Source organism: Schistocerca serialis, chromosome 11, assembly GCF_023864345.2.
Source record: "Schistocerca serialis cubense isolate TAMUIC-IGC-003099 chromosome 11, iqSchSeri2.2, whole genome shotgun sequence".
Lineage (NCBI taxonomy): Eukaryota > Metazoa > Arthropoda > Insecta > Orthoptera > Acrididae > Schistocerca > Schistocerca serialis.
The window spans coordinates 177,664,791-178,818,223 of NC_064648.1; the positions used below are offsets into that span (position 1 = coordinate 177,664,791).

A 1,153,433-nucleotide genomic window follows, 5' to 3' on the forward strand; every position below is an offset into this window, starting at 1 on the left:
AATAATCCCATATGACATTATGGAATGAAAGTAAGCATAGTATGCCAGCTTTTTCATTTTTATATCCCCTATGTCTGACAAAATTCGCATTGCAAACAGAGATTTGTTAAGACGCTTCAGCAGTTCTGTGGTGTGCTCCTCCCAGTTGAATTTATTATCAAGCTGTAATCCCAAGAATTTAACACCATCCACTTCTTCTATCTTCTTGTCATCATATGTTAGACATATACTCTTGGGACACCCTTTACAAGTTCTGAACTGCATGTAGTGTGTTTTTTCAAAGTTTAGTGACAAAGAATTGGCTAGGAACCAGTGATTAATGTCTACAAATATTTTATTGGCTGATCTTTCTAAGACTACATTTGATTTGCTATTTATTGCAATGTTTGTATCATCAGCAAACAAAACAAACTTGGCATCTGGTAATGTTACTGATGAAAGGTCATTGATATACACAAGAAAAAGTAAGGGCCCCAAAATGGAACCTTGTGGGACCCCACATGTAATTAGTTCCCAGTTGGATGATGCCTGATAGCTTGATACATGTCTCTTTCCTAATAACACCCTTTGTTTCCTGCCAGAGATATAAGATTTGAACCATTTTGCAGCATTTCCTGTTACACTATAATATTCTAGTTTACTTAAAAGGATATTGTGATTTACACAGTCAAATGCCTTTGACAGATCACAAAATATACCAGTTGCCTGCAATTTTTTGTCTAATGAATTAAGTACATTTTCACTGTAAGTGTAGATAGCCTTCTCAATATCAGAACCTTTTAGAAATCCAAACTGTGACTTTGACAGTATGTTATTTGAGATAAGATGGTTATAAAGACGACTGTACATTACTTTTTCGAAAATTTTTGAGAATGCTGGCAACAGTGAAATTGGACGGAAATTTGATGCTATTTCTTTATCTCCCTTCTTAAACAGTGACTTAACTTCAGCATATTTCAGCCATTCGGGAAATATTCCACTGATAAACGACTGGTTACACAGATAGCTTAATATGTTACTTAGCTCAGAATCACATTCTTTAATTAACTTTGTTGATATTTCATCATACCCACTAGATGTTTTTGATTTTAAAGATTTTATGATGGACATTATTTCTGTTGGGGTAGTGAGGGTCAAATTCATATTATGGAAGTTACTTGAAATGTCTGGTCTAAGGTAATCCATAGCAGCATCTACCGAACCTGACAACCCCATCTTTTCAGTAACAGTTATAAAATGTTTGTTAAAAAGTTCTGCAACACTATACACATCTGTCACCAATGCATCATTTACTCTTAATGCTATTTGTTCCTCTTCATGTCTGGTTCTACCGGTCTCCTCCTTCACTATATCCCATATTGTCTTTATTTTGTTATCTGATATGACTATCTTTTCCTTGTAATATATTTGCTTTGACATCCGTATTACAGTCTTTAATATTTTGCAGTATTTCTTATAATGTGCTATAGCATCAACATTGGAAATGTTTCGGATTGACAGATACAGTTTTCTTTTTGTTTTACAAGATACCCCTATTCCTCGAGTAATCCATGGCTTCTTTGTAGACTTTGCTCTAACCTTGGTAAGTTTTGGGGGAAAGCAGTGTTCAAATAAGGTAAGCACTTTATTAGCAAAAATTTTATATTTTTCATTCATGCCATGAGCACTGTAAACATCAGTCCAGTGAATGTCTCTGAGGAGTGTCCTAAAATAATCAATTTTTGGCTTACTGATTACCCTCTTGAGCTCAGATTTAACAGATTTTATATCCTGTTCAGTATTAACATTTAACAGAAGGAACTGCATGTCATGGTCTGAGAGGCCATTGACTATTGGTTTTGTAATATAATTTTGTTCATTTGACTTTTCTATAAAGATATTATCAATGGCTGTTTGTGAGCAAGTGGTTATCCTAGTGGGGAACTTTACTGTGGGAATTAAGTTGAATGATAGTGTTACTAACTCAAATAGGTTCTTATTGGGAGAGTCTTTAAGGAAATCTACATTGAAATCACCAGCAACCACTATTTCTTTGTTTTTGGTTGTTAAATGGGCCAGTACAGCTTCAAGGTGGTTTACAAACAGATTAAAGTTACCTGCAGGTGCTCGATATACACTTAATATTATGAAAGATTTTTTGTGAAAATCTAATTCTGTTGCACATGCTTCCATATGCTGTTCTAGGCAAAATTTATGAATGTCTATGTTCTTAAATTTATGACAGTTCCTGATGAATGTGGCAACTCCTCCTTTCTCCATTTCTGATCTACAGTAGTGAGATGCTAACCTAAACCCTGTAACACTTAAAAGTTCTATACCAGTGGTCACATGATGTTCAGAGAGGCAGATTATGTCAGCTGGGTTTGAAGACTCTAATTCATCTATGCAGATAGTTAATTCATTAATTTTATTTCTCAGTCCTCGAATATTTTGATGCAATAAAGATAGCTGACATTTCACATTGACTGACTTAAAATTGGATGGAGTTAAAATATCTGCTGACAGTTGAAAATTCTTAACCAATGGCTGTTTATGTTGATGTAATAAGCTGGAATTATGTTTTTTGATTTCTTCCTCAAACTGAAGGTTTGTCTCAGTTCTAACCTCTCTTAAAATTTGTTTTCTTTCTGTCCTCCCTACCCTAAAAAAGGGTCTTTTCTGAATCCTATAACCACTGGTATTTTACCACTCATGACAGTGCCTCCCCCCTTTAACTTTCCTGCTATTTCCCCAGCCAATTTACCCTTCCCCTTCCTGTTGAGGTGAAGGCCATGCCTAGTATAATCCCACCTACTGACAGAATCAACATGAACCACACCAATGTGTGACCCCGCACCCGACATGAGCAGCCGTTCCAGCTCCAAATTAACTCTCTTGACAGAAGAGTTCAAATGAGGTCGGTCATGGCGCCCAAGAACAGATACAAACTCAACACTGGTATGCCTCGATGCTGATGCAATCTTCATCCCCAAATTGTTCTTCAACAGTGGGAAGGATGTAGGTGCCTAAAACATCAATGTAGGCCTGCGCTGTGATAGCAACACGGAAAACGAAGGGAGCAAGCCCCCTCTGTGAAAAACACGACCACACCACAACACCACCACCTCCGAGTTTTACTGTTGGCACCACACACGCTGTCAGATGAGGTTCACCGGGCATTCGCCATACCCACACCCTGCTATTGGATCGCTACATTGTGTACCGTCACTCCACACACGTTTTTCCACTGTTCACTCGTCCAATGTTTACGCTCCTTACACCAAGCGAGGCGTCGATTAGGATTTACCAGCGTGATGCGTGGCTTATGAGCAGCCGCTCGACCGTGAAATCCAAGTTTTCTCACCTCCCGCCTAACTGTCACAGTCCTTGCAGTGGATCCTCATGCAGTTTGGAATTTCTGTGCGATGGTCTGGATAGATGTCTGCCTATTACACATTACGGCCCTCTTCAACTGTCGGCGATCTCTGTCAGTCAACAGACGAGGTCGGCCTGTACGCTTTTGTGCTGTACGTGTCCCTTCACGTTTCCACCTGACTATCACATCGGAAACAGTGGACCTAGGGATGTTTAGGAGTGTGGAAATCTCGCGTACAGACGTATGACACAAGTGACACCCAACCGCCTGACCACGTTCGAAGTCCGTGAGTTCCGCGGAGCGCCCCATTCTGCTCTCTCACGATGTCTGATGACTACTCAGGTCGCTGATATGGAGTACCTGGCAGTAGGTGGCAGCACAGTCCACTTAGTATGAAAAACGTATGTGTCCGGATACTTTTGATCGTTGTTGTTGTTGTGGTCTTCAGTCCTGAGACTGGTTTGATGCAGCTCTCCATGCTACTCTATCCTGTGCAAGCTTCTTCATCTCCCAGTACCTACTGCAACCTACATCCTTCTGAATCTGCTTAGTGTATTCATCTCTTGGTCTCCCTCTACGATTTTTACCTTCCACGCTGCCCTCCGGTTCTAAATTGGTGATCCCTTGATGACTCAGAACATGTCCTACCAACCGATCCCTTCATCTAGTCAAGTTGTGCCACAAACTCCTCTTCTCCCCAATCCTATTCAATACCTCCTCATTAGTTATGTGATCTACCCATCTAACCTTCAGCATTCTTCTGAGCACCACATTTCGAAAGCTTCTATTCTCTTTTTGTCTAAACTATTTATCATCCATGTTTCACTTCCATACACGGCTAACACTTAAATCTATACTAGATGTTAACAAATTTCTCTTCTTCAGAAACTCTTTCCTTACCGTTCCCAGTCTACATTTTATACCCTCTCTACTTCGACCATCATCAGTTATTTTGCTCCCCAAATAGCAAAACTCATCTCCTAATCCAATTCCCTCAATATCACCCGACTTAATTCGATTACATTCCATTATCCTCGTTTTGCTTTTGTTGATGTTCATCTTATATCCTCCTCCCAAGACACTGTCCATTCCGTTCAACTGCTCTTCCAAGTCCTTTGCTGTCTCTGACAGAATTACGATGTCATCGGCGAACCTCAAAGTTTTTATTTCTTCTACATGGATTTTAATTCCTACTCCGAATTATTCTTTTGTTTCCTTCACTGCTTGCTCAATATACAGATTGAATAACATCGGGGAGAGGCTACAACCCTGTCTCACTCCTTTCCCAACCACTGCTTCCCTTTCATGTCCCTCGACTCTTACAACTGCCATCTGCTTTCTGTACAAATTGTAAATAGCCTTTCGCTCCCTGTATTTTACCCCTGCCACCTTTAGAATTTGAAAGAGAGTATTGCAGTCAACATTGTCAAAAGCTTTCACTAAGTCTACAAATGCTAGAAACGTAGGTTTGCCTTTCCTTAATCTTTCTTCTAAGATAAGTCGTAGGGTCAGTAATGCCTCACGTCTTCCAACATTTCTGCGGAATCCAAAGTGATCTTCCCCGAGGTCGGCTTCTATCAGTTTTTCCATTCGTCTATAAAGAATTAGTGTTAGTATTTTGCAACCGTGGCTTATTAAACTGATAGTTCTGTAATTGTCACATCTGTGAACACCTGCTTTTTTTGGGATTGGAATTATTATATTCTTCTTGAAGTCTGAGGGTATTTCGCCTGTTTCATACATCTTGCTCACCAGATGGTAGAGTTTTGTCAGGACTGGCTATCCCAAGGCCGTCAGTAGTTCTAATGGAATGTTGTCTACTCCTGGGGCCTTGTTCCGACTCAGGTCTTTCAGTGCTCTGTCAAACTCTTCACGCAGTATCGTATCTCCCATTTCATCTTCATCCACATCCTCTTCCATTTCTATAATATTGTCCTCAAGTACATCGCCCTTGTATAGACCTTCTATATACTCCTTCTACCTTTCTGCTTCCCCTTCTTTGCTTAGAACTGGAATTCTGCTCTCTTTTCTCGAAAGGTCTCTTTAATTTTCCTGTAGGCAGTATCTATCTTACCCCTAGTGAGATAACCCTCCACATCCTTACATTTGTCCTCTAGCCATCCCTGCTTAGCTATTTTGCACTTCCTGTCGATCTCATTTTTGACACTTTTGTACTCCTTTTTGCCTGCTTCATTTACTGTATTTTTATATTTTCTCCTTTCATCAACTAAATCTGTTACCCAAGGATTTCTAGTAGCCCTCGTCTTTTCACCTACTTGATGCTCTGCTGCCTTCACTATTTCATCTCTCAAAGCTACCCATTCTTCTTCTACTGTATTTCTTTCCCCCCATTCTTGTCAATCGTTCCCTAATGGTCTCCCTGAAGCTCTCTACAACGTCTGGTTCTGTCAGTTTATCCAGGTCCCATCTCCTCAAATTCCCACCTTTTTGCAGTTTCTATATTACAGCAAGTCTTCGTCCTCTCAGCGGGGGGTTTTCCACTTTGGAAATAAAAGAAGTTCGCAGAGGCCAGGTGTGCAAAGGTACGGAGGATGAGAAAGCACAGTGATTTTGTTTTTTTGTGCAGTAAAATGATCGTATGGCATTGTTGGCCGGTAGTCACGCACGAACAGGCATGTATGTTCGGCTACGTTATCGTGATGCGAGAGCCACGAATTGTCTCGCCATATTTCAGGCAGCTTCATTGTCACATTTTCTCGCAGGCGTCGCAACGCGTCCCGATAGTACCACCGATTAACTGTTTGTCCCTGTGGCACAAATTCATTATGAACTAATCCGTCAGAGTCAAAGAAAACTTGCGCATTTGACCTCACTGACGCGCTGTTTTTGGTCTCGGAGAGCATTTCCTGATGCACTGTGAAGACTTTGGTTTCAACATCATACACTACTGGCGATTAAAATTGCTACACCACGAAGATGACGTGCTACAGGCGCGAAATTTAACCCACAGGAAGAAGATGCTGTGATATGCAAATGATTAGCTTTTCAGAGCATTCACACAAGGTTGGCGCCGGTGGCGACACCTACAACGTGCTGACATGAGGAAAGTTTCCAACCGATTTCTCATACACAAACAGCAGTTGACCGGCGTTGCCTGGTGAAACGTTGTTGTGATGCCTCGTGTAAGGAGGAGAAATGCGTACCATCACGTTTCCGACTTTGATAAAGGTCGGATTCTAGCCTATCGCGATTGCGGTTTATCGTATCGCGACATAGCTGCTCGCGTCGGTCGAATCCGATGACTGTTAGCAGAATATGGAATCGGTGGGTTCAGTTGGGTAATACGGAACGCCGCGCTGGATCCCAACGGCCTCGTATCACTAGCAGTCGAGATGACAGGCATCTTATGCGCACGGCTGTAACGGATCGTGCAGCCACGTCTCTATCCGTGAGTCAAGAGAAGGGGGCGTTTGGAAGACGACAACCATCAGAACGAACAGTTCGACAACGTTTGCAGCAGCAAGGACTATCAGCTCGGAGGCCGTGGCTGCGGTTACCTTCGACGCTGCATTACAGACAGGAGCGCCTGAGATGGTGTACTCGACGACGAACCTGGGTGCACGAATGGCAAAACGTCATTTTTTCGGATGAATCCAGGTTCTGTTTACAGCATCACGATGGTCGCATCCGCGTTTGGCGACGTCGCGGTGAACGCACATTGGAAGCGTGTATTCGTCATCGCCCAGCACATTCTCCGGATCTCTCTCCAATTGAAAACGTCCGGTCAATGGCGGCCGAGCAACTGGCTCATCACAATACGCCAGTCACTACTCTTGATGAACTGTGGTATCGTGTTGAAGCTGCATGGGCAGCTGTACCTGTACACGCCATCCGAGCTCTGTTTGACTCAATCCCCAGGCGTATCGAGGCCGTTATTATGGCCAGAGGTGGTTGTTCTGGGTACTGATTTTTCAGGATCTATGCACCCAGATTGCGTGAAAATATGATCACATGTGTTCTAGTATGATATATTTGTCCAACGAATACCCATTTATCATCTGCATTTCTTCTTGGTGTAGCAATTTTAATGGCCAGTAGTGTATCTCACGAAATAAGCGTCAAACGAAAAAACTACGAAGAACGAAAGTCGTCTAGCTTGAATGGGGAAACCATTCAAGCTATGGTTGGCCCGCTAGTTGGCGCTGCAATAGGTCAGACGGATTTCAACTGCGTTCTTTTAAACCGGAACCCCCATTTTTTATTACATATTCGTATAGTACGTAAAGATGTTTGATGAGCCGGAAAGTTCACTTTCTGGACAGGCACCCTGATTGCTTCCCGGACAGTGTGGGAGATGTTAGTGAGCAGAAAGGAGAGCGTTTTCGCCAGGACACTAAAGTGATGGAAAGACGCTACCAAGGCCGCTGGAACACCAACATGATGGGGCACTACTGTTGGACACTTCACCGAGAAGTTCAGCAAGCGACTCATCGTAGAACAAGCTACACAAGAAAGCTTCAAAGAAAAAAGAGGAAGAAAATACAAACCAATTCCAGCTGACAAGTGAAACCTCTATTAACATTTGTCAATGTTTTAAGTAGCTTACTGTAAATACAAACCATGCTTATGTTGTAACAAAGCGTTTCATTAATTACCCCGTTTACCATACAACATAGGATTTTTATACTATATAATAAAAAGGATATTGCTCGAAAACTGTGGGTGATAGAAAAAAAAAACTAAGGCTAGAGTTAGATTGAGCTCATAAAAATTTATGAAGATGAGCTATCAAAGTAAAAAAAGATTTTAAAAAAATATTTTTCTTTGGCCTGTGTAATTCGCAAATATCGTCGGCAGGTATAGATTATTTTTTAATGCTGTTACTGCATGGCTGACGATACTCAGTATGTGGTAAAAGTAAACAATACGCATACGAGAAACTAAAGATAATGATTAATATGACGTGCGAGGATACAGGATTCTGAGGCTACGAATCACATGTATAAAATCCACAGCGCCACATCACGGTCATTGACTGTTGAAGTCCACGAACAGCGGCAGTTGCTGTGTAAGACCACAAGAACACATGGACCCCTTAACTTTCAACACATTGCGAATTTATTGGTCATTTTTTTTAAATGTAACATAGATGCTGCAATCTGAAAGATACGGCACTTAAATCTACGGCGCTACTCCCCCTCTAGACTCCGTGAAACTCGGCATCAGGGTTGCGAGCACACCTTCAGATGTGCACGTTTTAAGGAGCTTTTGCGCATGCCCAACTCTTATGACGTAAAATTCACTTGCGGGCCAAATGCATGCGGATTTGATAAACAATGTGCGCAGTTGACTAGCCCTTGCCCATCAATTACAAATTTACGGCAGTGCCTCCAGATGGCAGCACACACTGTGGCAGACTTATTCGTATATGCCAATGCACTTACTGTGTAGTAATGTTAGATAGGACGTCATTATATGGTATAATTAATGGTTAGGGTAGCTTGTTACCTTCTTGTTTTTCGAATTATGACCAGTAATATCAACACTGCATGAGTAGCAATTATCGGAATGATTTCTTGGCTCCCTCCATATCATAGGAACAGCAAATGTAAAGGCATTTATCTCCTTTTTGGACCATTTTCTCAGATCTTCAACACACACATAACATACCTTTTGCGGAGCCCAAGATTTTACTTGATCACCAAGTTTAGGTCCAAAGTATGATAGATAAACCTTTTTCACAAAGACTGTAATGTTTCTTTGGTATTTTTTAATCACAAATTCACCACAAATATGACAAAAACTATCAGCACAGTTTTTACAACCACGATTACACAGTGCACTGAGCACATGTACAGGAAACGGGAAAGTGAGGTTACGTTGACAGTAAACAAAACGCCATCTGTTAACACAAAAATAGAATCGACCTTTTTTCCACAAAATGTTTGTCAGTAGTGGTACCAACGTCATCTACATTCATTACACCTCTTTTTAAGTTATTTTAAGTATGTAAAAGCTGTTATATTCTTCAAAAAGTCGCTTAATTTAATACATTTAAGCGTAAAATGTGAAGAAATGGTGGGTGAACAGTTTTTTAAGTATCATATTTGAATTTTCCAACAAAAAAAACATAAAAATAAGGTATTTTCAGCGAAAAAGCTTTTCCATCGTTGCCCTGTGTTCACAAATATCGTCGGCAGGCATAGATTATTTTTTAATGCTGTTACTGCATGGCTGACGATACTCAGTATGTGGTAAAAGTAAACAATACGCATACGAGAAACTAAAGATAATGATTAATATGACGTGCGAGGATACAGGATTCTGAGGCTACGAATCACATGTATAAAATCCAGAGTGCCACACCATGGTCATTGACTGTTGAAGTCCACGAACAGCGGCAGTTGCTGTGTAAGACCACAAGAACACATGAACGCCCTAACTTTCAACACCTTGCGAATGCCGTTAAACGGTACACTGGTAGAAGCCGACCTCAGGGAAGATCAGTTTGGATTCCATAGAAATGTTGGAACACGTGAGCCAATACTGACGCTACGACTTATCTTAGACAGATTAAGGAAAGGCAAACCTACGTTTCTAGCATTTATAGACTTAGAGAAAGCTTTTGACAATGTTGACTGGAAGACTGTCTTTCAAATTCTGAAGGTGGCATGGGTAAAATACAGGGAGCGAAAGGCTATTTACAATTTGTACAGAAACCAGGTGGCAGTTATAAGAGTCGAGGGACATGAAAGGGAAGCAGTGGTTGGGAAGGGAGTAAGACAGGCTTCTAGCCTCTCCCCGATGTTGTTCAATCTGTATATTGAGCAAGCAGTAAAGGAAACAAAATAAAAATTCGGAGTAGGTATTAAAATTCATGGAGAAGAAATAAAAACTTTGAGGTTCGCCGATGACATTGTAATTCTGTCAGAGACAGCAAAGGACTTGGGAGAGCAGTTGAACGGAATGGATAGTGTCTTGAAAGGACGATATAAGATGAACATCAACAAAAGCAAAACAAGGATAATGGAATGGAGTCGAATTAAGTCGGGTGATGCTGAAGGAATTAGATTAGGAATTGAGACACTTTAAGTAGTAAAGGAGTTTTGCTATTTGGGGAGCAAAATAACTGATGATGGTCGAAGTAGAGAGGATACAAAATGTAGACTGCCAATGGCAAGGAAAGCATTTCTCAAGAAGAGAAATTTGTTAACATCGAGTATAGATTTAAGTGTCAGGAAGTCGATTTTGAAAGTATTTGTATGGAGTGTAGCCATGTATGGAAGTGAAACATGGACGATAAATAGTTTAGATAAAAAGAGAATAGAAGCTTTCGAAATGTTGTGCTGCAGAAGAATGCTGAAGATTAGATGGATAGATCATATAACTAATGAGGAGGTATTGAACTGGATTGGGGAGAAGAGGAGTTTGTGGCACAACTTCACTAGAAGAAGGGATCGGTCGGTAGGGCATATTCTGCGGCATCAAGGGATCACAAATTTAGTATTGGAGGGCTGCGTGGAGGGTAAAAATCGTAGAGGGAGACCAAGAGATGAATACACTAAGCAGATTCCGAAGGATGTAGGCTGCAGTAGGTACTGGGAGATGAAGAAGTTTGCACAGGATAGAGTAGCATGGAGAGCCGCATTAAACGAGTCTCAGGACTGAAGACCACAACAACAACAAATGTAACACAGATTTTGAAATCTGAAAGATACGGCACTTAAATCTACGGCGCTACTCCCCCTCTAGACTCCGTGAAACTCGGCATCAGGGTTGCGAGCACACCTTCAGATGTGCACGTTTAAAGGAGCTTTTGCGCATGCCCAACTCTTATGACGTAATTGCCTTGCGGGCCAAATGCATGCGGATTTGATAAACAATGTGTGCAGTTCACTAGCCCTTACCAATCAATTACAAATTTACGGCAGTGCCTCCAGATGGCAGCACACACTGTGGCAGACTTATTCGTATATGCCAATGCACTTACTGTGTAGTAATATTAGATAGGACGTCATTATATGCAATAGTTACTCTGACACAGAAACCTATTTTGTGGATTTCTGAATGAGTTGTAGTACACTACTGGCCATTAAAATTGCTACACCAAGAAGAAATGCAGAAGATAAATGGGTATTCATTGGACAAATATATTATACTAGAACTGACATGTGATTACATTTTCACACAATATGGGTGCATAGAGAAATCAGTACTCAGAACAACCATCTCTGGCCGTAATAACGGCCTCGATACGCCTGGGCATTGAGTCAAAGAGAGCTCGGATGGCGTGTACAGGTACAGCTGCCCATGCAGCTTCAATACGATACCACAGTTCATCAAGAGTAGTGACTGGCGTATTGTGACGAGCCAGTTGCTCGGCCACCATTGACCAGACGTTTTCAATTCGTGAGAGACCTGGAGAATGTGGTAGCCAGGGTAGCAGTCGAACATTTTCTGTATCCAGAAAGGCCCGTACAGGGCCTGCAACATGCGGTCGTGCATTATCCTGCTGAAATGTAGGGTTTCGCAGGGATCGAATGGAGGGTAGAGCCACGCGTCGTAACACATCTGAAATGTAACGTCCACTGTTCAAAGTGCCGTCAATACGAACAAGAGGTGACCGAGACGTGTAAGCAGTGGCGCCCCATACCATCACGCTGGGTGATACGCCAGTATGGCGATGACGAATAGACGCTTCCAATGTGCGTCCACCGCGATGTCGCCAAACACGGATGCGACCATCGTGATGCTGTAAACAGAACCTGGATTCATCCGAAAAAATGATGTTTTGCCATTCGTGCACCCAGGTTCGTCGTCGAGTACACCATCGCAGGCGCTCCTGTCTGTGATGCAGCATCAAAGGTAACCGCAGCCACGGTCTCCGAGCTGATAGTCCGTGCTGCTGCAAACGTCGTCGAACTGTTCGTGCAGATGTTTGTTGTCTTGCAAACGTCCCCATCTGTTGACACAGGAATCGAGACGTGGCTGCACGATCCGTTACAGCCATGTCGATAAGATGCCTGTCATCTCGACTGCTAGTGATACCAGACCGTTGGGATCCAGCACGGCGTTCCGTATTACCCTCCTGAACCCACTGATTCCATATTCTGCTAACAGTCATTGGATCTCGACCAACGCGAGCAGCAATGTCGCGATACGATAAACCGCAATCGCGGTAGGCTACAATCCGACCTTTATCAAAGTCGGAAACGCGATGGTATGCATTTCTCCTCCTTACACGAGGCATCACAACAACGTTTCACCAGGCAACGCCGGTCAACTGCTGTTTGTGTATGAGAAATCGGTTGGAAACTTTCCTCATGTCAGCACGTTGTAGGTGTCGCCACCGGCGCCAACCTTGTGTGAATGCTCTGAAAAGCTAATCATTTGCATATCACAGCATCTTCTTGCTGTCGGTTAAATGTCGCGTCTGTAGCACGTCATCTTCGTGGTGTAGCAATTTTAATTTCCAGTACTGTATATTAAGTTTTGAATTTTATATAACAGTAATACATTTGAGGCGCTGAGAATCATAAGAGCCTAAAGTACATCACTGTCCATTGTGAGATTGTAGCTTTTATTCTCGTTTCTGAAATCTGTTACTCTTATGCTGAGTCAGACTTATGTGTGTGTGCTGTAGGCCCACTCTGTGTATAAGAAAACTCACGAAAAGCTGTATCACTGGTTTCTCTGATATTCACTTAAATGTGGGATCGACGACGGTGTGCTTTAGGCATTTTTGGATCTCAACGCCTTATTTGTATTCTAGTCAAGCGAGCATGTCGGGTAGACAACAGTACTTCAATTTAATCATTTCCACAAATGGCAGTTTGTGTTTGGACTTGGTTGTTTACTGTGCGGGAATAGGCTTCGTGTGCAGTGTACAGTGATCTTTGTTGATTCTAGTTTAAATGTAAGGGAAAAATAAAGCTGTGAGGCCGGGCGTGAGTCGTGCTTGGGTAGCTCAGTCGGTAGAGCACTTGCCCGCGAAAGGCAAAGGTCCCGAGTTCGAGTCACAGTTTCGATCTTCCAGGAAGTTTCATATCAGCGCACACTCCGCTGCAGATTGAAAATCTCATTCTGGGAATGAAAGAGTAAATTAGCAACAAAATTATAAACAGCCGACCAGTTTCAATAGATAAAGAAATTCTTTACCTAGGTTTCGTCAAATATAAATTTGTCTTCTTCAGAAGGTAACCTAAGGGCAATGAACATCATAGCTTACATTAGAAAAGTATGAAACTTGTAAGCCAAGAATAAATTTTAAGGCAAATTAGAGAACTCTTGCATTACAGAAGTATGATAACGACGACTGGTACTTACAATTTTACATTAGGAAGGACTAATGCACCATCGCCGTTTTTACAATTGTCGGCATAGATCCATGTGTAAAAAATAAAATATAGCCCTAGAACTAGGGTCTGTCACGTTAATATCATGGTTCTTGCACAGCTCACAACCGACTGACAAGGAGACGGCACGACCGTGGGGTCGGGGATTTGTCCGCAATTTTGTGTGGTGAAAGAGGACCCCTCAACACCTCACGTCGTTGAAGTATTAGGACGCACTACCCGGAAAATCCCGGGAAAAATCGATCCCAAGTTTTTTAGGTGCCGGCACATTAGCTCAGCGTGTTCGGTCAGAGGGTTAGCTGCCCTCTGTAATAAAAAAAAAAAAAACTGAGTTAATCGATCAACAACGAACTTAAACCGATGTCTTACGACGTCCGCCCCGAGCAGATGCAACGAACAAAAGTGAACAAAATGAGATTGTACTTGCTTCGGCAGTACATATACTAAAATTGGAACGATACAGAGAAGATTAGCATGGCCCCTGAGCAAGGATGACACGCAAAATCGTGAAGCGTTCCACATTCGCCGACACGGTAGCTCAGCGTGTTCGGTCAGAGGGTTAGCTGGCCTCTGTAGTAAGAAAACTGAGTTAATGGATCAACGACGAACTGAAACGGGTGTCTTGCGTCGTCCGCCCCGAACAAAATGAGACTTTAAAAATTTGCCGGCACGGTAACTAAGTGTGTTCGGTCAGAGGGCTAGCTGCCCTCTGTAATAAAAAAAACAGTTAATGGATCAACAACGAACGGACGTGGGTGTCTTTCGACGTCCGCCCCGAGCAGATACAACGAACGAAAACGAACAAAATGAGATTAAAAAAAAAGGGTGTTTTGGGCTCGTATTCTTACGCCAGAGGTCTCGTGTTCGATTCCTCCTCCGGCACTTTTATTTTCTCTTCTGTTTCATTTTCTTTGGTTATTCCACCAATTATTCAGAAAGTTTCCCAAACCTACAGTATCTTTAACAAATTAGTTTCATTACTGAATAAAAATTATTTTCTTTTTGTCCTACAACACAATTCATGGCGATGGGTTTTCCATTTTTCATTGTAAAGTATACGAGCAGAAACATTGGGGTTTTAATCAGAATAACATAGTCTATTGGAAAACATTCAATTTTTATACATATAATAATTATAAACAAGAACCACAGTGGTAATTATCGTAAAAACAAGCAAAGCATTAATTTTTACATCTTACGCAACATATAAAAGCGGATTTTTTACAATCACAGGGCGTTTGCCATAAATCTGTACAAAAACATGCCCCATTAACATTTACGAAAATGTTTCGAGTTTCTGACAATTTTGTGGCAAACCAGGCATATTGAATCACGTCTCGGAATATTGGTGACGACAATTGATGGTGAATTATAGAGTGAATTTTTGTACAATTTTCCCGAGAATTAATTTCACGATTCCCACGTAACAATGCGCTGCAATTTTGCAGGCAACAGAAAAAAAAAGTGCCGAATGAGGAATCGAACCCGAGACCTGGCGTAAAGGTCCGAGCGCTAACCGTGTAGGCCAGACGGCGGCTCGGTAGTGGAGCAACATTTCATACTCATACGGCACCTAAGAAACTTTGGATCGATTTTTCTCGGGATTTTCCGAGTAGTGCGTCCTAATACTTTAACCACGTGAGGTGCTAGGGGTCGTCTTTCACCACACAAAATTGCGGACAAATCCCCGACTCCACGGTCGTGCCGTTTCCTTGTGAGTGTAATCGGCGAGCGTAGTTACTCTGAAACCAGGGCAGGTGGCGCTCGTGGCGAGAAACATGCGGCAATTGGCGTACAAAGGCAACGTGTAAATTATCAGTATTGATAACGTCCTTAGGTAGAGTAACAGTAAAAAAAGAAAGGAAATTCGCACTCCCGTTATAACAATATGGGAGCATTGGTACAAATAATTTAGTTGGCGCTTACGCCGAGAAACTTACGCCCAGTGGCATATACAGCCAAAATATAAAAAATTACATTACTATATTAGTGAAGCCCACAAACGGTATACGTGTCAGAACTTAAAATTGACAATAATGGCTCTTGTCAAGAAAGAATTACGAACACTGGTACACGGTCCTGTTAATACACATTCACAGGAAAAACAATACTTTAGAGCCAGGCAAAATCACATAAGGGCCGATGTAGTAACAAACATACACCGTGACAAAAGCACCATTACATAAGGGGTAGTGAGCTTTAAGCACTGAAGGTGCATCACAGCTTCCTGAGGAAATTAGTATTTGTCGAAACCTAGGTAAAGAATTTCTTTATCCATTGCAACTGGTCGGCTGTTTATAATTTTATTACGTGAAACCGTTGCTGTTGTGCAGCTATGTTTAAAATAGTAAATTAGCAGTTAACTGCAAACTAACTAGGGCCTCCAAGACCAAATCAGTTGATTGAGACAGTGACGAAATCAAATAAGTGTGGCTACAAGCGAACATTTAAATGGGAAGTGTGTAATTAGCATAATCAGTGTGTGGGTGCAACGTGAGAATATCTGGAAGTAAATTCGTAGACTGATGCATCTGTTGGGGGATCTTCCCATTCGTCCGAAAAAATGGAAAAGCATGAAAACTCCCACTTACATAAAAATGCGAAAGGGAGAGTTGTGAAAGCTGAAACATTATTGCGTTGTTGCCTTAAACTGTACTTAATTACGTACAAAACAATATTCCACAAAAACAGTTCTTTCTTTTGCCAGACAAGTTATGCATCTTATTATTATTGTTACTGTTACTATTATTATTGGCAGTGGGTGTAGTTGTATAAAGGTGTTGATAAACATAACAGTTATACAGCAGATGCCATCAATTTCACACTATCAAATTTATCTGACTATAAAATTTTGTGAACACACACAGTGTATACTGTCCATGAATGGTCCGCGCATGTGAATGTGCATTCCAAAGATTTTACTACGTTGTACCACGGAAATTGCAGAGCGTGTGCCTCTTCGTTTGTTATTTCTCCGCAAACGTTGTATGAATTGTGCTTTAGGCGATAATTTTGACTTTTAGTTATTTACGATTAAAAGTTGTGTTAAAACGAGAACTATATAAACGTCGTGCTGCGTATGTATTTGCCAACGACGGACGTCATGATCCGAGAGTTTCCGGTATAACGTACGGAATGATGCGTCACGTAATACCAACGGAATAGCAGCCATCTTAAAATTACTAAATTGCACCAGGAAAGAAATCCGTAAGTTGCGATAATGGTTTCAAATGTGACTGTTGTACACTTGATTTCACTGAATTCGGTTCCGGAATCCTTTTCCCCACTAATGTCAGTTTTTATTTTAAGTTTCAGTTTGTTCAAAACCAAAGGGAAACTGTTTTGTGTCAGAATTTATGCGGTGCTATCAGCAATGGACTAAAGCAACTGATTTCCCTCTCCAGTAATAATGTAGAACAACCATTGAGAGCGACTGAAATCATTCAACAATTGACACGTGACTTAAAGTTGATAATCATGTACAAAAAAAAAAAGGAGGCTGAACCGTTACAGGTGAGTTCGAAGTAAAAGTAAACGGCCGAGTAGTGTTTCATAGCTTTGGAATTTGGGAGAAAATCGAACTTGCTTATATAGACCATGTTGGATATAGACTGTGCACGACATCACAATATTGAAACCAACATCTCGATCAGCTGACGGGTGGATTTAGAAGCAAACATTAATTTTCTTTGTTGGAGTATTTGCAGTAAAGGTTTTCTTATTACAATGATGAAGCCTTGCGCAGCATTTGGTTGCACCTAGAAGTATGTGAAAGGAATTAGTATTTCGTAGAATAGATTAGGTTGTTTCAAAAATAGAAAAATTTTTCGAACACATATTTCGAGTTGTTTCAAAAATAGAAAAATTTTTCGAACACATATTTCGAGTTTAAGTCAATGAATTATTTAGGCTGAAGCTAAGAAGTGGTTACCGAGCAGATGCGAATGATCTGCTTATCGATATGTATAGGTCATTCCATGCCATGTGATGGATTTTAGTTTTCAGTTTTCTTCGTTTTTAACTGCTAAACGTAAATACGCTAGATATTTTCACCTGAAAAAAATTACATGTTTGTGGCTGACTTGGCTCCTAGTGACTTTTGGCTTTTTCCAACAATGAAAGACACTCTCCGTGGCCGCACATTCACCAGCCGTGCTGCTATTGCCTCAGCGATTTTCCAGTGGTCAAAACAGACTCCTAAAGAAGCCTTCGCCGCTGCCATGGAATCGTGGCGTCAGCATTGTGAAAAATGTGTACGTCTGCAGAGCGATTACGTCGATAAGTAACGCCAGTTTCATCGATTTTGGGTGAGTAGTTAATTAGAAAAAAAATCGGAGGCCTTAGAACTTGAATGCACCTCGTATTGTGGCGACAGATAGCAAAGCTGTAGTTAATTATTCCTGCAGGAATTTTTGCGGGCAAAGAAATTGTGCATGCCGCTCCAACCCATGGCGAGTAGTGTGCAATAACAATTATTTCGACTAGGGAAACATCAACGTTCTATGGAACGCTGAAACTTCCCCTTTGAACAATTATACATGACTGTGCTTAAACTGACACACAATATTTTGTTAGCGCAACGCAATCTGACTTTCAAAATTCCCTACAAAAGAATGGCCCTGACTAACATTAAACTATACGTTTCACAAATCACTTACCTCACAAAAATCTTCGCTGCTCAAGCTACTGCAATACAGCGAGCGCCACTACTGCCAGCTAAATAAAAGATTCAAACTATGGAAGGCACTAACTACTGATAGGGATAGTTAGCAAATGAAAGATATTAATAGAGAACAAACAATGTATTTACCTTGATATCATCATGTATAAATATAGCAGTTCATGACAAATTACAAATCTCCGCCATCTCTCTCCCCACATCCACCACTGCTGGCGGCTCACCTCCAACTGTGCAACGCTACGTGCTGTTCACAGCCAGCTGCCGCTGCCCAACACTACAATGGCAGACAACAATGCAAACTAGCCACAGACTGCACACAGCACAGCCAGTGATTTTCATACAGAGGTGGCGTTACCAATAAAAAACCTAAACAGCCTACTTACATAGCGAAAACATAAACAGCCTACTTACATAGAGAAAACATAAATAGCCTACTTAAAACCTAAACAGCCTACTTACATAGAGAAAACATAAACAGCCTACTTACATAGAGAAAACATAAACAGCCTACTTACATAGAGAAAACATAAACAGCCTACTTACATAGAAACATAAACAGCCTACTTACATAGAGAAAACATAAACAGCCTACTTACATAGAGAAAACATAAATAGCCTACTTACATAGCCCCCATGCTCCCCACAAAAAATTTTGCAAATTTTTTTGGGCACTGGCCAATACATATTTGTTAAAATTTTTTCACAATTACAATAACAAAGAAGTCAAAGGCACACACTTATTGATACAATGTTGGTCAAAAGCTAAAATTTTCTCACAGTCCATAAAGACCGTCCTGATTGTTCATTACGGTAAAAATAGTAGTGTTTTTCTCAAAGTCTGAGCAGTAGAAGAAAATGCACACGGAAGTAGTGGATTTCCATGCAGTCTTGAAGAAGTAGTGTTGTCCTTCCAACGGAAAGACAGTGCTGACTCTCGACATTCAGACAAGTATTGGGTCACAACAGAGCAAACCCACAGCAGAGTCATTCGAAGTTTGGAAGAATATTGGTAGGTAGGTCATCACAGAGCAGACCCACTGTAGTCCTGGTAGAGAGTATGGTATTGGTGGGCCACCAGAGGTGCAGACCCACTGCAGTCCTTGTAGAAATAATGGTATTGGTGAGTCATCAAAGGTGTAGACTCACTGTAGTCCTTGTAGAGACGGCCAGCAGCCATCCGTTGCGACTGTGCAGGTGCACAATCACCATCGAAGATTCTTGCGGAGAATATAGCAAGTCCATAAACCACCACTTGTCCACTCACAAAAAATTTGTTTGACATGTCCTTAGAACCAGCAATGCTGTTATCCAGTCCCTTGCTGAATTACCAACACACGTGCAAACACTATCAGTCCCTACTTCTCACATATTGTCCATATACTATGACCAACAGAAACGTGTGCAGTGAAATGGAACTTACAAGTTACTTAATTTGATGAACTGGTGTCAAGTACAATTTTATAACATGAGAATACAATAACAAAGGTACAAAATACATCATTAAAAACATAATAATACAGATAACATTTGTAGTAATATCGGCTTTACAAAAGAATCGAAATAACATATACATCAGTGTTACAGGAATTATGACATTAGTAAATACATAAAATATCAGAATAACTTTTGAAACATCAATTTCACACATGAGCATTAAACAGAACAGAATTAATAATGTCTAACATCTTTACAAAGTAAATAACATATTATTAATGCCAATTATATTTGAGGATAACAGTATTCCTCATCATAGTGAATGTAGCTTAATATTAAAAGAGGAAAAAATTCTATGAAACTACACAGAGACAGGAAGAAAACAACTACACAAGGGTACACAAACACATAGTGGGATAACACCAATAGGAAAGGACAGGGTTCGTTTTCAGTGTAACATTTGGTACTGCAGTCCAACCCAAAACTTCATATATCTTTCCTCTTATTTCATCCTTTGTTTCCACCAAAAAAATTCTATCTAAGCATGCTTTCTGTATTTATATGTTCACACATTTCTTACCTCAACATTTATTTCCAAGAAAATTCTACCTAAACCTGTTTTCTCAATGCATTTCTTCCAATTCATCGCAACTCATTCTCTTAGAGGCTACCCCCTCTTAAGATAACTTAAATCTACTGAGCTCAGATGCTAAACTAAGGGACGAGGCAATGCAGCAGCACAAAATAAGGAACACAAACAGCAATGACCAAAAAAATGGAAAATTGCAAAGCAAGCTACAGTAAATCTAAATTACCAAGCAATGCAACATTACAACTAATATGAGCCAATGTGCAGCAACAAAAAAATAAATCTGGCTTAGCAGAGTAACACAAATTAAAGTTCAGTAGCACTATGCCTGGCAAACAGCAGCTTATATCTAAACATGACATAGCTCAAGCAGAAAAAATATTACAGTAAAAACAACAATGCAGATAAGGGAAATGTATATTCACATCTTAATGTCTATGTAATTAAAGTGGTGCACCACAAATTATTCTACAAAAGAAATTACCAAGTACTTGAAAAGAAAATTATAGATGCAGTTACTGGTATTAGTCCCTTCTTATTGTTCTCTCCATTCCAAGAGCTCCTTTTTCAAAGAATGTGGATCAGAAAATAATTATTTAATAAATCTGTTGACAGAAAGTGTTCACATTAGCAAATGCATTTAATTTTATTTTATGAAACCAATGCTGCAACACAGCTGGAAAACAGATGTCAAATGAAATAAGCAATTACGCAAACCAAAGCATAAAAATATCATTCAATAGTCATGTGACATTTCATAAGTTAGTAGAAATTCTCTCAACTCTCGTAGAAAGACGCTTGTCATAATCAGGTGTGCAGATGTAAAAATATTTCTCGTCATTTCATTAGGCATTTCAGTAAATATCGTAAATTAAGAGCTAGTGTAATCATATGTCTTCAAGTTCGACCGTGTCGTTTTTGCGATGCTTTCTACAAAGGAATGACAATGGCCAGGATAATGGCCTCCTTTTTTTTTTTCCTTCCTGTGCTCTGAAAGGCACGCGCCAATGGCCCTCTCTCCAGGCGTCCGACACAGCTGGGTGCCCATGACGCATTACGTGCAGGTGGTCACTTAACTTTCTTACGGAAATATTTATGACAGCAGTTTCCGCTACAGTGACAGTCTCACATAAAAATATTTCACAGGTCAAGAATTAGCGTTGCAAATCGGTAGAAACAAAATGCTGTTGATATAACAGTGTCCAAAAAATTTTCGCCAGCATTGTGATACATTCACACATATACACACATTTCATAACTCTTAAAGTACGATTCTTGGTTTCCAACAACCTTTTCCACAAATCAGAGTCCCTAATCACTACTCATTATTCCTTACCTTATTACAAATATACATATTCGTATTCATCAACACATAATAACTACATAGCATAATCAGATTCCTCATATAACATCAGCTTATTGACCATAAACATACCTCAACAGCATAATGCACATCGTCGTTGTAAAAATAACATCATTACACCTCAGTCAAATCTCAAAAACGTCGTAGCTTTCTGCAATAATTTCAAACCCTAAAAAATATTCTCTGCTCATTTCAATAATGTCATCTACCTCAAACGTACTTTAAAAATCATGATCCCATACCAAATACATCATTCAAAGCTCTCATAGTATCACAATGGTTCCGAAAAAATATGAGCATTTCACAAAGTACAGACTAAATACAATTTCATAAGTGTGAAGTTATCCAACTGTGTATTGCGTAAACATGTGTCACTGATGTAGTAAAAAATGTTTATCTCTCAGTTAAATGATCAGATAGCTGTGTAATTTGTGTGTTAGAGAAATATGGTACCGATGTGTAAAGTTGTATAAGCAAATACCATATTAGCTAGGGTTCCTTGTGGTTGCCACACACATGGTACACAAAGTAAGCGTGTACCCCCCTGAGGATAAATGTAATTATACCCTCAGGTGTTACAAATTACAGCAATGGAATGAAATGTATCACGGAAAACTTTCTTTGTAATTAAAAAATCTTTGAAAATAAGTGTTTTAAGTACAAAATTAATCACTCAAATACGTGTCCTGTAGCGCTAAATATGCGCCTTGTTGCAACATAATCTGTGTGGAAGTGTCGTAGTTATCGTCCTCCAAAAGCTAAGTTCTGCTAAAGTCAATGTACTTACCTCATGATACACAAAAGTGAAATGCTTTGCGTATAGATATCTTAGTTATTACGCTTATTGCCGTGATGAGGAAAGTACTGTACAGTAACGTATTGTTATGCCACGAAAAAGGCTGTCTCATTGTTGCTATACCACAAAAGTTACTACTAAAACATGTTTTTCTTCCTAGAAGAATTCAGAAAACTGTGCAGATATAAAACAGATACACTGCAAAAGCAACATTGTAAATTGTCACTCATTAGTAGCGTCGTGATAACATCGTGTAGCTGTCACATAAACTAACCACTGTGTCCTCTGGTATCTCACAGAAAGTACTTTAAACCCAGAATGTATTTTCAAGTAAACCAAAATGTTGCATTAAAATCTCATTAGCAGTACCAGTATGTGTCCTAAGTATGTAAGCCTGATAGTTGTTACGTAATCGTGCAACTAACAAGCAAGAATGTACAAATACAACACTGTGTCGTCTGTTCATTATCACAATCCATTCGTAATTTCTGTTTAAAAATGTTCTCTAGGTTCTAGACTGGATATTTAACTTCAAACATTGTTGTATGTTAACAGTTTCTTAAGTCTAACACAGCATACTAATAATGTAAAGGGAAAAGTTATATGGCAAAGACAAAGTTAAAAAGCAGATTATCTTTCAATAAACGGTTTTACATGTGAAATGTGGTGTAAACCTTTACTCTTCCTAGTACGCAGAGTTTCAACTTCAACGCAATTATCATGTGGTATACGTCGGATTCTGTAAGGTCCATTGTAAACTAGAAAGAATTTGTGACTCAAGTGTTTCTTCTTATGTGACAATGAATGAGCTTTAATGAGAACTTTCTGACCAATATACAATTCCTTTGCATTTGCTTTACCGTGTAGTTTTCTCCTTTTGTCTGCTGCAGATTTTATATTTTTAAGAGCCAAATCAATTATGTCTTTGTGTCGAAGTTTATGTGTATTCGGGAAAGGTACAAGCTCTCTGATTCTGTTCGGTGGTTCTTCATTCTTTAGTACAAGAGTGGGTGGTAAAGCAGTGGAATCATGAGGCATTTCATTCAGCACATTTTGAAATAAGTGTAAATATCTGTCCCAATGCTGATGCTTTCTGTGACAATAAAGTCTGCAAAGCTTATTGATTTCTTTCATAATCCGTTCAGACGGGTTACAATGTGGTGAGTACAATGAAATAAAAACAGGTTTGATTTTATGGTTGCGAAGCATGCGTGACCAAACAGCAGATCTGAATTACGGTCCGTTATCTGAAATGACTTTAGCAACGTGGCCAACTTCACGTAAGAAATTTTTAACAAAGGCGTTGGATACAGATCGTCCAGTGGCTTTACGTAACGGAGTGAAAGAAACAAATTTTGAAGTAAGTTCAACAGCGACTAGAACGTACGAAAATCCATTGGATGTTCTGACAAGGGGTCCCAAGAATCAACAGCAACAAATTCTTTTAATTTAGAAGGAATGATAGGAAACAGCGGAGCACGATGTGAGATAGTAGATGGTTTCGCCTTTTGACAAAGTTTACAAATAGACAAGACTCTTCGAATTCGCTTTTCCATATTGTTAAAATAGCAAGTCGTTCGAAGAATATGATAACATTTTCGTGGGCCAAAATGTGCGTAACTGAAATGAATGTACCAAATGAGCTTATTAACAAAATCGTCAGGAATGCAAAGTACCCATAGCTTGTCATCAACAGTGCAGCGTTTGAACAGTATGTTGTTTCTAACCAGATAATAATGCCGAATCTGAGTGTGTGTCTTTTCATGCCATTTATTTTTGATGTCTTTCCAAATCGGATCTTTATCTTGTTCATGAGCAATGTCTTTTAAAGATGTGGTGATGAAGTTTTCAAAGGCGACTTTCTGAATGTAAAGAATACTGAAATTTTTCTCGAGGTTGCCTTCTTTGTTACTTTTCTCAAGCCCAGCCGGTGCGCGTGACAGTGCGTCCGCAACAATGTTCTCCTTGCCGGGAATGTAGACTATTGTGAAGCGGAATTCTTGCAGAAACAATGCCCAACGTTTTAACCTGTCATGATTTAATTTTGAAGACATAAGAAATTGTAATGCACGATGATCACTGTATACCTTTACGTGCTTACCAGAAAGAAAGAAACGGAATTTGTTAAATGCCCAAACGAAAGCTAACGCTTCTAATTCAGTAACGGAATAATTTTTTTCAGATTTTGTTAGCACTCGGCTAGCAAAAGCAATGGTTTTCTGAACGGTAGTGTCATTTTCTATGGCTTCTTGAAATAAATGGGCACCAAGACCGACTTTAGAAGAATCCGTGCTAAGGCAGAAATCTTGTGACAGATCTGGATGAGCTAAGATTGGCGCGTTAAGTAGCGATTCTTTCAAAGAATTGAATTCCAACTGTGCTTGTTCGTCCCAGTTCCAAATAGTATTTTTTCCAGTGAGAGAACAAAGTTTTGGTGTAACAAGAATTTGCATATTCAGAAAACGACGGTAAAAATTTACGAGACCTAGAAAACTGCGGACTTGTCTTTTTGTAGATGGAACTGGAATGGCTCTGATTGCTTCTAACTTTTCAGGATCCGGCTGAATGCCTTCAGAAGAAATAATATGTCCCAAAAACCTCACCTTTGACCTACCGAATTCAGACTTTTCCAAGTTAACTGTAATTCCAGATTCTGCAAAAATATGTAACACGCTGTTGAGGATGCGATTGTGTTGTTCCCATGAGGCTTCTGCTATCAGAATATCGTCTACATATAAGGTGATGTGACGTTTTAAGAATTCAGGTAATATGGAATTTAGCCCGCGAATGAATGCTGCTGAAGAAATGTTCAAACCAAAAGGAAGTTTCCGAAACTGATAACAAACGCCGAAACAAAGGAAAGCTGTGTATTTTCTACATTCTGGATGAAGTTCGATCTGATAAAAGCTGGATCTGAGATCAATGGAAGACAACACTTTTACACCATTAAAATTTTGAAGAAGTTCTTCCAACGTTTGCGGCCTGTCTGTTTCAGGAATAATGATCGTATTGATTTGTCTCGAATCTAAGACAAGCCTGATCCATCCATTTTTCTTCTCAACAACATGTAACGGATTGTTGTATGAGCTTACTGCAGGCTCAATAATGCCCTCGTCAAGCATAGATTGTATCTCTGTTCTAACACGGTCCCTATAATGCGCCGGAATTACGTATGGTCTAACACAAAATTTAGTATGCTCACGAACACGAAATTGGTATTGAAATCCCTTGATTGTTCCTGTTTTATGAGTAAAAACTGTGGAATATGCTTGTAAAATCTCAAAAAGGTCCTGCCTATCAGTGTCATTACAATTCTCAATTGTTTGAATTTTATTCTGAATTAACTTATTAGTGTCAAATGCGCCGTCGATATCATCCCTGTCAGTACTTGCAGAGTGATTGTTAGTGTCTAGTTCCGTAGAAAAGTCCGAACTGTTGTCTAACAGAAGGTAAAGCCGATTAATTTCCTCGTCATGGTTTGAGAGCCAATCTTCAAATTTCAAAGCTATTGACTTACCTTCTTTCTCTAAACTTATTTCAGCATCGTGAAAGTTTAAGATTGCTTTGAATTCATTCAAAAAGTCTACTCCCAATATAATTTCCGTCGACAATAATGGAACAATAAGAAAGTTCGTAGAGAAGCTGTGGCTTTGACAAAAGAATTCTAAGTAGGTTTGTTGGCGTACATCTACACTTTTTCCAAAGATTGCACCTTGTAATTTAATCTTACGTAACGGAAGTGTGGGGCAATCGTTCGATTTGTTGCATTTGCTAAAGGCTGTTTCACTAATTACTGAGATGGGACTGCCAGAGTCAAGTACTGCCGTAAATTTTACGTCATTTACAGTAATGTGAATCACAGGATATGCAATGTTGTTATGTTTTACGTCGTGTTCCTGGAGTAAGATGTCCCTAATGTCTTCCATTTTTACGTAATTACTAGCTACGGCAGATGCGTCGTTAGTGTCATAAGAACGTTTTGTGGCTGCCAGCGGTGTGAGTCATTGCCTATTGTCTCTTTGTTGGCGCGCGTCGTTATTGGGATTTGGAGACCTAACTTCTACAAATTCACCGTGACGAGAGGGCCCTGCTCTGTTTGAATCCCGCCAGTTCTGATGAAATTCAGGTCTGTCGTTACGATCACATCGTCTGTCGTCATGTCGGTAGTTCCTGTAGTTTCTTTCTTGTCGGTTAAGTGGTGGAGAATTTCTCCCTGAATCGTAACTGCGCGCTGAACTGTTGCGTCTGAAGTTATTCTGTCTCCCTTGATAATAATTATTTTGGTTCCCATATTGTCTGTTTCTCTGATTGTCTCTGTGATAGTCACTACCGCGGAGAGGTGATCTTTCCCTGTAATTATTACTACTCTGCCAACGGTTGTCGTACGGGTGGTGTCTATTTTCGTCACGATTTGCGTTGTAAGAATAGACCAGTCGTGTCCGGTTATTGTTTCTGTCGTCACGGAATTGTGACGGATGTGACCTGTAATTGTTGTGTCCTTGTTTTCGCGTTCCGCGATTGTCAGTGTCAATTTCTAATTCTTGTAAGAGTCCCTGAAATGCTTCAATGTCGTCTTTGCAACGTCCTGCCAAAATAATATGTCGTAAATGTTCAGGCAGTTTGATTAAGCAAATGCGGATGAGTTCTGACGGGCTGTATGGGTTTGAAAGATACTGATTCTTATGCAACATGTCTTCAAAATATTTCATAAGACTGGAAAATTCAGATCGTTCGAAACGTTTCATCATTATGCTGCTATGTTTTACTCGGTCTTGTGTGGCTTGAGACCAATATGCTGAGAGGAAGGCATGGTAAAACTCTCCTTCACTGTGGCAATCGTGAATTACCGATCGCATTCTTACAGCTGGTTCATTCTCCAAGTAGCCACACATAAATTCTAATCCGTGTTCTAACGACCAGTTGGGAGGAAAACAATGAGAGAATTGATGGAGCCATGCTTGTGGATGAATGTCGTTGCCTGAATTCTTAAATGTTTTGAATTTACGTGTAGTAATGAACAGCTTATAGTCAAAATCATCATGTCGGCGAGTCGCATATCGGTCATTGTTAGGTCGTGTCGGCCGTTCCATATCAAAATTCGGTGCACATTGCCAATTTCTTTCATAACTTCCGAAATGCCCTGTGTTATTATTTTGTGGCTGTTCCGTATTTCTGTGTCCCTCTTCCCGTATTGGGGCGCGAGTATCCTCTGAAATACGTAATTCTTGAATTACCTGTGTCAGCTGATCTTGTACTTCCCAGATTTCTCTTTTGTACTGTGTATTGATTTGATTTTGATTCTGTTTGAATTTTCTAATTTGTTCATACTCTTCTGTGTCAGCGAAGGCTACAGGTCTTGTGTCATTCAGATCATCATCCACCTTTGTAGATAAGTTAGTGACCTGATCCGAAAGTTCGGCTACTTTCTCCGACAGTGAACACATTTCCTCAGTGTGTTTTTCTGAACCAAGTTTCAGAGTGTCCATTTGTGTTGAAATCGAATCTACTGTGTCCTTTAAGTTTTCCTGAGTTATTGCAAGTTGTGTAAGCGAATCGGTAGATGCAACTGAGTCAATTTTAGCCCACAAGGTCTCATGATTTTCATGAACAATGGCTTGCTGTTCTTTTATGGCTGCTTCGTGATTCTGTAATGCATTTTCATGCCGCGAAAAAATAGGTTGAAAATGCTCACAAATTTGAGTTTTTACGTCATTACAGACTTTTTGACATTTCGATGCGATTTTATGTAACTCAGTAGTTAAATCTTCACGTGTTTGTTCAAGTGTGGTGTCTAACTTTTGAAGATTTTGTTCCATTTGTTTCTGATTTTGTTCAAGTGTTGTGTCTAACTTTTGTAGCTTTTGTCCCATTTGTTGCATTAACTGTAATAACAATGCACTGGTGTCTGAAACATGTTCCTCAGTGCTTTTCGGCAGTGAATTTGCACCGGCAACATTCACATTTTGACAAGCGGAAAACGTGTCTTGACTCATTTGGGAAAATGGTGAGGACGCAAAACCTGAATCTACAGTATTTGCAAAATTGTGTCCTGTCATTTCGGATTCCTGAGGCGAGCTGTTGCCGACCGATCGATCGATAATGCTTCCCTGTTCACTACCTGTTTCACTGTCTACACCATTGTTTGCCGCCCGCTCCATTTCCCTATTCACAATTACCAAATTACTACTTTGAACATCAGTTAATTCATTACTCGGTGGCGCTAACACACTGCTTTCATTTTCACTGTCATTTCTCAGTTTACTTTGGAGCCTAGTATTACGTTTTTCACACGCCATTATTGTCACAGTATTTCACACGACAACACAGAAAAACACAATTTGAAGATCAAAAATAAGAGAACACATTAACATAGCACTGAAAATAATATCTAGTTAATTGCAGCTGCGAAATACTTGGTGCAAATCTACATGCATGCCACAACTGTTTTACTGTACAACAATGAAAGACTGCAGCTACAAAGGAGATTCTCTCTACAATTACGCGCTAGCAATAAACAAAATCTACACTAATTACACAAACTACAAGAAAAATCAGAAGATTCCAGTGAGGTATCCTGGCAGGGTCGCCATATGAAACTTCCCCTTTGAACAATTATACATGACTGTGCTTAAACTGACACATAATATTTTGTTAGCGCAACGCAATCTGACTTTCAAAATTCCCTACGAAAGAATGGGCCCTGACTAACAGTAAACTATACGTTTCACAAATCACTTACCTCACAAAAATCTTCGCTGCTCAAGCTACTGCAATACAGCGAGCGCCACTACTGCCAGCTAAATAAAAGATTCAAACTATGGAAGGCACTAACTACTGATAGGGATAGTTAGCAAATGAAAGATATTAATAGAGAACAAACAATGTATTTACCTTGATATCATCATGTATAAATATACCAGTTCATGACAAATTACAAATCTCCGCCATCTCTCTCTCCACATCCACCACTGCTGGCGGCTCACCTCCAACTGTGCAACGCTACGTGCTGTTCACAGCCAGCTGCCGCTGCCCAACACTACAATGGCAGACAACAATGCAAACTAGCCACAGACTGCACACAGCGCAGCCAGTGATTTTCATACAGAGGTGGCATTACCAATAAAAAACCTAAACAGCCTACTTACATAGCGAAAACATAAACAGCCAACTTACATAGAGAAAACATAAATAGCCTACTTAAAACCTAAACAGCCTACTTACATAGAGAAAACATAAACAGCCTACTTACATAGAGAAAACATAAACAGCCTACTTACATAGAGAAAACATAAACAGCCTACTTACATAGAAACATAAACAGCCTACTTACATAGAGAAAACATAAACAGCCTACTTACATAGAGAAAACATAAATAGCCTACTTAAAACGCAGGAGGGTTGCCACTGAGTGAATTCAGTCGAGGCCAGAGTAGGGAATTAATGTTTTAGATCCACCATGGAGACAACACCATTGCCGATGCTGCTTGGTAAAGTACCATCACGCATTAGGCCACCGTAAATGTTGAGTCTAGATTTTGCTCACTCCAAGTTGCACACAGTTTGACCATTGAATATCAAAAACTAGGATACTAACCTACCCTCACATTGAGTACATGAGAGTTTTTTTCATTGGTCCAGAAAGTAAACTTATTCTCCACCAGTGCAGTGCATTGACCAGCTACAACAACATATATTTAAATGAGCTGACGAGTTTCTTTTAATAATCATTCTTTTCTGTGATAAAAATTTTCATGTATATGTATTTCATTTCAATAAGTTCAGGCTTAGATATTTTGTTATTGAGTGTTCAAATGGTTCAAATGGCTCTGAGCACTATGGCACTTAACATCTATCATCAGTCCCCTAGAACTTAGAACTACTTAAACCTAACTAACCTAGGTACATCACACACATCCATTCCCAAGGCAGGATTCGAACCTGCGACCGTAGCGGTCGTGCAGTTCCAGACTGAAGCACTTAGAACCGCTCGGCCACTTATTGAGTGTCAAAAGTAATTGAACATGATTGTTGTTTATTACTTGACCCCTGAAAGTAACCACTGATAAATTATATGTAGAATAAAAAAGGGAATAGCTGTGTTGTCTTTCTCAAATAGACCCCAAACTTTCACTTTTATTAATTCATGCATTCTGGGTACGTGACAGCAGCATTTCTAATGATTTTTGTTACAATCCGTACCTGATATTAGCTACCTTACAGGGTCAGGGTGATATTTATTTAGAATGTCTATTTGACATCCTGGGCTTGAGAAGACAGTTCAGATGCTTTTTCCATTTGCGCACTAAGTGGTAAGCTAAATTTGCACACATTAATACACTGACTGTGCAGATAGCAAGGTCGGAAGTACGACATAGTACGAGTGTCACACAATTGAATAATATTCTAGAAAGGCTTGCACAAGGGATTTGTAAGCAATCTCCTTTCTAGACTGATTGCACTTCCCCATTATTCTACCAATAAACCGAAGTCTACCACCTGGTTCACCCATGACTGAGCATATGTAACCTTTTCATTTCATATCCCTAAAAAGTGTTACACCCAGATATTTGTATGAGTTGGCCGATTCCGTCAGTGACTCACTATATTATAGTCACAGGACACTCCGTTTTTTTTTTCTTTTTGTAAAGTGCGCAATTTTACGTGTATGAACTTTTAAAGCAAATTTCCAATCTTTGCACCACTTTGAAATCTTATCAAGGCCTGACAGAATATTTATGCAGCTTCTTTCAGCCATTAGTGCATTATAGATAACTGCATCGTCTGCAAAAGGCCTGATTTTACTATTAATATTGTCCGAAGATCATTAACATGTAAATAACAGATTTGAGCTATCAGTCGTCCTTTTTAAATTTTATTGGCAGATCTAGATTTCAGCTAGAAACTAGCCGTTCTCAATGAACTGTGGATGAAGCCAGACCAACAGGCATTACATGTATTGAGAATAAATAATAGTGCATTGAGAATGGCTAGCTTCTAGTTGAAATCTAGATCTGCCAATAACATTTAAAAGGGACGACTGATAGCTGAAATCTATTATTTACAAGTCAATATACCAGTCGCTGAGTGCAACGGCCTTCTGATGGAAGAGAACCTGATGAAGACCATTAACGTACAACATGAACAGCAAGGGTCCCAACACACTTCCCTTGGGTACACCCCAAGTTACTTCTACATCTGACGCTGACTCATCATCCAAGATAGCATATTGTGTCCTCCCTACCAAAAAGTCCTCATCCAATCACAAATTTCACTTGATACTCCATACGATTGTTCTTTTGACAATAAGCGTAGGTATGATACCGAGTCAAATGCTTTTCGGAAATCAAGAAATATTGCATCTACATAGTTGCCTTGATCCAAAACTGTTGGTATGTCATATGAGGGAAGTGTGAGTTGGGTTCCACACTGTCGATGTTCGTGGAATCTAATTCTTTTCAAGATACCTCATTATGTTTGAGCGCAGAATATGTTCGAGGATTCTACAACAAATCGATGTCAAGGAATTTGGACGTTAGTTTTGTGGATCACTTCTGCTACCCTGCAGCAACTAATCTGCTTATCGAAAATGTTGAGCAGAAGTAGTGAGTTTCGACGTGGGGGTCTTCTTAGATCGTGAGCAACAGTAAGGCAAACTTGCTGATTTAATCACATCTGTCACGATATGGAAAAAAACTGGCCTTTTCAAAAAGCAATGCCAGTGGCCCCACCATAGCAGTTACTTAGCGACAAATTGTACCGACAAGAACTAAGGTAACGAAAAGAAATAAGAACAGCAAAAGAGGAGTACACATATCTGAAAAAAAATAACTATCGTAATTTAAGCACAGAGAACCTTTCAATCAAGTACATTATAGAGCATGGTTAAGTCATAATATAGCGAGTCAAAGTTAACTTTTAATACTAATGGTTAAATCTACACAAGTAATAAAATTTGACAAAAAGTAGGGTGTAATAAAGACTGAAATCGGTAATTGGAACTAACCTACATAGGTAATTCTTCTTATTGATTCCAACCATTCCACAGTTCGTTATTTAGATCGTTTTGAAAACAAGTGTGTACGCTAAAATGTTACGGGATTTCTCCATATGATATTATGATCATCATTACTATGAAAAAGAGAAAAATTTGAAAGCTGTACCTACAATATTAATTTTCGTAGTAGTTCTGATATAAACAAGAAATCCAACAAAAACGTAGTCCACAGATTTACTGCACAAATGTCCAAAACTATGAACCACTGAAAAGCTGGAATCGGTAGCGAGGACTGACCTCCTATATAGGCCAATTCTAATTATCGAATCCAGCCAGTTGATGATTCATTAATTAGATCGTTTTTGCAACACGTGTGTGTATTAAAATGTGGGCTGATATGATTTCTGCATTTGTAATTGCCCTCTGAACTTCTGCAGAAAACTTACTAATATTGGATTCGGTAACTAGAATTGACCTATATGGAAGGTCAGTTGTAGTTACCTAGTGCAGTTTTTGTTATACAGCGCAGTAGTTTTAGAGAGAAATTACAAATGTAGAAATGGTATTACGTTTCAGTGCATATAACTTCAAAAATAATTTATATATGAATCATGGAGCGGTTGGAATCTGTAACTGGAATTTACCTACAGAGGTTAATTCTAGTTACCGATTCCAGTATTCTCTATTTTTTGTAGATGTTCATTTGTCATGTACTGTCTTTTCTTTTAGAATTTAGTGTGTCGGTTTCTCCAATTTTTATGCTACTCTTTCGTATTTGTTGCACTTCATTTACTTTTCCCGTTTCTCTGATACATTCTAGTTTCCCCCTACTCGAAACTCAAAACTCCAACTTTCCTGCGCTTCTGCCGTTAGATCAATAATTGATATAAGATTAACGCTGTTTTATGACAGTATGGCTTCACCATGCAATTTAAAGGTTCTCTGTGCTTTCCTAGTCGCATAAATTACGAGAATACTTCTTACCAGTAATGAAAATTTTTTAAATATACTTTACGTAATTGTTTTCGTTATTTTCAGTTCGTTTCGATGTAATTCATGAGCAAGTAAATAACTGCGTTAATGTGATTGTAATTTTATCGTATGCTACATTTGTTTGTTTACGAATATAGCCCGTTGCTTTCATAGATTGATTGTACGTAGCGTCTTTGCCTTAGGTATGACGTCATAGCTCAAAGCCGACGAGTGGAATCGGACACTAGAACTTATCTGTAATTTTTCCTTTAGGAATGGTCGGTTTCCTGAACGATTAAAGTACTCAGTAGTAAATCCGCTTTATAAAAAGGGAGAAAGGGATAATGTAGACAATTTTAGACCTATTTCTATGCCATCAGTGTTTGCTAAAGTTATTGAAAAGGTTATGTATGTAAGGATAATTGATCATTTTATATCACATAATTTGCTATCAAATGTACACTTCAGCTTTAGAAGTCGTTTAACAACTAAAAATGCTATATTTTCTTTTCTCTGTGATGTACTGGATGGGCTAAACAAAAGGTTTCGAACGATAGGCATATTTTTTGATTTAACTAAGGCGTTTGACTGTGTTGATCACAAAATATTGCTCCAGAAGTTGGACGACTACGGAATTCGGGGAGTAATTCACAATTGGTTCAGCTCTTACTTTAGCAACAGAGAGCTAATTGTCATTATTCACAATGTTGATAACGGCTGTGATGTGGGATCTGAGTTGAGTACGGTGAAGTGGGGGGTGCCCCAGGGATCAGTGTTGGGGCCACTCCTGGTCCTTATTTACATAAATGACATGCCCTCTAGTATTACAGGTAACTCTAAAATATTTCTGTTTGCTAATGACATTGGCTTGGTAGTAAAGGATGTTGTGTGCAACATTGGATCGGTTTCAAACAGTGCAGTTCATGAAAGACGTTCTTGGCTTGTGGAAAAATAAACTAACGCTAAGTCACAGTAAGATTCAGTTTTTACAGTTTCTAACACACAATTCAACAAAACTCGACGCTTTAATTTCACAGAATGGGCATATGATTAGTGAAACTCAACAGTTCAAATTTCTAGGTGTTCAGCAATATAGTAAACTGTCGTGGAAAGCCCACGTTCAGGATCTTGTTCAAAGACTTAATGCTGCCAGTTTTATTCGAACGGTATCTGCAGTGAGTGATCGTTCGACACGAAAAGTCTCCTTTGCTTATTTTCAGTCACGTATGTCGTATGGTATAATGGGGTAACTCTTCCCACTTTGAAAGGATATTTTTGGCTCAGAAATGGGCGGTTCGGGCAATAAGTGGTGTAAGTTCACGAACCTCTTGTCAACCCCTGTTCACGAATCTGGGTATTCTGACATTGGCCTGTCAATATATATATATTCCTTACTGTCATTTATTGTTAAAAATATTAGTTTATTCGCTAGAATAAGGAGCTTTCACTCAGTTAATACTCGGCATAAATCAAACCTGCATTTGGATCGGACTTCCTTAACTCTTGTAGAGAAAGGAGTGCAGTGTACTGCTGCATCAATTTTCAATAAGCTGCCACTAGAATTCAAAAATCTTAGCAGTAATCCACGCGCTTTCGAATCGAAACTGAAGAGTTTCCTCATGGGTCACTCCTTTTTTTTTGTCGAGTTCCTTGAAAAATTAAGCTGATTCTTGTTGTATTGTTGATTGCGTTTACTTAAACATATGGGCTGACATTTTTCGTGTTCACAAACATTTTATTTTTATCCGTTATTGCTCTTATGTTGTAATTTCATGTACTGACACTTTCCATGACTGTGGAGATTTGCTCCTCAATTTGGTCCTACGAAACTTGACGTGCAAATAAAAAAAAAAGCCCTAAAATGCATACTGTAGATCTGTGAGTACTTCCTCATCTCTGATACTCTGAAACAAATCATTTCTACTGCAAGCTCTTTGCTGTCCATATTTTGAGAAAAAATATGAAACTTCCCGGCAGATTAAAACTGTGTACTGGACCGAGATGCGAACTCGGGGCCTTTGCCTTTCGCGGGCAAGTGCTCTAGCGACGGAGCTACCCAAGTACGACTCACGACCCGTCCTCACAGCTTCAATTATGCCAGCACCTCGTCTCGTTTCTTTAAAGAAAAAAATGTTCAGTAGACATTGCCCTGAAGTGTATACCTTAAGAAGTCTTCACTACGGTGAAACACATCTCTTGCACGGAACACGTCCTTGAAGCAGTAAGGTATACATTTTAGAGCCGATGTCTACCGGACTCTCTCGCTTCGTTTGTGTCACATCCCCAGATATTGACCATTGACCTCCCTCGCCTTTTCGTTATGCTGACCCGCACAGCTTTAAAGTCTGCTACACAGCATAACAGGCAAGGCGACCAAGTGCTACGAACATACTATGCACGGGCGTAAAACTGAAAAACCATCCTAAATTTGTGAGACTGTTTTCAGTCATATGTAAGACTATATTAATGCTGATTAGTGTGTTGACCACAACACCTAAATATAAGATATAAATGAAAGAAGAAACGCTAATTAGTATGAACTGTACTAATACAAATGAATTTCAGCTTATCGAGCTAACATAACTGTTTTAGTAAGACAAAGTACCCCAGATCGTTACGAATTAGCAAAATGTTATGCGCATTCGGCCGTGAAACGGTCTGTGTCAACGTTCAGACCAGTCATACTGAATTACTGTAGCTGACCTACCACAAAAGTGTGCAAATTTAGCAATGCGTGAAGATTCGTTACGAAATTCAGTTAAAAATCATACACTGCCACAAGTAAGTCAATTCAATTATTGACAGAAGCGGAAAAAGTAGGCAGTAACAAGTATGAAATTCTACAGAATAAAGGTAGCAATAAAACGTATTGGGGATGCGAAAATTTCTTAAAATTCCTTTACTGATTGTCTATCTGCCTCCATCGAGATTAGAACCGAAAACAAACCAGACCTCCCTTGCAGTAGCAAACACCTTTCACCACACTAGCAGACAACCCAGGCAAACAGCCCTCTATTATTACCCCAGACATGAATAAGCCGGCAATTTCGTAATGAAAATGGCAAAATGATCTGCAGTTTCTGTTGCATAGAGCTTTCTGGACTCAAAAACATGAATTGTCTACCTTTATGTCACCGCTCATGTGACAATCATTCAGGATGTTTATCGAAATAACAAAATACTGTTATTAGCGAGTAAATTTAGTAGGATAAATCTGCACCACCCCAGGAAATAAACGGCGATGTAGCTGCCAAACGTATTCTACAATGTTTCGAATTCTCCATTAGACTCGCCACAGACAGAAAACGTTCATTAGCCGAAGTGTTTCTTAAGCTACCTAGGAATGGGAATGCTCGTTCATCTAAAACGCGGTGGCATTAATACTGGGATCTGAGTTACCACGTGTATAGGCAAATGGATTTTATTTGCATTCCTGTAAACGCGATTTGGATCGAAAGCGTAGCTACGATCAATATGCTGCTGTATCGACTGCAACTGGAACATTTCGAGTAAAGAGTAGGCGAAATTATTATGCGGCCCCCATCTTCAGTAACTGTGGTAGCTATTTTCGTTGTTAGGATTTCGTCACGTAAATCGGTAAAAATCGAACCCTACTAGTCTCTCTTTCGTGACCGCCTATCTGTCTACCCAACCCTTGAAACCCGTCTACCTCGAGTATGGATAGACATAATAAACCTAAATGTATCGCACTTCCTGCGGTATACGGTCCCTTGCTGGTGTAAAAAAGTGAGCTTTTAGTTATTCACTTCTGGTGAATGATTTTCTGCTCCATTTAAGAAAGAATAACTAAAATATATTTGATGTTACGGATGAGGAAGGACGTCTAATAAAGAGGTGCATTCAACTTCTAAGGCCTCCGATTTTTTTTCTCCGGACTGGAAAGAGATAGAAACATGCGCATTGTTTTAAAATGAGGCCGCGTTCATTGTAAATACGTTCCAGAGATGGCAGCACCGTACGGCAGATGGAATATTACCGCCAGCGGCGAGAATGAGAATTATTTTAAATACTTAAAATGGCGACGTTTTCCTTACCTGAACAGCGTGCAATCATTCGTTTTCTGGACTTGCGTTGTGTGAAACCAATTGAAATTCATCGACAGTTGAAGGAGACGTGTGGTAACGGAGTTACAGATGTGTCGAAAGTGCGTTCGTGGGTGCGACAGTTTAATGAAGGCAGAACGTCGTGTGACAACAAACCAAAACAACCTCAGGCCTTCACGAGCCGGTCTGACGACACGATCGAGAAAGTGGAGATAATTGTTTTGGGGGATCGCCGAATGACTGTTGAACAGATCGCCTCCAGAGTTGGCATTTCTGTGGGTTCTGTGCACACAATCCTGCACGACGACCTGAAAATGCGAAAACTGTCATCCAGGTGGGTGCCACGAATGCTGACGGACGACCACACGGCTGCCCGTGTGGCACGTTGCCGAGCAATGTTGACGCGCAACGACAGCACGAATGGGACTTTCTTTTCGTCGGTTCTGACAATGGATGAGACGTGGATGCCATTTTTCAATCCAGAAACAAAGCGCCAGTCAGCTCAATGGAAGCACACAGATTCACCGCCACCGATAAAATTTCGGGTAACAGCCAGTGCTGAAAAAATGATGGTGTCCATGTTCTGGGACAGCGAGGGCGTAATCCTTACCCATTGCGTTCCAAAGGGCACTACGGTAACAGGGGCATCCTACGTAAATGTTTTGAAGAACAAATTCCTTCCTGCACTGCAACAAAAACGTCCGGGAAGGGCTGCGCGTGTGCTGTTTCACCGAGACAACGCACCCGCACATCGAGCTAACGTTACGCAACAGTTTCTTCGTGATAACAACTTTGAAGTGATTCCTCGTGCTCCCTACTCACCTGACCTGGCTCCTAGTGACTTTTGGCTTTTTCCAACAATGAAAGACACTCTCCGTGGCCGCACATTCACCAGCCGTGCTGCTATTGCCTCAGCGATTTTGCAGTGGTCAAAACAGACTCCTAAAGAAGCCTTCGCCGCTGCCATGGAATCGTGGCGTCAGCGTTGTGAAAAATGTGTACGTCTGCAGGGCGATTACGTCGCGAAGTAACGCCAGTTTCATCGATTTCGGGTGAGTAGTTAAATAGAAAAAAAATCGGAGGCCTTAGAACTTGAATGCACCTCATATTTCCCCTTGTCTTTATTCATGATGTTAGATTCGCAATCTGATCATACGTGCTATCCGTAACCACACTTTAGATCCAAGTCACAGTCACAGATATGCGAAAACAACACATTGGCTTATACTTGAGGTGTTTCGTTTCCCACAAAATGGTGGCAGACGATGCTGTGGCGTCTTCGAAGCGCGAGTTTCTCCAGTGCTAGGTGTCTCAGCACATCAGCTGAGCGAACTTGCATACTATGTTGGTAGCCTTGCCTGTTATGCTGTGTAGCAGACTCTAAAGCTGTGCGGATCAGCATAACGAAACGGCGAGGGGTCTCGCTTGTTTTGTCCACGACTGTACATCGTAGAAAAATCTCACCACGTGTCGAATCGGAGCCCTTAGGCCCATTTGACGTGTAATGGCGTGACAGTAAAGAAAACAGGTATGCATAAGCGTCAACCAGTTAAACGTACAGTGTCATTCCGTCTGAAATAACATTTAGCTGAAGTCTGCGTTAGATTCCTTAAAATCTATTGGGAATGCTGCGGGTAGTTGTGTAATAAAACTCAGATTCCTGTTATTTCATACAAAATTGTATTGAATTACTAAACAGAGATAATGGGTCGACACAATCAACTACTACCTGACAGATTATGAAGATCATACACACAGCCCAAAACATCGACCAAGAGATATCAAGACAGAAGCGAATTAAAGATATTAGCTGGCAGTGGGAATTGATTTATATTAATGAGGCAAGCTGAAAATTTGCACCGGAGCGGGATTTGAACCTGGGCCTCACGTTTACTAGCAAGATGCTGCTACGCAATCCGGACACAGTAGACGGCACAATTGCACGGACTACCCCAGAAAGCCTTCCGTCAGACCCAAATTCCCAACCTATCCACACAATACTGGTGTAGTGCCCCTGTCCATTAGCCTCAATACTAGCAACATCTCTCCGATTCACATAAGAGTTCGATCTTAGTTACATTAGCCCTAGGTATGGTAGACGTTAAAAATTTTATTTTCGATTCATATTTTAAATTTCTTTCATAACCTCCATTTGAATCTAGAACTTGAAATTTGTATAAAATTTGATATCATAAAGGTCTATTAACCGTGAAATTTCCACATTTTTATCTGGTTCCGAAACAGGGATATCGCAGACCAAAAAATGAAAGACGAGTTTTTTTAGAATAGTGTATTTTTTAAGTGTTAGCTTCTCAACATTAATACTTTAAAAGAAGCAACTGTACTACGTGCTGTAATAGCACAAGAATATTAAGGCTGAGAAATTAATCCTTTTGTGGAAAACTACAGATCAAAAACCGAATTTTTTAAATATTAAGGAATACATTCGGCTAGATGTCAATGTTTCTAATTTGTATGCCAGAATCTGCTGAATGAAATGGTTCAAATGGCTCTAAGCACTATGGGACTTAACATCTGAGGTCATCAGTCCCCTAGACTTAGAACTACTTAAACCTAACTAACCTAAGGACATCACACACATCCATGCCCGAGGCAGGATTCGAACCTGCGGTCGTAGCAGCAGCGCGGTTCCGCACTGGAACGCCTAGAACCGCTCGGCCACAGCGGCTGGCTGAACGAAATGCTTTTTATTTGAAAGGCCTAGGGCAACCCATTACCGAATAATTTAAAAAACCACAGATGGTTGCAAATGCACAAAAAAGGCTTGCTGCCTGAAACAGAAATTGGCCGCCATTTGTAAATTATAAATAATTTAAAAAATTTTAAAAGTATTTTTGAGGCCACTAAACAATACGGAATCGATCCAGCAAATAACACATGTTTCGGCTGGACGATTTGGTAAGAATTGATAATGTTGCATAAGAGTCCTAAACCTACACCATGTAGTAATACAAAACAGCGTCAGCGACCCTGATGATATGTGGACTTAAGTACCAAATTTGTATATCCCAACGTTGTAATACAATTAAAAAAATATTAATTAATTTTTACAGATGGTCTAAAGATGGCACTCTAGCCGAAATGGATCCGTCCCAATAAATACATTACTATAGTACTACAGCGGCAATCTGCGTTTTATTACTGTTGATCTTTGAGAGATATCTTTAACACTGCGGGCACATTCGATCATAAACTATGAGTAGTGTTGCTGAATAGCAGTTGCTGCTACAAGAGCCGGCCGGAGTGGCCGAGCGGTTCTAGGCGCTACAGTCTGGAACCGCGCGACCGCTATGGTCGCAGATTCGAATCCTGCCTCGGGCATGGATGTGTGTGATGTCCTTAGGTTAGTTAGGTTTAAGTAGTTCTAAGTTCTAGGGGACTGATGACCTCAGAAGTTAAGTCCCATTGTGCTCAGAGCCATTTGAACCATTTTGCTACTACAAGGGCGTTAAAAGTCCGGGCATTCACAGCATCAGTGCAGTTAAATAACTATTAAGTTACTTTGATGGAAATAGTTTCTTTTATGATGCGCAACATTGCTTTCGGAAGGGCAGGTCAACAACAACAGCTGTACTTGACTTAGTTAGAAACATAAGTCAGGCTTTTGAAGACAAAGAGTCTATAGCAGTAGTACTCTGTGACCTTAGTAAGGCATTTGACTGCATCCCACGTAAGGCCCTGCTATGAAAACTAAAAACATATGGTATAGGGCGAGCTGTCCTGCATACTCTTGAATCCTACCTGATAAACAGATGACAGATTGTCTCCATGCAAGGAGCTGACTCAGGTGAGAAGAAGCTGCAGAATGGTGTTCCACAGGGGTCGGTAATAGGGCCCCTGCTGTTCCTTATCTTCGTAAATGACATGGGCTCCAACGGGCACACCTTGCGGTTTACAGACCATACAACCTTGTTCTCAAAAGGAGAGAATGTTGAACAGCCAGTCCAACAAGCAGAAGTCTTGTTCAATGAAGCTAAGGCCTGGTTTATCATGAACAAAATGAAAATTAATGAAGAAAAAACCCAGAGGATGATATGCAGGCTCAGCAATACTGAAGCACTCGGTAACGCAGCAGATATTAAACTTCTGAGCTTTCTCATTGATACCAAATCAACCTGGCAACAGCACACCAAACGTGCATGCTCCAAACTTTCACAGGTCCTGTACCTCTTGAGGAAACTGAAAAGTATAGTACCAAAACAGTACCTGCTAACTGTGCAGTATGCAGTGTTCCACAGCCACATCAGTTATGGGCTGATGTTTTGGTGCCATCCTGCAGGCTGCAAGAATGTACTTTTACTGCAAAAGAGAGCAATCAGGATCATTACTTCAAGCAAAAAAAAAAAAAAAAAAAAAAAAAAAAAAGAGACTACTGTAAACCAATTTTCACCAGGTTAGGAGTTCTGACTGTTTACGGCCACTGTATATTGAACTGCCTCTTCCACATAAAGAGAAACCATGATATTTACAGAAAGAGAAATGAAGTCCACAAATACAGCACTCGCAACAAAGACAGTATCGACATGCCAAGGTGTCGATCAGGAAAGACACGAAACAGCTTCCCAGTGGCGGCCCTAAAATTGTTGAATGCTCTACCCGATCACATTCAGTCTTTACCATGGAAGCAGTTTAAAATTACTGTTTTGTGTAAGCTTGCAGAGCAACCCTTCTACAATATCGAAGAATTCTTCTCTAGAAATAGCAAAGTATTTACTTGAGCTGCAGCTCAGTTCCATGACTCCAACAGTAACCGTTATATTTAATTTCATTATATACTTGTATTTATTTTATAGTTGTGATATTATTGTAATCTAATTTATAACTTAAATATGTCTTGCGGTATTAAATTACTATCATACATAGTTGTATTCATGTATTTTGATAATGTTGTATCTTGACGCTGTCTGTCCAGCTGCGGCTGGTGAATGACATAGAACTGGTAATAAAGGCAATAATAATAATAATAATAATAATAATAATAATAAATAGGATAGATGGCTGAAGACGTTAGTAGTAAGGTGTTCTGTTCATCAATCCAAAAAAATTGATCACAAAACAGTGCATAATTGTTTAGCCGTGAGGTATTGCTGTTATGGTGGATGACGTCATCCATTAACGATATTACTCCCCTACTCGTTTAAAAAGTAAACATTTTCTTAGGTTGTACTAGTAACAAGGGGAAACAGTGAGTACAACTTCTGTGAACTTGGATTTGTTTTTCGAATGTAAAATTCTTTGCCTGACGTGCTTCATCTATACTCTCTCAAATGGTTTTGAGTACTATGGGACTTAACTTTCATCTATACTCTGCAAAACCACTTTGATGTGCATGACAGGGGGTAAGTCCCATTGTACCAGTTATTAGGGTTTCTTCCCCACCCATTCACGAAAAGATCGCGGGAAGAATGATTGATTGCCCCTGTGCGTGCCTTAATTAATCTAATCTTAACCTTGCGATCCCTATGTGAACGATACGTAGGGAGTTGTACTATATTCCTAGAGTCACCATTTAAAGCTGGTTCTTGAAACTTCGTTAGGAGACTTTCTCGGAACGGTTTACTTTTATCTCCAAGAGTCTGTAACAACAACAACGCTATACTATTGTACATATAATAATTTTTTCCTCTGATTTTCGATAGATTAGTATAATCGATGTTCTGATTTCATTTCTTTTTTGTTTCATGCCATTATGTTAAAGGAACTGTAAACAATTTTCGATGTGAATATTAATGTTTATGTCAAATTGCAAGCAATATTATAACAAAATTGAAATGTAAGAAATGTTGAAACTGTTGTAAGATGTTAAAGTTGTAATTGTGCGCCTGGTCCATACGTAGGCAATGTATTAGAATATGTAGAATGCAAAACCTCGAGTGAATACCCTGTCTGTAGGGGAGCGGTAAAAGGTGGATGGCAGGCGAGCGCGGGAAAATGCACGCGGGCGCGGCACGGCATAACGGGCTCAGAAGTAGTAGTCGGAGTTGGGCTTTGATCTGAGAAACACGTTCTGGATCGAGGAGGCTCTCCTGGAAGACGTGATTTCGTTGAGCCTCGGATGTGCCGTTTCCGACGCCTATACAGCATGGCAATATTCCATAGGCACTAAACGAAAAAGTATTGCGACGCTATGAAGAAGTAAAGTGCCGATACATCAAGAGCCATTGCCGAGATTGTATGTGTGCTCCGCGCCTCGCCATCTCGCCGCCTGCCGACCGCCGCATCGACACGAACAGGTTGAAACTTTTAGTACTGTATTCGTATGGACCAGTGTTACTTTTGTTCCTTACTGTTCAATAACAGCTTAACTTTTACCATAACTGTCCTATCATTTAATTATCCTCATCACTAACCTAGACAGGGTCCTTTCCACATGTTGTGCAACCCGAGTGTCCCGAAATGAAGATTTAAAGTTTATGTTAATAATACTTACCTGCAGACCTATCTATGTTAGAAAGATTTTTAAAGAACTTTGTTGTTAATGAATATATAGGTCTGACAAAGTTGGAGGATAATGTTGAAATGGGTTTAGTAATGAAGTTTAATTAATTTGAGTCAAAAATAATGGTAGTTAAATGAGCAGGAAATATGATAAAAAGAGTAGTAATTCATATATTGGAAATCCTGAGTGCTTAATGCTTTCAATAGTTAATAGTTTCAATACAGTGATCATAACAGTTTCAGGGGCCCCCCCTTTTTTTTATTCATTTGAATTCTGAAGAGTTCTAAACTGATTAGAACAGTAAAGTTAAAGCCAATATAAAACCCAAAATTTATCAGTGTTTTACCTTTTTCAAAATTGACATTGTATGTGTGTTTCGAAAGTGCTATTTCTAGGGTAACCTATGCCCGATTTTAATCAGATCAATAGACAGTACGAAGTTTGTAGTAAACATTATAGTGTTTTGTTGTGTATTTATGACTTGTCCATGTTAGTACAGAAAGTGAAATTATTAGTTCAGTAGATTTTCTGGTTCTAAAATTTACCATATTATGCAGTGTTATTACGTGTTGTTTTGCATGCACGTACACCAACTTGTACAGGAAAGAAACTCAGTTAATGCCTAATTAGGCTGGCGACCGTATTATTAACAAATTGGTAGCATCTGCTGTGTTGTTTCTTGTCCGTCCTAACGTATAGTTGCACTTCGAAATTGTTTGACGTATCATTGTTACTACTGAGTGGGTGTAAGTGTGATTTGCCTCCATTCAGGTACACGCGGTCAAAATCTATACAAAAATCCTTTCTCTTAAGGTGAAGCCCGTCAACTTACCATAGTACAGGCTTTAATGAGTATCGTGCACTAGCGTAGCGTTACAAGTCTTCTAGCTCGGTTCCTTCAGTATCTCTGTGGCACTCTCCAACGGGACAAACAAACCTGTGGCCATTCGTGCTGCCCTTCTCTGTATACGTTCAATAACCCCTGTTGATCCTATTTGGTACGTGTCCCACACACGTGAGCAATATCCTTAGAATGCGTCGCGCAAGTGATTTGTAAGTAGTCTCCTTTGTAGAGTGATTGCATATCCCCAGTATTCTACCAAGATCTACCACTTGCTGTGTCCACGTCTATGTGATCACTTTTATTTCATATCGCTACACCCATGTATTTGTATGAGATGGCCAATTCCAACTGTGACTCACCGATGTTATAGTCATAGGATACTACGGTTTTCGTTTTGTAAAGTGCACAATTTTACATTTCTGCACATTGAAAGGACGTTGCCAATCTTTGCACCACTTTGAAATCTGATCAAGATCTCACTGAATACTTATGCAGTTTCTCTTAGACAGTAATTCATTATAGACGACTGCACAATCTGCAAAAAGCCTGAATTCACTATTAATATTGTCTGCGGGGTCATTAATGTACAAAATGAACAGCAGGGGTCCCAACACACTTCCCAGGGGAACACCCGAAGTTACTTCTACATCTGACGATCACTCTCCATCCTATATAACACGCTGCGTCCTCCCTATCAAAAAGCCCTCAATACAGTCACAAATTTCACTTGATAGCACATATGATCGTACTTTTGACAATAAGCATAGGTGTGGTACTAACAAGGGAACCTCCCCATCGCACCCCCCTCAGATTTAGTTATAAGTTGGCACAGTGGATAGGCCTTGAAAAACTGAACACAGATCAATCGAGAAAACAGGAAGAAGTTGTGCGGACCTATGAAAAAATAAGCAAAATGTGTCTTGCGGTATTAAATTACTATCATACATAGTTGTATTCATGTATTTTGATAATATTGTATCTTGACGCTGTCTGTCCAGCTGCGGCTGGTGAATGATATAGAATTGGTAATAAAGGCAATAATAATAATAATAAAATAAATAGAGTAGTCCATGTGCAAGATAGGCAACATCAAGGACATTGTCACCTCACCAGTGCCGTGGTCCCGTGGTTAGCGTGAGCAGCTGCGGAGCGAGAGGTCCTTGATTCAAGACTTCCCTCCAGTGAAACGTTTTATTTTTTATTTTCAATTTATGTCACAAGCTCTTATGTTTTCATCACTGTTTTGGGAGTGATTATCACATCCACAAGAAAACCTAAATCGGGCAAGGTAGAAGAATCTTTTTACCCATTCGCCAAGTGTACAAGTTAGGTGGGTCGACAACATATTCCTGTCATGTGACGCACATGCCGTCACCAGTGTCGTATAGAATATATCAGACGTGTTTTTCTGTGGAGGAATCGGTTGACCTATGACCTTGCGATCAAATGTTTTCGGTTCCCATTGGAGAGACACGTCCTTTCGTCTACTAATCGCACGGTTTTGCGGTGCGGTCGCAAAACACAGACACTAAACTTATTACAGTGAACAGAGACGTCAATGAAAGAACGGACAGATCATAACTTTGCGAAAATAAAGAAAGTAAACTTTTCACTCGAGGGAAGACTTGACCCAAGGACCTCTCGTTCCGCAGCTGCTCTCGCTAACCACGGGACCACGGCATTGCTGTGCTCACTGTATCCTAAATGTTGCCTATGTTGCACATGGACTACTCAGTTTGTATATTTTGCTTATTTTTCCATAGTTCCACACAACTTCTTCCTGTTTTCTCGATTGATCTGTGTTCAGTTTTTCAAGGCCTATCCACTGTGCCAACTTACAACTAAATCTGAGGGGGGTGCGATGGGGAGGTTCTCTTGTGAGTTATATGCTTTTCGGAAATCAAGAAATACTGCATTCAGCTGACTGCTTTGATCCAAACCAAGCGAGACCCAAAGTGAGAAAAGTACGAGCTGGGTTTCACATGATCGATGTTTTCGGAATCCGTGCTGGTTGGCATTGAGGAGGTAATTCTGTTTAAGATACCTCATTATGTTTGAGCTCAGAAAATGTCTTAAGACTGTACAACAAATCGATGTCAAGGCTATTGGACGATAAGTTGCAGGGTCACTTAACCTACCCTTCTATTAAAAGGGTGTGACCGGTACTTTCTTCCAACTTGCTTTGAGAGATCGACAGTCAGTTTGTGTGTACTGTTAATGGTGTCAGCCTATTATTAATCTTGTTTTATTTCAGTACCACGTTCCGTTAATTGCCGCAATTTTTGTCTACAGGTCAACACCGTGTATCGTAGGTTCTTTTAAGTTTTGGCTGTGAGTACTGGTATCGCCTCTTGGCTTTCCACGTTGGTATCCGTTCCCAGCCTTCTGGATCGCTATAAACTCTTTACCTCGAGTGATTATTTCTGTATCGAATTTCGTTAATTTTGGTTATCTGTATTGGTTTTCAGCATTTTTTATCGGCTTTTGGCTTTTTGTACTGATGTCGAGTCCTTTAAATTGAGGTATGCAGCTCAAGGGAAGTTTTTGATACCACATTTCGTTAGTTCTCGCCATTTTTGTCTATGTGCATTTACATGCAATTAGGCTTTCTGTCCCACTATCGATTTTTATGTTGGTATCACCGTTTTAAGTTGAGTATGTAAGTGATGTTTTCCGTACCTATTAAAGTATTTTTGTGATTTTTGTGTCTTTTAAAGCTATTGTACCATTTTCTCTGGGTGTTTGATTTTGTATATTTTGCTGCTATTGTGATTTTGCGGTTGTTATTTTAGTTTATCGCCGCCAAAAACCCTGTTGGCTTCAATATTTATTATTAAGAATTTATACCATAGTGTATTTGATGTTTTTATTCCGGCGCCATGCTAACAGGTATGTAATTGTTCGACATTGTGTTTGTCTTGCAATTTGGGGCTTGTTATGACGTATTGGCCAAAATCAACGAATGGTATCAAAGCCTCTGGTTTATCCCGTTTTTACTGTGTAAGTTACGATTTTTATTGTTGGTAGGTTTAATTTGTGTTACAGTAGGTTATTTCTTTAATGATGTATCTTATGGTTTTTAGTACGTTTAGCTGCTATCTAAGTGATATGAAGAGAAATAAATATTAATTTCCGAGATTTTGGTTCTTTGTATTGGTATCGACGTTCTTTGCTTTCTCCACTGCATCGTTCTTTGGCCTTCTGAGCTGCAATAGGTTATTGTCTTTCTTTATTGGTGTCGGCCTTTTAAGGTGAGCTATTCAGTCAAGTACTGTTTCCGATACCACGCTTCGATAACGGCGTAGTGCGCCATATTCGTTGAACTGGACAGCTTTTATTGGTCGTTTTTGTGGTATCTTTATCAGTCTTAAGATGGCATCAAGATTGCTAAATAATTTTACAGTTATTGTCTAGTGGTAGTCCTACATAATTATCTACTTTTTATGCAGTTAAACATATTTTTATTGTTTTTGTAAGTCATTATACAAGCCTGCCCGGTTGGCCGTGCGTTCTAACGCAGTGCTTTCCGGGCGGGAAGGAGCGCCTGGTCCCCGGCACGAATCCGCCCGGCGGACTTGTGTCGAGGTGCGGTGAGCCGGCCAGCCTGTGGATGGTTTTTAGGCGGTATTCCATCTGCCTCGGCGAATGCGGGCCGGTTCCCCTTATTCCGCCTCAGTTACACTATATCGGCGATCGTGTGCGAAAAAAAGTTCTCCACGTACGCGCACACCACCATTGCTCTACCACTCAAACATAGGGGCTACACTCGTCTGGTGTGAGACGTTCCCTGGGGGGGGGAGACCACCGGGGGCCGAACCGCGCAATAACCCTGGGTTCGGTATGGCGTGGCGGGGGGCGGGAGGGGGGGGGGTGTAGTGGACTGCGGTAGTCGTCGTGGGGCTGTGGACCACTGCGGCTGCGGTGGGGACGGAATCTATGCGTCGTTTCTACGTCCCCGGTTAACATACAACTCATTATACAACAGTGCACTCAAGTTGACGTCGGCATTGCAGGTCTTACTTGGCTCCGAAAGTCACTGGTACTTCTCTCATCAAAGACACAACAGATGACGTGGTTGGCTGCACATTATTGATGTTTGAAACATTTTAGTGACTATAATTGCGTGTTTCCAGTGAGAGATCTCTTTGTGTCCATTTCGTTTGTGTCAATTTCAGAAGTTAACTGAATGTAATTTCAGAATGTAATGACATTGCCATCACTAAATAGTTTAATAATTCAATATTTTCAACATTTCGCGGCCCTGTCAGCATCTGTGTAAATACTAATTTTAATTTTAATAATTGATAATTTGTGCATTCATGTTGCTTCACCTTGTGCGACTATCCAACCGATACGCCAAGTTGCTGGAGCAAAAAGGAGAAGAAAATAAATGTATTCCTCAGCCGTTCTGTGTTCGGTACAACAACAGTCATATGGGATCTGCGGACATTACGGATCGATGACTGGCATCATGCGCTGACAGACGTCGAGACAGCAGGTGGTACTCGTGTATTTTCTGTCATTTGATTGACGTGACTGTGGTAAACTGTTGGCTGACGCACAGGCAGAATGGGAAAGAAGTTCGATTTCTTGTCTTGAAAGAATCGGTAGCCACAAGTCTCAATTATATTTATTTATTGCCAAATTATAGACCTGTTACCTGATTTTCAATACGTACGATTTTCGTTTTTCATCTTTTTCCAGTTTTCTCTTCTTGTTTTAACTACAACGTTTACAAAGAATAGTACTTTACAAAATAACAATGATTTAATGTTGAAATGTAAATAAAACTTTGTATTTTATATACAAATACATTTATATTTCAATTTTAAATTATATATGCACACATCAAAATAAGTTTTGCATCACTCCGGTTCGCAGAACTCCTGAAAGATGTGACTGTGCATATTGTATCACAGAAACAGTCCATTCGACTGTTCAGAGATGTCACTAAACCCGCCCAAAGATGTAAACACCCATGCATGAGCAGCGCCTATCAGACGGAGGGGGTCCGACAGCCGATCAGTTCCAGTCGTTCCACCAGGAAGGAGGTACACGGCTCGTGTTGTCTGGAGTTCAACCGTGCCTAGACGGTCAATACCGCGGTTCGATCGCGTCCACATTGTTACTTTCTGCCAAGAAGGGCTCTCAACAAGGGAAGTGTCCAGGCGTCTCGGAGTTAACCAGAGCGATGTTGTTCGGACATGGAGGAGATACAGAGAGGCAGGAACTGTCGATGACATGCCTCGCTCAGGCCGCCCGAGGGCTACTACTGCAGTGGATGACCGCTACCTACGGATTGTGGCTCGGAGGAACCCTGACAGCAACGCCACCATGTCGAATAATGTTTTTCGTGCAGCCACAGGAAGTCGCGTTTCGACTCAAACTGTGCGCAATAGGCTGCACGATGCGCAACTTCATTCCCAACGTCCGTGGCGAGGTCCATCTTTGCAACCACGACACCGTGCAGCGCGGTACAGATGGACCCAACAACATGCCGAATGGACCGCTCAGGATTGGCATCACGTTCTCTTCACCGATGAGTGTCGCATATGCCTTCAACCAGACAATCGTCGTGGTTTGGAGGGAAGTCGGTCAGGCTGAACGCCTTAGACACACTGTCCAGCGAGTGCAGCAAGGTGGAGATTCCCTGCTGTTTTGGGGTGGCATTATGTGGGGCCGACGTACGCCGCTGGTGGTCATGGAAGGCGCAGTAACGGCTGTACGATACGTGAAGGCCATCCTCCGACCGCCAGTGCAACCGTATCGGCAGCGTATTGGCGACGCATTCGCCTTCATGGACGACAATTCGCGCCCCCATCGTGCACATCTCCTTCAGGATAACGACATCGCTCGACTAGAGTGGCCAGCATGTTCTCCAGACATGAATCCCTATCGGACAAGCCTGGGACAGACTGAAAAGGGGTTTTTATGGACAACGTGACCCACCAACCACTCTGAGGGATCTACGACGAATCGCCCTTGAGGAGTGGGACAAACTGCACCAACAGTGCCTTCATGAACTTGTGGATAGTATGCCACGACGAATACTGGCATGCATCGATGCAAGAGGACTTGCTACTGGGTATTAGAGGTACCGGTGTGTACAGCAATCTGTACCACTGCCTATGAAGGTCTCGCTGTATGGTGGTACAACATGCAATGTCTGGTTTTCGTGAGCAATAAAAATGGCGGAAATGATGTTTATGGTGACCTCTGTTCCAATTTTCTGTACAGCTTCCGGAACTCTCGGAACCGGGGTGATGCAAAATTTTTTTTTGATGTGTGCATATTAGAGCTTGGAAAGGCACCAGCAAAGAATAGGATACCATCAGCTGCAGCATCCAACAAAGACCAGGAGGCCCGTTTCCAGAGCAGCCAAGGGAGTCCGAGTGCCTGAGCAAAACCGTTGGCCAAAATTACTGGACATGAAGAATGCGAATGGGAGCCTACATCCAAAAGAGAGAGCAAATGCGTTTGTTCTAAATGTAGGGAGTCGTCGAATCCTAACTGTTTGTAATCCGCCAGAAAGTTTCGTATCAGCGCACACTCTGTTGCAGAGTGAAAATATCATTCTGCTTTGTGAATTTCCACTCAAGTAGAGCAGGCAACTGGATTCGTACTGACGAGGGAACTTCCCATCGCACCGCACTCAGATTTACCGGTAGGACAACCCAGCGGCCAGCCCGTGAAAAACTGGACACAGATCAAACATGAAAACAGGAAGAATGTGTACCGAACTGTGAAAATTAAAAGAAAGCAAAATAGAAACAGTGAACAGTTCCAGGAGAAGAAGTGGAATATAGAGCAGCCTGAATGAGCAACGGTGCCGTGTGTTATAGACTCCCTCTCCCTAAAAAAAATAAAAAAAAAAGTGGTCACGGTGTTGGAATGCCAAGCGGGCGAACCATGTTCGAACCTCCCTCGTTCAGATTTTTCTTTTTTTCGCTGTTAATTGTATTCAAATTTATGTCTGTCGTGGTGTAACGTCGGTTTGCAACAGCGAGTTAAGGAAGGGGCCTATAACGACAATTGATTCTGCACAACTACTCTATTAGCAGCCCAAAGGAAGTGGCTTTCGAATGGGAACCGAAAACGTTTGATGACAAGGAGACGAGTCAACCCAGTCCTCCACTGCAAAACACATCTGGTGTGTCACACAAAACGAACTCGGCATTAGTGACAGTACGTGTGTCATATGGTATGAATCTCTTACTGACGCGCCTAATTTCTAGCCTGCTAAGTGAGTGACTGCCTCCTTGTTCGGTTTAGGCGTTCGTATGAGTGTGAATGTGATCCCTCCCGAGGAAATGATGAAAACATAATAGTTTGTCACAGAAACTGCAAGAAGTGAACGCAACAGTTTCACAATCACACAGTTTCACTGTGCGCTGTCAAAGCATATTTTTAAAGTTTTTGACGCTGCGTTCCGTTTTAGGAGTTTTGACTCTTGAATTCGTTTCTTGTAACATATATCGCATCCGTTTTGTTTGTTATTTTCGTTTGTGTGAGACGTCTATGCGGTATCTCTCCTACTCCCGCTATTCATGACATTTACTTGCGACGCTAAAGTGTTCTTACCAAATGACTCATAGTCTATAACCAATGTATAGTACAACAACTGAAAGAGATCAAACATTTTAAAGGCCGGACGGACAGTTCATAATCTCGTGAAATAAATAAATAAATGGCTCGAGGTAAACACGAACACGGTGCGTCCCCTTTACAGTCCATTGTCGCGACAATTTCTTTTTTTATTTTTTATTTTTTCATTTTTTATTAGGGCCTCCCTTCTCCCCTTCCAGACGCTTACCTTGCTTTGCCTTCTTCGGCTAGCTTCTATGCTTTCGTCTTTTTTCTTCTTCTTTCTTTCTTCGTATGGGTCATCTAAGGACCAAGCACCAATTTCAATGCTTTCTTCTTTGTTCTTCTTTCTTTTTCCTCCAATACTCTTTCATCTTTTCACTATGAATCCTTTTTCTCTCCTCGGACCAATTTGACCCTGTCTTCGTCTCCCTCTTGCCTTGCAGTCCTTCCATTTTTAACACTTTCCTCTTGAAACTCTCTCTTTCTGTTTGCATGTTTTTGTCTCTTTCCAGTCTTTCCTAACTTCTTGTATCCAAGCTATTGTTGACTTCTTGTCCCAAAGATATTTAAAAATCTGTTTGGTTAACCTGTTCCTGTTCATTCTGTATAAGTGTCCAAAAAATAGCAGTTGCCTCTTTTGTAGTGTTTCGTTTACGTTTTCTGTGTTGCGATAAACTTCTTCATTGCTTCTTAATTTCCATACCTCGGTATTTTTTGGTGCTCCAAGTATTTTTCGAATGGTTTTTCTTACTAGGACTTCAAGTTTGTGTAATTTGTAGTCGTTAGTAAACATTCACTTGCATAAAGACATTCTGGTTTTACTACCGTGCTGTAGTGCTGTATCTTCAAATTTTTAGACAGACACCTTTCGTTGTAGACATTCCTAGCTATTCCATAAGCTCTCTCCATTTTATGTACTCTTTCTTCAATAGGGAAGTTTCTAAGCCATTTTCTTGGATAATTTCTCCCCAAATTTCTGTTCTGTTGAGGGTCGCTAACTTCTGCTTAACCACATGCCAAATTTCTCTGAAACACTATTTCTACTTTGTATTTTTGTATTTTGTGTTTATTTTATTGTTTTTTTCTTGAAGTCGATCCTCATTTATCTTACTTTTTTTTGCCAGTTCTCTGCCACTTTTTTTCTGTTCAACTTCCTATTTTTTTCAGCCAGACGCCTTAACCACTTTTGCTAACATAGAGGAGGTAAATATTTCTGTTTAATATTAACTAAAGGAAATTAATGTTCCTCTTGAGAACGGAAAGACAAGTATAGTAAATTAAAATGAACGTGAAGTCTCTCATCTGCATAGGAAAATATAAAATCTTATATCCTCTTGAAGTTAAAACTTTTATAGAACATAAAACTTCCCTTCTTATAAAATAAGGTGATCAAAAACTAAAAGAAAAGAATTTTTTGTCTAATTTGTTCATGAGGATTTAGTCCTGTGCTTCTTGCCACGGACTTTATTTCTTTTCTGAAATGTCTCGTGAAAGGAACTAATACATTCTCGTGCCAGTGATCTGCATCATCTCAGAAGTTCGTACCAATCGATATCTATTATTTTCTGCGTAGCATTTTATTCCATGATTCTATTTTAAGAAGCATGCTAATTTTTTGTGTAGTCTTTTGTCCGCATGAGATGATGAAGCTGAGTCGATAAGTACACCCAGTAATCTTCTTCGCTCTCATCTTCTGCCTTCAAGATATAATGCAGCGTGGGCCCTTTTAGCCACTTAACAGCGTTTCTTTTCGTATTATGATATGGCACTGCAGCTGGAGTCAGGCTGCGAAGGTGGCTGGAGATGTTCTGTTGAGGGTCGCTAACTTCTGCTTAACCACATGCCAAATTTCTCTGAAACACAAATCGGTGTTCTTCAGTATCAAGAAGGTTGCATGACGCTCACATGGTCGAATTTGTGAGATGTACAGCACGCAATTTGGAATTAGTTGATATTTTGCTGTTGTCTGCATTACACCAAGTTGCTTTCGCCTCGGAGGGTAAGCTGCGATCGTGGATCTTTTTTCAAATTGCAGAACAGTCGTTGTTAGGGTATTTTCTTTCAACGATATTTCTTTTCTTAGCTTCCATCAAATATGTATACACGTCTTTTACTTTCGTCAGTTGCTGTTCTGACAGCATCGATGAGATATAACTGTACTCAAGGAGAAAAGTTTGTGGGTGACAAAGAGCGGCATATATGCTTCACATCTATTGGCGGCTGCAAGCTTGCTGGAGCAATGTCATTCAGCAAGGGGGCCGTTAAGCTGCGCGGCAGCTGTTTCCACTGCTTGCGCATGCGACACACGTAGAGCGCTCCTGACATCAACGAGATTTAAGCCTCCTTTCCTTGTGTGGAGTCTTACTGTATCGACCTTCACTTTGAAAATCGTGCCTTGGCTTACAAAGCTTCCTATCGCGAACATAATTCTTCTGGCTGTTTCTAACGGCATCGGCAAAGCTTGTGCAATATAGTTAAGTTTCGATGTTGTATACACATTTACTAGAGTGGTTTTCCGTATCTCGTCCAGTTGCCTCATACTGTTTCCTTGTACAGATGCTCGTATGATTGCAAGTACTTTTTGTACACTACTGGCCATTAAAATTGGTACACCAAGAAGAAATGCAAATGATAAACGGGTATTCATTGGACACATATATTATACTAGAACTGACGTGTGATTACATTTTCACGCAATTTGGGTGCATAGATCCTGAGAAATCAGTACCCAAAACAACCACCTCTGGCCGTAATAACGGCCTCGATACGCCTCGGCATTAAGTCAGACAGAGCTTGGATGACGTGTACAGGTACAGCTGCCCGTGCAGCTTCAACACGATACCACAGTTCATCAAGAGTAGTGACTGGCGTATTGTGACGAGCCAGTTGCTCGGCCACCATTGACCAGACGTTTTCAATTGGTGAGAAATCTGGAGAATGTGCTGGCCAGGGCAGCAGTCGAACATTTTCTGTATCCAGAAAGGCCCGTACAGGACCTGCAAGATGCGGTCGTGCATTATCCTGCTGAAATGTACGGTTTCGCAGGGATCTAATGAAGGGTAGAGCCACGGGTCGTAACACATCTGAAATGTAACGTCCACTGTTCAAAGTGCCGTCATTGCAAACAAGAGGTGACCGAGACGTGTAACCAATGGCATCCAATACCATCACGCCGGGTGATACGCCAGTACGACGATGACGAATACACGCTTCCAATGTGCGTTCACCGCGATGTCGCCAAACACGGATGCGACCATCATGATGCTGTAAACAGAACCTGGATTCATCCGAAAAAATGACGTTTTGCAATTCGTGCACCCAGGTTCGTCGTCGTGTACACCATAGCAGGCGCTCCTGTCTGTGATGCAGCGTCAAGGGTAACCGCAGCCACGGTCTCCGAGCTGATAGTCCGTGCTGCTGCAAACGTCGTCGAACTGTTCCTGCAGATGGTTGTTGTCTTGCAAACGTCCCCGTCTGTTGACTCAGGGATCGAGACGTGGCTGCACGATCCGTTACAGCCGTGCGGATAAGATGCCTGTCATCTCGACTGCTAGTGATACGAGGCCATTGGGATCCAGCACGGCGTTCCGTATTACCCTCCTGAACCCACCGATTCCCCCCCTGAACCCACCGATTCCAAATTCTGCTAACAGTCATTGGATCTCGACCGACGCGAGCAGCAATGTCGCGATACGATAAACCGCAATCGCGATGGGCTACAATCCGACCTTTATCTAAGCCGGAAACGTGATGGTACGCATTTCTCCTCCTTACACGAGGCGTCACAACGACGTTTTACCAGGCAACGCCGGTCAACTGCTGTTTGTGTTTGAGAAATCGGTTGGAAACTTTCCTCATGTCAGCACGTTGTAGGTGTCGCCACCGGCGCCAACCTTGTGTGAATGCGTGAGTGTCGCGAGGAGAGGTTCTGTTGCTATTGCGAAAAGGGCCATTGACATTGGGCAACCTTGTCGTACGGATCCAGTCATCGCGTTTATCGGTATTCGTGCGTGCTATACTGTTTTTTAATATTTGTTGAATAATCCTAAGGAATCGTGGTGGGAATCCCATTACTTCCATGATTCCAAGGAAATGCTTATGATCTACTCTGTCAAACGCCTTTTCGAAGTCTAATGACACTATTGCACTTTTATTCAGCAGACATTTGCGGTTGATATTATATTCCTATATTCGCATATATTCTGACAGATGTTTCTGCCTTTGCCTACATATGTTTGGTATGGGGTAGTTATAGAGTTAATAACCATTTTCATTATTCTTGCTAATACACGGGCCATAATTTTGTAATCACTGTTGAGTAATGTTACTGGGCGCAGGTTTTCTATTCCTTTGCTAAGCGAGTTTTTAGGAATTAGAACTATGATTCCTTCAGGAAATTCTTTGAGGACGTCGTCAACATTTCCGTTCATGAGTTCGTTGAACATGCGTAGCAAACTTCCTTTTTATATGTGCCCAGAACACTTGGTACGACTCCACGTGGATACCATCAGGTCCTGGCGATTTATTTTTAGGACTCTGTGCTGTTACATCTTTCAGTTCGTCCTCCTCTGCTTCAGCTACTTGCTCTGTGCTAATTCTGCCTGGTCTCGGCTCACCTTGTCGTCGGTAGGTTTGTTGGACATCATGTCTGAGATATATTTGTGAACCGCGTCTTGAATTTCACTCTTTTGTGAGACCGGTCCCATCAGGTAACTCAACTTCTGTCAACATTTTTCTGTTTCCTCTCTTATTCTCACGCATTACGTGGTACACAGCTGTTTCTTCCCCTTCTACAATGTTTTGTATCCATGCTCTGATTGATAAAACCTTGTGACTGTCGCCGCTTCAGTGTTAAGAGTTTTGCTTTAATTTTCTGAATCTGTATACAGGGTGTTACAAAAAGGTACGGCCAAACTTGCAGGAAACATTCCTCACACACAAATAAAGAAAAGATGTTATGTGGACATGTGTCCGGAAACGCTTAATTTCCATGTTAGAGCTCGTTTTAGATTCGTCAGTATGTACTGTACTTCCTCGATTCACCGCCAATTCGCCCAATTGAAGGAAGGTAATGTTGACTTCGGTGCTTGTGTTGACATGCGACTCATTGCTCTACAGTACTAGCATCGAGCACATCAGTACGTAGCATCAACAGGTTAGTGTTCATCACGAACGTGGTTTTGCAGTCAGTGCAATGTTTACAAATGCGGAGTTGGCAGATGCCCATTTGATGTACGGATTAGCACGGGGCAATAGCCGTGGCGCGGTACGTTTGTATCGACACAGATTTCCAGAACGAAGGTGTCCCGACAGGAAGACGTTCGAAGCAATTGATCGGCGTCTTAGGGAGCACGGAACATTCCAGCCTATGACTCGCGACTGGGGAAGACCTAGAACGACGAGGACACCTGCAATGGACGAGGCAATTCTTCGTGCAGTTGACGATAACCCTAATGTCAGCGTCAGAGAAGTTGCTGCTGTACAAGGTAACGTTGACCACGTCACTGTATGGAGAGTGCTACGGGAGAACCAGTTGTTTCCGTACCGTGTACAGCGTGTGCAGGCACTATCAGCAGCTGATTGGCCTCCACGGGTACACTTCTGCGAATGGTTCATCCGACAATGTGTCAATCCTCATTTCAGTGCAAATATTCTCTTTACGGATGAGGCTTCATTCCGACGTCATCAAATTGTAAATTTTCACAATCGACATGTGTGGGCTGACGAGAATCCGCACGCTATTGTGCAATCACGTCATTGACACAGATTTTCTGTGAACGTTTGGGCAGGCATTGTTGGTGATGTCTCGATTGGGCCCCATGTTCTTCCACCTACGCTCAATGCAGCACGTTATCATAATTTCATACGGGATACTCTACCTGTGCTGCTAGAACATGTGCCTTTACAAGTACGACACAACATGTGGTTCCTGCACGATGGAGCTCCTGCACATTTCAGTCGAAGTGTTCGTACGCTTCTCAACAACAGATTCGGTGACCGACGGATTGGTGGAGGCGGACCAATTCCGTGGCCTCCACGCTCTCCTGACCTCAACCCTCTTGACTTTCATTTATGGGGGCATTTGAAAGCTCTTGTCTACGCAAACCCGGTACCAAATGTAGAGACTCTTCGTGCTCGTATTGTGGACGGCTGTGATACAATACGCCATTCTCCAGGGCTGCATCAGCGCATCAGGGATTCCGTGCGACGGAGGGTGGATGCACGTATCCTCGCTAACGGAGGACATTTTGAACATTTGCTGTAACAAAGTGTTTGAAGTCACGCTGGTGCGTTCTGTTGCTGTGTGTTTCCATTCCATGATTAATGTGATTTGAAGAGAAGTAATAAAATGAGCTCTAACGTGGAAAGTTTCCGGACACATGTCCACATAAACATATTTTCTTTCTTTGTGTGTGAGGACACTATCGAAGACACTTCTGCCAAAGCTGAGTTACTAAACACAGCCTTCCGAAATGCCTTCACAAAAGAAGACGAAGTAAATATTCCAGAATTCGAATCGAGAACAGCTGCCAACATGAGTAATGTAGAAGTAAATATACTCGGAGTAGTGAAGCAACTTAAATCAATAAAAGCAAGTCTTCTGGTCCAGACTGTATACCAATTATGTTCCTTTCGGAGTATGCTGATGCATTAGCTCCATACTTAATAATCATATACAGCCATTCGCTCGACGAAAGATCCGTACCCAAAGACTGGAAAGTTGCACAGGTCACACCAATATTCAAGAAAGGTCGTATGAGTAACCCACTAAATTACAGGCCCATATCGTTAACGTCGATATGTAGCTGGATTTTAGAACATACGAGGTGCATTCAAGTTCTAAGGCCTCCGATTTTTTTTCTAATTAACTACTCACACGAAATCGATGAAACTGGGGTTACTTCTCGACGTAATCGCCCTGCAGACGTACACATTTTTCACAACGCTGACGCCACGATTCCATGGCAGCGGCGAAGGCTTCTTTAGGAGTCTGTTTTGACCACTGCAAAATCGCTGAGGCAATAGCAGCACGGCTGGTGAATGTGCGGCCACGGAGAGTGTCTTTCATTGTTGGAAAAAGCCAAAAGTCACTAGGAGCCAGGTCAGGTGAGTAGGGAGCATGAGGAATCACTTCAAAGTTGTTATCACGAAGAAACTGTTGCGTAACGTTAGCTCGATGTGCGGGTGCGTTGTCTCGGTGAAACAGCACACGCGCAGCCCTTCCCGGACGTTTTTGTTGCAGTGCAGGAAGGAATTTGTTCTTCAAAACATGTTCGTAGGATGCACCTGTTACCGTAGTGCCCTTTGGAACGCAATGGGTAAGGATTACGCCCTCGCTGTCCCAGAACATGGACACCATTATTTTTTCAGCACTGGCTGTTACCCGAAATTTTTTTGGTGGCTGGGAATCTGTGTGCTTCCATTCAGCTGACTGGCGCTTTGTTTCTGGACTGAAAAATGGCATCCACGTCTCATCCATTGTCACAACCGACGAAAAGAAAGTCCCATTCGTGCTGTCGTTGCTCGTCAACATTGCTCGGCAATGTGCCACACGGGCAGCCGTGTGGTCGTCCGTCAGCATTCGTGGCACCCACCCGGATGACACTTTTCGCATTTTCAGGTCGTCGTGCAGGATTGTGTGCACAGAACCCACAGAAATGCCAACTCTGGAGGCGATCTGTTCGACAGTCATTCGGCGATCCCCCAAAACAGTTCTCTCCACTTTCTCAATCGTGTCGTCAGACCGGCTTGTGCGAGCCCGAGGTTGTTTCGGTTTGTTGTCACACGATGTTCTGCCTTCATTAAACTGTCGCACCCACGAACGCACTTTCGACACATCCGTAACTCCGTCACCACATGTCTCCTTCAACTGTCGATGAATTTCAATTGGTTTCACACCACGCAAATTCAGAAAACGAATGATTGCACGCTGTTCAAGTAAGGAAAACGTCGCCATTTTAAGTATTTAAAACATTTCTGATTCTCGCCTCTGGCGGTAAAATTCCATCTGACGTACGGTGCTGCCATCTCTGGGACGTATTGACATTGAACGCGGCCTCATTTTAAAACAATGCGCATGTTTCTATCTCTTTCCAAGGCGGAGAAAAAAAATCGGAGGCCTTAGAACTTGAATGCACCTCGTATATTGTGCTGAACATAATGAATTACCTCGAAGGAAATGGTCTATTGACACACAGTCAACATGGGTTTAGAAAACATCGTTCCTGTGAAACACAACTAGTTCTTTATTCGCATGAAGTGTTGAGTGCTATTGACAAGGGATTTCAGATCGATTCCGTATTTGTGGATTTCCAGAAGGCTCGTAGTGAAATTGCGTGCTTATGGAATATCGTCTCAGTTATGTGACTGGATCTGTGATTTTCTGTCAGAGAGGCCACAGTTCATAGTAACTGACGGAAAGTCATCGAGTAATACAGAAGTGATTTCTGGCATTCCCCAAGGTAGTGTTACAGGCCCTTTGCTGTTCCTTATCTATATAAACCATTTGGGAGACAATCTGAGCAGCGGTCTTCGGTTGTTTGCAGATGACGCTGTCGTTTATCGACTAATAAAGTCATCAGAAGATCAAAACAAACTGCAAAACGAGTTAGAAAAAATATCTGAATGGTGGGAAAAGTGGCAGTTGGCCCTGACCACCACAGAAACACAGACGACCACAATACAGCGATAGACGCATAAAGGCAATTTTGCAGCAGGTCAGTGTTCTACCCCATGTCGCAAAACCCGTCAAAATATACGTGGAAACGTTGAAATGAGAAGTCCTATCCCTCCATATGTTGCTCTCTCTGACTACCACATTTTTCGATAAGTGGCATACAGTCTGGCTGACCAGCACTTCTGATCATGCAAACAAGTGCAAAATTGAATCGATTCGTGGATCCCCACAAAAGTTCTTCCGCCACGGGGTTCGTATGCTATCCGAAAGACGGGATAATGTAGTGGCCAGCGATGGAAAAAACTATGAATCATAATTTTTTTGTAAGTTTTTCACAATAAAGCCCCGAAATTCGACAAAAAAAGGCGGAAGCAAAGTTGTAGACCTACTGTATTCCTCTAAGTTTTTATACACAGATCCGGAAACAGGCAACGCACCAGTTACCTTGGTTTAATACATCTGCAAACAGAAGCCTACTAACAATCTGCTACTTCTTCCCACACAACACAATGATAACAAGGTGGATGAGTCGGCAGAGAAAAAAAAAAAGACAAAAACATCAGTCTCTACTACAATGAAACCAAAGGGGGCATAGACAGCATTGAACGAATGACGCGACATCATTTAGTAAAATGACGGAAGAGAAGGTGGCCATTATCTCTCTTTTTTACCTTGATAAGATATTGCCTGTCTCAATGCTGGAACAATTTTCAGGATAAACAACCCAAACTGGAATAAGAAGCATAATGTAAGAAAGCTGTATCTGCTAGAATTAGGTCAACAGCTAGTTAGGACAGCTGTGGAAGACAGCAAAGAATACCATGGGTTTACACAAGCCTATCATCTCTTCAATGGAAAGTGTTCAAGGGAAAACAATGCCCAGCATTACTGCAACTGTTCAATCTGTTGATTTTTATTCAAGAGGAAGATGTCACATCTGTTTGAAGAGTAAAAACTCTAAAAAGGAAAAAAGACAAGATGACAAAAGTGTCTATAGTTCGTTGCAGGTGTTCCAAGTATGTGTGTTCCACTCATTCTGCAAAAATAATCATAAGCAAGGTTTGTTAAATTGAAAGTGAAACTGAGTAGGAAGGAAAAACTCAATTGTAATTTCTGACTTGGATTTTCTGTTTTCTTATTTGTAGTTTGCTATTCTACATACTTTTATGGTATCTTAATATAAGTCTGATGTATATGAAAGTGTTAGTTTCATGATAAAAACATAATAATATTTCTCATATTCATTATTTTATTTATTGGATTTGTATATGTTAAAATGTTACTGATAACTATGGAAAGTGTGTTGCAACCCAGTAAAGAAATTCCTAGTTCATTAAATAAACAAAACAAACAAACAAATGTTAAAAAGTGAAAAGAATGTGAGGGCAATTTTTGCCCCCCCCTTCGACATCCGTGTTGGAAAAACAGGAAGATAACAGTTTAACGTCGTCCAGTTGACAGCATGGTCAGTAGAGACAGAGGACAAGCTCGGGCTAAAAAAGGCTCGGGAAGGAAATCAATCGTGCCTTTCTCAAAGGAACCACCCTGTCATTTATCTGGAACGATTTATGGAAATCACGGAAAACCTAAATCTGGATGACTGATCTGGGATTGGAACCGCTGTCCTCCAGAACCACATCCAGTGTGCTAACCGTATCACCTCACTTGATCGTGTTTTTTGGCTTTCCTTACTAGTATTGGTCTTTTGAGTTCGATCATACCCAACTGATAGGGTACAAAGTGTAGAGATAATAACATACTTCAAATATATCGAAACATACAGTAAAACACTTATCATAACCAAAATATATTAATATAGGGGTTCCACAAGGTAGCATACTAGGACCAATGCTATTCCTGATATACATCAATGACTTTCCCAGTAATGTTTCTCATGGTGAAAAAAATTCTCTTTGCTGATGACAGCAATATTATATTCACTGCGAAAACAAGAGAACTCCTTGCAGAGAAAACGAATGAAAGTCTCAAGGAAGCTTATGATTGGTCAATAAGCAATAAAGTGACACTGAAAATTATTGTTGTTGTGGTCTTCAGTCCTGAGACTGGTTTGATGCAGCTCTCCATGCTACTCTACCCTGTGCAAGCTTCTTCATCTCCCAGTACCTACTGCAACCTACATCCTTCTGAATCTGCTTAGTGTATTCATCTCTTGGTCTCCCTCTACGATTCTTACCCTCCACGCTTCCCTCCAATACTAAACTGGCGATCCCTTGATGGCTCACAACATGTCCTACCAACCGATCCCTTCTTCTAAAGAAAACTAATGCCATGAATTTCAGTTTGAAGAGGGAAAATGACAATATTAAATTAAATGTAGGTGACACCTCTATATACTGTGTAAAAAATGCAAAATTTCTGGGAATGAATATTGATTCTCAGTTGAAGTGGTGTGAACACACAAAAGTACTTGCAAACAGAATGTTATCATCATGTTATGCCCTTCGAATCCTATCATCAGTGTGTAACATACGGTGTCTTTTAGTTACATATTATTCATATGTACACTCAGTTCTTAGCTATGGCATTCCTTTTTGGGGAACAAACACACAAAATATGAACACAATTTTCAAACTCCAGAAAAGAGCCATAAGAATAATAACCACAAATATTAGTCAAGCTCATTGTATAGATCTGTTCAAAACACTGGGGATTTTAACTGCTCCATGTGAATACATTTACCAGTCAGTTGTACACATCAAAAATATCATTGGTAATTACTGCACAAACAGCTCTGTCCATGACCATGCAACAAGAGATAGACTCAAATGTAAAATAAACATAAAACTCAAAACAGCATTTTCCTCCAAAGAATAAAACTGTACAATAAATTACCAAAAGAGATTCAAGAAATTGCAAAAACACACTTATTTAAAAAGGCAGCTAAAAAGTACCTCTCATGCAATACGTTTTACACACTGAAGGATTACTTAGCTAAAACAGAGTAGGGGTTTGATAAAAAATGTTATACAAGTAAATAATAATAATAAGAATAATAATAATAATAATGATTATAAAATATCCAACATTGCACATATCACCTTCACTTTGTTTTTTTTTTCCTTCTTTTTTCTAGTAATACTTACCCCCAAGCTATGCACAACACAATACTAACACCTCTTCCCCTTTCTGGGCTCAACAAGTCACTCATTATGGAGTTGTGGTACAGAAAATGGCCCTGAGATCACCAGTGTGTGTGTGTGTGTGTGTGTGTGTGTGTGGGTGTGTAGTGAGCGAAGTGTTATGAAACAATGTGTGTATAGTGTGTGCAGTGACTGGTAGTAAGGTATGAGTGAAAGTGAACAGTGTGGCATTACATTATTTAATTAGTTATTTGTAAGAATAGTATTGTATACCAGGAGTAAATCTAATGATTGTCTCTAACTAGAAGTCTGTAAATATATGTGTATACGAATTAGCTTATTTTAAATTGATCTAAACTTGTAAATACTTTGACATGTCCTATATCCTTGTAAAAAGAGATCTACAGATGAATAAAGCTACTATAGCTACTACTACTAGTAGTAGTACTACTACTACTAGCTAAGTAGCTGAAGTGATGTTTTCTATACCAGTTATATAGTTGGATCATGTTAATGTCCTTTTTTTTGCGTCTTTGATGATATCTGTAATATCATGTTTATCTTCTTGTACGTTTTGTATGTTTTACTATTTCCGTGATTTTATAGTTGTTACTTTAGATTTTAGTTTGTCCCCACCCAACACAACCAATTTCCCACCGTTGTACAGTTAACTCACTACTTATTACTAAGAATTTGTACGATTCTGTGGCTGGACTGAGGACTTTTCTGGTAGGGAGGACGCAGTATTTCATCTCGGATGGAGAGTCGTCGTCAGATACAGAAGTAACATCGGGTGTGCCATAGTGAAGTGTTTTGGGATCCTTTCTGTTCATGTTATATATTAATGACCTTGCGGATAATATTAATAGTAACCTTAGACTTTCTGCAGGTGATGGAGTTATCTACACTCCTGGAAATTGAAATAAGAACACCGTGAATTCATTGTCCCAGGAAGGGGAAACTTTATTGACACATTCCTGGGGTCAGATACATCACATGATCACACTGACAGAACCACAGGCACATAGACACAGGCAACAGAGCATGCACAATGTCGGCACTAGTACAGTGTATATCCACCTTTCGCAGCAATGCAGGCTGCTATTCTCCCATGGAGACGATCGTAGAGATGCTGGATGTAGTCCTGTGGAACGGCTTGCCATGCCATTTCCACCTGGCGCCTCAGTTGGACCAGCGTTCGTGCTGGACGTGCAGACCGCGTGAGACGACGCTTCATCCAGTCCCAAACATGCTCAATGGGGGACAGATCCGGAGATCTTGCTGGCCAGGGTAGTTGACTTACACCTTCTAGAGCACGTTGGGTGGCACGGGATACATGCGGACGTGCATTGTCCTGTTGGAACAGCAAGTTCCCTTGCCGGTCTAGGAATGGTAGAACGATGGGTTCGATGACGGTTTGGATGTACCGTGCACTATTCAGTGTCCCCTCGACGATCACCAGTGGTGTACGGCCAGTGTAGGAGATCGCTCCCCACACCATGATGCCGGGTGTTGGCCCTGTGTGCCTCGGTCGTATGCAGTCCTGATTGTGGCGCTCACCTGCACGGCGCCAAACACGCATACGACCATCATTGGCACCAAGGCGGAAGCGACTCTCATCGCTGAAGACGACACGTCTCCATTCGTCCCTCCATTCACGCCTGTCGCGACACCACTGGAGGCGGGCTGCACGATGTTGGGGCGTGAGCGGAAAACGGCCTAACGGTGTGCGGGACCGTAGCCCAGCTTCATGGAGACGGTTGCGAATGGTCCTCGCCGATACCCCAGGAGCAACAGTGTCCCTAATTTGCTGGGAAGTGGCGGTGCGGTCCCCTACGGCACTGCGTAGGATCCTACGGTCTTGGCGTGCATCCGTGCGTCGCTGCGGTCCGGTCCCAGGTCGACGGGCACGTGCACCTTCCGCCGACCACTGGCGACAACATCGATGTACTGTGGAGACCTCACGCCCCACGTGTTGAGCAATTCGGCGGTACGTCCACCCGGCCTCCCGCATGCCCACTATACGCCCTCGCTCAAAGTCCGTCAACTGCACATACGGTTCACGTCCACGCTGTCGCGGCATGCTACCAGTGTTAAAGACTGCGATGGAGCTCCGTATGCCACGGCAAACTGGCTGACACTGACGGCGGCGGTGCACAAATGCTGCACAGCTAGCGCCATTCGACGGCCAACACCGCGGTTCCTGGTGTGTCCGCTGTGCCGTGCGTGTGATCATTGCTTGTACAGCCCTCTCGCAGTGTCCGGAGCAAGTATGGTGGGTCTGACACACCGGTGTCAATGTGTTCCTTTTTCCATTTTCAGGAGTGTATATAAATGACCTAGTAGATAGTGTCGGAAGTTCCATGCGGCTTTTCGCGGATGATGCTGTAGTATAAAGAGAAGTTGCAGCATTAGAAAATTGTAGCGAAATGCAGGGAGATCTGCAGCGGATAGGTACTTGGTGCAGGGAGTGGCAACTGACCCTTAACATAGACAAATGTAATGTATTGCGAATACATAGAAAGAAGGATCCTTTATTGTATGATTATATGATAGCGGAACAAACACTGGTAGCAGTTACTTCTGTAAAATATCTGGGAGTATGCGTGCGGAACGATTTGAAGTGGAATGTTCATATAAAATTAATTGTTGCTAAGGCGGGTACCAGGTTGAGATTCATTGGGAGAGTCCTTAGAAAATGTAGTCCATCAACAAAGGAGGTGGCTTACAAATCACTCGTTCGACCTATACTTGAGTATTGCTCATCAGTGTGGGATGCGTACCAGATCGGGTTGACAGAGGAGATAGAGAAGATCCAAAGAAGAGCGGCGCGTTTCGTCACAGGGTTATTTGGTAACCGTCATAGCGTTACGGAGATGTTTAGCAAACTCGAGTGGCAGACTCTGCAAGAGAGGCGCTCTGCATCGCGGTGTAGCTTGCTGTCCAGGTTTCGAGAGGGTGCGTTTCTGGATGAGGTATCGAATATATTGCTTCCGTCCACTTACACCTCCCGAGGAGATCACGAATGTAAAATTAGAGAGATTAGAGCGCGCACGGAGGCTTTCCGACAGTCGTTCTTCCCGCGAACCATACGCGACTGGAACAGGAAAGGGAGGTAATGACAGTGGCACGTAAAGTGCCCTCCGCCACACACCGTTGGGTGGCTTGCGGAGTATAAATGTAGATGTAGATGTAGATGTAGATGTAGGTGGACATACTGGCTATTAGGCAGGTGGTCGTAATATTCTGGCTAACCGGTGTACATTTTGTGAGGTTATGACATTGACTGAAAACTGTCTAACCGAGCACTAGTCATTTATGTTGTACAACAAACATGTTTGACATTGCAAATTATAGTTCATGCACTGGACAATATTAAATGTGGTACATGATCAAAATACACAATATTACAGTTATATTCTTATAATGTTGAAGTTTGTGAGAGACGCAAAGCGTGGAATACGAAATTCTATTGTGTTTTAATTTTCTGTGGCAGTAGTGTCATTGTGATGCTCTGTGGGTGTGTGACTAGTTGATTGCATCGTGTGAAGCTTAAAAGTGGGGATGTGCTCAGCTGTAATTCATCATTTGGAATCAGTTTCGAACTTTGAGCAAAATGTTTCCTTATCTCAACCACTTGTAACGGGCTTACTTTACTTCCTTGTTGGCTATACGTAGCACTTCTGTGTCGACTTGATATCTGTGTTCTTCCTTCAGCACACATTCCACAAAGATGGTGTCTGCTTTACGTAATCTCTAGCTGTGTTCTCGTTCAATCAGACTAGTTGCGGCTGTCCTGCGTGTTTGACCAATATGCACTATGTCATCAAAAGTATCCGGACACCCCCGAAACATAAATCTCTCATATTAGGTGCATTGTGCTGCCACCTACAGCCAGCTACTCCGTATCAGCGACCTCAGTAGTCATCAGACATCGTGAGAGAGCAGAATGGGGCGCTCTGCACAACTCACGGACTTCGAACGTGGTCAGGTGATTGGGTGTCACTTGTAGTCATACGTCTGTACGCGATATTTCACCAATCCTAAACATCCCTAGGTGCACTGTTTCCGATGTGATAGTGAAGTGGAAACGTGAAGGGACACGTACAGCACAAAAGTGTACAGGCCGACCTCGTCTGTTGACTGACAGAGACCGCCGACTGTTGAAGAGGGTCGTAATGTGTAATAGGCAGACATCTATCCAGACCATCACACAGGAATTCCAAACTGCATCAGGATACGCTGCAAGTACTGTGACAGTTACGCAGGAGGTGGGAAAACTTGGATAGCGTGGTCGAGCGGCTGCTCATAAGCCACACATCACCCTGGTAAATCCTAAACTACGCCTCGCTCGGTGTAAGAAGCGTAAACATTGGACGATTGAACAGTGGAAAAACGTTGTGTGGAGTGATGAATCACGGTACACAATGTGGCGACCCGGTGGCAGGGTGTGGGTGTGGCGAATGCCCGGTGAACGTCATCTGCCAGCGTGTGTAGTGCCGACAGTAAAATTCGGAGGCGGTGGTGTTATGGGGTGGTCGTGTTTTTCATGGAGGGGGCTTGCACCCCTTGTTGTTTTGCGTGGCACTATCACAGCACAGGCCAACATTGATGTTTTGAGCACTTTCTCGCTTCCCACTGTTGAAGAACAATTCCGGGATGGCGATTGCATTCTTCAACCGGATCGAGCACCTGTTCATAATGCTCGGCCTGTGGCGGACTGGTTACACAACAATAACATCCCTGTAATGGACTGGCCTGCACAGAGTCCTGACCTGAATCTTACAGAACACCTCTGGGATGTTTTGGAACGCCGTGCCAGGCCTCATCGACCGACATCAACATCTCTCCTGAGTGCAACATTGCCTGAAGAATGGGCTGCCATTCCCCAAGAAACCTTGCAGCACCTGACTGAACGTATGCCTGCCAGAGTGGAAGCTGTCATCAAGGCTAAGGGTGGGCCAACACCACACTGAATTCCAGCATTAGCGATGGAGGGCACCACGAGCTTATCATTTTCAACCAGGTGTCCGGATACTTTTGATCACATGGTGTACAGTTTGCTGAAATCATTGCGAGTGAGTTTATAAATATCACTGTTAGGTAATAAATATGTTTTGTCCTTGCTGCTGCATAAGATATGAGCTCTAGTGTCTCATACGTAAAATGAAATTTTATAATTAGAGGATTTGAAAGTTTTGGATAATTTGTCAGATAGCTCTGCTAAATGTGGGTTGGTACACCAGTTGGGTTCAGATGTTGCTATTGCTGAAGAGGGGTCATTCACGTAGGACAACATTTTCCTTCTTCGTGTTTTGTGTAGAATGTTTTCAGTTAAGTAAGGGTTATAGCCATTGTTGGATGCAATACAATTAATGACATGTTTAGCTCTGAAAATTCTGTTTCGACATTGGTATAGATGTAAGACAATTCACGATGGAGCTGAAGGCACCATGTTTGTGTGTGATTTGGCTTTATCCCTGACTTACTTTCATATTTGTTGGGAGTCAAGGTGTGCGGGACAAACTTTCCACACGCTTTTCTCTTCTTCAAAACATCATAGAGAGTGCCTTGATCACTTCATTTAGAGATATTACTCCATTGCCATTTGTGATACAGCAATGTTGACAAACTATGGCCGCACGTCCACTAAATACTTCGTGCTCACAGTTGACTGGTGGAATGCACATCTGTCGATTACAGGTGTTAATTCACGTTGCTATTCATTGCTACTATGCTGACATCACACACGAGGAATAAAACCAATAGTACAACTTATTGGACGGATGGTGTACATATGACATATGTTTTAATGATGTTATAAGGAATGGTATTAGATTTTATGTCACACCCGGTTTTTACACCAGCTTTCACGTTTTATGTTGTTTTAGTGCAGTGCATGTACAGAGACACTATACTTGTAGATTTGGAGGCACGAGTTTCAGCAGATTTCTTAGGTTAACAGCAATGAACACTTTAGAAAAATGAACAAAAACCTTTATCTGATAAACCAGAACTTTCAATAGCATCTGTCGACTTCAGCGAACGATGTCAAAACAAGCACGAAGATGCAATGCAAACACGACGAATTAGATCACCCGTTCATATGGCAGGGAAAGATAACAACCATCAAGTACGGAATCTGTGTGTATATCTGCATCTTTACTTTGCAAAGCACTGTGAAGTGCATGGCAGAGGTACATGCCATTGTATCTGTTGTTAGGGTTTCTTCCCATTCCATACACACATGGAGTGAGAGGAGAATGATTGTTATCAGTGGCGTCGAATTGGGGGGGGGGGGAGGTACTTTGTGCCCTCCCCCATAGTTAAAAGTAAGGGTCTCGTCGCCCCCCCCCCCTCTCCCCAATATTGAAACATGCATTTCTCACCGCTCTCTCCCTTTCCTCGTCCTTCACTGGGAAATTTGTTAAAACTTGCACATACATTTTTGCATAATACGAGGGCGGTTCAGAAAGTAACCTCCGATTGGTCACAGTGCGGGTTGTGGGGGGAGTAGCGACGCCATCTGTGCGTTCACGCACTCAACAGGTCAGTCGGCATCAAGCCGTGGTCGAGTGAACGTCGTACCTGCGCTAGTTTAGTTTTTGTGGCAGTTTGAAATGTGTGCTGCAATAGAAAACCCCGCCAAATGTGAAGTGCGTGCTGTCATAAGGTTTTTTACAGCCAAAGGATATTCTGCAGCAGCTATTCATCGTGAGCTTTGTGCCGTGTACGGATCAAGAGTTATGAGTGAAGGAGTTGTCCGTGAATGGGTACGTTTATTTAAAAGTGGACGAGAAAACGTTCATGATGAAGAGAGGAGTGGTAGACCATCATTGGTGACTGACGAACTCGTTCAGACAGTTGATGCAAAAGTTCGTGAAAATCGACGTTTCTCAATGTCGGAGTTGTCTACTGGTTTTCCACAGATTTCTAAGACTCTCTTGTACGAGATAGTGACAGCAAGATTGGGTTACCGTAAGTTCTGTGCACGATGGGTGCCCAAAATTCTTACCGACCACCACAAAACTCAAAGAATGGCCTCTGCATTAGACTTTCTGTCACGTTATGAGGACGAAGGAGAACCATTGTTAAACAGAATCGTGACCGGTGACGAAACCTGGATTAAGTACGTGAACCCTGAGACAAAAGAACAATCAAAGATGTGGGCACATTCAAATTCGCCTACCAAACCAAGAAAAGCCTCGCAAGATTTTTCTGCCAGAAAACTGATGGCAACGGTGTTTTGGGATGCCAAAGGGGTGTTGTTGGTTGAATTCATGGAACGTGGTACGACCATTAATCAAGACGTGTACTGTGAAACAATAAAAAAGTTACGACGGGCTATACAGAACAAACGCCGTGGTATGCTGACTTCCGGTATCGTTTTTTGCACGATAACGCCCGTCCTCACTCTGCTCGCAGAACAACGGCCCTTCTTGAGTCCTTCAAGTGGGACGTTATCAACCATCCACCTTACAGCCCAGACCTGGCGCCAAGTGATTATCACCTCTTCATGCATTTGAAGAAATGGCTCGGGTCACAGCGGTTTGATGACGACGAAGAGCTCAAAGATGCGGTCACAGGCTGGCTCCAGGCACAAGCGGGTGATTTTTATGCAGAAGGAATTTCAAAGCTTGTGAAGAGATACGATAAGTGCCTCAATCGCTATGGAGACTATGTAGAAAAATAGTGCAAAGATGTAGTTGTAAGATGTATATATTAAAATATTTTTATTTAACTTGGTGTATTTTTTTAAATCAACCGGAGGTTACTTTCTGAACGGCCCTCGTAGTATGTAATGATTACGTAGGAAAAAATACCGATTACGAGCTATTGCGTATTCCTTTGTGCTACTCCTCCAACCTCTGCACATGACGAACTATCGTAACAGGGTTTGTCCCCTGCATCTGTACTATTCGCACAGTTTTACTGTACGGACGTATACGGGGAACGAAAGCTGACCGTGAGCTCGCAGCACTTTGGCTGCTAGGACGAGCTTCAGTTCCTCCCACAGCAATCTGCTGGCAGCTTGTAAAAGAAACTAATGAGCAATACTGACACCGAATTTGTTGGCGATCGCTAGAAGGACTAGGTAACGTTAAAGACGCTTCATTCATTTTTTGTAAATTCTATTGACAATCACTAGGTACAACACCACACAAACCAGCACCGGCTCCATGGATTTTGTCGCCCCGCTCGAACATGTCAAGCCCCCCCCCCTCCCCCCCGCCCCTCGTTTTTCGACGTACTGAACTTTTCCTACAATATATTTCATACATACAGGGAGCGAAAGGCTATTTACAATTTTTACAGAAACCAGATGGCAGTTATAAGAGTCGAGGGACACGAAAGGGAAGCAGTAATTGGGAAGGGAGTGAGACAGGGTTGTAGCCTTTACCTGATGTATGTTATGAAATCTGTATATTGAGCAAGCAGTGAAGGAAACAAAAGAAAAATTCGGAGTAGGTATTAAAATCCACGGAGAAGAAATAAAAACTTTGAGGTTCGCCGATGACATTGTAATTCTGTCAGAGACAGCAAAGGACTTGAAAGAGCAGTTGAACGGAATGCATAGTGTCTTGAAAGGAGGATATAAGATGAAAATCAACAAAAGCAAAACGAGGATAATGGAATGTAGTCGAATTAAGTCGGGTGATGCTGAGGGAATTAGATTAGGAAATGAGACACTTAAAGTAGTAAATGAGTTTTGCTGTTTGGGGAGCAAAATAACTCATGATGGTCGAAGTAGAGAGGATATAAAATGTAGACTGGCAATGGCAAGGAAAGCGTTTCTGAAGAAGGGAAATTTGTTAACATCGAGTACAGATTTAAGTGTCAGGAAGTCGTTTCTGAAAGTATTTGTATGGAGTGTAGCCACGCATGGAAGTGAAACATGGACGATAAATAGTTCCAACAAGAATAGAATAGAAGCTTTCGAAATGTGGTGCTAGAGAAGAATGCTGAAGATTAGATGGGTAGATCACATAACTAATGAGGAGGTATTGAACAGGATTGGGGAGAAGAGAAGTTTGTGGCCCAACTTGACTAGAGGAAGGGATCGGTTGGTAGGACATCTGAGGCGTCAAGGGATCACCAATTTAGTATTGGAGGGCAGTGTGGAGGGTAAAAATCGTATAGGGAGACCGAGAGATGAATACACTAAGCAGATTCAGAAGGATGTAGGTTGCAGTAGGTACTGGGAGATGAAGAAGCTTGCACAGGATAGAGTAGCATGGAGAGCTGCATCAAACCTGTCTCAGGAGTGAAGACCACAACAACAACAACAACAACAACATTGACGTCTTATTTTCACATATCACACTCCTTCGTCTCTTTGTTGTGAATATGTCTTTAAGATCAAAGCAGCAGCCAGTCATACGTTTACAGTGTAATAATTTTAAGCCATTTTTGTTGGAGGAAACGTTTCCTTCCAAAATCGGAGCACACTGTTTCTGTACCATAGATAATTTTGATTAAGACCCTTGATTTTATGAATAATTTGTATTTCCAATTTATTCTCACATTCCTTCATTTACGCAAGATAGATTTGCCGCCCCCAAAAGTCTGCCGCCCTGGGCGGAGGCACCCCCCTAAAATAGAGCCGGCCCTGACAATAACCAACACCATTGTTATATGGCTACTTTTTGTTAGGCGCACAGTACTGTTACGCAGGCGGCAGCTGATGTTGGCAGCGATCGTAAATATTCCGGAGCTGGGCATCGCCATTGGTCAGTTAGTCTTACTGTGACTCGGTTCAGTAGTTAATCTTTTGTCCCTTACTGTCCAGTATAAAATGGACAAGTTTATAATTAGGAAGAAATGTGACAATGTGGCAAGTGTTAGCGATGGTGAAGCTAGCCCTGCGTTAGTGGTGCTGTGTGTGGCGACAAAGACGCAGATAGTGACGGAACTGTGGCGGTGACAAAAAACAACGTTGTTATCAGCCCTCTTGGAAAGAGCAATTTGCATGGATCGATTACAATAAGGTAAAAGATGTTATTTTTTGCCAAGTTTGGAGACAAATGTTTGAAGAAAATCGTTTTCAGTTTTCTCACAAAATGGAGAAAACTTTCATGGAAACTGGTTTTTCGAACTGGAAGAAAGGGGTAGAAAAGCTGAAAGCGCATGTAGCATCGGACTGCCACTGAGAAGCTGTACCGAGCGGTTCTAGGCGCTACAGTCTGGACCCACGACCGGTACGGTCGCAGGTTCGAATCCTGCCTCGGGCATGGGTGTTTGTGGTGTGCTTAGATTAGTTACGTTTAAGTAGTTCTAAGTTCTAGGGGACTGATGACCACAGCAGTTAAGTCCCATAGTGCTCAGGGCCATTTGAACCATTTGAACTAAAAATCATATCTTCCCTCCGTTATTTAGCAGTGCAGGGGCTTGCAATACGTGGGCATACTGATGAAACAAGTAACTTTGACAATTTATTACGCCTTCGATGTGAAGATAACCAGCTACTTTTAATATGGCTACAGCGCGAAACGTACAAATGGACAATCCGTGATGTGCAAAACGAAATTTTGGTCATTTTAAGTCATACATTTCTTAGAAAATAGCCACCAAAGAGCAATTTAGTAGCTGTATAACATTTGTTGATGCCTCGCTAGAGATAGAAGAATATTTTTCGGGGCTATACTCAATACAAAGTACCACAGCTAAAGCTCTGTTTCATATTATTATCGACATTTTAAGACGATTTGATTTGCCTACATCTAATTGTAGGAGCCAATCCTTTGACAGTTCAGCTAACATGGCTGGATTATATAATGGTGTGCAGGCAAAGTTTATGTAAATGGAGAAGAGAGATATGTTTGTGCATTGCCTTGCACACTGTTTAAATGTAACACTACAAGACACTGTGAAAGCAGTTCCAGAATGTCGAAATGCATTGAATGTTATGAAGGACTTTATACATTTTGTGAGAGATTCACGGAAAAGATTAGATCTTTTTGCTCAACTGAAGGCAGATGCCTCCACAAATTTGAAACCACTCTGTCCTACAAGGTGGGCCGTAAGATATTTGGCAATGTCTTCAGTTCTGTCCAACTATACAGAAATTCAGGAATTTTTTTCTAAATGTTTCAAAAAATGACCATTCAGACACTGGGGCCAAAGCAAACGGCTTTTTGTTTAATATGCAGACATATGATTTCTTTTTCATGATATCACTTTCGGTAAAACTGTTTGGTCACATTGATACCGTAAAAATAGCACTACAGAGGAAATACCTACACTTAGAGGAGGCCAGTAAGATGATTTCCACTGTTGTAACTTCTATTAAATTTATGAGAAACAATTTTGAATCATTCTGGGGTGAAGTAACTTCAAAATGTCAAGATATGGATTCTTATTCCCCAAAATTACTGCGTAGAAGAAAAGTCCCTAAGATATACGGTGACTCCATCAATTCATCTGTAGAAACATTCACTGAAGTATGTGACAAATATAGAAGTTTGTATTATGAAACAATGGATCAGCTTCTTGGAATCACGGTTCAAAACTCAATCATTCACGTTTGTAAATCAAATTGAACAATTTCTTCTTGGTGATAGCAAACATTAATTCGATATTTTATCTTTCTACGAATCAGATATAGACAAAGAACGCTTGCTTCTCCACTGAAGCATGTTTCATGAGATTATCGAAAGTAGTGATTCTGCGAATATTAGTTCGTTGGATGACATAGTGAAATACCTAAAACAGGTTAACCACCTGTTTGACCTACTGCCTGAAATAGTGAAATTCATGCGTGTAGTGGCTGACGATTCTGGTAAAGTCCTGCACCGCTGAGCGATCGTTTTCTTGTCTGCGGAGGGTGAAAACGTATCTTCGTTCTATAATGAGGCAGGATCGTCTTAACCCTTCTCAACGCCCATAGAGATGAATCGATGCAACTCGACCTTGAAGCGATATATGGCGAGTTCATATGCAGGAATGATCTGCGGAGGAGTACATTTGCCATCAAACATTAAGGTATGTGTCTTCAACTTTATTTATTTATTTGTTTTGTACCACTACTGACCCATACTCCGACTGAAATGACATTGTGATTGACGTTTCAGCGAGTCGAGGGGTAGGGGATAGTCGCCAGCCAGTTTGTATGATTTTCAGCTGTTTGCATTTTTCATTATTCTCACAATCTTTTTTTGTTTCTTGAAAGTTGTTATGCTGTGAGGTGAGTTTCCCAAGAATATGATGTCATAACTCAAAAGGGAAAGTATGCGTGCATAATACACCTCTCGCCTTCAGCACTTGGTTTTCCGAAGAAATATTTGGTTTTAATGGTTTTTAATTTTTCTGTGTGTGGTATTGTATAGTGGCGGTTTTTTTTCTTTTTTTTTAAGGGTTAATCAGTAGCTTATTCCTGACAAACCACTCTGAAATCTTTTCATTTGTGACTTCAGCATACAGCCTAAGAGCCTTTCTATTTCCACCTTCAATCAATACACTGGTGTCATCTGCAAATAGGACTGGTTTCGAGTATCGAACATGTAGATGGAAACGCAACGCCATCTGTCAAATGTAGAACCTAATAAAATGATTCTTGTCCCCCCCCCCCCCCGCCCAAAAAAAAAAATATTTTCAAATCGGCCCCTCTCATTGTTATACTTATCATCACGATCCCTATGTGAATCATACATAGGGGCTGCTTGCTGTATATTACTAGAGTTGTCATTTAAAGCCAGTTCGTGAAACTTTGTTAGTAGACATTCTTGATTTAGTTTCAGTCCTTCTTCAAGACTCTTCCAGTTCAGTTCCTTCAGTATCTCTCTGACGACCTCCCACGGATTAAACAAACCTGTGACCGTTCGTGCTGTCCTTCTTTGTATACATTCATTCAATATCTCCTGTCATTGGTAAAAGTGGACAATCGTACAAAAACCAATCATTCATACCATACCCACAATACCAGGAGGAAGATGGACCTCCATTATGAATCAAAAAACCTTACTATTGTACAAAAAGGAGCGCATTACATGAGCTGGAAGGTGTTCAGTACTCTCCTACCATCACTGAAATTACTTATCCAAGAGCTTCCCAAATTTAAACAACAGCTCAAACAGTATTTATTAGATAATTCCTTCTATTTGGTAGAAGAATATTTCAGTAGAGTTAACTGTAATTGATTTTTTCATTTACTAATTTGATGTGCTATTGTGCATTACGATACTCACAATCACTGTTAACATTACTGTGTCTTTCATTTAGCTATTAAGATCTACCATTTTTTAAAGTAATTTTTTCTGTACCTATTAAGATGTATTTTGTCTTATACCAGATATCCTCTTGCGAGAGGTACTTTTATTTATTCCTTTTGTATTATTAATAATAATTCTGACACGTCCTACATCAATGCGAATGCCTCGCAGTATTGGATTTACGCGATCTAAATAAATAAATAGTCCTACCTAGTACGGATCTCACACACTTGAGCATTAGTCTAGAACAGGTCGCACAAGTGATTTGCAAGCGGTCTCTTTTGTAGACTGTTTGCCCTTCCCCAGTATTATACGAATAAATGAAAGTCTACCAACTGCTTTGCCCACAACTGAGCCTGTGTGATCATTCCATTTCAAATCCCTACAAAGCGCTACACCCAGGTATTTGTATGAGTTGGCCGATTCCAGCTGTGACTCACCGGTGTTATAGTCATAGGATAATACGTTTTGTAAAGTATACAGCTCTAAATTTCTGAACATTTAAAGCAAGTTGCCAGTCTTTGCATCACTTTGAAATCTTATCAGGATCTGACTGAATATTTATGCAGCTGCTTTCAGACGTCACTTCATTATACACTCCTGGAAATGGAAAAAAGAACACATTGACACCGGTGTGTCAGACCCACCATACTTGCTCCGGACACTGCGAGAGGGCTGTACAAGCAATGATCACACGCACGACACAGCGGACACACCAGGAACCGCGGTGTTGGCCGTCGAATGGCGCTAGCTGCGCAGCATTTGTGCACCGCCGCCGTCAGTGTCAGCCAGTTTGCCGTGGCATACGGAGCTCCATCGCAGTCTTTAACACTGGTAGCATGCCGCGACAGCGTGGACGTGAACCGTATGTGCAGTTGACGGACTTTGAGCGAGGGCGTATAGTGGGCATGCGGGAGGCCGGCTGGACGTATCGCCGAATTGCTCAACACGTGGGGCGTGAGGTCTCCACAGTACATCGATGTTGTCGCCAGTGGTCGGCGGAAGGTGCACGTGCCCGTCGACCTGGGACCGGACCGCAGCGACGCACGGATGCACGCCAAGACCGTAGGATCCTACGCAGTGCGGTAGGGGACCGCACCGCCACTTCCCAGCAAATTAGGGACACTGTTGCTCCTGGGGTATCGGCGAGGACCATCCGCAACCGTCTCCATGAAGCTGCGCTACGGTCCCGCACACTGTTAGGCCGTCTTCCGCTCACGCCCCAACATCGCGCAGCCCGCCTCCAGTGGTGTCGCGACAGGCGTGAATGGAGGGACGAATGGAGACGTGTCGTCTTCAGCGATGAGAGTCGCTTCTGCCTTGGTGCCAATGATGGTCGTATGCGTGTTTGGCGCCGTGCAGGTGAGCGCCACAATCAGGACTGCATACGACCGAGGCACACAGGGCCAACACCCGGCATCATGGTGTGGGGAGCGATCTCCTACACTGGCCGTACACCACTGGTGATCGTCGAGGGGACACTGAATAGTGCACGGTACATCCAAACCGTCATCGAACCCATCGTTCTACCATTCCTAGACCGGCAAGGGAACTTGCTGTTCCAACAGGACAATGCACGTCCGCATGTATCCCGTGCCACCCAACGTGCTCTAGAAGGTGTAAGTCAACTACCCTGGCCAGCAAGATCTCCGGATCTGTCCCCCATTGAGCATGTTTGAGACTGGATGAAGCGTCGTCTCACGCGGTCTGCACGTCCAGCACGAACGCTGGTCCAACTGAGGCGCCAGGTGGAAATGGCATGGCAAGCCGTTCCACAGGACTACATCCAGCATCTCTACGATCGTCTCCATGGGAGAATAGCAGCCTGCATTGCTGCGAAAGGTGGATATACACTGTACTAGTGCCGACATTGTGCATGCTCTGTTGCCTGTGTCTATGTGCCTGTGGTTCTGTCAGTGTGATCATGTGATGTATCTGACCCCAGGAATGTGTCAATAAAGTTTCCCCTTCCTGGGACAATGAATTCACGGTGTTCTTATTTCAATTTCCAGGAGTGTATATTGTGAAAAGCAATGGTCCCATAACACTCCCCTGTGGCACGCCAGAGGTTACTTTAACGTCTGTAGCCGTCTCTCCATTGATAACAACATGCTGTGTTCTGTTTGCTAAAAACTCTTCAATCCAGCCACACAGCTGGTCTGATATTCCGTAGGCTCTTACTTTGTTTATCAGGCGACAGTGCGGAACTGTATCGAACGCCTTCCGGAAGTGAAGGAAAATAGCATCTACCTGGCAGCCTGTATCTAATATTTTCTGGGTCTCGTGAACAAATAAAGCGAGTTGGGTGTCACACGATCGCTGTTTCCGGAATCCATGTTGATTCCTACAGAGTAGATTCTGGGTTTCCAAAAACGACATGATACGCGAGCAAGAAACATGTTCTAAAATTCTACAACAGATCGACGACAGAGATATAGGTCTATAGTTTTGCGCATCTGCTCGACGACCCTTCTTGAAGACTGGGACTACCTGTGCTCTTTTCCAATCATTTGGAACCTTCCGTTCCTCTAGAGACTTGCGGTACACGGCTGTCAGAAGGGGGGCAAGTTCTTTCGCGTACTCTGTGTAGAATCGAATTGGTATCCCGTCAGGTCCAGTGGACTTTCCTCTGTTGAGTGATTCCAGTTGTTTTTCTGTTCCTTGGACACTTATTTCGATGTCAGCCATTTTTTCGTTTGTGCGAGGAGAGAAGGAACTGCAGTGCGGTCTTCCTCTGTGAAACAGCTTTGGAAAAAGGTGTTTAGTATTTCAGCTTTACGCGTGTCATCCTCTGTTTCAATGCCATCATCATCCCGGAGTGTCTGGATATGCTGTTTCGAGCCACTTACAGATTTAACGTAAGACCAGAACTTCCTAGGATTTTCTGTCAAGTCGGTACATAGAATTTTACTTTCGAATTCACTGAACGCTTCACGCATAGCCCTCCTTACGCTAACTTTGACATCGTTTAGGTTCTGTTTGTCTGAGAGGTTTTGGCTGCGTTTAAACTTGGAGTGATGCTCTCTTTGCTTTCGCAGTAGTTTCCTAACTTTGTTGTTGAACCACGGTGGGTTTTTCCCGTCCCTCACAGTTTTACTCGGCACGTACCTGTCTAAAACGCATTTTACGATTGCCTTGAACTTTTTCCATAAACACTCAACATTGTCAGTGTCGGAACAGAAATTTTCGTTTTGATCTTTTAGATAGTCTGAAATCTGCCTTCTATTACTCTTGCTAAACAGATAAACCTTCCTCCCTTTTTTTATATTCCTACTACCTTCCATATTCAGGGATGCTGCAACGGCCTTATGATCACTGATTCCCTGTTCTGTACATACAGAGTCGAAAAGTTCGGGTCTGTTTGTTATCAGTAGGTCCAAGATGTTATCTCCACGAGTCGGTTCTCTGTTTAATTGCTCGAGGTAATTTTCGGATAGTGCACTCAGTATAATGTCACTCGATGCTCTGTCCCTACCACCCGTCCTAAACATCTGAGTGTCCCAGTCTATATCTGGTAAATTGAAATCTCCACCTAAGACTATAACATGCTGAGAAAATTTATGTGAAATGTATTCCAAATTTTCTCTCAGTTGTTCTGCCACTAATGCTGCTGAGTCGGGAGGTCGGTAAAAGGAGCCAATTATTAACCTAGCTCGGTTGTTGAGTGTAGCCTCCACCCATAATAATTCACAGGAACTATCCACTTCTACTTCACTACAGGATAAACTACTGCTAACAGCGACGGATAACACCAGTGACACGCCACGGCACGGAATCGGCGAGGTCTCGGTAGGTCACTGGAGGCAGTTGGCGTCACATCTGCATCTACAAGTCGCCTAATTACCGTAAATTCCGGGGAAGGAGGGCCGTGAGCTCTGGTGCAATGTTCAATCACACGTCTGATGTGTTCGATTGGAACCAGACCTGGCGAGTTGGGGGGTCGCCACATCAATTGGAACTCACCACTGCATTCCTCGAACCACTGCATCACACACCTGACCTTTTAACTCGGTGCATTATCTTCATCAAAAATGAAGGGATGAACACAGCCTGCAACCAGTGCACGATACCCCTCGGCCGTCACGACGCATTGCACAAGCTCCACTGGACCCACAGATGCCGACGTGAATTTCCTCAAAGTGAAACTGGAGTGGCAGCCAGCTCGTCTCCGTTCCGCAGTACAGGTGTCGAGGAGCTGTTCTCCTGGAAGGCGACGGATTCGCACTCTCACATCGGCACGATGAAGAAGGTATATCAGGATTCGTCATACTGTGCAATGCTCTGGCACTGCGCCAGTGTCCAGTGCTGATGGTCACGTGCCAATTTCAGTCGCTGCTGCCGATGCCGTGGTGTTAACACTGACACCTGCAGGAATCTTCGGCTGCGGAGGCTGTTTATCGGGAATGCTTGTTGTACTGTGTGTTTGGACGTACTTGTACTCTCGCCCAGCATTAAAGTTGATGCCAGTCCCAACACAGTTCACCACCTGTCCTGTTTTACCCACCTGCCCGGGCTACAATGTTCGACAGCAGTGAGGGGTGGCCACCCAACCCCACGATGTCCGGACTCGATTTCACCTCACTTTCACTGCAAGTTGAAGACACCCACCATAGCATTCCTGGAACACCCGACAAATCCTGCAGTTTCCGAAATGCTTGTGCCGAGCCTCCGGCTCCTCACAATCTGTCCTCGGCCAAACTCCAGTAGACTGCGCATGTTCCCCATTCTGTACATGGACAGCACACTCACTGATATTACATGCACCGTCCATATGTCCAACTAAAGTGCGCGTCATTTACGACGGCGGCCGAGTTTAGGTTCGTTCTGCGCATCTGACGTCACAAAGCACAGTCAGCCAATGAACAGAGAACGACGTTGCCAGAGCTCGACTGCAGTGCAGAGCACGGACAAGTGTCTTCAGTTTTAGAAACGTTCAGTCATAAGTAAAGTACGGTAATAGAACAAAAGCAATGTCTCGATAGCAGACTTTCTATGAAAGAAACTTTGGAAAAAGCATTCTTTATACCAACTGCTTCATATTCTATTAATTAATTAAACGAAACAAGCAATAAGCCTCCTAATTCAGGCGATACCAAGGAAATTCATACTCACTAACCGATTTTTTGCAATAAAGAACAGTGGTAATTGTTTATTTCCTATTGGACTTCGACAAAACTTGAGTAATTCATAGTCATACCAACAGTGTTTGTAGGTATTTTGCGTAGTAATGGTTATGGCGTTTGACTTCTACAGAAAAGGTTCCGAGTTCAAATCGTGTTCGGTGCTAAATATTTTCTTTATTTAGAAACAATATCGAAGTGTCTTACTTCATGAATTTTATTCATTTGAATGTAATTTTTTGAAATTTCTAGTGGCAACTAAAATCGATCATACGGAATGTATACGCTGTGGACTTTTACCTGTGCAAAGTCTTCAAAATTTCGTGCAATGGTTTACTACATTTAATGCTGCACAATAACTGCGTTGAACATCGAAACAAAATTAAGTCATTCATGGGGGGAAGGTATCAGTCAAGAACAAGTGTAAAAATCAAATTTTGGGGCCAAATAGTTTTTGTGGAATCGAATGATAAAGAGTGTCAAAGCAGTTGGAACACCGTGTGTCAGCACAGGCGAGCAGTGCAGTGATGACAAAATCGCGCACAGCACGGAATGCGGGGAGCACGTCTCTGTAGCAGCGAAAGGGTTAATGCGGCCGTGGTGGCTTTACTTCATAAACTGCGCGCTCCCCCCTAAACGTAAGTTTGCGAACTATACTATACTATGGCGCTGCTTGTCTTGGCGCGTACAACTGGCAACGCAGCAATCTCCTGCGCCTGGGCGGGCATGCGCGAGCTGCCAAGATAAAAGAATTTAACTAAAGTAACCATTTCTCGCTAGGAGACGCTGATGTCGTGTGGACAAGTTTCTGTCGATAATAGGTCGGTGGTCATAATGGTCTGTCTAATCAGTGTAGTATCATAACCATACAACCTGCAATATTGTGTATTTTAATTATGTATTGCATTTACAAAGTTAAAAAAACGGTCTGGTGCACAACATAAATGAAGAGTGCTCAGTCTGACAGTTTCTCAAACAACGTCACGACTTCGCAAGCTTTCACTTTACAACCATATGATCTGCATTTACTTTTTATTTACACGTCAAGTTCCGTAGGACCAAATTGAGGAGCAAATCTCCAAGGTCATGGAACATGTCAGTACATGAAATTACAACATAAAAATAATAACAGATAAAAATAAAATGTTTACGAAACCAAAAAAAGTCAAGCCATAAGTTTAAGTAAACGCAAACAACAATACAACAAGAATCAGCTTAATTCTTCTAGGAAATCCTCGGCAGAGTAGGAGTGATCCACGAGGAAACTCTTCAGTTTCGATTTGAAAGCGCGTGGATTACTGCTAAGATTTTTTAATTCTAGTGGTAGCTTATTGCAAATGGATGCTTCAGTATACTGCACATCTTTTTGCACCAAAGTCAAGGAAGTCCAATCCAAATGCAGGTTTGATTTCTGCCGAGTATTAACCGAGTGAAAGCTGCTTATTCTTGGCAATAAGCTAATATTCTTAACAAGAAATAAGAGTAAGGAATATATATTTTGAGAGGCCAATGTCAAAATACCCAGACTACTGAAGAGGGGTCGACAAGAGGTCGTGAACTTAAACCACTTATTGCCTGAACTGCCGATTTCTGACGCAAAAATATCCTCTCAGAATGGGAAGAGTTACCCCAAAATATAATACCATACGACATAAGCGTATGAAAAGAAGCAAAGTAAATTAATTTTCGTGCCGAACGGTCACTCACTTCAGATACCGTTTAGATAGTACAAATGTCAGCATTAAGTCTTTGAACAAGATCCTGAACGTGGGATTTCCACCACAGTTTACTATCTACCTGAACGCCTAGAAATTTGAACTGTTCAGTTTCACTAATCATATGCCCATTCTGTGAAGTTAAACCTTCAGGTTTTGTTGAATTTTGTGTTAGAAACTGTAAAAGCTGAGTCTCACTGTGATTTAGCGTTAGTATATTTCCTACAGGCCATGAACTTAGGTCATGAACTACACTATTTGAAACCGAGCCAATGTTGCACACAACATCCTTTACGTCCAAGCTAGCGTCATCAGCAAACAGAAATATTTTAGAGTTACCCATAATACTAGAGGGCATATCATTTATATAAATAAGGAACAAGAGCGGCCCCAACACTGATCCCTGGCCCCTTCCCCCCCCCCCCCCCCCACTTGACAGTATCCCACTCAGACCCCACATCACAGCCGTTATCAACATTGTGAATAATGACGATTAGCTCTCTGTTGCTAAAGTAAGAGCTGAACCAATTGTGAGGTACTCCCCTTATTCCGTAATGGTCCAACTTCTGGAGCAATATTTTGTGATCAACAAAATCAACGCCTTAGTTAAATAAAAAAAAGTTTGTCTAACATTCGAAACCTGTTGTTTAACCCATCCAGTACCTCAGAGAGAAAATGTAATATAGCGTTTTCAGTTGTTAAACGACTACTAAAGCCAAACTTTACATTTGACATCAAATTATGTAATACACTGCTGGCCATGAAATTTGCTACATCAAGAAAAAATGCAAATGATAAACGAGTATTCATTGGACAAATATATTATACTACAACTGACATGTGATTACATTTTCACGCCATTTGGGTGCATAGATCTTGAGAAATCAGTACCCAGAACAACCACGTCTGGCCGTAATAACGGCCTCGATACGCCTGGGCATTGAGTCAGACAGAGCTTGGATGGCGTGTACAGGTACAGCTGCCCATGCAGCTTCAATACGATACCACAGTTCATCGAGAGTAGTGACTGGCGTATTGTGACGAGCCAGTTGCTCGGCCACCATTGGCCAGGCGTTTTCAATTGGTGAGAGATCTGGCGAATGTGCTGACCAGGGCAGCAGTCGAATATTTTCTGTATCCATACTGGCCCGTACAGGGCCTGCAACATGCGGTCGTGCATTATCCTGCTGAAATGTAGGGTTTCACAGGGATCGAACAAAGGTTAGAAACACGGGTCGTAACACATCTGAAATGTAACGTCCACTGTTCAAAGTGCCGTCAGCGCGAACAAGAGGTGACCCAGACGTGTAACCAATGGCAACCCATACCATCCCGCCGGGTGATACGGCAGTATGGCGACGACGAATACACGCTTACAATGAGCATTTACCGCGATGTCGCCAAACACGGATGCGACCATCGTGATGCTGTAAACAGAACCTGGATAAATCAGAAAAAATGACGCTTTGCCATTCGTGCACTCAGGTTCGTCGTCGAGTGCACCATCGCAGGCGCTCCTGTCTGTGATGCAGCGTCAAGGGTAACGGCAGCCATGGTCTCCGAGCTGATAGTCCCTGCTGCTGCAAACGTCGTCGAACTGTTCGTGCAGATGGTTGTTGTCTTGCAGACGTCCCCATCCGTTGACTCGGGGATCGAGACGTGGCTGCACGATCCGTTACAGCCGTGCGGATAAGACGCCTGTCATTTCGACTGCAAGTGATACGAGGCCGTTGGGATCCAGCACGGCGTTCCGTATTACCCTCCTGAACCCACCGATTCCGTATTCTGCTAACAATCATTGGATATCGACCAAGGCGAGTAGCAATGTCGCGATACGATACACCGCGCTAGGCTACAATTCGACCTTTATCAAAGTCGGAAACGTGATGGTAGGCATCACAACAACGTTTGACCAGGCAATGCCGGTCAACTGCTGTTTGTGTATGAGAAATTGGTTGGAAACTTCCCTTGTGTCAGCACATTGTAGGTGTCGCCACCGGCGCCAACCTTGTGTGAATGCTCTGAAAAGCTAATCATTTGCATATTACAGCATCTTCTTCCCGTCGGTTAAATTTCGCGTCTGTAGCACGTCATCTACGTGGTGTAACAATTTTAATGGCCAGCCAGCATTGTACAAAATGATCAATTATCCGATCATACACAGTCTTCTCGATAACTTTAGCAAACACTGATTGCATAGAAATAGGTCTAAAATTGTGTACGTTATCCCTTTCTCCCTTTTTATAAAGCAGCTTTACTACTGAGTACTTTAATTGGTCAGGAAACTGACCATTGCTAGAGGAAAAATTACAAATTCGGCTAAATACAGGGCTAACATGTTCAGCACGGTACTTTAATATTTGCTAGCCACTCCACCATATCCATGAGAGTCATTAGTCTTCAGTGATTTAATTATTGACTCCTCTCCCTTGTCTGTATCGTAGAGGACCAGTTCAGACATCAATCTCAGAAAAGCATTTGACAAGAAAGTTATATGATTCCCTGTAGAAACTAAATTTTTTTTTAATTCCCCAGCAATGCTCATAAAATGATTTTTAACTACTGTAAATAATCTGATTTATTAGTAACAGAAATATTTTTGCTACGAACTGACTTTATATTGTCGACCTTGTGTTGCTGACCAGAAAGCTCCTTCAAACTGACCATTTGGTTTTAATTTTATCCTGTGAATTAGCTATTCTATTTGCATACCACATACTCTTTGCCTTCCTAATAACATTTTAAGCACCTAACAGTACTGTTTGTAATGGCCTACTGTAGACTGATTGTGATTACTTCTAACATTTTGATATAATTCCCACTTTGTTCTACATGATATCCTTATCCCACTAGTCAGCAACCCAGGCTGCCCATTACTGCTAGTACCCCGTTTAGAACATTCTAACGGAAAGCAACTACCAAAGAGCATGAGAAACATGTTAAAGAAAGCATTATAATTATCATCTGTGTTATTGGTACTATAAACATCCTGCCACTCTTATTCCTTGACGACATTTAAAAAACTCTATATTGCTGTTGGATTAACTTTCCTACATAGTTTGTAATTACATGTGGCATGTGTTTGAGTACAAAAGCCATTTTGTGTTAAAATTTGTGCATCATGGTCTGAAAGGCGATTCATCCTTTTACTAATAGAATGCCCATCTAGTAAGGAAGAATGAATAAAAATATTGCCTATGACTGTGCTACTGTTCCCCTGCACCCTAGTTGGAAAAAACACAGTTTGCATCAGATCATATGAATTTAGGAGATCTACCAACATCCTTCTTCTTGCACAATCATGTACAAAATTAATACTGGAGTCACAACATATAACAAATTTTTGGTATTTCCTATAAAGTGAATCAAGAACCCACTCTAGCTTGAGCAGAAATGCTGTGAAGTCAGAGTTAGGAGACAAACAATTAGAAGTTTAGTTTCACTAAATTCAACTGCCCTGCACAACATTCAAATATCTGTTCAGTGCAGTGTCGTTATATGTCTATGGACTCACATGGAATACTGTTTTTTTACATACATAGCCACTCCCCTACCCCGCAAGGAATTCCTTGAAAAACAGCCAGCTAATCTGTATCCTGGTAAAGGAAGCCTCTGAACTGTCACATTATTTAAGTGGTGCTCCGATATACCAATAATTTCAGAGTTAACATCTATAAGCAGTTCCCCATCTTTCTATCTACATCCATACTCTGCAAGCCACCTGGCGGTGTGTGGCGGAGGGTACCTTGAGTACCTCTATCGGTTCTCCCTTCTATTCCAGTCTCGTATTGTTCGCGGAAAGAAACATTGTCAGCATGCCTCTGTGTGGGCTCTAATCTCTCCGATTTTATCCTCACGGTCTCTTCGCGAGATATACGTAGAAGGGGGCAATGTACTGCTCGACTTCTCGGTGAAGGTATGTTCTCGAAACTTCAACAAAAGCCCGTACCGAGCTACTGAGCGTCTCTCCTACAGAGTCTTCCACTGGAGTTTATCTATCATCTCCGTAACGCTTTCGCGATTACTAAATGATCCTGTAACGAAGTGCGCTGCTCTCCGTTGGATCTTCTCTATCTCTTCTATCGACCCTGGTACGGATCCCACACTGCTGAGCAGTATTCGAGCAGTGGGCGAACATGCGTACTGTAACCTACTTTCTTTGTTTTCGGACTGCATTTCCTTAGGAATCTTCCAATGAATCTCAGTCTGGCATCTGCTTTACCGACGATCAACTTTATATGATCGTTCCATTTTAAATCACTCCTAATGCCTACTCCCAAATAATTTATGTAATTAACTGCTTCCAGTTGCTGACCTGCTATATTGTAGCTAAATGATAAAGGATCTATCTTTCTACGTATTCGCAGCAAATTGCACTTGTCTAGATTGAGATTAAATTGCCATTCCCTGCACCGTGCGTCAATTCGTTGCAGATCCTCCTGCATTTCAGTACAATTTTATATTGTTACAACCTCTCGATATACCACAGCATCATCCGCAAAAAGCCTCAATGAACTTCCGATGTTATCTCTAATACTTCTTATATTCTGATGAAATATGCAAATTCCTTCTCTACTTGGAAACATGACGTCCTCTGATGGTGAGCCCTTAGTTAGAGGGACTTAACTTTAAGCAGGTATACCTATCACCTGACTTCAATCTAAAAAATGTGCAGTTCTAACACCAACTACTATAGGAAATTTCCATGAGTGATCCCAGCACCCCCCACTATACTGTAACCTACAAGCTTTGCCAGCATCCCTATCCCATACCTATTGAGGTGCAGGCCATGCCTGGTGAAACCCAATCTACTGATAGACTGAACTGCCAGCACTGAAATGTAACCCACGCCCTCTGCCACGAGCACCCCTCCAGCCCCATGTTAACGCACCTAACAGCCACATTAAGACGAGGCCGATATGACGCTGAAACAATTGCACAAATTGAAAATTAGTGCCATCAGTTTGAGTAGCTATCCTTACCTGGTCACCACCTACATCATATTCCCCGCCCCTACCGTGACTATTCCCTGGTTCCACCCACTATCACTACCTGATCCTCCTTCGTAAAATTCTTACATAAATCCCCAATACTTTCAGTCGTCTGAGCCAACCCTGCAATAGGTTTCACAATGCTGATGACCCGATACTCAATACCCAAAACTTCCTGCAACTGTTGGCTCACACCTCTACCTTGCAGCAGAACCTCCTTCTTTCTGTTAGACTTTGGAACTTACCTAGGCCTCCTAACTACTGAAGACTGCTGCATGTTCCCTACACATACAGCTACATGAGGCTCCTCTCCACTCAACTCTATTGCATATACACAAAGTATAACTGTCTGAATACCTCCTCGTAGCTGCCTTATTTCCAGCTGCCAGTTCCCATTCCCCACCACCCTTCACTCTCCTCAACCTATCTAGTTCCTCCTTTGCACATTGTAACTGCACCTGAAGGGCACAGATCTTACACTCCTGCTCTTCTATCAACTTATTTCTACTACAGATTCTGCGTTCCCAGGAAAGGATCTCACTAGAGTGCCCACTTGCTTCCCCACTGCATTCCCCCCAATGAAAATACTTCCCACACTGTAACCCACTACCCACAAACCTATGACAGATCCCACACTTCTCACTCGTAGTAAAATTTTACAGTTACTGAGAAAAACTATATGTCTACGTTACCTAAGTTCAGTTACACCAGTAGAACAATTTATAGAACTAACAATAGCGGCCTCGAAATTCTCTGTCTACTAAAAAAGCAACTACTTCTATTATACTACTAAACCACAACTAATAGCAATACCAACAAAACGCCACAAAATTATTAGCTAAAACCAAAAATTCTTGTAGCCACTGGAACACTCAGCGAAGTTAAAACACTAAATGAAAATTTTACTGAAATATTTCACTAGAAACAATAAGAAAAGTCAGCTGAAAAGTAAAGCACAAGATTTACTAACAACTTCAACGCACAGAAAACTCTAAAAAAACACAGTGAGCGAACGTTTCCAAATGTTTATTAAATCATTATTTCGCCACAAACAGCATGAAACACTGCTGAAAACTATTAAGTTTAGTAACTGTAAAACTGTGCACAAACAACTTTGTCAGTACTTAGCTTTATAACTGCTACAGCTGCAACTGCAAGATATAAACACACTACTCTCGCTGTCATATTGTTTAGTTTAGTTATTTACTGTGTTTAATATTGTCCATTGTGTTAAAAAACGAGTTTGGTGCACAACATTCTGTGAAGGGGATTGCATCTTTGCTTATAATGTTTGGTTGCCTAAGAACTAGTGTCCCTTGCAAATGTTAATCAGTTGTTTCCTGCAGATGGCCCAATAAGCCAATTACCAATTAGAAATAACAAATAATCAGTAGAAACTTAAATAAAGAAATACTATTAGATAGTACATAAATTGGCATCTACTTGTTAAGATTCTCTGGGCCACTGACGGGGGTGCTGGAAGATGTTCGGTACCACTTTTGTACAATATTCCTATTGCACACTTCTGTGGAATAACCACTTTTTTCACTTCAGCTGCAGCGCCTGAGAAGATTATGTCACAGGGCAGAACTAAGTGAAAGTCTGCAAAGTATGCTATTAATCCTACCTGCAGGACAACACAGTTAAAAAGAGATTTATAAAAGCAAAGCAGGAAGAACTGAGCTTTTTGTTTAACTTATTCATATCACGCTGGTACCGCCACAGTTTATTATCCGTGTGGATTCCTAGGAACTTCACACGTGGAATCTTAACCGATGTACAACACTGATCTCCGTTTCTTGTACCTGTGGGTCTAAGTCATTTTCATTTATTTGCACGATTTAAAGTTAATCTGTTAGCTGTGAACCAGTTGTTAGCCAATTTCATTATTCTTCTGGCTGTGTTTGGTATGGATGTGTTTTGGCCCTTTATCAGTATACTTATGTCATTGACATACATTACAATTTTTGAAGTCATCCAACGCACCGAGTCAATTATTTATGTAGACCACCTATAGGACTGGGCCAAGCACTGAGCCTTGTGGTACACCATATTCAATGATTTCCCACTCTCAATTTAATCTTATTCCTGTTGTACCATTTGCTAATGTAACCCCATATTTTCTGTTCTTAAAATATGACTCCATGCATGCAACCATTTTACTTTCTCTAACAGAATTTTCAATTCCTCAATAAATTCAGTGTATCTTGTGCTGTGAAAGGAGAAAGTATAAACATGCAGCAAATGCCAGATGTATAAAAAATGAGAATGGCAGAAAGTGCAAAATGCTAACGCAGGAATGGCTAGAGGACAAATGCGAGGCTGTCGAAGCATTTATAATTAGGGGAAGAATGATACCATCTATAGCAATGTTAAAGAGACCATTGGAGATAAAACAAGCAACTGTGTAAGTGTCAAGAGCTCAGATGGAAAGCCAGTACAAAATAAATAAGTGAATGTGAGAAGTGGGAAGGGCTCTACAACGGAAACTAACTTCGAGGCTCACAGAAAGGGAAGAGGAAATAAATGAAGACGAGATGGGAGATACGATGCTGCAAGAGGAATTTGACAAAGTACTGAAAGACCCAAATGAAAACAAGGCCTTGGGGAATACTGCAGAAAAGAACAAACACGCTAGGCACCTAACCTTAGAACATATATTAAAGGAAGGTAATAAATAAAACCAAAGAAAATTTGGAGAAGGAAATAAAGTTTATGGAGTATAAATAAAAACTTTGCAATTTGGGCCAAAGTAGAGGGGGCATAAAATACAGACTGACTACAGCAAGAAAATCATATCTGAAAATAGAGAATTTGTTAACTTGGTATGTAAATGTGTTTAGAAGTATTTTTGGGATTTAGCAGATTCAGATCAGATGACAGTGAAGGAATTAGATTAGGAAATGAGACACTAAAAGTAATAAAGTTTTACTATATGGGCAGCAAATAACTGATGATGGCCAAAGTAGAGGGGGCATAAAATACAGACTGACTACAGCAAGAAAATCATATCTGAAAATAGAGAATTTGTTAACTTGGTATGTAAATGTGTTTAGAAGTATTTTTGGGATTTAGCAGATTCAGATCAGATGACAGTGAAGGAATTAGATTAGCAAATGAGACACTAAAAGTAATAGAAGTTTTACTATATGGGCAGCAAATAACTGATGATGGCCAAAGTAGAGGGGGCATAAAATACAGACTGACTACAGCAAGAAAATCATATCTGAAAATAGAGAATTTGTTAACTTGGTATGTAAATGTGTTTAGAAGTATTTTCTGAAGGTCTTAGTCTGAAGTGTAGTCATGTATGGAATTGAAATTTGAATAATATACAGTTCAGACATGAAGAGAATAGCTGCTTTCGAATTGTGGTGCTATTGAAGAATGCTGAAGATTAGAGGGATAGATCAAATAACTAACAAGGAAGTACTGAATCAAACTAGAAAAAAAGAAATTTATAGCATAACTGGTTGATGCAGGACATTCTGAAGCATCAAGGAATTGTCAATATATGGACATGTGCTCGCACTACTTAGCAGCGTTACGAATGTATATAACAGCAAATGACGACGACATATAAATGTGTCAGCGTGTATAAAGTTGACACGGCTTAAAGCCAAAACATCTGCACTTGATAATGGCCTAAGACCGAAATTGTAATAGTGGAAATAAAAAGTTTAACAGTCACTGATGTAAACATGATGTCTTCCAAACTGAGCTGTTGTCAAGAGAGTATTTTAATAAAGATAGTTCTGCATATTGTTGTAAGCTACTTACTTAGAAAATTTTGAGAATGTGCGACGAAGGGAGATCTGTCTATAATTGGAAGTCAGTTGCTTATGTCCTGTTTTATATATAGGTGTTAGTACTACACACTTCAGTCCTTCGTAAAATACTCCTCGATTGGTTACGAAGGTAAATTGCATGTTTCCAGTTACTGCTAATTAGAATTCAGTCACAACAAACTGCTGGGAACGTATTACTGGACGACTGGTTGAAATCTCGAGATGCCGAGCGTCCTTTACCACTGACATCGTACCTCAGATGACACAGTCGTGCACGGTATAGTGGCGGAGTCAACTGCAACACTGAGTGGCATTCTGCAGTATTCAGTGACGAGTCTCACTTCTGTTTGTTGCGGTCACATCGACTCTTAAGACATCTGTAGACGACAGGGTGACAGGTTACAGGAAGCAGCAATTCTCCAGACCTTTACCCCTTCAACTTAGGGAAGCCTAGTGTGGGGAACTAGTGTGTACGATAACATGTTCTATTCAGTAACTGTTGATAGGAGGCTGAATGCTCACCAGTATATGGCAAGAATTGTAAACCCTGTTGTCATACCCTTCACGACCAGAGACCAAATGGCAGATTACTGCAGGATACTGCAAAACCCACACCCTGTTCACACTACAAATGCCTTTAGGAATGTACATATCCTTAATTGGCATGCCCAATCCCCTGATTTGTAATCCATTGAGCATGACTGGGATGTGGTGGGAAGACATACACTTCTATATTGCCCTACAATCAGAATTCTTCAATAACTGGCACAACATGTATTTCAGGTATGGCAAGACAGTCTTCAAGATGACATGCAGGTGTTGTTTGCATCCATTCCACAACAAATACAAGGGTCTATAGAGGAATTACATGAAGTAAGGATTTTTTTTTTTTTTTCGAGCAATAAAAATGAAACTTCGAGAATATGGCAGTAATCAAGCACAATTATACAAGAATATCATGTCACACACAAAACACAAAGTAGCTGCCTGACTGACTTGTCTTGCTGCATATGCCAGCAATTTTAGTTTTAAATTTAGAATTATTTTTGCAATCGACAGTATTTTCTATGGGGTACACCGAGAGTGTGTTGACTAGTGACGTAGAGCTAGATGTTGCCGTGAAATCTTCATTTGTCACAAACCATTACAAAAGTCAGCTGGTCATTTTACTTTACCTCTAAATATATTTAAAGACAAGAATGGCAGTGATTTCTTGACGCCAGTTTTAATGCAGCAAACTGTTAATTGAAGCCTGTGTTCTTATTTCTTGACAGACGTCATTTCTTTTTCACTTGAGCATCTTTCCTAATATCTCACACGGCAATGCATCTAAGGGTCCAAAGCAGCAGTGAATTTCTTGTCAGAAATTATAACTATATACATAAGAATGTGATCTTATTTCAAACTACCCCATCAATTTCATTTCTCTCGCTCTTGGTGTCTCAGTTTTTTTTGGTGAATTCAGTTTGGTAGCAGGCAAAAAATATTTGTCAGATGTGTTCACAGGACAGGTAAGAAAGGTAAAAATAGCAAATGACATTTTTTTCTTACAAACAGACATAATTTATTATTATTATTACTTTTATGGCAGTAAAATTATAATGCTTTACTTCACCTTTTCTTCCTCATCCTTCACAAATAAACGCTAAGTATTATCTTAAACTGACAGTCATCATCGAGGCAATGACAGTGTCTTACTACAGTAGTTAATATACAAAAATCTGCACTGGTTTGGGATGCACACTATGGCACAAAAAGTTTAGTAGCACCAAAGGACATAGCAGCAAACATTTAAAAAAATACATAAAAAACAAAACAGAGCAAATCATCTCATATCTCCTCACAGTTCCGTATAAACACTCAGTTACAAAATAATAATAATAAGTCACAGAAAAAAACATCTTTCAGTTTCAGTTATCACTAGAATACAATGGCAGTTTCATTTAACGGCTCCTCCCCCTCAAGAGGAAAGTGCCGCATTTTATACACAGTAATATAAAGTTGTATTCTAGTGGTGCGGGCAGGACAAAGAGGAGTAATACGCACAGAGTTAAAAACGAACACTACAAACTCGAGATAAAAGAGTATCGAGACAGTGGCAATAAATTAAAAATAATAATAATAATAATAAAAATAAAATAGTAGTACAATAGTAGTAGTAGTAATAATAATAACGTGAAGAAACTACTGCTTTCAGTAATGTTAAAACTGAGAAGTAATGCAAAATACTTTTTTAAAACGACTGGGAAAGTGTTTGCACATTCCTGATATTCTACTGGCATAAAAAAAATGCTGCAAGTAACAAATGTGTCATAGCTATAATTTTTGCAATTTTTTTGTAATTGCAAGTTAATCCTGTACGAATTTTCTAGCAGTACTTTTGAGCTAGTAAATGGGTACGTATCAAGAGGAATGCAAAACCGGAAATGTGCAGTATTTTCCCAGCTACGTTTTACGTTACACTTCCTCGTCCGCTAGAAACATATCCTATCTCTCGCACACGCACAAATGCACACAAGAGGAAGGGGACAGAAAATTATGTCGGAAAAAAGAAGAAGGAAAATTACATTCCTCTCCCTACTTCCTTTTACATTCCGCCACTTAAGAAGAAAATGAAATCAGAGTAACACAGCCCTACTTTTTACAATAACAGTTATTATCTTAAATGCAGGCATGCACGGTGCATTTGACACCGCCATTCTCAATTGTTATAAACTAGTGGCAGTTTCAACATCGGGGACAGCACGGTAAAAAAAGAAATTGAGATGCACCGTGGATTAACCCCACTGATTAGTGAGAACAATTAAAATAATACACGAACACACAGAGATGCTGCAACTCGCCACTACAACTGTCGTACATTAGAAGCACTCTGGCAGAAATATGACAATTTCCTGGTAGTCAAAGGCACCACACTGCATCCACACACTCGTACACATTAGTGAACACAAAAAAGAATCATTGCATTAATCTCCTTCTCAATTTGCCGCAGTTTCTTCACGCTTTCCTCCCCGACTGCCGCCTGCCCTTGCCTCGGCGGTGGCCGGCTGTGAGTCGTCTCTGTCGCCGTCCGAACAGATCGTTGTCAATTTCAGACCCACTGTCGGCAAAAGTTAAAGTGGAGAGAGGTCAGGGAATGAGGAGTGGGGTGGGGTGAGAAAACACGTGAGAAAATTGTAATGAAATATTACTAAATATTAAAATACTGTACAATTAGCTACACCACCTAATTTGTTTGAAAGGTAAATGTTGAGTATATAAATACAGAACACAAGTTGCTATATTCAGACAGATAACAAACTGATATACTGTGAGGCCATGGTAATGAAACTGGCTATAATTCCACTCTTTAGATAATGTATTCCATACATGAAACATGCAGCTCGAATATATGTAATCTTCAAATTCTTACATAAGTTGTATTTCATTGAACTTGGTTAAATTTCAGTGAGATTGTCTGGCAGCCCTAATTTTTCTGATGCCAAAAAGGGACGATTTTACTGAACTAACATGTTGGTTCATGAAATATTCAAATTTGAAAACTTCAACTTTCCAGAAAATTTGTGATGAGCTTTTAATATTTAGGTATGCGCCAAAACTTCCGGTTCGTAAACAGGACCATTATTTAAACAAATTTATCAGGATAAAATTTGTGCATAGAGAAATTTACTTTACTGCCTAATGTGTGTAAATATTATTACTTTCTCTGTGCTGTGTGTATCTTTAAACAGGCACTGCACATTGTGCTAGTCAATTGTCACCCATCATTCAATACACAAACATCTATGTCAATTAGGTAGCAGCTAACAGAAGAAGAACACAGTTACTATGTTGAGCAAAGTCACCACATTGAATAAAAAGTTCTCAGGTTTCTAACCACGCCAAGTAATTAAAATCACAAGCTTTCAACCACGTACTCCTTGGCCATTGTCAAGTGAGATGACTGCCAGCAGGCTGCTGGTACGCCCCTTCCATACACTAGCTTCCAGCTGTGACGTCACTGGTGCCTGCGGCATCACATGCAGTGACTCAGTGTTCGACACGCCCACTTCGACCACGCCATCGTTGGTTCCCGTACCGTGCTTAGCTGCAGGCCATCGTCTATTTATGGTTTTTATTTCAATGGCTTCTTTAATTACACAATTCCAGAAGCCATTTGGGCAAGCCATGGTGGATGTTTTGTCAAATTTGATCAGTGTCCTTTTTCTAAAGCATGTTCACCTAAAGCGGATACCTTACAAGTTTGTGATTTTCACTCGATCACTAAAGAATATATATCAATGGAGCACTCGTTTTTAACTATGAACAACCACTTTGCTAGATTTCGATAGGCTATTCAGTGTACGTGGGTTACCAACCTACGTTATGAGCTTTATACACTTCAATGTAGTGAACCGAGCTGATCGGAATACAGGTGTTTAACTACAAGAAAATGGGATGAAGTGAAAATTAAACTCAACTGTGACATGTATGATCTTTTATAATTTTTTAAATAATGCAATAAACATAAGTAGTATGACCGTGAAGAAAATCTAGAAGATTTATGAGGCACCAAATGTGCTGAACTATCAGTGTAAAAATAATTGATCTTCTACCGTGGATGTATAATAAACGGCGTTGCCATGACATCACAAAAAATGAAGCCAATGCTCGCCATGTTAGTGTGGTCATACATTAGCTTCTGGTGGAAGCATTTTCATCAAAATGCTTGCTTGCATTATTTACCAGTGAGCCAGTCATTCTGTTTGTAGTGCAAAGTGTACAGAAATCATACGAGGGTTATTCCAAAAGTAAGGTCCGATCGGTCGCGAAATGGAAACGACTATGAAAATCCGATAAAGCTTTGCACAGATGTGTTGGGTAGTGTCTCTAGTATAACCCCAGTTAGCATCACGTCGCTCTTCTCATTTCTGAGCTCGCAGTGAGTGCGTAAAGATGTCTAGAAAATAGTGTCTGCCGCCAAGTACGAGGGCCTGGTGAGAAATTTCGCCTGAAGCTATGCAGCCAACATTACATAACTGTCGTGCTGTTTCGTCTTCACGACAATTCTCAGCCGCATTCTGCAGGGGCAATGAAGATGCTCCTGCATCTCTGGTCACATGAACCGCTGTCTTTGAAGACAACATTTTGACACAGACAACGAGGTGTAGGCCAGCGTGGAGAATTGGCGGAAAGCGCTGGCGGCTGCCTTCTATGATGAGGCTATTGAAAAGTTGGTACAACGCTATGACAAAAGTCTAAGTCAGAACGGCGACTACGTAGAGAAGTAGCTGAAAGGTGTAGCTAATTGTTACAAGTAAAACATTTCTGATGTTCACTGTGGTTTCAATTTGGCAATCAATCGGACCTTACTTTTGGAATAACCCTCGTATTTTATCTGTAAGTGGACTGATTCCACTGATTTTCTTTATATACATGAACTGTAGTTGTGCTGGTGACTTCTACTGCAGTGTATTTATTTCTGTCATTGAACTTTAGATTTCCTGTAAGTCCAACTTGAAAATCTACATTGTGCATGCTGTGTGAAGGGAAGATTGGAAACCACCCAAACATGGCGAAATATGTTCACAGCACGTTTGGTAAGATGACATTTACCGAATATGTTTTCTCACTCTGTATTAAGAAAAATGCTGGATTATGAAAGCACCCTTTTCATATCACATGCTTCTCTTCTCAGTAATTGGGAATGTATAATAAAAAGAAAGTTACACTAACAAGGCGAAATGCTCCATATTACTGGATCAAATAGGCACGTAAGACCAGAAAATGTCTTCCTAATGCTGTATTACTCACAGTAGCACTGTAACATTTACTATTTAGAACACGACAAAAATTAAGAACGTGCAGCAATTGTCTGCTAATGTTTTGTCTAGCTTCAAAGCAATGTGTAGTTTAAGGCTGCAGCACAGTCTTCCCTTATTATACATCCACATCTTTTACTATATTCCTCTAAACTCAATATCTACTCTGATCAAATGCTCATATACAGGGAAGTACAATGGAAGTTAAATGTATCATCTGTGTGGAAAGAAGTAAGGTACTACTACGTAGAGAAATGTTGTCTTCTGCAGATAAACTTCAGTAACTGACACTATTTTTTCCTCTTTTGTTGAGATAAAAAGTAATTAATTTAAAAAAATCTTTTGCAGATGACTTCAGTAACTGACACAAATTTTTTGTTATTGAGATAATAATTCATTTATTATATAAATTTAAAATCTTGACAATGCCAATTAAACTGGCTCTTGCCAGGACTTTAACCTGGCCTCTTGCCAGAACTTTTCTGTGAAGACTTTTTTTTTAGTAAATCCAAGTTGAGTTTAGCCCGCATAAAGCCAGACAACTGTAATTCTCTAGTTTCTTGAAGATAGTGTTTTCAGGGTACAAAAGAAAGTACAAGACAGAATAAATGTGAAATGTGAAGCCAACAACAAATACAACTACAGGAAATAAAAGACATAATTACTAGTACTGAATGTCACAGTGGTAATTCTTAATATTAAATTTTCAACATGCCATAATCTTCACAAAATTGAAATTGTACTTTAATGTCTTATGTGTACATGTGTACAGATTTTGGTTAATAAGTTAGTTGTTACCTCACAAGTTTTTTTATTCCACAGTGAGAGCACAGGAAGGGAGAGATAAATGTTTAATATTTTGCAAAATGTATCAAAAGCTATCAAAACAAATCTAAAAAGTATGTTACAAATGCAAGAACACAGTACATGCATTCTGTTATAAAGAGTTTAAACCAGATCACATTCTCCTGCTGACCGAGGGGTAAAAGTTTTGGACTATTCTGTGCAATGGACGATATAGTGCATCACGTAACTGGTCCAAAAATGTTTGTGCACGTAGCAGATCTGCGAGATTCCTTAGAACTTTACAAATTTTTGTTATGTTTCCAAACATTTGCGGAACAAGTGACACTATTACGAATGTTACGTATTTGACACAAATGTGCTGAATACTCGCAGTGTGCTATAAGAAATGATTTTTTTTTTAAATTTTTTTCTCTCATAGTACGAAGGATTGTTACATCATATGTAACACACAACAGTTCTTGTATACGATGCGCACAACCACTGTTTTATTGATCATTCTGCTAGATACGTGGCAGTATAACAAAATTGGTGTAAAACAGTCAGGTGTATATTTAATATTTACGTAAATATTTACAACAGTATGTAATACCAATATTATTGTCATAGATTACTTGATATGTCCCAAACAGTACTACATAACTCGGTCCTTCGGCCAATGTTTTGGTCCTTGCTCGGAAAGTATTGCATTTCCACACAGCTCGACAAAGAATTCTTGTCGCCACAACACCACAGGAGGAAACAATTTCACACGCTCATATTAGTTATGAGAGTGCAAATGAGCTAATGAAGCTGAGGTGCCAGATTACACAGTGGGCAAAACACAGATGGTGTTCAAATAAGACTACATGCTTCACTTATTTCTGCTTTGTCTTCTGCAGTATTTTAGAAGGAGAAATTAATGCTGATAAAGATTTTTCTGGAAATAGCATTTCCTCAAAATGGTGGGGGGGGGGGGGGGGGGGGGGGGGGGGGGGGAAATCTGGCAGAAGAAAGATAACTCACACAGACATTGCGAGAAATCATTTGAAAAAATTTCAAAAATTTACTTAGGACAGCAAGACGAACTGATTCTGTTATCTCAGGTAGAATGGATAAGTGTGCATAAGAAGAAACAGCACAATTGTTTTCCATTTCTGAAGGCAGAACATGATGCAGTATCAGAAAGGTGTTCACACTCCTGCCAATGGTGCAGCCACATGTACTGTCAACTTCAGCTTCGTTTTGTATGGGTTAATTAGTTCTGCTGAGCAGAATGAAACAGCAATGAAAGAAAATATATTCACGTATTAGCAAAAGTAGCTGCAATACCTGACTTTTATAAATATGATCAATGATCATCAATGCAATTTTTTTTCCTCTTAGCAATTATTTGACCATCCTGTGTATGCTGTGGCTGATGAGAAGCGTTGTCTCACTCTTTCTGAATGGAGGACAAAATGTGTAACAAACACCGTACGTTTCTGGTGGCAACAGACGAATACGCACCATTTCGCATGCCACCTTTGTGCAAAAGTCACCAGAGTGCTACTTGCACTACCCGCGCATAGGGAAAAATACCGAGAGACGATAGCGTAGTGTAATACGACCGACAGCTGCAGAGACCTCGCATGCCGCTAGTGCATCCGCAGTGCGGCTACCACTGCAGTGGCGAATGCCGCCACCAGCACGGCCGGCCCAGAGGAAGTCGTGACCCGCGCGGACGACGGGGGGCGAGACCTGGCGGGGGTAGTGGTGCACGGACGACGAGGGCGCCAGAGTGCGCAGGTCTGACGCCGTCGGCTCGGGGTAAGCGTGTGGCTGCCACAGCACCACTGGGTCCTCCGTCTCGAGTTCCTCGAATCTGTGGCGGTGGGTGACTTCGTGCCGATCGACGATCTCCGTCTCGTCGCCGGTTTCGTAATGGGCGGGGACGCTCCCGCCACTGTATGGACCGTTTACACTCGTGTCGTCATTTTCCACAGAAATGAGGTCGACCTGTCCATTGTCGCTGTTGTCGCCGTAGAAATTATCATTCCCTTCGGCAACCCCAGCATTAGATTCCTCGGTGAGAACGAGTGAGGACGGAACCCAGCGACTGCCGGTTCGGTTCAGAGTAATACGTTTGTACGTTACAGTGGGAAAAAAAAATAAGCCGTTTGAAATATTATGACAGTAAATATGTTATAAAAAAATGTAGCCAGTTACAGGTACAGGAAATAAATATAATTTAAAGGTCGATCCATCACGAATAGTACAATTCAAAACAGCAGTTGCACATAAGATAGACCGTCAATTGAATTAACAGGGGCCATTGTAAAAGACATTCAAAAAATATTTCAGAGGTTTTAACAAGTCACAGTTCCATGCACAACGTGCACATTACATAAGTATGGACATAGGAAAGAAATGTTTGTATTAAAATAAAGCAGCATTTTATTGTGGACATTTAGAGAGGCATTCCAAATGTGCAGCAAATATAGAATATAAATAGTTTGTGATAAGAGATATTGTGGAAGCAGTTATTAAGAGTGTTTTTGTAATTATTGGAGAACAGTTATGTTTGAAAAGCGTACAATGTTTGCAAATCAGTTTAAAACAGTAATTGACCAAGTCAGAAGCCCACATACAGTGTATGTAGTTAGTGAGACACACAACGGATGCAAAGAAATGTACAGTATATAATCAGCATTTTAAACACATGCACACAATTGGAACAAAGATATTATTAAATCAGTAGTTATAAAAGTACAGTCAACAGACAAAGAAAACAATACAATATACCACACACGCATGCAGAATACGTTACGATTCAGAGATGTGTGCCCGTTTCGCAGCACGGAAAAAGAGAAAAAGAAAATACGTGTTAGTGACTGAAATGATTTCTGGGATACAGCCACAGCTAACAGGTTCGGTGTTGCTGGGCAGTACCCTGTGTTGTGGATGGAAGAGGGGGACCCAAAGTAAACCAGAAATGTGGATAAATATAATACCCGTAACAAAAGACGATGAATACAGCCGTACTGGATAGCAAGACTGGTGCTGAACATCTCGAACAAGTCACATCGTGTAAGTTCCTGGGGGTAATAGTTAGAAATGAACAACATGGGACAATCACATGAAGTCGGTATTAACAAAGGTAAATGGAGACTTGGATTTTTTGGGAGGGTTTTGTAAAGTGCAGTGCATCTTGAAAGATAATCGCATACAAGACAGTAATGTGACCAATTCAAGAGTATTACCACAACTGGACTTGGCACCTAATAAATGTCAAGCACAGTACAGGTACATTGTAACACCTTCACCATGTGAAGCCGTGGGGAGAAAGAGCTCAGTGACATTTACAGACATCTGAACAGTCTCTGTGCCAAGGTGAAGTTTACTATGGAGATAGAAAAGTATCAACAGCACCCCTTCTAGGTGTGATGAGTAAAAGGAACGGTGAGAATTTGGGCCATAGCACGTATAAAAAACCGACACACACCAGATGATACCCACACGAAAATTTCAAGTCATCACCCGAGCCAGAAAAGAAGTATAATTAACGTGATCATAACGTGTGAATGACAAATGTAGGCTACAGCAAGTCAATGCGGGATTCGACACCTGGAATGTGTCCCGAGGAGTAACGGTTACTTTGCCAGTTGTACAAGTTAAATTTTGGGTACAGCCTTTCAGCCATACAAGTCCACAGTACGGACAGAGTCAATATTGTGCAAATGCAGTGTAAAGATTATACACAAAATGACCAAACAGATCAAAGTGTGTCCAAGATCTAAGAAGAACAAATGGGACCCACTGATACCAGGAAGATACTCGTACTGTATACTTGTGGAAAAGTCTATGTCGGTATAACCGGACAATCCATCAATATCAGGTTCACTGAACATAGTGTTATTGTTGGAGGAACTGGTCACGGCAGAGTACACACTACTCAAAACCGACCACGGAATTAAAATCAATAATAAGCAGGTCCTCACTGTAGAGAAAACAGCTACCATGTCGATTTGTCCAGGGAAACCATTGAAATTCACAAGTGTGGCAATAGCTTTAGCAAGAAAGAAGAAAGCTTCGATGCAAACAGATCTCGGATTCTCGTGCTGCAGCAAATGGCCACTTCAGGTAACAAGGGAGAACCACAGTCTTCACGATCAGGTAAAGGCCCTAATATGTAGGTGCGACAGGGACATACATCTGGCTGTGGTTCGTACTAGTAAAAATAAGAAAAATACGAAATAAATGTCGGCCAACAGTCCCGAGATGAAAGCCAATAGGCATAACACATCAACAACTGACAACAAAAAAGAATTCAGATATGCACTGCTAGGACTATAACAGGTTTGTATAGTTTACATGAAAGTGTAACGGACATTAGGGGAACTTAAATGGGAATCTTCAGGAAAAAGGTGATCTTGATCTCCTGAAACCTGTCGGGGAAATTTAGTAAACTGATAATTGAGAAACATTATGTGACAGTTACACTGCCACCGACCTATATCTTGTAGGGGGACTACGAGAAGGAGATGAGATACATTAAGGCACTTTTTTCCTTACTTATTATGTGTATGGGATTGGACAGAAACCTACCTACATTGGTAAGAAGTGCCCTCTACCATCTGCTGAACTGTGGCTTGTAGAGTATGTGGACACGTAGGTGTACATATAAGGACGCTTCATCGACGGGTAGCAACATCGTAGTGGGCGCATAGTCAGTTGACGCCTTTTATGTTCTGCTTTTGTGTGTCAATGTTTACTCATCACATGAAACTGTGTTATCATGTTGACTACTGTTTGGGAAGCATATAACAAAACACTGATACTTATGGTGCTGCAAAAATGGAAGCAATGTGACTTTGTAGAAGTTTGTTACCAGTCAGGTAAAATGTAAAGAGACAGTAGTAATGCTTAAAGCAACATACGAAGAAGAATATGTTGGGACAAATGAACATTTGACGCCTGGTTTCATTTTGGTCCCATCTCGTACAAATGAAAGTGTTGTGCTCGAATACAGATACCTTGCTTTTTACTACCAGTGACCTTAACTACGATGGCCATTCGTATGACGGTGTCTGGTGAGCAGACGAGTAGTGACTGCAGAGTGATTTCAGCATGTCCGTGTTGCCCGGCTCAGTGCAAGTCTGGCAGTGTGGCAGAAATGACATACCATAAATCGAATTATCTACCTTACTAAATGGCACCAGTTAATCAACATTTCCTGATTGAAAGAACTACTATGATGCACATGTTTTTGTAGATGTTTAATGCATTAGGGAAAAAATGGAGGCAATAAAAGATGTGACTTGGCAAGACCTTCCGGACCAGAAAAATCACAGTATGCATGTTTAGACAAGTACTCTGAAAGGCTTCATCTTGTATAAAATAATAAACAAATATTTACTTCATAACAAATTCTGGTTTCATTTTGGTCCCATCTCGTACAAATGAAAGTGTCTTGCAAAAAATATGATACAATTTAATTGAAAATATTCAGTCTCATTTTAACAATATTCATACAGAATGAGATTTTCACTCTGCAGCGGAGTGTGCGCTGATATGAAACTTCCTGGCAGGTTAAAACTGTGTGCCCGACCGAGACTCGAACTCGGGACCTTTGCCTTTCGCGGGCAAGTGCTCTACCAACTGAACTACCGAAGCACGACTCACGCACGGTATCACAGCTTTACTTCTGCCAGTACCTCGTCTCCTACCTTCCAAACTTTACAGAAGCTCTCCTGTGAACCTTGCAGAACTAGCACTCCTGAAAGAAAGGATATTGCGGAGACACGGCTTAGCCACAGCCTGGGGAATGTTTCCAGAATGAGATTTTCACTCTGCAGCGGAGTGTGCGCTGATATGAAACTTCCTGGCAGATTAAAACTGTGTGCCCGACCGAGTTTCATATCAGCGCACACTCCGGTGCAGACTGAAAATCTCATTGTGGAAACATCCCGCAGGCTGTGGCTAAGCCATGTCTCCGCAATATCCTTTCTTTCAGGAGTGCTAGTTCTGCAAGGTTCGCAGGAGAGCTTCTGTAAAGTTTGGAAGGTAGGAGACGGGGTACTGGCAGAAGTAAAGCTGTGAGTACCGGTCGTGAGTCGTGCTTCGGTAGCTCAGTTGGTAGAGCACTTGCCCGCGAAAGGCAAAGGTCCCGAGTTCGAGTCTCGGTCGGGCACACAGTTTTAATCTGCCAGGAAGTTTCAATATTCATACACTCTCAAAATATGTGTGCCTTGATGATCAGACTGCATTTCAGCAACCATAACTAAAATCAGATCCAAATCACGGTAAGAAGGCAACAGGAATACTGTTGCTGACTCTTTAAAATTATCTCCTAGCATCCAGAAAGACCACAGCCTTTTCAGAGCCATGTGCCTGCTCATAGAACTGTATCATCAACCTGATTCTAGTATAATAGGGAAGTGCTGATTGGTTCTGGATTTTGAGAAAATGGGATAAAATCACAGAAACTACAGGAAGCATCATATCGAGATTTACTTTTTAAACAAATATTACGATTTCCTCTGTGCAACATTCTACTGGTAAATGTGTTTTACCAAAAGAAATCAGCATTTCAAATGCTTTATCATTTATAAAGCTACCACCACCCCCCGACAATTAGTTACCATTCTTTTCAATCTTTTTAGGCTTCTTTGCCTATGCACACCTAAGCACTGTGACTGAATGCAGTTTCAGAAAGTTATTCCAATTAATATTTAATAATTTAAAAAATGTTACACAACTGGACACGAGTTCTTATTGAAGGAGTTGTCTGAAAATGGTCAATCTGCTATGCGATGGCAGTCTTTCTGATCGGGTGCCAGTATCAACTCTTATAGAGCAAAAAGGATTTGGACTGTGATTGTAACTGGTGCATTGTTTTTGACTAGGAAAGTGTACGATGGCTTTCAAGTTGACTTCAATTTTAATGTTGTTCTTATAATCAAACATTCATCACTACTGAATGTCATACAAATTAATATCAAACACAAAGGCATTGTACAAGACTCGATACAAGAATAATTGAGTTGCCAAACAGTCTAGCAGTTCCAGTTTTGTGTGTATGTTTATAACCTCTAAGTGTTATATCAATTTAGTTCCCTTATTTTCTAAACTTTTAAGCTCGTGCATTTGATGGCAGCATAATCCCAGAACATGCTACAGGAAAATCCAGCCCCTCCACTACCCCAGAGTCAAGTGACAGTAGTACAAAACCAGTGGCCACTTTTCCAGATACTCACGAGTCACAGGATCGAACGTTCCTGCCGCCAATGGCCAGCTCCCGCAGGTAGAGCGGCGCCGTGTCCTCGTCAATATAGATGGCGTGCACGCAGCCCGTCAGTCCGGACAGGTAGCGACCGTCCGTCATCAGCGACGGGTTGGGGAGGCCGCCTGCAAAATGAGGAACCTTTAGCACTTGCCTACTGCCTATGGAAGTAGCTGGCAAGCTAAAAACACTCAGCAGTCAGAAATTGCACTGTTAAGTGTGGTGCAGCTGGCACAAAAGAATTCATGACTGGAGAATATTTTACTGGCAGAAATTACAATTATGGAAATAAATGAGGATGTAATTGTCAAAATAAGGTAATCTCTCCTTGTAAAATATCTCTATATTGTTGACTTATTGGCTAAAATGCTGGTAAAGTACAAAATAATGTTCAAAACTTGAGATTCCATGACTGTTGTGCTAGAAGCACTGCACTGATGAAGACACCTAGTGCAAACAAAGAACGCAACAACTGTGATGATTGTAAGCTTATGGTCATCTTAAGATACGTAATTACACACTGAAATAACAATAATAATAATAATAATACCATTGGAATATGTCTCATGTCAAACATACCTGTCATTTCTTTTGGAAAAAGAACAGTTTTTTAATGCTTACACTTTATAAAGGAATGAATTTACTTCACAAAATCTGATGTGAGGTGGTGTGACTACTACTGTGTGCCAATCCTTGAATTCCTAAATATAGGAGGCAATCAAATGAAAATGAGACAGATAGAAAAAAGTAAGCAAATTGTTTCTATTTCAACAATAACTGACGCAACTGTTAATACGGCAACCCTACTGTGAGACAACACGGTCAATTTCTTCAGGGAAATGTGTTTGCCACTGCCTACTGTAACAACCACAGGCTATTTCATTACTGTAAACTAAATCATTCGATATGGGATTCCTTGTACACGAATTGTCAGATACCACTTTTGGTCGGATTCTTGCAATCTTCAATGATTTGCTCAGAAACCACACTTTCACTACTTTTGTCCTGGTTTGCTATTTTAGTACTCATTTCATAAATTATAAAAACACTTTAGTCTGATGTACATAAAAAATAAGTTGACTCCAAAAAGCTGGTCATCCTGATATTTATTATGATAAATTTAAAGCAAAATAAACAGAATGACACTGTATAAAATAAAAATATGCTATAATGTAACAAACTATTACATGAAATCTGAATTTCTTTGATGTTGTCAAAAACACGGGGAATATTTATTCAACTGAAAATACTCAGGTACGTATCTTTGACTTGCGGAACCTTTGGAGCTGTTATTTGTACCTTTAATGCACATGGTTAGTTAGAACTTGGTTTGGTAAAGAAACTATTAACTGCTCCAAAGTTATTGGTTACTATCTCAAACTGCGAGGTTAATAGCCAATTTATATGGAATTGTATTTGAAAGTGATGTCAATTATTACTGGTGTTGAAACAAAGAACTGGTGATAAATCGGTGATATTAAAATGGTAGTAGTGTTCTCAGTCATTATGAGATGAAGACTCGGACCATCTAATTACAGATCTTGAAGAAACGTGTCAGCCTGGGACAACTGTAGCCATTCTGAAATATAAGTACAGTGGAACTCCGATTTTACTTTTTTGTGAAGGGAATATTTTAGGGCATTGCAGAGAGGGGAGACGAGTGGGGAAAATGCGGCAAAACGTACGATCGGCGTTGCCGACACAACTTGCAAAAGTTTAGCTGCACCGCACAATTATGATACGTCTTTTTGCACGTATTTCTGATGAACTGTACTCGGCAACAATATTGATCGTAAACCTTTTAAATTCAAACATTGTGTCTCAAAGAATATGCTCAGTCAGAATCGAGGAACTGTCTGCCATTTCCAGCTAGTGTGTTCTAATTGACTTACGACTAGTAACGTCGCCCAACAGCCAGTGCGGCCACCACACCACACTAATCCACTTTGTTTCGCACACTACGTAACAAGTTTATATACCTTAGCCTACAAAACATTTGAAACTCCTAAACTACTGGATTATAAAGTACAAACAGGCACAAAAGCTATAAATCAAAGTCGGTGTGGGAACTTCATTCTCCTCCTCCTAGGTACAAATTTTACCAACACTCATAATGTCAAATGACATAACCAAATCACAAAATCGTAAATCTGTGGCAAACAAAAGAAATTTCAAAATTTTATATCATATAATAGATCTACTATTTTTGCTAATGCTGTAGGAGGTAACTGAGTCATTTCCCAACACACTACTGCCACAAATTATACCTTAAAACACCGTTTTGAGGGTTCTTTCATTTTACATTCACCTCAAAAATAGCACAAATTTATAGACTACAAAACGCAATAAACTGAAAACTGTGAAATACAATGAAAACTGCTGGATTACAACATCTCAGATGTTTGTTTTCCACCTGCAGCTAATACCTGTATAGCATGGTGACGTCACGCTAATGCAGTGGTTTCTAGCATACAGAGTGATAAACTGCCAGCTTACTTGGTGGCTTTTTTCCAAAGTACGGCTGATGTGATTGGTGTATATAGCAAATGGAGTGACTGCAGCTTCCACTTAGGTTTAATTTTATAATTATACCTCTTACGACCTCACTACTGCACATCAATTTCACATACAGTGGTTTTGCTCAAAGCCTGTTGACAGAAGGCAGAACGTATTGTGCCTCTATTGACTGCAGCCAACACAGGCTACTCCATTTGCTAAGTTGGGCAGCACAATTAACAGGGTGTGTTCGCTAAACAATTGTGTGATGGCTTGTCAGTGTTTTTTCAGTCCTCAATGGTTGTTCTGATGGCAAACACAGTGTTATAAAAGTAACAGATTGCTGGGATAGAGACACTGAAATCACAGTAGGCTTAACTTTATTTCATTTTCGTTGGTATAAATAAGTACTACACGAAAACTTGTGTGTGTGTGTTTGTACGTACTTTCATGAAACCTGCTGTAATTACACTACAGCAAATTGGCAATACTGCAAAATGCTCCACTTTGACCACTCGGCACAATAAATAAGGAAAAGATTACAAGCAACACATCTGACGTCATTGCGCTCGCATCACCTGAGTATGCTGCACTGCCACTGGCTACAGAAAGGAAACACACACCACCACATGTTAGATTCTGACACCTCTCACAGTCATTGACTGTTTGTTGCTTAATTTAGCATTTTTGCTTTTTTCTGAGTGAGCACAATCCAAAGATCTCTCAAGAAACATGTGTTCTGTCATATAATCTGTGGTAGTAGCATGTCACAAAATAGCTCGTTTTCCATGTACCCGAGTACCAATTTCAATTTTTCGACGAGTTTTTATTTAATGCTACACATATGTGATTTTTTTTAATAACTGATGAATTTCATTACCATAATATACAGGCTGGAGAAAAATTGTGTCACGAAATTTTAACCCTGGATAGCTGATGCAGTAGGAACCAAAATTACTAATGTTGTGCAAGTTGACAGCGCACGATTTTTAAACCATGGAAACTTGTCGCCATGCGCTCCGATTGGCCGTGGGATTGCCCTGTTGCCAGATGCTCTGGACAATGCATGACCACGAACGCTTTGCCTGCCAGATACCTTGTTGCTCTTCAAACGGATACTGTGCCACCAGGCTTACTGTATGACCAAATCGCAGGTGATGTATGTACGTGCATACGTACGTATGTACGTGTGTGTGTGTGTGTGTGTGTGTGTGTGTGTGTGGGCGCGCGCGCGCATGGGCCGAAGCAAAGCTTACATATGAATGCCTCTGACGTGAGGTGGAGACAAACCTATTCAACACATGTGCGTGTCACATTCAGGCAGTGACGAGGTGAGGGAAGTTCGTATGTGTGAACCGACAACCGTAGTGCTGCTGTCAACCGACAAACGGCAACAGGGCAATCCCACGGCCCCTCAGAGTGTGTGGCGCCAAGTTTCCATAGTTTAAAAATAGCGCTTTGTCGACCTACACAATATTAATAATTTTGATTCCTACTGGCATCAGGGTTAAAATTTCGTGACAAACATTCTACATACAGTCCCGAACTCTCCCCATGCAATTTCCATATTTCTAGAGCCCTGGCGGAAAAAGTGTGAAGTTTGGGGAGAGTACATGTTGCTGTTTCCTCCCATTCCAGTCATATACAGACATGCCTTTGAATGCAATGTAATTAGTCTGATTAATCTTCACAGTCATTATGGGAATCAATACATAGTGTTCTGAAGTATATCTCTATATTCCTCACATAATACTCATTCTTTGAACTTACTATATGGGCTTTCTTGGTATAGTTTGTGTCTACTTATAGTGTCTGCTAGTTCAGTGTTTTTCACACTCTCCTGTTCTTCAAACAAGCCAGTGACCATTCGTGCTGCCTTTCTTTGTATACATGGTAGCCCAATTTGATACTGATTACACACACTTGAGCAATATTCTAGGATGGGATGCACGAGTGTTCTGCACACAGTCTCCTTTGTAGATTGATTGCATTTCCCTTGTATTCTACCAACGGACCACAGTCTGCCACTTGCCTTGTCATGACTCAGCCCATGTGATCATTCCATTCATATTCCCACAGACTGTTACATCCAGTTATGAGACGAGTTATTCCATAGTTTTGCACTGCTATGTCACGATGGATTCGAGTCTGCATCTAAGAGGACGTTGCACCATGTACTGTCATTGCTTAGGGGCACTGTGAAAACTCCCTGTGTGAAATAGACGATTTTATTATGCGCAAATGTTTGTATTTTTGATTTCGTGATGTGTACACGCTGAAAATGAACATATAAGCATGCCACAGAGCTGTGCCATGAATTTCAAAATAAAGAGGATTCAAAATTTTTGTTGTTGTGTGTACATAATATAGATAACAGCAGTGTATGCAAAAAATCTGAGGTTAGTGTTAATATTGTCTGCCATTTATCAATATCACATATGAACAGCAAGTGCCCTACACACTTCCCTGTGGCACGTCTGAAGTTACTTCTACATCTGCCAATGAGTCTCCATCCAAGAGAACATACTGCATCCTACCTAACAAAAACTCTCCATTTCAGTCACAAATTTAACTCGATACACCATATGATCGTACTTTTCTATGCTGGCACAGAGTCCAATGTTTTTCTACAGTAAAGAAATACTACTTTTACTTGACCGCTATCATCCACAGCTTTCTGGATGTCAAGTGTGAAAAAGTGCAAGTTAGGTTTCACACAACTGATGTGTACAGAATCCATGCTGCTTGTCATGGAGTGGTAGCAAAAGATTACTATGGTTTATTCTTTGAACTGTTATTGTGGTACTATTCTTGAGATGCCCAAGCACCAAGATGCTCACTCCTTGTATGGTTGACCAGTGAAATAAATACACACATAAAAAAAAGTTTTGCATCACCTAGGTTCCGAGAGTTCCAGAACCTTTACAGAAAATTGGAATAGAGATCAACAGAAACATCAATTCCGCCCTTTTTATTACTCATGAAAACGACACATTGCATGTTGTACCAGCATACAGTGAGACTTCCAGAGGTGGTGGGCCAGATTGCTGGCAGTAACACGTCCTCTTGCATTGGTGCATGCCTCTATTCGTCATGACATACTGTCAAAAAGTTCGTCAAGGCACTGTTCTTTCAAATTGGTCCTTAAGAGTGTTTGATGGGTCACTTCATCCATAAACAGCCCTTTTCAATCTAGCCCCGGCATGATCGATAGGGTTCATGTCTGGAGAACATGCCGGCCACTCTAGTCGAGCAATGTCATTATCCTGAAGGAAGTCATTCACAAGATGTGCACGATGGGGGCACAAGTTGTCATCCACGAAGATGAATGCCTCACCAATATGCTGCCGATATGGCTGTGCAATCGGTCGGAGGATGGCATTTACGTATCTTACAGCCGTTAAGGCACCTTACATGACCACGAGTGGTGTATGTCGGTCCAACATAATGCCACCCCACAACAGCAGGGGACCTCCACCTTGCTGCACTCGCTGGACAGCGTGTCTAAAGTGTTCAGCCTGACCGGGTTGCCTCCAAACACGTCTCCGACAGTTGTCTGGTTGAAGGCATACGGGACACTTCTCGGTGAAAAGACCGTAATGCTTGTCCCGAGCGGCCCATTCGGCATGTTGTTGGACCCATCTGTACCGCGCTGCACGGTGTCGTGGTTGCAAAGATGGACCTCGCCACAGACGTCGGGAGTGAAGTTGCACATCATGCAGCCTACTGCGCACAGTTTTAGTTGTAACATGACGTCCTGTGGCTGCACGAAAAGCATTACTCAACATGGTAGTGTTGCTGTCAGGGTGGCTCTGAGCCATAATCTGTAGGTAGCAGTCATCCATTGCAGTAGTAGCCCCTGGGTGGCCTGAGAGAGGCATGCCATCGACAGTTCCTGTCCCTCTGTATCTCCTCCGTGTCCAAACAACATCGCTTTGGTTCACTCGGAGACTCCTGGGCACTTCCCTCGTTGAGAGTCCTTCCTGGCACAAAGTAACAATTTGGATGTGATCGAACTGGGTATTGACTGTCTAGGCACAGACAGACAACACGACCTGTATACCTCCTTCATGGTAGAATGACTGAAACTGATCGGCTGTCAGACCTCTTCTGTCTAATAGGCGCTGCTCACACACGGTTGTTTACATCTTTGGGTGGGTTTAATGACATCTCTGAACAGTCAAAGGGACTGTGTCTGTGATACAATATCCACAGTCAACGTCTATCTTCAGGAGTTCTGGGAACCCGGGTGATGCAAAACTTTATTTGATGTGTGTACAATCACCTCCTTGTGCTGACTCTGGCCAGCTCTACAGGATAGAGCAGCTGAGTTTGAATGATTTCTCTGAGGCATTTAGATTTTTTAACTTTGTCAAGTTTTCCAAAATCTGTGTTCAATGATTTGGAGGCACCTACGATAAACGTCATTCATTCTATTTAGGATGTCGAAACTGGCAGGCCTGATTTCTCTGATATTCTGTGAAGGAGGTTTATCTGGCTGACGATGATTCTGTACCTTTGGCCTGCAAGGTTATCCGCAAAGGTCTCCTACAATTCTGTATCTCAATCGGTAAAAACAGAACACTTTTAGTATCTCTTCGTTGTCCATCTGTCTGTCCATCTTTGAAGACCCCTTCATCTCAACAACAGAAAGAGGTATCAAATTGAATTTTATGTCATTTACGTCACACATTTTGATACTTGCAAACTCACTCATCAAAACCTATAGGTTAACTATTTATATACGTATTTAGTTTAACAATGAAAATAATGAATTTTTAACAATATAATAGGATAGTACATATTTAGTTTGTATGGAACCCTCAGAGCACAAGTCGTACTTGCACTTGTTTAATTTTTGTTTCATGTCCAGTTTTTGTTTGTTGATTTATACCAGCTTGTTGTACTGCACTAAGAGATAGCTGATGAAATAAATAATTAATAATAGGAATAACGGATAGGCACACATAACAATGGTGTTTTTGTATTCTCATTCGGAAAAAGACAAACTGCGTAGTTATTTCCTTCACAAATTCTGATGTGTAGTATTGTGATTGCTCATATTCTGACACCAGAAGTTCTAAGCATAATAATGTGGTAGCAAAAGATTATGGCAGTCTGCTTTTTGACTCGTGGCCACTGTACTAATTTCCGAGGCACGTGCACCCGGGTGCAGAACAACTCACCGACATAGATGCTGCCGTCGGTATTGAGCATGGCACGCAGGCCTCCACTCTCGCCGTACTCCGGCGTCCCGTTGTCGACGGACAGCGACCCCTGCGTGGCCTGCCGCTCCGCCACGGCCGTGTGCGTCCGGCCGTCGTCCACTCGCAGCGGGTAGCGAATGCGCGCCGGGCCCGAACCTAGCTCGTAGCTGAGCTCCAGGCTGCCATTCACAACTGTCAAAACACAGCACCGGGTTAACGTGATAATGACAAAGTGTGTGTTATTTGTTTACATTTCTAGGAAAGACAATCTGTGTCGGCAAAAAAGTGAAATGACATAAATGCGTAAAATTACTGCACAATCAATCTGATATCATTCTGTTACTGGACACTCGAGAGAGATCTTTAGAGAATCAGAAGAAAGACTGGCAGTATATTAGGGAAGCACGAGTTTGGTTTTGGAATAAACAGACAATTGAGAAGCAGTTTTAGCACTGCATCCCCTAAATATACTGCAGATTTTGGAAAAAAGGACACATACGTCGCATTCAAAGATTCGGAGAAGGAAAACTTTTCTGACGATATCTGTCTTACGTGGAAGTCATAGAAGCACGATAAACATTTCAGAAGAGAGGAGAGTGGAAACTTTTGCAATGCAGTGCTACAGAAGAATGCTGAAGATTACACAGATACACTGGGTAGGTAACGATGAGGCAGTAAACTGAAATGGAAAAAGACACCGATGGCACAAATTGACTGAAAGGAGTGATCATTTGACAGGATATGTCCTGAGCGTTAATAAAATGTCGGCTAGGTAATGGGGAGGAGGTTCAGAGGTAAGAAATGTGGAGCGGGACTGAGGGAAGACTACAGTAAGCAAGTTCAAGTGGATGTAGAATGCAGTATTTGTGCAGACACGAGGAGAGTTGCGGCGAACCAGTCTTTGGACCAGCGGCGAACCAGTCTTTGGACCAAAGACCGAAAAAACGACAATAAAGCTGTTACACGGAACTGTAGTGCGACAATTTTAGCTGAACAAATGAACAACCTGCTAGAGCGAGATAGTCCTGTCCACGTCCAGAGGCCTCCGGTTCCTGGCCGTGCCAGAAGAGGATGCCGTCAGGTTGCGTCGTCGAGAACTCTACGGTCAGCTGCTCCTGCTGGTGCGGATCACCGTGCGCCATCAGCCGGCCCGGCAGCTCCACCCAGCCGTCTCCCTGGAAGCCCACCTCCGTCTCGAAATCGGCAGCTGCGTGAGATGGAGAAAGCTGTGCTGTCGTCATACGTTCTCTTACGAGAGGACTATCGACTAGCCCTCTTCGATTTTTGTCGTGCTTAGAGGACGTAAAGATAAGTGCCCTGACATCAGTCTCCTAAAGCACTGTGATGCAATCTCAACAAAAATGAAATGAAATCTACTTTGAAGATTATGTTGTTTATTATTTTATTTGTAGCTGTAACTTTTCAGCAACTGTAGTACATATTTATGAATAAAATTCAGTTGTCAGTTGAAAATATATTTTTATTCCATTTTACCTGTTTTGATGAATTAATTTGTCATTTTCAGAAGCCTACAAAATTAGGGAAATTATGAATCTTCCACACCTCCCTACTAGTAACGTCATTTTTTTTTAGCTTTTGTTTAAATTTAATATTTATTGACAAATGGCAATTTTAATTAGCAACTACTGTCTCATATATTTTAGTAATAAATACTGCTATTTTATTTTTTTATTATTGGTATGGAAAAATAATAAAATGGCTTTCTCTCGCTGTCTCTTTTCGGGCAGTGAGGGTGGGGAATCAATAATACTGTTCTGTTTCTAGAAATTGGCAAATATTTTATTTTCTATTCGATGTTTCACATTTTTGTACCAAATATTTATTTATTGTGAATACTATGATCTTCGTGCAAATAATAATTAAGTTATATTTCCATTTAATAATAAGGAGAAAGAGGGCAGTGCTGCTACTACTGAGATTTGAACCAGCAACATTACACTGCTCAAAAGATTGACACTACACTTGCAGTTTTCTAGCGACAACAAAAATTTGATTTTCAATATTTCATAAAATTACTGACCGAATTTAAAGATTAAAATTACTGTCCTAATCTGCTCATTAAGAGGTATAGCCTCATGATAAATGATAAATAAGAAAACAAATGGCTTATTTTTTCACAATAACTTAACAGTCATGGACATAGTCAGTTTACAAACACAAGAACATTTAAAAAATTTAGAAGTAAACATAAATTATACACAACAATATGTTAATATGTTCATCTTCAGAATCAAATCAAAGTCACAAGGACCTAAGTCCGGGAAGTATGGCGGGCGGTACAGTACTTCCCAGTCCCATCGACTGAACAGAGCAGCCACAGCTTGCGCTGTATGCGCCCACACATTGGTGTGCAAAATGACGGGTGGGTTGTGCAGAAAGTGTCGTTGCTTCTTTCACAAAGCTGGTCGCATGTGATGCTCCAAAAACAAACAGTAATGCTGTGCATTGACGGTCTGCCGTGGAGGAAAGTAATGCGTTAGGATAACACCGTCACAGTCGTAAACAAGATCACCATAACTTTAGACCGCTCCATTCACACCATCAACAGAACAGGCTCTGCTAACAGTATACTACGTCTTCCACATCACTGGCAACGGGTTCTACACAACACTGGTGACTACTCCGAACGACAGGAACAGGTGAAAACATGTAACTTTTTTGTATCGGTTGTGAATAAATAGTTGCCACTATTTAAGTTCCAACCCTTGTATTAGTCAAGGAGTCTATGTTCACATTCCCTACTATTATAGTCTGTTTTTTATGAGGGGGAGCCTTTTGGCAAATATTAAGGTTAGAAACTGTGTATACTTATGAGGCAGAGTAGCTCATGCGTGCTAATTACCCAAGAGCACTCAGCAACTTCCGACAAACTTTACACGTAATTTCAAATCCTTTCCAAACTTTTTCTCACCTCCTTGCTTAATGTCAAATATTTAGAAATTAACACATCTGTTAAGTAATAAGAAGTCTGAAGCTGTTTTATACAGTGAGTTCAATTCTTTGAAGAATGGGGGATTTACTTGTATGTTAACATTCTCTGAATGTTTAACACTTAGCAGCACTCTAAAATATTCTATGCTCCAAAGGCAATTTATAAGAAAGAAAGAATTGTGTCAAACTGCTTTAGAAATCGGTGTCCGTGCCCTATTCTTCAAATTCTGAAAGTACTGAGAAAGTCGAAATTAGCACTAAGTCAAAACCAGTAACGATACCACTTGTGTAACATGACGCTGAAATACGTAACTAAAAAAAAGAATGTAACAGGACTCGTAATGAGGACAGAGTTCTATTAATGTACCTTGCTGGCAGTTGGTTCCGGTCCAGCCAATGGGGCAGTGGCAGTGGTAGGTGGAGCCGCGCGTCTCGCAGGAGCCGCCGTTCTGGCACGGCCGCAGTGAGCGGCACAGCGCGTCCTCTTGGTCCTGCAGTGCCGTCTCGCAGTTCGTTCCCCTGCAAAGACAGCCCACTGAGAAAATCCGCTGCTGACAGTCAAATACGTGTGACGAGCGCTAAAGGCTACTCCACTAAGTTTCTAAAGTACAACGAATTATCGATTCGGACTCCAAATCGAAGTGTTGTCATCAATCACTCGATGTTCACTGCTGCGTAGAGAACACCTCCTGCCTTCTGCGTGTCAGAGGTACATTGAGATGATTCTGCAGCCTTTGCAGGCTTACCAAAGATGACCACATGTTCCACCCACCCCAACCTCATTTCCCCACTCCAGTCTCTTCCCTGATCAGTGTCCCAGTAATTCACAATGTGCATCCTGTATATTAGTTTCATACATTACAATGTGTATTTCCCACTGCTATAAAATACGAGGGCCATCTGAAAAGTTATCAGCCTCGCCCAGAGATCGCAACACTACTTGCGTGATTATTCCCCTTTATGTTACACACGTGTTAGTAGATGTGAAATTGCAAATCGTTCCACGCAGCAGTTGACAACGGGCAGTCATTTGAAACAGTTGTGAGCATAGTGTTAAAAACAGAATAAATAAATAAATAAAAAATAAAAAGAAATCCAGTATCGTGCAGTGATTAAATTCTGTGTAAAAGAAGATTTAAGACCGACCGAAACTCATTTGCGGCCTGTAAAGGTGTACGGTAGCTCTTCACCTTCAATTTCTCCTGTGAAGAAATGGGAGTTCGAGTTTAAATGTGGGCGTGAAAGCGTCCGAGATGATCCACGCAGAGGACATCTGAAAAGTACGAGCACACCGAAAATCGTTGGCAAAATGCGTGATACGATTTTGGGAGATCGGCATATAAAGTTGTGTGGAAATTGCTAAAACTCTAAGGATGTCGAAGGAATGTGTTGGTCACATCTTGCACCTGAAACTGAATGAGAGAAAACTTTGAACAAGACAGGTGCCAAGTGTGCTCACTGGGGATCACGAACGCATTTACACAACGCTTTCTGAAACGTGCTTGCTGCATTTTATTAAGAAAAAAAAGAAGCGACTTTTTGATTCTATATGTTGTTGAGGATGAAAACATGAATTCGCCATTACACACCCAAATCCAAACAGAAGTCTATGCAGTGGATAGAATCCGCTTCTCCAGCTCCAAGAAAGGCAAGAATAGTGCTATTGATGGTAAAGATCATCGCCTCGGTGTTCTGGGATACGACAGGAATTTTCTTGATTGACTGTCTTGGAAAAGGTAAATTTAGATGGAGAATATTGCTCTCAACTTCTAATGAAACAGGACACAAGCATTTATGACAACAGACCCAGCTTAAAGAAGGAAAAAATCATCTTCCATCAGGACAATGTACAAAAGTATCTTGATAATGGGGAAATCGAGGGATTTGCTCAGTGAAGTGTTAAAACGTTCTCCCTCCAAATCTGACTCCCTAGGACTTCCATCTATTCTCAAAACTGAGGAAATTCCCCACTGTTCTGCACTTTTCATCTAATTGAGAAGCCACTGCCACGTTAGATGGGTATATTACAGGAGATTGTGTTGAAAAATAAAACTTCTTCGAAAACATAAATTAATGTTTTCACTATCAGGCCAAGAACTTTTCAGATCGCTCTTGTATTTACTTAATCTGAAGTAATACAGTTTTGTAAAAGGCACGTCCCCATTAGCAGATTCTCACATTCAAAGCTCCCAAGGTTATGTTTATTTTGTGGTTGTTGGTTTTTCCAAGTTTGAAGGTCCATGGACTAATTTTATGTTTGAAGTAACTAAGAAATAAAAACTTGTCTCAGCTGTGGAGGTATGCATGTATGTGTGTCTGTGTGTGCGTACTTTCACTAGGAAAAGAGTGAGAGATTGAAAGCTAGTGGGAATACAGCTTCTGTTACATATGTGTACTGTATTTACTCGAATCTAAGCCGCACTTTTTTTTCCGGTTTTTGCGGTCCAAAAAACTGCCTGCGGCTTAGAATCGAGTGCAAAGTAAGCGGAAGTTCTGAAAAATGTTGGTAGGTGCCGCCACATCTAACTTCTGCCATCGAATGTATGTAGTGCTACACAGGCACGCTTCGCAGGCACAAAGATAAATAATGGCGCCAAACCCTCTGCGTCGGTAAAAAAAAAAAAAAGAGAAAGAGGTGGAAGACGAGCTTTTTTCTGCACCTCGAATTTCGACCATTGCATTTTCATACATTATCCAACGAAGTAAATACAAATTCCTTATTGTCCATCTTCGAATGTAGCAGCATTTCAATGTACTATGAAAATCCGACTGGCAAGACTGTTTGGGATGTTTGTCAATATGGCCAACTCTACATCCTGAATTTTTTCGTACCTGTGAGAAACGATGGTTCCTTATAGGAACTTTTATGAATTGTGAATCGCATGCAGTATTCTCTTCACCATAAGAATAATACGAATATAAATATTTGCCATGTATTCTTTCGTGTTTGCTGCTAACTCATTTAAATCCTGTCTGCCTAATATACTAGGAAACTAGAGTGAGACAACAGCAAATGCAGAAGAATATACATATGTTTATATTCATATTATTCTTATGCTGAATAGTGATACAGTCAGAAATGAAGCATAGAAATTGACTAGATTTTTAAATCCAAGATTTCAGTGCAGAATGTAATGAACTAAAGAGGCATCCGCAAAGATTTTCAAACGGAGAAAAATTTTCACTAAACTCTCGTTCAGAACATCTTCTATCATACGCTGTCTATTATTTGGTTCTTGTTGATCGTTATCAAAGAAAGCAGCAGTGTAAGTAACAACAAATAGCAGTCTCTTGCCATTGTTTCGCTAATGAGACGATTCCTCTCTCTCTTTTTTTTAAATTGTAAGCGGCGGTAGCGCGCACAAAAGCAAGCCATGCCGCGAGCGGTGACAGGTCGTAAACACTCATTATCAGAATGCGACAAACAATGCAAGACACAGTACAGTAATGCATTTTCAGCTTCGAGTGACGTAAACACCTATGACAAAGAGAACGGCACTTATCAGATCAAAGAAAAATAAGCAATCAATTCAAACCAGACGAAGTACACGAAAAAGGAAGAGTACCCGTATAAATACAGGCGGAGCACCTGACGCATAGCAATGGCTACCTGGTAAAGCTTAACTTCTAAGCTTACGACTCGAACCAAACTACTGTAGTTGTATCGTCATTCATTCGACCTAAATTGTGTCTCATATTACAATGGACCAACTTTGTTTCGATTTGGAGGAGCCGCCTAAAACTTTTCTCCCCCCTCGAATTTCGAGTCTCAAATTTCAGGTGCGGCTTAGATTCGGGAAATTTTTTTTCCCCTTCTTTTCGAGTCTCATTTTTTCAGGTGCAGCTTAGATTTGAGTAAATACAGTATCCACCACACATTAGTCCACTATAGGTGAGCGGTTGCCTTTCCATTTTACACATTGCTCCATCCAGAAATTTCCATTACTGTTACACAAAAACTTCAAGCCATGTTTCTTTATTATCACTCAGCACATTTCAATATGGTGTTACCACACTGTTGCCACATACTGTTTATTAGAATTAAATCACCTGAAACTGGTGCTCCCAACACCCTGCAGTAACTCGTCTAACTCGCTGAAAACTTCTCAGAACTACACTCAACAGTCCACCTTCAGCTGATCTTGTCACGTGGGTTGTGACATTATTCTTATGTCATCAAACAAGTCTCACATATGATCATATGATAAGCTGTACAATTTCCAGAGACACTGAATGACAGTTTTCAGTTTGACTCACGGGGCTCTCACGGATTACTGGTTTGTCGTGGAGTGATATGCTTTCATTGTGCTGGTAAATGGAAATATAAAACTGCAATGTAAAAGCATAACACCAACAGGTTTCATTAGAACTACAGTTGAGGATCGATTATCAGAATACTGATAATCTGAAACGTCAGTCAACTGTGTGGGGTTCGAGTCAAAAATTTGCGTATCACGCACTTCCGTTAGTGGCCGCTACTTCTCTGGCTCTGCAGAGCTCTTTTCCTCTCCCAGACAACAAAGAGCAACGGTGCTCGATCTCGAGTCTGTAGTCGTGATTTGTCAGTGGCATCTGAGACTTCATTTGTGACACTGTCCTGTAGTTGTACCACCTGCAACGGTGAATAAATGTGAATGTGTCGTTCTCTGTATTTCCTATAACCTTCAAATAATAGACCGACTGAAGAATGGCATTAGCAGATCAAATGTATCTAGGGGACACTGAGTCGGGCAGGCCACAATACCGGATATTAAAAAGAACAGTGACACCATAACAAACTTAACAGTGGAGACACAATCTTATACAGAAAAACATTGAGAATGGCAGAAAACCAGGTCTTAAGAGACTTCAGTTTACACACGGTTGATGCAGATGCCAATAAGTGGCTCCTCGACATGTGAAAAATGAATCGTAACAAATAAGAAACTTGGGGGGAAACGCTGATCTCGAAATGACTGTGGCTGGCTTATGCATTTCAAATCAACGCAAGGGATTATAGAACTGGACACTCGAGATGACGAACTGTCAGCTGATACTGAAGCAGTTGAACATTTTAAAGAGTCTTTTAATAAATTGATCGATAAGGACTGCTATAACACAACTGATGTTTACAGTGCACACACAAATGGTTTGTATTGGAAGAAAATGCCACAAAATCCTTTGTTTCCAAGAAAGAAACCTGGGTGTAAGGCACACAAATCTCATATCACTGTTACAGTATGCAAAAATGTTTCTGGAATGCACAGGCTACCCTTGCCGATTGTAGGGAAGTGGTGCTCGTGGAGACTACAGAAATTGCTGGTCACCTACAAGAATCAAAAGACTGGACAGTATTTTTACAGACTGGTATGACACTATTTATCCCCGAAGTCAAAAAGCGTCTGCATACAACTGGTATTCTGGAAATGTTTTGTTGTTGACTGATAACACCCTAAGTCATGCCTCAAACCTTTCAATGGAAAGAGAAAATGAAAAGTTTCAAGGTGACAATATTACGAAAAGGATAGATTGCTACTCACCACATTGCGGATACGATGAGTCGCAGACAGGAGTGACAAAAGGCTACTAAACACGTAAGCTTTTGGACAGAAGGCTTCCTTCCATAATAGACAACATACGTTCAACATTCACACACAACACCTCACATATATGACCACTGTCTCTGACTGGCCTTGACCACTGTCTCGGGTTGGCGGGGTCAGATCAGTCCGTACACGTCACTGTCTCTGGCTGATGGGACCTGACCAATCACACGTGACCACTGTCTCTGGCTGGTGGGGCCCGACCAGTCACATGACCACTGTCTCTGGCTGGCGGGATCTGACCAGTCACACGTCACCACTGCCTCTGGCTGATGGGGCCAGACATGTTATACATGACCACTGTTTCTGATTGGCCACAACCACCGTCTCGGGCTGGCGGGGCCAGACCAGTCCGTAAGTGTTCCCTGTCTGTGGATGACAGGTCCCGACCAGTCCACACGTTACCACTGTCTCTGGCTGACGGAGCCCAACCAGTCCACACGTGACTGTTGCGTCTGGCTGACAGGGCCAGACCAGACTGGTCTGTCCCCAGCAGCCACAGACACTGGTCATGTGTGGTGAGCTGCATATATGTAAACAAGATAATGATAGCTGTAGAAAACCCAGAAAGATAAGTGTCAGATTGAAAGAAATGGCTCCCACAGATGATAGTATTAAAATCCTTATGGTAAACTGCTGAAGCATTCATAACCAAGTGCCAGTGTTTGAAGCACTCATGAAAATTAGTGAAGCTCACATTAATACTAGGTAGAGAAAGCTGGTTGAAACCTCAAACTGATAGCAGCGAGATTTTTGGGGAAAATTTAAGTGTATATCGACAGGATAGGCTAATGGGAAATGGAGGTGGTATACTTGTCGCAGCAGACAAGAAACTCAATTCCACTGAGATAGAAATTGAAACTGCACGGGAGATTGTTCGGGCAAGACTCAGTATCAGGGGTGGGCATAAAATGATAATTGGATTCTCCTATCGCCCACCAGAAAACTTTAAGGAAAACCTCAGTTCACGTATACGTAAATTCCCCAATCGTACAGTAATCATTGCTGGAGACTTTAACCATCCAACAATTTGTTGGGAAAATTACAGTTTTGTTAATGGTGGGTGTGGTAAGATATCCTGTGAAACTATACTAAATGCCTTCTCTGAAAACTACCTAGAACAGATAGTTAGGAAACCCACTCATGATAGAAACATATTGGATCTAATGGCAACAAATAGACCTGACCTTTTTGAGAATGTTCACTTCAAAACTGGCATCACATGATGTGGTTGTAGCAACAATGATTACCGAAGGGGAACTTGGAATTTTCACCACAGTGCAGGAGCGAGCACAGGAACTACTGCTCCACTTTAAAAGACTAATTGACCATGCACTGGACAGATATGTACACAACAGAACAGTTCATAATGGGTGGGAACCTCCATGGTATACAGTCACTGTAAAGAAACTTCTAAAGAAATAGAGATTACTGCATAATATGTGTAAAACAAAGCATAGGGCTATAGGCAGACAGATCCTGAATGAAACACATTTGGCTGTCAACAGAGGAATGCGTGATGCCTTCGATGACCACTGCAGCAGAATATTGTCAAACGATCTTCCATAGAACCCAAAGAAATTCTGGTCATATGTAAAGGCTATTAGTGGCACCAAAGATAGTGTGCTGTCCCCAGCAAATGAGACAGGAACTGAAATTGAGGGTAGCAAAGCAAAAGCAGAAATCTTAACTCTGTTTTCAAATGTTCATTTATAAAGGAAAATGCAGGAGAATAGCTCCAGTTTAATCTTCATAACATTGGAAAGAGGAATGACGTCAGTATTAGTGTCAGTGGCATTGAGAAACAGCAGAAATCCTTGTAACTGAACAAAGCTCCAGAGCCAATGGAATCCATGTTAGATTCTATACTAAATTTGCAGCTGAGGTATCCCGTCTTCTAACTATAATCTATCGTAGATCCCTTGAAGGAAAAACAATGTCCAGTTCTTGGGGAAGAGCACAGGTCACAACTGTCTACAAGACAGGTAGTAGAAATGATCCACAGTGCAATATTTCTTGATTTCTGAAAAGCCTTTGACTCGGTACCACATCTACACTTATTCTCAAAAGTTCTATCACATGGGGTATCAAGCGAAATTTGTGGCTGGATGGAGGACTTTTTGGTAGTGAGTACACAGCACTTCATGCTGGGCTGAAGCTAGCCAATGCCCTACCAAAAAGTCTAACAACCCTTCCTCCTAACAAATTAAAAGATCAGCTAAGAAGAATTCTAATTGAAAACCCTTTTTATTCCCTAGACGAGTATTATATCTGTATGAAAAGTGCTTCATAAGTATGTCAAGCTCATAGTTTTAAGTAACCTGCAACTAATATAATGTTGATAAAAACAATATTTGTAATATCGTGATTGTATACTACCAAATGTAAAATTTATTAATACAAACATATCTTTAGCTTGTAATTTATAAACTGACGTATTCAGAAGAATAATCTGTATGATGTCCTGAAACTGTGTTATTTCTAGGAATTGTATCTGATTATTCGATGTTGAATAAATATTATTATTATTATTATGGAGAATCATTATCAGGCATAGAAGTATCTTTGGGTGTACCTTAGGGAAGTGTGTGGTACACTTGCTGTTCATGTTGTATGTTAATGATTTTTCAGATAATATTAATAGTAATAGGGTTTTTGCAGATGATGTAGTTATCTATAATAAATTACTACAAAAAGTTGCTGTATAAATATTCAGTCAGATCTTGATTAGATTTCAAAGTGGTGCAAAGATTGGCAACTTGCTTTAAACATTCAGAAATGTAAAATTGTGCAATTCACGAAACGAAGAACCGTAGTATACTATAATATCAATGAGACACTGTTGGAATCGGTCATCTCATACAAATACCTACAGTCCCTGGCCAAATTATTAGACCACTGCACATTTTTAATGTTATTTGTAATAATTACATGTTGAGTACTATATTTAATGCGATTAATTGGAAAATTTATGACTGTTATTCAGGGCACTTATTACATCTCACCATTTAAAATAGCTGAGGTCAAAGCCCTCATTAATACGAACATGTATTCCAATTGCGAAATTTCGCGAAGGTTGCAAATGTCAGAAGCTAGCATGAGGCGTATAAAGAAGAAAACTGATTCAGGCGAAGAATTGAGCCCCAGAAGGAAGAATAAATGTGGAAAAAAACTAATTTTCACCCCAAGGTCATAAACATTTCTCAAAAGAATTTGCCTAGAAAACAGATTTGCAACAACGAAACAGATAAAATCTCAACTGGAAGAGGCTAATGTGAATGCACTGTTCGCAGAATGTTGAAGGATATTGATTTCAAAGGCTGTTGACCTGCCAGAAAAACAAAGTTAACAGCCATAATGAAAGCAAAGCGTCTGAAGTAGGCTAAACACTGGTGTGATAAGGATGTGGACTTCTGGAGATCGGTAATTTAACTTTAAAATTATTATTTACGATTTGGTATAACCTATGTACACTTATTCATAGTACATTAATTATGTTCCTCGATTTTTACAGGTATGCTTCAGCGATGAAAGCACATTTGATATTTTATTTAACAAATCTCAGTATGTGCGCCGTCAAACAGAAGAAAAATTTCATCCTGGCTGCATTATTCAGACCGTAAAACACGCAACTAAGGTGATGATTTGGTCTGTCATCTGTGGCAAGAGTGCAGGACGTCTTTACACGGTTAAAGGCATAATGAGGCAAGGAAGTCCTGTAAAAACGGTTAATACCACAGCTCAGAGGATGAGAATTAGAGAATTTTTATGCAGGATGGAGGTCCCTGTCACACAGCCAGGTAAGTTAAATCCTTTCTGAAGGAACAAAATATCCTCTGTTAGACTGGCCGGGTAATAGTCGCGACATGAACCCCCTAGAAAATGTATGGGAACTGATCAAGTAGTAGGTGCTAAAAGATGACATCACAACAAAAACATAGCTCTTAGAGAAGATCATCCATGTGTGGTACCATCATCCACTAATGCAGGACACAGTACAGTCCTGTATGCTACGTCGTATTAAGGCTCTCACAGCTGCACAAGATAGTTCGACAAGATATTACAACTAATGTTTTCACTTTCACAATGTTTTAATTTTTTTGTAATTATTTAAATAAAATAATTTCAACAAATACTACTTTTATTTATTTGTTCGTTATATCACCTTAGTTACAAATTAGATTACACATAATCATGTTATCACAATTTATGTATTACAAAAACAAGTTTTGTTAGACACAAATCAAAATTTGCTTAAAAACTGTACGGTGTCTAATAAATTGGCCAGGGACTGTAAGTGTAACAATCTGTAGCGATATGAAACGGAATAATCGCATAGGCTCAATCGTGGGTAAAGCAGATGCTAGACTTCAGTTTATTGGTAGAATACTGGGGAGGTGCAATCTGTCTATACAGGAGATTGCTTACAAATCACTCATGCGACCCATCCTAGAATACTGTTCAGGTGTGCTGGACCCATAGGAAATAGGATTAACAGCACATATACAGAGAAGGGCAGCATAACAATTGAGAGAATGTCACAAAGATACTGAAGGAAGTGAACTGGAAGACACTTGAAGATAGACGTAAACAAACCTGAGAAAGTCTATTAACAAAGTTTCAAGAGCTGAATTTAAGGAATATACTACAATCTTCTACATACTGCACATATAGGGATTGTGAGAATAAGATTAGAATAATTACTGCACACTGCAGTCCATATGTGAAGGGAACAGGAAGAAACCCTAATAACTAGTACACTGGGGTATACCCTCTGCCATGCACTTTCTAGTATAGATACACGTGCAGATGTAGAATGAGTATATGTATGTTGTCTATTTCAGAAGAAGACCTTCTGGCCAAAATCTTGTGTAAGTGTAAGTTGTCTTTTTGTTGTTCCTGTCTGCGACTCAACATCTCCACTATATGGTGAGCAGTAATTATCATTTTCATAATATATATTGTCATTATTTCATCCTGAATTTTCTAAATTTAAAGTTTCCTCCCCCCAATGTTACTTCAGTCCTCCAACAAATGCATCAGCAGAAAACTGAAAGCTTTATTATAAAAAGGCATTGCTGTGCACGATTCTGATTGGGGAAGATGTGACAAAGATTTCAAGAAATGTACACTCGAAATAACTCCAAGGGTGCTGTGTACAAAGAAGCATTGCCCAAGGAAAAGGTTAGAATAAGCTCCTTCCATCAGATGAGCTTATCACTGGAACTGAAGGCCCACCAAACAGCCAATTTGTATCACAACTGACTGGCTTGATTAGAGAATCTTCATGACTGAAAAACTTGTGAGCAGGAAATAAATCAAGACTGGCAGGAATATGATGTTGATGACCCCAGGTATCCATTAATGATGGATGACGAAGTCTTTGGATGAATGAGACCCTTCCGATAATGAGGTAAAGCAAGGCGACAACTGTACTGTAAAAAGACCATCCAGTGAGAAAGTTTTTCACTGCCTCGATATGGCTATTAAATGGTCTGAAAAACTAGGAAAGTATGATGTTGTTCTGTTACTGTGTTTTACAGGTGTGCATGATTTATTGACAAAAAAGTATGTCTCAGCACTGAAGCAAAAGTCAATTTTGGACTTTTTTTCATGAACTGTAAGGCTACTTTAATAGCAAATGAATGCTTTACATTGGGTATGTACAGTATTTGTAAAACATATGAAATATATGCAATTTTGTGTTTGATACACATATGTTTCTTTGCTTCATACTGCCCTCCTCACAATAGTGGTTCATTTCTTTCGTAAATGGTTGGTTATCGGAGAAATCAGTAATGTCACAAATTGTTTCAGATGACTGATGTAATATATGCACTGCAGTTAACAAGAACTGTACATAAAGTTTACAGCAACAACACTAACAAATGTTAACTGTGTGCAGTATCCAGGGACACTTAATAGAGAAATGTGTTATTTGTTTACTGCCCGCTGTAGGCCATTTATAACAGTCGAGAGCTTGCAGCAGAAGAGATTTGTTTCACAGTATCAAAGGTAAACAAGTGCTCATACCTCTTAAGGTATGTATTTTAGAGCCCATATTTACTGGCCATTTCTCCTTGCTTTGGTCCACACTGCCACCTCTCAAAACAATGAATACAAATTATCTCTCAATTAAAACACCACCTATTGAAACTGGTGAAAAGTAGGTTGAACAGTGCTATCATATTAGGCACTGCAGGATTGGTTCATCAAAGCTATTCAACATAAAATATACCACTACAACTACAAGGTGGGTCCGACTTCCAATAAATGCTCAGATTAATTTATAAAAGCCAAGATTAATTTGTAAACGAGAAAGCAAATACGAAAGCTTGTATCACACGAAAAAGGTAATCAGCTTGAAGAAAGGCAATTTCTCAGCCAAGGTCGCATTTGTAAAACCTTTATTTATGACGACCAGTTTCGGTAAACAGAGTTAGCCCCATCTGATCTCAGTACAGGTCAATATATGTGCCCAATCTGAGTTCTAAATGTACTCCATATTATCCGGACAGTTGACGTTAAGATGCATTGGCATGTCGAAGTTAAACCCAGTACATGCAATATCTTCAGAGTCAAAACCAGTATTTACAAAATGTTTCGCCAAGTGCATCTGTCCCACATTACAGATCACAGAGCACATCAGAGATGCAAGAGTGCCCCCGAACGGAGCTAGCTCGTCCGGCACAGCAATAAGAAAGTAGAAAGATGGCTTACGTGTATCCCGGTGGGCATTCGCAGTAGTAGCGACCAGAGCCAGGAACCTCGATGCAACGTGCAGAGTTTTGGCAGGGGTTCATGTCACCGCGGCAGCCACCTACAGCCGTCGGGCCGAAGCCTTCGTCGCTGGCCGTCGGAGGTGGCGTTCGGTCCACGCACTCCTCCACGTTTGCTGCTTCCACCAATGCATTCACCAGATCCACCGTCCGGCCGGACACCTTCAGCTGTCAAGGGAACAATTTGGCAGTTGGTTACTCGTTTTGTTGGTACTAGAAGCTACTATTATTCTTGAGGAACTTCACTGATGGAGATCCACAATCACAGATCACTTCCCATTGAAATATAGCAATTTGGAGCATCTACAGTCGTTTTGATATCATTCGTAGAGTAAATAATTTCATGTAAATGATAAGAATGCCCATTAAAATTGTGTACGAGACATGTAAACATTACAAATTAGAACAGACTGCTGCTCACAAAGAGAGGTACTGAGCAAGAGACAGACACTCTAAAACAGTCTACTTTTATATAGGCCTGTCCACTGTTCAACACCTCCTCTACATGATGCTAGCAATTTATTCTAACTCATAATGTTTTTACATCCCATATTTTCCATTCTTGACTTTTTGACAACGCGCTCATTTTTTTAATGTCTCTGTAGTCCACTATAACCCTAGCTGTGCTAGAAACCAGTGATGAATGGAACTAGTAACTTATCAAGGAACTCTTAATGGCAATTTACAGTGTTACACACTGTAATCTGCGACTTTTTATGCCAAAAAATATTTTATTCACCTGTCCTCATTTTCACCTTATTGTGCAGTTATACAATGGAAAAGTGAGAGAAACAGTGAAGTAGTTTTGAACGTACTTCAGAGATGCAGCCGACAAAGCCGCGCGTTACGGCGGCGTTCTGTGACACGGTGATGGCAGCCCAGTTGACACCTCCCAGGAAGAGCGGCGTGCGCAGGTTGAGCCCGCGGTTGGCAGCCCCGCGCCCACCGGCACTCTCGAGCCGCGTCTGCCGGTCCTCGGCGACAGTCAGTGACGCCTCCTTGTAGTCGCGGCGCGCCGTCAGCGACGTCCACTCACCGGCCACAAGCCTGTGCCAGCTGCGCAGTACCTTCAGTCCTGCAGACAAGCGACAAATGTTACGACTTCCTGGGGGATCACCTCTACACATCTCGCATCCTAGAGAATCTGGTTGGTCATTACCAAATTGAGGATCATTGGAAGACAGGTGATATAGTTTTCCTGAAATCCTGTTGGGTAAATTTAGATAACTAAGGGACGGGGAAGGGGGGAAGACGAAAATGTAAATAGTTTTGACGTCACACTCGTCGGTATTACGTAGTCTTTGTCCTAATGCCTTTGACACATTTTGCAGTTGGCAATGATTGTGTGTGCAGTGTGGTTTGTTGTTGTAAATGGCACATTTCCTTTGCAACTTAAGTTTTATTATTTATTTATTTTTCTCTTGTTTCTGTTTTATTGTTGCAATAGTGGGACACAGTAGTATTCTTCATTAGAGCATTAGTTCTTACCAGTCAAAACAATAAAAATTTAATTGAAAACTAAAACAACGAAAAATTTTCAGAATTCTAAAAAATTCCTGGGTTTTTCCTGGGCTGTATATACCATGTGCAGTAATATTCGAGCATTAAGAATTGTGTTAATATGCAGCTAAAGATGTATACTGTTGATATTCTATGGTAAAATAATGAAATAATTTATAGCATTCAGGCCGGAATGAAGGTTTAGCAACCACAATTATCAAAATCTTTTAATAGATGATATAACACCAACCTGAAGAGTCTAGAAAGGAACAACTGATAACCTCCTGCATTAGGAATATATTTTCCCAGAAATAAATAAAGAAAATTAAAATTATTTTCTTTCCTACTGCTAGAATTTATGCTATCATATGGTGTCCACTGTTTTCACAATTTGGTAAATTTATTTTTAGTGTTTCACTTTTGTGGGTGGATGCCCTTACTGTCATCACAGACATCAATAAGGGAGGGGATTCACATCCACCACCTGTCTGTGAATCCCGTAAAGTTAGTTCTGTGTATTATCGATATTTTAATTGTTTGCATATCATATTTTCCGAAATGGAGATAGAGGACCAGCCAAGTACGTGCCTCCACAAGTGCGGAAAACTGCCTGAAAACCACATTCAGACAGCAACAATGGTGTAGCAGGTCACCGACGTTAATCTGCCACGTGGACTCTATCGGATCTGGGTCACGTCCCTGTCTGGCATGCTATTGCACTGCTTGTTAATTTATACTAGCAGGTCGAGAATATTCATCCCTTCCTGAATTACAGATTTTGGAATTATGGCAAGCCACACTACTGACACAGCAAGAAAACTACTTCAGTGACACTCTGCATATTCATCCTTTGTCTGGAACTAATTTTCTTAATAAAACAATGTGATACATATAATAGTACTGCCACATTCACTATACAAACATACATTCAAAACTATGTGAAAATATTGGAAACACCTCACACGACATACCTGCACCAGTGTCATAGCGGAATTCGACGGTCCTGTTGTGGATGACGATGGCGAAGAAGTCTCCCCTTCCGTCTGTCGACTGGCCACTGTACGCTATGATGCCGTCATTGAGGTCGTCTGGTCGGAACTTGATGGACACTATCAGTCTGCATTGGAAAATCACAAATTAGTGGGATGATGGAAAATCACTTTTACACTTTGAATAACTGGTCTCAACCAAAGAATATAAGACAGCGAGTATACCCAGGAGTTGTACACGATGTAACGGCACCTTCAGAATGGGACACAATCACTGAAGGTGCGCTACACTTGATTGATATCGCATCTACTCTAGCTCTTGTTACTGGGTTGGTCCATAAGTTCGTAGCATTTTCCCATAAGTTTAATAAACACAGCAGATACACATAACAGAGACTTTAGTCATCAATAATATGTTGTCCTTCACTATTGACAACAGTCTATCAACGCAGGAGTAACTTTGCCATTCTGCAACTGTAGAAATTACGTGCTTTTGAGGCGAAGAACTCGTCAAGCCACGTCTGGAGTGCTTTTTTATCTGGAAAGGAAGTTCCTTAAACACTGTTCGAAAAGATGAAAATATGAGGGTGCAAGACCACGTGAATAAGGTGTGTTTGGAGTGACTTCCCAACCCAACTCCTGTATACTGTTTTCCCTGTCAGTCTAGCAGGATGCAGGTGGGGTTTATCGTGAAGTAGGATCACTTCACACAACCTTCCTAATCGTTGTTCTCGGACTGTGTCTACAAGATGTCTCAGCCGTTGACAATAAATGTCAGCGGTAATGGTTACAACTTGGGGAAGCAATTCATAGGATACCACACTGTTGCTTTTCCGCCAGATGCATAACATCTATTTGTGGACGTGCGCAGGTGTTTGTATTGGGAGTTGCTGCTTTGTTTGGCCTCATCCATGTCTTTCTTTTCCATATGTTCGCATAAAGACACCATTTTTTGTCACCAGTAATGATACCGAATAGGAATGGTTGATGCTGTTCATGAGCCAATTGATGATGAGAGCCAATTGATGATTTTTGTAATTTTGGCTTATATGCGGTACCCATACACTCGATTTTTGAACCTTCCGCATCGGGTGCAAATGGCGTAAGATGGTCGAATGATCAGAGTTTGTCAAAACTGCCGTTCTCAAGTACACTTATACGGATAATTGGGGATTAATGCCTTTAAACGATCTTCATCAAATCCCGAAAATCTTGCTGACAGTGGAGAGTCACTAAAGTCAAAACGAGCCTCCTCAAATCGAGAAAACCCTGTTCTTGTCATGCTCTGTCCAATGGCACTAACTCCATACACGGTGCAAATGTTTCTGGCTGCCTACACTGTTGTCACCCCTCTATTGAAATCAAACAGAAGACTACACCAGAAATGTTCCATTTCTCCACTTAGAACTCCATTTTCTACTGCCTACACATCCACTCACTATCTCCAAATGAGAGAATGTAAACTCAAATAGCAAAAGTGAACTACAAGTAAAAAATGACAATCAATAAATAAACCCCTTGCAACAGCAAAACCAGCATGCAAGACAAAAACACTATGAAGTCAGGCAGCAGAAATATTGTTGTTCTCTTTGCTAATGATGTATCTTGTAAGGGAACATTTTTTTGCATATTTTTTTTCATACAATTTCTGTTCAAAAGTAGTGTGATTTGCATCTCCAGAGAAAATGTGGATAGTTTCTAGCAGTAACCAGATGAAATATGTTTTTAAAAGTGTGTAGAAAAGCAGGAAGTAAGAGTAAATGTTTATAACATACACTGCAGAGAGAGAGAGAGAGAGAGAGAGAGAGAGAGAGAGAGAGAGAGAGAGACACTTTGTGACAAACGAGGATGTTGCTCTCTGTTGGCAGTAAAGAGATGTCTTAAGTGAGTAGAGAGACGTCTTAAGCTGTCTTTCTACACAATTGCCATTCAAACTGAAGCTCTTGTTGTCCTGTAGCACAAGTTTTTCAATACCGTCTCTGCAGAAATCTGCCATCTGCGTTGAAAGCACTGGCACGCAGTTCAGCATCAGTATCTAAATGTTATGTAGCAAACCATGTCTTCATTGCTTGGATGAGATGATAGTCACTTAGTCCCAAATCTGGCCTGTGTGGTTGATCAAGTAATTCCCATTCAAAACCCAATATCAGCTCTCAGATACGATTGGCTGTATGTACGTGGACATGCGTTGTTTGGGGGGCCAGGAGGTGGGGGAACCTAACTTTTGCACTGATTTTTTCCCGACGCTCGTTTTGTATTGCCCACCTTAACTCTTTCAGTTTTTGAAAATACCCTTCTGAGTTAATTGTTGTGCACATTCAAGGAAATCAACGAGAATCACTCCCTTACAGTCCCAAAACACAGTACCTGTGATCTTTCTTGCTGGCAGTGTTTGCAAAAACATCCTTGGTTTCTTAAGAGAATATGTATGTGTCCATTCCAATGATGCCTTTTTGTTTCACAACTGACACACTTCACGTAAGTCTCATCCCCAAGTTGTGATACGATCGATAACTTTGTTACAATTTTTCTCATAATCTTTGAGGCAGGCCAGTGTTGCAGTCTGTTTGTTCCTTGTGGTCTTCCATTAGGGTCCTGGAAGCTCACCTAGCACAAAATTTGTGGTAACCGAGCTCCTCCGCCACAATTTTGTGCACCAAACTTGGTGAAATTTGGGGAAAATTTTGCGAAAGTTCTGTAATCGCAGAATGACAATTTTCACAAATTTTGTCGTCGATTTTCATCACCAGCTTTTCAGTCACAAAGCTGGGCCTGCCACTGTGGTCCTCATCGTGAACACAGGTACGGCCATTTTTAAAATTAATGCACACTTGCCTCACTCGATTTTCACTGATTATTCGTTTTCTGTACACATTGCAAATGTCACTATAAATTTCAATCGGTTTGCAGTTTCTTGCCAACAAAAATCTAACAACAGATTGCACCTCACAAGTGGTGGAATTTTCTACTGCAGTGCATATTTTAACATGTCACAGAAAGCAAAGTGGCAGAGACAGACAATATGCTACCACTGCTGGATGCCTACTGAGTGTAGGATAGTTATGGCAACAAGACGGTCGCTGTAGTCTCACCCACTGCCACGAAAGACGAAAGCGTGTTACTTTCTGGAAAGCCGTCACATTTTTAAACTAGTGGGAATGGTTATCAATGCAAAAAAAGCATTTCTAACAAAGACTTTAGCACTGCGTGTAAAGAAGAAAAAGAAAATATGATGCTGGCCGAGGGAACAATTGAAATTGACAGATAAATACACCCATGAGAATCTGTTAAAGGAAAAATTACGTTTAGAACCTGCTGATTACCAACTTTTATTTATTTCATTTACTGCGCTCCCGCTTTATGTCACGTGTATAATATCTATTTTCTTCTTAACCCCTTCCTGTGTAAGACGGTTGGGAAAGACTCGACGCCTTTACTGTTTTGGTAATTGCCAGTGTTCTCTTCTTTTTATCCGTACACCCTTTTATCGTAGTTTTTGCAATTGCAGAAACTCGTGATATAGCGAAATAAATTGTAATAAAAATGCTTTCTCACTAAACATATGTGGGAAAACAACACAAACAATATCCGACATCTTAGTCAAATCAGCCGCCATTCAAATTTACTTTCAGTGACGGCCTATGTTTGACAAGTATGCCAAATAAGACCACACACTGCCAAATAATATGATAAACTAGTTATGTTTGATGAACTGTTTGAGGTGTCTACAGAGCCTTAATGATGGAAGCAAAATGATTTACACTATTCTAAGAGTGATGTATTCAGCCACAAAAACTCTTCAACAACTACCCAGTGATTCATTAGACAATAAAACTAACTGTGCACATGTTTAGTAGACAGACTGAATATATTATAAAATACAGTTTACAAATTGATCTGCTCGACACAATATTTTTCACTGAGAAAGTGTACTATAATAACTAAACTGAGCAGTCTCCCATCACTGAGAGAGTTTGCAATTGATTCACTTCGAAAGCTGTCAGACACGATTACAGCTGCACGACAGGAATTTGAACGCGGAATGGTAGTTGCAGGCAAATACATTTTGGAAATCGGTAGTGAATTCAATATTCCGAGATACACAGTGACAAGAGTGTGCTGAGAATACCAAATTTCAGGCATTATTTCACACCACAGTCAACACAGTGGCCAACGGCCTTCATTTAATGACTGACGGCAGCAGCATTTGTGTAGAATTGTCAGTGCTAACATACAAGCACACTGAGTGAAATAACACAGACATCAATGTGGGACACACGGTGGCCATTAGGGCAGTGCAGTGAAATGGACTATGGCAGCAGATGAGCAATGCGACTGCCTGTGCTAACAGCATGCAGTACCTCTACTTGGCTTGTGACCATATCAGTTGGATTCTAGACAAATGGGAAACCACAGCCAGGTCAGATAAGTCCCAATTTCAGTTGGTAAGAGCTGACGGTAGAGTCCAAGTGTGGTGCAGACCTCCGGAAGTCGTGAACCCGAGTTGTCTACGAGGCACTGTGCAAGCTGGTGGTGTTTCTACATGTCCCTTGGTCCAAATGGAAATGGTTATGTTCAGCTACTCGGAGACCATCTGCAGCTATTCACGGATGTCACGTTCCAAACAATGTCATCCCACTGGATCACAATTATTCACATAAGTTTGAAAAACATTCTGCACAATTCGAGTGAACGACTCGGCCACTGAGATCGCCCGACGTGTCATCCCACTGGGTCACAATTAGTCTGAAGAACAATCTGGGCAATTCGAGCAAACGATTTAGCGACCGAGATCGTCCCGACACGAATCCCGTCGAACATTTACGGGACGTAATCGAGAAGTGAGTTCACGCACAATGTCTCGCACGGGCAACAGTTCGATTATGGACGGACATAGAGGCAGAATGGCTCAAAATTTTTGCAGGGCACTTCCAAAAACTTGTAGAGTCCACGCCAGGTCAACTTGCTGCACTATCTGTGCAAAAGGAGGTTTGACAATTGCCTCCACAGCATATTAGGAGGATCCCCTGACTTTTGTCATCTCAATGTAAATTATGACCTGCTAAAGGAAGGAACGATGAGAACAATGGCAGCTACTTGAGGTGAAACTGGCAGCTATTTGAGGCGAAATTAACAAATCTTGAGAAAAAAGACAAGAAATAATATCGCAAATAAATTTGAGTAGGTTGAAATTTTTCTATTATTTTGAATTCTTTGGAAACAAACGAGAATTCCTACTAAGATAACAACATTTGAAACTGCAGTTAGTTGCATTAATACAGACGGTCTTCTGAAACTTGGACCACGAAATGGTGAGTGAAAAGGAAAGGTGTCAGACGACTCGGTGGATTTTTGCATATGTCCAATAGTAAAGAAAAAATTGAAGCAACTATGACTGTTTCAGAATGGACAACATACTTTTTTAACAATTATCTGAAAGCTCTTGGAAAGTTCAGTGCACCGATTCAATGTCTGTTAGTGTTAGCACAGAAACTTTCTGCTAGCGTATCCAAGAAATGCGCTGAGTCCGCTGTGATTCTTATGAAATGAACATTTCATTGTCTCTGTAGCTGACACTACTAACATACACTTGTGCAGAGGTGCCGGAATTGGAGGTTCGTCGATCCAAATCCTGGTGGTGGACAGTTTTCACTGCCAGTGTTTGTCCAGCAAAGGGAGGGCAAGTGGTGGCGTAAAGTTGCCGACCGTCGGCCTCTGCACCAAAGCCCTCCATTAACACACTGACTGCCAACTGCAAGTTATCTCGTACCTGAACGACCTGGCCACTGGAAACGAGTTTTTGCATACAGTCAGGTACGAAAACATCTGTCACAAGTATGTCCAATTTGCAGTCAGTGACATGTACAGTAAATTGTGTGGGAGTGGTGGTACAGACTTTTTATTTTTGCACTTGGAATAAACTAACAAAAAAGTGCATACAGCAGTTCAAACAAATATTTTTGCTGTAGACATAAAATGTATACTTCATGTCACTAATGGTAACGAAAATAAAGTTTTATTTTTATCGACGATATATCTCGAAGAATTCTTCCGTGCAAAGAACTGGCCTTTCTTCACAAATGGGACTAAGGTAGTATCTTTTGTTGCATGCACAGTCTTCACAGATCTGTTGGCCACAGTTTTATCTTGGTGGTGGGTACTGCCTCTAAATAATGAAAGGTGCCATCTGTTCTGATTTTCTTTCGGGTCTGTGGCATCTTATCTCCAATCAATGCCCGAACAAATTTTTCTCCAAAAGCTAGCGATTTGATTTATTTCCGTTATGTGTAGAGCAAGCTTTTTTGGCCATCTAATAGTTTTTCGCGAAGCCGAATAATATGACAGCATTCGATTTGGCCGATCGACATCTGCCGTGCCATTTTGCTGTCTCCGACTACGTTCGGTTTTGAGGCAACTTTCTCATTTTGATTGCGAGCTTCCACCATTTCGGCACGGTGATTATTAGAAATGGTCAGGACTCCCCTTTTGTCCTTCCATTTGCAAACAACATTGTCATTTCTTTTCCACGCCGTCTGACTATTCTTCTGTTTGATAGTAACTAACAATATTGGGATTTCCTTTCTGTAGTTATGTAATGTTCTACATAGATAGGTTTTGTAATCTAACAACAGTTTGGTGTGTGATACAGAATTATAAAAACTGTCCATGTGAAGCATATACCCTTTGTTCAAAAAAGCTTCCATCACCTGTGAAACAACTTCAGATGCATGACCCACCTCGGCCGTCTCCTGTGACTTGCCACAGTAGATTTCTGTTTCGAGAACCACGATATTAGATTCACAGAATTCATAAAACTTTATAAACGTACTCACGTTTCTCGTTCTTGATATACAGGGTGTCCCACTCAAAAATATCTGATTTCCAGAACCCAGGAGAGAAAAACCACAAGAGATACGACAACGAAAAACGCACCACATTGTAGAACGTTTCAAAGAATTTATATTCCCGCGTCAGAAGTGCCGAGTATCATCGCCAGAGCGCAGCACGGTCGCATGAAGTGAAAATGGTGATTCCATAGCAGCGCGAGCAAGTAGTAGTGTGGTTTACAAAAACAAAATCGCAGATTACTGTCAAAGAAATTATCGTCTCGTGTATGAATGTGATCCACCTGATGTGAAAACAATTAAGGAATGGTATAGGAAGTTTCTGGCAAAAGGAAGTGTTCTGAAACATTCTGGCGGTGCATGTTATGGAGTTTCAGAAGAGACAGTGGAGGACATCAGACAAACTTTTCTCAGAAGCCCACATAAGTCAATTCGTCAAGCATCTAGGCAACTCTATGTATCTCGATCGACAGTGCATCGTGTAGTTCATCAGCATATTTGTACATGTGCTTACAAAGTGCAAATTCTGCAACATCCGACACTGAACGACAAATCACGCCGACAACAATATGCTGCAGTATATTGATATGGATGCCTGCTTCCTGGAAAGATGTTTATTCTCAGATGAGGCAATCAGATGAGGCAACCTTTCATCTGTCAGGAAGGATTAATAGGCATAATGTTCGGATTTGGGGTTCGGAAAAATCCCCACTTTGTCAATGAACATATTCGTGATAGCCCAAAACTAAACATCTGGTGTGGGCTAATGCACGACAGTATTGTTGGAGTGTTCTTCTTTGAAGAACAAACAGCGAATGGATCAATGCATCTAGACATGTTAGAGCAGTTTGTGTACCCTCAGACTTGCAACCCAACACCATTTTTCAACAAGATGGAGCTCCGCCACATTGGTCAACGACTGTTTGCAAGTTCCTGGATAGGAAATTTCCCAATCGTCATTGGATCGAATGTGGAGGACCCGTTGACTGGCCACCACGTTCACCCGACATTACGCCGCTTGATTTATTCATGTGGGGATTCGTGAAGGACCGCGTGTACGCGACCAAAGTGGACGATATTCCTACATTGCGACATCTTATCACTAATGCGATTGCAATGACAACAGAGGAAATGTTACAAAGATGACAAGAAATTGAATACAGACTCGATATTCTTCGTGCTACAGATGGTTCACATGTAGAGGTGTATTGATGATAAATAAATTAAACTTCCTGGCAGATTAAAACTGTGTGCCCGACCGAGACTCGAACTCGGGGCCTTTGCCTTTCGCGGGCAAGTGCTCTACCATCTGAGCTACTGAAGCACGACTCACGCCTGGTACTCACAGCTTTACTTCTGCCAGTACCTTATCTCCTACCTTCCAAACTTTACAGAAGCTCTCCTGCGAACCTTGCAGAACTCTCCTGCAAGAAAGGATACTGCGGAGACATAGCTTAGCCACAGCCTGGGGGATGTTTCCAGAATGATAAATAAATTCTTTGAGATGCTCTACAATGTGGTGCATTTTTCATTGTCGTATATACTTTAGTTTTTTTCCCTGGGTCTTTGAAATCGGGGAGGTTTGAGTGGGACACCTTGTATTGTCCAAAAAACAGACGGCTGTGCCACAAAACCACTGATTCATCTATGCAGAGATTCTTGTCTGGAATATAATTATTGCTCATGATGCTATGGAAATGGTCCATTGCATTGCATTGCATTGCAATGAGTTGTCTGAGAAGTGTAGAAATCTCAATAGCCACTGAAGTATGTTACTACTCATAGCAGATCTCCAGAACATAACCCTGTAAAAAGGACTTTTACTCCACTAATGTTCCATAGATGGAAAACAGTAAAGACCCATGAGCAACAGCAACCCCAGCAATACTTTCTATGACATCTGTAACCCTGCAGCTCGAAGCCTGGTCGATTTTCTCCTCCCGTGTTTTTCAGCTTCCTGGCTCGCTTATAGATTTGCTTGTTCACATAATGACATTAGGAACTCTTTGTGGAGCAGGTGGGCGAGCGGGTGTACACGAATAATGGTGGATCTTGAGGAATGTCACTCCACTCTTGATTGTTATTTGTAGTGCCTGACATTGGACCAATCTGCTTATCTTCTTCATTGTATTCACTGCATCTGAATCCTCACTTGAATGCTCACATGAAGAGGGTTCATACAGACTTCCACCGTCCAAGAATTCATTCATAAACACATCCCATTCCCATTCGTTCACGTTCAAGTTTTACATGACTCAGTTTTCTCCTATTACTAGCCATTTTATGAGAAAAACTGAACAAAGATAACGATAAATGTCAGTGAAACACCTACAATGAAGACTGAACACTACCGACGTAGTTGCAACAAAAGACTCAGTTTGTGTTGTCGAACAAGCTTCAAAATATGTGAGCCGGTGACCGATTGTTGACAACGAGTTATCTCGCAGTTGGCGTCTGAGCTGAACTTCCAAGCTCTGTATGCCAACTGTGAGATAACTCACAGGCTCCATTTTTCCACAAAAAAAAAAAAAAAAAAAAAAAAAAAAAAAAAAAAAAAAAAAAAAAAAAAAAAAAAAAAAAAAAAAGCTTTGATGATACAGACGAATGAGATGACAAATCGAACTGCATAAACCACTTAACGTGACTTCTGGGCCAGTTAACTCATTTTGGCTGTGGCAGTCAATGTGTTAAATTCATAAGCTCTCTGCAGTGTCTCATGAAGTGAGAGCATGTGAAACTACTAATGGTGACCTACCAGCCAGGTGGGGGCATAAAGCTTGGTGGCTCCCTTAGAAGCATTCGAAAAGTGTAGGCTGTGTGCCAACATCAGGCTTCACCCCCCCCCCCCCCCTACCTTCCCTTCATCCTTAACAACACTGACCCAACACTAGCAATCATCTCAGTCATCTGTATGACACACCTGACAACTCAATAGGTTGGAGGAAGGGAAATCACTTCCATTAAGATTTTGCCTTGAATGACAACGCAAGTTTCCCACATCATTTCAGCCTTATAACAAAAGTATGTAACCCCCACCACCCCTCCCAACTTACTATCATTTGCTGAGAACTTCATTTCAATATCTTGAACTGTTAACAAAATATTAGGTATAATAATTATTTTATTTTAATTATAATTAATTTAATATTCTTTTACTGTGTTTAACATTAATTTATATGTTATAATGCAATTTAATTATACTTGGAACGCTTCTCAGAGCCAATAAACATAATAAACATTTAATTATTTCCTGCAGAAACAAAAACAATCAATCTGGTGATGAAAAATGCTGCTGATATAGGGGCGTCTAATTTTGCACATAAATTCTGCCACCACACTTTAGTGCATATCTTCTCAGTTACCTGTCTTTAAACTATGCTCAACAAGTACAAAACTCAGTAGTCTAATGGACTGCAGATGCTATATGAAATTTCCAGACCAGCACTTACTTGGAAGTCGCCCTTGCAGGGGTGGTGTACGCGAGGTAGGCCTCCCCGTTGAACATGGGTGTGCGCACGCTCACCTCCCGCTCGCACCTCGGTCCTGTGCGTCCGAACGGGCAGAAACATATAAGGCCCCTCTCGTCATCCACGTGGCACCGTCCCGGTCCGCAAGCGTCTGTCGAAAACAGAGCTCGTTCAATTCAGTGCTTACAGTTCCTTGTCTTCGTGTTATAATTTCTGTGTCAGCTAAAAGCTGGATTCAAATTTACCTTGGGTGTTTATTCTCCTTCTTCCCAAAAGCTTTATGAGTTACCTGAAATTACCTACACCTGAAAACTGTTTTTGTGACTGCTTTTTACAGTTTCATGCAAACATCTGTTGCAGTCTCCAGTCTGAAGATTGGTTTAATGCAGCTCTGTACACTAGTCTATACTGTGCAAGTCTCTTCTTCTCTATGCGTAACTACTGCAATCCACTTGAACTTGAACAAGCCTCGGTCTCCCTCTACAATTCTTAGCTCCCCGCACTTCCCTCCATTACCAAATTACTAATTCCTCAAAGCCTCAGGATGTGTCCTATGAATTGACCCCCTTTGTTAATCAAGTTGTGCTGTAAAATTTTTTCCTCCCCAATTCAATCCAGCACGTTTTCATTAGTTATCTTATTTACCCACCTGATCTTCCTTCAAAAGCTTCTATTCTCTTCTAAATTGTCCACATTTCACTGCCACACAATGCTACACTTTGGATAAATATCACCAGTAAAAACTGTTCCCAAAATTGAAATTTATTTTTGCAGTTAAAAAATTTTTCTTTATCAAAAACACCATTTTTGCTATTGCCACCTTATATTTCATATTCTCTCTACCTCAGCCATCCTCTGTTATTTTACTGTCTAAATAGCAAAATTCATCCACTATTACTAGTGCCTCATTTACAAATCTAGTTCTGTCTGCAACATGCGATTCAATTTGACAGCATTCCATTAACCCTGTTTTACTTCTGTTGATGTTCATCTTATAGCTTCTCTTCAAGAGAATATCTATTCTGTCCAACTGTTTTTCCAGTTCTCTTGTTGCCTCACAGAATTACAAGGTCATCAGTAAACATTTTCATATCCTCGTTGTCCTGGAACCTCTTCCTACATAATGCCTCCTTCAGTGCACCAAGCAAATGGAAATCACTAGGTGCTAAATCAGGACTGTACGGGGGATGAGTCAGTACCTCCCAGTCCATTTCGTCGGTAGTTTCATGGGTTGGTTGAGCAATACGAGGATGTGCATTGTCTTGCTCAAGAATCACACCTCTCTTCTGATATCCAAGACGTCTCTCTCTCATGGCTGGCTTCACCTTGTTTAAAAGCAAATCCGAGTAGTATTGGCTGTTCATTGTATGCTGCTCTTTGAGACAATCACAAAAAATTGGACATTCAGCATCCCAAAACACTGTCAACATGACTTTTCCTGCTGATGCTTGGGTTTTGAATTTTTTCTTGACAGGTGAGTTGGTGTGCTTCCACTCCATGCTTTGTCTTTTTGATTCTGGCTTATAATAGTGAATCCAAGTTTCATCACATGTTACAATTTTGTTGAGGAAGTGCTCATCTTCTCTTTCATAAGGTTCCTTCAGCTCTGTGCACACTCTCAGCCTCGCTTCCTTGTGTACCGAGTCAACTCCTTTGGGACCCATCTAGTACATGTTTTGGGTACTCCAGATTATTGCAGATAATGCTATGAACTTAACCAGTACTTTCAGTAGTAACTTGAACCTTATCAACTATCGTTTCCACAGTCACACGGCGGTCGGCACGAATAATGTCAACAATTCGACCTTCAAGTGAGGGAGTTGAAACTGCAACTGGTCAGCCAGAACGGTGTTCGTCAGTCACTGAGTTGTGATCATTTTCGAACTGCTCTACTCACTTGTAAAAATTTGACAATTCATACAACCTTCACCATCTTGAAATGTATTTTTGGGGTTATAAACAAAACAATGTTGATACATCAGCTGATCAGGGCTCATCCCAGTGATGCCAACTTAAAGCCACAAAAGTACCACGCTTACCCTACTAACAATTTTTCCCCAGGCCAATTTGTCACTTTAATTATTGAATGACCCTCGTACATAGACACCCCCCCCCCCCCCCCTGCTTGAGTGCAATGCACAGAACATGCATACAAGAATAGGAACCCCCCCCCCCCCCCCCCCCCCCCCCTGCTTGAGTGCAATGCACAGAACATGCATACAAGAATAGGAAACAATCAGAAAAGCCCTTCGTTGGGATTATGTTCAATTCATGTGTCACAATGGCTCGAATGTCAGTTATGTCGAAAGTGTTGACCGTTGACCATGTGCATTTCTGCACTTTTGTCACTTTATCACAGGTTCATACTTATAAGAACACCGAGTCACGGTATCCGTGATGATTTTTTTCAGGAAAGAATTGTCGGTATTTTGCATCTTATTCATGTTGCAGCAGATATCCACGTGACATTGTTTTTGTTTGGGAGTCGAGATGTGCAGGAAAAAAAAAAAAAAAAAAAAAAAAAAAATGCAAACACTTTTCTCTTCTTCAAAACATTCTGCAGAATGTCTCAAATAATCAGTTTAGAGATATTGCTCTATTGCAATTTGTGATATAATGTTGAGACACTACAGCTGCACGTCACTACTTAACACTGTCTGTTCACAACGGACTTGGCTGAATACGCAGCTGTTGTCTCCAGGTCTCAGTTCAAGTTATCATCACAGTTACTGCGCTGATGACACTTACACACCATGAATAAAATCAGTTACGGAACAATTTGGACAGACGCTGCACATACAAAATAAAAATCTGTTTCAATGATATTGTGTACAGTTCCTTAAACATTAATCAGAGCTCCATGAAATCAATAACTGGACTTAAGAAGAAAACTTATGAGGCACCCAGTCAAACAGGTCACTAGCCTCACACCATGACAGTGTAACACCACATAATTACAAGATCGTCCCAAACAAACTGAGCCTTACCAGGGTAGCAGGCCTCGCCGTAGCGGTCACAGAGGGTCCCAGAGAATCCGGGTGTGCAGAGGCAGGTGAAGCCGCGTGGCGAGTCGGCCGCCTCCTGGCAGACGCCGCCATTGCTGCAGGGCGAGTGGCTGCAGGCGTCGCACGCCGTCACGCCCTCGCTCTCGATCGCCTCCCGCATCAGGTCGATGGGCTGGCTGGCGGCACTCAGCACCAGCCGGCTGACACAGCCTGTTAACACCATTCCTCTCTCAAGCTGCTGCTGCTAATAATGACTGATAGGGAACAGCAAAACTGTGACTTGTCTCACAGTATTCACAATTATTTCTGTGTATGTTGAGAGGAGTACAAGTTGTTATGACACTTTCAAAAACTGGCAATTCTGCAACACAGATATTCTCAAACTTGGCTCATTCTATTTACCCTTCCGATACAGGAGGCTGTAGACAGACATACCGTATTTACTCGAATCTAAGCCGCACTCGAATCTAAGCCGCACCCGAAAAAAGAGACTCAAAATCGAGGAAAAAAATTTTTCCGAATCTAAGCCGCACTCTTCCTTTTTCACGTGCTTCGTCTAGTTTGAATTCACTGCTTATTTTTCTTTGATCTGATAAGTGCCGTTCTCTTTGTTATAGGTGTTTATGTCACTTTAAATTGAAAATGCATTACTGTACTGTGTCTTGCATTGTTTGTCGCATTCTGATAATGAGTGTTTATGGCCTGTCGCCGCTCGTGGCATGGCTTGCTTTTGTGCACGCTACCGCCACTTACAATTTTAAAATAAAGAGAGGAATCGTCTCATTAGCGAAACAATGGCAAAAGACTGCTATTTGTTGTTACTTACACGGATACTTTCTTTGATAATGATCAACAAGAACCAAATAATAGACTGTGTATGATAGAAGATGTTCTGAATGACAGTTTAGCAGCAATTTTTCTCCGTTTGAAAATCTTTACAGACGCCTCTTTAGTACATTACATTCTGCACAGAAATTTGAGTCATCTTAGATTTAAAAATCTAGTCAATTGCCATGCTTCATTTCTGACTATTTCACTATTAGGCATACGAATATAAACATGACATGATATGTATATTCTTCCGCGTTTGCTGTTGTCTCACTCTAGATTTGTAATTTATTAGGCAGACAGGATTAAATGAGATAGCAGCAAACACGAAACAAATACATGGCAAAATGTTTATATTCGAATTATTCTTATGGTGAAGAGAATACTGCATGTGATTCACAAATCATAAAAGTTCCTATTAGCAACCATCTCTTCTCACAGATAGGAAAAAATTCAGAACGTAGAGTTGTCCATATTGACAAACATCCCAAACAGTCTTTCCAGTCGAATTTTCGTAGTACATTGAAATGCGGCTACATTCGAAGATAAACAATACGGAATTTGTATTTACTTTGTTGGATAATGTATGAAAATGCAGCAGTCGAAACTCGGGGCGGCGAAAAAAGCTCGTCTTCCACCTTTCTCTTTTTTTTAAATTTATTTACTGACACAGAAGTTTTGGCGACAGTATTTATCTTTGTGCCTGCAAAGCATGCCTGTGTAGCGCTACATATATTCGACGGCAGAAGTTAGTTGTGGCGGCACCTACCAAATTTTTCAAAACTTCCGCTTACTTTGCACTCGATTCTAAGCTGCAGGCGGTTTAAAAAAAAAAAAAAAAAAACACACACAACGGTAATCAGGACGGTGTTCACCAACTTCTGGAAATCTCTTTTCTAGCACCAATTCTGTTGTACAGGATCCGCATATTTCATAATCTGCTATTTCCAGCCCCCCCCCCCCCCCCCCTTGTGCATTTAATGCGATATAATTTTCAATCACACTGCTATCTTTACTTTCTGGACAACATAAGGTAAGTATTTGTTCATAAAACAAGTCTTGTTTTCCCAACTAATTTGGAAATAATTACAAAATGTTATTTTGTTTCTGTTTCATGTTGGACAAGAGCAACACAGCTTTGTATACCTCTTAAGGAGTGGACCGTGCTGCACCTGTCAGAGTATCACATTTATGTGACGACCAGCAACTGCAAGAACGTGATGCCATTTTGTTCTTATTGCCTGTGATCATTACTTAAAACACTGGAACTGAAAAACAAAGACAAAGAGTAATGAAAATTACTCGATTACCGATGTTGTATTAACGAGCTGCAATGTGTCTCTTGTCATGAAAGGTTGCTTGTTACAGAGTTTACTGTGGCTCACAAGAGCAATTTACTATTGCAACTTTAATTCTTCAAAAGTGAAAGAAACATATTCATTTGTGAAACGTGAAAAGCGATTTTGTAGGAAAAGTGTATTTTGTTGGATTAACCACTTTTTTTGAGCAGTGAAAATGGAAATTATGAAATTTTAAAAAGCCACAAACCCAAAGATGAGACGCTGAAGTTATTCAAAGACTAATTGCGGAAATACCCTGGAATATAGAATATTGACAAAGATCCAAATATTATAAGACTTATTAAAAAGAAAGCAGAAATGATGTACTTACGTTGGGTCTAGTAAGAATGTTTTATAAAAAAGTCAAGTTCAAGAATACCTCAGGCATTGATAATCACTACTGAATGCAATAACAACAGAGTAAGCAACAAGTTAATCAACCCTTTTGTGTTTGCTCCCTCCCCCGTGACCTGGGCCACAATATGTTTCCGAGTGGTGAAGTAAGATTTACTGGCTCACTTTCAGTTTCAGTGGAAGAAGGCACCTCGAACTTGTCAGTTAGGGGGTCGGGTGTAACACAACCTGGGTTCTCCCTGGTCTGTGTCTCCTGTAAATGGCACGTAGCCCTACCACTGACACGTCACTCACAGTCAAGTGGAGGAGTAGTGATAGATGCTGTACTTCTCGTCGAGGAGACACTGTCCAGTATTTGCAAAAGATACTCAGCCTGTCTGTATGTCGGACGGTAGTAAACGATGTGGAACACTTCTACACTCACCCTTGAAGCCCTTGGTGAAGCCACTCTGGCTGCTGATCTGGCGGTAGTCGGGCACGCCGCCGATGAACAGGGGCTCCTTCAGGTCCAGTCCTTGGAACAGACCCGTCGTCTCGCCTGTAACTGCTTCCTGGTTGTCGACGTACAGCGAACCTGAAACACGACGGCTCCGGTGTGACACAATTTCCTATAATTCACTGCTCGTAACATTCAGAGAACCGTACAGAGTTCTCGATCGATACCTGACTGATTATTTCTGACTGAAATCTTTTTGTTTCCCGGACATAAATTTTCAGGTATTAAATTTTGTTCTGATGTAATGTAACATACTATCTTCATTTATGCACAGCCTCAATACCTTCTTTATCTTCCATTTGCTTCAATTAGCCCTCCTCAGCCCAATGTACCCCCTTCGTGGGTACTGACCTCCACCTCCTCAATAGCTCCATCGGAGCCTCTGCCGTATCGAGTCCATTAACTTTTGCTCAGACAGCTGCCATCCCAAGTTGACTGGCTTGCCAATACTGGATGTAAGCTTTGAACCACAACGTAATGATGTTTTGGCACGTGACACCAGATACTCACAAAAATTTGGAAAATAGAACACTGACAATGTATGTTATATGACTGTACCAATATTTTAATATAGCTTATGATGACAGACAAATATGCAGAGTATACCCGAGGTCTAAGTGAGATTGGAAGACGACAGTTTGGTTGTCAACTGGCAACTCTGATGAATATGATGTCGTGACAATAACTGTAATTTCTGTTACGGTGCATATATATTGCACATACTGGATTTAAATGAGTCATTATGTCTGCCATTTTGACTATTGTCAGTCAAATATGATGGGCAGTTTAAATCAAACTCCTATCAACTCCACAAGAAAAAGTGCCATCTTGTATTGCCTGGCCAATCATGGATAGTGTATCAGCAGTGACAAGCAGTTGTTTCTTCTAAATGCTGAAAGCGTTATTAAGGCCTTCACAAAAGATATTATCCTGCAGACTTACTCTGCAAACAGATTTTCCACATGAAATCCTATTATGCCCCTGGTCCTACAACTACTGCCAGGGAACAAATGCAAAAAGAACACCCCCTCCTAACTCAATACCATCTCAGACTGGAATAACTTGACTGTATCATTTTCCAGGGCTTCGAGTGCTTACCATTGCATCCAGAAATGAGTAACAGCCTACCCACAATCATATTCTGTCCCACACTCAATATACACAATATTTGAATCCACCTTTATGCCACAACTACTCACATCTACTTGCCACACACGTGTGTTTCCTTGCAAGATACACAGGTTCGAGACCTGTCTGATACATACAACTGGCACATCCTGAAATACACTAAGCAGTACACTAAACTGACACAAGATCTAAATCTGAGTGGCCAGACACATATTTGAATCCAGGCACCCCCAAATATGAGTCTAGTGTCTTAACTGCAGCACCCTCTTTGCTCAGCCAGGAGCTGTTGTAATATCATTCTTACCCTCAACTCTTTCATACACGTCTCTACTAGCTGAGATAAACAGAAGAGGCGTTCAGAGAACTGTACTCACCGCGCTTCTTGTCCCGGACGATGCGCACGGTGTGCCACTCTCCCAGCCGGATGCGGTCACGGGACGTTATCACTGCAGGGCCAGATCCGACGTTGAAGCGGAACTCGACTCGACCGTCTACCAGACCCAGCGAGATGAAGTCGCCCTCGTCCCCTGACTTCTCTCCGTTGTACAGAATCATACCTGCAGAACAGATGGTCATTTTCAAAGTCAGAAAAAATTTCTAGTACAAGGAATGGTTGTGTCATGTCAGTATTACTGTTATATTAACAAAACAAAACTGCACAACTAATACACTATTTCAAAGTAAGAACTTATTACTCTATAATCAGTCTCCATGGTACACAGCACAATATCCAGAACAACACCCACAATCATTTATCATTAAATCCCAATTGTGTCTACATAAAACTAGTAATTATTTTAAAGTGCCTGGATGCATCAATTTTTCTTTTATTGAGTGTGCCTGGCACAACAAAAATGTTTGTTTCAACAGATATTTTACATTAGTAAACTGTCTAACGTTCAATTACTATCATAGGAAATGTACACCTGTAATTGTTCTAAAATGAACTATGTGTAAGACATATTTCATTTCAATATATTTAACTCCTGATTGATGGAAGTAGTTCTTAATGTGACATTAAACACTGCCATGATTTTTATCTCCCCTCTGGTAATCACCTTTGTAAGAAATACATCTGCAAAATTTAACTGTCAATATGAACTGAAAGTTATTCAAAATATTAATGGTGGGTGACAATTTTAGTACAGTAAAAGATGGTTAAATTTGCATCTGCGTGCTATGAATTTTTTCGCTACGGCTTCTTTTCAAGGCTGCTACTGCTTATTAGCTACTTTGTGCACTAGACACAAAGGGCTGAACAAACTGCTGTTATACGTGGTTCTTCATTTGGCAATTTGTAAGTTAACACAGTCAGTACACTCTTCCATTCAAGACTGAAACTGGGTACTACAGCCACATGTTAACACACAAGCAGGCAAACTAGTAGAGACCCCCCCACCCTCTCGACTAACTGCATTAACAGTTGCTGTATCTGAAACTGACTAGGACCACATATATGTCATTCTAGCAGGTGCAACAGCTGATGACTCACCGTCTGGGGAATCTGGCCTGAAGGAGACGGACACGTCAAAGCCGACGTAAGCCTGCGACAGCGTCGGCAGTTTCGTGTACGCGTTGGGCTCCTGTGAGAAGTACGGCACCACGCCCGTCACTACCAGTACCTTCGGGATGTCCATCCGCAAGTTGCCGTTGTCTGCCGTGCAAGTGTACGTGCCTGCATCGCGGCCCGTCACCTCTCGGATCTGAAGCCACTCCTGCAAAAATATGAAACGGTAACTAAATGACAAATCTCAAAATTAAATTTCTGTATCACGAATTTGTACAAATCAGTTGACGAAAGGTGAACATACGGTCACGTATGCTGATCTCAGAAATGAACACGACAATTACTATGCAGTAGGAATTGAACATAATATTTCACATTTGTGTACGAATCACGTGTGTGATTTATGCAATCAAAGTTGTTATGCCCTTGTGTACAAGCCACTCTTACATACTCTACTGCTCTGGGGTCACTTATCACTATAAGCCCACTCGTGCACCTCACCTGTCTCTCCTCTGCCTTGTCCGGCAGGTCACCACCCTGGCGTGACCACCGGTAGTTCACAGGAGGTTCCAGGTCAGTCTTGCACTCCATGCTCACCGTCGACCCGTATTCTGCTGTCAGTGTTTCGATGGCTGCAGCGTCGTCATTCATTGGGTCAGGTATGTCTGTGGAAAAGAACAAACGCCTTACTCAATTTTAACAATACGAGAGAAGGAAAGTTGCTACTCACCATATAGTGGAGATGCTGAGCCACGATAGGCACAATAAAAAGATTGACACAATCATAACTTTCAGTCATTAAGGCCTTTGTCAGCAGGACACACACACACACACACACACACACACACACACACACACACGCAAGCGCAACTTGCACACACATCTGCAGTCTCAGAGAGCTGAAACTACTCTATTTTAAGCAGTTTTTAACAAGCAACAAAAATCGTACCAGTGATTTTACTGATCTAGAATAACAAGTTTCCTATTTATGGCTCTGTCATATACGTACGACTGTTGGAGTTTACTGTTTCATCAAATTATTTTATTTAAATAACTGACTATTTACTGGCACAAATTATCAGAGAAAATAAAAATTCTAAAGCAAATCTGAAAGACAGGGATTTTAATTGGCTACAAATTGATTTTTACTTCAGTTTATAATGTCACTCCATCTAAACTTATGATTGGGCCTACTAGTCTGCTGTAAGGTGCATGCACATAAACTGAGAGAGCTCGGATCACTGAAATCTTCCTCTGTCAAGTCTTCACTCTCAACTATGTGAGGAGTCACCAGGAATGACATGTGGTTTAGATTCCATATTAAACTAAAGGTCCCCTTTCCCCACTTGGGGCACACAAGTTGTTGATGTGGCATCCACTCACCACTTGATCCAAATGCAGTTATTAGTATCCACTCGATACATTTTGCAGTGACTGTGCTATTCTGACCATAAACACTTAATCTGCCTGAAAGTGACTTCTTATTGGCAGTATTTACCTTCAGGATGTTCCAGGACTGCTGAAGGTGAAAATACTACTCCTAGCTTTCCGATCCAGAAGGAGAAGAGGAAGGCTATTTAAAGAATCAGATTTCACTTCACACCTACTTAAAGAGACAGCCTCCACTCATTCCAAACTAGCTCTGTAAGCTTAGACCAGATTTATCTTTGATTCAAAGAAATAGTATCAAGGGAAACTAAGAAATTTATACCAAACAAATAAATAAAACAAGGAACTGAGTCTTCATCGTACACAAAACATGTCAGAATACTGTTCCAAAAACAACAAAAAAGCATGCTACACACAAAACATGTCAGAATACTGTTCCAAAAACAACAAAAAAGCATGCTACATTAAAAAAAATATCTCCAAGATTGGCAAGCTCAAATTTTAACATGATTTCAATGTGATATGCTTTTAAGTTTCCACAACAAAACTCAGTCCGGAAATCTGGTAGAAAATCTGAAGATATTCTGGTCATTTGTAAAGTAGACCAGCTGCAAGACATGATTAACACCTCTGATCTGAGACTGCAACGATATAGTTACTGGTGACAGTGCCACTAAAGTGGAGGTACTGAATGCGGTTTTCTGAATGGTGAAGTACATATTCCAGAATTCAAATCAAGAATAACTACCAACATGAGTAACCTAGAAGTAGATATCCGTGATGCAGTGAAGTAAAGGCAAGCTTCTCAGGTGAGGTTGTATACTACATAGGTTCCACTCAGAATAAGCTGATGGAATAGTTCCATTTTCAACAATCATATAGAACTGTTTGCACAGTGAAACCTCCATACCTAAAGACTGGAAAGTTGCAAAGATCACACCAATATTTGAGAAAGAAAATAGGATTAATCCACTGAATTACAGACCCATATCACCGACATCAATTTGCAGTATACTCTCAGAACATACATTACATTTGAACATTATGAATTACCTCAAAGAAAACAATCCATTGACATACAGTCAGCGTGGATTCAGAAAATTTAGTTCTTATGAAACACAACTAGATCTTTATCTACACAATGTAATGAGATTTATACATTCATTCACCTTAAAAAACATCAAACTCAGAAATTAGCTCGAAACTATTTTCTGAAGCAGAAAAGGCGTTACGCTTGTCAATTCTTGCTGAAAGACGACACAACAAATTCTATATGATAGTCACCCTTTAAGGAACTCAGCAGAGCCATACAGAATGAATGCCACGAAATGCTGACAAAGGCAGTCTACCGCCGTAGTCAAAATCTTGCATCTAAATTCTATCACTTATTTCCTAAATTGAAGGAATGTGAGTATGGAAAACACTTTTCCAATGACGAGGTGGTGAAAATCGAACTGGAGAAGTGGCTCAAAGAGTCGGTGGGAGAAATCCGGAACACAGGTATTACAAAACCCGTGCCACAGTTGACAAAATGCACTGTATTAAATGGCAATTATGTGGAAAAATGTCGTAATACCTCTGCTAGTGTTTCGTTGTGTTTGCGTACAAGATCTTTTAATCTAATTTTCTGTATATCCCTCATATCACCACCAGTTTAATATGGTGCTGTCCACCTTTTGAACGCAATACAGCACTGATTCTGTGTAGCACAGATTCAACAGATGTCGTAGGTTACTGGAGATATGCGGCACCAGATGTCTATCCTCAGGTCACGCAATACCTGCGGATTACAGGTCAGTTGTTCGCAGGTGCAGAGCTGTCATCTGACAGTGTCCCGGATGTGTTCGGATCGGGCAAATCTGGTGAACGTGACATCAAAGTGAGTTCACTATCATGCCCCTCAAAATACTGTCCCTCGATTCTAGTCTCGTGACGGACAGCTACCCTGCCGGAAGGTGCCGTCAGTGTCGGGGAAGACATCCAGCAGGAAGGCATGCAGGTGGTGTGCAAAAATTTCTATGTAGAACACAGCTGTCGCGCCATCTTCAATTACTTGCGCAAGGCCTGTAAAAGCCTGTGGTGTGGTGCAGCTTCTCCCCTGGATGACAGTGTATCCAAATGTGACCATCATGCCGGTATAATAACAAAAGTTATTCATCCGACCAGATGACACATTTCTAGCGACCTGCGTTTCGATCTTAACGATCGCGTGCCCACTGCAATCTTAACGGATGATGGTGTCGGGTCAACACAGAACGTGTGGGGTCACCTGCTACGGATCCCTATGCTTAACAATGAGTGCTGAATGGTGTGTTCTGAAAAACTTGTGCTTGCACCGACACTGTACTGTGTCATCAGATCTGGCACAGATCACTGCCTAGTTCTACACTACTGGCCATTAAAATTGCTACACCACGAAGATGACGTGCTACAGACGCGAAATTTAATCGACAGGAAGAAGATGCTGTGATATGCAAATGATTAGCTTTTCAGAGCATTCACACAAGTTTGGCAGCTGTGGCAACACCTACAACGTGCTGACATGAGGAAAGTTTTCAACAGATTTCTCATACACAAACAGCAGTTGACCATCCTTGCCTGGTGAAACGTTGTTGTGATGCCTCGTGTAAGGAGAAATGCGTAGCATCACGTTTCCGACTTTGATAAAGGTCGGATTGTAGCCTATCGGGATTGCAGTTTATCGTATCGAGACTTTGCTGCTGGCGTTGGTCGAGATCCAATGACAGTTAGCAGAATATGAAATCGGTGGGTTCAGGAGGGTAATACGGAACGCCGTGCTGGGCAGTTCGATGACGTTTGCAGCAGCACAGACTATCAGCTCTGAGACCAAGGCTGCAGTTACCCTTGATGCTGCATCACAGACAGGAGCGCCTGCGATGGTGTACTCAACGACGAACCTGGGTGCACGAATGGCAAAACGTCATTTTTTCGGATTAATCGAGCATAACGACGGTCGCATCCATGTTTGGCGACACTGCGGTGAACGCACATTGGAAGCGTGTATTCGTCATTGCCATACTGGCGCATCACCCTGTGTGATGGTATGGGGTGCCATCGGTTACACGTCTCGGTCACCTCTTGTTCGCATTGACGGCACTTTGAACAGTGGACGTTACATTTCAGATGTGTTACGACCCGTGGCTCTATCCTTCATTCGATCCATGCAAAACCCTACATTTCAGCAGGATAATGCGCAACCGCATGTTGCAGGTCCTGTACAGGCCTTTATGGATACAGAAAATGTTCAACTCCTGCCCTGGCCAGCACATTCTCCTGATCTCTCACCAACTGAAAACGTTTGGTCAATGGTGGCCGAGCAACTGGCTCGTCACAATACGCCAGTCACTACTCTCGATGAACTGTGGTATTGTGTTGAAGCTGCATGGGCAGCTGTACCTGTACACGCCATCCGAGCTCTGTTTGGCTCAATGGCCAGGCGTGTCAAGGCTGTTATTACAGCCAGAGGTGGTTGTTCTGGGTATGATTTCTCTGGATCTATGCACCCAAATTGCGTGAAAATGTAATCACATGTGAGTTGTAGTATAATATATTTGCCCAATGAATACCCGTTTATCATCTGCATTTCTTCCTGGTGTAGCAATTTTAATGGCCAGTAGTGTATTTGCAGCAGACGAGCCTCGAGGAAGCACATTCTGCCACGAGGTACGGACGTTCGACACATTGTCCCCTACTCTGGGTTTCACTGACTTTCGACCATTTTCCAAAGATGTTCGTGACAGTAACACGCTATCATCCAACCGGCTTTACTTTTTAAAATATACTTGCTCCCAGACGTCGGGCAATAACAATCTGCTCTTTGTGGAAGTCCCAAATGTACAGCCCGTATCATTGATTGAATGATTCCCCAGTCACCTCTGGCCCACTTATCTACTTTCCTATGTCCATACTGCCACCAGGCGACATTCGACCTTGTGATGGCCAGTGATCCTAATGTTTCACAGTTCATCAGTGTATGTGGGACCGTAAAGAGAATCCTGCAGAAACCGACAATCTACAAAATAGGATTTCAGTAAAATATGATCTACCGATGAGACCACAAATGCACCGAAAAAGCCTGAACAAGAGTAATATTCATTTTTAGCATAACAGTGGAATTGAATGCCTACAATGGCAGATTTGCGAAGAAACAGACTACAATACTTAACAGCGAGCAGGTATTTTTTCTTAGCTATACTTGGCACTACAAATCTGTGTATTGAAAGATGACTTACATTTGAATTGTCCGGGAAGGCGAGCAGTTAGTACAGAACAAATACACACAGAGAATTAGATGCCACACTATTAATTTGTCAAATTTCCAATTTGATGTTTGAATACAATGGAAATGGTTTGGGCTGGCAACTATGACTCTTACCCTGAATGGTGAGCACATAGTCTTCACTGAAGGTACCAGCGCCGGTGTAAGCCGTGCACCTGTACACGCCTCCATTTTCAGGCCTCACGTTTGTTATCCTGAGGGAAAAGTACGCACACATATATATGCTGTCGTGAACATAGCAAAGAACAGTGCTCTTACAAAATGTGGGCAACACAAATAACATAATCACTTTAATTAATGCAATTGTAGATTCTTTGTGAGACAATGTATAACTTACTTTGGTACCGGTCTAAGCAGTGTTATAATTATTTAGTGGAAGTAGATGTACTACATATAGAATAGATGGAAAAGGGAAAAGCTACTTCTATTAGAAATATTAGGAATTACAAAGATAAATGTGTGTACCCCCATCCACACTTACTAGATTCAATTTAATGATTTATCTCTTTTACATGATATTGTGACTTCTTCATAAGAGTGAAGCTGTTTTGGAATCTTGTGGACATCATTCATAAATAGGTAATTACGCAGATATACACTTACATAACCAATGTCACGATTCCTGTGTACATCGCTGTCTACTCTTCAGTGATGTTTAAACAACAGAAAATCTGGGAAGCAATAATATTATGAATTGTGATAGCTAACTACCTACCATACAGAGGAGACATTAAGTGACAGGCAGACACATTTAAAACTAGATGCCTCGAAAACAGCAGCTTTCCAATCAAGTCCATCCTTCATCTCTCTCTTTCTTACACACACACACACACACACACACACACACACACACACACACACACACAGACATGGTCACTATCATTTCTGGGTGCTGTCACACCACAGCACCTGGAGAAAAAATAAGTAAAGTTAGTTCCCCACCAGTGCATCATTTTACACACATTGTTGCAGCATTTAAGTTGAAAGTAGCAGTTGCTATGCAATGTCCCCATTGGCAGGTGGTCTGAGAGTGTGGAGGTGTTATGGGTACCATACTATTAGTGTAAATGGTATTTAACAGTTTTTCTCAGGCTCATGTTGGAGGTCAAAGTGTGTAGAAGTTTAACAATGAGGGTAGAATTATTTACTGCAATTCAAAACAAAGTTTCAGTGTGAAAGTTCAGACAGTTATTGCGGTTTATAGTAGGTCGTTGTGATTGGTGAGTTTAATTTAATCTATATGGAACAATAAATAATCACTAGTTTCATCTCAATCATAAAACTAAACTTGCCACGAGTCATTTTCCCAGTTTACCACCCCAACAGAGAGAAAGAAATCCAAGTTACGAAAAGACGAGAATAAGTGATGGTCAGTAGTTCAAGTCAAAGAGATAAACAAAGTAACTTACAAAGCTGAACAGTAATTAAATGAAAGATTTTATGGAGATGTGTGGGAGTACCATGAAACAGGATAGTACTGCAGTATATGGGAGAAGAGTTGAGAGCTTTACAGTAAACACCGAAATCCCCGTGCCACACGACCATAGCACGTTGCTGGAGGAGCTAAGAGGAGTATTGTGCGGTAATTAATGTTGCAGCAGTGATACATCTGATCCAGATGACGTCTTTAGCTGTCCTGAGCTGTCTGACAGAGTTACAATATTTCCACTGCTGTCATAAAATAAGTTCTTAACTCCACTTTTTTAATTGGGTGCCCTATTTTTCTTCGGCTCATCTACCACTGTGTTACAGTACTGTGGGTGCAGTGTTAATTGCGTATTACGACTGCAGAGAAACAAAAATTTAACTACATAACTTTATTTTTAACGGTTTATATCAAAAATTTTATGACTACACTTCATACTTACACTGCTTCTGCACAACATTCGAAAACAGCAGGAATTTACTAGGGAAATGGCCTTTTTTATTTATCCAGATAAAGGGTTAAGAACTTCTATTCTCACCGAGAGGGTGGCCTCGCCTCACCTCAGCAGTTCGTTGGCAGTCTGCACGTTGCTGTCGAGCTGCCGGTCGCGGTCCTCCTTGGTCCAGCGGAAGTTGACAGGCACCGAGCCGTCGGCCCCGGAGACACGGCAGCGCAGGTCCACGTTGTCGCCCGCCCGCACCTGCTGGCTACTCGCGTCGATGTGCAGTGACAGGCTCGACACTCCTGCGGTGCGACCACGGTGTGGCGAGCGGACCGTAAGGTCGAGCGAGACGAAATGGCGTAGGTTCCAGTGTTACGGCAACGGGACGTCATCACGGCAAATCGCCGACATTCGAAGTCGATCCGGTGTCGGATAGTGATTTTGTTGCCACAATTTGAGTGGTGGCAGGATGGGGAGCGAGGTGAGGAGAATGGGAGAAATATACGTCAAAATTAGAAAAGAAATAATGCAGCGTGTCTTAAACATTATAATGGATCACAGTAAATCAAATATTGCTTCCACTAATTTACAAGGCTAAATACAACACCTATTACAAAAATAAAAATTAACTTCTTTATGTTGTAGAACCCGAGAGGAAAACTGAAGTCAATCAGTGGTGCATTTAAAGCAACTAATGCCCTTACATTACTGACAGACATACGGTCAGGGTCTTCTACTCACTATAATTTATACGCTAGGAAGATTTTTGTTAATATTACACCACCTTTAGTCACAATAATTTATTCTGTCGCTTTAGTAAAATACATTCCGGAGGAGCTTCAACTCCATAATTAGGGACAACACTGACATTTCAGTTGAAGCTTCCCGGCAGATTAAAATTGTATGCCACACCAGAGCTCGAACCTGGAACCTTCGCCTTTGGGGGCAAGTGCTCACTGACGGAGCTATCTGAGCACAACTCACAATCTGCCCTCACAGCTTTAATCCTGCCCGTACTTCATCTATTACCTTCCAAACTTCAAAGAAGTCCTCCTGCACTGCATTGCACCTCAGCAATAGCCTTTCTCCTGGGAGTGTTAGTCCCACAAAATGTGCAAGAGAACCTTAGCGAAGTCTGAAAGGTAAGAGAAAAGAAACTGGCGGAAGTAAAGCTGTGAGGGCGGGTCTCGAGTCGTTCTCGGATACCTCCGTCGGTAGAGCACTTGCCCGTAAAAGACAAATGCCCAGGTTCAAATTCCACTCGGGCATATATTATGTTGGTGCATAAGTTCGTAGTGTTTTTTTTTTTTTTTTGTTTTTTTTTTTTCTTTTTCTTTTTTTTTTTTTCCCATGTTGGTATTCCAGCTCCTATTGGTTTATTTATCGGTTGTCATTTTTTATTAGTCGGTCACTGTCAAAGTGAGAGGTGTGGACTCTAGAAAATGGAATGCCAAAGGGAGAAATCAGAACATTTCTAGCATATTCTCTTGTTTGAGATCAACAGAGGGGTGACAGTAATGGAGGCAGCTAGAAATGTTTGGGCCTTGTACGGAGATAATGCCACTGGACACAGCACAGTAATAAAATGGTTTCTTCCTCTTAAGGAGGATCGTTTTGACATTGGGCTAGTGGCTCTCGGAAGATCTTCGGGGTTTGACAGAGATTGTTTAAACACAGTAATCTACAATGATTCGTGTCAGTGTACTCGAAATGGCAAATGTGGTGAATTGTGAGCATTCCACCTAATCGAATGTACAGGTGCCACATACTGCAAGCCAAAATCACAAAAATCAGCAGGTGGCCACGTGTCATCTGAGGTTACTTGTCATCGATTGGCTCACGGACAACACCGACCATTCCTATACTGTACCATTACTGGTGACGAGAAATAGTGTCTTTGTATTAAGATCAGGAAAACAGAAAACGGTTGCACTCAAACATAGCAGCAACCACTAGTACAAAGACCTGCGCGCATCAACAACAGATAATGTCATACAAATGATGGCGGAACAGCGACAGTGTGGTGCACCACGAATTCCTTCCCTGAGGTGTAACCGTCACAGCTAATATTTACTGTCACCAAGTGAAATGCAATCCGAGAATGACGATCAGGAAGACTGTGCGAAGTGATGCTACTCGACGATAATACGCGCACGCATTCTACTGAACTGACCAAAAGTCGCCACACGTGAACTGGTTTGGTAAGACATTCTGGATCCATCCTACTCACACGGTTCTGTGCACTCAGATTTTCACCTTTTCTGCTCGCTGTCGAACAACTTTCTATCTGTATGAGAATGCACTCCAAATATGGCTCAATGAGTCCTTCTCCTCGAAGCCATGTGATCTCTACAGTAGCAGAATCAAAAAGTTATGCCAGCATTGACAGACTGTTGTAATTCGTGACATTCTAGTCAGAGCTGCCAGAGATGGCAGTCATGAGCATGTGTGGTTTGCTTGCTGTGTAAATAAATAAATGTGTGTGTGTGTTTGTTTGTTTTTCCTTTTCTGAAGAAAGGCTTTGGCCAAAAGCTAATGTATATGTGTGTTTTCATTGTTTCTGTTTGCAACTCAATGTATTTATCTTCATGGACAGTAGCAATCTATCTTTTCACAGCTGAATATGATTGGTGACTAAAGTTTCTGTTACATGTATGTCACATTTATTAAAATTATGGAAAAATTCTACAAACTTATGCACCAACCCAATAGTTTTAATCCACGACAGGAGTTTCTAACCAGCACAAATTCTTCTGCACATTATACACGATTTCTGGGAGGAATACAGTTGCTAGCTTTACACGAAAAAAGGTCTTGGGTGAAATAAACAAAATAAATAAAGTATTATTAATGTTGATGGCCAAATGAAGGTGACTTTGCTCCTGTCAGCGAATGGAAGTCCACCTCAATCTGTTTCAAAGGAAACATTGCAAAGGAACTGGATGTGATGAACATTGGGAGTCGGGCACCTCTCAAAAGGCCATTACTCAAAGCAGCACATAAAACTGCATGTCTTCCATGGGCCAAACAGCACAGAAATTGGAGAGGAGCTGACTGGAGGCATGTACAGTGGTCCAACTACTCACAATTTTGAATCTCTTCAAATGACGTGAGGTGTCGCATGCATCGATTCTTGGTGAGGCACTTAACCTGCAGTGCATGGAGGCCGTAGTTCAGGCCAGAGGTTGTTTTGGGGTTGCTTTTAATACCGTGACTTTATGCACACTCGTTCAGGTTTATGTGAGCATGAATCGGGAAGTTTACTTCACAGAGGTGTACTTTCATTTAAGTCTAATTCCTTTGCTGTATGGTGCTGTTTCATGACGCAAAGTATCTGGAGTATAGTACTTTCCTCCTGTTTGGAGAGATGGTATGCTTGCATTACAACACCTTCTGATAAACTATGGAAAAACAATTATTCTTATTTTTTTTTTTATATCAATTTGCACTGCCGGTGTTAAAGCTAAGCTACAGTAATGCGCAATATATGTTGCTAATCCAAAACTACTTTCAGATTAATATACTACATAATCACCACAACAGAAGTCTCACTGATATTGTCTTATGATACAAATACTCTACATAAAGTCTGAGTATTACTGTGACAAGAGAATACATTTATAATACAAACTGAAAGAACTGTGAAGGGAAAAGATAATAAAATAAAATTTTAATACTAGGGTTACAATATTAATGAGAGTATAGCTCAAGAAAAAAACCTTTCAAAGGAAAGACATAAATAAAATAAAATGGACACAACAGCTATATTATTAGAATTTTAGTACTATTAATGAAATTATGATTTAAATTGCAACACCTCAATACATTTTAAATTTTCTTCTTTTATAATTTGTTAAAAGAGTTAGTTGCTACAGACCAACTTTCAACAGCAACCAAACCTGGATTAGAACGAGGCCAATTAGTGTTATGTTCCAGAAATAATTGTGGAAACAGTGTTACGTCCTTACGGAGTTCAACTAGAATTAATTCTACAAATGCAGAAGAAACATGGCGTGCAAATCATAAAATCAAAGGGATAACAAAAGTAAAAATCAAAACAAAATTGATTTAGCCAGTCAAGGCAGGATGGAATGCAGGATTGTAGCACATCATAAAACCATACCGCATCCTGTAGTCGACTCCAGCAATCTCCCTCAAATCCCGAAGAATCAAATATTCGAGATGTGTGTGCACAAACAGTGGAAGAAACCACAGCAAGCTACTGTTGCATGTTGCGGGATGTGACCAAAGCTGTAAGCTCCTTAAAAGTTTGCATATTACATAACAGCATCATTCTTCAAGAACACTTATTATGCCCCAGCTGTGGCCAGCTTCGCAGGAAAAGCTAGGGAAGAAAGCACAATATCTAAATGCCAAAATGAGCAATGCAATGTTTTGTAGTGTCAGCACGAAGAAAATGCTTGTATGGGTGCACTAGCCAACAGAGAATACACCATACATTAACTGAAGGCTTTAAACATAACATTTTTGTTGGAGGATTTTCACAAAAAAGGTGGGCATTCTACTTTACACTTATCTGTAAATAATACAGAACAACTTAAAATGAATACAGTGATTACAAACATCTATAAATATTTAATTCAGAGTAATACATTGATAAGAATTACAGAGAATGTAAAAGAAAGTATAGAATTTAGACTGTCATGGAAGCCCAGTGATTCAAAAGCCCATGCATGGCAATGTGCAAGTGATAAGTTGTGTGGCATTAAGTGAAAATGTCAATCTTGTGTAGAAGGCATTCTGTATATTGGACTCGAACAACTGTCATTCCGTCATCGCAGTGTGGAGAAGATTTCATCAGCAGTACAACTGAGCCGCTCCAAATGCCGACAACATTTATAGATGGCATCAGCGTGGGATTTTTAAATCAGTATCTTTCAAACAGATAGATCAATCATATTGGACGTGATGATGCTATGTTCTGCCAGGATTTTTCGACCTGATACTCATGATTTTCTTTTTATGGGGCTATGTGAAACACCTTGTATGTGCCTCTTTGATGGAAGCAATTTTAGGATTCAGAAATGCTCATCTCTTGATGATTCAGAATGTATGATGAGAAATTGATTCTCATTCAAATGTTGTTTGTTCTAACAGGACACATATAGCATTTTTTTGTATTTTCTTCCCATTCTCTGTAATTCTTACTGATGTATGCTATGCATGAAATAGTTTTAGCTGTTTGTAACCACGCCATTGATTCTGAACTGTCCAGTACAAACAGAATGATTTACATATGTTCCTGCCACCATAGTAAGAAGGCTATAATCGAGAGACATAGTCAAATCCAATCACCTGACTTCTGGCTTGTGGTGGCAGGTATAGTCTTGTAGACTGGAAACTCACAAAGGCATCTGGATGGAATGTGAGAGACTAACTACGAATACAAAGTGCTTGACACAAGGAAAAAAGACAACTTTTTTTTTATCTTTGTACTGTAAATTTGAAAGTGCAAGTCTTGCAGACATCACATGACAGATGTTAGGTTTGTCAGTCCAGTCAGTATCAGAACATTAGAAACACGGGAATCCATGGAGAGAAGAAAACAATCTTTTCACTACAAGATATTCAGGAAGTTCAGGGAATCAGCATTTGCAACAGATTGCAGAGTCATTTTAGGGCTTCAAGCATAAAACACTCGAGTGACTATTTGGGATGTTAAACAATGACAAAAGTGACCACCTATCTGAAGTCAATAATGGGGTGGTAAAGAGAAAACACACAAAAAATCACTGAAGATAACTTTCCATTTGTTTCTTGCAGTGTTCTGCATAAGACTGTGTCCAAACAACTAGGGTGTTGCAAGGCATACGCTTGTCGGGTTCCGAAATTCCTTCCCAGAACCAGAAAACTCAATAAATGGCTGCTTCTCTATTCTTTATTTCCTGCTATGATAGAGAAAGAGAACGTGTGCTGTACACTATAATTGTAACTAGTGAAGGGACGCAGATCGCCTATGCCTGCACAAAGGTGACAGAGCAGACAAAAAACAAGCTAAACTTTGGCAGACAGTAAGGTTATGACTTCCTTTTTTTTGGGACGCTAAAGGTATTCCGTTTGTGAAATTTTAAAGAGACTGTGAAAATGTCCAAGGTGCAAAAGTGTGTGAAACTGCCAAGAATGTACAGATACCAAAAGAATGTTTTGGCTACATTGTGCAAGAGCATTGCATACAAGAAAGCTATCTTTGTGCAGAATGGGTTCTGCACACATCCGCAACAGATTATAAACAAATGGAAAAAGTGAAAATCACTCAGGGATCAGTTTTCAACATATTACTACAAAAATCTAACAACTTTCATGGAAACACGAAGCGTCATAGGAAGCTGTCCGAAGGGGCGTTCCTGTTTCACAATGGCCCAATTCATTCCATACAGGACAGCCACGCTTGCTGCTTGTGTAATCACTGTAACATCCTGAAATGGCACCAATGACTACTTTCTCTTTTCTCAGATGAAGAAACCATTGCACGGTAGGCATTTTCATATCGATAATGTGTTGATTTTTTGACGTGGAACATTTCCATAAGAGCTAATATGCAGACTTCTACAAGTGAGGCCTCTGTAAAGTCACCCATCATTGGGAAAAATGTGTCATCATTGAAGGACCTGTCACATATCAAGTGACTAAATATAATCAAATTTAACAGAGTTGGATTGCTTCTTTTGGAAGTGACGGTTAAAAATTAGAGACTACAAAAGGTATTCGAAAAGATACATTCGCGCTAACAGGCTGACAACGTTCAACACTCGAGACTACATTAAGACTTCTGACCAAAGGACCAGCTCCTCAAGATTTTTGAGGCATCACAACCCTAAAATCGACCGATAAGACAATCTATTTGCTCAAATCGAGCGACGAGAAAACAGAGACGAGGAGCAGGCCGAAGCCAAAGTAGGTGGGAAAACCAACCCCGTCCGCCCCTGCGGTAGCCGGCAGGTCCGCCACCACAGTAGAGCTCGTCGCTGCCGTCGCGACAGTCGATGCGGCCGTCGCACTGAGCCGTGAGCGGGACGCACTCCCCAGTGCGGCACTGGAAGCCGCCCACAGCCGCCACGCCGGAGACGCCCGGAGGGGCGAAGTAGCACCCACCCGCCGCGTACACTGTGGCGGCACCAGGCGTTAGTGACCGATAAACACTCGTCGGCCGTCTGACATCGGCCAGACCTCAGGTGGGGTGAAAAGGAAAGCAGAATGCCACTGAGTAGGAACGTGGGAAGAGGGAGAGGAGGGCACGGAACCAGTCTGGTAAGTGGAATGGCTGCTGCAGCTTTCCGTCGGTCATTTTCCTACTGTCGTCTCAGAAGATCGAAGCCAAATTCCCCGGCATCTGACAACATTGTCCGTTCATTTCTCACACAACACTTTGATAAGTGCCACACACGTTGTAAACATTAAATGCTGTGCTCTACAATGTTTTTGTCCACTAGACTCCAATGAGACACACTGAGCACAGGAAGATGGCAGTCCAAGTTTCCATCTGGTCATCAAGATTTAGGTTAAAAACATTTCAAAAGCTCGGGCTATAAGAAATATTTTATTTTTGCCAGTGACACAGTACTTGTTACTTCTGTACAGGATCTGTTACTTCTGTACAGGATCCTATTGATTTTTTTCAAGTTGGTGGTACGGGTTCTGTGGTCTCATTCTTCAGTCGTCAAGATGTCGGTAATTTCTCTTGCTGGAACGTCGATCATTTACAAATTCGTTCACGATTATCATCAAAATTTGTTCTGAGACACTTCCAATGTCTCTCTGTATGCACCTATAATGACTGGTTGGAGTTTAGACATCACTTTGATCAAAGATGGTCAATTGTAGCATCTAAACTACTGACTCAGGCAGTGTACAAAATTCTGTGCTGAAACTTTAACTGATACAACTATCTGAACACACAGATATTCACCTCTCATCAATTATTTCGAGAGCGGGTGGGACTCCAAAAAAAAGAATTCTCTTGGCTGTCCATAAGAGTTCTCTCACTACAGATTCCTAACTCAATACGGTCTGCGAATTAAAAATTATCCCATTGCCAGTGCCTTAGTGAAGTCCGAAGCCAAGTTATACAATAATAAAAACAAGTGTGGAATTTGGGGACAACGTTGGCCTTCCTTTTTATTATTTCCCAACAATCAACATTTTCAACTTCTTTTGCAGTAGTGAACAGTTTGTTTTTGTACTGTCTTAGCCCAAAACAAAATGACAAGGAGTATGTGGCTTTATGAAGTGAGGTCAGGATGTGTCCCATTCTTTAACCTCAACAAGTACAGGGTTATTACAAATGATTGAAGCGATTTCATAAATTCACTGTAGCTCCATTCATTGACATATGGTCACGACACACTACAGATACGTAGAAAAACTCATAAAGTTTTGTTTGGCTGAAGCCCCACTTCAGGTTTCTGCCGCCAGAGCGCTCGAGAGCGCAGTGAGACAAAATGGCGACAGGAGCCGAGAAAGCGTATGTCGTGCTTGAAATGCACTCACATCAGTCAGTCATAACAGTGCAACGACACTTCAGGACCAAGTTCAACAAAGATCCACCAACTGCCAACTCCATTCGGCGATGGTATGCGCAGTTTAAACCTTCTGGGTGCCTCTGTAAGGGGAAATCAATGGGTCGGCCTGGAGTGAGCGAAGAAACGGTTGAACGCGTGCGGGCAAGTTTCACGCGTAGCCCGCGGAAGTCGACGAATAAAGCAAGCAGGGAGCTAAACGTACCACAGCCGACGGTTTGGAAAATCTTACGGAAAAGGCTAAAGCACAAGCCTTACCGCTTACAATTGCTACAAGCCCTGACACCCGATGACAAAGTCAAACGCTTTGAATTTTCGGCGCGGTTGCAACAGCTCATGGAAGAGGATGCGTTCAGTGCGAAACTTGTTTTCGGTGATGAAGCTACATTTTTTCTTAATGGTGAAGTGTTTAAACCTCCTCTACAAGAAACGTGCCAGAACTGCGAGCTCGCATCAACAATGCTTTCGAACTCATTGATGGGGACATGCTGCGCCGAGTGTGGGAGGAACTTGATTATCGGCTTGATGTCTGCCGAATCACTAAAGGGACACATATCGAACATTTGTGAATGCCTAAAAAAACTTTTTGAGTTTTTGCATGTGTGTGCAAAGCATTGTGAAAATATCTCAAATAATAAAGTTATTGCAGAGCTGTGAAATCGCTTCAATCATTTGTAATAACCCTGTATTTTTCTCCAGTAATTCAGTCATTTTCAGACAATTTCTCTGGAGATGACCACACCTACTTCATGCCACTGACATAATAACTATCAGCTTGTAACTCCAGCCCAGCAGGTCCTGATATATATACACACACAAACTTCTCCTACTTTTCGTGACTCATTACATAAACAATGGTACATACCTTAACAGTGTTCCAGACAATTTCTTAGTTCTGAACATGAAAAGGCATATTTCCCAGTTACAGTTCCCTCAGACCATTCATAGTACCAACAATTTCAGCATTTTGATCTTCATTTTTGTAAAAAAAATAAAAACTTCATTTTGCCCCATTTTTTGACAACATGAAACAAATAGTTTTATTTAATTTACTTGGGAAAGAAATTCAGTTCATCACATAAATGTTTCAGTCAACTCTTTCATGTGTAAACATATTGTGGTTTACGTAGGGTGATGTTCTGAATTAATATTACCCTCTGGGCAATACGATTTGGAAGTTATTTGTATTGTACAGTTAATTTTATAGTTAATGCACATTTCCAGAGAAGCAGCATTTCCAAAATACTTTAAGTTCTCTCAAAAATAAATTTTTGGTTCCTAATCCACTACATGAGACATTCTAATCACTATTAAACTAAGAACTAGACAAAAATGTATCAGGAAAAACCATTTTAACTCAATCCATGTCATTCATTCACATTACCCTATTGAAGTCACCAGTTCAGTCACTGAGCATTGTTTCATTGAGAAGCCCCCACCCCCTCCTCCTTCACAATGTTTGGGCAGAAAAAGCTCAGATATTGCAAAAGCAAAGCAAGAAGCTGATCTGTGCGAAGGGACAGGTCTCCGCAATTAATAGCCGCCAAAGCATTGACCCTCTACTGTGTTCCATTTTATTATACTCATTCAGCAAACCTCTGCTGAGGTATAATTTTGGCCAGTAATATTTGTCTTTTGGTGGTTCACACTGAGAAATGCTTGGTATGAAAATGCAGAAATCTCTGGAACCAATTCGTTTGTTAAGAACAAACGTTACTATTAAGCTGCTTCTGACAGATTCTGTAATGTGTAATGTTCCTTAAATTCCTCAGTGGAAAATCTCTCATAGGTAAACTGGAAATAAATATGTACAATTTCAGCACTGAAGAATTAACTCATCACCTACATAATACACATTTTGCACTGATAATGCCAGGGAGACTCTAGCTATACCAAAGGTGGCAAAGCACACTGAGCACAAGCATTTGATAATACAGGCATTAAATGTGTATTGGTAACCTTGAAATGTGTTATTAACACTGAGTCAACTTTATACACCATATTTTGTAGCTTTTTTGTGGTGACCACTGCCATCAGCATTTATCCACACAATTAGAAATTCCTGCATACAATGTTACCATACTTGTCAAAGCCTTTACACATTCCTGTGTTTTGTGTCAGATGCATATCACAGCACAAATCTGTACTTTTTTCCTTCAATTATAGGTGACACTAAGATATAGACTTTTATTTATTTGCTGCATAGCCGAAACTGGCATGCTTTTACAACACATTTGGTTATCAGCAGTAATGTAACACACTCACCACTTTCAAAATTACAAGCCAAGAATTTTTCAAGCTCTTAAAAATGTACTGTACATGCTGAAGCTTCTGATGTAACAAAATAATTGGCAAACAAGAACAGCAGACAGACATTTTACGTGTAGTGTTTATTCGAAACACAATGAAGAACTGTGGATGACACCATTTCTCACTCTGTTCCATTGGGCTAACTCCTGACTCACTTTTTGCCATATCCTCCCCTCAACACCCGTCTTTTGTATAAAATGTCAGAGAAACTGTATTTCTACTTTAAAACAAATAACTGTGAAACCATAAACAATGTCTTCATATCCTAAATATCTTCTTCAATTTCAATATAGGCCAGTTAAGAAGCCTATTCAGTAATTCACCGTCTGTTAACACACGAAGAGATCAGTTTCTCAATCAAGCCATTATCACTGTCACTGTCAAGGGAAATATCCTAAATACTTTCTACTGTTAAAAATACACAACGTACGGTCACCTAAAAAGAACAACTCACGTTGCCCGTACACTGTCAACTCCAGATGAACAATTCACTTTTACTTCCTTTGGACACTTCTACCTGTTACACGAATTCTGAAATCTGGGTTCAAAACAGCAAACAGCTTCTTGAGTTGGATATTTGGGTTTGGGTCATGTAATGGGATAACTCAAAATGGGGTGGTAAACAAAATAAACCAATGATCAATGCTGCCTTGAAAGGAAAAAAAAGAAGCAAATAAAAATTTTAAAAATCATTAAAGGTTAACGTAGGGCAAAACATGCAAAAAATTAAATAAAATTTGTTAGAACTACAATTGTACTTAGTGACTGAAAAGTTGTATTGAAGTGTGAATGGTGGCACCTTCTAGAACTGTAAAATGTGTTACTCTGTCCAACATTAATACCACACCAGTTATTTGACCGCCAAACCACTTCTCACAATGAATGAAAACTTAGAGCTTCCTAAACATTTGGCTCGTGGCAGCTTTCTCAGTTCCAACAAGGAAACGGTTTTGGTCAGCCACGTGAACCCACGTCAGAGAATACAGACAATAAGTTAGTGACCTAATTACACACTCAATATTCAATTTGACACAATCACAGAAAATGTTTTATATCGTCCATTGGTATCAACTACCAGTGGGAAACATCAGAACTAGAAATGAGAAAGAAAAGAGTGTGTATTTTACTTTTGCCTCGTACATACAGAGTTGACAAACTAAAACAAATATTCTTTTCTTTTTTCTTCCTAGTTCTGATTATGGTCAGTGGTGGCCAATACTGGTGAACAATGTAAAACCTGTCCTGTTACTGCATGAACCAAATCACTGAGTGTATAATACTTGTTACTTTTGTTTTAAGATAAAATGGAGCACTGTGAGAGCTACTTTATGTAAGGAAACGTTTACAGGCAACTAAGACATCATGTAATAGCACTGTTTTTAGAAACTAGTATGTGTATGTAAGAAGTTACGTGTTATGATTAGTGAAAAGAGGAAAAAAGTAAGACACCTAAGAAAGGAAATGTAAACAAAATGTCAGAAAGTGATAAAGTGAAAGGTCAAATTAGGTAAGAAAAGAAAGTTTGCCTTAAGTTAGCATTACCCAGTGCTCCAATACTTACATGAGAAGTGGCTTAGGGATAGATTAAAAATCTCACACACTTTGTATTAAATATTTTAATGCCTACACCATGGCATCAGCATTTAAGTATTTTTACATTCTGTTTAAGAAACTGTTTTACCTATTAGTTCTCATTCAAAAATGCAAAAACAACCCTCAGCAGAGATGCACTAGTATTAGCTAACTTCACTTCTTATGCACTTCTAAAGCAACACAGAGTGGGCAAGCTCTCAGCTGTTGCACAGATCACATTGGTATCAATCTCAGTAACAGCTCAACTTCACCAGAAGAAGAGTGAATTTTTATCAGCTACAGATGGTCACCAATCTGAGACTGTTAACGGATGACACTGTCGTGCACGGGAAACCGTCGTCTCGGACTGACCTCAGGTCAATTCGGGGCAACTGGCACAATTTATATATGGTGCAAGAAGTGGCAACTCACTTTACGTACGGATAAGAGTGTGAGTCATTGCAAATGACAATATTAACAATTTGTTGCTCGAGTCACAAAGAGAGTTTCTCAGGGGCAGAGAGGTTTTTTTTTTTTTTTTTTTTTTTTTTTTTTTTTTTTTTTTTTTTTGAAACCATCTATACAGTGATCTAGGTTAAAGTCCCAAGTATCACACACTGCAACCATTCACCGTTTGGGCCCTCGTTAGCAAGTAACTGACAACAAAAAATTGTATGATGCTCTGTAGCAATAACAACAAGCGTGTAGTTCAAAGCAGTGGTGTATAGTAATGATTAAGATATATTCTAGATACACTGAAGTTTGTGTGTTCTTATCCTATCAGACACTTTTAATTTATATTTGTAAATATTTATGGAATTGACTTAATTTATTTTTATTCAATTAATTGGGTTAAATACATTTTTTTATTTCTAATCCTTTGCAGTGTCAATCTATTAATTTTTTATTTGCTCGCATTTTTTCTCCGTATGATTCAATTTTCCATTTGGAAACTGTCCATGTAGTTTTCATTATTTCTTTGTATTAATTTAGATTTAATTTCTTCCACAGTTATCATTTTATATTTTGATCCATGTTTTATTTGTAATCCATTCTTTCGTTTAAAACTTTATCTGCGTTATTGAAACCCAAATAAATATTTTAAATTTATCACTTGTAGTAAGATAATTTTGGTCAAAGTAGATTTTGGGATATATATATATATAATGGAAGGAAACTCTTTGTCTTTAAATATGTCTGCTTGTGTCTGTATGTGTGGATGGATATGTGTGTGTGTGCGAGTGTATACCTGTCCTTCTTTCCCCCTAAGGTAAGTCTTTCCGCTCCCGGGATTGGAATGACTCCTTACCCTCTCCTTTAAAACCCACTTCCTTTCGTCTTCCCCTCTCCTTCCCTCTTTCCTGATGAGGCAACAGTTTGTTGCGAAAGCTTGAATTTTGTGTGTATGTTTGTGTTTGTTTGTGTGTCTATCGACCTGCCAGCGCTTTTGTTCGGTAAGTCACCTCATCTTTGTTTTTATATATATATATATATATATATATATATATATAAAAAAATTAGAGGGAAACATTCCACGTTGGAAAAATATATCTAAAAAGAAAGATGATGAAACTTACCAAACAAAAGCGCTGGCAGGTCGATAGACACACAAACAAACACAAACATACACACAAAATTCTAGCTTTCGCAACCAATGGTTGCCTCGTCAGGAAAGAGGGAAGGAGAAGGAAAGACAAAAGGATATGGGTTTTAAGGGAGAGGGTAAGGAGTCATTCCAATCCCGGGAGCGGAAAGACTTACCTTAGGGGGAAAAAAGGACAGGTATACACTCGCACACACACACATATCCATCCACACATACACAGACACAAGCAGACATTTGTAAAGGCAAAGAGTTTGGGCATTTTTTGGGCAGAGATGTCAGTCGGGGCGGATGTACAGAGGCAAAGATGAAGTTGAAAGACAGGTGAGGTATGAGCGGCGGCAAATTGAAATTAGAAATTAGCGGAGATTGAGGCCTGGCGGATAGCGAGAAGAAAGGATATGCTGAAGGGCAAGTTCCCATCTCCGGAGTTCTGACAGGTTGGTGTTAGTGGGAAGTATCCAGATAACCCGGACGGTGTAACACTGTGCCAAGATGTGCTGGCCGTGCACCAAGGCATGTTTAGCCAGCACATCTTGGCACAGTGTTACACCGTCCGGGTTATCTGGATACTTCCCACTAACACCAACCTGTCAGAACTCCGGAGATGGGAACTTGCCCTTCAGCATATCCTTTCTTCTCGCTATCCGCCAGGCCTCAATCTCCGCTAATTTCTAATTTCAATTTGCCGCCGCTCATACCTCACCTGTCTTTCAACTTCATCTTTGCCTCTGTACATCCGCCCCGACTGACATCTCTGCCCAAAAAATGCCCAAACTCTTTGCCTTTACAAATGTCTGCTTGTGTCTGTGTATGTGTGGATGGATATGTGTGTGTGTGCGAGTGTATACCTGTCCTTTTTTCCCCCTAAGGTAAGTCTTTCCGCTCCCGGGATTGGAATGACTCCTTACCCTCTCCCTTAAAACCCATATCCTTTTGTCTTTCCTTCTCCTTCCCTCTTTCCTGACGAGGCAACCATTGGTTGCGAAAGCTAGAATTTTGTGTGTATGTTTGTGTGTCTATCGACCTGCCAGCGCTTTAGTTTGGTAAGTTTCATCATCTTTCTTTTTATATATATATATATATATATATATATATATATATATATATATATATATATATATATATATATATATATATATATATATATATATATATATATTTTTCATGAGGGAAAAATATATCTAAAAACAAAGATGATGTGACTTACCGAACGAAAGCACTGGCAGGTCGATAGACACACAAACAAACACAAACATACACACAAAATTCTAGCTTTCGCAACCAACGGTTGCTTCATCAGAAAGATGTAAGGAGAGGGAAAGACGAAAGGATGTGGGTTTTAAGGGAGATGGTAAGGAGGCATTCCAATCCCGGGAGCGGAAACACTTACCTTAGGGGGAAAAAAGGACAGGTATACACTCGCATACACACATATCCATCCGCACATACACAGACACAAGCAGACATTTGTAAAGGCAAAGAGTCTGGGCAGAGATGTCAGTCGAGGCGGGAGTACAGAGGCAAAGATGTTGTTGAATGACAAGTGAGGTATGAGCGGCGGCAACTTGAGGTTGAGGCCTGGCTGGTAACGAGAAGAGAGGCTATACTGAAGGGCAAGTTCCCATCTCCGGGGTTCTGACGGGTTGGTGTTAGTGGGAAGTATCCAGATAACCCGGACGGTGTAACACTGTGCAAAGATGTGCTGGCCGTGCACCGAGGCACGTTTAGTCACAGGGTGATCCTCATTACCGACAAACACTGTCTGCCTGTGTCCATTCGTGCGAATGGACAGTTTGTTGCTGGTCATTCCCACATAGAAAGCTTCACAGTGTAGGCAGGTCAGTTGGTAAATCACGTGGGTGCTTTCACACGTGGATCTGCCTTTGATCGTGTACACCTTCCGGGTTACAGGACTGGAGTAGGTGGTGGTGGGAGGGTGCATGGGACAGGTTTTCCACCAGGGGTAGTTACAAGGGTAGGAGCCAGAGGGTAGGGGAGGTGGTTTGGGGATTTCATAGGGATGAACCAAGAGGTTACGAAGGTTAGGTGGACGGCGGAAAGACACTCTTGGTGGAGTGGGGAGGATTTCGTGAAGGATGGATCTCATTTCAGGGCAGGACTTGAGGAAGTCGTATCCCTGCTGGAGAGCCACATTCAGAGTCTGATACAGTCCCAGAAAGTATCCTGTCACAAGTGGGGCACTTTTGGGGTTCTTCTGTGGGAAGTTCTGAGTTTGAGGGGATGAGGTAGTGGCTCTGGTTATTTGCTTCTGTACAAGGTCGAGAGGGTAGTTGCGGGATGCGAAAGCTGTTTTCAGGTTGTCGGTGTAATGGTTCAGGGATTCCGGACTGGAGCAGATTCGTTTGCCACGAAGACCTAGGCTGTAGGGAATGGACCGTTTGATGTGGAATGGGTGGCAGCTGTCATAATGGAGGTACTGTTGCTTGTTGGTGGGTTTGATGTGGACGGACGTGTGAAGCTGGCCATTGGACAGATGGAGGTCAACGTCAAGGAAAGTGGCATGGGATTTGGAGTAGGACCAGGTGAAACTGATGGAACCAAAGGAGTTGAGGTTGGAGAGGAAATTCTGGAGTTCTTCTTCACTGTGAGTCCAGATCATGAAGATGTCATCAATAAATCTGCACCAAACTTTGGGTTGGCAGGCCTGGGTAACCAAGAAGGCTTCCTCTAAGCGACCCATAAATAGGTTGGCGTACGAGGGGGCCATCCTGGTACCCGTGGCTGTTCCCTTTAATTGTTGGTATGTCTGGCCTTCGAAAGTGAAGAAGTTGTGGGTCAGGATGAAGCTGGCTAAGGTAATGAGGAAAGAGGTTTTAGGTAGGGTGGCAGGTAATCAGCGTGAAAGTAAGTGCTCCATCGCAGCGAGGCCCTGGACGTACGGAATATTTGTCTATAAGGAAGTGGCATCAATGGTTACAAGGATGGTTTCCGAGGGTAACAGATTGTGTAAGGATTCCAGGCGTTCGAGAAAGTGGATGGTGCCTTTGATGAAGGATGGGCGACTGCATGTAATGGGTCGAAGGTGTTGATCTACATAGGCAGAGATACATTCTGTGGGGGCTTGGTAACCAGCTACAATGGGGCGGCCGGGATGATTGAGTTTGTGAATTTTAGGAAGAAGGTAGAAGGTAGGGGTGCAGGGTGTCGGTGGGGTCAGGAGGTTGATGGAGTCAGGTGAAAGGTTTTGTAGGAGGCCTAAGGTTCTGAGGATTCCTTGAAGCTTCGCCTGGACATCAGGAATGGGATTACCTTGGCAAACTTTGTATGTAGTGTTGGCTGAAAGCTGACGCAGTCCCTCAGCCACATACTCCCGACGATCAAGTACCACGGTCGTGGAACCCTTGTCCGCTGGAAGAATGACGATGGATCGGTCAGCCTTCAGATCACGGATAGCCTGGGTTCAGCAATGGTGATGTTGGGAGTAGGATTAAGGTTTTTTAAGAAGAATTGATAGGCAAGGCTGGAAGTGAGAAATTCCTGGAAGGTTTGAAGAGGGTGATTTTGAGGAAGAGGAGGTGTTTCCCGCTGTGACGGAGTACGGAACTGTTCCAGGCAGGATTCAATTTGGATAGTGTTTTGGGGAGTTGGATCATTAGGAGTAGGATTAGGATCATTTTTCTTCGTGGCAAAGTGATATTTCCAGCAGAGAAAAATATTATATATATATATATATATATAAAATAAAAAAATTAATTTGATGATTAAACTGACAGGGCAAAGGATTAGAAATTTAAAAAATTACATTTAAACCAATTACTTACATGAAAAATAATGATTAAAGTAATTTGAATAAATGTTTAAAAACAAAAATTTACAAGCGCCTGACAAGATTCCAAGCTACAATCTTCAGCACATTGGGAATGTATCTTAACCACTAAGCTACACCAACGATCTCAATAACATTGCTATTTTTAAGGCTCCAGTGCATCAAACAAAATTCTTTTCTGAGATTACTTTCAAAAGGGCATCCATTAGGTGAATGGCTGTACTCAGTACCTGCACTGCCATACAGATGGTTTCATAAAGCTGATCCCACACCTGAGGACCCTCCCCTTGTCACTCATACTGGTTAAATAACTAAGTATAATGTTGCAAAATGTCACATAATGGGATGAGCATGTAGGGAAGGTGAATGGCTGCCTACAGGTTACTGGAAGAATTTTGGGGTGTATCACCTACCAAGGGGACCCATTCTCAAGTACTGCCACTACGAAAGAGGCATCGGGGTTGCAAAGAGATTTACTGTAAAACTATGAGAGTGTACATTCTGGGAAGTGCCACGCAACGTATCACTTCCTTTCACATACGTGCAAAGAAATCAATACAGTGAAAACATTAGAGAAGTAGAGCTCACACAGGGTTTACTGACTGTCCACAACAGCACTTGCAGATGGAACATTATGAGACGGCTTGTGGCTCAGAGTTGCAAACGTAGATGTGCAACATCTCATTCACAGTGACTGTGCAGTTACTATACACTAACTTGCAGCAGGCTGCTGACAATGTAATACTTAAGCAGCGAACCTGTGAACACCACTAGGCAACTCCCACATCTCGGACATTGGCCAGTTCGACACTGTGATGCAGTGTTAATAGCTAAGTGGACAAAGTGCATACGTAAGTGACCGAGGGAGTAGACAGGAGCCATCACTGGACTTACAGGTGCCGAAACGAGAGCTCGCCCACTCACAAACGAACAGCTATTAGGGTGAGGGAGGACTCTACTAGGCGGCGAGGCACGTCACTCACGCTCGACACGCAGGTCGATGTACTCGGAGAACTGGCGGTTGCCGGGGTAGGCCTCGGTCACGGTGCACACATAGCGACCCGAGTCCTCGGGCCGGACGTCGTTGAGCACCAGGGTGTCCCCTCTGCGCGTCGACGTGGGCGGCAGTGGGCGACGGTCGTAGCGCGTCCAGCTGTACGAGGCTCCCCTGTCCGCAATCTGCGACACCCGGCACTGCAGCTCTACGCGGCTGCCCACGTTTGCCGTCTGGTCGCGCTGGACCGGGGAAGTTACTGGTGGGCGCGACTCGTAGTCTGGAAGATCCAAAGAGATGTAAGTACTTTAAAATGTTAAAAACCTAATTCTTTAAAGAATCGAACCCCCACGTATAAAACAGCTTCGAACATCTGTTTACATTGCAAATGAGTTAACGTGTTAAATTTGATGTTAAGCGTACAAGCAAGAAAAATTTTGGAGATGGTTTGAAATTATGTTTAAAGTTTGTCATAAATCACAAAGTGCTCTCATTATCAAACACTGGATGAACACAGTCTGGATAATTTGTGTTCTGTTTTAAGTGAAAGCTAGTTTTTGATGCATCTTAATGCTTATGATGTCCTATCTCCTGAACTGGGTGTTGTATGTAATTTTGCAGTGGTGTATGAGGATACTCTCAGCAAAATGGGTTTTGAATAGAATCAGGAGTAAACAAGTAACAAATTAAAATGTCACACCTGATTATGCAGTTTTACTGCGTGAAGAGACAAAAATGTAGTGAGCATAATTTTTTTTTCTTTTCATTGTTTTGTGGGGCATTTCAGCAAGAAAAGTTTTGTAACGGTTTGAAATTACGTGGAAAGTTTGTCACAAGTTGCTGAATGTTGTCATTCACAAATACTGGGTGAATATAGTGTGGGTTGCACACCATGTGTTAAGCCATCCTCACAAGGGAAGAGCTAGCTAATGCTGACATCGAGCTGTATGATTTTTGTGATGTCATTTCCTGTTATTTCATGTTGAGGAGCCATTACCTCACATAAAACACAAAATAACTTCTGTGATATTTCTGCAAGGTGCTATGAAAGGTAGAGCCAACAAGAGGCAAAGATGCTCTCTGCATCACAAGCAGAAATTGTGAGATACCATATTGTATTTGTGTTTTCAGTTTGTAACTTATACCCAACAAATATATGCTGTTTCTAAGCAAATTGAGGAACTCTCGAAAATGTGTCATTGTCGGTACAATCTGATGTAACAAAATGACAAGGAATGTCATACTGGCAATCAAGGAATTTTTATATTTAGTTATATATAAAAACAAAGATGAGGTGACTTACCGAACAAAAGCGCTGGCAGGTCGATAGACACACAAACAAACACAAACACACACACAAAATTCAAGCTTTCGCAACAAACTGTTGCCTCATCAGGAAAGAGGGAAGGAGAGGGGAAGACGAAAGGAAGTGGGTTTTAAGGGAGAGGGTAAGGAGTCATTCCAATCCCGGGAGCGGAAAGACTTACCTTAGGGGGAAAAAAGGACAGGTATACACTCGCACACACGCACATATCCATCCACACATACAGACACAAGCAGACATATTTAAAGACAAAGAGTTTGGGCAGAGATGTCAGTCGAGGCAGAAGTGTAGAGGCAAAGAAGTTGTTGAAAGACAGGAGAGGTATGAGTGGCGGCAACTTGAAATTAGCGGAGATTGAGGCCTGGCGGATGACGAGAAGAGAGGATATACTGAAGGGCAAGTTCCCATCTCCGGAGTTCGGATGGGTTGGTGTTGGTGGGAAGTATCCAGATAACCCGGACGGTGTAACACTGTGCCAAGATGTGCTGGCTGTGCACCAAGGCATGTTTAGCCACAGGGTGATCCTCATTACCAACAAGCACTGTCTGCCTGTGTCCATTCATGCGAATGGACAGTTTGTTGCTGGTCATTCCCACATAGAATGCATCACAGTGTAGGCAGGTCAGTTGGTAAATCACGTGGGTGCTTTCACACGTGGCTCTGCCTCTGATCGTGTACACCTTCCGGGTTACAGGACTGGAGTAGGTGGTGGTGGGAGGGTGCACGGGACAGGTTTTGCATCGGGGGCGGTTACAAGGATAGGAGCCAGAGGGTAGGGAAGGTGGTTTGGGGATTTCATAGGGATGAACTAACAGGTTACGAAGGTTAGGTGGACGGCGGAAAGACACTCTTGGCGGAGTGGGGAGGATTTCATGAAGGATGGATCTCATTTCAGGGCAGGATTTGAGGAAGTCGTATCCCTGCTGGAGAGCCACATTCAGAGTCTGGTCCAGTCCCGGAAAGTATCCTGTCACAAGTGGGGCACTTTTGTGGTTCTTCTGTGGGGGATTCTGGGTTTGAGGGGACGAGGAAGTGGCTCTGGTTATTTGCTTCTGTACCAGGTCGGGAGGGTAGTTGCGGGATGCGAAAGCTGTTTTCAGGTTGTTGGTGTAATGATTCAGGGATTCCGGACTGGAGCAGATTCGTTTGCCACGAAGACCTAGGCTGTAGGGAAGGGACCGTTTGATGTGGAATGGGTGGCAGCTGTCATAATGGAGGTACTGTTGCTTGTTGGTGGGTTTGATGTGGACGGACGTGTGAAGTTGGCCATTGGACAGGTGGAGGTCAACGTCAAGGAAAGTGGCATGGGATTTGGAGTAGGACCAGGTGAAACTGATGGAACCAAAGGAGTTGAGGTTGGAGAGGAAGTTCTGGAGTTCTTCTTCACTGTGAGTCCAGATCATGAAGATGTCATCAATAAATCTGTACCAAACTTTGGGTTGGCAGACTTGGGTAACCAAGAAGGCTTCCTCTAAGCGACCCATGAATAGGTTGGCGTACGAGGGGGCCATCCTGGTGCCCATGGCTGTTCCCTTTAATTGTTGGTATGTCTGGCCCTCAAAAGTGAAGAAGTTGTGGGTCAGGATGAAGCTGGCTAAGGTGATGAGGAAAGAGGTTTTAGGTAGGGTGGCAGGTGATCGGCGTGAAAGGAAATGCTCCATCGCAGCGAGGCCCTGGACGTGCGGAATATTTGTGTATAAGGACGTGGCATCAATGGTTACAAGGATGGTTTCCGGGGGGTAACAGATTGGGTAAGGATTCCAGGCGTTCAAGGAAGTGGTTGGTGTCCTTGATGAAGGATGGGAGACTGCATGTAATGGGTTGAAGGTGTTGATCTACGTAGGGAGAGATACGTTCTGTAACGTACCTTCCCTACCCTCTGGCTCCTATCCTTGTAACCGCCCCCGATGCAAAACCTGTCCCATGCACCCTCCCACCACCACCTACTCCAGTCCTGTAACCCGGAAGGTGTACACGATCAGAGGCAGAGCCACGTGTGAAAGCACCCACGTGATTTACCAACTGACCTGCCTACACTGTGATGCATTCTATGTGGGAATGACCAGCAACAAACTGTCCATTCGCATGAATGGACACAGGCAGACAGTGTTTGTTGGTAATGAGGATCACCCTGTGGCTAAACATGCCTTGGTGCACAGCCAGCACATCTCGGCACAGTGTTACACCGTCCGGGTTATCTGGATACTTCCCACCAACACCAACCTATTACAACTCCGGAGATGGGAACTTGCCCTTCAGTATATCCTCTCTTCTCGTCATCCGCCAGGCCTCAATCTCCGCTAATTTCAAGTTGCCGCCACTCATACCTCACCTGTCTTTCAACAACTTCTTTGCCTCTACACTTCTGCCTCGACTGACATCTCTGCCCAAACTCTTTGTCTTTAAATATGTCTGCTTGTGTCTGTATGTGTGGATGGATATGTGCGTGTGTGCGAGTGTATACCTGTCCTTTTTTCCCCCTAAGGTAAGTCTTTCCGCTCCCGGGATTGGAATGACTCCTTACCCTCTCCCTTAAAACCCACTTCCTTTCGTCTTCCCCTCTCCTTCCCTCTTTCCTGATGAGGCAACAGTTTGTTGCGAAAGCTTGAATTTTGTGTGTGTGTTTGTGTTTGTTTGTGTGTCTATCGACCTGCCAGCGCTTTTGTTCGGTAAGTCACCTCATCTTTGTTTTTATATATAATTTTTCCCACGTGGAATGTTTCCTTCCATTATATTTATATTTAGTTATTTTCATATAATAACACACGTGGTATGAAAGCAGCCATTTTAAGGCAATGGCGCATTGAGAATTCACCAAAAACGCTTTGGTCTTGGCAGGATTTCGTTATAATTGAATGTCAATTAATAACAAAATCAGCCATTAAAGCCTCCAGTATATTGTAAAATAAAATAAAAGGTCATTTGTAATAGATGTTCGAAGTGGCATAGTTGGTAGAGGCACCGAGTTATGAAATAATGTGTGGTGGGCTTGTCTCTTGCTGTACGCAAATTTTGTTTTTCATCTCCATGTTTTCTAAAAGGTCGTGAGTTATTAAATTAATAGAAATATTTTCTGCAATATTCGATGTTGTGTAAATATAAGTGCATTCTCTCAAAGGAGTGAGTGTGTCCAATTTTGTGAAGTATTATAAGCTGATGTCCTTACTGACTGGACACAGAATTTTTTATCTTTGTCCTATGACATGTTCATGGATACTGAAGTTTTTATTTACGTATACTACAGATAGAGCAACATGACTAGCATATGGACAAGAGAAGAAATGTGTGTTTTAATAAAGCTAATGCATGAATTTCACACACATCCATTTTCATAAACACTCTGTGTTTTCGGAGCCAGATACAGCTGACAGTTGACGCTGGAGAGTGCTGCAGTCACAAATCACATTAACTAGCTCATCCCACGTGACACGGCCGCTGTCACTCGTGAGGCTGGTTTGCCCGTGTGTGTCCACATCGACATTACCTGCCCTGTATTGTGTGAGGACGAATTTAAGCTGCTTCAAGACATTTACAAAGTTTCTAACTGTATTATTTAAGTTACTGTTAAACTTTTAAAATAAGATTATGACAGCATTTTTGAGTTCTATCAATAATTGTAAGAAATACTGAAAATAAATTTTTTGCCTCTGGAAGCCAACCTGCAACTGAGATTGTGCCTCCAGCTAACCATTTAGTAACGTAGATTTGTGCTGGAAAAGTTTAAAAAAGAAAACACCAGGGTTAAATTCAATATTACTGATTCTGACTGGTAATCGTCTTGTCAGCATCTCCATAGGACAGAGTGCAGAACATGTTGCAAAAACTTACCTTCGACAATCACTTCTGCGGCACCTTCTGCCTGTCCATATCTGTTGGTTGCTAAACAGATGTAGCGTCCCGTATCAGCGACAGTGATGCCCTGGAACTGTAAAGGAATGGGCATTTGTTTACCCATTGCATTTGTTCTTGTGACAGCAGTAGCAGATACAGCAAGAATACTACAATAGTTCACTGTCAGGAGGTTCGGTAGGTACAGAGTAGGAATGAAACACTGAATATATGACGAAGTTGACATACTGTAAATAGTGTCACTGCAGAAGAGGAAGAAACAAATGGAGAGAAAATGGGGGCCAATGAACATACACAGTGCAAGGAAAAGGTAGATTGCTACTTATTGTAAAGATGACACATTAATTTGTAGACAGGCACAACTAAAAATACTTACACATTAATGCCAGTCCGATCTGCCGGAGAAGATGATCGTGTGTGCGTGAGGTGTGCTTGCTTGGTGAATGACTGTCTGTGGTTCCTTTTTGATGAAGGTTGTGGCCAAAAGCTATTGTATAAGTGTCTTTTAGTCACGCTTTCTGTAACTTAATGTGTCATGTTTACATTAAATAGCAACCTATCTTTTTCTTACACTGCCAATGTTCCAATCTGTGTGGGTATATATAGCCCTTGACGCCCACTATAATCAAATTTATAACTGTGACGTATGAGACCACATATTCACAGGAACATTGGTGCACCGGGCACATACTGTTTATCTTGGAGACAGCCTTACAAAAGAACTAGAACATCTACAGTTGGTGTTCAAAGATAACAATTACTCTCCACATATGATTAATACAGCACAAAGGAGGAAGAAACTTGACCACCCACAACATCATGAAGATAAGGAGCCATTCAAGTCCAGGGTGATCCTTCCATACATCAGCAACCTTTTGACTGCCAAAGGTTTTTTGTTCTTCTCGGTTTGGTAAAGGATGATCTGGGATTGTGTACGGCCAAAATTTACGAAATTCATTCCCCGTGTGGCAAAGCTTACATAGGTCAGACGATACACACAATACGTGAAAGGTGCGATGAATATGCGAGCCACCCTTGCCTTTTGCAGCCCAGTGAGTTGGCCACAGCTGAACATCGTTTTACCACAGGATACTCAATGGATTATTCTGCCACAAAAATCTTGCACCTTGTGAGATCCTTTTGGGATTCAGTAATTAAAGAATCTGTGGAAATAATACATCTAGCACAAGATCTTATAAATTGTGACAGCAGCTTTCAACTTACTTCTGAGAGAAAGCATTTTATTCATGATGACATCTTAGATTTGTTTTTAGTGGCACGAGTGCACATTCCGACAGAGGGCGGACACGTAGTTTCATCTTTACGCGTGCAACTGCACGCCACAGATGGAACAGTATTTGCAGAGGGTGCGGACTTTGACAGAAAATGCTCCTGTGATGGCTGCCAACGCGCTGCGCCAAATTTTAGCAGTGTCCATTGGTGGACACCTGAAGATGGCTGAATGGTTGCAGCCGAAACATTGCAGTAAGAAGCTAACGTGATCTGGCTACACTCTCGAAACCTCATAGAATATAAGTCACAAGGACTTGTCAAGCATTTGACACACATGTTGTTATATGACTTTACAATGCACCTTGACACATTTTACCTGATGCTGCAGCCTGATGATAGCTTTGTACGTGAATGGATTTAGAGGTCAGTCTTTAATATTATGTGTGACGTACGGAAGTAACTAATTCTTATTAGGGTAAACTGATTAGAAATGAACGGATGGGAAAAGTCTCCACTTCGGCCACACTTCTCCCAACCAGTAGAGTGGTCGCTTTTCCCGATCGGACGCCATTCGGCGTTAATGGTTCACAAACGACGAAGAATTACATCTTTAAGCTGAAAGACATTATTTAAAGAGGGACATTGGGAAAAATGTGCACTTCAAAATTCAGCCATGTGAATTGTTTGTTGATATACCTTAGTTGATGGGCCTTATTGTGGCCTTTTTTTAACAATAAAAATAACCCTCTTTTTTGAAAATTATGTAATTCAGAAATTGTTTTTAGTCTAAATTACAGTTTTCGATTCAGTTCGATCCTCAAAGTAATAATCTTTTCAAAATTTCAGTGCTGTTGCCTCACAGGCCTAATTATTTTGATTCCAAAAAGTGTAACTCTTCTGGAATAGCATTTTAGCTCGTAAATATTTCAATTAGGAAATTACAGCTTCCAGAAAATTCTCTGCATGTGTTTTGGAAATCCCAGTGTATGCTAAAACTTTGCATCACAATGCAGATCCATCAATTGGGCTAGTTACTAATCAAAATAAATTATTTACCTAATGTGAATAGTATACTATCTCCTGCATGAGTATTTAATATGTAGAAGTTATGTATTTTAACATTTTGTATTTTCCATCCTATGTCTATCTTTAAATAGGGATTGTGGGAAGCTCCACAACCAGTCTGCATCCTGTAGTCATTATGTATACTTGTATGTCTCCAAGTTAGCAGCTAGCATTCAAAGAGTGCAGTTTCTGCGTTACACGTTAGACAATTTGTTCATTTAGTCAGTCAGTGTTCAGTAATCGATGGTAACCGAGCCGCCCCAATTCTTTAAAGAATCAAACTCCCATTTATAAAAAACTTTTCAAACAACTGATTACTTTACAAATGAGTTAATGTGTTAAATATTTAGCGAGCCATAAACTGCTTTCCCCTCATGACACTATTGGACAGGCATCCACAGCCAAACTTTTGCATGTTCAATAAAACCTGCTGCAGCTGTTGCAAACAGGGACTGATTTTGTAATTTATATTACACCATCACATGCAAACATGAATAAAAAGAAGAAAGAGACTGTAAACAATATTGTTCAAAGATCACAGTGATAAAAAAAAGTTCTACACCTTTATACTGATGTGTAGGAGTTATTCAAGTTGACACTTGCTATCTTTACTAATACGTTGAGTTTTGTACACCTGGTTCTCAACTGTTTCTTTTAAAGTTTATTGGATGTTATTTACAATTCTGCTTATGTGACCCTTTCCTCAGGGCCTACATTTTGATATCTTGTCAGTTCGTGTATGGCAGTCGGTGTTCCGTCCTGGGGTTGTGTCAGCTAAGGCACTATTTGCTCTATACATTATACTTCATCTCCTTCCTCCCCCCGGTGCTTTTTATAACCATTTCTCTAGTTTCATTTGTTCACAGGTTCCAGTTTTGTTGCCCTGTTTTAATCCACGACTATCACTTTTCGTGAAATTTCCTAAATTTTAAAGAAAGGACTTGGCCACTATAACGTAAGTATTCAGTCTTGCTGACACTTTTTACCACTGTCATACGGTCTTTGCACAATGTTGTTTTTGGTCTCTTTCTTCAGATATGCATCTGACGAAGTAATTTAGATTACAAAACTTGTCGTGCATTTAATCAAGGCGTCGATTATTGCATTTTCTTTGTGAATGTGCTGCCCTGTAAAATGAAGTCTACGAATATTAGAATATTAATGTACAGCCGACGATCTTCACAGTTAATGATATTAATAAACCCACATAAATACGAAAATGTACCCAGACGGTGTCGTTCGAAACTAATTTCAAAATAACTTTAAATCGTATTCCGTCTGTGAACAAAAATTAACGGGAAGGGGACTACATAGGAGCGTAAAAGCGGGCGAGTAAATTTTCGAAGTGTCGGGACGCACCTGAAGAACGCCGCCGGACGTCGTGACGGAGGGGGGCAGTCCACGACCCACGGCCTGCCACCTGATGTCGATGGGCGGCGTGCCGACCACAGAGCACTCGATGCGTGCGGAGTCACCCGGCCTCACCACCTGGTGCTCCGGCTCTAACCGGATCCGTGGCAGCTCTGCAGTGTATTGGAACATAGGAGTTAGTTCCGCACAACACATATCTGACACAGGAGATTAATAATACGAAAGGAACAGATTGCTACATGACAAAGAAAGGCACTGTGGGGCAGACACATAGAAAGAAGAGTGATAGACACTGTCAGCTATCACACTATGTCCTTCATCAGATGTAGATCTCTCTCTCTCCCAAACACACACACAACTCACTCATGCACGCCCACTGTCTCCTCCGAGTGTTGTGGTGTCAATGCTCTGTCGGTCAATACTTCATCTCTCTTACCTACTATACGGGAACACTGTCTTCGTAATGAGTCGGCTTTTGCATCTTCCAGTGCTCGTTCGGCTGAATGCTAAAGTAGTCAATTGAAGTTTTGCACTGTTGTTTATATTTCCTTAGCCATATTTCCTAATTTGCAAAATATTCAATTAGAGAGTAACACTTTACAACTAATTGGACAGACCTCTCCCACTCTACTGTCAAGCAACAGGATTTCTCAAACTGTGTTCAATGAAACACTAGTGTTCTGCGGGAAGAGAATAAGTGCTCCATGAAAAACTGTTAGTAACACGGCACTTTTTTCCATTTTGACAGTTTTATTATTATTTAATTTCAGTATGACTTCTGTGTTATTTCTTACAATTTACAATTAAAGCTTTCACTGAAAAACCAGTTTTTCTCATTTTTAAAATTTTTTATTAACCTTCAAAATAAGCAAATTGTTCTATCAAAGTACCAGGACTCTCAAAGTATTGTGTCAGCACAAAGTATTGGAACCCCTGGTCTTGACCACTTCCTGGACATAATAATTTTGTATTAAGACAATTATGTTAAATTATTTAAATTAGATGAAATAAAAAGGTTAGGGAAGACAGGAAAAGGACAGGCAGATCACATGAACACCAGGTGGAGACAGACTCATCTCTACAGGACAGACAGGAATATACAACTTCTGAAAGCTGGTACTACAATTTTCTCCTGTTAAGCAGTACTTGCAATTTATGTCTTGTACTTTTAAAGAAGTTTCATAAATTAATTTTCCTCTCAAAAACCATGAGATTAAATACACTTTTATCACATACTAATAACAAAACAGCACTCTGAACTTTGAATGTTAAAAATATTAATTTATAAAATCTACTATTTCAATTTAGTCTCCAATCATTTTAAAACTATCAGATATGCACATATGTAATAATCAGACAAACAGTCAGAGCATTTAGGATTTCTGGTATCTTTTGCTTAAGTAACATCAAACTACTGCACAGTGGATCATTAATTCTCATATTTTTCGTTGCTACCTCTTTTCAATAGTGAATGAAATACTACACGCAAAGGGCTAATGTATACTTCTGGATGGTGGATGTGATACAAAATATAAACCGTTCTATTTGTAGCAGTGAGTGCTGCATATCACCATCTTTTGGTATTACACACAATCACAAGAGGTTTTTCCGTATCCTATTTGTGACAATCATAGCAATTAAAAAATAAACAAATTATAACTTTTCCATGTTTGCAATATTGTGTCTTATTTAACAATGCTTTCTAACACACAAGGGGGTAACAATGTAATTTTCACTAAGACCCACATGAAATCCGTATCCCTTATGTGTCATTAATACTGTAAATTATGACAGCAAACATAAAATAACATCCTTAAAACTACCATCTACATCCTTTTACAATTACTGTTTGTGATATGCATTCAACACATATTACTGATTACTGATAATTAATATTATCTTGCAGTGTGAGCTATATTTTTAATCTCCTCAACTGCAAAACATATATTCAGTGTTTTGCAATGCACTACATAACCCACTAGATACACAAACACTAGTAATAAATGTTACCTCTTTCCTTCAAAGGGCATTTCTTGCCTTTCCAGTAAGCAAGCAGGAAACAGAGAGAAGAAATTTAATTGTAGCTGACACTCATGTACAAATAGTACGTAATGCTGCTTCACATAACAGACTGGTAATTATCTACGTCTACATTTACAGTTTACAAACCATCTTATATTTCCTGTTCGATTCACAAATGGCGTGCGAGGAAGGGTGTCCATAAAATAAGGTTCCCAATATTTTTTTTCACAGTGTAAAACATGTTTATTTCATGAATGCGTGCATTTTTGGAAATTTCAGACTATAACCTATTTTTCTACATAGTCGCCACTGAGGTCAGCACATTTTTGCATGCAGTGTACGAGCTTTTGAATGCCCGAGTCAAAAAAATCTGCCGCCAAGCTGCGCAGATACCTGAGAACTGCTTCTTCCAGCTCTTCTGTCGCCAAAATGCGTTCCGCCAAAGCTTTTCTTCATGTCAGGGAAGAGATGGTAGTCACTTGGGGGCTAAGTCCACACTGTAGGGTGGGTGTTTGACAATACCCCATCCAGGTTTTGTGATGAGCTCATTGGTGGCTTTAGCAGTGTGCGGTTGAGCGTTATACTGATGCAAACACACCGCCTTGGACAGCATACCACTCCTCTCGTTTTGAATTGCACGAACTCTCACAACAATACCCTCTTCCTGTCCCAAAACACTGTTGCCATCACTTTGCCGACACTTTGCGTTTGAATTTTTGCGATCTCGGCGACTCTGGGTGCTTCCATTGTTTGTACTGTTCTTTGGTTTCGGGTTTTCAGTAGTGCACCCAAGTCTCGTCTCCAGTGACAATGGAGTCGAGGTATTCCTCGGGACGAGTTCTGTGATTCTTTGGCCGCTTCAACACGTTGACGTTTGTGGTCTTCGGTCAACATTCTCGGCACCCACCTCGCAGAAACCTTAGCATACCCTAGATGCTTCATCAAAATCTTGTTAACAGAGGTTTTGGGTTTTGCTGACATCAGGAATCATTTCGGAGAGCTCACGAACCGTCACTCTTCGATCTGAGTGGACCGCTGCCTCCACTTTTACGATTGTTTCGTCAGAAACAGATGGCCGTCCAGAACACTCCTCATTGTGGACGTCAGTACACCCTTTCTTGAACTCTCTGCACCATTTGCGCACGTGTTGTACGCTCATACACTTGTCTCCATAGATTTCGCATAGCTGGGAATGGATTTCTGCCGGCGCAATGTTTTTTGCTGACAGGAAATGGATCACCGAGCACAGCTCCCACCTGGCGGGCTAAGCGAGGGGGAGATCCGTCTGCAGGCAGCTCGCTAGGGAAGGGATTCGGAGTGAGGGAACCGAGGTACACTACAGGATCACAGGATCCACCGTAACAGCTCTTTTCAGGACTGTAGTGCCACGGGAACCTTATTTTACGGACAACCCTCATAGTTGGTAAAGCTACACGTGACATCTAATTTCTATAATGTTCTCATCCTGATCATTTTGCAAGACGTATGTGGGAGGAAGCAATATGCTCGCCCCCAACTCTTGTTGGAATGTACACGGTGCTGAAGTTTCAACAGTAAATCTCTCTGTGGTGCACAGTGCCTTTTTTTGTGTCTGCTACTGGGGTTTGTTGAGGATCTTTATAACGCTCTCTCGCCCAGTGTTTCACAGATGGTCATGTAAATGGAGATGTAATTAAAAATTCAGCTTTCCATTCATAGAGATAAGTTGGAAAGCTCGAGCACGCCAGCTGCTAAATCTACCTTATTTTCATTCAGCAGTGAGTCACAACTTGATCAAAATAATTGCTTGTTGTCAACGGGCATTCTACAGCTCATGAAACGTTTTCCTGAAAGAACTTTTCAGTCCACAAATAACCCTTGCCTAAATGAGAGAAACTATTGTCAATGGCCACCTTAGAAGCTGAACTAATGATGAAAATAGACATTCATTTATGTTCTTGCAAGTTTTGTTTTGCCAATGAGGAATAAAGGAAGGTTCTACTATGGAGGTGCATAATTCCTCAACCCGTCAGCAGTGTTGTTTGATACCCGATTATACCCTTATGATATTAATAAACATTACTTTTCTACTAACCGTGCACTGGATAGATATGTACATAGTAGAACTGTTTGTGATTAGTAGAACTGTTTGTGATGGGAGTCACGAAACACTGTGTCTACTTTACTGCATGATCTATGGCTTTCAGGACATCATATGGGAAAAAAAGTGCATTGTGTTTCACACAAGTGATGTTTTTGGGAAGAATGAGCTCATTATGTTCAAGCTCAGGATTCTACAACAAACGGACATTGGATGGTTGTTTTGTGGATCACTCCTGATATTCATTTTGTAAATGGGTTTGGCTTGTTCTTTCTTCCAACCACAAGGGACAGTTTTTAGTTTGAGGTATCTACAGTTTATTATGGTGAAAAAGCAGCTGATAGCGTACCGTCAGGCCCTGGAGCTTTGTTCAATTTTTATGGTTTTAGCTGTTGGTCAATGCCACATACACCAGTATCCTGTACCACTCATCTTTGCGCTAGTGCAGGAATTTAAATGGGGCAATACCTATCTATTTTCCTTTATAAACGACCATTTGAAAATGGAGGTAAGCATTTCTGCTTTTGCTTTGCTTTTCTCAATTTCAGCCTCAGTTTTGTCCACGAGTGTTTGACACTAACTTTGCTCTCTATAGCAACCTTTACATACGATCAGAATTTTTTTGGGTTTTGGGAAAGAATTTTTGACAATATTCTGCTATGGTAGTTGCTGAAAGCTTCCATATTGTCCTCTTAACAGCCTAACAGGTTTCATTCAACATTCTTTATCTACAGCCTATGCTTTGCTTTACACTTATTATCCAATAGTCCCTATTTCTTTGTAAGTTTCTATACAGTGACTGTACACGACAGAGGGGCATGAACTATGTACATTATCCATCTAGTGCATGGTAAATTGTTTTTTTCTTTGGCCACTTTTCCACTACTTGCTGCTGCTCAGACATAAATGTTTTGAGTTCCTCTTTGACACGGGACGCAACTGCTTCTTTATCTAACTTAGTGAACATGTTGAGCTTCCTACCTATTTTACCAGTCTTTTGTACTTTATTAACCAATATTGCTACAGTTGCTGCAATGTCATTGATAGCACACCGGTAAATGCAAAATGATGCCTCGCTCGGTGTAAGGAGCGTAAACATTGGACGATTGAACAGTGCAAAAACGTTGTGTGGAGTGACAAATCATAGTACACAATGTGGCGATCCGATGACAGGGTGTAGGTATGGCGAATGCCCGGTGAACGATATCTGCCAGCGCTTGTAGTGCCGACAGAAAAATTCGGAGCTGGTGGTCTTATGGTGTGGTCGTGTTTTTCATGGAGGGCGCTTGCATTCCTTGTTTTGCATGGCACTGTCACAGTACAGTGCCTACATTGATGTTTTAAGCTCCTTCTTGCTTCCCACTGTTAAAGAGCTATTCTGGGATTGCGATTGCATTTTTCAACACGATCAAGCACCTGTTCATAATGCACGGCCTGTGGTGGAGTGGTTACACGACAATAGCATCCCTGTAATGGACTGGCCTGCACATAGTCCTGACTTGAATCCTATAGAGCACCTTTGGGATGTTTTGGGATGCTGACCTCATGCCAGGCCTGACCGACCGACATCAATACCTCTCCTCAGTGCAGCACTCCGTGAAGAATGGGCTGCCATTCCCCAAGAAACCTTCCAGCACCTGATTGAATGTATGCTTGTGAAAGTGGAAGCTGTCATCAAGGCTAAGGGTGGGCCAACACCATACCGAATTCCATTATTACCGATTGGGGGCGCCACGAACTTGTAAGCCATTTTTGGCCAGGTGTCCAGATACTTTTGGTGATAATGGTGTAAGCTGCAAGCACCACGTTCAGCAATTTGCACTGAATGGTGTGCTCTGAAACACTTGTACCTGCATCAGCAAGAAACTATGTCACCAGATCAGCTACAGATTGCCTCTTATCTTGCTTCACAGTGCACGCAAGACTCTGAACTCCCCCGTTCTGGGATGACAGGTGAGTGTCTGCCATTTTGCTTCCCCTTTGCGGTTTTACTGTGCTTCAACCACTTCCCACAGATACTTACGACAGTAGTACGTCATGATTACAACAGTAGTATGTGAACAGACAACCAGTTTCATTACTAGAGAGGTACTCATCCCAGATGCAAAGTCATAACATGCTGCCCTTTTAAAATAATAACAAGCAGTCCAGATTGCCATGGTACCAATAGTTGCCACATGCATTTCCAAGAAACGGCTACTAAGGTGATCTGGAACCTCCGGTCTGAAGATTGTCGTACAGACCAAAACCAGTTACTGTAATTTAAAATAAGTATTTTATCGCAACATGGACTACTTTTTATTATTAAAGTATTAAGCACGATCAATGAAGTTCCTCAATGATGTCAAAACTTACATTCTGCCTTTCACTGAGGTCACTGCCACTAATTTCCCCATTTACGCTCCATACTGTCGCAACAATGATTTCCACTTTTATCTCTGACCTGCTTGTGTACTTCCCTTACTATATCACGTGCCCACAATGCCACCCAGCACCACACAGTCTAGCAGTGGGCACTGCTAGTAATGCTTTGGCTTACCAGTGTACTTACTTCTTCGATGCACGGGGAGTCAGCTCTTACGTTACACCCCGTACGTCAGACGTATTCGGACTGAACTCACCGATCAGCTCGACATAGGTACTGGCGCTGAAGACGGTCTGACCCGTGGGGCTGACACCCTGGCAGATGTACTCGCCCTCGTCCCCGTATTGCACATTGCGCAGGCTCAGGATGCCGTCGCGCTCGTAGCTGTTGCGTGGTAACTGGCGGTTGTCCGGCCGTATCCAGCGCAGGAAGATGCGGTCGATCTGGGGGTCACGGCCTGCAAATGGGGAGCGGGTAAGTGTAACGGTATTGAATGAAACGAGTTTGACTCGCAGTGAAATGTACAAAAACGTAAGACAATACTGCCCCCACCACTTAACTCAGAAGATAAGACTGAAGAAAGGCAAACTTACATTTGCAGGATTAGATAGGGCTTTTGACACAGTAGACTTGAACACACTCTTTGAATAGTAGCAGGTATAAAATACACGGAGCAAAAGGTTACCCGCGATTTGCATAGAATTATGGCTGCAATTACTTGAGTTGTAGGTCATGAAAGGGAAGCAGGATTGAGAAGGTAACAAGACAATCTATTTGATTATCCCTCAGGTTATTCCATTTGTAACAAGTAAGGCAAATTGAGAAGAAATTTGAGAAGGGAATTAAAGTTCTGGCAGAAAAATAAAAACTTTCATGTTTGTTGATGTCACTGTAATACTGTCAGAGAGAGGACTAGGGAGAGCACTCGAACGGAACGGATAGTATCTTGCGAAGAGTTTACGAGAAGAGTATTAGCAGAGGTAAAACAATAGTAATGAAATGCTGCTGAATTAAATTACGTGGTGCTGAGGAGATTAGAGTACGAAATAAGAAACTAAATATATAGAAGAGTTTTGCTATTGGGTAAAAAAGTAACTGTTGGTGGGCAGAGTAAAGATAATATAAAATGTAGACTAACAACAGCAAGAAAAACTTGTCTGAAAAAGATGAATTTGTGAACATTAATATAAATTTAAGTTTCAGGATGTTTGCATGGAGCAAAGCCTTGTTTAGAAGTGACACCTGGATTGTAAACAATTCAGACAAGAAAAGAACAGAAGCTTTTGAAGTGTGGTGTTATAGAATAATGCTGAAGTTTTGCTACGTAGATCACATAACTGTGAAGAGGTATTGAATAAAATTGGGAAGAGAAGATATTTGTAACACAACTTGGCTAAAATGAGGGATCAGCTATTAGGACACATTCTGGGGCATCAAAGAATTATCAATTTGGTAATGGAAAGAAGTGTGGGGGATTAAAATTGTAGAGGCAGTAAGCAGACTGAAGTGGATGCAGATTGCAGAAGTTATGCAGAGAGGAAGAAGCTTGCAACAAACTAGTGTGGAGAGCTGCATTAAAACAGTCCTCAAACTGAAGATATTAATGTAATTGCAATTCTCTGTTATCTGCTATCATTTATGAGACAAGCAGAAGTTGAAGATAAGAACCAGTTGAACATACCGATACCAAATATCAAGTTCATCCCACAATGTTACGATGATGTGCCACGTGCACAAACAGAAACCTAACAAGACAGTGACAATATTCATTTGCATCTTTACGTGTTTTTAGAATTTAGTCTGTCACGACAGACTTAACTGTATCGTAGCCAAAACGTCTAAGTTAGTTCAAAAGGCGACAATTTGGTTGAGAGTTGGCAAAGCCGACATCAGCAGAGCCCGAGGTCTAGGTTATGTAGAAATGTGACATTTTAGGTCCACAGTAAATTAGTGACAACGTAAAGCTCACATTTGATTGCTTGCAAACTTATACTATTTACTGCACAGATAATACTCTGACGTACCTGAGAGGGAGCAGCGGAGATCGCCACTACCGCCGACCGGCAGCTCGAAACGCTGGCTGGATACGGTGAGGCCGGGGTATTGCGGGTATCCGGGCCTGGGAGTCGGTTCCTTGACTCCCCCTTCACCTTCGGCGCCGGTCTCCTGGCCGAAAGGTGGCTCGGTGCCGTAGGGACGAGTCGGCCGCGGATACGGAGGATAGTAAGTGTCATTTCCAGGTGGATACACTCCGGCACCTGTTCACATAAAATAGTCCCGAGCTAGGAAAAGGACTGCAAAATTACATATAACTGAGTAAGAGGTGATGACCAAACAATAAAAATGGAAGTGTAACGAAGTGGATGGATATGTGTGTGTGTGCGAGTGTATACCCGCCCTTTTTTCCCCCTAAGGTAAGTCTTTCCGCTCCCGGGATTGGAATGACTCCTTACCCTCTCGCTTAAAACCCACATCCTTTCGTCTTTCCCTCTCCTTCCCTCTTCCCTGATGAGGCAACAGATTGTTGTGAAAGCTTGAATTTTGTGTGTATGTTTGTGTTTGTTTGTGTGTCTTTCGACCTGCCAGTGCTTTCGTTTGGTAAGTCACATCATCTTTGTTTTTTGATAAATTTTTCCCACGTGGAATGTTTCCCTCTATTATATTAATATCATTAATTTGAACCCAACAATTACGTTTGTTATTGTCACTGTTGCATTTCGAAATCTTTCCTGTCGTCTTATTTTCTCTTTGTGTTTTTGCCAGTAGTTTCACTTTGTATTCACCTTCTCCTTTTTACCGTAATCTGCTATACAATTTTATCCCGCCTATATATACTCAATAATACGTAACCCACTTCCAAACCATAACCAAAAAAATTGTTTTTTGCCGCTTTCAACACTACCGCTGCTATAAAATCCACCGTTTCTAGTTCACAAACAGTTCCTTTCACCTTTTAAACAACCATTTCGGCTATTTCTAATAACTTTCGCTTTATTTCCATTTCCGTTTTTCCCACATCACTGATAATTTTCAGCCGCTTCCCACAGGTTTTAACGTCATTATTTCTCCGTCAGACAATTGTTAGCCTCATTTTCATAATCTGCCACCACAAAACCACTCCTTTTAATACATTACACTCAGTTTTTTCGAAATTTTCCCGAATTTCTCCGTCCTCTAGCGTGTTTTGGCGGCAACACAACCACCTAACCTTTGTGCACATCGTTGTCTACCAACCCAAGTCCAACATAGCCCAGCTGTAACCAACACCTTTTCGCCTTTTTCACACCAGATCTCCAGTTACTTTCCAGTTCACCTTTATCTCTCCCCATATATTTTTATTTTCGTTTTCATTTCAGCCTCATGTTACACTTTCCACCTTCCAATTCCATGTCACCCTCACAACACCCCCACAACGACCCCATTAAGTTTTATTTACATTCCCTCCGCAAACATGCCTTCGCCCTAGCCAGATTACGCTCCCATATTCTATTTTCTCAGGCTTGTCTGACATTTGGCATTACCCCCAAAGGCCTCACACTTAAAGTTCCCATCTCTGGCTGCAACCCTTCTTTCCAACAGTCCCTATACCAGTTCCAAACTGAACAATCCATTGCCCTCACCCACCTAATCCTTCACCTACACATCAACTTAGCCAATGAACACACCCGTCAACTCCTATCCTTAATAAAAGTCCTTAATCTTTCCTCTCCCACATCCACACCGGCTGTTCAGAGCATCCTAGGTGGATGGATATGTGTGTGTGTGTGTGCGAGTGTATACCCGTCCTTTTTCCTCCTTTTTTCCCCCTAAGGTAAGTCTTTCCGCTCCCGGGATTGGAATGACTCCTTACCCTCTCCCTTAAAACCCACATCCTTTCGTCTTTCCCTCTCCTTCCCTCTTTCCTGACGAGGCAACAGTTTGTTGCGAAAGCTTGAATTTTGTGGGTACGTTTGTGTGTCTTTCGACCTGCCAGCGCTTTTGTTTGGTAAGTCACATCATCTTTGTTTTTTGATAAATTTTTCCCACGTGGAATGTTTCCCTCTATTATATGAAGTTATTAGTGTTTTTTACGAATGTGTGGTGTGTGTGGTGTCTTTTCTTTCAGATGTGCCTGGGGGGGAAAAAAGTGTGCAGAATCCACAGCTATGAAACATATTAGGCAACTGGAGGAGGAGGGGGAGAAAGGAAAGAGATTACTGGTATCAGCTGCATCAGGACTTTGTGTGGCATAGGCAGCAACGAGTGAAAATGTATGCCAGACCATGCCGGACCAGGATCTCCTGCTTACTAAGCAGTTGCTTTAAGCACTGTCCCACTCGGACATAACGTTCAACTGTGAAAACTATCACGGCTTTCCTCTCAGCTGACTTACATTCCCACCTAGTGCTACCTATCCGGTGTCCCCGGTCGTGTCGCCCGTGCGCGGATGCCGACTGCAGATAGGTGGCTCTAGGTGGGAATGTGGGACGGCCGAGATAGTCCGCACGGTTGCGATGGACACTATTTCTGGATGGTGCAGTGGTTAATGCAACTGCCTAGTATGCAGGAAATCCCAGGTTCGAATCCTGGTCCGGCATACATTTTCACTTGTTGCCATTGATGTCACACGAAGTCCTGATGCAGCAGATAGGAATAAATCCTTCCCTTTCTCCCCCCTCCTCTTTTAATTTGTATAATTATTTGTGTGTTCCATAAATCAGCAGCATAACATTCTTTTAGAAACCAGGTTTTAAATTGTAAGACATTTCCAGGGGCAGATTTGGATGCTGAGCACAATCTATTGATTATGAACTGTAAATTAACACTGAAGAAACTGAAAAAAAGGAGGGAATTTAAGGAGATGGGATCTGGATAAACTGAAAGAACCAGAGGCTTTAGAGAGTTTCAGAGAGAGCATTAGGGGATGATTGACAAGAATGGGGGAAAAAATACAGTAGAAGAAGCACGCGTAGCTTTGAGAGATGAAATAGTTACGGCAGCAGATGGTCAAGTAGGTAGAAAGACGAGGGCTAGAAGAAATCCTTGGGTAACAGAAGAGATATTCAATTTAATTGATGGAAGGAGAAAATATAAAAATGTAGTAAATGAAGCAGGAAAAAGGAATACAAACATTTCAAAAATGAGATTGACAGGAAGTGCAAAATGGCTAAACAGGGATGTATTCAGCTAATTTACTGAGTTAAGTTTTAATTGTAATTTCTGCAAATTAAACTTAGAACAATGTGTAGTTTCAGCACCTATTATTGTGATGATATATAAGGGCCCGATTTTTGATCACAAGACAGTCGGTCCACGGCCAAGTTTCAGAAAAGAAACCTGTGTTGGTGAGAACAACAACAATGTGGCAACTTAACTTTGGAATAAGTGTTAAACAATTAGGCCATCTGTAAAAACAATGACAGTGTCTGTTCCATGCGTACCTTTCTATTCTTTAAGAACTGTGAACTTTCTGGTTAAGTTTTTACTGCTCGCAGATGATTCAAATGGTACTGAGCACTACGGGACTTACGATCTGAGGTCATCGGTCCCCTAGAACTTAAACCTAACTAACCTAAGGACATCACACACACCAACGCCCACAGCAGGATTTGAGCCTGCGACCATAGCAGTCGCGCAGTTCCAAACTGAAGCGCCTAGAACTGCTCGGCCAGACCGGCCGGCCACTCGCAGATATTCAGTAGTAAACTATTGTAGCAGTATGTGGAGGTTTGACTGCAACCTATTAATGAGGCTCATCAAAAGTTAAACAATAGTGCACTGGCCATATAAATGTGTATTATTAGGGGGTTGTGAAAAATGAAGTTTAAGTACTGTGAAACGCAACTGTGCACCTGTCAGCTACATTATTTACAGTAGTCAGTGTCGGGATCCACAACCCATTTTTCAGCCAGTGTAGCAATGCAGTACGTCGACACTGAGGACACAAAATGGGGCAGGCGGAACCGCTACAGTGTCGAGTTGTCCTGAAATATTATTGTAGAAGACACAACAAAAATATAAATAATCTAAATATACTAATTTACTGATTTTTTTGGTTTCCTTAGGCTTGCAACCGCAGGAAGAGAGAGTATGCTGAACTTATTTCCTTAACGAGCTGGCAAATGTGTTTCTTCATGGTCAAGTGCTACATTTCCGTTAATTTCTATAAAACAGACGTACATCTGCTTCCGTAGGAAGCCAAGTTGTAACCAGAAGGGAAACTCACCGGCATCGACAACAGTGAGATAGAGGCGTTCCTCGGCGGATCCGGCCGCATTCTGCGCCAGACAGCTGTAGGAGCCCTCGTCCGCGCGGCTCGCGCCGTTGATTTCCAGGATGGCCACTGACGGTCGTGCCACCGACTCCACGGCAAATGGACTGTTTTTGAAAAACATATGCACTCTATTATATCAGCAAAAATATGCCTAAAAGGTGTAAAGAAGATGATAAATATTAATTAGGTTCTAGTGTATCTCTGCATACAAATCATTTGTTTTATACAAAATCAAATTTCTCCTGCCTTTTTAGTGTACTGTCAGTGAAACAAAAGTTAATTCTAGGTGCACAGCTAGCTTCAGTCTGTGGATGTGAAGATAAGTGGCAGTCAGGAATCAAATGAATTACTGTGTGAGAAGCCATGGGTCTCTTACACCAAAATATTCCTCAGTAACCTCCAAAATTTTGTCAATGGATTTTAGGTTCACGCAGTGCGTAGCGAAGAGCATGCCCCGTAACCAGTAGTATAGTTGTTCTGGGAAGGGCTGCTTCAGTGTTGGTCAAAACAACAGTTTTAATAGTTGTTTTTAGCTTCAAATGATGTGACCTAGGGTTTTTATTCATCTACGTAACGGTTCTGATACCGACAGTATGCACTGTGTGTCTTTTTTGGAAAGAAACTTGTTCCATTTACTCATGGTACGCGGTGCAAGCAACAGTAATATCCACTTTACTCTTCACCACCATACTGCATTCACTACTGCTCAATGCTATCTCGGGTTTGCTTTTGTGGCAGCTTTAGTTGTGTGTTAACAGCAGCACAGATAAGTGGTGACGAGTTGTCCGATATGCACCTCGTGTATGGATTCACCGAATGCAGTGAAAATGGAAATGATCGTGCATCATTGTCGGCCGGGAAATCCCATCTGGGCTTGTTAAGGCAGCCAGGTGCAAGTCTTTCAATTTCAGGCCACTCTGGCACTTCACGTGTCCGATGAAGATGAGATCAAGTGAGTAGCACAAAACAAACACCCAGTACCTGACACAGTCGGGAATAGAAGCGCGGGCCCCCTGACCTAGAGGCAGCAACGCTAACCGTCAAACGACGAGCTGCCGACAGTGAATGCAGTGAAAGACCAGCACGAAGACTCTGTTCCTGTTCCCGCAGTGAAGGCAAATATATCACACTTTTTTTTACGTCTGTCTGAAGGTTGTTTCACTAATCTCTGTTTTACTCTGAACATTTTGGTGATTGCATATTGCAGGGTTTTTCATGGCCCTGATGGTATTTTCAGTTTAATAACTCATTACTATTACTTTGTGGTAAGCCGCTGGAAACCCTGGGTCCCTTACACCAAACTACTCGGAACATATCCCCAAACAATCTCAGGAATTATGTCGACAGAGTTTAGGTTCACCCTGTGTACGATCCTATTTTGGTAATATGGTAAGGCCGGTATTACACTATCAAATTTCTTTGTCAAAGATTTGATCAAAGATGTGATCCAATATTCCGTCCAATATATTTGACAAAGATCTTTGACGTAGCGCTACAAGGGGTATTACACTGTCATCAAATTTTTCTTCAAAGTTCAAGATGGCTGACAACAACTTGTTATTAACCGCAGCAGTTCTACGTACTCCAATTGCATTGTGTGCACATGCGGAAAAGAAGTGGGGGGAAAAAATGGAACCATACATACGAGGTTGACAGTCTTAAAAGTCCTGGGATTACAACTTGATAATAAATTCAGTTGGGAGGAGCACACCACAGAACTGCAGAAACGCCTTAACAAATCTGTATTTGCAATTCGAGTGTTAGCAGACATAGGCAACATAAAAATGAAAAAGCTTGCATACTTTCATTCCATAATGTCATATGGGATAATATTTTGGGGTAAATCTTGAAGTCAAACAAAAGTTTTCAAGGTCCAAAAGCGTGTAATACGTATTATTTGTGGAGTAAATTCACGGACCTCCTGCAGAAACCTCTTCAAAGAACTGGGTACTTCAGATTCTTGCATTGGTACTGGGGGAAAATAAGAAAGAAAATGAAACTGTTGGCGGGCCAGAAGTACAGTGAGACTGTCGTTTGGACGTACGAGATTTGCAGGTTAGCTTTTTTTGTTTTGTATTTCATGCCTAGATACTTCCGTAGAGATATTGTTGCATGTGGATCATTATATGTAATGATTATTACAATACATGCAACGATATGTTTGTACAGCTATCTAGGCATGAGAAACAAACAAAAAAAAACTATAACTCTCGTAGGCCCAAATGACAAGAGTCTCACTATCTTCCGGCTCGCAGGTTAACTACTGCCTCTCAGTATATTTACTTCTTAATAAAATTTGTCGTAAATAATATATCTCTTTTTCCAACAAACAACTCAGTTCATACATACAATACCAGGAACAAAAATGATCTGCACACGGACTTAAAAACACTTACTTTAGTTCAAAAAGGGGTCCACTACTCAGGAACACTCATCTTCAATAATTTGCCAGGAAACATAAAAAATTTAGTTAGAAATAAAGACCAGTTTAAAAGGAGCCTGAAAGACTTACTACTGGCCAACTCCTTCCACTCTGGCGAAATTTTTAATAGAAACAAATGATGTATTGTATTTATTCATACTATTAGTATTTTTATTTCAGCTTAAAAAAAATCGACATGTTCCACATCCATGAGGATCTCCTCAGCACGGATCTATGGAACGAAAAACTAATCTAATCTGGGTGAAGCCGTGGGTTTTACGACGACACGATAAAAGCATTCAACAAAACTTGTTACGTGAGCTTACAGTGGAAGACGTCAAGTCGTACATCAATTACTTAAGAATGGATGAGCATACATTCCTGTATGTGCTCAATGAAGTGTATCCTCATATCACAAAGCACAATTTCCACTTAAGAACTGCTATATCTTCAGAAGACAGGCTCACTATAACACTCCGATTCCTTGCTACAGGAGAGGGTTATGTTATGTTAGGTTAGGTTAGGTTAGGTTAGGTCAGGTTAGGTCTCCAATCTTCTTAATGTATTTTTGTATTCAGGGTGCCTCACGTTGTAAAGCGCCTCATAAGCTTCAGACATCTCTATTAATTCTGTAGTTGTCGGCACACATCAATTGTATTTACCGGCAATGGTTATAAAAACACTACAGACGACAGAACGCTGCAGCGATGCTAGCGCTCCGCGTGGTAACATATCGCATTGCAGTGAACAGAAGACAAGCGATTTCTTTGATCAAATATACGGCCTCGGCCTAGATTTGATCAAATATTGGACGACATTTGTCAAAGATCCCTATTACACTATCAAATATCTTTGACAAAGATATTGGACAAAGAAATTTGATAGTGTAATACCGGCCTAAACTCCTGATTATCCGTGGGCGGCCTATTTCTCCCACTTCTTTTGCTGCTGAAAATTTTTCATTAACCTGAAAGGGGTCGTGGGCGGGTGATAATCTCCCATTACACCACGAGTGTAGTAAACAGTATGTAGTTCGAACACTGCAAGAGATGGACTGTACTTTGTTTCAAAGTACTGTATGGTATTGTGAAAATGGATTGTACTGTATGTGTTGTAAGTATCGAATTTTCACATATACAGGTGCTGCAATGATTAAAGTAGAATTTATCATAAACGTCAGATAGTGATTTTACCTGATATCGTAATTAATTTTTGTTTCCAACCAGCCCTAATACATTACTGTGTGCTTTAATTCCAGGTTATCCACAGATTTCGATTATCCGCAATTTTTAAGTTCCCAATTACTGTGGATAATCATGAGTATAGTTGTAACTATAGTGGAGCTTCATAAGAAAGTTCGAAATGAAGGTGCCTGAGGAGGGATGGCTGTGCAGGCAGCTATTTGTCTGACCTACTCCGGCAGCTGACTGGAATTGACAGCAAACTGGCAGCCTGTATCCAGGAGTAGAGACACCTCCCCCCCTCTCCCTCCCGTAGAGAGTACAAGCTGCGAACTTGCTGTTGTCTACCCATCATCTGCCAGAGTAGATCAGGCAAACAATTATCTCTACAGGCATCTCGAGTTAGAATTTTCCAACGACACTCCACCACAGTTATGTTAACACAGTATGACAGGGAGGGCCATCCACAGTACTGAGTACTTTAGTTGACCTGAAGACAAAATGCTGGCTAGATGGTATGAATTACAGTTTGAATATTTAGTTTTAGTTTCAAAAACACATGCTCTAATGCCGAAAAGGATTTTATCAAACATACAGTCCTTGTGTCACCAGCACATATCTCACATACAGAACATGAGAGTAAAATAACTGAGATTAAGTATCTGTATGTCAATCTTTTTAGAGATGGTTGTGGGACTCGGCTGTTCAATACAGGATGAATTAAACACCTTTCAACCATCTAGTTTCCAAACTTGTTTTATTTGGCTACGAGTTTCAGCATTTTACAACGCCATCTTCAGGCCCCTGAGCGACGTGTAGGAAGATTGTACCTCGGTTCTTATCAAAACAGGGGCCAGCAATACTGGTATCAGTAGATTTTTGCTATAGTGATCACTTCAACCATCATCTGCCGACCATCTGTTGAATGTTTTCAAGTGTGTGAAAAGTTCTGTGAAGGTTTTTCTGTGAAACTTTGCTTTCATCTACTCTTAAATCTACAAATGCTGCGACGGACACTTCTATCGGCAGCTGTGAACAATCAAGTGGGTGAGCCGAAAACCTCATACTGTGTTTCTGGATATATCCATAAACAAAGTTATCAACACACTGCCTTATCTCTTCAGCCCACATCCACAATGGTTGCTTTCCAATATACAGGGTGTCCACATGAAACCTTCCCTGATTTCCTGACACAATTTTGTTAAAAAATTTAAATAATTATTTCTATGGGACATAGATACTTGCAGTTTGTCGCATCACGTAAAGCAACTCAACAAGTTTTTTGTTGATTTTTCCCTAAATGAGTCCTTTTAATAGAAATGACTACACTCCAAGAGAGATCCCAATGTGTGGTGTGTTATGTGGAAACAAAGTCAATGTGTGGTGTGTTATGTGGAAACAAAGTCAATCATTGCTATCAGAAGAAATTTCCAATGTGAATTCCAAATGGAACCACAAGACATTAAGAAGTTTAAGGCACAAATCAGACATGCCTTCCAAAGAAGCCCATTGAAGTCAGTTTGCTAAGTATGGACAGAGCTAAACATCCCTCACTCAAAAGTGCACGAGTTGTCGCACAAACAATATTGCTTAAATGCTTACGAAGTTCAAATTGTGAGAGCAATGAAACGAAATGACTTGCAGCTTTGCCACGGATTTGCTACTGTTCAGGCAAAACCCAACTATCTAGGAAATATTGTTTTCTCTGATGAAGCAACCTTTCACAATGTGGGAAGGTTCATCAGTATAACATTTGCATCTGCGGTTGGGAATATCTCCACAGTTCTCAGGAACATGTCACTGACATAAAAAGATGAAAGTGTAGTGTGCGCTGATCAAATACAATATAACTGGCCCAGTTTTCCTCACTGAGAAAACAGTGACAGAAATCATTTATATGAACGTGCTTGAGCAATCTGCTGTCTTTCAGCTTCTTCCTTTCAGCCAAATGTGATATTCCAACAGTATGGTGCCCCATCGTACCAGAGTTTACACGTTCACTACTTCCTGGACCAAATATTCCCACAGCAATAGACACAATGTGTCAGATCAACTGAGTGGCTACTGCAATCTCTGGACGTAACGCCTCTGGATTTCTTCCCATCTGTGACCTCAGTGATGCCAAAGAAGAATTACAGAATTAATCACTGCAGACATGCCTGTGTGGACATGGGTTGAAATAAGAGTACTGTCTAGATACGAGGATAGGAACTTAAATAGTGGCAACTATTTATTCACAACTGATACAAAAGAGTTATATATTTGCACCTGTTACTGTCCTTCAAAGAAGTCACCAGTGTTGTGTAGAACCCTTGCCAGCGATGTGGAAGGCACAGTATACTGTTAGCAGAGCCTGTTCTGTTGATGGTGCAAATGGAGCGGTCTACTGCCTGTTGAATCTCTGGAACAGTTCTCAAGCGAATGCCACGAAGCAGTTCCTTCATCTTCGGAATCAAATGCACAGTATTACTGTTCGTTTCTGGAGCATCACCTGTAACCAGCTTTGCAAAAGAAGTGGCGACACTTTCTACGCAACCCACCCATGATTTTGCACGACAATGCGTGGGCGCATACAGTGTAAGCTGTGGCTGCTCTGTTCAGTTGCCGGCCCCTGTAGCCGAGCGGTTCTAGGCACTTCAGTCCAGAACCGTGCAGCTGCTACAGTCGCAGGTTCGAATCCTGGATGTGTGTGCTGTCCTTAGGGAAAGTTAGGTTTACGTAGTTCTAAGTCTAGGGGACTGATTACCTCAGATGTTAAGTCCCGTAGTGCTTAGAGCCATTTGAACCATTTTTCTGTTCGGTCGATGGGACTGGGAAGTACTGTACCATCCACCATACTCCCCGGACTTAAGTCCTTGTTACTTTGATTTGATTCCGAAGATGAAGGAACTACTTCGTGGCATTTGCTTCAGAGCTGTTCCAGAGATTCAACAGGCAGTAGCCCACTCCATTCGCACCATCAACAGAACAGGCTCTGCTAACAGTATACTATGCCACCCACATAGCTGGCAACGGGTTCTACACAACACTGGCAACTACTTTGAAGGACAGTAACAGGTGTAAACATGTAACTCTTCTGTATTGGTTGTGAATAAAAGGTTGCCACTATTTAAGTTGCAACCCTCACATTTTACAGGTTAAGAAAGGAGCCCATGTACAAGTGTATTAATTTTATGCAAAAATTTTTTGTTATTTTACATGATGCCACAAACTGCAAGTATCTACATCTCAAAGTTCTTTTTACTTGTATTTGCAAATCGGGGAGGTTTCATGTGGACACCTTGTTTTACTGCTGTGTGACTGTTGCTACTATGTCATTATGTGTGTACTGAAACAATTTCTGACACTGAGAGCACAAGAAGTCGTTACTCGATCGTGTATGTCGAGCTTCGCCGAACGAGTTCATCTGAATCTGTATCACGACAGTTCTGTCAATCACAGCACTGATGTGAAAGGCAAGGATGTGGACTCCAGTCCTCGTCCGTGGCAGTTTTAATTTAACACGAGGTTCAAAATAAAGGGATATTTCAATCCATCCAAAAGCAGCCAAAGTGGGAAAAGTTACAATGTCTCGGTCAGGACCTTAACTGATGCTGGAATGGGATTTAATTGCAAATTTCACAGAACACACCAAAAGGTGAGACAGGCACAGGCTGCCAGTGAGAACGAACGGCCGTACTCACCGCTGTATCGTCTGCCAGAAGACGTTGGGAAGAGGGTCGCCAGTGGCACGACACTCGAGTCGGATGTTCTGGCCAGCGTTCACCGACACCTGCTGTGATGGAAGCAGCGTGATCTGCGGCGGAGTCTGCACCGAGATGGAGCCAGTCACGCGCGCTTCACCCGCCTCGTTACGGGCGACGCACAGATACGTGCCCTCGTCGTCTTTCGTCATTCCCGTGAACCTGAAAACCCACCACAACACAGAAAGTGAGAGGTTGTATCTCCGAACAAAAAGCAAGGAAGGCACAAAAAGCAGTCTAGCACGAGCAAAGAAGGAATTTCTGGCCAAAAGAAATTTACTACTATCCAACATCAGCCTTAATTTGAGAAAGAAATTTCTGGGAGTGTACATTTTGAGCACAGCACTGTATGTTAGTCAATAATAGGCTGTGCGAAGACTGGAAAACAAGAGAAACAAAGTGTTTGAAATGTGGTCCAGTAGAAGGGTGCTGGCAAGACAAAAAATGAAAAGGTTCTTTGCAGAATTAATTAAGAAAGGAACACTTGGAGATCACTGATGAGAAGGGACAAGATGATAGGACACGTGTTTACGGCACCAATGAATAACTTTCATGGTATTAGAGGGGGGGGGGAGGGGGGACTTCTAAACCTACAAAGCAAATGAACTTGAAGACAATTTTATGGAAACGGGAGATGAAGATGAAATGGGAGATATAATACTGCAAGGAGAATGAGAGAGAGAGGACTGAACGGCCTAAAATGAAACAAGGTCCCCAGAGCATATTACAGTCTTTCAAAATTATTAAAATGTTTGACAGAACCGACTGATGAAACTATTCCACCTTGTGTGCACGATAAATGAGATTAATGATATACTCTCAGGCTTCAAGAAGAAAGTAATAATTCCAGTTCCAAAGAAGGTAGCTGCTGACAGACGTGTATATTTCAGAAACACCAGTTTAATATTCAGGGTTGCAAAATACTGACACAATTATTTACAGAACAGCAGAAAGACTGGTAGAAGGCGACCTTAGAGAAGATCAGTTTGGGTTTTGGAGAAATGTAGGAACACAGTGCAAAATACTGACCGTAAGACTTATCGTACAAGATGGACTGAAGAACGGCAAACATATTTGTATAACACTTGTAGATTTAGAGAAAGCTTTTGAGAATGCTAACTAGAATACATTATTTGCTATTCTGAAGGTAGCAGAGATAAAAATAGGGAGCAAAAGGTTATCTACAACTTGTACAGAAATCAGTCAAGTTGCCAATCTACTTCCTTCAGCATCACCCGATTTAAATCTAATACACCCCATTACCCTTGTTTTAAATTTGCTGATCTTCATTTTATAACTTCTTTTAAAGAAATTATTCATTCCTTGAATAAATGTGGCCTTTATTTCCTGCTTAGGGTGGTATTAATTTTGTCCTCCTCCTTCCCAGAACTGGTTTCTGCTTATGAAACCACTGCCTAGTGATAATTAGTGTCAAGACCAGTATGTATTTTACTGATACAAAATGAGAAAGCAATGTTGTGAAGGTAAATTGCAGAAAAATAGTTAAAATCAAACAATGGAGATGTTAGGATATTTCCTTCCCATTCTCATCTCCCACACTGTTTATTTGGAACCCTCTGCCAACGCATCTGCCGGTCTTTCTCCACTTCTCTACTTTCTTGCTTCTTGTTTCCCCACTTCTCTGCCCCACAACCTCCTGCCACTGCACCTGATGGCATTCTAGTCTCTGCACACTCTTCCATGCAGAGTTCGTCTCTCTCCCCACCCGTACACTACTTTCCCTTCCCCTCCTTCCCCAGATTGCTGCTCACATCTGACACGATACTTGCTTTCTCGCCCAAGATGAAGGAGTTGGCAGTCGCGTGTGTTTGAGGTGCGTTTACGTGTTAGTGTGAACGGTGTGTGTCTCGCTTTACTGATAAAGGTTGTCACCAAAAGCTCTATAACTGTCTTTTAATTGTGCCAGTCTGCAACTTAACGTATCTTCTTTACAGTAAATAGCAATTTGTCTTTTCCTACATTGCAGAAAAATAGTTATAGTACTTTGCCAAATGTCTAAATTGGCAGCATCTCCTCAATCTATAGCAACTCTTTTCGATGTTTTGAAAGTTTTGTCATTTTGTTTGTGCACGTAAGGTGGGAAATGTGCAAAGATATCATATCAGCCAAAGAATAAAAGTGTGGGTGTCTAACAATCTAAGTGCGTATGTAAAGAAGGGGAGTAGTAAAATAATATAAAATAAAATTATTAAAAGGTGTTACAACACGGTAAATTTAAAGGTAACTATTTTTCCATAATTTACTTTCACAACACTGTGTTCTCATTTCATATCAGTAACACAATGTGCTTTCTCGTACAGATTATTGATAGACAATGGCTTCATAAGACGAAGCCGGTTGTGGGAAGGAAAGAATACATAAATAACAACCTAGGCACGGTGAAAAATGCTACAGTCATTCAAGTACTCTCTGTGAAGAAGATGACATATTCCATTCAACTGCTCTTCAGTCCTTTGTTGCCTCTGGTAGGATTACAATACCTTCTGCAAACATTAACATTTTAATTTCTTCTCCCTGAACTCTGTTTCCCTCCCTAGACTGAATATCATTAGAGATAGGCTACAACCCTTTCTCACTCCCTTCTCAACTACTGCCTGGCTTTTATGTCCTTTTGACTCCTATAACTGGTCTCATTTCTGTGCAAGCTGTAAGTAACATTTCACTACTGTATTTTATCCCTGCTGCCTTCAGAATTTCAAAGTGTTTATTCCAGTCAACATTGCCAAAAGATGAAGAGGATGGTATCCAAATATTCCTATTATTCAAATGTTGTGTCCACATAATTAACAGTGCACTGAAATCCTTTCCTTCGTTTTGAATCAGTGTAGGGAATGGCTGCTGCTGTGGTTTAGTCAGCTATTAGTGAGCATATTTCCACTTTCATGTTTCTACACGCCTGTAGTGTTGCGGAGACAGACCTTGAAGAACTGTGTTCCCGTATAAAGTTTTGTTTTAATCTTGGAAAAACTGCTGCAGAAAAGCACCAATTTTTGAAGCAAGCTTTCAACAACACACTATGTGAGACGCACGAGTATCCTTTAATTTTTTTTTTTTTTTAGAGAAAGGATAGGGGGATTTAGTGGCAAGATTCTAAAATCGCCATTTTTCATATGAGTTGGTGGGTTTTGAGATGTGTCATGCCAAAAGAACTAAATTTTATAGGTGGCAAAGAAAAACTTATTATTTCCAAGAGAATTTATGATTATCCACTCAATACATGAATACAAACTCTGTAGTCTAAGTTTCCAGGAGGTAAACATACCCTCTCGTGGACAGCTATAGTCAAGACACAGGCTTACAACTCATATAAGCATTTCAAAAACCAGTGAATATTGACTAATGGCGTCACCTAGGATGTTTGGAAAATAAAGAATCTGATTCTGCAAGAACATAGGCAGATCATTCATGAAATCTATAAAACCTTGGAATAAGTTATGGTACATGTGAATGTATTGTGCAGGAAGAATTGAAGATGAGAAGCACTTGGGAAAAGTTTGTGCTGTATTGGTTCAAGATGACCAGAAGTAACATCACATGAGTCTGCCAGGCACTGCTCCCCCTGCTTGTGTGGCAGTTATAGTCATATGTTATTCGACACTTTCTTTGAGCTGTCAAGGCTGTACACGTGGTCGGTTAGGAAGGAGTTAAGTTTGTGATGTCTGAAGATGGGTGTAATCCCGAAGTGCGTAACATGTTCTAAAGAGTCAATTGAACATTGCGATTGTACAGCATTAGTTGCCAATTATTTTGACTATGAACCTAAGCATCGATCATCACGATGGAGGAGTACTTCACCTCCACCCAAAAAAGCTCGGGCAGCGACAGAGTTATTGATTTTTTTACTATTTTAACTGAATTGCTCATAAAGAGTTAAGTTCCTACTGCTCAGATGATTAATAAAGAGTTATACTGCAATGTTCTGAGACGTTTGAGGGAGGGTATGACGAGAATATGTCCATATAAGTGGCATAAAAATGACTGGGTTCCCCACTGTGACAATGCACGATCACATACAGCCTACATTAATCAGGGCACTGGTGCTGCTGCTCGCAGTGTGGTTTCAGTTGCCTGAGATGCAAGTTGTGTGTGTGTGTGTCTATTCCCAGAATGAGGTTTCAGTTTCATGTGTGTCTATTGTTGACAAAGGTCTTAATGGCCCAAAGCTGTAATTGTGAGAGTCTCTTTGTTGCGCCTATCTGCGACTCAGCATCTCCGCTATATGGTGAGTAGCAACTTTCCTTCTCATAATATTGCTGCATTAATCTGGAATTTTTGACTAAAAACAAGATTACAGTTGTTCCCCACCCACCACACTCACCAGACTTGGCTCCATACGACTTCTTCCTGTTCCCTAAGATCAAAATCAAGTTCAGGACAAAATATTTGGTACAGTAACAGAATAATGTGTTCCCATTTGTTTATTGCATTTCATACGGTGTTCATAACAGCAAACATTGCAGTAGAAGGGATGTATATTACATTAGTGAAGATGAATAACTGCTCATAGCCATAATGTATGAATTTTAGAACCCACTTGTACTGGACATTTTTTATCTTACCACTACATACAAATGCTATAAATGCAGTTTTGCTTTTCTTCATCCTATCTCCACAATTAATATTATGGTCAGTACTGCTAGTTTCTTTTGATCCTAAATTGTTTTTCCCTTAAGTTGGCTTTTACTTTTCTCCACTACTATGTAAATAGTCTGTGTCATTATTTTGTTAAGTGTTTGAGTTTCACAAAGCAGACCTACTCACCTGAGGACTCCTCCGGGCAGCTCCTCGACAGTGGACGGCAGCGGCCTGCCGTCGACGCGTGACCAGGTGACGGTGGGCGCCGGAATGCCGGCCTCGACACGACACTGCAGCAGAGTGCTTCCTCCTGTGATGACCGTCTGCTGCTCTGTCGGGAACAGACTGACCCGCGGCGATTCGCGACCTGCGTAGAGGTGAGCGGTGAGGGCAATCTGTTAAACCTATATTGTAGTCCTGGGCAGAGCCCTAGTGACCCTATTATTACTGTACAAGAAACTGTGCTACATTATTGATGTTAGCCCCAGACTGCTCCACAAAATTGCAATAATTTTGACCAATATTTAGTCTGGTATGAAATGTTGGATGATCAAGGTAATGCTGATGGTGCTGCAGTAATTGCTTTGTTTTCTTGCAAGGTAAATAAATAAAGAAAGAAAGAAAGAAAGCAGACTGCTGAAAAAATTGAGCACAAAAAATTCCTAAATTTTGTTTCTAAAGACATGATCCCTGAGAATTCCACCTTTATGAATGCTTTATATATATATATATCTAAAAATAAAGAAGATGTGACTTACCAAATGGAAGTGCTGGCAGGTCGACAGACACACAATACTGGATACTTCCCACCTATCCGAACTCCGGAGATGGGAACTTGCTCTTCAATATATCCTCTCTTCCCGTTATCCACCAGGCCTCAATCTCCGCTAATTTCAAGTTGCCGCCACTCATACCTCACCTGTCATTCAACAACATCTTTGCCTCTGCACTTCTGCCTCGACTGACATCTCTGCCCAAACTCTTTGTCTTTAAATATGTCTGCTTGTGTCTGTATATGTGTGGATGGATATGTGTGTGTGTGCGAGTGTATACCCGTCCTTTTTTCCCCCTAAGGTAAGTCTTTCCGCTCCCGGGATTGGAATGACTCCTTACCCTCTCCCTTTAAACCCACTTCCTTTCGTCTTTCCCTCTCCTTCCCTCTTTCCTGATGAGGCAACAGTTTGTTGTGAAAGCTTGAATTTTGTGTGTATGTTTGTGTTTGTTTGTGTGTCTGTCGACCTGCCAGCACTTTCATTTGGTAAGTCACATCATCTTTGTTTTTAGATATATATTTCCTACGTGGAATGTTTCCCTCTATTACAACCATATATATATATATATAATGGAAGGAAACATTCCACGTGGGAAAAATTATATATAAAAACAAAGATGAGGTGACTTACCGAACAAAAGCGCTGGCAGGTCGATAGACAGCGCTTTTGTTCGGTAAGTCACCTCATCTTTGTTTTTATATATATATATATATATATATATATATATATATATATATATATATCAAAGACTTTTCTTTCATGAGCATATCTTAGACAAGAATTGCAGATAGATCCCCCCCTCTCTCTTTCTGTGTGTGTGTGTGTGTGTGTATATATAACATCTCAATAACAACTTTTCTTTCCTCATGGCTGGCACACACTAGACAATAAGCAGTTCACCACGGTTTGCAGTTTTTAAACATGGACAATTTTCATGGAATAATATCCATACAATTAACACACTTTGAATTAAGTATTTTAAAATCCGTGACTTGTAGAACTCAGTAAAATTAAATTACAGAGAAAGGTTAAAAACACAAGAGTTCCCAGAGATTTTATGAAATTCTCTAAAAATTCCCTGATTTTTCCAGGTACCCGCGTAATAACCTGAGAATTTCAGGTTTTCCAGAAAAATCTACGCCCTGAATTTCTAATCTACTAATCAAATGCAATGTTTTGATATACACAATTGCAGGAACATTGAACCAGCAATGTGTGACGGTCATGAAATTCTATTTTGAAGCGTATCCCAATGATATCATGCTATGCAATCCTTTCCAGTTTTATCAACAATGAAAAGCGTGATTCTCTTTGGCGATTTAGCAACTTCACATCATTACTGATTGACAGTTGTAATGTAATTAACGGTCGGAGATAAAGTTTATCTCGTGCGAAAATTACGATGCCCACAGTAAAGAGTTAAGGTAATTTCATTATGTTGTCAGAAAATGTGTTTAATTTATTTAATTATGAATATTTTCTTTTATGATAAATAATGGACTTGTTTAAGATGTTAAATGCATATATATATTTATATGTATCTTTGGAGTTTATTAAGGTCAGTAGACCAAAGAATCTAGAATGTAGGAATGTCTGCAACTTCCGGGCACACATTGGCTTGCCCGCCTCTTCTTTGTCAGTATTGGAGGGAGATGGACGTGTTTATGTGACAAGTGCAGTGTAATGGATTTAGAGTATCAGTGTTCATAGTGAAAATGGTGTAGTTACTAACAAAAAGTATGAATAAATATAATTTTATCTGAAAGTATTTCAGATCCGGTGGTGTTTATTTCAAACAGAAAGAAAACCCAGGCCATGCTTGTTGGAATGATTATTTTGCAGACAAAATTTCGAGAACCCCCTACACAAACGAGATCTGCAGTGTGTAATCTTTCAGCAGCTACTAAAAAATAAGTCTTGCTGAAATTGTGCTGGAACTAGTCGTATTATTCTCATTCAAAAACACGCGGTGAGAGTGTGGTCCTATCACAATATACCGTGTAAGATTCCACAATTTTTCAGTTATCTAAGAAACGAGTACACAGTACAGATACTCACGTTCAACTTCAAGCACAGCAGAGGCCTGCGACGTTCCAGACGGACTCTCGGCTGTGCAGATGTAGATGCCTCGGTCCTGGACCTGGATGTTGGGAATTCTCAGCACTGGGCCTACAGCCTGTAATACAAATGACAAACAGCTGTCAGCTTCAGGGCACCAGACATTCGTAGCAGCTAACTGGTCTATGGAACACAGGTTTGAGTACTGATGTAGTTTCAATTTGTCACAAATGTAAAACAAAGTATTTAACTTCCACCCACAGACCTCAAAACAACTCTTGAAAAGCTGTTTATATTGCTCATTTATTCTAAAAATTTTTTTACAACACAGTTACGTGACCATTCACAGTGACGTAATCAGTTTCCACCACCTGGTGGTCTTCTTTCTTGCTATGTTGTCAAAACTACTGAATTGTGAAACACTGTAGTTATGCGACTGTTCTTGTGAAAAATATCAAAGAACATAGTTAGCCAACCACTTAATACCATCAACCAGTACACCATTTTTTTCCCAAAGTATCATCAAACATCACATTACTACACAGAAATTATGATGAAACCGTGGGCACACACAATAGGTTGATGCCCTACCTGTGCTTCAGTTTTTCAAAACTTGTGCAAAGAGGGAATGATATACAAGAATAGACCCAAGTATAAACAATTTTTTTTCTGTATTTGTTTCTGTTGTGTAATTTAAAACGAATGTCAAACTGGGTCCCAATTTAGTTAAAGAATTAAGTTTTCAGCTTTTCACTTGCTTGTTCATTTTAGCATGCAGCACACTCACTTGTGAGCTAGGGAGGTCTGCAACACAAATCAAATCCCTGTGGCAAACTATCAAAGATCTAGTACACCAGTCAGCCTGAGTGTGTTTTTAGGTGGTTTTCCCACACTTGTCAAGGTAAAAGCTGGGCTGATCCCAAATATGAACTTCAAAAAATACAATACGCAAACAGTTAAACATATGAAAACACACAGAACAAAATTTGCATGATCCACAGGCAAATGGCACACAGGACTTCTACCCACGCCCTTGATGCAATTCAGTGACAACTACAAGTTTAGCATCTACACCTACATGACTACTCTACAATTCACAAATAAGTGCCTGGCAGAGGGTTCAAAGAATCACCTCGAAACTATTTCTCTTCCATTTCACTCTCAAACAGTGCACAGGAAAAATGAACATGTGACCTCTCTTATTTTAATACAATGATCATTTTTCCCACATCTAGGTGGGCATCAACAAAATATGTTCATATTTGTAGGAAAAAGTTGGTGATTGGTATTTCATGAAAAGATCCTGCAGCAACAAAAAATGCTCTTGTTTTCATTATTGCAGCCCCAATTTGTGTATCGTATTTGTAGCACTCTCTCCCCTATGGCATGATAATACAAAATGAGCTGCCCTGCTTTGAACTTTTTCAATGTCCTCTGTCTATACTATCTGGTGAGGATCCCACACCACACAGAAATACTCCAGGAGAGGATGGGTAAGTGTAGTGTAGGTAGTATATTTAGCAGATCTGTTGCATCATTTAAGTGTTCTGCCAATAAATTGCAGTCTTACTCCCAACATTACCCGATTCCAATTTAATCGCAATTCTAATCTTTAAGTTCTTAGTTGAATTGACAGCCTTTAGATTTGTGTCATTTATTGTGTAGTCGAAATTTAGTGTATTCCCTTTATTATTTATGTAAATGATTTCACACTTTTCATTATGTAGAGTCAATCGTCAGTTTTTGCGCCATGCACAAATCTTGTCTAAATCACTTTGCAATTGGTTTCGATCATCTGATGATTTTACAAAACGGAGAATGACAGTATAACCTGGAAACAATCTGAGAGTACTGCTCGGATTTTCTTCTATATCATTTATACATATCAGGAGTAGCAGAGAGCCTATAGCACTTCCTTGAGAAACGCCAAATATTGCTCCTGTTTTACTCGACGGTTTTCCATGAGTTACTACTAACTGTCCCCCCATGAACCATGGACCTTGCCGTTGGTGGGGAGGCTTGCGTGCCTCAGCGATACAGATAGCCGTACCGTAGGTACAACCACAACGGAGGGGTATCTGTTGAGAGGCCAGACAAACGTGTGGTTCCTGAAGAGGGGCAGCAGCCTTTTCAGTAGTTGCAAGGGCAACAGTCTGGATGATTGACTGATCTGGCCTTGTAACAATAACCAAAACGGCCTTGCTGTGCTGGTACTGCGAACGGCTGAAAGCAAGGGGAAACTACGGCCGTAATTTTTCCTGAGGGCACGCAGCTTTACTGTATGATTAAATGATGATGGCGTCCTCTTGGGTAAAATATTCCGGAGGTAAAATAGTCCCCCATTCGGATCTCCGGGCGGGGACTACTCAAGAGGATGTCGTTATCAGGAGAAAGAAAACTGGCGTTCTACGGATCGGAGCGTGGAATGTGAGATCCCTTAATCGGGCAGGTAGGTTAGAAAATTTAAAAAGGGAAATCGATAGGTTAAAGTTAGATATCGTGGGAATTAGTGAAGTTCGGTGGCAGGAGGAACAAGACTTTTGGTCAGGTGACTACAGGGTTATAAACACAAAGTCAAATAGAGGTAATGCAGGAGTAGGTTTAATAATGAATAGGAAAATAGGAATGCGGGTAAGCTACTACAAACAGCATAGTGAACGCATTATTGTGGCCAAGATAGATACGAAGCCCACACCTACTACAGTAGTACAAGTTTATATGCCAACTAGCTCTGCAGATGACGAAGAAATTGAAGAAATGTATGATGAAATAAAAGAAATTATTCAGATAGTGAAGTGAGATGAAAATTTAATAGTCATGGGTGACTGGAATTCGAGTGTAGGAAAAGGGAGAGAAGGAAACGTAGTAGGTGAATATGGATTGGGGCTAAGAAATGAAAGAGGAAGCCGCCTGATAGAATTTTGCACAGAGCACAACTTAATCATAGCTAACACTTGGTTTAAGAATCATGATAGAAGGTTGTATAAATGGAAGAACCCTGGAGATACTAAAAGGTATCAGATAGATTATATAATGGTAAGACAGAGATTTAGGAACCAGGTTTTAAATTGTAAGACATTTCCAGGGGCAGATGTGGACTCTGACCACGATCTATTGGTTATGACCTGTAGATTAAAACTGAAGAAACTGCAAAAAGGTGGGAATTTAAGGAGATGGGACCTGGATAAACTGAAAGAACCAGAGGTTGTACAGAGTTTCAGGGAGACCATAAGGGAACAATTGAAAGGAATGGGGGAAAGAAATACAGTAGAAGAAGAATGGGTAGCTCTGAGGGATGAAGTAGTGAAGGCAGCAGACGATCAAGTAGGTAAAAAGAAGAGGGTTGGTAGAAATCCTTGGGTAACAGAAGAAATATTGACTTTAATTGATGAAAGGAGAAAATATAAAAATGCAGTAAATGAAGCAGGCAAAAAGGAATACAAACGTCTCAAAAATGAAATCGACAGGAAGTGCAAAATGGCTAAGCAGGGATGGCTAGAGGACAAATGTAAGGATGTAGAGGCTTATCTCACTAGGGGTAAGATAGATACTGCCTACAGGAAAATTAAAGAGACCTTTGGAGATAAGAGAACCACATGTATGAACATCAAGAGCTCAGATGGAAACCCAGTTCTAAGCAAAGAAGAGAAAGCAGAAAGGTGGAAGGAGTATATAGAGAGTCTATACAAGGGCGATGCACTTGAGGACAATATTATGGAAATGGAAGAGGATGTAGATGAAGATGAAATGGGAGATACGATACTGCGTGAAGAGTTTGACAGAGCACTGAAGGACCTGAGTCGAAACAAGGCCCCCGGAGTAGACAACATTCCATTGGAACTACTGACGGCCTTGGGAGAGCCAGTCCTGACAAAACTCTACCATCTGGTAAGCAAGATGTATGAAACAGGCGAAATACCCTCAGACTTCAAGAAGAATATAATAATTGCAATCCCAAAGAAAGCAGGTGTTGACAGATGTGAAAATTACCGAACAATCAGTTTAATAAGCCACAGCTGCAAAGTACTAACACGAATTCTTTACAGACGAATGGAAAAACTAGTAGAAGTCAACCTCGGGGAAGATCAGTTTGGATTCCGTAGAAATACTGGAACACATGAGGCAATACTGACCTTACGACTTATCTTAGAAGAAAGATTAAGGAAAGGCAAACCTACGTTTCTAGCATTTGTAGACCTAGAGAAAGCTTTTGACAATGTTGACTGGAATACTCTCTTTCAAATTCTAAAGGTGGCAGGGGTAAAATACAGGGAGCGAAAGGCTATTTACAACTTGTACAGAAACCAGATGGCAGTTATAAGAGTTGAGGGACATGAAAGGGAAGCAGTGGTTGGGAAGGGAGTAAGACAGGGTTGTAGCCTCTCCCCGATGTTATTCAATCTCTATATTGAGCAAGCAGTAAAGGAAACAAAAGAAAAATTTGGAGCAGGTATTAAAATCCATGGAGAAGAAATAAAAACTTTGAGGTTCACCGATGACATTGTAATTCTGTCAGAGACAGCAAAGGACTTGGAAGAGCAGTTGAACGGAATGGATGGTGTCTTGAAGGGAGGATATAAGATGAACATCAACAAAAGCAAAACGAGGATAATGGAATGTAGTCGAGTTAAGTCGGGTGATGCTGAGGGTATTAGATTAGGAAATGAGACACTTAAAGTAGTAAAGGAGTTTTGCTATTTGGGGAGCAAAATAACTGATGATGGACGAAGTAGAGAGGATATAAAATGTAGACTGGCAATGGCAAGGAAAGCGTTTCTGAAGAAGAGAAATTTGTTAACATCGAGTATAGATTTAAGTGTCAGGAAGTTATTTCTGAAAGTATTTGTATGGAGTGTAGCCATGTATGGAAGTGAAACATGGACGGTAAATAGTTTGGACAAGAAGAGAATAGAAGCTTTTGAAATGTGGTGCTACAGAAGAATGCTGAAAATTAGATGGGTAGATCACATAACTAATGAGGAAGTATTGAATAGGATTGGGGAGAAGAGAAGTTTGTGGCACAACTTGACCAGAAGAAGGGATCGGTTGGTAGGACATGTTCTGAGGCATCAAGGGATCACCAATTTAGTATTGGAGGGCAGCGTGGAGGGTAAAAATCATAGGGGGAGACCAAGAGATGAATACACTAAGCAGATTCAGAAGGATGTAGGTTGCAGTAGGTACTGGGAGATGAAGAAGCTTGCACAGGATAGAGTAGCATGGAGAGCTGCATCAAATCAGTCTCAGGACTGAAGACCACAACAACAACAAACAACAACAACTACTAACTGTAACCTTTCTGACAGGAAATCACGAATTCAGTCACACAACTGAGATGATACTACGTATGCACACAATTTGACTAGAAGTCGCTTGTGCAAAACAGTGTCAAAAGCCTTCTGGAAATCTAAAAAACTGATATCAATTTGAGATCACATGTCGGTATCACTTATTACTTCATGCATATAAAGAGCTAGATGCATTACACGAGAATGATATTTTCTGAATCCGTGTTTGCTATTTGTCAATAATTCATTTTCTTCAAGGCAATTCATAATGTTCAAACAAAACATATGCTTCAAAATCCTACTGCAAATAGAAGTTAGTGATATGGGTCTGTAATTGAGCAGATTACTCCGGTTTGCTTCCTTGAGTACTGGTGTGACACAACTTTCCAGTGTTTATACACCGATATTTTGCAAAGCAAGCACTTGTATATGATTGCTACATATGGAACTATTGCATCAGCACACACTGATGGAACCGGACTGTTATACAATTTGGACCACAAGTCTTACCTTTTTTAAGTCATTTAAGCTGCTTCACTACATCGAGAATGTCTTCCTTTTGGCTACTCAGTGTTGGCAAACTGTTGTCGATTTGAATTCTGGGATATTTACTTCATATTTTCTGGTGAAGGAATTTCAGAAAACTGTGTTCAGTAAACTCTGCTTTAGTGGTGCCGTCATCAATAATATTACCATTACTATTGTGCAGTGAAAGTATTGATCGGTCTTGTGGCACCGAGTGAAATTACAGTTCTACGGAATCATTGGCTTGGAGTCATCCAATCATGTAGGTAGGATTTTTTCTTTACCTACAGGATCCCTATTTCTGTAGTGTATATGAAAGTTGTGTCGTAAGAGTGCGCATGTGCTCCCTGTTGTGGCACACAGCCGGAGTCTCAAAGAGCACCGGGAGTCACCACCAAGCATCCCTCAGCCTCATTTGATCACACACTATGGAGAGGCTTGAAATTTAATCCCAGATACTAGCAACTAGCACAAAGTTTGGTGGTCAGGAATGTTACACCAGAACCACAACACCTTCTGCCAGACAAAGTGAAAATTTGTCCCCTCACCCCCAAGTCGAGCATCACTGCACTAATGTACGTGTGACCTCAGATACGGACTGGATGTCGTGTTACCTGCGAGCTGCTTGACAGTTCCTCATTGGCCTTGCTCCAAGTGATGGCCGGTGTGGGGTCGCCAGAAGCCACGCAACGGAGCTCTGCCAACGATCCCTGCGCCACCGTCTGACGTTCCGGTTCGATGCTCACGACCGGTGGTTGCCTGTGGAGACGAGAATTCGATGTGAAAAGGAAGTGAGGAAAGGACATTAGGGTTTATAGTATCCTGTTGATCAGAAGAGATGGAGCATGTGCTCAGGTTATGGTAGTATGACACTTCAACCATATCCAATATTTAGGAAAACCACAGAAAACATAAATCTAGATGGCCGTATGGGGATTTTAACCACCATTCATCTGCATGTGAATCAAGTGTCTTGCCACTGCACCACATGAAGGCAACACGGATGTTTCTCCTGACTGGGAGTGGCAGCATTAGGTAAATATTTCTAAACTTATATTTCGATGTATTCACATCAGCTTTTTTTCAATATATTCCTTTCTGTTACACGTAGAGAGTATTTTTTATTTACTTCTCATAGTAGGACCATGGTGGTCTAGTGGGTAGTGCATTACAGTCTAACCCTGGAGGTACAGGGATCCATCCCTGACAGGGGTACGGACTTCTCCTCATTCCAGTCCCTCCAGGACGTCCCCACGTCCACTGAGCCGCCTGTCAAAATAATTACCGGAGATCTTTCCTGTGAAGACACTTCAAAGTCGTTGAAGCAAATGATACTGAGGTGGCACCTTTTTATCTTAGGGAACGTTTCCAACACAACTGCTCATATTTTGCAGATATATGACGTGAAATGCGTTTTTCAACAATCATCTTAAGATTAGGGTCCCTTTAGGTTCCTTAAAGGATAGTTTCAGTTTGTGTAAAACAGGTGTCTACCATATTCTTTGCAGTTGTGGCATGCCATACATTGGTCAGACTATCAGGACTATTGAGGGCCAATGTACTGAGCTAAGCAGGACACATACTTACACCAAAAGATCTATTGCAGATCTTTGTCTTGACACCAGTCGTCTATGTGGAGACTTTCACGTGCGTGAGACAGTGTTATTAGGGAATCTGTTGAAATTAAATTAGCAAATAACCTAATAAACAGACATGGGGTCTGGTTTAAATTCTGCGTAGTATTCGGCTCACTCCTTAACAGAGGGACAGAGTTAATATTATCTCATTCAGTTTAGCAATTTTCAATATTGATAATGTCTGGTATCTTTCATCTTTGGTTGTGTGGTGGTGTTAGTGTTAACAGTGAAAAATACCCTCATACGAGGGTACTTGCAGCAGTTTTGCCTCAAAAGTGACAGGGTGGACACATGTTGAAATATCATCAAAATATCATATCTAACAATCCGTATGCGATTTTACAATATGGTGCGGTATAATTTTATAGAAAAATAACTTTTTGCCTTACCCCTGTAACACACAATGGTGGACAGGTAAGTTTGCCACAACTGCACTACCACCTTTTGGTGTGACTCAAATGACAATTCCCTATCCGCACATAGTAACATTCCTACCCCTGCTTCTCCTTATCAAATCAATGACGGTTCCATAATGAACTGGATAATAAAGGGTCCAATATGAGAATAGTGATATTTGGGACAACAAACAGTATTTTAATTGTATGTCTGTCATTCAGTGCCTACAAATGTGCACAGTCAGGACAGTCAGACTCCATATAAAAGAATAAGTAATACAAAAATAAATAATGTGAAATAAAAGTGTTACTTTGGTGAACAACTTTGGTGAACATCAAAGTGAACCCTTTTGAAACACAACTATTTTCTTGCTGGGCTTTGACCAGTGGGACCTTAAAGAAGGGAGAAGAAGAAGAAAGATTTATGCAGAAGAACACTTTAAATAAGAAATGGCAGATGATAAATAGTACACAATATTATTAAAAAAAAGTGTCATAGTGATACACAACGCACTAACAACACAGTAGTAACAGAGCTGCAGATAGTAATAATTTGAGGCAAAATGTGCACCTCACCTGTAGGCAGTGACGACTACCCTGACGGTGCTAGTAGTGTAGGACGGCGGGGTCGTCCTCACAGCCGTGCAAACGTACACGCCGGAGTCAGCCGCAGTTGCGGACGGGATTTCCAGAGTGGCCGACCCGCGTCCGTCGTCGTCCTGGCGGGCGTTCGGCGGCAGCTCGGCGCCCTGGCGGCTCCAGGTAATGCGCGGGGGTGGCGCACCCGCCACGCCTCCGGCGAGGCAGCGCAGGACCACTGTCGCGCCCTCGGGGCCGTCGTACGTAGAAGGCTGCATCGTGAGCTGAACCGAAGGTTCTGGCGAATCTGCACAGAGAGCGACCTTTCTCGAGCACTGTCACGAGGCTATTGACACGAGTACTTGAACGCTCTGGTGTCGCCGACTGATCTAGTATTTACCTACACTGAAGTATACAATCCCTACAGTAGCATCATTCGAACACAGCTTTTATTGACATATGTTGTGAAACAAAGAACTAATATTATTAACTGAAAATACAAACTGCAGTAACCTGCCACATTTACTATATTACACTCTTCACTACACGTTTTAGAGGATTATACCTCCATCATGATGCGTGATACGTTAATTAATGAAGCATAGACGTATTTCGTGTAAAGCTTTTTAAACGCATAACACTGTCTCATAGAGGAAGAAGCTATTTCAGTACAAAGACAACAGGTGTGTGTGTGTGTGTGTGTGTGTGTGTGTGTGTATTTGCGCTGGCGCCATAGACTGAAAAAGGATTTCAGTGTTGTTTGTATGTCTGGTGATGACCTAACACCACTTTCTATTCGGTGAGTTGTTACTGTAACTCCTAGAACATTCCCATAACTTAGCTTTCTGCCAATTTTTTTTTTGTCTTCTGCCGCCAAAAAGTCAAACAAACAATGTATCAAGGAGTTCTTAACCGTCATAAAATATACCTGATCTTATAAGTTATAATCCTCCAAAATCCCTGGTGGAAAGTATAGTACAATAAAAGCTTTTGGTTACAGCAATTTGTAGTTTTGTAACTGTCGCAGTGAAGCCTAACCTAAAATGTTCAATTTTAAGGAATATTATTACATCCAAGAATATTAATTATCAACCCATTAATAAATATAGATGAAAATGATGGTTTATTAGTTCAGTTTATGACAAAAAAAAAAAAAAAAAAAAAAAAAAAAAAAAAAAAAAAAAAAAAAATAAATAAATAAAAAATAAATAAATGTTCTGTAGCCAATAATGGTACGCTCATAATGTGCAGATCATTAAGTGATACGAATTCTACATCTTGTACCCAAAAACTGATAATATATAATGAAACAAATTTAGACACACGCTAAACATTGTAAAGAAATGCTGTATGTATGTAGGGAAATGCTGGGTCCCAATACTAGTTGAAATTTAGTTTAGAGCTCTATATAATTATATGACTGTTTTGTTTTTGATGATGGGCTGCACTGGACTGAATGTTAACTGACTGTGATATCATCCTTAAGCTATGAAGTGACTGCTTCCAATGCAAAATTGTAGTCTTCATTCTGGCCACAGCAGCTGGAGAAAGTAATTGTGTGTGTGAGTTGAACTTGTGTGAACACGTGTGTGTTCTCATTTTGGAAGAAGGCCTTTCAGCTGAAAGTTTAAATGTATAGCAGACTTTTCGTTGTGCTTGTCTGTGGCTCAATGTCTCTTCTATACGGTTAATAGCAATTTATCATTTTCATAATATAGTTCATTTTCAGTATTTCAAAAAACTATTGACCAAATTTGAAATTCTGTCATAATTTATTCATTACGAATGTTATGATAATTAAAGCTGGAAACTGTGTATGTCTTGAGGCAGTGTAACTTAAGGTGTGCAAGTTTTCCAGGTTATATTCATCCAGTGTTGGAGAATGAGAGTAGTTAGCAACTTCCAACATACTTTACACACAATACCTAAGTTTTTCTAACTTTTCCTCACAGACAATTGCCACGAAGTAGTTGGAGGAAAGAATCACTTACTACATTTTCCCTATTTGGGCATTAACACTTCAGCATTGGCACAACATTTTTTTAATTTCTTACTTGTTTACTACTCACTCTGTACCACATTTTGCACACTGTAACCAGATTTACCACTGACTGTATCTGCAAAATTGTATCATTGTTCGACACACTGTTCAGAAGATATGCTGTCAAAGACTTAGTTGTGTAAAAAGGATGTTTTACTAATGGGAATTCATTTCTTTAAAGAATCGGGGCTGGGCTACGGTTGCACTGTAAACGAGTCTGATGGTGGCAGCCGCTTGAAGTGTCAACTCTTGTAGGAACTCACCGGAGACATAGAGGTAGACGGTGCGCCTGTCCTCTCCTGCAGGATTGCTGGCCGAGCACGTGTATCGACCCTCGTCTGACTTGCGTACTGACGGTATGCGCAATACGCCTCCACTGTAGTACACCTGGAAACAGACAGGCAGCCTGCATAGTAAACATCTAGTTACATTCTCTACAAACCAATGTTACATGCACGGCAGAGGGTACTTCCCACTGTAACACTTATTAGAGGTTCTCCCTGTTTCACCCTCGTACGAGGCACGGGAAGAACGATTGCTTGAAATGCCTCGGTACACGTGGTAATTAGTGTAATCTTGTTTCTGTGGTCTCTACACGAGTGATGCAGAGAAAGAGAATGGGAGAAAATTTCTAAATTCCTCAATTATTGCCAGTTTTTTAAGCCCTGTGGGTTTTCACATGGTAGTTTGAGTCTTTTAACATCCAACAAATCAGGTTTCTCAGCACCTCTGTGACACTTTCAAGCATCAAACAAACTGTGCTGCCCTTCTCTGCATACTTCCAATATTCCATTAGCCCTATTTGCTACAGATCCTACACACCATGGCAACATTCTATGATGTGTCGCACGAGAGTTTCGTAAGCAATGTCCTTTACAGACTGACTGTATTTCCCTAGTTTTCTACTTTAGTTTTCTGCTTTACCCAAGTTTGATTCTACGTGATCGCTCCATTTCGTATTCCCAAAAAGTCTTACGAAAATATTTCTGTTGCACAAGTGGCTACAGAAAGAAGTATAGCTACGTAAGTCTCCCAACTTGTGGTACTATATCATCATCTATATTACCAAAACACTATCCTGAGACATGGAAGCCAGTACCAGTTGCTGCATAGGGGCAACAACATTTTGATTTTTAATTTTTTGTGTAATTACTGACCAAATCTAAAAATGTAATATGGAGGTATATTCTTATGCTAGAAGTTCAGCACAATAAGACGACTATTAAAATTAGAAACTGCACGTTAGTCTTGAAGCAACGTAACTGACGATTCACAAATACTCGGACTTTGTTCATTGAATGTTTGAGAATGAGAGCACTTTGCGACACAGTAATACTTTAAGGTGAATGTGTTAAAACACGTATTTCTCATTTCTTACTTTGTAAAAGATTTTGTAATGTTTACAAGCTGTTGTAGATGTGTAAACCTGACAACGTATTGAGTAATACAAAAAATAAATACCAATGTACATTAAACATGAGAAACCTTTCAAAATAGAGCATATGTCCGTTAGAAGGGTTTTTGTTCCCAATAATAGATCCTTCTTATCCCTTAATATTGACCATTCCTCCTGGAACACCACGTGTATGCTGCAATAAGTGTGAATCACACCAGCAACCTCATGATTACAAAAGCAAAATGCTAAATACTTATCCAGTTACTTCAATTGAAGTAGTCTGAATTTTATATTTAACAGAGCTAGAAACTTCCAGACCTCAAAAGACTTTTTTTTTAAGTGTATGAGAAATGGATCGTACTGTTTTAGGAAATTAATCTTCAACCATCAACCATCGTATTGCCCCTCAAGCGTGAAGGAAACTGAAGAGCACTACCCATACGGTCTCTTTGTGAAAACCACAGACACTGAAATTTGTTGTCTTTGAACATCAGTCTCGAGAAATTAGATGACTCCTCTTGAAACAGCCCACACATTAGAAACAAAGCTCAATTCCTTGCAGGCATATTTGAGTGATGTACCTGTGGGCTGAGCTGGCGGCCTTCATCTGGCGTCCACCTGATGTCGGGCTGGGGTATTCCCGAAGCCGAGCACTCGAACTCTGCGCTGTCGCCTTCGTTGACGGTCAGGTACTGAGGCCGCACTTCGACTCTCGGTGGTTCTGAACCGGACCCTGTGGGAGCAAAATTGTACACTGTACAGATGAAACACTAAAATACCGAGGCTATCAAAAAAGTGGCCTCAATTTTCCTGTAGCATGTGAAGATGTGGGAGGTGAAACAATCACTTAACTGACTTATGCCAAACGACAGTATGTGCAGAGCTGCAATAGGAAGAATGCCACATTCCATCTCATTCACTTAACAACTGCTGTTTTAAATTAACGTAGCATCACCACTGAAAATCTTGTCAAATGTTAAACCCTTTCTGTAACACACTTTTCAGAACAGTGAAGAAGTGACAGAAAAATCACAAAGCTCAGTCTCCTTATTGCATAAGATTTGTTTGTAAACTTGAGCTACTGACAACTTCCTCAGCCATCACCATCAGAATTTAACTGTCATACTAAGAGGCTGTGTAGTGCTTTTGTATGCAGCTGCACAAACTATGACAATGAGATGCACCAAGAAAACAGAAGTACTCATACGAGAACGTCGCCGTCAAAAACTAAATTCACAAATCATCTTTATTTTCAGCTTTTGGCAGTTCTGAAATAGGACTGCTTTCAAATGCTTACAAGCACATTGTACACGGCAATCAGTCGTACGGATTTATATCACCTCACATGGGGGACAGGATTTGAACTGGTAGTAATTAAGAGAGTAATAGTGCATAAACAATGGCTGAGCCCATAACTGATAGATCATGTCAGTAGAAGTTTGTTTTGCCTATGATGTCATATCGGTGTAGTCGCATGCCCATGTTGTTTTGTGTAAAAGTTACAAAGCAGTGTAGCATGGGCACTGATTTAGCTAGGACACTGATTTGGGTGTCACTGGGAAGACCTTATAAAGCACTCCTAGGAGGCAAAGTGATGCAATAAGCATATTCATCAGAATATAAATGAAAATCGGAATTAAATTGAGAATTACCAAATAATGAAAGATGTCATCTTATATGACTCATAAATATGCTTGGAATTACAGAAAATGCAAGTCAGAGCAATACTTGCACCAAAAGGAATCCAAAAAGGCTAATAAGTTCAGTGCCATGAAATGAGACAAGTACGACCAATTCAAAATGGAAATGAAAAAATGGCCCAAAGCAATTACACAGGTGGCTTAATACAAAACACTTGTTATGATTTTATTGTCACGTTTTCATGAAAAATTTATGCTGCAGACCCAAACTGTGCGCACACAGAAATTTTTGGGATGCTAAATGAAACTTGTTCGTGGATTTTGTGGAATGTGGATGGACAATCAATTCTCAAGCCCATTGTGAGACATTAAGAAAACAGACGAGCCATCCAAAACAAGCGATGCAGTTTCTTGACTATTGGTCAGGTGTTTTGTACAATTTTCAACCACTCCTCGCATCACAAACACAAGAACAGTCAGTTCACGTGGGACATTTATGAATACCTGCCTCATAGTCGAGACTTGGCCCCGAGTGACTTTACACATATGAAAGAATACAGTGGCTACCAACATTTTGACTCAGACAAAGAACAAGATGCCGTCTCATACAGCTGCAATCTCAGAAGGCAGAATTTTATGCCATAGAAGAGTATCTGAACGGTGATTAGGTCAAGTTACACAAAGTCACAGCTTTAACATTTTTCTAATAAATATGCTTTACATATTTGAGTATTTTTCTTGTAGCAGAATGGAAATTATTTTCCATAGAGCCCTCATACTTAAAGAAAGAAAAGAGAAATAAGCTTCCTCCCTTTACACTGTTCTTTGTTTATTTTTGCAGTCCATTAGTAAAACACAAATGTCTGCAATACGTGCATTTACATTAATTGAACACTACATGTTAATCACCAACTATACAAAAAAGCTTTCTAGCATATAAGGATTTACCTTTTAACTCCACAAGCCATTTTGGAAAACCTGTTCTTCCATTCCATATTTTAGCAGCATGGAAAGGCAAATTTGACTCTGGTGAATATTGTGCATAAAGATATAACTACATTTCTTCACATAGGTTTTGAATTTGTGCTAGTTCAAAAAACATTGAGAGAAATTTATAAATTAAGCTGAATAAAAAAATGCAGGTAATCTAGGCAGAAGAATTATGATTGAATGGTCAGCGGCAATTAATACCTCTAATTTGAGATGGTTATTTCTCTGAGTCATTAACTTAAAAGTGATGGACAGGTGTCATATCATTGTGTACCAATTTAAAAATAAGTAAAATAAAATAAACTGTTGATTTTTTCAGAATTAACTTTTCACTCTGCAATGCAGTATGTGATGGTTTTGAAATTTCTTAGCTCATTAATTGTTAATTGTTTTAGTAGTCAGGACAAAGCACTGACTAACTCCTCTGAATATAAAGTATCAGAATGTTAGTTAATAAAGTTTGTGAGTATGTGTGTATTTGGAGGGAGGGATGGGGACAGAATGATCAGTGAACATCTCCCCCCCCCCCCCCAATTTAAAATGAAGGTGTATTCCCTATACTACATGAAAAGAAGAAGAAATACATGTAATTCTAGAAACATTTCATGAGACAGTAATGCTGCACTGTACTTAACTTCTACATCTACATACACACTCGACAACCCAGCCTCAGGTGAAGGGCAGACAGTACCTCGTACCAATACTAGTAGTTCCCTTTCCTGTTCCACTCACAAATGCAGTGAGAGAAAATTGACTCAACTGTCTGTATGCCACTGTACGAGCCCTAATTTCTCTCGTTTTCGTGGTCCTTACTGAAACGCACACTGGCAGCAGCAGAACTGTTCCGCAGCCAGTCAAAAGTGCAGGTTCTCTAAATTTTCTGAATAGTCTTCCCTCCACCGATTCCCATTTGAGTTCACGAAGTATCTCTGTAATACCTACTGGAAACAAATCTAGCAGCGAGCCTCTGAACTGCTCGTACGTAATCATTTAATCTGACTCTGTGGGGATCCCACACACTTAAAGCAGTACTCACGAATGGGTCACACTAGTGCTATACGTGTGGTCTCCTTTATAGATGAGCTATACTTTCCTACAATTCTCCTACTGAACTAAAGTTGACCATTCATTGATCTTATGTGCTCATTTCATTTCATGTCACTTTGCAATGTTATGTCTAGGTATTTGATAGCCAGGACTGTGTCAAGGAGTACACTGCTAATGCTGTATTTGAACATTATAGGACTGTGATTCTTGAGTTTCTCCCGGCGTATTTGATAATCAAAATATCCACGGGTGTACTGCCGGTCTACAGTGTCCATAGGGCACAATATTTCGGCGATCATACATGTCGCCACCATCAGGTGAACTGACGGACTGAGCTCCTGTGAACGTGCCGGCACGGACATCCGTACACTACGTGACTTCCACATATTTTCTTTTTAATGGAGAATACTACGAACAAACGGAGGGAGTCGCCATGGGTAGTCCACTCTCACCGGTGGTAGCGAATTTGTACATGGAGAACTTCGAGGAGGAAGCCCTGTCGTCATCCAAATGGGAACCTACTTGCTTTTTCCGTTACGTGGCTGACACGTTCGTCATCTGGCCACATGGTATGGATAAACTCCTTGACTTCCTAACACATCTAAACTCCATACACCCCAACATCATATTCACTATAGAGACTGAAACGGAGGGTAAACTACCTTTCCTTGACGTCTTGATCAAGAAAAGGCCTGACGGCACCCTAGCCCATGGGGTGTATCGGAAGACAACGCACACTGATCTGTATTTGCACGCAGACAGCTGCCACCACCCTTCACAGAGGAATGGGGTACTTAAAACTCTAGTACATAGGGCGCGCACTATCTCTGACGCAGAGAGTCTACCCCAGGAATTGGAACATCTGAGAACTGTATTTCGAAAAAATGGGTGCTCAGAGTGGCAGATTCGACGTGCTCTCCGCCCACCCGCTACAGCACAACCTGTGGAGATGGATGAAATCACGAGGGAGGAGGTAGGCACTGAGTTTATCCCATATACAGGCGCACTCTCGGGGAAAATCGCCTGCATTTTGAAGAAACACCGGGTCAGAACTGTGTTTTGTCCTCCGAATAAAACTCGTGCACTGGTGGGGAGCGCCAAAGATGACCTCAGTTTGAGGAAGGCCGGCGTGTACCAGATTCCGTGTCAATGTGGCAAGTCGTATATTGGTCAGACGATGCGTACCCTCGAGGATCGATGCCGCGAACTCCAGAGGCACACTCGACTGATGTATCCGAGCAAGTCGGCGGTCGCTGAACATTGTTTGTCGGAAAATCACACCATGGAGTATGAACGCACGAGGATTCTGGTACAGACGTCGAGATACTGGGACAGCGTTGTTAGAGAGGCCGTCGAAATTCGCACCAATGACGACCTCATAAACTGTGACTGTGCCTATAATCTTAGCAAGGCTTGGGAACCAGCGATCAGGTTAATCAAGAGTAAATCGAGCAAATGTATAGTTGTGACGACCACGGCGGACAGAGCCATCACACCGACGTCATCTCAGACGCCATCGCAATCTGTTCCACTGCACGACCGAGGCGCGGGGCGCGGACGGTGGAGTGAGCGCGCCGCGGGCGGAGGGTATTTAAATCGGCCGCCACCACGACCGAACCCAGTTCCCCCTGAGCAGCCATAGTGTACGAATCTCCGTGCCAGCACGTTCACAAGATCTCAGTCCGTCAGTTCACCTGATGATGGCGACATGTATGATCGCCGAAATATTGTGCCCGTTGGACACAGTAGACCGGCAGTACACCTGAGGATATTTTGATTATAGGACTGTTTTTCCTAGTCATACACTATGTGATCAGAAGTATCCGGACCCTCAAAAACATTCGTTTTTCATATTGGGAGCATTGTGCTACCACCTACTGCCAGTTACTCCACATCAGCGACCTCAGTAGTCATTAGACATCGTGAGAGAACAGAATGGGGCACTCCGCGGAGCCTACGGACTTCAAACGTGGTCAGGTGATGGAGTGTCACTTGTGTCGTATGTCTGTACGCAATATTTCCACACTTCTAAACATCCCTAGGTCCACTGCTTCCAATGTGATAGAGAAGTGGAAATGTGAAGGGACATGTACAGCACGAAAGTGTACAGGCCGACCTCGTCTGTTGGCTGACAGAGACCGCCGACAATTGAAGAGGGTCGTAATGTGTAATAGGCTGACATCTATCCAGACCGTCACACAGGAATTCCAAACTGCATCAGGATCCACTGCAAGTTCTATGATAGTTAGGTGCGAGGTGAGAAAACTTTAATTTCATGGTCGAGCACTCATAAGCCATACATAACACTGGTAAATGCCCGATGAACGTCATCTGCCAATGTGTGTAGTGCCAACAGTAGCATTCGGAGGCGATGGTGTTACGGTGTGGTCATGTTTTTCATGGAGGGGGCTTGCATCCCTTGTCGTTTTGTGTGGCAATATCACAGCACAGACCTACATTGATGTTTTAAGCTCCTTTTTTTTTTTTTTTTTTTTTTTTTTTTTTTTTTTTTTTCCCCCAATTGATCCGTAGTGAGGAGGTCCTCCTGGATGTGGAACATGTCAGAAAAACAACAATACATGACAAATATTTACAACTAAAACAAATAAACTAATGTACCATTCCACAGGTCCCAAGTGGAATGATCGTCATTTTTAATGAACACTAAGAGTCATTTTACAAATACTAATGCACTGAATTTAAAATAAAAAACGTTTTTTATTTATTTATAAGGTAATAAACATGTAATACAACTACTGTAATACTTATTTACAATGAACACATTACTGCACTGAAATGGTGCAGAAGTTAGATTATACTTACACACACACACACACACACACACACACACACACACACACAAATTTTCAGTGAACACATTACTGCACTGAAATTGTGCAGAAGTTATGTTGTACTTATATACAAATCAGTTGGTTTTACTAAGAAATTCATCAATGGAGTAGAAGGAGTTGGCCACCAATAAATCCTTTAGGCTTCTCTTAAACTGAATTTCATTGGTTGTTAAGCTTTTTATGGCTGCTGGCAAGTTATTGAAAATGTGTGTTCCTGAATAATGCACACCTTTTTGTACAAGACTAAGTGACTTTAAATTCTTGTGAAGATTATTCTTATTTCTAGTATTGATTCCATGATTGGTTTGAAAAAGTGATATATTTTTAATGACAAATTTCATTAAGGAATAAATATACTGGGAAGCTGTAGTTAGTATCCCTAGTTCCCTAAACAGGCTTCTGCAGGATGTTCTTGAGTTCACACCACATATAATTCTTACTGCACGTTTTTGTGCCCGGAAAACTTTAGCTTGGCTTGATGAATTACCCCAAAAAATAATCCCATATGACATTATGGAATGAAAGTAAGCATAGTATGCCAGCTTTTTCATTTTTATATCCCCTACGTCTGACAAAATTCGCATTGCAAACAGAGATTTGTTAAGACGCTTCAGCAGTTCTGTGGTGTGCTCCTCCCAATTGAATTTATTATCAAGCTGTAATCCCAAGAATTTAACACTGTCCACTTCTTCTATCTTCTTGTCATCATATGTTAGACATATACTCTTGGGACACCCCTTACAAGTTCTGAACTGCATGTAGTGTGTTTTTTCAAAGTTTAGTGACAAAGAATTGGCTAGGAACCAGTGATTAATGTCCACAAATATTTTATTGGCTGATCTTTCTAAGACTACACTTGATTTGCTATTTATTGCAATGTTTGTATCATCGGCAAACAAAACAAACTTGGCATCTGGTAATGTTACTGATGAAAGGTCATTGATATACACAAGAAAAAGTAAGGGCCCCAAAATGGAACCTTGTGGGACCCCACATGTAACTAGTTCCCAGTTGGATGATGCCTGATAGACATGTATCAAGCTCTTTCCTAATAACACCCTTTGTTTCCTGCCAGAGATATAAGATTTGAACCATTTTGCAGCATTTCCTGTTACACTATAATATTCTAGTTTACTTAAAAGGATATTGTGATTTACACAGTCAAATGCCTTTGATAGATCACAAAATATACCAGTTGCCTGCAATTTTTTGTCTAATGAATTAAGCACATTTTCACTGTAAGTGAAGATAGCCTTCTCAATATCAGAACCTTTTAGAAATCCAAACTGTGACTTTGACAGTATGTTATTTGAGATAAGATGGTTATAAAGACGACAGTACATTACTTTTTCGAAAATTTTTGAGAATGCTGGTAACAGTGAAATTGGACGGAAATTTGATGCTATTTCTTTATCTCCCTTCTTAAACAGTGGCTTAACTTCAGCATATTTCAGCCATTCAGGAAATATTCCACTGATAAACGACTGGTTACACAGATAGCTTAATATGTTACTTAGCTCAGAATCACATTCTTTAATTAACTTTGTTGATATTTCATCATACCCACTAGATGTTTTTGATTTTAAAGATTTTATGATGGACATTATTTCTGTTGGGGTAGTGAGGGTCAAATTCATATTATGGAAATTACTTGAAATGTCTGGTCTAAGGTAATCCATAGCAGCATCTACCGAACCTGACAACCCTATCTTTTCAGTAACAGTTATAAAATGTTTGTTAAAAAGTTCTGCAACACTATACACATCTGTCACCAATGTATCATTTACTCTTAATGCTATTTGTTCCTCTTCATGTCTGGTCCTACCGGTCTCCTCCTTCACTATATCCCATATTGTCTTTATTTTGTTATCTGATATGACTATCTTTTCCTTGTAATATATTTGCTTTGACATCCATATTACAGTCTTTAATATTTTGCAGTATTTCTTATAATGTGCTATAGCATCAACATTGGAAATGTTTCGGATTGACAGATACAGTTTTCTTTTTGTTTTACAAGATACCCTTATTCCTCGAGTAATCCATGGCTTCTTTGTAGATTTTCCTCTAACCTTGGTAAGTTTTGGGGGAAAGCAGTGTTCAAATAAGGTAAGCACTTTATTAGCAAAAATGTTATATTTTTCATTCATGCCATGAGCACTGTAAACATCAGTCCAGTGAATGTCTCTGAGGAGTGTCCTAAAATAATCAATTTTTGGCTTACTGATTACCCTCTTGAGCTCAGATTTAACAGATTTTATATCCTGTTCAGTATTAACATTTAACAGAAGGAACTGCATGTCATGGTCTGAGAGGCCATTGGCTATTGGTTTTGTAATATAATTTTGTTCATTGGACTTTTCTATAAAGATATTATCAATGGCTGTTTGTGAGCAAGTGGCTATCCTAGTGGGGAACTTTACTGTGGGAATTAAGTTGAATGATAATGTTACTAACTCAAATAAGTTCTTATTCGGAGAGTCTTTAAGGAAATCTACATTGAAATCACCAGCAACCACTATTTCTTTGTTTTTGGTTATTAAATGGGCCAGTACAGCTTCAAGGTGGTTTACAAACAGATTAAAGTTACCTGCAGGTGCTCGATATACACTTAATATTATGAAAGATTTTTTGTGAAAATCTAATTCTGTTGCACATGCTTCCATATGCTGTTCTAGGCAAAATTTATGAATGTCTATGTTCTTAAATTTATGACAGTTCCTGATGAATGTGGCAACTCCTCCTTTCTCCATTTCTGATCTACAAAAGTGAGATGCTAACCTAAACCCTGTAACACTTAAAAGTTCTATACCAGTGGTCACATGATGTTCAGAGAGGCAGATTATGTCAGCTGGGTTTGAAGACTCTAATTCATCTATGCATATAGTTAATTCATTAATTTTATTTCTCAGTCCTCGAATATTTTGATGCAATAAAGATAGCTGACATTTCACATTGTCTGAGTTAAAATTGGGTGGAGTTAAAATATCTGCTGACAGTTGAAAATTCTTAACCAATGGCTGTTTATGCTGATGTAATAAGCTGGAATTATGTTTTTTGATTTCTTTTTCAAACTGAAGGTTTGTCTCAGTTCTAACCTCTCTTAAAATTTGCTCTCTTTCTGTCCTCCCTACCCTAAAAAAGGGTCTTTTCTGAATCCTATAACCACTGGTATTTTACCACTCATGACAGTGCCTCCCCCCTTTAACTTTCCTGCTATTTCCCCAGCCAATTTACCCTTCCCCTTCCTGTTGAGGTGAAGGCCATGCCTAGTATAATCCCACCTACTGAGAGAATCAACATGAACCACACCAATGTGTGACCCCGCACCCGACATGAGCAGCCGTTCCAGCTCCAAATTAACTCTCTTGACAGAAGAGTTCAAATGAGGTCGGTCATGGCGCCCAAGAACAGATACAAACTCAACACTAGTATGCTTCGATGCTGATGCAATCTTCGCCAGGTCACACTCTATACTGTACCCAGGATTTCTGTCAATACTGTTACCTGCCCCACCCATTATAACCACGGTGTATTCCTTAGTGAAATCTTTGCAAAGTGATCCTAAATCCTCTGTCACCTGCTCCAGACCAGCACTAGGTTTAAAAAAATTTGTGACCTGGTATTCTGATCCTAGTTCATCCTTCTTTCTTCCCATTGTTGAAGAGCAATTTGGGGATGGCAATTGCACCTACCAACATCGATCGAGCACCTGTTCATAATGCACAGCCTGTTGCAGAGTGGTTACATGGCAATAACATCTCTGTAATGGACTGCCCTGCACAGAGCCCTGACCTGAATCTTACAGAACACCTTTGGGATGTTTCGGAACGCCGACTTCGTGTCGGGCCTCACCGACCGACATAGATTCCTCTCCTCGGTGCAGCACTCCGTGAAGAATGGGCTGCCATTCCCTGAGAAACCCTCCAGCACCTGATTGAATGTAAGCCTGCAAGAGTGGAAGCTGTCATCAAGGCTAAGGATGGGCCAACACCGTACTGATTTCCAGCATTATCAATGATCAATGGAGGGCACCACGAACTTGCAAGTCATTTTCAGCCAGGTGTCTGAATACTCTGGATCACACGGTGTATCATGCCCCTTATATACCCTACCAGGGCTGATAACAACACTAAACATTAATAATACTAATGTACTCTGGTGGTCTTACTATCTGTCACAGAGAATGGCAACTCCAGTCATACATATACTCACTGACGAGGTGCATATATACGAAATTACACTGACACCTGATCGTGTCTTCTAGGCACTTCACATTTTTGTCTGCCTCTGGAACTGAATGGTCAGCACAGATGGCTGCTACACAGAGGACTCAGGTTCGATTCCCAGTGCTGTCGAGGATTTTTTCCTCGGTGGGAGGACTGGTGCAGGGTATTTTTAGCCTTGTGATGCCAAATGAGCAGCTACTGGACCGAATGTAGGTGTGTGTTCCTTTTTGTCCTCCATACGCAGTGAAGAACTTAACTTTTGTACACATAGACGTTCCTACAGATCAGTTACAATAACGCCTCATTTAGTGACCGAGATAAAGAAAGCCTATACGAGCGAGCACTCATTTAAAAAGACAGTCAGGTTGAGAGTGTAGCAGTGGGACAGGATACAGACCTCCTACAGTGAGCACGGCGCGGCTCGTCTGGATGCTGTACTGGTCGGATGCCGTGCAGATGTAGGTGCCGGAGTCAGACGGCACGACACTGGTGATGGTGAGCGTGCCGCGGCGGTCGTCGTAAGCCCTATCCGGCAACTCTCCGCCTTCCTTGGTCCAGACCAGGCTCACTGGAACCTGGAAAAAGGATTGGCAAGTCAGTAACACTGTAGACAATTTACTGCTGCTGTAGCTTCTTGGGTCACATTACATAATTTTCACCTAAATCTATAAACGTACTCTACAAACAACTGTGATGTGATTTACAGACAGTATTTACCACTTAACCCCATGTTACGGTTTCTTCCCATTCCAGTCAAATATTGTGTACAAAAACAAATCTCCTGTGCCTTATCTTTCCAGTCTCCCACCACCTCCCAAAGTCACACCGTCCGGCCACAGAGGAGCATTCTCCTCGTAACTCAGTACAGTCCAGGACTGGAGCAACTGAATTACATTCTCTGCCAGGGTTTCGATTACCTCTCGTCGTGCCCTGAAATGAGGAATGTCTTGCCCACTACTCTTCCCACCCCTCCCACAGTGGTATTCGCCGTCCACTGAACCTACACAATACGCTCTCGTCCAGCCTTACACAACCCCTGCACCCAGTCCCTTACCTCACGGATCATATCCCTGTAACAGATCTACACGCAAGACCTGTCCCATACACCCTCCCACCACAATCTACTCCAGTCCAGTCACTAACATCATCTATCCCAGCAAAGGCAGGGCTGTGAAACCAGTCATAAGCTGCAAACACTGTGCTGCATTCTATGTAGGCATGACAACCAAACACGATATCCTTCATTTCAATGACTGCTTCACAGCGTGTGCTGTATAGATCCTTCCCACCAACACCAGCTTTTCTGAATAGCGCAGGTGGGAACTTTCCCTGCTATACATTCTACATTCCCATAACCCTCCTGGCCTCAACCTTTGTTAGTAACTGTCCTCATCCATCTAGCAACTTCCCTGTTCTCATTCCAGCACTACACAGCCATTATTCACCACCACACCAGCCTTTTTATTTCTCTCCTTTTCTGCTACTTCCCAACGCCCCCTCCCGTCCCCCCAGTCTAACCTGCAGCACTTCGCTGTCCGCCACCCCCACCATACTATCCCTTCCCCTCCCAGCTCCAACCCCCTCCTTACCCCCACCCAGTTACCACTCCCATCATGCACTGGTGCTGCTGCTTGCAGTGTGGTTTCAGTTGCCCGAAACTGCAGTCGTGTGTGTGTGTGTGTGGGCGCGCGCATGTATGTCTGTCTATTGCTGACGAAGGCCTTAACAGCCGAAAGCTATAATTGTGAAAACCTTTTTGTTGTGCCAATCCACGACTCAGCATCTCTGCTATATGGAGTAGCAACTTTCCTTCTCACAATATTGTTACATTCCATTGTTTGTAACTTTCCTTTATTTTTAGATGCTCCCCATGAACAACACATGCATCTTTATTTACAGAGCTTATGACCACTTGTTACAAATATTGGGCGCTGTATACCACCAGCACCACAGATAAAATACTTGGTTCATGATTTTATTTTGGTAATGATTTTCCTGAATTTCCATGGCTAAATGAAAAAATATTCCCTTATTCTCGACTCTTACTACACAAATTACCAGTACTTTCTACATATATCACATTTTTAAAATTTCACATCTATTTACCAGCCTTCACCATCCCCAGAGCAATTCAATGATCTATTTTCTCATTATTTTCTGTACATAACATAGCCACCAGTGCTGCAGCTTATTTAAGTTTATCATAAAAATAGAGAATGAGGTGCTGATAAAATACGAGGACTGAATGAAAAGGCCTCCACCTTCATTAATTGGGTCTGGATGGGAATATTTTAATAAATCAAATGCAGAAATAATCCTTAGAATGTGATCTTTAATTACCAATATTCACTTTTCCACTTAATCACCAGCCACTTCGATACATTTCTGCCAAGGATGGACAAGTTTTCTGAAGCCGTCACGGAAAAGTCAACACTCTGTTTCCACAACTATAGTCTCACAGTTCTCTCAACGTCTTTATCAGAAGCATAATGATGTACCCGCAGATCGTCTTTCATTATCGTGCTAAATCTGGACTGTATGGAGGGTGCTGTACGAGGTGCATTCAAGTTGTAAGGCCTTCGATTTTTTTTCTAATTAACTACTCACTCGAAATCGATGAAACTGGCGTTACGTCTCAACGTAATCGCCCTGCAGACGTACACATTTTTCACAATGCTGACGCCACGATTCCATGGCAGCGGCGAAGGCTTCTTTAGGAGTCTGTTTTGACCACTGGAAAATCGCTGAGGCAATAGCAGCACGGCTGGTGAATGTGCGGCCACGGAGAGTGTCTTTCATTGTTGGAAAAAGCCAAAAGTCACTAGGAGCCAGGTCAGGTGAGTAGGGAGCATGAGGAATCACTTCAAAGTTGTTATCACGAAGAAACTGTTGCGTAACGTTAGCTCGATGTGCGGGTGCGTTGTCTCGGTGAAACAGAACACGCGCGGCCCTTCGCGGACGTTTTTGTTGCAGTGCAGGAAGGAATTTGTTCTTCAAAACATTTTCGTAGGATGCACCTGTTACCGTAGTGCCCTTTGGAACGCAATGGGTAAGGATTATGCCTTCGCTGTCCCAGAACGTGGACACCATCATTTTTTCAGCACTGCCGGTTACCCGAAATTTTTTTGGTGGTGATGAATCTGTGTGCTTCCATTGAGCTGACTGGCGCTTTGTTTCTGGATTGCAAAATGGCATCCACGTCTCATCCACTGTCACAACCGATGAAAAGAAAGTCCCATTCGTGCTGTCGTTGCGCGTCAACATTGCTCGGCAACATGCCACACGGGCAGCCGTGTGGTCGTCCGTCAGCATTCGTGGCACCCACCTGGATGACACTTTTCGCATTTTCAGGTTGCCGTGCAGGATTCTGTGCACAGAACCCACAGAAATGCCAACTCTGCAGACGATCTGTTCAACAGTCATTCGGCGATCCCCCAAAACAATTCTCTCCACTTTCTCGATCGTGTTGTCAGACCGGCTTGTGCGAGCCCGAGGTTGTTTCGGTTTGTTTTCACACGATGTTCTGCCTTCATTAAACTGTCGCACCCACGAACGCACTTTCGACACATCCGTAACTCCGTCAGCACGTGTCTCCTTCAACTGTCGATGAATTTCAATTGGTTTCACACCACGCAAATTCAGAAAACGAATGATTGCACACTGTTCAAGTAAAGAAAACGTCCATTTTAAGTATTTAAAACAGTTCTCATTCTCGCCACTGGCGGTAAAATTCCATCTGCCGTACGGTGCTGCCATCTCTGGGACGTATTGACAATGAACGCGGCCTCATTTTAAAACAATGCGCATGTTTCTATCTCTTTCTAGTCCGGAGAAAAAAAATTGGAGGCCTTAGAACTTGAATGCACCTCGTACAGTGGTGAGATTCAGTCTTCTGAAGTTCTGCTGTGGTGGCACACGAAATGTGTGGTTTGGCATTGTCATGCTGCAAGAAAACATTTCCCTCTTCCTTTCGGACCCTTGTTAGCTGTCGTTTCAGAGTTTGTAGCGCTGTGATGTAACACTCCGAATTTATTGTTGTTCCACGATCAAGGAAATCGACACGGATATGTTGTTCCGCGGTCAACGATCGAGGAACTCGACACGGATAACACCATCGGCGTCCCAGAACACTTCGACCATAATTTTTCCAGCTGAGGGTAGCATCTTGAATTTCTTTTTCTGTGGCGAGTCTTTGTGTCAACAGTCCACAGACTGAAGTTTCATTTCTCGGTCATAATGGTGTACCCACGTTTCGTCTCCTCTCACAATTGAATGGAGACAGGCATCACCTTCATTCTCGTAATGCGAGAGGAGTTCCTGGCAAAGTTCGAGTCTTTGCACTTTCATTTCGGGAGTCAGCATCCGGGGTACCCGTCGTGCACAGATCTTCCGACAGCCAAGCAAAGCATTAATGTGACCCACACGTTCTTGTGAAATGCCGACTGTGCTTGCAATTTCGCTCCGAGTGATACGACGATCGTCTCGAATCAGTCTGTCAACATTTTGCTTGTGAAACTCAGTGGTTGCTGTCACAGGCCATCCATCTCTTTGTTTGTCATGCAGGTCAGAAGTTCCCGCCTCAACATCTTTAAACTCACTTGCCTGACGACACATAGTACTCGCATCGACATACTCACCATAAACTGCTTTCATTCTCTGGTGAATCTCCTTTAGGGTGACAACTTCTGCTGTCAAGAATTCGATGACTGCACATTTCTTCAGTCACATTGACGGGCTGTCTGCGCACGTTTTTAACAACACAACTGTTCAATGCTAAGGCTTCCTGCCAACTGGAACTGTAGAGAAGGGGCTACGGAACAAGCTAAGTACCTGCCGCATACCAATGCTGCCAACTGTTGAAGAGTTACGAAGGTGGAGGCAGTACTTTTCAGTCAGCCCTCGTATTTGCACTCTGCTGCACTCCATTTTGAAGAAGAGGCAACTGTACTGTCTCAAAAAGTCAATTTGAATGTTTCTTCAACATTTCAGCACGAGTTACGAAAACTTACTATTAACAACTTTCAAAGCCCATATTGGTTTGCCTTTTGAAACATCGTCCCTTATACAAAACGATTCAGCTGACTATCCAATGTGTTTTGAAATCAACACACAATGTGTCTCAGGTTTGCTTGGAATTGACTGGATGGCTGAATTTCTAATTTCTAGAAACAATAACCCCCGCCTCCCCCAGGTAAGCCTCAACATTTGCAGGTCCTGTTCTTAATAACCCAACAAACTGATTAGAGTGTAACCATTGTTCAGTGAAAAAAGTTTTCTTTGATAACATTTTCATAACATACTTACAGGAAAAAAATCTTAGAAAATGAACATTTATCAGTCCAGAAAAAATGTGCCTGTTTATGAAAATGGGGACTAAAACAATACTGACAAATCTATCAACTATTCTTACTGTACCTCAGTTTAAAGCATGTAAGCAAACGGGTTTAAAGCATTCCCTGTCTTTTCTAATGAAATTACTTCCTTTCCTTTATTCCTGACCTGTAAAATTCCCCGACTTCTCCAAAAAAATAAAAATTTCACTTACTTTGTGAACACACCTTGTACATATCAGCACTTAAGCCACAGGTTAGGTTTCCTTCTCAGATGTTTAGGAAAGGAGAATGAGTGCCGTAAACTGCTTACCTCATAGATAGACACTCCAGTGCACCTGTAGCGGACAGTGCTGCCGGCTTCGACAATCTGGATGGATGGCTCAGAAATTCTGACCGTTATGGTCGGCTGCGGAGAGTCAGTAGATCCCGGCAACAGTGGTGGTGTCACAATTGGTGGTCGTTCTGCATGTTAAACAACAGTAACATTAACTGCTGCGTCGCATACGATGTCACATATCATACTAGTGCCAACAACTGAAAGTTTTCCAATGATTATTGGGATGTCATAGCCACTAAATGTATATCACACACACACACGCAGCTGTATGATTACGTTGTGCAGGTTGACTACACTGCACGTAATCCCCTACACATTATTCCCATGATAATTTTCTCGTGTGCAGTTATTGTAAACGCATGAACAAATATCTCCTTGCCATACAATTTCCTTTTGGAATCTCATTTCCCAAATCTCAAAAATTTTATTTCTAGTTCCCTTACTCACGTAATGTACCCATTTCCCATGTCTAAAATGAAGAGCACTGCAGACAAAGACACCCAGGTCAATATTGTGTCTTCTGCCTTCCAGAAGGCATTCGATTTAGTTACAAAAGTCAACAGAATATGAGTTTACTGAGGATCAGACCAGATTTATGATTGGATTCAGGACATTATAAATTTACAACCAAGTATGTTGTTTCTATTGAGATGGAATCGACAGATGTAAAGGTAATCTCTGCAACTCCCCAAGAGAGCACTATAAGCACATTTAGTCACAGCATCATTTAGTTTCCTGCAAGAATATGAAAATTAAAGCGCAAATAACGATATTTTCAATTCTTCTGAAGGTCTCGAAATGGAACCCAATTTACTTACAAAGCTCTGAGGTTTGTTGTACGCAGATTTTGGAGCCTATTAATTAAAGAAGATGTTTACAGTTTGCATTTACCATCGATGTGCACGCTGCAACATCTCACATACGCAATATGTGCTACTGCCAATTCTAGAAATATATGTGGGCAGCTATGGATGGACAAATTAGTCCCTGAAAATAGTGAGACAATTCCAGAAAACTAATTTATTATAATATACGTCTCAGGACGCTGACTGGCAAGTAAGAACATGTTCCAACATGTCGCTGCCTGTCTCAACAGCTCAGCCAATCAGACAAGTTACACCAAATGGTTTCAGTGTCTGCAGTTGCTGCTAGAGTTCACCCTCACAATATTTTTTGACTACGCCTCATACTTTCTACATTTAATGTATTGGGTGTGCACAACTTCTTTTGTAACTACTAGATCAGCACTTCACTTACGGTTCTAGAATGACCATACACGTCACTTTTATACTGATGTCCCTCCTAAGAGTCACCAACTTTATGTGCCAATTTGGTAGAGTGGCCTAAAATTATTAGTCTAGTGCGATATATTTTGTATTGATATGTATTAACAGGAACATTAAAATACAATGAATTACCAGTGCTCCGGCCAACTTGTGTGCCACTCTGAACCATGTCGAGTGGTACCATCATGAAGCAGCAATGGAGCTCTGGTCATTCATTATTTTTATAATGTTTCTGTTAATACATACAGATAAAACATATATCATACTGGACTCTATCAAGTGAGCACGTAAAATATGACTTTAAAAATAACTTTGCTCATAACAAGATACAAATCGACACCTTCCATTACCACTGGGTTTCGCATGAAAGATGTGACAAACCAGTCTGACAACTCTTAGGAGGGGCATCCCTTGCTAAATTAGACAAAAGTCCAACACAGAAATCTTAAATTAGGTCTCTGTATTCAGTGAACACTATATCAGTGAATGCTGATAGAGAATTAACTTTTGTCATACACTCTCTAACCCTCACAACTTAGCAAAAAGATATCATATTCTACATATCACTAAAAATAGACAAGGTGACACAAAATGAGAATGAAAGGAGACAACAGTTCAGAAGCAAGCACAGGCTGCAGACCCAACCACCTCAGACCTGAAGCAGAAGCTGCAATTACAGAACATATTCCAAACTAAACACACGGTGCAATAAGATAAATTCATCTCAGAATCATCACTGAAAAAACAGTACGAGACGAACACTGGTTAGTCGTGATCATTTTTATGTGAGTTTCTCTGTAAATAGTCTCTGTCAAAAACAACAGCAGTAAGTGGGAACAAAAACAATAAGATCAAAAAACACTGTTGCAAAAATTTATTTTTTGTACGATTCTGGCTGAAATTGTATGCTTTGTTGCAATATGACAGTACACATCAAAAACCAGAAAAACACACCTGGTTTTAAAGATAAACAACATAAATTTATCTATTCTGGAAATGTCCACTTTATTATTAATACTTTACAAGTGTAACAGTGGTTTGTGAAAACAACTTGCATTTACTTGAGTGCCAATTTGCAACCATCTTAATAATTTATTTTACTTTTCAATTAAATTCAGCCAGAATAAATTTTCATTTTGCACCAGAAAAAACAAATAACACTCAGTTTCACTCAAACTACAAAATTAATCCATCACCATAAAAAGGAGCTGAAAAAATATAAACACCACAAAAGCTGTAAAAAATAAAAACAAATTAATGTTGAAACTACTACAAAATGGAAAGAAACGCCACCTGAAACAAATTTTCTGGGCAGAGCTTGACAAACAGGAGATAAACGAGAATATACACACGGACGATGCACAACACGAAATGGACGGGACAGTAACAGTAATGACACAGACGAGAACAACACGTGACGAACACAGCTGCCGTACGATGACAACAATTCTCCATACTGATGCTCACACAGAGTCTCATCCAGCTTCTGGTTAATGTAGATTTTCCTCAAGTACCCGAATATTGCAGAAACTGTTGTGCTGCGACCGTGCCAGTTTGGATTTACAATGGCGGCACCATATACATTTTGCTGTGTTTTGTGAAATGCTGAATTTGACATTTCTACAGATTTAAAGCAAAGTGCCAATCTTTGCATCATTTTGAAAGCTTATTGAGATTTGCCTGAATATTTAAGCAGTTTTTTTCAGATGGTAGTTTATCAAATATCATTACATTATCTAAAAAAACATCAGATGTTGTAATTATTATTATCATTATTACTAACTTTAGTGGCCACAGTGGACCATTTGAGACACACCAAGTTCAACTTTTCTTTGAAAGTTGTACTACTCAATTCATGCCATCTGCCCAATACCATTCGGTCTTTCCAATAGTACTCTGCACAATTTGTCTGAAATCTCTATAACCCATTCACCTGTAATTTCCACTGAACATTTGTGTTTCTTTAGAAGAATATTTATTTAATTTTGTTCTTTGCATCTGTTACCTTGAGTCCAACTGCTTTAAGATCTTACTGAATTTCTCGGATCCATTGGCCATTTGTCTTCTTTCTAAATTGCTGTAAAATCCTGTTTCCTTAAGAAAGAAATAAGAGATTCTTTTCTTCTTCACTGGGCTGGTGTGTCAATCTCGATAGACAGTTTCTTCGGGTAGGATTCTCCAGGTTCCTTCGACCTGGTATTTTTTATTTATTGAAGTTCTTATGACTCTTCTTTCATTTTTGACAAGCTGATCAGTTCTTCCTTAATTTTTAATATGAAACAGAGTTTCATAAGCACGAGTGGCTTCTGGGAGAGTTATAGCTTTATACAGTAGTGTTGAATCTTAAGTGTCTATTGAGGAGCATTCCTTATTACTTGTTGACCAAGTTAGAAATTGAGATTCTTAATTTGTTGGTTCTATTTATCCATGTGTCTTTCTCACTTTAGTTGTGCTTGATGATTTCACCAAAATCTCAGTTTTCTCAAAGAACACTCATAATCCTATTTTCAAGGATTTTCTTCTTCTTCTTCTTTTTTTTTCCTTGGCAAGAACTTTCTCCATGTCAAGAGTTGAGAGAGCTAAATCACTTGCAAATCCCAGCCAATTAGTTCTTACTTGAGATTTTGAAACCAATTTTATTTAATGTGGATTTTCTTTTTCAAATCTTCATGATTAATATTGTCTAATAATAATAATAACAATAATATTTACTTTGTTCATATCACTCTCGTAACAAGAAATGAAAATGTTACGAACACCGAAGCACTCAATTTCGTCAACCGTCTGATTCGTTACTCCCCAACTGCTGTAAGACACACAATGGAAACACGGAGACTGAGCATAATTTAGTGCAGGATCAAACTCTGTGTCAGCAAATAACACGGAAACTTACAACTTCAGCAAAATACAACTGCTGAGCTGAGAAAGAAGAAACAAACAAAACTACAGCATCAGACGGACAAAGGCGAGTGCAGAAGACACAACTGAAGAGATCTCCTCAAACGACCAATTCTGGGAATGCCACAGAGGGCGCGTTGTGCCGTGTGCGATCTCTGCCTTACTTCCGACGTTAATCAGTTTCCTCTAAATATCGCGAAGTGCGTTCCCCGAAGTGGGAATGGTGCTTGTCACATTTTGTTTATGTGGACTGTAGTGTGTACACGAGGCAATGATTATGCAACCACACAATCCAAATACGTGACAAGTTTGCTATTCGGGAACCAGAATTTCATTACCTTAAATTAAAAAAAAGATCCTCTCTTAGGTGGCACGTACAAGAAATTTCTATCATTCAAACAGAACTTTTTGTGTTTAAAGCAGATAGCTGTATATAGATGTAGCAAGCATGAAATAATGGTTCAAATGCAAACTTCTTATTTCCCCTATTTAGACCATTCTGTCTCCCATTGATTGTTCCTTTCATTGTTTTCTGTTTTATGCACTACAAAATGGTTGTCAACAGCCCCCAACTGTATAAACATCCTTTTGTTTATTATACATCATTTGCTGATGCCACTAACATTTTTCTTCAGTTCCACAGATAGTGTTTCAAACAGTAATTCCTGTTATCAAGTGCACTCAGCAAAAAGAAAAAATTTCAAAAATAACATATAATTCAAACAACCAAGAGCAGTTATGAGACTATGAATCTGTTAGTTGGAATCCGGTAATGTTCTCTTGCTCAGAACCCCCCCCCCCCCCCCAAGTAGCATTAATAGCAGCAGCTTAGATATCCAACCCACCCACAACTTTTTATTAGGGGTGGTGGACTCGGTAAGAATTAATCTGTACGGTCATCACATCAATTTTCGACGAAGCGGCACTCGATAATTTTCCAGAATTCCCCAGGCTCACGGAATGGAAGGCAGAGACCGACGTGACAGGCAACCGCGACCCCCCACGAGCACCCCGACGAGAGAGACCTGGCTCGATGACCGACATGAGCATGCCCACGGCCTGCCCCTCGGCATTGACGATGATGCACTCGACAGCAGACGTATCGGCGGTGACAGTGACCGGCAGCAGGCGGCGGCCGCCCCACGGGTAACGCTGCAGCGCGTGCGGGTGTTGAGCCATGCCCGCCTCCGCACCGTCGTCGTCGTCGCTCTCGGGCGAGTGCCGGAACTCTATCTCCATCTGCTCCGCACTGTGGTAGCTGCACGAGAAGGTCACCACCGAGCCGACGGGGCGGCGCACGCGCTGCGGCACCAGCTCCATCAGGAGCCCGCCTGTACGACGCCACACCGCCCCGCGGCTTCACTCAGTTCTGCCACCTACGAGGCTACTGCGGACGCAGGTCCGGAGACAGTGTGGCAGTTTGCGAGAAAGTGTAAAGGAGTGGGCGGGAACGAGAAGGAAGTTACGGAGGAGCTGCAGTGAGTGGTGTAAATGAAACTGATAGTCTTCAGTCTGTGTAGCCAGACGTGAGGTCAGAAAAAATTTCTCGATAGTACCACAGCCTCTAGAGGTGAGGACAACAGAGGAAATTATTGAAGATATTTCAAATCTCTTTAAAAACTGGTGAAAATGTGCATTTATGTTATCACACACATTTCATTTTATTGATTTAAAACATCATTAATCGTAGCATTTTTCTCTGGTTTAAGTATACACCTGGAAGTGTCACCCGCATGCGTATTACCGTCGTATTTCTACATTTGGCACTGAAGATTTGAGCCCAATTTCACCTTGGCTCGCAGCACTGCACATATGTTGCTATAAAACAAGACAAAATATTGCACAACCAATGCGTATTCACATTTGTAAATTAGCAATACTTATGTTCATAATTAAACATTAGCTGTGTTTTACATAAAAAGTGTAGTACTCCAAATGCAAACATTTTTACATTGCGCTTTGCCACGGCTGTTATGAAATAGAATGCGTAATTACAAGTTACTGTAGTCAATCGGTATTTATTACACTGTACTTTCCATTATGCTCTACATTCACAGTTTCGCTTGAAAATTGACATCAAAGAAATGCAATCTGGGTACATTGTAACTGTGTGCACTTAGTGTTATGGGTGAAGTTTTGCTATAGAATACTCAAGCTCGGTTCTGGATCTAGGTGTAATTTCTGTAAGCTTTTCAATATGGATATATTAAAAAAGAAATACCACATTAAGTAAAAGGGGCTACTTGTAATATTTTAAACATCAGTGACAACATGTCAATGGTCTGGAAAGCACGGAAGGGTGTACTTCTTCGAAGAGAATGGAATAAATGCTTAAAAGTTAAATACGCCTTCAAAATTGCAATGATAAAAACAATTTTACTCTTATTTGCGTGTTAGTATTAAATTAGTGCACGTGTTTTGTGTAAGATCTTCTACAATTGCTGTATAACAATTAAAAATCCAGATAGCATATCGTGCAATCCAAAATTAGAAAATAAAAAATAATTACAACTAAACATAGAATCAAACTTCAGCATTCTGATACAAAACTCTATCCACTGTAGTAAGTGCGCAACATATCTACGAAGTATTGAACAGAGGTACTTTTTGTGATTTACTTGTGATTGCAGTATTGTCTAATTGCCTTTCTTTGACTGAAAATATGCGCAGGACAAAATTTTGTAACTGAATTTTTAAATTACTAGTATGCAAGGAATCGTGCTGTAGTGTCCAAGTGCTCAAATTTTGGTTCACACTGTATATAATTAATGTTAAACATGAAAATGAGCCTGTGATCAGTTAAAAACATTGCCACAGGTTACCCAAAAGTTGTACATAAAATATGTACATGCTTTATTATTAACTGACTTAAATCCATTTAATGCTGGAGGTTCGATACTCTGAAACGAATATTGGAAATAAAAATAAATTCTGCCTAGTCTCAACTGACAAAGCTTACTGCTTTAATTCAAAGTCAAATCAGGCCAAATACATCAATGTCAAACACAATAATGCCTAGAAACCACGGATGCAGACAGTTCTTTCAGATGAAAGCAGAAATCAGACAAAAATGCTACCACTGATACTGCTTTATCAGTAAAATGAAATCCATATGGTAAGTTAAATATACAGCTTTTAGTGATTGCAAAGAGAGATTTGAAATAATTTTAACAATTGTAAAGGATTTATGGACATTAGGGGCACATGAGTGAAGAAAATACCAAAGAGAGCAAAAGAAAAGGAAGGAAAATTAGGATTTAATGTTGTACCAAAAATAGTCATGTTAGTGCAAATTATTCTCAGTATACTTCATGTATCAAATTAGAACAGATAACTTACAACAGGCCAGCAACTATAAGTGTTGCATCACAGATGACTTACAACATTTAGAGATCACAAAGAAATTTTCGAGTTATCTTCACTCGAACAGTTCCTTCTAATGTCAGTAATTAACAAAATCTCTGACGCTATAATGACAGCCAGTCTCCTGAAAAAGGTGACTGAGGTTATCTTTAAAATTTGAAATATTTATTTTAATTTCATATGAAAAGAATATTGAGAATTATTTAATGCGAGAAATGTTTTTCCTGTAAGGTAAATACTGATTAAGGGCAAGCTCATATTTGACAATGAGGGAACATTAGGGTTCAACAATTAGGCAGCTAAGGATGAAGCACGAGATCGGATTCGATGCATGTACCTCACTCAGCGAGGTGTGAAAGGGTAGTCGAGGCATTTGTTGTTACTGAACTCAGAAGTACACTTACAAAAGAAGTGGATTTATCAGCTGGTCCGGCAAGACAACTGCAGTAGATTCTGCACGCTATTTGAAAGGACACATTATGACAGAATTAATAGTTTAAAATTTTCCCCTGGGCATTACATGTGTAAAGACTTATGCACTTGAATTTTGTACAGCTTGTGTCATAACAGCAAAAACTGACACAGGTGAAAATACACAACAATAGAGGCAAAAATGTTATAGTAAACATGGACCTGCAGATGAGTCATTCCTGAGATAAATACAAATGTCTGGTTACAAGCCGCAATGACTTCTGTATGGAGTTAGTACAAATGTTGAGATGTTAACTTTCTGATCATGTCTCCATCTAACTGACACACATTTTTCATACATTGCCAATGGTTGGGAAATGTGGCAGATGCAAAATGGGTATCGGCGCATTTTGTTGCTGACGTAGGATGCCCCGTAATGCGTCAGTACAGTCCATTATGGATAGGTCAAGCAATGCCCTGGACTTTTACACCTGTGGTAATATAAAAAATGAAGTGTACACCACTTCTGCCGATAAGGTTTAAGATCTGGAACAGTGAATTGTATAGTCTTGTCAAGATTTACACGATTGTCAGAGGGCTTTCGAAATAATATTTTCAACATAAATTTCAAGAACCCACTCACAGACAGCAAGAAAGTCCAATAACAGTGTAGTCAGAAGAAACTGTGAAGAAAAAAAATAATAAATCTTATCATAAAATTATTTACAGCATATTTATGAACAGTACATACTGAAGGCAATGGAAGAGCCTTTAGCATCACAAATGTAAGCCAATTTAAATTAGTTGTCAACCTGATACTCAATATCCAAAAGGTGCAAAGTTGTTGTGACGAGTAGCCTACCGTCTGTATGCAATCGCTGCAGAGCTCTGCCCTCCACAGTCACTCACTTTAAAATCTCTGTCTCCCACGAAATCTGAAATTCGCATATGGTATTGATCTCTTTAGTGTCTCTCAGCATTTTAAAAATGTGTTCTTCATTCTCGTCAGACCCAATGTTACATTTTTTCTTGAAACAGGCAAAATATTTGTGTCAGGTTAAGTTACCAAATCGAAACTCGAAGGTGCAATGTTTTGTACGGTGGAAATTTCAAGTCAGCTGGCAGTACCGATACAATACCAATTCGCGTATTGCTGGTCAGAGCAATTCAGTAGGCTAAATGTCAAATGCCAACTAATTTAAATTGGACTGTAATTCCAAGGGGTAGTTTTACAATACATTCACAGAATAGCAAGAAAGTCAAACAAGGATGACGGACAGTCAGAAGAAGTCCTGAAAAAGAGACCATAAGAAGACGTTTACGGGTAGAAAACTCAGTGACATTCTCACAGGCACTGGGGAGAATGTCGACACTGACGTGGGGGACGACCCGTACCTGTGGAGTCGCAGTAGCGGCCAGTGTAGCCGGGCTGGCAGACGCAGGTGACGCGGCCGTCGCGGTCAGCGTAGCAGCTCTCCTCGTTGCCGTTGCACGGGCAGCGGACGCAGGTGGCACTCTCCGGCCCGCGGCTCGTGTCGCGGTAGTGGCCGGGTGAGCAAGACTGCGAAAACCCGTCGGCAATGTGACACGTGTGGTTCGGAAAGGGCAACCTCGTTAATGTCTCCGTAGTATAGCAGTGAGAAGATGTGTCATAAAAAAAGCATCACATTAACACTCAAGTTATAGAACTACTGAATGAGCTTTTGTACGTAGGAAGGCTGGAAACATGCACGGTGTAATGTTGTTATACGTACAAGTTTATTCAGTACATAGCTCTGTTACACTAAGTACCATTCCACACATTTATTTTCACACTATGGTATAAGTCTATTCAATTTGTGATAATAGGGATTCAGTCTGTTCAGTCATATTTTCTAGAGGCAAGATATTACACGGTTCAAAAATGTTTATGGTTCTGCTATATCAATGTCACTTTCTTTCTGTATTTTGTTCAAAAAATGAAAGACGACACATTAATTTATTTTGCAACTTGTAAATATTTGAAATAGCTGCACTGCAGCTTACAATGTATATTTTTGAAATCAGTTTTGATATATAAGCCAGGAATAATATATACGATACTTGTTCTATTTTGAGTAGTCACAAACTTCTTTGTACAGTAATACTTATGATGTAGGGTCGATAGTGAAGAGCCATATGTTCGATTTCTTAGGAAAGAGTTGGAAGAAATGTATGGAGATGGCTGCAATAAAAAAATATCTGTGATGAAAAGATTACCACTCGTCAATTTATTCTTTAAATATCAATATAGTTTGTAGTATCTGAGTCCAAGGATCCAAAGTCACTGCACGACAATTGCTAATGAGAATGAATATCAGAATACAAGAAAGTCAATATTGCTTGTAATACTTGTTCTGTAACACACTGCAAATAACGTACAGTATTGTTTGCATAGAATGCATAAATGATTTTAGTTTCCTTTAAGTAACAAAATAAGTTACAATGGGCAACAGCTTCATTTGCCACTGTGAGCAATGGCCTCTTACGAGGTACCAAACTCCACATGTGCCCTTCATGCAGCTTGCTTTGCACAATGTTTCCTCTGAAACTGACTGAGATGCACCTTTATTCAGTGACAGCAGTGATTCTTGCCAAGTTGGAAGCTGACTGGTATCAGCAAGGCGTGACACTCGTCCCTGGTTGCTCCCACTCCAGACATTTTTATGACCACTGTTCTTTTGCTGTGTTACTGGACTGTGAGGCATACACTGTTAACACTTGTGCAAAATAACGTGGCCTCGTACAATTCCATTGCGTCATTACAAATGGGTAGCTGCCTCAGTCCACCGTCACCTGCCAACCTGTGCACCGTGGGAGTCTCATTGTATCTCTTTGTGAAGTTCTTCATAATCAGGCACGTGTGATTATATGCAATGCCATTAAAGTTTTGTCAGAATATTCCAATTGAGAATAATGAACAAACTGCTATGTACTTCGACTGCACAATAAAGAGAATAAAGGAGGAGGTGGGAAAACATTGCTACAAGTACTTCCCGAGATTTCTCTACTTCACAAAAGTTATGGAGCAAAGAGAAGAAAAATGTATATTTGGGTAAAACTGTCGTACAAGTTGTCCGAGGTCTGACACGTAACATCCCCGTGACACACGTTCTTTATCTTAGACTGTAAGTATTGTAGGAAGCAAAGCTGTTTGCTACACTACATTTTTTACTGCTTCTATTTTATTTTATGAGATTTCACTCTGGCAACCTGTGGTTGGACCTGTTTTGCTTTCTTTATGCAACTGTATCTTTTATCAATACCCTCCTGTGAAACTGTTGACTTTTCATGTCTATATTTGTCAAATTATTCGTCGTACTAACATAATGTGTTTATATGACCATTTGCAGACTCACTAGCTGAAGCTTACAATTTATACGACACACAGACATCAAACTGTACCTCCCCTACTGCACGGTTGTTCACAATGGAGCCCTCAACACCCATTTGCACCATCCCCTAATGTTACGTCAGTACACTCTACTTCTGTAGATACACTGGACAGTCCACACTGATACACCAATATATTGGGCAATTTCATTCACGGTGTGGCCATTGCCATGCCAATACACAATAGCTCCTTTCTGCCACGTTTCAATGCTGTGCCAATTCCATACAACTGACTGGCGCATACATTCCATATACAGCACTCCAAAGTGACCAGTGTACTCTTCTAAGGACGTGCCTAATATTTTGTCTGCTATACTAAGCTGAACAGAGGCTATATTCAGATATAAAGCTGATTTTTTTCAAAAAAAAAAAAGAAGATGATACTGTTTTCTGTTTAAATAGCTGTTGACTTTCCAATCTGCTCCTGTGTTGAAAACTCGGGTTAACTGAAACTACAGATACCCAAAGTAGGCCTCGTCCCATAGTATAATGATGACGTGGCATAGAAAAAGAACAGAATATGTGGTGAATTTTCTTTTGAGTAAGGATTAATTTTTGGAATGTTAGCTGTAATGACAGAATGAACTGCAGAGTAGCCAGGTTTAGTTGGAAGTGATAACTTCATAGGGATTTGGTGATGCTTCAACGCCAAATACAAAATCTTGCACGTAGTGATAGATACACCGATCTGTAAAGCAGCGTGAGGTCTAGGTTAGGTTGAAAGGTGACAGTGTCGATTGCAAGTTGGTGAAGCAGTACCGAATACTAAAGTTAATCCAAAAAATTACCTCGCAGGACGATCCTCGGTAACCGGGCGGGCAGCGGCACACTTCGACGTCGCGAACAGCTGCCTGACCCGTAGGCTGCGGCACTGCCGTGTCGAGGGAGATGTCGGAGATTCGAGTGGCGGTGGTGAGTGTCGCGTGGAAGGCGCGCACCAGGATAGCCTCGACGGCAGACAGCACGCGCAGCATGTCCTGCCGAGACGCGGGTCCCGGACCTGTCGTGAGCAGCCTCTGCCACACACCTTCCTTCAGCTGCACGCTGTATGTCTGAGGACAAATGAACGATCTGTTACTGTAGGTGTCTTAAATAACAACATTATCCTACAAAGTATTTTGTCAAGTTATTTCGAATATACAGGATATTTACATAATATTTGACAGTTTCACAAAGCTACGTTTATATAAAGATTGAACATATACACAAGACCTCACAATCCAAAGACAGGAGGTTCATGTAAACTTTAAGTGTGCCTGACATTACACAGACAGGAATGGAAAGTGTTACACCATGAACTCCTCAACCAAATGCTACCCATCTCATACTCCAATATTTCCGTGCCTGTAGTACATGTCGGTTAAAATTTTATCCATACGGGAGCTTCCTGAGAACTAGAACTTTTCACGTGGAGATCGCAACATGGCTTACCCAGAAGAGTGCATGTGAAGCTTACCACCACAACTCACGCTTTGGGAGATGGTGAATCACTGGCATGAGGGACATGTAGCATCAAACCAACAGACTGGAGACTGGAGTAGTGCAATTACCGTAGAATGAGTGGTAATGAGATGGCTTCAGGACAACTATGTGGAAAGAAGGCTGGGTGGGTATGGGTCCTTCCACAAGGACTACGCTACAGGAAGACTGTAGGGTTGTTCAACTTGCCCTGATAGATAGATAGATGAAAACAGCTGAAATCTGGGCATGGGATGTAGGCAGAGTGTCACCACAAACTGTCAGGAACACTGTATCAGAGACGACAGAGACTTGCACAGTGTAGATAGGACATTTAGTGGCATTCTGTGATATTTAGGGACGAGTCCTGTTTATGTTTTTGGTGGTCAGACTGATGCCAATGTGTCTGCAGATGACCTGGTGAAAGGTCACAGGAAGCAGTGATTCTTGAGACTCGTACCTCTTGTCACGGAATCACGGTGCGGGGAGCTTTAGGGTATCAGAACAGGACTGTTACACTAATTCTAAGGGAAAGCCCACACGTGGCAAGAATGATGAACTTTGTTGTCATACCTCTCATTACCGGGATATCAAAAGGCATTCCAGCAGAATAACACAAGACCCCCCACAGGGCAGTTCACACCACAAATGCTTTTAGGAATGTATGAAGCCTTGGCTGGCTTGACCAATCCCGTGGCTTGTCACCCACAGAGCACGTCTGGAATACGATGGAAAGACTTAAAACTTTCATATCGGTCTCGGGGCTGAAACTTTTGTGGACTGACATTGTGTTAAATGCAGGGCAAGATATTTCTCAAGATGACATTTTTAGGACGTATTTGTGCCCATGTGGGTCACACATCATACAGACTTCACTTCAGAATAAAATGAATGTTTAAACATTTAATGATCATTTAGTGATAAAACATCTCAATAACATTAGATAAATATTGGACTGGTGCTTAACGGTGCTGCGCTTTCTATTAATGGTTTACAGGAGTTGTTTGGTTGGTTGAGAACCATATATAAGGAAACACTATTTCTAGTGTAAATACTTACAAATGGTACGTCAGGCCTGGTGTCTGGGACGCCTGACCAGTAGATGCTGATTCCATTGCCCACAATAACAATGTCCGTGTCATAATAGCGGCGAGAGTTCGGCTGCGCCGAGTACGACTGTGTGATGTTCAGATAGCCGCCATATGACTCGAGCTGAGAAAGACAAAATTAAACAATTAACATGACGTCTAACCATAATTCAGGCTGTACAGGGTACACGATGTGATGACAACGGACTCGACAGAAAACAGTCGGGTATTTTTGTCAGCTGTGCCATTAACTTTACTGGAACTATGAGTGCAATATGTAACCCAATTTAAACAAAACACCTGAAATTGTTGAATACTTTCTGCTTCATATAAATATGTTTTGTATTAACTTTACCAGAAATCAACCAAATATTTGTGTCAGCTGTATCTTTGAATTTCCATAAGAACAAATGACTGTAATTTGTAATTAACCATAACACTGGAAACTGCAGATTATTGTCTGCTTCATACAAATAGGTTTTGCATGAAGTTTTTCTATCAATCAATGGATATTACTGTCTCAGCTGCTACTATTTAGAGTCCAACACTGCCCTAGTTCTAGGAACACAATATCTTAAGTATTTGCAACAAATACTGTATCTGCATCACTGTCAGTGTTTTTACAAACAAAGTGTACATTTACACTGCAGCCTCACTGTCGGTAGATCGCTGTTCACTGCTGGCAAACTGCTTCTAGGTGCCCGCTGGGAGCCTTGTTACATTTACGCTGCAGCCTCACTGGTGAAACGTCACTACTTGCTGGTTGCACAGTGTCTCTCCTGACACAAACCTTTTTCTTGCAGCTGTTCACATCACTAGTTGAGTAGATTATTTATAGTTTAAGAAGCAGAAACTATGTTCTATGCATTGTTTGCACAAACTCTCTCTCTATAAACTACTTACAAAGTTTCATGTACCAACATTAAGTGGAGGAATATAGAAATATGTTACGGGCCACTACAGCTCTTGCAATGGTCACGAAGATTAATCTAACTAAAACTTGCATAGTGGCATTTCAAATAATTTTCTGTATGCTCCATACTTTAATATATGGTACAATAGGCTGTACCCTCAGTTGTGCACTTTACAGTAGTCAGCAGAGAATGCATGTAGATGGAGATGTAGAAGTACACGGACGCTGCGCAAGAAACTGCGAAACAAGGAGCAGTCAAATGTGGGATTGCTAGAGTGACAGCCAATCACGGTTCAAGTTTCAGGACATGCAGCAACGGTCACAGCATAAAACACAAACCAGCTCGATATCATCAACACCCGGAAAGATCTGCAGCGGGGCAAGTAGCAATGGTGCACATTAAATGCACCGGTAAGACCCGTGTGAGTTTTTTTACTCATCGCCAGATATCATTGGCGAGCAGCAGTGTGGCAGCCTAAACACAGCCTACGATATTAGATCACAGCTCAGTTGCCACTCTTTTAGATTAACATTCCACCTATCTCTTTTACGGATAAGGAGTAGTAATTGGACTGTGGCACAGCAGCGGGGCACCTACCTTGTTACCAGTGAACGAAGGGGGAAGAGACCAAAACAGTCGCTGCTCGGCTCCACTCACACGGTGTTCTATCTCGTTGCGGGCCATATTCACTGTGAATCCGTCTCTGATTATCGTCTGTCTGTTGCTGCGAAAAGAGAAACAGAATTTCTTATATACCCAGCTCATTTCTTGTACAGCACAACAGAGACTGTAACAAATTACTAAAATTACAGATTCCAAAAAATCTTGTTTGGTAGCAAAAATTTACAGCTGTGAAGAAATGAATGTGACACGGCCATAAACATTGAAATAGCAATTTAACAAGTAGCAGCTATGGGTTTGCTGGGCAGCACACTTCAGGTCTCGATATACAAAGTGTTTGATTATTACAGGTACAAATGAAAATAGGAGGGGGTGGGGGATAGAGAACAGTGAAACATGAGAATAATCCTAATTAACATAGATGCAGAAACGAATGGTTTCCCCAATATGACATATTGTGAATGAGTACATGAAAATCTTATAACGGACAGATGCACATTTGAGGACAAACAGATTACAACTGTTCTATATGGTCACCGTTCATGCAAAAACAGTCTACACGTCTCCTCATCAACGCCCATACATGTTCAAAAATCTCTGGGTTGTTCAAAATGTGATCTCTTACACACACACACACACACACACACACACACACACACACACACACAGACACACACACACACACAAACTACTACTTGTAGAGGTGGAGGCCATGGCATTAGCATTTCCTTGTAAAAAAATTTGGTCATTTTTTATGTCAGTGGCGAGTTTGGTTTTCTCTGTACTGATTGATAAACATGCACTAGAGGCTATCTGTCGCACAAGGATGACCTGTACTTTTGTAACTGCCACAGTTTCAAAGAGCAGAGCAAAATCATCTGAAATCGCCAAGCAGTTTACTTCAGTACACTGTTCTTTCCTTCCCAGTTTCACTGGGTATACTTGATATCATAGTATATTTAAAAACAAAGATGATGTGACCTACCATACGAAAGTGCTGGCAGGTCGATAGAAACACAAACACACACATACATACACACAAAATTCAAGCTTTCGCAACAAACTATATTTTTCCCACGTGGAATGTTTCCCTCTATTATATTGATATCATTAATTTGAACCCAATAATTACGTTTGTTATTGTCACAGTTGCATTTCGAAATCTTTTCTGTCGTGTTATTTTCTCTTTCTGTTTTTGCCAGTAGTTTCACTTTGTATTCACCTTCTCCTTTTTACCGTAATCTGCTATACAATTTTATCCTGCCTATGCACTTCCACCTCGACTGACATCTCTGCCCAAACTCTTTGTCTTTAAATATGTCTGCTTGTGTCTGTATATGTGTGGATGGATATGTGTGTGTGTGCGAGTGTATACCCGTCCTTTTTTCCCCCTAAGGTAAGTCTTTCCACTCCCGGGATTGGAATGACTCCTTACCCTCTCCCTTAAAACCCACATCCTTTCGTCTTTCCCTCTCCTTCCCTCTTTCCTGATGAGGAAACAGTTTGTTGCGAAAGCTTGAATTTTGTGTGTACATATGTGTCTGTTCGTGTTTCTATCGACCTGCCAGCGCTTTCATATGGTAAGTCACATCATCTTTGTTTTTAAATATGTTTTTCCCGCGTGGAATGTTTCCCTCTATTATATTGATATCATAGTATTATTGATAAGTACCTCTGCAGTTTCAGGAGACAATTGTGCACAGACTATAAACACAACAAAAATGGTGAGGTGTAATTTAACATGTTGCCCATATTATCTAAACTAACGGGACTCTTAGCTTTATCAATGGAGATACCCACAGTGCAAAGAGTAGTGAAGCTCCGTGGATTTGATTTGGCAATTTACATCATTCTTTCAACATTATTTTTTGCTGATTTAGAAGGGATGGAATGCTACAGACTATAGTTTGATGTGGGCAAACAGTTCTCCTCATAGGGAGACTACACGGCCAGCACTCTTCAATTTTATTCTTACTTACAGACTCTGAAAGTCAGTGCACGGTCATCAACCCTTAATTCTCAAAAATAAACTATATTTCTACTTGTAGAAATTCAACAACTCCAGCTGCTGCAACTATACAAATTAATGGGGCTCCTCTCATGCATGTGGATGCAGTTTGTAAAACAAGGGATGGCAAGCGGTCGGAACCTTGTGTTTATCACATCAGATCTAGCTTAAAAAAAAAAAAAAAAGAGAGGATATGAAATGTGTGAACTTTATCTGCTGCATTGGAGATGGTGACTCGGTGACCGAAATCTAGATCTGCAACAATAAACAGAAGCTGCAACTTGCTGCTGCACCTCCTCTCAGAAAATGAAATTACTACAGTCGCTTAGCAGTTCCATGTTCCAGATGGAGTCAAATTTAAAACAAAGTGGATAAATTCCAGTACCTTGGTGTTCGACTGGAGACTGATAGCTATGCGAATGAGGATGTACGAGCAAAAATTGAAGCAACATGGATGTGATTCGGAGATGTCGCTGGTGTTCTTTGTGATAAGAAGGTGCCTACTGGCATTAAATCGAAGATGTACTGCACAATGGTGAGGCCAGTTGCTTTACTGAGGACTGGCCCACACCTAGAAGTGCTGAACACTCACTGCACGTTGTGGGAATGCGGACACTGAGAAAATCGTTAGGCATTTCTCTGTTTGACCATGTCAACAATGCAATTTGACAATTAGTTGGAGTGGCTCCAATTAATGCGAAGACGCAAAAAGTGTTTTGGACATACTGTGCAGGTATTGCTCGGTCCATTAACCAGCTCAGCCTTTCATCTCACTGCCAGAGGACCAGGGACAGTGTGGAAGGCCTAAATTATGGTGGCTTGACATTATAAACATAGATCTAAGATCAGAAAACCTGAATTCACACAAAGCATTAGACTGTACAAAATGGCATGCATCAAACAAAACAGTGGATTCTGTTCCAATGGGAATCCACTAGGAAGAAGACAAAAAAGAAGAAGTAGAACAATACTATTGATATACAAAAGTTTTTCATTTAACAATGAAGCATTTCACATTTTTGTATCAAATTTTAATTTATTTTTATGCAATTAGTAATCAAAAATAGAAATATTTTCGTCTAATAAATGGTGGTGTTTCACATTTGTTAATTAACATTTCCACTTGAAGAAAAAAAAAGAGGTGTTACTTTGAGACTCAAACCACCAGCTTTAAAATTGCAAGATTCACGCACTATACACTCAGCTAACAGTGCCTCTAGTAAAGTGTTTGAAACGATTTTTACTTAACAGCACTCCAAAATATGGAAACATTTCAAAGGCAATTTTTCAAGTCGGTTTTTTGTGTCATACTGCTTTAGGATAGATGCCCGGGAACTGACCTCGAAATCTTATAGGTACAAAGAAAATCAAAGAGGCTACTCTGTAAGGTCCCCTCATAACTGAAAGGAGCAGAAGCCCCGTAGAAGGAACATCCAGAGAGGGCCTTACTTGTCAGCGAGCGTGAAGCCGTGGTTCTCGTTGAACACCTGCATCGGGATCTGCTGGCGGTACAGGTTGGACGCCTGGCAGGTCTCGGACACACCGTTGCAGAAGCATTCCAGGCACCCCTCGACGTGCTCCTCGGACAGGGAGAACGTGCCCCGCCGGCAGAGGTTGCACTGTTCGCCCTCCACGTTTGTCTGCACAGGTGCAAAAAAATGAAGATTAATGTCTGATAAAACTCCTCTGTGCGACACCTCCCACTTCATCATTGTCTACTTTTGTGCTCACTACCTTCTCCAATCTTCCACTCTCTCATCTCTGAAGAAGGAACAACAGTTCCCAAAAACAGACAGTGTTGCCACTTTTATTTTTACACATAACTCGCCTTGGGAACCAAAATTACTACAATCAGTAATTATTACAAGAAATTATAATTGAAATGTACACGCTAACCACAGTTTTCTAAAGCTTTGGGGAAAGTAATGTATAGGAGAGTAGTAGCACATCTCAGTACACATAATTTGTTATCAGACTTGCAGTTTGGTTTCAGGAAAGTAATACCCACAAGAATTCAATTCATTCCTTTTTGTGAGAGGTGCTGGAAGGACTACATGATAAGCTGAGGAAGGTAGGTATTTTCTTTGATTTAACAAAGGCACAAAGGCATCTGATTGTATGGACCATGCAATACTTTTGCATAGGCTGGAAAAAATTTGCAATTAGGAAAAAAGCTCAACAATACTTCAGCTCACATCTGAAAAGTAGGAAGCAGAAGTATTTTCTCCAATGTCAACAAACAGGGAAGAAGTTTGAAGGTGACTGTGGCCATACGAAGTAGGGGTGCCACCACGGGGTTCTGTTGCGGGTCCGTTTGCTTTTTGTGATATACGAGGTGGTTATAATTAAACTTTTGCGACTTAAGAGGATCTCCCACAAAAAACGAGTGATCGTGGAGTAACAGAACTACTAGGGTTGTCCAGAAAGTAATGCACCACATTTTTTTTTCTCAGCTGAAAACAGTGCTACAAATGTGCAACATTACGTATATATTGCTTGAAGTGTCCTGAGTGAGCGTGACCAGTTTCCGTCACTTCCGACAGAGCGTAGCGGCAGGACAGTTTCAAAATGGCGTCCGTAGATGATATATGTTACAAGCAACATGCCATCATTGAATTTCTTACTGCAGACAATATTCACAAATGCTTATACAAAGCCTACAGAGCATCTGCTGTTGACAGAAGTACAGTTAGTCGCTGGACACGGAGAGTGAGGTCATCAGAAGGCAGTTCGGCGGAGCACCACGATTTGCAGTGGTCGGGGAAACCGTCCACAGCTGCCACACCTAACATGTTGCAGTGAGCTGATGTCATTCGTGAGGAAAGTTGCATTACGACTCAGCAGTTGGCACTGCGTCTTGTCAATGATGAGGTGATTGACATAGTGAAACATTGGCACCACCACCACACAAGGAATGGTACCGACAGGGCTCACTATGTTCAATAAAGAACTGATGTAGAAAAAAGGTGATGCCTTGCTTTCTGTGCAACCCTCATAAGCGGAAACATTTGTAACAACACCTGGAAAAGAAATAACGAATAAACCAGTGACACAAATGCAGCTGAATTTCTGTACAGGAGAGTAACATATGTGTTTACATTTCAGGTTCAAATGTTACTCAATGTGACAATAAGCAGCATGTAACGGCACTAGAGATATCATTTGACTACTGTTTGAAGAAGATTTCGAACAGTGGATTATGGAACGTTCAGCTGTGACGACACAGCTCGTACACTGCTTGATGATAGGACACTGCGTCAGCATTATCAGCTGTGCAACAGTAACTTCTTCAACAATTTATGGTGCAATTGGCTGTCAGTTTCTCCTACGAACAATTCCCAAATTGCCAGTTAATTTGAACTTCCAAATCACGTTCTTCAACCCCGGAGCAGAAAGAAAACATCTCCGTATTCCTTTAATGCGCTGATAATCGAGAAGAGCAGCAACACTATTGCTGTTGTTTTGATAAAACAGCTTTACAAGTAAAGCCCTTCTCACTTTGCCCAGACCCCAGTTGAATGTCTGCAACTGTAACACACACTGATGCTCGCGTTTCAATCCTACATTGCTGAATCAGTACCGGGACCTACCAGAAAGTCACAATGCTAGCCCTATTAACAACACAAATCCTGCAGCACAAAGTCTGAACGTCATGGATATAAAGTTGGATACCCCATACAGCAAATAATTTTCTGTCTACATTGGCTCAAATAGTGAAAGTTTGATTATAACCACCCTGTATACCAATGAACTGCTGCTAAACATAACAAACAACTCAAAGATTATTCTTCCTGTCGCTAACATATATGTTACTTGAAAGACATGGAATGTAATATAAATTATGTAGCTAATGTGGTAGTCAATAATATCAGTATGTGACATTTAAAGAACAATTATCATTTAACTGTAACAAAACCAAATGCATAGTTTCTGGGTTGTGTTGTTTTGAGAGAGGGAACTACACAGCGAAGTCATCGGTCTCATCAGATTAGGGAAGGACGGGGAAGGAAGTCGGGCGTGCCCTTTTAAAGGAACCATCCTTGCATTTGCCTGGAGCGATTTAGGGAAATCACGGAAAACCTAAATTAGGATGGTCGGACGTGGGATTGAACGGTCGTCCTCCCGAATGCGAGTCCACTGTGCTAACCACTGCACCACTCGCTCGGTCCATTATTTCTGAAACAGAACTGTTGTAAAAGGTAAATTTTACTGTCTCAACTTGGTCAGGCAGTCAGTGAACACAGTTTTACATTCTTAGGCATGAGGGTAGACAGAAGGCTTTCTTTGACGCACTGCATTCAAGATCTGTTGCAAAAAACTGTATGCTGCTATATTCACTATTGGAATGACATCTGCTTCAGAATGAAACTTCCGTTAAGTGTGGAAGGTAGGAGATGAGGTACTGGTGAAAGCAAAGCTGTGATGATGGGTTGTGAGTCATGCCTGGAAACTTAGCTGACAGAGAACTTGTCTGCCAAAGGCAAGGCGAGTTCGAGTCTCGGTCCGGTATACAGTTTCAATCTGCCAGGAAGTTTCATGGTCTCCACTGCTCCTCGACTGTCAAGGTTTGCATACTTTCATTCAATTATTCTGTGTGGTGTTATATTTGGGGCAACTTTGTCCATTCACCAAGAACATTCTCAGAACACATAAGGGCAGGCAGACCGACCTGAAGATTCAGTTCGCAAAGTTCATGTAGGCCATTGTTCAGGTGTCTCAAGAGTTCTAATCGCTATCCCTGTACATATGTACTCCATCATAGCATTTGTAGATGGCAATATCAACTCACTCAAAAAAACTGCACCATTCATCCAGTGAAAACTAGACAGAAAACATTTCCTTAAGGACTGTACAGAAAAGTTTGCAGTATTCAGCAGATTTTACTTTTCACAGTGTTCCATCAGAACCGGAAAAACTAAGTGATAAACCCAAAGTATTGAAATCATAGATGGAAGGTTTCATTGGCACACCTTCTGTTCGATCCAAGAGTTCCTCACAGTAATTGAGAACTTTTCTCTTTAACTTATTATTATTTATATAATTTCTCCCTTTACCCTCATGGTTTAACAATTTTTTATATAAATTTTCTAATCAGCATTCTATAAATTATGTACTGACTCATTCCAATAGCTTTGCCCATGGAACATGAACAACATAGATAATAATGTCACGTGGCGTCAGATAGTATGAAGGCAAGGTACTTCATTTTCCTCAGTTCTCCAGGCATAATACTGTTGGATTAGACTCGATGTGAACCTCCAAAGCATGTCAAGTACTGTAGGAAATCAGTTCCACTAACGCAGCTGTGCTAGCCCAGTTTCAAGTGAGACCAATGTGACATTTCTCGTGTTGAGTTCGACTAAAATTTGAAGTTAAAGTCCCATTCAATGATGTCACAAATTTTGGCTGCAATCAATTGCAGCACAGAGTTGTGCTAAAAGGTTTTTCTATATGCCATGTACATATTGATAAGCAAAGACATGTCTTCAAAGCACAATATTCATTATGTAAACAACTTACAAAATAATTTCACAGTAGTAACTGACATTGGACAGGTTTTTGTATTTTTGCCAATCTACTTTGGATGGCATTCACAGAAATCAATTCACTCTTAACTGCTGTTTGGCATCTCTCTCCCCATCAGTTTAAGGGATGTGAGGTCACAAAAATGAAGTATAAACATGAATATAATACGAGAATTTAGTGGTCTGAAGACTACCACTATTTTAATTTATTTTAGTATTAAGTTAAAAGAGTTTTTTCCTTGCCTATTAAATTTGTTTGAATGTATATTAATGTGGCAACAACTATACTTGAGTCCACTATTATTTCTACAACAATGTGTGCCATCTTGACAAGCTGTGCGGTTTCAGGGTCCTTGTCACTGACTGTGCGATTACACCCGTCGGAGGTTCGAGTCTTCCCTCGGGCACAGGTGTGTGTGTCGACCATAGCGTAAGTTAGTTTAAGTTAGATTTAATAGTGTGTAGGCTTAGGGACCGATGACCTCATCAGTTTGGTCCCATAAGACCTTATCATAAATTTCCAAATTTCCACCTTGGCAAAATAAAATAAACATAATTGCTACAAAATTTAAAATGATTGAGAATTGATTTGTTGAGTGTTTCATCTTAAAGGAATTTTCATGCTGATTCAAAAACTAGTATTAGATTTTGCAAATCTGTAATATTTCTGAAAACATGGAGAATTTGATACAGTATTATGATTTATATTTTAGTAAGAAGTAACCAGGTGACACATTTGAATTACAGTTGTATGAGTGGAACATAGTATTTTTGCATTACCTTTGGTATCTGCTGAATAAATGTTTCTTTTCAAAACAGTCATTTAATTGAATTTTACTATTGCACAATTGATATAATTTTGGAATTGGCCAAAGGAGTCACTCCACACAGAACCTTTTAACCAATTATGGTCTTTACTCTTTATAGATCCTCAATTCATGGCAGAATAATAATGGCATGTGACGAGGGCCTCCCATCGGGTAGACCGCTCGCCTGGTGCAAGTCTTTCGAATTGACGCCACTTAGGCGGCTTGCATGCCGATGGGGGTGAAATGATGATGATTAGGGCAACACAACACCCAGTCCCTGAGCGGAGAAAATCTCCGACCTAGCCGAGAATCGAACCCAGGCCCTTTGGATTGACAGTCTGTCGTGCTGACCACTCAGCTACCGGCGGCGGACATAATATGGGGTGATGAAATTAACAGTTTCCAGCATTTGAAATATGGATTTCATGCAGAAATCCTACAACACGACTTCAGGATTATATGGTACCTAGGAAATCAGCAAGCAATCAGAAATCTTGTTCTGCTGTTGTGCCTTATGTATAAGAAAAAATGGAGTTCACTTGAGATCAACACTGGTAAGTGTCAAAGAGATGTTTCTATGTGTCACAATTGGCTTTGCTTAGATAATTCATAATGAAATTATATCACAGCATCAAATGGTATCAGTGTGCAATGGACTGACTCAAAGACTAACCTTGCAGACGCACGGGCAGTCAGGTCCGCGGCTGCCCCGCGGGTCACAATAGCACGTGTCACTGGTCGGAGGCCTGGCTCCGGTAGTAGGACGGCAGTCAGCAGCTGTTCCACGTGTCGCGTCACCCTCGTAGCCTGGCTCGCACTGCTCACAGTTTGGACCGGTGGTGTGGTCTCGGCAGTTCTGTGGAGACACATGAGGTTTTCAATAGATGAGTGTGAAATTTCTGTTACTGCATGTTTGACCTTTGTACTGGGTGTGTGAGAGAGTTGATACCTGTTATGCTTACAGAATCACAAGAGGGAGGTTGTGCAGTTATAGTAACTTATGTGTGACAAATAATACACAAAAGAAGAGAATTTATTTTACTAACCTACCTGGCTTTCATAGATTTTGGAAAAGAATTTGGAATGGTAGATACAGAGAACGGCTGTAGGAAATTACGGCAAAACGTGGATACCAAATCAGATAACAATATAATAGAGGGAAACATTCCACGTGGGAAAAATATATCTAAAAACAAAGATGGTGTGACTTACCAAACGAAAGTGCTGGCAGGTCGACAGACACACAAACAAACACAAACATACACACAAAATTCAAGCTTTCGCAACAAACGGTTGCTTCATCAGGAAAGAGGGAAGGAGAGGGAAAGACGAAAGGAAGTGGGTTTAAAGGGAGAGGGTAAGGAGTCATTCCAATCCCGGGAGCAGAAAAACTTACCTTAGGGGGAAAAAGGGACAGGTATAACCTTGCACACACACACATATCCATCCGCACATACACAGACACAAGCAGAAATGTCTGCTTGTGTCTGTGTATGTGCGGATGGATATGTGTGTGTGTGTGTGTGTGTGTGTGTGTGTGTGTGCGCGCGAGTGTATACCTGTCCTTTTTTCCCCCTAAGGTAAGTCTTTCCGCTTCCGGGATTGGAATGACTCCTTACCCTCTCCCTTTCGTCTTTCCCTCTCCTTCCCTCTTTCCTGATGAAGCTACCGTTTGTTGCGAAAGCTTGAATTTTGTGTGTATGTTTGTGTGTCTATCGACCTGCCAGCACTTTCGTTTGGCAAGTCACATCATCTTTGATTTTAGATAAATCAGTTAATAAATTACATAAAAAATCTGTACAGTGGAACTTACATTATACTTGTACTCCGAAATTACACAGCGGACAAGATTTTAATAAAACAGTGTAAGAGACAAAGACTATTAATATATACAATGCCATTAAGAATGGAAGGAAACAGATATATCTAGGTATACATGACACTATAAGCAAAACATTAAAAAAATACATAGAGACACATAAAAATGGAATTCTACAAGGTGATGGCTGTACTCATTCTAATGTATAACTTAAACTATTTTATGAAGAGAAACTATTGTAATCATGTTCAGGTATATGAAATAAAATTTTTACGTACTGTTGAAGGTTGCATTAAATTGGACAGGATTCCTAATTAAAACATCAGACAAAAACTGAATGCCTTTGCAATAAGTGAAAAATTAGAAGACAAAACAAAACTAGAAGGAACATCTGGAACGAACAAGGATTTTAAAGACGGCCTTACAGTCAAACCTAAAGGAAAGAGGGACGTAGGACAGCTAGTTAAAAGATGGAACTGAGGACAAAACAGGTTGATCGGCCTAATCTGTGAAAGGCAGAAGAAGGAGCATCACTGATTTTTGTTGATGTTTGAATCACTATATGTATTTCAATGTTCCGGTTGACCCTTATTGCCACAATTATGCCTGATGATAGTTTTACTGTCCTCTTCTCTATGGACTCCTGCATTGTATCTATCTTTTTCTGGGCATTCACTGTGTTCTAGTTTCAATTAACCTTTCAGAAAATATATATATTTTTTAATTCTCTACTCTCCAAGTCTCATCATATATCTGTTAAGCTCTGTTGTTCCTATCTTGTTCTTAAGTTTTGAGATTGCCATCCTTTTTCTGATCTGCTTGTACCCCATTCTATCCACTCATCTTGTGCCTGATATCTCCTAAAAAGTTTCAACTCTGCTGCTTACATTCTATTCTCTTCCCTTTTTGTTGCAGCCCATGTACCTGCTACATATGCTAGAATGCTAAATATGCTAGAATGGGTTTGTAATAAGATGGACAGATAACTTTGTTACATTCATTTTGGTTGTGTCTGTTCCACAGAATACAGCTTCCACTCAACTAGATGCCATTTGTTCTTGTACTCCTTCCCTAATTTCCTCTACTATCTTGCCATCATTTGTGATCACACTTCCTAAGTATCAGAAAATTTTATCACTTAGAAAATAGGGAGTGGGAGGGGATGGGGTGCAGGGTAGGTAGGGGTTAAGTGATGAGACACTTCTCTCCAGAAATCATAAGTATAGAGTATGAAGCCCAGGGTTGTGGGTGAAAACCCAACAACACCTGCAATGGAAAAGGTAGGATTATTACACAAACATTACTTCAAACGTGCTACTAATCTTTAGAAAAAAATTTCAACTTAGAAGTTATGTGGAATTATATCTAAGGTAGATTTTCCCTCTCCTGACCAGTTCTATAAAGAGGAGTTGGTCATCTTTGTAACTAGCCTATTCAAATGATGAAATTTAAAGTACTAAAGGATTAACGGAAAATCTCATATAAAGATGTGAAACAAATACTAACAAAGAGATAGAGGGTCTGGCCAGTACTTACCTCAGCTCAGTACAGCCGATAGATACACAAAACAGAACAGTAGATACACAAAACAGAATAGAAAATTTACATTCCTAGCTTTCGGAACATTGTTCCTTCATCAGGGAGGAGAGAGGGGAAAAAAGGGAAGAAGGGAAAGTGGATTCAGTTACTCACAACCCAGGTTATGAAGCAACAGGGAAAGGTAAACAGGGAGGGTAGTAAGGATGGAGGCTTCCCTCTGACGACCATGCCTCCATCCTTACTACCCTCCCTGTTTACCTTCCCTGTTGCTTCATAACCTGGGTTGTGAGTAACTGAATCCACTTTCCCTTCTTCCCTTTTTTCCCCTCTCTCCTCCCTGATGAAGGAACAATGTTCCGAAAGCTAGGAATGTAAATTTTCTGTTCTGTTGTGTGTATCTGTCGGGTGTGCTGAGCTGAGGTAAGTACTAGCCAGCCCCTCTATCTCTTTGTTAGTATTTGAAATTTAAAGTACTTTACACTAAACAGGAACCCTGCCTAACAACTTCCTTGTTGGTGGTAGATAATAGGAAGCTTTTATTTGTAATTGGACATCTCTGAGTGCACTCACATAGCAAGTTCCTTCCTCCGGGTGGCACTCGTCGGAGTGTCCGTTGCAGTTGCAGGGCTCGCACAGTCCGAGGTAGAGACCTTCGAAGGAGCGCGTGTAGCCCGCATCACAGTCTTCACAGGACAGGCCGCGGTATCCCACGGGGCACGCGCACTGTTCCACCGGGAAAGCGCGCTGCTGGCCGGTGTTGCGCTCCTCGGCTATATCCATTGTTACCCGGATCAGTCTGCCGGGCGGGAAAAAGAAAACAGTGTATAACCGGCTGAATTCTTCTCAACAGAAATACTAAAAGGAACTTCCAAAATTGTTTACAGAACATCTGCAGAAAACTTATCAACTTCCCTTCCGTAATGTACAACAGACACTAACGTGGTCACCACCTCTATAACGAAAATATATTTAAATTGGGCAAGGAACAGGGGAATTTGCCTATTATCTACTGCATATAAAATATTCTCCGACATCCTCTCGAGCAGACATGCAGCCTATACTGAAAATGCTGTCGGTGCCTATCGATGTCAATTTCGTCAAAGAAGGTCTGCTGTTGATCGGATCTTCACAGTATGGAAAAATACTTGAAAAATGTAAAGAGTTTGGGATTGACGTATATCACCTCTTTACAGACTGCAGATCAGCCTGAGACAGTACTGACAGAAAGTTGGAGATTCCTGAGAAATTGATCGCGTTAGTAAAAGTGAAGTTAAGATAGAGAATGTGTTATTATGTGCTGTGCACAAAAATGTAAGTATGAGTAAGAGAATGGCAGAGAGATTCACTGTCCTGCCTTCTGCTTAATATAACCTTCGGAAAGGTTATAAGAGGTTTAGGCATCGATACAAGAAGGATAACCAATCAGTTCTGTTGCTAACATATGCATACGATACTGGTATAATTGCAAAACATGAAGAACAATGAAAGAAGCCTATAAATCTTGAAAGAGCTGCTACTAAGATAAATCAACACATAAATGACTGTAACTAAGGAAGCCATGTAACTAAGAAAGAGTATCCTAATGCTGAAATAGAAATTGGTTCACGTAAGTCTGACGTATTTAGTTTCACTTATCTAAACTGTAAGAACAATGTCAGCTCTGAAATCCAGAAACAAATATTGAATGCCAACAAGTTGTACTGTGGCCTCAGAAAATATCCGAAATCTAAGCCACTGTTCAGGAAAACTGAAGTTATGATGCATAAGATATTACTGAGGCTGGTGCTAACATACAGCACTGAAATGTGGACATTAATGAAATTGGATGAAAAGCAACTTGGCATACTTTAAAGAAAGATCTTGAGGCGAATTCTTGGACTAGTGAAAGAATATGGTGTCAGGAGGAGGAAATTCAACTACGAATTATTCTGAGTATAGACAATAATTGTTTACGGTGTACCACAGAGGTAGGTGGATTTCAGACAAACTAATTCATACGGGACACGTAATGGTCAATCAAGTCTGAAAAAGGTTCAAATTGGTCTACAAAAGACACCTAAGCTTCACTGTATGTGCACCACACCACGGTACTTCATTTCTTTTCTTACTAAAATCGACCTTCCCTCTGTTCTTCCACTTGCCTAAATTTTACCTCCAAATGTTGTGAATTCTAACAGCACAAAATTAACAATTAAATCATTTTGTTTGTCTGGCCTCCTTACTACAAAACTATTGTGCTTGTAAGGATTAATGTTTAGAACAAATAGTAAATATAATCAATTTTTGTATAACGTTTACAGAAGTCTTTTTTCTTTCATTACCCTTACAGTAAAGTTTAAATCAACAGTGTTAACAAAACAGCCATCTAAGACCGTGGTGTAAGAGAGAAAGAGGATATAAAAAATGTAACAAGGCATGTATACACTGTAGCTTATGTGAATTTTGTAGGCCAATTTGGGGTTGTTTCCTCACTTGTTGAGTCCCGATTGTCCTATATCACATAGCTCGTCTCTACTATCCCACACCATTGTGGTACATTGTAAACAGTGATCATTTACACCTTGTACAATCTATATAATAAACAAGACAATGTCTGTTCATTAGAAGACGGGAATTGGCAGGATATATATTAAGACTGGAAGGGGCAGGACACATATTGAGATTATAAACAGTTATCATTTAACTTTGTATAGTGTATATAATGAAGAAGACAATGTCTGTGATAGCAGAATTAAAAGGCTGGACTGGGCAACACACATACTATAGCTTACGACAGAATCGTCAAGAAAATATTCAATGTAGAGTTGGAAGACCACAGCTAAGATGGAAGGGAGGTATCAGGGAAGAAATAAGAAAAGCTGGAATTCATGATTGAAGGAGTTTGGCACTAGATAGGAACGAATATTAGAGTAATTTAAAGAAGGTCGAGGCTAACAAAGAACTCTTTGAGCCGATGATGATGACACTGAATATGGTCAACATGGTAGGAACCGAAACATTGTAATGACTGATGGTCACTTTGTGCCATGCATGAACTATAGCCCTGAGACATTCACTTCTTGCTTCTCCACAGTTTCTAGTGTTGTCTAAAAACATTGATAATGAACAAATTTTAATTTAGACTCACTCTCAATCTCAAAATGCACTTGAGTTTTCGACATACAAAAGTTGCTGCAGAGGGCCATATGATATAATAGAAAAAACACAGCACTCACGCAGCCTCGCGGGTGTTGGTGGTGTAGGTGGCCTTGACGAGGATGGCCTGGACGTCGGCGAGCGCCATCATGATGTGGTCGCGGTGCGTCTGCTGCCCGTCGTTGCGCTGCCAGTACTGCTCCAGCAGTGGCACCGAAACGGTCTGCGGCCGGTCCGCCTCGATCTGGTCGCGCCCGAAGTACATCAGCTTGATGTCGTTCGACTGCAAAGAGAGAAGCTCTGTGTAGCGTGCCACTTAACGGTGTTTCCGGATGTACGAGAACTGTGCCTGTTGCCGAACATTCTCTGTAGAGGGCCCGAGTGTCTGCAACTGCTACACTGCAGTGGCCACTCAGATCTTCCCACACGACACTGATTTCCGTAAACTCCAGATACGGCCACTTTCTTCCTAACGTACCGTCGCATACTGCTGACCTGACGTTAATACCTGCTAACAAAGAACTTTGCATGGTTTCTCTTCTGTTTCCCCCTCTGTTCTTTTTCTATCTGTTTACAGAGTGTGCACTGTTTCAAAATCTCCTGGGAAAATAAAACTGTGTGCCAGACGAGGGCTCCAACCTGGGTACCTTGCCTTTTGCGAGAGAGTGGTCCAATGAGTGAGCTATCCAACCACAACTCGTGACCTGCCCTCACAGCTCCACTTCTGCCAGTAAAGGTTCTGGATTCACATTTGAGCCCAGTACACAGTTCTAACCCATCAGGCAGTTTCGAAACAGCTTATACTCCACTCCCTTGGGCTTTAGCTAACCATTTCTGCACATTATGCTTTCCTTGTATGAGTGCTAGTTACACGTGGATGTTTGATGCACCTGCCAGCCTGGAGTGTGTTTTTGTGACATTTTCTGCACTCATTCAGGGCGAATCCCAGTTATCCTGAGGTTTAAGAGGCCTACCCTTCCTTCCCAACCTATCCTTCCAAACCTTCCTCCCTGAAAAAGGAAATATCAGTTACAAAAACTAGGTAAGAGCCTTATTCTACTTTTACAGTCCAATTTGAGGTATTAATCCAATTTTACCTCTGCCTTTTTCTCAATCTGACAACTTCACATTTCTACCTTCCACACTTGTTTTACAAGTACTCCCCTTTATTAGACATCACACAATTTGAAAGAATTCGTCTTAAGACGATGAACCTCCTAGATCGCACACAGTGTGACGAGAACATTTTGAAGTCGTTAGGAGAGAGAGGCACTCACGCTGATGAGCTCGACATCTGGGGCATTGTTCCTGGAGCTCTGGCCGCCGGGGGCTGGGACGTAGCGCACCGTGTAGTTCAGGTATCCACCGTACGAGGTCACCTTGTCTCCCAGGAACTGCGGGGGCAGCATCCAGTAGTACACCTGAAAAACATCAAAATCTCCATTAGAATGGGAATCACAAGTTACAAAACGTGTGACACTAAAGATACACGATTTCTTGCCATTGTAGTTTTTGCAGTGTTCAGTCTGAAGACAAGAAAGTGAATTCTCCATAGCACTAATATTTGTTTTAGATTCTGATTTTTTTTCAGTACAGAGACAGCTAATAGTAGTTTGTCTACAGCTCCAATGCTTTTATTGAAATGTTACATAATAACATCAGCTAAGCATGAGAGGAGGAGGAGCAGTGGGTATTTTAAAGTAGCTGTTTTTCTCCTAACAAACACATATAAAGTAACGAAGCAGCAATTACCATAATGGTCAATTGCATCTTAGAGAGAGTCATTTGAGAATGGGAAAAGAATTAGCCATGAAAGGGCTACTTGACAAAGTTCACAACTGAGGATCAAAGACCAGTGTTACGAGGAAGTTCACAATGGAAGAGCAAAGATTTTGCTGATGACCTGGTGATCCTGTCCAGAAACAGAGACACTAGTGGAACAGATAAATATGCTAAAGGAATAGGCAGACAAAGCTGACCTACAAATTTATTTTGAGAAAACAAGGTTCATAAGCAACACCTGAATTTTCATCAGTTGGACTTGGTGCTCTTGTATATGAGGTTTTTGCAGTTAAAATTATTGGATACAAGGTCCGCCTGCTATGCAAAACACTGTTTTTTCATGTAACTCAAACATGTTTCACCACCTCTGTGCCATCATAAGTGGGTTTTATTTATTAAAATCTGTGAAATGTGAACACATTTTGAGTGACTACTAATCTACGAAAATTAGTCCTAAAGAACAGTCCTTGTTTGTTTTTTCATTATCTCAATTTTGCATTATACATTTCTGCCGGACTATTTGTGCATTATTGTGCACTGGTAGCATCAAACGATGCAACTAAATGATGTTGATGTGAATTAATTGGCGAGTTAACACACTGATTTATATTTAAAAATAATTTTGCTGTACCAACGCATGTATTTGCTATTACTTACATTCTGTTTTGGCAGATCCGTTTTCTTTTGAGTTCCCGTGAATTATTGAGAAGTATACACAAATACTACACAAATTTTCAGAACTTTATTTTTGTAACGAACACTTTTCACTTCTCCAAAACACAGTGTAAATGTTGCTATTGTGCATCCTACCCCAATCAGTATTCACTTGCACAACTGAAAAGTGTATGTTACAAACAAAATTCCGAAAAGACGGGTAGTATTTGTGTGCACTTCTCTATAACTCATGGGAACGTAAATGAAAACAATCTGCTATTACTTACATTTTATCTTGCAAACTGATGCATGAAATATCTTGGCACACCAACAAGGTGATGTGTTAATTTGCAAACTAAACTCACATCAACCAATGGAAAATCCAGGATGGAATGATGGCAAACCAATGGAAAATTCAGGACGGAATAATGATAACATACGAAGAGGATAGTTGCTACTCACCATATAGCGGAGATGCTGAAAAGCAGATAGGCACAACAAAAAGACTGTCAGCAAGAAAGCTTTGGCCAAAAAGGTCTTCAACAAAAGCCATTCTTTAGGCCTGATTTTTGTAGTCACTTATCACTAAAAATATGTTCACATTTCACAGACTTTAATAAATAAAATCCACTGATTATGGAACAGAGAAACTGAAACATGTTTGGATCAAATGAAAAAAACAGTGTTTTGCATAATAGGCAGAGCTTATATCCAGTATTTTTAATACCTGAATAGCACCTCATCACCTGACAACAGAGTACGATAAAACAGAAAAAGTGGATAGCTTCATATACCTCGGTGAGACAGTGAAAATGAAAACTGATGAAAAACAAGACAATGACAGCAGGCGAAAGAACATGGCCACTGCTTTTTGTAGGATGCATGTCTGACAAAATAAGGCTATCTCTAGAAATTTTTTTTTCAGTCTCGATATTTTGTTGATATAGGATCAATAACCTTTTTTAATATTTCATGGAGCATTTATTAACCAAAACATCACAGCTGAAGTATATATACTTGGTGACTAGTTTCGAACTAACTGACTCATTCTCTCATCTCTGACCCACAGAGGATGCACTAAAAGAATGACAGGACAGGCTGAACTGAGAGAAGTCAAGAAGTTTGAGTACAAGATTCTTTGCAAAATAATGGTGCCAAGGACAACAGACAGTATAGACTTTGAGGAAGAGAAGAGTTATACAAGGATAATGAACGGTTGATTGAGTCAATAAAGAAATGACAACTGTGGACACCTGTTCAGGATGGAAGCATCCTGAATGTTTTGATAAATGGTTGAAGGAAGTAAGGAAGGACCTCAAGAACATTGCAGGACATCTCAAACCGGTCAGAGTAGAGATTACTGATCCACAATTCCAAGAGTTTCCAAGGAGAGGAAATGTAGAACAGCAGCTGGACGAAAGAGAGAAGACAGACAACTGGAGAAACAATGCAATGCTTTTTGGCTGCAGAAAAGGCTTCCAGAATTAAGATCTAGCCACAACTTCTTGTTCCTATGCTTTACAATGGTAACCTGCAGCAGTCTCTTCTACCTGTTTTTGTGTAAATTTCCTTGTTATACATCCCTAAAGGTTCTCCTCCATCATGCAATATGTGGAAGGAGACATGAATGAGTGAAATAAATGAATGAGTACTTACTAGAGGGCTGCGCCTGGAGAAATCTTGGAAGACCAGCTCCCTGGCCACAGGGTCAACACGCAGACCTTCTGTTATGGGTCGGTCCAGGTTGAGGGGGTCATCAACAAGCTTGAAATCCTGTGCGTCGCGTGTGAATGCTGATGTTATCTGGAACACAAATAAAATTTAAAAATATATTTCTTACCTATAAAATGTGAATAACTTAAAAGCTGCAATATGCAAGACTTTTACAGCATTCTAAAAGTAAACTAGCATATACACAGGAGAGAAGAATTTAGTAATGTTTATCTATAAGTGTGAACTCTTTACACTCCTTTACTTTCTTTCTTTATTCTCTGTAACCAAATACAAGATTTGTTTTGGATCATGGATATGTAGAACATTTTGTCTTATTGCATGGAAATAATCACAAGAATCCATTGTACCAGGGGTAGTTATAAGGTTTTAATTATCAACCTAAAAAAATAAGGTTTCATAATTAATTTTTTGTTTTTGAAAAGTTCACAGGTATTCAATCAAATGGCATCATCAAAATGGTGCGATATTTTGACAAGTTGACTTTTTATCATCTTCAGATAGTTCTGACACATCAGTTCTGCCTGAACATAGCAACAAGTCAGCTTGCTGAAAGAGCGCATCATTTCAATGATGCTACCCAGCTAAATACCTGAGAACATTTCAAAATCATCATACATCCAGAAAAGATAAAATATACAATTTTTTTGTTCATTTGCAGGTAGAAATGCCTGCAGTTGTAGTACACATTGAAATCCCTCTCATCACAGTACCAGGGAATGCCAAAACAAAATGGCGGTGCCTAGCGGTAAAGTACATCATGCGACAATTCTTTTTCAGCAGTAGTGGAAAATGATACATTTGCTTCAGGCTAATCGATACGGTTGCCGAAGTGATCTGGATTGGCTTGACACTTCTGCAACATGTCCACTGATATGGAAAACGAATTACTGCATGAAATGCCATTTTATTAGTGGTCTGCACCCATTTTGTTTTGTTGCCTCTAGCGGCGTGCTATAATACTGTATTGGAGGGACTTTAATGTGTACCGTGGCTGCAGACATGTAACTGTAAACAAACAAACAAATGAATTACATTACTTAATATTCTGAAGCTGTTAATTAAAATTTTATACTGACCATTCGTATCTCAATAATGTGGTGTGAATAGTAGTGCTACGATTGATGGTAACACCATGTTTTCCGGGTGATATCAGGTAAATTTTGTAATTTAGCATTTCAACATATTTACACCAGCTGTACCTCAATATATTCATGGAATTTTGCTTCACCATCATGTGGTATTTTGCTTCTAAGCTAGCAGAATTGCTTCACATTGTCTACTTCGTGGTCTCTAATTTTGATAAAATTACTCGCTTATCTCAATTCTGCTACTCCTCATTCTGCTCATCCTTATGTGGTTCACTCTCAATCTGTTTTCTGTGCTCATTGCATTCAAGATGTCCTGTGAATCTTGGTAACTTTCATAAAAATAGCAAAGTCATCAGTGAACTGTACCATTCATATTCTTTCATTCTTAATTTCAACTCCATTTCTGAAGTAGAATACTTTGAAGTACTTAGATGACACCTTCAAGTTTCCAAGATAAATGTTATGCTAAGTTGTAGCTTTACAATGAAGAAGAGACAAACAAACAGTTTAGATGAAAACTGTAAGAATCTGATCGATGCCATTTACTGACATGTCTGGCTTTCTCCTATTTATGTGAGGTGTCACTCGGTCACGGCTCTGAGAATTATTCACCACTTCCTAAAGTTGTGGAAGTTGAGATGACACTGCTATCCGCCAATCTCCCCGTTACTGTGTTAGACATTGTCGGCACAAATTCAACAAGATTGTAACTGAAACTACAGCTCAACACACTCAATTTCATGTCTCTGTGCACTTCAGTAGCTTATGTGTGTCACTAAGAAAAAAAGATACTGAAACAGAACTAGCAGCTTACTGAATATGACTGTAAGGGTAATATCTACACCTACACTCCACTAGCCACCTAACAGTGTGTCCTTCTCATACCACTAACTAATCCACCCTCCCTGCTCCATTTGTGTTTGGGACGTGGGAAGAATCATTGTCCGTACAGCTTCATTAATAGTTCTAACTCCTCCAATTTTCTCATCGTGGCTATTTCACAAGATGTATGAGGGAGGAAGTAATACGCTGCCTGACTCTTCCTGGAACGTACTTTCTCAGAATTTCAACAGTAACCCTCTATGTGATGTACACCTCTCTTGCAATATCTGCGACTGGAGTTTGTGAGCATCTCCATAAAGCTGTAACATCGACTAAGTGATCCCACAATGAAATGCACCCCTCTTCATCAGATCTTCCCTATCACTTGTATGAAACCTGTGGTGTCACCGCCAGACACCACACTTGCTAGGTGGTAGCCTTTAAATCGGCCGCGGTCCATTAGTATACGCCGGACCCACGTGTCACCACTGTCAGTGATAGCAGACCGAGCGCCACCACACGGCAGGTCTAGAGAGACGTACTAGCACTCGCCCCAGTTGTACAGCCGACGTTGCTAGCCACGGTTCACTGACAATTACGCTCTCATTTGCCGAGACTATAGTTAGCATAGCCTTCAGCTACGTCAATTGCTACGACCTAGCAAGGCGCCATTTATCTTTTGCTGGTTATCTTATAAAGCCTGTATCATCAAGAGCCATGTTATACAATTATGGATTAAAGTTAAGTATTCCAGAAGCTACGTACTTTTCTTTATAGCATTCAATACGTATCCTGTTTCAGACCTCACGCCAGCCTGCGTGAGTTTAAGCGCGTGCCTTTCGGCTTCCTCTCATTGTGTCTAGGCTGTCTTGTCTAGACACAACAAAACCAACCCTGTAGTGGGCCCTGAAGAAGTGTTTTGTAAGCTGCTTCTTTAATGGATCAATTACATTTCTTCCTATGAGGCTTATTATGGAATCTGTTTTTTCCTAATATTTGTTGTATGTGCTCATTTCACTTAAGGTCTTCAAGTCCCAACCCACAGCCACTGTTATTCAAACACACGTATATGTGTACTGATCTACATCTCCATATCGATCAGTCAGGTGTGTAGCAGCACCAAATTCCTCACTACTGTAACTTTAAAAGCCATCTTGAGCAGAGATTTCTACAATTTTCTCCTTTCTTCCTACAGCGAGGTATAGCTTTGTGTCCGGAGCCTAAAAAATACCATACATTACACTGGAAATGTTCAGGGATTTCCAGAAACTGAATATGTTGGAACCTTCTCACATTGGCTATTTCACAAGATATGACCATTTCTGATAGTGTGATTCTGGTGGTAAAACGTGCATATGCATAATAAAGTATTCTAAACTAAAATTGTCATTCTAATTGTACGAGAGTACAGGGTTAATCTAAATGATGAACCCGTTTTCAAGACTTCGTATTAATTCAAGTACAATTCAAAAATGAACAAGCTATGAAAGCTATGAAAAGAGCAAGTTTCAAAGTTTTTCACAATGTTTGATAATAATTTAATAAATTTAATAATTTGTAATTTATTAGTTTTAATAATTATTTAATAATTAGAAGTGTGATAAATGTTATAGGCGTTCAATGTGGCCACCATTGGCTGCATGGCAAACATCTACGCAGTAGCCAAACTCGTCCCACACACGCAAAAGCGTATCTGCTGTTACCGAGAGCAGGGCAGCAGTGATCCGGTTCCGCAGATCGTTCCGAGTGGTTGGTAGAGGCAGGACGTAAGCAGCTTCGTTCACATAAGCTCGTAAGAATAACACCGTAAGAAATAGTCACAGGGTGTGAGATCGAGAAATCTCGGTCGGAAGTGCATAGCCAGTGCTGAGGAAGGGAGTCATTCAAAATGCCTTGTACATCACAGTACCAATGGGGTGGAGCTCCATCCTGTTGGAAAATGAAGCCCTGGGAATCTTCCATAACATGTCCAGTTATGTGATTCCCGTTACAGTTCTTTCCGCAAAGAAAAACTGTCCGTAAATCTTTGTACGGGATACGGCGCAGAACACGTTGATCTTCGGTGTGTCTCTTTCGTAATGGTGAATGAGGATTTTCCAAACCCCGTATACGAACACTGTATCTATCGACTTTTCCACTAAGGTGAATGTCGCTTCATCGCTAAAGATTACACACTGCAGATTGAGCGAGGTTGCACAGCGGTCAGCACACCTGACTCGCATTCGGGAGGATGAAGGTTCAATTGTGCATAGAGCCATGCTGATTCAGGTTTTCCACAATTTCCCTATAGTTTCAGGCAAATGCCGGGATAGTTCCCTCAGAATGGTACAGCCGACTTCCTACCCCGTACTTCCATAATTCGATGACACTGATGACCTTCCTGTTTGGTCTTTTCCAACAAATCAAGCAACTGACCTACATGCTGTAGAAATGTGTCATCCTCCATCTCTGCTAGCACATAAGCTCAAAATGCGAGACACTTCTCTTTGTCATTGGGGTTGAGAGCCTGCACAAGTTGTAATCGGTAGGGCTTGTACAGCAAACATCGTCTCAGAACAGAACTTTCCGTGCAGTTGGTTTGGGTACTCCAAGTTCTCAACTGGCTCTATTGGTAGACTTACTGGGACTGTGCACAAAACTTGCTTGAATCCATCGGACATCGTCCTCTGACACACGCGGTCGGCATGTGCTTTTTCTTATGCACACACTCCCAGTCTGTTTAAATTGCTTAAACCAACGGTTAATGCTTTTGTGAGTTGGTGGTTGAATACCAATTGGTACGAAATGCCCGCTGCACTGGAATTTGCGAATCACTTTTTCCGAACTCAAGAATGCAGAAAACCTTGTGCTCCAGTTGCCATCTCACTCACAACTGACAGTAAAACGGAATGATGGCCCTACTGCCGTGCGAAGTCTACCGGCCGCTTCTAAAACCATCACCGCTTGCCCACCCCCACCGACCTAAAACTTTGAAACTTCCTCTTTTCATTGGTATAAAGCTAATTCATTTTGGATTTGTACTTGAATATATACCAATTTTTGAAAATGGGCCCATCATTTAGAATAACTCTGTACTTACGGCTTCAGCTTTACTTGTTAAGAAATTGTTTCATTATGTACAGATAATCGGTAAAACAGATAACTCACAACCTGTTAATAACTTACAAAAACATACAAAAGAATGTATTACTGGATGTCTAGCTGCTTGTTATGCTACGCAAACAAGGGTTTACACTGCAGCTCTCATTAATTATCTACATTTGACAGAAGTTGTTTTTACAGGTATGCAGCTGGGGTGATGAGTCAATACCCAGTTACAGCTTTTAAGAGGCACGCTGGAAAAGTATCAGAAATCGAAACCTACTTCTGGATCAGGTGCTATCTTTAATCTACACCACAAACTGTTACAAAATCAAATGGAAAATCTTCCAAATGACAACTATGAAATAGGTAAATTCAAATGCAAATAACTACGCCCAGACATACCAAGCCTCGGCTTCAGGTTTGATAAAAAGGAAGTTGAGTTTGCTATTTTTGGGAGTTACAGCCATATACTATTGTCTAAATGTTAACACTTTCGACATTTAACTGTTCTTTTATTTCGTTTAGAGCACTGTTGTAATTTGAGCTCTATACCACAGGGATTCATTACCATCCTGTGGCAATTAGCAGTAGCACATGTCAAGTAATTCATATCAATATTTGATTATACAACAACAATAAGTCGAGGTCAAAATTCAGCAGCAGCATACAATCTGTTGATGGCGAAGCACGAAATTGAATTTGGAGGTTTGGTTTAAGACATAAATGGTGTTGACACGATGATCACTGTATCTCATGATAAAGCACATTCACATCTGCTACCACAAGCAATGTGAGCAATTACCAATACAATAATAACAAATGCATATAGAGACAAAAAACTGCAACAGTGTTCAAAACAAAATAAAAGAATATTCAAATGGTGAAAGTGTTATCATTTACACACAAAGAAAGTCAATGCTTGAAAAAGTATCATAATGTGAAGTAGTTTGCTGGGGAAAGAGGTAAAAATTACCTTCATCCTCGGTGAGATCATGGCAATTATCTGTAAAAATATTTTGACAGTGCTATTGAAAAGCATCATCACAAGTATGATTATTTAATTTATTACAAAATTAGTATTGTTAGTACAAGGCTAACATGAATGGAAGACCAGTATTATCACTTAAGCCAGCTACGAGTCAAAATAAAAGCAACCGTTGGAGAATGACTGTACCTTACCCAACTATAAACAAAGGTAAACTATTGGCAGAGTAATATTTATCTCAAGGATCTGGGTAAAAATATGTGTTGAAAAACTATAGTTGATCCTGTTACACAGCACAAGTCAATCAATGTGATTAAAATGTTTTGTATTAATGCATTATTTGCTAATAAGTCATCTACATTTGACACTTAACAGTTTTTTGCTCTTGGTTGTTGAGACTGATGTGTCTGTTCTACAAGAGAAAATAATCAACCCTCTTCTTAATTTTGAATTGTATATTTATGAAAAAACCAAATGAGAAAAGTACTTCAAAGCTATAAGGGGGCTAATATTTTTATGGAAAAAGAGAGAGAGAGAGAGAGAGAGAGAGAGAGAGAGCGAGAGAGAGTAATATTACTGTGAAATAGTTCCAGAGAGGTGGTCTTTCATTGAGTTTCCTAGGAGTTCAAAGCCAATAGATTAATGAATGGCGCAATAGGCACCCATACTACTTTGAAGAGAAACCTTGCAATTTATGGGACACAATGTGAATGGCTGGACAGATGAATAAACTACCATAGTAGCAAGCATCTGTATGGAGTTGGTAGAGAGACAGAGGATCTGAATATAAAAAAGGTACTGAGAATATTGTGAATTAAAGTTAAAGAAAAGTAACAAGTGTTGAAACCTTGTAATAATTCATAATAACCCTTTTAAATAGCAGTAGCACCTGAGAAAGATCTGTGGCACTGAAATTGCTGCATAACAATAAACTATGACAATTACTATTGGGCTGCACTGAGAAAACATACGAATTAAAAATAGTTCTAATGCTTCTGTTCTAAAGTTTTGTAAGAAGCGCAGAAAGACATTCAGTGTTACTGGAACACAATTTATATGTAAAGGTTAGGTTTCACTGTTAGATAAGAATAAGAAAGTTTTAGACAGGCTCAGCAGGGATTCAAAGTCCCGTTAACGGCCAGGTAGGAGAGCGAGCAGTACATTACCTGATTGCGGTACCAGGAGGAGCTGGTGCAAGAGTCGGTGATGCCCATGCAGAAGCAGCTGATGCAGCCCTCCGGGTTCTGCGACGCCAGGTGGAAAGAGTTGGGCTTGCATTGGTTGCACAGGGTCCCCGTTGTCAGTTCCTGGCATCAGGAGAGCAACATGGGTGCTGTGTACGTGCTAGCTTCTAATTTACTTATAACTATGTACACTACATCTAATTAGGATGTGGAAAATTACTACTCATCTATAAAAACTGCACTGTGGCTATCATTTTAATACACTCCTGGAAATTGAAATAAGAACACCGTGAATTCATTGTCCCAGGAAGGGGAAACTTTATTGACACATTCCTGCGGTCAGATACATCACATGATCACACTGACAGAACCACAGGCACGTAGACACAGGCAACAGAGCATGCACAATGTCGGCACTAGTACAGTGTATATCCACCTTTCGCAGCAATGCAGGCTGCTATTCTCCCATGGAGACGATCGTAGAGATGCTGGATGTAGTCCTGTGGAACGGCTTGCCATGCCATTTCCACCTGGTGCCTCAGTTGGACCAGCGTTCGTGCTGGACGTGCAGACCGCGTGAGACGACGCTTCATCCAGTCCCAAACATGCTCAATGGGGGACAAATCCGGAGATCTTGCTGGCCAGGGTAGTTGACTTACACCTTCTAGAGCACGTTGGGTGGCACGGGATACATGCGGACGTGCATTGTCCTGTTGGAACAGCAAGTTCCCTTGCCGGTCTAGGAATGGTAGAACGATGGGTTCGATGACGGTTTGGATGTACCGTGCACTATTCAGTGTCCCCTCGACGATCACCAGTGGTGTACGGCCAGTGTAGGAGATCGCTCCCCACACCATGATGCCGGGTGTTGGCCCTGTGTGCCTCGGTCGTATACAGTCCTGATTGTGGCGCTCACCTGCACGGCGCCAAACACGCATACGACCATCATTGGCACCAAGGCAGAAGCGACTCTCATCGCTGAAGACGACACGTCTCCATTCGTCCCTCCATTCACGCCTGTCGCGACACCACTGGAGGCGGGCTGCACGATGTTGGGGCGTGAGCGGAAGACGGCCTAACGGTGTGCGGGACCGTAGCCCAGCGTCATGGAGACGGTTGCGAATGGTTCTCGCCGATACCCCAGGAGCAACAGTGTCCCTAATTTGCTGGGAAGTGGCGGTGCGGTCCCCTACGGCACTGCGTAGGATCCTACGGTCTTGGCGTGCATCCGTGCGTCGCTGCGGTTTCGTCCCAGGTCGACGGGCACGTGCACCTTCCACCGACCACTGGCGACAACATCGATGTACTGTGGAGACCTCACGCCCCACGTGTTGAGCAATTCGGCGGTACGTCCACCCGGCCTCCCGCATGCCCACTATACGCCCTCGCTCAAAGTCCGTCAACTGCACATACGGTTCACGTCCACGCTGTCGCGGCATGCTACCAGTGTTAAAGACTGCGATGGAGCTCCGTATGCCACGGCAAACTGGCTGACACTGACGGCGGCGGTGCACAAATGCTGCCCAGCTAGCGCCATTCGACGGCCAACACCGCGGTTCCTGGTGTGTCCGCTGTGCCGTGCGTGTGATCATTGCTTGTACAGCCCTCTCGCAGTGTCCGGAGCAAGTATGGTGGGTCTGACACACCGGTGTCAATGTGTTCTTTTTTCCATTTCCAGGAGTGTACATAACGAGTAACCTCCATCCCGACTCTTTAAAGAATTGAACTTACCTTCCCACACCTAATTACATTACAAATGAATTAACGCATTAAGCTAGTTTTTCACACATTTCAATGTTCGTAACAGCATGTCTCTTTGACTATATGTCATACAATATAATTTTGCAGGTATATTCAGTGGTACATATGGAAGACACTGCAAACTGCGTTGTGTAGGGAATTAATAGTAAAGAAGTAATAAATCAAAACACCATGCCAGATGCTGCAGTTTTAGTGCATTGTAATAGGGCATTAACTTTTTTCCTTTCTCTTATTATTTTGTGTGGTCGCGGTGGTGTGTGTGTGTGTGTGTGTGTGTGTGTGTGTGTGTGTGTGTGTGTGGCGGGTGGGGGCTGTTATCAGTGAGAAAAAGTTTCTTAAAGGTTTGACATTATATGCGAAGTTTGCTAGAAGTTGCCAAGTGCTCTCATTCTTAAATACTGGCTGAAAGTTGTCTGGGTTATTGACGCACTAAGTGTTATGCTATCTCAACACATTTACACTGTTTGTAACATTATAACTTGACTTACTGTGTTAATTCTTTAATGTAATATTATATCTCTAAATGAATACATGATGACAGAATTTTAAATTTTTAAATTCAGTCAGTAATAATGAGGTCTGTTCAAAAAATTCCGAAATATTCGTAATTTTGTGAAAATGGTATGTGGAACGACATGCATCCCTGCACACACCTGTGTTTAATATGTAACTGTCAGAAGTTCCATTGTTGTACGCCTATCAGTTACTGTTCAGTGCCGTATAGAGCAGAATGTTCTGTCGCACAGTTTGCAAATTTTGAGATGGTAGAGATAGAGGAGCAACGTGTCTGCACTAAATTTTGAATGAAACTCAAGAAAACCTTTATCGAGACACACCAAATGATGTAGGAAGGCTACAGTGATGAGTACTTAAGCCATAATCAGTTTTATGAATGGTTCACACCGTTTAAAAATGGCTGAACCAAAGTTAAAGGCGACCCTCGTTCTAGACACCCTACGACGTCTAACAACGATTCTCATGTCAGGAACATCAGTGAAATTGTGCTTGGCAATTGAAGACTGCTTGTCCGAGAGATTGCAGAAGAATGTAACATGTCAGTTGGATCATGTCACGAAATCCTGACACAGTATCTCCGAATGCATTGTGTTGCCACCAAGTTTATCTCACAGGTCACGAGCCAAGAACAGAAAGAGCTTCGCCTCGCAATCTGTGAAGAGTTTTTGGGTAGTGCAAATGAGAACGAGACGTTTCTTAAGAGAATAATAACTGGTGATGAAATGTGGGACTACAATTACCATGTTGAGACCGAGTTTAAATCTTTGCAATGGGTCGGAAAAAGTTCTCCCAAGACCAAAGAAAAGCTTCTAAGGTCATGTCAAATGTCAAAGCCATGCTGATAGTTTTCTGACTTTGAAGTATAAATTCATCACGAATTCATGCCACAGGGACAAACTGTTAATCAATGGTACTATCAGGATGTGCTGTAACACTTACACGAATATGTGAGAAGGAAACAGGCGAGACAATTTGTGGCTCTTGCACCACGATAATGCACCCGCACAGTGTGACTACTGCACAAAAAAATAAAACACTGAGCTGCCTCATCCTCTTTAAGCTCCACACCTGTCTCCTGTGGACTTAGTTTTTATTTAAAAAAGTTGAAATCTCCATTGAAAAGATGATTTTCAACAATAGACGAGATCAAAGAAGACAGTGCTTCATGTGATCCAGCAAGAGGTCTACCGAGACAACTTCCGGAAGTGGAAAAGATGTTGGGAGCAGTGTGGAGATATTTCAAAGGAGACCATGCACAATAGGTAAAAGGTAAGCGAAGAAAAAAATTGTGGACAAAGTTCTTGAATTTTCTGAACAGACCTCCGATTGTGAAATAACAGAGCTCCTCTTATAAAATATTGAAAATCAAATTTTATTTGTCCCTGGAAGATGTTAGATGGCCAAGCTGCAACTTCTTTTATTTTTCAAACCGACTCAAGCGCAATTCTGTGTAGTCCTTTCTTCACGTACATGCTGCAAGAGTTCTGTATTTACGTATCCTGTAGAAGCCAGAGTATCTTATTACAGGTACCTACATCTGCATGCAGATGTAGATTTCACTGTATTCACTTCATGTTTTCACTGCTGTTTGTGGGCAGTTTGCAGTGACACTAACATTCATACTTTTACCACTGATGCCAACAATGTAATGTCAAATTTAACTATGGTTTGTAATTCAGTTATTATAAAGTTGATACACTTAATAGTGCTTGGGGCTCTCTACCACATGGAGCAAGTGCCAAACCACCTAAAGTTTGTGCACTCGGAATCATAAACTGGCCATTATTACGTAATCTGTGCAGATCAAAGCTATTAAGACAAACTCCACAATGCTACGTAGATTCTGTTCTCTTTAAGTAAGGATTTTTAATTTATTTTGTTTCATTGAAAGAAGTTTAGAAAAAATGTACGCATGTTAATTAACTACGTTAAGCAGAATGTTAAATTTGTATTGACAAAACTAATCATCTGCCTAAATCTACAAGCCCATCCTTTCCCAGCGAAATGTGAGAAAATAGCCAACAGAAGCAATAAAGAAGGTGTAATAACAGATAAACCCCTCTTTAATGGCACCAACAGGGTCACAGGGCTCAGCAACAGGTTAATCATCATCAACACTGCCACTCCCATGAGAGACTGCAGCGAGATATGCGATATCATCAGGGACACAGGTCCAACATCCACATCGGGTATAGGGGCAGTTTTAGGGTGAGTAAAAATGGTAGATAGTTATGGCAACAGAATGCTAAATCAAATGGTAGATATCAGCCAATCAGACTCTTTATGACACTCTGCACATAATTAGTGCTGTTCAGTAGTTTGTCTCATACAGTTGTATGTGTGCTTTCTCTGTCACAAATGTATTATCTTTCACACCCAGATCTCCACTGGAAGTACTAACGTGAGTGACGTTATTGTTGTTCGGATGTAAACACATGCTGCTACGTACAATGTGTGAATACTGCTTGTACAACTCGCTTACCAGGCAGATAAAATTTTATCTGTATTTCTTTGTGTTTTAGGATATTTGTGCAACAGATGCCAGATAATGCTCTCTGAAACCAGCTGCATGATAAATGAACTTTCTGCCTTTCCATTTTCAAAGTCAGTAAAAGTGCAGAACTGAAGTGTTTTCTAAGAAGGTAGCATATTATTTTCAAATCATTAAGTTTCCTATGGCTACAATGAAATGAATTAATTAATTCATGCAATAAAATCAGTCCCATGAGTTTTCCAATGCAAAGAGACTTCAATAAAACCATATACTTAGTAGGAGCAGGAAAAAAATCACTTTATTTGGTGTTGTTTTTTGCTAAATTCAGCTTCATTTATTAGGTACGTTCAGTGTTAGTTTATTTTTTCAATCCAGGGTTATTTGTTTTACAATTTTGGCGGTTACTTCCCAATTTAAGTGCTATTTTTCACCAATTTTGGTCTTTGCTAATTTACACATTACTTCTGATATCACATCATAGTTATGCTGCAAATGAACTGCAATTTTAAGATTATATGAGGTCTGCTCAAAATATTTCAGAACAAATGCAATTTCGCGCTACGGGTGTGTTGCAGAGAAATGTGGTTGGCATTACTGTAGATGCCTGGTTTAATGTGTAACTGCCAGAAGTTTCATTGGTGATGTCTCTTACTTACTGTTCAGTGCTATATAGAGTAGAACGCTGTGTTGCAGAGTTTGCGAATTTTGAGATGGCAGAGTTAGATGAGCAATCTATCTGCATTAAATTTTGTTGGAACTCAAAACAATCTTTACACAGACACACCAAATGATGAGTGCTTAAGCCTTTTTTGTTATTACGAAAGGTTCACACTGTTTAAAAATGGCCAGATGGAAGCTAAAACGTGACCCTCGTTCAGGATGTCCTTCGACCTCTACCGACGATGCTCGTGTCAGGAACATCAACTAAATTGTGCTTGTCAGTTGAAGACTCACTGTCCAAAAGATTGCAGAAGAATGTAACATTTCAGCTGGATCATATTATGAAATCTTGACACAGAATCTTAGAATGCACTGTGTTGGCGCCAAGTTCGTCTCACAGCTCACGAGTCAAGACCAAAAAGACCTTCACCTCGCAATCTGTAGAGAGCTTCCTGATGGTGCAAATGAGAACGAGATGTTCCTTAAGAAAATCATAACTGGTGATGAGATGTGGGTCTACGGTTATGATGTTGAGACCACGGTTCAATCTTCACAATGGGTCGGGAAGGGTTCTCCGAGACCAAGAAAGCTCATCAGGTCAAATGTCAAAGCCGTGCTAATACTTTGCTTTGACTCTGAAAGTTCATCGTGAATTTGTGCCACAAGGATACACTGTTAATCGATGATACTATCGGGATGTATTGTGACACCTGTGAGAAAATGTGAGGAGGACATGTGGCGAGACAATTCACAGCTCTTGCATCATGATAACACATCCTCACATTCATCTCTGTTGGCGCGTGGCTCTTGCACAAAAACCGAGATCACTGTGCTGCTTCGTTGTCCTTGCTCTCCAGACCTGGACCCTGCAGACTTCTTTTTATTCCCTAAGTTGAAAACCCAACTGAAAGGACACAGATTTGCTACAATAGATGAAGTAAAAGAAAATCTGCAAACAGCTCTTCACGTGATCCAGCAAGAGGTGTACCAAGACTGCTTCCAGAAGTGGAAACGGCATTGGGAGCAGTGTATCAATTGTAGCGGAGCGTATTTCGAAAGAGATCGTGCACAATAAATATAAGGTAAGCGTAGAAAAATTTTGTGGACCAAGTTCCAGAATTTTTTGAGCAGACCTTGTACATGAGCCTCAGGCCTGAAGAAATAAGAAGTCAAAATACAATTTCAACATTCAATAACTATTAGTTACTGGTGTACTGATATTCTCAGATTCATAACATTTCCGGTAAAGGAAAATGACAAATACCAAAATATATTATAAAAGTTGACCATTTCTCAGTATTTTGTAAAAATTACCAAATTTGTGTTAGTCCATTAACAACTATCAATTTCACATTATCATTTTCGTGAAACTTTCCTGTCCCTACATATAAGCTCTTGATGTTACCTGCACTGATAGCAAAGCACAGATAAATTTAGGTTTTACACTTATGTCAGTTCAGTAATTGATATTTCTTTTTATTTTATTTTTAGTTTGTATTTGCTACGGGGTGACTAAACAGGTAATTCTCATGATTCCAATGAATTCATATATGTTGTACTGCAAATTATTGAAGTACAGGATAATATGAACATAGTTTATGGAATGGAAATCCAATTCTACATGCTGAGAAAAATCTACATCCACATACTTGAGTACTTTTTCTGCACTTACCACATTATTGCAGCAAGGAGAGCATGGGAGAAAAGTAAACAATACATTAAATTTCCACTTTACATTCGTATTACAGAAAAGCAAAGAGGTACTACAGTTTGGAATCTGTGTTTTTATATGAAGTTAATTTTTTGCAGTGCTGATACCAGCCAAAAACAGGTATTAATCCAGGCTATGTGCAATTTTTAGTAATTAATTAGTAATAAAATCCTCATAGTATTAAGTTATACTTGTTTTGTGGCTTTTAACTCCAGCATAAAAAACTAAATTTTCACTGCAGAGCATGGTCGCTGGCTCTCTATAGCCAAGTGTGGCAGGAGTTTCTCTTTATTCTGTCATTTTCCGGATCTCAACTCACCTTGCAACGACACTGCCCAGTCACAGGATCCACTTCAGTCGAGAGGCTACCAGCAGGATCGCACGGACCACCTAGAAATCGAAGGCTGTGATTAGCAACAACACAACACACACATTTTAAATAAGTACCTATCACACAAGTCTGCCCAACTGGAGGAGGGGGTGAATAAGTTTATGTGATGGATAACCTACCATTAGTTTCACACATTCTCCCTCAGTCAGGAGACAATATATCACAAGTTTTGTTTCCTTCCCTAAATGTATGCAAGGGCAATATACAGGAAATTAAGACAATCTCACGGAAGGTAAGAAGAGGTAGATAAAGATGAGATGGGAGATTCGATACTGTGAGAATAATTTGACAGAACACTGAAAGATCTATCCCAACAGTCCAAAAAATTTCAAGCCCGTATTAATGAAAATGCAGAGAAAAATTAAGATGGTGATTTTTATGTTTCAGGTGTCCTAAATAGACTCCTGCCACTCAAGTACAGCGTACAGAGAATGTTCGTACAATCGTATGGAACTTCCAGGAAAGTCCTTCTTTGGGATGTTGTTCAACTCAAGCATCACACTGGCTCGAATGCTGCTTCTGTCATAAAAGTGTTGACCCTTCATGTGAATTTCCGCATGCTGCCATTTCGTGGCAGGCTAAAGTGCGCGTCATATATCTTGGCGGCCGAGTTTAGGTTCATTCTGCGCATCTGACGTCAGAAAACACAGTCAGCCAATGAACAGAGAACGACGTTGCCAGATCTCGACTGCAGTGCAGAGCACGGACAAGTCTCTTCAGTTTTAGAAACGTTCAGTCATAAATACAGTAATAGAACAAAAGCAATGTCTTGATAGCAGACTTTCTTTTATAGAAAGTTTGGAAAAAGCATTCTTTATACCAATTGCTTCATATTCTATTAATTAATTAAACCAAACAAGCAATAAGACTCCTAATTCAGGCGATAGCAAGGAAAGGTGTTTGTCTGAATCTCACGAACTGCTTTTTCGCAATAAAGAACAGTGGTAATTGTTTATTTCCTATTGTACTTCGACGAAGCGTGAGTAATTCATAGTCATACCAACAGTGTTTATAAGTAGTTGCGTGAGGTCTTAGAATCCTTATGGAGTTACACTGTTCGATGAGCCGATGTAGCGGAACGGTTAAGCAGTTGGGCTGCCAAGTGAAAGGTAACGAGTTCAAAACTTGTGCGATGCTTAATATTTTCTTTATTTAAAAAGAATATTGGAGTGCCTTACTTCATGATTTTTATTCGTTTGAATGAAATTTCTAGTGCTTTGCCTCTTCATTAACTTTTTCGCTGCTGCAGACACGTGTTCCCTGCATTCCGCGCTGTGCGCGATTTTGTCATCACTGCACTTCTCGCCTGTGCAGACACATGGTGTTCCCACTACTTTGACACACTTATCATTCGATTTCACAAAAACTATTTGGCCAAAAAATTTGATTTTTACACGTCTTCTTGACTGATACCTTCCCCCCATAAATGACTTAATTTTGTTTTGATGAGTAGCATTAAATGTAGTAAACCATTGCACGAAATTTTGAAGAGTTTGCAGAGGTAAAAGTCAATAGCGTATACTTTCCGTATGGTCGATTTTAGTTGCCACAATGTTGAGAATGAAATGTGGACAAGATACCTAAATTTCATATAATATTTACTGTATAACAATATCTCATTTAATTTAAGTACCACATAGGTGTCGTATGTAATATTGAGAAATACTCCGTCTTTCGCGACTGTAATAAAAGTTTTATTTACACAGGGCGCGTCTGGCTTTATTTTAAAGTGAAAGGTGAAAAGGTATGGCACATACACAATGGTATTCATGTTCTATTTCTTGTTTTTGTTCCACAGTCACAGTTTTACCAATGGTATTGAAATATATCCGTCTTCTGCAACTGTAATAAGAGACTTATTTAGAACAGATGCGTTTCTCTCTTTTGAAGCATCATAAGAGGACTGTATTTTGTGTCCTCCATTGCCAAGTCACCTTTCGTAGTTTTGTGCTGCGGTAGCACAATATTCAACGTTTGTTTTAGCAAATAAATGCTGTTTGTGTGTGCCACACACAAAATTATATTTGACATAGCTCTGAGCACTTCACTGACAGACTGTATATTCAAGTCCTAATGTTTTTGTAAGTCCACAGTTTTGTTTAATGTATTTTGTCTACTTCCTTTTGATTGATTGAAGTGCTTTAAAATAAAGCCAAACATGCCCAGTGTAAGTAAAACTTTTGTTACAGTCGCGAAAGGTGGAATATTTCTGAATATTACATACGACACTTATGTGGTACTTAAATTAAATGAAATATATAGGTATCTTGTCCACATTTCATTCTCAACATTGTGGCAACTAAAATCGACCATCCGGAAAGTATACTCTATGGACTTTACCACTGCAAACTCTTCAAAATTTCGTGCAATGGTTTACTATATTTAATGCTGCATAATAACTGCGTTGAACATCGAAACAAAATTAAGTCATTTATGGGGGGAAGGTATCAGTCAAGAAGATAGGTAAAAATCTAATTTTTGAGCCAAATAGTTTTTGTGGAATCGAATGATAAAGAGTGTCAAAGCAGTCGGAACACAATGTGTCTGCACAGGCGAGCAGTGCAGTGACAAAATCGCCCACAGCGCGGAATGCAGGGAGCACGTCTTTGTAGCAGCGAAAGGGTTCATGCGGCCGTGGTGGCTTTACTTCATGAACTGCGCGCTCCCCCCTAAACGTAAGCTTGCGAACTATGCTATACTATGGCGCTGCTTCTCTTGGCGCGTGCGTCGTGTGCAACTGGCAACGCAGCAATCTCCCGCGTCTAGGCGGGCATGCGCGACCCGCCAAGATAAAAGAATTGAACTATAGTATCGATAACACGAAGGCTCCTTACCTGTGATAGTCTTTCTCCAGAAAAGAAATGTCTGTGATTTGCGTTTTATCCAGTCCCAGCAAACGTGCATACATTGCTGTTTTTGTTCGGAAGTCAGGGCTTGCACGCACTTTTCTCTTCTTCAAAACATTCTGGAGAATGTCTTGAACATTTGATTCAGATATGCTGCAATTTTTGACACAACAGCGTTGACACGCTACAGAATGAATTTTTCACTCTGCACTTCCTGGCATATTAAAGCTGTGTGCTAGGCAAAGAATCGAGCTCGCAACCTTTGCCTTTAGTGCACATTCCGCTGCACAGTGAAAAATTCATTCTGGAAACATATCCCAAGCTTTGGCCAAGGCATATCTCCACAATATCCTTACTTCCAAGAGTGTTAGTCCTGCGAATTCACAGCAGAATTTCCCCAAGTTTGGAAGGTAGGAGATGAGATACTGGCGGAAGTAAAGTTGTGACGACAGATTGTGAGTCATCCTCGAGTAGCTCAATAGGTAGAGCACTTGTCCATGAAAGGCAAAAGTCCAGAGTTCGAATCTCAATCTGGAACACAGTTGTAATCAGCCACAAAGTTTCACTGACACACTATGCTCGCATATTCAGTACGTAACACTGCCTCCTCGCAACTGACTGGTCAAATGCACTTCTGCCATTTATAGTTGTTAGTCCAACATGCCACCATAGTTACTGCACTGACATTGCTTCTACCCCAGGAATAAAATTTGTCTCGGAAGTGTTTGGACAGAAGGTCTATGCCAAAGCAAGGCACTTGGAGTGGATGACACTCTCTCAGACCTGGTGTGGAACATGAAATACTGTCAGACTTGAAGAAGAATGCAATAATTCCAACTGGAAAGAAAAAGGATGCTGACAGGTGTGAATACTACCAAAACATCAGTTTAATAAGTTCCAGATGCATAATATCAACACACAATATTTACATAAGAATGGAAAAACTGGTAGCAACCGGTCTCAGAAAAGACCAATTTGGGTGTGTTACCTACCTGGAGAGCAAGAGTCCCCTGGGATAAGAGGATTCCCAGTGTATCCCACATCACAGCGTTCACAACGGCGTCCGACATATCCTGGCGGGCAGTCACAGGTAACCTGTCCATCGGTGTCCAAGAAACACGTGCGTCCAAACCTGCTCAGCAAAAGAAAACAAAATCGGATAATTAGACAACTCCTACTAAGAGGCTACAATTGCTAATAAGAGCAGAGAAGCTGAAGTATTCAATTTACGAGCACACCAGACACGACCAACAGCTGTTATCAGTGAATGCAGGTGCGTCTCAACCAGTTTTGGAGTTAACATGTTACACTAAAATATAGGTTACTTTCCAAACAGTCCTTAACATGTTTATACAGTTCTTAAATTAAGCGCAATGAACAAAATATAAGTAACTCCCTAAAAAGAGTACACCTGTCACCAGGCAGTCATATGACCCTCCACCAATGGTGCATGTCATAGCAGCAGAGCGGTGTGGTGTGTATGTGACAAATGAATGTACGGAGTAAGCACAGAGAGATGAGTTGACGTGACAGAATGACAGAAAGGTGCTATCGTGTTTGGACGAGACCTTCAGCTCCCTGTGAATGAAGTTGCCCCACTTGTTCATGTATCAATGTGGACTTCACAATACATTTATAAAGAATAGTATACCACATGACCATGTAACACAGTGTAAGAACAGTGGTGATAAAAAATATTAAAATTAAAAAATCCACATTTTCTTGAGTGCAAATGATGAAACTATAGAAACATGACAAACTCTCACGTGCATTTTACACTCTGTGACATTACAATCATAAAACGAGACACAGACGTGTAAGTTAATGCAGATGAGTAAGAAAAACAAACCTTTAATGTTCAGATAGAGCATTAGTAGTGTTGTGCTTGATGCAATCATGTCACCTAAATGTCTGGATTGTAATATTGCAAAGCGTTATACCAGGTTGGATAAAAAGAAGACACCGAATCAACTCAGAGGTAGGCTGAAAGATTTGTTACTGGTAGATTCGAAAATGCAAGTGTTACAGAGATGCTCCGGCAACTCAAATGGGAATCTCTGGAGGGAAGGTGATGTTCTTTTTGAGGAACATTGCTGAGATAATTTAAATTAAGGCACATACGGAGGCAGACAGACAGTTATTTTTCCTACACTATTTGCGAGAGGAACAGGAAAGGAAATGACCAGTAGTGGTACAGAGTACCCTCTGTCGTGCACCATACAGTGGCTTGTGGAATATATATGTAGATGTAGACCTGCAGCTTGAGAACTCGTACACAATAATGAAAATTCCGGACATCTGAGATACGCCAGAGGTATGGTGGTGACACTTAAATGTGCCAGTTCACCCGTAAGTGTAAACAAACAAGAAGTTAGACCATGTGAGGGATAGTAGTGTTGTGTGAGAAGAACTCCTGCCTCCCTTACACTGAGCTGGTGGTCTACACCCGTGTTTTGTGCTTCTGCCAAAGCAGAACTGACACAAAGCGATAGAAACCGATGACACTTTTGGGGTTGTAGGAGTCATACTCAATCCATGTGTTGGTCCAAGATTAGTCTCTTCACTCATTTCAAAATGAGAAAAGAAAAAACGTGAGCAATGTACAACAGCAAAAAAAATTTGGTAACAGCTGCTACGCAATGGCTGGCAGTGCTGTAAATGAGACAGTACCATTACAAACGGTATTGTAAGGTGCTCAAAAATGTTATTATGAAGGCAAATAGTATGTGGTATGCAAATAAAATAGCTAATTCAAAGGATAAAATTAAAACCATATGGTCAGTTGTGAAGAACGTGTCTGGTCAGCAGCACGAGGTCAACGATATAAGGTCAGTTCGCAGTAAAAATATGTCTGTTACTGATAAATCAGATATATGTACATTATTTAACAATCATTTTCTGAGCATTGCTGGTGGATTAAATAAAAATTTAGTTACTACAGGGAATCATATAACTTTCTGTGATACAGACAAGGGGGAGATTGAGTCAATAATCAAATCATTTAAGACTAAGGACTCTCATCGTTATGATGGAGTGTCTAGCAGAATATTAAACTGTACTGCACATGTTAACCTGTATTTAGCCATATTTGTAATTTTTCCTTTAGGAATGGTCGGTTTCCTGAACGATTAAAATACTCAATAGTAAAACCGCTTTATAAAAAGGGAGAACGGGGCAATGTAGATAATTTTTGACCTATTTCTATGCCATCAGTGTTTGCAAAAGTTATTGAAAAGACTGTGTATGTAAGGATAATTGATCATTTTATATTACACAATTTGCTATCAAATGTTAAATTCAAATTCTGAAGTCATTTAACAAGTGAAAATGCTATATTCTCTTTTCTCTGTGAGGTACTGGATGGGTTAAACAAAAGGTTTCTAACGCTAGGCATATTTTTTGATTTAACTAAGGCATTTGATTGTGTTGATCACAAAATATTGCTGGACAGAAGTTGGACCATTGCGGAATACAGGGAGTAGCTCACAATTGGTTCACTTCTTACTTTAGCAACAGACAGCAAAAGGTCATTATTCACAATGTAGAGAATGGCTGTGATGTGCCGTCTGAGTGGGGTACTGTCAAGTGGGGGGTGCCCCAGGGATCAGTGTTGGGACCACTCCTGTTCCTTATTTATATAAATGATATGCCCTCTAGTATTTAGGGGAAACTCTAAAATATTTCTGTTTGCTGATGACACTAGCTTGGTAGTAAGGGATGTTGTGTGCAACATTGGCTCAGTTTCAAACAGTGCAGTTCATGACCTAAGTTGATGGCTTGTAGAAAATAAACCAATGCTAAATCACAGTAAGACTCAGTGTTTACAGTTTATAACACACAATTCATCAAAACCTGACATTTTAATTTCACAGAACGGGCATACGATTAGTGAAATTGAACAGTTCAAATTTCTAAGTGTTCAGATAGATAGTAAACTGTTGATGAAAGTCCACATGCAGGATCTTGTTCAAAGACTTAATACTGCTATTTTTATTATTCGAATGGCATCTGAAGCGAGTGATTGTTCAACACAAAAATTAGTCTATTTTGCTTATTTTCATTTGCTTATGTCATATGGTATGTCAATTCCTGTTTATGAGTCTGGGTATTTAGACATTGGCCTCTCAATATATATATTCCTTACTGTCACTTCTTGTTAACAATATTAGCTTATTTCCAAGAATAAGCACCTTTCACTCGGTTAATACTTGGCAGAAATCAAACCTGCATTTGGATCGGACTTCCTTAGCTCTTGTGCACAAAGGTGTGCAGTATGCTGCTGCATCAATTTTCAATAATCTATCACTCGAATTCCAAAATTTTAGCAGTAATCCACGCGCTTTCAAATCGAAACTGAAGAGTTTCTTCACGGGTCACTCCTTCTATTCTGTTGAGGAGTTCCTTGAAAAATTAATCTGATTCTTGTTGTATTGTTGATAGCGTTTACTTAAACTTATGGACTGACTTTTTACAGGTTCATAAATATTTATTTTTATCTGTTATTACTTTTATGTTGTAATTTCATGTACTGACACGTTCCATGACCTCGGAGATTTTCTCCTCAATTTGGTCCTACGGAACTCGACACGTGAATAAAATAAATAACCTTCCGCAAACTCTAAAACTGCCACGTCAGAACAATTCAATGGCCTTCTTCACCTTTCCTGATACTACTCGACAACCAATTGTTTCCACAGGACACAAGAGTAATTTGAAACAAAATTATTATAAATGGATAGCATAAGACTGTGGATGTTCTACATCTATCCCTTCACCCAGTATTGTAGTACATCCACAATCTGGTCCTGTTAATTTATAACTACAAAGTTTTTTTTCTGAGACTCAGTTAACATGTAACGAAACGGTTCTGCACACTTCTTTCGATCAACAAAACAGTTCAACTTCATATAAAAGTTCTGAGAACTCTCTGACATTTCCCTCACATTTTCAGTAAGTACAATTTCCCCAAGAACTACAAATTTTGCGGTTTTCAAAGCAAGTCGCCACCTCGGTTTCAACCGGCAAAAAAATGAATTGTGGTTAACTTAGGTCTCTCATTGCAAACAACATATTAGCTACATTTTAGGGACAGCAACAGACAGACGACATCGGTTTACTACACAACAGTGGCCGGTAACAGATTTGCGGGATACTTACTGGTTGCCAGGGCTGGTGAGCGGGCAGGGGCACGGCTGGCAGGGGACGTTGCGCTGCGGGTCTCCGTACTCGCCCGGCCGGCACGACTGCGGTGTAGGCGGTGCACTGGGCACGCACACGCCCAGCCACGGGCCCTGCGGGCGGTGCTCGTAGCCTTCGGCGCACCTCTGGAACGGCAGAAAGCGAGTGGCGGTGCCATTAGACGGTCGTGTCCCTCGGCTGACACTTGAACATCTACTGTAAAGGACTACATTAGCTGTACAGTTCATTAGTCTTAATGTCTGTGTTGTAGGCTGCAGTCCATGACTGATTTGATGCAGGTCCCACACTAGTCTACCTTGTGCCTGCTTGCTCATCTCTGCATAACTGCATCCATCCATTCATCATGTTCTATAAATCCCACGAAGGAGGTGGACTGTCAGCAATGTGGGATAAGTCATTAACATACGACAAAACAGTCGTAGTTTACTTACACAGATTAGAATTCTATCACCAAGTGCTATACCAGAATATCAATTTGAGTTAGAACAGAAGCTGCTACTTTGAAACAAGCTGCTGCTTCTTTAGTCACAGTAAATGTCTCCTGCTTATCTCCTATTGCTAGCTTAATATTACTTGATTAGAATGCTAGGTGAATTGATGACTGAGTCCTCTATTCCATTGATGAATTTCTACTTACCGTATTTACTCGAATCTAAGCTGCACTTTTTTTCCGGTTTTTGTAATCCAAAAAACCACCTGCAGCTTAGAATCGAGTACAAAGTAAGCGGACGTTCTGAAAAATGTTGGTACGTGCCGCCACAACTAACTTCTGCCGTCGAATATATGTAGCACTACATAGGCATGCTTTGCAGCCACAAAGATACATACTGGCGCCAAACCCTCTGCATCAGAAAATAAATTAAAAAAAAAAGGTGGAAGACGAGTTTTTTTTTTTCCGCCTCGAGTTTCGACCACTGCATTTTCATACATTATCCAACAAAGTAAATACAAATTCCGTATTGTCCATCATCGAATGTATCAGAATTTCAATGTACTACGAAAATCCAACTGGCAAGACTGTTTGGGATGTTTGTCAATATGGCCAACTCTACGTTCTGAATTTTTTCCTACCTGTGAGAAGAGATGGTTCCTTATAGGAACTTTTATGAATTGTGAATCACATGCAGTATTCTCTTCACCATAAGAATACTACGAATATAAACATCTTGCCATGTATTCTTTCGTGTTCGCTGCTAACTCATTTAAATCCTGTCTGCCCAATAAACTACGAAACTAGAGTGAGACAACAGCAAACGTGGAAGAATATACGTATCATGTCATATTTATAGTCGTATTATTATGCCTAATAGTGATACAGTCAGAAATGAAGCACGGCAATTGAATAGATTTTTAAATCTAAGATGACTCTAATTTCAGTGCAGAATGTAATGTACTAAAGAGGCGTCTGCAAAGATTTTCAAACGGAGAAAAATTTTCGCTAAACTCTCGTTCAGAATGTCTTCTATCATATGCTGTCTATTATTTGGTTCTTGTTGATCATTATCAAAGAAAGCAGGAGTATAAGTAACAACAAATAGGTCTCTTGCCATTGTTTCGCTAATGAAACGATTCCCCTCTCTCTCCCTCTTCTTTTTTTTTTTTTTAAATTATAAGCGGCGGTAGCGTGCACAAAAGCAGGCCATGCCGCGAGCGGCGACAGGTTGTAAATATTGTGGCGTAGCAAGACAGCCACGCCACGGAAGTAGCCGAAAGGCACGTGCTAAGCTCATGCAGATGGGCGTGAGGTCTGAAACAGGATACATAATGAATGCTATAAAGAAAAGTACGTAGCTTCTGGAATACTTAACTTTAATCCATACTTGTGGTACATCGCTCTTGACGATACAAGTGAGACTCTGTAGATACATGCAATGTTACTAATGGCGCCTTGCTAGGTCGTAGCCATTGACTTAGCTGAAGGCTATTCTAACTATCTGCTCTGCAAATGGGCGAGGCTTCGACAGTGTGCATCGCTAGCTACGTCGTCCATACAACTGGGGCGAGTGCTAGTCCGTATCCCGAGACCTGCCTTGTGGTGGCGCTCGGTCTGCGATCACACAGTGGCGACACGCGGGTCCGACATGTACTAATGGACCGCGGCCGATTTAAAGCTACCACCTAGCAAGTGTGGTGTCTGGCAGTGACACCACAGTAAACACTCATTATCAGAATGTGACAAACAATGCATGACACAGTACAGTAATGCATTTTCAGCTTAGAGTGACGTAAACAAAGAGAACGGCACTTATCACATCAAAGAAAAATAAGCAATCAATTCAAACCAGACAAAGTATGTGAAAAAGGAAGCACCTGACGCATAGCAGTGGCTACCTGGTAAAGCTTAACTGCTAAGCTTACGACTTGAACCAAACTACTGTAGCTGTATAGTCATTCATTCGACCTAAATTGTGTCTCATATTACAATGGACCAACTTTGTTTCGATTTGGAGGTGCGGCCTAAAACTTTTCTCTCCCCTTGAATTTCGACTATCAAATTTCAGGTGCGGCTTAGATTCAGGAAATTTTTTTTCCCTTCATTTCGAGTCTCATTTTTCAGGTGCAGCTTAGATTCGAGTAAATACGGTAAATACTGGTAGCCAGTAAAACAAATCCTCATTTTTAAATGTAGCTGCATGACTACGAATAAAATGATGTGTTCATTAATGTTGACAGTAAACAGTAATCACGTATACATCCTATAAACTGGCTTGTTCAAAATCATTTCAATAACAATAAAAAAAATCATTCAAATGATCTACAGAACATGAAACTAACTAGCTGGGAGTGAAAAACAAGAAAAGACAGAACTGCGAAATTAATGTTAAATATAAAGTTATAGATTATTAAAACTGTGACAAACAGAAAATATAAACATATAACCATTACCTTATTATGTACCTAACAAATGATGGTGTGATCAAGCACTCGTGATAGTCACTTCAAATCAACAGCCTTGCTTGTTCGTGTGTTGTAATTTCAGAATTGTAAAGTTATATTCATAAAGCACATGACCAGGCTTGGTTTACAAGTGATAGGATTATCATGATATTACAATTTTTGGAAAAAGAATTGCTCATAATTTAGTACACGGAAAGTAATTTAGATAAATGGGGTCTACACATCTGATAAAATCAAACAAAAATTATTTCACCATTGTAGTTATGGAGCGTACAATATTATAAAAGAGCAAAGGAATCAATTTACAATCTTACATGCTCCCTAATTACAAGAGTAAAATATGTTCATTTGATTTTGATGAATAAATAGACCTCTTTTATCTAAGTTGCTTTTCATACTATGAAGTGCGGTTGATTACATTTTTAAGAATGTTGAAAAATGATTACTTCACATCTTTTTATACATCAATACTTCCGTTTTTAAGTTGTCCTTTTTTTACATGTAAGTCAAGATTGCTCCAAAAAAAACACATAACTGTTCTATTTTTAAAGTGAGACACGCGAGGAGGCACGGTATTTGATTTTAATTGACCATAATGAGTGCTAAATGTTGGCTTGATACATTACTTTTGTAATAAGATATTGGGCATATCATTGTCATTTCTTTTGCACTTTTTAGTATCTTTAGGACTGTTTATATTTAAAAGTAATTCTGCAGTATTGTATGTTCTGGTTTTTGGTTCTCAGGATGACTAATTTGAATCAGAACTGTTTAACCGTCATTAGCTATTATCAAATAGATTACACGCTTCAGTTTGACACTTTCATTAAAAAGAGGCTGGATTTTGTACCAAATCACGGCCAACACATTAGAGCTTCTAAATTTCCACCCCTTCAAACAGAAATCCGGAAGACTCACCTCACAAGAGAGGCCAGCATAACCGGGTGGGCAGCGGCACTCCTCCACGAAAGCTGCCTGTCCTTGGCCGGTGTTGCGGATTGCAGCAGAGTCCATGTGGATGTTGGATAATGTCGTGCTAAGGAGCCCTCCGTCTGTGTGCTGGGTCCTGCAAAACAATAGTTTACACAGCTATTACTATCTTCACATTGTCAGTGGAGAAACGTGCACAGAGACCGAAGGCAAATATCGCACCTCCACCTACTTGTCATTGTACAGTATGTGTCAATGTTTTGCTACTTTCTGTAAAATCGCATTGTGATACTCGATGTAATACTTCCACATCTGGATGTGGCTAATACTATATGAAACCAATAAGGTGTGTAACGATAATGGAAATTCCTGGATTAAGCGACACATAAAATAAAGGTAAAACAACCGATTACCTATAGTGGATTGATGCACGGAGCACAGAAACACATAACAGAAAACAGTGTTCATACTAGCTTTCGAGCAACAGCTATTTTCTATCCAAAGTACACATATCCATTCACACACGCACGCACGCACACACACACACACACACACACACACACACACACACACACACACACACAGACAGACACCCAACCGCAGAATTGTGCATTTGGGTGTCTGTGAATGTGTGTACTTTGGCTATAAAAAGAGCTATTCCTCAAAAGCTAGTGTGAATGCTGTTTCCTGTTATACGTTTCTGTGCTCCACGCAACAAATAATAATGTGTATGTTTAGCTTGTGCAGCAGTGATAGAATAAAAATACAGGCTTTATAATTCAATTTAATTATATTTTTATTTTGGTTTTATTTCAATATATTTAAACAAATTTGTTTTCTGTTTCTGTTTCATGTGAAGTTTACAAGATCATGATAACACAATATTGCATTTTATATCAAGGCAGAGTTTGGCAGAGCCAGTGTACGCAAGGTTTCAGCTGCAAGCCACTAACAATGGAATCTGCACTATCATGAGCCTCACCGCACTTACTTATAATAATTAAAATAAAATTGTTCAATTTGTATTGGTGATGTTTGAATATGGACATAAGAGAATAATACTGTATAAAACAGACTTCGTCAGACCAGGGTGTACACTTTGACAAGGAAAAAAATTCCCAGATTTTTCCCAGATGTCCCAACTGAAAATACACTTTTTCCTGGGTGAAATTATACTTTTTCCATGCTAAGTGACATAATACTTTTTCTCAGAATCATACAACTTATTATCCTTTTGAATGGTTAAGGTTTAATACATCAGTGTAGAACTTCTTGGCACTTTTAAAAACAAATGGAAACCCCCCCCCCCCCCCCCAAAAAAAAGAAACGTGTTTTTTTAAAGAACTTTGATGTGCAGCAGCATGTACTCTGCATATTTTCGTATTACGAAAGTATATATTTGAATTCCACCAAACACAGCACATTACTTTCTCAAGCATTGAAATCGAAATTGCGATGCGCTTCGGTAAGCCAATCGTAGCTGATGTCATGTGATCTCGTCAGCTGATGATAGCAGATATGCAGGGCGTAGGACACGTGACAGTCAGCCAATAGCAACCATCATCACTGTTCATAGTGTGAACACATAAATAGGAAAAGTTAATGGTTTAAATTAATATACGTAGTGTAGCTACAAGGTAAGCTACGTTTTCACATAGAATGTTGGTCTTTTTTGCATGTGTTACATTTCAATAAACATCACACAAATGTGCCAGTAAAATTTTAAATAATACATAAATGTCCGGGCTCGAAATAATTTTAAGTGGTTGGCTTTAAATGAGAATCAAACGCTCCGTGATTTAAGAAATTCAAAGCACATTTGTACCCGTAACGTAATTCATCTTGCGTAAAATTAAATTTACTTTGAAAGTAACACCTTTCGACCACCATTCGCAATATTTTCCTCCGACCTGTTAGAATTTGATCCGGCACTTGTCAGAGAGCACCAGAAAATGGTGTCACTGCACGTGCGCAACTACGATGACGTAGGAAGCCGACATGTTCGTACCTATATAGCATTAAGAGATCTTACATACGTCATAAACAAAACAGAACATCAGAGGGTACTCAAAGAGCATCGGAATTTCATAAACCAGACTAAAATGCATAATTCGGCTGAAAGTACTCATTTGTATGTCCAGATTCACAAAGAAGTAAGCCGCAACCTGACATTAAGCTTTACATTGCGGTTTTCAGGCTGCAAATTTTCTTTGAGTGCCAATACTATATTAGGTTTGGTTCCTTATGGCATAACGCCATATGTGTCAGGAGATAAAAACGGGCACTTGTAATTCAGCGAACATCTGACACTAGCCAATACTGTGGAACAAAACACTTCATTTAAAAATAAATTGGCTGCCTCTGCGGAAAAGATTAATAAAAGCTTAATTTATTTAGCAAATCGACAAAAATAACTTCGGTGTTTTGCAAAGCAATTAATGCTTCACTGCCAAAAACCTGGAAATAAAATAAAATCAGAAAACTAAAACTAATAACATATTTTAGCCTCCATAAGTATGTGACTGTATTTTAATTCACTTGCTAGCTCTAAGCCATAGAAATCCATTTTGTTTTCATTTGGCACGAGAGTTGTAAATGAAGAAGAAACAGCAAATGCGCTACACCTAAACACGGGTCACGTGGAGACTATCAACCCTCTCCACCGCAACTTCGACTGCTCTTCGCATGAACAAAACTGGCAGCTTGGACTCGGAAGAAAATTTTTTTCGGCTAGTGTCTGGCTGCATGTTGCTACTGTTGATACAGCTAACAGCAGTGACAGCAGGTACTGCCCATATGCGACTCAACTGTGCATGCGCACAAGAACCTAATGTAAACCATTGGGACGTCCCGGTCATTGGAATCAATTTGTTGTTATAAACTATTGCATAGTCTTCATCCTAAAGCATTTGACACATTTTGGTGTCAGCAGACGCTTGTATGTTCACTGTGTTTTGATGTCAGAAATGGCATATTTCCTTTGCATCTTAAGTTTTATTTTGGTTTTCTTTCTCCCATTTATGTTTTATTGTTGCATTATTATTTTGCAGTAGTAGGCTAAAGTAAAATTCTTTGTTACAGTAGCAGTTCTTACCAGTCAAAATTACAACAATTTAACTGAAAACTAACACAGTGAAAAATTGCCAGAATTCTAAAAATTCCCAGGTTTTTCCCAGTTTTCTCCCAGACGAAAAAATTCCCAGGTTTCCCAAGGTGTATACACCCTGCTGACTCAATCTCTTTGACTTTCTCCACACCTATAGGATTTGGAGACCAGTCCCAGACATCAATTTCCTGAAGCAGTGCAGCACACAAATAAATAAAAATAAAAAGGAATGAAAAGAAGCTTTTGAAGATTTCCAAGCAGCATTAAATTCAGAGATATAAAAAATTTTGGACATTTTTAACAGAGCCACCTACAGCTCAGCAAATAGTGTTTCACTCTTATAATCAGAAAGTCATTGATTTTATTCTTTCTGACAGCAACTTTTCCTTCCCTTTTCTTTTATTTGACTTCTATTTTTATTACCATATTGAAATGTTAATTAACATACTTTTTTGACACAAATATAATTTTTTATCTTTTGTTACCAACTGCAAAACAATGCGAGTATCAGAATACACTAAAATTTGGTACAAAATTGTGAACTGTTTATTATTGAATGAAAAATTTTATACCAACCATTAACACTGTTCAACCCGTAGAAATAAAATAAGTATTTTATTTTCTATGTGGTGTTTTGGATTTTTGTAGCAAATTTTAATTTATTGAATACTCACATTCTTGTGTGATTAGTAATTAAAAAATCAAACTGTTATTTGTATAAAAATTATCATTCAATGTTTGTTAATTATTATTTAAATTTTTCTGGAACTGGAAGCTCATACCCCTCTCCTGTTCCATTTGCAAATGGTGCACAGGGTGAACGATTGTTGGTAAACCTCCACATAAGTTTGAATTTCTCTGATTTTTGTTGCTATGGTCATTTCACGAGGCATGTGTCAGAGAAGTTAAAAGAGTTGCTAAACTCTTCTTGGAATGCATGACCTCAGAATTTCAACAGGAAACCTCTCTGTGACCCACAACACCCCTCTTGTAGTGTTTGCCACTGGAGTATGGTGAACATCTCCACAATGCTCTCACGCACACTAAACAATCCCACCACACGAGATGTCACTCTTTGCTGCATCTTCTCTTTCTGTTCCACCCGCCTGTTTAGCTGAGTGGTAACACGTCTGCCTACCATGCAGCGGGCCAGAGTTCAATTCCCGTCTGGGTTGGAGATTTTCTCCACTCTCGGATTGAGCATTGTGCTACCATCATCATCACCACCGATGTGCAAGTTGCCCAATGTGATGTCACCTGAATTAAGACTTGCAATCGCCAAACTTCCCCAAACGGGGCCTCCTGGCCAACAATGCCACACGATGATTTCGTTTCATTTCTGTCTGTACTACTTCTTTACATGGGCACCAGGCTGATACTCAAGAATTGGTTGGAAAAGTACTTTGTAAAGTGATTCTTTTGCAGATGAATTGCTTTTCTTTAACCCTCGAGCAGGTGCACCTACGTAAAAAGTGTGTCAACCACAAATGACATTTTCTTGTATTGTTCCAGAGTTGTTTTACAATTGTGAGGCCATACCTATTCCTTAGTTATCGGTTCAGCTAACTCAGTGATACATCGTGCTGTCATATGTCCAAGGGAACAGCAGTAATATAAAATAGAGAGAGAGATTGGTGAGCAAAAATTTATGATCCCTGCAAGAAAATGACCCAGATTCTGAGCTAGCAGCGCAATCCGACACTGAGGCAGTTGTCTGTGAGATAACTAGCAATTGAATAAGTGGTTAGCGGCAATCTGATGCAACTGCGCATTTTAAGGCTTCAAGTAGTTCATTACTCTGGGGTAACACTTGTGAGCAGCAACAGAGTGACATAATCAATGTTTATTTCATTATTGTTTAATGAAACAGTGATTTAGCTCATATAATTCAAATTTACTGTATCATTGTTTTTGCCCATGCATGTTTACCTTGGTAACATAAAGACAGCTATCCTTAACATGTGTACAAAGTATGCCACATACCTGCTTGAGAATTGAGATTCTTCCAATGAGTCTCATTCTGGCAATAGACAATACTATCGTCTGTGAACAGCCTCACAAAGCTTCTGACATTGTCCATCATTAACATACATTTTAAACAGAAGCAGCTTTACAACACTCCCTTGTGGTACTACTGAAATTACCTTTACATCTGTCAGTTTCATCCTGTTGAGAGCAATATGTTGAGTTTTATCGGCAAGGAAGAGCTAAATCGAGTCACGAATCTGGTCTGATACTCAGTAAGCTTTAATAATCATGAACCAACAGTGACTAATTGTATGTAATGTCTTCTGATGAACAGAGTAAGCTGTGTTTCACAATATCTCAGTTTACGGAATCCATGCTGGTTTTTACACAGGAAATTCTCATTCTCCAGAAATGTCATAAAGTGTGACCACACTTTCCGTTTTGACCACAACTACAGCACTCACAACAGAGATAACTTCAAACTTCCGACACATTGTTTAAAACTTTATGCCCAAACGCCAGAGTATATGGGGATAAAAATTTTCAATAAAATAAAAGGCAGTAATATATTTAAAATGGAGATTGGTTCACTGAAAAGATTGCTCATTATTCTTCTGATGGAAAAGTGTTGTTATTCTGTCAATGAATTCATTGAGGACAGCTTCACAGTCTGAACACAGGGATTGTATTGCATTTATTATTTTATGTACATGTGTAGCTGTAACTTAGAAATGCAAAATATAATGTAAACTTTTGTATTTCTCTTTAAAAAGTGAAAAAGTTTCTTTTGTAAACCTTGACATGTCTCCTGTACATCAAATCAAATGATTTGAAAATTGTACGTGATGAGATGAATAAATCGCACAGAGCATGTTCTATAATTCTATAACAGATTGACATCAGCAGTATCGGTCTATAATTATGTGCATCTGTCCGACAACCGTTCTGGAAAATGGGAATGACCAGTACTTTTTCTAATCATAAATTACACGTTGTACTTCCAGTATGAATAGGACCAGTGATTACGCAGTTCTAAGACTAGAACACTATGTGTTCAACAAATGGCTGTGTAAAATTACTCAAAATATTTATAACATCACCCAAGAAAACTTAAAAGATTATTTTTTGCTCTTAGAATGTTTCAGGAAGTAGATTCTGCTGCTTCAAGAAATAGATGCCCGGGCAATGACCTTCAAATTCTATAAGTATGAAGCAAATTGAAGATTAGCAGACCATGTGGTTCTATTGTTAAGTTCACTACACTTGGTCACTCACTTGATGAGGATGTTGTCCACATTGCTGAGAGCCATCATGATCTCCTCACGAGAGGCGAGGACATCCGTAGGCCCCCCAGGAATATCACCACCAGGCCTGGCACCGGTCCGTTTGTACCATTCACCGTAGAAGAAGCGGACTGACATGTCGTTGTCGCGGCCCGCCTCGGGCTGCTGCCGCGGGACGTGCACCAGTGTGTAGTTGTTACCCTGTGAAGAGACGAAAATGCATTTATAAGTGACCCCGTGTGAACACTGCCACTTGAAAAGTGAAATTGGTTGCTCATGTTTTAACTGTCTTATTACATTGGTGAAAACTTCCAAACTCCAAGGATGCTCTCCTGCTACTGATGGGACAACTGACTGTTTTTAACAGCTGATTGGGCAGTAAATTATTATTATTTTCTTTTTGTTCAAAAAAATGAAACAACCAAACGAAACTAGTCTCTAAAATCATGTCAGTTATATGAATGTTTTCTCCAGGTACAAGTATTTTTGTTTACATACTTGTTCAGCATTTTCGATTATACACGAGCTGTGACAACAGTTGTCTAGCCATGACAACAGTTGTCTACTTTCTTAGAGACAAATAACAAATTTAATTTCAAGGACGTGTGAATAAAGTCTGTGGAGGTGAAAGTTTCATTTTGTTGGCACAATAAAAATGTTATTTTTTTAAATGAAGAATTTTACTTTTGGCATTAAATATCGAAGTTTAGCTGTTTTTAAAAGCTCAACAACTTGCACTACATTGTAAATTCACGTTTAAATGAATGAAGAACACTTTTTCATTTGAATTTACTGAAGCTCCGTCTCTTACTTCCCCTGGTTTGCACTCATCTCTGATAATTCTATTTTGGTAAATGCTGAGATGACCCGAGCAGAGAGCACACGAGATACAATTTTTAAGTTGGTGGCTTAATCACATGCTTTCTTCACGTATAACACTCTCACCTGTCAGAATTTAAAAAGATAAGAAAGTCATCATTCATTCATTAATTTTTCTTTTACTTTTTAATTAATATGGTTTCGTAATATGAATCATCCTTGCAGATATTGTATATCACACTGAATTTTATCTTGAGGATCACTTTCTAAGTAGTCATGATTTCTTCCACTGCAATGCAATTGAGCATTTTGGTATTCTGGTCCAGACACAAAGTTCATTATTAAGGAAACATATATTGATAAACAAGGATGAAAAACAGAACTAAAAGCTACTTACTGGTACTCAGTACAAAGCAACTACAGCAATGGCAATAACAATGACTACAGATAATAACAGAGAGCAGTCAACAATAATGATTTAACAACAATGGCAAAATGATATAATGATTCCGCTCAGAGAGAAAACGCCAGACTGCACCAACTGTTTTCATTTGGTTGCTCCCTCAGACTGCTTTCATCCAAAATTAATGAATAATAATTCTCCAGATATGTGAAACTACAACCAACTGAATCAATTGTTTTCATTCATTGCCCCTACAACTTGATTTCACTCAAAAGAATGAATGAATAACTAAAAACTACAACTGTATAAGTTGGCTATTTTCCACCAACTGAATGAACTGACTGTCTTCATTCCACTGTTACTATCACTATCTTCTTCACGTCTGGTGGGGCGACCATGTGTGGAAGGAAAGATGTTGCAGAGAAGTCGCTGTGGAACTGTTTCCAGAACTAATCTTTCAGTTTGCAGTGGAATGTGCACTTATTTTAAATTGCACAACATATTAAAACTAAATGCCACTCCTGGATTCAAACTCGGAACCTTTGCCTTTTGTGGACCAAGTGTTCTCCAGACTGAGATATACGAGTACAACTCACGACCCATCCTGACAGCTTTGCTTGCACCAGTACCTCTTCTTGTTCCTTCCCACATATCTTGCAGGAAGCACTCGTGGAAGAAAAGATATTGCTGAGAAAAGGAGGAGAGAGAAACAGCGATGCATGTAAAGCTATGAGAGTGGTTCATAAGTTGTGCCCGAATAGTTCTGTCAATAAGAACATTACTCACAAAAGGCAACGTCCCAGGTACGAGTCTCGGTTCACAAAACAAATTCAACCTGCCAGGGATTTTCGTAACCGTGTGCACCCGACTGAAGAGTGGAACATTCATTTTGAATGGTGAGAATGGCTGGCAAGCTACAGGAATGCAGAACTGCATGTTGGGTTGCAAAAGTAGTGTGATGTGATTGCCGTCATTGTGGGAAAAGCTCCGTGTAGTGCTGCCGTGCCTCTCTTCCACTGCATTATGTGAACCCATGCAGGAGGTGCATATTGGCCAACTTTCCACTAGGAAATCTATCCGTACTGCTCTAAATGACCATTAAGGTACAACTGACACTGCCGAGAAACAATCCCCAGACAGAACCGAACAATACTGAGTGCAAGCTTGACTATGAAGAATAGGGTAGGCATTACTATTGTTGACAGCAAGTACTCTGAGGGAATGGAACAAATTTGTTTCCAAACAAGAAACACAGCATATGCTGTCAACATTTGCAAGGCTGAGCAGTGCAAAACAGATGCAAAGGTAAGGGGCAGGGGTTAAGAGATCAAACCAACTGCCATTACCCTGTACTGACTCATGGGTGACAATGGGTTCCTTCTACCAAACACGCAATAACATCCCTGAAAAACCTCTTAAATTTTGTCACTGGAGTTTGGATTCACCCTACACCCCATCAATCCAAAAAGTTTTGAGACTGGGTAAGTAAAAATGATAGAGAAAAGTTAAGATGGTTGTTTTAGTGCTTCATGCCTCCTCCCACGTGACAACTCTCAGAATGTTCGTGCAATCAAGTGAAACTGTGAGGACAGTCCTCCTTTGGGATGTTGCTCAGCTCACAGAGCACATTCCCACCTTCTTCAGTCTTGGTAAACCATAAAATGGAAATGAGTGTACGGCATTGTGGACCGGGAGTCCCCCAGCGGAGAAGTTTGGCCGCCGAGGGCAATTACTTACTGTATTCAAAGCCACATTGGGTGACTTGCGCATTGGAGATGGGGATGAAATGATGATGAGTACAAGACAACTCCCAGTCCCCGAGCAGAGAAAATCTCCTGCCCCAGCCGGGACCATAAGAGGCCCATTATGCACTTTGTCATTTTGAGATAGGTTCATATTGATAACACCACGCCTCTTCATCCGTTACCATTTTGTCCAGAAAAGAATTTAATTTCAATCAAGTCACGGCAGGAGTCCGTGTTTGGCAGTCAAGGTGTGTGGGATTAATTCAGCACACACTTTTCAGTCCCCGGCGAGATAAGCCTAATGCTATTTTGTAAAAAAACTGAGATGGTGACGCCATGTCAGTGCGAAAATACAAGTTAATACTTACAACAAAGTAAACAAATCTACCTGCCATTGTAAAATGAATCTCACAAAGACTAAATTACAAATAAAGAAGGAGAAAACAGATTGCCACTTACCACACAGAAGACACGTCAAATTGCAGACAGACACAATTAAAAGACACTCACATACAGCTTTCACTACAGCCTTTCAGCAAAAGACGCACACAGACACACACACACACACACACACACACACACACACTTCACGCACACATGACCGCCAACTCCAACATACCAGTCCGGATGTCTGCAACTTGACATGTCTTATTTACAGTCAATTTATCTTTTCCTACATTGTTGACATTCCTACCTGGAATCCATTGTTTGAAAGACTATGACATAAACAGCTGTCTGGCAATGAATCTATCAGTCCCTAACTGGTAAAGGCACTATTTGTTCATCATAAATAGAATAACGGTGGCTGGTTACTGTTTTTTATTTTATTGTACGAGCTAACTTTTATTTTCACACAGCAGCTGTCTCACCACGTCAGTTTTTCACAAAATAGAACTAGGGAAATTGTCATAATATTCTGAAGAGAAAATTATTACTCAGCTGAAAATCCAAAAAGTAGGGGGTAAAAAGAAAGAAAAGTCGATAACAACACGGTATTTTCATCCCTAACATGGAAAACAATTGAATGCCCTTGAACATGGGACGACTTGTCATGCACAGTTTATTTTATCTGAACTGGCAAGTAATATGCACTCAAAATAAAAGAAACTAGAGCCAGGCAAAAGAAGAACAATCACTATGTGCAACGGTTTAACTAGCATGACCAGAAGACACACTGAGTCAACACGTGCAAAAAGAAATTACGTGGGTTGAAACTTGAATAAATTTTATGCCCCATCCTCAAAAGGTTGCTATATCTTGCTACAACATCCCTCTAACAAAAAAACTTAGGCCCCACGTCAAATTTAAAATGTTTAAGAACACATGAGTACTACTTATGTAGAAGAATCAGAAAACTGGGTGCACCAATAAAAAGTATTGCATCTGAGGTAACTTTTTCAGAGTTTTGTCTCTTGTTTATCTCACATTAACCTTAATTCTTCATACTTTATTCCTACAGCCAGCTACCACTGCCACCACGACAATACATCTCAAAACTGACAGTAATGGGTAATGTTACAATACACCTAGCTGCAACCAGATAAGTGAGACGCAATGACACTAATTATTCCAAGGTTATCACTGGGTGTTACTAGGACCCAAAGCAGTTTATAAAAACAGGAATGATGTTCAGAGATGGGTGTCATATTTCCGGAGAATTTTATCTCAGTTTGGTTTGTGATGCAGTACCTTGTGGTCTGGTATGTTCCGTACTTACCGAAAGTATGACCTCAGGAGCGTTGTTGGGTCTTCCTTGGCCGACAAAGTTGACAGTGTACTTCAGGTAGCCTCCATAGGACTTGAGCTGGTTACCCAGGTAGTTCTCCGGCATAGCAAAGTACGGGTATATGCCATCAGATGTACGCTCCACTGAGTACACCTGTGAAGAAGTGATTCTGTTACCTTAGGTTGCTGCATGCAATGAAAACTGGATTACACTACTGAATCAATGCATTAAAGTAATAGTATTAAGGGGAGTTTTCAGCGTCTATGTGGGCAATTTTATATTAGCCTAGTTTATGTACCCTTATCTCTGGATCCAATAAAGACAACGCTCTAAAATGTTTACACATATCTTATCCATATTATTTATGTCTACTGAACCAGAATTAAAAGATGATATAAGAAAGAAGGGGAGATAAATATGTATTTTCAGTTGTGCTATTTTTTATTACAAATAATTGTACGTATAATGCCCTACATGTCTTTCCATTCAAATTATTGATATTGTTGTGCTTCAGTAGGTGCAATTTGTCATAACAAAATAGGTGCCAAAGTTTCATATTGCTATCACAAGCAGTTTTTGATATAAAGGAACATAAAGCATAAAAAATGTCATTTTGAGAAAATCACATTTAAAGTTTAAAATGATAAAAAATGACTTGTAATTTTAAATAATGGCTCAAAAACACCCGGCAGCATAGTCAGCGTCATCATTTTTGCCAGCTTCCTTCTTCTGACTGACCTTGCCTATTTGGTGATAAACTCAGCTGCACGCTGTGCCTTGGTGAGTCTCAACTTGTCCATAAAAACTTCAAGCCATTTACAGTATGGTAGCCTGGAGTGATGTTAAGATGTTTGAGAACCTTATTCTTCCCATGTTTCCATCATTATATGTCAATACAGCATCACTAACTCCCCATTTTAGTGTACTGAGCCCTACAAAAACATTTTTGGGAACACATGTCTGGATAATGTTATTGAATGACTCATTAGGATTCTGTGTTCACCCATGTAGACACTTTCAAAGGAGGTCTGGGTAAGCTAGGTCCCAATAAATTGGTTTGATTGCTTCCATAACAGCTTCAGGAATAGAGTTATTTTCAAATGATGCTCTTGAAACTTCAGCCTTCTGGAATTTACACAATGATTCAGGTCCAGATGGACTTTGTTGGTTGAAAGTTTGTTGAAGTACGAGACCCAGACTGCTTTCATCATACTTTCTAAATCATTTCCATTATTTCTCATGGCCATTTCATAATACTGCTGAAGCTGATTTATTGTTTTATGAGTCAGCCGACCTCTAAGTGGCTTGCCATCAGACAGTGCGGTGGTGGGAAGAGTTTGTTTCAATTTTCTGAGACATGTCCCCATCATCTTTTGCACATGCCCAATGCACTCCAATTTCTTTATCACATTATTTTCATATGGATTTGCTTCAGCAACACATTTATACACTTTAGAATGTCCATCCGCAAGGTACTGTGTGTATCGGACACCCCTTTCCTGCAGTGATCGGCTGAACATTTTCATTGTGGTATCAGCTTCTATTCCTCTGCTGGTTTCTTCATAATTTTTCTGACAGTTTTCATGTTCATTTTTTCCATTTTTTTCACAGGAGCTATAGCAGTGTTTCCTAAGTGCCTCAAAATCAATTACATTGGCTGTGTCTACATTTGTGATTGTGGCAACTGAGTTTATCAATGTGTGGCCACACTTTTAGCATGTTCCATCAAACACGACTGGTACATAAATGCTGCCTTCATTCATTTCAATAGCTTCATTTGTTGCAGCCTTCATTGACAGGGAAGCCACAGATTTAACTGCTTCTCCTATAACTTCAGTTTATCTCTGAATTTTTGGAGGAGGAGGTGGTGGTGGTGGTGTTAGATTCATAAACGATCAGAAACACTGAACTGCACTAAGACCTTTTTCGATAGCTCTCTTCGGATTCACCTCATACAGATTATTCTTGCATCCATCTGACATTACAAATGACTTTCTGTTGTCACAGCTGATTACAGAGATATGCATGTAAGACACGAGAATTAAAAATAAAATACTTCTAAATGCTGCTCACAGATAATTTATGTACCATTTTGTGCAGGAAAGAATAAATAATATTCTAGGGCATTTTGTAAAATGTCAAAATTTTCGAATTTTTGCCTGCAAACTGCCCCTAAACAGGAAACCCTTTTAAGATGCTCAGCAAAACATTATTCATTTGATCACAAACTGGCTTTTGGCTTCTCAGGATATAGTTAGGTGACTACTGAATGTAGCAATCACAGATAAAATGGCATGTATTTGTACACAAATATTATTTATACAAATACATAAAGTAATGACTAACACTGCCTGTCGGCTTGTCTCTGGTTCAGCCAACGTTTGTTTGACTGTTTATCTGACGTTTTGCCAGCACGAGTGGTTGGCACTGTCAAAGCTTCACTTTCCATTGCTGCTGGTGGAGGGTGAAGCTTCAAAGCTTCACCCTCCACCAGCAGCAATGGAAAGTGCATCCAAAATGGAAATGCCAGCCACTCACGCTGGCGAAATGTCAGAAAAATCATCAAATAAATGTCAGTCGAAGCACCTCAAAGAGAACCCAACAGGTAGTTTATCAACAAATGGCCACGAAAGCCTGAACAATTTTGAAAAAATAATGAGTTACAAAATGCTCATATAGAAAAGTATTACTTTTTGATGTTGCATAAAAATTGTTACATTTAAGAAAGATGAAAAATGGAAAATTTTTTGAATTTTCAACTGTAATCTAACATTTACATAATGGAAATTTAATTTAACAGAGGATCAAAAAATGACAATGCCTTTGGTCTTTTAAAACTGTGCCCCTGTAAAATGTACGTCCGTGGTTATGAGGATTTACATTTTCTGTAAGGCTATTTCAAGTGCTGTAGTTGCTGTTGTCTTCAGCCTGAACGCAGCTCTCCACACTAGCCCATCCTGTGCAAGCCTCTTCATCTCTGTGTAACTTTCTTCAATCTATATCCATTTGATCCTGCTTGCTGAAGTCAAGGGTTGGTCTCACACTACAATTTTTACTTTCTCCCATTGCCATATTGAAGTTTCCTTGATGTCTGAGAATGTGTTCCATCAACTGAACCCTTCTCTTAGTCAAGTTGTACTTTTAATATCTTTTCTCTCAAATTCTATTTACTACCGCCTCATTTGTTATTCTTTTCTCCTCAATTCTATTCTGTATCTCATTTGTTATTCAATCTACCCATCTACTCTTCAGCATTCTTCTGTAGTTCCACATTTCAAAAGCTTCTATTCTACTCTTGTCTGTACCACCATGTTTCACTTCCATACACTCTGGACAAGTACCTTCACAAAAGACTTCGTAATACCTGAATTAACATTACTTGTGACCAAATTCCTCTCTTTGAGGAATGCTTGTCTGGCTATTGCCGGTCTGTATTTCATATTAGACCTTCCTCAGCCATTATCAGTTGCTTTGCAGCCGCAATAGCAAAACTCATCTTCTACTCCTAGTATCTCACTTCCTAATTACATTCCTTCAACATCGCCTGATTTAATCCAACTACACTTCATAATCCTTGTTTTGCTTTTGTTGAGTTCATTTTACAACCTATTTTCAAGACACTGCCTACTCCATTCAACTGATCTTCCAAATCCTTTCCTGTCTCCAACAGTATTACAATCTCATATGCTAACCCCAAAGTTTTTATTTCTTCTCCCTGAACTTTAAAATAACTGCCATCTGGTTTCTCTACAAGTTGTAGATAAGCTTTCACTTTCTGTATTTTACCTCTGCTACCTTCAATGTTTCAAAGACTGTAGTCTAGTCAACACTGTGAAAAGCTTTCTGAAAATCTACAAACATATGTTTGCCTATTTCAACCTCTCTTCTTAGTGCACCACTTTTTGTAGCTACTGACTCACTCCTGTTAACTAGCTCACAACTAGGACAATACTTCATGCGGAAGTCAGTAGTGGTTCATAGGCAGACAATTACCTCACACATTGTTTGCATATCCATGTCCACTCGAATGTTTTTGCATCTATTACCACATGCTTTCACCTGTGCAAACTGGCATTAATTATCATAACAATTCCTTGTGGTTCAATGAACTGGTGCAATTCTTTCAACTGAATACCCCTTTGGCAACTTGTGAGTCCCTTGCCTATTCCAGTTATTCAAGTAGGAAACGGGGTGCTTCAGTCTAATGTGGAATCCAAAACACATTTCATTTCTGATAAATCTTCGCACTATTGAGAGGTAACGCTAGGTTAAAGGCAGTCCGAAAAATTTGTGGTCCAACCAGAATTTGTTGGCACGACATTTCAGTTTCCAGGTACACATTTTACCAATAGAGGAATAGGCCCGATGTTAATTGCAGTAGACCCTGTCAATCAAATAACGTGAAGGATAGATTGAACCCAGTCTCATTGGTGTTCAGAACTATGCCCGTCACAACCTTCAGCTCTTAAAACTGCAGTCTGAGTTGTGAACAATTTGCATAAAATTTTTTGTTCTCTGTATTTTACACATGAATTTATTATAATACAGCAACAAAAAACAGTGCACTCAGATACATAATAACCTTTTGATACATGTCTCCCTTTGACAACTAGAAACCAGAAATAAATTCTCACCTGGAAGCTGCCCCTTGTCCTGTCGAGTGGCCGGATGCCGGGACGTGACCGCGGTAGCTGCGAACTGATGCTAACAGCTCCCGTCTGCGGGTCGATGCGGACTCCAACCAGTGTTGTCGCGTCCAGTGGTGGAGGCAACTGTCGATACATGTTACACACATCACATCCTGTTCATGACACATGAAAAATTTTATTTGAATTCATATCTCGTATTAAAATAAACCCCCTCTCCCCATTTCTTTAGAGAATCGATTCCTGTGTACAACAAGCATCAAACGTCTGATTCCTTTGAACACGAGTCATGTGTTACAGCATGTAACTGTGTTAAGCATGCAAAGCCTTTGTGGTTGAAGATGCTTTTAATTGTGCTGGGTTTTGTTAGTTTCAGATTGGTCTCCCATAGACTGACAAAGCTTTAAAACATTAAAACAAAAATTTAGTAAACAATAAACTGTTTGTAGGGCTTTAAGCAAGAAAAAGTTCGAAATTATGTTTAAAATTTCTTTGAAGTCACCAAGTGCTCTTATTATCAAATGCCAGACGAGTAAAATCTAGGTAATTTGCACTCCAGTTTCGGCAAAAGCTAGTTTTTCATGCATCTCAATGATTATGATGTCATGTCTCCTGGAATATGTGTAATACGACATAATTTTGCAGGTATAGTAAGTGATATATGTAAATATTGTATGCCAAGTATGTTACAAATGGAGTTAGTAGTAAAGAAGTAATAAATTAAAATGTCGTGCCTAATGCGGAAGTCTTATTGTGCACTGTTTTATGCATAGCCTAGTTTATCTATATGTTTACGACGCCACATCTCCTGAACTATCTGTCATATGATGATATAATTTTTCAGGTACATTCAATGGTATACGTCGATACTGTCTGTAAAATGTGTTGCAAATAGTTACTACCAAAGAAGTAACAAATTAAAATGTCACGTCTCGTTCTCAATTTTTACTGCATGGACACCAAAAAGCTAGTAAGCAATAAACTTTATTTCATTTATTTTTTTCTGTGTTTGGTTTAAATGTGGATTGAGCAATAACAGATTGGTGACCCATGGAGACATGGCTTATCAGTTTTTTTCAATTTGTACTAAACTTGTAACCAGAATTTGGCAATTATTGTCAATTTTCCTTTTCAGTGCCTAAAAAATAAGTTAATCAGCAAACTGTGATAATGAACACGATAATGTAACTTAGAAAATTAGCCCCTTTTAAAAGACAAGAAATCTCTTCCTTATTCCCTCCCCCTCCCACCAATAAGATCTATGGACGAAGCACGAGCTGTGACAGTTGGAATGATTAGTGTTTGTTTGGCTAATGAAATGAGATATCTCTCAATTTTGCAAGATACTGGTGATAAAAAATGTTAACAGTTCCCCCTGAGAACTCTGCCTGTAGCTATTAATTTATGTATCTTTCGATTTTGTACGAGTGTAACAAAAAATTAAGTTATACCTTATGACTGTTATATTTTTTTTTCTTAATGTGTACGTGTCAGTTAGCCGGAAGTTTAACTGAGACTTAAAAATTATAACCAACAATAGAATAATGTTTCTGTCGTGTAAATGATGTGTGTTTGATACACACAAGTGTGAGTGTAAGGATTCAAACTAGCAGATCGTTACTACTAGTAAGCCGATTCCACTACTCGATTTTGGTACACGTGACTCTCCTGCAATGCTGATGAAAACAACCTGGTGAAACTGGCCAACAGCTGAAATAGAACATTTGTGGGAGCACCTGCACCTACCTGATACGTGAACAGGTCCGCACTGGAGCAGTCCGAAGTGACGCCGAAGCAGAAGCACGGGATGCAGTCTGACGGGCGGTAGGCCAGGTCGTTGAAGTAGCCTCGCTGGCACACTGAAGGTGGCCGGTTCACCACCAGGATGGCATCCGGCACTGCAAACACTGGGCCACGCGTGTTGATGGCTTCGCAACTGTACGCTCCCTGGTCCGTCTCCTGTAGAGCACAGAGTGTCAGAGTGATGAGAGAGTGAAGAAATGACCGGACACTGTAGTGTGTGAGAGAGGGATACACTGCACGGAATGGCTCCCACACCGCACTGGGTTGATCTGTTCACAAACTGTACTCCACAAACTACATCCTGATGAAGAGCCTTCACCAAGCTTTTTGCACATTCCACAGATCACATTTGAGACAGTCGATTCCTGAATAAGACACATTTTCTCTGTGGAAAAAATCTAGATGCTGGTCATCTACATAAACTAGATTTTTTAAAAATGTTTATCTACAGTAAAATGTAATAAATTTAACCCAATGGTAGTGTCACGAAAGTGGTCTCTAGCACTTTTATTTGTACTGCTTCCGTATCTTGGTACAAAGGGCAAAGAATGTGTATTTCATATATGACTCCGTTTAAAAAAGAACTGATTTCTTGCTTTGGTTCATTTACGTTTCACCAAATAAGACTGTGTAAAGTGACATCAAGATTGTGCAAATCACCTAAGGGCAGCAGTGTACGACTACGAATACTAGCAGACAATTTCAGCTGACTGGTATGCCACTGTAATCCCTCAGTGAGAATCAAACAGACGTTGCACGTTGTTGAATTTAAATGGGTCTTGCAAGGACAGCACCCTGAGAAGGAACACATAATATCAGACAACCACTTACAATATGAAACTTCCTGGCAGATTAAAACTGTGTGCTGGACCGAGACTCAAATTCAGGACCTTTGCCTTTTGCGGGCAAGTGCTCTACCGACTGAGCACCCAAGCACGAATCATGCCCCATCCTCACAGCTTTACTTCTGCCAGTACCTCGTCTCCTACCTTCCAAACTTTACAGAAGCTCTCCTGCAAACCTTGCAGAACTAGCACTCCTGAAAGAAAGGATATAGCGGAGACATGGCTTAGCCACAGCCTGGGGGATGTTTCTAGAATGAAATTTTCACTTTACAGCGGAGTGTGCGCTGATATGAAACTTCCTGGCAGATTAAAACTGTGTGCCAGACCGAGACTCGAACTCTTTGCCTTTCGCGGGCAAGTGCTCTACCGACTGAGCTACCCAAGCACGAATCACGCCCCGTCCTCACAGCTTTACTTCTGCCAGTACCTAGTCTCCTACCTCCCAAAATTCATTCCAGAAACATCCCCCAGGCTGTGGTTAAGCCATGTCTCCGCTATATCCTTTCTTTCAGGAGTGCTAGTTCTGCTAGGTTTGCAGGAGAGCTTCTGTAAAGTTTGGAAGGTAGGAGATGAGGTACTGGCAGAAGTAAAGCTGTGAGGACGGGGCGTGATTCGTGCTTGGGTAGCTCAGTCGGTAGAGCACTTGTCCGCGAAAGGCAAAGGTCCCGAGTTCGAGTCTCGGTCCGGCACACAGTTTTAATCTCTCAGGAAGTTTCATATCAGTGCACACTCCGCTGTACAGTGGAAATTTCATTCACTTACACTATATTTACACAGAGTTTCGTCTAGGGAGTAGAAGGAGCTGTCAAGTGGAAATGAATTCAATTTTTGAAAAATTATGATTTGGCACAACAGCTGTCCGTCACTTTATTAAAACTAACTGTTTCAATAAAAGAACAGATCATCATGAAATATTTTTAAAAAATTACATTAATTACAATATGTATCCAATTATGATCATATTAATCTACATCACTGTCATATCTTCATGGCACAACAGAGAGAATCAAGTAAAGTATCTAACTCATACAAAGGCAATATGTTTATAAGGTGAAGCACATGACCACAGTTTTTTTTAGTTTTGAGGTACCTTTTTTCCTCCCTTTAAGTCAATTATTAATCGTTAAGCTCTTTCTAGTATGTTCTAGTTTGACTCATTGTGCAAACTTTCCATTTCATCTGTAGACTTAGAGAAAGCTTTTGATAATGTTGACTGTACTGCACCCTTTGAAGCTCTGGAGGTAGCTGGGGTAAAATACAGGAAGCAAAAAGTAATTTACAACTTGTATAGAAAATGGACTGCAGTTATCAGAGTCAGAGAGCACTAAGGGGAAGCAGTGGTTGGGAAGAGAGTGAGACATGGTTGTAGCTTATCCCCAATGTTATTCAATATGTACAGTGATCGAGCTGTGAAGGAAATGCTGTGATGAAAACCAAGGAGTCACTTGGAAAGGGAATCAAATCTCAAGGAAAAGAAGTCAAAATTCTGTCAAGAGACAGCAAAGGACCCAGATCAGTTGAACAGAATGGATAGTGTCTTGAAACAAGGCTGTAAGATGAACACCGTCTAAAGTAAAACAAAAAGGTAATGGCATTTAGTCACATTAAATATGCCTTTGTCGAGGTAGTTATATTTAAAAAATAAATAAATAAAATAAAAAAAGAATTTCCAAAAGAAGAGACATTTGTAAACATCAAACATAAATTTAATGGTAGGAAGTCTTTACTCATGGTATTTGTCTTGAGTACAGCCTTGTGCAGTGTGGATAACAAGCAGTTCAGGCAAAAGACAATGGAAGCTATTCGAATGGGGTGCTATAGGAAACTGTGGAAGATTAAATGGGCAGTTTGAAGAAATAATGACAAGGTACCGATTTGTACTGGGGGAAAAAGAAATTTATGGTACAACCAGGCTCAAAGAAGGATCAGTTGATAGGACACTACCTGAAGCATCAAGGAACTGTCAATTTGGCAATGGAGGGAGGTAAAAATTGTAGAGGGAGAGCATAACTCAGAGTAGGCAGGTAAAGCTGGGTGCAGGCTCCAGTAGTTATACAGAAATGAAGAGCCTTGTCCAAGATAGACTAGCATGAAGAGCTATGTCAGACCAGTCTTTGGACTGAAGACAACGATGATCACAACAAGAAGCTGTGAAGGAAACCGAGAAGAAATTTGGAAGGGGATTTAAGTTCAGGGAAAAGAAGAAGAAGCTTCGAGGTTTGTTGATGACATTGCAATTCTGTCAGAGATGATACAGGAGTTGGAAAAGCAGTTAAACAGAATGAATACTGTCTTGAAAGGAAGGTATTAAGATGACAGTCAAGTAATGTAAAACCAGGGTAATGGGAGGTAGCTGAATTATTTCAGATTACTCTGAGGGAATTAGACTGGGAAACAAAACACTAGAAGTAATAGATCAGTTTTGCTATTTGGGCAACAAAATATCTGATGAGAGGGTCAAAGCACAGAGGATATAAAATGCAGATAGGCAATCATCAGAAGAGCATTTCGGAAAAAGAAGAATTTGTTAATATCTAGAACAAATTTAAAGTGTTAGGAAGTCTTTTCTGTAGTTATTTATCTGGAAAATGCCTTAAATGGAAGTGATGATAAACAGTTCTGAAAAGAAAAAAATATAAACTTTTGAAATGTCGCATTATAGAGGAACGCTGATGGTTAGATGGGTAGATTGTGTAACTAATGAAAAAGAACTTATTCAAATTTGGGAGAAAGGAAATTTATGTCAAAAAGTGTTAAAAGAAGAAGAAATTTGTTGATAGAACACATCTTAAGGCATCAAGGAATCAACAATTTAGTAATGGAGGGGAAGTGTGTGTGTGTGTGTGTCTGTGTGTGTGTGTGTGTGTGTGTGTGTGTGTGGAGGGACACCACAGGCTGAATACAGTAAACAGATTCAAATGTAGGCTGCAGAGGTTATTCACAGAGGGAGAGGCTCATACACACAGAAACGACTAGCATTGAGAGCTGCGTCAAACCAGCCTCTAGACTGATGACCGTAACGACGACACACCTTATTCCCCCCCCCCCCACCCAAGGTTACCCAGCAACAAAACTTGGTTCGAATCCTGCTAGATGCTTATAAGCTATGTGTAAATTTAAGAACTAGGCTATAGTTTCAGCAGTGTGGATTACACTTGGAGAAGCTGCCTGCTACTGACCTGGATGTCGGGGCAGATTAAAGTGCCAACGCCATTCACACTCCTGGTCGTGCATTTGGCGGGAATGTGGCCCCAGTTGAGACGCCAGACCACCTCCGGGGTAGGGACGCCGATTGCAGTGCAGCTGATGTTCATCGTGTCGCCGATGTTGAGATTTACCATAGGTGGTGGAGGGGTCTGAATGTAGACGGGAGCTGCAGAGGAAAGAACAAATTCTGTAATACTGATCTTTCATAAAGAATGTACTTAATCCCTTGCAACAAATTTCTCCAATACGTATGATATTGCACGTTTCATTTCATCTTAACAATATTCGTGAGGATCAACATTTGAAATAATTCAGGAATAATGGATAAACTTCGACCAATCCGAACTCGGACAAATTTTTGCAGTTTGTTCATGATTTTGCTTACTATTCTGGTACAAGAGACCCATGATACCCAGTGGCTCTCTAATGTACATTCACACATGTTGTGTTTCTTGACTTCCAGAAGGCATTAAATACAGTTCTGCACTGCTGACTAACATACAAAACACAAGCATACAGACTGAGCTCAGCTGTGATCCTTGATTGAAGAGTTTCTAGCAAACAGAACATAGCATGTCATTCTCAGTGGAGTGAAATCTGCTGTAACACTCTAAAAGAGTGTTACAGCACCATTTTTTTTTACAGTATACAGGGCGATTCTTTAACTGAAATGCCACATCGGGCATACAGCAAGGATCAGTAATCGCATCGGAACTGAGGTTGCAATTGCCACGGGTAGGTGCTACGGTCACGAGAAAGCGATGCTATACAAACGCTGGCGGAGCGCACGGAGACTGCCTACAATGTATTTGAATTACAGCACGGGCAACTGCAACAAATGAGAAGCCGTGCAACTGCATTGCGAGAAATGTCCCAATAGAAAGGTGCCGTGCCATACATTACTCGCCAACCTGTGTCGCAGACTGTGCGAAACCGGATCATTCCGTGTGCACGAGCCAGATGCCCGTAGCCAATCGACAACACGGACAGTTGTACTGGAAGTAAGCATTCTAGGAATTGTATAGCATAAGTTCTCAACAAGCACACGAGGTATATCAGCACCACCGATATACCCCGACCCTCCGTTTGGAGCATTATACAGTGACAAAGGACTGCATCCATTTCATTTACAACGCTTCCAGACATTTCAACTGGGAGACTATAACAAGTGCATGGGATTTGCACAGTGGTTACTGAAGGAATCTGTCACAGGCTGCAGCTTCACAGCAAGTGTCCTCTTCACCAATGAGGCTGTGTTCTCACTTGAGTGTGTGATGAATGTTCACAATATGCATACTTGGGCAGATGTGAATCCTCGGGCTACATGTACACTTGCCTCATAACACAAATTTACTCTTAACACGGCTGGCATCACTGGAGATTGTTTGATCGGGCCACACATTTCCCTGAAGTGACTTTTCCCGTGCCTATTCATTTCCGCATTCAATTTCGGCACGATGGAGCCCATGCACATTTTAGCAGACAGGAAGAAACGTTTTCCAGTCCCTGGATCGGTTGCGGTGGGCCAGTCGCGTGGCCGTCACGATCACCTGATCTGTCCACAATCGAGTTTTTCCTGTGGGGATATCTGAAGGGCCCGTGTACGACAGCTCCTATGCGATTACTGATCCTTGTCGTATGCCCGATGTGTTGTGTCAATTTGTAAACTTTTTTTAATCACTCTGTAAATAAATGACCGAGTGAATAACATCGAAAGCACCACGAATTTCTTCACAAGTGATATTGTTGTAAACTGAGAAGCCGCAATGCTAGAAAAAAAGTAGTGAAATGGAGAAAGATCTCCATCCTGCGGAGGGTCGATGCTTGCTGCATGGAATGGCAACTGGTCCTCAATGTAAACAAATGTGAAATACAGCTTGCACATAGACAGAGAGATCCATTTTTATGTTATTACCCTATTGCAGAACAATCTCCGGAAGCAGTCACATCCATTAAGTATCAGGGAGTATACGTACAGGACGATTTACGTGTAAAGTGTAACTGGCACATAAAACTAATTGTATCTAAGCCAGACGTCAGACTGAGTTCCATTTGATAAACAATCGTGATGTGTAGTCCACTCACAAAGGAGGTAGCTGTTTCAACTGATAAGCGAATATTGCTCATCAGTCTGAGATGTGTACCAGATAGGCTTGATCGACAAAATACAGAAGATCCGAAGCACAGCATTGCCTTTAGTCAAAGGTTCATATAATAAGTGCAAAAGCATCACATAGGTGCTCAGCCAACTCCAGCAGCAGACACTGGAGGAAAGATGTTGCATATCACTAAGTGACGATTTAGAGGTTGAAATTCTGAGAATTTATGTTCCTAGAAGAGTCAACCAATATAGGGCTTCCTCCCACGTATGGCTCGTGAAAAGACTGCGAAGGTAAAATCAGAAAGAATCCTGACCACAGGGAGGCTTACAACAATTGTTCTTCCTGCAAACAATTTGCAACTGGAACAGGAGGAAAAGGAAGTGAAAGTGGTGTACACAGCGCCCTCCGCAACACATGACAAGATGCAGATGTATTTGTTATAAATAAAAGGCTTGAATTGTAATAGTCAATTCTGAGTAAGTTTAATCCAAAATTTATTTGAGTGCTGAAAATTACTGAATCAAGATACCAGATTATTTTAAAGCCGTTTATTGAAAGATAATTAAATCCTCAGAAATGAGTTATTGATAAATTAAAAGTACCTGCTTTTATTGGCTAGAAACCTTATCTAATGAGGTAGACAGAGTGGCTCTTGTACTACTGGGCGAACATGTCACTCTGGAGCATCTGTATTGAACACGCACAGGCACAGTTACTTACAGCAGCCAATTTCGTCACTCCTGTCCTGGCAGTCCACTTCCAAGTCACACTGGAACGACTTAGGGATGCACTGGTCACCCGAGCGGCACTGGAATTCGTTGTATCGGCACGGAGAACCTGCAATGTAGAAAGAATGTTTTATTTGACTGCCTCCAGCAACATAAAAAGCTTACTTAATGAAAGTATATGAACAAAATGTTATGAAAGGCTCTTCAGTTTGGTGGAAGATCAATGACAAGGCATCAGAATACATCTGACAGAAAGACACTGAAACAAAACTATTTTACCGCAGTAATGTCTTTTTTCCAATTACCATCACCAACTTGATCCTCGAAAAATCAAAATAATTTCTTGACTTCCACATACACAGGCAGCTGTGATAAAATACAAGAAACCGGAGCACATACACAAAAATGTAAGTGTTCATTTTTTCTATGTGCTACTTGAGAGTGGGACGGTAAAAAATAGTCTTTCAGTTGTTCTGTGAATCCTCTCCAAAAAAAGGGGGTGAGTTGAACAGCAATCTTGTATATGTAAATGGGACATAGATGGTTTTACAATCACAGAGTACAAGGTAAACAATCCCTGGCAAATAAAATGCTGTGACCAGTCACTGCTAAACAATGACACCCACCATATATATGTCTGTAGCACCAGAAGAAATTTCTACAGAAGTTGCCACACTTTGGCTGGGGGCAGCAGTGAGAAGGGGTGACGTAAAAGCACAGCTCAAAAATGTGTGGAGCAATTTCACCAAATTTAGTATATTGTTGTTGTTCTGGTCTTCAGTCCTGAGACTGGTTTGATGCAGCTCTCCATGCTACTCTATCCTGTGAAAGCTTTTTCATCTCCCAGTACCTACTGCAACCTACATCTTTCTGAATCTGCTTAGTGTATTCATCTGTTGGTCTCCCTCTACGATTTTTACCCTCCACGCTGCCCTCCAATACTAAATTGGTGATACCTTGATGCCTCAGAACATGTCCTACCAACTGATCCCTTCTTCTGGTCAAGTTGTGCCACAAATTTCTCTTCTCCCCAATCCTATTCAATACTTCCTCATTAGTTATGTGATCTACACATCTAATCTTCAGCATTCTTCTGTAGCACCACATTTCGAAAGCTTCTATTCTCTTCTTGTCCAAACTATTTATCGTCCATGTTTCACATCCATACATGGCTACACTCCATACGAATACTTTCAGAAATGACTTCCTGACACTTAAATCAATACTGGATGTTAACAAATTTCTCTTCTTGAGAAACGCTTTCCTTGCCATTGCCAGCCTACATTTTATATCCTCTCTACTTCGACCATCATCAGTTATTTTGCTCCCCAAATAGCAAAACTCGTTTACTACTTTAAGTGCCTCATTTCCTAATCTAATTCCCTCAGCATCACCTGACTTAATTCGACTACATTCCATTATCCTTGTTTTGCTTGTGCTGATGTTCATCTTATATCCTCCTTTCAAGACACTGTCCATTCCATTCAACTGCTCTTCCAAGTCCTTTGCTGTCTCTGACAGAACCTCAAAGTTTTTATTTCTTCTCCATGAATTTTAATACCTACTCCGAATTTTTCTTTTGTTTCCTTTACTGCTTGCTCAATATACACATTGAACAACATCGGGGAGAGGCTACAACCTTGTTTTACTCCCTTCCCAACCACTGCTTCCCTTTCATGTCCCTCGACTCTTATAACTGCCATCTGGTTTCTGTACAAATTGTAAATAGCCTTTCGCTCCCTGTATTTTACCCCTGCCACCTTTAGAATTTGAAAGAGAGTATTCCAGTCAACATTGTCAAAAGCTTTCCCTAAGTCTACAAATGCTAGAAACGTAGGTTTGCCTTTCCTTAATCTTTCTTCTAAGATAAGTCGTAAGGTCAGTATTGCCTCACGTGTTCCAGTGTTTCTACGGAATCCAAACTGATCTTCCCCGAGGTTGGCTTCTACTAGTTTTTCCATTCGTCTGTAAAGAATTCGTGTTAGTATTTTGCAGCTGTGACTTATTAAACTGATAGTTCGGTAATTTTCACATCTGTCAACACCTGCTTTCTTTGGGATTGGAATTATTATATTCTTCTTGAAGTCTGAGGGTATTTCGCCTGTTTCATACATCTTGCTCACCAGATGGTAGAGTTTTGTCAGGACTGGCTCTCCCAAGGCCGTCAGTAGTTCCAATGGAATGTTGTCTACTCCGGGGGCCTTGTTTCGACTCAGGTCTTTCAGTGCTCTGTCAAACTCTTCACGCAGTATCATATCTCCCATTTCATTTTCATCTACATCCTCTTCCATTTCCATAATATTGTCCTCAAGTACATCGCCCTTGTATAGACCCTCTATATACTCCTTCCACCTTTCTGCTTTCCCTTCTTTGCTTAGAACTGGGTTTCCATCTGAGCTCTTGATATTCATACAAGTTGTTCTCTTATCTCCAAAGGTCTCTTTAATTTTCCTGTAGGCAGTATCTATCTTACCCCTAGTGAGATAGGCCTCTACATCCTTACATTTGTCCTCTAGCCATCCCTGCTTAGCCATTTTGCACTTCCTGTCGATCTCATTTTTGAGACGTTTGTATTCCTTTTTGCCTGCTTCATTTACTGCATCTTTATATTTTCTCCATTCATCAATTAAATTCAATATTTCTTCTGTTACCCAAGGATTTCTACTAGCCCTCGTCTTTTTACCTACTTGATCCTCTGCTGCCTTCGCTACTTCATCCCTCAAAGCTACCCATTCTTCTTCTACTGTATTTCTTTCCCCCATTCCTGTCAATTGTTCCCTTATGCTCTCCCTGAAACTCTGTACAACCTCTGGTTCTTTCAGTTTATCCAGGTCCCATCTCCTTAAATTCCCACCTTTTTGCAGTTTCTTCAGTTTTAATCTACAGGTCATAACCAATAGATTGTGGTCAGAGTCCACATCTGCCCCTGGAAATATATTAGTATAAGACCCATTATTTGTATGAAAATACTGCGGGAGTAAGATACCCCTACTAACCCTACTAATAGTTTAGTCTCTATGACTTTTCATTTTGTAAATTGTACTGTAATAATGCTGAAATGTGTATGTTAAGTGCAAAATCACTTGTCAATAGCTACAATGCAACAGTGATTTCAAAAGGAAAAGGAAAATACAAACAGCGAAAGCATTATCGAGAGACCTTGACAAACTGCTGACCTCAAGTACATGCCCTTATGTAATCCAAACAGATGGTAAAGATATACAGCAAGGCCATAACTACAAGCATCCAGCTATCTTCCAGATTCAAAAGCGAACACTTATTTGTCTCAGCTTTTTCCTGTGCACGTACGAACCTTTGCAGGGACTGCACTTTTAACACTGACATTAAACAGAATATCAAAATCAACGCCAATGATTACAGCCTTGTAGAGACTGTTTTATCTCCAAATATCTATCAAACAGAAATATTAAACTTACAATATGGTAGCAGGACTCACCTGGCGGATTAGTTGCACAGTTCTGCTCGTCAGAGCCGTCGCCACAGTCGTCGTCTGAGTCACAGCGCCACGTCTTGAGCACACACCTTTTGTTGTCACATTGGAATTCGTTGGGCTCACATCCGTGGGCACCTACACACAATTTCATGTTCATCAGTACACTGTTTCCAACCACTGTACAGGCGCCACGAGATCTGATCACGTGCCGCTGTATCGTGACAATAAAGGATGGGTCGACAGTGTCATTATTTTGTGTTACACCAATGTGTTCTAGTTTGCGAGATGACAGGAATGCTATCTCTTTAACACAGTAGACGAGATCAAATGCTCAATAAATTTCATTGTAATCAGTTTTGGGTCAGATTTACTAAAATGATGGAAACGAATTTAGCACTATATCACTAAAGCATAACAGGACTGAGCTAAGACACAGAGTTGCACAAAGGAGAATAATGACTTCCATAGCCCTAAAATTGGGAACAACACAGCAGTGGAATAAGTGAATCCATTTTCCCATCTAGTAATATAATAGAAGGAAACATTCCACGTGGGAAAAATTATATATAAAAACAAAGATGAGGTGACTTAAACATACACACACGAAAGGAAGTGGGTTTTCGTTTTCCTTTCGTCTTCCCCTCTCCTTCCCTCTTTCCTGATGAGGCAACAGTTTGTTGCGAAAGCTTGAATTTTGTGTGTATGTTTGTGTGTCTATCGACCTGCCAGCGCTTTCGTTCGGCAAGTCACCTCATCTTTGTTCCTATCTAGTAAGTAAGATAACACAGTAAGGTCGAAGGAAGGAAAATATCAGAAGCAGAGTGGCAAAGGCATAGAACACTCTCTTCAATAAAAGATGCGTGATTATCTGATCTTTAAATGGGTCTGGGTACTACGCATCATCCATCTGCAGGCATATCCTGAAGATTTGTAAATAATTTACATTTCATAAACAGTAATTGTAATCCACAATTTCTGTGGTGCAAGGCTGATATTCTTTGTTTCCTATGAAGACTTGCCGTCTAGGGTAACATACCAAGCAAACGTGCTTTTTGCATGACTGCTGAGCTTTGTCAACTTCCTCATCCTGTGGAGAAAGAGAATGAGCTCAGTTTAACATAACTGTTTTCTCCAGAAACGAGCTGGATTTTGAATAGTTTAGCATCCACAGGACTTTACATATTTGAGCACAATTAATCTTTTTAAAAACAAAAGTAAAGAGGATTAGCAGAAATGAAAATAGTTATAATCTGAATGCTGCTACCGGGGATCACGAAGTAGATGAAGCGAAGGAATTCTGCTAACTTGGAAGCGAACTTACACATGACAATGAACACAGCAAGGAGGATGGTAAAAGGAGACCAGCACAATCAAAGATGACATTCCTTGCCAAAAAGAGTATCAAACACTGGACTCCACTTGAGAAAGAAATTTCTGAAAATGTAGATTTGCAGCTCAGAATTCTAGGGAATGAACCATAGATTACCAGAAAACATGAAAATCAAAGTGTTCGAGATATGATGGTATAAGAGGATTCCAAAAATAAGTGGACTGATAAGATAAGAAATAAGGCGGTTCTCTGCACAATCAGTGAGGATCGTGGTGGGCTGCATCAAAGCAGTCAGTAGATTGATGACCCAAAAAACATCCTCTGAAATTCTACAGTAGCAGCTCAGCAGTTCTGCAGGTTTTCCGATACTGTCAAAAACTGCTCCGCATGAAAATTCTTTCGATCTTGTGAATAAAGTCAGATGGAAGTGAAGGCACATTGGATACAGACCCAATATAAGAGCAAATCCATTAGCTCTGGACAGCTTTTTGATTTAAGGACTTAAGGTAGCTTGAAGTCTTACAGCAAAAATTCAAAATGAAGAAAACCATACTTACTGCACCGCATCTCGTCCGAGCCATCCACACAGTCAAAGTTTCCGTCGCAGACCTTCTCCTTGGGAATGCAGTCGAGGTTGGCACAGGTGGCTTCGTACGGTTGGCAGGTGTACGCTGGGCGTGTTACGGGCAGGTCCACTGCAAACGAGAACACAGTCAGAGGTTTTGCACTGAAATGAGTCAGCTCGGTCAAACATTTTGGCAATCAGTAGAACACTATTTGATAAAGGAAATACTGTTGAACACCATCTGCCACACTTGAAAAGTTTTTACTTGCCAGACTGGTATTTGGGCATGCAGCTGACCTTCAAAGGCATACAGTGTGCTCAACAATAGGAAAATATAGATTGCTACTTACCATAAAGATAACACACTAAATTGCAGACAAGCGCGATTAAAAGACACTGCATGCAAGCTTTCAGTCTCAGCCTACGTCAGAAAAGAAAAACACACCATTCATTCACACGAGCAAGCATACTTCGTGCACACATGACCGCCAACTCCAACAGCTCAGGCCAGAATCTAATACTGGCTCGAGCTGTTGGAGTTGGTGGTCATGTGTGCGTAAGGTGTGCTTGCTCGTATGAATGAATGGTGTGTGTTACTCTTATCTGACGTAGGCTGATGCCGAAAGCTTATGTGTAGGTGTCTTTTAATTGTGCCTGTTTCTAACATAGTGTGTCATCTTTACAGTAAGTAAAGATATTTCTACCCGGAGTTTCCATTGTTTGATATAGTGTGCTCATCCACAACAAATGATACACCTATGATGTGTAAAATCTTTATAGCAGTTATAAATAAAGTTGATCTATGCAGTGCACAGCTTGTTGTGTGTACATATTATAAAACTGTAAAATGCTAAATCTTTAAAATGCATGTAAACACAATCACCAGACCATTTCTGCTATCATTAGTGCACGAAGTGCCAGGTCACTTGTGTCAGCCACATTTTCACACTTAAAGCACTATTGTTACGATTTCAGAACTGTAACACTTTCCAGGGGCTCCGACCAACATCCTGGAGCGCTAAAAGCATTTAGAGATAATTAAATAATGGTTTGATATGATGAAGTAACTTACAGGTAATGTCCTCGACAACTGCCAATATTCTGACAGATGAACATCCAACCGTTTTCAAAGCAGGGAGGAAGGGTGATTAGAATTTAACACAGTGCAGTCATTAGAGACAGTGCATGGGCTCGGATTACAAAAGGACGTGGAACGAAATCGGCTGCATGTTTTCAAAGGAAACATCCTGGCATTTGGCTGGATAGATTTAGGGAAGTCGCAGAAGACCTAAATCTGGACTACCCATCTTTGTGATTTGCAGTTCCTTGTATTGGCCGTGTTTGCAGTTAAAATTTTTTGGATTTGAGGTCCGCCAGTTATGCAAAACACCATTTTTTTTGCAAGAAAAAATTCTTTTTGTATTTACTTATGTTTTCGTGTGGCAAGCACTTCCACTCTCCACATCATGCTGAGATGTTGTGATGCATATGCAGCTATAACATGTATTTTCCACAAATAACGTACTAAAACGCTTTTCACTACACCAGAAACGGTGTTTTGCACAACTGGCGGGCCTCAAATCCACAAAATTCTAAATCTGGACGTCTGGTCAGAGATTTTAATCATCATCCTCTCGAATACGAGTCCAGTGAGCTAACCACAGTGCCACTTCATTCAGTTTTGTACCCTGTAAATGACAGCCTGCTCACCTGTCAAAGTATTGGCAGTTGACAAGGACAGTACCCAGCTGGATTTCCAAAAGTTATTTGGCCATACTTTTATGCCACGAGAAGATTAAGTTTCGCAAGATCTGAGATGTGTAATACTTTCTAGTGGCTGCAAAAAATGGCCTAGAGGATTACAGACAGAATGACTAAGCATCTTCCAATATAATTGTAACTGTTCTAGTACCAATTAACTAGACCATATTTGGGCTTCTTCTCCTCGAGTACAGTGATTTTCAATATACAATACCAATGTCATCAGTAAATACGAGGAGTGAGACAAACAGAAAATTAATCCCATGAACTGATGCCACTGTCGGTGAAATTAATTCAATTACATTATAACCTTCGTAGGTGTGGGAGTACAAATTTGTGCATATAAATTACGTTTCAAATGCCCTATATATGATGTCAGAGAAATGTATAACCAAGTGTCGCTTGAAACAATTACAGAATTATTTTGAATGAATAACAGTAGGATGATTTTACATTAAGACACCGGCTTCTGGTAGTTTGCTTCGACAATTCCTCCCTCCAACACAGCTACAGACGTGACACTGCCAAAGATACGATTGGTGCAATTGAACCCAGCGACCACAGCTTAACACAGCAGCAGCCTATTCGGACAAAACCACACTGCCAGACATTCAGACAAGTCCACTTACCGCAAAAACTTCCGCATGCTTGACACTGATTCGCTGGTGTTTTATGGCTCCCACAGATGATCAAAGTTCACATGTTTGTAAAATTATTTGGCAGTGAGTTGTTTGTTTGATGTGTTTGTCAAATAACACTGTGGTTGAGGTGTTTGACAGCAATTTGATGAACAAAAAGCCAATTTTACAAACAAGTTTTACTGTTTATACACACATCTGTCAAACAATAGCCAGTTGCTTGCTGGATTATTATCTGTGGCTTTGAGGTGTCTGATACCTAGGGCAGATTTCAAAAATTTAAAATTTCTATCCTGAACTGGTTCTCATATATTGCCCACTAGTGTCCCAACATTTGGCAACATGATACACACTGTGCAACAGCTGCTCCAAAGCTAAGGTTAAATTTGACAAATTTGGATGGTTCATCTGTACTCTTGTTTGACAAAACTGTGGATAACTAACAACAAATTTGACAAACAGGTTTGATTGCTTATAAGGGGCTTTTATGGATGCAGCTCCACAACAAAGCATTTAAAACATATGGTTACGTGAAAAATTTTGTCTGATGCAACATACCACACCTTGCTCCGGTCTTACTTTCCTCTAGCTTATATGAAGCATCACCAGTGAACACTTCAGGTAGCCTCTGATGTTATCCATCAGAACACTTACATGTGTTTTTCAACATGACGAAAATTTACGGAGGTATTTTACATCCCTCAGTCCAACTATAATAAAGTGCGTATTTTTCTCATCATAGCCTTTTTTTTACTGGTGTAAAACATTGTCAGTGGTCTGTAATGAAACATATTTACAATTTAGCTTGTAAGCCACACTGTAAACATGTTTTATTACAGTCTAATGGCAATGTTTTATATCAATAAAATGAAACACATCTGGTGACAAAAATATGTCGTTTCTGGCAGGTACACAAAATGATTTTAAAATATCTTCAGTAATTATGAAGCAACTATGGCCACACATAAATACTACTTATGGCTGTCAATACTTTTATCAGTTGGAACTGTTTCTCATTTTCATACATACATATTGAATGCTATGTACACATTAGACATCTGGTGAACAGTAACGACTTCCTTGGAGAATTCCCACAAATAGTTTAATATCTAATATCTTTTCCATTATGAATGATCTATCTAGTTGGATGTTCTTAATGCACCAGTCTCCAAGTTTGTATGACATTCCATAACTCAAATTGTGTTCCCCAGCATAACTTTCAAATACATACTCCCTTTTCTATGACATTGATGACAATACTGCAAATGCATTTCTGTAGTCCCATTGTATAATTAACTTTAACTCTTTGCCATGCACTTAAAGTGGCTTAACATAGAATACATTTAGCTACCGAAACTTCCTGGCAGATTAAAACTCTGTGCTGGGCCTTTCACAGGCAAGTTCTCTACCGACTGAGCTACCCAAGCACGACTCGCGACCCGTCCTCACAGCTTCAATTCTGCCAGTACCTCGTCTCCTACCTTCCGAACTTCACAGAAGCTCTTTTGCAAAACTCGCAGAACTAGCACTCCTGGAAGAAAAGATACTGAGGAGACATGGCTTAGCCACAGCCAGCGGGATGTTTCCATAATGAGATTTTCACTTTGCAGTGGAGTGTGTGCTGATGTGAAACTTCCTGGCAGATTAAAACTGTGTGACAGACTGAGACTCGAACTCGGGACATTTGCATTTCGCGGGCAAGTGGGGCTAGTGGTAGAGCACTTGCCTGCGAAATGCAAATGTCCCAAGGAAACATCCCCCAGGCTGTGGCTAAGCTGTGTCTCCGCAATATCCTTTCTTCCAGGATTGATAGTTCTGTGAGGTTCACAGAAGAGCTTCTGTGAAGTTTAGAAGGTAGGAGACGAGGTACTGGCAGAATTGAATCTGTGAAGACGGGTCGCGAGTAGTGCTTGGGTAGCTCTGTCAGTAGAGCACTTTCCCACGAAAGGCAAAGGACCCGAGTTCGAGTCTCGGACTGGCACACAGTTTTAATCTGGTAGGGAGTTTCATATCAGCGCACACTCCACTGCAGCGAGAAAATCTCATACTACATTTAGCCACTGTTTGTTATAGGATCTCTACAAAAATCAGACAATGTACTATGCAAGCCATTACCTCTCAATCTCTCATTCCAATTAAGACAAATAAATCACATATAAACAAATTCACCACCATATGCTTTCTCCCTCCCCTTCACCAAACAATGAGTCCTGTTCCATAAAGTACTTTATAAACAACGAATTTGTTTAAAACCAACAGGAAAAAACCGTGTTAATAATGAATAACACTACAATGAAACTGCTTTAAACTTAAAGCAGCAACTACACTGCACTTACCAGGATCCATTTAGGAAGGGCCCATACGTTCGAAAAGAGAAAGACAAACAAGATTCTAATTAATCACTCTACACAAATGAGGGCAAGAAGCACAACAGAATCTACTGTACGAGGTCTACTCTCGCACCAAAGAATGTGATATACAATGTGAAGAAGAACTGAAATATTTCTTTAGCAAGCAGCAGAATCCCTCATGGACTAATTTAGCTTAATGATAACTTAAAACTTCTAAACAGAGGTAGCTATGAGTAAAAGGCTAAAAAGTTAATGAAATGGAGATAAGTGAACAAAATATAATCAAATAGCTGATGGGTAAGGAACAATCATAAAGATGAGATTGCTTATTTTATCTATGTCATTAAGATCACTAGAACTACCTTAGCTTTTTAGTTATTTCCAAAGGCTCATAAAACCACCATTACTGGTATTCAATTACCTACAGTGTAAGATGTATTACTCCACTCTCATTCTCATAACTTTCTATCTCCCCCTTCCCCCCTCCAGGAGTGTTCGTGTATTATTTACACACTACCAACAGAGCATTAAACTGCCAACTGCAAAAGGGAAACTACAAAAATATGTTTTGGGAAAGCAAAGAAATTTAAGCATGTCAGACAGTGATGTGCAAGTCACATTCTTGACATGCTTAATGAACAAAATATTAGCCACCTCATACAAAGAGCACACCACTCACTTTGGAACTCTGTAGGTAGTGTACAAATGGTAATAAAAAATCATGTGACAACACATCACGAAGTAATGGTGAGTGTGTGTGTGTGTGTGTGTGTGTGTGTGTGTGTGTGTGTGTGTGGGTGTGCGCGCCAGTCAGTTGTGCGGAATCAGCGCAGAAGATACGCACGTGTGGAGATGGTACACAATGGCAGAAACGAACTGTCATGTTTGGAGATACCATGCCCATGTCACGAATGAAGTTGCCCAATTCAGTGACGTACTGACACGGACTGTGCAACCTGACTACGGGGAATAGTGTACCATATAACAACATAAGAACAGCGGTTGTAAAGATCCCAACCGACAGGGATCGGACGAATGTCATGCCTTACAAATGACAACTGGTTTCAAACCAAACATGAATTGTTGCCACAGTGAATGCAGGTCCATATCCACCAGCTCTTGAGTGACAATTGCAAAGGCAACTGCATGTAGTGGACATTTGGAGTCAGATATCTCTAGAAAAGGAACTGCTCATTGTAGCAGTACGTCTTCAATGGGCCAAACAACACACAAACTGGACAGCACCTGACTCTAGGCTAGTAGTGAATTTGGTTGAGTCATGATTTTTGCCTCTTTATCAAATGATGCAAGATGTTAAGTGCCCTGACAGACCAATGAGACGTTTAATCCACAATGGATGGAAGCAAGGTGGCTTCTCAAACATGGAAAAAAAATACCTGAGAATTCCAAGTGTGAGGAGGAAATGAAATGAAATGATCGTATGGCATTTATTGGCCAGGATATCCCCTTCGGGGTTCGGCTGCAGTATTGCAAGTCTTTTTAGAGGATGCCACTTCGGCGACTTGCGTGTCAGTGTTGATGAAAAGACACACAACACACAGTCCCCTGCCGGGAATCAAACCCAGGCCCCCTTGCGTGGTAGGTGGTAACGCTACCACTGCACTATGGAGGCGGACTGTGAGGAGGAAGATGAGAAAGACGGTGTCAAGAAGCTCCTGATAAGTTAATGGTGAGCAGGAGTAGGAGTGGGGGGCAGCACACCACAATAATGACTTTTCATTCCTCTCTGTTGAGCTATATACCAGCCACAAGCAGTAATTTAACTGTAGTTTTTAATCATCAATAATTTATCTGGAATAACATTCATATAATTAACACACTTTGAGATATTTAGTATTTCAAAATTTGTGATTTATAAAACTAAATAAAATTCAGTTTCAATGGTAGGTTAAAATCACAGAATTCCCTGGTAAAATTTAATTCGATGAGAACTCCAGATTTTTGAGAAGAATTATCATCCTGGTAAAGTGTAGTTCAGGCCACAATTGGTTCTGTGATGTTTTTCATACCATGACCTTGTCCCTGCATTCAGGTTACTATAAGCTTGAACCAGAATGTTTATTTCAACATTTTCAGCAACCAATTGACTACATCTTCATGACAAGCATATTTTGGACATTTCCATAGTCCAAGCTGACAACAGCTGTGTTCACAGGGCAGCACGCGTGCGTTCACGGTTCGACTGGCACTCGGGCACCTCTACTTGCCCACTAAATCACCTGATCCAGCCCCACAGAAAATCTGGGCAATTTGGAATGTGGGTGAAAACTAGCAGTCTACATTACTGCAATCTGGTACTCTACGGAATTCAATGAACAACATTTGGGCTTCAACTGTATGTGGCTACCTGAAGAAATCTGCGGATTCCCTACATAGTCAAACGGAGGCTATTATTGAGGCTAGAGGTGGTGTTATACGGTGCTAGTGTGCTGCTCCTGGGGGTGGCTAATTTTTTGTCTAGTTGCTTACTAGGAAATACATTTCAGCTTGCAGTTGCTACAGGAAGTACATGCATACACTAACATCCTATAAATTTGAGAGCGACGTATGAGCTCTCACTCTCCAGCTACACGTATCACAATACATCCTGATCGACTACACACCAAATCTTAATGTCGTTTGATAACCTCTGGAGGGGGAAAAAACAAAAAAAAAATGCAAATTACTCCTGCACACAGATATAGGAGCGAAGCAAAGCATACCTGCTCCATAGATGTCAACTTGCCAAGGAGGCAAGACGCCATACTTGAGGAGGGTAGAGGGAGATGAGGTTTCAAAGGAAAAAGGGTCACGGATGCGAGAGCTCGGGATTCGAGAAATGGTAATCCTGCCGGCTGCGTGAAAGGAACAGAAAATGTTGTTCATAATTTATTTTACAATTGTTCATATTGGTATTAGAAACCAATTGAGATACGGATATCGACACTTACCTGCAGAGATTGTAAGTCTTCAGTCACAGATCTTAAGTGTGATATTTAAAAATTTATCAGAAATTGCTACGAGTGTATTCAAAAGGCTCATTATATACAAATTTTCCAAAAAATGAAACAACTTGAGTGTCCATTAAAGTCTACTTAGCAAACACTTCCATTATTTTTACTTTATTTGTGTATCTTTCACTCAATGCTACGAATTTTGGAGCTGTAACCCATTTTCAAGTGACTCTTTCTGCCACCAGCCAAGGTACCTGCACACTTACTGCTCAGGAGGATCCAGACACCCCTACATAATGCAGAACTGACCACTACATGTCACAAAAGGTGGATCCACCAGTATAAAAGGAGGCAATGAGTACTGTGTTGTCAGTACAAAAGGAATAACATCATAATGGATCTGTCGCGAGAGCTCACCGATTCTGAATGTGGATTCTTCATCGGATTTCAACTGAGCAACATATCCGTCACGTACATTTCGGTCCTTGATGGATCTGTTGGGAGAACTCACTGATTCTGAATGTGAACTCTTCATCGGATATCAACTGAGCAACATATCCGTCACGTACATTTTGGTTCCTCCAAAGCTGTTAAAGTTGATGGTCAGTGATGTGACTCTGAAGTGGAAATACAAAGGAACGACTACAGCTAAGATTAGACAGGCCTGATGTACTGACAAGCAGTGGCCTTTGACCACTGTGGAGAACAGCTGCAAAAACTCACACAAAATCATTGGTAGGTATCACTTGTGAGTTCAAAAGTATTAACAGTAGTCTAGTCAGTACAACGGCCGTGTGTCGACTGCACACTTCCGTACACTATGCTAGGTGACACTCGAGGTGGGAGCAAAGAGCGACACCGCTGGACAGCACACGATTGAAAATGAGTAATTTGGAGTGATGAATCATGTTATACTCTGTAGCGATCTGATGGAAGGATTTTGGTTTGGCAAATGCCTGGAGAACATTACCTGCACCATACATAAAACCAACAGTGAAATATGTAGGAGATGGTTTACTGTGGTTAATGTGTGGTGTCTTTACCGCATTTAAAAAAACCACTAAATGCAGAAGGATAAAAATACATTTTACAGCATTGTCTACTCTTTACAGTACAGGAACAGTTTGTAGATGAGAAGTGATTGTATCAGAAAATGTTCCTGAAGAAGAGAAATTTGTTAACATTGAATATAGATTTAAGTGTCAGGAAGTCGTTTCTGAAAGTATTTGTATGGAGTGTAGCCATGTATGGAAGTGAAACATGGACGATAAATAGTTTAGACAGGAAGAGAAGAAGCTTTCAAAATGTGGTGCAACAGAAAAATGCTGAAGATTAGATGGGTAGATCACGTAACTAATGAGGAGGTACTGAATAGAACCAGGGGAAGAGGAATTTGTGGCACAACTTGACTGGAAGAAAGGATCAGTTGGTAGGACACGTTTAATCCAGTCTCAGGACTGAAGACCACAACAACAACAACATCAGAATGATGCTGCACCCTGTCATAAAGGAGAATCTGTGAGGCAACAGTATGTGGACGACAACATTCCTGAAATGGACGAGGCTGCCAAGTGTCCGGAGTTGAACCCAGTGAAACACTTCCAGGTCAATTTAGAAATTTGACTCCACTCCAAATCTGATGTCCAACATCAGTACCCTCTCCCATTTTGGCTCTTGGGGAAGAATAGGCTGCCATTCCTCCACAGACATTCAGACACCTCACTGAAAGTATCCCCACCAATGTTGAAGCCATCACAAATGTGAAGGGTGGACACATTCCATATTAATATTAACACATAGGTGTCCAAATACCTCTGATCAGATGGTGTATATACTGTCTAGTAAGGCTATTTCACATTCCTGCGCAATTTTAGTTGGGAGGTGACTGCTGTTAACGCTTAATGTCAGCCCGACAGCTTCGCTGATGGAAGGAATGACTGTTTGAAAATGGGTACACGACCCCACACCTAGGTGCAAAGAACAAAAGATAAATAAATAAAATGGAAACATTGCAGTTGTGGAATATCTATTTTCAAAAAGAATTCTTTATGAGCTACGGGCTCACTGATAAAGTTCCCCTTCAAAAGTAATGGAGAAGATAATGGTAACGAGTTATATTGCAATATTCGAGCAAGTAAGAAAGTTGAATATTACAAAATTTGTTTTGATTTCTGTATACAAACTTTTAATGTATATCAATACAAAGATAATTCTTCGCAACAGGTTTGGTAACTAAACTGGTGCAGTACTATAGGCCAGAATCCAAATAATGAGCATATTTGCACCGACAAAGGCTTGAAAACAGTACTTGGCATAGAATACTTTCTTTAAATCTTAATATGCACTAAAATGGCATGCAAATACTATGCTTTCGATTTAACGAAATTGCTTTCTCATTTAAAAAAACGAGTATTGACCACTACAAAAATGTCTGTCAGTCATCAGTCATCCCGTACAACTTTATATGAGGTCTGACAATATAACTGAACTGGAGGCATCCATGATAAGTGTACACCATCCACACACACTCACATATAGACTGATATTAACTGCATCCAATCATCACCTTCAGAAAAATGGTGGCGGCTTGAATGTAGTAAAAACCAGTCAAGATGATAAATACGAAAGTGATTATGGGGACTGAAAAATGGAATTATAACAAAGCAATTCATGTAAATACTCACATTGTTCAACCGTCAGTGTGACATAAGCCCTCGCTCCGGGAGTTGAAGGATAGTACCCAATTGCTTCACATATGTATGTTCCAGAATGTTCAAGCTAGAAGGGAAGAAACAGAATAAGTAAATGACAGTGCTACTCGTGTGAGAATTTTCTATCAGTGAAGTTAACCACTGCTCACATTAGTTAATTGGGCGTAACACGTAAGTCGCGTGTGATGCTATTTGGTAACAAACAAAATTTTAAATTCGTTATGTACACCTGTGTTAATGGTGTTAGAAGCACAAGTTTTTTTTATGACAGCTATTGCATTCAAATACAACAAGAGCAAGAGACTGATATGACATAACGCGCTATTGCTGATTTTTACGAAATGTACATTGTGATAATCATTTAAAGTCAAAATTGTGCAACAGGACAACAAGCAAACTGACAGGTGCAGTTCAAAATGAGCTCACCTGTATCTCCGGCATCTCCAGACGACCGTTGACATCCCGTGAGCCTGGCGGCAGTGGCTGGTTGTTGGCCCTCAGCCAGTGGACGCGCGCCCTCAGCGGCCCCTCGTCTCTGCACTGGAATACCACCTCGCGGCCTGGACGGTCACGTCGAAGGGAGAGGAGGGACGAGGGAGAACACAATTTGTATTAGATTTCATATAACACAGCTTGTAAGAGCAACCGGAACATATTTCACTATGCCTTATCAGACTGCTGAGAGCTTCTATTTTTCGAGGTGTGGCGTTCAAACGGTTGCTTTTTAGCATCTGATCTAAATTAGTTGTCACGTAACGTCAAGTGCTGCAAAAAGTACTGTGTGTAAGCAGCAGCTACACTGCCCTGTGCCAATATAAAATCAATTTGAAATCTTTTGCCAAAATCATGTGAAAATTCTGAAATTCATAAATGGCATGATTTTTTATGAAATGGGTGACATTTTCGGATTGGAGAAACACCTTTGTGCTTACCCCGTCATATTTCAAAAACTATTGAGCTTGTTAAAATACACCTACCCCCCTTATTAACAAAATATCTTGACAGGCAACAGATCTTTCACAAAATTCATATCACATTGCATCTGCTACGTATTAGCTCCGGCATTTATCTCATAACAAGCATGTGAAAATTCTGAATTTCACATATGGTATAGATTTCTATAGTGCTCCTAGACATGTCAAAAATCTGTTCTTTAATTTAATTAGTGCCAGCTTTAAGTTAACTTTTGAATGGATTAAATTTTCCCATCTGGGATACAGTTGCAAACTTATGATGTCATATCTCAAAAATTAGTGAGCCCTTTTAAATAAGTTTCTTTTTTGGTGATAACCAAAATACCTCATTTCGAAATGGGTCTATTTAAAGTTGTTTACCACATTACATTTGCTATGTGTTTAAGCTTAAAAAATCAAATAAAAATTCTGAAATAAGGTTATGGTATAGATCTCTAAGCATCTCAAAAATATTTTCTTAATGATTTCATCCGCGATGGATGCCAAGCCACGGCTGTTAGCGAAAGCCCGTAATGGCAGTAGCATACAGCTGTCATTGCTGTATTTTTGGCAGGAGCAGTCACACTTGCTGTCAAATGACAACTACTTTAAATCAGATTATAGTGAATTTAGGCTTTTTGTGCTTTCCCATAATGACTACTGTGCTTATACGATTGTGGTTCTGGCACAAGAGGTAGAATACCATTGGTATTACTGCTCCCAATTTAAATTAAATTTCATGCACAGTGCTCTCATTTGGCAGAACTTCTTGATGCAATACTGAATGTTTACATGCTTGAGAGCAGCATTTATGTTTCAAATGTAACACAAGTTCAATAAGAGTTAACTAAATAGTCCAATATTCCCCATTACTTCAAAAGACTGTTTACTATATCCTTTACTTTGAAAAATGTTCACCTTTTCCATTGCTTTGAAAAATTGTTCAAATTTCCCTTTCCTTTGAAAAGATCTTTGCATTTCCCACATTAAAATATGCCTTCCTAGTGTTGCACTAAGCATGTAATCCAAGTCAAGTATATAAAGTGAATAAGACTGTACACAACCTTCATAACATTTCTCTTGCAACAAGAATATCAAAGAGCAAAATGTTCAACATTTTAAGCACACACTGATAAACTTGCACTGCTCACACTTCCTATCTGTTCTTTCAAATTAGGAATCACCTGCACTTTTGTTAAAAGAAAGCAAGCTTATTTAGTTAGCTCCCAAACTGTCTGTTTAATCTGCACTGCACCTGTGAATGTTCAGATATATAAGATTTTCGCTAGTAGATATACTTTTTTTCCCGTCAAAAGAAACTTGTTTCGGATCATGATATAGTTGCCACCACCACAGCATTCATTTTTTTTATGTCTGGAGCAAATTTTTCACTTTGGAACCACTTTTCACAGCAAACTTAATGTTTTTTATTCTGCAATTGGAGAATGTGCTACTGCATAACTTCTAACATTAAATATGTGGGCTGGAATTGACTGCAAACTCAGAGCTCTCCTAACGCTTTCCCCAACTGAGTTACCCACACAAGACTTGTGACCCATCCTCACAGGTTCAATGTACGCAGACCGGCTTTGAAAGTGGAACATAGGTACTAACAGAACTGTAGCTGTGACGGCAGGTCATGAATTTTGACTGACAGCTCAGCTGGTAAGAGTATTACCTTTTTTTTTTTTCCAGCTACCACAACTTTTCCTTATTGTTCCATTCCGCTGTACTCCTGAGGGCAAAAGCACTATCTTCAAAATATTTCATTAATTCCTCTCAAGTAGCAGGCATTTCTACTAGACTAAAGGCATTTCTACTAGACCAAGCACACCTTCAGGTATCTTCCTTTGTTCACCAGTAACAAGTTCATTCTTTCCTTACACTACCTTTAGGTAGTGAGAGCAACAGCAACATAACTTCTCAGACTTAAACACTGACGTGGAAAAAACAGAAGGAAGCACATGAGCGGTACTTCAAAAATGAAACTTCTGCATCCTCCACCCATTTTTCTGCCCATATCCCATTAAAACAACCAACAAATCTATAAATATTCAATATACACTAAAAATACAATCACATATCAAAATAACTATTACTCAATACAGTTGATATAAAGAGTAAAATTAAACCTTTCTAACAGAAAGCTCATTCTAGCAGCAGTTAATAGTAGTGCACAGAAGCGAAATGAGTATTTCTTTAAATTGAAAATTAGTGTCCATTTGCAACCCATTACATCTCATTAAAATTGCACCATAAGTTTATACATGTGCCCCAAGGTTTCAGAAGAAAATTTGGGACAAACCTGAAAAATTAAGGCAACTTTTTTTGTTACCCTCGCATGCAAAAGAGATAAACGTTTGTATTAGCAAATTAATTCTTAAGGCGTTTTGAACAATTGCTGTGAGCTTTAACATGTTTCTGTAAGGTTTAATAGAAAGCTAAATATTCATTTCTCAACACTAAGTACTCAGCACGTGATCTTGCATCACCTCTACAATTTTAAAAGCAAACGTATAAAGGCAACCTGCGTACTGATCTTATTGTGCACACTTTTATGCGGGAAACTTTTCTCTTGGCCATTATAACACTCAATATGTTTGTTTGCGTGGCTATCTTCAGTAGTAGCTGTTATTTTCCCAGTGTTAAGCTTTCTGTTATTTAAGAGTGTGTTACATGTCACTTGTTTTGTTTTTATTTACAAAGCATCACTAATGGTCATTCTTTGAATGTAGTATGCAAAAAACATTTCTTCAGTTTGTGGAGGCACTAAGCCACCAATAGTTACATAAACAAGATTAAACACTTCGTTGGCTTTTCAATGAATCCTTTGTTGAACGAGAATACACACACACATAAAACTCTCTCTCTCTCTCTCTCAAGTACAGCCAGATGAATACACAACACCTATCTGACAGGACTTCCCATACCAAGTTCCTAAATTGTTTTATTTATAGATTAAAACAGTTTTTCTGCACCCCACTTTTGTAAAACTTCACAAAAGTGGTCTTCATGAATGAAAACCTGGCAAAATGACAGTGAAACTTCTATGAAAACATCTCTTGTGAAGTTCTGCAGAAGTGAAGTGAAACGTTAAAACAAAAATGTAGGAAAAGAAAAGGCAGGTCCCTAAAATCCAGTGACTAGAAAACGGTGAAAGTGCAATCAAGTATTTTTCAACTTGAATCTCTCCTAACAACAAAGAAAAAACATGTTGACTTCATAACACTTACAAAAAGTGCAATAAACACTGTCACTGTTAAGGAAGCTGTAAAACAAATTCATCAGGAAAAATTATTTTTAATCTGTAAATAAAAATTGTAGGTATGTATTATGTTTACTGAATGACTATTGATGATGTTTTGTAAATACGAGTAAAACACATTCAATATGAAACACTCTTATATTGCAATACCCTTAACAGAGAAAAAGTAAATGATAATCATTCGCAAAACCCCAAACTTCATATCAAGCTTATCTGGGAGCAAAATCTGCCAAAGTATCTCATGAAAGATGAATGAGCACAATGATTTGTGACCCATGGTTGGGAGGAGAGGGAGGGAGGGGGAGAGAGGTGGGGGTAAGGGAGAGGGGGGGGGGGGAGAGAGAGAGAGAGAGAGAGAGAGAGAGAGAGAGAGAGTGACAAAAGCAATCTAAGTATTATACCTCACAGCAGCAAAACACCAAATTTCAGAAAAAAGGGCTGGTGTGCATGAGAACTGGAAGTAAATGAATAAACATTACAGTAAGAAAGCTACCTTGGCCTGGCAGAAAAATACAACAGCAACCAGATACTTACTATGCAGACTATTACATGTTTAGGACAAACCAAATGGCTTACATGCAAAGCCCATGCAGATGTTGAACCGGCATCACACCTGTGTTAAGGAGCCGGCTGTCAGCTCCTACACTCAAGTGACTGCAGACGAAGTATTAATAGGAGTTACTTCTGAAGCTTTACTGTGGCGGATGCAGGCATAATAGTACAATATGTGGGAAAAAGAAAGTTGTCAACTTACCCTCTGTAAAAATGTGGTGTGGTTCCACAACAGAATAGGGAAGAAAAAATAACAACAAACTAGGTTAGTCCACACAACATTCAATCATTTATCTCTCTTTTATCACAAATTTAATAATTTATTTATTTTTTAAAGGTTGTTCTTATCTCTATTTTTTAATTTGGGATTTCGATATTCTTAAGGTATAGCACCAGAGGAGTTTTACATCTAAGAGGTATGAGAAATACAAAAGAAAATGTGTTTACTACACTGACAATTGGGTTAAGTTTCATTTAATTTTTTTATGTGAACCTAAAAGAAATTAGCTGTATGATGTGTACATACTTCTTAGAAATTACTGTTGTAAACAGAAATTATTTTCATTAAAACAGGTATTTGTTCATCTGAATTTTGATTGGATGATCATGATTTTATGGGCACTTTCTGCAACACTTCCACAAGTTTTAGTTAACACTACAGTGATTGGTCACTTAGAAGAATATTGGGCCTGGGAAATCGAGCATTTATGCCACTTTTTTAAAGTGTTAATGCCACATATGTAACTGACGTATCTTCTAGAGTAATGCATTCTAAAAAGAGCCAAGCTTCTTCATATTTACTTTAGTTCTTCAATAGATTATAAATTTGAAAATAAAAGTGAAGGAAAGTAAATGTATCCTCCCACGAAAAAGTGCAAGGTGAATTGCTCAGCAATTTCTTCCTCTTGAGCTTCCAAAATTTCTCGCTCGCTCAACAAATGTGATGTATTTGTATAAGAATTACAGCACACTGTGAAGCCTAATGAGTACATGCAAGAAATTACATCAATGCAATCACATTGGCTCAGACATTCACGGCAGCAGCTGTTACGTTTAATAATGCTTTCTTTTCAAATAATTCTAGAATTGACAACAGAAGGCAGAATCAGTCAAGGAGCAGGTCCCGAGACACCCATACAGTGTTCTCATACAAAATTAGTCCAGTTGTCGGGCGATAGGTGGCTCGTACGTCGAGAAAATCACAGCCCGACCTATACTCAAGTGTGATCCTTTAACACAAAAGTGTTAACAGACTTCCTTCTAACATTTGTCAAAACTTAAGATAGCTGTTGGAAATTTTTTAATAACTGTGACTGCAAATAAAGTTAGTTTGCAATCACTGATGCTCTGCCTTCACAAGGCTACCATTAACACAAGTGTCAGTGTGATATCTCTCTAGCCATAGGCGAGAAAATGATGACCACTCAGTCATTAGAGCCACCACTGATGATGTCACTTTTGAGTATCAACGATCTATCAGTAATCAGTAACACTTAAAAAATGGCTAAGCTAGACCTCCAGAAAAAACTACAAATTTGAATCTTGTCACTGGACTTAAGGCTTTTAGACAAAATTGTGTGTGTGTGTTTTGCGTGTGCATGAGGCAGTGTGATACTGTGTCATGCAGTAGGGTCTGCGTTTTTTAATTTATGTTTTAGATTGTTGCTCTGATGCTAGATGGAATTTACTATAATGAGGGACATTTACATAGTAAGTGACATTATGTTTTATTTCACAGAACTATACTTAAAAAGGATTGTTCACTAGAACACTTCTGTAAAAATATTAAGAACAATTCTTAACTTAGATTGTAAGAGAAATTAAGACCATTTGAAATAAATGTACAAGAGAAACTGAAGATTTCTTATAACAAAACTGTACTTTTGTCTTTTTAATGCATTGGTGTTAAATAATACTGAAAGGTCAGAACAAATGTTTAACAAAGCATGTAACTAATCATTTATACATTTCAAATAACAAAAACTTTATCAGTGAATGGGTATCGTGTGTTTAAGGCAATTAATTATCACTGCCGCCTTTGTACAATGTAGATTAAAGTTTCCTTTTATGTTGATGTTCTGCTGGTAGAGAACATTTGATTTCAGCATTTCTTGAAAGCTCTGTGGTTTATTAGCTTTATATTCTTCTTTTAGTGAAAGTTCTGTTTATAATCAGACTTCCCAAGAACTGCATTAGTAACTACATGAATTCTCACTACTGTTACAAAAACTACTTTTTATTAGTGCACTCATAAATATCGCAGGTGCTCTGTTAGGGTGAAGAAGTTCTTTGTGGCAATTACAACAAATTTCAGTACAAGTCAAAAGGAGAGTTATAACAAAACGCAAACCACAACAAATAAACATGAAAGTGTCAGTACATAATATGAAGGGATTTTCCACCATAATACCATTTACGATGGTGTGCTCTCCACCTTTTTCTTCAGGATACACACACAAATTTAGTTACACAAAAGGTCACAGTATGCAGTGCTACCCAAGTAAGACATGAAATTATCTTAAGGCAGAAGGGTGTTCACTTCAGTTCTTCATTACAATTGCTACTGATCTGCATTCTCAAGCTCGATTTACAACAAAGCGAGCAGAAGCGAACCGATATCCGTACACGATTCACCAGAGTTCACTACCATTCACTTGTATCTCTGAACAAGTGTTTGCAGAAGCAAGGAAATGTGAGATAACGCACACAACCTATCAACGTGGCTTTATCGTTTTTTAGTGCTAATAAGTAGCACACACGATTCAACACCATATAGTTAGAGACACGATCCAAAACTGTGATAATTGGAGATGATTATTTTGGATTGAGAGCACTCCATTTTTCACTAGGTAACCAGAATGGCACAGGAAAAGAAAATTTTTTGAGACCTGAATTTGTATGTAAGCAAGAAATGTGTCGAATTGCAGCTCCAGCCTTCCTTAGCATTACTCCAAAACTCTGAACATATGTCTGTTGACGCTTTCTGCCGGTTTCTCATTACAACTGAGGTGCATATTTTAAAGTAGAACACTAATTACTGATGAGCGACATAACCTGAAAAAATACTAACATTCACACTCCGGTTATTTGCAAACGTTGACATTTAACATTAGCGACTGTTTCAGATTTCAATAGCTTCACGATCTCAGATCGTTTTTGATGTCTGCAGTGACATTTGGTAGCACTTCAAAGTAGTTTGTTAAAGTGTATACAAGGAAGATAATATCAATAAAATGTGATAAATGAAATTTGAGCAACTCTGAAAAAGATATGTGTCTGCTTGTGTGAATGTGTGTGTATGTTTCCCCTTCTTTTCTGAAAAAGACTTTGGGCAAAAGTTAAGTAAGTAACAACCTTCTCGTTGTGCCCATCTGCAACTCGATGTATCACATTTTAAGTGAATAGCAATCTATCCTTTTCACAGCTGTTGGTGTTCCATTTAGGGCAAACACTACCAAATGCGGACCGAATCTAGCTCACTTGTGCTCACCTACCATTTACACCACACAGAATTCTTGTTTGCTTGTGTTTGCCATGTAAACCAGTTTCAGAAGCGGGCAGATCCAACTGATAGGGTAAGTTACATTTATAGTTTCACCCATGTGAAAGAACAAGTACCATCATTTATGAAATAGGGAAATATGACTGCAACCACTGGGCCTTTCCAAACCACAAGGTTTCTAGTGTCTTGCCCTTCCCTTCTTCATCACATCACAACATCATAGTTTCTTATTGAGTATTGCCTTGTGATTCATTACAAAAGGCACCTTGTGTTTTGAAACACCAAATATGTATTGCTTGTCCAGTGCAAGCTTTCACAGCTGAACTTTACACCTTTTGTATTATGAGCACTAGGCTCTGGTCCAAGACAAGGTTCTGTACTTGACATTCCATCTCCTGATGCTCAAGACATCATCAGAGGCTATAAAGGCTCAGGTAGTTAATTTTCAAATTAAAAAATGCTCCTCAACAAGATGACAATACAAACACGAGGGCTGGGGTACTGTTTACTTCATAAACACACAACAGTCTATTTTCTGTCTTTCCTTTCTGTTAAAACTGCTTTTGCATTTCTGAATTTCAATGGCCTTTCCGTAATGACTGTATCTCAACACAAATATAGTCTCAAAGAATCAAATGCAGTGGTTCTTTGGCTGCAGTGCACGATCTGCACATGTGATCAACTCTACAAGGTGACTGCTACTAAAAGAAGCATCTGCATTTGGCTTAAATGTCATAAGAGTGATTGTCACCATGGCAACATGGATAAACAGGCAGTAGCAGATCATGCTCTGGGACCAGAAACCAAAAAATTAAATTCTCTGACACTAAGGTTTTTGTCAAGGTCCAATCAATACTACGCTACGATGAAAAAAAGGAGACAGCACCCACTTTACTGTTCATAAAAGTTCAACAACGCATTTTGACCATAAGTCAGCAGTCGCTGCATTGTTAAATACAAGCAGTTCGACTTGCTGAGCTTAGTTAAGTTCAAAAATCAACTAAAGATGGGTTCACAGTCATGACGCTTCCTCCATTAAGATACTAACTGTCAAGTACAGAAATATGCCTTAGACAATGGCCCACTAACTATAAAATAAATCCCCAGGAACTTATTGGTCATTTTGATGGTTTTCCTGGCTTCGTGCCCATTTTAAAAATCAATGTAGTTTAACTACGTTCTCAAACCTAATGGCCTACCATACAGATTGTAACAAAAATTTACAAACTTCAAGGGTCTGTAGAGCGTCTCTTGAGATACAAATTAAGGACAAGATCTAATAAATGAAAATACCACGCAATCGTACTACAGAGTGTCTGTGCTACAGGGGAGAATGCGTACCACTGAGCCACCATTTGGCAGAAAACTTTTGAGTTTGCACACTGACGGACCACAAGCAGAATTCCTCACAGCGCATCTAGCAACATTCAGGACATCAGATGGCCTCTCAGTTTTCCATGCATGCCACGATAACACCGCAGAAGGAACTAAGCACAGTAGACGAAAAGGCATTGGTGTAGAAAAACACTTGCTGCTCATGTGGTGGCCTAGTGCTAAACAGTATTCGCGACACTTTGAAGTGCCACTGTAGAACGTTTCTGGACACGGATTTCAATCCTCAATTCGCTCGTCAACATGCTTTCTAAAAACATAAAAAAAGGTATATTTTGTCATGCCCTCTGTACCAAACATTCTACAGAAATCATTTGACCATAAAATGGGAAGACGGGATGGATCTGACACGTACGAGCCCAATAAAAAAAAAGGGGTCTTTCAAAAAACAGCTAATCCTATACTTGGTTAGCACCACATACAATGTTAATGTGAGGTTTAATACAAGGGATAACCTCATGCCGCCACACAATTGAAGAGTATGAAATGGAAATTTATTTATTACACACTAAAGTGGGAACATAGAAAGCAAATGAATTTGTACATACTTTCTTTGATGATCTGGTCGTCAGGATAAGTCTTCAGGTTGAGGCCTCCGACAGTTGGTACAGCAGCTGCAAGAAATCAACACACCGTTGATGCATATCCAGCAATGCTGGAACTCACTTACTTCATAACATGAAAACTATGGAAGTTTTGATGTTCATGGAAACAATATGGACTCTAGTGAGGTTCAAAACATTATTTTACTACACAATAAAAACACAGAAAGTCAGTAAAGAAATGACTGAAATAATGAATACAAAGCAGAAGGGAACAAGCAAACATAGTTCGGTATTATTCTGTAGGTCACAGGCCTTCCTTCATTATGAGTAACAAATGAGTCCCTGTGGAATTCATCTTTTGCATAATGTTAAAACAACATTTAGGACCGACTGTATAAACATCGCTGACTGGAGGTCAAATTTGACATAAGATCAGAAACTGAAATATGTTCAGGACTCAGCTCTATTGCATAACACTAAATTTGGATCCACTGAAGCAGGTTCCGATTTGATCTTAGGTAGCATGTAACATGCTTGGCAACACCGATAAAATCAGCTATCGACACAAGTATTGTGCTTCGACCACAGATATTTATCATACATGATAGATACACACAGTATTTATTATAAGGTGTCAAGCTATAGCTGTGAGAGAGCAAGTAAACAGAAAAAGGAGTAACCATTAAACTTCTCCCAGTATGAGAAAGATTTACTGCTGGAAATTTTATTGGACCAGTATAAAGATATAACTGAGTGGATTGGGGGGGCGGGGCGAGTGGGGGGGGGATCACTGTGGTCAACAAGGTAAAGGCATGGAGAAAAGTTGCGGATGACTTTAATTCTCTTGTAAGGTCGATACCTTATGGACAGCTTTGAAAGCTGTTGCTATGTGTCCTTCAGCAAGACCACCAACCACTATCTGAAAGATTCCTGTGGCATAAAATCTAAAAGTTAACAGCTCACTGCAGTCAGCAGTTACTTTCTTTTTATTGCTTTCATCAGATAGTCTCTGAGCATTAGTTCCAATCGCTCTACAGTACTTTTCTGCAAACGAAACCTCAGCTTAAATGACTTATTCAATTCCAAGAATGGGTTCACCCATTCACAGAACGTGTGGGGAACTTGTTGGGTCTCGTCATCGTCGTTCTCAGAAGATATATCTGAATGCTCAGGTATTTGTAAACTAAACGAAAGGAAACAATGTAATTCGCATTGTGTAGGGTTATTGCGAACCAAATTTTGCCCAATAGTGGTCCAGAACACTCGAAAAATGTAGAGTATCGTATGTTGTCAATGGTATGGAGTGGCATGGTAATGTTGCTGTAATTGTCTTTATGACCAATAAAGTAGAGAAAGTACCAACAGATGGAAAAACAATTTCATGATTTGATGTCAGTTCTAACATGTGATATTCTGCACTGCTATCCACAAAGCAACCACTGAGCCACCGAAATGAACAAGACAGTATTGTGTGGCTAGTGAATATCAAAATACTTGCTAATGTTCTATTTATCAATGCATGTGGAATTGTGAAGTTTGTGACAAGAAAGACTCAAAACAGCTGCAAACAAAAGCAAAAATTATTGTACAACATAACACGAAGATAAGTATATGTCACATCTCCAAATTCTAGTACTTACAATTACTTGATAAAATTGTTCCAGTAATTACAAAATAAATATTACAGTAGTATGTTATAGCTTAAATACAAAGCATTATATACAGCAAGGCATTCTGTCTCAACTTGTATTTAATTACACTTTTTATGTGATTACAGTTTCAAATGACTGTAACAAATCATTCAAATTTTAAAAAAACATTCCTTTACTTAGATGTATACTTTTCTACAGTTAATCAATAAGGGTAACAAAATGTCAGTATACGATTTCAAATTAAGCTGTCATTTGGACCATTAAACTGTACAACAGTTTACTCAAAAGTGTCACTTTGAAATACTTACAATGAAACTTGTTAACTTGTATATACAGTATATGCTGATTAATCACGTGTATTAATTTAACATTTTGTTACAAGGCAAAAGCTAGTAAAATAAATGAATTTTACAAGTAAGTTGTATATTTTAATACAAAATTGCTAGTTATCTTCCACTGTGCATTTGAACTACAATTTTACAAGTTGCACATATTCTTACAGGATTTTAATAAAAGCTATATTAACCCTACACCTCTACTCATATCCCAAAAAAGTGTTGTTTACTGCAGGAGGGAGGATATTTTATACTTGCAGTGTTACCTAGATACAGGATATGTAATACACATCTTACAGGAACAATGATACAAATTAATTAAATTATTTAAATACAACCACCAACACCTTACAGAGCTACTCACCTCACCACAAACTACTTGATATATAATAAGATTTACCTCTCCATTTCATTGTACATTCCAAGAACAGTGTATGTGCAGTCTTTAGCTTCATTACAAAATGGAAAAAGTTTGTAGCAATTAAACTGAAAAAGATGTACAGTGAAATCAACCAAGCTATAAAATTTCAATTCCATTAAGTTCATTGGGGAAAAAAAACTGTAGTGAAGTGAAAACATGTTATTAAGAGTAGAATTTTGTAATCCACTCACGTCATGAAAGCCAGATGACACCTGCCAATCACCAACAGTTGAGAAAACACTCCACAGAAGGATAAAATTGTGATAATTAAGGTCACTTTTGTATAGAGCTAATGAGGAAATGATTGGTTGCAAAACAAAAGAGAGTAAGATGGGAATTCCGAAAAATGTGTTAACAAGGATAAGCAATACAAGCCTGATTTTGGATTTCTGGACATAAAATTGTAAAGGCATTGATACAATCAAATTACTATCACACTTTTTTACCCAAGATGACATGCTGGTAGTCCACAAAAGTCTGATGCTGAAACAACAAACAGCTGTACAAAACAAAAGCTGTAATATACGAGTACGTGTTCCTTCCATTAAATAAACATTGGAAGAAATCATTAACAGCACAACAGGGCAGTGCGCTTCTATCATCTTCTTGCTGCATATAATGACAGAAATCCACACTGGGCAGTGTTTACACAACAATAACCAATTCAGCCTTTCACATTTATAGGGTGGAAAATGTCTGCTTCAGTATCTCGGCTAATACAAAATTTATGAGATTTAACCATATAACACAATCATATGTCCAACAGTGCAATACAGGGTGTCCATAAAGTCCCTTTACAACTTCAAAATTTTATTACAACGGCAGTTGTTGAAATATTTTAACAAAATTTCTTTTATTGTAATCACTGTTTACGTAAGTTTTTAATTATACCAAAATTTTGTTTTTCAGATACTCTGTTTATGGAAGGAACTGAACCTCTATAAAATGGCAACTCCTCAAGAGAAGGCACAATGTGTCCTGGTTTATTGAGACAAAATCGGATATTCAGACTCAATGAAACTTCAGAACGAAGTATGGATGATATCCACCTTCGCACCCTTCAATCCGCGCATGGCACAAAAAATTTATGGAGACAGAGACAGTGTTGGATAAAGGGAGGAGCGGGTGACCAAGAACATCCGAGGAAAACATCGATTGTGTTTTAAATGTCTTCACTCATTCACCTATGAAGTCCATCCCCACAGCTGCCAGACAGTTGCAACTACCACGTTCAACTGTGCATAACATCCTCCACAAGAGCTTACGGTTGTATCCTTACTAAGTGCAACTGTTACAGGTATTTGAACCAAATGACAAGCCAAAACAGACAGAGCTTGCACTCAACATGCTGGAATGCCTTTCGGAGGATGAAGCATTCCTCAATTGAGTTTGTTTCAGTGACGAGGCAACTTTTCACGTTTCTGGGACATTAAACAGACACAATGTGAGAATCAGGGGATCTGAACACCCCCATGTGACTAGGGAGCTTCACTGGGATAATCCAAAAGTGAATGTGTGGTGTGGGATCATGTGCAATTGAATAATTGGTCCATTTTTCTTCAACAAGTCAACAATTACTGCAGATGTTTACCTTGACCTTCTGACCGAATATGTAGCACCACAATTGATTGACTTACAACCAACTATCATTTTCCAGCAAGATGGTGCACCGCCATATTGCAGACTGCACGTTCGTCGGTTCCTCAATGAAACATTTCCAGGCAGATGGATTGGCAGGGATGGGCAAATTCCTTAGCCACCGCCTTCACCAGATATCATTCCCGTGGACTTTTTTTAATGGGGTACGTAAAAGATATTATGTATCAAACACAGATACGGGACATTGCTGACTTGAAGCAAAGGATTCGTAACGCCATTGCCACCATCGTTTTTGCTATGCTACAACGAACATGGCAAGAAATCGAGTACCGTCTTGATGTGCTTTGTGCAACTACAGGTGCCCTTATAGAGGTCTATTAAACACTGTCAAAAAAACTTCTACAAACACTGATTACAATAAAAGAAATGTTGTTAAAATATTTCAACAACTGCTGTTGTAATAAAAGTTTGGAGCTCTAAAGGGACTTTACGGACACCCTGTATAATTTGGCAAAAACATTGCTTCAGTATCGTGAACAATTATGAAACAATAGGGGTGTTAAAAATTATGTGATTCATCCTGTGGGGAAGTGAAATGAAAATTCATGGTTTAGGAATGCACAAGACCACAAGAGATCAGAAATGACACAATTTGAGCAGAATTCCTGAACTTCATTGTGACCGATCAAAAAGAAGAGTCTAGGAAATGACGACATTACCATGTTTTATGGACAGAAGACAATCATTTGGCAATGCTAGTATATAAACCGGGGGCAAAAAAATACAGCAATGCCACCTTGACAATGATACAACAAGGAAAGAGAATGGCCAAGAGACCGAACCTTTTTAGAAGAAGATGATGATGATTTGGGAGAAATTAATGTCATTCTTAACCAAAATGTATCACAAGCTATGTACAATATTACAATTAAGAACCAAATAATGTGAGTGTCAAAGATGCAGATACAAAAATGATGTGATGGAACTGTAGTGGTGCTTTGTTAATATTTTTTCATATTTTACAGTGAGGAATAGTTATTGTTTATAGTCCGTGTTAGCCGGCTCCGGGTTACCTCCAATCTCAGCAACCAGCACTACAATCCTTACTCCCTGTATCCTCTCCGACCTGCTGGTAGGTAGCCGACTACTCACAGTAATGAGAAGGCAGCGAATGCCTACACTGTCACCAAGTAATTGAAACCTTAACTGAAATGGTGGAACACAACAAAGAAGGGAACTCATTTTTTTATTATGTAAAGCTATTATATCTTCTTAGCTCAACTCTTTAAAGTCATATGACTCATTCGCATGAGAATATAATGCAGTGATCCCCAAATTAGTTGCATTGTAAACTGAACAATGTAACAAAGAATGCAGCTGAAAGGAAAAACTGTTTTTAGCACTAAATCCACCAGCTCCTGACAAACATCTGCTGCTACTTCATCTGTCAGTAAGCCTCCTAACTTTCTTTACATTTTGTATTTAATCTATCTATATCCATAAACACAGTGGACAAATAATCAGTCAACCCCTCGAAATATTATATTAAATTCTGTGACCCCACCTCGAACTAAGATAACGACCTCAATTTAGAAAGTTTCTTCAGATATGCCTTATCCGGTTGAACTCGCTCGTCGGTGCTCGGACCCTGTGCAACTACCAAATTTCGGGAATGTCGACTGCTACGTTTCACCTACTGTTCCAAAAGGACCATGAAATTTTCAAAGGAATTTAGCAAGCCTGCTCAAAGTGTGATAGGGTGCCCGAGTGTTCTTCAAACCGGGAACACGTGCGTGCTGTCCTGTTAACGTGGCTGTTATTATCTTAGAAGACAAAAGTTTCCACATCGTACTCATCATGAAGATGTGAAAGAAAGGAGAACGCTTGTCCAACAATAATGCTGAAATAAACCTTCCAGTTAATGTCCAGAGTAACCTGAACAACTGGGCCCAGGTCACAGTATGAGAAAAAGACCTCAAAACATCAAAGAATCACCTGTGACACAAACTATTCCCTCCACTTGGCACAAGTGAAACACGTCAGTGCACTCATGCCTCACAAAGTGCCTGCAGTCAGCCATTATCTGTGTCATTCGGCCCACTGAAGAAGTACAGATTTACGTGCCACTATAAGCAAAAGCCTTTTACGAGCTAACGACTCTAAATCGCTACTGCACACTGTTTTCTTTACAAAGTTCATTCAAAACCGGCTGGAATTGATTCCTATTCACAGACAGCAGCAGCTACTTATGGGTGACACTGCTTATCACTGACAAGATGTGACCCTTGCCTCTGATCCCTGTCAGTTAGGATCTTTTATGTAATATGGCTGCAAACGGTACAGCATTCCTTGTAGACACGTTTCCGCTGTCCGATACACCGACAAGTCAGACAACTTCATCCTCAGTGCGGATGAGGGCACTTCCAAACACAGTAGCTCCTTCCTTTCTGCAATTCTGTCACATCTCCATATTGACCCATCTTACTGCACTCCTTCTGTACAACAGACTGGTACATCTAAAGCACTTCACTGAAATGACATAGGTCAGTTCGGAGGGCAACACGACTGCCTGGGATGAGTTCTGCACCGTCTACAGTGCTCCAAAATGATAATTGTGCAGAAAAGGAGTTAAGACAACATAATAGAATCTTTATTACCTTCTTAAACTGGTGACCACTAATGTCCATTGAAATACTGGAAAAATTTGTAAGTAAACAAATTTCAATTTTACACTGTGGACAATTTCCATTCCTTTCCCTATCTGTGCTCTGACTGGGATAAATAGGTAGATAAGCAACAAGAGATAAACAGCAAGTGCAGTACTGTCAGTCGGCTCTGCTGGATTCACATAGTTTCAATAACTTGGTGACAAGGCCAGGCTCAGCCACTCTCCTCACTGACATCTTCCCTTTGCGGGTATTAGTCGCGGCTTTATGTACAGGGAACGTCGAGGCACGACTTACGGCAGTCGAGTTCGTCACTCGAGTCCAGGGGGCAGTCGACCATGCGGTTGCACCTGAGGTGCATCGGGATGCACGGTCCATTCTCGCAACGGAAATCCACCTTGGAGCAGGCACGCGGTGACTGCGTCGTCGTCGTCGTCGTCTCGTTACCTGATCGGGTAACTCACGAGGTCACATGTGGTCTTCATTCCTCAGGTTCTTGTACAGTAAATCTCTTCTAACAACTCCTTTTCCTTTTGTTACATTACCGCTTTTTTACAGGATACAAACAGGCAGTTAATGTCCACTAAATTAAAACTGTGTTTACTGTCCGATTCCTATGATAGTGATCGAGTTACCGCTCCTCGAAGTGCTAAAGGTCTTTTCTGCAACTGTTGATTGCATCTGCATCTGCATTACTCCAGTCATCAATTATGTTCCAGTTTTATTCACTCAACAAGTTTACAACAAATAACAAGAAATTTTCAAGTGCATTAGCTATTTACACTAAGTAATGCACAGTCATACAATAAAATGTAAAAGTTTCAACAACACATGTTGTAACAGACACAACAGGAAATTAATGAACTGTCCGATATTTTGTTTATTTCTCAGAATAAATGAACGTTCCAGAAAAAGTGTCATATGTTGAAACTACATGGATATATGACTTCACATACCGACAGTGAATGTTTAGTCTGTATTACAATTTAACTGCTCTTTCTCTGTCACTGATATGTTGTGCTACAATATTGGTATTGCCCCGCAACAACACGTACCAGTTTATCATCATATGTATGTTTTCTATTAATGCTATGTCTTGCTGATTTAGACGGGCTGTCTAAACTTCCTAACCACAGCCAATTTATTCAGCATATGACAAAGATGTATGTCAACTCACACATTTCATTACGTTACTGTACTGTTCTTGGCATAATAACTTAATAGACTTGAAAAATACTCATAATTGAGGAATAATTTGTTGTGTAAATGAGACTATAACATAATTGGTCACGGTTTCTCATTGCAATAAATTGTGTTTATTTTACGTCTGTTCCAACTGGAATCCACCCATACTGAATTATGCTTTTGTTTGCAAACATAGATGTTACTGTGTTCTTGGAGTTGATGATAAGCTATCTCATAAGACCAAAATGGGATATGTTTTTTGCTTGCATGTTATAACCATTTTGGAAATCAATAATCTCTCCAGCAATCAGCATGGATTCTATGAGCAGTGATTGAAACATAGCTTTGATCACAGTATCCAACGTACCCCCCACCACATGTTAAAATGGCTTGTGAAATAAAATGTAGATTTATATGTTGTTTCAGTAATGGTGATGGTAGAGGCAGCAGCAGTGGTCTTCACTCTGAAGACCGATTTGAGGGAGCTCGGCAACCTGGTCAGATTTAGATGTAATACAATAATTTGAGGCTAATGAGTTTCCAAAACTGTGTGCCAAGTTGAGAAGCTATGAATTCAAGTATATTCTTTGACTTCATAACTTAGTTGGTTGGTTGATTGGGGGGGGGGGGGGGGGGGGGCAGGGGGTAAACAGCGAGGTACCTTTGTAACTTGGTTCAATGTTTCTTGTACTGCATAGCTACGAAGTTGCTATCAGCTCTAAGATCATAAGAATGGTCATGACTGCAAACAAAAACAACATACACCACTCAGAATCTGTCTGATACAAACACAGTTTCAACATAGTAGCTGAGTAATTTATTTGGATCCTGTTTACAAGAGATACGCACAGTTTATCTTAATTTACTGTCAAGAGACTTATAGCTTAGATGTTCATGAACACTAACAACATTTTGTAGCTTAAGTTACACACAGGCAATTAAGGAATTCCAGCTAATTCAGTGTGTCAGACAATAACCTCTACGGGCAAGTACCCCTGATTCTGCTTCACTTACACTATGTTGGTAATTGTGGCCCAAACACTTTCTCCATGTACGTGCACACCATAATTACTCTACCACGCAAACATTTGGGGTTACACTTGTGTGGTATGAGACATTCCCAGAGGGTTCCACTGGGGGCAGAACCGCACAATAACCCTGGGTTCGGTGTGGGGCAGCGGTGGGGTGAGTGGACTGCTGTAGCCTCTTGTGGGGTTGTGAATCACTGAGGGCTACGGCGGGGATGAAGCCTCTCCATCATTTCTAGGTCCCCAGTTCCGTACAATACAATACAGGTGTATACTTTTGGGGTTCACACCATTAATTCATATGTCAGTTTGGACTTACAACAGCTGTAATATGAGTGTAAGCACAATTGAGGACTTAACACATTCTTGCAATCATGTAAAAGGATTTTCAACACTCATCAGTAATGTGAGAACATCATTTTGAAGCAGACATTTAATGGACTGAAAGAAGTCAACACTCTTAATGACTTCTAATGAGATTATGAAGCAACCTTGAGAGGGATGAAATGTATTTGATATAAAGAGGATACGTGAATCAACAATTGTTGTTGCCCTGAACGTATTTAATAGCAACAGTTGTAAAAAAAAACTCCGTCCAAACAGGCCTCGGAAGGCCCAACAGTACTGACCGGCCGCTGTGTCATCCCAAGCCCACAGGTGACACTGGATATGAATATGAAGGGGCATATGGTCAGCACACTGCTCTCCCATCCGTATGTCAGTTTAAGAGACCGGAGCCGCTACTTCTCAATCGAGTAGCTCCTCAGTTTGCCTCACAAGGACTGAGGGCACCCCGCTTGCCAACAGCACTCGGCAGACCGGATAGTCGCTCACCCAAGTATTATACCAGCCCAACAGCACTTAACTTTGGTGATCTGATGGAAACCGGTGTTACCACTGCAGCAACAGTTGTAAACACAAGATAAACTCACTTTTTCGCCCTCAAATATCTGATGATAAATTAAGATATAAGTAAGTTACTTTCCCCCAGGGCAGGCAGTGATCAGGAGCTAAAGAAACAAAGACAACCATGTTTTTGCAGTTTTTCATTAATTTTTAAACTCAAATATTTTAGTTTAGGCTTAACTGTGACTGTTACTAGGCTGGCCACACAAACCATCGTTGGTCTTTCTTACTAGGTTGGCCACATTAACCGTAGTTGATTTTTTGCCTTGCCTACCAGTCTCCATGTATTCTTATCTAGCTAGTCCAATCACACCAATATCCCCTATGATCCTGTCCAGTCTATCTCAGCCATGTTGTTCCTCTCGGTCCCTTACTTCCTATGTCTTCTTCTACCACTTCACTTGCCGGACGATCTGGCCTTCTCTACGCATTATGTGCCGGTCTTGCTTCACTCTCTCTTTAGTCACCTTTTCTGCCAGTCATCTCTATTCTTCACTGGTCCACAAATCTATCTCAGGCCAGCATTCTCAAAATCGTGAGTTTTCTTTCCCTCTTTTGTCAAGAATACAGGTCTCTCCTTTACATAACCGCAGAACCGTAGAAGCTAATCTTCACGGATCTCCATAAAAGCCGGGACTCGAGCAGCTTTCCGAGTGTAAACCTTCACTTGTTTGCAGTTTGAATCCTTGCCCTTACTTCCTGGTCTATCTCAAGTCTTTCACTGCGTGCTCCCCCAAATAGTTGAAGTCTTTCACCCTTCCAAAGATTTTACCACCTACATCTAATGGTGTGTCATCATTCCTCTCTGCTTATTACAAAGTAACTGGTCTTATCCGTGTTCATCTATATGCCCTTTCTTATTGCATTTTGGAGAATTAGAGCTCAAGATCAAGTAGATTTGTAAAATTCAAAAACGCATAGACACAACAGTTGTACATATGAAGTATACTGCACCTTTAAAATTTAAAATTATAATAAATCAACTTGACAACTTTAAAAAAAAAAAAAAAAAATACATTTATTCAATATTTTGAGAGGTTGCAGTTTGGACCAAAACAAGAAAAAAAGTCCAGTAAACATGGGCTCTAAAAGGCGTATCTTCAGAGCTACGAGCACCCTCTGATCTACGCAACTGTGAGACACATCTCTTTCACTGCAAGCTCTTTGCTATTATGAACGACCTACAGACCACAGTAAACAAATGAGAACACACTATTCTGTTACTGTAACACAGCTGAGCTTCTAATGTAATCTGCTCGCTATTACATATGAGTTGCAATTATGAGCCATCACGAAAGGAAATATTCAATATGTCTGTCATTTCTAATGTGGAGTAATGCGATTATTTTATGCTGGTAAGTGCAAAGATAAAATTACACTGTAAATGATTTCACTAACTTATCAAAATACAAACTGGTTCCATTAGAAATAATGCCTGCACTGCACAACCCTTACTCAGAAATATAAATATGATTTAGAGTAACAACAGTTGTTAACTGTATGCGGTATCCGTGGGCAATAACAGAGGAATGTGTCCTCATTTGTTTATTGCATTTTGTAGATCACTCGTAATAGCAAAGAGCTTGCAGAAGACATATGTTTTACAGATGAACAAGTGCTCATATCTCCTAAGGGATGCATTTTTCAGCTCATACTTATTTATTTTATTTTATGGCCAACATTGGACCACTTTAGTCAACATTATGAATTAAGCTCTGCTGTTTTTTGTTGGCCCAAAATTTCTCCAGTCATTCAGATCATGCCCTTCTCTCCCCATCTAAAATCACCCTTCCCATTCTCTGTTTGTTAATTTTTATTGCTAGTGTGATACGTTTGTCCTGAAGTATCTTGAGCACGTCTGTCTTGTCTTTCCAATCACCAATCGTAATGTGAAATTTTATCATGTCCGCCTTGATCTCCGTGATCCATTTAATGCCGATCTAACTATTCTGTAACTTCTCAATTATTCTCCTGCTAATTCTATTTTCTGTTGTTCTCATCAAATGCCCGAAGAAAGATATCCATTTCTTTTTCATTATACTTGTCATTGGTTCTATTTCTTTATGAACTGTTTCATTTGAAGCTATTCTCCAAACTCCATCTTTTTGGTATTTTTTTTATTTATACATGTTCTGATTATCCTTGTTTCTATTTTGAGCTGTCTATTGCTACAGTGTTGGTGGTTTTAAATATAGATTCATTAGCATATGTCATTTGTGGCTGTGTGACTGTTTTGTAGTGTTTCAGTTTTTGTGGCTACTGAGAGGAATTTATTGTTATATGTGTTCTTGGCAACGCAATGTGATTTAATCAATTTGTTTGTTCTATTCTGCCATGATGGTTTCTCCTTCAGGTTGTGTGTTATTATTTCTCTCAAATATTTAAACTTTTCAACAATTTTTATGTCGTATTCTCCAATTCTAATTTTGTTTACCTCCAATGACTGTGTATGTTATTTGGTTACTTGAATGTTGTTGGCAAGAAAAGTGAGGTCATCAGCAAATCATAAAGAATTCAACTTTACGTCATCTTTTTGAGCTCATACTTACTAAAACAAAAAATCTCAATGCTTTTTATCCCATAATTTCTTGTCATGTTCACAAACTTATAATGTTTGATTTGCTACCACTAATTCTGCCATTCTGGCCCAAAAAAAATGTAGTTCCATTCCAAAACAATAATAACAAAAAATAATAATACAAGTGGAGGGAAGAAGCAGAAGTTGATGCTCGGGTGTCTGTTATTAATAACATTGCGAAAATGCATTGTTCTTTGTTTCACAAGCCCCTGATCGCTATTCATCTAAGTTAAATGTGATTCAAAATTTTTAAATGTGACATGTTCAGATGATGCTTAGCCTTCTACTTCAATATTAGTCATTTACAGAGTTACACACCACTAAATGAAACTATGTGATGCACTGCAGAACTGAGACACAGCTGTTCTAACTGGAATTCCTTACAGAGTTAGAAGTGAGACCACAGAGCAACCTCCAGGACACTAACAAGGAACAGCAGACAATATCATAAAATAACAACAGAGCAATAACAAAACAACAAATAAAATTTGATACTACTTTAGCATCTGTGGAAGAGTTCCACCTGTCTGAAACCAAATACTAGACAACAAAATAAAAACAAAAACGTAAGTGAATCCATTTTAAACACATCTGCACGGCACAATTTCCAGACAGAATTGTAAATCTATTTTTACTGCAGGCGAAATCACACTATAACAAACAAACAGTACACCATAACCTGTCACACACTGACAGAGTAATTGTGGATTGAATGTTTCTAGCTTTAAACCTATCATCATTTAAAATCAAATTTGCCCACATTGTACAAAATTGGTTGAGGTCTGTGAAGGTAATAAACAATTTTTAAAATAACGCTTTTCGAGGTTTAGTCGTGTTTTCACTCCAACATTTACTAGTACGATGCTTTCTGGCAACATGCTGCCATCAAGTGGTTACCTGTTATTTACTTATCAATTGTTATACCACACGTTCCTCAGAAGTGTGAAAGAATTTTTTACTTCCACAGTTAACAGGAATGTGTTAACATAACAATTTAAGTAGATAAGGATCCAACAGTTAAGGTGCTGAATTACCTATAACCAAAAAAATGAGTCTGTAAGTATATCTTTTATATACCACCGAGGACTTTCCATTGCCACAATAACATCATAGTTGATGTATAGATAAGGCACCTGACAATGACAGCAAGCTGCTGAAATATGTCGTTCCAATAAATATGTGAATAGACGTGACTGATACTGAATAGTGTTGTTTTATACACAAATTACCATCGTTAAGCTTCTGCATCTTATTTGGAAGGAGTGGAGAACGAATAGCAACTTACATAACTCAATTTCGATTTTCTGCTGTTTCCCAAAACCACTCAAAGCAAATGTCTGGTACTGGGAGATATCTAACTTCTTCTCTAAACTTATTTGCCAGAGGCTTTAATTACTGAAATTTCAACAATCCATTAAGCTTACCATTATCTGAAACATACAAAAAAAAAAAAAAAAAGTACGATCAGGGACAATGGCAAATTATGTGTAGCACTTTCATGACTGAGTTTGCAGATATACTTCTACCATTATACAGAGAATGGATGCTGACAGCCTTGCTCATTAGTGCCCAAAATTAAACACGTCCCACAATTCTAATCTCTAATCACTAACGCCAGGTGACAATCCATGTATATTCTGATTTACTGCTTACCTGACACGAATTTCAATAGTTCTTACTTTGTGTCAAAGATAAGTAAGCAATCAACTGAAACACTTTATAAACTTCACTTCCACTTCAGATACACAGTTAATAATATTTCCATACTGTTATATGGTTACAGTGTTGACTAATAATCATCCATTTCAGTTACACGATCCCTAAATTCTTTTCCCCGTGCCTCCATCTCGCACTGCCACAGGGTCAGCATGGCTATTAATGGGGTTGGCACAGGTGGTAAAAGGGTGGCTGGATGCCCGTCCTGTCACCACCCCATTAACCTCCTGGAACACAATATGTGTACCTCAACTGTCTATATGTAGTGTTCTTAACGTGGAAGAGGAGTACCCAACTTGGTTACCAGCACAGTATTCATCTAGTGGGATGTGCGAAACCTCCTAAAAGCCACCTCCAGGCTGGCAAACACACCAACCCTCACTGTTAATTCAGCGGGCGAAATCGATACTTAACAGTATGCATTGCACTGCACACAGAAGCACGGATTACGACAGCTTACGAAGATTAATAAACTGCATCAACGCATTTTATTATTAACAGCAGCTAAGCTGGATGGATTTTACTTTATTCAATGTCACAATAAGAATGTTGCCATACAGCCAGCTACAAATAAATATACAGAACCTGAAGATGACGAGTTGTTCAAAATGGGTGGTTAAAAATTATTAATTTATCAACAGCTGTAGGCTATTCTGAAAAAGTGAAATGTATAGTAAAGCATTAATCCATCAATGAATGACGTTATGGTGTACAGTTTATTTTTTTTATTAACACTACTGTCTCACACAATGTTGGTACACTAGTGCTAAAACTGAATGGCTCCAAAACAAATAATTAGTCACAGGCAGAACGGCAGTGAGCAAATGGCGCAGAGCAGAGGAGTGCATATACTCACGGCAGTCCCTCTCGTCCGAGCGGTCCCTGCAGTCGGGTCGGCCATTGCACACTGACGACTGCGGCACACACTGCCCTCCGCTGGCACACGCGAACTGCCCGGGCAAGCAGTTTCCTGAGGGAGGCGTGGGTGGCGGCGGGCGCGGAGCTGCAGGCAAAAAAAGGAATTACGTACGGAGCGGTAGGTACCGGTACCCTCACCGTTACTATTCTAATTTACAGGCAATCCGAAGGGGCGACATCATTTCGACAAAAAATTTCCGTGAGATATCTGGGATGAAATTCCAGATTTCCTTGGATCAAATTTTGCTGCAAGTGACAATAAGTTTTACTTTACTATCTTTCACAGCTGCAATTGTGAGGATGGAAACCAAACCTAAGACTAAAATACTGAATCACTGACCATTTGAATTGCAACAACTGACTTTATTGATTTGGACATAAAAACGGAGAATAAATACTTACTCAAATTTCTCATTAGGAAAGAAGGGTCAGAAGCATCATAAAATTAATACGTGAATACCAAAAACTGAAATACTGATTTTTAATATTAATTATAAAAGGAGGCCAATGCAACATACACAATTAAAAATTGTACTTTGCCACGAAAAAACGTGTGTGTACTTAGCCGTTAAGAGAGGCAAAAGCAAGAAGTAATACACCGGTGAGAAAAGTTTTCCTCTGTCTCTTACACTGCTACCGACTTCTACTCCATAAATCGATCGGCACACACGCATACCACACAGCTGCAATACCACAATTGCTAGGATGTTGAAGTTGGTAGTAGTGAAAAACTAAGTATTGTAATAATGAAGCCTTTGGGGACAACAAACAAAGACTACACATAATGTTGTTTAATGGATTGTTTTTTCCACTTAATTTTTGTCAAAGAGTAGTAAACAGTATTAACTGAGTTAATTTGCCACACTTAAAACAAATCTGAAGTAAGCTTCTAATTTTCAGTTTGTTCATTTAGAATAGCTATGACTTCCCTTATTGTATAGAAACTACATTTGTTTTACACTATGCCTCAAAGCAGAACATTAATGAATCATACTGAAAGACAAAGAGCTAGAGACACACAATTATTGTGTAGATTAAGTAACAGGAATTGTGTGGACATTGATAATGGTAAGTGTATTGTTGTTTTGAAAGATACATTTAAATGCTTAGTGAATGTAATTCCAAATAATTCTGAGAGTAATAATTGTGGTTTGATGAATTTACAGTGCAGATTTTGTAATGCATTACATTATAGAAAGGCATTCACATTGTGCTGTCATAAGAGAAAGTTAATTTGACACCGTTAACACAAACATTATTTTTCAGTGCACTCCATCAAGGGCGCACTTCAAATGATCCAACAATTTCGCTTTCATTACTTTATAAACACACTATACAGTAATAATAAAAATAATTAAGAAAACACTGTAATTTAATATATATTAATACTGATATATTCTTATTCAAGATAAATATACCTATAACTAGAGGAAGTTTTAAAGTGCAACTGTAAAGTACCATTTCAGAATAATGCAAAAGAAAATGTTTACAACTTATAATTTTCAATTTCTTTACAAAATTGGGTCATTAAATCTACCTTTGTTTTTGCTTCTTTGAAAAAATGTTGTCGCACCACTGCTTTTTCAGTTTTCAATTGCTTCCTGTATCTACTCTAAGCCTTCAATTTTCTTCACTTCTTGTTCCGTAACTTTGGTAAACTCTAGCACTCTCCAACACTGCTTGGGTCACACTGATTCCAACAAAGTCGTTTTTTATTTATTGCTTCTTTGAAACATTTGTTTCCATCATCCAGTAATCTATCAACACTCAATCTTTTCTACTTTTCTCCCTCCTTCACTTTCATCGGTGAACGTTCATATTGTTCAATGTCTACTTTCTATTTTCCAAACTTACTCTTCATACTTGCTTCCAACCATTTTTCTTTTTCCTGTTCTTGTTTCCTCAGTTTCTTCTCAGCCACTCTCTTCTCACATCCACAGTACTGCACTTGAATCTGACACGAACTGAGTGTGTGAATTGAAAAGTTCTGAATGATTGTTACAAAGTGAGCCTCCCCTCAAGTAAATTCACCACAGAACCTTTTACAGCATCCAATGTTCTTTCATGGGTATCAGCATTCAAGCTGCTTTCCGACAATGAGGATTCCATTTCTACATTCGCACTGCCATGTGAAAGTGCAGTTGGATCCTACGCAATTTTTGCAGAAGCAAAGGTATTCCTTTGGTCTAGAAGTATATGTCTTATAAAAAATTTACTCCAGTAAACATCCAACGGGTTCTAGTAACTACCCAATTTTTCTTCTTTTAACATCAATAGTTTCCATTCATCAACTAGTACATCTTCACTGCATTCAACTGGAAGAACTGCATCTAATTTTATTATTTTTTATGTGATCCTTCTTTCACACTCTTTGCGGGATACAATCATCAAAGATATCGCAACGCTGGTTTATCCAGAGAAGACTTTTCCAAAATGTGTGTACAAGCAGACACACAGTGCTTTCCAGGTTGCATGGAAATGTAGTATCTTTCTTGTGCATTCAGCTACTTGAGATATTTACTTTCTCTAGTGCTGAACACTTCTATTCAGGGGCACATAATACTTATCACACACTTACAGACTCAGCGGAGCAGCACAAAACATAAAATCAATTCATGAATGCTCTGATGAAGTTTATGAACTTATTATATATTAGATGCATTACACGATCTCATCTGAAAGCAACCAGTGATCCTGAACATGTATGAGCATTTGGACAAGCAAACATAATGCCTACTTTGGTGGCTTTGTCTTTTAACAGTTTAGCAATATTTTTCTATTGCAAAGAACTCATCAATTTGCTTTTGTGCTGGGGTATGGAGTGAAGAAAGTATTTTTCAACAGCCGACCATTTTCCAAAAATCTCTTTCCAGCCGGTTCTAATGTCAGCAACGTAGAGGAAGCACGTTTCATAAACCAACGACCTGAAAGTTTCATATCTGACTGTATTTTTTCAAAATCTGTCCAACAAAAATTACTGACAAACAAGATCACGTCCAACGTATTTTCACCAAAGTCCTCGTAATTCTTTTTGGAAGACAATACGGATGATGTCTATGTTACATGTGCCGACATCACTCAACTATTTTTTTCTAACAGAATCAGAGAATCATAAAACAATCCACCGTTTTGTTATTAACATTGGGACCATCACAACCTATCATCAATAGCTTTCAATGAGAAAGCTTGACACTATCCGAGGCTTCATTTAACTCAGAGTAAATACGACTAGCAGTGGCTTTACCGATGAAGAAATTATGTAGATGTAGTGTCATTATCATTTGTTCGGAATCAAACCAGTATTTAAGTACAGTTTGAAGCTCTTTCTTTGAAGTTGTATCCAAGAGACAAATTATTTAATGTTTTTGTGCAAATTTGTTAACATTAGATTATTTTACAATTTTGACCTCTCTGATAGAAATATGTGATCTATTTCATATGATTTCTGTGTCATTTTTCTTCTGAAAAATTTCTGACTCATCTTGAAATTTGTCAGATATCTCCATGTTTTCATTGACTTCATATCACTTGCATAACATTCCCAATATAGAGATCAAGAATCACTTTGGCATACAAGGCTGTTAACAAAACTTACAGCCTTCTCAATGGAATTTTCAAATTTTTCAATCCATATGCCACACCAACCATTACTTTACTGGCCATAAACTTTCCTTCATGTCACATAAATTTGAAGGATACAGACTAAAACTGACCAGTTAGAAAAATACTGATTTTATTGACCATTTTTCCTCCTTCCAATTGGCACTGTTCGAGTTGCTGTGTCACTTATTAGCAACAACCACTAAACTTCCCAAACATAATTCTTTAAAGAATTGAGCTCCCACATATAAAACTGTGTTAACCACTTTAGTAAGAAAAGTTCAGGAAAGGTTTGAAATTACGATTAAAGTTTGTTGGGAGTTGCTACGTGCTCTCACTATCAAACAATGGATGAGTACAGCCTGGATAAATTGCACTCCATGAGTTACACTGCCTCAAACACGTACACAGATTCTGACTGCAATACTTGACTTACTGTATTAAGCTTTACACGTGGGTATACAGCTCTGAATAAGTAGTTGATGACAGCATTTAAATTTTTTTAATTCAGTAAATAATTATTTGAAGTACTGAAAATCAAATTTTTGTTCACCCTGGAAGTTGTTAGATATGCAACATGCAATTGGAACGAAGTGCCAGGATAGTCATTTAGTGATGAAGATTCATAATTTTGTTATGATTTATAGTTTTATCACCAGTTATGTATGTTAAAGGTTCTTTCGCCCTTCAAAATTTCTTCATTGCCAACACAAGTTACTGTGCCACATCTTTGTAAGATAATCTCAACTAAGTGAGAAATCCTCACAGAAACATGTTTCAAATTGTTCTCACTGGCATGTAACATCAGTTGACTTTGACAACAACAATACACAAAGTTCTGAGCCAGACACTCTTCACACAATGGCCACTGTTGGTTTGAAGTGTGTCACTGACATTAAGTAGCCAAAGTACTACTTTGGACCTTAAAGTAGTACAGAAAAGACCCAGAGCCTCAATATTCAATGCTGGTAAAAACAATTTTCCTGGATTCTTACAAAGTCCAGTACAGTTAATGATTCTATATTAATCAGCATGAGTAAAAATATGAGAAACACTGCAACTGCAATGAAAAACCTTTATAATTGCTATTATAACAAATCAACATCAAGAACAGAAAGTTTTCCAATCACTGCATTTGTGTGGGTACATACACAATGTTTGCCCACACAACTCTAATCACAGTTTTGACTTCTAATAATGACATGTTCCAATACTTATTCAAGACTTGACCAGATGGACACTCTTTACTGTTCTACTAATGACTGCATTGGATCACCTGCAGAATGTTTCAAATGGCTCTGAGCACTATGGGACTTAACACCTGAGGTCATCAGTCCCCTAGAACTTAGAACTACTTAAACCTAACTAACCCAAGGACATCACACACATCCATGCACGATGCAGGACTCGAACCTGCAACCGTAGCGGTTGGGTGATTCCAGACTGAAGCGCCTAGAACCACTCGGCCACTCAAGCTGGCTGCAGAATATTTACATTATATAAGTAGGATTTTGGGGTATGTGAATATAAAGTACATATCTGTACACATACTTTGACTGAAAAACTTCCTGCAGTCTGTGTCGATTTGTGATAGTTGAAACATGGAGAAGTTCATTGCTAGAATATGTTTTCTGACAAGCGGTGATCATCAAATTTATGGTAGCAGCAGCTGTACAAAAATCAGGGTCATCAGTGAATACTCACGACATCCATATTCGTCACTGCTGTCACGGCACTGCGTCACTCCGTCACACCGTTGGTAGTCAGGCACGCACTGTCCGTCGCGGCAGCGGAACTCTCCCGGCCTACAAGCTGTTGGAAAGACAGTGAATAAATGATGGGGAATTATGAGCACACTACCGTTGAGCACAAAAATCAAGGCACAGTGAGTATAAAAACATGGAAACTAACAGCTGTAGGAATAATGTAATGCATCTAAAAATTCACAACTGGTGACATTCATTCCTGCAGAGAGAAAAATGTTTCCTGCAAGGGGACTTAGTGGATTGACCCTTTCCCATTTTCTTCAATCCTGCGGGATTTCCCAAAACAGTATGACACAGTTCTCGAAAACATACAAAATAAATTGACTTTCAAGATTTCAGAGCAATGTTTAAGCACATAACATTCCAAGCAATCTAATAAAGCCGCCTGTAGTGAAATGAACTGCAATCACGAAGTGCCTGGTTCAATCCTCGCTAACAATAACTTTAACTTTCTTTACTTTCATTTGAATTCTATATCCATTATCAAAGTGAAATGTTAAGTAACAAATATAGAAACATAATTTTTTAAAAAAATAAAATGACATGCTTTAAAAATAAAACACTAATTGCATGAAAATGAAAATATGCACAGTAAATTAGAATTTGATGCAAGTATGTGAAATATTACATAAAAAACAAAGTGTTATCAAACAATATTCTTCTTCTCCTTTTTACATACGACCTACTACAGACTATAGTTATTTCAACATTTTCTACTTTCTTTTTTTTCCACATTTCTCCATTCATTTATCAATGTTTCTCTCATCTTTTTTCTGCCCGTGTGGCTCTGTGCCTCTTCTGGGGGCTTTCGTGGAAACCACTGAATCTCAATTTCTTTCCGAGTGGCAGTTGTTTCTCAATATCTTGTGAGTAATTCAAAGTCTGTCCATGTCCCTTCGAACTTCTTTCCACCGTGTGCTGCCCATTTTTAATTTACCAAAATACATTTAAAAAATTGGTACCAGCGAGAATTTATGATTACAACATTTTAATGCTACACACTCAGCTGCATATAGCTGTATTAAATTGCTCAATATGTTTTCTAGTTTTATACTTAACAGTGACCGCAAACTATCAAAGCAGATTTCTTCAAATGTTTTTAAGAATTGTGTCATATTGCTTTAGGAAGCTGAGGCCTGGACACTGACTTTCAAATCCTACAATTATGAAGAAAATTGAAGGGGGCCTGTTTGTAAAGTACCCTTGTCAGTCTTAGCGACCCTAGTTCACGAAACATATTGCTTTCCAGCATTTTGCCCTCAAATGTAGTTCAGCTTCCTTGATAATACCATCAGAGGTCTGTTCAAAGACTGCAGATGACAATAATGCTTATCACGGATGTGTGTGTGTGTGTGTGTGTGTGTGTGTGTGTGTGTTGGGGCGGGGGAGGGGGGGGGGGGGGATGTTAGGAAGCACTAAACGAAAATTTGCTTAAGAAAACTTTAAAATTATAATGTGACATAAAAACTGGAAAGTACTTAATTTCAGGAGGTAAAATTCCAAGCACTGTTAATAGACACATATAAAAGTAGGAAAACCTATCCCATATTTCAGTATGTTTTGTCACTTCCTCAAGAAAAACAGAACGAGAAATTGGGAAAGGTGAGAAACAACAGGTTGAGACGGAAAGATTAGGGTTTAAGGTCCAATTAACGAGTTCATTGAAGATGTAGCCTGTGGTCAGAGTAAGGGGAAGGAAATAATAGTTGGCATCGTCTGAAAGGAACCAAGCCAGCAAACACTTTAATCGATATAGGAAAACTGCAGAAAGCCTAAATGTGAACGGCTGTATGAGGATTTGAACCACCGTCCTCCCAAATGCAAGTACAGTGTCTTCATGCTGCTTTACAAAGCCGTTCACCCAAGAGGGCTTCCACTTGTGAGTACTCCACTAGTAGCATACAGTAGTGGTTCATTTCTGGTGTGTTGGAGGTTGTGGGTTCCAATACCACCACATGCTTTATAATTTTTCTTATTTTTATGTACTAACATTAATATAATTTTTTGTTTTATCATTTTATACTTTCCTCCATGTTACTGACTTCATTATTTATGTTACTCATTTTGCTCTAACATAATTTTAGTTAAAATTCCATCTTCCACTTAAATCTTCATCAGTACACTTTTTGTCTACAGAGCAATACAGATTTATGTTTTAAATCCCTGTATGCTGATTACCTTCCAAAAAGGGACATCTTGTAATACTAAACACGTCTGACACCATTCCACAGTGCCTATAAATAGGTAATTTTGTATTTTGTTTTTTTATCCACCAGACTGACATTTTCAAACATTGAAATTTTGTGACAGACAGATAAAAGTAATTGAAAGATCCCAAAATGAAAAAAAGGATGATAAGAAGAAAACAAGAGAGCAAATAAAAAGTTAATATGATGATTAAAATGATGCAGAAAAGGACCAGAAATAAAAAAATTACATTTAAACCAAGTAACTCAATAAAAATAATGATCAAAGTCATTTTAATAAAGATTTAAAAATGAAAACTGGGAAGTGCCTGATGTGATTCAAACGCACATCTTTCAGCATTTCAGAAAAGTGCCTTTAACCCCTACGCTAAACTGCCACTCTCGATAACAGCATTATTTTTAGGCTCTAGAGCAGGGGTAACCAGTCTTATTTACCTACCAACTACTTTTGTACCTCTGTTAGTACTAAAATTTTCTACCCAGCCACCAGTTCCACATTAATAGTGGTTCATAAATTGGGGAAGTAACCTTACTTTACTTAAAAAAATTTATACAGCAGTTACAGGAAATTAAAGAAAATAATAATAATGACCTACCAAATAGTTTATGTCAAAATTTTAAGGAAATCTAACAAAAACATTTTTAAAATGCCTACCATCTGCTGCCCACGACGAAGGTTCAAAAGCCTATTAGTGGGCAGCAGGGGCCAGGTTGACTACCACTGCCCCCAGAGCATCACAAATAATTCTTTTTCATTGATTACATGTAAACAAGGGTCACTTGGGTGAATGGCTGCAGAAGCCTAGCCTACACTATCATACAGGAGTTTTCAAAAAGTTGATCTTCCCCTCGGGGGACCACACCTTGTTAGTTATCTGTCACAGATCCCACCACATGTCATTTTGTTTTTTCATTCTTCCTCCGTGAGGCAGGAGCTAATAATTACAAAAGCCTGTACTCTTTTCTTCCTACATTTGCATGTTTCTACTGGCAGGGAATTCTAGAATTTTGCCTCCTTACGGTTATGTGCTGGCCATACCTATATCACTATAAATTTACGGACCACAACTACTAAGAGAAATCCATATTTAATTTTACGTACCAACTGCAATGAATATCAGTGTACACTTTTAGTACAGGTACTTAAATACAGACTTTTTAAAAAATGGACCCAATTTTAATAATTTATATTTAATGAAATATACCAGTAGATATGATAATGTTTACAGATGAATACAGTAGATTTTAAAGATTACAAATTTAGATTAAAATGATCACTGTGAGGCTACCCTCCTGCAGAGCAAAGATCGAAGTAATAGCTGCACTCGACCTGCACACAAAGAACCATCTCTCACGTTACTGAGTTACCACGATGTGATATAATTTGTGGGTTGGCCAAACGTGTCAGTACAGGTGGAATGTAAAGTGTCTCTTTTACATTCCCTCCCACTAGAAAAAACTTGCTTGGTGTGAGATCGGGAGAACTCGGACAGAAAATAAGAGCCAGGAGGTCTTCTCCCATGCTATTTGAAAAGTACAAGTGTCACAAATCTGATTTAAGGTCTGCAGACTTTAGCTATATGAGCATCTTTTTTTATGACTTGCATCAACACTGCATGGTAGTAATTGTATTAACAACCAGTGTGAACTGGCTGTCAGTTGGTGTGACCATTCTGGCAGTGGTAACTGACACTGTTTATTCTCGTTTTTCCAACAGTTTACAGATTATTTACATCCAATTTGTATTTCATGAAATAAAAATTCAGTAAACTGGGTCCATCTTTTTTAATAAACCTTTATTAAGTTATTTCACTCGTCAGAAATTGTTCATGCTTGGCATTCATTGGTTCATACACATACAATGAAAATGTTACAGAAGAAAAGATGATGTTTCACGAAGTATCTCACAGACTTCTTTCACAGTAATTGTAAAAAATGATGGCTGGATTAAAACATGAAAAAAATTTAGATGTCTACAATGTGATGCACTTCATGCATCTAAAGCATGCTTCTAATTATAGATTGTTGTCACAGAGAATCAGTTTCCTATGGAGATGCACTGATGTAAGGAATGAAGAGCACAGGGTAAAATGCTATGAAAGATGCAAGCACTGCTAAATTTTCTCCTTCTGTCTACTGCTAGACTTTCTTGTTCGATCTATTTTGGGGCTGCAGTAAATATGAAGAACGGACAAAACAAACTGGGACTTAACTTACGAGAAACACGTAAACTTGCTATCAAGACATGACAGTAACTACAAAAATCATTGTACAATGAAAAAATTGATGCATATAGAAGTAAATAATGCACTAGATCTCACACAATTCATAAATGACACGAGACTGATCTAGTATATTAAGTCAAAATATCACTATTTGCCGCTGACTGACACGTTTCATGCATAAAAGAATTATTGATGTGGCAGTTTACAAAATTATACAACTTACCCAAATCACACCCTAAATGTTTTCCTGGATTTGAACATAAACAAACAAGATAATACCAACTGTCACACACACAACTTCACAACTCCTGAATATGTTCCAGGCATATCACTCTGTCTAGATTCATTCGCATTGTAGCTCTTTCTAAAGATCTAAAATAATGTTTTCTGAAGTTTGGGGAAAGTGTACATGGCAACTTGGATATCAGCAGAAGAAAGTTTAAAAGTACCAAACAAGACTACACAAGGAAAACAGGGACTAGTGACAACTAAAATGCAACAAAATGCTCCACAATGCACGTTCTCTTCCAGGGAAGGAGTGGTAAGACTATGTAGCATAACCAAGCACAGTATGGGATACAGATAGCCCTCAATTTCCAATGCACAAAGTCTGGTCCCTATGAATAATGCTGCTGGATGGAATTTTTGGGAAGTATCTCCAAAAAGAAGTTCTACTAATTGAATCACTCAGTGAAGTACCACATGAAAATAGCCTTATTAGAAATTATATTTCAAATGAAGCTACATCAAGAAATGGAACATCACGTTACCAAATTAATACTCCAGGTATTTCTGCACCTGTGAGATATTCCAATTAAAAGTTCATCCTTATGTGAGCTTATTTCGGGTACAGAAAAAGGCCATTCCTACAGATAAAGAGTGGTGGAAGTACGCGTCGGCTATCGGGTGTGCCCAACATTACTGAAACTCGAGAGGTGAAGATCACAACACAGTAAGCTCAGAGGACAAGCAAAGGCATTTTATCGCCATCTTTCAGACTCTGAGAAAGGTCAAATCATTGGCACGATGGCCACAGGAGCATCGTACCGATGGATAGCGCACACAGTTGGCTGTAGTGCAATGCCTGCAGAAAAAGTTGTGATGAGATGGATTCAGGACAACAGCATGGCAAGAAGAATCGACACAGATCCTTCCCAAAAAGAACCGACACAGGTCCTTCCCAAAGGACTACACTGCTAGAAGATCGCTCCATTGTTCGACTGGGTGATAAACAGACAGGTGACAACACCAGAAATCTAGGAGAGATTTACAGGCAGAGTGTCACCACGAACCATTCGGAACAAACTAATGGAAGGTGCGATGAGACTACTTACACCGAACCACAGGTGACAGGTATTTGGACGGTGTAGGACAAGAGTCGACTGGGATATTAATTTGCACTCTGTGGTGTTCAGAGATGACTCACTTCTGCCATTGATGACCTGATAAAAGGACAGAGAAAGCAGCAATTCTCGAGACCCGAGCCCCTCCAACTGCTGGAATCATGGTGTGGGGAGCTGTAGGATATTATATCAGGTCTGATTTGGTAAAGGCTGAAGGGGGGCTGAATGTCTCCATCATGTGGGAAGGCTTCGTGTGAAGCCAAATGTCATATTCCAAAAAGACAATATAAGACTCCACACTGCACCCCTGACTGGTCTGCCTTGTACCTTAATTTGTCATCCGTAGGGCACATCACAAATGTAATGGGGAGATGTATATTTTTATACCGAACTCCCTACTGTAATCTTCATGAACTGACATGAAATATGTTTTAGGCATGGCAAGAAATTCCTTAAGATGATATTCAGCAGCCATTTGCTTCCAGTCCACAACAAATAAGAGTGTATTATGGTTTTGGTGGTCACACTGATGTTAATGACGACCATAAGTTGCAAATGGAATGAAATCATCATTTAACACTTTAATATTATGTGAAGAGCATATGTGCAAAGTTTGATTGGTGACACGAAGGGCATCCGGCCACCCTCTGACACTAACATCGCTAAATCAATAGCAACAAGGCACCCTGTGCAGAAGTGGGACAAAAGCCCAAAGAAAATGATATGTGCAAAGTTTGATAAATATCAGACTGGTGCTTCACAGTGTAACACACACAGTTTTCGTCAGTAAAATGTTTTGTGGTTACCACCCCAGTGCAACCCTTCCCATCCGATGCCACTTCGGTTGCTCGCATGTCAAAACAATACCGCAAACATTAGACTTCAGCTGAGCAGTACGGTTAAATGATAGTGGTCTGTTAGTTTTTGCTGTTGGCGACTGATGATAAATGTTTTAAGATATTAGATGGATGTGTATATGTGATGTGCTACAAATTATGCTGCAAATCATATATTCAATGCAGAAGAACCTTCACCAAGCTTGATGTTTTGTTAATCTTTTACTTGAAGATGGTTGCTTGACTGAAACTAATTGGCTGCGAATGTACACAAATACTCATTAACACAGCTTTTGGTTATTCTACGATTCTGTTCTTTAAAATAAGAATGTGTTCTTTACGAAGGAGACATCCTGGCACCTGCCTCATTGGGGGTGCGAGGGGCAACAAAATTCAAAATTAGAATTAGTAGTAGAGTGCTAATGGCAAACAAAGCCACTTCTCCAAGTTCACAGGACAGTGCAAGATTTTCCAGACTTTGCACATTTAGAATGAGAGGGACGCAGTGGGGGATGAAACACGTGACCACTAAGAGACAGGTACAACAAGAGGATGCAAGAGGGGGCTAAGAGTCCGCAGCGTGTGCCTCATTCACCGAAGACGGGGGCGCAGTCTTGTTCGTCCGAGAAGTCGCGGCAGTCGTAGACTCGGTCGCAACGGTGCGCCCCGTCGATGCAGGTGGAGCCGTCGGCACACGCAAACTCGTTGGGCAGGCAATTTGTGGTGGGGGCCTCCTCGTCGCTGCCTTCGTCACCTTCCTCCTCGCTCTCGTCCTCGTCCCCTTCCTCACGTGCTCCTAGCTCCGTGTGCACGTGTACGGGAGAGTGCAGGGATGCGAGAGGTGGGAGGTGCAGGAGGGCAGGTGTGTACACAGTAAGTGAAACATTGCATCCCTCTACATATCTTAAATGATATGGAATACAGACAGTTTACAAAAGAACATGGAACATGTCTCAACAGAGGTGTATTTGCACTAGAAATGTAGGGAGAGTACACGTTTATATTTACAACAAATATGCACCGAATTTTTTTTCTTTTTTACTCGACAGCAGCCATTTGTGACCACACGAGATGAAAAATTATTCATTACTGAGAGATACCTTTACAGCCTTTGTCTTCTTTCTCCTCTTCAGTTGTTGTTCATCAAGGAAGCCATTAAAGCGGTCTATTACTGGCCTACACTTTGTCTGGTCTAAGACATCTACTTGATTTAATACACCCCACTTCAGATCCTATCTTATCTCCCTGAGCCATTTGTTGGAAACTTTAGAGCTGCTGTCAACTATCTCACAGATCTATTTTGTCAGCCTTTACTCAGCCACCCTGAACAGATTATCATACAATTTTAGCCTTGTTTTCCTAATTAACTCAATTAATCTCATTTTACTGTTAAAGTTCTCCTCATAATCTATCCTGTCTATTCACAATCTTTGGATCCATTATATAGCTTTCAAACTGCTCAAGCATGTCTAGTCCCGATATTCCTGTTATTTGGACTAGCATCGATGCCCACTTATTTTAATGACCATGTTGTTGTGTCTTTGCTTAGTTCACCTGTGAAAAGGATTGGCCATCTCTTCTAGTCTTGTGTTGTTGGATGTATCATAATTACCAAAGAAAACAAATACGGGTGAAAATGTGTGACAACACAATCAGAAATGCTCCAGCAGACACGATTCAGCAAACTAGCCATTTGGGAGACAATTTCTAATGTGTGATTACAAGCCACCACTGACTTCAGTATTTAGTACAAATGTGTTTGAAGTGTGAACTTTTCCATCAGGTCCCCACCTAATTGTGCTCAAATTACGCACACATAGTCTGCCTTAGCAAGGAATACAATAGTCCTTTAACACATTACAATTTATTTATCACTCACATCCGTTAAAGCAGGAGTTCCACATATTATCTTGGCATTTGCACTCATCTCTGCAGTCAGTTATAAATTATTTCAAACACCCCTGTATAACCTCGAAAAACTTATAAGACTGCACAATTCACTGCTTCAGTTCTTCAACAGCATCAATGGAATGATGTACATTTCACTAGTGAGACAGCTGCAGACAGAAAAATACAGAGAATTGAGGTCAGGTGAAGCCTTGCTGTATCCATCCATCTTGGACATACTCGTGTATTAGAAAACATCCTTACAACAGCAGTAAACTGTTCCGGTCACCCATCACGCATCTACCACAATCACCAAACCGTGGGTCTTTATGGTAATTAGTATCGATCAATAGTCAATAAATTAATGAAAAACTGCTCCAGTTCCTAATAAGGATTTTACTAAGTCTACAACTGCTTTTGGCCTTTCCACTGGGCCATTTTCAGGTGGATATTATGCCGTACAGAAGCAACATCACTGTCATTTGACATTAAATGGTGCTCGCACTGCATTTCTACAGCAAAATATCCACTCGAAAATGGCCTAATGAAAAGGTCGAAACTGGTCGTGGACTTAATAAACAGAACTAACAGTTGCAAAATTGTACCCTGCGAACATGGAAAAGCTAAGTATATATGATCATCTTCAGATTATGTAGCTGCGTAAGCAATTCATATTCGTATACATGTGACGTGTTCTTCCATATGGATACCACATGTTGCTTACAAGACTACATAAATTGATGAAATCTTAATTGAAACTAGTCATCATAAAAATAAATAAATCTGTGACCGAGACAATGAAATAGAGCATAAATTTCAAACACATCTGTACTAACTACAACAATACGTCATACCAAAGACATCAACAACTTGTAACCACACATTCACAATGATCTCACTAACAGCTCATTTGTGGACCTATGTTTGCTGGAATATTTCTACTTCCATTATCGTACAACTTTCACACGTGTCCATTTCTACTATTGACTGTGATACACTCTGTATAGAGGATGTTGCACAATTACTGTTACGACTTCTAGGGGTTGTAGATGGAATTTTTTGATAAAATTCTGACATGGAACTCTGACAAGAAATGTGGCATTTGGACATGAAATAGGTTTGAAGATCAGGATCACTTTCAAAACCTCCTGCTTCACGGTGCAAAACAGTCACAGTGAGCTCTAACCTGGTGCTCTACAGGAGCCCACAGCACAAGTAATGTTTCAAGTGGTCATTTTCGAGCCCTCTTTCATGTGACAAAGGATGTCCTCTTCAAAGTTGAGACTGTAGTGCATCTGTTGAGCACCGCAGTCAAACCTCCTATTTGCAAATGTATCAAATTCTCATAGCCATTGCTGTAGCCGGATAAAAATGGTAGGTGATATCACAATTACAACAAGGACTGATCTCAACGCCCTCTTCTCAGTTAGTGTGCATAGTGCAAAGCAGGAGGTTGAAAGTGATCCAAACTTCACACTTATTTCATTTCCAAATGGTACATTTCCAGATATCAGTTCCTTATCAAAGCTCTGTCTACTATAAGCTTGTAACAGGGATTGTAAAACACACTCTATCATATGTTCCTAAATTCCTACCCAAGCTCTTCGCCATGCAAAACATTATCAAATATTAAAACAAATTCACACTTTGCAAACACTGAACGTTTCATAGCCAGCTCTTAATGTACCACCTGGAGGTAACTGTTTCAAGCTTCTCCAGCCATCAGTTGTTTGATTGATAATCTGACGTTTTATCAGTATGAGTGACTGGCACCCTCAATGGGTTCTGCAGAAAATGACAAGTTTATCCATGTCTGTCACGGCACATAGTCCTTCACATAGAACACAAATGTAAGATAGGTACAAAACTTTAAAATTTGGAAATCTCCTCCTCCTTTTTGTATGACTTCATAATGAATTTCTATTACTTTCTTTCCAACCTGTTCACTGTACACAGTTAGAATTAATTTGCAAGCCACCTTCCAAACTCCAGACATGGGATTAATTTTTTGAAACTGCCTATTTGGTAAGTTAGGGTCCCAGGTACCACATCCTGATGGGTCCTTGTTTGCCAGTAATCAGGGAAAAAAATTTCAGAATTTATTGCGATTCACTAGTACCTTCAAAAGAGCACCTCATAATGAAATCACAGCGAACCAGTTAAATTCTTGTTTGGTACACTGAAAGTTGTAGATTCAAATCCCGTCTCTTTACAGTTTTATAGAAATAAATGAATTCATTATTTCTGTTCAATTAATTGGTTTAAAGATATTTTTTTTGTTTACTCTGAATTAACTTCCTTGTTGTCAATTTATATTTTTGTCCACATTATTGCAATCTCTAATTTTATTAATCATTTTTCTTGAATTTTGTTTTATTTGTAAAACATTCTTTTGTTTGAATCTTCATCAGCATTATTTTGTCCATGGGGCTGAAGAATTTATGTTTTGTATGACGATTACCAGCCAAACAATGTACATCTTGTAACGAACAACAAATTTTTAACATGACTTCACAGCCAGTGTAAATAGATTATATGTCTTCTCTTATTTAACAGATGAGTTTTAAAATATTTAAATACCATGATGGATAAATGAATTTATTTAAAATCATTTGGAATACGATTACAAACAAAGAACATAAGAAAGTAAAAATTAGGGCACATAAAAGCATTGATACAACGGTTAAAACAATGCAACAAAGGATTAGAAATAAACATAATTGGATTTAAACCAATTAATAGCGAAAAATAATGACAGTCATTTTGATAAAAACGAAACAAATTGCACTTGATTGATCCAGAATACCAACTAAATAACCACTATACTATCAGAGTTATTTTCAAGGGTCTAGTGCATTACGATAAATTCTTAAATTGTTTTCTGTCGATTACTCACAAACGAGGACCCACCAAGGTGAAATGTGGGAACCCTAACCTAAATCACTGCATAGGCGGTTTCGAAAGGTCCATTCCATCCCTGGGGACCTCTTCTTGCGAGGCAAATATAATGATGTCGTCAGTAAATACAGATGATTAGGCACGATTCATTACAACATATTTCAATTCATTTCCCTCAGTTTAAGGGTATTAAAACGTGCTCTGTGACTGCTGGCAATAGTTATGTCAATTGGGAACCACATGCACAGCTTGTCTTTTAAAATTGGATTTCTCAGCATCTCGATGAAATAAATCGACAGATGTTGTTGAAACAGAGTGGAAAGCTCTCTCAAAAGTCTATGACTCCCAGATGAAGGGTAACCACATTTAATGTCCCTGTTCACAGAATTTATATAAAAGTCGTGTATGCCCAAACATTCCTAAAGTACAATTCTTGATCCCCTTTCTTGTGTTTGGTGAAGGATACATTTCATTTTCACATTAAAAGTATGTGAAAGATGGATATTTTTTTATTCATAGCAACAGCAGTTATTAAGGTTTTTTTTTTTGGTGAGGGCGTTTCTTTCAACAGAGCTGATGTGCTGATTTACACTCAAAGTCACAAATCTACAAATATTCTTCTTCTTATCAATTACTGAAAGGAGAAAATCATTCAAAAAGTCACCTCCAGCAAGGTTATTTTATAAGTTTCTCTCTCTCACTTACCACAGTCCCTCTCGTCCGAGTAGTCACGGCAATCAGGACGGCCGTCACAGACGCGTCGACGGTCGATACAGCTACCATCCCCACAAGTGAATTCGAGAGCACTGCATGTTGGAGCTGCAGCAAACAAAGATCCTTGTCATGGCTATTTGGCACCACTGTCACCAATTTGAAAGAAAATAAGCCATTGCCTGGGTGAGGATAGGGTAGGGTTCAGTTGTTTGGGGAAGGAGACCAAACAGCAAGGTCATCAGTCTTATCGGGTTAGGGAAGGACGGGGAAGGAAGTCGGCCGTGCCCTTTCAAACGAACCCAATTTAGGGAAATCACGGAAAACCTAAATCAGGATGGCCAGACGCGGGATTGAACAATAGGGTAGGGAAAGACACACAAAGTGAGGAGGGGATAGTGGTATAGTGTGATGAAGTTGTTTAGACAGGTGATCCAGCAGCTGCACAACAAGATGTTCAGAAGGCAGGGTGTATAAGGTGGTGGAAAAGGGGGGTGGGGGAGGGGGTGGGGGGTGAGATGGGCAGCAGGAATAGAGAGGGGGAGGAGGGTCTCCCTCTCTCTCTCTCTCATTTGATATTAATTGACTTTCATTCTCACTCAAATGACACCCAACAGGAAACTGACAGGCAAAATCATCTGTTCTCATGACGTCACTGCGACTGCCATGAAAGTTCTTTCATGGCACATACCATATCTCCGAGGCTGGACCCGACAATGCAGAATAAACCGTCTAAACAGCAGGTACCAAAAAACATAGCAAGAGTGTCACTGTCATCCAGGCTTACAGATACACTCTGCCTATCCACTCCAGAATACAGGCGCATAAAGAAAACAAACTTCCAAACAGCATACTTCACTAACTCATCACTTAGCCTACATAAAGCTTTTCTGGTGGAAATCATCATTCATCATGTCAGTAGATGCTGTGCAAGAAATCACTTTATCAAAGCGACATGTTACACTACAATTTCTGGACTGAAATTTGCCCAATGCTTACCAATGTACTTTCTTTATCCTCCTACTCTTCCGGTCCCCCTTCCCTCGTTTTCTACATTTGTGTCCCCTTCCACTCACAACATATAGGTCCCTAACAACCTGCAGTCTGGGAGCCTGCCCTTTCTTTCTCCTCATCCTAATCACCCATCTCTCCTTCCGGACTGAAATTGGCCCAATGCTTACCAATGTACTTTCTTTATCCTCCTACTCTTCCGGTCCCCCTTCCCTCGTTTTCTACATTTGTGTCCCCTTCCACTCACAACACATAGGTCCCTAACAACCTGCAGTCTGGGAGCCTGCCCTTTCTTTCTCCTCATCCTAATCACCCATCTCTCCTTCTTCTGAAGGAAGAAACTATTATTTCAGAAATCTACTATAGTGTACGTACTTTTATACCCATCTTATTGGTAGTACTGACATTTCTCCTGTACGTAAGAAATCATTGACCAGCAATTCTGGGTCCTGATTTTACAGTTACCTGAACAGATAAGAAAAACAGAAAACACCAGCTCAGATTCCAGAGAAGTGTAGGAAAATGTGAGGCAATGCTGACCCTACAACATTGTAAAAGATAGTTTGAAGAAAGGCAGGACTTAACGAGACAAGAGAACTCGATACTGCCATAGCACTCACCAGGTGATGGACAGTCATATTCGTCAGAGAAGTCAGAACAGTCCGTCCGCCCGTCGCACCGGCGGCCCAGCGGGATGCACGTCCCGTCGCGACACCTGAACTCGGATACGGCACACTCACCTGTTGGCATGACAAAGGAGTGAGCCGACTGTGAATGAACACTGTATTTTTTATGTGAAATTTCTTCACTGCTGCAATATGAGATGCAATCAAGATGCAAGGGATTAATGAAGTATTTAATACCAATCTACTTGCGAATTACACAATACGCTCACATTCATCATTTGAACAGTTCCGCTCCATTCTTGTTTTCATTAAACAAGGAATAAATTCCACTTAGAATGTGTTCCATGATCTAAGAATAATGACTGGTTAATTTAGTATGCGTGTCAAATCTAAAACCACAGTTTAGAGAACAAATAATGTCTGTATCAACTTTGATCATAATTTCAAATGTTCAGTAAACAGGAATCAAAAGCTAGTATAAAATATAAATTCAACCAAACTGAATGCAGTTCAAAATGCTGTACTTGCAAAGTATGAACCACTGTTAAGAAGTATAGTTTTACAGTCAATTGGCCAGAAAAAGGTAAATTTATACAGATAAATTTGTTTACTAAGACAATTCATTAAATAAATCTGGGCAAATGTAGGGCTCGATGAATCAAAAATAAACACAGAATGAAATGAGGAATACTATGATCTTGCAAATAAATCAAAGTGTGAACTATTTTCAGTAAAAAAAATTATGCGAGTGATAACGTTTGTGAGGAGGTGAAAATTTGAGTAATATAAATGTATATGAATAATTAAATACATTTAACTATATAAAAGATCAATGGAAATAAGATTGTAACAATACAACTGAAAATACATCCTGTTAATATAGTATAAAGAGTCTGGAAAGAGAATTTATATGTTTGACGTGATTGTAATACATGACTGTGGAATAAATCTTGTTATTAATTTATTAAGTGTCTTTTTTTATGTGTGTGCAAATGGAAAGATTTTCCATTCTAATAATGTAACATATATCTTCCAGTGTATGCGGCACAAGCTAGTGCAAGTAAAGCAATTAAAATGCATCTCACAAGAAAACTAGAATCTGGTTTCTACGAACACTGAAGTACAGTAATTAGAAAATACAGGGAGGGTGGTACATTACAAATGAAAAACAAGATAGTGAAGCCACAAATGAAGGAAGGGAACTCGACATCCAATATGCTTCCTCATAGTGTACATTACAGATGAAGAAGAGTCTAACTTTGTGATATTACCTATGTGAGAAAATGGTATTTATACCAGTGATTATTAGCTACTCGTGAATTGATGGAATTGGTTTCGAGATACATCTGATGGTGGAACGCATAACCCAAAATCGAACATGTCTGTCGGATCACTAACCAACATAAATAAAGTGCAGGTTGATAAAAGTCTGTGATCTTTCACATAAATAACTGTAAAGTCATTAGAATGGGCCTCAAATCTGGATTGGACAAAGATTGGATTACAGGGGGCCACGTCCTTTCAAAGGAACTGCCCCAGCATTTAACTTTGATTGATTCCTGGAACATCGCGAGAAACATAAACGTGGATGGCACAGCCCTACTCCTGAATGTGAGGTTGATGCTAACCTTTGTGCCAAGCTGCTTCTTATAACAAGTCGCCATTTTCTGCATGTTACTACAACAGAAACTAATAACTGGGATGTTTCAGAATGACATACAGATATAACAAGAGGTATCAATGGGCTGTGAACATATAAATAGAACTGTTGAGATACAAGAGTTGATTAAAACTGATTCTTGTTCTGAAAACATTGTGGAAGTTTCACATAAAAGTAAAGAAAAATTATCGACTGATCACAAATGCATTTCTTTTTGTAAAAACTAAAGCTGCAAAACATATTATCCAAAAATTTCTTCTGTAACTTTTAACACACACACACACACACACACACACACTCACACACACACAGAGAGAGAGAGAGAGAGAGAGAGAGAGAGAGAGAGAGAGAGAGAGAACCTGGTACAGCACACAAGTCTTAAATACTCACGCCGTGGGCATCCAGTCTCGTCAGAACCATCGATGCAGTCGGCGTAGCCATCACAGCGGAACGCATCAGAAATACATACGCCATTTGAACAGCGGAACTGCTCAGCCGTGCACTCTGTTGTGTGAGTGAAGTGGAACAAACAAAAAAAAAACAACACAATGCAGTAATGCACAAAAAAAGTCACATTCAACATGCTGAGGTCTCTGTTGGGATTGAAGTGTGGATTGTGGTTCAGAGGTAGCTGATGCCTCCTCAAGTGGAGCCTGAATCAATTATCGATTCCATTTAATGATACCTAGCAAATGCCTTCAGAGCCAAGAAATTCATGGACGAGTCATTGCACCCACTTTAAAGAAAAAAATGAATTTGGGTCAGTTATTTTACGTAGAATCCTAAAATGAAGCTATCACATCAATTATTAACATTTCTGAGCTATTACAAGGTAACAGAAAATGTTTTCTTGATAAAGCCAATGTTTTGCCACTATCTTCGGGGACAGTCTTTAGAGGATGCGTTCCCTGGCTTTGATTCCCTGCACGCAGTGGCGATCTGCTGACTGAAGTCAAATTGTCTGTCGGAGCCAAGAAAATCAAATACACAGCTCATTTTTCATTGCATCTATTTTAAACATAGGGATGTACTGGGATCAGTTACTGTATTTGGAATCGTGAAATGTAAGTCAATTCGTATATAGAGTCCAATTCCACACATTCTCTTCTTCTCTGTGCAATGTTTCAAACTCCTCCCCCACTTAATCGCATGCCTTTCCATTTGGATGATTTACATTTCTTTTACAGATCGAATACAGAGTCTGTTTAAGGCTACTATCTTTGATGTGACACCCCATTGTGCTTTTACAGAACTGTGAGAATGTAACAACTGGCAGAACTCTCCACATACTTTTTGTCTGGCTCTCATTAGCAAAATCACATATCTGGCAATCACTCCTCATGAACATCTTAAAGAAGATCAATTCACATTGGATGTCAAAGGACATGAATGTCTCTGTCAAATGATGTAGTGTTTACAACAGATGAAATGTCAACACAACATCACTTTGCTCAGCCTGCTTGGGAATGATGAAAATGTTACGAGTTACCATTCGTGGCATAAGTACTCAATATATAACATCAGAATTAAGGAACTAGGATTGACACCTTTATTAATGGCCAAAACAAAATTTATAATGGAAGTTCTTGATGGAAGTCAAATGGAAAAGTTTATAAATGACTCGGAACTGAAAGGTCAGAAAATGTGTTGTCCAAAAAATTCAAAATATCAACACTTATTTTAAGTGCCTTTTGATTTTATCCCCTGGCCATCTTTTTTTCTGATTGCCAAATAACATCAAAAACATTCTGGAAACATCGAAAAACTTTATTTTTCTCCTTCAATGGAGCTGACTTTCCCACTATTACAAAATATATTTTTAATGAAAATTGTTTAACTCATTTATGTTCATTTTTGGTGAAGAGTGTAGGCCTTTTCTGCATCTACCTATTATATAAACTGAATTTTGTTTGACTTCATGTATTTGGCATTTGTGTAAGAACGCTGGCAGGCAGAATATTCAAGTCCTAATGCAACTTTCATAATATGTCACTAAAACAAAGCAAGTAATAAAGATTAAGCAGACACAAAACCCACTTCTACAATACATGAGAAGTGTGATGATTTTAGGTTAACTTCTGTTGTTAGCAGACGATATCATTCTTCCCTTTCTCTCCTCTAACAATGTCAACATCAAAATTTTCTTCAATAAATCCTTACTGGTGATATCCTGTTCTGACCCTTCCTATCGCATTCTGCAGAAAACCACGTGAATACTGTCATTTTATATGTACCGTGGGAATGTGCTGACATTCTGTTCTGTCGCACCCAGAGTGAATTGACCTTAATAAGAGGGAGGAGCTTTCTTTTACAAAACACTGTGCCAGATATTTATTCCAGCCATTAAATATTGAATTATTATCATTGTAGCAGGTCTGTTTGTACATCAACAACAGCTACACTATTAAAAAAGGAAAAGGGGTTTGGAACGCATATGAGTAAGGAAGGAAGAAATTAAGGTTAAGGTTTAATGTCCCATCGACAATGGGGTAATTGAAAATGGGGCACAAAATGCTGGAAATGTGTCAAGGATGGGGGAAGGAAATTGGCCATTTCTTTTCAAAGGAAGCATCTCGCATTTGTTTTGACTGATTTAAGAAAATAATAGAAAACCTAAATTTGGATGACCAGACGCAGGAGTGAACCGTCGTGCTAACTACTGTGTCACCTCACTCAGTGCAAGTATATAGGGTGGAGAGCATTTATTTTATCCAGTGGTATAGTAGATTGCATTATATGTGGCTCACAAAACACCTTTCTCAGTTAACGCACAAGTATCAGTCGTGATGAGAAGGGTGGGTGTAACAAATTGTAAGTGATTTCACAACACCACAAATCAGAAACCGTTATTGCCATTTTCTACATTATGATACATAGAAAAGCACACAATGATTAGTGCTTACCCTTCTTCCACACAAGGTTCCATTTGGCCTGTTATGTGAGCCAACATATCACCACTACAATATACACTGTGAGTCACTCACCTCCAAAAGACAGGGAAAACACACACCAAACAACAGAAATTTAACAAATATCTCACACCAAAAATATTAACTGTGACTAAAACTTGCCAGTTAGTATAAATTACACACCAACCCCACAATCCATAACACTCATAGGACACGTTAATTAAACAAATCAGCCACGTGTACGTCATTACTACACAGGCCGAGTAAAACTCACTACAAATGGGGAAATCCAGAAATGAGTGTGAGATAAATGGATTAGGCTCAGTTTACTTACAGGTCACCAACCCTGAACTGAAAACTTATACAGGTAAATACAATTTGTACATACAAATTTTACTCAACAACTATTCACATATGTATACACATAACTAAAATATACATGACAATGAAATTAAATGTACACTATTAACCAGAAGCTGTTAATATAGAACATGGAATCACCAATATAAGCAATAAATTGGATTATTATTATTATTATTATTATTACTATAATACAACATATGAAGGAGAATTAAGGAATACAACAGAGTGGAAATATATGACAAACTATGGCCAGACTTTAATCAGAAGAAAGAGATTCACATGTGACAATCAAAGTTTAAGGTCGATTAGTAAAGCAAAGAAATACAGTGCCTTTTTCCAAATACCAATGAACTCAGTTGAGACTCCTTTCTACAGACTTTTTACATACAGTCATACCCTGGAAGAACTATAGTGCAATGTGATAGCAAGCAAATGGAAAAGTCTGTACCTAAGCACCGGGCAGCAAGGTGGTCACCAAATTATCATAACAAGAAATCTTAGATGAAGACGTGTATACTATCATAGAATGTGGTAATTTTTCTACAAAGAAATGGGCATAAAATTAGTCATACAGAAGTCTCAAACCTTTATTGTCAAAATGAATACAGATGATAGAGGGTTCTACACTGATTAGTTTGAAATAACGAACCAATGGTCAGGTAGTATAATGTTTGTACGATCTATGCGAGCAGGGTGTGCGGTTGTAAACTTATTATGTTCTCTTACAGTGACATTAGTGGCACTACCTTTACAAAAAGCCAACATTGCTACCGATTTGCACTTAAATAACACTTCCTTAACCCCTTACTTCCTGAAATGCAGGTATGACACCTGTATAAGTTCTTTAAATGCTATTTTTTTCCACTTTCAGTTGTACCTGCTTTATTGTGGTACTGCAATTTAGGCTTACGTGCTTCTGCCATTCACATACTTGCAAGAGGCAAGGTTTTATGATGGAACAGAAACAGGTTAAAAATGACAACATCCTTGTAGGAATGTGTCACACTTGAAAGTAAGAGAATCAACAGTTCGTTATCAACAATATGAGTAACATATCTAAATTTGTGTTATTTATCTGCTGGTTGAAATCGCCCACTGTGGGGGCAGAGAGAACAAAATAAAATTTATGTACATCGCAATGGGGTTGACAAAGCTAAAAATATGTACTTCTAGCACATTAGAGCAAACACCTAAAATTATCTAAAAATGTCTTTTCTCCAGTACCTTCTAATATTCTTCACTGTTGCTTGTGTTATGATTGTAATTATGCAGACGTGCACTACATTCTCAAACACCACATTCTCAGTTATACATGAGTCATCTTTGAATCTGGTGGAGAAAACAGTTTTGTTTTGTAGGCATATGCCAGCAAATTTTCCCTGCCTTGTTGTCCACATAAAAACCAATTTTCTTTTTTTTTCAGAAAAGTTAGGGGCTATTCTACCTGGTTGATTATCATAATAATGGTGACAGAACCCTACCACGATGTTATTATTTTTAACCTGTTGCTTGTAAAACAACATTGATCTTATAAGTATGTGAATGTTAACAGACTATAAACTTGTTATAATAATGTTATTTTCCTATTATGTTTTCTTAAATAAGTTGTTTCATATCATTGTAAATGCTCGACAGTGCCACCTATGACAAAATCGAGAAAAGACATTATACAGAAATCTGTGTGCACTCTTCAGCAGGTTTCTTTTTCAATAGGCTTCCAGCAAAGTTTAAAAAGTCGGGTGATAAACATGAAGTATTCAGGCACACTAGGTAGGAACTTTGCTCTGTAACATGTTATTTATTCAAACACTCCCTCCTTTTTTTATTAATTCTTTAACTGTCTTGTTTATAAATTTCCCAATCTGCATTATCTACATTATATGTCAACTTGATCCGGGCAAAATATTTTTGGCTTCACATACTCCTATGGAAGATGAGAAATATAATAGGCATATTGTAAAGTGCCAATGGTGCAAATGCCACCCCTCTACCCCCCATCACCAAAAAATATGGGATGGCAAAGTGAGCCTGTATCGTGCCACACCACAAAGATGTACACTTTAGTATCACTCTGAAATATCCTCACTAGTTGCAAGTGTCCCAAAAACTGCCTTGTGAGATCTCACAACTACACTAATGTTCAGGAAAAACAGAACACCTTGAATGACTAGAGACACAACGTCCATATTCACAGGACATGGTACAGTATTACGTTCTGCAGAACTGATTAGCATTTCAGTCACCTCAGTTCAGCATGTGTCCTGTTGCCTAGTAGCCACAGGGTCTGCCACGGATCTTTATAATTCGTTCCACGCGTGATGGCATCGGCACGTAAGGTGCAAATGGCGTTCTGTAGTATAGACATACGCGACACATTCACCACATTCCAAAGTTCATCTGTGGTGGATGGCATTGGGAAACAGCAACGTACATGTTGTTTTACCGTATCCACACATTTTCGGTCGGATCGTGGCAAAAGGCTGACATCCTGAAACACCAAGACAGCACGGATTTGTTCAACAACATGTGATCGTGCATTGTCTTGCTAAAAAATGGTGCCTGGGGTGTTGTACCCAATAGCATCCCACACCAGAAGGCTTCGAGTTGGCGCTTTATGTGTTGTGCGAATGCAGTCACTGAGATGGTGCTCTCCCTGTCTGCGGCGAACGAAAATGAGGTCATAATTTTCCCCGTCTAGCATGTTTCTGCACATTTGTCAAAGGTAGGCGGAGAAGTGGACAACACAAATGCAACCCATGGTGTAATAAACGGCAACAGACTATCACCCCCGATAGTGTACAGCATGTTACACTGTTGCACCAGAGCCAAGGAGAACACAGATCTGTCCCAAAATGCTATCCAGATGAGGTGTCAATCTTCTCAGGAGTGGTCTTGTTGGTGCGGCCTGATCCACCTCATCTTTTTCTACGGCCTTCTGTGAACCATTCTGCACACACCCATTACACTGCCAAAACACTTTGTCCCCCAAGAGCAGCAATTTCCCAGATGGCTGCATCATATTCTCTTATGCCAATAATGCATCCTCTTTCAAACTCACTGATGGAAATGAGCTTATGGCATCTCTGGCCAGGAGACCCCATCCGTGGAAGTTCGGCCGCCAAGTTCGAGTCTTATTTCAGTTGACACCACATTGGGAGGCTTGTGTGATCTGTGATGCGATGAAATGATGGTGAGGACGACACAACACCCACTCCCCAAGCAGAGAAAATCTCCAACCCGACGGGGAATCGAACCTGGGCCCGTTTGCACGGGAGGCGAGCATGTTACCAGCCAGCTAAGCAGGCAGACAACTCACTGATATGACACAGCAGTTCACATGTATGTCTGCGAGGCATCCTGCACGTCTCCTCGAGTCACACTGATCTGTTACCTTGAGTTTATAGCAACAACAAGAGCCACAGGCATTTTACCAGTAGGTGGTGTTGCGCCGCAATGTGCATGTTCACCTTGAACCCACAGGCCAACATGGTTCAAATGTTAATCATTACTGCAGGACATACTAATGCACATGTCCTGTGAATATGAATGTCCTATCTCTACTCGTTCAAGGTGTTCTGTTCTGTTCAGTTCTCTATTCACTTTGCAACTGAAATTCTACATAGCTCTAGGTCCTAAAATCTTCCAGGAGCATTTGCACCTTCAGTTTCCGATTTTGTAATTTTCCCCCATGCACCTCTAGCAACTAAAACTGTGAGTATAGAAACTATTTGAGTACTAGTATACCTGAATATTATTCTCTCTTACTTAAGCACATTGTTGTAAGTTGTAGGTACCTCTTATAAAGTGGTAACAGTAATATGTTTGATTATACAACAGAGAACTGGAAATTTTCTGATACTGTGGGAACATTTTTATGTGCCAGAGTAACCAATGCACTGACACTATTCATCATCACTTTGAACTCTTGCCACGAGCTTAAACTGTAGCTGTTAGTTGCGAACTGAATACAAAAGTAAAAAACTTAACTTTCATTTCTGAGCACTAGTCTCTAACCTAAAGGCACTCTTTCTTGGAACCTTTACCATCTGTATAACTTTTACCCTAAAAGTTTAGGACATGCTGTATGACCCTTTAAAACAAATCTACCGGATGGGCAAAGACCAGCAAAAAATACAGATACAACTGGACAGGTTCTGCCTTACTGGCAGTTCGAGAAATGCATGTGAACACTGAAAATGGGAAGGCATAGAGGGTATATCACAACTGATGGCGAAGACTGAGATGGGTGAAAGTACACAATAACAGAAGCTAACATGCCCCAGTAAACAGTGGTCCGCAAATGATCCTTTTGCGAAATAACTGAGTGCATGTGGTTTCGAGCCGCCGCTGACTTCATACAGATATTGTCCTAGTTAGCACAGTTGAAACGTGAATTTTATGATCCAAGTCTCCATCAAATTGGTCTCAAATTTTATCTATGGCCTCCCTTAACAAGAAATACAATAATTCTTCAGTGTGTGTTCCATGTTACAATTTACTGTACAAGTATACCTGTTCAAGGAGGTGTCCCAGGTGTCATTTTCGTATTTGGACACAATACTGCAAAGAGTTGTGAACTGTATTCAACGCCCCCATAACGCCTCGGAAATCTTGATAAGTCTGAGTAATTCACTGCTGCAGTCTTTCAACAGTATCAATGGGAATGTTGTACAGTTGACTTCTGAGATGACCCGAGACATGAAAATCCAGAGTATTGAGGTCAGGTTATCCTGGAGGCCAGGGCACAGGCCCTGCTCTGTGTGTTCATCCTGGATTGCAGTGTTATATTAGGTATCATCTTACATCAGCAGCAAAATGTGAAGGTATTCCATCGTGCATCACCACATTCCCCAATACTGCACTTTCATGCAGTCCTGGAAGATCGAGCAACATGAATCGAAGGTATCCTCACCCATCATATTTTCTTTTCCGATTCGTGGCCCAATTACGTAATCACCTAGTAACCGTAACCACACGTTGGTCGAGAAATGTTCATGTTACGACTCATAAATGGCATCTGTGTTTACGTAAAATTAGACCCCAATTAGACAGAGAGTTGAACGAAAGTTTACATTTCAAATACATTATTTCATACTGAAGTGACTGCCTGAAATGGGTTGTTTGTAGAGCCCAATTTACTGAGAAGTTAAATGTTTTTGGTTCTATTATCACATATTTTCATCCTTGTCAGTTTCAGGTACCAATTACGATGCAGCCACCACTGTTCCCATCTCCAGGGTTCTCCACAGGTAAAGTGGAACCAACAATAGACCTGAAGGACTGAGGCTTCAAATGCTGTGCCATTCAACTCACTTAACAACCAATAACATGGGGTTGGGAGGGCAGGGGTGGGGGCAGCCAGTGTGTCAACGCAGTGTAAAGACATCAGAGTAGAGTTTAGTTTACACGAAGACACTGAGTTGAAAAACTCATTTCTTGAAACCGGCATCACGAAATTAGTTTCATAAATGTCTGTTTACACAGCAACAAAGGTGTACAGCTCAATATTGAAATTTTGTGACAACTGACGCAACATTTTCATCTGTGAAGTGACTGTCATGGAAGTCATGTTGATAGTAATGGATTTAAGGCTGTCTGCTTGAAATCAGTATAAAATAAAAAGAACAAATGTGTCTGATTTCGTAACTGAATAAAGACAAGATGAGATGTCATTTCAGGTGGCCAGCCACCAATTTTTTTTTTTTTCCTACGTTATTCCAGATGCCACTTCAACTACATATGAATGATGCCGGAACAATTCACGGTCATAACAGAGTTCACGATACTGTAGGGAAAGAAGATCAGATGGTAAAGATTTTTATTTATCAGCCCTGTGGTATCCATATAGTACACCAAAGTACACAACTGGCAAACGCTGTATCAGTCAAAAGCATCAAAGGCTGCACCATTCACTCAATGGAAAACTCGAAAAATTAGGGAAATGGCTATATTTTGGAACACAGCAGCAGTTGTAAGCACCTTCTTCATCTACCGGCGGAGCGCCAGTCGGATACTCGGTGGAATCCGGGGAGCGGCTGAAATCGGGCTCCCTGCCAGTGGTGTAGCTTCCTCCAGGCACCTCGGGGTCAAAGTCAGTGTCGGGGCAGTTGAACTCGTCGCTGCCATCGCGGCACTCCGGGAAGCCGTTGCACTGCCTCGCCAGGTCGATGCAAGTGCCGTCGTTGCACTCGAACTGGTTGTCCGCGCAGCCTTCTACAGGTTTCCCAAAAGGGGGGGTCACGTCACAGATGGTGTGGTAGTTACTTTTGGCAAGGAGTTGGGTTATATCTGCACTGTCCAGTGAACTTAAGGAAAAATGTTCTGCCAAATCAGCACGGTTCTATTGCCCCTTGCCAAGGTTGTAGCAGATCTGATACAGTACATCCCAAAGATACTGCATTCCTGATCACATTTCACAATATTATATTTATAAAAATGTGTGTGTGTGCGTTTGGTGCCTGGACCAATTACAATTGGAAGAACATTTTTCCTTTTTGTTCAGTAGGTTTCACATCTCTGAACTTGCACCTCACCTCATATACAGTACACAAACTAACCTACAAATTCTGCAAACCACTGTAACATGCATGGCAGGGGGTGCTTAATACTGTACCACACATTAGGGTTTCTGTTCCACTCCCATTACTGGGAGAAGAATGACTGCTTAAACACCTCTGTGCTTGCTGTAATTAGTCTCATCCTGTCTTTGCAGTCCCTGTGGGAGCGATAGGGGGCTGAAGGATATCTCTGGATTCTTCACTTAAAACTTGTTCATGGATTTTTGTAAGCAGGTTTTCAAGGGATAATTTGCGTCTGTATTTGATAGTATGCCAGGACACATTTCAACATTTATGTGACACTCTCCTGTTAGTCAATCACAAAAATATTTTAGAATGGGACACACAAGATTTGTTAGCAGTCTCCTTTGTACATTGGCTGCATTTTCCCAGCATTATATATAAAATGACTTTGACCTCGACATAACAACTGTTTCATCATCCCAGTGTTCTGGTTCTCATTCACCTAAGTTATAATTCTTCATATAAACTTCTCCCTCTCTTAAGGATGTCCCTGTTAATATATAAAGAAAATATTGCAGTAGACTAATTAGGGGTGGCTCAGTGACTGTCCATGGAAAATTCCACTTTAAAAATCATTCTGACTGTAACAGGAAATGAACTAACACTTTCCAACAAAAGTGGTTGCATGAAAGACATGATGAGCAGTACTTGCTTGAGCTTAGTCCAGCCACAAGCTGCAAAAATGAAATTGAAAATATCTGCCAAAACACCAGAGAAAATGTGCCTCACCTCTCTTATATATATGGCGCCCCCCCCCCCCTTTTTTTTTTAAATCCACATTCTGAGAGGTGGTAGTACGAATGAAAACAAAGAAAAAAGTCTAGTAAACATACACTCTAAAATGCAACTACGAGCTATGACCACTTGTTCAGCAGAAGAGATGTGTTTCACAGTAGCAAAGACGAACAAGTGCTCATAGCTCATAAAGTATGTGTTTTGTAGCTGGTATTTAATGGACATTTTGTTTTTGTCTTTGTCCATACTACCACCTCTCAAAATATGGGATACTTCTTTTCAAACCCCTTCTACACAATTTTCGGTAATAAAGAGAAGAAGATGCTTACACACAGAATTATAACTTAGGTGAATGGGAGCCATAGTGCTGGGATGGTGAAACAATTATTACGCTTAGGTCAAAGCTTATTTTTAAGGACAATGTTTCTTTCCTGTACAGTTTTCAACGGTGCGTGAATCTGTAACAGCGTAACACGACCTGTATGTAGCAATCCATTTTAGAACTTGATAACGCCTTTATTTCTCCATGGAAACGTGTGCAATCTGAACAACGTTTATGCAATGATGCACTTTATAATTTAATTAAACCAGTTTCACATTTCTCCCCATTTTAGTTCCAAAGCCTAAACATTGAAGGTTTTGATACATATATGAAAAACACAACTGCGATTCACTGTGCTCTTGTCTCACATAAAATTTCTGCTACAGTTTTCCACGTAACGGCATTTTAGAAAAACACAGTGTTAAACACTACTGTCTGTCATTTTAACAAAGCATTTGAATTTGTATAAACATTTTCACCATTATTCCATGTGTGAACATGCCTTCTATTGGAAGATTAACTATGACATACACACTTCACTAAGAGATTTAATTTACTTTTAATGTTAAGCCAGAGTGACAGTTCCATCCTTTTGTACTACATTATGACAAATGACCAAGCCATCTTTGTGAGGTAAAAGACTCTTATATGTACTTTCTCTTGCAGTTCAGGCAGCACTCATGTCTAAGGTTACTGCTTACAGCACCTGATAAAAGTGTCTAGGGCACCCATTTGAATACAGTTTCAGGAGAATTGAACAGCCAGTTTAGCATGACATACAGGGTTATCTTCTCTCATTTATAGAAGGAAATTCTCATGTTTCCTTTAATTTAGAATACTTTGTTCACCAAGCCCTTATTTAAAGAAGTTACTTAATTGTGAAGACATGGGCAGGCACTCTGAAACATTTACTGTTAAACATTGTTTACAGTCCCAAGAACTCAAATTACAAGGCTGCATCTTTTTGACAAACTTATGCTCACACTACCTAAGGGAAGAAAATATTCGAACATTTGTCATCACATAAAAAACAACTGAAGCGTGGTATTCTAAGAGAACTGTGCAAAACTAGAGCCATCACATTACCTCACAAGCAGATAGAGGGTGCACAATGGATGACCCAGCTAACTCTTTGCTATTATTGCATAGCTATAATAAATACACGAACAACAATGTTTTGATTAATATACATCCCCTTTTACCTTGATTTGTGCAAAATTGCAGAGTAATGTTTGTTCTAAATAAGGTAACGCAAGAACAGAGATGTGAAAACCAGCTTGTATGGACAGGAATGTTAAGTAAAGCAAATATTACAATGTTATATATAAAAACAAAGATGAGGTGACTTACCGAACAAAAGCGCTGGCAGGTCGATAGACACACAAACAAACACAAACATACACACAAAATTCAAGCTTTCGCAACAAACTGTTGCCTCATCAGGAAAGACATTTAAATATGTCTGCTTGTGTCTGTATGTGTGGATGGATATGTGCGAGTGTATACCTGTCCTTTTTTCCCCCTAAGGTAAGTCTTTCCGCTCCCGGGATTGGAATGACTCCTTACCCTCTCCCTTAAAACCCACTTCCTTTCGTCTTCCCCTCTCCTTCCCTCTCTCCTGATGAGGCAACAGTTTGTTGCGAAAGCTTGAATTTTGTGTGTATGTTTGTGTTTGTTTGTGTGTCTATCGACCTGCCAGCGCTTTTGTTCGGTAAGTCACCTCATCTTTGTTTTTATATATAATTTTTCCCACGTGGAATGTTTCCTTCCATTATATAAATATTACAATGTAGTAAGCAGTAAAGCATGGCTCCTCTACCACAAATATAATTACATAAAACAGTATGTCCACCTGAAACTGATAAACAGATTATATGGCTAACAAACCCAACATTATGTTAATACAACAGTGCCAACACATAAAAATTATCTGATCAAAAACTAAATCAACAAAACGGCGTTTGCCAATTCATAGTCTAACAAGGTTCTTGCAAGTTACATTTTTGTTAAATCAGTAACCAAAAGCAATACTAACGACACAGTTTCAAGCTTACCACTTGGTGAAACCACTCACAGAACAAAATCAGTATTGTAACCTAATTCTCCAAACTGAACAAATACACAGTGTGGCTAAACTACTTTATGACTGATTTAATAGCAATGGGGCCAGCTAAGGGCGACACTGTAGCTATACATTACGGAGCCTTCTAATCATAGTTACCATGCTCATTTTATCCAAATTAAAGATTTTACTTACCATCTCTTTAGAAATTTGTGCACTAAGATCTATCATATACAGTTGTAACATAAGTGCCTTTCACACAGCGGTAGGCTAATTAGTTTTATTTTCAAAGTGGCAAAATTACCAACGCAACTATTAAAACATTTTACTGGGCATTAGGTGAATGTTTGCCTCAATTATATGTCTTTTTGCGGTTTGGAAAATTTTGAGATGGCACAGGTTATACTGTCTATGATAAAAGAATGGGCATCCTCGTGTGTTACGAAGCAATTAACTTCAAAGCTGCCTGTGCCATATTGAAAAACAATCACCAACAAATGATTATACCAGTTGCCTACCACTTGTACTACATGGTTATGGTTTTCAGCATGAAGGCTGGTTTGCTGCAGCTGTCCACACCTGTCTACCATGTGCAAGCCACCACCTCATCTCTACCTAACTACTGTAGCATACATCTGTCTGAACTTGTTTACTGTATTCGCATCTAGGTTTCCCTCTACACATTTGAAGTTCACCCCCCCCCCCCCCCCCCCCAAGGTCAAGTTGCATGATAAACTTATTTAATCTCCAGTTAGATTCATCCTCATTTATCTTTAGACCTACCCATCTAACCTTCAGCATTCTTCTGTAGAACCACTTTCCACAAGATTCTATTCTCATCACGCACATTTCAATTCCGTATAAGGGTGCAATCCTGACAAATACCAACAGAAATGGCTTTCTATAACACTTACATTTATATTTGATGTTAAAAAATTCTTCTTTCTTGCTACTGCCAGTCTGTATTTTATATCCTCTCTACTTTGGTCACCATCAGTTATTTTGCTGCTCACAAATGAGAATTCGGCTACTACTCTCAGCATCACATTCCGTAATTTAATTCCCTCTGAATCACCTGATTTAGTTCAACTTCAGTCTATTACCACTGTTTTTGTCTATGTTTACTTTATAGCCTATTTAGAAGACACTACCTACTCTGTTCAACTGGTCCTCCAATTTAAATTGCAAATCACAGATAAGGGTCATGTGCATGTTTAAATCTTCAGTATTTTCTTGCAAAATACATAGCCTTATAAAAACAAAGCACTTTTCTCTCCTAATTTTATTCAGTACCTGTGCATTAGTGATGGGACGAAGATATGAGATGTGCAAGAATCATATTTATATACTGAATAGTGTCTTTAAAAATTGCAATAGTGTCTTTAAAATTGCTTGAGAAAGACTGAAGATCATCTGGATTTCAGGCCTTGCTGTTCACGCAGTCATCGAGTGTGCCACGTCCCACACTCCATCTTACACCTCACGAAAACTCAGATGTGCGAGCTGGCTGTCATCTCTGCAAGTGCGCCACCAGGCAAACTTATGGCGAATAGTACTCCATATGAGATGGGCTTTAGTTGTAGCATCATGAAATATGGTACAATGTCTGCTGACACAAACAGTGGGCAGCTTTCATTTACTTTCTTTATACTAGCTTCTTTCAATATGACCTCCTACAGTTGCCTGGTTTTCTGTTTTGGATATTATGTAACATTTGAATACGAGCTTCTAGGTCAAACAGATTGTGATAGAACAAAAGATTCGCAACTGAGGCAAAATATTCTATACTCTATGAAATCCATATGTCTAGCTTGCAAAGAGACCAGTTTAGATCAATCAGGCAATTAGTTTTAGATAACTAAAACCTCTTTTCAGCGAGTAATTCATCACATTACAGTAAGTCCTACCGTGCCATTAAGAATGCTGTACATTCTTTGATGATACTTTTCAAGATATAAGCAGCATCCATCAAATGGAGGATCCAAAGGTGCACACAGTTATATGATTAGTTTATCATATTGATCAAAATTGCACTCACTGGAGGATGGGCATTTGCCCGTGTATTAAAAAATAGCATCACACAATGCACAACAGTTTTAATAACAGTTTTAATAACACACTACATTCTAACGATACACGTGACGAGTTACTAACATGAGGTTTTTAATGATCTGAAGAGGACTGCCTGATCAATCGAAACCAGCTATTCTTGTATAAATTTGCAACTGAGGCAAAATTTACATCAAAAATTAAGACTGCATGCTCCCAAAACTAGACTATGTCAAGTCTCATAAAAGTTTACATACTGCTTCTGTAAATCTGCATTTGCAGCTATCTCAAACTAAAAATAAAAGGTATTTAAAACAAAGATGATGTGACTTACCATACGTAAGCGCTGGCAGGTCGATTGATACACAAACAAACACATACATACACACAAAATTCCCTTCAGTATATGCTCTCTTCTCGTTATCCGCCAGGCCTCAACCTCCGCTAATTTCAAGTTGCCGCTGCTCATACCTCACCTGTCTTTCAAAAACATCTTTCCCTCTGTACTTCCGCCTCGACTGACATCTCTGCCCAAACTCTTTGCCTTTACAAATGTCTGCTTGTGTCTGTGTATGTGCAGATGGATATGTGTGTGTGCGCGCGAGTGTATACCTGTCCTTTCTTCCCCCTAAGGTAAGTCTTTCCGCTCCCGGGATTGGAATGACTCCTTACCCTCTCCCTTAAAACCCACATCCTTTCATCTTTCCCTCTGCTTCCCTCTTTCCCGACGAAGCAACCATTGGTTGCGAAAGCTAGAATTTTGTGTGTATGTATGTGTTTGTTTGTGTATTTATCGACCTGCCAGCGCTTACGTATGGTAAGTCACATCATCTTTGTTTTTAAATATATTTTTCCCGCGTGGAATGTTTCCCTCTATTATATTAAAAATAAAAGGTAATATATAAAAATCATTATCTGTTTGTTTGTCTCTTGTGCATTCCTATACCACTCATCCGACTGTAACGAGGCGTTGGTGAGCTGTGCGCACACAAAGGTTTCTGAGGAGGTGCAAATCACCAACCTCCCCTAGTGGTGGACATGGGGGTGAAAAGAGAGTGACAAAGCAGTATAACTTAGGAATGTCAGGAGCGATTCCAACCAAATTTCGTATATAAGGATCTCATTATTTGTATAATTATTTGCATACACTACTGTCGAGGTAGTATACCCCTACCATCCCTAGGTGTTGGTGTGGAAGTGAGAAGCCGTGACATATAGAAATATTCAATAACAACCGATATTAGCATCGAATCCACAGTTGTCGGGGTCGCTAGGTTCATCGTAACAGTACCGATGAATCTGTACCTCTAGGAGTGGCGGTGTATGGGGCGGGGGCACGGGCAGTAACAAATCAGATTGTCTTTGTAATGAACAAAGCAATTTCTACCAAACTTGGTCCAAGTAAGACAGAAAAAACTTACTGTGACATTAATGCACCCTTTAGCGTCCTGTGGCTGACGGTGGGGATAGAAAGAGATGAAGTAAAAGCAATTTCAACCAAATTGGTATACACTTGACTCATTATTTGTACAAAAATACTGTGGGAATAAGATATCCCTAGGGGCAGCATGAAGCTATACACATGTATGCAGATGCAGCCACGGCAAGAAACTTTTTCGTATTTGATTTAATCCATAAAAAGACATTGTCTTTCATTTGTTCTGTACATGTACATCTATCTGCTTTGTATGTGTGTACCTAATTAGAAAGAAAGAGAGGCACTGTGACACATGTTGCACACAGCTTCTCTACACTTTTCATTTTGTTTAAAGGTTCTGCCATACAGTAATTATGCCACACTGAGTATCATTTTATGGTTGTTAACTATAAATGCTGAAACAAAATATTGGTAAATTAAAAATTATTTACAAAAATCAAAGACAATAAGTGATAAACAGACCCTACTCAACACATGAATTGACCAGACAGTCATTCATAACATGCAGAAAGACTTCACATCATCACCTGTGGTTCAAAACAGATTGAAGTTCCATTCTCACGAGACTAAGGCTGGGGAGGTAATGTGTGAATGGGATACAGCAAAAGTAAGTGGACTGAAAACCATAACAGCATTTGTCTGACAAATTAAATCTCTGGCCATTCTCCGCAACTTCTCAAGTTTCATTTTGTGTTCAGAAGAAGGGAATAATTTGATGAGTATGGAATATTTACCATCCTTGCCACTGATTTGAAAAGACACAATGCAAACTGGCATTAAAACCCATGTGCTCAAGCAATTTCTTAAAACAGGCCGCCCACATCACCCCATACAAGTATTCCCTGCTACAAATATTCTGTGCTTCAGACACAAATGTACATATATATACACAAACCACCACCATACTTAAAACCCATTAACAAGCATCTACTTACATTAAGTATACACCAAATGTTACATTAGTGTCAGGGAAGTAATGTTTTGAGTGCTGATTTTGGCACGGTAGTGTACTCACCACGCCAATGTGAATTTTTCGAGAAATCACAAGTGTTTACAGAAACAATGTAGCTCCGTCAGAGGTACACAGACAGATGTGGTCGGCAACTCAACCACATATACCAACACACATCACAACTGCATCAAATGTGTCCTATATAATCCACATTCTCTTTATTTCATCGGCACTTTTATTTCTATCTGATTACCTAGTTATTCTAATCAGAATGGAAACACCAAGCTTTCAAAACTGCCATTTAGGATGGAAACTTTTTACATCCATAGGTATATTAACACACACACCTTACAGTAAGCGACAGAGAGTACTTTTGCTACCGCTACAGTTTCTCCAACTCCCTGTTCCAGTCACAAATCGTTTGCAGCAAGAACGATTCTTGGTAAACCTCTCTTATTTTACCTTCAGGGTGTTTTCACAAAATAAATGTAGGAGAAAGCGATATGTTGACTGACTCTACTAGGAATGTCCACTTTTGGCAACTACTGAGCGAAGTGGTGCAGTGGTTAGCACAGTGGACACACATTCGGGAGGGAGACAGTTCAATCCCGCATCTGGCCATCTTGATTTAGGTTTTCCAAGATTTCCCTTGATCACTTCAGGCAAATGCCGGGATGGTTCCTTTGAAACGGCATGGCCAATCTTCTTCCCTAATCTGAGCTTATGCTCCAATGACCTCATTGTTGACGGGACGTTAAACACTAATTTCCTCCTCCACTCTTGGCATTTCAACAGTAAATTACACCATGACGCACACTTCTTCTCTTGTAGCTTTGGCCATTGGAGCAGGATAAGCATCTCTGTGATGCATTCACCCTTACAGAATGAATTACTGACAAAATATGCTGCTCTGGTTTGGAACTTCTCTATTCCATATACTTTAAGGCTCTCAGATGAAGAAGCATAGTCAACTACAAGAGTTTTGTATGGTACCTTCTTCATGTGTGGACTACATTGCCCAAGAATTCTCCCAACGAACCTCAACCTGGCATTTGCTATTCCTACAACCGCTTTCCTGTCTTCATTCCACTTTAGGTCACTCCATACGCATATTTTCAGATTATTTAATAGGTGTGATTGTGGCTGCTTCCAGTGGTTGTTTGGCAATTGCATATTCATATAATACAGGTCTTTCTGTGTATATATGCAGAATATTGTTTTGTCAAACTCTACAACTCTCCTAAATAAGCACACGTTCTCCTACCACGACCTCTCTCTATTTTTCACCAAGCAAAAAAAAAAAAGTAATGCTATATTTTGAAAGCTTGGAGTTTTCATTGTTTTTGCCACAATAACAAAAAATATAATTTTGTATTTAACAAGGTTGGAGTTTTCATTTGGTTTCACTCAGACCATTAAATTCCCATCATGTCAGTCAGCTACCAAAGCAGGTGATTTGTATCTCTTTCTCAAAGAGATATCTGGAAATACGATTTGTACCAGCCCTCCAACTATCCTTCATTGATTTTATTTTATCCATTTATATTTCCAATTTTATGAAAAAAATTATCATTCTGGAACAAACGACATTTCAGTCCTACTGGAGATTCCACTGACTGTTCAAAAGCTCATTTTGAAAATGATTTATTTTCTGGCACAAAGACACACAATTTCAGTATGACTTTATCAGTTTTGACCATCACTCGCCATCTAGAGGTCATCAGCCAACAATGTGGTTTCCTCAGTGGTTAGAGTGAATTATGGCATCTGTCACAACCTGCAGATGGCAGGTGACAGTCGAGAAAGGTACTGAAATTGTGGGTGACAGTGCCGGAAAATAAATTATTTTCAAACCATGACATTTATCAGCTGGAATTACTATTCTCCCTGGAAAATAAGTCCTCCACAGAGTTTTGGCTCAAAGTTTGACTCCCTCTCCTATGTTGCTGTGCTGACCTCCCCCCCCTTCCCCTCACACACACACACACACACACACACACACACACACACACACACAGAGTTTCTGGACGACATTTAGAGAACGGACGCTGTCGCTATGGACGAGTGAATGCGAGCAGACACCTACCACAGTCTTCCTCGTCGGACCCGTCCCTGCAGTTGCGTTGGCCGTCGCACCGCTGGTACTCTGGCACACACTGACTTCCGTCGGCACAGGGGAACTCACCCGGGACGCACACTCCCTCTTTCGGTGGGAAGTTCCCGTTGAGTGCAGAGAAATTTTTGGTGGTTGGAGGAAATGTGCGTAGAGCGCAAAGGTCAACAGGAATGTGGGTGCAGGGACGGAAAAAGAAAGGGGTGGAGGGAAAAAAAAAACAACAAAAAGCATACGTGAGAAATGAAAAATTAAAACCAATACAGTGCCAAATAAAAGGGTGCTGCTATGCTGAGGGTTCTCCCAGGCACTTCACCACATACACTAAATACATGTGCAAATCTGACAAACTGCTTTTAAAATGCAGTTGCAAAGATAAAGTCAAAGAATTTTTAAAAAATGGCTAACAATACATGCATGCCTGGTTCTACAGTACAGGGTGTGGTGCAACTTACAAGGCCAGTGATGTGGTGCTGATATGGTGGCCAAATTACAAAATTAACAGCAGAGGGGAGCAAATCGTGCAATTAACTCTCGTGCCATGAATTCTGAACTGAACAGCTTTAATTCCACAAATAAAATGGTTAAATTTTGGAGGTTTTCGTAGAACTGAACAGGCAGTCTGTAAACTCTACATGTCTACTCTATTAGCTTACTGCTACAAAAACTTTTCCAACAAACAGTTAAAACAATTTTGAAACAGTATTTCTACCAGCATATAAGTGTTTCAGGTGCAGAACTTGCTGATCTTCCCCACTTGTCATTTTAATGTATACAATGGTTGGATGCAAGTTTTGAATTCAGATAATGTACAGAACATCAACAACCCCAGAGAAAAGATCCACTACTCTAAGATTGATGGGAAAAAAAGCACCACAGATCAATGATATGTAACCTGCCTCACTACTGCCAACTAGCAACACATTTATAGCAAAATCTATGCTAGTATTATCATAGGAAATCTCTAAGAGTATTTTATGAAATGGTCTTCACATAACAATAACTTCAAAATTAAGGAAATGATGCCAAGTAAGAAAGGTCACCAACAAGGACCAAGCATCATCTGACCCAAACGGCATCCATATATGCTATCAAGCAGTAGAAAAAAAGTTATATGTATAACATGCAAAAATATACATCCATATGTTCAAGATACGTAAACCGATTATCAGATAAAAATTTATGGCCTTAGCGTGCAAATCTACTGCTGAATACTGAACATATCAGGGCCTACATTTGAACTGTTTTTCATCAATATTCTTATCATATATGTGTGTCTGAGCCACTTCAGTTTGAAGTTTCTCCTTTATATCTGTCATTCTACCGATAAAGATATCAATTTTTATCCCAACAACATTTAAATACTGACTTAACAACAACAAATATATTTAGAAACCTCTGTGAATATACACTGATATATTAAAATTTGTTCAATTAATGTTTAAAATCTGAAGTATTGGCAATACATTATTAAGTTGTAATGACTAAGTTACATCAATTCTTTATTTACAATGATAATCTTTTATTGTCAAGTGGGAATTATTGTCATTTTTAATCGACTTCAGTTTCATCACGAAAATTAAAAATACAAGAGCAAATTAATGCCGCCTTTCACAAATCTAGTGGGAAAAGTTTGCATAAACAAGTCGACAATATGACCTAAGAAATGTCGACTACAGGTAATTCTTATTAATGACTTTAACTAAAGATTTGGGCACATTCACATTTAGCATGCCTGTGATACTTATTGTGCAAATCATTTGACCAATTTCTAGGTGTAAGATCCGAGCACAAAATGATGTGCAAAACATATTCACTCATATAGCATGCACCACAAAATATGTATGCCTAGCATCTAAGCCACGAATAAGCCATCTAAGTTCATTCGGTACACAAACACAAACACAGCTTTAATTTGCACAGTCGACTGAAATAACCTTGGATGTGCTGAGGACACAAATGAACGTTACTGACAATTTTTTTTATATGCCTACCCAGCCCGTATAACTTAAGACACCACTTTTTAATCACATAACAGGGGAAAAAAGGAGGGATTTTTAGAACAGCTAATAACACCACACTCAGCATAAAACTACTGTGAATTACGAACACCATTTACTTTGTTGTAGCTAAATGTTCACAGCAGGCTACTGCAATCTACAATAAGTTCAAGCGTTACAACTGAACCCCCCACAGTTGCAACTGCTTTCAGGACTGCTACAAGCATTTGACATACAAAAAGTATATCCACTGCTGTTCCCCAAATGCACACTCTCTGTGGACTGGTAATGTGGAATCTTCAGCTCAAGTATTATTCTCACAACACAATCTTTTATGTTGCCTCTGCATCTGAAATAGGGCAGAAGTAAAAAAACAGCAAACCAGGAATGCATTCAGTTCGCTGAAAGCCTTCATCACTGCCACTGTTGCTTTTAGTGTTATATGTTTCTTCCGAAGATTCAGTCACGTTAGTATTGCGAGGGAATGCAGGAAACCACTGCCACTTTTTCACACGAATTATTTTGCAGTAGCAAACTATTCTCCGAAAATTATTATGCATTAGACTCCTCCTTCACAAAGATGACTTCTTCTGTCGAACAATTGTTCTTCTCAGGGGAAAACAGATTTGTAATCAAAGCACAGACATATCCACCACAGGCTTAAAACACACATCTAGGAGCAACAATGGCTCAAAAGTGCATCATAGAAAACTTATGGGACCTTTTTAACTTATCCTAATTTTCTGTTATCGCACATCTGTGTGCTGCTATGTATGTTATGGGCCATCTTCAGAATTCTGGAGAGTCTAAACACAAAGTAATACAGTGTTCTGTCCTGAGTGCTTTTATTTAAATATATTGAGCTGCTATCAGTCCAGCGATAACCGTGGGCAATGAAGATGGCTAGCTAAACTCACTTTTGAGTCCTACCACATTCTACCAGATGTTCCACTACCATTGCCCTTAAATGAGAGCTATTGTAGCGCTGCTTCTTCACGGGGCAAATAGCGCACTTGTGGGCAGGTTTCTACTCGCCCTTTCTTTGTTGCAACGGGAGACGCAGAATACAGAGCGTCATTCAACTGTTTAATTGTTCGGCCTTTTGAATACAGCCCTAGCACTGACGAAATCATCTTTGTTGACTTTGTGCATCGATAGGAATATATTGCCGAGATGTGCTGGAATTGAAAAACAATAGTGGGAATCAACTGCCGCGGCAGTCCACTGAAATATAAGTACATCAGGCCGAATTAAAACCAAACGACGCTTCTGTATGTCACTTCCCCTAGTGGTTTCCGTGAGAAGTAAAGCAAGAACATTTTTAATTTGCGAATGGGGGCACTATGTGCTACACACTAAAATATTTGGGGGTCGTATAGTGAGTAGTATTATCACACTTACCTTTATTAAGCCGCGAATAAAGCTTACGCCCATCATTATTAAACTTCTTTTTCAATATTAACTTTGGCTTGTTTTTCCGCAGTGGCGCTTCATTGGTTTCGTTGTCTGACGACGAATCCATTATGCAGAAATACTGCAACTGTTACAGCACGGCAACAACCACCAATTGTTCAGAACGAATTCTGGCTCTCAGCGAGTTCGAACTTCGAGGTAATGGCCGTGCAGGTTTGCCAACTTAGCTCTCTTCTGATTAAAAGCTGAACATTTTGATTTCAGTTACGTTTACAAGACTGTCTGTTAGTTTTAATCACTCACAGGAAGAAGAGAGTATATAATGCGAAATATATTCTGTTTTAGCGTGATCGGAATTTTTATGTATCCCTACAGTTTACCCATCATCTAGTTTTTTATAGGAAAATCGAGGTAATCCCGCCTAATCCGTTTACCTGGCAACCTTGTTCAAATGTGGTACAATTTTTTTAAAATGGCAGATGAGCCAACATCAGAGAACAGAAACTCCCTCACATTACAGCGGTGCTTTGGATAAATTTCAATTATTTTCGAGCTTTATTTACTGCGTATATTGTCATCCTTAAAATGCGACACACGCTTCCGAAGACGAAAATCGAATTTCGGAAATCGTTGCCGGCTGTGGTGATTACATGTGTATCCTGAATCGATTTTGCTAGCCTGGCCAAATGTCGGTTTTACAATCCTTAATCGTTTAACACAAACCGCCTCTGGTTACCAGCTGTTACAGTTTCCGATTCAGTCAGCACAACCAGCTGTTTCTCTTATATTAAATGTAGGCGGTGATTAGATTCTTGCTTCCTTGTTGCTCTTTGGTGCACAAATCGCCACGCGCCATCTAGATCAGGCGATATTTTTTATGAATAATCCAACAGCCTAATCACGTTTCTCAAAGATTGACCGCCTACATGGGAGAGAAAATCGATTGTGTAAGAGAAAATCGACATAGTCGATGTTGGAGTTACTACGTACACATTGGGCTTCCAAATTCGATTTTCATAAATTTCCCAATAACTCTTCCGCTAACTCGTAGAAACGCTCCGCTATCAATTACTGAAGTGTGGTTCTAACTCGCGGATGTCGCCTTTCATAATCGATATTGGCTCCTTTGTAAATGCTCAACAATTTTATGCTTGGGTAGTCAAGTTTAAGTTAGCTAATGTGGACGAAACGATTTTATGTGGATTGAAGTAAAGAACAAGACATTTATTTCCTTTTTTCTTCTGATGAAATGCCCATGTTATCCTTATTTGAAGGAAGGATATGCATAAATTAACATAGTACTGTTATTGCATAACCCATTCAGGTGTTTTATTGATGATATTTAATTCACATGATTGATTTCGAAATTGTGCAAATGAACTTATATTCACTGTTGATTTATGTTTTACTCATAGCACATCTGAAGGTTTAACCGATTAATTTCAAAATCGATCATGTAAATTAATACCGGTAACGCCAATAAAACAGCAAAATATACTATCCAATGATTGTATAACAATGGAATACAGGTTAACGACACCAAATTTCCATATATGAAAGTGGACCACGATACACACATAACGATATTTCCTGCATAGCAAAAGTAGAACTGGTTGGCAAGAATCCTATATTCTGCATCGCTGGATAATTTATAAGTTCTATACCCACCCTACGGCATTTTTAAGAGGCAAATGCACGCTTGTAGAAATGATACCATATTTCATCGGGCTAGCATATCAACTCAGGTCTAACATGTAACAGGGCATGCCACATTCGGTTTCCTAACTTTTGGTTTTTGTCTCCCGGGCGTTGTGTACCATACAAACATAGGGCATGGCTATTAGAAGCACTACTGAGAAACGTGTTTACTTAACTCAGTTTTGGGGACCCCACGTACTGCAGCCAAGAAGAAAGTAATACCTAATTTTTTTCTCCTTGATTAAGACGATAATGTAGTAGTAATGAATTTGGTGCACTTCTGCAAACCACCTTCTACAGACCACTCCACTAACAGTGACCTATATCATCAGATGACGACGACACTGGGTAAGTTTAGAAAATGGCCGACATTGACGCACATAAAAAAAGACAGTGTTCTGTGACTGAATTCCTTGCTGCAGGAGGTGACACGTCAAATCACAGAAATGCTGAAGAATGTGTGTGGAGAAACTATGGTGGGCATCAGCACCGTTAAACGACGAATTCATCGCAGTAAGAGAAGCTGATGTACGAACATAGTTCACTGGTACAATCGGGACGCAGCGGCCAGCCAGCAACTCGAGGCCTATGTTTTTCGTGGGTGAATGTTGCAGCTGTTATCGATCTTTCTTTCTTTGAGTTCAGACGTCTATGGGATGCGTAAAGTAACTTTGTCACGACTTTCTCTTCTTTTCTAATTTCCGGTGTTAACAGTTCTTTCATTCGGTCCTTTTCTTCTTTCACCTGTTCGTACGGTGATGCGCTTTGCCCTGAACCAACTACTTTGAGTTTCAAAAGTCTCAGATATCTTTTTAGTGAATCTTTCTGGGATCATTCTAACCAAGAGCCAATAAAACGAAATTCTCTGTTTCCTGCCAGCATCAAATAGTTTTATTGTTTGGGTGCTGATTTCATCATTCCTTCTTTTCATCCATGTACTTTCAACTTTTCTTAGACCTAGTATTTTCCATAGTACCTTCCATTCCTTTTTCTCCTACTCTTCAATTTCTCCCTTTTTGTTGAGGGCTAAACAATCTGCTGTATGAAGGCACCCTGGTTATACTGTAGTAATGGATTTTTGCATTTACTGAGCGCAATTGTTTTATTGTATGTGTCCTTAGTTAATTGTAAAGTATTTTTTCATTTCCATTTTATGGGCTCTATTTTTGTTTGTTTCTTTACCTAAGTATTTAAATTTATTCACTCTGTTGTCTGTAATGTATCTGGCACTTAGGAAATTTGGGGCATTTTTAAAGTTCATTACGAATTTTGGCTTCAGAAAAGAAATTTGTAAGCCAGCCTTTTACAGTAACTCTTTCAGCAGGGTCAATTGCTGCACTGATGTTTTCAGAAAATATCGCTAAATAATCTGCAAAAGCTGTTCAGTTTGACATGTGAGCTTTTATATCCCACTCTGATTTCTTGGGTTCCTTTTTCTTGAAGTCTAAATTTCCATTCCCTTACTGCCTTTCCCAAAAAACAGTTGAAGAGCAGATGGCAGCACATGTTAGCAAGCTGCCTCCCGGATTCAGGGAGGAGCCCCAGCCACAAACTCAATTCACCTAGTGTGTTAACAATGAGCACTAGTTGCTAGGTGCCTGGATGTGGATTTTAGGCAGTTTTCACATCCGACTGCATGAGTAATGTGCTGGTACTCATGTCCCACCTAAGTTGCACAATTCACAAACATTTCGAAAATGTCTCACATTTTCACACAGGTAACACTACACACAGGCAGATGGGGTGCATAAATTCCATCCTCTGGGAGGCTGTATCACTAACACTTCCGAATCTAAATTACTATGTTGACCACTTGAAGAGATGAGATAAGACCAGCAAAAAGAAAAAAAAAAAAAAAAAAAAAAAACATTGAAGAGCATTGGGTGGGGCCATCATCTTGCCTTACACCAGATTTGATTTCAGATGGTTCCGAAATTTCTCCACGGAATTTAATTTTGGACTTCGCTTCTGCAATGTTTCCTCAAGCCGTATTCCCCTAATGTATTAGACAATGTCATCTTATGTATCAGCATTTATTTTTCTTGCAAAATAAATTTTTTTTTAAAAAATGAGGTCTTACTTCCTGACCGACTCTCACAGATCTAGTAAAGTATACCCGCAGAGACTTTGTCGATCTTACGGCTCCCGTCAGTCGAGTGCCGCCACACCGAATCTCACAACTCACCACATCTCTCCTCATCCGAGTAGTCGGGGCAGTCGAATGTCCTGTCACAGTGGCGGCTGGCCTCGATGCACGTCCCGTCCCGGCACGTGAACTGAGAAGGTGCACAGGTGGTTGCCGAACCACTGTCCGGTGGCGAAGGTTCCGCTTTTGGGTGCAACGGCAGACAGCACAGGCAGAGGCGCAGGTGCAGGTGGGGGAACAAGCAGAAACACCACGACCATTAAGCGGTGCACCAGGCTCAGCACAGATAACGTGTCAGTCTATCCATTTCTCTCAGTGGCATTCTCAGGGATATGCTGTAAGGGCACTATTATGGTTACACTTATTAATAATCGATAACAGCCACCTACTGCCAGTGACTGCCATATCGTTGACTTCCTATGAGGTTCCAGACGTGGCAGTTCAGTGCCAATAGTCGGGGAGCCCCCAATTAGACTGCACACACTTGGCAGACATTTGAGAGACATCAGTGGGTTAGAAGTGGCCAAAGGTGACGGTCAGGTTACGTCCCACGTGCGAAATAAATTATTACAATTGAGGAAATATTAGTTCTATTGAAAGTGAGAAGTGACGAGAATAGAAGATGTGTTTTTTGTGTATGTATTATCAGTTCTGTGAATTTATATGTGAAGCATTGAAAGTTGTAAGTAGTAGAAGAGGATTGTGGAGTAATATGTTAGTGGCAGCCATTGATCGCACTTGGAAAACTCAATATTAGAAATGTGAATGTCGACAGAACTGGATACCAGAAGTCGTGACTTAACTTATTGAGGGAGCTACATAGAGAGTTAAATCTTTGCGAACATAATTTATATGGGGGAAACTTTTCCTTTTGGCTAAGACAGAATGAGTGATTACAAACTATAAACAACTTGTACAGAAATCAGACTGAAAAATCAAAGGACATGTAAGGGAAGTGGTAATTGGGAAAGGAGTGAGGCAGGGATGTAGCCTATTCCTCAAGTTATTTAATTTGTACATACAGCAAGCAGTAAAGGAAACCAAGGTGAAATCTGGAGAGGGGAAGGTTCAGGGAGCAGAAATAAAAAGATTTGCCAATGACATTGTAGTTCTGTCAGAGATGGCAAAGAACTCAAAAGATGAGTTGAGTAAAATGGATAATGTCTTGAAAAGAGGTTATAAGGTGAACATCAACAAAAGTAAAACAAATGTCATCGAATGCAGTCAAACTGAATCGAGTGATACTGAGGGAATTAAATTTTGAAATGAGACAATATGAGTGGTAGATGATTTTTGTTATTCAGGCAAAAGAATAAATGATGATGACTGAAGTACAGCGGAGGTACTGAACTGAATTTGGAAAGAAAGAAATTTATGGCACGACTTGACTAAAAACGGGTGCTTACACAGGACAGACTAGGGTGGAGTGATGCATCAGAACAGTCTCCGCACTGCACATCGCAGCAACAAGGAAAGGTGGCAATGCTCTTTGACTTACAAGAAATGTATTTTTATTTATGCACGATCTCTGGATTGTTTCTGTTTTGTGTTTGTGTGCTTGTCAGTGATACAAATACGTGTGTGTAACGACTTGCAGTGTTCTATTGGCTGCAAAATTTTGAGAGTAGCTTTGTAATTGGTTCTAATGTATAACTTCACTGTTGTAATACAATAAGTGACACATAATGACTAATTTATAGTAAGTGAAGCACAAAGCAGACTACTGGCTACAATCAGGAAAATAAATTTTCATGTAATCCACCTGAAGAGGCTGTGAACCCTCCAAACACATCAAGAATGAAGATACAGGTGTCAGATACAGATAACTATTTTAATTTCTTTTAAAGAAACTGGTTTAATGAAAAGTTTCTAACCCTAGCAACATATACACGGAAGTAGTCCTCAAATGCTAATCAAACGTCTCAGGCCATACAGTGCGGAATCTCGGGATTTACAGATTAATACTACACGCCACTCCCCGATTGCAGTGATCTAGTCAGCAACAATTTAACACAGCATATCCCTCCACAGAATGGCCAAAAGAAATGGAAAGATATCATGGCAGCGACTACTACTAATACTACTACTAACGAAGCATTTGGCACACACGATCACAACAACGGCAGCCTCGCTCGTGCAGTTTTGGCAGCACTGCCTGTCCGTGATGAGGCAACTTCCACACGGCACACGGAAGCTAGGGCAGTCTTTCCGAAACCACAAGCCGACATCTTCGAGGGGCAGTAGCAGACACTGGAAAGCAACTGTGCAAAGCAGCAGACATGGCACAAAGGGCAAGATCATCCACTCCCTGCAGGGGGTAACTGGAAAGCTGATTCGACAACACAGACATTCAAAATGGCTGACAATCACACTGACAGACGTATTGTATGAAAAGTGTGGCTAAGGTTACATGCTAGCGAAAAACTTCTGCCCTAATTCATGCTTCTGACAATGTGATACTTCACAGAATGGTGCAGTGTGCAGGTGGCATAAGTTTACATGCAACTGTGACTCCAGAAGCACTCTCTGTGCTACAGAGGCTTGAACACAGGCATTGCTTCGATCCACTTGTCGTACACTTATATATGTCGGTTTGGAACTGCATCATGCAATAGACACCTGTACTAATTTTTATTTTGACCGTCAGTTTTGGCCACAACCTGATGATCCTCGCGCCATCTGCACCGAAGAACAGCTTACATCACTTGTATACAATAGTGCTAACTTACACAAAGGCTTATAACCCATTTTTCGTCAAGTATACTTGCATTATACACAGAGCATCACCAAATTATACCAAGAATGTACTTATAACATACACATTTAACTGTGTGTTACACGGCTGCAACAATTAATAAAAATCTTGAAATGTTCCAGTTTGGTATAACTTGTGACTTAACCAATCATGTACTTCCATTTTCCAGTGTAAACTACGAATATGTTTGAGATAATCCTAGTGCCTTTTTTTTACTGCTGTAACTGCCTGAAGACCTTACGTAGCACACTCTAGATACTCCAAACATTTTTCTACTGTTGATATATTTCAACTAGTGGCATACTCCACTAAAATTCAGAAAAACCATTGTAGGAGTTAGATCTTAACTATCCAAATGAAACTGTTAGAATATCATCATATAAAAACATTTAAAATAGATATATATGAATGCATTCAATAATAATTCATTATTGTTATTCATGCGTATTGATAGTTTAACTGGAGGGCAGAAGTACACAATTAGTTATATCACAAGTTATACCAAAATGGAGCATTTCAAGATGTTTATTAATTATTTCAGTTGTGGAATTCACAGTTGAATACATTTTTTATGTATATGCTTTGTGCAATTAAGTGATACTCTATATATAATGCAGGTATACTCAAAGAGAAACAATTTAGAGGTACCCATGTGTGTGTGTGTGTGTGTGTGTTCTCCTTTGGTACATTGTCTAAGAATACTCAGTTTGTGACCGAGTATGATGCAATTCCTAACCTATATTAAAGTTGTTGAACAGCACCTACACAAAATAATACTCATATGTATATGAAGGCTAAAATTGTACTGATATGGTAATCAACAGACTACTTAGAAGTAATCTAGTTAAAGTAAACAGCGAAAGGCCACATTTTGCTCCAAAAGCACATCACAAAAATCATGCCAGTTACATAATCTCCTTCAATTACAGCACAGCACTGAAGAAAAAAAAAAAAGATTGCTGAAGTATAAAGAAATTCATTTTCACTCACTACATCAACAATAATAAAAACAAAAATTAAAATTTATAACAACTTATTCAGTGTGGGAAGCAATGCCAATACAATATGTCTGTTACTGCTCAGTGCTGAAAAAAATTATTGCTGAAGTGTAGGTAGTCAAATTTTACCCGCTACAATGCACAACACATTAAACAAAAACAAAAATTACAAGAATTTGTGTCAGTACAGGAAACAATGCAAGCACAGTATCCGTAAAACTTGAGAGACATGTAGAAAGCATCTAAAATACACAGCACAGACAAATACACTATCGTAATAACCTTTTCTTTTTGTAATGAAAGGTAAACAACACCAACACTGCGCTGTAAAAGAATGTACAATTCTACTGGTGCGCAAAATAAATATTAAATATATTTCAGCTGGAAACAAAAATGCAAGGCTGAAACTTTAAAAAAAATGTATAACAACAATGTTGTGGTGCAATAAGCAATAAAGGAAAAAAAAATGGTAACAACACAGTGAAAATAAATAGTGTTTTTTTTATCTGTGGGCTACGAAAACCAGATAAATATGGTGAGGTGCATGACCAGCAAGATAGGAAGTGCTCTGGTGAAATCTGAAAAAAATAAGAAAGGGTACTAAGGACAACGCATTCACACTACAAACAAAAATCTGACACAGTAATATACAAAAATCATTTCAGTAGGTTAAACAGGGACAAACAAAAATTTGGGAAAGTAATTTGTGAGAGTGTTCTTGTGTTATCTGCATGTGTACTTTCATGAAAGTTATGTTCAGTTACTCAAAATGACAAAACCTGGAGATTAGTGCACAGGGTCAAAGCTGAAACGTTGACAGTAACGTGGCTGCAGGTGACAAAATGCAACACAGTTTTTGCAAAAGTCTGCCGGACGGGGAACCCGACCCTCTTCATTCACAGGCAATGCTATGATGCAGACTGGAAAAGTTCATCCTGGAAACAATACCCTAAGCTGTCGATAAGCCACGTCTCTGAAATATCCTCCGTTCCAAGAGTACTTGTCCCGCACGGTATGTAAGAGTACTAGTTAGATTACAAGTATGAAATGAAGGAGAAGAGGTGCTGTCTGAAGTGAGGATTTGAGAGTTTTGCTCGGATAGCTCGCCGGGTAGAGCACTTGCCTGCAAGAGGCAAAGGTCCCAGGTCTGACTCGTGGTCCGGCATACAGTTTTAAATTGGCAGATAGATACATACCCACAAGCAAAGTAAAAATTAAAATATTCAAAATTTGTATGTATTGCTGAGGTCTGCTGAAGCACGTTTTGTTCTGAAGAGATTGAACACTTGGGCCACCGAGAATTATGAGTGTATTCAAATAAAGATTTAATTATCACCTCCAAACAATAAAATCATGTAATTATTTTTTTTCTTAACTTGCAAGTATATGTCTGTAGTCTTGCTACACACTAAAACTGCCATGCCACAGAACACTAGAACGTCACTGGAGAGACCAAAACAAAATCGTGCAGTCCGCCAATAAAGTGAAGTATTGCTCAGCACATATGAGGGGCAGTGAAATGAAAACCAAACAAGCCCACGGAAAGATTCATTTTAAAAGTAATCACCACATGTGTCAAGACATTTATCCCAATGGGAGATGAGATGATCAATTCCCGATTCGTAGAACTCCATCGACCAATAACCGATCCACAACCGCACCCACTCTCACACTTTCTCGTCCGAGCACATATTTCTTCAGTCGCTAAAGATGTGAAAATCACATGGTGAAGGATTGGGGCCATACGGAGGACGTTACAGTGTTTTCCGAGCAAATCGCTGAAGCGTAGCCTTCGTCCGATTGGCAATTTGGGGGCGGGTGTTATCGTACAACAGGTCACTCCATCTGATAGCATTTGTGGGCCTTTTGACTTTATTGTGCAACACAGTTTCCACAAAGTGTATTCATAGAGCTGTGCACTGACTGTGATTTCACACTCGAGGAATATGACAAGCAGAGGGACCCTGCAGTCGAAGGAGGTCACAGCGACTTTACCGGAAATTGTCTCGAGACCTGAAGATTTCTTTGAAAGCGGAGACGTGAGATGTTTCCACTGCCGGCTCTGTGCACGCCTCCGGGCTGTCGGACGGTACCATCCTCTTGCACGGTGATGCGTGCTCCAATATTGCCAATCGGGCGAAGGCTGTCCTTCGTCAGTTTGGTTGGAAAACACTGCAGCATGCTCCTTACAGCCCAGATCATTCACCGTGTGGTTTTCACGTATTTGGTGACCAGAAGAATGACACGCGTTAGACTTCTGTTATGGTCGGATGAGGAAGTGCAAAATGGGTGCGGTTATAGATTCATCAGTGGCTAATCTAATTCTATGAAATAGGAGTTGATTATCTCATCTTGCAGTGGATAAATGTCTCGTCTCAAAATGTGTGGTGATTACTTTTGAATGGAACCAATCCATGGACCCCTTGTGGTTTTTATCTGATGGCTGCTTCCAGTGTTCCTCACAAAGCAGTAACAATACGCACAGAGTTGTCGCAAATGTTTGGCAACATTATATGCCACAATGATTAGGTCTCCGCAGACACTAACAGTGTAGTCACAACAAGTCTGAATGACAAGGAACCGAGTGGCATACCGCCTCTCTGTGAAGAACTGGAAACTACAGCACGAGACTCCACGACCAGCCTATCACAGTCGAGATGAGAGTATGAAAAGCAAAAGTCAGTCACGCGTCAGTTTTCAAAATCTTGCGCAGCATATCGAATGTGACAAAGGTCGCCACCCGCTGTGTAGCGCGACTGCTCACACCCATTCAGAAAGCACGCAGAACCGAGGCAGCGATGGAAATCCTGCAGCTGTGTTGGGCCAATCGAGTGGCTTCTGCAGCCGCCTAAGCACTGCGGACGTAGACAAGTGCTGGCTGAATTGTTGTGACCCCGAGACGAAGGAAGCAAAGCAAGGAACGGAAACTTACAGATACACCGTATCTAATAAAAGGCGAAAAGCCAACTGCCGTCAGGCAAGGTGATGGTGAGTGTTTTCTGGGCTACCATATTGTGGTGCTAACAGATTATGTTTGTAACAGGCAAACTGAAACAGAATCATACTCCTGAACTTTCGTGACGGGATAATGGGAAACTGTCGAGGTGAAGCACTGGAGGACGGTATCCGAGGGGATGTTTTCGCTCCACCACAGTGCCTCAGCTTATTCACCACAGCAAAGTCACTACATGCTGCTTCTTTGGACTATCAAACTTTGTCTCGCCTCTCGAATTCCCCCACATGTCGTGTATTTTCAGAACCACGCCGAGGTCACTTTCAGAGAGGAATATTTTCTGAATAGCCGAAATGCAAACTTGTACAACCGAGATCTCTGCCAAATCGTTCATCGTTCAGAAAAAATGTATCACACGGAAGTGCAAATACATAAAGATGAACTGACACCAACACCAAATTTCTTGGTTGCTGCTCGACACTTTTAAAGGAAGTGAGACTAGGCTTTAATGCCCCGTCAACATCGAGGTCATTGGAGACCGAGCACGTGCTCAGATTTCAGAAGGAGGGGGAAGAATATCGGCTGGCCCTTTCACAGGAACCATTCCAGCATTTGGCTGTGGTGATTTAGGGAAATCACAGAAAACCTGAACCTGGATGGCCGGATGCGGATTTCAGCCGTCTCTCTCCGGAATGAGAGTCCAGTGTACTACACACTGCACCACCTCATTCGGTATTTTCGAGGTGATAATTAAAACTGTATGACAGCCCCTCACACTGAGTATGCGGTGCCAAACTGCAAGATGTAAATGGAAGTACTTGTGTTTCCAGAATAATTTTACATTTCCCCACTACTAATAAAAACATGCATCCTTAACAATAATCTATTTTTATCATAATATTGTTACATATATTTTATGTAAAATCATTTTGTTAATGGTAGAACCAAGAATTCACATAAAAGGACACATGCAGATGTTGTATAAAATTGATGTACAGTGTGCAAAATGTCATTGTGCACAATTCAACATGGGAGAAGTTAGTGTCACTCCCAGCTTTTGCAGAACTTGACGCTACCACAAAACTCGATAGCAGTCAACAACTGAAGAAATCTGGACACATCGTATTGGATTTCGTTGTATTTCACTGTTTTCATATTATAAGTTGCGTGTTATGACAGTATGACTTTCCAAGGCAACAAAACATTGAAGATTTATCACAAACACCTCACTCACCACATGAGCTGTTATAATTAAATGACAGTTAATGAGACACTGGTAATAAAAGCTTTCAGGAGATCCTAAAACAAACAATACCGTTGTTCGAAGGTGTATGAGCTCGTCATTGTATACTGCTTTAGAACATGAAGTTACGGAACTGAAGGAAGTAGGTCCATGTCTGTATATATTCTATCTTTTTTTTCCATCTTTGTGTTTTTAACATATTCTAAAACTTTCTTATTAATGTAACAAAAACATGATCTGTAATATAAGAACACTCTCTCTCAAGGGTGAGTTCGTTCCATTTCATGACTTCAGTCTGATTAAAAAGAGAGATTAAATTACTGCAAGTGAAACAAGCAGCAATGACATTTAGAGCCTCGCTTGTCACAAATATTTAGCTGTTTTTTTGTTTTCTTTTTCTGAATATGTTGCAACATCTGTGGATCCACTCACACGCAGGAGAAATTGCGTCACTTGCAGCTTACTGGGTTGACTGCTATCTAGTTTAGTGGTCCCATTGAGTGACACGCCATTTTGACGCCACTTCCGAATAAGCCAGGAGTGAAACTACTGTGACCCATTTAAATTAGTTACTGTTGTGACTGATGTTCAATGTGCCTCTCCAAAAAGCTGTTACATGTTTTTCCTATGCTGTTTTGGCAGATATTTGCAATTTTGTTTTTGCAGATTGTCAAGTAGATGGAGTGAGTCCAAACAAATAATGTTCGAATGTGACTCATGTGAAAATGTCATCTTCCTCGTTAGACAAATTTTTAAAAAAGTTTTATTTGTGCTTCTATTAAACTGGAAATCACAATAGACTAATCTGACAATATTCCCCCATGGGCAAATAAAACTTCACTGCAAGAGCTTCCTGGTCATTACAAGACAAAAATCAATCTCTTCTGTTCAACACGGTGTGTCGCACAATACAAGCAGCGAGCGGTACTATTTGTTTTGTCGACTCCATCTACAAACTGCAAAATTAAACTGAAAAATATGCAAATATCTGCCAAAACAGCAGTGAAAATGTGACCTTATGTCTCTCCAGAGTGACATAGGGTATAGTAATCAGTCATTACCACAGCGATTATAGTGAAAAATAGTCGACACACATCCACACGTCGTATCACTATGTGTGCACCTTCTGAACATTCTTTTAATTACACCCTAGTGGAGATTTTTTTTTAAAAAAAAAAAAGAGAGAGAGTAGGTGTCACAGTTTTATAATACTCCTTTAAGCAATAAGATAACCTGCTAAAGTTCACAGTTTGGTCTCTGCAGTTACCACAAACTAGACAACAGTAAGTAGCAGTCTGTGTAATTTAGTTTCTGTTATGTGGAAGAATTTTCCTCAGCATACAGTAAATTATACATATTGCGTGGCTTACATATTTTACAAGTACACCAGCCTCCCAGTTATCCAGGTGCGAATGACACGGCTCGAGGATTCTTCGCAGATAACATTACTAAATGCCTAACCCGGTGCACAGTCCCATTTGCCGGTTGGCTTCTAACAACTTCCACGACTAATGCTGAGGTTTTGTCGATATCAAACCTACCAAGTGCCAGCAATACATCCTCTTCGACAGCTGCCACCCATTCCGTACCGAAAAGTCCCATCCTTGTGGCCCGGCCACCCTAGGTTGTCACATCTGTAGTAACAAAAAGTCCCCCACGAAATACACCAAGGGTCTCACTGAGGCCTTCACAGACAGTAATTATCCTCTCGATCTTCTACAGAAACAGATCCTGTGTCTTATCTCTCCAGTCACCCACCTCCTCCAAAGTCCCATTGTCTGGCCACAGAGGAGCAGTCCCTTCACGACTCAGTACCACACAGGACAGACGAAATTGAATTGTATTCTCTGCCGGAGTTTCGACTACCTCCTGCCGTGCCCCTCCCACAGTGGTATTTCACCGCCCACCGAACCTACACAATATCCTCGTCCACCCCGACTCGACCCCTGCTCCCCTCGCTCTTGACCCCCGCCTCGCCACTCATATTCCTGTAATAGACCTACACGGAAGACCTGTCCCATACATCCTCCCACCACCACCTACTCCAGGCCGGTCCCTACTCCAGTCTGGTCGTGTCACCTATCCAATCAAAGGCAGGGCTATTTGTGAAACCAGTCATGTGGCCTACAAGCTAAGCTGCAAGCGCTGGGCTGGCTTTCTACGTGGACCTGACAACTGTCAAGCTGCCTGTCCGTACGAACAGCCACAGACAACTTCAGTTGAGAAACAGCTGGACCACCCAGTTGCTGAGCACGCTGCATGACGCAACTTTCTTCATTTCAGTGACTGCTTCACAGCCTGTGCCATCTGGATCATTTCTCCAACATCAGCTTTTCTGAACTGTGCAGGTGGGAATTCTCCCTGCAATATATCCTACCCCAGTAACCCTCCCGGCCCCAAGTTTCGTTAGTCACTGTCCTTTCCCATCTACCCCCTTCCCTGTTCCCATTCCAGCAGTACACAGCCTTCTATTCCACCGGTCTTTTTATTTCTCTCCTTTCACACCGCCCCTCCCCCTGCATCTGACCTCCTGACTGCATCTTTCTCCACTTCCTCCCTGAATGCTCCAACAAGCAGCACTTTACTGCCCCCCACACCTATCCTGCTGTTCCTCCCCCTCCCCACACCAGCCTCCTCCTTACCCCCTACAACCCCCAGATTGCTTCTACCACTGTGCGCTGTTGTTGCTCGCAGTCGGGTCCCGGCAGCCAGAGACAGTGGTCGTGTGTGTGTGAGTTGTGTTTGTGTAAATATACAGGGTGATCAAAAATTCAGTATAAATTTGAAAACTTAATAAACCACAGAATAATGTAGATAGAGAGGTAAAAATTGCCACACATGCTTGGAATGACATAGGGTTTTACTAGGGAAAAAAAAAAAAAAAAGTTCACAAAATGTCCGACAGATGGCGCGTGAAAGATCTCTTGCGCGCGTTGTTTGGTGATGATCGTATGCTCAGCCGCCACTTTCGTCATGCTTGGCCTCCCCAGGTCCCCAGACCTCAGTCCGTGAAATTATTGGCTTTGGGGTTACCTGAAGTCGCGAGTGTATCGTGATCGACCGGCATCTCTAGGGAAGCTGAAAGACAACATCCGACGCCAATGCCTCACCACAACTCCGGACATGCTTTACAGTGCTGTTCACAACATTATTCCTCGATTACAGCTATTGTTGAGGAATGATGGTGGACATATTGAGCATTTTCTGTAAAGACCATCATCTTTACTCTGTCTTACTTTGTTATGCTAATTATTGCTATTCTGATCAGATGAATCGCCATCTGTCGAACATTTTTTGAACTTTTGTATTTTCTTTGGTTCTAATAAAACCCCATGTCATTCCAAGCATGTGTGTCAATGTGTACCTCTCTATGTACATTATTCCGTGATTTATTCATTTTTCAAATTTATACTGACTTTTTGATGACCCGGTATATGTTGTCTGTTTCAGAAGATGGTCTCCTGGCTGGAAGCTTAGTGTCTAGCAGTCTTTTTGTTGTGTATGTCTGTGACTCATCATCTACACTATACGGGGTGAACATTAATAAAACTAACAAACTCCAGGGACGGATTCTTCACTGGAAATGGAGGAAATAATGTCCTACGAACATGTGTCGGGAAATACACTGTTGCCACAGTAGATGGAACTGACGAATGAAAATTCCTCTGACCACGTGCCGTACATATCTCGTGTGTTGCAGGCTGCATGATTGATGCTGCATACTGTAAGCAGCAGAATCGTCCAGTATTCATGTAGGGAACAAGTTGAGACGGTGTTTGTGTACGGCTAAGCATCTACATCTACATCCATACTCCGCAAGCCACCTGATGGTGTGTGGCGGAGGGTACCTTGAGTACCTCTATTGGTTCTCCCTTCTATTCCAGTCTCGTATTGTTCGAGGAAAGAAAGATTGTCGGTATGCCTCTGTGTGGGCTCTAATCGCTCCGATTTTATCCTCACGGTCTCTTCGTGAGATATACGTAGGAGGGAGCAATATACTGCTTGACTGCTCAATGAAGATCTCGAAACTTACAGAGCTATTGAGCGTCTCTCTTGCAGAGTCTTCCACTGGAATTTATCTATCATCTCCATAACGCTTTCGCAATTACTAAATGATCCTGTAACGAAGCACGCTGCTCTCCGTTGGATCTTCTCTATCTCTTCTATCAACCCGATCTGGTATGGATCCCACACTGCTGAGCAGTATTCGAGCAGTGGGCGAACAAGTATACCGTAATCTACTTCATTTGTTTTCGGATTGCATTTCCTTAGGATTCTTCCTATGAATCACAGTCTGGCATCTACTTTACCGACAATCAACTTTATATGATCATTCCATTTTAAATCACTCCTAATGCCTACTCCCAGATAATTTATGGAATTAACTGCTTCCAGTTGCTGACCTGCTATTTTGTAGCTAAATGATAAGGGATCTATCTTTCTATGTATTCGCAGCACATTACACTTCTCTACATTGAGATTCAATTGCCATTCCCTGCACCATGCATCAATTTGCTGCAGATCCTCCTGCATTTCAGTACAATTTTCCATTGTTCCAACCTCTCGATACATCACAGCATCATCTGCAAAAAGCCTCAGTGAACTTCCGATGTCATCCACAAGGTCATTTATGTATATTGTGAATAGAAACGGTCCTACGACACTCCCCTGCGGCACACCTGAAATCACTCTTACTTCGGAAGACTTCTCTCCATTGAGAATGACATGCTGCGTTCTGTTATCTAGGAACTCTTCAATCCAATCACACAATCGGTCTGACAGTCCATATGCTCTTACTTTGTTTATTAAATGACTGTGGGGAACTGTATCGAACGCCTTGCGGAAGTCAAGAAACACGGCATCTACCTGGGAACCCGTGTCTATGGCCCTCTGAGTCTCGTGGACGAATAGTGCTAGCTGGGTTTTGCACAATCGTCTTTTTCAAAACCCATGCTGATTCCTACAGAGTAGGTTTCTAGTTTCCAGAAAAGTCATTATACTCGAACATAATGCGTGTTCCAAAATTCTACAACTGATTGACGTTAGAGATATAGGTCTATAGTTCTGCATATCTCTTTGGCGTCCCTTCTTGAAAACGGGGATGACCTGTGCCCTTTTCCAATCCTTTGGAACGCTACGCTCTTCTAGAGACCTACGGTACACCGCTGCAAGAAGGGGGGCAAGTTCCTTCGCGTACTCTGTGTAAAATCGAACTGGTATCCTATCAGGTTCAGCGGCCTTTCCTCTTTTGAGCGATTTTAATTGTTTTTCTATCCCTCTGTCATCTATGCAGATGGAAATGGTCAAGAGGCAGCACTGCTATACCAAAACGAGTAACCATCACTGACACTAACCACATCTCACAACATTTAAAGCCCTTTTTGGACATTTGTGTGATCACAGGTCATTTCAGACAGATAAACATGCACGGAGGCAGCATACTGTGTGTCCATCATATCTGGAGCTCGTATTAGGGTCCCTCTCAATATCCTGCCGAAGCCGGTCCTCCAGATCTGGAGTACGCATAGTCCACCACCTCCCTGCATGTTCGTCACTCTGAAAGGACCCACAAGATACGCACAGCAAAAAAAGATCTGAATTGTTGTGCGATGTGGTCAGTGTCTGTGAGGGTACTCTGTTTTGTATGGGTGCGCTGCCACGCTCGGTCGTATACAAGCATCACCTCCGCTGGTTCCTGACACAAATACTGGACCGTTCTGCTGGTTACAGCATCAATCGCACACTAGGAACACACGGCACGTGGTCAGAGGAAATGTCATTCGTAGGACCTTTTCTCCTCCATTTCCAGTAAGGAATCTGCCCCTGCACTTTGTCAGTTTTATTAATGTTGTTGGTGAGTAGCAACCTATCTTTTTCATTCCATTCACTATTCCATCCTGGATTTTCCATTGTATAATGCTTAAGTTTTACTGGACGAAAATGTAGTTTGTGATAAACTTTTTGCTATCATCATTTTGTGGGAGATGTCAGAGAGAAAAAGTATGTAGATTATGTGGAAATGAAATGATAATTAAATCAAGACCCTAAGCTGTCAACAGGTGTCGATATACATCAATGGGGACAGTTGAAAATGCGTGCCCCGACTGGGACACGAACGCGGGATCTCCTGCTTACATGACAGACGCTCAATCGATCAGAGCCACCGAGAGCACAGAGGATAGTTCGACTGCAGGGATTTGTCCCTTGCACAGTCCCCGTGAGACCCACATTCCCTACTTAATGTCCACACACTACATTCGTAGTGCCCCTGCCCATTACACTCATTACTCGCAGCAGACAATCTTATAGAGTCCCGTAAGAGTTCGGGAAATGTGTGTGCATCCAGCACAGAAGAAGGAGGTCAATGGCCGGTTAGCCTTAACTATATGAAGACGGTATCTGTTCTTTCGGACATGTCCAAAAGAACAGATACCATCTTCACGCTATGTGTAAAGTTGAAGTAAGTCGCTAAAGCTGTCACATTCAAATACATGATGAATGTAGTCCGGGTAATTTGTTCATTGTGAGGAATGCTGCCTCAAGATGTACACACAAGTTCTAACTGTAATATCTTTCTTACTGTGTTAAGCCTTGTGTCTCTTATTAAGCAGATTATGACAGCATCTTAAGTTTTTAAATTCAGTAAGTAATCATACAGAATCTGCAAAACCAAATTTTTGTCATCCCTGGCAGCTGTCAGACGGGCAGCCTGAAAGTGGGATTGGGCCATTTTAGTTGTTTAGTAAATAGGCTTGTCGTTGTGAAGACACGGATGACGAAAACTGTGAGTGGTTAGAAGGCGTTGCCTAGGAACTGGGGTCAGAGACGCGAAGTGAGGCATATACAGTCAACAGAGTATGTTCGGCAGAGGACGAACATAAAGACGAGGCAGTCTACTTAGTATCAAACATCGGCCTTAATCTGAGGAAGAAATATGTGAGAACGTACCTCTGCAGAACAGCATCGTAAGGTACTAAATCTGCGACTGTGTGAAAACTGGGGAAAGAAGAGGGTCCGAGTGTGTAACATGTGCTGCTATAGAAGAATGTTGGAAATTCAGTAGGCTGATAAAGTAAAGAACAATGAGGTTCTCTGCAGAATCAATGAAGAAAGGAATGTATGAAAAATATTGACAAGAAGAAAGGATAGGGTTACACGGGTTGTGTTAATGCATAGGGAATAATCTGCAAGGTACTGAAGGACACTGTAGAGGTTAGAAATGGCAGCAGAAGACAGAGCTTGGAATATATCCAACAAACAGTTGAGTAGATTGGGTGCAAACGCCGCTCTGAGATGAAGAAGCTGCCACAGGGGAGGAATTTTTGGTGGGCCGTATTGAACCAGCCAGGAAACTAATGACAAATTTTGTTCGACTCTATTGAGATTACCGTTCTCCGGATAATGAAAACCACCATCGGGAAAAGAAAACGAATGGAAAAAAAGTGCCATTACTTGTACTTCTTGAAAGTCAACTGAAATTAAGTGATATGAAATACAGTGCGTTTTAAGTGTGATATTGTAAATAAATTGTCAGTTTATGGCAAGTAATGCTTTTAGATGTGCCACGTAGCATGTTTTGTAAAGAAATCAAACAGCAGTTTCTAGTAAAAATATGTGTACTTTGCATTATCCATGTTTTCCAGTTATCAGTAGTCTCCATGTCCGCATCAACCTGGATAACTCAGAAGCTTGCTGCAATTGTACTTTCAGCAAAGGAAATCCTGCCACACATTACATACCACAAAACACACTCAAAGTCCAGTGTTAAAAAAAATTGCAATTCGCCAGGGGAAACCAAAATAGAAAAAAACAATAACAGTGCATTCATACTAACTACTGTAAGTGCTACGCAACCACACTACACGAGACACGCACAAAATGCCAAGATTCCAGTCAGATCGTGTGCCGAGTGTTCCGTCTGTGCTACTGCAGTGGTGCCTGGGACTCAGAAACTACGGGAGGGTGCACCGGCATCTGCTAGTGAGGAGCTGAAGTCACCTTCTGTGCAAGCTAAAGGGGAACAGGAGTCTCTTTTACCAAAATGAGAACTGGTAGACAGGAAAGGACAACAAATCTACCCCACTCACCTTTATTCTTACCCTATAATGTCTAACTGATAGTGCTCGTTTGCTACAGAAGCCAAAAGATGGTTGGTAGGGAACCAAAAGACTTGCAAGTACTCTATATCCAGCCACGGGAGATGACAAGTCCCTTACACCAAAATACTCAGAATAAACCCCTGAACAATCAGTATACGCTCTAAGACCAGGGGCGAAAAAAAAAGCACCTGACTGTGACGGAAATTGGTAGATGTGATGTACACGTACGGACAAACAAATCATTACAGTTTCAGAAAAACTGGATGATTTATTTAAGAAAAAGATCTTCACAAGCTGAGCCAGTCAATGACGAATTGGTCCGCCTCTGGCCCTTATGCTAGCAGTTATTCGGCTTGGCACTCATCGACAGAAGTGGTGGGTGTCCTTCTGAGGGATACTGTGCCAAATTCTGTCCATGTGGCACATCAGATCATCAAAATCCTGACCTGGTTGGAGGGTCCTGCCCATAATGTTCCACACTTTCTCAATTGGGGAGGGATCCGGCAACCTCACTGACCGAGATAGGCTTTAGCAGGCACAGAGATGCGTAGTAGAAACTTTTGCCGTGTGTGGGCACGCATTATCTTGTTGGAATGTAAGCCCAGGACAGATTGCCACAAGCAACAAAATGGGCCGTAGAATATCGTCAATGAGATCCGCTTCGAACTGACCGATGAAGATGTGTCAGGTGATACCACGGACAGGGGTGGAAATACCGACTCGATTGTCGCCTGCCGTACAGCAGCCCAACAACCGTAATTGTTCGACTGGGGTGCAGATTTCTTTTCGTAGATGGACCCCTTTACCCTTAGAGCACAGCAGTATGTTGACTATATTCTACACCCCATTATGCCGCCTTACCCAGGAAGCCGTCCCGGGCTTACATTTCAGCGAGATAATGTCCACACGTACATGACGAGAGTTTCTAATGCTTATCTTTATGCTTCCTAAACTCTACCTTGGTCAGAAAAGTCATCAGATGTCTCCTCAACAGAGAACATTCGAAGCATTACATACATGGCCCTCAAACAATCTTGGGATTCTGTCTATCTAATGCACCAATTGGACAGAATGTGGTACAATATCCCTCAGGAGGGCATCCAACAACTGTATCAATCTACATGAAACCACATAGGTGGTTGTATAAGGATCGAAGGCATTATTATGTAAAGGAAAGTTGCCACTCACCATATAGCAGAGTGGAGTCACAGATAGGCACAATAGAAAAACTGTCACAAGTGAGCTTTCGGCCAGCAAACCCTTCGTCAAAAACAGACGATGGAGACACACACACACACACACACACACACACACACACACACACACACGGAAATGCAACTCACACACACAACTGTGGCTTCCGTTGCCAGATATTAAGTCACGTATGTGTCAGTTGCGTTTATGTATACGTGTGTGCGTGTGTCTGTCATCTATTTTTGATGAAGGCCTTGCTGGCTGCAAGCTTATTTATGACAGTCATTTTATTTTCATAATATTGTTACATTACATCCTGTACTTTCCATTGTTTGATTCTTGGCCAAAGGCATTATTGACTCGCTTAATCTGTTAAGCTCTTTCTCTTAAGTAGCTTATCCAATTTTTCTGTAATTGTAACCATTTGTTTGTCTGTACATGTACATCACATCACATCTACTGATTTCTGTCCCATTCGGATAATTCCTTCACGGTGCACATTTTTTTTTGCATTAAAGTGTACTTCCGGTATTCAGCTGAATTTATATTTTCATTTTACACACAATACTCAATGACCGAACCAGTTGTCTGCTTCAGATGCTGCGAGTTTCGTTGTTAGGAGTACTTGTTGCCTCTGGACTCAGCCTGACTGAACTATTTGCTACTCTCTTGGTGTTGTTTATAGGTAATTGTAATTTCCATTCCTGATGCCCACTAAAGCTTTTAACGCTCTTTTTTTTTTTTTCAAAAACCACACTGATATTCCGTGAAACAGACAATGCTCTCCGCACTACGTAGATGGTAGATTTGACAGCCGGCAAGATCTTAAGAAACTGAGTGTCAGCCCCAAGCCTTGTTTAAATAGAAACCTCCGTATCTCTTTATTAAGTTTTCGAACATAGTTCGATAGAGAGCTTAATTATGCGACAAAAGGTGTCATATATTCATATAGGACCAAGTACTGGCTAAAATTAGAAAATGTTGCTATAATTATATCTGGAAACCAATACTTGTTCAGATATGGGCCATTTCACTTGTGGCAGGTAATGTGTAGTATTCAATGGTGCAGGCAGGATACACAAAAGATGGCATAATAAAGTACCACAACATTTACTTGAGATCAGATGCAAACGTTTGAGTAATCACTGAGGAGAGGCATGAGGATTGCTTCAGTATCAATGTACGGATAGGAATTTTCGGTGACAGACTCACGAGGCCCGTACTTTACCGAACAGATTAATAAGTGCAGTATATCACTGATTTCTACACAAAGAGTTTCCGGGGCTATTGGAGAAAGTTACCCTTCCAGAAAGATGATGACTGCAGTTTGTGTGTGATGGGGGACTGCTTCATTTTCTATAGGTCGTGCGACAGTACGTCATCGTGTCATTTTGGTCAGGTCACGTGGCCTCCCTGTTCACCGAACATTAATCTGTTGCGTATCTGGCTCCAGGGACATTGCAAGTCACTGCCGTACACCTGACACATCAACAATGTGAAGTTACACGAGCCCATGAGCAATGTGTGTGATGCAATTTGAATGGAGACAGACGTGTTTGAAAGAGAGTGTGACTCACTGTCAAGAAGGGCTAAAGATAGTTTCAGGATGTGTGGTAACCACGTGCAGCTCTGCTATAGTGATGCTTCTACATAACAGACAGGTGGGAATCGGGACAAACTGGCCCGTGTGAATTTTAAAATCTGCGACGGCTCACCTGAAGATGACTGGCAGGTGCCCAGTTGAAATATCGTGCGAAGTATTGAACGACGACTGGCTGCAAGCCCGAAATTTGTTTGAACAAACTGGCCCATGTCTGAACAGGTCTCCAGATGTATTATTACAGAAAGTTTCCTTCTAGTTTTGAACAATAATACCTCCTGCACGAATACGTTGTCACCTTTTTCGACAACATGTCCTCGGCAACAGCTGATTTGGTCAGTTGTTGTAGTCAGGTGTGTCGCTGATGTTCCTCGTGTCTCTCCTCGACTGTTTTGATAGTCTGCTCCATGTAAGATAAACCACATTTGTGTGAAATCAAGTACACACACAGCTTTCAGATATCTAGATTGTCTTTTTAACATTACGAAGAAGACTTTTTACCTCTGCCAACAAGAAACAAAGCAGGGCCAGCAGAAGACAGACGAGTGATTATCTTTCCCTTTCTTAGTCTCGAGCTCTTTCTCAGGTGCTCTCGATTTCCACTGGAATGCTCCCTCAGTTTATCCATCCGAGAAACCATTCACCTAGAACACTATTTGTAAGTGTCGTATTCTTCAGCGAGGCTCTGTTTGTCTGAAAGTGTTCGAACTGTGCAGACCAAATAGCATTCACCACTGAATTTCTTTGTGACAAACGGTGATGGTTCTGCTGTAAATATAACTGTGAAGTGAAATATGATGAGCCCACTACTGGGGTGCAAATGCCAAGTTTTTGTGACAGTGTAATTAACATCTCTCCCGAGATAAAAGGCGGCGGAAAACCTAATAAACAGAGATGGAGGTTCAATTTGAGGAAGGCTCATGGTCCGGAACTCAAATTATTATTGAGATCTTGCAAGCTGTCACATCCGTCAGAGCTGGGAAATGCTGAGATAATGTGTCTGTAAATGTAAACACTGCTCAGGAATTAGGCTTCAGGCCCATTCCAACTGGCCGATTGCTGCCTACAGTGCAGTGTGAAGAGCAACCTACAATCGTCGGACACGCGGCCAGCACGTCGCCGGTCCCTCCAGCTGCGACTGCCGGCAGACGCATCCCGGTGATGCCATTTCTTCTTTATCCGAGCAGCAACACAGTTGGCCTTGCGAGGCCGAGTTGACTCCGTTCAGACCTCTCTACCTCAGAAAAAAATCTGACGAGGTAACAAAAACTGAACCTGGGTCCTTCCTCACCAAAGGCAGCAACAATAACTGTTTGGCTACGAGGGCAGTTTCCATTTCACAAAACACCAGTAAGAGCTCAGCAAAGCAAAAGAGCCCGCAGAGGGTGTACGGGCATCGGCAGTCAAAGTCACACTCCGCCGTAAATAGTGGCGCGATACCGACAACAGTTGACAGTCCGGACGGAGTCCGGCCACTAGTACACGTGACAGTAGAACTCGCAGCACCTGTAGGAGACGGTCAGGTCAATCGTCAAAATATCGAGTAAAATGGAGATACAAACTCGGCAGAACACGCAGATGTATGCTGCCGATCAGTGGTGCCGAGAAAACCTGAGATATAAACTGGAAGTGTTTACACCTAGTTAGAGGGGCCGTAAGAGGCGACGAACCGGATTCGGAGCAGACGCAGCGCACGGTGCCTGGCGGACAGCCCTTCTCCTTGTTGCAGCACTTCTGGATGTCGATGCAGGTCCCGTTGCGGCACTGGAACTCCCAGGGCTTGCAGTTGCCGCGTCTGGTACCGGGCGGTGCTGTCACAGTCAGACATTTAGAACACTCGGCAGAGAACTACGGGACGATCACTGTACGACTGGCACTGACGACAGCAGATCGCACCCGACGGTCGACATAATCGTCGGTCCAGGTAAGGGGCAGAGCGAAGAAGGCGGGGCAGTTCTCACGGAAATTACACTGCTGGTCATTAAAATTCGTGACACCGTGGAGGTGGCATCTGACAATGTCGTATCAGCATTAAGCGTGGAATGGTCCAGTTACGTACATTTTTCTCAGTTTCCAGCTAAAATATTAACTTCAAATGTGAGGAAGCGGTAATGAAATTCAGACTGTTGTTGAGTGATGGGAGAAGGGTCCAAAGAGAGGGAAAAGTTCTATTATTAATAAATTTGGAAAAAGTCTGTTTCATGCACACTACTGAGAAGTTCAGAACTGCCGCGCACCAGGAAATGCAGTACCCGCGACACTCGTATAAATGTGGTGGAGGTACAGGACGACAACAGTCTAAGCAGTACAGAATCGACAACCTGCCTCCCTCCTGGTGGAATTGCCAGAAAAAACAAATGCAACATCCTCAAAGACATCACAGTCTTGGCTCAAAGACATGCCCAAACAGTCACATCAATACACAGTATACACCCCCCCGCCCCCTCCACCCTGTGCCCCCTTCCTGTGGCAACACAAGCGTTTATCTTTGTATGTGAACAATGGTAAAGATGCCACACGACATCCTGTAATCAACTGTTCTAAGCATCTTGCACCTTTTGTTGTAGTTCGGTAATGGTTCTTGCAGGCCGTGGAGAACGAGTAACTTTCCACTTCATCGTGTCCCACAAGTGTTCAGTTCATGGAGATATGATGATCTTGCCAGCCAGTAAAGTTGGTGTACATCACAAAGAGTGTGTTGCACTGCAGCAAATGTACACAGATGTGCACTGTTCTGCTGTGAAAGGACATCACCTTCCTGTCACAGGAATGGCAGTAGCAAGGGGATACCAGCTTGTGCAGTGGTTACTTTACCCTTCAGAAACCGGAAACGTGACCGCGAATCGTAACCGAATAGGCAGCTCGACAGGTCTACGCTGCAGGAATGGAAGCTCATCACTCGCATACAGACGGAACCTAGTCTCATCACTGAAGACAACAGATCGCCATTCCACTCTCCTGTCAACTCTCCCACGACACCAGCTCGCTCAGTGGTGTCACGGTCTCAGTGATAGCCTGGCCAGAGGCACGCATCATCTTACAAGGGGAGGCCGCCAATTGTGAAATTCAGATTCGACTCATACTGCGCATAATAGAAGCTCATGGCCAGAGGTGTAATGTGGCAAAGCACCAAGATGCACTTCTCAGCCGTTGTCGAGAAAATCGACAGTTAGAAGAAACCGTTGCAGTGAAATACTCTCTACGATTAGTAGTTTTCTACAGCGTCGTGGTGCAGCGGTAAGCACTCGGGTTCGAAATCTAAAGGACGCCGGATCGAATCTCGCGCCATGCAACTTTTTTTTATTATTTGTTTTTCTGTAATTCCCGTTCGAACGCCTGGAATCCTTACCCAATCCGTTACCCCCAGAAACCATCCTTGTAACCATTGATGCCACTTCCTTATACACAAATATCCCGCACGTCCAGGGTCTCGCTGCGATGGAGCACTTCCTTTCACGCCGATCACCTGCCACCCTACCTAAAACCTCTTTCCTCATTACCTTAGCCAGCTTCATCCTGACCCACAACTTCTTCACTTTTGAAGGCCAGACATACCAACAATTAAAGGGAACAGCCATGGGTACCAGGATGGCTCCTTCGTACGCCAACCTATTTATGGGTCGCTTAGAGGAAGCCTTCTTGGTTACCCAGGCCTGCCAACCCAAAGTTTGGTACAGATTTATTGATGACATCTTCACGATCTGGACTCACAGTGAAGAAGAACTCCAGAATTTCCTCTCCAACCTCAACTCCTTTGGTTCCATCAGATTCACCTGGTCCTACTCCAAATCCCATGCCACTTTCCTTGATGTTGACCTCCACCTGTCCAATGGCCAGCTTCACACGTCCGTCCACATCAAACCCACCAACAAGCAACAGTACCTCCATTACGACAGCTGTCACCCATTCCACATCAAACGGTCCCTTCCCTACAGCCTAAGTCTTCGTGGCAAACGAACCTGCTCCAGTCCGGAATCCCTGAAGCATTACACCGACAACCTGACAACAGCTTTCGCATCCCGCAACTACCCTCCCGACCTGGTACAGAAGCAAATAACCAGAGCCACTTCCTCATCCTCTCAAACCCAGAACCTCCCACAGAAGAACCACAAAAGTGCCCCACTTGTGACAGGATACTTTCCGGGACTGGATCAGATTCTGAATGTGGCTCTCCAGCAGGGATACGACTTCCTAAAATCCTGCCCAGAAATGAGATCCATCCTTCACGAAATCCTCCCCACTCCACCAAGAGTGTCTTTCCGCCGTCCACCTAACCTTCGTAACCTCTTAGTTCATCCCTATGAAATCCCCAAACCACCTTCCCTACCCTCTGGCTCCTACCCTTGTAACCGCCCCCGGTGTAAAACCTGTCCCGTGCACCCTCCCACCACCACCTACTCCAGTCCTGTAACCCGGAAGGTGTACACGATCAAAGGCAGAGCCACGTGTGAAAGCACCCACGTGATCTACCAACTGACCTGCCTACACTGTGACGCATTCTATGTGGGAATGACCAGCAACAAACTGTCCATTCGCATGAATGGACACAGGCAGACAGTGTTTGTTGGTAATGAGGATCACCCTGTGGCTAAACATGCCTTGGTGCACGGCCAGCACATCTCGGCACAGTGTTACACCGTCCGGGTTATCTGGATACTTCCCACTAACACCAACCTATCCGAACTCCGGAGATGGGAACTTGCTCTTCAATATATCCTCTCTTCCCGTTATCCACCAGGCCTCAATCTCCGCTAATTTCAAGTTGCCGCCACTCATACCTCACCTGTCATTCAACAACATCTTTGCCTCTGCACTTCTGCCTCGACTGACATCTCTGCCCAAACTCTTTGTCTTTAAATATGTCTGCTTGTGTCTGTATATGTGTGGATGGATATGTGTGTGTGTGCGAGTGTATACCCGTCCTTTTTTCCCCCTAAGGTAAGTCTTTCCGCTCCCGGGATTGGAATGACTCCTTACCCTCTCCCTTAAAACCCACATCCTTTCGTCTTTCCCTCTCCTTCCCTCTTTCCTGATGAGGCAACAGTTTGTTGCGAAAGCTTGAATTTTGTGTGTATGTTTGCGTTTGTTTGTGTGTCTGTCGACCTGCCAGCACTTTCATATATATATATATATATATATATATATGTGTGTGTGTATACATTTGAATTACAAAAAACAAAATAAAAAAATTTGCATGGCGCGAGATTCGATCCAGTGACCTTCGGATTACAAACCCGAGCACTTACCACTGCGCCACGACGCTGTAGGATTATTTCACCGTAACGGTTTCTTTTAATGGCTGAGAAGTGCATCTTGGTACTTTGCCACATTACACCTCTGGCCATGAGCTTTTATAATGCACAGTATGAATTTCACAACTGGCGGCCTCCCCTTGTTAGTCCTGGTGCAAGCAGACGATTCCCAACGGTTCTCGGTGACACGGCACGTGCAACATGTCACGGGATTTCTTTTTCGGACGATGTTCGGCCAGCCACTGCTGCTCGCACAATACGTCCGTCTCGACACGTGTCTGTACTGAGCGGATGTCCAGAACTCAGTCTACAGGTGTCACAACATTCTACAGACCACTTCTGATAGAAGTGACACACCATCAATATACATTAAGCCCAACTCAGTGCAGTAATCCACTGATAAGTCCATCTAACTTCCTGCAGGCCCATAAAGGGACGCCATTCTATTGGTTGAAGTTGTTCGAGAAGAGTATACAGGGTGGTCCACTGATAGTGACCGGGCCAAATATTTAACAAAATAAGCATCAAACGAAAAAACTACAAAGAACAAAACTCGTCTAGCTCGAAGGGGGAAACCAGATGGCACTATGCTTGGCCCGCTAGATGGCGCTGCCATAGATCAAACGGATATCAACTGCGTTTTTTTTTTAATAGGAACCCCCATTTCTTATTACTTATTCGTGTAGTACGTAAAGAAATATGAATGTTTTAGTTGGACCACTTTTTTTGCTTTGTGATAGATGGCGCTGTAATAGTCACAAACGTATAAGTACGTGGTATCACGTAACATTCCGCCAGTGCGGACAGTACTTGCTTCGTGATACATTACCCGTGTTAAAATGGCCCCTTTACCAGTTGTGTAAAAGGTCGATATCGTGTCGATGTATGGCTATCGTGATCAAAATGGCCAACGCGCGTGTGCTATGTATGCTGCTCGGTATCCTGGACATCATCATCCAAGTGTCCGGACCGTTCGCCCGATAGTTACGTTATTTAAGGAAACAGGAAGTGTACAGCCACATGGGAAATGTCAACCACAACCTGCAACAAATGATGATGCCCAAGTAGGAGTTTTAGCTGCTGTCGCGGCTAATCCGCACATCAGTAGCGGACAAATTGCGTGAGAATCGAGAATCTCAAAAACGTCGGTGTTGAGAATGCTACATCTACATCTATTGCAGCTGTACCATATTTCTATGCACCAGGAATTGCATTGCGATGACATTGAACATCGTGTACTGTTCTGCCACTGGGCACAAGAGAAATTACGGGACGATGACAGATTTTTTGCACACGTTCTATTTAGCGACGAAGCGTCATTCACCAACAGCGGTAACGTAAACCGGCATAATATGCACTATTGGGCAACGAGAAATTGACAAAGGCTGCGACAAGTGGAACATCAGCGACCTAGGCAGGTTAAAGAATGGTGCAGCATTATGTGAGGAAGGATAATTGGCCCCCATTTTATCGATGGCAATCTAAATGGTGCAATGTATGCTGATTTCCTACGAAATGTTCTACCGATGTTCCTACAAGATGTTTCACTGCATGACAGAATGGCGATGTATTCCAACATGATGGATGTCCGGCACATAGCTTGCGTGCAGTTGTAGCGGTATTGAATAGCATATTTCATGACAGGTGGATTGGTTGACGAAGCACCATACCGTGACCCGCACGTTCACCGGATCTGACGTCCTCGGATTTCTTTCTGTGGGGAAAGTTGAAGGATATTTGCTATCGTGATCCACCGACAACACCTGACAACATGCGTCAGCGCATTGTCAATGCATGTGAACATTACGGAAGGCGAACTACTCGCTGTAGAGAGGAATGTTGTTACACTTATTGCCAAATGCATTGAGGTTGACGGACATCATTTTGAGCATTTATTGCATTAATGTGGTATTTACAGGTAATCACGCTGTAACAGCAGTAGTTCTCAGAAATTATAAGTTCACAAAGTTATGTGTATCACATTGGAACAACTGAAATAAAGTGTTCAAATGTACCTACGTTCTGTATTTTAATTTAAAAAACCTACCTGTTACCAACTGTTCGTCTAAAATTGTGAGCCATATGTCTGTGACTATTACAGCGCCATTTATCACAATGTGAAAAAAGTGGTCCAAGTAAAACATTCATATTTCTTTACGTACTACACGAATATGTAACAAAAAATGGGGGTTCCTATTTAAAAGAAGGCAGTTGGTATCCGTTTGACCTATGGCAGCACCATCTAGCGGACCAACCATAGTGCCAGCTGGTTTCCCCCTTCGAGCTAGACAAGTTTTGTACTTTGTAGTTTTTCCGTTTGATGCTTATTTCGCGAGATATTTGGCCAGGTCACGATCAATGGACCACACTGTATACTGAATGTCACATCAAACACCTTTCAGCCATCTAAATTACCAGATTGTTATTTTGATGGGCTACCAGTTCCAGTAACATATTACGCCACCTTCAGGCCCCCAGACTGACGTGTAGGAAAATTCCAACCTCAGTTTTGGTCAAAATAAGGGCCAGCAGTCAGAAACTGGTATCTGCAGATTTTTGAAACAGTGATCACTTCAAGCATACCTGTCAGAATCGAGGTTGTAATCTTCCTAGATGTCAGTCAGGGAGCCTGAAGATGGTATAATATATTGCCTAAACTGGTAGTTCAATAAAATAACAATCTCGAAATTTAGACAGCTGAAAGGTGTATGATGTGACATTCTGTACTGAACAGCCGAGGTCCCGCAACCTTCTCTGGAAAGCTGGACATACGGAGTGTGTACTCATTGGTGGGGCACGGTTGTACCCTAGAATGAATGGTGCCGACACTGTTTATCTCTAAACTCAGCACAGCCACTGCGTGCAGAGTCAGAACAGAGGTCGCACACACAGGTCTCGTGAGTGCTGTCTGGCTGCTGATGACCCTGACAAATGAATGACTAACACTACAACCCCTCACTATGCACATATTACCCTGGTGTCACAGAGCACACTTTTTTAGGCTGTTGCATTTTTTTCCCAGCAGTGCAATATTACTGGAAGAATATATTAAATTTTCAGTTCAGCGAGCAGTGGTTTATCTTACAGAATTAACTGATATGAAAGTGTATGATGCTGAGACAAACTTTCATTCCTTGTTTCAACATTTTGTATTCACAGATTGTTTGTGTCGCCTGGAGTGACGGAAAATTTTTCTTACGGCTATCATCTGCTAAATCTAGGGTGTTAGTTATTATTTTTAGGCCAGTAACTTAAATTTACCACCAAATTTTTTATTCTTGCCCCCTTATTAATATGGTTTACCCAAGACAGTCCATAAAAACTAAATTATTACTGGACTTTGAATCTCAGGACTGGAAACAATCTTAATACTCAAGGTTATTCTAAATGATGGACCCATTTTCAAAAATTCGTATGTATTCAAGTACAAATCCAAAATGAACAAGCTCTATACGAATGAAAAGAAGAAATTTCAAAGTTTTTGGCGGGTGGCGGCAGGCAGGCGGTGTCAGAAGCGGCCGGTAGAGTCTGCACGGCAATAGGGTCATCATTCCATTTCACTGTCAATTGTGAGCGAGATGGTGACTTGGAGCACAAGGTTTTCTGCGATCTCGAGTTTGCAAAAAGTGAGTCACAAATAGCAGTGCAGCGGGCATTTCGTACCAAATTCGGTATTCAACCGCCAACTTGCAAAAAGCATTAGCAATTGGTTTAAGCAATTGAAATAGACTGGGATTGTGTCCAAAGGAAAAAGCACAGGTCGACCACTTGTATGAGAGGTTGATGTCTGACGCTTTCGAGAAATTTTTGTCCACAGTCCCAGTAAGTCTACCGATAGAGCCAGTCAAGAACTTGGAATACCCCAACCAACTGTATGGAAGTTTTTGAGATGGCGATTACTGTACAAGCCCTACCGATTACAACTTGTGCAGGCTTTCAACCTCAATGACAAAGAGAAGTATCTCACATTTTGTGGTTATGTACTAGCAAAGATGGAGGATGATGCATTTCTACAGCGTGTAATTTTTAGCGACGAAGCAACATTCCACTTCAGTGGAAAAGTCAACAGACACAATGTTCGCACATGGGGTTTGGAAAACCCACATTCACCACTGCAACATGAAAGAGACTCGCCAAAGATCAATGCGTCCTGTGCCGTATCCTGTATGAAGCTTTATGGGCCATTTTTTTTTTTTTTTTTTTTGCAGAAAGAACTGTAATGGGAATTACGTACCTGGACATGTTGCAAAAATGGCTGTTGCCTCAAGTTATGGAAGATTCCCACGACTTCATTTTCCAACAGGATGGAGCTCCGTTCCATTGGCACTGTGATGTACCAGGGTTTTTGAATGACTCCCTTCCCACAGAGGACTCGGAGACCTGGCTCTGCCGGCCGCTGTGGGCGAGCGGTTCTAGGCACTTCAGTCTGGTACCGCACTGCTGCTACGGTTGCAGGTTCGAATCCTGCCTCGGTCACGGATGTGTGTGAAGTCCTTAGGTTAGTTAGGTTTAAGTAGTTCTAAGTCTAGGGGACAGATGATCTCAGATGTTAAATCCCATAGTACTTAGAGCCATTTGAACCATTTTTGACCTGGCTCTGCACTTCTGACCACTGAGATTTCCTGATCTCACAGCCTGCGACTATTTCTTACGGGATTATGTGAAGGATACTGTTAACGTCCCGCTTCTACTGACCACTCTGAATGATCTGTGGAACCGGATCACTGCTGCCACGGATTCAGTAACAGCAGATACGCTTTCGTGTTTGTGGGACGAGTTTGGCTACCGTGTCAATGTTTGCTGTGCAGCTGACGGTGGCCACATTGAACATTTCGAACATTTACCACATTTCTCATCATTAAATAATCATTAAAAGAAATTAATTACGAATTATTACATTTATTAAGTTGATATCAAATATTATGAAAAAACTTCAAAACTTCCTCTTCTCATTGGTATAAAGCTTGTCGATTTCGGATTCGTACTTGAATAAATACAAAGTTTCGAAAATGTGTCCATCATTTAGAATAACCCTGAAGTTTAAATAAATTCGAGGTTCATTTTTAAGAAAGCTTCACTGCCGCACGTTGTTCGTAAGAACTAGCCATTTCCTCGTGTCACGTCTGCACTGTACGCACACTCAAAGAACTGTCAAAGAAACCACACTTCTCACTGTCGGGTGTCGTAGCATGGCAGAATGACTCAGCAGAGCTCCTACTACAGCCCTCTGGCGGCGCAACCTGCTACTACAAGTACACAATGTGCGGCATTACGATTCCGGTTACTTTTGGGTCCCCCTTTCTATATAGTAGCCATTACATTTCTGACATGTTAAGGCTGGTAGCTGTGCCCTGTCATCAAAGTCCCTGTAGCATCTTTCAACACGATAACACGACACTGCGCATCTCCTGTGGTGTCCTTACCTACCTCAACAAAGTGGGTGGTTGGTCTTTGCTGTGGCCGGCCCACTCTCCAGATCTCTTACTCACTGAAAACACCCGGTCACGGGTTGACGAGAGACCGGAACATCGCCACTCGCCAATCACTACAATAGGTGGCACAGAGACGAAGCAGCCTAGAATGACGCACCCGTATTTGTCATCCTAGCTCAGTTCTACTCGGTGCCAGCCAGGTCACAGCCTTTGTCACTCCCAGAGGAAGCGACAGCTCTGTCCGCTAAATTTCACACCCTCTACACCCCGAATCACCTATACATTTCGGTGTGCATTCTTCCTCAGATACTGTACATCCACAATAAACAAAATTTTGTTATTTGATGTCACGTCCTGGTGCTGCAGTTTTAATGACCAGCAGTTTATAAACAGAAGTTCAATTGAATAGTTGCTGTTTTTGAGACAGAAGGTGCACATACAGATTACAGTTTCGAGCTACTCACTTGCTCAGTACTCACTGTTCCAAAATAACTAGCAACAAATTCAGACACTGTTCTCTGAAAAGATATTGAAATGAGTACACACACACACACACACACACACACACACACACACTACACCAGAAGTTGTGTAGACTAAGTTTCACGCAAACAAGTGAAAAATACGTGAGAACAAAAAGGGGTATTAACACAAGACAGGTCCCACATTATATAAGTATTATGAATGACAACACAATTATATACATTGCCGTCACCTACATCATAAGACAAATTTTCAAAATCTTTGCCGCACTTTTACCTACATCATCTGAAGTCGGTATGTCATCAGCAAGGCGTGTGGGGAGGGCGGGATGAGGGTGAGCTTGTCTACAAATAGTGTACACTGAGTTCAATGTGCTGCAGAATGACTGGAAACCTATACACAAAATGGCAACTAATGCACAACATAGTTAGTTTAACATGGATGCGTCCATAACTTCCATTAAAATGGTTGTTTCCACTAATGGCCACCAAAATTATTTTACTTTTTATTTATTGTGATGGCAACTGCTGGCAAGATCCATCTTCTGCACGTCCATTTTGTGAACCTACTGTCAAAGCAGCTCTTACCCTGAAATGTACTCAAAAATTAAATTTAAAGAATTCCTATTTAGTTACACTGAACAGGTCCTTTTAACAATAATGTCGATGAGAAACTGCAGAATAGCCAGGATTAGAGATGACTCCCTGTGTCTATATTTCTGGCATACTGTCAGATTGCACCTGAAATATTACATAACACAATTAATTGTAAGATATTAATTTCTCCCACCACCACTCAACATTCTTACACTGAAAATCCTTAAGCAATCTGAAATAAATCACCATTATTATAGAAAGTACAGATTATAGTAGATGCAACCGACATTGTATCTGACAGCAAATAGCTGAAGCAGATATGCATGTACCTCATCTTCAAGGAACACCTTAAACATGTAACAGAATGCTCTGCTCGAAATAAATTTTGAAAAGTTTGATCTCAAAAAAGGTCAAAAAATGGTATATTTTATGAACATAAAAATAAACACACACACACACACACTCACACACTCTCAGAGTGAACTTTTTCCTCTTACAAGTTTTTGCTACCTGTCATGAAACTGGGACATTATGTACATGTTAAATTAGGAATTAATATTATTTTTTAAAAATTATGTACAAATTATCAGCCACACACCATCTGTATGTTATTTGTCAGCCACAGAAAAGTCTAGCCCATTTAAGCAAATACAACAATTTCTTTTTTTTTAATGTAGCATTTCATTCAGTAATGATATCACCCATTCGACAATAATTACCCTGATCAAATATTTTTGCTGAAATTTTCAGGTGTCACATCCGATATTGTTAGTAAAATCTGACAATAATTTGACCAAGCATCTGTTCATCCTCAATGATAATGACAGTGCTTGTAATTTGATATGCACTTGTGAAACCATGTAAGCAGCCAGACAAAATGGATGTGCTGTTGGAACTCTTTTGTCCAAGACTGGAAAATTTCTACACAAAATCGAGTTTGCACGGAGGACGACGAGCACCTCAACTGTTATCAACAGGGGTGTCCACATCTACACATCTGGCGACTAGCATACACACTGAATATCACCTAAAATGAAAAAAAAAAAATCACATGGAGCAGGTAGGGGAATGCAAGAAGATGACTAAACAATCCATTATTTTGAGCCTTCTGGTGTTTTGGCCTAGTTTATGCTGTCAGCTAGGGGGTTCCCAAACTAAAATCATTTCTCGAAACATCACGCTCCGTACATTTCCACAGCAAACAGCCCTCTCTTGGAGACTTGCATAGTCAACATCATTGCACTATGAAGACAGTCTCTTTGATTTGTCACAAATCCCTAAAATTCGGTTATATCATCCTACACAATGCCTGAAAATCACAGATATTTACTGCACCAGAAAAGCCTAAAACACAACAATAATAAAATTTTGAACGACACTTTGAAAACAGATTAAGGCCACTGGTGTCTATTAGCAATTGAGAGAATACTGGGCCATAGTATGTGCTGGAATGGTCTCATACATTATATACCAGTGCCACCAAAATCAGAAACCTGGTACAATTACAGGTCTGCATCATATTTTGGATTATCGAGACAGTCAAAGTCTATATAAAAAAAAAGGACCCGACGGCACAGATGTATTTGCTTATGGAAAAGATTTTTCCTCACCATGTCAATTAATCATATAATGGTAAGTAATTTGACAGTAACCAAAATTACCAGTATCCGTGTCACATACTAATGAAGCAGTACATTATTAACAATAGTTTATTTCATGGTTTAAAGCATTATAGCAGATATTAATATGGTTTGTTTGCAATAGAAATCACACAACACGCAATGCTAATAAAAAGAAATGGCTCACAGCACAACAGAGACACCCAGCAAAAATGTAAATAAAAGTGCAACGCCTGCAGCACACTGAATGCATCAAGCTTTGCTCTTGAGCGGCTAGCAACATTGTGGACGGGACAGGAAAACAAAGTGGTCAACGGGTTGCTAGAGAAACCAGTAGCTATTTGTAAGTGGACGGAGTATTCACTCCGTGTGCCTCACATAAATGTATTTTGAGTCTGGTGTCAAGTTAATCCGTGAGAATGGAACTGTCCTCAGTAAAAATACACAATTATCAGTCCGAATACCTTACCTGATAATGTACAGCCGCGATTCCGTGTTAGCGTCACACTATTATGACTTCTTACTCTTTCACACAAGTTCCAATGAAGAAGGAACAGTGGTGGTGGGAGTTTAGTTAACATATCTTACACTAAGCACCTCAGAATTACTCAATAATTGATTAGACAGTACAACAAGGAGAATTCATAATGATCTGCAATACTGTAGATGCCTTTCACACTATCCAATCAAAAGTATTCAGACATCACTACATAATGCAGAACCTACATTTATATGGATACTCTGAAAATCACACTCAAGTGCCTGGCAGAGGGTTCATCGAACTACCTTTACAATAATTCTCTATTATCCAATCTCGAACAGTGTGCAGAAAAAAACCGACATCTATATCTTTACGTGTCACCTCTGATTATCCTTATTTTATTATGATCACCATTTCTCCATACGTAGGTCAGCATCGACAAAACATTTTCGAATTCAGAGGAGAGACCTGATGATTTAAATTTCGTGAGAAAATTCCGCCACAGGGAAAAATGCCTCTGTTTTAATGATACCGACCCCAAATCCTATATCGTGTCAGTGACACTCTCTGATCTGTTTTGCGAAAATACAAAATGTGCTGTTCTTCTTTGAACTTCCGCAATGTACTCTGTTAATCCTATCTGGTAAGGATCCGAGACCTGTGCAGCAAGGCAGACAAGCACAGTGTAGGCAGTCTCTTTAGTAGATCTGTTACATTTTCTAATTGTTCTGCCAATAGAAAGCAGTCCTTGGTTTGCCTTCAGCACAACATGTTCTATGTGTTCTTTCCAATTTAAGTTATTCATAATTGTAATTCCTAGGCATTTAGTCGAATTTACAGCCTTCAGATTTGGCCGATTTATCGTGGAACCAATGTTTAACGGACTCCTTTTAGCACTCGTGTGGACAACTTCGCACTTTTCATTATTTGGGGTCACCTGCCAATTTTTCCACCATACAGATATCATTTCTAACTCATTTTACAATTTTTTAAATGTTCTGATGAGTTTACTAGATGATAAATGACAGCATCACTTGCAAACAACCTAAGACGGCTGCTCAGATTGTCTCCTACATCTCTTAATAGATAAGGAACAGCAAAGGGCCTATAACATCACTTTGGGTAACGCCAGAAATCACTTCCGTTTTACTCAATGAGTTTCCGTCAACTACAATGAACTGTGACATCTCTGATAGGAAATCACAAATGAAGTTACATAACTGAGAAGATATTCCGCAAGCACGCAATTTGATTACGAGCCACTTGTGTGGTACAGCGCCAAAAGCCTTCTGAAAATCTAGAAATAAGGAACCAATTTGAAATCCCTGATCAATAGCACTCAACATTTCGTGTGAGTAAAGAGCTAGTTGTGTTTCACACGAACGATGTTTTCTACATCCGTGTCGGCTGTGTGTCAACAGACCGTTCTCCTCTAGGTAAATCATAATATTCGAACACAATATACGTTCCAAATCCTGCCACATATTGACGTTAATGATACAGGCCCATAATTTAGTGTATCACTCCTACTACCTTTCTCGAATATCGGTGTGACCTGTCCAACTTTCCAGTCCTCGCGTACGGATCATTCGTCACACGAGTACGTGTTGCGACAGGTGGACCGACTGGTATTAAAGGAGTTGGGGAGTACTGTGTTGGTAGCAGAAAAACAAGATCAGCAGACTGGGTCGGTTCGGATAACTCAGTCACTTTGAATACGGGCTATCATCGGATGTCATCTGAGTAACAAATCCATCGGGGACATTTGAGCCCTTCTAAAGCTGCCCAAATCATCTGTCAGTGATAAGACTGGAGAAACACTAAGGTATAGCCACAGGTAAGCCGAGTCCGAGCAGACCTCACGTAGTGACGGACAGGACCTGTCCAGCACTCTAGAGGGTGTTCGTATAAAATTGAAATCAACGAAAGGAATCACTAGGGAGCTCCAAAGAGCTACAGCAGTTCAGCTGATGCAATCACTGGTGCGTAGGGTGTTAAAAAGAACAGGTTACGACCATCGAGCAGCTCCTTATAACTCGCACACTTCTGTACTCGATGCTAAGTGACACTCGATGCGGCGTAAAGAGCGACATCACTCGAGAGTGGCCGACTCGAAACGAACAACCGGGGGAGGTGTATCGTGTTATAGCCTGTGGCAAACTGATGGAATGGTTTTGGTTTGACAAATGGCTGGAGAGTGTTGCTCACCTCGATCTGTAGCGTCAGCAGTGAAGCACAAAGGAGGTGACGTTGCAGTACGAGATCGGTGGAGGTAGTTGTCAAAATCTTGAGCAATTTGACTCGAGAGACTTGATAATAAACTCTTATCTACCATATTTTCAATAGCATTTCTGCTTCACTACGGTACGTTTCTAAACACATCTTCATCACCAGGGCTTAAGCTGGAGATTGAAGGACCATCACTGTGATGTCAGTACAGCAAAAATGTGTACCTATGAATTTTGCTGATTTTTGGTGTATATCTGACATCACAGTGAGATAAATTCCAAGCATTATTCACAATATTATACGTGACTGCAGGAGAGTAGCGCGGTCGGATAAGTCACGAGTTTACTTTCCAGACGATGTGATGCGTCCAGTGCACGGATTGCCCAGTGAGGCGTTTAACCTGCAGTCAGTGGGTGGTGCAGTTCAGGCTGGAGGACGTTCTGTAATGTTTTGGAGACGTTTTCTGTATCACGACTTGGGCCCGCTCATTCAGTTTACGGTAAGTGTAAACCGGGATGTTTACTTCGACAGTTTTGGCAACCGAATCTTGCCATTCTTTCTACGTCTTCACGATCTACCGTATTCCGAGACAGCAACTGCTCTGATCAGAATGCTGCAAGTATACATTCCTGATTTGACTAACACTGAGGAACCTTATCTCACCTCCGCTGGTTACTAATTCACCTAGGTGTACTGTCATAATACGTGTCTGGGACTAAGTCTAACAGCAGGTGAGACGTAGCAGTCATTACACCCCATATTCCGTAGCTGTACACGACCCGATCTTCAATCGGTAGCTCCAGCTAGACACAGCATACTGGAAGAAACTTTTCGATTCTCGTCCTAGTCGAAATGAGGCCATTATCAAAAATAGAGGTGGTGGTACGCGGTATTAGTGTGACGGCTCTTGAAGAGTGGACATCTTTTTTGTCAGTGTGCTTACGTAAGAGGCAAACATGTTAACTGGTTTCTCCAGCTCCACGTGACCACAGAGGATGTGCCGAAATATCAGAGACCGGGAATCGGGGACAGGGGCCATCTCGCTGACCTACCTGCAGTGAAGCCGGTAACAGTTCGATCTTCCACGGTAGGGCGCGGTGACGTCACGTCGTTATCGCAGTCCAACTCGTCCAGACCGCGCGGGCAGTCCGCGCGACCGTCGCAGACCAGCTCTATCGGAATACAGCTGCCGTCCGAGCAGGTGAAGTCGGTTCCCGGGCACGGAGCGACTTCTTCAGGTGGAAGCGTGGCTGGGTGTGCGAGGTAGGGTGCGGGGCCATGTTAGCTTTAGTCAGACACCAGATACAGCCAAAGGCAAGCTTGCAGTGAGGGCATTATGTCTGCTGAATGGATAGGGTGACAGATGTGACAACTTTTGGTGTGGAATTGGTAGAAACCGTCCATCAGTATGGGGGTCAACAGCCTTTTCAATACAGCACAACATTAAGTTACTCCTGCAGAAAAAGAAAGATGAGTGCACATGGTGGCTGTTGGGAGTGTCTAACATTACTGTAACTTTACAGGTGGAGATGGCAACACAGCATCACAGAGGATGTGCATGTGCAGCTTATCACCATCTTCCAGACTCTCGAGAAATGTCAAATCATTGGTGACATTGTTAAGGAACAACAGCAATCATACTTAAATCTGTGTGTGTATGTGTGTGTGTGTGTGTGTGTGTGTGTGTGTGTGTGAGGGGGATTTCCTCCCAAGCCCCTGGACCGATTTCAACCAAATTTAGCACAGAAACAGCAAGCCTTACGAGTATCATCACTATGGGATTATAAATGGGCAAAAGCATGTTTTTTCCAGCCCCACAGGCTATGTTGGGCAACAGCTGTGTTGTGTGGATCTGCTTTGTCAACTTGCTTTGCTATGCAGCCCCATGGCAGGGGCAACAAACAGTTTTACACGTACAATGAAGGCTTTCATGACTGGATGGTACTGTTGTTGAGGATTCTTCCGGGTAATATGGCCGTGGTCAATGGAATTCTTCTATTCCTAACGTTTTGTCCAATACTACATTGGACATCCTCAGAGGTATAGCTGGTCCTGTCGAGTCCTGCCGACTGATGAGTCGGGAGTCGGAGAGCGGCCTAAATACCGAGGAAAGTGGGCGTGGTCTAGCTTGCACGTAGTATCAGAGAGAAAACTAGTCAAAGTTAAAATGTAACTATCGATAATAGTCCGTCATAGATAAACATCACTTATCGATTCTGTGACGCCACTGTCCTCATCTCGCTTAATTTCAAGGCCTCTTCTTTTCTATTAAAATTATCTTCATGTTTATAAATTTCAATAGCCTCCCTATACAGTTGTGGATAATAGTTCATGGTAGCACTTAAAACTGTAGTTTCAGACCATGTAGTTAAGTTTTCACGTAAGGCTGGGAGCAAAGAGAGAGAGGATGATGCACAGAGAGAGGAGGGATGAAGAGATGCATAGGGAGAGAGGTGGAAGGATAATATGGACAGAGCAGGTGATGAACAGAGAGATGGATATAGAGGCAGAGGGTCGAGAAGTAGATGGGCAGAGAGAGACGGAGAAGATGGGTAGAGAGTGGGGAGGTGACAGGAAGAGGAGGAGATTGGCAGGGACAGGGAAGAAGATGGACAGTGAGGGGGAGGAAGGGGAGATGCAGGAAGCACATGGAGGGGGCATAGGAGTAGTTAGCAGGTGTAAAAAGGAGAGAGGGAGAAGGAGAGACACAGAAAGAGTGACGAGGCTGTGGTAAGGGAGATGGGGCAGGAAGATAAGAGAGGGGCACAGAAGTTGATCAGAGAGAGAGAATGAAGGAGGAGATGAAGAGATAGAATAGATGGGCAGACAGAGAACACAGGGTGAGGTGAACTGAGAGACTGAGGGAGAAGTAGGTGGATGCAAGAGAGAGGGGAAGGGGAGATGTGTTTAGCATATATGTCAAACACAAACACAGGCAAAGCCGTGGGGGAAAGGTTAGTATTTTAGTAAAAAGCAATCCAGATAGCAATACATATTTATTTTTTAATTCTGGTTACCAGTTTTGGCCTAAAGACCATCCTCAGGCCAAGGATCCAGACGATATGACGAGCTGGTATATAGAGCGACGTGTGCTACCGAGTGGTGTCTTGACGTAAATGAACAGTTCGTCACAGGTACCAGTTGTTATTATACAGCTGCCCCACGCACCGGCTCTTCGCATCGTACGGAGTCTCGGTAATAATATATACAGGCCATAACTGGTAACCAGAGTGAAAAATAGAAATTTATTGCTATGTGTACCACTTTTTATTAAACTTGAATCGCTGGCACGAGGGACGTGTGAGCATCGTACCAACTGACAGCAAAGACAGTAGTTACGTGACTGCTGATGATGTGGTCACAGGACAAGGGTGTGGTAACAAGAGTAGGCACAGGTCCTTGCAGGAGGACTCCATCACCAGAAGATCACAGGATTGTTCAACTGGCTCATGAGTAGCATCACTGTGAGGCTATAAAATCCTAGCTCTGATAGGAGCAAAGATGAGGTCAAAAGCTTGTTTTTTCCAGCCCCAGCTGAATAGGCAGATGACAACAGCTGAAATCTGGGTAGGGGTTACAGGCAGACTGTCACCGTGAACCACCGGGAAGAGATTACTGGAAACTGGGATAAGCTCACCAGTTGCCAAGTGTCATTTACTGCCAATACTATACCACAGGCAGCAAACGGGTTACTGCACGGCATTCTGTGGTGTTCAGCAAGTCTCGATTCTGCCCTCGGCTGTCGGATCGATCCTGACGCATCTGTAGACGATCTGGTGAAAGGTCACAGAGAGTAGTTACTCTTGATACCCGTACCTCTCCAAATCCTGGAATCACGGCGTGGGCAGGTAACGGATATGACAACAGGACTGATTTGATAATCACTGAAGGGAGGCCAAATGCACGCCAGTATTCGAGAATATTAAACTCTGTTGTCGTACCCTTGACGTCCGGGACACAAATGGCATATTCCTGCGGAACCCCACCTTGCAGCCGACACCACAAATTCCTCGAGAAATATACAGACCCCCGATGGGCCTACGCTTATTCAGAGACTTTAGTTTGATTCGAGATCCCATATCCCATTCTGATGATGTTGTTTTGCTTCATATTGTATTTTAGGGACACATGTCCGCCTCTGTAGCGCAGCGGTAGGGCTACCACCTAACATGCAAGAGGGCCCGGGTTCAATTCCCGGCAGGGGACTGGGTGCCCTTTGTCCATTTTCATCATCGATGACACACAAGTCGCCGAAGTGGCGTCAACTAAAAAGCCTTGCAATACGGCGGCTGAACCCCGAAGGGGATAACCCGGCCAATACGTGCCGTACGATCATTTCATTTTAATTTTTAGGGACACATTTTGTACCATACTTAATTATATAGTAAAAGAGTTATAGATGTTTGCTAAAGAGTATATTAATTGTGAAACACAATATTGTTGCTCGTAGGACAGTTGTATTTTGTATGAAATGTAGTAGTAATTTCAGGAAATAACGGTGTGACTGTACGATAAAACTAACAAAAATTCAAAATTTGTCTCGTGTCCCCCGGATGTTGATGGCAAAGTGGCTGCCTAGCAATTTTTTATTAAATAAATAAAAAAGTAGCTTCCTTCTGCAGACACAGTGCCCCCACTGACAATTAGGTGTAGCATTTCAAAAGAGAGCAGCGCAGAAACAGCAGCAGTGCAGTAACGACAACACCGCAGACGACACAGACAGAGGCTCAGCGTGGCAGTCGAAGCAGCGTGACCGACAACCGCAGAGACACCTAGAGGCAGCCCCGAGCCCGGTCTCGTGTGGGCGGGACTCGGCAGACACCACAGAGAGAAAGCGAGCTGCGAGCCTCGCCATCCAGAAGTCGAACGAAATGCTGCCCGAGGGACTATTTCTTCTCACCCTGCCTCGGCACTGTCATCATCGAATGCTACATCACCATTTTCTTGCATCATATTTTCAGATTTCCGCTTCAGACGTGTTGAAGGTTATGCCCCGTCATGCAGAAGCCACAAAACTTGCTGTGTAGTACAATCTACTCGCCAGACAAAATATTAGTCGTATCTCTGAAAGAGCAAACTTTGGAGCACTGTAGATTGTATTGAACTGGTACCAGGCGGTGTTGTGAGCCTCCACTACTGACATAAGTCAGGGCAGAGAAGTGATGCATACGCGCGACTGTCAGTTGTACGGTACCGGCACGGTAAGGTGGGTCAACGTAAGGACACGGCAGAAAGGAGCTATCGTGTTCAGATGTGTTGAAAATAATACTGCGTATAAAGTCACCAGGTTTTTTGGTGTATCGGTGCGAACTCTCCGACGTGTCTACAAGGAATGGTGCACAGTTCGCAGTTGTAACTTGGGGAATAAACGTGGTCGTAAAAATATCCCAACTGACAGGGATCAGAGACGAGAGCCCACATCTTGACAGTGACAGTTTGTTTCAAACCTGGCAGGATATCCCACTGTTAGTGAATGCAGGTCCATCTTGACAAGTTTTTGAGTGAGCAAGTTTCTGGGTGAGCATTGTGAACAGAACTCTGTGAAAAGGATTTCTGTAGTCGGATGTCTCACAAAAGGCCGTTGCTCACACTGTTACGTCTCTTACGGGCCAAACAGCGCAGAAACTGGATAGTGTGAGGCGTGTCTGAAAAATAAGTACCATTTTGGAAACAAACTCATAAAAACTTTTTTTTTCAAACCAAATTTTTTTTTTTATTTAAACAATTTTTCTACATTGTTACCACAACTGTTCAGACATCTGTTGCAGCAGGAAACCAATTTTTCTATGCCCTCTTCACAGAAAAATGCCGCCAGTGAAGATAGTCATTGCCAAACACAGGTTTTTGCTTCATCATCGCTGTCAAAGCGCCTTCCTCCAAAATCCCACTTCAAGTTTGAGAACGAATGATAGTCAGAATGTGCGAGATTGGGACTGTACGGTAGCTGATCAAAATGCTCCCAATAGAATTTTTGAATAAGTTTTGAGTGACGCCAGCAGAATGGAGACACGCGTTGTTGTGAAGCGACACAGTGTCTCCACTGAGCATTCCATGCCTCCTGTTTTGAATTGCGCACCAAAGTTTTTACATTGTTTCACAGTATTGTATCGCACTGACAGTTTCAGCTCTGGAACGGAACTCGACAAGAAGAAAATGATGAACAAAATGGTGTTTAGGAGTGGCTGTCTTCACTGGTGGGATTTTTCTATGAAGAGGGCATAGCACAACAACGACAAATGTCTCAACAATGATAGCAACTATGTAGAAAATAGTTCAAGAAATGCTCTTTCTTGTAAAAATAAATTTTGATTTGAGAAAACTCTTTTTATGTTACTTACTTTCCAGACATGCCTCGCAACTGATTGGAGGCATTTAGTGTGGTCGGACGAGTTGCGATGTTTCACTTTTCTAAGGGTGTGACGTGTCGAGTGGACCGACAGCCCAATGACGCATTTAACTCTCAGTATGTAGACGGAACAGTTGTGGTCACACGTGTTTTTGTGTTGTTTTGTGTGTGTTTTCCATACTGTGACCTGGGCCCACTCATTCACTTTCCAGTGCTTATGAATCAGAATGTTTATAAAAGCATTTGCAAGAGGAAATGATGCCCTTTCTTCAACATCTTACTGATGGGTACACCGGGGACACCTTGTCTTCCAAGGAGACAATTACCACGTCCCCAGAGACGCAACCGTACGTTCCCAGTCTGACCGACTATTGCACCTCAACTCGTCCGATCTTAACCCTCGTGGGAAATGTGCGGAGCTATTTGTGACAGGAGATGCAATATACCAATAGAAATCCCCGCAATCTGGTAATTCTACAGGGTCTATCCATCAATAAGTAGCTTCAGTGATGTACAGCACATCCTTCATCAAATTGAGGCCGTTGTCAAGTCAATACGGTAAGCTACACGGTATTAGTGTCACGTCTCACTGCGGTTACTAATTTTTTGTCCGGTGTGCTTATAAAGTAACCTCAATAACGGGAAGCACTTTAAGCATTAACGGCAGCATACGACTCAAAATTCTGGACGGCAAGTGCATTCCAGCAGTTTAAACAGCCACAACACGGCCACCAGAAACAACAAAAGAAATAGCACAGCTCTTGACAATAACAAAAGAAATTCAAAGCTTGACACTGAAAACAGCTAGCAATAAACACAGTAACATTATTATAAACAAACATATATTCTATCTTAAGATAGTAGGGCTGAAACATACGACTTACCTCAGCAGTAGAAAGGACAGGCTGGACACGTACACGAGTAGACGGGAGTAAAGCGTGTGGAAAGGCTTACGACAAAAGTGCGACCACAACCGAAGCATGCGGGTGAGCACTCAGAAAAGACAAAACAGTGTGACGTACCAATTTCCGCACACTGGCGACCACCGGAGAGTGGCAAGCACAGAGGCAACAGTGGCAAGTGACCGGGGACGTTACGTTCAGCTACGAGACACAGCACATCGACACACAGATATTTACAATTTCAACAATGGTGGGCAGTAGAAACTGGTTTAAGAGTGCATCCCACATTTCTAATAAGTGAATGCTCTTTAGATGTCCTTCGCTTCCTTAACAATGAGGAGATTCTACTGCATACGTCACTCGTAAATACATTGCTGTGCAAAACTTAAGGACAAAAGTAACTTTCCCGTAATGTGTCAGTGCCGAGTAACACTGCTCGATGAAACTTGAACTGTACACAGAAAGAACTACTACAGTATAATATTAAATTTAATGACAAACAATTTTTTGTTATCTTTGATTATTCTGACTGGAATCAAGCCAGAATCAGTGAAAGTGTCAGGTTCTGGATAAAACTGCAATTCCATTACCGAACATTGGTTTTTCAATTGTGCAACATTCCTTATAATTTGGAGACAAATAAAAGGAAAAAAGTTACTGAATTTGTGCTTTCTGCAGAGCTATTACACCCTGTAAATAACCAGGCAGCATGGCAGATACAGATCAGTTGAGAATTTACTCTTCTTTAAAACAAATTAATCCCCACAGTTACACATACCAGGAAGGCGTACACTTGTTTGACACCCAAAGAAAACAAACTGAATACTCATTAGTGCCAGAAAAAGAAAACTAATAGTCACCAACTGAGTACTATGTGAAATGCTTTAAGTGATAAGAAGGATGTTTTCCACTGTGGAGACGGGAAAAGAAAAAGGGGAAAACTACTCCAAGAATAGTTGTGGACACATAACACAGAGATTGAAGATACCCACTGATTTTTTGGAACAATTTAAAAAAAAATCAATTTTAGAAGATATTATGGCAACACAATATGAACAGCAAGAAAGAAAGAAATCCACATGAAAGTCTGGAGGGCCACAGAGGTATAAACCACAAACAGAAAAAGCCAGCGTCCGTTCTTGAGGACATTAATGTTCCATTTGCTAGATTTCCCACATAAGTTTGTTGTGCAGGGACATCTTATAGGAAAGAAATTAAAAAAATAAGAGAGAGGGAAAGAGTTACAAGAGAGGGTTTACAAACAAACAAAACCTACAAAGACGCATTTATCTTATACTGAGTGAGACACTGTTTTATCTACAATACAACCCCAGAAATTGAAAATGGCATAGCAGGAAAGTTGATCAAAAGATTCTGACATAAAAAACCGTACTCAATAAGATGCGGATGACATTTCCAGAAGCTTAAAAAGATGTCATTACAACAAAGTTTACGTAATTCTATTTTAATCTCTTTAAAAAAAATGTTAACAGTGCAGCCTTTTGAGGCAGGTATTTACACCATTGGCAATTATTCTATTATGATCTAAGGTACACTTCTGAACCTAACATTTCATCTCCTGATATTGGAGAGATCTTCGGAGGCTATAAGTTTGTTTTAAAAACATGAACAAGATCATCAAGCCAAACTGTTTATCGGAAACTGCACAATAGTCAGGTTGTGATGTCGGATTGTGGAGTCACATTCAACATGTATTATGGAGCTTATACAGCAGAAGTGTTGACTTACTTGCTTTACATGACACTAAGGCTGACATCTGATAGCAATCTTCCTCCTTTGTTTTTGGAGTTGTTCTCATGTTTGTGAGTATCTACTGGTTCTCCGCACATGCTAGCAAAATAATGATTGGGCCAAGACCAGGGAACTACCAAATTTGATTCTCCGATACTAAACTCCGACAATACAATTTCACTTCCTCCAAATCGACAATCTGCTATACTCGGATTCTGAGAAAACAATCTGGCAATGTTTGATTCTGACATTACAACTTAGCGGCTTCCAAGTGTGGCATTACCACTTTGCAGTCTCCAACTCCAAAATTACAGTTTTGTTTCCTCCAGTACTGACATTAAAATTTCACTGCCTACAGCACCAATACTACAATTTCACTGCCTCTGACATTACGGTTTCACAGCCTCTTATTCCAACATTTTAATTTTGCAGTCTCCAACTCTGAAACTGCGATTTTGCTTCCTCCGACTTTGACAACGTAATTTTCTTTCCTCCAGCTCCGACATTACAATTTTGCTTTCTCTGATCTGATATCGCAATTCTGTTTCCTCTGACTCCCACACTTCATTTTCACTTCATCTGTCTCTGACACTGCAATTTCACTTCCTCCAACTTTAACGTTACAATTTTGCTTCCTCTGACACTGCAATTTTGTTTCCTCTGACTCTGACAAGACAATTTTGCTCCCTCTGACTCCGAGACTTCCTCTGACTCGAAAATTGCAATTTTGCTCCTTCAATTCTGCCATTACAATGGCTCTGACATCACAATTTCACTTCCTCAGACTGACACAACAATTTTGCTTCCTCTAACATTGAAACTGCAACTCTGCCTCCTTCGACTACAACAATGCAGTCTCCCTTCCTCCAACTCCGACATCACAATTTCGTAATCTCTGACTTTGAATCTAGAATTTTGTATCCTCTGAACCCTACAGTACTGTTACATAATATCCGAATCAGACACTAGTTTCATAAGCTCTGATTCTGACACTACAATTCTGTAACCTTCAAATGTGACCATACAATTCCATAATCTCCGGCTCCGATATTTCAATTTCACAGCCTCCAACTCCGACACTACAATTCGTCAACTTCGACTCGGTTACTACAATATCATAACCTCTGACTCGGGTACTACAATTTTGCTGCCTCCAACTAGCAAACTACAAGTTCACAACTTCCGATTCAGTTCCTGCAGTTTTGTATCTCATAACTCTGAAGTATCATTTTATAATCTCTGACTCTAACATTATAATTTTGCGATCTCTGAAAATGACATTACAATTTCATAACTTCCAGCTCTGAAACAAACTATTTTGTGCCCTCTATGTCAAAATAGCTCACAGCCTCCAACTCCGATTAAACACCTGAACAGACTCCCACTCGACAACATAAACGGGCAGTCACTGACACTGTCCGATCCCTAGTCTTCGGGCAGAGCCCGAGCTGGAGGCTAGGTGGCATACGAGGGGGAGTTCCCCGTCTGTGTGCTGTGTCCGGCCTCTGGCAAGGGGGCGGGGGCTACGTACCTGTGTACCTGTTTGGTTTGCAGCAGGTGGGGGGCGGCAGCAGGCAGGTGCGGTGGCACACGTGGACGACGCAGCCCAGAGTCGTGATGCACTGCCAGTTGACGGGCGGCACGGGATGGCAGGGCGGCGGGGGCGGTGCGGCCGGCACCCGCGACCCTCCCAGCAGCAGCTCTGTCCCACAGGCAGTCAGGGCGGCTAGCGGCGTGGCGAGCGGTGGGCGGCAGAACCGAACCGGCACGGCGGGGAGGGAGGGGGAAGTCTGAGCTCACTGACGCCACGTACTCAGCTGTGTGGCCAGTTTGTAATGAAGTTCCAATGGCACAGTGTTTCTGTCCCTCTGCAGATTTAAACTGAGCTACACTACCAGACACTTAAATTTCGACACCGGCAAGTTCAGAAAATGACAAAATTATACTTATTGTGTGTACAAAGTATAGCAGGAAGAACAGCAAAATATCTGAGGGCACAGAAGGTACGGTATGTACACGGTCGGGCCACATTACTGTGACCATCTCCTACGCTCGACATCAACACGTAATAACCACTCGTAGACGGCAGTGGAGGGTACGTACAGTGTGACGAGGGGACGCAGTGCAGTCGGCATCGTAATGAGGGAACGGAGTGACTTATGTGTCACGAAAATAGCACGATCGTAGGCTTTCGAGCCGACGGTGGAAACAGTTCCGAAACTGCTAAGTTTGTAAACTGGTTGTGTGCTGCTGTAGTTAAAGCATACCACACGTGGCAAAATTGCGCGTCCAAAACTAGTGCCGAGGCAACTGCGATACGTCACGGGCCACACACGGTGGGCAAACGACAGCTGCGGAGGTGTGTACGGGCAGAGAGGCGTGCAACTGATGAGCAACTGACTGTCCAGATGAACAGAGGGGATACTAAGTGTGTCCGCAATGACTGTTCAGTGGCTGTTGCTACTTACGGGCCTAAGCACCAAGTGCACGGTTCGTGTTTATCAGCAATAAAGGCTGCAATTTGCATAGCAGTACCACAACTGGATACCTACCGATCTATCAGATGAATCATATTTCACCCTCTATCTGACAGATGACTATAGATGCAATAATTGTCAGAACGGTCCGGGCTGGGGAATATTTTCACGGCATTCCCTGGGTGACCTCATCTTTCTACAAGAGATAATGAATCGACACGAGTACGCATCTATCCTCGAGGACCGTGCCCACCCCCACACGCGGTTTGTTTTTCCTCAGCAAGAAGGCACCTACCAGCAGGTCAATGCGACGTGTCACAGCTCCCAGCGTACGTGCCTCGTTCGAAGAGCACCAGGGTCAGTTTACCGTACTCTTCTGACTTCCAGTCTCCCCAGCTTTAAACCTAATCGAGAATCTGTGAGAGCACCTCAATTGGGCTGCTCACGCCACGGCTCCTCAGCCGAGAAACCTAGCACAGATGGCCACAGTACTGGAGTTTTGGTACCTTCCAGAACCTCAATGACACTCTTCCTGCACTCCAGTACTGCAAAAGGTGGTTATTCAGGATTTTGACAGGTGCTAACATTAATGTGTGTGGACAGTGTAGTAGACAGAACAGCCTCCTAAGACAGACACAGCTACATCATTCTGTGCTGCTTCAGCTCTTACGCCAGACTTCATCGACCGCACAGTGGCTTGCGAGTGGCGGCGTGCCTCTGGTGAACGTGGTGGCCACCCTAGGCTGATGTAGTTCAGGACAGCAGGGGCAACGTGCGATCTCGTGTTATCTTGTCGAATGATAGTGCCGTGAAGTTACGGCACAGCCACCAGCCCTAACACATCAGAAATGTGACAGCTGCTGTCCAAATTAACAGCTGTGTGAAGCACATGTGATTGTGTTGTGTACCAAATGGCACCCCACACTATCAAGCCACATTCCAGGCCTGTACAATGATTTGTGACTGAGGCAGTCTGGCAGTATCTGTTCTCCTCAGAGTCTCCGTACACAGATAAATAAGGGGTGCACATAAAGTCCAGGAACACTTTCAATTATTTATTCCACAAGAACCAAACATTGTACAGATATCATACATATATCATTTTGAAGAGAAACCCTGTAAGTTTTTTTTTTCCATGCACATCACCATTTGCCAATAGTCAGTGCTAGTTGCAAACGTGGTGAGTTCAGATGCAGACTGAGTTTTCTGCATGTTCGAGTTCGGCAAAAACAAGTGTGCTACAGCTGTTGAACGAATGTTTAGAACCGAGTATGTTAAGAAGCTACCAACAAGGAAGGCCATTTACCACTGACACAGCAAATTCGTTACGACAGATTGCTTGTGCCTGGCAAAGAGACGCGGATGTCCCAATGTGAGTGAAGTGAATGAGGAGAACGTACGAGACACATTTGTAAGGAGTCCAAAGAAATCGGTGTGCTGTGCATCCCGTGAACTCGAAATGGCTCCAACGACAGTGTGGAAAGTCCTGCGACAGAAGCTGTCTATGAAACCACTCGAGTTGGAGCTAGTGCAGGAGCTCAATGATGGCGGCAAAGACAAGCATTTTGAGTTTTGTTCGCAGTTGCAACAACTGAATACGTACGGGGACGGCATTGTCGATCGCTTAATTTTTAGCTACGATGCCACTTTTCACACTAATGGGAAAGTGAACAGGCATAATTGTCGAATCTGGAGCGCAGAGCATCCACACGAATGCATTGAAATTGATCGTGATTCCCCAAAGGTAAATGTTTTTCGTGCCTCGTCACGTTGAAAACTGTACGGGCCATTCTTCTTTGCCAAGAGCACTGTCACTGGATATTCCTACTCAGACGTGTTCATCTTTCAGCAGGATGGGGCTCTACCCCATTTTCATCGTGAAGTTTGTGGATACCTGAACACGGGGCTGCCTCATCGACGGATCAGCCGTGCTACAGAAGGGGACAACTGTTTCATGAAATGGCCTCCCCAATAACTCTGTGTGACTTTTTTCTGTGGGGACACATTAAACATCTGGTGTATTTACCGCCTCTACCACTTGATGTAGCAGAGTTCTGGGAAAGAATACAGGAAGCGACTGCCACAGTCGACAATGCCATGCTGGGACTGGTACGGCAAGAATTCGATTACCATATTGACGTCTGCCACGTTACTCGTGGTTCGCATACCGAATGTTTGTAAGAAAAACTTTCAGAGTTTTTCTTCAAAATGCAATGTGTACGACATCTGTACAATGTTTAGTTCTTGTGCGATAAATAATTGAAAGTGTTTCCAGAGTTTTTCGTACACCCTGTAAGTCGTACACTCTCGGCAGTACCGAGATTCGTCTGAACTCAGGATGTGGTGCCACTCCTGTGCTGAGTGTTGCCACTGAGCACACCTCTGTCAGAATGTCTCGCTCTGCTGCCACATCGAGGAAAGGTGCCAGAACGGTCACCGTGCTGACAGTTCGTGGCACTCCGAATTACATCGCACTGTCCGTGTGGACACCTGTCCGGTTACAAACGAGCACACTTCCTGAAAGAACCCATGTGATGTAGCTGTACAATCCCGCACTGTCGAGTGAATGACGTGTCTACCCTCTCTGGCGCTAGTCGCATGGCATCATTGAGATTGTGAGTGCTGTTCAGTTTGGCCCTCCTGAACATGTGAATTCCACATTCATTAAACAGTTGTGGGAACAAATTGCAGCCTCAACAGCCCATAATCTTGCCACTACTGAATTCTGGCATGTTCTCGTAGATGTATCTTTACAATATGATCTCCTCACGAACAAATGACATTTCACGTATGATTTATATACGAGGAAGCCACTGTACAATCTTTCCTTATACAGGGTGTCTCGCCTACGGGTTGTCAGGCACATTTTGTCTCATGTTTTGACAAATACTTACAATTTAGGTTTGCAATGTGAAGTTGCAGTCGGCCCTAACAAATACTTCCCATCAAGTCTATCATGCAACACCCAGTACTGACAGAAAGTGTCACTTATTTTCCCGTTATGAGCAAAACGAATTTTACATGCCCGTTCGACTGTGTGATCCCAATTTAGTTGGTTGGTTCGGTTGTTTGGGGGAGGAGACCAGAAAGCGAGTTCATCTGTCTCATCAGATTAGGGAAGGACGGGGAAGGAAGTCGGCCGTGACCTTCAAAGAAACTATCCCAGCATTTGCCTGGAGGGATTTAGGGAAATCACTGAAAACCTAAATCAGGATGGCTGGACGCGGGATTGAACTGTCGTCATCCTCCCAATTCAGTCTAGTGCAGTAATTTGTTTTATTGATATGCCTTAAAAGGAACAGTAAAACACAAAAAACAGCTAGTACACCAGCAGCGACAGCTCTGTCCTGGCTCGTTCTGACTGCTATCACCAAGTGTGGAGCGCTGCGCAGTAATTGCTGCTGGAATATTTCCCCTTGTGTTTTGCTGTCCCTGCTAACGCCTATCAATAAAACAAATATCACACGACACTAATCTGGGACCACTCAATCCGATGGGGCCGTAAAATTCCACTTTACACGTAATTTTGCTCCTAGTGGGAAACAAACCGACACTTTCTGTCAACACTCGGTGTCATATGAAAGACTAGATGAGCAGTAGTTATTTGGGCTGGCCCTAGCTACACATTACAAAAACAGAATTGCAAATACCCGCCAAAAAAACAGAGAAAATGCACCTGGCGACTCTTAGGAGAGACACCACGTTTTACAGAATGTAAATGGCATTACTCTTACCTACACTGTGGGGTCGCACGGAAATATGAGTGCTTGCACGTCCAAGCAATTTTATAGCAGACAGTGTACTTTCTTTTATCCGGTCATCACTTACTAAACCGGCTTGATGACAAATTTTCCCTTCGACTGCTCTTTTTCCCTTCAACTTAATTATTCCTGGATACCACTGCAAGAGGACCATTAAGCTGTACCTCCTTCTGATACAGTTTGTCTGTAGACTGTTTGTCACCTATTGCCTCTAGTCTTTCTACATTTCATTCTGTGCCCACTCAATAAGTTTGGAACATTTTTGATAAACAATGCTCCACAGCAGTGATCTGCTGCACGGTTGCACTGTGACTAACACAATTTTATTTACTGCTAGTTTCACTCCATATGACCGTCTTCAGGTACAAAAGTGAAATCTCCGACCTGTATGTCAGCAGTATATTACCGTCATTGGCTGATTATAATCTATTAATAAGTTTCCACGTGTTCCACTCCAATACACTGACTGCATGTGCCTACACTATTCTGATGGTAGGTGGTTGTTTTAAATTCAGTTCATTGTAATTTTTCGATTAAGTGAACTGCTAGCTCAACAAACAGATTCATTTAGCAGCTGTTTTCAAAGTTGATTACGCTCAACAGTTGGCTCGCCAAAAGAATGTCACCTCTGTAAAGAGCTGATGCTTAATGCAATAACACTGTAGAGAAGGTACAAACTGTTACATCCGATGTTTTTTTAATAATTTAGAAGAGATATTCTCTCCTGGCAAATTTCTTAAATGTTCTTCAACTGAGCCATGAGAACTGGAAAAGGGAGATGTCCAAAACACTGCATCTCTGTGATGTTCTTACTGGTTCCCACAGTGCAATTTGTCATTGAGCTCAAACGAGGAAAATATGGACACTGATGCCATGGAGGAATAGTGCTATCTGCTCACTTCTTACATGGAGGAGATATGTGTCTTGTCCATCAAATGCACAAGAGCCAGCCAAAATAAATGGGAGTCAACAAGTGTGTGTGTGTGTGTGTGTGTGTGTGTGTGTGTGTGTGTGTGCAGGGGGGGGGGGGGGCAAAGGGGAAGATGCTACTTTATTGAAAATCAATGTGTCCACAGCTGTGTAATAATGAAAAGATTTATTCTTACAAATGGCAAAAAAACAGCAACCATCCTTAATAGTAATGCCATTATTAAAATAAATAGCTTTTTCTGTTTTTTGTTATGGTGAAAGTTTCTTGACGTAGCGGCCAAACAGAAAAATCCTAGATCACTTTTATGGGACTGTTCACTGCTTTTTGAAGAGCTTCATCTTCTTCCAATAAGCAAGACTGAAACTTTTCTGAACTTACTGACAGTGTGTGTGAGAAATAGCTAAATTTTACTTTTTGTGATAATTTACTTTTAACAGGAAAGCTTAATTCTCATCCTCTAACATGGAGAAACAAGCTGAAGAGAACTGACCAGATGCCAAAGTTAGCCATTAACCAGACACACATTCAGGTGGTCTGGGAGTTCATGCATTTAAAAGAGTGGTAAAACAGCAACATATGATTAGTGTGAAACAGAAGTCAGACAGGGTAAACTGATGAGAATGAAAGGGCAGATAAACAGCTGATAGAAAATAAAAGAAATGTGATGTGAGGTGTAGATTATTTTTCTTTCTTTCTATCTGCATCTCCCCACTTCTCAAGCTGGCTTAGCTCCAGGCAAATGAAGTTTTGTTCTCAATCCTATGCAAAGACTGCATAGTTATTTAATGAGTTTTCATTGAATGTCAGATGATTTAAATTGTCAGCAAAGAATTTACAATCTCTCTGCAACTTCTTTTAAGTTTCAATTATTTGAATTTCAATTTTTACCAATGTTTTTTTATGAATGGCCAGAGATATTAAATGGGAATTAGATCTGGTATACAGAAATCTTGTCTCTCAGCAGATCGCACACAACCACTTCTTCCCAAAGGCAGCAGTGTCCACTAGCAGTCTTAGGCACTGCACACATAACTGGATTTTGGAAAGAGGAAGTAAGGAATTGAAACCATTGTTTTACCTCGAAACACAACAGCTTCGTGCTAATTGTGACGGTGTCCACAGCTTAGTTGAAAGACCTCCACAGTCAATTTTTACTGTCCCAAAATTCTGCATTTCAGACTAATTATTTTTTAAATCTAACCATACTGCAGGTATTTTCCGAGGTTTGCAACTACGTCACAAAATTTCTACAGTAACAATTCCTCAGCTTCAGTCACGCTTGGATGATAAATACTGGAAAATGTATGTGACTGAAACAGTTATTTGTTATAGCTATTTACTAAATGAGTCACAAACAGATGGTGTACAAAAATGAACAGTGGCAGTGGCAACATACGGTATGAGGACCGCTAACTACAGAGCTACAGGACCAACTCGTGAGGTGGCATTGAACCAGGAGGACACCAAATCATTCTTTACGCGACCAATTTTTTCAGGATCAAACTCTCGTGAAGTCTGCTTCGTGGATATTGACCCTGTTCACCTTGTCACTAATGTGAAATTTCAGTTCCCCCATAGATACAAGTGTGCTGACATGTGAAAATCCTGCCATTTTTGCTGGTCTTTTGTCGGAATCATCCCAGCCGACAGCAGGTTGTGTAAAAGACTTCTGTGTTATTATTTTTAGCGATCCCTATTTCCTGTTTATTCTACTCCCACACAAGTATTTTGCTGCAATGTCACAACAAGTCACCTCACAGTGTGTGGTGGAGAGTACTTTGCGTACCAGTATTACTCCCCTCCCTCCACCTTTTCCCGTTTCAGTTGTGAATGTTCCGTGGGAAGAACGGTTGCTGGTAAGCCTCCGTGTGAGCTTATACATCTCTAAATTTGCTTTCATTGTCTTTTTGTGAGATATACAGGGTGAGCACAAAGTCTTGCTCTGGTTATAAAAATTTATAACAGAATAACTGTTTGACACAATAAGTTACATTTGATGCCATTACATAGTTTTGTGTTACTAATTTTTTTTAGACCACTTAGTAATCTTCAATGTGTGCTCCCGTGGTAGCTTGGAGGATGTCAATTTCCCGCCAGGTGTTTGGTAACATGTGTTCTGTCACAGTACCCACAGCAGCTTGTATCCTAGCCTTCAGTTGTTGACGTCAGCAACTGTTGTGACGAAGACTCCGTCCTTTATATAGCCCCAGAAAAAAAAAAAAAGTCAAGGGGCGTAACGTCTAGAGAGCGGATTTGTGGATTGGAAGGAATGGTCCAATACCCTGGCCACCCCACTCTCCAGACATCACGCAACTTGACCCTTTTTCTGGGGCTGTATAGAGTCTTCATCACCCCAGTTGCTGACGTCGACGACCTGAAGGCTAGGATACAAGCTGCTGTGGGTACTGTGACAGGACATGTTACCAAACCCCTGGCGGGAACTGGAATACCGCCTCGACATTCTCCGAGCTACCGAGGGAGCACATGTTGAGGTTTACTAATATAAGTGATCTTAAAAAATAAAAAAGTAGTATGTAACGGCTCAAATGTAAATTATTATGTCAAACAATTATCCTGTAATAAATTGTTATAATCATGGCAAGACTTTGTGCTCACCCTGTACGTAGGTGAAAGCAATAGATTGGTTGATTCTTCTAGGAATTTATGCCCTCAGAACTTTAACAGTAAAACACACCGAGACGCACAATGCCTCTCTTGTAGCATCCGCCGCTGAAGTCGGCTCAGCATCTTCGTGATGCTCGCATTTTACTAAATGGACCCGTAACAAAATGTGCTGCTCTTCGTTGGATCTTCTCTATTTCCTTTATCAATCGTATCTGGTGTGGACCCCAGACTAACAAGCCAAATTCAAGTATCGGTTTTACGTGTGGTTTGTACGCCACTTACTTTGTGAATGGAATACCCTCCCTGAAGACCCTTCTGACGAATCTGTCTGGTATCTGCCTTATGCGCAATTAGTTTTAAGTGGCCGTTCCACTCTGAATCATTCCCTGTGAGTACTCTCAGGTATTTAATGGATGTGGCTGCTTTTACCGATTGTTCAGCATTTCTGTAATGATACAATGACTGGTCTTACTGTCTATTTATGAGTAGTATGTTATATTTACTTATGTTGAAGGTCACCAGCAAATCCCTGCACTAATCATCAATCCTCTGCAGATCTTCCCATATTTTGCTACCATTTTCTAGTGTTGTGACTTCTCTGTATATGACAACATATTCAGCAAAAAGGCATACAATGCTTCTGGTGTTATCCGCTAGTTCATTTATATACAGGGCTATTTAAAAAGAGTTCGCAGCTCACGGTCTCCCGGTAGCGTTCTCGCTTCCCGAACACGGGGTCCCGGGTTCGATTCCCGGTGGGGTCAGGGATTTTCACCTGCCTCGAAATGAATGGGTGTTGTTGTGTCATCCTCATCATCATCAATCGTTACAGTCAGAGGAAGGCAATGGCAAACCACCTCCGTTAGGACGTTACCTAGTACAGCAGTGCCAGTCTCTCGCATCTTCCCCTACGCTCTGTCAAGGAGTATGGGACATCATCTTCATCATTTAAAAAGAAGGAACAGATTTGGAACATTTATTGTTTCCAAATTTTAAAAAAAGTAGAAACACAATTCCAGCATTCCTGGAAAGAGAAAAGTTCAAATTTTTAGGCATTCAATGTGAGCCCCACGTGTTACACGACAAATATCAACACGGTGGCTCATTTCCTGCCATACACAAAGCAGCTGGTCTCTCATTATCGAACTCACAGATTCGACAACGTGACGTAGCAGACTTTCGAGAGCGTCAGGCACAGGTGGCATAAAAATGCAGTCTTTTATGTAACCCCACAGATAAAAGTCCCAAGGTGTGAGGTCTGGGATGTTGGACTGGAAGAGGAGCAGCAGCAGATGAACTTCATCATTGGTGGCCTCCAAGGTCTCCGGACCTCACAACTTGTGACTTTTATCTGTGGGGTTACGTAAAAGACCACATTTTTATCCCCCCTTCGCCTGACACTCTTGAAAGTCTGTGACATCGCATTGTCGAAGCTGTGAACTCGATAACGAGAGACCAGCTGCTGCACGTGTGGCAGGAAATGAGCCACCATTCTGAGATCTGTAGTGTAACATGTGGGGCTCACATTGAATGCATAAAAACTTGAACTTTGCTCTTTCCAGGAACATCGGAATTGTGTTTCTATCTTCTGTAGTTTGGAGGCAATAAATGTTTGAAATCTGTTTCTTCTTTTTGAACAGCCCTGTATATATACTGCGAAAGGTAACTGCCCTGTAATGCTCCATTGGGGTGTGCCCACAAGTTACTTTTATGCCTGAAGCTTTCCCTACATTAATAATGATGTGCGGTATTCCAGGAGCTGTACAGTTCAGTTACAAAGCTGGTCTGACACTCCGTATGCTAATACTCGTATTCTGTTTATCAGGCAACAGTGCAGAATTGTACCGAGAGTGCCTTACACGGCACGGTCGAACTGACGTACCGCTAACGGTGCACTCTAATCTGCTGAAGTGGTCCGCAGGAAAAAACAATGATGCACTGTGGGAGAGGAACAGAACGGTTATCGAGGAGTTGGGAAATTGTAGGTATCGGTTCTGCCGGTAATTGCAGGAATACATGCAGTGCAAATATTAGCTAGCAGCTAAGGCATGCCCATCCAGTCAAAACTCCAAGCAGCAGGCTATGAAACTGGCAAAACTCAAGTGCTTCACAGCATGTCAACAGATAAAAAAAAAGTTATAGGTTCATTACACTTCCACCTACTGGTATGAGCAAACAAAGTTAATTGCAGATGAAGGACTGGGAGGTCTCTTGTATTAGTCTGAATTATGAACTATCAGTATTAACTCATTAGTCACCTATCAACCTTATTCACTGTTAAATGTTATCATTTTGCAAACCATGCTGCCACTAAGTGTGTTACTTTTTTTAAAAAAATGTAATTTTTTTAGTACCGATGAGGCATCGTCCCAAAAAAAACAAACGGTGGAGAGCTCATCAGCTGACTATAAGCCAAAAAGCAAAATAAAACATAAAAAAGACATTACCTTTTTCAAGTGTTGGTAACAGCTGGCAAATGGGATCCAAAAGTGTGTGTACAACAAAAACAAAACAATGCTCAAACTCTTTTACAGCAGCAACAAGACACCTTGCAAGTGATGACATATGTGCCTTATATTTTTACATAACAAGCTTATCTAATTAATGATGGCTGAATAACAAACTTCAGTGAGCTGTTAATAAAAATTATTCACTATTAATCTTTAAAAATGCAAATTGTAAAATAGAGTTTCTTACTTCATTTGAAAAAAAAAGCTATTAAAAATTATTATGCCATAGCTGTGTTAGATTAATTGTCCCTCTGCCTAAAGCAAAATTACTTGTTACATCAGACCGTAATATTACTTTAACAGTTTTGGCAGTTATTGGATTACATTATTTAGTTGATCCCAGATTTTTTAATTAGGGGGATGATAAAAGTCCCACAAATAGATTATTTAATCAATTCACATTTACTGGGGAATTATTTCTTATTTTAAAGCTATTTAAGTTTATAAGCTTTCATGGCTTCAAAAAAAACTTGACTTGTAATTTATATTTCTTTTAAATTAAATAGTACCAATAGAAACATGGTTCACTTTGACAATCGTGGAACATAACACATCTCTCATTCCAATTCGCTTATTACTTATCTCAAAAACAAGAAAAAAAAGTACATGAGAAAAATAGAACACACCGTTGAAGACTCTAAGACAGATAAGTAATTAAGCCTAAATATTTCTACAACGCTGGAATACTGGCGACAATCTTCACACTGTAAAGAAACGAGCTATCTGCTGCTGGGAAAAAAAGTTAGATTACTAATGACAACACTCAAGGTCACACAAATACATTACATCAACAAGAAAGTACAAATTGCAGACGAAACAATCAAGTGAAGTGTTTAAACTGTGGAAGAATTCTTCCTCACAATGAGTATGCCAAGGTGGAAAGTTAGTCAAACTTCAAAATACAAGACTTTTACCGCAGTAAATATGTCTAAACACTACGCTATTCCAGCAGCGCAATACTCACTGATTTCCAGAACAATGAAAATAGCAATGTAAAACAGCAATGCCCAGTGTATATCAGCTTACAACCATATGTTTCTGAGTCAATGCAGTGGAAGGAATGCAAAAAGAATTACGGATCAAATGTCACGTCAATAATAAAATAATTACATGCACAGTAAAAGTTTGCATTGTGTTACTATGCATGAACGTATCTTATTGGCCTGACTTTTGACTTCCTTGCTATTTGTCCACTGAGCCACATAGTCAATGCGGTTGCCAGTGAGAAGGATATACAGCTCAAGTTTCATATCTTCCCCTTAGTGGATAATGCAGTTTGTTGCTGCACAATGACTCTCAAAATGTGTACAAATTGTGAACTGCATTCTCAGCAGACCAGATATTAAAAAAAGGACATGGGTTCACTGCTTTTGATACATTTTCCCTAGTGTTCATCATCTTATACACAGTCTGCTGGTTTCATTATTTGGCAACTTTATTTACTTTATGATTTTTTGTGGAGGTTATGATTTACAACTTTTCAATTTTTTTTTTTTTAATTGTGATTCTGAGATAACAGATATAGACCTATGACACTGTATCAAATTGGAGACCGTTGTCAAGTAAAAAAAAAAAATAATAATAACATTACAATAAGTGTCCAGGCGTGATAATTTGTATCTTGAACATCATAATCATTAATTATATCAGAATTGCAGAATGCAGAAACACACCCAATTTATACAAGGTGGCCAAAAGAAAATTGGCCCAGTAAAATATTTCATGCACCTAAAAACAGGAACTCAGCTTATATCGTTCACACTGGACGCAGATGGTGGAAACTGGTTTGCCTATACTTAGGTGTATGAAATCTTTTACTGGGTCAATTCTATTTTTCCCACGCTGTATATAAATTGCTTTGTCTTATTGTGTTTATGTTCCTGACTTCGAATTTAATCAAACATTTAACATGCAATATTTCAAATATTTTCTGTGAGCTACCTATTTGTTCTGCCAACCCCTTCGATTTTAGCCCGTCAGCAAGTTTCGAACATGTTTGTGTCACACTACTACCGTAGATAAATTAGTATTGTGCATTGTGCGCTGTGCACAAGTCCAACTACAATGACCCAGTAACATGGGGTTGTGAAGTATTGGTGAAGCTCTGACTGAGATGGGAGTGAAATATGTGATACGCTAATCGACAAATAGTTGGTTCAATGCAGTTGTAAAATATAAAAACAGTGCAGCTATTTTCTATTGATCCATAAGATACTGTCCTCTCCCATAGCACACACTTTCTCTCTCTCTTTTCCCCAACCTCCTCCTTGCCCTTATTGTACCCTTGGAGGATCAGCACTTTTCTTACTGGCAACAGGAGCCTTACGACTGACCATCTTCGATTTTCTGGGATGTGAAACTCAGTGCCTGGACATGAATTTCCTAAAGCAGTATGACACAAGTCTTAAAAATAAACTCCATATATAATAACAAATATAAATATGAAGTAACAAACACTGAATCATAATTTTTAATAAAATTAACATGTTTTTATTCTATTTACTAATTCTATGAAAATACTAGTGTTCCTAATTAATTACAATTTGCTGCAACAATGCAAAACATCAAACAGAAAACTTTTTTTTTTTAATTTGCAGTGACTCAACAGTATTAGTCATGAATATGACTTTTTGCATTCAACAATACGGAATTTTGCATGTTTGGATCATTTTCACATTATCAGTAATTAAAAATAATAAGAATATTTTTAAAAACTCTGATTCAGTATCTGTTAGCATTTCTATTTGTTATTAAATTTAAAATTTCAATAAAAGTACAAAAAAATCTTTTACTTTGGGCTTTCAACCAGTGACTTCCATTGGGCTTTCAACCAGTGACTTACAATCAAAAAATTGCTCCACTATGCACTATTTAACTAAATCTTTCAGTTACAGTTTTCTTAAATGTTTACACAGTAAATTAAAATTAAAGAGCAAATTAGGCAATTTACAAAAATCAGAAAATTTAGAGACAGAAACTGGAGGAGCTGTGGTATAAAGCTTTCTGTCTTAAATTTTTTTCAATATACGATTCTTGAGAAATATGAAAATTAGAGTTTGGTCTTAATGAAAAGTTTTAATATTACTCCATAAAAACTAGGTTATCTTTCTTTCACCCTTTATTATCCAACTCCATCTTTCCCAACTGTTACCAAAAGTAGTTTTCAGATTAGCATATTGTTTCATTTCCAAAAAGTCTGTCTCCACATATATTTGGAAATTGGGCTACATTGTCACTGTCACATCTGTTGATTTAGTCTTTCTTTCTTTTCCTAGCACTTACTGCATCTAGTACGGGATCCACATTTTTATGATTGGGCATATTTTATTTTATCATTTAACTCTATTGCCGGAAACGTTCCCCGACACCACAGTCATCAGGGTAAACTCATGCATCTCATCTGTCTGTAAACTGTGTAAATTTTGTTTGGGTTATCAATTCATATATTAACTGTTTGCACATTGCTTCCTCTGAGGCAGAACTTGGAATCTACCCCAGCGTTTGCCTAAATGAGCACGGGTAACCTCTTACAGCCCATACTAAGGTTGGCCACACCACAGTCGTCAATCTGCCACGTGGTTTCATTCTGGGTTTGGCGCACTGGCCCAGATTGAGAAGATTTTTCCACTGTAGTTACTTATCATTTGGCACCCCGCACCCTTGTACCCTTTTTCCTCGTGTGCCTTCACCCGCGTCGGTTTCGCTACTAACTCTCATATGTCCTGTACAGAAAGCACAGTTGTGCCAACTCTGGTGCACCTTTCAGTTTGTGCCACTCGGCCCTGGCCCTGTTGGCACGCAAGATAGCAACTTGCACATTACAATATGTGAGCCCGTGCATCTATTTATTACATAGTTCACCTACAATAATAAAGGCGTCTTATTTGAGTTTTTTTTGTAATTGTGTCACACTGCTTCACATAAATTCATCTCCCTGCAATTACCTCCAAATCCTATATGTTGTTGTTGTTGTTGTGGTCTTCAGTCCTGAGACTGGTTTCATGCAGCTCTCCATGCTACTCTATCCTGTGCAAGCTTCTTCGTCTCCCAGTACTTACTGCAGCCTACATCCTTCTGAATCTGCTTAGTGTATTCATCTCTTGGTCTCCCTCTACGATGTTTACCCTCCTCGCTGCCCTCCAATACTAAGTTGGTGATCCCTTGATGTCTCAGAATATGTCCTACCAACCGATCCCTTCTTCTAGTCAAGTTGTGCCACAAATTTCTCTTTTCTCCAGTTCTATTCAATACCTCCTCATTAGTTATGTGATCTACCCATCTAATCATCAGCATTCTTCTGTAGCACCACATTTCGAAAGCTTCTATTCTCTTCCTGTCCAAACTATTTATCGTCCATGTTTCACTTCCATACACAGCTACACTCCATACAAATACTTTCAGAAACGACTTCCTGACACTTAAATCTATACTCGATGTTAACAAATTCCTCTTCTTCAGAAATGCTTTCCTTGCCATTGCCAGTCTACATTTTATATCCTCTCTGCTTCGACCATCATCAGTTATTTTGCTCCCGAAATAGCAAAACTCCTTTACTACTTTAAGCGTCTCATTTCCTAATTTAATTCCCTCAGCATCACCCGACTACATTCCATGATCCTCGTTTTGCTTTTGTTGAAGTTCATCTTATATCCTCCTTTCAAGACACTGTCCATTCCATTCAACTGCTCTTCCAAGTCCTTTGCTGTCTCTGACAGAATTACAATATCATCGGCGAACCTCAAAGTTTTTATTTCTTCTCCATGGATTTTAATACCTACTATGAATTTTTCCTTTGTTTCCTTTACTGCTTGATCAATATACCGACTGAATAACATCGAGGAGAGGCTACAACCCTGTTTCACTCCTTTCCCAACCACTGCTTCCCTTTCACGCCCCTCAACTCTTATAACTGCCATCTGGTTTCTGTACAATCTGTAAATAGCCTTTGGCTCCCTGTATTTTACTCCTGCCACCTTTAGAATTTGAAAGAGAGTATTCCAGTCAACATTGTCAAAAGCTTTCTCTAAGTCTACAAATGTTAGAAACATAGGTTTGCCTTTCCTTAATCTTTCTTCTAAGATACGGCGTAAGGTCAGTATTGCCTCACGTGTTCCAACATTTCTACGGAATCCAAACTGATATTCCCCGAGGTCGACTTCTACCAGTTTTTCCATTCGTCTATAAAGAATTCGCGTTAGTATTTTGCAGACGAATAAACTCGGAGAGTACCAGGCCGTACAGTCTCCTCGTTAATCTCCTACCGTCAGAAGCAGTAGTCAATAAACAGAGCTGGTGGCATGCAACCACATTCAGTTACCTAGGTCTAAACGTGCTACTGAATCTCCCGTCTCAGTCAGGCTCCGATACCCCAAATAGCTACACATCTACTGTGATTGGCAGACAGCATCATACGGCTCTGGTACATACTGCACAGTTCTCCCTCGTCGCTCCCGTCCGGGCAGTCGTACCGCCCGTCGCACCGCAGCGACTGGTCGATGCACCGCGACTGGTCCTGGCACTTGAACTCGGACGGCAAACACGTCACTGCGGGAGGAAATAAGACACACCTATCAGTCAAACTCGAGGTAAAGGTTGGCAACTCAGTAGCACAGATACGCTTCTCCAGTCATGATGGTCACAAGCACGATTCCCGACCCACAGAGGTTCCCAACTGAGGAGAATAGGTATGTTTCCCAGTCACGAAGGTAGTTGACTCAAGATCGTGTCGCCTGGCAACTTGAGAGCATAGCAACATTTCCTCTACAGCTACATCTACATCCACACTCCGCAAGCCACCTGACGGTGTGTGGCGGAGGGTACCTCGAGTACCTCTATCGGTTCTCCCTTCTCGCATCGTCCGTGGAAAGAAGGATTGTCGGTATACTTCTGTGTGGGCTCTAATCTCTCTGATTTTATCCTCACGGTCTCTTCGCGAGATATACATAGGAGGGACCAATATACTGCTCGACTCTTCTGTGAAGGTATGTTCTCGGAACTTCGACAAAAGCCCGTACCGAGCTACTGAGCATCTCTCCTGCAGAGTCTTCCACTGGAGTTTATCTATCGTCTCAGTAACGCTTTCGCGATTACTAAATGATCCTGTAACGAAGTGTGCTTCTCTCCGTCGGATCTTCTCTATCTCTTCTATCGACCCTATCTGGTACGGATTCCACACTGCTGAGCAGTATTCGAGCAGTGGGCGAACAAGCGTACTGTAACCTTCTTCCTTTGTTTTCGGATTGCATTTCCTTAGGATTCTTCCAATGAATCTCAGTCTGGCATCTGCTTTACTGACGATTAATTTTATATGGTCATTCCATTTTAAATCACTCCTAATGCCTACTCCCAGATAATTCATGGAATTAACTGCTTCCAGTTGCTGACCTGCTATATTGTAGCTAAATGATAAAGGCTCTTTGTTTCTATGTATTCGCAGAACATTACACTTGTCTACATTGAGATTCAATTGCCATTCCTGCACCGTGCGTCAATTCGTCGCAGATTCTGCTGCATTTCAGTACAATTTTCCATTGTTACAACCTCTCGATGTACTACAGCATCATCCGCAAAAAGCCTCAGTGAACTTCCGATGTCATCCACAAGGCCATTTATGTATGCTGTGAATGGCAACGGTCCTACGACACTCCCCTGCGGCACACCCGAAATCACTCTTACTTCAGAAGACTTCCCTCCACTGGGAATGACATGCTGCGTTCTGTTACCTAGGAACTCTTAAATCTAATCACACAATTGGTCTGATAGACCATATGCTCTTACTTTGTTCATGAAACGACTGTGGGGAACTGTATCAAACGCCTTGCAGAAGTCAAGAAACTTGGCACCTACCTGGGAACCCGTGTCTATGGCCCTCTGAATCTCGTGAACAAATAGCGCGAGCTGGGTTTCACACGACTGTCTTTTTCGAAACCCATGCTGATTCCTACAGAGTAGATTTCTAGTCTCCAGAGAAGTCATTATACTTGAACATAATACGTATTCCAAAATTCTGCAACTGATCGACGTGTCCTCAATCGTTAGTCAGCCAACTAAAGAGTGCAGGCACATTTTCCCAGTCACATGCTGCTTTTCAGCCGACAATAAGATGGTCACACCCACATTGCAGCAGTTTTTGGTAATCTGCAGGTAACAGATAATAAACACAAGATTAAGATTGATGTTCATTATAAGCTCAGGGGACACAATTATAGTCAATCTCTTAAAAGAGCACACTGGTCACCTTGGAGAACTGTAGGCAGGATAGAACCGACACCGGGCAGTCACGCCATTCTCCACCACTGAAGTCAGCCGTGACAGTGAAGTGGTGTGTGTGTGTGAGACAGTCGGTTGTACAGAATCACCACAGGAAGACGGGTCTATCTGAAGATGAGACAGAATGGCAGAAAGGAGCCCAATGTTTGGATGTGCCCACAACCCCAACATCAGTGTAAATGTTCAATCTGTTTGTTTATCAAAGCAGAATGTCGACAGTTTCTACAAGGAATGATGTTCCACTTGCCGTCATGTAACACTGGTGATATTACCTTGTATTACAATTATTAATAAAGTGCTATCCTTGTCTCCTGTAACCGGGGGCGTCAGGCGAGAACCGCTAGTCGTACATCTTGGAACCGGGGCTCAAGGATGCAACAATTTGAAAAAATTAACAAAGCATAGTGCCGCACTGCCCGCTTGGCGCCTAGCCGGCTGGTTACGCAACCCGCCTGGCTCGGCGCTAGGCCGGCGCACCGGGAGACGCGCGCTCCTAGTACGACTAGAGTGCACGTACAGGATAACTCGCCTTCTGCAGTGTGTGAAAATTCTAAGTCCGTTATCAGCGCGTTACATAACGAAGGTCACACGTTCCCTATATAAGCGGGCAGTCTACGCCAGCGGAACCATTCCGCTGTGAGCTCTATCTGCAACAGCACTGAAGCACTATGCCTCATCGACGTGTGTATCGTCATCGTCGCCACCGCGTGCCAGTTTATAAACACATAATTAGTTTGGAAAATAAACTTGGAGGAAATGGCACTGCACAATCTTTTATTCTTAATGGACCTATTTTTTTCCGTGGATGTCGACTTAATTTTTCACTTGATGTCGCAACTGAAGCAGCTGGCAGTGAGTGGTTTACACTCGCAATTGTCTGCTGTGAGAACGCATCGCTACCTGGTCATAAAAATGTTTTAAAAGAAAAACCGTGCAAAATTTAAGTGAACCCAAAAATCTCTGAGACTGGCTATCTTTTACAGAAGCTGGAAATTTAGGGTGGACTTCAAGGCGAGGTGCTTATAATAGTTTCCACAATGAAACTATGTCTCAAAACCTGGTAGGAAATCCAAAGAGATTCTGGTCGTATGTAAACTATGCAATGCAAGACACAATCAATGCCTTCTGTGCACAACAGCAATGGAAATACTATCAATGACAGTGCTGCTAAAACAGAGTTACTAAACATACCCTTTCAAAATTCCTTCACCATGGAACATGAAGTAAATATTCCAGAATTAGAATCCTCAGAGTAGTGAAGCAACTTAAATCACTTAATAAAAGCAAGTCTTCCGGTCCGAACTGTATAGTAATTACGTTGCTTTCAGAGTATGCTGATGCAATAGCTCCATAGTTAACAGTCATATACAATCGCTCACTCAATGAAAGATCTGGACCGAAAGACTGGAAAGTTGCACAGGTCACACCAATATTCAAGAAAGGTAGTAGGAGGAATCCACTACGTTACATGTCCTTATCATTAACGCCGATATGTAGAAGGATTTTGGAAGATATATTGTGTTCGAACATTATGATTCACTTCGGTTGACACACAGTCAACATGGATTTAGAAAACTTTGTCCTTGTGAAACACAACTACCTCTTTAATCATACGAAGAGTTGAGTGCTACTGATAAGGCATTTCAAATTGATTGCATATTTATAGATTTCCAGAAGGCTTTTGATGCTGTACACACAAGTGGCTTGTAATCAGAATTGGGTGCTTATGGAATATTGTTTCAGTTATGTGACTGGATTCACGATTTCCTGTCAGAGAGGCCACAGTTCATAGTAACTGACAGAAAGTCATAGAGTAAAACAGAAGTGATTTTTGACATTCCCCAAGGTAGCGTTATAGGCCCTCTGCTGTTCCTTATCTGTGTAAATAATTTAGGAGACAATCTGAGCAGCCGTCTTTGGTTCTTTGCAGATGATGCTTCGTTTATCATCTAGTAAACTCATCAGAATGTCAAAACAAACTGCAAAATGACTTAAAAAAGATATTGTAGGGTGCAAAAATTGCCAACTGACCCTAAATAAGGAAAAGTGAGTGGTCATCCACACGGGTGCTGAAAGGAATCCATTAAACTTTGGTTAGACAATAAATCAGTCAAATCTAAAGGGCGTCAATTCAATTAAATATCTAGGAATTACAATTACAAACAACTTAAATTGGAGAGAACAATACAAAATGTTGTGGGGAAGGCAAACCAAATACTGTGTTTTATTGGCAGAACACTTAGATGATGCAACAGATCTACTGAAGAGACTGCCTACACTATGCTCATCCATCCTCTTTTGGAGTGCTGCTGCACGGTCTGGGATCCTTACCAAATAGGATTGAAGGAGTACATTGAGAAAGTTCAAAGAAGGGCAGCACGTATTGTATTATTGCAAAATAGGGGACAGATTGTCACTGACACAATACAGGATTTGGGGCGGACTTCATTAAAACCGAGGCATTTCTCATTGCGGCAGCATCTTCTCACTAAATTTCAAACACCAACTTTCTCCTCTGAATGCAAAAATATTTTTTTTTGACACTGACCTTCATAAGGAAAAACAATGATCGTAATAAAATAAGGGAAATCGCAGCTCGGATGGAAGGATAATTTTTTTGCGCACTGTTTGGAATAATAGAGAATTATTGGGGAAGGTGGTTAGATGAGCTCTCTGCCAGGCACTCGAGTGCGATTTGCAGGGTATCCGTGTAGATGTAGATGCAGACAGGGACTGGAGGCGAGTATCACATCTTGTCGACGATAATCGGCTTCAAATCTGACAAGGATTGTTGCTGTCAGTAAATATAGTTCTGTCTGAACCAGTTTCTGATGGAACACTGTGAAGGAATGCCTGCAACGGACACCTGGAATCGGTACTGCGCAAAAGGCCTCTGCTCACAGTGAAAAATAAAGCTGCTAGTCTTCTGTGGGCCAGATGACACAGCAGCTGGGCAGTAGCTGACAGGGTGGAGTAGTGTCATCCGACGAGTTGTGTTTTTGCATCTTTTCAAATGGTAAGAGGTATTTAGTGCACCGATGGTCCCGTGAGAAGTTTACCCCCAGTGTACGGAAGATTTAGTTCAGACCGGAGGTGGGGCTGTCACATTTTTGGGGCCCTCGATCCTCTCGTTCTGTGAGATGTCTGGCTCCAAATGTCACTACGTACAGATCCCTCCATAAAGTTCACTCCGAAACTCGTTACAATCGACACGCATTCACCGACAGCAGCAACTTCGGATTCAGTTTAAATGATCGTCATTGATCGTCCATCTCTGATCCCTGTCAGGATCTTTTTACGTCCACTGTTGTTACGATGAGTTACACGCTTTGACAGTCTGACAGACAATACAGCACCAAATCTGGCAACTTCAGTCAGGGGCAGAGGCAGGTCCAGAAACAGTGGCTCCTTTCTGCCCTTCTGTCTCCTCTCTGTGTCGCCCGACTCCACTGCACCGATTCTGCATAGCCGACCGGCACACACAATCCACTTCAGTGTCATTACTTAAGTGAACGGTGCAGGACCACGTGACTGCCCGCAACCAGTTCCATGCCATCTACAGTGCTCCAAAACAACCGGCGAGTTGTTTTAAGAGGTGTGACCCCCTTTTTTCCATCGAGCATAATTTCTATCGGAATGGTCTGGATGAAATTTTGTTACATACTTTTATTGTGTCATTAGTTGGCTAGGGGCACCCTGCGGAGTCGAGAATATGAAAAATTATGTTCGTCCTGTGTGTAAGTCGAGTATCCCTGTTCACCGGCACATCATCAACTGCACATCATAAACTATTTGGTTTACACAAACATTTACACTCACCAAAAACTTGTAAATGAGATTTCATTAGTCTCATTACTATTGTAAATATGATTAAATAATCATTACAGAGATATGACACAAAAAAGATTTAGGCTACAGCATGAATAAAGACACTGATAATTTCACAAAAAAAAATTAAGTAAAAACATGTACTTTGTCAAAACCAAGACACAAATAATAAACAAATAAATAAACTGTAAAAACAGCACATAAAGGAATGCCTTCTGGTACTGAAACTGCAAAATAAAGAAACATCTATGCTGCTTCATGATTTAAGCAAAGAGCTGCCAAAGTAATGTAAGAACTTGCAGCTGGCTGAAGAATCACAGATTGAAGCACGAATCCCAATAAATATTAAGTAGAAAATATTTGCTGTAGAAATAAGAATGACTACGTTTAGATAAGAAAAGTCTCAATTAAAAGACAAAACAAAGATAAAGCGAAAGATATAAATGTAGGACTCAAACACAGCACAAACGTAATAACATGTACACATATCACCAGAGCAGAAAAACAACTACACTGTGTTTTGATTTACTTAAACATTCTGGATGCACCTTACATAAATTTCATAAACAGCATCCCTCTTCTCAGGTAAGTTCAAATAATTCTATTGTCTGCCTAGTATTCAGGTTTAGGCAATCATCATAGAATCTGACAGAGAAAAACATTACTGTCGACATTAATGTAAATGTATCAATGACGGTCATTCAATAGGCACCTAATGAAATAGCCCGACACAAATAATGTGTATTGTGAACTCATTTTCTTAGGATTTATTTTTACAATGTTTTAGATTTGACAAAAGTTTGCTAACTGAGTAACTGTTCCTCTACGTCCTTATCATCTGTTAGATTTCCTGAATGGCCACATTTGAACACCAGCAGCATAAAAAATTATGTTAACATAACTGAGAAGTTATTTCTTTATTTAGGTTTCCAGAAGTGGAGAAAGTTGCAGTTGAAACACAAGAAACAACTTTACTCAGCTACTGCCAGGAGATGACGCCCACAAAAGCTCACTACACAAGGAGACTAAGCCGACAGCAGTTTTATGTTAGTTACCCGAGGTAAGCGTGGTCGAGACTAAAGAAAGCAAGTACTTCACAAATAACTCCTGAGAAATACGATAGGCCATATACAGACCAGGACAAAAGCAGAGAGGTACGAAATACGACGGGCAGACGCCTCAGAGAAATTGAGTCACGTAAGTAATTTTTTTGTTTATTTCCATGTACATGTATGCAGCTGTGGTACCACTGAAATCCCTGTGCCAAAGTACTGGGGCAAGCCACTACAGGAGCCAAAAGAAACTCGCATAGCCCATTAACGTACACAATCTGACAGAGTATCCCGATGCGTATTAGTGGACATTAATACAGGGAAGTGTCCACCCTCCACCTCGATGACAGCTTCAGATTTGCTTTCAGCGAGGCATCTGAACACCTGTGGAGGAACGGCAAAACACATTATTCCTTAAGTGTTTGAACTCCAGAATGCTGGGGTCTGGAGTCGAGTCAGCATTCTAATTCATCCCAAAGTGTCCTATTGCATTCACGCCAGGACTCTGGGCAGACCGTTCCATTTCAGGAATGTTACTGTCCACAAACCACTGAATCAAAGATGCTGCTTTATAATAGGGAGGATTGTCATGCCAATACAATAAACATCTCTGAAATGTTCCTCTACTGCACGTGTCACAAAATACTGTTACATGTGTTCATATCCTTCTACGAGGCTGGTTTGAAAAGTTTTCGGAATGGAATAGAAAAAAAGTACTTACAACACTGAAACTTTTTTTATTTTTCAATGTAGTCTCATTGTAGATTAATGCACTTGGTTAATGTTTTATTACCAAACTGTGCAGTCAATCTTTGGCAAATTTCCGCTGCTGTAACACTTTCACGAGCAAGAAATTTGATAATTATGCTTTGCACAGTGGAGGGATTCATCTGTTGCTCAGATGTCTGCTTGTGTCTGTATATGTGCGGATGGATATGTGTGTGTGTGTGTGTGTGTGTGTGTGTGTGTGCGCGAGTGTATACCTGTCCCTTTTTCCCCCTAAGGTAAGTCTTTCCGCTCCCAGGATTGGAATGACTCCTTACCCTCTCCTTTAAAATCCACATCCTTTCGTCTTTCCCTCTCCTTCCTTCTTTCCTGATGAAGCAACCGTGGATTGTGAAAGCTTGAATTTGGTGTGTGTGTTTGTGTTTGTTAGTGTCTCTATCAACATACCAATGCTTTCGTTTGGTAAGTTACATCATCTTTGTTTTTAGATATATTTTCCCCACATGGAATGTTTCCATATATATATATATATATATATATATATATATATATATATTTCCTGTTTTTTCTTTTTGCTCCTCTAGTGGTCTGCTACAGGGCTGTGGTGGGCACGTAAATCTGTACCGAGGCTGCAGACATGTGCCCGCAAACAAATGAAAAATTAATTGTACAACTTTATTTTTTCAAACAGATAATTAAAACTTTAGGAGTACACCTTACATTGACTTCCAGATCTAGAGAAATAACAGCTGCAAATTACCCGCAAGATCTCTACAAAGAGTACAGTGGAGACACCAATAGGGTCCAGAGAGTGACCAGTCTGTCATCAGGTGAAGAGAAAAAGTCAAAAGTTTCCACTAAACAGTTAAAGCCTTAGAGATAGCTGCAACACTACTGAGAAAGAGGCAGTGGTAAAATCTTGAGCTACAGGAAGAGCGAGATATAGCAAAATGGCTGCAAAAAGCACTGGGCTGTGAAATCTCTTTTTAATTAAGGTAAGAAAGGAAAAAAATACTCAGCACTTTGACATGTTGTGGGTTGTATGTTCAGAACTAACTAATTGCAAATATTGTACAATATGCATTGGGAGACTACCTCCACAGCTGAATGGTTAGTATCACTGCTTTCAGTGTGGAAGGACCTAGGTTTGACTCCCACAACTTCCTCAGAGTTAGTTTCTTCTCCTGGCCACCACATGTCCCAGCCACCTCAGTTTCATTCCCATTACAGTCATCATATCATGTCTGCTATTGTGGTTTGTTACCTGATTCATTTGTTTGTTTTCCTCTATTTCTTCTTCTTTTGCTACTGCCTTGTCCCACATCGTGCACAGGGTCGGCAGGATTAAGTACGGATGTGACACGGTTAATTTTAAGGGGTGGTCGGATGCCCTTCCCGCCACCACCCCATACCCCCTGGGACGGAAACAGTGTACCCCAGCTGTCTAGTGTAAATCATGAAAGAGGGAGAATGTGTTGCAAATGTCTGCGAGACGTGTAACTGAGGCGGAACGTGGGGACCAGCCCAGTATTCACATAGCAGAATGTGGAAAACCACCTAAAAACCACATCCAGGCTGGCTGGCACACCAGCCCTCATCGTTAATCCGCCGAGCGGATTCGATCCGGGGCTGGCACACCTACCTGAGTCCAGGAAGCAGTGCGTTAACACTCTCGGCTACTCTGGCGGGTTTTGTTTTCCTCTATTTCTCATTCCCAGAAATTTCTAACCTCCGAGTCTGCATTGCCTCGTGAGGAACCCATTGTCTTTGAATGGTTTTCCCACTGAAATTCCACATCTCACCATCACAAGTAAAAAGCTGGTACCACAGCTTGACGTAAACTTTCTGTTTGAGACATATTAGCAGCTTCATTTCTGGCCCATTTTTCTCTTTTGTAATACTTTTTCCTGCCCATCTAGTCATCTTTCCTGTATTAGGTGTCATAGGCCACTGCTTTCAGTGGCAAATAAAGCCAGTGGGCTAGAAAGCACGGAACCTGCAAAGGTACCGCCTGTGATCAGACGCAACACCACTTCGCCACTGTTTAAATGATGTGGGATGTCAAGAAGATGACAGCCTAATGAGGCTTTTAACTCACAGTGCAAATGTGGTCCTGTGATGTTTTGGGTGTGTTTTCTTTACTCTGATTGGGCCCACTCAGTCAGGCTACAGTAAACACAAAGAAGGGTGCTTATTTTGATGTTCGCGGTGGTGAAGTGTCGTCTTTTCTACTAAATCTTTACGGTGAGTATGCTGTGGACGCCTCCGAGATCACAACAGACATCTTCACAGGGCTGCACAGCTACATTGCTCGATTATAAAAAGTAATCCCGTGGAAAACAGATGAAATACAGTGGTCAGAAACCGTGACATTTGGTAGCTCTGCGGGATCCGACCATCGACGAGTGGCTTTAGCTCGAGAAACTTGTGAATTCTCTTCCTCATCGTATTTCAGCCATTATCAGGTATTAAATGGTAACGGTATGATGTCTCCTGGTTGTCGATTAATTTTTTGTCTGACGTGCTTATTACATTCCTCAACAATTCTGTAGAGAATCACCTCATTTCTCATATTTCCAGTCCTCTTCATTTACAATCTCCATCACATCCCAGATCTCAAACACTGTAATTCCCATCCGTTCCTGTTTCTCAGTGCACAGTGATAAGCAGGCGAAATTGAGGGAGGTAAAGAGAGAGACAGAAAGATGGAGGAATAAATACTGCCCGTCAATCTGGATGACAGAATTGGAAGACAGGCCCAGTGCGGGTTAGTAGAGCACGGAAGCAGAGCAGGAGATCGAGAGCCTCCACCACCACCGACCCGGGCACGGCCGACCCACAGTAGAACGGGGAATTACCGCAGCCTCGCTCGTCCTCTCCCTGCGAACACTCCCGGACGCCATTGCAGCGCTGCGAGATGCCGAGGCAGCGACCGTCGTTGCACCGGAACTCGTCCCTCCGGCAGCCGGAAGACGAGGGTGGCGTCGGCCGCGTATCGGTCGTAGGGGCTGTCGTGGACCAGTCGGGCACTTAGCACGGGGACTCGCAGGGGTGAATGCAGTCAAAATGACCACCCGACTAATACACAGCTCTGATACAAAACTACAGGTAAAACCCTCTAGATCAGACTATTCCGATTGTGAGCTCCCGGGCCCCCGTCGGCTCGCCCTGGGTGACAGGGTCCTATACACTATCGCCTTACTGCCTGGCTGCCCACACAGTAGCTGTTTGTCTACCCCTGCTCACCTTTGCCAGTGGGCACCGAGGTGCCTGCCTTTGTGCACTTCAGCTGGAAATGTGCACTTCTGCTGGAACACCTGTTCTAGGTTGTTAGGCCACGTCATGTTCCTCTTACACAATGGACATTCCACTCTCCTTGCTGGGGGCTCCTTCAGGATCTTTCAGTACCCTCGTTTAGCCGAACGTTCAGCTTCACAGTTGACACGTAAACCGGATCTTCTGGTGTCATTGGTTGGTTAGCTAGGTGTTCAGCTGACCAATGACACAAGAAAACCCTCAAGATGATGATTCTAGCAAACAGGTCAAAATGTCAATTGCGTAGATGAACATAAGGTGGCCTGACAATATAGAAGATTTTACCTCCAATGACAATGGTCACAAAACCCTGTGGACTTAAAATTGTAGCTCTGGAGCAGATCTCTGACATGTGCATTGGACTAGCTGACAAGTCACACTCTAATTCATGGAAAATGCAATAATAGAAACGGGAAACTGTAATACAATGAACACAATGAGTGAGCACCAGCTAACTGATACTCAAGTATTTCCATGCCTGTGGGATATGTTGATTAAAATTTCGTTCTTATCGGAGCTGTGTAGTATCATATGAAATCAAATCACAGAAAGAAACATGAAAAAATATAAGGACAGTTTAGCAGGGTGGTTCTGAGGAAAATAGTTGAAAGTTAAATAGACCGACAGAACGACCAATAAGAAGAGGACTAGAATGCCAGATAAGATTAAAAAATGGCCAGATGCGCGTAAGAGTCACACTCTGAGGGTTCTGTATAAACTTAATTATGGATTCTGACAGTTCATCCATCCTAGGAATTGTAAATCTCAAGGATTTTTGCGTGTTATTGATGTTGACACTGGCAAGATATTGGTCCCCGAAATTCCAAGATTTTGAGAATGTTTCAATTTCAAGCCTGAAGTCGGGTAACAAATGGGAAAAGAAATGTTTTTTCATGCGATCTAATTGCAAATTAACAATTTTCTGTTTTTTCCCTTTACTTGTACTGTGAAACCTTGCTGCTTGCCAAATTTCATGAGTCTAGATCAACAGAAGTACCGTATAGGTTTGATGAGTGAATTTGAGTGCATCAAGATATGTGACATAAAAGACCGTATCTTTTGCTTGCACTGACTTTTTTACACCAGGGGCAGTAGACTTTAGTATTTGACATCAATTTCAACTTGACACGTCTTCCTGCTCCAGAGAAAAAGGGGCCTTAATGGACAGACAGGCTGATAAGAAATGGCAAAAATAATTTTTTGTATTATACAATTACAGATTAACAACGTTTTGATTTAATTCCTTTACCTGGACTGTGAAACATTGCTTCTTGCCAAATTTCAGGATTCTATTTCAATGGGAAATACACTATTGGTTCTGATGAGTGAGTCTTTTAAAGTATCAAAATATGTGACATAAATGGACATATCGTTTGACTGCATTGACTTAGAAGCTTCAATTTTTTACACCAGCAAGAGACCATTGACTTTAATATGTGACATCAATTTCACCTTGATGCATGTACCTGTTGCTGATAAAAAGGGTTTTTAACAGACAGACGGACAACAAAGTGATACTATAAAGGTTTTTATTGATTAAGGTATGGAATCCTAAAAAGGCTAAAGTTATCAGTAGGTTACAGAAGAGGCACAAAAAAGTGGAAAGCCGAGATTGCCCAGATATGTGGTGACATATATCTTTGGACATCTACAATCCACAAGCCACCTTATGGTGTGTGGCGGAGGGTACTTCTGATATCGCTATCTGATCCTTCCCTGTCGCATTCATGAAAGGCGCACGAGAAGAATGATTGTTAATAAATCTCAACATGGTCTCGAATTTCTCACTGTGATCATTTCCTGAGATATCTGTGGGTGGAAATAATATACAGAAGAAGTAAATGACTGCAAGCTTATTTTCAGTACACATTCAATAGCCATCATGTACTCACACAATTCTTCACCTGTAGGAATTGCTTTTTCTGTGTAGTGAAAGTAAGTTCATGTAAGACTGAAAGTTTAATTAACATATCCGACAGACGTGGCATTACTGAAGTATCAATTAACCCAAAGTGTTCAGAGTGCAACACTTCTCGTTTCAGACAAGTGTACAATGAGAGACATAGTTACGATCTTCCCAGTCAATTCCTCTACAGATTCTACCGACATCTCGTACACCAATTACTCCACACAACTCAATAGGAAAAATCCTATGTGAATGACATCATGCAATTGCACTGGCCCCTGAAATGCAATCTTTAATACAGTAAGGCATCTGAGGTGAAAAAAAATGAGGTTATTAATCCCCACACAGCATAAATATTAATCTGGGACACATTAACCAGACCTTCAACAACTAAATTTCCAAGATGGTTCAGGGATATTTTCTGAGTATTTTGGTGGAATGGACCTGTTCTCCCTGATGGCTTGTTGCTGAATAATTTCATTTTGTCTGATTTCTTATGCTCATTTACCTCTGTATTGCACAGAAAATACCTGCATGGCAGAGCAAATGTTGACACTATGCACTGTGTGTCACGCTTGGAAACAAACTTGTTCAACTCAGTCACATTTGTTGCTGTCAACAACAGTAATGCCTGCTTTACTCTTCACAACTGAAGCTCACATTCAGTACTGCTCACTTCTGTTTTTTCCGGGACAGTCGGTTGTGCATTAACAGTGGCACACAGCAGTACAGACAGGTTTACTGGTGGAGAGGTAACCGATATGTCCTCGTGCGTGGGTTTGCCGAATGCCGTACACAGTGAGGCTTTCCTAATTCTTCCCACAGTGAAGGCAACCACGTCACTCTGGTTTTGCATCTGTGTGTCGAGTTGTATATTACAGGCTTCTTCGCTGTCATGAAGGTATCTTCACAGAAACAAAGATAATTTGGGTAATAAATGGAACAAACCATAATTACACAAAAACTACGTAATGAGCCATCACAGACCTCTGGTCCCTTACATCAAAAACTTACAAAATATCTCTGGAAATGTTGTCGGTGTAGTTGCAGTACTCCCGGTACACTTTCATACATTACATCCATCATATTTCTATCGAACAAAGCCATTCACAAGTGTCACACGATGGAAAGTTAATGGCCTCGATCAGTGGAACTGACAAAAAAGGACAGGTTGGGCAAACTACAACTGGCCTGGAAAATATTTCATGCACCGTAATATAACCAACCCAACTTACATGATCTGCCCCAAATGTAAATAATGTAAGTTGGGTTACCGAACCCACAGTTATAACAAACCAAGACTGTCTTATTCCTACAAACTAAATCATTCAATACTGGATTCTTACTATATCAATCAATCCCACTTTAGGTCAAATTCTTGCAATCTCCAACTTTTGTTCAAAAACTCAAGTTTTTCACTAATTTCATCCTGCTTTGCCATTTCAGTACCCGTTATATAAATTATGAAAACATTTCAGTACTCTTGATATAGTCTGACCCCAAAATAGTACTGGAGGATGACGGTTCAATCCCGCGTCCGGCTATCCTGATTTAGGTTTTCCGTGATTTCCCTAAATCACTCCAGGCAAATGCCGGGATGGTTCCTCTGAAAGGGCACGGCCGACTTCCTTCCCCATCCTTCCCTAATCCGATGAGACCGATGACCTTGCTGTCTGGTCTCCTTCCCCAAACAGCCCCCCCCCCCCCCCAAAATAGTAATCATCCTGATATTTGTCACAATCAGTTTAGATAAAAACGAGCAGAATGATGTATAAAGTAAAAATATGTATTAATGTAACAAATGTTCGCCCTGGTAGCTTGGCCCGGGTTCGATTCCTGGATGGGTCGGAGATTTTCTCCGCTCAGGGACTGGGTGTTGTGTTGTCCTTATCATCATCATTTCATCCCCATCGACACGCAAGTCGCCGAAGTGGCGTCAAATCGAAAGACTTGCACCAGGCGAACGGTCTACCTGACAGCAGGCCCTCGCAACAAGGCATTTCCATTTCCAATGTAACAAACTATTACACAAAATCAGCATTGTGTCGATGTTGTCAAAACAACAGAGAATATTTATTTTACTGAAAATACTCCAGTACGTATCTCTGACTTGTGAGGTCTTTGGAGTAGTTATTTACACCTTTACTGCATGTAGTTAGTTGGAAGCTGGTTTTGAAAAGAAAGGGCAGTCAGATACAGTGCTCCAAAACTGTTAATTATTGACACAAGACTGTGGGATCGAGCACCAATTTACATGAAACTGCATTTGAAAGTGATGTCAAATATTACAGATGTTGAAACAAAGAACTGGCAATAAGCTGAGGACATTAAAATGGCATTAGTGTTCTCAGTAATTTTAAGGTGAACACCCAGACCATCTAATTTCACACCCTGAAGAAACTGAGTCTACTCCAGGACAACTGCAGCCATTCTAAAGAATACGTACTAATGAACATATTACAGCTAAACAAACTGATTGTGATTATTATTATTATTATTATTATTATTATTATTATTATTACTATTTATGTTGCAAAACAGTGATGATTCAATAAAATACATTCACTGATTTTCTTCAATTGTGGGTTGGACATCTATTTTTTGTATACGTTACACAGTACATGAAATATTTTTCAGGCCTGTTTCATTTTCTCTGCACCTTCCAGCAGGCCACGGTAGCATGACCATACTAGAATATGTGAATGAAACATCAGAGTTACATCAAGACGCTAAGTATGCAATTGTGGCCACAGTTCCAAATCCAAACAAAAAATGCAGGTGACCTGACATTTGTTATCGGAAGCCGAGCAGCAGCAAGTACGGAATGAGATTAAGCTTTGCAAGAAGCGTCTACCCGAACACCGATTCGTCGTAGTGGAACAAGCAGTATCCCAGATGTGGACACAAATTCCAAATGTTCAACATACAATGCGGAAGAAATGCCTCTGCTCAGTCACGAACCAGTGACTTCACTGCATCCAACTGCCAATGGCTACCACGAAAGGTAACAATAGTCTTCTCAGACATGCAGACAGTACAGAGACATGGACAAATTGCAAAGGTTTTCTGTTCAATTATCATTCAGCAATGCACACATTTATTTAAAAAAATAGGAAGACACACATAATACAATATGACATATTTGTCAAATTGAAATTATTATCTCCAGAATTAATCTTTCGCTCTGCAGCAGACTGGGAACTGATTTGACAGATGAAATGTGTGTGTCTTAATACGTATGGATATAATGTATACCCAGAATGGGCAAAATAAAATGGGCTCAGGAAATATGTCGTCCACATTAAGATGCGCAAATCGACTAACATCATCCACTCCGAGCATGAATGACGTATGAAGTGCATCCAGAAAGTTAGTTCCATGGACCAATGAAGAAAACAAGAACATCACTAAGTACGAAATATTTACTGAAAATTGTATGCAGATCCACTGGCTACTTCTCAACACTGTGTACATAATGTCTGGGAACACTTTCAATTATTTATTGCACAAGAACTATACATTGTACAGATGTCATACATATTACATTTGAAGAGAAACTCTGAAAGTGTTTTTTACAAACATTCGATACGTGAACCACGAGTGATCCGGCAGACGTCAATACAGTAATCAAATTCTTGCCATACCCATCCCAGCACGGCATCGTCGACTGTGGCAGTCGCTTCTCGTATTCTCTCCCGGAGCTCTGCTACATCACGTGGTAGAGGCGGTACACACACCAAATCTTTAATGTGTCCCCACAGAAAAAAGTCACACGGAGTGAAATCTGGTGATCGGGGAGGACATTTCATGAAACAGCAGAAAGCTCACTCCACACCTGAACTCGCCATGTTTGCGACTAGTGCTGACTATCAGCAAATTACCAAACTACGCTGTGGTGGTATACAAGGAAAAAAAAAAAACTTTCAGGGTTTCACTTCAAAATGACATATGTATGATATCTGTACAATGTTCGGTTCTTGTGCAATAAATAATTGAAAGTGTTCCCGGACTTTATGTACACCCTGTATAGTTACCATCATTGTTGAGGCATTTGTCATAACCGTGCACCATCAATATTACGCTTATGTCATAGGAATCTGCTGCCTACATACGCAGCCACAAAGTCACTTCAGTCTGCATCTCAGTGTCATCATGCAAACACTTTCCTGCCAGAAAACGCTTCATGAGATGAATCTCACTTTGGGCAAAGCCGGGTCTGTAAAGAGGACGGTCAAAGATCTCCCAACCTAGCAGATTCGACACATTTTGTGTGTCACCGGATGTAGGGGGTCTAGCACTGCAATGCCTTTTTCAACATCCCATGTCTCCTGTTCTGGATTACCACCATTTAGGTCTCTCCCTGTGGTAAAAACTTGCACAAGATGACACCACAGCAACCCAAGGACACAGAACATGTGATTATTTTGACTGAGACTGTCTGCTCGAATTTGGTCTTCATAGGTGAACCACTATGCTGCCAATGCACAAACTGTCATTTTGTTTCTAGTGTGGCACGTGAACCCACAATTCACGGTCGAGAAACTCGTCAGCTTTCACTGCGTATCACAGCAGGAATGTCAACACTGCGACCAGACTTTCGCTTTTGTGTTTGTCTGTCAGTTGCCTCGGCACCTGTCTCGCACACACTCTATGAAAACAGAGCAACACTGAGCGAGACATCTGGGGGAACTGACGAGAGAGCTCCTAAATTAAGTGTCGCTTCACCAAAACTACTTACAAAACATTTTCCATCAGTTTCTGGTGACACCAGGGACAGTTGGTAACTACGGTTTTTGTCACAGAAATCAGTTCGTCCTCCAGCGAATTGCCTCCATCACTGTCTGACTGTATTGCCACTCATAATGTCGTGCCCACACATGTGGCACAATTTGTGATGGATGTCTGCTGGAGATTGCTTCTGAACGCACAAAAATTGAATAACTGTGCAAACTTCACTGTTGGTGGGAGACAAAACCATAGCAGCCATTTTACGCTAGCACTGTGCAGTAACCACTGCCGTCACCAGACTGAAACTGCACTCCCGTATTCCCACATACCTCCTCCCTACTCCTGCACACATTATTCCTATCTACTCATGCCATCTCTGGACATGACTGGAACTTAACTTTCTGGATGCACCTTGTTATTAGGTTGTGTATCTTACATATTTCCTTAGTCAGTTTTATATTGCTATTCCTGTAGGAAGAAATATATATACAAGGTGTACAACTTTGCTTCTGCCATTTTTTGTCCAACATTTGAGGCTTTAATGAAACAAATTGGTTACACACGTATCATCCAAAGTATTTCCCACTGCTGGCCACTACTATCTCCCATCTTTCGGGGAGTGTACCAATCCCGTGTCGAAAAAATTGTTCATCTTTTGGAGCGATCCACGAATCGACCCAGTGTCGGTCAGCCAGGCCATGCGCCATAGACCTAAACAGGTGAGAGTCAGAGGGAGCAATGTCTGGAGAATATGGCAGTTGGGGTAGGATTTCCCATTTTAATGTTTCCAAGTACGTTTTGACCTCTTTTGCAACGTGGGGTCGAGCGTTGTCGTGCTGCAAAATCACTTTATCGTGCCTCTCGCTGTATTGCAGCCATTTGTCTTTTAATGCTCTGCTCAAATGCATTAATTGCATTCGTTAACAAGCACTTGCGATTGTTTCACTCGGTTGTAACACCTCATAGTACACGACGCTGAGCTGGTCCCACGAAATGTAGGGCACAATCTTGAAGCCGTGAATATTCTATGTGGAAGCATGGCCGGGATATCCCCATGATTTTATTGTAATGAACCCATTTTTCGTCCCCGGTCACAATGTGATGCAGAAATCCCTTCCGTTTTTGCCTCTGAAGCAACTGTTCACAAATACACAAACGTCATTCAACGTCACTCGGTTTCAACTCACACGGGACCAAGTTCCTTCTTTTGGAATCGTGCCCATAGTTTTGAGACTTTTTGAAATGGCTTTCTGTGTCACTCCCACTAATCATACCAATTCTTCTCGAGTTTGATGCAAGTCTTCACTCAGCGATGTCTCCAATTCTGCATCTTCGAAAACATTCTCTCTCCCACCACTAGCCCAGCCTACAACATTAAAATCACCGTTCTGGAAGTGTTGAAACCATTCACGATATGTTCTTTCACTAATAGCGTCCTTACCATACATACTTGAGAGCATTCGATAAGACTCGGCCACTGTCTTCTTCATATTGAAACAAAACAGTAACACCTCCTGTCAATTATAAGAATTAGGCTCGTAAACTGACATTTTCAATGAAGAACAACTTTACGATGCAGACACAAATCGACTTACATTTGAATGAGGTTATGTTGATCGGGCTGCAAGCTAACTGCCTGACGTCTGCGACCTGTTTCTTTCGACCGCTACTTACCGTTGTTGCCACCTATCGGCAAATGGCGGAAGCAAAGTTGTACACCTTGTATATAAAATATACAATTTTGGTGAGACAATGGCTATAATAACCAATCACACACAACATTTACACATATTATACAAAAGAGGGTATTGAAATTGATGACCATTTCTTTGCACAGTTTTGCTTTGGATAACAGACTGGATATTAATGTCCATTACTGAAACATAAGTAAACTATGCAAATTTCCGTGTCTCTGTAACTGGACTAAAAAGGCTATAAAAAAAGAATGGAAGACATATTCCAGGTACCAGCAAAGCCATAGAGTTTGTAGTCCCACAACCAGAAGTATGAAAATCATACTACTCTTGTAACTCCTCCCTTCACTTAGCATTTCCTTTTTATCTCAAACATGCACAAGTATACTGCATAATTATTCTAGTAGTATTTTTGATGAAGTAACAAAAACTGATATTTAAATTTCATGGAAAAATGGGTGACTTATTCCTTATTGCAAACTTCTACTGACTACAAAGAAGGATTACTTCTAGGAAGGCAACTAAGAGTGTTTCAAAAGTACACCTTAGGCCAGCCCGATTATGTAGACTGATTTAAATAATCCAGTTGTACATGCTTAAGTAGAAACAATACTCTATCGCATAAAGAGTGGAAAAACTGAGACAGGGAAGAAGACCTGAAACACTTTCACCATAAAAACTACGTATTTACTCTACTCCGTGCCGAGAACTTCCTTCGATGATCTACGGATGAAGTTCACCACCAGCTGCCAACGCAGAAGTAGTTGTTATTCAGTTGAAAAAAAGAAATTGATGATACCCTGTGTAATTTTTATCACGAGTTATAACCAGGGGGCGGATGATGCATAGACGTGCAAAGCTGGTTGAAGCCAATTTTTAAAAATTCTTTTTGACTGAGCTTTATAATCAAGGCTACATTTAGGCACATATTTTCAAAATTTATGCTGAATGAAATTTCATTTATCCTTATTTCCTAAGCATATATTCAGAAACGTGCAGCATACACAAAATGTATTCCTGTTTGTGTCTACTAATGGATCAGCTACTGATTTATTGTTATTTATTTATTTAATTATTTATCAGGTTCCATACGACTACACAAGTTGGACCTACTCGGTCACGGAATGAATCAGTAGATAGTTTACAGAAAATTCACAAACAAAAGAATTACGGAATTAATAAAACTTGAAAAAATTGTGGGAGCATGCAGGAATAAACAACACATTACAGAGAAAAGTTCTCAACTACTGTGAGGAATTCCTGTACGGAATAGGAGTGCGCCTTTCAACTTGGGTTGGGGTTCATCACTCATTTTCTTCAGCTCTGTCGGGAACCTACTGAAAACAAAGCTGCTGAATAGTGCACAGCTTCCTACACAATGCCTACGGCAGTGTTATCCAAGTGTGCATCATTCTTCCATCTACCATTCACTGAATGAATGTTGCAGTTTCTCCTGAAGGAGTCAGTATTGTCAGCAACAAACCCCACAGTGGAATTTATGTACAGTGGAATTTATGTACAGAGACAGCAGAGTTAATATTCAGAGATGCCTGAACAGTGGCCTACACGAACATTGTGAACTAATCCTTCAGATTAGTCTGATCTCCATTTTTTGGACTGTGAATTCTCTTGGTGGATCCACAGTGTTGTCCAAAGATATGCAACTTAGCTTTCAACCTGCGGGTTGATTCATATGTACACAGCTTTAATACACATACTGGAAGTGAAATGCCTTCACCTTACCTGTACCTGCAAAGAAATGTGTTCAAGTTGTGGATTGCGACTATATTTTGAGAAGAAATTCAAACAACTGAATGGTTTTGTGGTTCAATTAGCACGTAAAAAACACAAATATCGAGGTTCTAATTTGTAATAGTAATCTGCTTTAGGCAAAGTGATTCATGCTTGTCACTGTACTTTGTAGAAGATTTGGAATAAATTGTGTCATCCCCCCTCTCCTCTCACCACCACCACCCACCCACCCACACACAGATACTATAGTACCACAGCTGGGTTTTGCCTAATATGTGTGTGTGTGTGTGTGTGTGCGCTGCAGTTCCACACGATATATATACACTGGGGGATGGGAGGGAATGGAGCACCACAAAGGAATTATCTGCATGAATGGGATGGAAATCAGTAGCTGTAATGTATACATGCAAATCAACAAATGATTACAATTTCAGCAAAAATTGGATGATTTATTGAAGAGAAAGAGCTTTACAAACTGAGCAACTCAATAGTGCATCGGTACACCTTCCATCCTTATCCAAGCAATTATTCGGCTTGGAATTGATGGACAGGTTCTTGGATGTCCTCCTAAGGGATGTGATGACAAATTCTGTCCAACTGGTGTGTTAGATAGTCAAAATCCTGAGTTGATTGGGGTACCCTACCCAATGTTCCAAATGTCCCCTTCTGGAAAGAGATCCAGCAACCTCGCTGCTCAGGATACGATTTGGCAAGCACAAAGACGAGGAGTAGAAATTCTCGCCATGTGTGGACGGGCATTATCTTACTGAAATGAACAGCAAGAGAGGCTTGCCATGAGTGGCAACAAAAGAAGATGCTGAATATTGTTGACATACCTCTGTGCTATACGGGTCCTGCTATGAAATTAAATGGAGCCACAGACAGACACTCTTGGTTATTAGGCCATATGGCCATATTGCAAAAACATTCTGTTGGCATCTACCCACACAGGGAGAAATGATCGTCAAGATAAAACAAGAGAAATCAGGGCTCGCACGGCAAAATTTGAGTGCTCGTTTTTCCTGTGCACCGTTCGAGAGTGAAACGGTAGAGAGACAGCTCGAAGGTGGTTTATAGAACCCTCTGCCAGGCACTTTATTGTGAATTGCAGAGTAATCACGTAGATGTTGATGTAGGCAGCAGATGGCAGGACGGTATCCCACTGCCGTCCAGGGCATCTCCAGACAAGTCTTCTGGTCACTGGGACTCCAGTAGAAGTGAGACTCATCACTGAAGACAATTTTACACCAGTCAATGAGATTCCAGGTCCAAAACGTGTCTCCACATGCACCGGACAGTGGTGGGAAAACAACCTAACTGCCACTCACACAGATATCAGGCAAAACCAAGCTGTGGAACTGTAGTATTTGTGTGTGTGTGTGTGTGTTTGATGGCGTGGGGTACCATTTCTTTTCAGAGTGGGACCCCTTTGGTTATCATCCACAGGTCCCCTACAGCACCGGAGTAATCAATGATATTCAACACTCTGTTTTGTTGCAATTCGTGGAAAATCATCCCGGGTTACATTTCAGCGAGTTAATGCCCGCCCTCATGTAGCGACGGTTTCTATTGCTTTTCTTCGTGCTTGACAATCTGTACTTTGGCCAGCAACGTTGCCATATCTTTTCCCAACTGAAAATGTTTGGAGCATTACAAGCAGAGCCCTCCAACCAGCTTGGGAAACTGATGATCTAACTTGCCAGTTGGACAGAATTTGGCACAATATCCCTAAGGACGACATTCCCCGACTCGATCAATCGATGCCGAGCCGACTAACTGCTTACGTAAGGGCCAGAGATGGACTGATGTGTTATTGTTCTCGAATAAATCATCCAATGTTTGCTGAAATTGTAATCAAGACACAATTAGTCAAAACCGAGCTGTGAGGCAGTAGTTTTTTTTATGAGTGTATATATACTTATACTGGACAAAATGCCAATGAGGCATTTAACCCATAGTGTGTGGAGGGTGTAGCCCAGGTTGGAAGTGATTGTCTTTTTGGGGCATTTTTCATACCGTGATTTGGCCCCACTCACTCAGGCCACTGTGAACAGGAAAGACGATTGAACAGTCCGTGGTCGTACTGCCGGTCCACAGTGTCCAACGGGCACAATATTTCGACAATCAGACACGTCGCCATCGTCAGGTGCACTGATGGACTCGTCAACCGAGAGTGCGGCTACAACCTCAGCAGGGCACGGGAACCAGCATTGAGTCTAATTAAAATGACACTCGGCAAAGGAAACGAACGGGTGACTAGGGCAGACGAGGCAATTATACCGACGCCACCACAGACACCGACACCAGAATCTCGGCGACCGCTAACGTGCGGGCGCGGACCGCGGGGAGAACGCCTCGCGAGAGGAGGGGATTTAATACGGCCCCCCCGCCCTCAGGAGCTCAGTTCGTCATCGCACCTGACGATGGCGACACGTCTGATCGCCGAAATATTGTGCCCGTCGGACACTGTGGACCAGCAGTACACCTGTGGACTGTTCGAGCAAGAAATACGCTGGGAGAAACTGAAGAATCACAGGAAAGATGATGTCTCTTTTAAGATTCTTAGTGAGCAAAGTATTGCTCTCCCTTGTGTATTGTCACGATTGGTATGGTGTAGACACTTCCATCTTCCAGGATGACGACAGCTACATTCACAGGGCTGTAAGCATACACTTCCGATTTGATGAACATTAAGGCACCTTATCGCATCTTGACTCGCCCACTAAATGACTCCACCATAGTCTCACGGAAAACGTCTGGAACTATTTGGAACAATAGGTGAGGCGTGCCAATCAACATCCCCACAATTTGGTAGCTCTAGGGGATCTAATCACCAATTGGTGTCATCATCTGGATACTTGAAAGAACTTGTCGACTTAAATGGTACTAGCGTGCTGTCTCTTCTGGGTGACTAGAAAGGGGAGGCTGCCAATTGTGAAATTCAGATTCGATTCATACTGCGCGTAATAAAAGTTCACAGCCAGAGGTGTAATGTGGCAAAGCACCAAGAAGCACTTCTCAGCCGTTGTCGAGAAAATCGACAGTTAAAAGAAACCGTTGCAGTGAAATACTCTCTACGATTATTAATTTTGCACAGCGTCGTGGCGCAGCGGTAAGCGCTCGGGTTCGTAATCCGAAGGTCGCCGGATCGAATCTCGCGCCATGCAACCTTTTTTTTTTAGTATTTGTTCTTTCTAATTCAAATGTATATATTTACATACAAACACACACATATATATATATATAATTCCCGCAATCAGTTGCAACAATTATGCATATAATAAGTTGTTGAAAGTCGTTTGTCGTGGAAAAATAATACTTGAAATAAAACACAATATCACAAATAATATTCAAGTGGATATATATATATAAAAAATAGAGGGAAACATTCCACGTGGGAAAAATATATCTAAAAACAAAGATGATGTGACTTACCAAACAAAAGCGCTGGCAGGTCGATAGACACACAAACAAACACAAACATACACACAAAATTCAAGCTTTCACAACAAACGCTTGCTTCGTCAGGAAAGAGGGAAGGAGAGGGAAAGACGAAAGGATGTGGGTTTTAAGGGAGAGGGTAAGGAGTCATTCCAATTAATTCCAATTAATTTGAACCGAACAATTATGTTTGTTATTGTCACTGTTGCATTTCGAAATCTTTTCTGTCATCTTACTTTCTCTCTGGGATTGGAATGACTCCTTACCCTCTCCTTTAAAACCCACATCCTTTCGTCTTTCCCTCTCCTTCCCTCTTTGCTGATGAAGCAACCGTTTGTTGTGAAAGCTTGAATTTTATGTGTATGTTTGTGTATGTTTGTTTGTCTATCGACCTGCCAGCACTTTTGTTTGGTAAGTCTCATCATCTTTGTTTATATATATATATATATATATATATATATATATAATGGAAGGAAACATTCCACGTGGGAAAAATTATATATAAAAAACAAAGATGAGGTGACTTACCGAACAAAAGCGCTGGCAGGTCGATAGACACACAAACAAACACAAACACACACACAAAATTCAAGCTTTCGCAACAAACTGTTGCCTCATCAGGAAAGAGGGAAGGAGAGGGGAAGACGAAAGGAAGTGGGTTTTAAGGGAGAGGGTAAGGAGTCATTCCAATCCCGGGAGCGGAAAGACTTACCTTAGGGGGAAAAAAGGACAGGTATACACTCGCACACACGCACATATCCATCCACACATACAGACACAAGCAGACATATTTAAAGACAAAGAGTTTGGGCAGAGATGTCAGTCGAGGCAGAAGTGTAGAGGCAAAGAAGTTGTTGAAAGACAGGTGAGGTATGAGTGGCGGCAACTTGAAATTAGCGGAGATTGAGGCCTGGCGGATGACGAGAATAGAGGATATACTGAAGGGCAAGTTCCCATCTCCGGAGTTCGGATAGGTTGGTGTTGGTGGGAAGTATCCAGATAACCCGGACGGTGTAACACTGTGCCAAGATGTGCTGGCTGTGCACCAAGGCATGTTTAGCCACAGGGTGATCCTCATTACCAACAAACACTGTCTGCCTGTGTCCATTCATGCGAATGGACAGTTTGTTGCTGGTCATTCCCACATAGAATGCATCACAGTGTAGGTGTAATACACCAACAACCTGAAAACAGCTTTCGCATCCCGCAACTACCCTCCCGACCTGGTACAGAAGCAAATAACCAGAGCCACTTCCTCGTCCCCTCAAACCCAGAATCCCCCACAGAAGAACCACAAAAGTGCCCCACTTGTGACAGGATACTTTCCGGGACTGGACCAGACTCTGAATGTGGCTCTCCAGCAGGGATACGACTTCCTCAAATCCTGCCCTGAAATGAGGTCCATCCTTCATGAAATCCTCCCCACTCCGCCAAGAGTGTCTTTCCGCCGTCCACCTAACCTTCGTAACCTGTTAGTTCATCCCTATGAAATCCCCAAACCACCTTCCCTACCCTCTGGCTCCTATCCTTGTAACCGCCCCCGATGCAAAACCTGTCCCATGCACCCTCCCACCACCACCTACTCCAGTCCTGTAACCCGGAAGGTGTACACGATCAGAGGCAGAGCCACGTGTGAAAGCACCCACGTGATTTACCAACTGACCTGCCTACACTGTGATGCATTCTATGTGGGAATGACCAGCAACAAACTGTCCATTCGCATGAATGGACACAGGCAGACAGTGTTTGTTGGTAATGAGGATCACCCTGTGGCTAAACATGCCTTGGTGCACAGCCAGCACATCTTGGCACAGTGTTACACCGTCCGGGTTATCTGGATACTTCCCACCAACACCAACCTATCCGAACTCCGGAGATGGGAACTTGCCCTTCAGTATATCCTCTATTCTCGTCATCCGCCAGGCCTCAATCTCCGCTAATTTCAAGTTGCCGCCACTCATACCTCACCTGTCTTTCAACAACTTCTTTGCCTCTACACTTCTGCCTCGACTGACATCTCTGCCCAAACTCTTTGTCTTTAAATATGTCTGCTTGTGTCTGTATGTGTGGATGGATATGTGCGTGTGTGCGAGTGTATACCTGTCCTTTTTTCCCCCTAAGGTAAGTCTTTCCGCTCCCGGGATTGGAATGACTCCTTACCCTCTCCCTTAAAACCCACTTCCTTTCGTCTTCCCCTCTCCTTCCCTCTTTCCTGATGAGGCAACAGTTTGTTGCGAAAGCTTGAATTTTGTGTGTGTGTTTGTGTTTGTTTGTGTGTCTATCGACCTGCCAGCGCTTTTGTTCGGTAAGTCACCTCATCTTTGTTTTTTTTATATATATATATATATATATATATATATATATATATATATATATATATATATATATATATATATATATATAGGAAAAAAGGACAGGTATATACTCGCACACACACATATATCCATCCGCACATACACAGACACAAGCAATGTCTGCTTGTGTCTGTGTATGTGTGGATGGATATGTGTGTGTGTGCGTGTGAGTATATACCTGTCCTTTTTTCCCCCTTAGATAAATCTTTCCGCTCTCGGGATTGGAATGACTCCTTACCCTCTCCCTTAAAACCCACATCCTTTCGTCTTTCCCTCTCTTTCCCTCTTTCCTGATGAAGCAACCGTTGGTTGTGAAAGCTTGAATTTTGTGTGTATGTGTGTGTTTGTTTGTGTCTATCGACCTGCCAGCGCTTTCGTTGGGTAAGTCACATCATCTTTGTTTTTAGATATATTTTTCCCACGTGGAATGTTTCCCTCTAATTTTTATATATATATATATATATATATATATATATATATATATATATATATATATCTGTGTGTGTGTGTGTGTGTGTGTAGAAAATTATTAATCGTAGAGAGTATTTCACCGCAACGCTTTCATTTAACTGTTGATTTTCTCGACAACAGCTGAGAAGTGCATCTTGGTGCTTTGCCACATTACACCTCTGGCCATGAGCTTTTATTACGCGCAGTATGAAACGAATCTGAATTTCACAATTGGCAGCCTCCCCTTGTAAGTTTTTGTACGCTATGGTTGTTTTGCGTGACTATATTCACTGAATGGAACAGAAATTACTCACAGCAGAGAACCATATCTTTCACGACCACAATGCTTACATTTACATGGGCAGAAATACCCAAAACTGATTTCATGAGAATGGCAATGAAATAACACAACTTCCCTGGCCTCCACAACTGTTTGGATTACGGTTTACTCCTTGGAGAATCACAATTTTCCCTACTGTACTATTTGCGCATGCAATCATAGCATTGTTTATCATAAAAAAGGAGTCTACAGTTTTCATAAGTTTAATGCTGATGCCAGTTCAATGTTTTTAGATACTATTTATAGCATGTTTATCAAAAGCCAGTGGTACTTATTTCTTTAAAAAGTACAATATAGCTTATCATGCCAATTTAATTTTTCCTACTACGGATGCAATTAAATGTTTGCAAGCTTTAGAATGGAAAGAAATATGAAGTTCTGTAGCTGACAACATTATGTTTTTAACTTGTTATAGTTACAATAGCTCTAGTTTACGAAACAAGAAAAATTATTAAGAATATATGAAATTATTGGAAAAAAAATTGCCTGATGCAGGACAGTTTATTTTAACATTGCCCATATACATTTCAGCACTTTCTCTGCTGTCTTTAGTAGTTTTTTGTTTATTACACTGCCTCATCACTTATTTTGTGCTGCTGTAGTTTATATTTATCATACATTGCACAGCTCGAGTTGTTTTCTGGTGTTTTGCGATAAAATAAATAAAATACAGTGTAACGGGTAAAAATGGCGATAGTGAAGAAATAACGTGTCTTAACACATCTAAAGCAACAAGTAACAGGACTACAGCATCAGAAAACATGGGAGTTGTGTAATGTAGGACTTATAGACTAACATGGAAAAATACCATGAGACAGAATAATAAACAAAAGCCTACTGCAGATAGCACAGTGCGTGCTAAAACATACATGAGTAAAATAAATATAAATAAACCTGTCTCTTGCATAAGGCAGAACTTCTCTCTAATTTTTATTTGCAAGCATGGAGAATTACAATATCCAAAAGATGGTTTAATGAAATTATTTTGTATCAGCTGAATTCGTACCGCTGATATATGAACAGATCACCAGGGACAAAATGAACGAAAATATAAATGTCTTGAAACGAAGTCAGTTAGAGCTGACAGAAATTATAAATCTGAAATGTAATGAACATGCCACAACAAATGAAAATTTGTGCCAAACTGCATTTTTAGGTTTGTCGAAATATGATTGATATGTTAGGGATTAATTAAGTGTTCGATTGCAATATACGACTGAAATATGTAATACTCACATTAATGTAGTACTGCATACTACTTTCCACCTCTTTTTTTGCTAAGCATATAACTGATTTTGTATCTGTATGCAGTAACAATGAATGACCCTTTAATAATATGAATGTTATTACTTGAAAAGAACATAAAACTATTAAATTAAAATGTTAAGAATGCTTCGTTAATAATATGTGAACCATTATTTGGTGGCATTCATTTTTCATATTTTAATGGAAAAGTACAAATTAATTATTGAAGCAAGTTTACTGATATATAAATGTTGCACAAATGTATGCAAGTGTTGGAGCCTATTGTCAGAGAAAGCTGTATATAAGAAATTCAGAACATAAATAACATGAAAACTTCGATTTATGATGAAATATATGATCTTTATAAAAAATTGTAATATTAATAAATGTAAATGGAATAACAGAGTAAAAAACTATTACCAGCAAGTACTACTGAGTACTGAGTGACACTAACACCCCCCCCCTCCCCCCTCACACACAAAATGCAAAGACGTACATTTTGCCAGAAGAATGTGAATAAACATAGGCAGTGCAAATTCTTGTCACGTTTTTTTATGTCAAAATGTATTGTGTTGCAAGCCAGAGTGAAATTAGGTCGGACAAAAGGCGCCAAATACAGTAGCAGCAATATTTATAACTGGAATATGTGCATGCTGAAGACACTTCCAGGTGTAGGTGTAAACCAAACAAAAATGCTGCAAAGGAGAAAAAGGTCACTCTTCAGTATCTTTGGAAATGAACTATCTAGAAGCAACTCATTATTATAAATATGTTTCTTTCCATATTATAACTCATCTTTTAAACAATTGAAACAAAATGAGTATGGTAAAATAAACAAACTTTTTTTTTGTTACAAAGGCAAACTGGATGTACCTTCTTTAACATTATTGTTATTATTTTAGGCTGTATTACGGAGGAGGTGAATGCACAGCAGTTTGGCACAAATTTTCCTTGATCACATGGTATTTCTAGAATGTTTTGTGTATGCTGCACTGTTATTCAGGAGGCGGACGAATTTACGGGGCCAGGAAGCTAGCCCTGAAAATATTTCATGCACTTTACAGTGGGCAACCCACCTACCCAGGATGGATGGTGTAAGTGGGATTGCGTACCTTAAGGTGCACATAATATTTTCCAGGCACATTTACATTTGCCCATTCAGCAGAAAGGAATGTAGCGCGTACTGTGCAGATCATGCAAGCCTCCAAAGCTCGTCTGTAATGCCAGCGTCAGCACCGAATGCCGCACCGTCCGGAAATTCCGTCAGAGGAAAACGTAAGGCTTTGCGACGTGCAGTGAAGCGAGACAGAGCGAGAGAGTCAGCTCTCGGAAGACGATCGACGCTCCTGCACCAAGCGGTCCCGAGTACTCCCGCACCGGAGTACCGGTGCGAGGGAGTGAACTACGAACCGTTGGGCGGGCAGCCCTCCTCGTCCGACCCGTCGTAGCAGTCGACCCTGCGGTCGCACCGCAGGGAGCCCCTGATGCACGTCCCGTCCCGACAGCGAAACTCGTTGGCCGAACACTGGTCGTCGGTCTCTGCTCGCCGGCGAAAACACACAAATGAGATCAAAACGGGGCGGTGGCGTGCCAGCTGCCGTGACAGTGTGCTCGGCATTGCGAGGGAGGCGATGCTGTAGCCTAGACGTGGGGATGAGGAATGAGGGGAAAAGGAACAGGAGGGGGATGATGATGGTGAGGGAGGAAGGGGTGGAAAAAGGGGAGGGGAAAATGCGAAGGGGGTGGGGTAAGAGGGAGGATAAGGGGGACTGGTGGTAGAGGGGTAAAGGATAGGGGAAGAGAAGGGGGAGATGAAAGATCGAGAGAGAAGGGGAAAGACGGCAGGGCAACGTCTGGTGTGGGGTGACTGAGAAGGAGGAAAATGGGAAAGTGGGGGAGGACAGGTCAAGGGGAAGCGGAGTGCTGTGGTTCCCAACCATTCGGACATCTACAGTGTGGAACATTCAAGTTGTAACATCGTGTAGGATAGATATAATGAAAATTTTATTTGTTGTACATCTACAGCATAGCAGGAAGAATACATGATCATAAATGTATGTGTTTGGGGGTACACATTGTGTGAAATTTAGTACAAAAACTTGCCACAGCTCTAACCCGGCTGGCCTCCAGTAGAACTCAATTCAGATGACAGACGTGGGTGTGTTAGCTCGTGATTCTTCAACTCCTTGCTAGAGTCCATCTGGGAGCGCTGTGTTCCACTCTCTAGGCAAGCTGTGTCCAGCTGTTTCCAGTGCTGAGAGACTGGACAACAAGCTGGCAGGGCAACAGTCCCACATCCTCTGTATCCAGGGAAATCAAGGCGGCGCAGTCTTGTGTTATGTTGTTGAAAGATAATAACAGAGACCTCGAAGAAAGGAGACAACTACTGTCTACATTATTGGCTATGCTAACCAGAGGTGCCTGTGTCCTGTACCCAATGCCACCCCATACCACCACAGCAAGTGGTGAACCTGCTTGACGATGACAAACGGAACCCGGTAATATTCGTTCTCCTCAGAACCTCTCCGGTATCCCAGCCCGGCGCGTCCGAAGACATGCCAGACAATACAGATATTAGTAATGGCTGCTAGGCAGCACTGCTGCAGTTGCGAGTGCTGTGGTCGCCGATGTAAGCACCGCTGTAAGCCTCGTCTGTACGGTGAGCCTATCAGGGCCGATGGCTGCCATTTAAAGTCGGCAGCAGAGCCACTCTGTCAGTTGTGATTTCTCTTTGTTACGGTATACATCTCATTACACATCACGGTATTGGTCCTGAATTTGCTACTTCTCAGTATTCGACCACGCTCTGCCCTTTGGACTTAGTATTCTGCAATGCCACCTCCACTGTCTGCTATTCTCTCGTGTTGTCCCCTGTCGTTCTCTGGCAACTCGCTGTCGATGCTCTCTTACAGTCGGCCGGCCACTGCTGGTTCTGAAGCCATTCCCGGACTTGTACGATTCCAGTCACTACACTTGAGTACACCAGCTACACCTGCATCTATTCTCTGCAGACCACTGTTAGCTGCATGGGCGAGCATCCGTCCCATTGTACCAATCATTAGGGCTTCTTCCCACTCCATTAACGTATGGAGGACAGGAAGAATGCCTCTGTGCGTACAGTAACTGTTCTAATCTTATCCTCATAATACCTACGTGAAAAATATGTAGTGGATTGTAGTATGTTCCTAGAGTCATTATTTAAGGCTGGTTCCTGAAATTTTGTTGACAGACTAGCTCAGGATACTTTATCTTCAAGAGTCTTCCAGTTCAATCCCTTCAGCACCTTTATGACCCTGTCCGACAGATTAAACAATCCTGTGACCATTCGTGCTGTCCTTCTCTGTATATGTTCAATATCCCCCATTAGTCCTATATCTCCATTTCATATCCCTACAAAGCTTTACACCCAGGTACAAGGGCTATCCACAAAGTACATTACGTTTTGGAATTAAAAATAAATAAAGTATTGGAAATTTTTTTAATTATATACAGATGAAAGCCACACTTAAATACTACTTTTCTACATAGTTGCCATTTAAATTAAGGCACTTATCGTAGCGATGGACGAGCTTGGAAATTCCTTCGTTGTAAAATTCGGCCGCCTGCACCTTCAACCACGTGGTTAATCAGTAACCAGGTAGAAATACGATTTTTGTGGATTTCCTGGAAAGAGGCACTACAATAAACTCTCAAAGGTATTGCCAAACTCTGCACAACCTCAGAAGAGCAATAAAAAACAAGCGCAGGGGAAAGTTGGGCTCAAAGATCTTGCCGATTCACGACAACGTCCGGGCCCACACGGCAAATGCCGCTCGTGAAGTTCTCGAATCTTTTAAGTGGGAGTTGTTTCCTCATCTGCTGTACAGTCCCGACCTAGCACCGAGCGACTTCCACTTATTCCCAGCAATGAAGAAGTGGTTGGCTATGCAGCGTTTTGATGACGACGCACAGCTTCCAGAAGAGGTGACCACGTGGTTGAAGGCGACAAAGGAATTTCCGAGCTCGTCCATTGCTACGATAAGTGCCTTAATTTAAATATCAACTATGTAGGAAAGTAGTATTGAAGTGTGGCTTTCATCTGCATATAATAAAAAAAATTCCAATACTTTATTTATTTTTAATTCCAAAACGTAATGTACTTTGTGGATAGCCCTCGTATTTGTGCGAGTTGGCTAATTCCAAAAGTGACTCATCAAATATTATTGTCATAGGCTTTCACATTTTGTGAAGTGCACAATTTTACATTTCAGAACATTTAGAGCAAGTTGCCAATCTTCACACCATTTTGAAATCTTATCTGATTGAATATTTATTTATATCTAAAAACAAAGATGATGTGACTTACCGAACGAAAGCGCTGGCAGGTCGATAGACACACAAACAAACACAAACACACACACAAAATTCAAGCTTTCGCAACAAACTGTTGCCTCATCAGGAAGGAGGGAAGGAGAGGGAAAGACGAAAGGATGTGGGTTTTAAGGGAGAGGGTAAGGAGTCATTTCAATCCCAGGAGCGGAAAGACTTACCTTAGGGGGAAAAAAGGACCGGTATACACTCGCACACACACACATAAAAGTGGGATATGTGTGTGTGTGCGAGTGTATACCTGTCCTTTTTTCCCCCTAAGGTATGTCTTTCCGCTCCCGGCATTGGAATGACTCCTTACCCTCTCCCTCAAAACCCACATCCTTTCGTCTTTCCCTCTCCTTCCCTCTTTCCTGATGAGGCAACAGTTTGTTGCGAAAGCTTGAATTTTGTGTGTGTGTTTGTGTTTGTTTGTGTGTCTATCGACCTGCCAGCGCTTTTGTTTGGTAAGTTTCATCATCTTTGTTTTTAGATATATTTTTCCCACGTGGAATGTTTCCCTCTATTATATTGAATATTTATTTAGATTCTTTCCGGTAGTATTTCATTATAGATAACGGCATCATCTGCAAAAACTCCTATATTACTATTAATATCATCTGCAAGTCATTAATATACAGCATCAACAGCAAGGGTCCTAACACACTTCCCCGGGTTAAATGAAGTTACTTCTACAGCTGATGATGGCTCTCCATACGAGATAATGTGCTGTGTCCTCCCGACAAAAAAGTCATTTATCCAGTTGCAAATTTCACTTGATATCCAATACAATCATACTTTTGAAAGTGTAGGTGTGGTACTGAATCAGTCACAGTTGGTGTATCTCTCTCTCCGCTGGCACGTCAAAATAGGCTGCAGCAATGGTCACCACGCTGACAGTCTGTGGAGCTCCAGACGTAACACTGTCTACGAGGCTACTTATCTTGCTGAGAACAGGTCCATTTCCCGATTCAATCTACACGACACGGCTGTACGATCCCGCACAGGTAAGCAGACAATATGTCTGCTCTCTCAGGCACTAATTGCACGGGGGCTGTTAAGATCCCGCATGGCGCCGAGTATGAGCCTTCTGCTACACATCGATTGCATAATCGCATCACATTCATGTGATCCCTATAAACTAAAGCAGCAACATAGCGGAATGACAAACTGGAGTCACGTAGGCCACACTCCTGCCATTTTCAAATTCTTACACATGCTGGCTGACGTTTCTCCTTCTCACACGAGGCTAAGACAGTCATTGCACAAACAAAAAACATTCAAATGCAGCTTCTGAATGAGAAACCCGCTGTGTAATCTTTCGTTGTATACAGAACGTAGACAGTGTCATTCCTAAACACTTTACGTGGCAGTGCTGAAATATTAATCATTTGCATATCCTCCCAATTTGAGGTTGTTTGCAAGTTATTTTCAAGGTGTCGCCATTTTAACAGATAGCTGTGTAATTTGCAGTGATCTAATTCCATCCAAGATCATATCCTAACATTATTAGATATCAGGCAATACCCATAACAAACTTTGGGACCTCGTAGAACTTCAAAACAAACTTCATTTCCGATCGACCCTCTCATTTTTAAAGTAACGAAATATAGTAGTTCATGTTCAAAGAAATAAAAGTCACATGTTCTTGCAAGCGTTTTACTAAACCAAGAAGAAATGAGACCCTTTCCATTGCTTATTTTTAATCCACTATTTTTGTACTCAGTTTTGTTGCAATCACCGCACTTTTCTGGGGTGGTGCTTCAAGTTTTCTTCTTGCATTCAGAACTATCATAGTGGAAAGTAAGCTTTCCCATCTATATGCACACTGAATGTCACCTTTGTTTTTCCTGTTTCTAACTGAAGAAAAAGACTTCAAGCAGACTATTGGCAATGTACGTAACAAAATCTAGAATCTAACAAAACAGTAATAATACAAATTAACTTTTAAAAACAATTTAGTTTTATGACAAAGAAAATCAAAAACTTTTACACAAAGGTTGGGAACCACAGGAATATCAGAAACCATCACCACAGACAGGAAGCACCTGAAGGAAACTCTGACACTGGAATAAAGTAATAGTACTGCCGATACTTGCATGTTTGCTTCATCCTTGACAGGCTAGGAGCCCAACACTTAACGACTACAACACAGCAGCCAAAATACCAATAAGAAGCAAACCCGCCCTTCACTGACATCACTTGTTATTTTAGATTGTGCGACACAGTAATGAAAAAACACTATGTTGTATAAAGGAGTGCATCTAATACCGCTGAAAAATTTTCAATTACACTGTTCTCACTTTCATTCTTATTTCTCTATTTATCTGATGCCTACACAACACACACACACACACACACACACACACACACACACACACACACACAAATGCAAAAAAATGCAGTAAGAAAAATAAAGCAAACATAAATAAATGTCTGTGTATGTTCATCAGACTTAAGGAACACTAGCGGGTCATAAAAATTGGACAATTCGTCCAGTGATCTGTAACACATCCTAGCTTTTCCCTCTTTTATGGAGCGGAGTCTTGAACACAGTTAGAATATTAACAAACTTATGACATCTATTTCGTAGAAATATGAGTTACGTGAATGTCAACAAAATCTGGGATTGGCAGCTATGATACTTCCCCAAGTAACATCCAACCACAGAAAAATACGCCATAGAAAATGTGTGAGAGTGCACAAATGAACTACCACACGGGAATGGAACAAGATAAAATCTACTTAACATGCACAGGGTAGTGAAATACTTAATTATCACCTCTAAAAATAATGTTACGTAATTAAACTTTTGTCTGTCTGTGGGCGAATAGCTGCAATCCCAGAAAAAATTGAAATCTCTGCCCCACAGAACCGTAGCACACCAGCAGAGGAGTGAAAAACAGAATGTCACAGCCCACTCATGATCTCTAGAGAGCAAGATAAGGACACTATACTAAAAGATTTGAAAGTACGGTGGAGAGATAACGAACAAGTAATGGTATCCTAATAAAATTACTTAATAATGATAACGTGATTTTCGAGGTGGAAAGATTCTTCAACACCCACAATGCAGATTTCTACAACCGAGGTCTCCATCACTGGAGAAAAATGTGTCACCCCAGAGGGCAAATATGTACAGACGGACCAACAACTTCATCAAGTTTCAAAGTCTGAGCTTGATTTTCTTTTTCAAGATGATAAATAAAACTCTATGGCCACCCCCACTATACTTAAATACAAGAGTACTAATTATATACAATCAACTCCTCTTCAAAATGTACTCATTTATTATGCTACTCAGGGGGAATCACAATGGTAACCTCCATCTAGTCATGACATGCACTAGCCTCTGCATAAAAACTGCACAACCTCTTATCTGAATAAATATACAACCACAAACAACTTGAAGGTTTTTATGTTGCAAGCCAACAAACAACCAAACACAGCAGGACTGAAACCGATTTTTAAAAAATGAAAAAGAGGGAGTAGCAACAGCTAAAGTCAGGAAATTACAACACAATGCACTGACTGCAAGCTCGACAGTTATCAGTCGGATAAGCCTCGCGCCGAAAGCTCAACCACTATCATCCTCAGTGAAAGTTGTACACAATCTGTCACACAGCAATTGTAAAAGCTAGGCGGTGCCAATGTAGCACATGCAAACATAATGCAACAAACCAAACAAAATGGCACTGGCTACACATAAAATTGGCTGTAGTTTGCTTTCCATTTTTCTTCACATTTTGCTACAAGATAAACACTTGTAAGGACAACAATAAATATTTACTTCATTAATATTTCAGCCACTGGTAGACGCAAATTCAAATGAACCCTTCTTAATATTCTTCTTCTCCTTCTTTTGAATAATGTAAACAACTATAGAACTTATATAAAAACAAAAATGATGTGACTTACCAAACGAAAGCGCTGGTGGGTCGATAGATACACAGACAAACACACAAAATTCAAGCTTTCGCAACCAACGGTTGCTTCATCAGGAAAGAGGGAAGGAGAGGGAAAGATGAAAGGATGTGGGTTTTAAGGGAGAGGGTAAGGAGTCATTCCAATCCCGGGAGCGGAAAGACTTACCTTAGGGGGAAAAAAGGACAGGTATACACTCGCACACACAACCATATCCAACCGCACATACACAGACACAAGCAAGGAAAAAAGGACAGGTATACACTCGCACACACAACCATATCCAACCGCACATACACAGACACAAGCTGACATTGCTTGTGTCTGTGTATGTGCGGTTGGATATGGGTGTGTGTGCAAGTGTATACCTGTCCTTTTTTCCCCCTAAGGTAAGTCTTTCCGCTCCCGGGATTGGAATGACTCCTTACCCTCTCCCTTAAAACCCACATCCTTTCGTCTTTCCCTCTCCTTTCCTCTTTCCTGATGAAGCACCCGTTGGTTGCGAAAGCTTGAATTTTGTGTGTATGTTTGTGTTTGTTTGTGTGTCTATCAACCTGCCAGCGCTTTCGTTTGGTAAGTCACATCATCTTTGTTTTTAGATATATTTTTGCCACGTGGAATGTTTCCCTCTATTATATCCAAATATAGAACTTGAAAGAATTAACTGAAACTCTGAATACAAGCCAGAATGGTTTGTTCACTGATCACTTTGTCTGAACATTAAACACTTATTTGCCCTTTCTTTGTTTCTTCCTGATGACTTTGTGCTCTATCTCCATTTACATACAGGGCAATACAAGTGAATATAGTGATTACAAATGGCTATAGCTATTTACCTGCTAAGAATGACTGAGAATTTAAAAGAAAGTTCAAAATTTCAATTGTTAAACAGGCACTGTCAACTGGAAACCGGCACATGTGCAGTGATCCATAAGAGAAAACTTCTGTGTTGTAGCAAAAATGACGCATCCGGTACAGAAGGCATTTTGCCTGATGCAATTCGACATCTATCACTCTGTCTCCATGGAGGAGTGTCAGTGATACAATCAAGCTCTTCTAAATGTGAACAGCATTTCCAGACAGCACTGGGAGTTTCAAGAAGCATTATGTTCGTGCAAATCAGAAAGTATTGGCCAGCCACATGTATCAGCATGAATATTGGAAGAATTCGCTTTTCATTTGAACACAGTCCACAGAAATCGACTTATAAACCCAGCAGGGTGCCTACAAATGCCACAGACAACAATTTTACATGTATTGATTGGGATCTGACAGGAACTGAAACAGTAAAAGTGTGTAAAATGTACAAATTATGCTAGGGGCAACGCTGGACCTCACATCCATATACTTTTTATGGGGTTATATGAAAAGCCTTGCCTATGTCTCACCTTTATTCAAACCAGTTCCAGAACTCAAAATACATATTTCTAATGTGGTCATGTTGGTGACCCCACATATTTTTCAGAGTGTATTATAATGGGTTACCACTCTGATGTTGTCTGTGAGATGAAGGTGGTTCGTTACAACACTTACAAATTATGTAAAAAATAAAAAATAAGCTATTTGAACTTTCTTTTATATTTTCTGTAATTCAAATCAATGTATTCCTATGCACTAAACAGTTACAGCCATTTGCAATCACTGTAATCAGGAATTTTTAATTACAGATTCCCATGTTCGACATGGGATATTGCATCAATATGCATTGACTGAAACTTAATAACAGAGAAAAAAATTAACTGGAAAGTGGTACACATCATAATAATGCAACAGATTTAGAAAATAATTATCAAAAGTAGACATACAGAAAAGTTATATTGTACATACTAACTTAAATGTTTATACACTAAGCCATTACAACAAAAGACACCACACATAAAAAAAATTAAAATATAAAAAAAATCTTCAAAACCCACCTCCACCACCATACTACGAAACAGATACTGTGCACAACACGTGAAACATTCTATGTTACACCAACACTCATTACGGCAGTAAATGTGTTAGGAGTTTAACAGTCATTTTTAATGTTTCACTAAGAGTAATTCTATTTTCTTTTAATGTGCAACAGCATAGGCTGGCACATACTTTAATTTGGTTACGAATATTTTCAGAAGAAAAGCCTGAAATACAAATGCGAATAAGCAGTCAGACACAGAAGCAAACTGCAGTGGATTTGGATCAGACACGGACAGACACTCCACAATGCTGACAACTCTCCCAAAAACATAGATGTCTCACAAAATTTTAACATGGAGCAGAAAATGACTTATCTCTTACTCTCTTTTAAACCCAGTTTTTATTTTAAGATGTATTTTTACACTATTTTTGGTGGGACTATGTTTTGTAAATCTGCCAGCAATATACTCTAATCTCAACACAAGATTGTGCCCCTGTATGATATGAACTTGCAGCCTCTATTTTTTCTCCTGTAAATACTGAATAAACAAATCAACTTCCATAGTCATTTTAATTCTGGACTTTCACCATACAGGCTGCATAAAAAAAGACTGTGTGTATTGGATAACTTGTTATTAATTTATGCTTCACTCATACCAGTCGCTATACAGGCAAGATTACCCTACGTAATATTTTACTACATCGAAATGCATATGGAGTTGCTTTGCTTATCTTGTGAATTAAAGTAATTGGTTATGAATAATTGGGGGCAGCAGTAAGAAGTTGCAATGAAAAATTAAGATAGCTGGTATCAGCAACGAAAGTGGGTAGAATGAAATAGTGAACAGGGGTAAACTGACTTGCATTTGGAGTAGATTTTGCTGCACTATCCAAAAATCTAGCAGGTGCAGAAACACAAATCGATCTACTGGAGCAGTTAGCCGGTAGAGACAGTTTGAGAATCTCGGGATATAAAATCAAATTTACCACCAAAATAAAAATTCCAACAAAACGTTTTTAGACAGACATTGGTCAAACAGAAGAGCTCAAAAAGTTCAAGTACCAAGAAGAGATAATTCAATAAATGAGTTACAAATAACTGTTGCTAATGGAGGGATACACAAAATGAAAAATGCATATCAAATAATAAAAAATATTTACAATGGAAGTGCATATCAAGGTATGCAAAAAGAAGAGATTGTTTGAGGAGGTGGGGGAGAGGGGGAGGAGTAAAACTGAAGAGGATGATGGAGGCACGAATACAGTGAGCAGACCCAAGTGGGTGTAAGCTGCAGTAGTTATGCGAAGATGGAGATGTTTGCACAGGATAGACTGGTGTAGAGAGCTGCAGGAAACCGAAGACCACAACAACAACAGGACCTACTTGTATTCTTTATTCACATAATGCCTGAAGGTGAATGAAACAAGCTCAAAATGCTTTGCAATGTAATAAAATAAAACATAAAATCAACAGTAGGGAAAAATGAGGAAAACCAGCCACCAGCTTGTACCAAGCTAACTTAGAGGTGGCATGTAGTAACTCTTAACGCCATAACGCCATGGAAACGTTACTGGCCTTCCAAAGTAAGCATCCCCCCCCCCCCCCCCCACACACACACACACGCTGATACAGGGTGTTACAAAAAGGTACGGCCAAACTTTCAGGAAACATTCCTCACACACAAATAAAGAAAAGATGTTATGTGGACATGTGTCCGGAAATGCTTAATTTCCATGTTAGAGCTCATTTTAGATTCGTCAGTATGTACTGTACTTCCTCGATTCACCGCCAGTTGGCCCAATTGAAGAAAGGTAATTTTGACTTCGGTGCTTGTGTTGACATGCGACTCATTGCTCTACAGTACTAGCATCGAGCACATCAGTACGTAGCATCAACAGGTTAGTGTTCATCACGAACGTGGTTTTGCAGTCAGTGCAATGTTTACAAATGCGGAGTTGGCAGATGCCCATTTGATGTACGGATTAGCACGGGGCAATAGCCGTGGCGCGGTACGTTTGTATCGAGACAGATTTCCAGCACGAAGGTGTCCCGACAGGAAGACGTTCGAAGCAATCGATCGGCGTCTTAGGGAGCACGGAACATTCCAGCCTGTGACTCGCGACTGGGGAAGACCTAGAACGACGAGGACACCTGCAATGGATGAGGCAATTCTTCGTGCAGTTGACGATAACCATAATGTCAGCGTCAGAGAAGTTGCTGCTGTACAAGGTAACGTTGACCACGTCACTGTATGGAGAGTGCTACGGGAGAACCAGTTGTCCCCGTACCGTGTACAGCGTGTGCAGGCACTATCAGCAGCTGATTGGCCTCCACGGGTACACTTCTGCGAATGGTTCATCCAACAATGTGTCAATCCTCATTTCACTGCAAATGTTCTCTTTACGGATGAGGCTTCATTCCGACGTGATCAAATTGTAAATTTTCACAATCGACATGTGTGGGCTGACGAGAATCCGCACGCAATTGTGCAATCACGTCATAGACACAGATTTTCTGTGAACGTTTTGGCAGGCATTGTTGGTGATGTCTCGATTGGGCCCCACGTTCTTCCACTTACGCTCAATGGAGCACGTTATCACGATTTCATACGAGATACTCTACCTGTGCTGCTAGAACATGTGCCTTTACAAGTACGACACAACATGTGGTTCGTGCACGATGGAGCTCCTGCACATTTCAGTCTAAGTGTTTGTAAGCTTCTCAACAACAGATTCGGTGACCGATGGATTGGTAGAGGCGGACCAATTCCGTGGCCCCCACGCTCTCCTGACCTCAACACTCTCGACTTTCATTTATGGGGGCATTTGAAAGCTCTCGTCTACGCAACCCCGGTACCAAATGTAGAGACTCTTCGTGCTCGTATTGTGGATGGCTGTGATACAATACGCCATTCTCCAGGGCTGCATCAGCACATCAGGGATTCCGTGCGACGGAGGGTGGATGCACGTATCCTCGCTAACGGAGGACATTTTGAGCATTTCCTGTAACTAAGTGTTTGATGCCACGCTGGTACGTTCTGTTGCTGTGCGTTTCCATTCCGTGATTAAAGTGGTTTGAAGAGAAGTAATAAAACGAGTTCTAACATGGAAAGTAAGCGTTTCTGGACACATGTCCACATAAGATATTTTCTTTCTTTGTGTGTGAGGAATGTTTGGCCGTACCTTTTTGTAACACCCTGTATACAACCACACCAACATCCAGTACCACCCAGCTGTGACTGGTGCTCTCACGAAATCTTGTACATTACTTCCATCCTATAATTTATGCTGCAGCTGTATAATCAATTGGCATATATGTAGAGCTGGTAGCAGCGAAGCACAAACAAATAACATTAGTTTTCTTCTAAAATGATGTGCCATAACAGTGGATGTTTCCTGAATTACTAAACTAATACATCTTCGGTATTTCTCCTGCACAAAAATTTGTCATCACGTCCAGAAGAAAGTACAAACAGGAGGGGCAACAGTGTTATGAAAACTGACAATACAACACTAGGGCAGAAAATGGAATAACTAGCTATGTTAAAAAATACGGCAAGCTATAGTTTCATTACTAGAGTAACACCATATATGAAAAAGCTGAGACAACAATTTATTTACAGTCACATCAAAGCCAAAAATTACTTACGGGAGGTACCAAACCCGATTAGTATACTACTGAGCAATCAATACGTCTACGACAACCACAAATTTTACAAAAACTCAACACACCAGAAATGCAATGTAATGTAGACTACACGACGACACAACTCCATCAGGATCACACAAGCTGGCACAGAAACACATCAGCCAGTTGGTCCGCAAACCAGGATGCAAAACCAGTCGGTTAACCAAACACCGTATCACAGATGCAGGGCGCACTCGTGTGTAACGTGACCAAACTGTGTGGAAGTATTGTTTACAGTGACCAAAAAATGTATTCTGCATGGATTTCTACTTGGTTATCGTGAGGAAGCTGTTGCTAATCATTACTTATGACAATTAATAATTGATTAAACAATTGTAATCATGCAGATTCCATTTTCCAGCAGGTAAAATTTAAAATTCCACTACATCCCGTCTAACAGAATTGTAATATATATAATTTTTAAATAAAAATATAATATTTCCTGTTGGTGACTGAGGAAACCATACTAAACAACATTAAACCAGAATTTACATCATTTGCAGACTGATAATTATAACTATTACAAGCAATATGTTTCTGGATTGGTTAGTACCTCCAAGTATGTGTGGCAAGAGCAAGACTTTAATGTTTATTTTTTCGCCTGGGCAATCTGTCAGGGGTTGATGTATAGATGCATGGACACAATACAGTTAGTCTATTCAGACAGGCGTAGTCCGCTTGGTGGTGCAGTTATGGCTGTGCAGAAAAAATCAGGTTGTAAAATTTGTGATGTTTTTGTGAGAAAACTGTTCGACACAGAGAAAAAACAACCAGCAAACTGTTGTGTACACATTCAGATGCAACATATAAAAATATTTGCACTCACACCCTTTTTACACACATCAAAAAAATTTTGCAGCACCCCGGTTCCCAGGATTCCTGAAGATAGACACTGACTGAGGATATTGCATCACAGACACAGTCCCTTTGACCTTTCATATATGTCACTCAACCCGCCCAAAGATTTAAACAACTACACAAGAGCAGTGCCTATTAGACGAAGGGGATCCGACAGTTATAGTCATTCCACCAGGAAGGAGATACACGACTCGTGTTGTCTGTAGTTCAACCGTGCCTAGACAGTCAATACCGCAGTTCGATTGTGTCTGCATTTTTACTTTGTGCCAGTAAGGGCTCTCAACAAGAAAAGTGTCCAGGCATCTCGGAGTGAACCAAAGTGATGTTGTTCGGACATCAGATACAGAGGGACAGGAACTGCCGATGACATGCCTCCCGAGGGTTACTACTGCAGTGGATGACCGCTACCTACGGATTATGGCTCAGAGGAACTCTGACAGCAACGCAACCATGTGGAATAATGCTTTTCGTGCAGCCACAGGACGTCGTGCTACGACTCAAACTTTGCGCACTAGGCAGCATGATGCGCAACTTCATTCCCAACGTCCATGGCAAGGCACATCTTTGCAAAGACGACATGGTGCAGTGCGGTACAGATGGGCCCAACAACATGCCGAATGGACCGCTCAGGATTGGCATCACATTCTTTTCACCAACGAGTGTCACATATCCTTTCAACCAGACAATTGTTGGAGATACGTTTGGAGGCAACCCGGTCAGGCTGAACACCTTAGACACATTGTCCAGCGAGTGCAGCAAGGTGGAGGTTCCCTGCTGTTTCACGGCGTCATTATTTGGGCTGCTGGTCACAGAAGATGCCGTAACAGCTGTATGATACGTGAATGCCATCCTCCGATCGAAAGTGCAGCTATATTGGCAGCATATTGGCGAGGCATTCAACTTCATGGACAACAATTTGCACCTCCATAGTGCACATCTTGTGAATTACTTCCTGCAGGATAACGCCAACCCTCGATCAGAGTGGTCAGCATGTTCTCCAGACATGAACCCTATTGAACATGCCTGGGATAGATTGAAAAGGGTTGTTTATGGACGATGTGACCCACTAACCACTCTGAGGGATCTACGCCGAATCGCCATTGAGGAGCGGGACAATCGGGATCGACAGTGCCTCGATGAACTTGTGAATGGCATGCCACAATGGATACAGGCATGCATCAATGCGAGAGGACGTGTTACTGGGTATTAGAGGTGCCGGTGTGTACTGCAATCTGGACCACCACCTCTGAAGGTCTCGCTGCATGGTTGTACAACACGCAATGTGTGGTTTTCATGAGCAATAAAAAGGATGGAAATGATGTTTATGTTGGTCTCTATTTCAATTTTCTGTACAGGTTCTGGAACTCTCAGAACTGAGGTGATGCAAACCTTTTTTTTATGTGTGTATATATGGTTGTAATAGCACCATTAAGTGGACTATGCCTGTCAGTGTAGGCAAACCATTTTGTGTCCACACTTCAACACCTGATCTACTACTCCTAATAGCCACTCTGTGAATGGAGTAAATACTGATGTGATGTTTTCAGTACATTGTTCTCTGTCACCAGAACAAATGTCTGCACTTATACCCATTACACCCAGTGTGTGTGTGTGTGTGTGTGTGTGTGTGTGTGTGTGTGTGTGTGTGTGTCCAAGTCACTGTTTGTATGTCCAAGTCACTGTTTGGTACAGCATGTGAAATACAGAAGTCAACAACTCCGCAATTTGGAAGCTCTACGTGATCTGATCCTGAGTGGCTTCTATTTGGTATGGCACACTTGAAAAAACTTGTGGACTCTTTTTCTTGCTGAATTAAAGTCATTATTGAGGCAGTGTTACACGGTATTACGAGATGTCTCCTGGTGGCAATCAACTTTTTTGGCCAGTGTGCTTAGATCTGTGTAGTCCCTACCTATTGGAGTTTTACTACACACAACTCTGCACATTTAAATCAGAACACCTCCCCTGGTCAGTAGTTACACACGAGTCACGCCTGACAGTCGACATGCACGGAGACGAGGGCACAGCACCAGAGAGGAGAAGCAACGAAAGACAGAGTAGGCGAGATTAGTGGAGAGTTGGTAATGCATACGGCATCGCGCCTCGTCGCTGCCGTCCTGGCACTGCCTCACGCCGTCGCAGCGCTGGCTGCCGTCGATGCAGAAGCCGTTGTCGCACCTGAAATCGCCCTCGCGGCATGCTGCGAGGGGGCACACACACGTACATACATACATACACGTACTGAAGTTCTCGTCACTCGTTCCCCGGTACCGGGCACACCCACATGCGCACAAACGCATTCGGTCGGACTTGCAAAGTTACACGTGCTCTGTATGTCTCGAAGTCAGTGGTTGTGGGTCAGTGGGTAGGTGTCAATTGTTCTGACAATTCTGACACAAAGTTTTGCTGATGATATTGCAATTCTGTTGGAGACTTGGGGCTTCATTTGAACCTCTTCAAAACAGGTTCTAAAATAACTATGAACATAAGTAAAACAATGGTTTCAGAGAATTAAGGTAATACTGAGAAATTAAGGTCTGGAGGATGAAACACAGGAAGTAGTAGATGAATTCTACTATTAACAGGTGAAAATAATTCACAACAAGAGAAGCAGAGAGAATACAAAATGCAAGTTGGTAACAACAGGAAACGCATTTATGAAAATGAGAAACTTAGTAACTGCGGATTCAAATAAACACGGCAAACTGATGTGACTTACACTGAGGTGGCAAAAGTCATGAGATAGCAATATGCTAATATAAAGATGGTGGTAGTATTGCGTACACAAGGTGCTTTAGTGTAGCTGTCACTTGTCCTGAGGTGATAAATGTGGAATGGTTTCAGACACGATTACAGCCACACAACATGTAGTCAAAACTAGGTGCATGGGACATTCCATTTCAAATATCATTAGAGAATTCAGTATTCTGACAGCCACAGTGTGTCAGGCATACCAAATTATAGGCATTACCTCCCACAACAGACAATGCAGTAGCCGGCAGCCTTCACTTAATGACTGAGAGCAGCTGCGTTTGTGTAGAGTTGACAGTGCTTCCGTAAATAACCGCCCAAATCAATGTGGGACTTTAACGATGAAAATATCCATCGGGACAGTGCATCAAATTTTTGCATTTAATTGCCTATTGCAGGAGATGACTGACCCGAGTGCCTTTGCTAACAGCACAATATTGCCTGCAGTGGCTTGTGACCGTATCAGTTGGACTCTAGATGACTGGAAAACTGTGGCCTGCTCAGATGAATCCCATTTTCAGTTGGTAAGAGCTGATGGTAGGGTTTTGTATGTAGCACAGATCCCATGAAACCATGGATCCAGGTTGTCAACAAGACACTGTGCAAGATGGTGGTAGGTCCATAATGGTGTGGGCTGTGTTTACATGGAACTAAACTGACCATTTCATTCTTCTTTTCAACAAATTAGAAAAAAAGTTGATTTGTCACATACGTGTTCCACAGACTGGCATGGAGCGCTCATTGAGGATCCAGATTTTTCTAGCCACACATTATGAAAAATTTTCTCTAACACAGAACTTTGAATTCTGACAGAAGCAGTGTTCAAAATGAAACGTTTTTCAGTGACAGTTGGTGGCTTGTCAGACTCTTATTCATTATGCACATTCTGATGCCTTTCATTATTAAACACTACACACTACTTTCTAACAGTGGTACATCACCGACACAGACTTTTATCTGATACCTTGATGTCAGGAAACTTTTTCCTTACTAGGCAAGTATGTTACACTTATTACTTTCAGCAGCTCTTTTCACACACAGAAGAACGTTTCACTCATTTACGTAGCAAGTATTACATATCTGACTATGAAGTAATGGCAACAGTCTGAGGTGTGTATGCAATGGATTACGGAAAGTGGTTACATCCAGCTACCTGGAGACCATTTTGAGCCATTTGTGGACTTCATATTCCCACACAACAACAGAATTTTCATGGACGACAGTGCACCATTTCACTGGGCCACAATTGTTTGAAGAACTTTCTGGACAGTTCGAGCAAATGGTCTGGCCACCCACGTCTATTTTCATGAATCTGTTTGCACATTTATGGAACAATTGGCAGGTCAATTCTTGCACAAAACACTGCACTGACAACACTTCCGCAACTACGGACATCTATAGAGGCAGCATGCCTCATTATTTCCACAAGGGACTTCCGAAGGCTTATTGAGTCAACACAACATCATGCTGCTGCACTATGCCAGACAAAAGGTGATCCATCATGATATTAGGAGGTATCCTATGATTTTTGTCACTTCAGTGTATATTGAAAATTCTGACACAGTCGTTTGATGATGACACGGTAATTTTGCCGATGGTGCCAAAGCACTTTTAAGATTAATTGCGGAAACATCTGTCATTGTGAAAAAAAGCTTTTATAATGAACATAACAAAATTTAAATAAAGATAGTAGAGTGTAGTCAACTTAAATTAGGTGATGCTGAGGGGGAAAATTACATTAGCAAATGAGATGTTGAAAGTAGTCAATGAGTTTTGCTTTTTGGGCAGCAAAGTGTGGACAGCAGAAGTAGAAACGATAGAAACTGCACACAGGCAAATCAAAAACAGAATTTCTGAAAAACAGAGAAATCTGCTAACACTGGGTTTAAATTTAAATGTCACATGGTCTTTTCTTAATCTATTTCGAACGCCTTGTGTGGCTGTCAAATGCGGATGACATACTAGAGTTCAGTCAAGAAGCAAATAGTAGCTTTTGAAATCTGGTGCTGCAGAAGATTGCTGTTGGGTGGATGGATGGATGTCTTTTGTCTTTGTCACTGATAAACCCATTACCACATGGATCCAATGCAATGTTACTCACATTTTAATCAAGATGCAATAATAACTTAGTACACATATAACAGTCTCAAAAATAAATACACTTAAATGAATGTACTGTTAATGTTGAAACATATAGCATGCCAGTGTTTGACATGCAACCAAATTAGTTGATTATCTGATTTGTAAATTACATTTTGAAAAACATGAACAGAAAACTGCAATAAAAATTATATGCTGACTTACTGATCACAAATTATGATTTCTCATAAGGTGCTGAAACTATGCATAATTACTGAGAAAGTAAAACTGCATAAAAATTAATACATAGAGAAATTAAATCAGTATGGAATTAAAAAGAAGAGAAATTGTTAGTAAAATAATACGACATCTGTGAAAGTAGAAGCAGCTGAACTCATTCTGTAGAAACGCTAAAACAAAAGAAGAAAAATATTTTCTTTGATCTAGCTGAAAAAAATGAGAACGGACATCCGGACAGCGTAAAAAAGTCTCCAGACTGTCAGATTACTACCTGAAAATTTGCTAAAAATATGTTAGTACATAGACTGGAAAATTAGTGACTAGTATGAAATGAAGAAAAGACGACCGACGAAAGTACGAATGTGCGACATACCGTCATTAACAATCAACAAATTCTTCAGTACCGGCAGTTTCATTTCCATTGTGAATATACAAATACGTCCTTATCGTTTCATCTGCTTCTCTCCCGCCTCGACTGCATTCGGATTAACGCATGAGGTACATTTTTGTACTGTCGGTCAGCGGCTACTTGATGCAGAACACTACAAAGAAATTTTAAACTCTGAAGTAATTTTATTTATGAATTTACTTGTCAATAAAAGTAAACGACAATGGTTTAGTTACCAATTCATTTCCCTATGCAAGGTAAAGTTGCTTCGATCGATAATACGAAATATGCAGATGGAGTGTAACGAAATCACCTCCATCACAGTGACAACATATTATTTATTGGTAAATTCGTAACTCCGACTTAGAATTTTGAACAAAGGCGGCGTTCCACAACACAAGAAAAAAATCGGGATTTTTAGATGTCGAAATGCTACGTCTAAAATAGATGCCTCTACGTGAAAACTCTATGTGAAAATATCGAACAATTGCTGATCAAAGATGTCTTCCGCAATTTAAAATACTGTGCAACAATAATCAGCGAAACAATAACTATGACTAATGATCAAGGTCATGAGCATGATTCTCCGATATTGGAAGTTAACTTGGATTTTCTCACAAATTCATAATCGCTGACGAGCGAATATGGCGTCCCTGCTTCGCTTTTTACAGTGCTGGAATTGCCAAAAAATGGTCAAGTGGATATATGGTACCAATCACACCGATAAGAATAATACTGCATAATAACCGTCATTTGTAATTAATTACATTTTTTACACAGGCAAACTTGTCTACAGTTCAATATTAATCGGGGTGTAAGAAAATTTGGCAACGATTAACAATTACTATACTGGAGCCTCTTACAGATAATCTACGAACTAGTCGTACATGTGGCGCCTCTTGCGGAAAATCTATTAACTAAATGAGATTTGTTCGAAATTTCGGATAATACTTGGTAAGGAAATTCACTTTCTTCGACTTAGTCAGGTATTATGAAGTGTAACGTATATGGTTTTTTCCTAGAATTTCTGTTTTCAAGCTGTTGGTTAGATTGAGGCCTGATAGCATAGCTTATATATTTATTTGTACATTCCACTCTGTATTAAGTCATACGTATTTATTTCGTTGTTCTTACAGGTGACTTCACAATGACACTTTATCGAAACACAGATTTCGTCATTGGTTCCGCCATCTTATGTCATTAACATCCCTCGTTGCCAATCATCACGCATTTTGTCCATTTTACACAAAATGTAATTTTCGGCGTTCGATAAGGTAAGGTAGTACATGCATTTATTGTCTACGTTTTAGTACCATATATGTGTGCTTATTGTATAAATTTCAAAATCTGCTTATCGGTTTCGAACGTCTGCTAAAATTTTACCAGAAGACTCTTTTAGTTAATTGATTAAAAGTTTATTCTAAATTAAATCAAACGAACGCACATAAAAAGTCTTGAACGAATTTTGAAAATGCAGTTGATGAATAAGCACGCAGACAAACCCTGACGTTTGTCACTTTTATGTTATCCGTCGTTCCTTAGTTACTTCTGTGTAACTGTTATTATTATCTTCTTGGAGATGTTGTCCGTCTACGCAGCTAAAAATAATGCCGTTTGTTTTTGTTTCATATTTTCTTCCTGTTAGGTACGGCACAACTTTTTGGAGCACAAGTTTAAATTTATGTTTCGTTCATGTTACAATTGTATAAGATCTCGATGTTACACGTGTGGGCCAAGAATTGTACCTCGTTTTCGTGAGTACACAAGAACGTACGATATTTTTAAGTTTGCTTATACATTTCACCCAAACACTGCACTTTCGCTCTGTGTGTGTGTGGGTGTGTGTGTGTGTGTGTCGGTAGCGCATATATGCTGTTTACAGTGTTGTCAAATGTTGCTGTGTGTTTTTCGGTCAGCCTGCTGCATGCGTTGTGATGTCGGTATGGAGTTTGATATTCCTTCGTTTTTATGTAGGTGCGTATGGTGGCGATGCTCTGGGAAAAGAGTGAATTTAAGTGATGATGATCGCAACAAAAATAAAAAAAAGGCACGCACATTGAGACTCCCTCCATTCAAAGAGCATGCCCCACAATACACGCAACTACATAAGAAACAAAACAAGAGTGCATACAGATATCACAAGCCATACATAAGGCTGATAGAAAAAAACAGAGCAACATTCGCAACACTATGTACAGCACATTGGAAAATCATACACTGAGTGAAGTGCATAAATGAAATGTATTCACAAACAATGGCGTATACAGGACAACAAAGTATAAATCCAGAGCGACACATGTAATAATTAGATCTCAAAAAGTCGTAAGCAGAACACAACAGTAATGCAATCTTACAAAACTTGCGTTCCAAAAATAATTTTGTTACGAAAATATAAGGCAATAACAAAGAAAGTGTAATATACGAACGTAATTATATGGACCAGACCAGATGGCCGCGTATGTCAGCGCGCTGCTTCTGGGCCCCTGGCCAGCCTGAACGTGGTTTTTAGGCGGTTTTCCACATCCCACTAGCAGAATACTAGGCTGGTGCCCAAGTCCCACTTCAGTTACACCCTTTGCAAACATTTAGAAAACTTTTGTACGCTTGAACATGGATTGACACTAGACACAAACAGGTGGAATACGCAATTTCTGTCCCAGGGGGTGCGGTTGGGGAGGGGGTTCTCAGGAAGCGCATCCAGCCACCCTCTACGATTAACATTGCCATATCCACTGACCTCATGAAGATGTGGGATAAAGTCCAGGAAAAGGTATATACCTACAACAATTTGCATCTGTATCCATACTCTGCAAACCACCATGAAATGCACAGCAGAGGGCAAATCCCATTGTACCTGTTATTAGGTTTTATTCCTGTTCAATTCACGTATGGGGCATACTAAGAAGATTGTTTGAATGCTTGCCTCTGTGCCTGCTGTAATTATTTGTTCTGTTCAAGACACCTCATTGTGTTTGAACTCAGAATATATTCTCCAATTCTACAACAAATTGATGTCAAGGACATTGAACTGTAGTTTTGCAGATCATTTCTACTACCCTTCTTGTAGACAGGTGTGACCTGTGCCGTTTTCCAAGAACTGGGCACAGTTTTTTGTTCGAAGGACAGATTATAGTTAGAAGAAGGCTAATTCAGTATCGAATTTGACAGGGATTCCATCGGGCCCTGGGGCTTTGTTCAGTGTTAACGATTTCAGCTGTTTCTCAACACCATTGACACTAACTCATCAGTGGTACGAGGGATTAAATTGGGGCCATTCTACTGACTTTTCCTTCGTAAAGGAATATTTGATAACGAAGTTAAGCATTTCAGCTTTCTTTTGCTACCCTTAGTTTCAGTTCCTGTTTCATTCGCTAGGGACTGGACACTAAGTTAGGTGCTACTAGTAGCCTTTACATACGACCTGAATTTCTCTGGTTTTGTGAAAGGTCGTTTGACAGTATTCTGCTACAGTAGTCATTGAAAGCTTCATGCATTGCTCTCTTGACAGCCAAAAGCGTTGCATTCAGCACTCCTCTATCTACAGCACTATGCTTTGTTTTACATCTATAATACAGTAATCTCTGTTTCTTTATAAGTTGGTTTACAGTGACTGTATACCATGGAGGGTCTGTCCCATCATGATCTGTTCTACTTGATGAATATATATCCAATGCATGGTGAATTATTCTTTTAAACTTGAGCCAAGGTTCCTCTACATGCTCCTTCCCTCTACTGAAGGTTTTAAGTTCGTCATTGAGATGTGGCACTGCTACTTTTGTACCTAGTTTACTGAACATATATATCTTTGTGTTTGTTTTAGTTGTTCTTTGTACTTTCGTAATCATTGTTGCCACAACAGCATCATGATCACTGATGCGAGTTTCGATGCGGACATCCTCAAAGAGGTGTGGTCTGTTTGTTGCCATTCAATCCAATATACTGGGTGATCAAAAAGTCAGTATAAATTTGAAAACTGAATAAATCACGGAATAATGTAGATAGAGAGGTACAAATTGACACACATGCTTGGAATGACATAGGATTTTATTAGAACCAAAAAAATACAAACGTTCAAAAAATGTCCGACAGATGGCGCTTCACCTGATCAGAATAGCAATAATTAGCATAACAAAATAAGACAAAGCAAAGATGATGTTCTTTACAGGAAATGCTCAATATGTCCACCATCATTCCTCAACAATAGCTGTAGCCGAGGAATAACGTTGTGAACAGCACTGTAAAGCATGTCCGGAGTTATGATGAGGCATTAGCGTCGGATGTTGTCTTCCAGCATGCCTAGAGATGTCGGTCGACCACGATACACTTGCGACTTCAGGTAACCCCAAAGCCAATAATCGCACGGACTGAGGTGTAGGGACCTGGGAGGCCAAGCATGACGAAAGTGGCGGCTGAGGACATGATCATCACCAAACAGCGCGCGAAAGACATCTTTCACGCGTCTAGCAATAGGGGGTGGAGTGCCATCCTGCATAAACATCGTACGTTCCAGCAGGTGTTTATCAGCCAGGCTGGGGATGATGCGATTCTGTAACATATCGGCGTACCTCTCACCCGTCACGGTAGCAGTTTTGCTGTCCAGCGCTATCTGTCGGACATTTTGTGAACTTTTTTTTTTTTTTTTTTTTGTTCTAATAAAACCCCATGTCATTCCAGGCATGTGTGTCAATTTTCACCTCTCTATCTACATTATTCCGTGGTTAATTAAGTTTTCAAATTTATACTGACTTTTGGATCAGCCTGTATTTCCATCACGAGTGGGTTTCTGAACTATCCGATGTCGGTAGTTTTCAGAGAAGGCATTTAATAATCTGATATAACAGTGACGATCTTAGAAGGAGTAAATAAGCTGAAGATGTGAATTGAAGTTTGCCATATGGAGGGCATTGGACTATCGTAATCCATGCAGGGCTGTTAGCTATAAGGCCGCAGTGGAGCAATAGCTAGCATAGCTCCCTAGTAAGCAAGGACACGCTGGTTCAAACTCCAGCAGCACCACAAATTCTAATTGAATTCTTCAGCTTCCCTCATTACCGCATTTAGTAATATTTCACATGATGTCAATGATGTATTACAAGCCACTGAGGATGCCCTGTAAATAAAAGCAAGTGAAACGCTTATGATATAAGAACAGTCTTTTATTTAGCTCCGTAGGCGGACCACAGCTGCAAAATGATGATAATAACAAAAACACCACACGAGGACTATAGCCTATCTGCTTGAAGGCGAATGAGAGATCACTGATGTTAGTAAAGAGAAGATACAGGAAGAGAAGAAGCTTGGCGTTAGTATTTCCAGCGGTGTTAAAGAGAGGCAGCGGCCAGAATGAGACGTCGACAAGGTGTCGACGGCGAGAGCCAGGCTGCAGTCGACTTACGGCAGTTCTGTTCGTCCGAGAAATCATCGTTGCCGCAGTCGTACCGCCGGTCGCACCTCTGCGCCTGCGAGATGCAGCGGCCGCTGATCCTGCAGCGGAATTCGCCCTCCGTGCATTGCCTGGGTGCTGTAGGGCCAACACAAACACTCAGCTCACCCCGTCCCTTTCACACGTGCCGCAAACATTTTGGCTACCTGGCGCGGAAAAATACTTCCAAGTTCCATGCTAGGCGGTGTTGGCAAACAGTGAGTGGCGGTAGCGACACCTGACTATGAAGTTCCGTCAATCCACCACTCTATATTAAACTTCCTGGCAGATTAAAACTGTGTGCCGGACCGAGACTCGAACTCGGGACCTTTACCTTTCGCGGGCAAGTGCTCTACCAACTGAGCTACCCAAGCCACGACTCACGCCCCGTCCTCACAGCTTTATTTCCGCTGAAGAGTGAAAATCTCATTCTGGAAACATTCCCCAGGCTGTGGCTAAGCCATGTCTCCGCAATATCCTTTCTCCCAGGAGTGCTAGTTCTGCGACGTTCGCAGGAGAGCTTCTGTGAAGTTTGGAAGGTAGGAGACGACGTACTGGGGGAATTAAAGCTGTGAGGACGGAGCGTGAGTCGTGCTTGGGTAGCTCAGATGGTAGAGCACTTGCCCGCGAAAGGCAAAGGTCCCGAGTTCGAGTCTCGGTCCGGCACACAGTTTTAATCTGCCAGGAAGTTTCATATCAGCGCACACTCCGCGCTGTAGAGTGAAAATCTCATTCCCACCACTCAATATTGTTTGCCAGACTCAGTGCCACCACATTACCAGTCTCAAACATTTCCTAAAATTCGCTCCTCCCTGGATGCCACAATTCAGGACCGCTCTAATGTGGCAATCTTAACCTCTACTTCCGTGTTTTTACTAAAAATTGGATGTTTTAAGCTTAACACTTCTGACAAAAAATTTCATTTCATGTATTAGTGTTATGTACGAAGTCTGTTCAAAAAATTCCTGAACTTTATCTACACAATTTTTCTGCTCTTACCTTTTACTTATTGTGTGTCACCTCCTTCGAAATACATCAACATCTACACGGATACACTGCAGATCACATTTAAGTGCCTGGTAGAGGGTTCGTCGAACCACCTTCACAATTCTCTATTATTCCAATCTCCTGTAGCGCGGAAAGAATGAACACGTGTATCTTTCCGTACGAGCTTTGATTTCCCTTACTTTATCGTGCTGGTCGTTTCTCCGTATATAGGTCGGTGTTAACAAAATATTTTCGCATTCGGAGGAGAAAGTTGGTGACTGGAATTTCGTGAGAAGATTGCGTCGCAACGAAAATCGCCTTTCTTCTAATGATTTCCAGCCCAAATCCTGTATCATTTCTGTGACACTCTCTCCCATATTTCGCGATAATACAAAACGTGCTGCCTTTCTTTGAACTTTTTCGATGTACTCCGTCAGTCCTATCTGGTAAGGATCCCACACCGCGCAGCAGTATTCTAAAAGAGGACGGACAAGCGTAGTGTAGGCAGTCTCCTTAGTAGGTCTGTTACATTTTCTAAGTGTCCTGCCATAAAACGCAGTCTTTGGTTAGCCTTCCCCTACAACATTTTCTATGTGTTCCTTCCAGTTTAAGTTATTCGTAATTGTAACACCTAGGTATTTAGTTGAATTTACGGCTTTTAGGTTAGACTGACTTATCGTGTAACCGAAGATTAACGAATTCCTTTTAGCACTCATGTGGGTGAACTCACACTTTTCGTTATTTAGGGTCAACTGCCACTTGAGCCATTTGAACCATTCCTCCCCCTTCTCCTCTACCTTAGGCTTCCAGCAACAAAATGGTTCAATGGTTCAAATGGCTCTGAGCACTATGGGACTTAACTTCTGAGGTCATCCGTCCCCTAGAAATACTTAAACCTAACTAACATAAGGACATCACACACATCCATGCCCGAAGCAGGATTCGAAGCTGCGGCCATAGCGGTCGCGCGGTTCCAGACTGTAGCACCTAGAATCGCTCGGCCACCCCGGCCGACTTCCACCAACATTTGGTGTGTCTGTGTAAAGGTTTTCTTGAGTTTCACGCAAAATTTAATGCAGAAACATTGTTCATCTAACTCTGACACCTCGAAACTCTCAACTGTGCGACACAACATTCTACTCCATACAGCACTGAACAATAACTAACAGACATACAATAGCGTTTACACATTAAACACAGGCGTGTGCAGGGATGCCAACCGCATATCACCCCAACAACCGTTGGCGCGAAATTACGAACGTCCCGGAATTTTTGAACAGACCTCGTAGTTAGAACAGCTATTCAGTATTATTCGCGTGAAAGCCCATATTTTCCTCAAATTTTAGAGCAAAATTTCCCACTGAACTATATATTTTGCGAATAAAAACCCGTCGACTATCTGTCTTTCGTTTCCTTAACACAGTCAACAGATTTATTCATAAAACATAGCTTTCACTGTATATGTGTGCCATGCGCTGTTGTGTGGTCCTCAAAATCTGTCACTGAACGGAATCTCGCGCAGTGTGGAGCATTAAGTACTACGTAAACTGCCCTATACAGATTCTACTGCATAACTTCCTAAATCCGTTCATCCTTAGAAGCCACTAAACCATATATTGAAGTGCGTGGCAGTCGAACTGTATTTCCACTTGCTGCAGTGGACCGTCAATCGGAAAAAAAGAAAAAAAATCCTTCTAGTACTAAACATGAGTGTCAGCTGCTTCTCAGTGATGAGTGTAAGCTTCTGGGTTCTTCATTCTTCTTTTAAGCAAATTAGAAAAAAAGTTGATTTGTCACACAGGTGTTCCGCAGGCTGGCATGGAGTGCTCATTGAGGATCCAGATTTTTCTAGCCACACATTATGAAAAATTTTCTCTAACACAGACCTTTGAATTCTGACAGAAGCAGTGTTCAAAATGAAACGTTTTTCAGTGACAGTTGGTGGCTTGTCAGACTCTTCTTCATTATGCACATTCTGATGCCCTTCGTTAAACACTACACACTACTTTCTAACAGTGGTACATCACCGCTGCAGACTTTTATCTGATATCTTGATGTCAGGAAACTTTTTCCTTACTAGGAAAGTATGTTACACTTCTTACTTTCAGCAGATCTTTTCACACACAGAAGCACTTTTCACACATTTAAGCAGTCAAGTATCACATATCTGACTGTAAACTAATTGCAACAGTCTGAGATATGTATGCAATGGATTTTTGCAATCTATAGGACTGAACTGAATCTTCATTACAAAATTACCACAGCAAAACAAAAGATTGCCTTGCTTTTATGTTGGTTTCGATATGAGAATGTTTTTACACCAGTCCTTGACCCATATGACGTGCAAGATGCCTTAAAGTTCCCAAAAGACGGGCCCAATAAACTTGCAATATAGCTTACAGTTCCTTGTTGGCTGGTACATTTGACTTGCAGCATAGCCCACAGGGTCCCGTTGGCTGTCCTACTTAATTTGCAACGTATCTTACAGTTCCCTGTTGACTGCTCCATTTCACTTGCAACGTGCCTCAGAGTGCTCTATTGTCTACTCGACTTGCAACAGTCTTTACAGTGTCCCATTAGACGTGAACCGTTCTTCACAGTGCCCTGTTGACAACACTTTTACACTTAACACTTCCTAAAGTGCCAACTTGACTGCCCTATTTGACATACAGTACTATTTATGTTTGCCTGTTCACTAAATCTTGCAACATGCGTTATAGGGTCTTGTTGACTGCCCCATTTGACTGGCAGCACACCTTGCTATATCTTGTTTACTGCCCCATTTGACTTGCAATGCACCTTGCAATGTCTTCTTGACTGCTCCTTTTGATACGTATCAAGTGATATAGCTTCTGCAGTTCTTAGAACTGCTTCAATTTCAGCAAGAAGCCTCTGAAGTTCATTCTGTTGGCTGCTGTAGTTCTCTTGATCTCCTTGATCTTACGCCAACTTTCCAAGAATACTCATGACATGATGAATACAAAGTGTTACGCTGCCGTGCTTCATGTTAGTGCACACAACAGTATGGCAGAACATTTTCGTAAACACATCACGCGTGAGGCATCAGTATACCGAGTCTGAAAATTAATCAGCAACATACGTGCAAACATGCATCCATGCTATCATATTTACATGGTAGTTGACATACATGGCAGAAAAAAAAATGCTGAACTGCAGAGTAAATAATTCAAGTGCAAGTATGAAATGAGAGAACTGTTAGTGATACAAACACATAACATTCTGCGATTTTGAAGTTACTGTAGAGCTCTGTACACTGCTTTTTGCTGAAACCATTTCCTGATAAGAGAGTTTTCTTCATAAATCGTTAAGCGAGGCCATTTTGTAAGAATATAATATACACCAAAGCAGACCTATACATACTGAAACAATTTAAGGAGGCATATGACATATAAATAAAGTGTCAGTCCTCGATATTTCAAAAAAGTTGCGTTGCATTGAGGTGATACATAGCACTGGGTAGGTACACACCTCTTCATGTGTTCTTGGAGTTTTGTACATGTTGTGTCCTGTTTCTCTGTGTGATAAATGTTTATCATAGCCTAAATACAGACGGCTGTTAATGAAATATTGCCAACTGGTGCACTATTTCAACACGAGTCATAATACAGTGGAAGAGTTTGACACAGTTGGCAATACACTGCAGTGTAGTACTTAAATCTAGAACACTGCTAACATTAAGATACAGTAGATTCAGCATCTGTGGTGAGCTGAAACTGATGGTTGCCTCAGGAGTCAAACCTAGGTACACGCACTGTGCTGTTTCCAACGTAGCTCTCTGGGCAGACCTCACAGGCAAACAGAACACAATCCTTGCCAGGAATAAGTGTGGAGTTACAAATGAGTTGTAGATAATTATTCACAATCTTGGTTATCTGAGTTGGCCCTTGAGGGCGGCCATGGAGACCTTAAAAGAAAAAATCGCAGACACTAAATGAGCATGCCTGGGTTCAAGTCATGTTCCAAAATTGTCGTTGATGTTTAGTTCAACAACTACTAGAATACAGAGCAATTCATTTCATCTTGCGTTATAAACATAGCCAATATCTATAGTAAAAGAATGATGTGCAGGATTGGTATGAGAAGATCAGAGAGTCGATATTACAAAATTGTGATTGCAGTAAAACTGTATGGTACAGAAACACACTTGGCGCATGAAACAGCAGGATTATACTTCAAGTCTCTTTCTTGTGATGTGTACATGCTGTGAACATAATTAGAATCTGCTCATTGAGTGTTTAATTTAAACTGTTTGCATGTATCGTGCAATATGCTTACTGCGATTTTTCTTAAAACAATATTTTAGCTGCAAATCAATCCACAGCTTAAATACTTTTTTTTAATGCCAATAATCTCCCGCACTGTATCTCAAACCTATGAACTGTTATTTTGTACTTTTCGCTATTGCACAGTGTGGGCTGTGAAAACCTTTTCAAATGTCTGCAATACATACTAGATGTAAAATGGATCATATTTGGGTTACAGTGAAAGAAAAGGTTGGTCATATACTATGTGATCAAAAGTATCCAGGCACCCAGGTACACTATGTGATCAAAAGTATCCGGACACCTGGCAATGAAAATGACAAACAAGTTCGTGGCACCCTCCATCGGTAATGTTGGAATTCAATATGGTGTTGGCCCACCCTTAGCCTTGATGACAGCTTCCACTCTCGCAGGCATATGTTCAGTCAGGTGCTGGAAGGTTTCTTAGGGAATGGCAGCCCATTGTTCACGGAGTGCTGCACTGAGGAGAGGTGTCGATGTCGGTCGGTGAGGCCTGGCAAGAAGTCGCCGTTCCAAAACATCCCAAAGGTGTTCTACAGGATTCAGGTCAGGACCCTGTGCAGGCTAGTCCGTTACAGAGATGTAATCGTCGTGTAACCACTCCGCTGCAGGCCGTGCATTATGAATAGCTGCTCGGTCAGGTTGAAAGATTCAGTAGCCATCTCTAATTTGCTCTTCAACAGTGGGAAGCAAGAAGGCGCTTAAAACATGAATGTAGGCCTGTGCTGTGATAGTGCCACGCGAAACAACAAGGGGTGCAAGCCCCCTCCATGAAAAACACGACCACATCATAACATCCCGCCTCCGAATTTTACTGTTGGCACAAACATGCTGCCATCGGATCGCCACATTGTGTACCGTGATTCGTCACTTCACACAACGTTTTTCCACTGTTCAATCGTCCAATGTTTACACTCCTTACACCAAACGAGGCGTCGATTGGCATTTACCGGCGAGATGTGTGGCTTATGAGCAGCCGCTCGACCGTGAAATCCAAGTGTTCCCACCTCCCGCCTAACTGTCATAGTACTTGCAGTGGATCCTGATGCAGTTTGGAATTCCTGTGTGATGGTCTGGATAGATGGCTCCCTATTACACATTACGACCCTCTTCAACTGTCAGCGGTCTCTGTCAGTCAACAGACGAGGTCGGCCTGTACGCTTTTGTGCTGTACGTGTCCCTTCACTTTCCAGTTCACTATCAAATCAGAAACAGTGGACCTAGGGATGTTTAGGAGTGTGGAAATCTCGCGTACAGACGTATGACACAAGTGACACCCAATCACCTGACCACGTTCGAAGTCCGTGAGTTCTGCGGAGCGCCCTATTCTGCTCTCTCACGATGTCTAATGACTACTGATGTCGCTCATATGGAGTATCTGCCAGTAGGTGGCAGTGCAATGCACCTAATATGAAAAACGTATGTTTTGGGGGGGGGGGGGGTCCGGTTACTTTTGATCACATAGTGTATGTGGCTTAAGATGATCTGCTCGATCATTGTTCCCCATTGGATTGCTGGTACCACTTTGGAACTTATGAGTGATTTTTTCCGATAATTTCATGCCATTTTTTAGAACTGCCTTCCGCAGTGTTCGACAGTCTATGTCTGTCAGCACATGAGGGGTGGTTTGGGTTTAACCGTGGTTGTTCCTTTGCGCTTGCACTACACAATCACATAGCCAGCTGCCGACTTGGGCTGGCTCTTCAGTGTATATTACTATTTTAACGATGTTAGATCTTGTATCATCTCACACATCTGACTGTGGCTAAGTAGCCAGTATTACACAGTAATGAAAGACCAGAAACCTGAAAGGGTATTGTAATCCAAGTAATAGCAGCCAGCAGAGGATTGTAGTTGAAAATATTTCTTAGGAGGAGGACAAGGGGCAGTAGAACAGTGAGAGGGCCGAGGCTGCGGAACTTACGGCAGTTCTCCTCGTCCGAGCCGTCCCTGGGGCAGTCCCGCTTGCCGTCGCACACCAGCCTCTGGTCGATGCACTCTCCCATGTTGCACTGCCACTGCGTGCGCGGGTCGCAGGCTGAAAAAACGACAGACATGAGGATGCCGCCACAACAGCGCGCAGAAACGTTTCCAATCTCAGCAGCAGCGTTGCCAGCTTTACCACACTAAACAGTACACATGCGATATGCTAACGACTCTTTAACGATCGTACCTGACCTAATGCACCCCCCTCCCCCTCTATAAAATGATAAACTGAGGTCTGTTACCCAGGGATGGGCAACGGCCTTGCCGCAGTGGATACACCGGGTCCCGTCACATCACCGAAGTTAAGCGCTGTCGGGCGTGGCCGGCACTTGGATGGGTGACCGTCCAGGCCGCCATGCGCTGTTGCCATTTTTCGGGCTGCACTCAGCCTCGTGACGCCAGTTGAGGAGCTACTCAACCGAATAGTAGCGGCTTCGGTCAAAGAAAACCATCATAACGACCGGGAGAGCGGTGTGCTGACCACACGCCCCTCCTATCCGCATCTTCAATGCGGATGACACGGCGGTCGGATGGTCCCGGTGGGCCACTTGTGGCCTGAAGACGGAGTGCTGTGCTTTTGTTACCCAGGGATCGGTCTGCAGTATAGACCACGTTATTAATCCACAGAGGTACAATTTTTTTTGAGGGGGAGGAGATCATGGAACTCACAGTTTCTCTTCTAAAATCCTGATAATTTCAATAAAATGTGAAAACGTATGGGGCTCCTGACGATGCATTAACTATTTCATTCTGGAAACATCCCTTAGGCTGAATGACATTTTCACTCTGCAGCAGTGTGTGCTCTGATATGAAACTTCCTGGCAGATTAAAACTGTGTGCCGGACCGAGACTCGAACTCGGGACCTTTGCCTTTCGCGGGCAAGTGCTCTACCAACTGAACTACCCAAGCACGACTCACGCCCCTGCCAGAGTGAAAATCTCATTCTGGAAACATCCCCCAGGCTGTGGCTAAGAGATGTCTGTGCAATATCCTTTCTTTCAGGAGTGCTAGTTCTGCAAGGTTCGCAGGAGAGCTTCTGCAAAGTTTGGAAGGTAGGAGACGAGGTACTGGCAGAAGTAAAGCTGTGAGTACCGGGCGTGAGTCGTGCTTCGGTAGCTCAGATGGTAGAGCACTTGCCCGCGAAAGGCAATGGTCCCGATTTCGATTCTCGGTCCGGCACACAGTTTTAATCTGCCAGGAAGTTTCATATCAGCACACACTCCGCTGCAGAGTGAAAATCTCATTATTTGGAAAAGATTTCCCAGTAGTATTTTTTAGTTTAATGGGTGCCAGATGATAAGTGAAAGTACTTAAAGCGTGCCTGTGAGAATTAAAATAATGGCTTCATTCCAAGCTACGTTACATCTTACAGTCTGCTTTTAATATAAAGTTGCATGTGAGTGGGACAGTCGCTGAGTGGGTGTTAGGCCATAAATCAAAAGATCTTGGATTCCAGATCTGGGGTTCAGAGGCCAGATTCCAAGGTCTGGGGATCACAGTCGAGGTATCGTGGTCCGAGATACCCAGTCGAGGTTCCGACATCTGAGGTACACAGTCGAATTGTTAAGGTCTTGACCCAATGACCATGTTATAAAGTCTGTGGATCAAGGCTCTCGGAGCCAGGTTCATAGATCGAGGTCTTTGGGTCAGGATCCATTGATCAAGATTTGGTCTTCACAGTCGAGGGCTCCAGGTTTAGGTACAAACTAGGTGTTATGTGTAACAGGATCTTTGTTGCAATGTTCTGGATAAACTTGTATGGGTCAAGATCTGTGGATCAAGTCTGGGCTTCACAATTGACAGTTCAAAATCTAGTTCCAAGTTTCATATAATATAGTATGTGCTACAAAGTCCTGGTTTTCAGTGTCAGCGATCTCAAGGTACAAGTTTTCAAGGTCCTGGTTATCAAGGTCCCAGTTATCAAAGTCTCTGTTTTCAAGGTCCATGTTTGCAAGGTCTGAGGCTACAGTCTGGGTTTTCATGGTCCAGGATGTCTTGGGTTTAGGTTCTTGGGTTTTGGTCTACCGTTCAAGATCTAAAATGTAATCCAGCATGAGTTCCAAGATTTTTACTGGCGCTGAGGCTGTAAATGGGTTTGCACCCCATTACAGTTTTATTTATTTTTCCTTTTTTACTTAAGAATTGTCCTCTCTCTCTCTCTCTCTCTCTCTCTCTCCATCTTATAGAAGGATACAAACTGAAATGGAACTTTTGAGTATCTTTAGTAGATCTCCAAAAAATTTAACCATGACATTTTGCTTCCAGTGGCATAACTTGAATATTTAAATGGTAGGAATGTGGCTGTAGTACTATCACACGTCTGCTGAGAACTTCACTATATAATTCATGTTGTTTCTTGACTCCCCATGGTTCTGACGTTTTGTTAATGTGCTGCTGTTCTACTGCTTCAGATACTCATAAAAAATTTTGTTAGTGGTTGCTACAATAATTATGAACACACAATATTACAATGTTACACAAATAGTGCACCAAAATACCCAGGAACTATACCATAACAGCTTCCAGTTGTGTGTTCGAAATCCACATGTAATTTGCTAATTATGAAACCCTTCAAAAAATATGGCCAACCAACTTTCCCTTGACAGATATAAAAGATTACAAAAGCAGGTGTAAATGAGGCATACAGTGCTCACATTTATGTGGTGAAGATAGGATACAGGCTGGGCCAAAAGGTGCATTTCAGATTTATTGACAGATTTTGGGGAAAGTGTGCAGAGAGTCTGCAAGGGGGATGCAGTCACGTGCAAAACTCCCATGCCACTGGTTCTTTAATACTGTTCCAGTGTTTCGGATCTTTAGTAGGCAGGCCTAAAGGAAGCAGTCCAAGAATTCAGACACTTTTTCATAGATTTGTAACTGGCTGGTTCGGTGACTATGAGGTATTTACGTTAATGATCAGAAATTTTAGAATTAAAGTCCAACCGAAATCCCATCCAGTTATTTCTCAAATAAGTACAACGCACTTTCACCAAAAGTAACGTGAGCATTTCTACCTCATATCATAGGGTATGGCATTTTGGCGTTTCACATGGCACACCATGTGAATTCACCCAACAAAAATGCTAGTTTGTAAAACAATACCATTTACATCACAATCGACTATATCTCACTATACACAGTGACCCAGGCACTACCACTCATGCACTATAGAAGCATTATGTAGCCTTAGAAGTAGAATGCATGCATTTGAACTATTTGCATGACAACCTTTCTAGTATGGCTATTTATTACCTGTCCCATGTTCTATGTTCGTTTATTAAAACTAACATTAAAATATGAAATGTGGAGACATAAAGACACATCACAAAGACAATTATCTGTGGAATCGATCATTCAATTCGTTATGTGGACATAAAATATGAATATTCCATACAGTGTATTTGCTTCGAAGAACCAATAAACATAAAAATTTAAGAAAAGCAAATAATTTTTCGATTTGAAGCTCTCAACTAAACGTATGCTGGAACCAAAATAAGCCTATTTACCAGAAATGCTATTCATTGTTAAAATTTCATATTGGTTCTTTAATATAAATAATATACTTTACCACATTAACCTTGACAGAACATGTCATTAAAAGTTAATATAATTAATATAAAACGATTCTATTAATAACATGTTTATAGAAATATCACTGGGATCAATCCACAATTAAAATATAATCATCAAAACACATAGAATTTGTTTAGAAAAACGAAATTCTTGCACTTTTCTTTAGGCTGTGCTATCTCTACACATTACGTCTAAGAAGCTTCTCAGTTGGTGCTCCTCTGAATGCAGGACTAAAAGTGAGTGTGAAAGCAGAAACTGCACAAATAAAGTAGAATAATACAGCTTTTATCAGAGCATATATAAATAACAACAAGAGAAGAAAAGAAGCAAAAGTAGTTTGCGGGCTAACATACAGGGTGAGAAAAGTGTCAAAGGAATAGTTCTTTTACAAGGAATATTGACTTGATAATATGATTAAAACAGAAAAACTTCTGAGATTGAAAGAGGTTGGTAATCAAATCAGTAACAGGATAACTTACTGACGAAAATGTGTAGGAGGCAAATAACAACACGTGAAGTATCAGATACTGCGCCCACAAATGGAAGGATGTGAGTGATGAAGCAGTTTGGTGCGATTTATACAAGCGATAGCTTTTGTGGACGTGTTGATAAGAGTGGTGGCTTAGTGAGGGTGGCGGAAATAGTTGATACCAGCGATAGTACAGTATGGTAATACAGAAGCAGTCTCGAGTCGCACACTCAGGTTGCAGCCAAGGTAGGTGCCACATTTATGAGACCAACGGCTAAGGGCTACCGTACTGTTTTGGTAGTGACAGGAAAGGTGAGGGAATGAGCTGGTCAGTCAAGCACCTTGTCAAAATGCCCTGACTTGACAACGAAACTTTCACACTACTTCTGGCTATGTCAATATGCTCGTGTGCCTATTTGGAAAATTGTTCTGCTGTGGGTGTAAAACGTATCGTGGTACTGTATTAGCAATAAAAATCTGTCCATTTGGCCAAGCTCAGGGCATCAGAACACATGAAAATGTCCTTACAAGTGGGGTCATTAACTGAACAATCTCCAAGACAGCCAACAACAAAGCATGCTGCTGTCCTGGGGAGCTCCATTTAGCATGAGGACCTAGTGAAGCAAGTCTATAGTGGCTCAGTGAGAGGACTATGAGTTAGTTAATCATAGGAATATTATCAGCACTTCTAAGAGCGACTCAGTGGTGGAATTTGGGGTGCTAGAGTAGTCCCTGCAGGGTGATATCGTTATCTTCATCACTGCAGTAAGGCCTCACCTACAGTCTTGAGAGCATCAGTGTGAAGATTATCGAGCAGTACGGTGGACAGGTGTGCTGCTGACTATTCTCAGTGAAGCTCTGTCTAATAGATTTAGTCAGTAGGATACAGCGTGCAGATTTGTCTGGACTTTTGGAAAGGTGTGTCATTGCTGACACCATTATAGCAGAAAGGAAGTGATGTCATGTAACGAGAATGAGAAGGCACTACAGCAATGCTGCGAATAAATGTGATGCGGTTTTTTCTCCCACGCTTGAGCAGCATTTGTCATAGATACTGGATAGTGGTAGAAGTGTCATCATGGGGCCTAAAACTTCATTGGTGATTTGAGAAATGTGAAACTTGTGTGGATTAAGATATTGCATGATCAGATACTGTAGTTTGTACTGGAGACCTAGTTGTGACAGGTTGGGATGGTTGTTGAGGTTTTGCCCCATCATGTCGCTACTGTCTTCGGAACTACAGTGTGAGAGGGACAGACTGTTGGGAATGTTGGGATGCATACCAAGCTGAGGGGTCTGCTGCTACTGCAACTTCTACTGGAGACGCAGTGGGTTGTGATGGGTGGGTCACTAATATATTTGCCCCACCACATCACTGCTGTCATTGTAGCGATATGTGGGAAGGAAGGCCTGGTGGGAAGTTTGGGATGGATGTCCAGATGTTGGGTCTGCTGCCAATATAGCTTCCACTGGAGACCTGACAGTTCAGGTTGGCTGGGTCGTGGGGTTTGCCCATTGGATCAGTACTGTCACTGGAGCCATAATGTTGGAGGTATGATGTGCTCGAAGCACTAGGACAATGTGTGCTGGGCTGGCAGATCTGCTGCTACTGTCGCGTATGCTGTCTGCTTACAGCAATCTGACTCATCGCTGTCATCGTGTGGGCAATCATGTTGCTACTGTCTTTGGAACTACAGTGTGAGAGGGACAGACTGTTGGGAATGTTGGGATGCATGCCAAGCTGAGGGGTCTGCTGCTACTGCAACTTCTACTGGAGACCCGGTGGGTTGTGCTGGGTGGGTCACTAATATATTTGCCCCACCACATCACTGCTGTCACTGTAGCGATATGTGAGAAGGAAGGTCTGGCGGGAAGTATGGGATGGATGTCCAGACGATGGGTCTGCAGCCAACATAGCTTCCACTGGGGACCTGACGGATCAGGTTGGCTGGGTCGTGGGGTTTGCCCATCGGGTCACTACTGTCACTGGGGTCATAATTTTGGAGGGATGACCTTCTGGGAGTGCTGGGATGAAATGTGCTGGGGAGTCTGCTACTACAGTGACATGTGCTGTCTGCTTACGGCAATCCGACTCGTCGCTGTCGTCGTGTGGGCAATCGGTGACCCCGTTGCAGAGGAAGCGGATGTCGATGCAGGTCCGGTCCGTGCACATGAACTGCGTCTTGTCAGGGCACAGGTGCTTCTTAGGCGCCGCGTGCAGGTCTGCAAGTTAGTAGGTTAGTAGGGAGACACAGTTAGTAAGGGGAGAGACAGTTAGTAGGGACAAGCCAACACATCGGGGCTTCCCTGCATGCAAACGCACCAGGCAATTCGCGTAGTCTTTAGCACTGCTGGTAACTTACACAACTTGAATTTACCACTATGATTTATCATTATTATGACTGTTCCTTTCTAAAAAAAAGATTTGATTCATTGTGGCAATATATTTTAAAAAATGGCGAAACCTGAAGGCATTGCTGGCAGCCTTGTGTCCACTGCCTTAAGCATTCTGTAGTCAGTCAACATTACTGAACAGCAACACTGAACAACATTATAATGTATCCCCTAGACTGCTCAATAAAAATCTGCAAAACTATTTTGCAATACTGAGCCCAGTTGGAAATGCTGGACGGTCGAAACATTACTGCTATGGTACTTACTTCACTTTTATTGCAAGCAGAACAAAAGAAGAAGATCAATGAGAAATTGAATAAAGGGCAACAAAAATGGATTTCGTTCATAAAGAATTAATTTCCTTGTAAACAGATATTCACCCATAGCCGTAGGATTTCGTGCTCTGCATTTAAAGAGCAACAGTTCACAAGATTTGTTCTTAATAAGTTTGTGTTCATCTTATGTTCACCTAATGTCACTTCCTGCAATGGTGGCAAGTATTTGTACATTTTAATGCACGCTAACACCATCTTCCTTCTTGTTCTGAACTAATTTTAGCAGGTAAACAAAATAGTGAACACAAAGAACCCCAGAGGCACGAGCGACTGGCCAGGATACTGTGCATATTGCACACAGAGGGCACAACACTTTTTTACGAAACAGAACACATTTCAAAAGTTTTTCCTACAGCTCAGTAATATAGCACAAACTCCCAGTGCAACGTACACACATTGCCATATTACTGCACATTAGGAACTATTCAGATAGAATATTGACCGCCAAGCTCAAAGGGCCAACTGCCACTCTCGTATGGTAGACAGATGGCTCGGACAACATTAAACGTCGATTTCTCGCAAAACTGCCCCAAAAATTATTTCGTACACCTTAAGATAGACGACCTAATTTACATCATATGCAACCAGGCCAGATGGTGTGAGTCGAATTGCCTACCTCGGGGTGCATGAAATATTTTTCGTACCAGTTATGTTTCACCCATTCTGTGGAAAATAATTCGTCAGACCTAAGTACATACTAAGGTCGTGCGAAAGATGAACGAAATCGGTGATCCACTGGGTGAATGCGACCCTCGCGAAGTTGATTGATTCTGATGAAACTCGTCTCAAGACAGGAACATGAATAATCCGGGTGAAAGGAATGGAAATGCGATGGGGAAAGAGACATGACGGAAATAATGACATCCAGCCTGTAGCGGGACTTTGAATTTCGCCGCGCTACACTCGTTCCCTCAGATATAAATTATACCGTCACAGCTGTATGACCGCTCGACGGCAGAGAAAATATTTATAAGAAAATGAAGGTACTAAAATTGTAACTCCTTATGTTTTCTACCCGCTGTTGTCTCTTGAGAGCGGAAGCTTAACATACTTATTAGGTAGTCTTGGTCGGATTAAGACGAAAAAACTTATTAATGAGCAGACGTATTGTGGAAGTTTATATGAAATTTGGAGGATGGACGCAGCAACGTAAAATACATTGAATACAATATCAAGATGGTTTTAATTTGTATACATCAGTAACTCCTGGACGGTGAAATTTAGTGCAAAATTTCGGAGCAGCTACGACTTTTCACGCAGAAATGAAGCAGGCGATTTTTGGAGAACAAGACCTGGACGCCGCACGAGAGAAGACGTGCTAACATGGTAAAAGATGAACTCTTATATACGCCATTTCCCCCTGTTAATCATATTTTGTTATTCTCTGTTCTCTTTCAAATAATTTTTGTAGTGGAAATCAGTTTGACTGTTGCTCAGAAACGCCACAAGGACCACCCCAACAATAGCTTTTCCGAATCACGAAGTCCGATAATTTTTCTGTAATACTAAGTCCGATTTGCATTTTATTCTTTCCCTTTTTCACGGTCATTAACGGTTTTTAAACCCCCTTTTCATTCACCATTTCTTCCCAAACTTTCAACCTTTTCTTTTCTTCTTTTTTATTAACCACTATAACTGGCGACCATGACAGGACACGAACCTGCAATCTTTGCCGCACAGTACATAGCGACATTGCAACGGCGAGAATTGAAAATTTGTGCTGGAACGGGACTGGAACCAGGATGACCCACTTCTCTAGAGCGGTTGCTTTAACCGCGTCGGCCATCTGGAAACGTTTTCTGTCAGACTCAAACTCCCAACATCCCTTTCGCCGCACCGCAACGACCCCGCCCCTTAAGACTACTCACAGATTTCTGATTCCCATAGGTGTTCTGACGTTGGTTCTGCATCTGCAGCGAAGCGTTTTCATCAGACAGTCGCCACACCCGTAACTTTATGAATATGAGTAATGCCTGTTCACCGCTCATATGTACACTGAAGCGACAACTGGTACAGGTGTGCGTATTCAAACACAGAGATGTGTAAACAGGCAGAATACGGCGCCTTGGTCGGCAATGCCTATGTAAGACGACAAGTGTCTGGCGCAGTTGTTAGATCGGTTACGATGGCAGATTATCAAGATTTAAATGAGTTTGACCGTGGTGGTTTAGTCGCCGGACGAGCGATGGGACACAACGTCTCCGAAATAGCGATGAAGGTGGGGATTTTCCCGTGCGACCATTTCGCGAGTGTACCGTGAGTATCAGGAATCCGGTAAAACATCAAATCTCCGACATCGCTGCGGCCGGAAAAACATCCTTCAAGAACGGGACCGACGACGACTGAAGAGAATCGTTCAACGTGACAGAAGTGCAGCCCTTCCGCAAATTGCTGCAGATTTCAGTGCACGCCATCAACAAATGTCAACGTACGAATCATTCAACGAAACACCATCGATATGGGCTGTCGGAACTGAAGGCCCACTCGTGTACCGTCGATGACTGCACGACAGAAAGCTTTACGCCTAGCCTGGGCCCGTCAACACCGACATTGGACTGTTGATGACTGGAAACATGTTGGCTGGTCGGACGAGTCTCGTTTCAAATCGTCTCGAGTGGATGGACGGGTACGGGTATGGAGACAACGTCACGAATACATGTCAGGCAGGGGACTGTTCAAAGTGATGGCGGCTCTGTAATGGTGCGGGGCGTGTGCAGTTGCAGTGATATGGGAGGATACGACTCTGACAGGTGACACGTACGTAAGCATTCTGTCTGATCACCTACATCCATTCGTGTCCAATGTGCGTTCCGACGGACTTGGGCAATTCCAGCAGGACAATGCGACACCCCACACGTCCAGAATTGCTACAGAGTGGATCTAGGAACACTCTTCTGAGTTTAAATACTCCCGATCGCCACCAAACTCCCCAGACGTGAAACTTATTGAGCGTATCTGGGATGCATTGCGAGGTGCTGTTCAGAAAAGAGCTCCACCCCATCGTTCTCCTACGGATTTATGGACAGCCCTGCAGGATTCATGGTGTCAGTTCCCTCCAGCACTACTTCAGACATTAGTCCAGTCCATGCCACGTCGTGTTGCGGCACTTCTGCCTGCTCGCGGGGGCCCTACACGAGAATAGGCTCTTCAGGGTATAGCACTGCAGGGACACAGTTCGAGGTTCAAAAATTCTCGCCCACTATAAACCCACGAAAAACAGTACAATCCCCCAGTCACTGCACGAGGGCAGTTAATCAATTAATGGAGAAGTTGCCACAGCGAAACTATCCTAGCAGCTGACGAGATTCATGGTGACGTCTGTATAATTATGCACAGTAGGCAACACACAAATAGACACACAGATATAGTAACAGAGAGAATTACGAAACACCACAAGAAACAAACAGCATCTCACACAGAAGCGTGCAAGCAGTCCATTCTTCCCACACTCCATTTACGAATGGAACAGAAAGAAACACATACATATATTACAGTAAAAAGAACCGAATACCATGCACTTATAGTGCAGCAGACAGAATACTTACCGTGAAAACATGCAGGTTTGGATGACGTCCGCTTTGTCATATACTGTGTTCATGCATACTGTAGTTCTCAAACTTGCACAGGCTAGTGGCATGCACCATCGAGCGCATGCATTCCCCCACAATTTCTGCTCAAACAACCCCAGTGCCAGCCAGTGGAAAAAAAAAAGTGATTGTCTTTCTTCTCACACTGCAGACGACAAACACCGGTGCCTTCATCGAAAGCCAGATTTGTAATGCAGACGTTTTCCAGCCAAAGTCATTGCTGCCTTAATATTGTGACAGTTTCCTCTGAAAGCCATCCATACAAAATATTAGTCAGCCAAGCAGGGTACATCGCCCCCTTTAGCCTTGATTATGGCCCAATTCAGGGAGGTAGAGAGTCCACAAATTTCTTCAGTCTGCAGACTTCAGCCATCCGAAGCTACTAGTTGATGATTAGATCTCCTGTAGCGACCACACTATCCGGAAGCTGACAAAACGCGTGCTGTCTTCTGTCTCGGGTTCTTCGACCGACGTTTGTTTAATGATTTTTCTGGCGTTTCGACGACGCGAGTGGCTGGCGTTGTCAAAGCTTCACCCTCCATTGCTGGACTCGAGCTCGCTACTGCACACTATATGTATCCGGGATACCAACCTCCAAGGGCTCTTCCGTAGTCATAACCGGTGCGGTTCTCCCCTTGCTACTTCCAACAGTCGTTTGCTGGAGCACGTGAATCCTGAATCCGTTGACCTTGAGGATTTCTTCGTTCTTGTCGAAGCTATTGTCATGTTTGTGTATTTCTATAGCTTCTCTGGAAAAAGCGGGTTTGATAGCTCTTCTCCACAGCAAGAACTTCCGTGTCAGCGAATTTTACGATGTGCTCGGCCTCACAATGCGCTTGCGATTTCACCAGCTGCCCCGACGTCAAAGGCCGGTTATGTTCAGTGATTCTGGTGTTGGAATGAGCGGACGATCAATCAACACCAGGATCACCGAACATGAGGGGCATTGCGGGTTGGGGCAGGTAGAGACATCGGCCGTCGCGGAGAACGCACTGTTGAGACCGCCACCTGGTGAAATTTGCGGACACGGGAGTTCTTGTTGTAGCGGAAAGGTATCCCATGTGCTTGTCCACAGAAATACACAAAAATGAGAATAGCTTCAACAGGAAACAAGAAAGCTCCAAGGGTGAACGGATCTCGGATTCCCGTGCTGTGGCGAAAGTTCGTTGCAGGCAGCAAGGAGAGAACAGTAGCGTAGATAACCGCGAAAAAGCCCTTGGACGCCGGCGCGTCAGTAAATCTGCGGCAGCGAGATCGATTTCAGTCCAGCACCAGAAATGAAGGCCGAAGCTGTGGCAATACCATCCTCTCGTGCTGGCGAAAGGTCAGAAAAAAGCATAGGCTGAAGAACCTCAGGCAGAATCCGACAGGCAGTTTGTCAGCTAGTGGGCACGAAAGCCTTACCAATTTTATCGGGAAGTTGATTGCTATTCCCGAGTCGTTCCAAACATTTTCTACGGAATTACGATCAGGCGACTTCCTGAGTCACTGGAGGTACAACAGGTTAAGAGTTTATGAACCAGAATGTGTGTGTATACAAGCCCAGTTAACATGACTGTTGTCATATTGGATGCTGCAGTGTCCACAGAACACTCATGAAGATAAATGATGACTAACTGAAATGAAACCCTCAGCTGCCGACAGGTGCTGTTGATATACCTCGATGTGGACAGCTGAAAATGTGTGCCCCGAACGGGACTCGAACCCGGGAATCGCCAAAGCGTGCGCGAGTAATGAGTGAATGGGCAAATGTCTATAAGGTACATTACATATGTAGAATTGTGGACAGTTGGGAATGTGAGTCTCGCGGGAAGCGTGCATGGGATAAGTCCCTGCAGTCGCGCTATTCATCTGTGTCCTCGGTGGCTCAGATGGATAGAGCGTCTGCCATATAAGCAGCAGATCCCGGGTTCGAGTCCCGGTCGGGGCACACATTTTCAGCTGTCCACATCGAGGTATATCAACAGCACCTGTCGGCAGCTGAGGGTTTCAGTTAGTGATCATTTATTGCAGGGAAAAGCTGCACGGTCATCAACAGTATTCCGTTCATTCGAGAACAGTTACTGTCTTCATATATATACTCATGAAGATGTAGAAGAAAAGGCACGTCTGGGTACCGACAATGTTGTCTTGGATCACGGTGACCGCCTCCATGGCTGAGTGGTCAGCGCTGCCGACTGACGTGCAGGGGACCTGGGTTCGATTTCTCCTCGGTGGGACGACTGTAGGGGTGCACCCGGCCTGGTGACAGCTAGCAGCGGCTCCGAGGTCGAGAAATCCAACAACGACTGCCCACATGGCCCTCCATACTGCATCCAGTGGTTCCATCAGCAGACAAGGGTCAATCGGGCCAGGTTGGTCTGTCTGGGATCAGACTGTGGAACTCTATGTTCACGTTCACGGTATCCTGGAGTGGGCCCAAGCTGTTATACGAAAAACACCAGCAAAACATCCCAGAAACACCTCCTGTCTCAACTACATCTCCCGCACTTTCCAGAAATGGCGACCCGTGGGTCCAAATTACATGCACCCCAGTCAGCTACTGTTCAGTTCCTGTGCTGTTTGGCCCACTGGAGATGTGCGGCTTTATATGGCGCTGTGAGAGATGGCCTTTCACGAGCTACTGGCCTCCAAAAGTTCATTTCGTGGTCCCACGGTTAGAGGCCCCATGTCACGGATTGTGCGGCCCCTCCCGCCAGAGGTTCGAATCCTCTCTCGGGCATAGATGTGTGTGTTGTCCTTAGCGTAATTTAGCTTAAATAGTGTGTACATCTAGGGACCGATCACTTCAGCAGTTTGGTCCCTTAGAAATTCACACACACACACATATTTCATTTCATGCTTTTCTCTTGGATATTGGTTGAGATGATCCTGCATTCACTGACAGCAGCAATTCCTGCAACCACTCGGTGTGACTCTCGTCTCCGGTCCTTGCCGCTTAGACTCTTTTTACGACCACTGTTCTCAGGACGTGTTACATGACTGCGAGTAGTGTGGACCATTCCTTGTAGACACGTTGTCAGTCTGCACTGATACGTCAACAAATTGCAGAACTACGTTCACAGTGTGGTCACAGCATGCACAAGTGCGATGGCTCTTTTCCACAATTCCAACGGCCTTGCCACAGTGGTAAAAGCGGTTCCCGTCAGATATCCGTAGTTAACCGCTCTCGGGCTGGGCTAGCACTTGGATGGGTGACCATTGGGTCTGCCGGGCGCTGTCGGAAAGCGGGGTGCACTCAGCCCTTGTGAGGCAAACTGAGGAGCTACTTGACTGAGGAGTAGCGGCTCCGGTCTCGTAAACTGGAGAGCGGTGTGCTGACCACATGACCCTCCATATTCGCATCCAGTGACGCCTTTGGGCTGAGTATGACAAGGCGGGGGTTGGTACTGTTGGGCCTTCCAAAGCCTGTTTGGACAGAGTTTAGTTTAGTTTAGTTCATTTCCACCATTCTGCCATGTGTACCCCTTTTACTTCTGTCGATTCAGTACAACTGACTGGCATGTCCGCACCACTTCAGTGCCGTGACATAAATCAGTGATGGGTGATAATACGGTTTCTGCAACGCCTATAGTTATTCATAGAGTCCAGAATGTTATTTTAAGGTGGTGACTAATATTTTGGCTGGTATGCTTACCTTAATTACATTACAGCATCTGGCATCCTCTTTTACCCCATTTTCTTTTGATTGCTAATGACTCACTTAGGCACATCAGTCTGATTCATCTGGATTATTGGAACTACCAACTCCCACTATCGATAGCTACCAATTGCAACTGAAGCAAATATGCTATCTGAGCTGGAAAGTATAGTAAACCTCTCACCACACCAATGGTTGGCTCAAAGTGGGGGTAATGAAGGACACCACAAGAGACCCCTCCCCCAAGATTGGCTCACCACAGTGCGAGGCCCGTATCTGTGGCACGGGGCGGTACGGTTGCGCTTTTCCTCACCTGTCGGTTCTCCGCAGCCCCTCTCGTCCTCTCCATTACTACAGTGGTCTACATAGTCACAGCGCTTGAAGTACTCGATCACGGTGCCGTCGTCACAGCGGAAGCCGTCCTCAGGGGGCGCTGCACGGGCCACAAATGGGCGTTACACAAACACCAACACAAACACAACACAACCACAAACACAGCTCTACTCCACACAACACTAGGCCACTCTGCAACTGCCAACATTAACGACACAGCGCTGGATGTCTAAAGCCGTCCATTCACAGACCGGCCGGTGGGCCGACTAACTCACTGACCTGCTCCCTGACCCATCTGTGTGTGGGCTATGGTGACTGCTTGACAGACCCTAACTGGCTGCACTGACAGGGTGTGGACCGGCAGACAGAGGTTCACCAGTCCAACTGATGCACTCAGACAGTGAACTCGACCGTGAGTCCACCAGCCGCACACAGGCGAATGGGTCAGAGAAGACCCACTCGCCAGAGGTGTCAGCCTACTTGTCTGCCTATGTATGGGGGGCCTTTACTCTACGACCTGCCCCGTGGAGTTCTCCTATTGCAGGCTTTTCCAGCATTGTGACATGGGGCAAGTTCACCCCCCAGGCATCCCCCCACCCCCACCATCTGTTCATCTGCAGGCTGGCTACCTGTGTGGCAGCCCCCATCACACGCGTTAGTGCCCCCCAACCCCCCCCCCCCCCACCTGCGTGTGCTTAGCTAGCACAGTATAAGGTAGAGTCTGACTGCATCATCTGTTTGCCCACCTGTGTTCCTGGGCACCCATCTCGACTGGTAGCCCTGAAGCGCTTCCACTGGAGGCAAATCGGTTATACGAATTTGGACAACCAGGGGCTTAGACCCCACTACTGGATATCACTTGGGGAAGTGCATGTCAGAAATGGAAAGCCTTACACAATTAACACTTGGAAAAAATGCTAACAAACTGATTCTGCAGTGGGATATGTTGATCAAAATTTGATATCTATATGAGCATATTCTCAGCAGAGAAAAGAGGAATTCCTGCAGATGAAGATTGTTGTGAGTACACGGTGGCTGTTGTTGTATGTAACATTATTGCAACTTTTCATATGGAGATCACAACACAGCATATCCAGACGTCGGGTATGTGTAGGCAGACTTTGAGAAAGAGCGGATCATTGAAATGAGGAACATGAGACGGTCATACCACCAGACTGGCTCTAGAGAAATGACTACTGAATAAGTAATGCTGGAGTGCCGATGCGATGCACTCGGTGCAACAGTGTGACGGGTAGAATAAGCACAGGTCGTTCCAGAAGGATTACATCACGAAAAGATCATAGGATTGCTCAGCTGCTTCTGAAGAATATATGGGTGACAACAGCTGTAATCGGGCAGAAGTTACAGAAATGGTGCCATCACAAACTGTCGGGACCAGATTGCTGGAAGCTGGGTTGAGATCTGGAGTGCTAAATGTCATATAACGCGGACATCTTACCACAGACAACACAGTCCATAGGGAGAGTCAGTTGGGGCACTGAATGGGTTCCAGTGGTGGTGAGTCCGTTTCTCTCTGTGGCAGCCAAACTGATGCCCACATACCGGTAGGTGACCTGGCGAAAGGACATCCGAAGCAGCGAGTCTCGAGATCCATACTTCTCTGACTCTTGAAATCATGGTGTGGGAGACTGCTGGATATGAAAACAAGACTCATTTGGTAACTGCTGAAAGGAGACTGAATGCTCAGTAGTATGTGACAAGAATGGCGAACCTAATGCCATATTCTATTTTGTATGCTAAAGTTAGCACAGTAGGTCAGTAGTTGAGTCTTCACACCAGTTTGCTGCTCTCTGATAAATCATTTACCTCTGTGTCTACTTCTCCTTAAGACACTCAACTATATTATATTATTAAGTTCTGTCTCTACGACCCAGATCTCTCCGAATCCTTCACGACTACTCATTAGGTGATCTGTGCAGATGATGAATCCTCTTTTCCCTTAGTCTAAACTTACAGCTTTTTCCCCTGCTGCTATATAAATTACACAAGTCAACAATTTTAGAAATATGATAGTCCACCCACTTGTCCGCTTATTTCCTCATTGACAATGTCTGGAACGTGCTTCTACGACATCTCAGGTTGAATACCATTTTGGGCTGCACTGTTTTTTTGAAATTTGTGTTTTAATGTTGGCAGTTGTGAAGCATCTACATTTAATAGCGTATACACAAACCAAGTTCCACAGAAGAAACACATACACAGCTCCTGGTGCAGGTCTAACTGTATATATGTACTACCACTTTACCTGAACTAATGGTGAGCATCGACATCAGTTTACTGCTACGGACCGTGAGTGGTTCTTATTTGACTACTACAGAACAATTTCGTGATAAGGTCATAAAGGTTAGTGGACGGCGCAGAAAAAGGGGGGGGGGGGGGGGGGGGGGAATCAACGAACACAAGAATCCCGTCTGAGCTTTAAAAATTCAGCGCTATCTGAAGAGTTCGAATATGGTGGGATATGAAGATCTACAGCTTATATTTGCAGGAAATAGACACATGTTGTACCGACTTTGATTTTAGGCATTGCAAAGAAACTTATTGACGTACATAACTACACTTTATGGGAGATTCAAACTACGTGTGATTACTGGACTCGGGGGACCCAGGAGGAGTTCTACCTATCTGAGCCATTCATGTATGGCTCATTGCCCAACTAAAATCTTTCATCTGTCAGCATTTCTTCCCTCCCATTGACCGTGAAATGTAAAGTCCTGTATTCGAGTCTCACTCTGGCACGCGGATTAAAGCTGTCAGCAATCTAATGAAAGCAGTGCCTCCATGCACAGTCTGGCTGTTCTCTATATGGACAGCAGTGGGCAAGGCGATTCTAGGTTGTCGTGCTGGGTGGTGAATTTAAGGGAAAAAGGGGGTAAGGAGGCACTGATCTTGCTTAGCGTACGAAAATGTGTCTTTTGTGAGTGGTTATAGGGAAGTCACATCTGTGTACACATCCCATGCAATACTACTGGACATATTTTGAGGCGGTGTGTTTGCATTATCAGTATAGTAGGCCCACTCAGATCTCACAGTATTAGCAGAGTGTACTATGCATCAGAATTCGTATAAGACAAGGATGTCGTCTTTCGCTCCTGTTACACATCGAAGAAGCAATGGCAAAAATACAAAATAAGTTTCAGGACGGTGATTAAAATGCAGGGTGAAAGGATGTCAGTAATAACATTCGCTGGTGACATTGCTATCGTCAGTGAAGGTAAGGACCTCTTGAAAGGAATGAACAGTCCAATGAGTGCACATTATGGATTGAGAGTAACCGAAAGAAGATGGAAGAAATGAGGAGTAGTAGAAATGAAATTAGTGACAAACTTAATATGAAAACTGACGATCATGAAGTAGACAAAGATAAGGAATTCACTATGTTTGAAACTAAATAACACGTGATGGACGAAGGAAGGACGACATGAAAAGCAGACTGGACAAGAGAAATCTTCTTGTTGCAAACATTGGCCTTTATCTGACGAAGAAATTTCTGTGAATGTTTGTCTGTAGCACAGCATCATATGGCAGTGAAACCAGAAAAGAACAGAATTGCAGAGACTGAGATGTGGTACTATAGAAGTATGCTGAAAATTAGTTGGACTGAAAGTAAGAGATGAGGAGGTCCCCCACAGAATGGGCGAAGAAATGAGTATATGGAAAACACTGAGTAGAAGAAGGGGCAGGATTATAGGAATCTGTTAAGAGCTTAGAGGGTAAAAAATGAGTGGGAAGACAGAGATTGAAATAAATCCAACAAATAATCGAGGACGTAGGTTGCAAGTGGTACTCTGAGATGAAGAGGTTGGCGCGAGAGAGGAATTCGTGGTGGGCCACATCGAACCAGCCAGAATGAAGAAAGATAAAACCTGTTGTCTCTAAGGAGCACTCAGCAACTTTCTACTAGTGTGACATTTATGAATAACACCAACCCTGACGGTAGATGTGCGTTTTTATATCAGAATTAGCTTGTATCCGTGACTGCAGTGCCGTTTTGTAGAAGAACTGTTATTGGCAACTACGACAGGACAGTATACACGCGACTATGGAGTGAATGTGTGCAGCATTGGTGAAATATCGATGTACTACCATCTAAACCCCTCACTGTGACTATTTAAAACCAACATAATGTGAATTAAATGAGCGAATTTTATGTTGGAGAAGGTAGATACCAGATCACAGTTCTTTCTGGACATGGAGAAGCCTCACTACACAATTCGATTTTCGGCGAGTAATACTTAGATCTCTGGTACGCAAATTATATGGGGTTGGTAGAAGAGAAATGAATAGTTTAAGGAGGAAGTGTCAGTTTTATGACTCCCTAGTATGGCCGAAATGACATTATAGAGTCGATCGGCGAACTCCAGTGACAAGAGTACAAAAAAATACTTTCTACTTCATGTGAAAGAACTGATTTGAAACAGAGATTCTAGTCGAGTATTACTTCTCCACAGCAAAGATATTAGATCACACAGAGAAGCATATATTTACACGGCAAGGGGATACCATTAACAATGTGTCAACAGCGATAATTGTAAAGTTTGACTATGTTACAGACAGCGGTCTTTTTTCGGAATGTCATAACCATTAGAAAGTATATATGAGGGATCCCAACCTGTTTGCTGTACATATTAGACTTGGCATAATTTGGTACAAGAATTAGGTGTGTCGCAGGTATGTCGGTTACAAAATTAGGATTTCCCCTATTAACATCGGCTGTTACTACGCTAGGCTACATCAGTTTAGATACCTTGCCTGAAGGAGTAGTAATATAATAGTTAGACCAACACCAGGAAACATGAACTACACGTTTACTACGGTTGAAATCTATATACATGCACAACATGGTCTACGAGAAATTGGTACATAAAGAAAGCCGCAACAGCAACATCACAAGTAGAATATATACAGGAAATGTGCAAAAATAGAAAATAGACACAAAATGCGCAAATGCGAACTGCTAAATAGAAATATTTACAAAAACAAAAAACACACAGGCGAAAATAATGCTGCAGTTATATACAAAAGAAAAATATTCGCACAGCATCACTGAGACACAAGCTGGAAAAGAAATTACAATAAACGTAAAAAAAAAGAGATAAACAAATAAGAATGTGCAGCTAAAGCAGTGCTACCAACACAGACGGGGTGCAAAATGCGGGCAGCGCGAGATGCAAATTACAGAAACATAAGGAGGAATAGTAAGTGGGAATTCTCTCTCTCTCTCTCTCTCTCTCTCTCTCTCTCTCTCTCTCTCTCTCTCTCTTTTGCGCTCTGGTGAGAACAGGAACACCAACATGGAGCAGAAAACGTAAAAAAAATATTGCACAGACAAATGCAACAAACACCGACTAGAAAGCCTTGGAGAAGAACTTGTCAAGCCAGAGGAAAGAAGGTCTCTACACGACAAAACAATACCTTGGGTTACGAAGAACTCGCCAGTGCCCGATGTAGAAGGCGATGTAGGAGGAGGCGCTAAAACTGCTGGACAAATAAATGCTATAGTATCATAAACTGCTCGTACCGAAGACACGAGCTCTTGCTTTACACCTAAGTCGTAGGCTGGGAAGACAGACGCAAGTAGTCACAGAATTTCTGTGTGTCAGGCTCAAAATGAAAAATAAATATTTTGTGCAGGCTTAATTTCATATACCATTACACTCGCGTTCAGTACAATTTTGCTTCCTAATGGACGTAACTGCATTAAATGTTGTGCAAAACTCAAGAAAACCTTTACAGAGAGACACCAAATGATGCAGGAAGCCTGCAGTGGTGAGTGCTTAAGCCGTGCTCGATGTTACGAATGGTTTACACGGTTTAAATATGGCCGGACGAAAGTTAAAGTGACACTCGTTCAGGGCGCCCTTCGATATCTACCGTCGACGCTCGTCTCAGAAGTGTCAACGAAACTGTGCGTGACAAACGAAGACTGGCTGTCCGAGGGGTGAAGCAAGACTCTTCCGACCAAATGACTTTCTTCCATTGCTCCGTAGGCCAAGTTTTGTGGATCGCCTGTTACAGGCATTTGCGTCACAGGTGAGTGGTTTTGGAACTCCAGCACGGAACGCCCTGCAATTCCCTCCTTCTGAAGCTGCCTTTGTGTTGTCATACTTATCGTCCGTCACTATCAGTCAACAGACACGTTCGCCCGCGTTATGACTTAGCGGATGATGTTCTTCCACTTTCCTTGTATGCGGTATAAAGTTCGATACGCTGCCCCTCCAATTACCAAACACTTTGGTTCTCACCATACGATCACGTACACTATGTGGTCAAAAATATCCGGACACCTGGCTGAAAATGGCCTACAAGTCCGTGGCGCCATCCATCGCTAATGCTGGAATTCAATATGATGGCCTACGCTCATCCTCGATGACAGCTTCCACTCTCGCAGGCATACGTTCAATCAGGTGCCGGAAGGTTTCTCGGGGAATGGCAGCCCATTCTTCACGGAGTGCTGCACTGAGGAGAGGTATCGATGTCGGTCGGTGGGGCCTGGCACGAAGTCGGCGTTCCAAAACATCCCAAAGCTATTCTATAGGATTCAGATCAGGACTCTGTGCAGGCTAGTCCGTTACAGGGATTTTATTGTCGTGTAACCATTCCACCACAGGCCGTGCTCGAACATGTTGAAGGGTGCAATCGCCATCCCTGAATTGCTCTTCAGCAGGTGGAACCAAGAACCCAGCCGGTTGGCCGTGCGGTTCTAGGCGCTTCAGTCTGGAACCGCGTGACCGCTACGGTCGCAGGTTCGAATCCTGCCTCGGGCATGGATGTGTGTGATGTCCTTAGGTTATTTAGGTTTAAACAGTTCTAAGTTCTAGGGGACTGATGACCACAGTTGTTAAGTCCCATAGTGCTCAGAGCCTCTTGAACCATTTTGAAGCAAGGTGCTTAAAACATCAATGTACGCCTGTGCTGTGATAGTGCCACGCAAAACAACAAGGGGTGCAAGCCCCCTCCATGAAAAACACGACCACACCATAACACCACCGCCTCCGAATTTTGCTGTCGGCGCTACACACACTGGCAGATGACGTTCACCGGGCATTCGCCATACCCACACCCTGCCATCGGATCGCCACATTGCGTACCGTGATTTGTCATTCCACACAACGTTTTTCCACTGTTCAATCGTCCAATGTTTACGATCCTTACACCAAGCGAGGCGTCGTTCGGCATTTACCGGCGTGATGTGTGGCTTATGAGCGGCCGCACCAACGTGAAATGCAAGTTTTCTCATCTCAAGACTGTCATAGTACTTGCAGTGGATCCTGATGCAGTTTGGAACTCCTGTGTGATGGTGTGGATAGATGTCTGCCTGTTACACATTACGACCCTCTTCAACTGTCGGCGGTCTCTGTCAGTCAACAGACGAGGTCGGCCTGTACGCTTTTGTGCTGTACGTGTCCCTTCACGTTTCCACTTCACTATCGCTTGGGAAACAGTGGACCTAGGGATGTTTAGGAGTGTGGAAATCTCGCGTTGAGACGTATGACACAACTGACACCCAATCACCTGACCTCGTTCGAAGTCCGTGAGATCCTCGGAGCGCCCCATTCTGCTCTCTCACGATGTCTAATGACTACTGAGGTCGCTGAGATGGAGTACCTGGCAGTAGGTGGCAGAACAATGCACCTAACATTAAAAAACGTAGGTGTCCGGATACTTTCGATCGTTGTTGTTGCTGTGGTCTTCAGTCGTGAGACTGGTTTGATGCAGCTCGCCACGCTACTCTATCCTGTGCAAGCTGCTTCATCTCCCAGTAATTACTGCAGCCCACATCCTTCTGAATCTGTTTAGTGTATTCATCTCTCGGTCTCCCTCTACGATTTTTACCCTTCACGCTGTCCTCCAATACTAAATTGGTGATCCCTTGATGCCTCACAACATGTCCTACCAACCGATCCCTTCTTCTAGTCAAGTTGTGCCACAAACTCCTCTTCTCTCCAATTCTATTCAATACCTTCTCATTAGTTACGTGATCTACCCATCTCATCTTCAGCAATCTTCAGTAGCGCCACATTTCGGAAGCTTCTATTCTCTTGTTGTCCAAACTATTTACCGTCCACGTTTCACTTCCATACATTGTTACACTCCATACAAATACTTTCAGGAACGAGTTCCTGACACTTAAATGTATACTCGATGTTAACAAATTTCCCTTCTTCAGAAACGCTTTCCTTGCCATTGCCAGTCTACATTTTATATCCTCTCTACTTCGACCATCATCAGTCATTTTGCTCCCCAAATAGCAAAACTCCTTTACTACTTTAAGTGTCTCATTTCCTAATCTAATTCCCTCAGCATCACACGACTTAATTCGACTACATTCCATTATCCTCGCTTTGCTTTTGTTGATGTTCATCTTATATCGTCCTTTCAAGACGCTATCCATTCCATTCAACTGCTCTTCCAACTCCTTTGCTGTCTCTGACAGAATTACAACGTCGTCGGCGAACCTCAAAGTTTTTATTTCTTCTCCATGGGTTTTAATACCTAGTCCGAACTTTTCTTTTGTTTCCTTTACTGGTTGCTAAATATACAGATTGAATAACATCGCGGAGAGGCTACAACCCTGTCTCACTCCCTTCCCAACCACTGCTTCCCTTTCGTGCCCCTCGACTCTTATAACTGCCATCTGGTTTCTGTACAAATTGTAAATAGCCTTTCGCTCCCTGTATTTTACCCCTGACAGCTTCAGAATGTGAAAGAGAGTATTCCAGTCAACATTGTCAAAAGCTTTGTCCAAGTTTACAAATGCTAGAAACGTAGGTTTGCCTTTCCTTAATCGATTTTCTAAGATAAACCATAAGGTCAGTATTGCCTCACGTGTTCCAATATTTCTACGGAATCCTAACTGATCTTCCCCGAGGTCGGCTTCTACCAGTTTTTCCATTCGTCTGTAGAGAATTCACGTTAGTATTTTGCAGCTGTGACTTATTAAACTGATAGTTCGGTAATTTTCACATCTGTCAACACCTGCTTTCTTTGGGATTGGAATTTTGATCACATAGTGTATTTCGCTCAGAGCGCGACTGGGGTTTACCGACCCCGCCCAGAGGATTGCGAGTTGATATCGTGACGGACAAACGAGATGAGAAACTGCAGCAGCCTGCTCCGGAGTCGCTGACCCCTGCTGCTGCGGTCCCGAGCGCCCGGGTCACGCCTCCTGCTTCGCACGCAGAGCCTGCGATGTCGGCCATCATCCTCTCTGCCAGTTACGCCTGCGGGAGCGGCGCTTGCCAGGCTGGTGATCATCCCGTCACGACCGGGACGCCGCGCCGCTCCCAGTTTGGGCACCGAAGACCGGTCGGCCAGCCCTGGCGCCACCAATCTGGCCGTCGACGGCGCCGCCGCGGGCGCTGCGCAATTTGGAGCGCGCAGATAAGCGAATGGCCCGTAATTGGCGGCTGCCACATGTGTGAGCGCCTGCCAAGGGGGCCGCCACACACATTACACACACTTCGCGCGCCGAGACCTCATCTCGAGCAGGACGCCGGGACACCACTGTGTAGGAGTCCACTCACATTGCCCGTTTCCGTTTTGGCCGACGTCCGCACCAGTGCCTTCTGCGGACTTTGCCTCGCCACAGTTGGCAGCCCTGTTCGCTGTCTAGCTCGTGGGGGACTTCCCCATTTACCAATTGAGGGCATGGCGTTTGTAAACGAGTTCGCGATCGTGTCTGCCACTGTATTCATATACGCTGAAGCGCCATGAAACTGGTATAGGTGTGCTTATTCAAATACGAAGATATGTAAACAGGCAGAAGACGGCGCTGCGGTTGGCAACGCCTCTATAAGACAACAAGTGTGTGACGCAGTTGTTAGGCCAGGCGAAGGACCGAGACGATTCCGTTGAGCGACAGTATAATCCCGATTGTCCCGTGCCCAATGCAATCGTAACTGACTTCATTCTGATTTGCAGCTCCTTCTATTGGCCCTGTTTGCAGTTAAAATTGTTGGATGTGAGGTCCGCCAGTTATGGAAAACATCGTTTTCTCTCAGTACCCAAACGTGTTTCGGCACCACTGTGCCATCATCAGTAGGTTTTCGTTTTTATTTATTCTTTACATTTGGTGTGCATGAATTTTCTGGATCACTTGTGTGTCAATTACTACAGGTAGCTTGTCATGTTTTCGTGTAGCAGGCACTTTCATTGTCCGCATCACGGTTCGGTGTTATGATGCACATGTTAACTATAACAAGTATTTTCCACAAATAACGTAGTAAAACACTTTTCGCAGGCCAGAGTGGCCGAGCGGTTCTAGGCGCTTCAGTCTGGAACTGCGCGACCGCTACGGTCGCAGGTTCGAATCCTGCCTGGGGCATGGATGTGCGTGATGTCCTTAGGGTAGTTAGGTTTAAGTAGTTCTAAGTTCTAGGGGACTGATAATCTCAGCAGTTAAGTCCCATACTGCTCAGGCCATGTGAGCCGTTTTGATTTTAACCTTGTTACACATAATGTTACGAACTGTACCGGTACCAATTTCAACCTTATCAACAATCATTTCCACAGTCACACGGCGGTCGGCACAAATAATATCATCAATTCGACTTTCAAGTGAGGGAGTTGAAACTGCAACTCGTCGGCCAGAAGGTGTTCGTCAGTCACTGAGTCGCGACCATTTTTGAACTGCTCTACCCACTTCTAAAAATTTGCACGATTCGTACGACCTTCACCATAAACTTTAGACATTCTATTCACTGGTGTCTCGCTTTCAGCAAGTAAAAAACGAATAACAGAACGTGGTTCAACTAATGTGGACGTTTCAAGCAGACTCGCGATCTTGAAATGTATTTTTCAGGTTATAAACAAAACAATGTTGACACAAGAGCTGATCAGGGCTCATCTTAGTCATACCAACTCAAAGCCATAAAAAAACCAAACTTGCCCCACTAACCATTTTTTCCCCACCCCAATTTGTCTCTTTAATTACTGAATGACTCTCGTAATTTGTTGTTTTTCTTTTTTCTTTCTCTCTCTCTCTCTCTCTCTCTCTCTCTCTCTCTCTCTCTCGATATTTCTGTCGACCACCTATATCTATCCCCTGTCATGTAGACTTGTAAAGCCTTTCATTTGTCCAACAGCCACTCCTACTTAGCCATTTTTCACTTTTCCGTCAATTCAGTGTTGAGACGTGTGTATTACGCTCTCGCCTGCTTCATTTGTTGCATTTATGTATTTTCTCTTTTCGTAAGATAAAGGGGGCGGTAGCACGAATGTTTGCGAATAGCTTCTGCGTAACAACAGCGACTCAGACGGAACGGCAAGACTGCGTGTGTGTGTGGACGGGTTGGAGGAAGGGACGGAGTGAAGGTTGACACGCGCAAAGTGCTGGCACTCCCCGTTCCTGAAGATGGGCAGTTGCATCAGAAACGAAAATAGCCCGCGGCCGAAACACGTGGGGCGGGGCCCGGCTGCCAGGCAATTCAAGGCGTTGTCACTCACCGTGTCTATGTGTGTGTCTGTGTGTGTGTGAAAGGCAAACAGAGGGCGACGTGAGCAGACGCAGCCGCCCCACCGACAAAACAGAACGGAGCCGGTCCCCGGCGGTGACATTTCGCGACGAACCAGCTGCGTTACCAAGCTTCTGGTAGAACTGATACAACCTGCTCCGTTACAGTGGACGGCTAGTGCCGGACACAGTCCAAGCTAAAAGGGTGTGTCTCCTCAGGGAAGCGTTATCTACACCGGGATCAAAATAAAAGTGGGACTGACAGCTGATGGTTTTCAAGACGGCTGTCATAGCAACAACCGCGAGTTTGGTCTCGGCCTCTGTCCTGTGCAGTAGTACTGCCTATAAAGTATCGATATAACGCTATTTTCCCAGAAATATATCGACGTATATCGGCGACCCTTCTGCGCAGATAAATCGATGTCAAAATGGCAATATCGAGTGCCGGTATTTTTCTTTTATATTATTTTGAAATTGTAGAACATAATTTTACTTTGAAACTTCCTGGCAGATTATAAGTGTGTGCCCGACCGAGACTCGAACTCGGGACCTTTGCCTTTCGCGGGCAAGTGCTCTACCAACCGAGCTACCCAAGCACGACTCACGCCCGGTACTCACAGCTTTACTTCTGCCAGTACCTCTTCTCCTACCTTCCAAACTTTACAGCAGCTAAGCCATGTCTCCGGAATATCCTTTCTTCCAGGAGTGCTAGTTCTGCAAAGTTCGCAGGAGAGCTTCTGTAAAGTTTGGAAGGTAGGAGACGAGATACTGGCAGAAGTAAAGCTGTGAGTACCGGGCGTGAGTCGTGCTTCGGTAGCTCAGTTGGTAGAGCACTTGCCCGCGAAAGGCAAAGGTCCCGAGTTCGAGTCTCGGTCGGACACACAGTTTTAATCTGCCAGGAAGTTTCATATCAGCGCACACTCCGCTGCAGAGTGAAAATCTCATTCTGGATAATTTTACTTTGTTGATAATTATTCCGGGTTATATGGCCGTGGTCCATGGAACTCTTCGTCCGATACTACGTTGGACATCCTCAGAGGTATTGCTGGTCCTGCTGAGTCCTGATTTATTGAATCACTATTTAGTATATCCGCCAAGCGGGATTTATGCCAAGCGAACATACAAGTTCGCCACAGAGTGCTATCACCTGGTGGCACTGACGTAAACTAGCAGTGTGAGTGTTAAGGGTTAGCAGTGTACGCCGTGATCCGTTCACGTCGTTTACCAAATCCGTACGTATTTCGCCCGCAATTACGTCACGCCAGTCGCGCGTGCGCAAAAGCTGCTTAAAACATGCACAACAGAAAGTGTCCTCGCGCCCCTGATGTCGAGTTTGAACGAGTGTAGAGGGGCGATGCAGCATGATGCCGTAGGTGTTGGTGCCACGTATTTCAGACTGCCGCACCCACATTCTCTTTAACGCCATTCACAGGAAAGTAACCAATGAGTTAGCAAAGTGACAAAAGTTAGGATATCCACGTGCTCTTGTGTTCTCACACAACAGCCGGCACTGCCGACGCGATGTTAAAACCCTTTAAAAACGTTCCCCCGGCCGCCTTTCTGCCTTGCCTAACCGTTGCTACTGCAGGCGTGTTGATGCTTCGGCTGCTGCCCACGGCAGAGAGAGAGAGAATGAGAGAGAAGCGAAGTCTTCCGCGGTCCGTGTGACGAGAACTTGGTCGTCTTTCATACCTAGACGGCCACGGCCCGGTCAAGTATTCTGGCAAAAACAAAAAAGAGAAAAAAGTTACGAAATGTGTGTGTGTGTGTGTGTGTGTGTATATGTCATCAACGTGCTGTCTGAGAAGCGCGCCCTGTAGGTTTTTCTTCGGTCGGCGCTCTTTGGCAGTCGCCGAGGCGCCACGCAGTGGAGATATCTTTACGACTGATCAGACGGAATCGTCAGTAGCCCAGCGTGCGAGACAATGAGGACCGGAGTTCAGGGCATTTATACTGGGCAGTTGCGTCACTTTAACCGCCAAAACCATTTTTTATCCGTGAAGCAAAATGAAGTAGCTTGTTCTGAGCACCACGCACTGCTTTATCTGCTGGGCACGCTCCACACAGAGGTGGTACGTACACCCGTGACTTCTCCCCACCTCTCAACTGAGCGACGCTGTGGTCTCAGTGAGACCGACATCGGGAAAATTCGCCGACGACCGACGCCGACCGAAGAGGTCCGAACTTTTCAGTTTGTTTCGTACGGTCGAATCGGGCGACGTTTCCGAACGCAAATCACAGATTCCACAATTTCTTCAACTTTAGTACAAAGAGGACGAGTTTGTGGCACCCTCAGGGTGGGTACTAATAATGTGCTGCTTGATACAGTCAAGTCGTTTAAATAACTCAGCGTAACGTTGCAAGTCGATGGTATGACTCTGTAAGGACAGTGGTAGGAAAGGCGAATGGTCGACTTTGGTTTAGGTTCAAAATGGATCTGAGCACTATGGGACTTAACTGCTGAGGTCATGAGTCCCGTAGAATTTAGAACTACTTGAACCTAACTAACCCAAGGACATCACACACATTCATGCCCGAGGCAGGATTCGAACCTGCGACCGTAGCAGTCGTGTGGTTCCAGACTGTAGCGCCTAGAACCGCTCGGCCACCCCCGCCGGCACTTTGGTTTAGGGGGAGAGTTTTAGGAAAGAGTGGTTCACCTGTAAAGGACACCGCATATAAGACACTGGTGTAGCCTATTCTTCAATACCGCTCGAGCGTTTGGGATCAGCACCAGGTCGGATTGAAGTAAGACATCGAAGCAATTCACAGTTGTGTTGCTACATTTGTTGACAGTAGGTTCGATGAAAGGAGGATATAAGATGAACATCAACAAGAGCAAAACGAGGATAATGGAGTGTAGTCGAATTAAAGCAGGTGATGCTGAGGGAATTAGATTAGGAAATGAGACGCTTAAAGTAGTAAAGGAGTTTTACTATTTGGGGAGCAAAATAACTGATTGTGGTCGAAGTAGAGAGGATGTAAAATGTAGACTGGCAATGGTAAGGAAAGCGTTTCTCAATAAGAGAAATTTGTTACTTCGAGTATAGATTTGAGTATCAGGAAGTCGTTTCTGAAAGTATTTGTATGGACTGTAGCCATGCATGGATGTGAAACATCGACGATAGATAGTTTGGACGAGAAGAGAATAGAAGCTTTCGAAATGTGGTCCTACAGAAGAATGCTGAAAATTAGATGGGTAGATCACATAACTAATGGGGAGGTACTGAGTAGAATTGGGGAGAATTTGTGGCAGAACTTGACTAGAAGAAGGGATCGGTTGATAGGCCATATTCTGAGAGATTAAGGGATCACAACTTTAGTACTGGAAGGAAGCGCGAATGGTAAAAACTCACAAGTCGCACTCACAGCTTTACTTTCGCCAGTACCTCTTTTCCTACTGACCTTTGATGCAGCTGTCTCTTAACAGGTACTGTATGAAAAGAGCTGCACAGATTTTGAGTAAGACTGGCAAGTTGGTTCAAATCTACAGAAACGTAAAGTTATGCTCGTCACAAAATGGAAAAATGTACTATGACTCCAATATCAGTAATTCGCTGTTGCAATCATAACTGATCCGTGGAAATAACTGGGTGTGTCTAACAATTTAAGGGATATGAAACGGATAACATAGGCTAAATCGTGGATAAAACAGTTGGCAGACTTCGGTTTATTGACAGAAGCTGTGGGGAAAAGCAATCAGTCTCATAAAAAGACTGCCAACAAGTAAATTGTGCGACCCATCCTAGAGTACCGCTCAGACGTGTGCGGCCATTGCCAAGTAGGGCTAACAGGGTGTATTGAACGTATACTGAAAAGGGCAGCACGAATGGTCACAGGTTTGTTTAATCCGTGGGAGGGTGTCACGGAGATCGTACAGAAATAGAAGTGGCAAAGTGGCAGACTCCTGAAGACAGGGTCAAGTGAGGAATTTAGAAATATTCCCTCTACGTGTAACTGCCGTACGGACCGTGAACACAAAATGGAACTAATTGCAGCGCTGACACAGGCGTTTAAGCAGTCATTCCATACGTGAATGGAGTCGGAAGACGCCCTAATCCAATGACCGGCACATTGAGAAGTACCCTCTGCCACGTACTCCACAGCCGGTTTGTTAATTGCGAATGTAGACGTAGACGTTTCCGCGTCGTCATCTAAAACCCGCCGCTTTTCAGAACCGATGTGATACGCCCACGGTTACCCGCCCACTTTACCTCCCGCGATGTTTGCGTGGCTCAGTTACGCCACGTTAACGCGCCGCACCGGCGAGAGATGCGCCGCCGCGGCCCTATTGTGTTACTCGGCCATTAAGGCGGGCCCGGCGGTTTAATTATCGCTTTGCTCCTGCCTACGCCGCAACCTCCAGAACACCCGAGAACTTCTGCCCCATCCCCCTTCGCAACCGCCGCCACTGCTGCAAGCAAAAGCAAACCCCTCCTTACAACACAACCATCTAGCGGGCGCTCCTCAGCTGTTTTGCCCCGTTTGACCCGGCGCGGCGGCGCGCGCATGCGCAGCAAGCTACCGTCAACCGGGGCCGCCGCCGCCGCTGCTGCTGCCCTCTGGGGAGAAATTTGGCGGCCCTGGAAGAGGCTGCACGCGAGAGATAAACTTGCGACGCGACCCGGCTTCGCGGCGAGATTTAAATTAGCCCCCTGGGCGAAATTCAGGTACACTGGCCGGGTTTTAAAGCCCCCCTGCCGAGACTGCGGCCGCTAATTGGGTATCGCCTGCACGAGCAGCCTTGCGATTGGCTGGAGGAGCGCGCCCGGCAGTTCTGCCAACTTTTTGCTGCACTGCGAAACTCCTTAAACGCGATTACTTCAGCGAAGGTTAATATCGTACAAAATAAAAACACCACACAGAACAAGAAAGCAAAACAGTGTTTCCTCAATCTTTCTACTCTTGTTCAATCCAGTTTCATATCACTAACGCGAATTGTTTACAGACGAATGGAAAAACTAGTAGAAGCCGACCCCGGGGAAGATCAGTTTGGATTCCGTAGAAATATCGGAACACGCGAGGCAATACTGACCCTACCTTAGAAGATAGAGTAAGGAAAGGCAAACCTACGTTTCTATCATTTGTAGACTTAGAGAAAGCTTTTGACAATGTTCACTGGAATACTCTCCTTCAAATTCTGAAGGTGGCAGGGGTAAAATACAGGGAGCGAAAGGCTATTTACAATATGTACAGAAACCAGATGGCAGTTATAAGAGTCGAGGGACATGAAAGGGAAGCAGTGGTTGGGAAGGGATTGAGACAGGGTTGTAGCCTATCCCCGATGTTGTTCAATCTGTATATTGAGCAAGCAGTCAGGAAACAAAAGAAAAATTCGGAGTAGGTATTAAAATTCATGGAGAAGAAGTAAAAACTTTGAGGTTCGCCGATGACATTGTAATTCTGTCAGAGACAACAAAGGAGTTGGAAGAGCAGTTGAATGGAATGGATAGCGTCTTGAAAGGACGATATAAGATGTACATCAACAAAATAAAACGAGGATGATGGAATGTAGTCGAATTAAGTTGGGTGATGCTCAGGGAATTAGATTAGGAAATGAGACACTTAAAGTAGTACAGGAGTTTTGCTATTTGGGGAGCAAAATAACTGATGATGGTCGAAGTAGAGAGGATATAAAATGTAGACTGGCAATGGCAAGGAAAGCGTTTCTGAAGAAGAGAAATTAGTTTACATCGAGTATAGATTTAAGTGTCAGGAAGTCGTTTCTGAAAGTATTTGTATGGAGTGTAACAATGTATGGAAGTGAAACGTGGACGATAAATAGTTTGGACAAGAAGAGAATAGAAGCTTTCGAAATGTGGTGCTACAGAAGAATGTTGAAGATTAGGTGGGTAGATCAGATAACTAATGAGGAGGTATTGAATAGGATTGGGGAGAGGAGGAGTTTGTGGCACAACTTGACAAGAAGAAGGGATCGGTTGGTAGGACACGTTCTGAGGCATCAAGGGATCACCAATTTAGCATTGGAGGGCAGCGTGGAGGGTAAAAATCGTAGAGGGAGACCAAGAGATGAATACACTATGCAGATTCAGAAGGATGTAGGCTGCAGTAGGTACTGGGACATGAAGAAGCCTGCACAGGATAGAGTAGAATGGAGAGCTGCATCAAACCAGTCTCAGGACTGAAGACCACAACAACAACATCAGCTACCGCCTCCCTCTTCTAACAGAATTCTTTAAAGAATCGAACAAATGCGCGTAAAATAGCTTCAAACTTCTAACTACTTTCCCAAATGAGTTTGTTTGAAGTTCCTAAGTATTCTCTTTATGAAACACTCAATATGTATATTCTGGGTAATTTTCGTTCCGTTGTAAGAAAAACTACTTTGTCACACACACCTCAGTGTTTATTAAGCTGCAGACTGACGTGTCAAAAGACACGGGATACCGATATGCACATTTACAGACTGCGGTAGTGTCGCATACACGATCGCAGAGCGTTGGCGGAACTGTCATTTGTAATCAGCGATTCATGCGAAAAAGTTTCCCCACGAAATTATGACTCCACGACGGGAATTAACTAACTCTGAACGCGGAATGGTTGTTGGAGCTAGACACATGGGACATTCCACTTCGGGAATCATTAGGGAATTCAATATTCCGAGATCCACATTGAGAAGAGTGCGCCGAGAATGCCACATTTCGGACATTAGGCCTATCTCTCACCGTGGGCAAAGAAGGGGCCGACGACCTTCACTTAACGACCGAGAGCAGCAGCGTTTGTGTAGGTCTGTCAGTACTTACAGACAAGCAACACTGTGTGAAGTAACTTCCGAATCGCGTCACCACCAGTAAATGACGCACGTTTTCTTAACTAAATAATGCCCGTAAATAAAGAAAGGACAAAAGGGAAAGCAAAGGAAAGCAACAGAAAATAAGAACAGCTTTTCCTTGGTTACAACGACGACAGCGATTTTGTAACTTCTACGATTACAAAAGATAGCATTTAGGAAAGGTGTTCGAAATCTACACCGTTTGTCCGAATGCAAGTACTGCATTTCTCAGTCGTCCGTTCACGCGCAAGCCCAACTCTTGCATTGGTGGCGCAGTATGTCATCTACTGACGTCACATTTTCAACGTTTTTCATCCACTCTTGCTCTTTTTTCCCGCAATTTGCGACCCCATGTGTGTTATATTAGATCACCTATCTCAGCTTCGCCAACGCCCGTGGCGCAATAGTAGCACCGGTTCCCCGTCAGATCACCGAAGTTAAGCGCTGTCGGGTTTGGTTAGCGCTCGGATGGGTTGCCATCCGCTGTTGGCATGCGGAGTGCACTAAGCCCTTGTGTGGCAAAATCTAGGAGTTACTTGATTGAGAAGTAGTGACACCGGGCGCGAAAACTGACAACGGCCGGGAGAGGGTTGTGCTTCCTACCCCTTGCGGTGACGTCTTAGTTTGAGGATGACATGGCGGCCGGTCGGTACCTTTGGGTTTTTACGGCCTGTTCGGAAGGTGCTTGGTTTTTGTTTTTGTCTCACCGTTCTCTGCACCACTTCGTCGATATATATATAGTATAATAGATCGCATTTAGGAAAGGTGTTCGAAATCTACACCGTTTGTCCGAATGCATTTCTCAGTCGTCCGTTCACGCCCAAGGCCAATTGTTGCACTTGAGGCGAAGTACGTCAAATATATGGGGGGATGGGAAGGGTACAGAGATAGAGAGACAGAGACAGAGAGAGAGAGAGAGAGAGAGAGAGAGAGAAGGGGAAGGGGGAGCGAGGGAGAAGTAATACTCCCATTTGTTCCGTGGGACACAGAAATACAATCTACCAATACGAACAACAGCAACTAGGTGTTAATTAGAAACAAAACACAGACCCTTCAGCGTGCGCTAATTCCGAGCCGTGTGCCGTGGTAGCACACACAGTACGCGGCTGCGGCACGTTTTGAACAATGGTCGGAGATGACGAAAAACGGAAGCGCGCGCGCGCGCCAGAGATCAAACGCCAGGGGCAGCGCTCCCGACATTCCGCCCGTATCGTGTTCGCGCGCGAGATCCGATCAAAGAGCGCGCGCCGCACGCCGCTGTGAAACGCGACCGCCCTCTGTTCGCGGCGCACTCAGTGGCCGGCCGGCAGATGGCTCCGGTGTCGCTATGTCGAGTGCGCGCGGCGTCGGATTAACAAAACAGCTGAGCGGCGCGCCGCGGCCTGAATTACAAATCACTATGGCCGCGCTGGATGCAGTGCTGGCCGAGCGCGCCACATACTTCCCTCTTTTTATCTCTCTTTTGTCCCGTGTTCTCACCTATTGTATAAAGACCGCTTTATTCCCACTGCTGCCTGCGGGACGACCAGGCGGCGGAAATAAATTTTCATTTCCAGGTGTCGAAATTAAATTGCCCGTGTGTGGGCGTTCTGTGGTGGATTTATGTCGGCACCGCAGTACCGCCATAAAAAAAAGATGGAAAGAAGGTAATGCACCTCTCTACCGTGTACCAGTTAATCTGCGGCGTGCGTGAATAATATGTGTGCGTACGGGCACGTACAATGTGTGCGCCTGCTCTCCTTCATTGCGGGGAAATGAGCGTGCGGAAAACGTACATTCAGTAATGCAATTTTGGTTATATCGCGTAAAGACCTACCTTACTTTACGGCTAAAAACATCACAAGGTTCAGTTGCAGGTTGGGTACATGACGCCATCCAAGGGCGACAATTATTTAACTTTGAGTATTTTATTTTAATTACTGACCAGATTTAAAAACTCAAAACGCTTTCAAGATCGACTTTCTAATTCCGATAATATTACATTAAAGGTTTAACTTACTAGGACAAGTACTAAAGTTAGAAACTGCGTATATAGTTTTGAGGTAGTGTAACTCATGGCGTGGAAATTACCCAGACTATATTCACTCAGTATTGGCCAGAATGACAGCACCAGCGACTTCCGACACAATTTACACATACCGTATTTTCAAACCTTTCCGAAACTGTTCCTCGGGGACACCCCCCACAAAATGAAGAGGAGATAAAAGTTTATTACAAACTAAATTATCGCTGTCCATGTACTCACGTTTGAGAATCAGGCTTGACGTTTGAATTTATTACAAATGGTTCAAATGGCTCTAAGCACCTGAGACTTAACATCTGAGGTCATCGGTCCCCTAGAATTAAACCTAACTAACCTAAGGACATCATACACATCCACGCCCGAGGCATGATTCGAACCTGCGACCGTAGCGGTCGCGCGGTTCCAGACTGTAACGCCTAGAACCGCTCGGCCACAGGGGCCGGCATTGTGGTGTTACTTTTAACTATAGTTTATGTATGTTCTACTGGACGACAGCACACAGCATGAACTGAATCGGTGTTGTCGTTGATACTCCATCGATATAGAACGTTTGTCCGCCCCGATAGCTGAATGGCCAATGTGACGGACTGCCGTCCTAAGGGGCCCGGGTTCGATTCCCGGCTGGATCGGGGATTTTTCTCAGCTCAGGGACTGGGTGTTGTGTTGTCTTCATCATCATTTCATCCCCATCCGGCGTCGAATGCAATAAGAGCTGCACCAAGGCGGCCGGACCTGCCCCGTAAAAGCCGTCGGCACACGGACCGTGCATCCGAACGTTGAGCGTGGAACGTGCCGAGTTTATGACGTCACAGCGTGGAACAGCACGTTCGGGAGTCTTTCCGAACGTGCAGAGCAGTATCTGGCATGTCAGGTATTCTCAGCGTGCGTCTGAGCGTTGACCAATGAGATGGCGCAACGGCACCTACGTCACACGCACGCCGTCTCCCTTCAGCACAGAGTTGTGAGGCGCCATATTGGCATTCATTTCAAGCCTATAAGTACATATGCCGTTACTGAACACCAGCAAATTAAGAATCACTGAAAAACCCATTGTTACCTGTGTGATTTGTTGCAATAAAATAATGAGAGACATCATATTCGTGGCAAAAGAATTATTGGAACTTGCGTATTATGAGAGAGTGTCATTGAAGGTAGCGACATCCTGAGGATCCACCAAAAATACGTTGTTCTTGGTGCAATTTGTTATAAGTAAATTTCAGTTAGTAACATAACTATGATTACAGCATTTAGCAAGTGGTAACATCCTAGAAGGGCCCATTCAGGAAGTGTTGTTACTATAGCAGCGTGAGTAGCGATGTTTGTTCATAATCAATTGCGTGATGTGATGAAGGTTCGCGTCTTGCAAGGTCGAAATATTTTTTTCCCTAACACTCGCGTATATCACAGGTTCTGATGGTTTATTATTTGTTTAATGTAAGCATATACCCCATTATTTGATGTTATATAAATATAAGCTTTTTTTTTTTTTTTTTTTTATAGAAAGAGTGAGTTTGTTCGATTGGTTTAATCTACAGGACAGGTTGCGCTACTTGTATAGAGATATTTTGTTCCTTTTTCTTTTCAGTTTCGTAATTTACATGTTGTAAATTCTGCTACTGGGTAGGAAGAGTAATCAAGAAGAAGGATCTTAGAGTTTTACTAAAATGTGGGAAACATAAAATAGTGTTTATCTTATGTGGAGAACTATTGCCAATTTGTGACGCACTGTTTGTAATGGAACTTTTATAAGCCTGTGTCGTTATTGATTGGACACGGTTCTTTCCTTTCTGTCTTAAAACATGTACATCGATATTGAAGTCTTTATTTGCGTATAATACTACATATAGAACAACGTGACTATGATACGAACAACGGAGGAAACGTGCGTTTTAATAGAGCTGACGTGGGAATTTTACGCGCGCCCGTTGAGTAAACAGTGTGATTTACGAACTAGAAACACCCCTCAACTGCCGCTGGAGTGCGTTGCGATCGCGTATACCACGTTGGGGCCCACGTACCGTGTGCACAAGTCGCATCGTTCCTGAGAGTTCAGCAGCACGTTGAACTTGGCACGCTCAGCGTTTACGTTCGACAGCACGGTCCGTGTGCCGATGGCTTAAGGGGCCTCCCGGCCACTGACGCCAAACGCTCATTCCATTTCCATAGACCGTTTGGTACCCATATGGATGTCTGTCATCTGGACATTTGGGTGTGAGCGGTGGTGGCAGTAAATGAACTTCAGACACACATCCTTATCCTTAAGTGATTTTCTGGGACGTGGTGATGATCTTCTGCATAAAAATTCGCTGCACGGTAAATAAAGCCTCTCTTTTGTAACACGACTTTTATAAACCTTTATATAATGCCCAATAAAACAGCTCTCTACAATGGCTGCATCGTGAAACAAAAAAGGATCCCGGGAGAATAAATATGCAAAACGGCGCTTAACAACGGGAAATTGCGCGCTGCGGGAGGGCAGATATTTGGTAAATTTATTGGCGAGCTTCAAGTTGGCGGCCCTGAGGTGATGCATTGGTGCAAGTTTTGAACAGGCTGCTCGTTTACCCCGGCGTCTTATTTTACACTCAGATCTCCCTCCCTCGCTCCCTCCCGCCGCCGACCAGGGCGCCGGGCTTGGCCAGCAACAATAGCTGCGGCACAACTTGCGCCCCGTCGTTAATTAAAATTCTTGAGCGCCGGCGCGCTGAGCACTTTGGGGTCATCTCTCTGAGGTGTGGTGCGGCCTGGCGCACCCTTAATGGACTTTTCTGAGGGAGAGAGGGGGGCGGTGGTGGGGGGTGTTGTGGAGAGATATACGTACATGTTTTCCTGCCTGCTCCAGTTTCGCGTATAATTAGACGACAGGGAAAACACACCGGCGAGGGATGACCCACTAATCTCGTGAAGGAACCCCAGAGCTTTCCTCTGTACATCGCTACGGATTTGTTCCGGTACTGTGGGACTGCTCATCAAGTTGTGAATGTGTCGTCACGGTTGAATATATATCCCAGAGAGGAAATACAACATTTTTTCGCGAGCAGTTGGTATTTTTGACCCAAGTCGTTGGAAGCCACTGCAGAAATATTGAGCCATGCTGACTCTATTTGTTGTTGTTGTTGTGGTCTTCAGTCCTGAAACTGGTTTGATGCAGCTCTCCATGCTATCCTATTCTTCATCTCCCAGTACCTACTGCAACCTACATCCTTCAGAATCTGGTTAGTGTATTCATCTCTTGGTCTCCCTCTACGATTTTTACCCTCCACGCTGCCCTCCAGTACTGAATTGGTGATCCCTTGATGCCTCAGAACATGTCCTACCAACCGATCCCTTCTTCAAGTCAAGTTGTGCCACAAACTCCTCTTCTCCCCAATCCTATTCAATACCTCCTCATTAGTTACGTGGTCTAACCATCTAATCTTCAGCATTCTTCTGTAGCAACACATTTCTAAAGCTTCTATTCTCTTCTTGTCCAAACTATTTATCGTCCATGTTTCACTTCCATACATGGCTACGCACCATACAAATACTTTCTGAAACGACTTCCTGACACTTAAATCTGTACTCGATGTTAACAAATTTCTCTTCTTCAGAAACGCTTTCCTTGCCATTGCCAGTCTACATTTTATATCCTCTCTACTTCGACCATCATCAGTTATTTTGCTCCCCAAATAGCAAAACCCTTTTACTTCTTTAAGTGTCTCATTTCCTAATCTAATTCCCTGAGCATCACCCAACTTAATTCGACTACATTCCATTATCCTTGTTTTGCTTTTGTTGATGTTCATCTTATACCCTCCTTTCAAGACACTGTCCATTCCGTTTAACTGCTCTTCCAAGTCCTTTACTGTCTCTGACAGAATTACAATGTGATCGGCGAACCTCAAAGTTTTTACTTTTTCTCCATGAATTTTAATACCTACTCCGAATTTTTCTTTTGTTTCCTTTACTGCTTGCTCAATACACAGATTGAATAACATCGGGGAGAGGCTACAACCCTGTCTCACTCCTTTCCCAACCACTGCTTCCATTTCATGTCCCTCGACTCTTACAACTGCCATCTGCTTTCTGTACAAATTGTAAACAGCCTTTCGCTCCATGTATTTTACCCCTGCCACCTTCAGAATTTGAAAGAGAGTATTCCAGTGAACGTTGTCAAAAGCTTTCTCTCAAGTCTACAAATGTTAGAAACGTAGGTTTGCCTTTCCTTAATCTTTCTTCTAGGGTGAATCGTAAGGTCAGTATTGCCTCACGTGTTCCAATATTTCTGCGGAATGCAAACTGATCTGCCCCGAGGTCCGGTTCTACTAGTTTTTCCATTCCATTCTGACTCTATAGCCCTCCATAATTGCGAAAGTGTTGCCGGTGCAGAATTTTATGCTCGAACTCGCCTCTCAGTTGTATCTCACAATTTTTTGATGTGATTCATGTAGGGTGGTCTTGATGGCGAAATCATTCGCTCGAATTATCCAGAATGTTCGTCAAACCGATAGCGAACAACTGGTGAATTGGCAACGTTCTTTCGGTACATGAGGTCCATGAATGGCTGCAAATGATACCCAGGTAGCCGAACATAGCCATTTTCAACCAATGACCTGTTCAGTTGGACCACAAGACGCACTTCATCCCGTGTAAACACAGCCCAAACCATTATGGAGCGACCAGCTTGCACAGTGCCTTGTTTGCAACATGGATGCCACACTCGAACCCTATCAGCTCTTACCAACTCATCTCCCCAGGCCACGCTTTTCGAGACGTCGATTCCTACAGAGTAGATTCTGGGTTTCCAGAAATGACATGATACGCGAGCAAAAAACATGTTCGAGGGGAGATGAGTAATATTTTGTCCGACGAGCACACTCTTTATTATTTTTTCTTGCGAGCTCCTCGCAGGAAGCGTGAAGTCACCGTGTTGACGGCAGCATTAGTGTCATAGCGATGACGTCAGCCGGGTGAGCAGTACTACCGCTTAGGTCAGCTATCCCCTGGCGAGGTCGCCAATCCTTATATTGTATATCGGGAGAGAGCTCGCACATGGCACCTGCGGGGCGCACCTGTAGAGCTCTTGCAACCCACACACACACACACACACACACACACACACACAGGCTGACACACAAGTAGCCTTTCCGTGTCCCGTCGGCACGTGTGGTCCCCCCCCCTTCAGGGGGATCAGACAGCTACCTCTGACGTCACCTCTGGCGCCGGGCCGTGACGTCACCCACCTCTATCTCCGGAGCTGCGCTATCTGGCGTGTTTTGACGGGAAGCGAAACCGGCTACCTGTGCTGGTGGCAACTGTTTGGCCTCCTCAGCTTGCGTGTAGGCCTGTGCAAGCTACATCGTCCTGTTAAATGTAAGCTTTCAGGACAGCAGTTGTTAGATTTATTAAAATATCCCGCGCTATCGTCCCGAACTGGCAAGAATTTCTTGAAGAAACCTAACGTTTCATCAATATATTCCACTGGTAATAGACGGCAAATCATCGAGTAAAACTGAAGTGATTTCAGGTGTTCCCCAGGGAAGCGTCCTGGGACCTCTGCTGTTCCTGATCTATATAAATGACCTGGGTGACAATCTGAGCAGTTCTCTTGGGTTGTTCGCAGATGATGCTGTAATTTACCGTCTAGTATCAGTTGCAAAGCGATTTAGAAAAGAATTGCTGTATGGCGTGGCAGGTGGCAGTTGACGCTGAATAACGAAAAGTGTGAGGTGATCCACACGAGTTCCAAAAGAAATCCGTTGGAATTCGATTACTCGATAAATAGTACAATTCTCGAGGCTGTCAATTCAACTAAGTAGCTGGGTGTTAAAATTACGAACAACTTCAGTTGGAAAGACCACATAGATAATATTGTGGGGAAGGCGAGCCGAAGGTTGCGTTTCATTGGCAGGACACTTGGAAGATGCAACAAGTCCACTAAAGAGACAGCTTACACTACACTCGTTCGTCCTCTGTTAGAATATTGCTGCGCGGTGTGGGGTCCTTACCAGGTGGGATTGACGGAGGACATCGAAAGCGTGCAAAAAAGGGCAGCTCGTTTTGTATTATAACGTAATAGGGGAGAAAGTGTGGCAGATATGATACGCGAGTTGGGATGGAAGTCATTAAAGCAAAGACGTTTTTTCGTCGCGGCGAGATCTATTTACGAAATTTCAGTCACCAACTTTCTCTTCCGAATGCGAAAATATTTTGTTGAGACCAACCTACATAGGTAGGCATGATCATCAAAATAAAATAAGAGAAATCAGAGCTCGAACAGAAAGGTTTAGGTGTTCGTTTTTCCCGCGCGCTGTTCGGGAGTGGAATGGTAGAGAGATAGTATTATTGTCGTTCGATGCTGCCAAGCACTTAAATGTGAATTGCAGAGTAGTCATGTAGATGTAAAATTATTGTCATGTTTATACACGATACATGGTGGTGTTACAAAGTTTCTAGGATGATGCAGGATAAATGTATCGATTTGAGATCGGGGCCCCTGTACCGGAAACGAGGGAGTCGCAAGTTATAAAACAGTAAAACTTTGATCATAGCTGCTAAAGTTCAGTGAGCGTATCAGAATTACATTAGTACAAATATGCCCTCGGTCACAAATATTAAGTCAAATCTGACCAGGTTTCGACGTTACTATGAGCCTCGTCTTCAGAATTAGACTAACTGTTCTGAAACATATTAGGTACATAATACATTAATAAAGTTAAAGTTTGTGCTGACTGGAAAAGATGCAGTACTCACAAGTCACATATCACAAAAAGATCTAAGCCGGAAAGGCGACGTCATGAATAGTTGTAAGTAAGATGGCGAACCGCTAAGGGCTGCTCGTACCTGAGTGAACGCGGGTTGCAACAAGACTGAGGTGCCCACGTTAGAAAGTGTGGGCAAGTAAACATGGTGTTGCTACGACCGCCATCTAGTAGCCGCAGAAACAACTAGGCTACTGTACATTCAAAATTACACACATGAAATTGTGGTGCAGCTGATTCAGGCATAGCGTACGCACTAATAATAATAGGATGAAGTTATATATTTATCTGCTTTAAGCAGAGATACATTTTGTAATGTAAAAAGAAAACGTCAGTTAAGACATACAAGAAAACAGGAAAGGCGTAACAGGAAAATAACACTTCAGCAAACTGCATGAGGAAATCTGAATCAAAGATCAAGCAACGGCTTTATGCAGTCGAAAAAGTTTTTATTTCGCAGCTGCAGCTGTTCGTTGAGAAGGAGGCCATCATGACGAGATAGATGTTTGAAAATCTCCAATTCCTCTAAGACATCTAACCTACGCCCCTTGTTTTCGGTATGCAGAATATTGTTATCGCCTGTGGCTTTAGGCACGTGTCCAGTAATTAAGAGATGATCGGCAAAGGATGAATTTAGGGGACTGGTGCCGTTTTTCCTCAAAAGATGTTCTTTATATCTGATGGTGAAAGCACGTCCAGCTTGCCCTATATAATAGGAGGAGCAGGTATCGCAGATTATGTTATAAACGCCAGAACTTTCTGTAGGGGAGCGAATGGATTTCAAATTATGAATGAAGTTTCTCTTCAGATTGTTATTAGTAGAGAAGGCAACACTGCAGTTTTATTTGTTGCGAAGCATGCGCTGCATCTGATAGGAATGAGTCATACGAAAGGAATAGAAAAACGTTTTTTTGGGTTAACTTGAGCGCGTGAGGTGTTGAGCGTAGTCTTTTTTAGGATATCGTCCACCATGTTAGGCGTATATTCATTATTGACTCCTATGGTTTTAAGTAAATTAATCTCCTCATTAAACTTTTCTGTTGAAAGTGGTATGGAGGTGGCTCGGTGGACGGCAGAGTGAAAAAGGCCATTTTTTGAGACTGTGGATGAAAAGAGGAAGCAGGCACGATTTGGTCAGTATAGGTTTCTATTGGAAAAATATTGAAAGTGATGTTATTGTCTTCTATTGTAAGCGTCAACCGACGGCTTATTTGTTCTAATATTATAAAACAGTTTTGATACTTCTGACTGGAGTATTTGTACCCATATTGTTGTTGCTGACATAGTAGCGTAGGCAACTCTGAGAGGCGGTAGTATGCACCAAAACAAGGGAAAATGTCCAGCAAACATGGGCTCTAAAATGCATACCTTAACAGCTGTGAGCATTTGCTCAGTAGAAGAGATGTGTTTCACGGTAGGGAAGAACAGCCACTGCATTTCAGAGCTGTCTTTTGTCTGGAGTGTCTCAACACAAGGATGTGAAGCGTGGACTCTGGGAAGCCATGGAAATGTGGCAAAGAACGACGAAAACAAGCTGGGTAGATAGAAAAAGTAATGAACAGGTCTTAACAGAAGTGGATGAGAACAGAACGCTGCTAAATTATATAGAAGAAGAAAATCAAAAATGATAGGGCACATAATGAGACACAACTAGAAAGTATTTGAAGGAAAAGTTTTAGGGGAAAAAACCAAGAGGCAGGCCAAGAGCAACGTATTTAAATAACATCAAAGAAGATATGGGGATAAAATCGTATGAAGAATTGAAGAGGATGACAGTGGAGAGAGGGACGTGCCTAAATCGACGAGACATAGCCTTTAGTTGATGATGATTTCAGAGCTCATATTTACTGGACTTTTTTCACATTTTGGCCCATATTACCTCCCCCAGAAATATGGGATCCAATGACTTTCCAGTAGCAGTGACATATTTCACAGTATCGAAGATGCTCTTGAGGTGTGCAATTTAGACCCCATGTTTACTGGACATTTTTTGTTCTTCTTCGGACCATGCTACCACCTCCGAGAGTTGTCCACTCTACAATGTTAGCAATAACATTACCGGTTCATGTATTCCACTGTCAAAAAGTATCAGACATGTTTTCGCTTATAACTTTCTGCTTGTTCGTTTCCGATACAGGGACCCCTACCTCAAATTGGTGCCTTTACCCTTCTCCAAAATCCATCGAAGTTTGTAAAACCATTATGGAATCACCTTGTAGAATTCAGTAGCTTCTCTATACAGCGGCCGCTAATACTTTGTCATTGTAGATGAAATTTTGGTTTCGAGACAGTTCACTTCACGATTCCCTCACTGAACACCATGCGCTGCTATAGCAGATTCTTTTCCCCTTTTATGTTTCTTGATGGGGATAATTTTAACGGGAAAGACGAAGCCCTGAAACGTAGTGATATATGGATATTAGCCCCACAGAATCGATAGGTCAGTTTTATCGTTGACAAACGACAGTTTTATCTCTGACAAAGATAATCTCTGCTGATCACATGTAAACTTCTACGACGCCCCTTTTTCACCGTTTTTATGCCGTTCTTCCACTTCCCACCCGCCAGTCGGCAAGACGCCTGAAGGGGGAGCACTTTTGAAGATGTATAGCGCCGCTATGGCCGAAATGTCAGGAGCCGGCCGCGGTGGTCTAGCGGTTCAGGCGCTCAGTCCGGAACCGCGCGACTACTACGGTCGCAGGTTCGAATCCTGCCTCGGGCATGGATGTGTGTGATGTCCTTAGGTTAGTTAGGTTTAAGTAGTTCTAAGTTCTAAGGGACTGATGACCACAGATGTTAAGCCCCATAGTGCTCAGAGCCATTTGAACCATTTTTGAAATGTCAGGAAGGAAGAACTTTCACGGACTACGACCCTAAAACACGTAAGATTCAAATGGCTCTGAGAACTACTTAAACCTAACTAACCTAAGTGCATCAAACACATCCATGCCCGAGGCAGGATTCGAACCTGTGACCGTAGCGACCGCGCGGTTCCAGACTGAAGCGCCTAGAACCGCTCAGCCACAACGGCCGGCACAGAAGATTCATCAGCGACTAAGACATCCGGCCTGAAAAGCCATCATTCTAAGATCAGTTATATTTCGGACTTTTTAATTAATTATGGGTGAAAAATCTGGAAGTAATAAAACCACCATAAACAGGGTTTTGGTTCTTCATCGATAAGGATTTACATGCTTAACCCCAGACATTTAACACTTTAACTCACATGTAATCAGACGCTCGAAACTGTTTGATACATGGCAGTTAGATTCTTTTGAAGAATGGGGGTGAGGGCGGTTATGGAGTTATGTCAGTCTGCAGTCATTGCGTTTACTTGCGACGCGTCTTCTGATAGATGAAAACTGGAATTTGGAAACAATTTTTCGCTGTCGTATTTACATGTTAAGGTCTGAAGCGGATTTGCTAGCCCATTTAAATAAGGCGTCTGGAATTTAGTCTGTGATAAATGGTCGACTTCGGTTTATTGGGAGACTTTTGGGAACGTGTGCTTAATCTGTGAAGGAGATCGCATACCGAACAATAGAGCGACCCACTGTTGACAAGTGCTCGACTGTTTGGGATCCGCACCAGAACAGATTAAAGGAAGACATCGAGGCAATTCAAACGCGGGATGCTAGATTTGTTACCGGTAGATTCGAACAATCCGCAAGTGTTACGGAGATGATTCGTGAACTCAAATGGGAATCTCTGGAGGCAAGGCGACGTTCTTATCGAGAAACACAACGGGGAAAATTTAGAGAACCGGCATTTGACGCTAACTGCCGAACGATTCGTCAACATACATTGCGAGTAAAGACCGAGAAGATAAGATACGAGAAATTAGGGGCCGCACGGAGGCATACAGGCAGTCGTTTTTCCCTCACTCTATTTGCGAGAGCAATAGGAAAGGAAATGGCTAGTAGTGGTACAGGGTACCGTCCGCCAAGCGCCATACGGTGACTATTTTTCTTCATTTAAATATCAGTGGTAGACAACTTCATGCTCAGTATAATATTTCGACTCCTCCTTCGCTAAACAATAAATTAGCCAAATATTTTGAAAATAAGGCGTAACCTGACAACCTAAGCACGTTTCAAATACGGCTGTGCGCAAGCAAGAGACGGCACCTAGAAGCGGATTTTCAGAATAGAGTTTGGCGTTTTTACATGACCAAACAGAAACGGTATTGTTGAAATCAGCTTACGAAATCCGATTTTAGGAGCACTATGTAAACAATGTGAGTCACCGATTAACAAAAATCGCAAAACTGGATCGGAGAATCCACTACGGAAGATGAACGCAGCTTTCTGGAACGGCAGCTGAAGCCCAACCAGGCTGCACTTCCCTTGCGGCGAGACGGAAATTTAATATTCTCACTCGCGCAGCGAAATTTTCCTAAGAAAAACTGCATGTTCCGCTTCACGGCAGCGCGGAAATCTCATCTAGGCGGCGGTGGTGGAGAATAGTGCCGGAAAAAAAAGTGAAGATGGAACCTAGCAATCGCGCGCCGTTTTATTCGCGAAAATGAGTATGGCGGTCCTTTATTATGCGGGAACAATTATAACACGCGTTGGACTCCGGGAACAACGCAAATCTCCCCCTCCCTTCAACCGCTCCCCGTTCCGGAAAAGGAATATGTATGGATGACCATATATAACGCGGCTCTGCCTTCATTTTTTATCCCGCGCCCCGCTTGTGTTTTGTCAGCGTAGTTAACAAGGAACGCAGTGGCGGCGCCACCACAGCAGAGCCCAACTTGACGCTCGCCTGCAGTGTTTTGTTTCTTCTCTCTGGCCGTTGGTTTCCTTTTTTGTTTTTATCTTTGCACACAGCGACTGTGGTCATTAAAGATGGTCCATTCCTCCCCCGTGGAGGCGTTCCGCGATGAGGCGCTGTGAATATTCACGCGCAATCTTTGCTTTGCGGCCGACCGGCGGGATTTACAAATTATAATTTCGCCCCGCTGTGTTGTGGGCGCGTTCTCATTTTTTGCGCACGTTCGTAGCCTCAGCAGCGATTGCGGTTCTTAAAATAAAAAAAAGCATAAAGAGTGCTTCCTAGAAATATTTCGTTGATTGTGTCGTTTGATATTGCACGTCTATGAAGGTAAGTAAGTGCCTGCTTTGTAATCGTTCGTCGTAGAAATAATACTGATGTGTGGTGTCACCGCCAGACACCACACTTGCTAGGTGGTAGCCTTTAAATCGGCCGCGGTCCGTTAGTATACGTCGGACCCGCGTGTCGCCACTGTCAGTGATTGCAGACCGAGCGTCGCCACACGGCAGGTCTAGAGAGACTTCCTAGCACTGGCCCCAGTTGTACAGCCGACTTTGCTTACGATGGTTCACTGACAAAATATGCTCTCATTTGCCGAAACGATAGTTAGCATAGCCTTCAGCTACGACATTTCTACGGCCTAGCAAGGCGCCATTACCCGTTACTATTGATGCTGTAAAACATGTACCGTCAAGAGCGATGTTCACGATTAATGGATTAAAGTTAAGTATTCCAGCAGCTACGTACGTTTTTTTCTGAAGTCTAAATTCCTTGTCCTGTTCCAGACCTCACGCCAGCCTGCGTGAGCTTAAACGCGTGCCTTTCGGCTTCCTCTATTTATACGGGTTGGCTCTGCTGCCAGCCCACAACAGATGTGTTAAGCTGTGCGATCACATCGGGAAAAATGGGGCAGCTGAATTTTGTGTGTTACCAACGCTATCGCCAGGTCGAACATGATCGAAACGGAATACCGAGGAATTTCAGCGGCTGTAAGAATTCGGATTGAATAAAATTGCTTTCCTGGACGAGAAATTTAAATTGCATAAATATTAGTTATATGAACAATTTCTATAGAACTTAGCGAATTCACGAGCCACCTACAATGCTACGCGTTGTGTGGCGTTGGCAAGCGAGAAACTCGTTTATGGATCTGGTAATGGAATTAGACTGGAACATAAGAGGTGACTGAAGACTCCAGAAGCACATTTTATCAGAGAGGAGACACAGTTTGGTGTCATCAGAAAAGTTGAAAATATTGTCTGGTACATCTGTCAAATAACTACAGTCAGGACAAAAACATTGCAACACTATAGGAATATATGGCAACACTGGAAATTCACCGCATTTAATGCCACGTGCCACTAATGGTGCTGTGAAACTACGGCTGCCAACATGGAGTAATGGAGTAAGATATTTCTCGTCCGTACTGCAATTTTTTATTTGCCTGCTGCCTTTCGTGATTCATCTTTGAAACTGAAGACGTTATCTCGCTTTTCAAAAGATTGGTCTGCATTTTTTAAATTTGAAAATATCGACGCCATCTTCTCCACGCTTTGGTAGAGTCTTAATTTTTGTTGCTGGAAAATACTTACGCTATGTTCTTTTTATATACTTCACTATCTCAACTTGAGTTTTTAAACAGAAAATAGTGGCGCCATCTTGCTTTCTCATAATTTACTACATTCACCAGTCGACCATTTTCTGGCTTTTCTAATTCTTACTGCTGTCTCTTGTTTTGCTAAAGAAAAACACCTTCGTCATCTCTCTTTCTTTCTCTGATAACAGGACCTCTATCCTCTATCTGTGAAAGACTTGGAAATATTTGACACCATCTTGCTTTTCTGCAGATTATTAACTCCATCTGGGGGTTCTTTACTGGAAACCAATGACGTCACATTGATTTATGATCCTGTCATAATCAACTCATTAAGAGGATTAATTTTACGTTAAGGGTTTAACACCGTAAGAGAGACTGTATACATGTCTCGCGAGGCAGCGTAACTCGTGCAAGGAAATTAGACAGACTTTATTCATCCAGTATTTGAGAATGGGAGCAAACTTCCAGCAAACCTTACACCTAATTTTAAACCTTTTCGAAACCTTTTTTCGCTGACAACCGACACAAAATAATTACAGAAAAAAGTTTCATTGCTTACAAAATAGTAGTTTTTCATGCCACAAAACTTTAGCATTAGGCATGACTTCTCAATTTATACTTCTTTGAGACTATCTTTAGCCATGAGATATTTTGCAGGCAGTGTCAATATGTACCACAGAATGTCCTTGCAAAATATCATCGTACGACTCATAGCTTAGGAGATATTTAAGTCACAAAAATTTACGTGCATTAAAATCAGCAGTTTTGTAAATAGGAGTTCGATTCTTTAAAGAACCTCAGTTTTTTTTTTTTTGGGGGGGGGGGGGGGGGCACGTTGCTGGTATATGCTGAATTACGGAAGACGATAGCCGGCCGAGGTGGCCGAGCGGTTCTAGGCGCTACAATCTGGAGCCGCGCGACTGCTACGATCGCAGGTTCGAATCCTGCCTCGGACATGGATGTGTGTGATGTCCTTAGGTTAGTTAGGTTTAAGTAGTTCTAAGTTCTAGGGGACTGATGACCTCAGACGTTAAGTCCAATAGTGCTCGGAGCCATTTTTTTTTTTTTAGAACGGAAGACGATAAGCATATTTGTTGATTTCTTTTGTCGATGATATCATAATGAAGTAACTCCCACAAGTTCAACATACATAGTTTTAGAAAGATGCACTACGAGTTTCAAAGAGCAGCACCGTCTACATACACGTTTCAGTGGTACATAGGTAATAAATAAATTTCAAGCTATGCAAGACAACTCAATCTTTGAGGGAGAAAAGCGCTGATGGTGTTTCGGCTCGCCCTTCGTCTTAACCCCCGCATCCACTCAGATCCTCTTCACAAGGTAATGTAGCGCGAAATAGTCACGGTAGGCGGTCGTAAAGCCATAAATATCTTCTTCCCCGCTCCTAGCATTTCCCTCTTTTCCCGCAGGCGGACTTTTTATGTCGCATTAAGCGCAACTGGTAATGGGAAAGAAAGGATTCGCAGCAGCTCGAAACCGAAAGAGGGTGCGCCGGCTTTCGGCGCGAAATGAGCCTTGCAGCGCCTTCGGAATGTTGGCCGCTACTGTATTACCGTCGCTTCCTCCCTCCCCCCCCCCCCCCCCCCCCCCCCCACATACACACACAGGCAGCTATGAGCATTCGAACGCGCGTCTCTGTGGCGAAGTGTTGTAAAGAGACGCCATATCTCTGAAAGAGGCGACGTGCGCCCGCCGTCATTCATATGTTAATGTCGCGCCGTCAAAGATATTAGTGTGCGCGCACGCAGAGGCAAGGCCACTACAGGAAGTTCCACAAGCGAAGCGCTTCCCGCGGTGCTTTACGAAAAACTAGTGACTACCGAACGCCTCACAGCATGTTTAGCTAAATATACTTCGTAAAGAAACGCGTTCAGGTTTCACTCTGGGCAGGCCAGTCCGTATCAGGAATGCTACTGTCGACAAACCATTGTGTCTCAGCTTCTCTTAATGACGGTGCAATAACACGCCGATAAAAACAATCAATGTCTCCGAACTGTCCCGATACTGTACTCAGAACAGAACGCTGTAAAATGTTTTTATATCCCTTGTAATGGTACTTGAAATACGTAACCATTAAGGCACCTCACCTCAACCTCTCGTCCGCGCCCGGGTTCCCGGGTTCGATTCCCGGCGGGGTCAGGGAATTTCTCTGTCTCGTGATGATTGGTTGTTGTGTGATGTCCTCAGGTTAGTTAGGTTTAAGTAGTTCTAAGTTCTAGGGGACTGATGACCATTGATGTTAAGTCCCATAGTGCTCAGAGCCATTTGAACCATTTTTTTCAACCTCTCGATACCAGCAATATTCTCCTGTGTTTCTGTAAAATAGTTAACATATTTCTGTGACAACATTCAGAATTGATAGGTACGCCTGTACGGAAAGACAACGTGAAGTTGTACAACATGAGAGGGACACTCCAAAATTTAAGTGTTTTGTGCAGTTTCGCTTAAAAAGCTTCAAGGTCCACTCTTCTTTGCCGAGAACACTGTTACAGAAAGCACATACCTCGATATGCTTGAGAACTTTCTGTTCACACAGTTGGAGCCTGATTCGAACGACTTCATTTACCAAGAGGATAGGGCACCGCCACACTGGTATCTGGAAGTGTGGGAATTTTTAAATCGAAGGATTGGTCGCACTGGACCAAATGATTCAGCCTTATATTACTGGTCTCCAATGTTACCGGACCTGACTGTAGATGGTTATTTCTTGTGGGGGTTTATAAAAGACTCTGTTTATGTGCCTCCGTTAGCAACAATGAATGAACTGAGACATCGCGTAGCAGCAGCTGTGGAAGCTGTAACTCGAGGCGTGCTCGCTGTAGTGTGGGAACAGTTTGAGAACCGCATTGACATATGCCGTGCATCACAAGGGGCGCATATCGAAGACCTATGAAAAAGTATGAGTTTTTTTTTTTAGTTTCCCGTTCATCAAATAACAAAATTAATTGTATACGTTTATTAGTTTCAGAAATGTAGGTGTCCCAAATCGGGCGATTCCTTTTGATGCACGGCGTGGGACGCCGCCAAAGCCGGTGACGGCGTGCTCGCAGGCGCTGCCCAGTACAGGAAGTTGCGAAAGCCGCGCTTTGTCTCCTCCGCGACTACGGGCTGTTCCCGCACCAGCGCAGACTTTACTGCCCTCTTCTCGCTGACTTATCTGCGCGACGGTTCAAAAGTTTTCGCTCGACTCGCCTCTTGTGCGCGTAACGGTCTTACAAGTGCGCCTTCTCAGAAGCGAGACAAAACAATGGAGGCTATTCCACGAAGAGTGGCGAAAAAATAAACACAGGTGGAAGTCATGCAACGGCAGCAAACGGTTCAACAAAAACCACTTAGAAATTTACCGACTCCCCCCCCCCCTCCCCCTCGCCACCTGTCCCACCGATTGTTAAAAGAATCGAATTCCCACGAACAGAAAAGTGTCTCATTGCTACACCAAGAACAAATACAGATGACAAACGATTTTTCATTGGACAAATATATTATACTAGAACTGACATGTGATTACATTTTCACGCAATTTGGGTGCACATCTCCTGAGGAATTAGTACCCAGAAGAATCACCTCTGGCCGTAATAACGGCCTCGATACGCCTGGGCATTCAGTCAAACAGAGCTCGGATCGCGTGTACAGGTACAGCTGCCCGTGCAGCTTCAACACGATACCACAGTTCATCAAGAGTAGTGACTGGCGTATTGTGACGAGCCAGTTGCTCGGTCACCATTGACCAGACGTTTTCAATCGGTGAGAGATCTGGAGAATGTGCTGGCCAGGGCAGCAGTCGAACATTTTCTGTATACAGAAAGGCCCGTACAGGACCTGCAACATGCGGTCGTGCATTATCCTGCTGAAATGTACGGCTTTGCAGGGATCGAATGAAGGGTAGAGCCACGGGTCGTAACATATCTGCAATGTAACGTCCACTGTTCAAAGTGCCGTCAATGCGAACAAGAGGTGACCGAGACGTGTAACCAATGGCACCCCATACCATCACGCAGGGCGATACGCGAGTATGGCGATGACAAATACACGCTTCCATTGTGCGTTCACCGCGATGTCGCCAAACACGGATGCGACCATCACGATGCTGTAAACAGAACCTGGATTCGTCCGAAAAAATGACGTTTCGCCATTCGTGCACCCAGGTTCGTCGTCGAGTACACCATCGCAGGAGCTCCTGTCTCTGATGCGGCGTCAAGGGTAACCGCAGCCACGGTCTCCAAGCTGATAGTCCGTGCTGCTGCAAACGTCGTCGAACTGTTCGTGCAGATGGTTGTTGTCTTGCAAACGTCCCCATCTGTTGACTCAGGGATCGAGACGTGGCTGCACGATCCGTTACAGCCGTGCGGATAAGATGCCTGTCATCTCAACAGCTAGTGATGCGAGGCCGTTGGGATCCAGCACGCCGTTCCGTATTACCCTCCTGAACCCACCGATTCCATATTCTGCTAACAGTCATTGGATCTCGACCAACGCGAGCAGCAATGTCGCGATACGATAAACCGCAATCGCGATGGGCTACAATCCGACCTTTATCAATGTCGGAAACGTGATGGTACGCATTTCTCCTCCTTATACGAGGCATCACAGCAAAGTTTCACCAGGCAACGCCGGTCAACTGCTGTTTGTGTATGAGAAATCAGTTGGAAACTTTCCTCGTGTCAGCACGTTGTAGGTGTCGCCACCGGCGCCAACCTTGTGTGAATGCTCTGAAAAGCTAATCATTTGCATATCACAGCATCTTCTTCCTGTCGGTTAAATTTCGCGTCTGTAGCACGTTATCTTCGTGGTGTAGCAATTTTAATGGCCAGTAGTGTATATTGCATATTTACAAACATATATAGGTTTAGACCTTGATCTATGAGTAATATCAGTATTATTACAGATGTATGGCCGGCCGACGTGGCGGAGCGGTTCTAGGCGCTTCAGTCCGGAACCGCGCTCCTGCTACGGTCGCAGGTTCGAATCCTGCCTGGGGCGTGGATGTGTGTGATGTCCTTAGGTTAGTTAGGTTTAAGCAGTTCTAAGTTATAGGGGACTGATGACCTCAGATGTTAAAGTCCTGTACTGCTCAGAGCCATTTGCATCATTTTTTTGAACAAATCAATGAGGATTTGCAGAAACTAAATGCGTGGTTTAACGACTGGCAGTTATCTGTCAATATTAGTAAGTGTAACCTACTGCGTATAACAAGGCGAAAATCCCCATTAATGTATGAGTACAAAATAAATGATCAGTCTTTGGAAGCGGTAACATCCGTCATGTATCTGGGTGTGAATATTCGAAATGATCTCAAATGGAATTATCAGATTACACAAGTAACAGGTAAGGCGAACTCTAGATTGCGGTTCATTGGTAGAATCCTGAAGCGATGTAGTCCTTCAACAAAGGAAATAGCTTACAATACGTCAGTTCGTCCAGTCTTCGCCTGTATGGGACCCCTACCAGTTGGGACTCATTCAGGAGATAGAAAAGGTCCAAAGAAGAGCGGCAAGATTCGTGACTGGTACATTTAGCCATCGCGAGAGCGTTACAAATCTCATAGAAAGTTTAAAGTGGGACACATTTGCAGATAGACGGAGCGGAAAACAGAAGGGGCTGCTCACTAAATTCCGAAATCCGATCTTCGCCGAGGATGTAGAGCACATATTATTACCACCAAACTTTCAAATGGCGCAATGATCACCATTCGAAGATAAGGGAAATTAGAGCTCGTACTGAGGCGTTCAGGCACTCATTTTTCCCTCACGCGATCCGCGAGTGGAACAGAGGGGGGGGAAAGATGACTTTGGCACCAATTGTGCCCTCCGCCACACACCACTTGGTGGCTAGCGGAGTATACACATAGATGCAGAAACCTAGGTAGTAGGAAAACAAATGTTATTGAAACAAGTGTTTCGTTTGTTTTCTACATAATAGGCTAAAAGCCGAAAAGAAAGGAAAAATGGTTTTAAGTTTCAAAGTAGGTCGGATAGGGCGCAGAAATACAAGTACGGAGCAGCAAATCTGTTCTGGCAATGTCGAGGAAACAGCCTAGCATTCAGACAAGCCGCTGGAAACGTACACCGCGACACTTGGCAGCTGTTTGAGTCCGGCGCCCCTTCTCACGTGGGACGGCCGCTAGATTTTAACGAATGCCACATCTTCACTCGATCACTGACTCCGAATATTGCGCCACTTAATTTTGGAGCAGCCGATTTCCAAGCGACACTGAAAAGGGCAGCTGACAGAAAGTAGTTCGAGCGGAAAGCGAGAATCACAGGCTTATTAACTGTTAATAATTGGAGGCGCGTCACCATTTCCATAGACGGAGCCATTCGTAATTAAATAAAATATGAAGCAATGGATGAACACGCAATATTTGGTGGCGCCCGTAGCGTTGCTAATTGAGACGACATTAGCGCCTGGACCTCTTCTTTCCCTCGAACGGTTCGCTTTCGCGATATGAGAGTGTTTTTAATAGCAGACACAAGCAAGTAGAGGGAAAAAAGAATTGATGCGATATGGAAGGAAAAAACGACTCTAGTGGAGCGTGACTAATTGCAGACTGCAGCGATAAGAGCTATTAATGAGCCAATCGCTGCCAACGCGATGGCCTAATTGCTTGCCTGACGTATTAATTGCGTTTCACAGCCGACGGACTTCGAACAGCGTCCACGGCAAGATTCACGCTTGACATGCAATGGACTTACTTCCATATTTTGGGCAAGTTGTTCTCCACAGCACGTCTCTCCTTCCGTATTTCCACCAGCGCCTGCGGCAAACCGACCTGCTACCGTTTTCGGAGAACACAGGCGAGCATCGCCTGATGAAACTCTATAACGCAGATCGCTGATGGGTCGTCGAACGATTTAAATGGGCAGTGCCGGCACGGAATGCATTAGCAGCGCGGCGCGCAATACACGCACATATGTACCACTTCGTACATACGTATTGCGGCAGGCACCTAGATTTTATTCGTGTACATTTAGCGACGGGTCCGCTTGTCATTGTACTGTGTGGAAAGCCGGTCACAAAATTAATAGTCTGAGCGGCCGGTAGCAAACGGGGCATCGGTATTTCATTCCCTCCTAACGTCTACTTCATCCGCTCAATTACTCTGCAGTTTGTACTGTTTTCACACAGGGTGTCATGCAAACCGTGTACGCCAGCGGACATGCGGGTTCAGTCTTCCTATATACGGGCAAAATCTCTTGCAGAAGGTATAGTGTCGCGCGAGAGTAAAAGAGCGCAGGTCAAATGTGTTAAATAAAAAGGGTAACAAAAATGGATTACACAGCAATATGGAGGAAGTTCGTCTGTTGCAGGATGGCGGTGCATATTCTTAGCTCAAATACTGCGGCCTTTGTGCACGAAAACAACCCGCTATCAAAGAACTAGTGCAGTTTCGGAACAAAAAACGACTTCTGTCAAACTCTGCTTGCTTTGTTCACACGTGTCATGTTGTGAACACACACTGATGACGCAATACATTACGGCCACTATTAATTTTAATTTTAATAATCAACAGCCTCAGTTGCATCGTTTACCTAGAATTCACCTAGGTTTCAGTCGGGATAACCCAACCTTCTGAAGGTGGCAGGGGTAAAATACAGGGAGCGAAAGGCTATTTACAATTTGTACAGAAAGCAGATGGCAGTTATAAGAGTCGCGGGGCATGAAACGGAAGCAGTGGTTGGGAAGAGACTGAGACAGAGTTGTAGCCTCCGCCGATGCTATTCAATCTGTATATTGAACAAGCAGTAATGGAAACAAAAGAAAAGTTCGGAGTATGAATTAAAATTCATGAAGAAGAAATAAAAACTTCGAGGTTCGCCGATGGCATTTTAATTCTGTCAGAGACAGCGAAGGACTTGGAAGAGCAGCTGAAGGGAATGGACAGTGTCTTGAAAGGAGGGTATAAGATGAACATCAACGAAAGCAAAACGAGGATAATGGAATGTAGTCGAATTAAGAGGGGTGATGCTGCGGGAATTAGATTAGGAAATGAGACACTTAAAGTAGTAAAGGAGTTTTGCTATTTGGGGAGCAAAATAACTGATGATGGTCGAAGTAGAGAGGATACAAAATGTAGACTGGCAATGGCAAGGAAAGCGTTTCTGAAGAAGAGAAATTTGTTAACATCGAGTACAGATTTAAGTGTCAGGAAGTCGTTTCAGAAAGTATTTGTATGGTGCGTAGCCATGTATGGAAGTGAAACATGGACGATAAATAGTTTGGACAAGAAGAGAATAGAAGCTTTAGAAATGTGTTGCTACAGAAGAATGCTGAAGATTAGATGGTTAGACCACGTAACTAATGAGGAGGTATTGAATAGGATTGGGGAGAAGAGGAGTTTGTGGCACAACTTGACTTGAAGAAGGGATCGGTTGGTAGGACATGTTCTGAGGCATCAAGGGATCACCAATTCAGTACTGGAGGGCAGCGTGGAGGGTAAAAATCGTAGAGGGAGACCAAGAGATGAATACACTAACCAGATTCTGAAGGATGTAGGCTGCAGTAGGTACTGGGAGATGAAGAAGCTTGCACAGGATAGAGTAGCATGGAGAGCTGCATCAAACCAGTCTCAGGACTGAAGACCACAACAACAACAACAACAACAACCCAACCTTCTTCAGAATAACAGTAACTATCGTTTGTCCATAGTGGACATCGTCAAGGTAAAACTACTAATCCATAAATTATCGCCGACTATAAAACGTATCTGGAACTGCCTAGGCCCCACTTCGTGACCGCGGTGCGGCAGCCGCGATTGCTGTACTGGATCCCGACTAGGAAAATTCTAGGTAAACGGTGCTGATTACTAAAATTAGAATTAATGTATATACAGTTTGTGACAGGGCCGCGAAATGTTGAAGATATTATGACGACGCGACGCAGTAAGGAAAGAATATAGGCGGGATAGAGACAAATGGGCAGTCGTTATAGCGAAGCTACGGGCCGCAAATGCGGAAATGCACTGATATGAGCGGTTTTGACAAAGGGCACATTGTTGTGCCACTGCGGCTGGAAAGGAGAATGTCTGAAACGAAGAAGCTGGTCGCCTGTTGGCGTACTGCTGTAGTGGGCACACGTGGAACGTGGTTGAAGGATGGTGGAGTAACGGGTAGGCCATACGGCCATATACTGTGTGTTTCCCACGACTGTTGTGTTGAGTTGTAGAAACAGAGCTCTAGCGAGGAAATAAACCGTTTTTGGGCCCATGTCCATATAACATACGAGGGTAAGTCAATTATTATCCGCAGTTTAGTTATATTTTGTTTATTTTGGTAGCACTGTCGTTTTACGTTGATGACGCATGCTCTGTTTATTTGTTGTTGTATCATTGCGATTTTCAAGCTGCTAGGTTAGTTTCGTTATCGCTGCCGTGCTGTCAATCATGGCTGCTCCGCTGTCTATTTGCACCAAAGAAGAGCAACGTCCAGTGGTCCGTTTTTTGTGGTCGGAAGGCGTATCGGGGGCCGAAATTCATCGAAGACTTTCAGTACAGTACAGTACAGTACAGTACAGTACAGTACGGGAACAGTGTTTTGCCACAACGGAGCGTCCACGAATGGACTGAAAAATTCCGAAATGGTCGCACAAGTGTTACGCACGATGACGGATTTGGACGACTGTTTACCGCCACAAATGAAGAAACCATTGAGCGTCCACGTGAAGTGAATCTCTTACGCAGACGATTAACTATTGACGAAGTGGCACACCGTCTGCAAATTAGTCACGGTTCTGCCTACGAAATCATCCACAACAGACTTGGGTTTCATAAAGTTTGTACAAGATGGGTCCCGAAACTCACACAGCTGCATAAACAAACGCGCTTTGACATCTGCAAAAAAACATTTGGATCGCTATGGTAACGAAGGGGACAACTTCTTAGACAGGATCATTACTGGTGACGAAACATGGATCCATCATTACGAGCCAGAGTGGAACCATCCAAATTCGCCGTGTAAGAAAAAGTTCAAGACGCAACTGTCCACAGGAAAACTGAAGCTTACGGGTTTTTGGAACGCACAGGGTCCAGTACTGGAACATTACGGGGAAAGGGGCACAACAGTAAACAGCGTACGTAACAGTGAGATGCTTACTGCCAGGCTGAAGCCTGCAGTTCGAAGCAAACACCCAGGATTGCTGTCAGAAGGTGTTGTGCTGTTGCACGAGAATGCCCGTCCGCATACTGCTGCCCACACTACTGAAACGCTCCAGCAACTCAAATTTGAAGTACTGGATCAGCCTCCATATAGTCCCGATCTAGCTCCTTTTGACTTTCACTTGTTTGGTCCACTCAGACAGGCATTAAGGGGCCGCCGATTTGCCTCGGACGAAGCAGCGAAAGAAGCGGTGCATTTCTGGCTCGCAGCTCAACCGAGAACCTTCTTTTATGAGGGCAACAGGAAGCTTCTACAACGATGGACCGAGTGCATTGAAACGCAGGGAGACTATGTCGAAAAATGATGTTCTTGTAACTTTCCTATTTGATTACAATAAAATTCTGTAAGTACTTTGGGGATAATATTTGATTTACCCTCGTATTTTCTTCGTGCACCTGTGAGGAATGTTTTCTGAAAGTCTGGTCGTTAGCCGGTCGGTGTGGCCGTGCGGTTCTAGGCGCTACAGTCTGGAACCGCGCGACCGCTACGGTCGCAGGTTCGATACTGCCTCGGACATGGATGTGTGTGATGTCCTTAGGTTAGTTAGGTTTAAGTAGTTCTAAGTTCTAGGGGAGTGATGACCTCAGAAGTTAAGTCCCATAGTGTTCCGAGCCATTTGAAACATTTGAACCTACGCCAGCAAATAGATGGCCCTGAGCTGAAGAACATATCAGACACAGATACGCTTTTCCTGTAAACCACAGTACCCTGGTGTTACTTTTAATTACATTTACACGTGTCCTGTTGGACGAAACCACAGAGCACGAACTACGACTTAATTTTGGTTGATACCCTATCGACGCACAACGTTTGCTGCCGATCTGAGTGTCTGACGTCTAGAGGTTTGGGTGTCAGTGGGTAGCCGCGAAAGCCAAAGGTCCTGAGTTCGAGTCTCGGTCTGGCGCGCAGTTTCAGTGTACCAGGGAGCTTCATATCAGCGCACAGTCCTCTGTAGAGGGAGAATTTAGTTCTGGAAAGCAAGCTGTGTTTCACAAGATGGCTTTTCCTGAAACTGTGACGCCGTCGTCGTGCTAGCAGAGTGGCGCCTCCCTGGAACCTGCAGGTCAGCGGCGGCGCGCAGATCGCCTCTTCTTCCGCTGTCCCCGGGGCGCCACTGGCCACTTGCGCTGGTCCCTATATGGAAGCTTGCGGGGCACCAGCCGCGCCGGCTCCCGTTAGGCGGCTGCGGGCACCGTAGGGAGGTCGTATCTGTCGCCTCCCAAACAATCTGCGTGCGTACAAGGCCACCACACAACATAACTGGCGGCCGTCAGGACACACCGTGCTAATACCTCTAGCCTCGATAACAGTCTCAGGTGAGGAAGACAGCCACAGGTTTCTCGAGGTGTCCCATATCCGGCTGAAGCGACTGATGTATTCCTTGCAGCTAATTTAATCTTAACTGCCTCCCTAATAACACTGTCCCAATAGCTGGACGTGCATGCCAATATCTCGGTGTTGTTATAGAGCATGGGGTGACCAGTATCCAAGCTCAGCTGTCCCATCTTGAAGTTACATTTCGCGAAAATTGTTATAGTGATAGACAAATTGAACGTGCGTTGCGGTATCGGCCAACTGTACATCGGGTGATTGATGACAATTGTGAGTCAACACGTAAGCCTACTGCCTTTTTGCCTTACGTAGGAAACACGTCCAACAAGATCGGTCGTATTTTACGGAAATACGATGTGAAATGTGTTTTCCGATCTCCATCTAAAATTAGAGCACTTTTTAGTTCCGTTAAGGATGATCTTGGACTGCGTAAGGCGGGTGTATATCATATTCCTTGTAGCTGCGGCACGGCTTACATTGGTCCGACTATCAGGACCGTGGAGGACAGATGTACTGAGCATAAATGGCACACACGATTACAGCAGCCAAGTAGATCTGCTATTGCCGAACATTGCTCGGATACTTGTCACCCCATGCTATGCAGGGTGTTACAAAAAGGTACGGCCAAACTTTCAGGAAAGATTCCTCACACGCAAATAAAGAAAATATGTTATGTGGACTTGTGTCCGGAAACGCTTACTTTCCATGTTAGAGCTCATTTTATTACTTCTCTTCAAATCACATTAATCGTGGAATGGAAACACACAGCAACAGAACGTACCAGCGTGACTTCAAACACTTTGTTACAGGAAATGTTCAAAATGTCCTCCGCTAACGAGGATACGTGCATCCACCCTCCGTCGCACGGAATCCCTGATGCGCTGATGCAACCCTGGAGAATGGCGTATTGTATCACAGCCGTCCACAATACGAGCACGAAGAGTCTCTACATTTGGTACCGGGGTTGCGTAGACGAGAGCTTTCAAATTGCCCCCATAAATGAAAGTCAAGAGGGTTGAGGTCAGGAGAGCGTGGAGGCCACGGAATTGGTCCGCCTCTACCAATCCGTCGGTCACCGAATCTGTTGTTGAGAAGCGTACGAACACTTGGACTGAAATGTGCAGGAGCTCCATCGTGCATGAACCACATCTTGTGTCGTACTTGTAAAGGCACATGTTCTAGCAGCACAGGTGGAGTATCCCGTATGAAACCGTGATAACGTGCTCCATTGAGCGTAGGTGGAAGAACGTGGGGCCCATCGAGACATCACCAACAATACCTGCCCAAACGTCACAGAAAATCTGTGTTGATGACGTGATTGCACAATTGCGTGCGCATTCTCGTCAGCCCACAAATGTTGATTGTGAAAATTTACAATTTGATCACATTGGAATGAGGAAGTACAGTACAGTACATACTGACGAAACTAAAATGAGCTCTAACATGGGACGTAAGCGTTTCCGGACACATATCCACATAACATGTTTTCTTTCTTTGTGTGTGAGGAATGTTTTCTGAAAGTTTGGGCCATACCTTTTTGTAACACCCTGTATAACAACACCGAGATATTGGCATGCACGTCCAGCTATTGGGACAGTGTTATTAGGGAGGCAGTTGAGATTAAATTAGCGAGCAACCTCGTTGACAGGGATGGAGGTTTCTGTTTCAACTCTGTTTGGAATCCTGCTGTCTCCGTTGTCAAAAAACAGAGGGACAGAGTTGATGCTACCTCACGTGGGAGTTTGTACTCTCACTATCGATAGCTCTGACTTTGGTCATCTTTGGTGGCACTAGTGTTCAGTCTGAGTGTTATCTTTCCTGATTCAGTCTGAGAACCGAGGTTTTAAATTTTCACGTACGTCGCGTGTCCGTTGCAGTTTGCCTTGAAAATGGCGGGGTGTTCTCCTGCCGAAATATCGGCGGTCGCTCGAAGTGTCACCTGGATGAATTCCCGGAAGTTGTTTCAAAGTTGTATGGGCCAGGAGAAACTCGGGTTTGACAGGAGATGCCGTACAACTAGTAGCTCGCACTCATCTAATTTTTCAAGAAAATTGTAGTCTTTCCTGTTCGATGGCGCGCTCTGCACGTAGATCTGTCCGTATTATCTGCATAGCGCGTTGTGCCGAATGCTTCTGCTCGCCCCAGCAGCAGACACTTAGCTGCCCGAGCCGTGATTTACGGGGCAGACAGCTCGCAGCGGCCGTCACGAGTTACTCCCAACACTCCCGCGGACATCACGCCAGCACTTTCTGCGGTATCGACTCAGCCGCCTGCGGCGTAAACACGCCCGGGGATACAAACTTGCGCGACATTAGGGCGGGATTTAAAACCTCCCTCCGCTGCCCCCACATTAATAAAACAGCCCTGATGGCGTACTCGACCTCGGCGGGTCCTCTGCCCGTACGCCTCGACCCTATCGATATATCGAGAGGCCGACTCGATAGAGGGCTGGCTTATTCCTCGGCGAGGGTGTACCTCAGGGGCCGATTTACGGTCCTAAATCACGATGCCTATACGGTAGAACGTTGTGTATTGAGCTGCGCTCTTCGTTCAGAATAAATTTTGACTCCGTAACTGAGTCTGTGCTGATTCGACCCTTCATGGGAAATTAAAAGTGTGAGCTGTACTGGAATTCGGAACCTTCGCTAGTTTTACGTGGTGTGCGAGAGAACTTCTGTGGGGTTTGGATCGTAGAAGATGAGCTACTGGTGGAAGAGAAGCTGAGAGGGCGGACCGGGAGTCGTATCGTCTGGCGTGTTGGTTGAGAGCTTTCGGACGAGACCACGGTGGGTCAAGAATTGTTGTAAATTGGTGTTTAGGTTTACTGAGCGCAAGGGTAGCTTCTGACGAAGGTCGAGAACAGTGATGGCCCTAGGTTACATCCCTGAGGTACAACAGTCATCTTTTATTTCTTTTAATGGAAGTACACTATGTGATCAAAAGTATCCGGACACCTGGCTGAAAATAACTTAAAAGTTCGTGGCGCCCTCCATCGGCAATGCTGGAATTCAATATCGTGTTGGCCCACCCTCAGCCTTGATGACAGCTTCCACTCTCGGAGGCATACGTTCAGTCAGCTGCTGGAAGGTTTCTTGGGGAATGGCTGCCCATTCTTCACGGAGTGCTGCACTGAGGAGAGGTATCGATGTCGGTCGGTGAGGCCTGGCACGAAGTCGGCATTCCAAAACGGCCCAAAGGTATTCTGTAGGATTCAGGTCAGGACTCTGTGGAGGTCAGTCCATTACAGGGATGTTACTGTCGTGTAACCACTCCGCCACAGGCCATCCATTATGAACAGGTGCTCGATCGTGTTGAAAGCTGCAATCGCCGTCCCCGAATTGCCCTTCAACAGTCGGAAGCAAGAAAGTGCTTGAAACGTCAATGTAGGCCTATGCTGTGATAGTGCCGTCTGATAGTCACATTGCGTACCGTTTTTCTGCTGTTCAATCGTCCAATATTTACGTTCCTTACACCGAGCGACGCGTCATTCGGCATTTGCCGGAGTGATGTGTGGCTTATGAGCATCAATCAAAACGATAAAGTCTCCCGTGGAAGTATCCAGGGTCAGCACCACCAAAAAAAAAAAAAGCAAAGGCCATCCACACGAGTGCAGGAGAGATTATGCTGCCGTTCTTCTTTGACCAAGATGGGCCTCTCCTGATTCACTTCCTGCAGCACGGGACAACAGTGAATGCCCAGCGTTACTCGCAAACCCTAACTACCCTTTGCCAAGCGATCAAATCAGAACGAGCAGGCAACGTCACCCGTGGGGTCATTCTGCTCCACGACAGTGCGAAGCCTCGTACGGCCAACATATTCGCGGCACTCCTGCAGAAACTCAAATAGGTTGTCGGCCACCCTCTATACAGTCCACACCTCTCTCCCTGTGCTTACGCCATTTTTGGTCCCATTAAAAAGGCTCTGAGGGCAAACGATTCACCTCGAACGGCGATGTCCAGCTGTACGTGCGGAACCAGCTAATAACGCACTCCCGGGAATTTTATGAGACAGCCATTCATTGCCTTGTGTCACAGTGGGACAAGTGTCTCAACAGCCCGGTAGTCCCAGTTTTCAAGAAGGGTCGTCGAGCAGATGCGCAAAACTATAGACCTATATCTCTGACGTCGATTTGTTGTAGAATTTTAGAACATGTTTTTTGCTCGCGTATCATGTCATTTCTGGAAACCCAGAATCTACTCTGTAGGAATCAACATGGATTCCGGAAACAACGATCGTGTGAGACTCAACTCGCTTTATTTGTTCATGAGACCCAGAAAATATTAGATACAGGCTCCCAGGTAGATGCCATTTTCCTCGACTTCCGAAAGGCGTTCGATACAATTCCGCACTGTCGCCTGATAAACAAAGTAAGAGCCTACGGAATATCAGACCAGCTGTGTGGCTGGATTGAAGAGTTTTTAGCAAACAGAACACAGCATGTTGTTATCAATGGAGAGACGTCTACAGACGTCTAAGTAACCTCTGGCGTGCCACAGGGGAATGTTATGGGACCATTGCTTTTCACAATGTATATAAATGACCTAGTAGATAGCGTCGGAAGTTCCATGCGGCTTTTCGCGGATGATGCTGTAGTATACAGAGAAGTTGCAGCATTAGAAAATTGTAGCGAAATGCAGGAAGATCTGCAGCGGATAGGCACTTGGTGCAGGGAGTGGCAACTGACCCTTAACATAGACAAATGTAATGTATTGCGAATACATAGAAAGAAGGATCCTTTATTGTATGATCATATGATAGCGGAACAAGCACTGGTAGCAGTTACTTCTGTAAAATATCTGGGAGTATGCGTGGGGAACGATATGAAGTGGAATGATCATATAAAATTAATTGTTGGTATGGCGGGTGCCAGGTTGAGATTCATTGGGAGAGTCCTTAGAAAATGTAGTCCTTCAACAAAGGACGTGGCTTACAAAACACTCGTTCGACCTATGCTTGAGTATTGCTCATCAGTGTGGGATACGTACCAGGTCGGGTTGACGGAGGAGACAGAGAAGATCCAAAGAAGGGCGGCGCGTTTTGTCACAGGGTTATTTGGTAAGCGTGATAGCGTTACGGAGATGTTTAGCAAACTCGAGTGGCAGACTCTGCAAGAGAGGCGCTCTGCATCGCGGTGTAGCTCGCTGTCCAGGTTTCGAGAGGGTGCGTTTCTGGATGAGGTATCGAATATATTGCTTCCCCCTACTCATACCTCCCGAGGAGATCACGAATGTAAAATTAGAGAGATTAGAGCGCGCACGGAGGCTTTCCGGCAGTCGTTCTTCCCGCGAACCGTACGCGGCTGGAACAGGAAAGGAAGGTAATGACAGTGGCACGTAAAGTGCCCTCCGCCACACACCGTTGGGTGGCTTCCGGAGTATAAATGTAGATGTAGATGTAGAACTGGTTAATATCGCAGCCCCGGGAATTTTATGAGACAGCCATTCACCGCCTTGTGTCACAATGGAGCAAGTGTCTCAACAGCCAGGGTCAATACTTCTAACATGCAGCTACTGGCTTCTGTAATTATGCCTCCGGCTCGTTTCTTTTCGAACATCCCTTGTAGATATAGATGCCATAGCTAAGGCATCTTCCGCAACAGTGTCTCAGTGTGTGGGTTGAGGTGAAGGCTATTTAGGTACGGAGGTGGATTAGTAAATTGGCTCTTAAGTTTACCCAATGTGACTGCGAATAGTAATGGCGTTAGGACACATCGTGGAGCTACGACACATCCCTGTGGTACACAAGCAACTTTTTTTCGATTCTGATGGAAACTTACTGACTCGTGTAGGAAAATTTACGGCTTAGTTTCTTCATTAAGGTAACGATACTGGGATTTATTTCTTGCTGCAGAGTAATCTATGCAGGGGGGGGGGGGGGGATGATCATACGTCACCAACATTGAGGCACCTTCTGCCACGCTGTACGGGAGAAGGGAGTGGGAGCAATCGGGGGAGGGATGGGGGGGGGGGGGTGCAGTAAATTGGCTTTTAAGTTGAGGCAGCGAGCGGCCGGCCTCTTGACGATACCTGTTGTCGGAAGAGAACTTGCTGAACAGGATCCGGGCCAAGCAATTACCGAAGTTGGCGCTCCTGTAAAGCTTCCTCTTCTGCCCTGCCGCTCTGTTCTGTTCTGTTCTCTTCGCGGGCCTTAAATAAACTCGCCGGGCGCAAACTCTGCCCCCGCAATTAGCGAAACGGCCGCCAGGGGCTGAGCCGGCCGCGGCACCACGGGGCTCTGTCCAGGGACCAAAGTTGCCAGCTGCGCAGAGATTACGGATCAACGCAGTGCGAAGCAAGTGGCGCGCCGTAGCGTATTACGATCCCGTAACTCCTTCACGCTGTTACTCTACTAAAGCCACCAACCACCCCCCACACACTAGAACTGTTGATATATTTAGAAAAATATCAGGAATCAGATTTAACGATAATTAAAAAAAAATATCATTATCGGCTCTCGGTATATCTAGACAAGTTGCTTCTTTTAGTATGTCTGTGACACACTGCCACGCCTCAAACAGTCCGCAGCTCGTGGTCTAGTGGCTAGTGTAGTTACCTCTGGCTCACATCTACATCTACATGATTACTCTGCAATTCACATTTAAGTGCTTGGCAGAGGGTTCATCGAACCACAATCATGCTATCTCTCTACCATTCCACTCCCGAACAGCGCGCGGGAAAAACGAACAACTAAACCTTTTTGTTCGAACTCTGATTTCTCTTATTTTATTTTGATGATCATGCCTACCTACGTAGGTTGGTCTCAACAAAATATTTTCGCATTCAGAAGAGAAAGTTGGTGACTGAAATTTCGTAAATAGATCTCGCCGCGACGAAAAATGTCCTTGCTTTAATGACTTCCATCCCAACTCGCGTATCATATCTGCCACACTCTCTCCCCTATTACGTTATAATACAAAACGAGCTGCCCTTTTTTGCACCCTTTCGATGTCCTCCGTCAATCCCACCTGGTAAGGATCCCACACTGCGCAGCAATATTCTAACAGAGGACGAACGAGTGTAGTGTAAGCTGTCTCTTTAGTGGACTTGTTGCATCTTCCAAGTGTCCTGCCAATGAAACGCAACCTTTGGCTCGCCTTCCCCACAATATTATCTACGTGGTCTTTCCAACTGAAGTTGTTCGTAATTTTAACACCCAGGTACTTGAATTGACAGCCTCGAGAATTGTACTATTTATCGAGTAATCGAATTCCAACGGATTTCTTTTGGGACTCGTGTGGATCACCTCACACTTTTCGTTATTTAGCGTCAACTGCCACCTGCCACACCATACGGCAATCTTTTCTAAATCGCTTTGCAACTGATACTGGTCTTCGGATGACCTTACTAGACGGTAAATTACAGCATCATCTGCCAACAACCTAAGAGTACTGCTCAGATTGTCACCCAGGTCATTTATATAGATCAGGAACAGCAGAGGTCCCAGGACGCTTCCCTGGGGAACACCCGATATCACTTCAGTTTTATTCGATGATTTGCCGTCTATTATGACGAACTGCGACCTTCCTGACAGGAAATCACGAATCCAGTCGCACAACTGAGACGATACCCCATAGGCCCGCAGCTTGATTAGAAGCCGCTTGTGACGAACGGTGTCAAAAGCTTTCCGGAAATCTAGAAATACGGAATCACAGGGTCCCGGGCTCGATTCCCGGCCTGGTTGGGGATTTTTTTCCCCCCGGGAATTGGGTGTTTGTTTTGTCCTCATCATTTCATCATCATCACTCGTGAGAGTGGCGAGATTGGACTGTGTAAAACAATGGGACTGTGAATAACATTGGAACTTTGTATGGACGCTCATGACCGCGAAGTTGAGCGCCCCACAAACCAAACATCAAACAAATTTTGACCATTCGTGATGCCCTTCTCTATATACCTTCAATAACCCTGCCAGTCCTATTCGGTAACGGTCCCACACACTTGAGCAGTATTCCAGAATGATTTGCGAGCAGTCTCCTTCGTAGACTTGATTTCCCCGGTCTCCTACCAATACAGCGAAATGAACCACCACCTTCACTCATAACTGAGCCTATGTGATCGTTCCATTTCATACCGCTGTTAGAACCAGATATTTCCACGAATTGATTGATTCGAACGCTGACTCAGTGGTGTAGTAGTCACAGGACACTATCTTTTACAGTACTGGCCATTAAAATTGCTATACCACGAAGATGACGTGCTTTAGATGCGAAATTTAACCGACAGGAAGAAGATGCTGTGATATGCAAATGGTTAGCTTTTCAGAGCATTCACACAAGGTTGGCGCCGGTGGCGACACCTACAACGTGCTGACACGAGGAAAGTTTCCAGCCGATTTCTCACACACAAACAGCAGTTGACCGGCGTTGCCTGGTGAAACGTTGTTGTGATGCCTCGTGTAAGGAGGAGAAATGCGTACCATCACGTTTCCGAATTTGATAAAGGTCGGATTGTAGCCTATCGCGATTGCGGTTTATCGTATCGCGACATTGCTGCTCGCGTTGGTCGAGATCCAATGACTGTTTATGGAATCGGTGGGTTCAGGAGGGTAATACGGAACGCCGTGCTGGATCCCAACGGCCTCGTATCACTAGCTGTTGAGGTGCCAGGCATCTTATCCGCACGGCTGCAACGGATCGTGCAACCACGTCTCGATCCCTGAGTCAACAGATGGGGACGTTTGCAAGATAACAACCATCTGCACGAACAGTTCGACGACGTTTGCAGCAGCATGGACTATCAGCTCGGAGACCGTGGCTGCGGTTACCCTTGACGCCGCATCATAGACAGGAGCGCCTGCGATGGTGTACTCGACGACGAACCTGGGTGCACGAATGGCAAAACGTCATTTTTTCGGATGAATCCAGGTTCTGTTTACAGCATCAAGATGGTCGCATCCGTGTTTGGCGACATAGCGGTGAACGCACATTGGAAGCGTGTATCTGGCATCGCCATACTGGCGTATCACCCGGCGTGATGGTATGGGGTGCCATCGGTTACACGTCTCGGTCACCTCTTGTTCGTATTGACGGCACTTTGAACAGTGGACGTTACATTTCAGATGTGTTACGACCCGTGGCTCTCCCCTTTATTCGATCCCTGCGAAACCCTACATTTCAGCAGGATAATGCACGACGGCATGTTTCAGGTTCTGTACGGGTCTTTGTGGATACAGAAAATGTTGGACTGCTGCCCTGTCCAGCACATTCTCCAGATGTCTCACCAATTGAGAACGTCTGGTCATTGGCGGGCGATCAACCGACTCGTGACAATACGCCAGTCACTACTCTTGATGAACTATGGTATCATGTTGAAGCTGCATGGGCAGCTGTACCTGTACACGCCATCCGAGCTCTGTCTGACCGAATGCCCAGGCGTATCGAGGCCGTTATTAGGGCCAGAGGTGGTTGTTCTGGGTGCTGATTTCTGCACCAAAATTGCGTGAATATGTAATCACATGTCAGTTCTAGTGTAATATATTTGTCCAATGAGTACAGGTTTATCATGTGCATTTCTTCTTGGTGTAGCTATTTTAATGGCCAGTAGTGTATTTTCGTAATGTCCTGTTCCTCCCATACGCAACAACAGGTGAAGCACCCCGGGAGTCTGCGCTGAATGCCGTGACGTCACCACTGAGAGGCGGGCCAGGGCGCAGCTGGCGCGCTCCCACGGCGATCGCAGCCGCTGGTGATGAAAGCCCAGATGGCGGACGCCTCGCGATGCATCATCGCCGCCTGCATCAGCAGGACAGCGCGCGGCTGCGGTGACCGCATCGCACCGACCACTCTCTCCCCAGCGTACGTCAGGTTCCGAAATGATTCACTGGTGACCCTCCCTTCTCCGTCCTCCCCCAACGCCGCCTTTCATCTTACACTTCGACCTTTACTGGAGAACTTATTTATAAACTGGCGTATCTCCCTGCGCGCTAGACCAATAATCAGTTCTGAAAAGTCTTCACGTGTTTTTTCCATGTCGAGACAGGCAGCATCTGATCAGAAGTGAACATTAATATGACGTGTGTCCACTCTTCGCCTTTATGATCCCTTGTACTGTGCTGGGAGCACTTTTAATGAGGTGTCTGAGTATCTGTTGAGGAATGACAGCCCACTGTGGCTCAAGACCTGAAACTAGACAAGTTAGCGATGTCGGGCTCTGGTGCCTGGAACGAAGTCGACGATCGAACTCATCTCAAAGGTGTTCCACTCGGTTCAGATTGGAACTCAGGGCACGCCAGTCCGTATCAGGAACGCTGTCATCCACAAACCACTACCTCACAGATGCTGCTATCCGACAGGGTGCGTTGTGGTGCTGAAACAAACCGGCTCTGCCACCGAACTGTTCCTCTACTCTACTCAGAACAGTATGCTGTAAAATGTCTTCGTGTCCCTCTGAATTTAGCTTTTTCTTAAGCGTAATAAGGGGACCACATCTTAACAACGAAAATCCCCTGCACACCGTAACAGCAGCTCATCTGCACTTCATTGTTGGCCGGTAACGTCCTCCAAGTGTACGCCAAACTCAAGCCCCTCCATCGGACAGTCATTCCAAATCACTCGCCGGCCGGAGTGGCCGAGCGGTTCTAGGCGCTACAGTCTGGAACCGCGCGACCGCTACGGCTTCGCACAGTCATCGTCCTACCTGGACTGCCATCAGCACTTACGAACTCCCCAGTGAATCCTTCCGCCGATTTCATGCGATTTTTTTTACATCCGCTATACTCGTCAGGGCCCGCATCTCGTGGTCGTGCGGTAGCGTTCTCGCTTCCCACGCCCGGGTTTCCGGGTTCGATTCCCGGCGGGTCAGAGATTTTCTCTGCCTCATGATGGCTGGGTGTTGTGTGATGTCCTTAGGTTAGTTAGGTTTAAGTAGTTCTAAGTTCTAGGGGACTGATGACCACAGATGTTGAGTCCCATAGTGCTCAGAGCCATTTGAACCATACTCGTCTGGACCTGTCCGTCAGTGCATGTGGTCTGTTTGGTCTCGGTACAAATGTGGCTGCTCCTTCACGTTTCCCCTCGCCAATCACATCATCGATAGTCGACTTGGGCACTTTTAGGAATGTCGAAACGTCCCTGCTGTATTAACTCGAGTGACATACAACGACTAGTCCGCAGTGCCACTCACCTCTCCCGATCGACCATTCTGCTTCTGCTGCCCCTCTACCGAGAACTCACTTCTCCCCGCCAACTTTTATACTGGCGGGTCAACCACTCGTGACATCTACTGGTCAATTCCGCATTCCATAGGAGTGTCCGGATATGTCAGACATTACAGAAGTGTCCGATTCCACCCGTCTGGTTTGACCCATGACGTCATCAGTATGGCGGAAACGGCTACTTCCAGCGTTTATAAAATGACGACAATGACGTCACCACGTACACACGCGAACAAAAATAAAAATAACTCAATAACGTTTCAATCCAAAAACAACATCAAACAAACAGGACAGACTCGGAAAATTGTGGGTGTAGGGTGGGGACAAGCTACATTTACAACAATAAAAAACACCGCAACATCCCAAAACAAATATTTAAAAAAATTAAATTACAACATTCCACTACATCAACAAAACCACAGCAATGGGACACTTTCCTTGAGCAATTGCAAGAAAAACAGCTTTCGGTCACTATTTTTAACGAAGTAACCTGGTTTCAACACTGCTAGGAGTGTCCTCCAGAATTTAAAACAAAGAATGGTCTATATTCTATAACATGGTCACAGAATAATGACTAAAAACGTATGATAGGGTATAAGTACGGAATCGTCGTAAAAGACTGACAGTACTTACATGTCATTTATTATACAATAAATATGCCAAAAGGGCATTAGTCACAAAGATATTTAAGATAAAGAAAACTGTGATGGCGAGCCACTAAGGGCTGCTCGTTACTTGACCTATCATTAAGTTTTTAGTCATTATTCTGTGACCATGTTATAGAATATTGACCATTCTTTGTTTTAAATTCTGAAGAAGACACTCCTAGCAGTGTTGAAAACAGTTTAATTTGTTAAAAATAGTGACCGAGGGCAGTTTTTCTTTCAATTGTGACTATTCACAGTCTCTGAACGTGCATCCATGTACAAAATTTTGTACTTCCCTTGAGCTAAGCTCAATCGCAGCTAAAAAAGTGGAATCGGACATTTCCCTTCACCCTCAGATGAAATAGTACACACACAGTTTCTAATTCTAATACTTCACTAAGCGTATTAAACCATTAATGCAAGACTACCTCTCATAATGAACAAATTACGAGAACGTTTTGAATTTTTAAATTCAGCCAGTAATTATATGAAATACTCAAAATCAAATTTTTGTAGTCCCTGGAGGCTGTTAGATAGGTAATCTCCAACTGGAACTGTCGACTGTGAAGCATGAACCAAGATCCGCGTTATTCGGTCACCAATGTAGATAAGAGGAGGTACAAGAGGTGTCAGATCCGTCGAGAGGTTTTCGCCGCACTAAGCAGTTCCACAAAAACCGTCGTGTGGTACGGCAACGTGTGTGCAACACATCATCTCAGTGCTTACGATCGCGGACGAGCAGTTGGACTGCCTGAAGTCGGTCAAAGTGTCACTACAATAGACACAGTAATGGGTGTGTCCAAAAGCGTCATCCCGGGATTAAAAAAGACAGCCGAAGGTCAAAATACTGTGCAAAAGGTTCGGCTCTAGTAAACAGATGACACACAAACACACACACACACACACACACACACATACAGAGAGAGAGAAAGAGAGAGAGAGAGAGAGAATCCATATAGCCATAACAATAATTATTTAAACAAAGTATTCTGGCGTTCGATGTTTCATTTAGATCGCGAGATCGGCAATTTACTGTTTGGTAAGTACTTGACTTCAAGGCCGATGATTCAGCGTCCCAAGCTGTCTGTATACACGACACCGCGAGAGTGCTTAACGCAGGCGCTAGGACGGCAAATGTTGAAATTAAAAAAAAAAAAAAAACAAAAAAAAAACAGCGTATCACAGACTTCATCCCGCACCGCGCCGCGCCGCGCTCACTGAAATGTTTACCGCTCCGCGACATGCGACACGGCTGACATCTGCCGGCCGGCCACGCAACCGTCGCCTGAGACCCCTCCCTATTTTTAAACTAACGGCTGACCGTTTTTCTTGGTTTCGCCGAATCTATGAGTGGGCCGCGTCGTCAGCGATAAATCGAGAGGAACAACATCAGCCGCAAAGAGAGAGAGAGAGAGACAGAGAGACGCGAGAACGAGAACGTGCGAGATGTTTTTCTCACACCGACAGCGCAGCGCGTTTCCTCTGGAATTGCGATCGTCAGCTGTCACTTGACAGCTTGTTTGGAGTATCTCTGGCGAGTCTAAACATGGCGGATTTCCGCGGTTACTCATCCCATCGGAACGGAAAGAGGAATGACCGCATTAACAAACACGCTTCTTCTCTTTTTTTTCCTTGTCCTGTGTAACTGAACATCGGAATAATATAAACAAAGCCGATGCCGATGATGACAAACTGACGCGTACTTTAATGTCAAAGGGGAACGAGATCACGCTACGCTCACTTCACCATCTGTGGCCTTTGCCGATATCCCGAGACATTTTTACTGACTAACTCGTTCCCTTTTTTTAAATAAGAAAAATAGTCCTAATGTTATGTTGCTGACGATGTTAAACTAGTCATCTATTATGCTATTTTGCTGTCACGTCCCAGTGGCTAACAAACCGATATGGCTGATGCACATCCGTTAAACAGACCCATAACGTATTTTAAGCTCGAATCAGTGGAAGAATCAGTGGCTCTGTGGACGCGTCAATACGAAATGACGAAAAACGACTCATGTGAAATCCAAATCAGCGCCACCTGAGCTAAATAGTATGAATGCGGATAGGACATGGATGTTGTATGTAATGCGTTCCACTCACTCTCACTCTCTCTCTCTCTCTCTCTCTCTCTCTCTCTCTCTACACTACCTGTTGGCCAGCGTAACTTGCCCAGTAAACCAGGATTCGCCGAAGAACATCATGCCCCCTACACCAACTATCTCTTTCTTGACGATGGCATGGTTGATGTGAGATGCATTTAACAGGTTCAAATGGGTCTGAGCACTATGGGACTTAACTGCTGAGGTCATCAGTCCCCTAGAACTTAGAACTACTTAAACCTAACTAACCTAAGGACATCACACACATCCATGCCCGAGGCAGGATTCGAACCTGCGACCGTAGCGGTCGCGCGGTTCCGGACTGAGCGCCTAGAACCGCTAGACCACCGCGGCCGGCCTTTTAACAGGTTTCTGAGCATCCAAACCACTTTAACAGGTTTCTGAGCATCCAAACCAGCCTGATTTAACCGCCGCGAAATGGTTCTGCCAGAGACACGTGTACCGGTTGCGGTTACGAGGTCTGCAGCGATCTGAGATGTCTGTTCCTTTTCGCCACTAGGGCTACGTATCGACCCTCTTGGGGTGTGGAAGTCCATCTACGACCGCCGGCATGCTTTGGCGCGGTATTTTGAGCTTCGGCTGTCTTTTTTAATCCCGGGATGACGCTTTTGGACACACCCATTACTGTGGCTACTTTGACCGGCCTCAACCAGTCCAAACGCTCGTCCGCGATCGTAAGCACACAGATGATGTGTTGCACACGCGTTGCCGGACCACACGGAATGTCGCCCTAAGCGGTTCCACAACGACCGTCGTGAAACACCGGACTGCAGTTACCTGTACTTCCTTTTACCGTCATTGCTCGGCTGTTCGCTTAGCAGTTGTTCCGTAATGAGTGTCAGTTGCACCCTATCAGTTGTCAAGTAGTGTAGTGTCCTATACTACAAAATTAACAAGTCACAAATGCAATCGGTCAACGCATTCAGATAGCTTGGTGTAACGCTCCATAGGGAGATGAAGGGGAACGATTATACAGGCTTAGTTACGGGTAAAGCAAGTCCCAGACTTCGGTTCAGTGGCAGGATACTGGGAATATAATGGAAACTGCTTAGAAGACACTCATGGCTCCCACCTTAGAATATTATTCAACTTTGTGGGATGTGTACCATATAGCACTAACATCAGATATTGAACTTATACAGATAAGGGCAGCACGAATGGTCACTGATCATTGATCAGCAGTCAGCATTTGAGGCTGACTGCAGTACAATTTTACTGCCGCCAACTTACGTTTCGCGGAAAGACCACAAAGATAAGATAAGAGAGATTAGGGATTGTACAGAGGCATATAGACAGTCATTTTTCCCTCGTTCTGTTTGGGAGTGGAACAGGGAGAGAAGATGCTAGTTGTGGTACGAGGTACCCTCCGCCACGCACCTTATGGTGGATTGCGGAGTATGTATGTAGATGTAGGTGTAGATGATTTGTTTGACTTATTGGAGAACGTCACTGTGATGCTGAAGACACTGAACCGGCGGACTTGAAGGTAGACAGTAACTATTCTCTGAAAGCCTACGTACAAATTTTCGAGAACCAGCTTGAGATGAAAAATCTAGGGACACAGGGTGTAATGGGCGTAAGTGTAGACATTTCTATTCTTGGATGAAGACGATGTACTGAAGAACGTTACATCAGTATGTACTTCATGTGCACACTAATAATTATAGCTATTAAGAGTAGTAAGATTTTAGTTTGATAAGTACCTCCAAGTACATGTGGAAAGAGCAGGCCGCTAAATGTTAGTTTTCCCCTGGCCAGCAGATTCGGTGATGAAATGTGGATGCATGGAAGCAGGCTGGTTAGCCTATACTGACAGGCGTAATCTACTTGCAGCGCAGTTTTTTAAAAATCTTATGGGACTTAACTGCTAAGGTTACACACTACTTAACCTAAATCATCCTAAGGACAAACACGCACACCCATTCCCGAGGGAGGACTCGAACCTCCGCCGGGACCAGCCGCACAGACCATGACTGCAGCGCCTGAGACCGCTCGGCTAATCCCGCGCGGCGCGGCGCAGTTAAGATTGTGCAGAGAACATGAGGTACTAAGTTATGGGCCGGCCGCTGTGACCGAGCAGTTCTCGGCGCTTCAGTCTGGAACCGCGCTGCTGCTAGGTCGCAGGTTCGAATCGTGCCTCGGGCGTGGATGTGTGTGATGTCCTTAGGTTTGGTTAGGTTTAAGTAGTTCTAAGTTCTAGGGGACTCATGACCTCACATGTTAAGTGGCATAGTGCTCAGAGCCATTTGAAGATTTTTTTTTTTTTTTTTTTTTTTTTTTACTAAATTATGTGATGTCTTTGATAGAGTACTGATCGACACAGAGGAAAAACTACCTACACAACGATTTGTGTACATACTGTATTAAGGCACGACATACAAATATATCACCCTGTGCAATACAGCCGGACGAAGTGGCCGAGCGGTTCTAGGCGCTGCAGTCGGGAACCGCGAGACCGCTACGGTCGCAGGTTCGAATCCTGCCTTGGGCATGGATGTGTGTGATGTCCTTAGGTTAGTTAGGTTTAAGTAGTTCTAAGTTCTAGGGGACTGATGACCCCCGAAGTTGAGTCCCATAGTGCTCAGAGCCATTTGAACCACTTTTTGTGCAATGCAGCCTCCTTATGTATTGCCGCTATTGGGACCGCCAATACAAGACGAGACTGATCGCTGTGGACGCAGAGGCGTTACAGCAGTATTTCTTCCTGTGCTCCACAAGTGAATGGGACAGAAAGAAATCCTAATATACGGTAAATGGGAAGTAATCCGCGCCATTCACTGCACGTTCGTTTTGCAGTTATTTAGATGCAGATGGAATTGACGAGGCGGGAACATCAAATCGTGCATGTGGAGTGTGTCTTAGTGATATTTTATGTGTATGATTTGTATTCACATACTGATTTGTGGTGGCGAAAACAATGGCTCTGAGCACTATGGGACTTAACATCTGAGGTCATCACTCCCGTAGAACTTAGAACTACCTAAACCTAACTAATCTAAGGACACCACACACATCTATGCCCGAGGCAGGATTCGAACCTGCGACCGTAGCAGTCGCGCGATTCCGGACTGAAGCGCCTAGAACCGCTTGGCCACTGCGGCCAGCGGCGGCGAAAAATATTGAGATATTGCGATGACTGTGTCAGAGGTGGAGAAACAAGCAGGTAAGTTCTAGGAGAGTGTGAGGAAGGCTTTTCTCGCCCGAGCAGCAAAGTAGTACTTTTCACGGCTTACTAGGTATTTTGCGGTTAGCGCGCAGTGACCGAACCTCGTGGTCGGAGAGTTAATTGGGCGAAGCAAACAGGCCTAATCCCTTGCTGTCTGCCCGTTCCGCCTATAGCAACGTAATCTGCTCCCCTCGACAATGCACCATCCCCCTCCCCACCAGCCAGACCTCACCCAAATCCCTCCCACGCCGTCCATTCCGCCCTGCACAGACAACAGGACACAGAAAAAACGCCTCTCCCCAGCTACATGGGCGGTGGCAAGGAAGTGCTTCGCAGCGGTAGTGCGTCCCACACGACGCATCTAGCACGGCTTTTTCTCTTTTTCCTCCCCCCGTGTGCCACCCCTGTTTGCTGTTCTCTTTTGAGCGTACCCCTGATTCGCCGTTGCGCCGCTGAAATAATAACGGAATATTAATTGGACGGGCAGCAAAAGCGGCTTACAGCTGATTGTGTTTCGATCACCGCCGAGTGGCGGAAGTAATTACTTATTAATCGCCCTGTAGCTGCATCTGTAATTACGACTGTAAATACCGCCCCGCTTCTTTCGCCGAATTTGGGCCCTGAAGCGACACGAGTGCGGAGAGGATCAGAGGACGAAATAAGATGGATTCATCACACGTAAAGCGGTCAGCCGCTTCACCGAACGAGATCGACAGGGGGAATGCCAGAACGCTGTCGCGTTAGCCCAACAGGTAGCGCAAAGCGAGCGCCCCTCCACCGCGGTACTCGGCGGTACAGGACCAGTGCAGGCAGCGTGGAGTAGAGAGCCTGTATAGGGAGAGAGTGGCCAACCGGACGATACGGCGGCCATTTTTCTGCCAAACTGCGGGCGGGACTTTTGAATGGCCGGTAGTGGAGTACACACACTCACCGAATCAAAAGCACGAGGCAATACGGCGAAATCATTCGTCAAATGCCCTTTTTTTCACACCTATAATATACTCATAGTAGCCTACTACGTCCAGCGCAGGAAAATTTGATACAGTGGCTGTAAAAATTATTCGTTACTTGCATTTATCTCCTTTAAAGTTCGTTTACTAGACATATTGCAATGAAAGTATCGTAAATAAAAAAAAAAGTGTGTAGCATTTGTTTTGTATCGCAAGTGCAGAACGCTAACGATTTAACGTACCTGTATTACGTCAGATGAATGAAAGTCGTGAGCAGTTGTTTACTTGTGACATGCAAAAAGTGTGAGACATATTATTAAATCTTGTCACGTCTTCAAACTTTTTGCATGTCACAAGTTGAAACGTCCCCTTAGAAAAATTATTGAATTACTGTGCTGATAAACCTCTTACATTATTTGCTTTTCAAACAGCTGAGCAAAACTGAACGTACTCGGACATTTCTCTCTTTACTTATTCTGATCAACACTAAACTGACACACAATATTTTTAGCGCAACGCAATCTGACTTTCAATAATCCCTACAAAAGAATGGCCCTGACTAACATTAACCTATACCTTTCACGAATCACTTACCTCACAAAAATCTTCGTTACTCTAACTACTGCAATACAGCGAGCGCCACTACTGCCAACTAAATAAAAGATTCAAACTACTGAAGGCGCTAACTACTGATAGGCGTAGTTAACAAATGAAAGATTTTGATAGAGAAGAAACAATCTATTTACCTTAATAGTGTTCAAAAGTCCTTATATATATATATATATATATATATATATACACTCCTGGAAATTGAAATAAGAACACCGTGAATTCATTGTCCGAGGAAGGGGAAACTTTATTGACACATTCCTGGGGTCAGATACATCACATGATCACACTGACAGAACCACAGGCACATAGACACAGGCAACAGAGCATGCACAATGTCGGCACTAGTACAGTGTATATCCACCTTTCGCAGCAATGCAGGCTGCTATTCTCCCATGGAGACGATCGTAGAGATGCTGGATGTAGTCCTGTGGAACGGCTTGCCATGCCATTTCCACCTGGCGCCTCAGTTGGACCAGCGTTCGTGCTGGACGTGCAGACCGCGTGAGACGACGCTTCATCCAGTCCCAAACATGCTCAATGGGGGACAGATCCGGAGATCTTGCTGGCCAGGGTAGTTGACTTACACCTTCTAGAGCACGTTGGGTGGCACGGGATACATGCGGACGTGCATTGTCCTGTTGGAACAGCAAGTTCCCTTGCCCGTCTAGGAATGGTAGAACGATGGGTTCGATGACGGTTTGGATGTACCGTGCACTATTCAGTGTCCCCTCGACGATCACCAGTGGTGTACGGCCAGTGTAGGAGATCGCTCCCCATACCATGATGCCGAGTGTTGGCCCTGTGTGCCTCGGTCGTATGCAGTCCTGATTGTGGCGCTCACCTGCACGGCGCCAAACACGCATACGACCATCATTGGCACCAAGGCAGAAGCGACTCTCATCGCTGAAGACGACACGTCTCCATTCGTCCCTCCATTCACGCCTGTCGCGACACCACTGGAGGCGGGCTGCACGATGTTGGGGCGTGAGCGGAAGACGGCCTAACGGTGTGCGGGACCGTAGCCCAGCTTCATGGAGACGGTTGCGAATGGTCCTCGCCGATACCCCAGGAGCAACAGTGTCCCTAATTTGCTGGGAAGTGGTGGTGCGGTCCCCTACGGCACTGCGTAGGATCCTTCGGTCTTGGCGTGCATCCGTGCGTCGCTGCGGTCCGGTCCCAGGTCGACGGGCACGTGCACCTTCCGCCGACCACTGGCGACAACATCGATGTACTGTGGAGACCTCACGCCCCACGTGTTGAGCAATTCGGCGGTACGTCCACCCGGCCTCCCGCATGCCCACTATACGCCCTCGCTCAAAGTCCGTCAACTGCACATACGGTTCACGTCCACGCTGTCGCGGCATGCTACCAGTGTTAAAGACTGCGATGGAGCTCCGTATGCCACGGCAAACTGGCTGACACTGACGGCGGCGGTGCACAAATGCTGCGCAGCTAGCGCCATTCGACGGCCAACACCGCGGTTCCTGGTGTGTCCGCTGTGCCGTGCGTGTGATCAATGCTTGTACAGCCCTCTCGCAGTGTCCGGAGCAAGTATGGTGGGTCTGACACACCGGTGTCAATGTGTTCTTTTTTCCATTTCCAGGAGTATATATATATATATATATATATATATATATATATATATATATATATATATCAGTTCATGACATCCAGTCTTACAAATTTACTCTCTTGACACATGTCCAGATCGTCCGCTCTCAAAACTCCGCCATCTCTCTCCCCACATCCACCACTGCTGGCGGCTCACCTCCAACTGCGCAACGCTACGCGTTGTTAACAGCCAACTGCCCAACACTACAACAGCCAACAACAATGCAAACCAGCCACAGACTGCACACAGCACAGCCAGTTCAAAAAATGGTTCAAATGGCTCTGAGCACTATGGGACTCAACTTCTGCGGTCATTAGTCCCCTAGAACTTAGAACTACTTAAACCTAACTAACCTAAGGACATCACACGCATCCATGCCATAGGCAGGATTCGAACCAGCGACCGTAGTAGCAGCGCGGTTCCGGGCTGAAGCGTCTAGAACCGCTCGGCCACTTTGTCTTCTTAACTAACTACAGACTGCTGCTGCTGGTGATGCCTTCATTAAATTATCTTGCAGTTTGTAGTTAGACACTAATGCTCCGTTTGTTTCGAGTGATTGCAAATGAGCTTTTCCACCTATTTGCTTGAAGTAATCGTTGTATCCTGAATTATCAAGTGAGGATGAAATAAGGCTTCGAAATTCCGGCAAGAAATGAAACAGTGCAAGAGAAATATGGTTTCAATGTGGCTGTGTAACCTGCTTGGTAGCAAACAAAATGCCGCTGTTGTTACAGTGTAACATTACGATATGATGATGCACGATAGATTACCACATTGCTTGGCAATATTTCTTGTTGTTTGATAGCATGGAACATGGAGGCAGTGATAGATGATAGATTACTGTAACGCTTGGCAATATTTGTTGTTGTCTCATAGTATGGAAAATGGAACTGGTCAAGCTTCAAAGCAAAAATCGCTAGAGCTGTGCTGATTTAGAAGTAGTGAACTTTTTGTGCGGGGAGCTATCGTCGGCTGTAGTAGAGGGCCTTCAGTTACAGTGAGAGTTGGCAATACTCTCTTAGGATGTAAAGGTTGGCTACAGCGCGCATACACAAGCTCTGGAATCTAAGATGTTGTTGTCGCGCCTCGCAGCGCACGGTTTAACTAGTGGCCGTTTGGAAGCCAGTGTAGGAGCCGGCCTGCCCGCCTGCTGTGGTGCGCACGTGTGTTGGGCGAGGGGTTCGTCGCCGAGCTGCCGTACTGCCGTGTCCTCCAGCAGCGACACAGGATCCGGTAGTGAGTTGACATTTTTTATAATTTGCAGCGCGCTTATTAATTTAAAGAAAAGGGTTTGTGTATGTGCGTAGCAGCAGGCGGTAATTTTGATAATGATAGGAGTTGAATTCTTAAGGGAAACCATTGTTAGATTAAGTATTGATTTTTGTCATTGTTTTTTTGTAATTGTCAGGGAATTGTTTCACTATGTATTCAATTGAGAAGTATTTCAGTGTGTCTCAAGAGTTTGATTAATTTGTAATTTTGCTATAATGCCACTGGAGGCAGATTTACAAACGAAGCGATTGTTGTAAGAACTTCAGGCGTTTTGTTAATTGAATGAGAAAGAATTGCTTTCAGAATATAGTTTATTACTTGTTTGGATTATCATTTATCGAGTCTAGATTTGACCAAACCCTTTCTCTTGAATTATATGTAGTTGTAGTAAGCAGCAGCAGCAGCTGCAGCAACGGCAGGAGCCGCCATACAGAACATGCATTGCACTCAGCACGAATAACAGGTTTTTTTATGTTTTTCTTAAATCAGATCAAGCAGTGGCAGGAGAAATACCAAGTAAGTTATTTGTTGCGCACAGGACCAATTAAAAAAAATAAAGTTTAGGCAATCTCTGGAATAGTAAAGTTAACAAGATCACAAGCACGAGATTTTCAGTAGAAAACACGAGACAAGAAGATAGAGCTGGCGACTTTCGACAGGACATGGAAGAGACTGTCAAATGGCGCAGTAGACTGCGGAGTAGAACCTGTTAAATGGGGCACTTGGGTGTAAGGTGATGTCCGTGAAGTGGGACAACAGGATGCACATTGTGGTGGCCAGCACATGGGGCAGTAGGGGAATAGGTGGTGGCAGTGAAATGTGGCAGTAGGGTGCAATTGTGGTGGTCATCAAATGGGGCAGTAGGGTGCAGAGTAATGGCTGTCAAATGGAGCAGTGACTGTCAACTGAGGCAATAGGTTGCGGAGTAGAGCCTGTCAAATGGGGCAGTAGAGTGTGGTGGGATCATCATCTGCGGCAGCAGGGTACAAGGGGCAGGGGTTGGGCTTGTGAAATGATGCAGCAGGGTGCAGAGTGGCGACTGTCTAATGGGGCAGCAGATCAGTGGCTGTAAAATGGGTGAGTGGGCTGCAGCGGGTCGGTTGACGAAGGAGGCAGTAGGCTGCAGTCTGGTGGAGGGTGACAGCCGTCAAATGGGCCAGACCGGCGCGAGGCCGCGAGTGGGAAACAGCTCTGCCCATCCTCCCAGCCAGTCACCACGGAGTCGGCAGACGCCCTCTGCCCGTCCCGGCACCTCACCTCACCGCACCTCACAACACCTCCGCCCCCACCCACGGACTGGGAGTTGTTTACCGGCTGGCCCCTGCTCTTGGCTCCCGTTATCGCCTCCGCCCGCGCCTCTCTGTCTCCCCAAAGAGAGTGAAGTAACTCCGCCTGCGTCTACTTGCGCTGCCGGCGTGGCGTCACACGGCAGCGACAGTGTAATGCGACCGGCGTTGCAGCTACGACAGAACGGCGTCTGATGCTGCTCCGATACGCAGGCAGGATGTGTGCGGGTGCGTGTGTGTGTGTGTGTGTGTGTGTGTGTGTGTGTCTGAGATAGGGAAGGAGGAAAGAAAGAAAGAGAGAGAGAGTGGAACTGATAGGCACGACGGCAACTTCGCCAATCGGAAACTCGTAAAAACAAAGGAGAAAAAAACAGCTCAGCAGCGAGGAGACGCTTTTATTACACACGTAGGCAAAAAGAAAACACACACACACACACACACACACACACACGCACACACACGTCCACCAGACTGTAAATCTACTCCAGCTATTCCCATAACTTACAGTTACCTACGGAGCGAGACTGAAGCAGTGTATACGGTACGCGGTACGGAACCGTGTAACATGGGCCCGGAACTCAGCACGTGGTTACGTAACTCGGCTGTTTTCAGAGAGAAAGGGAGGGAGGGAGAGACACACGCGGAGAGAGAGAGAAAGAGAGAGAGAGACTCTCGCTGGTGCAACACCATCTGTGACCAATCAGTAGTTAATCTCTGAACTGGCGACCGTGTTCTTCTCAACACGATTAACGATCTTCTTCTTTTCTCTCTAATTGGATCAACTAGAAAATTGATTACTGTCGTGGAACAATTGTCCAGAGTGAGATCGATGGCGCGAGGTGACGCCCGGCAATAGTGAAAAAAAAAAAAAAATCCTGTTCGTACGGTGCAGGCATGGCATTTCTACACCCGTATCTACATACACTGTGTGATCAAAAGTATCCGGACACCTGGCTGAAAATGACTTACAAGTTCGTGGCGCCCACCATCGGTAATGCTGGAATGGTGTTGGCCCACCCTTGGCCTTGATGACAGCTTCCACTCTTGGAGGCATACGTCCAGTCAGGTGCTGGAAGGTTTCTTGGGGAATGGCAGCCCATTCTTCACGGAGTGCTGCACTGAGGAGAGGTATCGATGTCGGTCGGCGAGGCCTGGCACGAATTCGGCGTTCCAAAACATCCCAAAGATGTTCTGTAGGATTCAGCTCAGGACTCTGTGCAGGCCAGTCCATTACAGGGATGTTACTGTCGTGTAACCACTCCGCCACAGGCCGTGCGTTATGAACAGGTGCTCGATCGTCTTGAAAGATGCAGTCGCCATCCCCGAATTGCTCTTCAAACAGTGGGAAGCAAGAAGCTGCTTAAAACATCAATGTGGGCCTGTCCTGTGATAATGCAACGCAAAACAAGAAGGGGTGCAAGCCCCCTCCATGAAAAACACGACCACACCATAACGCCACCGCCTCAGAATTCCGAATTTTGTTAGCACTACACACGCTGGCAGATGACGTTCACCGGGTATTCGCCATACCGACACCCTGCCATCAGATCGCCACATTGTGTACCGTGATTCGTCACTCCACACAACGTTTTTCCACTGTGCAATCGTCCATTGTTTACGCTCCTTACACCGAGCGAGGCGTCGTTTGGCATTTACCGGCGTGATGTGTGGCTTATGGACAGCCGTTCGACCATGAAATCCAACTTTTCTCACCTCCCGCCTAACTCTCATAATACTTGCAGTGAATCCTGATGCACTCTGGAATTCCTGTGTGGTGGTCTGAATAGATGTCTGCCTATTACACATTACGATCCTCTTCAACTGTCGGCGGTCTCTGTCAGTCCACAGACGAGGTCGGCCTGTACGCTTTTGTGCTCTACCTGTCCCTTCACGTTTCCACTCCATTATCAAATTGTAACGCACTCGAAAATGTGCTTGTACTCGGCACGGCCGTGTACTATTTGACGTCCGCACCTCGTGATCGTGCGGTAGCCTTCTCGCTTCCCACGCCCGGGTTCGATTCCCGGCGGCGTCAGTGATTTTCTCTGCCTCGTGATGGCTGGGTGTTGTGTGATGTCCTTAGGTTAGTTAGGTTTAAGTAGTTCTAAGTTCTAGGGCACTGATGACCATAGATGTTAAGTCCCATAGTGCTCAGAGCCATTTGAACCAGTTTTTACTATTTGACGCGAATCGATGTACTGATTCTCTAAGTTTTTGACCTGACGATGGCATTTGCAGAAATGAAGTGCGATCTAGAAAGACAGTTTTTACGTTAATTCCATCATCGTCGCAGAGCTCTTCAAAGACTTCCCCCGCCTCTCATTATCAAGTATATCACTGCTCCAGACCTATCGGTGAGCCATTCATCGACAGGCTGGTGAATCGTAGAGGACTCGCGCTGACAGGAATTCCGATGGACTTTGGTGTTTGCAGTGGGCATTTCGACGACGTCCGTACGAGAGGCGAAACTTAATTACGTGGAGAGCGTGCTGCGTAGGTGGACGAATGTATACGCCGGCGCGCTGCCAATATCGTAAACTCCCCGATGGCCTTTGAAGCAAGCGTGTAGGGTCTACACACACGAGTGTGGCAGGCAGCGTACACCGTATTCGGCAGGGGTTTGTGTGTCTGCCTGCCTGTCTGTCTGTCTGTCTCTCTATCTCTCTCTCTCTCCGCAGTTTCTCAACCAGCTGGCGCCGTGTGAGGTGCCAAAGAGAGAAAAACAAGGTGTTAGGCACGAGTAGCACCAGACAAGAGAGAGAGAGAGAGAGAGAGAGAGAGAGAGAGAGAGAGTGAGCGAGATGTGGGGGGAAGGGGGAAGACAGAGAGCGAGAGAGAGAGAGAGAGAGAGAGAGAGAGAGAGAAAGGGCGAGAGAATTGAGTCAGTGTGAAAATGACAAAAAGGAAAAAATACTAATAACAATCATAGAATTAAGCAAGGAAGATGCAATTTTCCACCAGCGGAACGGCACCACAGAGATAAGTGAAGCTGTCCAGTCTGTTCTGTCATTTCAAGGGCCAGCTTTACGACTTGATAAATTAAAATAACTCGGCGGGCCAGAGATTAAAAAGCAGGGGCGTGGGGGGGGGGGGGGGGGGCGAGTGGCGAGTGCAGAGCTTTCTTCGCCATGCGGAACAAAGTTGGAAGTTTTTGCAACAGCAGTAGGTGCCAGTGTATGAAGCGGGGAGTATGACAGCCGGCCGCTGAGGCCGAGCTGTTCTAGGCGCTTCAGTCCGGAACAGCACTGCTGCTACGGTCGCAGGTTCGAATTTTGCCTCGGTCATGGATGTGTGTGATGTCCTTAGGTTAGTTAGGTTTAAGTAGTTCTAAGTTCTAGGGGACTGATGACCTCAGATGTTAAGTCCCATAGTGCTCAGAGCCATGTGAACCATTTTTTTTGGGGAGTATGACTGTTTAAACACCTCTGTGGGCGTCGTAATTAGTCTCGCCTTCTCTCGCTGTGATATCTGCAAATTGTTGAGTGTTTCTGTAACTTATTGCCTGTTTTACTTGCCTTGGAAATGCAAATTTGGGTTAATTTATGACAGCCTCCATTCCACAGTGCGTTGGACCTGGTTTTTGGCAATACGCCTAGGGGCCTTTTCAATTTGATTTCACTTACTAATTGTTAGCACGTAAAGAGATTGACAGCGTAGCAGATAGCCACAATAGCCGTATTCGTCTCATGAGAATCACTAACTGTAACTTGCTGGCAGATTAAAACTGTGTGCCGGACCGAGACTCGAACTCGGGACCTTTGTCTTTCGCGGGCGAGTGCTCTACCAATGTCATGCTTGGGTAGCTCAGTGGTAGAGCAGTTGCCCGCGGAAGGCAAAGGTCCCGAGTTCGAGTCTCGGTCGGGCACACAGTTTTAATCTGCCAGCAAGTTTCATATCAGCGCACACTCCGCTGCAGAGTGAAAATCTCATTCTGGAATCACTAACTGTATTCATATTTAACATAATTCTCATTTATTGCTCAGTCTCAGATGCACATTTTTAATTGATTACATGTTTCGACCACTTGGGCTCGTCTTCAGATCCAAGCAGTTGCATCAACAACCCGTCCTGTCTTTTCGGACATGTAAGAGTACAGTACTCTGATATGTGATTCTGCATAGACAAGAGCGGTTGCTGATGCAGCTGGTTCGATCTGAAGATGAGCCTGAGTGATCGAAACACGTAATCTACTTACAAATGTGCAACTGAGACTGAACAATAAATCAGAATTATCTTAAGTAACAGACAGCGATGACAAAACAGTGTTGTCAAGAGAGGACATTGTAAGTAAGGTCCCAGTATCACTGCTTAAAACCTTTACTGATTATTACGACAGATGCTTCGGAAGATTTCCATTTTCAAGTACGTCTGCATTGTCCTGACGTATATATAACATGTGGTGCGACTGTATCTGGTGACCGTTCTGGTTATAAGCGATGTGAAATTCTAAAATATCGATTTTAGGTCGATTTTGTGCTGTTTTACACTGTGGTATAATATTTTGATGTAATATCGTAAATATTTCCCGAAATTTTTTGACAGTTCACACCATAGATGTTTTATATTTACATGTGCGGTGTTGGCTGTCAAAAAATTACTGGAAATATTTCCAGTATTATATCAAAATATAAAATCACTCTATATAAAACAGCACCAAATAGACTTGAAACGATATTTTAGAATTTGACGTGAAATATACCGAGAACAGTCACCAGCTGCAGTCACATCAAATGTTACAGATACGTCAGCACAACGCAGACGTACTTGAAAATGGGAAGTTTCGAAATAGCTGTCGTAATAAAAGTTTCAAGCAGTGAAACTGGAATTTTCCTTACAGTGTCCTTTCAAGACATATACTTCACTGAAGGCCTAATATCAATAAAAGTGTTGTCAAGATTTTCTCGACTGCAATATTTTTAAATTTCAATACAATATTTGTTGCTAGGTCCATGAAGAGTTTGTAAATTGGGACATTTTTTCCGATGCTTGGAAAAACCTTATGTTACGGCGTAAAGTGAAGCGCAGGCACGGCAGTCGGGAACGAGAGTCCGAGACGGCTGTGAAGAAGACGTCAGCCAATAGCACGCGCACCGAGTCCTCTCCAGGACGACAACACGACGAAAGCGGCCTCTGTGCGAAGAGGGAAAGGGGGCGTCTCGCCCGACTAGTCGCGGCCCAGTTGAGGAATAGTTTCAAGACTAGTCATTTCGCTTGTACTATGTAGTAGCATTGTCCGTACTGAAGAAACTTGTTGGTTGTTTAAGTCGACTTTGCTTGAGCCACATCAGTGTGCTTCTCGGAGTTGAGTCTTTTCATTTACTTTTCGTAACAAAACTCATTAATACGATTTGTTTGAACGCTGTCCAGCAATCCGAGACACCAAGATTCCTAGACACCACATATTCAGAGACTAGGCAGGATTCAACACTTTACGTTTTCGTATTACACTACAGGCCGCTAAAATTGCTACACCAAGAAGAAAAGCAGATGATAAACGGGTATTGATTGGACAAATATATTATACTAGAACTGACATATGATTACATTTTCACGCAATTTGGGTGCATAGATCCTGAGAAATCAGTGCCCACAACAACCACCTCTGACCGTAATAACGGATCGATACCCCTGGGTATTGCGTCAAACAGAGCTCGGATGGCGTATACAGGTACAGCTGCCCATGCAGCTTCAACACGATACCACAGTTCATCAAGAGTAGAGACTGGCGTATTGTGACGAGCCAGTTGCTCGGCCACCATTGACCAGACGTTTTCAGTAGGTGAGAGATCTGGAGAATGTGCTGGCCAGGGCAGCAGTCCAACATTTTCTGTATCCAGAAAGGCCCGTACAGGACCTGCAACATGCGGTCGTGCATTATCCCGCTGAAATGTAGGGTTTCGCAGGGATCGAATGAAGGGTACAGCCACGGGTCGTAACACATCTGAAATGTAACGTCCACTGTTCAAAACGCCGTCAATGCGAACAAGAGGTGACCGAGACGTGTAACCGATGGCACCCCATACCATCACGCCGGGTGATACGCCAGTTTGGCGATGAAAAATACACGCTTCAGATGTGCGTTCACCGCGATGTAGCCAAACACGGATGCGACCATCGTGATGCTTTAAACAGAACCTGGATTCATCCGAAAAAATGACGTTTTGCCATTCGGCCACCCAGGTTCGTTGTCGAGTACACCATCGCAAGCGCTCCTGTGTGTCATGCAGCCACGGTCTCCGAGCTGATAGTCCGTGCTGCTGCAAACGTCGTCGAACTGTTCGTGCAGATGGTTGTTGTCTTGCAAACGTCCCCATCTGTTGACACAGGGATCGAGACGTGGCTGCACGATCCGTTACAGCCGTGTGGATAAGATGCCTGTCATCTCGACTGCTAGTGATACGAGGCCGTTGGGATCCAGCACGGCGTTCCGTATTACCCTCCTGAACCCACCGATTCCATATTCTGCTAACAGTCATTGGATCTCGACCGACGCGAGCAGCAATGTCGCGATACGATAAACCGCAATCGCGATAGGCTACAATCCGGCCTTTATCAAAGTCGGAAACGTGATGGTACGCATTTCTCCTTCTTACACGAGGCATCACAACAACGTTTCACCAGGCAACGTCTGTCAACTGCTGTTTGTGTATGAGAAATCGGTTGGAAACTTTCCTCGTGTCAGCACGTTGTAGGTGTCGCCACCGGCGCCAACTTTGTGTGAATGCTCCGAAAAACTAATCATTTGCATATCACAGCACCTTCTTCCTGTCGGTTAAATTTCGCGTCTGTAGCACGTCATCTTCGTGGTGTAGCAATTTTAATGGCCAGTAGTGTAATTCCTAAAAAGACTCTCCCACACTTCGTTGCAGATAACTGAATCACCTGCGAAAAGTCTGAACGTGGCGTCAGAATTGACTGCAAGGTCATTAATACGCGAGAGTAGAGCACTTCCTTCAGCATACCCGAAGTTTTTTCTATATCTGTCGCTGGCTCTCCATGCGTGATTTTGCGTCATCCCGACCGAGAAATTCTCATCCAGTTAACAAATGCCGTTTCTTACCCCATATGACCCCATGTAATCGTTGTCTCCCGTTCGCTCCCCTTGCAACACAAATTTTGCTTCCGCGCGGGCTTTCGGATTCAAAAAATGTGTGTAAAATCTGATGGGACTTAACTGCTAAGGTCATCAGTCCCTAAGCTTACACACTACTTAACCTAAATTATCCTAAGGACAAACACACACACCCATGCCCGAGGGAGGACTCGAACGTCCTCCGGGATCAGCCGCACAGGCTTTCGGATTATCGCCAGTCACCAGCCTTCTTAGAAATCCATTCAGCAGGGCGGGAATCCGAATGAAATTTTTTTACATTGTATTATCTACTGCCCCACCGCCGTCAGCGAAGTAACAGCTTACAGTTCTCAGAACATGCTCCCCTCGCCTACCTCGCTCCCTTAATTCACCCACTGCTGAAATTTTCCCTTTCCAGCTATGTGCCTTCCGCGGAAATCGAGGGCACTGGGGAAAGCTGTCTCGCAAATTGAATTTCCATTCATTCATCTCCGGCCCTGCGTGGGAGGGGAAGGGAAAAATAGGCGCGCAGGAAGAAGAAAGGGAATTAGTCGGGCGCGAAAACGTGGCGGGTCTGTCCAGCGTTTTTTTTTTTTTTTTTTTGTTGGGGGGGGGGGGGGGAGGAGGAGGAGAGACGGATGCCTTGTGTGTGTGGAGGCGCAGCCCTGACGAGGAATCTTGCCGAACGAAACCTGGGCTGGCGGCGATCGCTTCCGCCCGGTTTTCGATCGATTCCCGCCGACTGCGAATAAAGTCGCCACGTCACACATCCAAAGGGAGAATGCTGCAGACGCGACGTCTTAAGAACAGGAGTAGGGCAAAACACATTCTTGTACTTAAACATACATGGTTTCAAAAATACTACAGCTAAAATACTACGGTCACTCCAAAAGAAATGCACGCTATTTTTGTACAAATACATTTTTCATTCTGCATGTGTGAAAGTTTTACAGTGTGTAGATACATCCTTTCCGCTTGTTTTCAAACTTAGTTCAACCTGTTCCCGTGAGTGGAGGCGTCACAGAATGTCTTCAAGATGGCTGCTACACTTGACGTTCATCAGAAGCAACGTGCTGTCATAGAATTCCTGTGCTGTGAAAACGAGGCAGTGGGAAACATCCACAAGAGGTTGAAAGAGGTGTACGGAGATGCTGCTGTCGATCGCAGTACAGTTGGTCGGTGGGCGAGCAGGTTACGTGACGAAAGCGGGCACGGCAATATTGAGGATTGTCCTCGCAGCGGCAGGCCTCGTACTGCACACACTCCAGACAATGTGCAGAGAGTTAACGAATTGCTGACTGCTGACAGACGCATCACAGTGAACGAATTGTCACGCCACGTTGGGATAGGGGAAGGAAGTGTCTGCAGAATACTGAACGTTTTGGCGTTGAAAAAGGTTTGTGCCAGGTGGATTGCCAGGGTGTTGACAGTGGCTCACAAAGAAACGAGAAAAACGGTATACAGCGAACTTTTGAAACACTACGAGAATAGTGGAGATGAATTTCTTGGAAGAATTGTGACAGGTGATGAAACATGGCTCCATAATTTTTAACCAGAGACGAAGAGGCAATCAATGGAGTGGCACCGTGCAAATCCACCCAAGAAAAAAAATTCAAAACCACACCTTCTGCTGGAAAAGTTGTGGCCACGATGTTTTTCGATTCCGAAGGACTCTTGCTTGTGGACATCACGCCAAGTGGAACCACAATAAATTCTGATGCATATGTGAAGAGACTGAAGAAACTTCGAGCTCGACTGAGTCGTGTTCGACCACATCGGCAAAAGCAGGGTGTTTTGCTGTTGCACGACAATGCACGGCCACATGTCAGTCAAAAAACCGCGGAAGCTCGGATGGACAACACTGAAACACCAGCCTTACAGTCCTGACCTGGCTCCGTGTAACTGTCACCTCTTTGGGAAACCGAAAGACTCTCTTCGTGGAACAAGGTTTGAAGATGATGACTGCCTTGTGCACGCTGCCAAACAGTGGCTCCAACAGGTCGGTCCAGAATTTTACCGTGCGGGTATACAGGCGCTGCTTCCAAGATGGCGTAAGGCAGTTGACAGGGATGGAAATTGTGTGGAGAAATGAAAATATTGTTGCTAAAGGATGTATCTACACACTGTAAAACTTTCAAACATATAGTATAAAAGATGGCTTTTTAAAAAAATAGTGTACATTTCTTTTGGAGTGACCCTCGTACTAAAACTTGAGGCTCTTATGTACAACACAATGCTTGATATTCTGCGCAATTTTTGTTTGAAAATACGCGTCGACCTACATTTTATAAGGATTTGAATTTCTAATTACCACTCTTTCTATAATGTACCTTTCCTCGTAAACTAATCAAGCAATAAAACTGGAATTTCACATTTTACATCTGCACAAGACAGTAATGAAACGGGTGGAACAGATTTTTGTTTAAGATTACTCTTGCTTCGAAATTATTCTTTCAGTTTTTGTTTTACCCGGGATTGCTCCACTTTTCTCAAATTTTAAACGATAAATTTTCTCAGAGAAAACATAACGGAAAAGTGCTCCACAGGATTGTTCAGTAAGTAATTCTTAAGAATTGTGCCAAACTGCAGGATGTTAGTTTTTATAGTTCCTGAGAAAAGGTACATTATAGCTCGAAAAGTCAGTTTACGGTAATTCGCATTTAAAGCTTTATTTCAATTTTTGACAATATTGCTATACCTCTAGTGAGTAATGCTGCCCGTACCCACAATAGTTGTTCTCTTTCTCGTCTTTCTGGAGTAATTTCTTACCCTACCTCTTTTGCCTAGCTAACTTTTGCTTTTCTAGTCTGCTGCTTGAGCTGTGTCTAGTTGCGCTTCATCGATGCTTCCGACTATCTACAGTGTGAATGCCCTGGGTGGACGCCTGATCTCTGCAGGCACTTAACACTACCTACAATTCCACTGTTGAACACTAGGCAGGAACCATATGTAGCTACCTCCACAACTGAGGACACACAAACCGTTTTTGGACAACGCAACCATATAAGGTGATTGCAGCTCTCATTTGTATCCTGTGTTTTCCCGAGTACACATTATTGCAGCAGTTGAGGATTGGCTAGGTACCTGAAAGTTGGTTTTAAAACATTTAAAACAGCAACTGGCAAACCAAGTTTGTGGGTGTACGGCTTCCCACAGGCTTCTGCCTGAAGATGTTTGCACCACGGTATATCAGAAAGGGAATGTTGAGCATTTGATAAATACGGCTTGGTGCATTGTTTGCACACTATGTAAGTTATTCGTGATAACATTTCCATAGTATATTTGTAAAGTGTGAATTTCCTACGCTCTGAGTCTGTTAACATTTCCTTTCCTCAAAAAGTCGTTATAAACAAACGAACAAGCAAAGATAATTCTTTCTCACAGCCTTCTAGAGTCATCTGAAGTTCGTTTCGATTGTATGAACGAAAAATTAACGCATGGATAATTTTTAGAGTAAAGAAGGTGTGGGTCACAGCATAGAAAGAGGGGGCGTGACAGGCAAAGTCGCCCAAACAAACTTTTTTAAAACATATTTCTAGCCAGAATTCGATTATGAAACTCGCCGACGTTATTCTTAAAGAACCAATCTAATTAAATAAGGCAACAATTTTGCCCCGCATCTGCCTGTGTGGCAGGTTTACAGCGGTGCGAATGGAAGCGAACACGAGCGAACGAACTTTCGCAGACAGTTTGCCAGTCTTGACTGACGTCCGCGTGCATCTGTGGACGAGGCGTTGACCCTAGGGGAGAGCGGAAGCGAACGAGATATCGAGTTCATCGCTCACTACATTTTCGGTACTCCTGCAATGACATCACAACGCATGTCGTTTTAATTCGTTACTTCCTTACTACTAATTCCGTTCAGGCAACACATTTAGCAGACATTATACAGGTATACCACAGAGTGTACCTGTACATTTATACTATTGTTTGGCACACAGTCCTGCAGATACGACGCCGTAAACATATGAACAAAATTTCTTTCGTTTAAAACAGCGCCTGTTGCGTGTACTATACTCATCCAGTGTTTTATAAAGACAACACATTTGGGGTTTCAACAAACGTTTAAACACAATTTCAAACCTTTTCTAAAATTTCTCCCCTCCGCACAGCCCGTCCAAAAAATAATGGAAGGGAAACAGTTTATCGCTAAGTGGTCGTTTGTCGCGCGGTATAAGAAATGCGTGCAATCTAATGTTTTACCTCACTTTTGCTTTACTAGAAAATCTGTTCGCTACAAAGTCCACCGACAGTATCGCCATATACCACTGAATGTATCTGCAAAATTTAACAATTGTGGTTTTGAGTTTTGCATTAATCTTTCTTTCTTTCTTTCTTTGTCTGAGCCTTGTGCCGCAGTTACACAGGGTCAGTCGGCCACGGTTAACCGGATGTGGCATGTTAAGGTTGAGGGGTGGCCGGTTGGCCTTCCTGCCGGCACCCCGCACCCCCGGGAAGGAATCAGTGCACCCCAGCTGTCTGTGTCTAGTGAAAGCCGTGGAAGAGTGCCAATGTGTTTCCAAATGTCCGCGAGTCGTGTAACTACACCTACATCTACATCCATACTCCGCAAGCCACCTGACGGTGTGTGGCGGAGGGTACCTTGAGTACCTCTATCGGTTCTCCCTTCTATTCCAGTCTCGTATTGTTCGTGGAAAGAAGGATTGTCGGTATGCCTCTGTGTGGGCTCTAATCTCTCTGATTTTATCCTCGCGGTCTCTGCGCGAGATATACGTAGGAGGGAGCAATATACTGTTTGACTCCTCGGTGAATGAATGTTCTCGAAACTCCAACAAAAGCCTGTGCCTAGCTACTGAGCGTCTCTCCTGCAGAGTCTTCCACTGGAGTTTATCTGTCATCTCCGTAACGCTTTCGCGATTACTAGATGATCCTGTAACGAAGCGCGCTGCTCTCCGTTGGATCTTCTCTCTCTCTTCTATTAACCCTATCTGGTATGGTTCCCACACTGCTGAGCAGTATTCAAGCACTGGGCAAACAAGCGTACTGTAACCTACTTCCTTTGTTTACGGATTGCATTTCCTTAGGATTCTTCCAATGAATCTCAGTCTGGCATCTGCTTTACCGACGATCAACATTATATGATCATTCCATTTTAAATCACTCCTAATGCGTACTCCCAGATAATTTATGGTATTAACTGCTTCCAGTTGCTGACCTGCTATTTTGTAGCTAAATGATAAAGGATCTATCTTTCTGTGTATTCGCAGCACATTACACCTGTCTACATTGAGATTCAATTGCCATTCCCTGCACCATGCGTCAATTCGCTGCAGATCCTCCTGCATTTCAGTACAATTTTCCATTGTTACATCCTCTCGATATACCACAGCAACTGAGGGGGAACCTGGGGACGAGGCCAGTATTCACCTAGAGGGATGTGGAAAACCGCCTAAAAACCACATCGAGGCTGACCGGCACACCGGCGCTGGTCGTTAATCCTCCGGGCGGATTCAATGCGGAGCTGGCGCACACCCGTGTCCAGGAAGCGGCACGTTAGCGCGCTCGGCTACCCTGACAGGTCAGTTTTGCATTATTCTATGAGTGAATAATTCGACACCAATGAAACCAGCATCATTAGGATTTTTCGTCTTCTGTCATAAATGTTGTACGTGCTTAAGGTCAGATACACTACTGGCCATTAAAATTGCTACACCAACAAGTAATGCAGATGATAAAGGGGTATTCATTGGACAAATATATTATACCAGAACTGACATGTGATTACATTTTCACGCAATTTGGGTGCATAGGAACTGAGAAATCAGTACCCAGAACAACCACCTCTGGCCGTAACAACTGCCTCGATACGCCTGGGCATTGAGTCAAACAGAGCTTGGATGGCGTGTACAGGTACAGCTGCACGTGCAGCTTCATACCACAGTTCATAGAGAGTAGTGACTGGCGTATTGTGACGAGCCAGTTGCTCGGCCACCATTGACCAGACGTTTTCAGATCTGAGAGATCTCGAGAATGTGCTGGCCAGGGCAGCAGTCGGACATTTTCTGTATCCAGAAAGGCCCGTACAGGACGTGCAACATGCGGTAGTGCATTATCCTGCTGAAGATTAGGATTTCGCAGGGATCGAATGAAGGGTAGACACAAGGGTCGTAACACATCTGAAATGTAACGTCCAATGTTGGAGGTGACCGAGACGTGTAACCAATGGCACCCCATACCATCACGCCGGGTGATATGCCAGTATGGCGATCACGAATACACGCTTCCAATGTGCGTACACCGCGATGTCGCCAAACACGGATGCGACCATCATGATGCTGTAAACACAACCTGGGTTCATCCGAAAAAATGACGTTTTGCCATTCATGCACCCAGGTTCGTCGTCGAGTACACCATCGCAGGCGCTCCTGTTTGTGAGGCAGCGTCAAGGGTAACCGAGCTGATAGCCCGTGCTGCTGCAAACGTCGTCGAACCGTTCGTGCAGATGGTTGTTGCCTTGCAAACGTCCCCATCCGTTGACTCTGGGATCGAGACGTGGCTGCATGATCCGTTACAGCCGTGCGGATAAGATGCCTGTCATCTCGACTGCTAGTGATACGAGGCCGTTGGGATCCAGCGCGGCGTTCCGTATTACCCTCCTGAACCCACCGATTCCATATTCTGCTAACAGTCATTGGATTTCGACCAACACGAGCAGCAGTGTCGCGATACGATAAACCGCAATCGCGATAGGCTGCAATCCGACCTTTATCAAAGTCGTAAACGTGATGGTACGCATTTCTCCTCCTTACACGAGACATCACAACAACGTTTCACCAGGCAACGCCGGTCAACTGCTGTTTGTGTATGAGAAATCGATTGGAAACTTTCCTCGTGTCAACACGTTGTAGGTGTCGCCACCGGCGCCAACCTTGTGTGAATGCTCTGAAAAGCTAATCATTTGCATATCACAGCATCTTCTTCCTGTCGGTTAAATTTCGCGTCTGTAGCACGTCATCATCGCGGTGTAGCAATTTTGATGGCCAGTAGTGCACTTAACACTTAACACGTTAACTCATTTGTGAGTTTAAGCTGTTTTATACAAAGGAGTTCGGTTGTTTAAAGAATCACGGGTGTGTGTAGTTATATGTGCATAGCTCTTTCCGTTACTAAGGCTTGCAAAGATAATTTGCCCCGCACCTCCAATCAGCCCCCAAGTCGTCTGGAGTCGTTCTCGCAGCACGACGAAGAAGTTACCGCGGAGACGACAGTATTGAACAGAAACGCAAACCCAAACTCCCGCGCCGGTAACAAGGGGGAATCACCCCGCCCACGGCTGCCAACCTGACCGCAATTGAGTTGGGCCGCCACTGTCGCTTGATTAGAGGCGACGGAAATATGGAGCACCTCCAAAAATAGGGCGGACATAGTCCCGGAGGCGGGAGCGAGGAAAAATAAAACAGGAAGGAAGACGGGGGGAGGGGGGAGAAGTTGCTGGAGTAATTTACCTGGAGCTGGAGCGACGGTGGCGCCTCAGCCAATTAGCGATGCGCGCCGGCGCTAATTACACAAAGATGGCCGAGGCCGCGGGCGATCTTTTATGTAAACGCCCCGGGGGCTATGTGGAGCGCTCCAGACAGACGTGTCGCCGCCAATCTGCGCCGAAAATTTCCAGACTCTGCCCCGTCCCCCTCTGATCTGCCTCTAATGGATCTACTGCGTTATTCTCCGGCTGATGTAATAATCAGATTATGAAAGCCCACCATCCCTCCCGCATTTCTTTGCACCTATACGTGGCGGAGATTGGCTTTCAAATGCACCTCAATTTACGTTAAACTTTTACACGAGGTGAAGTTGGGAAAGAAGATTAGCGCCGACAAGGTTGCGAAATTAAGCAGCAGTTAAAGAAAATTAAGGTGACGAGCAGTAGATGGCAGTTAATACTGAATATAAGCCAAGGCAAAATATACACGTCAATTTCATTAGTTCTACATCATATTTAATCATATTTAAGTGCCTTGCAGAGGATTCATCGAACCATCTTCACAATCACATACCATTTCACTCTCGAACAGCGCGCCAAAAAGCGAACACCTATATCTCCCCAGTCTACTGACTGGTTTGATGCGGCCCGCCACGAATTCCTTTCCTGTGCTAACCTCTTCATCTCAGAGTAGCACTTGCAACCTACGTCCTCAATTATTTGCTTGACGTATTCCAATCTCTGTCTTCCTCTACAGTTTTTGCCCTCTACAGCTCCCTCTACTCAAATGCTTCGATTCTCTTCTGTTCCGGTTTTCCCACAGTCCATGTTTCACTACCATGCAATGCTGTACTCCAGACGTACATCCTCAGAAATTTCTTCCTCAAATTAAGGCCGGTATTTGATATTAGTAGACTTCTCTTGGCCAGAAATGCCTTGTTTCATTATGATGATCATTTCTCCCTCCGTAGATCGGCGTCAACAAAATATTTTCGCATTGGTTCAAAAATGGCTCTGAGCACTATTGGACTTAACATCTGAGGTCATCAACCCCTAGAACTTAGAACTACTTAAACCTAACTAACTTAAGGACATCACACACATCCATGCCCGAGGCAGCATTCGAACCTGCGACCGTTGCGGTCGCGCGGTTCCAGACTATAGCGCCTAGAACCGCTCGGCCACTCGAGCCGGCCATTTTCGTATTCGGAGGAGAAAGTTGGTAATTGAAATTTCTTGAGAAGGTCCTGCCGCAGCGATAAACGCCTTTGTTTTAATGACGTCCACCCGAAATCTGTGTCATGTCGGTGACACTCTTTCCCATATTTCACGATAATACAAAACGTGCTGCCCTTCGATCTCTTCAGTATATGTGTTACATCTTCTAACTGTATTGCCAATAAATCGAAGTCTTTGGTTAGCCATTCCCACAACATTTTCTATTGTTCTTTCCAATTCATGTATGTAAGTATTAAACTGGGGAACTAGAAACGATGGAGACCCCACCGCCGCCCCACACTTAACCCAAGGTTATTCTGCGGTTCGCCCCCCCCCCCCCCCCCCCAGAGGACCCCCCAGGAACGTCTCATATCTGATGAGTGTAACCCCAAATGTTTGTGTGGTAGAATAATTATGATGTACGCGTACGTGCAAACAGTGTTTGCACAGCAATCGCCGACACACAGTAAGTGAGGCGGAATAAGAGAAACCAGCCTGCATTCGCCGAGGTAGATGGAAAACTGCGTTAAAAACCATCCACAGGCTGGCCGGCACACCGGACCTCGACACTAATCCACTGGGTGGATTCGTGCCGGGAACCGGCGCGCCTTCCCACTCGGGAAGCAGCGCGTTAGACCGAAAGGCTAGCCGGGCGGGCTTTCCAATTCAAGTTGTTTGTAAATGTAATTCCTAGGTTGGTAGCCCTGCTGCTGTTGTCGGGGAACGCTGAAATAGGGGATCCCCCCAGTGCAAGAACTGGCCAGCGACTCGCAGCGATGCTCTTTTGGCCGCGGGCGGTCGGCCTGGAGAGGACAGGGCAGGAGAGCAGAGGAACAATCGATATACAGCGCGGGGGCGGGGACCCTGGGGGCAGAGCGGGGGTGTGGGGGCGGGAGAGCGACGCTCGGCGCCGCCGAGACGTCTCTGGGTGGCGCCAGGCGCCAGGCGTCGGCGTCGCGACGGCGTCCGGCCGTGGCGCGTAAAAAGCCGCCGCAGGTACACCGCGCGACAACGCCGGGGCAGCGCCGCCATTCCTCTGCGGTCTACTACACCGCAGAGGGGATTCCCCCGACATGGTCGCCAACTGCTGGGAATATCTCACCTGCCGTAATTATTTCAGTTCAGAAAACAAATTGTACCATTAGTCAACCTGGGCCTGCATACATACGCAACAGGCCACCGCATGGAGTGTGGTGAAGGGTACTTCTCACTGCTACCAGTTATTTCCAGGACAGCTTGGGCAGTACTACCTACATTATTCTATACTAAAGAAGGATTCTTCTGGCACGGTGGCAGAAATGTTTCACACGCCGAAATTATTTTAGTTCAGTATTCGTATATCTTGAGTTGCATGTATATTATTCAAGTCACTGCACAGAGCATGACAGAGAGAACTTTGCTGCGGTATAAGCCTTTTACGGAGGAGTTGGCATATTCACCCAAACTACATAGGGAATTCCCCAGGTATGGGCGCCTACTGCCAGAAACATTTCACTTGCTGACATTATCACACTCCAGAAGCCGAACTGCAGTATTTGTACATACAGTCTGCAAGGCATTGCACAGATAATGACGATGGGTGCTTCGCACCGTTATTATGCACATGGCAGCTTGCTCATTCCTCAGCATTATACAAGGGGATTCCTCTGGCATGATTGCTAATGCCCTTATTACAATCCACATATGAAATTGCAGTACCTTTCTACACAATATACTCTGGTAGCCACCCTGCACAGAATGGTGGAGGGTATTTGTAGTCTTTTCCTGGGAACTCGACCAATCCTCTACATCACATATGGGGGGATACTCCTAGGACAATCGTCGAATGCTGGAAATATTTGAACTGCTCAAACTATTTCGGTGCAGACCCACAACTGCGGTATGTGTGTTAAGTGTTTCCATATATAGACTTCGTAAGCTACTGTGTAGAGAATTGCAGAAGGTACTTTGTAGCGACATTAGCCATTTCTAGAAGAGGGTGGCCATTCATCTACGCCACTATTTCCTACACTGTGTTCCTGGGAACCCTGGGAATAAGCGGAGATCACTGAAGGTTTTGACGAAACTTACGTGTCTTTTTTTAATAACATTTAAGTTAGTTACTTAAAAAAGCAATACGAGTCAACGACTCCACAAAATCAAAAAACTAAAAAAAAAAAAGCGACTCCGAATTTGACGTTGAATTGCACTTGCTAATATGGATAGTCGGTACAAATGCGAGGCAACCAGCGAATAACGCTGTATTATCACACGTAGACGTCAAGGCCAACTCAGATGATGAAATGAGTGTTTCAATGGGAATTGTTTAGAAAAAATGGTTCAAATGGCTCTGAGTACCATGGGACAACTTCTGAGGTCATCAGTCCCCTAGAACTTAGAACTACTTGAACCTAACCAACCTAAGGACATCACACACATACATGCCCGGGGCAGGATTCGAACCTGCGACCGTAGCGGTCACGCGGATCCAGACTGTAGCGCCTAGAACCGCTCGGCCAGCGAACAGTTTAGGACAGACCTAACAATGACCTATCAATTTCAACACAAATACATAAATATTTGTGACTATAGATTGGCTTTCAAATGCACCTCAATTTACGTTAAACTTTTACACGAGGTGAAGTTGAGAAAGAAGATTAGCGCCGACAAGGTTGCGAAATTAAGCAGCAGTTAAAGAAAATTAAGGTGACGAGCAGTAGATGGCAGTTAATACTGAATATAAGCCAAGGCAAAATATACACGTCAATTTCATTAGTTCTACATCATATTTAATCATATTCAAGTGTCTTGCAGAGGATTCATCGAACCATCTACACAATCCTATACCATTTCACTCTCGAACAGCGCGCCGAAAAAGCGAACACCTATATCTTCCCGTGTGTGCTCTGATTTCCCTTGTTTCATTATGATGATCATTTCTCCCTACGTAGATCGCCGTCAACAAAATATTTTCGCATTGGTTCAAAAATGGCTCTGAGCACTATTGGACTTAACGTCTGAGGTCATCAGTCCCCTAGAACTACATAAACCTAACTAACTTAAGGACATCACACACATCCATGCCCGAGGCAGGATTCGAAGCTGCGACCGTAGCGGTCGCGCGGTTCCAGATCATAGCGCCTAGAACCGCTCGGCCGCTCCACTCTATTTTCGCATTCGGAGGAGAAAGTTGGTAACTGAAATTTCTTGAGAAGGTCCTGCCAAAATAATTGATTATTTTTCTTATTGTAATTTTACTTGAAAAACATGATTGTATCCTGTCACTTTTAATGATCTTTCCACCTTCATTTCAGAGCACTGTACTTTGGTTAGATTCAAAAGACGGTTTAGACGTTCGATTTTGCAGGTAATCTGTTGCCACTATCTTTGAGTCATCACAATCTACTTTTTCAAACGGTGTTTACGTTAGACACACACTTTTTATTACTCGAAAAACGCATGTTTCCCAGAAAAATTCTAGGTACAAACTGACTTTGCCGTGTAGGAATTAGACTATAGCTCTTCAGTGCATCCTCTTCCCCTATAAAATGGACCACAGAATTCTGCCACGTGAAAGTTCATAAAAATTCATAAAAGTTTACCGGTTACGGTTATTTGCGTATTTGAACTGAAATGTCTCTGAATAAGAATCCTAAGGCTTCGCTACAACTACTATTTCAATCTAATCATAATCTACTCATCATGTTAATGGTTTAACGTAGTAATACAAACATTAAAGTTAGAAACTGTTTTTCTTTTCAGTAAAAAATTCAGTCATCAGTTACAAATAAAGTTTATTATGCTTTAACGGTTTCGACAAATAAATTTCTCATGTTCAGAAGCTTAGTATTGGTTTAGCTGATGTCAATATCTTCTTCACAGAAGCATAAAGCTATTATATGACCAGGTCTGATTCAGTTACTGCAAGTTGTCAATCAGTTTTTCAAAGAACCACATGCAATATGTACATCTCTCAATGTGGTTCAGTTACTGTAAGCTGTCAGTCAGTGTTTAAATATTCACATACAACATGTACTTCTCTGGACATACCATGAGATTATGCTTCAATGAAGAAGATATTGACATCTGCTAAACCAATACTAAGGTTCTGAGGACCACAAATTAATTTGTCAAACTGGTACTGCATGATAAAATTTATTTGCAACTGATGACTGACTTTTATCTATAAAAAATAATACTACAGTTACTGAAAGTTACAGGCATGAATAAAATAACAAAATTGTGTATACGTTTTGCGGCAGAGCAACTCAAGGCGCGTAACCTTAGACTTTATTCATCCAGTATTTGCGAATGAGAGCTCTAAAGAACTTCCAAACACTTTACACGTAATCTCAAACCTATTCTAAGCTCTATTTCGCTGACACCCCCCCCCCCCCCCCCCCCCACAAAATGATAAAAGAGAACATCACTTACTACATTTTCGTTGTTTGTGCAATAGAACTTCCGCATCGGAAATGTATTGATTTATTACTTCTTCACCACTATCTCTATTCATGGCTCATGTTGCAGACAGGATCCACTATACTGCTGATTACACCTGCAAAATTATATCATTGTACGACACAAAGTTGATGGCAGCGGTGGCCGTGCGGTTCTAGGCGCTTCAGTCCGGAACCGCGTAACCGCTACGGTCGCAGGTTCGAATCCTGCCTCGGGCATAGATGTGTGTGATGTGCTTAGGTTAGTTAGGTTTAAGTAGTTCTACGTTCTACGGGACTGATGACCTCAGACGTTAAGTCCCATAGTGCTCAGAGCCATTTTTTGGCGCAAAGTTCAGGACATACAATGTTATAAACTTTGAAATGTGTAGAAAACTAGCTATTGCTTAGAACGGAGTGGAAATTATCCAGACTACCCTCATCCACTGTTTGATACTTCCAAGGAAGTTTTAAACATAATTTCAAATATTTTATACGAGTTTTTTCTCGCTTACATGCTTAACGTCAGATGTTTAATACACTACCTCATTTGTAAAGCAATCAGACGGTTTGATGCTGCTTTAAGCGTGGCATTTCGACTGTTAAAGAAATAGTGGGGGGCAAATTTACTGGTAAGAAAGAAGAGATTATTTATAGTTATGAATGGATGAATGAATGCTGATTATGAGAACTGCCTTGACCTTTTACTGATAGCAGGCACTCTGCCCCTGGAAGTAAGCTGATACTTTTCAACAGACGCGCAGGAGGGGGAAAAAAATGACGAGCTATGTCGCTATCGACTGTGCGTCGCAGTCGATCGAGCACCCGCGATCGGGTGTCTCGTTATCCCGCGCCAGCGTTCCTCTGTCCGCTTCTTTCTTCACCGCATCGCTTCCCATCTCTCCCTGTTTCTTTTTTTTCCCCTTCGCTCCTTTTGTAACGGTCTGCAATCTCGCCGGCGCGACGATGACGCAACTCGCCGCGAATCTGCCGATGGACGGATTCCTGCGCTAACGCGCCCGGTTCAAGGTCTCTGACCAGAGACGCTCCATATATTGCGCGCGACCCCAGCGCCGGCTGTCGGCAACGAGCGCCACTTAACGCGGCTCCGTCACCCGCCACACATTCCACGCCGTGCGACCGCCCCGCCTTGACGAGACTTTTATTTATAGTCCCCCACCCCTGGGCGACAAGTAAAAAATACGGACTGGCACATCCTTTGCGCGCGCGAAAGTGTCATCCAGTGCCATTCTTCCTTTTTTTTTTCTCCTCCCCTCCGCCGCAACACGCACTTCGCTGTTGGCGGCCACTGCGACTCTTTTGTTTGTCGTCGCGTCATTAGAGCAGCGATGTTATTATTGCTCGCGATCACAGATAACGCGAATCCCGCCAAGATTAAAGGCTGCGCGACTTGTGTTGTGCTCTTCCCTTTTCTGATTCTTCCCCGTGTAATTGGACGAGCGTCTCGGGCGGTAGTCTTATTTGGGACACATAATCAGCGAATTCGTCCTGATTAAAAAAAAAAAAAGATTCAGCTGCAGATTTCTTTTTCAAATCGAGACAAGGCCTTTCTGTAGTGGGTGCGGCCGCGATACAAAGGAAGTCTATGTTACTTTCGATATAAACCCCTAGAAATTATTTCGCTCTGTGAGTGAAAAGATTTTATGCTCACGCATTATGAGGTTCTCCGGCAACAAAAATTTCCTCTATAAATTCAACAACGATTCCTCAAGCTGATATTTTGCGTAACTGTCCGTCCGTGAGATCCAGAACGCAGAAGACACAGGCACTCAAGTGACAGCCGTGTTCCTTGACTTCCGGGAGGCGTTCAGTACGGTTCGCACCTTATTTAGTAAATATAATACGATCTTACCATTTGACCAGATTTGCCACTCGATTCAAGACTTCCTTGCAGGTAGAACTCAACACGTCGCAAACTCAACAAGGAGCAAATTCGACGAATACAAAGGTAATTTTAGGAGGACCTCAAAGGTCTGTTATGAGGCCATTAGTATTTACAATATACAGTTGTAGCGGCAAGTTTCTTACTCTAAAGCAAGAAGAAATATAGCAAACATGGGCTCTAAAGTGCATACGTTAAGAAGTATGACCACCTGCTCATATTAGATAGATCATCATGATGATGTTTGGTTTGTGGGGCGCCCAACTGCGCCCGTACAAATTCCCAACCGTTGCTCAGTCCAAACTCGCCATTTTCATGAATGATGATGAAATGATGCGGACAACAGAAACACCCAGTCATCTCGAGGCAGGCGAAAATCCCTGACCCCGCCGGGAATGGAACCCCGGACCTCATGCTCGGGAAGCGAGAACGCGACCGCGAGACCACTTCATTTTCGATGCTATGAAATACACCTCTTCTACGTCAAGCACTTTGGTTTCCAATTTTTTGGGAGGAGGTACTGTGGACCAAAACAAGAAGAAATGTCTAGTAAACATGGGCCCTAAAATGCGTACCTTAAGATTTATGAGCACTTGTTCAGTAGAAGAGATGGGTTTCACGCTAGCGAAGATAGCTTCTAAGTATGGATTTTAGACCCCATGTTTTGGTTTGTTTCATACTACCTCCTCCCAAAATACGGAAAGCAAAGTCCATGCAGTAGAAGAGATCTGTTTCGTAGTATCGAAGATGAAGAAAAAAAGAGATTCATTGATGTTCGATTACATTATCAGCACCAGTTCCTTGGAAAGAGTAACTGCCATAAGATATCTAGGAATATGCATCCGGAGTGATCTAAAGTGAAATGACCGCATAAAACCTATAGTAGAAAAATCAGATGCCAGACTGAGATTCATGAGAAGGATCATAAGGAAATTTAACTCATCCACGAACAAAGTGGCTTATAAGAACTTGTTCCACCAATTCTTGAGAAGTACCACGAGAAGAGCTTAAAGGAAATATAACTCATCCACGATGGAAGTAGCTCACAAGTTACTACTCAAATTTCGAGACAGTGATTTCCGAAATGAGTCGGACAACGTATCAGTTCTTTGCATATATGTCTCGCGAAATGATCAGGACGAGGAGATAAAGAAAGAGAAATCAGAACTCATACAGAAGTTTATCGACAGTTACTCGTTGTACGTGGCATTTGTGAATGGAATATGTAGAAATCCTAAAATGTGGTGCCACGCGAAGTACCCTCCGCCAGTCAGGAATGTTTCATGAATGAGGCAGGAGTGGCACTAAAAGAATGTTTTCATTAATGGTTACACTAATCACGTGTAGCCTGTATATCCTGCCGGCCGGGGTGGCCGAGCGGCTCTAGGCGCTTCAGTCTGGAACCGCGCGACCGCTACGGTCGCAGGTTCGAATCCTGCCTCGGGCATGGATATGTGTGATGTCCTTAGGTTAGTTAGGTTTAAGTAGTTCTAAGTTCTCGCTGATTGATGACCTCAGATGTTTAGTCCCATAGTGCTCAGAGCCATTTGAACCTATATATCCTGAATAGTGACGTGTTAAACATTAAAAGAATCGTTCCAATGATCTATGGAACATGTAACTAAGTTACTAATTACTTAACGTGTATTACGAGAAGGGTCACAATTGCAATTTGACAGTGAATAGTCTGATTTGACATAAACATTAATCTTTCTTTAACGGTAGGTCATGAGAAGGCATAGCAATAGATCTTGAAGATGTGACTTCAGTTACTATTAAATATCAGCGCACACTCCGCTGCAGAGTGCATATCTCATTCTGGAAACATCCCCCAGGCTGTGGCTAAGCCATGTCTCCGCAATATCCTTTCTTTCAGGAGTGCTAGTTCTGCAAGGTTCGCAGGAGAGCTTCTGTAAAGTTTGGAAGGTAGGAGACGAGGTACTGGCAGAAGTACAGCTGTGAGTACCGGGCGTGAGTCGTGCTTCGGTAGCTCAGTTGGTAGAGCACTTGCCCGCGAAAGGCAAAGGTCCCGAGTTCGAGTCTCGGTCGGGCACACAGTTTTAATCTGCCAGGAAGTTTCATATCAGCGCACACTCCGCTGCAGAGTGAAAATCTCATTCTGGAAACATCCCCCAGGCTGTGGCTAAGCCATGTCTCCGCAATATCCTTTCTTTCAGGAGTGCTAGTTCTGCAAGGTTCGCAGGAGAGCTTCTGTAAAGTTTGGAAGGTAGGAAACGAGGTACTGGCAGAAGTAAAGCTGTGGGTACCGGGCGTGAGTCGTGCTTCGGTAGCTCAGTTGGTAGAGCACTTGCCCGCGAAAGGCAAAGGTCCCGAGTTCGAGTCTCGGTCTGGCACACAGTTTTAATCTGCCAAGAAGTTTCATATCAGTTAAGTAGCTGGTAGCTGTTCTTTAGAGTCGTAGTCGAAGTCTAGTGAGAACATGTCTCCGCAACAGGCTTCCTACATCCACTTATAACGGAACCTGTTAAAGTTGACGTCAGAGGCGCCGTTATTACTGTACGCTAGACAGTGCGGCCGTGAACACAGGACATACACTGAAGAGCCAAAGAAACTGGTACACATGGCTAATATCGTGTAGGCCCACCGCAGAAGTGCAGCAGCATGAAGCGGCATGGACTCGACTAATGTCTGAAGTAGTGCTGGAGGGAACTGACTCCATGAATCCTGCAGGGTTGCACGTAAATGCGCAAGAGTACGAGGGGGTGTAGATTTCTGAACAGCACGTTGCAAGGCATCCCAGATATGCTCAATCATGTTCATGTCTGAGGAGTTTGGTGGCCAGCGGAAGTGTTTGAACTCAGAAGAGTGTGTCTGGAGCCACTCTGTAGCAATTCTGGACGTGTGGGATGTCGCATTGTCCTGCTGGAATTGCTCAAGTTCGTCGGAATGCACAATAGACACGAATGGATGCAGGTGATGAGACAGGATGCTGACGTACGTGTCACCTGTCAGAGTCGTATCTAGACGTGTCAAGGACACCATATCACTCCAACTGCACACGCCCCACACCATTACAGAGCCTCCACCAGCTTGAACACTCCCCTGCTACCATGCAAGTTCCACAGATTCGTGAGGTTGTTTCCATACCCGTAGTTCGATACAATTTGAAACTAGACTCTTCCGACCAGCCAACATGTTTCCAGTCATCAACAGTCGAATGTCTGTGTTTACGGACCCAGGCGAGGCGTGAAACTTCGTGTCGTGCAGTCATCAAGGGTACACGAGTGGGCCTGCGGCTCCGAAAGCCCATATCGATGATGTTTCGTTGAATGGTCCGCACGCTGACACTTGTTGGCGATCTAGAACTGAAATCTGCAGCAATTTGCAGAAGGGTTGCACTTCTGTCACGTTGGACGATTCTCTTCTGCTGAACATTCTGGACGCCCTGTGGAGGTTAAAATACATGTTATGGTGATGGATGACAGAAGAGTTAAGGTGTGTGAGATTACTAGTGCTGTGGGCATCTCGAATGAACGGGTACATAATATTTTGCATAAACATTTGGACATGAGAAAGCTATCCGCAAGATGGGTATTCCGCGATTGCTCACGCTTGACCAAAAACGGAATCGTGTGAAGTGTTGCAAGGATGGTTTGCAGCTGTTCAGGAAGGATCCGTAGGACTTAAAGCGTCGTTTCGTCACTGTGGATGAAACATGGATTCATTACTACACTCCTCAGGCCAAACAACAATCTAAACAACGGGTTACCAAGGGAGAATCTGCACGAAACAAGGCGAAGAGCATTCCTTCGGCGGGAAAGGTTATGGCGAATGTATTTGGGATTCGCGAGGGATAATCGTCATCGACTATCTGGAGAAGGGTAAAACTGTTACCGGTGAATATAATACATCGTTGCTGAATCGTTTGAAAACCGAGCTGCAAGACAAACGCCGGCGATTGCACAGCAAAAAAGTCCTTTTCCATCACGACAATGCACCACCACACACCTCAGCAGTTGTAGTCGCAAAATCAATGGAAATAGGATTCCAACTCGTTTCACAGAAGGGTTGTACTTCTGTCACGTTGAACGATTCTCTTCAGTCGTCGTCGGTCCCGTTCTTGCAGGACCTTTTTCCGGCCACAGCAACGTCGGAGATTTGATGTTTTACCAGATTCCTGATATTCACGTTACACTCGTGAAATGGTCGTACGGGAAAATCCACACTTCATCGCTACCTCCGAGATGCTGTGTCGTATCGCTCGTGCGTCGACTATAACACCACGTTCAGACTTACTTAAATCTTGATAACCTGCCATTGTAGCAGCTGTAACCGATCTAACAACTGCGCCAGACACTTGTTGTCTTACATAGGCGTTGCCGGCCGCAGCGCCGTGTCCTGCTTGTTTACGTATCTCTGTATCTCAATATGCATGCCCGTACCAGTTTCTCTGTCGCTTCAGTGTATTTTTTTTTCTAGCGCGGGAGTGTCCGGACTTGCGACTCCCCCGGTACCGCTCGGTCACACTTGGGGAACGCCCTGTGCCGGCGGACCAGCTGTTCCGATAAGCGGCGTTCGCCCCCGTAACCCTTGCGACCCCGGCTTTCTTGTTTGCTCCGTGCACGCACTGTTAACGGCGTGACCCCGACATTCGTTCCCCTGGACCCCTGTACGAGCCAGCGCCGTCCATCTCCGGAACATGAGCGCAGCCCAAAGGCGTCGAAAATACCGCCGGCCCGTCTAAAAATACCTCGCCCTGCAGTGGCAACAGCTGCAGTTGACGTGTTCTATTCGCGAGCGAACTGTCGACTTCCTGTGAAAGCTCTCATTTCTTTGGTATTTTTTCGTTGTGTTCGCTTCGCGAGACGTGCGTGGGAGGAAGTAATAAGTTGTCCGGCCCTTCCTGGAACGTAACCTCTGGAGATTCTCCGCTATGCACAACGCCTGTCTTCCAGCATCTGCCACTGGACTTTGTTGCACATCTCTGTAACCCTCCCTCGCCGACTAAACCATTCCACTCTTCTCTCTCTCTTCTGTGAATGCAACACGTAGAGGGGCCCAGTCTGGCGAACAATACTCATATAACTGCTTCTCGTGGATGAATAACATTTGATTAAAGTTCTTCCTGTTACTTCCAATTTGTTTCATGTCCTCATTCGGCATTACGCAGCGGAGAATACAGGAGGGGGCGCCAAAGATATCTTGAGCTACCTTCACTTTTACCGTAATAAAAAACAGTGAAGTTATATGAAAAGTTTAAGAAAGTTTTAGTTAAACCGATTATACACATATACACTACTGGCAATTATAATAGCTACACCACGACCATGACGTGCTACAGACGCGAAATTTAACCAACAGGACGAATATGCTCTGGTATGCAAATGATCAGCTTTTCAGAGCATTCACACAAGCTTGGCGCCGGTGGAACCACCTACAACTTGCTGACACGAGGGAAGTTTCCAACCGATTTCTCATACACAAACAGCTGTTGACCGGCGTTGCCTGGTGAAACGTTGTTGTGATACCTCGTGTAAGGAGGAGAAATGCGTACCATCACGTTTCCGACTTTGATAAAGGTCGCATTGTAGCCTATCGCGATGGCGGTTTATCGTATCGCGACATTGCTGCTCGCGTTGGTCGAGAGCCAATGACTGTTGGCAGGATATGGAATCGGTGGGTTCAGGAGGGTAATACGGAACGCCGTGCTGGATCCCAACGGCCTCGTATCACTAGCAGTCGAGATGACAGGCATCTTATCCGCATGGCTGTAACGGATCGTGCAGCCACGTCTCGATCCCGGAGTCAACAGATGGGGACGTTTGCAAGACGACAACGATCTGCACGAACAGTTCGACGACGTTTGCAGCAGCACGGACTATCAGCTCGGAGACCGTGGCTGCGGTTACCTTTGACGCTGCATCACAGACAGGAGCGCCTGCGATGGTGTACTCGACGACAAACCTGGGTGCACGAATGGCAAAACGTCATTTTTTCGGATGAATCCGGGTTCTGTTTACAGCACCGTGATGGTCGCATCGGTGTTTGGCGACATCGCGGTGAGCGCACATTGGAAGCGTGTATTCGTCATCGCCGTACTGGCGTATCACCCGGCGTGATGGTATGGGGTGCCATTGGTTACACGTCTCGGTCACCTCCTGTTCGCATTGACGGCACTTTGAACAGTGGACGTTACATTTCAGATGTGTTACAGCCCGTGGCTCTACCATTCATTCGATCCCTGCGAAACCCTACATTTCAGCAGGATAATGCACGACCGCATGTTGCAGGTCCTGTACGGGCCTTTCTGGATACAGAAAATGTTCGACTTCTGCCCTGGCCAGCACATTCTCCAGATCTCTCACCAATTGAAAACGTCTGGTCAATGGTGGCCGAGCAACTGGCTCGTCACAATACGCCAGTCACTACTCTCGATGAACTGTGGTATCGTGTTGAAGCTGCATGGGTAGCTGCACCTGTACACGCCATCCGAGCTCTATCTGACTCAATGTCCAGGCGTATCGAGGCCGTTATTACGGCCAGAGGTGGTTGTTCTGGGTACTGATTTCTCACGATCTATGTACCCAAATTGCGTGAAAATGTAATCACATGTCAGTTCTAGTATAATATATATGTCCAATGAATAGCCGTTTATCATCTGCATTTCTTCTTAGTGTAGCAATTTTAATAGCCAGTAGTGTAGTTTGCGTGTAGCATGCGAGAGAATATGAAAATCTCATGCATGGCATCTGAATGTGTTGCGGGTTGCAAAACAACCAGCGGTAGGGGCAGCTGAATCACCGCACAGCACTTAAATGCGTAGAACGTGAAATATTTACAAATACCGCGCAAAACGCGACCACATGCGTCATAACACCAAAAACAGCAGAGCATGTTAGAAACTGCTTATGGGCGTCCCTACTACGTCTTCTTCCACGTGGTTCTAAAACACGTCACTACACTGAACTACAGATCACAAAACGACGTGTGTTACTAGGTACACTATACTCCCAGTGGGGATTGCTCCAGACCTTCCCCCTACTGCCTGCACTGATTTGTCGCCAGTAGCGTGATAGCATGTTCGGCTGTCTACGCGCAATAAGCTACATTTCGGGGGCAACTGCCGCTCTCTGTAACACTGTTTTGATTGCTCTGCAGGCGTTGAGACCTACCGACACACAAAGGCGTTGTCTGTCAACATCCTCACGGAGCTTCAGGCGTTATCTACCAGAACACACACAAACACGCACACCTTGACCCTCAATCCACGTTCTGTTTCTCCTTAGAGTACTCACTCGCTTGAACACGAGCCCTAACTGTTCATCAGTTTGGCTGAGGATAGTAATGTCATCCACCACGCTAATTTAAGTGAGCAGCAATAATGGTCCGAGAACTGTCAAGGCCGGCCGGGGTGGCCGAGCGGTTCTAGGCGCTACAGTCTGGAACCGCACTACCGCTACGGTCACAGGTTCGAATCCTGCCTCGGGCATGGATGTGTGTGATGTCCTTAGGTTGGTTAGGTTTAAGTAGTTCTAAGTTCTAGGGGACTGATGACCTCAGAAGCTAAGCCCCATAGTGCTCAGAGCCATTTGAACCATTTTTTGGAACTGCCGAGTCTGAAGCGATCCCCACGTACACACTGTGTCTACAAATGGTATCCTGGCAAGAGTATGTTCTTTTGGACTTCTCGATAGAGCTGTTGCACTGCATGCGGCGTGACTACGTTAGTATCAGTGGGGACCACCTGCATCTCTTCGTGAGTCTTTGTCTTTCCTCAAATGGTTCAAAATAGCTCTGAGCACTATGGGACTTAACACCTGAGGTCATCAGTCCCCTAGAACTTAGAACTACTTAAACCTAAGGACATCACACACATCCATGCCCGAGGCAGGATTCGAACCTGCGACCGTAGCGGTCACGGTGTACCAGACTGTAGCGCCTAGAACCGCTCGGCCACTCCGACCGGCCTGCTTCACGGAAAAAGTAAGTCGCTTGCTAGCTATCGTCCTATCCGGTCATACGAGAGCAGCTCTTTCCATAGTTGAGCGAACGGAGCACGACGGGATTGTTTTACTTTCAATAGTCGTTGTTGCGTAACGTAGAGGCACGGATTTTGTGAACTGATATTCAGACTAGAGACTTGAACCGAGATAGTATGCTGACTGTGTATGCCGAGTTGTTGGCCTTTATTAACGGAAGTAGGCAATATTGGACTCAGCATTCATATAAGTGAACTCATAGAAAGGAATGGACAGAGTTTCAAAAGACTATAGCACACGTTTAGTCTCGAGTAGGAGACACTGACACGAATACATGAAGAAGGTACAATTACGCCGAGGGTTGAAGCTGTCGTAGTTGTCACGATACTTGAAACTAACAGAACTGCCAGTGGTAATTAACCGTGTCTGCGTGTGGCGTGATGTTTATAGAGTATTTAGCGAAAAGGAACAATAAAATTGCACCTCGAAAGTGGAAATTCAACGTGTCGTGTCCACCATTTTACGAATATTTGTTAATTGCTCATCAAAAGTTAATGAACAATGACTATTTAACTTGGAAGTAAATTCGTGGACTGTTAGTTGTGACAAGGAAGGTTTAGACATACATAACATTAAGACGCAAGATAATTAACGCGATGTTAAAGAGTATCTGTGGATCTCGCGTCATATAAAGCGAACAATTTTATTTAGCAAAGAACAAACAACGACCAATACGATCTGCAATTGAACTTTTTCCTCGCTTTTGGTGATGTGGACGGTGCGCATGAGAGAAGATTCATCAGTTACTGCACTAGAGTGTTGATCGGGCACATAATAATTCAACTTCAGACCATAAGAGGCAATCAGAGTGCGCAGTTCGCATTAATAAGGAAACTGTGCGGACTCGCAATCAAACTTTAATCATTACGCGAGCAACGATCTCTTCAGAGGTTTTTCAGATCTTGTCTCTCGTTAACCGACGGAGGCATCCATCATCGCGCATCGCTTCTCGACTGCACCGACCGACTTGTACAAGCGACCATTGTGAGTTAATATTTAAAGCTTTTTTTCAGTCTTCTCCTGTCTTTCCTTTACCCGAGAAACAAATGGACGAAACTGCGCTTGTGTGAGGAATTTCGTTTTTTGGTGGTTACTTCGTGTGCCCCAGCGGTCTGTGTTGTGAGGCGCAACCGTGGAGGTAAAAATAAGACGAGTTGTCATGACGTCACAAACTTGAAGCCGACCCGAGTGAAGATCCGCCATGTTAGCTACCCCAAAACATTCGCTTCTGGTGCTTCGATTCCGTGTAGTCGTGAAGTGTTTTGATAAAAAAAAAAAATGCCGGCTAGCGTCGCTTACGGGTGTATTAATCATTGTGATTGTAGTCTGAAGTTTAAACAAATCACATTTCATTCGTAAGTGGGCTTATTTAAGCGCTGTTTTCTTATATATACTTGAAATGCTGATGCCCTGTAAAGTTTTACAGTATGGTTTTATTTCTGTGATTTGACTTTAGATTTCCTATCAGTCCAACGCGAAGATCTCTCTGGAGGTGAGCAATACACTTGGTTTTCATTGTTTGGTTGTTCCCAAGTAACTGAAAAGTCCTGGCAAGAAATATCCTGGAAATAGGGACTAATGTTTTAAAATGCAATAATTTAATATAAAAGTAATGTAACTACATTTAGTTAATTAAACCTTCAGTAAAATGTGTGGAACACCTGTTACAGTGGTTAAATTATAAGTACTTAAAGGGTTACATATTTGTTAAAGCAAAGTTCCCTACCTAAGTCCAGCCTATTTAGGTCATTACATTAATCAGTGTGTTGTCGTGTTACCCTGTGAGTTGCGTTATTTGCCGCAAGGAATGTCACTTGGTAGCTACAACTTAAAAACAAAGCAGATGTGTAAACTACAATGGGCCTGACAATCTTAAATTCCGTTCTTTCCCTTCGTAATTTAACGAATCTCTCACTCTGTTGACGTGACAGCTGGCTTGTTTATGTCATCCCTGCATACATCTATGGGACACCAAAGGAAACGAGGTAAGTTTGTTGCAAACTGGAACACTTAAAATTTGCATTTGATTTGAAAATAGAACGAATACAAATCGGTGCCTCTAAACTATCAATCATTGCTTTCGGAGTTCTGGCGTTATCAATTATCGACACAAACACAATGAAAGTGTATAGAAATGGATTACGAAAGCACGCTTTTCATAGCACATGCTTCTCTTCTCGGTTATTCGACGTGTATAAACAAAAAAGAATTGCAGTACTGAGGCAAGAAGCGTCATATTTTCGTGTCGTATTACTGTATCGAATACGCATTTAAGACCAGAAAATCGTTTGAAGTTGCGTTCCTTATGCTTTGTTGTTCACTAAAACAGTGTGACATTTACTATATAAAACGAATATCGCGTGCACACGACAGAAATAGCGAACAAGAAGCAATTGTAAACACTGGTCTGCTAATGTTTTGGGGGATCCGAGATGGCGGCAGGCCCCGCCCACTGGCTTCAAAACAACGTACAGCGCAAGTCTGTAGCGCCATCTCCGCTTATTCGACCTCCACGAACGTCACAGCAGGTGTAGCAGTTTCTTTGGTTTTGGAGGGCGCTCCGATACCTGCTGAGTTTCACAAGGGAGTCGCACGCGCGGGCTGTACCTGTAAACGACATCCAGGAGAGTGTACCGCCTTCAGTTCCCGTGTGTGCCTGCTGGCGGGAAGCGTGTGTCCTCGGCAGGGGAGTGGAGGGAGGCAGGCCTTGGAGGTGCGAGTTATCAGCGGCCGGCCCCGTGGCAGCTGCCACCTCCCGGTTCGCATCCTCCCTGCCGGGACCGGCACGTGCGCTGATAAGAACGCGCTTCCACGCGCTCCCAGCTGCGGCCGACTCGGCTGCGCCCACAACCGGCGTCCGGGACGCGGAGGTCTCAGCGCGGGTCGGCCGAGACGAAGTGTATAACTCTAACGGAGACTACGTCGAAAAATAAAAAAAGCTTTCCTAGAATAAGGCGCCTCAGCGAGTGTCGGGCCAGCTTCGCGGCTGACACGCAAACCTCCGGATGTCAAACACCCAGATCGCTACCAAACGTTCTGTGTCGTTACAGTATGATATATTGCCGCCCCCCCTCTTTCTGAAATCTTCATTCTGGTGACTGACCGATCTCTGTCGTAGCGCGACATCTGGATCAGGCTGAAACTTGTTCATCTGGTTGACAGTCGGTGAATCCAACGAATGTGAATCCGAAACAGACGTCATGGTAACAGACCGAATTCTAACGTAGCCCGGCCTTTACGTGACCATCATTCATATATTTAAACGTACTTTGCCGTATTTAACGCACCTTTGATTATAAAAACTAAAACTGCAAGGTAAATTAAAATGACGTATTTACAGCGTCAATATCACAGCTCAAGAGTCGGCCGCTCGTGGCCGTGCGGTTCTGGGCGCTGTAGTGGTTAGTAATAAAAGAAAAGAGAGAAGAAAAGAAAAAGAAAAAAGGTTGAAAATGTGGGAAGAAATCGTAAGTGAAAATGTTTCTTTTTTTAAATCGTTAATGACCGTGAAAAAAGGGAAAGAAACAAAGAAATGCTGATCGGACTTCGTATTACAGAAAAGCAATAGTCGGGGTGGTCCTTGTAGCGTTTTTGAGCAAAAGTTAAACCAATTTCCACTACAAAAATTATTGAAAAGAAACGGAGAATAACAAAATGTAACTGACAGGGGGAAGTGGCGTAGATAAGAGTTCATCCTTTACCAGGTTGTGGTGTCACCGCCAGACACCACACTTGCTAGGTGGTAGCCCTTAAATCGGCCGCGGTCCGCTAGTATACGTCGGACCCGCGTGTCGCCACTGTCAGTGATTGCAGACCGAGCTCATACACACGGCAGGTCTAGAGAGACTTCCTAGCACTCGCCCCAGTTGTACAGCCGACTTTGCTAGCGATGGTTCACTGACAAATTACGCTCTCATTTGCCGAAACGATAGTTAGCATAGCCTTCAGCTACGTCGTTTGCTACGACCTAGCAAGGCGCCATTATCATTTGCTATTTATCTTGTGATGCATGTGCCGTCAGACCGATGTTCACCAGTTATGGATTAAAGTTAAGTATTCCAACAGCTACGTACTATTTTTGCTAGTCTCATATCCCTGACCTGTTCCACTCCTCACGCCAGCCTGCGTGAGCTTAAACGCGTGCCTTTCGGCTTCCTCATAGTAGCTTGGCTGTCTTACCAAGTCACAACACAGGTTAACTTGTCTTCTTTCGTGCGGCGTCCAGGGCTTCAAAAATCTCCTTCATTTCGGCGTGAAAAGTCTGCTCCGAAATCTTGCAATCGTCCAGCAATCACTAATTTATACCAATTAAAATCATCTTGATACTGTATGCAATTTAATTTACTTTGCTACTTCCATCCTCTGAATTTCTTAACAACTTCCACAATATGTCTACACATTAAAATCAGATCAACACTAGCTAATAAGTTTTTTTAACGTCCTCATCAGATCGCGTCTGCCTTAAGCTTCGGCTATCAACAGACAATCAAGAAACGGATAGAAAACAAAAAAAGAGTTACAATTTTGGTATATTCTCTGCCGTCTAGCGCTCATACCGCTGCGACGGGATATTTTTTATCTGAGGGAACGAGTGTAGCGCGGCGAAATTCAAAGTCCCGCTACAGCGCTACAGTCCAGAACCGCGCGACCGCTACGGCCGCAGGTTCGAATCCTGCCTCGGGCATCGATGTGTGTGATGTCCTTAGGTTAGTCAGGTTTAAGTAGTTCTACGTTCTACTGGACTGATGACCTTAGATCTTAAGTCACATAGTGCTCAGAGCCATTTGAACCATTTTTTCTTATCCAGCTTCGCGGTCGTTTTCGGTTATAACTTTCGTTTCATGACCTTACTCCAAACTGGCAGATTCGCCCTTCTGCATCATCCCCTAAAATTTTTAACAACATGACGGAATTAACCTCTATATCGCACAAAAACTACCAAAAATCCAGTGCGACTCCAAGACGTCAAATGTACCACTGCTCGATTAAAATACTACTGACAAATCGCTGGAAAGCATTAACGGTAAAATGCTTAGCAATAATGGTCCGTAGCGACCTTAAATGGAATGACGACATAAAACAAACAGTGGGAAAAGCAGATGCCCTAAGATTAATACGAAGACTCTGGAGGAAATGAAATTCATTCACGGAAGGAGTGGCTTGCAAGGCGCTTGTTCGACCGATTCTTAAATACTGTTGTCAGTGTGGGGCCCTGACCAGGTAGGACTGAACGAAGAGACAGAGAAGATCCAAAGAAGAGCAGCGCGTTTCGTCACGGGATTGTTTAGCCTGCGCGACAGCGCCACAAAGATACGCAACAAACCCTAGTGGCAGACGCTACACGAGAGCCATTGTGGACCACGGAGACGCTTACTATTGAAATTTCGAGAGGACTGGGCCAAAGATATTATGTCTTGCCACACAAGTCTTGTGAAATGATCAGGACGAGAAAAATCAGGGAAATCAAAGCTCATACGGCGCTTTATCGGGAATCTCTCTTCCCACGCACCATTACCGAGTAGGACAGGGAAGGCAGCATCAGACAGTGGTGCAAGAAGTAGATTTGTTGCAGGTTTTTCTCTTTTCCAGAAGAGACGCGACTAAGACGTCAGTGAAAGACCGTAACAACTACACAGACAGTTACGCAATGCGTGTCTGTCCATTCTCACGAGGACATTGTGCTAATTATCACGTGACATTATGAATGAAGACGAACGGCGATTACGCGGGGCCAAAAGAAACTGGCAGTACATCACGTCTCACACCAGCGTGGGAGTGATGGGGGGAGGGGGGCTCACCAAAACACAAACTGCACATGCGTTGATGGAAAGCAGACTTGGCAAGTTTTTTGTTGTGCCACGTTCCGCTTCGGGTGAAAAACTCTGAACCGACATCTGTTCTTCTGGCGTGTATCTGTCTCCATCAGGGCTTCCCAAACTTTCGCACCGACGGAACCCTTTGAGAATATTGATAATTTAAGGAAACACCTTATTTATTTGGAAGGTTAATAAAATTAAAAAAAAATTTTAAAAATGTGTTATATTAGTTTTATTCACTGATTACTTAAATTGTTAAACCTTAACTAACAACACAGAAATCATAATAAAAGTTTAAAAAATAAGAAACATGTCGAAAATGCGCCTTGTATTTGGTAGTTTCTCGCAACGCCAGTGTTCCGCGGATAAAGTTTGGGAAACCCAGCCTACTTTTACGATTACACAGTGAGCCATCAGCAACATTCACCTTTACTTCGCGAACGGTGCAATATATGTTAACAAGGTTTTCCGAATTTGGTAGTAGGCACAGGGGGGCGCAATTTTGTTGTGCAGCCATTACTCTTTATCTCTTAAACGTATAGAGATATTGAAGTATGTATAGATTTTTTTAATGGCTACTAAGTACTTTTTTTCTAATGGCGTTCACAAGCTCTCGAAAAGGTAGTTGTGGCGATGTAACGCTTGTTGACCTTGGCTTCTAAACGTTTCGGGAAAAAATCTCAGAAATCTCCTCAAGCTGAAAGATAACGCGGTAGGTGTCGACTACTGCTTTGCAAATATAACCATGTGTTTATTTCACGCCAGATTGCAGTCGGTATAGTCAGCCAGAAGACACAAGGAAGGTACTTTATTCGACACCGATACAGGGTCAACTACGATAGCTGTTAATGGAGCTATATGGTGACTCGTTGCGTAACAGAAGGGTCTTTGAGAAACCACTTCAAATGTGTACATACTCGCATTATTGTGAGCAGCTTTTGTAGAAAGGCGTAAACACAAGAAAGACTTGATTCAAAGACGGCGCCTGGGATGAGAGCGTGAGTCAGTGATGTTCACAGCGCAGGAGTCGATTTCGGCAGTCTCGCTCACATTTCCTTTTGCGAAAACTTTCTACGGCATCATTAAGCAGCGTTACATCGGTGCACACCTCTTTCCGACAACCTATACAGTAAACTAAGTCGTTGACAACGCGATATGTATGGGCATAAAACACAACCCTGAGGAACACTCGCTATTGCTTATACTATAAGGAAAGGAGGAGCATATTTGAATATCTCGTAGGCGTGCCAACCGCAGAAATGGAACAACTTTTCATAGTTTAACAGGAGAGATAAAAACACTACTTTATACAGAAATGTTACATCAAAATTATTACCGTATATATTTTTTCGCAAAAAGGGGTGTAAAGCGCTTTAGATTATGTTACTTTTGTCGAACTTCATGATGATGGTAGCCGATTTTTTTTCTTGTCACTGGACGTGTTCCCTTTCTGCAGTAACTAATGTGGAATATAAATTAAAATTTTGATATTTTCAGGATACAAAATTATTGACATGGTTTCCTCAAACTAAATACATTTTAAACGTTGTTGCATCAAAATAAGTCCATGGACTAAAAGATTGCCGGCCTGAGTGGCCGTGCGGTTCTAGGCGCTTCAGTCTGGAACCGCATGGCCGCTGCGGTTGCAGGTTCGAATCCTGCCTCGGGCATGGATGTGTGTGATGTCCTTAGGTTAGTTAGGTTTAAGTAGTTCTAAGTTCTAGGCGACTGATGACCCCAGCAGTTAAGTCCCATAGTGCTCAGAGCCATTTTGAACTAAAAGATTTTCTTGAATTCCATCAATCTATGTTGTCGCATAAGTCAAAATTTTACTCGAAAATCGCATCTTCGCTTCCGGAATGTTACTTCAACTTTTTTAATTTTTTTACGATATTTACGAGTAGTTTGCCCCCGTAGGTAGCTTCCCTGGGAAGTTCTAGATTAATCTGAGTATTTCGTAAATACAAGCTCTCATTAGCTCATATAGACCTACATTGAGCTACCTTTGGTGTGTCTTTGCTGAAACTAAATGCATGATTCCGTGAAAGGACGAAAGAAATCTTTTTCTATAAAAATTATTACTAAGGAAAGTTCTTTAGTCCAGAATTTTGACCGCTAAGTATTCTAATGTATACGGTGTTCTGTTTCTTTGAGAAAAACATTAAATTTGTGTGTCGTCTGCGAAGAATACAATGTCAGTTCATCCCACTAATGGTGTAATACATGTTTCTTCCTGGTGATGGCAAAATCTGCACCAAGAGGTGAATTACACGTGTTGCTAGAAGCACTTTACTGACGGTGTGCAAGTACCGTACAGGTCTGTGCAGTAGCCGATGCTCCTACTCAGTTGCACTCTTCTGATGCAACAAAACGAAGTTTGAAAAACTGCACACGTTTCGTTTCTGCAGTTACTGATTCGTATGTACGACAGACGGCACACGCAAGTCACTAAAGTGATTGAGGAAGGAATTGCCCGTCAAGTTGACAGAGGAAACGTCCCACCACTGGCATTCAGGAAATTTATTTTTATGAAGCCAGTGACAAAATTAGGTTGGCCGGACTGCTGTTTGAACTTTATTCGTTCCGGATGCGGTTCGAGTGTATTAACCGCGTCGCCTTGCTCACAGCTATTACTGGGCAATCCGCTGAATGGTTGGAGGGGAGCGGAAGAGGGAAGGTTGAATGGGGCACCGGAACAACGGCGGCGGCGAAGGCGAAGGCGGCGGGACTGGGACAGGCCGCTGTCGACAGATCGTTCATCGCGATTGATCGATAGTGACTGAAACTACGGCGCGGCCGCGTGGCAGGCAGTACAGGCGGGGAAAGGCCGGCGTTCGTAATCTACGGAGTCGCAGGCGTCTGCGTTTAGATGGGGAAAGGGGTAGGGAGGGAAAGAAATTCCATCACGTCCTTTGCCGTTTCCTTGCAGACACTGCGGCCGTAACGAGGCATCTTTAATGCACGCCAGATATCTGCTAGCCGTCAGTCGGAGAATGGAAAATATCGACAGGCGCGGGAGAACGCGCAGTAAATGCTCGCCGCGTCGATGCCGAACAACAAAGCTAGGCCATAACAGGGAAAGCCTTTACGCGGATACACACGCACGCCCCAGGTATGGGGCAGCAAGGCCGCGCTAATACACCTCGACTCTCATACAGCGCAAACACATTTCGTAGAAACGATGTTGTATGGAAGTGGTGTTCAGTAACAATCGCACCGGTTGCGAATTCTGTGCCATAGTGCAATACTGGACCCTTTTGATCTTCTGACTGCGATGGAAGGCGGATCGGTAGTTTAGTACGAAGTCTTGGTTAGGTAGAAAGGTGACGATTTGCTTGGGAGTTGGAGAAGGCAACAAATCTGATTGCCAAATAAAGGTTTTGAGAACAAACAGATATGTGTCGTGGCCCCATGTTTACTTTCGCGTCATATATAAATGCACTCGTCATAAAAAAATGAACTGCTAGTTAAATTCAGTAAACGTGTATTATATGGTGAACAAGTCTCCGACGAGTAATTTGACGTATATTAAGTACCACATATCGTACAGAAATTACAAAAAATGCTAAGGTCTCCCGTATCTAACTTTTAACCAATTCTGTGCGAGCCTAACGCCTAGGCGCCTCAGTAATTACCAGTAACACCCCATTCCGGATTGCTTAAAAGAAACTGACGTGTATAAAACTGCTTCATTGTTTTCTGAAGATGTAACCGAAAAAAGTTTGAATTAACGTTTAAAATTTATTTAGTGGACTCATCATTAAACACTGGATGAAGGTAGTCTGGGTTTCCACAATGAGATTCTCGCTCTGCAGCGGAGTGTGCGCTGATATGAAACTTCCTGGCAGATTAAAACTGTGTGCCGGTCCGAGACTCGAACTCGGGACCTTTGCCTTACGCGGAAAAGTGCTCTACCACCTGAACTACTCAAGCACGACTCACGCCCCGTCCTCACAGCTTTACTTCCGCCAGTACCTCGTCTCCTACCTTCCAAACTTCACAGAACCTCTCCTGCGAACCTTGCAGAACTAGCACTCCTGAAAGAAAGGATATTGCGGAGACACGGCTTAGCCACAAATGGTTCAAATGGCTCTGAGCACTACGGGACTTAACTTCTGAGGTCATCAGTCCCCTAGAACTTAGAACTACCTAAACCTAACTAACCTAAGGACATCACGCACATCCATGCCCGAGGCAGGATTCGAATCTGCGACCGTAGTGTTCACGCGGTTACAGACTGTAGCGCCTAGAACCGCTCGGCCACCCAGGCCGGCGCTTAGCCACAGCCGAGGGAATGTTTCCAGAATGTGAATTTCCACTCTGCAGCGGAAACGTTCCCTAGGCTGTGGCTAAGCCAGGTCTCCTCAATATCCTTTCTTCCAGGAGAGCTAGTTCTGCAAGGTTCGCAGGAGAGCTTCTGTGAAGTTTGGAAGGTAGGAGACGAGGTACTGGCAGAAGTGAAGCTGTAAGGACGGGGCGTGAGTCGTGCTTGGGTAGCTCAGTTGGTAGAGCACTTGCCCGCGAAAGGCAAAGGTCCCGAGTTCAAGTCTCGGTCCGGCACACAGTTTTAATCTGCCAGGAAGTTTCGTAGTCTGCGCTATTAGCGCGCCATGAGTTACGCTGCCCGAAAACACAAACAGTTTCTAAGTTTCAAATCTGACTTAATTTGCTCAGCTTTTAACTTAACATTATCTCTCTTACTGATCAGATTATGACTGCATTCAAAATTTGCCAATTCGCTTAATAATTATGTGAAATACTGGAAACCAAATTTTCGTTGCGCCTGCAATTCGTTAACACAGCCAACCTGCAACAAAGACTTAGCGCGTTAGTAATATAGATTGGACTCGGGAAACCAAAAACTCCCTATTTAGCCGGTTAGCAATATAGCTTGGACTCAGGAAACAAAACGCCCCTTTGTATTGTATTGCTATGGAGGTCAGAAACAGACTGCAAAGCTCATAAGGGTGTTGCAGGGTATATTGTGCTGAGAAACAATTGTTAAGAAAAAAAAAAGCATAACTTTAGCGCCGTTCCCGAATTAATTATCACTCAAGTTCGCCAATCATGTCACTGCGCGCGTAAATTCAAGCGGCCCGAAAGATAGAATTAGGTCAATTGTTGTCGTAGCGTAGATGATAGCGTTCGGCCTTTGGCTCCGGTTCGATCCCCACTACCGCCCCACGCCCAGTTTCTGTGGCGTCCTGTTGTTTGGTTTTACGAAACCAAATGAAGAACAAGTTTCGGCGCTAGAATTTTCGCGCGCAACAGCCTGATTGGCTAACGTCAGTGCTAATTAACTCACAAGCGACGAAACGCATCGAATTGCTTTCTTAACAGATATTTCTCAGCACAAGCTACCTCGCAACGGCCTCACAAGGTTTTCAAATTTTTTCTGATCTCCTTGTATACATTAATTTCGCGTAAGATCTCGATAACGTTTTACTATGTTCTCTCAAATTAACCCTTTATTTACAAAAACTGTGTGACTGCCATCGAATTACGGATACTGCGGAAAATATCAGGATCCAAAAACGTTATCTGGATGCGCAGAAGTTCCGAAGAACTGTACTGTTTGACGGAATCTAGTTTCATTCCACGTAAATGGCGGGTAAAATTTTATGGACATACAGCACCAATAGATATCTCACGATTAACTAGGAAATGTCCAACGTCATAAACGAGATCTGAAATTAAAAAAAAAAAGTATCATGTCTTGCCGCCTTCCATATGCTGAGCAACTGGTCGACTGCAGACACACATACAAAAGATCGAGTCTTTTTACAAGTTCATCCCAAAACAACTGACTGAAATTTAAAAACGCGTAGACACTATAATGACGACAAATTCATAGTGACACATGAAGAAGACCACAGCTATCCAGTCGTTTTGCGTGCTCGTTAATTGTCTAAACGAAATAATGATAATTCAACGACATTGTTGACGCTATTGTTTGCGATTTGTTTCAGCAGTGGAAAATCTCTCTGAGACAAACGCGTGCCCTCACACACACACACACACACACACACACACACACACACACACACACACAGAGAGAGGTTTCACATCCTCTCCTCATCGTATCAAATTCTTTCTCCTAATTTTTGTTGGTCGAAGCTGCAGCATACAGAAAGCAATTTATTACGGTTTCTATTAATCTCTCATTTGAGAGAGGTAAGTTCATGAAGACTTTGTTTGAGCATTTTCTACATACCTCCTTTTTTATTATAATAATTGCCACCTCGTCATCCTGTACTTAACCCTAACTCAACCTACGTGAAATTTCATATGATACAGGTTTCTGAACCATGGTACCTTATGAATTACGGCATTATTAGGCCCCTCTTCCCATCTGTTGTAATTTGGCCGCCACCTCGGCAATTAGCGCTTCGATAAAGACGAGGTGAAATGATTTGGACAACACTAACACTAACAAGCCCCCTAGCGAATCGAACTTTGGACCCCCCATTCTGGACATGGACACACAATACCACATCCTACGGACAATGGTACCTAATGCGCTGCACTTAAGCTACTACATTACTGGACATCGGACTGATACACAACATAAAACTTCATAAATGACGATAAAGATATACTCAGAATTTCTAATATTATCGTAACGGGTGGCGAGAGTAACGATAAATTATAGTTCTATGCAATGGGGCTAGATTAAAATGACAAATGGTGCCCGTATTCCGTTTTGGAGCAAAATGGAGCGCAAGCGAATGTCGAATTCTTTACTGACATGGCGAAACCCATCCATAACATCATACCGTTTCACCCATTCTAGTCCGAAAAAACTTGAACGGCCGCCCGGCGCGAAATTCAGTTAACGGGAAAACGAAATTTTATTACGTGTAGAATACTCTGCGAGTTGCGTTCCCGGAACGCTGAAATATCAATTTAAAACTCGTCCGAAGGGAGGGCAGAGGGCAATTCGTTGTGCGCATGTGCAGGACCGGTGACACCAGAGCCATCTGTCTTCGCTGTCGCAGGACTAAACACAGCGTCGACCCAGTTCCGCTAATATGGCGCCTAATTGTTGCGGTCGAAGGCAAAAGCCAGACATAATTTTCCACCGCCTGCGAAACTGGTCGAGCGGCGACATAATACGCGCGGCGTGAAAGATTAACGATGTACGTCGCTTTAATAACGGAGAAGCAACTGTTAAAATAAAAAATAGAAACTTTCAGCTGTTTGTATGGTGCCGCAAGATTACTAGCGTGGCAAAGAGTTCCGTTACAGGCGCTGAGAATGAAATCGGAACTTTAATTCAAGTTTCGGGAGAAATAAACGTACTCTTTTTCCCCTATTCTTCGAGCAACTTCTTGCACGAATGAAAGCAGTCCAAAGCGTATTACGCCGCATCTCCTCCAAAGAAAAAAATCGAATATCCGCTCAGTGGACATCTTTGTTTCGTTATTTGATGCTTTATACGGAATTTCCAGGAATATTTTTGTAAAGCATTATTTGTAAAGGAAAAATGAGCGAAATATTTCTTCCACGTAATTTCTGTCTTATAAATTCATTATCTGCAACGCATTTATGCCGTTTTGCTTGTTGGTTTGAATCTCGTGCCAGAGGTACAATGTCCGCCTACCGATGCTAGAATTATTTTTAACTTGGTCGTGGATTTAAAACAACGTATTCTAAACGAACTACAAAAGTTCGTCGGCATTTTACCCTGAAAAATGTTTTTAATTAGATTAATTCAACAAAGCGAAAACTGGTCATTATCGTCCGTTTATTGCACGACCAGGAAATCCAATCTAAAAACTGACACGAATTTGCAGTGCTATTTGCTGACATCGAAAGAGAATCATTATAAAGCCCATGCGACAGTCATAAGTTGGTTCTTAGTTTATTGATATTCTGATGACGATAATTCTATAAGTTCGTAAATCAAAACAAATGATGTAGTTTTTGCTGTGTAGTCAGCAATAGAGGTGTTCTTCCGTTCTTATCATTGGCCGAATCGCTTTTTGTTACTTTGGAGGGTTTATACAAGGGCGATGTACTTGAGGACAATATTATGGAAATGGAAGAGGATGTAGATGAAGACGAAATGGGAGATAAGATAGTGCGTGAAGAGTTTGACAGAGCACTGAAAGACCTGAGTCGAAACAAGGCCGCGGGAGTAGACAACATTCCATTAGAACTACTGATGGCCTTGGGAGAGCCAGTCATGACAAAACTCTACCATCTGGTGAGCAAGATGTATGAGACAGGCGAAATACCCTCAGACTTCAAGAAGAATGTAATAATTCCAATCCCAAAGAAAGCAGGTGTTGACAGATGTGAAAATTAACGAACTATCAGTTTAATAAGCCACAGCTGCAAAATACTAACGCGAGTTATCTACAGACGAATGGAAAAACTAGTAGAAGCCGACCTCGGCGAAGATCAGTTTGGATTCTGTAGAAATGTTGGAACACGTGAGGCAATACTGACACTACGACTTATCTGAGAAAATAGATTAAGGAAAGGCAAACCTACATTTCTGGCATTTGTAGACTTAGAGAAAGCTTTTGACAATGTTGACTGGAATACTCTCTTTCGAATTCTAAAGGTGGCAGGGGTAAAATACAGAGAGCGAAAAGCTATTTACAATGTGTACAGAAATCAAATGGCAGTTATAAGAGTCGAGGGGCAGGAAAGGGAAGCAGTGGTTGGGAAGGGAGTGAGACAGGGGTGTAGCCTGTCCCCGATGTTATTCAATCTGTATATTGAGCAAGCAGTAAAGGAAACAAAAGAAAAATTCGGAGTAGGTATTAAAATCCATGGAGAAGAAATAAAAACTTTGAGGTTCGCCGATGACAGTGTAATTCTGTCAGAGACAGCAAAGACTTGGAAGAGCAGTTGAATGGAATGGACAGTGTCTTGACAGGAGGATATAAGATGAACATCAACAAAAGCAAAACGAGGATAATGGAATGTAGTCGATTTAAGTCGGGTGATGCTGAGGGAATTAGATTAGGAAATGAGGCACTTAAAGTAGTAAACGAGTTTTGCTATTTGAGGAGCAAAATAACTGATGATGGTCGAAGTAGAGAGGATATAAAATGTAGACTGGCAATGGCAAGGAAAGCTACTCTGAAGAAGAGAAATTTGTTAACATCGAGTATAGATTTAAGTGTCAGGAAGTCGTTTCTGAAAGTATTTGTATGGAGTGTAGCCATGTATGGAAGTGAAACATGGACGATAACTAGTTCGGACAAGAAGAGAATAGAAGCTTTCGAAATGTGGTGCTACAGAAGAATGCTGAAGTTAAGGTGGGTAGATCACATAACTAATGAGGAGGTATTGAATAGGATTGGGGAGAAGAGAAGTTTGTGGCACAACTTGACTAGAAGAAGGGATCGGTTGGTAGGACATGTTTTGAGGCAACAAGGGATCACAAATTTAGCATTGGAGGGCAGCATGGAGGGTAAAAATCGTAGAGGGAGACCAAGAGATGAATACACTAAGCAGATTCAGAAGGATGTAGGTTGCAGTAGGTACTGGGAGATGAAGAAGCTTGCACAGGATAGAGTAGCATGGAGAGCTCAGGACTGAAGACCACAACAACAACAGCGATCAAAATGCAATATTCCCCAAATAAAAGGAAGAATTAACGAAGTAGTGTATTGGAGAACATTACAAAGTTTTCATATCAAAGAGCATTAAACATTTGTGCCATTATGTGTTTCGACAACGAATCAACAAAGTAATTGGTTCAAATGGCTCTGAGCACTATTGGATTAACATATGAGGTCATCAGCCCCCTAGAACATAGAACTACTTAAACCTAACTAACCTAAGGACATCACACACATCCATGCCCGAGGCAGGATTCGAAGCTGCGACCGCAGCAGTCCCACGGTTCCGGACTGCAGCGCCTAGAACCGCACGGCCACCGCGGCCGGCTCAACAAACTAATTACGTCAGTATTGTCTGCTAAGTCGCTTAGTTGTACTGGCAAATCCCTTCGTAGGTTTTCACGTTACGTCGTTCAAAAGGAATGATTGTGGTGTTGTAATCTTCTGGCCAAAGACTGTTTCGAAGCAGCTCTCCACTTAAGTGTATCTTGCGCAAACCTTTCCACCTCTGCATAACTGTTGTAGCCTACATCCTTACCGTTTTCATGGCTTGGTCTGCCTCAGCAGTTCCACACTTTCGTCCATGACCAAAGTGACGACTCCATGATCCCTCAGGATGTGTCCTGGCTTTTGCCATAAATTTCTTTTCTCCCGAATTTGATACGTTATCTTTTCATTAGTCAACCAATCTACGCATCTAATCTTGACGCCTCGGTTGGTTGTCGAGAATTTTTATCGTAATATTTTACGAAAACACATTGAACCGCTTGATATTACATGCAAAACCGCCTTGAAATCATTCATAGTGCGACGCGCTTTCCTCTGTCACCACTATACGAGTTTACTGTAATGTTACCCTGCGTCTGTGTTAACGGCCACGGGAGACAATGTGCAAAATACTAGCTTGGTCATGTAGTACGTCAGTTTGTTTCAGCTATGGTTATTACTTGGAAGGCGAAAAAATGAATAAATAAAACACTTACGCTCTGACAAAAACGCTCTGTAATGGGCAACATTCTACGTCCAAACGAATGTTCCTTGCCTTATATTCTCGAACTACTATACTTAAAAGATTTCTATATTAGCCTCGTTAAATCTTAAATCAGTTCGCACTCGTGACAACATAGCATCGTACTGCGAGAAAAGGAATCCGTATCTCCGAGAAAAGTGTAAATAAAATGAAGCAAACTCACCTCATTTGTCAAAACTGAAAACGCCTTCCTTAATTGGCGACCGTCCAGTATTCTGTATCTACATGTTCGGGTTTTCTTCCTTTCTATTCGTCTACGAAGTGCGGGAATAATCACTGCTTAAATGCTTGCGTAAGCAACAGCGAATTAGCCTCATCTTGCTGCGCAATACGGGGTGTAGTATATTCTTAGACTCATCCCTTATGGTTATTTTTTGGTAGGTTTTTACGAGATAGTTTGCTTATTCCAAAGTGGTGGATATGTTGCGGCCAATGCACGAACAAAGAAACGCCAGTTCGTGTTACGAAGCGAACAGATAACCCGGCGGGGAGGAAAAATTTGTGAGGTTAAATGCTGCGCGCGTGCGGCCAGCGGCAACAAACGAAGCCCGAAGACGTGAAAACAAATGAGCGCGGGACGCCAAAGAGGTTTATTTTCTCAGCCGCAACGGATTTCTCTCTCTCTCTCTCGCGCGCGCACGGAGCGAAGAAACAATTGACAGTGCCGAGCGTTCTCCCTCTCCGACGCGCGCTTTTACCCGCAAAACCATTGTGTCTGCCTGTGGCGGGACGCACTTGAAATATTACGTGGCTCCTTGGTTCCTTCCTTCCTTCCCTCCCCCACCCCGCCCTTACTTCCCGCCTTACCAGCAACTTCCCCCTCCTGGCCGCTGCCAAACAGTTGAATGATGCCCCGTCGTTCGCTACCGCTAAACGCGGCTACTCAGTCAAAAGGGGCAACCACGGCTGCCAATAGAGCGCTTCACAGGCCGATAAGTCACATGATCCCTTCTACTTCCTTTTCTTTTCTTATTTTTCCTTTTATCCTTTCCTCCTCCCCCTTTTCCTTGTATCGTTGCCCACCTCTCAGCTTTCGCACGCCTTCTAGCTTCGCCCGCGCAATCCTTTCTTCGCGCAAAAGGAAAAATTACAGTATATAATATATATTTTTTCTTTCCATTTCTCCCCTCAACTACCTCCTCCGTGTATACACGGCTTCTACCGCCAGCCCTGGAACGGCCAGTTCGCCTGATCTCTTTCTTGGCCGGAGCACTGCATCATTTCTGGCAGCCACTGCGACAGTCCCTTTATAACGTGTTACACACAGCTCGCGAAACATTTCAGCACCGGGAACTTAGGTCGAGTTTTCCCAGAAGCGAAGTTCTAACGCTCGTAGGGTTTCAAGGTCCAAAAACAGAAAAGCCGAACTCAGCTTTGTATCTAACTGGACACTTGGCCTTAAGAGGCGAACAGTTTTTTCTCAAGATAGAGTCCGTTGGCTATTTTCAGTCGTTAATTATTAATCACAGTCTGTGTTTTGCGAGATCAAACCTAAACGTACGCGAACTTAAGAAGCGATCACTATACAATGTTATAATTTGACAATATAATAGCAACTAAACACGAACACATATTGGATCAGTTAGCCTTATAAATTTAATTATACGTGTAAAGAAATAGTAGTAATCTGTAGTTAAGTATTAACTGAACTTGGAAACGTTTTAGTGAAATTCTTGAGAGGTTGGTTAGTGTATCTAAACATCATTATCGTATGTCTTATTATGCTTAGTCATCTCGCCTACTTCATTTGTCTGCAACGCGTCTTTGTTCTACGCTTCATCGCTAAGAAGTCTAGCAAAAGTCGAACACGCAGGACCTTACGTCCAGAGATTACAAAAGCTGTCTCTGAAAATTTCTGTTGCAAAATTCTGCAACGCCCTCACTAACGACACACAATGTTCAAACACGTAAATAACTGTAAACATGTAATGATAGGACGCTAGGCATCTCGAAATGTCAACATGGAAAATAAACGCATATTGGTTGCAGTTAACTCATTTTAAATTGACTTAAATTTCAACAGTTGTAGTGTTCTAATACATTCACAACGCACAAGAGGTATTTACTATTGTTAATACAAGAATGAATATAAAAGCAAAAGACGGCAATGAGACAGGCAATCCAGTCCACAAGCAGTTAGGAGTGTCTTTGTGGTTTTTGGCAACATAGAGATAATTCCAGTGTGTCAGTATCCACACGCACTATCAGCAAGCATTTTTGAAATATTTTCCCAAAAATGCTTTTTATGATTGATCGCGTAGGCATGGGTTGTTTCTGTAACACGCAATATATTAAGCCACCATTTTTGTTCGTATTAAAAAAGTTGAGTAGTCTAAATCACTTGAAAGTAGAATATATCGACTGTATCATACGGAAGGCAACCAGGAAAAATACGAACAACAGCATGGCGAATTGACAAACCGGTAATGCGTACGCTCACTATCTCAATACGTATTGGTAATACTGAGGCTATTCTGATCGGCATCAATACTGATCGTAAATATTTTTAGCATTGGGAGCACGAGAATACTCGCCCTCAGACAGTCATTATATTGACAATAATATTGAACGTGTGGGGTGCCTTACGTCGGTAGGTGGGTATATCTCTCTCTCTCTCTCTTTCTCTCTTCCACGAATTTAAAGTCTGGGTGGTGGGTGGCTACTGGTTTTATTTAACCGTCACACATTCGAGGAGACGTCTTTGCAGCTGTAGTCCTATACCTTTATCCGTGTCAGTTTCCGCTGTTAATAAATTATAGCACATACCGTACACAGGAATCAAGCAAGTTTCCGCCAACACCAAATCGCGCGAAAGCCATCTCGCTCGCTCTGTTCAGCAGATTGCGATAAGATTGCCGACGACCCTGCGGCGATAACAGGTGTATCGACTGTTCGCTGGTCGATATCGCTAATGAACATTTTGGCGCCTTCTGGTATCAAGGTCACGCCAGATGTTGCTGACTACTACAAGGGGAGGTACTGGGTTCGATTCCCAGCGAACGATACAACGCCCTTTCACTTTAGGAATAGACAGGTGTGGAACGCCAGCGCCTCAGTTACTGGAGATCCAAAGAGAATGTGACTAAGTGAGCGGAAAAATGACACGCATTGCGTCCAGGCGGCGTCAGATAAAAAGGTTTATTCACTCATCTCTTCACCGTCGTCCACGCGATTAATGCACAAAGGAGACCGAGGCATGTGTAGGCAGTACCCTTCGCGACGCAACGCGAGGCGGCTTCGCTCGGTATATTCCTGCCGGGTAGGTCACTTCACCTGTTAAATCTTAAAGAGCGTGTCGTTCTTTGAAGTTGGGGATTTTCATAATTCCGAGGGTAAACAAAGAGGCACAAAAGCCACTTTCAGTTTACCAAAGTAGAAAACTTTCGTTTTCATATTTAATTTTACACAGTATCCCTTTTTTTCCACTTTTTATAGGTTCAAAGAGCTACAGCTCTTTTTATTTTCGCAACGTATTCCTTCTCCATCAAAACACTATGCAAGTCTGTGTCCGAAGCAGTCTCTGTCTCTCTCTCTCTCTTTTGTCTCCCTCCCGTTCATTCAAACTTTTTCTATTTTTCTCTCCCACTCCCACTCTGACTCAGTTTATACTCACACTCTCCCTCTCTATTTCTCATTATTTTTTCTCTCAGTCTCCCACTGTTTACCTCTCTCAGCCTTTTTCTTTGTCTGTATTCTGTTTTTTTTCTCTTTACCATTCATTTTTTTCTATCTTCTCTCTCTGTCTCTCCTCTTCGTTTCTCTTTCTCATTCTCTCATTTTCTCTCCCTCCCATTCATTCTCACTCACTCTCTTTTTATCTTTATCTTTCTCTCACTTTTTTTCTACCTAACTCCATTACTCGTTCTCTCTTACAACTTTTTTCGCTTCCCTTTCACTTGTATTCTCTCTCTCAACACACGCACACACACATACACATCATTTTTTCTCCTATTTCGGTGAGTCTGCCGTGACCTATTGACGCAGCTTTGCACCTGGCACACACGCATCTTAGCGTGATGGGAAGTCCTGGTCGCGTACGGAGACGCACGCTAGCCAGCCATAGGGGAATCCCCTCATTGTACGGCGCTGGCGCTCATCCCCCAGGGGAATCCCCTCGTAGTAGGTCGTTCGCGCTCACCCCCTACGGACACGAGATGGGCAGGTGTGCGGTTTGCTCCGCGTAGACGCATTATAACCCGCTCTCTGCCCCCCCCCCTCCCTTCTCCCCAGCACACACACACACACACACACACACACACGTGTGCTAGAGCACGACGCCAGGGCAGTGTGCCGCGGGCATGCGACTCTGGAGGGCGTTCCAGCGCAGAAAAGGTTCGAGTTGGTGGTGGGGGCGGACGGCGGTGTGGGGGCGGGGAGTAAATGCAATAAGGGCGCGCCTAGCCGCGCCTCGCCACGACGCGCCGGACGCAAATTGCGTTTGGCCGTCAATTTCCCGCCCGGGGAAGACGAGACATCCGGCCAAGAGCCCCCGCCCTCTCCGCAGGGTTATGCAATCGCTGCGGCCCTTCCCGTATCATCCTCGGGCTCTGCTGTCACCTTAATGGCGGTTTCGTGTGTGTGTGTGTGTGTGTGTGTGTGTGTGTGTGTGTGTGTGTGTGTGTGCGGGCGAAAACGTCCCGGGACCGCGCTAAAGCTGCTACAAGCAACGTGACACGTCCCGCACATTACGCTGTAGAGCGGCTGTTGCAGAACGAGGTATTGTTTGCAAGTGAGTTGTGCACTATCTGAGAGAACGGGAAGAAGATGAGAACCGAGAAATGTGGGGTGTGTTGTTGTTGTGGCCTTGAGTCCAAAGACTGGTTGATGCAGCTGTCCACGCTACTACATCCTGTGCAAGATGTAACATCCTAGATTAAGGGTCGACGTGCGACAGCAATCGCACAACTTGCGTACGGGCCGCGAGGTGCCGCACCACGAGCGCGACCGCATGTAAGTGCCGACGGAGTTGGGCAAGCTCTCATTTTGTTGGCATCTCATTTTTGCCTATTCTCTTATTTGCTTAGTCGCTTAGCTCTTATTCGTTTATGGCTCATGTTATTGTGCTCTCTTTCAGCCATTCTGATTGTTCTAACTTAGTCCCAATTGAGAAGTGCTCATTTTGCCATTTCACTTTTGCATATTTCTCGTTTTGCCAATAATGTGCTCCTCAACTTTTACAGTTGAATTGATTCACATAGTCTCATGTACTGTTTGTTGATGTCAGCCTGTTCATATTTTGATGTTCTTTAAATACTGTAATAATTATCGGAAGCATTTCTTGCCTTAAACTTGTGTAAAGTATTCTCGATGTAGAATTCTGTGACACAGGCGTTAGGTTTCGAATATAAATTATATACGAAACTGTGATTCAAAATGAATTTATTTTTTCAGTTTGTACTACATCACACGACAATTTTGTGATATGAGGGAGGAATTTGAGGGGCGAACCCATAGAAATAGTCTTAAGTGATCCCCTTTAAAAATAAAAATTTGTGTGACACTGAAAGACGTGACACTGTAGGCACATAAAATTTTTATACGTCACAAAGACAAACAACAACTAGTGCAACCGCGACCGCTACTGTCGCAGGTTCGAATCCTGCCTCGGGCATGGATGTGTGTCATGTCCTTAGGTTAGTTAGGTTTAAGTAGTTCTAAGTTCTAGGGGACTGATGACCTCAGAAGTTGAGTCCCATTGTGCTCAGAGCCATTTGAACCATTTTTCAACTACTGCAACCAACAATCACTTAAACATCCTTACTGCATTCATCTTTTGGTATCCATCTACTATTCGTCCCCCCCCCCCCCCCCCATGCTTCGATCCATCACCAAATGAATATTCCTTGATGGGTAAGGATGTGTCCTGTCAACCGATTCCTTCTTTTAGTAGAGTTGTGCCCTGTCCACCAATCTTATTTCACATATTCTTCTGTAACACCACATTTAAAAAGCGTCTTGTCTCCTCGTTTCTGGACAGTTTGTGGTCCACCTTTCACGGTCTGTACACTTGCAAATACTTTCACAAAAGGCTTGCTAACACTTTAATAGCCCGCCCGGTTAGACGAGCGGTCTCACGCTCGGAGCGGGAAGGAGCGCCTGGTCCCCGGCACGAATCCGTCCGGCAGACTTGCATCGAGGTCCGGTGAGCCGGCCAGTCTGTGGGTGGGTTTTAGGCGGTTTTCCATCTGCATCGGTGAATGCGGGCCGGGTCCCCTTCTTCCGACTCAGTTACACTATGTCGGCGATTGCTGCGCAAACAAGTTCTCCACTCAAACATACGGGTTACACTAGTCTGGTGTGAGGCGTTCCCTGGGGGTGTCAACCGTGGAGCGAGCTGCACAACAACCCTGGGTTCGGTGTGGGGCGGCGGAGGGGTGAATTGGAGTGCGGTAGCCGTCGTGGGGTTGTGGACCACTGCGGCTGCGTCGTTTCTAGGTCCCGGTTTCGCAGTAGGCTTAAGTATATACAGTACGACGTCTTGTTTATAATACTGTACGATGTAGGCAAAGCCTTCTCGGGAATCAGTGTATCTATTTGTAAGAACCTTAGCCTTATCAAAATCCCTACAGCAGTTCCTGAGAATAGCCTGAACACACAGAAACTGCGGCGGGGGACATCCATTTATAATGTGCATAGAAGACATAACATGTAAAAAAAAATGTCTTTTACAGAAATTCTTTTCTTCTAAACAGGAAAATTGCCAGCATCTGTCGCAAGAGGTTTGAAGTAATTTATTACAGCAAATCGATGTGAGTCGCTGCGTGACCATTTTCAGTGCAAATAGTAAAGTTTTGATGCCTCATGTAATAGTACAGCTTCAAAAAATGATTCAAATGGCTCTGAGCACTGTGGGACTTAACTGCTGAGGTCATCAGTCCCCTAGAACTTAGAACTACTTAAACCTAACTAACCTAAGGACATCACACACACATCCATGCCCCAGGCAGGATTCGAACCTGTGAGTACAGCTTCAACTTGGCGTCAATACAGAGGAACATAGCAGCGAACAAACAATTTGTAATGTATGCTTTTATTACACGAGTCTTCCAGATACATAAGTCTTCAAAACATTAATATTTGCACTGAAGATAAATCATTCACTGATTGAAATAGATTTGCTGTAATAAATGGTTACAAACCTCTTACGGTGGATAATGTCAATTTGTTTACAGTATTAATATTGTGGTCGATGAATGCAAGGTCTCCAATGGAAGGCAACCTCAAGAAGAATTCTTTTTCTTTTTCTTTTACATCGTCTTTGCTCGCCCTCATCTGAATGACAGCACACACACACACACACACACACACACACACACACACACACGCACACACACACAAACAACAACAACAACAACAACAAAGAAATATATACCTGTAGGCATATACCTCGGAGTAGTGAAGCAACTCAAATCACTTAATAAAAGCAAGTCTTCTGGTCCACACTGTATACCAATTAGGTTCCTTTCAGAGTATGCTGATGCATTAGCTCCATACTTAACAATCACATACAACCGTTCGCTCGACGAAAGATCCGAACCCAAAGACTGGAAAGTTGCACAGGTCACACCAGTATTCAAGAAAGGTGGTAGGAGTAATCCACTAAATTACAGACCCATACCGTTAATGTCGATATGCAGCAGAATTTTAGAACATATATTGGGCTCGAACATTATGAATTACCTCGAACGAAACGGTCTATTGACACACAGCCAACACTGATTTAGAAAACCTCGTTCCTGTGAAACACAACTAGCTCTTTGTTCACATGAAAGCGGCTCGTAGTGAAATTGCGTGCTTATGCAATACCGTCTCAGTTATGTGACTGGATTTGCGATTTCCTGTCAGAGAGGTCACAGTTCGTAGTAACTGACCGAAAGTCATCGAGTAAAAGAGAAGTGATTTGTGGCGTTCCCCAAGGCAGTGTTATAGGCCCTTTGCCGATCCTTATCTACATAAACGATTTGGGAGACAATCTGAGCAGCCGTCTTCGGTTGTTTGCACATGACGCTGCCGTTTATAGACTAATAAAGTCATCAGAAGATCAAAACAAACTGCAAAAAGATTTAGAAAAAATATCTCAATGGTGCGGAAAGTGGCAGTTGACCCTAAATAACGAAAAATGTGAAGTCATCCACATGAGTGCTAAAAGTAACTCGTTAAACTTGGGTTACACGATAAATCAGTCAAATATAAATGCCGTAAATTGAACTAAATACCTAAGAATTACAATTACGAACAACTTAAATTCGAAGGAACATATAGAAAATGTTATGGGGAAGGCTAACCAAAGACTGCGTTTTATTGGCAGGACACTTAGGAAATGTAACAGACCTACTAAGGAGACTGCCTACACTACACTTGTCCGTCCTCTTTTAGAATACTGCTGCGCGGTGTGGGATCCTTACCAGGTAGGACTGACGGAGTACATCGAAAAAGTTCAAAGAAAGGCAGCACGTTTTGTATTATCGCGAAATATGGGAGAAAGTGTCACAGAAATGATACAGGATTTGGGTTGTACATCATTAAAAGAAAGGCGTTTTTCGTTGCGACGGAATCTTCTCACGAAATTCCGATCACCAACTTTCTCCCCCGAATGCGAAAATATCCTGTTTACACCGACCTACATAGGGAGGAACGAACACTACGATAAAATAAGGGAAATCTGAGCTCGCACGGAAAGATATAGGTGTTCGTTCTTTCCGCGCGCTATACGAGATTGGAATAATAGAGAATTGAGAAGGTGGTTCGATGAACCCTCTGCCAGGCACTTAAATGTGATTTGCAGAGTATCCATGTAGGTGTAGATGTAGGGTCGACCAGAGTTGCTGAAGCGATTCTCGAACGCGCGCTTAACGCTTCTGCTGTGCAAAGATTTAGCGCGCTCCGTCTAAACAGGAGAAAATGGCGAGAGGGCGCTAAACAGAGCGCCTGCGAGAGGGAAAAGACGGCAAGCAGAAGACACCACGCTCTCGGCACCTGAGCCCTCGTAGCGCCCCATCCGGCCGCTACACACCAACCTCTACATGTGTGCGTCTCTCAACGCGTGAGCTATTCCAGTTCTGAGTCATCAGTCTTCCGACTCGTTTGATCCGGCCCGCCACGAATTCCTCTTCATCTCAGAGCAGCACTTGCAACCTACGTCCTCAATTATCTGCTTGGCGTATTCCAATCTCTGTCTTCCTCTACAGTTTTTGCCCTCTACAGCTCCCTCTAGTACCATGGAAGTCATTCCCTCATGTCTTAGCAGATGTCCTATCATCCTGTCCCTTCTCCTTATCAGTGTTTTCCACATATTCCTTTCCTCTCCGATTCTGCGTAGAACCTCCTCATTCCTTACCTTATCAGTCCACCTACAGCCTTCTGTAGCACCACATCTCAAGTTCTTCGATTCTCTTCTTTTCTGGTTTTCCCCTCAGTCCATGTCTCACTGCCAAGAATACTGTGCTCCAAACGTATATTGTCACATATTTCTTCAGGAAATTAAGGCCTATGTTTGATACTAGTAGACTTCTCTCGACCAGGAATGCCCCTTTCGCCGTTGCTAATCTGCTCTTTTATGTCATTCTTGCTCCGTCGGTCACAGGTTATTTTACTGCCTAGGTAGCGTAATTCCTTAACTTCATCTTCTTCGTGCCCACCAATACTGATGTCAAGTTCCTCGCTGTTCTCATTTCTCCTACTTCTCATTACGTTCCTCTTTCTGTGATTTACTCTCAATCCACATTCTGCACTCATTAGACTGTTCATTACCTTCAGCAGATCATGTAATTCTTCTTCACTTTCACTCAGGATAGCAATGTCATCAGCGAATCGTATCATTGATATTCTTTCACCTTGAATATTAATTCCACTCCTGAACCTTTCTTTTGTTGCCATGACTGCTGATTTGATGTAGAGGTTGAACAGCATGGGGGAAAGACTACATCCCTGTCTGACACCCTTTTTAATCCGAGCTCTTCTTTCTTGGTCGTCCACTCTTATTATTCCCTCTTGGCTCTTGTACATATTGTGTACTACCCCTCCCTCCCCATAGCGAACCACTACTTTTCTTAAAATTTCGAACATCTTGCTCCATTTTACATTGTCGAACGAGTTTGCCGGCCGCGGTGGCCGAGCGGTTCTAGGCACTTCAGTCTGGAACCGCGCGACTGCTACGGTCGCAGGTTCGAATCGTGCCTCGGGCATGGATGTGTGTGATGTCCTTAAGTCAGTTAGGTTTACGTAGTTCTCAGTTCTAGGGGTCTGATGACCTCAGATGTTAGGTCCCATAGTGCTCAGAGCCATTTGAACCATTTTTCATTCTCCTCCTGAGAAAAATAAATTATTACATACGACTGCGCAAAACTTTTGAACGCCCTTTGTATATGCGGTCTTCTTTACAGGTGAACCACTCTTTCCTGTTCCTGTAACTGAAAAAAATGGTTCAAATGGCTCTGTGCACTATGGGACTAAACATCTGAGGTCATCAGTCACCTAGAACTTAGAACTACTTAAACCTAACTAACCTAAGGACATCACACACATCCATGCCGGAGGCAGGATTCGACCGTAGCGGTGACGCGTTTCCAGACTGCAGCGCCTAGAAACACTCGGCCACTCCGTCCGGCCCTTTAACTGAACCGGTACTTTAATTCATATAGTAACTTCCACAATTATTTTATCAATTAATACTTTCCGAAAGAAAACACGCAGATGTTATGACGCCTCCGAAGAAGGGAACGAAGCCAACATCAAGATACATCTACATCTACATCTACATTTATACTCCGCAAGCCACGCAACGGTGTGTGGCGGAGGGCACTTTACGTGCCACTGTCGTTACCTCCCTTTCCTGTTCCAGTCGCGTACGGTTCGCGGGAAGAACGACTGCCGGAAAGCCTCCGTGCGCGCTCGAATCTCTCTAATTTTACATTCGTGATCTCCTCGGGAGGTATAAGTAGGGGGAAGCAATATTCGATACCTCATCCAGAAACGCACCCTCTCGAAACCTGGACAGCGAGCTACACCGCGATGCAGAGCGCCTCTCTTGCAGAGTCTGCCACTCGAGTTTGCTAAATATCTCCGTAACGCTATCACGCTTACCAACTAACCCTGTGACGAAACGCGCCGCTCTTCTTTGGATCTTCTCTATCTCCTCTACCAACCCGATCTGGTACGGATCCCACACTGATGAGCAATACTCAAGTATAGGTCGAACGAGTGTTTTGTAAGCCACCTCCTTTGTTGATGGACTACATTTTCTAAGGACTCTCCCAATGAATCTCAACGTGGTACCCGCCTTACCAACAATTAATTTTATATCATCATTCCACTTCAAATCGTTCCGCACGCATACTCCCAGATATTTTACAGAAGTAACTGCTACCAGTGTTTGTTCCGCTATCATATAATCGTACAATAAAGGATCCTTCTTTCTATGTATTCGCAATACATTACATTTGTCTATGTTAAGGGTCACTCCCTGCACCGAGTGCCTATCCGCTGCAGATTTTCCTGCATTTCGCTACAATTTTCTAATGCTGCAACTTCTCTGGATACTACAGCATCATCCGCGAAAAGCCGCACGGGACTTCCGACACTATCTACTAGGTCATTTATATATATTGTGAAAAGCAATGGTCCCATAACATTCCCCTGTGGCACGCCAGAGGTTACTTTAACGTCTGTAGACGTCTCTCCATTAAGAACAACATGCTGTGTTCTGTTTGCGAAAAACTGCTCAATCCAGCCACACAGCTGGTCTGATATTGCGTAGGCTCTTACTCTGTTTATCAGGCGACAGTGGGGAACTGTATCGAACGCCTTCCGGAAGTCGAGGAAAATGGCATCTACCTGGGAGCCTGTATCTGATATTTTCTGGGTCTAAGTCAAGCTCGACATTTCCGTGTCCTTCGATGCAACTCACTTGAAGACAATGGCTAACGTCCGGTCTGAAGACAGCCCACTGACTGTGGAGCACTGAAGAGGCACTCCACGGAGAGGGGCTCTTGCCGTCCAGGGTCCGCCGTTAAACGCAAGGAGATGGCCCGCGGCTATTTTTATTCCGTTTCAGCTATTGAAGCCGCGGCACTTGGGTCGAAACAGTCGGGTAGTGAATGCCGCCAGGATGAAGCAATGGTTCCGATTCGGTCCGCTAGGACGCGCTGGTAAGCGGCGCGGAAAAGTGTATTCCGGGCGGACGCGCTTGGTTTCGCAAGCAGAGCGAAACGGAGAGGGAGAGAGAGAGGCAGACAGGAAAAGAGAGAGGGTGTGGCGAGGTAGTGCACCGCACGTGTTTGTGTCGTGCTGTTTAGCGACGGATGAGTGCGGTCGGCTGGCAGAGGGAGGCATTACGAGATGTCGCGAGAGAGCTTTAAAAGCCGCTAAGCGGAGAGAGTCGCTGTAACTGCAGCAGGCTTAAGGGAGCCACTGTAGAGCAGGACAGGGGGCAGAGCACCAGCTGATAAACAGAGCAATGGCATCAGGTATCAAATATACACTGCGGACAATCCAAACTGTAGATTCCTTCCCAGATTATCTTACCCAAAGGCTAGGGAATTTTGTTGTTGTGGTCTTCAGTCCTGAGACTGGTTTTATGCAGCTCTCCATGCTACTCTATCCTGTGCAAGCTTCTTCATCTCCCAGTACCTACTGCAGCCTACATCCTTCTGAATCTCCTTAGTGCATTCATTACTTGGTCTCCTTCTACGATTTTTACCCTCCACGCTGCCCTCCAATACTAAATTGGTTCAAAATGGTTCAAATGGCTCTGAGCACCATGGGACTTAACTCCCGAGGTCATCAGTCCCCTAGAACTTAGAACTACTTAAACCTAACTAACCTAAGGACATCACACACATCCATGCCCGAGGCAGGATTCGAACCTGCGACCGTAGCGGTCGGGCGGTTCCAGACTGAAGCGCCTAGAACCGCTCGGCCACCCCGGCCGGCTACTAAATTGGTGATCCCTCGATGCCTCAGAACATGCCCTACCAACCGATCACTTCTTCTACTCAAGTTGCAACAGAAATTTCTCTCCAATTCTATTCAATACCTCCTCATTACATCTACATCTACATCCATACTCCGCAAGCCACCTGACGGTGTGTGGCGGAGGGTACCTTGAGTACCTCTATCAGTTTCCCCTTCTATTCCAGTCTCGTATTGTTCGTGGAAAGAAGGATTGTCGGTATGCCTCTGTGTGGGCTCTAATCTCTCTGATTTTATCCTCACGGTCTCTTCGCGAGATATACGTAGGAGGGAGCAATATACTGCTCGACTCTTCGGTGAAGGTATGTTCTCGAAACTTTAACAAAAGCCCGTACCGAGCTACTGAGCGTCTCTCCTGCAGAGTCTTCCACTGGAGTTTATCTATCACCTCCGTAACGCTTTCGCGATTACTAAATGATCCTGTAACGAAGCGCGCTGCTCTCCGTTGGATCTTCTCTATATCTTCTATCAACCCTATCTGGTACGGATCCCACACTGCTGGAGCAGCATTCAAGCAGTGGGCGAACAAGCGTACTGTAACCTACTTCCTTTGTTTACGGATTGCATTTCCTTAGGACTCTTCCAATGAATCTCAGTGTGGCATCTGCTTTACCGACGATCAACATTATATGATCATTCCATTTTAAATCACTCCTAATGCGTACTCCCAGATAATTTATGGTATTAACTGCTTCCAGTAGCTGACCTGCTATTTTGTAGCTAAATGATAAAGCATCTATCTTTCTGTGTATTCGCAGCACATTACACTTGTCTACATTGAGATTCAATTGCCATTCCCTGCACCGTGCGTCAATTCGCTGCAGATCCTCCTGCATTTCAGTACAATTTTCCATTGTTACAACCTCTCGATATACCACAGCATCATCCGCAAAAAGCCTCAGTGAACTTCCGATGTTATCCACAAGGTCATTTATGTATATTGTGAACAGCAACGGTCCTACGACACTCCCCTGCGGCACATCTGAAATCACTCTTACTTCGGAAGACTTCTCTCCATTGAGAATGACATGCTGCGTTCTGTTATCTAGGAAGTGCTCAATCCAATCACACAATTGGTATGATAGTCCGTATGCTCTTATTTTGTTCATTAAACGACTACGGGGAACTGTATCGAAAGCCTTGCGGAAGTCGAGAAACACGGCATCTACCTGGGAACCCGTGTCTATGGCCCTCTGAGTCTCGCGAACGAATAGCACGAGCTGGGTTTCACACGACCGTCTTTTTTGAAACCCGTGCTGATTCCTACAGAGTAGGTTTCTGGTCTCCAGAAAAGTCATTATTGTCGAACATAACACGTGTTCTAAAATTCTACAACTTATCGACGTTAGAGATATAGGTCTATAGTTCTGCACATCTGTTCGACGTCCCTTCTTGAAAACGGGGATGACTTGTGCCCTTTTCCAATCCTTTGGAACGCTACGCCCTTCTAGAGACCTACGGTACACCGCTGCAAGAAGGGGGGGCAAGTCCCTTCGCGTACTCTGTGTAAAATCGAACTGGTATCCCATCAGGTCCAGAGGCCTTTCCTCTTTTGAGCGATTTTAATTGTTAATTAGTTACGAGATCTACCCATCTAATCTTCAGCATTCTTCTATAGCAAAACATTTCAAAAGCTTCTGTTCTCTTCTTGTCTAAACTGTTTGTCGTCCACCTTTCACTTGCATACATGGCTACACTCCATACAAATAGTTTTAGAAAAGACTTCCTGTCACTGAAACCTATATTCGACGTCAACAGATTTCTCTTCTTCAGAAACGTTTTTCTTGCCACAGCCAATCCACATCAGTTATTTTGCTCCCAAAACAGCAAAACTGATCTGCTACTTTAAGTGTTTCATTTCCTACTTTTTTTGACACGATCGGTTTGGGACTGTTATAAGCCTATCCTCAGCTGTCGTAGCTCGGGGACCACAGCACAGCTACGACACCTGAGGATGGGCTTATAACAGTCCCAAACCGGTCGTGTCAAAATAACGTAATTTAGAACTGAAGCGGTATTTTCAACCTCTGCCACAGACATAACATTATTGAGCATATCTGGCACGCCTTGCAACGTGCTGTTCAGAAGAGATCTCCACCCCTACGTACTCTTACGGATTTATGGACGGCCCTGGAGGATTCGTGGAGTCAGTTCGCTACAGCACTGCTTCAGACATTGTTCGAGTTCGTGCCACGTCGTGTTGGGGACACTTGTGCGCAGTCGGAGGGGGGGGGGGCAGGGGAGGGGAGGGGGCACGATGTTAGGCAGGTGTAGCAGTTGCTTTGGCTCTTCAGTACTTAATTTAAAAAAAGCTACCCGTTACCAATTGTTCGTCTAAAATTGTGAGCCATGTGTTTGTGACTATTACAGCGCCATCTATCACAAAGCGAAAAAAGTGGTCCAACTAAAACATTCATGTTATGTACTACACGGATATGTAATAAAAATGGGGGTTCCTATTTTAAAAAACGCAGTTGATATCTGTTTGACCTATGGCAGCGCCATCTAGCGGGCCAACCATAGCGCCATCTGGTTTCCCCCTTCAAGCTAGACGAGTTTCGTTCTTTGTAGTTTTTTCGTTTGACGCTTACTCCGTGAGATATTTGGCCCGGTCACGATCAATGGACCACCGTGTATACGCCCCGTGTTGACACTCGGCAGTCAAGCGCGTGTTGCGGGAGGCAGCTGAGCCAGAGCTGGCGGTGCGCCGCGAGGTGGAGCGTGTGAGGAATGTGGACGGTGTGGTGGGGTCGTTAGCCCGGCAGGTGGAAGTGGTGAGCGGCGGAGTGGTCGGCGGCGGCGGGACGCAAGAAGCGCGGAGCCGCCGCCGCGTGCAGCCCAGCCCCTTCTCCCTGTCCGCACAGCCGTTCTGGTCTGGTCTCTCTGCTCTGCTCTGTATGCGCCGGGGCGCGCCCCCCCCCCGGATGCGCCGGCCATTGTGTCGCGTGCGGCGCCGAGCCGCGGCGGCAAAACACGCGCGCCTCCGTCTGCGGACCACTGCTACTCACACACGCCTGCATCCGCACCCTCGTGTGACTGTGGCGCCGAAACGGGCACACCGGATCACGAGGTCTATGAGTGTCCCGTTTTCGACGACGCTGCCGCAGGGTTAAGAAAATCATTGCCAAATGCAGACACCTTTCACCTCATTAGGGATCCAATCACCTTCACTTTTTTTTTTTGGTCATCAGTCTACTGACTGGTTTTATGCGGCCCGCCACGAATTCCTTTCATCTCAGAGTAGCACTTGCAACCTACGTCCTCAATTATTTGCTTGACGTATTCCAATCGCTGTCTTCCTCTACAGTTTTTACCCTCTACAGCTCCCTCTAGTACCATGGAAGTCATTCCCTCACGTCTTAGCAGATGTCCTATCATCCTGTCCCTTCTCCTTATCAGTGTTTTCCACATATTCCTTTCCTCTCCGATTCTGCGTAGAACCTCCTCATTCCTTACCTTATCAGTCCACCTAATTTTCAACATTCGTCTACAGCACCACATCCCAGATGCTTCGATTCTCTTCTGTTCCGGTTTTCCCACAGTCCATGTTTCACTACCATACAATGCTGTACTCCAGACGTACATCCTCAGAAATTTCTTCCTCAAATTAAGGCCGATATTTGATATTAGTAGACTTCTCTTGGCCAGAAATGCCTTTTTTGCCATAGCGAGTCTGCTTTTGATGTCCTCCTTGCTCCGTCCGTCATTGGCTATTTTACTGCCTAGGTAGCAGAATTCCTTAACTTCATTGACTTCGTGACCATCAATCCTGATGTTAAGTTCCTCGCTGTTCTCATTTCTACCACTTCTCATTACCTTCGTCTTTCTCCGATTTACTCTCAAACCATACTGTGTACTCATTAGACTGTTCATTCCGTTCAGCAGATCATTTAATTCTTCTTCACTTTCACTCAGGATAGCAATGTCATCAGCGAATCGTATCATTGATATACTTTCACCTTGTATTTTAATTCCACTCCTGAACCTTTCTCTTATTTCCAGCATTGCTTCCTCGATGTACAGATTGAAGAGTAGGGGCGAAAGGCTACAGCCTTGTCTTACACCCTTCTTAATACGAGCACTTCGCTCTTGATCGTCCACTCTTATTATTCCCTCTTGGTTGTTGTACATGTTGTATATGACCCGTCTCTCCCTATAGCTTACCCCTACTTTTTTCGGAATCTCGAACAGCTTGCACCATTTTATATTGTCGAACGCTTTTTCCAGGTCGACAAATCCTATGAAAGTGTCTTGATTTTTCTTTAGCCTTGCTTCCATTGTTAGCCGTAACGTCAGAATTGCCTCTCTCGTCCCTTTGCTTTTCCTAAAGCGAAACTGATCGTCACCTAGCGCATTCTCAATTTTCTTTTCCATTCTTCTGTATATTATTCCTGTAAGCAGCTTCGATGCATGAGCTGTTAAGCTGATTGTGCGATAATTCTCGCACTTGTCAGCTCTTGCCGTCTTCGGAATTGTGTGGATGATGCTTTTCCGAAAGTCAGATGGTATATCGCCAGACTCATATATTCTACACACCAACGTGAATGGTCGTTTTGTTGCCACTTCGCCCAATGGTTTCACTTCACTATCACTGATAAATTGGCTAGCGAGGTATCCGCTAAGGTTCTGACAGAACATGGTAGGGGGATTGAGTAGTGACACGAGCAATACGTGACGTCACGCACCATCCCATTCCACCAGGGTGCGCACTCGCCGACCGCCGGGAGGAGCGGCATGCGACGCATCCAGGACTAGGGGGAGGGTGCGAACACACCGATGATAGACCCAGTAGGTAGAATTACCTGTAGGAAATGGTCAGTAGGATACTTTTTAACGACCTGCAGCGATTTGCGTTAGGGCCAGCCCGCTGGGATTAGCTCGGTGGGCATGGCCATGGAACAGTAGGTTTATATCTTCTTACTGGCACACCTGTAACGCTGCAGGATGTAATTGTTAGTAGAGTAGGATTGAGTAGATAGCATGTTAGACTAACAGTAGATCAAATAGATACCCGTAGAACTAACTTCGTTTCCTGTAGTTGATACTAATAATACAAAAATAGAGTTTTGGTAAATGCTGCTGAAATGTAACCTTGTATGTAATTTCGACCCACTAATGTTTTTAGGTGGTGGGTTATGTTGTATGATATTGGTTTTGATGAATAAAGAATTTTTAGTTTAAAAAAAATTAAAAAAAACAGCCTCTTGTGCTGGGTGGCGGAGGGTGTTCTGAAGAGCCAAAGAAACTGGTACACCTGCCTAAATTCGTGTAGGGCACCCGACAGCACACAGAAGTGCCGCAACACGACGTGGCATGGACTCAACTAATGTCTGAAGTAGTGCTGGAGGCAACTGACACCATGAATCCTGCAGGGCTGTCCATAAATCCGTAAGAGTACGAGGGAGTGGAGATCTCTTCTGAACAGCACGTCGCAAGGCATCCCAGATATGCTCAGTAGTGTTCATGCTGGGGAGTTTGGTGGACACCGGAAGGATTTAAACTGAGAAGAGTGCTCCTGGAGCCACTCTGTAAGCAATTCTGGACGTGTGCGGCGTCGCATTGTCCTGCTGAAAGTGCCCAAGTCCTTCGGAATGCGCAATGGACACGAATGGATGCAAGTGTTCAGACAGGATGCTTACGTACGTGTCACCTGTCAGACTCGTATCTAGACGTATGAGGGGTCCCACATCACTCCAACTGCACACGCCCCACACCATTACAGAGCCTCCACCAGCTTGAACAGTCCCCTGCTGACATGCAGAGTCCACGGATTCGTGAGGTTGTCTCCATACCCGTACACGTCCATCAGCTCGATACAATTTGAAACGAGCCTCGTCCGACCAGGCAACATGTTTCCAGTCATCAACAGTCCAATGTCGGTGTTGGCGGGCCCAGGAGAGGCGTAAAGCTTCGTGTCGCGCAGTCGTCAAGGGTACACGAGTGGGCCTTCGGCTACGAAAGCCCATATCGATGATGTTTCTTCGAATGCTTCGCACACTGCCACTTGTTGATGGCCCAGCACTGAAATCTGCAGCAGTTTGTCACGTTCAACTATTCTTTTCAGCCGTCGTTGGTCCCGTTCTTGCACTATTTTTCCGGCCATAGCGATGTCGGAGATTAGATGTCTCACCGGATTCCTGATATTCACGGCACACTCGCGAAATTGCCGTACGGGAAAATGCCCACTTGCTCGCCACATCGGAGATGCTGTGTCCCATCTCTCGTGCGCCGCCTGTGACATCACGTTGATACTCACTCACATCTTGATAACCTGCCATTGTAGCAGCAGTAACCGATATAACAACTGCGCCAGACACTTGTTGTCTTATCTAGGCGTTGCCGACCGCAACAATCTGAGCTCCCGTCTTAGGTTCTTAGCCGACGACGCTGTCGTTTATCGTCTAATAAACTCATGAGAAGATGAAAACAAACTGCAAAAATGGTTCAAATGGCTCTGAGCACTATGGGACTCAACTGCTGTGATCATAAGTCCCCTAGAACTTAGAACTACTTAAACCTAACTAACCTAAGGACATCACACACATCCATGGCCGAGGCAGGATTCGAACCTGCGACCGTAGCGGTCGTGCGGTACCAGACTGTAGCGCCTTTAACCGCTCGGCCACTCCGGCCGGCAACAAACTGCAAAAAGATTTACAAAAGATATCTGAATGGTACGAAAATAGACCAAAGTGCGAGGTCAAAATGTTCAAATGTGTGTGTGAAATCTTATGGGACTTAACTGCTAAGGTCATCAGTCCCTAAGCTTACACACTACTTAACCTAAATTATCGTAAGGACAAAAACTCACACCCATGCCCCAGGGAGGACTCGAACCTCCGCCGGGACCAGCCGCACAGCCGATGACTGCAGCGCCTCAGACCGCTCGGCTAATCCCGCGCTGCAAGTGCTAGGTCATCCACATGAGTGCTAAAAGGAATCCTTTTGAACTTGGGTTACACGATAAATCAGTCACATATAAAGGCCTCAAATTCAAACAAATGCCTAGGAATTACAACTTAAATTGGAAAGAACACATAGAAATGTTCTGGGGAAGGCTAACCAAAGACTGCATTTCATTGGTAGGACACTTAGAAAATGTAACAGACCTATTAAGGAGACTGCCTACACTCTTTTAGAATACTGCTGCGCGGTGTGGGATCCTTACCAGGTAGGACTGACGTATTACATCGAAAATCTTCAAAGAAGGGCAGCACGTTTTGTATTATCGCGAAATATGTGAGAGAGTGTCACTGAAATGATGCAGAATTTGGGGTGGACATCATTAAAAGAAAGGCGTGTTTCGTTGTGATGGAATCTTCTCACGGAATTCCAGTGACCAACTTTCTCTTCCGAACGCGAAAATATTTTGTTGACACCGACCTACATAGGGAGGAACGATCACCACGATGAAATAAGGGAAATCAGAGCTCGTACGGAAAGATATAGATGTTCGTTCTTTCCGCGCGGTATACGAGATTGGAACAATAGAGAATTGTGAAGATGGTTCGATGAACCCTCTGCCAGGCACTGAAATCTGATTTGCAGTGTATCCATGCAGATGTAGATGTAGATGAGCTGTTCGTTCGAACCAGACACCTGCGCTTGTGGACTGAGGGTGACACGGCGGCCGGTCGATACCCTTGGGCCTTCATGGCCTGTTCGGGAGGAGTTTAGTTTCAGTTTAGAGTATCCATGTAGATGAAGATGTAGATGAATTGTTGACTCGAACCAGACGGCTGGTCTGATACTCCGTAAGTTCCTACTGTGTTAATTAGACAGCAGTGTGGAGCTATTCCCTGTACCTCGAGTACAATTCTGGCCCTGAAGGTTGGCGATATACGTCCGAAAGGATGTGGGGCCATACGAAGGCCATGAAACCCAGACTTCAGCTGCAGTCTCCAGCTGCACACTGGAAACCTGGAGAGCCACTCCTGCGAGCGCACGCAACAGCACGCAGTTTCGCTGCCAGCTGCCATTTTACACATAAACACACATATATATTTTTAACGCGCCGTGTCGCGCTGCGAGTGGCCGTGCGGTGGTTCCAGGCAGCGAGACCGAGTGGAGGCCCGGCTTGGCTGAGGTCCAGCCGCGTAATGCGCGCTCTGCCCAACTCCGACGTGATGGAGCATCTCTGCCGCGGGCCCGCGTTATGCAAAAAAAAAGTAAGGGGGAGCACGAAAAACCACAGCGGGGCAGCCCAGACACGCCGTTGCGCTTTATACGTCACGGCGTGCAGGGCCGGGTGGTTGGAACACGACCACCTTTGCTGCTGCCACACGATTTGGCGCCAATTACAGTGAGAGAGCAGAGATTCGAGTTCGGACATTCCACCTATTCAGCCGTGCTTTATTTATTTATTGTTCCGTGGGACCAAATTAAGGAGATGTCTCCATGGTCAAGGAACGAGTCAATACATGAAATTATAACACGATAATAGAAACAGATAAAATGAAATATAAAAAAACATATTCAGGCGACAAGTCGTAAGTTTAAATAAAGAAAATCAACAATGTAGCACTGGAATTTGCTTAATTTTTCAGCTCTTCCAGGAGCTCCTCGACAGAATAGAAGGAGTCAGCCATGAGGAAACTCTTCAGTTTAGACTCAAAAGCGTTTGGGCTACTGCTAAGATTTTTGAGTTCTTGTGGCAGCTTATTGAAAATGGACGCAGCAGAATACTGCACTCCTTTCTGCAAAAGAGTCAAGGAAGTGCATTCCACATGCAGATTTGATTTCTGCCTAGCATTAACTGAGTGAAAGCTGCTAACTCTTGGGAATAAGCTAATATTGCTAACAACAAACGACATTAAAGAAAATATATACTGTGAGGGCAATGTCAGAATTCCCAGACTATTGAATAGGGGTCGACAAGAGGTTCTCGAACATACACCACACATAGCTCGAAAAGCCCGTTTTTGAGCCAAAAATACCCTTTTTGAATCAGAAGAATTACCCCAAAAAATTCTACCATACAACATAAGCGTATGAAAATACGCGAAGTAGACTACTTTTCGTGTTGAACTGTCACTTATTTCAGATACTGTTCTAATGGTAAATAAAACAGCATTTAGTTTCTGAACAAGATCCTGAACATGGGCTTTCCACAACAGCTTACTATCTATCCGAACGCCTAGGAACTGTAATTGTTCCGTCTCGCTTATAATATGCACATTCTGTCTGATCAAAATATCGGTTCTTGTTGAATTGTGAGTTAGAAACTGTAAAAACTGAGTCTTACTGTGATTTAGAATCAAATTATTTTCCACAAGCCACGAGTTTATTTCATGAACTACATTATTTGATACCGTTTCAATATTACACACAAGATCCTTCACTACCAAGCTGGTGTCATCAGCAAACAGAAATATTTTTGAATCACCTGTAATACTAGAAGGCATATCATTTATATAAATAAGAAAGAGCAGTGGCCCCAGCACCGACCCTTGGGGAACGCCCCACTTAACGGTGTCCCATTGGGACCGAACATCACTACCACTCTCAACATTGCGGAGAATTACATTCTGCTTTCTGATCTTAAAGTAAGAGGCGAACCAATTGTAAGCTACTCCCCTTACTCCATAATGGTCCAATTTCCGCAGTAATATTTTGTGGTCAACACAGTCAAAAGCCTTCGTTAAATCAAAGAAAACCTAGCGTTCGCAACCTTTTATTTAAAGAGAAAAGAGAATATAGCATTCTCAGTTGTTAAACCATTTCTAAAACCAAACTGTACATTTGACAGCAAATTATGTGAATTTAAATGCTCCAGTAACCTTGTATATATAACCTTCTCGATAACTTTAGCGAACACCGATGGCATAGAAATAGGTCTACAATTGTCAACATTATCCCTGTCTCCCTTTTTATAGGCTAGTAATGTCATCAACAAAAGGTTGCTACACACATCAAAAACAATTTTGCATCGCCCCGGTTCCCAGAACTCCTGAAGATAGACGTTGACTGTGGGTATTGAATCACAGACACAGTCCCTTTGACTGTTCAGAGATGTCACTAAAAATATCCAAAGATGTAAACAACCATGGGTGTGCAGCGCCTATCAGGCGGAGGGGGTCCGACAGCCGATCAGTTCCAGTCATTCCACCAGGAAGGAGGTACACGGCTCGTGTTGTCTGTAGTTCAACCACGCCTAGACGGTCAATACCGCGGTTCGATCGCGTCCGCATTGTTGCTTTGTTCCAGGAAGGGCTCTCAATAAGGGAAGTGTCCAGCCGTCTCGGAGTGAACCGAAGCGATGTTGTTTGGACACGGAGGAGACACAGAGAGACAGGAACTGTCGATGACATGCCTCGCTCAGGCCGCCCGAGGGCTACTACTGCAGTGGATGACCGCTGCCTACGGATTGTGGCTCGGAGGAACCCTGACAGCAACGCATGTTGAATAATACTTCTCGTGCAGCCACAGGACGTCGGTCGTGTTACGACTCAAATCGTGCGCAATAGGCTGCACGATGCGCAACTTCACTCCCGACGTCCACGGCGAGGTCCATCTTCGCAACCACGACACCCTGCAGCGCGGTACAGATGGGCCAACAACATGCCGAATGGACCGCCCAGGATTGGCATCACGTTCTCTTCACCGATTAGTGTCGCATATGCCTTCAACCAGACAATCGTCGGAGACGTGTTTGGAGGCAACCCCGTCAGGCTGAACGCCTTAGACACACTGTCCAGCGAGTGCAGCAAGGTGGAGGTTCCCTGCTGTTTTGGGGTAGCATTATGTGGGGCCGACGTACGCCGCTGGTGGTCACGGAATGAGCCGTAACGTTTGTACGATACCTGAATGCCATCCTCCGACCAATAGTGCAACCATATCGGCAACATATAGGCGAGGCACTCGTCTTCATGGACGACAATTCGCGCCCCCATCGCCCACATCTTGTGAATGACTTCCTTCAGGATAACGACATCGCTCTACTAGAGTGGCCAGCATATTCTCCAGACATGAACCCTATCGGACATGCCTGGGATGGATTGAAAAGGGCTGTTTATGGACGACGTGACGCACCAACCACTCTGAGAGAGATACGCCGAATCGCCGTTGAGGAGTGGGACAATCTGGACCGACAGTACCTTGATGAACTTGTGGATAATATGTCGCGACGAATACAGGCGTGCATCAATGCAAGAGGACTTGCTACTGGGTATTAGAGATACCGGTGTGTACAGCAATCTGGACCACCACCTCTGAAGGTCTGCCTGTATGGTGGTACAACATGCAACGTGTGGTTTTCATGAGCAATAAAAAGGGCGGAAATGATGTTTATGTTCATCTCTACAGGCTCCGGAATTCTCGGAACCGAGGCGAAGCAAAACTTTTTTTCACGTGCGTATTATTCTTCACGTTTGGGCCCTACGGGACCAGCCGACATACATCAAGGGGCGTTACAGTTAAGGACTAAAAAGTTGAAATTGTCCAATAAAAAAGTAAACTTAAAATTGTATGGCCCATAACGGACAGTGTTCTCCCTTGAAAAATTTCTTCTGTTTGTCTCCTTCAGGCGAAGAAGGCTGTTGGTCAGTCGAAATCACTTATCTATTTACTATTGGGTTTGACTGCCACCAAGACCACTGAAATTTGTAATAAATCTACTTTTAGTGAGTGCACATTACATGCAACACAATGCGAGAACAACACCAGACAGCGAGGAGGTTATACACGATGTCCTTGTCACCTTAATATGTACCGGTTTTCAGTGCGTTAGCTCTCTCTGTGTGTCTAACAGTCCTCCCACAAACAGGTCACATAATTCGCCACCTCATGTTTTCCGCACGGTCATCACTACGCCAGCAAGTGGACTACGCCTGTCAGTATAGACTAACCGCTTTGCGTCCATGCTTCAACACCTGACCTGCTGCCCAGGGGAAAATAAACAAAAATGGTTTGCTGTTGCCACTTGGAGGCACTAATCAACCTAAAAACATACTGCTCATAGCAGCTAAAATGTGCAAATGAAGTAAATACTGATGTAATGTTTTTAAGTACACTGTTCTCAATCACCAATAACAATATCTGCACTATTATCCGTAACACCATGATATCGAGAGTTTGGTGGCGTTGCTGAAGTGCCTCATTCCTTCGATCACTGTAGTAAGGTTCACCTGGGCCGTAAATCTACGAACGCACACCGTACAATGACCAATATTTTTTTCCTGATTGTGGGATTACGTCCACCCGCCCTCCCTTCCAACCCGCATCACAACGCGAGCATTTGTTTCACAACGTGCGCCAGCGGTTTATCATCGCGATGATCTGGATTACGACCGATGACGCGCGGGACTCGGCAGTTGGCGGATCATCAATCACGGCGTTTGATTGTACGCGAGTTGTCCGGCCCGCTACGGCGGTTACGCCGCTAATGAATGGCGTTTTGTGCGCTTCGCGTTCGACAGGGCGGGTATTGTAAATGGCGCAAATGGCAGAACTGTGTGAATAATACCTCTCTGCTGTTTACTGGCAATTCGAAACCGGGCCTACCTAATTTAGCTGTTCCGAGTTTTATGACCCAAAGTGTCAAGACCAATCTGGTATAGTGCCGAAGGAGAATGAGTCTTACAAAACAATCCTGCGACTTCTACAATGTTTCTCATATGTGTGGGATCCGTACCGAGCACAACAGAGTATACTGAACGTGTACAGAGAAGGGCAGCACGTATGGTCACAGGTTTGTTTGACCGACGGGTGGGCGTCATCGAGACTGTCAAGAAACTGAAGTGGCGGGCATTAGAAGACAGACGCTAACAAGCTGGACAAATCCTACTTGAACAACTTGTGTTAAGGGAGGAATCCAGGCGTTACTACAGATGCCTGTGTACCGCTCATGAAGGGAGCACACACTGGAAACAAAGAAGCGCAAATAGGTGATACAGTGCAAAGCACCCACGGCCATGCACTTCACAGTGCTTTGCAATGGATGTAAATGCATGATCAGCAGCGCGACGTACACAAAATGCCGGCCCCCGTAAAAGTTTCTCTACGCAGAATTTTAGCGTCCCTTAGGGTAACTGACCAATCGGCGAGAGGAAAGGGAAATGGCTATAAAATGAAAATTTAAAAACAATCGCAAAATGATGAAACATTTTGCCCTCCCTGCGACGGAATAAACAATAGAAAGAAGGGGGAGATCAAAGTTCTGATGAAGTGTGAAGAACGTATGGGGGGAAGGGGAGGGGACATCTCTTCTACTGAACAAGTGCTCATAATGTAAACATTCGTTCGTATAAAATCCTAAATCTCGTTTGTACAAAATCCTAAAGCTTCGAAAATTCTCCATCGATTAGTTGGACATTTTGACACAACGTTGCATTTGAATACGCGCGTGTCTTTACAAACCTACTGGAGCTATATATACAGTGTGTTTCAAAAAGGACTTTACAACTTTAAAAATTCTTCCAAATTTATTGAAAGAAGATATAGAGTTTAGTGTTATTTTGTAGGGAAACACATAAAATATTTTACCTTAAACTAAAGATGTTGCTGTAGCTTCCGTTGGTCATCCTGTACACATTCCGTCGGAGGGCAATTTCTTCCCAAGCTCGCTTTAGCATTGCAGGTGTAATTTGCTCAATGGTGGCGTAAATTCTTGGTCTAAGTTCAGGTAGAGAAGCCGGCACAGGTGGTAGAAACACGATACCCTTGATGAATCCCCTTAAAAAAAAATCGAGTGGTGTCAGGTCTGGCGAACGTGGGCGCCATGCAACTGGCGCATCACGACCAATCCACTGACTTGGAAAGCGGTCACTCTGAAAATCCAGGATGTCAGCCAAGTAGTGGGGTGGTGCACCATCTTGCATGAAGTAAACATTTCGTTCTCGGTCATCCACGTCGATCTGTGGTATCAAAAACTGTAACATATCCAGGTACACTGTCTGGTTGATGGTACTCTCTCAGAAAAAAAAGGGCCCGTACACTTTGTTCTTGCTCAACGCACAAAAAACGTTCAGTTTGGGGCCATCACGAACATGTTGCAACGTTTGATGTGGACTTTCGGTGCCCCAAATCCTACAGTTATTCGTGTTAACCTTGCCACTCAAGTAAAAAGTCGACTCGTCAGAAAAGATGATTTTCTCCAAGAAATATTCATCCTCACGCAATCGATTTAACACACCCGCACAGAAGTTCTTGCGAGCAATTTTATCAGTGTCTTTTATTGCTTGTACGATCGTCAATCTGTACGGTTCCAAATGCAAACGATTTCTCAATACATACCAAACAGTCATATGTGGGATTTGCAGTTCGCGAGATGTACCTGCACGCCGGGTCGATTTCGTAGCGCTGTTGACAAGACGTTGTCTCACTCGCACAACGACGTCGCCACATGTGCTTGGACGACCTGATGGTTTTCCATGTCTTACCGTGCTTCTACAAAACAGTTACGCCACTCAGAAATTGTAGGCCTACTAGGATCTTTATCGTACTTGGTAAGGAAATTACGCTGAACTGTTGGCGCCAACTGTTGTCGGCGATTCTTCAAACACACAACTAGCACGCTTGGGCCCAGTGAAGTGGTTCAAATGGCTCTGAGCACTATTCGACTTAACTTCTGAGGTCATCAGTCCCCTAGAACGTAGAACTACTTAAACCTAACCAACCTAAGGACATCACACACACCCATGCCCGAGCCAGGATTCGAACCTACGACCGTAGTGGTCGCGCGGTTCCAGACTGTAGCGCCTAGAACCGCTCGGCCACTCCGGCCGGCCCAGTGAAGTCAGCCATCTGTAACTCAACTGTCGCTAGCGCTCCTTGCGGTACGATTCGGCACTAGCGAACTACTCGAGACAAAGCTTGATGTATTGCCGTACAAATTGACACTACAATCACTTCTGTAAGTACTATGAATTAATTCGTATGAATTTTCAAAGTAGTAAAGTTCTTTTTGAAACATCATATATATATATATATATATATATATATATGTGTGTGTGTGTGTGTGTGTGTGTCTGTGTGTCCATTTCTTCTCACCCCTGTTTCTATTTCGTCATCTCCTCCCCTCCCTCCCCTCTGACCATGAGCCGCATTTATTGTTACTGTGAATTCATATATATATATGACCATGAGCCGTGTCAGAGGGGGGGGGGGTGACGAAATGGAAAGAGAGGTGGGAAGAAAATGGACATAGAGAGTCGAATGGAGGGGATAGATAGAGACAGGATGTAGAAGTAGACAGACGGAGTGTGGGACGAGAAGGCAAGGCAGAAGAAGAGGAGGAGATGGTGGACAGAGAGAGGGGACAGGAGGAGATGGAGAGAGGAGGTGGAAGAAGATGGAGAGACAGGAGCAAGAGGACATGCATGGACAGAGAAAGGGGCCAGCAGGTCATAGAGAGGGGGGTGGAGGACAAGATGGACAGAGTGAGGGGGGGGGGAAGGAGGAGATGAACAAAGAGGATGGAGGAGGAGAAGGGGCAGAACGAGATTAGGAGGGATTCCAATTGCCATACATATCCATGTAACCATTGTGGCTGGTTACAGCTAGTGGTATTTCAGAGTATTATCGAGAAACATCTAGCGGCGATAAACCACATCATGAGGGAGAGCTTTTGGTAGAGACGAAACGTTCACTGGGGTTTCCAGGCGACTCTGGGCGTCCTTTTGTAGTGGTTATGTCCTTTAGAGGTTGCAGGGTAGGCAACCTGCAACATACGTATGCAATATGTGATGCCTACAGTCCAGTCATCTGCTCTGCGTGCAGTGGGGTATTACGAGACAGTTAAACCCCCAGCCTCCCTTCTAAACTACCTTTCCACACTTAGAAACACACATTCTTAAGGTTTTCTAGTTGGAAATCACTCTGTCAGTTTACGAGAGTACGTAGTATGCTGGAGACCTGGTTAGCAGACCCTGGTACTTCCTTGAAATCTCGTCGGCCCACTGGCCTAGCCTCGCCGAAAAGCAACACCTTATACTTTGTCTGGAACAACAGGTGTTAGCCCTACACGATTGACGCAAAGACAGTGGACCAGCCTGTCTCGGCGGCGTGCGATATTTTTTCGTTCCGCTCAGTGGCGGCTGCCTCGGTCAGGGATCGTGAGCTGGCGGCTACGCAGAGTGCGTAGCCGCGTGGGACCGCGGCCGGCTCCGCTCATCTCGTATTCGCCGGCCGCGCCGGGTCTGGCGAGAGCTGCGTGTGCCGGCCACACACGCGGCGGCCGACTCGAGCGGCAGCCAAAAACGGCGACAGGAGAAGTGTTCACACGCCAAAGTAGCGTCAGGCCAGTGTTTACACGGAGATGACAAAAGGCACGGTGTAGCGACAGATGGCGGTAGTGTAAAAGGGCGGAGGTGATTCACGCGAAAAGGTTTCCCATGTCATTATAGCCGCACGAGGGGAACCAACTGGGTTTGAACGCGGATGGTAGTTGGAGCTGGACGTGAGCCACATCCCATTTTGGAAAATCGTCAGCCAATTCAATATTCCGATTCCACCCTTTTATCATGCAGCAAAATCTGAGCATCAGGCATAACATTTTAATTTATTAGCCGCGCGGGATTAGCCGAGCGGTCTGGGGCGCTGCAGTCATGGCCTGTGCGGCTGGTCCCGGCGGAGGTTCGAGTGCTCCCTCGGGCATTGGTGTGTGTGTGTTTGTCCTTAGGATAATTTAGGTTAAGTAGTGTGTAAGATTAGGGACTGATGACCTCAGCAGTTAAGTCCCATAAGATTTCACTCACATTGGAACTTCTTTACTACTGACTCTATTCACAACACATCTTGCTGACGGTATCCACATATACCACTGAACGGACTTGAAAAATTGTGACATTGCAGATGTTATAGTTCAGGAGATGCGCCGCTTTACAAATGAGAGTTTGAAACTTCCTGGCAGATGAAAACTGTGTGCCGGACCGCAACTCGAACTCGGGACCTTTGCCTTTCGCGGGCAAGTGCTCTACCAACTCAGCTACCCAAGCACGACTCACGCCGCGTCCTCGCAGCTTTACTTCTGCCAGTACCTCGTCTCCTACCTTCCAAACTTTACAGAAGCTCTCCTGCGAACCTTGCAGAACTAGCACTCCTGAAAGAAAGGATATAGCGGAGACATGGCTTAGCCACAGCCTGGGGGATGTTTCCAGAATGAGATTGTCACTCTGCAGCGGTGTGTGCGCTGATATGAAACTTCCTGGCAGATTAAAACTGTATGCCGGATCGAGACTCGAACTCGGGACCTTTGCCTTTCGCGGGCAAGTGCTCTACCAGAGTGAAAATCTCGTTCTGGAAACATCCCCCAGGCTGTGGCTAAGCCATGTCTCCGCAATATCCTTTCTTTCAGGAATGCTAGTTCTGCAAGGTTCGCAGGAGAGCTTGTGTAAAGTTTGGAAGGTAGGAGACGAGGTACTGGCAGAAGTAAAGCTGTGAGGACGGGGCGTGAGTCGTGCTTCGGTAGCTCAGTTGGTAGAGCACTTGCCCGCGAAAGGCAGAGGTGCCGAGTTCGAGTCTCGATCCGGCATACAGTTTTAATCAGCCAGGAAGCTTCATATCAGCGCACACTCCGCTGCAGAGTGGAAATCTCATTCTGGAAATGAGAGTTTGATTGTTTAAACGCTCGGGGGTGGTGGGGGCTACGGGTGGGATTGGAACCAACAACCTTCAGCATACAAGCCAACTACACTATGGCGCCGCTTGTTTTGTAGTTAATGCTATTTTTAAAGCTCTTATGGATCGTAAGAGATGCTGCAATTTTTTTGTAGATTACTTGACCGTTGTGGAAGTCCTGGCACACCTGGGACGCTAAGGTATAGCACCGCACGTAGGTTTGCCACCCCTGAGGCACCTCAGCTTGTGAGGACGTGGGTGGCGCCCCGACACCTGCAAACCCACGTAACGCACCTGCTGACTACCTGGCGGGTGACGTCACGCACTGGACATTCCCCAGAGACTGCCTCACCCGCAGCCTTGATGGCGGAGAGAGACTCCGGCACGCGGCGTAGCGAGAGGTGAGACCATCTGCCAGCGGCGTGGAATGCTGCCCCGCTATGTAAACACTGCGCTGCCGTCCACCACGCTCGCCTCACTGCGACACCTGTGCTGACCTGCCAGGCGTCAAGTCCGAGCCGCGTACTGACAAAGACGGCACGAAGTCACAAGAGCTGAGCGTGCTGACTTTTCCGATGTCACAGTGTGGATCAGCACGTTGGGGAGTCCTTCCGAACGTGTAGAGCAATATCTAGTATGTCAGATATTCTGACTAATGAGATTGCAGAACGCCACCTACGTCACAAGGACGCAATCTCCCTTCGGTGCAGAGCAGTGGGGCGCCATGTTGGTTGGTTGATTTGGGGGAAAAGGACCAGACAGCGAGGTCATCGGTCCCATCAGACAAGGGAAGGAAGTCGGCCGTGCCCTTTCAGAGGAAGCATCCTGGCATTTGTCTGAAGCGATTTAGAGAAATCACGGAAAACCTAAATCAGGTTGGCGAGACGCGGGTTTGAACCGCCGTCCTCCCGAATGCGAGTCCATTGCACCGTGTCGCTATGTGCGCCCTGCTGACTTCCAGTTGAAGACCGTACCCTCCGTTCATTGTGTGATTCGTTGTAATAAAACGTTACATTTGTGGTTAAGGAATTAACGTAACTTGCGTGTTATGAGAGTGTGCCATTTGAAATCGACGGCATGTTGAGGATCCATTAAAAACGCATCGTTCTCGTTACAATTTGTTTAATTAAAGTTCAGTTAGTAATATAGCTACTATGAAAGCATTCAGGAAGTATTTAAGACGCAGTGTATGGTCTAGCAACATCCGTCGTCGCGATAGCGGAATGAGTAACGCTAGTGATTGTCACCTAAATTTTCAAAATGGTTCAAATGGCTCTGAGCACTATGGGACTTAACATCTGAGGTCATCAGTCCCCTAGAACTTGGAACTACTTAAACCTAACTAACCTAAGGACATCACACACATCCGTGCCCGAGGCAGGATCCGAACCTGCGACCATAGCAGCAGCGCGGTTCCGGACTGAAGCGCCTAGAACCGCTCGACCACAACGGCCGGCACCTAAATTTTCAAGTGTTGATAGCTCACAGAAGTTAGGAATAGTTATGTTATTCATACGCCATTTTGACTCACAATAAAACTTCGTGGCAGATTAAAACTGTGTGCCGGACCGAGACTCGAACTCGGGACCTTTGCCTTTCGCGTGCAATTGCTCTACCAACTGAGCTACCCAAGCACGACTCACGCCCCCTCCTCAGAGCTTTACTTCTGCCAGTACCTCGTCTCTGTAAAGTTTGGAAGGTAGGAGGCGAGGTACTGCCGGAAGTAAAGCTCTGAGGAGGGGGCGTGAGTCGTGCTTGGGTAGCTCAGTTGGTAGAGCAATTGCACGCGAAAGGGAAAGGTCCCGAGTTCGAGTCTCGGTCCGGCTCACAGTTTTAATCTGCCAGGAAGTTTCACTGCAAATATTGTTTCAATGTTCTGAAAAAGCATCGGAATCTTGCGTTAGTTGAGCAGATAAAGTTTCTGCAGCACTCCGCTTTTTAAAAAAGGATACAGGTCACAAAGGTCGACTGCTGTTTCCGATACTAATTTTCTTTTCCCAGTGGAATGCAAATGCTGCAGAACCGCACTCACTCCCTCTATAACAGGTCGCTTTCATCTATCTTGCGGTCATAGTGTGGATCGTGTAAAGGCGCGCTTCGTTACAGGACCATTTAGCGATCGCGAAAGCGTTACGGAGACGAGAGATAAACTCCAGTGGAAGACTCTGCAGGAGAGACGCTCAGTAGCTCGGTACGGGCTTCTGTTGAAGTTTCGAGAACATACCTTCACCGAAGAGTCAAGCAGTATATTGCTCCCTCCTAGGTATATCTCGCGAAGAAACCGTGAGGATAAAATCAGAGAGAGTAGAGCCCACACAGAGGCATACCGACAATCCTTCTTTCCACGAACAATACGAGACTGGAATAGAAGGGAGAACCGATAGAGGTACTCAGGGTACCCTCCGCCACACACCGTCAGGTGCCTTGCGGAGTATGGATGTAGATGTAGATGTGCCCCGGAAACGCATTGTTGCAAGCATTACCTGCCAACAGTCCCCCGTGATGTTGCGGAGGATGTGGCCGCAGTTTGTCTGGCCGACAACGCTTGCAGACTCATTCGGCGGGCTGCATTGTGAGCACTGTGCAGTTTCATTAACGACATAAACACACCTTGAAATTGTTCGGCATAATTTCTCCTGACGTCTTACATCCCGTACTTGTGTCCGCAGTACGAGCGCAGACAATCTCAGCTAACACTTGTTCACTAGCAGAGGTTGCCCGCTTACAGACGGGGCCGTTCATACGTCTGACCTCCCTCTCGTGACCTCCCCCCCCCCCCCCCTCCCTCATACCTTAGGGACGACTTGTCGGCTTCTCTTCCCAGGATTCCTCGCGGCTGGCTCAGCCGGAATCCCTTCAAGAGCGGAGGCGGCCGGTCGCCGACGACGCGGCGCTAGACGCCCCCACGCGGGGTTATCGCGACACAGGGTCAGACAGCTCGTGTACTTTGCAGAGCCGATCACAAAGTTTCAGTTATCACCTCGAGAGAAAAACAAAGTTACGTAACTTAATGTTCGTTTGTTTCCACATACATGTCACTGAAATCCCAGGTCACAGTATCCTAAAACATCGCTGGAGAAGGCAAAGCGAGATCGTGATTGTAATGGGACACCCTCCTCTAGGATAGCCTTTTTTAAATAGAAATAACTGATACCACGAACACTATCGATTCTGGTATAGGTGAACATTCTCGGCTATTTCACTGAAAGAATTTCATTTGATATTGTATACGATGCATTATATTTCAGCCTAATATGTATAAAAAGAAATCAAGTTGTTACAAACGGTACAGTTACAATTATGGTTCTTTCAGAAATATTTGAAATTCTGAAATTTCTGGCATACGTAAAATTCGTATTATTAATTGCACAATGTAACGGGAATTGTTAAATTTATTTCTGGACACATTTATAAAATAATAACTTGAAGATTCTTCTTATCTCAAGAAAGTTTGCAGACTCTTTTGTTTCGTAAATTCTTTCGAATATTGTGAGTGCCGCAGAATGTTAGCAGTAGAGGGCATGCCTCTGATGGAATCACACGTGTTTTTGATTGCCTCTCAGCACTATGGGACTTTACTTCTTAGGACATCAGTCCCCTAGAACTTAGAACTATTTAAACCTAACTAACCTAAGGACATCACACACATCCATGCCCGAGGCAGGATTCGAACCTGTGACCGTAGTGGTCGCTCGGTTCCAGACTGTAGCGCCTAGAACCGCTCGGCCACTCCGCCCTGCGTGTTTTTTATTGAATCACTAAAATGTAGAGTGGCAATGGCAAGGAAAGCGTTTCTGAAGAAGAGAAATTTGTTAACATCGAGTATAGATTTGAGTGTCAGGAAGTCGTTTCTGCCTGTATATTTGTTCAATTTTCAAATGGTTCAAATGGCTCTGAGCACTATGCGACTTAACTTCTGAGGTCATCAGTCTCCTAGAACTTAGAACTACTTAAACCTAACTAACCTAAGGACATCACACACATCCATGCCCGAGGCAGGATTCGAATCTGTTCAGTTTTATTCTCTGTCACGTTTTTCAGTATCACACCATATTTACAATTTCCACTTCCGTCACACCACAAATTACATTATTAGTGTTGTTGTTGTGGTCTTCAGTCCAGACACTAGTTTGATGCAGCTCTCCATGCTACTCCATCCAGTGCAAGCTTCTTCATCTCCCAGTACCTACTGCAACCCACATCCTTCTGAATCTGCTTAGTGTATTCATCTCTTGGTCTCCCTCTACGATTTTTACCCTCCACGGTGCCCTCCAATACTAAATTTGTGATCCCTCGATGCCTCAGAACATGGCCTACCAACCGATCCCTTCTTCTAATCAAGTTGTGCCACGAACTCCTCTCCAGTTATATTCAATACCTCCTCATTAGTTATGTGATCTACCCATCTAATCTTCAACATTCTTCTGTAGCAAAACATTTCGAAAGCTTCTATTCTATTCTTGTCCGAACTATTTATCGTCCACGTTTCCCTTCCATACATGGCTACACTCCATACAAATACTTTCAGAAACGACTTCCTGATACTCAAATCTATATCAGATGTTAAGAAATTTCTCTTCTTCAGAAACGCTTTCCTTGCCATTGCCAGTCTACATTTTATATCCCCTCTACTTCGACCATCATCAGTTATTTTGCTCCCCAAATAGCAGAAGTCCTTTACTACCTTAAGCGTCTCATTTCCTAATGTAATTCCGTCAGCATAACCCGATTTAATTCGACTAGATTCCATTATCCTCGTTTTGCTTTTGTTGATGTTCATCTTATACCCTCCTTTCAAGACACTGTCCATTCCGTTCAACTGCTCTTCCAAGCCCTTTGCTGTCTCTGACAGAATTACAATGTCATCGGCGAACCTCAAAGTTTTTATTTCTTCTCCATGGATTTTAATACCTACTCCGAATTTTTCTTTTGTTTCTTTTACTGCTTGCTCACTATACAGATTGAATAACTTCGGGGAGAGGCTACAGCCCTGTCTCACTACTCCCTTCCCAAGCATTGCTTCCCTTTGATGTGCCTCAACTCTTATAGCTGCCATCTGGTTTCTGTGCTATAGAAGCGGCAGCGGGCGTATTCTACGGCGGACCACAACATATACCGCATTTTTTGAACCCAAATTGGCCGGCGAAGAGAACGTGTTGCGTTACCTACTGGGCGCCCCCGACAGATGTTTCGGCCGGTGCGTCCCGTTGACTCCTCGGCAGGGCGGCTGCGCAGTGTGTCCCCCGCACTGCCAGTTAGCAGGCTGGCTGGCTGCGGCCTCGTAACGTTTCGCCGAAACGCCGAGCCTACGACCCGGGCGAGAGGCGATTTCGCGCGGAGTTACGGCGGCCGCTTTAATTGGCATTCCCAGGGGCGCTCGGGAACGGGCAGGCGGGCAGCGCGTGCGTGTCGCAACGCACGCCATCTCACACGCACACGCACTGCACACGCTCCCCAAGCAGCGGCGTCTTGTGCGTCCTGCGACCCAGGATGCCTGAGGCGCACTCTCTCTTCCTCCACCACCTCCATCTCTGTCTCTCTCTCTCTCTCTCTCTGCTTGGTACACTACTGGCCATTAAAATCGCTACAACAAGAAGAAATACAGAAGATAAACGGGTATTCATTGGACAAATATATTATACTAGAACTGGCATGTGATTACATTTTCACGCAGTTGGGGTGCATAGATCCTGAGAAATCAGGACTCACAACAACCACCTCTGGCCGTAATAACGGCCTCGATACGCCTGGGCATTGAGTCAAACAGAGCTTGGGTGGCGTGTACAGGCACAGCTGCCCGTGCAGCTTCAACACGACACCACAGTTCATCAACAGTTGTGACTGGCGTATTGTGACGAGCCAGTTGCTCGCCAACCATTGACCAGACGTTTTCAGTTGGTGAGAGATCTGGAGAATGTGCTGGCCAGGGCAGCAGTCGAACATTTTCTGTATACAGAAAGGCCCGCACAGGACCTGCTACATGCGGTCGTGCATTATCCTGCTGAAATATAGGGTTTCGCAGGGATCGAATGAAGGGTAGAGCCACTGAAATGTAACGTCCACTGTTCAAAGTGCCGTCAATGCGAAGAAGTGGTGACCGAGACGTGTAACCAATGGCACCCCATACCATCACGCCGGGTGATACGCCAGTATGGCGATGACGAATACACACTTCCAATGTGCGTTCACCGCGATGTTGCCAAACACGGATGCGACCATCCTGATGCTGCAAACAGAACCTGCATTCATCCGAAAAAATGACGTTTTGCCATTCGTGCACCCAGGTTCGTCGTCGGGTACACCATCGCAGGCGCTCCCGTCTGTGATGCAGCGTCAAGGCTAACCGCAGCCACGGTCTCCGAGCTGATAGTCCGTGCTGCTGCAAACGTCGTCGAAATGTTCGTGCAGATAGTTGTTGTCTTGCAAACGTCCCCATCTGCTGATTCGGGGATCGACATGTGGCTGCACGATCCGTTACAGCCATGCGGATAAGATGCCTGTCATCTCGACTGCTACTGATACGAGGCCGTTGGTATCCAGCACGGCGTTCCGTATTACCCTCCTGAACCCACCGATTCCATATTCTGCTAGCAGTCATTGGATCTCGACCGACGCGAGCGGCAATGTCGCGATACGATAAACCGCAATCGCGATAGGCTACAATCCGACCTTTATCAAAGTCGGAAACGTGATGGTACGCATTTCTCCTCCTTACACGAGGCATCACAACAACGTTTCACCCGGCAACGCCGGTCAACTACTGTTTGTGTATGAGAAATCGGTTGGAAACTTTCCTCATGTCAGCACGTTGTAGGTGTCGCCACCGGCGCCGACCTTGTGTGCATGGTCTGAAAAGCTAATTATTTCCACATCACGGCATCTCCTTCCTGTCGGTTAGATTTTGCGTCTGTAGCACGTCATCTTCGTGGTGTAGCAATTTTAATGGCCTGTAGTGTACTAGAAAGACGCTTCATACATTGCACGTGAAATTCGTTCAAATTTGACGTTTTCTGTTTTCTACTCCGTAATTAATTTTGAACTTTCCTGAAGATTTTGGTATATAATACATAAAAATTAGACAATTGTGAGACTTTCAAATGATATTTTGAATGTTGACGTGTGACTGTCAAATTTCGTGGCTACGCATATACTGCCACAGTTGGGCAGCCATATCTTCGGAGCTATACAGTCTAGAATGCTGTGAATTGCTTTGTTTTGTGCCTAGTGCTACGTCTTAGAAGTTGGCATTACGAATAAACAAATCAGTTCTCTTTCCTGATACTAGTTGTCGTTGAAAGTAGCGAGATTATCGGACAAAGTAATCGATGAATTACACGAATATTATGGGGAGGCCGTTAGAGATAACTGTGAGAATTTAGAGAAGATGAAAAGAGCTGTTAGAGCACTTTCTTTCATCGAATATCAACCTATGAAAAGCCACGTCATGCTGTGACAGCAGTTAAAATTTTTAAATTCGTTCGACAATTTTGTGAAACACTGAAATTGAAACTTTTGTTGCCCCTGGCAGCAGTTAGACGGGCAACTTGCAATTGGGACGGGTGGGAGTTTCCGCCGTTTAGTGTCGCAGATCGGTCCCCGTTTACGCACTTTTCAGGTTAGAAGTTCAGCGAGGTGGGGTATGCTGGACTAGCTACACCTGCTCTGGATGTAGCGTTGGTTCCTGATAGGCATTGCCGCGATGAACCTGGACAGACTTTATGCCTGCGCTCCCCACAGATATCTCAGGTTCGCGGCTGAGTGCTTGAAAGAGCAGGGACCAGTACGCGGCGTGTGACCCCCTGCTTTTAACATCGCGCCTCGCCTTAATCGCCTGTTGTTTCGGTTGTTGCTGGTGCTGCCGTTGTTCCCATGCCTGTCTCCGACGTGCAGGGCACGCACCGCCCGTTAACCTTCGGCCGCACGCAGCCGCCACATATCACGCTCGCGTCCTACGCACTCGTTACGCACGCTAATGAAGACGTGCTTGCGGCATCACAAAGTTTACTCTTACCAGAGTTCACAACATCGACAATGGCTGCAATTATGATCTCCCACAAAGAGAGGTAGGGTCGACTGTAAAAGACCACCTGTGCTGAGGTGTAGGTCAGAGCCCTAGCTACCACACCCTGCCCTCGCTTACGGGTGATCGAGAAACACAGAATTTCAGAGTGTCTTGGGATCCACAGCAGGATTGAAACAGCGTTAATTACGAAACTGTGCGGTAGCCTAATGGCTGAGTTATTTGGCACCACATCTTAAAGGTTGTGGGTTCAAATTATGCATCCTACTTTGTTTTTTGTATTCTGAGGTTTGTTTCCACCAGGAACAACGTGCGTACTATTGAGATCCAAGATCGGAGGAAGGGCAGCATCGATCGTAAATTTATTGCAGATTGATTGTAGCTACTGTATAGCTATCTTCAGTTCAGTTATACCCAAGTCATAATGACACATCACACAGGGCAACATTATTGAACTGGTAGAAGCCGACCTCGGGGAAGATCAGTTTGGATTCCGTAGAAATGTTGCAACACGTGAGGCAATACTGACCCTACGACTTGTCTTAGAAGAAAGATTAAGGAAAGGCAAACGTACGTTTGTAGCATTTGTAGACCTAGAGAAAGCTTTTGACAATGTTGACTGGAATATTCTCTTTCAAATTCTGAAGGTGGCAGGGGTAAAATATAGGGAGCGAAAGGCTATTTACAATTTGTACAGAAACCAGATGGCAGTTATAAGAGTCGAGGGGTAGAAAGGGAAGCAGTGGTTGGGAAGGGAGTGAGACAGGGTTGTAGCTTATCCCCAATGATATTCAATCTGTATATTGAGCAAGCAGTAAAGGAAACAAAAGAAAAATTCGGAGTAGGTATTAAAATCCATGGAGAAGGTATAAAAACTTTGAGGTTCACCGATGACATTGTAATTCTGTCAGAGACAACAAAGGACTTGGAAGAGCAGTTGAACGGAACGGACAGTGTCATGAAAGGAGGGTATAACATGGACATCAACAAAAGCAAAACGAGGATAATGGAATGTAGTCGAATTAAGTCGGGTGATGCTGAGGGAATTAGATTAGGAAATGAGACACTTAAAGTAGTAAAGGAGTTTTGCTATTCGGGGAGCAAAATAACTGATGATGGTCGAAGTAGAGAGGATATAAAATGTAGACTGGCAATGGCAAGGAAAGCGTTTCTGAAGAAAAGAAATTTGTTAACATCGAGTTTAGATTTAAGTGTCAGGAAGTCGTTTCTGAAAGTATTTGTATGGAGTGTAGCCATGAATGGAAGTGAAACATGGACGATAAATAGTTTGGAGAAGAAGAGAATAGAAGCTTTCGAAATATGGTGCTGCAGAAGACGGCTGGTCCCCGCTGAGGTTCGAGTCCTCTCTGGGGCATGGGTGTGTGTGTTTGTACTTAGGATAATTTAGGTTAAATACTGTGTAAGCTTAGGGACTGATGACCTTAGTAGTTAAGTTCCATAAGATTTCACACACATTTGAACATTTTTGAATCATCAATGCGGCTGGAATAAACCTTTCAGATATCCCCATGCAAGAAAATGCAAAGAGTTCAAGACGGGGGACGTGAGAAGCCACGGTATTGGAGAACCACGACTTACACGCATGTTGTCGAAGATTCGTGCTACGTATTCCAGAGCAGCCACGTGAAAGCGGGTCATCATGCATCTAACACACACGCGTCCTTTCACCATAAGGAGTGCCATCGAAAACGTAGGCTTAGTCATTAAGAGTGTTGTAACATTGGCATGACTGCACACACTTCGTATCGGGGAAACCATTTGTTTCCTAAGCTATGTTTGTTAGGATTATTTGCTTGTTTCATTGCCCTCTACTTGCCTGTTCCGTTTCTCATTATAACATTAAAAAAACCGTGTATAATAGAACAGTGTAGATGATTCTGAGATCGACATATAAAAATGTCGTTCTGAAGCTACAGCCTCCGATTTCCTTATGCGGTCTTACGTAGGTGTCTATATCCGGATAGCTTTCAATACGACACTCCGATCTTTGACCGCAGAGAGCAAACACCCGCCCCACAGATATGACGTGTGTGTTCATTAGCCATCGGCCATCTCCGTTAACGACCGCCGCATTTTAATTACGGAATATCTCTGACATTTCGGTTCCGCGCATCGTAAATCAGTTGAACTGTCCAGCGAGACGATGAATAATTTCCCGTGTTCGCATCCGCTCTCCAACGTCCTCATTTTAATTCCTTTTATTATTTTCTTGCTTTTTTTATTATTATTATTTATCACTGGCGCCGCCATTTTGCGCGGGCAGCGTTGCTTGACGATCGCCGGGAATAAATGACTATCACGAAAAAATAACAGAAACGGATAATGGAGGGGTGATATATGTCGCTGATGCGCAAAACCGTAATACCATTCTCCCTCCCTGATAATATTTATCCGTGGAGAGATTTTACGAGTAATGAGGAAATGCGTGAGTAGCATATTACACTTGCTTTTATACGACCGACTGAATAGTTACTGTTCAATTGTATTTTCCAGTCTGACATTTTACCTACGAGAAAGTTGGTTTGTAGCTCTAGATAATATTTATTAAACAACTGTTCATTTTTTTTTATAAAAATGGCTTAGAAAATTGAGTCACAAACACTCTCAAAATCCGCCGGCCGCGGTGGTCTAGTGGTTCTAGGCGCTCAGTCCGGAACCGCGCGACTGCTACGGTCGCAGGTTCGAATCCTGCCTCGGGCATGGATGTGTGTGATGTCGTTAGGTTAGTTAGGTTTAATTAGTTCTAAGTTCTAGGGGACTGATGACCACAGATGTTTAGTCCCATAGTGCTCAGAGCCATTTTGAACTCTCAAAATCCCAAACAAAACAGTAACTGATTCTAATTGTACTGTTCTAGGATTTGATGTCTGTGCTATATCTGGTAAAATCTCTTTAGGTTCCGCCTACAACGAGGTTGTAAACCAAATAAGTGATTTTGAAACAAAAAGCTATTAGGAATGAGTAAATACAACCTATACTTGCGTAGGCCACGTAATAATAATAATAATAATAATAATAATAATTCGTTTGTGAATTCGTTTGTTTTCCCTCCTTTTCCGAAGACGAGGACAATTAACAAAGACAGTTGTAGCGCGCTATTCAGACAGACAGCCTCCACGCGTTTGTCTACTTGTTCATCAGTAGTTAACTTTGGCAACTGTAATCCATCATTACCTCCAAGCTTACGAGGTTTATAAGAAATCACTAACATACAGTCGGACGCTACATGCGACAAAAGATAAATAACGAAGAGGGGCTAATCGTTAAAATCTATTCAGTGCCTCCTGTACATTGTTAATCTATATCGAGATTTTGATCGCAGGCTCCTATCTTGCACCATGTACGATAAATTCGTTCATAATATCTCTCATCCCAAATTAGAACAAGCCAGTTTACGTAGCCATAAAAAAACAAATGTTTCAAAGGGACAGAAATAAAAAAAAAAATTTAAAGGGAATATACTCGCATATTAGCAAACAGCTTACGTCAGTCAATCCTCGTTGCAAGCTGTCTATTTAATAGGTTGTACGGGCAACAAAAATTTGATTTTCAGCGTTTCGTATAATTATTGACCGAATTAAAAAATTTAAAATGCTATCATAACCTACTTATTAAGAAGTATACTCTTATCTTGAACGTTTAACCCAGAAGACAAGTTTTACAGTCACAAATCGTGTCTATATCTTGAGGCAGTGTAGCGCAAAGCGTTAGCAACTTACAGCAGACTTTACACATAATTTTGGAATATTTTTTTCTCGCTGACATTCCCCACAAAATGATGAAAGGAAAAATTAGTTTACCGCTTCAACATTTTCGCTGTTTGTGCGGTTAAACTTATTACTACTACCTCTATCCGCAACACGGTTCAAATGGCTCTGAGCACTATGGGACTTAACAGCTGAGGTCATCAGTTCCCTAGAACTTAGAACTACTTAAACCTAACTAACCTAAGGACATCACACACATCCACGTCCGAGGCAGAAATCGAACCCGCGACCGTAGCAGCAGCGCGGTTCCAGACTGTAGCGCCTAGAACCGCTCGGCCACACCGGACGGCGAACCTCGCAGAACTAGCACTCCTGGAAGAAAGGATACTGCGGAGACATGGCTTAGCCACGGCCTGGACGATGTTTCCAGAATGAGATTTTCACTCTGCAGCGGAGTCTGCGCTGATATGAAACTTCCTGGCAGATTGAAACTGTGTGCCGCGCCGAGACTTGAACTCGGGAACTTTGCCTTCGAGTCTCGATCCGGCACAGGGCAGGCAGTTTCATATCAGCGCACACTCCGCTAGAGAGTGAAAATGTCATTCTGTTCACATTTGATGTTTGTTCTGCGCGCCGGTGAAGTTTCGAACCGTTCTGACTGATGGCAGAGCCGTAGTACGGCGTCAACATAGCGTCTACATACGGCTCACGTTACATGCAGCGTGGTGTTATTGAATACTTGTGTGCAGAAAAAAAAAACTGTGTTGAACATCCATAAAAGTTTGTGTGCAGTGTATGGCGATGCTGCAGTTGACAGGTGTTGGGCTATGGCAAAAGAAAGTTACAGCCTCAGGAAATGCAGAAGCAGAGCTCCATGATCAGCCACGCTTATGTTGGATATAATTGCCTCATCCACCCTTCCGTCCAGACCTGACACCCTCGGACTTCCATCTCTTTGGGCCGCTTAAAGATTCTCTACAGGGAACACGCTTTGAACATGGCGAGACAGTCAACCATGCAGTAAATGGAAATGCCATGTGACTAGGACCTCCCGTCGGGTAGACCGTTCGCCTGGTGCAAGTCTTTCGAGTTGACGCCACTTCGGCGACTTGCGTGTCGATGGGGGTGAAATGATGATTAGGACAACACAACAGCCAGTCCCTGAGCGGAGAAAATCTCCGACCCAGCCGGGAATCGAACCCGTCGCGCTGACCACTCAGGTGCGGATAGTCGTGCAGTGACTGAGTGTCTCTGCTACGCCTACAGGACCAGAGCTTTTACCAGCAGGGAATACATGCTCTTTCCACAACGCTGGCGTACGGCCATAGAACGTGATGGAGACTACGTAGAAAAACAGGGCATGGACAAGACATGTTGATGTTTAATGTCAGCAAGTGGCGGTGGTGGTTAGTGTTTAACGTCCCGTCGACAACGAGGTCATTAGAGACGGAGCGCAAGCTCGGGTTAGGGAAGGATTGGGAGGGAATCGGCCGTGCCCTTTCAAAGGAACCATCCCGGCATTTGCCTGAAACGATTTAGGGGAATCACGGAAAACCTAAATCAGGATGGCCGGAGATGGGATTGAACCGTCGTCCTCCCGAGTGCGAGTCCAGTGTGCTAGCCACTGCGCCACCTCGCTCGGTACTAATGTCACCAAATTCTGACTCTTAACAATAAATACGTTCAGAGAAAAAAAAATGTAGGGCATTACTTATTGAATGACCCTCGTATTTTCGATAGCGATATTCAGCTAAATTCTGATGATGGCTTTGAAGTCGAAACGTACCGTCAGCGATTAAAAATGTAAACTCACCGCCTGCTATAGCCCCGCTCGGCTGTTGCGCAGGAAGGAACCGGAACGAAAACAGCGTAAGGTCGGCGGTGCTTGGCACACTAGCAGCTGTTGGCGGGGCCAGTAATATGTAGTGTACCGCTAAGGCGGGGTCGCTAGCACTCAGTCGATTAATGCGGAATCACGTAACCGCAGCCGCTATCCGAACGCCATCTCGGCCAGCCTTTATAGGTCTCCGCGTCCGTGCCCGCCGATTCGCCTCTCACGCGGCGTCGATATCCGCGCGTTCGTGGCCCGCGCACCGTATATCCCACTACTTTTAATGGCCCGGACGTACGCGACAGATAAAAACCGCGGAGGGGAAAAAATACACGCAGAGTATTTTCGAGGAGGCGGATCGCTATCACGAAAATTTTTCCGACGAGGCGGACCGCTATCATGAAGATTTTATTTACGTTTGTCCGCGATTACAGTTGTAAATAATACGCAGCTTAGCCAAGTACTGCAGAGGTAATAAAAATCAAATTGCAGCTGAGTCTGTAATGTTACATTCAACGGCACATAAAAAACATTGGGTCTTAATCTAGCTGCCTTTAAAAATCGATTATAATATTCCTTTCTTTATTTGCCAGTAATACCTCACACGCGGTTCATTAAAGAACGTATAAGAACAGCTCCCTTTTAACAGAAGCTTTTTCACACAACTCAATGTTTATGACGTCATATCTGCTGAACTATGGCTCCCAGAGTCATATGATTTTCCAGGAACATTCAGTGGTATATGTGCATCTTGTCTGCAAAACGTGTTGCGGATAGCCGGCCGCTGTGGAAGAGCGGTTCTAGGCACTTCAGTCTCGAACCGCGTGACCGCTACGGTCGCAGGTTCGAATCCTGCCTCGGGCATGGATGTGTGTGATGTCCTTAGGTTAGTTAGGTTTAAGTAGTTCTTAGTTCTAGGGGACTCATGACCTTAGCTGTTAAGTTCCACAGTGCTTACAGTCATTTGAACCATTTGAGCCATATTAAGACAAACGCGACAACAAACTGCCATAAAGATATTGGAATACTCCCCTGTTTGCACTATTTGGTACGGGTCCCACATACTTGAGCAAAATTCTAAGATGGGTCGCATGATCGTTTCAGAATGACTACACTGTACTTTAAGCACTGACTACGTTTTCCCAGTGTCTTGACAATGGCCTATGAACGGATGTCTTCCACATACGATTTCCGATTCATATACCTACAAATTGCTACTTCCTGTTATTTACAAAAAGATTCGCATTAAGCTGGTTGTCTATACATACAGGAAGAACTCTTCCATGTTAAATGGCTGAGCAATATCGTAAAATATTGAAACTGTATTTCTAACCAGAACTCAAACTGAATCCTCTTACTTACTGAGCTTAACCCTCATCTTGCCGCTATTATTTTTTAAAAAATAATTCTTCATTACAGTGCCTATATGAAGGAAATTTGTAATTTAATATGGCGCCATATTCTTTTTGTATAACGTATGTTTTCGCTGTAAATTTTCAACTCGATTTGTTCATAATCTGAATTGCAAGTGGTTACAGGGGATTCAGCTGCCCATAGCCATGGTTATTATGCAGTCTGCGATGCCCTCAAATACTAAGCACAAGATTTCCATATTTTAATAAATGGTTCAAATGGCTCTGAGCACTACAGGACTTAACTTCTGAGGTCATCAGTCCCCTAGACTTAGAACTACTAAAATCTAACTAACCTAAGGACATCACACACATCCATGCCCGAGGCAGGATTCGCGCGGTTCCAGACTGTAGCGCCTAGAACCACTCGGACACTCAGGCCGGCTTTCCATATTCTCTCGCTCACTACAAGCACACCATTAACGCTACAGAAAAAATAATACATCATTTTTGTGGGAAATTTGAAGCAGTTAAATTTTGTACAGAGATACATTGTTGGTAAGGGCTGTAGCTTCCGAGTTATTTAAGAAAAACATGTACACAAGTGGCCTTCACACACGTTTATCTTGAATAACTCGAAAGCTGTGGCCTCCAGCAAAAACGCACGCTTGTACAAATTTTAACTACATTAAATTTACTACAAAAAGGTGCTATTCATTTTTTTATTTTTATTTTTTTTTTTTTTTTTGTAAGACTGATTGTTTGTGCATAGCGTGAAAGAGAATATGAAATTCTCATGTGTGGTTTTTGAAGGTGTTGCTGGTAGCATGTATGCTATCGGTAGGGGCAGCTAATTTACCGTACATGAAAGTAATTTGTAATTTAATATGTCAGCTTGTTGTTGTTGTGTAACATGTGTTTTTGCTCTAAATTTTCCACTCGGTTTGTTCACGATGAGAACTCATGTAGCATCTACACGCAGAAGCAAGAACGGTAGAAATCGGCTGCGATTTAGTACCGCCGGAAGTGTGGGTCGTACGTCTCGTAGTGCATACTTGCGGTAAGGAAAAACCGCGATTAAGATATCTGTGTCTACCCTCCCCGCGGCTACGCGATTGCTGAACCCAATAATCCTCTGGCCCGCCAACACAGGCACGGCGGATTAATCGCAGGCGGCGGGGGTCGCGGAAACGTAATCTCTGCGGCGCCAGAGATCGATAGTCGTTAGCGCGGCGAGCGCAATCATCATCGCTGGTTTACGGCCGCTTCCTGCCAGCCTGATTGAAACCCCGCCCACGGCGCGCCAGAGATTATCATTGTCGCAGCGCGCGAGTGGGCGCGGGCGCAGCATCTCTGGCCTCGCCGCAGTTGCCTCCGAATAGGCCGTAACTGCCTACCGGGGGGCGTCCGTTGTTGTGGTCGGTAAGGTGGGGTGAGGGGTGGGGGGCGTTGTTGTCCGAAACGGTAATGAAGCGCTCGATTTCCTGAATTATGCATCTGCTACCACTAACCCACATCACATCCCCTCTGTAGTCTACTAACAGCATTCTGCACCGCATCTCGTACATGCGTTGGCAGTACGTTAGCCCCGCGTGCTAATTGTCTCCTAGTATGGTTATATGCGCACAAAATTTCACTGAAATTACTTCAGGGTTTGTATAGCAAGGCTAAAGTGCACACACGTTCATACACTTTCAGCTAAAACGTTAATCTATATGTATATAAAAGAAAGTCGTGTTAGTTACACTATTTATAACTCAAGAACGGTTGGACCGATTTGGCTGAAAATTGGTGGAGAGGTAGCTTAGAACCAGGAGACGGACACAGGATACTTTTTACCCCGTTCGTCCGCTATAAAACGTGGTATAACAAAATTGCATCTGGTATGGAACAACAAAACGCAAATGTCAGCTAAACGACGGCTGGACAGATTTGGCTGAAAATTGACGGAGAGGTAGCTTAGAACCAGGAGGCGGTGACGCATTCTCTTCGATCAAGGGTAAGGCCCGATTATGTATCTCCTCATTCATTTCAAGATCTTGATTTCTGGAACTGACACGAATTTGATGTAAAATATCTTCTGACATATTATCCTTGCATTGCTTAATGATACATCTGCTGAAGATTTCTCTGAGCAGTTGCTCACTATCGGTAATGGGCGAAGAATCGAGCGGATTGATTTCATTTCCTCATCGAAAGACGAACTTATCAACAAAGTATTCCCAAACATCATTACTCACTACAAAAGTAATGAATGGTTGAGTGAGTGAGCAATTCTGGTGGCTAAGAATAAAGATGTAGATGACCCAAACTACATAATTCAGAATGAGATCATTGGTAAAATGCATTCATTCATATCTACTGACTGTGTAACAAATGAAGATGAAGCCACCAACTATCCAATTGAATTTTTAAACTCCTCGGATGCGCCTGGCTTACCACCGCACAACTTACGCCTAATGGTTGGCTCCCTGGTAATCGTGCTTCGAAACATAAACCAACCAAAACTGTGCAACGGTACGCATTTGGCGGTAAGTAAATTGATGAACAATGCTATTTACGCGACGATACTCGAAGGAAAATTCGAAGGTGAGGAAGTTCTCATTCCGAGGATCCCTTTGACCCCAACCGATATGCCGTTTGAGTTTATAAGACTCCAATTTCCGGTCCGTCTTGCATTCGCCACGACCATTAACAAATCACAAGGCCAATCCTTGGAAGTTTGTGGTTTAAATCTGGAATATCCATGTTTTTCACACGGTCAGTTATATGTTGGATATTCACGGGTCGGAAGACCATCTGCGTTGTTTGTTCTTGCGCCTGATAATAAAACAAAAAATGTCGTGTATCACAAGGTACTTAATTGAAGAGTGGAAGCTATGCACCAAAAAAACATAAATAATAAAGAATCATTTAGATACTTAATTTTTTATTTGTATTTCCTAATAAAAAAATTGAACTTAACATCCAAAATCTGATTATTTATTGTCTTTAAGGCGGAACAGAGTTCGCCGGGTCAGCTAGTAATCTATATAAATAAAAATGTAAATGTTCATTTGTCCAGAAACGTGCATCTACGAAAGGTACTGATCGATTGCTTTGAAATTTTGACACAACATTACAGTCTAGTACAGTTGTGTTTTCAGGACACCTATTTCTTTTATATATTTCTACGTTTCTACTCATACAGAAACTGTAAATGTTCCTGATCGCAAATCTCCGAAAGTTTTTACCCGAATGCTTTGAAATTTTGACAAAATGTTGCGTTGGAGTATGCGTGTGTTTTTATATACCTAGACCTTGCCTAGTACGGCGGTCCGGGTCTCCCGCATCGTTTCCCTACGCTCCGTCACGCAGTATGGGACTTCATCATGACCATCGTCATCATTATATATATATATATATATATATATATATATATATATATATATATATATATAATTTCTTATAAATTTAATAATTGGGAAACATCTGTTACAAAAAAATCTAAAAGTAACTTTTAGATTCTTTGTAACAAATGTTTCACAATTTTTAAATTTATAAAAAATTGTGTATATAATGATGATGATGATGTTGAAGTCCCATACTCCGTGACGTAGCGTAGGGAAACGATGCGGGAGACCCGCACCGCCGTACTAGGCAAGGTCTAGGTATATAAAAACACACGCATACTCCAACGCAACATTGTGCAGTCCGTCTTCAGGCCACGAGTGGCCTGCCGGGACGATCCGACCGCCGTGTCATCCTCAGGGAAGGATGCGGATAGGAGGGGCGTGTGGTCAGCACACCTCTCTCCCGGTCGTTATGATGGAATTCTTGACCGAAGCCGCTACTATTCGGTCGAGTAGCTCCTCAGTTGTCATCACGAGGCTGAGAGCACCCCGAAAAATGGCAACAGCGCATGGCCGCCCGGATGGTCACCCATCCAAGTGTCGACCACGTCCGACAGCGCTTAACTTCGGTGATCTCACGGGAACCGGTGTATCCACTGCGGCAAGGCCGTTCCGGACTGTACGGAGGGTGGCCTAGAACCTCCCATTTGAATTTCTGCAGGAGTGCCGCGACAGTGTTGCCCGTATGAGGCTTTTCATTGTCGTGGAGCAAAATGAGCCCATATGTGAGATTGCCTGGTCGTTTTGATTTGATCGCATGGCGAAGGGTGGTCAAGGTTTGCGAGTAACGCTGGGCATTCTCTGTTCTCCCGTGCTGCAGGAAGTTAATGAGAAGGGGGCCATCATGGTCAAAGAAGAACGTCAGCATAACCTTTCTGATTTACCTCGGACTACGTCCAACTGTACGTGCGGAACTGGTTAACATCGCAGCCCCAGGAATTTTATGAGACAGCCATTCACCGCCTTGTGCCACAGTGGGACAAGTGTCTCAGCAGCCAGGGTCAGTACTTCCAAAATACAGCTACAGGTTTCTGTATTTATGCCTCCAGCTCGTTTCTTTCTGAACGCCCCTTATACATGGTTCATTAATTATTATAGTGTTATAATTATTGAACTATATGAAATAAAATCGTCATAACTTCTGAACTGTTTGAGTTAGGACGTGCAAACTGCAGGGTTGGCTGCGGGGCATGCTGGGTATCAGAGTGCGCATGGTATGGTTTGGTTTAACGAAGAAGCCCACTTTCGTTTCGATGGCTCCATCAATAAGCAAAATTAGCACATTTGGGGATCTCAGAATCCGCATTTCGCGATCGAGAAGTGTCTTCGCCCTCAACGGGTGACTGTGTGGTGTGCAGTCTCCAGTCACGGAATACTCGGTGCGGTATTCCTCGATGGCACGGTGACTACCGGACGGTGCGTGAAGGTTTTGCAAGATGATTTCATCCCCGTTATCCAAAGTGAACGTGATACGACAAGATGTGGTTCATACGAGACAGAGCTCGACCACATCGAAGCAGGAGAGAGTTTGATGTCCTGGAGGAACACTTTAGGGACCGCATTCTGGCTCTGGGGGTGGGGTACCCAGAGGCCACTGGCATGGGCCTCGATTGGCCGCCGTATTCTCCATATCTGAACACATGCGACTCCTTTTTGTGGCGCTGTATTTAAGGACAAGGTGTACAGCAATAACCCCAAAACCGTAGCTGAGCTGAAAACAGCCATTCGGGAGGTCATCGAGAGCATCGATGTTCCGATACTTCAGCGGGTGATGCAGAATTTCGCTATTCGTCTGCGCCACATCATCGCCAATGGTGGCAGGCGTATCCAACACGTCGCAACCTAAATCCGAATATCTGTTGTGACGTTTTCATGTTGAATAAAGTGTGTGCACGCCGTAGTTTGTAACTAATTTACGTTTTTTTCCGTATGGTTCAATAATTGTCACGCTGTATGTAAAATTTTGTGGGAGATATATACTCCCACCACCCTTAGGGGATGGGGGTGAGACGGCGTGACATGTAACAATATTCGACAACCAACGATAGTAGTGTCAGCCCCTGGTAGCTGAGTGGTCAGCGTGACGGAATGTCAATCCTAAGGGCCCGGGTTCGATTCCCGGCTGGGTCGGAGATTTTCTCCGCTCCGGGACTGCGTGTTGTGCTGTCCGCATCATCATCATTTCATCCTCATCGACACGCAAGTCGCCGAAGTGGCGTCAACTCGAAAGACTTGCACCAGGAGAACGGTCTGCCCGACTGGAGGCCCTAGTCACACGACATTATTATTATTATAGTGTCAGACCAGTACTTCTTACGGTCGCTAGCATCATGACAATGACAGTAACGATGACGTTTCACCCGTAGGCATGGTGGAAGTGGGTGGGGGTGGGAGCAGAGCAAAGACTGAACTGTCCGCGTTCCTTCATAACGCCGTGAGGAATTTCTAACAATGTGGCACATGAATCACCTGCCGTCTGAAAAAACTTACTAAGACAGTAAGACATGCCTATGGCTGACCGTTTGGGGAGAAAAGGCTTGGTATGAGAGCATAACTCAGGAACCAAATTTGGTATACAAGCAATAAGTCGGACAAATAAAGAAAACAATAATCACGTAATTCTACTCCACGTCGTGGCGGTAAAAACCCTACAGACACAGAGAAAAAAAAACTGTCAAACTTTTGTGAAATTCATATAAGTATACGTGGAAGAGTATTAGTGTGTAATTGTTACAGTAAATCAAAAAATAAAAGAAGACTGGAGTGGAGAAGAGGACTGTGAAGGAAGGAGAAAGATGACAAATTATGTTGTCAAAAGAATATATACGACTTTGGGATCTGTCTTACAAATGGAAAAGATGTATGATGGGGGAGAACAGGTGTTGACGTGCATGGGTAGAAAAGGGGAATAGCAAGTAAAATGGAGACAGATAGAGGAGTGGAGGAAAGACTGTGAGAGAAGGTTGGTTAGTTAATTAGATTGCAACGTGTTTCATGGCTCATTCGTACGATACATCGTAATAACGTAGATTGAGCCAATTTGCAAGCGATTAAATTAAATCTCCATTTGAATATGGCTGTTTACCGACCAATTACAGGTAACAGCCACATGACGGTAAAATACATCTGGCCTAATAACAAACTAGATGGCTGTATTTACTCGCTTAGACAGACACGGCCGTAATATTAATTACGTAGGACTAAATAAACTTACTTGGCTCCCATAAAGTAAACAGGTAGCACCAATTATAGAATCGGAGTAATGAGTAAATAAATTTTGCGTGTTATATAAAGTAACGTTTTCAAACCCAGTACTCTGTGAAGTGTAGCCTTTATGCCTCTGACCAGAAATAGCCACGCACGTTATAGGCTGTACGTACGCACTACGGAACTAGCTGTGGAGGAACACTGCCCTACAGAGGTACGGTAGCAGTCCTGTTCTGTATCCTAGAGAATTTTAACCTCTCTAGCAACGTAACAATGTATACACGAACAACTTCCCCCTACTATGCCACATAAACAGGTGTCTCGAGACCCACTAGATGGCGCTGCCATGGGTCAGACGGATATCAACTGCGTTTTATTAAAACAGGAACCCTCATTTTTATCACATATTCGTGTAGTACGTAAAGAAATATGACTGTTTTAGTGGACCACCTTTATCGATTTGTGATAGATGGCAGTTTAATAGCTACAAACGTATAAGTACATGGTATTACGTAACATTCCGCCAGTGCGTACGGTATTTGCTTCGTGATACATTTCCCGTGTTAAAATGGACCCTTTACCAATCGCGGAAAAGGTCGATATCGTGTTGATGTATGGCTATTGTGATCAAAATGCCCAACGGGAGTGTGCTAAGTATGCTGCTCGGTATCCTGGACGACATCATCCAAGTGTCCGGACCGTTCGCCGGATAGTTACGTTATTTAAGGAAACAGGAAGTGTTCAGCCACATGTGAAACGTCAACCACGACCTGCAACAAATGACGATGCCCAAGCAGGTGTTTTAGCTGCTGTCACAACTAATCCGCACATCAGTAGCAGACAAACTGCGCGAGAATCGGGAATCTCAAAAGCGTCGGTGTTGAGAATGCTACATCGACATCGATCGCACCCGTACCATATTTCTATGCACCAGGAATTGCATGGCGACGACTTTGAACGTCGTGTACAGTTCTGCCACTGGGCACAAGAGAAATTACGGGACGGTGACAGATTTTTGCACGCGTTCTATTTAGCGACGATGCGTCATTCACCGACAACGGTAACGTAAACCGGCATAATATGCACTACTCGGCAACGGAAAATCCACGATGGCTGCGACAAGGGGAACATCAGCGACCTTGACGGGTTAATGTATGGTGCGGCATTATGGGAGGAAGGATAGTTGGCCCCCATTGTATCGACGGCAATCTAAATGGTGCAATGTATGCTGATTTCCTACGTAATGTTCTACCAATGTTACTACAACATGTTTCACTGCATGACAGAATGGCGATGTGCTTCCAACATGATGGATGTCCGGCACATAGCTCGCGTGCGGTTGAAGCGGTATTGAATAGCATATTTCATGACAGGTGGATTTGTCGTCGAAGCACCATACCGTGGCCCGCACGTTCACCGGATCTGACGTCCCCCGATTTCTTTTTGTGGGGAAAGTTGAAGGATATTTGCTATCGTGATCCACCGACAACGCCTGACAACATGCGTCAGCGCATTGTCAATGCATGTGCGAACATTACGGAAGGCCAACTACTCGCTGTTGAGAGGAATGTCGTTACACGTATTGCCAAATGCATTGAGGTTGACGGACATCATTTTGAGCATTTATTGCATTATTAATGTGGTACTTACAGGTAATGACGCTGTAACAGCATGCGTTGTCAGAAATGATAAGCTCACAAAGGTACATGTATGACATTGGAACAGCCAAAATAAAATGTTCAAACGTACCTACGTTCTGTTACCAACTGTTCGTCTAAAACTGTGAGCCATGTGTTTGTGACTATTACAGCGCCATCAATCACAATGTGAAACAAGTGGTCCAACTAAAACATTCATATTTCTTTATGTACTACACGAATATGTAATAAAAATGGGGGTTCCTATTTAAAAAATAAACGCAGTTGATATCCGTTTGACCTATGGCAGCACCACCTAGCGGGCCAACCATAGCGCCATCTGGTTTCCCCCTTCAAGCTAGACAAGTTTCGTTCTTTGTAGTTTTTTTCGTTTGATGCTTATTTCGTGAGATATTTGGCCCCGTCACTATCAATGGACCACCCTGTACATGTCTTTCATTCACCTATTCAACACTGGTTTTAGATAAGCGTCCGTTTTCATATCGCTTCTTATCATTGCCAGTAAATACTTCTGTGGTGTGGTGTGTTGTGTTCAGGATCTATACCACTATACTTGGACTCGAATCCTATCGAGTTCTTTCTCTACATTATTCTCATTATATTGCATATATCGAAATTTAAAAAGAGCTGGCGTACGTTACACCGCGTGGAAACTACGTGCAAGTCTTTTCGCTTTTCTCTGCGATCGCCCAACGAAGATTCTAGTCTTGCATACCATCGTCGAACGTCCGTTGTGTTCAGTTTTAAGTTCTGATGACGGCCAGTATAGGCTAACAGTGGTTGCAGTATTGAAGCAAATGAAAAAAATAAAGTTTCAACAATGTAGCTACTCACATCCTCAGATGGCGAAAGTCATTACTCCATAATAATGGCACCTGTTTCCTGTCGCCAGGAATAATGGTGTATGTGTACTAAGTTTCATTACATTTCTCCAGGGGTTGCAGGGAAATACTGGAAGACTCTCTCTCTCTCTCTCTCTCTCTCTCTCTCTCTCTCTCACACACACACACACACATACACACACAATTCCATCTATATAGAAGCAGAATGCTATGTCACCTGCCAATGATCAAGTATAATGCAAATAAATTTTGTACAAGAACTGAAGCTTGGGGAACTATCGTAGTTGACTCCATTTGTTTAGAGGGATATGCGTTGTGGCAACCGTGTCTGTGGCAGAGAGACAGAAGTTATGTGTATTTTACGGAGATAGGGAGAGGTGTCAAGAGATAGCTTGAGAGGAAGAGTATGGCGTGCAGAATTCCAGAGCAGTGGAACTAAGTCGCCAACAGCTTTCCCTGTTCGGGAAATATTCTCAGAATACTGTGAAGACTTGTTTGAAAAACACCCCTGAGACATCGTGTCATCACTTTATTGGCGATCACATTGCCGTCTGCAAATTTGACAGTAAACGCAAATAATTTTGGTCCTAACACGGAGCCCTGGGGAAGTCTCCCATCTGGAGAAATGGTGGTGGTGGTGGTGGTTAGTGTTTAACGTCCCGTCGACAACGAGGTCATTAGAGACGGAGCGCAAGCTCGGGTTAGGGAAGGATTGGGAAGGAAATCGGCCGTGCCCTTTCGAAGGAACCATCCCGGCATTTGCCTGAAGTGATCTAGGCAAATCACGGAAAACGTAAATCAGGATGGCCGGAGACGGGATTGAACCGTCCTCCTCCCGAATGCGAGTCCAGTGTGCTAACCACTGCGCCACCTCGCTCGGTCTGGAGAAATATATCGGTAGTGGCAATGGAGTCTGTGACGAAAGAGAAGCGTCGAGCGGTGTGCAGGGTATTGGGAGGGGGGATTTATGGATGGGGGGAGGCAGGGGGTCAGCTCGATGGGAGGGGGGGAGTGAAACATGCGGAACTGTGGAGCGCTCGGAAGATCCGCGGCATCGCGGCTGGCGTCACATAACACGCCGCCCGGGGCTTCTGGAAAATAATCAGGCGCAGCCGGAAGAGGTATTTGTGGGCGACGGTGCCAGCTGGCGGGCGTAGCGTGGCGTGGGGAACGAAACAGCGGCGAGGCAAGCACAGTCTGAAGGCAGGCGTGCGGCGGTAACAGAGGAGCACCAAGCTGCGCACATACTGTTGGTTAACAGGTTCACGCACCTCAGACCAGTGGTTACCAACATTACTCTTGAAGGAGGTCAAATACCTGCTCCCACACCTCCCTCCTCTCTGTCACGCCTCCCACCCTCCTCCCTCACATATACATGAATACAATGTTGGAACTTGGCATCCCAACAAAACATTTCCCTGGCAGGTCTGTCTGTTCGGAAAAGAGTCGTAGTCACTTTTCAAGACTTCTTTTTAAAATACTTTTTGCGACATCATTTTATCACTTTACTAGTGACTGCTGCACCGTCCGCCAGAGACGCACAGAAAATTTAAATACACTACTGGCCATTAAAATTGCTGCACCACGAAGATGACGTGCTACACACGCGAAATTTAACCGACGGGAAGGAGATGCTGTGATACGCAAATGATTAGCTTTCCAGAGCATTCACACAAGGTTGGCGCCGGTGGCGACACCTAGAACGTGCTGACATGAGTAACGTTTCTAACCGATTTCTCACACACAAACAGCAGTTGACCGGCGTTGCCTGGTGAAACGTTGTTGTGATGCCTCGTGTAAGGAGGAGAAATGCGTATCATCACGTTTCCGACTTTGATAAAGCGTCGGATTGTAGCCTATCGCGATTGCGGTTTACCATATCGCAACATTGCTGCTCGAGTTGGTCGAGATCCAATGACTGTTAGCAGAATGGGAATCTGTATGTTCAGGAGGGTAATACGGAACGCCGTGCTGGATCCCAACGGCCTCGTATCACTAGGAGTCGAGATGACAGGCATCTTATGCGCACGGGAGTAACGGATCGTGCAGCCACGTCTCGATCCCTGAGTCGACAGATGGGGACGTTCGCAAGACAACAACCATCTGCACGAACAGTTCGACGACGTTTGCAGCAGCACGGACTATCAGCTCGGAGACCGTGGCTGCGGTTACCCTTGACGCTGCATCACAGACAGGAGCGCCTGCGACGGTGTACTCGACGACGAACCTGCGTGCACGAATGGCAAAAGTCATGTTTTCAGATGAATCCAGGTTCTGTTTACAGCATCACGATGGTCGCATCCGTGTTTGGCGACATTGCGGTGAACGCACATTGGAGGTGTGTATTCGTCATCGCCATACTGGCGTATCACGCGGCGTGATGGTATGGGGTGCCATCGCTTACACGTCTCGGGCACCTCTTGTTCGCATTGACGGCACTTTGAACAGTGGACGTTGCATTTCAGATGTGTTACGACCCGTGGCTCTACCCTACATTCGATCCCTGCGAAATCGTACGTTTCAGCAGGATAATGCACGACCGCATGTTGCAGGTCTTGTACTGGACTTTCTATATACAGAAAATGTTCGACTGCTGCCCTAGCTAGCACATTCTCCAGATCTATCACCAATTGAAAACGTCTGGTCAATGGTGGCCGAGCAACTGGCTCGTCACAATACACCAGTCACTACTGTTGATGAACTGTGGTATCGTGTTGATGCTGCACGGGCAGCTGTACCTGTACACGCCATCCGAGCTCTGTTTGACTCAATCCCCAGGCGTATCGAGGCAGTTATTACGGCCAGAGGTGGTTGTTCTGGGTACTGATTTCTCAGGATCTATGCACCAAAGTTGTGAAACTGTAATCACATGTCAGTTCTACTATAATACATTTGTCCAATGAACACCCGTTTATCATCCGCATTTCTTCTTGGCTTAGCAATTTTAATGGCCAGTAGTGTAGTTAAATCGATCGGTGCTGCAGCCATGTTCCTAGACGGGAGGAGCCCGTGTGTCATAACTTCCCCATCCGCTCCTCTTGGCCGCGAGGAAGCAGGCTTCCGGTCACACCCAGACACGCGGCAAGTGGTTTTGGTTTTGCCGAGGATGCGGTTGTGGCCGCTGGTCCTTATCACACAGCCGCAAGGTCAAGATGTCGCCTCTGACACAATCCCAGGCCGGTCTCCGCTCCGGGCAGGCGCTAAGCGCCGCCGACATTGCTCCACGTAGGCTAGACACACGCGCTAGAATGTCCGTCGCCTAGACTTGCTGGTCGTGCCGTAAAAACCAGTTCCTCTCCTGTTTCTCTCTGCCCGTTTCTCGGCTGTATCCCGTACATGAGGAAAGCCCCGACGCTTAGCAGCAAACCTAACAGCACGCATTCTTCTTTTATTTTACAACGATGCGCACACCACCGTCATCGATTTGCAGTAGGATTTTCGAACACATACTGTGCCAACATTATGAAATATTTCCAAGATAACGGTCTCAGATCTCGTGTGAGTCAACATTTCGTTTTTGGTTTCTTTTGTAGAAATTATGCTCAACATTACTAAATTACGCTCAACATTTATGACATGTACTGCAAGTCAAAACGACCATATATCTACAGTGACACAATGGGCTCTGTGCGATATAGCTTCTGTGAAGTAATGCCTCGAATCCATCCCGGCATTTTTTGACGCTTTCTTTAATAGCCTACAACATTTTGTGGCAGTTGAGATATCTCAGTCAAAACAAGAGGTGAAAATACCTGGGAATACAGGCAAATAGATTCATCTAAAAGACGATCTTTTAACTACTGTTAATTCATTATAACATCGAGACACAGAACTTTCAAGATGATTCTCTCAACTGATCTCAACTCCGTCCGAACGGGTAATGAAGGCCCAACGGCACCGACCGGCCGCCGTGTCATCCTCAGACCACAGGCGTCACTGGATGCGGATATGGAGGGCCATGTGGTCAGCACACCGCTCTCCCGGCCGTATGTCAGTTTCCGAGACCGGAGCCGCTACTCCGCAGTCGAGTAGCTCCTCAGTTTGCCTCACAAGGGCTGAGTGCACCCCGCTTGCCAACAGCGCTCAGCAGACCGGATGGTCACCCATCCGAGCGCTAGCCCAGCTCGACAGCGCTTAACTTAGCTGATCTGACGGGGACCGGTGTTACCACTGCGGCAAGGCCGCTGACCTTCAAGATAATTACCTCGACAAAATGCTATTCCAGATACGTAACCGGCTAATCAAGTGCAATCTTTTCATACACACATCAATAACATGGTCGTCAATTTTCATTTTAGTCCTTTTACAGATTTTTTGTTTTTATATGTTTTTAAGCTTTTATCTCCAACTCAGCCATGTTCAAAATCAATGTAAATGTTTGCATGCGAATAGAATCAGCAGCCTCTGACGTTCCTCGAGTTCTGCTTTGATCCACTGACTATTGCTTGAAATCGGTCTTCGCTGTCATTTGAAATTGTAGATTTCTATCCGATTGCATTACAACGTTATGAAATACGTGAAGAAAGCAATCTAGTGACATATAGCCAGCACTGTTTTCTAAATCCGTGCTGGCTATATGTCACTAGATTGCTTCCTTCACGTATTTCATAATTTCTATTGTTCTTGTGAAACACAACTAGCTCTTTACTCACACGGAGTGTTGAGAGCTACTGACAAGAGATTTCAAATTGATTCCGTATTTCTAGAATTCCAGAAGACTTTTGACATCGACCCTCACAACCGTCTTCTAACCAAATTGCGCGCATGTGCAGTATACCGTCTCGATTTGACGAATGGATCCGTGATTTTCTGCCAGAAAGGTCACATAACTGACGGAAAGTCATCGAGTAAAACAGAAGTAATACCTGGCGTTCGCCAAGGAAGTGTTATATGCCCTGAGCTGTTACTAAGCTACATAAACGGTTCAGGAGACAATCTGAGCAGCCCTCTTAGATTGTTTGCAGATGATGCTGTCGTTTACCGTCTAGTAAAGGCATCAGAAGTTCAGATTGCAAAATAATTTAGCAGTACTCCGAAAGAGGGCGGACAAGCTTAGTGTACGCAGTCTCTTTCGTAGATCTGTTGCGTCTTCTACGTGTTATGCCAGTAACACGCGGTCTTTGGTTTCCCTTCTCCAGAACCTTTTTGTAGGGGTTCGTAATTGTAATTCCTAGGTATTTAGTCGAATTTACGGTCTTTAGATTGATTTATCGTGTAACCGAAGTTTAACGGAATCCTTTTAGCACTCGTGTCGATGACCCCATACTTTTCATTATTCACGGTCAATTGCCAATTTTCGCACCATAGATATATCTTTTCTCAATCGTTTCGCAGTGTGTGTTGATCTTCTGATGACTTTGTTAGTCGATAAACGACAGCGTCATCTGCAAAAAACCGAAGGCGGCTGCTCAGATTGTCTCCCAAATCGTTTATATAGGTAAGGAACAGCAAACAGCCTATATATACCACTATCTTGGGGAACGCCAGAAATTACTTCTTCTTTACTCGATGACTTTCCGTCAATTACTACGAACTGTGACCTCTCTGACAGTCCAATAACAGTATTCGCGATACGCTTTGGTGACTATTCACGCATATCACCGAATGTACTAGCAAGATTATATCACTGCACGACACATAGTTTTGGAGCTATGACGTCATAAACATTGAGCTGCGTGGAAAACTCGCCTCTGCTTAAAAGGGAGCGCAAATTACCCAGACTGTTCACCCAGTGTTTTATAATTTCATACCTTTCCTAAGCATTGTTTTTCACTTACATGCCTAAAGTACAATGTTTAACACATTGATTCATTTGTAAATTAATGAGACGTCTGAAGACATTTTACACACACGGGTCCGATTCTTTACAGAATCGTGAGTGGGAGGTTTACTGTTCTATCCCACTGTTGCATTAGCGAGGAGGCGGAGTGACACCGAGATTTCCTCCAGCCGCCCCCGGCCCCCACCACCCTATGGCTATCCATGTCAGTATCTCCACGTCCTGTTCGCAATACAAACTTGTTGACGTCATAATAACGCATCTCCTCCACCTTTCACTCGACTATCACGATGTCTGACCTCACCCGAGTGTCGTAACACGAACAACTCTTCCACTCTGGAACGCAGCAGCTGTCTGCGATTCAGCTGCACAGGAATATGTTTACCGGCTAGTATTGCCGGATGTAATGCGCAGTATGCAACACTGGACCTCTTCAACACTTTATCCTGTTTTTTTGGCCGGCTGGTTCTGACACACACACACACACACACACACACACACACACACACACACACACTAGCAGCAGTATCACGCCGCGTTTGCTTGTAGACACACGCAACCAGACAAAAGACGCGAATTTCCGTAGGTGTAAAGTCCGGGGCCGAAAGTGTTTCAGCCTGCGAATGAAACACAAAGGCGCTACGCCGCCAGCGGCGTGTATTGGGTGCGCTTTTGAAAGTACCGCCCGTTTATACGGCCCTCTCACGGGGCTAACCGATCCCTGTGCCGTTATGAAATTACGTCCTTGATACGCTGCTAGAAAACGAATATTTTCAGACCAGTTGCATGTGGGCTGGACAGATAAACATCAGCGCAACTAACAAGGGAACTTTACAGCACTGACCCTTCTCCGCTTTTCTTCCAACTTGTAGGACTTCAGCGCTTGGGCGTCAGTTCCCTAAACTAGTTCGACGTTGTTCTGAAATTAAAAACAAAAAAAAAAAAAAACACCCTGAAGATTAGATTACCAAGCATTTTTTCGAATGCAACATTTCCAGCCTTTCAAAGAAATCGATCGTCGCTTAATGGGTGGCGTGAAAGTCTTTTCCTCTGCAAGCCTCACTAATAGCAACTTTTAACAAAAAATTTATTTAATATTAAATGCCAGTGATTAATATACATTATAAGCCCAAGAAAAAGAAATCGAGACACTATGAAGGAATTATCCAGATGGGACGGAAATCGCCACATGGAACATACGCATACAGGCACACCAATGATTACAGTTTAAGAAAAATTGGATTATTTAATAAAGAGAAAGAGCTTCACAGATTGCACAGGTCAGTAACGATTTGGTCCGCCCTGAGGCCGCGATGCAAGCAATTATTCGACTTGCCATTCATCGACAGAGTTGTTGGACGAAATTAGAGTTAATTTTTTATACCTTCAGCTGCTGGCGGGCGTTGATATATATGAACGGCGACAGGTGAAAATGTGTACCCCGACCGGGACTCGAACTCGGGATGTCCTGCTTACATGGCAGACGCCCTATCCATCTGAGCCACCGAGGACACACAGGATAGCGCAGCTGCGGGGACTATCTCGCGCACGCCTCCCGCGAGACCCACATTCTCGCCTTGTATGTTCGCAGACTACATTCGTAGTGTCCCTACCCAACACACTCATTACTCGCGGAAGACATCCTTACCAAGTCCCGTAAGAGTTCGCGGAATACGTGTGCATCCGCACAGAAGAAGAAGGTCATGGCCGGTATTGCCAGAACTACACTCCTGGAAATGGAAAAAAGAACACATTGACACCGGTGTGTCAGACCCACCATACTTGCTCCGGACACTGCGAGAGGGCTGTACAAGCAATGATCACACGCACGGCACAGCGGACACACCAGGAACCGCGGTGTTGGCCGTCGAATGGCGCTAGCTGCGCAGCATTTGTGCACCGCCGCCGTCAGTGTCAGCCAGTTTGCCGTGGCATACGGAGCTCCATCGCAGTCTTTAACACTGGTAGCATGCCGCGACAGCGTGGACGTGAACCGCATGTGCAGTTGACGGACTTTGAGCGAGGGCGTGTAGTGGGCATGCGGGAGGCCGGGTGGACGTACCGCCGAATTGCTCAACACGTGGGGCGTGAGGTCTCCACAGTACATCGATGTTGTCGCCAGTGGTCGGCGGAAGGTGCACGTGCCCGTCGACCTGGGACCGGACCGCAGCGACACACGGATGCACGCCAAGACCGTAGGATCCTACGCAGTGCCGTAGGGGACCGCACCGCCACTTCCCAGCAAATTAGGGACACTGTTGCTCCTGGGGTATCGGCGAGGACCATTCGCAACCGTCTCCATGAAGCTGGGCTACGGTCCCGCACACCGTTAGGCCGTCTTCCGCTCACGCCCCAACATCGTGCAGCCCGCCTCCAGTGGTGTCGCGACAGGCGTGAATGGAGGGACGAATGGAGACGTGTCGTCTTCAGCGATGAGAGTCGCTTCTGCCTTGGTGCCAATGATGGTCGTATGCGTGTTTGGCGCCGTGCAGGTGAGCGCCACAATCAGGACTGCATACGACCGAGGCACACAGGGCCAACACCCGGCATCATGGTGTGGGGAGCGATCTCCTACACTGGCCGTACACCACTGGTGATCGTCGAGGGGACACTGAATAGTGCACGGTACATCCAAACCGTCATCGAACCCATCGTTCTACCATTCCTAGACCGGCAAGGGAACTTGCTGTTCCAACAGGACAATGCACGTCCGCATGTATCCCGTGCCACCCAACGTGCTCTAGAAGGTGTAAGTCAGCTACCCTGGCCAGCAAGATCTCCGGATCTGTCCCCCATTGAGCATGTTTGGGACTGGATGAAGCGTCGTCTCACGCGGTCTGCACGTCCAGCACGAACGCTGGTCCAACTGAGGCGCCAGGTGGAAATGGCATGGCAAGCCGTTCCACAGGACTACATCCAGCATCTCTACGATCGTCTCCATGGGAGAATAGCAGCCTGCATTGCTGTGAAAGGTGGATATACACTGTACTAGTGCCGACATTGTGCATGCTCTGTTGCCTGTGTCTATGTGCCTGTGGTTCTGCCAGTGTGATCATGTGATGTATCTGACCCCAGGAATGTGTCAATAAAGTTTCCCCTTCCTGGGACAATGAATTCACGGTGTTCTTATTTCAATTTCCAGGAGTGTATATACTTATATGGATATGATGACCTGCACGCGTCTAGAACGAAATTAGAATTACTTTTTAATACCTTCAGCTGCTGACGGGCGTTGAAAATGTCGTCTTGGGTGATACTGTGCCAAAATCTCTCCAACTGGCGCGTCAGATGGTCAAATTCCCGAGCTGCTACGAGGACCTTACCTTTAAATACTCCAAACATTCTCAAGTGAGGTGACGGCCGACGAGCTCGCTGCCCAGTATAGGGGTCGGCCAGCACGAGGGCAAGCCGCAGAAACCCCGACGTGTGCGGGCGGCCGTTATCTTGCTGATATGTCTTTTCTACGAAGCTGGTATAGCCCGCAGCTCGTGGTCGTGCGGTAGCGTTCTCGCTTCCCGCGCCCGGGTTCGATTCCCGGCGGGGTCAGGGATTTTCTCTGCCTCGTGATGGCTGGGTGTTGTGTGATGTCCTTAGGTTAGTTAGGTTTAAGTAGTTCTAAGTTCTAGGGGACTGATGACCATAGATGTTAAGTCCCATAGTGCTCAGAGCCATTTGAACCTTTTTTTTTTTTTTCACTGGTATATGCAGGCGTATTCAAATACAGCGATATGTAAACAAGCACAATACGGCGCTGCGGTCGGCAACGCCTATATAAGACAACAAGTGTCTGGCGCAGGTGTTAGATCAGTTGCTGCTGTTATAGTGGCAGGTTACAAAGATTTAACTGAGTTTGAACGTGGTGTTATAGTCGGCGTACGAGCGATGGGACACAGTATCTCCGAGGTAGCCGGCCGTGGTGGCCGAGCGGTTCTAGGTGCTTTAGTCCGGAACCGCGCGACTGCTACGGTCGCAGGTTCGAATCCTGCCTCGGGCATGGATGTGTGTGATGTCCTTAGGTTAGTTAGGTTTAAGTAGTTCTAAGTTCTAGCGGACCTGATGACCTAAGATGTTAAGTCCCATAGTGCTCAGAGCCATTTTTCTCGGAGGTAACGATGGAATGGAAATTTTCCCGTACGATCCCTTGACGAGTGTACCGCGAATATGAGGAAACCCATAAAACATCAAATCTCTCACATCGCTGCGGCCGGAAAAACATCATGCGAGAATTTCGCCAACGACGACTGAAGAGAACCGTTCAAAGTGATAGAAGTGCAACCCGCAAATTGCTGCATATTTCAGTGGTGGGCCATCAACAAGTGTCAGCCTGCGAACGATTCGGCGAAACATCATCGATGTGGGCTTTCACAGCCGAAGGCACACTCGTGTACCCTTGATCACTGCACAACACAAAACTTTACGCCTCGCCATGGCCCATCAAAATCGCCATTGGACTGCTGCTGACTGGCCAGAAGAGTCGTTTCAAGTTGTATCGAGAGGATGGACGTGTGTAGGTATGGAGACAATCTCGTGAATCCATGGACCCTCCATGTCAGCAGGGGACTGTTCAAGCTGGTGGAGGCTCTGTAATGGTGTGGGGCGTGTGCAGTTGGAGTGATATGGTACCCCTGATACGTCTAGATACGACTCTGACATGTGACACGTATGTAAGCATCCTGTTTGATCACCTGCATCCATTCATGTCCATTGTGCATTCTACTGACTAGGGCAATTCCAGCAGGGCAATGCGACACGTCACACGTCTCTACAGAGTGGCTCCAGGAACACTCTACTGAGTTTAAACACTTCCGCTGCCCACCAAACTGCACAGACACAACATTATTGAGCATATCCAGGATCCATAGCAACGTGCTGTTCACAAGACATCTCCACCCCCTCGTACTCTTACGGATTTATGGACAGTCCTGCTGGATTCAGCACTATTTCAGACATTAGTCGATTCCATGCCACGTCGTATTGCGTCACGTCTGAGTGCTCGTGGGGGCGCTACAGTATATTAGGCAGGTGTAGCAGCTTGTTTGGCCCTTCAGTGTGACCATAATTTTTTAGTAAAAGCAATATTTCTTTATTTTAACAACTAATGACACGAAAGCAAATTTTAAATTCGATACAGACACGCCAGATTCCTTTATATCAGTAACACTATCCTTACAACTAAAAAATTATTTTATTTTCTATTTTATGTGTCTCAGATTTGTAAGAAATGTTACTTTATTTTAACTGTTCATATGTTTGTGCGATTACGAATTAAAAATGAAAAGATGTATGGACTCTTGTTGAAAGGTGTTGACACCGCGAAGAGCGGTCAAGGTGTTGGGCGTCCACGACTCTTCACAGAACGCGGAGGTCGCTCGGTTGCCCGCTCTGTAATGCGAGGCAGGCGGCGATGCGTGTCAGAGTACAGGGCCGGTGCAGGAACAAGTGTTTGAGGGCACAGTAATCAGCGCACACTGTCCATCGTGCGGCCCCGATGCGCAAGGTCACTGATATTTCCATGTCGATGCAACGACATCGTCAGTTACAGCTGCAGTGGGCACGAGATCATCAACATTAGACCAACGGAAAGGTGTCGTTGCTCGCGCACGAATCTCGTCTCTCCTCACACCACGTCGATGGTCGTATCGTTATACGCCCTCACCCTGCTGCACTTTACTCCAAGCGTTCTTATGCAATGGGGAACAGTCAGCTGTGTTTCCGCGGCACCTGTAGTGCTAATGCACAGTCAGAGCTGTGAACTACGTGAACATTATCGTTTCACGCTCGTTATCTTTACTACGTAAATCTTCCAACGCGACGAGAAGCTTCCGGGAGGACGTTCGCGACACGCCCCTCTGCCGGGCAGCCTCTGAGCGGCCGTAATGAACGGCTCCTGTGTGGCGAGGGCCGCTCCTTATTGAAATCGTACAATGCGCTGGGGCCGCCATTCTTCCTCCGCTGCCGGGTCCTTCATTACGGCAAGTGATCCTCTGCCCCCGGCCTGAATCATAATTAAGTAGCAGTAAGCGCCTGCTGACGCCGCAACCCGCGCCGCGCCGCCGCGTTGCGGGTAGCCGGGCTTAAGGCGCGCGCCGGGGCGTGGCTTCCTCAGATCACCAGAGCGCTACGAAACAGAACGCCTTCTCTCTATCTGCGTCTGCGCTGCAAAGGGTTTCATTCAGGGAGCTTCAGCGATACAATAATAACAACGGTCCGTAGCGTCAAACATTCTGCTCTTCCCAGTCTCCTTCACACTCCCCCCAAATCCCCAAAATACAGGGTGTTTCAAATCATCCGATTAAAGAAAATCATAACTATTATGTTATTTGAGATATATGCGTAAAAAACGTACAGTTGGAATGAGAAAACTCTCGAGCTTTACATGGTTCCCGCTAGGTAGCAGCAGTGTGCGCCCACTTTAGTTCTGGCCCTGCAAGACTGTTATAAGGCTTTCACACTCTTTCTGACCATATATTTATGTGTGTGTGTTACTTAGTTGTAAACGATAACTGTTTACAACGTATCACACTGGTAGCGAGGGAATCGACACGAACAGTTCGATAGAGGACACTTGAGATCCATCAAGCAGGGAAACATCCTCAAATTGGCGTACAGAAACCAAGTAAATCACTGCGCATGCGCACCAGGCGATATGTTCAATATCCTGTCGACCTCTTACGCCAGCGGCTTAGGCGGCTATTCTTCAAAATTATTAATTTAAACTTTCCCTTGAGTGTTATGAAAGGAAAAAAAGACGTTTGTAAACGCTATACAAAAACTGATTACGTTTATAAACCCTTACGTTTATTAACCCTTCCAAGCGCAAAAGTTCCGTTGTGAGAAGGCCAGACAAACAAAATTATTCAACACTTACCTCTCCGCTGTTAAAATTCGCAATATTTTGAGGTATAATTTACACATACGTCAATTTTTTTTTTATTTTATAAGCGCAAGAAGTAGAGAGGATATAAAATGTAGACTGGCAATGGCAAGGAAAGCGTTTCTGAAGAAGAGGAGTTGGTTAACATCAAGTATAGATTTAAGTATCAGCAAGTCTTTTCTGAAAGTATTTGTGGGGAGTGTAGTGATGTATGGAAGTGAAACATGGACGATAAATAGTTTGGACAAGAAGAGAATAGAAGCTTTTGAAATGTGGTGCTACAGAAGAATGCTGAAGATTAGATGGGTAGATCAGTAACTAATGAGGTGGTACTGAATATAATTGGGGAGAAGAGGAATTTGTGGCACAACTTGACTAGAAGAAGGGATCGGTTGGTAGGACATGTTCTGAGACATCAAGGGATCACCAACTTAGTATTCGAGGGCAGCGTGGAGGGTAAAAATCGTAGAGGGAGACCAAGAGATGAATACACTAAGCAGATTCAGAAGGATGTAGGTTGCAGTAGGTACTGGGAGACGAAGAAGCTTGCACAGGATAGAGTAGCATGGAGAGCTGCATCAAACCAGTCCCAGGACTGAAGAGCACAACAAGTGCAAGAACAAGAGGTTTATATTTTAATAATCGTGTATTAGCATTAACAATCATTTCAGCCAAACTCTATCACGGCACACGTGTGCTCCAACTTGAGCAGCTTTTCTAGGCCAATTTGAGGCTGTTTTCCGGCCCGGTAGATCACGAGTGTTCTCTATCAGGCTGTTAGTGTCAACTTCCCCTACAGCACTGTGGTCCATAGTGAGCAGTTGTCGTTTACACTTCGTAACATAAAATACATAATTTCAGTATTCAAAAAGGTGCATTTTGGAAAAGTAAGAACCGTCCTACAGTCCCGGAAAATTCTCGCGTCCCTCCTACACACGGCCAGCCGGGGTGGTCGAGCAGTTCTAGGCGCTACAGTCTGGAACCGCGCGACCGCTACGTTCGCAGGTTCGAATCCTGCCTCGGGCATTGATGTGTGTGATGTCCTTAGGTTAGTTAGGTTTAAGTAGTTCTAAGTTCTAGGGGACTAAGAAGTTACGTCCCATAGTGCTCAGAGCCATTTGAACCTTCTACACACGACCCTATCGGGACCGACTGCGAGTCCGAAGTACTCTCCGCCGTGCACTTGGAGGCGAACTATTAATGCGAGCGACTGGTGCCGGGTAGCTGTGTCGGTCCTGCGAGGTCGCGGTCTGGTTAGCGGGTGTGCGCCTTGGCTCGCTTCCACGTGCCATAAACACGGCGCATGGCTCTCTGCTATAACCGAGGCTATAGTCGCTAAGACGGGGACGTGGCTGTCACACATATCAGGCGCGTGCAACGAGCCTCGGCCGTGCCGAAAGGCTGCGTACAGGCGCGAGGCGAAGAAAAAGGAGGATATAGGGAGCGATGCAGTAGCCAGATAACGCCGGCGCTGCGTTGCGCAAGATGCGTGCGTCGGCGCTACTCGACAGTGCTAAGTGGCTGGGACTGGGACGCGCTAATTCCGGAGAAAGGAGGAGTGCAGCGGGTAGAAATGAAGAGGTTGAGAGGAAGACAGAACGGGCAGTGAAAGAGAGGAGAAGGAAAATAAAAGTACACAAACAGGTGGAGAAGAAGACAGAGCGGGCAGTGACAGAGAGGAGGAGGAAAATAAAAGTACACAAACAGGTGACAATTCTGGAGGGAAAAAGATTTCAGACACTAGATATAAAGAGTTTGAGAAGGAAAAGTAGAAGAAGAGGAAGCTGAAAAGAATATATACGAGAGAGAAAGTGAGAGAGAGAGAGAGAGAAAGAGGAAGATAAGAATACACGATGAGATGCTAATTCTCTCAAAAGAAAGAGAGCAGACATTACATATGAACAGTTTGATAACAAAATGAAAATGATGATGAAAAAGAGAATACAGATTCAGAGAGGAAAGCAAAAAAGCAAACCAGGCTCCAACATGGTGAAAAAAAAAAAGACTTCTGGAGCAGAAATAAAGAACAACACAATTCAAAGAAAAAAACAGAGGAAGAGGGAGGGAGAGAAAAGAGAGAGAGAGAGAGGAAAGAGAGAGAAAGGTAAGAATACACGATGAGATATTAGTTCCCTCGAAAGAAAGAGAGCAGACATTACATACGAACAGTTTGATAAGAAAATGAAGATGATGATGAAAAAGAGAATACAGAGTCAGAGAAGAAAGCAAAACAGCAAACCAGGTTCCAACCTGGTGAAACAAAAGACTTCTGAAGCATAAATTAAGAACAACACAATGCAAAGAGAAAACCAGAGACAAAGAGAGAGAGAGAGAGAGAGAGAGAGAGAGAGAGAGAGAGAGACAGAGACAGAGAGAGAGAGACAGAGAGTGAGCGAGCAAAAGACAAATACAGAAAAAGTCCAGACGAGGAAATAGCGGTGTTTAATGTCTACATTTGCATCTGGTCCACTTGTAAGTAGGCTGTTTAGGTTTTTATGTTGGTAATGCCACGTAGCGCTCTGTATGACAATCACTGACTGTGCTGATTTGCATTGTTGGAATATTCTCTATTGTAGTGTTGGGCAGCTGGATGTTAACAGCGCGTAGCGTTGTGCAGCTGGAGGTGAGCCGCCAGCAGTGGTGGATGTGGGGAGAGAGATGGCGGAGTTTTGAGAGCGGATGATCTAGACGTGTGTCCGTCGGAAAAAGGAATTTTGTAAGACTGGATGTCATGAACTGATTATATATATATATATATATATATATATATATATATATATATATATATATAGACTTTTGAACACTATTAAGGTAAATACATTGTTTGTTCTCTGTCAAAATCTTTCATTTGCTGACTATGTCTATCAGTAGTTAGTGCCTTCAGTAGTTTGAATCTTTTATTTAGCTGGCAGTAGTGGCGCTCGCTGTATTGCAGTAGTTCGAGTAACGAAGATTTTTGTGAGGTAAGTGATTCATGAAAAGTATAGGTTATTGTTAGTCAGGGCCATTCTTTTGTAGGGAATATTGAAAGTCAGACTGCGTTGCGCTAAAGATATTGTGTGTCAGTTTAGTGATGGTCAGAATAAGTAAAGAGAGAAATGTCTGAGTATGTTCAGTTTTGCTCAGCTGCTTGAAAATCAAATAACGTAAGAGGTTTACCAGCACAGTAGTTCATAAATTTTTCGATGGGATGTTTCACACTCAAGCGTTTCAGCGCAACTATCTCTCGAACAAGAACAGATATTGAAAAACGACTTTGATGGATATGAATGTAAGGCAGAGCCTCATGAAAGTAAATACTGTGAGACATTCTAAACATAAAAATATTATTTTCCATGCAAACTTACGTTTATCTTAAATGGACGCACTATTATTTCTCACCCAATCGATAACTTGGCCGGCCATGGTGGCCGAGCGGTTCTAGGCGCTTCAGTCCGGAGCCGCGCGACTGCAACGGTCGCAGGTTCGAATCCTGCCTCGGGCATGGATGTGTGTGATGTCCTTAGGTTAGTTAGGTTTAAGTAGTTCTAAGTTGTAGGGGACTGATGACCTCAGATGTTAAGTCGCATAGTGCTCAGAGCCATTTGAGCCATTTTCGATAACTTGAAAAATCACAAAAACAATGGCGTTTGTCACATCGCAATGCGTCAACTACATCCCGAGAAACTGCAAAGTGAAACTGAGGCTTGAAATCAACGAAACGCGCCGTAACCGCACATCCAGAGATGCAAGCGTGAACCCCACGTTGCTTGTAATCGCCATATGATTGACGTAATACGATGCAACGAACCCTGTACTTACGTACTGTGCGACGAAAAACAAGCAAAGAGTCTGCTCGTTAGTGCTTTATTGATTTATTAGAACAGACATAACGGTAACGAAAAACCGAATATCATCGGTCAGCTAAACGTAATTAATGGCTGACCAGGGATCTAACAGAGGGGTGATTGGTAGTTGTACGCAGGTGTGTGACCGGACATCTGTATTGTTTCGAGTCCACTGAATAACAGTGTAAATAGCCATAAGTAAAGCGGAATGAGATTTTCACTCTGCAGCGGAGTGTGCGCTGATATGAAACTTCCTGACAGATTAAAACTGTGTGTCGGACCGAGACTCGAACTCGGGACCTTTGCCTGTCGCGGGCAAAAGCGCTACCAACTGAGCTACCCGAACACGACTCACGACCCGTTAATAAGTAAAGCGTTTGTTGCATCGTAGTACGTCAATCAAATGGCGATTACGAGCAACGCGTGGTTAACGCTTGTATCGCGGGATGTGGCCATTCGTTTGTTTCAAGCGTCAACTCCACTTTGCAATATATGATGATGTAACTGACGTATTGCGATTTAACAAACACCATTCTTTTTGCGATTTTTCACGTTATTGATTGCGTAAGAAAAAATACGGGGTACTTATTAAAAAAACCGTAAGTTGGCGTTGAAAATAATACTTGCCTTCGGTTTAGAGTGTGTCCATAGTATTTACTTTGACGAACCCCTGCCTCACATTCATACGCGTGAAAGTCGTTCTTCAGTATGTATTGTTGTTCCAGAGATATTTGCGCTGAAACGTTTAAGTGGACCATTCTGTATAATACATCGATGTTCCATGAGCCACCTTTACACTCCATGGCGGAACGTTTCTCCGATACGATTAGTTTGTTTTGTGCTTCCCTGGTCCAAACGCAAACGGCGCGTCGGATGAACGAGTGGGAAACAGATCTCTTCTACTGCATGTCTTTGCTTTTCATATCCTGAATGGTAGTAGTATGTACGAAAAGAAGAAAGATTGCCTATTAAAAATGGGCTCTAAATTGGATATCTTAAAGAATTAGGAGTATTTGTTCGTCTTCGCTACTATGATACACGTGTCTTCTAGAGAACAAGTGCTCATAGCTCCTACGCTATGCATTTTGGAACCAATGTTTACTAGACAAGTTTTTGTTGTTTTGCTCCATACTACGCCCTCCCAAAATATATAAAGCAAAGTGTTTGCTTTAGAACAAATTTGTTTCGCAGTATCGAAGATGAAGAAGGTACGCATTCTACAGCCCCTGACTTTCTTGCTTCGAACGATTGTTCCTGTCACGTTCCTCTATACTGAAAGTTCCAGTTGGGACACTTTGTATACTGGAGGAGGTAACACGTTGCCCGACTTCCTCTCTCTCACAATTTCAACAGTAAACCTCTCCGTGACACACAATGCCTCTTGTGTAGCGTGTGCCACTAGAGTTCGTTGAGCATCCCCGTAACGCTCCCTCGCCGAGTAAACGGTCCCGTGGCGAAACGCGCCGCTCTTCTCTGGATTTTCTCTGTCTCTTCTATCAGTCCTACCTGGTAGGGGCCCAGGCTGCTAAGTAACGCTCACGAATTTGCCTCGCAATTTTTCTGTAAACCACTTCTTTCGTGGATGAATTGCATTTGCTTAACATCGTTCCAACGACTCTCAGATGGAATGTGCTGTCTCTACTATTTGTTCTAAATGTTCATTCCATTTTATGTCCTTATGGAGGGTTACTGCTACAGTTTGGATTCCGTAGAAATGTTGGAACACGTGAGGCAATACTGACCCTACGAAATATCTTAGAAAATAAATTAAGGGAGGCAAACCTACGTCTCTAGCATTTGTAGACTTAGAGAAAGCTTTTAACAATGTTGACTGGAATACTCTCTTCCAAATTCTGAAGGTGGTAGGAGTAAAATACAGGGAGCGAAAGGCTCTTTACAATTTGTACAGAAACCAGATGGCAGTTAAAAGAGACGAGAGGCGTGAAAGGGAAGCAGTGGTTGGGAAGGAAGTGAGACAGGGTTGTAGCCTCTCCCCGATGTTATTCAATCTGTATAGTGAGCAAGCAGTAAAGGAAACAAAAGAAAAATTCGGAGTAGGTATTAAAATCCATGGAGAAGAAATAAAAACTTTGAGGTTCGCCAATGACACTGTAATTCTGTCAGAGACAGCAAAGGATCTGGAAGAGCAGTTGGACGGAATGGACAGTGTCTTGAAAGGAGGATATAAGATGAACATCAACAAAAGCAAAACGAGGATAATGGAATGTAGTCGAATTAAATCGGGTGATGCTGCGGGAATTAGATTAGGAAATGAGACGCTTAAAGTAGTAAATGAATTTTGCTATTTGGGGAGCAAAATAACTGATGATGGTCGAAGTAGAGAGGTTATAAAAAACAGATTACCAATAGCAAGGAAAGCGTTTCTGAAGAAGAGAAATTTGTTAACATCGAGTATAGATTTAAGTGTCAGGAAGTGTTTCTGAAAGTGTTTTTATGGACTGTAGCCATGTATGGAAGTGAAACACGGACAATAAATAGTTTGGACAAGAAGAGAATATAAGCTATAAGAATGCTGAAGATTAGATGAGTAGATCTCGTAACTAATGAGGAGGTATTGAATAGAATTGCGGAGAAGAGGAGTTCGTGGCACAACTTGACTAGAAGAAGGGATCGGTTGGTAGGACATGTTCTGAGGCATCAAGGGATCACCAATTTAGTATTGGAGGGCAGCGTGGAGGGTAAAAATCGTAGAGGGAGACCAAGAGATGAATACACTGAGCAGATTCAGAAGGATGTAGGCTGCAGTAGGTACTGGGAGATGAATAAGCTAGCACAGGGTAGAGTAGCATGGAGAGCTGCATCAAACCAGTCTCTGGACTGAAGACCACAACAACAACAACACCTACATATTTTACGGTTGTTACTATTTCCTGCGGTCCGCCTCCACCGCTGAGTGATCAGCGGGCTGATTGCCATACGTGGGACGTGGCTTCGATTCCCGGTACTACCAGGCTATTTTTTTCCCCTTATTGGACGGTTTGGTGTGAGATGCTGTCAACTTCGTGATTGCAGATTGAGGATCTACTTGACCGAGAAGTAGCGGCTCCAGGTCACGGAAACTGACAATGGCTGGCCGGCCGGGCTTCCATACCGCATCCAATGACGCCACTGCCGAAGGATGACACGGCGGTCGGTCGGTCCCGGTGTGCCCCACAGCGCCAGTAGACGGAGCTTATGTTTACTATCTCGCCAATAAAGCGGTACAGCATTTGTACAGTACAGCACTGGACTTTTTCGCCAGTTTCTGCGCAACACGTTACAATTACGAGCACCTACGTTCGTGGCCAGCTGCCAGTCCGTTGAGCAATCGCTGAGCCTACGCATTTCGCTACAATTTCCTAGCGCTGCGACGTCTCTGTACGCAACAGCATCAGTTGCGAAAAGCCTTGCGGAATTTGCGATGTTGTCCATCAGATCATTATCCATTAGATCATCAATATAAATTGTAAACGGCTGTGGCCCTATAGCACTGCCATCGTGTACTCCGGGTATTACCTTTACATCTGTCGATTTTGTTCCCTTAAGAGCGACGTGTTGAGTTCTATCTGTAAGGCAGTCTTGAATCCAGTCTCAAACCTGGTCCGATACTCGGTAAGCTCGCAGTTTTCTCAGTAAACGGCAGTGTGGGACGGTGTCACATGCCTTTCTGAAGTCGAGGAACACGGCATCAGTCTGAGCGCCGTTGTCCACAGAGCTATGGGTCTCATGGAGAAACAAGAGTGAGACGAGTTTCGCAAGGTCTCTGCGGAATCTGCGCTGATTTTTATAGGAGAGATTCACATTCTCCAAAGCCGTGATCATGTGTGAGCATAAAACGCGTTACTGGACTTGGCGATATAGGCCCTTGATTATGATGACCTGTCCTACGACCCTCGTGAAAAACAGGAATGACTTTTTCTTTTCCAGTGGCCTGGTACCCTTCGTACGACGCAAGCGCGGAAGTATTAGTTTCATGAAACACACAAACACGAAAGCAATTGAAACTCTAGGCAATTATTTCCTCTCTCATCCTCCTCTCCTGGCGTCAATTTCCAATTCTTTTAAGGACAGGCACTGGAGAAGTTTTCGTTCACCCTGGACTTCATATTCATTTCGCCTGTTTTTATATATCGCTTATTGATTTTCGAGTCAACACATTCAATCATTTACATATGTAAAAGCTGTGAAAGAAGGTATACACAATAAAATGCATTACGAATGTTTAAAAATTAGTCTACAAATATATCAAATGCTATAACAGTAAGGTTCCTTTGGCTTATAAGGTCTCATCTTGCTTTCCAGCGTGGGTAGAGACAGGACGAGCAGTAAATGTGGTCATGGTTGCCTCTCATCTACAGTTTTTTTTGCACTCTTAGAATTTGAGGCGCAAACATGGAACCCGTCCAGCATTCTTTTAACTGCCTTGTAGCGCAAATATCCCCCAACCCCTTCCAACCGTTGGTTGATTCACTGTGCAAATTGTAGCCCCGTCTTCCTGAAACGCGGGCATAGGAACTTTTACTTCTTCACTCCACACAGTTTCTCTGCATCTCTCAAATCCTGCTTACGGAAGTGGGAGGAATACTCTCAGATGTCTGATCCTTTACTGTCTCCACAGTCATAAAGTGCAAGAGAAGAACACACTTATATTTCAAAAGTTCACGCCACATTTTTGTGTAAATTGAAGCAGTACTCTTATACGAATGTAACATTTATTTCTGGCTAACAACGGACAGCTCAGGCGAAAAAAGTCAGGATAACGTACTCAGAATGCAAAAGCGCCATAGAAAGACGAATCACGTCTAAACCGACCTTCAATGACCCCCGTACAACATTTTTGTTGTGAAGATATTTTGAAAGTGAAGTGAGTTTTGACAAAAACCACCTCGCGAAATATGTGGAAACTTGGGTTGTACTATTACTGTCTATTGCTCCACAAGGACTGTTCAAGGTTACGTCTGTATTAGCAGAAAATGAAGAAAAAAGTATTTCAGTGCTTCGTTAAATATATTTCTGGGAGTTCTGATTACATTGTCAATGCATCTAATAGAGATTTATTGAGAGATATTTTTCCGAAACCTTTAAAGAATTGAAAGTTCCTAAAACTTAAGCTGTTTTTGTGGATATGCAATACACACAGAGGTATTTGTCTAACAGAAATAATTTTTGGTCTCCCCAGGTAACTGTAACGTGATCTCAAGACACAGAGGAATTACAGACTTTGGCTGCGGGTGGGCATTGACTTGAATCAATGGGGTTAGTGGAAAATTAGTGCCGGCTGGGATTCCAACTCGGGTCTGCTGATTACTAGGCAGGTGCTCCGACCACTAAGCCTTCCTACCTCAGCGGTCGTCGCAACTGCACGGACTAACCCATCACGCCTCCTGTCACACGCAAATCTTCACCTTATGCCCACACTTCCGATGTAGTGCCCTTTGCCCGTTACCGTCAATACTCGCGGCATTTCGCCGATTCCCGTAAGCGTTCAACCGTGGTTTGCATCTCCACGGAAGATTTCACTGGTTGTCTCACATTACTTGTATATACGTGCTGTCTGTCCTTTCGGACATGTCAGAGAGAACAGACACCATATATGTATAATATGATCAACAACATGTGGTCTGCATTAATAACTGCTGGAAAGAAGGTATTGTCAGTATACATTTTCAGGAGCTCAAATGATTTTAACCTAGCGTCTTACAATGCTTTGATAAGCAATATGTCTCGCAACCTCATAATTAATAAAAAAAATTTAAAATGTCAGTAGCTGTGTGTGGACATCCTATTGTAACTGCGCGAAAAGCTAATACATGAAGGAGGGCACATGTGTATTTCTCTTGTAAAAATAGCTTCTGGTGGCCGCTAGGGGACTGTAATATGGGCAAAATTATTTGTTCTCCATTAATAGTGTTGGAAAGAAGCCGGTATATGGTTGCGACAATGTGAGGGCTGCAGCAGAAATGACGTTTCCTGTTCACCTTATGGTGCTCGTGTGGGACATACCTCTCTTGCTGTTTCACTAATTTACACTGCTTACAAGAAAAGATGATTTTTTTTATTTGACAACAGGTTAATCGAAACAGTACTGAAAACCTCGAATTAATTGTTAAACTGAAATATGAAGCGCGAAATGCAGTACACAAAATACACTTGCGCGAATAGCTTCTGGTGTCCCCCAAGGTTCAATGAAATGCTCAAAACTACTTCTACGCTCAGTAAAAATTGCTCGTAAGAAATTCTACTTACGAAGTCGGTTGTTCCTAAACAAATTGGGCGGCTTAGAAATTTTTAATTCTCGTGAAAATGCTCCAGTGATACTTCTCCAGACACTTTAACAAAGGAAACAATACCTAGAGATAAGAAACACCCTCTTTTGGTGAGCGATAAATGTCAAGCAGTTAAAAGTCGACTGTAAACCTCTGTCAGTTAAAAGCTGGCTCTACCGGGTAATCTGAGGATGGTTTCGAGAAGTTTCCCACTATCGTCTCGTCCCAATGCAGCTCTTGTTTAGAGCACAACCAAAAAAAACTTCAGTTGCGCTACTCAATGTATACTAACAGAAAGAAATTCAATAGACAATACTGTCCGGCAATGGCCTTGTACGAGTAACGTCTGGTGTCCCCCAAGGCACTTTATCACTACCGAAGCTATTTCTGTTCTCTGTATCACTTGTAACGAATTTTTACTTACAAAGGAGGGTATTCAAGAGTTTCTTTCAAAGGCTCAGAAGTTTCCAGCGCATGTCAAAGACCAGTAATGTGTTCTCCAAATACTTCTAGACACAAAATAATGCTTGTAGGTGTGAACTGTTCGCGTTTGCACGAGATATGCCAGTATTATACAAATCATATCGCAGTGTAACGTTTGTAGGCCTCTCTACAGCTTATCTAGGTGTCACTTACATAAAATTTCGAGTAGCAAAGACACAATACAAAAAACAACAATGTTATATGAATAAGTACAGAAATAAAGCCCCCAGGCAAAGATGTAAGTATACACAGGTACATGTTCCTCTTCTCCTATTACAGTTCGGCATGGCTCAATACGCCATACATTACTGCAGCAGTTTAGCGAAATCGTACCTCTAATAACGGGTCCAAAGGGTCAGAAAGATGCTTCCAACACGGCCGATAGATCTCCTCAGAGAGATATCGTACAGCGGTTGGAACCAGCTTCCTTTTTCGTACAAAGTGGAACCTTTTTTTGTTTCTGAGACACATCTGGTCATTACTCGGCCATATTCGGCCCAGAGAACACGGCTGTTTGTAGTAATAAGGCAGCCCCTTAATGAAATCGCTCACAAAAAGGAAGGAGTCAACACACGGGCAGAACAGGGTGTGTTGATATGCACATCGTGTGCGACCACTTGCTTACCTTGGGCTGCCGCGTGTGGAACCAGCAGGTACAGGGCGATCGCAGACACCAGCAGAAGCTGACGGCACGGCAAAGGCGCCGCCGGCGATTTTCCCGGCGGAGAAAAAGCCATTTTCCCCGATTTTTTTCCCCTACCTATTTGCCTCAGGCGATACTCATAGCAGATTCCGCCGCGGGCGAAATTGTTTTGGCAGTTTACGCTGACTAGACACCGGTAACGGAGCGACTAGAAAAGTGTGCGAAGTAACTAGCCTGGGACTCGTTACTACGCTTAAACTATTCAGAAAAAGAATACTGAAGCTAATTTTTTTTTTCCCGTCCTTCACGCGCTCAAACGGCGAATGGCGACATGTTTCGCGTGCGCGAAATCGGGTGAAAGATGTCGCGAGAGCGGGATACGAGACTGTGGCGAAGTCCCGGCAGAGAGAGAGAGACACAGAAAGCTGTACGGTATGTTCTGTGTGTGTGTGTTTCTCCCCGACCGCTTGCTGCTCCGACGCGCAACGTGCAGCAGCAGTTTTGCGACTGATGAGCGACGAGTTCGAATGGCGCCCGGCTTGGCGCCGGCGTTTGACCGCTCGGCTGTCTCCGTGGCGCTTCGGCCGGCTTCGGGGGGGCCGCGCGGTGGGGGGAGCAGAGCGAGACAGACAGCTGACGGCTCATCCGCGCATTAGCTCCGCGCTTCCCCCGCGGCATCGTACCGGGACCGCAACTATTCGCGACAGTCATTATCGGCCGTAATGCGAAACTGCATCGTATAAGCTGCGCCACTTTACAGTATGTTCTTAGGAGCACTTAAGGACTTTTGCACTTTTTTCCCTCACCGTTATTCCGTTCCAAATGCGGCATCGTACACACTGTTAACTGGAATGACAGAACTCATCCGCAATAAAAACCTATGCAAAGCCTTCCTCAACGAATAGTGGTAGCGTTTACACACTACTGGCCAATAAAATTGCTACACCAAGAACAAATGCAGACGATCCATTGGACAAATATATTATACTACAACTGACATGTGATTGCATTTTCACGCAATTTGGGTGCATAGATCCTGAGAAATCAGTATCCAGAATAACCACCTCTAGCCGTGATAACGGCCTCGATACGCCTAGGCATTGAGTCAAACAGAGCTCGGATGGCGTGTACAGGTACAGCTGCCCATGCAGCTTCAACACGATACCACAGTACATCAAGAGTAGTGACTGGCGTATTGAGACGAACCAGCTGTTCGGCCACCATTGACCAGACGTTTTCAGTTGGTGAGAGATCTGGAGAATGTGCTGGCCAGGGCAGCAGTCGAACATTTTCTGTATCCAGAAACGCCCGTACAGAACCTGCAAATTGCGGTCGTGCATTATCCTGCTGAAATGTAGGGTTTTGCACGGATCGAATGAAGGGTAGGGTAACACATCTGAAATGTAACGTCCACCAGACAACGCCGGTCAACTGCTGTTTGTGTATGAGAAATCGTTTGGAAACGTTCCTCATGTCAGCACGTTGTAGGTGTAGCCACCGGCGCCAACCTTGTGTGAATGCTCTGAAAAGCTAATCATTTGCATATCACAGCATCTTCTTCCTGTCGGTTAAATTTCACGTCTGTAGCACGTCATCTTCGTGGTGTAGCAATACGTAATTTTCTGTCCCTAACTGACAGAATTTAAGCGAACTTTGGAAGACTTAAAATCGAATAAGGCAGAACGGATAAATAAAAACAGAATTTCTAAACTAACTGAGGGAAGTAGCAACGAGACAACTAATCCTGTTGCTCTAACGGTTCAAATGGCTCTGAACACTGTGGGACTTAACAACTGACGTCATCAGTCCCCTAGACTTAGAAACTACATAAACCTAACTAACCTAATAACATCACTCACTTCTATGCCCGCGGCAGGATTCGAACCTGCGACCGTAGCAGCAGCGCGGTTGCGGACTGAAGCACCTAGAACCGCTCGGCCACACCGGCCGGCAAATGAGTTACGAAATGCCGTGTAATTCACGATACTGCCGCTAGGAGACTAGTAGGCAGCAATGGCTGACAATGGAAGACTGACGACACAGCAATGGTCGGCAGTTGTGTTACTTTTTCACGAAACGAAAAGCCTTGTTGTGACTCAGAGGCGTTTTCGACCACAGTTTAACACACGATGGGTCCCTTGCAAGAAGACCGTCCACAGGTTGTACGACGAATTTGTACAGGAAGGAACAGTATTGGAAGCGAAGCGACCTCGGCCTAAGCCTGTTTGTTCGCCGGAGAATACTGAAGCGGTACGAGTTGCTGTACAGAGAAGTCCCGGGAAATCGTGTAGAAAGGCAGCAGTGCAACTGGGAATATCCAGACGCTCCGTTCATCGCATTCTTAAAAGTGACCTCCATACGTACCCATACAGGATGACCTGTGCACAGAAGCTCACTGAAGAACACAAGCAGCAGAGACTACTGTTTGCTCAGTGGGCGGAGGATAGGGAAGAAACTCTCAACAACGTTTGGTTTTCAGACGAGGCGCATTTTCATTTAGACAGTGTGGTTAACAAACAAAATGTACGCTTCTGGGCCACTGAAAACCCAAAAGTGCTTCACGAACGACAACATTATGATCCGAGGATTACAGCGTGGGCAGCAATTTCCAGTCACGCACTTATTGGACCCTTTTTCTTTGAAGAAACTGTGAACAGCGAGCGTTATTTGACCACGCTTCGCAATAGCTTCATTCCACAGCTTCTTGCTACTGCCTTGTCCTTCGACACGCAGTGGTTCATGCAAGATGGAGCAAGGCCACATACTGCAAACACTGTGTTAGTGTTTTTACACGAGCATTTCGACATGCGGATCATTTCACTCAGGTTTCCAGGTCGCTTCAATGACGGACAAAATTCTTCCCTCCCCCCCCCCCCCCCCAATATTCCAGACCTCAATCCATGTGACTTTTTTCTTTGGGGGTACCTAAAGGAAAAAAATTTTCCCGAAACGTCCACGTGATTTAATGGAGCTCATAAGGCTTATTCTTCAAGCTTGCAGTGAAATTACGGAAGACATGTGCCGTAGGGTAATCACTAACTTCAGTGTTCGTTTGAAGGAAGTTAGGCAACGAAATGGTGGACATATTGAGCATGTGTTGAGTTAGAAGAAATCTGCGTGGACGGCTCTTCATTGTAGTATACGTTCCTTTCAGATTGTATTGACAATAAAGTTTATATTAAAAAACAAAACGGTAACACATTTCGTGCGCCACCCTGTAGACATATAAACACAACAAAGTTAGGAAACTACTGCGAAAGCAAAGAGAGCTTCACTGCAAGTTTAAACGCAGCCAAAACCTTACAGACAAACAGAAGCTAATCGATGTCAAAGTTAGCGTAAGGAGGACTATGCGTGAAGCGTTCAGTGAATTCGACAGTAAAATTCTATGTACCGACTTGAAAGAAAATCCTAGGAAGTTCTGGTCTTACGTTAAATCAGTAAGTGGCTCGAAACAGCATCTCCAGAAAAGAGCACAAGTAGTTCCAGTTTTCAAGAAGGGTCGTCGAGCAGATGCGCAAACCTATAGACCTATATCTCTGACGTCGATCTGTTGTAGAATTTTAGAACATGTTTTTTGCTCGCGTATCATGTGGTTTCTAGAAACCCAGAATGTACTCTGTAGGAATCAACATGGATTCCGGAAACAACGATCGTGTGAGACCCAACTCGCTTTATTTGTTCATGAGACCCAGAAAATATTAGATACAGGCTCCCAGGTAGATGCCATTTTCCTTGACTTCCGGAAGGCGTTCGATACAGTTTCGCACTGTCGCCTGATAAACAAAGTAAGAGCCTACGGAATATCAGACCAGCTGTGTGGCTGGATTGAAGAGTGTTTAGCAAACAGAACACAGCATGTTGTTCTCAATGGAGAGACGTTAAAGTAACCTCTGGCGTGCCACAGGGGAGTGTTATGGGACCATTGCTTTTCACAATATATGTAAATGACGTAGTAGATAGTGTCGGAAGTTCCGTGCGGCTTTTCGCGGATGATGCTGTAGTATACAGAGAAGTTGCAGCATTAGAAAATTGTAGCGAAATCCAACGGATAGGCACTTGGTGCAGGGAGTGGCAACTGAACCTTAACACAGACAAATGTAATGTATTGCGAATACATTGAAAGATGGATCCTTTATTGTATGATTATATGATAGCGGAACAAACACTGGTAGCAGTTACTTCTGTAAAATATCTGGGAGTATGCGTGCGGAACGATTTGAAGTGGAATGATGATATAAAATTAATTGTAGGTAAGGCGGGTGCCAGGTTGAGATTCATTGGGAGAGTCCTTAGAAAATGTAGTCCATCAACAAAGGAGGTGGCGTACAAAACACTCGTCCGACCTATACTTGAGCATTGCTCATCAGTGTGGAATCTGTACCAGGTCGGGTTGACGGAGGAGATAGAGATGATCCAAAGAAGAGCGGCGCGTCTCGTCACAGGGTTATTTGGTAAGCGTGATAGCGTTACGGAGATGTTTGGGAAACTCGAGTGGCTGACTCTGCAAGAGAGGCGCACTGCATCGCGGTGTAGCTTGCTGTCCAGGTTTCGAGAGGGTGCGTTTCTGGATGAGGTATCGAATGTATTGCTTCCCCCTACTTATACCTCCCGAGGAGATCACGAATGTAAAATTAGAGAGATTAGAGCGCGCACGGAGGCTTTCCGGCAGTCGTTCTTCCCGCGAACCGTACGCGACTGGAACAGGAAAGGGAGGTAATGACAGTGGCACGTAAAGTGCCCTCCGCCACACACCGTTGGGTGGCTTGCGGAGTATAAATCATGTAGATGTAGATGTAGATGTAGAAATGGTAGCGGCGCGATGCGTCCAATGAGATTTGCCAGGAAATCGTCAGAAGTTGCCGAGTGGGTTTGGCCTGGAGCCCAGAGCTCCGAGAGTTGCGATGACGTGCTACACACATGGAGGGCCGCCAGAAGGCGCAGCACACACGCAGCTGGGCGGCCGCTGTCGCCGCGCGGGGGCGCCTCGTGCGTAGACGCCCTCGTGGAGACACGCCACACCACAACGCGGCATAGGACGAGGGTTTAACAGGATGTCGGACAAGGTCTGCGTTTGTTGTCACGAGTTCTGAACGGGCAAAAACTGCAGACGTAAAAGTGACTTCGGGTGTTCCGCAATGGACTGTTGGAGGACAGTCCCTACTTGCAAAACACTACCTGTCCAAAGTGTCTGGATGCCACCTGTAACGCGCAACTGAATGCCGGTGAAATAGGACAGCAGTGACAGCTGAATGGATCGATAAGGGGGGCTCAGTCATTTCGAATATCGCCTGACTAACAAATACGCCGATAACGCGAAACATTACGACATTGCCCTCGGCGATGTTGGATGGCGCCTGGTTACGCTGCGGGCAGCTGATGCGGTAGCAAAAGTGTGCAAGCGGAGTAGACACGAACGGGGGATCAGCCTAAAGCGGAGATGGTTCAAATGGCTCTGAGCACTACGGGACTTAACATCTCAGGTCATCAGTCCCCTAGAACTTAGAACTACACTACTGACCATTAAAATTGCTACACCAAGAAGAAATGCAGACGATACACGGGTATTCATTGGACAAATATATTATACTAGAACTGACATGTCATTACACTTTCACGCAGTTTGGGTGCATAGATCCTGACAAATCAGTACCCAGAACAACCACCTCTGGCCGTAATAACGGCCTCGATACGCCTGGGCATTGTCCAACAGAGCTCGGATGGCGTGTACAGGTACAGCTGCCCATGTAGCTTCAACACGATACTCCAGTTCATCGAGAGTAGTGACTGGCGTATTGTGACGAGCCAGTTGCTCGGCCACCATTGACCAGACGTTTTCAGTTGGTGAGAGATCTGCAGAATGTGCTGACCAGGCAGCAGTCGAACATTTTCTGTATCCAGAAAGGCCCGTACAGGACCTGCAACATGCGGTCGAGCATTATCCTGCTGAAATGTAGGTTTTCGCAGGGATCGAATGAAGGGTAGAGCCACGGGTCCTAAAACATCTGAAATGTAACGTCCACTGTTCAAAGTGCCGTCAATGCGAACAAGAGGTGACCGAGACGTGTAACCAATGGCACCCCATACCATCACGCCGGGTGATACGCCAGTACGGCGATGACGAATACACGCTTCCAATGTGCGTTCACCGCGATGTCGCCAAACACGGATGCGACCACCATGATGCTGTAAAGAGAACCTGGATTCGTCCGAAAAAGTGACGTTTTGCCATTCGTGCACCCAGGTTCGTCGTCGAGTACACCATCGCAGGCGCTCCTGTCTGTGATGCGGCGTCAATGGTAACCGCAGCCACGGTCTCCGAGCTGATAGTCCGTGCTGCTGCAAACGTCGTCGAACTGTTCGTGCAGACGGTTGTTGTCTTGCAAACATCCCCATCTGTTGATTCGGGGATCGACACGTGGCTGCACGATCCGTTACAGCCGTGCGGATAAGATGCCTGTCATCTCGACTGCTAGTGATACGAGGCCGTCGGGATCCAGCACGGCGTTCCGTATTACCCTCCTGAACCCACTGATTCCATATTCTGCTAACAGTCATCGGATCTCGACCAACGCGAGCAGAAATGTCGCGATACGGTAAACAGCAAACGCGATAGCCTACAGTCCGATCTTTATAAAAGTCGGAAAGGTGATGGTACGCATTTCTCCTCCTTACACGAGGCATCGCAACAACGTTTCACCAGGCAACGCCGGTCAACTGCTCTTTGTGTGTGAGAAATCGGTTGGAAACTTTCCTCATGTCAGGACGTTGTATGTGTCGCCACCGACGCCAACCTTGTGTGAATGCTCGGAAAAGCTAATCATTTGCAAATCACAGCATCTTCTTCCTGTCCGTTAAATTTCGCGTCTGTAGCACGTCATCTTCGTGGTGTAGCAATTTTAACGGCCACTAGTGTACTTAAAACTAACTAACCTAAGGACATCACACACATCCATGCCCGAGGCAGAATTCGAACCAGTGGCCGTAGCAGTCGCGCGGCTCCAGACTGTAGTGACTAGAACCGCTCGGCCACTGGGGCCGGGTAAAGCGAAGAAATGGGCTGCGAATGGGGGAATCCACTGAGATAAGTGACTGTGAAAAAGGGCAGAGTACTATTACGCAAAGTCTGTGAAGGAGACTCGCGAAACCGGCGAAGCTGGTGGAGTGTTCACTCGCTACTGTCGTGAGCATCTAGTGAAAGAAGCTGTTTTTTGGTGAAGTGAAAAGTGTTTTACTACGTTATTTGTGGATATACTAGTTATAATTACGTGTGCATCATAACATCGCACCATGATGCGGACAATGAGAGTGCCTGCCACACGAAAACATGACAAGCTACCTGTAGTAATTAACAGACAAGTGATCCAGAAAATTCATGCACACCAAATGTAAACAATAAATAAAAACAAAAACCCACAGATGATGGCTCAGGGGTGCCTAAACATGTTTGGGAACTGAGAAAAAACGTTGTTTTGCATAACTGGTGGACCTCACATCCAACAATTTTAACTGCAAACACGGCCAATACAAGGAACTTCAAAGTGTCGTCAGTTACGATTGCATTGGGCACGGGACTGTCGGGTTTATACTGTCGGTCAACGGAAACGTCTCGGCCCTTTCGGGTAAATCACATTTGCCAGACGTTGTGGCCGAGCGGCTGTAGGCGCTTCAGTCCGGAACCACGCTGCTGCTACGGTCGCAGGTTCGAATCCTGCCTCAGGCATGGATGTGTGTGATGTCCTTAGGTTAGTTAGGTTTAAGTAGTTCTAAGTTCTAGGTGACTGATGACCTCAGATGTTGAGTCCCATAATGCTCAGAGCCATTTGAACCATTTGATACAATTTTAAACGAGACACGTCCGACCAGGCATCAACAGTCAAATGTTGGTGTTTTTGGAGCTAGGCGAGGCGTAAAACTTTGTGTCGTGCAGTCATCGAAAGTACACGAGTGGGCCTTCGGCTCCGAAAGCACATATAGATGATGTTTCGTTGAATGGTTCGGACGCTGACACCTGTTGAGGACCCAGGACTGAAATCTGCAGTAATTTGCGGAATGGCTGTACTTCTATCACGTCGAACGATTTTGTTCAGTCGTCGGTGGTTCCCGTTCTTGAAGGATCTTTTTCAGGCAGCAGCGATGTCGGAGGCTTGATGTTCTACCGGATTCCTGATATTCACGGTACACTTGTGAAATGGTCGTACGGGAAAATCCCCTCTTCATCGCCACCTCGGAGATGCTGTGTCCCATCGTTCTTGCGGCTACTGTAACCCAACGTTCAAACTCACGTAAATCTTGATAACCTGCTATTGTAGCAGCAGTAACCTTTCTAACAACTGCACCAGACGCTTGTTGTCTTATCTAGGGCCGGCCGGAGTGGCCGTGCGGTTCTAGGCGCTGCAGTCTGGAGCCGAGCGACCGCTACGGTCGCAGGTTCGAATCCTGCCTCGGGCAGGTTAGTTAGGTTTAATTAGTTCTAAGTTCTAGGCGACTGATGACCTCAGAAGTTAAGTCGCTTAGTGCTCAGAGTCAATTGAACCATTTTCTTATCTAGGAACTGTTCACCACCGCAGCGCCGCATTCTGCCTGTTTACACATATCTGTATTTGTGCACGCCTGTACCAGTTTCGTTGGTGCTTCAGTGCAGTTTGTAACCTCTACGTCTTGTGTACCAGGCGGGGAAAGCATCCTCCGCCGCGTGCCGGTATTGCGGCCTGCAGAGTTGCAAAGTGCAGCTGTATACACCGCGAACGAGGTCGCAGCTAACGCGTGCAGCCGCGGCATCAGCACATAAACACTGCGTTTCCGATCTACTTTATTTCGCGGGCTGCTTACACAGTGGACGGGGGTGACTTGTGTGTGTTTACTCGCTGGCCGCGCACTCCGCTCTGCGCGGACGCTTTTCTCGCCGCTCTGGTATCAGGGAGTGCAGCGGGCGAGTCGGCAGGCATTCTTTGGCACACGCCTCGCCTGCTCCTCTGGCCAGCCAAAAGCTGCACGCAGGTCCCGTCTTGTCCGGCCGCGCTTCGAAAAACACACACACACACACACGAGCTGCGCATGGCAACCGCCTTATATCACACCTTTTTGTAGCACCCGTCTCATCCCCTAACATTGGCGTCTTCTTTGGTGTTCCCCACGGGTAGATACTTGGACCATTTTTATTCACATTTCTCACACGGTCTGTTGTCGTACATCATCCATATATTATCTTTTTTTACTCAGGTATTCTTTATTTATTCGAGCCCTTATGTCATATTATTTTTCAGCCAACATCGCATCTGTACTCCGAAAGTCACCTTAAGGTGTATGGCGGAGAGTACTTTCTACATCACTGTCTAACTACCCTACCACAACAAAGGTCAAAATTTAATAACGATTGTCGTGTTGCTCACGCTGCTAAATACTGCATTTTCCGGCAACAACAAAGTTATATTATGTGGCAGGAGTCATTAGAGCACAGTTAATAAAGTCATTTCATGTAATAATGAATAAACTAGGCACTCATCTTTCCGTATTTCCCACGCTGGTCTCGTTGTGAACTCACGTCTCAATCGTCGAAAATCTAGGTGGTGATGACTCCAAGCTCGGATGCAAAGAGGCCTAGGTGTTATTCTCCGATATTCAAAAGTTTTATAGATGTGTTTCATAAACCATTCTTGAAGATTAAAGTTTTGCAAGTTAGGACAATGGTGATGTAAAAAAGTAATCAGCACTCCGAATTTAAGTCACACTTCCTTTTAATTGCTTTATTGCAATACCACGCAACTCGTTCCAAAACATCACTTCACAATACAAAACATACTTGAAAACATCTTCCTCACTCTTAAAGTTCACATTTTATAAACTGACTACGTTATGCTGTTCCCAACATGACGTCCAAGATCTGACTTTCTCAAGGTCGGACTCTAAATACTAAGAACCGCTTACGCGCCCAAAATTCAGAGTTACAAGTACGACAAAGATCATAGTGACAAAAAGAAAGAATACACATAAGAATAATATCATTGTAACATAAACATATCGATGTATCACAAATGAAATCAAATCTGAATGTTGTCTCAGAAATATGTTGAGTAGTTAACAGAAACACAGTAGAATATCGCTGGTATCGAGAGGTTGAGTTGAGGTGCCGTAATGGTTGCGTAATTCAAGTACCATTACAACTGTCACCACTCGCCTTTTCTTGTTCGAGTCGCGAATGGTTCGCGGGAAGAAGGATTTGCTGGTAAGTCTCCGTGTGAACTCGAATGCCTCTAACTTTTATCTCCACGTCCTTCTCGCGACATATACCTAGGAAGAATCAATGTAGTATAAATTGCAGTTGTTTCAGAGAGAATGCCTTTTGCATCCTGCACATCGAGATTTTTAATTTTATTTATGTACCCAGACGCGACTCGCCTTTTTCACAAGGCGTCTTCAGTGGGTGTCAGCTAACTTCAAATTCACTGCATCTAAGCAAATTAGAAGTTACCTGACACCCACTGAAGGTGCCTTGTACAAAAAGGCGTAAATAAAAACGCCGGTCAACTCTTGTCTGTGTATGAGAAATCGGTTGGAAACTTTCCTCATGCCAGCACGTTGTAGGTGTCGCCACCGGCGCCAACCTTGTGTGAATAATCTGAAAAGGTAATAATTTGCATAGCACAACATCTTCTTCCTGTCGGTTAAATTTTCGCGTCTGTAGCACGTCATCTTTGTGTTGTAGCAATTTTAATGGGCAGCAGTGTATTTTCATCGTGGATGTCTCTTCATTTTTTGGCTGGCTATCCACTGGGGCATGTTAACAACTAAATCTCAGGGAGGGTGCGATGGGCAGTTCGTATGTGTATTTTGGTTCGACTCGGAAATCTTCTAATCTTCAACGGCGATTTCTTTGGAGACTTTGTTGCTGTTGTGTGGTACTGCTTTCGGAAAGTCATGACCGAGCAGAGAGCATCAAATCCCACAAGTGTACAGAAAATGGAAGAGAATCAGTGAGTACGGCTGTGCTAGTGTATAGCGGCAGCACGCATTGGCGTGGTGTGTGAGCTGGCAGAGCCGTTTAACCGCGCGCGGTATCGGCCACTCACAAGGGGAGGCCGCCAATTGTGAAATTCAGATTCGATTCATACTGCGCATAATAAAAGCTCATGGCCAGAGGTGTAATGTGGCAAAGCACCAAGATGCACTTCTCAGCCGTTGTCGAGAAAATCGACAGTTAAAAGAAACCGTTGCGGTGAAATACTCTCGACGATTAATAGTTCTCTACAGCGTCGTGGCGCAGCGGTAAGCGCTCGGGTTCGTAATCCGAAGGTTGCCGGATCGAATCTCGCGCATGTTGGTGAAGGCGGATCGCTCTCCAATTGTACCGCCTCCATTTTTCCGTTTTTTTAACAGGGTGTACCAAAGCTCTCCCGTCCGCACTGATTTTCGACAATGTTATAAGTTGCGCTAGGGACCGCATCTACCTTCTTTCGAAGTTAGCAGGCAACTACGCTGTTATGCGGCGGCTCGTTTCGGTCCATTCAACGTCTGTCCTTCAAGTGTATCGAGCGAGTAACGGAGTTTATATTTCATACCTGCCACAGCAAATTTGTCTTCGTGGGGTCTCTATTCTAACTCGAACGTTTGACTTACGCTATACGTATTCGTTTCGGAATATCGTTTCTACGTCTTCCGTTAACTATACGTGGTTAACATTATGAAGACAATTAATAGCATTTGTGAAATACAACTTTGTTTGCGGAAAACATAATGATGTTCGAAGTCGCCAGTTTTTCCACGACAAACGACTTTCAACAACTTATTATATGCATAATTGTTGCAACTGATTGCCGGGAAATATATAAAATCATTTGAATTACAAAAAAAAAAAAAAAAGTTGCATGGCGCGAGATTGGATCCGGCGAGCTTCGGGCTACGAACCCGAGCGCTTACCGCTGCGCCACGACGCTGTAGAGAATTATAAATCGCAGAGAGTATTTCACCACAACGGTTTCTTTTAACTGTCGATTTTCTCGACAACGGCTGAGAATTGCATCTTGGTGCTTTGCCACATAACGCCTCTGGCCATGAGCTTTTATTGTGCGCAGTATGAATCGAATCAGAATTTCACAATTGGCGGCCTCCCCCTGTCAGCAGGCGGCTGACTCGGCTGCTCAGGACGCTGCCTGGGTCCGCGTCTGACCGCCAGCACGCCAAATGTTAACGAGCCGCTACGCTCGCCGAGTGACTCGTAATCGGGGGAAATGTCAGAGGCTGGCGCGGCCGGCCGCCGCCAATTCGCCGGATGCACCAGCGCCCGGTAGCTCTCCGGCACGAGAACGCCGACTCCCACGCCACAGCGCTCTCCCTTACATTTTTCGCTCTTCTGACCGGTCTGATGGGGCCCGCCACGGTTTCCTCTCCTGTCCCAACCTCTTTATCTCGCAGCAGCAATTGCAACCTACGTCCTCAATTATTTGTTACACGCATTCCAATCTGTCTTCCTCTACAGTTTTTGTCCACTACAGTTCACTCTAGTACAACGCCAGTTCAAATGGTTCAAATGGCTCTAAGCACTATGGGACTTAACTTCTGAGGTCATCAGTCCCCTAGAACTTAGAACTACTTAAACCTAACTAACCTAAGGACATCACACACATCCATGACCGAGGCAGGATTCGAACCTGCGACCGTAGCGGTCGCGCGGTTCCGGACTGAAGCGCAAGAACCGTTCGGCCACACCGGCCGGCAGAGGACAGTAACTACCTATCTGGAACATACAGCTCGTGATTCGTTCTTTTACGCTTTTCTCCTCCGTCGGGCATATTTCTTTCAGGGAATGTGTGAAGGTGACTGTGAAATAACTTAAGGAAGCCGTAAGATTGTTGCCGCCCTGAAAAGAGAACAATACTGGATGTCAACTGAGCAAGTTCGAAGAGCGTTCAGTAAGTGATGCAACACCTTTTTCTGGGAGCAGGTTGGTTTTGTTGAGGATTTCAATACACGACAATATTATGTACTACTTTGGCAACAAAACCCTATTTTTCAACATAGTGTCTGTTCAAGGAGACGTCGTTACGCGACCTTACTGGGAAGAGCTGTATGCCAGCACGGAACCAACGTCTCGCTCCATCAATGACCTCCCCACTGTCCAGGTACTGCTGCCCGCGGCCGGCCGCTGTGGAAGATCGGTTCTGGGCACTTCAGTCCGGAGCCGCACTGCTCCTACGGTCGCAGGTTCGAATCATACCTCGGGCATGGATATGTGTGCCGTCCTTAGGTTAGTTAGGTTTAAGTAGTTCTAAGTCTAGGGGACTGATGACCTCAGATGTTAAGTCCCATAGTGCTCAGAGCCATTTTGCTTCCTGCGGAGTGCACCGTTCCTACGGCGAAACAGGTGGTAGTTGGAAAGTTGCAAGATCCAGGCTGTAGGGTGAATAAGCAAGAACGATGCAACGAAGTGGTGGACGACTGTGCCGGCACTACTAACAGAGACATCCACATGAGCAGTGGTGTGTTTGATGGTTGCTCCGTCTATCAAATCGAATGAGACTGTCCGCACGTTCCCTAATTGCCAGGAGTCAGAGCAGTGTGTGGCGGGCCGGCACGAGGGAGATAGGACACGTTTGCGCCGCCTCGTGGCCATGACGTCGGACGCATCGCCCAACGACTCTCCGTGCTTTTGTTCACTGCTAGGTGACGTTCTGCAAGCGCCTCTGAACACCTGCGCCGCTCTGGTTTTCCGCCAAAAGCAGTTGAAGGCCACGCCGCCCAGCGACTCTCCGAGCTTTTGTTCACTGCTAGGTGACGTTCTGCAAGCGCCTCTGAACACCTGCGCCGCTCTGGTTTTCCGCCAAAAGCAGTTGAAGGCCGCGCCGCCCAGCGACTCTCCGAGCTTTTGTTCACTGCTAGGTGACGTTCTGCAAGCGCCTCTGAACACCTGCGCCGCTCTGGTTTTCCGCCAAAAGCAGTTGAAGGCCGCGCCGCCCAGCGACTCTCCGAGCTTTTGTTCACTGCTAGGTGACGTTCTGCAAGCGCCTCTGAACACCTGCGCCGCTCTGGTTTTCCGCCAAAAGCAGTTGAAGGCCGCGCCGCCCAGCGACTCTCCGAGCTTTTGTTCACTGCTAGGTGACGTTCTGCAAGCGCCTCTGAACACCTGCGCCGCTCTGGTTTTCCGCCAAAAGCAGTTGAAGGCCACGCCGCCAACGACTCGCCGTGCTTTTGTTCACAGGCAGGTGACGCCTGCAAGCGCCTCTGAACACCTGCGACACTCTGGTTTTCCGCCAAAAGCAGCTCCATGACAATTTGAAGGCCACGTATGGCGCCGCCACCTATCGGAAGTTTACAAAACTATAGGGACTGAAGCGGGAATATTCTAATGCGTCCCGCAAAAAATTCCGCACTTTCTCCACCGAAACTGGCCGAGAAAAGAAACGTGTTGCATTACTTGCTGAACGGCCCTCGGCCGAACGTACTCGGCTGGGAATCGCACCATACACTTTGCTCCTCCCGTGCACACCTGCCAATCACTCCGTTATTCTGTTCCAGGTACCGGGATTCGCGCACGCGCTGGTCGTTTGACAGAGCTCTGCAGCGCGACACACCCTTTTTTGAACCGGACTGCGCTGTTCGCCACACGCAGTGACGGAACTGCGTCCGCAGAGTGCGTGTGGCGCTGACAGCGGCAATCGCAGGCACGTGCCCGACACGTGACGTGGCGGCGTCCGCAGAATCCGACAGTGATGTCAGCGCTTCCCATATCCACAGCGCGCGCGTGTGCGTGTATGTGTGTGACAGACAGAGAGAGAGCTAAACATAACCCGGCACACAGCACACACAGGCCTCGACCCGCCGGCCCTGCGCTTGGCCCGCGCCAGGGATTTGGCCGCAGTCCGCTGGCGCGCCAACGCTTCCCAGAAGCGGAGGTATTCGCGACCCGCCAGGGACCGCCTGCAGCTCTGCTTGCGCCGCTTTTCATGTCGCCAAGGCCGCCGCAGCGAGACACCCCCCGCCCCGGTGACTGCCGACCGCCGGCGGGGACGCCCGAACTCCCCCTGGCACAGGTGTCTGCGTGACGTCACGCAGCCGCGCCGCACCTGTTGGGTCGCCTCCCGAGACGTAACTGGCCCCACTTGATCCCGGTACCGGCGCGACCCCCCCTCCTAAGCAAACGATCAAACAACTTGTCGAATTTTACTAGTTTGTCAAATTATATGTTTGACGTGTTTGTCAAACGCGTTTGAACGTGTCTGAGAAAAATTCCGATTGACGAGATGGCGATCGTTGCTTGTGGAGAAGCTCTAATGGCTCTGAGCACTATGGGACTCAACTTCTGAGGTCATCAGTCGCCTAGAAGTTAGAACTACTTAGACCTAACTAACCTAAGGACATGACACACATCCATGCCCGAGGCAGGATTCGAACCTGCGACCGTAGCGGTCGCTCGGTTCCAGACTATAGCGCCTAGAACCGCACGGCCACTCCTGCCGGCCTTGTGGGGAAGCCCCTCCGTGTGTGTTTAGCGAGAAATCGTTTTATTCAATTAATCTCTCTGTATCATGTTTGTCAACAACTTTCGAAACTATTTGAAGTCATTTTGACTATTTTTCGACCGTGACTGTCTCAAGGTATATGTAAATGATGATAATGTTTGGTCTGTTGAGCGCTCAACTACGCTGTTCAAATGGCTCTGAGCACTGTGGGACTGACCTTCTGAGGTCATCAGTCCCCTAGAACTTATAACTACTTAAACCTAACTAACCTAAGGACATCACACACATCCATGCCTGAGGCAGGATTCGAACCTGCGACCGTAGCGGTCTCGCGGTTCCAGACTGCAGCGCCTAGAACCCCACGGCCATTTCGGCCGGCAACTGTTATCAGTACCCGTAATATGTAAAGGTTTTTTAATTTACCGCTATCACTCACAAACTTCATTAACTATTGTATTATTTATTCATTTGGCTAGATGTTTCGAGAGAATATCTCATCTCCAGGCTAAATGGCATATACAAAAGCAATTTTACGATAATATTAATCTGATGTTACATAGTCTTTACAGAAATGCTGTGTGCCGGCCGGAGTGGCCGAGAGGTTCTAGGCGCTTCAGTCTGGAACCGCGCGACCGCTACGGTCGCAGGTTCGAATCTTGCCTGGGCCATGGATTGTGTGATGTCCTTAGCACAGTTAGGTTTAAGTAGTTCTAAGTTCTAGGGGACTGATGACCTCACAAGTTAAGTCCCACAGTGCTCAGAGCCATTTGAACCATTTTTATTTATTTTGCTAGATGTTTCGAGGGAATACCTCATCTCCAGGCTAAATGGCATTACAGAAGCAATTTCACCATAAGATTATACTGATGTTACGTAGTCTTTACATAAATGCTGTGGTTATCCTGTGGAAATGAAAATGTCGTGTTTATTTACATTTTATCCTGTGGAAGAAGACGAAAGTTCATAAGAGGCGATGTCACTTTGGAAGCTGGACTGATGTTTGCATGAAAACGTTTTGCAACAGTCACTCACTTCTGAATGCATTATGGGAGTGACAGTCATCAATGTGTTACAAATATTTACTATCAAAAACAGTTTTGATGACAGTTTATTTATTATGGTGACCGGTCTCGACCGCTACTGTGGTCATCTTCAGAGGAATGAGTAAGAACCTCCTTCTGCTGGAGAATCACTAGTTATTCGAGTAACTAGGTGCAACTAAGAACAAAACTCTATCTGGCGACTGTCATCTGGAAAAACAGAACAGCGCAATACAACGCTTGTGTGGCGATTGCCGGAACTACAAACTATGTACTACCAGAGATGAGACAGCTCCGTCAATTAGTTTGCCAATTATGGACTTTTAAACAGTGCATAAATTTTTTTGGACCCCTCTGTACAAACTATTGGATAGGAACAACTTTGGAACAAGTTTCCTTTAATTTACGTCTATGGTCACAATCTTTTATGTTTAACAGTGCATAGTGGCTGCAGTGCATTAGGACTTTGTTTTTATGAGACAGATCTGATGATGGTCATTAAAGACCGAAACCGGTAATCTGTTAAACAGAAAAGATTGTGACCATAGACGTAAATTAAAGGAAACTTATTACATATACGGGTCATTGTGTTTTTTCGCGACGGTGTCGCAGCTTATGAAACTTTGGAACAGTCCTACCACAAGGATCAGTTTTGGGTCCCACTTTTCCATTTTTTTTTTTTTTTTTTTTTTAATGCGTGCTTTGAGATTTTTCGGTCGATACGGGAGGGTGTAAATGACGTACTAGAGCTGCTTCTAGGTCGAGTGCGCTGTGTGTGTCGCCATTGACAGCCGCCTGCTGGCTTATTGAGTGCAGGGCGGCGCTCGCTCGCGCCCGGGTCGGGCGGGCTGAAGACGCCGGGGTGCGGCGGGGTCAGACGGCTCCGCCCCCGACGCAGTCCCGCCGTTTCGCATTTCCCATTAGCGGCGCGGGGGCGGGCGGGGGCGGAGGTAGCGGTACGGCCTCCCACCGCCCCCGCCGTCTGTGGAGCTGCCGCCAGCCTGGGGTCTCGTTCTGCGGAAGCTACGCGGCGGCGAAACGCGACACCGGCGCGGAGTCGACTTCTGCGTCATTAACGCCCACCACCTGTCTGTGTCTAGCCCCGCCCCCCTGTCTCTCTCCCTCTCTGTCCGCCTACCTTTCTCTCTACTCCGCATTCCACGGCGTGGTAAATCGGAGACGGTGAATTGTGTGCCAATATTAGTTTTTCCCTGGACCCCTTTGCATTGACAGAAGAAACACAGCATGTCATTCCTAACGAAGAGTAATCTTCAGAGGGAAATAAGACCATTGCTATTCACAATATTGAGGGTGCTGCACAATTCATGTTACGTTCTTCTAGGGGTTGTAGACGGGATTTAGTAGATCGAGTTGTATATACGAACCCACGTCGGAAAACGTCAGCTATCGAGGCGTCAAAGTTACGGGCGCCGACGCGTATATATATATATATATATGGTGAAACAGGGCCCCGGTAGTAGACAACATTACATTACAACTACTGATAGCCTTGGGAGAGCCAGCCCTGACAAAACTCCACCATCTGGTGAGCAAGATGTATGAGACAGGAGAAATACCCTCAGGCTTCAAGAAGAATATAATAATTCCAATACCAAAGATAGAAGGTGTTGACAGATGTGAAAATTACGGAACTATGAGTTTAATAAGCCACGCCTGCAAAATACTAATGCGAATTCTTTACAGACGAATGTGTGTGGTGTCCTTAGGTTAGTTAGGTTTAAGTAGTTCTAAGTTCTAGGACACTGATGACCTCAGAAGTTAAGTCCCATAGTGCTCAGAACCATTTGAACCTCGTCTTTCTCTCTCTCTCTGTCTGTCTCTCTCTCTCTGTCTACCTCTCTCTTGGACACGGTCTGTGCGGCTCCCCCCGTCGGAGGTTCGAGTCCTCCTTCGGCCATGAGTCTGTTTGTTGTCCTTAGCGTAAGTTAGTGTAAGTTAGCTTAAGTAGTGTGTGGGACCGATGACGTCAACAATTTGGTCCCATAAGACCTTACCACAAATTTCCGAATTTTCTCTCTCTCTCTCTCTCTCTCTCTCTCCTTCTCTGTCTGTCTCAGCGAAAGAGAGAGCATCGATGCTTCGTGGAGGGTTTGGCGTATACAGAGTCATCTTTTGGAAACTTCTCGCCGGTTCTACCAGAAGGGTGAAGATCCGTGTATCGACTCGTGCTACACCTTGTTATTGCCGGACTGCCAGCTTCTGTGTGTGTGTTTCCTCTTTTTTTCTTCCTCTTTTTTTTTAAAAAAAGAAATTTGTAAACTTCTACATTGCTATAAATTATTTCATTGCCGTTAGCGGCGTGTTTTGAAAGGTTGTTTATTGCCGTACTGCTAGCATCTGTGTTTTTTTTATTTTTTTAAATTGTTGTATTGCTATAAATTACTTGAATGCCGTTAGCGGCATGTTTTGAAAGTTTGTTTATTGCCGTACTGCTAGCCTCTGTGTTTTTTTAATTTTTTTTTAATTGTTGTATTGCTATAAATTACTTTGATTGCCGTTAGCGGCGTGTTTTGAAAGGTTGTTTATTGCCGTACTGCTAGCTTCTGTGTTTTTTTTTTTAAATTGTTGTATTGGTAAAAATTCCTTGATTGCTGTTAGCGGCGTGTTTAAAAGGCTGTTTATTACCGTACTGCTAATTTCTGTAAGATACGAATATAACATTTGTGTGTGAAAATCACATCTCGACAGTAAACTACTAGAAATTTGGCCCCGTTTCCCAACTTGTGGTGTGGCTTGTAGTAACCGTAACCACTGTGTGTGTGTGTGTGTGTGTGTGTGTGTGTGTGTCAGGTGATTTCCAGGTCCAGGATTCACGCCGCTCTGTGCCGCGCTTTTCGCACTGCTTTGCAGACTACAGACGTAGAGGCAGGGAACGGAGAGAAGGAAACCAGAACAAAGTACTGGACATTGTGGGATGACGTAGCAGAAGGCACACGTCTCGTATCTGGCGTGTGTGGGGGCGGAGGAGTGTGTGTGGCGGTTCCAGAAGCGTGCGACAGCCAGAGAGGTGACGGCTGACCGGGAAGAGGCGCGCAGTCAGCGCTGAGCGCCGGGGAGGCGGGCGCTAATCGCCGCCGGCTGCCCAGCCTCTGCGTGGGAGGCGCGCGTCAGCAACAGGCCAGGCCAGGCCAGGCCAGGCCAGGCAGGCCAGACAACAAGCGGGCGAGCGGGCAAGCGGGCGCCCCGCCCCGTCTCCAGGCTCCAGGCTGAGCGGACGCGCCGACTCGCGCCGTCCCGACAAGTCATATCTCCTGCCTACCCAGCCAGCCAGGCAGACGCAGCAAATCCAGCACAGCAGGATATATATGGCCATTAAAATTGCTACACCAAGAAGAAATGCAGATGATAAACGGGTATTCATTGGACAAATATATTATACTAGAACTGACATGTTATTACATTTTCACGCAGTTTGGGTGCATAGATCCTGAGAAATCAGTACCCAGAACCACCACCTCTAGCCGTAATAACGGCCTCGATACGCCTGGGCATTGAGCCAAACAGAGCTTGGATGGCGTGTACAGGTACAGCTGCCCATGCAGCTTCAACACGATACCACAGTTCATCAAGAGTAGTGACTGGCGTATTGTGACGAGCCAGTTGCTCGGCCACCATTGACCAGACGTTTTCAATTGGTCAGAGATCTGGAGAATGTGCTGGCCAGGGCAGAAGTCGAACATTTTCTGCATTCCTACTCTAATTCCCTCAGCATCACCCGACTTAATTAGACTACATTCCATTATCCTTGTTTTGCTTTTGTTGATGTTCATCTTATATCCTCCTTTCAAGACACTGTCCATTCCGTTCAACTGCTCTTCCAAGTCCTTTGCTGTCTCTGACAGAATTACAATGTCATCGGCGAATCTCAAAGTTTTTATTTCTTCTCCATCAATTTTAATACCTACTCCGAATTTTTCTTTTGTTTCCTTTACTGCTTGCTCAAGTAAGAGAGATAAAATATTTTGGTCCCAGAATTGAACCCTGTGGTAGATGGTCTTACACGGATTTCCTCTGGAACTGGGTGGCTGTAGGATGGCAGCTGGATCCAGAAAGGTTCAGGCCAAGCGAGAAATGTCAGCGGGGCAGCCAGATCCGCGGGTCGGCGCCGGACAGGCCGGGCCATTACAGAGGCCGGAGTCGTTAGGCCGGGGTAATGCGCGGCCTGGGTGGGCAGCCGCAGAAGCAGAAGCAGACGCAGACGGTTCATTGGCTTGCGGCTGCTGGCCTCTGCTCCTAATGAGGAAGCCGCTGGCGGGCACACTTTGCGCTCATCACGGCCGGACGCCGTCACCGCTCAAATATAGACGCGGCTAGGAGCGGCTAGGCCGGGGCGTCGCCAAGCCACGCCGGCGCCTAGGCTGGAGGCAGGGTCGGCGGAGGCTGACCGGCGCACTCGCCTGCCGGGGGTCGGACCAGCACGCTACGCGACATTTGCCGTCTGAGACAGCGGGTCACGTTTTGGCCAGGACTCACTTCACTGTTCGAGTCGAAATCGGTCAAGTGAGAAATTTATGGGCGGTCTGCTGAAGATGACGACCTGCTGCAATACACTAATTCACAGCGTGCTAGTTTGGGATACAGGGAGGTGACGTATAGCATCCAGAATAAAACTCTGTGCAAGAACCAATGACAACTGTCTTTGCCCGTAGTATCAGCGATATATGGGCTTACGTAATCGGTACTACAAACTTCTGCTAGTTATACAGGGTGCGTTCACAATTTATTTTTCACACTTCTACATGATGTAGAGGGGACTTGAGCAGGGCACGTTTTACATAGGAAGCCATGTCCGGAAACGTCAACTAACGACACGTCAAAGATATAGGCGCCACCGCCTGTAAATATACACTACTGGCCATTAAAACCGCTGCATCAAGAAGAAATGCAGATGATGAACGGGTATTCATTCGACAAATATACTACAACTGACATGTGACTACATTTTCACACAGTTTGGGTGCATACATCCTGACAAATCAGTACCCAGAACAACCACCTCTGGCCGTAATAACGACCTCGATTATCCTGGGCATTGAGTCAAACAGAGCTTGCATGGCGTGTGCAGGTACAGCTGCCCATGCAGCTTCAACACGATACCACAGTTCATCGAGAGTAGTGACTGGCGTATTGTGACGAGCCAGTTGCTCGGCCACCATTGACCAGACGTTTTCAATTGGTCAGAGATCTGGAGAATGTGCTGGCCAGGGCAGCAGTCGAACATTTTCTGTACCCAGAAAGGCCCGTACAGGACCTGCAATATGCGGTCGCGTATTATCCTGCTGAAATGTAGGGTTTCGCAGGGATCGAATGAACGGTAGAGCCACGGGTGGTAATACATCTGAAATGTAACACCCACTGTTCAAAGTGCCGTCAATGCGAACAAGAGGTGACGGAGATGTTTAACCAATGACACCCCATAGCGTCACGCCGGGTGATACGCCAGTACGGCGATGACGAATACACACTTACAATGAGTATTTACCGCGACGTCGCCAAACACGGATGTTACCATCGTGATGTAATCAGAACATGGATTCATCCGAAAAAGTGACGTTTTGCCATTCATGCACCCAGGTTCGTGCATTTTAAATGGTTTAATGCGCGTATATACATTTAATTTTGCTGTATGTACATTTATTCATTTCGTCACTCTTATTAATTATTTTTATTCTTGTATTTGTAGCACCGATGATGGCTGTGAATCAGTCGAAATCGATATGTAAAATTAAATAAAGAAAACATTATCTTGCGACTGGTTGCTCCTTATTTGGTAATGTCATGGTCGACGGTCGCTGCACCACTTGGGAACTATATGGAGCCCCCCCCCCGCCCCCCCCCCCCCCCATTCAGGATGGGAAACCACTAGTAGTGGTACAGGATAGCCTCTGGCACGCAAAATACGTTGCCGTGCAGAGCAGCATGGATGTAGATGTAGATGTACGCAACGCTTTTTGGGCTGGCAGAAAAGGGGATTGTTATTCATCAATTCCTTCGCAGTCCACCAGTTGTAATACAACGCGCTTTTGCGCAGTCGTTTTCGAACATCCGGCGCCTAGCTCCAGTGAGAACTTTCGTACGGTCGCAGCAACAGCCACTGGCGACGACGAGGTATCCCGTGCGGACGGTCTCGAATTCCAGCGATGAAGCACGTGCAGTTTAAATTCGGCCACCTTCCCCGGAACGCACGCACACACACACAGCCGTGCGTCAGCAGAGTGGATCCGCGCGGCGCGGCGCGCCGGTTTATCGCGGCCTGACCAAACAGACGGCAGAGAGGCCGAGTTTTGGAGCCAGGCCTAAGCAAACCCCGCCGCAGCCCACAGAGCAGTGTGGCGGCCCCGATGACACCTGTTGCCGCAGTGCGGCCGGCAGCCGCGTCGACAGCCGGCGGCGGACACGAAAATCTGCCTCCGATTCCGCAACTTCTCGACCGCGGGTGTCCTACAGGGAGAAACGCGCACTCAGGGAATATCGGGAGCAGCTTCGCTACTCCACTGATAAATTTCGAGAAAAAAATTTCCTCGTCGGCAGAAATATGCAAAACTGGCTTCGGGATTCGGTGAAAAGTAGAGTGCTGTAGCAGTTACTTGTCACAATGTACGGTCGACTGGTGCTATTTTGAACCTTGATGAATCGAATCTCTCCATAAATCTTTACAGTATAAAATACTGTTTTTGTTGTATTTATTCAGACTGAAGCGTTGAATCAAAATTGTTACTGTACTCAGGATTCGAACCCGAGTCTGCTGCTCGCTAGGCCGATGAGCTAACCATTACGTCACGGTGCCACAGCGGCTTTGCGCATCTCCACCTACAACCCTACCACACTCCCTAAAAATAAAACTAAAATAAACTCCTCCCCAATAAGCCATTAAGGCGCAACGGTACCGACCGGCCGCCGTGTCATCCTTAGCCCAGAGGCTCCTTCCTGAACTTCAGTTCACTTTGCAAATTTGTCCTTGGCTTTTTTTCACTGTTTGCTCAATCAACGGACTGAATAACTTTATGAACGGCCTACAGTCCTGCTTCACACTGCTTCCCTTTCGTGTCCCTCGCCTGTTAAAGTTGCAAATAGCCTTCCGCAGCCTATATTGTAGCCCTCCTAGCCTCTTAATTTCAAAAACTTACTCCAGTGAACACTACTAAAAGGTTTGCCTTTCTTGAACCAGTCTTATAAGGTACGTCTTACGGTTAGTATGGTCTCGCATGTTCCTGTATTTCTTCAGAATCCTAACTGACCCTTCCCGAGATCCGCTTATGCCGGTTATTCCATTCTTCTCTAAATACTGTTGTTGATAATTCTTCCGGGTTATATGGCCGTGGTCCATGGAATCCTTCTATTCCTAACGTTTCGTCCAATACTACGTTGGACATCCTCAGAGGTATGGCTGGTCCCGCTGAGTCCTGCCGACAGCACCCCGGAAGAATTATCAACAACCGTACCATCCGGTCGTAGCTTCATTGTATGATTGGAAGACTTCTCTAAATAATTCGATCGTTATTTTCCAACCGTGACTTATTATAAACGAAACTCCTTCCGAACAGGCCATGAAGGCGCAAGGGTACCGACCGGCCGTCGTGTCATCCTCAGACCGCAGGCATCACTGGAAACGGATATGGAGGGTCACGTGGTCAGCACACCGTAGTTCGGTAATATCCTCACCTGTCAGCATCTGCTCTCTTTGAACTTGGAATTGTTACATTCCTATTGAAGTCTGAGGGTATTTTGCTTTGTCCCTGGTATCGTGCACACCAGTCGGAACAGACGAATCACTCTGCGAAGCAGTAGTAGCTAATTTTGTTCACTGTGTCTTTTCTCTATCCTGAAGCGATCTCTGAATTTTTCTTCTTTTCTCCTTCTGTTACGATTACAGAGACAAAGGGTCCTCAAAGATGGTGACGGACGAAAAAGGGACAAATACAGACGCGGGAATAATATACTTGGCGCCGGTGGCATGCAAAGCAATGTTAACAAAAGAGGAAAGTGTGCCGACGTGTAGGTGACTGTAAAAGAGTGAGCGAGAGAAAGGAACAGAAGTTGCCGGTGAAAGAGGGGGAGGATCTGAGAGGCAGACGCCGAATGACAGAGGAATTACAAATTCAGGGCCCGTCCCTGCCGTCAGCTACGTCCACGGGCAGATTATGCTAATGCGTCGCGCGCCGCTGCCAGCTAAAGGATACGGCCAGGTGTCCGAAGCTCGTAATGGGCAAGGCAGCCCGGTTCTCGCTGCACTCGCTCTATTTCCACCATCAACTGCTCTGCCTCTCTCGCCCTTCTTCGCCCACTTCCACGTATCTACGTTGTTATTCGCACTACTTGGAAAGGAACGAGATAACAAAGTAACGGAGTAGAATATGCACGCCACGCTACGCCCGCCGGCTGGCACCGTCGCCCACAAATACCTCTTCCGCCTGCGCTTGATTATTTTCCGGAAACCCCGGGCGTTATGCGACGGCAGCCGTGATGGCGCGGATCTTTCGAACGCTCCACAGTTCCGCGTGTCTCACTCCCCCCTTCCTCCTGCCTCCCCCCATCCATAAATCCCCCCCTCCCAATATCCTACACACCGCTCGACGCCTCTCTTTCGCCACAGACTCGATTGCCACAATCGATATATTTCTCCAGCCGGGAGACTTCCCCAGGGCTCCGTGTTAGGACCAAAATTATTTACGTTTCCTGTCCATATTGCAGACGGCAATGTGATCGCCAATAAAGTGATGACACGATATCTCAGGGGTGTTTTTCAAACAGGTCTTCACAGTATTCTGGGAATATTTCCCGAACAGGGAAAGCCGTTGGGGACTTAGTTCCAGCCGGCCGGAGTGTCCGAGCGGTTCTAGGTGCTACAGTCTGGAACCACGCGACCGCTACGGTCGCTGCCTCGGGCATAGATGTGTGTGATGTCCTTAGGTTAGTTAGGTTTAAGTAGTTCTAAGTTCTAGGGGACTGATGACCTGAGAAGTTAACTCCCATTTGAACCATTTGATACTTTATTCAACATGTAATCGTCACTACAGATATTGGGACTTGGCGTAGACTGTGCACGACCTGCTGAAGTATCGGAACATCTATTCTGTCGATGACCTCCTGAATGGCTGTTTTCAGCTCAGCGATGGTTTTGGGGCTATTGCTGTACACCTTATCCTTAAATATAGCCACACAAAAAGGAGTCACATGTCTTTAGATCCGAAGTATATGGCGGCCAATCGAAGCCCAAGACAGTCACATTCGGTACCCCAGAGCCAGAATGCGGTCCCCAAAGTGCTCATCCAGGACATCAAACACTCTACTGCTTCGATAGGGTCGAGCTCCGTCTTGCACGAACCACACCTTGTCGAAATCAGGGTCACTTTGGATAACGGAGACGAATTCATCTTCCAAAACCTTCACGCACCTTTCGGTAGTCACCGTGACATTGAGGAATGTCGCACCGATTATTCCGTGACTGCGCACCACACAGTCACCCGTTGAGGGTGAAGAGACTTCTCGATCGCGAAATGCGAAGTCTCAGTCCCCAAAATGCGCCAGTTTTCCTTCTCGACGAAACGATCAAAATGAAAATGGGCTTCACCGCTAAACCAAATCATATTCACGTCAAAGTCCTGTTCGTCAAATCTGTGGACAAATGTGTTGGCGAAGCCCAACAGAGACTGTCACAGAAAAGATACAGGATTTGGGCTGGACATCATTAAAAGAAAGGCGTTTTTCGTTGCGACGGAATCCTCTCACGAAATTACAATCACCAACTTTGTCCTCCGAATGCGAAAATACTTTGTTGACACCGACCTGCATAGGGAGAAACGATCACCACAATAAAACAAATCAGAGCTCCTACAGAAAGATATAGGTGTTCGTTCTTTCTGCAAGCCGGCTGTACGAGTTTATAATAGAGAATTGTTAAGATGGTTCGATGAACCCTCTACCAGGCACTTAGATGTGATCTGCAGAGTGTACATGCAAATGTAGATGTAGGCAGTCTCTTAAGTAAACCGGTTGCCTCACATCAGTGTTCTGGCAGTAAAATGCAGTCTTTCGTTTCCCTTCCCCAACAATGCTCTTTGGTGCTCCACAAATTGTTGTTCTGTTTCTGTAGATAGTCATCTTAATGCAAACAAGCCAAATTCCTGTTTCGAGGTTGGTGATGCGGCTCTATGATCTTAACCAGCTCAGTCAACAATACGTCAGTCCTCTCGGGCGCTAGTCGCGTGGGGCCATTCAGATCCTGCTTGGCATTGACTATAGCCCTCCTGAACCCACCTGTTCCGTACTGGCATGACAGTCCGTGCTGCTACACGAGTTGTCGCCCTGTACATGTGTCTCTGGTCTCACTGCAGACGAGTCCGTTTCCCGACTCGAGGTCCGTGAGGTGGCTGTGTGGGCAAACGTGTCTCTCCTCTCGGGCGCAAGTCGCGTGGGTACATTGATGGATCCTGCACGACATCGAGTAAGGTGCTCCTGAACCAGTCAGTCCTAAAATGATCATGACAGTCGTCAGTTTCCGAGCCGAGCGAGCAGCGAAATCCCGGAACAGTAAAATGCAGCCTCAGATGAGCAATGATTCTCCCACTGGCAAATTCTCAACCACTGCATCCGCTTCATGTCCTTACAACTGCCATCTGGCTTCAGTAGGAGCTCGAAATAACATTTCTCCCATTGTTTTATACCTGGTACCTTCAGAATTACAACGAAAGTAGTCCCGCCAACATTGTAAAATATTTCAGTAACTTCACAAAAAATGCAAACATAGCCCAACATTCTTCAGCCTATGCTCAGAAATAAGTCGAAATGTCAGTCCCTTGCGTAGTTATATATTTCTCTCCATCCCAAACTTGTCTTCTCTGAGGTGGGCTTCTAACAGATTTTCCACTCTCCTGTAAGTAATATGTGTCACTACTTTGCATCACAATTTATTAAAACTGATGGTTCGGTAGTATTCACACATGCCAGGGCGACAAGCATTACTATAATTGGATATGAATTTAATAGTGAGTAAAAAATCTGCATCCCAGATACCAGAATGGGGCAACCGCCTCCCCGCCCCCCCCCCCCCCTCCCACATCTCCTTCTTTTCTCCAAACGGACGCCCAGGACCGTGAATCCATTTTAGAAAAGTCTTCGGGCGATAACGCAGCGACACGGGGGTACACCTCACAGAGGTCACAGAGCTGGCGAGACCCAGCGTGCCCTCGCTTCGCTTCTGCCCACGGCCGCTTAATGCGAGTCAGCGCCGGGAATTTTAATCTCGCCAGAGTGCAGGCCGCGGCGAGGTTGGCACTCCTGCTAACAAGTGACGACGCGCATAAACGCCGACAGCGCGGCGGGGCTTCCCCCGCCTCTCTCACTCATCCTAGTTGCTCACCCCCCCCCCCCCCCTCTCTCACTCTCACTCCCTCTTTCTCTCTCTCTCTCTCTCTCTCTCTCTGCGTGGAATAAAAACAAATGCCCCCGTCCGCGGCGGACAATACGGGCCCGCCCAAACTATTTCCGCTTCCCCGCGGCCCACTCTCCTGAATGCGACAGAAATTTTAATCTGGATGCCATCACCTCGCGAAGCTGAAAAGTGAAAAGAAACCTGTGTGCGCAAGTGTCTTTCTCCTACCTACCTGAGTTCAAGAAACAAAACGAAAATGTAGCCGTATTTTCCGTTTACAAGGCCGTCCAACTGATGCACATACGTAGGGACTTGAGAAAGTAAGTAACACATGCTGTCCCACGCTAACACCATAGCGCAACGAGGGTGTGGTATTGTCGGAGCAAAACATTTCCTGCTGGTTTTCTGCAGACACAGTACAGTTTGATATGGGTGAGAGGCAACACCACAACGGGCGGGCGTAACGTGACAGTGCAATTCTTCTTGGAAGAACATCTGAATTACGTACAGATTTACATTGAGAGTTTGGCGGTATGTGGACAAAATGCGATGTCGCGACCAGCAGCAGAGAAATGGTGCCAACAATTCCACCAAGTACTTTCACAAAGGACACGAACAGTCTCGACCGGAAAAAAAGATTATTATGAAGAAAACCGATTGTGGTCAGTTTTTGGCCATCGTCAGTCCCTCATACCAGGGTGGTAGGCAGTGGTGGTGAATGGAGGCGGTGTTGTAACTCCACGAACGTCAGGTTAGCCGTCGACTTTCGTGATGTTACAACCAGTGTTCCGTCCGAATTTTCGCTGCAGTACTGTGTAAAAATTTGAAACAAATCGACGAAGAACTTTTCCAGTATCTTGGTAGCAACTTTTCCCCTTTTTACGTTACCTATTTATTAATATATTGTATAGGTTTACGAAATATGTATTTTAAAACACGTGCGTATGCGAACGCAGCGTTGTGTCAAAATTTTGTAGTCAATCGACTATAGTCTAAGTTCCTTCGAGCAGGAACATAAGCAAGCTCACTTTTCACATATGAAGACTACAAAAAGAGGATTGAAGGGTGGTGTCGTTGCGAAATGAAGGGGTTGGCACGGGGGACGAGGGCTGCATCAGGCTAGCTACAAAAGTTATAGAAAAGAAAAATAAAGCAGAAATTAGAACCCGAGTTGAGGATCACGTCTCTGATGCGGCAGTTAACTCACAACCCGCTTACGTAATGACCCCATTCGACGCTTCGTCTGCTGAATACGAACAGCGAGTGTGTCTGATATGTGTGTGTGTGTGTGTGTATGTGTGTGTGTGTGTGTGAGCGTGCGTGTACCGGCCGCTGTTCCAGGCTGGACTACACTACTGGCCATTAAAATTGCTACACCGCGAAGATGTGCTACAGACGTGAAATTTCACCGACATTCACCCAAGGATGGTGCCGGTGGCTACACCTACAACGTGATGACATGACGAAAGTTTCCAACCGATTACTCATACACAAACAGCAGTTGACCGGCGTTGCCTGGTGAAACATTGTTGTGATGCCTCGTGTAAGGAGGACAAATGCGTACCATCAAGTTTCCGACTTTGATAAAGGTCGGATTGTAGCCTATCGCGATTGCGGTTTATCGTATCGCGACATTGCTGCTCGCGTCAGTCGAGATACAATGACTGTTAGCAGAATATGGAATCGGTGGATTCAGGAGGGTAATACGGAAGGCTGTGCTGGATCACAACGGCCTCGTATCACTAGCAGTCGAGATTACAGGCGTCTTATACGCATGGCTGTAACGGATCGTGCAGCCGCGTCTCGATCCCAGAGTCAACAGATGGGGACGTTTGCAAGACAACAACCATCTGCACAAACAGCTCGACGACGTTTGCAGCAGGACGGACTATCAGCTAGGAGACCGTGGCTGCGGTTACCCTTGACGCTGCATCACAGACAGGAGCGCCTGGGATGGTGTACTCGACGACGAACCTGGGTGCACCAAATGGCAAAACGTCACTTTTTCGGATGAATCCAGGTTCTATTTACAGCATCAGCATGGTCGGAGCCGTGTTTGGCGACATCGCGGTGACCGCACATTGGAAGCGTGTATTCGTCATCGCCATACTGGCGTATCACCTGCCGTGATGGTATGGGGTGCCATTGGTTACACGTCTCGGTCACCTCCTGTTCGACTGACGGCACTTTGCACAGTGGACGTTACATTCAGATGTGTTACGAACCGTGGCTCTACCCTTCATTCGATCCCTGCGAAACCCTACATTTCAGCAGAATAATGCACGACCGCATGTTGCAGGTCCTGTACGGGCCTTTCTGGATGCAGAAAATGTTCGACTGCTGCCCTCGCCAGCACATTCTCCAGATCTCTCACCAATTGAAAACGTCTGGTCAATGGTGGCCGAGCAACTGGCTCGTCACAATACGCCAGTCACTACTCTCGATGAACTGTGGTATCGTGTTGAAGCTGCACGGCCAGCTGTACCTGTACACGCCATCCGAGCTCTGTTTGACTCAATGCCCAGGCGTATAAAGGCCGTTATTACGGACAGAGGTGGTTGTTCTGGGTACTGATTTCTCAGGATCTATGCACCCAAATTGCGTGAAAATGTAATCACATGTCAGTTCTAGTATAATATATTTGTCCAATGAATACCCGTCTATCATCTGCATTTCTTCTGGGTGTAGCAATTTTAATGGCCAGTAGTGTAGAAAAGAAAAGTAAAACAGAAATTAGTGGCCAAGTTGATGCGGCAGTTAACTCACACGCCGCTTACGTAATGACCCCATTCGACGCTTCGTCTGCTGAATACGAACATATATATATATATATATATATATGTGTGTGTGTGTGTGTGAGTGAGTGAGTGAGTGAGTGAGTGAGCGTGCGTGCGTGTGTGCGTGTACCGGCCACCGTTCCAGGCTGGAGTATATAACGGCGCGTGTCAGCCAGGGTGTTCGGCGTGGCCTGTCGTAATCGACCGGTCGACGCTCGCGCCGCCTGGTCGGAAGCGGGCCGCGGGTATCGACTGTGGCGCCGGCGCGGCGCGAGCGGGTGTCGGGTTTCGCGGCGGCGGCGAAATGGGGCGGATAAACCAAGCTGGTGCTCCTCCTCTCGCGAGGCGGCGACTCGCCTTACAGCCGGGCCCGGCAGGCGCGCCCCACTGCTCACCCCGCCACGGGTCAACAAGTCCGCAGCCAGCCACGTGCCTGCGAGTCTCCTCTGACCTTGCCTCCACGGGAGGCGGGGTTCGAAGCCCACATACGACGGCCGGTAGTCGTTAATCTTTACGACGATGAGCCACTAAACGAGTCGCAAACGCCAGAATACCGTACATCGTCATAAACTGCGCGCCCTTTCGAGTCTAGAAAATGGCAAAACACGTCACGTGCAAAGTAGTAGCCGATACACAGCTAACGCTTAGGCTGCCATTCACTGTGGGACCGACAGCGATCGCCAGACACTGTCGCCAGATAACATCGGCCGACAGCGTGCTCACAGTGCGTCCGATCTCCTCCGCCAGTTTCTGGCACTGTCAACGAGGTTAGGTTAGGTTAGCATTTATTCAACATATGAAGTAGGTTAGATTTTCACCTCTTCTACATCGACATCTACATTTATACTCCGCAAGCCACCCAACGGTGTGTGGCGGAGGGCACTTTACGTGCCACTGTTATTAACTCTCCCTCCTGTTCCAGTCGCGTACGGTTCGCAGGAAGAACGACTGCCGGAAAGCCTCCGTGCGCGCTGGAATCTCTCCAATATTACATTCGTGATCTCCTCGGGAGGTATAAGTAGGGGGAAGCAATATATTCGATACCTCATCCAGAAACGCACCCTCTCGAAACCTGGACAGCGAGCTACACCGCGATGCAGAGCGCCTCTCTTGCAGAGTCTGCCACTCGAGTTTGCTAAACATCTCCGTAACGCTGTCACGCTTACCAAATAACCCTGTGACGAAACGCGCCGCTCTTCTTTGGATCTTCTCTATCTCCTCCGTCAACCCGATCTGGTACGGATCCCACACTGATGAGCAATACTCAAGTATGGGTCGAACGAGTGTTTTGTAAGCCAGCTCCTTTGTTGATGGACTACATTTTCTAAGGACTCTCCCAATGAATCTCAACCTGGTACCCGCCTTACCAACAATTAATTTTATATGATCATTCCACTTCAAATCGTTCCGCACGCATACTCCCAGATATCTTACAGCAGTAACTGCTACCAGTGTTTGTTCCACTATCATATAATCGTCCAATAAAGGATCCTTCTTTCTATGTATTCGCAATACATTACATTTGTCTATGTTAAGGGTCAGTTGCCACTCCCTGCACCAAGTGACTATCCGCTACAGATCTTCCTGCATTTCGCTACAATTTTCTAATGCTGCAACTTCTCTGTATACTGCAGCATCATCCGCGAAAAGCCGCACGGAACTTCCGACACTATCTACTAGGTCATTTATATACATTGTGAAAAGCAATGGTCCCATAACACTCCCCTGTGGCACGCCAGAGGTTACTTTAACGTCTGTAGACGTCTCTCCATTGAGAACAACATGCTGTGTTCTGTTTGCTAAAATCTCTTCAATCCAGCCACACAGCTGGTCTGATGTTCCGTAGGCTTTTACTTTGTTAATCAGGCGACAGTGCGGAACTGTATCGAACGACTTCCGGAAGTCAAGGAAAATGGCATCTACCAGGGAGCCTGTATCTAATATTTTCTGGGTGTCGTGAACAAATAAAGCGAGTTGGGTCCCACACGATCGCTGTTCCCAGAATCCGTCTTGATTCCCACAGAGTAGATTCCAGAAACATGATACGTGAGCAGAAAACATCTTCTAAAATTCTACAACAGATCGACGTCAGAGGTATAGGTGTAGGCTCTTAGGGTGGGGCGGATACCACGACGCCTGTGCATGGATAAGAGTGCTGCACAGCGGCTACTGCCATTAAAGAGACGCCGAATACATCTCAGTGAGCTTTTCTGTCTCGTAAAGAACGTGGCGAGTACTGTAAACCCTCAGTTTCCGGAATAGGCAGGCAAGTTTCACGAATATATGAGATGACGAGAGAAATGTTCTTCAATATGCTCGAGAAAATTCGTCGTGACCTTGAAAAGCAAGTTGTGCAGACGTACGTCAGTTAACCTTTAATAATTGTCATTTAGCACACGAGTGAAAGACAAGCATAAACTGTAGCTTAAGATACGCTGAAAACCTAGAGGACTCAAAAGTGGCAATACATCACATTTGCCAGCCGCTGTGGCTGAGCTGTTCTAGGCGCTTGAGTCCGGAACCGCGCTGCTGCTACGGTCGCAGGTTCGAATCCTGCCTCGGGCATGGATGTGTGTGATGTCCTTAGGTTAGTTACGTTTAAGTAGTTCTAAGTTCTAGGCGACTGATGACCTCAGATGTTGAGTCCCATAGTGCTCAGAGCCATTAGAACAATTTGAAGACATTTGCAAACAGAATCACTGCCCTACTGGCATAAACCTCAAATAATCAGTAATAATAATTTCTAAACAGCTAAAGACAACCTACCACAAAAAAGATCCAGTACAGTAGCTACAAGAAAGATACGCTAGCTTTTTCGCTTGAACAAATTATTCTTTGAGGCTACAGTCTGTGCTTAAAATTTCCAATAAAGTTTTTGCCCATTTAAGATTTCTAATCAACCTGAGATTTCAGTCCATAGATTCGAAATTACAATCCGATGATGACATTTTCATCCTCTGGATGCCACAAACTCCCTCTTTCTTGGATTAAACTTATCAATTTGTCATGCTCCATATTTCGTGTGCGACAACGTCGGTCGATTTGACCGAAGAAAACAAACTGATTTGAGTGAGTTTCACCGACTGTCGTCAGAAGCCTGTACGTTGGGGAGATAAGATCGGCTATATTGTGACCGCGCCCTTGGCAGCGTACTGATTTGAAAAGATCGGCCGCCTCCGGCCGATGTCGGTCGTCGGCGGAATCCAACGATATCGGAGCCACTGCGACCGCAACGTTAATGATCTGCAGTTTTACCAATATTCTTCTGGCGAAAATCTGTACCTCAGTAGAAGAGCACGATTTTTGCGAGCCAAGGGGCTGTCCACAGAGAATGTTAATAGTGAAATTCGTCTTGTATAAGGTTACAACTCTATTCATTGGAAAGGTGAATTCAGTCGGATACAGGATTCAACAAACGAGGAAAAAATTACAAACAAGCAACGTGTCTTGGTCGCCCTGTTTATGCACTGGTGGTGCCGTGTTTACCCGTGCAGGGGCATGTCGCTACCTGCACGACACATCAGTCTTGCGTGTTGCAGCAATGTAAGGGACCAAATAAACTTTTTGTAGTACGGGAGGTTACTCCTTGGATGCGAACGCTCCCCCAAGATGTCCATGCTGCCGTCTTTTATGGCTTTCTGGAACAGTGGGACAGTGTTTAAACTTTATATGTCATGCCAGTCTTTCACGGCGATTCCGTACTTACACTCTATCATACGTTTTTAGTCATAATTCTTTGACCATGTTATAGAATACAGAACATTCTTTTATTTAAATTCTGCGGAAGGCACTCCTAGCACTGCCTAAACCAGGTTAATTTGTTACAAATAGTGACCGAGGGCTGATTTTCTTTCAAATGTAACTATTCGCGGTCTCAGAACGTGCAGCCATGTACAAGATTTTGGAAATATTTTGTTGGCGCCCACCTGCATATGGAGGAAAGATCGTCGTAACAAAATGAACCCTCTGCCAGGTACTTAATTAAGAATTGCAGAGTCATCATGTAGATGTAGATGAATAATTGTATTAAATACTGTCGATGAAATTTTTGTTCCCTTGAGAGCTATTAGATAGATTACCTGCAACTGGAACTGTTCATCAATATAGCCATTTAATAGTTCAGATGTGAGCCGAAGAAAGAAATTTGTGATTGAAATGCGAACTGTCTCTTGGACCTGTGCCTTTGAAGTCTCACAATTCCCTCACTGAACCACTCGGCTACTCCGTTAATTGGCACTGTGCCGGTTTACCTCCGAAAAAAAAACACACCGCTAGTATAACCGTGCCGCTGTGACTTTCTACAGAAATCCCATCCACCGCAAGACGCTCCCTGTTTGCGAAGGGGAGGTGGGGGCAAAACGTGCCTGGTTCACCGGCGGAAGGTTTACGTTGGCAGCCGTGGGAACTGACACGCTGCGAATATACAGGTATCGCTTCGGCCGCTCGGCTGAAACTAGAGAGCAGCCAACCTCGGAAAAATAAAGACTTGAGCCACAGGGGATACCCCCTGCCACGCCACCCTCCCTGCCGATACAATGTTCCCGCGCCGCGAACAGCTCAGCAGACGGGGCAGGTGCGCCAACGCTCTGGAAAAATATTTACCTTTCTGCTAGCGCGCGGATCTACTTTCCTGCCGGAAGGGTAAACAGCAGAGAGGGCTCAGAGCTGGCAACCACGCGGCAGGCAATTTCCAGCCGTCAGTGGCCGGAAAGCGCCGAAGTTCCCGTTATTTTTGCCCTCCGTCTCGGGGCAGAAGCTATAAAGTCATTCCCATTCATTTTTTTGTTCTTTTTTCCGATATCACCGAAGGTAGGAAATCTTCGCGTATGTCCACAAGACAGCTGCGTGGCGCTACATTTCACTTGATCACCAGTCCTTGATCTACATCTACACATTATATTCTACAGTGCGCACCTGAGGCTACCTAATAGGAATATTACTGATGATCAGTCACATTCAGTTATTGTACATCTACATCTACATGGTTACTCTGCAATTCACACTTTAAGTGCCTGGCAGAGGGTTCATCGAACCCTTTTCAGACTACTTCTCTGACATTCCACTCTCGAATGGCGCGTGGGAAAAAGGAACACCTACATCTTCCCGTTCGAGCTCTGATTTCTCTCATTTTATTATGGTGATCATTTCTCCCTACGTAGGTGGGTGTCAACAAAATATTTTCGCGTTCGGAAGACAAAGTTGGTAATTGAAATTTCGTAAACAGACATCGCCGCAAAGAAAACCGCCTCTGTTTCAGTGACTGCCACCCCAACTCGCGTATCATATCAGTGACACTCTCACCCCTATTGCGCGATAACACGAAACGGGTTGCCCTTCTTTGCACTTTTTCGATTTCCTCCGTCAATCCTACCTGGTAAGGATCCCACACCGCGCAGCAATATTCCAGCAGAGGACGGACAAGTGTAATGTAGGCTGTCTCTTTAGTGGGTTTGTCGCATCTTCTAAGTGTTCTGCCGAGAAAGCGCATTCTTTGTTTCGCCTTCCCGCCAGAATTATCTATGTGGTCTTTCCAATTTAACTTGCTCATAATTGTAATTCCTAGGTATTTAGTCGAATAGACAGCCCATAGATTTGTGCGATTTATCGTATACCCAAAATTTATCGGATTTCTTTTAGTACCCATGTGGATGACCTCGCACTTTTCTTTGTTCAGTGCCAATTTCCTGTTTTCGCACCATACAGAAATTCTCTATAGATCATTTTGTAATTGGAATTGATCGTCTGATGATTTTACTATATGGTAAATTACAGAGTCATCTGCAAACAATCCAAGGGGGCTGCTCAGATTATCACCTAGATCATTTATGTAAATGAGGAACAGCAGAGGGCCTATGACACTACCTTGCGGAACGCCAGATATCACTTCTGTCCTACTCGATGATTTACCGTCTATCACAACGAACTGTGACCTCTCGGTAAGGAAATCACGAATCCAGTCTCACACACTGAGACGATACCCCATATACGCGCAATTTGATTAATAGTCGCTTGTGAGGAGCGGTATCAAAAGCCTTCTGGAAACCTAGGAATATGGAATCGACCTGAGATCCCTTGTCGTCAGCACTCATTACTTCATGGGAATAAAGAGCTAGCTGTGTCGCACAAGAATGATATTTTCTGAATCCGTGTTGGATATGTATCAATAAGTCATTTTCTTGAAGGTGATTCATAATGTTCGAGTACAATATATGCTCCAAAATCCTACTGCAAATTGAGGTCAGTAATATGAGTCTGTAATTCAATGGATTACTCCTATTTCCGTTCTTGAATATTGGTGTGACCTGTTCTACTTTCCAGTCTTTAGGAACAGACCTTTCGTCCAGTGAGCGGTTGTATATGATTGCTAAGAAAGGCGCTGTTGTGTCTGCATACTCTGAGAGGAACCTGATTGGTATACCATGTGGACCGGAAGACTTGCCTTTCTTAAGTGCTCTGAGTTATTTCGCAACACCTAAGATATCTACTTTTATGTCACTCATGCCAACATCGAGCGAGTGAAAAATGTTAAACTGCCGATTCCTATCCGATATACATTATGTTGACAGCACAGTGTTCGCACAGGCTTTTCCCAATCTACATCTACATGGATACTCTGCAAATCACGTTTAAGTGCCTGGCAAAGGGTTCATCGAAACACCTTCACAATTCTCTATTATTCCAAACTCGTATAGCGCGCGGAAAGAACGAACACCTGTATCTTTCCGTACGAGCTCTGATTTCCCTTATTTTATCGTGGTGATCGTTCCGCCCTATGTAGGTCGGGGTCAACAAAATATTTTCGCATTCGGAGGAGAAAGTTGGTGATTGTAATTTCGTGAGAGGATTCCGTCGCAACGAAAAACGCCTTTCTTTTAATGATGTCCAACCCAAATCGTGTATCATTTCTGTGGCACTCTCTCCCACTTTTCGCGATAATACGAAACGTGCTGCCCTTCTTTGAATTTTTTCAGTGTATTCCGTTAGTCCTCTCTGGTAAGGATCCCACACCGCGCAGCAGTATTCTAAAAGAGGACGGACAAGCGTAGTGTAAGCAGTCTCCTTAGTAGGTCTGTTACATTTTCTAAGTGTCCTGCCAATAAAACGCAGCCTTTGGTTAGCCTTCCCCACAACATTTTCTATGTGTTCTTTCCAATACAGGCTCCCTAAATCTACCCATTAGGGTTTCGCAGGAATTACGTTGTCTTTGTCCCAGGAAGTACCATTCAAGTCCCCGAGCATCTCTGACACACTCTGGTATGGGCTGCACCGATCTATTACGACTCTAGCACCGCGTCTCTGAATTCGCTCCACCTAAGTTGTCGCTCCAACGCAATAAGTACTCCAAACGCTGCAACGGTACTCTAGAAATAGTCGCACTCAGGAAGAATACACGTAATACAGATGTGGAAATGAGCATTGCTCCTCTGTGTCATCCAGATTGCTAACTGCTAGTTGAGTTAGTTAGTAAGACATACTAATTTTGATCCCAATGCAATTACAGCACTGGGAAATAACTGGGGTCGAACTTAAGTGATGAAGCAATTTCTGATATATGTGTTCAGAAATACCAGCTTCATTCCTACTCATCTACTTTCACAATCATTGAATTTTTGAAATTAATTAAATACTTATCCTGAATGTTTACTGTTATCATGGTTGTGATTTTGGCGTTTGATAGGCGATGTTTTTGAATGTTTCCCTTTCAGTGGAAAAAATAAAGTTAACTGTTGTCGATTGAAGAACACCTGTGGTTGATTGGGTTCTGCAGCAGGAATCTTTGACTGTTAAGTGGTTCAACAAGACCGAGTGGGCTTAGAACAACACTAGACTTAACTGTATGGCGACAACAGTGGCGAACTCAGTGAAATAAATGAAAAATACGTAAATAACTTTGAGGTGTCAATATTGTAGATAAGCGTAACAGTGTTACATCAGTTGTGATTCATTTGACTGAAACGAAAGTAGAAAATGCCTGTTTATGCGGGAATACTTTATGCCGATCATTGCGTAAGGATTATTGTTAACTGAATGAATGAGTGGGAGAAAACCAGTGTCGCAAAGAGCTTTGAGGCTAGGTTGCATTAACAAGCCGCTACTGATTTGCATTTACCCCTGTCAAACATACCACAAGGCAGTTTGGCTTTCTCCATTGATGGTTTGTTAAAATGTTTATAATTATCATATTCTTATTTCAGCATTTTTAGACAGCTAATGTTTTTGTCTACTGATAAGTTCCAAGATCATATCCCACACACGCCTGTATCCAAAGACATTCAGTTGAAAAATTGAAACGTAATTCTTACAATCCGACCTATGAGATGTATTGATAAAAGTGGATTTTCCTAAAAAAAAAAAAAAAAAAAAGGAACAGTAATCATCTTTGTGCACAACAGTACGTAACTGTCTGCAGCAATTTGCTTCTCACAGAGGTAGAAAAAAATCTTGATCACTACTGAAACGTACAAGCTTAATGTGTCCAGACCAAGTCCTGTCAAAATTAATCCTCAACCTAAGTCGTTGATTAGTCTGACTCATCAGGCGTATCAAACGTCTGCCACAAAATATTTCTACTACGCGGCAGTAGCAGTTCGACGCGGAGTCACACGGAATCACTCGCAGAACCATTAATAGCCTCGTAAAGGGATCAAAACGCCTACGCGCATTTCACGCGACTGTTGCAACGAGAGAGAAAAAACCGCAGCTCGACAAAGGGCGTATCGGAACAGTTGGTAGCGCTCCTGTCGCTTCGTGTTTGTCACCGCCCTGTGACGTCATCAAAAACAGATGCGCGCACAGTAGGCTTCGGCGATGGTGGCGCCCCTAGCGGCTATTGGCGCAACTGCGGATCGCGCGAGCGGCAGCCGAACGAAAGCACTCCGTAATTGTGAAATGTAATTAGAATTAACGGGGGATTTAATCTCCAGCAGCGGACATGCAATAAGCGTTTTGAATCACGAATATAGGTCCGGAGGGATAATAAACACACGTTGGAGCGGGAATGTTGACGGCGTCTAGGAAAGACATTAGCCCGCGAAAGTGTTGCGAACAGGCGGGTTTTCAATACTGTCCGTAATTAACTTATAAGCTGGCGAACGAGCAGAGGGATAATCGTAGTATGCAAGTTTGTTTCCTGCGACGATTGTTACGTCAAATAGGACGTTCATTATCGCAGCCTGGTCGGCGCACTAAACTACAGAAATAAGAGATAGACTGTGTGCATCACACATGTAATGTGTTCCAAGTCAACTAAATGCAGGAAAGAAATAACGTCAGCTCGTTTTAGTACGTTTTTACATATCAGCCCTTTCATCGCCACCGCCATGCGTAGGGATAGTACTGTTATACAAATAGTGGATCGTGTATATACAAAATACGGTTGGAATGGCAAACTTCCATAGGCCCTTTTCACCTCCTATAGGACGTAGGTGCGTCTTACGGCTCACCTCCCAATGCTACTCTCCAGATACTATGCTGTCCCAGTTTGGTTGAAATCGATTCAGTGGTTCAGCAGATGTCAAACGTACATATGTACCCTGCCTAATGAATAAAAGTGAAGCACCCTAAAGACATGGTTGGGTTGGTTCAAATGGCTCTGAACACTATGGGACTTGACATCGGGGGTCATCAGTCCCCTAGAACGTAGAACTACTTAAACCTAACTAACCTAAGGACTCCACACACATCCATGCCCGAGGCAGGATTCGAACCTGCGACCGTAGCGGTCGCACGGTTACAGACTGAAGCGCCTAGAACCGCTCGGCCACACTGGCCGGCTACATGGTTGGGCATCGGTGTAACGTCATACACATACACCGACATCGATACCTCTCCTCAGTGCAGCACTCCGTGAAGAATGGGCCGCCATTCCCCAAGAAACCTTCCAGCACCTGATTGAACGTATGCCTGCGAGAGTGGAAGCTGTCATCAAGGCTAAGGGTGGGCCAACACCATACTGAATTCCAGCATTACCGAGGGAGGGCGCCACGAAGTCATTTTCAGCTAGGTGTCCGGATACTTTTGATCACTAGTGTAGTTATACGATGTGGAGACACATCACCGAGTCCCAGAGGCATTTATTCGAAACACTGGTCTATGTTTAAACCACGCGCGAAGTTGTACCGAAAAACTGCCCGAATCTCATTTCGTGAGCACGACGCCATAGCGAGCACTTGGAACTGCCCCTGCTTGGGAGTAACTGCACCCACAGACTTGGCACATCTGCTACAATGCAAGCATGAAGAATTCTCAGAACACAGCAACAATCAGCCTCCTACGACTTATTTTTGCATCGTATTGCAAAACTTTCGTAGTACCCTTTGTAACTGATTTGATTCACTAGATGCTACGGTCGCAGGTTCGAATGCTGCCTCCGGCATGGGTGTGTGTGATGTCCTTAGGTTAGTTAGGTTTAAGTAGTTCTAACAAAGGAACCTCCCCATCGCACTCCCTTCAGATTTAGTTATAAGTTGGCACAGTGGATAGGCCTTGATAAACTGAACACAGATCAATTGAGAAACCAGGAAGAAGTTGTGTGGAACTGTGAAAAAATAAGCAAAATATACAAACCGAGTAGTCCATGGGCCACATACGCAACATCAAGGATACTGTAGGCACAGGAATGCCGTGGGCCCGTGGCAGCGTGAGCAGCTGCTGAAGGAGAGGTCCTGGGTTCAAGTCTTCCCTCGAGTGAAAATTTTACTTTCTTTATTTTTGCATAGTTATTATCTGTCCGTTCGTTCATTGACGTCTCTGTTCACTGTAATAAGTTTAGTGTCTGTGTTTTGCGACCGCACCGCAAAACCGTGCGATTAGTAGACGAAAGGACGTGCCTCTCCAATGGGAACCGAAAACATTTGATCGCAAGGTCATAGGTCAACCGATTCCTCCACAGGAAAACACATCTGATATATTCTATACGACACTGGTGACGGCATGTGCGTCACACGACAGGAATATGTTGTCGACCCACCTAACTTGTACACTTGGCGAATGGGTAAAAAGATTCTTCTACCTTGCCCGATTTAGGTTTTCTTGTGAATGTGATAATCACTCCCAAAAAAAAGTGATGAAAACATAAGAGTTTGCCACATAAACTGAAAATAAAAAATTAGACTTTTCACTCGATGGAAGATTTGAACCATGGTCCTTTGGTTCCGCAGCTGCTCACGTTACCACGAGACCACGACGCTCTCATGCCTACAGTATCCTTGATGTTGCCTATGTAGCCGATGGACTACTCAGTTTGTATATTTTGCTTATTTTTTCACAGTTCCACACAACTTCTTCCTGGTTTCTCAATTGATCTGTGTTCAGTTTATCAAGGCCTATCCACTGTGCCAACTTATAACTAAATCTGAAGGGAGTGCGATGGGGAGGTTCCCTTGTAAGTTCTAGGGGACTGATGACCACAGCAGTTGAGTCCCATAGTGCTCAGAGCCATTTGATTCACTTGAAGATTGCGAAACATCTTACGAAATAAAACATACATTTTTTTTAAAAAAAAAGAGATATTTCCTCAAATGATTTAAGGTAAATTATTACGAGTAATACGGAAGAAAGAGAGATTTAAGTTGGAAAGGAAGCTATTTGAAATAAAGCAAATAAACAGCAACGAGAGAGAATAAACGAAAACAACAGTAAGAGCCGAGTGCAGCGGGGGGGGGGGGGGGGGGGGGGGGGATAGGATTATCTTGGGGAGCGAAACTCTTTGGCGCCATCCGCCCCGCCTAGGCGAGTTTGATTAAGGGAAATGCGATCTGCGCTAGGAGCTAGGAGCGCAGCGCGGCTAGAGTTCCCGTTTCTGCGGCTAGGCACCAAGTTTTTCCGCCAACGTTCTACGGAATCCCGTACATCCGAAGCCGCACTACGCCGGCGGATAACGGGCTGGCTGGCAATCTTGCGAAGAACGTTAGCGAAACCTCAGCTCTCTCTCCCACATCTTGGAACATCCGGCATTCAGTTTGTACAGCGCTAGGATTTCAGCCAGGTCCGTAATATGTTGGCCGCATCACAGGCTTCTCCGGCGTCAGAACGACTGCAGCGGTCAAAATTTCGAATTTGTGGAACTGCTGTCGTTTTATTCGTATTTAATTACCGGTGCACAGCTTCAGTGACTTTTATTTTTAACACTGTTGCCCATTTTGATGGTATGATGCGTTATAGTACGAGGGTGGTTTGAAATGTTCTCGGAATGGAAAAGAAGAAAAAAGTACTTACATCACTGAGACTTTTTTGTTTTTCAAAAGTGGCTCTGAGCACTATGGGACTTAACTTCTGAGGTCATCAGTCGCCTAGAACTTAGAACTACTTAAACCTAACTAACCTAAGGACACCACACACACAGCCATGCCCGAGACAGGATTCGAACCTGCGACCGTAGAGGTCGCGCAATTCCAGATTGTGGATAAACATCGGCGTCATTTACAGCGCTGACAATGGAAGATAATTCCACTCCCCAATTAGGCTGTACATTGATGGAAGTCACTTACTTCACACACTATCAGCTTATTTCGGCGGTGTAAAGGGTGAACAGAAATTTCTCGCAGCCGGGCACAGCGCGATGCCTTCCATACTGCTCATTATTTCAAAAGTAGTCGCCATAACTGTTAATACATTTATCGGACTGTGAGTCAGTGCCTCAGTGGAAAAACTTTTGCGCTTGCATGCGGGTCCACGATTGTTCCCAGACGTGCTCGTCTTCGTCCGAAGCAAAAGGACGGCCACGAATCTCTTCCGTCAGGGCTCCAGAGATTTGAAAATCACTTCGGGAGCGAACGGGGCTGTGTTGAGGACGTGTAACGGCTTGCCAGCGAAAGAGCATCACTGTGTTCCAGGACAATGCCCGCCCAAATACTGCCGATGTTGTTTTCGACTATGCAGCAGTTGTGTCGCTGGGAAATCCTTACACATGCTCCATGCAATCCCGATTCCATATTTTTGGAGCCCTGAAGAAACACATTCGTGGCAGTTGATTTGCTTCGGATAAACAGGTTCACTCGTGGGTATGATCTTCTACATCTACATCTACATCCATACTCCGCAAGCCACCTGACGGTGTGTGGCGGAGGGTACCTTGAGTACCTCTATCTCTCTCCGATTTTATCCCCGTGGTCTCTTCGCGAGATATACGTAGGAGGGAGCAATATACTACTTGACTCCTCGGTGAAGGTATGTTCTCGAAACTTCAACAAAAGCCCGTACCGAGCTACTGAGCGTCTCTCCTGCAGAGTCTTCCACTGGAGTTTACCTATCACCTCCGTAACGCTTTCGCGATTACTAAATGATCCTGTAACGAAGCGCGCTGCTCTCCGTTGGATCTTCTCTATATCTTCTATCGACCCTATCTGGTACGGGTCCCACACTGCTGAGCAGTATTCAAGCAGTGGGCGAACAAGCGTACTGTAACCTACTTGCTTTGTTTTCGGATTGCATTTCCTTAGGATTCTTCCAATGAATCTCAGTCTGGCATCTGCTTTACCGACGATCAACTTTATATGATCATTCCATTTTAAATCACTCCTAATGCGTACTCCCAGAGATTTTATGGAATTAATTGCTTCCAGTTGCTGACCTGCTATTTTGTAGCTAAATGGTAAGGGATCTTGATTCGGCACGCGAGCTCGAAAATTTTTCCACTCCGTCTTGTCTCACAGTGGGGTAAATTTATCAACAGTTATGACGATTACTATTGAAACAATAAGTAGTTTGCTTCTTTTTTCATCATCTCTTTTCTATTTGACTACACCTCATACACTCCAGAGAAATTCCTTTTGGAAGGCGCCCCTAACGTTGAAATTTAAACTTTATGGCAACAGGTTTCTTCAGAAACACTTTTCTTGCTATTGCGAGTCTGCATTTTACGGCTTCTATACTCCGTGCATTGTCAGTTATTCTGGCATTTACAGCGTCTCATTTCTTCTTATGATTCCCTCGTCACCTATTTAATTTTACTATATTCTATTACCCTTATTTTATTCTTGTTGGTAGTCATGATGCATTCCGTTGAACTAATCTCACAGATCCCTATCGTGTCGAAAACGTAATTACCTGGTACAGACTAGAATTCCTGGCGCAGTCGAATAGACACCGGTCGGATGGTTTGTCTGCACTGCTCGACGCTTTGGGGCAATACTGGGTTTCTTTACGAGTCAGAGAGATGGCGGCACAGATACTGCGAGGCTAGGACAGCGGCCGAACGTCGCGTGCGCTGCGCAAACAATTAGGAGAAAAGTTTTGTGTCGCGCAGGGCAGGCGAAGTTTGGCGCACCGCTTCCTCTTCCAGGTACAGCAGCGAGCTTGTAAGTTGAGTCTCGTGCACTAGGACTCGTTACAGTGTCATTTGAAATACGCCTTTACATTTTGCATACCGCTATGTTCCACGGTGCATTTACTGACGTCGCTTGAAAGATTGTTTTCGGAAAATTCTGAAGGTCCTAAGTGAGGCTGACGTAGCAGGCCTGTTCGAAAGAACCCAGAAGGAAGTTTGAAAACAAAAATGATATACGTTTTTCAAAAAAGATCCAGTCTACACTAAAACTAAACTAAACTGATGGCCCGACGGTACCGACCGGCCGCCGTGTCATCCTCACTCCACAGGCGTCACTGGATGCGGATATGGAGGGTCACGTGGTCAGCAGACCACTCTCGCGGCCGTAAGTCAGCTTACGAGACGGATTCTACACTTAAGTTCAAAATTAAAGCAACAAACTGCTAGATCGCCGTCCTGCGTCTAATTCACATACAAACTCTCAAGAGATATCTGTACGCACGGAAGATGGCATTTCGGACAACGGAAAACCACACCGAAGATGATGTCGGGGCACCCATCAAACGGAGTAATATGAAATTTTCACTCTGCAGCGGAGTGTGCGCTGATATGAAACTTTCAGGCAGATTGAAACTGTGTGCCGCACCGAGACTCGAACTCAGAACCCTTGCCTTTGGCGGGCAAGTGCTCTACCAACTGAGCTACCCAAGCACGACTCATGACCCGCCCGCACAGCTTTACTTCTGCCAGTATCTCGTCTCCTACCTTCCGAATTTTACAGAAGCTCTCCTGCGAACCTTGCAGAACTAGCACTCCTGAAAGAAAGGATATTGCGGAGACATGGCTTAGCCACAGCCTGGGGGATGTTTCCAGAATGACATTTTCACTCTGCAGCGGAGTGTGCGCTGATATGAAACTTCCTGCCACATTAAAACTGTGTGCCGGACCGAGACTCGAGACATCCCCCAGGCTGCTACAGTCTGGAACCGCGCTGGCGCTACGGTCGCAGGTTCGAATCCTGCCTCAGGCACGGATGTGTGTGATGTCCTTAGGTTAGTTAGGTTTAAGTAGTTCTAAGTTCTAGGGGACGGATGACCTTCGAAGTTAAGTCCCATACTGCTCAGAGCCATTCGAACCATCCCCCAGGCTGTGGCTAAGCCATGTCTCCGCAATAGCCTTTCTTCCAAGAGTGCTAGTTCTGCGAGTTTTGCAGAACACCTTCTGTGAAGTTTGGAAGGTAGGAGACGAGGTACTGGCAGAAGCTTTTGGAAAAAACGACATTTTGCCAATGGAGTGAGTGATTATTTTGTAGAAATTTCTTGTTTATTTTTAGACGCAATCACATTCTTATGACACAGTCATAACGGGTTTCGGCCATACAATGACCATCTTCAGATTCTAAAGGCGGCATACACTGAACATAGGTTCATGCGCTGAGAACGCATTCCTACTTGGGTAGTTCAGCTGGTGGAGCTCTTGCCCGCGAAAGGCAAAGGTTCCGAGTTCGAGTCTCGGTCCGGCCCAAAGTTTCAATCTGGCACGAAGTTTCATACGGAGTAGTGTCTGCTGGGGTCCCACATCCACAATCGCTGTGTACACTGTGCAGTAAGACACAGAGAAGACGCCTACCAGTGGTGGATGGTCGTAGGAAGAATGGAAGCAGGGCAGTCGCGGACTCGTGTGGTTCGATGGCTCAGCGTAAACCGTTCTGTTGTTTCTCGGATGTCCCGACAGTTTATAGAGACCGAAACTGTGTCCCGAAGACCAGCACAGGGCCGACCACGAGTGATATCATAAAGAGGGGACCATTATGTGGCTGTGAGAGCACGACAGGACCGCCTTAGCACTGCGCAGCAACTGGACACTGACCTCGAAGAATCCCCTGGGCGTGTTGTACCGAGGCAAACCGTACACAGAAGGCTTCCACAGAGTAGTCTTTATTTGGAGACCTGTTGTGTGTCTGCCTCTGACGTTCCTCCACAGAAGGGAACGTCTGGAGTGGTCAACATGCCACCTGAACGGTCCAAGCATGGTCCAATGTTCTTTTCGCAGATGAGTCCCAATTTGGGCTAGAGACTGATTCTCGACAGATTCGTATCTGGAGGGAATCCGGAACAAGATTTCGGGACGCAAAGACTGTGGAAAGAGACCGACACCAAACAGGATCCCTAATTATGTTGGCAGGGACTGTGTTGACCACTCCAGCACCTCTTCACGACATTGTATGGGTGAACTGGCAAGCTGTAACTGCTGTCAGGTATCGTGAGGAGATCATGGGATCTCGTGCGCGGTTGTTGCGAGGCGCTATGGGTCCAGATTCCATGTTGATGGACGATCATGCTGCCAGCCGTGGTGGCCGAGCGGTTCCAGGCGCTTCAGTCCGGAACCGCGCGACTGCTACGGTCGCAGGTTCGAATCCTGCCTCGCGCATGGATGTGTGTGATGTCCTTAGGTTAGTTAGGTTTTAGTAGTTGTAAGTTCTAGGGGACTGATGACCACAGCAGTTGAGTCCCATAGTGCTCAGAGCCATTTGAACCATTTGACGATCATCCTCCACCTCGTAGAGCACGGGTGGTTGATGCTTTTTTGGAAACGGAAGACGTTGCACGCGTGGTGTGACCTGCTCGCTGTCCCGAATTGGATCCCACAGAGCGAGTCTGGGATGCACTGGGCAGACGGGTTGCTTCACGTCAGCCTCCACCAACCACTCTCCAAGGCTTGCGAGCAGCCCTGCAGGAAGAATGGGCGTTACTGCCTCGACATGAGATTGATGACATCATTCACAGAATGCCTCGCCGTTGTCAGACCTGTATTGCTCAAAAGTGACTCTGAGCACTATGGGACTTAACACATGAGGTCGTCAGTCCCCTAGGACTTAGAACCACTTAAATCTAACTAACCTAAGGACAACACAGACATCCAAGCCCGAGGCTGGATTTGAACCTGCGACCGTAGCGGTCGCGCGGTTCCAGACTGTTGCTCCTAGAACCGGTCGGCCACCCCGACCTGTATTGCTGCCAGAGGTGGTCACACCCCACACTGACCGCATTAACCAATTGCTGGAATTTGTGTGCAAATCAATTAAGTTGGAAAAAACGAAGAACATTTTCGTCCACTGTTATGTATGTTGCAGTTACTTAAATTCTGTATTCTTTACATTGTTTCTACTTTGTTATCACCTGCCTATACTGTTCTGTGGCATAATAAAACGCAGCCTTGCAAAATTCTCGTTTGTTGATTTACTGTTTGACACTAGTGTATTTCCCAAGTCTACATCTCTCTGTCGATATTTTTAAGAAACATTAAACGGCCCTTACTAGTCTGTCCATCTGTATATTTATAAACGTCATTGCATGTATGAGCACTACCTGACCAAAAATGTTAAACACATAGGAGAAGGATACAAAACTTCATGTGTTCAGGTGGTATGTCCCATTATTTCAGTGACTGCAATTTTCGCATTATTTCAGTGACTGCAATATCGAGAAAAATTTTGCAAAGAACTTGGCACTAGCAACCAGTTTAGCAGCATTGTGTTGCACCCCCTCCTGATTTGGATGCATGCACTGATTCGGATGGTAAGTGTGTTACAAAGCTGATGTATCCTCTCCTGATGTTAGATCTGTAGTAACTGCTCCTTCATATCCTAGATACTGGCACTGCGACACAGTTGATGTCCGAGCTGGTCGCACACAAGTTCTATGAGAGAGAGATCTGGAAATGTTGCTGGTGAGGCAAGTGCCTCAACACCACGCAGACAGTCCCTGGAGACATGTACCCTGTGTGTATGTATGTGTGTGTGTGTGTGTGTGTGTGTGTGTGTGTGTGTGTGTGCGTGTGTGCGTGTGAAGTGTGAACTCCAAAGGCCACAATGGTATGACGTGGAACTACTGCGTCCTTATGTATTATTTCTCGTATCACAGGTTCGTTGTGCCATTTTTCAACAGGACAATGCTTGGCCGAGTATTGTCCTGTTGAAAAATGGCACAACGAATCTGACACATGAGAGGTAACACATGAGGACGCAGGAGGTCCAGGACGTACCACTGTGACGTTGGGGCTCCCTCGTTCACTACGAGCTGTGACCTAAAGTCAAACCCGATAGCTCGTTACACCACGACGTCAAGAGTAACACCGCTACGCCACATTAGACCAATGGGGCTGCCACAGTCACTGACAACGGTCATCTGTGCCAGTACAGAACAACGCTCCATCAGTAAACAGTGTGACTTCACTCATCAGTAGTTCATGCTTCACAGATACACCACCACACCAACTGCAGGTGTTTGTGCTATGGTGTTAACAGTAGTCTCGGGACAGTAATGCCTTAGTTCGGCTATTATTAGCCTGTGACCAGTGGTGCCAGATGAAAGAGAATATTGCACAGACTCCATGTTCTCGTATGGTCGGCACACACAGATGTGAAGAAACCGCGATGTGCTTGGTGCACAATAAGGCGATCTTCCTCACGTGTTGTTCGAACGTCGTCTGGCGTAACCTCGACAGCGACTCGCGTTCCCTTGCAGTTCAACGTTTGGGCACTGTCACATCCGAGTTCCCCACAAATGTGGATGTTGCACGGCTCTGCCAGCCAGCCAAATGGAGACTCAAAATTAGACTCCTTTGAGCTTGTGTCAGATGCTGATAACGCTGTCTGACATGCGTACATGGCGTCTTCGTGTCCGTCACTGTCCCCATTCGACACGGGACGTTGTTTACGCCCCACATGTGCCCTACCAGGTCTGCCAGTATCATTAAACACGAACAACGCTCTAATCATTTACAAATCTGCTGACAGTCTGTTTGTGCACGAAGTTGCATTGGCCATCGACCATGTCTTCCGGGCGTTTCAGGTGTTTTTTCTTTCAGGCACTGTATGTATAGATGAGAAATTTATTATCCTGTGAGCAGTTTACACAGATTGCTCAACGGTATTTTATGTGAATGCCCTGGGAGATTTGCGTTCAGAGTTTCTAAGCTCGTATACTATTGCATTGATCTAAAATATGGGTAGAGACGTCAACAACGCTATTAGAATTCGAAGTTGTTAAGAAATTATTGCGAAATGCAAGAAAGTGAAAACACACTAAATTTTAAAATTTTACTTTTGTGTGGGTCCCCAGCCTCAACGTGTTTTCAATAAGAAAAAAAGTTACATTGTAGTAAATTGGAAAATACGGGTTGCAAAAATGACCCGTAAAAGTTGTCTGACAGACAACGATTCAACAGTAAATATACAGATTACCCGAACGCGAAAAAATATTACAAGCTTTTCCCAGCGCAGTAAATTCCGTGTAGCAGTCCCGGTGATGCTGTGATGAAAAGGAACGGTTGAAAGTCAAAAGTAATTGGCAACTGAAATAGTTAACTGCAACCTGTGGCATACGTCGACGCCATTTCACGCCTGCACCCTCTTAATTTTTCCGACTGCTGTCAAGTGTAACGAACTCTGCGAGAGGACGTAGCTGTAATAAAACGTGGCTCGAGTTCTCTCACTGTGCTCCGTTGCTGAAAATGAAAAGGAGAACAACGACATCTTTAAAAAATGTGTAAGGTATAGGGCGGGAGTAAGCGTATAAAAGGTTTGCGCGTCGGAAGCGTAAGACTAATTTAAAATTCCTATTCCGGCCGTATAGAGAATAATGTAAGATATTATCAACCTTCCCCTGGTCTGGCGGCTGCCGGGAGGGAACATTTGACTGTCGCGGCAGTGTCAGCGTTCATTTGACTGTCGGGGCAGTGACACGTCACTCAAACAGTCAACTGTCGCAGGCCGTTAGCTGTCGCGCGTGGCGAAAACGAAGTGCGGAAACAGTCGGCGAAAGCAGAGTGAATTCGTGACGACAGAGACGCTGACAGCGAAGGGGGATGAAATACGAGAGTAAAGTGGAGACGGGGGAAATAAAATAAAAGGAGAGAGAGAGAGAGAGAGAGAGAGAGAGAGAGAGAGAGAGGGAGGGAGGGCGCACGTCGCGTAAGAGTATCAAGATACAGGTAAAAGCAGGAAGGAAGAGCACTGGCGGTGACATCTACCGGGGACAGTGGAAAGCTCTCAGCTCGCGGAATATTTCGTCGGACGTCTAGCGCAGCATTAATGTAATGCAGACCTCATTCTTTATTCCGGTTTAAACAGAGGGCAGGTCGAGCGGTTTAAAAAAAAATAACTTCCGTGCCTCATCGTACCAGGAACACGATAGCTGAATAACAAAGCGACCGCGAAGGGTAAGACAGGGGAGGAATAAAAAAAAAAAAAAAAGAAGGAAAGATGATAATAAAGCGAGGACAGAAAATCGGTCGGCGACCCGGTTGGCGGTTTTATTCGCAGTTCGCGAGTTACTGCGACAACAGATCGCAGGGTTTTATGTGCGGCTGTTGAAGTTCGTGCACTCCCCAAAAGATATGATGGATTTAGGGAAGTGTTTCCAAGGCGCAAAACTTATAAACTGGCGAAGCGCCGTTTTAAATCCAGTCTGGTTAAATCAGTACACCGTCGGTTGATATGAAAGACTTACTTTACAGTTTTTAGCGTAATTTATTTAGCGTAAATATTGAAATATATTCTCCACGTAAGATGGGTTCACAAAATACTAAATATGAATATACTCTCGTTGAAAGAAATGGTTCAAATGGCTCTGAGCACTATGGGACTTAACATCTGAGGTCATCAGTCGCCTAGATTTAGAACTATTTAAACGTAACGAACCTAAGGACATCACACACATCCATGCCCGAGGCAGGATTCGAACCTGCTACCGTAGCGGTCACGCGGTTCCGGACTGAAGCCCCTAGAACCGCTCTGCCACAGCTGCCGGCTATAGTTTCGTAACGAAGTGTGTAATTAACAGTGTTTTGTATGGATGGGTCCACAGTCGATGTGAAATTCTTGAGGGATGTCATTTTCCTGTGTAGGCTGTTTTTATTTTGAAATAACCACTTTATTTAATGATATAAGTGTTAGCTATTTTCGCCCGTTTGGGTATTTTGAAGCTGACTGGTACTGGAAATAGTACGAAAAGTTACAGGTGTCTGAAGGAAAGAAGAGAAGCAAAATAAAAAATACTTAAAAATTATCACGTCTGTGTTATTTACATTACAGTGAAAAACTCTAATAGCATGGCTCTTGTGCTCTGGACATCTGTGTGAAGGAAGCAACATAAAAACGTAACACGGCACAAAAATTACCCACTCTGTACGCATCCAGTATTTGAAAATGAGAGCATTTTGCGACCTTCCGACATAGTTTCAGACGTTTTCGAGATTTTTTTCTCGCTCACACGCCCGACAAAATGCTGAAAAGAAAAAAAGTTTATCACTTACTTCATGCTCGATATTGGCGTAGTGAAACTTCATCATCACGCATAGCGCTTTAATTTATTACTTCCTCACTCCTAACTCTATTCGCAACACATTTTGCAGTTAGTATCCACACAGACCACTGAACGTACCGGTAATATTACATCATTGTACAGTTACGACGCCACAAAAACTGAGTCGCGTGAAAACATAGCTTTTGGTCTAAACGGATTGCAAATTACCAAGATCAGCTCTTAGTGACTTCCACCAAACGTCAAACATGCTTAACATTAAATATTGAACAATTAACGCATTTGTTAAGTGAACAGATGTTAGAAGATGTTTTATGCGTGGAAGTTCGATTCTTTGCGTAATCAGGGGAGGGAGGGGTTACTGGTAAAGAAGATTAACGTCATAATGCGGGAGCATAAAAGATGTCCCATAATTCTGCAACAGTTCGACCTCAGCGATACGGACCACATCTCCTACACCTTCCAACTGGCCGAAATTCTCGTTACTAGGCTATCAAAAGATGTAAAATATATAACTGACCGTGATACACAACTTGCTGATTTGTAAACGACTCGTTCCAGCTACAACTTGGCGCGCAAATGATTTCTCGTCCTTCCTCACAGCGCCATCTGACGCCAACGATCAGGCAAATGGATATCCAGTAAAACTGGTTCCGCACGATGACCGAAAAAAAAAAGAAACGTGTAACATTAAAGAGCGTGATTTAGGGGAATAATGATGTGATGAAAATTTCTGGTCCCCGCCCCCCCCCCCCCTCCTACCACTCAACTGGAAACGCGGTTTTAATAACTCACTGCTTCAGAACGACGCAAAATTGCACCATATACAATCAGTTTTACGATCCGCAGTCGATTTGGTAAGCACGTACACGCAAAACCAGCGATTCCATTAGTCTTCCTTATATCAAAGCATTAGCAATCTCAAAATTTGTCCCGAGAAACAAAACAAAATCACTACGAAGGGGAAAAGACTTGCCGTGCATGCAAATCGGCCATACTTTCAGAACGTTCTGCTTATAAATTAGTTCGTAATGGATTTAAATGTGCAATCGGTGTAGTGACCGAGTCTCAAATAAATGTTAAGAAGTATCCAGATATTTTTCTCCTTTCGGTCTCTGTCTTAGGACAGGTATTGACAGAGCGTTCTCCTCATCCCCCAGTCAGGCGCCTCATCCTTAAATTACTCCCAACTTCGTCAATATTTTTCAGCATCCCGATTTTTGTCGTCGTACTTTTTACTCTCTTCCCCTGCAATCTCTCCTTCGGTGATTCTCTGTCGCAGGCACTTTCTTCGCAATATCAGTACATGGTGGAGACAACGTGTGTTTCTCATTGTTACGTGTCATGTTCTTAAAGTAGAACATCCAGTCTGCCAGTCCATTCTACGTTATCCAATTTCCTCCATACCCCATTTCGAAACTACTCAACTATGTTTCCACTTTTTTTATTCGTTTCCATGATAGACCGTCAAATAATACCACACTGACGAAAAAATGGCAACAGCAAAAAATAATTAATGTAGAGCAATGAAATTCCTGGGATACATTTTTCTAGATATATTTAAGTGGTTGACATCGCAAGCTCATAGGTTAATGTAAGCGTGAGATAGGCCAATGCAAATGTAGTTGACTGGTTGGATGATTCGGGGAAGGGGACCGCCACACGGCAGGTCTAGAGAGACTTCCTAGCACTCGCCCCAGTTGTACAACCGACTTTGCTAGCGATGGTTCACTGACAAAATACGCTCTCATTTGCCGAGACGATAGTTAGCATAGCCTTCAGCTACGTCATTTGCTACGACCTAGCAAAGCGCCATTACCAGTTACTACTGATGCTGTAAAACATGTACCGTCAAGAGCGATGTTCACCATTTACGGATTAAAGTTAAGTATTCCAACAGCTACGTCCTTTTTTGCTAAAGCCTAACTTCCTTGTCCTGTTCCAGACCTCACGCCAGCCTGCGTGAGCTAAAACGCGTGCCTTTCGGCTTCCTCTCATAGTGGGTTGGCTCTCTTGCCAATCCGCAACACCATCAGTTTAGGAAAGGATGGGGAAGGAAGTCGGTGGTGCCGTTTCAAAGGAACCACCCCGGCATTTGCCTGGAGCGATTTACGGAAATTACCGAAAACCTAAATGAGGATGGCCGAACGCGGGTTTGGACCGTCGTCCTCCCGAATGCGAGTCCAGTGTGCTAACCACTGCGCCACCTCGCTCGGTCTGTGACACAATTACAGTGTTTTCCGCAAACCTTAAAATTTTTAATCTCTGCGCGCACTTGCTTTTGTCTCACGAAAGACACGGTAAGAGTCAACGTAGACTTTTGTGAAGAAATCAGATGACAGTCGCCGGCCGCTGTGGCCGAGCGGTTCTAGGCGCTTCAGTCCGGAACCGTGGTGCTGTTACGTTCGCAGGTTTGAATCCTGCCTCGGGCGTGGCTGTGTGTGATGTCCTTGGGTTAGTCAGGTATAAGTGGTTGTAAGTCTAGGGGATTGATGACCTCAGATGTTAAGTCCCATAGTGCTCAGAGCCACTGGAGCCATTTGAACCATCAGATGACAGTCAAGATGAACAAGAGTGTGTATAGCCACAAAATTGTGGAGAAGCTCTTTAGACTGCAATGTGGGTCCAACTAGTGATAATAGCATATGCTTTAAATATGGTTGATGAAATAGATTTAGATGATGATGATGATGGTGGTGGTGATCTACATCTGCATCCACATCGACATAGATACTCCGCACGCAATCTTACTAGTAATTTCCTTTCCTGATCCAGTCGCAACCGGACCGAGGGTAAAACGACTATCAATATGCCTCTCGCGCCTTATCTTCGTGATCCTTACGCGCAATGTATGTTGGCGGCAGTAGAATCGTTCGCCAGTCGTCTTCAGGTGCCAGTTACTTAAATTTTCTGAACAGTATTGCTCGAAAAAGAACGTCGCCTTCGCTCCAGGAATTCCCATTTCAGTTCCCAAAGCATATCGGCAACACTTACGCGTTGTTGGAATCTACCGGTAACAAATCTAGCAGCCCGTGTTTGAATTGCTTCGATGTCTTCCTTCAGTCCGACCTGGTGTGTGTGTGTGTGGGGGGGGGGGGGGTCCAAAACACTTGAGCAGTAGTCTAGACTAGGTCGCACCAGCGTCCTATATGCGGTCGTGGGGGGGGGGGGGGGATGGGGGGGGGGGTCCAAAACACTTGAGCAGTAGTCTAGACTAGGTCGCACCAGCGTCCTATATGCGGTCTCATTTACAGGTGAATCACTCTTTCCTGAAATTCTCCCAACAAACTTAAGTCGACCACATGTTCGTTTCACTTCATATCGCTTTGCAACTTTACGACCAGAAATACACAAACGACTTGACTGTGTCAAGCAGCACATTGCTAACGCTGTATCCGAAAATTTCAGGTTTGTTCTTCGCACTCATCGACATTAACTTACATTCTTCCATATTCAGGGCTACCTGCCATTCAACACACCAACTGGAACTTTTGTTAACTCGTCTTATATCTTCCTACTGTCGCTCAATTCTGACACCTCACCATACACCACGGCATCATCAGCAAACAACCGTAGATTGCTGCCCACCCAATCTACCAAATCAATTATGCACATAGAGGTGATGATGATCATGGTAGATTAGATTAGATTAGATTAGTTTTTCGTTCCATAGATCTGTGCTGAGGAGATCCTCATCGATGTGAATTTGTCAATATATTTTTTTTTAAAGCTGAAATAATAATACTAATAGTATGAATGCATACAATACATCATTTGTTTCTATTGAAAAATTCGTCAATGGAGTAGAAGGAGTTGGCCACTAGTAAGTCTTTCAGGCTCATTTAAACTGATCTTTATTTGTAACTAAATTTTTTATGTTTGCTGGCAAATTATTGAAGATGAGTGTTCCTGAGTAGTGGACCCCTTTTTGAACTAAAGTAAGTGCTTTTAAGTCCTTGTGCAGATCATTTTTGTTAAATGATAATGACTATGTCGATGATGATGCTGGCAAAAAAAAAAAGATGTTCCCATTTCATCCTATTGTGCCACCCCAGTTTAGAGCTAGCTACCTTTCCCCATACCAAGTGGAAATTTTGTCTAAGTCGTCTTATATCTCCCTACAGTCAGTCAACTTCGACTCCTTACAGTACACCACGGCATCATCAGCAAACAACCGCAGATTGCTGGCCACCCAGTCCGGCAAATCATTTACGTAAATGGAGGTGATGATGATGATGATGATTATGATGACGTCGAGGATGCCGCTGGTAAAAAAGTAACACGTTCCCATTTCACCCTGTTGTGCCAGCCAGAGCGTCGCATAAGCCAACGGGGCCCCCGCTCAGTTTCTACGCGGTCGTCCCCTTCACTACGACAAGATTTGTTCCTCGTCTCCCCGCGCCCCTCCAACTCTCTAGACGAGACATTTCCAGCGCCAGGTCTCCCGCTTAACAACGGAAGCCGCCCGCCCCTGCCAGAATTAAACTGCTCAACTACTTCCGCCGAAGCTCCGTCTCCGAAACCAATCGCCCTCCCTCCCTCGCTGTGTATTCCAGTTCATCCCAACCCCTGCCGCCCCCGCCCCCGCCGCTAGTATCTGATTACAAACCCCATCGCGTCCACCCCCTGTTCAAGCCTCTATTATGCTATTGTGAGGCTGCGCCCCACACTGATTAAGTGGACTCGGAAGGGCTTGGCTCGGGATTGGGGGGGGGGGGGGGGGGCTGGACCTGAGACAGATCTTTTTTTTGTTGTAGCGAAGGGCTGCTTGACATTCAGTGAGGCGGAAAAGAGAGACAGATGGCAGGGGGCAGGCGGCAGGGGGAACCCATCAATCTCTTCAGCACTGTGTCGCTACTGCATCAGCGGTGTTAATCCCAGATCTACCGTCCAAATTTCGGAGCTCTATTAGCAATATTTTCTCACAGTTTCCCGTGGCTCGTTACAGACGAAGCCGTCCTCACAGACTCTGTATTTATTGCACAATAACACTGTATCAATATTCCTCGAAAGTGCGAGGCCAAGAATATTACTGCGCAATATTTACGCCCGGGACGCGTCGGTTAGAAATCAGCCTTCGTAGCGAATATGTCGGTGTGGGTCTCGTGTACGAAAGGTGTGTCAGTCGCCTTTTTTTTTCCTTTATTGAATTTCAATTCCCCCCCCACCCCACCCCCCCCCCCCCCCCCCCGAAGGGGGCGGGCTGGCAGCAGCTTAGTATGCCGCTCTTCAGCCTACAGACTTTGTTAAAAAGATGAAGAGAATAAATAATAAGAACAGGCGATAAAATCGGAGACGTAAAGAGTAACATGGCGAAAAAAAATCGTGGAACTTAAAACAAAGAACAGAGGGGTGATGATGCTAATAAAATACATACGAAGCAGACAGGTAAAACAATAGACAGACAATTAAAAAACACGGCGACAGTCTGGTTTCTGTTCGGAAAAGACATAAAATTCACACCTAGCGACAGCATGGTTTCTGTTCGCAACACGAGAAAGACGAACAACACTGAACAGTCACTGGAACACTGTACTAAAAAGTTGCCAAATGTGACAGACCACAGCCGAGAGCAGGTGGGGCGAAACTGGACAGATGATGGGAAAACAAAAAAGGGGGGAAGGAGAGTACAAGCGAAGGGAAGGGGAGGGGAGGGGGAGCCGGGAAAGGAGCTGATGGAGGAGGAGGACCCATAAGAGGGTGGGGGTGTCAGTAGCCCCCACAGTATGGGTTATATGCAACCCGCAATACCTTCAAACACCACGAGCAGAATTTTCGTATTCTCTCCCTCGCTCCGTATAAACTGCTAGCCCTACAGAAAATACGAACAGTGCCTTTTTGTAGTAAATCTAAAAGTAATTAACTGCTGTACTGGGATACGTTTCTGCTAGAGGCCGTAGTTTTCGAATTATTCGAGACGAATGTACGAGGGTGCTTTGAAAAGTTCTTGGAATGACCACGAGAGATCAGCACTAGTGCAATGAGTTGTTCACGTGTTATTCACTGGACTGTTGCCTGTAAACACGTGCCACGTCAGCGCTCTTGGAAGAGAGTTGTGGCAGTAACGTGGCTCTGTTGTTATTCCCGTGTAGTCATTTGCGAAGATGGAAAAAAAATTTTCACGCAAGTGACTTATTGTTTGGACTTCGCCCACCACCACTTTCACCAATGTCGTACACGATTTGCACTTTTCAGTCCATTCGTAGTATCTTACCCTAAACTTAATATTTGTCTCTCACACGTATGCTACGAGGTGCATTCAAGTTCTAAGGCCTCCGATTTTATTTCTAATTAACTACTCGCCCGAAATCGATGAAACTGGCGTTACTTCTCGACGTAATCGCCCTGCAGACGTACACATTTTTCACAACGCTGACGCCACGATTCCGTGGCAGCGGCGAAGGCTTCTTTAGGAGTCTGTTCTGACCACTGGAAAATCGCTGAGGCAGTAGCAGCACGGCTGGTGAATGTGCGGCCACGGAGAGTGTCTTTCATTGTTGGAAAAAGCCAAAAGTCACTAGGAGCCAGGTCAGGTGAGTAGGGAGCACGAGGAATCACTTCAAAGTTGTTATCACGAAGAAACTGTTGCGTAACGTTAGCTCGATGTGCGGGTGCGTTGTCTCGGTGAAACAGCACACGCGCAGCCCTCCCCGGACGTTTTTGTTGCAGTGCAGGAAGGAATTTGTTCTTCAAAACATTTTCGTAGGATGCACCTATTACCGTAGTGCCCTTTGGAACGCAATGGGTAAGGATTACGCCCTCGCTGTCCCAGAACATGGACACCATCATTTTTTCAGCACTGGCGAATACCCGAAATTTTTTTGGTGGTGGTGAATCTGTGTGCTTCCATTGAGCTGACTGGTGCTTTGTTTCTGGATTGAAAAATGGCATCCACATCTCATGACGAAAAGAAAGTCCCATTCGTGCTGTCGTTGCGCGTCAACATTGCTCGGCAACGTGCCACACGGGCAGCCGTGTGGTCGTCTGTCAGCATTCGTGGCACGCACCTGGATGACACTTTTTGCATTTTCAGGTCGTCGTGCAGGATTGTGTGCACAGAACCCACAGAAATGCCAACTCTGGAGGCGATCTGTTCGACAGTCATTTGGCGATCCCCCAAAACAATTCTCTCCACTTTCTCGATCGTGTCGTCAGACCGGCTTGTGCGAGCCCGAGGTTGTTTCGGTTTGTTGTCCCACGATGTTCTGCCTTCATTAAACTGTCGCAGCCACGAATGCACTTTTGACACATCCGTAACTCTGTCACCACGTGTCTCCTTCAACTGTCGATGAATTTCAATTGGTTTCACACCACGCAAATTCAGAAAACGAATGATTGCGCGCTGTTCAAGTAAGGAAAACGTCGCCATTTTAAGTATTTAAAACAGTTCTCATTCTCGCCGCTGGCGGTAAAATTCCATCTGCCGTACGGTGCTGCCATCTCTGGGAGGTATTGACAATGAACGTGGCCCCATTTTAAAACAATGCACATGTTTCTATCTCTCTCCAGTCCGGAGAAAAAAAATCGGAGGCTTTAGAACTTGAATGCACCTCGTAAATGACAGTCTTGGAGTTCGATTGATGTAATGTGTCTTTTTTTTTTGCTGAGTTTGTTTTGAGTTGCGCAGTCTATTTGCAATCTTGTTCTGAATGTCACCGCCAATCTTCTTGAGCGTGTGACAGAACGTTTCTCCCGCCATCTCATACATTCGAAAAACTTATCTGCTTCTCCCAAGTTCTGAAAAAGACTATACAGCATACGCTACACCCATTTCGAAACGCATATAGCTCACTCGCATACGTTCGGCGTCATTTTCTTGACGCAAGCCGCCAAAGCAGAACACTTCTTCAAGTACAGAGGTTTCGTGGCCTCCACCCCAAAACAATACAACAGAGTCTAACCTTGGCTAACCTAGCCTGCTCGATCCCGCCAGAAACTGACGAGTGAGATCGGACGCAGTGTGACCGAACTGTCGGCCGATGTTTTCGGGCGACATCTGGCGACGCAGTCTGGCGATCGTTGTCGGCGCCAGTGTTATTTAGCATGCGTGTAAAAGACAAACATAAAGTTCTGAATAAGTTGCTCTGAACACATAAAACACTGAAAAGTGCAAACACGTATACCTCTTTCGTGAACCACTTCACATAAGAGAACCACCTCGCTACTGGCATAAACTGGCCTGTAAGCAGTAATAATAATTCGTAGACAGCTAGCGACAACCTACCACAGCCAAAAAAAAAAAAAAGAACCACTACAGTAACTTTCAGCATAAGATAGGCCACCCTCCTCAATTGAAGAAATTATTTTTCGAAGCTATAATTTACGCCTTAAATCTCCGATAAAGATTATACTTATTTGTGTTTTTTTTATGAAGCTGCGATTTCAGTCCATGAAATTAAAGCTACATCTCATTTATTATATTTTTCATCCTCGGGATGCCACCAGATCACTTGGACTGATCTTATCAGTTATTATAGTATAAATTTCGTGCGTGACAGGTTAGGTTACAATCTGTTCTTTGTATGAAGTAGATTAGATTTTAACCTCTTAGAATGGGATGGATATTACGACGTCTCAATGCTTGGATACGAGGCCTGCACAGTTGCCTCTGCTGTTAACGAGACGCCGAATGCATATGAATGAGCTTTCCTGTCTCGTAATGAACGTCGCGAGTACTGCACACCTGTTGTCAGTTACTGGAATAACCTGACGAGTTTCACGAGTATATGAGACCACGGGAGAAACGTTCTGTTACATACTCGAGATAATTCGTGGTCACCTTGAAAAGCAAGTTATAAACACTCTGTTCTGCTGTATCTGCTGTTTTGTTGTGCAGATGCACGTCAGTTAATCTTCAATGACTGTCATTTAGCAAGCGAGTGAATGAAAAGCATAAAGTGTATCATAAGTTACTCTGAAAACTTGCAGCACTTAAAAGTGGAAATACACCGCATTTGCAAATCATTTCGTATTAACAGAATCAGTGCCCTACTGGCATAAAACTCCAGTAGGCCGTAATAATAATTCGTACACAACTAACGACAACCTACCACAAGAAAGATCCAGTACAGTAGTTACAAGCAAATGAGATACGCTATCCTTTCCACTTGACTCAAAATGGTTCAAATGGCTCTGAGCACTATGGAACTTAACTTCTCAGGTCATCAGGCCCCTGGAACGTAGAACTAGTTAAACCTAACTAACCTAAGGACATCACACACATCCATGCCCGAGGCAGGATTCGAACCTGCGACCGTAGCGGTCGCGCGGCTCCACACTGTAGCGCCTAGAACCGCTCGGCCACACCGGCCGGCCTTTCCACTTGAACAAATTATTTTTCGCGGCTACAGTCTACGCCTAAAATTTCCAATAAAGATTTTGCCCATTCCAGATTTCTAATCAACCTGCTATTTCAGTCCACAGATTCGAAATTATAATCCGATGTTGACATTTTCAACCTCAGGATTACAAATTCACTTTTTTCTGCACTAAACTTTTCAATTTCTCACGCTCCGTATTTCGTGTATGAGATCGTCGGCCGATTTGACCGAACGAAACAAACTGATCTGAATTTCGCCGGTTGTCGCCAGAAGCCTGTACGTTCGGGAGATGAGAAACAGTAAAACAGAAGTGATTTCTCGCGTTCCCCAAGGTAGTGTTATAGGCCCTTTGCTGTTCCTTATCTATATAAACGATTTGGGAGACAATCTGAGCAGCCGCCTTCGGTTGTTTGCAGATGACGCTGTCGTTTATCGACTAATAAAGTCATCAGAAGATCAAAACAAACTGCAAAACGATTTAGAAGAAATATCGGAATGATGCGAAAAGTAGCAGTTGACCTTAAATAATGAAAAGTCTGAGGTCATCCACATGAGTGCTAAAACGAACTCGTTAAACTTCGGTTACACGATAAATCAGTCTAATTTAAAAGCCGTAAATTCAACTAAATACCTAGGTATTACAATTACGAACAACTTAAATTGGAAGGAACACGTAGAAAATGTTGTGGGTAAGGCTAACCAAAGACTGCGTTTTATTGGCAGGACACTTGGAAAATGTAACAGACCTACTAAGGAGACTGCCTAAACTACACTTGTCCGTCCTCTTTTAAAATACTGCTGCGCGGTGTGGGCTCCTTACCAGATAGGACTGACAGAGTACATCGAAAAAGTTCAGAGAAAGGCAGCACGTTTTGTATTATCGGGAAATATGGGAGAGAGTGTCACAGAAATGATACAGGACTTGTGCTGGAAATAGTTAAAAGAAAGGCGTTTTTCCTTGCGACGGAAACTTCTCACGAAATTCCAAACACGAACTTTCTCCTCCGAATGCGAAAATATTTTGTTGACACCAACCTACATAGGGGGGAACGATCACCATGATAAAATAACGGATATCAGAGCTCGTACGGAAAGATACAGGTGTTCATACTTTCCGCGCGCTATACGAGACTGGAATAATAGAGAATCGTGAAGGTGGTTCGATGAACCCTCTGCCAGGCACTTGAATGTGATTTTCAGAGTATCCATGTAGATGTAGATGTAGAAAGGCTAAAGTGTGACTGCACACTTCAGCGGCGTACGGATTTGAAAAGATCGGTCGATGACCGTCGGCGGCGGAATCCACGGATATCCAAGCCGCTCTGATTGCAGCATAAGTGGCGACTTATTTTTTGCGCGGTGACAAATTCAATGACTACCCCTCGAAACTGCGCGTAGTTAAGAATTCCTACACAAACAGGGCGCAGAACTACAGGCTCCGATTGTTGACGCCGTTGGGTGCTGTGTAACAGCCGTGCTGCATCCAGCCGGGCCAAAACCGCGAGCCAGGCTAATCCGAGTGCCAAAGATGTTCCAAACCGCAGCGTATTCGCGTCACGCGCGCCATCTGCACGCCGCCCCGCTGGCAAACAAGCGCGATGCTCTTCTGTTCCGCGCCGCCAAGCGCATTCTTTTGTTTCGTATTCCGCGACCACCTTCACCGCCACCTTTTTTCTTTTGCCGTCCGCGCCAACCCCAACTGTTCCTTTCCTTTCTTTTTTAATTTCGTTTTCCACCTCTTTGTTTTGTCCTTTTCTTAGAACAAGATTTTGAATTTTCGGTGCGGGCGACTATTGAGACGTGTACGTGTTCCTTGTTTAAATTCTCGCAGTAGCAACGTATTATCAGTAACGTGTATTACCAATTGGCATGGGAGTACTTACCTCCCCTCTCCTCAGCCATTGGCATCTCTGTTCTCCCCTCTCCACCCTGTCCACCCGCCCTCACCCTTCTTCCCCTCTTGGCAGGTCCCCGGCCTCGCACACGCTACGTGGACTTTCGCGCGCCGGAGATCATCGCCATCTGTGTCTCGTGTGTGTGACGTCGTTTAGTGTTTTTAGTATCCGCCGTCACGCTTCTCCGTTCACTTGTGCCATCGGATTCATCAGTGTTGTGTGCGCCGTGTCAACGTGTTTTCAGTGTCTTTCTCGTCGGGTGTGAACGGCTCCGTGTTTTTTGTGTGACTGTGACCACTATTTTTTGCCCGTCACTATGTTCCTTTTCATTCTTCATTCTTGTACTGTGATTGTCAACTCTATGGCTGAAGAGCGGCGTAGCATGCCGCTGCCAGCCTACCTGGATTATTCAGGTGTTAAAATAACAATAAAGTAAAAAAAAAGGGAGTACTTAACGACTACCTTGAAAAATTAAGAAAAAACAAAATATGTTAATGGTTGTTGATTTGTATTAACAATAGATTTATTAAAAGAGTTACTGATGTGTGCGGCTGTTTGCTGATGATGCTGTGGTGTACGGGAAGGTGTCGTTGAGTGACTGTAGGAGGATACAAGATGACTTGGACAGGATTTGTGATTGGTGTAAAGAATGGCAGCTAACTCTAAATATAGATAAATGCAAATTAATGCAGATGAATAGGAAAAAGAATCCCGTAATGTTGGAATACTCCATTAGCAGTGTAGCGCTTGACACAGTCACGTCGATTAAATATTTGGGCGTAACATTGCAGAGCGATATGAAGTGGGACAAGCATGTAATGGCAGTTGTGGGGAAGGCGGATAGTCGTCTTCGGTTCATTGGTAGAATTTTGGGAAGATGTGGTTCATCTGTAAAGGAGACCGCTTATAAAACACTAATACGACCTGTTCTCGAGTACTGCTCGAGCCTTTGGGATCCCTATGAGGTCGGATTGAGGGAGGACATAGAAGCAATTCAGAGGCGGGCTGCTAGATTTGTTACTGGTAGGTTTGATCATCGCGCGAGTGTTACGGAAATGCTTCAGGAACTCGGGCGGGAGTCTCTAGAGGAAAGGAGGCGTTCTTTTCGTGAATCGCTACTGAGGAAATTTAGACAACCAGCATTTGCTGACTGCAGTACAATTTTACTGCCGCCAACTTACATTTCGCTGAAAGACCACAAAGATAAGATAAGAGAGATTAGGGCTCGTACAGAGGCATATAGGCAGTCATTTTTCACTCGTTCTGATTGGGAGTGGAACAGGGAGAGAAGATGCTAGTTGTGGTACGAGGTACCCTCCGCCACGCACCGTATGGTGGATTGCGGAGAATGTATGTAGATGTAGATGTAGTCCAGAATAAGAAAATATCTTTTAGCACATTTTTATATCAATACCAACGCACTTCCAGTAATGTGTTCTGTCAACAACCGTGGTGGGGGTGGGGTGGGGGGGGGGCGTTATTTTGTGACGACCACAAAAAATTTTAATAATTTTGTTAATTATAGCTAACTTTTGCGGACAATGTATTGTTAATGTTATCATCATTGTGAAAAGTCACATCTACCACTCAGACTTAACTTTATCGTTCAGGTTCAAGTGAAAATTTTAAAACAGTTATGGAATCTCATAGAAGAGTTGATCAAAAGCAATATTTTAGTTTCAAAATTTTCAATTCCCTGACTAGATTAAAATATTTTCAAAAGGTGGGCACGGAGCATGGCCCCTTCCTCCTTGGTGTTTTCAGGGTTAAGACGTTTCATGGTCAGCCACTGCGTGTGCGTGTTTCATCTGAGGACCAGTAGACACCCGAACTTGTAAAGAATGTTTCTCCCAATGTCGCTTTTATGCCCAAGGGATACACGCCGGCACTTTGTCCACTAGGAGAGAAGATTGTCAGGGAACCCCCGGTGCATGATTTACACACAGTACACCGCGTATCAGAATTAAAAGCCGAGACTGACACGGGCAAAAGTTTACGACGGAAATAACCGGATAAGTTTAACGAATATATGAGATGCAGCGAGAAACGTTCTGCTGCATGCTCAAGATGATTTGAGGTGACTTTCAGAAACATGATTACAGATACCCTGCCGGCCTGGGTGACCGAGCGGTTCTTGGCGCCACAGTCTGGAACCGAGCGACCGCTACCGTCGCAGGTTCGAATCCTGCCTCGGGCATGGATGTGTGTGATGTCCTTAGGTTAGTTAGGTTTAAGTAGTTCTAGGTTCTAGGGGACTGATGACCTTAGAAGTTAAGTCCCACAGTGCTCAGAGCCATTTGAACCATTTGAACAGACACTCTGCGTAACATAAAACAAACTCAACAAAAGAGACATTTTACATCACTTAAACTTCAATGTCTGTCATCCAGCGTGCATGTGAAAGATTGAAACTCAGAATAAGATACTCTGAGCACCTAAACCACTGAAAAGTGCTATACCACATTTGTGATCCCCTTCATATAACAGAACCAGCGCCCTACTGGCATAAATAGACCAGTAAGCAGTAATAACAATTCGTAAGACAGCTAATGCCAACCTAGCACAACCCAAAAATGAATCACAACAGTAACTTCCACCCATCTCACTTGAACAAATTACTCTTCGAGGCTGTAATTAACGCCTTCAATTTCCGATAAGGATTTTACTGCTTGTGGTTTTTTTTTATGAACCTGCGATTTCAGTCCACAGATTTAAAGCTACATCCCGTTTACTGTATTTTTCAACTACGAGATGCTACAAATTCGCTCCCTCTTGGACTAAACTTCTCAATTTCCTACAGCACAAATTTCGTGTGTGAGAACGTCGCCCTATTCGAGCGAAGAAAACAAACAGATTTGAATTCCACCGATTGTCGTCCCAAGTCTGTATGGTCGGCCGATGATATCGGCTACATCGCGACGGCGCACGTACTACCGCACTGTTCTCAAAAGATCGGCCGATGTCGGTTGTCGGTTGTCGGCGGAATGTCTCCGATGTCGGCCTCACTGTGATGGCTGTCGGGTATAGGCGCTGATGTACCTCAACATCTTCCCACTGTTCCGATAGTCTACCCCGAGTAACACACGCCACAGTCGCACGCAATGCGGCGCATGTAACACACCTGCACTGAAGCGCCAAAGTAACTGGTATAGACAAGCGAATTCACATAAAGAAATATGTAAACAGGCAGAATACGACGCTGCGGTCGGAAACGCCTTTATAAGACAAGTTTCTCGCGCAGTTGTTATACCGGTTACTGCTGCTACAATGACGGGTTATCAAGATTTAAGTGAGTTTCAACGTGATGTTATATGCGGCGCGCGAACGATGAGACACAGCATCTCCGAGGTAGCGATGAAGTGAGTGTAAAGTGAATATCAGGAATCCGGTAAATCATCGCTGGGACCGGAAAAAGATCCTGCAAGAACGGAACCTACGACGATTGGAGAGAATCGTTGAACGCGACAGAAGTGCAGCCCTTCCTCAAATTGCTGCAGATTTCAGTGCCGGGCCATCAACAAGGGTCAGCGTCCGAACCGTTCAACGAAATATCATCGATATGGGCTTTCGGAGCCGAAGATTCTCTCGTGTACCCTTCATGGCTGCACGGCACAAAGCTTTAAGCCTCACCTAGGCCCGTCAACAGCGACATTAGACTGTTGATGACTGGAAACATGTTGCCTGCTCGGACAAGTCTTGTTTCCAGTTGTATCGAGCGGGTGGAGGTGTACAAGTATGGAGACAACCTCATGAATCCATGGACCCTGCATGTCAGCAGGGGACTGTTCAAGCTGGTGGAGGCTATGTATGGTGTGGGGCATGTGCAGTTGGAGTGATGTGGGACCCCTGATACGCCTAGATACGACTCTGACAGGTGACACATATGTCAGCATCATATATGATCACCTGCATCCATTCATGTCCATTGTGCATTCCGACGGAGCGGTTCTTGGCGCCACAGTCTGGAACCGAGCGACCGCTACCGTCGCAGGTTCGAATCCTGCCTCGGGCATGGATGTGTGTGATGTCCTTAGGTAAGTTAGGTTTAAGTAGTTCTAAGTCCTAGGGGACTGATGACCTCAGACGTCAAGTCCCATAGTGCTCAGAGACATTTGAACCATTCCGACGGACTTGGGCAATTCCCGGAGGACAATGCGACGCGCCACACGTCCATAATTGCTACAAAGTGGCTCCAGGAACACTCTTCTGAGTTTAAACACTTCCACTGGCCACCAAACTCCCCAGACACGAACATTATTGGGCATATCTGGGATGCCTTGCAACGTGCTGTTCAGAAGAGATCTCCACCCTCTCCTTGCACGATTCGTGGTGTCAATTCCCTCCAGCACCACTTCAGACATTAGTCGAGTCCACGCCACGTCGTGTTGCGGCACTCCTGCCTGCTCGCGGGGGCCCTACACGATATTAGGCAGGTGTACCAGTTTCTTTGTCTCCTCAGTGTGTATCGTCTTTATCACAGAGCTCGAACACTTTCAAGAGAAGGAGAACCTCGCCGGGAAATTACATGGCCTACAAATAGTGTTCCAACGGAACGCGTACTCAGGTGGTCACATGAGATGGCGTTGGAGTCAAAATCAAGAGCGTCTGAGAAAGTGGTTGATATTCAGAGAAGGAGAAGTGAAGAACTGTTTACCTTACACGGGCCCGATATGCGGAAAGATCGTCAGAATCCCACGGAAACATAACATCCAGTGTAATTCGCTCCATCAACAAAGATAAAAGATGTTCTTGTAATGTTGAAATAGGGAATACTGTGCTTCAGAAGAATGGTGTGGACTGGATGATTAGACAGAATAGCTAATGAAAAGCTACTGAATCGAATTGGGGAAAAATACGAATACGCGAAGGGATATATTGATAGGATATACCATGCGGAGTCAGAAATCTTCAGTTTCGCCATGGATGGAGGTGTGTGGGGGTAAAAATTGTAGAGGAAGACCAAGAGATGAATACAGAAAATATCTTCAAGTGGATGGAGCTTGCAGTAGTTGCGTAGAGACGTGCACAGAATAGCATAGTGCGGAAAGTTGCATCAAACCAGTGGTCGGAGTATAGGATGCAAAATATATATAAGAATTTTCTGTTCACCCACGTTATGTATTGAGAAACTGCAGCTGGTGAGGATGCAAACGGTGTGGCGAAACTACAGAATGAGCTCCGGCTAATTCCGCTCATTTCCTCCTAGACGTGCTAACAGGTCGTGACGTAGTCGCCAAACACCGCTTCATACCGCACTGCTCAAGTCATCGGCCGCTAACTTCTATAATCAGAGATATTACGCATTCATTTAGGCGCCAAGAGTGGCGCGGGCCGTTACGTAACGTCTGTGGAACGCGGCTCCCGGCCCGTGATAAGTTTATCTTGGCGAGTTAATAGTCTTTGACACCAATATCCTGCGCACCGTTTGGCTTCATTGCCTTCCCCTTCGTCTGCGTCGGAGCTCGTGGCCTTCTTTAATCGCACAGTTTACACTAGCGGTCACTCTTAATGCCTCGTCTGTTTGCTCGCGAGCTTTTTAAAAAGGTCGGGCCTACGCGGCGCCGGCTGTCGACGCAGTTAACTCGCCCGCCGCTAGATGCTGCTGGCGTAGCGGAAACGTCCCTCTGTTTGAACATCACATCGCTGGCGGCGCGTTTGAACACACAGCGGCGTACTAACGAATCTAAACGGGACAAGGACGCGCGAACAGTAAACTCTGTTTCAGAGAGCGGAATATGTTGGAAGTCTGCCGTCGCTCTCGTTTTATTTCTTTCGCGAGTGAGTGACTGTAATCAATATAGGAGCTATACAACAAGCCCGTGTCTTTCTGCGTGCATAATACCTCTGGAAATGGAGGGTGATCGATTCCTCCCCAACAGTAAGTTTTCAAATCTTCGTCAAAAGCGGGGCGGATTCATTACACTCGGTTCTTCCCAATGTGACTCTTTGGACAAACAGAGTCATGCATTCCATCCTAACGGTAATTTTTCAAGCCATTATGAAGTGTGTGGCGTAGGAAACTTCTCACACACGCAGCTCTTCCCATTGTGTTTGCGTTTGAAGATTGTGAATCTTTAGAAAAGAAGAGTCATGCATTCCATCCTAATGGTAATTTTTCATACTATTGTAATGAGGGTGGCAAAGAGTACATTTCATTATACGCAGTTGTTCGCATGGTGTTTGCGTCAAAAGTTTGCGTTAGAATGCTCCTGAGACGGCACTAGCTAAAATATCACACATAATCGGTGTGGGAAACAGGAATTGCGGCCTATTATAACAGTTATTAAGTGCTCCATAATAGCGACGGAATATCAGGCGACGGACTAACAGCAACGGACTATCAGATGACGGCTGATAATCATACTTTCGGCCATCTTTAAAACCTTTTAAAACAATGTAAATCCTGGTTATAACAAAAGTGCGCCGCTTTAGAGGGTGGTCAGATACAGTTTGAACGGCTTGTAAGAGAGCGATGAGGGGGGGCGGGGGGGGAATTTGTGCTGAGAAATAATTGTTAAGGAAAAAATTCAATACCTTTTCCGATTTCATTAGCACTGAATCCAGCCAATCAGGTCGTTGCGCGCGCAATTTCAATCAACCTACCAGAGGCAGTGTTGCCAACCGCTAACTTAAATTCATCACTTCGCCAAAAGACACATTTTAACTGGTAACAAGGATATGAAGAAGCGGCAACGCAAGTACACACAGAAGTCTGTGCATTGCCACAATTAGCGAAGACATGATGGCTAAATTCAATGCTAATTAATTCGGAAACGGAGCAACGCATCGCAGTATTCTCTTAACAATTATCTCTCCGCACAACTTCCCTGCAATGCCCTTACAAGTGTTTCACACTGCTACCGACCACCCTGTATATACATTACGGTTTCACGTACACCAGATTTTCATTTCTCTCTCTCTCTCTCTCTCTCTCTCTCTCTCTCTCTCTCTCTCTCTCTCTGGGACATATTCTGTAGACGAAAATTAAAAATAGTTGCTATCCCCCGGGTTCAAAGTAATTCACAGTCAAACATTCGTTTTTAACGATTATTACCCCTACACAGAATTTGAACAGCACGCAACTACACAGAGTTATTTGGCAATGTCCTAAACGTAACGATCATAATACAAAAACCCGGCCATAGTAGTAAAATTTATCGCTATTCTCATTTCTGCTACTTCTCATTACTTTGATCTTTCTTCGATTTACCTCCAATCCTTACTCTGCACTTATTAGACTGTTCATTCCATTCAACAAGTCCAGTAATTCATTTTCACTAATGTTAGGAATGTCGTCAGTGAATCTTATCACTGATATCATTTCACCCTCCCACGCGGGATTAGCCGAGCGGTCTGGGGCGCTGCAGTCATGGACTGTGCGACTGGACCCGGCGGAGGTTCGAGTCCTCCCTCGGGCATGGGTGTGTGTGTGTGTGTTTGTCCTTAGGATAATTTAGGTTAAGTAGTGTGTAAGCTTAGGGACTGATAAAATTTCACACACATTTGAACATTTTGAACATTTCACCCTGAATTTTAATATCACCTTTGACGCTTTTTTTTTTTTTTTTTAATTCCTCACCTTCTTCTCTGACGCATAGATTGAACAGTAGGGGCGAAAGACTATTTGCCTGTCTTATACCCTGCCTAATCTAGCACTTCGTGCTTGGTCCTTGATCTTATTGTTCCCTCCTGGTTCTTGTACATATTGCGTAATACAGGGTTTTTTCCTATAGCTTACTCCTATTTCCCTAAAATTTCGAACATCTTGCACCATTTGAAACTGTCGAAGGCTCTTTCCGCGTCGACAAATCCTGTTACGTTCCTCGATTTTTCCAGAATCTTACTCCGATTATCAAGCGCAGCGTTAACAGCTGCTTCTGTGATTACATTTCCGACTGCCAAATTCATCGTCAGCTAACAGAGTGTCAGTTATCAAGCAGGCTGACTACACTTTTTCATCCCGTCGCGTATTTCCCGTGGGCCACATCTGGCACCATTAGTAAAGTACCTGTTGCCGTCCGTATGAGTCACGTGCCTAGACTCCGGGGTGCCGCGCTGGACAGCATCGTCCCGTCTGCCCTGCGGAGTGTAAAAGCCTGCACGGGAGATAGGCGCCGTCTATAACCGGATGAGTGGTGCTCCACCGCGGGTATTTAGAGGGCAGAGCAGCTCGAGACAGAGAGATACGGCAGACGAAAGGCAGCCTGCACTCTAAAGTGAGCAAAGCCCCCTCCGCCACTCACCTACAGGCCAGGCCGTGTTCATCTTCCAACCAGAAACGCCCTCTGCCTGTGGCCTGATTTTGCAGCAGTGCTGTGGGGCGTTATTGTTCTCGCCAAAGTGCACTGGCTATCTTGAACGTTTACGCTCGTACACACACCATAAGAGGACCCTAAACTCGGTTGTTTCAGATAAGGGACAAGAGGTCGCAAATAAGTACTTCGAGCCGCTATGACGCTTTGAATGACCAGTGTGTTAACAGGGACTTGTTCGTAAAGTGCTTCAGATCTGTAAAATCGTGGACTTCCCGTCGCTGCAACACCAATGAGCCGGAATTACAACCAGCCAACTGATGAATATCCCTCTCCACGCTACTCAATCCTATGCAAGCCCATTCACCTCTGCATAACCATTGCACCTTACACCCATTTGAACCTGCGTACTGTATTCATACACTACTGGCCATTAAAATGGCTACACCGCGAAGATGACGTGCTACAGACGCGAAATTTAACCGACAGGAAGAAGATGCTGTGATATGCAAATGATTAGCTATTCAGAGCATTCACACAAGGTTGGCGCCGGTGGCGACACCTACAACGAGCTGACATGACGAAAGTTTCCAACCGATTTCTCATACACAAACAGCAGTTGACCGGCGTTGCCTGGTGAAACGTTGTTGTGTTTCCGACTTCGATAAAGGTCGGATTGTAGCCTATCGCGATTGCGGTTTATCGTATCGTGACATTGCTGCTCGCGTTGGTCGAGATCCGATGACTGTTAGCAGAATATGGAATCGGTGGGTTCAGGAGGGTAATACGGAACGCCGTGCTGGATCACGACGTTATCACTAGCAGTCGAGATGACAGGCATCTTATCCGCACGGCTATAACGGATCGTGCAGCCACATCTCGATCCCTGAGTCAACAGATGGGGACGTTTGCGAGACGACAACCATCTGCACGAACAGTTCGACGACGTTTGCAGCAGCACGGACTATCAGCTCGGAGACCGTGGCTGCGGTTACCCTTGACGCTGTATCACAGACAGGAGCGCCTGCGATGGTGTACTCGACGACGAACTTGGGTGCACGAATGGCAAAACGTCATTTTTTCGGATTAATCCAGGTTCTGTTTACAGCATTGTGATGGTCGCATCCGTGTTTGGCGACAATGCGGTGAACGCACATTGGAAGCGTGTATTCGTCATCGCCATACTGGCGTATCACCCGGCGTGATGGCATGGGGTGCCATTGGTTACACGTCTCGGCCACCTCTTGTTCGCATTGACGGCACTTTGAACAGTGGACGTTACATTTCAGATGTGTTACGACCTGTGGCTCTACTCTTCATTCGATCCCTGCGAAACCCCACATTTCAGCAGGATAATACACGGCGGCATGTTGCAGGTCCTGTACGGGCCTTTCTGGATAATGAAAATGTTCGGCTGCTGCCCTCGCCAGCACATTCTCCAGATCTCTCACCAATTGGAAACGTCGGGTCAATGGTGGCTGAACAACTGGCTCGTCACAATACGCCAGTCACTACTCTTGATGAACTGTGGTATCCTGTTGAAGCTGCACGGGCAGCTGTACCTGTACACGCCATCCGAGCTCTGTTTGACTCAGTGCCCAGGCGTATCGAGGCCGTTGTTACGACCAGAGGTGGTTGTTCTGGGTACTGATTTCCCAGGATCCATGCACCCAAATTGCGTCAAAATGTAATCACATGTCAGTTCTAGTATAATATATTTGTGAAATGAATACCCGTTTATCATTTGCATTTCTTCTTGGTGTAGCAATTTTAATGGCCAGTAGTGTACTTCTGTATACGTTCATCTTGACACACTGTATGAAGACGCTATTCATTCTGGTGAACTGCTCTTCAAAGCCGTCTGCCATCTCTTACGGCAACCCTCGACTTTTTTTTATTTCTTCTACCTGAACTTTAATCTTTTTGCAGATTTCTCCCAGGTTTCCTTAACTGCTTACTCATTGTACACACTGAATACCATCTGGGATAGGCAGCAACCACGTCCTTTGTGCTCTTCGCCTCTTACAACAGCAGTCTGGTCGTTGTCCAAGTTACAGCTAACCTTTCGCTCCTTGAGTTTTACCTCTGCTATCTTCAAAAAGAGGCGGAGATCGAAACACAGACAGGTCTGTTATCATTTTGACGCAACCGGCTCTACAATGATTCCCTGTAGAACGACAGATGTTACGTTCCTTTGGGAGAAAATGGACGTTGTTTGAAGCGGCGTATTGATTTCGAACAAGAATTTAGAAACTGCATTCACAGTTCCCACTGGTAATTCCGTAAGCGTGTACCTTGCCGGTCGAGAAGTGTGGTACGTGCGTAGGCATACAAAACAATCGTGACCGAGCTGGGCGCACTTGCTCCATCTACTGTGTAACATTTTTGGATGCCATCATTCACATTATTTCCCTGCCTTGTCTCTCTGTCGGGGCGGAAGAGGCAGCCCCCACATATAAAAACATCCGTGGGAACCGCTACCAGTTGTAGCAGAACTGTCGAAATCCTCGTCCTCATTATAATCCCAAATTATATGACGCGATGGCAAGAAGTATGGCTTCCATCTCTCTCTGTGCCTCCCCCCCCCCCCATCTCCCCCTCTCTCTCTCTCTCTCTCTCTCTCTCTCTCTGGACTGCTGCGATGATAACCGAAGCGTTGCGCTTCACAACGCAGGCCGCGGGGGCACGCGAAGGAACCAGCAAAAAACGAAAAACGAAATTCCTCACAGAAGCGCAGTTTCATCCATTTTTTGTCTCGGGTAAAGGAAAGAAAGGAGACCACTGAAAAAAAAGCTTTAAATATTAACTCACAATGTCCGATATTTAGGAGTATCGTGCGTCGGCAGTAAGACTATTGAGGCTGATGTTTCTTAGCTTCGGCTCATTTCTACTACTGGTGCACGTAAGTTGTGGAGTTGCAGTGCTGTAACGCAGGTTCCCTAGCATACTTCAGCCCGAGTCGAACTGTTCTGCTCTCCATTCCTGACAACAGCCTGGGACGGATTCGCAAACGCTCCGCTGGGGTCGTGACAGGGGGTACATCCCGTACCGGAGTCTGACACAGGGGTTCGGGAAATGTGAACGGGAATTCTTGGAAGAAGACATAGCAAAAGTCCCTTAACATTTGAAAATTCAGTACTTCACGGAATAACGTAGGTAGGGAGTTAAGCTTTGACACACGCGGTTGAAATGACGTGGGGTTTTACTGAAACTAACAGAAACTGAACAAAATGACCGAAATATTGCTGTGCTTCACATGATACAAAAACAATAATTAGCATAAGATTTTATTTTTAGCAAGTCATTATTTTTTTTTAATGCCGTGTGACTAGGGCCTCCCGCCGGGTAGACCGTTCGCCTGGTGCAAGTCTTTCGATCTGGCGCCACTTCGGCGACTTGCGTGTCGATGGGGGTGAAATGATGACGATTAGGGCAACGCAACAACCGGCCCCCGAGCGGAGAAAATCTGCGACCCAGCCGGGAATCGAACCCGGGCCCTTAGGATTCACATTCTGTCGCGCTGACCACTTTTTTTTCTTTTTTTTTCGATATAGTTCGTTGCGTTTGGTCTGGGCGGACGCCACAAGACATCCGTTCAAGTTGATTGTTGATTCTTGGACTCAGTTTTTTTATTACAGAGGGTAGCTAAACCCTCTGACCGAACACGCTGAGCTACCGTGCCGGCGACCACTCAGCTACCGAGAGCGGATAGTCATTACGATACAAAAGCATTAAACAACGATAGTCTGTACATAAATACTCAAAACATTAGTGGTTTTTTTTTTGCACTTAAAATGAACGAAATTTATTCACGTAACATATACGACAGAGAACACAATATAAAACAAAATTAAGCAGGATTTCAAATTGTCGCGTGTGATCCTCTAAATATCCTGATTTGCATCAGACATGTTTCAGTACATTTGTAAGCCTTGGCGACGAGAATTGATTGCGTACTAGTGACTACAGCTTGATTGTATTGTTTCTCAAGAAGAGTCTGACACCATAATGATTTGTCACCCCTGGGTACGAAAATCTTTTCGCGAATTTGTTCCAACTTCTTATTACTTTACAAATGATTCATAACTAACGTTAAGCATGTAAGAAATTATGTTTAAAGTCTCTTGCAATTCGCTGGTTTTGCACGCATCTCAGTGTTTATGACGTCATGTAGCATGAAGTAAAAATGGCTGTAAGCACTATGGGACTTAACATCTGAGATCATCAGTCCCCTAGACATAGAACTACTTAAACTTAACTAAGCCAAGGACATGACACACATCCATGTCCGAGACAGGATTCGAACCTGCGACCGTAGCAGTAGCGGTTCCGCACTGAGACGCCTAGAACCGCTCGGTCACAGCGGCCGACAGCATGAAGTATATGTCGCACAGTAATATAATTTTGCACGAACATTCAGTGGTCTGTATGGGGACCGTCAGCAAACTTAGTAAAGTTAGTAGAGTTAGTAGTAAAGAAGTAATAAATTAATACGTCACGCCTGATGACGAAATTTCGTAGTATAAACAGCGCAAAATGTAGTGAATGATAAAACTTTTTTTTTCCTTTCATTACTCGGTGGGGCGCATCAGTGAGAAAAAAATTTCGTGAAGGTTTAAAAATATGTGTAAAGTTCATCGGATGTCGCTAAATGCTGTCATTCTCAAATATTGGATGGATATAATCTGGGTAATTTGTGCTTCATGATCTACGCTGCTTCAGTTTCTAACTCTAATACTTGAACTTTTTGTAAAACTTTTAACATAGAATTATAACGCTTAATAAGGAGATTATGACAGAATTCTTTAATTTTCAAGTTTTCTCAGTAATTATTCGGGGGGGGGGGGGGGGGGGGGCGTTCTAGTCGTTTACAGAAGAAACGCAGTACATAGAAAGTTTGGAGGAACTTTTTTTCCGCAGCAGAGTGTAAGAAATATCTTGTCTACTCTACGCATTGCCGTGAAGATACAACTGGACTGCAGGCCACACTAGACAACGGGAAGAAATCACAATGTACCACACACTGTATGCTACAGAACTAACTGCATAGCGCAGGATGCACTGAAAAGTTGTAGACATTCCGTTCGTCACGGTACCGCCTAGTTCGCAAAAGCGCCGCTCAGATGGCAGCACGCTTCGCGGTCTTTACAGCACGACTGTGGCGCAAGTTCGAATCTTCCGTCGGAAGAGAGGGGCGTAGCAGACATCGACCAGCAGTATCGACCTCTCCAGTTTTACCACAGTCTAACATGTTAGACTGTGGTTTTACTGCAATAAATCGCACTAAAAACGTCGAACCAGTGGCTGTAAAATCACTTTCGTTTCTGCCTCCAACGTGGTTACGAATCAAATCAGTAATTCTGAAATAAATGAAGCTATTAGCAACGAGTAAATACAACTTGTGATTACGTAGACCAACTACTACTACTAACAATAATAATTCATCTGTGGCTAATTTTCTATTGTCTCCCTGTTTCCGAAGACGGTGACAGAACACACAGATACATCCTGTTTATAAGGGGCTCCCAAAACCGGATTTCGTAAACCGATTTCCCAATACCGCTTCTGGGTGGTCATGTAAACACTTCAAAATCGATTCTCGAAATCCGCTTCTGGTTGCGGGTTTGCAGCTCCCCATTCGATTTTCGCTCCTTGTTTACGAAACCGGTTTTGAAAAGTGCTTGGGCAGTCAGGTTGGGTCTTGTTTCTAAAAATTTTCGGAAAATATTGGCGGAGTGGCTTTTTGTACAGTGAAGGATAAGTAGAAATAGACTAGAGTTGTTTACAGCTCGTCTGACTAAAGAGATATAGCGATTGTGCTGAATAAGTCATAAAATGTAACAGCTGTCCAACGGCCAAATATAACTGCGCTAGCAAATCCGCTTCAGACCTTGTCATGTAAACACTACAGCGAAAAACGGCTTCCGAAATTCGGTTTTCGTCTTTCGGAAGACGTGTTGCATGTGAAAGTAGTGCCTGTGAGTTCTAGTACGCCATTCAAACAGTTGCATGCGGCTACTCGTCCGCTATTGGCAACAATTTATGAATGTAATCCACCGTTGCGTGCAAGCTTGAGAGATACAATGCATTTGTAATTACTGGTATTTAGAACGAATTATTAATATCTAATCGCATTCCCGTGAGGAAAGGTATATAATAAACAAAAGGTAATCATTACTCTATTTTCAGTGTCTACTGTACATTATTAATCGACATCGAGATTTTTGTTCCCAAGATCCAATGCACGAACATGTACATTTGTGTATACTGTCATACCGTCCGTCCCAAACCAAATAAAGAAAGTCTACATGGTCATAAATAAATTAAGGAACAAAATTATAAGAACAACGTAAAGTAGAAAAAAGAATGACGATCGTGCTACAGATACAACGAAATCTTTCTGCGACAAGTTCTTGCAAAAATATTTAGCTACGCAATACACTCGTTAAAATCGTCACGTGGTGATAGGGGAAGGAGATGGTTTTCTTTACCCGAATGTATTTTGCCCCATTTCGAAGGGTTTTGCTTTTTTTTTCATATTTCCAATGCATTTTTTCCCCTTTCGAAGGGTTTCGCTTTTCCCATGAGGTTGATGGCAAATAGTAGTGGGGCAACAATGAGGCTACAAACTAGTTTCTCCAAAGAAGTAGTTTCAGCAGAAATACTGAGCAACTGAAAGCGATGTTACTGGTACCTCTTCAGAAAAGACTGACGCGCAGACATGAATAACTTCGTTTCTCATTTCTACAAAAGTATTTTGCCGTGTCACAGCATTTGTGGATTCTTCAGCTCCGTTGCCTTTTCATCTCCATTGCCCCTCCTTCTATGTGTTTATGTTTGTAATGTAACATAGACTACGTCTACTAGTTAGTTTCATCAGGTTCGTGTATGTGTGGCAGTTGTATGGATCAGTAAATTCCCTACAGTGTTAACATCTAGATATCTGCTGACCCACCAGCCAATGCTAGCAATTCAATATTGACCAGTTCTACATGACATCTGTCATCTACTTAATAAATTCGATTGTCAGTAAAGCAATTATATAGTTTTTTGCAGTATGTATTTCACCTGGATTTATTACAAAATATCTTCGGTGATGAAATACAAATTACTTGCCCCTTTTCACACTATCATTTGCATGCACATTTCAGAAAAATTTCCAATTTTTGCTTTAGTTTTGTAAATAATGGACTCAATAAGCGAAATTTTTCCTCTTCCTAACACATCTGTTCCATTTGAATGCCACTACATGAAATAGTCTCTTTATTGTGTCCAAAGACCAATGAAATGCCAGTTTGTCTGTCGACTACTGTGGAATACTTCGGCACAGTTGTAGCTCTCTTCTCCATTAAGCAGAAATATTTTGTAATATCTTTTATCACAATCTTGTAGAAATTATTGAAGTGAAACTTATGTTCTTCAGTTCTTAACATCGTGGAAGCATTTCCCCAGCAGTGTGTTACTAATAAAAGATTCATCACCAGAAATTCCCCGTTTTTTTTTTTTTTTTAGTTCTTTCACACACACCACCACCACAAATGGCAGCACACAAATAACTATATTTTCCCAGACATTTAAAATTTTCTACGCTAGTTTACTAATCATCTGATTTTAACATTTCTTATCACTTCCCTGTCGTGCAGTATGAAGTAATTACCGTTTGTTGTTATCTCAAGACACTGTGCAGGTGGAAGAATCTCTGAATTAAGTGCTGGCATTTGCAAATGTAGTCTGACAGTGAAAATAACATAATGCAGAAGTAAAAGAAAATCTTACATCATAAGTGGAGTGCAAGAAGACTGACAGTGAATGTCAATGTTATCTTGAAAGTCAACACGATAAACCATAGCTTACTGCACAATTTGTTTTCGTTATAACTAGTTTTTATTTTTCTGTGAACAATAATACATCTGTTTACTGAGCATGTTATATGGCATGTTATGCTGGTCACTGGTGGGAGGAATGATCTTATCTAAAGATTGTTTGTCAAAAAATTCGAAACTGGTGTTCAACATTTTTTATTGCATGCCTAGACATGGATAAAAAGTATGTTAAAATAAAGTCATCACAATGTCCCCAAGGTAGAAAATATTGTTTGCCCTTAACAAAATGCTACAATGTAAGTTAGCATAAAACTTTGAGTTACGGTTATGACATTAGCTCCTTGCAAAATGACATGAGGTAGTTCCTGGGAACCTTTGGGTTGGGCACAGCTTTTGAACATGTGCTACCTCTCTACATATGGCACTGGGGAGTTTAGCAAAGTAAAGACTGGGTATGCAGTTGAAGCGACAACCTCAGAACAACAGAGACACTCAACATCATTAATCTTTGTTTATAACGCACTTGTGTTTGCACGATAAATTTTGGGAATTTTGTCCCCCTCCTCACTCTTCATGCAAACAACTAAAATCTTTTACTCCCCAAACATGTTTTGACACATTTGCGTCTTCATCAGTGAGTCATTCTGCAGGATTTTATTTATCATATGAGAAATTAACATTCTACAGAATAAGGCAATGATTCCAATATATAAAAAATGTTTTAGGCCTGTTTTTTGTTTCAATAAATATTACATGAAACATGTTTAATATAAGAAAAAAACAAGTGTTCCACTAATAATTTGTTTTTGAGACCCAGGTTTCAGGTTATTAGACTATTGTCTAGCACAGGCTGTGAAGATGTTTATATGCATTGTCTAACAAAAAAAAAAAAAAAAAAAAATCATCTAAATAACAAAGTGAGAGCATTCTTGATAATTTCCGTTGATGAATAGAGGACATGAATTTCCTGAGTGAGTCTGTGAATATGGCCATCCACCATCTAGTCGGCTTAACAAATTTCCTTATTTGCAACAACATTTTCGCTGCTGCCACGATCAGATCAAAACTTAGAACTTGTAAAACAACATCCGATATCAGTGCAAATAAATTCTGTGTCTGAGCGGGATGTCAACTCGTTGTCGATGGCCCGCTTTGGCATAGACTTTATTGGTAATCACACTGAGCATTGCTTTACAAGTTCTAAGTTTAGATTTGATCACAGCAGTAACTGAAGCACTGTTATAAATTAAGAAAAACATGAAGACAACTAGACAGCTTTATTCATAAGACTGTTGTTGACTTCACTGCGGGTGTTTCACAAAACAGCATGATATGGAAAAACCTAGGTTGCATTAATAAATAATTAATGAAACAAATGTGAAACATGTGTTTTCCATACAGTAATGCTCCACCAAATAGGCATAGTAAAATAAAATGGAAGAAAAAACAAACTGAATTCTCACACCTAAATAAAACATGACCCACTGATGGCGGCACTAATGTGCCAAAACACATCTTGGCAATAAAAAGATTATTTGCTTGTGTAATAGGCAGAACTACATTCCCATGTGTCTGAGAGTATGGCACCCTCAACAACACAGTCCAGAACTGGCAGTACAGGACCAAAATTACAGGTGGAGGCTACCAAACCTGTATCCACCATTGAGACCACAATGACGAAGTGACCTTTTTCCTCCACATACGAGATGCACAGCACAGGTGTCTCCGAGTGCTGTTGAAAACAGTGCTGCAAAGAAGAACCAAAGTAACGTCTCTCCCAACTGCACCGTTGCGGAGACCTGTCGCTACGGTGACAAAAGGTCGCGCCGTCGACCGCCAGACGTCTCCCTCGGTGTTGCCACAGCAGGTGGCCGTCACTGCAGAGCCAGAAATACGGTAACGCCGTGCTCGGACGTCTCTGCGGCAGTGGTGCAGAGGTGCGGCGACGCAAAACGTAGTAGAGCCGGCGTGCGCACGCTTTGCCGGTGCCGGCGGACGGAGGGGACTTACCTTGCGTGGGGCACTCGTGCTCGTCGGTGCCGTCGTCGCAGTCCCGCACCCCGTCGCAGCGCTGGGACGCCAGGATGCACCGGCTGAGGTCGCACAGGAACTCGCCGACAGCGCACTCTGCAAGGGCACAGGCAGGCCAGTCAGTGGTGAGGCTGCTCTCCGTACGAGGCGCGAACACTACGACTACACAGCTGACACAATACACGAGGCATGGCTCTGGCTGCAGCTGCCACTGATCCCCCTCAAAATCTTGAGCTCGTCTCGAGACGGTCGAGTCCGAGGTAGACAGTTGGGAACTTGGTAAAGGAGGTGGAGGAGAGGTGGTACAGTGCAGTTCGGGTCGACAGAAGCGTCCGATCCCACGCGTCGGCTTTGACCCGTGACGTGAGGGTGTTGTCGTGTGTGACGCCGTGACGGCGCCGAGTTTGGTTTGTGAGTGTGGCACGTTTGTAGATGTCGTCGTGTTGCGGTCTGTTGTGCTCTCTGGTGGTATGTTCAGGGTTTTCGTTTGTGTGGTGTAATGGGCTCAGTTTGCTTTCGCTCATTATCTAGAATTGTTCGAGTGTCGTCTGTGTTTTGTAGTGGAATTCGTTTCAGTGGGTCGACAGAAGCGTCCGATCCCAAGCGTCGGCTTTCGTTTCAGTGAGTTGACGATTTTGTGTGAAGGTTAATTAAGTGTTGTTCATTGTACATCGTATAGTAATTTCAGTAAAATTAATCAGTTGTTGTTTTTGTTCAGGAATGGATATGACGGATAAAATTAACAGTGGGCAGGTCAAGGGAAGTGTTCGATCCCAATGTGTGGCTGTGTATGTTGATATTGGTATCGGCAGATGTTTTTGAGCTATATAGGCCAAGGGAGGTGTTTGATCCTAATTTATGAAATCGGGAGCTGCTGTTGAGCTATATACGTCAAGGGAAGTGTCCGATTCCAGATGATATTGTGTTTAGTGATATTTGGGGAGCTTTGTGATGTTGGTTTTTTTGTCGTTTTGTGTGGTTTTGTATGGGGGTGGGTGTCTAAATTTGTTTGTATTTAGTTTGCCCCCACCCAAAAACACCCCATTTCCCACGCTTGTCCCGTTAGTGTCATTAGGCTTTTTATGGAAAATGTGTGAGTTTGTTTCTCGATGTATTTTCGTCTTCATAATGTGTACGTACCGACTTTATATCCGCCATATTGGAATCGTGGTTTATGGTCGTTTCAGCCATATTTGTGACGTCATGGGTCAAAGCAGACGGGCGGGATCGGACGCTTCTGTATTTCCGTGCAGTTTTTGAGCACCAGACTGTGCCAGTATTCTAGGTTACAGCCCAGAATGCTATTGGTGGCTAGTGAGTGAGCTGTGAAAAACTCTCAGTGGACATCCATCCACTCGATGGGGATGCTAAGCTTGCAGACCCATCAGTGTGTTAGGGTCATTCAATAACTAAAGAGAAAAAAAGGTCTGGAGAAGAAACTATTAGTAGTCCAAGTTTGGTGCTTTTATGACTTTAAGTTCACATCACTGGGATGAGCCCTGATCAGCTGATGTATCAACATTGTTTTGTTTATAACCTCAAAAATACATTACAAGATATGTGTCCGCTCAAAACGTTCACATTAGTTGAACAACATTCTGTTATTCGTTTCTTACTCGCTGAAGGCGAGAAACCAGTGAATATATACTGTAGAATGTCTTAAAGTTTATGGTGAAGGTCATACGAATCGCGCAAATTTTTACAAGTGGGTAGAGCAGTTCAAAACTGGTCACGACTCGGTGACTGACAAACACTGTTCAGGCCGACCAGTTGCAGTTTCAACTCCCTCACTTGAAAGTCAAACTGATGACATTATTCGTGCCCACCGGCGTGTGTCTGTGGAAATGATAGTTGATAAGGTTCAAGTTATTACAGGTACGGTTCATAAAATTATCTGCAACACGATGAAGTACCGCAAAACATGTGCAAGATGGGTCCCAAAGGAGTTGGTGCGGCTACATAAGGAAACGAGGTTGAGAGTGTGCACAAAGCTAAAGGAATGTTACGAAAGATAAGGTGAGCACTTCCTCAATAAAATTTTAGCTCGTGATGAACCTTGCGTTCACTATTATGAGCCAGAATCAAAAAGACAAAGCTTGGAGTCGAAGCACACCAACTCACACCAAGAAAAAACTTCAAAACCTGAGCATCAGCAGGAAAAGTCATGTTGATGGCGTTTTTGGATGCTGAAGGTCGAGCTTTTTGTGATTATGTTGAAGAGCAGTGCACAATGAACAATCGATACTACTCGGCTCTGCTTTTAAACAAGGTGAAGCCAGCCTCGACAGAGAGAGAGAGAGAGAGAGAGAGAGAGAGAGAGAGACATCGTGGATCTCAGAGTAGAGGTGTGATTCTCCAGCAAGGCAACGCACGTCCTCATCTTGCTCAACTAACCTGTGAAACTGTTGACAAAATGGGCTGCCAAGTACTGCCTCATCCCCCTTATAGTCCTGATTTACCACCTAGTGATTTCCATTTGTTTGATGCCCTTAAGGAGGCATTAAATAGGACGAGGGTTTGAGGACAAAGGACACACGAAAATGTTTGTGGGAAATTGGTTCAAACATCAAGATAAAGAGTTCTTTGCTGCTGGAATAAAAAAGCTTGTAGCCCATTGGAACAAGTGCATAAATGTTCAAGGGGATTATGTTGAAAAGTAGAAAAAGTATTTTTTTGTAAAAATAAATGGTTTTTTCTCCAGACTAATTTGTATCTTTTAATTACTGAATGACCGTCGTATAAATTAATGAAGGCACACTTTAACTGTGAAACAGGTAAATAACTTACACACATGTTTGATACATCACTGAATGCAGTGTATCTTCAACTTTTATTTACAAATGGTCAATGTGGCTACGTTTTGCAAGACAACAAATGTCCCAGATGCTACCAGTTTCCTGCCAAATCCTAAGAATCGAATCTCTACATACAGTGGCAACTGCTCGTGTTGTCTGTTGTCACAGCCAATCAACATTTCCCAGAAGTGGAGGAATAAACACTCTGTCTTTAATGTAGCCCTCGTACCAAGAAGTCCGTTGGGGTTGAATCAGATCATCGTGGCGGCCAGCATATTTTTCCACCACATCCATTCTGGGTCGGCACATTCCTACAGAGACAACTACACGACGGTGATGTGGTGGCGTGCTGTCTTGCTGGAAAGTAAATTTTGTGCTAGTGTCCTGTTGTAATTGATGCATCAGACAATGGTCAATCATGTCCAGGTACAAAGTGCCAGTTACAGTTGACACAGCAAAAAAGGACCATAAATCTTTTTACAGCTTACAGCACAAAAAACAACTACCTTAGGAAAGTCCTGTACACGTTTGATTACCTGAAATGGTTTCTGCGCAGACTGTATCTGAACATTATGCTAGGTCACTCTACTGCAGGTACGGAAGGGGGCTTTCTCACGAACAAAATTTTTTAAAATAATCGTATTCAGTTTGGATTTTGTTAAACATTTATACACGGAACTTAGCTCATTTTACTTTGTCACTTTCTATTAAGTCTTGCCACAGTTACATTTCATAGGTTTGGAGTGCGAGGTGTTTCCTTAATGCCCTCCACACTGTAACACCGGGTATATTCAGTCGTAAGCTGGCACGTCTCATCGATTTACCCACACTGAGAGTGTAAGACCGTAATGAAATGGAAATGAGCGTTTGGCTTCATAGGCCGGGAGGCCCATTGCGGAGCAGGTCCGGCCGCCTCGGTGCAGGCCTTATTAAATTCGACACCACATTGGGTGACCTGCGTGCTGGATGGGGGTGAAATGACGATGAAGACAACACGACACCCAGTCCCTGAGTGGAGAAAATCACCGACCCAACCGGGAATCGAACCCGGGCCCGTAGGACGGCAATCCGTCACGCTGACCACTAAGCTATCAGGGCGGACAGTGTAAGACCGTGAAACTTCTTCAACCCCTGCCAGTTACAGTTAAACGACTGCACGAATTAAGAACAGTTTGTCTTTGATGTGGTCGCACGCAATATGTAGTTCTGAATTGGCTCTGAATTGTATTAACAAATTTTAATTCATGAAACAGTAAACAACACTGAACACACACTGCACTGTAATATGACTCCACTATGGCTGATGAAATGTCTGATGCCAAGTGGGAACTTAACACTGTTAGACAGAAATAAAACTAGAAGTTATACTGCATTCAATGCTCTATCAAACATTTCCTTGTGTTATTTACCATTTTCACAATAAAAGGTTACTTTTTTATAACTAATTTATAAACAACCTGTATATCAGACTGCACGCTCGGACAGCAGAGCAATAGCTCAGAACGAATCTCTCACGAACACTAGTTATTCTGCCAGTGCTCGATCCCGAGGTGCCAATTACGAACCTGACGGAGGAAATTTTTATCACCGACAGTTGCAAGAAGAGGAGAAGTGGTAAGATGTTCTTCAAGGCCTCTAGCCAGCACGAGTGTGCTGAATTTTGTCGAAAACAGACCGCAGTGCCTCGTGAGTGAGAACGCGTACAGCTCTCGACAGACATGCGTCCGTCAGGTGGGGGCATTAACCTCGGTGGGGCCTTTTATTGTACGAGGGAAGGCCCAAAATTCGTATCCGTATATCAGACCACACGTGGTTGGACAATAGAGCAGTAGCTTCTACTAATGTATGGTGGTTGATACCGAGATAACCAGTCAAAACCTGATGAAGCTAGAATTTCTTTCCACGAGATCTGCAAGAGGTAAAGAAGTTGTACAGTACATTTCTCAATCACCAGACTGCAACAACACCTGGAGTTACATCTCAACAGGCTCGCAAGTAAGATCCGTCAACTAGACGGGGATGCTACAATCGGCAAGCCCCACGGCGCTGCAAGAAACGGCCCGACACTTCTGTCCGTACATCGAAGCACGTGTGGTCGGACACCGGGACGACAGGCTCTTCCGAATCTCTCGTAAATGTTAGCAAGTCTGGTGCTGCTCGATCCCGAGGTGGCTAATTGAGAACGTGGTGAAGGAAAGCAGTTTCATCCTCAGAGCTGCAAGAGTAGGAGGAGGCTCTCTCTCTTCTGTGCAGATCCTCACATCTGATTTACCTTTCAGTTTCATCATTTTGCCAATGAAATTACAAGGTGTACAACTTTGCTTGCGCCGTCTGCCGATAGGTGGCGACAACGGTAAGCAGCGGTCGAAAGAAACAGATTGCAGACGTCAGGCAGTTAGCTTGGACCTCGGTCAACATAACCTCATTCAAACATTAGTCGATTTGTGTCTGCATCGTAAAGTTGGTCTCGATTGAAAATGTCAGTTTACAAGCCTAATTCTCGTTATTTGCGGAAGGTGTTACTGTTTTGTTTGAATATGAAGGAAACGGCGGCTGAGTCTTGTCGAATGCTCTCAAGTACGTATGGTAAGGGCGCTGTTAGTGAAAGAACATTTCGTGGGTGGTTTCAATGCTTCGAGAACTGATTTTAACATCGTAGACTGGCATAGTGGTGGAAGAGAGAATGTTTTTGAAGATGCAGAATTGGAGAAATTGCCGAGTGAAGACTCGTGTCAAACTCGAGAAGAATTGGCGCGATTAGTGGGAGTGACACAGCAAGTCAGTTCAAAACGCCTAAAGGCTGTGCGCACGATTCAGAAAGAAGGAACTTGGGTCCCGTGTGAGCTGAAACGGAGAGACGTTGAATAGCGTTTTTGTGTTTGTGAACAGTTGCTTCAGAGGCAAAAACGGAAGGGATTTGTGCATCGCATTGTGACCGGGGATGAAAAATGGGTTCGTTACGATAACCCTAAATGTAAAAAGTCATGGAGATATACCGACTGTGCTTCCACGTCGACGGCCAAACCGAATATTCACGACTCCGAGATCGTGCTCTGCATTTGGCGGGACCAGCTCAGCATCGTGTACTATGAGGCGATAAAAGCGAGTGAAACAATCACAGGTGCTCATTATCGAACGTGTGATAAACCTTTCGCATTTATCTTTTTGTCTTCTTTAAAGGCAAGGAGAAAAGATGAGCGGTAGCCCATCATAGAGTTTATGCCTACCATCAGGTATTTTTGATTTTCAGTTGTTAAAAAAGAGAGGAGATTTTCTTGTACCAGTAGGAGGAAGGAAGGATTCGCACTCAGCTAGTGAACGAGTGAGAAGCATGCCATTTTAAGTGAGTAATTGTAGACCGCCATTTTGGGGTCGATATGAATAAGTGAGGAGTATGTATTTGATATGTGCACTGTTTAGAAAATACAGTATTGTTTTATTAACAGAAAGGTCGTGTGAGTTGTTATTTCCAATAGTACGATAATCACAAGAACTAAAGTCCACCTGTGTACTTTGGAAAATTACAAAGATCCGACAAGCTCAATGGGAACACGGTCAAGACTTCAAAGGTGAACACGGTGACCAAATGTAGCATTATAAAGAAGAGTAAGCACAAATCTACAGCGGAGAAAGAAACTACTGCCTCCTACAAAATAATATGAACTTATTTCTAGGCATAGCTCAGCTTATTGTGCTTGTCATTCGTGCCGAAAAATTAATCTCATTAATTCAATACATTTTAAAAAGCCACGCATTTCAACATTTTATTATCATCCATTTCATTATTTTATTATATTATAAACGCAATTAATGCTTCTGAGCAGAGCATTAAAAGACAAATGGCAGCAATATGGTGAGAGGCACAATAAAGGGATTTTGCAGCATGACAACACTCGACCCCAAGTTGCAAAAGAGGTCAAAACGTACTCGGAAACATTAAAATGGGAAGTCCTACCCCACCCGCCGTGTTCTCCAGACATTGCTCCCTCCGACCTGTTTAGATCAATGGTGCATGGCCTGGCATGGATCACTTCAAAAGATGAACAATTTTTTCGACGTGGGATTCGTACACTGCCCGAAAGATGGGAGAAAGTAGTGGCCAGCAGTGGGAAATACTTTGAATGATACATGTGTAACCAATTTGTTTCATTAAAGCCTCAAATGTCGGGGAAAAAATGGCAGAAGCAAAGTTGTAAACCTTGTATTTGTTAGCAACTTTTGTTATCTTGTGTGTCACTCACTTTCCTCACACTAAAATGAACAAAGACTCACGATAAATATTTGATATTTGCGCCAAGGGTTAGATGAACATTTTGCACACCTCAATGTGTCTTAAGGAACGGATGTTGTTCCGTGACAAGTACTGCCTATATTCAGATGGCAGTGCTGTGTGTCTTTAGGCACAGTTCGGGGGACGTGCCCTGTCTATGCACGGAGCTGTAAAGGTATTCAGTGTTTGAGTACGGTTGGGGGAGGGGGGAAATATCCTCCGTCAGTATCGATTATAGAATTAAGTAATGAATCCCCAGGCTCACAGTTCTGCAGGCAGTTCTTGAGCTCCACGAACTCATTTCACAGTCGATCGCCCGTGTACAACAACCTAAAACTGGTGCAGTTATATGATAATGGTTGCAGTGTTGTGAGCCCTCCATTGAGGAGGCAGACGAATTTGATTCTTCTGTCGGTTTAGGATGATGTGGGTGATGGCAGAGACAAAAAAGATGGAAAACAGAAAATTTTGTAGACTGATGACAGGAAATAGTGGAAAGGAACACTCTGGAATCATCATGCACAAGACAGCACAATCAATAGTATTACTGTCCTCGTCGACTGGAAATCTGAATTCTTTTGGATTGCCATTACTGAAAAATATTTGTATAAAAAACAAAGCTGTAACAAAAGTATGAAGAGCAGATATACAAATAATGTGAAAGAAAAATTGTTTACATAGGATATAACCCAGAGCAATTAAGACTACTCAAATTTTTTCCAGCATTCCAGTACATATTTTGGAGTTTGCGTGCTCACAGTCAAAATTCTTTGCATTCTGAGAATGACTGGGATAAAGGACTATGAATTTGAAATAGTCTTCATATCTCTCACTCCCTGAAAAAAAAAATTATGAAAGAAAAACATGTATCCTATACACGTTCAGTATATTGACTTTCATTCCTGCACTAACTTATTTTAAAGGTAACAGAATTAATTACTTTACTCCAGAAAATATGTAAACAATATTAAATGTGAATATTAGTAAGATGCAACTTCAGCCCAAATATTTTTCTGTGCCCTTGCACAAAATGATACTAAGATGTAAAAAAGAAAAGTTAAAATGCCACAAAATTAGCAATTGTTTGCATCTAACAATATTTTCTCTAGAAATTTATTTCACTCTGGTATCAATGAAAAAACATAAATAACTGATCAGTGAAATGGACTGGTTACTGTTACTTGTTCATTTCAGCTGATGCGAATAACGGTCACAGTTCGGTTGAACCTAAAATAAGTTATCTAAAGTTGCCCCTGAAATTTTTTAGTGCCTCTTAAACCGTACTGATATTCCATTCATTATCTTTTGATCTAAACTTTTCTAATTTGCTGTAACCAGCTCTTTCTTCTGTAAGTTGGTCGCTAATTGCATAAAATTTGCATTGTATGCTGCATAGTTTAGATTGAGGAAAATAATCCTTTTCTCAGAACGTAAGAGGCCAAGTTTTTGCACAGTACTTCCTTGATGAGACTAAAATTACGGAGGACTGCAGATGAAGCAAATAGGTCCTTTTAAATGATTAGCACTTAGAAAATGTCAGTTATTTCATACTCTTCCCACCAGTATCTAAATTACAAGCACAGTGAGTATTTTGACATATAACATGGTAATACGGAGTGTGAATATCCTGGTAAACTTATGGTAATCCATCTGTGTCGGGCAGTACCAGTCGGTTCTGGCTCTGGAGCAGCTGTCGACGTTGTGGTGGTGGTCGACTGTCCGGGGCAGTCCCTCTCGTCGGATCCGTCGCGGCAGTCTTCGGTGCCGTCGCACCGCTGCACGGCGCAGATGTAGCGCGAGTTGTCTGCGCAGCGCACCTTGTCGTCGGCACGACACTCGTCCTCGAACGTCGGCGGAGGCGTCGGCAAAATAGCTCCCGATCCACGGGCGAGGCTGTCGGACTCCGGCGGCTCCGGGGCGCGCTGAGTTACCGGTTCGGGCTCGGTCGGGGGGACGGGAGGTGTCGGGGCAGGAGTTGTTGTGGTTGTGGTTGTTGTGGTGGTGGTGGTTGTGCTAGTGGTAGTCGTATCGGCATACACAGGCGGGCTACGGGACACTGGCACTGTTTTGTACAGACGGATTGATAGAGGTGTCGCCAGGGTGTGAGGATGAGTCGGTTGTCCGTGCGGTTAATATATTCCATAACAAGGAAAGTGGAAAAAAGTTGAAAGTTTGAGATGTAAATTGAAGAATAAAATTGTGTGAAAATGAGGACAATATAGTTAATAAGATACAGACCCAGTGGAACATATCAAATGAGTTTGAGAGGAAAACAATTATAGTTGACAGGAGACACATCCATGAGCAATAAGGTGAAGAAATATGTTGATGCAAAAATGAAATAGAAATGACATTAAAGATTGTATGAAATAAACAAAGAAATATCAAATGTGAATTTGAAAGTATGTGGCATTTAGATTGAAATAGGAAAGCATTTTACATGTGTAACATGTACAGATATCCATATATAACAGCAATTGTCAGCAACAATGAAATTTGAAATAAATTGTTTTGATGGATATTTACAGAGCAGCATTGTAGACCAAAATAGTTAGAAAAAAGAAGTACAAACAATAATGGCCATTAAACCAGTGTGTGAAAATTAGGAAGTTATGAAACAAATTAAATTTTAATTTGGTTATGATAATAGAATGGATGGTGTAGACATTAATAACAATTACAGTAACATATGACAGTTGATGGAAAGATATAGATTGGTTTAAGAAAATAAAAATAGTACCATTGTTGTGCAATGATCACGATAACAGATGATAGGTAGGAATCGAAAGTGCATGAAAGCAGGAAGAGATCCAGTATGTAACAACAACAAAAAATTGTTAATTTTCATGCAGATACCCAAAAAAAGAAACACATTGGATAGCATGATGTAATTGGATGAGGATAGGTCACAAGGAGATGGAAGATAGGAGGGAAAGAGAGAAGGGTGATACAGCATTAAGAAACAGCTCACTAAACCCAAAATGTAGAACAAAAACATAACATTCACAAAAAACAAACACAGAACACGATACAAATGCAGCAAAGCACAGCTTGGTAAGTTTGTTAGTGATGAGTTAAGCAGATTTAGGAAAGGATACAAAGCACTGTCACCCACACAACATGCCCATTTCCAGAACAACCACTTACAAAACAATTACAGACTGTTATCAGGCAACACACCAACCACAACATTTCACAAGTTAGTGTTACTGATATCAGTGTTGACTCTAACAACAAACACTGTCATTCACAAATTACATATGCAGTTCAGACAACCAACTGGTTGTTTCATACATACAGTAAACCTGAGTTAGGAACCATCACCAAGATAAACTAGAATTAAAATTTAGTACAAACAATAAGTATAACAATCAAAGTTTTCTGGTACAGACTCTTTCATTTTGCACAATTTTTCTCTTACTTTCATTTCAGACTCTATTAATTTTGTAGCCTTTATGGGAAACTTATCATCATTTTCACTTAAGTCACTGGGGAAATTTGCCGGATTTTCGCAGTGTGTCCTCTACATAGACGTCCACTAATTTTGGTCATGCTCTGTGGAGAATATTCAGAGGGGTACAAAAAAATGTATGCACTGTTTAAAAGTCCATAACTGGCAAACTAATTGACGGAGTTGTCTCATCTTTGGTAGTGTAATAGTTTGTAGTTCCGGCAATCAGCACACAAGCGTTGTATTGCGTTTATTTTGTTTTGTCAGATGACAGTCGCCAGATAGTCAGTGTTTTGTTCTTAGTTGCACCTAGTTACTCGAGTAAACATGGCTGGCACAAGGCTTACATTCGATGAAAGGAAGTCAGTTTTGAAGTGGTATTTTAAGTACGAAAACATTAATGAGGTTCAACGGCAATGGCGAAATAAGTATCAAACAGAGCCACCGACACGTTTAATGATTCGTCGCATTTGAGACATATTTGAAGCCGAAGGCTGTGTTAAAGATGTACACAAACAACGATCTGGACGACCTGTAACAGTAACAAGTCCAGCTAACTCCCGTCGTGTGTTACAACAATTCACTCGCTCGCCACAGAAGTCTGTGAGACAGTGTGCCCGTGAGACTGGAGTGAGTCGCTCAAGTGTTCAGCGAATTTTGAAGACAGCAAAGTGGAAGTGCTACATCCCACGATTGCTATACGCAATGAACGAGGACGACCCAGATCGTAGAATGGAGTACTGCGAGTGGTTTACTAAGATGGTGCACAATGGTGAAGAGTTTGCAGAGACGATTGTGTGGTCTGATGAGGCACAGTTCAAACTCAGTGGTACAGTAAATCGCCACAATTGCATCTACTGGGCTGCCGAAAATCCGAACGTCCGTGTAGACAAAGCCGTGAATTTGCCCGGAGTAAATGTGTGGTGTGGGTTGTCTTACCGGGGCTCAATTGGGTCATTCTTCTTTGACGGCATAGTTACCGGTGAGGTGTACCTTCAGAAGCTTTAGACATCCATTTTACCTGCCATCCGACACTTGTATGGAGACGGAAGAGTTTCCTTTCAACAAGATGGTGGTCCAGCCCACTACCAAAATCGTGTTAGGGGGTGTCTTGACGAAAATCTACCAGGAAGATGGATAGGCCGTAGAGGTGCTGTGGAGTATCCACCACGTTCCCCAGACCTAACTGCTCTGGACGTTTACCTGTGGGGAACACTAAAGGATGTCGTTTATCGACAAACGCCACGCCCATTGGATGAACTTCGAGGATCCATGTGCAAATACCCATCTGAACACGTTGCAGTCAGTAGTTTGTGCTGCAGTTCGGTGGCATTGTTTGTGTGTGGATGTTAATGGGGACCATTTCAAACAGCTAGAGTGATATCCTTCAGTTGTACTTTAAGCTACACTTTCACCAAAAATGAGACAACTCCGTCAATTAGTTTGCAAGTTACGGACTTTTAAACAGTGGGTGCATTTTTTGGGACCCCTCTGTATATGTATAGAGTATCTCTCCTAAGAGTCATCAGGTGCATCTTCACTGGTGTTTCCACAGATATCTGCAATTTCGTGTCTGTAGCGTGTATATCGAGCCAGTCCAAACAGACACTACTCGCCAAAACTTCTACGCGGCACCCGGTATCTACAGAAAGCATCGGTTTGTTTTCCTTTACAAACAAAATTATATTTAAAATGGAACTTCCCGTGCTCATTTGACAGAGCGGTCGCACGTTACTGTAGTCCAATATTTGTTTGATCAATTGTGTTAAGTGGGACAGTGAAATAGGAAGAATAATGAGTAATATAGCAGTGACCGAATAGCACTGCTGCGTGGGGGTAGCAGTGGCCACGCTTCCTGTCCTACTGCCCCTATTAATACGTGTCGATTAAACAACTATTGCACCTGAGTAATGAGGAGGCTGCTCTATTGAACAGGCATGTGAAATTCCACTTTTGAAATAATTTTGTTTGTAAAGAAAAACAAATCAGTACTTTCTGTCGACACTGGTCTTTGCATGAAAGACATGACAAGCATTATTTGTTTGGGCAGACTCCAACTACCCATTGCAAATCAAAATTAGAGATATCTGCCAAAGTACCAGAGAAAGTGTGTGTATGAATTGCGAACATGCGAGTGTGACATGAATACATGAATATTTAGTGAAGTTTTTAACATATATATATAATAGAGGGAAACATTCCACGTCGGAAAAATATACCTAAAAACAAAGATGATGTGACTTACCAAACGAAAGTGCTGGCAGGTCGATAGACACGCAAACAAACACAAACATACACACAAAATTCAAGCTTTCGCAACAAATGGTTGCTTCATCAGGAAAGAGGGAAGGAGAGGAAAAGACGAAAGGATGTGGGTTTTAAGGGAGAGGGTAAGGAGTCATTCCAATCCCGGGAGCGGAAAGACTTACCTTCGGGGGAAAAAAGGACAGGTATACACTCGCACACACACACACACATATCCATCCGTACATACACAGACACAAGCAGACATTTGTAAAGGCAAAGAGTTTGGGCAGAGATGTCAGTCGAGGTGGAAGTACAGAGGCAAAGATGTTGTCGAAAGACAGGTGAGGTATGAGCGGCGGCAACTTGAAATTAGCGGAGGTTGAGGCCTGGCGGATAACGAGAAGAGAGGATATACTGAAGGGCAAGTTCCCATCTCCAGAGTTCTGACAGGTCGGTGTTAATGGGAAGTATCCAGATAACCCGGACGGTGTAACACTGTGCCGAGATGTGCTGGCCGTGCACCGAGGCATGTTTAGCCACAGGGTGATCCTCATTACCGACAAACACTGTCTGCCTGTGTCCATTAATGTGAATGGACAGTTTGTTGCTAGTCATTCCCACATAGAATGCGTCACAGTGTAGGCAGGTCAGTTGGTAGATCACGTGGTTGCTTTCACACGTGGCTCTGCCTTTGATCGTGTTACAGACTGGAGTAGGTGGTGGTGGGAGGGTGCACGGGACAGGTTTTACACCGGGGGCAGTTACAAGGGTAGGAGCCAGAGGGTAGGGAAGGTGGTTTGGGGATTTCATACGGATGAACTGAGAGGTTACGAAGGTTAGGTGGACGGCGGAAAGACACTCAAGGTGGAGTGGGGAGGATTTCGTGAAGGATTGGATGTCATTTCAGGGCAGGATTTGAGGAAGTCGTATCCTTGCTGGAGAGCCAGATTCAGAGTCTGATCCAGTCCCGAAAATTATCCTGTCACAAGTGGGGCACTTTTGTGGATCTACTGTGTGAGGTTCTGGGTTTGAGGGGATGAGGAAGTGGCTCTGGTTATTTGCTTCTGTACCAGGTCGGGAGGGTAGTTGCGGGATGCAAAAGCTGTTTTCAGGTTGTCGGTGTAATGGTTCAGGGATTCAGGACTGGAGCAGATTCATTTGCCACGAAGACCTAGGCTGTAGGGAAGGGACCGTTTGATGTGGAATGGGTGGCAGCTGTCATAATGGAGGTACTGTTGCTTGTTGGTGGGTTTGATGTGGACGGACGTGTGAAGCTGGCCATTGGACAGGTGGAGGTCAATGTCCAGGAAAGTGGCATGGGATTTGGAGTAGGACCAGGTGAATCTGATGGAACCAAAGGAGTTGAAGTTGGAGAGGAAATTATGGAGTTCTTCTTCACTGTGAGTCCAGATCATGAAGATGTCATCAATAAATCTGTACCAAACTTTGGGTTGGCAGGCCTGGGTAACCAAGAAGGCTTCCTCTAAGCGACCCATGAATAGGTTGGCGTACGAGGGGGCCATCCTGGTACCCGTGGCTGTTCCCTTTAATTGTTGGTATGTTTGCCCTTCGAAAGTGAAGAAGTTGTGAGTCAGGATGAAGCTGGCTAAGGTAATGAGGAAAGAGGTCTTAGGTAGGGCGGCAGGTGATCGGCGTGAAAGGAAGTGCTCCATCACAGCGAGGCCCTGGACGTGCGGAATATTTGTGTATAAGGAAGTGGCATCAATGGTTACAAGGATGGTTTCCGGGGGTAACAGATTGGGTAAGGATTCCAGGCGTTCGAGAAAGTGGTTGGTGTCTTTGATGAAGGAGGGAGACTGCATGTAATGGGTTGAAGGTGTTGATCTACGTAGGCAGAGATACGTTCTGTGGCGGCTCGGTAACCAGCTACAATGGGGCAGCCGGGATGATTGGGTTTGTGAATTTTAGGAAGAAGGTGGAAGGTAGGGTGCGGGGTGTCGGTGGGGTCAGGAGGTTGATGGAGTCAGGTGAAAGGTTTTGTAGGGGGCCTAAGGTACTGAGGATTCCTGGAAGCTCCGCCTGGACATCAGGAATGGGATTACCTTGGCAAACTTTGTATGTGGTGTTGTCTGAAAGCTGACGCAGTCCCTCAGCCACATATTCCCGACGATCAAGTACCACGGTCGTGGAACCCTTGTCCGCCGGAAGAATGACGGTGGATCGGTCAGCCTTCAGATCACGGATAGGCTGGGCTTCAGCAGTGGTGATGTTGGGAGTAGGATTAAGGTTTTTTAAGAAGGATTGAGAGGCAAGGTTGGAAGTCAGAAATTCCTGGAAGGTTTGGAGAGGGTGATTTTGATGAAGAAATCCTGTCCTGAAATGAGATCCATCCTTCACGAAATCCTCCCCACTCCACCTAGAGTGTCTTTCCGCCGTCCACCTAACCTTCGTAACCTGTTAGTTCATCCCTATGAAATCCCCAAACCACCTTCCCTACCCTCTGGCTCCTACCCTTGTAACCGCCCCCAGTGTAAAACCTGTCCCATGCACCCTCCCACCACCTCCTACTCCAGTCCTGTAACCCAGAAGGTGTACACGATCAAAGGCAGATCCACGTGTGAAAGCACCCACGTGATTTACCAACTGACCTGCCTACACTGTGAAGCTTTCTATGTGGGAATGACCAGCAACAAACTGTCCATTCACATTAATGGACACAGGCAGACAGTGTTTGTCGGTAATGAGGATCACCCTGTGGCTACACATGCCTTGGTGCACGGCCAGCACATCTTGGCACAGTGTTACACCATCCGGGTTATCTGGATACTTCCCACCAACATCAACCCATCCGAACTCCGGAGATGGGAACTTGCTCTTCAATATATCCTCTCTTCCCGTTACCCACCAGGCCTCAATCTCCGCTAATTTCAAGTTGCCGCCGCTCATACCTCACCTGTCTTTCGACAACATCTTTGCCTCTGTACTTCCGCCTCGACTGACATCTCTGCCCAAACTCTTTGCCTTTACAAATGTCTGCTTGTGTCTGTGTACATGCGGATGGATATGTGTGTGTGTGTGTGTGTGTGTGTGTGTGTGTGTGTGTGTGTGTGTGTGTGCGAGTGTATACTTGTCCTTTTTTCCCCCTAAGGTAAGTCTTTCCGCTCCCGGGATTGGAATGACTCCTTACCCTCTCCCTTAAAACCCACATCCTTTCATCTTTCCCTCTCCTTCCCTCTTTCCTGATGATGCAACCGTTGGTTGCGAAACCTTGAATTTTGGGCGTATGTTTGTGTGTCTATCAACCTGCCAGCACTTTCGTTTGGTAAGTCACATAATCTTTGTTTTTTTTTTTTTTTTTGAACTTTAGTGGCAACTATTTATTTACAGCTCATACGAAACAGATACATGTTTCAAAGTTTTACTGACCTTCAAAATAGTCACCAGCATTGCGTATAGCTCATTGCTGGTGAAGTTGTAGGATACTCTTAGCAGTGCCAGTTGTGTTGACAGTTCGAGTGGCGCGGTCTATTGCCAGACGAATTTGTAGCAGTTCTGAAGCGAATGCCGTGAAGTGTTTCCTCCAGTTTAGAAAAATCGAGTTGAACTCGTGAGGGCTTAAGTCAGGGGAGTGCAGTAGGTGGTATGGCACTTAGCACCCCCCTCAGCCAAACAAATCAGTAACAGCTTGCACTGTACGTGCTTGAACATTGTCCTGCAAAATGATGGTCTGGTCCTGCAGAAAGAGTCATCACTTCTGTCTCTAAGCTGGTCGTAGGTTGTGTTCCAAAACAAACGCATAGAGACAGAAGTGATGATTCTTTCTGCAAGACCTGACCATCATTTTGCACGTACAGTGCAAGATGTTAGTAGATTTGTTTGCCTAATGGGGTTGCTAAGTGCTATATCACCTACTGCACTCCCCTGACTTAAGCCCTCATGAGTTCAACTCGATACCTAAACTGTAGGAAACACTTCACGGCATTCGCTTCAGAACTGCTACAAATTCGTCAGGCAATAGACCGCGCTGCTCCAACAGTCAACACAACTGGCACTGCTGAGAGTATCCTATGACTTCCACATCGCTGGCAACGGGTTATGCACAATGCTGGTGACTACTGACTACTTTGAAGGTCAGGAAAACTTTGAAACACGTATTTATTTCATATAAAATCTCAGAAATAAAGTTTGGAGTCGACATGCAGTAAAACCTGTATCTATCGTACACTGAAGTGCCAAAGAAACTGGTATAGCCATGCGTATTCAAACACAGAGATAAGTAACAGGCAGAATACAACGCTGGGGTCAGCAATGTCTATATAAGACAACAAGTTTCTGGTGTCATTGTTAGATCAGTTACTGCTGCTGCAATGGCAGGTTATCAACATTTAAGTGAGTCTGAACGTGGTATTATAGTTGGCACACAACCTAAGGGACACAGGATCTCCAAGGTAGCAATGAAGTGGGGATTTTCTCATACGACCATTTCACAAGTGTACCACGCATATCAGGAACCCAGTAAAACATCAAATTTAAGACATTGCTGCAGATGGAAAAAGATCCTGCAAGAACGGGGTCGACGATGACAGAAGAGAATCGTTCGAGGTGACAGAAGTGGAACCCTTCCGCAAATTGCTGCAGATTTCAGTACTGGGCCATCGGTGAGTGTCAGTGTGCGAACCGTTCGATGGAACATCATCAATTTGAGCTTCCGGAGCTGAAGGACCACTCATTTACCCTCGACGATTGCTTGACCCAAAGCTTTACGGCTCGCCTGGGACCGTCAACACCGACATTGGACTTTGATGACTGGAAACGTGATGCTCGGTTGGACAAGTCTCGCATCAAATTGTATCGAGCGGATGGACACGTACGGGTATGGAGACAACCTCATGAATCCGTGGACCCTGCATGTCAGCAGCGGACTGTTCGAGCTGGTGGAGGCTCTGTGATGATGTGGGGCGTGTGCAGTTGGACTGATATTGGACCCCTGACACATCTAGATAGGTGACACATACATAAGCGTCCTGTCTGATTACCTGCATCCATTCCTGCGCATTGTGCATTCTGACAGACTCGGGCAATTCCAGCAGGACAATGCAACACCTCACACGTCCAGAATTACTACAGAGTGGCTCCAGGAACACTCTTCTGAGTTTAAACACTCCCGCTGGTGACCGAACTCCCCAGACATGAACATTATTGTGCATATCTGGGATGCCTTGCAACGTGCTGTTCAGAAGAGATCTCCACCCCCTCATGCTCTTACGGATTTATGGACACCGCTGAAGGATTCGTGGTGTCAGTTCCCTCCAGCACTGCTTCAGACATTAGTCGAGTCCGTGCCACGTTGTGCTGCAGCACCTCTGCATGCTTGCAAGGGCCCTACAGGATATTAAGCAGGTGTACCAGTTTCTTTGATTCTTCAGTGTATGTCCACTTTGCCTCAGCTTTTATGCAAACTTTGATTCAGATGAAGTTTGTCAGCAACATCATCATAAAAAACCATGAGTTTCTAACATCCATTGTGATACAGGATTACCTAGTGGGCAAATTTCGAGATGACTATAGATTTCATGATCTTGCTTGTAGCTTTGTTGACAGTGGGGGTTTCTCTATAAATACTCTTACTGTTGAAAATTGAACAAAGAGGAAATGATTTCAGATGTTTTGACTTCAAAAGCACTAAGTTCATGCACAAACTAACAGCAGCCTATTGTTTATTTTTTCTGGATTGATATAAACTTGAATTAAAAATTACTGTCTCATGAAATAGAGTATTAATATTTCAACTCAAACACTGTCATTAAAATGTACATGTTTGCATGGTTTAGCTGGCCATTTCTTGCAGAGCCATTAGTCAACTGACACAGACTGGTTAATTGAATTATATCATTATCAATCCACGGAAGTTCAAAAACACTTTGTTACGCATGCTTGTTAAGTTGAACAAGTGGGTGCAGAATGTGGGGACAACATCTAGTTATCACACAGGCATCATACAAATACACCTTTCTAAATGCAGAAGTAGTTGAAACAAAATTATTAAACATTGTTTTATTGAGTAAATATCATTTAAAAAACTATTACAATTGGAAAAATCTGGTCCCATTTCAGTATTTCTGACTGAAATTTTGCTGCAGCTTAGAAACTAAAGCCTCTAACAATAGCTCTCTAATGAAAATTAAGAGATTGGCTATATGCTATCTGCTCTGATTTACGTGATTCAAGAGAAGCTACTATAAAATCTGTCAGACAGAAAATCAGTTAGAAAAGTACAATTAAGTAGAAGAAAATACCTCATTGTTGTTTTGTTTCTCTCTCTGAGATGAGACATGACAGAAAAACTAAGTCATAAACACAATTTTCCTCTACTGCCATATCTCTCCTATAATAATCCCACTTCTGATAAACAACTGATTTGTGAATTGTCATTTTTATGTTCACACCATGTCTGAAACTGATTGACATCAATTTCTGTGGAAAAAAAAATTCATGTTTACTACAACAGTTAATTATTGCAGCTTCCATTACCATTGACTGAAGTAACGTAATTTAATTTTAGATATTAAGTGTTGGGACATCATATCACAAAATCACCCAAAACTCAAAATATAAGACGAAAATATCACCCTAATGGGGAAAATTCAATACTTGAAATAGGCTAACTGATCATAGAAAAAGTTTTATGTTGATATTACAGTATTTTTTGATTATTGCTCTCAAACTAGAATAGCATACACAGGAAAACAATGTTTAATAATTTGAATCAACTAGTCCTAAATTTCCATTGTCACTATAAGATAATATTATGAGTAAGTTGTTCTTCACATTCTTCATGCTTCTGGTATTGTTTACTTTCGATCATATGCGTTTTTTGACCATGTATAAGTCTGACAAGTTGTTACTGTTCTCTCACACCATGCACATGGAAACAAATACAAAGAGAGGAGTTTGGTGGGACTTAGAGCCTTTTGATTGGTTAAATTAGTTTTAACAGGGCTTGATGGAGATGGATGTTTTCTCTCAGGTCTGAGGATTTACACTATTACTTATTGTTAACCAAACATGTAACACGGATTTTGTAAGTTTGTTACCTAGGATAGAAGACTTTGATATATCATCATTTGCAATTGAATTCGAGGAACTGCTTTCAATTTGAATTAAAGTATTGATATTAAAATACAGCAATTCTGAAAAACGACATCAAAGTCTTCATAACATCACATGACAATCATTCTTTTTATGTTAATCACAAGAGGACAATAAAGAACTTTTATAAACGTTATACATAGGATTCTCTGTTTTTAAATATGTACAGCACTATTTAAAATGTTAATTTTAAGTTATACAGATAACAGGTATAGTTATTTAATGATTAATATTATTCACAGTTGGAGTAACAACTAAATTGCAGCAACATGTCTCAAGATGTCTTTGCAACTGATGTTGCATTTGTAGTATTTCATTTCAATATGCACTAACACATAAATTCATTCAGTTCATTACAATGTTGTACAAAAGAGTTAATATTTAATTTGTAAGTATATACATGGCTAATATCGATTTATTTAAGCTGTTAATTTGCAGGAACATATTTACACAAATAATGCAACAGAAAACACTAAACTTTAATGGCAGATATATTTTATATCTAGTTAGCCAAATTGAAAGTACAACAAATACCATCACCATTGATCTTCTACAACTAATTACCACATATCTGAATTTACTTAAGATACTGAAACTGAGATTGATAAAACGATCACCAGATAAATCTCTACATTAGCAAGAAAATTGCTGATATTATTTCTATTCTACAGCAGCACAGTCTCATGTACAAGGAATGAGAACCAAAACCAGTGCAATAGTTTCTCAGTTGTAAAACTACTGATAGAACTAAAACAGTTAATACAGATTTATTTTGCACTGAAGCACACACTTTGCTGTGCATGAAAGCAGACAGAGTATGGAAATTACATATCATCTGAAAATTGCTATTGTTCATTTTGTTTCAGAAATGAATAAATATCAAAATCAAATTTACTTCATAGTAAATGCCAAACACAATGTGAAATTATAATTTTTTAGATACTGAAAAGCTAATCTCAGAAAATTCATCAAAAAATATGGTTTTTGCTATTATGAATGTTTGCTATTATTGTGCTAAATTTTCTCATATAAATAGGCAGAAAACATATTTGAAGTCAGAATTCATTGTATATCTGAACTGAGTTTATACAACATTTTGATATCGACACACATGAGCAAGGACTGAAAACAGCAGTTCTACTCACTTCACTGGTTTGGATAAATTCTTTCATAGTAATCAAATACAGTCTCGATAAAACTGGAACGATAAAAATACTGGTGCTCAACTTTATGTGATAATCTGGCTTTCTCTATTCAGTTGTTTTCTCTTACATATATGACAACCTTCCCCTACAATACTGTGTCATGAGTAACCACACATCTATGTAGCAAAGCATATTTTAAAAATGCAGTTATGATGCCTTATGTTGAAACAATACTGTAAGACTAAAACTATGGAGTGTACATATCTAGTGTAAACAAAATTAATAATTCATAAAAGAAATTATCAGGACTTGAAATAGTTTTGCCTTTGCCTTTGCTTCTGCATAAACAGATCATTATTTGGAATGAATTTCTCACACTGTAGCGAAGTGTGCACTGATATGAAACTTCCTGGTTGACTAAAACTGTGATGGTTTGGGACTCAAAACTTGGATCGTTGTCTTTTGCAAAACTTGTGACCTGCCCTCACAGCCTTAGTTCTGTCAGACCTCACCACCTGCCTTATTTAAATGTTTAAATTTATTTAAATAAAAATCAGATCTTGATATGCCACATTTTTTAAATCAAACTAAACAATATAAAATAATTTCTTCTCGACCCCTAAAAATAGCACTGAAAAATCTGACGATGTATTTTTAATAGCTATGAAACTACTTATAAGATTTAAAACAAGAAACAAAGGGTGCATGCAACAGACAATAGTAAAGAGGTGAACTAATCATGCACCAATTGTGTACTGCATGTGTCCACATTCTTCATTTTAAATCTTACAAGTATTTTCATAGCTATTAAAAATTCACATCACAAATTTTCAGGATTATCTGTATGGAGTTACGTATCTTTATGGGACTAGGAGACATTATTTCCTTTCAGTCTTATTTAACAACATGGTATATTAAAAACTGATTTTTATTTAAGTAATTATATTCTGTATTTTCGTCTTGTGTGTGTGTGAAATCTTTCAACTGGTTTCAAATGTTTTCATGAGATTAGAAAGGAGATGTGGTAAATTTTAGGTTTATTTTAATATCTCCTCTTGGTGAGTCAACAGGTGTGTGTGCGTGTGTTTGTAGAAGAGAAGAAGAAGGTAAAAGAGATAGATTTGAGCTCACATTGAGATTTGCCATCAATCATTCTCACAAACCATTCGTGATTGGAACAGGAGAAACAGGCAATGCCAGTGATACACAAAGTATCCTCTGCCACACACCAGACAAGAAAGTGAGTTAGTACTGCACTATCATGTAGTTCTGGGATATGCTGGAAATTACATGAATCTAGTTCACTGAGAAGCTAGTTTAAAATCAATTGCAATATTTGTACCAAACAGATGGGCAAGAAAGTTACCGAATACAAATATATTAAGAAATAAAAAGATTATTGACTACTCAATATTTCAGTCAAGCATCTTTCACTGAGGTACAGCTTTTAGTGAAGTAAGCATTTAAACCGAGCTGCCTTTACCTTAAGGAAATGAAGAGAAAATAATATTAAAAAAAAAAAAAGTGTCAGAATTTAAGTGTGGAAGTAATGTTAGAAATTAAGCTCCTGTCAAGAATATCACAGATTGAGTTCTCCCTCAATAAGAAGGGGAGATATTACACCCTGTTTATAATGAACTGCCACAGTGTTATTCTGAAGTTATTGAGGGATGTCGCCAAAAATGAAAGTGGGTTTTGGTGTCTGCGCCAATATTGATTCACCAATTATTCTCTTTGTGGCCTGTTGTTATGAAATATGTCACAAGACAACACATAAGTTGATCCTGTCCAGCAAACCACTTGTATCAATATTGGGAATACATAACAAACATCATAAAAACTTTTTCACTAAAGATCTCTTCTTGGAATTTTTTCTTTGTCACAGTCACAGAGCTGTCTTTCGAAAGTTAATGATAAACTTTCTCTAATTACGTCTGGTCTACTTAGCCTCATACTAATCCTTATTACTGTCTTTCAGTCACAGTTTTTACATTACATGAAATCGAATCACACATCAAAAGTTAGTTTTATCAGTATCTGAGATGGAAGAACAGAATAAAGTCAACCTAAAACATACATCCACCTTCCCAATCTCTCTCTCTCTCTCTCTCTCTCTCTCTCTCTCTCTCTCTCTGACACACACACACACACACACACACACACACACACACACACACACACACACACAAGACTTGGCAATCAAGAAAGTTTCTTTCTTCACTATATGCCTGTTTGATGTCCAGTATGTCTCCTACTTGGCAAGCGGTGATCTATGGTTGTATATCTTTTATAATCCAATCTAGGCTTTCCACCTGTGTACTGCACTAAATGTATTCAAACTGAGAAGGAAAGGAAAATTAGAAAAACAAAAGCTAAAATTTATGAGTGCCGAAAGTAATTGAAATTAATTTCTGGCTCCTTTTCATCAGATTAACATACTTCTACAAATAGTAAAGTTGAAGGTTGAGCAATATTATTAGCTGCAGCTGGGTTTGTAATTTTAGTAAGCAGATGCTTCTCTTCCGTCTTTCTGTTAGACAGGTCACATATGTGACTTAGTTACTCTCAATAGGTGAAGGGCATTATGGTAAATCTTATGAGGAGAGCTCCCCAGCGGTCGGATTGAGTTTTTGAAAGAATCTATACGGTGAGGTAGGTTAAGGTCCAAGGAACCCTATCCAGCCATTCACGCTGGGGGAAAAAAAAGTAAATAAAAAAAAATTCTAATTTTGTATGGTGCTTTATAGCTTTAAAACTGGTAACAATTTACAGAATAGTTGTGTAACATAATGGTTAAGGTACTGAGCCGACATGCAAGGATATGTGGGTTCATGTATCATCTGGATCTTTGAAATTTTTTATTTTTAAATCTTTATCAAAATGACTTATATCAGTGTTTTTATTCAATTTATTTGTTTAAATGTGTTTTTTTTCTGTTTCTTTGTCATGTCACATTAGTCATCAAATGAAATACATCATTTGCTCTCATTTTTCTTCCTATAGGTCATTGTTCATGTGATTTTGGTTATAGCTACATATTGACTTTGATGTAATTCCTTCCATTTTGTCATCTTAATATTTTTGTCCACATTTTTGCATTCATTATTTCTATTTCCCATTTTGCTTGAATTTCATTTTACTTATAATCTCGGTTTTGTTTAAATCGTCTACCCCGTTATGTTGTCCGTAGTGCAATAATGATTTATTTTTAAATGTTTGTATGACGATTGCCATTCAAAATGATGCACATCTTGTTTCAAAAAATACATCTTGACACCTCTGCCCAGTCAATACAAACAGATTATTTTGTGTTTTGGTTTTTAACCAACAATCAGCATTTCCAAATGTTTAAACATTGTGATAGATAAATAAGTATTACTAAATTCATAAGGACAAAGATTCCATGTGGAAAAAGAATGAAACGAAGAAAAAATAAGAGCAATTGAAGAAGTTAAAACATTGATTAAAATTATGTACCAAAGGAATACAAAGAAAAGAAATAGCATGTAAACCAATTAATTGAATAAAAATTGTGATGAAAGTGATTTCAATAAAGATGTTGTTGTTGTGGTCTTCAGTCCTGAGGCTGGTTTGATGCAGCTCTCCATGCTACTCTATCCTGTGCAAGCTTCTTCATCTCCCAGTACCTACTGCAACCTACATACTTCTGAATCTGCTTAGTGTATTCATCTCTTGGTCTCCCTCTACGATTTTTACCCTCCACGCTGCCCTCCAGTACTAAATTGGTGATCCCTTGATGCCTCAGAACATGTCCTACCAACCGATCCCTTCTTCTAGTCAAGTTGTGCCACAAACTCCTCTTCTCCCCGATTCTATTCAATACCTCCTCATTAGTTATATGATCTACCAATCTAATCTTCAGCATTCTTCTGTAGAACCACATTTTGAAAGCTTCTATTCTCTTCTTGTACAAACTATTTATCGTCCATGTTTCACTACCAAACATGGCTACACTCAATACAAATACTTTCAGAAACGACTTCCTTACACTTAAATCTATACTCGATGTTAACAAATTTCTCTTCTTGAGAAACGCTTTCCTTGCCATTGCCAGTCTACATTTTATATCCTCTCTACTTCGACCATCGTCAGTTATTTTACTCCCTAAATAGCAAAACTCCTTTACTACTTTAAGTGTCTCATTTCCTAATCTAATTCCCTCAGCATCACCCGACTTAATTCGACTACATTCCATTATTCTCGTTTTGCTTTTGTTGATGTTCATCTTATATCCTCCTTTCAAGACACTGTCCATTCCGTTGAACTGCTCTTTCAAGTCCTTTGCTGTCTCTGATAGAATTACAATGTCATCGGCGAACGTCAAAGTTTTATTGCTTCCCCATGGATTTTAATACCTACTCTGAATTTTTCTTTTGTTTCCTTTACTGCTTGCTCAATATACAGATTGGATAACATCGGGGATAGGCTATAACCCTGTCTCACTCCCTTCCCAACCACTGCTTCCCTTTCATGCCCCTCGACTCTTATAACTGCCATCTGGTTTCTGTACAACTTGTAAATTGCTTTTCGCTCCCTTTATTAATAAAAATAAAAAGTCAATGTACCTAAAGAGATTCGAACAAATAATCTTCAGCATGTGAGGTGAATACTGTAAGCATTACACTATATAAGCAGGATGTAAATTTTTATGTTCTTAAGTGTATAGTGCATCACATGAAATTTTGAACTTTTTTTTCAACAGTTACTCGCAAATGAAGGCCCACCAGGGTGAGATTCCTCGGATCTTAACCTTCCTCGGATCTCAATCATTTCAAAAGATCGGTCATACCACTGGGTTTTTCTCCTCATTAGTGTTGACAGCCTGAACTATTTTATTCATTTTACATATAGTTAGAGGACAAATATACTAGCCTATGTTGTATCAATGAGGGGAAGATCTTAAAAATAAAATTAGTGCACAAGATTCTCAACTGCTGTGTCCCACAGGGAAGAATTCTCGGGCCCTTTTTTCTTGTATAGTTGTCAACGAAATAACGCAGCCACAAAACTTGAAAATGAGTGAACTGCACTGATATTGCATCATTTGCTAGCTGTGTCTAATAAGATAGTGGAAAGAGTAGAACTGCTGTTGAGCACAGGCAGAATTGTGTTTTTGTGCAGACAGGAAAGAACGGTCTCTCTGACACGTACCTGTAACCGCCGGAGGAGGACATCCTGCCTCGTCGGAACCGTCCTCGCACTCTTCCCTGCCATTGCATCGCGTGGATGCCGGGAGGCACTCTCCACTGCGACAGGGCAGTTCGTTTGGAGCACATGCAGTGGGGCGCGCACCGATTTGGCCTTCAGTTTTGTACGTGTGTGGAATGGGAACAGTGAGTTCGGGGCAAGGATTACGGAAGAGGATGAGTATAGGTGAGACACGGTAGTTAGTCGTGTGTGTGAAGCAGAGAGGATGAAATTCGTGAAAAGTGTGGAATTACGATCGGGATGAAAATATTGCCGAGATAAATTATTTCTCGGCAGAAAGGGGGGAAGAATTCATTATAGGTGGATTTACGTAGATCAAAGGCAAGAAGTAGGGCGTATTAGTCAGATTTGGCAGTAATCAGATTGTGAATGTTTGTTGGTGAGATAAGAATGTCAGTGTGTCGGGTTCCGAAAAGTTAACAACAGAATGTTATGTTACGTGTTAACACATTTTTGTACAAGTTAACGATCGTATTAAAATGGGCGTTAGGTACGTGAAGCGAGAGCGAGGGACAAACAGTTAACAGGAAGTGAACATTATACACGCATTTTTATTTTGTAAGATGCAGAATCAGATTTTTAATGAACATGTGTATTAAAAAGGAAAGATGAGATGACAATGATTTGTTTCATAATATACACATGCAATTTTTTTGTGTTGAAAGTGTTATACACATTATTTGGAATGGGCAGAATAATAGCAATTTTTACAATCAATCATTATGGCATTGATTGTAATGTTACCAATTGAAACAAGTCAGTTTAAGCACAAAATATGTTTCAACAATTTGAAACAAGGAATGATAACAAATACCATTCATATGTCATGTGAGTCAATATTCAGAAGACACATGTGTCATATTATGTGACACAGACATGGAACATAGTGTGAGTAATTTAAAAATTGTATAACAATGTAGTGAAGTATATATGATATGAAAGAGTGAGGTATGATAACCATTTATAAGGCCAAGTAATTTAAGAACAAAACACGAATATGCAAAATTATTTAGGATTTCCATCATTAATGTGTTTAATGAATTTTAATATTGCAGTAAATGTAAAATAAATTTAATGCCATAAAGAACATGCAGGATTGTGCAAAAAATGATTAAAACCATATAAATGATGAAAAATAAACAAGTGTGCAGGTATGGTACAGAAGTGCCATGCACAATTATTAATGGTGTGTTTAGTGATGCATTATTCGTTAATAAAATGGAAAGCAATGGTGCGTATGTGCCAAAAAATGTTCAGAGGTTTTGTGCATGAGGAGAAGGAGAGGGGGAAAGAAAAAGAAAATAAAACAAAATTAGGAACTATAAAAAACTATTAAACAATAATACTTAATAATTAAATACAAGACATACTACATCTATTTCGGAATGTAATGACTAGTAACATACTAAATAAATCAAATAGGGAAACTACAAACTAGTGGACACAAAATATAAAAAGAAAGATTATTAATGTGGATGAATTATTGTGATGTGCAGAACACTGAATATATTTCTTTTGAAGATGAGCTTCAAGTAAGCACCAACAAAAATTAATTGATTGCCAACCTCTGTGCCAACCAGTGCACAATTTAAATTTTAGGGTAAATTTGTTTACAAGTAAAATGATGAAATTACTGAGTGTTAAAGTGATAAGATGGTGTACCTTGTTTCACTAGATTATTTTCAGTATGCAATAGGATTATTTCACTATGATTCCACAGATTTAAAACTGTCAAATTTTCATAATTGTGGAGCATGGAGATAAAATTTATGATTAATCTCTGTAATATATATAAAAACATCACAACATGTTATATGTATTTTGTCAGGACTAGGGAATTCCACCTGAATGCTGTACAGTTATGAATATTTCGCACTATATAATCACTTTGTTGTGGTAAATATTTGGAATTTTGTTCCTTTAACCTTAACTTTTGTTAGTTGGGAGGGTGTACTTTTTTCTTATCTATTTGTCTTCATTTTTGAACGTGTTTGTCATCTGCTGCAAATATGTGAAGCATTTTGTCAGTGTCTTTCACTGCAACATGCTAATAGGTCACCTAATGTGTTGTGTGCTGGTTATTCTAAACCATCAGCAGTGCTATTGCACTATCCATCCATCATGTAACCACATGAAATCTGTTTCTCTCAATAGTTAATAGATGTCAGTCAGCAAATGTGACTTTCAGATTGATTTTTATCCGTTTCAACTCCCTGTTCACATTTTTCACTGCAGACAGTTTATAACTTCCTAATCCTCTGCCATTTCATTTATGTAACTCAGCCCCTTTTTTTTCTAATCTACGTAAAATAAGGGAAAGAAAACCACTCAGCTATAGCAGATTGATGTGTGGAGAGTAGCAACATGTACCAGAATAGTGTTCACAGTAGCTTTTGAGCTATTGCTCTTTCTCTAGTAAAAGTACACACATCCACAAAAACACTCAAATGTGTTTGATTTTAATCAGTAAGTTGTTGTCACCATATCTCATCAATAGACAGGTATTTGGATTTTTTTTTTTTTTTTGCATCATTCATTTGCAAAACTAATATTTCTGCATGCTGTGTCTTCTGGTTTCTTCATTTTTTGCTGTCATTTCTAGTTGGGTAACCTACTTTGTAGTAGGTACAGTCAAGTCTATACCGCACATTTAGCGAAAACCCTCACTGAAAATATTATTTTCTCAGAAGATATATACATAAGGTGTATTTCATTTAGCCTCTGCTCTCAGCAAAGAGATTCTTATATAATCTTTAAGTGTAATCGTGAGATATAGTCAATCCCAGCCACACTTATCAGCAACAACAATAACTCTAAATATTGTAAGTGTAGTTCTCTTTCATTTATGTTTCACTATTTCATGATTTTTTTATAACGGAAGGATGTGGATCCGCAGATACTAACAGAAAACAAGTGTCTTTTGTATGCATGCTGACCTGAAGACTAATGTACGTGACTTCAGTTTCATGAAGGGACAGCCTTTGTCCCCACCCATGAGATCACCATGCTGACTTTTCCTCAATGAGCTGATGACTATGATGTTGAGCGCTCCTCAACCCAAATCATCATCATCATCATCACTTTCATGACAAAGAAGGCTTTCAGTGACTGTGTTTCTTTTAGTAACATAATGACTTCTACATATGATGGTGTACAGACAAGTCTGTATTTCATTTAAATTAATGTCTGAGACAGTCACAAGGATTTTTTAAAGTAATTGTGACCTTAACACACAATAATCCTCAACTAATTGTGCCACATATGCTAGTGCTGGTTGGCTTAATCTTTTCCATTCCAATGGCAAGTGGCACACGACATAGTGAATATTTTTTTTTTTTTTTTATATCTGGGATTCACAGCCATATAGAACTTTATAAAAGACATCATATTTACACCAGTGACTGTAAGACTTTCTTTATTTCACAATTGCAATTTCGGCCTTAGGCCATTATCAAGTGCAACTGAAAAATATAGAATGTTTATAAATTATTTAACAATATCATTGTGTATCTTGATATTTGGGCGGTTACACAGAATGAAAAATGTAATTGTGCAAGCATGTTACTTACATTTTTGTGGCTTTACACCATGTCAGCTTAAAATGAGCTGACACATTTATATGTCGTCGTCATTACTATTTAATACATTCGTGACACTGTTACATATTGCGAGCACACATATCCGTACGTCATAAAACAACATAGTCTGTAGACACTCACGTTCATTAGCCCATCACTAGCTGGACGGCACTGGCGCTCCACACAGAGCAAAACAGTATCTGTAATCTGTTTGTGCGCCAAAATGGTTACCAGTAGCATGTAAACAGTAATCTGCCACTGCAGTTTAGTGCACAAGTGACTAGTGATGGACTAATGAACGTGAGTGTCTACAGACTATGTTGTTTTATGGCATACGGATATGTGTGCCCGCAATATGTAACAGCATCACAAATGTATTTAATAGTAATGACAATGACGTATAAATGCGTCAGCTCATTTTACGTTGACACGGCGTAAAGCCACAAAAATGTAAGTAGCATGCTTTACACAATTACATTTTTCGTTCTGTGTAATCATCCGAGCATCAAGATACACAACAATTTTGTTAAATAATTTATAAACATTCTATACTTTTCTTCTTCGTGCTCAGTCCTTTCTGGAGAAGATATTGTAGCGCTTTTAGAGGAATGCCTAAGTGGAAATGAGAGTGACACTGATTTCCATGCACACAGTGGGCCATTTGAAATCAGTTTGAGTGAAATGATGATGGAAATAGTCCACCTTGAAGAGTTAAAAAAATAACACATAACGAAAAGTTTTGTATTGTATCGCTTATGTAAATATATTTGAATGCAAGTGCACATTTTGATTTAATGTACGCTATAGCTGTCCGTTAGTGGCCTCACGGTGTCCACAAAGAGACTTACAAAATTCTCGGCGGCGTGCTTGTCGCTCGAGCGGTAGTGATTTGTGTGAGAGTGCGCAGACACACCCTATGTTTGCATTGTGGAGTGCAAAGAGTTGACAGATGTTATGCCTGTGGTGTCAACGCCAGACACCACACTTGCTAGGTGGTCGCCTTTAAATTGGCCGCGCTCCGCTAGTATACGTCGGACCCGCGTGTCGCCACTGTCAGTGATAGCAGACCGAGCGCCACCACACGGCAGGTCTAGAGAGACTCCCTAGCACTCGCCCCAGTTGTACAGCCGACTTTGCTAGCGATGGTTCACTGACAAATTACGCTCTCATTTGCCGAGACGATAGTTAGCATAGCCTTCAGCTACATTTGCTACGACCTAGCAAGGCACCGTATCCAATTGATAATTAATATTATGAAGCATGTACCGTAACGAGAGATGTTCTACAATTGTGGATTAAAGTTAAGTATTATATCAACTACATACTTTATTTGCAATTCTCAAGATATTGTCCTGTTCCAGACCTCACGCCAGTCTGCGTGTAATTAAATGCGTGCAAAGCACGGAAACGCCGATGCGTTGTCCCGTTTGCCTGCTGCTGAGGATAGAGCATTCAATTCCTCCGAACTTGCTTGCATGTTCATTGATGCGGAAACCGATGACGTGGTCGAATCTTTTCCGATTGATTTTCGTCGTGTAGCTACAGCCGCAGCTGCTGACCCTGTCCTTGCTACCGTTTTGCATTTTGTTGCTACGCAATGGCCCTTGTCGAAATCACGGATCGAGGATCCGTCGGTTCGCCGATTTTTTGCTCACAAGGAGAGACTTTTTGTTCGCCGTGGTGTTTTGCTGTTGCGTTCTGATAATGATCAGTCCAGGGTCGTGGTCCCACGTTCGTTACAGTCCTCTGTCTTACGGCTTCTCCACCAAGGACATTGGGGTATAGTGCCAACGAAACAGCTTGCTCGTCAGCACTGTACTCGGTTCGGCATCGATGCTGCGATTACGAAAATGTGCTCTTCTTGCATGGCGTGTGCCGAACAACAATCCGCACCACCGCGGAAATTCTTTGCACGGCCGAAAGCCACTTCCCCTTGGCAACGCTTACACGTCGATTTTGCTGGTCCATTCTGGAATGCTTGACGGTTGGTTGTGGTCGATTCCTTCAGTAATTTTCCTTTTGTTGTCAGGATGTCTGCAACGACGTCTTCTGCCAACACTACAATGCCAACGTGTCATTTTTTCTGGAAATGTTGTTCTCTAGACTTCATCCCAATCTGTTCCTTTTAAGACCTTTCCATTTTGTACTTTATCTGTATATAGCTTTTTTAAGAACCTTCCTTCCAGATACGGAAGTTTTTATTCTACTTCACTACTTCTTACCAGTCCTAGCTCCTTATTCACCAATTCCTCTAATTTTCTATTTTCTCTTCAGCAGTTAAACATTCCGTATTTACACCTTCTGTCTGTAGTAAATCCTTGTGTCTGTTATCTACATTGAGATGTCAATGGGGAAGCTACTCACAAGTAGGATGATTTTATTTTCAAAATAAAGCTACTAACATCAGATTATTGTAAAAGAGTGTATGCCTTATAGAGAGACGTGCAAGTTTTTGAAACCACAATTTTGTTTACCCACTGGATTACTGGGCCCAACATTATTGTTGACTCCCCCATTCTTGTTGGCTGTTCCTCACTATTGGAACATCATCCATTCTTCTGCTGTCTTTAAAACTCCATTGGCTTCTGTACAACTGGAAGTTTTAGGTGTGCTACTACTAACATCCTACCAGTTGCTCTAATGAAACATTTTTAGAATTTCTGTTATTCTTTGACTATGTCAATGGGAAGATACATGATCTTTTGGTTTAAAACAGTGTAGACAAATATCCTGTGTCAAGATAAACAAAATGGGCATTTGATTAGTGATTAACATTGTCAATTTACATAACCGAGTATGATTTTTGACCTTAGGATTTTTTATTTCAGTAGAGCAACTTAACTCTAAAAAGTACAACAGTGTGTAGTGTGTGTCACACACTGAACAAAATTTTAGGTTGATCTGAAGAGGGCTGAGTAATGAGCCAAACCTGGTGGCCAATAAAGAAAATATGTGATCTTGACATAGGAGTTTTCTCCTCACTGTTTTACAATTTCAGTTATAGACACGAACAAACAAAATAAAGCAACAGACGCTGGGAGATATAAAATATTTTGATAAGGGAATTTTAAGCTCTGTTCCTTCCATATGGATTGAATCGGATCCAATTTCTTACAAGAACACAATTTTGTTTTTTGTTGTACATGCATACACAAAAAAGTGATGTTAATTCTCTGCTGTCTGCCACAACTTCACTACTTTCATCCATTTATATTTGATGTATACCAAAATTTTGTTTGCGATCTACAGAAGGTAGTATTTTAATTTATGGTATATTAATAAAAGTTTGAAGCCATGTCAGGAGGTGCCAATGGATGAGGAGCAATCATCTGGAAGCTAATAGGCACTGAAGAACTTGACAAATCTGTAAGCTCGAGATAATTTTATAAGTTAATATCAACATGAGAAGGTGCATTTGTACTTTATGGTACACTGTTTGCATAATTCATCCATTTTATTTACAACTGGATGGGAGAGAATGGAATACTGTTTTCTGTCTCCAAAAATGTTCGATTTGAGGACGTGGATGTAGGATGTAACAAGCATTTTATGATGAAAAATGGATGCCCTCTCAAAACACAATGACAGTACAATCATTTATAAATGAAACAGACATCTAATAGAGTATCCTGGCACACATCAAGTGCAAATACTTTCTCTCTTTTTTTGTGTGCACGGTGCCACATTCTACGCGTGGGAAATTTTTGTGGGGTACCTGGATAATGGACGGTGCACGCAGGTCAACATTTGCCTCGGATAGAGGGGGACGTGCAGTACGAGGGAGCAGGGAACGTGGGGTGGAGAACCGTCCACAACACTATGGCGTACGTACCGCTGAACTCTTTGAAGGTGAAGCCCTCGGCAGTTGCAGGGATATTGTCCAGAGACCGGTAGTTGCGGATATGGTCGTAGATCCGCTGCCGGATTTGTTCCGCATCGTAGAAATAGCGCGTTCCGATGTCCAAGGTAGCTACTGACTTGAATGGGTCACCATTTGGCCTGGAAAGGAAATAGAGAGTTGTAATAACAATACTACCCATCCCAAAGTTGTAAAGGTACACCTGTAAGTGTGTAAATGCATATTAAATTACTTTTGTTAGCCTTAAATTTTAATCCCTTCACATTCCCAGCATCCTCATAAGGTGATCCAAGTATGAAGAAAACCCTCTTCACTACAGAATTTATTTCTAGGGACAGTCATTAGAAAATGGTGAAATGAATGCAAGCATATAAATACTGGCAAGTAACAACATGAATGCAAGCATATAAATACTGGCAAGTAACAACATGAAATCAAGCATATAAATGTTGGAAAGTATCACTATGAAACGTAGCAGGGTGGAATTATTTCACTCATTATCATTCTACTCGTATTGATAACTATACTTCCTTTTTTTTTAATCTTTCTTACCAAATTGACAACATGTATATTATGTTTACCCACAACTGTCAAGTTACTGCTCGTTACAATATTTTATGGAACTTTTTTATTCATGTTGTAAATCAAGTCTGCTAAGTCTTCTGGTACATTTAGTGTTGCTTAAAACTCTGTCATTTAAGATAAATCAATAACTGAAGTTATTCCATTAGCATGTAATCACCAGAATAGTGTGAGATGATAAGAGTTCCTGAACTTAGCACATAGTTCTTTCATATTTCTGAAAAACCAGTTTTATTTTCCCAGCAACTCATTTGTAACTAAAATTGGGTCACACCAAAAAATACTTCCATAATTTGAGCTTTTAATTTTATTTGGTTCCAGAATTTGACAGTATGCTTTTGTTACCTCAATTTTTTCTAAAACTAACAGTACCCCTGTTTGTGCAATTAAACAACTAATTAAAAATAGCTGAAATTAGAAGAGCATGAACATGTAGATATTTCATGAACGTTAGGAATCCACTGCAGAAGCATACAGTGTAGTAATAAAACAGTACCCTTGAATTTTAATACTTCCACAAACAGCTTTCATTCGGTTAAATCAGACTATTGGTTGATTCAATATAGTAATTGTAATGATAATTCTGACCTTAACTATTTTATAAACTAATATGTAATCACCAAAATCACAAAATATTTTTATAGCAGGTTATACGTGCCTAATCCAGACTGAAAATTCTTAGTCTGTGTTCAGCTAGTTCGCTGCTGACACCTCCACGCCACTGACCTCATTAACTTGTATAAGAGCCCACGCTCGGAAATTGTTACAATAGCATCGATGTCACTCGTGTCGGTATTAGTAAAATTCCACCATTAGCATTCACTACGAGCACATCAGGTAGCAATGTGCGTATGAATCCGTGATTAACTATCCACCAGTCAACATTTTATGGTTAAAGTGTGCCTTAATTATTTTCGTTAATTTCTCTCTGTTTATTGCTTTCAGCTGACAGAAGATGTATTGTGTTCAATGACTGTGCAATCAAAACCAACCTTGTGATATTTGCAACTCTACGTGAAAGTGCACCATAAACATCATCCTTCTGTTACAACATTTAATAGTTTATTAGAAGTGTCTCACTGCAACCAACACTCCATTTGGTCACGAGTAATAACAAATATGAAAAGCATTCGAGTTAACTAAATCCTATGTTTCGTATCCATTATTTAAAAGCTTATTACAACACGAGTCAGATGCCACCTGTTTCAGTATACACAAGCAGCCCTTAGCAACAATCTTTAATTTTTAGCTAGAAATGACAGTAAAACTTTTACGTAGGACGTTTTATTATGTGACGTGGCCTTTCTGGTGTTAAAATTGTGTGACGAGAGCTGTTATGCTCAACTTTTACGTATGTAATATAAATTCTGATGAAGTCTCCCTTAGTTTAGGAGTCAAAACCACGGTCAATTTGACTATAAAACCATTGTAACCAGTGGGCTGTCCTTACTATAAAAAATATTTTCACGGTTGGTGCACACAGCTATGTTTAAAGTTGTAACCTTGAATGTTCTTGCTTAAATTAATTTTTTTTGTTAAAAAAAGGGGATTTTGCTTTTTGAAAATCCTTATTATCCGAGCCTTAAGCCTCAAGTTGTTCAATGTTGAGTATGTGACCTTCAGCCGAGCTTTTACGTGAGATATTTTAAGATAAGGCCTTCGGCCATCTCAAATTAAAATTTCAAAATTCACTTGTTTAAAATCTTTTAAAATTTTCTAATTTTCTTGTCCATCTGAAATTATTATTATCGAGGCCTTGAGCCTCAAGTTGTACTATGCTAAGTGTGTGGCCTTCAGCCAAGTATTTACTTAAAAATTCTTTTAAATAAGACCTTCAGCCGCATGTATTCCTTAAGGGGGGTAGGACGTCAAATGGGCCGACTTGGAGCAGGAGAGGCATCACAGGACATTTTAATTTGCACTGTCTATACTTTTACAAGTAAATTCATAAAACTTTGTCAGCATGACCAGGAAGGATTGAGGACTCACACTTATCACTGTGGAAGTTTAAAAACGTAGCAAAATACCTTTTTTTTACATGTGGAAGTTCATCATTTTTTCACTTGCTACTGGCTGCATTTGTTGCTATAGGTACACTTTTCTTCCTAAGTAAGAGAGATTCTTTGATGAATTTATCATAGCATACAAACAGTAGTTACAGGTGTATGAAACTCTAGAATTTTCCAAATCTATTACAAAACTGTGGAAAAAATTGAGTAATTAACTATAAAACTTGAATTTTTTCTAAACATGAAGTTTAAAATGTAAGAGTTCATTCATTTTTTCATAAATTAAATAACTTCTAGAGTTTCATACACCTTTAACTATGGTTTGTATGCTGTGCAAAATTCATAGAAGTATCTCTCTTCCTTAGGAAGAAAAGTGTACCTATAGCAACAAATGCAGCCAGTAGTAAGCAAAAAAATGATGAAATTTCACAAGTAAAAAAAATGTGTTTCATTACGTTTTTGAGCTTACAGTGCTACGAGTATGAATCCCGAATCCTTCCTGGTCATGCTGTCTTATGAATTTATTTGTAAAAGTATAGACAGTGGGAATTAAAATGTCCTGTGGTGCCTCTGCTGGTCCAAGTCGGCCCGTTTGACGTCCTACCCCCCTTAAAGCAATTGTAATAACTTGTGTTCAGGCTTTCAGCTGCATTGTCTTGAACCCTTTTAAGGGCATATGTGATTAAGTGTTTTTAGGAAAACAAAGTTTGTGTATTTTGTCTAACTGACCGTAACTCATTTTGGCCACTTTGCACAACCATAACCTGATCCGCTCGGTTCTGCGAAACCAGATTTCACCTGGGTTGGTTGAAGTGCCCTGCCCATAATGCTCCAAATGTTCTCAAATAGTGAGAGTTCCATCTACCTTGCTGGGCAAAGTAAGATCTGGCAAGCACGAAGACGAGCAGTAGAAACTCTTGTCATGTGTGTGTGTGTGGGCGTTACACTGCCGAAATGTACGCCCAGGATGCCTCACCATGAAGGCCGACAAAACGGGACATACCGGGTGATCAAAAAGTCAGTATAAATTTGAAAACTGAATAAATAACAGAATAATGTAGATAGAGAGGTACAAATTGACACACATGCTTGGAATGACATGGGGTTTTATTACAACCAAAAAAATACAAAAGTTCAAAAAATGTTCGACAGATGACGCTTCACCTGATCAGAATAGCAATAATTAGCATAACAAAGTAAGACAAAGTAAAGTGTTCTTTACAGGAAATGCTCAATATATCCACCATCATTCCTCAACAATAGCTGTAGTCGAGGAATAATGTTGTGAACAGCACTGTAAAGCATGTCCGGAGTTACGGTGAGGCATTGGCGTCGGATGTTGTCTTTCAGCATCCCTAGAGATGTCGGTCGATCACGATACACTTGCGACTTCGGGTAACCCCAAAGCCAATAATCTCACGGACTGAGGTCTGGGGACCTGGGAGGCCAAGCATGACGAAAGTGGCGGCTGAGCACACGATCGTCACCAAACGACGCGCGCAAGAGATCTTTCACGCGTCTAGCAATATGGGGTGGAGCGCCATCCTGCATAAACATCGTACGTTCCAGCAGGTGTTTATCAGCCAGGCTGGGGATGATGCGATTCTGTAACATATCGGCGTACCTCTCGCCCGTCACGGTAGCAGTTTTGCTGTCCAGCGCCATCTGTCAGACATTTTGTGAACATTGTTTTTTTTTTTTTATTCTAATAAAACCCCGTGTCATTCCAAGCATGTGTGTCAATTTTTACCTCTCTATCTACATTATTCCATAGTTTATTACGTTTTCAAATTTATACTGACTTTTTGATCACCCGGTACAATACCGTCGACGTACCGCAATGCCGTAAGAGTCCTACGGGTGACAACCGAAGGGGTCCCACTTTGAAACAAAATGGCACAACAGACCAGCACTCCCAGTTTTCAGACTGTATGCTGGGTGACACCGAGTTTGCCATCCCCTGGTGTTCTGGGGTCTTCAGCCTGAAATCTCACCGACTGGAGTAGAATTGCCTTCAGTGACGAGTTCTGCTTCAAACTGAGCCCCGACATCCAGTGAAGACGTGTCCGGAGACACTCCAAACGGCAGTGGGTTACCGATCTGTGTTTCGCCCGCCATGCAGCCTCACATCCGAGGCTGACGGTGTGGGGTGTCATTTCTCCCCGTAAGGCGACCCGTCAGCTGCCGTCTCCGCCACTCTCACAGCACAGCGGTACACGGACGATATTCCACGTCCTACTTTGCTGCCCTTCACGGTAAGCCATCCTCGGCTTACGTTTCAGTAAGATAGTGCCCATCCGCACACGGTGAGAGTTTCTGTCGCTCGTCTCGATGCTCGCGAAACCCTACCTCGGTGAGCGAGGTCGCCGGATCTCTCCCCAATTGAGAATGTTTGGAGCATAAAGGACAGGTCCCGCCAACCAGCTTGGGATTTTAATGATCTGACATGCTAGTCGGACAGAATTTGGCACGATAGCTTTCAGGAGGACATCTAAAAAATCTATCAATCAATGAAAAGCTGAATAACTGCTTGCTTAACAACCACAGGTATACCAGCACATTACTGACTTGTTCAGTTTGTAAAGCTCTTTGTCTTGAATAAATCATCCACTTTTTCTGAAATCTGAATCATCTGTTTGTCTCTACATGCACATCACATGTACTAAAATTTGCATCCTGTTTGTACAATTCCATCATGGTATCTTCTTTGTCTTACAGTGTACGAAGCCATTGCAAATACCTGGTAGTATCTCCAGTAAGCTGTAGAATATCTATGTATATAAATACACACACACACATAATAGCAAAAGCTAACAGAGGTACACTATGTGGTCAAAAGTATACAGACAACGCAAAAACATATGTTTTCATATGAGGTGCATTGCGCTGCCACCTACTGCCAGGTACTCCATATTAGAGACCTCAGTAGTCATCAGACATCGTGGGAGAGCAGAATGGGGCGCTCCGCGGAACTCACGGACTTCGAACGTGGTCAGGTGATTGGGTGTCACTTGTGTCATACATCTGTATGTGACATTTACACTCCTAAACATCCCTAGGTCCACTGCTTCCGACGTGATAGTGAAGTGGAAACGTGAAGGGACACGTGCAGCACGAAAGTGTACAGGCCGACCTCGTCTGTTGACTGACAGAGACTGCCGACAGTTAAAGAGGGTCACACAGGAATTCCAAACTGCATCAGGATCCACTGCAAGTACCATGACGGTTAGATGGGAGGTGAGAAAACTTGGATTTCATGGTCGAGCAGCTGCTCATAAGCCACACATCGTGGCGGTAAAAATCAAAACGGCGCCTCGCTTGGTGTAAGGAGCGTAAACACTGGATGACTGAAGTGTGGAAAACCATTGTGTGGAGTGACAAATCACAGTACACAATGTCGCAATCTGAGGGCATTGTGTGGGTGTGGCGAATGCCTGGTGAATGTCATCTGCCAGCGTGTGTAGTGCCAACAGTAAAATTCGGAGGCGGTGGTGTTATGGTGTGGTGGTGTTTTTGTCATGGAGGGGGCTTGCACTCCTTGTTGTTTTGCGTGGCACTATCACAGCATAGCCCCACATTGATGTTTTAAGCACCTTCTTGCATCCCACTGATGTATAGAGCAATTCGGAGATGGCGATTGCATCTTTCAACACGATCGAGCACCTGTTCATAATGCTCGGCCTGTGGCAGAGTGGTTACACGACAATAACACCCCTGTAATGGACTGGCCTGCACAGAGTCCTGACCTGAATCCTATAGAATACCTTTGGAATGTTTTGGAACGCCGACTTCGTGCCAGGCCTCACCGACCGACATCGATACCTCTCCTCAGTGCAGCACTCCGTGAAGAATGGGCTCCCATTCCCCGAGAAACCTCCCAGCACCTGACTGAACATATGCCTGCGAGAGTGGAAGCTGTCATCACGGCTAAGGGTGGGCCAACACCATTCTGAATTCCAGCACTACCGATGGAGGTCGCCACCAACTTGTAAGTGATTTTCAGCCAGTTGTCCGGATACTTTTGATCACTAGTGTAATTATACGATACGGACACACATCACCGAGTACAAGAGGCGTTTTATCTAGATGAGGAACGCTGCCTTGAGGAACACTAGAAATCACTTCTGTTTGTCAATTACTATGACTGCGACCTCCCTGACAAACCCAATCACAATCAGATAACTGAGACGATATTCCATAAGCATGCAATTTCACTACAAGCCGCTTGTGTGGTGCAGTGTCAAAAGCCATCCAGAAATACGGAATCAATCTCAAATCCCTTGTCAATGGCACTGAACACGTCATGCGAGTAAAGAGCTAGTTGTGTTTCACAAGAACGATGGTGTCTAAATCCGTGTTGACTGTCTGTCAACAGACCATTCTCTTCGAGATAATTCATAATATATACTAAGATAGTATCTGCTCTTTTGGACATGTCCGAAAGAACAGATACCATCGGTGACCACGCAGCTTGTTAGACTGAAATTACAATGAAATGAACACCCTTAGCTGCTTACCCGGGTTCGAGTCCTGGTCAGGGCACACATTTTCATCTGTCCCCGTTGACGTATGTGAACGCCTGTAAGCAGCTAAGGGTGCTCATTTCATTGTAACTTCAGTAATTCATAATGTTCGAACACAATATACGTTCCAAAATCCTGCTGCGTATCAACGTTAACGATACGGGCCTGTAATTTAGTGTGTGTGTGTGCGTGTGTACAGAGACAGAGGTACTCACTGCAGTCTGATGAGCATCGCACGCTGCTCTCCCGGTAGGTCTTCGTACAGCCGCTGGACAAAATCCACCAGTTGCCTGCTGAGATCCTCGAACCTGGAACTGGAGCGGTTGGCCATGTCTTCGTGGTACGGTTCCAGAAGGACCAGCGTCATGCGGTAGTACCCTGCGGACACAAAAGTTGGACTCCGGCATGCTGCGTCATCTCGGTGACAGAGCCAGGTCGAGTCTGGCACGTGGAAACACACTCTGTCACAAAGAAAGGTCGGGTGTGGCAAATAAAATCTGTATCAGAGCAACCCCTTGGAATGTCACACTGTCTGTTTGGATTCAGGATCGGTCCCCGAGTTTTTAAATCGTTGTCCTACGCCCATACAATGCAGCTGTAATGGGGACCGTTTTATGTAACTCAAATGTCCACTTTCGGCAGCATACCATACATTGTGGTATATTGATAATTTTTACTTCTTGGACCATCTGACAGAAACTGAATAAAACGCAATTTTAGTGCCGTACATGTTTCGCCTTTATTTTCTGCAAGGCATCACCAGTGGCCTGGAATATGTACATATGTTAGCTATTTAATTTACATTTTTGTCACTGTGCCTATGGGGTATAAACAGTTCTGGTGGTCGGTATTTCCTATTAAGTAGTAATGTTTTTAACTGTACTTACAGGTTGCGTCGACAATTTCTTACATATTACGCTCCTGTTGGATTTTTGGTGTTGTTCTTCTTCTTATGAACGCCAATTTGCAGTTTTTCCCCACATTGCACAGCACTATGAACTGAACATTTGTTTCAATGCAATGTTTTGGTTTCTGCTGCCGATTGTCAAATGTTTTTGCCACAGATCGAATGTTATTGCCAAACTTCAGAGTGTAATTATTGAAGTATCTGTGATCTGTTCGTGTATGCATTTGTGTGTGTGTGTGTGTGTGTGTATTTTGGTGTGGTATATATATATATATATATATATATATATATATATATATATATATATATATATAAAAAAAAACAAAGATGATGTGACTTACCAAATGAAAGTGCTGGCAGGTCGACAGACACACAAACAAACACAAACATATATATATAAAAACAAAGATGAGGTGACTTACCGAACAAAAGCGCTGGCAGGTCGATAGATACACAAACAAACACAAACATACACACAAAATTCAAGCTTTCGCAACAAACTGTTGCCCCATCAGGAAAGAGGGAAGGAGAGGGGAAGACGAAAGGAAGTGGGTTCTAAGGGAGAGGGTAAGGAGTCATTCCAATCCCGGGAGCGGAAAGACTTACCTTAGGGGGAAAAAAGGACAGGTATACACTAGCACACACGCACATATCCATCCACACATACAGACACAAGCAGACATGTGCTAGTGTGTATATATATATACACCGTAATATTACACACAACTGAGGAAGACAGGACTACAAAAGTTGAAGATATCACATATTGTGCTGCACACAAATAATATCCGGTCAAAATACCCTTTGGCCACCTCATGGTGCAGTTCTGCACTCATTAGTGGCATAAATACTTTCTTAATATCCGTGACATATTCTCACGGCAATGATATTTTAATTGTGCTGCATCTCGTGACGGTCTGCGTGGCTCCCCCCGTCAGACGTTCGAGTCCTCCCTCGGGTATGGGTGTGTGTAAGTTAGTTTAAGTTAGACTAAGTAGTGCGTAAGCTCAGGGACCCATGATCTCCGCAGTTTGGTCCCATAAAAAAAAATAATAATAAAAATAAATAAATAAATAATTAAAAATAAAAATAATTTAAAAAAGTTGACCTGCCTGTTTGTTGAAATAACTGTTTATTTGAATATGTCGTGCAATTTTTAATGTACTGCTAGTTAAGAGTTTGTAACATAATCGAGAACTTGCTTCACTGATATTATTTTGGGTCATTACACGTCTTTCTGCATATCTCTATATTTTCACTTCAGGAACATTTTGTCTAGTTTTAGTTTCACAATTTTTGTTCATTCATATACTGATTTCAATAAAATTTGATACTTTCTGTGTTGGTTGCAGTTTTTTTTTTTTAGAATCCTTTTTTGGCATTTGTTATTATTTCTCTAAGAACCGCTAAAGCTTCAATTAATGCAGCCGCTTAGCATTTAAATTGCTGTAATTTTGAATAATGAGGGTTATTTAATTTTTAGGATTAAAATTTAGTTAACTATTATTACCTCCTCATTAATATGACTGTGCTATTGTCAGTTTCATGTAAAGAAGTTTTATTTCCTGTCTGCAGTGGCATCCAACGATGTGATTATGTAAGACATGGCACATTCATTAGCCAAAATCTGACTGGAACTTTTTATGCACGCCAAGATAGGCCTCTGTACTCAGAACAGGTAGTGGCGCTAAGTCTGGCTTCGGCAGCCAGAGACACTGGTCACGTGTGTGTGGGATGCGTTCGCACGAGAGCACATGTGTGTGCACGTGTTGTAATTCAGAAGTAGCCCTCTTTGGCCAAAAGCTTACTTGTTTGGCAGTCTTTTTGTTGTTCCTGTGTGACTCAACATCTCCGCTATATGGTAAATAGCAACCACTGCTCTCCGTAATATGTACTTGGCCTATCCTCCCTTTAGCCATTCAGCTATTGACAGTTCCGAATTCTCTGTACTAAATCAGAATGAAGATTAAAAATTAACAATAATTATCAGTAAGAACACTGGATGAAAAGTTAGTCAGGTAGTGAGGGTAGAAATTTCCCACGATTTTCTTTCTTTTGCTTGTGCCATTTTTTCCCGCAGATATGCAGGGTAGGCACTGTTAATCGGATGTGCCAGTGTCAGTTGCCGCCCAGGAATTAGTGTACCCCAACTGTCTGCTAGTAGTGTAATCCGTGGAATAGTGCGAAATTGTTCAGATGTCTGCAAGCCGGGTAACTGGGGTGGGATGTGGGGACCAGACCGGTATTCACCTAGGGGGATGTGGGAAACCACCTAAAAACCGCATCCAGGCTGGCTAGCACACCAGCCATCGTCGTCAATCTGCCGGGCGGATTCGATTCGGTGCCGGTGCGCCTACCCGAGTCCATGAAGCAGCACGTCAGCACTCTCGGGTAACGTGGCGGGTACAAATTTCCCACGATTTTATAAGTAATAATTCTGGTGGATGTCATGGGCTGGTGGGAAAATGATGTACTGCAGTAGTATATAGATGAACAAGCATGACAAGCTTCATGAGTTAGAAGAAAAGCTTGAGGATCAAAGTTATCCCTAGATGTAATTGTAGTTTCTTTAGATTATGTTTTGATGTTGTGGTTTTTCTGTCTGAGTTATTCGTTTTCAGATTTTTACGGCTAAAAGTTCGGTCACCTGCAAGTGCAACAAACAATGTCCACGCTCTTTGCCGCTCGGATGAATATCGGTGATTCAAATGTCCGACGAATGAGAATGCCGGTGGCACCTCTGTACGTTCGTGTTAAGAGCTCGTCTGTAAAAAGCGATGAGAGTGAGTCATTTTACGAAAAATTAGGATGAAATGCCGTTTTATCCTTAAGCTTTTGACACACTCCTTCAATACTCTTACCAATAATTACTGTAATGTGTAACTGAGGAACATCTGCCAGGAGTCTGTCAATTATCAAAATGAGCTTATGAATGGATATAAATTATGAAAGTAAAACAAGACAAAGATGTTGAAAAAATACCAAAACATTATGATAATTTTTTCATCATGCGGTGCGACAGTCGTAATATATTTCTTTAAAGTCAGTACCACCATTAGACTGTTGTTTATTTGCAGTATTACATTTACACTTACACATCATGATTTTGGCTTCAAAGTGCCATTATCAAGTGTTTTAAGTGTTATAAATTGCCTAAGATGGCATACTGTCATATTAAAATACACTATTAGACACATCGTCTAACAGTGAATATTTCTGGCAGAGCCTACTGTTTTGTTTTGTTACCTGTTGATCTTTACAGTAGCAGAATTATTGTGCACTGCTTTCCAGACTTCAGTCAGTTGAGAAGTCAGGAGGGGTCAGTTAAAACTGTTCTTCATGTATAAATATTTTTGGTTGTACAATTCCGACATTCAGCAGGTATTAATGCAGTAGCTGGCATCCAGTACACAGGGCAGGAGTACTTACGTGGAGAGCCTGGAGGCTGCAGCTCTTCGGGTGCGCGTTCTGGAGAAGTCGTGGTAGGGGACGCGATGCCGTGGCTTCCGGCCCCGGAGCCGGAATGCGGGCCCAGCTCGTAGAGGTCCTCGTCGTCATTGTCCCCCGGTATCGGCACGTCTTCCTCACCTGCCGAAACGTAAACGGATACCTTGTCACTGCCTCCTCTCAAAATCAGTATCACAGAAACTAAACTATCAAAATACATCAAACTAGGCATTCCTGAACCACTTTTTGCAACAGGCAGTTATGGCAGCCAAAGTAGATGGAGTCCTGATTACCAATTATACTCCAGCACCAAAACCAGTTGCCCAGAAAGGTACAATATTTCTGAAGTCATTTATTGTAGCAGTGCACTGTGTATTCCGATTCTTGGAATCAGATAGGAGAGGAGTTAGATTTGATGACCAGCACCTAAGCTACCCACAATTTTCAGATGACAACCATTGTAATGGTACTTGAATTACGAAACCATTACGGCACGTCACCTCAACCTCTCGATACCAGCAATATTCTGCTGTGTTTCTGTAAAATAGTTAACATATTTCTGTGACAACATTCAGATTTGATTTAATTAATGTAGAGGTACTTCAATACATCAATATGTATATATTGCAATGATATTATTCTTACGTGTATTCTTTCTTTTGTCACTATGGTCTTAGACGTTTTTGTAACTCTGAATTTTGGGCGCGTAAGCGGTTATTAGAGAGTCAAGTCTTGGTCGTCATGTTGAAAAGACACAAATTGTAGTCAGTTTATGAAATGTGAACTTTAGCAGTGAGGAAGATATTTTCAAGTATGTTTTATATTGTGAAGTGATGTTGCAACAAAAGTAATAAAAAAAGAAGTCTAATTTAAATTCGGAGTTCTGATTACTTTTTTACATCACCATTGTTCTAATTTGCAAAAGTTTAACCTTCAAGAATGGTTTGTGAAGCGCATCTATAAAACTTTTGAATATCGCAGAGTAACACCTAGGCCTCTTTGCTTGGAATCATCACCACCTAGATTTCCGACGATTGAGCCACGAGTTCACAACGAGACCAGTGTGGGAAACACGAAAAGATGAGCGCCTAGTTTATTCATTATTTCAAGAAATGACTTTATTAACTGTGCTCTAATGACACCTGCCACATAATATAACTTTGTTGTTGCCCGAAAATGCAATGTTTAGCAGTGTGAGCAACATTACAATCATAATTAATTTTTTGACCTTTGTTGTGGTAGGGTCATTAGACCATACATGTTATAAAAATGTATGTTTGTATGCACGTATGTTCCACATCTCCATCTGACCGACTTCAGCCAAACTCACTATACATACCACTTATCATCTGAAAAGAATCACTGGAGAGGTAAGAAACACCTAGCTATCAAATGTGTGGGGGTGCGGGTGAAAAAGCAGTGTAGGCCATGAAGCGCAAATACCCAGACTTCATTCGTCCTCTGTTTGAGAAAGAGAGCACTTCCTGACGTGTAACAAACTTTACACACGATTTCAATCCTTTACGTAGCTTCTTCTAACTGACAACTGCCACGCAGTGATGAAAAGAAAAAAAGTTTATCGCTTACTACACTTTCACTGTTCCTGCGGTACAACTTCACAGGTATGACGTTCAAATTTAATACTTCTTTACTACATTTTGCAGACGGTATTCACAGATACCGCCAAATGTACCTGCAAAATTGTATCATTGCACGAAACATAGATTGGGTGATGTGATGTCATAGACACTGAGATGAGTGAAAAACTACCACATCATGTACAACATTTAAATTTATTTCTTCTTTGCTACTGACTCTATTTGCAACACGTTTCACAGACAGTATCCACATACACCACTGAATGTACCTAGAAAATTGTATCATTGTTGAAGACATAGCACAGGCCGTATGGCATCATAAACAGTGAGAAGCACGAAAACAAAATTGCAGGGAGAAATTTGCCAGAGATGCAGGTGAAATATGTGTGAAATATGTTAAGTATACGTAAAATGTATGTGACATGCATATGCAAGCTCAGCTGTGGGTACAAAGTTCCTCCAAAACACCTAGATTGATTTCAACTGAACTTGGTACATATTCTACTTATGATCCGAAAAAATCAAACAATGGAAAATCCAGGATGGAATGTAACAAGATTATGAGAAGGAAAGTTGCTACTCGCTATATAGTAAAGATGCTGAGTCGCAGATAGGCACAACAAAAGGACTCTCACAATTAAAGCTTTTGGCCGTTAAGGCCTTCGTCAACAACAGACACACACGACTGCAGTCTCTGGCAACTGAAACCACACTGTGGGCAGCAGCACCAGTGAGTGATGGGAGTGGTGACTGGGTGGGGGTAAGGAAGAGGCTGGGGCGAGGGAGAGGGGGAGAGGGGGAGAGGAGTGCGGAAAAGGAGAGAAATAAAAAGACTGGGTGTTGCGCTGGAGTGGGAACAGGGAAGGTGCTGGATGGGTGAGGATAGTGACTAACAGAGGTCGAGGCCAGGAGGGTTATGGGAATGTAGGATGCACTGCAGGGAAAGTTCCTTCCTGCACAATTCAGAAAAGCTGGTGTTGGGAAGGAGCCATATGGCACAGGCTGTGTAGCAGTCTTTGAAATAAAGGCCGTCATGTTTGGCAGCTTGTTCACCTACAGGTTGGCCCACTTGTTCCTCGGTCACAGTTTGTCGGTGGCAATTCGTGCGGAAAGACCGCCACCCCCTCCCGACCTCTCCTCTGACCTCTGTCTAACCTGAAGCACTTCACTGCTCTCCACCCCCTACCATACAACCCCTCCCCCTCCCCACCCCAGCCTCCTCCTTTCCCCCACCCAGTCATCATCCCATCATGCACTAGTGCTGCTGCTCACAGTGTCGTTTTAGCTGCCAGAGACTACAGTCGTGTGTGTGTGTGTGTGTGTGTGTGTGTGTGTGTGTGTGTGTGTGTGTGTGTATTGTTGACGAAGGCCTTAACGGCCAAAAGCTTTAATTGTGAGAGTCCTTTTGTCGTGCCTATCTGCGTCTCAGCATCTCCGCTATGTGGTGAGTAGCATCTTTCCTTCTCGTAATACTGTTATGATCTGAAAAGAAATACTATGCAGGTAAGAATCAGCAACCTCCTGTTGGAGTAGGAGTAATAATGTGAAGAGAGAAGGGGCTAGGAGGATACAGACAGAGAGATCGTGGGGGAGGAGATGAGAGAGGTGAGAGGAGACAGATAGAGAGAGAGGAAGGGGAAATGGACAGAAAGGTGAGGGAGACAGATAGAGAGAGAGAGACAGGGGAGAGGAGACAATGGCGAGAGAGGGGGGTGGAGGAGATGGAGAAAGGGAGGGGAAGGCCGAGATGGACAAAGGACAAAGGAGCAAGTAGGAAGAGGGGGTAGGAGCAGAGGGATGGAAAACGGGGAAGAGGAGGAGATGGGCAGAGAGGTTAGGAGGAAGAGATGGACAGTGAGAGGAAAGAGGAGGGGATCTGCAGAGAATGGAGGAGAAGATGGACAAAGAGTGGGTGGAGAAGGAGAACAAAAGAGGGGGAACGAGCAGGTGGACAGAGGAAGGTAGAGCAGAGAGAAGGTAGATAGAGACATGGGATGGACAAGACTGACTAATAGAAGACTGGAATAAATTCACAGCTGGGCAACACAGAATGATTAACTAGTTGGTCTCATAAGTGAAGGCCCAACAGGACTAACAATTATAATTCGAGAACTGCAAGTCGACTCTGCAGAAGTCAGTTTGGAGATGGGTCTGTGATATCAAAAAGACTAGTGGACAACAGATGTGCTTGATAGCATCCAACTGAGTGAAGTTTAAGAATAAGTAAGATGCTCTAATGTAAAAGGGAATGGATAATGATCGATGAGGTATTTGGTTAACTGATACAGGAAACAGTTTGCAAGTTAAGGGAAAGTCAGTACTGTTTCACAAGATCCACTGCTCTTTCTCATATGCCACAAAAAAAAAGAAAAAGGACATGTACTGTCACTTCCTCTTCAAGATGAACATTTTAGAAGCTTAGTAATTCTAAATAAATGAACTAACCAAGGTAGGAGAGAGTTACAGACTCAGGTAGGAAGAGGAAACTCATAGAGTTTCACTAGATTCAGCCTCACATTAAATGCTGTTTCTTAACAGTCAGAATGAAACCATCATACACCATTTTATCTTCATGTTTGACATCATACAGCACAAAATGTCCTACACAATTCAAGTTACTCGGGCACAAGAAGATTTTCTAGTGCACCCAACATGTTAGTGGAATTTCTATGATGCAAGGCAAAAAGCAGTCCCATATCACTACTTCCACACCCCAAAACTTACATCTCAGAAGGGGGCAAGTGCTCTACCATCTGAGCTACCCAAGCACGACTCACTCCCCACCCTCATAGCTTTGCTTTTGCCAGTACCTCATCTCCTACCTCCGTAGAGCACTTGCCCGCAAAAGGCAAAGGTCCCGAGTTCAAGTCTCGGTCTGGCACACAGTTTTAATCTGCCAGCAAGTTTGTTTTACTATTCTTTTTTGTATTAACATCAGTAAATACTTCATGTCCATTGTGGGCATATTACAACACTGCAACTGTTGACATTAAAGGTAATTTACAGCAAATTAGTTGCAACCAGGTGCCTTTGTAGACATTTAGTTTCCTACAATGACACTTTCAGATGTCCACCTGCCTATTTTCAGCTGTTTACATTTATTTATGTGTTGCAAACATTATGTCTTTATTAAAGGGGTTGCAGGATTTTGCAATGAATGTTTTTAAGGCAGTTATCGTAAAACCTTGTAAGTAAACAAACTGTGTTCCCAATGAGTAAATAAATGTAAACATCTGATGCGTGCACAAACATAAAAAGTATGTATTCTCGAAAACACGTGTCTCGAGGCAGAATATGTCGATGCAGGATGTCAGGAAAGGGGTCATTCATATTAGTGCGTTACCCCGTAAACATTGATGTCACAGACAGATGGTATAGTTTTGACTTTACGCACTAGAAGTGTGCTGTCGTGTCACGTGACAATGCTTTAGTAACAATACGAATCAGTGCTGCAGGTAACCAAAGGCTGCCCATGTCTGATTCATGTGGTCATTGATAGGGTGAACATTTGATCACAGTTTTAAGGGGGATGACCAGTATGAGACTATGATTTTAAGGGAGGGTTAAGGGACACGTAGTTACAATAAATTTCAACTGCACTACTACATTGCTTTTCCTTGGAATGCGTCACAATTGGAACATAAATATAAATTTTCTAGCATCCTTTGTTTACTTTAACTCCATTATGTCATACAGTATCATATTCTGAGGTAGCTCCAGAAACCAAGAGTGCAGAAACACTCATTTACGGTGTAAATTTAAGACCGACGTGCCGAAACCTTTTCAAAGAACAGGATATACTAAGAACTGCTTCTCATAATACTTATTCCTTAATGAAGTTTCGTGTGAGTAGTGTGTCTCTTTTTCCAACCAATAGCTCAGTAGACAATATCAATAGTATCGATAGTACTTTGTGGGATTAATACTTATAACAGTGATCAGTCATGAAAAATATGGGAGAAATAGGCAGTCAATAAGGGAGACGGGAGGATTGAAAAAATTGCTACAGTATGGGAAACACTAAAAAATAGGAGAGAGAGTTCGTCACCCTAATGGTGGGGGCTAGGAGAGTTGGAAATGAATTGATGATGAGTTAGAAGGCTCAGTGTGTAGAATCTAGGAATATGCTAGGGAGAGTTGAAAGTTAGGAGGAAGAGTGTGTGGAATGAGGCAGTAAGGTTGGAGGAGTTGAAAGTACAATATGTGCAACCAGGTAGTTTGGTTGTGAGACACGAGAGTGAGATGGCTGAGTGTGTGAAATAAGGCAGAATGATGAGAAGGATTGAAGAGTGAGTGTGTGGGGTGAGGCAGCGTGGTTTGGAGAGTCGGGTGTGAATCAGAAGCTACAGTGTGCGGAGACTTTAATGGGCTGCTACCTTCCAGGCTTACCATTTTCTGGTCCGTAGCCGTTGTCCCCATTGCCGTTCTCGCCATTCTGGTCGTAGTTGCCATTCTCGTCGTCATCTGCGTCGTCCGGACCGTTGTAGTTGTCATCGTAATCATCTTCATTGCCGTAGTCATCCTCCTGACGACGGACGCGCGAGTGCGGGGCTGAAACTACACAAGTCACAAGGTTAACAGAAGCGTCAAAGCTCATTATTTTGCTCGTACACTCTACACTACTGGCCATTAAAATTGCTACACCAAGAAGGAATGAAGATGATAAACGGGTATTCATTAGACAAATATATTATACTAGAACTGCCATGTGATTACATTTTTTCACGCAATTTGGGCGCATAGATCCTGAGAAATCAGTACCCAGAACAACCACCTCTGGCCGTAATAACGGCCTCGATACGCCTGGGCATTGAGTCAAACAGAGCTGGGATGGCGTGTACAGGTACAGCTGTCCGTGCAGCTTCAACACGATACCACAGTTCATCAAGAGTAGTGACTGGCGTATTGTGACGAGCCAGTTGCTCGGCCACCATTGACCAGACGTTTTCAACTGGTGAGGGATCTGCAGAATATGCTGGCCAGGGCAGCAGTCGAACATTTTCTGTGTCCAGAAAGGCCCGTACAGGACCTGCAACATGCGGTCGTGCATTATCCTGCTGAAATGTGGGGTTTCGCAGGGATCGAATGAAGGGTGGAGTCACGGGTTGTAACACATCTGAAATGTAACGTCCACTGTTCAAAGCGCCGTCAATGCGAACAAGAGGTGACCGAGACGTGTAACCAAAGGCAGCCCATACCATCACGCCGGGTGATACGCCAGTATGGCGATGACGAATACACACTTCCAATGTGCGTTCACCGCGATGTCGCCAAACACGGATGCGACCATCACGATGCTGTAAACAGAACCTGCATTCATCCGAAAAAATGACGTTTTGCCATTCGTGCACCGAGGTTCGTCGTCGAGTACACCACCGCAGGTGCTCCCGTCTGTGATGCAGCGTCAAGGGTAACCGCAGCCACGGTCTCCGAGCTGATAGTCCGTGCTGGTGCAAACGTCGTCGAACTGTTCGTGTAGATGGATGTTGTCTTGCAAACGTCCCCATCTGTTGACTCAGGGATCGAGACGTGGCTGCACGATCCGTTAGAGCCATGCGGATAAGATGCCTGTCATCTCGACTGCTAGTGATACGAGGCCGTCGAGATCCAGCACGGCGTTGCGTATTACCCTCCTAAACCCACCGATTCCATATTCTGCCAACAGTCATTGGATCTCGACCAGCACGAGCAGCAATGTCGCGATACGATAAACGGCAATCGCCATAGGCTACAATCCGACCTTTATCAAAGTCGGAAACGTGATGGTACGCATTTCTCCTCCTTACACGAGGCATCACAACAACGTTCCACCAGGCAACGCCGGTTAACTACTGTTTGTGTATGAGAAATCGGCTGGAAACTTTCCTCATGTCAACACGTTGTAGGTGTCGCCACCGGCGCCAACCTTGTGTGAATGCTCTCAAAAGCTAATCATTTGCATATCACAGCATCTTCTTCCTGTCGGTTAAATTTCGCGTCTGTAGCACGTCATCTTCGTGGTGTAGCAGTTTTAATGGCCAGCAGTGTATGTAGCTCAAACTAGGAATTCTTATAGCGAAGAGATGTCTTATTTTGTCTGTCGCCCTTTGCTTGTGGCACATATGTTTAACACAAAGTTAAATACTGCATTTTTTCGTTTTGTAATAAAACTCATTGTTGTTTGAATGTTGTCTAGAGATCCGAGGGAGCAGGTTTCTCACACAGCCCACATTTGACGATTAGGCAGGATTCAACATTAAGAAAGACCAAACTCTGTGCCAACAGGCCTTGGAAGGAGCAACGGTACCGACCGGCCGCCGTGTCATCCTCAGCCCATAGGCGTCACCGGATGCGGATATGGAGGGGCGTGTGGTCAGCACACCGCTCTCCCGGCCGTATGTCAGTTTACGAGACCGGAGCCGCTACTTCTCAGTCAAGCAGCTCCTCAGTTTGCCTCACAAGGGCTGAGAGCACCCCGCTTGCCAACAGCGCTCGGCGGACCGAACGGTCACCCATCCGAGTGCTAGCCCAGCTCGACAGCGCTTAACTTCGGTGATCGGACGGGAACCGGTGTGACCACTGCGGCAAGGCCGTTGGCAGGATTCATCACTAGTGATCAATAATATATTCTGCTTCACTACTTAGCACAGTCTGCCAACGCTGGGGTGACTTCTCGATACCGCGACAGTGGATTTCACGTGGTTTTGAGGCGAAGAACTTGTCGAGACGTGTTCGGAGCGCATTTTCATCCGGAATTGTAGTTCGTTGAAGGTTGTTCGATAGAGAGCAGAAAAGGTGAAGATCTCAGACCGCAACTCCTGTCTAGCGTTTTTTGTTGGCCTAGCAAGCGGGCTGGCATTATCGCTGAGTAGCATAACTTTGCGCAGTCTTCCTGGATTGCGTCTGCGAGACAATAAATGTCAGCAGTGATGTTTACAGCTCGGGGAAGCAATTCGTAGTACAACCACACCGTTACTGCTCCACCAGATGGATATCATTTATCTTTCGTGGATGCGCGCACGCTTTTGTACGGGGTAGTGCTGCGTTGTTTGGAGTCAACCAGTCCTTTCTTCTCCTTATGTCAGCATAAAGACGCCATTTCTCGTCACCAGTAACGATACACGATAGGAATGGTCGATGTTGTTCACGAGCCAATTGATGACGAGGAAGTAGAGATACTCTTATCGTGACCGGCCGATTTTTGTGATTTTGACTTACAGTTTGCGTTACCCGTACACCCGATTTTCGAACTTCCCTCACTGGATGCAAATGTCGCACGACGGTGCAACGGAGACAGTTCACCACATCTGCCATGCTCGAGTACAGTGATGTGGACCAGTGTGGACTGACGCGTTTAAAGGATCTTCATCAAAACCCGAAGGTCTTCCTGAACGTGGAGAGTCACTAATGCCGAAACGATTCTCCTCATAATGAGAAAACTATTTTCTTGCTGTCCTCTGTCCAGTGGCACTATCCCCGTTGTAATGGTACTTGAATTACGTAACCATTACGGCATCTCACCTCAACCTCTCGATACCAGCAATATTCTACTGTGTTTCTGGAAAATAGTTAACATATTTCTGTGACAACATTCAGATTTGATTTAATTAATGTAGAGGTACTTCGATACATCAATATGTAACTATTGCAATGATATTATTCTTATGTGTATTCTTTCTTTTGTCACTATGATCTTTGACGTACTTGTAACTCTGATTTTTGGGCGCGTAAGCGGCTATTAGAGAGTCAAGCTTTGGTCGTCATATTAAAAAGACGCAATCACAAGCTGCGACATCGTCGCGAAAAAACACAGTGACCCGTATATGTAATAAGTTTCCTTTAATTTACGTCTATGGTCACAATCTTTTCTGTTTAACAGATTACCGGTTTCGGTCTTTAATGACCATCATCAGATCTGTCTCATGTGCGCATGTGATGTGATTTATATGTATTTGACGATGCTGGTGTTGATTCCGCATTTAAGAGTTGACTATGCCACTATGGCTGCAGTGCATTAGGACTTTGTTTTTATGATACAGATCTGATGATGGTCATTAAAGACCGAAACGAGTAATGTGTTAAACAGAAAAGATTGTGACCATAGACGTAAATTAAAGGAAACTTAAAAAGACGCAAATTGTAGTCAGTTTATGAAATGTGAACTTTAACACTGAGGAAGATATTTTCAAGTATGTTTTATATTGTGAAGTGATGTTTTTTTTTTTTTTTTTTTTTTGGAGCGAGTTACGTGATATTGCAACAAAAGTAACAAAAAAAGAAATGTAACTTAAATTCGGAGAGCTGATTACTATTTTACATCACCATTCCCCTAACTTGCAAAAGTTTAATCTTAAAAAAAAAAATGGTTCAAATGGCTCTGAGCACTATGGGACTCAACTGCTGAGGTCATTAGTCCCCTAGAACTTAGAACTAGTTAAACCTAACTAACCTAAGGACATCACAAACATCCATGCCCGAGGCAGGATTCGAACCTGCGACCGTAGCGGTCTTGCGGTTCCAGACTGCAGCGCCTTTAACCGCACGGCCACTTCGGCCGGCGTTTAATCTTCAAGAATGGTTTATGAAACACATCTGTAAAACTTTTGAATATCGCAGAATAACACCTAGGCCTCTTTGGATCCGAACCTGGAATCATCACTACCTAGATTTTCGACGACTGAGCCACGAGTTCACAACGAGACCAGCGTGGGAAACACGAAAAGATGAGCGCCTAGTTTATCCATTATTTCAAGAAATGACTTTATTAACTCTGCTCTAATGACACATACCACATAACTTTGTTGTTGCCCGGAAATGCAATATTTAGCAGCGTGAGCAACACTACAATCATAATTAATTTTTGACCTTTGTTGTGGTAGGGTTGTTAGACCGTACACGGCGCAAATGTTTCTGGCTGCGTCCTCTGCCGTCACCCATCTATTGAAATCAGACAGAAGAATATGTCGCAAATGTTCCGATTGCTCCAGTTGGCTCTCCAGTTTCTAGAGTCCACAGCCCCACTCACTATCTCTAAATGACAAAGTGACGCTGTGTGAACTCAAATAGTAACTGTGAACTACAAATAAAAAATCACAATACACAAATGAATCCATAGCAACCGGCATACCAACATGCAAAACAAAACCGCTACGAACTTACGCACCAACCTAATGATGATACATTGCGCAGCTATTACATATTAACTAAAGTTCACTCTTGATCACAACACTTACGTCTCAAATGAGACATTAGTGTTGTGATCATGACTGAACTTTAGTTAAAATATAATACTCTATTGATCACTGTTTCCAAAAATTGTTACCAAAATTGCACAGTTATGTTTTTCCCACGCATGGAATGATGGCGTTTCGAGAGCTAATTCTGATTATCAAGTAATAATATTTACATTGTGTTTATGTGAGATTTTGATGTGCGTTATTCTGCCTCTGTTGCCCTGCGGTCGTCTTTTTGCGGTATTCGTGCAATCGGAAAATCGGACAAAATAAATCTTGTAATTTTTTGTGTCGCAAATATTACAAAATACACTGCGTGATCAGAAGTATCCGGACACCCTCAACAACAAATGTTTTTCATATTAGGTGCATTGTGCTGCCACCTACTGCCAGGTACTCCATATACCGACCTCAGCAGTCATTGGACATCCTGAGAGAGCAGAATGGGGCGCTCCACACAACTCACGGACTTCGAACGTGGTCAGGTGATTGGGTGTCACTTGTGTCGCACGTCTGTATGCGAGATTTCCACACTCCTAAACATCCCTAGGCCCACTGTTTCCGATGTGACAGTGAAGTGGAAACGTGAAGGGACACGTACAGCACAAAAGCGTACAGGCCGACCTCGTCTGCTGACTGACAGAGACCGCCGACAGTTGAAGGGGTGTCGTAATGTGTAATAGGCAGACATCTGTCCAGACCATCACACGGGAATTCCAAACTGCATCAGGATCCACTGCAAGTACTATGGCAGTTAGGCGGGAGATGAGAAAACTTGGATTTCACGGTCGAGCGGCTGCTCATAAGCCACACATCACGCCGGTAAATGCCAAACGTCGCCTCGCTTGGTGTAAGGAGCGTAAAGACTGGACGATTGAACAGTGGAAAATCGTTGAGTGGAATGATGAATCACGGTACACAATGTGGCGATCCGATGGCAGGGTGTGGGTATGGCGAATGCCCGGTGAACGTCATCTGCCATCGCGTGTAGTGCCAACAGTAAAATCGGAGGCGCTGGTGTTATGGTTTGGTCGCGTTTTTCATGGAGGGGGCTTGCACCCCTTGTTGTTTTGCGTGGCACTATAACAGCACAGGCCTGCATTGATGTTTTAAGCACCTTCTTGCTTCCCACTGTTGAAGAGCAATTCGGGGATGGCGACTGCATCTTTCAACACGATCGAGCACCTGTTCATAATGCACGGCCTGTGGCGGAGTGGTTACACGACAGCAACATCCCTGTAATGGACTGGCCTGGATAGAGTCCTGAATCCTACAGAACACCTTTGGGATGTTTTGGAACGCCGACTTCGTGCCAGGCCTCACCGGCCGACATCGATACCTCTCCTCAGTGCAGCACTCCGTGAAGAGTGGGCTGAACGTATGCCTCCGAGAGTGGAAGCTGTCATCAAGGCTAAGGGTGGGCCACGAACTTGTAAGTTCTTGTCAGCCAGCTGTCCGAATACTTTTGATCACAAAGTGTAGCTTCTTTCTGTTTGCCTTCTTACAGATGCCATGCCTCCTTCATTAGACATAAAACTCACACTGTTTGTTTACGAGTAACTAAAATGGGTGTACTGCAACTGGCGGTCGTTTAAAATATACTGGTTAAATATGGCACGAACGTTTTGCAGTCTTTTGGGATGAGGATCTTCACATAACTTTGCCGAAAGATCGGAAACTCCATACATATCGCGTGCAGCTCTACACGACATCCAGCCATGGAGTTATGATTACATGTACCTTAGGCTGTTAAGAATTGGTTCTACCGACCAATTTGATGGTTTCTCTCGCAGCTTTCCACTCTTCACATTCATATTAATAATATAAAATATGTACTTTGTATATACTAATGTAATATGCTTACCTTTAATATGCAGCACTAATGTACGTTCAAAAATATATCGACTGGATATTTATGAAATTTTTTCGATACGATAAGCTTTGTTTACTTCCTGTGAAATTTATTTCTTCGAGCATGGCATGTTCTCAAACTCAACTAACTAGTTGTATCGAAAATGGAACTTCTGGAATCTTGCCCCCTCTTCGATAAATTTCTGAATGCACCCATGCGTCCGCTTGCTAGTTTCCAATACAGACGACTGTATCAAGTGCGTTTGTTTGTTTACGGATGTACAGTGGTTGATGAGAGCAAATGTATTCTCAGTTGGGAACTTTTGGATAGTAAATCGAAAAATACGGAAAAAAAGAAAGAGCAATTACATTTGGCTGGTCAGAAAATGTGAAGAAGGTGAAAAAACGGAGGTAATGACAAATAATCAGATCATACCGTCAAAATTAAGTACAAGGTGTGGAAATGTCAGCAGGACAGACAAATGTAAGTATCTAGTTGAAATCATCTATACTAATCCAGAGAAAAAAAATCCATTATTATGAAAGGTTTATGAAAGGTGGACATAAGAAAGCATACATGTAATTTTTCGAACAATCACCTCTAGAAACGCAAAAAAATATCACTACAAAACAGTATTCCGGCCAAAATGTGAATATCCAAGAGAAGTTAAGCAGTCAGGAAAAAGGGAAGAAGAAGATGCTAGGAAAAAAAGCAATAGTAGAAAGATTTAAATTAAGAAGTAACGCCGGAAGTACACAATAATATTTTTAAAAATCGGACAAAATTAGGAAAAGAAGACTGTCGGAGCAAGAATGAGTCCTAGAAGACTGACAAGAGGAAATCGTACAGCGTTTTGCAAAATGCCTGACTGGCTTAGGAAACTACATGAAGAAAAGAGAAGAAACTGGCGCAAATAAGCAACAAGTTGAAGACAGAACAAAATTAAGAGTGCTAAGGTTTCTCAGACAAAACAGATTCAGAACGACTGAAAATAGTCAGTAGAAGTGAAGGAAGGAAAGAAGTATATAGATGAAGGAGTAAAGCAATTGTCGGAAAGATGAAGTGCTAGCTGGCCTGTGATGAAAGAAAGAAATTTCAATGTCAACTGACAGAAAAAGAGGTAGGACACTTGTAGCATTAATCTTACTAAAACTTTTTCCTCTTTGCCTGAATTTCATCTGAAGCACGAAGTTCGTTTTGAAAGGCGTTTCCTGCTTCAGTTGTTAGTGTCTCCATGGCAACGACGCTGAGCGTACGCCCTCCCCTGGCATCTAGCGTCCGTCTACGGAAAACTGTCTCACCTTCCTTGTGATGACTCGGTTCCGCTCCGTGCCACCAGTCGAGGATGTGGCGCTTGGCGCGCTGCAGGAGGTCTCCGAAGCCGGCGGCAGATGTCTCTGAGTGCGGAACGTCCCTCGCTAGTTCGGCCTCTTGGAAGTCATCCTCCAGTTGCGAGAAGGGCGCGACGACGAAAGATTCGCGTGTCGCAGCTGGAGCAGGAATTCCTGTCGGGCGGGGATGAAAAAAAAAAACATACAGTTTATCAATCTGCGCTTCTATAAATGCTCAAAGGTAACAGACATATTGGATAAATTCTAGTCTCCGATACCACCCGTCGGCTTTGACGGAAGACATCATACGTAAGGCAAAGATGCTGCAATGGACAAAAAATCTTATAACATATCAGAAACGTGCTTGAAAATGATCTTGGTAGTGAACTACAGAATACGACTAGACTTTTAAAAAATGAAAATCTTTACGCACACTACTGCAGACGCGAAGAAATAAAACGCAAAAATAACCAAACCTTGCAACCGATAACTATACTACACGAAAGTCACACCAACTACAGTAGCTCCAATTAACACTCACTACAATCTATACACCAGGAGTGACAGTAAAAATAAGAAAAGTGTAGCAGAAAAATCGAAAAGGAAAACATAAAAGTGGCTACATAAAAAGAAACTTAGCGCTTATGAACCTCTAAAGGAATCAAAGATCGAGGCTGAGAAGGGCGAAACAACGACATAACAAGAAATAATAATGTTAGAAGGTCAAACTGTAACGAAAGAAGCAAAATCCACAATAACTAATGAAAAAATAATGTTGTTGTTGATGTTGTGGTCTTCAGTCCTGAGACTGATTTCATGCTGCATCTGTATTAGCCCTTGTGAGATAAGCCTCTACATTCTTACATTTGTCCTCTAGCCATCCCTGCTTAGCCATTTTGCACTTCCTGTCGATCTCATTTTTGAGACGTTTGTATTCCTTTTTGCCTGCTTCATTTACAGCATTTTCTCCTTTCATCGATTAAATTCAGTATCTCTTCTGTTACCCAAGGATTTCTACTAGCCCTCGTCTTTTTACTTACTTGATCCAATGGTGCCTTCACTATTTCATCACTCGGAGCTACCCATTCTTCTTCTACTGTACTTCTTTCCCCCAGTCCTGTCAATTGTTCCCTTATGCTCTCCCTGAAACTCTGTACAACCTCTGGTTTAGTCAGTTTATCCGGGTCTCATCTCCTTAAATTCCCACCTTTTTGCAGTTTCTTCAGTTTTAATCCACAGTAGATATTATGATACAAAATTGCCCATCGTCTGCATTCACACTCTGTTGAAACTTCCCCACACTGCAGCGTTGATTATGGTCTACATATTTACTTTAGACAACATTCACGCATCATCCACACCACTAAAAGCAAATACAAAACTGTACAAACATAAATTAACTAAAAACAAACATACATTACAAAAAAGCCTTCAAAAAGTAACCAGAAGAATTGGTAAAAACATTCTCTCGGCCTGGTGGTTGAATGTACGCCACTGTACTCTGGGGGATGAAAATTAGAATTAAGTACTCGACTGAAGCCACTTCAGACCAACTGTGAGTGTCCACGCGTGAGTCATTCTCCCGGAGTACAGGCTCCAGATGGGAGCGATATAAGGCGCCACACCCCACAATGTTAAGCCTTTCGTGAACCGAGGGAAACATGCTTCCCACTACAGTGAACTCGCTCCTAGTCCCGTGGGATACACAGTTCCCACCTCTGTACGGTGCTGCCACCTAGTGAGCAGTATAGGGTACTACTTCCAGTCGGAAGTTCCCGCCGTCTTCGCTGTACCTTCGCGCAGAGGCATTGTATAGCTGAGTGTTGCTCTGTGGAGTGGTGTTTGCGTGACATTTTGTGATTTTTTTTTCCCCTCAAAGCTATAGTATAGGGTAAATACTTTTGATTTACCCAAATCTATGAAGGAAAACGTAAAGCTGGAACGAAGAGAATTCCAGTTTGAAACAAAAGGAGGCATTTCTGCAGTAAAATGGATGGATAACCGTCCAGTCACTTTCCTGTCCTCAATTCATGAGCCATGAGAAACAGCCATAGTGAATAGGAAAAACAAGGATGGTACTAGTACAGAGATATCTTGTCCTGAAGTTGTGGCAGAAATCAACAAAATAAAGGGTGGTGTCGATAAGTTAGATCAATTACGAGAGAGGTACGCTATTGGCAGACGTTGTGTAAAATGGTGGCACTGAATATTTTATTTCCTGGTGGACGTTGCTGCAGTGAACAGTTTTATCCTGTGGAAAATAAGTAGAAGAGAAAGTGGACAGCACGATCAGCTCACATACAGGATCCATCTAGCCAGGCAATTGATCGCTGGCTTCTCGTCCCAAAAAAGGCGTGGACAAAAACCTGTCTTTCTGGCAAAAAGGGGTAAAGTACCTGTGGCTGTAGGGGAGCATCGACCCATTTTAGGAGAAATCTACTGGACGTGCCGTCATAGTAGTTCCAATGCTGCGAAAAAGAGCACTCGCTGTGTTTGTACATATTGCCAAATACCAGTTTGCATAGACCCATGTTTCAGAAAATTTCATAGCAAGTAATTGTGAACAATCATTGTAACAAGAGAAGTAAATTTATCAAATAAATATGACATATATTGAAAAAGTTGTTTTTGTCATTTAACTCCAGGGAAGTCAGTGGGAAGAATACTTCCCACCTTGTTGTGTGGTCTCACTTTCACAGTTCTAGCAAATTTGATATTCTGTATGATAAATATACCTATCTGTTAACTAGTATCTGCTCTCTATTCATTAAAAAAACAGCTCAATAATTTTGCCCACGAAAGGGTTAATTACGCAATCGTATTACCTATGTGTGGTATTCCTGGTGTCTCATTACTCCACGTTAATTAAGTTTTGGTGGTGTAATTTTTTTTTTCCATCTGTGTTCTTTCGTGCTGCAGGATGGGTGACAAGATGGTCGTCGTTCAGAAATCATGACTGTGTTGCAGTTGGCAGACTGCGATGACGTCATTTGTCAAAGTGGACGAGTCCTATGGACGGCCCCGGACTAAAGGGCGCGTCATTTGAGACGGCGGCCGAGTTTAGGTTCGTTCTGCGCATCTGACGTCACAAAACACAGTCAGCCAGTGAACGGAGAACGACGTTGCCAGAGCTCGACTGCAGAGCAGAGCACGGACGAGTGGCTTCAGTTTTACAAACGTTCAGTCATAAATAATGTAATTTAAAAAAAAAAGGAATGTCTCGATAGCAGAATTTCTTTTATAGAAAGTTTGGAAAAAGCATTCTTTATACCAATTGCTTCATATTCTATTAATTAATTAAACCAAACATGCATGAAGCCTCCTAATTCAGGCGATAGCAAGGAAAGGTCTTTGCATCATTCACACTAACCGATTTTTCGCAATAAAGAGCAGCGGTAATTGTTTATTTCCTATTGTACTTCGACGAAACGTGAATAATTCATAGTCATACCAACATTGTTTGTCGGTATTTTGTGTGATCTTTTAGAGTCCTCTCCAGAAAGATGAGCTGTGTTAGCGTAATGGTTAAGGTGCTTTGCTGCTAAGCGATAGATTCCGAGTTTTCAGTACTTAATATTTTCTTTATTTAAAAACAATATCAAAGTGTGTTACTTAATGAATTTTATTCGTTTGAATTTAATTTTTTGAAATTTTTTTCGGTTTTTCTAATTTTGTCCTCCAATATTTCTATTCACAGCAATTAAAAACAATGAAAAGGCACGCATACAATATTCATGTTATCTGTTTCGTTTGTATATCTTCTCTTCCGTAGTCGCTGTTTTACTATTCATATTGAGATATATTCTTTTGAGACAGTATTAAAAGTATTATTTAGAGCAGAATTTCGGCTCGTACGTTGCCGAGCTACTTGATTGTCTGACGCAATTCTTTGTTTCGGTGCTGTGGCACTATCATCACATTCAATGTTTTCGTCGAGTGATCTACGTTTTGGCAAGTATCTGCTGTCCGTTGCGACAAACACAAATTTTTTTGCACATTGCGCCTAACTGACAATATATTTTAGTTTCTGTGTTTTATTACGTCCACAATTCAGTTTTGTGTACTTCGCCAATTTTAATTGGAACTTTTTAGAAAAAAAAGCGAAATGACTCTGTTGTAAATAAAACTTTTATTACAGTCGCGAAAGACGGAATATTTCTCAATATTACATACGACAACTAACTGGTACTTAAATTAAATGAGATATTGCTATACAGCAATATTTTATATGAAATTTACGTGTCTTGTCCACATTTCATTCTCAACATTGTGGCTACTAAAATCGACCATATGGAAAGTATACGCTATGGACTTTTACCTCTGGAAACTCTTCAAAATTTCGTGCAATGGTTTACTATATTTAATGCTGCACAATAGCTGCGTCGACCATCGAAACAAAATCAAGTCATTTATGGGGGAAAGGTATCAGTCAAGAAGATGTGTAAAAATCAAATTTTTGGGCCAAATAGTTTTTGTGAAATCGAATGATAAGTGTGTCAAAGCAGTCGGAACACCCCGTGTGTCTGCACAGGCGAGCAGTGCAGTGATGACAAAATGCGGGGAGCACGTCTCTGTAGCAGCGAAAGGGTTAATGCGGCCGTGGTGGCTTTACTCCATAAACTGCGCGCTCCCCCCTAAACGTAAGTCTGCGAACTATACTGTACTATGGCGCTGCTTGTCTTGGCGCGTACAACTGGCAACGCAGCAATCTCCCGCATCTGGGCGGGCATGCGCGAACCGCCAAGATAAAAGAATTCAGCTATAACATCGGGTGATTCAGTGGACCAGCAGAGGCGTGACAACCTGCCCGAGTGTTTGTCAAACAAGGAAACAGCTGTCCTCATCTCGGGAAGGGATGGATGTCCACAGAAAGGCAACTCCTGGTCCCAGTTGATGTTCACACTGATCTGGATGGGTGAACTCGAGTCATACTACAAAAAACACTCCCAACAGCGACAGAACTCTGTTTGGTCTGATCTACACCCTCCACACACTGTCGGTTAGTCAGCTCATTGCGGCCGCTGCTCACATCGTCACTGTCAAATTTCTGTGTTGTTTTGCTCAATGAAGTTGTGCACCTTACGTGCTGCTGTAAGCAATAGCCTTTTGAAAAGTACCCTACTCCAAATGCCCATCACGCTGCTCCTTTCACAATGTCGGTCAGGAACTGGTCGGGACCTGCATTCAGTGACAACTGCATTTAATGTCGGGTTTGCAACCTGAGACGTGAGTTTCCCCTGGCCCATACAACTTTGAAACAACTTCCGGGAATTCAGTCAGGTGACACTTCGAGCGACCGCCGATATTTCGGCAGGAGAACACCCAGCCATTTTCAAGGCAAACTGCAACGGACACGCGACGTACGTGAAAATTTAAAACCTCGGTTCTCAGACTGAATCAGGAAAGATAATACTCAGACTGAAGACTAGTGCCACCAAAGATGGCCAAAGTCAGAGCTATCGATAGTGAGACTACGGATTCGCAGGTGAGGTAGTATTGACTCTGTTCCTCTGTTTTTTAACAAGGGAGAGAGCCGGATTCCAAACAGAGTTTAAACAGAAACCTTCATCCCTGTTAACAAGGTTGCTCGCTAATTTAATCTCAACTGCCTCCCTAATAACACTGTCCCAATAGCTGGACGTGCACGCCGATATACAGGGCTATTACAAATGATTGAAGCGATTTCATAAATTCACTGTAGCTCCATTCATTGACACATGGTGACGACACACTACAGATACGTAGAAAAACTCATAAAGTTTTGTTCGGCTGAAGCCGCACTTCAGGTTTCTGCCGCCAGAGCGCTCGAGAGCGCAGTGAGACAAAATGGCGACAGGAACCGAGAAAGCGTATGTCGTGCTTGAAATGCACTCACATCAGTCAGTCATAACAGTGCAACGACACTTCAGGACGAAGTTCAACAAAGATCCACCAACTGCCAACTCCATTCGGCGATGGTATGCGCAGTTTAAAGCTTGTGGATGCCTCTGTAAGGGGAAATCAACGGGTCGGCCTGCAGTGAGCGAAGAAACGGTTGAACGCGTGCGGGCAAGTTTCACGCGTAGCCCGCGGAAGTCGACGAATAAAGCAAGCAGGGAGCTAAACGTACCACAGCCGACGGTTTGGAAAATCTTACGGAAAAGGCTAAAGCAGAAGCCTTACCGTTTACAATTGCTACAAGCCCTGACACCCGATCACAAAGTCAAACGCTTTGAATTTTCGGCGCGGTTGCAACAGCTCGTGGAAGAGGATGCGTTCAGTGCGAAACTTGTTCTCAGTGACGAAGCAACATTTTTTTCTTAATGGTGAAGTGAACAGACACAATGTGCGAATCTGGGCGGTAGAGAATCCTCACGCATTCGTGCAGCAAATTCGCAATTCGCCAAAAGTTAACGTGTTTTGTGCAATCTCACAGTTTAAAGTTTACGGCCCCTTTTTCTTCTGCGAAAAAAACGTTACAGGACACGTGTATCTGGACATGCTGGAAAATTGGCTCACGCCACAACTGGAGACCGACAGCGCCGACTTCATCTTTCAACAGGATGGTGCTCCACCGCACACTTCCATCATGATGTTCGGCATTTCTTAAACAGGAGATTGGAAAACCGATGGATCGGTCGTGGTGGAGATCATGATCAGCAATTCGTGTCATGGCCTCCACGCTCTCCCGACCTAACCCCGTGCGATTTCTTTGTGTGGGGTTATGTGAAAGATTCAGTGTTTAAACGTCCTCTGCCAAGAAACGTGCCGAACCCATTGATGGGGACATGCTGCGCCGAGTGTGGGAGGAACTTGATTATCGGCTTGATGTCTGCCGAATCACTAAAGGGGCACATATCGAACATTTGTGAATGCCTAAAAAAACTTTTTGAGTTTTCGTATGTGTGTGCAAAGCATTGTGAAAATATCTCAAATAATAAAGTTATTGTAGAGTTGTGAAAACGCTTCAATCATCTGTAATAACCCTGTATAGGAGAGAGAGAGGATGATGGCCGGTACCCACCTGGTGCAGCAGTGGAGGAGTAGTTGTCTGGCTGGTCGTGGTGCTGCTGGTGCTCGCGGTGGTGGTGGGGGTGGTGGTGCGGCCTCTGCAGCAGCGGGGGGGCGTGCGGGCGGGCGGCTTCCGCCCCCGGCTCGTCGAAGACCAGGTCGTTGTCCACCTGAAACACCCACCAGGCCGTCCTCACTACCTCGGCTCTGCAGTTAAGCTGTGAGCGAAGAGCAGGGATACTGGCAACGTTGTTGGCTCAGTTTCTATCTACAGGATGGTCCACTGATCGTGACCGGGCCAAATATCTCACGAAATAAGCGTCAAACGAAAAAACTGCAAAGAACGAAACTTGTCCAGCTTGAAGGGGAAACCAGATGGCGCTATGGTTCGCCCGCTAGATGGCGCTGCCATAGGTCAAACGGATATCAACTGCGTTTTTTAAAATAGGAACCTCCATTTTTATTACATATTCGTGTAGTACGTAAACAAATATGAATGTTTTAGTTGGACCACTTTTTTCGCTTTGTGACAGATGGCGCTGTAATAGTCACAAACGTATAAGCACGTGGTATCACGTAACATTCCGCCAGTGCGGACGGTATTTGCTTCGTGATACATTACCCGTGTTAAAATGGACCGTTTACCAATTGCGGAAAAGGTCGATATCGTGTTGATGTACGGCCATTGTGATCAAAATACCCAACGGGCGTGTGCTATGTTTGCTGCTCGGTATCCTGGACGACATCATCCAAGTGTCCGGACCGTTCGCCGGATACTTACGTTATTTAAGGAAACAGGAAGTGTTCAGCCACGTGTGAAACGTCAACCACGACCTGCAACAAATGATGATAACCAAGTAGGTATTTTAGCTGCTGTCGCGGCTAATCCGCACACCAGTAGCAGACAAATTGCGCCAGAATCGGGAATCTCAAAAACGTCGGTGTTGAGAATGCTACATCAACATCGATTGCAGCCGTACCATATTTCTAAGCACCAGGAATTGCATGGCGACGACTTTGAACGTCGTGTACAGTTCTGCCACTGGCCACAAGAGAAATTACGGGACGATGACAGATTTTTTGCACGCGTTCTATTTAGCGACGGAGCGTCATTCACCAACAGCGGTAACGTAAACCGGCATAATATGCACTATCGGGCAACGGAAAATCCACGATGGCTGCGACAAGTGGAACATCAGCGACCTTGGCGGGTTAATGTATGGTGCGGCGTTATGGGAGGAAGGATAATTGGCCCCCATTTTATCGATGGCAATCTAAATGGTGCAATGTATGCTGATTTCCTACGAAATGTTCTACCGATGTTACTACAAGATGTTTCACAGCATGACAGAATGACGATGTACTTCCAACATGATGGATGTCTGGCACATAGCTCGCGTGCGGTTGAAGCGGTATTGAATAGCATATTTCATGACAGGTGGATTGGTCGTCGAAGCACCATACCGTGGCCCGCACGTTCACCGGATCTGACGTCCCCGTGTTTTTGATGATACTAGAGCGCTGTGACACTCCATTTCTCAATAATAGCATTCACTTTTTGTCTGCTGCAGTCTTTTCTTGAAATTATTGGTATTGCACCGGTAAATTATAATTTTCCATACATAAAAATATAGGCGTAATCCACTACATTGCAGGCACTACATTGACGTCAATATGCAGCAGGATTTTGGAACCTATATTGCGTTCGAGCATTGTCAATAACCTGAAAGAGAATGGTCTATTGACAGACAGTTAACTCCGATTTACGAAACATCGTTTTCGTGAAATGCAACTAGCTCTTTACTCACGCGAAATGCTGAGTGCTACCGACGAGGGATTACAAATTGGTTCCGTATTTGTGGACTTCCTAAAGGCTTTTGACACTGTACCACGCAAGCGGCTCGTAGTGAAATTGCGTGCTTATGGAATATCGTCTCAGTTACGTGACTGGATTCGTGATTTGCTGTCAGAGAGGTCACAGTTCGTAGTAACTGACAAACAGAAGTGATTTCTGGCGTTCCCCAACGCAGTGTTATAGCCCCTCTGCTGTTCGTTATCCATATAAACGATTTATGAGACAATCTGAGCAGTCGTCTTAGGTTGTTTGCAGATCATGCTGTCGTTTATCTATAATATAAAAATGAATCGCAAAATGTGTTGGTAAGCGCATAACTCAACAACGCCTCGACCAATTTGGCCAAATCTTTTTTTAAAATGTTCGTTGAAGTTCAAGGATGGTTTTTACGGCGAGAAAAATTAGAATTATTGCTGGAAAAACCCTAAAAATAGCCCTTTTCTTTTTCCTATACAAATGATTTGTAACTAAAACGTAGTCAATTTGAGCTTTATTGCTATGGTATAAAGTTCATATTAAATTACAAGCACTCACTGTTGTCTAAGCAATGTAGGTGTGTTCCTAACGTCAAAGATCATATCTATCAAAACAATGTGCGTGTGTGCGTTGGAGCACAGAATACATAGTTGGAGAAGTTTAATGTCGCGTTCCGAAACTCGCGTTTCTTTTGTATTAGTTTCGGCACGCGAGATAAAATGCATCAGTTTCCACGTCATTACATCAGTCAAACAAAAATCGCGTTACAATTCGTACGGCAACAAATTCCTGCAAATTTATTTTATGGGCAATTCACCACAAGAAATTGATCTGCGTTGTGCACATAACAATTTAGTAAAGAGGTCTATTGTAGAACAATTACAAACTTTATTTCATCAACACAATCAATTGATTATATTGTTTAAAACTGCCCTGGATCTGATGCCATCCGATAATCACAAAATTGTAATCAGAGCTGATAAAACACCTGCAGGTCAACATACAAGACGTTTTAATGCACCAACTATTGATGAAGTTGCTATCGTTGTAGTTGGAGAAAACTTGGAATCCCGTGATATTGTTTTACATCGTCGGAATGATCAATTACAACGTATAAAGGAAACACACCGCTCATATGATGCACTGCAATATCCCATTATATTTTGGCAAGGTGAAGATGGCTACGATTTCTCAATAAAAATGATAAATCCCATTACAGGTAACTAAAATATTAATTTAGCTATGGCGATAATATCTCAGTCATTATATTATGTATTTTAATTTTATATTTGAATGTTATTAAAAGAAAATCTATTTACAGGTTCTGAAACCAACAAAAAAGCCAGTTCAATGAACTATTATTCATACCGCCTAATGATTCGGGAAAATGAAGAAAATCACATATTGAAATGTCGGCGATTATATCACAAATATGTTGTTGACATGTATGTAAAAATTGAAACGGAGAGATTAACATTCATCAGGTTGAATCAAACCAAACTCCGATCTGAAGAGTATATTCACCTTCGAGATGCGATTAATACTGATGGAAATGCACAGAATGTCGGTCGGATGACTATTCTTCCAGCAACATACATCGGAAGCCCTCGGCATATGCACGAATATGCTCAAGATGCCATGTCGTATGTTCGTCATTATGGTACAGCAGATTTGTTCATCACATTTACATGCAATCCGCAATGGATAGAAATCAAGCAGGAGTTATTCCCTGGGCAATCACCCATTGATCGTCATGATATTACAGCCAGAGTCTTTAGACAAAAGTTGAAATCTTTAATGGATTTCATCGTAAAACATAATGTGTTTGGTGAGACACGCTGCTGGATGTATTCTGTGGAGTGGCAGAAACGAGGATTGCCACATGCACACATTTTGATTTGGTTGGTTGAAAAGATAAGGCCAAATGAAGTTGATGCAGTGATATCAGCTGAAATCCCTAATGTACAAGTAGATCCTGGATTGCATGAGGTAGTTATCAAAAACATGATACATGGTCCCTGTGGAACTCTTAATCAAAATTCACCGTGTATGATGGATGGTAAATGTTCAAAACGATATCCACGGACATTAATATCGGAAACAATTACTGGTAATGACGGTTATCCATTGTATCGTCGCAGATCGACAGCAGACAATGGAAAATCAACAATTGTCAAATTAAATCAACAAGATATTGAAATAGATAATCGTTGGATTGTTCCATATTCACCCATTTATCAAAGACATTCAAAGCACACATCAACGTTGAATCTTGCCATTCAGTGAAATCTATTAAATACATTTGCAAATATGTAACCAAAGGGAGTGATATGGCTGTGATTGGAATTGGTGCAGAGAATTCCAATGATGAAGTTACCCAATACCAAATGGGCCGCTATGTCAGTAGTAATGAAGCAGTTTGGCGAATATTTTCTTTTCCTATTCATGAGAGACACCCTTCTGTTGTTCACTTAGCTGTGCATTTAGAAAATGGACAAAGAGTGTATTTTACAGCACAGAACGCAGTACAAAGAGCTGCTCAGCCACCATCTACTACATTAACCAGTTTTTTTGAGACATGCCAAAACGATCATTTCGCACAAACATTGCTATATTCTGAAATGCCAAAATATTATACCTGGAATCAATCCTCAAGGAGATTTATACGACGGAAACAAGGAAAACCAGTTCCAGGATATACAGATGTATATTCCACCGATGCTATTGGCCGGATTTATTCAGTACATCCAAGCAATGATGAATGTTTTTATTTACGACTGCTATTAGTCAATGTACGTGGCCCAACATCATTCCAACAGTTACGAACTGTTCATGGTGAATTGTGTGGATCCTACAGAGAAGCCTGTCAACGTTTGCAATTGCTTGAAAATGACGCTCATTGGGAGCAAACTCTCAATGATGCTGTAATATCATCACACGCTCATCAAATACGAACATTGTTTTCTATAATCATATCTACATGCTTCCCATCAAACCCAATTGATTTGTGGATCAAGTACAAAGATTATATGTGTGATGATATTTTGTATCAAATACGGAATAGAATGGGAAATCCAAATATACAAATCAGTGAAGAAATTTACAATGAAGCATTGATTTCAATTGAGGACATGTGCTTGATAATGTCAAACAAACTATTAATTCAATTAGGCCTGACCGCGCCCAATCGTCCAATGCATGACGCTTTTAACCAAGAGTTGCATCGAGAAAAACTGTATGATCTCAACGCTTTGAAAGAATTAATTCAAACAAATCTTCCACTGTTAACTGAACAACAGAAGTATGTATTCGAAACTCTTATGAAAGTAACAAATGATGAAACTGGAGGGATTTACTTCTTAGATGCACCTGGTGGTACAGGAAAAACTTTTTTGATTTCATTAATATTAGCAACAATTCGCTCACAAAATAAAATTGCACTTGCACTCGCTTCGTCGGGAATCGCAGCAACTTTGCTTGAAGGTGGTCGAACAGCCCATTCAGCACTAAAATTGCCATTAAATATGCAAAGCAATGAAACTCCAACCTGCAACGTTTCGAAGAACTCTGCAATGGCAAAGGTTTTGCAGCAATGTAAATTGATTGTTTGGGATGAATGCACGATGGCACATAAAAAATTTTTGGAGGCTTTAGACAGAACCTTAAAAGATCTACGGAGCAATAATAACCGATTTGGTGGTGCAATGATTTTATTAGCAGGAGATTTTCGTCAAACATTGCCAGTGATTCCACGATCAACGCCAGCTGATGAACTCAATGCATGTCTAAAGTCCTCCAATTTGTGGAAACATGTCAAAGTACTTCATTTAAGCAAGAATATGCGTGTCGAGTTGCGAAATGACCAATCTGGAAACATATTCTCTAAACAACTCATTGACATTGGTAATGGCAAATTTCCTATAGACATGTCGACTGGCTGCATTAACTTTCCTCAAAGTTTTTGTCAGTTAACTCGATCAAAAGATGAACTTATCCAGAGGGTGTTTCCAGATGTTTCTCAAAATTACAGAAACCATGATTGGTTGAGCGAACGAGCTATACTGGCTGCAAAAAACATAGATGTAAATGAATTAAATTTCAAAATTCAAGAACAAATTACAGGCGAATTGAGGATATATAAATCAGTTGATTCGGCTACTAATCAAGATGATGTAGTCAACTATCCACCGGAATTTTTAAACTCGCTGGATTTGCCAGGATTGCCACCTCACAATCTTCAATTAAAGGTTGGATCGGTGGTTATAATGTTGCGAAATATCAACCAACCGCGTCTTTGCAACGGTACACGGTTAGCGATAAAAAAATTACTAAACAATGTGATAGAAGCAACTATACTCAAAGGAAAGTATAAAGGAGAAGATGTTCTCATACCGCGCATCCCAATGATTCCGACTGATGTGCCATTTGAGTTTAAACGACTACAGTTTCCAGTGCGGCTTGCTTTTGCTATGACTATAAACAAGTCCCAGGGGCAATCATTAAGTGTTTGTGGTATTAATCTAGAAAACCCATGTTTCTCACATGGTCAATTGTATGTTGCCTGGTCCCGTGTTGGAAAACCATCAGATTTGTTTATCTATGCGCCAGGTAATCAAACAAAAAACATCGTATACCACAAAGCACTACAATGATAATAATAATAATTATGATTCACATGATTAACAATAAAGCGATTACTTACTTTTAAATCCTTATATATGTTTTATTTAATTATTTTTTATTCACAACGCCCTATCACCAGGGTGACGGTTCTGTTCAGGAGAATTTTTTTAAATACGTAGGCAAAAAAACTGCCATATTACAAATCTTTTTGACAGGACGAAGTCTGTCGGGTCAGCTAGTGGTCTAGTAAAATCATCAGAAGATCAAAACAAATCCCAAAAATTTTAGAAAAGATATCTCTAAGGTGCGAAAATTGATAATTGACCCTAAATAATGAAAAGTGTGAGGTCATCCACATGAGTGTTAAGAGGAAACCGTTAAACTTCGGTTACACGATAAATCAGTCAATTACGCAGAAATTACAATTACGAACAACTTAAATTGGAGAGAACACACAGAAAATGTTATGGGGAAGGCTAACCAAAGACTGCGTATTGGCAGAATACTTAGAAAATGGAACAGGTCTACTAAGGGGACTGCCTACGCTACGCTTGTCCGTCTTCTTTTGGAATACTGCTGCCCGGTGTGGGATGCTTACCAGATAGGACTGACGGAGTATATCGAGAAGGTTCAAAGAAGGGCGGCACGTTTTGTATTATCGTGAAATATGGGACAGAGCGCCAAGGACATGATACAGGATTTGGGGTGAATATGATTAAAACAAAGGCGTTTCTCGTTGCGGCGGAATTTTCTCACGAAATTTCGACCACCAAGTTTCTCCTGGAAATGCGAAAATATTTTGTTGACGCCGAACTACATAGGGAGAAACGACCATCATAATAAAATAAGGCAAATCAGATCTCGCACGGAAAGATATAGGTGTTCGTTTTTTCCGCACACTGTTCCAGATTGGAGTAATAGAGAATTACTGTGGAGGTTGTTCGATGAACCCTCTACCAGACACTTAACTGTGATTTGCACAGTATCCATGTTGGTGCAGATGTAGATCCATGTTCCATGAGACAATATGGTGTTTTATCTAGCAGTAAATATTCTACTGAAATTTAAAAGCGTTGGATTCCACACTTCGTACTCTGCATGTTGCATTATTACTCTACAAGACACTAATAATTAGTGCGCGAAATCAAATCAATACAAGTGTAATCAAAAACCAGTTATTAGTGAAATACGTTTTTAACAGAAGCTATTGAAAACCAATACAAATTTGCATCTCCAACGCAAGTGAAACTGTTAAAGACTAATAAAACAAAGTTGATCGGGTCGTGATGTGCGCCTAGTGTTAGGAATCTTTCTTTTCTAAGTATCCTATGATCGTATACAGTGTTCACACTATCTTCGTAACCAATTTTCATGAAAATGGATTCAGCGGTTTGGTCGCGAATATTTAACAGACAGGATCACTTCTGGATTAAATGCGTTCAAGATGGTATAAGCATTGCATCCATTACCTAGAACAGTTGAATAGTCAAAGAGTAAATATATTTCTCCAAGAACAAATATTTTTCCGTAATTCGCGTGCTGTCCTTGAAATCAAACACTATCTTGTACTATACATTTCCTATAGTAGCCTTTATTCTTGCCGGCCGGCCTGACCGAGCGCTTCTAGGCGCTTCAGTCTGGAACCGCGCGACTGCTACGGTCGCAGGTTCGAATCCTGCCTCGGGCATGGATGTGTGAGATGTCCTTAGGTTAGTTAGGTTTAAGTAGTTCTAAGTTCTAGGGGACTGACGACCTCAGAAGTTAAGTCCCATAGTGCTCAGAGCCGTTTGAACTATTTTTATTTTGTTTCAAAAGCAGTTCATCCTTGCTATCGAGAAAAAGTAAAGTGACTCAGCAATACTTTGGACACTGTTTTCGCACAAAATGGTCATTTTGGTCCTCACGGACAGCCCCGAACACTGTTGATGTTTTACACACTGAACACCGCGGGCGCTGGACCACAACCTCAGCTCTGGAAACGTTTTGCTGGAAACCACCAACGCACCCGTTTGGTGCCATTCTGGTGTTCTTATTAAATTTACGCGTAATATAATTCCCCTCGCGGAGTTCAAAGACCGCACGTCACAGATCTGCAACTGTTATGCCGGAATATCGTCTCCGGTGACAGGAGATGCTGAAATGGACTTACCACTTAAAATGCTTTTTTATTCCAGTTTCTGATCACAAATGAATTCTTTAGATGATGACTGGTTTCAGTCTGTAATGACCATCTTCAGATCTTTTTTACACCATGTCCTAAAGTGATACGGCCATAATGGCATCGTCAGAACATATAAATATAATCAGCACAGCATCGTCACGTACATTTAAAATGTGGTGTAGAATAGACCACATCGCTCACATAGTAATTATTGCCAACTAGCTACTCATTATGTGGACGATGTGGTCTATTCTACACCACATTTTAAATGTATGTGACGATGCTATGATGACTATATTTATATGTTTTGACGATGCCATTATGTCGCTATCACTTTAGGTTCGAAATGGTTCAAATGGCTCTGAGCACTATGGGACTTAACATCAATGGTCATCAGTCCCCTAGAACTTAGAACTACTTAAACCTAACTAACCTAAGGACATCACACAACACCCAGTCATCACGAGGCAGAGAAAATCCCTGACCCCGCCGGGAATCGAACCCGGGCGTGGGAAGCGAGAACGCTACCGCACGACCACGAGCTGCGGACTATCACTTTAGGACATGGTGGTCACTGTTTGTACACGCGATTATGTCGCAGTTGGTGAGACTTACCACTTATTTACAATGAAAAATAAATTTGTGAAAGATGTTGAAGGTGACCCCTGATACGTCTAGATACGACTCTGACAGGTGACACATACGTAAGCATCCTGTCTGATCACCTGCATCCATTCGTGTCCACTGTGCATTCCGAGGGACTTGGGTAATTCCAGCAGGACAATGCGACACCGCAGACGACCAGAATTGCTACAGAGTGGCGGCAGGAACGCTCTTCTGAGTTTAAACACTTCCGTTGGCCACCAAACTCCCCAGACGTGAACATTATTGAGCATATCTGGAATACTTTGCAACGTGCTGTTAAGAAGAGATCTCCACCGCCTCGCGCTCTTACGGATTTATGGACAGCCCAGCAGGATTCATGGTGTCAGTTCCTTCCGGCACTACTTCAGGCATTAGTCGAGTCCACGCCACGTCGTATTGCGGCAGTTCGAGACCCTACACGATATTACGTCGGTGTGTCTGTTTCTTTGGCTCTTCCGTGTAGCATACGTGTGGAGAAAGGAGATTTGTGCGACTGTTTGCCTAAATTTTGGGATCATTTGAAAGGACGCTTTCTGAGACATCGGGGAACCGCACAATTTGGTATTGGAGTTAAATTTGGGGGTGGGGTGGGGTGGGGGGAGTAAAAATCGTAGAGGAAGACCAAGAGATGAATACACTAACCAGATTCAGAAGGATGTAGGCTGCAGTAGGTACTGGGAGATGAAAAAGCTTGCACAGGATAGAGTAGCACGGAGAGCTGCATCAAACCAGTCTCAGGACTGAAGACCGCAGTTCACTTTTAGAGGAACCTTCTCCGTTTTGTTTCTCCGATTTCGATCATCTATCGAGCACGTGACGTTAACTTTCTCACGACTTTGTCTTCTTTCCCGATTTGCGATCTTTTCAGTATTTCTTCATTCTGTCAGTATGTTCTTTTTTACTTTTTTTCGTCTGTCCTTAGAGTGCTGTGCTTTCTAATCTTTCTAAGCTTGTCTCGAATAGTTGGCCTGTCTAGAATTTCTTGTTTTCGTAACGTAAACCTCTGCAAAGTCCTTTTTCACTTCGCTGAACCAGCTCGTTTGCGTTTCGCGATTTTTGTCGAAATGGTTTAATACTTTTTTAAATCACTCTTTCGTTCATTGTAACTGAGTGATTCCTTTTCCTGAGAACATCAGATATTTTTTTAGTTGCGATGTAAATTTCCTCATTACATGTTCTCGTCAGTGCACTGTCAACTTCTCTTGAACAGAGCATTTTCTGTACTCGTTCCCTTTTTCCTCCAACTCATCAAAACATACCGCTGTGTGAAGATACTCCGGTTTCATGACAGTCTTGTTATGTTGCATTTTTGTTTTTACTGAGTGATGGAACTTACTAAAGCTGTTTTCCCTTTCATTCACAGAACTTTCGATGAACCTTCTTCGTTTTGTTTCTCCCATTTGGACCATCTACGGAGCACCTGACGTTAACTTTCTCACTTCTTTTCTGATTTTCGGTCTTTTGCAGTATTTCTTCATTCTGTCAGTGTGTTCTTTTTTTACTTTTTTTCTCGTCTTTCGTTACAGTGCCGTGCTTTCTAATCTTCCTAATCTTGTCTGGAATAGTGGGCCTGTCTAGAATTTCTTGTTTTCGTAACGTAAACCTCTGCAAAGTCCTTTTTCACTTCGCTGAACCAGCTCGTTTTCGTTTCGCGCTTTTTGTCTAAATGGTGAAATACTTTTTTAAATCACTCTTTTCGTTCATTCGAACCGAGTGACTCCTTTTCCTGAGAACGTCGGATATTTTTTCACTTTCGCTGTAAATTTCTTCATTAGACCTTCTCATCAGTACACTGTCAACTTTTCTTGAATACAGCATTTTCTGCACTCGTTTCCTTCCCTTTCTCCTCCAACTCATCACTTTTTTTAAAACATACCGCTGTGTAAGGATGCTCCGGCTTCACGGCAGTCTTGTTATGTTGGATTTTTGCTTTTACTGTATGATGGAACTTACTAAAACTGGTTTTCCTTTTCATTGACAGAACTTTTGCTGACTCACTTGCTATCGGAGACTTTTCCCAGAGCGCTTCTGGACACAGATTCCTACGCAAAGCTTTATCCACACTGACCCCTCTATACACCCTTGAGCAGCAAGTCGTAAATTGTGGACCACGCTGTGTGTGTGTGTGTGTGTGTGTGAGAGAGAGAGAGAGAGAGAGAGGCCAGCAGAGGTCTCCAATGGTCGTCCATCTCTGGCGGGCTCTCGCCGCCAGTCAATAGCGGACAGCCAGCCGCTAATACCTCAGCGCGGAGGCGAAAATACAAACCCTTTCAGCTGAGGAAAAACTCACCCACTGGCCGACGCCAACGGGACAGCGTATCCACATTTCCGTCCCCCCCCCCCCCCCCAACCTCCCCCTCTGGAGACACCCCGACACGGCCCCGTCCACCCATCATATCGCTTCTCTCTTTCTTTTCCATCATCCCCTTCCTTTTTCACCTCCTGCTCAATCCTTCCCCTCTCTTTACCCCTGTCTTGTATCAATGGGGAGGGGGGAGGAGAGACGGCGAGGGTGGGGCAAGCACGTGATGGTGCTTTTGAGGGGAGAGGGAGGGGGGGGGGTATTGGGAGGAAGGTAAGAGGTCGAAACCTCTGCGGCAGGTTGGAAACGTTTCGCCATCAATCACTACCGGCGTCATCAGGACAGAGAACTCTTCCGACACGGTCTAATGGGCCGGGCAGGCGTCGGCACTGTGAGCTGTGGGGGAAGGCTGAAGGCTGCGACTACTGCAGGACACTGCAGCCTCAGAGGACAAAAAAAGAAAAAAAGCTTTCCGTTGCTACAAGCGCATTTGTCCACCTGCAGCTATTCCCTGCGAACCGCTGTGAAGTGCATGGAAGAGGGTACGTCCTATTTTACTGGTTGTAAGCCTTTGTTTCCGATTTCGTTCACGTAGGGAGAGTGCGAAGAAAGACTGCTTGGGGGGAGAGGGGGGAGACGCTCATGAAAAACACACACCGTTTACGGGGGTAGGGGGGGGGGGGGGAGGACGTCAAACGGGCCGACGTGGAGCAGGAGAGGCATCACAGGACATTTTAATTTCCAGTGTCTATACTTTTACAAATAAATTCATAAAACTTTGTCAGCATCACCAGGAAGGATTCAGGATTCACACTCATTGCAGTGAAAGTTCGGAAACATAAGAAAATAATTTTTTTACGTGCGATATTTCATCATTTTTTGCACTTACTAATGGCTGCATTTGTTGCTACAGGTACACTTTTCTTCATATGTTAGAGAGATTCTTCGATGAATTTTGCACAGCATACAAACCATACTTACACGTGTATGAAACTCTAGAATTTATTTAATTTATGAAAAAACGAATGAGCTGTTATATTTTAAACTTCATGTTTAGAAAAAAACACAAATTTTCGAGTTAATTACCTCAATTTTTACCACAGTTTTAAACAGATTTGTAAAATTCTAGAGTTTCATACACCTTTTTGAGTATGGTTTGTATGCTGTGCAAAATTCGTCGAAGAATCTCTCTTACTTATGAAGAAAAGTGTACCTATAGCAACAAATGCTGCCATTAGTAAGTGCAAAAAATGATGAAATTTCACATGTAAAAAAAAATTATTTTTTTATGTTTTCGAACTTCCACTGCTGTGAGTGTAAATTTTGAATTCTTCCTGGTCATGCTGACAAAGTTTTATAAATTTACTTGTAAAAGTATAGACAGTGGAAATTAAAATGTCCTGTGGTGACTCTCCTGCTCCAAGTCGGCCCGTTTGACGTCCTACCCCCCTTAAAAGATGCATCATATCCCCAATTTTGAAGATACGACAGTGAAAATTTGTACCATGCTTTACGTGAAATTAATACATTTACTGTTAAGTTCCTTGAATTATGAATATTTTTAATTTTTTATTGAATTTAAAAATGTTATGGTTAAAAAATAATATATGAACCTTTTCTGAAGGAACTATTCAAGTAACTTGTAGAAAATTTTCTCTGTTTAATCTCTTTTCGTGTAGTAAGCTTCTCTTATCACCTATTTTGAGTATATGGAAAAGGAGAATTTTAGTATTTTTTTATTATTATTTGTAAGTGTAATATAAAATTGATGCAAAATTCCAAGCACTTTGCCGCACATCTCGGCTTAAACTGGAAATTGGAAATTTGTTGTAAGTTCCTATGGGACCAAACTGCTGAGGTCATCGGTCCCTAAGCCTACACGCTACTTAATCTAACTTGAACTAACTCACGCTAACGACAACACACACACCATGCCCGAGGGAGGACTCGAACCTCCGACCGGGCGAACCGTGCGAACCGTGACAAGACGCCCTAAACCCCGCGGCTACACCGCGCGGCTCAACTTAAACTCACAATTTCAAAATTTACTCTTGACACGATGTTTACTGGGTAAATAAGTGTGCAAAATTTCGTAATTCTAGCTTTCATAGGCCTGAGAAAAAGGTACGTTAACTTTAAAAAACGTACTTTTCGAAAAATGCAGTTTTAGAGTTCAACCTAACATTTTTTCCTTGTGTCATCTCTTTTGCCCCAGATTTTTACTCAGCGTCGTCTTTCCCTTGAAGGCTTCTCTTCTGGTTTATTGTCTCCTGCCTGCTTTGCTTTGCTAGGTCTTCAACCGACTTCTCAGCTGCAGAGAGTAGCTCTAAATCTATTTTTCTCAAAATATCTTGAGTGAAGTTTCCTGTGGTAAAGGCCATTGTCTCTAATACCTGCATCTAATATCTACATCCTTCTTACGTTCCCATTATTAAACACAGGAGCTTCATCATAACCAGCTGCCGCGCGGTCAGAGGTGCCTTGTGTCGGTTCGCGCGGCTACCCCGGTCGGAGGTTCGAGTCCTCCCTCGGATATGGGTCTGTGTGTGTTGTCCTTAGCGTGAGTTAGTTTCAGTTAGATTAAGTAATGTGTAAGCCTAGGGACAGAAGATCTCAGCAGTTTGGTCCCATAGGAACTTACGGCGACAAGCTACGAGGTGGAATGTGCGGCACCGGTTTGCTTCCGCCGATAATTTGTGAAATACTCATACCGGCGACATTAGATATATTTCATACATCACCATCATCATCATCATCATTTAAGACTGATTATGCCTTTCAGCGTTCAGTCTGGAGCATAGCCTCCCTTATACAGTTCCTCCATGATCCCCTATTCAGTGCTAACATTGGTGCCTCTTCTGATGTTAAACCTATTACTTCAAAATCATTCTTAACCGAATCCAGGTACCTTCTCCTTGGTCTGCCCCGACTCCTCCTACCCTCTACTGCTGAACCCATGAGTCTCTTGGCTAACCTTGCTTCTCCCATGCGTGTAACATAACCCCACCATCTAAGCCTGTTCGCCCTGACTGCTACATCTATAGAGTTCATTCCCAGTTTTTCTTTGATTTCCTCATTGTGGACACCCTCCTGCCATTGTTCCCATCTACTAGTACCTGCAATCATCCTAGCTACTTTCATATCCGTAACCTCAACCTAGTTGATAAGGTAGCCTGAATCCACCCAGCTTTCGCTCCCATACAACAAAGTTGGTAGAAAGATTGAACGGTGCACAGATAACTTAGTCTTGGTACTGACTTCCTTCTTGCAGAAGAGAGTAGATCGTAGCTGAGCGCTCACTGCATTAGCCTTGCTACACCTCGCTTCCAGTTCCTTCACTACGTTGCCGTCCTGTGAGAATATGCATCCTAAGTACTTGAAACCGTCCACCTGTTCTAACTTTGTTCCTCCTATTTGGCACTCAATCCGTTTATATCTCTTTCCCACTGACATTACTTTCGTTTTGGAGATGCTAATCTTCGTACCATAGTCCTTACATTTCTGATCTAGCTCCGAAATATTACTTTGCAAACTTTCAATAGAATCTGCCATCACAACTAAGTCATCCGCATATGCGAGACTGCTTATTTTTTGTTCACATATCTTAATCTCACCCAGCCAGTCTATTACTTTCAACATATGATCCATAAATAATATGAACAACAGTGGAGACAGGTTGCAGCCTTGTCTTACCCCTGAAACTACTCTGAACCATGAACTCAATTTACCGTCAACTCTAACTGCTGCCTGACTATCCATGTAAAGACCTTTAATTGCTTGCAAAAGTTTGCCTCCTATTCGATAGTCTCGTAGAACAGACAATAACTTCCTCCTAGGAACCCGGTCATAAGCCTTTTCTAGATCTATAAAGCATAGATACAATTCCCTGTTCCACTCATAACACTTCTCCATTATTTGCCGTAAGCTAAAGATCTGGTCCTGACAACCTCTAAGAGGCCTAAACCCACACTGATTTTCATCCAATTGGTCCTCAACTAATACTCGCACTTTCCTTTCAACAATACCTGCGAAGATTTTACCCACAACGCTGATTAAAGAGATACCTCTGTAGTTGTTACAATCTTTTCTGTTTCCATGTTTAAAGATTGGTGTGATTACTGCTTTTGTCCAGTCTGATACATTTGTTCATTAATTAATTCACCTTTCTTCTCTCTCTCTCTCTCTCTCTCTCTCTCTCTCTCTCTCGTTTCTCTGTCTGCCCTGAAGATACGTCTTTGTATCCGGCATTCGAGTCCATTATCACCATTATCAGAGTTGCGAGAACCGTGTTTGAAGATCGAAGAAAGGTTTGTCACCTACTTACTGTACTGTAATCTTACCATTCTCAAAGGATATTTTTGGTTCAGAAACGGGCGGTTCGGGCAATAAGTGGTGTAAGTTCGCAAACCTCTTGTCCAGCCCTGTTCATTAGTCTGGGTATTCTGATTTTGGCCTCTCAATACATATATATCCATTACTGTCGTTTCTTGTTAACAATATCGGCTTACTCCCAAGAGTTAGCAGCTTTCACCCAGTTGATACTAGGTAGAAATTCAGTCTATATTTGGATCGCACTTCCTTCACTCTTGGGCAGAAAGGAGTACTGCTGCATCCATTTTCAATGAGCTACCAGTAGAATTTAAAAATCTTAGCGGTAATCGACGCGCTTTCAAATCGAAACTGAAGGATTTCCTCTCGGGTCACTCCTTCTATGATGTCGAGGAGTTCCTTGAAAAACTGAACTGAATCCTGTGTTATATTGTTGATTGCGTTTTCATAAACTTATGGCTTGTCTTCCTTTCTTTCTTTCTTTCTTTTTTCTTTGAGTTCATATACGGGTGATGCCGAGGGAATTAGATTAGGAAATGAGACACATAAAGTAATGGATGAGTTTTGGTACTTTGGGAGCAAAATAATTGGTGATGGTCCAAGTAGAGAGGATATAAAATGTAGACTGGCAATGACAAGCGAATCGTTTCTGGAGGAGAGAAATTTGTTAACATCGAGTATAGATTTAAGTGTCAGGAAGTTTTTTCTGAATGTATCTGTATGGAGTGTAGCCGTGTATGGAAGTGAAACAAGGAGGATAAATAGTTTAGACAGGAAGAGAGTAGAAGCTTTCGAAATGTGGTGCTACAGAAGAATGCTGAAAATGAGATGGGTAGATCACATAACTAATGAGGAGGTATTGAATAGAATTGGGGAGAAGAGAAGTTTGTGGCACAACTTGACTAGAAGAAGGGATCGGTTGGTAGGACATGTTCTGAGGCATCAAGGGATCAACAATTTGGTATTGGAGGGCAGAGTGGAGGGTAAAAATCGTAGAGGGAGACCTAGAGATGAATACACTAAACAGATTCAGAAGGATGTAGGTTGCAGAAGGTACTGGGAGATGAAGAAGCTTGCACAGGATAGAGTAGCATGGAGAGCTGCATCAAACCAGCCTCAGGACTGAAGTCAACAACAACAACAACAACAAACATTTTATTTTATCTGTTATTAGTTTTATGTTGTAATTTCATGCACTGACACTTTTGCTCCTCAATCTGGTCCTACGGCACTAGATGTCTAAAATAAACATAAAAAATTCTCATTTCGTGTACGTTACCGATATACTGGAGCGCGTAATTTGTCAAACGATATTTCTAACTGAATTCATATTTCTTGATAGGGAGGAAGCAGCACGTTATCTTGGGCAGACAGTCATTGACAGATGCAGTAGTATTTTCAGGCGCGCCCCAGGGTAGTGTGTTGGCACCCATGCTATTTATGTTGTGTATTAATGACCGTGCACACGATATTAATAGTCAGAGCAGACTTTTAGCAGGCGATGCTCTTATCTGAAATGAAGTACTGTGTAAAATAAAAGGTGCAAGTACACTCAACCGGACCTCCATAACATTTCAAAATTGTGCAAGTACTGGCAACTCACTTTAAATGTTCAGAAACGTAAAACTGTGCATTTCACAATAAGAAAAGAAAAACCGTAAAAATCCTATAACTACTATTTTGGGATCGCCAGACCGTTTACAAAACACTAGTGCGACCCATCCTAAGAATACAACTCAAGTATGGGGGACCTGTACCAAAGAGGACTGAAGGGTGATGTTGACCGTATACAGAGAAGGGCAGCACGATCTGTCACAGATCTGTTTCGCTCAAGGAAGAGTGTCACGGGGATGCTGAAAAAACTGAACGGCTCAACTGCAAGACGGACGCCAAGTGCTTCGTGAAAGCCTACTTAGAAATTTTGAAAAAAAAAAAAAAAAAAAGAGTGATAAGTCGAGAATTTAGGCGTACATTACAGACCCCTGCGTGGCTGTCACGTAGGGACTGGCGCACGTCGGTAGCTGGGGGCGGGGGGAGAGGGGAGGGGGGGGGGCAGCGCAGCAGATTTCTAACACAAAGGGACCGCGTTCGATTCCCGGCTAGCTCTGAGAGGTTTTCCTCTTGCGGACTGGGAACTGTGTTCACCTTACATCCGTACCGTCATTACTGACGCGAAACACGCCTCGGAAACCCTGTCGTATCTTCTTCCCACTATTGAGATGGTTCCATGCCCACGAATCGAAAGTCAATACACTGAAAGCACTCCGTCTTCTGGCCACGAGTGGCCTACCGGGACCATCCGACCGCCGTGTCATCCTCCGTGGAGGATGTGGATAGGAGGGGCGTGGGGTCAGCACACCGCTCTCCCGGTCGTTATGATGGTTTTCTTCGACCGAAGCCGCTACTATTCAGTCGAGTAGCTCCTCAATTGGCATCACGAGGCTGAGTGCACCCCGAAAAATGACACTTGGATGGTCACCCATCCAAGTGCCGACCACGCCCGACAGTGCTTAACTTCGGTGATCTCACGGGAACCGGTGTATCCACTGCGGCAAGGCCGTTACCTCAATACATTGAAATGAACAAATAAAAAAAAAAAAGACGAGAGTAATTACTGCACACACAGAGGCGACTAACAAGGGAACCTCCCTATCGCACCCCCCTCAGAGTTAGTTATAACTTGGCACAGTGGATAGGCCTTGAAAAGCTGGACACAGATCAATCGAGAAAACAGGAAGAAGTTGTGTGGAACTATGAGAAAAATAAGCAAAATATACAAACTAAGTAGTCCATGCGCAAGATAGGCAACATCAAGGATAATGTGAACTCAGGAGCGCCGTGGTCCCGTGGTAAGCGTGAGCAGCTGCGGAACGAGAGGTTCTGGGTTCAAGTCTTCCCTCGAGAAAGAAATTTAATTTTTTATTTTCGCAAAGCTATGATCCGTCCGTTCACTGATGTCTCTGTTCACTGTAATAAGTTTAGTGTCTGTATTTTGCGACCGCACCGCAAAACCGTGCGATTAGTAGCCGAAAGGACGTGCCTCTCCAATGGGAACCGAAAACATTTGACCGCAAGGTCATAGGTCAACCGATTCCTCCACAGGAAAACACGTCTGGTATATTCTGTACGGCATGTGCGTCAGATGACAGGAATACGTTGTCGACCCACTTAACTTGTACACTTGGCGATTCTTCTACCTTGCCCGATTTAGGTTTTCTTGTGGATTCTGATAATCACTCCCAAAAAACATAAGAGTTTGTCACACAAACTGCAACAAATGAATGCAACAGTTTCACAGTCGCACAGTTTTTCCTGTGCTCTGTCAAAACATATGTTTTTAACGTTTTCAAATTTTTCCGTGTGTAGACCGTCAAATCCTGCATATGTCCAAGCAAATCTGAACATGTCCTGGAATTTTGGAGAGCGAAGTTGATTATGTGTGAGTGCCTGAACTTTGCTAATTGAGAATAAAAAATTAAAGTTTTCAGTCGAGGGAAGACTTGAACCGAGGACCTCTTCTTCCGCAGCTGCTCACGCTAACCACGGGACCACGGCGCTCTTGAGCTCAGACTATCCTTGATGTTGCATATCTTGCACATGGACTACTCAGTTTGTATATTTTGCTTATTTTTTTCATAGTTCACACAACTTCTTCCTGTTTCCTCGATTGATCTGTGTTCAGTTCACTGTGCCAACTTATAACTAAATCTGAGGGGGGTGCGATGGGGAGGTTCCCTTGTAAGAAGCCATTCTTCCCGCGCTCCACACGGCAATGGAACGGGGAGAAGCGCTCTCTCAGGAGGAAGTACCCTTTGCCATGCGCTTCACTTGGCCCACAGACTGCCGGGACCGCCCCAGGTCAGTGACTGGCCACAGATGGAGGCCTTCTCCCCCCCCCCCCCCCCTACCCACCGCTACCCACGCCGCCAACGCACAGAGGCCGCACGGCCGGGTATTTCTGCGACGGCGGCCGCGACTCGCAAACATTTGGCCAGCCTAAACACGGCCCATCACTCCCCCCCCCCCCCCCTCCCTATTCCAGGCGTGTGTGATGCACCACACACGTTGCGGATGCGTGCGGAGTCCCGCAGCCGCGTGGGTGGTTCGGCCTTTGTAAACACCCTGTGCCGGCTTCGGCGTGCGTAAACAGCCTGTAGCGGCGCCGGCGCCTAATGAGGCGTCGCGGCGGGCCGACGCCCACGCACCCACCCCGCGATAGTATTTTATTTCGCGTCTATTTCTGGAGCACCCTGTGCGTCAATGGACTTTAGTGCCGCACTGTTCAAACAGGGTGTTTGGCGAATTCGCTCGTTCCCCCAAAGATGTGCGATATAATTCTGTTGCATTCCCCATTTCCTTTGTTGATTCCAAGAACTGTATTTACACCGAATCGATTGCTTCAGACGGTAGGAGATTCTTGGTTCAAATGGCTCTGAGCAGTATGGGACTCAACACCTGAGGTCGTCAGTCCCCTAGAACTTAGAACTACTTAAACCTAACCAACCTGAGGACATCACACACATCCATGCCCGAGGCAGGATTCGAACCTGCGACCGTAGCAGTCGCGCGGTTCCGGACAGTAGCGCCTAGAACCGCTCGGCCACCACGGCCGGCAGGAGATTCTTCGTACTAAGAGTTGATTCTGACGTAACACAATAGACACTCTGGAATGCAACATACAGTTGCTTAAAATTAGCGTTCTTTTACCGCACCAACCGTTTCACATGGAAGGATAGGTCACGTACAACTTTTACGGAAACAAGGCGATAATCATAAGAGTCACAGGACATGAAAGGGAAGGGCTTCGAACCTGGATCTTCTGCTCACTAAGCAGATCAACTAACCACTACGCCACCCGGGCACAGGGTCACAGTGGATTTGCCACAACTGCACAAATTACCCTGGTACGCCTCCCTCGTCAGTCCACATTTCCGTTCACGCCTCAGCCCTGTTGTCATTCCCTTGAATGATGCTAAAAGAGAAGGGTCGTTTACTGTTAAATTTCTGAGAGCATATTTCCCTGGACGAGTCAAGCAAAATGTTGTTTCCTCCTTTGTGTATCCGACGCGGGGTCTCACCGACGAATCGTTCTGCTGGCGAACCATACGCGACTGAGACAGGAAAAGAGGCGAAATGCATGTGGTACACAGGGCAAGCTGGCTTGTGGAGTGTGCATGAAGCTGAGATGTTTTTGTGGATTATGCAGGATAGTGCAAGGAGAGTGACCCGATTTCAAACTAAACTAAAGTAAACTCCGTCCGAACAGGCCTCGGAAGGCCCAACGGTACCGACCGGCCGCCGTGTCATCCTCAGACCACAGGCGTCACTACATCCGGAAATGATGACTGGGTGTTGTGTGATGTCCGTAGGTTAGTTAGGTTTAAGTAGTTCTAAGTCCTAGGGGACTGATGACCACACATGTTAAGTCCCATAGTGCTCGGAGCCATTTGAACCATTTTTTTGATGCTGAAATGGAGGGTTGTGTGGTCAGCACACCGCTCTCCCGGCCGTATGTCAGTTTACGAGATCGGAGCCGCTACTTCTCAGTCGAGTAGCTCCTCAGTTTGTCTCACAAGGGCTGAGTGCAGCACGCTTGCAAAACAGCGCTCGACAGACCGAACGGTCACCCATCCAAGTGCCAGTACGGCTCAATAGCGCTTAACTTCGGAGATCTGACGGGAATCGGTGTTACCACTGCGGGATGGCCATTGCCCCCGATTTCAAAACACGATATTTATTCATAAAAAGATACTACATCCCTGGAATACTTTGCAAAATATCCGTAGAAGTATCAAGTTTTAACTATGCTATTACAAATGCTCTGTGTGTCCAGCATCTACACCTGTGGTTTCCAAGATTTCTTAGGCCATTACCCCTGAGCGGAAACAAACATTAGGAAGAACCGCCCTCCCCCTCTCCCCCGCCTCCTCGTCATTCATTTGTCTCCAGGCTCCTCCCACATAATGACCAACTTTACCACCCAATTGAATTGTAGAATGAACTGTTAGAACACATTCGTTTTTAAAATGATGAGAGATGAATGATAGGCTAAGTGACCAAGGTATCCGGACACCCCCCAAAAACATTTGTTTTTCATATTGCGTGCATTGTGCTGCCACCTACTGACAGGTACCCCATATCAGAGACCTCAGTAGTCATTAGACATCGTGAGAGAGCAGAATGGGGCGCTCCGCGGAACTCACGGACTTCGAACGTGGTCAGGTGATTGGGTGTCACTTGTGTCATACGTCTGTACGCGAGATTTCCACACTCCTAAACATCCCTAGGTCCACTGTTTCCGATGCGTTAGTGAAGTGGAAACGTGAAGGGACACGTACAGCACAAAAGCGTACAGGCCGACCTCGTCTGTTGACTGACAGAGACCGCCGACAGTTGAAGAGGGTCGTAATGTGTAATAGGCAGACATCTATCCAGACCATCACACAGGAATTCCAAACTGCATCAGGATCCACTGGAAGTACTATGACAGTTGGCCGGAAGGTGAGAAAACTTGGATTTCATGGTCGAGGGGCTGTTCATAAGCCACACATCACGCCAGTAAATGCCAAACGACGAATTCGGAGGCGGTGGTGTTATGGTGTGGTCGTGTTTATCATGGAGGGGGCTTGCACCCCTTGTTGCTTTGTGTGGCACATGCCTACATTGATGTTTTAAGCACCTTCTTGCTTCCCACTGTTGAAGAGCAATTCGGGGATGGCGATTGCATCTTTCAACACGATCGAGCACCTGTTCATAATGCACGGTCTGTGGCGGAGTGATTACACGACGATAACATCCATGTAATGGACTGGCCTGGATAGAGTCCTGACCTGAATCCTACAGAACATCTTTGGGATGTTTTGGAACGCCGTGCCAGGCCTCACCGACCGACATCGATACCTCTCCTCAGTGCAGCACTCCGTGAACAATGGGCTGCCATTCCCCAAGAAACCTTCCAGCACCTGACTGAACGTATGCCTGCGAGAGCGGAAGCTGTCATCAAGGCTAAGGGTGGGCCAACACCATACTGAATTCCAGCATTACCGATAGAGGGCGCCACGAACTTTTAAGGGTGGTAGGACTACAAATGGGCCGACTTGGAGCAGGAGAGGCACCACAGGAATTTTTAATTTCCGCTCTCTATACTTTTAAAAATAAATTCATAAAACGTTGTGAGAATGACCAGAAAGGATTCAGGATTTACACTGAAAGTGATGGAAGTTGAAAAATATAAGAAATTTTTTTTTTTACATTTGTATTTCACCTTTTTTCACTTACCATTGGCTGCATTTGTTGCTGTAGGTACACTTTTCTTCATAAGTAAGGGAGATTCTTCGATGAATTTTGGAGAGCATACAAACCATACTTAGAGGTGTATGAAACCCTAGAATTTTCCAAATCTATTAAAAACTGTGGTAAAAAATTGAGATGATTAAGTATAAAATTTGAGTTTTTTGTAAACATGAAGTTTAAAATTTAACAGCACATTCATTTTTTCATAAATTAAATAATTCCTAGAGTTTCATACACGTGTAAGTATGGTTTGTATGCTGTGCAAAATTCATCGAAGAATGTCTGTTAGTTATGAAGAAACGTGTACCTATAGCAACAAACGCAGTCAATAGAAGTGAGAAAATGATGAACTTTCTCACGCAAAGAAACCTGAATCCTTGCTGCTCATGGTGACGAAGTTTTATGAATTTATTCGTGAAATTATAGACAGTGGAAACTAAAATGTCCTGTGGTGTCTCTCCTGCTCTAAGACGGCCCGTTTGACGTCCTACCCCCCGTTAAGCATTTTCAGCCAGGTGTCCGGATACTTTTGATCACACGGTGTACGTAGTTTCGAACTCGCATCGTTATTTTTGTAACACCCCGTATTTTTCTCTGGCTGTCTGACGCTGTGCTTGCACAGTCGCAAGCCGGCACTCTTGTGACCGCCCTGTAGTTCTCTCTCGTGCCTGCAGAGAGATTCACGCAGCTCTGTTAGAAAGACGTCAGTGAGTCTTAGGCTATACTCCGCCGTGAGGTCCGGGACGTTGCTCGGGACGTGTGAGCCGGTGTCGGGTGTCCCACGTCTCGGCTCGGTGCCGTTTGATGCCTGGCAGAAGCTGTCTGTACCGCACCGCAGAACGCCGCGTATTTCTGGTCTCAGCGGCCGCAGCCGGCTGGAAGCTTAGCACGCGGCCGCTCGCCTCGCCAAACAAACACGCCGCCGGGCGCACAACCCCTCCCCCCCCCCCCCCCTCAACCACCAATCCCAGCCCACGCTGCGGACTTTCGCTTTCCAGTCGCCTCGGAACGAAAGCAAACGGGTGTGCGTGACGTCACACCGCACGCCGGTCGACAGCTGACGATCACAGTGCGAGGAACCGGACCTAGTGCAGTTCAAGGTCAGCTTCCCATCGCCCCCCCCCCCCCCCCACCAAAAAAAAAAAAAAATTATACAGCCCCTGTCCCACTGCCAATTCCAGTCACTCCCCATTTCCCCAATCCTCCACAGTTCTGTAGCCGAAGGTTTGTAGGTTCGATCCCGACCATGTTCAGTTCTACATCTTCATTTATACTCCGCAAGCCACCCAACGGTGTGTGGCGTAGGGCACTTTACGCGCCACTGTCATTAACTCCGCCAGCCGTGGTGGCCGAGCGGTTCTAGGCGCTACAAAAAAATGGTTCAAATGCCTCTGAGCACTATGGGACTCAACTTCTGACGTCATTAGTCCCCTAGAACTTAGAACTACTTAAACCTAACTAACCTAAGGACATCACACACATCCATGCCCAAGGCAGGATTCGAACCTGCGACCGTAGCGGTCTCGCGGTCCCAGACTGCAGCGCCTAGAACCGCACGACCACTTCGGCCGGCTAGGCGCTACAGTCTGGAACCGCGTGACCGCTACGGTCGCAGGTTCGAATCCTGCCTCGGTCCCCTGGACTGATGACCTCAGATGTTAAGTCCCATAGTCCCATAGTGCTCAGAGCCATTCGAACCATTAAGGCCAAAGTACACACAACGTGCGTCGTTCGAAACTCGCAGAAACGAAACTGAAAGTAATTAAAATATGGTGCTCTCGAAGAGTCAAGTGGGAGAGATAATGTAGAAAAAGGAAAAGTAGCGAAAAGAACGGATGGGGGGAGAAGTATGTGGAAGGGTGTAACCAGGAGAAAAGACAGCATCGAGGAATATTTAACTTGCTGCTGGAAAGAGCAAAATGTACAGGTAAAAATAGCAGTATCAGACAGCACATTGTACATGATGTTGGATAAAGCAGTTACATAGACGTGGAAAGATCATCACAGGATAGGAACAGGTAGAGTCAATCGAAGCAATCAAATCAGTTATGATAGAACAAATTCAACAATATAGACAAAAAATTCTTATCGATGCCAATTGTCGGGTATATTGTGGGCAACGTGAAATTTTTTAACGCCTGAGTAGACACAACTTTGTTCAAATGGAACGTGAGTCATTGGAAACACGGATGTAATTAAAATATCGTGCTACCGAAGAGTGTGAAAAGTCCAATGGGAGAGGTAACGTAGAAAATGGTGAAGTAGCAAAAAGAATGGCTGGGGGAAGAAGTTTGTGAGAGGGCCTAACCAGGAGAAAAGATAGCATCGAGGAATATCTAGCCTGACGCTGGACAAAGCAAAAAGAATAGGTTAAAATAGCAGGATGAGAGAGAACATTAAATACAATATTGGATAAAGCTGTTACATACACGTGGAAAAATCAGCACAGGATAGGAACAGGTAGAGTGAATTGAAGCAATCAAATGAGTTATGATAAAACAAATTCAACAATATAGACAAAACATTGGCTGAAATGGCTCAAATTGCTCTGAGCACTATGGGACTTAACATCTATGGTCATCAGTCCCCTAGAACTTAGAACTACTTAAACCTAACTAACCTAAGGACATCACACAACACCCAGTCATCACGAGGCAGAGAAAATCCCTGACTCCACCGGGAATCGAACCCGGGAACCCGGGCGTGGGAGGACAAAACATTCTTATCAATGCCCATTGTCGGGTATATTGTGGGCAATGTGAAATTTTTTAACGCCAGAGTAGACACAACTTTATTCAAATGGAACGTGCGTCATTGGAAACTCGGAGAGACGAAAGTGAGTGACATTAAAATATCATGCTACCGAAGAGTGTGAAAGGTCAAGTGGAGAGGTAAGGCAGAAAATGGAAAAGTAGGGAAAGAACAGGTGGGGGAAGAAGTGTGCGGAAGAGTCTAACCAGGAGAAAAGACAGCATCGAGGAATATTTAACTAGATGCTGGAAGAAAAATAAAAAAAAGTAGGATCAGATAGCAGAATACGAGAAAAATATTGTATACGATATTTGATAAAGCAGTTACATAGACACGGAAAGATCAGAACAGGATAGGAACAGGTGGAGTGAATCGAAACAATCAAGTAAGTAATGATAAAATAAATTCAAGAATATAGACAAAAAATTCTTGTTGATGATTGATAGCGCCCTTTTTCGTGCACGTGCGCTTGTCGTAACTCTTCACGTAATTCCCCTCACTGTCGGACGTCAACCGGCGGAATGTTGCGTCCGTCACGGCGGTGAAGCACCTATCGATCCATCTTTCGACGAGCTCGTTCCAGTGATGCGAGACATCGATAATGAAACCCGAGAGCGCAAGGTGACTCCGGAGTGGGCGGGTCCCCTGTTCCCGTGGTTACCGTTACGGACAAGACTATTAGAAGCAATTTGATGGGTGTTCCTCAGGGCTCGGTGCCGGGACCGTTTTTAACAGCGATGCGCTCGCGCCCGGCGCGGGACGGCGAAGATAGACCCGAAAGAAAAGGAAAAAAATAAATAAATGAAAAGAAAATAAACGCGCGGAGCCCCCCCGTAAAACCACTGGCCACGCGGGCTATTTACATAAAAATTAACTGGCCCGGTGGCGGGCAGCTCGCAGGAATCGATGCGACTTACAAGACATCGATAGGCGGATGACTTGTAAATGGGGGCGTGTTTACAGCGTGTCGGCTGCCTTTTGTGACTATTTTTCCCCCGGCTTATTCGGGCCTCTGGCTGGCTCTTCCGGTGATTGACCGATCGCGGTGGAGAATGGCTTCTTATTAAGGATTCGTCCGACCGATCTCTAGGCCACATCTTGTTAGCGCTCGCCTCTCTGATTGCTACCGGGCATTAGGCGGGCTGTGTTATTACCCGCGTAAGGCAGGGGGCTTACCCCGTCTCTGCTGCCGGTTTAACGCAGCACCAGACTCTACCCTGAGGAGGTGTGCAGAGGTCGTTGAACCGGCGCTCTGACGGACGTTTTGCCAAACGCAACTACGCGATCTTGTCAGTTTATCGATAGCAATTTATTACGTCAAGACCGCTTGATTATTAAAATGTTGTCATTATCGGCTTCGGCAGATACGTCAAAATACACCGAGGGGGAAAAAAATAACAGCACCAAAAACAAACTAATGTAGCGTAATGAAATTTCGGGAATACATTTGTCTGGGTAACATACACTACTGGCCAATAAAATTGCTACACCAAGAAGAAATGCAGATGATAAACGGGTATTCATTGGACAAATATATCATACTAGAACTGACATGTGATTACATTTTCACGCAATTTGGGTGCATAGTGAAAGGTGGCTACACTGAGCCACAGCGCCAGAGAGTTTTGTTTCGCCGCCTCCACTGGCAGTGATTATTGAGAAGTAGCGGAGGGCAGTGCTTGTTGAGAACTCGTAGTAGTCAGTGCTTGCTGAGATGGCGTAGTGAAGAGTTCTTGTCGAGAGGTCGTAGTAGGGAGTTCTTGTTGAGATGTGGTAGTAGCGAGTCGGTGTGGAGATATTGTAATGATTAGAGTGCTTTTCATCAATATAAATGAAGGTAAAAAAAAAAATTTTCTTTTCTCTCTCATTATTTCAGTGTCCTGAATAATGCGTCATTACAGGTTCAGTCAACAAAGCATCTGGCGTGTGTTCTTGTATTAGAGTGTAATTCTGGTTTTCTTGCGCAATTATAGTATTTCTATTTTTTTTAATTATTTCAGTATAAATGGTATTTAAAATTTCTTGTCTTGTTGAAGAAGAACCGTGCCAGATGTGTACGTTGAATGACACTCCCACACACAGAACAGTTACACTTGTGTTTTGGTTTCATAGGTTTTATAGTTGCTGGGGACTTAATTAATTAATTGTGTTAACGAAAATTTTCATTTCATTCTTTGTTGTTGTTCTATGCAGTCAGATTGCGTACAAAAACTAGTCAGGGCCTACCGTTTACGAGATACATCGTAATCGTACATACAGTTACGAAAAACAAAAATTATTTTAAAACTTAATAATTAAGCCCCCATGCAATAGATCCTGAGAAATCAGTACCCGGAACAACCACCTCTGGCCGTAATAACGGCCTCGATACGCCTGGGCATTGAGTCAAACAGAGCTCGGATGGCGTGTACAGGTACAGCTGCCCATGCAGCTTCAACACGATACCACAGTTCATCAAGAGTAGAGACTGGCGTATTGTGACGAGCCAGTTGCTCGGCCACCATTGACCAGACGTTTTCAACTGGTGAGGGATCTGCAGAATATGCTGGCCAGGGCAGCAGTCGAACATTTTCCGTATCCAGAAAGGCCCGTACAGGACCTGCAACATGCGGTCCTACATTATCCTGCTGAAATTTAGGGTTTCGCAAGGATCGAATGAAGGGTAGAGCCACGGGTCGTAACACATCTGAAATGTAACGTCCACTGTTCACAGTGCCGTCAATGCGAACAAGAGGTGACCGAGACGTGTAACCAATGGCACCCCATACCATCACGCCGGGTGATACGGCAGTATGGCGATGACGAATACACGCTTCCAATGTGCGTTCACCGCGATGTCGCCCAAACACGGATGCGACCATCGTGATGCTGTAAACAGAACCTGGATTCATCCGAAAAAATGACGTTTTGCCATTCGTGTACCCAGGTTCGTCGTCGAGTACACCATCGCAGGCGCTCCTGTCTGTGATGCAGCGTCAAGGGTAACCGCAGCCACGGTCTACGAGCTGATAGTCCATGCTGCTGCAAACGTCGTCGAACTGTTCGTGCAGATCGTTGTCGTCTTGGAGATGTCCCCATTTGTGGACTCAGGGATCGAGACGTGGCTGCATGATCCGTTACAGCCGTGCGGATAAGATGCCTGTCATCTCGACTGCTAGTGATACGAGGCCGTTGGGATGCAGCACGGCGTTCCGTATTACCCTCCTAAACCCACCGATTCCATAATCTGCCAACAGTCATTGGATCTCGACCAACACGAGCAGCAATGTCGCCATACGATAAACGGCAATCGCAATAGGCTACAATCCGACCTTTATCAAAGTCGGAAACGTGACGGTACGCATTTCTCCTCCTTACACGAGGCTTCACAACAACGTTTCACCAGGCAACGCCGGTCAACTGCTGTTTGTATATGAGAAATCGGTTGGAAACTTTCCTCGTGTCAGCACGTTGCAGGTGTCGCCACCGGCGCCAACCTTGTGTGAATGCTCTGAAAAGCTAATCACTTTGCATATCACAGCATCTTCTTCCTGTCGGTTAAATTTCACGTGGCGTAGCAATTTTAGGGCCGGTATTGTATTTAAGAGACTGACGTTGCAATGTCAGGGGCTACTGTGAGCGCGAGGTAATCCATTAGAAATGTGGAATGCTGATATAATCTTAACGGCTGCAGCCGCCAGGGTGTTGAATGCTGGCATGTAAACGCGCACGCATTGTGTAGTACAAGTGCCGGATGTCAGCTTGTTGGATGCAGTTCAAGGCCTGCTGCACTTGCTCCGTCAATACAGGCACGGCCGCTGCTGTTTGTATCATCCGATGATGACCCATATGTGCTCAATTGGAGACAGGTCTGGTGACGGAGCAGCCAATGAACCATGTCGACTCCCTGTACATCGTATATTTCCGGAAGGCTTTAGACACTGTAGCACACAAGTGGCTCTTAGTAAAATTGCAAGCTTATGGAATATCGTCTCAGTTATCTGACTGGATTTGCGATTTCCTGTCAGAGAGGTCACAGTTCGAAGTAATTGACGGAAAGTCATCGAGTAAAACAGAAGTGATTTCTGGCGTTCCCCAAGGTTATAGGCCCTTTGCTGTTCCTTATCTATATAAACGATTTGGGAGACAATCTGAGCAGCCGTCCTCGGTTGTTTGCAGATGATGCTGTCGTTTATTGACTAATAAAGTCATCAGAAGATCAAAACAAACTACAAAACGATTTAGAAAAAAATACCCGAATGGTGCTAAAAGTGGCAGTTGACCCTAAATAATCAGAAGCGTGAGGTCACCCAGATGAGTGCTAAAATGAACCCGTTAAACTTCGGTTACACGATAAATCAGTCTAGTCTAAACGCCGTAAATTCAACTAAATACAATTACGAACAACTTAAATTGGAAGGAACACGTAGAAAATGTTGAGGTAAAGGCTAACCAAAGACTGCCTTTTATTGGCAAGACACTTAGAAAATGTCACAGACCTACTAAGGAGACTGCCTACACTACGCATGTCCGTCCTGCTTTAGAATACTGCTGCGCGGTGTGGGATCCTTAGCAGACAAGACTGACGGAGTGTACCGAAAAAGTTCAAAGAAAGGCAGCACGTTTTGTATTATCGCGAAATATGGGAGAGAGTGTAACAGAAATGGTACAGCATTTGGGCTGCAAAGCATTAGAAGAAAGGCGTTTCTCGTTGCGACTGAATCTTCTCACGAAATTCCAGCCACCAACTTTCTTCTCCGAATGCGAAAATATTTTGTTAACACCGACCTACACACGGAGAAACGATCAGCACGATAATTTAAGGGAAATCAGAGGTCGTACGGAAAGATATAGGTGTTCGTTCTTTCCGCCCGCTATACGAGATTGGAATAATAGAGAATAGTGAAGGTGGTTCGCTGAGCCCTCTGCCAGGCACTTAAATGTGATTTGCAGGGTATCCGTGTAGATGTAGATGTACAAAAGCGGTATGAGGACGAGCGTTATCGTGCTGGAAAACACCCCCTGGAATGCTGTGCGCGAATGGCAGCACAGCACCATATTCACATACAGATTTGCAGTCAGGGTGCGAGGGATAACCATGAGACTTCTCCTGCTATCATACGAAATCGTAGTCTGGCCATAATTCCAGGGACATCACGGAATGACTTATGTGGTACTAGAGGCAGCAGTAGTGGGTAAAAAACTGAAGGGGAAGGCAGAGATTGGAATACAACCGGCAAATAACTGAGGCCGCCCACAATCTTCAAGCCACTTTGCGGTGCGTCACGGAGGGTACTTGAGAGCATCACTATGAGCTCAGTCTCCCCACCCTCCCTACTCATTCGGAATGGCGCGACTTGTGGGTAAACATTTTTATGAGGTCCCATATGTTTGGGTTTCTCGCCGTGGTCATTCCGCGAGGCGCACTTCTTACGCCGCACTTCTTGGGACGTAATCTCTCAGCATTTCAACAGTAAAACTCTCCGTGACGCACAACGCATCTCTTGTAGCACTGGAGTATGTTGAATATCCCCGTAGCGCTCTCGCGGTGACTAAAAGATCCCGTGACGAAAAGCGCCGCTCTTCGTTGGATCTTCTCCATCTCTTCTAAACTAAAACTAAAAAAACTCCTCCCGCACAGGCCATGAATCCCCAAAGGTTCCGACCGGCCGCCGTGTCATCCTCAGTCCCACAGGCATCACCGTATGCGGATATGGAGGGGCGTGTGGTCAGCACACCGCTCTCCCGGCCGTATGTCAGTTTACGAGACCGGAGCCGCTACTTCTCAGTCGAGTAGCTCCTCAGTTTGCCTCACGAGGGCTGAGTGCACCCCGCTTGCCAACAGCGCTCAGCAGACCGGACGGTCACCCATCCAAGTGCTAGCCCAGCCCGACAGCGCTTAACTTCGGTGATCGGACGGGAACCGGTGTGACCACTGCGCCTAGGCCGTTGGTCCATCTCGTCTACTAATCCAAACGGTCAATATTAGAAAAGCGGGAGGTCAAGAAACGCAATTTCACGTTAAGAAATGTCTGCCGTTTATGGCACTATTGCTCGACGCGTACCTCGCAGGAACCATGAAGGAAGTGAAACGAAATTTTGGAAGAAGAGTAACTGATTAAGGGGAAGAGAGTGGGGAATTGTGTAATAGCAGAGGAAGACGGAAAATATACAGAACGAGTTATGGAGGACCACTAAACCCCACCACCACTATTATTTAAAGAACAGAATAGTTCCAGGCGTCTAATTAGGTATGTTTCCCAAAAGTGAGTGAAAGCTTCTGGTGCCTTTTTTTTAACGGTAGTACTAGATATCTTGATGCAGTTAATGTTTACTATGCTAGAGTTTCCCAAAACCTGTTTATATATTTAGTTTTATAGTTTGGTTGTAGCTTCTGTATCACCAAGGAACATTGGTATACGATTTTAATTGTCTCAAAATGTCTTTCACTGAATCATCTGACACACAAAATTTCAATTGCCGTTTTATTATTAGCTGGAGCGTTTCTGCTCATTTACATTTTACCTGTTTGTCAAATCGTACATAGATCTGAATTTTTTACGTAACTCATTTGTACAGAAACCAGATGGCAGTTATGAGTCGAGGGACATGAAAGGCAAGCAGTGGTTGGGAAGGGAGTGAGACAGGGTTGTAGCCTCTCCCCGATATATATAGATTTAAGGGTCAGGAATTCGTTTTTGAAAGTGTTTGTGTGGAGTGTAGCCATGTATGGAAGTGAAACGTGGACGATAAATAGTTTGGACAAGAAGAGAATAGAAGCTTTCGAAATATGGTGTTACAGAAGAATGCTGAAGATTTGATGGGTAGATCAGGTAAGTAATGAGGAGGTACTGAATTGAATTGGGGAGAAGAGGAATTTGTGGTACAACTTGACTAGAAGAAGGGACCGGTTGGTAGAACATGTTCTGAGGCATCAAGGGATCACCAATTTAGTATTGCAGGACAGCGTGGAGGGTAAAAATCGTAGAGGGAGACCAAGAGATGAATACACTAAGCAGATTCAAAAGGATGTAGGCTGCAGTAGGTACTGGGAGATGAAGAAGCTTGCACAGGATGGAGTAGCATGGAGAGCTGCATCAAACCAGTCTCAGGACTGAAGACCACATCAACAACAACAACAACAACAACAATACAACTGACTGCAGTGGTCCAATGAAGGCTATAAAATAAAAATAAATGACTATACTCCATAGGTGCGTTGCGACCTCAGTATTTATTACTTTTCCGTGTTGTCGACATTACATCACATCACACGTGGCTAGGACGACTAATCACACTGTCATGACCCTCCAGGTAATTTCCGCACTGGAAGGAAGTCGCAAGACGCTAAGATTGCATCCCTGGCGTGTTTCCCAATTACCACCTCCCACGCCATACGAGAATATCAACACACAAGTGTGTTCCAAACTAACGACTCTTTCGACACAGCATCAATTCCGAACGTTAACACACGTGGGTGCGACCGTATGCTAAATTTCCAGTGAAGCAATCGTATATCTCCGCGACGGACGTTTCGCATCCTTATTTTCTCGCTTCGTGTGGACACTCCTTCGAAATGGAGAGAGAAAAAAAAATCACCTGACGGCGCTGACAACTCTATTACTAGTTTGCCGAAAAGGAAAATCACACCCTCTTCCTTTCCCGTCATCTTAACAGCGCTCATATTCGTAGAGCTATGTGGACAAAATTGTCACTTTGCTCGTAGCATGTTCTTTTGAATCGGCAATATTTCTGACGCTTTTCAGCAGATAGCGCACAGGGTACTTGGAACGGCGTCATGAATATGTAAAATACCTCCCCGGCTCGTAAACAAAACGCGGGAACAGCGAACGGAACGACATCTCTGAGTCGTCGGAACGTACTACCGGGAACAGTGCTGCCTCTACATTAAGCGGCGGCAAGGAAATGAACTACGAGGGGTAAGGTTTCTAACCGAAAACTATCAACGATTTAAACCGCTTCCCGCGAACCCAGTATCAATTGCGGGATGCCTTAATAACGGATTTTTAATACGTCGCATAATTAATCAACAAACTGAAAAATTTAAAATGCTGTCATAATCCACTCATTAAGAGTCACAACTCACGTTAAAAGCTTAATACAAGTAGACAGGTATTACAGTTAGAAACCTTATGACTGTCTTCACTCAGTTTGAGTGACTGCGTGCAAATACTCGGACTTTATTCATCCATTATTTGACAGTGAGAGGAATTACAGTAATTCCAGCAAACTTTACACATAATTTCATACCTTCACGGGACTTTTCTAGCTGACACCCTCCACAAAATGGTGAGAGGAAAAGAGCTTACCGCTTACCACATTTTCCCTGTTCATGCAGTCGATCTTTACCATAAGGGATGGAGTTTTAATTTACACACTCCAGTCGCGTTACTGTGACTACCTTTCATTTTGTGAAGCCTGATAGAGAAAACCTTCCAAAATCTGATGCATTTACGGCTTACGCCCGTACAATTCGGCAACGAAGTCAACCTGCGTCTCTCTCAAATGGAATTACGTGGAATTTAACCAGGCGTTTGAGTTGTTGTAGTTAAGTTGGTAAGGCAACGAACTGCCATGTTGAAAATCGTAGTTTCGCATACCACTGGGTACGAAAATATTTTCTTTCCTCTTCGTGTTTCTAACACATTCTGAGGCTTCGTTAATCGTCAGTAAAGCTTTTTTTTGTAATATTCTTTGTTATTTAGACGTAGGAGCGCGTTTTCTCAGTGACGAGTATCTTCGATTTCGCGGCTTCCATATGTTTAAGAAAAGAAAGATGAAATTATTGTGCGTGAAACAACTGACAGCGACATTTATACTTTTTCTTGTCACAAACAATTCAGCATTTTTTTCGGAATACGTACCGATTTCCGAGAGTATGGTCAGACAGGAATCTAAGAGGACAAATTACTGCGAATGAAACTTGCAGCAATTGTCTTTGTACTTAAGCTTGTGACAAATATTTATCTGCGATGTCATCCATAAGAACGGTAGACAGAGATGAAAGATTCTCGCCATAATATTTTCAGACCATACCACCATATTTGAAACATTTTGATTCGTCAGATGTGTGTTATAAACTACAACGAACTTCTACGGCTGCACTCGCCACACCCTCTCGAGAAGGCGATTTTTTAAAATTTTGTTTTTATGAACCAAATTTTTGATGATAGGGAAGTAGGCTACTTCATAATTTGAATCTGTAGGAGTGAGCTCCAAACACATTCTTTGCATCTTATTATTCTTCAACACTCCTGTAAACACTTTTTCGGGTTCTTGAAGATGTGTTCCGTGTATGCAACTAATTGAAGGCATTTTATTGCCCAACGCCTTTCGCTTCTTCTATTTGTGAAGCATCTTCACGATTAAAAGAAGCGAAACGCGTATGGTAATCTTCATAAATAAAGGAAGCGGAAGGCGTATGGAAATGAACAAATTGCCTTCAATTACCTGTATAGACGTGACGTTCCTCCATGAATATGGAAGCAACTGAGGAACGACGGAAAACAGAAAAAATGACGAAATTTTCGGATGTGTTCTATAGATCTATTTGTACAATGTGGTACTACACTCCATTCCTAACTCATATTCCGAAAAATAAAACCCAAAACAACACGTCGGCGTGAATGAGAATAAAAGGACATAATGTGACATTTACGACAGTTTCCACAACACAGTCAATATTCTATCGCTATCATGCATTCAGACCGTACCACATGTAATGCAGCAGTTCCAGTTCGTGCACCAACACAGACGGCAGTACCGAAACACACTTACCCAGTAATATAAAATGTCTAACAGACAGCAAGGTGAAATTTGAAAGTAAATCGAAAAAGTTTCTCCATGACAGCTCATTCTATTCCGTAGAACAATTTCTACAGTACTGGCCATTAAAATTGCTACACCAAGAAGAAATGCAGATGATAAACAGGTATTCATTCGACAAATATATTATACTAGAACTGACATGTGATTACATTTTCACGCGATTTGGGTGAATAGATCCTGAGAAATCAGTACCCAGAACAACCACCTCAGGCCGTAATAACGGCCTTTATACGCCCGGGCATTGAGTCAAACAGAGGTTGGATGGCGTGTACAGGTACAGCTGCCCATGCAGCTTCAACACGATACCACAGTACATCGAGAGTAGTGACTGGCGTATTGTGACGAGCCAGTTGCTCGGCCACCATTGACCAGACGTTTTCAATTGGTGAGAGATCTGGAGAATGTGCTGGCCAGGGTAGCAGTCGAACATTTTCTGTATCCAGAAAGGCCCGTACAGGACCTGCAACATGCGGTCGTGCATTATCCTGCTGAAATTTAGGGTTTCGCAGGGACCGAATGAAGGGTAGAGCAACGGGTCGTAACACATCTGAAATGTAACGTCCACTGTTCAGAGTGCCGTCAATGGGAACAAGAGGTGACCGAGACGTGTAACCGATGGCACCCCATACCATCACGCCGGGTGATAGGCCAGTATGGCGATGACGAATACACGCTTCCAATGCGCGTTCAGCGCGATGTCGCCAAACACGGATGCGACCATCGTGATGCTGTAAACGGAACCTGGATTCATCCGAAGAAATGACGTTTTGCCATTCGTGCAACCAGGTTCGTTGTCGAGTAGACCATCGCAGGCGCTCCTGTCTGTGATGCAGCGTCAAGGGTAACCGCAGCCACGGTCTCCGAGCTGATAGTCCGTGCTGCTGCAAACGTCGTCGAACTGTTCGTGCAGATGGTTGTTGTCTTGTAAACGACCCCATCTGTTGAGTCAGGGATCGAGACGTGGCTGCACGATCCGTTACAGCCATGCGGATAAGATGCCTGTCATCTCGACTGCTAGTGATACGAGGCCGTTGGGATCCAACACGGCGTTCCGTATTACCCTCCTGAACCCACCGATTCCATATTCTGCTAACAGTCATTGGATCTCGACCAACGCGAGCAGCAATGTCGCGATACGATAAACCGCAATCGCGATAGGCTACAATCTGACCCTTATCAAAGTCGGAAAGGTGATGCTACGCATTTCTCCTCCTTACACGAGGCATCACAACAACGTTTCACCAGGCAACGCCGGTCAACTGCTGTTTGTGTATGAGAAATCGGTTGGAAACTTTCCTCATGTCAGCAGTTTGTAGGTGTCGCCACCGGCGCCAACCTTGTGTGAATGCTCTGAAAAGCTAATCATTTTGCATATCACAGCATCTTCTTCCTGTCGGTTAAATTTCGCGTCTGTAGCACGTCATCTTCGTGGTGTAGCAATTTTAATGGCCAGTAGTGTATGTATGTAATGTGTAAAAGGTGGTGGGTAGGAATTGCTATCTTAATCTGTAGATTTTGTTTTCATTTCGGGGAAAATAATAATAATAATACACTGATGTTTAGAGTAGAAATAGATGTACAAATTAATTTGCAATATGAATGTAAAGTGACTCGTTCCATATCATGGCGATTTATCGTGCAAAATGATGCATGGAACATGAAAGTAATTAACTAACTAACTGACTAACTTCTGGTTGATTGATTGATTTGGGGGGGGGGGGGGGGGGGAGGTCATCGGTCCCGTCGGATTAACGAAGCATGTGGAAGGAAGTCGGCCGTGCCCTTTCAAAGGAAGCATCCCGGCATTCGCCTGAAGCGATTTACAGAAATCACAGAAAATCTAAATCAGGATAGCCGGACGCGGGTTTGAACCGTCGTCCTCCCGAATGGGAGTCCAGTGTGCCAACCACTGCGCCACCTCGCTCGGTAGCATTTGTGGAAGAAAGCACATTGAGGAGAGTTTGGAAGACAGTAAAGAGAAACCGGTGCCAGTAAACCTGTGACGACGGCAGGTCGTTAGTCGCACCTGGCTAGCTCAACCGATCAAATGATTGCCCGTAAAAGGCAAAGGTACTGGGTTCGTGTCCCAGCGTACAATCCGCTACACAGACGAAGACGCATTCTGGAAGACTGCGGTTGTATTCGTTTATCTCATCTTCTTGCTGGGAACAAATTATGGGAACATAAATTTGTGCCACATTCAGGAATCGATGCATATACTCCCAAATCGATTTACACCGTCCAGGTGTGGACCAGCGAAGTGGCACAAGTTGAAGGATGGAGCAGCGGACGGATTATAGGAGTGGAGATGGAGGATTAGTTCGAATATAATGAGTTTCCTCGAGAGAGAGAAGTTGCTGTCCATGCATCAGCACGGCTTTAGCAAACATCGCTCCTGCGAAACGCAACTCGCTCTTTTTTGACACGATATCTTGCGAACCGTGGATGAAGGGTATCAGACGGATGCCATATTCCTCGACTTCCGGAAAGCGTTTGACTCGGTGCCCCACTGCAGACTCCTAACTAAGGTACGAGCATATGGGGTTGGTTCCCAAGTATGTGAGTGGCTCGAAGACTTCTCAAGTAATAGAGCCCAGTACGTTGTCCTCGACGGTGAGTGTTCATCGGAGGTGAGGGTATCATCTGGAGTGCCCCAGGGAAGTGTGGTAGGTCCGCTGTTGTTTTCTGTCTACATAAATGATCTTTTGGATAGGGTGGATAGCAATGTGCGGCTATTTGCTGATGATGCTGTGGTGTACGGGAAGGTGTCGTCGCTGAGTGACTGTAGGAGGATACAAGATGACTTGGACAGGATTTGTGATTGGTGTAAAGAATGGCAGCTAACTCTAAATATAGATAAATGCAAATTAATGCAGATGAATAGGAAAAAGAATCCCGTAATGTTGGAATACTCCATTAGTAGTGTAGCGCGTGACACAGTCACGTCGATTAAATATTTGGGCGTAACACTGCAGAGCGATATGAAGTGGGACAAGCATGTAATGGCAGTTGTGGGGAAGTCGGATAGTCGTCTTCGGTTCATTGGTAGAATTTTGGGAAGATGTGGTTCATCTGTAAAGGAGACCGCTTATAAAACACTAATACGACCTATTCTCGAGTACTGCTCGAGCGTTTGGGATCCCTATCAGGTCGGATTGAAGGAGGACATAGAAGCAATTCAGAGGCGGGCTGCTACATTTGTTACTGGTAGGTTTGATCATCACGCGAGTGTTACGGAAATGCTTCAGGAACTCGGGTGGGAGTCTCTAGAGGAAAGGAGGCGTTCTTTTCGTAAATCGCTACTGAGGAAATTTAGACAACCAGCATTTGCTGACTGCAGTACAATTTTACTGCCGCCAACTTACATTTCGCTGAAAGACCACAAAGATAAGATAAGAGAGATTAGGGCTCGTACAGAGGCATATAGGCAGTCATTTTTCCCTCGTTCTGTTTGGGAGTGCAACAGGGAGAGAAGGTGCTAGTTGTGGTACGAGGTACCCTCCGCCACGCACCGTATGGTGGATTGCGGAGTATGTATGTAGATGGAGACGTAGAAGGAGGGGGGGGGAGGGGGAGGAGTGGAAAAAAAGAACAAACTTCGCTGCACGGAGATCCCAACTGAGGAGTCGCTGATTCGATACCCGTTACGACCACGCCCACAGTATGACAGGCTCGACTAGTTGAGAAAAGTTGCTCTGTAAAGCCATTAAGGCGCCGTAAAGCTGCCAGTGCGAGAAAAGAAGGAAGGACAATGAATAAATGCCGCGATGCCTCTTCCCGGGACACGAATTAGGACGAGAATAAACACACCCTGACCCGAAAGTCACGACCAGACGGCGTCATTTTTCTGCCGGGGCAAACTAGCGTAAAAGACGACAAGGAAGGGAAAAAAAAATCAGGAATAACGAATGCCAGCGAAGTAGGGCAGTAATTCTTAACCGGCCAATTGGAGATGCGGTTACTCGCAAACGAAACTTGCCGGTTCGCTGCTCCTGGAAGGAAGAAATAAATAAAAAAAAAAAAAAAAAGAAAGGAAAAAGGGTAGATGGCAGACTGACGACCGGTTGTAAAAAAAGAGTCTGAGACGGCCGTTCGGCAAAGTCCAAATTACGCTGACAGGTGAGTTTATGAGCCGCGCGCGCTAGCCCACTAGCGTATCGCTGATTTGCGAGCGCTGTTTTGCAAAACTGCGTTCCAGTTGGCCGATCCAGAGGGCGTCGTTGCAAAAGCTGGACGACAAGGAGACTCTGTGGATGGTTTTAGTGTGCGAGAGATGGCGGAATTACGGGTGACGTTCCATAGCGACGGTGTAATACTAGTGCACCACAAGGAACAGTTTCGGGACCAGCAATATTTTCAAACGTGGGGTGTACCACAAGGAACTGTTTTGGTACCAGCGCTATTTGCAAATAATCCCTGTATCACCATGAGCTGTCACAGGACGAATGCCATTTTCTGACACTGTTGTAAGGTTCTCATATACCTTTAGCTACTGTAAATAACTCGCCTCTACTGTTGTGGGACAAATATGGATCAATAACAACAAAATAAATGGAAATCGTGCTTTATTTTAACCTCCTACACTTTTGCGATGGCTTCATATTAGGGAAGTTGCTAAAATTTCAGGCAAAATCTTTTATTAGCCGCAACTCTGTAACTAAACATTTGCGGATGTATGTTTACATGATCTTTTTTCTGTGGTTTTACTCGTAGAATAACATATTAAAATATTTGCATATCTGCGTGAATCGCCCCGTATCTATGCGAACAAAAACAGCACCTCACTACTCGCAATGTAGTCATTACGCTTGAACGGAAATGATCAATGTGTGCAGCGATAAAATTATTTGCTAACCTCAGTTGTAGATTATTGCAATAATTTGTACTAGACAATTCCAGAGGCGAATTTCTGAATAGATAGCGTACGTTTGGAGTTGGGTTACAGTTCTGAAATTTTCTTGCAGATCAAGATTTTTAAAAAAGCTCCTGTTACGTAAATGCGCGGCGTATAAACCATGTTTGCGAGGAGGTAAGGCAGCTCACGCGTGGTTACGCGACTTTTCACAAATGCGATCGACGAAAGACGCCGAAAATTAAACTAACACACTCCTCTTTTGGATGTTGTAGCTCTTCTTATTTCTCCGAACTTGTTAGGACGCAAAGACTGTAGATAAAACAAACTACAAAATTTAGAAGCGGACGAAACATAAATGAAACTGAGACACACACGCACAGACAGATAACAACACAACACACAATAACGGTAAGTAACAAATGGCACTTAACGACACACAAAAATATACTCACACACAGGCTGGGAAACAATTTGAAGAGATAATGACTCAACGCAGCATAGCGAACTAACAACACAGAACGGCACAGACTTGGAAGACGAACAAGTAACAAAATGGTTCAAATGGCTCTGAGCACTATGGGACTTAACTTCTGAGGTCATCAGTCGCCTAGAACTTAGAACTACTTAAACCTAACTAACCTAAGGACCTGACACACATCCATGCCCGAGGTAGGATTCGAACCTGCGACCGTAGCGGTCGCGCGGTTCCAGACTGAAGCGCCTAGAACCGCTCGGCCACACCGGCCGGCCAAACAAGTAACACTGAGAAATGCTTTCAATCGGCTGCCTACCAACTAATTTGTAATTGCTGTCAGACTGTATATGAGGGCCAAACATGTAGGAATTTTAGAACCAGATCTACAGAGCATCTCAGAACATTTAGAAAGTAATAACTCTCTCCCGACATTTGCTGATCAAATTTTCTCATTAGGAGTGTACTGGAGGGCGATCTGTTTTAATTGTTAAAAACCACTCAAAAGTCAATATAGCACAAGACATTTTTTTATTGAAGACAACCTGTTTCAACACTCTTAGCTGTCATCTTCAGGTCGTAGTAAAGCATCGCTAAAATATTTCAAAACACGCAGCACGTTCCCCAAGGACAAGGTGCTGCGTGTTTTTAAATATTTTTAGCGACGGCAAATGTTTGTAAAGGGCTGAGTTTTATCCGCTTGACATCTTGTGCATGAGGTTCACCGTAAAATCAACAAGTTTTACTGCAAAAAAAAAGAAGGATTGTTTAAGACATGAAGACTCTTGAAACTGGTTGTCTTAAATAAGAAATATTTTCAGAATGACATTTTCACTCTGCAGCGGAGTGTGCGCTGATATGAAACTTCCTGGCAGATTAAAACTGTGTGCCCGACCGAGACTCGAACTCGGGACCTTTGTGTTTTGGGGGCAAGTACTTTAACCATCTGAGCTACCGAAGCACGACTCATGCCCGGTCATCACAGCTTTACTTTTGCCAGTATCTCGTCTCCTACCTTCCAAACTTTACAGAAGCTCTCCTGCGAACCTTGCAGAACTAGCACTCCCGAAAGAAAGGATATAGCGGAGACATGGCTTAGCCACAGCCTGGGGGATGTTTCCAGAATGAGATTTTCACTCTGCAGCGGAGTGTGCGCTGATATGAAACTTCCTGGCAGATTAAAACTGTGTGCCCGACCGAGACTCGAACTCGCGACCTTTGCCTTTTACGGGCAAGTGCTCTATCTACTGAGCTTCTGTAAAGTTTAGAAGGTAGGAGAGGAGGTACTGGCGGAATTAAAGCTGTGAGGACGGGGTGTGAGTCGTGCTTGGGTAGCTCAGATGGTAGAGCACTTGCCAGCGAAAGGCAAAGGTCCCTGGTTCGAGTTTCGATCGGGCACACAGTTTTAATCTGCCAGGAAGTTTCATATCAGCGCACACTCCGCTGCAGAGTGAAAATCTCATTCTGGAAACATCCCCCAGGCTGTGGCTAAGCCATGTCTCCGCAATATCCTTTCTTTCAGGAGTGCTAGTTCTGCAAGGTTCGCAGGAGAGCTTCTGTAAAGTTTGCAAAGTAGGAGACGAGGTACTGGCAGAATTAAAGCTGTGAGTACCGGGCGTGAGTCGTGCTTCGGTAGCTCAGATGGTTAGAGCACTTGCCCCCAAAACACAAAGGTCCCGAGTTCGAGTATCGTTCGGGCACACAGTTTTAATCTGCCAGGAAGTTTCAAGTTTCAAGAAATATTTTGTGCGATCTTGCTTTTGAACAGTTTTAAGAATTTGCTGATCACTTAATAGCAAAGTAGTAACCCACAATTCTTTAAAGACTCGAACTTCCATGTCTATAACGGTATATGTCCATGTGTCGAGCAGTGATATAATTCTGCAGGCACAATCAGTGATATATGCAGATACTGCCTGCAAAATGTGTTGCAAATAGAGTTAGTTGTAAACAAGTAATGTTGAAACGTCATCCCCAATGCTGAAGTTCTACTGCATGAGCCGGCCGCTGTGGCCGAGCGGTTTTAGGCGCTTCAGTCTGGAACTACGCTGCTGCTACGGTAACAGGTTCGAATCCTGCCTCGGGCATGGATGTGTGTGATGTCCTTAGGTTGTTTAGGTTTAAGTAGTTCTAAGTTCTAGGGGACTGATGACCTCACATGTTAAGTGCTATAGTGCTTAGGGCCATTTGAACCATTTCTACTGCATGAGAAGCGAAAATTTAGTAAACGATGAATCTTTTCCATGTCATTATTTTGGAGATATCAGCAAAAATAAGTTTCGAGATGGTTTGACATTACATCTAAAGTTTGCTGGAAGTCGCCAAGCGTTCTCAGTCTCATAATCTCCATGCATATAGTCTGGGTGATTTTCGCGGCCTGAGTTTTACTGCCCTTCTAACTTTAGTATTTGCCTTACTGTATTGAACGTTTAACGTAAGACTATACCTCTTAATGAATAAATTATGACAGCAGTCAATTTTTTAAAATCCTTTAATGATTGTATGAAATACTGAAAATAGTTTTTCTATAGCCTCTCGAATTCGGTTGGATAGGCAACCTGCAACTCAGAACAGTTGACGGTATTACGTATTTAGTAACGCAGATTATCATCCAATGACCATTGAAAATCATTTAAAAAATTCTCAACACCAGCAGGAGCTTGTACCGAAACTTAACAGTGCAAGAGAATAATCACATAACAAAAATGAAACGCCCAAGGAGAGACGGTACTAAATCAAGAGACATCAATGTGCGCTAACACACTGTATGCCACAACGGAAGAATTGTACAAGCAAGTCCATCGCAAGGAAAAAGCATATGCTTAGCCTCTATATTAAATTCTTCTCCACTTCCTCTACACCACTGTCTCTCTCTCTCTCTCTCTCTCTCTCTCTCTCTCTCTCTCTCACTCACACACACACACACACACACACACACACACACACACACACACACACAGAAAGCTAAACCTCTGAAATGTCAACAAGACTTTGAAATCGCGCACCGCTGTCCAAACAAACAAGGAACGAAACAAATGAACGCCGCATAGCTATAATTAACTGAAATGGCGGCAGAAAACCTTGTGTTTGGCTGATAAAATTATATCAAATGCGAGTGTAACGGCAAGAAATGACAGCATCAAAAGAAATAAGCGTTTCAACACGTGCTAAACAAGGGAAGCAAGTCCACAGTATGAAAAAAAAACAACCGTAATTAACTTCCTAAATAACAGAATACATAGCGAAACTCGGTCCGAAATGGGTGAAAAACAGAAAAATTGAAACGTTTCTTTGCTAGCAAATGACGAAGCGTGCGATGTGTGGTAGATGAAAAAACTGTCGGCATACAAAACTAATAACATCGCGGAAGGTATGTCAAGAAATAAGGGTACTATGCCCAAATTTAGTATGCAAGAATTAAATCTTTCAGTGTAGCTCACGTGTACAACACATAATGCCTGAGCCCGATTACATGTGTCTTTAGCAGTAAGTGTAGAGTAGTGTAAAGTATTAGACACTTGACTATCACACCTATGTACATGTACGTTTTAGCCAAAAATTCATATAACCTACACAACAGGCTAATATGTAATTATAATTTTTCACAAGAAAACTTAACGCATATTGGGAAATAAACAAAAAAGCCACGCTGAAGGTCGCACATAAAGCGCTGGAGCATGTTCGGGTAATAACAAAACTATAAAATCGTTTCTTGCACCAGACAGAATTTTTCTCACGTTAAACGAAATACACTTACGAGACTGAGACGCTACGAAATTATAAATTCTGGAGCACTCTTTTTTTCATCGTAAATCGGCAGCAAATGTACCACGATGCCCTTGGTTTTGCAGCCAAGACTTAAGAAAAAGCAAGACACGTTTGAAGGATTCGTCAACTTACAGAATGCGTCCGATGGTGTAAGGTCTTCGAAATTGTGAGAAAACTGTGGTAAGCTACAAGGAAAGACGGGTAACATGCAATCTGTACAAGAACCAAGACGGGCCAATAAGATTGTAATTCCAAGAGAGAAGTGCTCGGTTTGAAAACGGTGTAACACAAGGATGCAGTCCTTTGCTCCTACTTTTCAATCTACACATCGAAGGAGCAGTGACGAAAATAAAAGAAAGGTTCAAGAGTGGGAGAAAAACAGGGTGTGAAATGATATCAATGATAAGATTCGCTGAAGACGTTGCTATCATGAGTCAACATGGAGAAGAATTACTGAAAATGTCGAATGGAATGAACAATGTAATGAGTACGGAATGTGGACTGAGAGTAAATCGAAGAAAGGCGGCCGGCCGGGGAGGTCGAGCGGTTCTAGGCGCTACAGTCTGGAACCGCGCGACCACTACGGTCGCAGGTTCGAATCCTGCCTCGGGCATGGATGTGTGTGATGTGTCCTTTGGTTTGTTAGGTTTAAGTACGTTCTAGGGAACTGATGACCTCGGAAGTTAAGTCCCATTGTGTTCAGAGCCATTTGAACCATTTTTGAACTCCGCTATCTTGGAAGCTAAATAAGGCATGGTAGACGAAGCAAGGAAGATGTAAAAAGCAAACTGGCACGGGGAAAGATGGCATTCGTGGCCAAGAGAAGTCTGCTCGCATCAAAAATAGGCCTTAATTTGTGGAAGAAATTTCTGAGAATGACCGTTTGAAGCACAGTATTGTATTGTAGTGAAACATGGACTGCTGGGGAACCGGACCAGAAGAGGATTGGAGCGATTGAGATGTTGAGTTGGAGAAGGAGGTTGAAAATTAGGTGGACTGATAAGGTAAGGAATGAGGAGGTTCTGTGCAGGATCAGCAAGGAAAGGAATGTGTGAAAAACATTGATAAGGAGAAGGGACAGGATGGTGGGACATGTGTTTAAGACACCAGGAAATAACTTCCATGGTAATAGAGGGAGCTGTAGAGGTAAAAATTGTAGAGGAAGATAGAAACTGGAATATATCCAGCAAATAGCTGAGGACGTATGGTGCGAACTTACGTACATGTAAAATAAATTTGCATAAAATATAAGGAAGCATAGGCCTACCTGTTTATGATATGTTCCAACACAGTGCTAATTTAAATGATTGCTCCGAGATGACCAGTCAAAAACACAGAGGGGTCCAAAAAATGTATCCACTGTTTAAAAGTTCATAACTTGCAAACTAATTGACGGAGTTGTCTCATTTTTGGTGAAAGTGTAGCTTAAAGTCCAACTTTAAGATATCACTGTAGGTGTTCTAAATGGTCACCATTAACATCCACACACAAACGATGCAGCCGAACTGCAGCACGAACTACTGACTGGAACGTGTTCAGTTGGATATTTGCACACGAGTGTACGATGGATTCTCGAAGTTCATCCAATGTGGGTGGCTTTTGTCGATATACGACATGCTTTAGTGTTTTGAAGACAGCAAAGTGGAAGTGCTACATCCCACGGTTGCTACACGCAGTGAACGAGGACGACCCAGATCGTAGAATGGAGTACTGCGAGTGGTTTACTAACATGGTGCGCAACGACGAAGAGTTTCCAGAGATGATTGTGTGGTCTGGTGAGGCACAGTTCAAACTCAATGGTACAGTAAATCGCCGCAATTGCATCTACTGGGCCGCTGAAAATCGGAAGGTTCGTGTAGACAAAGCCGTGAATTTGCCAGCAGTAAATGTGTGGTGTGGGTTGTCTTACCGGGGCTCGGTTGGGCCATTCTTCTTTGACGGCACAGTTACCGGTGAGGTGTACCTTCAGAAACTTCAGACATCAATTTTGCCTGCCATCCGAGACTCGTATGGAGACGGAAGAGCTTACTTTCAACAAGATGGTACCCCAGCCCACTACCAATATCGTGTTAGGGCGTATCTCGATGAAAATCTACCAAGAAGATGGATTGGCCGCAGAGGTGCTGTGGAGTATGCATCACATTCCCAGACGTAACTTCTCTGGACTTTTACTTGTTGAGAACAGTAAAGGACGTCGTTTATCGACAAAAGCCACGCACATAGGACGAACTTCGAGAGTCCATCGTACATTCGTGTGCAAATATCCAACTGAACACATTGCAGTCAGTAGTTCGTGCTGCAATTCGGCGGCATCGTTTGTGTTCGGATGTCAATGGTGACCATTTCGAACACCTACAGTGATATCTTTAAGTTGGACTTTAAGCTACACTTTCACCAAAAATTAGACAACTCCGCCAATTAGTTTGCAAGTTATGGACTTTTAAACAGCGGATACATTTTGTTGGACCCCTCTGTAGATACGAACTGACAGTCTAGTAAATTATGAAAGCTAGAGAATCCCTTTTCTTGTCGTAAATCAGCGAGCACAGTTTGCAGCGAATTCGATAACGACTGTGGCGTGAAATAGAATATGGAGAACAGTTTTTTGCTCCTCGCCCAAAGCCTGATTACCTGTCGACAAAGCAGTTTGGGACGAGCATAAATTTGGTTTCCAAAACACACGGAAGAATCAGAGGACGATGTAAGTACTTGCGTGATAGCCCGTTCCATACTTGTGGGATGGGAGGGGTGGGGGCGGGAGAGGGGGAGGATACTGTTGTCACGCCACGCCCACCTGTATCCCCCTACAGTGCCGAAAACAATCGGCTATCAATTTCTGTCCGTGAATAAAATTTCGGGTGGCACCACCGGGCGGTGAAGGCCGTGTCACTGAAGCTAATCGCCGGCCGACGCATATAATGGCGCAGGTCCCTGAAGCTTTGTCTCTCTTATTTTGTCCTGTTTCTCCGGTGCATTGTCCTCTTAAAACAGTTCCAAGGGCAGTTGGGGGACGCGTGCTTTTCACGGCGAACAACGTGTAGCAGGTTCGCGAGAGCAGTTAATGACCGCGGCAAAATTTTTACCCACATTGCTGTACACTCTAACAACCCTACCACAACGCAGGTCAAAAGTTAACTATGATTGTAGTGTTGCTCACGCTGCTAAATATTGCATTTTCGGGCAACAACAAAGTTGTATTATGTGGCAGGTGTCATTAGAGCATAGTTAATAAAGTCATTTCCCGAAATAATGGATAGACTAGGCACTCATCTTTTCGTGTTTCCCACGCTGGTCTCGTTGTGAACTCGTGGCTCAATCGTCGAAAATCTAGGTGGTGATGATTCCAAGCAAAGAGGCCTAGGTGTTATTCTGCGATATTCAAAAGTTTTATAGATCTCTTTCATAAACCATTCTTGAAGATTAAACTTTTCCAAGTTAGGACAATGGTGATGTAAAAAAGTAATCAGCACTCCGAATTTAAGTTACACTTCTTTTTTTATTACTTTTGTTGCAACATCACTACACAATATAAAACATACTAGAAAATATCTTCCTCACTGTTAAAGTTCACATTTCATAAACTCACAACAATTTACGTCTTTTTAACATGACGACCAAAGCTTGACTCTCTAATAACCGCTTACGCGCCCAAAAATCAGAGTTACAAGTACGTCAAAGATCATAGTGACAAAAGAAAGAATACACATAAGAATAATATCATTGCAATATAAACATATCGATATATCAAAGTACCTCTACATTAATGAAATCAAATCTGAATGTTGTCACAGAAATATGTTAACTACACTCCTGGAAATTGAAATAAGAACACCGTGAATTCATTGTCCCAGGAAGGGGAAACTTTATTGACACATTCCTGGGGTCAGATACATCACATGATCACACTGACAGAACCACAGGCACATAGACACAGGCAACAGAGCATGCACAATGTCGGCACTAGTACAGTGTATATCCACCTTTCGCAGCAATGCAGGCTGCTATTCTCCCATGGAGACGATCGTAGAGATGCTGGATGTAGTCCTGTGGAACGGCTTGCCATGCCATTTCCACCTGGCGCCTCAGTTGGACCAGCGTTCGTGCTGGACGTGCAGACCGCGTGAGACGACGCTTCATCCAGTCCCAAACATGCTCAATGGGGGACAGATCCGGAGATCTTGCTGGCCAGGGTAGTTGACTTACACCTTCTAGAGCACGTTGGGTGGCACGGGATACATGCGGACGTGCACTGTCCTGTTGGAACAGCAAGTTCCCTTGCCGGCCTAGGAATGGTAGAACGATGGGTTCGATGACGGTTTGGATGTACCGTGCAGTATTCAGTGTCCCCTCGACGATCACCAGTGGTGTACGGCCAGTGTAGGAGATCGCTCCCCACACCATGATGCCGGGTGTTGGCCCTGTGTGCCTCGGTCGTATGCAGTCCTGATTGTGGCGCTCACCTGCACGGCGCCAAACACGCATACGACCATCATTGGCACCAAGGCAGAAGCGACTCTCATCGCTGAAGACGACACGTCTCCATTCGTCCCTCCATTCACGCCTGTCGCGACACCACTGGAGGCGGGCTGCACGATGTTGGGGCGTGAGCGGAAGACGGCCTAACGGTGTGCGGGACCGTAGCCCAGCTTCATGGAGACGGTTGCGAATGGTCCTCGCCGATACCCCAGGAGCAACAGTGTCCCTAATTTGCTGGGAAGTGGCGGTGCGGTCCCCAACGGCACTGGGTAGGATCCTACGATCTTGGCGTGCATCCGTGCGTCGCTGCGGTCCGGTCCCAGGTCGACGGGCACGTGCACCTTCCGCCGACCACTGGCGACAACATCGATGTACTGTGGAGACCTCACGCCCCACGTGTTGAGCAATTCGGCGGTACGTCCACCCGGCCTCCCGCATGCCCACTATACGCCCTCGCTCAAAGTCCGTCAACTGCACATACGGTTCACGTCCACGCTGTCGCGGCATGCTACCATTGTTAAAGACTGCGATGGAGCTCCGTATGCCACGGCAAACTGGCTGACACTGACGGCGGCGGTGCACAAATGCTGCGCAGCTAGCGCCATTCGACGGCCAACACCGCGGTTCCTGGTGTGTCCGCTGTGCCGTGCGTGTGATCATTGCTTGTACAGCCCTCTCGCAGTGTCCGGAGCAAGTATGGTGGGTCTGACACACCGGTGTCAATGTGTTCTTTTTTCCATTTCCAGGAGTGTATTTTCCAGAAACACAGTAGAATATTGCTGGTATCGAGAGGTTGAGGTGAGGTACCGCAATGGTTACGTAATTCAAGTACCATTACAACATATTCTCGTCATGACTGTCCAAAGGACACGATTACGTGTTTTGGACCTTCGCTTTCGACCATACCGTTTGCAAAGAACGCGCATTTTTTAATCCAGCCCATCCTCACTCTTCTTCTTCTTCTTCTTTTTTTTCCCCCCCTCAGACTATCCTCCGAAATTGTTCGGTCAGAGGTGACAGACTTTAGATCTGAAGAAACAGGGGAAAGGACAGCCTATACGTTAAAACAATAAATGCAGCCATAATGGAAAGAGTTACTGTCACTCATTTAAAATACACAGAAGCGTCAAAGAAACTGGTATAGGTACGCGTATTCAGATACAGAGAGTTGTAAACGGGCAGAATACGGCGCTGCGGTCGGCAACGCCTGTATAAGACAACAAGTGTCTGGCGCAGTTGTTAGACCCGTTTCTGCCGCTACAGTGGCAGGTTATCAAGATTTAAGAGAGTTTGAAGGTGGCGTTACAGTCGGCGCACGAGCGATGGGACACAGCACCGCCGAGGTGGCGATGAAGTGAGGATTTTCTCGAACGGCCATTTCACAAGTGTACCGCGAATATCAGGAATCCGGTAAAACATCAAAGCTGCGACATCGCTGCGGCCGGAAAAAGATCCCGCAACAGCGGGACCGACGACGACCGACGAGAATCCTTCAACGTGACAAAAGTGCAGCCCTTCCAAAAATTGCTGCAGATTTCAACAAGTGTCAACGTGCGGACCATTCAACGAAACATCATCGATATGTTCTTTCGGAGCGGAAGGCCCACTCGTGTACCCCTGATGACTGCACGACGCAAAGCTTTACGCCTCGCCAGGGCCAGTCAACACTGACTTTGGACTGTTGATGACTGGAAACATGTTGCCTGGTCGGAGGAGTCTCGTTTCAAATTGTGTCGATCTACGGGTATGGAGACAACGTCACGAATCTGTGGAACTTGCATGTCAGCAGGGGACTGTTCAAGCTGGTGGAGGCTCTGTAATGGTGTGGGGAGCGTGCAGTTGGAGTGATATGGGGACCCCTGGTACGTCCAGATACGACTCTGACATGTGACACGTACGTAAGCATCCTGTCTGAACACCTGCATCCATTCATGTACATTGTGCATTCCGACGAACTCGGGCGATTCCAGCAGGACAATGCAGCGCCACACACGTCCAGAATTCGTACAGAGAGGCTCTTCTGAGTTTAAACACTTCCGCTGGCCACTATACTCCCCAGACATGAAAATCATTGAGCATATATGGGATGCCTTGCTAGGTGCTGTTCAGAAGAGATCTCCACCCCCTTGTACTGTTACGGATTTATGGACAGCCCTGCAGGATTCATGGTGTCAGTTCCCTCCAGCACTACTCCACACATCAGTCGAGTCCGTGCCACGTCGTGTTGGGGGCACTTGTGCCTAGTCCCGAGGTCCCCACGAGATATTAGGCAGGTGTCCCAGTTTCTTCGGCTCTTCAGTGTAGAAACATCTCAGACAAGGCCACTGACAAGATGTTGCTACATAAGGTATGCAAAGAACTTCACTACCTCTTAAATGTGTGGCGCGTTATCATAGGGGAACCCGCTGAACATTTGTACAGCGCAAGATGCAAACTTGGTGAGTGTACGATTCTATTTGTGCATCAATCAGATTTGCACGTGTAATATTTCGGAAAATGTAGAACTATGAAACTGTAATTTTTTAACTTTTTCCGGCGTACTGGATGTTCTATGAGGTTCCGGGATTGCAGCCGGATGATGTTGAGCTGTGGCCACAATATTTCGGCCGGCAACCGTACAGCCATCTTCAGGTGAGAGTTCTCGAGGACACTCTGGCCTCAAGATGGCTGGACGGTTGCCAGCCGAAATATTGTGGCAGTAAATCTACATCTACATCCATACTCCGCAAGCCACCTGACGGTGTGTGGCGGAGGATACTTTGAGTACCTCTATCGGTTCTCCCTTCCATTCCAGTCTCGTATTGTTCGTGGAAAGAAGGATTGTCGGTATGCCTCTGTGTGGGCTCTAATCTCTCTGATTTTATCCTCATGGTCTCTTCGCGAGATATACGTAGGAGGGAGCAATATACTGCTTGACTCCTCGGTGAAGGTATGTTCTCGAAACTTTGACAAAACCCTGTACCGAGCTACTGAGCATCTCTCCTGCAGAGTCTTCCACTGGAGTTTATCTATCATCTCCGTAACGCTTTCGCGACTACTAAATGATCCTGTAACGAAGCGCGCTGCTCTCCGTTGGAGCGCGTCTTGCCACGGTCCGTGCGACTCCATCCGTCGGATGTTCGAGCCCTCCCTCGGGCATGGCTGGGTGTGTGTCGTCCCTAGCGTGAGTTGGCTTGAGTGTAGCCTTAGGGACCGACAACTGCAGGAGTTTGGTCCCATAAGACCTTACCACGGATTTCCAAATTCCAAACCGAGCGGGGTGGCGCAGTCGTTAGACACTGGACTCGCATTCGGGAGGACGACGGTTCAATCCCGCGTCCGGCCATCCTGATTTACGTTTTCCGTGATTTCCCTAAATCACTTCAGGCAAATGCCGGGATGGTTCCTTTGAAAGGCTACGGCCGATTTCCTTCCCCAACCTTCTCTAATCCGAGCTTGTGTTCCGTCTCTAATGACCTCGTTGTCGACGGGACGTTAAAATAATAATCTCCTCCTCCTCCGCCTCCAAAGTCCAACCAACACGATTCCATACACTACTGGCCTTTAAAATTGCTACACCATGAAGATGGCGTGCTACAGGCGCGAAAGTTAACCGACAGGAAGAAGATGCTGTGATATGCAAATGATTAACTTTTCAGAGCATTCACACAAGGTTCGCGCCGGTGGCGACACCTACAACGTGCTGACACGAGGAAAGTTTCCAGGCGATTTCTCATACACAAACAGCAGTTGACCGGCGTTGCCTGGTGAAACGTTGTTGTGATGCCTCGTGTAAGGAGGAGAAATGCGTACCATCACGTTTCCGACTTTGATAAAGGTCGGATTGTAGCCTATCGCGATTGCGGTTTATCGTATCGCGACATTGCTGCTCGCGTTGGTCGAGATCCAACGACTGTTACCAGAATATGGAATCGGTGGGTTCAAGAGAGTAATACGGAACGCCGTGCTGGATCCCAACGGCCTCGTATCGCTAGCAGTCGAGATGACAGGCATCTTATCCGCACGGCTGTAACGGATCGTGCAGCCACGTCTCGATCCCTGAGTCAACAGATGGCGACGTTTTCAAGACAACAACCATCTGCTCGAACAGTTCGACGACGTTTGCAGCAGCACGATCTATCAGCTCGGTTACCCTTGACGCTGCCTCACAAACAGGAGCGCCTGCGATGGTGTACTCGACGACGAACCTGGATGCACGAATGACAAAACGTCATTTTTTCGGATGAGTCCAGGTTCTGTTTACAGCATCATGATGGGCGCATCCGTGTTTGGCGACATCGCGGTGAACGCACATTGGAAGCGTGTATTCGTCATCGCCATACTGGCGTATCACCCGGCGTGATGGTATGGGGTGCCATTGGTTACACATCTCGGTCACCTCTTGTTCGCATTGACGGCACTTTGAACAGTGGACGTTACATTTCAGATGTGTTACGACCCGTGGCTCTAACCTTCATTCGATCTCTGCGAAACCCTACATTTCAGCAGGATAATGCACGACCGCTCGTTGCAGGTCCTGTACAGGCCTTTCTGGATACAGAAAATGTTCGACTGCTGCCCTGGTCAGCACATTCTCCATATCTCCCACCAATTGAAAACGTCTGGTCAACGGTGGCCGAGCAACTGGCTCGTCACAATACGCCAGTCACTACTCTTGATGAACTGTGGTATCGTGTTGAAGGTGCACGGGCAGCTGTACCTGTACACGCCATCCGAGCTCTGTTTGACTCAATGCGCAGGTGTATCGAGGCTGTTATTACGGCCAGAGGTGGTTGTTCTGGGTACTGATTTCTCAGGATCCATGCACCCAAATTGCGTGAAAATGCAATCACATGTCAGTTCTAGTATGATATATTTGTCCAATGAATACCGGTTTATCATCTGCATTTCCTCTTGGTGTAGCAATTTTAGTGGCCAGTAGTGTAGAAATGATAAAATAACAAGTGAAAAGAAACCAGAAGGATAGATACACGGGAGCGAGTGATTGACGCCCTCTGTTTGCCCATCCTAGTACCGAGGACAAGAACAGAGGGATCCACGTCGCCTGATTTGTGTCGCGTATCGTAACGTACAGTTCTAGTTCGTCCAAGGTGTAGACTGCAGCGATTTACCCACTTTTGTTTTTGGTCTTGGCGGCCAAATGGAGTGTCTTACACGCTAAACTCACGATTCGTGGCAAACAGCGATGTCAGGAAGTGTGGAGGGGGCAGCTCACCTGAAACAAAGGGAAAAAAGTGGACTTTTAGTATTGCAGATAGTGGCAATAAATACGCAACACAGATGGGCTGCCATTAATAAGTAGAGTGACTCTTAAGACTATATCATGTGGAATTTGACCTAATTAGAAACTTCAAATTTGAAATGCAATGCTGTTGTTGTTGTTGTGGTCTTCAGTCCTGAGACTGGTTTGATGCAGCTCTCCATGCTACTCTATCCTGTGCAACCTTCTTCATCTCCCAGTACTTACTGCAGCCTACATCCCTCTGAATCTGCTTAGTGTATTCATCTCTTGCTCTCCCTCTACGATTTTTACCCTCCACGCTGCCCTCCAATACTAAATTGGTGATCCCTTGATGCCTCAGAACATGTCCTACCAACCGATCCCTTCTTCTGGTCAAGTTGTGCCACAAATTTCTCTTCTCTCCAATTCTGTTCAATACTGTGATCTACCCATCTAATCTTCAGCATTCTTCTGTAGCACCACATTTCGAAAGCTTCTATTCTCTTTTTGTCCATACTATTTATCGTCCATGTTTCACTTCCATACATGGCTACACTCCATACAAATACTTTCAGAAATGACTTCCTGACATTTAAATCTATACTCGATGTTAACAAATTTCTCTTCTTGAGAAACGCTTTCCTTGCCATTGCCAGTCTACATTTTATATCCTCTCTACTTCGACCATCATCAGTTACTTTTCTCCCCAAATAGCGAAACTGATTTACTACTTTAAGTGTCTCATTTCCTAATCTAATTCCCTCAGCATCACCCGACTTAGTTCGACTACATTCTATTATCCTCGTTTTGCTTTAGTTGATGTTCATCTTATATCCTCCTTTCAAGACACTGTCCATTCCCTTTCAACTGCTCTTCCAAGTCCTTTGCTGTCTGTGACACAATTACGATGTTATCGGCGAACCTCAAAGTTTTCATTTCTTCTCGACGGATCTTAATACCCACTCCGAATTTTTCTTTTGTTTCCTTTACTGCTTGCTCAATATACAGATTGAATAACATCGGAGAGAGGCTACAACCCTGTCTCACTCCCTTCCCAACCACTGCTTCCCTTTCGTGTCCCTCGACTCTTGTAACTGCCATCTGGTTTCTGTACAAACTGTAAATAGCCTTTCGCTCCCTGTATTTTACCCCTGCCACCTTAGAATTTGAAAGAGAGTATTCCAGTCAACATTGTCAAAAGCTTTCTCTACATCTACAAATGCTAGAAACGTAGGTTTGCCTTTCCTTAATCTTTCTTCTAAGATAAGTCGTAAGTTGACCTAATTAGAAAGTTCAAATGTGAAAATCAATGCTAGCAACACTCAAATAAGATAGACAGATTGATGTGACAAAACTGATAGAATGACGACATGCGTATACACAGATGGAGGTAGTATCGCGTAGGCACGGTGCAAAAGGGCAGTGCATTGGCGGAGCCGTCATTTGTATTGCAGTGACTGATGTGAAAAGGTTTCCGAGGTGACTATGGTCGCACGACGGCACATAACACACTTTGAACGCGGAATGGTAGGTGGAACTAGACGCATGTCATATTCCATTTCGGAAATCGTTAGGGAATTCGATTTTCCGAGATCCGCAGTGTCAAGAGCGTGCTGCGAATATCAAATTTCAGACATCGGCACTCACTGCGAACAACGCGAGCCAGTCCTGACAAAACTCTACCATCTGGTGAGCAGGATGTATGAGACAGGCGAAATACCCTCAGGCTTCAAGAAGAATATAATAATTCCAATCCCAAAGAAAGCAGGTGTTGACAGATATGAAAATTACCGAACTATCAGTTTATTAAGTCACGGCTGCAAAATACTAACGCGAATTCTTTACAGACTATTGGAAAAACTAGTAGAAGCAGACCTCGGGGAAGATCAGTTTGGATTCCGTAGAATTGTTGGAACACGTGAGGCAATATTGACCTTACGACTCATCTTAGAAGAAAAATTAAGGAAAGGCAAATCTACGTTTCTAGCAGTTGTAGACTTGGAGAAAGCTTTTGATAATGTTGAATGGAATACTCTCTTTCAAATTCTGAAGGTGGCAGGGCTAAAATACAGGGAGCGAAAGGCTATCTGCAATTTGTACAGAAACCAGATGGCAGTTATAAGAGTCGAGGGACATGAAAGGGAAGCAGTGGTTGGGAAGGGAGTAAAACAGGGTTGTAGCCTCTCCCCGATGTTATTCAGTCTGTATATTGAGCAAGCAGTAAAGGAAACAAAAGAAAACTTCGAAGTAGGAATTAAAATCCGTGGAGGAGAAATAAAAACTTTGAGGTTTGCCGACGACATTGTAATTCTGTCAGAGGCAGCGAAGGACCTGGAAGAGCAGTTGAGCGGAATGGACAGTGTCTTGAAAGGAGGGTATAAGATGAACATCAACAAAAGCAAAATGATGATAATGGAATGTGGACGAATTAAGTCGGGTGATGCTGAGGGAATTAGGTTAGCAAATGAGACACTTAAAGTAAATGAGACACTTAAAGTAGTAAAGGAGTTTTGCAATTTGGGGAGCAAAGTAACTGATGATGGTCAAAGGAGAGAGGATATAAAATGTAGACTGGCTATGGCAAGGAAAGCGTTTCTGACGAAGAAAATCTTGTTAACATCGAGTAGACTTAAGGTTGAGGAAGACTTCTCTGAAAGTATTTGTATGGAGTGTAACCATGTGTGGAAGTGAAACATGGACGATAAACAGTTCAGACAAGAAGAGAATAGAAGCTTTCGAAATGTGGTGCAACAGAAGAATGCTGAAGATTAGATGGGTAAATCACATAACTAATGAGGAGGTTCTGAATAGAATTGGGGAGAAGAGGAGTTTGTGGCACAGCTTGACTAGAAGAAGGGATCGGTTGGCAGGACATGTTCTGAGGCATCAAGGGATAACCAATTTGGTATTGGAGGGCAGCGTGGAGGGTAAAAATGGTAGAGGGAGTCCAGTCTCTGGACTGAAGTCCACAACAACAACAACAACAACACGACTCATTATTTCCGCGGGGAACTTCCAACTACTTGTTGACTCCATGCCACAACAAGTTGCTGCAACAGGCGGGGTAAAAGACGGTCTGACGAGATATAAGCGGCTATACGACTACTTCCGTCAAATCAGTGTGTAAAGTGGAGTAGCACTTCTGCGTAGAACCTCCTCATTCATTACCTTATCATTTCATGTAATTTTCTAACATCCTTCTGCAGCACCACATCTCAATTGCTTCGGTTCTCTTCTGTTCCAGTTTTCCCAAAGTCCATACAATGATGTGCTGCAAACATACATTCTCAGAAATTTCTTCCTCAAATTGAGGCCTCTGTTTGATACTGTTGGACTTCTGTTGGCCAGGAATGTCCTCTTTGCCACTCCTAGTCTGTTTTGATGCCCTCCTAGGTTTGGCCCCCACGAGTTAAAAAATGGCTCTGAGCACTATGGGACTTAACTTCAGAGGTCATCAGTTCAAAAATGGTTCAAATGGCTCTGAGCGCTATGGGACTCAACTGCTGTGGTCATCAGTCCCCTAATTAAACCTAACTAACCTAAGGACATCACACACATCCATGCCCGAGGCAGGATTCGAACCTGCGACCGTAGCAGCAGCGCGGCTCCGGACTGGAGCGCCTAGAACCGCACGACCACCGCGGCCGGCCAGGTCATCACTCCCCTAGAACTTAGAACCACTTAAACCTATCTAACCTAAGGACATCACACACATCCATGCCCGAGGCAGGATTCGAACCTGCGACCGTAGCAGCAGCGCGGCTCCGGACTGGAGCGCCTAGAACCGCACGACCACCGCGGACGGCCAGGTCATCAGTCCCCTAGAACTTAGAACCACTTAAACCTATCTAACCTAAGGACATCACACACATCCATGCCCGAGGCAGGATTCGAACCTGCGACCGTAGCAGCAGCGCGGCTCCGGACTGGAGCGCCTAGAACCGCACGACCACCGCGGCCGGCCAGGTCATCACTCCCCTAGAACTTAGAACCACTTAAACCTATCTAACCTAAGGACATCACACACATCCATGCCCGAGGCAGGATTCGAACCTGCGACCGTAGCAGCAGCGCGGCTCCGGACTGGAGCGCCTAGAACCGCACGACCACCGCGGACGGCCAGGTCATCAGTCCCCTAGAACTTAGAACCACTTAAACCTATCTAACCTAAGGACATCACACACATCCATGCCCGAGGCAGGATTCGAACCTACGACCGACCTGTAGCGCCTAGAACCGTGCGGCCACCCCGGCCGGCTCCATGAGTTATTTTGCTTCCAGGGTAGCATAACTGCTTAACTTCGCCTACTTCATCATGTCCCATTTTGATGTTAAGTTTCCCGCTCTGTTGTCATTTGTGCTGCTCCGCGTTACTTTCGTCTTTCTACGGTTTAGTCTGAAACCCTTAGACAATTCACTCCATTCAGTATGTCCAGTAATTCTACTTTCCTTTCACCGAGGGTAGCGCTGTTGTCAGCGTATGCTATCATTGATATTCTTTCCTCCTCAATTTTAATCCCATTGGTGAACTTATCTTTTATTTGCAGCATTGCTTCTGCGATGTATAGATTGAAAATAGGGGCGAAACACTACATCCCTGTTTTAACAACCTCTCTAATGTGAGCAATTCGCTCTTGTTGTTCTATTCCTATTGCTTACGCCTTTGTTCAGCTATATTTTGTATGTTACCCATCCTTCCTCATAACTTACACCTACACTATTGACCATTAAAATTGCTACACACAAGTTCAGATACACATGATAAACGGGTATTCATTGGACAAATATATTGTACTAGAACTGACATGTGATTACATTTTCACGCAGTTTGGGTGCATAGATCCTGAGAAATCCGTACCCAGAACAACCACCTCTGGCCGTAATAACGGCCTCGATACGCCTGGGCATTGAGTCAAACAGAGCTCGGATGGCGTGTACAGGTACAGCTGCCTATGCAGCTTCAACACGATACCACAGTTCATCGAGAGTAGTGACTGGCGTATTATGACGAGCCAGTTGCTCGGCCACCATTGACCACACGTTTTCAATTGGTGAGAGATCTGGAGAATGTGCTGGCCAGGGCAGCAGTCGAACATTTTCTGTATCCAGAAAGGCCCGTACAGGACCTGCAACATGGGGTCGTTCATTATCCTGCTGAAATGTAGGGTTTCGCAGGGATAGAATGAAGCGTAGAGCCACGGGTCGTAACACATCTGAAATGTAACGTCCACTGTTCAAAGTGCCGTCAATGCGAACAAGAGGTGACCGAGACGTGTAACCAATGGCACCCCATACCATCACGCCGGGTGATTCGCCAGTATGGTGGTGACGAATACACGCTTCCAATGTGCGTTCACCGCGATGTCGCCAAACACGGATGCGACCATCGTGATGCTGTAAACAGAACCTGGATTCATCCGAAAAAATGACGTTTTGCCATTCGTGCACCCAGGTTCGTCGTCAAGTACACCATCGCAGGCGCTCCTGACTGTGATGCTGGGTCAAGGGTAACCGCAGCCACGGTCTCCGAGCTCATAGTCTGTGCTGCTGCAAACATCGTCGAACTGTTCGTGCAGATGGTGGTTGTATTGCAAACGTCCGCATCTGTTGATGATCGAGACGTGGCTGCACGATCCATTACAGCCGTGCGGATAAGATGCCTGTCATCTCGACTGCTAGTGATACGAGGCGGTTGGGATCCAGCACGGCGTTCCGTATTACCCTCCTGAACCCACCGACTCCATATTCTGCTGACATTCATTGGATCTCGACCGACGCGAGCAGCAATGTCGCGATACGATAAACCGCAATCGCAATAGGCTACAATCCGCCCTTTATCAAAGTCGGAAACGTGATGGTACGCATTTCTCCTCCTCACACGAGGCATCACAACAACATTTCACCAGGCAACGCCGGTCAACTGGTGTTTGTGTATGAGAAATCGGTTGGAAACTTTCCTCATGTCAGCACGTTGTAGGTGTCGCCACCGCGTCTGTAGCACGCCATCTTCGTGGTGTAGCAATTTTAATGGCCAGTAGTGTATTTTCCGCACAATTTCGAGAATCTTGCACCACTTTATCGAATGATTGTTCCAATTGCACAAACCCTAGGAAGATAGCCTTCTTCTAACTGGACAAGTCCTACGAAGACATCCTTTTTTCGGAGTCCCGCTTCCATTATCAATCGTACGATCAGAACTGCCTCTGTGTTTTCCGTACCTTTCCCAAACCCACGCCGGCTCGCAGTGGCCGAGCGGTTCTAGGCGCTTCAGTCCGGAACGGAGCGACTGCTACCGTCGCAGGTTCGAATCCTGCCTCGGGCGTCGATGTGTGTGATGTCCTTAGGTTAGTTAGGTTTAAGTAGTTCTAAGTTCTAGGGGTCTGATGACGCCAGAAGTTAAGTCTCATAGTGCTCAGAGCCATTTGAACCATTTGAATCCAAACCCACACCAATCGCTACGTAACTGGTCCTGAGTTGTCTTCTCCCCTGTATACTATGTTGCCCCATCATCGACAAACACCTGCCACCTCGGTTCGTGACACCTTCTGCCGTACCGTCAGCCTCTCGCACACGCGCCCACGCGCTCAGAATTTTTGCCACAGCCGTGCCGTCCCAGACGCTGTCCAGAGACGGCGCAACAGCGCACGCGTGAGCACGCATAAACGCACGCACGCACGCACGCACGCACGCCGGAGCCAGAAATAAGTTTTACAATCCCAAGCAGCGCGTCACGCCGACCGAGAACGAAAGCATCGACACGCGCGGGCGCGCGCGCACACACACACACACACACACACACACACACACACACACACACAATTGCTTGCGTGCGTGAGCCATATGCCCGCAATAACCTACACATACGCACGTAGCCGGCGCGTGTGTCCGCGCTTCTATGTGTGTGTGTGTGTGTGTGTGTGTGTGTGTGTGTTTGTGCGGTGGTAGTCATTTCTGGCGCGAAATTATACTAGCGCACATAAAACCTGTGTGTTACGACTCGTCCATTCTGAGACCCAGACCGCAACGACTTCCGCCTGCTAGTCTGGCTGTAGAGCATCCCTTGCGCTGAACATCTGTCGTGTTAACACGACATCGCACACCCTTATTCTTTCGACAACCCTGTCCGATGTTCGGACTGTAATCATTTGAATGCAGATGAACTGAGGAACTGAGAACCATAAAGGTCTACAGCATAGCGTCCTCGATTTAGAGATTGCTGGGAAACTCCTGACAAATGGTTCAAATGGCTCTGAGCACTATGGGACTCAACTGCTGAGGTCATTAGTCCCCTAGAACTTACAACTAGTTAAACCTAACTAACCTAAGGACATCACAAACATCCATGCCCGAGGCAGGATTCGAACCTGCGACCGTAGCGGTCTTGCGGTTCCAGACTGCAGCGCCTTTAACCGCACGGCCACTTCGGCCGGCGAAACTCCTGACATCTGTTGATCTTAACAGTGGACCAGATTTATCTACAGGCTGGTCCACTGATCGTGACCGGGCCAAATATCTCACGGAATAAGCGTCAAACGAAAAAACTACAAAGAACGAAACTTGTCTAGCTTGAAGGGGGAAACCAGATGGCGCTTTGGTTGGCCAGCTCGATGCTGCTGCCATAGGTCAAACGGATATCAACAGCGTTTTTTAAAATAGGAACCCCCAAGTTTTATTACATATTCGTGCAGTACGTAAAGAAATATGAATGTTTTAGTTGGTTTACTTGGACCACTTTTTTCGCTTTGTGATAGATGGCGCTGTAATAGTCACAAACATATGGCTCACAATTTGAGACGAACAGTTGGTAACAGGTAAGTTTTTCAAATTAAAATACAAAACGTAGGTACGTTTCAACATTTCATTTCGGTTGTTCCAATGTGATACATGTGCCTTTGTGAACTTATCATTTCTGAGAACGCATGCTGTTACAGCGTGATTACCTGTAAATACCACATTAATGCAATAAATGCTCAAAATGATGTCCGCAACCTCAATGCATTTGGCAATACGTGTAACGACATTCCTCTCAACAGCGAGTAGTTCGCCTTCCGTAATGTTCGCACATGCACTGACAATGCGCTGACGCATGTTGTCAGGCGTTGTAGGTGGATCACGATGGCAAATATCCTTCAACTTTCCCCACAGAAAGGAATCCGGGGACGTCAGATCCGGTGAACGTGCGGGCCACGGTATGGTGCTTCGACGACCAATCCACCTGTCATGAAATATGCTGTTCAGTACCGCTTCAACCGCACGCGAGCTATGTGCCGGACATACATCATGTTGGAAGTACATCGCCATTCTGTCATGCAGTGAGACATCTTGTAGTAACATCGGTAGAACTTTACGTAGGAAATCAGCATACATTGCACCATTTAGATTGCCATCGGTAAAATGGGGGCCAATTATCCTTCCTCCCATAATGCCGCACCATACATTAACCCGTCAAGGTCGCTGATGTTCCACTTGTCGAGGCCATCGTGCATTTTCCGTTGCCCAGTAGTGCATATTATGCCGGTTTATGTTACCGCTGTTGGAGAATGACGCTTCGTCGCTAAATAGAACGCGTGCAAAAAATCTGTCATCGTCACGTAATTTCTCTTGTGCCCAGTGGCAGAACTGCACACGACGTTCAAAGTACGCGTGCATTCGATGTTGATGTAGCATTCTCAACACCGACGTATTTGAGATTCCCGATTCTCGCGCAATTTGTCTGCTACTGATGTGCTGGTTAGCCGCGACAGCAGCTAAAACACCTACTTGGGCGTCATCATTTGTTGCAGGTCGTGGCTGACGTTTCACATGTGGCTGAACACTTCCTGTTTCCTTAAATAACGTACCTATCCGGCGAACGGTCCGGACACTTGAATGATGTCGTCCAGGATACCGAGCAGCATACATAGCACACGCGCGTTGGCCATTTTGATCACAACAGCCATACATCGACACGATATCGACCTTTTCCGCAATTAATAAACGGTCCATTTTAACACGGGTTATGCATCACGAAGCAAATACCGTCCGCACTGGCGGAATGTTACGTGACACCACGTACTGATACGTTTGTGACTATTGCTGCGCCATGTATCACAAAGTGAAGAAAGTGGTCCAAATAAAACATTCATATTTCCTTACGTACTACACGAATATGAAATAAAAAATGGGGGTTCCCATTTAAAAAAAAACGCAGTCTGTATCTGTTTGACCTATGGCAGCGCCATCTAGCGGGCCAACCATAGCGCCATCTGGTTTCCCCCTTCAAGCTAGACGAGTTTCGTTCTTTGTGGTTTTATCGTTTGATGCTAATTTCGTGAGATATTTGCCCCGGTCACGATCAATGGACCACCCTGTATAGAACGTCAAATCAAACGTCTTTTCGCCGTCTAAATTTCCAAATTGTTATTTTACTGGACTGCGAGTTTCGGCTATATATTACGCCACCTTCAGGCCCAATGTTGGGCCAGTGGAACCATGGGCGAGCATTCAGTGACTGGTATGAGTAAACTTTTGAGACACCGATTATTTTGAATTGAGGTGAGCTAACTGCAGTACAACGGAGTAAGTGCGTTCATCCGGCCACGATGGAGAGATTTTCTTCACGTGAGGCATCCTGAAAATAGCGATGGTCCCACCACGAAGCCCTGCGGGACTCTCGAAGTTTTTTTTTCGGTTCTACACAACTCAGGAGGCTTCTGACGTAAGTGCCAAATTTTCAGCAGAGCCTACGCAGAGAGCTTGACACCTACGCGAGGTATGTGGCGGAGGGCAGTGTTTGCATGGTAGGAAAAAAAAATGCTGGTGAGGTGGATTTAAAGCGGGATGAGGAAAGATATAAAGACGCGAGGGGCGAAAAAGAAGGATATGTCTGTGGTAAGGACCTTCTGCAAACAAATATGTTTGTGTCGGTTTTCGTCACCGCTACCGAGAACGCTAACTACCGTGAAGGAAGAATGCTGTTTGCCCGCGCCGACTCCTGGAAGAATGAACTCATGTTGATCCAAGTGTCGCCACGGCAGCTCGTAGTGTGCGAGCCGGCCGGTGGCGCGGGGGGGGGGGGGGGGGTCGGGGGGGGGGGGAGGGAGGGGGAGGATTGAGCAAATATGGTTTCGGGACTCAGCGGCGACAAAATACTCGAGACGCAGAGCGTGTGTGTGTGTGGGTGTGTGTGTGTGTGGGTGTGTGTGTGTGTAGGAGGGTTTGGGACGGCGACGACTCATTAAGAAAGCAGCTTCCGAGGCTTATGACGTCACCCGTGTGTTTCTACCCGCAAATGTTTACGTACGTGAAGACACTAATGGTCCAGTCCCGTGAGTAGGTGTATGCGGCACTTTGACACTGAAAATTTTTATACTGCTGCACACACACATAATGAATGCAAGACAGTGTTTATCAAATGGTTGTAAGCACTATGGGACTTAAATTCTGAGGTCATCAGTCCCTTAGACTTAGTACTACTTAAACCTATCTAATGTAAGGACATCACACACATCCATGCCCGAGACTGGATTCGAATCTGCGACCGGACTGATGCGCCTAGAACCGCTCGGCCACGTAGGCCGGCAGTGTTTATCACACAGAAAAAAAAACCAAAAAGATATTCGATTTGACATGTCCATCTGCGCCATTGAAATGCACTAAAACAGTTCCGAAATTAGTATTTTAGCGCATCTTTCCAGGCTGCATGAAGTAACTCGTCGCAGTTCTTGTCCTTACTCAGCAACATCTGTGTCCAAAGGGACCAGAATTTAATGACTGAAATGCCAAAATACAAAATGAATAGTTGCTAGCGGACACCTGGAGCGCTTCACACTGTATAATTATTTAAGTTTAATATTAACACTTTGCCGTCCGCACGTCTCGTACAAATGTATTCGCTTGGCGCCGACAGCGCTAATTCGGATTACTTGGCTTGTGCGCCGACCGTTCTTGACATTATCGGGAGATTATAAATTGTTACGTTTGACTAATCTCATCGTTAGTTCTCATAAGTTCTCAACCCTCTTCCCCAACTTTCATGAAATTTCGAAGATGTTGTTGGTCTCTTCAGTCCAGAGACTGGTTTGATGCAGCTCTCCATGCTACTCTATCCTGTGCAAGCTGCTTCATCTCCCAGTACCTACTGCAACCTACATCCTTCTGAATCTGCTTGGTGTAATCATCTCTTGGTCTCCCTCTACGATTTTTACCCTCTGCGCTGCCCTCCAATACTACATTGGTGATCCCCTGATGCCTCAGGACATGTCCTACCAACCGATCCCTTCTTCTAGTCAATTTGTCCGACGAACTCCTCTTCTCCCCAATTCTTTTCAACACCTCCTCATTAGTTATGTGATCTACCCATCTTATCTTCAGCATTCTTCTGTAGCACCACATTTCGAAAGCTTATATTCTCTTCTTGTCCAAACTATTTATCGTCCACGTTTCACTTCCATACATGGTTACACTCCATACAAATACTTTCAGAAACGACTTCCTGACACTTAAATCTATACTCGATGTCAACAAATTTCTCTTCTTCAGAAACGCTTTCCTTGCCATTGTCAGTCTACATTTTATATCCTCTCTATTTCGACCATCATTAGTTATTTTGCTCCCCAAATAGTAAAACTCGTTTACTACTTTAAGTGTCTCATTTCCTAATCTAATTCCCTCAGCATCTCCCGACTTAGTTCGACTACATTCCATTATCCTCGTTTTACTTTTGTTGATGTTCATCTTATATCCTCCTTTCAAGATGCTGTCCATTCCGTTCAACTGCTCTTCCAAGTCCTTTGCTGTCTCTGACAGAATTACAAAGTCATCTGCGAACCTCAAAGTTTTTATATCTTCTCCATGGATTTTAATACCTACTCCGAATTTTTCTTTTATTTCCTTTACTGCTTGCTTAATATACAGATTGAATAACATCGGGGAGAGGCTACAACTCTGTCTCACTCCGTTCCTAAGCACTGCTTCCCTTTCACGCCCCTCGACTCTTATAACTGCCATCTGGTTTCTGTACAAATTGTAAATAGTCTTTCGCTCCCTGTATTTTACCCCTGCCACCTTTAGAATTTGAAAGAGAGTATTCCAGTCAACATTGTCAAAAGCTTTCTCAAAGTCTACAAATGCTAGAAAAGTAGGTTTGCCTTTTCTTAATCTTTCTTCTAAGATAAGTCGTAAGGTTAGTATTGCCCCACGTCTTCCAACATTTCTACGGAATCCAAACTGATGTTCCCCGAGGTCGGCTTCTACCAGTTTTTCCATTCGTCTGCACAGAATTCGCGTTAGTATTTTGCAGCTGTGATTTATTAAACTGATACTTCGGTAATTTTCACATCTGTCAACACCTGGTTGCACGTAATAATATGTATAAGAATGGTAATTACAAAGGGCACTTTACAATACATTATTACTTGTAGACATACTAGACGTTAGTGCGTGTTTAGCAACTTTGTTTTAGTGACCCTGTCGTCCCTAGCATTGCCATTGCTACGCAGATAGAGTTGTTGATGTAGGAGGTTGTACGGTTATATTGTGACCATGAAATCTGCATATCTGGAGCAATACGGAACTGATTCTTTCGAGCAGCTTCATATGGCGGAAAGCATTAAAAAAAAACTGTCAATCTGCCGAGTGCTAGAAACACAGACGGGACCACGCAAACACACTGTAGCCCTAGCCGCCTCATCGCTGCTAAGCCTATACGGAGCGCGAGAATTTCCTACTCGAGCTCGCTTCTGCCGGTCTCCACAGCGCAGTCATGCATTCGCTTGCGCATGCGCGGTCACGTCCGCGCGATATATCACGCACGAAGCACCGCATCAGCGCCTTCCCAAAGACCCGGCCGCGGCGACACGTTTTGACAAAGTACCCTCCCGCCACTCGCCGCCGTTACAACCTCTCCCTACCCAACCTCCACAGCCTCTCTCTCTCGCAGTGTCTCGGAAGAAAAATGAAGAAGAAGGGGCAAGAGGAAAAAAAAAATCATCGTCATCAACTGGGTCGCCGCTCTTCACAATTTTATGGCTCATTAAAGGAAAATGGCGCGCGCCACTTATACGGGCTTAGTTACGAGGGCTGTCCGCCAGGGGCGCTGCCGCCACAGGGCTTAACTGTGCTTACCAACTTCTTTGGTCGCGCGCCTTGCGCCTCGCGCCGCTGCAACACACACAACGCCGCTGCCGTGCGGGTGGCTTCCAACTCAGGCGCAACTTGTGGAGGCATTACGTCGGTATGGGGGGGATGCGAAAAGCTGTCCGTACAATGCATGCAAATTGTGCAAAGTGCTGCCTGACTTTGAGTGCGCGGCGGAAAGGGGAACTATCTATTGTTATGACGTTCCGGGCGAAATATCTCGCCGCCAGGTTGGCGATAGCGTTTCCAAACTGGGGAGCACTACGATAACTGATAGAAGCTGCAACTTCGAAGTTACAATATAGTCTGACACCGATCACAGCCAAATCTACATCGATACTTCGTAATCCTACCCGCGTTGCGTGGTACTGTGAGTCCTGCTGTTACTTACGCCTTTATTGCTGCAATCGCGAAAGGGAGGAATTTCTGCCAGTAAACATCTACCGGGTGATCAAAAAGTCAGTATAAATTTCAAAACTTAATCAACCACGGAATAATGTAGATAGAGAGGTAAAAATTGACACACATGCTTGGAATGATATGGGGTTTTATTAGAACAAAAAAAGTTCACAAAATGTCCGACAGATGGCGCTGGACAGCAAAACGTCAGTGACTGCGAATGACAATCGTGTATAAAAGGAGCTGTAATGAGAGAGAGAATCAGATGCGCCAGCAGTCGCAGCATGTTGACGTTACCTGAAAAGGCGATTTTAGTGAAGCTGCATTACCAGAATGGGGAATGTGCTAGTTCAGCGTTACGATCTTATCGCCATAGGAAGGGGATTCGAAAGGGTAAAGGACCGTTGACAAATGCAGCTGTGGCGAGAATGATTTCGAAGTTCGAAGCCACAGGTTGTTTAGAGGATAGACCCCGTAGTGGCCGACCGAGCACGAGGCGTAATGCTGCTGAGACAGTTCAGGAAGAAATGGAGACTGTAGCGGGTTCGTCTATGCACGGGGAAGTCAGCGCTCGTGCAGTCGCACGTCGCACCGGCATTCCATACACTACTGTTTGGTTGGCACCCTCCGATGCTATCCGTACAAAATCCATCGGCATCATGAACTGTTACCTGGCGATTTAGTGAAGCGGAGGCAATTTTCAGTGTGCGCGTTTCAAAAGATGGAGGAAGATGACGATTGGTCGAGTAACGTGTTGTGGACCGACGAAGCTGATTTCAGGCTCCGAGGGTCTGTCAGCGCCCACAACTGCAGAATTTGGGCTACCGAAAATCCTAGAACTGTCGAGGAAACTCCATTGCACGACGAGAAAGTCACGGTTAGCGTTTGGATTTACCATGTATACCGTTATCGGGCCTTTTATTCTTCGAGGAAATGCGTGCTTCTGGTTTTGTAACTGCTACCGTGACGGGTGAGAGGTACGCCGATATGTTACAGGATCACATCATCCCCGGCCTGGCTGATAAACACCTGCTGGAACGTGCGATGTTTATGCAGGGTGGCGCTCCACCCCATATTGCTAGACGCGTGAAAGATCTCTTGCGCGCGTCGTCTGGTGATGATCGTGTGCTCAGCCGCCACTTTCGTCACGCTTGGCCTCCCAGGTCCCCAGACCTCAGTCCGTGCGATTATTGGCTTTGGGGTTACCTGAAGTCGCAAGTGTATCGTGATCAACCGACATCTCTAGGGATGCTGAAAGACAACATCCGACGCCAATGCCTCACCGTAACTCCGGACATGCTTTACAGTGCTGTTCACAACATTAGTCCTCGACTACAGCTATTGTTGAGGAATGATCGTGGACATATTGAGCATTTCCTGTAAAGAGCACCATCTTTGCTTTCGCTTACTTTGTTATACTAATTATTGCTATTCGGATCAGATGAAGCGCCATCTGTCGGACATTTTTTGAACTTTCGCATTTTTTTTTTATTTTTGTTCTAATAAAACCCCATGCCATTCCAAGCATTCGTGTCAATTCGTACCTCTCTATCTACATTATTGCGTGATGTATTGAGTTTTCAAATTTATACTGACTTTTTGATCACCCAGTACATCTTCGTCCATACTTTGCAGACCGCTATGCATGGCAGAGGGTACTCCCCACAATACAGTTAGCAGGGTTTCTTCCATTCATGTACGGAGTACGGGAAGAATGATTCTTTAAATGCGTCCGCGGGTGCTGTAATTAATCTAAACTTGTACTCACGATCTCTATGGGAGCGAGACATAGGTTGCTGTAGTATACACCGATCAGCCAGAACACTATGACCACCGAGCGACTATCGATATAAACCCGTCCAGGTGATAGCAGCGTCACCTCGCAAGGAATGACTGCTAGTCAGACAAACGCACGGTGCGTGTTGTCCGTGTGTAGAACGAGGAAGGTGCGCGATTTGTCTGACCGAGGGAAGGTTGTGATGCTCCGCAGACTCGATCCTTCAAGACGTATACATCAACGCGTAAGTAATCTTTAGGCAACGTGAATAGCTGAACACGCTGTCAATAAATTTTCCAAAGGCCCCATTCTCGTAACAAGACCAATGCCAAACAGTCTGTACATTTCTTCATGCCTGAAGACGCAAGCACCACAGCATAAATAAACGTTAACTGACGTTGATAATTAATTGGAACGTTAAAAAATTAGTGATAGACCCATTGTTGTGATACAGCAATGCGATACTTGTGAAACAGGATTTGTGAACCACCCTGTACCAGTCAAAAAGTACCCGAGGAATCATCAGTTCTTCTAGAGGGAAACTTCAAAGCACAAATAAATCTTTCGGCAAAGTAAATGGTTAAAGAAACTGTTAACACGACATTACAGACTCTTGTTTTGTTACGGAGAAAAGCATCACTTGTGCAAATTGAATTGTGGACCACGGTGTAAATTTCAAAAATGGTTGCGAATGACGAGTCTTTTGACTCGCAGCGTAGGTACCAGCACGTAATTTATCTATTAGGTTAAGTAAATAAATTGGTACAATGTTTACAGCTTCATAAAAGGCACGAGATCCTTGTAGACGTATGAGAGAGGGAAATTACCGTCGCAGACGACAGGTATACGAACTGGAAGAGTTCGTAAAGTGTGGCGACGACTTATTCCGCAGATTTACTGGCAGTACCCCGAACCGGACTGCTGCTAAAACAGGGACCGGTATGCAAATACCGACTCCTGACGAAGTGACGAGTTTTCTCGTGCGAAACAAGAGGGGGGGGGGGGGGGGGGGGGAAAGATGCGACGACCGCTTGGGTTATGTCGCGGACATAACATTTACGTGGCAGCGAATTTGTCACTGGCGTAGCCAATCAACGAAATTTTGTGCAAAGCGTCAAACTGAACCCGGGCTCTCCGGAGACGGAGAAAGTAACAAATGTTTGAGTAAGGTCATAACATAGATACCTTGTTGGGCAACAAAACATGGACCCCCTTCAACCACTTGACTGAGCTCGTCTGCACCGCACTGCCGACATGTGATGGAGTGGTGGTGTTGTTTTTGTTGTTCTTGTTGTCGTCTTCAGTTGCCGGCCGGTGTGGCCGAGCGGTTCTAGTCGCTTCAGTTTTGAACCGCGCGACCGCTACGGTCGCAGGTTCGAATCCTGCCTCGGGCATGGATGTGTGTGATGTCCTTAGGTTAGTTAGGTTTAAGTAGTTCTAAGTTCTAGGGGACTGATGACCTCAGATGTGAAGTCCCATAGTGCTCAGAGCCATTTGAACCATTTGAACGCCTTCAGTTGCAGCTCTCAACTCTACGCCGTCCTCATCGTCATGTCAGACAACTATTGCAACCTACATCCTTTTGAACTTTCTTACTACTGTATTCACGTCTTGTTCTCAATCTACTAGAATTTTTACCCACCACCCTTCCCTCTCGTTACCAAACAGACAATTTCTTCACATTTCAGGGCGTATCCTACCAAAGCAATCCCTTCCTTTAGTCAAACTGTGCAACAGATTTGTTTTTTCCCCCAATTCGACTCAGAACGTCCTCACTAATTACTCAATTTGCCCATATAACCTTCGTCATTCCTCCGAAGTACCACATTTCTAGCCGGCCGTGGTGTCCGTGCGGTTCTAGGCGCTTCAGTCCGGAACCGCGTGACTGCTACGGTCGCGGGTTCGAATCCTGCCTCGGGTATGGATGTGTGTGATGTGCTTAGGTTAGTTAGGTTTAAGTAGTTCTAAGTTCTAGGGGACTGCTGACCTAAGATGTTAATTCCCATAGTGCTCAGAGCCATTTGAACCATTTTGAACCAACCAAATTTCTAAAGTTACTATTCTCTTTTTGTCTGAACTGTTCTTCGCTTCAGTCGCCTATGAAGCCAAATTGCAGACAAATATCTTCATATCCTACGACTATCTTAGAAGATATATTAAGGAAAGGCAAACCTACGTTTCTAGCATTTGTAGACCTAGAAAAACTTTTGACAATGTTGACTGGAATACTCTCTTTCAAATTCTGAAGGTGGCAGGCGTCAAATACAGGGAGCGAAAGGCTATTTACAATCTGTACAGGAAGCAGATGGAAGTTACAAGAATCGAGGGGCACGAAAGGGAAGCAGTGGTTGAGAAGGGAGTGAGACAGGGTTGTAGCCTATCCCCGATGTTATTCAATCTGTATATTGAGCAAGACAATGCGACATCCGACACGTCCAGAATTGCTCTAGAAACACTCTTCTGAGTTTAAACACTTCCGCTGCCCACCAAACTCCCTAGACGTCGACATTACTGAGCATATGTGGGATGGCTTGCAACGTGCTGTTCAGAAGAGATCTCCACCTGTTCGTACTCCTACGGATTTATGGACAGCCCTGCAGGATTCGTGGTGTCAGTTCCCTCCGGCACTACTCCAGACATTAGTCGAGTCTATGCCACGTCGTGTTGCGGCACTACTGCGTGCTCGGGGGGCTCTAGACGATGTTCAGATGTGCACCAGTTTCTTTGGCTCTTCAGTGTATAACGCACAGTGTGTAACGCACAGAACATTTTTATTTTATCTAGTTATCCTCGTGCCCGTTATTTCAAAGTGAACAGTATTTATAGCAAAATTCAAAGTGTCGTTGCTTAATTCAGGGTTTATTGGATATTCGGTGACGTGTAACGCGAAACAGATGATGCAGCAAAAATAAAGAAAACAATATACATTTACGTATTTTCCTCACCAAGAAGGAAAAATAAAAGAGACGCAAAACGAAAATACATGAAACATCGCTACAATACATCGTCGAAAGTATATAAAACATGTTTCTGATATTCGTAAACAACTTTCGCATCTATCAGTAATAACAGGAAACTACTCTTGGCTTTGATCACGATTAAGAAGGTTCTACTTTGTGCGAAATAACATCAGTAATATAAATATATAACATTTGTCCATTAAACTCTTCTTGCCTCAAAAGGAATCATTTGCATATACAGGGTGACTCACCTAACATTACCGCTGGATGTATTTCGTAAACCACATCAAATACTGACGAACCGATTCCACAGACCGAACGTGAGGAGAGGGGCTAGTGTAATTGGTTAATACAAACCATACAAAAATGCACGGAAGTATGTTTTTTAACACAAACCTACGTGTTTTTTAAATGGAACCCCGTTAGTTTTGTTAGCACATCTGAACATATAAACAAATATGTAATCAGTGCCGTTTGTTGCATTGTAAAATGTTAATTACATCCGGAGATATTGTAACCTAAAGTTGACGCTTGAGTACCACTCCTCCGCTGTTCGATCGTTTGTATCGGAGAGCACCGAATTACGTAGGGATCCAAAGGGAACGGTGATGGACCTTAGGTACAGAAGAGACTGGAACAGCACATTGCGTCCACATGCTAACACCTTTTTATTGGTCTTTTTCACTGACGCACATGTACATTACCATGAGGGGTGAGGTACACGTACACACGTGGTTTCCGTTTTCAATTACGGAGTAGAATAGAGTGTGTCCCGACATGTCAGGCCAATAGATGTTCAATGTGGTGGCCATCATTTGCTGCACACAATTGCAATCTCTGGCGTAATGAATGTCGTACAGGCCGCAGTACATCTGGTGTAATGTCGCCGCAGGCTGCCACAATACGTTGTTTCACATCCTCTGGGGTTGTAGGCACATCACGGTACACATTCTCCTTTAACGTACCCCACAGAAAGAAGTCCAGAGGTGTAAGATCAGGAGAACGGGCAGGCCAATTTATGCGTCCTCCACGTCCTATGAAACGCCCGTCGAACATCCTGTCAAGGGTCAGCCTAGTGTTAATTGCGGAATGTGCAGGTGCACCATCATGCTGATACCACATACGTCGACGCGTTTCCAGTGGGACACACTCTATTCCACTTCGTAATTGAAAACGGAAACCACGTGTGTACGTGTACCTCACCCCTCATGGTAATGTACATGTGCGTCTGTGAAAAAGACCAATAAAAAGGTGTTGGCATGTGGACGTAATGTGCTGTTCCAGTCTCTTCTGTACCTAAGGTCCACCACCGTTCCCTTTGGATCCCTACGTAATTCGGTGCTCTCCGATACAAACGATCGAACAGCGGAGGAGTGGTACTCAAGCGTCAACTTTAGGTTACAATATCTCCGGATGTAATTAACATTTTACAATGCAACGAACGGCACTGATTACGTATTTGTTTATATGTTCAGATGTGCTAACAAAACTAACGGGGTTCCATTTAAAAAAACGTAGGTTTGTGTTAAAAAACATACCTCCGTGCATTTTTGTATGGTTTGTATTAACCATTTACACTAGCCCCTCTGCTCACGTTCGGTCTGTGGAATCGATTCGTCAGTATTTGATGTGGTTTACGAAACATATCCGGCGGTAACGTTAGGTGACTCACCCTGTATATATATATATATATATATATATATGTGTGTGTGTGTGTGTGTGTGTGTGTGTGTGTGTGTGTGTGTGTGTGTGTGTAATGCTTGTCCATAGAGCTTGTACCTGCGTCCGAAGTAATTGCTGTGGTTACATAAAAGCGCTGAAATTACGCTATCAACTAATTTTTATTACTTATAAAACGCAATATCTGTTCTGCAAGTATATAAAATACACAATGGACTAACACTGAATGATGTGCAGTTCTAATTCTACATCTACATCTACATTTATACTCCGCAAGCCACCCAACGGTGTGTGGCTGAGGGCACTTAACGTGCCACTGTCATTACCTCCCTTTCCTGTTCCAGTCGCGTACGGTTCGCGGGAAGAATGACTCCCGGAAAGCCTCCGTGCGCGCTGGAATCTCTCTAATTTTACATTCGTGATCTCCTCGGGAGGTATAAGTAGGGGGAAGCAATATATTCGATACCTCATCCAGAAACGCACCCTCTCGAAACCTGGACAGCAAGCTACACCGCGATGCAGAGCGCCTCTCTTGCAGAGTCTGCCACTCGAGTTTGCTAAACATCTCCGTAACGCTATCACGCTTACCAAATAACCCTGTGACGAAACGCGCCGCTCTTCTTTGGATCTTCTCTATCTCCTCCAACCCGATCTCGTACGGATCCCACACCGATGAGCAACACTCAAGTATAGGTCGAACGAGTGTTTTGTAAGCAAACAAACAAAGACAAAGAGAAGTCGTCGGCTCCCAAATTCTCTCTTGCACGTTCATTTTTGTTTCTTTCCTTACCAGTGGTACCAATACCACCGCTAATACTACAATTTACTACGTTAAAAGAACCGAACTGTAATTTTGGTAGGGCCCAACTGTACACATCACGCTATTTTTTGGTACAAGGAGTTTTTTCTTTTTTCTTGTACTCAGTATAAAGCTTTGATACGGTGCCTCTTGCAACGCCCAATACTTCCGCTATGCTGGTTACGGGAGCACCCACCAACCATTTTGCCGCCTTCGAGTTCATTTATCTACCACCCATGACTACAGCAGAACACTCTTCTGATCACGAATGGCACTCGTAATGTATTGGCTAACATCTGCATTTATGTTCAAGCACGCATCTGTCGTTATGTTTCCCACATTTTTCTCCACGCCTTCATTTTCAGCATCAGGTGGGACAGTTTCTTCCGGGTTGTCTCTCCCGCGTACCTTAGTAATTCTGAGGGAACATCCTGTACCTCCAGGGCCTCGTTTCGAGATGGGTCTTTCACGCACAGTTAGTACCATTTCGTCATTTGCTATCCTTCCTACCACTGTCGCAATTTTTTTTTTTTTTTTGGCCAGCAGTGAACTTGGGTTACGGATGGACATTGGCAGCGTAATGCCACATCAAGGTAACAACAAGCGACGTGTTGCCCCCATAGCAAAGACCGCCATCTGTCGCTGGTCTTTATTCTCCACGTGGCGGTCGGGCGTGATGTATAATGCAGTGTATACAGCGGCCGAGCCCCGGTCTTTCGCTCTGCCGCATAAACTTTCATGGCCGCCCTCTCGACACCCCGGTTACGAACAGACATTCGCCGCAAATCCTTCCACGTCTTTTCTCCGTCTCTCTCTCTCTCTCTCTCTTTACATTTATATATATATATACGTATGTACATATATATCAGCCTATCTCACGCCAAAGCCTGGCCGGTTTGGACAGAGAACAGAGGGGGACGGACTGAGCGCCAGAGCAAACTGGTGGCCATGAATATCTCTGACGGCGCACGAGTGGTTTATCTTCCGAATGAAACGCCGGATTCTCGAGTTACACTCCCCCCCCCCCCCCCCCCCCCCATCAAACCCTGACAGACTTCTCAATTCCAGCACACCAATCGCTGACATGTGTACACTTGACACGTGCGTGTGTTATGTAGTCAGCAAACAGACAATATGGACTTTTTCTTTAATAGCCGCAATTTTTTATTCCGTTGATACCCGTGGAAGGAAAGAAAAGCTTACTATAAAGGGTGATTCAAAAAGGACTTTACAACTTCATATACCGGGTGATCAAAAAGTCAGTATAAATTTGAAAACTGAATAAATCACGGAATAATGTAGATGGAGAGGTACAAATTGACACACATGCTTGGAATGACGTGGGGTTTTATTAGAACCAAAAAAAAAAACAAAAGTTCAAAAAATATCCTACAGATGGCGCTTCATGTGATCAGAATAACAATAATTAGCATAACAAAGTAAGACAAAGCAAAAATGATGTTCTTTACAGGAAATGCTCAATATGTCCACCATCATTCCTCAACAACAGCTGTAGTCGAGGAATAATGTTGTGAACAGCACTGTAAAACATGTCCGGAGTTATGGTGAGACATTGGCGTCGGATGTTGTCTTTCAGCATCCCTAGAGATGAAACTTTCTGTGTGCCCGACCGAGACTCGAACTCGGGACCTTTGCCTTTCGCGGGCAACTGCTCTACCAACTGAGCTACCGAAGCACGACTCACGCCCGGTACTCACAGCTTTACTTCTGCCAGTACCTCGTCTCCTACCTTCCAAACTTTACAGAAGCTCTCCTGCGAACCTTGCAGATCTAGCACTCCTGAAAGAAAGAATATTGCGGAGACATGGCTTAGCCACAGCCTGGGGGATGTTTCCAGTTCGAGTCTCGGTCGGGCACACAGTTTTAATCTGCCAGAAAGTTTCATATGGGCGCACACTCCGCTGCAGAGTGAAAATCTCATCCCTAGAGATGTCGGTCGATCACGATACACTTGCGACTTGAGGTAACCCCAAAGCCAATAATCGCACGGACTGAGGTCTGGGGACCTGGGAGGCCAAGCATGACGAAAGTGGCGGCTGAGCACACGATCATCACCAAACGACGCGCGCAAGAGATCTTTCACGCGCCTAGCAATATGGGGTGGTTCTAATAAAACCCCATGTCATTCCAAGCATGTGCGTCAATTTTTACCTCTCTATCTACATTATTTCGTGGTTTATTAAGTTTTCAAATTTATACTCACTTTTTGAGCACCCAGTAAATTAATTCATAGTATCTACAGAGGTGATTATAATGTCAATTTGTAGGGAAATACACGAATTTTTGTCTCGTGGAGTTCGCTAGTGCTGAATCGCACCGTAAGGAGCGCTAGCGGCAGTTGCATTCAAGATGGCTGTCTTCGTTGAACTCGAGCGTGCTAGGTGTGTGTTTCGGTTTGAAGAATCGAAGTCAGCGACAACAGTTCAGCGTTATTTCCGTACCGAGTATGCTAAAGGTCCTCCTGGTAGGCCTACAATCTGTTGTTGTTGTTGTTGTCTTCAGTCCTGAGACTGGTTTGATGCAGCTCTCCATGCTACTCTATCCTGTCCAAGCTTCTTCATCTCCCAGTACCTACTGCAACCTACATCCTTCTGAATCTGCTTAGTGTATTCATCTCTTGGTCTCCCTCTACGATTTTTACCCTCCACGCTGCCCTCCAATACTAATCTGGTGATCCCTTGATGCCTCAAAACATGTCCTACCAACCGATCCCTTCTTCTACTCAAGTTGTGCCACAAACTTTTCTTCTCCCCAATCCTCTTCAATACCTCCTCATTAGTTATGTGATCTACCCATCTAATCATCAGTATTCTTCTGTAGCACCACATTTAGAAAGCTTCTATTCTCTTCTTGTCCAAACTAGTTATCGTCCATGTTTCACTTCCATACATGGCTACACTCCATACAAATACTTTCAGAAACGACTTCCTGACACTTAAATCTATACTCGATGTTAACAAATTTTTCTTCTTCAGAAACGCTTTCCTTGCCATAGCCAGTCTACATTTTATATCCTCTCTACTTCGACCATCATCAGTTATTTTTCTGCCCAAATAGCAAAACTCCTTTACTACTTTAAGTGTCTCATTTTCTAATCTAATTCCCTCAGCATCACCCGATTTAATTCGACAATTTATGATTGGCATAAATGTTTTGTAGAAACAGGGTGCACGGTAAGAAACGGGAAATCATCAGGTCGTCCCAGCACATCTGACGACGTCGTTTAGCGAGTGAGAGGACGTTTTGTCAACAGCCCTACGAAATCGACGTGGTGTGCATTTTGCAAACTGCAGTTCCCACATATGACTTTATGGCAGGTGTTGAGGAACCATTTGGATATGAAACCATACAGATTGACGATCGTACAAGCAATAAAAAACACTGATAAAATTGCTCGCAAAAACTTGTGTGCGGATGTGTTAAATCGATTACATGAGGATGTACATTTCTTGGACAAAATCATCTTTGCCGGTCGGCGTGGCCGAGCAGTTCTAGGCGCTTCAGTCTGGAAACGCGCGACCGCTACGGTCGCAGGTCCGAATCCTGCCTCGGGCATGGATGTGTGTGAAGTCCTTAGGTTAGTCAGGTTTAAGTAGTTGTAAGTTTTAGATGACTGATCACCTCTTTAGTTAAGCCTCTCAGAGCCATTTGAACCATTTTCAAAATTATCTTCTCTGACGAGTTGACTTTTCATATAAGTGGCAATGTTAACATGCGTAACTGTAGGGTTTGGGGCAGTGAAAATCCACATCAAACATTGCAACGTATTCGTGATAGCCCTAAACTGAACGTCTTTTGCGCATTGAGCAAGAACAAAGTGTACGGTCACTTTTTTTCGTGAAAGAGCCATCAACCAGGAGGTGTGCCTGGACGTATTACAACAGTTTTTGGTACCACAGATCGATGAGGATGACCGAGATCGAAATGTTTACTTCAGGCAAGATGGTACACCACCCGGCTACCTGGCTGATGTCCGGGATTTTCTCAGTGACCGCTTTCCAGGTCAATCGATCGGCCGGGATGCGCCAATTGTGCATGGATCCCACGTTGCCCAAACCTGACACCTCTCGATTTTCTTTTATGGGAATTCATCAAGGATATCGTGTTTCTACTTCTTGTGTCGGCTTCTCTACCTGAACTTAGAACAAGAATTTACGCCACCACTGAGCAAGTTATACCTGCAATGCTAAAGCGAGTGTGGGAAGAAATTGACTTCCGATGGGATGTGTCCACGATAACCAACGGAAACCTCATACAACATCTTTAGTTTAAGGTAAAAAAATCTGATATATTTCCCTACAAAATAACACTAAACCCAGCTCTATAACTTCTTTCAATAAATTTTTATGAATTTTTAAACTTGTAAAGTCCGTTTTGGAATAACCTGTAGAACTAGCAGCAGCGAAACATCTGACAGAAAATTAGTCCGAATTTTAAGTAGTAATTGGATATAAACAAAACACCTAAAGACGTATTATGATGTCACCAGCTCACACCTGAATAAAAATGATGTTTCCAAGTCAGCGTAACAACAGTTTCTATTTTACTACGGAGAAAATAAACTATTATGTTACTATCTCGTCACTCAACCATGGTTATTTCTTCTCAGTTCGTTGTTGTCTACTTCGAAGCACTACAGCAGTGCTTCAAAATCGGAAGCAAATAAGCAAAAAAACACAACGAACACAATTGAGTGGCGACAAAATTGTAACACAATCTTCCAGAACAAAATATTTAACTGTTGATATCCCCAATTACCAGCACTATGCAATCAACAAGAATTGTCTTTGCACAACGTACACACATTATTCATTCCCAGAATATACTTTAAGGATAACATCCTGAATGTTCATCCATTAAAATAGCGTGAGTGATGTAAATCGATATATATATGGCAATAATGAAACAATAATAAAACAAATCGAATAAAGTTATTGGCATTTTTTCCAAGCCCCAAACCCCACTACCTTAATTCACGAACAGCTTAACGAACATACAGATTAATTGTATTCCAGTGTTAGGTTTTGACATCAGTCATTTGGGACATGTGATGAATCTACGGTCAACTTCAGAGAAGAGAATCAGCAGTGTTTTGCCTGTTGTATCTTCATCAAGCTAATCATTTATTTTGGAGCACTTCATGTCTTGGATGGAATCTTAGGAGCAATCATCTTTATTCCACTAATATACTGTTACTGGATGATACTGTCAGTTCTTTTGTTGGTGGTATTTACATCACATGACTGATTATTAAATTATAAAATTTCTTCACATGCGCTTGTTGCAGTACAGCAACACACATGTCTCAAGATGAAATTGTATAATTTCAAAATGATCATAACACCATTAGTAAAGAAAAAAAATAGCTGAATGAATTTTCTGGTAATGGTATAGTAACCTACGCAATTTAAGAATAGTGCACAATTTCTGTAAAAATGATTTAGCATTTCTTGTAACAGTTCCACGGCAACTTTTGTCTCTGCAGCAAGGTGACGATGTCCTGCATTAATCAAACCACCTCTGTCTCCTCTTCATTAATGTATAAAACAAAATGAATGAGGAAAATGTTGAAAGTATTTTAATAAGAAGGCCGGCCGAAGTGACCGAGCGGTTCTAGGCACTTCAGTCTGGAACCACGTGACCGCTGCGGTCACAGGTTCAAATCCTGCCTCGGGCATGGATGTGTGTGATGTCCTTAGGTTAGTTAGGTTTAAGTAGTTCTAGGGGACTGATGACCTCAGAAGTTAAGTACCATAGTGCTCAGAGCCATTTGAACCATTTTCAACAAGAAGACAAATTCAGATCGAGTCCTATGATGTGTGTGTGTGTGTGTGTGTGTGTGTGTGTGTGTGTGTGTGTGCATGAAAGAGAGTTAGACAGAAAGTGTAAAACACACAAATTATGCCAGAAAGTTAGAGAGAGAGAGAGTGGAAAATGTATATGAGCAAGGAAGAGAGTGAGAGTATGATAGAAAGAGAAAGAGACAGGAGAAGATAGAGAGAGAAGGAGAGAGAGAGAAAGAGAGAGAGAGAGAGAAAGAGAGAGAGAGAGAAAGAGGGAGAGATAGAGGAAGAAAACGCAAGACATGGGGCAAGGGAGACAGAAACTCACAGAGGGAGGGGACTAAGAAGACAGAGGGAGATAGTATAAATAGACATCAAAGAATTAAAAAGTTAATGGGATGGTTGCAAAGTAAGGAGGAGGTCGACACTACAGAGACTAAAATGAGGAGAAAAGTGCAAGGATCAAAACGTGAGGAGCAAAGTGTGAAATACTTAATTTACAGAAATGTTATTGATTTAGTAAGAAATATGACAGACTTAATTACTGTCCTCATACATGACGTCATTCACAGCGCCCCTCACGCCACGGATAGGACATGGAGTAACGAGCGGCAACATTAGCACAGCCAGTGTTCCGCCAGCGACGGGGAGGAGTGGACCGTCTTTGAGACAGTGAGCTCTTAGGACGCGGCCGCCATCACTCTTCGTTGCAGGAGGATCTCTGACGCGTGCGCGCCGTGCATGAAGTATCTCTGGCCCTCCCGCCTCTTCCGCCTTTTCTCTCCCTCCCACAGCGGCCGCACTCTAAGCCCCGGGGAACGGCGAATCGCGAGGCTTACCGAGCGGTCACGTGACCGGAAACTGGAATCGGCGGACAGAGGGGGACGGAACGGGGGCAGGGGGGGGGTGTAGGGGGCAGAAAAGATCCGCGTTGTCCCCGAAGTTGTTGGCGACTTCCGTTCGCGTTTTATTCCTCCCTTCCTGTCGTATAAACCTATAGACGGTCCGCTGCGGCAGTAATGTTTGAGACGATGGCTCGCGACGAGGAAAAGGAGACAAACATTTCCTTTTCTGCTTTCTTTCGGCCACGTGACGTGGAACTAAATAACGCTGTTTACTCCTTGTTTGCTATCTTAGTCTGCAGTCGCTGCGGCTGCGATATCGGAGGATTCCGCCGATGACCGAAATCGGCCAAAGACGGACGATCTTTTTCAGATCAGTACTCCAGTACCCGCGTGGTGTCACTACAACCGATCTCAACGCCCGTATAGACTTTTGGATGATGGTCGGCGGAATCCAAATTAGTTCGTTTTCTACTCTCGATACTGGCGACCCACCCACACGAAAACCATGGACTGTGATAGTATTTTAATATATATATATACTAAGATGGTATCTGTTCTTTCGGAGATGTTGGTGACCATACAGCTCGTTAGAATGAAATTACAATGAAATGAACACCCTTGGCTGCTTACAGGCGTCGACATACATCAACGGGGACAGCTGAAAATGTGTGCCCCGACAGGGACTCGAACCCAGGATCTCCTGCTTACATGGCAGACGCTCTATCCATCTGAGCCACCGAGGGCACGGAGGATAGCGCGACTGCAGGGATTTATCTCTGGCACGCCTCCCGCGAAACCCACATTCTCAACGTGTTGTCCCGCACTACATTCGTAGTACCCCCGCCCATTATACTCATTACTCCCGGCGCGTTGCCGATTCCCGTAAGAGTTCGGGCACTGTTTGTGCATTCACACGGGAGAACAAGATGGTCAAGTGGCGGGATATATATATATATATATAGGGTGTTACAAAAGGGTACGGCCAAACATTCAGGAAACATTCCTCACACACAAAGAAAGAAAATATGTTATGTGGACATGTGTCCGGAAACGCTTACTTTCCATGTTAGAGCTCATTTTATTACTTCTCTTCGAATCACATTAATCATGGGATGGAAACACACAGCAATAGAACGTACCAGCGTGACTTCAAACACTTTGTTACAGGAAATGTTCAAAATGTCCTCCGTTAGCGAGGATACATGCATCCGCCCTCCGACGCACGGAATCCCTGATGCGCTGATGCAGTCCTGGAGAATGGCGTATTGTATCACAGCCGTCCACAATACGAGCACGAAGGGTCTCTACATTTGGTACCAGGGTTGCGTAGACGAGAGCTTTCAAATACCCCCATAAATGAAAGTCAAGAGGGTTGAGGTCAGGAGAGCGTGGAGGCCACGGAATTGGTCCGCCTCTACAAATCCATCGGTCACCGAATCCGTTGTTGAGAAGCGTACGAACACTTGGACTGAAATGTGCAGGAGCTCCGTCGTGCATGAACCACATGTTGCGTCGTACTTGTAAAGGCACATGTTCTAGCAGCACAGGTAGAGTATCCCGTATGAAATCGTGATAACGCGCTCCATTGAGCGTAGATGGAAGAACATGGGGCCCATTCGTGACATCACCAACAATGCCTGCCCAAACGTTCACAGAAAATCTGTGTCGATGACGTGATTGCACCATTGCGTGCGGTTTCTCGTCAGCCCACACATGTCGACTGTAAAAATTTACAATTTGATCATGTTGGAATGAAGACTCATCCGTAAAGAGAACATTTGCACTGAAAAGAGGATTGACACATTGTCGGATGAACCATTCGCAGAAGTGTACCCGTGGAGGCCAATCAGCTGCTGATATTGCCTGCACACGCTGTACACGGTACGGAAACAACTGGTTCTCCCGTAGCACTCTCCGTACAGTGACGTGGTCAACGTTACCTTGTACAGCAGCAACTTCTCTGACGCTGAAATTAGGGTTTTCATCAACTGCACGAAGAATTGCCTCGTCCATTGCAGGTGTCCTCGTCGTTCTAGGTCTTCCCCAGTCGCGAGTCATAGGCTGGAATGTTCCGTGCTCCCTAAGACGCCGATCAATTGCTTCGAACGTCTTCCTGTCGGGACACCTTCGTTCTGGAAATCTGTCTCAATACAAACGTACCGCGCCACGGCTATTGCCCCGTACTAATCCGTACATCAAATGGGCATCTGCCAACTCCGCATTTGTAAACATTGCACTGACTGCAAAACCACGTTCGTGATGAACACTAACCTGTTGATGCTACGTACTGATGTGGTCGATGCTAGTACTGTAGAGCAATGAGTCGCATGTCAACACTAGCACCGAAGTCAACATTACCTTCCTTCAATTGGGCTAACTGGCGGTGAATCGAGGAAGTACAGTACATACTGACGAAACTAAAATGAGCAACAGGCATGTGGTGAAATGAAATTGTATAATTTTAACTGATGATGTGGAATAAACAGCACCACTAAAAAAACAGCTGAATGAAATGGAAATTAAGCGTTTCCGGACACATGTCCACATAAGATCTTTTCTTTATTTGTGTGTGAGGAATGTTTCCTGAAAGTTTCGCCGTACCTTTTTGTAACACCTTGTATACTAAGATGGTATCTGTTCTTTCGGACGTTGAGAACGTGGGTTTCGTGGGAGGCGTGCCAGAGAGAAATCCGTGCAGTCGCGCCATCCTCTGCGTCCTCGGTGGCTCAGATGGATAGAGCGTCATTTTCATCTGTCCCTGATGACGTATTCAACGCCTGTAAGCAGCTAAGCGGGTTCATTTCATTGTAAAGTATTTTAAGTTTAGCACAAGAAAGCGATTTGGGGTGGTATGAGGAAGTGCAACATCGTAACAGGTATTCGGGCTGACTCAGCTGCCCCAACCGGTATCATTTTATGCAATCCACAGTGTTCTATCTGGCGTTCAATTAACAATATCCGAGGTTTTCATATTCTCTCACTTGCAAACTATTGGTCCAACAGACAAAATTAACAGTACCTTTTTTCTTCGACATTTGATGTAACTATATTCTGTGTTCGCTGCAGAACACAGCTTTCTAGTTATTAAAGAGAAACTAACTGAAGTGAGCTTCAAATGCACCTCCACCCTCACACTTATCCTTCACAAGTCAGGATTTCTAGTATGTTGTTCGTGGCATTCCTTCCAACCACTGTACACAAATTTCCGACTACACGAAATGTTCCCGATATTCGACCTTTTTTGGTCGCTATTGATCTGACTAATGCGTCACCAGCACAGTCAGCTATTTCGTTAAAATTATTAATTTAAACGTGCCTATGCGGTAATGAAAATGAAATGACTTTCGTAAACGTATATATGAAGATAGTAAATGTTCTCGAAAGAACAGATACCATTGATGACCATGCAGCTTATATAGGATAAATAATAATTAATTGAAACCCTCAGCTGCCGACATGTGTTGTTGATATACCTCGATGGAGACAACCGAAAATGTGTGCCCCGACCGGGACTCGAACCCGGGATCTCCTGCTTACACGGCAGACGCTCTGTCCATCTGAGCCACCGAGGACACAGACGAATAGCACGACTGCAGGGACTTATCCCTTGCACGCTTCCCGTGAGACCCACATTCCCAACTGTCCACAGTCTACGTACGTAATGTACCTAATAGATATTTGTCTATCCACACCTGTCAGCAGCTGAGGGTTTCAATTAATTGTCATTTTTGCAAACATTATGCTAATATTAATTACGTTGACAGTTCGGCGCAAACTTAACCCTCACAAGCATGGAAGTTCAGTAATCAGATGGTATAAATAAAATAAAAATGGTTCAGAGCACTATGGGACTCAACTGCTGAGGTCATCAGTCCCCTAGAACTTAGAACTACTTAAACCTAACTAAACTAAGGACATGACACACATCGATGCCCGAGGCAGGATTCGAACCTGCGACCGTAGCCGTCGTGCAGTTCCAGACTGTAGCGCCTAGAACCGCTCGGACACTCTGGCCAGCCTGGTATAAATACAACGATATAATTGTTTACGTTCTTCAGTTAAAATTCACAAAACTGTTGGGTAAAATTTACACAAAAGTCAATTTTACAATTTGTAAGTGCTCGGCAATAAGCTGGTGGCGTAATAAAGTAAAGTTAGCTAACACCCAAAAAGGTCGAACACGGAAAATTATTCGTGCAGTCGCAAATTTTTGTACAGTGGTTGGAAGGAGTGGCACGAACAACGTACTAGAAAACCTCGGCAGTGTGGACTGAGTGTGGGAGAGGGGGTATGTCTGAAGTCCGCATTTGTACGTTTTTCTCGAATAACTCGAACACCGCGGCCTCTTTCGAATGCTAGTACAGTATTTAACTACATTAAATTTCCTAGGCTCGTCCCGGAGGAGGTTCGAGTCCTCCCTCGGGCATGGGTGTGTGTGTTTGTTATTAGGGTAACTTAGCCTAAGTAGTGTGTAATCTTAGGGACTTATGACCTTAGCAGTTAAGTCCCATAAGATTTCACACACATTTTTTAAAGTTTCCTACAAAAAAGATGCGGTTCATTTTTTCTGTACGACTGCTAGTTTGCCAGCAGCGAGTGAGATAATATGACAATCTCGCAGGTCGTTTTTGAAGGGCAGGTGTAACATTGCGGGTTGCATAAGAGAGTAGCGGTAGGGGCAGCTAAATCACCCTACACGTGCGAGCGCTATTCGGAAAGTAAGGTCCAACCGATCGCGAAATAGAAACCACTGTAAAAATAAAAAAAATGTTTTATTTGCAACAGATTCCTTCAACTTACAGCTACGTATCTACGTACATAGTCGTCGCTCCGCCATCAGTCGTAGCGTTGTACAAACTTTCCAGTACCGTGATCATAGAAAGGCAAGCACGTGTGCTTTCCGCGAATCCTCTATGCTGTTCTACACCTCGTTGCCTATGCCAAAAGGTTGTCTTTATAGCCAGTGCTTCATGTGAGCCGAAATGAACCGCAGGGGTAGCCAAGTCCCATCGAAAACATTGCAGTAGTGTCTTCATCGCCCCTGAAGAGTGCGGTCGAGAATTGTCGTGTAGAACGAAATGCACGACACTTACGTTTTGCGGGCTGCATAGCTTCAGGCGAAATCTCTAACCAGATCCCCATACTTGGCGGGGCACACTGTTCTTTTAGGCATTTCTGTATTATCTCTTTGCGTTCTGAACTGGAAAGAGTGACGTGAAGCGATCGACCAGCCACACTAAAGAACACATCTGTGCAAAATTCCATCGGATTTTCGCTGTGTTCTCCATTTCGCACCAGATCAGACCCCACTTTCCAAATAGCCCTCATATACGAGGGTCATTCAATAATTAAAGAGACAACTTGTTCTGGAGGAAAAAGCATATATTTTTACAAAACAATACTTTTTCTACTTTAGACTGTATTAATATCGCTGACATATTTTTACAAAACAATACTTTTTCTACTTTTCAGCATAATCCCCTCCAACATTTATGCACTTGTTCCAATTGGCTACAGGTTTTTTTATTCCGGCTGCAAAAACTCGTCATCGTGATGTTTGAACCAATTTCCCACAAACTTTTTCACGTTCCCGTTGTCTTGGAACCTCTTCCCACGTAATGCCTCCTTCAGTGCAACAAACAAATGGAAATCGCTAGGTGTTGAATCAGGACTGTAAGGGGGATGAGGCTGTACTTCGCAGCCCATTTTGTCGATGGTTTCACAGGTTAGTTGGACAATATGAGGACGTGCGTTGTCTTGCTGGAGAATCACACCTCTCCTCTGAGATCCACGACATCTCTCTCCCATGGCTGGTTTCACCTTGTTTAGAAGCAAATCCGAGTAGTATTGGCTGTTCATTGTACGCTGCTTTTCGAGATAATCACAAAAAACTGGACCTTTAGCATCCCAAAACACCTTCAACATAACTTTTCCTGCTGGTGCTTGGGTTCTGAATTTTTTTCTTGACAGGTGAGTTAGTGTGCTTCCACGCCATGCTTTGTCTTTTTGATTCTGGCTCACAACAGTGAACCCAAGTTTCATCACAAGCTAAAATTTTGTTGAGGAAGTGCTCACCTACTCTTTCACAACGTTCCTTTAGCTCAGTGCACACTCTCAACCTTTTTTCCTTGTGTAGCCGTGTCAGCTCCTTTGGGACCCATCTTGCACATGTTTTGCGGGACTTCACCCTGTTACAGACAATGTTACGAACTGTACCAGTACTAACTTTAACCTGATCAACTGCCATTTCCACAGTCAGACGGTGGTTGGCACGAATAATGTCATCTATTCGACTTTCCAGTGAGGGAGTTGAAACTGCAACTGGTCGACGAGAACGGTGTTCGTCAGTCACTGAGTCGCGACCATTTTTGAACTGCTCTGCCCACTTGTAAAAATTTGCACGATTCATACAACCTTCACCATAGACTTTAGACATTCTACAGTATATATACGGTTTCTCGCCTTCAGCAAGTAAAAGACGAATAACAGAACGTTGTTCAACTAATGTGGACGTTTCAAGCGGACTCGCCGTCTTGAAAAGCATTTTTGAAGTTACGAACAAAACAATGTTGATGCATCAGGCGATTGGGGCGTATCCCAATGGTGCGAACTGAAAGCCATAGAAGTACCAAACTTTCCCTACTAATAGTTTCTTCCCCACACTAATTCGTCTATTTAATTATTCAATGACCCTCGTACACACTGGCTGTGTCGGTGTGAGAGGAAGTGTCACAGAGCTATGGAGCAACGTGTAAACCTAAAGTTCTGCTGCAAATTGGGTTCAAATGGCTCTGAGCACTATGGGACTTAACATCTATGGTCATCAGTCCCCTAGAACTTAGAACTACTTAAACCTAAGTAACCTAAGGACATCACACAACACCCAGTCATCACGAGGCAGAGAAAATCCCTGACCCCGCCGGGAATCGAACCCGGGAACCCGGGCGCGGGAAGCGAGAACGTGCAAATTGGGGAAGACTGCAACAGGGACACGTGGAATGTTGGTGCAGGTGTAGGGGAGGGAAACTGTGGGCGGAGAATGTGTTTACGAATGGTTCAGATGCTTCCCTGAAGGGAAGAAAAGAAGGATGTACCACGTCCAGTTCGGCCATCGACAAGCAGAACCCGAGAAAAGATCGAGACAGTGCGACAAATGCCGGTACAAGATCGGCGACGGAAATCTCAGACTGACTGCGGAAGAACTGGGCATGAGCCGAGGACACGGCGCACACAATCGCCCGCGATGATTTGCGTAGGCGGACCACCTGCTCCCGATTTGTGTCGCACAAGCTCACAGAACGTTATTCTACATGGGTTCCCAGGTAGATGCCATTTTTCTAGATCTACATCTACATCTACATATACATGATTACTCTGCAATTCACATTTAAGTGCTTGGCAGAGGGTTCATCGAACCACAATCATACTATCTCTCTACCATTCCACTCCCGAACAGCGCGCGGGAAAAACGAACACCTAAACCTTTCTGTTCGACCTCTGATTTCTCTTATTTTATTTTGATGATCATTCCTACCTGTGTAGGTTGGGCCCAACAAAATATTTTCACATTCGGAAGAGAAAGTTGGCGACTGAAATTTCGTAAATAGATCTCGCCGCGACGAAAAACGTCTTTGCTTTAATGACTTCCATCCCAATTCGCGTATCGTATCTGCCACACTCTCTCCCCTATTACGTGATAATACAAAACGAGCTGCCCTTTTTTGCACCCTTTCGATGTCCTGCGTCAGTCCCACCCGGTAAGGATCCCACACCGCGCAGCAATATTCTAACAGAGGACGAACGAGTGCAGTGTAAGCTGTCTCTTTAGTGGACTTGTTCCATAATCTAAGTGTCCTGCCAATGAAACGCAACCTTTGGCTCGCCTTCCCCACAGTATTATCTATGTGGTCTTTCCAACTGAAGTTGTTCGTAATTTTAACACCCAGGTACTTAGTTGAATTGACAGCCTCGAGAATTGTAGTATTTGTCGAGTAATCGAATTCCAACGGATTTCTTTTCGAACTCGTGTGGATGACCTCACACTTTTCGTTATTTAGCGTCAATTGCCACCTGCCACACCATACGGCAATCTTTTCTAAATCGCTTTGCAACTGATACTGTTCTTCGGATGACCTTACTAGACGGTAAATTACAGCATCATCTGCGAACAACCTAAGAGAACTGCTCAGATTGTCGCCCAGGTCATTTATATAGATGAGGAACAGCAGAGGTTCCAGGACGCTTCCCTGGGGAACGCCCGATATCACTTCAGTTTCACTCGACGATTTGCCGTCTATTACTACGAACTGCGACCTTCCTGACAGGAAATCACGAATCCAGTCGCACAACTGAGACGATACCCCATAGGCCGGCAGCTTGATTGTCGCTTGTGAGGAACGGTGTGAAAAGCTTTCCGGAAATCTAGAAATACGGAATCAACTTGATATCCCCTGTCGATAGCGGCCAGTACTTCGTGCGAATAGCTAGCTGCGTTGCACAAGAACGATGTTTTCTGAAACAGTGCTGATTACGTATCAATAGATCGTTCCCTTCGAGGTGATTCATAATGTTTGAATACAGTATATGCTCCAAAACCCTAGTGCAAACCGACGTCAATGATATAGGTCTGTAGTTCGATGGATTACTCCTACTACCCTTCTTAAACACTGGTGCGACCTGCGCAATTTTCCAATCTGTAGGTACAGATCTATGGGTGAGCGAGCGGTTGTATATGAGTGCTAAGTAGGGAGCTATTGTATCAGCGTAATCTGAAAGGAACCTAATCGGTATACAATCTGGACCTGGAGACTTGCCCGTATCAAGCGATTTGAGGTGCTCCGCAACCCCTAAGGTATCTACTTCTAAGAAACTGATGCTAGCAGCTGTTCGTGTTTCTAATTCTGGTATATTCCATTCGTCTTCCCTGGTGAAGGAATTTCGGAAAACTGCGTTCAATAACTCCGCTTTAGCGGCAGAGTCGTCGGTAACAGCACCAGCGGCACTGATGGAAATCGCTGGTGATTTCACTTCCGCGTGTGACCAGCATCCATTACTTCTGAACACCTTCGTCACGGGAGGTGAGGCCTGCCGCTACCAGTTCGATCCGGAATCGATACTGCAATCGATCTCACTGTGTTAGCCGTTTTCCCCGTGACCAAAAAAAAAGCCATCTGCAAAAATGCGAGGTGAAAACGCTGTTGATCGCCTTCTCCGACTACGGCATCATCCACCACAAGGAAGTTCTCCCTGCAGGTCAAACCATTATTGCTGCACTTTACCAGTCCGTTTTGAACCGATTGCTACAGCGTATCCGGCGGATTCGGCCAGAGTCGCAAAGAGCGGGAAAATGGACGCTGCTCCAGGACAGTGGCCCTACACACTGTGCGATCCGTATCCGCCAATGGCGCAGAAGGTGGTAACTGTTGTCGAACGCCCTCCGTACTCCCCTGATCTGGCTCCTGCGGACTTCTTCCCGTTTCCGCGCTTGAAGGCGGCCATCAAAGGTGAACGCCGTGCGCACGTGAACGCCAGCAAAGATCGTGTGGCAGCCGTCCTGTGATCGATTCCAGAGGAGGCCTCCGATGATACGCGAAGGAACTTGCCCCCCTTCTTGCAGCCGTGTACCGCAGGTCTCAAGAAGAGCGTAGCGTTCCAAAGGATTGGAAAAGGGCACAGGTCATCCCCGTTTTCAAGAACGGACATCGAACAGATCTCCAGAACTACAGACCTATATCTCTAACGTCGATCAGTTGTAGAATTTTGAAACACGTATTATGTTCGAATGTAACGACTTTTCTGGAGACTAGAAATCTACTCTGTAGGAATCAGCATGGCTTTTCGAAAAAGATGATCGCGTCAAACCCAGCTCGCGCTATTCGTCCACGAGACTCAGAGGGCCATAGACACGGGTTCACAGGTAGATGCCGTGTTTCTTGACTTCCGCAAGGCGTTCGATACAGTTCCCCACAGTCGTTTAATGAACAAAGTAAGAGCATATGGACTACCAGACCAATTGTGTGATTGGATTGAGGAGTTCCTAGATAACAGGACGCAGCATGTCATTCTCGATGGAGAGAAGTCTTCCGAAGTAAGAGTGATTTCAGGTGTGCCGCAGGGGAGTGTCGTAGGATCGTTGCTATTCACAATATGCATAAATGACCTTGTGGATTACATCGGAAGTTCACTGAGGCTTTTTGCGGATGATGCTGTGGTATATCGAGAGATTGTAACAATGGAAAATTGTACTGAAATGCAGGAGGATCTGCAGCGAATTGACGCATGGTGCAGGGAATGGCGATTGAATCTCAGTGTAGACAAGTGTAATGTGCTGCGAATACACAGAAAGAAAGATCCCTTATCATTTAGCTACAATATAGCAGGTCAGCAACTGGTAGCAGTTAATTCCATAAATTATCTGGGAGAACGCATTAGGAGTGATTTAAAATGGAATGATCATACAAAGTCGATCGTCGGTAAAGCAGATGCCAGACTGAGATTCATTGGAAGAATCCTAAGGAAATGCAATCCGAAAACAAAGGAAGTAGGTTACAGTACGCTTGTTCGCCCACTGCTTGAATACTGCTCAGCAGTGTGGGATCCGTACCAGATAGGGTCGATAGAAGAGATAGAGAAGATCCAACGGAGAGCAGCGCGCTTCGTTACAGGATCATTTAGTAATCGCGAAAGCGTTACGCAGATCATAGATAAACTCTAGTGGAAGACTCTGCAGGAGAGACACTCAGTAGCTCGGTACGGGCTTTTGTTGAAGTTTCGAGAACATACCTTCACCGAGGAGTCAAGCAGTATATTGCTCCCTCCTACGTATATCTCGCGAAGAGACCATGAGGATAAAATCAGAGAGATTAGAGCCCACACAGAGGCATACCTACAATCTTTCTTTCCACGAACAAGGCGAGACTGGAATAGAAGGGAGAACCGGATAGAGGTACTCAAGGTACTCTCCGCCACACACCGTCATGTGGCTTGCGGAGTATAGATGTAGATGTAAAGTAGATAGTTTCCAGGAGCTGTACGAACGCTGTCAAAAGTGTGCTGTACGGGTGTAGATTATTTTAAACGAGAATAAAGAACAATTGTTTATACCTTTTGCTTCTTTTTTTGTTGTCTGATGGCACTGACGTATTCTTGGTCAGTGGTACGAGGATCACTGCAAAAGAAACGCACACTATTTTTTCTACATTTTTTATTCTACATGTCTGAAAGTTTTAGAGTCTGTAGATACACCCTTTAGGAACAATATTTTCATTTCTCCACATAATTTCCACCCCTCTTAACTGCCTTACGCCATCTTGGAACCAGCGCCTGTATACCCGCACGGTAAAATTCTGGCCCAACCTTCTGGAGCCACTGTTTGGCAGCGTGCACAAGGGAGTCACCATCTTCAAACCTTGTTCCACGAAGAGAGTCTTTCAGTTTCCCAAAGAGATGATAGTCACAGGGAGCCAGGTCAGGACTGTAAGGTGTGTGTTTCAGTGTTGCCCATCCGAGTTTTGTGATCGCTTCCACGCTTTTTGACTGACATGTGGCCGTGCATTGTCCTGCAACAGCAAAACATCCTGCTTTTGCCGATGTGGTCGAACACGACTCAGTCGAGCTCGAAGTTTCTTCAGTGTCGTCACGTAAGCATCAGAATTTATGGTGGTTCCACTCGGCACGATGTCCACAAGCAAGAGTCCTTCGGAATCGAAAAACACCGTAGCCATAACTTTTCCAGCAGAAGGTGTGGTTCTGAATTTTCTTTTCTGGGGTGAATTTGCACGATGCCACTCCATTGATTGCCTCTTCGTCTCTGGTGAAAAATGATGGAGCCATGTTTCATCACCTGTCACAATTCTTCCAAGAAATTCATCTCCATCATTCTCGTACTGCCCCAAAGTTTGCTGCATACAGTTTTTCTTGTTTCTTTGTGAGCCACTGTCAACATCCTGGGAACCCACCTGGCACAAACCTTTTTTTAACGCCAACACTTTCAGTATTCTGCAGACACTTCCTTCCCCTATCCCAACGTGGCGTGACAATCCTTTCACTGTGATGCGCCTGCCAGCAGTCACCAATTCGTTAATCTCTGCACACTGTCTGGAGTGTGTGCAGTACGAGGCCTGCCGCTGCGAGGACAATCCTCAATATTGCCGTGCCCGCTTTCGTCACGTAACCTGCTCGCCCACCGACTAACTGTACTGTGATCGACAGCAGCATCTCCGTACACCTTTTTCGACCTCTTGGGGATGTTTCCCACTGTCTCGTCTTCACAGCACAGGAATTCTTTGACAGCACGTTGCTTCCGACGAACGTCAAGTGTAGCAGCCATCTCGAAGATAAGCTGTGACGGCGCCACTCACGGCAACAGGTTGAACTAAGTTTGAAAACAAGCGGGAAGGATGTATCTACACACTGTAAAACTTTCACACATGCAGAATGAAAACTGTATTTTTACGGAAATAGTGTGCATTTCTTTTAGAGTGTCCCTCGTATCTTGCCTGTACAGCATACATTCGTGATAAACGGAATGAGTAATGGAATAAATTTCCCGATTCGTAGACAGATTCGCGTGTTAGACGTCTCTAATGGCGCCCGTGTTGTTGCTACAGCCGATGGCGGACAGCAGCGAGTTTCGTCGGCAGGCCGGCAGGTGGCGCAGCGGTCGGCGGCGCGCTCGGGGGAACCCCTAGTCTGGCAGCTCGGTGTTCGGCGGGCGGCCGCTCTGCGCCTTGCGCTGTGGCGGGTCGTATCGACGGCTCGGCGGCTCCGAGATTTACGGGGACCGTAAAGGCGGCGGCACGCGACCGCCGTACGTCACGGCAGGCAGAGACGGGGCGACAGAGGGACAGATAGACACACGCTGCTGCTGCTGCCGTGCGGCGATGCAATGCGCTTTGCCCTGCGCTGCGGCCGTAACCGGAGACCCGGCGACAGGTAGCGTCCGGGTCGACCCAGATAAGTCCCGGCTCCACAGCCGCCACGCCACCCATTAGCGGGCGTTAATGTGGACTCCGCCCCCCTCCCCCTTTTCACCTTTACAAGAGGCGGTTGGAAAATCCGTGCGACGTCCGAGATATGGCATCACCGGCGCGTATGGAGGTCATGTTTAGTTAGTAGCATCTTTGGAAAGAACGCACAACAAGTTTCAGCAATGTCGATCTATTTCTTTGTGTTCAGCATTCGTGTGAATCAAGGAAGTAGAGTCATTGTAAAAAAAAAAAAAAATTGACGGAAAAGAATTTCGTGTAGTGATTAACACACTACTGGGCATTAAACTTGCTGCACCAACGAAGATAACGTGCTACAGACGCGAAATTTAACCGACAGCAGGAAGATGCTGTGATATGCAAATGAGGAAAGTATCCAATCGATTTCTCACACACAAACAGCAGTTGAAAGGCGTTGCCTGGTAAAAAGTTGTTGTGATGCCTCGTGTAAGGAGGAGAAATGCGTACCGTCACGTTTCTGACTTTAATAAAGGTCGTAATGCAGCCTATCGCGATTGCGCTTTATCGTATCGCGACACTGCTCCTCGCGTTGGTCGAGATCCGATGACTGTTAGCAGAATATGGAATCGGTGGGTTCAGGAGGGTAATACGGAACGCCGTGCTGGATCCCCACGGCCTCGTATCACTAACAGTCGAGATGACAGGCATCTTATCCGCATGGCTGTAACGGATCGTGCAGCCACGTCTCCATCCCTGACTCAACAGATGGGGACGCTTGCACGAACAGTTCGACGACGTTTGCAGCAGCACAGACTATCAGCTCGGAGACCGTGGCTGCAGTTACCCTTGACGCTGCATCACAGACAGGAGCGCCTGCGATGGTGTATTCGACGACGAACTTGGGCGAACGAATGGCAAAACGTCACTTTTTCGGATGAATCCAGGTTCTGTTTACAGCATCACCATGGTCGCATCCGTGTTTGGCGACATCGCGGTGAACGCACATTGGAAGCGTGTATTCGTCATCGCCATACTGGCGTATCACCCGGCGTGATGGTATGGGGTGCCATCGGTTACACGTCTCGGTCACCTCTTGTTCGCATTGACGGCACTTTGAACAGTGGACGTTACATTTCAGATGTGTTACGACCCGTGGCTCTACCCTTCATTCGATTCCTGCGAAACCCTACATTTCAGCAGGATAATGCACGACCGCATGTTGCAGGTCCTGTACGGGCCTTTCTGAATACAGAAAATGTTCGACTGCTGCCCTGGCCAGCACATTCTCCAGATCTCTCACCAATTGAAGACGTCTGGTCAATGGTGGCCGAGCAACTGGCTCGTCACAATACGCCAGTCACTACTCTTGATGAACTGTGGTATCGTGTTGAAGCTGCACGGGCTGCTGTACCTGTACACGCCATTCGAGCTCTGTTTGACTTAATGCCCAGCGGTATCGATGCCGTTATTACGGCCAGAGGTGGTTGTTCTGGGTACTGATTTCTCAGGATCTATGCACCCAAATTGCGTGAAAATGTAATCACATGTCAGTTCTAGTATAATATATTTGTCCAATGAATACTTGTTTGTCATCCGCACTTCTTTTTGGTGTAGCAATTTTAATGGCCAGTAGTGTACTTTATGGAAGGCAAAACGCCTCAGGAAACTAAAGAGAAGCTTGGTAAACAGTACGGTCTCTGCACCTTCGATTAGAACAGTTTATGAGTGGTTTCAGAATTTTTCGGAGTGGCCATATGGGCACAAGTGATGCTGAACGTTCTGGACGCCCTGTGGAGGTTACGACTCCAGAAATCTTTGATAAAATCCGTGATGTGGTGATGGATGACTGAAGAGTGAAGGTGCGTGAGATTGCTAGTGCTGTGGGCATCTGGAATGAACAGGTACATAATATTTTGCATAAACATTTGGACATGAGATAGGTGTCCGCAAGATGGGTTCCGCGATTGCTCACGCTTGACCGAAAGCGGAATCGTGTGAAGTGTTGCAAGGATGGTTTGCAGCTCTTCAGGAAGAATCCGCAGGACTTTAAGCGTCGTTTCGTCACTGTGGATGAAACACGGATACGTTGCTATATTCCTGAGACCAAGTAACAATCTAAACAACGGGTCACCAGGGCAGAAATGCACCAAGAAAGACGAAGACCATTCCTTCGGCCGGAAAGGTCATGGCCACTGTCTTTTGGGATTCGCAAGGGATAATCCTCATCGACTATCTGGAAAAGGGTAAAACTATTACAGGTGAATATTATTCATCGTTATTGGACCGTTTGGAAACCGAGCTGGAAGAAAAACGCCGGCGATTGGACAGCAAAAAAAGTTGTTTTCCATCGCGACAATGCACCAGCACACACCTCAGCAGTTGTGGTCGCAAAATTATTGGAAACAGGATTCCAACTCGTTTCACATCCCCCCTATTCTCCAGACTTGGCTCCCTCGGACTACTATTTGTTCCCCAATTTGAAGAAATGTCTGGCTGGACAGAGATTTTATTCAAACGACAAGGTGATTGCAACAACTAATAGCTAGTTTGCAGACTTGGACAATTCCTATTATTCAGAAGGGGTCAACAAATTAGAACAGCGTTAGACGTAGCGTATAAGTCTGAAAGGAGACTATGTCGAAAAATAAGAAAGGTTTACCCCAAACACGTAAGTAGTTTTTGTTTTTGCACGGACTTTCCAAACGCCCCTCGTATGACGGTTTCAGCGCTCCTGGAGAGACTTTCAGTAAGGCGTCTGAGTATCTGTGGAGGAATGGCAGCCCACTGTTTCTCGTCAGCCGAAACTGGACAAGGTAATGATGTTGGACACTGCTTGGGTCTGGAGCGAAGTCGACGCTCTACCGTACTCCGGGGATGTTCCATTGCGTTCATATCGGGATTGTGACCAGGCCAATCCAATTGAGGTATGTTATTGTCTGAAATAACTGGAGTACCAGTTGGTTTCCTCGTCTTACGGTCCATGTTAATATATATGGATAAAACAAATGTTGTACTAGACAAATAGGGTACCTCTCTGTCGAAAGGAGACGTAAAAAAGACTACCTTTTTTTTTTTTTTTTTTTTTTTTTTTTTTTTTTTTTTTTTTTTTTGAGGGACGTGAAATAAGTAATACCACGCGCTCCATTTCTCGGCAAATCTTGGTTGTAAAAAAAATGCGGATTTTGTTGCGGAACATCCTGGAATATTCCCGCTTCTGCCCCTCTAATTTTATAGGGACCAGTGTCTGCCTTTTTAAGTTGTGAGTAACACGATCTTTAACGAGCGCATACGCCAAGTTGGTAGGTTCTGCAGCAGGTTGACATACTAGATCGGTAAAACAATAACTGAAAATGTAACAGACACAAATAAGGTGTAGATAAAGCGAGAGGGATTTCTCAAAGAAAAGAAAGAGCTGCCAGATCTTCAGAACCATTGTATTAAAATTACAGCAGTCGACCGCTTAAGCCACCCCATTAGTCTAACGGGCAGCACCGGTAGGATGACGTCAACTAATTACGGCGAGCCAGCGAGCTGAGCGTGTCCTGAAGGTGAGACATTGCGCTGAGCCTCCGAACAATAGGCCAAGCACTGGAATCTCACCTGCAGGTCATGCCGGGCGTAGCCTTGCGCCTTTTGATAGTTGTGCGGCAACCCGCAGAACGGATGTGTACGGTTGGTTGCAGGAACTGCAGGCGCGAGGAACAGTGTCAGTACTCAAGCAATTTACTGGCGCCCGGAACTGCTTTCTGAAAAGTCTGTGTTACGAAAAAACTCGTTGTCTTTACCTAAAGCAAACTGAGCGCCACCTAACAGGTTCTCGGTCGCTTTACCATTTTAGATGCAGGAACTGTCAAGCTCTGATTGCACGATAGTTCTCGCGCTAGCATGGAATTGCTATCTTCTTGTTGGTAAGTATAACATTATTCTGAATGCCAGATTGCATATCTCTACAGCCACTGATTCCACAAAGTAACTGAAATATCTATACCAATAATCTGAAATCTTAGTACCACCGCTATTTACAAATCTAAAAAGGGTAAGTTAAGTTGATAAATTTCTTAATTTTTTTACACAGTAAACTCACTCTAATTTTTCTGAAGAACGACAAGATTTACGTGAAACAGAAAAAGTATCAGCTTCGTTATCATTCTATATTCGGCGAACCGCTGTCAAGTGCATGGCAGAGGGTACTGACAATATCGGTTTCACTCCCTGCTCTCTCTGTGTGCGGAACCCGGAAAGAACGACAGCCTAATCGCTTCTGTCTGGGCTATCATTAGTCCAATGTTGCATTCGCTATCCTACAGGAGCGATAGGCAGTGAGTTGTAAAACTTTCCTATCGTCTTCATTTAATGTTGGTCCTTGAAAGCTTACAAGCAGGCTGTCGTGAGGTAGCTGGCATTTATCTTCGAGTGTCTGACATTTCAGTCAGTGAGACGATCTTGGCGACTCCGAATCTGCACTACTCATTGGGTGTCACTTGAATAACAAATCAATCAGAGGCATTTCAACCCTTCCAGAGATGCCCAAATCGCCTGTTGCTGGTGTGACTCTGAAGTGGGAACACGGAGGAACAGCCACAGGTAAAGCGGGACTAAACAGACCTCGTGTACTAGCGGATAGTGATCATCGAGAATTGGGGAGTGTGGTTGTAAAACATTGCACGAAATCAGCGTCCTCACTGAATACAGAATGACTGAAAACTAATCATTTGGAGTACTTAATCCTACTATACGCTCTGTCGCTCCAATGGAAGGGTTTAAGTCTGGTGAATAACTAGACAACATTATGTGCCATCATGTGTAGTGGCGACAGTAAAGTATAGAGGAGGTGGCGTTATGGAACCGGGGTGGTTTCCATAGTCAGGTTCAGCCCCCTGCATTCTGCTTAAGAAAACGCTGTATCCGGAAGGATATGAACACATCCAACAGCATATGTTATCCGTACAGTGGAGGAACAGTTGGGCGTCGATATCTGTTTGTACCAATGTGACAACACACGTCGTCATAAAGCATCTCCAATGAGGCAATGGTTTGTTGACAATACCATTCTCCAGAGTCCCGACCTGAACCCAACGGAACACCTTTGGGACCAGTTACAACATTGTTTTCGATTCAGACCTCAGTGTCCATCACTCTGGTCTCGAGTCTTCAGGGAGAATGGGCTATTATTGCTTCACAGACACTCAGATACCTCACTGAAACTATCCTCAGCCGATTTCAGACGGTCACAAAGCCGAAGGGTGGGCACACCCAGTATTAATGTCGACTAACAGCTGTCCGGACGTTTTTGATCCGATAGCGCTTATGTATGAATTGGGTTGCTAGTGTCTTGTTTATATGTTTATATGATGGCAGCGCTGTAGACTGTATTAATATGGCTGACAGTGCTCTGCGCCCTCGGTAGTAGACTCTGTGGTCGGACGGACCAGCATTTAGCGAGTGGACGGCTCGGACACGTGTCCTTCGCGGAGACTCAGCGTTGGTAGGATCAGGATGGATGTAGTTGGTGATGTTTGGGTAGTGGAATTATTGACGACTACATAATTCTTGGAACTCCATCATCCCGGTTCCCAGAACTCCTGAAGATAGACGTTGCCTGTAGACACTGTATCACAGACACAGTCCCTTCGACTGTTCAGAGATGTCACTAAACCCGGCAAAAGATGTAAACAACCACGCATGAGCAGCGCCTATTAGACGGAGGGGGTCCGACAGGCGATCAGTTCCAGTCATTCCACCAGGAAGGAGGTACACGGCTCGTGTTGTCTGTAGTTCATCCGTGCCTAGACGGTCAATACCGCGCTTCGATCGCGTCCGCATTGTTACTTTGTGCCAGGAAGGGCTCTCAACGAGGGAAGTGTCCAGGCGTCTCGGAACTGAACCAAAGCGATGTTGTTCGGACACGGAGGAGATATAGAGAGACAGGAACTGTCGATGAAATGCCTCGCTCAGGCCACGCAAGTGCTACTACTGCAGTGGATGACCGCTACCTACGGATTATGGCTCGGAGGAACCCTGACAGCAACGCCACCAAGTTAAATAATGCTTTTCGTGCAGCCACAGGACATCGTGTTACGACTCAAACTGTGCGCAATAGGCTGCACGATGCGCAACTTCACCCCCGACGTCTATGGCGAGGTCCATCTTTGCAACCACGACACCGTGCAGCGCGGTACAGATGGGCCCAACAACATGCCGAATGGACCGCTCAGGATTGGCGTCACGTTCTCTTCACCGACGAGTGTCGCATATGCCTCCAACCAGACAATCGTCGGAGACGTGTTTGGAGGCAACCCGGTCAGGCTGAACGCCTTAGACACACTGTCCAGCGAGTGCAGCAAGGTGGAGATTCCCTGCTGTTTTGGGGTGGCATTATGTGGGGCCGACGTACGCCGCTGGTGGTCATGGAAGGCGCCGTAACGGCTGTACGATAGATGGATGCCATCCTCCGCCAATAGTGCAACGATACGGCAGCATATTGGCGAGGCAGTCGTCTTCATGGACGACAATTCGCGGTCCCATCGTGCACATCTTGTGAATGACTTCCTTCAGGAAAATGACACCGCTCGACTAGAGTGGCCAGCATGCTTTCCCTATCGGACATGCAAAAAAATGGTTCAAATGGCTCTGAGCACTATGGGACTTAACATCTGTGGTCATCAGTCCCCTAGAACTTGGAACTACTTAAACCTAACTAACCCAAGGACATCACACACAGCCATGCCCGAGGCAGGATTCGAACCTGCGACCGTAGCAGTCCCGCGGTTCCAGACTGCGCGCCTAGAACCACTAGACCACCGCGGCCGGCTTCGGACATGCCTGGGATAGATTGAAAAGGGCTTTTTATGGACGACGTGACCCACCAACCACTCTGAGGGATCTACGCCGAATCGCCGTTAAGGAGTGGAACGATCTGGACCAACAGTGCCTTGATGAACTTGTGGATAGTATGCCACGACGAATATAGGGATGCGTCAATGCAAGAGGACTTGCTACTGGGTATTAGACGTACCGGCGTGTACAGCAATCTGGACCACTGCCTATGAAGGTCTCGCTGTGTGGTGGTACAACACGCAATGTGTGGTTTTTATGAGCAATAAAAATGGCGGAAATGATGTTTATGGTGACCTCTGTTCCAATTTTCTGTACAGCTTCCGGAACTCTCAGGACGGAGGTGATGCAAAACTTGTTTTGATGTGTGTACATTGTTCGCTCTTCAATAAAATCTTTTTTTTTTTTTTTTTTTGCTAACCGTATGCCACCAAGTAGTCAGAGCCTACAAGAGTTAAAATCTTTTTATTCAGGTGGCTGTAGTTCCTGCTTGCTATAATTGCTGTAGTTCGTGTTATGAAAGTTTTCTCTGAGGTATATGACTTACAAAAAATATGGATTATTGTTAGGATTTCTTCCAGTTCAGGGCCATTCTTTTGTGTTAATTATTCGAAGCCATGTTGCCATTCTATAGCATTCAGATTACATTGGGCTTGTACATTGTGGATAATAAATGAGTAGGTTAAGTTTGTATTGTCTCTGTCAGAGAAAATCCTGCGGGTCAGAGTTTGAAATGATAAAAATAAGTAACGAGACAATAGGTTGAGATTCACTCAGTCGTTTCACCTGCCGGTGAAGACCGGAAGTTTCACTCAGCGGCAGCAGTAGCACCACTCAGCAGTTTAAGTAAACACTAAGAAGTTTCAGCTACTCAGTTGACACACACAACGAAGTTTCTGGGTAATTCCATTTGTAACTCGCCGACTTTATAGTTTGGGGTACTAAGTTTATTTATTTTTTTTTTTTTTTGTGAAATCCGCAGTTTTACGCTTCTGTGCAGTGACAGCAAAATTAAAAATATTTACTTTGCTTTCACTCCCCCTCCTCCTCCCCCCCCCCCCCCCCCACACACACACTCACATACACTGATTGAAAGGGAATTTATGTCTTTTATACTCTTTCTTTCAGGCTTCACAAATTGACTCATTTGGTATCTATGTCGCACATTAGTATCCGATCTCATGACGAGCATATGTTTTGTCTTTTTGCTCAGAGACAGTAGCACTGGAAAAATTACAACAGTATCGTATGGACGTCTGACAATAATCCCGATTTCAGCTTTTTATTTATTTATTTTTTTTATTTAATTTACGTTTGGTCGCTACGGTCACGTGTTCGTCTCGGTTTTTGTGGGAATCGGTAAGCTACGTCGCCCTTTAATAACGCGAGCTGTATCGCCGGCATCGCTTAAAGACTTGCTGCGGACGAGTTGAGAAGTTACAGCCAGTCGGGCAAGAAATATGGCGTGTCGGGTGACGACAAAGTGCCCCTGGAAATAGTTCCACAAGCAACGCCAGGAGGCAGCACCAGCGGCCAGCTAACCCAACAGCCGCCTCCGAACGCGATTTAGGGGAAGATGCGCCCAACAGGGAATTTACGTTTTGGAGCAAAGCCGTCAGACAGCGCAGATATTCCGTGAGCAGGAAACATTACGTGCCTCATAGCAAAACTCGTCCATTCAGACAATTCCCATCTTAGTTTGCTGACTACTGACCTTTAATATCCAAGTACACAGTTAAAACAGTTCACAGCCCAAGAGATCACAAAAATTTGCCTACCGAACGGCTCTCAGGAGCGGCAGTAATATGGTTTTCGCTAGTCTAAACTACTGTAGAAGATGTAACAGGAATAAGTGCAGTTATTTCTATCGGTGACTGGGGACAGAGTGCTGAACAACATTACATTTGCGGAATAATAATTATAGCTATTCGGAATAGTATGTTTTTAGGTTGGTTAGTATGTCGATGTACATGTGGCAGGAGCAAGCCATTAATGTTTATTTTCCCCTGGGGAGCAGGTCAGGTGTTGACGTGTGGACACGTGGATGCAAAGCGGGTAGTCTAAACAGATAGGCGTCGTCCATTTAGTGGTGCAGTTACAAACACGCACAAAATATAAGGTAGCAATTTATGTGACATGTTTGGGGGAAGGCCATTTGATGCTGATGAAAAAACAACGAAACCACTGACATGTGTACATATTAAGGTGACATATACAAAAATGTCTGCACTATACCTGTTACACTCTGTATAAAGGCAAGACGTTGTTCAGAATTGTTACGAAAAATCTAGAAAAGGCATGTCACCAATTTACCTCTGATTTGTACACAATACTGTTATGTACATTTGGCCAAATGCAGGATATATATTTTTGATGTGTATAATATAGAAATATATGCTAAATATAGAAGGAAGAACCACTGTTACCAAAAATCTGGAATACTTCTTTACCGATTTATTACGAACTTTTACACAATACTCTAACAAACAATCGGAGACAAATAGGCTACTTATTTTTTAATGTTTGTGATATGTAAATAAATATTTAATATATAAAGGGGAAATACTGTTACCAAAAATTTCTTGATCGAACACTGGGAAGCAAAAATGGCATAATTTTTTATATATATAATATACATATATATTGTAATGTATAAAGGGGAGAAGTTGTTGTGAAAAATCTTGAAAAATTCTTGACCAATTAACTTGAACTATACATCGAAATATCAAATAGAACTACTATTTACAAATTCAATGTCGCTTGCTTGAAGTATACCGAAAAGAACGCACAGATGTGTGGCGAAACAATTTATCGCTTTCGTACCACGATAACGCACCCAATGACACTTCTTTGCCTTGTTTCTGTGTTTTGGGCGGAAAACAATTCTGTAAAGACGCCACAGTCTCCATATTCGTCTTGTACGGTCCTCCTACTGTTCGCAGAACTAAGGAATTCCATAAAAGACAATCTTTTTAAAAGCACAGACGTCAGAGCTATTCCCATTCCAGTAGTGTTACGATGAGTCTCGTACAGATTCCCGTATGGAGGACACAGTGATAGACATCCCTGGGGTTGTGAAGCAGCTGAATGGGTTGAAAATAAATAAATCACCAGGTCCTGATGGGGTTCCAATTCGGTTTTACAGAGAGTACTCTACTGCATTGGCTCCTTACTTAGCCTGCATTTATCGCGAATCTCTTGCCCAACGTAAAGTCCCGAGCGACTGGAAAAAAGCGCAGGTGTAACCTGTATATAAGAAGGGTAGAAGGACGGATCCTCAAAATTACAGACCAATATCCTTAACATCGGTTTGTTGCAGGATTCTCGAACATATTATCAGTTCGAATATGATGAATTTCCTTGAGAGAGAGAAGTTGCTGTCCATGCATCAGCACGGCTTTAGAAAGCATCGCTCCTGCGAAACGCAACTCGCCTTTCTTTCATACGATATCTTGCGAACCTTGGATGAAGGGTATCAGACGGATGCCATATTCCTCGACTTCCGGAAAGCGTTTGACTAGTTGCCCTACTGCAGACTCCTAACTAAGGTACGAGCATATGGGATTGGTTCCCAAGTATGTGAGTGGCTCGAAGACTTCTTAAGTAATAGAACCCAGTACGTTGTCCTCGATGGTGAGTGTTCGTCGGAGGCGAGGGTATCATCTGGAGTTACCCAGGGAAGTGTGGTAGGTCCGCTGTTGTTCTCTGTCTACATAAATGATCTTTTTGGAGAGGGTGGATAGCAATGTGCGACTGTTTGCTGATGATGCTGTGGTGTACGGGAAGGTGTCGTCGTTGAGTGACTGTAGGAAGATACGAGATGACTTGGACAGGATTTGTGATTGGTGTAAAGAATGGCAGCTAACTCTAAATATAGATAAATGTAAATCAATGCAGATGAATAGGAAAAAAAATCCCGTAATTTTTGAATACTCCACTAGTAGTGTAGCGCTTGACACAATCACGTCGATTAAATATTTGGACGTAACACTGCAGAGCGATATGAAGTGGGACAAGCATGTAATGGCAGTTGTGGGGAAGGCGGATAGTCGTCTTCGGTTCATTGGTAGAATTTTGGGAAGATGTGGTTCATCTGTAAATGAGACCGCTTATAAAACACTAATACGTCCTACTCTTGAGTACTGCTCGAGCGTTTGAGATCCCTATCAGGTCGGATTGAGGGAGGACATAGAAGCAATTCAGAGGCAGGCTGCTAGATTTGTTACTGGTAGGTTTGATCATCACGCGAGTGTTACGGAAATGCTTCAGGAACTCGGGTGTGAGTCTCTAGAGGAAAAAGGAGACGTTCTTTTCCTGAATCGCTACTGAGGAAATTTAGAGATCCAGCATTTGAGGCTGACTGCAGTACAATTTTACTGCCGCCAACTTACATTTCGCGGAAAGATCACAAAGATAAGATAAGAGAAAGATTAGGGCTCGTACAGAGGCATATGGGCAGTCATTTTTCTCTCGTTCTGTTTGGGAGTGGGACAGGGAGAGAAGATGCTAGATGTGGTACGAGGTACCCTCCACCACTCACCGTATGGTGGATCGCGGAGTATGTATGTAGATGTAGATGTAGATGCTAAAACCGTCAACCATGAGCATATTATACACTACATTACAAAGAAAAAAAATGGATCACGTAGAAGAGAAGAAGGAAACTAAATAAAACTTTAAGGGATGAGAGGGTATCTGATGTTACTTCAGTGAATACGAAACGGAGTCAAATCTACAAAGAATTAGACCATATGAGACCACCTGTGAGGATGAAGTTGCAGCCCCTCTAGCCTAGATGCATGCACTGAATTGCTTGTGAAGGTATCATAAGCCCATCACATCCTCTGCTGGGGCAATCTGGACCACAACTGTTCTAACTGGTGCTCGATATCTCGGATATTGGCCCTAGGACGGCGTTTATATCCGAGCTGGTGCCACTCGTGTTCTGTCGGGGACATACAGCTGGGGATGTTGCTGACCCCAAGAGTACCTCATCATCACGGAGTCAGTTCACGAAGACATGTGCCATGTGTACACGAGCATTATCCTGCTGAAAAATGGGTGGGCATTGTCCTGCTGAAAAGTGGCACTACGATTCGGCCACATAAGGGATAACAGATAAGGACACAGGATGTCCATGACGAAGTGATACTGTTGGCGCCATCAGTCACTGCAAGCCATGACCTGAAGTCATAGCCAATGGTCCTCTCCCCCCCCCCCCCCAAACGACCCCGAGAATAACACTGCTGAGCCTCTCCAAAACTCTGGCCGAATTGGATCTCTCACCAGGTCGGCGACCTTGTGTGGCTGGTCACACGTGGTCGACTGAAACCTTAATGACGAGCATGCCTACACTTACTCCTGTGCAGCCCACCATCGAGCCACTGTCACAGAATGCACAGATCTGTATACTGCACGATTCGACCATGGCCAAATGGAGACTCACAATGAGGGTCTTTTCAGTCAGGTGCTGATAACGCTGTCTCACACGAGTACACAGGATATCCGTGTCCTTCCCAGTGACCAGTCAGCATCTGACGCTGTTCACACTCCTCGTGTACCCTACCAGCTCCGGTATAAACACTAAAACGAACAACATTAAAGCATTCCAGTGGCCTTTCTACCTGTCAAAGAGTAGTGCCATTCCAATTGTTTGCGTAGCCAATGGACGTGTCTATGTCTGCAAAGTTACATGGATATCTGACCATGTCTTCTGGACACTTCATTTCCTCGTCAGGCAGTCTACACTGAGGTGACAAAAGCCATGGGATAGTGACAAGCATATGTACAGATTGCGGTGCTATCAAATGCTCCAAATGGCTCTGAGCACTATGGGACTTAACATCTGAGGTCATCAGTCCCCTAGAACTTAAACCTAACCTAAGGACATCACACACATCCATGCCCGAGGCAGGATTCGAACCTGCGAGCGTAGCAGCGCGGCTCCAGACTGAAGCATCTAGAACTGTGCGGTGCTATCACATACAAAAGTTATGAAAGGGCAGTGCATAGGTGGAGCTGTCATTTCTACTCAGCTGATTCACATGAAAAGGTTTCCAGCGTGACTGTGGCTGTAGACCGGAAATTAACAGACGCATCAAGCATTCCATTTTGTAAATCGTTAGGGAATTCAGTACTTCAGGGTTCAAAGTGTCAAATACCAAATTCCACACATTACCTCTCCACATACATCGCAGTGGCTGACGACCTTCACTTAACGACCGACAGCAGCGGCGTTTGTGCATAGTTGTCGGTGCTAATAGACAAGCAACACTGCCTCAAATAACAAGTATGGCGAACGTATCCGTTAGGACAGTGCGGCGAATGGTTCAAATGGCTCTGAGCACTATGTGACTTAACTTCTGAGGTCTTCAGTCCCCTAGAACTTAGAAATACTTAAACCTTACTAACCTAAGGACATCACACACATCCATGCCCAAGGCAGGATTCGAACCTGCGACAGTAGCGGTCACGCGGTTCCAGACTGTAGCGTCTAGAAGCCCTCGGCCACACCGGCCGGCACAGTGCGGCGAAATTTAGCGTTAATGGGCTGCTAACAGCACATCGCCTCTCCTGGGCTCGAGGCCATTTCGGGTGGCACATGAACGACTAGTAAACTTTGGCCTGGTCAGATGAGCCCCAATTTCAGTTAGCTGACGGCAGGGTTCGAGTGTAGGGCAGACCCCATGAAGCCGTGGACCCAAGTTGCCAACAAGGCACTGTATGGCTGCACATATCGGTGGTGGCTGTATTTACATAAGATGGACTGGTCCAATTGTATCGATTGTTGTTTACAGGAGATGGAGTGGTCCAATTGTATCGATTGTTGTTTACAGGAGATGGACTGGTCCAATTGTATCGATTGTTGTTTACAGGAGATGGAGTGGTACAATTGTATCGATTGTTGTTTACAGGAGGTGGACTGGTCCAATTGTATCGATTGTTGTTTACAGGAGATGGAGTGGTCCAATTGTATCGATTGTTGTTTACAGGAGATGGACTGGTCCAATTGTATTGATTGTTGTTTACAGGAGATGGAGTGGTCCAATTGTATCGATTGTTGTTTACAGAAGGTGGATTGGTCCCGCTGGTCCAACTGAACCAATTGTTGAGTGTAAAAGCTTGTATTCGGCTATTTGGAGACTATTTGCAGCCCCTCATGGACGTCATTTTTATGGATGACAATGTGCTATGTTACCAGGCGATAGTTGTTTGAAACAGGTTTGAAGTACATTCTGGAGGATTCGAGCAAATGGTTTGGCCACCCAGGTAGCCTGACACACCATTGTACATTTATGGGACATAATCGAGACGGCAGTTCGTTCACAAAATTCTGCACTCGCAACACTTTCGTAATTATGGACGGCTATAGAGGCACCTTGAGGCGACATTTCTGCAGTGGGCTTCGACATTTCTGCAGTGGGCTTCTGACGACTTGTTCAGTCCATGCAGCATCCAATTCCTGTACCACACCGTCCAAAAGGAGGTTCGACATGATATTAGAAGGTATTCCGTGTCTTTGGCCCTTGTATACAATGAGAAGTAACTCGAAGGGTATGACAGTGAGATATACAAACGAATAAAATTTTGCCGCGCGGAGTAGCCACGTGGTTTGAGGCGCTATGCCACGGATTGCGAGGCCCCTCCCGCCGGAGGTTCGTGTCCTCCCTCAGGCATGAGTGTGTGTGTTGTTCTTATCATAAGTTAGTTTAAGTAGTGTGTAAGTATGGGGACCGATGACGGAAGCATTTTGTCCCCTTAAGATTTCTCACACAAAATGGTTCAAATGGCTCTGAGCACTATGCGACTTAACTTCTGAGGTCATCAGTCGCCTAGAACTTAGAACTAATTAAACCTAACTAACCTAAGGACATCACACACATCCACGCGCGAGGCAGGATTCGAACCTGCGACCGTAGCGGTCACGCGGTTCCAGACTGAAGCGCCTTTAACCGCACGGCCACACCGGCCGGCAATTCTCACACACATTTGTATAAAATTTTCCCGAAAAAATAGGTGTTTCGGTTATTTTTTTGAAAGAGTCGTACAGTATTAAATATTCCGTTTGGCCTGGGGGTACGAGAGGAATTCTGGGATGAGCTGGAGATATGTAGATGCGTGGGAGTGGGCTATTGCCGGCTGGTGCATCGCGGCAGGGCGGGTCCGTTGATATCACACACTCAAGCCTCGGCGGAGGGAGACAAAATAAACCGAGAAATGGATGCGCGGAGATGACGGCTTACACAAAGTGTGCGAAAAGTCGCCGGGACTTGTGGTTTTTTTTTCCTTTTTGCTCGCGCGGCGGCTGTTTTATACTGTGTGTACACGGCCGCCGCGATGTGTTTAGTCTGTTCCGTCTGGCGACAGCACTTCGGGATACAGTGTAACACTTTGAGCGGCGGCGAGTGGCGGCCGAGTTCACAGCTGTTGATGCGAGCGCTCTGGAAAGCCGCTTAGAGACACAGGCTGAGACCAACAGTAGGGGGGAGGAGGGTAAGAAATAGACGAACAGGAAATTTGAGAAGTATCTTTGTTAGTTAGTTGGTTGCATGTGCCATTGATCAATCGCATGGTATGGTAGCCGTTATGATGTGGAACGTGTCGGGTGCACAAGAAATGCACATATGAAACAATACATACATATATATATATATATATATATACTCCTGGAAATGGAAAAAAGAACACATTGACACCGGTGTGTCAGACCCACCATACTTGCACCGGACACTGCGAGAGGGCTGTACAAGCAATGATCACACGCACGGCACAGCGGACACACCAGGAACCGCGGTGTTGGCCGTCGAATGGCGCTAGCTGCGCAGCATTTGTGCACCGCCGCCGTCAGTGTCAGCCAGTTTGCCGTCGCATACGGAGCTCCATCGCAGTCTTTAACACTGGTAGCATGCCGCGACAGCGTGGACGTGAACCGTATGTGCAGTTGACAGACTTTGAGCGAGGGCGTATAGTGGGCATGCGGGAGGCCGGGTGGACGTACCGCCGAATTGCTCAACACGTGGGGCGTGAGGTCTCCACAGTACATCGATGTTGTCGCCAGTGGTCGGCGGAAGGTGCACGTGCCCGTCGACCTGGGACCGGACCGCAGCGACGCACGGATGCACGCCAAGACCGTAGGATCCTACGCAGTGCCGTAGGGGACCGCACCGCCACTTCCCAGCAAATTAGGGACACTGTTGCTCCTGGGGTATCGGCGAGGACCATTCGCAACCGTCTCCATGAAGCTGCGCTACGGTCCCGCACACCGTTAGGCCGTCTTCCGCTCACGCCCCAACATCGTGCAGCCCGCCTCCAGTGGTGTCGCGACAGGCGTGAATGGAGGGACGAATGGAGACGTGTCGTCTTCAGCGATGAGAGTCGCTTCTGCCTTGGTGCCAATGATGGTCGTATGCGTGTTTGGCGCCGAGCAAGTGAGCGCCACAATCAGGACTGCATACGACCGAGGCACACAGGGCCAACACCCGGCATCATGGTGTGGGGAGCGATCTCCTACACTGGCCGTACACCACTGGTGATCGTCGAGGGGACACTGAATAGTGCACGGTACATCCAAACCGTCATCGAACCCATCATTCTACCATTCCTAGACCGGCAAGGGAACTTGCTGTTCCAACAGGACAATGCACGTCCGCATGTATCCCGTGCCACCCAACGTGCTCTAGAAGGTGTAAGTCAACTACCCTGGCCAGCAAGATCTCCGGATCTGTCCCCCATTGAGCATGTTTGGGACTGGATGAAGCGTCGTCTCACGCGGTCTGCACGTCCAGCACGAACGCTGGTCCAACTGAGGCGCCAGGTGGAAATGGCATGGCAAGCCGTTCCACAGGACTACATCCAGCATCTCTACGATCGTCTCCATGGGAGAATAGCAGCCTGCATTGCTGCGAAAGGTGGATATACACTGTACTAGTGCCGACATTGTGCATGCTCTGTTGCCTGTGTCTATGTGCCTGTGGTTCTGTCAGTGTGATCACGTGATGTATCTGACCCCAGGAATGTGTCAATAAAGTTTCCCCTTCCTGGCACAATGAATTCACGGTGTTCTTATTTCAATTTCCAGGAGTGTATATATATGGATCCAAGCCATTGGACTGGATAACACAACAAATAAAGAAAGAATAAAAAAGTTAGAATTTGCATATAAATTAACACAAAACTACTACAACAAGAAATCAATATCCATACAAGCGAAAATTAAGCATTGTAATTCAGTTATTAGGACACAAGCAACGTATGGATCAGAGTGCCTAACATTGAATACGAAAGGTGAATTAAGAGAACTAGAAAAAAGAGAGCGAAAAATGCTAAGAAAAATTCTAGGTCCTGAGAAAAACAAGGAAAGTAGATGGATTAAAAGGAGAAATGAAAACCTATACAAAAATACAGAAAAGATCACAGATACAATGAGGAAGAGACGGCTAAAATTTTATGGACATTTAAAAAGAATGGAAGAAACACGGATTACAAAGAATATTTTTAATTACGTTAGTAAACTGAAAAAACTGTAGGATGGATAGAAGCTGTAAAGAAAGACGCCAACAAAATAGGTGTTACAGAAAAAATAATACGTGACAGGAATCACTTTAGGCTACTTATAGAAAACGCAAACTATGAAGAAGATGAGCCAAAACCTCGACCCAAGAGAGTGTGGACAGGTGAGCAGAGACGAGCAGTTGGCGAGAAAATGAAAAAGTACTGGGAAGAACGGAAGAAAAAGAAACACCATAAGTCTTGAGTTGTATGCGTCCACAGCTGGCCAAATTCATATATATATCTGTCGACCAACTTTGTTGTATGGGAGCGAAAGCTGGGTGGATTCAGGTTACCTTATCAACAAGGTTGACGTTACGGATGTGAAAGTAGCTAGGATGATTGCAGGTACTAGTAGATGGGAACAATGGCAGGACGGTGTCCAAAATGAGGAAATCAAAGAAAAACTGGGAATGAACTCTACATATGTAGCAGTCAGGGCGAACAGGCTTAGATGGTGGGGTCATGTTACACGCATGGGAGAAGCAAGGTTACCCAAGAGACTCGTGGGTTCAGCAGTAGAGGGTAGGAGGAGTCGGGGCAGACCGAGGAGAAGGTACCTGGATTCGGTTAAGAATGACTTTGAAGTAATAGGCTTAACACCAGAAGAGGCACCAATGTTAGCACTGAATAGGGGATCATGGAGGAATTCTATAAGGGGGACTATGCTCCAGACTGAACGCTGAAAGGCATAATCAGTCTTAAATGATGATATATATGAATAGGGGATCATGGAGGAATTTTATAAGGGGGGCTATGCTCCAGACTGAACGCTGAAAGGCATAATCAGTCTTCAATGATGATATATATGAATAGGGGATCATGGAGGAATTTTATAAGGGGGGCTATGCTCCAGACTGAACGCTGAGAGGCATAATCAGTCTTCAATGATGATATATATGAATAGGGGATCATGGAGGAATTTTATAAGGGGGGCTATGCTCCAGACTGAACGCTGAGAGGCATAATCAGTCTTCAATGATGATATATATGAATAGGGGATCATGGAGGAATTTTATAAGGGGGGCTATGCTCCAGACTGAACGCTGAGAGGCATAATCAGTCTTCAATGATGATATATATGAATAGGGGATCATGGAGGAATTTTATAAGGGGGGCTATGCTCCAGACTGAACGCTGAGAGGCATAATCAGTCTTCAATGATGATATATATGAATAGGGGATCATGGAGGAATTTTATAAGGGGGGCTATGCTCCAGACTGAACGCTGAGAGGCATAATCAGTCTTCAATGATGATATATATGAATAGGGGATCACGGAGGAATTTTATAAGAGGGGTTATGCTCCAGACTGAACGCTGAAAGGCATAATCAGTCTTCAATGATGATATATATGAATAGGGGATCATGGAGGAATTTTATAAGGGGGGCTATGCTCCAGACTGAACGCTGAGAGGCATAATCAGTCTTAAATGATGATATATATGAATAGGGGATCATAGAGGAATTTTATAAGAGGGGTTATGCTCCAGACTGAACGCTGAAAGGCATAATCAGTCTTAAATGATGATATATATGAATAGGGGACATTGGAGGAATTTTATAAGGGGGGCTATGCTCCAGACTGAACGCTGAAAGGCATAATCAGTCTTCAATGATGATATATATGAATAGGGGATCATGGAGGAATTTTATAAGGGGGGCTATGCTCCAGACTGAACGCTGAGAGGCATAATCAGTCTTCAATGATGATATATATGAATAGGGGATCATGGAGGAATTTTATAAGGGGGGCTATGCTCCAGACTGAACGCTGAAAGGCATAATCAGTCTTCAATGATGATATATATGAATAGGGGATCATGGAGGAATTTTATAAGGGGGGCTATGCTCCAGACTGAACGCTGAGAGGCATAATCAGTCTTCAATGATGATATATATGAATAGGGGATCATGGAGGAATTTTATAAGGGGGGCTATGCTCCAGACTGAACGCTGAGAGGCATAATCAGTCTTAAATGATGATATATATGAATAGGGGATCATGGAGGAATTTTATAAGAGGGGTTATGCTCCAGACTGAACGCTGAAAGGCATAATCAGTCTTAAATGATGATATATATGAATAGGGGATCATGGAGGAATTTTATAAGGGGGGCTATGCTCCAGACTGAACGCTGAAAGGCATAATCAGTCTTAAATGATGATATATATGAATAGGTTCCTGGGTTCGATTCCCGGCGGGGTCAGGGATTTTCTCTGCCTCGTGATGGCTGGGTGTTGTGTGATGTCCTTAGGTTAGTTAGGTTTAAGTAGTTCTAAGTTCTAGGGGACTGATGACCATAGATGTTAAGTCCCATAGTACTCAGAGCCATTTTTTTTTTATATGAATAGGGGATCATGGAGGAATTTTATAAGTGGGGCTATGCTCCAGACTGAACGCTGAGAGGCATAATCAGTCTTAAATGATTATATATATTACAATACAGAGTTAAAGATTAATATTTCTATTATTTACCCCAATCCCTTAAATGGCACATTATGCATATACTGCATTTATAGATTTATTTATTCCTATTCAAAAATTCACCTATGGTATAGAAGGAGTAGTCAAGCAGATATGATTTCAGTTTATTTTTGAAGCTATTACTGCTGTCTGTCAGACATTTTATTTCATCTGGTAATTTGTCGAAAATTTTTATAGCAGCATATTTTACCCCTTTCTGTGCCAAAGATAGGTTGAGTAAAGGATAGTGTAAATCTTTCTTGTTTCTGGTATTATAATCATGAATGTCACTGTTGTTTTTAAACTGGTCCATGTTGTTGAGAACAAATATCATTAGTGAGTAAATATACTGTGAAGCAGTTGTAAGAATTCCCGATCTTTCACAAAGATGCCTACAAGATGTGCGACTATGAACCTCACACATTATTCTAACCGCTTTCTTTTGAGCAGTGAGTACTTTTTGTCTAAATGTTGAGTTACCCCAAAATATTATTCTGTGTGACATCAGAGAGTGAAAGTATCCAAAGAACGTTAGCTTAATAATTTCTGTATCCTCAAAATTGGCAATTACTCTTATTGCAAAAGTTGCTGAACCTAGTTGCTTTAGAAGATGGAAAATATGAATTTTCCAATTAAGATTCTCATCTATATGTACAACCAAAAAACTTTGTATGCTCTACCCTGCCTACTGACTTCTGTTGGTGTGTTATATTTATCGAAGGAACTGTACTTTTTGCAGCAGAAAATTGGATGTACTGTGTTTTTCCAAAGTTTAGAGCAAGCCCATTTGCAGAAAACCAATTAATGACTTTTCCAAAGACCTTATTTGTATCATTTTCAATTGGAGTTTCTTTTACTGGATTGATAATGATGCTTGTATCATCAGCAAACATTGTCAGTTCAGCTTCCTGTTTCAGATAGGAAGTAAGGTCGTTCACATATATCAAGAACAGAAGGGGACCCAGACAAGAACTGGCGACAGATGTGGCGCGTTATACGGAACGTTTACCTCCCAACGTCGGTACGCTCAACATGGTATGTGGTGATAAATAGGAAGTTCGCAACGAATCAACGGTGGCACGGGATTCACTTGGCAGACACTCCACTATGTTTAGGCTGCGCAACAGTGGACACTGATGAACATCGTTTGGCATGTAGTGGGACGGCTCCGGTGTGGCACTCGGCACAACAGATGTTGGCGTTTCTGTTACGCTCCGCCCCTCACACAATTTCATCAGACACACTTTTGTTCCCCCAAGAATCTTATTTTCCGGTCCAAAAAACCAATGCAGTGACATGGGTACGGGGAATGGTGGTGGGCTACGTGTATAACGAATCGCAAAAGGACAAAATTGATTTTTGGCATTTTCTCCTGGATGAACAGACGAAGCTGCAACAGCATAAGAAATATAGGCAAGACTTCGCTAATTACTTGCGACATACATTTACCGACCCGCCGGCCGGATGGGGTGTGACGGGCGAGAGGTGAGATAGACGAAGAAGCCGAGATAGACATCGATCACACTTACGGACCCTTAGTTCATTTCGAGAAGACGACCCAGTCTTACACCAACGTCTGGAGAACGGGTCGACAGATGGCTCTATTGCTCTATCGAATTTCATTTAATTGCAAGAGGAGCATGTTTCTTTTGTATTTGTACTATCCCCGATGTCTTCATGTCTTTCATTTGGGCATTTTCAGTTTTATTCATTTCCTTACTTAATTAATTTTCTAATCAGCCACTATTTGTCAACATTTGGACATTGTAGACACTATTTACGCGGTAGTACAACAAAATGTACGTCAGCAAAGGTGGTAAGTCTGACACTCGAAACAAAAAGTTGGTAGAGCACTTGCCCGCGACAGCCAAGGTCCTGAGTTCGAGTCTCGGTCCGGCACACAGTTTTAATCTGCCAGGAAGTTTCAACTCTAATGTATATTCCATGTTGATAGATGCATCTTTTTCGGAAAAACTTTCATTGCTACAGCAAGCCTACACGTAATCATCAGTTACTTTGCTGCCCAAATACCAAAGCTCATCCCTTAGTGTCTCATATCGTACTCTAACGCCCGTAACTTCGCACACGATTCAATCCGAGTACACTGACTTACCCGTGTTTTACTACGGCTGGTTTTGATCTGATACCCTGAAGGCAATTAAAAATGTGGAAGAACTGAACTACCCACTACATCTGCTTCCAAAAACCTTCCGTAAAATCCTAGAACAAGAAGAGCAAACGACAGAGGTGCAACATTCTTTACTGTGCGTTCGTGGAAGTCGCAGTTTACGGCTAGGAGCTAAATTTACGCCCACACCACAGTAAAAAGGTCTCTCCGTGTTCAGGCGTGGCAATTCTAGCTGAGGGAAAAAAAAAAGGAATAGTCGTGTAGTGGCACGTTAGCGAAAGAAGTTGTCTGACAGGAAGGAGGAAAAAAAGACGACGTGAAAGAAGAAACATGGGGCAGATGGCGCCCGCTATTCGTCAGCACGTCCCGCGAGGAGAGATACCCGGTCACCCGGCGCGCAAGCACAAACCAGACCGCGAAAACTCCCACGCGCCGATATTTGGCGCCAGGAAGTTTTCGGGTTTCCAGCTGGACGACGCCAACTTCTTGCCACGAAATTTCGGCTGACAACCACTGAGCCATCTTCAGGTCAGCGTTAACGCCTGGAGAGTGCTACATTCTGCTTAAAATTGCTTGATAGTCGACGCTTCACGTGTTCGAGATGTCATCCTCCAATCAGAGGGCTCAACGTCACGCCTGTACTGTCCGCCGTTGCACAACAAATTTCGAGGAATTCCCAGTGCGTCGCCTGGTTTTCTTGTGTCTGGATCCCGAATTCTGGGTCCGGCGCTTTTACACTCGTCAGCCAGGACATTATGACAACCGACCTATTGTCGATGTAGACCCGTCCAGGAGACAGCAGCGCCACCTGCCGAGGAATGACTGCTGGTCAGAGACACACGTACGGTGCGTGTAGTATCAGTGGGTGTGCTGTCCGTGTGTAGAATTGAGAAGGCGCGCGATCTGTCAGTGTTTGATGGAGGGCAGAATGTGGTAGTCCAGAAGCCAGGTAAGACTTGTCGGGTGTTCGAGGAGTGCTGTGGTCAGTGTCTTCAAAGCGTGGCGAAACCGAGGTGAAACCACATCCAGACGTCACGGGGTTTGGCGGCCACCCCTCATTACGGATGTCGGAAGTCGCAGGTTGGGCAGGCTAGTAAAAGAGGACAAGCAGCGAACTGTAGCGGAACTAACATCAGTCTCTTAATGCTGGGCAGACTAAAAGTGTGTCTCAAGACACTGTGCACCAAACACTCCTAATGGTGGGCCTGCGCCAATGGTAACACCACAATATCGCCAACTGCGACTGGAATGGGCACGTGACCATCGGCACTGGACGTTGGTGCAGTGGCAGAGCCTTGCACGTTCTGATGAATCCAGATACCTTCTTCCTCGTGGCGATGGAAGGGCGCGAATCCGTCATCTTCCAGGAGAACAGCTCCCTGACACCTGTACTGGGCGACGGAGACGAGCTGGCGGCATCTCCATTATGCTCTGGGGAACGGTCACGTGGTCATCTGTGGGTCCATGCGGAGCTCATCCGAGGCACCGTGGCGGCCGAGGAGTAGCGCACACTGGTTGGAGAGTACGTGCACCTCTTCAAAACAACCGTGTCTCTCGACGGCAGTGGCATTTTTCAGCAAGATAATGCGCCATGAGTGTGATGGAGTAATTCGAGGAACACAGCGGCGAATTCGATCTGATGTGCTGGCCTGGGCAGATCTGAACCCCATCAAACCCATCTGGGATGTTTACTGTCAAAAACGGCCTTGATCACAATTTATTTATTACAGTGACCAGTTTCGACCACTACAGTGGTCATCTTCAGACCAGTGAGTAAGAATCTTACAAGGTGAACACACAAGATCTGTTGCCTCCTGGAAGCCGTTACGGAACAAATCGCAAGTGGGTCCCTGCTCCATGGACCAGGTTGATCTATTTCGCGACATATATCACGCGAGTAACATCTTCGCCCTTCAGTCACAAACAGTTTTGATGATGTAAACCTCCGATGACATCACGTGTCGTGCGAAGTGTGGCTGCCGGCATCTCGCCTCTCCGCTTCGCTCCCACCCTCGTCCTCTCGGCTGGCACATCTCCGCCGACACCTCGGCCAGAACGCGTGGCTATTAATCACGTTTCGGAACTTCCGCCTCTGGCATCCTCAGAGAGCACGAGAGGCCCGTCCGGGCCCATGGGAGGCGGCGGGCGCAGCTTCGTCCCACGGCTCTACTCCCTCCCCCCCCCCCCCCCCAACCAAGGACTCGTGATTGCCTCGTATGCAACCAGCTCAGCTTTCATTCTGTGCTCTAGCACTAACTCCGTCTTCAATAGACTAGGTTGCTCGTATAAAATATCGCATTGGTTCTACTGTAAGAGGGTAACAGCTCACTCTCGTATTTTTTACGGTTGTTACTTGTTGCGGTCTTCAGTCTGAAGACTGGTTTGATGCTGTTGTCCGCTCTGGTCCATCCTTACGATTCCCTCCACCTCTGCATGACTACTGCGGCCCACACCATTTCAGCGTGCTCACTCTAATTCAAACGGTTCAAATGGCTCTGAGCACTATGGGACTTAACATCTATGGTCATCAGTCCCCTAGAACTTAGAACTACTTAAACCTAACTAACCTAAGGACAGCACACACATCCATGCCCGAGGCAGGATTCGAACCTGCGACCGTAGCGGTCGCGCGGTTCCAGACTGTAACGCCTAGAACCGCTCGGCCACCCACGCCGGCGCTCACTCTAGTCATCTCCTACTATCCAATTATCGACCCCCACAAACTTCACTCCAATAGCACGCTCACGGTGCCTTGATGGCTCAGTACCTATGCTATCAATCGATAATCGATCCCTCCTTTCACTCAGTTTCTACACTGAAGCGCCAAAGAAACTGGAATAGGCCTGCATATTCAAATACAGAGATCTATAAACAGGCAGAATACGGCGCTGCGGTCGGCAACGTCTATTTAAGACAACAAGTGTCTGGCGCAGTTGTTAGATCGGTTACTGCTGCTACGATGGCAGCTTATAAAGATTTAAGCGAGTTTGAACGTAGTGTTACAGTCGGCACACGAGCGATGGGACACAGCATCTCCGAGGTAGCGATGAAGTGGGGATTTTCCCGTGCGACCATTTCACGAGAGTACCGTGAATATCAGGAATCCGGTAAAAAATCAAATCTCCGACATCTTGACGGCCGGAAAAAAATCTTGAAATAACGGGACCAGGGACAGCTGAAGAGAATCGTTCAACGTGAAAGAAGGGCAACCTTTGCCCAAATTGCTCCAGACTTCACTGCTGGGCCACCAACAAGTGTCAGCGTGCGAACCATTCGACGAATGGCTTTCGGAGCCGAAGACCCACTCGTGTACCCTCGATGACTCCACGAGACGTAGCTTTACGCCTCGCCTGGGCCCGTCAACTCCGACACTGGACTGTTGACGACTGGAAACATATTGCCTGGTCGGCCGAGTCTCGTTTCAAATTGTATCGAGCGGATGGACATTTACGCGTATGGAGACAACCTCATAAATCCGTGGACCCTGCGTGTCAGCAGGGGACTGTTCAAGCTGGTGGAGGCTCTGTAATGGTGTGGGGCATGTGCAGTTGGAGTGATGTTGGACCCCTGATACGTCTAGATACCACTCTGACAGGTGACCCGTACGTAAGCATCCTGTCTGACCACCTGCATCCATTATTCACTGCGACGGACTTGGGCAATTCCAACAGGACAATGCGATGCGTAACACGTCCAGAATTGCTACAGAGTGGCTCCAGAAACACTCTTTGGTACAGAGTGGCTCCAGGAACACTCATCTGAGTTCACACACTTCCACTGGTCATCAGCCTCCCCAGACATGAACATTGTTGAGCGTGTCTGGAATGTCTTTGGCATGTGCTGTTCAGAAGAGGTCTCCACCCCCGCGTACTCTTACGGATCGTCTGGTCGTAGGTTGTGTTCCAAAAATGAACAGCTTAGAGACAGAAGTGATGACACTTTCTGCAGGATCTGACCATCATTTCGCAGGACAATGCTCAAGCACGTACAGTGCAAGCTGTTACTGGTTTGTTTGACTGATGGGGCTGCTAGGTGCTATACCACCTACTGCACTCCCCTGACTTAAGCCCTCGTGAGTTCAACTCGATTTCTAAACTGGAGGAAACACTTCACGACATTCGCTTCAGAACTGCTACAAATTCGTCGGGCAATAGACCGTGCCGCTCCAACTGTCAACACAACTGGCACTGCTGAGAGTATCCTACGACTTCCACGCAATGCCGGTGACTACTCTAAAGGCGAGAAAACTTTGAAACACGTATCTATTTTGTACGAGCTGTATACAGGGTGAGTCACCTAACGTTACCGCTGGATGTATTTCGTAAACCACATCAAATACTGACGAATCGATTCCACAGACCGAACGTGAGGAGAGGGGGTAGTGTAACTGGTTAATACAAACCATACAAAAATGCACGGAAGTATGTTTTTTAACACAAGCCTACGTTTTTTTAAATGGAACCCCATTAATTTTGTTAGTACATCTGAACATACAAACAAATAGGTAATCAGTGCCGTTTGTTGCATTGTAAAATGTTAATTACATCCGGAGATATTGTAACCTAAAGTTGACGCTTGAGTACCACTCCTCCGCTGTTCGATCGTGTGTATCGGAGAGCACCGAATTACGTAGGGATCCAAAGGGAACGGTGATGGACCTTAGGTACAGAAGAGACTGGAACAGCACATTACGCCCACATGCCAACACCTTTTTATTGGTCTTTTTCACTGACGCACATGTACATTACCATGAGGGGTGAGGTACACGTACACACGTGGTTTCCGTTTTCAATTACGGAGTGGAATAGAGTGTGTCCCGACATGTCAGGCCAATAGATGTTCAATGTGGTGGCCATCATTTGCTGCACACAATTACAATCTCTGGCGTAATGAATGTCGTACACGCCGCAGTACATCTGGTGTAATGTCGCCGCAGGCTGCCACAATACGTTGTTTCATATCCTCTGGGGTTGCAGGCACATCACGGTACACATTCTGCTTTAACGTACCCCACAGAAAGAAGTCCAGAGGTGTAAGATCAGGAGAACGGGCTGGCCAATTTATGCGTCCTCCACGTCCTATGAAACGCCCGTCGAACGTGTACCTCACCCCTCATGGTAATGTACATGTGCGTCAGTGAAAAAGGCCAATAAAAAGGTGTTAGCATGTGGACGTAATGTGCTGTTCCAGTCTCTTCTGTACCTAAGGTCCATCACCGTTCCCTTTGGATCCCTACGTAATTCGGTGCTCTCCGATACACACGATCGAACAGCGGAGGAGTGGTACTCAAGCGTCAACTTTAGGTTACAATATCTCCGGATGTAATTAACATTTTACAATGCAACAAACGGCACTGATTACGTATTTGTTTATATGTTCAGATGTGCTAACAAAACTAACGGGGTTCCATTAAGAAAAACGTAGGTTTGTGTTAAAAAACATACTTCCGTGCATTTTTGTATGGTTTGTACTAACCAGTTACACTAGCCCCTCTCCTCACGTTCGGTCTGTGGAATCGGTTCGTCAGTATTTGATGTGGTTCACGAAATATATCCAGCGGTAACGTTAGGTGACTCACCCTGTATAAATAGTTGCCACTGTTGTGTTGGCTGGAGAGCCAACACCGTGTTGCTAGAGGAGGCCGAAATGCACGCGTTTTAGCTGACGCAGGCTGGCGTGAGGAGGGAAGAACTATACTGACGTGAGGTCTGGAACATGACAAGGAATTAGAATTCAGAAAGCGGACGTAATTAGTTTGATACTCAACTTTAATCCATTAATGATGAACGTCGCTCTTGACGGTACATGATTCACAATGTTATCTGTTTAGAATACATTCATAGTAACTGAATATGGCGCCTTGCTAGGTCGTAGCAAATGACGTAGCTGAAGGCTATGCTAAACTGTCGTCTCTGCAAATGAGAGCGTATGTAGTCAGTGAGCCATTGCTAGCAAAGTCGGCTGTACAACTGGGGCGAGTGCCAGGGAGTCTCTCTAGACTAGACCTGCCGTGTGGCGGCGCTCGGTCTGCAATCACTGATAGTGGCGACACGCGGGTCCGACGTATACTAACGGACCGGCTACCACCTAACAACTGTGGTGTCTGGCGGTGACACCACAGTCACTATTAAAGTTCCAACCCTCGTATTAATGACGTATGCCTAAATTTTAAGCCTCAAAGTAATCTACCTGCGAAATATAGTGAGCTGAACGGACCAATTGTTGGACATACAATACTTCCTGCCAAATTTAGTTGTGAAACTCACTGAATCAGATATACATATAAAAAAACAGCAATTTTGATATCTTGCCCCTCTTAGATACATTTCTGTGAACACTCACCGTCGACTACGTGAATGCTGGGCTGATTGAGGTGATGAACGCACGTGACACGCTTTCACCACGAGTGTAATCGATTCGTACGAGAAAGGCGATCGTGTAAAACGGGGCTTTTAAATTGCGCTCTCCAGCAGACACAATTAACTGCGAAGATGTGGACTACAAACAAGGCGGTACGGGAGGAGTGACTGATATTTCCCACGGGAGACAGAGAGAGAGAGAGAGTGAGGATGGGAGGGAGGGAGAGAGCTGAGGAAGAAGGCAGATCCGCCATCTGGTGGACACAAAAGACTGCGAAAGTTGCGAAACAAGAAACAGGGGAGTGTTGTGTGTGAGCGAACATTAGCCTTTCTGGGCTGCATTACGGGTGGGCTGCCTCATTCATTACAGCGGGGGAAAGGAGGAGAATGGATGAGCAGGAGGGGGGGGAGGGGAGGGAGGGAGGAGAGAGACGAAGAGAGACAGAGGGGAGCGGATTAACGGCTGCGGCAGGGGTTGGCAACACTGCGCGCGCTTGTGTTACGCTAGGGAATGCGTCGCGGACTCTTAGCTGAGTCAAGTCAGTATCTCGCTTAGCAGCGACACTCGACAAATGGCCGCCATTTAAACACCTGCCAAGCTACAGGCTCCGTTCCAAACCGGCGCTGTCGCAATCCCAGACTCTGCTCCAATGCAGACTTTTTTTTTCTTTGACTGTCAGGTACAGCCGTAGACGCCCCAGCAAAACGGCGCCAGCATACATTCGACAGAGTCGGTACACGGGCGATCGAAAAGAAAATGAAGAACAGTCAGAAAACCTCCAGTCTGGCTTTAACGAAAAGTAAACGCATTTATCTCGAAACGTGGCAGAAAATCCGAAGAGATTCTGGTCGTATGTGAAGCACGCTAGCGGCAAGACACAATCAAAGTCTTCTCTGCGCGACAGCAATGGAGATACTATAGAAGACAGTGCTGCTAAAGCGGAGTTATTAAGCACAGCTTTCCGAAATTCCTTCACCAAAGAAGACAAAGTAAATATTCCAGAATTCGACTCAAGAACAGCTGCCAACCCGAGTAACGTCGAAATAGATATCCTCGGAGTAATGAAGCAACATAAATCACTTAACAAGAGCAAATCCTCCGGTCCAAACTGTATACCAATTAGGTTCCTTTCAGAGTACGCTGATTCAATAGCTCCATACTTAACAATCATTTACAACTGTTCGCTCGACGAAAGATCCGTACCTGAAGACTGGAAAGTTGCACAGGTCACACCAATATTCAAGAAAGGCAGTAGGAGTAATCCACTAAATCACAGGCCCATATCGTTAACGTCAATATGCAGCAGGATTTTGGAACATATATTGTAGTCGGACATTATGCATTACCTCGAAGAGAACGGTCTATTGACACACAGTCAACACGGATTTAGAAAACATCTTTCCTGTGAAACACAACTAGCTGTTTATTCACATGAAGTGTTGAGTGCTATTGACAAAGAATTACAAATGGATTCCGTATTTCTGGATTTCCGGAAGGCTTTTGACACTGTACCACAAAACAGCCTTGTAGTGAAATTGCATGCTTATGGAATATCGTCTGAGTTATGTGACTGGATTTGCGACTTCCTGTCAGAGAGGTCATAGTTCGTAGTAACTGACGGAAAGTCATGTTAGTATTATAGGGCCTATGCTATTCCTTACCTACGTAAACGATTTAGGAGACAATCTGAACACCCGTCTTACGTTGTTTGCAGATGACGCTGTCGTCAGGGAGTCTGCGACTATCAAAATGTGTGGCGTAAATGGATGTATGTTTCGACTGCGCTGACTTAGAAGCTTAACTGGTTTACACCGCAAAAGCACCGTAGACCTCATTATGAGACATAAATTTCAACTTCATACCTTTAGCCGTTCCTAAGAAATGGGGTCTCAACACACGGACGGACGGATTGATAACAAGCGATAATTTTTTTCCGTGTGATATAAACACATATTAACAATTTCCGATTTGCTGCTTTTCTTGTACCGTGAAACATTACTCCTCGCCAAATTTCATGATTCTAGGTCAGCGGGGACTACCACATAGGCTACAATGAGTGAATCTGCGACTGTAAAAATATGTTTCACAAATCGCAGTAACTTTTCAGCTGCACTCGCTTAGAAGCTTCAGCTTTTTTCACACCGTCAAGAAACCATAGACGTTAGTACGTGACATGCATTTCAACACTGACGGAAGTAAAAATTTGAAACAGTTGTAATAAAAAGATGGCCAGCCCTGAACAGACCTGATACATGTATGAGCTGATCTTTATGACCATATTCTCCATTCCGCCTGTTTTAAATTTTCACTTTCGCCACTGTTTCGAGCATTTTATTGTAACCTGGGACTGGAAATGATGTTTCAACGTTTTCCTGTAAATGATCCGAAAATAAATCTACCTCAAGATGCACTCTAACATCATGGAAATTTGTGGTAAGCTCTCAAGGGACCAAGCTGCTGAGGACATCGGCACCTAATCCTACACACTACTTAATCTAACTTACGTTATGGACAACACACACACCCATGCCCGAGGGAGGACTCGAACCTCCGGGAGAGGGGACGGGAGGGGGGGGGGGGGGGAAAGCGCACCTAACATTATGTATTAACAATTTTGTATCCAGTAGTACTATCATAGCATCACGCAATAGCACTTTATTTTTCAAGAACGCATACCTTCAATTGCGGATTATATAGTTCGGTGCATACTTTTTTATCATGGTTCGATGACAAAATGGCCTGTTAACTGGTAAGATAACAGTTTTTTTTGCGCACTGCATCAATTAGGTATGATTTTTAGCATAATATGATTCGATAAGAAAATTGTTTCTCGACTGATTAAGACGAAAGTGAACTGTTTTGACACCCTGTTCTTCGATATCGTGTTTCGTTCTAATGCGACATTGTAACTGAAACCGCGTAGAAATAACGTTAAAATGTAGACACCGTCCAGAACCGCAAATTATTATTTATTTACTTCTCAAGTAAAGACCTGTCGCCTGTTATTATATAGCAGGTCGTACATAATGTGATTTTACATCTTATGTTATACAAATGCAGTTTTAATGGTACATTTTTTTTGCTGAAAACTTTACAAAAGAATGAATTTTAAAAATATAACAAATTACAAAAATATAAAAATATAACAAATTACTCTCTTTCAAATTCTGAAGGTGACAGGCGTCAAATATAGGGAACGAAAGACTATTTACAATTTGTACAGGAACCAGATGGCAGTTATAAGAGTCAAGGGACTCGAAAGGGAAGCAGTAATTGGAAGGGGATTGAGACAGGGTTGTAGCCTATCCCCAATGTTATTCAATCTGTATACTGAGCAAGCAGTAAAGGAAACAAAAGAAAAATTTGGAGTACGAATTAAAGCCCATAGAGAAGAAAAAAAAAAAAACTTTGAGGTTTGCCAATGACATCGACGTTCTGTGACAGACAGCAAAGGACTTGGAAGAACAGTTGAACGGAATGGACAGTGTCTTGAAAGGAGGATATAAGATGTACATCAGCAAAAGCAAAACGAGGATAATGGAATGTAGTCGAATTAAATCAGCTGATGCTGAGGGAATTAGATTTGGAAATTAGACACTTAAAATAGTGTCTATTTGGGGAGCAAAATAACTGATGATGGTCGGAGTAGAGAGGATACAAAATGTTTACTAGCAATGGCCAGAAAAGCGTTCCTGAAGACGAGAAATTTATTAACATCTACTATAGATTTAAGTGTCAGGAAATCTCTTAAAGTTTTTGTAAGGAGTGTAGCTATGTATGGAAGTGAAACATGGATGATAAATAGTTTGGACAAGAAGAGAATAGAAGCTTTCGAAATGTGGTGCTACAGAAGAATGCTGAATATTAGGTGGGTAGATCACATAACTTATGAGGAGGTATTGAATAGGATTGGGGAGAAGAGAAGTTTGTGGCACAACTTGACTAGAAGAAGGGATCGGTTGGTAGGATATGTGTTGAGGCATCAAGGGATCACCAATTTAGTATTGGAGGGCAGCGTGGAGGGTAAAAATCGTAGAGGGAGACCAAGAGATGAATACACTAAGCAGATTGAAAAGGATGTAGGTTGCAGTAAGTACTGGGAGATGAAGAATCTTGCACAGGATAGAGTAACATGGAGAGCTGCATCAAACCAGTCTCAGGACTGAAGACCACAACAACAAAAGACTTGCACTTGCCGAACGGTCTAGCCAACGGGAGACCCTAGTCACACAACATTTATACATACAATTTAAACTATGATGACAAATAACATATATAATAGGTTGTGGATGTATTTTAAATTAAAATTAAAAGTGTATTTAATGGAAGAAACAAGAGATGGACTTAGATGTGATGTGACAGTTCTTCCCTTTATAACTTCTGCTGAATGAGGAACGAATAATGTTTCCAGACATAAAAACAAAAAGTGGCAGCAAAACATCTCCGCGGCTGATGATCTCCGCGGAGAGTAATGGAAGCTCGTTTGCGTCGCGAAATTAAGTGGGAGGCAGTCAGGGGAGCGGAGTAACGAACGATCGCTGGAGGAGAGAGTTGGCGACAGAGCAGTAAAAGTTAGGATGAGGGATTGAGGAGTGGGGGAGACTAACAAGTGGACAGAGCGAGTGAGGCGGCGCTTGAGGCGGTTTCTCGGCCCATTACGCGGGGACGCGCCGGGTTTAAATCGTCTGGCAGGCACCATCTGCGCGTTGCCGCCAAAGCGACAGACTGCCTGTAATTGCACGTGTGATTATGACGACGCGAAATTACGCGAAACGACACTATTAATTATCTTCTCGTGATTGAAACGCTATGCGCCGCCTGTTTATCCGCGTTATGAACCCGTGACGAGGTGCTGTTTGAAACTGCGTGTTACACAGCACATTCGTACAACCTCCATTTACATACACATATCAATGAAGGTTTGCATCAACCCGGTTCCCAGAGCTTCTGAAGACCGACGTTGACTGTGGATATTGTATCACAGACACAGTCCCCTTGACTGTTCAGATATGTCACAAAAACCCGCCCAAAGATGTAAACAGCCACGCAAGAGGAGCGGCTATTAGTCGGAGGAAGTCCGACAGCCGATCAGTTCCAGTCATTCCACCAGGAAGGAGGTACACGGCTCGTGTTGTCTGTAGTTCAAAATGGTTCGAAGGGCTCTGAGCACTATTGGACTTAAGTTCTGAGGTCGACAGTCCTCTAGAACTTAGAACTACTTAAACCTACCTAACCTAAGGACATCACACACATCCATGCCCGAGGCAGGATTCGAACGTCCGACCGAAGCGGTCGCGCGGTTCCAGACTGTAGCGCCTAGAACCGCTCGGCGAACAAATGGCTCTGAGCACTATGGGACTTAACTTCTAAGGTCATCAGTCCCCTAGAACTCAGAACTACTTAAACCTAACTAACCTAAGGACATCACACACATCCATGCCCGAGGCAGGATTCGAACCTGCGACCGTAGCAGTCGCGCAGTTCCGGACTGAAGCGCCTAGAACCGCTTGACCACCGCGGCCGGCGCTCGGGGAACAAAAATGGACTTGTACCACTATTGAAATAAGCCCTTCATATGTTGCAGGACACTTAACATGCTGTGAAGCACAAACTTGGCCACAAATTAAGAAAAATATTGGCTCCCCACGAAAAGCCACATGTAAAAACAAAATCTTGTAACAGATGAGTAAATAATCGTGGGGGCACGTCGTATGTAGTAAAAACAGGGCTAATGATGATCATGACATCCCATACTCCGAAGAGCATAGGGGGACGATGCGGTAGGCCGGTAAATAGAAGACGCGATATTGCTTGACAACATGTTGAGTGTCCTGTAGTAGATGGTAAAGACGTAAAATCAGATACCTGAAAATGGGATAAAAGGCCGAAACCTGGGTTGTACTTAAATAAGGAATACAACAGTGAAATGTCCCTGTGTTCCTGAATTTAAAAAAAAAAAATCGCCTGAAGATGACAAATACGAAACTCGTCGAAACGTTGCGAAGGCAACTTAAATAAGGAATACAACAGTGAAAAGGCCGTGTGTTCCTGAATGAAAAAAAAAAATCGCCTGAAGATGACAAATACGAAACTCGTCGAAACGTTGCGAAGGCAACTTCGAGAGGATTTCATCAACTGGTCTCCTCGTTACGGCGAAACCCAATACCCGAGCGACAACGCGTCCTGACCTCGGGTTTTGCATATAAAGGCTGCCTTAATAATGGTTTCTCCGAAACGGCGCCAGCGCGCCCGTATAACGAGTTGACGCCAGACAGATGGTTATTACCTCGAGAAAGCGGTCGCTAGCGAAAGCGGCGCGGCTGTCCCGAAAAAGGCATCTGTGGGGCACGGCGCCTCACGTCAGCGACAGCTGTTCGTACCCCGACCGTATCAGGTCGTCGTTCTCACTCCGTACCACTTGCGAATGGAATGACGAGGAGGAAAATGATTTTGTTCACGGCTGTCATTCTTCTGCAGTTGAGGTATATACTGGGTGACAATTATTGAACTACACTACTGGACATTAAAATTGCTACATCAAGAAGAAATGCAGATGATAAACGGGTATTCATTGGACAAATATATCATACTAGAACTGACATGTGATTACATTTTCACGCAATTTGGGTGCATAGATCCCGAGAAATCAGTACCCAGAACAACCACCTCTGGCAGTAATAACGGCCTCGATACGCCTGGGCATTGAGTCAAACAGAGCTCAGATGACGTGTACAGGTACAGCTGCCCATGCAGCTTCAACACGATACCACAGTTTATCAAGAGTAGTGACTGGCGTATTGTGACGAGCCAGTTGCTCGGCCACCATTGACCAGACGTTTTCAGTTGGTGAGAGATCTGGAGAATGTGCTGGCCAGGGCAGCAGTCGAACATTTTCTGTATCCAGAAAGGCCCGTACAGGAATTGCAACATGCGGTCGTGCATTATCCTGCTGAAATGTAGGGTTTCGCAGGGATCGAATGAAGGGTAGAGCCACGGGTCGTAACACATCTGAAATGTAACGTCCACTGTTCAAAGAGCCGTCAATGCGAACAAGAGGTGACAGAGACGTGTAACCAATGGCACCCCATACCATCACGCCGGGTGATACGCCAGTATGGCGATGACGAATACGCGCTTCCAATGTGCGTTCACCGCGATGTCGCCAAACACGGATGCGACCATCGTGATGCTGCAAACAGAACCTGGATTCATCCGAAAAAACGACGTTTTGCCACTCGTGCACCCAGGTTCGTCGTTGAGTACACCATCGCAGGCGCTCCTGTCTGTGATGTAGCGTCAAGGGTAACCGCAGCCACGGTCTCCGAGCTGATAGTCCGTGCTGCTGCAAACGTCGTCAAACTGTTCGCCAACCTTGTGTGAATGCTCTGAAAAGCTAATCATTTGCATATCACAGCATCTTCTTCCTGTCGGTTAAATTTCGCGTCTGTGGCACGTCATCTTCGTGGTATAGTAATTTTAATGGCCAGTAGTGCATATTAAATGAAACCGTCATAACTTCTGACAGGCTACTTCTAATATCTCATTATCAACATCAGTTTTAGATCTTCTCGGGTATTTTCCATAGGAGGCGATGGTAGTGACACACTGCACCACAGAAAAGATCTATATCCAGGTTTTACAGTCATTCTTCACAAAACTACAAAAAAATTATATCAACAATATTTGTGAAACGTGAAAGTTTGTCACTGTTCAAAACGCAAGAATGCAGCATCCTTACCGCCTGATATACAGCCTGGAGCGTCTCTGATGAGTAAACTCACCTGCAACAAAGAAAAGAAAAAAAAAATTGTCAGAATATATTACGGTTTAAAGCTAAAACAGCTGGGAAGATGTGTGTTGAAGGACTATATGAAGCACAAGGAAATTGTACAGGACTATGACTGGAGCATTAATAATCGAATGCGGACCAAAGGTGTGAACTTAGGGTGGCTATTAACGATATCAAGAAGAGTGCGATAAAATACCATCTGAAATACTAAAGGCCTTCCTAAGTAGAAAAATATCCTGTATGACCAGCATTGTCAGTAGAATATAGCAGAACGGTATTTGGATTGATGATTTAATTAGAACTATTCTTGCACCTCTATCCCAGAAACGCGACGCCACATAACACAAGGACTGAAACTTCCTGGCAAGTTAAAAGAGTGTGTGCGCCAGATTTGTGGGGTCGAACTTGGGACCACAAGGTCGTATTTCATTCTCTCACCACAGCAATTCTCAGATCCCACTAGACAATTGCTTCAACATAACACTGAAAACCGATTGATTGCAATTAAGGACTTTTTAGCTACTAGTCTTCTTTTGTTTGAAAGATGTAACATCCATTGGCTTTGCAACAGGTTTTACCACACGATCTAGATTTCGCCCATAATACGTTTTCAAGAGCTGAAATTATTCTAAATATTTAGCCTTACACAGAATCAAAATAATGTAGCTTCCGTTATATAAACCAGTTTTGTCAAAAGTAAATGTGAGAACATTTGTCTAATAGGCTAATTTACTGGCAATTAGCGTAATGTATTCCCTTGATACGGTTGTGAAATAAAGTAAGCGACCAAATCACAGGATTTAATTGGCTCCACACCAAGTAAAATCATTTATTATCCTTCAGTTCGGGACACAGGCGAAAATCTACTTTACATCACTGAAGGTCCCCCTTGCAGGTTGCCTATCCGAAAGCTTGTAGGCGCAACAACAATTTGATTTTCAATATTTAATACAATTGTTGACCGAATTTCACAATTTAAAATACTGTTATAATCTACTCATTAAGAGGAATAAATTCATGTTAAAGGCTTAACATAGTAAGTTAGGTATTAAGTATACATTGTTTCTCTTCAGCTAGCGTAGCTCAAGAGTAACATACTTCCCACACTATATTCATTCAGTATTCGTGAATAACAGAACTTAACGACCTTCCAACATACTTTACACACATTTTCCAACCGTTTCGAAACTTTTCCTCGCTAACGTCCCCAAAAAAATAAAGAAAAGGAAAAAAGGTTTATTGCTTCCTAGATTGTTTGCTGTTCATGTACAAGTTGAGCATGATTCGTGATCTTTTAGTTTACCCCCACAAATTTTGCCGACAGTGGCAACAAAATTACATCTTTCTACAACACATACTTCTGGAGATAAATTGTTACAAACGTTCAGATGCCTGACAAGCTAACTTCTGCTTAAAACAGAGTGCTAATTAACCAATACTACACTCAGCCAGGATTTGATAACGAGAGTAGTTAGTGACTTCCAAAAAAACTCTCAGCATAATTTCAACCAGTCCTAAACTTTTTCCGACTTATATACTTACAGTCAAACAGTTAAGACGTTAACTCACCTTTAAAGTAATCAGACATTTGAAGGTGTGTTATACATTCTTTAAAGAGTAAAGACTGGGTAGTTATAACGACACAAACTTCTACACGAAATTTACCCGAAGTAATGTAACTATGCCAGACACTTCTGGATAATATATCTATAATCAGACGAAGATCATAATATGTAATTAGTATAAAAAGCAGTGAAACAAGGGACTGCTCTCCTTTCCTCTTTTCGTTTTGCTCCTTCACTCAGTTTAATACTAATTTTCGCAAGGGAACACGTTTAACTTCACAGTAACAAATTTTATCAAAATATTTGCTCTCCAAAGCCAAACCTGTGGGCTGTTGCTACTTTCAGAAGAAATTGCATTAACTTTCGTAAAAATTCAGAATGAAGTCAGTCGTTTAATGAAAGAGGCCCCAGTTTCTTTTAATGTTGCCGCCATTGGTTTTATTTTAAAATAAAAATAGTTCACAACCCAAAATTTCCTTCCAAACTAACTGCAAGTTAAATAATTAAAGCCCAATTAACGGGAGGTGACGTTAAATGGTTTGAGTTCAGCAAAAGTAATATCGAATCTAGCTTCGATGGTCAGTATAATATTACGTTACTCATGCGAGTGACGAACTTCAGATGATCAGTTTTCTATACAAATGAAAATATAAATGTTCGTTCGTTCAAAATCGCGTATCAGCGAAAGATCTTGACCGATTGCTTTGAAATTTTGACACGCCGCTTAATTTTTATACGGCGTCAAATTCCAAAATGTAGCTTTCCGATTTACTTCAAATTTCGACACTTTATTGTAATAAACGTTTAGGTAAATACAGACTATATACTTTTTAATATATATATATATATATATATGCCATGTCATTCCAAGCATGTGTGTCAATTTTTACCTCTCTATCTACATTATTGCATAAAGTCAGTATAAATTTGAAACCTTGATAAACCACGGAATAATGTAGATAGAGAGGTAAAAATTGACACACACGCTTGGAATGACATGGGGTTTTATTAGAACAAAAAAAAAGTACTGCTAGACGCGTGAAAGATCTCTTGCGCGCGTCGTTTGGTGATGATCGTGTGCTCAGCCGCCACTTTCGTCATGCTTGGCCTCCCAGGTCCCCAGACTTCAGTCCGTGCGAGTATTGGCTTTGGGGTTACCTGAAGTCGCAAGTGTATCGTGATCGACCGACATCTCCAGGGATGCTGAAAGACAACATCCGACGCCAATGCCTCACCATAACTCCGGACATGCTTTACAGAGCTGTTCACAACATTATTCCCCGACTACAGCTATTGTTGAGGAATGATGGTGGACATATTGAGCATTTCCTGTAAAGAACATCGTCTTTGCTTTCTCTTACTTTGTTATGCTAATTATTGCTATTCTGATCAGATGAAGCGCCATCTGTCGGACATTTTTTGAACTTTTGTATTTTTTTGGTTCTAATAAAACCCCATGTCATTCCAAGCATGTGTGTCAATTTGTACCTCTCTATCTATATTATTCCGTGATTTATTCAGTTTTCAAATTTATACTGACTTTTTGATCACCCGGAATATATATATATATATATATATATATATATATATATATATATATATATGTGAAACGTTCTTATCGAATAGGGAAGTTGCATTTATGGATTACTGGTTAACGATTCGAATGCTAGAAACTCAATCTGCAATAACAAATTATCAGTCCCGACACATATTAGACAAGTGTGCTTTCTCCTTTCTCCCTTTTCCATTTAACGAGACTGAACCGCAGCGAAGCTGGCCAGGTACAGCTGATGATAAATAAAATGATAATAGGACGACATCTCCCAGACGGCAAACTGCCGGCACGAACATAATCGATCCCGTTTCTCGACCACCGATCGGCCGGCGATGTGCGATCGGATTACGGCGATCTCGTGATTGTTGGTGGAAGGGTTACAGGGGGGAGGGGAGGGGGAAAGAGAGCCAGCGGAGCGAAACACCCTGCCGGTAATTGCCGGCCTGTACGACTAGACGGCGGTCGCAAATCTCGTAGCGGCGTCTCCGCTTCCCCCCCTGCTCCGCCACCGCCTTCTAGAAGTCATCGCCCTCCGTACACAGTTCTTACCGTTGCATCCTCTCCCGCCGCACATTTTTTTTCTATTTTTTTGCTTTTCCTTGGCTACTCACGACTCGGGTGGACCTTGTAAACTCTCTCTCTCTCTCTCTCTCTCTCTCTCTCTCACGTGCTTGCTTCGTTTTTGTCGCTTTGCCCTGTCTGCACGCTGCGTCCGCCAGACGTCGGTGAATCACACGCCGCTCCTGACGATGCAGCAGCCGCAGTTTCTCCTCCTACCGCTTGCCGGACAACGGCAACCTACTGCCGGGAGATGGCCAACCCAGGGCTCTGCTTTCGAAACCCGGCCTGTGCTGTGTCAGTATTATAGAATACAGTGATACTGCGTGATATTATTGAAGTTCGTCCTAGACGGGGGCGTTTCTACCATTAGGCAAGGGTGGCGGCCACCTAGGGCAGCAGAATTTAAGGGAAGGCAAAGGTAGAAAAAATAAAATTCAGTCAAACAGAGAAAAAAATCGAGCATATGGGGAGAACAAAATTTAAAAAAAAGAGGAAAATTTAAAACACTGAATTGTTTTCAAAATCATAGGGAACAGTTTTTGAAGCCATTTTGACTAGTTTTGGACCGTGATTGTTTCAAGAAATATGTAAAGCTTTTTTTTTTAATTACCGCTACCAGTCACAAACTTTGTCAACTGTTGTATTATTTATTTAGCGACATGTTTCGAGGGAATACATCATCTTCAGGCTAAATGGCCTTACAAAAACAACTTTACAGTAAGGTCATACTGATGTTACGTAGTCTTTTCGTAAATGCCTTAGCCATCTTATTTCTTCTGGCGTGGCAGCGGTAACTAAAAAACAAAAAGAAAAAAAAAACAACCTTTACCTAGGGAACAGTTACTTACCATATTACACGGACTATAAGATGAACTTTAATTTTTAAGTAATATTTTAAAAAATAACATTCTTGCCACTAATATTAATAGACAGCAAAGGCAGGCCGAAAAAAATTCTTAGTTTATAAAACTGAACTGACTTTTAAAATCCCTGAAAGTCCTCAACTAAACTTTTTCTTCTTCTTCTTCTTCTTCTTCTTCTTGTTACTCTTCGTCGCCATATAACATGGTCTTCACAGACATCGAGTGTGTTGCTTGTGCCACATTTCTTGAAAGATTTAACAATAATGTCTTCTCTGACTCTATACCACGATTGCTTTATCCACTGACACAACTTGTTTGATTGTAGGTCGTTTTAAGGCTCCCTTCGGCGTGAATTCACGTTGGGTTTCGTCCATCAACCTCCTCCCTCTCGAGCACTTTAAATAGCCATTTTTAAGACTGACGGGAGTTTTAAATCAAACACTGGACATTTTTACAGTAATTTCGAGTATAAGACGCATCTGAACTTCCGAGGCAATTTTTCGAAGAAAAAAGTGCGTCTTATAGTCCGTCCAAAATATGGTAATAAGTCATCATTTACTTTGGCGAAAGTAAAGACGTTGCCTCTACCTAACTCGGAACTAAAGTAGTGAGTACGAAACGGAAACAAAACAAGGCCTTGTTCACGTCTGTCGAGTACATTCTTCCTATTTCAATTATTTTGGGAAGTTTCAAAAAATGAGGACAAGTACTGAGGACGAAAAAAAAAGAAAACATATAAATGCATCGTCGTCAATCAGTTTTAAAGCAATTGAGGGCAAAACATAAAAAAGAAATGAGAACTGTCCACAGAAAATTTGCACGTCTGCTCACCATAGTTTCGTGATTGAAAGTGTAATAGGAGGAGGAGGAGATTAGTGTTTTAACGCCCCGTCGACAACGAGGTCATTAGAGACGGAGCGCAAGCTCGGGTTAGGGAAGGATTGGGAAGGAAATCGGCCGTGCCCTTTCAAAGGAACCATCCCGGCATTTGCCTGAAGCGATTTAGGGAAATCACGGAAAACGCAAATCAGGATGACCGGAGACGGGATTGAACCGTCGTCCTCCCGAATGCGAGTCCAGTGTGCTAACCACGTGTAATAGGAGATACGCACTGTTGTGCCACTGGGTGTTGGTGGTGGTGGACTGGAGGTGACGGTGTGCGACAATACCGTGGCGTATTGAATGTGGTTGGAAACGTTGGACGATCAACACGCTGCTGGCGTGCTCGTAGCAATCAGAAGGAAAAAACGACGCTCTGAATTAAAAATTCAGACTCAAAAATTCCTCGCTTTTGTTGCTGTTGTTGTAGTGTTCAGTCTGAAGACTAAATTCATCCACCTCTGCGCACTACTCTATCGCCTGCAGGCCTCCCCACTTGTCCATAACTACTGCAGCCTTCACCCTTTGAACCTGTTTACAGCATCCATCTCTTGGTCTCCCTCTAAGATTCCCTCATATCGCAAGACGTATCCTACCAACCGATTTCTTATTTAATTAACGTCATGCCATAAATTTCTCTTCAGTTTCCTTCAGTGTCTCCTCGTTAATTATTCGATCTAGCCACATGATCTGTAGTACCACATTACACACCTCTTTTCTGCACCATTTATTGTCTACGTTTCACTTACATACAGATGCCTGCAGAAAACTCCCTAACACTTAAATTTACAGTGAATAGCCAAAGGAGGTGGTACACTTGCCTAATATCGTTCGCGTAGGGCCCCCAAAGAGCATGCAGGAGTGCCGCCACACGACGTGGCATGGACTCGGCTAATGTCTGAAGTAGTGCTGGAGGGAACTGACACCATGAATCCTGCAGGGCTGTCCGTAAATCCGTAAGAGTACGAACAGGTAGAGAGATCTCTTCTGAACAGCACGTTGCAAGGCATCCCAGCCATGCTCAACAATGTTCATGTCCCGGGTCGTTTGGTGGCCAGCGGAAGTGTTTAAACCATCAAAACGAAATCAATATAATTTAAAAAAAAGTGTGTGAAATCTTACGGGACTCAACTGCTAAGGTCATCAGTCCCTACGCTTACACACTACTTAACCTAAATTATCCTAAGGACAAACACACACACCCATGCCCGAGGGAGGATTCGAACCTCCGCCGGGACCAGCCGCACAAATATAATTAAAACAGTTGCCCATAATAATGGATATAAACCCACAATAACGGAAAAACGCCACAACAAAATGCAGACAAAAACCACAGATCCACTTCACAGCCGTCACTTCAAGCCAAATCAGTGTGCCACTGAAGCCAAACCTAAATATGCTACTCTCTCATACATAGGCCCACTTTCATACCAAATAGCAAACTTATTTAAAAAGAAGACAAATATCACAATCAGATTTTCCACAAATAATAAATTACAACAAAAAGTAATCCATGATGTAAATACCTCCAAGAGTCCCTACCGTAAATCAGGAATACACAAACTCAAATGTGATACAAGCCCAAAATTCTACATCAGACAGACAGGCAGAAGTTTTGAAATTAGATACAAAGAACATATTGATGCTTTAAGACTTGGTAACTTGAACAAATCAGCATTTCCAGCCCATATTGCTGAAGAAAACGATTCAGTGGGAAACATTGAGGACAACTTAAAAAATTTTGCATCTAGCAGAAAAAGGAGCCACTATGAATATATTAGAAGAATTAGAAATACACACACACAAAAACAGCACCCCAGACTATACCCTTAACGAACAAACAGAGTTAGCTAACACCCCTTTCCTGAAAAATTTCCAAAAGTTACTTTCCAGCCTCCAAAGCAAATAATATTAGTACACCTATCTGCAGATCAAGTAGCAAATTTATTTGTTACTATAATTCTTATGATGCTAAATGTAATTAAATAATATACTATTTTACCTATGCAGTTCTACACACACACACACACACACACACACACACACACACACACACACACATATATATATATATATATATATATATATATATATATATATATATATATACAAAATCTTTATAATTAATTTAACAATATCAACTCAAAAATTCAATGTCTCTGTACTAGTGTAAAAGGCATTACAGTTGCGCAAATGAATATATGATCCTTTCCAAACATAGGACATCATCGTCAAATGTTACGATATATCATAGCATCTGTGACACTCATATGTTTGTAAGCACTTTGTACGTATCAAAACATGTAGTGCGCGTTAGAAATCTCGTTTGTGACAAATCTAAACTGTTCAGTGAGAACAATTTACGTGTGCACGAATAAGAATGCAGTCGGAATGCATTTACATCTGTTGCACGAATGTTATGAAAACAAACACTCCAAACCGACGTTTCACGTAAGTCACATGCAACGAAAATCTGTAACGCAACCATCTGTGTGCGTGGCGTGTTTATAATAATGTATTATTTATATTATTTTAGGACAATTAATCTGTAAAAAAAAAGACACAACATGTCATAAAGAAAGCGTGTAAACCGTCTGAGGATGAATCACAACGATTCGAAACCGGTAACGGTACCCTTTGAGTACAGGAACTGGAAGTAAATTTGTGGCTGGTTGCTGTCCTAACACCATCAACATTTGTCAGAATTTTGGACGTGTGGCGTGTCGCATTGCTCTGCTGGTATTGCCCAAGTGCGTCGGAATGCACAATGGACACGAATGGACGCAGATGATCAGACAGGATGCTTACGTACGTGTCACCTGTCAGAGTCGTATCTAGACGTATCACATGTCCCGTATCACTCCAACAGCACACGCCCCACACCGTTACTAACCTTTCACCAGCTTGAACAGTCCCCTGCTGCTGTCGACCGCTGTGGCCGAGCGGTTCTAGGCGTGTCAGTCCTGAACCACGCTGCCGCTACGGTCGCAGGTTCGAATCCTGCCTCGGGCATGGATGGGTGTGATGTCCTTAGGTTAGTTAGGTTTAAGTAGTTCTAAGTCTAGGGGACTGATGACCTCAGATGTTAAGTCCCATAGTGCTTACAAGGGAACCTCCCCATCGCACCCCCCTCAGATTTAGTTATAAGTTGGCACAGAGGATAGGCCTTGAAAAACTGAACACAGATCAGTCGAGGAAACAGGAAGAAGTTGTGTGGAACTATGAAAAAAATAAGCAAAATATACAAACTGAGTAGTCCATGTGCAAGATAGGCAACATCGAGGATACTGTGAGCTCAGGAGCGCCGTGGTCCCGTGGTTAGCGTGAGTAGTTGCGGAACCAGAGGTCCTTGGTTCAAGTCTTCCCTCGAGTGAAAAGTTTAATTTTTTATTTTCAGACAATTATTATCTGTCCGTCCGTCCGTCCGATGCGAGGTAACTGCGCCGTAGTATGGGGACGCTACACCTAAACAAACACCGAAACACACGACGTCAGTCGACTGCAGCACACGGAAGGGAGAGTATTCCTGCTAACGAGGCTCCCTGGCTGGCAGCTGACTGTTCGCTACTTTGGACGAGAGTGCATTAAATACGTGAGATGTATTCCGTGGGCGATATGAATCCAGCAAATATAGCTCGCGACTTAAATAACAAGGTCAATTAATATTTTCCGAACTGCAAGTTTGCGGTGCGGTCGCAAAACACAGACACTAAACTTATTACAGTGAACTTTGCGAAAATAAAGGAAGTAAACTTTTCACTCGAAGGAAGACTTGAACCGAGGACCTCTCGTTCCGCAGCTGCTCACGCTAACCATGGGACCACGGCGCTCCTGAGCTCACACTATCCTTGATGTTGCCTATCTTGCCATGGACTATACAGTTTGTATATTTTGCTTATTTTTTTCATAGATCCACTGTGGGTGACCAGATGCAATTGTTTAAAAAGGAGGACAAACAGCTTCAAAAAGGAGCACAAAGGAAGAAAAAAAGAGGACACATCAAACGGGTCAACTGCAGATGACGATACCACCTATCATCTTTGGACGAGTCATGTGGCTGCCGGGAATTACCAGTAAAACTAGTAGTTAATTGTACAGATCGTCAGGTGATGGTTAACAGAGCAATATAAAAAAAAAATTAAAAACATTGATTGTGGTGACAGTGTGGCGTCAATTGTTTTGTTGTGTCAACAACACGGAATTGTTTACAAAGCGAAAAACGTAAGACCATTGACCTCCCTACATTCGACGCCACCGCTACCAACATCTACAATTCGAGCAGCAACTGACGACAGGTAAACTGCACTTTGACCTTCCGAATACAAATAAATTGAATGACTATGAAACAACGAAATACAATCATCACAGTTAATCTGTCGAGTTTTTTGTTACCTTTATTGGCCACTGATACGTACGTTCCAGCTCCACATATCTTACATTCCGCTTCAAATTCAATTCTCCCTTTCATAAAGCCGGATATTTGCAGGAGAGGACATCAGAAAATGTACACTTTCGTTTAGGTATAGCCAAATATTTTACGTAACTCACTCGGTTAAAAATTACACACTCACAAATCACACGTGCGCTACAGGAAGGCAAGCCAATACAAAGCGAAGATACGAAACGAAAATTTTAAATAATCGACATTTGCGTTCGTTTACACGTCGAAAAAACGATAACATCGACGATCCTGGTGCGACCTATTAACACCTCCTTCGTGCGTGTTTATCACGAAGGTCGTACCAATAGTTAAAGTCTTTAAGAAAAGAGCAATAGAACGGGACGAATTGTAAATTTAACTGTATTACACTCAACTTTGCGAAAGCCAGACACTGTAAAAATCCGCCCGGACTCCGGACAAAGAGCTAAAAAGGAGGACATGTCCGGGTTAATCTGGACATCTGGTCACCCTAGTTCCACACAACTTCTTCCTGTTTTCTCGATTGGTCTGTGTTCAGTTTCTCAAGGCCTATCCACTGTGCCAACTTATAAATAAATCTGAGGGGGGTGCGATGAGGAGGTTCCCTCGTTAGAGCCATTTGAACCATTTTTGTGTGCGTGTGTGTGTCTAGAGAAGTCGAACATAACCTCAATAAACGACCCCATATAAAGTTACATTCGAATGGTCTATAAATGTCCGCTATTGTCAGCGCCTTTTATTTATCCTGTTAAAAAATTCGCGGCAAACGTTAAATTAAACATAAGAACGAGCACAACATTTGCAAGGGCAGGAAGGAAAGACACAGTGCAGGAACGCTAGCAGTTGTTTCTCGGCAGACACGGGGAGTTAAACAAAGCCTCTGGTTTACGGCTCCAGAGATGAGGTTCGCAGCCGGCCCTGATTGGCTGGGGTCGCCATAACTCACTCCAGCGCCGTCCGCTGTCAAAGGGCGACTTTACGGTGCGCGCTGCAGCCTTCTATTGTTTCTGCCCGCATTCCCTCGTCTCCTTTTTCCCTCCTTTCTCCTCCTAACAGACAGCCCTCCTCAAATAGCCCATGCAGCGAGCGACTGTAAGAACAAACGCAGAGAGCATACACCGGGGTTTCGCTTACGTCTGTTATGTAAGGGAAACAATGAATATGGTAAAACATCTACTCACGTTATTGTAGACAGTAATTCTAGAACCTGACGCAAAAGGAATCGAGTGGCGTGAACTTCATTTCTCCAGAACCCAAACTCATTTTCTCCGAGGTCGGCTTCTACCAGTTTTTCGAACCAGAACAGAAATACTTCGAAGGAAATTGGCTCTTTTTCGAATTTAAAATCAAAGCGCCACTGCCAGAAAAAAAATTCAAGCAACTAGAAGACATCGTTTGATACCAATATAAACTCTATGATAAAAAGTATCCGGACACCTGGCTGATAATGACTTAGAAATTCGTGGCGCCCTCCATCGATAATGCTGGAATTCAGTATGGTGTTGGCCCACCCTTAGCCTCGATGACAGCTTCCACTCTCGCAGGCATAGGTTCAGTCAGGTGCTGGAAGGTTTCTTGGCGAATGGCAGCCCATTCTTCACGGAGTGCTGCACTGAGGAGAGGTATCGATGTCGCTCGGTGAGGCCTGGCACGAAGTCGGCGTTCCAAAACATCCCAAAGGTGTTCTGTAGGACTCAGGTCAGGACACTGTGCAGCCCAGTCCAGTACAGGGACGTTACTGTCAAGTAACCACTCCACCACAGGCCGCACATTATGAACAGGTGCTCGAACGTGTTGAAAGATGCAATCGCCATCCACGAATTCCTCTTCGACAGCGGGAAGCAAGAAGGCGCTTAAAACATCGATGTCGGCCTGTGCTTTGATAGTGGCACGCACAACAACAAGGGTGGAAGCCTCCTCCACGAATAACATGACCACACCATAGTCCGCAGCTCGTGGTCGCGCGGTAGCGTTCTCGCTTCCCGCGCCCGGGTTCCCGGGTTCGATTCCCGGCGGGGTCAGAGATTTTCTCTGCCTCGTGATGACTGGGTGTTGTGTGGTGTCTTTAGGTTAGTTAGGTTTAAGTAGTTCTAAGTTCTAGGGGACTGATGACCATAGACGTTAAGTCCCATAGTGCTCAGAGCGATTTGATTTGAACCACACCTTAACACCACCGCCTCTGAATTTTACTGTTGGCACTACACACGCTGGAAGATGACGTTCACCGGGCATTCGCCATACCCACACCCTGCCATCTGATCGCCACATTGTGTACCGCGATTCGGCACTCCACACAACGTTTTCCACTGTTCAGTCGTCCAATGTTTACGCTGCTTACACCAAGCGAGGCGTCGTTTGGCATTTACCTTCCCGACGTCTGGCATAAGAAGTCGCTGGACAATGAAGTCCAAGTTTTCTCACCTCCCGCCTAACTGTCACTCTACGTGCAGTGGATCCTGATGCAGTTTGGAATTCCTGTGTGATGGTCTGGATAGATGTCTGCCTATTACACATCACGACCCTCTTCAACTGTCGGCGGTCTCTGTCAGTCAACAGACGAGGTCGGCCTGTACGCATTTGTGCTGTACGTGTCCCTTCACGTTTCCACTTCACTAACGCATCGGAAACAGTGGACCTAGGGATGTTTAGGAGTGTGGAAATCTCCCCTACAGACGTGTGACACAAGTGGACACCCAACCACCTGACCACGTTCGAAGTCCGTGAGTTCCACAGAGCGCCCCATTCTCCTCTCTCACGATGTCTGATGACTACTGAGGTCCCTGATATGGAGTACCTGGCAGTAGGTGGCAGCACAATGCACCTAATGTGAAAAACATATGTTTCTGGGAGTGTCCGGATACTTTTGATCACACAGTGTAACTTTGAACACACACACACACCAGTGGCAGGTATATAAATATCAAGAATTGCAAAACTTTGTGACTTGCAGGATGCATAAGAGGCACAAAAGAGCAGCAGTGTTGTTGAGCCGTGGCGGATTGCTGACGTGCCCTTTCGAATTGCTGGCGCCACTACCTCTATCTGTCGTGTAATGTCCCTCTGGTTTGAGGCCGAGGTTGTCGGTGGGGACTCGGCGCGTTGTGGCCATAAAGTATAAATGTCTATGGAGTGACCATTCGGATGCCAGAACGAGAAATGTAATTCACTTTTTATACCCGGGATTCACAGTCATGTAGAACTTTATAAAAGACATCATATTTATGCCAGTGACTGTAACACTTCCTTTGTTTCACAAAATAAAGAAAGTGTTACAGTCACTGGCATAAATACACTCCTAGAAATTGAAATAAGAACACCGTGAATTCATTGTCCCAGGAAGGGGAAACTTTATTGACACATTCCTGGGGTCAGATACATCACATGATCACACTGACAGAACCACAGGCACATAGACACAGGCAACAGAGCATGCACAATGTCGGCACTAGTACAGTGTATATCCACCTTTCGCAGCAATGCAGGCTGCTATTCTCCCATGGAGACGATCGTAGAGATGCTGGATGTAGTCCTGTGGAACGGCTTGCTATGCCATTTCCACCTGGCGCCTCAGTTGGACCAGCGTTCGTGCTGGACGTGCAGACCGCGTGAGACGACGCTTCATCCAGTCCCAAACATGCTCAATGGGGGACAGATCCGGAGATCTTGCTGGCCAGGGTAGTTGACTTACACCTTCTAGAGCACGTTGGGTGGCACGGGATACATGCGGACATGCATTGTCCTGTTGGAACAGCAAGTTCCCTTGCCGGTCTAGGAATGGTAGAACGATGGGTTCGATGACGGTTTGGATGTACCGTGCACTATTCAGTGTCCCCTCGACGATCACCAGTGGTGTACGGCCAGTGTAGGAGATCGCTCCCCACACCATGATGCCGGGTGTTGGCCCTGTGTGCCTCGGTCGTATGCAGTCCTGATTGTGGCGCTCACCTGCACGGCGCCAAACACGCATACGACCATCATTGGCACCAAGGGAGAAGCGACTCTCATCGCTGAAGACGACTCGTCTCCATTCGTCCCTCCATTCACGCCTGTCGCGACACCACTGGAGGCGGGCTGCACGATGTTGGGGCGTGAGCGGAAGACGGCCTAACGGTGTGCGGGACCGTAGCCCAGCTTCATGGAGACGGTTGCGAATGGTCCTCGCCGATACCCCAGGAGCAACAGTGTCCCTAATTTGCTGGAAAGTGGCGGTGCGGTCCCCTACGGCACTGCGTAGGATCCTACGGTCTTGGCGTGCATCCGTGCGTCGCTGCGGTCCGGTCCCAGGTCGACGGGCACGTGCACCTTCCGCCGACCACTGGCGACAACATCGATGTACTGTGGAGACCTCACGCCCCACGTGTTGAGCAATTCGGCGGTACGTCCACCCGGCCTCCCGCATGCCCACTATACGGCCTCGCTCAAAGTCCGTCAACTGCACATACGGTTCACGTCCACGCTGTCGCGGCATGCTACCAGTGTTAAAGACTGCGATGGAGCTCCGTATGCCACTGCAAATTGGCTGACACTGACGGCGGCGGTGCACAAATGCTGCGCAGCTAGCGCCATTCGACGGCCAACACCGCGGTTCCTGGTGTGTCCGCTGTGCCGTGCGTGTGATCATTGCTTGTACAGCCCTCTCGCAGTGTCCGGAGCAAGTATGGTGGGTCTGACACACCGGTGTTAATGTGTTCTTTTTTCCATTTCCAGGAGTGTATGATGTCTTTTATAAAAAACGAGAAATCTGTCCGCAACATCACCTACTGCTCAAGTCACGTGGCATTGGGACGGCGCATGTTAGTCCGTATAGCGTACTTTGAGTGTTACTACTTCGCTAGAACAGACAGATTACCTTCAGAAGTAACCTGAAACTTTGTATATGCATTTTATAGACATCTGTTATTTTGTACTTGGAATTGAAATAGTTTTAACGCTCTGAAGAGCAGGGTTATTGTGCTTTTTCGCCTCGCGGGATTAGCCGAGCGGTCTGCGGCGCTGCAGTCATGGACTGTGCGGCTGGTCCCGGCGGAGGTTCGAGTCCTCCCTCGGGCATGGGTGTGTGTGTGTTTGTCCTTAGGATAATTTAGGTTAAGTAGTGTGTAAGCTTAGGGACTGATGACCTTAGCAGTTGAGTCCCATAAGATTTCACACGCATTTGAACATTTTTTTTGTGCTTTTTCGCCACAGTATCATACCTCAGTTCTACTTACGTTTTTTCGGGTGTGGGAAAAGAAGTGACAGCCAACACTAGCTTTTTAGGTTTTCTATTGCACTTATTCATGTTGTCGAATCTCCGTTCTAATTAATTACGTGACAATGATGCTGTGTTTGGCGCTGATGCATCACAGGAAAGGGGGGGGGAAGCATTTGTAGCAATGAAACTGTTGTTGTAAATAAGCAGTTTACGCCATCTGCTTGTGCATTATCTACAGACGAACATACCACGAATACGTAAACACTGACTGGCAACTTAAACGCACTTGCAAAGTTGTTTAGCGTTTTACACAGTAATTTGCTCTACAATACAAGGCATTATAATACCGCGTGTCGATGTTTTTAAACATATCAAGCGCCTCATATCGATATGATATTCACTATCAGAGATTTGTTGCGCGTACCTATAAATTAAAATTCATGGAGAAGAAGTAAAAACTTTGAGGTTCGCCGATGGCATTGTAATTCTGTCAGAGACAGCAAAGGACTTGGAAGAGCAGTTGAACGGAATGGACAGTGTCTGGAGAGGAGCATATAAGATGAACATCAACAAAAGCAAAACGAGGATAATGGAATGTAGTCGGATTAAGTCGGGTGATGCTGAGGGAATTAGATTAGGAAATGAGACACTTAAAGTAGTAAAGGAGTATTGCTATTTAGGGAGTAAAATAACCAATGATGGTCGAAGTAGAGAGGATATAAAATGTAGACTGGCAATGGCAAGGAAAGCGTTTCTCAAGAAGAGAAATTTGTTAACATCGAGTATAGATTTAAGTGTCAGGAAGTCGTTTCTGAAAGTATTTCTATGGAGTGTAGCCATCTATGGAAGTGAAACATGGACGATAACTAGTTTGGACAAGAAGAGAATAGAAGCTTTCGAAATGTGGTGCTACAGAAGAATGCTGAAGATAAGGTGGGTAGATCACGTAACTAATGAGGAGGTACTGAATAGGTTTGGGGAGAAGAAAAGTTTGTGGCACAACTTGACTAGAAGAAGGGATCGCTTGGTAGGGCATGTTCTGAGGCATCAAGGGATCACCAATTTAGTATTGGAGGGCAGCGTGGAGGGTAGAAATCGTAGTGGGAGACCAAGAGATGAATACACTAAGCAGATTCAGAAGGATGTAGGTTGCAGTAAGTACTGGGAGATGAAGAAGCTTGCACAGGATAGAGTTGCATGGAGAGCTGCATCAAACCAGTCTCAGGACTGAAGACCACAACAACAACAACAACCTATGAAAAGTAACTGGTCCTCGTTTCACATACTTCTCTTTATATCGGTAGCAACAACAGCACTGCACCATGGCTGTTATTACTACTAAAACGAGTGGAAACGTTTGTAAAAACAGGTGAACACGTGTAATATTATAGTTCCGCCGTTACCACAAATTGCAAACGAGCAGCGACGTCCCATTACCACGTGACTAGCCCGGTTTGATGTTGAGAACATGCGCTGTAGGCTATTCTCACTCCATGGATATTTATACTCTATGGTTGTGGCGTGGCGATTGGGGAATGGTAACGGAGCGAGTAGGATGGTTTGACACGTCCGCCCGGCGACTAAAGCCGTCGGCACACGGACCGTGAATCCGAACGCTGAGCGTGCCGAGTTTCTGACGTCATAGCGTGGAAGAGCACGTTCGGGAGCCTGGTCGTAATATTTTGGCTCATCAGTATATGAAGTTCTTTACTATAACTATTCAACTAATGATCTACACCCAACTGCACAGTAAACTGGACAAATGGATGTTACAACATAGTGTAAGCATCGCAATTGTAAAATGAAGGTGTTGTCGGCTTCAGCTTGTAGGAATGATCCAGGTGGGGAAAACGTTAAGCAGCAATTTTGCCGCGACTTCAATAGCCTCAGCACGAAGCGTTTTCTGCTCACCTATTATTACGGTTCACTTCTTCAGACTCTGTTTACCCAATCCCGTAGTGCTCGCAAACTGTTTTGAAAACCAAATCGCATTTTATGATATGCAAATAACAAACCAGAGGGCACAAATTTTGCCCGTATCTGCAAGGTCTTGCAAAGCAACGCCAAAAATTCTGCCTTCTTGCGCTGGTAGCAGAGATAGCATATAATTCCACAGCTGAGGGGAAATTCCCCTCTCCAGTGACCCTGTAATTATTTACCACTCCGTTCTCTGTGCGCCGCGAGTGCAGACGGGTTCGTCGAGACCCCCCCAGTGAGACATCGAGGGGAAGAGGGGTGAATAAAAACGAGACGACAAAAATAATAACTGCTTCGAACTAAGTCAGAGATAATGCTGTGCCCTGGCCACAGTGCAGTTAACATCTCTGAGAAACAGCTGCTGGCGGCGTTTGGGGATTTTTATCTTTGGCTCCGCATAATTTCGATGACTTCCCAATAGCCCTGGGTGTCTATAGAGGACAGATCGAATATTTCGCGACAGTTTTGACGAGCAAATAAAGCGGGAGCAGGGATCGAAGCTAAGCTAAATTAACGGTTGTGGAACAGGTTTTGACGCCCTTGCTGGCGCGGGCAACTGACATCTGATTGCTCTCTTAACAGATGACTGTCTGGCCGCCCCTGGCGCCACTGCAGACGTTTCCAAAGAGCGTAAAAAGCGAAAGAGAGTGCGCCAGGTGAGTCAGCAGGATTCCGGTGCGAGAGCTCTGGCGTAATGGGGGCCCGGTTTCTGGTTTGTTTATTTTTGTCTGGGCTGATTATAAGGCTCCATTTGTTACTACCGTGGACGAGAGTTCCAGCTGCCAATCAAAACTAGCTCTTGAAGACAGGTATGTTTATCTGATGCAGCTCTGAAACCACGAACGAACGGCTTCAGTTGTAAAGCAATGTGGCGGTTACGTAGCAACAGAAGAAGAACAAATAACACGTCTTTAACTGACAAGGAGGCTTTATACGAGTCGCACTCTTGTATTTTCTTCATGCTTACTGGCTTTTGCAAGTCAGTGCTTGGGCATTAATATCGTAAAGCAGTGCCCAGCAACTGTGAAAAAAAAACCTAAAAAAAAAAAAATCACCTTCGAAGATAAAAGAATTTCGAGTGCTGATAATAATTAGACGCCTTATAACTTCGTTTTCGTCAGTAGCTGAGAGCATGGTGTAGAGTTTGTTTTTGTTTAGTAAACAGTTAGAATCTCGTTTGCCGCATAACTTTCTCCTGCTTTTATTTAAATTCCATATTTATTAAGAAATAGGAATATTAATTAACAACCACTGAGTGACAATCTTTTCTTAATACACGACTGGCCATTAAAATTGCTACGCCACCAAGATGACGTGCTACAGAGGCGAAATTTAACCGACAGGAAGAAGATGCTGTGATATGCAAATGATTAGCTTTTCAGAGCATTCACACAAGGTTGGCGCCGGTGGCGACACCTACAACGTGCTGACACGAGGGAAGTTTCCAACCGATTTCTCATACACAAACAGCAGTTGACCGGCGTTGCCTGGTGAAACGTTGTTGTGATGCTTCGTGTAAGGAGGAGAAATGCGTACCATCACGTTTCCGACTTTGATGAAGGTCGGGTTGTAGCCTATCGCGATTGCGGTTTATCGTATCGCGACATTGCTGCCCGAGTTGGTCGAGATCCAATGACTGTTAGCAGAATATGGAATCGGTGGGTTCAGGAGGGTAATACGGAATGCCGTGCTGGATCCCGACGGCCTCGTATCACTAGCAGTCGAGATGACAGGCATGTTATCCGCACGGCTGTAACGGATCGTGCAGCCACGTCTCGATCCCCGAGTCAACAGATGGGGACGTTTGCAAGACAACAACCATCTGCACGAACAGTTCGACGACTTTTGCAGCAGCACGGACTATCAGCTCGGAGACCGTGGCTGCTGTTACCCTTGACGCTGCATCACAGACAGGAGCGCCTGCGATGGTGTACTCGACGACGAACCTGGGTGCACGAATGGCAAAGCGTCATTTTTTCGGATCAATCCAGGTTCTGTTTACAGCATCGTGATGGTCTCATCCGTGTTTGGCGACATCGCGGTGAACGCACATTAGAAGCGTGTATTTGTCATCGCCATACTGGCGTATCACCCGGCGTGATGGTATCGGGTGCCATCGGCTACACGTCTCGGTCACCTCTTGTTCGCATTGACGGCACTTTGAACAGTGGACGTTACATTTCAGATGTGTTACGACCCGTGGCTCTACCCTTCATTCGATCCCTGCGAAACCCTACATTTCAGCAGGATAATGCACGTCCGCATGTTGCAGGTCCTGTACGGGCCTTTCTGGGTACAGAAAATGTTCGACTGCTGCCCTGGCCAGCACATTCTCCATATCTCCCACCAATTGAAAACGTCTGGTCAACGGTGGCCGAGCAACTGGCTCGTCACAATACGCCAGTCACTACTCTCGATGAACTGTCGTATCGTGTTGAAGCTGCACGGGCAGCTGTACCTGTACACGCCATCCGAGCTCTGTTTGACTCAATGCCCAGGCGTATCGAGGCTGTTATTACGGCCAGAGGTGGTTGTTCTGGGTACTGATTTCTCAGGATCTATGCACCCAAATTGCGTGAAAATGTAATCACATGTCAGTTCTAGTATAACATATTTGTCCAATGAATATCCGTTAATCATCTGTATTTCTTCTTGGTGCAGCAATTTTAATGTCCAGTAGTGTATATTCTGTTTAATCCGAGCACTTACAGTTGACGTCCCATTCTTATTGTTCCTTCATCGTTCGCACGCATTTTGCATGTTAATCGTCTTTACCGGCAGTTTATGTCTAATTTTCTGCGGATGTACAGCGCGTTACACTACTAAACACGTGTGAACGCTCTCGCTAGGTCGACAAATTCTGCGAAAGTTTCTCTATTTCTTCCAAAGCCTTCCTTGCTTACCACTCTGAAGCGTGATCATCGAACTGCAGGCCACATAAGCGAGACAGTAAAGCACGGCGTTGCCAGTACTGGGAACAAGAAGCTGTAAAACGCAAGTCGCACGCCCCGCATCCCACGCGGAGGCGGTGCGCTGTTTTATTATTTCTGCGGTCGCTTTTCTGGCAGTCTTCTGGAGCGCACATCTCGTTAAATCTCGTGCAGTTGACCTCCGTACAGAGGGCGGGAGGCGGGGGGGGGGGGGGGGCGACTTTTCACTGGCTCACTTCCAGAAGCGTACGCCGTCTGCATTTCAAGAAACTGTGCAAGGGCCGTGAGATGTGCGAGGGCGCCACTTGCTCGGTGACTGGCAGAGGGTGCTTCGTCACGTGAGCATCAGCTGCGGCCGTGTTGTCTCCCGTGGCGGAAACGAGGAGATTAACTAATGGGTACGTCACACGGCAGGAACTCATACAAGGTCAACTGTCCCGTGTTCGAGACATACGCTACAGCCAGCGTTAATGAAAATTATCTTGCAACCTTTTTGTATGTCCATCATTCTCACCGGAAGTTCACCCACAGGCGTCTTTTGGATGTTACTTATTATATGCCTACGAGTTTCGGTGCTTCAGTACACCATCTTCAGGCCTTTAGTGACGCTGAGAGGGTTAACTCCAATCGCGTACACGATTCCGTCAGGGACCAATATCTAAGAACTGGTTTTCGCGGACTACCTGTAACCATCAACTACCAATTCTGTTGGTAGCCTCTGAAAACCAATTCACAGATCTTGGCCCAATGATGGAATCGTGTACACGATCGGGTTCAACCCCCTCAGGCTCAGTTGAGGCCTGAAGAAGGTGTACTGAAGCACCGAAACTGTGGGTGTGGGTCTCCCATTTTATTACATGTCTCGAAACTGGCCACTCAGCGATTAATTTTACTTGGTAACCGCTGCCAACGAAGCGATGAGAGAAATAAAATAAAGAGTCAACATTTAAAGAAATGTTTCACAGCCAAGATCGCTTCCAAAACTGTTTTTCACTGGTCTCTTTCGACAGGTTTTAATATATTTTGTGTGGGATCTAAAATTTTAAAACCTCTCTCACACCGGCCTGATTTAGCTTCACTGGTCAGGATAGTAAAAAACACGCGTATGTTAAGGGAATTTTCATTCACAAGGCAGGCTTATCACATTCACACAGTTCAATACTGTTCTATCCTGATTAAATTGAGCTTAACTTAAATTCCATAAGGCAGTGAAGCCATTTCGAAGTCTCGGTGCGACGAAAATTGTCAGTCGATCTCCTGAAAACATTTGTAATAATTATTAACTTTCGGTGATCACATGGGGAAGGCCGGAGATCTGCTGGTAAGACCGTGTTAGCCTATTTATTTGAAGTAATAAACTGGATACCTTGAGCATACAAAACGGCAGGTTCGTCCAGTGTAAATCAGACGTTCCCCACTGATCCCGTGCAACACAGCGTAGTAAGCAGACACTGTCAGTAATAATCAGTTAAATAATACGGGAACACACTTGCTTTAGTTTAGTTCATGTATTAAATTCCTTCTCATACAGAATCTCATCAAGATGGCGACTAGCTCAACAATACGTACATATACATCCTCCTTCTTTCACGACTAATCGGCAAGAAGTCCTCTATTCTTTTCATAAGAGAAAACATACATAGCAGAGAAGCTATTCCATGGAGTAAATGGACGCTCCAAGGAATAATTGGGTTTGAAACTACTTTGCATTGATAATCGGTAAGATAAGAAGAGATATTTCGAGATATGTACTGAGTTATATAATTTATAAAATTTCTGAAAATATCGCGGAGAGACCGCTGCGAGAGACATTACAAGGTAAGACTGTCATCTTCAGATCCTTAAAAACCTTTTTGATTGAACGTCACGACCCATTGTGTGTTCATTAGTCACATGGAGAATATATTGCACATTCCACACAGGTTTCTCAAAAATAAAATTATAAACAGATGCGTCGTAAGTGAAAGCATACACTGCTAAAATGCATCTTCGCATCTTGGTATGTCTACAAATGTACCACTCCTTTGATACTTGTCAGTGGTTAAAATTCGCAACATACAGTATAAGAGTGTACATTTATGCCAATGTTTACATTTACGTAAAGAGTGAGGCACAATTTAGAAGTGAATGGAATCGGTGACTGAGTAGACATGACAAGTTCCACAACGTTAAGTGTCTATATTTTTCACCTGCGACAAACATCTTTTTAATTTAATTTTCTGACAAACGTGAAACATACTCTTCACTGAAATCCATGAATAATGAACATACAATGGAAATAACGTACAACAAAAAATGTTTTTAAATATCTGAAGACGAGGGTCTTAACTGTCGAAACTGGTGAATGAAAAATAGTTTTGCACGCGAATCTTGGCTATATGAAATTACTTTAAATTACATACTGATCGCTCCTTCTCTTATTTCTCATCATGAGAAACTTCAATCAAAAAGGATCAACAGTGGGATTAAAATTCATGATGAAAGGATACTAGCGATGAAATTCAGTGATGACATTCCTATCCACAGTGGAAGTGAATAAGAGTTACAGGGTCTGTTGACTGGAATGAACAGTCTAATAAGTACGGAATATGTACAGAGAGTAAACCGGATAGAGAGAATGGTAATGAGAAGTAGCAGAAATGAGAATTAAGGAATTCTGGTACTTTGGAAGCAAAATAGTCCATGATGGACAGATGAAGTAGGATGTAAAAAGCAGACTAGAACTAGCGAGAAGGACATTCCTGGCCAAGAGAAGTGTACTGATCAAATATAGGCCTGAATTTGAGGAAGAAATTTCTGAGAATGTACGTCTCTAGCGCAGAATTGTATTGTAGTGAAACATGGGCTGCAGAAAAATCCCAACAGAAGAGAGTCGAAGCATTTCAGATGTGGTGCTACAGAAGAACGTAGAAGATTAGGTGGACTGACAAGCTAAGAAATGAGAAGGTTCTGTGGAGAATCTGAGAGGAAAGGAATATACGAAAAACACTGACAAGAAGAAGGGACTGAATGGTAGAACATCTGTTAAAGACAGCAGACAATAATGTCCATGGTTCTAGAGGGAGTTGTAGAGCGTAAAAACTGTAGAGGAAGACAGAGATTGGAATACATCCGGCAAATAATTGAGGACGTAGGTTGCAAGTGCTACTCCGAGATGAAGAGGTTGGCACTGGAAACGAATTCGTGGCGGATCCATTCAAGCCAGTCAGAAGATTGATGACTCGGAAAAAAACAGATCAATGCACAAACAGCTACTTACCATTGTAATAAGTTCATTAGCAGTAATTTGATTGTGTAGTGACCAGATGGCGCTGATTTCTGACTTTGGCGAATATTGGATTTTCTGGGCAATTTCCAACGCAAATAATTCTCATCTCCTTATTTTTACAGTATTCCTTCTTCTTCTACTTGTTCTTCTTTCCGCAGCTCAATCGGCGCGGAACACGCGATTGCCCCCGGGCGAAGCGTCGTCAATAATGAAAACAAACGGCGCGATTGGGGGCGCTGCGGCGTAGTGGCAGGGGCGGCTAACAGATGGCTCTGGCGTCTGCCGCACCGCCGATGCGGCCACCGAAAACAGCCGCTTCTGCCGCGGGAGTCCGTCGTTCCCATGGTGACAGAGAAACGGGATGCTGCAAGTACACTACTGTCGCAATAACCCGTACTGTGAAGCCGCCTTTACACAGCGAACGAGCAACAGTGAATGAGAATTCTCTCTCTGGTGTGTTCGTGATCGGGCGCATTCGTTACTGTTCAGTCGCTTTCTGCTGGGTGTCGGTCTTATTGCGAACTATCAAAGGAAGTTCGCGTCCTTTCCACTTTGCCTCTCTACTGTGTTCATCATAAGAATGAACCTGATACACAGTCTAACGTAACACTCGTGACACTCACCGCTTAAAAGTTGCCGTTTGACAAATGGAGCGACACTAGCGCTCCAAGCGGCGAGTAAGGTGAACGTCAGACGCGTCGTAAGCATAGTGTTTGTTTTGCGCCCATTTCCTAAGTAATTTACGAAATATTTGAGTTATTTTCTTGCCTCCAAGGGTTTGTGTAGTATGAGAAGGCATGTATGTTTCTAAAAATGATTTTAAAATACGCGCAAGTATGGACAAAAACCATGAATCGAGTGGCAAGCTACAACAAATTCGTGAAGAAACACTTGTGACATTGGATAGAATTGCAGCTTACCTCGTTGATATCGAAAGAATATAAACACACAGATTCACATGTAAGAAGCACAGACACGTACCTCTACATGCAAAAGCGATCGACAGCTCGTTTATCGTTCTGCAGGACTACTGTGCTTGTCATTGTCGCCTGTTCCACAAGTACGACCTTCATCTTTATATTATTCTAAGTGGGACAAGCAACCTCCAAATAGTAAGAGAAACATGTTGAAAACATTATAATGAGCTGATTACATTACATTTCACGCAAAACCAAATATTTGAATAATTTTCAAACAATGTGTGAATAAAAAAAGGTGCTAACAAAATAATGTCATCACAGGAAGGAAGGAAAATTTAGTGACAGCAGAAGTGAATGAAATACATACCAAAGAAATTGGCAGCCCAAATGGGCCAACTTGTTCAGTTTATTTGCTTTCTTGTTGTTAGAAACTATGTCTTGATTCCAATAAATATCGGGATCCTGCAGTCTTCAGCATTCGTTTGTCCTTGTTCACTTTATCCCTCTTGGGTTTCTGTCGCTGTCTGTAGGCACTTTCCTCTTCCTGTAACAGTTTTGCTCGAAGTCTAGCGATCTGGACCCTGACACTTCACATACTTTTGTAAGACACGAATAACCGCACCTAATCTAACCGCTTTATCGTCAAAGCAGGCCTGTGTTGACGATTCACACGAACCTGGCACTGATACTTGGAGAGTTGAAATGGCTGCTTCTGTGTCACAGGACTGTTTTACAGCTTTAGATGGATTGTCGAATCTTTGTGGCAGTTTCCTCTTCATCGTCAGTTGAGGTGGCTTATTTGGGATGTCAAACAGTTTGGGTACTGCATTCCGCACGATTTTATTATTGTCTGCGTTCATGAACAGGTTTTGTTCGAAATGTAGCGACCAAAGTTAATATTATTATACAAGTAGACTGGGTCTTTTTCGTAAGGTCTTCTCGTCTGCTATTAACTAGCCACTTTCTGCCTCTAAAACGAAACATTAATCATTAATACACATGTAGTGTGCAAGTGAATCCTGACCATACAGTTTAGTAACATGATGGGATATATCTGTCAGGATCCTTAGGAAACCTAAAAAGAAGACAGCTGTGGTGTCTTCTTCCTGTTGTACCTGCAATTTATTGCGCTACAAATGCTCCCGGTTGTAAAAACCATTGTAGAAATCAAAATAAACTACCAGTACTCGCTTACACGTTCGCGCCGAACTCACAGTTTAACTTGCTGGCCGCTTGGGGCGCTGCTGGCGCGGTAGGCAACAAAATCGAGGCGAAGTGTCACGACGTAGTGCAGAGTTCTCACGCTAGATGGTATTAGTAGAGACCTCCATGAAACAGCTGTGCAGACGACGTCAGTGCAAGTGTGGTATTGTGTTTGTCTGTGACTGTTGCGAAGTCGTTATGACAACTCTAAAACAACAAAGAGTGTGTGTGACATTTTGTTTTCTGTTTAAAAAAAACTGCAACAGAGACACACCAAATGCTTCAGGAAGCTTTCCAGGAGGACGCTATGAGCCGCACACAGGTTTTCGAGTGGTTTGGGCGCTTTAAACGTGGTGAGATGTGTGTTGAAGACCGACCTCGTTCTGGACGCCCTCCGACATCGCGAAATGAGGGGAACACTGAAAAGGTCCGCCAGAAGATCGACGAGGGTCGTCACCAAACGATCGACCACATTTCAGCAGAGACAGGAATCAATCAGTTGGAGCTCGTGCCAGCGGATTATGAGTGAGGATTTGCACACGAGACGTGTTGCTGCTAAATTTGTTCCGCGCCATCTCACACAGGAGCAAAAACCAACCGCAAGAATGTGTGTCAGGACTTGAAAACAGAGATTGAATGTGATCCAAACTTCTTGAACAAAGTCATTACAGCCGGCCGAAGTGGCCGTGCGGTTAAAGGCGCTGCAGTCTGGAACCGCAAGACCGCTACGGTCGCAGGTTCGAATCCTGCCTCGGGCATGGATGTGCGTGATGTCCTTAGGTTAGTTAGGTTTAACTAGTTCTAAGTTGTAGGGGACTGATGACCTCAGCAGTTGAGTCCCATAGTGCTCAGAGCCATTTGAGCCAACCAAAGTCATTACAGGGGATCGGAGTTGGTGTTACGGGTATGACCCAGAAACCAAGCAAGCGTCAAGCCAGAAGAGGACTCCCAACTCAAGGCAAGGCAAGGCAGGGCAAGTGAGGTCAAATCTGAAGACGATCATCACTGTCTTTTTTGATGTTCGTGGAATTGTGCATCGGGAATTCGTACCCCCTGGCCAGACTGTTAACCAGCACTTTTACTCGGATGTTTTGAGGCGTCTGCGAGAGGATTTGATGAGGAAACGCCCGTAGCTTTGGCGTTCAGGTGACTGGTTTCTGCATCACGACGACGCTCCAGCACACACGGCCCTACGAGTGACCCACTATTTGGCATCTTACAGGTGGTCTGTCGTTCCCCATGCTCCGTATTCGCCGAACCTAGCCCCGTGCGACTTTTTCCTGTTTCCACGAATGAAAAAAAAAAAAAAACCGCTGAAAGGGTAGCGTTATGACGATGTGGAGGCGGTAAAAACAGCTTCGCAAAAAGGCACTGGACAATATCAAACTTGAAGAATTCAAAACGTGCTTCCAACAGTGGGAAAAGAGACTTGACAAGTGCATCGCATGTAATGGAGAGCATTTTGAAGGTGACTGAAGTAATTTTGTAAAAAGGCTCATCAATAAATTTTTTATGACAACAATCCGGTTTCTTTTGGGTCCCCCCCTCGTAAACATTACGCAACGCATCCTTCCGCGTTTGCTGGAATCTGACTGGATGTCTTTTTCGCGTAGAACGGAAGCCGAACTGTCTCCAGTGCACTAAAGTGCGATAATAAGTACACGTTTTATGCCATGCGTTACGTGCAAATCGACTGTTGTAATTTACTTGAATACTTTGCTTTGCTTCACTTTAGACGTTTTCTCCTGAACTATACTGCATGCACTATCGACGTCAACAAGATTGAATAACGCAATGAGACACTAGTCCACAACCGACGAGTCCAAAATGGCTTAACCCTAGGACGCCCAAGCCTTTTGTTTCTAACTTGGATGCCTAAGGAGGGGTGGGGATTCGGCGAGCCCACAGGTATTAAGTAAGTTTACTGACGAAAACACACAACTTTCAAAATGGTTTATGTATTTTAACTAAGGCATCGGTTTATAAATGTTGTTAATTGTTATAAATATTGGATTGAGTGAATAAAAAATTGACATATTACAACACAAAATTCAGATGTGTTCATATACAATAGACTACTCTGAGTCCTTAACTTCAAGGCAAGAGACACTTCACAATTTTTTCTGAATGTGTGTTTCTTTTTGGTCATCAGTCTACTGACTGGTTTGATGCGGCCCTCCACGAATTCCTTTCCCGTGCTAACCTCTTCATCTCAGAGTAGCACTTGCAACCTACGTCCTCAATTATTTGCTTGACGTATTCCAATCTCTGTGTTCCTCTACAGTTTTTGCCCTCTACAGCTCCCTCTAGTACCATGGAAGACATTCCCTCATGTCTTAGCAGAAGTCCTATCATCCTGTCTCTTCTCCTTATCAGTGTTTTCCACATATTCCTTTCCTCTCCGTTTCTGCGTAGAACCTCCTCATTCCTTACCTTATCAGTCCACCTAACTTTGAACATTCGTCTATAGCACCACATCTCAAATGCTTCGATTCTCTTCTGTTCCGGTTTTCCCACAGTCCATGTTTCACTACCATACAATGCTGTACTCCAGACGTACATCCTCAGAAATTTCTTCCTCACATTAAGGCCGGTATTTGATATTAGTAGACTTCTCTTGGCCAGAAATGCCTTTTTTGCCATAGCGAGTCTGCTTTTGATGTCCTCCTTGCTCCGTCCGTCATTGGTTATTTTACTGCCTAGGTAGCAGAATTCCTTAACTTCATTGACTTCGTGACCATCAATCCTGATGTTAAGTTTCTCGCTGTTCTCATTTCTACTACTTCTCATTACCTTCGTCTTTCTCCGATTTACTCTCAGACCATACTGTGTACTCATTAGACTGTTCATTCCGTTCAGCAGATCATTTAATTCTTCTTCACTTTCACTCAGGATAGCAATGTCATCAGCGAATCGTATCATTGATATCCTTTCACCTTGTATTTTAATTCCACTCCTGAACCTGTCTTTTATTTTCATCATTGCTTCCTCGATGTACACATTGAAGAGTAGGGGCGAAAGGCTACAGCCTTGTCTTACACCCTTCTTAATACGAGCACTTCGTTCTTGATCGTCCACTCTTATTATTCCCTCTTGGTTGTTGTACATATTGTATATGACCCGCCTCTCCCTATAGTTACACACATGTTTATGACACTGTCCACAATACTGTTTTCCTTTACTTAGATTGTTGTACTTCTGCTTCTTTGTTTTAGCTTTTCTTACACAAATATGGCACCGACCTTTCCCTGCAGGAGGCTGAAGCGCTTCTGTTGTCACTTCTTTGATTTTCTTTTGTAGAATAGTCTCCGTTGATTGAACAATTTGGTTAGAGAACCCTCTTGCATTGGCACTTCTTTCGTCTACCTGCAATTTCACTAGTTCCATCCCAGCTTGCTGAAGATAAAGTTTCCGTTTGTTGCGTTTCTTTTCATTCCATCTTGGATGTTGCTGAATGGATATGGTGGTTGCATCGATAGCACAAATGTCGATGAGAGAGTAAAATATAGATGGAGGCCATCTCTTTGTTCCCCTTTTGCAGGTGTACATACGCGCCATTTGATCAATGGTATCAATGCCACCTTTAGTGGAATTATAATATGCATTTATCTCGGTTTTTTTCTTCTCTCTTCCAACACTACCTTTATCTTGGTGCACTGTTGCCAAACATCAGTAAGTTTTTACTTGGTTTCGTTTTTGCTGTGTAGGACACCAAAGTTACCGGAGGCCTACGTGTTGGGAACTGCACTAACTCACTGCAAGTTTACAAGATAAATAACAGCTGACTGACATCAACAATCACTTCCTGTGAAAGTAAACCGATTGTTGTGAATATCAAGAATACCAACCAACAAGAAACTAATTTGCATTGTTGTAGAGATGATAGATACGAAATTCTACTAAGGGAAATTTTCTATAGCATGGAAGCCTAAGGCGGGGGTTTGTTGGACCCATAATAAGTTTATTTATTTTTTCTTCCAAAGCAGGAATTTTCTATAAAATATATTGACACTAACGTCTCATAAAGTAGCCAACAAACAATAACTCAAAGGATATATGTAGTATGAAAGTTACTTGGGCAAAAGCAGGGGACATAAAAAAATTGTGGGTTCAACGAACCCCCCCCCCCCCCCCGCCCCCTCAGGCGTCCTAGGGTTAATGGATGAACAGAGTAGCAAATATAGATCCTGTATAAACGTAAAAGTCGGTTCCTGTAAACTTGTGAAAAACATTAAGAAAAACCTATTTCTTGCCGCTTTTTGACTGAGTTCCACGAGTGGTTTCCACTGCGGAGCATGACGTAGCGTCAGCCATTTTCACACAACGTATTAACGGCGCAACAATCGGAGCACAACAGTACAGAGACTGCGAGTGTACATGATTTTTTGAATAAAAACTAAACACCGCTAAAGAATGATTACGCCGGAGTGGCCGAGCGGTTCTAGGCGCTACAGTCTGGAACCGCGCGACAGCTACGATCGCAGGTTCGAATCCTGCCTCGGGCATGGATGTGTGTGATGTCCTTGGGTTAGTTAGGTTTAAGTAGTTCTAAGTTCTAGGGGACTGATGATCTCAGAAGTTGAGTCCCATAGTGCTCAGAGCCATTTGAACCACTCTAACCATGATTACGAAAAAACGTTGATGGCTGTGAATGATTTAGACTATCTTGAAGTTCATTCAACGCAAGTTAGTATTAAGGCTGTTGACGGGGTTAAAAATTACCGAACCGTCCGTTTGATAAGCCTTGGTTGTAAAATAATACGACGAATTATTTACAGAACAATGGAAAAACTGGTAGAAGCCGATGTCGGGAAAGCTCAGATTGGATTCCAGAGAAATGTAGTAACATGCGAGGCAATATTGAACGACATATCTTAAAAGATATGTCAAGGAAAAGCAAACCTGCGTTTATATCATTTAGAAAGCTTTTGACAATGTTGACTAGAATACTCTCTTTGAAATTTTGTACATAGCAAGGGTAAAATACAGGAAGCGAAAAGGCTTACCTACAAATTGTACATAAACCAGACGGCAGTTATAAGAGTCAAGGGGTATGAATGGGAAGCAGTGGTCGTGAATGGAGTGGGGCAGAGTTGTAGCCTATCCTGGATGTTACCAACTTGTACATTGAACAAGCACTAGAGGAAAGCAAAGAAGCATTTGGAATAGTAACTGGAGTTCAGGGAGAAGAAATAAAAACTTTGAGGTTTGCCGATGACATTGTCATTCTGTCAGAGACAGCACAGGACTTGGAAGAGCAGTAGAATGGAATGGGCGATGTTTTGAAAAGAGGATGTAAGACGAACATCAATAAAAGCAAGACGGGGATAATGGAAGGTAGTCGAAATAAATCAGGTGATGCTAAATGAATATGATTAGGAAACGAGACACTTAAAGTAGTAGAAGAGTTTTGCTATTTGGGAAGCGAAATAACTGATGACGTCGAAGTAAGGAGGATACAAAATGTAGACTCGCAATAGCAAGAGAATCATTCCTCAAGAAGAGGAATTGTTAGCATCGAATATACCGGTAGATTTAAGTGTCAGGAGGTACTTTCTGAAAGTATTTGTATGGAGTGCAGCCATGTATGGAAGTGAAACGTAGACGACAAACGATTTAGACAAGAAGGGAATAGAAGCTTTAATTTGTGGCACAGCCTGACTATAAGAAAGGATCGTTTGACAGGACATGTTCTGAGGCATCGAGAGATCCTCAGTTTAGTGCTGGACGAATGTGTGGAGGGTAAAAATCGTAGAGGCAGACCAAGAGATGAGTACACTAAGCAGATTCAGAAGGATGTAGGCTGCAGTAGTTACTCGGAGATGAAGAGGTTTGCACAAGATAGAGTAGCGTGGAGAGCTGCATCAAACCAGTCTCAGGACTGAAGACCACAACAACAAGTAGGGCCTACTTCCATGAGCGAACATTAGTGCACGTGTGCTACGGTTGCTGACCAATCATCGCGTTTGTTTACTGATGGCGGAATACAGATACGAGAGGATCTTTTGCTATCCAGTGGGTTCGTATTTCTCTTTATAACAAATGAAGTGCGAAATGTACTTCCTCGAAAGTAAACAGGTACGAATGTGTGTGCATAAAGCTGATTAAAATTGAGAATCTACGAAAGACTGATCATTCTCGTTGCTTATACTAACGGTAGCTGTAATCACGTGACTGATATGCCACTGTTACGTCATAGAGTTACCCGTTCACCGGGGATCACCATAGAATAAATATCTCTGGAGTGAGCATTCACATGTGCAGAACAGATTTTGTGTTGTCAACATACATTGCCGGCCTGCTCACGTGTTCTCGGGACGTCGTGTGTTTAGTCTGTATAGCGCCCTGTATATTTAGAATGTCACTACATCCCTTGTACAGACGGATTCTTTTCGTACGTGTCATGGATTATTTATATATGTTGCGCAGACATGTTAACAGTATCCATTTGATACCGGGAATAGACCAGCTACGTAACTTTAAGGGCAAGTGATATTACATCGCCGGCCAGAGTGGCCAAGCGGTTCTAGGCACTTCAGTCTGGAACCGCGCGACGACTACGGTTGCAGGTTCGAATCCTGCCTCGGGCATAGATGTGTGTGTCGGCCTTAGGTTAGTTAGGTTTAAGTAGTTCTAAGTTCTAGGGGACTGATGACCTCAGATGTTAAGTCCCATAGTGCTCAGAGCCATTTGAACCATTTGGTATTACATCCTGCTTCTTTGCGATAGGTGTCACAGTTCAGATGCACTCCATTTTTGGTAGTTTTCGGTATGATACGGCACTTTATAATATTACAGAGCCTGACGTACATTTTAGCAGTGATAGTCTAGCAAAACGACGTGACAGTACGCTAGTACTTTTGCAAGTGTCCGAAAAACACCGAATTTGCCACACATTGACGATTATATTCCTGCTAATTCGTCCTTCTTTCTGCTATTTCTGGCCGGCCGGAGTGGCCGAGTGGTTAAAGGCGCTACAGTCTGGAACTGCACGGCTGCTACGGTCGCAGGTTCGAATCCTGCCTCGGGCATGGATGTGTGTGATGTCTTTAGGTTAGTTAGGTTTAAGTAGTTCTGAGTTCTAGGGGACTTATGACCACAGCAGTTGAGTCCCATAGTGCTCAGAGCCATTTGAACGATTTGGTATTACATCCTGCTTCTTTGCGATAGGTGTCACAGTTCAGATGCACTCCATTTTTGGTAGTTTTCGGTATGATACGGCACTTTATAATATTACAGAGCCTGACGTACATTTTAGCAGTGATAGTCTAGCAAAACGACGTGACAGTACGCTAGTACTTTTGCAAGTGTCCGAAAAACACCGAATTTGCCACACATTGACGATTATATTCCTGCTAATTCGTCCTTCTTTCTGCTATTTCTGGCCGGCCGGAGTGGCCGAGTGGTTAAAGGCGCTACAGTCTGGAACTGCACGGCCGCTACGGTCGCAGGTTCGAATCCTGCCTCGGGCATGGATGTTTGTGATGTCCTTAGGTTAGTTAGGTTTAAGTAGTTCTAAGTTCTAGGGGACTTATGACCACAGCAGTTGAGTCCCATAGTGCTCAGAGCCATTTGAACCAGCCATTTGCTATTTCTGCGTATTTATTTTCTCGTTTTTGCGACCTAAAGCACAATTTTTCTTACTGGTGACACTTTGAAGTATTTATTTAACGCATTTTACGTACTTGCTCCCTGTTTATGAAATAAATAGTAGACTAAGTAATCTATATACATACACGACAAGTCACTGATAAATGCGTGGAAGATAGTATTTGCTGAAACAACTAACCATTCCCTTTCCTGTTCCACTAGCAAATTTACGAGAGGAAGCGATTGTTTGTAAGCTTTTGTAGGAGCCGTAATATCTATTACATAGTCATAAAATCGTAGAAAAATAGGTCTACAGAATCAAGCCTTAATTATAATGCGTCTCGAAATTTTTAAATATATACAGTGTCTCTTACTAATATGATAACTATAATTAGAGGTACATGGTATGTACCCATGAAAAGTTACTATCGCTGCTTTCACATATTTTTCTTTGCATCCGTAGCAGCAACAGTAATTCACCACCGCTATTACGCTATCAACAAACGGTGAAACACAACAAAAACTCTTGATATTATAAACTTCAAACGCTGCAGAAAGCACACCCACACAGCGAAGTCCCGAAAACACGTGGCAATCCTGGTTTAATGTTGACAACATGCGCAGAACGCAGTGCTCACTCCAGAGATATTTACTCTATGGGGATCACGCTGTCTCGCCTATAACAAAGTCTATAGCAGATTTTTATCAAGAGGCCTGTGTGACTGGTCATATGTATACTTGACTCTTCGTTAATCACATTTGATCGACTTAGAACCAGAGTGTAAGTGCTAGCCTTCCTTCAAATTATACAGAAATTCCGTACCCTACGTTTCAGCGTCAGGGTGGAAGGTGCAACAGAAAACAAAACGCGCACATTGCTTGATGAGTCTCTAAAATGCGTAGCAGTGTCGGCCGAACTCGGTCGACTTGGTTGTGGTAAGAGTGATGTGTTGGGTAGTTCGACGTCTAGGTTAGGCTGGAAGATGATACCTTTTTGTGTGTTGGCGAAGGCCAGAAATGTAAATGCCAAATAAACTTTGCGGTAACACACTGACCTGTAGCGTAGCCTCGTATTTACATTCGCGCCATATATTTTATAGACGTTTCAGTCTCAATTTAGTTGCTAGTGATCGCTTGGCAGCGGTAGGTTTTGTGCCATAGGTTCGCGAGAGCCATCTGCCGGTCGGGCTATTGAACCAGCGAGCCGCCTGCCAATCACGAGATGTCGCGGCAATCGCACGCGATGTACTTCTGCCTTATTGCCACTCGTCGCAGGGAGGGCGTTCCCCCCCCCCCCCCCCCCCCCAGAGAATGACCGCCCCAGAAATTACGAGAAGAGTAACAGCGTTCATGGGGAAGAATGCGATGCGAGCCATAGGCCCTACATTCCGACGGCCAACGGCTCAAAATCCCTGTGAGCCCAGAATAACTCTGCCATACACAGCTACATCTTCCTCCCACAGACTATTTGCACGTTATGCGCTACAACGCGATGTGAGACACCTATGGAAACGGGAAGTGCTACACAATGAACACCTTGACCAAACGCTACCAAACTGATGACACTGCGGTAATTCTACGCCAGCGCGGGTTGTTGATTAAAATTTCATCCTTGTGAGGCCTCAATTTCAGTAACAGGAGAAAGCCTTCCCAGGGGTGTTTCAAACCTTTTGGGTCAAATATGAAACAGGTGATAGTGTTACTAAAATGTAGACTTTCACGGCCGGAAATATCATGTCCATTATAATTATCCGGGCTGTTATGCCGTGGTCGGTTAATGAATTCTGTGTCGATTCCCAACGTTTCGTCCCCGACTGCGGGAGACATCTTCAAGGGGGTCCGTAGCTCGATGGAAGGTCCAACACACCCACTGGCTCGCTACTGACTGCCGCTAAATTCCGTGTCCGAGGCGTGACGTCACGTGTTTTGGAAACGTCAGTGCAATTGGCCGCTGTCCGTCGCCGTCGATCGCCGTTGCCATCACCCAGTGGTGGACGAGTGGTACACGTCTTCTTCAACACCGGCATCCACATACCGCTTAATTTGACGCCCTCCTCCTTTCGGTTGAAATTATTTGCGTGTTTAGCGATTTCGATTGCCTCCCTGTAGAGCCTTTCGTAGTATCCGCTCGTGGCCGCTAGTACTTGCGTCTCCTTGAAACGAATATTGTGGTTCCCTGGCTGGAAAGCATGCTCCGCAACAGCTGATCGTTCCGTTTCTCCTCTTATATAATTTCCCTTGTGCTCTTCCAAACGTTTAGAAACAGTTCTTTTAGTGGTACCCACATAAACATCACCACAGCTGCATGGGATCCTATACACTCCAGCTTTTTGCAATGGTTTGCGAGCGTCCTTGGCAGGCTTAAGGTATTCCTGTATCTTCCTGGTGGGCTTGTAAATTACGGTAATATTCCGCTTCGTCAAGATCCTCCCTATTCTTTCCGTTACATTTTTAACAAACGGCAGGAAAACCTTAGATTTTGCAGTAGCCTGTACGTCAGTATGATTTCTGCGTGGCTGCCTCAACGCACGTTTTATTTCGGCGGACGAATATCCGTTCTTCGTTAGTGCATTGCGGAGATGTTCCATCTCAGCGTCGAGCAACTCAGGTTCACAAATGTTTTTAGCTCTGTCCGCTAACGTCTTGATAACACCCCGCTTCTGTTGTGGGTGGTGGTTCGAATCCCGGTGCAAATAACGGTCCGTGTGCGTGGGTTTGCGGTATACTGAGGGGCCCAAACTACCATTTTCGTTTCTAAAAACAAGCACATCGAGGAAATGTAATTTGGCGTCTACCTCCTCGTCCATTGGAAACTGAATTCTCGTGTTTATGCTGAACAGAAGCGGGGTGTTATCAAGACGTTAGCGGACAGAGCTAGAAACATTTGTGAACCTGAGTTGCTCGACGCTGAGATGGAACATCTCCACAATGCACTGATGAAGAACGGATATTCGTCCGCCGAAATAAAACGTGCGCTGAGGCAGCCACGCAGAAATCATACTGACGTACAGGCTACTGCAAAATCTAAGGTTTTCCTGCCGTTTGTTAAAAATGTAACGGAAAGAATAGGGAGGATCTTGACGAAGCGGAATATTACCGTAATTTACAAGCCCACCAGGAAGATACAGGAATACCTTAAGCCTGCCAAGGACGCTCGCAAACCATTGCAAAAAGCTGGAGTGTATAGGATCCCATGCAGCTGTGGAGATGTTTATGTCGGTACCACTAAAACAACTGTTTCTAAACGTTTGGAAGAGCACAAGGGAAATTATATAAGAGGAGAAACGGAACGATCAGCTGTTGCGGAGCATGCTTTCCAGCCAGGGAACCACAATATTCGTTTCGAGGAGACGCAAGTACTAGCGGCCACGAGCGGATACTACGAAAGGCTCTACAGGGAGGCAATCGAAATCGCTAAACACCCAAATAATTTCAACCGAAAGGAGGAGGGCGTCAAATTAAGCGGTATGTGGATGCCGGTGTTGAAGAAGACGTGTACCACTCGTCCACCACTGGGTGACGGCAACGGCGATCGACGGCGACGGACAGCGGCCAATTGCACTGACGTTTCCAAAACACGTGACGTCACACCACGGACACGGAATTTAGCGGCAGTCAGTAGCGAGCCAGTGGGTGTGTTGGACCTTCCATCGAGCTACAGACCCCCTTGAAGATGTCTCCCGCAGTCGGAGACAAAACGTTGGGAATCGACACAGAATTCATCAACCGACCACGGCATAACAGCCCGGATAATTATAATGGACAGGTGATAGTGTGTCCACCAACTAGATTGTGAAATTAGTTCCATTCAATGTATGTATGTATTGAACCGGGGACCTACAAACGACGGAGAGGCTTCGTCTCCGCCATAGCCGCACAACAGGCCACAGCAGTCCACCCACCCCACCGCCGCCCCACCCCGAACCCAGGGCTATTGTGCGGTTCGGCCCCCAGTGGATCAAAAGATAATGATGATGCTGATTATGATGATGATAACGACGATGACAATTATGAAGATATTAAATGATGACGATGATGATCTTAATGATATCATAATATGATGATGCCGATGACAATATCAATTGGTATGAGATGATGACCTGTCAATGATGATATAAAATGATAATGATGATAGTATAAAATTATTTTGATGATAACAATATCAAACGACGAGTCAAGTGTGGACAGTTTTGTCCAGCTGAATGATCAAATGATGATGATGATGAAGACGACCATGAAGACGACGATGGTAATGATATCAAATGATGAAAATGATGATGAATCCAATTACGATGATGTTGGTGATGATGATCACAATAACAATACCAAAAGATGATTAGAACATTAAATGATGACGACGACACATGATGACGTTATCAAATGATGACCATGAGTATGACGATATCAAACGGTGATAGTGACGATGACTGTATCAAATGATGATAGCCGGCCCTTGTGGCCAAGCGGTTCTAGGCGCTTTAGTCTGGAACCGCGCGACCGCTACGGTCGCAGGTTCGAATCCTGCCTCGGGCATGGATGTGTGTGATGTCCTTAGGTTAGTTAGGTTTAAGTAGTTCCAAGTCTAGGGGACTGATGACCTCAGATGTTAAGTCCGACAGTGATCATAGCTATTTTTGAACATAATTACTATTAAAAACAGTCTTGATCACGATTTATTTTACAAGGTGACCGGTTTCGACCACTACTGTGGTCATCTTCAGACCATTGAGTAGGAACCCCTTTCTGTTGGAGAATCAACAGAAAGGGGTTCCTACTCAATGGTCTGAAGATGACCACAGTAGTGGTCGAAACCGGTCACCTTGTAAAATAAATCGTGATCAAGACTGTTTTTAATAGTAATTATTTACAAGACATTGATCACTGCTGTTCCCATAATGCATTCAAAAGTAATATTTTTGAACAATTTTTGATAATAATGGCGATGATTGTATCAAATAATGATGAGACGATCATGATGATGATTGTTACTATGATGGTGTGTCAGTACGACACTATCTTTTCAGCAATAGTTGCGGCATTTTCTACATGTATATAAGTAACTGAGTGACGTGTGTATTTGATTGCCTGCCTACTTTAGATTCACTTTTGTGGTCGGCGTTAACAAGGCACTGGGGTGTTGCCACCTCTGCCTAGCTGCTAGGCAACTGGACTCTCCATATACATCGAAAGCCACTACTGCGGGCGGGGGAGGGGGGGGGGGGGGGGAGGCGCCTACTCGTCTTTCCAGGAAACAGGTTCCCGCGCTGCCACGTTCGCCCAGTTGCACGGATTCACGAGCAAGCAAGTAGGCAATTTAGATGCCGGAATGTTGCCAGCAATGCGCGAACGTCGCGAATAGGTTGTTATCGAGCAATGAAACCGCACTTACTGCTACAGTGTGACTGGGGGGGGAAAAAAACCAGACTTATTGTCTTACAACACACCCAGTTGTCTGTGGCTTCAGACAGTAATTCCTTCTCTCTCTCTCTCTCTCCCTCTCTCTCTCTCTCTCTCTCTCTCTCTCTCTCTCTCTCTCTCTCTCTCTCCCCCCTCTCAATCTATCTCTCCCCCTCCACTCATCCATTCTACTTTTTCCAATCTCACTCTCTCTCTCTCTCTCTCTCTCTCTCTCTCTCCAAATTAACAGTGTGTCTCACCCCCTCACCCATCCTAATTTATCCTCACTTCTTCATCACTCACATTTTCTCTCTCCTTCTCCCATCTCCCCCCCCTTCTCTCTCTCAATCTATCTCTCCCCCTCCACTCATCCATTCTAGTTTTTCCAGTCTCACACTTTCTCCCTCTCTCAAATCATCAAATTAACAGTGTGCCTCTCCCCCTCACCCATCCTAATTTATCCTCACTGTTTCATCACTCACAATTTCTCTCTCCTTCTCCCATCTCCCCCCCCCCTCTCTCTCAATCTATATCTCCCCCCCCTCCACTAATCCACTCAAGTTTTTCCAGTCTCACGCTCTCTCTCTCTCTCTCTCTCTCTCTCTCTCTCTCTCTCTCTCTCTCAAATCACCAAATTAACAGTGTGTCTCACCCCCTCACCCATCCTAATTTATCCTCACTCTCACTTTTCTTCACTCACAATTTCTCTCTCCTTCTTCCATCTTGCCCCTCCCCCTCTCTCTCTACCTCTCTCTCTCTCTCACTTCCCTCACCCCCCCAATTTTACCCCACCTTGCTCTCACTTTTCGTCGCTCATACTTTCTTTCTCCCTTTGAGTCTCCATCAATCTATCCATCTGCCCCTGACCCCCTCTAATTTTCACTGTCTAGCTCTGACTGTCCCTCGCTCACACTCCGTCTCTCTCTTCCTCCCTCCTTGTCTCTCCTTCCCTCCTACCCATACTAAAACAACTAGAAATTCACTCACATGCACACAAATAATTAAAAACTGGTAACACACACATCTATCATCCTGAAATGAATACCAATTCACAGAAACAAGCACAAAACAAAGATATCAAGACACACATTCAAATGTTCCCAGAAACAACTGGCAACACCGCCCGAAACAAAACACGCAGAAAATCAGTGTTCATTTCCTAGTGCTGTGCAAATGAAATTTTGTATTCAAATAACCGGAACAGCCACAAAAATTGAACACCAACGTATGTAGAACAGCATCTACGAAATCAGCAAGTAAAAATTTAAACTATTAAGAAGTTATAGAAATTGCTTGTAGCTTCCGTGTAAAACGTCAAATATGTAAAATAAACTAGTGTAAACACAAATATGTAGCCTATAGATTCAGGCCACTGAATATGTCTTTCAAACCGTACAGACGCAATGTGGCGCGGAAAACTCGTTTTATTTGTTGCAATTAGACGTGTTCAAAGTGATAATTGTTAACATGACGTACTGTGTAGAGATTCGGTACGGCGTATTTCGTGTGAGACCGTAACACAAGGAGGAGGAATGTATGTGAAGCTTGTGAGAGACACTATTACCAAAAATTCTGAAGGACAGAAAAAGGCTTACATTGACAGTCGTGTAACAGTGACTTCCTAGAAGAGCACCTGCCAAATATTCTTTGGCACCAGTGGGAACACCGGCTGTAAAATTGGCACCGTGTCTACAGATTCTTAAATACCTCCCATCGCAACACCAGGGCCTTGTCTGCGTGATACATAATGGCACTCACATCTTTTGGTACTCTACACTCAGTAGTTCAAATGGCTCTGAGCACTATGGGACTTAACATCTGAGGTCATCAGTCCCCTAGAACTTAGAACTACTTAAACCTAACTAACCTAAGGACATCACACACATCCATGCCCGAGGCAGGATTCGAACCTGCGACCGTAGCGGTCGCGCGGTTCCGTACTGTAGCGCCTAGAACCGCTCGGCCACCCAGGCCGGCGACCGGATTGTATGTGCACAAAAATTTTGCATGTGTTTCAGTACTACAACATGGGCTTCCGAGACTCTTTCCAGCATATTTCTGCATACTGCGTCGTTTTATAAACTACGTTTTTATCTGAGACGCATTTTACGTGTACAAGAAGGGTAACTTTGAATCTCCTTATCTTGGAAACGGATTAAGATATCAAGAAAGCCGGCCGGGGTGGTCGAGCGGTTCTATGCGCGTCAGTCTGGAACCGCGCGACCGCTACGATCGCAGGTTCGAATCCTGCTTGGGGCATGGATGTGTGTGACGTCCTTAGGTTAGTTAGGTTTAAGTAGTTCTAAGTTCTAGGGAACTGATGACCTCAGAAGTTAAGTCCCATAGTGCTCAGAGCCATTTTTTGAGATGTACGGCGTATGTCAATGCGGTATTCAAACTGTTCCCACATCGCAGCCAGCAAGTCTCGAGTTACAACTTCCACAGCTGCTGTTATGCGATGTCTCAGTTCATTCATTGTTGTTGGTAACGGAGGGACATAAACAGAGTCTTTTATAAAGCCCCACAAGAAATAATCGCATACAGCCAGGTCCGGTGACCTTGGAGGCCAGTAATGTAAGGCTGAATCATTTGGCCAAGGGCGACCAATCCATCGTTCAGTAATCTGTCGATTTAAAAATTCCCGCACTTCCAGATAGCAGTATGGTGGTGCCCCATCCATTGATAAATGAAGTCGTTCGAATCAAATTGTAGGACAAAAAAGATTTCAAGCATATCGAGATATGAGCTTCCTGTAACAGTGTTCTCGGAAAAGAAAAATGGTCCGTACACCTTTTTCGCATGAAACTGCACAAAACACATCAAATTTTCGAGTGTCTCTCTCATGTTGTACAACTTCTTGTCGTTGTTTCGTACCGCATAGTCTGATAGTCTGACATTATGACGGTTCACCTTTCCATTTAAGTGCAATGTTGTCTCGTCACTAACAGCTAAGTACGGAAGAAAACTGTCATCCTCCATCTTGCCGAGAACGAAATTACAGAACTCCGCACGTTATTCTTTGTCACCTTCACGAAGAGCTTCCAGTGGCTGAATTTTGTACGGTTTCGTGCGGAAATGTCGACGCAACACACGCCACACGGACATTGGGGACATGCTGAGCTGTCGAGCTGCACGGCGAACGGATTTCTGCGGGCTCCTTGTGAAACTACAAATGGCGGATGCGTTCCACGTCTGTGTCAGACACTCGGGGACGGCCCGGCTATTTGCCTTCACACGAACAACCTGTCTCTCGCAATTTTTCTTGCCATCGTCTACTGCTCTGTGCTGTACGAGGATCCACACCATTCCTACTACGAAAGTCACGATGAAAAGTTATTACTGACCCGCAACGCGAAAAACGTAGAACAAAAGACAGTTTGCTCTTACCAACAGTGCGTTGTTCACACACATATCTAAAATAACATAACAGTTAAAACTTTGAACATAGCTGCTAAGGTTCAGTGACCGTGTCTGAATTATATTAGAACAAATAAGCCCTCGGTCACAAATATTAAGTCAAAATTGACCAGGTTTCGACGCTACTATTAGCGACATCTTCAGAATTAAACTAACTGTTCTAAAACATAATAGGGATATAAGACATTAATAAACTAAAGCCTGTACTGACTGGAAAGGGATGCAGTACTTACAAGTCACATTCTTAAAAAAAAAAAAAAAAAAAAAACTAAGGGCTGCTCTTACCTGAGTGAACACGGGTCGCAACACAAACATAATAGTTACGATTTTTTTTTTAATCGGATGATTCTTTTTGATATACCCTGCTGTATATCGTAAACATTCCAGCTATTCGTTGCGCGTAGTCGTCGTGGAATACGCAGCTCGATTCTTGTACCCAGAAACTACGTTTTGGGGTGTTTCTCGAAAATTGATTAAGAGTTTTGAAAGCGGGAAGACGGCTGGACAGTTTGATGCGGTTATTTATTATTTATATTTCGCCTCACTCTGGATTTTACGTGGGTATTTTATGCGTGCATGTCAGGTAATCTTGAACTTCATATCTCGGAAACGGTAAAGGTATCAAGAAAATTTTCAGGGTTATTAGGAATATACCGCGGACATTTCAGTCATTTGCTGTGCATATCTATCTCAGAATCCTGCGGTGGGAAGGTGAAAATATAGAAAAAAAACCTTTTCTGTGATTTTTTCGAGGAACGCCTATAAACATATGGTACGTCTATGAGTTCCATCAATCCCACCGTACGCGAACACCAAATCTAAAAAGAACCAACAAATTTGCTCCATTTGCGTAAACAGGAGGAAGTGTATATTTTTCATGTTTTGACCCCGTACTTGTTGGACAGTGCGACGAAGACGATCGTTCTGATGGTACAATAATGTGGCTATCCAAAGCAGTTGACCACACCTTCCTGTCACCCACAGAATCCGAGTTATGAGTCCCGGAAAAATCCCTTTTTTGTACGGCGTTTGGGAAATATTAGGTGTCACGTGTCGTCACAAATGCCTACTGATACGCCTTATATGAGCAGATTACGACAGCATTTCAAGTTTTAAAATTTTTCCAATAATTATGCGAATACTGAAAATCATATCTCGTTTCCCGTGAAAGCAACGTGCAACTTGGACTATGAAGCATGAACCAAATTAGCAATAGATTCGTACATTCCTGGTTCAAAACCACTATCTCGTACAGAATGACCTCCTTCAGCATGGGTTCCGAAAATATCGATCATTTGTGACGTGCCTTTCAGATAGCCTCGAATCAGGGCAGTCAGGTTGGTGAAGTTCGAGGAGTATGTAAATAGAAGCAGATGAAGATCAGTACAAAACTGACGCATCAAGGCTAAAGCGTTCAAGCATAAATGTGACATAACAAGAATTAACTGAAGGACTGTATCGCAAGAATTATTACCCAACATCTACGGCCAGCGACATTTATTAACTTCTTTGACCTAACTTTCTGGGCTCGCAGTATTTTTTAATATTTTGCTTGCGCGCAAATTGGTGTCTGGGTTCATCACACGCGAATAAATTTAACGCATAAGAGAAGAAGATATACAGAAGTGTCGTCCAGATGTATCAATAACATAAAACTGTTAAACAGGGTCGTTTACGTTAACTCCCAAAAGTTCACGTCTCGACAATACTTCTTCATGCAAAAGGAGACCTTGGTGTGGTATCGCCTTCGAGAGGGCGAGACGTCTGAATTTGGAACATTATTATAATTTATGGCGCGCCAGTCACGGCCTCGAACGAGACGAGAGAGACAGAGAGCAGAAAAATAACATTCCTCTTTTCTTTTTCTTTTTTTTTATTCGCTCGAGCTGGCGTCAGGGTGTGCGCAGATGCTGCGAGTTCAACGAACGCCCGCCAGATGGCAGGCGCCGCCCTGCGCCAGAGACGTTACTCATAGAACAAACAGCGCGCACAATCATCTCTGATGCGCTTAATTGAATGTCCGGTCCGGCGGCCTGCGAAGACGTTGCACGGCCGCCAACAAATATTGATTCGCTTCTCGAGAGCGGGCGTTTGACTCTGTCCGTCTGCGCGACTAATTCTGATCTTCTGCAGCGAATCCGAGAATATTTAGTGGCATTCAATGGTCGAAACATGGTTGTCACATTATATTAATTATATAAGACACGCAATTTCAGTTTAGCATCGATTTTTTTCTTCTTTTACACTGACAAGAAAAAAAAATCGCAACAGTGAAGGATATATAATACAGAGTAAGGAAATTGTGGGTTACATTTGTCTATGTAACATATTTAAGTGATTAACATTAGAAGTTCACAGGTTAATGCAAGAACGAGATATGCTATTGCAAATGCGAAATGCTGGCACATTAATAACCGGTGTAACCGATGTTCCATATGTGCTCCATTGAAGATGTAGGCCACATGTCAACACACCGTAGAGCATGTTGGGTCACAACAGCGGTATATGGGCGAGCATTATCCTGTTGGAAAAAAAAACCTGGAATGTTATTCATGGAATGGCCGTGCAACAGGTAGAATCATCGATTGAAGACATATCTGGTGATGAAGCAGGCCGAGGAAACATGTCGACACTGTAGACCATGTTGCGTTAACAATAGCGGTATGTGGGGGGGGCGTTATCCTCTTGGAAAACAACCCCGGGAATGCTCTTCATGAATGCAGCATCACCAGAGTTATATACAGTTTTGCAGTCAGGGTGCGTGGGATAACGACGAGATTTCAATAGACATCATCTCTCAGATGTAGAAACACACCTACCAGCTTTTGTCTATATTCCACAAATCTTTATCGGTGCTGCGTTCTTTTTTTTTTTTTTTTGCGTAACTGTATATAAACTGAACAGAAAGAACAGAGTGTTTTAGCAGGAACATTAAATAGCAGTAACCCTTCCACCCCAATTCTTTAAAGACTCGAACTTCGTTCTAACGAAAGACAGTTTTTCACGACTCTCAATGTTCATGACGTTACATCTCCTGAACTGCGTGCTGTACAATGATGTAACATTGCTAGTAGATTCAGTGGTATGTAAGGATACTCTCCGAGAAATGTATTGCGAATAGGACTATTCGTAGAGATGTAATCAATTAAGACAGCATTCCATATAATATGTATCCTATTGTTATACTCTGTTTAAAATTCTGAAGGTGGCTGGGGTAAAATACAGGGAGCGAAAGGCTAGTTACAATGCGTACGGAAACCAGATGGCAGTTGTAAGAGTCGAGAGGCATGAAAGGGAAGCAGTGGTTAGGAAGGGGCGTGAGACAGGGTTGTAGCCTATCCCCGATGTTATTCAATTTGTATATTGAGCTAGCAGTAAAGGAAACAAAAGAAAAATTCGGAGTAGGAATTAAAATCCGTGGAGAAGAAATGAAAACTTTGAGGTTTGCCGATGACATTGTAATTCTGTCATAGATAGCAAAGGACCTGGAAGAGCACTTGAAAGCAATGGACAGTGTCTTGAAAGGAGGGTATAAGATGAACATCAACAAAAGCAAAACGAGGAGAATGGAATGTAGTCGAATTAAGTCGGGTGATGCCGAGTGAATTAGATTAGGAAATGAGACGCTTAAAGTAGTAAAGGAGTTTTACTGTTTGTGGAGCAATATAACTGACGATGGTAGAAGTAGAGAGGATATAAAATGTAGACTGGCAATGGCAAGGAAAGTGTTTCTGAAGAAGAGAAATTAGTTTACATCGAGTACAGATTTGAGTGTCGGGAAGTCGTTTCTGAAAGTATTTCTATTGAGTGTAGCCATGTATGGAAGTGAAACGTTGACGATAAATAGTTTGGACGCGAAGAGAATAGAAGCTTTCGAAATGTGGTGCTACAGAAGAATGCTGAAGATTAGATGGGTAGATCACGTAACTATTGAGGAGGTACTAAACAGAATTAGGGAGAAGAGAAATTTATGGCACAACTTGACTAGAAGAAGGGATCGGTTGGTAGGACATGTTCTAAGGCATCAAGGGATCACCAATTTAGTATCGGAGGGCAGTGTGGAGGGTAAAAATCGTAGAGGGAGACCAAGAGATGAATACACTAAGCTGATTCAGAAGGATGTAGGCTGCCGTAGGTACTGGGACATGAAGAAGCTTGCACAGGATAGAGTAGCATGGAGAGGTGCATCAAACCAGTCTCTGGACTGAAGACCACAGCAACAACATTGTTCATTGAGATACGGCCGTTAGTACGTAAGAAAAACGAATGTAGTAGTAACAGTAGGTATTAAGCAAAGGCACATGATTTTCGTTGACAGTTGATTTGGGTAAGTTCCACTTCGGACTCTGATGCACTTTCGAATTATCTTGATGACACCATGTGTAGCTCTCCTGAGGTCTTCTCGTGCAGTCTTATGAGGACGACATTATTCATCATCATCTGAACGGTGAATACATCTCGTATCTTCACATTTTATTTGTAGACATCGCGTTGTATCATCCTCACAGCCAAAAATCTGAGAGGGTACAGTTTGCGAAGCTTGGTTGCCAAGAAACGCGACCATTCCTGGCGACCCATCTTGTGCGGAATGCTGGGAGAACATAGCCAAAATTGAAGACAAAGCAACCTCTTTCAATAACGCTGGAAAACCGTTTTCAAGATAGTCTAGGTAACGGGGTCGTGAAGAGCGCTGCCTCGTAAAAGAATGCTGACACTTATGTTCTAGCAACTGCATCTCCACGGTGAATGAAAACTGGCATGATATATGGAATGCTTTACTCAGTTTAGTCTATCCTAGCACTTTCTATTTAAGTAATACTGCTCCTGCTGAAACATTCTGTGTATTACTCATCACTCTTTTGAAGGGGAGTGAGCAAAAGTTTATAGGTTTCTGATATATAACGATGTTCTGCTCACTATTGCTTCACGTTAGGAAATCATCAGTCAAAATTAAGTGACTGAACTTGAAACACTACTGCGCAATTTTCAAATTATCGAGCTCGCGAAAGAAAAGGTGCCAATGTGCCCATCAAAAATTAAATAGAGCAAGTTGGATGTCTTAAAATAATGAGGAAAGAAATGGAAAAATGTGGTAAATACGTGATGGAAACGTGAATAATATGAAAATGACGAGAGACTGGGTTAAATAAAGCTTATAACCATGTGGCGTGTTCAACATAACAAAAGAGAATTGGGAAAATAGTATTTGTTGCAAAATAAAAATAGCATCGTAACTGTCCCATAAAAAGATAAATATTCAACAAATTAAACAGTATGAACAAAGAGGACACTAGAGAATAAGTGATCGTCTGCAACTCAGGAAAGAGAATCCATGACAACAAAATAAAATGGAGTGAATATGTAAGACAATGAGGAGCCAAAGATTTCCTTTTAAAATCATAAGCTATTTGTATAGAATAGGAGGGCTTTCCATTTTTTTCCAAAGCTTCGATCAGTCACGAAATGGAAACCACAGTAAAAATAAAAAAAATATTTGCAACAGTTAACTACACCTTCCACGTACTTCTCTACACTGTCGCCTTTCCCAGTGAGACATTTGTGGTAGACTGGTACCAACATTCCAATACCCTCGTCATAGAAGGCAGCCGCCTGCAATTTCCACCACTTCTCTACACTGGTCTGCAGTTCGCTGTCTGCCTAAATGGTGCCGTCATAGTCAGTGGTTCATGTGAGTGAAGAGATGAAATTCAGAGGAAACCAACTCCGGGGTGTATGGTGGCTGATGAAACACTTTCCGTTGAAAACGCTGCAAGAGCATACTCAGTGCCCCTGCAGTGTGCGGCCAAGAATTGTCATAAAGAAGGAATTGCATGACAGGTAAGTCGTGTGGGGTTGCATAACATCAGGCGAAACCCCCTAACAGATGCTTCACATATGGAGAGTCACACTGTTGCCGAACACATCTTCATGTGCCCAGCGTGTGCTCAGAACTGAAAACTGTGATGTGACACAGTAGGCAGTCATACTGAAGACACGCCACAGCACATCTGCACAACGCTTTGATGGATTTACACTGTGGTTTTAATTTTGCAAACAACTGGAGGTTGAAAAAAATGTCTATGTGTTAGTTACTCTCTTTAAAACAGCATTTTTTTTTTTGTCATCAGTCTACTGACTGGTTTGATGCGGCCCGCCACGAATTCCTTTCCTGTGCTAACCTCTTCATCTCAGAGTAGCACTTGCAACCTACGTCCTCAATTATTTGCTTGACGTATTCCAATCTCTACAGCTCCCTCTAGTACCATGGAAGTCATTCCCTCATGTCTTAGCAGATGTCCTATCATCCTGTCCCTTCTCCTTATCAGTGTTTTCCACATATTCCTTTCATCTCTGAGTCTGTGCAGAACTTCCTCATTCCTTAGTGTATCAGTCCACCTAATTTTCAACTTTTTTTTTTTTTGTACCACACCTCAAATGCTTCAATTCTCTTCTTTTCCGGTTTTCCCACAGTCCATTTTTCGCTACCATACAGTGCTGTGCTCCAAACGTACATTCTCAGAAATTTACTCCTCATATCAAGGCCTATGTTTGATATTAGTAGACTTATCTCAGCCAGGAATGCCTTTTTCGCCAGTGCTAGTCCGCTTTTGATGTCCTCCTTGCTCTGTCCTTCATTAGTTACTTTGCTGCCTAGGTAGCAGACTTCCTTAACTTCATCTACTTCGTGACCATCCATCTTGACGTTAAGTTTCTCCTTTTCTCATTTCTGCAACTTCTCATTTTTTTCAATGTACTCTCAATGCATATTCTGTACTCATTAGACTGTTCATTCGATTCAGCAGATCGTGTAATTCTTCTTCATTTTCACTCAGGCTAGCAATGTCATCAGTGAATCATATCATTGATACCCTTTCACCTTGAATTTTAATGCCGCTCCTCAACCTTTCATTTATTTTCATCATTGCTTCCTCAACGTACAGGTGGAACAGTAGAGGCAAAAGACTGCACCCGTGTCTTACCCCTTTTTCATCCGAGCAGCTCTTTCTTGGTTCAAAAATGCTTTAAATGGCTCTGAGCACTATGGGACTTAACTTCTGAGGTCATCAGTCCTCTAGAAGTTAGAACGACTTAAACCTAACCTAAGGACATCACACACAGCCGTGCCCGAGGCAGGATTCGAACCTGCGACCGTAGCGGTCGCGCGGCTCCAGACTGTAGCGCCTAGAACCGCTCGGCCACTTCGGCCGGCCTCTTTCTTGGTCATCCACTCTTATTGTTCCTTCTTGGCTCTTGTACTTATTCTATATTACCTGTCTGTCCTTATAGCTTAAAACAGAACGCTGGCTGCTTTCTAGTGCTGTGATCATTGGCACTAGGCTGTCATGTGGTCCTCCACTGCTTAAGACACCCATGGCAGTGAAGTTCTGTGTGTGTCACATTCGGCTGTAGAGAAGCAGCGCAGTTTTGTGAGTCTATGTAGGGAGAGGATAGAACGGCAGAGACGAACTACCGTGTCTGGAGATATCCGTGACCACACCTTGAATGAATTTGCCAGGTTGTTTGATGTATCATCGAGAAGCATCCAAAGTGTCTACACGGAATGGTGCACCAGTTGCAGCAATAATAATAATAGCGTGAGACGAGGGCCTCCCGTCGGGTAGACCGCTCGCCTGGTGCAAGTCTTTTGATTTCACGCCACTTTGGCGACTTGCGCGTCGATGGGGATGAAATGATGATCAGGACAACACAACACCCAGTCCCTAGCCGGGAATCGAACCCGGGCCCTTAGGATTGACTGTCGCGCTGACCACTCAGCTACCGGGGGCGGACAGTTGCAACAATGTAAAATGGCGTAACAGCAGTGGTCGTAAAAAGATCCTAACCGAGAGGGATGAGAGATGAGTGTCACATCTGGTCAGCGACAGTTGGTTTCAAACCCAACAGCAACTGCTGCTGTCAGCGAATGTAGGTCCATCTTGACCAGTTTCCAAGCCAACTATGCGTGGGCTACTGCAAGCAATTGTCATTTGGAGCCAGCCACCTGACAAAAGTGGATAGCTCACAACGCCACATGAAGTTGCATGTCTTTAGTGGTCCAAACAGCACAGTAACTGGGCAGAGGCTGACAGACATGGTGTGGTCCAGCAGATCACCATTTCGCCTCCCATCAAAAATGATGCGAGGCATCAAGTGCAGTGACAGTCCAATTAGGCGTTCAACCAGGAGTACGTGGAGGATGTAATAGGGTTGGATTGTTTGGGGGAAGAGACCAAACTACGAGGTCATTGGTCTCATCGGATTAGGGAAGGAAGTCAGTCTTGCCCTTTCAAAGGAACCATCCCGGCATTTGCCTGGAGTGATTTAGGGAAATCACGGAATACCTAAATCAGGATGGCCGGACATGGGATTGAACCGTCGTCCTCCCGCATGCGAGTCCAGTGTGCTAACCACTGCGCCACCTCGCTCGGTTGTAATAAAGAGAGGAAGTCGTCAGGTGGTGTTTTGGGCGTGTTCTTCATTCCAGTTACCGTGAACATCAAGCAGGATCTTTGTTCCAACAGTTTCGGTGACCTAGAGTTGTCATGTCTTCTACAGCTTTGTGATGAGTGTGGTGTGGACACTGTTTTCCAAGATGACAACAGCCATCTTCACAGGGCTGCGAGGATACATTCCTCGTTTGATGAACACTCAGACACCTTGCCACACCTTGACTAGCCCGCTAGATCACCCAGTGCTAATGCCGTAGATAATGTCTGGGACTGTTGGGAACAGTGGAAGGAATGTAGCAACCAACATCCTCAGCTGTGCCAGCTCTACGTGATCAACAGTGAGTGTCTCGAGTCAGAAGTGGCATATGTGAAGGAACTTGTAGACTCTCTTCTTCACCAAACAGTGTCCATTATCAAGGACAGAGGAGTTATTAACACTGTGATGTCTACTGGGGATGACTAATTTTTTGTGATAGATGGTCACATGTAATGTGCTATACTCATGCATTCCTTTGAGGAAGTTACCCCAGAATCAAAGCAAAGGCAATGAGAAAAGTGTGCAATGAAAATTTCAAGAGCTACTTCCTCACACATCAATACACTCATTAATCTGCCATCATATAGAATTCCGTATGTGTTAGTGTGTCCCTGTAGTGTTTCATAGAGCTCACAGCCTTCTATAGTATGGGTGCCGATATCCTCTATGTCCTGCTGTACTGCAATGCAGTACATGGCTCCAGGTCGCTTTGGGTCGGGAAAAATGGACAGACCTGGTAACTGGTCCAGTTATTTCCACACGAGCGATGGGACACAGCACCTCCTAGGTAGTGACGAAGTGGGGACTTTCCCGCACGACCACTTCACGAATGCATCGTGATTATCAGGAATCTGGTGAAACATCAAATCTGCGACACAGCTGCGGGCGGGAAAATATTCTGAAAGAACGGGACCGATTCGTGCCCAATTCTCAATTTCTTGATATAGTTCAGCCCGTGTGTGAATTTATTATCTATAAGCCAAAGCGATTAAGTCTGAAACTAGGAACTCCATTCTTCATTAAAGCACACATTTCATCACTCTACTCGAGCAAGGTGGTGAAGTGGTTACACAGTGTACTCGCATTTGGGAGGACAACGGTTCAATCACGCGTCCAGCCATCCTGATTTAGGTATTCCATGATTTCCCTAAATCGCTCCAGGCAAATGCCGGGATGGTTCCTTTGAAAGGGCACGGCCAACTTCCTTCCCTAATCCGATGAGACCGATGACCTCGCTGTCTGGTCTCCTTCCCCAAACAACCCAACCCAACCCCAACCCATCCCTCTGATAAAGACATGCCGTGCAGCAGATGTACTGTAACAGGTGTAGGAGTTACACAGGTGAAATGCTGATGCAGTGAAAAAGTTGAGTGAAAGTAAATAAATGAAATGAGTATATCTATGAAGAATATGAGTTGACCGTATAGAAGAAGGTGCCTAAATGCACGTGATTGCCTTGTGGTCTCATTCCAGAGGTTGGTGTAATATAGAGTTAGAGGAATAATGTCAACACAATGAAAAAGGTGGAGGGAGAGATATTAAAGTAAATTTTATGTGTACATGGGGAGTGTGAGCTGACTGTTGAACTAAGTAGGTAAACTGAGATGGAAAATGGGATGAGGGAAAGGGCGAGTGGGTGAAGTTAGAGAAAATGTTGAAAAGGTCTGGAGAGAAAGTTGATTTAGTTGTGAAAGAAGGTGATATAGCAAAATGGCGATGGAAAGTGGAGCAGGAGGGTAATAGAGTTGGAAATTTGTACTGAAATTGGAAAAGATTGCGATGGACGTGGATGCAGGGAATAAGCTCTACTGCACGATATATTAGTGCTTTAAGCAGCAGTTGGGGGAGGGTGGGGAGAGGTCGGGAGGTGTCGGGTTTATTCAGCGAAAAACTGTCGGCCATGTCACAATTGGCCGCGCCCGGGCGATCGTAAATCAAGCACTTCACGCCCGTCAGCGGAGCAGGCGACAAGTAGTTCAACAATGCGGCCCACAGATGGCGGGGCGGTCGCATTCCTTCTACAGTTAAAGCGTCTCCCCCCGCCGCCTTTCCAGTCCCATTGTGGCTAATGTCAGACTCGGTTTAACGAGTGGCGGTATCCTGCGACACGTCGAGGCGCTGCGAGAGCACAAAAGGTTATACGCGACTCAAACGACAAAGGTGTTACTGGGAGAGAGAAGAGGAAAGAATAGGGTACCATTTCCAGAGAGGTTCGCAATCCCGACGGACGAGTTGAATGGCCGGCCGGCGGGATGGCGCCACTGCAGACGTTACTCATCTCTGGCCTCTGCGGGGCGACGGTCAATTGTTTCGAGTTCGCGACTGTTTGTTGGCTGGTGCGCCCGTACGCAGCGGAGACGGCATTCTCAGACGCGTCTGACGTAATAGACACTTGAGGAATATGATTTCCTTTAAGACATAAAGAGAAATATACGATAAAGTACCGGGTGATCAAAAAGTCAGTATAAATTTGAAAACGTAATAAACCACGGAATAATGTAGATACAGACGTAAAAATTGACACACGTGCTTGGAATGACATGGGGTTTTATTATAACAAAAAAAAACAAAGGTCACAAAATGTCCGACAGATGGCGCTGGACAGCAAAACTGCTACCGTGACGGGTGAGAGGTACGCCGATATGTTACAGAATCGCATCATCCCCAGCCTGGCTGATAAACACCTGCTGGAACGTACGATGTTTATGCAGGATGGCGCTCCATCCCATATCGCTAGACGCGTGAAAGATCTCTTGCGCGCGTCATTTGGTGACGATCGTGTGCTCAGCCGCCACTTTCGTCACGCTTGGCCTCCCAGGTCCCCAGGCCTCAGTCCGTGTGATTATTGGCTTTGGGGTTACCTGAAGTCGCAAGTGTATCGTGATCGACCGACATCTCTAGGGATGCTGAAAGACAACATCCGACGCCAATGTCTCTCCATAACTCCGGACAAGCTTTACAGTGCTGTTCACAACATTATTCCTCGACTGCAGCTGTTGTTGACGGATGATGGTGGACATATTGAGCATTTCCTGTAAAGAACATCATATTTGCTTTGTCTTACTTTGTTACGCTAATTATTGCTATTCTGATCAGATGAAGCGCTATCTGTCGGACATTTTTTTGAACTTTGGTATTTTTTTGGTTCTAATATAACCCCATGTCATTCCAAGCATGGGTGTCAATTTGTACCTCTCTATCTACATTATTCCGTGATTAATCAGTTTTCAAATTTATACTGACTTTTTGATCACCCGGTACATGTGTACGGTGTGATTGGCAGGGAGTTCCACAAGAGCGATGTTCAAAGCTAACCTTGTACTCCTACCAGGAATACATGGTTCCCGGCGTATATGCACATCATTGAGAGGTGAAGGCTACGGTAAATACGAGACTGGAAAATTCTGGTGTCTGAGCAGGAATCAATGCCCCGACATTACGGTCTCCAGTGTCGCACTTTACTACTGGACTACCAGGTACACCTCTCTGAAAATGGTATATAGCGCTGCCGCAATCTAGCACCATACGAGGCATGTTCAAAAAGTATACAGAATTTTGTAATTTTGCGGTTTGTATTAGTGGCTTTATTGCGCTTATTCATTGTTGTGTTGGTAAACATATCTGTAATGCATCTGTACACTGGATGCTTAAACTGTCGTCAGCTGTCGCGATGATTACTTGTATTTGCTTACGAGTGCCTATCATTGGTTTGTTTTTAAAAAACAATGAACCAAAGATTTTGCAATAACTTTCGCGACAACAATGGAATGAAAAGTAACACAGATATAGATATGCTGAATATTGAGTTTGGTGAGTCTGCAGCTACTAAAAGTAGGGTTTACATCAACATCTACATCTACAAGAATACTCTGCAAATCCCACTTAAGTGCGTGGCAGAGGGTTCATCGAAACATCTTCACAATAAATCTCTGTTACTGCATCTCTAACAGCGCGCCAACGAAAACGAACACCTATATCTTTCCGCAAGAGCTTTGATTTCCATTAATTTATTATGATGCTCATTTCTCTCTATGTAGGTCGATGTCAACAAAATATTTTCGCGCTCGGAGGAGAAAGCTGGTGAAATTTCGTGAGAAGATTCCTCCGCAACGAGAAAAACCTTTGTTTTAATTATGTCCACCTCAAGTCCTGTATCATTTCAGTGACACCTGCCTACCCTATTTGGCGATAATACAAAAACGGCTGCTCTTCTTTGGACTTTCTCGACGTACTCCGGTTGATCCTATCTGGTAAGGATCCCACAACGCGCAGCAGTACTCGAAAAGAAAACGGACTAGCGTGGATCTGTTGCATCTTCTAAGCGTTCTCCCAATAAAACGCAGCCTTTGGTTCACCTACCCCACAACATTTTCTATGTGTTCTTTCCAAATTAAGTTGTACGTAATTGTAATTCCTAGGTGTTTAGTTCAATTTAAGGCCTTTAGATTTGATAGATTTCTCGTTTAACGGATTGTTTTAGCACTCATGTGGATGACCTTGCACTTTTCATTACTTAGGGTCGATTCCCAATTTTCGCACCATACAAAGATCTTTTCTAAGTCGTTTTGTAGTTTGTTTGATCTTCTGATGACTATAAACGACAGCATGATCTGCAGACAACCTATGACGGTTACGGTTGCTTGTCCCCTAAATAGTTTATGCAGATAAGGAACAGTAGAGTGCCAGTAACACTACCTTGTGGAACGCCAGAAATCACTACTGTTTTACTCGACGACTTTCCGTCAGTTACTACAAAATGCGACCTCTCTGAAAGGAAATGGAATCCTGTCTCGCAACTGAGACGATATTCCATAAGTACGCAATTTCATTACAAGCCGTTTTTTGAAACCCTTGTCAATACCACTGAAGTGGAGAAGGCGTTCCCAAGATGGCCGTGAAAAAGCTGAAGATGGGAGTTCTGGACGCGCCAGAAAGCAACAACCGACGGAAACGTGTGAAAAATTGAAAGAAATACACTACTGGCCATTAAAATTGCTACACCAAGAAGAAATGCAGATCATAAACAGGTATTCATTGCACAAATATATTCTACTAGAACTCACATGTCATTACATTTTCACGCAATTTCAGTGCATAGATCCTCAGAAAACAGTACCCAGAACAACCACCTCTGGCCGTAATAACGGCCTCGATACGCCTGGGCATTGAGTCAAACACAGCTTGGATGGCGTTTACAGGTACAGCTGCCCATGCAGCTTCAACACGATACAACAGTTCATCAAGAGTAGTGACTGGCGTATTGTGACGAGTCAGTTGCTCGGCCACCATTGACCAGACGTTTTCAGTTTATCAGAGATCTGGAGAATGTGCTGGCCAGGGCAGCAGTCGAACATTTTCTGTATCCAGAAAGGCCCGTACAGGACCTGCAACATGCAGTCGTGCATTATCCTGCTGAAATGTAGGGTTTCGCAGGGATCGAATGGATGGTAGAGCCACGGGTCGTCACACATCTGAAATGTAACGTCCACTGTTCAAAGTGCCGTCAATGCGAACAAGAGGTGACCGAGACTGTTGACCAATGACGCCCCATACCATCACGCAGGGTGACACGCCAGTACGGCGATGACGATCACAAGCTTCCAATGTGAATTCACCGCGATATCGCTACATACGGATGCGACCATCGTGATGCTGTAAATAGTACCTCGATTCATCGGAAGAAACGACGTTTCGCCATTCGTGCACCCAGGTTCGTCGTCGAGTACACCATCGCAGGCGCTCCTGTCTGTGATGCAGCGTCAAGGGTAACCGCAGCCACGGTCTCCGAGCTGATAGTCCATGTTGCTGCAAACGTCGTCGAACTGTTCGTGCAGATGGTCGTTGTCTTGCAAACGACCCCATCTGTTGACTCAGGGATCGAGAAGTGGCTGCACGATCCGTTACAGCCGTGCGGATAAGATGCCTGTCATCTCGACTGCTAGTGATACGAGGCCGTTGGGATCCAGCACGGCGTTCCGTATTACCCTCCAGAACCCACCGATTCCATATTCTGCTAACACTCATTGGATCTCGACCGACGCGAGCCGCAATGTCGCGATACGATAAACCGCAATCGCGATAGGCTACAATGCGGCCTTTATCAAAGTCGGAAACGTGATGGTACGCATTTCTCCTCCTTACACGAGGCATCACAACAACGTTTCACCAGGCAACGCCGGTCAACTGCTGTTTGCGTATGAAAAATCGGTTGAAAACTTTCCTCGTGTCAGCACGTTGTAGGTGTCGCCACCGGCGCCAACCTTGTGTGAATGCTCTGAAAAGCTAATCATTTGCATATCACAGCATTTTCTTCCTGTCGGTTAAATTTCGTGTCTGGAGCACGCCATCTTCGTGGCGTAGCAATTTTAATGGCCAGTAGTGTAATTATGAACTACCGGCGAATCAGAATCATGCAATGAGTGAAATCTGCTCGTGTCACAGCAAGATTTGTGTGAAAGGGCGAGCCGGAGTGGCCGTCAGGTTCTAGGCGCTACAGTCTGGACCGAGCGACCACTATGGTCGCAGGTTCGAATCCTGCCTCGGGCATGGATGTGTGTGATGTCCTTAGGTTAGTTAGGTTTAAGTAGTTCTAAGTTCTAGGGGACTGACGACCTCAGAAGTTAAGCCGCCTAGTGCCCAGAGCCATTTGAACCTTTATGTGGTGCTAAAGGTGCTGAATTTCGAGCAGAAACAGGGGCGTATGGGAGTCGCTAAAGGAAGTCAACACCCATGCAGAAGTACTGAAACGTGTTCCATATCAGATGACGGGTCTAGGAGTATGACGTTGAAACAAAGTCCCAATCGCCCCAGTGGAGGCGTTCTGCATCGCCGGGACGTGGGAAAAGCTCGGGCTGTGCTGTGGAATGTGAAGATTTTCTGTTCGCTGTTGTCTCGGAGCAGCTGTAGCGACAGGGGCCGCGCGCGCGGCCTGGAGGCTGCCGCTGCGGCTCTGGAGCTGGAAGATGCAGCTGGAACCGGGGGCGGCAGCGGCGGCGTCGATACGGGACGGCGCCAGGCTGCCGGGCGCCGCGACGCCGGCGTCCGCCCTGGCACACATTCTGCACCGCCGCGCCGCGGGGGGCCAGCCGAAACTCTAGGCATCTAGCTGGCGGTACCACTGTGCTTTCCGTCGTGTTTTGTCCCGTCCTGGGCCCCAACAGTGCTTGCTCAAAATGGTTCAAATGGCTCTGAGCACTATGCGACTTAACATCTGTGGTCATCAGCCCCCTAGAACTTAGGACTACTTAAACCTAACTAACTTAAGGACATCACACACATCCATGCCCGAGGCAGGATTCGAACCTGCACGTCTGTATTCGCAGGAAATGTCGTATCACAGGGAGAATGCAGCATTAGTATACGTGTGTTCGAGCGTGACAAAGTTACCACGTCACAGCTGCGTATGACGGCTGAGCTCATTAAGAATTTCGTAAAGTTCCTGGGGAAAAGCCTCGGATAATTTCAGGTACCTATTCATCAGATTTCCAGAGTTAGATTTACAAAGAGGACTCACTCAGAGCTGCTGAAGGACACGTATGGTCGGCGCTATATTTCAAAAGAACACGCTGACCATAATTCGTGTCGTAACACATGTCAAATTTTGACACACACACACATACACACACACACACACACACACACACATATATATATATATATATATATATATATATATATATATATATATATATAGTTTCCATTTTGAAATTTACCATCATGTCTTAGGTTAAAGTTTGGTTTGGGGAAAGGTAGTTGAACCTTTTAACACAAAACTACTACAATAAGAAATCAATATCCATACAAGCAAAGATTAAACATTATAATTCAGTTATTAGGACACAAGCAACATATGGATCAGAGTGCCTAACATTGAATAAGAAAGGCGAATTAAGAGAACTAGAAAAAAGAGAGAGAAAAATATTAAGAAAAATTTTAGGTCCTGAGAAAAACAAGGAAAACAGGTGGATTAAAAGGAGAAATGAAGACCTATACAAAAATACAGAAAGGATCACAGATACAATGAGAAAGAGACGGCTAAAATTTTATGGACATTTAAAAAGAATGGAAGAAACACGGATTACAAAGAAAATTTTTAATTACGTTAGTAAGCTGAAAAACACTGTAGGATGGATAGAAGCAGTAAAGAAAGACGCCAACAAAATAGGTGTTACAGAAGAAATAATACGTGACAGGAATAACTTTAGGCTACTTATAGAAAACGGAAACTATGAAGAAGATGCGCCAAAAGCTCGACCCAAGAGAGTGTGCACAGATGAGCAGAGACGAGCAGTTGGCGAGAAAATGAAGAAGTACTGGGAAGAACGGAAGAAAAAGAAACACCATAAGTCTTAAGTTGTATGCGGTCCATAGCTGGCCAAATTCATATATATTGCAGCGAAAATTAGTGATAACTGAAGCATGGGATACCACCCATCTGCTTTTATCGATGAAGTCATCAACATGTCGAACTACAAAAAAATGGAATCGGACTCTTCAGTTGACTTTACTGCAGCTCAAATGAAGCAGGCGATATCGAGAAACACACAAACATACAAGAGAATGTGGTATCGGACACTTCAGTTTACATCACCTCATATGAAGCACGCGATTTGAGCGTACGCATACCCGTTTAGCACTACCATCGCCCACTACTAGCGGGCGAGGGCACTACACGCTTGTCGAACTGGCTGGCAGCGATTCAGCTGTCGAGAACTGTTACCGCATATTCGAATCCTCCAACGGTCTTTAGGACTCTGAGATTCGAAGTGAAACATTGTTCAGTAAATTCTGAGTCGGCACCTTACTTGCTGTGCCTGATTTCGAGTACCGTGGAAAAGCGCGTCAAACGTTTCTCTAATTTATTTCATTTCTTACTTCACAAAAATCATTTCAGGGAGTAATTGACCAAATTTTTGTTTCAAAAACTTTTTTGTTCAAAAATTTTGTACATACTTATATATCGCAGCAATGTAACTTTCTGTGCGCAAAATAGGTAGGTCTTGAAGAAATGACGCTTCATTTACGGCGCTAGCAGCAGCTATTCGTACAATATATCAAATTTCCCAATAATTACTAATGAAGTTTTCTTAACTAATCCGATAACTTTCAATTTTTTTTTTTTTTTTTTTTTTTTTTTTTTTTTTTTTTTTTTTTCCTATATATCATACTTGTTTAGATGGAAGGAGAAGAGTTTGTAAAGGGGTCGGAGAGTGGAGTGTATAAGATTTGCAGACGACAAGGTTGTGATGGCAGAGAGTGCAGGAGAGATGTAACATATGTTCCATGGTCTAAACACAAAATTAGAAGAAAATGGAATGAAGATTAACAAGAACAAAACGAAAAGCATGGTAATTGGAGGAAAGGGGAGAAAATTCCGTATGAAAATAGGGGGAGAGGAAATGGAGCAAGTGAATAACTCAGTTACTTGGGAAGAGTAATAATGGATGATATGTATCGCTCAACAGAAATTAGGAAAAGAATAGCAATGGCAAAAGAAGGATTCAAGAGGAAACAGAAATTACTTTGTGGACCACTAAACAAAGGTCTGAGGAAAAGACTTGCCAAACGTTACATCTGGAGCATTGGACTATGTTGTGCAGAGACCTGGACATTGAGGAAGGAAGATGAAACAAGATTGGAGGCACTAGAGATGTGGATATGGAGAAAAGTGGAAAAAGTGAAATGGGAAGACTGAGTGGTGAATGAAGAAGTATTAAGAAGAGTTGGAGAAGAAAGAGACATTCTGAAAGTCAGCAGAAAGAGAAAACGGAACTGGATTGGACTTTGAGGAGGGACTGTTTATTGAAGGAAGGGATAGAAGGAATGGTGGAGAGAAAAACGGGAAGAGGAAAAAGAAGATATCAAATACTGGACAATATCAAAGGAGACAGATATTCAGAAATGAAAAGACTGGCTATGGACAGACAAAAGTGAAAGAGGCTTAACCCATGACAAGTCCTGCCTACTACTATACTGGCCGCTTTGATACCTCATCCCACTGTTCGTTTGTCTATGAAAATTGGGGAAAAAAACCACTGTGCAATTACTAGGGTGTCTTGTTTTCGCTCCTCTGGAACAGTGACCAGTAAACTGAACAGTACACGTGATACGGTCTTTCGTACGCCAAAGCAGTTGCGAGCTTACCGTTTGGAAGTCTGGTGGGGTGAGGAATAGATACAAGGTTACGTGGCTTTTTCACAGACCTGCAACAAAAGAAACAGAAAAACCGAATCAGAACAGAACTCCGCACACAGCTTTATGAAAACACTTTAAGCTATTTAAAGGAGGGCATATTCCGATTACGGCCAGAGAAATTTTTTTTTTTTTTCGGCTATAAAGCCGAAAATTCATCGAGTCTGCGGATATACCGTTGTAAGTACGTCTTGTGACCTAAATAATACAATATTGCACCAGTTAACGATTTTTCCATGCATTCCTTTTAAGTGGTGGTTTTCGTGTGGGTGCATTTCAGCTTAAAGGAGGAGGCACAGTACATTAAAACCATAAACAGATGAGCATGGACAAGAGAAGAAAAACAAGACTCACGCCAACATAAATAAAAATGTGAAATCTTATGGGACTTAACTGCTAAGGTCATCAGTCCTTCAGCGTACACACTACTTAATCTAAATTATCCTAAGGACAAACACACACACCCATGCCCGAGGGAGGACTCGAACCTCCGCTGGGACCAGCCGCACAGTCCATGATTGCAGCGCCCTAGACCGCTCGGCTAATCCCGCCCGGCACGCAACATCATATCCAGAACCAATGTAAAGTGTTATAGAAGTTTAAAATGGGAATAAACTCCTAAAACGCATTGTGCTACGCATGAATACACGTAAGTGCTGTATCACTTTATAATTTAAATCTTCAGTGATACATTTGCACGATTTCAAAAAAACATCGTTTACGACTGGTGCAACTGAGAACTTTTCAACTATAATTGTCTTATTTCAACGTTTTATTTCGCGAAGAGTTTGTTACAAATCTTTCACGCTTGCGGTGCATACAAGGTGATTCACAAAGATACGCAAGTATTGTAATAAGTTATTCTACAAGTAAAACTAAAGAAATAAATTCATATAAACAGAGGTCCGCAGCAAATGTTTAGTTACAGAGTTGCGGCTAATAAAAGATTTTGTCTGAAATGTAGGAACTTTGCTAATATGAAGCCATAGCAAAACTGTACGAGCTTAAAGTAAAGTAAAGTTTGTTGTTATTGATCTGGTGGATCTAATAAAACATGTCCCAGACGTGTATCTGCAGTAGTTTTCCAAAACATCCAGAGAAGCAAAGATTATTATACAAAGTAAATTTGTTTACTTTCCATTAACAATGTAGAAACGTTTATGTCATTCTTGGCAACCGTTAGTCAGTTGATTCAGTCGTTTCCTGACCTTCAAACGAGTTAGTTTTCTATATTCTTCAGTGAAACAACATAATAACAATAGTGTATTTAAGTGAAATCACATAGTAACTGTTGCAGTTTGTAGATTAATTATGAAATAGGGTTGCCTTTTAAATTTACAACAGAGGAATACGCCGATATGGTGTTAATTTATGGGAAATGTGATGGTAATGCTACGGCTGCAGTTAGCGAATATCGCCGACGTTATCCAACTCGGAGGAATCCGAATGTACGAACCATTATCGGAGTACTTCGCATGTTACGGGAGACAGATTGTCTACCTAGTGTTCATGATCAATACGAGCGCTCGATACGTGACCAATAACAACAAAATAAATGGAAATCGTGCTTTACTTTATCCTGTTACAGTTTCACGATGGCTTCATATTAGCAAAGTTGCTAAATTTCAGGCAAAATCTTTTATTAGCCGTAACTGCGTAACTAAACATTTGCGGTCCTATGTTTATATGAACATTCTTCTTTAGTTTTACTTGCAGAATAACATATAAAAATATTTACACATCTTCGTGAATATCCCTGTATATACTGCAACCGTAACAGATTTCTGATAAACGCTTCATTTTAGCTAAACAACTAGCAGCAGCTTTGCTCGCGAGAATAAGATTACAGTATATCAAAAATGTGGATGTGCAGTTCATTTCACAAGCCTAGAATTGCATACAAACGCCGCAAAGCACCGTACGGTGCGTGGCAGTGAGTGCTCTGTACCGCTACTACTCAGTTCAGAGACTGCAGAAGGGAACGTGGAGCACACTTTTGAATGGATACTGAAACAAAGAGAAAAATAATAGTACATGATTATATGTTTTGGCTCTGGGAGCACGTAACTGGCAATTGTTTAATATCATATGCACCGAGATCGTTAGAAAGCCTGAAATCTTGAAAAGAGTTCTAGTATATGCAGAAATGGGTAAAGTTTAGGGGAATTTTAGAAACAATTGTAAAACACGGCACTTGGACTGCCAGTTGGAAAAAGAGTAGGATTATTGCGCAGTGCTTTGGAGAGATGATCATGTAGGTTTTCAAGAAGTGTGAGAAAAGCTATTTGCATACGCGTCTATGCAATGACTGACTTATTAATGACCATTATGACGCTAGGTGATCAAAAGTATCCGGACACTCCGAAAAACGTACGATTTTTATATTAGGTACATTGTGCTGCCACCTACTGCCAGGTACTCCAAATCAGCGACCTCAGTAGTCATCAGACATCGTGAGAGAGCAGAATGGGGCGCTCCGCGAAACTCACGGACTTCGAACGTGGCCAGGTGGTTGGGTGTCCACTTGTGTCGTACGTCTGTAAGCGAGATTTCCACACTCCTAAACATCCCTAGGTTCACTGTTCCCGATGTGATAATGAAGTGGAAACGTGAAGGGACACGTACAGCACAAAAGCGTACAGGCCGACCTCGTCTTTTCACTGATTGAGACTGCCGACAGTTGAAGAGGGTCGTAATGTGTAATAGGCAGACATCTGTCCAGACCATCAAACAGGAATTCCAAACTGCATCAGGATTCACTGCAAATACTGCGACAGTTAGGTGAGAAGTGAGAAAACTTGGATTTCGTGGTCGATCGGCTGCTCATAAGCCACACATCACGCCGGTAAATGCCAAACTACGCCTCGCTCGGTGTAAGGAGCGTAAACATTGGACGATTGAACAGAGGAAAAACTGTTGTGTGGAGTGACGAATGACGGTACACAATATGGCGACCCGATGGCAGGGTGTGGGTGTGGCGAATGCCAGGTGAGCGTCATCTGCCAGCGTGTGTAGTGCCAACAGTAAAATTCGGAGGCGGTGGTGTTATGGTGTGGTCGTGTTTTTCATGGAGGGGGCTTGCACCCCTTGCTTTGCGTGGCACTATCACAGAACAGAGCTACATGGATGTTTTAAGCACCTTTTTGCTTCCCAGTGTTGAAGAGCAATTCGGGGATGGCGACTGCATCTTTCAACACGATCGAGCACCTGTTCATAATGCACGGCCTGTGTCGGAGTGGTTACACGACAATAGCATCCCTGTAATGGACTGGCCTGCACAGAGTCCTGACTTGAATCCTACAGAACACCTTTGGGATGTTTTGCCAGGCCTCACCGACCGACATCGATACCTCTCCTCAGTGGAGCACTCCGTGTAGAATGGTCTGCCATTTCCCAAGAAACCTTCCAGCACCTGATTGAACGTATGCCTGAGAGTGCAAGCTGTCATGGAGGCTAAGGGTGGGCCTACACCATACTGAATTTCACCATTACCGATGGATGGCGCTACGAACTTGTTAAGTCATTTTCCAGCCAGGTGTCTGAATACTTTTGATCACACTGTGTATGTATCATGAATAATACAGTACATAATAATGTATATATAATTTTCTTTGAATAAATGGCATGATATTAAAACTTTTAGAGTTTTTCTGCATGCAACTCATTATTGTATTTTACATTAGTTGATTGGGGATAAACTGTTTTGCTTAACGAGGGTTTTGCACTACGAGTAAGATTCTGGAGCGGATTACGCTCGCTATGATAGAGGTTGCATTTTATTGAGAGATGAGCAGAATGAGTGACATAGGGAAAAGGTAATATGTAGTAAAGATGTCTGCAGCTGGGAATATGTGTTGTGGGGCTCCCTGTCACGGAGATATGAGAGCTACGTGTATTGAAAAGAGGAGTAATACAGCATTTAGGGGCCGCGCGCTTTAGACGGTAGTGTGCTTGCGCAGAGAGCCGGCAGGAACAGGAAGCGGTTTTCGTCGCTCGCCGGGTGGTCTGGGGCTGCCGTCTTGGCGACCTAATTGCTCCGGCCTCTGTGGCGGGGAGGGGTGGGGGGGAGGGAGGGAGGTGTTGATGTCACTCTCGTTGCCGCCGCAGAAGCGGCAGCCGCGTGCAGTTCGCTCAGCGGGGCGCTTACGTCATCGCGGCCGACAATTCTTTGAAAGGTCGGTCTGGGCGGCAGCGCGCGAACCCACATGAGTCAGATTGGGAGCTATTAATAGCGCTGCGAGAGCCTAGCTCGCTTCCTCCGTCCATGAATGTGTGTGTGTGTGTGTGTGTGTGTGTGTGTGTGTGTGTGCGCTGAGTGCGATCGCTGCGCGGAACGAGGTTACAGCGTCTCGCGCAGACCAAGAGTGCGCAGGAGAAACAGTCGAATGGGGCAGCCGGCGCCAGAGATGATACTATACCGCAGGTCGCGCGGCCTTCGGACAGCGGTCGAATGCGGCCGGCTACTGTCTGGCGTCAGAGATATTACACTCGAAGTGCATCTAGATGGCCGCAAACGTGCTGTCATCAACACTGCTGCAATGTACGTAGCATTACTGGCATCTTTAGTTGCACTGATCATGACTGGGCTATAGCGCTGATGGAACAGGCTGTTGCGAGTATTTGTCGACGTGCTGCCGAGATGGCTCCAGTACCAGAGGCCGTGGCCTTGAACAGCAGTCGAATGCGGCTGTTATCGAGGGATTCTTACTCGGCCGCACCAGAGATGTTACGATATTAACAGGTCGCGGCCATCGGGCAACAGTAGAATGGGGCAGGCAGTGCGATATCTCTGGATTATCTATGAAGCGACCTTTCCGCTGTGCAGAAGAGAATTTCCGTTTTTGCTATTAAGAACAGTCTTGATCACGATTTATTCATCAAGGTGACCGGTTTCGACCACTACTGTGGTCATCTTCAGACCATTGAGTAGGAACCTCTTTCTGTTGGAGAGTAATTCTCCAACAGAAAGAGGTTCCTGCTCAATGGTTTGAGGATGACCACAGTAGTGGTTGAAACCAGTCACCTTGATGAATAAATCGTGATCAAGACTGTTTTTAATAGCAAATATTTGTAACACATTGATCACTGCCACTCCCATAAAGTATTTAAAAGTAAAGAATTTCCGTTGCTAATATACGTCAACTGCAACAGTCAAGTGACTACAGTATGGTGTAAGTTTCACTGTTAACCACTCTGGAGACTTCACTGTGTCATTACACAAGGAGTAGAAACAAGTCCTACTCAAAAGTACCATGCATTCTCTACACTAATTTCACTGGCATTTTAAACAATTTACGTTCTATATCTTGAATGAACTTTACTTAAAGCTTTGAAGAGATAAGCGCAAGTGTATTCCACATGTCTGCGAGAAGAGTCACAGCTAAAATGTTGCTGCATATTTTGCTATGGGAAAAGAGGGGTCGACACCACTCATCAAAAGTATACGGACAACCGTCTGTAATGCGGAATTGACAACCAGGCGTCATGGGATGCACAACTGCTGGTATAAAACGAGGCTGAGAGTATTGTATTAACAGTATAGCAGAATGGGTCAGACAGCAGTACTTTTCAACGTGGGCTACTCAGAGGATGTGACCTGAGGAACAAATCCATCCAGCTCATTCCGATCTTTCTAAAGCTCCCCAAACTGACTGTTGGTGATGCGACTGTCAAGTGGATATATGAAGGAACAAAAACAGCTAAACGAATACCACAAAGACCTCACAAACTGACAGACAGGCAGCTTTGAGTACTGCTGAGGGAAGTTGTAAAAAAAAAAAAAAAAAAAAAAATCACATGTATAAGCGAAAGGAATTAGTCGTGAGTTCGAAAGTGCTACCAGCAACCAAGCAACCACTGTGGGTAGGGAGTTAAAAAGGATGTGGCACAGTGGTCGAGCAGCTACTCTTAACTCACACATTTCTGTGGTCGGTAGTAATCTCACACTAGATGAGACAAGATGCAATCAAGCTAATCCAAAACGAAAAATGTGCTTCATTTGGGAAGAAACCATCGCCAAACGTGGTAGCCAAGAAACTGCTTTGTCACTGATGAAGTGCCTAAACAATGTGTTAGACAAAGAAGTACCAGAAGTAATATTCTACAGCGACTGTTGTCCAGGTCAAACAAGAAACATCTTTGTTTGCGCAATGTTCTTTTATGTCGTGCAAAAACGTCACGAAGAAGGGCATCCACTTGTTATCCACCATACATTCTTAGAGCCAGGTCATACTCATATGGAAGCTGACACAATTCATGCTCTTATTGAGAGAGCAAAGAAAAAATCTGTAGACCCCATTGAATTTCCAAGGCATTGGTTGACCTCATCAGGTACATACAGTGTGATCCAAATCTTATTGTATTCGAAATGGAGCAAAGGGGGTTCTTTGATTTCAAGTCTCTCATGAAACACATCTTCATCCACAGGACTGAAAACACAGAAGCGGAAACTATCAGAACAGTCTCAGGTGGGTTAAATATGCGTTTAATGAAGATTCACATGGCAAGTTGTTGTACAAAACCACTCTTCAAGATTCACATGGCAAGTTGTTGTACAAAACCACTCTTCAAGACAATGTACCGTTCAAACTATTGGACATAAGCAGAAAAAAAAGGGAAATGGTATGGGAGCAAAAACCAAGCTAGCCTGCAGCCTACATCAAACCAACCACTTCCTCTGTCAAAAGAAAAATTAAATGACCTGAAATCTTTAATGCCCTTCATAAGTAGCAGTGGCAGGATGTACTACACCACTTTCGTCAGTAGTTTGGCATGCACCTCGGATGGGTATGATGACAGTGATTGTGAGTTCGAAGACGAGGAGAACTAACTAGTGTGTGTTTTAACCGACCCAGTATCATTCTTTATCTCATGAAGTTCTAATTTCCACTTTGTTTATAACTTCTAATGTATGTGTACAAACAAGTTGTAATCAATGACACTATTACTTAAAACTAGTAATAATTAAAACGTTTTTACATGTTGTATCTACATTGCCTCTTGAACAGTTTGAAAGTATCATCTGCATATTGTACATGAAATATTACTACAAAATAAAAAAAAATTGAGGCACACAGCATTCTAATTGTGTGTTCATTCCTCTTACATAATGCTCTAATACTTTCTAAACATTGTTATTAGCCCGCATTTGTGCGTTTCCTGACAAATAAATGTGGTATTTCAGTAATAATAATTTGTAACAACGTAAAAAGCAGTCATGTGTTAATAACATAAGGGCCAATATCCTATATTAAAACACGAAGAAAATACTTCAAAAAGGCCAATGTCCTTGATAAAACTAGAAATAGGTAATTTTTAAAAATGACTATATATGGTCCACAATGTACATAAAATAATAAAATGAAAGAAAAAAAAATGTCAGTACACCAATTTGTTACAGTTTAATTCCATTGAGAATTGCGCAGCAAAACTTCAATCAGCCGTAGCTGAAAATGGAGATTTTGGACATTGGCCTTTTTAGCAGCAAGCCACAGATTTAATTCAGTCCTATTAAACAGCCATCATTCCTTTCAGACTGTTTATGTTCCGAGTACCAGGAAATATCTCATCAGATTGCAATCTGCTTATAAGATATCCCACAGCTACAATTTTTCTCCAGAAGACGTCGATGCAGAATTCTGAAGTTTACGATACAGCGGATCAAGCTTGGTTCATCTCTGCAGGGCACTGACAGAAAAAGGCGAATTGCGTTTCACATGATCGACGTTTCCGGAACCCATACTGATTTACATGGAACACACGGTTTATTATTTATTTGTCGAGCCCTGTGCCCCATGTAAGAATCCCACTGCCACTTGCTGCTTCTTTTGATCTTCCACCCGTCACTGTGCAGTGAAACTGGAGACGGCAACACATTAAGTATTCAACCCGTGACCTCCATAACTCTTTTTTGACCAGTTGTAGCAGCTTGTCGGCATTGATAGGCCAGCCGCAAGCATCCCTTTAAAGAACCGCCTTAATTCCCATATCCCTCACCACAGTCTCCAGTCACTGAAAATTTTTTCGGCCCCCTTCGGTTGTCCTCGCAGACGACGTGTTTTTTGTCCATATATATTAGGTCCCAGTAGGGAAACGCTAAGCCGCCAAGCGACGGACAAAAACGAGCGGAAGAATAAGAAACAGATGTTGCTGTCAAAGAAAGAGAGAGAGACGTTTTTTGCTTCGTCCCATGTCGGCTCCCAAAGCCTTCCCTGCCTCCGCAGTGGTTGTTTTGTTGTTTTCGCCGGCTCTCCTCTCCCGTTTACAGGCTATTCCGCCATTTCGCCAGCTAAGAGCTCGCTAAACGACACGCGACACTTCCGCGTAACGGCCATGTTTGTCTAACACTCACTCCGCCTCCCACTTCGCGCAAGAAATTAAATAGCCAGCTGGCTTTCCGCGCGTCTCTGTGTCGCTCCTCAGTTGAGGACGAGATGCAGCGAAGAGCGCACGAAAAAAAAGAAAAACAAAATATGAATGTCCCACAAGGATCTATGTTTGGACCGCAAATAACGACACACACTACTGAAAGCCCCGCACATACTGTCACATGCAGCTTCAAGCTGGTAAAAAAAGATGGAGCTGTTACCATTCCACGAAAAATCTAACTCTAAAGAAAAATTAAAGTATTATCCCTGTTACTTTTGAATACATTGTGGGAGTGAACAGTGATCATAGTGTTACAAATATTTACCATCAAAAACAGTCTTGATCACAATTTATTTATTACAGTGACTGGTTTCGACCACTACTGTGGTCATATTCAGACCAATGAGTAAGGACCTACTTCCGCTGGAGAGTACATCTACATCTACAAATACATGACTACTCTGCAATTCACATTTAAGTGCTTGGCAGAGGGTTCATCGAACCACAGTCATACTATCTCTCTACCATTCCACTCCCGAACAGAGCGCGGGAAAAACGAACACCTAAACCTTTCTGTTCGAGCTCTGATTTCTCTTATTTTATTCTGATGATCATTCCTACCTATGTAGGTTGGGCTCAACAAAATATTTTCGCATTCGGAAGAGAAAGTTGCTGACTGAAATTTCGTAAATAGATCTCGCCGCGACGAAAAACGTCTTTGCTTTAATTACTTCCATCCCAACTCGCGTATCATATCTGCCACACTCTCTCCCCTATTACGTGATAATACAAAACGAGCTGCCCTTTTTTGCAGCCTTTCTATGTCCTCCGTCAATCCCACCCGGTAAGGATCCCACACCGTGCAGCAATATTCTAACAGAGGATGAACGAGTGTAGTGTAAGCTGTCTCTTTAGTGGACTTGTTGCATCTTCTAAGTGTCCTGCCAATGAAACGCAACCTTTGGCTCGCCTTCCCCACAATATTATCTATGTGGTCTTTCCAACTGAAGTTGTTCGTAATTTTTACATCCAGGTACTTAGTTGAATTGACAGCCTTGAGAATTGTACTATTTATCGAGTAATCGCATTCCAACGGATTTCTTTTGGAACTCATGTGGATCACCTCACACTTTTCGTTATTTAGCGTCAATTGCCACCTGCCACACCATACAGCAATCTCTTCTTAAGCGCTTTGCAACTGATACTGGTCTTCAGATGACTTTACTAGACGGTAGTAGTGGTCGAAACCAGGCACCTTGATAAATAAATTGTGCTCAAGACTGTTTTTGATGGTAAATATTATCCCTGTGCTTAAACCTATTCTTCAGGCTAGATCTTCTTGCGGATAAGTATGTCATCTCAGTTACCCTGTCATGGGGTAGGAGCCAGAGAGAATTAAACAGCAGCGAAAGCAGACAGAAGAAATGCAGCAAAGAGCACAAGGAAGAACAGTGTGAAAGTCCCACAAGGATCTATTTCTGGACCACAAGTATTGACATACTGCATTGAAATCCTGGCACATAGTATCACATGCAGTTTCGAGCAGTAAAATTCGTGGAGTGCTCACCGTTCCACGAGAAAAATTTAACTCTAAAGAAAAATTAAAGAATTGTCCCTATGCTTAGACGTACCCTCCAGCTCAGATTTTATTGTAGATGCGTTTGTCCTAACCTAACCTAACCTAACCTAACCTAACCTAACCTAACCTAACATCTCACTTATCCTTTCAAGGGAGAGGGGGCAGAGAGAATTATACAGTGCAACCAGAGAGGCGAAATGCAGCAAAGAGCGCACGAAAAGAAACGTGATTTTTTTTTTTTTGCATGTCCATCCTTTTAGCAGGACGTCTCTGGGACGACGGCCGTTTGCTATCGTGACAAAAAATAAAAACACCTACAGCTGTCCTTATGATTTTATTTTATTTTGTCGCTACCAGTTTGGATTGGCTTTTGGTTTTAATGCCATCGAAAGACGAAAGTGTGTACTAGTTACAATGCACTAATCATAACTAAATATTTCATTTTTTGATTAGTTCCTCGTGATCACTTATGTTTCACACACAAGAGTACTTTTCGAGCGGTGTGCTACTCAGTCAGCAGTTCTGGTTTCTTTTTCATATGAAAGAAACCAGGATATACGAGGTGCATTCAAGTTCTAAGGCCTACGATTTTTTTTTCTAATTAACTACTCACCCGAAATCGATGAAACTGGCGTTACTTCTCGACGTAATCATCCTGCAGACGTACACATTTTTCACAACACTGACGCCATGATTCCGTGGCAGCGGCGAAGGCTTCTTTAGGAGTCTTTTTAGACCACTGGAAAATCGCTGAGGCAACAGCAGCACGGCTGGTGAATGTGCGGCCACGGAGAGTGTCTTTCATTGTTGGAAAAAGCCAAAAGTCACTAGGAGCGAGGTCAGGTGAGTAGGGAGCATGAGGAATCACTTCAAAGATGTTACCACGAAGAAACTGTTGCGTAACGTTAGCTCGGTGTGCGGGTGTGTTGTCTCGGTGAAACAGAACACGCGCAGCCCTTCTCGGACGTTTTTGTTGCAGTGCAGGAAGGAATTTGTTCTTCAAAACATTTTCGTAGGATGCACCTGTTACCGTAGTGTCCTTTGAAACGCAATGGATAAGGATTACGCCCTCGCTGTCCCAGAACATGGACACCATCATTTTTTCAGCACTGGCGGTTACCCAAAATTTTTTTGGTGGCGGTGAATCTGTGTGCTTCCATTGAGCTGACTGGCGCTTTGTTTCTGGATTGAAAAATGGCATCCACATCTCATCCATTATCACAACCGACGAAAAGAAAGTCCCATTCGTGCTGTCGTTGTGCGTCAACATTGCTCGGCAACATGCCACACGGGCAGCCGTGTGGTCGTCCGCCAGCATTCGTGGACCCACCTGGATGACACTTTTCGCATTTTCAGGTCGTCGTGCAGGATTTTGTGCACAGAACCCACAGAAATGCCAACTCTGTAGGCGATCTGTTCAACAGTCATTCGGCGATCCCCCAAAACAATTCTCTCCACTTTCTCGATCGTGTTGTCAGACCGGCTTGTGCGAGCCCGAGGTTGTTTTGGTTTGTTGTCACACGATGTTCTGCCTTCGTTAAACTGTCGCACCCACGAACGCACTTTCGACACATCCATAACTCCATCACCACATGTCTCCTTCAACTGTCGATGAATTTCAATTGGTTTCACACCACGCAAATTCAGAAAACGAATGATTGCACGCTGTTCAAGTAAGGAAAACGTCGCCATTTTAAGTATTTAAAACAGTTGTCATTCTCGCCGCTGGCGGTAAAATTCCATCTGCCGTACGGTGCTGCCATCTCTGGGACGTATTGACAATGAACGCGGCCTCATTTTAAAACAATGCGGCGCGTGTTTCTATCTCTTTCCAGTCCGGAGAAAAAAAATTGGAGGTCTTAGAACTTGAATGCACCTGGTATATCATCCCTCATGAGACACTGCATCCTTGCGGGCTACTTAATATCCCTGTGTGTGATTGCTTCATGGCAATACACGATATATGATGCATTCGCAGATGAATGTTTGCATCATGAACAGTTTCGTTGTGGGTGTCTTTCATACGTTCTATGTATGTGGGTCCTAAATTCGGTTTATAGCACGTCTCGGACGTTCATTTTATAGATATGACATAGTGTATGCTCCTCATCTGTGTACACATATGCATTTGGTACTTTGACACGAGACATAGGATATGTTCCTTCTTTTTACTTCTTTGTGGGGTATTGTTTCCTTCCATTCATCTCCTTTTACAGTTATTTTGTCTTACAGTAGGTTATTTCAAGGTTGTGCAGATAATGCATTTTCGACTGTCAAATAAAAATCGTGAATAGCATTTGAAGAAGTTTTAGTAGATAGTATAATGTATTGAGAGAGAATTCGTGATGGTACATTTTAGATATGTGACAATGAATGTATCTGTTCTTCCTGTCAAAATGTTCGGTCTAAATTCATTCGTAGAGTCTTGCCTCTGTTCTCATTCTATTTTAATCTGTTTCTATGTAACTTGACCAATAAGTTGATATTGCTATCTTTAATGTTTTATGTGTACAGGCCTGAAGATGACGCAATGAATCGTCGAAACTGGTAGCGACAAAATAAAATCAAATCATAAGGACAGCTGTAGGTGTTTTTATTTTTTGTCACGATAGAAACGTGAATGTCCCGCAAGGATCTGTTTTTGCACAACGGCATGCCTCCCTCTTCAGTCCAAATTCCCATTCACATCTCAGACCACTCGGTATTCCAACTCAAACAGCATTGCAAAGGCATCCTAGGGCACTCGATGCAGCTGTTCAAAGCCACTGTGTTAGTGAACGAAAAACGCAGCCTTGGTCACAAATTTTCATTCTCCACTTCAGTCTGCATATATCAAAAACTATGAAACTTTTAAAACAAAAGTATGAAGAATTCGTATATAGCTAAATACATAAATAATTTCTGAAAGTATTTTTGAAAGTACAGTTTTTTATTTGACTCTCCTCGAAATAACAGTCCTAATGAAGGTCCTCGAACAACTGGAAAGGCTGATCAAGTATGTTACTGATATCGCTCCTTTTCCAAGTGGAACTTTCATACAACTATTTGACATGTGTTCGCACTCACACTTGCAAATATTGGCAAACATCAGCTTTATACTGGAATGATGACGATGAAATTTTGTGCCGGGCCGCGACTCGAGCCGGATTTATCGCTTACCGTGAGCGGTCGCCGTATCATGACCCACGGTCAGGCCCAAATGTCCTGCACTCGTACATCGATTATGTGTATTCTCGTACAGGGGAGACATTGAAATTGAAAGTCGGTTGTTCCGACAATAAACTAATGAGACTGATTTTCTTTGCAAGATGTGGCAACCCTGCCGGCTTGAGTGGGCACAATATCTTCGACCTGGGTCTATAAGATGCTTCTAGTCCAAGCACCACATCGATGCAGCTGCTCCGTCATGAGTTATGCTGTAATAAGTTAACAAGTGTTTGTGTCCCTCGTCAAGGAAATGGAACCGCATAATACTGCGCAACGGTATCCCATTTCTTTTTGCCTTAAATTGGTTGAAAACGCGACGACAACTTACGGTAAGCTTCAGAAGGCTTTTGGAGAGGAGGTTATGTCAAGAGCTCAAGGTTTTCGTTGGCATAAAATGTTTAGTGAAAGCAGAACGAATGTTGAAGATGAAGACCACAGTGGATGACCATCAACCTCATGGACAGATGTCAACTTGGCCAGGGTTCGTAAACTCGTACGATCTGATCGAAGATTATCCGTGAAAATGATTGCAGAAGAACTGAACATGAGTCGAGAAACGGTTCGTCTAATAATAACTGAATATTATGGTATGAGAAATACTTGTGCAAAAATGGTCCCCAAAAATCTCACACCACAACAGCGACAAACACGGAAAAATGTGGCAGTCGATCTGTTAGAGCAAACGGAAATCAATCCAGAATTGTTAAGGCTTGTTATCACTAGTGGTGAAAGTTATTTTTTTCAGTACAACCCAGAGACAAAACGCCAAAGTTCGCAATGGTGCTCAAAGGGATCACACAGACCAAAAAAAGCTCGCATGGCAAAGTGAAAAGTGAAATGCATGGTTGTGTGCTTCTGTGATTCCAAGGGAACTGTTCATAAAGAGTGGGTGCCCCCTGCACAAACAGTTAACAAATATTACTACGAAGAAATTTTAGAAAGACTTTGTAAAGAGTTCTTTGTGTCTGTGCCAACATTGCTGATAATTGGATTCTGCATCACGACAATGCGCCATCCCATACTGCTCTGTCAGTACAGCAATTTTTAACCTCAAAACAAATTTCAGTTCTACCGCAGCCACCTTATTCACTAGAAATCGCTCCATGCGACTTTTGTCTATTTCCAAGAAGCAAAACGGCGTTCAAGGGACACCATTTTCAAACAACACAAGATGTCCAAAAAGCTGTGACGAGGGTCTTGGAGGATATTGCAGAAGATGAGTTCCAGAAATGTTACCATCAATGGTAGAAGCGCTGGAAAAAGTGTGTGCAATCAGAAGGGAACTACTTTGAAGGAGACAACACTAAACTTGACTAAAACGGTATGCAACATTTTGGCTGGCTCTGAGCACTATGGGACTCAACTGCTGAGGTCATCAGTCCCCTAGAACTTAGAACTAGTTGAACCTAACTAACCTAAGGACATCACACACATCCATGCCCGAGGCAGGATTCGAACCTGCGACCGTAGCGGTCTTGCGGTTCCAGACTGAAGCGCCTTTAACCGCGTGGCCACTTCGGCCGGCCTGCAACATTTTGTTTTCACATCAGCCTCATTACTTTATTGTCACACCTCGTAGAGTTGCGCTAGTCGATCGTCTCTCATTGAGAGTGAGTCAAAAACGTTCGAACAGCTCATGAGGCTGCAAAGGCAAAATTCATTCGGTCTCTTCATTCCGCTGAAAAAAAAAAAAATACCGACTGGATGAGAAACAATTTACTGGTCATCGGTTGTTCCTTCAGTACCACGCTAAGTACCGTCTGCCACGCAATTCATACCGCTTTGGGGACTACGAATGTAGTTATGAGCTGCCAACGTTCGATGAATTTGCAGTCTGTTGTGTCACAATTTCCCAGCCTATAACACACATCTAACAGAGGCACGTGCGAGAAATGTCAGCCGCGCGCGGATTGTCGAAACACTGGAAGGAAACGGCATTCACCAGAGTGCTGCAGGCGGTTTTAACTGCGCGCCGCGGCATTCTCGGCTGTTGTCAAATGGGCCGCCAGACACCGGGGCGAGTGACATATCTTCGCGCGCAAGCTCTCTGGCACGCGACGCCGCGCCGCATTTGCATTGTTAAACAGCTGAGCGTCGGCGCTTAACCCGAGCGGCAAAGATTGCCCTCTGTGTCTCGCGCCGCGCGAGCACGCAGTTCTCACAAAATTCGTCCTCTCTGTCTCTTCCCTTCCTTCCCCCCTCTCCCCCTCCCCCCCCCTTCTCCCGACAAGCTGCCGTGCCTGCACGTGTCCGTTCCTGGCGAGACAACACACGTTCCTTACCGCCGCGCGCCAGTTATTAAAATTCCGCGCGTCGCTGCACCAAAGAGAGCATTACAGCGATGCTCGCCACTTAAAGAGGGTCTCTGATACCCAGCCGCTCTTTTGTCTCGGCGGCTGTTTCATTGTCTTTAACGTTCCCCAGACTCCCACTTCATAGGTTCTACATTCACCTAGAGCACGTGAGACAAATTTTAAGTACTTTCTTGGATTTACTCCTTGTTTGTTTTACAATCCCTTTACATTCTCGTCATGTGGATTTAACTTCCTCGATCCTTTTAATCTTTTCTTTTTCGCTGACTGAACTAATTTCAACTGTTTAATTGTATTATCCCCTGTGTTTGCATTCTGCTAACACACTGATCACGTCTGTTCAATATATTTCGTTTTTTGTTTACATACATTTCTACCCTCACCCAGAACACTTCAAATGAATTTTAATCATTTAAAGGATTACTTCCTGTTTTTCCATACTATTAATTCACTGATCAGGTATTCAATGTTTATTTCTTTTTTATTTACAAATCTCTTTACACCCCCTTCCGCTACACTTTAAATACTTCTTGAGTAATTTCCTTAATTGCTCCTTGCTTCTTATATTCCCTATATTACATTCTCGCTCTGGTCAAGTGGATTTTACATTTTTCACCATTTCCCTTATTTGTTTTGACGTGAACAAATTGAAACCGTTTTCTTGCGTTATTCCCCGCTTTTACATTTCGTTAATTCTTTGGTCGGTGTTGTTCAACGTTTATCTTTTCTATTTAATATTCTCTTTGTTATTAAGAACTGCAACCATTACACCTTACTTACTCTCACTGTCAGCTGTTGGCCTGGAACCTCATTGCCTTCAGTGATGACCCCACTTCGAATTGAGCCCCAATGTCCAACGAATACATGTCTGGAGGCGCCATGGACAGAGGTGTGATACCAACCCGACTCTCGCCCGCCATATGGCCTGAGAACCAGGAGTGACCATGGTCTGAGCTGCCATTTCATTTCACACCAAGACCCTTTGGTTACCATCCGCAGCACCCTTCAGCACAGTGGTAAGTCGACGATATTCTACGCCCCGTTTTGTTGCCCTTCATGGCAAGCCATCCCGGGCTTAAGTTTCAGCAAGATAATGGCTGCCCGCACACGGCGTGCTTGCCGAACCCTGCCTTGGCCAGCAAAGGTCGCCAGATATCACCCCAGCTGAGAACGTTTGGGGCATTATTGGAAGGATCCCTCAACCTGCTCGCGATTTTGACCATCTAACGTGACAGCTGGGCAGAATTTGGCACGATGTCCCTCAAGGAGGCCACCCAATAATTCCTTCAATGAATGCCAAGACGAATAACGACGTGCATAAGGGCCAGAGGTGTACCAAAGCCTTATTGACTTGCTCAATTAGTGAAGCGCTTTCTCTTGAATCATCAATTTTTTCTGAAATTGTACTCATTTGTTTGTCTGGACATGTACATCACATCTAGCGATAGATAATTTGTTTGTGGTGCGCCTTTTTTTTCTTAGAGTGCATTTAATTTTCTAGTGGATATTGTGGGAAGCCACTGCCTAACATCGCTCGACAGGATTGGATGACCGAGCAAAGTGGCGCAGCGGTTAGCACACTGGACTCGCATTCGAGAGGACGACATTCGGGCATCCTGACTTAGGTTTTCCGTGATTTTCCAAAAATCGCTTCAGCCAAATACTGGGATAGTTCCTTTGAAAGGGCACAAAGGACTTCCTTCCCCAACCTTATCTAATCCGATGGGACCGATGAGATCGCTGTTTTGTCCTTGGCCCCAAATCAACCAACCAGCATCAGACTTCAACTTGGTCACATCAGTTTTTGGCTAGGTCGATGAGATGGGGAGTAGGTTAGCTTTTAACCTCCAGAGGTGTGATAGATGACAAGACGCCTCTGTGGTTGGATATCAATGCTGCAATATGGCGTTTGCTATTAGAAACATGCCGATTGCTTGTAAATAAGCTATAGCAGTCTAGAAAAAAAACTTCCTCATTTACTGGAATTACCAGACAAGTCCTACGAATATATGTATGATATGAAGGGAAAAGTAGAAAACGCAGTAGCTTTGTGACGTCACTTTCCCTCTCTCACCACCGATTATGGTCAGAAGGGATCGCCACTTTTGAACCTCACATGCCGTAACAGATGTTATACACACAATGGTCAGCCAAAACCCAAAATATTACGACCACTACCCACTGCGACGTTGGATAAGTCCTACGAATATATGTATGATATGAGGGGAAAAGTAGAAAACGCAGTAGCTTTGTGACGTCACTTTTCCTCTCTCACCACCGATGATGGTCAGAAGGGGGGGTCGCCACTTTTAAACCTCACATGCCGTAACAGATGTTATACACACAATGGTCAGCCAAAACCCAAAATATTACGACCACTACCCACTGCGACGTTGGATACCGCTAGGTGACGTTTCGGGCACGTGACGCCCTGTGAAAAATATCTATGCGCAGCAGATATGGACGGGGGATCTCCCTAGCGAATATATGGGCTGCAAATGGGGAAATACAGTGAGATGGGCGACTCTGACAAAGGTCAGAGTTATTAGTACGCACAGCATCTCGAAAACGGCGAAGCTGATCGAATGTTCAAAGCGCTACAGGAAGAGGTAGAAGTACAGTGAAGTTACCACCAGGCGCTTAATGGTTGGACGTCCGCAAACTTTCGCAGAACGTGGGGTTCGGCGATGACTCGCTGATAGCTGCAAACCACCGACATCCTTTCACGCTCCATGTCTTCCCCGACGGCACTGTCATCCTTTAGCAGCATAATTGTGCGTTTATCGGAGCCAGAACCGTACTAAAGTAGCCTGAAGAGCATTATAGCGAACTCACGTTGATGTCTCGCCGACCGAATTCACCCTATGTAAATCCTGTGGAACTCATCTGGATCGCTATCGCGCGCGTCGCCACGTACGCAAATCAGCGGTTCGTTATTTACGCGAATTACATGATGTGTGCGTAGATACCTCATACTACGTACCTCCACAAACCTACCAGCAAACTGTCGCATCCCTGATACACAGAGTCGGTGATGTATGTCGTTCCAAAGACGGACAAAAAAGCTATTAAACAGGTGTTTATAATGTTTTGGCTCAGCAGTGTATTTATACGAAAATATGTAGTTTTAATGATACACCACATCATTTAAACGCGTTGTTCCAAGTATGGTTTATATTGCTGCAGTGGCAGAAAGTGCGACTTCGGTGTATAAAGTTTTTGCCGAGGAGATCATGGGCACATAATAGTTACATTACGTGGTGAAAGGAGATAAAGTTTCTGTTGTATGCTGCATGGATAAAATTTGTGCCTGAGTAAGCAAATATTCTTTAATTAATGAAAAGCATATTTGTGGTTTCACAGTTGCTGACTTTATTCTAAAAATGGTGAAAAACTTCAATGCTGGCATTATATTGCGATAATTACACTGGAAACTTGACTGCTCTCTAAGAACTTGACTACTGGATATGAGGAAGGAATTAACAAGATTTCTGATGACAGTGTGATTTCTGATTGAGTGTAGCTTTTAGTGAAGAAAATAAATTATATTTCAGTGTCTTTTAGCGCAGTTCCACGGAGCATAGCTCCAAAATTCGTTATAGGGTACATCAATAATTTACTGGTATTTGAGGTGGAACAATCAGCTTTTAAATTGGTATTCAGGGCGTCTTAAATAGCATCCAACATATCGCACAGAAATTTTGAAGCTGTACTTTTCAGTACGTGGTTTAGGCCTACTTACTGGAAAGACGTAATCGCCAGGTGTCAAATATCAAAGCGTCATTTCTAATTTTACTTGGGCCAGAAGTGCACCTTTAATGTGAGTATCGGACACCTCTGCAAGTACTCGAAATAAATTTCTCGATCCCCAAGTGTTTCACGTATGGGTCTTCGGCTTTATATACTAGAGACGATTCATGGTGACCTTGAACGGCACAATTATAGACACACTGTTTTTCTGAACGTATTTCAAATTCAAATTGAAACTGTGCAACGACTGCCATTTAGCATAAGTGCGAAACACAGACCTAAAGTTTAGAGAAAAATGGCTCTGAGCACTATGGGAGTTAACATCTTTGGTGATGATTCCCGTAAAGTTTAAAATAAGATACTCTCAACACCTAAACCGCTGAAAAGTGGAAACACATACGCTTACCACATTTTCAAACCACGTAACACAATCGCTACCATACCAACGCAAGTAGCCAGTAATAATAATAATTTGTAGACTGCTTAAGTCCACATACAACAATCCAGAAAGACACACTACAGTACATTTAAGCGAAAGACAGTCCATCTGTGTCATATGAAGACATTTTCTGAGGTTATAAAAATCTGACATATCCGTTAAAGATTTTGCCTAGAATGTGCGCTGATATGAAACTTCCTGGCAGATTAAAACTGTGTGCCCGACCGAGACTCGAACTCGGGACCTTTGCCTTTCGCGGGCAAGCGCTCTACCAACTGAGCTACCGATTTTCAATAAACCTGCGATTTCAGTCCATAGACTCCGAACTATATCCCGATTACGACATTTTCCATCCTGAGGATGCTTTAAAACTCCTGCTTTCACTAAATTTACCCGTTTCTCAAACTTCCTGTTCCGTGTGGTGTCGGCCACTACGACCGGAAACAACAAACGGGTCTGAATTTCGCCGATTGTCGCCCGCAGTCTGTTTCTTACGTTCGCGCGAAGAGATCGGTTACATTCTGACCGCACTATCTGAAATGATCGGCCGTCCTCGGCTGCTGTCGGTCGCCGCCGGAATGCATCGATATCGGTGCCCCTGGGACCGCAGCCTTAACCTTCAAACGGAGTTGTGGGGTCCTCTTTGATACCAGCCAAACTGTACACACGTGCCGTTTCCTCTGTTGGTCATTCTATTGTTGGCGGTTCTACATACCTTCTCGGCAGTTGACAGTGAAACTCCTGACGAACTAGCAGCGTTGTCGAGTTGCTCTCTTTCTCAGTGCACAGCTGTAAAGTTTGGGTGCTGCCATTATTGACCCCACGACACCGTAAGTGTTTCTGTTTGCCCTACGTATCAACCTGTACCGCATGAAAAGAACCTGAAGATGACGCAATGAAGCGTCGAAACTGGTAGCAAAAATGGCTCTGAGCACTATGGGACTTAACATCTTAGGTCATCAGTCCCCTAGAACTTAGAACTACTTAAACCTAACTAACCTAAGGACATCACACAACACCCAGTCATCACGAGGCAGAGAAAATGCCTGACCCCGCCGGGAATCGAACCCCATTCCATTTTTGGGCTTAGTGAGCGTTTTCATGTATTTTCAGGGTTACTACGGCTTCGAGCTCTCATTCACGCATGTCAGTGCTCGATCCAAGTTTTGCAGGCTTTGTGAGAAAAACGCTAGAAGAACTAAGAGGGGGGAGAAGAGGGTAGCGACGCACAATGATCTGGACGATGAAAATGACCCTTCTTACAACAGTGAACATGAAACTGGTTCAGAACAAAGACGTGACTCTAGTGAATCAGATAAATTAGAGGGAAATAAACATAGAGGGGAATCATCTAGTTTCTATGGCAGAAATAGGTATAAGTAGTCCACTGTAGATCCTAAAATGAATGTGAGAACACGACCCCCCAACTTGATAATAGAAGTTCCTACACTGAAAGGCACTGCAAGCCGATTGTGAGACACTTGCAGTCCACTGGAAGAGTGGGAGTGTTTGTTTACCAGAGATATGTTAGGAGAAACTGTGAGTCATACCAATGTGAAAATTTCTTGATATCGATAAAATTTTTTCGATCAGCAGAGCACAGAACTACGAGACATGAACGCCAATGAACTTAGGGCACTATTTGGATTATTATACTTCAGTGCCATTTTCAAATCTAATCGTGAAAATCTGGAGTCTATGTTTGCAACAGACCGCACTGGAAGAGATATTTTCCGCGCCACACTATCCATGAAGAGAGCGCTGATATTGCTTCACTGCCTACGATTTGATGACGTAACTAGCAGAGATGAGAGGAAGAAAAATGACCCAGCAGCAGCGATTTCTTGGATTTTCGATAGAATAGTTCACAATTCTCAGGCATCTTATATGTTCACATGGATGCGTGGATGAAATGCTGGTTGGTTTTCGTGGGAGATGCGCATTTACGGTTTATATGGCTAGTAAACCAGCGAAATATGGGCTGAAAATAATGATTTTAGCTGATGCTCAAACAAATTACCTTCTGAATGCCTATTTATACACTGGAAAAGACAGTGATGGCGCTGGCTTTACACCAGAAGAAAAAAAATTTCAGAAACCTACTCAATCGGTCCTGAGTTTAACGAAGCCCATTTAAGGAACAAACCGTAACATTACAGCTGACAACTACTTTGGCTCTATTGAATTAGTTTCGGAGTTGAAAAAACGAAAGTTGACCTATGTTGGTACATTGAGGAAAAACAAAAATGAAATCCCACCCGAATCTCGTCTAAGAGGCGTGTGGAAGGTTCAACACCTTATGGCTTCACAAATGACAGAACATTGATTTCTTATGTCCCTAAAAAAGGAAAAGCTGTCATTTTGATTTCCAGTATGCATCATTCAAAAAGTACAGATCCAAAAACAGGAAAACCAGAAATAATTTCCTTTTACAATAGCACTTCTCGACCAGAAGTGTGCTACCTACAGCACAGGCAGACGAACACGCAGATGGCCTCTTGCTGTATTTTATGCAGTCCTGAACACACTCTGAGTTAACTCGTATGTAACACAAACGTCCTGCAAGAAGTACATACCTGTTTCCCAGTTTGAATTCATCAGGACACTGGCCAGGCAGCTTACTGAACCCTATCTCAATGAGAGGCTGATGAATGGCAGACTACCGAAAGAACTAAGAGTAACAGTCTCAGGACTTTTGAAGAAACCTATCCCAAAATCACAAATACCCACTCTGGATTCAAAGAGGAAACGATGTGCTCTTTGTCCACGTGCGAGAAAAAGACAAACCAGTATTGTACCTGCTGCAGTCGCCCAGTTTGCAAAAACCTGTCGTTCGGTTGTCTGTAAAGAGTGTGGAGAGGAGAATGCGGGTGATTATTGACGATTTGTGAGAAACTCTGTATCAATTCATATTTGATGTTCATTACATGCAGCTAATTTTTCAAACACTATATGCAGGGTTATTACAAATGATTGAAGCGATTTCACAGCTCTACAATAACTCTATTATTTCAGATATTTTCACAATGCTTTGCACACACATACAAAAACTCAAAAAGTTTTTTTTAGGCATTCACAAATGTTCGATATGTGCCCCTTTAGTGATTCGGCAGACATCAAGCCGATAATCAAGTTCCTCCCACACTCGGCGCAGCATGTCCCCATCAATGAGTTCGAAAGCATCGTTGATGCGAGCTCGCAGTTCTGGCACGTTTCTTGGTAGAGGAGGTTTAAACACTGAATCTTTCACATAACCCCACAGAAAGAAATCGCATGGGGTTCAGTCGGGAGAGCGTGGAGGCCGTGACATGAATTGCTGATCATGATCTCCACCACGACCGATCCGTCGGTTTTCCAATCTCCTGTTTAAGAAATGCCGAACATCACGATGGAAGTGCGGTGGAGCACCATCCTGTTGAAAGGTGGTCGGCGCTGTCGGTCTCCAGTTGTGGCATGAGCCAATTTTCCAGCATGTCCAGATACACGTGTCCTGTAACGTCTTTTTCGCTGAAGAAAAAGGGGCCGTAAACTCTAAACCGTGAGATTGCACAAAACACGTTAACTTTGGGCGAATTGCGAATTTGCTGCACGAATGCGTGAGGATTCTCTACCGCCCAGATTCGCGCATTGTGTCTGTTCACTTCACCATTAAGAAAAAATGTTGCTTCGTCAGTGAAAACAAGTTTCGCACTGAACGCATCCTCTTCCACGAGCTGTTGCAACCGCGCCGAAAATTCAAAGCGTTTGACTTTGTCACCGGGTGTCAGGGCTTGTAGTAATTGTAAACGGTAAGGCTTCTGCTTTAGCCTTTTCCGTAAGATTTTCCAAACCGTCGGCTGTGGCACGTTTAGCTCCCTGCTTGCTTTATTCGTCGACTTCCGCGGGCTACGCGTGAAACTTGCCCGCACGCTTCAACCGTTTCTTCGCTCACTGCAGGCCGACCCGTTGATTTCCCCTTACAGAGGCATCCAGAAGCTTTAAACTGCGCATACCATCGCCGAATGGAGTTGGCAGTTGGTGGATCTTTGTTGAACTTGGTCCTGAAGTGTCGTTGCACTGTTATGACTGACTGATGTGAGTGCATTTCAAGCACGACATACGCTTTCTCGGCTCCTGTCGCCATTTTGTCTCACTGCGCTCTCGAGCGCTCTGGCGGCAGAAACCTGAAGTGTGGCTTCAGCCGAACAAAACTTTATGAGTTTTTCTACGTATCTGTAGTGTGTCCTGACCATATGTCAATGAATGGAGCTACAGTGAATTTATGAAATCGCTTCAATCATTTGTAATAGCCCTGTATTTATCTCACAGCACAGCAATCTATTACTGTTTCGTGTTATTTCTGATACAATAAACTAGTTTGAATTTTTATATTGCATTTCATTTCAATGTTAAGTAGTGTTGAATAAACTTTTCCTTTTGTGATTTTTATAGAGATTTTTTTTTTAGTTTAACTGAAGTTTTGTGCTGTAACGTAGGCAATTAAGGAATTTATAAATAAATATTTCTAATGAAAGTAAAGTATATTAATGTTCATGGATAAAATTATGATACTAAGAAGTCACCACTCCGTCTGAGGGTTAAGCTGTGTTTGTAGCGCGACAATACACCCCAACGGCGAACGAAGCGATACGCCACGCCGAACCACCTGTTGCATCGCAGCGCCGCGAACCGCCCGGGGTTGAAACATTCTCGCTGCTACGTGCAGTCTCGCTCTCAAGGTCTCCGATTAGCATCGCGGCACAACAATTTTCGACCTTAATTACACGTGTTCGCTGCGCCCCACTGCACATTCCGGTCCGATTTTTATCTCGGATCTCTCTCTCTCTCTCTCTCTCTCTCTCTCTCTTTCGTCCCCTCACGGGAGCGAAAATTTTGTGGCCGCTCGGAAGCGCGCGCAGAGTCCGTGAAAACCGATTTACGGCGAGAGAGGTAAACCGAAAAAAAAAGAGTGGAAATTACTGTTGAAGGGAAACGGGCGTGGCGTGGAGGGGGAAGAAACGCGTAAATCGCCGAGAATAAGCTGCTAAATTGCGGACACGGAGAAGTTACGGCGAGTAGGCGCCCTTGCTGTGTGGATTGGCTATATGTATATGTGTATGAACGCGTGCGTGCGTGCGTGCGTGCGTGCGTGCGCGGGCGAACGGGGTGTGGACATGGGGCACGCCCAGATTTATTCATAGCGCGTAACGCGTCACGCGTGTGTGTGTGTTCGAGAGGGGCACACCAGCTGGGCGGACATAATGCATTCACCAAGCGGCGACACACTTGTGTTCGCTGAATCGCTATCCCAGAATACGGCCTGCGCTAATAGCTCCCCTTTTCGTCTGGCGCCGAAATACGACACACACATACACACACACACACACACACACACACACTCACACTCGCACACACACACTCGCACACACACACTCGCACACACACACTCACACACACACACGTGCACAGTCACGCACACGCAGGGTGCGGGGGCGTGTGTAAATGGGAACACATGTTAAGGGCGCGTGTGGTCTATTTCGCCGCGAAATTACGATCTCGCAGCTTGAAACGTGTGGCGTTCCAAAAGCTTACAATTGCTTCCGATATTGAGACTGTAATTCGTTGCGGCTTTCGCAGACTAAAGTCGGGAACTATACAGGGTGGTCCATTGATAGTGAGCGGGCCAAATATCTCACGAAATAAGCGTCAAACAAAAAACTACAAAAGAACGAAACTCGTCTAGCTTGAAGGGGGAAACCAGATGGCGCTATGGTTGGCCCGCTAGATGGCGCTGCCTTAGGCCAAACGGATATCAACTGCGTTCTTTTATATAGGAACCCCCATTTTTTATTACATATTCGTGTAGAACGTAAAGAAATATGAACGTATTAGTTGGAGCACTTTTTTCGCTTTGTGATAGATGGCGCTGTAATAGTCACAAACATATGGCTCACAATTTTGGACGAATAGTTGGTTAACAAATGCTTCAAATGGCTGTGAGCACTATGGGACTTAACATCTGAGGTCATCAGTCCCCTAGAACTTAGAACTACTTAAACCTAACTAACCTAAGGACATCACACACTTTCATGCCCGAGGCAGGATTTGAACCTGCGACCGTACCGGTCGCGCGGTTCCAGACTGAAGCGCCTTGAACCGCTCGGCCACACCGGGCGGCGAACAGTTGGCAACAGGTAGGTTTTTTAAATTGAAATACAGACCGTAGGTACGTTTGAATATTTTATTTCGCTTTCTCCAATGTGATACATGTACCTTTGTGAACTTATCATTTCTGAGAACGCATGCTGTTACAGCCTGATTACCTGTAAATACCAAATTAATGCAAAAAATGCTCAAAATTATGTCCGTCAACCTCAATGCATTTGGCAATACGTGTAACGACATTCCTCTCAACAGCGAGTAGTTCGCCTTCCGTAATGTTCGCACATGCATTGACAATGCGCTGACGCATGTTGTCAGGCGTTGTCGGTGGATCACGATAGCAAATATCCTTCAACTTTCCCCACAGAAAGAAATCCGGGGACGTCAGATCCGGTGAACGTGCGGGCCACGGTATGGTGCTTCGACGACCAATCCACCTGTCATGAAATATGCTATTCAATACCGCTTCAACCGCACGCGAGCTATGTGCCGGACATCCATCATGTTGGAAGTACATCGCCATTCTCTCATGCGCTGAAACATCTTGTAGTAACATCGGTAGAACCTTACGTAGGAAATCAGCATACATTGCGCCATTTAGATTGCCATCGATAAAATGTGTGGCAATTATCCTTCCTCCCGTAATGCCGCACCATACATTAACCCGCCAAGGTCGCTAATGTTCCACTTGTCGCAGCCATCGTGGATTTTCCGTTGCGCAATAGTGCATTTTATGCCGGTTTACGTTACCGCTGTTGGTGAATGACGCTTCGTCGCTAAATAGAACGCGTGCAAAAAATGTGTCATCGTCCCGTAATTTCTCTTGTGCCCAGTGGCAGAACTGTACACGACGTTCAAAGTCGTCGCCATGCAATTCCTGGTGCACAGAAATATGGTACGGGTGCAATCGATGTTGTTGTAGCATTCTCAACACCGACGTTTTTGAGATTCCCGATTCTCGCGCAATTTGTCTGCTACTGATGTGCTGGTTAGCCGCGACAGCAGCTAAAACACCTACTTGGGCATCATCATTTGTTGCAGGTCGTGGTTGACGTTTCACATGTGGCTGAACACTTCCTGTTTCCTTAAATAACGTACCTATCCGGCGAACGGTCCGGACACTTGAATGATGTCGTCCAGGATACCGAGCAGCATACATAGCACACGCCCGTTGGGCATTTTGATCACAATAGCCATACATCAACACGATATCGACCTTTTCCGCAATTGGTAAACGGTCCATTTTAACACGGGTAATGTACCACGAAGCAAATACCGTCCGCACTGGCGGAATGTTACGTGGTACCACGTACTCATACGTTTGTGACTATTACAGCGCCATCTATCACAAAACGAAAAGAGTGGTCCAACTAAAACATTTCTTTAGGTACTACACGAATATGTAATATAAAAGGGGGTTCCTATTTAAAAAAAACCGCAGTTGATATTCGTTTGACCTATGGCAGCGCCATCTAGCGGGCCAACCATAGCGCCATCTGGTTTCCCCCTTCAAGCTAGACGAGTTTCGTTCTTTGTAGCTTTTTCGTTTGATTCTTATTTCGTGAGATATTTGGCCCGGTCACTATCGATGGACCACCCTGTATAGACAAGGTGAAGCAAAATTTGTTCACTCAAACGCAAAAGCACGTGCATAGGAACAGTACAAAAAAAAAAAAAAAAAAGATTGTAACAGAATTTCGCTCTGCGCGCATTTTCGGCAGACAGACATCACCGAAGAAAGAGAATTTGAAAACACTATAAGCAGATATCCGGCAATGTTTTCATTAGATTCTGTACCACCGGAAAAGTGCTGCTATCGAGGCACACAAAAAGTTTGTTTAAAAGACTGACTGAGAAGTGCGGTACCAGCTGCCACATCCTGCCTTCCTTGGCACCTTTAAAAAGTTTCCCAAACATTTCGTCATGCCAATATATTCGCGCTATTTTTAACACGCAATTGACCCGACACAGCCAACAGATGAAAGCATACTGGAAGAGAAGAAAAGAGAATGAAGAACTGAAATCGGAACGTGCACGTCAGACCGCCGATTCACAGTAAAAAAAGGAACAGCTAGAACGCAATGCTCGGTTTAGAAAGGTTGTAACACAAAGATGTAGATTTTCGTCCCTGCTGTTCACTGCTTGTGTCGAAGAAGCAATGACGGAATTAAGAGTTCACGGTGAAAGGATGTAAGATTCGCTGATGACATTCCTCTCGTCAATGAAATCGAAGAAGGATTGCAGAACCTGTTGAGTGGAGTGAACTGTCTTTAATGAGCAAACACTACGGATAAAGAGTAAACCAACGACAGACGAAAGTAACGTGGATCAGCAGAAACGAGATTAACGATAAAATTGAGGATCACAGAGTAGACCAAGTTAGGTGATTCTGGTGCCTTGCGGGCAAAATAACGCATCATGGACGAAGCAAGGAGAAGATAAAAAGCACTTGGCACGGGAAGAGAGGGCACTGATAACCAAAAGAAGTCTGCTGGAATCAACCGTGATGGGTCTTGGTCTTAGAGCGAATTTTCTGACCAATGTACATCTTGCACACAGCGTTGTGTGGTAGCCAATCAAGGACTGTGGAAGAAACGAAAAAAGTCGAGAATTAAAGCGTTCGAGAAGTGGTGTTATAGGAGGCTGTTGAAGTTTATGTGCCGTGACAACGTAAGTAATGAGGAGGTTCTAGGCAGAATCGGCGAGGAGAAAAGTATGTGGAAAACACTGACAAGAGGAAGAGACCGGATGATAGGGTGTATGTTTACGACATGAGGGAATAACTTCCATGGCAGTATAGGGAACTTAAGAGTGTAAAAATGGTAGAGGAAGACAGAGCTCGTAAAAATATCCAGCAAATTACTGAGGACGTAGGTTTCAAATGCTAATCTAAGACGAAATCGTTAGGAGGCTGGCACGGGAGAGGGAAAACTATATACGCGATGCGTCCGACACGTTGCAGATGTAGATGTAGATTTAGATTATCAACGCACAGATGGTCGTGTCTGTAGCATGGGAAAGCGTATCTGATCTGCAAAAGCAAAGCAGGCGTCCGATTCGCATCGGATTCCGTTAGCTGTGTCCGGAATGTTAAGTTGCCATCGAGCGCGCAACTTTGTGTTTCTGCTCATCCATCGATGCACAGCACGTCTTCAGGCGCGAGATCTCGTGTGTGTGTGTGTGTGTGTGTGTGTGTGTGTGTGTGTGTGTGTGTGTAGCAGGTGTGCTACGGTCGGCCGACCGCAGAACACGTCTCCAACTCTTAAAAAATTCACCATCCAATACCGGGCCCAGCACACGTTTCTGCAATAGTCAGACGGTCGGAGAATACCACACTGCGAAAAAAAGGGGGCATGCAAATTGGCACCCTTCTCATAAGCATACAACTATTTTTTGTGGTTCATTAGTGGTTCACATCCCCTCCCCAGGCCGCCCCTCTGTTTTAGCCACTTGAACTGCACCATTACGCTGCGACTCGATGTATCATACAGTACTGTCCATTAAAATTGCTACACCAAGAAGAAATGCCGATGATAAACGGGTATTCATTCGACAAATATATTATACTAGAACTGACATGTGATTACATTTTCACGCAATTTGGGTGCACAGATCCTGAGAAATCAGCATCCAGAACAACCACCTCTGGCCGTAATAAAGACCTCGATACGCCTGGGCATTGAGTCAAACAGAGCTTGGATGGCGTGTACAGGTACAGCTGCCCGCGCAGCTTCAACACGATACCACAGTTCATCGAGAGTAGTGACTGGCGTATTGTGACGAGCCAGTTGCTCGGCCACCATTGACCAGACGTTTTCAATTGGTGAAAGATCTGGAGAATGTGCTTTCTGTATCCAGAAGGGCCCGAACAGGACCTGCAACATGCGTTCGTGCATTATCCTGCTGAAATGTATGGTTTCGCAGGGATCGAATGAAGGGTAGAGCCACGGGTCGTAACACATCTGAAATGTAACGTCCACTGTTCAAAGTGCCGTCAATGCGAACAAGAGGTGACCGAGACGTGTAACCAATGGCACCCCATACCATCACGCCGGGTGATACGCCAGTATGGCGATGACGAATACACGCTTTCAATGTGCGTTCACCGCGATGTCGCCAAACACGGATGCGACCATCGTGATGCTGTAAACGGAACCCGGATTCATCCGAAAAAATGACGTTTTGCCATTCGTGCTCCCAGGTTCGTCGTCGAGTACACCATCGCAGGCGCTTCTGTCTGTGATGCAGCGTCAAGAGTAACCGCAGCCACGGTCTCCGAGCTGATAGTCCGTGCTGCTCCAAACGTCGTCGAACTGTTCGTGCAGATGGCTGTTGTCTTGCAAACGTCCCCATCTGTTGACTCAGGGATCGAGACGTGGCTGCACGATCCGTTACAGCCGTGCGGATAAGATGCTTGTCATCTCGACTGCTAGTGATACGAGGCCGTTGGGATCCAGCACGGCGTTCCGTATTACCCTACTGAACCCACCGATTCCATATTCTGCTAACAGTCATTGGATCTCGACCAACGCGAGCAGCAGTGTCGCGATACGATACACCGCAATCGCGATTGGCTACAATCCGACCTTTATCAAAGTCGGAAACGTGATGGTACGCATTTCTCCTCCTTACACGAGGCATCACAACGACGTTTCACCAGGCAACGCCGGTCAACTGCTGTTTGTGTATGAGCAATCGGTTCGAAACTTTCCTCGTGTCAGCACGTTGTAGGTGTCGCCACTGGTGCCAACCTTGTGTGAATGCTCTGAAAAGCTAATCATTTGCATATGACAGCATCTTCTTCCTGTCGGTTACATTTCGCGTCTGTAGCACGTCATCTTCGTGGTGTAGCAATTTTAATGGCCAGTAGTGTACATGGGTCTACGTTTATGATGTTGAGACGGAGGTTCAGTCTTCACAATGGGCCGGGAGAAATTCTCCGAGAGCAAAAAAAGCTCACCAGGTCAGGTCTAATGTCAAAGCTAGTTTCCTTTGACTTTGAAGGATTACTTCATCACGAATTCGTGTCACAGGGACAAACTGTTAACAGATGGAAATATTGGGGCGTGTTGCGACGCCTGCGAGAAAATGTGAGAAGGAAGGGGCTTGAAATGTGGCGAGACAATTCGTGACTCTTGCTTCGCGATAACGCACCCGCCCATTGAACCGTGTTGGTGCGTGACTGTTGCACAAAAAACGAAATCACTGGGCTGCCTCATCTGCCGTACTCTCGAGATCTGGTACTTGAGGAATTCTTCTTTTTTTTTGGAAAGTTGAAAACTCCTTAGAAAGCGTGAAAATTTGCAACGATACACGAGATAAAAGAAAAATTTGCAGACGGCACTTCGCAAGATCCGTCAATAGGCGTACCAAGACTGCTTCCGGAAGTGGAAACTATGTTGCGAGCGTTGTACCAGTTGTGGAGGAGAGTATTTCGAAAAGAAAAAAATGGTTCAAATGGCTCTGACCACTATGGGACTTAACATCTATGGTCATCAGGCCCCTAGAACTTGGGACTACTTAAACCTAACTAACCTAAGGACATCACACACATCCATGCCCGAGACAGCATTCGAACCTGCGACCGTAGCGGTCGCGCGGTTCCGGACTGAAGCGCCTACAACCTCTCGGCCACAGCGGCCGGCTGAGTACTTCGAAGGAAACCGTGCACAATAAGTAAAAGATAAGCGTAGAAAAATTTTACGGACAAAGTCCCGGAATTTTTTGAGCAGGTTTCGTATGCTCGAAGATCCACCGACGTACGCTGCTTCGCAGTCCTCGTGTGTTGCACATCGCAGCAGTGGAGCGCTGGAGGAGAGGCAGCGAACGAACTCTGCAACATTTTCGTCGCGTCACTCGGGAGCTGGTTTCTGGTTAAACATTGCGCAACCACCGCGCGACTTTTTGGCGTCGACTTCCCGGTAGCTGGCACCGACAGATTTTTCACGCAAACATTACGCACTCGTGCGTCTCGCAGCGACCTGTGTGTGTGTGTGTGTCTGTGTATACAGATACGTGTGTTATGTTACCCTATAAAGGCGACGTGTTTGTGTGTGCTCTTCCCCTTAACACTGTCGCGCTACACGCACTTCATTTTCATAGTTCTGTTTTTTCCCCTCTATCTCCCTCTCTCTCTCTCTCTTTCTCTCTCTCTCCTTCTCGTCTGTCCGTCATCTCCGCTCGCTCTGTCATAATCTCGCACTCATCTCGCATATTTTTATTTCTCTCTCCCCAGTCCCTCTCGCAATAACTGTCCCCTTTTCTCCTCTCTCTTTTTTTTTTCGCTCACCTTCTTGCAAGTTACGAAACGATGCGTGTGTAATTTTCACTCCGCAAGCCATTGTGTTCCTTTTAACGCCTTCTTTTCGGGAAGTTGTGACGTCAACTCGTAAACCGCCGGTCGGGGGTCATCGGTCTTGCAGCCGACAAACAACATTCCCTCCACACGCAGCGATTTCAGGAAGTAGATGATTGCCTTTTCTTAAAGCACAAAGTACTTCAAAATTTTACTAGAGGCAGTACTTTAAAAAAAACGTACCACAGACTTCCTTCACTTTACTTTATTCCATTTGACTTTTCTTTGAGTCTTCAGTATTCTGCCTGACTTGATGTGGCCCGCCACGAATTCCTCTTCTCCACCAACTTCTTCATCTCAAAGTAGCACCTCTACCTCCTCAATCATTTGCTGCATGTATTCCAATCTCTGTCTTCGTCTACAGTTTTCACCCTCTACAGCTGCCTCTTGTACTCTGCAAGTTACTCCCGCCTATCATGCAGTCACTTCTTCTTGTCACTAATTTTCCCCTGTCTCCGTCGACACTGTAGAGAACCCCCCCTCTCTTTACCTCATTAGTCCACCTAACTTTCAATATTCTTTTATAACACAACATATCCAAAACCTCGACTTCTTAGTTTACCGTTTTCCCACAGCCCACGATTCAATTCAACGCCCCAAACGCACATTCACAAAAATTTCTTCCTCAAATCAAGGCCGATATTTTGGCTTCGGCTGTCGTTTGTTATTTTTCTTCCACGGCAGCAGAATTCTTTCAGTTTATCTACTCTGTGATCGAAAAATGGACGCTCGGGGTAGCCGAGCGGTCTTAGGCGCCTTGTCACGGTCCGCCCCCCCCTCCCTCCCCGGAGGTTCGAGTCCTCCCTCGGGCATGGGTGTGTGTGTCGTCCTTAGCGTAAGTTAGATTAAGTAGTGTGTAAGCTTAGGGACCGATGATCTCAGCAGTTTGGTCCCATACCACCTTACGACAAGTTTCCAATCAGAAAATTCGGCATTCAGTTTGCCACTATTCTTATTTCTGCTGTTCATCATTAATCACATCTTCAATTACTCTCCATACACCCCGGCAGTTCTTCACTTTCACTGAGGACGGCAAAGTGACCAATTTCAAGTCCTTCGAGCACGAATTTCAGTTCCATTCTTGAACATTTCTTTTATTTCTGTCATTGGTTCGTCGTAGGACAGATTGAAGAATAGGGGCGAAAGACTGCATCCCTAACTTGCGCCCGTTTTAATCCACGCACTTCGCTTTTGGTCTTCAAAAATGGTTCAAATGGCTCTGAGCACTATGGGACTTAACATCTGAGGTCATCGGTCCCCTAGAACGTAGAACTACTTAAACCTAACTAACCTAAGGACATCACACACATCCATGCCCGAGGCAGCATTCGAACCTGCGACCGTAGCAGTCGTGCGGTTCCAGACTGTAGCGCCTAGAACCGCTCGGCCACTCTGGCCGGCTCTTGGTCTTCGATTCCTACTGTTCCCAGTTGGTTCTCGTGCAGTATTCTATATTAGCCGTCTTTCCCCGTAATTTACACATATTTTAATAAGAATTTCAAGTACCACCACTTTCAACCACCGAACGACCTTTCATGGCCGACAAATGATAGGACACTACCTTGATATTTCCTAAGTGTTGTTCGTATTATGAAGTATAACATCATTGCCGCGCGGGATTAGCCGAGCGGTTTAAGGCGCTGCAGTCATGGACTGTGCGGCTGGTCCAGGCGGAGGTTCGAGTCCTCATGGTGTGTGTGTTTGTCCTTAGGATAATTTAGGTTAAGTAGTGTGTAAGCTTAGGGACCGATGACCTTAGCAGTTAAGTCCAGTATGATTACACACATATTTGAAGATTTGATTTTGTAACATCATTATTCCCTCTCTGGTAGCGAAAAACAGAGCAGAAAACATGGAGGTCCACAACCATATTTTTATCAGTCTCTACATTGCTGAAGAAACTGAAACTGGTACTTACACAGTCGCGAGGGCGACCTCAAATTGATAGGCCTGCAGGAGAGTCTGCTTCAGACACTCACCTGAAACAAGAAAGAGAAATGTCTTTGTTATTAAGGCAAGTATAACGAGATCGAGAAATACATACAGAAAATATGCCAGACACGTGAGCAATACACACATATCTGTAGAAATGTTATGAGTCAACCTGTTTAATTCTCGCAATACCCGGGGGGGGATTTCGTGCTCATGTTTTGAAAATGTTGCTCTCTAGTCTGGTACTTTATATTTTAAAATTCTGAAAAAAAAATTTTTTATTCATCAGATTTCGCAACTGTTTTAAATTATTCAGTCACTAACTTAGTAGTGAATGTGACTTTTCGCACAAATGTCATATCCATATTTTCGGGTTCAGAACCTTTCTTACACATCTATACAACATTAGAAGGTTATGTCATAATTAAAAATCAACGACAGTAAATGAAACGTGTGTTTTCTTAAGAAAATACACACACCAAAAAAAGTTTTGTATCACCCCGGTCCGCAGAACTTCTGAAGACAGACGTTGGCTGTGGATATTGTGTCACAGACACAGTTCCTCTGACTGTTCAGAGATGTCACTAAACCCGCCCAAATATGTAAACAACCATGCATGAGCAGCGCCTATTAGACGGAGGGGGTCCGACAGCCGATCAGTTCCAGTCATTCCACCAGGAAGGAGGTACACGGCTCGTGTTGTCTGTAGTTCAACCGTGCCTAGACGGTCAGTACAGCGGTTCGATCGCCTCCGCATTGTTACTTTGTACCAGGAAGGGCTCTCAACAAGGTAAGTGTCCAGGCGTCTCTGAGTGAACCGAAGCGATGTTGTTCGGTCATGGAGGAGACACAGAGAGACAGGAACTGTCGATGACATGCCTCGCTCAGGCCGCCCGAGGGCTACTACTGCAGTGGATGACCGCTGCCTGCGGATTATGGCTCGGAGGAACCCTGACAGCACCGTACTTTGTCGTCAGACCGCCGGCTATACCATTCACAGCGTGGGCGAGACACGAACGAAGATGTGCAAATATTTTAATATGTTATTCTACAAGCAAAACTAAAGAAAAAAATCATATAAACATAGGTCCGCAAATGTTTAGTTACGCAGTTACGGCTAATACAAGATTTTGCCTGAAATTTAGCAACTTCGCTAATATGAAGCCATCGCAAAACAGTACGAGGTCAAAGTAAAGCACGATTTGCATTTATTTTGTTGCTATTGGTCTGGTGAATATAATAAAACAATTCCCAGACGTGTATCTGCAGCAGTTTTCCAGAACATCGAGAGAAGCAAATACGTAATTTTGAAAAAATAATAATATATTAACTACTTTACCCAATGGTTTGACCACCATATCTCTGGAATGCCAGGAGCAATTTTAAAGGTTAATGAAAATCAGCCAGCCAGTTGCAAATTTTTCGAATATTTGGAAATTTATACAGTTCCCTGAATCTCAGTCATGTTAAGACTTTTTTTTTTTTTTTTTGCACTTCATTTAGTATTTGAAACGAGTGCTACAGGCTGGAGTTACGGAGGGACTGATAAGTTTCTATAGCTCAGGAAAGCATCCATTTCAGCTGCCTTCCACACCCTTTATTCACTTGATTATCATATTAGTTACCATATTCTGTTGTGTCTCCTCAGTTTCCTCTTCTCTCCCCACTTTTGCTTTCTTTTCTTTAGTCTCTCACCTTCGCATTTCCTTGCACTTTTCTTTCTCCTTTTCTCTACTGTCCTAATGCTAGTCCTCCTCCCTCTGTACTTCCCTTTCTTGTCCTGTTCCATCTTTCCTTTCGATTTTCCTCTAATCTCCTGTCTCTTCACCTTATCCTCTTTCCTTTCAACTTTACTTTCCTCTCCTCTCCTCTTCTTCTCTCCTTTGTCGTTTTGTCCATCTTCAGTCTCTTTTTTTCTAGTCATATCGTTTTTACCCGTCCTCAGGGCACGCCACTTTAACATAGCACTGTACGTGTGAGTGAGAAAGTTTGTGTGCTCTGGCTATGAAGGAAGAACTGAACATGTTTAAGATAGTAAAATACAAGAAAATAGGAGGAATAGGGACGAAGACCCCTAAAGAATGAGTGGTGAAAGATTACCTCTCCAGATAAGAAGATTTCAGTCAGTTGGGCGAAAAAGACAATGAAGACCAAGGAAACGATGGGTACTGGAACAGGCAAAACAAAAAAGTCCTAACGTAAATCTGCTGGCTTTCGTCGAAGTGGTCACCGAAGTTAAAATCTTCTGGGTTGTTAGGCCACGACATATTTCTTTAAAAAAAATCGGCGTTCCGACCCCTCAGCTGCAATTCTCTTCAGGACTCTGTGGGGTCCACTGTAGACTGAGCACTGAAGAGGGGAGTTTTCCCGCGTTTATGCTGGAGGAATGGAATCACTGGATAAAAAATCTTGGGCAAACAGTTGGTGGTCCACCTTCGTTGGACAGTAAGAGAAGTTTTCCCACTACAATGTCGAAGAAGAGTGTTATTGGCTAAAATTTCTTTTACTTTCCAGTGACGACGGCCCACAAACTGGTAGCCCAAGTTATTTCACGTAATAATCCCACTTCTCCAGCACTAGCGCGGGAAAACTCCCCTTCATAAGAGAAGGCGACACTGGCCTCTGACAACGCCCACTCTGCAGTGGACACCACAAGATCCTGAAGAAGATACCAGCAGAGGGGTCGAAACGTCGGTTGTTTGAAGAAACACCAGGTCTAACTACGCAGAAGATTTTTAACTTCGAAAGCCCTAATTCTTGAAGTGATGATGATGATTTTCTTCCTTTTCTTCCAGAGTTCACCTGGAGCGCGGGAAAAACCCTGCTCTATGAGAGAAGGGGAGACTGGTCTCCGTCAGCGCGCAGTCTACAGCGGATGATACGAGATCCTGAAGAAGATGCCAGCAGAGGGGTCGAAACGCCCGTTGTTTGAAGAAACACGATTCGGTCTAACGAAGCATACTTTTAACTTCGAAAGCCCTAACGCTTGAAGTGAGGATGACGACGAAGATGATTTTCTTCCTTTTTGCGAGTGAAAGAAACAGAAACACAAACGAGACTTCGTTTGGGGCCAGAGTTCATTTGGAGCGCGGGAAAACCCTCCTTTATAAGAGAAGGCGACACTGGTCTCCGACAGCGCCCTATCAGTGGATGATACGAGATTCTGACGATGATCCCGACAGAGGGGTCGAAACGTCGGTTGTTTCAAGAAATTTGACTCGGTCTAACAACCCAAAAGATTTTTAAATTCGAAAGCTCTAATGCTTGAAGTGATGATGATGATTTTCTTCCTTTTGTGAATGAAAGAAAGCACAAATAAGACTTCGTTTGGTGCCAGAGTTCATCTGGGCTGCGGGAAAACCCTCCTTTATAACAGAAGGCGACACTGGTCTCCGACAGCGCGCAATCTACAGTGGATGATACGAGGTCCTGACGATGATCCCAGCAGAGGGGTCGAAACGTCGGTTCTTTGAACAAACACGATTCGGTCTAGCAACGCAGATTTTTAACTTCGAAAGCCCTAACGCTTGAAGTGGAAATGATGACGATGTTGATGATTTTCTTCCTTTCTTGCGAGTGAAAGAAACAGAAGCACAAATAAGACATCGTCTGGGGCCAGAGTTCACCTGTAGTGCGGGAAAACCCTCCTTTATAAGAGAAGGCGACACTGGTCTCCGACAGCGCTCGCTCAGCAGTGGACACCACAAGATCCTGAAGACGATCCTAGCAGACGGGTCGAAACGTCGGTTCTTTGAAGAAACACGATTCGATCTAATAACGAAGATTTTTAACGTCGAAAGCCGTAACGCTTGAAAGTGAAGAAGAAGATCATGATTTTCTTCCTTTATGCGAGTGAAAGAAACAGAAGCATAAATGATACTTCCTTTGGGGCCAGAGTTCACCTGGTGCGTGGGAAAACCCTGCTTTAGGAGAGAAGGCGAGACTGGTCACCGACAGCGCGCAGCCTACAGCGGATGGTACGAGATCCTGAAGAAGATCCCGGCACAGGGGTCGAAACGTCGGTTGTTTCAAGAAATATGACTCGGTCTAACCACGCAAAAGATTTTTAAATTCGAAAGCCCTAATGCTTGAAGTGATGATGATGATGATGATTTTCTTCCTTTTTGTGAATGAAAGAAACAGAAGCACAAATAAGACTTCGTTTGGTGCCAGAGTTCATCCGGAGTGCAGGAAAACCCTCCTTTATAAGGCGACACTGGTCTCCGACAGCGCTCGCTCTGCAGTGGACACCAGAAGATCCTGAAGACGATCCCAGGAGACGGGTCGAAACGTCGGTTGTTTGAAGAAACACGATTCGATCTAATAACGAAGATTTTTTTCGAAAGCCGTAACGCTTAAAAGTGAAGAAGAAGAAGATGATGATTTTCTTCCTTGATGCGAGTGAAAGAAACAGAAGCATAAATGATACTTCCTTTGGGGCCAGAGTTCACCTGGAGCGCGGGAAAACCCTGCTTTAGGAGAGAAGGCGAGACTGGTCACCGACAGCGCGCAGCCTACAGCGGATGGTACGAGATCCTGAAGAAGATCCCAGCATAGGGGTCGAAACCTCGGTTGTTTGAAGAAACACGATTTGGTCTAACAACGCATACTTTTAACTTCGAAAGCCCCAATGCTTGAAGTGAAGAAGATGACGAAGATGATTTTCTTCCATTTTACGAGTGAAAGAATAGGAAGCACAAATGAGACTTCGTTTGGGGCCAGAGTTCATCTGGAGCGCGGGAAAACCCTGCTTTATGAGAGAAGGGGAGACTGGTCTCCGTCAGCGCGCAGTCTACAGCGGATGGTACGAGACCCTGAAGAAGATGCCAGCAGAGGGGTCGAAACGTCGGTTGTTTCAAGAAATATGACTCGGTCTAACAACCCAAAAAAATTTTAAATCCGTAATGCTTAAAGTGAAGGTGGTGGTGATCATCATCGCCATTTTCCTCCTTTTTTTGTGAGTGAAAGTTACAGAAACCCCAAAAGAGACTTCGTTCGGCGCCAGAATTCAGCCGGGGCCAACGGCCCCTGTCCAGCCTATCGGCGGGCAGTACTTGGGACGCACTTCTGAAACGGGAGTAGCCGAGAGACGTCTAAATCGAGTTGTAAGCAGTGCCGCTTCGAGTGCAGCGGCGATAGCAGAGCGCCAGTTGGGCTGTCAAAAGCTGTGCCCTGTTCTGCGGCGTATATTTAGAAAGCGCGCGCCGGAAGCTGAGTTGCAGAAGGAGATAGAGGCAGGCAGGAGTGTTCAGGGAGAGGTTTTATGTCCCCGCTACTTGCCGGTGCGAGCTGTGCGGAATGGACCCGTCTGGCGTGGGCGGCTGCCCCGCTGGATACGGCGTAAACCGGTGCCAGCGGAGACAGAGAGAGGTCTGGCTTCATCCGCGCGGCGCGCCGCGATTCGCCTAGTGCCACAACTGCACGTACATCGCTCGTCCACCGATCCCGTACGGCTTAATGTCGTCACAAAATTCACTACTGGCCATTAAAATTACTACACCAAGAAAAAATGCAGGTGATAAAGGGGTATTCTTCTCCCTGAACTTTAACTCCTACTCCAAATTTTTCTTTGGTTTCCGTTACTGTTTTTCTTCGGTGTACAGACTGAATAACATTGGGGCCAGACTACAACCGTGTTTCACTCCCTTCTCAACCACTGTTTCCCTTTCATACACCTCGATGCACCGAGCGAGGTGGCGCAGTGGTTAGCACACTGGACTCGCATTCGGGAGGACGACGGTTCAATCCCGCGTCCGGCCATCCTGATTTAGGTTTTCCGTGATTTCCCTAAATGTCTCCAGGCAAATGCCGGGATGGTTCCCTTGAAAGGACATGGCCGACTTCCTTCCCCGTCCTTCCCTAATCCGATGAGACCTCGTTGGTTGGTCTCTTCCTCCAAACAATCCAACCCAACCCAACCAGCCTCGACGTTTGATAACTGCAGTCTAGCTTCTTGTTAACAGCCCTTCACTCCCTGTATTTTACCCCTCCTACCTTTAGATATTCAAAGAAACTACTGCAGTCAACACTATCAGTTGCTATATAAGAATGTTTGAACATGTGGAAAATACTTTAAGAAGAAGGGACAGGCCGAGAGTAAGTGTGAAGACATCAGAGAGTAACTTGAGTGGTACTAGAGGGGAATGTGTTGTTGTTGTTGTGGTCTTCAGTCCTGAGACTGGTTTGATGCAGTTCTACATGCTACTCTATCCTGTGCAAGCATCTTCATCTCCCAGTACCTACTGCAACCTACATCCTTCTGAATCTGTTTAATGTATCCATCTCCTGGTCTCCCTCTACGATTTTTACCCTCCACGCTGCCCTCCAATACTAAATTGGTGATCCCTTGATGCCTCAGAACATGTCCTACCAACCGATCCCTTCTTCTAGTCAAGTTGTGCCACAAACTTCTCTTCTCCACAATCCTATTCAATACCTCCTCATTAGTTATGTGATCTACCCATCTATTCTTCAGCATTCTTCTGTAGCACCACATTTCGAAAGCTTCTATTCTCTTCTTGTCCAAACTATTTATCGTCCATGTTTCACTTCCATACATGGCTACACTCCGTACAAAAACTGTCAGAAAAGACTTCCTGACACTAACATCTATACTCGATGTTAACAAATTTCTCTTCTTTAGAAACGCTTTCCCTGCCATTGCCAGTCTGCATTTGATATCCTCTCTACTTCCACCATCATCAGTTATTTTGCTCCCCAAATAGCAAACTCCTTTACTGCTTTAAGTGTCTCATTTTCTAATCTAATTCCCTCAGCATCACCTGATTTAATTCGACTACACACCACTATCCCCGTTTTGTTTTTGTTGATGTTCACCTTATATCCTCCTTTCAAGACACTATCCATTCCATTCAACTTTTTCTTTTGTTTCCTTCACTGCTTGCTCAATATACAGATTGAACAGCATCGGGGAGAGGCTACAACCCTGTCTCACTCCCTTCCCACCCACTGCTTCCCTTTCGTGCCTCTCGACTCTTATAACTGCCATCTAGTTTCTGTACAAATTGTAAACAGCCTTTCGCTCCCTTTATTTTACCCCTGCCACCTTCAGAATTTGAAAGAGAGTGTTCCAGTCAACCTTGTCAAAAGCTTTCTCTACAAATGCTAGAAACGTAGGTTTGCCTTTCCTTAACCTGGCTTCTAAGGTAAGTCATAGGGGAATGTTGAGGCTAACAAGTATGGGGCGGTACAAACGAGTAAATTGAAATACGTTCAGCAAGTAACTCAGGACGAAGGTTGAAGTGCCGCTCTGAAATGAAAAGCCTGAAAAGGATAGGAAGTTATAGCCAAACGAATCGAACACTTCAGAAGATTGATAAAAGAATAATGAAAAAATGATAACTTTTCCGCTCTGATCGATCCTACCACAATCCCGCTTCTGGGGCACACCAAATGTTACGACTCCGCTATCTGTAAACGCCTGGAGGCCAGACCGCTGAGAAGCGACTGTGGTGCCGTGTGAGTCAGCTGGGAGGAACGGCCGGCTACAAGTAGGTCAGTGTATCCCGCCAGTACACAGTGTACAGTATACGGCGCTGATCCGCGAATAACGCGGCGCCCCGCCGCCGATGACGGGAGAGGCGTTTCGGTTGTGTTCCGGCAAGCTGCGACCCGACACTCGAAAACAAGCAGCCGAGGTGCCATTAGCAGCGGCCGCTTCCTGGACGCGCCGGCCGCTAAATATTTATGCCTTTGCCGAGGCTGCCAAAGTGTATACCCCGGCCGCGTCTCTCAGTCTCCGTTTTGCTCCTATTGTGCCGTGCCGGGTCCGCGCGCTAGTGTTTAGAGTGGAACGGGCGCGTGCCTGTGTCCGCCTGTGAACTAACGGTTCGTTACACACGCAACTCTGGAATCAGGATTCTTCAGCAGAGCCGAAGTTGTTTGATCCTCACACATTAACTGCAACCCCCCCCCCTCACCGCCAAAATAAAACACAGTATTCTACCATCTGCATATCAGAATGGCGAAAAATAGTCAAAAATAACAAATGAAGGAGATATTTGGGAAGGAAATTAAAAGTACATTGATAAGAAGTACGAAGTTTGAGGAAATCATAAGTGAAGATGAAATTCAGGGAGGAGCAATAAAAACACTGAGCAAGTAATAAATGAAGGAGAAACTTAGGGAGGACATTGAAAAGTTTCAGGAGAAGGAATAAAGATGTTGAGCAAATAATAAGTGAAATTTGGGAAGAAACTTGAAAAGTTCATGGAGAAGGAAGAAAAAAATTGAGGAAATAATAGATGAAATTTGGGACAGAAATTGAAAAGTTCAGGGGGAAGGAATCAAGACATGAAGCAAATAACAAGTTAAATTTGGGCAGAAAATTGAAAAGTTCATGGAGAAAGAGTAAAAACATTGAGCAAATAATAAGTGAAATTTAGGACGGAAATTGAGAAGTTCGGGAGAAGGAACAAATACGTTGAGCAAATAATAAGTGAAATTTAGGAAGAAAATTGAAAAGATCATGGAGCAGGAATAAAAACATTGAGCGAATAATAAGTGAAATTTAGGATGGAAATTGAGAAGTTCGGGAGAAGGAACAAAGACGTTGAGCAAATAATAAGTGAAATTTGGGAAGAAACTTGAAAAGTTCATGGAGAAGGAATAAAAACATTGAGCAAATAATAGGTGAAATTTAGGATGGAAATTGAGAAGTTCAGGAGAAGGAACAAAGACATTGAGCAAATAATAAGTGAAATTTGGGAAGAAAATTGAAAAGATCATGGAGCAGGAATAAAAAGATTGAGCGAATAGTAAGTGAAATTTAGGATGGAAATTGAGAAGTTCGGGAGAAGGAACAAATACGTTGACCAAATAATAAGTGAAATTTGGGAAGAAAATTGAAAAGATCATGGAGCAGGAATAAAAACATTGAGCGAATAATAAGTGAAATTTAGGATGGAAATTGAGAAGTTCGGGAGAAGGAACAAATACGTTGAGCAAATAATAAGTGAAATTTGGGAAGAAAATTGAAAAGATCATGGAGCAGGAATAAAAACATTGAGTGAATAATAAGTTAAATTTAGGATGGAAATTGAGAAGTTTGAGAGAAGGAACAAATACGTTGAGCAAATAATAAGTTAAATTTGGGAAGAAAATTGAAAAGATCATGGAGCAGGAATAAAAACATTGAGTAAATAATAGGTGAAATTTAGGATGGAAATTGAGAAGATCGGGAGAAGGAACAAAGACGTTGAGCGAATAATAAGTGAAATTTAGGATGGAAATTGAGAAGTTCAGGAGAAGGAACAAAGACGTTGAGCAAATAATAAGTGAAATTTGGGGAGAAAATTGAAAAGTTCTTGGAGAAGGAATAAAAACATTGAGCGAATAATAAGTGAAATTTGGGATGGAAACTGAGTAGTTCGGGAGAAGGAACAAATACATTGACCAAATAATAAGTGATATTTAGGATGTAAATTGAGAAGATTGGGAGAAGGAACAAAGACATTGAGCAAATAATAAGTGAAATTTGGGAAGAAAATTAAAAAGTTCATCCAGAAGGAGTAAAAACATCAAGCAAAAAATAAATGAAATTTGGGAAGGACATTGAGAAGTTCAGGGAGAAGGAATCAAGACATTAAGCGAATAATAAGTTAAATTTGGGAAGAAAATTGAAAAGTTCATGGTGAAGAACTAAAAACATCGAGCAAATAATAAGTGAAAGTTGGGATGGAAATTGAAAAGTTCAGGGATAAAGGAATTAAAGTGTTGAGCAAATAATAAGCGAGATTTGAAACGGAAACTGAAAAGTTCATAGAAAAGAAGTAAAAAAAGTTGTGACCGAAGGCGTTTTTTAGATTGATACATCCAGTATATTGAATACGAAATATTCATCATATTAAAATTATTAAAAATATTTTTTTGTTTTGTTTTTTGGGTGGGGCATCATGGCGGGTATTAGAGTCAAATACTGCAGACACACAGGGGAAAGAATTACGTAATGTAATTTTCCTAATGTGATAAAACTCGATGTCCATCGTTTCTACGTGTGGGGCAATTGCGCAGAGCGCAATAAAACTCGGCAGGAGGTCCACCGGCGGGCCTATTTCGCGATGCCGGATTTCTGAGAAGCCGCGTCCACCATTCTGGCCGCGTCGCCATATGCAACCACCTCACGCACAAATTGGAATTTCTGAACCCCCCCCCCCCCCCCCCCCGCTCCCTCCCCCAGAAAAGAAACTCCTTCCCCACAACCTGCCCGTGGCGCGTCTGTGATGGCGATCACAATAGAACGCCGACCTCTTCTCCGTCTTTTGTTTCCGCTTTCCCAGAAACGGCGGCGCTTTTCAAAGAGGCAAAGATACATAAAAAAAAGAAGCAATCCACCGGTGTCCACAGAGAATTCGGCGTGACGGAAAAGCGGTCCGCCAGGCAGGGGAGAGCGCTGAGGGAGATTATCTCTGGCGGGACACGTACGCGCATGCGCAAGTGCTCGGCACTCCCGACCACCTATAAAGTCTTAAACCATACGTATAAGTTGACCCGTAGAATGGGAATATTTGTACACTAATGGCCATTAAAATTGCTACACCAAGGAGAAATGCAGACGATAAACGGGTATTCACTGGACAAATATATTATACTAGAACTGACATGTGATTACATTTTCACGCAATTTGGGTGCATAGATCCTGAGAAATCAGTACCCAGAACAACCACCTCTGGCCGTAATAACGGCCTCGATACGCGTGGGCATTGAGTCAAACGGAGCTCGGATGGCGTGTACAGGTACAGCTGCCCATGCAGCTTCAACACGATACCACAGTTCATCGAGAGTAGTGACTGGCGTATTGTGACGAGGCAGTTGCTCGGCCACCATTGACGAGACGTTTTCAATTGGAGAGAGATCTGGAGAATGTGCTGGCCAGGGCAGAAGTCGGACATTTTCTGTATCGAGAAAGGCCCGTACAGGACCTGCAACATGCGGTCGTGCATTATCCTGCTGAAATGTAGGGTTTCGCAGGGATCGAATGAAGGGTAGAGCCACGGGTCGTAACACATCTGAAATGTAACGTCCACTGTTCAAAGCGCCGTCAATGCGAACAAGAGGTGACCGAGACGTATAACCGATGGCACCCCATACCATCACGCCGGGTGATACGCCAGTATGGCGATGACGAATACACGCTTCGCCAAACACGGATGCGACCATCGTGATGCTGTAAACAGAACCTGGATTCATCCAAAAAAATGGCGTTTTGCCATTCGTGCAACCAGGTTCGTCGTCGAGTACACCATCGCAGGCGCTCCTGTCTGTGATGCAGCGTCAAGGGTAACCGCAGCCACGGTCTCCGAGCTGATAGTCCATGCTGCTGCAAACGTCGTCGAACTGTTCGTGCAGATGGTTGTTGTCTTGCAAACGTCCCCATCTGTTGACTCAGGGATCGAGACGTGGCTGCACGATCCGTTACAGCCGTGCGAATAAGATGCCTGTCATCTCGACTGCTAGTGATACGAGGCCATTGGGATCCAGCACGGCGTTCCGTATTACCCTCCTGAACCCACCGATTCCATATTCTGCTGACAGTCATTGGATCTCGACTGAAGCGAACTGCAATGTCGCGATACGATAAACCGTGATAGGCTACAATCAAAGTCGGAAACGTGATGGTTCGCATTTCTCCTCACGAAGCATCACACCAACGTTTCACCAGGCCGGTCAACTGCTGTTTGTGTATGAGAAATAGGTTGGAAACTTTCCTCATGTCAGCACGTTGTAGGTGCCGCCACCGGCGTATACCTTGTGTGAATGCTCTGAAAAGCTAATCATTTGCATATCACAGCATCTTCCTCCTGTCGGTTAAAATTTCTCGTCTGTAGCACGTCATCTTCGTGGTGTAGCAATTTTAATGGCCAGTAGTGTACAACGAGTAGAGAGCCTCCCATACCTCATGGATGAAGCTGAAACAGTCGATAGTGGGTGCAGAACCGATTACAACGAGGAGACGAAACTCGTGGGACAGTGATATGTACGTATACGTATGGCGGCAGTATGGCGTACCAGAGGTATAAAAGGCCAGTCCATTGGCAGAACTGTAAACTGCACTCACAAGGGGAATCCCCCATCGCAGTGGTGGTAAGATGGCGCAGTAGATCGCCCGTCAAAAAGTGAACACAGATCAAGAGTGAAAACATGAATAAGATGTACTGGAGTGTGTTAAAAAAAAGTAAGCAAAATAGAAATAGTGACCGGTACAAGCAGAAGAAGTGCAATATAGGACAGTTTGAAAGAGAAATGGAGTCGTGATTAATGGAGTCATTTCTTTTTGCCGGCAGGGTAGCTGGGCGTGTTCGGTCAGAGAGCTGGTCGGTCTCTGTAATAAAAAAAAAATTAAAAAGAAATAGAAATAAAAAAAACTATGTGAAGGGATCAACGACGAGCTTCAACGGATGTCATGTGACAATACAACGAAAAAAAAAAAAATGTGGGGTCAGTGCTGGACCGTGTGCAAAACTCTCTGGAGGCGGTTATTTATTTTTTTTCCACAACATTATCAACTGTCCGTTCGGTCATTGAAATGTTTGTTCTCTTTCTGTAGTGTTGGCAGTTCTCATACCATACATTGGTCATAGAATACGAGTCATGTGGTAAGAATACGTTAGCGTCGCAAGTAACTGTGAAGAATAGCGGGAGCAGGCGAGTTACCACATAGGCATCTCGCAGAAACGAAAATAACGAACAGATCAGGTGCGAACTATGTTACAACAAAGGATTTCAAGAGTGCTAACTTCCAAAAATGAAAGCAACTTCAAAGACGTTCAAATAAACATATGTCTTGATAGATCACAGAGAAACTTCTGTAAAATATCTGGGAGTATGCGTGCGGAACGATTTGAAATGGAATGGTCATATAAAATTAATTGTTGGTAAGGCGGGTACCAGGTTGAGATTCATTGGGAGAGTCCTTAGAAAATGTAGTCCATCAACAAAGGAGGTGGCTTACAAAACACTCGTTCGACCTATACTTGAGTATTGCTCGCCAGTGTGGGATCCGTACCATGTCGGGTTGACGGAGGAGATAGAGAAAATCCAAAGAAGAGCGTCGCGTTTCGTCGCGGGGCTATTTGGTAAGCGTGATAGCGTTACGGAGATGTTTAGCAAACTCGATTGGCAGACTCTGCAAGAGAGGCGCTCTGCATCGCGGTGTAGCTCGCTGTCGAGGTTTCGAGAGGGTGCGTTTCTGGATGAGGTATCGAATATATTGCTTCCCCCTACTTATACCTCCCGAAGAGATCACGAATGTAAAATTAGAGAGATTCGAGCGCGCACGGAGGCTTTGCGGCAGTCGTTCTTCCCGCGAACCATACGCGACTGGAACAGGAAAGGGAGGTAATGACAGTGGCACGTAAAGTGCCCTCCGCCACACACCGTTGCGTGGCTTGCGGAGTATAAATGTAGATGTAGATTTTGAAACTGTTGCGTTCATTTGTTGCAGCTTGTTAGGAGATTCACGACAAGAGTTTTCCGACGTCATTTCGGCCGCTCGACGGGAATTAAGAGACTTTGAACGCCGAGTGGCAATTGGAGGTAGACCCATCTGAGATTCCATTTCCGAAATCGTTAGGGAAATCAGTATTACGAGATCCACCGTGTCTAGACTGTGCCGATAATAACAAATTTCTAGTGTGGCCTCTCACCATGGACAACGCAGTGCCGTTTGCGTACAGCTGTCAGTGCTCACAGACAAGCAACACTGCGCGAAATAACCGCACAAATCTGCGTGGGGCGTACGATCAACGTATCCGATACGACGGATACCCAAGTTCGGCGTGGTATAGTTCGTAGGGGCGCCATGTTACAAAAGAGCAGATGACAGATTCACGTCCCACTGTAACTACATTTCTTCTAAATTGTTCTTTTCTTAGGAGGTTGTACCACTTTCTTAGTAAATTAATGGAAACAATTACTGTAATATTTCATATTATGTAAATGTAAGTGCGTTCTCTGTTAGGACGGAGTTTGTTCGTTTTTGTGGACAAGTAAGCTCATTCCTTAGTGAGTGGACATAATTCCAATCCCAAAGAAAGCAGGTGTTGACAGTTGTGAAAATTACCGAACTATCAGTTTAATAAGTCACGGCTGCAAAATACTAACGCGAATTCTTTACACACCAATGGAAAGACTGGTAGAAGCCCACCTCGGGGAAGATCAGTTTGGATTCCATAGAAATGTTGGAACACGTGAGGCAATACTGACCTTATGACTTATTTGAGAAGAAAGATTAAGGAAAGACAAACCTACGTTTGTAGCATTTGTAGACTTAGAGAGAGACAATGTTCACTGGCATACTCTCTTTCAAATTCTATAGGTGGCAAGGGTAAAATACAAGGAGCAAAAGGCTATTTACAATTTGTATGAAAACCAGATGGCAGTTATAAGAGTCGAGGGGCATGAAAGGGAAGCAGTGGTTGGGAAGGGAGTGAGACAGGGTTGTAGCCTCTCCCCAATGTTATTGAATCTGTATATTGAGCAAGCAGTAAAGAAAACAAAAGCAAAGTTCGGAGTAGTTATTAAAATCCATGGAGAAGAAATAAAAACTTTGACGTTCGCCGATGACATTGTAATTCTGTCAGAGACAGCAAAGGACTTGGAAGAGCAGCTGAACGGAATGGACAGTGTCTTGAAAGAAGGATAAAACATGAACATCAACAAAAGCAAAATGAGGATAATGGAATGTAGTCGAATTAAGTCGGGTGGTGCTGAGGGAATTAGATTAGGAAATGAGACACTTAAAGTAGTAAAGGAGTTTTGCTATTTGGGGAGCAAAATCACTGATCATGGTCGAAGTAGAGAGGATATAAAATGTAGACTGGCAATGGCAAGGAAAGCGTTTCTGAAGAACAGAAATTTGTTAACATCGAGTATTGATTTAAGTGTCAGGAAGTCGTTTCTGAAAGTATTTGTATGGAGTGTAGCCGTGTATGGAAGTGAAACGTGGACGATAACTAGTTTGGACAAGAGGAGAATAGAAGCTTTCGAAATGTGGTGCTACAGAAGAATGATGAAGATTAGATCGGTAGATCACATAACTAATGAGGAGGTATTGAATAGGATTGGGGAGAAGAGAAGTTTGTGGCACAACTTGACTAGAAGAAGGGATCGGTTGGTAGGACATGTTCTGAGGCATCAAGGAGTCACCAATTTAGTATTGGAGGGCAGCTTGGAGGGTAAAAATCGTAGAGGGAGACCAAGAGATGAATAGACTAAGCAGATTCAGAAGGATGTAGGTTGCAGTAGGTACTGGTAGATGAAGAAGCTTGCACAGGATAGAGTACCATGGAGAGATGCATCAAAGCAGTCTCACGACTGAAGGCCACAACAACAACAACAACAACAACAACCCATGTTCCCGGATATTGAACTGTTTATGTATGACGGGCGTTCAATACGTAATCCAGCGCATTTCCTTTGTCGGGCAATTTCGCTTTGAAAAAGAAAAACGTGGAATTTGTTGTGGACACCCTGGAGCATTCCCCACTATAGTTTCATGAAGTTCCGAGAGGTGGCAGCGCTGTACGTCCCCTTCAAAATGGCGTCCGTAACGGAGGTGTGTTCGAATCAGAGAGAATGGAAAACGAGAGCATCGCAGATATTCGTAAGCGCTAGCACTATGTCTATGGGTATGTGAACTTCCGTCTGTTTGGCGCAATGAAAGGAAGAACTCTGCGTGGAGCACTACGTGGCTGATGGGGCGGTTACTGGTGTAGCAAGAGATTGGATCCGACGTAGAGCTGTCGCATGCGGGAATATAGATCCCCTAGTAAGATGCCGTAAGGCCGTCGCACTGAACGTAGATTACGTTGAAAAATGCGATTTTGCAGCGAAAAGAGTGGAGAATAATATGATGTACTGGTGTCTTGAATAAACCCATCCTGCTTTCAGCAAAAAAAGTATTGCGTTTCTAACTGAAGACCGCTCCTACACTACAGAGAGAACAAAATGGCTAATGTATGGAGGCGGGAGGTTATGTGTGTTTTAATAAAGCTAATGTAAGAATTTTACGCGCACCTCCCAGTGACGTACACAAACTGTGTGGTTTGCGAGGTAAATAAAGGAGACAGCTGCCGCAGAAGAGGACAAGACCAAGTTAACTTTTTCGTCCCGAATGGCGACGAGTCTGTATTGTGAGTCCAGGGCTGTGTCGAGATGTCGGATTTCCCATCCGTGACCGCGTCAACGTTAGCTGCTTCGCCCCGTGTCGCGACGGCATTAGACCCACGACGCTCGAAAGAAGTTATAGCGCCGAGATATGCAGCGATTCTCTTTAAGTAGGACGTTCCATTGTTGGCGATCATCTGCGACGAGTGGTAAGGCGCGCGCGCAGCCGTGACGAAAGCGTCTGCGCATGCGCCAAACAACTGCGCGCGCGTGTGTCTGCGGCGGCAGACAGTCGCGAATCGGGCCGCGTCGGCGACCAGAGACCGCGAAACAGAAAAAAACAAAAACGCAGCGCGAGGCGCGCCAGACGAAAAACGAAGAGCGCGAGAGACGGAAGGCGGCCGTTCGAGATCTGCGCGCCCGCTGTGAAAGTCGCGCAGCTTGTCTGCGCGCACGTTAGCGTATGTGTGTGTGTGTGTGTGTGTGTGTGTGTGCGTGTGCGTGGTGGCGCCACACACGCAGTGCGTGCGAAAGTTTGGGCTGCGCGGGCGGGCGTTAAACCAGAGTTAACAGGCGCGAGCGACGGCTTTGGCCGCGGCGCGGCGCTGCGGTCGCGCAGACTGCAGCGGACAGTAGCGAATCGCGAGGCGCACCGTCGCGAGCGCAGGGCAATAAAACGATCTCTGGCGGTCGCCGCTGCGGCAGCGGAAAACCGGAGAGTTAAGATCTCTGACGCCGGCAGCCGTTGTCCGAAGAGGCGGGAGAGAAAAGTCAGCGTCCTTCTGGACAGGGGCAAGCGTGGGCCTGCACTTATTACACACACAACACACAGCTCGGAGCGAGGGTCACGTAAGACTGCCCCTAACCACCAGCTACAGAAACTTCACCGTAATTTAATTTGCGGGCGCATAATGCGAGTTGGCGCGGGCGAGGTTTAATTTGTATACAGTTGTACGACGCATTGTAGGCCGACGTTCGTGTCCGTGAACGTTCAGAGCTTTTAAAAAGCAGGAGTGGAAGTTTCATACAGTTGCAAATGAGCAAGCGCCAGACATCGTACTGCCCATAAATAGCTGGTGGGCTGAACAGGAAGTTGAATAAAGTTTACGTGCGGTTTAAAGGGAATGGCGCAAGCATGTATGGCGATTCGAAACTTGTGCATTATCGCCGAAGATTTTGTCAGCTACACGATGTATGATCTTCTTCTTCCTCTGCCTTTCGCAGATTAGGCATCTAGACCAGTTCTGGACTCGGAATTCTTTGAGTTTATACTATAAGGTGGCAGGGGTAAAATACAGGGAGCGAAAGGCGATTTACAGTTTGTACAGAAACCAGATGGCAGATATAAGAGTCGAGGGACATGAAAGGGAAGCAGTGGTTGGGGAGGGAATAAGACAGGGTTGTAGCCCATCCCCGTTGTTATACAATCTGTATATTGAGCAAACAGTAAAGGAAACAAAAGAAAAATTTGGAGTAGGAATTGAAATCCATGGAGAAGAAATAAAAACTTTGAGGTTCGCCGATGACATTGTAATTATGTCAGAGACAGCAAAGGACTTGGAAGAGCAGTTCAACGGAATGGATAGCGTCTTGAAAGGAGGATATAAGATGAACATCAACAAAAGCAAAACGAGGATAACGGAATGTAGTCGAATAAGAGGGAATTAGATTAGGAAATGAGACACTTAAAGTAGTAAAGGAGTTTTGCTATTTGGGGAGCAAAATAACTGATGATGGTCGAAATAGAGAGGATATAAAATGTAGACTGGCAATGGCAAGGAAAGCGTTTCTGAAGAAGAGAAATTTGTTAACATCGAGTATAGATTTTAGTGTCAGGAAGTCGTTTCTGAAAGTATTTGTATGGAGTGTAGCCATGAATGGAAGTGAAACTTGACGATAAACAGTTTAGACAAGAAGAGAATAGAAGCTTTCGAAATGTGGCGCTACAGAAGAATGCTTAAGATTAGATGGGTAGATCACATAACTAATGAGGAGGTATTGAATAGGATTGGGGAGAAGAGGAATTTGTGGCACAACTTGACTAGAAGAAGGGATCGGTTGGTAGGACGTTCTGAGGCATCGAGGGATCACCAATTTAGTACTGGAGGGCAGCGTGGAGGGTAAAAATAGTACAGGGAGACCAAGAGATGAATACACTAAGCAGATTCAGAATAATGTAGGCAGCAATTTATCGTAGATCGCTGGAAGAACGTAAAGTACCTAGCGACTGGAAGAAAGCGCAGGTCGTTCCCATTTTCAAGAAGGGTCATAAATCAGATGCGAATAATTATAGGCCTATTTCGCTTACGTCAATCTGTTGTAGAATAATGGAATATGTTTTGTGTTCTCGTATTATGACGTTCTTAGATAATACAAATCTCCTTCATCATAACCAACATGGATTCCGCAAACAGAGATCATGTGAAACTCAGCTCGCCCTATTTGCCCAAGAAATTCACAGTGCCGTAGACACTGGCGAGCAGATTGATGCCGTATTCCTGGACTTCAGGAAGGCATTTGATACGGTTCCGCACTTACGTTTAGTGAAAAAAATACGAGCTTACGGAATATCGGACCAGGTTTGTGATTGGATTCAGGATTTCCTAGAAGAAAGAACACAACATGTCATTCTTAACGGTTCAAAATCTGCAGATGTAGAGGTAATTTCGGGAGTACCGCAGGGAAGCGTGATAGGACCTTTATTGTTTACAATATACATAAATGACTTAGTTGACAACATCGGTAGCTCCGTGAGGCTATTTGCAGATGACACGGTTGCCTACAAGAAAGTAGCAACATCAGAAGACTCGTACGTACTCCAGGAGGACCTGCAGAGGATTAATGGATGGTGCGACAGCTGGCAGCTTTCCCTAAACGTAGATAAATGTAATATAATGCGCATACATAGGGGCAGAAATCCATTCCAGTACGATTATGCCATAGGTGGTAAATCATTGGAAGCGGTAACGACCGTAAAATACTTAGGAGTTACTATCCGGAGCGATCTGAAGTGGAATGATCACATAAAACAAATAGTGGGAAAAGCAGGCGCCAGGTTGAGATTCATAGGAAGAATTCTAAGAAAATGTGACTCATCGACGAAAGAAGTAGATTACAAAACGCTTGTTCGTCCGATTCTTGAGTATTGCTCATCAGTATGGGACCCTTACCAAGTTGGATTAATAGAAGAGATAGACATGATCCAGCGAAAAGCAGCGCGATTCGTCATGGGGACATTTAGTCAGCGCGAGAGCGTTACGGAGATGCTGAACAAGCTCCAGTGGCGGACACTTCAAGAAAGGCGTTACGCAATACGGAGAGGTTTATTATCGAAATTACGAGAGAGCACATTCCGGGAAGAGATGGGCAACATATTACTTCCGCCCACATATATCTCGCGTAATGATCACAACGAAAAGATCCGAGAAATTAGAGCAAATACGGAGACTTACAAGCAGTCGTTCTTCCCACGCACAATTCGTGAATGGAACAGGGAAGGGGGGATCAGATAGTGGTACAATAAGTACCCTCCGCCACACACCGTAAGGTGGCTCGCGGAGTATAGATGTAGGCTGCAGTAGGTACTGGGAGATGAAGAAGCTTGCACAGGATAGAGTGGCATGGAGAGCTGCATCAAACCAGTCTCTGGGCTGAAGACCACAACAACAACAACATGCTATAAGGCCATCTTTGGAATTCTTCTTTCTTCTATTCCTTCCACATGTTCATTCCGGCTTTGGGGATCTTCTTCTGTCTTGTCATTTTCTTCGGAAATATTCAGTTCTTTTGCAATTGTTTTCATTAAGAACAACACTGCTCGTAAAAAGTTCATTTCAAATACCTGAACATGTGTAGAATCTCCCCTCTTCATAAAACAGATTTCGCTTCTATACTATACACATGTTACAGCCATCACCTTACAGAATTGTGTCCGTTTCGCGCCTTTTTTAATTTAATATCTACATCCTCACTTTCGTTAAAAGTAATGCAGGGTGTCCCAAGAAGAACTGTCAATTACGGTATATTGATAGTTTTTACTTATAGACCGTCTGACAGCAACTGAATAAAACACAATTTTAGTGCCATACGCGTTTCGCCTTTATTTCCTGCAAGGCATCATCAGTGGCAGGTTGAGTGGACAATTTCTTACATATTACGCACCTGTTGCATTTTTGCTGTTGTTCTTCTTCTTGTGAATGCCAATTTGCGGTTTTTTTCCCCTAATTCCACAGCACTGTGAACTGAACGCTTGTTCCAAAAACCGCTAATTGGCATTCCTCCTGGAGTGTCCTCTATTGCCCTCAAGGTAACTGAAGTGCTGAACTCGTTCCACAATCTGATCCTCAGTTACAGTTTTGTTTCGTTTTCCGTATTTCCTTTGGAATGCTGTTGACATAGTTTTATTTACTGAGCTATTAAAACCATAATCCTTTCAATGTAAGTTTAAGAGATGTATACAATTCTGCAGCTCGCTTTCAGAATTTACCATTAACACAATGTCGTCAGCATACGACAGTACATTAGTACACGTTTTCTTGTTTATATGGACCTGCTCTAGCGCACTTCCTCCCCGTGGCTTCGTCTACGCTTAAAAATGGTGGCCGGTCTATGGTATTATGCACAAGAAATTTAACCATTCGATTACAATAATTTTTCTGTTTAGTGACAACTATAAGTGGTTGCATGTATTTCAAAAAATTCCTTAAATTGTGAATGTCAGACGCACACTGCCGGGATCTGCGTCGCAGGTCGTTCTTCACGAGCTACGATTTACTACTGTACACCATCTGCAGTGATCCCGATTTTATTATGAAACAGGTCAATGAATAATGCATGTAAGAATGTCTTTGAAAACTGTTTTCATCCCCTTCTAGTCCACGCTAGAACCAAGTTCAGCTTTTAAGGAACGGTTTACTAACACGTGGTCTACCACTGTATATATCTGGTGAAAATAAACGCAGATGAAGTCTTTGTGAAAATATCTGATAATCAGTTAATTGCGCATTCTGTCAGATGTCTCTACCAGGACGATTGTTCCAATTGCGACTACTGTGAGAATTATAATCAAGTAACCAAGCAGTTGCATGTATTTCAAAAAATTCCTAAAATTTTGAGTGTGTGAATTCGCAGAAATATTGGTTTTTGCTGGCAACGCGCCTGCCGCAGTGGATACACCGGTTCCCGTCAGATCTCCGAAGTTAAGCGCTGTCGGGCGTGGCCGGCACTTGGATGGGTGACCATCCAGCCGCCATGCGCTGTTGCCATTTTTCGAGGTGCACTCAGCCTCGTGATGCCAATTGAGAAGCTACTCTACCGAATGGTAGCGGCCCCGGTCAAAGAAAACCATCATAACGTCCGGGAGAGCGGTGTGCTGACCACACGCCCCTCCTATCTGCATCCTCAACTGAGGATGACACGGCGGTCGGACGGTCCCGATGGGCCACTTGTGGCCTGAAGTCGGAGTGCTTTCGTTTTTGTAATACTTCGCCGAGATATACTTCCAAATCTGAATCAAACATCGGAATGCGCCATAAACTGATTGCGGATTAAAAAAATGCGTTGTCAGATCACCCGAAAATAACAACCGTGTATGTAAATGTCGAAAACTCTCAGTTTCAAGTGAAATTGCGGAAACCAGCGCTTTGCAGAATTTGGTTCGCATATGACGAAATGTCATCGCAGGTTGTTTGGGCAACGAACGAAATCCACAAATCTATATCGCGATTACTTTTGCTAGTGATTACACAAACAATTTTCCTTTCTTACCATATTCTTCCTGTAATGAAGCGAATCTGCAAACATTCATATCATTACAGCCAAAAAATTAAATATCAGAAGAAACTATATTCGCTGTCAAGGTTTAATCCATCTGAAAGAGGCCCGTTTCACCATGCGTTTTAAGACAGCCGTGTACCGCGAGTCTCTAGAGGAACGGAGGGTTCCAAATGTTTGGAAAAGAGCACAGGTAGTCCCAGTCTTCAAGAAGGGTCGTCGAGCAGATGCGCAAAACTATAGGCCTATATCACTGACATCGATCTATTGTAGAATTTTAGAACATGTTTTTTGCTCGAGTATCATGTCATTTCTGGAAACCCAGAATCTGTAGGAATCAACATGGATTCCGGAAACAGCGATCGAGTGAGACCCAACTCGCTTTATTAGTTCATGAGACCCAGAAAATATTAGATACCAATATTAGATGCCATTTTCCTTGATCTCCCGAAGGCGATCGAAACAGTTCCGCACTGTCGCCTGATAAACAAAGTAAGAGCCTACGGAACATCAGACCAGCTGTGTGGCTGGATTGAAGAGTTTTTAGCAAACAGAACACAGCATGTTGTTATCAATGGAGAGACGTTAAAGTAACCTCTGGCGTGCCACAGGGGAGTGTTATGGGACCATTGCTTTTCACAATATATGTAAATGACGTAGTAGATAGTGTCGGAAGTTCCGTGCGGCTTTTCGCGGATGATGCTGTACTATACAGAGAAGTTGCAGCATTAGAAAATTGTAGCGAAATCCAACGGATAGGCACTTGGTGCAGGGAGTGGCAACTGAACCTTAACACAGACAAATGTAATGTATTGCGAATACATTGAAAGATGGATCCTTTATTGTATGATTATATGATAGCGGAACAAACACTGGTAGCAGTTACTTCTGTAAAATATCTGAGAGTATGCGTGCGGAACGATTTGAAGTGGAATGATCATATAAAATTAATTGCTGTTAAGGCGGGTGCCAGGTTGAGATTCATTGGGAGAGTCCTTAGAAAATGTAGTCCATCAACAAAGGAGGTGGCTTACAAAACACTCGTTCGACCTATACTTGAGTATGTGGGATCCGTACCAGGTCGGGTTGACGGAGGAGATAGAGAAGATCCAAAGAAGAGCGGCGCGTTTCGTCACAGGGTTATTTGGTAAGCGTGATAGCGTTACGGAGATGTTTAGCAAACTCGAGTGGCAGACTCTGCAAGAGAGGCGCTCTGCATCGCGGTGTAGCTCGCTGTCCAGGTTTCGAGAGGGTGTGTTTCTGGATGAGGTATCGAATATACTGCTTCCCCCTACTTATACCTCCCGAGGAGATCACGAATGTAAAATTAGAGAGATTCGAGCGCGCACGGATGCTTTCCGGCAGCCGTTCTTCCCGCGAACAATACGCGACTGGAACAGGAAAGGGAGGTAATGCAGTGTCACGTAAAGTGCCCTCCGCCACACACCGTTGGGTGGTTTGCGGAGTAGATGTAGATTGGTTACAGCAGTACCGACGGTTTCCACGCACCGATCAATAACTGAATGCGAATTGTGACAGATTGTCTAAATACCCAAAAACGTCGCAGGGCTATCACGCACACCAAATTTTTGGAATGGTTGTGGAGCTGTATGGGCATTCTCTGCGTTTTCATCAGCTGCCGCACGGACGAAAAGCTTCGAAATGAGAGGTGGAAGTTCGTCGGAATCCTTCGCGTATATTTGAGGACGATGACCAGTCCGGGAAACTTCAATGCGTGCATGGAACAGTAACACTGTTTTGGTGACTTTGCAGGAAATACTGAAAGTACGTGACACAGGCCCTTTTTCCAGAGCAGGCAGGTAGTTTCGTAAAACATCTGCCTTGACTATGTTCATCTGCAGCCAATGATGATAACTGCACGCGCCGAAATTGATCAACAGTAAGTTTTTCCTCAGCATGTGGTGACGAAATCTCGAGAAAGACGCAAAACGGTGCTATGCGGTCAAGCATTCAATGAGGTGTTAACGGTACAGTGTGTTAGGTGTTACTTGCCTTTTCTCGTTTACTTTTCCCACTTAATGTCTTTCGTAACATTTTTATTTTTTGTTTTACTTGTCCCACATAAATTATATAGTCACCTTCCGTGGCGCCTCTAACTAGGGACTTAGAATACCGTAACAATAAAGTAATTCCTTGCTGCTCTGTGAATGTAGTTGTGGGAATTCAGAACTCTTCTGTATTAACAACACACACAACAGACAGAATAACTTAGTGTTTTTACATTCCTTGGCGCATAGCATTATTCTGAGTATGCAGTTGCTATTTAAATACATTTCTTCTTTTACTGTAATTTCTTCTAACTGTCGATAGCAGATAATGCCGCATCAGTTAACGAACCAACTTCCCTGGCATCGTCACAGTCTTCGAAAAAGAAAAAAAAAAGGAGGTACAATAATACACAGAAAATAATGTTCAAGTTTCCCTATCGCAGGGGGTAAAACCTGTTTAAAATTTATATATCTATACTATTTATTGCTGTGTTAGAGGGGAAAAAACGGAGGTACTACAGCCGGCCGGTGTGACAGAGCGGTTCTAGGCGCTTCAGTCTGCAATCACGCGACCTCTACGGTCGCAGGTTCGAATCCTGCCTCGGGCATGGATGTGTGTGATGCCCTTAGGTTAGTTAGGTTTAAGTGTTCTAAGTTCTAGGGGACTGATCACCTGAGATGTTAAGTCCCATAGTGCTTGTAACACCATAGCTCTAATGCTGTACTGATTTATTTTGCTTTTGTTTCATTTAATGTTACATCGCTGAGCTCCTGTAAATGTGTTTGATTGAATAGATAACATAAAACTGTATATTTCTTTCTTTGCACAAACTTTGATGTCATGGTTTGGTTCTATGCAGTCGTTTAAATGCTTTGTCCCATTTGGAGGGAACAAAACTTACTGTATATAATTGTAATTTTGTGCGAATAATTTTTTGTAGAGATGTCAATATGTGTAAATGTTTTGTTTTATTTAATGCATTTGGTTGCTGTTATGTAAATTGCTGATCCTCACTTAGGGTTCCTAGTTAGTTTGTATGTAAAAGGTGTAGTGGTTCCCCTCGGGAACGGAACTGTGCAGCGCGCGCAAATTGTGGTTGGCCTAGGTGGAAAAGGTGGAACTGATAGTCAGTCGTGGACGAGCCACCAGTCCGTGCACTGCCATGTAAAAGATGCATATTGTGCTGATTTCGAGAGAGGCTTTTCCTGCTTCCTCCCAAGGCCTCGGATGGATGGATAAATAGCTGGAAATATTCTGGAATTTGTATCTATCATCGCCACCAAGAAATGGCCGAGTCCAGCAATTCGGCCTGCAATTCCACCTACCAACATGCAGTTGCCACAACATCGCGCGATCATTGCAACGTAATACTATAATGATGTACAGTGAAGGATCAGCTTAATGGATGTGCTAATGTGCTGAAATATAAGGTAATTTATATCTGAATTTATGTACCTACCTTGATTTTTCTCCTCATCATAACACCTCTCAGGGTCCTCTCCGTTTGAACTAAAGTGATTACCGAGTGTCCTTACCGACAGTACATTAAAACCCAGTTTTCTAATTAATGCCTCTTGAACATAGTAAAGAGAAAGGTAAAGTTAATGTGGCAAGAGAGTGAGTTAAAGTTAATGATGCTTGCTGAAATAATTTTCCTAGTAAAACTGCTTATTAATGTGTTGTTGCCAACTTCAAATTAAAATTTCTCAAGACTGAGGCTTATAGAGTTTTGCTTAGTAAATGATCACATTACTGCCTGTTGTTAACCGCAGAAAGTGAGTCAGTATCTTACATAAATGTTAATTTTATGTCTCGCGGTAGTAAAAGTGGAAAACTGCATAGTAGGAAATTATATGTTCATGATTACTAAGTGTTTGTCTCTCTTGTGTATTATAAGTGCATATTAACAGTATAACAAGATCCACAGTTTGTCTAGTGTGCTAATGCTAGGTAACAAACAACGGAAAGATCTCTATTTATAAAAACCATAATCTGTTTATTAGAAAGACAGTGGTAAGTAACCTGTCAGTGAATTTCAACTAACTTTCATTTTAAATAGTAAAGTATTTAACTGAGAGAGACTTAACCTAAACCTATGTCCAATTTATGATCCTAGAAGGAATGTTAATGGTAGTGTCATAAAGACTACTCAGTTTGTGTAAGCCCTGAAAGTGATAGTGTTTTTCTGTACCTGTTATAATTTTGCAAATAGTTTGTGCTGCTCCAACTGTTAGTTTCAATCTTACCGTAAACACATGAGTGTGTCAGAGTTCATTGCACTCGCGTGTGGCCAAGTATAGGGTGTGTTTATCCATTAAAGTTACTAATAACTATTTTCTTGAACGAGAATGTTAATCATTCTCTTGCCTAGTTAGGCTGGCGACCGTTTTCTTTATCCATTGAACAGTGCAGATAGGCAAAATTTCGTTTGTTACTGATCAAATATTTACGTAATTCTGACTTTCATTTCCGATAATCCACCTCCGTTAGGAATAACACGGTCAACATAACGAAATTCCTCTCAGAGGGTAACACTGCTCTGTCGCTTTATACCATAGTTGCTTTAACAAGATAGTTTTATTTCACGACCTGCTTCCAACTTTAAGGTTATGATACAACAGTAGCAGACGGGAGTGTTATACGTGGCTTTTCCGTGACAGGACTATTTGTTCTGTTGGGGCATAATAAGTAATAAACCAAATTTGGTATTTGATTACGTAAGCTACGTAAATGCTGTTGTAGTGTTATATGCTCAGAGCCATTTGAACCATGGAAGAAGGAGAAAATAAGGTACGAGGGACGTTGTTTTAACATCTTAACGGTGGCAAGTACACTCGCAGAAATTTCGGATGCAGAATAGCTATACTGGTGCTCGAATTAGGAACCTCTACATAGCGATAACATTGTGGAGTTTTCACGCCGACTCCCTGATTTATAAGAGGCGAGCTGGAGACGGAACCAGTTGAGTATAAATATATCGACAATTCTGAGAACGTCACAACGCGAAACATGCTCATTTCGCTCCAAAAGTGGTTTACAAAAAAATAAGAGGAATGTTACCACATGTGAGGCACATAGGAGCTGGATCCTGTTGCGTTTCCATCGACAATGTGAACGACATCATCAGAAGCAGCTTCGGCGCTTCTTCGAGACGTTAAGTAGCTAGGAGTTCCTCTCTTTCTTGTTCACCGGCCGGGATTCAACGAAGAGAGCAATCGTATATGCGATATTGTGTGGATATAGGGAAACAGGTTGAAGAGATGGGTTCGGGAAGGCTTAGGGCGACGTAAAGAACTGAGAGACTGTTAAACGACCCGTGAAGGTTGAGACCACCAGTAAAAGCTGAATTCGGTCGCAAGAGAAGTACCCCGCACAATTTATCTGTAATCTCAGCACTTTTGTACGATCTGTAACTGAAGATAACGAATATAAAGATTCCGGAACCAGAAGTCGCTTAAGGGGGTACCTTCATGTAAACGCTTTTTAAAACCTGCACCAAATGCGCAATTTTGAAGGTACGGCAATGAAGCTTTGTACAATCCTTTATATAAAATTAACACATTTACTGTTAAGTTTATATATATATATATATATATATATATATATATATATATATATATATATATTCCATAAAAAGAAGTTCCTTGAATTCTCCAGATCTAATTCAAAACGTCTGGTCAATGTTGGCCGAGCAACTGGCTCGTCACAATACGCCAGTCACTACTCTTGACGAACTGTGGTATCGTGTTGAAGCTGCACGGGCAGCTGTACCTGTACACGCCATCCGAGCTCTGTTTGACTCAATGCCCAGGCGTATCGAGGCCGTTATTACGGCCAGAGGTGGTTGTTCCGGGTACTGATTTCTCGGGATCTATGCACCCAAATTGCGTGAAAATGTAATCACATGTCAGTTCTAGTATAATATATTTGTCCAATGAATACCCGTTTATCATGTGCATTTCTTCTTGGTGGAGCAATTGTAATGGCCAGTAGTGTATATAAGAAGTACATGTAGATGCGTGCGACAGTCTAAATTGGGCTGAACGTATGGAGAATCGCATCCCATACCGCCGTTACAAGATTCGACTGTCTGAAGCTAGTAAAGCCGACCATCACTGCTTGTAAACCGTGGGAGGAGGGGGGGGGGGCAGTGTGACGTGTTTGAAGGGAACGGGAGTCACACTACACTAAATTACCTCCAGTATTCGTTCCTGCGATAGCGAGCCACTTTCTTGCGAGAATATCCTTTTTCGTTCGAGAAGTGATCTCGAACTAACCAGAAAGGCGGTTAGCTTATTATGCGCGCGGCGCTATCGGAGCAGATCTGCGATGCGTTTCGGCCGGTAATGGGCACCCACCTCATCAGGAGCCGGGTTTCGTCTGCGGGGACGGTAATGGAAGCCCTCTGTCTGTCTGCCACGTGTGTGTGTGTGTTAGCAGTGGCGGCTGCCAAATTGCATGGCGGCCCTTTTAAGGAAACCAGATCTCGCCCGGCCGCTCGGAGAAAATTCGTGAGGCCACAGGAGCGAGCGGGGTTCAACAGTGTGTAACAAGTTGCTGCCCTTTCTGCCCACCGGCAAGTACGAACGTACTAAAACGCGTAATTGCGAAATTTCATAACCCACACTTGGAAACAGAGACTTGTCTTGACACACGACCACAATTTCTTTGGGTTTTATGAGAGTTATTTCGATAATAATATGTTGTGGTAGTCATCGAGGGCTTCACTCCGTGGCTTTTTAATAGCCAGAAGCGTTTCATTAGGCATCCATATTTTATGCCCATTACTGTATGCTGCAATTGCTTTTTTTTCTACATGGTTCAAATGGCTCTGTGCACTGTGGGACTTAACACCTGCGGGTCATCAGTCCCCTAGACCTGGAACTATTTAAACCTAACTAACCTAAGGACATCACACACATCCATACCCGAGGCAGGATTCGAACCTGCGACCGTAGCAGCAGCACGGTTCCAAATTTTTCTACGTATACAGACTGATTCACGAAGATGTGAAAATATTTTAATATGTTATTCTACAAGTAAAAGTAAAGATAAAGGTTCATATAAACACAGGTCCGCAAATGTTTAGTTACGGACTTACGGCTAATAAAAGATTTCGCCTGAAATTTAAGAACTTCGCTAATATGTAGCCATCGCAAAGCTCTACGACATTAAAGTAAAGCACGATTTCCATTTATTTAACACCAGTGGATTTTTGTGTATGGGGATAGATGAAAGACATATCTTATCATCTCACTCTCACTTATACTAAATATCACCCCATATTCTTGTACTGTTCGTTCCCACACGTCCAACTGCCCTTGTAATTCCTTCTCCTTATCCCCCCAATTCATCAGATGATCTGCGAACACCATAACCTTCATCTTCCTTTCACCAAATCACTTGCGCTACTGTACTCATTATATCATACATCACTACAATGAGGAGCAATGGTAAAAGTGCACCTTCCTTGCCTCAAGCCATTCTTCTGTATAGTCCAAGCTGATCTCTCTCCTCCCACTTTCACACACAGAATGTGTAACGAGAGTAAATCAAAGAAAGCCAAAAGGAATGAGGAGCAGCAGAAATGAGATTAGTGAACCACTTAAGATAAAAAGTGGGAATCGCGTGGTAGGCTAAGTGGAGGAATTCTGCTACTTTTGATGGAAAATAACAAACGACAGACGAAGCAGGCAGGAAATGAAAAGCAGACTACCACATGCATTCCTGGCCAAAAGAAGTCTACTACGACCAAACTTCGCTCTTAAATCTAGGAAGAATTTTGTGAGGAAGTATATTTGGAGCATAGCATCTGGAAAAACTGGAAAAGAAGAGAATCGAAGCATTTGAGAAGTGGTGCTACGGAAGAATGTTGAAAATTAGTTGGAGTGATGAGGTAAGGAATGAGGAGGTACTGTGCAGAATCGACGAGGAGAGGAGTGCATGCAAAACACTGACAAGAAGAAGGCTACAAAAAATAAAGACACCTACAGCCGTCCCTATGATTTCATTTCATTTTGTCGCTACCAGTTTCGATTCCCGGCGGGGTCAGGGATTTTCTCTGCCTCGTGATGACTGGGTGTTGTGTGCTGTCCTTAGGTTAGTTAGGTTTAAGTAGTTCTACGTTCTAGGGGACTCATGACCATAGATGTTAAGTCCCATAGTGCTCAGAGCCATTTTTGCTACCAGTTTCGACGCTTCATTGCGTCATCTTCAGGTTCTTTTCATGCGGTACAGGTTGATACGATCCCCATGCGTAACCCATCAGTTGACAGTTAACGGTTGGAGTGCTGACACATTATCTGCGAATCCAGTAATGCTGCCAACTGATGTGTTATGCATGGGGATCGTATCAACCTGTACCGCATCAAAACAGCCTGAAGATGACGCAATGAAGCGTCGAAACTGGTAGCGGCAAAGTAGAATAAAATCATGAGGACAGCCGCAGGTGTTTTTATTTTTTGTCACGATAGCAAACTGCCGTCGTCCCAGACACGTCCTGCTAAAAGGATGAACATACAAAAGAAAGAAGAAGGTTGTTATGGTTTGTTAGGGTTGAAGGGACCAGACTACAAAGGCCACCGGTCCCAAGAAAAAAGGATAGGATGATAGGACATACAGGGTTATTACAAATGATTGAAGCGATTTCACAGCTCTACAATAACTTTATTATTTGAGATATTTTCACAATGCTTTGCACACACATACAAAAACTCAAAAAGTTTTTTTAGGCACTCACAAATGTTCGATATGTGCCCCTTTAGTGATTCGGCAGACACCAAGCCGATAATCAAGTTCCTCCCACACTCGGCGCAGCATGTCCCCATCAATGAGTTCGAAAGCATCGTTGATGCGAGCTCGCAGTTCTGGCACGTTTCTTGGTAGAGGAGGTTTAAACACTGAATCTTTCACATAACCCCACAGAAAGAAACCGCATGGGGTTAAATCGGGAGAGCGTGGAGGCCATGACACGAATTGCTGATCACGATCTCCACCACGACCGATCCATCGGTTTTCCAATCTCCTGTTTAAGAAATGCCGAACATCGTGATTGAAGTGTGGTGGAGCACCATCCTGTTGAGGCGTGAGCCAATTTTCCAGCATGTCCAGATACACGTGTCCTGTAACGTTTTTTTCGCAGAAGAAAAAGGGACCGTAAACTTTAAACCGTGAGATTGCACAAAACACGTTAACTTTTGGTGAATTGCGAATTTGCTGCACGAATGCGTGAGGATTCTCTACCGCCCAGATTCGCACATTGTGTCTGTTCACTTCCCCATCAAGAAAAAATGTTGCTTCATCACTGAAAACAAGTTTCGCACTGAACGCATCCTCTTCCATGAGCTGTTGCAACCGCGCTGAAAATTCAAAGCGTTTGAGTTTGTCATCGGGTGTCAGGGCTTGTAGCAATTGTAGACGGTAAGGCTTCTGCTTTAGCCTTTTCCGTAAGATTTTCCAAACCGTCGGCTGTGGTACGTTTAGCTCCCTGCTCGCTTTATTCGTAGACTTCCGCAGGCTACGCGTGAAACTTGCCCGCACGCGTTCAACCGTTTCTTCGCTCACTGCAGGCCGACCCGTCGTTTTCCCCTTACAGAGGCATCCAGAAGCTTTAAACTGCGCGTACCATCGCCGAATGGAGTTGGCAGTTGGTGGATCTTTGTTGAACTTCGTCCTGAAGTGTCGTTGCACTGTTATGACTGACTGATGTGAGTGCATTTCAAGCACGACATACGCTTTCTCGGCTCTTGTCGCCATTTTGTCTCACTGCGCTCTCGAGCGCTCTGGCGGCAGAAACCTGAAGTGCGGCTTCAGCCGAACAAAACTTTACGAGTTTTTCTACGTATCTGTAGTGTGTCGTGACCATATGTCAATGAATGGAGCTACAGTGAATTTATGAAATCGCTTCAGTCATTTGTAATAGCCCTGTATGTAAAGAGATCAAGGAATAACTTGCATGCTACTATAGGGAGCTGTAGAAGGTGAAAATTGTGGAGGAAAGCGGAGGTTGGAACACATTCAGCAAATAATTGAGGAAGTAGGTTGCCAGCGCTGCTCTGAGATGTAGAGGTTCGCACAGGAGAGGAATTCGTGGCGGTGATAACAAAAAAGAACAAGAAAAATGATCCGGTAGCAACAGATATATGAGTGTTGTTAGGAGAGTTCATAACTCTTTTGATAGTTTTCGGAAGGAACTGGCTTTACACACACACACACTCACACACACAAGTAGATAGTCGCACAGTGTCCGACTTGTGACATACTGCAGTAATTATTTGCGCCTCCACGAAAAGTGATTGCCGCTTCACGGGGCCACATTGCCTTACGCAGCAGCGAAAGGGCAATTTAAAAGCAAACTCGTGATATCCGTACGACACGGCTCGGGGGAGACGATAAATACATGGGCCCGCGTGTGTGGTCTGTAACGCTTAGGATTGCCGTGTTCGTTGCACCGCCGAAGTTACTTCGTCATCAGTTTTGAGTTTTCCAAGCACTTCGATCAATATGCGTCCGTCACTATGCGTGACTGATTTCATACTCTCTGAAGCTACTCAATGGAATGTTTTTTTTTTTTTGCAACTGAAGTGATTTTATCGGGAATCATGGCCAGTGATTAGTCATGGCCGGCCGCAGTGGCCGAGCGATTCTAGGCGCTTCAGTTTGGAACCGCGCGACCGCTACGGTCGCAGGTTCGAATCCTGCCTCGGTCATGGATGTGTGTGATGTCCTTAGGTTAGTTAGGTTTAAGTAGTTCTAAGTTCTAGGGGACTGATGACCTCAGATGTTAAGTCCCATAGTGCTCAGAGCCATTTGAACCATATGATTAGCCATGTTAGTTAATCAGTTACAATTTCCATATTCCACAGATCTTTTGAACGATTCTCTGATGACGTGGAACGAGTCAGTCTACGGAATATGTAAACACGATTACTGTTCGCGTTAATGAACGAACTGTTACTTTAGTCCTACTCACGCAATTACACTTACAAATTCAAGGTTTTCTTTTGTTTATTTATCGGACAGACAGGCAGAAGTTTTGAAATTAGATACAAAGGACATATTGATGCTTTAAGACTTGGTAACTTGAACAAATCAGCATTTGCAGCCCATATTGCTGAAGAAAACTGTTCAGTGAGAAACATTGAGGAGAACTCAAAAATTTTGCATCTAGCAGAAAAAGGAGCCACTATGAATATATTAGAAGAATTAGAAATACGCACACACAAAAACAGCACCCCAGACTATATCCCTAACGAACAAACAGAGTTAGTTAACACCCCTTTCCTGAAAAATTTCCAAAAATTACTTTCCAGCGTCAAAAGCAAATAATATTAGTACACCTATCTGCAGATCAAATAGCAAATTTATATGTTACTATAATTCTCATGATGCTAAATGTAATTAAATAATACACTATTTTACCTATACAGTTCTATATATATATATATATATATATATATATATATATATATATATATATATATATATATATAATTATTTTAACAATATCAACTTAATAATTCAATGTCTCTGTAGTAGTGTAAAAGGCATTACAGTTGCCTAAATGAACATAATGATCCTTTCCAAACATAGGACATCATCGTCAAATGATACAATATATCATAGCATCTGTGATACTCATACGTTTGTAAGCTCTTTGTATGTATCAAAACATGTAGTGCGTGGTAGAAATCTTCTCAGTGACAAATCTAAAGTGTTTTGTGAGAACAATGTACGTGCGCAACAATAAGAATGCAGTGGGAATGCATTTACATCTGTTGAATGGATGTTATGGAAACAAACACTTCAAACCGACGTTTCACGTTAAGTCACATGCA

At 43.1% G+C, this 1,153,433-nt stretch overlaps 1 protein-coding gene, 4 non-coding genes and 2 pseudogenes across 5 annotated transcripts; 1 reads left to right on the forward strand and 6 right to left on the reverse strand.

Moving 5' to 3' along the window:
* Positions 1 to 14,090: 14,090 nt before the first annotated feature.
* LOC126427459 (U6 spliceosomal RNA) lies at positions 14,091 to 14,197 on the forward strand. The gene has a single exon (XR_007576701.1). It is a non-coding gene; the product is annotated as a U6 spliceosomal RNA (small nuclear RNA).
* An 80,397-nt stretch (positions 14,198 to 94,594) lies between these two features.
* LOC126427231 (basement membrane-specific heparan sulfate proteoglycan core protein) lies at positions 94,595 to 887,366 on the reverse strand. The gene is made up of 83 exons (XM_050089468.1): positions 887,166 to 887,366; positions 879,190 to 879,357; positions 873,185 to 873,343; positions 869,064 to 869,226; positions 861,708 to 861,874; positions 854,241 to 854,390; positions 836,782 to 837,177; positions 828,030 to 828,146; positions 553,822 to 553,941; positions 539,448 to 539,561; positions 532,206 to 532,331; positions 523,445 to 523,552; positions 508,047 to 508,175; positions 488,270 to 488,419; positions 477,964 to 478,080; positions 452,285 to 452,482; positions 416,338 to 416,481; positions 409,015 to 409,131; positions 398,769 to 399,002; positions 389,908 to 390,021; positions 387,852 to 387,971; positions 386,215 to 386,328; positions 374,052 to 374,159; positions 368,686 to 368,832; positions 353,747 to 353,812; positions 343,961 to 344,094; positions 343,508 to 343,601; positions 333,112 to 333,249; positions 331,228 to 331,359; positions 327,763 to 327,879; positions 324,913 to 325,106; positions 320,832 to 321,044; positions 319,074 to 319,211; positions 314,431 to 314,592; positions 309,739 to 309,947; positions 303,378 to 303,525; positions 299,520 to 299,686; positions 295,355 to 295,494; positions 291,445 to 291,515; positions 283,966 to 284,106; positions 276,743 to 276,889; positions 273,928 to 274,071; positions 272,731 to 272,933; positions 270,086 to 270,311; positions 266,831 to 267,013; positions 261,273 to 261,463; positions 257,792 to 257,918; positions 256,252 to 256,404; positions 254,523 to 254,786; positions 251,719 to 251,884; positions 242,339 to 242,490; positions 237,093 to 237,270; positions 226,519 to 226,670; positions 224,805 to 224,928; positions 222,498 to 222,807; positions 220,504 to 220,648; positions 214,077 to 214,194; positions 211,432 to 211,612; positions 206,590 to 206,811; positions 199,256 to 199,407; positions 195,075 to 195,308; positions 193,307 to 193,507; positions 186,572 to 186,735; positions 182,894 to 182,990; positions 177,731 to 178,021; positions 165,869 to 166,060; positions 159,054 to 159,237; positions 157,164 to 157,261; positions 151,880 to 152,043; positions 151,364 to 151,586; positions 150,246 to 150,428; positions 148,672 to 148,821; positions 145,708 to 145,935; positions 142,703 to 142,871; positions 132,391 to 132,536; positions 130,735 to 130,994; positions 129,861 to 130,087; positions 117,926 to 118,077; positions 115,613 to 115,813; positions 114,586 to 114,798; positions 106,878 to 107,028; positions 101,266 to 101,737; positions 94,595 to 96,155 (listed from the first exon to the last, which is right to left on the reverse strand). The coding sequence occupies exons 4-83, from the start codon at positions 869,213 to 869,215 to the stop codon at positions 96,147 to 96,149; spliced, it is 13,353 nt and encodes a 4,450-aa protein (XP_049945425.1). The 5' UTR covers positions 869,216 to 869,226; positions 873,185 to 873,343; positions 879,190 to 879,357; positions 887,166 to 887,366; the 3' UTR covers positions 94,595 to 96,146.
* Positions 717,393 to 717,510, reverse strand: LOC126427501 (5S ribosomal RNA; annotated as a pseudogene).
* LOC126427493 (5S ribosomal RNA) lies at positions 881,260 to 881,377 on the reverse strand (annotated as a pseudogene).
* Positions 887,367 to 971,093: 83,727 nt separating the features above from the next.
* On the reverse strand, positions 971,094 to 971,168 carry Trnas-cga (transfer RNA serine (anticodon CGA)). Its single transcript has one exon. It is a non-coding gene; the product is annotated as a tRNA-Ser (tRNA).
* Positions 971,169 to 976,789: 5,621 nt separating this feature from the next.
* Trnat-ugu (transfer RNA threonine (anticodon UGU)) lies at positions 976,790 to 976,864 on the reverse strand. Its single transcript has one exon. It is a non-coding gene; the product is annotated as a tRNA-Thr (tRNA).
* A 2,754-nt stretch (positions 976,865 to 979,618) lies between these two features.
* Trnat-ugu (transfer RNA threonine (anticodon UGU)) lies at positions 979,619 to 979,692 on the reverse strand. Its single transcript has one exon. It is a non-coding gene; the product is annotated as a tRNA-Thr (tRNA).
* Between the last annotated feature and the right edge of the window lie 173,741 nt (positions 979,693 to 1,153,433).

Bases quoted from the DNA above. Each gene is read 5' to 3' on its own strand.
- LOC126427231 (XM_050089468.1), bottom strand. From the start codon at position 869,215: ATGACGCTGGTCCTTCTGGAACCGTACCACGAAGACATGGCCAACCGC. The intron at 828,147-836,781 runs GTACTGCCCGAC...GTGCCCTTGCAG, and splicing joins TCCAGAGCCAGAACCGACTG to AGTGCGCTGTCGGCGAGTTC. The intron at 166,061-177,730 runs GTGAGTGACGTG...GTGCCGCCACAG, and splicing joins CATCGACCTGCGTGTCGAGC to TGTACGCGGCGGGTGGGTGC.